At 45.4% G+C, this 1,153,433-nt stretch overlaps 5 protein-coding genes across 7 annotated transcripts; 2 read left to right on the forward strand and 3 right to left on the reverse strand.

The window, feature by feature from the left end:
• Window positions 1-89,046: 89,046 nt before the first annotated feature.
• C15H1orf94 (chromosome 15 C1orf94 homolog) lies at window positions 89,047-119,407 on the reverse strand. Its single transcript, XM_054998827.1, has 6 exons — window positions 119,130-119,407; window positions 104,491-105,149; window positions 103,860-104,026; window positions 98,927-99,001; window positions 95,361-95,545; window positions 89,047-89,122 (listed from the first exon to the last, which is right to left on the reverse strand). Exons 1-6 carry the CDS (start codon window positions 119,405-119,407, stop codon window positions 89,047-89,049), a joined length of 1,440 nt encoding a protein of 479 aa, XP_054854802.1.
• Window positions 119,408-290,775: 171,368 nt separating this feature from the next.
• Window positions 290,776-781,178, forward strand: CSMD2 (CUB and Sushi multiple domains 2). The gene is made up of 69 exons (XM_054999125.1): window positions 290,776-290,860; window positions 364,746-364,940; window positions 387,181-387,388; window positions 507,433-507,545; window positions 511,185-511,262; window positions 518,811-518,898; window positions 523,100-523,224; window positions 531,074-531,195; window positions 542,923-543,026; window positions 554,277-554,389; window positions 572,998-573,180; window positions 592,006-592,332; window positions 596,248-596,442; window positions 603,247-603,385; window positions 604,682-604,869; window positions 607,095-607,283; window positions 609,088-609,204; window positions 616,652-616,867; window positions 618,366-618,554; window positions 621,621-621,790; window positions 624,560-624,716; window positions 626,923-627,114; window positions 630,814-630,940; window positions 636,203-636,405; window positions 638,864-639,055; window positions 641,008-641,146; window positions 645,219-645,406; window positions 656,107-656,301; window positions 656,777-656,893; window positions 663,334-663,447; window positions 664,392-664,487; window positions 667,295-667,498; window positions 669,848-669,972; window positions 676,687-676,783; window positions 679,053-679,157; window positions 682,454-682,572; window positions 682,905-682,974; window positions 688,575-688,691; window positions 689,771-689,980; window positions 693,001-693,189; window positions 697,859-698,036; window positions 699,537-699,682; window positions 700,770-700,850; window positions 702,890-703,003; window positions 706,248-706,436; window positions 706,977-707,123; window positions 714,736-714,924; window positions 725,484-725,669; window positions 726,263-726,457; window positions 730,154-730,327; window positions 732,413-732,586; window positions 733,637-733,810; window positions 735,818-736,006; window positions 746,007-746,180; window positions 750,285-750,470; window positions 757,028-757,204; window positions 761,605-761,784; window positions 767,191-767,364; window positions 768,576-768,749; window positions 769,198-769,271; window positions 774,387-774,498; window positions 775,068-775,247; window positions 775,983-776,048; window positions 776,545-776,706; window positions 777,765-777,865; window positions 778,863-778,950; window positions 779,242-779,377; window positions 780,481-780,658; window positions 781,133-781,178. Exons 1-68 carry the CDS (start codon window positions 290,791-290,793, stop codon window positions 780,638-780,640), a joined length of 10,365 nt encoding a protein of 3,454 aa, XP_054855100.1. The 5' UTR covers window positions 290,776-290,790; the 3' UTR covers window positions 780,641-780,658; window positions 781,133-781,178.
• A 170,684-nt stretch (window positions 781,179-951,862) lies between these two features.
• COL9A2 (collagen type IX alpha 2 chain) lies at window positions 951,863-1,008,257 on the reverse strand. Its single transcript, XM_054998874.1, has 32 exons — window positions 1,008,186-1,008,257; window positions 1,005,462-1,005,536; window positions 1,002,778-1,002,813; window positions 1,000,499-1,000,561; window positions 998,903-998,956; window positions 997,497-997,532; window positions 995,137-995,160; window positions 994,039-994,092; window positions 993,154-993,207; window positions 992,139-992,186; window positions 990,440-990,496; window positions 987,579-987,632; window positions 985,733-985,786; window positions 983,400-983,453; window positions 981,672-981,725; window positions 981,070-981,123; window positions 976,520-976,573; window positions 976,298-976,351; window positions 974,047-974,100; window positions 973,458-973,502; window positions 973,252-973,305; window positions 972,262-972,315; window positions 971,663-971,716; window positions 968,963-969,034; window positions 967,313-967,348; window positions 966,000-966,044; window positions 963,934-963,966; window positions 962,472-962,618; window positions 957,875-957,929; window positions 956,679-956,867; window positions 953,459-953,536; window positions 951,863-953,245 (listed from the first exon to the last, which is right to left on the reverse strand). Exons 1-32 carry the CDS (start codon window positions 1,008,255-1,008,257, stop codon window positions 953,040-953,042), a joined length of 2,073 nt encoding a protein of 690 aa, XP_054854849.1. The 3' UTR covers window positions 951,863-953,039.
• A 4,687-nt stretch (window positions 1,008,258-1,012,944) lies between these two features.
• SMAP2 (small ArfGAP2) lies at window positions 1,012,945-1,058,717 on the forward strand. Of its 3 annotated transcripts, none has more exons than XM_055000067.1 (10): window positions 1,012,945-1,013,992; window positions 1,040,928-1,041,061; window positions 1,043,527-1,043,612; window positions 1,044,764-1,044,842; window positions 1,045,716-1,045,796; window positions 1,046,447-1,046,525; window positions 1,051,803-1,051,897; window positions 1,052,716-1,052,881; window positions 1,054,396-1,054,715; window positions 1,057,488-1,058,717. In XM_055000067.1, exons 1-10 carry the CDS (start codon window positions 1,013,890-1,013,892, stop codon window positions 1,057,611-1,057,613), a joined length of 1,269 nt encoding a protein of 422 aa, XP_054856042.1. In that variant the 5' UTR covers window positions 1,012,945-1,013,889; the 3' UTR covers window positions 1,057,614-1,058,717. The 3 variants fall into 3 exon arrangements, with proteins under 3 accessions (XP_054856042.1, XP_054856043.1, XP_054856044.1); XM_055000068.1 differs by having other exon boundaries at window positions 1,054,396-1,054,633; window positions 1,057,488-1,057,573; XM_055000069.1 differs by lacking the exon at window positions 1,012,945-1,013,992 and adding an exon at window positions 1,024,134-1,024,221.
• Window positions 1,058,718-1,069,372: 10,655 nt separating this feature from the next.
• On the reverse strand, window positions 1,069,373-1,097,551 carry RIMS3 (regulating synaptic membrane exocytosis 3). Its single transcript, XM_055000074.1, has 6 exons — window positions 1,097,317-1,097,551; window positions 1,081,204-1,081,345; window positions 1,080,368-1,080,480; window positions 1,073,854-1,073,955; window positions 1,072,873-1,073,012; window positions 1,069,373-1,069,585 (listed from the first exon to the last, which is right to left on the reverse strand). The coding sequence occupies exons 1-6, from the start codon at window positions 1,097,534-1,097,536 to the stop codon at window positions 1,069,373-1,069,375; spliced, it is 930 nt and encodes a 309-aa protein (XP_054856049.1). The 5' UTR covers window positions 1,097,537-1,097,551.
• Window positions 1,097,552-1,153,433: the final 55,882 nt, after the last annotated feature.

Consider the following 1,153,433-nt stretch of genomic DNA (forward strand, 5'->3'; position numbering starts at 1 on the left):
TGTGTGCTGCACCTGGCTCGCAGCTGCTGCTCCTAGCCAGAAGTGTGTGCTGGTGGCAGCAGTACGGGGCAGTCTAAGTGGGCAGCCTCCCAGCCCTCCTGCTCAGTTGCTCCATGCTGCCACCACCGCCTGCACACAGCTGTGGGCCGGGGCGGCGCAGGGCAACTGAGCAGGAGGGCTGGGAGACAACCCACGCACCATCCCAGCTGCCTGCCATGCCAATGGGGCCGGCTCACAGCGGCATGCTGCGTGATGATGTCACATGCAGCCCTGCCCCCACCCCTGCAGTTGGGAGTAGACCAGCCCATTTTACCACCTAAGAATTCTACCCCTTCTTTTCACTAGACTTTTGCAGACATTATAATAACGCATAAACCTGAACCTATCAACCACAGGTAACAGGAGTGTGCACTGCCCTGCAATCCTCCTGGTACATGCAATTGCCATGTTACTAACCCACCTGGCTGCTACAGTCGTCTTCCAAGGCCCTGCTCCAGGTGCATGCACCTTCTGAGATTAGGTGGGTGGGAACCTGGGAGAGGGCCTTCTTGATTGTGGCACCAAAACTCCGGAACTCTCCCCAAGGAGATTCAGCTGTCCCCTTCTGTTGCCATCTTCCTCCAGTGAGTGAAGATTTTTTTTGTTTCGTCTAATTTTCCCTCAGTGATCCCTCTTTCTTGCCTTCTGTCTTGATTGCTACTTTTATTATTTTGTATGCTTTGTTTTCAAGTGTTTTAATGATGAGGTTTTGTTTGGTTTTAATGGCTTTTAAGGCACATGTTTTTAGACTGTTTGCAGCCTTGATGGCCCTGATAAGGGCAAAAAAAGTTGTGTATACATTTTGTAAATAAATAAATAAAATGTTATGTGAACGGGACAATGTGTATGTTTATGATAAATGCACAGCCTTGGGACATGTAAATGTGAATCCTTCAAAATCCAGTGGTCGATTTACACATGCAAACTTTGTATGCACATGGTAAATATACATATTGCCCTGTTCATACAACATGACAACCATGCACATTGGGAAGGTCACTGGTTGTGCATGCTTCCATTACACATGGCTGCTGGGTGCCCATTACACATTATGGTAACATCTGAAAAGCCCAACTGAATGTGTAGAGGAACTCAGACTCTGAATTACTGGGTCAAGTAGATGGGGAGAGGGAGGAGTTGAGGGAATGATTGTGCAACATCACTTTCAGCATATACCCATCATTGCCATGACACCAATATGACGCTCTAGGATCTGGACAAAACTCTATAGTACAACCATAGAGGTTTGTCCAGATCTTAGAGCATCATGTTGGTGGTACATCAGTGATGTGTAGACATGGGCACAAACCATTAAAAAAATGAACCATGCAGTTCATGGTTCGTGGGTTTCCACAAACCAGGAACCACAAACTCCCACGAACTGGGGCAAGTTCCTGAACCAGTTTGTAGTTCACGGTTCGTGGGGTTTAAATGCCCCTTTCCTGCTGCTTGCAAGCAGCAGGCCCTTTAAACTATCAGCTGGCATGTGGGGGGCCAAACCCCACAAACCCCAGCTGGGGGCTGGGGTGGGGGGCTGGGGCTGGTGTTTGTGGGATTTGGGCATTTAAAGGGCCCTGCCGCTTGCAAGTGGCAAGTCCCTTTAAACGATCCCCCCCCTGCAGCAGGAAAAGTTTAAATTAAACTTTCCTTTAATACAAACCAAACGAACCAGTAGACCAGTTTGTGGAAGTTCATGGAAACGAGCTTCCATGAACCACTGGTTCGCGAACCACAAACCGAGCTGGTTTGTGGGGTTTTTTTAGTTAGTATTCAGGTTCGTGCCCATTTCTAGTGATGTGACATCATTTTCAGATATTTGCTGGAAGAGATGTTGCACTGTTGGTGCATTGTCAACTATCCAGAATTTTTCCCCCAGTGTTCCCCCACTCCCCCAGGGGCAGCAGGCAATGAAAAGGGAGAGCTGATCGCCCTCCAAGGTTGAAGCCACACAGTGCTTTTCACTTTGTACCAAGCCTACAAGAAAAGATGGATAAAACTGGGCAGTCAGGCCTCTGCCCAGTACCCTTTCTCAACAAATAGGACAAGTTATTTATTGACTCAGTCCTACACTTGGGTCATTAACTCTCATGGAGGCTAAAAGGAAATGGCCAAATAAACAGGCTGCCCTGACCAGAGCTCCTGAGCTTGGTTTCAGAACCCACCTGCACCAAATCTTTGCAATAAAAGCCAGCCAGAGAGTGTCAGTCTCCGAATTGCTTCTGTCCCAGCAGTAAATGGTGTGTGTGTGTTTCACGTCATGTTTTCAGATTACCTGCAGAATCTTTCATCGCAGTCCCTGGCTTTCCGGCTGTCACTCCTGTCATTTTTAGCACCTTTGGACTTTCCGATGATATGCCCTTTTCTGACAAGGCAGCAGAGGGGCTGTCAGCCTCATGTATCAAATTGGCTTCCCTGGAAATTATTCAAAAATTGAGGTGTCTCTCCAAAAATAACAATACCAGAAAGATATCTGAAGAGCGGCTTCTTTCCCATCTCTTTTTAATTTCTTGGTAATGGGGACCAATTAGCAGATAGAACTGCTCATCTTTTAAACGGTCCCTGGGCAGCCATATAAAAGGACCGTGTTCATTGTGTCCCATTTCATTTCTGCTTAAAAAAAGAAGAAAAAGAGAGAATAAATGTTTACATCATGGTTTTTAGAAGTGGGTGGGTTTTTTTTTTAAAGAATATGGGAGGTGGGGAGGTAGATCAGCAGAAGTTAAAGCATTCAGTATATTTCTCTCCATCCCGTTGTTCTCCCTGCAGTGTTGTCTGCGTCTTAGGGCCAAGCTACACATGATGAATGACACTTGAACAGCAAGTGTATTTCTCCCTGTTCACTTGCCCTCCACTCAATCCACTTGCCGTTCAAGTGTCATTCGTCATGTGTAGCTTGGCCCTCAGAAAGAGCTAGACCTCACTTAGAATGTTACATGATATTATTGTAAATACGGGAATTGACTTCTGCCCCAAGCAGGTAACAACCTAGTTTCACAGCCCCTGTCCCTCTTGTGTTCAAACCTCTGCTGGATATTGCTGTCCCTCGGCTCTGTTTCACAATTTTAGAAGTTTTATAAATAATGCCATTGACACTAAAATGCCCATCAGGCTCAAGTTAGGGCCACAGGCAGCCATTATTTCCCCTCTCTGCTGCCACCAGCTTGAGACTCCTATGTGTGTTTCCCAACATGGTATCTTTGACTGATGCTTATTTCTGGACCAAGGAAATGGTGGAATTTAAAGCACAAGGGGAAAAAAGGGTAAATGGTGCAAGGGAAAAGTCTTTAATGTTTATGTAACCCCTATGTGTTTCATGACAGCTTCATCAGGGGGATCTATCAAGAGTACAAAATATAGTCCTAATAAATACAACATCTTAAAAATTAATAAATCATTAAAGCATGTAATTAAAACAGGACACTTTCACAGAGCATGTGCAGAGTGCAATTTCACAGAGCATGTGCAGAGTGCAATATAAATACTTAACACCTGGACTGAACTAAACACCTTTACTGAACTAAAATTAATATCCACTCCATGTTTCCTAATTACAAAAAAAGATTATTGCTTTAAATTGTGTATGAATAAGCATTACAAAACTTTACTGACCTTCCAAATTTAAAGCATAAATTTAAAGATTTAAAGCACAACAGCCTACTTCATTACAATTTATTTGTACCCAATGATAGGCTAGCACCTCTGTCTATTGTCATCATCTATTATTAAGGTTGCTAGGCTGAGCCTGGCAACCATGGGAAAGGTTGGGGAGGCAGGGACATGGGGCAGGGCATGTGATGTCAATGACATCACTGATGTCCTTACAGCATTTCTAGGTACAACAATGGAGTGGCAATAAAGGTTCTTGAGCAATTGGCTAGAATGCACACATCCCCCTCAGATCTCCACAAATAAAAAGGTTAGGAGACATCACTTATTTTAGATAAAAGCACATAAAAATACTCTTGATTCATCCTAATATATGTGTTTAAAGTGCCATCAAGTTGCAGCCAACTTATGGTGACCCCATAGGGTTCTCCAGACAAAGGATCCAGAGGAGTTAGCCATGTTAGTCTGTAGTAGCAAAATGAGTCCAGTAGCACCTTTAAGACCAGGGCTTTTTTTTCAGCTGGAACGCAGTGGAACGGAGTTCTGGAACCTCTTGAAAATGGTCACATGTCTGGTGGCCCCACCCCCTGATCTCCAGACAGAGGGGAGTTTAGATTGCCCTCTGTTCGGAGGTTCGGAGGTGACAATCAGAGAGGCTGAGAAAAATTTCTCTTGGCGAAAGGTTCCAGGTCCCCCTGATATTTGCTGATCATCTGCAGCTGAATTCTATAAGGAAGAAAATTATACAAATTTGCAGACTTTACATATATTTTCCGATTGTAGAATTTAGCTTCTGTGGGCACAAAATGCACACAACCTGGTTCACAGTTCAGAGTATATCATATTAATTTCTCACAGAAGTCAGCTTCAGCCATCAGCACTCCACATTTAACAACAATCCAAAAGTCCATCAATCCTCGTGGGCTATGTTTGCAACCCCAAGAAGAAAGCCATCACGGGGCATTTAATTCAGCTTAGTTCCAACTAACAAATCAAGACAGCATGAATTGAAATGTCATGGATTGGAGCGACACAAATCCAGATGTCACCCAAATGAAAATGTTTGGCTCTGGGGTGGCTAGTTTGTCGATCACTGAGGGTTAGGCTGGAGACATATTGTAAGCTAGAGGCCATGCTAATCTGCATGTTTTAATTGCATGTAATTAACATAATTGGACTGTCATTCTCATCAGCTTGGGGATGGTGTTATGTTCTTCCACCTTAAGCTTCCAGACCAAGAAGAACATGGAACACTTCCTCTTTACCTAGAGTTGCAATGGTTTTATGTAAGATCAGTAGAAGAGCTGTCTGTGTTAAAGGTGTCAATCAATTAAATATTTTTCTTAAAATGACTAAACATCTGCTTTGTAACCCATTTATTAACACATCAACTATATTTACATAAATTTGCATATTATCAAAACCCCAGTACAGGCAAGTTTGCTTGACATATTGGAAGTGTAAAAGATAACGTGCAATTTGAAACAAAAAATGCTATCAATCATTGTCATAAGAACAGAGTTGGTTGTTATGGATTTTCCGGGCTGTATAGCCGTGGTTTGGCCAAGACCATGGCTATACAGCCCGGAAAATCCACAACAACCATCATTCTCCAGCCGTGAAAGCCTTCGACAATATAACTAAACAGAGTTACTTCAGTCTAAGCCCATTGATTTCAATGGTCTTAGATGGGAGTAACTCTGTTTAGGATTGCCTTGTTAATATTTTCTGGGTTTTGTTGCCTATTACAGCGACACAAGAGGGATACCTGTAAGGATTCCTGGGAGAGGGAAAATCCCTTTCCCTTGCTGGCACTCCAGTTCCACCCTTCCAGACTGCATCCACTGCCTTTCCTGCCCTGGCTCCATTTTTCCTCCAGGGGAACTAATCTCTGTAGCCTGAAGATCAGTTATAATTCCAGGTCTCACCTTGTGTTTAATAACTCTGTTTTGAGGTCTTCCATGAGAACTTCCACAAGGAACACCAAAGTTTCTGTTTGAGTGTTAGGGGGCGGACTTCTCCTTTATTTTGGGTTTATAATTATATTTTTCTGCAAAACAAGATGTTCTCTTAAAAATGCAGAATCCTAAACAGTATCTGGGGTGGGCTCCAATTTCTGATTTATTTTATTTGCACAGTAGCCAGCCCTAGGCAATGAGATATAAAGGTATCAGAACAAAAATAGCATACATCAGTAATAAGCAAATGTGCCCTTAACATACAAAACCACCAGTTAAAATTTACAGACACTGATTTAACAACTAGAGCTTTTTAATCTACTGATTAAGCCAACTAAAGCTTGCAGCACTGGTCTGTACACAATCAAAGCTGTACACAATCAAGGCTGCATAACAAATTGGCACCTTTTAACAGTTCCCTTTTCAAAAGTGCCTCCTTATTCACAGTGCCCATTCCAAAGAATGGCAATGCAATGCAGGAGACACTAATGGCGGTTCTTCCTGAAGAAAGCACGTCAGAACCGCCATCTGAAATGGATCGTGGTGGCACAGGTTATTGGCACCAAAGGGACATTTCTGCAATGTGCTTAGTTGCATATTTGCACCACTTCAGGATTCTTTCTCACCAATCTTTCTGCACGTTTAGAACCGGTACCAGGCCAGAGATGAAAAGCCTATGGGTCTGTTTTGGGGGCTCATCTTCACCCCCTGCAGAAACCTATGGGGAAGATGCCTCCGTTGCAAAGCTGCCGTTATCCGTGACAGCTGCTCCTCTTGAGAGTTCTGGGTTGGTAATTATGAGGCCTGCCAGTCATTTTCCCAACTCAGATCTGACTAACTCCCACACAAATCTGGTCTGCTGTTTACAACTGCGAGTGAGTGAATCAGGGGAGGAGGGTTGATTCCTGTCAAGATACCTGTAGCACATGCTGCCTCCCTCTCCCCCCACAACCCCACACCACATGTATCCTGTTTTTGTAATATTCTGTGCATGTTTTCTGCTCTAAGGCACAGAAGCTATCAGAGACAATGGAGCTCAAACCCAGAGCCCAGAGGGATATGCAATTACTCCATCAAGACAGCAGGACACAGAGGGGATCTGTCAGTTGAGTATGTGAACACGTGAAGCTGCCTTTACTCAGTCACACCCTCGGCCTATCAAGGTCAGTAGTGTCTACTCTGACTGACAGTGACTCTCCAGGGTCTTGGGTTTTGCAGATCATCCTCTTGACATATCAGGTACCAAACCCGGGATCTTTTTGATACCAAGATGATACTTGACCACTGAGCTATGGCCTCTCCCTGCTATTTTCATGATCTTTCATCCATGTTTCATTTCAAAGGTGAGAGAAATTATGCAGCAGTTTAGAGCACAAATCAGGAGCCCCTTGAGGAAAATGCACTTATACTAGGGTTGCCAACTTCCAGGTGGAGACTGAAGATCTCCTGGCATTTTTACTGATCTCCATATAATAGGGATCCTGGAGAAAAACAAGTGCTTTGGAGGGTAGACTCTATGGCATTATACCCTACTGAGGTCCCTCCTCTTCCTAAACTATGCCTTACCCAGGCTGCACGTCCAAATCTCCAGGAATTTCCCAGCCTGGAGTTGGCAACAGATAGCTGGCCATGTGGAGAGGATACTGCAGGCTAAAGGGTTAACATCAGACATAATAATAACATAATCATAACAACAACAACAACATTTGATTTATATACAGCCCTTCAGGACAACTTAACACCCACTCAGAGTAGTTTACAAAGTATGTTATTATTATCCCCACAACAATAATCACCCTGTGAGGTAGGTAGGGCTGAGAGAGCTCCTAGAAGCTGTGACTGACCCAAGGTCACCCAACTGGCTACAAGTGGAGGAGTGGGGAATCAAAGCCGGTTCTCCAGATTAGAGTTCCGCAGTCTTAACCACTACACCAAACTGACATAGAGAGACAAGACCAAATTTACAGGCCAAAGTCAGGCAGACTGACATCTGTAGTCCTGGTGCCCTCTCTTCATGACAAGTTATCCAGTCTGGCTTCCCAGACCAGAAGGATTATGGTCTATTTGGTAGAAATGTGCTGGAGACTCTAACCAGCAGCCTCTAGAGAGATGCACCCAGTTTCTGATCTGCTCAGCTCCTGGTTCCAGCCTGTCCGAGCCTGTCTCATTTTCTTCTAAAGATCCCATTTTGGCTCTGGAAATGCCCAACAATGACAGATTTGCGTGGGGGCCAGAATTTAAATTTGGCGCTACGATAGGGAACATTCCTTTGTAATTAAGAGTAGATTTGAGAGACGGAGAGTAATTACGGAGGGAAATTAACTGGGCTGATCAGATGGTGAAGAGGAGACAGTGAAAATGAACAAGTGCCTACAATCTGGTGCCAGCAAGCAAGGAAGTGATGGAGTGAGATAAAAGAAACCATTGGAGGGAGGGAGGGAGGGAGGGAGACAAAGGCAATCCAAGGAGATGGCTGCATTCCACATCGGCCTGCCATTAAGAAAAAGTTGGTCGTCAATGGAGAGCTGATTGTCAATGAAGCAATTTTGATTCATGCTAACTGCACATGTGACCTTCAGTGAAGAACAGCTGGTCAAATTTTACTAAGAATGCAAAATAAACATGCTACTGCTCCAGATTGAGGGAGCCCAATGAAAGAGGGCTGCTCTATTCTCCTGACAGTTTCCAACGTATGAAAATATATTAACAGTACAGTCCTAAGAAGAATTAAATCTTTTAATGCCCACTGAAGTTAATGGACTTAGAAGAGTGTGAACTCTGCTTAGAACTATATTGGTCAAATTGCCATCTCCACACACACACACACACACACACACACACACACACACACACACACACACACACACACACACACACACACACACACACACACACCAACTCTATAAAAAAAGATGGTGCCATTTAGTTTTAGAGGTTTCAGAGTTACACAGTGCATGCATCCAGGTGTAACATGTGTACACATGTGTGTGCTGCTGACAATTATATACAAAATCAGCATTAACGAGTGGAACAGCACTAGTTTGTACAAATGGAAAATGTTACAGTTGAAAATTTGACGAAACATTTTACCATTCCTGGATAAAAAACTGGCAGATCTGCCAGGCTGACCCACCCACACTTATCAGCCACTCCCCCATTGAATTATTTTAGCCCTCATGAAACTGGTGCCTATAAAGTTTGGAGTGGAATGAGAAAATGCGAGTGTCAAGCTATGGTAGACCAATGGTCAAGTAACAGGGATGTTGCAACTATGATTTTTCTGTCCCAATGAGAAATGGGTGTACTTGCTGTTTAGGGAGGTAGGTAAGTATGCCATAGAGGAAGTCAGCTGGAACACAGGGTGAAGACCCACAGAAAAGCTAATGCACATATTAATCTGTAGTTAAAACTACACGGTTGTGTACAACAGTCACTACACTGCTTTAGAAAATAGCAATAACAACAACAACAACGTTCGATTTATATACCACCCTTCAGGGCAACTTAACACCCACTCAGAGCAGTCTACAATGTACGTTATTATTATCCCCACAACAAAAGCACCTGTGCTTTGCAGCAGGGAACATGGCATGCGCTGCACAACTAAGCCAGTCATCAGTTATAATATCATAGAATCATAGAATCATAGAGTTGGAAGGAACCTCTAGGGTCATTTAGTCCAGCTCCCTGCACATTGCAGGAAATACACTAACTTCCACCCTCTTTGGGAAGATCACATATGTGCTCTTGCAGATAAATATCCCAATGTGGAAACAGTCTCAGGCAAAGTCCAGGTATCTCTAACCACTCTTTCTCACCGGTTTTCTGCTGTACTCACAAGTAGAGATGGGCACGAACTGCATTACAAGCATCAAAACCCCACGAAAATGGCGATTGTGCGATCGTGACCCGGCGGATCGTGATCGTTCATGGTGAACGATCCAGTGGTAGGGAGAGGTCTGGATTGTGGCATTTGGGCTCGGTTTGGGAATCCAGACACTCAGGTGCCAGCAATCTATTCCCCTGGCAATGGAGCCAGGGGAATGCCTGAGCTCTGTCTGCCCTCCTTCTGTTGCCCTGGAAACCCAAATGGAAGCCCAGCTTTCCTTGATCAGCAGGACTTCCTTCTAACCACGGAGCTTCAAAGCAGTTACAAGTTGGGAGCAGACACCCAGGGGAGGGAGGGGGAAGGGGGTGTTCTGTAGCCATGGACACTCCAATCTCATCCCTGCAAACCCTGATAGGCAGCTCTGACGGCCAAACACAGACCTCCTGTGTTGCTGAATGGGACCCATGCTTATAAATAGCCATGGTCTCCCAGGCTGGGTTTCACTTACTGCTAGCAGTGGAGTGGGACAGAGCTCTTGCTTGCCACTTGCTAGCCTTTGGGGAGAGAGACTGAGAGAGACCCCCCGCCTCCTCCCCGTCTCCACCAGGTCCAGCAGCCGCCGGCATCAGACACCATTCCTGTATCGCTGGGAACAGCGACATGCCCCGCTGCGTTATCCACGATCCACGATCCACTGGTTCGATAATTTTTTTTGGTTCGTGCCCATGTCTACTAACAAGTTAAACTGAACACATGTACAATCTAGCTCTTGCCCATTACAGCAAACACACATATGTACAGTGTGCACTTGATTTTTCTTTCTACATGCACCGAGGAATTCTCGTTACATTCAACACATGTATGATTTAAATCCCACATTTATTCCAGTACTGGTCACTGGTTTCATTTGTAAAGTGAATGCACATTGGCTCTTTTGTACAAACAGAATGTGCAGATAAATGCAGGCTGTGTTTCCATCCACTTCGACACATGAACAGGTATGCTATGATCAGTGCATAGCTCCTGAACACTAATCAGGGAACACTCCCTTTCCTTTGTACTGCTGAGCCGGTGCTCACGGATGCTCCACTCGAGAAGATTATGTGCTCGTTAGCATGCATACACTGCCGCGCCCTCTCCAAACAATGACCCTGGGCATTGATATGCAAAGTAAACAGTGAAAAGTTCCACATGGAGCATCTGGGATGCTCAGTAACTAGGAACTTCCAGAGTCAATATTTGCCATCAGAATAATCTGCCAATGAGACTGTCCACCGTTTTCAGATCGAATTAGTGAACAGGTGAGGCTGCAGTTTGCCTAATGATAAAAAATGGCATTGGGTTGCTTTTGGATGCAGTCTTCAAATTGCAAATTGCTGCTTAATTGTTGCTTTATTTATCACATATGTATCCCACTTTTCCTCCAAAAAGCTCAAGACTTGCACAGAGGGTTTTTCTCTTTCCAGCAACCCTACAGGGGGAAGGGTAGGCCCAAGGTCACTGACAACGCAGTCCTAAACAGAGTTATGCCAGTCTAAGCCCATTAAAATCAATAGGCTTAGACTGGAGTAACTCTGTTTATTGCACTGTGAGTGAACTTCCTACTACAGCTGGGAATTTGAAGTTGGGCTTTCTAATCAATATAATCTAAAAAGCGGGACCTTGAAATGAAATTACATGTTAGGCTGGGGTTGTTGTGAAGAATGTAGTGAATGCAGTTGTCATTTATTAAATTGTTCCATGTGCATTTTGATATATTTGTTGGGGGGAATCAGTAAAATGCATGGCAGCTTACTATTAAAAATCCTCCAAAAATCAATTAGCAATAATAAAACAGAGAGAAACAAATCATGAAATAATGTTGTGATGATGACAGTAAAATCCTAAAGCAAACTTTAAGTTTAAAAATCAGTAGGGGCAAAAAGTAGCTAATTTTCCTGAATAAAATATAAAATCAATAAAATGAAAGTAGTATTAATAAAAATGAATACGTGTGTTTATTTTATTAGTTTTATATTTCATTCAGCGAAACGAGCTTCCTTTGCCCTTGATGAATTGGTTCCTGCAGGGTTTTTTTTAAAATGCATGGTTTAGGAGTGTGCTTATCAGCATGGCATCATAAAGCTTTGTTTCTGGTGACTGAAGCTGGAATCGTTTGAATGGTGCAGCTCTTCTATATGCTTTGCAGTGTTTCATGATGGATGCCAAAATTATGCTGCATTCCATGCCCAGGAACCACAGGAAGCCAGTCAGGTACTGGGGCAGCCCAAACTGGAAATGTCCTGATTTTGTAGCAAATAAGAAGCTGATTGAGGGGGCTACAGAAAGGAGGCACAATACGACCCTGGTGGCAAGTGGGTACCAGCAGGAGAGCTGAACAAAACTCCTGACTGCTGTGAGGGGAAATGAGAGCCAAAGTGGACTGGACACTATGTTTTTTATTTATTTTTTTAATTTTTTTATTTTATAGTCTGCCTTTCTCTTTGAGACTCAAGGCGGATTACATAGTATGAGATTAGTACAATCAGTAGCAAGGACAAAGGCACACATCTCCATACATTGTTAAGAACATTTCCATAAACAATGTCATAAGGTAAATGAATACAAGTTTATAAAGACATAGCATTAGCAAGAAACCAATATGGGGTTGAAGAACTGCTGAAACAGAACATAATCAGTTCTAGGAATGACCTTAAATAACCTGAAGCACAGGTAGTATATACATATTTAAAGCAACAGCTAATATGTAAGGCAACATAATCATCAGCACCTCCCCCACCCCCGCCCCAGGCCAATGTAGTGTAGTGGTTAGACTTTCAGAGTAAGATGTGGGAGACCCAGGCTCAGATCACCACTCTTCCATGGAAGCTCACTAGATGACTTGGATCCTGTCACACACTCTCAGCCTAACCTACCTCTTGGGGTTGTTGTGAAGAGAATATGGAATCTAGGAGAATGAAGCCGCTTTGGGCCCCCATTGTGGGAAAGGGCAGTATAAAAATGAAGAAAATTAAGAAATATAGATGAAGATGGAGGACAGGAGCGAAGGAAGCAGGAAAGGAGGGAGATACTATGGGGGCAGGGAAGGAAAAGAAGACGTGGTGGGGGAGGCGTAAATGAGATGTGCCCTGCAGGTCTTTACACCTCCCCACTTGTATTCCATAATGCTTTAGTAGTTTACCTAATGGCTATAATAGGGTTGTTTTACTACCCTGAAACCAGAGCTAACAACTAACAGCTAGAAATATTTCTAAGAATGCCACTTGCATTTCATTTGTGTGCCCCCCCCTCCCTTTGTCAAATGCATCTAATGGGGTGAGTGATGTGGCAAAACTATTGCGTTTCTGCAAATGTCAGCACCCTGTGCTTTGGTCTGATCTCTTCCATTGCCACGCCCATAGACTATTATCTAAAAGATTATCCAAATGTAGCATTCACTTAACAAATAGTTAAATCAATATTAAGGCCAGCAGAAATGACTTGGTTTTCAATACATTGTCTGCTATGATTTAGAGAACATTAACAATACAGATTCTTCTCAGACACCTGCCACCAAAAAATGGTTGATGAAGCTGGACAAAAGAGTGTATATAGACTTCCCAGTCTCCACAGATCGATGTGATGCTTATTGGACAACAGCATCACACGACCAGATCACATTCTGGTGCATCTGCATTCACTTGGCGAATAATTCAAAATAAGCAAGAAACATGCAATTTGCAAGCTGATTTCTAAAGAAGGCTAGATAGCCAGGTTCATCAAACAGCCTGGTTATCTGAATGACTGTTTGTTGAACTGCCAATGCACATGGCTCATTTGTCATTGAATGAGTGTCTGCTCTACCTTCAATAGTAAGTAAACTATAAAAATTCAGTTTGGAAAAGAAACAGATCAAAATGCTCCTAGCTCAAGCTCACTTGAATATAAACTAATGTAGGAAAGATGGATGGCATCAAGGGGATGGAATGTTTCTTGGTGTTTGTTTTCCACACAGAATAGCAGCAGATTTGGTCCTTCGCTATGCTGTAGACCTCAATGTGTAGGCCTCAACATGGTGCCTGTGGTCTACGTGTCACTTGCCAATTTGTTTCCCAGCACCTACATGGATCTATCCCAGAGCATCTCTTCCTGAAAGCAAAGATCCAATCCTGTCTTTCCACTGCTTTATGGGAGCAGGAGGTGCTTCCAAAGAGCACAGGAGGCACCAATCCAGAATATTCAGAGAGCACAAATTTGGAAATGGCTGCCTCCACCACAGGAGGATACTTAGCTTGGAACCTCTCAACATTTTGTGATTGGTCCCACCCACCCCAATGGCAGCCATTTTGTGATTGGTCTCACCCACCCCAGTGGCAGCCATTTTGTGATTGATCTCACCCACCCCATGGCAGCCATATTGTGATTGGGCTTATTCACCCCATGGCAGCCTTTTTGTGATTGGTTCCACTAACTTCCCTGGTACCTGTTTTGTGGTGGCGCCCACTATTTTTTCTTAAAATGTCAAAAGCAATGTTAGGAACTTGTACTGTAGATAGAGACTTCCCCAAATATCATTGAACTTCTTTTAACATGTTGTAGACTTGGGCTCCCCAGTTTGTACTTACACATTAAAAAAAATACATCATTTTATCTCCTAGTACCCCTCCTATGCTTGTTATTTTTGTAATATCCTGTGGCTGTTTTGTAAACCATCATTGTTTCTTATTGGTATTTGGAGGGTGGTTTATGGATTATTTATTTAAGGTTAATATTATGTCCTGTCTCTCAGGTATAAATATTTAAAGTAAATATTCTTGGGCCAATTCCAGCAATCAGATGTCATAACCCTCTTTTCAATGCAGATCACTGCAGAATGAATTAGTAATCATTATTTAAGAATCAAAAGACAAGCAAAAAATCTCCTGAAGGAATTCTGCTAAATCTTCTCAAAAATCTTTCCTCTTTATTTGAAATACATACAGATGTTGTACTTGAGCAGAATTTTTCTTTGCTTTTGGCGTTGTTGGAAATTTGGTAGCTACTCTATAAAATATATATATTCACAGGGGTCATTTCGTAGAAAAAGAGCTGAAGGAACTCATTAGCATAACTCATTAGCATATGCCATGCCCCTTGCCATCACCGGAAGTGTGTCATTAGCATGACTGATTTGTATATGCCACACCTCCTGACATCACCTTTCCTGGCTGTTTTGGACCCAATCCTGGCCATTCAGGGCCAAAATTGGGCCCAAAATGGCAAAAAGGGGCTGAAAATGGCTGAAAAGGGGCCCAAAATGGTCAGGATTGGGCCACTGCTGAGCGGGAAAGTAATTCACCACCCATCAGAGGCCCGATCTGGGCCATTTTGGCCCCAATCCAGGTCGAAACAGGTCCAAAATGGCTGAGAGTCAGGTGGGCGGGGCCACCTGTCATGTGACCTCTTTGGGGAACTACCGAAACTGCGTTCCTGTGTGTTCCCCCTCGAAATGAGCCCTGTATATTCATGTAGCATCTGCCAGGATGCCATTCTGGGTTTCAGATTTCCGCTGTGTGCCTATGTACAACTCTCTCTCTCTCTCGGCCCCACAGACATGAGTAATTCACAGTAAGGTTCAAATGTATCTATTTAATATATTTATGCATTGCCTTTCTAATGAACTCAGTGCATACAATCAAGGTTAATTCTTTTAATTTAAAATTTACAATCCAGTGAACTAATATCTTGTTTACCTTCCACACGCATGCCAGCATCACAACCCTCTAGAGGAGGTAAAAATACACTCGGGTACATTTAGCCCAAAGCCAATTTAGTGGGAAGGTGGTGAACAGATTCAGGAAAGGGGTTACAAAAAGGGTTGCCAACCTCCGGGTGGTGCCTAGAGATCTCTCAGAATTAAAACTGCCAGGGCTTTTTGTGGCGGGGGGGGGGGGCGGTGAATGACAGGCATCTTTTAAAGTGGGGGCGGGATTTGGAGGTTATTTTCTTTTGGTTTTAAATGCTTTCAATGTTCTGTTGAAATCCGCCTGGAATTACAAGGAAAGGTGAGGTAAAATGTTTTAATAAATAATTAAATAAAATTTTATCTGGCTTCTCTCTCTGCAGGGAACCTGAGACTGCCACAGTCCTGATGGGCCGGCTCATTTACCGCCTTGTCAGGGCTGAGAAATGGCATGGTGTAATTTGGATGTTTGTTTCTCAATAGAAATATGTGTGTGGGTCTGACCCAGCATCATACGTTTCTTCTTTGGTGCCTTTTTAATGAAAGTCCTGGGGTTGGATCCAACCAGCTTTTCTGCTTGTGGAAAAGAAAGGAGGGGTCCCCCTAGACCCTCCCCAAAGGTAATGCAATGGATCAAGAGATCTACATGTACAAAAACCTTGTGGGAAGGAGACTGTAGTAAGCAGGGGAAATCCGCAAGATGGAGTGAAAAAGCTGGCTGGATCCAACCCACGGAGTTGGAAGGGAGCTTAGAGGTCACCTAGTCTATCCCACTGCTCAGTGCCAGAATATGCAACTAAGAGAAAACAAGGAGTGAGCAAACATAACCGGAGCTATGGGTGTCACCGAACCCCCAAAAGTTTCAAAGCATAGAGTTATAGAAATAGATCTATAGATAATCAAAATAGCTCATTGCTTATGTGTAAAGTGACAAGGTGCATACATAAATAAGCTATTATAAATACTCCTACCATTCATAAAAAATCCGATATCATTCTAATAAAGTCTGTGCAAAATACTTACAAAAAGTCATCAGCCGTATAACAAAAACCATGTGGGCAGGAGACTGTAGTAAGCAGGGGAAATATGCAAGATGGAGTGGAGAAGTTGGCTGGATCCAGCTCAGAGAGTTGGAAGGGAGCTTAGAGGTCATCTAGTCTATCCCGCTGCTCAATGCCAGAATATGCAACTAAAGCATCCGCAACCCTCCTGAGACGAACACCAAGGCAGCCTCTTCCATTGCTGAACAGCTCTTCCGGTTAGGAAGTTTCTCCGAATATTTAGCAAGGAACCTTCCTACCAGCAAGAGATGTTCATCAATTGCTAGGGAAACTCTTTTGTATTCAAGCAAGAGGAGTTAAGCATCCGCGTGGCACCCTGGACCAGGTACCTGTCGCTCAGAAGCAGGGCTCAGGCCAGTGGAGATTCCTCTGCAGCTGTGTAGTAATTGTTATGGCAACAGATGAACAGAACATCACACAACTTGTGTTCTTCCTGCCAGATGAGTTAAGAGAGAAACTTCTGTCGATCTGCATGGTTTGGGTCTTTCTCACGTTCCCCCAAATCCTGCTTGTCTGCCTAGGAAGGCTTTTTCTTCTCCCCAGCAACCCAGAATCGCAATCTGTTACAAACTAGCCACAACTCCTGAAGTCAACTAAGCATGCTAGAGAGGATGCAGACAAAGAGACTGAAGGGCCTGAAAGATGCACACACGCGCGCACACACACACACATTTGTTTTATTCTGTTCATGATACCTGTAACCTGACCCATCTAATCCCAGTTTTTAATCCCAGTTTCTGTCATGGCTGTCCCCTAATTGAAGGGTTCTGGAGAATTTGGAAGCTTACACATTGAATTATTACATTTTTGGATGGTCTTTAAAAACAGGTATTACATGGATTTTTTTATAGGAAAAACGCAGCCATCTTAACTACCTGACCCGGCAAAAAGACATATACACCATTCTGTAGGGGTCAGGAACCTGACCTGACAATAGTGAGGAATATGGATTTGAAGAAAGGGATTTTATATACCTCCTCTGTGCCTTTCAGTATTCTGTGCCTGTCAGTATTACATGCCGTGCACTTTTTCTATGCTCAGGACAGGAGCCAATGTAGTATTTGTAATGCAACCTGTAAGAATATGACACTTGAAACAAGAAGACCAAAGAAGAATGTAAGCTGAAACTCTGTAAGAACTGAGGACTAAATATATTGCTTGTAGGAGATGCACTTGTAGAAATATTAGACATATGTTATATTAACCTATAGGATTCCAATAGGATTCAATACAAGAGAGCCTTTTGTAGAAACTGATTGATGCAGCAAGCTGGGTCGGCCACCTGTGGCATTATCTCCCTCAAGGCTTCAAAAATGGGAGAAAGGGCAGAAGTGGGGGAACATTCCTTTCTGCTCATGGACCCCAGTTATCTGAAGGCCCCAAGGCTGCCAAATTGAGACTCCATGGCGCCATTGAAGGTAACAGTAGCAAAAGGGGAAGATGTCCTTCCAAGGGGAACAAGCGCAAGGACAAGATAAGGGGCTGCAAAATTTGGAATTCCCCCAAGTAGCCGACCCAGAAATTGTGTCTTCCAATCAGATTGACCCTAGACACCTGTGTCAAAGACTATGAGCCAATAAGATAACAAATATTAGAATATTGTAATATTATTAAAGTTAACCTGAGGGTATTAATTGCTTTGCACTTCTATTGTAGCTTTGATGAGCACTGAGCATGAGGGAATCCCTTTACTTTCGTGTAAAGGGGAGCTCATCCATTGTTTAATTAAACAATCCATTTGCTTCAATTCAACAGGACTCCAGGACTATTTTTTGTCATTATGATTGGCTAAGAGAGAGAAAGATACCACAGAAGCGCAAAGTTTGCGCATAACAATAGCACCCGCTGCTAGTTGGCCAGTCCTCCAACCCACTGGCAACAACTGATGTCAGAAGAGAATGCAATTAGAGCATCTCCCTATGCATCTCAGTCCAGTTAGTCCATTTGCACATTCATAGCATCACTTTAGCAACAGGGTGGCTTCATTTTCAATACTATAGCAGTAGGGTTGTTGTTTTTTTAAAAATTCCCAGAGCAAACAACACACCTTCCTAACAGGGCTTTTTGTTTGGGCTGGTGTGTTGGAAATGGTGTCACTTGCAATCTTTTAACAGCTTCTTCACCGCCTTGTTAAGGACTGAGAAATGGCATGTTGTAATTTGGATGTTGGTGCATTTCGCAGTATCTTTGCGCACTGCTTCTCCAAGAGTTTCCAGGCAGAGAAGCAGAATTGAAGTCTGGTGTGGGGATAATGCTGCTTCTTCCCCAAAACTCTTGAGACAACCTTACTTTGTCCTTTGTTAATTCAAAGGATAGATATCCCTGACAACTGAGAGTTGGCTTTATCCCAGTTTTGTCACGGTTTCCACCCAGGAATCCTGGAAATTGTAGTATATTGAAGGTGCTGAGGACTGATGATAATTTAAAATCCTCCAAGTCTATTCCACTATATGTTTTTAGCTTAATGGTGCCCCACTATAGAAGAGTATTTATGCTGGCTAGGCTAAATGCCTTTTCATCTATTGGTTACTGAGGGCCGCTATGCAGGTATCACTTGTTCGGATAGAATGTGTACATGTGGAGATGGCCAAACTGTGACTTTGGAACACATTCTGTTGTTCCATTGCTTTAGAGAGGACCAGAGGAAGAAATATTTAGGGCAGTTTATATTTTATAAATTGTATTTTTCTTCACAGAGATTAATTCAGATATCATTAGATAATGATAAAAGGATCATGTCGTCAGTTGCAAAATTTCTATCGGCAGTATGTATAGGGCTGTTTCAGTGCGATGCTCCTTGTGTCCAGTTGGCCATTAAAGCAATATTATTTAAGTAAGAACTGGTTATGAGAGATCCCTAGCACAGCTCCCACTCCACCCTCCTACTTTCAGTTCTCTAGAAACAAGGAATATGCTAAACCAGCTTGGGTCTGTAGTGCGGATATGCAAATCTCTGCCACAAGGAAAATGTGATCTTCAAAACTGACATGAGACAGAGAGAGAGCAGCTGCCTGGGCTGGCAGGAAGAAAGATAGGTTTTGTGTTGTTGATCATTTGCTTGAGTGATCTGCTCTACTTGGGTTTTATCTGCCACACATTCATTGATTCTTTTGGATTCGAGTGCCTCCGCTCCCCATATTTCTCAACTATAAAATGAGTAAATGACTTCTGCGATGTCTTCTAAATACTTAATTTTCAAATATTATGCTGCCTAAATGTCAGTTTTATGAGGCTCGATATGCAGATGGGGCTCCTAAGATTTAATCCAAAGTTCTTTCTCCATGCTGGTAGATACTGTTGGAGTCTGGAAAAGTAGGTGAATCGGCATTGTATGAAAAGATGGGTCAGTGATAGGAAAAGCCATCCCAGACATATACGTTCTTCCCTTTGACAGCTGGGCTCTGCTCAGATAATGCTCTCTGTCCCTTGACCATTGGGCCACACCCAGGAGCGGCACCAGGGTTTTTGGTGCTTGCAGCTGGCCGGCGGGCTGGACGCACGCACACATGCGTGCGCACACCAGCCTGCATGATGACATCATGTGTGACATCATCACGGGTGCCATGTGAGCTGGCCCAATTGCTGTGGTGGGTGGCTGGGACAGTGTGCGGGTGGCCTCCCAGCTCTCCTGCTTGGTTGCCCTGTGCCGCCCCAGACACCTGCCCGTGGCTGCTGCGCTCGGCCAGGGGCATGTGCTGGCAGTGGCAGCAGCGCAAGGCAGGAGGGCTGGGAGGCTGCAGCTCCATGGCGCACGCTCCTGCCCCCAGCACCTCCTCCGGCACCCCCTCCAGCACCCCACACCTTGAGGCAACTGCCTACCTGGCCTCAATGGGCGCGCCAGCCCTGGCCACTCCCCTTGATCCCTCCAGACTCTGCTCACGGGGCCCTACCCTGATTCCAGATTTCCTTCATTCAGGAATTGTCCATCTTACCTACGTATATTTGTGTGCCACTGCCAATATCTACCTTGGATGCCCTGACCTAGATAGCCCAGGTGAGGCTGATCTCGTCAGATCTCAGAAGCTAAGCAGAATCGGCCTTGGTTAGTAATTGGATGGGAGACCTCCAACGAAGACCAGGGTTGCAGAGACAGGCAATGTCAAACCACTGTTAGTCTCTTGCCATGAAAACCCCACCAAGGGGTTGCCATAAGTCAGCTATAACTTGAGGGCACTCTCTACCATCTCATCTGCCTTGGGCAAGATTTTCAGCACTGTCAGCAGCCACAGAAACATCCATTGAATTTGATAGGATTGAGTGAGGATCTGTAGTGCATCTAATTCTCTCTTGCTGGCTTACAGGAGGGGGGAACATCTATGGGAAGTTGTGTGGTAAAGTGTAGGTGACAAGTATATACATATGTGCAACTGACGTATGGTGACCCCAGCAAGGACGTTCCAAGGCAAGTGAGAAGCAGAGGTGCTTTCCCACTGCCTTCCTCTGCAGAGTCTCCCATCCAACTACCAGTCCTGCTTAGCTTCCGAGATCTGGCAAAACTGGGCTATACCATGTTGCCTCCCCTAGCCACAAGTAGGGATGTTGAACACACACTGTTTCAGCTCACATCCTGTTTGCCAGTAACAGGGCTGATTTTTGAATGATCATTTGGAGGGTTCATACCTACGCGACCACCTCTCTCCCTATGTTCTTCCACAGCAGCTTCACTCTTCTGGACAGGGTCTCCTGCAGGTGCCACTCTGCACATGGGTGAAATCAACAGCAGGCCGTACACGGGCTTTCTCTGTGGTGGCCCCCACCCTGTGGAACAGCCTGCCTGAGGAAGTCAGGAGAGCCCCCACTCTCCTGGCTTTCCACAAATGTTGCAAAACCGAATTATTCAAAAAGGTTTTTACTCAGATAAGAAAAATACAATACTCCCTAATGAGTATTGTAGGGAGGGGATCTCAGATGCTTCCCTAATTAATTAGGACTCATAGACATCACCATACAACATAGTATGTTGTACTGAATTCCTGCTAATGCTATGTCTTTGTGAACATGTATCTCTTTACCTTATGATATTACTTATTTTAATGTTCTTGATATTGACTGTACTAATTTCAAACTGTGTAATCCGTCTTGAGTCTCAGTGAAAAAGGTGGACTATAAAAACATACATACATACATACATACATACAGGGCTCATTTCGAGGGGGAATGCACAGGAATGCAGTTCTGGCAGTTCCCCAAAGAGGTCACATGTCAGGTGGCCCCACCCCCCTGACTCTCAGCCATTTTGGGCCCATTTCGGCCTGGATTGGGGCCAAAACGGCCTGGATCGGGCCTCTGATGGGTGGTGGATCACTCTCCCGCTCATCAGCAGCCTGATTCTGACTATTTTGTGCCCCTTTTCAGCCATTTTCAGCCCCTTTTGCCATTTTGGGCCCAATTTCGGCCCTGAATAGCCAGGATTGGGTCCAAAACAGCCAGAATCGGTGATGTCAGGGGGTGTGGCATATGCAAATCAGTTATACCAATGACACACTTCTGGTGATGGCAAGAGGTGTGGCATATGCTAATGAGTTATGCTAATGAGTTCCTTCAGCTCTTTTTCTATGAAATGACCCCTGCATACATACATACATACATACATACATACATACATACATACATACATACATACATACATACACACACAATAAATAAATACATAAATAAACTGTGCATCACTTCACTTCACTGTATATCTTCCTAACCATGCTGTACACTGCAACTGGCTTTTCACACAAGTGCATTCTCACAGTTTCATCCTACTAGCCCCCACCACCATCCTTGCCGCATAACTGTTCTTTTCAGCAGGCAATTCTTTAAATAGACAACTCAGTCACAATTGTAGAGATCAGGCATCAATAAATGCCCTCCTTGATAAAATCCTACCCTTCGGTATTAGCCTAAGTAGTCCTTAGTGGTGCTAATAGCTGCTGAGTGCTTTGAATTAGCAGCATCTTCCTGCATGCATGGTTTTGCAGAAGTCTAATGTGAAGCTGTTTGGTAGGCATTTGCAGCTGTTGGGCATGAACCAAACAGGCTGGGTGATTGGCTCCCATCTGACCGACATCTTCAGACACAGTGAGTTTGACGAACAGGTTCATGGAGAAATTCACATTATCCCTGGGCACAAGATGAAGATATTGCCCTTTCTTTCTTCCCCAACACCAGCTGTTTCCACACCTCCTTAAAGGGACAGCCCTCTCACCAAATGCTGCCGCCTTTCCCCCTTCACTCCACATGTCACCAATTTCAAAATGGTAGCAGGCTGTTTAGCTTCCATTTTGTTGGCTCCTTTTTGTGGACTGCAGGAAAATGCATTCTCAGAAAAACCACAGGAAAAAAAAAGGAAGGCAAACAGCCTGCTCCTGTTTTGAAATCAGAGGTGTGCGGAATAAAGGAGAAAAGTCGGCAGCACTCTGTGAGTGGGCTGACCCTTTAAGGATGTGTGGCAATGGCCGCCGAGTGGCAGCAAAAGCCACATTACCGGTCTCTTCCTCCACTCTGACCCTGTCTCTTCCCTCTCTTTCTATTGGCTTACTCATTCCTCCTTTGCCTTCAGCTGTCTGCCACCTAACAATAAGAGGCTACCAAGCACCAGGTTTTTGACCTGGAAGCCCCACAAATCAGGCTCCTACTCCCCAAAGTCTACAAGCCTGCTAGTCAGAGGAATGGCCACCAGGTAGGGAAGGCAGTTACACTGGAATGCTCACAGAACAGCCCAGTTCTTCTGTCCTAGGAAGATAGGTGAGAATTGGGATGTGTGAATGCTCCCTGTTTTGTTTCTTTCATATTTTAGGCTGTTTTCACATGCATTGGATAATGCACTTTCAATGCTCATTAGCAATCCTTTGCAACTGATTTTCCAGTGTGAAACAGGAAACTTCACTTGCAAACAATCACTAAAGTGCATTAAAAGGGCCATTGAAAATACATTATCCAATCTGTGTGAAAGGAACCATGTCAATAGTTTCAGTTCTGGGTTTTGTTTGTTTGCTTCCGTTTTTTAGAATAGTTTTTACTATGCACACACATTGTACTATTTTTATATGCAATTTATAAGGTATTTGTAAGATGTATGGGTCAGACTGAGCTGAAATTTCTGCTGATGGAAAGGGAGGTAATATTTGTTGATACCTCCCTCTAGCAGAGGACCTCCAAGTCCCCACAAACTATTCCTGGGTTCCTATATTATCTAGGAACAGTATTTTGACGTGAGGACATTAGGGGCTCCAGTGGGAAGGGGAGGCAGAGAAATCAACTGAGATTTTGTGCAGGATCCAACCACATTGTATTTAAATGTACCGATTTCATATAATGGCCGTTTCCGCACAGCTTACCTGAACCCGGAACGCTGCGCAACATGCCGAAAAAAACGCGGAAGACCATGTTTTCTCGCGCGAGTTTTGCACGATGTTGCGCAACATCGCGCAAAACTCGCGCGAGAAAACGCAATCTTCCGTGTTTTTTTTCGGCATGTTGCGCAGCGTTCCAGGTTCAGGTAAGCCATGCGGAAATGGCCAAAGATAATTTGAAATTCAAATAATGTTGAAACATGTATACTTTGCAGGAGGGCGGAAGGAGAAAGGAGACAAAGGAGAATCCCATTTTTGAACTTCCCAAGGGAGAAGTGAAATTAAAACTGAGATTTTCATGTTGGAACAGAAGGGATGAGACATTTGGAAGCATCCATAGAAAAAGGAGGCCATTCTGGTGCTTCTGCCTCTTTCTCTCAGTCAGTGTGAGTTGTGTGTCATGGCTCAGAGGTAGAGCATCTGCAGGGCGTGCAGAAGGCTACAAGTTCAACCTGTGGCATTTCCAGGTAAGAGGATCAGGTAGTGGGTGATGTGAAAGTCCTCAGTGTCTTTTCCTGCCATCAGACCTGAATGCCTGGCCCAAAGGTTTTGCTGAGAAGCAGCCCATTCTTTGCTGGAGGAACTGGTCTATGGTTGGTCCATTGGAGATCCCCAGCAGCCCTCCTCCGAAAGTTCAAAAAGAACTTCCACTGCTTGCCCCCCCCACCCAGCCCAACCTCTGCCTGCATAATTGAGGTATGTTCTTCCCTCTCCCAGTCCCTACCATCCACGTTTTCGCTGGCAGATAATAAAATAAAAAAAAAATCTGTCTGCATCTCCATCAAGAACCAAGAGTGCGTTTGGGAAATGGATGGGTAAATTTTGCTTTCAGATGTAGGCAAAAGGCAGGCCGCTTGTTGAAAATGATGCTGTTCTTGAGATATTTACCATATATACAGGAAGCAGAATTGCCCGAGCTGTTTTCATCAAAACAAATTTACAGAGAGAAGGAAACAGCATGCAGAGCCTTAATTTTATTATTGTGTGAGTTTACAGCATGTTCTTGCAAGATGAAGAGGAGGGGGCGTGCGCTTATTGTAACTAGCCTGGATTTATCTGTGTACAGGAGGGAAGGGAGCTTGGGGCAGAGATGGGGCCGTTCCTTATGGGAGGAAGACAGACTAGAGAGGTCTTTTGTACCACTTCTACTTTTAGAAGGTGGTACTTTTCGCAGTCATAGCAATCAAGATTCTAATTAACATTCCAGTTCTGTGGTCATATAGAAGGTTATCAGGCAATTTTAATGGGGATTTTAGCACAACCACCAGAAATTCTCTAGACCCAGGAATCAGGTAATCCCAGGCAGCTGTATGGTTAACCATGGGCTAAGGACCTCTGCTGTCCCTCAGGGGGAGGGTCCATGCCAGCTAGGTTTCCCAACTTCAGCTTGAGAAATTTGTGGTGATTTGTGGAGGAGGCCATGCCTCAAATGACAGCTTTTCAGGAAGTGATGTCACTCTAAGAGTTCTCTTTATTTTAGTCTCTAAGGTATACCATAGAGCCTGCCCTCCTAAGCTGTCATTTCCTTCAGGGGAACTGATCTCTGTAGACTGGAGAGTAATCCTAGGAGATTGCCAAGGCAAACCTAGAGGTTGGTAAATTGGAGAGGACAGAGCTGAAAGCCATAAGAAGATCCATGCCAGATTAGACCAATGGTCCACCTAGGCCAGGATACTGCTTCCTAAAGAGCTGCAGAAGACCTACAAAAAGTCCCTGGGGATCAAAGCCTCCCCCTAGTGTTGCCCTTCCTGGCAAATGGTATTCAGAAGCAGATAGTTGCTGAGTACAACAGAGGTTCCTGGAACCAGAGCTGTTCATCCTCCTCAACTTTTGGCAAATTCCAAAAGTTTTTTTATAGCTGTGATGCCTGGGGGGGGGGGGGGAGTTTGGGCAGAATATCCCGTCATTTCCGGGTGTCTCTAGGCATTTCCTATAACTTCTGTGGTAAAGACCACAGAGACAGGAGTAAATCCTTAGAGTGTCACTGTGGAGGACGTTTTCCAGCCATCTTTTCTTCCACTTCTCAATTTCTTGTGTGCAAGGAACTGAGACTGAGGGGAGGGGTTTACTAAACATGGGCAGGCAGTTGGCAAGCTGACACCCTGGATAAATGCATACCCTGCCCTTCCAAGACGTCCAGATCTTGCTGGCTAAGTTGTTGTCCTCAGCCAGAGCTTGTCAGCAGTAGACATGGGCACGAACAGAAAAATAACCCGAACATGGTGTTCGTGGTTCATTGCTATCCACAAACAATGAACATTGACGAACATGATCCTCTTCACGAACATGTTTGTTGTTCGTTGTTTGTGGGGGCCAGCAGGCTCTCCTCCAGCCATCAAGATCCCTACCGCACAACTCCCATAAACCCTACCTGAGCAGGCACCAGGAAAGGTACCAATAATAAATAATAGCTTGGCCCTAGAGCCTGGCAGCAGCCCTGGAACCTGAAGGGGTAGATCCCTATCCCACCACACAAAGAAAATTCAAGCTCCAATGCACTCACTCTGTCTCTCTAACAGCAGCTGTCTCTCCCTGAAAGCCAGAGCTGGGAGCCCCCCTTCCCCCAGGTCTTTGCTCCCTTGTAACAAATTTGGGGCTCCAGTCCACATTTGGAAGACCTGCCTATCAAGCGAAATTGGGCTTAGATTGAGGTTTCCAGGGCAACAGCAGGAGTTCAGACAGAGTTCAGACAATCCCTGGCTGAGTTGCCAAGGCTTTATAAACAGCAACGAATAGCAACGAACAAGGCTTGCAACGACCACCTGTTTGTTTAGAATGGGGCCTCATGAACAGCTTGTTCACAAACAGCAGATTGGGCTGTTCGTGGGTTTTTTTAGTTCGTATTGCTGTTCATGCCTATCTCTAGTCAGCAGCCCCCATCCTGCTCTTTGATCTTTGTTGGTGGAGCATAGTTAGATGGTAGTCTTCTGGCTTTAGTTTAGGGCATGGTTGAATAACCGTACCTTAGCGTCATGCCCATTTATGACACAAAAGTGATGACATTGGATTTTGGGAGCTCTCTTTAGCAGACAACATAAAACAACCCATTTACCCCTATGCTCAAAAACACCATTTGGCGTCAGCAAAAAATGCACCCACATGCACACATACACACACACAAACCACCATGAAACCTCTAATCAGTTCATTTTCAAAAATATGTGTTTGGGAAGGTAGTGTTTCTAGAGGCAACAAAGAGCTTCTTTTTTCACTTTTTTCAAACAAGAGAATTAATAAGAAGAAATTGGTTTGCAGGAATACAATATAGGAATTGTTATTTTGTTTGCAATGCTTACTCTGAACACTGAAATTGCTGGATAGGATAATAAGGGCCTCTAATGGCTGTTTCTTCTCATTTTTCCAGAGATTTCCAGCCTTCACAGGTTACAGTCACACAGTTTTCATATGGAGGGGGAAATATAAACATTAACAACGATTAGAAAATAACTATTTCCAGCTATTTGGCCTTTGTGACCTGTTTTCCAACTGTGCATTTAATAATGAAAATAATTTTTGCTACTTGTATACTTTTGAGATCATACTGAAATCAGCAAATTGCCCAACATTTTGGCCGATGAAGTGTCTACGTGCATGCACACATCCAAATATACAGACCCGTAGATACCCAGACCATCAGGAGAGAAAATGCTTGAATGGCACATTCTCTGTGGTGGCCCCAACCCTGAGGAACAGCCTGCCTGAGGAGGTCAAGAGAGCCCCTCCTCTCCTGGCTGTCTGCAAACGATGCAAAATGGAATTATTCAAAAAGGCTTTTTTACTTAGATAGGAGGGCTTTACTGTAGGGAGGGGGTCTCAGGGCCAAGCTACACATGACGAATGACACTTGAATGGCAAGTGTATTTCTCCCTGTTCACTTGCCCTCCACTCAATCCACTTGCTGTTCAAGTGTCATTCGTCATGTGTAGCTTGGCCCTCCGATGCTTCGCTAATTAGTTAGGAACTATGTACTTCACCACTATGTTGCCTTACGTACTATCAGTTGCTTTAAGTATATGCTCCTATGTGCTATCTGAGCTTCAAGTATGATCCTACTGGGTAGTTCTATGTTGTCTAATGTCAGTCCGAGAATTGCTTATGCTTGGTTTCAGCATTTCTTCAACTCTCTATTAGATTCTCACTAATGCTATATCTTTGTGAATGTTTATTTATTTACCCTATAGCATTGTTTATGGAAATGTCCTTGATATTGACTGTACTAATTTTTCACTGTGTAATCTGCCTTGAGTCTTAGTGAGAAAAGTGGACTATAAATGACATAAATAATAAATTATAATAATAAAAAAACTTGAAAACTGACCTAATACTTACACAGTGATTGCTATAGGGTGAGTTGGACAAGTGGGATCTGATAGGTAATCTGTGTTGGCAATACGAGAGAACCTCACTAGAGTGGGGGTCAAGTTTAGGGCCAGGGATCCTAGTACAACCAGAGTAAGAGCTGTATTGAAAGTTCAGCACCTCAGGAACCAGGCAACATCCTCCAGCTCATGAGGGGCAAACCCCACTGCCTTTCTGAAAACCACTCAATGTTTTTTGTGTGCATTCCCATCAAACACTCAAAAATATTAAGTGTTTGCTGGGAGCATTTTATGTGATTCTCCCGCAATGTGCACATATGTGTGGATCCCACACAACACATAGACATGCCAGTGCCTCCCTTCCCAGTTCTCCTTTAACTTTCCAGATAGTGAAGGGAAATTATCTGCCACAGGGGGGTGCACTTTTAAAAATAAAGCCACCACCATAAGCCATCTTTCCTATGCATTACTCTTCCCAATAATCCCCAGCATGACTTCCTTGTTGGAGACTGACTTTTAGGAAGCATCCCAAATGGGATGGCAAACTACGGTTCATCCACAACCAGCCATCCCAGTAAGTTATGAGTATGCATCAACAGCTGCTAATGTATGCTGATGACGAATCTTCTCAATTGTTCAAACACAGATATGCATGAAATACTGTTCATTTTAAATTTTGAACAAAACACCGATATAAGCATTGGTCGTGTTTGACTGAATGGAAGGTCCTCCAAACTGCCTCACTTTCCCTTCAGCCAGATGTTAGCTGAAGGGAAATTACTTACCAAAGTCCTGCAGTGCCCAATTTGGATTAGTACCATGGCATGTGAGAAGGAGGGATTTATCATTCCCCTCTACCATTTCCCTGAGCCAGAGGTCCTAAGGGGGCATTTATTGCCCTGTTGCGAGGCTGCACGTGCATTGAATGCAACACTTTGGGGAGACAGGCTTTGCTTTTGTTATAAAATATTTATATTTATATGTCTGTTGTGTGCCACCCTGAGTCTGAGTGCAGGGAGGGCAGGATATAAATCTAATAATTAACATAAACAAGCATAAACAACAAAGACCCCAAATATCACTTTCCCTCAGGAGTGAATGTAACCCACTGATTTATATGAATGATGAGGTTTAGTTTGATTCTCAACAGCTTTCTCCAGGAAGCCTTCAAGGGAATATTGAGCATTAAGAGAATGTTGAGTATTGAGGGAATGTTGACCATGCTCCAACTTAGTAGATGGCTAGGGTGGATGGGAAATTTAGGTTTCTTTGCCATTCCATTTGGAATACTGTCAAAATGACAGTCTCCCTCAAGGAAGTCATGCTGGGGGCATTTGTCCTTGACAAAGAAAGCCTGCTCCCAGGCTCCAACAAACCTTGCTGCTGAGAAGTAGAGTGCCACACACAAAAAGACTGCAGAAGGGTTTTTTCCTGCTACCTTACTCATTATGGACCGTTCATTACCTGCCAGGTGATGTGACAATCTTAGCTGATGACTTAGTGACTATTCAGCCTGACTTCTGAGCCTTATTTATTTTGTCTGTTGTTTCAGGGGTAAGAACATTTACTGTGGTTAAATAATGTTTGAAATAAGGTCTGGTGTCCCAATACATGAACTGTGGCAGAGGGCGAAGAATCATTCAAAACAGGCAATAGAAGTTTAAGTTTAGTGAAGTCCTGAAGTCCTGATGAGATGCCACTGAGTTACAAAGGTTGCAGTCCTCAGAACATGTTCCTGGGAATAAGCCCCAATGGATAAAATTGGGCTTACTTTTAAGTAGACCTGCTTAGGCTCTCTCCTAAAGCTTACTAAAGCCTGGGATTGGTTTGAACCAGACAATCAGGGCTGAAGGATTCCTTCCAGGTTCTAATTCCTTTGCTGCCTGGTGGAAAGAATTTCCACCACTAGGGGTCCAGCTTTGTATGAGATTTATACCAGGGCATTTAGCACCCTCATTAAATCCATCCCTGTCTCCATCTTTTATACCTTTTTAAAAGTACACTAAGTATGTGGCTGGTGACTTCTTTCTTCCTTCTCCTAAAGGCTCACAACAATAAATAAAGTACATGCACAGAGAGATACATATAACTGAGGCTACCAAATGCCTTTATTGATTTCAAAGTGAGTTCAAAGTAGACTTCTGGTGAACTTCCAGGGGAAGGAAAGCCCATAAAGGAGCTGCTATTCCCTGCATAACCTGTGAGGCCTGAAATAGAGTTGCCAATTCTGGGTTGGGAAATTCCTGGAGATTTGGGGATGAAGCTTTGGGAGGTTGGGGTTTGGAGAAAGAAGGAATCTCAGAGGGGCACAATACCAAGTTCACCCTCCAAAACAGCCATTTTCTCCAAGAGAACTGGTCTCTGTCATCTAGAGATCAGTTGTAATTCCAGGAAGTCTCCAGGCTCTACTTGGAGGTTAACAACCCTTGTCTGAAATCAGTGCACAGATCAGAGTTGCCAAGTCCCCAGAAGCTCAAACTGGGAGATGGAGGTGGTGCATGGGGGCACATGGGGGAAACTTATTGTACGTGCATGCAAAGTGCACATGCCTCCTGAGCCTTCTTTGTCATGCCAGAAAGGACATCATTCCTGGTGTGACAACAAAGGCTCTGGAGCCTGTAGGAGTGCGCTTCGGAGCTCCCTTTCCCAGGGCTTTTTTTCAGGGGGAATGCGTGGGAACAGAGTTCTGGCACCTCTTGAAAATGGTCACATGGCTGGTGGCCCTGCCCCCTGATCTCCAGACAGAGGGGAGTTTAGATTGGCCCTCCGCACCACTTGGCGGTGTGGAGGGCAATCTAAGCTCCCCTCTGTCTGGAGATCAGGGGGCGGGGCCACCAGCCATGTGACCATTTTCTCTGAGGCCAACCCACTGAGTTCCACCACCTCTTTTCCCAGAAAAAAAGCCCTGCCCATTCCCATTCCTTAAACTTCTCCCCACCAGCCAGGTAAGAGAGGGTGGGGCAGGGGCTGGGAACCCTGACCTCTGACCGGGGGACCTGGAAACCCCAGCAGAGGTGGTTATTATTACCCATTCTCCCTTAATCTCCAGGATGTAACAACCTGGCCTTTGTTTCCTGGATGATTCCTGGAGTGCCTAAGGGGACACTGAGGCAAGACATGCTCTATCAACTTGCCCAGAATCAGCAGATCAACTTGCTGGCAGAGCACAGTCCCTCTTCGTTGCTTCCCCTTTCCCAGCTCAGCTCCAGCTGTAAGAAACAAATTACTGTCTTGACGGGGAGATTGCGTGCTACAAAACCAATTAATAACAACCACTGTAAGTGCTTATTAAGGTTGGAAATGCTGACAAGGCCTTGAGGAGGGCAAAAGGTATGTTGAGGCTGATGCTTAATTAATTTCATTTTGGAATGCCAGCAACCTTTGGGCTTTTGATGGGTTCGTCTAATGGCGACGTGATTGTTATGAATGGCATTACTGTGTGTAAGTGCTGTCAAGTGGCAGCCAACTTAGGGTAACCCCATAGGGTCTTCAAGGCAAGAGATGAATGGAGGTGGTTTGTCATTGCCTGCTTCTGCAGAACAGCCTTGGATGTCCTTGGTGGTCTCCCATCCACGTCTTAACCAGGGCCAACCCAACTTAACTTCTGAGATCTGATGAGAGCAGGCTAGCCTGGGCCATCCAGGACATTGTATTACTAAGCATTGCGTATTGAGTTCATGGCAGTGAAGCTGGTTCTGAGAGAACAAGAGACAAGAGATGTATTGGTGTAATGTGTACTATGGTGCAACTTTGGGGCTCGGTTGCAGCACAGAAGGGCTTCATTGTTCTGCATCACTACAAAGTCTTTAGTGCTAATCACATGACCACAAATGGCAGAAGCATAAAAGGCAGAGGAGCAGAGAGTTCCATGGGTCTTACAAATGGAGGCAGTGTTGGCATTACAAGAGTTAGCCTGTCCATGTCAATTGTCCCTGTTCGCCTGGGAGTATTTTGATTTCCTGGTCCTTATTTTGTCCTCATTTTGCCATTGGGGAGACTTTGGGGGTGCTTTTTTAAAAGAAGACGCTGTTACTCTGAGCTGCCAGACTGATGTTCTTCAGATTGTTACAGTGGTTAGAGGTTAGAGTCTTGGGTTCCAATTCACACTCTGCCAAGAAGCTTCCTGGGCAACCTTGGCCTAGTCATTATCTTTCAGTCTAACCTACCTCACAGGGCTGTTGTGAGGGTAAAACAGAGGAAGGGAAATTGCTATATGCCTCCCTGAGCTCTTGGAGGAATGGTGGAGCGAAAATGTACTAAATAAACAGATTTTAAATCCTCCCCTTCCCTTGCCAAAACTCATGAAGTCCAACTGCAGTGACTGCAACCATAAGAACACATTCCTGAGAGCAAGACTCGTTGAATAAAATGGGATGTCTTTTGGCATAGATCTGCTTAGGATTTCTCCCTAAGTTCCCAAAAGTGCGGATCCATCTTCTACCAGAGAACATGCGTTTCGATGCGTGTGCTTAAACACAGAAACACCATGTAGTGTGCTGTCTATCATGTAACACACTGGCTGGGTCATTATTACCTCTGTGTTCTTGGACAATTGTATCTTCTTGTATTTAACAAGCACCTGCTATAGCTGAGTAAATGAATACAACCTGTAGCAAGCCAAGGAGAACTTCTAGCACTGTTGGATGAGTGGACCATCTCCAGCAGTGGTCCTTGACTGACTGAAAGTTTGTTTATTTTTTATTTTGTTTCGATTTCTATTCCGCCCTCCCCACATTGGCAGGCTCAGGGCTGATTACATTTATACACATTTATATGCATTTATAGAATGGAGTAAAACAAGCAACAGAGACGCTCTTGATTTTCCTCTGTCAAACGGTGGCTTGTACGTAAGAAAAGTTTGTGGAGAAGAAGCAGAGAGGATTAACTGTATGGAAAATGTTTCCAACCCTAAGAATAGGTTAGAAATGGCATGGGATTCTTAGAGGTCTTGGACAATCATATTCATTGGAGTGTTCTTGAAAAAAGATGAAGCAGGCTTTAAAGTGGATGATGTTGTAGAGAGCATCCCTAGTGGGTTATATATTATATAGAGCAGTTATCCCTGATGAGTTTCCTGGCACCTACCTAATTCTTCCTCTAAACATCTCTTCCTCAAAGATTCTTCCCCAGTCCTGGCTGTCCTCCACCACATAGGGAAGACGACGCTTCAGAAATGTCCAGGAGGCATCTCTTTTGGGTCAATTTGGAAACAGCTGCCTCCGTCATAGGAGGATGCTAAGCTTGCAGCCTCTCCAAATTTTGTGGTTGGCTGTAATATCCAAAGTGCCCCAAGACAGCCATTTTGGGGTCATGCTCAATCTTAAGGTTGCCAGCTTACCCCGTAGCAGGAAGTCTCCCACTACCTCTTCCTGTTTGAATTAGCAGCTGGAGGGAAATGATGAAAGACCTCAGTCTGAAACCCTGGAGAGCTGCTGTCAATCCGGGGAGACAATACTGACCATTTGATGGATCAAGGGTCTAATTCAATACAAGGTAGCTTCAAGTGTTCACATGACTTGGACAACTGATCTCCAGGCCACAGAGATCAGTTCCCCTGGAGAAAATAGCTGCTTTGGAGAGTGGGTTCTATTGCATTAACCACTTCTGAGTTCCACAAATTGCGCCATCTCTATGGTCCACCCCCAAATCTCTAGGAATTTCTCAGCTCAGAAATGTTAACCCTAGAGAAATCGGAAGCAGGCATCTATGCCATCCCTTGGCCCAGCTCTCTGTCTCGCCAAGCCCAAAAGACTCGCTCACTCTACGAGAAATGCAGGATCTGAAATGGTCTCTGCCTTGTCATTTAGAAGTCAGTTTCCACAGTAGCCTTCATGGCTCTCTGACCCACCCTTCTCATTCTTCTCTCATGCTGAGTGAGGAATCCTGCTGCTTTTTCCATTCACCGAGAGAAAAGAACGTGTCACCCCACCAACCGCAAAGTGGCCTGTTGTATCACAGCTCTGGTCGCCAACATGCCACTGCTTCCCACTGCCTGCCTTTGAAGAGCATCACCTTTGCAGAGGAGTCTCCCTCCCCAGTGAGATGGCAGCAGGGGAACATGGCTGAGGCCCACAGCCGAGCCCTGTGTCCTTCCTCGGCTTGCCTGTGCACAGACACTTGGCAGTCATGCTGAAGGCTGTGCTTAAACTCTTGCTTCTCAAAGGCTTAAACAAGAAAGCACCATCAGCAGAGGCGAGTGAAAAAACCAAATTTCTCAGAGCTCTTTTTGCTCCAAAAGTGGGGAGCGGGTGGGAGCATACGGCTCTTGCACGCCTGGATTAGCCCAGCCTGCCGTTTTGTGTTTAATCGCTCATCTGTCTGGCAAGAGCTGCAGTTCAGATGCAAGGGAAAGGGGCTGTTGGGAAAAGTATGGCAGCTCCCCAGCTCCCAATCCAACCACATCCTTCCTCTATCTCTGTCCTAATTAAGTTAAACATTCAAGACGTTATTTTAAAAAAATACTATGCATGAGACATTGGTACAACCTTGGAAAATCTGCAGAAGGTATCAGAGGAGCCATCCGGGCAGGGAGTGGCATTTGTGGTAACAGGCCTGGAAGAATAACTGATCCAGAGGCTGCCACTGGGCCTGGAGCAGAGGCAGGAGAGCATTGGGTCCAGGGGTCCAGGGCAATGGTCAGTAGTGATTCTGGGTGTGAAGTTCATAAAAGATTAACAGAAGAGGCTGAGTTTGAACAAGCAGAAGTGCAGGGAAGACAAGCTGATGGGAGGCAATAAAGCTTTGTGGTCTGGTTGCTTGGCCTAAATAAGCAAGGGTGGTGCAGCGATTAGAGGAAACCTGGGTTCGAATCCTTGCTGTGCTGTGCAGGCTTGCCAGGTGACCTTGTGCTCATCACATTATCTCAGTCTAACCTACCTCACAGGGTTGTCATTGTGAGGATAGATGGAGGAGGGGAGAACAATACAATTAGGAAGAAAAGAGAGGTAGACGTTTTTTAAAAATTAACAAATAATCACTAGCCACTTTTTTGCCCTGGATGGTCCAGGTTAGTGCAATCTCAGCAGCCCTAAGAAGCGAAGGAGACTTGGCCTGGTTCGTACTTGGTTGGGAAACTACCATCGAAGTCCAGGAGTTCTAGGCAGAGGCAGGCAATGTTTGTCTCTTCCCTTGAAAACCCTACAGGGTCACCATATATCAGCTGCGACTTGATGGCATTTTACACACATACACACACCCCACACACAGCTATGCCTTTTGGCTTTCTGGCCAGCAAGAGGCACCAGTCCAAGAGCAGCACAAATGAACTGCACTATATTTTGCTCTCAGTGCGGCAAGGGAAGTTGAGGAAGGGCCTGAACAACAGTAATGACCAAATCATGGAAATTGCTAAAGGTTCTTCCTGACAAGCTTCTTCTGTGAAGCTGCAGGAGTGGTTTGCAAGTACGGAAGCCAGAATTCATTACTGGAAAAGCACCACATTTATTAAGTTCTTAATCCTCATGGTTGTAGAAGAGAGTGGCCAGCTTTTTAACCCTCATCCGTAAACTGGGACATTTACCAACCGATGTCTCTGCAGCTCAAGTGACTGTTAAATCCATAAGAGCTGGTCAAGTTGGAGCATTTTGATCAGCTGGCAGAGAAGTGTTGGAAATGTATCTGCACACTTTTACTTCTCAGTTTCTTCTCTGTCCCCTTCTTCATTGCTGGATGAAATTTTCCAGTTTGGTTGAAAACTCACCAGATGGTTGCTTGTGATTCAGATGACTTAATCCAACCATGTTGGCATGGAGCGCACTTGTTGGTGGAACTGGAGGACAATATAAAGGTGTTTCTGTATTCTGAGCTGATATTGCATATAACCAAGAGGCTGAGCATCCTCTAGAATTCAAATTCAAATCTCTTTCCTGCCACTAGGGAATCTCACGTGAAGCTCAATCCAACTCCCTTTTGCAAGATATTGAATTGCATTGGAGGGTTGGAGTAAGGGTTATAACATGCGTGTGTGAAATTCTACATAAATGCTAAGTATTATTTCATTTACACATCAGGATCCCGTGAAGAATCGCTGGTGTGGAGATAAATATGCAATAGCACAAGCGTGATGGCTCTGGCTTTCTTCTCACCTACGGAGTAGGCTTAAGCTGGACTACTCAGAAGTAAGCCCTGTTTTTAATGGTACTTACTCCCAGGAAAGTGTCCTTAGGATTGCAGCCCTACTTCCTGAGCCTCCACTGTCAAACACTATAAAGAAAGTGTCTTAAAGCATCGAGTGTAGAGCTTCAAGCTCAGAGGAGCTGGAAGATGCTAAATTAGCTCCATGTTGGTTGTTGGGGGTTTTCCGGGCTGTATTGCCGTGGTCTTGGCATTGTAGTTCCTGACGTTTCGCCAGCAGCTGTGGCTGGCATCTTCAGAGGTGTAGCACCAAAAGACAGAGATCTCTCAGTGAGAGATCTCTGTCTTTTGGTGCTACACCTCTGAAGATGCCAGCCACAGCTGCTGGCGAAACGTCAGGAACTACAATGCCAAGACCACGGCAATACAGCCCGGAAAACCCCCAACAACCATCGTTCTCCGGCCGTGAAAGCCTTCGACAATACATAGCTCCATGTTTTTAACAGTACAATGAGGGAATATTTGACCTCCCCCCTTCCTTATTCTGCTTGGGAGAGGGCGAGGGAACTGGGGGCAAGGGATCTGCATTATATGGTATATATCCCTCTTGCCCAACTTTTTCATCTAGTTCACGATAGTGAAAAGGGTTTAGGGAATCTGCTACTTTCATTCAAAACATTTATATGCCACCTTTCGCCAAAAATAGGATCTCCAAGGCAGTGAACAACTCTTTTTCATTTTGGTGGTGGTGGTGGGAGGGTAATAAGAATCAGAGAAAACAATTTCATACTGATATTAATTAATCCCACTCCTAGGCACTCTTTAGTTTTAAAGGTGTTAGAGTCCTTAAAAATATATAGCATCCTGTACCTGCTGGGATGAAGGGGGAAGATTAATGCCAATGGTAACTAGAGTTGCCAGACAGTGCCATGCAACCAATGGCATGGCTGTGGATAGGGATAGGGGGGGGGGGCTGCAATGCCAGATGCAGTGTCACATCACTTCTGGTAAAAAAAAAAAAAGGACACTACATAGGTAGCTCTAGGAATCACCAGAAACTCTATGGTAAAACCAGTGTTCCTAGTGATTCCTAGAGCTACACTATGTTCCTTTTGTTTGTTTTTTGCTGGAAATTACATGATGCTGCAGATGATGTTGTGCTTTTTAAACATTGTCTCCCCACACCACTCAGAGAGGCAGCAAGCAATGGGAAGTGGAGGCAGGGCCACTATATGTATATCAAGGCAATCCCCCTAGCCTATTTCTCCCCATCTCCAAGATATTAGCAGCAGGATTAGGCCAAGTCGACTTTTTTTTTTTTTTGGCCTAGCTGTTGTTCGTGTGACCTCTACATTTCATGTTTCTTGGAGGTCAATGAACATGCTCAGTCTTTCTCAAGACTTTTGGGAGATTTAGTTATTTATTTACAAGCATATTTTTCTGCATACTTGTGGCATCCTGCAAGTATGGAAGAACTCCTATTTTTGTTTGTGGATGGTCCCATTTCACTTCCCCTAGTGATGGATATGGGACGCATGTTCACTATTAGAAGGAATGATGAAAGACAATAAAACTAGTGCTGTCCACCACATCTCAATGCCTGCTTCCTGATTCTTTTAACCAGAGATGCCAGGGATTGAACTTGGGACTGTCTGAGAGCCAAGCAAATGCTCTTCCACTGAACCCTGGTGTACTGGCTGCCGGACTCCAGTATCAGGTTACAGCATCTCTTCCATGGTCATAGATGCAGAGGAGTTAGCCGTGTTAGTCTGTGGTAGCAAAATCAATCTGACGAAGAGAACTTGATTCTCGAAAGCTTATGCCAGGGGCGGCGCACCTATTGAGGCCAGGTAGGCGGTGGCCGCAGGCGCGGGGTGCCAGAGGGAGCGCTGGAAGAGGCACGGGGGGCGAGAGCGTGCCCCCCAAAGCAGAAGCCTCCTATTCCTCCCACCCCACGCTGCCGCCGCCACCAGCACAAGCCCCCGGCCGGGTGCAGCCACCGCGGGCAGACATCTGCTGCGGCGGAGGCAACCGAGCAGGAGAGCTCGGAGGCCGCTCGCCACAGCGATCGGGCCGGCGGCGGCGCGTGCACTCCCGTGATGACGTCACGCATGACGTCATCACGCAGGCAGGTGTGCGCGTGCTTGTGCACGCGGGGGGGGTGGGTGCTTGGCCGGCCAGCCGCGAGCACGGCAAACCCTAGCGCCGCCCCTGGCTTATGCTGTTATAAAATTGGTTAGTCTTAAAGGTGCTACTGGACTCTTTTTGATTTTGCATCTCTTCCAGTTACTCAGAAGAATAAGGCCAGGGAAGTTCCAAAGTCAGGTCATTCGGTCTGTTGTCGGGTCTTCCAGCAATCAGTCTCTTAAGATAACAAGCCAGAGAGACAGTATCCAAAATTCAGAGTCGTTCAGGCTGAGGTCAGGTTTCCAGTAATCAATTAGGTAGTGTCAGCAGGTCAACGTCTCAATGTACACATTGCGTCCACACCGTGAAGTGTCTCTCTGGAGGCTTTATAGTCTGTACACCCATGCGTCATGCACCCAGCTGGCTTCTCAGGCACACTTCTGTAAAGACTTTTTCACTGTCAGCGGGCAGCTGCCTTTTATTTTAATTTAATTTATTTCATTTTTATTCCGCCCTCCCCGCTTTCGCAGGCTCAGGGCGGATAACATCATTACAAGTATCAAATACCATTAAAACTTTAAAACACTACATCTAATCGATTAAATTATAGCTATACAAGAATATAAATGTCATATATTTACATATAGATAATTAAAATAATTTTAAAAGCAGCACATAATTTAGATTTGATGTTCCGCACAGCGGTTCTTCCAGACCAATACATGCAGTATTAAGTGTGGACCACAGCATCCGCATTCGCATATGGGTGAAATGGTTTAAACACCCCTCCCATCAAGCATGCGCATGCTTGAGCCATCAAGCATGCGCTGCACCTTTTTGCTTGTAATTCTGCCCTTAGTCTACGTCTATGGCATTCCAGAGGCACTGGTGATCCTGGAGGGCTGGGAGCGGCTTGCTGGCCTTCATCTGCTGGGCCAAAGCTGGAGGATGGAGGTGCTTCTGACTAGACATGGGCATGAATGTGGAAACCCCCCCCCCCCGAACACCCTGTTCGTCATTCGGTGCCATCCACGAACAACGAACATGGACGAACATGAACTGTTCCCGGACATGTCTGTTGTTCATTGTTTGTGGGGGCCAGAAACATCCCCAACCCCAACCCCCCCCACTTAGCCCCCCCTCCCCTCAAACCCACTTACCTGGCCCTTTAAAGATCCCTTTAAACTATCAGCTGGCAGGTGGCAGGGGGGGATTCCCCCCTGCCACCTGCCAGCTGATAGTTTAAAGGGCCTTCTCCTGACAAAAACAGCAGTGTCTGCTGGCAGCTAGTTTGGGGGGTTACAAAAGTGACCCTCCCAATGTCCAGTACCCACCAAATTTGCAGGGGACATAGTCCTCACTGTCCTCTGAAGATCCCCCAAGATTCCAAGAGATTGCACTCCAGGAAAGGCATGATTCATGGGTCTCCCCATTGGCTGTCATTTTCTCTTCACAGTGGCAAAAACGGGACTCTCTGCTGGAAGTACTTTGAAGGGTTAAAGCCAGAAGGAAAGCCAGAAGTTCAGACAGAGTTCAGTCCCTCCCAGCCTCCAGTTGCCAAAGGGATTGATTGCAGCAGGTGCCAGACTGTCTGGCTTGCTGAACGGCTGCTGAAGGCAACGAACGAGGCTTGCAACGACCACCTGTTCGTTTAGGATGGGGCCTCATGAACAGCTTGTTCAATAACAGCAGATTAGGCTGTTCGTTGGTTTTTTCTGTTCGTAATTCTGTTCGTGCCCATGTCTACTTCTGACCCAGCTTCTGGCTGGCATGCCTGTGCCTCATTCTCCTGCTGGTTGACTTCTGTCAACTCTGGGCTGGTTACGTAGGACCCCTCCTCCTCTGAGGAGCCTTCACTGTCACTGAGCCCTGGCTGCACCGGGACACCTGCCCCCCCCCAACACAGCAAACATTGTGGGAGATCATGAGAGTCTTAAATGGAAATAGATATTCTAGTCACTGTGGGCCACTAGATTCTTTACACAGGCTATTAAAAAGAATTGATCTCACTTCCGAAGCAGGTTTAACAAATGACTATCATTTTAGAGAAGAGGATTAAATAGCCAAGAAGGGAACCATCCCTCTGTTAAGTTGTTTAAAAGCATAGCAAATGTTCTGACATTCAGAAAATAAGTAGGAAGTCAGAGGCTTTGAGAAAAGAACAAGGAAATCATTGATCCTTTAATTCTGAAAATACAGAAAAGCCTTCTCCAACACATTTGGTTGGCTCCGGGCCTTTTCTGTTTTGACAGGCTCCATCAGGTACTCCGCACAAGTTCAGCTGCTAGTATCTCCAAGTTCACCAGATCTTTAAATGAGCCTAGGATTAGAAAGTCTAATTTTTTCCCTCTCATTCAAGAGATGCTAAAAGATCTGAGTTAGGTTATGAATCCTGACAGACAGACTATTCTTCTCAGCTTCATGCTGCATTTTAACAAAAGAGAAAAGGGGTGGGGGGAATGGTACGTGCTTTGGAACCTCGATAAGGATTAAACAGTATGCGTTTGAAATGAATTCAGTGCAACTCTGTAACCTTAACAGTCACACATTGTTAACTGCAAGAGTTTTCTGTAGCAGCTTTTATCCATCTGAACTACATTGATATTAATTTGTATCGGCTGATAACATTATCATTGTCACCCCACATAATTTGTTTCAGAACTTCCACTGCAACGCACCAGTCGGTACAGTAAGTCCCAGCACACGAGTTTTCAAACTTAGACATTGTGATAACGGGTGCCAGTTGCCATCTTGTCCCCAATATATATTTTTTTTAATCTCTTTTTGTGGACATGGAAATCCGTTCAATAGCCCGAGTACTGAGTTAGGGACTCAGCCTTGAAAGAAAGGCAGTAAATGGAGAGTTTTGGATCAACTAAAGGCCACTTTCCAATCTGCCTTTTGTAGGGAAAATAATTGAGCATGTGGTGACATTTTTCAGAATGTCTGCCCTTGACCCTTTTGCAGCAGGCTTCAGACCTGGTGATGGCAAAGAGATGGCATTGGTTGCTGTAGGGGATGATGTCTGGCTGCAGGCTGACAAAAGAAATGCCTCTCTTCTTGTGTAATTTGGCCAATTTAAGTGAACAGCATTTAATTGATTTCAATCTTTTTTTTTTTATCTGACCAGTTGCATCAGGTTATGATGACTGAAGGCTCTAAACGTGCTTTTTGGGAGTTGTCTTGTGGGGTTCCACAGCTCTTGGTGCTGTCATCTATGCTAGTTGTTTGTCTGTCTGCCTGTTTATAGAATTTTATGCCATCTCTCCAGGAAACCTGCCTGAAGCAGTTTAAAGGTAAAGGTAACGGTAGTCCCCTGTGCAAGCACCGAATCATTACTGACCCATAGGGGGATGTCACATCACAATGTTTTCTTGGCAGACTTTTTACGGGGTGGTTTGCCATTGCCTTCCCCAGTCATCTACACTTTACCCCCGGGAAACTGGGTACTCATTTTACTGACCTCGGAAGGATGGAAGGCTGAGTCAACCTTGAGCCGGCTACCTGAACCCAGCTTCCGTCGGGATCAAACTCAGGTCATGAGCAGAGCTTGGGCTGCAGTACTGCAGCTTACCACTCTGTGCCACGGGGCCCCCAAAAAATGAAGTCAAAAAAGGGGGAGGGACCAAAACTCAACGCAAAATATACTAAAGATACTGCAAAGGTCAAGCTACAACAGATAAAATATAATCGAAATGAATATTTATTATGCGGTGTACACAACTGTAAAATTAAAAACATAGGGCCTGAATGTCAGGCTGTTTTCTATGTCAACACAAGTTTTATATAAGCTATAATATTTTCCAGACACAGTTAATGAACATATCAAATGATCAATTCCAAAATGTTTTTCTAGTCACCACAGAAGCACATCCTGTGCAGTCTCCACCTGGAAAAAAGCCCTCTAGGTGCTGTTCTCCCACTCCCACAGCTGTTGTCTTTCACATTTGGAAGATTGCTTCTCACTAATAAGTCTCAAAGGTTTTTTTTTGCTCTTTTGGACATAAATAGGGGGGGGGATTTTGACATCTAGGGATGTTAGACAAAAGATGCCAATATCTTTCTATAATGGTCTGAACTAGTTTATATGTACTGTTACATGCCAAAGGAATTATCATCCTATCAGCACTTTGTTTTTTAACTCTTGGGGTGAGTAAACTTGTCCTCGGTGTATTGTCAGCCCTAAAGAAAGCTCATTTTAAGATTCTTGAAGAATAGACTCAACCTGCCAGTTGGCTCAACAAAATCCCAGCTTGTCTCTGGAAGTCAGCATCTGCACTCCAATTCCTCCTCAGTCTTAATAGCTGGAAGCATGGCAGGTTCCTTTTGAAAGGATCTGGGTGGAAAACTATCTCCTGCTAGGTATGAAGTGGCATCCATAAGCTCGTTTCTATAGACATCCGTCTGTAGAGTATTGCCAGCCCTTCTGATTTCTACATCCAAAAATGCACTTGAGAGTTATCAAAATCATTTCAAATTTAATTGTGCTGTGGATGTTATTCTGTGACTGGGTGCCTGGTGTTCTCCATAGGCAGTGCTGATTCCTAGGTGTTTCAGTTACTGTTTTTTCCTCTTCTCTCTCCCCCTCCCTTCCCTCCCTTCTTTAGGAGCAGGATTACATATAATATGGGATGTATTGCACCATCCTTTTGCTCCAGCATATAGTTGATCATATACGAGAAATGTGCCATTTGATTTCAATTACACGTCAATGACACACACATCCAGAAATACTAGAACCTTTACACCAGGTTTGTGTGCAGGTTTGAACGGTTTTAAGTTTAAATGTTCATCTATATAATTTATCTCATATATAATTTTTGCTTTATAGATTATAACATCAATGAAGAGTTTTGTGTGAGTGCAATTACCATGTGAAGGAATCCATGGCCTGCTTTATAAATTTACACCATACTACACAATGTATGAGGTAGAAATGGTTCTGTATGCTTCTGCAAAAAATAAAATAAAAAATTAATACAGTATAATAATGTTAATTCATAGTTTTCCCGTTTTTTTTAAAAATTCCTAGCTATATTTCTTGATAACTACATCTGGTTAGAATATATATATATTGATTTCTGAATGTGTGGGTGTGTAGTAGTTAAGAGAGGCAGAACTCTAATCTGGAGAACTGGGTTTGATTTCCCCACTCCTGTATTTGAAATCAGCTGGGTGACCTTGGGTCAATCACAGCTCTCTCAGAGCTCTTTCAACTCCACCTACCTTACAGGGTGACTGTTGCAGGGACAGGAAGGGCAGGTGATTGTAAGCCACTCGAAGACTCCTTTGGTTAGTGGAGGGCAGGGTATAAAACTAACTCTTCTTCTTCTCCTTCTTTGTAAAAGTGTGTATTATTGACCACCGAGGAAGGCCCTTGAGGCCGAAATACATATGTTCTTGTGTTGGTCATTTGATATGTTCATTAACTGTGTCTGGAAAATATTATAGTTTATATAAAACTTGCTTTCACTTAGAATACAGCCTGACATTCAGAACCTATGTTTTTAATTTCACTGTTTTGTGCACTACATAATAAATATTTATTTTGATTACATTTTATCTATTGTAGCTTGACCCTTGCAGTATCCTTTAAAAAGCCTCATAAAACATTAAAAGTTGCTAATTAAAACCCAACATTAAAAACCCAGACGGAGCCTAAAACTGAACAGTTTAAAATGAATGTTACAGTTTTCTGACTAAGAACACACTATAAAATGGCATTAAAAGATCAACCCTTTAATTAAAACCATGGGCAAACAAATCTTTTGGCTTGGCACCTAAAAGAGAGTAAGGTAGGTGCTAAGTAAGTTTCAAGAGAAATGACATTTCATAGGCAAGGTGCCACAACAGAAAAAGCCCTGTCTCTGGTTGCTACCTACCTCAGCTCTGAAGAAGGGATCACTGAGAGCAAGATTTGTGAGGTAGATCTTAAAAGCAGGCAGGACAATATGGGAGGGGTAGTTCCTCAAGTATCCTGACCCCAAGATATTTAGGGCTTGAAAGGTAGGAACCAACACTTTCAGTTGTGCCAAAACAGAATGGGCAACCACAGGGCTTTCTTTCTGGGAAAAGAGGTGGTGGAACTCAGTGGGTTGCCAGCACAGGGGGGCAACTCTTGGCGGGAGGTGGTGCCCCTGGTACCACATGCGCGCATGCAAAGTGCACGCATGCTCCCAGAACCAATGACGTCACTTTGGGTCAGCTGGAACAAGGGGGGAGTTTTAAAAAAGTTTAAATCACCCTTGGCGAAAATGGTCACATGGCTGGTGGCCCTGCCCCCTGATCTCCAAACAGAGGGTAGTTTAGATTGCCCTCTGTGCTGCCCCGGCACAGAGGACAATCTAAACTCCCCTCTGTCTAGAGATCAGGGGGCGGGGCCACCAGCCATGTGACCATTTTCAAGAGGTCCCGGAACTCCATTCCACCATGTTCCAGCTGAAAAAAAGCCCTGGGCAACCAGCATACATCTTTACTCAATATTTACCATTACATGAAATTGTTCAAAGCTTTTAAGGAGGGTTTATTTATTTCTGTATTTATTTACATACTTACCTTATTTGTAGTCCACCTTTCTCACTGAGGCTGTAGATGGATTGTACGGTGTAAAACAATGGAATCAAATAGCATGAGAATTCTAATAAGCAATGTAATAGGACTGGGATTACAAAAATTAGAAACAGTGCCAAAAAATTGTTTCAGGTGGGTAACCGTGTTGGTCTGTAGTAGAAGAGCAAGATGTGAGTTCAGTAGCACCTTAAAGGCCAACACAATTTCCAGGGTATAAGCTTTCGAGAATCAAGCTGAGGAAGAAAACTGAAAGCTTATACCTTGAAAATCTTGTTGATCTTTAAAGTGCAACTGGATTCGAACTATTGGTCATGATGATACACCTAGGGATATCATCAATAGTCTGACCTCCCCTAGCTATCCATCATTATAAACAAGCCTCCAGAAGACACTAGGTCTGTGCTGGGGGTGCCTAGATGCTATGGTCAATTGGCCGAGGGAAAATATGTTCCAGCTGAATACAGGTAAGAAGGATGTGATGTTAGTCAATAAGGCTGAGGGCTTGGAAGGCAATTTTGGTTTCCATCTCAGATGAGGAAAGTTTGTCATTAACTGGTCTGGAAGTCCTGCTGGACCCAGCCAACTTGCTGGAGAAGCAAGTGACAGTGAGTGATTCTGCACACGTTGGATAATGCACTTCCAATCCTCTTTATAGATCATTTGGAACAGACTTTTTTGAGTGCAGAACAAAAAATCCAACTCAAACGATTGATAAAGTGCATTGAAAGTGCATTATCCAACATGTGCGGAATCAGCCAGTAATGACTTACTGCTTTTTAAAAGCTCTGTTACAGAAGCTATCCCCTTTTTGAGTCTTGGCCAATCTGGCCATGTTATGACTAGACTGCTGTAATGTCCTTTTTATGGGGCTGTCCATACAGGCAATGCAGATGCTCCAGCTGGCTCAAATTGTGTCAGCCTGGTTGTTGCTGTGCAGTGCCAAGTGCTGAATTCAAAGCCCGCCACGGCCTGGGACCTTCATGTTTGAAGGTCTCTCTCTTTCTTTCCTTCCATATAAACCTGTGAGGTGACTCTGAGCATCAGATCAGGGCTTGTTATGTGTTTTTTCATGTAGAGCAATGAAACAGCCGGGACATGGTATCCTTCACAGCTGCCAGTGTGCTGTGGAACACCTGCCATGGAAAGTGCCGTGAAAATAACAAATTATGGTTTTGATTTGTGGGAGAAAAGTGAAATTGAAATTGAGATTTGGGGCTGAAATGACAGGAAAGGCAATTTGAAAATTTCAAAATCTAGTTGGCAGGTGTCAGGTATGAAATGTCATTGCGACTACAGTCAAATACTAAATTATTTGGCACGCTGTCTATCTAGGGATGCTTCTGAAATCCACCCCATCCAGATTTTCTTCTCCCCTGACGGTAGAGTTTCAAATTGGCTGGTCTTGTTCACCAAAGTAGAACTGATGCACTAGAATTCTTTCACTCTTCTGTCTTTCAGGGCTGGATTTTGTACAGAGCCCGGAATGTGCACAGTTTGCTGGCAGGTTTCAATCATTTTGTGGCATTTCCCCACCTCTGTATCATCAACATCACTTGCACAATGACAAAATTGAGAAAGCAATCTGGAGGTGACGTTACATACAGCTGTATCAAGATTCTTCCGAGTAGCGCAACAGGTCAGGTATCAGATACTGTCAAATGTTAAATACCTTTGCAGTCAGCAGTCACGTTCAGCTCTTTTGCTGATGGTCCTCCATATTTATAAATAAGCCTGTACTCACTAAGATACTAATCTCATTCACAAGTTACTATGAATACACATACCTCCTGCATGATCGTGCATACATCTGTCCGTAAGAAAACATTTATGCCTGTTCACTTTTACAAATGAAAATAAGGACCAATACCTGGATAAAAGTGGGATTTAAATTGCATGTTCAGCTGTAGATGCTTTGAACGTAATATGAGAATTACTCATTCCATGTGTGACAAAAAATCAAGTGTACACTGTACCCAGAAGCCCTGTTCACATGTTATAGGGAACACACATGCAACCCGCATATGATCAGACATGTAAAACCATATACCTGTTTGTAAAAAACAGCCAACGAGCGTTCGCTTTACAAATCCAACAGGGACCAGTACCTGGGTAAATGTGACATCTTGATCACATTTACATTGAATGTAACATGAGAATTACTCAATGCATGTATGAAGAACAAATAAGTATACACCGATTGCACATGCATTATAACTTATGAACAGGGCTGGTGGATTCCGTGTAAGTTGTGAATGGATGCACTTTCAAAAGCATCCAATCACTCTCTCATAAAATAACAAGAATTACACATGGATTTCCTATAGCTTTGGGTACAGAGGACATGTGAACCTTTTTCTTTGGCCATATCCTCTATAAGTTTTCAGATGACATCAAGATCAGCACAAATGGGGGCGATCAAGGTCAGAAATACAGTCTGAGTCACTGCCACTCTCTGCCCCACATATACAGGAAGTCTCTGCTGGCATCAGCAAAGAGGAAAGTACAGAGTAGGAGGGTTTGTAGACACATTATTGTGCTCACTCTCATCATCGATGGCTACTCTGCCCAAAGTTTAAATAGTATTTGCATGTGTAAAATGATGGTAGAAAAGGGAAGCAGCAGCAGAAAGTCCTACAGAGCTCAAATTTTCTTTCACACGAATCTACATTTATTCTGGGAAAGGTGCCTTTTCAGTGGTGGCACCCCATCTTTGGAATGCCTGCCTCTTGAGGCTCCCCTGCTGCCTGCTGTAGTGTCTTTTAGGGACCAGATCCAAACATTTCTTTTTAACCAGGCTTTTAATTCAGATTGTTAACTCTGCTTATTTGATTTATGGCCTGAGGTCTGTTTTTATGGATACTTTCATGCTGTTCTTCTGCTGTGTCTGGTTTATTGGGAATGGTTTGTTTTGTTTTTTATATTAATAATTTATGCTGCTTTGATGGTATAATTTTTACTTGTAAGCCACCTCAAGGAGGACTCCGGAGAGGTGGCATAATGATTACCTCAATAAATAAATAAATAGAAACAGCCATCTCATCCAGTCTTGCACAAAGGCCCCAGAACTTCAGAAAGGATTGTAGTATTTTATTGTTGCTTTTTTCTTTTCTAGCATTTGAAATCCTTGGATTTGATGTTCCTTGTTTCCAAAGTTGTCCCTGATTGTCCTTCATAAAGAGAGTTTTTGTCCCTTGCTTTTAAGTCCAGGGGTTGAGAGCCATGCCCATATGGACTCTAGTTTCTGGCAGGCTTTATCACAATCACCAGCTGAATAGCTCCGGAGCCAATAGTGGAATTCATGTTTTATTTCTTGCCAGATTCACCTTCCAAGAGACTTGCTCCAAAACGTGACAGTTCAGCATGAAAGAGTCCTTAATTTTCATGTGTGGTTCTGGTGCTCCACCATAAATCATTTTGAAAAATGTACTAGGGAAAAAAAACACAAGAGAAATTGACTCAGCGCTTTGAAAATCCCATTTTACAAGAGATCTCTTTTTCTGCGTGTGGGTTAGAGACACATAAGTCACCATCCAAACTTGACTGGGGACAATTTGAAATACCTGACCAAATTCTGTTCTTCAAAAAAAAATATTGTACGGGAAGTTCATATAACATTTTAAGAGAATAAAGACAATTCCAGTGATTCAGAACAAGTCCTGAAGTTAATTCCAGTGATTCAGAGCAAGTCTTGAAGTTATAACAACAACAACAACAACAACAACAACAATTATAACAACAACAACATTTGATTTATATACCGCCCTTCAGGACAACTTAATGCCCACTCAGAGCGGTTTACAAAGTATGTCATTATTATCCCCACAACAAAACACCCTGTGAGGTGGATGGGGCTGAGAGAGCTCCAAGAGAGCTGTGAGTAGCCCAAGGTCACCCAGCTGGCTTCAAGTGGAGGAGTGGGGAATCAAACCTGGCTCTCCAGATTAGAGTCCCGTGCTCTTAACCACTACACCAAAGTTGCCCCTGAGTTCCAGTTTAGTCCCAGCATCCTGTTTGGCTCGAGTCTGGACAGCATAATTCTAGGACTCTATTGGTGATCATCCCAAGATCAACCCTTCCCCAGTTCTGATTCTGGAGCAGCTATCACCGCTCATACAGAGGGAGAGGAGTTGGTAATCAGACCCCTCCCTCAATGACTTCTCTCATAATGACTTAAGCCCTTCGGGCCTGACCATCCCTAAAGTTACCATGCAAGCCTAAACAGAGTTACACTATTCTCAGCCCCTTAATTTCAGTGGCAATAGAAAGGTGTAATTCTGCTTAAGATCGCACTCTTGGGGCTGGAGAGAGAACTCTGTACAGACTGCTCAGAAAAGAAGAACAGGTTACAAACTCTGATTCCCCTCCCAAAGCAGCAATGCAGATCTTTTTTGGAGCGGAATGTGAAATGCATCGTCTAATCAACTAGGCAGTGAAACCCACTGCAGAAGAGACTATTTAATAGCATTTTAGTGCACAGTGGTTTGCCCTTTTAATTGTCACCAGAGTCTGCCTGGGGAAATAAGGAATCACTTGGGGGGAGGGGTTAAAACAACTTTTTGTTTTCCTTGAATGCTTGAAGCTACCTTATGCTGAATCAGACCATCAGTCCACCAAGGTCAGTATTGTCTGCTCAGACTGGCAGCGGCTCTCCAGCGTCTTAGGGAGATGTCTTTCACTTCACCTACAACCTGATCTTTAACTGGAGATGTAGAGGACTGAACCAGAGAGGGATTTTCTGAGTCTGTCTCCCTGGGAGCTAGCCAAGGTCCTGCAGGAGCTAGCCATGGTCCTGCTATTGTTCCCTATTCCTTGCTGTTGATGTATCAGATTATCTGCTGGTTCTCTGCTATCCTCTTTGGAAACCCCACCAGCCCAAGAGAGTCTTCTCTGTTTTGGATACACTTCCTCTTGCTGTGTTTGACGTATGAGCCCTATACTCTCTGCTCAGGCCTGTGCCAGACAGCCTCTCTGATGCTGCATTTAGAGGTGTGCACAGAAAAAAAATCACTTGCAGTTTCAGATCTGGAGTGGTTGAAGGAACTATGTACTATGGAGTTTTTTTTTCTGGATTGGGTGTTGTGGCCTCGGTTCTAATTCCTTTGTCCCCCTCCCCCACCCATTATCATGAGTTTTAGCCCCAATCTTTGCAATGAACGTTTCTAGGCAATTTGAGGCAGCTGTTTTTGTACTTAATGGCACCACAATCATGCAGAACACAGTCCTGCCTCTAAACCATTGATTCACCAAGTTTTTCCCTCAGTTACACTACACACATGCACATGCACAACAAGGCAGATTCATGCTATGGCAGGAAATTGGCTGGCAAGGGCGGTAGTAGGGCAGTGGTGACATTTCTGTAGCACCAATAAAATGTGACCTTTGCATCCTGCTGTTGCCTGTTAGTGCCATGTTTTCTTGTGCTTTGCAGTCTTGTTTCCATTGCCCAAGTGCAGGCAGGCAGGCAGCATGATCGTCTGACTCCTATCCCCCCTCCCCAGGCATAAAAAGACCTGTATTTTCCCCATAAGTTTTCCTTTTGCTGTGGGCAAGCAGGATTGTTTTTGAAAGGGCAAAACAGCCAAATGGCTCACAGGATGGGGGGAGCAGCAATCCTAAACAGGTCTACTCAAATGTAAGTCTCGTGTTATTAAATACTGCTTACTTCTAGGGAATTGACTTTCAAATTATAGTCCATGATTGAAGTCTGTACATTCCCCCTTCCAAACGTTTCCAAGGATGATATGTGGGGAGGGCTCCCTTGCAAGGACCTGATTGGCAGGGATGCAAGACAATACCATTGCCCAGGTATTGCCGTGAAAAAAAAAAGATGCACTCATGCGCATTGCACACATTCCTCCTTCCTGCCAACAGAGTTTATTAATAACATAAAGGTTCTATCCTCTTAGGATTCAATTACTGAATGCCATGAAGGAAAAAAAGATGCTACCTGCACTGCAAAGTAAGAACCAGCATGAAATGGAATGCACAATCTGTTTGGTGGGAGCATGTTGTTGTAATTTGGTTTCCTGGATTTGGTTCACCATTCCAAAAGCTACTTTCACTAAACAAAATATTGATTTCTGGGTGTATTTCCAGTTTGTTTGTTTTGTTTTGCACACCCTTAGCTACATTCCCTGTCGCTCCTCCCTGTCTCTGGCACTGATCTGTTGTGATGCTTCTCAGTCTGTTTGCTGGGCTGTTCCAAGTTCAGTGGATCTTCTTTTGGTGGAGGAGAGATTTCCTTTTCACTTCCCAGTGCTTCCAAGGAGTCATCAGTGGAAGTCCCTCCAACAACTGTGGCTGTTTTTTACCAAAACTCTCAGCAAAAAGTTCTGCACAGAATTGTGGCCTGTGAGTCCATTTCTCCTCCAGTCATTTTGTACTCTATGAGTAGGGCTGTCAACTCCATCTTGGGGAATTCCTGGAGATTTGGGGGAATGCCTGGGGAGATGGAGTTTGAAGTAGGTGAAGACCACCTGCTGAAGCCGCCATTTTCTCCAGGGAACTGATCTCTGTAGATCTGGAAATCAGTTGTAATTCGGGAAGAACTCCGGGCCCCACCTGGAGGTTGGTTCACCTGTGAGCCTCTTACTCCACTCCACTAGACTTGTAAGGATGCCTTTTACACGTGTACTATAAAGAGCTAGACTAGTACATGGGCCTCAGTCTTGCAAACATACACCTTTAGCACTCCCTGCCTCTCCCTTGACAACAGTCTGAGAACCCAGTTCAAGATTTAGATCATAGTTTAACGTTTATGAAGGCAATTCAGTATTTCATAACTGAGTGTGTTTGTTTCCTTTTACTGCTAGATTTGTATCTCAGTTTGGACGAAGTTTCCACCCTCACACAGGTGGCCGTGAATGGAATAAACTGTAAAACTATTCCAAGAGTTCTTGCTTGATTCACCAGACCCAAGCCTGGATTCATCCTTCCATTTGTGTAAAGTTAAAACACATTTTTTCCCCTGCCTTACCGTGCCTCTTGCCTTTCTAGGCTGCGTTTCCTCTTGTCAGGTGCAGTGACAATGCATTTCATTGCAGTGTTTGAAATACCTTGCCAGCACAATACCCTCTCAGAAAACACACAGAAACCCTTCTAAGGGAGCTGCCCCAACCACATCGATCACTCGAAAGAACTTGGTGACAAGCTCTCCAGGCACAAACGCCTGCAGTTCTCATGCTCCGTATTATATATACGCCTAAAAATAATAATCAGAAGAAAATGTTCTAAAGAACTGAGGCACTTCTGTCTTCAGGGGCTGTGAAACTATCAGTGAAAGAATTTGCTCCTCACGCCTTAACCCCCTCGGAGCACTTTTGGAGGCTTTTCAGATATGTCTTTCTTTGCTGTTAACAAAACCAAACACCTCCAACATTCAGCTAACACAATCGTTCTTTTCAAACGTTCAAGTTGTGTGTACCAGGAGCCTACCAACTGTGCATGACAGCAGATTCACGATCTTCCTGAGAAGCACAGCTACTGTGTTGTGTGAATGGGGTAATGCATATATTTCCCATGTTCTGTACATACAGATTTTGTGCGTGACCTGATCACTGGATTTTTCAGGGTACATCCCTTCACATGTACCGTGGCTGTACACATCCTTAGTGTTGCCCCTGTTCACACATCATGGCAACTGTTCATATTGAGATGATTGCAGGTATCCTGCACTCCTATTATGCATGTTGGGTAGGCTTTTCATTTATACAAGGGCCAATCTTTTTAGGAAAGCAGACAGAAAAAGCCACAAAGAATGAAAATGTCTGTATCTTCACCATCAGTGGCGAAGATGGGGTTTTGTAGACGTTTATGCTCCGGTATTCATTGCTGGCTAACCCAATCTTGTCAGATCTCAGAAGATAAGCAAGGTTGGCCCTGGTTAGTACTTGGGTGGGAGACCTCCAAGGAAGTATAGGGTTGCTCCACAAAGGCAGGCAATGGCAAACCACCTCTGTTTGTCTCTTGCCTTGAAAAGCCTATGGAGTCACCATAAGTTGGCTGCAACTTGATGGCACTTTTCACACAAACATTTATTCTCTGGATTTTTTAAAGTTTGTTAATTTTAATGTCTTTATCTTGTTCTATGTTCCATACTGCCTTGAGCAAGTCTCCAGAGAGGTATGCACATTTTCCTGAAATATATGGCCACGGACAATTACGTTGTTCCTTCCCAATCACGTCATTTTTGGCCTTACTCACATAGTTTATTCATTCACAGTATCTCAGATTGAGTACTGTATCACAGAGCAATGAGAATTAGCCATTTGGATCAGGACACTAATTTGCTTGGGGAGGGATCAACCCACTAGTAATTATGATCGGGCTGCTATTGCCGTTTTTGTTTCCTTTTTAATCTGGATGTTGTTACTACTGTGATTGGCTTCAGTATACCTCATTATTTTTATTTTTATTTTTTACTTCTTCCAGAGCACTTAAATGTCATTTATATATTATGCGCCATTTATATGCAGTGGATACAAAAATAACATTGAAAACAAATCTAATAGTAAAAAAATCAGCATGAGAGAGAAAATAGTGTACAGATAAAAACTCACAGGTTCATATTTCACAAGAATGAAGTGAAATCAAAAGAGAACTATTTGATTTGTAGCAGACAGCTTTTGGAATTTGATCTTATCCCTGTGATAAGTTTTCTACTGAGGTAAAAGTTACACAGAATGATACAGTTAAAGACAAAGTTTGGAGGAGAGGCCATCTGCCTCCTGGTGACGTCTGGGAAGAAGAAACTGTATTGTTGTTAAGACTACGGTTGGCAACTCCAGGTTAGGAAATCCCTAGAGATTTGGGGGAGGGCAGGCTTTGGGGAGGGGAAGAACTTCAGCAGGGTGTAATGTCCTAAAGTCCACCCTCCAAGCAGCCATTTTCTCCAGGGGAAGTAATCTCTATGGCCAGAAAATTCATTGTAATTCTACAAGATTTCCAAGATGGAAGATGGCAACCCTAGCTCAGTTGACTGCTAGAATTTTTGCAGATTCTAGGCCCAAGTGGTATATATATAAATAAAGTCTATTTCTTCACAAGAGGCTGGGATCAGTTCTTTGAGGAACCTATAGATTTTTCCTAAATTCCCATTATAATCTACATCCTATACTGTCAGCCTGCAAGTCAAAGGAGGGACATGAAGGCAGCTCCCATTAGGACATTAATACCACAGACCAGAATCCTCTTGGTTCCAGGATTCAGGTGATCTCAGAGAGCTAGGCTGTTTCCACATCCTTAATGGGACGGCCCACTCACCAAACACTGGCGACTTTTCTCCTTCACATGTCTCTGATTTCAAAATGTCTGCAGGCTGTTTGGTTTCCATTTTTTCGATGCCTTTTTGAGGACGCAGGAAAGTGCGGGAAAGTGCCTTCTCAGAAAAGGTGCTGCAGAAATGGAAGCCAAACAGCCTGCTACCATTTTGAAACTGGAGACATGTGGAGCGAAGGAGAAAAGCCGCCAGCATTCAGTGAGTGGGCCATCCTTTTAAGGATGTGTGGAAACAGCCAGCTTATCATGGAGGGGAGCCACTAGGGGACCTTTCTATGCTTTCTGACTAGCTAGCCTGCTAGTTGATGGATGGCCAACATATTTTTCTGACTGCCACCCCCTCCACCCCGATACTTCTCCAATACTGGAGCGACTGCAGCTTGTTAGAATTCTTAATTTCCAAAGCAACACATTGCAGAAGATTTCTATGGCATGATCTGAGACCCCTTAACCAAAGGTATGAGTAGAAATTTCTTTCTTTCTTGTTTACCCTTGTTTTTTATTTATCAGTCGTAAGCATTTTTATTACCAAAGACAAGGCCAAAACAAGGCTTTGTTGGCAAAAAGAGGTGAGACGTTAAGATATTTTATGTGCATCTACAAATTCTTCTTCCCTATGCAGGTGTTTGGTATGTAACTCCCAACACCGCCAGGAGGGAAAAAAGCCCTTAAAACTGTGTTTGCGGCAGGCAGGGAACTAATAGAGATGCTAAGGCATATATTTAGAACTCATTTAAGCTTCATCAGTTAAAGGGGTTTCATGATTATTCATGCACACATGCTATCTTTGATCTCGATAAGGGGGGGGGGGGACATATGCCTCTTTCCTAATCACTCCCTCCTTCTTCTTGAACCCAGATTCTGAGCTCTGAATATATATGAGGAAATTGATGCAAATCATGCACGCTTTCTGGCTGTGCTTAAAGCATGCTCAATTGCCCTGCAGTAATCTGAGAGCGAAACCTAGATGAGGAGGATCTGATTTTTCAATGATCAGATCAACTGTTCACCAACCTGTCCAGGGCTGTTTGACAGGTTGTTTCACTATATTGCTTTCTAACCATGCAGTTGGCTTTTGGAGCATGAGCGTCCACAAAGTGCCCAGTGGATTTCTACCAAGGCCACTTGCTGGTCACTGCTCTGCTCTGCAGGCAATTATTAATGTAGACAATCAGATCAGGCACAAATCATATACATCAGTCTTAAGTAAATGCTTTGTGTTAACAAAATCCTACTTTTTAGTGTTCCTTTAAAGAATTCTTAGAGACACTAGCGACTGCTATTTGTTTTGAACCTCAAAGTTTCTTTACGCATGCTCAGTTTTCCAAAAACCTGGTGCAAAGCTGTTTGACAGGCATTCAGGGCTGTCCAGCACAAAACAAACAGGCTCACATCTGATCTCCACCTGCAAATTTTGTAAGTTCATTCACCGTATCCCTAGTTCATGCATTTATGTTAATCACATAGTGACTATAACATATGGGAATGGACTGTTACAGCTGTGACACCAACACCAGACAAAATTTCCATATCATTCTATAGGATTGCTTATGACGTTCTCCTTGTCTAGATTTCTCCTTCCAGTTTTGGAATCCCAAGTTTCTTGCCTTTTTTACAAAGTGAAAATTGTATACTAGGAATCCTGCATTTTTCCATATTTTTTCCCCTTACTTTGCACAGTGCGCGGTGCATTCCTCAATTCATTGGCATGTTCTTCCCATTAAATTAGCTATGTGCACCTGCTCATCAATAAAACAGTGCCAAATCCAGACTAAATTGGCAATTTCTTTTTTTAAAAAAATAATTTTATTTATTATTAATTTATACAAGAAAAGACAAATTATATTGGCGACTAACAAACTAACCAACTAATTTTTGTGACAAACTAACTAACTAATTTTAGTTAGTTTGTTAGTGACAAACTAACAAACTAACAAAAATTTACAAAATAACATACTTGAAACATTCAGTTCAATACGAGTTATCCAAAAAGACATTTTTTTTCATAGCGAGTTATATTCGTTCCTCTTTGTAAAAAGGTTAATTTAATCAAAATACGTGTTTCTTTATCTTTATCAAACCATTCATTTAAACCTGGGGCAACATCCTCTTCCAATATCTTGCAAATACGCAAAATAATATCATGAAATCGTTTCTAAATTGGCAGTTTCCACAGATTCCCACTGCAGAGCTTCCCTGTATCGTTTTTCAGGGCCCCTCGTGCCCCAGGACCATACTTCTGTGGGGCACAGTGCGGGGAGGTAAGAAAGAACCAGCCCATTGATGGGAATTTTACAGTGCAATCCTAAACAGAGTTACTTCAGTCTAAACCTATTGATTTCAATGGGCTTAGACTGGAGTAACTTTTCATAGGATTGCACTGCATATCTAGTTCCAACGCATAATGTTATTGTGCATATGCTTCTATCAAGATCTTTTTTTATTATTATTATTAAAATAATTTGTATTAGATGAGGTAATATAACATTATTAGTTAAAACATAAACCTTGTTCAAATTGACCCTCTGCTTCTATCAAGATCTTGTTTGTGTGGTGTTTTGTCAATGTGCAGGAGCACATGTGTACATCAGTAACTCCCCTCCCCTCCAACAATCTGGATGTAATCCATCGTGCAACCCAGTCAAGATGACTTTTTTTCCATTTTTTTCACTGCCATCTATGTTTATATCCATGGCATTGGGGTTTTGAGGTGAGAACGATAAAAAAGAATGGACTGAAACTGTGCCTGTTCCAATTTCAGAATTAATTCTGGATTCACTAAGAGGATGTCTAAATATACGGAGGAATGAAAGGCAGTGCAGTGCAAAATTCCCGAGCTGTAACAGAATGTGCTCATCTCTAATCACCTCGTTCATGTTGTTTTCCATAGCGTTTACTGCACACCCTTCATCAAGGACTGGTTCACTTGCGCGTGTCATCAGTTGGTGTTTCTGGTTTGAAGGGATCGCTTGTGCGTGCATGTGGGCTGAAGCAGATAAAATTCTCTGAATAGAATTCCTGTATCTCCTCCATTTTCAATTGCAATGCTTCTCATTTAGCTTGTTCACATGTTCCCTTGCTAGTCATCGAACATACAATAATCAGGTGTAAAGGAATCAAATATATGTGAACAAAGGATATGCGCAGTCTTTAGGACGTATTCACATTCACACAGGGACATTCTTAACATGATGAACACATCATCGACTGATAACTTAAATGGGTGGGATGGAGATCACAGATCAGAATACCATTGGAAGATACTTCAAGTAACATCGCATTATCTCAACAAAAAATATCCTGTTTAAGCTCATTGATTTCAATGGGCTTGGACTGGAGTAACTCTGCATAGGATGGCATTGCACTATATATTTGCCCAAATTGAAGGCAACCGTGAATGCAAGAAGTCCCTAATAAAGATAAGTTATACACAAAAAGTTTTTTTTTTAAAAAAAAATAGTGTACATACCTTTCTCTTGTATGTGAATTTAAGACACTCATCCCTATTTTTCTTGACGGTACCCCTGAGGAGGCCCTGATCTGGATAGTCCAGGTGAGCCTGATCTTGTCAGATCTCAGAAGCTAAGCAGGGTTGGCTTGGGTTAGTATTTGGATGGGAGACCTCCAGTGAAGACCAGGGTTGCAGAGGCGGGCAATGGCAAACCACCTCTGTTAGTCTCTTGCCATGAAAACCCCACCAGAGGTTGCCATATGTCAACTCTGACTTGGGGGCACTCTCCACCACCACCACTCCTAGGAGAAAAAAAAAACAAGCCTTCCTTTCAAGTAAATGCTCTAGGTTTTAATTGTGATTTTTATGCTTTTATATGTGCATTTTAGCTTGGTTTTGTTTTATGATGTATTTTTGTTTGATTTTAATGGTTTATATGATGTGTGTCTTACTATATATGTTTTTAATCCATTAGCCACCTTGGTGACCTGATGAAGGCAGACAGGCAAGGTATAAATCTTGCAAGTAAAGAATAAAAATAACAATGATGATGAATAAACAGGGGAGATTGTGGTAGGCAAACCTTGGCACATGTACCAATGGCAGCAGAACAGATTATTTTGCTGAGCCCCGTGGCGCAGAGTGGTAAGCTGCAGTACTGCAGCCCAAGCTCTGCTCATGACCTGAGTTCTGTCCTGGTGGAAGCCGGGTTCACATAGCCGGCTCAAGGTTGACTCAGCCTTCCATCCTTCCGAGGTGGGTAAAATGAGTACCCAGTTTCCTGAGGGTAAAGTGTAGATGACTGGGGAAGGCAATGGCAAACCACCCCGTAAATAGTCTGCCAAGAAAATGTCATGATGTGATGTCCCCCTATGGGTCAGTAATGACTTAGTGCTTACACAGGGGACTACCTTTACCTTTACCTTTACCCAGGGCCACCCAAGCAACTGAGATGGTGGGGCAGCACTGCTGGAGAAGGCAATGGGCATTTATGCCCATCATTGCCTCCCAGACCTGTGTAGACACAAGCCCAGTCCAAGGCAAAGGGTGACAATGACACAGGGACTTGACTTGCTTCAAGCATGTCTAGCCAAATAGAACCTTCTCCTGCAGCCATTATTTTTCAGCATGCCAATATCTTCACAAAATGTTGCAAAAATGTGTCCTACCATTGGGGTAGATTTTCATAGAAGCAGTTCACGCCATCAGTTCTGAGCATTCCCCTATCACAGTCATATGTCCCTCATGCCCAGAAGCCATCCTTTTGGGTTGCTGTAATGCTACCGTGACCTTGTAGGCCCTCACAAAGGAAAAACTGCAATGTCACACTTGGTAGGATTGTATGGATAATCCTATTACTGCATAACATTGACAGGACAGCTGGGAGAACGTATCTCCTACAATTTTTAAAACCATTTTCCTACCTGTAGAAATCAATAATAGCCGTTGCAAGACCGGAATGCAGATCCTTCCCAAGCTGCAGGGCAGACATTTCGGGGCGGTTCCAAATTCTGGAACAAAAAGCCGGTGCCAGCTCTGTTCCATCGTGCTGAAACACATGCTCACCTCTAAACAACAAAAGGCAGAATGCAGGCTGGATAATAGTGAAGAAAGAGCAAGTCACTGGGAAGATAGCAAAGTTAATGAGGCAGCCCAGCGAACGTAAATTGCCAACTCAGGAGCAAGCGATACGCTTCATAATCAACAGGGAAGGAGAATAGCTGGGGAACAGCGGCTTTCCCTCATATTTAGGAAGTTCCTCGCTCTCAAGAAATTTCACTTGTCTTCTTACTGAAATTTCTTGAATTTAATTCCTTATGTTATAGGAGGCTCATGGCTCAGAGTGGTAAGCTGCAGTACTGCAGCCCAAGCTCTGCTCACGACCTGAGTCCGATCCTGGCAGAAGTCGGGTTCAAGTAGCCGGCTTAAGGTTGGCTCAGCCTTCCATCCTTCCGAGGTCAGTAAAATGAGTACCCAATTTCCTGGGGGTAAAGTGTAGATGACTGGGGAAGGCAATGGCAAACCACCCCGTAACAAAAGTCTGCCAAGACAACGTTGTGATGCGACGTCCCCCCCTTGGGTCAGTAATCACTTGGTGCTTGCACAGGGGACGACCTTTACCTTTTTTATTACAGGAACAGCCCAGTCTAGCGTTTCCAGCCAGCCAGAAGTTCCTGAAAATTCCACAAGCAGGAAGAAGTTGCCGTTATCCCCCCACATTATTTAAACCCCACCAACTTGCACTGAGAGGTATACTGCCTCTGCACAAGGAGGCTCCATAGATCTATCATCCAATGATTTGTTTGACCCATTTTTAAAGCCATGTGAGCCAGGGGACATTTTGTGGAAAGTTCTTTTTTCTTTCGACAACTCTGAATCCCCTGTAAATCTATTCCAATGTATCTCACAAAATGTTAAAAAAAAAACCTTCTCCCTTGAATGGCTTCATTTCATTACCGACTTGCTCTCGCTCATAACTGACTGTCTGCCCTCGGTTCAATCATCACGTAGCCAGCTCTAGCTATATTGCAATATCCCATTCATTGCATGATCCCCAATTGGCTGTAATAAGCTAGACAACTGATTCCAGAAAAAGAAAGCTGCAGAAAGAGGGGGAACAAGAGCATCAAACATCATGTTTTAAAAGGTGAATAGTTGCAAAAGCAGTGTGCATTAGGGAAAATGTATCTACTTCATCGAAACCACTATTTCTGAGCCCCAAATCAGAAACCAAGAATATTCTGCACAGTCAGATTCATGAAGAAGCTTTTCTGTTCCAGCAGGGGTGCACAAATGAGCAAACCCTGTATCGAAACAAAGGCTTCACATTTATTCCAGTGATTGCAGAGGAAGGTTGATTCCCGCAACTATCAGCCCTTTTCCTTCTTTCTTATTTTGGGGAGACATACACTGCTGATTAATGACAGTTGGTAATTAACGGCTTTGAAACAAGGTCAAGTCCAAGAACGTTCCCCAGCAAAAGTCCCATTTCCCAAAGTCATCACTGCCAGGGAGACTGCTTTTAACTCAACAGGGGGTGGGGGGGGGAAGAGAAGATATCAAGGCAACTGGTGATGAGCTGTTTGAATTATGTAAATGCTCAGGTATCTGTAGTCTTTGACCTTTTTTTTTCCAGCTTCAGTTTAGAATTCAAAGCATCACTCTGTCTTCACAGCTGCCAAAGTCAAATTAGGTGCTCACTACTCTAATTGAAGGCTGTATATCCAATCTGGTTGGAGGAGACCCCACTACCATTTGCTAAGTGCGTATCTGAGACCGAAGCTGAACACATTTTGTAGCATGAGAATTAATTGCTGAACATTTTGTGAAAACAGCGCTGCATTGAATAAGAGTGACTCCTGCATCTTCTGCTGATCCAAAGAATCAAAGTGAAAGGCAAACTGATTCTGCTATGTAGGGTCTTGTGCAGGTTCCACCCTACAGATGTGCAAATCAACAGCTGCCTGTACACACGTTTCCTCTGTGATGGTCCCCACCTTGAGTAATGGCCTGCCTGAAGAGGTCAGGAAAGCGCCCACTTGCCTGGCTGTCTGCCAGCTATGCAAAACTGAATTATTTAGGAGAGCTTTCTTACACAGGTAATAGGGCTGTGCTATAAAAAATGGCTTAGAGAGATGTTTGTCATAAATGGACTGTAGACTCTGTTACTGGGTACTGTTTGTTGATGTAGCTATTTTCCTAATGATTAGTTTCTTGCATCATTTAATATGTCATATCAAATTACTTATGTTTTGTTTCAGAACAGTTTGGGCACTGTATTTGAATTTATGCTTGTATTTCGATTTATGCTTGTATTCAGATTTCTGCTCTCTATACCCTATTGTACTGTTTATTGTGTGCCCCAGCCATTGATAATGTTAATTCTACACTGTGTAATCCACTTTGAGTCTCAGTGAGAAAGGCAGACCATAAATAACTTAAATTAAAAGATTACATACTTGTGACTCATTTATCTAATATGAGAGATTGGTTGAACTTATGAATAGTGTTGTTATGGGGCATGCATCTGACGAAGAGAGCTGTGGCTCTTGAAAGCTTATGCTACAATAAAGTTGGTTAGTCTTAAGGATGTTACTGGACTCTTTACTATTTTGCTGCTACAGACTAACACAGCTAGCTTCTCAGGATCTATGAGTTATGGAGCATGGAATTTCTTTTTCCGAATTCACTCTCTCTCTCTCTCTTTTTTTTTTTTACATATGGTCATTGATTCCTCTTTTTTTTTCTCTTTCAAAAGAAGAATTTGTCTGTAATTTCTCTTTATAACTTTCAGTTACACCTTTTGTAACTTCAGCCTTTCCAGCCTTTTTTTTTTAATGTTACATACCACAGGTTGCTCTAGCAGAAGGGCAGGAAGGCTTGGAAAGACATTTCTGCCTCTGAGCATCCGCAGAATGAAATTCTGAAACTTTTCCAAAAATGCTGCTGATCAAAGATTGGCAGCCATTCATTTTGCGAAGGATTATTTGGACAAATACTGAACTGTAGGGTTTTTTTTTAAAAAAACATTGATTTATGATCAATATATATGATTTATGACCAGTTTGTCTATTTAAAACATTTCCTGCTGACTGTAGCAGCAGGGCAGCAAAGGAGTGAGTCAAAAACAATCCAGCTGTGTGACAACACACTTGCATGAAAAGTTGATTGCATTGTTCTGCACAGTTAGGAAGAGTACAATGGAGCAACCTCCTGCAGTGGCGTAGCATGCCTTAGCGTGCTTTAGCACATGCACGCTCCAGGCCCTGCGCAATGACATCACTGCTGTGACGACATCGCGCAAGGGCATGCCCAGGGCTGGCGCATCCATGGAGACAGGTCCAGCAGCCACCTCGAGCGCTGATGTGCCGGAGGGAGTGCAGGGGCTGGGGGCATGCGCCACGGAGCTGGCAGCAGCAGCACTGATGGCTAACCAGAAGGGCTGGGAAGCCACACACGTGCTGCCATGACTGCCTGCTATGCCTGGCCCACAGCTGCTGCACCCAGCCAGGAACACGTGCTGGCAGCAGCAGCACAGGGCAGTCGGAGCGGGCAGCCTCCCTGCCCTCCCACTCAGTTGCCCCGTGCTGCTGCCACCTGCACATAGCTCCAGACCAGGCGCAGCAGGCGGCCGGGGTGGCTTGAAGCAACTGAGTGGGAGGGCTGGGAGGCCACCCGCATGCCATCCCAGCTGCCTGCTGTGCCAATGGGGCTGGCTCGCCGTGGCATGCTGCGTGATGCCATCACATGCAGTGATGTCATCACACAGTCTGGGTGTGAGCGCACACACTTTGCATGCATGTGGGGGTGGCAACAGCTCTGAAGCTGGCTGCGGCCTCAGGCGCCAGAAACTCTGGCGCCAGCCCTAAGCATGCCCCCACCTGCCCAAGAGCTCTCCGTGGTTCAGGTGGCTTGCCTCTCCACCCCTTATGGGGCGGGGAGGCAAGCACGGCCCGTACCATAGGAGTGCTCGGGGGGGAGGGGAGCTGGGAGGCTAGCCACCTGCCACACCTCTTGCTACACCACTGGGGTGCCTGGCTGGCTGGGCACTGAGCTGACGGTGGCAGCACAGGCGGCTGTGGCAAAGGAGCGGGGAGGTGGGCCACAGGGGCATGCCCCCAACCCCCCCCCCCCCCGAGTGCTCTCATGGTTCAGGCTGCTCACCTCACTACCCCTTACCTCTTTACCGCAGCTGCCCACACCACTGCTAGGTGCCGAGCTGATGGCAGTGGTGTGGCCAGCTGCAGCAAAGAGATAAAGGGCAAGGGATGTAAGCAGCCCAAACCGCTGGAGCACCCAGCTCGGTGTATGATGCAGCACAAGTGGCTGAGCAGCGTGAGGCTTAAAAGCAGCAGAGGAGGGAGTGGCTGTGTTGAAGCAACATGTCTGATTACTACTGACCTTGCTGCTGTGTTTGGAACTGATTCTCTTGTCTCTGACCTCAGCCTGTTATTGTGGACTTGTTTCTGGAATACCCCTTTGTACTAGAAGCTGTGAGTGTTGTCTAATTGGTGCCTGAACCTTGGAACTGTGATTTATCCTGCTCTGACAACTTGGGAGTTTTCCCTTGCCTGCTGCTTGTGCGAGTCTGCATCAGGACACATGAGCCACACAGGTGTTCGAGCATCCCTAATTGCACTGCATCTCAGGATGAGCCGGGAGCCCTTTCATCAGTTTGGTGTAGTGGTTAAGAGTGGCAGAACTCTAATCAGGAGAACCAGGTTTGATTCCCCACTCCTCTCCTTGAAGCCAGCTGGGTGACCTTGGGTCAGTCACAGCTCTCTCAGGGCTCTCTCAGCCCCACCCACCTCACAGGGAGATTGTAAACCACTTTGTAAACCACTCTTGAGTGCTGCATTAAGCTGACGTACAGGGCAGTATATAAATCAAATGTTATTATTGTTGTTGTTGTTGTTGTTAGCAACTTGCAATCCTTTTAGCGAATCTCTTGAGGCTGCCAAGTGAAGGAAGAACATAGTCCTCTATGGTCCCACCATCACCCCACCTGTCAGCAATCCATTGTTTCCTTCTGCTTGAAGAAGGTCAGAGAACCTTTACTGAAACAAATAACCAGTTCCTAGCCTTCCCTATGTGCCTCCCTCACCTTCCCCTAAGCTGCCTGTTCCCCTTCTCATCTCCCTGCTTACTTGCTCCCTTCCTAGTCTTCAGTCCTACTGACCACTACTCTTCAGTCTGCCTGACTTCTCATTCCCACTTTTGCTTTGGACCCAGCAATTGACCCAACCGCTGCCCTGCAACTGATGCTGCCTCAACATAAAATCACCTGTCAATCTGCCCCCTGCCCAGTGTTCCATTTAACGCTGATCCCAACTCTGCTGGCATTCGCCCTTCTGCTTCTCCTCTGCCCAAGTATCCACAGTCCATTGCTAACACCAGGAGATAGGAGAAGGCAGCTTAAAGGGGATAGGAACTATTGGGTCCTTTGACATCTGATACTAACTGTGGCTGAATGTGGGGGGGGCATTAATAATAATAGTAACTGGGGCTGCTATTTCTGCCAATTGAAACAGAGAGTGGGATCTGTTGTACAAATCTACAAGTCCCTGTTTGTTTCCAGGCTCCCGGGGGACTGAACTAGGCATTCAGCCAAGATCCCAGGCTCCTCCAAACATTTCTAAAGGGGGTGGCGGGCATAATTTGGGAGGAGAAGTGGCACATGGGAGAAAGGTGCAGAATCCTTCCCCTGCTTCCTTTCTTTGCCCTGTATTGATAACTCTGTGTTTGGGAACACCAGCAGGGAGAAAGCAACCATAAGGGGGTTTTCAAAAAACGAATGGACAAGCAGCACAGCTCCCGCTTGGTATTTCTCTCTGCCTTTGTTTTAGATGCTTTGCAAGACTTTCAGGCGTTTTGCAGTCATGGGCTCCCTGGCCCAAAATACCTGTTTGGCCCGAAATGAGCAGTTTACCACTTAGCAAGCACGCTCTTTTTGACAACGGAGCCAGCTTGCAGCCAAAGAGTATGCGCCCCCTTCCCAAAAAATATTTAGAACCCTCCCCCTTCTTATTCAATGGGGCCCAATTTCTCTCTCTTGCTCGCTTTCCCCTCCAATTTACAAATAAAATGCTTTCAAGTGCTCTGAATCCAGTTAACAGCACTTGAAAGGGATCCTGCTGAGACAGGCTCTGCTGTTTAATGGCTCCATTCAAACACAACTTGAGTATTTCACATTTCAGCAGGGCTTTCTTTCCCCTTTCCCCTGTCCCCTTTATGTGACCACTTACAAACGGGAGGTGTGCCACACAATATCTTCTCCCTAACCTGGCAGAAATAGGACAAAACATTGCAGGGTGGTTTCTTGATAACTCTGTATTTTTCCTTTGAAAGACATATTCCTTGGTAGTTCATGTTTAAATAGGTTTTTTTTTACTTAGAGAAAGCTTTACTTTTGGATTCAGCAGCTACTTGACTGCTGCAGAAGACAGCAACACCACATCTCTGTTCAGGTTGAACTTGGACTGATCTGCAATGGAGAGGAGTTCCAGAGATGAGGCACAGTGTCAGTCCCTGGAAGTAGATCCAGAGGAGTTAGCCGTGTTAGTCCGTAGTAGCAAAATCGAAAAGAGTCCTGTAGCACCTTTAAGACTAACCAGCTTTACTGTAGCATAAGCTTTCGAGAATCACAGTTCTCTTTCTCAGGTGCATGGAGGGTAAGAAGAAACTGGTCCTAGGTGGAGAGGGGAGGGGGGAGTAGATGCAATCAGTAGCTTCTGATAATGGGATCAGTTGGCTTCCGATAATTAAAAGTCCATGGCACGTAAACCCCTCAAGCCCATCCACAGTGAACACACATTGGTTCCAGCAGAATCAGCTTTATTAGGATCTATGCAGTTCAAGTCTGTTCTCCATCACGGAGCTTGACAGAAGTGACCACTCAAATCAAGAAATCTATGTTATAGTTGATTTTTCCCACGCTCCAAATTACAGTTAGGTTTTGGCGCACAAGCTTACAAGAGTTCTGTGAGAACCTATTCAGTTATAACTTTGTATTAGGTATACAATGCCTACTTCCCAGCATCTGGGAACAGGAAAGAAAACTGGACACATCAAGGTCATGGCTAGCCGAGACTTGCATATTTCTCTAAGATAACAAGAGAGGCTCTTTTTGGGACCTGAGGAAGTAACATCTGCAATATGGTTACAGAGGATCAGAGAGAGACTTACACAGCAATTCAGTAACAAAGCAGTATAGCTGAAGCTTCATCATGTTGTGGCACAAGCATTATAACAGACAATCATGGCATGGCTATACACAGACATGACACACAGCCACCATTAGTACATGCCTCTCTGAGAATTTGATATATAAACCTGGGACTCAGGGCTCGTTCAAGTATTATCCTAAGCAAAGGGAGACCCATCAGCTCCCAGATCCATGCAGGCATTGACGTGATCAAAATTAGCCCTTGTGGTGCAGGCCCCAAAAGGGATGCCAGTCTTCTCCCATGTCATGAATGGAATAGGAAGCTTGCATGTACTGATGGGCTACGTGTAAGTTTCTGCAGTGGGGCAAAGAGTGAGGCTGTTGCATTATGGGGAAACGGTGCTGGGGGAAGGTTAAAGCCCCACTCCCCGGGCTGAAGTGCTCTCCCACACTTATTTGAAATCCATTTCAGCTACAGTTGCCAGCCTCATGGGAGGTGAGGGTTGTCTGGAAATCTCATGGAATTACAACTCCAGGAAATTATATCGGTTCTCCTGGAGAACATGGCAGGCAGCTTTGGAGGGTGCATTCTATGGCATTATATCCTGCTAGGGTCCCTCCCCTCCCCAAACTCCATCCTCCCCAGGCTCCACCCCCAAATCTCCAGGAATTTCTCCACCTGGAGTTGGGATGGAAACCCTAATTTTAACACAGCTCTCCTATTGTATGTTTTGTAGACAGGACCCACCACAGACACAGAGGAAATCTGCAAACAATGAATCAAGTAATTAGGCATTCTGAATCTACATGTATATTTATTAAGACACTCTGACCTGGATAGCCCAAGCAAGCCTCATCTCAGCAGATCTCAAAAGCTGAGCAGGGTCGGCCTTCGTTAGTAATTAGATGGGAGATTTCCAAAGAAGACCAGGGTTGCAGAAGAAGGCAATGGCAACCCACCTCTCTTAGCCTCTTTCCATAAAAACCCCATCTCGGTCACCATAAGTCAGCTATGACTTGATAGCACTCTCCATCACCATTTATTAAGACAGAAAATACTACAGAGACAACATAAGCCTCAAAAGCTCTCTCATCTTCATCCGTAGCTTGGTGAAATGGTTAGGCTGTTGGACTAGATCTGGGAGACCTGGGTTCAGATCCCCATTGTCCCATAAAGCTAGCCAGATAATTTTGACCAGTCACTCTTTCTCAGCCTGAGTTACTTCATAGTAGGATTAAATGGAAGGAAGGGAAACCAATGCACACCACTTCAAAGTCCTTTGAGGAAGGGCAGAATAAAAATGTACTAAGTAAATAAATAAAGGAAACGAAACCTGGTAAGCTTATCTCCCAAAACTTTTCAGCTCTCGGAGAAGTGAAGGAACCATAACAATATTCAAATACCCTCGATCAGGGCTTTTTTTCTGGGAAAAGAGGTGGCGGAACTCAATGGGTTGCCCTTGGAGAAAAATGGTCACATGGCTGGTGTCCCCGCCCCCTGATCTCCAGACAGAGGAGAGTTTAGATTGCCCTCCATGCTACGTCGCGGAGGGCAATCTAAACTCCCCTCTGTCTGGAGATCAGGGGGCGGGGACACCAGCCATGTGACCATTTTCAAGAGGTTCCGGAACACCATTCCACCATGTTCCAGCTGAAAAAAAGCCCTGCCCTCAATATTTAGTCTTTAAAGAAAAGGTAGTTCCTCTGCATCTTATAAAAAACAGCTTGGATAGTCTTCCATCTTAATGTACAATGCTTTTTCCACCTCATATTCCATTTCCCCTGCTTGCTGTTTGTTACTTGCTCAAATCTTGATATTTCTTCCCTGGAGTTTTATTTGAGGCAAAAAAGAAAAAAAAATATTGGTGGGGGCTGGGGGAATGGGAAGAAGAATTCAGCTACACGGAATAATGAATATTATATATCATTTAAAGTGAAAATGAAATTCAATCTAAACAAGATTCGGTATTTCAAAGTAAAATGTTTCCGTGTCGACAAAAGAATCAATTGTTTTTAGGTATCTATAAATATTAATTTATTCCTTTAGTAATTCAGTGCATGGCACTTATACCTTGTGCTATGAATATGGAGTTGTCTTTTTCTTTATGGAATGTAGATGGTATATTCATATATTAGGGCTACTAGACGTTCCTCAGGCCTACGTCTTCTTTCCAACACATTTAACTGGCTGGAGGCATTATTTATTTTGAAATATTTTCAAAAAGTGAATTGAATTCAGACATGACATCTTTCTCATACACAAAAACATTTAAAATGTCATCTGAAAAAAAAAGATGGTTAAATATTCTCACTTAATTTGTAGTTACATTTTATGTTAATATTTGCTTCACATTCTGGCCTCATGGCATTGTTGGGAGGCTCAAAGTGAGAAACTCCATGTTTGGAGGCTGAGATTATACCTAGAGAGTAGAGATGGGCATGAACCGGGAAAATTTGGAACCGTGTGGTTCGTGGTTCGTCGTATTTCATGAACCACAAACTTTCATGAACTTGCCCCAGCTCGCGAACCAGTTCGTTCAGTTTGTGAAAATGTCACTTCCGGATCAGCAGAAGGTCTGGAGAGCCCATACCCCCATTGTCTAGGAAACTGATCGGTGCCAAGCTGTCTGCAGTAACTGACCAAAATACAAACCAAATGAGCTGGGCTAAAATTCATCATCGTTTGTGAGAAATGAGCTCACACAAACCGGTCTGGTTCGTTAGCCACAAACCAGTCCGGTTCATGATGAACTTTGGTTCATATTTTGGTTTGTGCCTGCTTCTAATCCTAAACAGGTATACTCTGAAGTAAGTCCCATTTTACTGCTAGAAAAGTGTTCTAGAGCTAATTGGGGCTAAGCGGCTCAGAATGTAAGGACTGTCCTGCTGGATCGAACCAGTGGTCTATCTAGTCTAGCATCCTGTTTCATATGGTGGCCAACCAGTTCTAGAGGACCAACCAATAGGGCATACAGCGTCTCCTTGATGTTGCCCTCTAGCACTGGCATTCAGAGGTCTACTGTCTCTGGAAGTGGAGGTTCCCTTTAGTCTTCTCTTGACTAGCCACTATTGATGGACATCTCTCCATGAATCCATCTTATGTCCTCTAAAGATACCTACACTAGTGGACAGCATTGGGTCCACTGTCAGTAAATTCCACAATTTAATTACCCGCTTAAAGGAACTCCTATTTTTGTCCATGCTGAAAAATTGCCCTTCAAGTTCTGCATGCATCTGAGGGCTCTTCAAAAGTAGAAGAGCCAAGGAGTATATGCGCTCCTCTGTGATTGGCCCAGCCTGGCAGAAATACTAAGAGTCTGGTCTTCTAGCCTGGCCCTTCTGATTGCTGCACAGAGGCTATAGCTGTACCCTTGGTTTTGGGTTCAGCAACTGATAGGCTAAAGAACCATCTGGTTTCATGTCCAGTTCCTAGTGTAGTCCCAGTTAGGACTACCCCAGAGCTCTGACCCCATTTCTAGATTTTTTCCTGTTCGTCATCTAGATGAAAAGGTGCAGACTAATTCATCTTCCCATCTCCTCTGCTGCAACTGTTGAAGAACCAAGTGCTCTAAGAAGAGGCAATTGTTTTGAATAGACCCTGTCTGGAATGGCACTCTCTGAACTGAGACAAATGTTCTAATTTGTTTCCCTCCCTGACCAAAAAAAAAAAAAAAGCTATTAAATGTATGGGCAAGATTTTCCTCCATTGTCACCTATGGGCTTTTGTCCACAGAGCTGAGAAAGGAGCGAAATGTTTTTCCCCTTAAGAAAAAAAAAAGGTGTCATTTTTGGTATATACATGCTCAGGCACACACACATTTTGCGAGAAGAGATTTGTACTGTGCAAAGGTAAACAAACAACGCTTCCAAGTGGGGCGGGCTGAATGAATAAAGAGTGCGTGTTTTTTCTTCTTCTTTGCATCTCTCATCAGTTGCTTGATTTCCATGCAATGCATGTTTTTCATGCCATAGCAACATCCATTTCATTCCTTGGATGAGTAAGCCCTTATTCACAGTTTAAAATATTGTAAAGTATTTGTTGTAGCAAACTTGCCGGTAATCATGACCAGCCAACCGTCACCTGATCCGGTCGCTGCCTCTGTGTAGGCTTGTGATCATTTCATGCAGATGTTTGTGATTTGAACTGGGAGCCACAGGTAGGGTTACCAACTCCATCTTAGGAAATTCCTGGAGATTTCAGGGCAGTGCCTGGGGACAGTCAGAGTTTAGGGAAGGGAGTTCAGTGGGGATACAATACCAGACAGTCTGCCTTCCGAAGCTGATCTCTGTAGTCTGAAGATCAGTAGCAATTCTGGGAGATCTCTAAGTCCTACCTGGACATTGGCAGGGATGTTGTGAATTTCTTGTTGAACTTACCTTGTTCAGCCCACTTATGATCAGTCTGTGGCCACAATCAGGAATATGTTCATATTGCCCTGAGCAATTCAAACAGCTGCTGAACAAGTTTGCAGCTGCCTGTGGGGTCAGAAGCAGACTCCCAGCTGATGAGGGGATCATCTGGGTGTTGGGTTTGAATCCACCTCACTCCTTCACCATATGTGACCTGGATAGTGTTGAGATCAGCCAATAAACATCTACTGGTGGTCCCAGGCTCTAGGGAGGCTAGACTGGCCTTGATCAGAGCCAGGGCTTTTTTGGTCCTTGTTCCAACCTGGTGGAACTCTCTATCAGAGGATACACGGGCCTGCCAGGATCATCTATCATTCCAGCTGGCCTATAATACTGAGAGGTTCCACCAAGCATATGGTTGAGGCTGGTCCAGTAGTCATCAAAACCTCCCAATCGGCCTCCTGTCAGGGGACCCATGTGATCACCCACCCCCTTATGAGTTACAGCTTGATTGAATGACCTAGGGTACATTTTTCTGGCTTACCGGATTGTGCACATGACAAAGCTTTCAGAACGTATTTCAGAAGGGTGCTGGTGGGGAACAGATCTCTCTCCTTCCAGTCTCTCCCAAGCTCATTCTCCTAGACAATGTTAGAAAGTCTGAAAGTTTCCCCTATTAATAATTTAGGCCTTTATTTAAACATTTATCAGTACAAATGAACAGCCCCTAAATGAATGAAATTGATTGCTTAAGTTAATATTGGAGTCTGTCTGGGGGATCCAGAGAAAGACGAGTGATAGAAATGTAATGTGCTTGCAAAAGTATATGGCTAGATATTAAACTCCAGGGGTTGGTAGAGTGAGAAAAAAGAGATGAAAACAAGAAAAGGTGATTGCAAGTTCTGAATTACGTTCCTAAAAGGGGATGCAGACAGCCATTCAGAATACGTTTAGACGCACAAGTATTAAATCCACACAATGCAATAAAAATGGCCAGTTATAATGCAAACACACTCAGCCCGAGGAATCAAAAAAGCAATGCAGACAAGGCTGAAGTGCCGGGGGGGGGGGGGAGCAGCCACACCCCTTCCCAGCTATATGCTCTTCTTGCATACTTGAATCATGAGGTAAATGTTCTCTTCCATAAGAATTATTTTCTGTTGGGCGAGTTTGGCAAGCAGGTGAAAAGGACAAGGGCAGCTGTGCTAGAAGACATGCATGTGAAGCATTTTGAATACGTTAGAACAATTTTGAGCGTTGACTAAAAAGCTGGCTTCTTTGAGCACTTGAGGGGGTGCTAGTCACTATTTCCAAGCTGGTTGCAACTCAAGCAGAGGACAGTTTGCACAGGGTTACATCGGTGCTTGCTTAGTTCTCATGGCCCCTGCTTACATGCCCAGGGTAAGGCTGATCGCCATCTTGGGGTCAGGTAGCAATTTTCCCCAGGCCAGTTTGGCTGGGGATCCTGGTGGTGTTTTGCCATTTTCTGGGCATGTAGTAGGGGTCACTGAGTATGTGTGTGTGTGGGGGGGGGGGTAGTTGTGAATTTCCTGCATTGTGCAGGGGGTTGGACTAGATGACCCTGGAGATCTGTCCCAACCCTATGATTCTATGATCACCAGAACTGGTCCCAGAAGCTAAACAGCCAGTGAAGATAGAACAAAACAGGAGACATGTGCTTGTAGTAGCTGTCCCCAGCAGGCAACCCCCCCCCCCTGCATTTTGGACTAGCTTCAGTTTTCAAAGGTGTCTTTGATAAGGTTCTCAATAATGTCTCAGCAAATTCCAAGATGGCCATGATAATAGGTAATCCCCTGCTCCCACCCCTACCCCACCTTACCTGGCTGGCGGGGAGGAACGTGCCTCCCGGGTGCACTCCCAGGTAGGGTGGTGCACTCTTGGGCTATGTGGCGCACTCCTGTGCACCATAGTGGCCCAATCCAGGCCTGGATCAAGGCCAAGTAGGCCCCAATCAGGTTGCTGCAGAGTGCAGCAGCACTCCCATGCTCAGCAGTGGCCCGATCCAGGCCAAATCGGCCCAATTTGGGCCCCTGCAGAGCATGGAAGCACTCCCAGGGTGGCCCGTGTGATGACATCACTTTCTGGAAGTGACTTCATCATGCAGGTTGGAAGCACGTGCACGTGACTGCAGGACAGCAGGTAAGTGTGGGCCTCCCACCTCCCACCCAGGGAATGGGGGGGGGGGGAACCTGACAACCCTAATAGGGAAAGTAATTCTTTAGACTAGGACTCTTTCTTTCTACCCCAAGATAGTGCTGAGAATGGAATCTACCTAAATAAAGTGGAAGTTTTGTCTTTTCTACAGTTTCATTGCCTAAAGATTAATTACTGCATGTTGGGTAAATCACTTCTAACTGGGTAACTCTACTATAAAACAAAATATAACTGTTTCTAATAACGGGACGCACCCCCTCCCTCTCTCTCTGTCTTTTGAGGCAATGGTATTCCTATTTCAGGCAACCCTGTTTCAAGCAACTCTCCTGGCACATTTGAAAAGGGGAAGGGGAGATAAAAGAAGGCCCAGGACCATGATGCCAAACAGGTTTATAGCTCTTCTCAATCAGATCCATTCTCCATGAGCTGATAACTGACAACCTCTCAAGAGGAAGGCCTGCCATGGTAACAGGCCAGGAGGAGGGGGAATAGCTCACTCATAGGGGAGTGCTATTTATAGACCCCGGCTACTGGAGTTAATAGAGCCATTCGTAAAATCAGACAATAAAAACGGTTGGTATCTGTGTCAAAGTGACATTGAAGCACGTATCGAAAACTCAAGACATGAAATATACCGTGGAACATTAATAACATCCCTTCTTCCTGTAGATCACTTAGCAAGAAATGAAACCGTGATGCAACAGCGGGCTGGGCTTTTGTACTCCAACTGTCCTTGTTTGTAGGGGGAGGAAGATTTGAGTGTGTATGGGCGGGGTAGTGCACAGACTGCCGTAGTGTACATTAATTTCCTGCGAGGGTTGCCACCTAACGAAAAATCCAACTGGTCCAGTCCTGTGTCTTTAAGAGAAATAGGATCTGCCGAAATCAACAGAAAGCCAGTGAGGTGTAGTGGTTAGAGTGTTGGACTAGGATCTGGAAGACCAAGGTTGGAATCCCCACTCTGCCACGGAAGCTTGATGGCCAGTTACACACATTCAGCCTAACCTACCTCACAAGGTTATTGTGGGGATGGAATTTGGAGGAGAGAAGAATTATGTAAGCCACCTTGAGTCCCCGGTGTGGGGAAAGGTGGGATATAAATGAAATCAAATCAAATCAATAAAATAAGGTAAAACTTGAAGTAAGTAAATATTAGCATAGAGTTGCCAGGCTGAGCCTGTCAACCAGCAGGAATAATAGGGGATGGGGAGATGGGTTGTGTGTGTGACATCAGCAAAGTTGCCAACATGACTACGTGATAATGGTAGCTTTAAAAATCATCACAACTCTATGGTAAAACTGTAAGACTTTACCATAGAGTTTCTGGTGATTCCTAGAACTACCACTGTCACTTCTTGGTGTACCCAGATGTGATATGCCATTGACTGGGCCAGAACATTTTTTCCACTTTATTTTTCTCCTGCCGTTGCTCAGAGCAGTGAAGGCAGGGTAGCAGGGGCTCAAGATGGTAACTCTATTCCCCTTTGATCTTCCCCACTGCCTCTTGATGAGTGTGTTTGACAGGACAAAACAGCCAAAAAGGTTTTTTAAAAAATTACAATCATCCAGACGAGTATCCAACCATGTTTGTTTCTTGCAGTAAAACTGAACTGGTCTTTTCTGGCTTAAGAGACAAACAATAATTTCACATGTAAATTTATGTAGATGAAATTGTAGGTTTCAAAACTGGAGGCAGCATCTTTAATTCTTCATGTTTAAAAAATTGTTCTCCTTTTATTGCCATAAATAATAACATTGTAGCGGGATTGGACTTTACCACGTGCTGCTGAAAAATAATAGTTAGTTTACCATGCCTGGTTTTTAAGACTGCCAACTCCCTGGATGTCCTGTCCCTTTTATAGAGGCTTAATGTGTGAAATGGGAAACTGAAGTTCTCATTGCATGGAGGTAAACGTCAGTTGGTAAATATTATCCAAATAAACCTCTGTTAAAGGTACAGGACATTTTTTTCTTCAGGCAATTAGCAACTCTGACCATGGTCCATGCCATCATACTGATTCACATAGTTTTGGAGGGTGTATAACTGCTCCACTAAGATGGGGTGGTAGGCAGTACAGGCGGCCTTACCAGCTCTACCACCAAGCCTTCTGCCCAACCCAGCAGCACCAAGTGCCAAGAGCGGGCACCAGAAGAGAAGAAACAGCACCACCTACCAGAAGCAGCCAGCAGGACATGGGGAAGGAGAAAGACTGTGTATGCAAATGAGAATGCCTGCATAGTTTTTGCATCCCCTGTGCTCGGTATTCACTTGCTCCAATCTTTGAATCCCTTTCTTGAGTGACCAGCAGCTTCACCTGGGTTTATACTGCTGTGAATTTAACAGCTGCTATGCAGCATGGCTCACTTTCTTGAGACGCCTCCTTTGCATGAACATTGAGTTCCTTGACATGGATTCCCTGATTATCTTTTCAGGTGTTTCCTTGGTGGATCATAGGTGGTTATGGTGTGGGTGACAGTGTTCTATCTGTTGGTAGCAGTCTGCGTACAAGATCTGTATTTCCTAGACGAGAAGATTGTAGATCTATATATTTCATCTGAAAAAGGTATCTGACAAAGGGAGCTTGCCTCTTGAAAGCCTATGCTTTCTGGTCTGATCTTTTGGGTCTTTCAGGTGCTACTAGACTCAAATCTTCCACTACTACTGCAAACAAACAAAGATACCCACCTGAAACTATGTATTTCATTTCTTTCCATTTCCATGCATGCCGAAGACCATTTTCATACAGCCTGTTTTCTCTTTAGTCCATTTCCAATTTTTCATTTATTTCTTTTATGGCATTTTAATGCAATCAATGCAAAAATGGGCATCAAGTTCCACAGAAATATTTCTATCTAATTTCATTAACATGGTCAGAAAAAATAACATCCCCAGTTTTGTCCCAAGTGTGGGAAACTTGTTTTTTTTTAAAAACAAACCAAACGTTTTGAATTGAATCAGACTTTTCACAAAATCCAGTCATATCTAGAGATGGGCACAAACTGAAATACGAACCAAAATTAAACACGAACCAGGCTGGTTCATGGTTTGCGAACTGTGGTTCGCCAGATCCCATTTCTGATGAACCGCCATGAACTTTAGGCTGGTTCATTTGGTTCGTTTTTTGGTTCGTGACTGCAGACAGCCTGGTGCCAATCAGTCAGTTTCCTAGGCAATAGGGGATGGACTTCCTGCAGACCTTCTGCTGACCCAGAAGTGACCTTCTGCTGACTCGGAAGTGATGATTTTCTAACCTGGATGTGACGTTTTCACGAACCAAATGAACCGGGGCAGGTTTGTGAAAGTTCTTGGTTCGTGAAATTTGATGAACCACGAACTGCATGATTTGGATTTTTTCCGGTTCGTGCCCATCTCTAGTCATATCCCAGTTGGTAAGCTTGGTATGACGAATCTCCACTACTCAGGAGGTCAGGCATCAAAGTTGTGTTTTCTTCCCCAATCTCTACCTGCTGGATTTCTACATTCCCTTCTATCTGCCCAGCCAATCTGTCTACTTTCCTTCTTGCCTATGAGCCAGAAGAGCTGAAAAGAAAGTTCTTCTGCCTCTAGCCGAGATACTTGGTCCTGGATTGGTTGCCTGGGAGTTCATTCTTCTAGGATCTGCTTCGACCACATTCCACCATTCATTGTTTTAGTAAGTGTCCTTGCCCCTGGAGTCACCGACAAGCACCTTCTTGCTACCGGTGGGCCAGGCCATTCAAAGTTCACTATGTTAATCTTATTACAAGGTGTAATATTCAGGAGCCAGGCTATCCTTCACTCCTTTCATTTGTAGAGTGTGCATCTCAGCGCTGTTCTGTAATCACCTACCTTCTGTTATGGATGACAGCAATAAACACATTAGAATGAAAGCGACACCTAACGTATATTTAGGCGGAGGAATCTAGATAACAACATTACAGCAGTTGCAGGTACTGAATGGCTTGGTGAAATAAATGGGCAAATTGAGGGGGGATTAAAATCCTCCCTCAGGAGAATTACAGCCCCCCTCCCCTTCTCACAGCTCCATGGCATACTGTAAATGGGTAGCTACAACAAATCAGGATTTACTACTAATCCCATAACCCCAGAGTAGGTAAAAATATATGAAAAGTATGCTTTTAAAAAGTATATTGCTAAAATATACAACACAATCCAGTCTAACAGAATGGTGTGCAAGGCCCACTGATTTCAATAAGAAAGTTAAGCATGTGATCAAAGCTCTCTCGTCAAAATCAATGGGGCTTACAATCATTTAATTTTAGCTGGATCGTGCCCATAATACTCTCCCCCTTGCTATTTAACATATAGATGCGCCCCCTTCCCCAGCTGGTATGGAGTTTCAGACTTGAATGCCATCAATAAGCAGATGACACCCAACTGTATCTGATGATGGATGGATGGCCTGACTCTGCCCCAGATGTCCTGGAACGTGCCTTCGAAACTGTGACTGGATGGTTGAAGCAGAGCTGGCTGAGATTGAATCCCATGAAGACGGAGATCCTGCATGTGGATCTGGGGTCCATGGGTGTGAGACTCTGGCTCCCCGCTCTTGATGGAGTGTCGCTTACCCCAGTGTCGAGAGTGAGGAGCCTGGGGGTGGTCCTGGATGCTTCCCCATCTATGGAGGCACAGACCGCAGTGGTTGTTCAATCTTCATTTTTTACCTAAGATAGGCTCAGCAACTTGTCCCTTACTTGTCGACCCATGACCTTACGACAGTGATCCAGGCAACAGTCACCTCCAGATTAGACTACTGTAACTCTCTCTATGCGGGGCTTCCCTTGGGCTTGATCTGGAAACTGCAGCTGGTTCAGAATGCAGCTGCATGAGTCCGTCAACTGCACTGGTTACCAGTTGAGTACTGGGTCCGGTTCAAAGTTTTGGTGTTGACTTATAAAGCCCTATGTGGACTGGGTCCAGCAAACCTTCGGGACCGCCTCTCCCCATATGTTCCCCAGAGGTCACTTTGATCAGCTAATAAGCAGTTGCTGATGGTCCCTGGCCCCAGGGAGGTCCGTCTGGCCTCTACCAAAGCCAGGACCTTTTCAGTCCTGGCTCCGACCTGGTGGAACTCTCTGTCTGAGGAGACTAGGGCCCAGAGGGATTTGTTATCTTTCCGCCGGGCCTGCAAGACAGAGATGTGCCTCCAGGCATTTGGTGGGGGTTAGGCTGTCCTCTTGCCGGCCATACCACTGAAGACCATCTACCACCCATGCAGGAGCTCATAAAGTGTGACACATACTTATATCCGCCATCTGAGAAATTTTATTGCACAGGGATAATGTTTTTAAATGTTTATTTATAATGTTTTTATTGTTTTAAACTGTATGTTATAAATTGTATGTTGTTACACTGCCCTGAGCCCGTCCATGTTAGGTGGCCCTGCCCACCTGACCCTCATCCATTTTGGCCCATTTCAGCCTGGATGGGGGCCGAAACGGCCTGGATTGGGCCTCTGACAAGTAGTGGATCACTCTCTTACTCAGCAGCAGCCAGATCCTGACTATTTTGGGCCCTTTTGTGGCCATTTTCAGCCCCTTTTTGCCATTTTGGGCCCAATTTCGACCCTGAATGGCAAGGATTGAGTCCAAAACAGCCAGGATAGGTGATGTCAGGGGGTGTGGTATATGCAAATCAGTTATGCTGATGACACACTTCCAGTGTTGTCAAGGGGCATGGCATATGCTAATGAGTTATGCTAATTAGTTCCTCCAGCTCTTTTTCTACGAAATGACCCCTGGTAAAAACTATAGAGAGACGGGAAGTTCCTAAAGCGTCACAATGGAGGCTATTTTTTCTTCTGTTTTTCAGTTTTCTCAAGGCAGGAGATCAGGGCCAAAGGCAGGGGTTTGCCAGCTGCAGGTGGCCCAATGGCAAGCATACCACAGTCCTAATAGGACTCAGCCCATAGACTCAAGTCCTCTGGCTTTGCCAGTTTTCTTGCAAGTCCCTTTTCCTTCTTGTCTTCAGTTCTTCTTGCTTATGAAATATTTGGTTGCAGTTATGAACAGCAAACAAATGTATAAAAGTCCTAAGTGGCCAGGATCCTTTCTCCCAGCCTCCTGGGTGGGGGAGGTTTTGCATGCTTATCAATCCATGCCACTTCTCTCCAGTCACAGAGATTGCCAGGACCTTGACAGCAAATCATTGGAGTTCATCTCTTCCAGGCTAGGAGAATGGCTGATGGGTCGGAATGATTGCCTTCGGACTCCTATCTGTATGTGACATTGATGGATGGTCTGGAGGCATTGATGGAATGGAGGATATCAAATTGCAACCATTTCTAATCAAATCAAGGGGTCGGCAATCTCTCCCGCCCTCCTCCAAGCAGCCTTTCAATGCAAATACTTTTCTCCCGAGCTGTTATTTAGTGTCAAGGCACCCTGCCTCTTTCCCAAATAAGAGGCCATCGTTGAACAGTGTGCTGTAAAACAGACTTGCAAAGAAGCCCCCGAAAGTTAATATTCCATGGTTATGTTTTTCCAAAGTTCACTTGCACTTCCTTATCTGTTAGGCCATTGTCTGCTGATGCAGGGGGAAGTTTGTGAAGTTACCTCACCTGGTTGCCTGTAAGCATTTCTGACTCCCCACAGGTGATTAGGCCATGAGTGACAAAAATGAACGTATTTGGATTTCAGTCCACTCTTTCTGTAAGCCCACCATATGCCTAGCAACATTTGAAAATAACAACAATGAAACCTCTTTGGCATATTTCAAAGGAACCTGACATAGTCTTTCTTTAGAGTATCTGACTCAGAGAGTTTTATTCTAGGGATTTTCTGTATACGAACTCTGTTGTCACTGTTTGTAATTATTGGAAATTATTTTATTTCTAGTTGCTGTGAATTAATGCAGAAACTTAAAAACAAACCTGCTGTTTAAACAAGGCTGGTTCATTCCTGCCCACCAGATGCTGCTTATCACAATAGAATGATCCTTTGTGAACTCGAGCAAATGTTTCAACTAACATGGACTGGAGGGTTCAAACTCTCACCCAGACCTGAAGGTTACTGGGTGGTTTGGGGCCAGTCACTCACTCTCAAACTAACCTAACTCACAGGGCTGTTATGAGACTAAAACAGGATCTGTTATTATCTATTAACGTCTCTTTTTTTGGTTATTGAATATCCACTTCCCCACCACAACTTTAAAAATGTCAGATTATTATATAAAATGGTTCAAAATCCAGTGTTTTATTTATGTAGTTCCCCCATTCTCTCTCACACACATGCACACACATACACAAAAGCTATAGAACTTTGTATTTCTGGTTTCTGTTTCCTCCTGTCTGATTTAGAAGCTAAAATATAGTTTATTGCATAGGAGGGAAACTTGAACTGGATTGGAATCTAATTGCATGAGGTCATTGTGAGCCAAACGGTAGCAAATACCATTTTGACTTCCTGATCTGAATCCAATACCTTGCAAAACGCTGCAGATCCACCACTGGCTCACTTCTACTAGATGCTTTCGACACCCAGGGAGTGTAGTTTGCACTCCTGAAATGAGGGATGAGCGCCAATTTGATGAGATGCTTAATTTCTGAGGAGGCCTCTTTGCATAGGCATTCTGGGAAGATTGACTCACAGGCATGTTCATTTTTTTAAGGTGAATATGCTGATGGAATTAGATTTCCTTATCAACATGTCAGGTGCCATTCCCGAGTATCGTTTGCTCTCCTCTAACCTCTGACGTTCCCTAATGACAGATTTTCTCCTGTGCTTCCATCAGCGAGATGGATTTAGCCACTCAAACCCATTGACAACTCTCTTTGCCCCCACCCCACAAAGAGCAATTACACACACAGGTTGATAAATACCTCTTTGGCATGTGCGGTGTTTCAGTCCCTGAGGCCTGCTAACAGTACAATACGCTCATTACCTGTGTCTATCAGGGCAATATCAAGCATTAAGAGGTTAATCTGCAAAGAGTCAGAAAGAACTCACGGCAAGGAACTTAGCTTCTGATATATAAGGAAGGGAACTTCTTTTAGTCTTGCAAGAGTGGTGAGAACAAGAGACTGTTCCCTGCTTAGGAAACTCAGGAAGACTGGGGAGGGGGGCGTGGAGTCTGGAGAGGGCAAGATTAGGGGAAGGGAGGGACTTCAGTGGGGTATAATGCCATAGAGTCCACCCTCCAAAGCAACCATTTTCTCCAGGGGAACTGATTTCTGTAGTGTGGAGGTTCATTGTACTTAATCCCTAGGCCCCACCTGGAAGTTGCCAACCCTATCCCATAGGGAAATTTGCGAGGTTGCAACAACTAGACAGGCGGGTGACTGTGGCAGCCCAGCTTTCCTCCTCAGCTGGTTTTACTCTCACTCTTTTCTTCCTCTTCCTTTGTGCTCATTCTTCTTGGTTTTGCAAGATTTTTAATCTCGTCATCACCACCTCCCTCCTGTTTCCCTGTGGTCCACCTGACCTGGCTTTCTTTCTTTCTTTGGAATCTGAACCCATCTGACCAATCATCCCGGAATCTTCATTTCCAGGAGTTCTTTAAAGGAAATTCTGGAATTGCACAGAGCCATGTCATTGCCATTGGTGCACTTAGCATACACTGCATGTGCTTATTGTGCAATGCCAGTGGGATCTACAGGGAGTGTGCTTAGCAGGACACATGAGGGACAGAGGAAGACATATAAGTACACTTGATCCAGTGTCACTTTATTTTTCACCATATGATCTGTCATCAGTAGAGATGGACACGATCTGCATTACGAATGAAAAAACGCACGATAATGGCGATCGTGCGATTGTGACCCGGCGGATCGTGATCGTCCATGGCCAATGATCCAGCAGTCAGGAGACACCTGGATCGGGCCGTTCGGGCTCGATTCAGGGATCCAGACACTCAGGCACCAGCAATCTATTCCCCTGGCAACGGAGCCAGGGGAATGCCTGAGCTCTGTTTGCCCTCCTTCTGTCGCCCTGGAAACCCAAATGGAAGCCCAGCTTTCCTTGATGAGCAGGGCTTCCTTCCAACCATGGAGCAGCAAAGCAGTCACAAGTTGGGAGAAGACACCCAAGGGAGGGAGGGGGAAGGGGGTGTTCTGTAGCCATGGGCACTCCAATCTCATCCTTGCAAACCCTGATAGGCAGCTCTGATGGCCAAACACAGACCTCCTGTGTTGCTGAATGGGACCCATGCTTATAAATAGCTGTGGTCTCCCAGGCTAGGTTTCACTTTCTGCGAGCAGTGGAGTGGGACAGAGCTCTTGCTTGCTACTTGCTAGCCTTTGGAGAGAGAGAGAGAGAGAGAGAGAGAGAGAGAGAGTCAGCCGCCACCACAACCCACCTTCCCACATAGCTGGGAATACCAACGTGCCCCGCTTTGGCATCCACGATCCACGATCCACGGTTCGGGAACGGGAGATGATCGGTGTGGATTGTTAATTCGGGATCGTCGCCAGCGCCGAACCACGGTCCTCTGGCTCGTTAATTTTTCGGGGATCGTGCCCATCTCTAGTCATCAGAAAACACAATGCCACTTTTGCATGGCTTTTACATTTTGGAACTGCAAAAACACTGTTTTGGAGTAGCAGCACATAGACACACATGCACACACACACATACACCATACATCCAGAAGAGTTAGCCTCTGACAAAGAGAGCAGTGGCTCTCAAAAGCTTATGCTACAATAAAGTTGGTTAGTCTTACAGGTGCTACGGGACACACCATACAGTAGATTTTGTATCTGGTTGAATTTTTTTTTAAATGCTGCTTATTTTGCTTTATAGACACTTTCATTGAGCAAACATATACACACAGAGAATACTAGCTGCATGCTGTGTCTGAAACACCTTGGTTCTATGGCATGCCTCTGTCCCAACCCTGTATTGACGCAGACTACTGCTAGGTTCTTTGACCTGTGTATTTCCAGTTGTTTCCTGAAGTATCTGGCATTCCTCTGAAGCTCATTTATGGTTCCTCTAACAACAGGGAGCTGCAAACGCTGGTTCTGGAGCCAAATGTACAGAACTAAATATGGCTTTTGACTAAATGTGGGTTTTTTGACACAGGATTCTTCTGTTTATGAGTTGGATCCAGTGGTAAATTTACATGTATGAGGTTTTGATTAAGTCCTCCTTCCACTCATATTGTTCTAAGGGGAGGGGGGGGTCTGTGCCCCAAAAGAAGTATTTTTGGAAAGCCCTTTTGGACTGCAATGAGATGGGGTTGTGAGAAAATCCTATCCTGCTGATGGGAATCCCTTCCACAGGTTCCAACCCAGTACTTATGATTTATTGCAAGATCTTGTGCGGGCCATTTCCTAACAACTAGCTCACAACCACCCGTGTTTGGGCTGTAGATTATTAATCAGTTATCAGTAAGCATCAGTTACCAGTATGGTTAACTTATATATTTTTCTGTTATGCAAACAAGCGTTTCTATGCTACCTCTTTGTTGATCATTTGCTCTGAACTTTAAGGTCATTTTGTTCTTTAATTATAAATGTTTGTTGACCCCCTGTACTAAGAGAAAGCTGGACATATTTCTCAGGCAGCTTGTCCATCTTTGTGTTTGTGAGACAAGCAACTGCATCAGTGTGGGTGTCTTGACAGTTTGCTGCAGGCTACGACAAGACCCAGCAGGTCTGATCTGGGACCTGGGTGAATTGTGTTCACCCCAGAATATGTCCCAGAATTCTCTGAAGTACCTAGGAGGTAACATGATAGAGGCGCATTGGCTCATTGGCCAAGGTAGAAAAGGTAGAAGATTGGATTAAGACAAAGGCTACTTTGGCCCCATTCCTGGCTCCCCATAATTGGATATTGCCCAGGAAATTTGAGGATTTCTCTAAATCTGGTTTGAAGTTATATGTAGTATTAAATGAGAGTCAGAAGGAGGGAGGGAGGGAACTAGAAGACCGACTCCAGCCAGTAGACGCTGCCTCATCCATTCTAACTTTTCCTCTAAAATGCAATTTTCATGCAGCCTGTTACCTTTCCCCCCTAATTCTACCCTCTCCGCTTTATGTAAAGAAATTTACCAGATAGGCAGAAATGGCTTATTAAAGCTATCTATTTTTCTTGGCGTTGCAGTAATTTAATGAACAGCTTGGGTTTCAGCCGTGGCATCTCGTGACATCACAGGAATAATAAGCCTCTGGGCTGATTAATAGCAAGTTCAATCAAGCCCACCCCTCTCCCTCCTTTTTTCTCCACCATGTGTTAGCCAAAGTGGAATGGATTGTCTAGGAACATCGCTAGATAATTGCTAGAACAGCTGGCTTGCCTGTGAAGAGTTAAATGTTGCCTTTGCACAAACCATAAGTACGGGAAACGTATACCTTCGGGAGGGAGCTCTGGAAGCTAGCATGCTCGAATAAAGGATGCGGAATATGGACAAAGTATCTAAAACCATGCCAGAAACTTTAGGGCTGTTTCCACACATGTTGAATAATGCACTTTCAATGCACTTTCGTAATCCTTTAGAAGTGGATTTTTGGTTCCACACATGGAAAATCAGTTTCAAACGTTCACTAAAGAGTATTGAAAGTGGATTATCCAATGTGTGTGGAAGCAGCCTAAGAGTCATCTGCACCCCATAGCTACTCTAGTGTAATTATCAGCACGGCATTTGTCAGGTCCGTATTATGAACATGGATATCAGTCTTGAATTCCAGGCGGTCACAACTGCCTTTCATTTTCTCCCAGTAATATCTCTTCCTTTGGCCTGCATTGTCCAGTAGCCATCTGGGCCCTCCCCTCTCAGACTGTAAAAGGGGGAGCTGCCTGCTGAAGGAGAGAGAGAAAGAATCAGTCTGGCCAATTCCCCAGATCTGGGATGCTAAGAACTTTGCAAAAATGCAACCCTTCGAATTAAGATTGCCAGCAGTGACTCAGCAAATGCGGGGAGATTTTGAGGGTGGTGCCTGGGGAAGGTGGAATTTGGGGAGTGAAGCTGCCAGTGAAGGTCAAACTCACCATTTACTGGTTTGCTTTGCCTCATGCATCAGGATGGGCCATCAACCTCTTCAGAATGTATGTCCAGCTTTTCTGCTTCTGACATTGGTGGCATTCACTCTGCTCATAACTAATTGGATTGAAATAAAGCTCCCAGGTGATTGTAGGTGAGAACACGGAAATCCAATCAATACAGAATGCTTGGCTTGGCAAGTTGGACAGGAGGGCAAAATGGGCAGCTATAAGACCACCCCAGCAGGATCATGACAACAAAGAAACCACTTCCTTTGTAAGTGAGGGATGTCTGAAAAAAAGAGAGAAGCATTTTGGCCTTCAGGACTGGGGATGTGGCATGCTCATTCGGTCTCCCCTGGCCCCTGACTTGTTTCTTGAGAGTACCTCAAAGAGCATCTGCTGCAGATTGGAGACTCCCAGGGGTTTTAGCCTTTGAGGTCCACTCTGTCCTCTCTGGCATCTTTGGCCGATTCCAGATGACTAACCTTAAGGCACTTCATGCCGTCCTCTTCCGGATCGCGACGGGGAAAATGTGAAACATCGCTTTTCCTCGCGTGAGTTTTGCGCGTCATCGAGGAAACGCGATGTTTCGCATTTTCCCTGTCGCGATCCGGAAGAGGACGGCATGAAGCGCCTTAAGGTTAGTCATCTGGAATCAGCCTTTATCTAACTTGTTTCACGTGAACCACTGAAGCTGCTTCATACGGAGTCAAACTGTTGGTCTTTCAAAGTCAATATTATCTACTCTCCGGGGTCTCTGGTGGAGGACTTGCACATCTCCTACAAGTTGGACATGGGAGTTTCTCTGAGCAAAGCCAGTGTTCTGCCACTGAATTACTTCCCCTCCCGAAGGCAAGAGCAGAGCCCCTTGGCAAAAGGCTCCGGTCACACCTCCCCCACACTTGCTTAGCCAAGCAGAGCTTGAGAACATGGTTTTCAAAGCCCGGTGCAAGATGTGACAGACTCTATTGATCAGAAGATAGCATATTCAAGAAGAAAAGAAATGCAACAGCCGGCTTCAGGGTGAACTATACAGTGAGGAAGCAAGGGTGGGCAGCACACTGAATCACTCCCAGCCCCATGGCACTGCTTGGAGGGAATTACAAAAATTGCCAGATTTCAGAAGTCCTTTTACTGATGATTTGCATCAGTGAACTTCACAAAAGGGGTGGGGCATGAAATGTTCCTTTGAATGTTTGTTTCGTTAGTGTGATTATTTATTTCCTGCATTACATTTACAAACCAATGGCCCCTCTGGGCAGCTCACAGCACTCAGGGTAATGCTATATCTTTTTTAAAAATCCCAATAAATAACTGCAATGTTAAAAACTCTCAAAATAAAATATCACAAGAGCTCCATTAAAAAAATACAGAGAAGTCTCCACCAATCTCCCATATGCCATAAGGATGCTGAATCTTTGCTTCTAATTAGGCATACAAATCATAGGCATACCAAAATATCCCTTTAATACAAACCTTCTTAAAAATGGATCTTTTCAAGACAGACTTTGTGTTGCTTTAAAGTATTAATGCCCGCGTCGCTGAGTTAAAAGTATGAATTGGCTTGTGTCTATTGATTCCCGTATTGACCAGGTATTAAAATACTGGTGTTCAACCGAAGGTCTACTGCTCACTTTACTTTGCTGTTCACCTTACTTGTGGGTGACATGCCCCCCCCAAGTCACATGACTGCTCACCAGTAAATCATGTGATCACAGCAAAGAATTTTCAAAAAAGAGCAGTGCTGTTTTGCTAAGTGCTTTTTCATCTGCCCTGCCGGTTGACAGATGAGAGTTTTTATTGGATACTCTAACTTAATGAACTCCTTGGTGGTAAAAGTAATTCAATAACGAATCGGGTTCCTCCTTTATCAACAACCCTTTGCTAAAGGAGAAGAAGGGAGGGGGGAAATGTAATTTGACTTGATGATTGCATTATCTCATTACCTTAATTGCGTTAAGAATCCTGGAGCAACATGGTTAGCAGAGTGGCTCTTCCCTAGGATTGGAAAGCAAAAACTAACCTAGCTATCCATCATAATCTCCACACCACAACGTGCTGTTCAAACCTCACTACTATTAAACTATGCCACCGGCTTTCAGACTATGATCCCAGGACCCTTGGGATCCTTTAGAAGCTCATCAAAGAGATCCTCAGTAAGCAGATCTCCAGTGAGCCAACCTGATCTGGAAAGCTTTAGAAGGATCAGAGGGCACCACCTGGTCTACCAGGGAAAGGAGTCGTCCTTGGCTGAAAGCAGATCTCCAGTGAGCCAACCTGATCTGGAAAGCTTTAGAAGGATCAGAGGGCACCACCTGGTCTACCAGAGAAAGGAGTCGTCCTTGGCTGAAAGCAGATCTCCAATGAGAGAACCTGATCTGAAAAGCTTTAGTAGGATCAGAGGGCACCACCTGGTCTACCAGGGAAAGGAGTAATCCTTGGCTGAAAGCAGATCTCCAGTGAGAGAACCTGATCTGGAAAGCTTTAGAAGGATCAGAGGGTACCACCTGGTCTACCAGGGAAAGGAGTCGTCCTTGGCTGAAAGCAGATCTCCAGTGAGACAACCTGATCTGGAAAGCTTAGAAGGATCAGAGGGCACCACCTGGTCTACCAGGGAAAGGAGTCATCCTTGGCTGAAAGCAGATCTCCAGTGAGACAACCTGATCTGGAAAGCTTTAGAAGGATCAGAGGGCACCACCTGGTCTACCAGAGAAAGGAGTCGTCCTTGGCTGAAAGCAGATCTCCAATGAGAGAACCTGATCTGAAAAGCTTTAGTAGGATCAGAGGGCACCACCTGGTCTACCAGGGAAAGGAGTAATCCTTGGCTGAAAGCAGATCTCCAGTGAGAGAACCTGATCTGGAAAGCTTTAGAAGGATCAGAGGGTACCACCTGGTCTACCAGGGAAAGGAGTCGTCCTTGGCTGAAAGCAGATCTCCAGTGAGACAACCTGATCTGGAAAGCTTAGAAGGATCAGAGGGCACCACCTGGTCTACCAGGGAAAGGAGTAATCCTTGGCTGAAAGCAGATCTCCAGTGAGAGAACCTGATCTGGAAAGTTTTAGAAGGATCAGAGGGCACCACCTGGTCTACCAGGGAAAGGAGTCGTCCTTGGCTGATCCCTCTGCTTTCCTCACATTTCATTCCAAACCAAGAGAATAACACAAAGACTGGACATGATTCCACATGGAGATTTTACACTGAACAGAGAGCAGTTTCCATGCCACAGTGTGCTTATTTTCAGCATCACTTGTGGGGCTCCTGGAGTTTCCTTATTTAGGAAAGGAGAAAAGCAAAATCAACTTTTGTGTGGAAGCTCTGCTCACAGCCATTATGGGGTGGGGGCAAAGATTAAGCTCAACCTTCAAAATAGCAATGTAGCTTTGATAGGGTTACCAGGTGCCTGCCAGTGACAGGCAACCTCCCAGGGATTCCTGCCTCTGCCTGCAGATCACTGGTGATTGGCAGGAGGAGGCAAGCCTCCAGAGATTGCCCACCTATTGGCAGGCAGGCCAAGGAAATGGATGCCCCCATAGGCCAGCTAATGACATTACTTCTCTTGTGACCAGAAGCAACGGCATGGCACCAGGGCCAAAATTGGCCCAAACATAGTGAAAACCCTGTGCTAACACAATGACATCACTTCCAGTCACACAAGAAATGATATCATTGGAAGTGGCACAGGAGTAGTAAAGGAGGAGAAGTGCCCACACCCACATACCTGTCAGTTGCCGAGGAGGGGGGAACCTGACAACTTGCATTGTGGTTCATTAGAAAGGGGTGAAAAGAGGGCTTCTGGTGCTAGGGAACCCATGCACCTGGCGCATGGAGTTAAAGATGAAAAGTCAGGGAGGGGGCAGCATCAGAATGGCAAATGGAATGGGGCATAGGGATACAATCTTTCTGCCCGCTTCTACACTGCTGCTTCTGAAGCAGGGGCACTTTTTCACACCCTTCTGCTGTAGCCTGAATCTGACACAACTCATATTGTCAGCTGAAGACTTGTGGTAGTCTATAGCCCTGCCACAGACTTAGAATGCAGTGGCAAAGTGAACAGCACAGGGACTATTTTTTCCTCTATGCATGCATGTCTGTTCTCTCTGATTTTTCTTTCCCAAAGATGAGGGATAGGTTTCAGAGATACAGCATATCACCCTCTATGGTATGTCACCCAACCACTGAATTAATCTCACTTCTGAATATCCAACAAGAGTTATCACCTCCAGAAATTTCCAGCTGTGAACTTTCTCTATCAGCCATCTTTATTACAGCAAAATTCAATTTTATGCAGCACAGGTATTTTTCCTAAATAAAACTTTTTTTATGTCTCTTCCTCTATCCTACAAAAAACAATAACATTGTTTAAGGGACCTGAGCATTTCATACATTCCAGGTAAACAACATTCTGCTTTGTTGGAAGAGTTGCCAGTCCATTAGTCCATTAGCGCTCTGAAATTACACAGAATAATTCTTTAACTTCAGGGCAAATTTTTCAAATACAAATCCTTGCAAAACTTCAAGAATTTCTCTTTGTCCTCCAAAGATCTATATCTTCAAATAAATAACCAAATGTTGCTGGGATATTTAAAAACTGTTGCCGCCTCCATTGGAAGAGAAATAAGGGTTGGTTCTTACAGTTCCAGCTGTGGTAGCTGTAAACCTGAGAATAAAATAAACAGAGTAGATTGTCATATTCAATATCAAACAAAGTATCTGCCTGGTAAGGTGCAGTTCAACTCCGGGGCATGCTGTGAATATTTATGAACATCAACTTATTCATAACTGATCTGGGGGCAAGGGTGAGTAGAACTTTACAGTGAGTGGGGGCAAGGGGGTAAAGGTGAGTGTCCAACTTTACAAATGACATCAACAAATCAAGTTACAGGTCTATTGGTTTCAGTCAGAGTGATGGGGAAAAATCAGATGGGGAAAAATCAGACCCAAACCCGTTCCTCTAATGTCTTAAAGGAGTCGATGGAATCCCTGCCAAACTGATTACAAAGACATATTGTCTATGGGCCAAACTACAAGTGACTCTTGACACAGGTTGGACACTTGTCAGCTTTCCTCAAGTTTTGATGGGAACTGTAGGCAGCTTGGCGGAATGTTGGACAAGTGACAGTTGAAAAGTCCATTGGACAGCAGTCGGAGAGCCAAGCTGCAAGACCAGGATGCCTACATTTCCCATCAAAACTTGAGGGAAGCAGACAAGTGTCCAATCTGTGCCTTTTGTCACTTGTAGCTTGGCCCTCATTCTTCAACAAATTTGGGGCAGAAGAAAGGCAAACAAAAATGTTTCTCAAAACCACTCCTTCCTTATTTGGGGTTCGATCCAGTCGAAAGTTTCTGCTAAGAGAAGCAGGGGGAATTTTACTGAAACTCTCCTTCCACTGCAGATTCATGCCTCGTGCTGTTCCACGCCTTCTACTATTCCCCAGAAATGGTTTTTGGGAGACTCCTTTGGGCTACAGTGGGATGGGGCAGGTGAGAAAGTCTGCTGACGGAAATCCTGCCCACTGGATCCATGCTCTTCACCAGCAGTAAATAACTACAGTGATCTAAAACAACAACAACTAGGGATTTCATTATGAGTCAATCCCAGTCTATCATGTCAGGCTTGCTATTTGCGTGTCTGTGAGGGATAAATCCCTGCCCTCAACCCCAATCTCCCACCCTCAAAAAATTGTGGAGTGGGAGAAAAAATAGCTAGAAAATGGCCTCCATAGTGATGCTCTAGGAATTCCCTCATGTCTCCATGGTCTTTACCATAGAGATTAAGGGAAAGTCCTACAGCAACACTTGGAAGTGCCATCTCATCCTCCCCAAATTCCACCTTCCCCAGGCACTGCCCTCAAAATCTTCCATCATTTACCAAGGCGTATGGGCAACCCTAAATCATCTTGACAATGTGATGATATCAAATTGTCCTGAAGTCAGTCGGCTGTCATGATGTCACAAAACAAAACCAAAGCAAAGGCCATGCTTCCTACTCATGTTGAATGGGTTTTGTAAGCTCCCTGAATGATCAATGAAAGTCAGGGGTGTTTCAGGAGCTGGATATCCTTGGCTCATGCTCCTGGAAGAAGCCATATAGTTCAAGTGGGTAGCTGTGTTAGTCTGTAGTAGAAGAGCAAGATTCTGGTTGAGTAGCACCTTAAAGACTAACTAGATTTCCAGGATATGAGCTCTTGAAAGTCAGAGCTCCCTTCATCATCAGCTCACACCCTGGAAAATCTAGTTGGTCTTTAAGGTACTACTCGACCAGAATCTTGCTCATATAGTACTGTAGACTCCACTTTTTAGCATCAAGAAAAAGGATATTAGTCCAAAGTAGATATGTGCCTTCACGTGTCAGAGTGGATAGATAAGATCTATGAATATGCATCAATGGCCAAATTAACTACTTATGTACATAATAGACCAATAGCTAAATTTGGGGGGAAATGGAAGGATTTCTTTGATTACTTAGATTAAAATTAAGATTAATTAAGGTTACTCAGTACAAAGATAAGAAGATAAAACACAGGGAAATGATTAACCAAAACAGTTGATATTAAAGATTGTATAAGTAAGGGAAGAAGAGCTATTACACAATTATGCTCTGTTATTATAAATTTTGACTGTATCTTTCTATTAGTTTGATGTAATTTCAGAAGTAGTGCTTGTATAAGATTCAAACTAATTCCAAATGTAGTGTTTGTGTAAGTTTTTTAAATGCACTTTCTATTGTTACATCTTTTCTTTTTAAATACAATTCCTGTATTTAAAAAAAGAAAAAAAATATATTAGTCCCTTATAGGGATGTGCGTTTCGGCATTCAGAATGCCGAAAGAATGCCGAAACAAAAGTGTTTCGGCTTCTTTCGGGGAATGCCGAAACGTTTCGGGGAATGCCGAAACGTTTCGGGTAGCCGAAAGAAAAAAGCCGAAACGTTTCGGGATTCTTTCGGCTTTCTTTCGGCTTTTCTATGGGAAAATGCCTCCGTCTTCCAGGACGCCTGGAGGAGGCATTTTCCCACCGAATAAGCCCAAAATTGGTGGGGACCTTCCTCTAACCCTTCTCTAACAACCACCCAAGTTTCAGACAGATTGGACTTTGGGGGGCCATGTTATGGCCCCCCAAAGCAGGTCCCCCCATCCTCCCATAAGAAAGCGAAGGAGCAGCATATTGTTAGCATGCTGCTGCTGATCTTTCTTCATTATTTCCTATGGGGAAAAAATGAAGAGGCAGGCTTCCTTTGCCAGGGGTGGCATTTTGCATGCAAAATGCCCCCCAGCCCTCAGGGGCCCTTCTCCCACCCCTCCTCCCACCCCCCACCAAGGCTCAGCCTGCTCCCACTTGGGGGGGCCATTTCATGGCCTCCCCAAGTAGGTGCTCTAATCTCTACCACTGACAGCTGGGGGAGGCTTGTGTTGCCAGGGGTGGCATTTTGCATGCAAAATGCCCCCCAACCCTCTGGGGCCCTTCTCCCACCCCTCCTCCCACCCCCCACCAAGGCTCAGCCTGCTCCCACTTGGGGGGGCATTTCATGGCCTCCCCAAGTAGGTGCTCTGCTCTCATCTCTACCACTGACAGCTGGGGGAGGCTTGTGTTGCCAGGGGTGGCATTTTGCATGCAAAATGCCCCCCAGCCCTCTGGGGCCCTTCTCCCACCCTTCCTCCCACCCCCCACCAAGGCTCAGACTGCTCCCACTTGGGGGGGCCATTTCATGGCATCCCCAAGTAGGTCCTCTCAGCCCCTAAAGTCCACCCCTTACAGCCCCACACAAACCCAATTCCCCCCCAGCTGCCACACACAGACCCAAATCCCCACATTAGCCCCTCACAGACCCAAATCCACCCCCACCTGCCCCACACCCATAACCCCAGGAACAGGCTGGCAAAGGCCAGCCCTCTCCCTTTGTTCCCTATGCTGGGAACTTCTAAACTCTCTTTCCCTAGGCAATTCTGCACAGCCCAGGGGTGCCACAATGGTGGGCACACTTCTGAGTGCCAGCTGGTCCCTGTGAAAGAGCACCTGAACCACAGACACCCTCCCTCAAATTCCCCCACCACCTACAGAGATGGCTGGCCAGCCAGCCCCATTGTTCCCTATGATGGGAACCAACTGCACAACAAAGAATAAAACAAGAACAACACAAAATAAAGTTTTAAAAAAATTATTTTCTCCCTTCCAAAGTACAAGTAGGCAAAGCATTATGACACATTACACCAGCAGTCCCCCACACAGAAAAATAACACAACTCACTTAACATCAGAGAATCACAAAGCATGATTCCTGTCAAAAACACTTTATTTCTTGAACAGCTTTAGGTTACACAGCAGGGGGGAACACCAAAGGGCATGGCAGCACTATCTTACACAAAAATAACACAACTCACTTAACATCAGAGAATCACAAAAACACAATTCCTGTCAAAAACACTTTATTTCTTGAACAGCTTTAGGTTACACAGCAGGGGGGAACACCAAAGGGCATGGCAGCACTATCTTACACAAAAATAACACAACTCACTTAACATCAGAGAATCACAAAAGCACAATTCCTGTCAAAAACACTTTATTTCTTGAACAGCTTTAGGCTACACAGCAGGGGGGGACACCAAAGGGCATGGAAGCAGTATCTTACACAAAAATAACACAACTCACTTCACATTAAAGAATCACCCCAAAAAATAGCTGTCAAAAGCACTTTATTTCTGTAACTGCTTTAGGTTACACAGTAGGAAGGCACCGCAGAGCAGGAAAGCAGTGTACTACGCAAAAATAACACAACTCACTTCACATCAGAGAATCACACAAACACAATTGCTGTCAAAAACGGTGAAGTGGGTTGTATTATTTTTTGTAGTACATTGCTATCATGCCCTGTTGTGCCCTCCTACTGTGTAACCTAAAGCTGTTCAAGAAATAAAGTGTTTTTGCCAGGAATTGTGTTTTTGTGATTCTCTGATGTTAAGTGAGTTGTGTTATTTTTGTGTAAGATAGTGCTGCCATGCCCTTTGGTGTTCCCCCCTGCTGTGTAACCTAAAGCTGTTCAAGAAATAAAGTGTTTTTGACAGGAATTGTGTTTTGTGATTCTCTGATGTTAAGTGAGTTGTGTTATTTTTGTGTAAGATAGTGCTGCCATGCCCTTTGGTGTTCCCCCCTGCTGTGTAACCTAAAGCTGTTCAAGAAATAAAGTGTTTTTGACAGGAATCATGCTTTGTGATTCTCTGATGTTAAGTGAGTTGTGTTATTTTTCTGTAAGATAGTGCTGCCATGCCCTTTGGTGTTCCCCCCTGCTGTGTAACCTAAAGCTGTTCAAGAAATAAAGTGTTTTTGACAGGAATCATGCTTTGTGATTCTCTGATGTTAAGTGAGTTTTGTTTTAATTTTTCTGTGTGGGGGACTGCTGGTGTAATGTGTCATAATGCTTTGCCTACTTGTACTTTGGAAGGGAGAAAATAATTTTTTTAAAACTTTATTTTGTGTTGTTCTTGTTTTATTCTTTGTTGTGCAGTTGGTTCCCATCATAGGGAACAATGGGGCTGGCTGGCCAGCCATCTCTGTAGGTGGTGGGGGAATTTGAGGGAGGGTGTCTGTGGTTCAGGTGCTCTTTCACAGGGACCAGCTGGCACTCAGAAGTGTGCCCACCATTGTGGCACCCCTGGGCTGTGCAGAATTGCCTAGGGAAAGAGAGTTTAGAAGTTCCCAGCATAGGGAACAAAGGGAGAGGGCTGGCCTTTGCCAGCCTGTTCCTGGGGTTATGGGTGTGGGGCAGGTGGGGGTGGATTTGGGTCTGTGAGGGGCTAATGTGGGGATTTGGGTCTGTGTGTGGCAGCTGGGGGGGAATTGGGTTTGTGTGGGGCTGTAAGGGGTGGACTTTAGGGGCTGAGAGGACCTACTTGGGGATGCCATGAAATGGCCCCCCCAAGTGGGAGCAGTCTGAGCCTTGGTGGGGGGTGGGAGGAAGGGTGGGAGAAGGGCCCCAGAGGGCTGGGGGGCATTTTGCATGCAAAATGCCACCCCTGGCAACACAAGCCTCCCCCAGCTGTCAGTGGTAGAGATGAGAGCAGAGCACCTACTTGGGGAGGCCATGAAATGCCCCCCCAAGTGGGAGCAGGCTGAGCCTTGGTGGGGGGTGGGAGGAGGGGTGGGAGAAGGGCCCCAGAGGGTTGGGGGGCATTTTGCATGCAAAATGCCACCCCTGGCAACACAAGCCTCCCCCAGCTGTCAGTGGTAGAGATTAGAGCACCTACTTGGGGAGGCCATGAAATGGCCCCCCCAAGTGGGAGCAGGCTGAGCCTTGGTGGGGGGTGGGAGGAGGGGTGGGAGAAGGGCCCCTGAGGGCTGGGGGGCATTTTGCATGCAAAATGCCACCCCTGGCAAAGGAAGCCTGCCTCTTCATTTTTTCCCCATAGGAAATAATGAAGAAAGATCAGCAGCAGCATGCTAACAATATGCTGCTCCTTCGCTTTCTTATGGGAGGATGGGGGGACCTGCTTTGGGGGGCCATAACATGGCCCCCCAAAGTCCAATCTGTCTGAAACTTGGGTGGTTGTTAGAGAAGGGTTAGAGGAAGGTCCCCACCAATTTTGGGCTTATTTGGTGGGAAAATGCCTCCTCCAGGCGTCCTGGAAGACGGAGGCATTTTCCCTTAGAAAAAAGCCGAAAGAATGCCGAAATAATGCCGAAAGAATCCCGAAAGTCGAAAGCCGAAAGAGATTCTTGTTTCGGCTTTCGGCTTTAACGATAGAGAATCTTCTTTCGGCTTTCTACTTTCGGCTATAGCCGAAAATTTTTGGCTTGCACACCCCTAGTCCCTTATGGTTCCTTACTCATCTTCTGCAGGCAAAAACATCTTCCTAGCCCTGACCGAGATATTATGTATGCATTGGCACTACTAAACATACTCACCCATAGGAAGGAGAGAATGGATATTGTGGCCCATCACCCGCCATGGCTGGGGGATCACGACCGCTGCTGGATGGTTTGGCCGGGTTCCTCTGCTGGTAAGAATAACCAGGTTGAACCAGCGGGATATAGCTGAGCACTGGTGTGTAAGGTGAGCGGAAGATTTGCTGGGGGTTGTAAGGAGTGACCTACAGAACAAGGAGTAAAGGATGAAAAGTTACTTTGAGGTTGGAACTGTGAAGTTCCTCTACAACAGGATGGGAAGAGGATGTGGCTCAGTAACAGAACACGTGAACACATGAACTGCCATACTAAATTAGACCATTGGGAAATTAGAGTCAGTTGTTTGCTCCAACTGGCAGCAGCTCTCCGGGGTCTCAGGCTGAGGTCTTTCCCATCACCTGCTACCTGGTCATTTTAATTGGAGTGCCAGGGATTGAACCTGGGACTTCCTGCATGCCAAGCAGATACTCTACCAATAGGGTTGGACTAGATGACCCTGGGGGTTCCTTCCAACCCTATGATTCTATTATTCTGGTTGGAAAATACATGGAGTTTTGGGAATGGAGCCTGGGAAGGGCAGGATTTGGAGAAGGGAGGTACTTCAACAGGGTATAATGCCATAGAATCTGCCCCAAAGCTGCCCATTTTCTCCCAGGACCTGACCTCTATTGTCTGGAGTTCAGTTGCTATGCCAGGAGATCTCTAGCCCCACCCCACCCCGGGAGGTGGGCAACCATATCTACCATTGAGCTGCAGCCTCTCTCCAAGCATTTGCTTCATATACAGGAGAGGCCAGACTCAGCCCCTAAATCTTCAGCTAAAAGGATCTTAGGTGCTCAGAAAGGCCAGAAATTGAACCAGGGACTTCTCGCACATAAAAGCTCTACCATTAAGCCTTGCCCCCCACCCTTACAAAAAATATAACTCCTTATGACATTGAATTATGGAGCTGCCTTGTACTGTTGGTCCATCTTGGCTGGGCCTGTATTCTCTACTCGGACTGGCAGTGGCTCTTCAAAGTCTCTGTTTAAGGTATTTCTCATTGTCATTTTAACTGAATATGCCAGGGATTGAACTTTGGACCTTTCACATGCAAAGACTACGCTTTGCCACTAAGAGCCAAGCTACAAGTGACGCCTGACACAGGTTGGACACTTGTCAGCTTCCCTCAAATTTTGATGGGAAATGTAGGCATCCTGGTCTTGCAGCTGTAATGGAGTGCCAAGCTGTAAAACCAGGACGCCTACATTTCCCACCAAAACTTGAGGTAAGCTGACAAGTGTCCAACCTGTGTCATTCGTCACTTGTAGCTTGACTATGAGCCTCATCCTCTCCACCTCCGCTCCCCTCCTCCAGTCTCACACCAGCAAAATCTCCCTAGCTTGCTAAGCTTCAGCGGAGCAAAAGAATTACACCCTGCTCCTTGGCCTGACTGTGGCACAATCTCCTGCAAACCATACAAGACTCATCCCTCCCCTGCTATCAAAGCACCTTCCCCAGCTGGCAATTCTTCACCCGCTCACCTCATTAACATGTTTTATGTCTCTCCCTGCTCCCAGAATTTTATACCCCTCCTTTTTAAAAAAAATATTATTATTATTTATTTATTAACAGACTGTAACATATACAAAAGAAAAAGCATACACACAGATAAAATACGGGATATAAATAAGTACACTGGTATCTTCCGACCATGTCACCAATCCAAAGCCTTCTGTCCCATCCCTACCAATATGTAAACTCGCTCTTCATCAGATCAAAATATCAATGCTTCCTCTAGTTTCATAATTACAGGTTCCATTCTTTGTATTGCTCCTCCTGAGATCTATGTTAGTGATATCTCTGTTTTTCTGATATGCAGTTAATTTCACTAAGGTATAGATCTCTTTTGCTTTCAACAACCAATCTTGTAGTTCAGGGGTGTTTTTTTCTTTCCATTGTCTGGCAAAAACCATTCTGGTAGCTGTAATAATATGAAAGGCAATTATCTGCTGATCTCTAGGTAAATTAGGTAAATAGTTCTGCAGTAATATCTCTGGTTTCTGAGGGATTTGTACCTAGACATGGGCACAAACGGGAAAAAACGAACATGGTGTTCGTTGTTTGTTGCCATCCACGAACAACGAACACTGACCAACATGATCCTGTCACAAACATGTTCGTTGTTCGTGAGGGGCAGCAGGCTCTCCTCCAGCCAAATGTACCAATAATAAATAATAGCTTGGCCCCAGAGCCTGGCAGCAGCCCTGGAACCTGAAGAAGTAGATCCTTATCGCACCACTCCTAGAAACCCTACATGAGCAGGCAGCAGGAAAGGTACCAATAATAAATTAGAGCTTGTCCCCAGAGCCTGGCAGCAGCCCTGGAACCTGAAGGGGTAGATCCCTATCCCACCACACAAAGGAAATTCAAGCTCCAATGCACTCAACCTGTCTCTCTGTGCAAACTCAAGTCTTACCTACGGACAATGGGATCAGCTCCATCTCTTATCCCCCGTTTTTACTGTCACGGTTCATCTTACTGTTGTCTGTCCATCCTATTCCCCATCTCTCTTAAATGAGCTTAAAATAGAAGCTCTGATTTCATTGCACAGGGCTGACTGTGCATGTTCTCTTTGAAACCCCATCTGTCTAAGCCGATGCAAAACCAGAAGAAGAACCTGGTGTCTTGCTGTGGCTCATCACATCTCGTAATTTTGAGTGTATTTACCACAAAAGCTCCTAAATTATTCTTCTGGGTCTGCAGTGCACACAGTGATGTATGAGTTCAAGAAAAGGACATCTCACTAGTAAGATGTACTGTCTATAACAGCTGGGACGTGACAGAGGCCACAGACTGACACCAGTTAAAGAAATAGTTTCAAGAGGAATCAGGGATCTCCGTTATCTAACTAAAGGAGCTTGACTCTCAAAAGCTTATACCCTGGAAATCTTTATGGTGCTATTGGACTCAAATCAGGCAGGAGAGATTTGAATCCTCTCTCGTACGTACCCACCCCCTCTGTGAAACTTCATTCATTGTGATTCAAATTCTTTTTATTTCCTTTAAAATCCCTGTAGCTGGAATATTGAAAATGGTTTTATTATTGCCGTGACTGGAAACGGTAAAAAAAAAAAATTACCACACTGGAAAAATTGGGTAGGAATTGCTTTGCTGAACCTACAAGTGACTGGTTTTCCAGGCAACTGCTGGGCCTTGTCTTGCTGCCTGCTATCGGCAGCAGAGGAAGAGACTGGACTCCCTTCCTTGGAGTGGAGCAGCAAACGTCCAGGAGGGATGAGTATATTTTGCTTGGCAGGACAAAAACCTTGAATTGGCCCTAACTATTTCCATTAATTTAGCATTTACATTTCATGTTTTCTTCTTTAACTTTTCCTGCACAATGTCCCTATTAGGTAGACTATTTGAGTGGAAAGGTGGCATATAAATATTTTAAATAAATAATAAAATAATTCACCTCTGGGAGACGGAGGGAGGTGATTTGTTCAGGACCACCAACAAGTGAAACAACAACATACATTTCCTCAACCTAAATGCAACTCTCTCTATGCAAAAATGTAAAATACCTGTCTGGAGTAGCATCCCAGCTGAGGATGTAATGTCTGCTGATATGGGATCCGTGCTCTTTGCTGATACAAACTCTGTGTTAAAAAAAAAGGTATATACAGGGCAGAAACTAAATGCAGAAGATCTGGGTCTCTTACCACTACTACCCCTGTATTCAAAGTCTACTCCTGGAACCCACTCAGAGAGAGTTCTGTATTCAGATACAAGCTGTTGTTTTGAAAACCTTTCCTTTCTGTCTTAACTTAATTCAACCTTTCCCTTCAACTGAATGATCAATTAATGAATGACTCATATTTATACCAATTGGCATATCACCAAAAGCTCAGGGTGTGCTTTTTTGAAGATGATCAAATGAAAAAGTGAGACACCTTACAATTTAATAAGCAGGAGCTTCCAGTTGTTTGAAGGCCTTGTCTAAAGGTTGGGCTGCCAAGCCCTCCATAGAGGTGGGGGATCTCCTGCCCAGAGCTAGTGTTGCCTGCTGCTGCTCCAAGTGGTGTCAGGGAGGGAGGAATTTCAAAATGGCAGGATTGCATGAATGATGTTGCCACTTCCAGGGAAAACTCAGATGTGACGACAGGTACCTCTAGGAATCACTGGAAGCTCTATGGTTTTACCATAGAGTTTCTAGCAATTCCTAGACTACCCACCATCAGTTCTGGGTTTTCCTCAGACATGACACTCTCAGACCTACAACTGTCTCCCTTGTCCCTCTCCAACTTTCCCACCAGTTGCCAGGCACATGCCATCATCCCTGTCATGGCCCAGTCTGAGAGTGAGGTCTCCTCTGGAGGAGAGGAGCCTCGTGTAGCCAGCCGGGACTCCTCTGGAGAAGAGGAGCCCTGTGTAGCCAGCCCTAGCCCTGATTCAGCAGAAGCCAGCAATCAGGAGCAACAGCTGCTGGCTGATCAGAGCTTACAGCCAGCAGCTGAGGCACCAGCACCCTCAAGCTCCAATACTACAGAGGAAGCTCAGCCAGGGACTTCTACAGGTGCAGCGCAGCCAAGAGCCTCCACCCCCCCCCCCCAGGTTCACCCACACCCAAGGAACGCCGCAGGCAGCGCCAGAGACTGGAACTGCAGGAGAGACGGCGCAGTGCTCGCCTCTTAAGCCAACGCCAGCTGCTGGAGAGTGATGATGAGTAGTGACAGGATAGAGCCCCAGCAGCTGGCTGAAAACCACGCCTGGCTATAAGAGCCAGTCTGGAGGAACTGCTGGGCGTGGAAGCAACGTGTCTACTGCTTGCAACCACTCCGTGGTTCGTGAACCTTGCCTGTGCCTGCTTTTGGACCTGACACTATCGGTGACTGACCTTGGACTGTGCCTGACCTTGCTTTTGGACTCTGGACTCACTCCTGGCTTTATCTCGTGCTCTGACCACCGGTTTGACTTGGCTTTTGCTCTTGGAACTCCCCTTTGACTTTGGCTTTAAGGTTTGGACTTGAACCACCCTGCTTGGGCTGGCCCAGCCCGTGACAATCCCTGTCTCAAGTGTTGCCTTCTGTGGGTCATTTTTGCAAATAGAGGGAGTTTTCTCTGGCAGAAGAAACTTTCCCCTGACCCAAGACACTCCTTTGAATATCTTACATCAAGACAAGCCTCCTTCTGCTAGAAGGCACCTTTGCTAGTGGAACAGATCTGCGAGATCCAATCTAATATCTAATGAGAACCAATGTGGTAAAGCGGTTAGAATCTTGGACTAGGATCTAAGAGACCTTCGTTCAGATCTCCTCTCTGCCATGGAAGCTTGCTGGGTGACCTTGGGCCACTCACACACTCTCAACCTAACCTACCTCACAGGGTTGTTGTGAAGATGAAATGGAAGAGATGAGAATGATGTAAGCTCCTTTGGGTACCATTGAGAGAAAGGTGGGGTATAAATTAAGTAAGTAAGTAAGTAAATCTTTTCTTTATGACTCCTTACAGCAGTAAGACACTGGGAACCAATGTCGCTTCAAAATTAAAGAAGTATGCCCTCAACCTGCTGATTAAAATTGGACACTCATTCAGAGTAAGATTTTAACAGAGGACTTGTTAAGCCAATTAAAGATTTTAGCTGTTGGGATAGACTAGCAATGCATGAGTGAGAAGGAAAATGTAGTTGGCACACTTCCACTTGCTCCACCAGTAGTGCAATTGCTGCGGCATCACATACAGGGGTCCCCAACATGGTGCCCATGGGAACCATAGTGCCCACCAACACCTTTCCTGGCACCTGCCAAGTGTTTTTAGAAAGCGGCAGGCCAAGTGGGGCTTTTGCCCCCCACATCTTCTGACTGGCCACTGTAGATATTTTCAGGGCTTTTTTTCAGGGGGAATGCAGGGGAACAGAGTTCCGGAACCTCTTGAAAATGGTCACATGGCTGGTGGCCCCGCCCCCTGATCTCCAGCCAGAGGGGAGTTTAGATTGCCTTCCGCGCCACGTAGAGTGGACAGAATGTTGTGAAATGAGTTATGGTTAGGTGGCTTAAAACTTTAAATTAAATTAATTGGAAGAACCAGAACAATTTGGACATAACATTCTTCTTTCAAGTATGACCGTGCGAAAATAAGGAACTCACTGAACCTTGTTGAGGTGGCCTAATAATTGCTTACAGTGCGTGTGGGCAGGGCTTTTTTTCAGCAGGAACGCAGTGAAACAGTGTTCTGGAACCTCTTGAAAATGGTCACATGGCTGATGGCCCTGTCCCCTGGTCTCCAAACAGAGAGGAGTGATCTCCAGCGGTGCAGAGGGCAATCTAAACTCCCCTCTGTCTGGAGATCAGAGGGCAGGGCCACCAGCCATGTAACCATTTTCTCCACTGAGTTCCACCACCTCTTTCCTCAGAAAAAAGCCCTGGATATTTTAAGACTACAATACAATGATCTTCACTGAGTGACTGAAGATCAGGTGTGTCAACCATGTTATGACTGGTTCTGCCTTCTGCAGCAGCCATTTTGTGACAGCCATTTTGTGGCTGAGCCAACCATCTTATGTCAGCATTCCAAAGGTGCCCACAGGCTCCAAAATATAGTACTTTATAGCACTGATATAGGACTTTAAAATTGTTTTTAACAAAATTTAAAATGTGCACCTGGGGCAATGGAATGTATAAGAGATGGTTGGCATGACATAATTTGATTTGTTTGCCAGATTGCTCCAGAAGGAATACCGTGTGCAAAAAACTGTGGGGACATAATCACTTTCACTTAACGAAACCAGACAGCAAGAAGTAAGTTCAGTGCTTCTGCTCATGCAATGACTGTAGAAATCTTCCTCAGGATCCAACCCACTGTCATCAGGCCTTCTTTTCTTGAATATTAAAGAATATTAAACATGACAACAGACTTCTATTCCTATACACTTTCCATTTCCCAAGTCATGTTGATTTTTTTAAAAAAGTGTGTGGGAGGGAATTGTCTGTACATGTTCATCCTACAGATCCACCATATCCAGAAGAAAACCAGCTGGGAGGATTTCGGTGTTGTTATGGGGTGAGGAGGTGGAATTTCTTTTTTTGGAATTTTTTAGTGAAATCCTGAGCAGAGTTACTCTAAGCTTAGACTGGAGTAACTGTGCTTAGGATTTCATCATTTCTTTTTCAGATGTAGCGTTTGCTTCCTCTCACTCTCTTTTCCTCTTTCAAAAGAGAAATTCTCATTACTTTATCTTTGAGGGGGGGTTTTAGCCACGTGATAGTGCAGTTTCTTTTTTTTTAACCACACACTGGTGCTCTATATTGGCACTTCTGTAACTTCAGCCATTTCAGCTTGCGTGGCTGTTTTTTAAAATATTATGTTGTTGATGATGTTTATATTTTTACTGCCAAATTTTATTCTATATTTTGTTGTACATTTTATAATGTTGTGATCCGCTCTGAGCCTGCTTGCAAGGAGAGTGGAATAAAAATTTAATTAAACTAACAAATAAATGAAATAATTGTTTTTGTGTCTTTTCGTTTGGGCCAAATAAAAGGTTTTATGTGGACGGTTGGGGGGGGGCAGGATTGCAACCTAACTTGCCCTATGTTTTTTACCTTACTCTCCCCTGGCAGTGTCGTGCAATGGTTAGAGTGCTAAGTCAGGATCTGTAGGAACCACCTTTCTAGGACTTTCCAGCTCCAAACCTCAACTCTGGTGACAGGAAGGGGTGAGGTTTTCAGCTCTCTCTCTAGAAACCATCAGTTGAGCACTGCCTTTCTCAGTACAACAGCTTTCCAACCTAGTCCATACATTTCCTGGACTGAGTCCCTGCTACCTGGCTCCAGCTCCTCCACTGAGAGTCAACTCCATCCTTGCTGAATATCAGCTGCCCACTGGAGACCCCTTTCCCCTGGTTATCCACAGAGATAACAGGACACTTTGACACTCTAATTACCACACCATGCTGGCTCTCATTACCACCGACAGCCCCCATCTCTCAGATTCTGCCACCTCTCCAGCCAATGGAAGCTGAATTTTGCCATTCCCTGTGTGCTTCTAAATTTGAGTTACTGTGAGCCAAGCTACAAGTGACGAATTACACGAGGAAGAACACATGAAGGGAGTCGCAATGTTAGCTGGGAAGCTGAGTTTTAAAAGAGATCGGCAGTCTTTGTCAATTTCCCCTCTCTGCAGAGCCAGGGAGATGGCTGCTCATTGGGTTTATTTCCTCTTCGCCTCTTAGAAGGGGAAGTGAAACTGAGAGAGCCTTCAGGAGGCAAAGAGGGAATTAACAAACCCTCTGAGCAGAGATCTCCCTGGCTCTGTAGAGAGGGGAAACTGACAAAGCCTTCCAATCTCTTTTAAAACTCAGCTTCCCCGCTAACATTGTGACTCCCTTCACGTGCTCCTCCACGTGTAATTCATCTCTTGTAGCTTAGCTCGGTGTCCCCATAGCAATCTCTGTGCAAAGACCTCCCCCTTCAAGGCTGAAGGTCTCTCCCCAGCCTTTGGTCAGTCTGGGAACATTACCTGGTACTGTGGGAAGCTTGAGTGGTTTGGGAAAATGGGAGGTGGAGGGTAATTCAGGCTAAGCCATATGGGTTGCTTCGAGGTTGTCGTCGAGGTCGTTGGGAATCGTGGGGTGAAAATGGTCCCGCTGTACTTCAGGTTGTTCTTATCCACGGCTGCTGAAGTTGCTGTGGAAAGTTCAAACTCTGGTTATACACAATGTGTTCTGGACACTGGGGTCTGCATAAATTCGTCAGGTCTCCTGGAGGACTGGCTGCCCAAACCTCCTACTCAGCCCAAGATTTGGCCTTGGATTGGACTTTGGACAGCCCCTTTCTGAATCTCAAACCTCAAGTCATTGGTTCCAGAACTCCTTGGCAATGTGTCCTGCAACTCAAACTTAGCTATCTATAGCCTAGCTGATGACACGACACCCCTGGGTCAAAGTGATCCTCCTTGGAAAACTCATCTCTAGTTATAGAAGGAGTTGCAATTGCTTTTCTCCACTTGCAGTATGAACAGGTACCGTCTAGGTCATTCAAGTGGCAAGGAGGACACAGTCTTGGGCCCAGGGCTCCTCTTAACTGGTGTTTCGTTTGAAACCAGCATGCTTGTTCCTAATGACAAGCCTGGGCTATTCTGGAATCCTTACCATTGTTTTGATACAGCCCATCAGCAATCAGTTCAGGTTCAGTTTTTGAGCAGATCTTGGCAAACACAGGCAGCTGCTTCTTCTGTCCTTGACTTTCGGCCACCGTCATTACAGTGTGCGGCCTCGTGACACTGTCTTTGTGGGTCACAGGCCCAATCATGTTGTTTTGCAGGAGATCTCTGAGCAATTTGGCTTCTTCGGCCGCCATCTTGTTGTCCAGAGCTTTGGCATATTCCATGCGTTTCACTGGGAACTGCGCCAAGAGCTTGGCAATCTGCGTGTTGGAACCCATCATGTTACTGTTACCACCATCTGTGTTTTTGGCACTCTTGTAGATGTATTTTGCGGGCAGTAGGATGCCCGTGACAGTGGACTTTGTGGACAGCTGGACGTCACAGATGGACCTCAGTTTCATCTCCCTTTTGTTTCCGGTGAGTGCTCTGTAGACATTTTGTACCACTTCCCTCTCCTCTAATGTCTGGTCTCCATAAGAAAGTGTGATAAGATTAGATGGGGCTTGAACTGAGGGAGCAGGGGTCACCTTGTCCTCTTCCAACCTTTGTGTCTCTAGCTCGGTTGCATTCTCCTGGGTGAGGCTCAAATATTCTTGCTCAACCAGCAGGGAAATCTCATCTTTGCCAATGCTGGTTTCTAAAGATCTGTGGGAAAGACAGAAACAACCCATCAGACTGGGTGGCACCCATCAGAGTGCCTTCCCCAAACTAGCTCAGAAGATGGCCCCCTACCTTAACACAGCCAATCTGGTCACCTCAATCCACCGCATCGTAACATTGAGACTTGACTACTATAATGAACTGTACATAGGTCTACCCTCATACTACACCTATTCTGCATTCACTCCTTTGGCTACCCATCAGTTACTAGGCTCAATTCAAGTTTTTGGCTATCTCATACAATGCCTTTCATTACTTTGGCCTCTCATATCTGAGCAATTGCCTTTCTCCCTACGCTCTGCCATGACAGATTCACTCATCTGAACAGGGCCTTCTGCAGGTGGCACCCTGCACTGAGGTAAAACAACAGCTGCCCATACACTCTCTGTGGTGGCATGCAACTTATAGAACAGCCTTCTTGAAGAGGTCAGACAAGCTCCCTTCTCCTGGCTTTCCACAAACTGTGCAAAACTGAATTATGCAGAAGGAGGACCTTCATACACAGGTAACAGGGCTGTGCTTTAAGTAAATTGTTCAGACAGTTGTAGTGTACCACTGTGTGTTGCCAGTATGTTCCTACTCGATACTTTCCATATTGTTAATGTGTCATATCGATCTATGTCATATCAATTTGTTTCAGCATTTTTTCCTGCTCTGTATCAGATTTCAGCCAGAAAGGCAGACTATGAGTGAGTGAATGAATGAATGAATGTGCTGTGCTGTGCTGTGCTGTGCTGTGCTGTGCTGTGCTGTGCTGTGCTGTGCTGTGTGGAACTGCAAGCTCAGGGCTAAGGAGAAGAGGCCCTTCTGCCTGGCCTGCTGCCTGCCTGCTGCCTGAGCAACAAGCTGACACCTAGGTTTGTCTTTATCATTTTGAAACAAACAAACAAAAACTGTGCACACTACTAGTCTGCTCAGCAAATCTGAAGTCTTCCTTCAGCCTCTGGAGCCTGATGGATGAGTCACTTAAGTTGAAGGAATGCTAGGTTAGAAGAAAGCTTTTGAACCGGTGAGCCAAGTGGTAGGATACAGGCCATCCACCCCTTTTAAATTATTCTTACTAAATATAAAATGGCATTTTAATATAATTTCATAACTGCCCTGAATAGATGTCCTATTCAGACCTTACAGTTCATGTGCACTGGAAAGCCAGCAATGGTGCATGGACCCTTCTGTTCTGATATGTGTGGTCACCATGCTGTCTGAAAGGGAAGCTTTGGAACACATGAACCATAACCAGGAAAAAAAAACATGGTTTCATGTAGAGCGTACAGAGGCTATACCCATGTGCAAATTGCTCCTTTTAGACAACATGGGCAGTGTGGTATAGTGGTAAAAGTATTGGACTAGGATCTAGGAGACCCAAATTCAAATCTCTCCTCTGCCATGGAACCTCGCTGGGTGACCTGTCTCGTAGCCCAACCTACCTCACAAGGCTGTTCTGAGGATAAAATGGAGGGAGGAGAGGAAAATGGTGTGAACAGCTTAGAGTTAAGCTACAAGTGACACCGGACACAGGTTGGCTTGGCTCAGGGTCGCCGTTGGAGAGAAAGGCTGGATATAAAAGAAGGTAAATAAATAAATGGCAACCTCACACATTGGGAGGGCTGTGGGAAGTACACATCCATTCGTAACATCTGAAAAGGACTAATTCTTTACATGCATTTGGACAGTAATTTTGCACCCGATCCCAAATTAAGACCCAGAACAGGGGCCCCAATCCTTGCACCCAGTTTCAATTGGGCTTGTACCCAACAAGAAAAGATACAGCAATTGGAACAGAAGCATGTCGCACAATGGAGGCCTAAAAATGATGCATGAGAACAAGACAAGCTGTATTCCCCAAGGAAGGGCAAACCAAGGGCTCCTGACCAGGGCTAAAGGCTTAGCTAGTCCACCTCACAGGGAGCCCCAGAAAATGTCACTTTAACACATCGCAAAATCGCTCCATCTGGCAACTCCAAGAATACATTTCTCCAGTGAAGTTTCCTTGCTCGTTATCAAATGCCGCGAAGAGCTGACACATGGTTTTCGTCTCTTTTTTGTTTGTCATATGCTCCAAGGACAGAACATCTGGTGTGATAAACATGGGCTACATATGTACTTATCTATACATATAAATATCGTGCCAAATTTCGTAGTAAACCGCATATTACTTAATTATCTCCTATTATGGCATCACTGTGTAATTAGAGCTGCCTTTATTATTCTGCAAATTAAACTGATCTTGCAATCCCTTTCATTCAAACTGTCCCTGAAACTTTGGTGCTTCTTGAGACAGACAGATAATCCAGTGATTTCCACACACACACACACAATACATACCCACAATACACACACATCCCTACTGGCTAGTTTAAGATATACTTTCTGTCCAGAAATGAGAGGGGAGGTCAAAGATCTAGCCCACCCATTTCAGTGTCTTGGTGACATTGTCAAATTTGGAGCTCAGTTAAGGTTGCCAATCTCCAGGTGAGTCCTGGAGATCTCTTGGAATTGTAACTGATCTCCTGACTACAAAATGGATGCTTTGGAGTGTAGACTGTATGGCTGAGGCCTCTCCAAATCTCACTTCCCCAGGCTCCACCCCCAAATCTTCAGCAATTTCCAGACCTGGAGTTGGCAATCCTGTGCTCAGCCATACCTCTTTTGCCTTGGATCTGAAGAAGGAGAAGCCAAAAGGCAGTACTCGGAGGCTGGATCTTGGCCATTGAATGCCAGTTGCTGAACCATCCAACCTCTGTGGCTGTGATTGGGGTTGAGAACTGCTCACAGAAGCTGATTCTGCACATGTTGGATAATGCACTCTCCATGCACTTTAGCTATCATTTGGAAGTGGATTTTTTGTTTCACACTCGAAAAATTCAGTTCCAAATGATCTCTAAATAGGATTGGAAGGGCATTATCCAATGTGTGCAGAATCAGCCAGAGATGGGGTTAGATCCATACTAAATTTCCCTTTTCCCACTGATTCCCCCTTTCTTCTGTAGAACCCCCTTCACATTGGGGTCTCCTTATCCCCTTGTGAGTGTCAGCCTGTGGCTAGATAAGGCTCTTCCTACAGGTTCCCTTTAAAAGCAAACAAGAGTCCATTGATTGAATAAGGAAACTTTACTGCAGAAAAGGTCCATTATAGTCCACGGTCCTGAATAGGAGACTCAGGATGGTACACAGTCATTGTTACCAATGAAGGGCAAAGCATGAGATACAAAGTAACAGTTCCCATCTGCATCAGCCTCCCCCCACAGTTCTCAAAACAACATCTTTCAGTCCTGGGAAGCTGCTCTCCTTCAAGGCCAATACTTGGTGGAACGGTGTTAGACAAAACAGTCTCCTCCGGTGGGGAAGCTGCCTGGGAACTGGTGCACCTGCGGGGAAAGCACTTAGACACTAGAAGCATTAGAAAATGGAGTCAGTACAGTTTAAACACACATTGGACCTGACATTCTGCCCCCCTCAAAATAGATCCCCCCCTGGTTTGTAAGGGTAACGAGTATGAAAAGCTTTGGTTAATCTAGGAGCATGAACATGTACAGAGTTCACCCACTCATCGTATCCAGAATCAAAGTCCTTCCACCTAATGAGGTAAAAAAGCTGATTCCGTTTGACTTTAGAGTCCAAAATTTGTTGCACTTCATAGTGTATTTGGTCGTCTATCAAAGTTGGAATGGGTGGAGCTTTGATGTGCCACTTGTTGTCGGTGGGAGCTCTTTTAAGGAGACTGACATGAAATGTATCATGAACATGGCGCAAGTTCTTGGGTAAATTTATAGCAACAGTCACTTTATTGATCACTTTGCGTACAGGGAAAGGTCCAAGGAACTTCAACGCTAGTTTGCGGCTTGTCTGAGCTAATTTCAGGTTCTTGGTGGAAATATAAACATGATCTCCAGGTTGCAAATCCCATTCGGCCGCACGATGGCGATCTGCGTACTTTTTGTAATCCAGTTTGGCTTTTTCGAGGTGTTTTTTAATAAGAGTCCATTGTTGCGTGGCCTCCCCCCACCATGAAGATACATCAGGCGAACTAGAGGAATGGAGAGGGGGAGTGTCCAACGGGAATGGATTGAAGTGAGCTCCATATACAATTTTGAAGGGGGCCTCTCCAGTGGAAGTATGCACACTGTTGTTGTATGAGAATTCCGCTAAAGGAAGAAGGTCCACCCAATTATCTTGTTGGAAATTAATGTAGCAACGAAGGAACTGCTCTAAAATCTGATTAGTTTTTTCGGATTGTCCGTCGGTTTGTGGGTGGTGGCTTGAGCTGATTCCCTGCTCAATATTCAACATTCGCAAAAGCTCCCGCCAGAAGTTGGCAACGAATTGTCCGCCGCGATCCGAAATCACCTTGGACGGAAAAGAATGTAATTTTACTATGTGTTTTAAGAATAAATCTGCCAGCTTCCGAGCGGTGGGTATAGCAGTACATGGAATAAAATGAGCTTGTTTAGAGAACAGATCTACCACGACTAAAATGCAATTATGTCCTTTCGAAAGGGGTAAATCAGTGATAAAGTCCATAGATATTATTTCCCACGGTCTGTTAGGCGTTTCCAGTGGTTGTAGGAGACCTGGCGGTTTCCCTTTCCGGGTTTTGGCGCTGAGGCAAATGGGGCAGGAGCTAATGTATTGGGAAATGTCTTTGCGCATGCCCGGCCACCAGAATTGCCGTTGTATTAGATGCAACGTTTTCAGATACCCATAATGACCAGCAGTGGGGGCATCGTGACATCGCTGTAATACCTCCCGTCGGAGGCTGTCCGGGACGTAAAATTTGCTTCCCGCTAGCCAATCCCCCTGTGGGGATTGAGCCAGTTTACTTTTAGGTGCTTTATCCCCCTCCTTTTCCACCTCCACTTTAAGTTTCGATTTCCACTCCTGGTTATGTGGGAGGGGTTGGCTTGCGCGGCTGCGGGTAGTCACCACGCCTCCCAATTGCGTAGGTGAGAAGACCGTGTCTACAGTCTCCTCCCGTTTGCTCTTGTGTTGGGGCATGCGCGATAGAGCGTCTGCAAGAAAGTTAGTCTTGCCCGGGAGGTAATTTAAAGTGAAATTGAATTTGGAAAAGAATTCTGCCCATCGTAATTGTTTGGCATTCAGTCTGCGAGGGCTTCGAAGGGCCTCCAGATTTTTATGATCTGTCCAGACCTCGAAGGGATATCGCGCCCCCTCCAGCCAATGTCTCCAGTTAGTGAGGGCTGCTTTTACTGCAAAAGCTTCCTTCTCCCACACATTCCAATTCCTTTCTGCTTCTGAAAATTTCCTTGACAGGAATGCACAAGGCCGTAGTTTCCCATCCTCCCCCTTCTGCAATAATACCCCTCCTATCGCCGTATCGCTGGCGTCGACTTGTACTATGAAAGGGTAATTCTCGTTGGGGTGGCAGAGGATGGGTTCTGTTACAAATTGCTCTTTCAGGCATTCGAAAGCAGTTTGGCAATCGGATGTCCATTGTATTTTGGAGGAGGGTTTTTTAGCCTGGTCCCCTTTATTTTTAGTCTTTAACAATTCGGTTAAGGGGAGCGTGATCTGGGCAAAGTTTGCTATAAAGTCTCTATAGAAGTTGGCAAAACCCAGGAACGATTGCAGTTCTTTGCGGGTGGTGGGAGTTTGCCATTCTTGGATCGCTTGTATCTTGGTTGGATCCATTTTTAAACCCTCTTGGGAGATACAGTACCCAAGGTAAGTGAGCTCAGTTTTGTGGAATTCACATTTGGACAACTTGATGGGTAGTTTATTGTTCATCAAAGTGGCCAGGACTTTTTGCACCATTTGAATGTGTTCCTCCTCTGTGTTCGAATAAATTAAAACATCATCAAGGTACACCACCACACCTTTATAAAGGAACTCGTGTAGAACTTCATTTATCATGGACATGAATACAGACGGGGCTCCCGCCAATCCAAAGGGCATAACTAAGTATTCATACTGTCCGAGGGGTGTATTAAATGCGGTTTTCCACTCATCCCCTGCCTTGATACGGACGTGGAAGTAAGCATCTTTTAAGTCTAATTTTGTAAAGATCTTACCTTGGGCCACGACGTTGAGAAGGTCTCGGATGAGCGGGATGGGATAGGCGTTGTTGGTGGATACAGCATTAAGTCCTCTAAAGTCCGTGCACAGTCGAAGTCCCCCATCTTTTTTCTTCACGAAGAGTACCGGAGCGGCATGGGGGCTGTTGGCTGGGCGGATGAACCCCCTTTGAAGATTGGTGTCGATAAATTTTCGGAGCTCCTCTCGTTCATGGAGACTCATGGGATAGAGTCGTCCTTTGGGCAGTGAGGCTCCAGGTACAATTTCCACCGCACAGTCAGTACGTCGGTGCGGGGGTAGAGCATCAGCTTCTTCTTCGGAGAAAGCATTCAGAAAGGGCCAGTACGGTTCGGGTATTTGGTTTATTTCTTCTTGGGTGAGAAGAGCCTTCTCGGTGTGAGTTGGATCCCTACCCCAATTTTGGTTCCAGCGATGGTTTTTACAGTTGGCGTGACTGAAAGTGACACATCCTTCTGCCCAATTTATGTAGGGATTGTGATCACATAGCCACTTGCTGCCTAGAATTAACGGGTATTTGGCAGTGGAGCTGATGACAAAAGACCTTTTCTCCCAGTGTTGGCCCATGCCGGTAATTACTGGAATGGTTTCGGTGGTAACAGGGTTCATATTGGTGCCATCCATTTGTTCAAAAATTACTGGATTTTGTAATTCACGAGTTGGTAGAACTAGTCCGTTGACTAGGGCTGGGGCGATGATGTCTCTTGAGCAGCCCGAGTCGATGAGGGCTTGCACTCGGATGTGCATTTTCCTCTCCGGGTTAAGTAAAGTCACTGGCATGAATAAGATGGACCCAGGTGGCCGGTTCCGCGCAGGGACGGGCTTGGGGTGGATCTGTCGTTTGGGCCCTTTTACGACAGATCCATCTCGTTTCCCGACTGGGGGCTTTCTGGATTTACTTCTGCGTTTGGGGAAGCGGGGTCGTATTCCATAACTTCTTCCGCTTCCAGCCCCCTTTCTGAGGCGGGCCTTTGGGAAGCGCCGCGGCCTCGGTTCGCTCGTGGAGCGGGAATCGGGCGTTGGAGAGTAGGAAATGGAGCAAGGGTTGGACGCCGTAGTTGAAGCGGAGGTCTTTGCACAGGCCGGTAGGGGCATTGTGCTGCAAAGTGACCGGCTTGTCCGCATTGCAAACACAGCCCTTGTTGCCATCTAGTATCTCTCGCTCCACGAGTGGCGTATCCAGCTCCCCGTCCTCCCTTCTGTAAAGTCAAGGGTCTCCTTTGTCCCGTTTGTTGTTGTTGTTCAACCAAACGGACTTCCAAAATGCGATTTTCAACTTCGCATGCAAGTTGGATCCAACCTAACAGCGTAGGAGGATTGTCCTGCATAAGGGCTCTATCCAGAAGTCTCGGGTTTAGCCCTTGCTTGAACAGGATGATTTTGGTGGACTCCTCACACCTAGGGCATTTGGCAGCTAATTGTCGGAATTTCGTAATATAGTCCCTTGCCGACATGCTGCCTTGTTTAATGGCTTGCAATTCTGTTCGGGCCCTGGTTTCCTCTAAGGGGTCTTCGTATTGTGCTCGAATAGCGTCCACCAACCCCTGGAGAGTATTGAGTTCAGGGGCCCCGATATTGTATAGACCTACATACCAGTCTGCTGCTTTGCCTTGTAAGCGTGAGCCAAGATGCTCAATTTGACTGGCCTCGCTGCCGAAGAGGTGTCCCCACCGGTTGAAGAATTGCACTACTTGCACTAGGAAAAATCCCAGTTTGGAGGGATCCCCATCAAAAGTAGCTTCCAGCTTCACCCAGCCCATCGGGAGGTCTTGTCTCGGTGCCGGCGCTGGGTAGAAGTCCATCGGGAGCATCAGTGGCACTTGAGGTCCGAGGGGAAGTGGTTGGGGACCCGGTTGTGGTAGCGGTGCTGGTTGCACTGGCGGCGGCATCACCGGCTGAGCTGGCGGTGGTGGCCTCGGCTGGGCCGGCGGTGGTGGCCTCGGCTGGGCTGGTGGCTGTAGTCGTGGTCGGGGGGCAGGCTGCTGCAACCTTGGTCGGGCTGGTGGTGGCAATACCGGAGGTGCCGGCAGTAGCGGTTGAGGTGGAGGTGGCCGGGGCGGCTGAGTAATGACCGGCCGCTGAGGGGCAGGTTGGTGGGGTCGTAGTGGCGTAGGCCCCACCGGTTGGTTCGGAGGTGGTAGTACTGGTTGATCAGGTGGCAAACGTATCGGTTGCTGCAACGGGGTTAGTTGCGGTCGAAGCGGAAGGGGCCGCAGCGGCGAAGGCCTGATGGGTGGTGGGCCGCGCGGGCTTGCCCCTCCTGGCGTTGTGACTCTGGGAAGCAGAGGCTGGTCTTGAGGTGCCGGTAGACCGTCCCTTGGAGTTTGCTGAATGGGGACCACTTCTAGCGGTTGTTGCGGCAACTCCTCTCCGGGAGGAGCCGGAGGCTCTTCCGTCTGATCCGGTCGCACCGTTATTGGAGAAGCGGGAGGGGGTATCACCGTCGTCCCAGTTGGACGGGTTGGCCCTTCTTCCCCTTCTGTAGGCCTCTCAGCTGGAGTTTCCTCGGTAGGTGGATCCCCGTCCGATTTAGGGGGTCCCGTTGGAGTCTCTCCGGGTACCTCAGCTGGAGTATCCCCGCTAGGCGGAATTTCGTCTAATCTAGGGACTTCCGCGGGCGGTTCTCCAGGGTAGGATTCCTCCTCTCCGGAAGGCAGCGGCTGCTGCGGGGTGTCCTCCACTGGATAGGACATAACGCTTTGGAGGGTGGCTATTTGTACAGCCATTTCTTCAGGTGATAGTCTCTCTCCTGCCCCCATCGCTGAGATTAGGTGAATGGCATGAGCCAAACTTTCCTCCATATCGATCAGCCTAGCTTCCAACTGTTGCATTCGGCTTGGGCCCGGTTGCCCCATCACGGAACTTCCCTCGGTTGCACTCACCGGGGAAAACGGCCCCCAAGGCGGAGGGTCTCCTTGATCGACTCGCGATCTCGCTGCTAGAATTCCTTTGGCTAGACCCGTCACTGCCGAGATGCCGGAATCTACAGCATGGGTGCGACTTTGCATCTGCACCCAACTTTGTTCAGGAACTTCCGTTGGCTCTTTCCATGGGGCAAGTTCCGAATAATCCCAACTCAGGGCGCCGCGGCGGGACGTGTTCCCGTCCGTCTGTTCGGTCGTCCTGTTCCAAAACAGCCACGGTTGGCTGCTATTCAGCTCAGGGACAGTCTCTAGGCTTCGGCGCCCGTCCATCGAAACTCTTGGGTGTAGTCCACCGGCCCGGCGCTCCCGCGTTTCTCGGGGTCTGGCTCCCCACTCCGACGGGGTGGGTAACGAGATCAAGGGGAGAGCGGCAGCCGTCGGCCGTGTCCCCTCACTGCCGAGGTCGATGAGCGGCGGGGTAGAAGTCGAAGCTCCGGCCCCGGCTGGCACCGGTTCCTGAGATTCTTGGGGTTGCGCTGTTTGACTGTCGGGGGACACATACGGATCAAACAAAGGATCCCTGTCCGGGACTACCTTGGATTCCGCTGGGCCCGACTCAGGCATGATTGGTAACAAAATGTCAGCCTGTGGCTAGATAAGGCTCTTCCTACAGGTTCCCTTTAAAAGCAAACAAGAGTCCATTGATTGAATAAGGAAACTTTACTGCAGAAAAGGTCCATTATAGTCCACGGTCCTGAATAGGAGACTCAGGATGGTACACAGTCATTGTTACCAATGAAGGGCAAAGCATGAGATACAAAGTAACAGTTCCCATCTGCATCAGCCTCCCCCCACAGTTCTCAAAACAACATCTTTCAGTCCTGGGAAGCTGCTCTCCTTCAAGGCCAATACTTGGTGGAACGGTGTTAGACAAAACAGTCTCCTCCGGTGGGGAAGCTGCCTGGGAACTGGTGCACCTGCGGGGAAAGCACTTAGACACTAGAAGCATTAGAAAATGGAGTCAGTACAGTTTAAACACACATTGGACCTGACAGTGAGCAGCATTTCATGAAGATCCATGGACTGCAGTGGGACAGGATCGGCTGGAAATTTTTCATTCAGTGGATGGAAAATTTGTTCCCTCCCTATAAACAGCTATTTTCACCCCCCACAAAGAATCAGCAACCGTAGGTTTTTTGGACTGGTTAGCTTCCGTCTCCAAAATTCAGAGGGAATTTGGAGATTTCTGCTTGGGAAAATTTCAAGAGAAATTGAAGGTGAAGTTAGATGTTGCTGAGTCATAATGTCATCACGAGTCAGGTTAAAATTGTATGAGATGTCGAAGAGCCGGGGGTCATGGGACTCCCACATTCACAGGCATCTCCCTGATGCTTAATAACATGTTCAACCCTAGGAACATCTATGAAGACAGAGGGAATCTAGACAAGCCTGGTGCTATATCTTAATGAGAATTTTGCAAGCAAGCTGATTTTTCTTAAAATTGCAAAACAAAACTTGTGAAATTTCACCTTCTATCTCAGGTACCAACCTCCCGGTGGGGTCTGGAGTTCTCCTGGGATAACAGCTGATCTCCATGCTAGAGATCAGTTTCCTGGAGGAAATGGAAGCTCTGGAGGGGCAGGCTCTATGGTATACCACAGAATCTAAGAGAAACATCCCTCTGAGCTCTTTCACCTCCCCAAACTCCACCCTCCCCAGGCACTGTCCCTAAACCTCCAGTAATTTCCCAGGCTGAAGCTGACAACCCTAATCTTAGGATACAGGAAAGGAAATAAGGGATGACATTCAAAATGTGGAGGAGGGAGGGATTCCCCCTGGCTTCCACTGAGGCATCAGATTAAATCTCAGTAAACAAAGTGAAGAGGCTTTTTCTTGCCATTTTATAGTCTTCTGACCTTGGCGAATGGAGCATCTGTTGCAGACACCTTCAATGGGGGGATTTTTTTTTTTTGGTCCCCATTTAGATCTCAGCCAACGCTCACCTGCCAAGGATAAAAGGTGCCTGTTCAATTTGTCATCCGCAATAGCGTTTGGGACCAAGATTATACCTCGTGCCCTTTTGCTTGATCCAGCGGCCTTTAATTATTTTAACATATTGACTTATGCAAATGAGACTCACCAAGCAGAATCCGAAAGGGCTCTGGAATCTTTTGAACAAACACCAAAGAATCCTTTTTCCTTCTCTGGTTTTTGTTTTGTTTTGTTTTGCACCCACAGAGGGATGAGAATTAGAAATATGCCAGCACTCCTTTATATTCCATGTCAACATTATTTTTCATTATGTTAAGGCTGAGAAGTGCCAATCGACACCCCAGTTCACGTGATGTGATCCGATATGCATTACTGAGCGACATAAACATGGTGTTGCTTTTTGGGATGGCAGCTGTGTATTCCCATATAGGGCTGCCAACTGCCTGGAGGAAAAAATGCTCTGCTATATACCATGCAAAGCATCACCTCCTTGATTCTAAACAGTTAACCTCTATTAAATGGACAGAACTGACCTGGACAGCCAGGTGAGCCAGATCTCAGAAGCTCAGTAGGGTCGGCCTTGGTTAGTAATTGGACGGAAGACCTCCAACGAAGACCAAGCTTGCAGATGCATGCAATGGCAAACTACCTATGTTAGTCTCTTGCCATGGAAACCCCACTAGGGGTTGCCATAAATCAGCTGTGACTGGAGGGCACCCTCCACAAATGGGCAGAAAGCCTTTCTCCAGGCCTGTTAGCAACTCATTCACATAACTCAAAGCTTTGCTTCCAGAATCATGTCTGACCCTATAATAAAGAGCTGTACATTTTCAAAATCAAAGTACAAAGAGAAAAGTTTCACAGCTACCCAAAATCTCTGTACCACTTAAGAGCCAGTGTGGTGTAGTGGTTAGTGTATCAGACTAGGATCTGGGATACTCAGGTTCGAATCCCCATCTTGTTATGAAAGCTTGCCAGGTGATCTTGGGCCAATCACATACTCTCAGCCTAGCCTATCTCACAGGGTTGTTGTAGGGATAAAATGGAGGAGAGGCGTACAATGTATGCTGGGCCCCCACTAGGGAGAAATTCAGGGTATAAATGAAGTAAAATAAATCTGTGTGAAGTTATCAATATTTTATATTTTGTTTCACTTTTTAAAAAAAAAAACCCACAACACCTGGACAGCTGCTAGTTGTCACTAATTAATGTCTATATTTGGAAAATTTCCCATATTCTTCCTACTTCTGGCACATACTAGAAAACGGCACCTATTTGAATATGATATTCCAGCCGTCTCTCAATTTTCTCTCGTCCTCAACATTTTCCCATCACCATAGACTTTGTTAAGACTTATTCCTGCCAAATCCAGGATTTCTGAAGAGCAGATGTTTCCAGCCACCGTCTTTTGTGCTGTGATTTTCTCCTTTTGAATGCTCTTTTCCCCCTTTCCTCTTGTAAATATTATGATGCTTTTAAATGCAGAAGCTACGGAAAGGACTTGCTGCATGCTGGTAGTTGCTTCCAAAATCGCAGAGGAAAGTGAACATCACAGGGAGATGATTTTTGTACAGAAAAATAAAAATCTATGCACTCCACTCCTCCTCTATTAATGTGTTATTGCAGCTTCCTCACAAAGTAGTTGGCATGCCAAAGGAGATTTAAGCCCAGGCTTGCAAACTGTGTAAACTGTTCTTTGCCCTCATGAGTTCTGGAAGACGCTTGGGGTTTATTTGTTTTGTCCTTTTGGAGGGAAAGTGTTCTAAAACTGGGGAGCAGCCGGTTTTAGAACATTGTACATGCTTTTGCTTTTGGTCCTTCCAGGTATAATGCAATTTATACTCCGATTCTACGGACACTTAGCAGGGAGCAAGCCACATTAAGTATCATAGGAATTACTTCTTTGTAAAAATGCATGCAATTGAGAAGTTCTGGGACTTCACAGTCACACAAGCCATAGATCAGAGAGTACCTGCAGCTATGAAAATGCATGCTGTACAAGCACAGAGGCACTCTGCAGCTTACTATTATTTCACGGGTCTCTGGAATTCAAAAGGAGACTTGTGGGTTGAGCACCAGCGAGACCTGGCTCAAAAATTCTGCACAAACACACATAAAAGCGTCTTCCAGTGAACACAAAAAGGACAGCAAGACCGTTGGGAGGAACAGCCTTGGCTGTTTGCTTCAATATTTATACCCCACTTTTCTCCCCAAAGGAGACCTCAAACAGCGTATATCATTCTCCAGTCCTCCGTTTTATCTTTTTAACAACTCTATAAAATAGCAGGCTGAGAGAGCACGTGACTGGCCCAAGGTCACCCAGCAAGTTTTCACTGCACGGGACAAATTCAAACCTGGGTCATGCAGACCCTAGTCCAGCACTCCAAGCACTACATGACACTGGCTTTATTGGGGCATTGTTTATTTATTTGTTTACTTCTTAAGGCATTGCTGGTTCAAATAAGTAAATGCAACAAACACCCTTGCATTATTTCTGTTTAGTCCCTTTGAAGATCTTTGCCAGTGTAATTGGATTCTGATATGCAAATCTTCAATAGGGCTGTCAAGGTAACGGAAACAGTCTCTCTCCCCTCTGGAGGGGGGATAAAGCCCCTGGCTTGAGGAATGGCTTGCCTGGGGAGGTCAGGAAGGTGCCAACACTTCTTTCATTCTGTGAAAGGTATTAAACAGAAATGTTCAGGAGGGCATTTTTATGAAGGGAATAGGACTCTAGTATAAGGATTGGCTCAGGGAGGATTTATTCCCTAAATGGCAATAGGATTGTAATCTGTTGCATTGCTTATTGTATGCATAATCTTGTCCTTACTGCATTGTCTTCTACTTTTATAATCCATTCTCGGCATTGTTTACGAGAGGTCATATCTTTTTTAAAAAATGCATTGTTTTCTAATTTTGTAATCAAGTCTGATTACATTGTTTATTGGATGCTTCATTGCGGTTTGGTTGCGTTGTTTTTGTGTTTTGTAATCCACTTTGAATCTCGGTGAGAAAGTTCAACTATAAATAAAGTTAAAACATAATTTTTAAGAAAACTCACTCCTTTGGGAAGCTGCTGCTGGTATTACTGCTGTCTTCTATGAGGGCCTCGGAAGATGTGAAGGGGTGACAGCTAAGTTGAAAAAGAGGCGAAGAGGACCTTGGCTGGAGTTCTTCAGGGAGGCCCTGGACCCTTTTCCAGATCTCATGACAGACTTTATCCAAGCTGTCTTGTGGAGTGTTATGATGGATCCAGATGTGTCTTGGGAAAGGACCCAATGGGAAAGGGCCTTTGGGGTTGACTGTCGAACATTGAAGACCACTTCTACTTGTCAGCATCCTGTCTTGCCCGCTGGCAAGGAACTGGAGAAAAAAAACCAGGAGAACTGTCCACACGCTTTTGTGTAGGTGTGTTGCAGTTTATTGTGGTTTTTTTAAAAGACAGCCTAGAATGGAATGGATGGCAACGAACCCAGTCGCTAAGTAACCATGGAATCCTCATGGCATGGTGACTCAGAAGAAAGGTAACAGCTGGACGGAGCTATTGCGAGTCCCCCCAAAAAACAGGAGTCGCTTTTGTAGATGATAACTAAAGAGCATAGGGAATGTAGTTCAAGGATGTGACTTCCTTGTCTCCAAATGAAGTAGTTGTCTGTAGGGTTGCCATCCTACAGGCGGGGCCTGGAGATCTCCCTGAATTTCATGTGATCTCCAGACAACAGTTCCCTTGGAAAAATATGGCAGCTTTGGAGGGTGGATTCTATGGTTCCACTGCAGTTTCTCCCCTCCCCAAATTCTGCCCTCCTCAGACTCCACACCCAAATCTCCAGGAGTTGGCAACCCTAGCAGTCTGGAGTACATTGGCTAGGATGCTGCTGCTATCAGAAATTTTTTCTTCTTTGTTCTTGCTCTGACACACAAGATAGAGAGCTGCCTCACATCCAACCGGAAAAAGGCCGATTTCTAATATAGTGGTATTTTTATTTATATAACACCACTATCTGACTGTAACACTTTACAGAGCATGGGGGCGGGGGGCTTTACTCCAAGAAACTCAGAGTTTACCTGAAGTGGTAGAATAGGCTGCACCACTTCAGTTTCCTGGTGAAGTTCGCTTTTTAATGCCTCCCATGTAAAAAGCAAGTCAAAAAACAGTCCATAAGGAAGAAATGTGTGGATGGTTATATGCTACATTTCAATTCACAGAGAATTATGAATGGAAGGGAAACTCCAGCTTTGGCTAAAGCTGCACTAGCAGAAGCCACAGTGAGTTTAGCAGAATTTTATAGACAGTTATTGCAGCAGAAGCTTTTGTGCACTAGAACACTGTAGACAAATTACATCTGACGAGATAGGCTGGGGATCAGCATCTTCCATTACTTTGTTGCTCCAGAAGGTTGATCTACACTGTGTTTCGATCTCCCTTCATTCTGGTCAAACTTGGAGCATTTTTAAATTTAATTCCAGATCTGAAGTGTACGCAGCATGCTGAAGCTTTCCACTCCTTCATTCCATTTTTATCTGTATTCCCCTTCTACATTACCAATGCGCACATACACATGGACAATACAATGTGTGTGGGGGGGGGGGACTGATATGATTGTACTTCTATTTGTAGTGTTTTACTAATGCACACAAGTGCTCTTAAAGATTGGTAAAACAGTACACACAAAAAGAATCTTGATATTATACTCCACTCAAAACTGTACTTTCGGTGGTTTTTGATGTACTATGAGGAAAGAGAAACCATGGAACTGAAAGCCAGAAGGCTGTTGTGATGTAGTGGTCACAGTGGCAGATCAGGGCATGAAAGGCCAGGGTTTAAATCACCACTCCAAAGCTCACCGAGCGATCTTAGGCCAGCCCTGCTCTCTCAGCTAGCCTACCTCATAGGGCTGTTGTGAGAACTCTGCTGGCAGAGAAAATCAGGTATGCTCCTTGAAAGAAGAACAGGATTTAAAAACAATAGCTAAGAGCTCTGTGCAAAATGTAGAAACATAACATGGAACAATGAAGGAAGGACTGGTAAAACACTGGCTTCCAATTTGGAGAGTTAGGCCGTTTTCACATTGTTTACCAGCCACGGAACATCGCACAAAGCTCCTGAAAGAACAGCGTCTTCCTGGCACGATTTCGTGATTTCTTGCGAAATCCCACCAGGAAGACACTGTCGTTCCAGGAGCCTGGCGCGATGTTCCGTGGCTGGTAAGCAGTGTGAAAACGGCCGTAATTTCAGAAGCATCTTGAAAAAAAAAACCAGGCTGCTGTTCACAAAAGCATCAGAGGACATCTTTTATCTCTTTAATGTGCATCAAGGCTCTTTACTGTTTATTGTTGCTGTTGTCGTTAGTAACAACAATACTAAAAAAAAATTAATTATACATTTTCATTTAACAAAGTATTATTCCTTAGGACACTTTGTTTTTAACACAAAAAGCAGATTGTACAGAGAGCACACACATTAATGCCACGAGCAAAAATTTCTGTTTCGCTTTGCTTTCAGTTCCCCGAACCCCCCTCACCTATCTCCTGCCCAAAGCTTCTGGTTTGCTCGGAGAATGTATTTCTTTACTTATTTGCTGGTGTGTCCTTTGACTGTAGGTGGCAGTGTCGAGCGTGCATTTCTTTTGCAACTTGAAACAGATACAGTGGGTTTGAAAGAGTGTCTTAGCAAAAACAGACCCTCTATCAATGTGCTACCCCCTCTCATGACCGTCCAACTAAAATCCAATTATTTGGAATATATGCTGGCTAGAGATTTACAAAGATTTACAAATGTGTCTTCCTTGTTTCTGTTCATTTTCATGGATGTTTGGGAAGAATATTTTCATCTTGCCTTATCTTATTTGGTAAATTTCCTGCCTTTGTTCACTTCTGCTATGCCTTTTTTACACCATTTATACACAATAGACATGAAAGCAAGTGCTTACAGCATTATTTCTAGTGAATCTCATTAATATCGTTGAGGGGGAAATATTTGGCTTGTGGAGCAGCCATAAAAGGACGTTGATTTTTTTCCCTGGGAATACAATCCCTATTTCTTAAAGACATTATTTATTTATTTTACATTATATATAGTCCACCTTTCTCACCAAGACTTGACACAGATTACAAAATATTAAACAAACAAACAGCACGCTCAGACTGAATAAAACATCCAATGAACGATGCAAGAGGACTAGAATTAGAGAATTAAAAAAACAGTGTTAATAAAAAAAACTGTCAAAACCATGATATATTGTAAACAGTACAGAAAATGGATTACAAACATTGAAGACAATGCAGGAAATACAATTCATACAATAAACTTTGCAATGGGTTACAATCCTATTCCCTTATATAAGCGTCCTCCTGAACTGTTCCCTCAGACTGCAGGTCTGATCCGTGTTTTGCACCTTCTGCAGAATGACGGAAGTATGGGGCCTTCCTGACATCCTCAGGCAGGCCGTTTCACAAGGAGGGAGCCACAACAGATGAGGCACATGTAAGGTATAGGTACAGGCAATTGCCAATCTTACCCATTTGCAGAGTGGCTCCTTCAGGCACTGCTCAGATGAGAGAAGTTGTCTGAGGGGGGCATAGCAAGAGAGACAGTCCTGTAGGTATGTTGGTCCAAGGCCACAAAGGATAATAACAACAACATTGGATTTATATACCACCCTTCAGGACAATTTAACACTAGAGATGGGCACAAACAAAAAAAAACCCCGAACATGATGTTCATTGTTCATTGCCGTCCACAAACAGGGACTCACAAACAACCACGAACATGGCCCTGTTCACAAACATGTTCATGGTTGGCTGTTCGTGGGGGCCAGCAGGCTCTCCTCCAGCCATCATCCAAGTTTGGTCAAGATCCCTACTGCACCACTCCCAGAAACCTGACCTGAGCAGGCACCAGGAAAGGTACCAATAATAAATAATAGCTTGGTCCCAGAGCCCGGCAGCAGCCCTGGAACTTGAAGGGGTAGATCCATATCCCACCACACACAAAGATAATGCAAGCTCCAATGCACTCTCTCTATCAAAATGCCAACAGCAACTGTCTCTCTCCTTCTCCACTGTCTGCAAAGTCAGAGCTGGGAGCCCCCCTCCCCCCTGGTCTTTGCTCCTTTGTTATAACAAATTTGGAGCTCCGCACTTGAAAAGAATACCTGCCTATCAAGCTAAATTGGGCTTAGATTGGGGTTTCTAGGGCAACAGCAGGAGTTCAGACAGAGTTCAGACAATCCCTTCCTAAGTTGCCAAGAGAATTGATTGCAGGTGCCAGACTGTCTGGCTTGACGAACAGCAAGGAACAGCAACGAACAAGGCTTGCAACAACCACCTGTTTGTTTAGACGAACAGCTTGTTCGCGAACAGCAGATTGGGCTATTTGTGGCTTTTTTTGTTCTTATTGCTGTTCATGCCCATCTCTACTTAACACCCACTCAGAGCAATTTACAATGTGTGTTATTGTCACAATAATCACCCTGTGAAGTGGGTGGGGCTGAGAGAGCTCTGAGAAGCTGCAACTGACCCAAGGTCACCCAGCTGGCTTCAAGTGGAGGAGTGAGGAATCAAACCTGGTTCTCCAGATTAGAGTCCTGCCACTCTTAACCGCTACACCAAACTGGCTCAATGGAGGTATGAACTAGGATCTTGAACTGATCTTTGCAACTGATCACTCACCAATGGAGTGACTGCAGAATGGATGTAACATGCATACTCCACCTAGCTCCTGGCACTAAGCGAGCCGCAGTGTTCTGTATTCAATTATTTATTTCATTGCTCCCCTGCCTTTCTCCCCAGTGAGGGTCCGAAGTGGCATTCATCAATCTCATCTCCTCCATTTTAAGTTCTCAACAACCCTATGAGGTAAGTTAGGCTGGGAATGTGGGACTGGCTTAAGGTCACCTAGGAAGCTTCCATGGCAAGTGGGGATTTGAGACTGAGTCTCCCAGACACTTTAATTCCTGCACCATAATTGGCTGTACCAACTGGTGTTTTCAAACTGCCTTTAAGGGCAGAGCCATGTATAGTGCTGCTATAACCTCTAGCCTTGAGGTTATAGCAGCATGGAGCCATGTGGCCAGATCAGTGAGTAAAGAGCCATCTTCAGGGGCCAAATGAAGACAGAAGGCCCTCCAGAAACCGGGACTTCAATTGCATTGGGTTCAGACCCGGGACTTATTTCCTTCAGCAGGCAAAATAATAAGCCAACAAAGCATGGGCAGATTACCCTTCCCTGACAGAGTCAACCCAACATCCCAACTTCCATCCATATTGGGATCAGAGACCAAGGTTGTTGCCAGCCCAGTTTACCGGTTTTATTTCCAGCCCTGCTCCTAGGCCTTTGACAGCAGTGTTATGCACAAAAATGTAGCAGGTGAAGCTTTTCCTACCATTGAACTCCATGCCTGGAAAATCTTCCAACTCTAAGTGTCGGTGGACCTGGCTGCCTTTAAAGGCACAGGAGCATGGCCAGAAAAAAAGAGAAAAAGAAACGGGAAGAAAATATCCTGACTTGCTGTTAATAGCAGCGTTCGCTGCAGAAGACAGTGAAGGATTTGTACTACACAGAGGTAAGCAGGCCGAGTGTTTGGAAATCTCTCTAGGAATTATGAAACAACTCTACTGCAGTCAACAGGAAGGCTCGGGAGGAAGATTTGCAGGCTCGACACACACAAAACTATTGAATATAGGATGTTCATTTTTTCGGATTGTAAGTAACCGTTGAGAAAGTGAATGCGTTCATGCTTCCCCAAGCCAGGAATTCAGCCCAAGTAATGCATTAGATCATTTGCTCTGATAGTTTATACCTTTTGCAAAATGCATTTTCAAGGCCAGGGGCACCTTACTTCTGTGATCACAAGGAGGACAGATGAGCTTATACAGTAGGTAGGAATACTGATCTTTCTCCTGTCCTACTTCATTTTTCTTGGAGGGGGGATGCACTTTGAAAATATAATTGGTTTGAAGAACAGTATAGTCTGTTGGTCCACAGCGTTTTCCAAACCCACTGAGCTGCAGCCCTGTAATGGAAAAGGAGACCCAGGCTTTTATGGCATCATTCTAATGTTTCTCTCTTGCCACTGATGCCTCTGCAGTGCTTGCTTCTTCCACCACTAGCCCTTCTGCATGGGTAAGAGTCCTGTGTGTGTCTTCAGAGGAGTGGTAGGGCAGAAGAAGCCAGCACCACAGTGGAAGAAATCCTTCGCAGTGGTTGGAGAGAAGCACAAAATGAACAGTGTCAAATAATCCAAGTCGCAGAGGGATGTAGGTTAATGTTGTTAGCTCTGGATTGGGAAATTCCTGGAGATTTGGTGGGTAGAACCTGGGGAGGACAGGGTTTGGGGAGGGGAGGAACCTCAACTGAATCTCAATAATACCATAGAGACCACCTTCCAAGGTAGCCATTTAGTCCAGGGGAACTGAGCTCTGTCGCCTGGAGGACAACTGTAATTCTGAGAGATCTCTAGCCACCACTAGACATGGGCACAAACAGCATTACGAACAGAAAAAACCCACGAACAGCCTAATCTGCTGTTCTCGAACAAGCTGTTTGTGAGGCCCCATCCTAAACAAACAGGTGGCCGTTGCAAGCCTCGTTCGGCAGCCGTTCGTCAAGCCAGACAGTCTGGCACCTGCAATCAATTCCTTTGGCAACTGGAGGCAGGGAGGGACTGAACTCTGTCTGAACTCCTTCTGGCTTTCCTTCTGGCTTTAACCCTTGAAAGTACTTCCAGCAGAAAGTCCCGGTTTTGCCACTGTGAAGAGAAAATGACAGCCAACAGGGAGACCCATGGATCATGCCTTTCCCGGGGTGCAATCTCTCTGAAACTTGGGGGGTCTTCAGAGGACAGTAAGAACTATGTCCCCTGCAAATTTGGTGGGTATTGGACATTGGGAAGGTCACTTTTGTAACCCCTCAAACTAGCTGCCACCAGACACTGCTGTTTTTGCCAGGACAGGGCCCTTTAAACTATCAGCTAGCAAGGGGCAGGAGGGGATTCCCCCCTGCCACCTGCCAGCTGATAGTTTAAAGGGATCTTTAAAGGGCCAGGTAAGTGGGTTTGAGGGGAGGGGGGCTAAGGGGGGCTAAGGGGGGTGGGGTGGGGGTTCTGGCCCCCACGAACAATGAACAACAAACATGTCTGGGAACAGTTCATGTTCGTCCATGTTCATTGTTCGTGGATGGCAACGAACAACGAACAGGGTGTTCGGGGTTTTTTTTCCATTCATGCCCATGTCTAGCCACCACCTGGAGGTTGGCAACCCTAAGTGACCACACTGGGGTCAAGTCAAGGACAATGGACTGTAGGCCAAGAGAGTTGGGGAAAGAAACACAAGTTAAGTACCAGGAAGTATACCGCAGTGCTCAGAAAGCCAAGGGTCAGAATCATGGAGGAATCCCTTGCATTGGGTGACCTCACCTCACCAGCCGGCTGCTCCTCTGAGAATGTGTACAGAGACAGGCAGGATGTATGGTGCCCCTGCTCTTTAACAGGGTTGCCAACTTACATAGTGGGAGGTCACCCAACATTGCTTGAATGAGTGGTGTGAGGGATATGGGGAATGGAGTCAATTGATGTTGTGACACTCTAGGAAACCCCTGAAACTCTGTCATTTTACCATAGAGTCCTTAAAACTCTATGGTTTTATCATACAGTTTTGAGGAACTCCCAGAGTGTTGCAACATCGCTTCCTGGAATTGATGTCATGACATCAGTCTACATTTCTCCTCCCCATGGCTCATTCCCCAAAGCTTCCAGGGCTTGAGGTCTAAGGCCTGCCAACCCTATACTCTACTCATGCACAGTAGCAGCATGGGCCTTCTAGAAACCAGCAAAAAAAGAATGGTGGCTCTAGAGGCATTTGAGTGAGACTCTCCAAATTACACAAACTGATAACCTCTTGGACAGCACAATTTAAAACAAACTCATAAAGCCAAGGCTTTGGTCTTTCTTGGCCTATGTTCATGCTGGAAGGTTTTGAGAAAGTGAAAGAGGATGGGGAAGGGAGGGAGGGAGAGAGAGAGACAGAGAGAGAGAGAGAGAGAGATATGAAGAAAGAGGCTGGGGAAAGCATAAAATGCCAAAATACCTACCACTCTGTTTACACATCTGCTCTGTTTCCGGTCAAACCACTCATAAAGTGGGAGTTCTGTGTTTGGCACTCTCTGCAATTTTTGAAACATAATTCTCAGGTGTGTGTGAGGTTTGATTCAGGTTGGGATCAGAAAACACAGGGACAGGAGTCTTAATTCTTCCCCCTCATGCTGTTGTTCCTGACCTGAAACAGCCCCAAAGAACTGCGGTTTGCCCCATTGGACATTGCATGGACTACAGGAGGTTTGAGTCCAGTGGCACCTTAGAGACCAGTAAGATTTTCAGGGTATGAGTTTTTGAGAAGCAGAGCTCCCTTCTTCGGATATGAGTAGAAATAGAGATCCGTGAGCCTTTATATCCCAGCCCAAAGGTGAGTGAGGTGCTACAAGGAAGGGCATCAAGATGCAAAAGTACAATGCCGCTTGATTAGATGGGAGGGGTGTAATGAAGGGAGATGCTGGGATGTAAATGTACAATGGGACAATGCAGCTTGAATAGAGCAGAAATTAGCAGCTATAGTGAGATAAGAATCCTTAGGTTCTATTCAGCCCGGGGGGGCCATTGTTCTGAATTTGTGAATGAACTCCATTTCAGCGATTTCCCCTTGAAGTGTCTCTATTTGAGGACAGTCACTTTTAGGTCAGTAGCGAAATGTCCTGGAAGGTTAAAATGTCCTCCCACTGTTTTCTGAGTGTTGTGATTTCTAACATCTGATCTATGTACATTTATTCTCTTGTGCAGGGACTGATCTCTTTGTCCAATGTCGAGAGTGGAAAGGTATTGCTGCTGACTCTTGATAGCATATATAACATAGGAAGATGAACAAGTGAATGAACCCGAGAGGGTATAACTGGTGTTGTTGGGTCCAGTGATCATACTGTCCGAGTCAATGCGCAGACAAGAGTTGGCAACTTGGTTTATCTCAGGCTCTAGTCCCTGAGTCCTTGTCAGTGTTGACAATTGACATCAATTGACTTCACTTCCCCATATCCCTCACACCACTCATTCAAGCCGTGTTTATCTCAGGCTCTAGTCCCTGACTCCTTGTCATCACATGATGATGAGCGAGAAGAACTTGTTTAAGGTTAGGAGGCTGTCTGTGGGAAAGAAAAGGGTTGCCTTCCAATGCTTCTGAGAGAAGAGCATTATGGTCCTGCATCATCTGCAAGCCATTGATGATACGCTGAACTGGTTTGAGCTGAGAACTGTTTGTGACCACCGATGGTGTTCTATTGTTGTTTCCTTTGGGCCTGTCTTGTAGCAGGTTATCATTCTGGCTTTGTGGATCTGCTTCCTTACTATATTATAGTTCCAAAAATGTCTGTTGTAGAGCCTGCAGGTGAGAATCTCTGTCAGAGGGACTGGAACAGATCCTGTTGTTACATAGAGCTTCAGAAAGCAAAGAGAAGCACCCTCAGTAACAATAAGCAAAAATCCACAGTGGAAAACCACAACTAAGGGATTAGTTGTGGTTTTCCACTGTGGATTTTTGGTTACATAGAGCTTGGCTGTAGACGGTGGATTGTTTGGTGTGTTTAGGATGGTGACTAGAGATGGGCACAAACCTAAATACGGATCAAAAAAAACCCACGAACCAATCCGGTTTGGGGTTCGCAAACCAGGGTTCGTGGAAGCTCATTTCCACAAACTTCCACTAACTGGCCTACAGGTTCGTTTGGTTCGTATTAAAGGGCTAGTTTAAATGGCTTGGGTTTGGGCCATTTAAAGGGCCCTGCCTTGCAAGCAGCAGGTCCCTTTAAACTAACTGCTGGCAGGCAGCAGGGGGGGATTCCCCCGCCTGCCAACTGCTTGTTTGAAGGGTCCTTCCCCTTGCAAGTGGCAGGAAAGGGCCCTTTAAACAATTAAATGCCCCTTTCCCTGTGTGCTCCCAGAATGTGTGATGATGTCATCACGCAGCAAAGCCGGGCCCATTGGCCGGCAGGTGGCTGGGGCGGTGCGCAGAGGCTGCCCGCACGCTGCATGCCGTCTCAGCTGCCTTCTGTGCCTGGCCCGTGGCTGCTGCACCCGGCCGGGGGTATGTGACGGTGGCGACAGCGCGGGGCTGGCCGGCTGTAGCAGCTGCGGGCCAGGAATGCCAGCTCCGTGGCACAAGCCTCTGCCCCCGGCACCCCCTCCGGTGCCCCAGCACCCACCTCACCACCTCAATGGTGCCACTGGCCCTGTGCAGCAGGCATGAGGCTGGACAGGTTCTTGTCTTTCTGTTTCTTCAGGGAGATGAGTTGTGAGTTATAGATGGCTTGCTTTCTTTTGCAAATATCCTGGTAACTGGGGTTACTCCTTATGGAAATAGCCAGTTCAGAGAGGTTGTTGTCATCAACCTGTTACATTTCCCAAATGGGACCAAACAGTAGCTCCATGGAGCCACTTCTTTTCAAAAAAATTTATGTGGGGTGGGGAGGTCTAGATCTCCTCTTCCCACATGAGGTCTGCTTGTGCCTGGAAAACATGAAATCCACATCATTTGATCTGACCTAGGGAGTGCCCCATGCAAAACAGGATGTTAAGCCCACAGGTCTTTGACCAATTATGTGGGAAGTCTCTCCATGTTGGGTCGGCCCATTGGTTCCCTCCTAGACCATGCCAGAAGCTTCTACCAAGCTCTGAACTCTGTTACTGTCAATCCAAAATGTTTTGTCAACCTCTTCCACCATCACCCCATCATGTTACGAGGCAAATACAGGACTAGTTTCATAGTCATTGCTGGGAAACCCACTTCTTCCACAGTTCAAAGCCTCTAGATACTTTATTTGGAAGATAAACTAGGATTCTCTTAGCATATAGGGTTGCCAGCTGCCTGGAGAAAAACAAAAACAAAGTCCTGTCTCTTTAACAGAAGCTTAATGAGATGTCATTTACTTCCATGTCATGGAATTTTTCAGTTGTTCACTTCCATCCATTAAGCAAGCAAGACACTGATAAGCTACTGGTTGTCAGATGGCTTCTCCACCAGAACCAGACAGGGGCCCTGTCACACACCTTTGTTTGTTTGTTTTGTGCACTCACTCCTGACTTTTGTGTGATGATGTCGCTTCAGTGTGATGATGTCATTGCTGCCAAAGCAGTCAGGCATTCCTGCCTGTCGCTTCACCAGCCGGGCACTTCTTGCCACTTCCCGGGTGCAGGAGGAGGCTGTGCCAGCTGGGGGAAGCTGGGGCAGGCCTGCCAACTACTCCCCCAGAGAGCTCCTATAGGCTAGTTGCCAACTGCTCCTCCTCCATGGACAAAAATACTGGACATTTATGTGTCTTGTATTTTAACCATGTTTCCTCTGGGCAGCCCAATTTAAAAAATGGACTTTCTGGGGGGAAAACCCGACACTACTAGTATATGGCCCCCTTTCTGTTATATAACCCCATCTGGTCTTAATCAACTGATGTCTCTCTAAAAGGTCACTTTCCTAGCGCTGTTTTACTACTTGCTTTGTCCTTGCCAGGGAATTTCCATAGTTTCAACTTCCCCTTCCCTCAAACTACTGTTTTTTGTTGCATTTTACAATGGGTTGAACATATGGAGAGGAAGATAGAATGACAGACATAGAATATATACAATGGCCTTCAAACAACGTATATATTTCTGTTAAATTGGAGGAGTACTGTCAAGTGTAACCAAGGAGGTGCTGCTGTTTGCCTCATTGGGGAAACATACATAAAAGCCTAAGCGTATTCCAGACGACTCACCGGTTTATCCCTGAGCAGGCGTACTCCCAGGTGTATCGGCGAAGAAATGAAAAGTTAAGCGGTGAAATAACAGTAGGAAGTGTTTCCAGTGGTAGCTGTGTTGCTCTGCAGTAAGGGCAGGATTCGAGTCCAGTGGCACCTTGGAGACCAGGAAGATTTTGGGGTGTGATCTTGGAGCCCCGATATGAAATGTGCCTCTCGGATAAAGTGAGCGTTGACTCAGGAAAGCCTACACCCTGGAAAGGTTTGTTAGTTTTTAAGGTGCTACGGGACTCAAATTTTGTTCATCAATATGAAAGTAATAGGAAGTAGGATCTAAAACAAAATTCCGTACATTTCCAGTACAAATTGAACACATGAAGCTGTTTTATAGCAAGTCAGGCCATTACAGTCCATCAAAGCCCATCCTTATACTGATGTGGAGTTCTGTCAGTGCAGCCCAATGCCCAATTCCAAAGGTTTTACACTGGGGTGACTGGTCTATCTGGAGTTAGTCAGACTCAGCACAAAATTAGGGGGAAGCAGGGGCATCTCATGGCTGGGTATGGTTTGGCTCTCCAAATCCCTTCAGTCCTAGACATATCCTGAGTAGCTATATAATCCTATCATATAAAAGCCAAGTCGTGTTGGTGACAACTCAGTTCTTATCCTGAGAACTAGGATAAAAACTGAGTTGTCACAGTGGCAGGAAGGCCTGACAAGGTGGCATGCCTCCATAGGCCATGGCAGTGGGAAGGCCAGGCAGGGTGGCACATCCCTCCAGAGGCCACGGTGGTAGGAAGGCCAGGCAAGGCAGCATGTCCCCCCAGAGGCCACAGTGGTAGCAGGGAGGCCCAGCACGATGCACCCCTTCCAACCATTTGCTAGAGCCCATTGCGTTTTTTCACACAATGGGCTTCGTTGCTAGTTGTCTATATTTCCCCACTGGGGCAAATTGTGGCTCCAGGGCCACTTCATCTTGGGAAAAGAGTGTGGGAGAGATTACCAGCCCCCTGTATAGCATGGTCCCTATTTAATCTAGGCTTCCATATGCCTGAGAGTGAAGTTTTGACTGAGAACTGCCAGCACACAGCTGATTTGGCTGGACACAGGAGAAACACATAAACAATGTAACATGGAGTTTGTAGAGTTGCCAGCAGGTCTGGAGTTAAAAAAAGTCCTGTCCCTTTAGTAAAGATTACTAGGTAATATTATTTGTCTCCTACCCCTCAAAGCTTCATTTACCCATTTCTACATATTAAAGGAACAAGACGTATTTCTCCAGGCCTGTTGGCAACCCTACCTCTCAGCCTCTGCCCTGTTTCCTATTCCCAGAAATGTTGGCTCTGTGCACTTCCTGTCTGTACAACAAAGTGCAGTCCTAGATTGTGCCTCTAAATTTTTAATATCCATTAATGCTGGAAATATAAATTGAGCAGGAGACAAATTACACAACCGCATGCTTTGCGTCCCTCACATTTTAAAATTTGCGTTTTAACATGTTTTATGAAGCTGCCTTAAGTAACTCTGGTACCCAGTTCCATTTGCAGGTGATGCGTGTTGCCTTAGAAGTAAACTCAACCACGTACAATGACATTTACCCCTGTGTAAGTGTACACGAGATAGAATGTTGCCTGAATAAGGGAAGTCTCCACAACAATCACAACTCTTAGCATTGACTGGGGTTCAGAGTGCTTGAAACACATGATTTTGTAAATCTCACAACAGCCTTGTAAGGTAAGTCAGTATCTTCATCCCAGATTGCAAATGGCTGGGAAGATAGAGACTTGACAAAAGTTTTGTTTGCAGAGGAGAGATTAGAACATGGTACCTGCTGGGTTTTTTTTTAAAAAACTCATTCTCTGAGCCTGTACATTGGTGCATGAGATGTTTGCTCTTCAGAGCATCAGCCTTCAGATCATTTTCTATATTTGTCCAAATATTGCGCTTTATGAAGAACACACTCCCTGTTGCTACTGCTAGCAGGCTGTGATGTTACATTCCACAGCCTTATAGAAATTTTGGCACACAGTCAGTTCCACATTTCTCAAGCAACAGCTTCAACAGTTACCTGCATTTTCAGTTGTGACTGTTGCAGGTGGCATTATTTTTTACAGCAGCAAACTCAGAATACAACAGCCCCAGCAAGATATCTGAAAAGGGTTTGCTTTTCTTGGCCCATGATCTGTAAAAAGTTCATAAATGGATGGCTTTTAAACAAATATCAGGCATGTCTGTGCACAGAGTTAGTCAGTAGCCATGTAGTCTTTCTACACAAGGCATCTTATACAGGGATCCTCAAGTGTAGGGAGATGCAATATTAGCTGGGCAGGATAGTTTAAAAAGACAGAGGTTGCGGAGATCACTCATCAGAGGGTTTATTAAGTTCATCTTCACCTCCCTGAAGGTGCTGCCAATTTCACCTCTTTAAGCCAGGGTAGTTTAAAAAGACAGAGCTGCCTCAGAGGGTTTTGTTAATTTCATGGTTGCCTCCTCAAAGGCTCTGTCAATTTCACCTCCCCTGAGTAGATATCTCCCCTATATATTTTTAAACTACCCTCCTGTAGAGAGGTGAAATTGACACAAGCCTCACTATGGTAGGTCAACCAGAAAGACATGGAATTGGCTTATCTGGGCCTTTTCTCACCTCTCATGTTTAGTCAGTGTGGAGCCATTCTTTTTAGTCTGCACCCTGTCAAAATGTGTTGGGATCTATGAGTGTCCGCACGTTCATCACCAACACCACTATCAGTGATGTCACAGTGCCACTGTGCCAGCCCTTTCCTTTTCCCTTTTCTCTTTTTTTTTGCAGATGTGATGAATCGTTGCATCGCCGGAACACTGGATCAAGCTATTTCCCAGATTTCTCCCTCTCAACCTATCAGTGCATCAATCCTACACTGGATTTTTTTTAAAAAAAAAAATTAAAAGTGGGAGAAGAAATGGGAGGAGGGAGGAATAGAAAGGAGAAGGGGGGTGGCTGGATAGACAACAGTGGCCAATCACAATGACGTGGGCTGGCAGAGGATGGGAGGGGGGCAGAAGAGGGTGGAACACTAAAACGATAGAATAAAGAGTGTGCACAGGTAAACAGCCTACTGGAAAATGGAGTTTTTAAAAAAGTCCAAGTATAAGTGCTCCCAGGAAAGCCACAGAAAAGCTGAATAGTAGTTGGAGTGTCTACTCGTGGAGACGAGTCAGATGCAGATGACCACCAAAAAAAAAAAATGCTGCAGTATGGGAACTGAACTGATGAAATTGGCCCGTGCAGAAGGGGTTATCGTGTGGTGGCAAGAGTATTGGATCTAGGGTGGGAGAGACTCGCAGCATGGTGTAGTGTCAGATTAAGATCTGGGAGACTCCAGGTTCAAATCTAGAGTTGCCAGGTGCCCTTACCCTCCTGGCAGGAGGAGGGGGAGGACCCGGCACTCATCTTTTTTTTTTTTAATTCTGGGAAGTGACATCATCATGTATGCCCAGGAGCCTGCATGACAGGCAATGACCTGGGAGACCCAGGTTCAAATCCCCACTCTGCCGTGGACACTGGTTGGGTGACCTTGGGTCATCCTTTCTTAGCCTCACCTACCTCACAGGGCCAGTTGAGAGTTCAATGGGACCTTCCTCAGGTCTGATTCAAGGTATCCTGTTGTGTCAAGAAAGGCACCCTGCCCTCTCCTGGGCCCCCATCAGCCCTGGCTGGGTCCAAGCTCAGGGCCTGACTTGGTCCTAGCTGAGGTTGTCAACCTCCAGATGGAGCCTAGGGATCTCCTAGAATTACAACTGACCTGCAGACTAGAGAGGTCAGGGCCCCTGGAGAAAACAAAGAGCTTTGGAAAGCAGACTGTGTGGGTTCACATCCCTGCTGATTCTCCACTCCTCCAAATGTTGCCCTGGCCAGGCACCTCCCCCAAATCTCCAAGAACCCTCACCTGGAGGGGAGGCCCATTCCCTTTTGTGCCACTCATCTCTAGGAGCCAATGGGGCATCAGCGCCTGGCGGCTGGGTGAGGGAACCAGCCTGGGCTCGTATGTATGTTTAGGACCAAGTCTTTACTTCCAAGTAAGCTGTTGAAGATCGTGGCTTTCTCTTCCTTTTGCAAATGTGGTTTATAAAAAAGAGGAAGGTCTCCAAGATCAAGGAAACAAACCTGGACAGTGGCAGGTATGGAGAAAGGGTGCGTATGAATCAGGAGGACTCTGCTCCCTACATCAGGGGTACCGAGAAGCCAGCGACTCTTCGAGAAGAGCATTCCCTCTCTCCTTGGCACTTTTCCCCTGCAGAAAAGGGGTGTGGGGGGAGGCTCCACGGAAGCACCTGGTTTGGCAAGACTGCCATAGTCTCAGCTGGAGCCTAGGCACATTTACTCGGAAGTAATTGTTCTTGAGCTCATGGTGACTTGCTTCCTCCAAGTGCATAGGACTGCAGCCCATCCCCGCCCCAGCAAACCTGCGCCCCTTGCCTGGCACTGGTGCATGGTCTAGATGCCAAGGCGGCGATGGGTGTGTGTGTGTGGGGGGGGGGGTTATGCTGGGGAGTTTCCTGGCTCTCTGACTCTCTCCTGCGGGTTTCCCTCGTGCTCCTCTAAACGAGGAGCCATCGCGATCTCCTTCTCGTCTATCCCCCCCCCCCACTTAACATTGCTACATTATTCCCATTTTCACCTCACCCCCGTACCCGCTCATTGCAAAAACAATCTACAGATTTTCTATTGGGTGCTGTTAAATGCACCCCCCCCCCCTCATACTGGGGAGGCAACAGAAGAGTCAGTGCAAAAGCAGAGTCTGCTGCGAGATGTTCTTGGAAGGCACCCAGATTCTAAAGGGGGGGCGGGGAGTTGCATTCACAGCGCGATTCTTTCCAGCCCCCGCCCTGCGCCTCGTTGCCAAACCTAATGAAGCCTCTAAATGTGGTGGGGTTATTTAATGATATTGCAACCCACCCACCCACCTTTTTTTTTTTTTTTTTTTGCATTGCATGCAATTACAAGATACACCTCTCCGGGAGTCTTGCAAGAAGGGACTGCAGAAGCGCGCACACCCCCGCAGCAAAATTTCCCCAGTCTTCGCTTCTTGGGCAAAAGGCTAGTAGCAGCCAGTCCGCAACATGCACGTAAAAACTGCTGCTTGGAAGAGTGTTGGTGAAGGATTATAAATCGCCCCCCCACACACATCCCCCCCCCCCCCGACGCTTGTCCCACCCGAAGCCCTTCAACCAGATCGTCAGAAGACTTCTATACATTTTCTCTGCTCGGTTGTGGCAAGGGAGATACCTTGCCATGTAGAGCGAGCCCTGTAGAACTGGCTTTGGCAACATCCTGCAGATTGCTTACAATTGCAGGAAGGCAGCCCCCTTCCCCCCCAGCAAAAGAGGGGGTCATTCTTTCCAGTTTCTCCCATCGACGGATAGAGTCTTGTCAGTTTCACTCCAAGATCTGTGAACTGTTCATCAGAAGAGATGGTTAAAGAAGAGAAAGAGAGAGATTCCCCCCCACACCAATCTTTTTGACGGGGTGCTTTGTGCGCGAGAGGTTTTTGCATAGGTTTTATAATATATATTTATCTATCGGAATGAAAGTTTTTTTTTAAAAAAAAAATTCAGGATGGGGAAGGTAGTGGTGAATTAACGTAGCGTGGAACAGCCATCCAACCCACCCACCCCTTCCTAGTATTTAGTAAAGGGGGGGGAAGGGTACCATTAAAAAAATCCCTAAGGATGCAGCTATGATCAATCACCTGGAATGCAAACGTATGACCCCCTTGGGAGTCTCTGCTGTTAATCCTTGAAAAGCTCGATCCAAAATAGGCAATATTAAAAAAAAAAAGTGGTGTAGAAGAGCAGGAAGAGGAGACACGGAATCGGCTCCCCTTTCTCCCCAAGCTCCAGGGCGACTTGGTTTAGTCCGGCTGCAGCAGCTAAGGAGGGAAAAGACCCTTTGCATTTTTTTCCTTGAGCAAAAAAATAAAAATACGAATAGAAAATATAGAAAACATTAAATAAGAGCGACCCCAGCCTCATATATTTTTTAGAAAGGTAACCTCATTTTCCTCCCTCTGTAGATTATCCCACTAAGCAAGGGGGGGGGGGTGTTAAAAAAATCCAAACCAATCATCCACCGCTCCTTCCCTCTCTCTCTCTCTCCCCCCTCCTTCCCTGCCTCCTCCTCCAAGCAAATCAACCCCCCAGCCCCTCTTTGACATGCAACCCTCTTTTGGCTGGGACAAACCGGCATGCCGCTGCAGCTTTAAACGGAATTGGGGGAAATTGGGGATTTTTGCTCTCATGACGGTGGAGGTGAGCTACTGGAGCCGGATTCTTCTGCTGTCGGTGGGGGTTCTGGCAACATCAGCCGCCGGTAAGTGGAAACTAGTGGAAGGATGCTTAAGTTTGGGGGAAGCTTCCTGGTATGTGTATGTGTGTGTTGTATACGTGGCGTTTGTACCTTGGCTGGGGTCCCCCACCCCATGGAGGAACCTCCAGTTATTTTGCATTTCCCCCCAACTTGGGTGTTGGGGGGGGGGGTTGTGTCTGTTTGGGTGTCTCCCTGTAAGGAGAATCTCTCCGTGGCATTTTTTTAAAACAACACGATGGTAAAGTTTGTAAGGATTTGGGGTACGATCAACAAATATCAAAAGGTGATTTTTAAAAAAATGGAAGGGCAGGAAAAGATGGGGAACTCTACCTCTTACAAAGAATATCAAATGAGCTGGCTGCCTTTCTGGGATGGGGCCAGTAGGTAAAACCAGCAATAAATATTTTAATGCCCCCCCTCCCCGCCACCATCGTGGAACATGTTTTGTCTATAGATGTTGCATTCCTATAGAAACGCTGTCTAAATGATGCACACACCTTTCCCTGCCGGTTTTAAGGAGGGCAGCGTTGAGGATTTGCCCCCATCATTTTGATAACACAGCCCCCACCTGCCTTTGAGAAGGGACCAGGCTGGGTAAAACAAGAAGGTTATTTCCTTAATAAACCATCAATATATGCCCTTGCCGTAGAGCCCGAGCAAAGAACTAATCTAATGCCGAAGTTTCATTTCTTGATGGAGTGTTATTTTAGCAAGGGGGAAGTGGGGGGTGTCCTTTCCCCAGGAATGGTGTTTGGTAGAGCTTCTGGAATACGGTTTCTTCCTCACTGGATGTTTTGGGCCGTTTCCCCACAAGAATTGGGGGTCTTCCTTCCTTCTCTCTCTTTCTCTCTCTCTTAAAAAAGTGAATTAATATATGTATATAATCTGTAAACTTTATAGTTCCAATTGAAATGCAAGTCTGTTGTCTCTCATCCTGGGGAAATTCTCTCGAAGAGGTCTTTGGCTGACAATTGGCTGTTTGTTCAAGGGCATCTCTTGGAAACCCTTCCAAGGATGGAGGTGCGGGGGGGGGGGGAGTCAATGAACTGATGAGGGATAAAATATTCTTTTTGACTTGCTGCGTCCCCTTTCCTTCCTCACTGAACCTTTGTGACTTTATGCATGATGGAGAGAGGAGGAAGCAGTTCATCCTACAAGTGGGACACTGGGCCGGAGAAGAAACTGGTTGAAGGATTATCTGTTCTTCTTGCCTACAGACAGGGCGCTAAAAACGGATCCTGATTTTGAAGTCAGCAGAGATTTCAGATGATGTCCCTTGATGGATATTCAGTATCTTTTGGTTCTCCCCTGCCCTCACCTGAATCCAATCTTGATTTTGATGGGCTTTGATCGGGTTTGGGAGTCTCTCTTGTTCCCGCAAACCTTTTCCCTTCTCTGCTTCACCTATATTCATCTGTGTCCTCCTTTAGGGAATCTGATTGTCTATTCCCCCTTGCTCACCTTGCTCGAAGACAAGCAATTAAATTCTCAAACCTTCCTTTTCCAGAAAAAGTAACTAGTGCCTAATTAAAAATAATACTGGAGTCCTTGTATGCCTCTTGGCTGCATGAAAGCTATCATTTCCAGTCTGTAGGTTTGTGTTTGAAATAGATTCTGGTATGATGATGAACAAATAGTGAAAGGTTGCTGTTCTGTGGTGGACCACAAAATGTGTCTTTGGTGGTGGGTTCCACGTTGTCTATATGGTGCCCGCTCCAACCCGTTCTTTTCCTTGGGAAAAAAGGTGCAGCGCTGGAAGTAATAACCTGCAATGCCCAAAGAGTGGCAGTACAGCTGTGCAGAAAAAAATTGCTGGGGAGTAGTTATAGCCTGTATTAAATATAAGCATCCAGATATATACCTGAATCCCCCCACCTTTGCTTGTCATGCATTAACTTCTTTGCATCCAATGATAGAAACTTGCCAATAAGTCTTGTTGCTTGATAAAGTTACATTAAACAAGAGGGGTTTAAAGAAAGGGAGGGTAACAGATTGCTGCCAACATCTGTACAGATGTTGTCTTGGAGGAAATCATGAGCAACAACGAGGTCCCAGAGTGCACTGGCAGTTCAGGCTGGGTTAGCAACTAAATTCACTATCACTTAAAAAGGGCTTTCTGCCAAAGAGGGAAGAGGAGATTGCATGCAGTTTTCTGTGAAATATTATGGTTCCATTGCATTGGAATATTTCTAAATAAAGTGTATTTTTTAAAAATAAAAGGCTGTAGAAAAAATATTCTCATAATAGGCTGTCCGTATTGTTGATCATTGAACCCAAGTTTTGGTCCCAAGACACGTATTTAAGCTCCGTCTTCTTGCTTGTCTCTTGTCTACTTAAGCTTCATATTCCATAGCTGGGTTGCTTCCAACAACTTGCTATCCAAAGAAAACTAAGTGGATTTAAATCCCCTTGAAATCAATGGCTGCTAAGAGTATTCCTAATAGTGAACTCAAATTTACTTCCCTGTGGTTTAAACTCATAAGGCTGTGCAGCGACACCTTCCACATTGTGAGAGGTTTGGGTAGCCTTGTCAATATTCTTTTTGGCTTCTCTCAGTGTTCCTCAGATGTTTTCCCTGAAGAGGAACAACACCCCGGCCCTCATTGCCTTTTGCTTTGGTGCCTATCTTAGCTTGAAGTCCAGGATGGGTTCCTTTCCCTTGCTTCAGGGGCTATAAGACAAGCTGCCCCACATGACCCCCCCCCCAACCTGAGTTCTGTAACATATCTACTTTGCTACCTGTCTATGGCAAACTGAAGTGTGTATGTTAAGGTCTATCATTAGTCTGAGGAGCTTGGAGGTTAATATTATTTCCTCATGGCAGCTCTAGGGTTGTCCATTACCTTCATAGCTGAGAGGGATTTGAATAAAGTTCCTCTTGCTCAAGACCAGTTTTCTGAAGGCTATCTAAAGGGACCATCTTCCATACATTCATGGCTGGTAATTAAGATCATAGAGAGAGGCCGTCAGAGGGAGGGCCTTTTCAGTGGCAGCCCCACAATTATGGAATAGCATCCCCAGGGAAGTGCACCTGGCCTCTTACTGCCAATCTTCAGGAGGCAGCTGGAGACTTTTTAAAAATTTAGGACTGCTTTTTAATTAACTTGTTTTTATGTTTATTGGCAGTGCTAAACTGTGCTTTTAAACTTTGTTTTTATTCATTTTATGATTATTATTTTATTTACCTTGTAAGCTGCCTTGAGTTCCAGCAAGGTAGAAAAGCAGCTAATAAAAGTTGTAAACAAGCAAATAAATATTCCAACCATAACACCCCACTGGCTTCTCTAGTTTAAACCTTAGTGTTCCTGGGAGACCAGAGTCTGTCAGGTGTATTCAGCACAATGCATCATGTTGGTGTGCATGCCTGCCATAGGGTGAATAGCTCTTCCCTGTCACCTTTTTGACCTCCTTGAAGACATTTTGTAAATGGTCAACAAGCCTATTATCCTCCACCTTAAGGTTTCCAGGTCCCCTTACCCTCCCAACTGGGTTGGGAGGCGGAACCTGACACCAGGAAGATGTTCTTGCATACACTTTGTGTGCATACGCTCCCAGCAGACATGATGACATCACTTCCAGAAGTGAAGTAACCACGCCCAGTGGCAGGCATGCCCCCTGCGGCACACAATGACATCACTTGAGGATAGGGTTGCCCAGGTCCCCGTACTCTCCCGGCGAGAGACTGCAAGCCAGCACTTACCCCGGCTTCTTTCCTTGCGTGCTCTCGCGCTCCTGGCTCATGCGATGACGGCACTTCCGGGAGTGACATCATCACGCGGGGGGGGGGAGTGTCAAAGAGTGCCCTGGGTCAAAGGGCACCCTTTCCTCACCAGTGTGGGCTGCTCTCACCGCCACTGCTGCGGCCTGCTCTCTTTGGGCACAAAGGGGTGGCGGCAGTGGCAAGAGCAACGGGGAGAGCAGGTGGCTGCAGCAGCGAGAGTGGGCGGTGGCGGCAGTGAGAGCAGGTGGCAGTGGTGAGAGTGGGCAGTGGGGATGAGAGTGGCCCACTCTTGCCGCTGCTGCTGCTGCCTGTTCTTACTGCCATTGCCACTGCCACCCGCTCTCACGGTGTGGAAGTGTGCCCCCTGCCCGGGGGGTGCCCCCTGGGGCACCCCCATCTGGGGAGGGGGTGCCCCAGGGACCGTGCCCCCGCCAGCTAAGTAAGTGGGCATGGGGGGAAAGGGTGGGATCAGGGAATCCCCCGTCCCGGGTGGGGGATGGGAACCCTTCTTGAGGAAGTGGTGTTATCACGCTTGGCAGGACTGTGCCCACTGCGCTCTGGCCCAGGAGGTTTTTTGCCTCCTGGGCCCATTCCCCATGCCTTTCCCCACTGCTGGCAAGATGAGTGGTGGTGGGAGGCAGAGGATGGGACTGGGAGATCCCCTGCCCCCCACCACCAGAAGACTGACAGCCCTACTCCATCTTGCCTAGGTTAAACCTAACAGGTATCCGAAGAAGTCAGCTGTGACTCATGAAAGCTCATATTGATATAAATGTTGTTAGCCTTGAAGGTGCCAGTGGGTTTTGGTTATAAACACAACAAAACATCCTCTGGCTATCTATGATATGAATGTGAGCCTTCTTGCAGATGGAAAATAAACCAGGGTTTAGCGACCAGGATAGTATTTATCTTCTGCACTCTTATCCAGGCCTTCCTCTGAGAAGCTTGAAGCAGCATACTCTGTTGTCTGCTCTTTTTATTATCACAACAACCCTGTGCGGTTTGGCTAAGACTTTTAACTAGCCGAAAGTCACCCAGTGAACTTCAAGGCAGAATGAGGATCTGAACTCAGCAGCACCATAAACATTTTATCACCCAGCTCCTTTTTAAACTAAAAGGGAAAGTTCCACCTCCCCAGAAATATCTGTAAATTGGTCTTAAAATGAGCTATTTGTGATTGGATATGTTTTGCCACCACTGGCTTAAGGCAGTTTTTCCTACTTTCAGACTCCTGGGAATTAAAGCATCTCTCTTCAGACCCAATGTACAGGATCTGGGCTTGTGCCATGAATCTTGGTTTATGTCAGATATCCCAACTGTGTTAAGTCTTTGAGCATTGCTAGCCTTTGGAGAATCTTGAGAAGACATTGGCACGAACAGGAAAAAAAACCAACATGGTGTTCGTTGTTCGTTGCTATCCACGAACAATGAACAACGAACACTGGGGGCCAGCAGGCTCTCCTCCAGCCATCAAGTTCCCTACCACACCTCTCCCAGAAACCCTACCTGAGTAGGCAGCAGGAAATGTACCAATAATAAATGATAGCTTGGCGCAGAGCCTGGCAGCAGCCCTGGAACCTGAAGGGGTATATCCCTACTGTACCACTCCCAGAAACCTTACCTGAGCAGGCAGCAGAAAAGGTACCAGTAATAAATGATAGCTTGGCCCAGAGCCTGGCAGCAGCCCTGGAACTTGAAGAGGTAGATCCCCATCCCACTACACAAAGAAAATTCAAGCTCCAATGCACTCTCCCTGTTTCTCTCTCAAAATGCCAACAGCAACTCTCTCCCCCTCACTGTCTGCAAAACCAGAGCTGGGAGCCCCCCTCCCCCCTGCTCTTTGCTTCCTTGTAACAAATGTGGAGCTCCACACTTGAAAGGAAGACCTGCCTATCAAGCTAAGTTGGGCTTAGATTGGGGTTTCCAGGGCAACAGCAGGAGTTCAGACAGAGTTCAGGCAGTCCCTGCCTCTGGTTGCCAAGGAAATTGATTGCAGGTGCCAGACTGTCTGGCTTGACGAACAGCAATGAAGGAGTCTTGCAACGACCACCTGTTCATTTAGAATGGGGCCTCACAAACAGCTTGTTCACCAACAGCTGATTGGGCTGTTTGTGGCTTTTTTAGTTCGTATTGCTGTTCGTGCCCATCTCTAATCTTGAGTGGCCACCACCATATAATGGGGGGGGGGCACAGCAAACCACAAAATCTCTTTCATGGGCCCTGGAAGATGCTACAAAATGTTGGGAAGTTCCGAGCCAAGCATCTGCCCAGGATGGAGGCAGCTGTTTCCAAATGGGTGCTCCCTGCAGACAGAAAGGTAATGCCTCCTGGCATATTTTGAAGCATCTTCTGCCCAGGTTAAGTGAAAGAAAAGCCAAGACAGAAGTAAGTAGGGCCAGGAAACTCCTCAGTGGGCACCTGGACAAAGATCACTATGAAGAGGCCTATATAAATGTCAGTTCCTAGTATTCTCTTGTGATCTACTGTGACCGACAAATTGGTGGGGCTGTGCAAGTGATGGAACGGATGCTATAAATCTGTAGCATCTTTCAGGGCTATAGAGACGCAAAGGATTCTTTGCCTTGTATTCTTTTTTTTTCTTTTTTTTTAAAAAGATATGCTGCAATTTCTGGACCAAAAATAGGCCCTCGAAGAGAATTACTGTCATGAAAACATTTAAAACTGCATTCCTTCCCTCCACGTGGGTATTTTGCTAGCTACATATAAAGGTCACTTTCTGAATTCCTTGTCTCTTGGTTTTCCTGTAGTGTCACCAAGAAATGGTATCACATGTATAGGTGGTTTCATAGTGAATAAACTGCAGTCTGGTGCACAGTTAAGAAGAGGGAGAGAGACCTCCCTGCCTTGGATAACACCAGTAGGAGTCTGTGGGTATTTTGCTTGCCTCAGGGACTAGAAGTCTGTTATGTTCCCCACAGGCAAGAAGCCCTGTTCACATGTTACAGTGAATGTGTATACATCTGTTTGTCAGATAGAGCAAACACACATTCACTTTGCAACTGAAACCAGGACCTGGAGAAATGTATGGTTTTGTATCGCATATTCAGCTGTCTATGCTTTGAATGTTACATGAGAATTTCCCAACTCCCATGTTAAAAACAAGTGTACGCTTAGGTTTGCCAGGGACCTGGAGTCCCTCGACAGGGGATCCCCAGGTTCCCGTAGTCTGGCAACCCAAATTGTGTCCCCCCCTGTAGGTTTGGGATTGGGAGCTGGTACTTACCCTGGCTTCTTTTCTTTCTGCATGCATGCACACAGTGTGCACACACTCCTAGCTCGCTTGATGATGTCACTTCCACAAGTGACATCTTCATGCAGGGTCAAAGGGCGCCCCGGTGTCAAAGGGGCCCTTGTTGCTGCCGCTTGTTCTCGCTGTGACCTGCTCTCATTTGGCGCACAGGGGCCATAGCAGCAAGAGGCGGCATCAGGCAAGAGTTGGCTGCGATGAGAGCCAGCAGCAGCGGTGGTGGTGAAAATGGCCTGCTTTTGCCACTGCCGCTGCCACTGCCACCGCCCACTCTCACCACCCGCACTCCACGCCAGCCAGGTAAGTGGGTACGGGGGGGAGGGGGGATAGGGGGATCCCCCACCCTGGGCGGGGGAATTGCAACAATATGTACACCGTGCATAGATTGAGCATGAATTCACTGTAATGAGAAGAGGCTTTGCGGTTTCCTCATTTTTTATCCTTCAAATGATACCAATAAAATGCTGCATTTTGGTCTGCACATAATGGACGTGAGAGTGGACAGACTTCAGTCACATGCTTTGTTGATCAGTCCGTATCTGAAGCCAATTATTTACACATCCCATGGCTGAATCGGAAGTAAAACGTGCCAGAAGTGAGGAAGAGAAAGCCAGATATTTCAGGAGCTTTCTTCTCCCATATCCCCTTCAAATGGACGCATTTCTCAACATTACTCTTGTGTCAGTGGTATATAAAGGTTGAGAGAATTGCCGAGTTAGCTGACTGTAAGCTGAACATGAGCCAGCAGGGTGATGTGCCTGCTATAAAATCTGGAGGCTGGCGATCCTACCTGGACACAGTGCTTCCGTTAGTGCCACCTAAGACCACAGATTTGTTAAAATTCAATTTCCTTATCCAGCAAGAATGGAAATGATTGTGTGTTATTCTAACTAAACACTGTAAGATGTCTTGAGAATATTTTAACGGCAGGATGGAATCCAAGTCTTTTAAATAAAATTAAAATGCATCTTTTCACGCAGACTTGATTGTTTTGCAGCTCTCCCTCCATTTCTGAATCTTTGATTTTACTTGTAATAGTGACCAGATACTTTGTGCCTGTACCAGTTTTCATGCTGGTTTTCTGGTCTAATTTTTTTTAAAAAATAATATGATTATTGTTAGCCTAACTATTGTAGGAACACTATTGAATTTCTCATCCTGGCTGGTTCTGCTCAAAAGAACTCATTTTGATTTTGCTTCTCCCTTGTGCAAATTGAAGTCATGAATCTTTATTTTCAACTCATGCTGAATTTTCCCCTTCAAATGGACGCATTTCTCAACATTACTCTTGTGTCTGTGGTATATAAAGGTTGAGAGAATTGCCGAGTTAGCTGACTGTAAGCTGAACATGAGCCAGCAGGGTGATGTGCCTGCTATAAAAGCAAATGTGGTCTTAGGTGGCACTAACGGAAGCACTGTGTCCAGGTAGGATCGCCAGCCTCCAGGTAGGGTCTGGAGATCTCCTGGGATTGCAACTGATCTCCAGATGAGAGTTCAATTCCCTTGGAGAAATGGTTGCTTTGGAGGGTGGACTCTAGGGGTGCCATTCCCCCACCCAGGGTGGGGGAACTCCTGCTCCCACCTTCCCCCTGCCCTCACCTGGTCAGCAGGGGGGCACCCCCAGGGTGCCCCCCCAGATGGTGCAGCATGCTCCCGTACCCACAGTGGCCCAATTCCCGTCCCACAGCGAGCCTATTTCAGGCCAAATTGTGCCCCGCAGCAGGGTGATTCAGCCTGTTGGTGAGCACAGAAGCGCTCCCAGGCTGCCCTTTGACCCGCATGATGATTTCACTTCCTGGAAATGATGTCATCACACAAGCCAGGAGTGAGAGAGGAGAACACAGGGACGGAGCGAGGTAAGAGCCAGCGTCCCAATCTCCACCAAGGGACTGGAGGGACCTGGCAACCCTAGTGGACTCTAATGGCATTATAACTCACTGAGAGCTCTCCTCAAACCTCACCCTCCCTAGTTTCCACTCCAAACTATCTAGGGATTTCTCAACTTGGAGTTGGCAAGTCTCTGTCCCGGCCATGAGGAAGTAACAATTTCACTCTATTCTGTAATGTTCGAGGCTCACCTGGAGTACAGTGTCCAGTTCTGATCACTGAATTTTCAGAAGGACGTCAGCAAACTAGAGAGTATTCAGTGGGGTGTGATGGGATAGTGAGGGGTCTGGAAACCAGAGGAAAGATGGAAAGAGTTGGACATCTTCACCCAAAAGATTAAGGAGATACACAATTGCTGTCTTCATACATCTAAAGGACTATCACATAGAAGACAAAACAGGATTGTTCTCTCTTGCTCCAGCAGGCAGGACTAACAGATGGAAATTATACCAGAGTAGATTTTGGCTAAATGGATAAGAGAAGCTTCTTAATTATAAGAACTGTTCAGTATCGGAACTTGCTACCTCGGGAGGTGGTGAATTCTTCTTCACTGGAAGTCTGTGAGCAGATCTGCTAGAGGTGTTATAGTTACCTATCCCTGCATTGAGCTGGGGGTTGGACTAGATGACTTCCAAGATGTCTTACCTCTCTAACTCTCTATGGTCCTATTGTTTGCTTGTATTTTAATTTATCTGGGTTCATAAATGGTAATGTTTTTTGGGATGGGGGTGGCCCAAGCCTTGGGGTTGCTAGCAACATTATTTTGAACATTTAAATCTCTCCATTATTAAGATGTCCTGACTTGACTACACTTTCCACCACGATTATTAAGATGAATCTGGTATTGACCCTCTAAATTAGTTTATTTTTGTTAAAATATTCATGGCTTGCTTTTAGACGTCTTTAAAGTGGCTAGCAGGAATTTTTTTAAAAAAACACAATATAAATTTAAAACCAATAGTTGAAAACAACAACAAAACTTAGACCAAAAAAAGCAATAAGAAAGGAGTTTGGTGCACCATGGGGTTTTAGTAATTGCCACACTCCCGAAGCGTTCCCAAAATTTGACTTGGTGCCTAAAGACTAGCAGTGAGGGAAAGGGATGTGGTTGTCTCAAAGAAGTTCCACAGTCTCGGGGGCCAACGAAGAAAAGTCCCTGTCCTGCACAGCTACTTTCTGTGTTTCAAACACAGGGTAGGGTATCTTTCTTCTCCAGGTTTTCAAAGATAATGCCAGCAAATTTATTTGGAACCAGCAAAGTAATTGGGGACCAGTGAAGTTGTCATAAAATTGATACTAAATGCTTCAAGTGCCTTTCCCTGATCAGGGAGCTGGCAGTTTTTTTCAAAGGCAGCCTCACAAAAAATGATTTACTTGGTATGAGGCGTCACTAAGCTATTGGTTACATGTCAGGGTTATCAAATGAACATGATGAATGGGAAAAGACACTGGAAAAAAGTGGGCTAATGCTCTGAATTTGCAAAGGCAGCTAGCGGTCTGTGTGCAAAAATCCTACTGGGAGCATTCCATAAGAGCCATATTGAAGCATAATAATAATAACTGCACTTATAGACCGCTCTTCTATAATAATAATAACAGTCTACTTATATACTGCTCTTCTAGACAGATTAGTGCCCCACTCAGAGCACTGAACAGTCAGTGTATTATTATCCCCACATTGCAGCTGGGGCTGAGAGAAGTGGCTTACCCAAGGCCGCCTGCAGAATTCATGGCAGCAATGGGAGCCGAACTAGCAGAGCAGTGATTCACACAACCCAACCACTTAACCACTATGCTAGAGCAACTCAGAGGCTCTTGTTCTTGGGTGGATTGTAAGAATTGCCTTTCTAGATTAAAATCAAGTTCGGTTTCATGTAGGATCTTCTTGTCAACAGCAGGGTGGGAAGACTGGAGCTATCCCGTGTAGCATAGTGTTCAGAGGTAGACTGTTTCTTTGGTTGAAGGCTCCATTTTAACCATTATGGCTAGCCTGCAGTAGTGTTCTAAAGAGGGACTTGAGTCTTGTTGGTTAAAAGGGGAGATTAGAGACTTTGGAGGGAATTGTTGCTGTGGAGCGTAATTGTTTTATTATCTCTTGTTTTTATGGCCCCTGGACTGCAGCATCCCGAAAACCGATTCTTCTTTGCCTGTCAGCAAATCCACTATATGCTGGCTTGAGGAGGTCTTATTAACACCATGACCTAAAAATTGGCTTAAAATCTACTTTCCCTCTCTTTTTAAATTTTGTAACATCTGGTCTGATGAAGAGTTGTGGGGAACTCAAAAGCTTGCACATTGTCATTGCATAGATCCTAATAAAGGTAATTTGTGTGTGCTTGTTTTGCTAATTTCCCAGTGAATTAGACCTTGAAGTGCACTGAATGAAATTTATTGTCCCTTCTGGCAATGACAGGAAGTGATATAATTGCGTGTGTAGATCTATTTGTATTTGAAAGGGATTATTTCCTAAATGACTAGGTTAATTGGGAAGGTTAGATATCATGACGGTGGTGACTTGTTTGTACCTGAAACTGGATATATTGAAATTAACTACAGAATGGCCAAACTCAGAATTCAGCCAGTATAAGACCCTCGATATACCACATTTGGGGGGGGGGGTGGAACTGTCTTATACCTAAATGCAATGTGTGAATGCGTATCTGGGTACACATCAGGGAACTGCTGTTGACTTGACTACCCAGTTTAGAATATGCTTGGTGGGGAGACCAGGTTTGCCTTTGTGTTTGTGTGGAATAGCCTGTATGAAGCGAAGTCTAGATTTAGGCAAAATCTGCGAAGTTGGAGAGAAGTATTCCCATTGATTGTCTAATACAAGGGAAGGTAAAGGGGAGAAATTAAATCAGGTTTCCTAAAACAAGAGCTTTTTGATATAAGAATAACCAATATAACATAAAGCAGTGTGTGTAAAATGCTCTTGCATTGAAGAGTTGAATATATTAATATCTAAAAACAGTTCAATGTCTTCACAGTAAGGTCAAGGAGTCCTTGTCCTATATAGATGGTCTGCTAATATTGCAATTGTTATTGTCATTGTCGTTATTGTTATTGTTATTGTTTTGAATTGGTGGTGGTGAGGAGATCGATCAACTTCTTGACAGATAAAGCTGTCAAAATTTCAGAGTGTGGTCTTTGCTTCCCCCTGGGGGTCAGCCTCATTTCCAAGCACTTCAGATCCAATCCTTTTTGGGTATCCATGCAAACCCGGAGCAATTGACAGTCTCTCTGCTAGCTGAGCTATTCTACAGAGCTACTGCCGGACGGAAGGGAGGTGGGAAGAGGTGGCTGTTTTCCAGTCGTCTTGGAGTTCGGTCAGAAGGAGACATGCATCAAAACGGGTACATGGAGCATGATCCAGGCAGTCTGCCACGGATCTCAGTCCTTCGCGTTCACTGCCAAGTTGGTTTGAGGTTGAGAGCACCACTGAACAATTTGCCAGAGTGTGTTTTTCTCTCTGTGTGTTTTGCAGTAAGCTCTTAACATCCTCAGTTGAGGCTTTCTAAAACAGTCCAGAGAGCGACAGGGTGCCTCTCTGCCACCAGTTGTTGGACCTGTTGTGCAAATGTTATCTGTTAAGTAGGCAGTTAGTAAAATTTGAGATATAGTCCTGCACTCCTTGGTATATAATGGTCTCTGGAGAAAAATTCCCATGTAAACAAAGACAAGTTCTAGCAGTCTTGTTCATCACATTCGAGTGCAACTGAAAGTAGAATTCCAGGTGTGGATAAGCAGGTGAAGGGGCGGGGCTGTAGCAATCATGTGGCCTCCGTGTCTAGGTTCATCTTGTCAATCTAAAGTGATTTTGTGAATTTTTTGTTTTGTATCTGTACTGTTTGGAAGACTTTTTTTTAAAAAAAAATCTTACATAGAGTTTATATATTTGTTTCAAATGTTTATTAGCCCAGTCCCCCCCCCCAAATCATACCTGCATTGGTTGATAGTGACAAATTTAAAACAACAAAACAGCACCTAAAATTTAAACACACACACACACATAAAGTCAGCATAATTAGAACAACTCATTCGACTTTAAACAGTTTCTCCTTTCCTGCTCCCAGTGCCTTCTTCATTGATTCCGTCTTGCTTCTTTTTCTGAAATCTATCTAGTTGGGGGTTTCTTTTGTATTCCCTTCACCTTGGCCATTTCCACACACGTTGGATAATGCACTTTAGCAATCATTTGGAAGTGGATTTTTTGTTTCACACGTGGAAGCCCAGTTCCAAATGATCACTAAAGAGCATTGAAAGTACATTATGCAGTGTGTGTGGAAGCAGCCCTTTTCACATTTCAGGGATGCCATAGGAAAAGCCCAAGAATGGGCACCAGTGGTACATGCATTTTTTTTGTGCAGAAAAGGAGGGGTCACTGGGATGATTGGAGCTGCTGCGCAGGTACACAGGGAGCTGTCATCATTATACGTGGATCCCAGGTCATGGGAAGCTATAAAATAAAGCACCATGAGTGTGAATTGAACACCGAAATGTGTAGGTAGCCTGTGTAATGATCTCAGAACTGAAATGATGAGAGCTTAATGGCTCACTCGTGAACGGCAAATGGGCTGCAGCATTTTGAACCAATTTGCAACTTTCAGGATATCTTCAAGGGCAGCCCCATAGAGAGTAGTCAAGCCTACAGTCCCTCAACTTTACCTAAAGCACAATGTTAAGGCCTGCCATAGTCCAGCCTCCATCTGGGAAGAAGACTGCTCAGAAGAAGAGGAGAGCCCTGCTATTGCTAAGGATCCATGCACGCCAGAAGCTCTGGGGCAGACCATCTTCCTCCTCTCCAACAGCAGGCTCCTGTTCAAGTCCCCTCAGAACCAGCAAAGCAGAAACCCCCTGAATGGACCTATCCACCTCTTGAATCTCCATTTTCCCCAGGAGCAGAGAAGGCAGAGGACTAGAGCCAAAGCTTGGAACAGGCAGGGACCTCATATTCGGCAGCTTGGAACCCACAGTTCAGTCTATCTTGGTAGGATCAAGAACCTAGCACTGGATCTTGGCAGGAAGGTGTATCATGGCAGGATGTGGCAGAAGTTTTCTATATAATCCTGCATGAGCTTAGATAGTTTAAAGTGATAATGACGAGTTATGTCTGTGTGAATTGGGTATGTTCAAGTGTACAGTTCATATTTTGTTGGTGTTTGTATGGCTTATGGCTTCGGCCGGAAAAGCAATAAACATATTATTATTATATAATCCTGCAGTTGAGTCTAAACCTTTACTGGTTCAGCATCTCCATCCAACTATCTTGTGCTTTATCTGAATGGTAGCTTATTAGTAAGCTGTGACTCCCCAAGCCCTGGCTGCCTCCTCTGGAAGTTCGTAGCCTCCAGCTCCTTCTGCCCTGCCCTTTCTTGTGTCAAATGGGAATTGTATAGTATGCCTGCATAATCCCGTCGGCACATCTTTGGATATTATTGCAACTTGGATTGGACTGGAGTAGGCATCTTGATGGCTGGAGGAGAGCCTGCTGGCCCCCGCAAACAACGAACAACGAACATGTTCATGAACAGGTCATGGTTGTCAATGTTCATTGTTCATTGTTCGTGGATGGCAACGAACAATGAACGCCATGTTCGTTTTTTTTCTGTTCGTGCCCACGTCTATTTCTGATTACCCTTGAGCCTTGCTGACGGCTTGCAAGGTACAGAACAGGACACACAAGAAGATGCAAACTCAGAGCTTTCTCTTTGGGTAAAGCATTAGAAAGAAGCAGAAAGAGTGCTTTGATTACCAATGAGATTCTTCAGGAAGGTTTTGTCCAACACTAAAAAACTATCAAGGTGGGAGTGGAAGAAAGAGAAAAGAAAAATTGCCCACTGCTTTTTGTTCATTTGAGGTATCACTGCTCAAATAATTTTTCATGAGAAAAGAATCACCATGTTGAGAGGCATGGTGAATTTTCCCCTCACCTTCAGCCATTCAAGGCATGGACATCATGCTAGAAAAAATGATGGCAACAGAATATGTGTGTCTACTCTCAGTTTTGAACAGGGCTTCTGTGTATAGTATGCACTTGATTTTTCTTTATACATGTGCTCAGTAATTCTCATGTTTATGTTCAACTCATGTACAGATGATTGTGTGACTGACAGTCAAAACACACAAGATGAAATACCTAGGTTCAACTCGTGTTCTCTTACCTAAAGGTTTGTCGGGAAGTGTAGGCGTCCTTGCAGCTTAAAGTTTAGCATTTACAGAGCAGCAGGGAGAAGTGCAGGTGTCCTTGCAGCTTAAAGTTTAGCATTTACAGAGCAGCAGAGAGGGATGTGCGGGGGTCCTTGCAGCTTAAAGTCTCCCGGTGCAGCCAGGCGTCGCTCTGCAGGGCCGGGTGAGGGGAAGGGAAAATGCCGTGATGCACCTTGAGAGTGGGAGGAAAGGCGCCCCACGCCTGCACTTCCCTTCTCGCTGCTCTGTAAATGCTAAACTTTAAGCTGCAAGGACGCCTGTACTGTAAGTGCTAAACTTTAAGCTGCAAGGACGGCTGCACTGTAAATGCTAAACTTTAAGCTGCAAGGACGCCTACACTTCCCGGCAAACCTTTAGGTAAGAGAACACGAGTTGAATCTAGGTATTTTGTCTCGTGTGTTCTGACTCTGAAACCCCACACCTATCCCAGCCCTGGTCCTCAGTCTCATTTGTAAAGTGAATGTATATTGGCTCTTTCTTACGAATAGATATATACACAAGATGTACATGCATTCATTGTAACTTGTGAAGAGGAGTACTGTAACAGCACATCATGTGGAAGAGCAGCATTTTTTTTATTTATTATACTTCATTTATACTCCAACTTGCTCCCCAATGGGGACTCAAAGCACTTGTATCATTCTCATCTCCACACAACAACCCTGTGAGGTAGGTTCAGCTGAAAGGGTGTGACTGGCCCAAGGTCACCCAGCAAGCTTCCATGGCAGAGTGCAGATTCGACCTTGGGTCTCCCAGATCCTAGTCCAACACTCTAACCACTACACTATCCTGGCTCAGATCAGTAGTGATGATCAAGATGTTTTTTTTCAAGAAAGCTGGTCCTTTGCTGCTGATCCTGTCATTGCAACTTCCTTGTAAGCTTCCTAGGACCTCCAGAATCCCTTAGGGCATAGTTTTTGAAAAGCATGTATAGTGGTTAGAGCATTGACTTTGGGCTGAGAAAATCTAGGTTCTGATCCTTGCTCAGCTGTGAAACTGGACCTGATGGGATGCCTTTGAGCCACTGATTTTCTTCCAGTATGTCCTATTCCATAGGTATGTCATGATAATGTGGTGGAGAGTGCTCTCAAGTCAGAGTTGACTTATGGTGACCCCTGGTGGGGTTTTCATGGCAAAGAGACTATCAGAGGTGGCTTGACATTGCCTGCCTCTGCAATCCTGGTCTTTGTTGGAGGTCTCCCATACAATTACTATCCAAGGCCAACCCTGCTTAGCTTCTGAGTTCTGACAAGATCAAGCTCCCCTGGACTATCCACGTCAGGGTACATCATGATTAGCATAAAATGAGATAAATCTGACAAGTGTTTCTTGTAGTTCCTTGAAGATGATGAGATACAGATGTGGTGGCAGTAAGAAATATTTAAATGTTTGCATTATCTTGAAGTGAGATTTAACCTGCCTGCAACTGTACCGGATTGCACCCAGAATGAAGGAATGATAGTGCCTGCTGGTCCAAAGGGTGTTTCTCTAGAGGACAGAAATTCAGGGGCAATGCTATTTTGTTAATAGGCAGTCATCATAAATATTCATAGCTTGCTACAGTAATGCCTGCCTTATGGCGTCCTGTTTAAAATGCTTGACCTCAAAAGTCAGATCTTTTTTTCCCCCATGGCTCTTCTCCACAGAAAAGCAGGTTTTAATGTTATGTATTTGATAGAGGGTCGACAAAAATTGTAAGCATAGACTTCAATGTGCTTGTATTATGTTCCGATTTCATTGTAAACTAGGCTATTTAGACACTTAAGATCACCATTCCAGATGGATAGAGTCTGTAGCAGTGAAATAAAACAGGCACTGTAAAGACTAACAGAATTGATTCCGGCATACGCTTTTGTGAGTCAGATCTCACTTCAACAGATGGGTTGGGGTGTATATCCATTAGCTGGATATCCCCGATGCCCCCTGCCTTTCCTTTGTGTATATAAAAAGCACCAATCTAATGGATATACACTGCAATGTCCAATGAATGGATCTGTGACTCTGAAAAAAAAACTTATGCTGGAATAAATGTTAGACTTTGAGGTGCTAGTGGCTGGGCATACCATCTGCTGCTAGCTGACTCTTCTCCCACCCCCCACCCCCACTAGGGTTACACTTTACCATGTGAGCAACGGAGCCGTAACTTTACAGCTCTGGTGTTGTGAGCAGTGATGGGGCCATGTGTTGATGGCTCTGATGTTGTGAGCTAGATTTGGGTGCAGGCAGGAGAGGGGGGAGCATAACTCTGCCTCTGGTGCACGGGTCAGTGGGTAGCACTGTAATAGGGGAGGCCCTTGGTATGTCCTTGCATCAGCAGTGGTCCTACCATTTTTTTTTAAAGATTGCCTGGAAGCAGTTAAGAGAGTGTGTGAGGACATTGCCTAGCAACGGCACCGTGCTGGTTCCTTGATCTCCTCCTCCTTGGCTTCTCAGGGACAGCCGTTCATTCAGTAGCAACGAGGAAAGGAAAGGTGGGGTGTGCTGAATGGGAAGAGGGGGGGGAGGAGTTTTCTCCCTCGTTCTTTTGTCTGTGTCCCTTTCTGCCATGTATTGGCTGGGCCAGTGCAAGTTTGCCTCATTAGTGAGAGCCACATAGGGTGAGGCCTCTCCTGAGTCCTGACTAAAGAAGTTTGTTTGATGGGTACATGAGAGAGGACCTTTATGTTTGTTTCTGTTTCATGTTGTAAACTTCCTTGAGCTCCTTTAAGGTGGAAAGGAGGCAAATAAACAATTTAGAGACGTAATAAATACATAGGTTTGCCAACTGTTTGTTGGAAAATTCCTGGAGATTTGGAAGCGGATCCTGAGAGTCTCTCTACACAAGGCATCTTACGCGGGAATGCTCAGGCATAGGGAGATGCAATGTTAACCAGGAAGCATAGTTTTAAAAGACAGAGCCTGCAGAGATCGCTCCTCAGAGGGTTTGTGGATTCCTTCCTTGCCTTCCCAAAAAGAGGTGAAATTGACAGAGACTCCCAGAAGGCAAGGATGAAATTAACAAACCCTCTGAGGAGCGATCTCTGTAGGCTCTGTCTTCTAAAACTACAGTTCCTGGCTAACATTGTGTCTCCCTACACTTGAGCGTCCCTGGGTAAGATGTCTTGTGTAGAGAGACTCTGAGGAAGGCAGGGTTTGGGGAAGGGGAGGGAGGAGGGAGCTCAGTGGGGTATAATCCCATAAAATCCCCCCCTCCACCCTCAAGCATCAGTTTTCTCCTGGGCAACTGACCTCTTTCATCAGGAAAACAGTTGAAATTCTGGGAGATCGCCACACCTCACCTAGATTTTGGCAACCCTAGGTCCACATCATGCACACCTGAGGATGTGGAGCGATAAACGTTCCTAAAGCCCTCCCATTGCCTGGTTCCACGGATTTCCTCCAAAATTCTTTTCCCAGTGTTCCATCGCAGCAAGACAGGCCGTGCCTCTTCTAAGGAAGCGAGTACAATCTCTGCAAATGTCTCTGTAAAAGCCTTTGTCAAAAAGCAACTTTGCATATTTGAGACACTTATATGCAAGAGCCAAAATATGAGTGGTTTCCATTTACAAATAGCAGAAATTGGTTGTATGATCTAGTGATAATCTTTCTGCAAAGGGCTGGGGCATGTTTTGTGTGTGTGTGTGTGTGTATTCCTCGGCAACGATGGATGCAGCGGGAGACCTCCTTTGAGAAGAAGCCTGGCTTGCCACATACAACGGTAAGGGGGAAGCAGACCTGTTTTCCCAGTGGTCTTTGAACAGGGTTTCACCTCCGTATGTGTCTGAATAAACAGTACCAAAAATCCACACCCTGCAGAGTCCTCATATTCTCCACTTTCGATCAGACTTTTACTTGGAGTTTTGTGCTTCAGACTTAATACCCAGGCATGCAGGCCTGACTCAAATTTGCACCATGGAGCATGAGGAGAAAGGGCTTCAGCTCTCTTCCCTGGCCACTTTTAAACACCTGAAATTGCCTCAGAGAGCTGTTGCTTGCCCCATTGGGAGAGCGTGCGTGTACTGATTGCTACTAGGGTCCCCAGCTTCCAGGTGATGGCTGGAGATCTCTCAGAATTACAACGGATCTCCAAGCTACACAGATCAGTTCCCCTGAAGAAAGTGGCACCTTTGGAGGGTGGCTTCTACGGCATCATAACTTACTTAGGTCGCTCCCCTCCCCAAACCATGCACTGTCTAGGCGCTCCCCCCCACACCCAAATCTCCAGGAATTTCCCAATTTGGAGCTGGCTATGCATATTTTCAATGTTTACCTTTGTGTTGCAGAAATAAACATAAAATATTGCCTCTTATGAATTTTCCCAGGGTCCCAATTATTTAAAATGTAATTGTTGGCATGCAGAAACAAAGACAGAAAGATTATTAATGCTTCTGGGGCTATTTTTGATGGAAGGAATATGAAAAAAGGTTAAATTGTTCAAGAGGTGCAGAGGGTTTTTTTTTAAAAAAAGAACTTCCTTCACTGGAACTATAACCATAAAAGCAGAGATGACCTTATTAATCCTGCATATCCAACTAGATTTTTCTTATATTTTAGTTCAGTAGTTTTAATGAACTCCCATCTGCTGCTTTAAATATGTACTCCTATGTACAACCATCACTCCATGCTGTCTAATATTAGTCCTAGAATTGAGTATGTTCAGTATCTCTATTATGTCTTGGATCCTTGCTAATCCTATGTCTTTAAACTTGTATCTGTTTACCTTATGGTATTGCATTGAAATCTACTTACTTGATACTGATTGTATTAACCCCATACTGTGTAACCCGCCTTGAGTCTCAGTGAGAAAGGCCAACTATAAATGATGTAAATAAATAAAAAAAAAATGTAGGTATGAATAGTTACAGGGCGCTTAAAAGCCTTGATATGTTCAGCTTCCTCTTTTGCATGTTGGAATTTCCTAAAGTTTTCCCTCTTCAGTGGATCAGTGGCACTATCTTCTGTGACATGCTGACTCCCATAAATGTCAGAGTGGTCATATTAAGCCCTGGATGTTGTACTGTTCTAAATAGAGTGTTTGTGCAGACTCGTCAAACAGCATTTAACCATACTTTGCATTTTCAGTGCTTTCTTGTTTATACAGAAGCATTTAGTATGAGTTGTCTTGTGATCCTTATAGCTCTCATATAAGATACATGCTTACGTGAGGTCAAGTCTTATGGCAACTCCGCAAAGGAGATACCATAAGTGAGGAGGTGGGTTAATCGTTGCCTTTCTCTGCAGAAGCATCCCAGTTTTCCTTGGTGGTCTTCTGAGGAAGTACCAATGGAAGTCGACCCTATTTGGCTTCCAAGATCTGATGAGATCAGACTATACCATGCCACCTCCTTTCCTCCGTGAAAGGTAATAATATTACCTTCCTATTTCAAATGGAGGAGGACGGTGGCTGAGCAGATAGTAAGTAGCAGAGGTGAGATAAATCAGGCCCTGCACTTACCTTCAACCTGAATTCGGCCGCTGTGGAGCTCATGAGTGCTGCTGAACTCCATAGCAGCTCAATTTGGGCTGAATTGGCCTGAATCTGGATGATATGGGCCCGAATCAGCCTGAATCCAGCTGCAGTGGCATGTGGGAGCACTGCTGTGCACTGCAGTGGCACAGGAGTGCTCCCACTGCACTGCCTGGGCATGTACCGCACCACCCAGAAGCATGCCCCAGGAGGCACGTTCCCCCCACCAGCCAGGTAAGTGAGGGCAAGGGGGGAGTGGGGGATACCCCTCCCCTAGTCGGGGACTGGCATCCCTATCATTGCATCACCCTGAGAGCACTCCCATGCTTCGTAATGGACTGGTTTGGTCCCCAAACAGGTTGAATGGGGCCTACTTGGGACCTAAATTGGCCTGCAGTGAAGCACACATGGGATCCCCAACCCTACATGATGATGTCACTTCCTGGAAGTGACATCATCACACACACGTGAGGAGGATCCCATAGCATCAGGAAGGTAAATGCTGGGTCCCCCCTCCTGCTGGGAGGGTAAGGGCACCTGACAACCCTATGTAGGGGGGAACACGTAAGACACTCACCCTGCCCTGCATATTGCACTCCCAGTACAAATCAGGCTCCTCATTGCCTGGAAATTCAGTTCCTTGATGGGAAACTCATCATAACACATCCGATTAAAAGTCCTTGCAGAGTATGCAGTCCCAGCCTGAAGACTTTGCAATGTTTAGTTAGGCGTAGTTGAAACAAAACTCTTGCCAGTTCACAGTTTCATCTCTTAGCTGCTAAACTGCACAATGCCATATCTCAGACTCAGACAAGATAACTTGCTAGAAAATCCCCAATTGAATATCCAGTGTAAGTTTGTTGTTATATAGCTGTGGACCAACAAGAATATCACAAATGAGTGAGAAAGTTACAGAACTCTTTACTGGGCTATAAAGTCATTACAAGTGTGTGTACAGGGGGGTGTTTTAGAATGTGATGGAAAATCCCTGAGCCTGCAGTTTGTGGCATTCTGCAAACCAAGTACCAGCGCATGCTTAATTCAGGTTAACTGTGCAAAATAGATTTCAGGTTGTACCGCAGGTTACTGGGGCAGTGAAGCATATAAGAATCATTAAAAAGAAGTGTTAATTTAGTAGGAAGTCCTCAGACACCCATGTAGCTAGAGCTAGGAGTTGAACTGGTAGATGAATCAGCTTGTCAGATTATTGGAGCTGTGGTTTAAGAAGACTTAATATCAATGGGAAGCACCACAGTTCTTGAGACCTTAGAAGCAGTGCATCAAGCTCACAACTAAATAAAGTTTTCTTAATGCACATTTATTAATCACTTACAGATGACTGATTGAATAAAAATTCTTGAACCATCCTCAGTATGTAAAAGGTAAATTGCTCCTGCACGTAGCCATAATTTGGATTGTGGGGGGAATACGGGGGGCGGGGGATGAAAAAGGGGGGTTAACCATACAGCTCTTGCTGCTTTTGCACCAAAAGAAACAGGACTTTCTGCAGAGTTTGTGTTTTGAGGGGAAATGCAGGATTTAAAGGAATGCCTTTTTAAGGTGGCTAAAGGGAACCTATTTTGAATAGCAAAGCCAAGCAGAGTTGCAGGGTTAGCTCCCCCCTCCCTTTTTCCTGCGCAGACACAAACCTAATTGTAGTTGTGCATGCTGCTTACTGATGGCAATTCATGATTGCTGTCACTTTGGTTTTGTCCCTGACACCTCATAACAGCAGTGATCTCAGAGAGCCATGTTCGCAACCAAAAGAGACACACTTACTTCCATCCCTGGGAAGAGGCTTGCAGGCAGCTCAAAGAGGCTCACAGCTTACCCATTCCACAGGCAATGGCTGTTTCGAGGTGGGAACCACCTGCCAACCACATGCACCACCAGGTGAGAGCCTTGCCCATTTTCTTGGAAGATAGGCCCGATGCTGTATAGTGCTCAGAAGAGCCACCAGTGGCATGTCAAAGAGCCATAAGTGACTCCCAAACCGCTGATTATCACTGCCTTATAATAACTGGAACAAAATGATCACAGGGTCTGGGGTAGCCGTCAAAAGGCCTGACAATTCACTAGGGGGGCTGCAAGGATAAAAATAGTGCAGGGACATGCTTGAGCCTTGGGGATATGGTGGGGACAAAGAGACCAGCACAAATGGGACCATGGCCCAGTGATAGAGCATCTGTTTTGGATGAAAAAGGTCCTAAATTCAATCCCCAGCATCTCCTGCTATATAGTGATCAGATAACAGCGGCTGTGGAATACTGTGGCTTGAGAGCCTGGAGGACCACTGCCAGTTATAAGGGCCTTTTCTCTCAGATAATAGGTCTGTGCTGTAAGAAATGGCTCAGAGAGATGCTTTGGTAAAGGGTCAGGGACTGTAAACTACACTACTGAGTATTTTCTGTTGATGTAGATATGCTCCTACTGGGTAGCTTCCACATTGCTTAATATGTCATGTCAAATTACTTATGTTTTGTTGCAGCAGTGTTTCATCCGTGTATTTGTTTTCAAATTTCTGCAAGCCTATTGTATTGTTTATTAAATGTCCCAGCCGTTGATTGTATTTATTTACACTATATAATCTGTCTTGAGTCTCAGTGAGAAAGGCGGACAATAATGAACATAAATGCATAAAAATAAATATAAGGCAGTTTCATGGCGCCTGGATTTTAATGTGTTAATGTTAATGTTAACAAGTTTTTATTGTATTTTAACGGTATATTTGGTGGAAGCCGCCCTGAGCCCACTTGCGGGAAGGGCAGAGTATAAGTTGAATAAAATAAAAAATAAATGTAGAAGGCCGTAGCAATAGCAGTGAACATCCACAGTCTGTTTCAAATCTTCATAGCCTTTCATGCTAGGAAGTTGGCTCAGTTCAGACATTCATTAAGGAAGTTTCATTATTCATCAGACTAGATGCTATGCAGGGAGTGGGAGGGTCGTGTTTATTTAGACATATGTCAGCTTGTCAATATTTACAATGGAAGGGATGACAAGAGTCCAGAAGCACCTATAAGACTAATAAAATTTGTGGTACGGTGTGAGCTTTCGTGACTCACACAGTTCACTTCTTCAGATACTTCAGTTATCTGAAGAAGTGAGCTGTGACTCACAAAAGTTCACACCCTACCACAAATTTTGTTAGTTTTTTAGGTGCTATTGGACTTTTCTACTGCTACAGACAGACTAACATGGCTACCCATCTTGATCTATCTCAATTGGAGGGATGTGTGTCTTGTGAAACAATATACTGAACTAGATGGACCGTTAGTGATCCAGAAGGGCTGTTTTGCTGTCTTGCGCAATCAAGAACTCTTCATCCCTGTGCCCCTCCATGACCCAAGTGCTGTTTCATTAGTTAGTATAAATAACTAAAATAAAAATAAAATCTGCTGGAGATGAAAGTGCATGTTTGAATGTGTTAAAACTCCGTGTAAAAGCCCTGGTTAAAAAGAGCATTTCTCTTTGAAGGGATCTAATGAGACCAGCAACCTCAACCAAAAGAAACCTGCTGCGTTTCACTTTGTTCCCTGTTAAGTCTTTCTGTCCTCGCCTGGTGTGAACTGTTTCATATCGGGCTCTGTTGTTTTGTGAGATTTGCTGTAGCATTTGGAGGGAGGGTTGGGGGGGTGTTACTGGGAGAATGGCTGTTAATCAATGCAAGCTTTGGCACACGTTCTTGGTGAAGTATTCTGGGAATCTTGGAATTATCGAGACCTGAAATACTGAAGGAAACTAGGTAGGAGTGGGAATGTGGTTCTTTTGAGAGTGGGGTGCTTTTGTGGTATGTGTGTTTTAACAAAGGTAGAAAGAGATTAACCAAATGTGGATGCCCCTGTAGTATTGCCTATTTATGCTCTACTTAAAAAACAAATTTCTTTTTTGTGGGTGGAATCGAAATGCAGTTACAGAGATCCAGGAATTCTGCTTGTGGTAGACATGGTGCAGCGTAAGAATGGGGCACATGTATACACACACGTGCGCATTCCTGCTGTGCAGTGCTGCAGCAGGGTAATCTGATGGCATTTAATGTGTAATGGGTAAAATCTAATTGATTAAAGGAATCTCATTAACGTGCTTTTCACTGCCTTTTTTGCCACCGCTGTGGGTGTGCCGGTCAATTGAGCAGAAATTCTCTGCTGCTGTTCAAGGTACACTGAAGTGCATGGAACCCATCAACATAGAGACAGCCAGTCACCTGTGATGCCTGTCATCTTGCCCCCTAACAAACTATTTACTTGCTGGGGAGGTGGGGGGCAAAGCAATGGAAATAATCTTGCTGCTGATTTTAGGGACGCAGACTCTGGACATACAGGACAAAATTCACTATAATATTTACCCTGTTTGAAAGAAGATGATTTCTGCCTGACAGGTGTCTGTGAAAAGCCCTAAACGTCTGTCCATAAATCAGATAGGAACCCTGAGCGGAAAAGGCTAGGTTCTTCTTGCATAATGATCTTTTGACAGATGTGACATCATCTTCCAAGAGGATGCATTCTTGCATGTGTTTATGGGACACTTGCAGAAGGTAAGCCACTTCTTCTTGCGCACTGAAGAATATCCCAACCCAGTTCCAGCTTCAGCTATGTACTCCGGTACCAAGCATGAAGGGACAGGCATATAAATGGTTTGGGATTACATCCCAGGGAACTTCTGAAAATGCAACCTTTTATAAATTGAAACCTGTGCATTCTTGGGTGGGGGGCGGGGGGGGAGCCTTGCACATGGATAACCATCTTTCTACACATCAAAGGTGAATTCAGACCTGCAAATGTTTGTGGTTTTGCATAATTCTGCTTTTGTGAAATATGGAGAAGGAGCAAAGGACTCTGATTTCACCCTCTCTGTTGGAAATATTATTTATCTCTCTGGTTTACGAGATTTCTCCAGATATTACTCATACACTTCCTAACACATCTTTTCAATCATAAGAAGCTTGCTTTTAAAAAAGTAAGACAAAAAATAAAGCTGAGATTCTTGGTAAGCTGAAAATTTTTGCACCCAGTGCTGTTTGTATATATGGGCAGAATGGAGCAGTGTACAGAATCCTGCCTTAGAATATCATCTTGGGGAGGATGATTTATAACTTGAGCGCAATCTTATTGAATTTTGTAATGTTTCCTTCTTCTAAAAGAGCCTGATTTACAAGACTTTGTTCCTGAACTCTCTAAAGTCATTGTAAGAAAAGTTGCTTCTTCTTCTTTTGATGGCATTCTGTAATAATGGAGCTCCTCTAAACTGGCTTTAGGCATTGGGAAAAAAATGTACACAAATGCTTAATCCATTTTTGGTCACCAAGCTATCCATTCAGCAATTCATGCTCCTTCAGAGCTGCTCAGTTCTTGCAGAATATGGCACAGATATTGCACAGAAGAATGCTCTCAACTGGATGGAATGAAGTCTAACCTGACTCCATTAGGTTTCTACAAGAATTGAAGCTGAACCAGAAAACATGCCCCGAGATCCTTCTAGGTCATGCTCGGTTCCAGCTGTGACATGTTCAAGAGTATCTTGATTAGATGGATCAGCATAGAAAAGATTTCCTGAAAGTAGATATTGGAAAGAATGTTGCCCGCTCCAATCTTTCTGAAACTTGGCAGATCTTTAGAGGACAATCAGGAGAAGGTTCCCTGCAAATTTGGTGAAGTTTGGTTGTTGTGGGTTTTCCGGGCTGTATTGCCATGGTCTTGGCATTGTAGTTCCTGACGTTTCGCCAGCAGCTGTGGCTGGCATCTTCAGAGGTGTAGCACCAAAAGACAGAGATCTCTCAGTGTCACAGTGTGGAAAAGATGTTGGCAGGAACTACAATGCCAAGACCACGGCAATACAGCCTGGAAAACCCACAACAACCATCGTTCTCCGGCCGTGAAAGCCTTCGACAATACATTGGTGAGGTTTGCTTGAAAAATGACAACCCTCCCAGCCCTCCGGATAGCCCCTGGAGAGATTTCCCCATTAAGAATAATGGCCAAATAAATCTGGGGTTCTTCTCTAATCTTGCCATACTAGATTAGAGAATCTTACCTGGATTCCAGGGAAGCCAATTTATTTTTGTTTCCTTGAAAGCCAGATCCAGATTTTTTGGGTGCATACTCCTATTCCAAAACCTCCAGATGGAACAATTTAGATATAAGATAAAGAGGAACATAAAAAGCAACCAGTTCATGATCCGTCTACATTGGTGATCCCCATGGCACCAGGGTGCCTGCTCGGTGAGCTTCCTGGTGCCCATTTCCTTCTTTGACAAAGCATCTCTTCCAGCTAGGCATGTGTAGAATCTTCTCTTCAGGATGGGTGATGGGTGGGAGTTTAGAGAGAGAGGCTGAAATGGGGTTCCTATCCCCAAGTCCAGTTTGGTGTAGTAACTAAGAGCAGCAGGACTCTGTCTGGAGAACCGGGTTTGATCCCCCCCCTCCTCCGCTTGAAGCCAGCTGGGTGACCTTGGGTCAGCTCTCTCAGAGCTCTCTCAGCTCCACCTACCTCACAGGGTGATTGTCGTGAGGATAATACTAACATACTTTGTAAATCGCCCTGAGTGGACGTTAAGTTGTATTGAAGGGCGGTATATAAATTGAATGTTGTTGTTGCTGTTGTTTTTTTTTTTTTTTGAAAAATTTTTATTGGGTTAGAATCCATTATTTCCACATTTACATTCAATTTTCCCCAATTTTTTCATCTCTAACCCCCTCCCTTTCCCCCCCCTTTTTGTTGACTTCCAACAGCTTTCGAACCCTTTGTCCCCTTTCCCTTACTTTTATTAGCTTCCTCTATCTAAAACAAATATATATATTATTCTAAGCAGTACATCCTTAACTATTTTTAACATTATATGCCCAAACTGTAAGCCTTTGTTTCCATCTTAGATAAACAATTTATCCCAATTTTTCAATTTCAGGTATTTCTATATATCATAAACCATATAGATCATACATTCGTTTATATCAAACAATTTGACTTATTCTCTCTATATATTACTCATTCTATCTTTTTATAATAGTTCTATATATCTCTCCTCACGTAGTCAATCAATTTGACCCATCTATATCTTCAGACATTCAGTTTGGTACAAAACTTGTCAGAAAAAAAAGAAAATATTGTTAGTTAATCGCTCCTTATATTTAGTCCTTATAATTAATTATTTTCTCTATGTTCTGTTTGTTAACCTATATATATCTATATATATGTCAATCTATTAATCTGACTGCTTATTAATTAACATTTATCTCTTCTCCCCCCGGTAAAGTCTCCCCCCTCTACTTCAATACTTCAGTAGTTCTCAAACTGCCACAGTTTTCCTCCCACCTCCCATTTCTTCTCCAGGTATTGTTTCAGCTTCTCCCAGTCTGTGTTGAACTGCCCTGAGTCCAGATCTCTCAATTTTCTTGTCATCTTGTCCATTTCAGCCATATACAGAAATTTGTAAGTCCAATCTTCAATAGTTGGCACTTCTTGTACTTTCCATTTTTGCGCATACAAAAGTCTAGCTGCTGCTGTCATATAAAATATCAACGTCCTGTGTTGGGCTGGAATTCCCTCCATTCCCAAGTTCAGTAGCAGGAGTTCTGGGTTCTTATTAATTTGAAATTGTAAAATTTCACTCATTTCTCTTATTATTTCCCCCCAGTACTGCCTGGCTACCTCACACGACCACCACATATGATAGAGGGAGCCCTCATGCTTCTTACATTTCCAGCATTTATTAGAAGTATTCAAATTCCCTAGCGCAATCTTCTTTGGTGTCATGTACCAATGATAGATCATTTTATAAATGTTCTCTTTGATATTAATACATGTCGTTGTCTTCATTGTAGTTTTCCACAAGTATTCCCATGCCTCCATTGTTATTTCTTTATTAAAGTTTATAGCCCATTTCACCATTTGTGTTTTAACTATCTCATCCTCGGTATACCACTTCAACAGTACTTGGTATACCTTGGATATTCTTTTCTTATCTTCTTTAAGAAGGGTCTGCTCTAGTTCTGAATTCTCTATTCGTATACCTCCCTTTACAGAGTCCGAATTATATAAGTCTCTGATCTGTCTATACTGGAACCAATCGTAGTTAGGTGATAGTTCCTCTTGTGTCTTTATTCTAAGTTTGGATGCTTCAGTTTTAGTTATTTCTTTATACGTTAAACATTGTTGTTCATTATCAACAGCTCTCGGGTCTATCACCTCATATGGAACCACCCACAAAGGGGTTCCTTCTTGTAGATAAATTCTGTACTTCTTCCAGATTATGTATAGACTTCTCCGAACAAAGTGATGCAGGAACATCGAGTTGACCTTTACTTTGTCATGCCATAAATATGCGTGCCATCCAAATATTTTTTTATATCCCTCTAGGGCTAATAGTTTCTTGTTCTTTAATGTCATCCATTCTTTCAACCAAACTAGGCAGATTGCATCATGATAAAGTCTCAGATTGGGCAGTTGCATTCCGCCTCTTTCCTTTGCATCTTGTAAAACTTTCACTTTCACTCGAGGCTTCTTGCCTGCCCAAACAAAATCTGATATTTTCCTCTGCCATTTTTCAAATTGTTTGGAGTCTCTGATGATTGGTATTGTCTGTAGCAAAAACATTACTCTTGGTAACACATTCATCTTAACTGCTGCAATCCTGCCCAACCATGACAAATTCAATCTATTCCATTTAATCAAGTCTCTCTCTATCTGAGTCCATAGTTTTTCATAATTGTTTTTGAATAGATCTATGTTCTTTGCAGTTAATTCGACTCCCAAATATTTCACTTTACTTGTTACTTCACAATCCGTTGTTTCCATTAACAATTGTTGTTTCTGCTTAGTCATATTTTTGCATTATATCTTTGACTTCTTTTTGTTAATGAAGAAACCTGCCAAGTCTCCAAACTCCTTGATCTTATCTATCACTCTTGGCATGTTCTCCAATGGGTCCTCTACAATTAACATTATGTCATCCGCAAATGCTCTGACCTTGTATGAATAGTCCTTTATTTTTAATCCACGAATTTCATCATCTTGACGTATTTGTATCATCAGAATCTCCAATACTAAAATGAACAACAATGGAGATAACGGGCAACCTTGTCTTGTTCCTTTACTTATCGTCAATTTCTTGGTCAATTCATCATTCACCACAATTGCTGCAGTCTGGTCTCTATAAATTTCCTTAATTGCTCTGATGAATCTTTCTCCCAATTGTAGCTTTTCCATAGTGGCAAACATAAAGTCCCAGTTTAAATTGTCAAACGCTTTTTCAGCGTCAACAAAGAAGAAACCAACCTCTTTGTCACAACGCTTGTCATAATATTCAATAGCATTGATCACTGTCCTTAAGTTGTCTCTTATTTGTCTGTCTGGCAAAAAGCCTGCTTGTTCCTCCTCTATGACTTCCGAGAGCCACCCCTTCAATCTCTCCGCCAATATCTTCGCAAAAATTTTATAGTCATTGTTGAGTAGCGATATAGGTCTATAATTTTTCACATTAGTCAGGTCTTGGCCCTCTTTTGGGATCAATGATATATTCGCTTCACTCCAAGTTTCTGGAATCCTTTGTTGCCCCCCCAGTCCGGAATAAAGAGGCAGACACAAAGCATTTTGGATATTAATGGGCCACTTTATTTTAACTTTAACAAACTATAAATACGGCAAGGGATCAAACTGTGGTACAGGTCAGGCACGGTGTCCGCGCCAGGACTACCATCCTGACCTGTCTGGGCGAGCCCCACTGCCCCGGGTGCAAGCCATCCACATGCATGGCTGCAACCCGTCTGGCCAGGCAAATGGTTACCACTCCCCGAAGCTCCAACCACTCCGCCATACAGCCCGAGTGAAGGACATTTACAGGGGTGAGTGCCAGAAGCAATCTGCCCTCTTAGCTGATCGCCATGAAGCCCACCAGCCAATCAGACAGACTCCAATCCCCCTTATTGGGGATATGCCAAGGGTGCTCGCCGGCCCGCTCCCTTTTTCCCAACTCTATCCTGCCAGATGAAAACCTATTTACAAGTCCACACAACCGAATTCCCAGTGCAAGGTAGGCGAAAAACTCCCCTCCCCTTCACCAATTAGGGGAAGGGAGAAAAAATTCCTACCTGGCCCCGACAAGCAGCGACCGGCTCTCCTGCACTGGCAAAGGGAGGGTGGGTGGGCCGAGCGCGCGAAGCCAACTGCCGGGCAGAGAGAGCGGAGCTGCGTAACAAGGCTTGGCTCCGCCCCCCTGAAAGCCCGCGTTTTCTTCCCTCCCTGCAGCAGCCGCTTTCTCCGTCCAGGGCTGCAAATGCGGCCCCCATCCTATGCAGCTTTGAGCTGCCGGCTGGGAGGGCCGTATTGCCCCCCCAGTCCGGAATAAAGAGGCAGACACAAAGCATTTTGGATATTAATGGGCCACTTTATTTTAACTTTAACAAACTATAAATACGGCAAGGGATCAAACTGCGGTACAGGTCAGGCACGGTGTCCGCGCCAGGACTACCATCCTGACCTGTCTGGGCGAGCCCCACTGCCCCGGGTGCAAGCCATCCACATGCATGGCTGCAACCCGTCTGGCCAGGCAAATGGTTACCACTCCCCGAAGCTCCAACCACTCCGCCATACAGCCCGAGTGAAGGACATTTACAGGGGTGAGTGCCAGAAGCAATCTGCCCTCTTAGCTGATCGCCATGAAGCCCACCAGCCAATCAGACAGACTCCAATCCCCCTTATTGGGGATATGCCAAGGGTGCTCGCCGGCCCGCTCCCTTTTTCCCAACTCTATCCTGCCATGGGCAGGGCCAAGCCTCTGCTTAGGCCCTTGCACCCCACAGGTGGCTTATGGCCATCCTGAGCCCTTGCCGTAGGTCATCTAAAAACAGTTCATTACCGGCAACTGAGAGGTGAACTCCATCACCCCTATAAAGATGAGCTGCCGCGGCTCGAATCCTAGGGTGAGGCAAATATATGCCCAATCCATCCCCCAAGGCTTTCAGTAAAGCGCTATTAGCCCTACGTCTAGCCTCATTCATACCCCGGGCATCGAGGCCCTCACGCCATCTGCGTCGCGGCAAGATAGCCGACCATAAGATCAGGACCCCAGGCCAGAGTTTACATATCTGATGTAAGTCTGCCTGTGCCTGCAGTGAAAGGGCCTTACCCTTGATCAAACCTAGGTCATTACCCCCAAGGTGGATGACCAAAATATGAGGAGGGGGTCCCCTCCTATCCGAGAACAGCAAAGGCATCAACCCAGGCCACCGGAGGCCCCGTCGACCCTGCCATTCCACCGTAGCCCACTCACTGAGGCCAAGCTGGGACCCAATCTGTGTCCTCTTGGCTTGATGGGCCGCCCAGAACACCATGCTGTGCCCGCAGATGAGGATCCGAAGCCTCCCACGGCGAGCCACAGCACCTACAAAAGAAAACAGCATCAACAACATGTCCACTCTAAGGAAGAGGGCGAATATATGAACGATAAGCAGCAGATCGCCAACGGCCAACCCGCTGAATAACTGGTCCTGGGTAACCCATGGCCGCAGCCGTGGAAGCAGCACCAATCCGAAAGGAATGTGTCGCAAACCGGACACCCGTAAAACCTAACTTGACAAGTGCCTTCCCAGTCACGGCCCAAAATTGATACTTCGTCAGGGGTCCACCATCACTATGACAAAACAGGACCCCCGGCTTTGTCCCCCGCACCTGGACATACTGACGCAGAGCCCGAACAGGGCACAACTCCTGCTCCTCACAGGGCCCTAATACAATCTCAATCCCACGTCCCCTTTGATCCGTCTTGGAACGGCGGACCTTAAGGACTGCAGACTCCCCTCGAAACTTAAGGTCCTGCGCTGAAAGCGCTCTCCCCGACACATCCGTGACAGAGAGAGGGACCAACTCGCTCACCCGCAGGGCCCCAAAAAATGCCGTCAAGGCAGCTGCATGGAAGAGAAGCGCCTCAAAGCGAGAGCGGCAAACTTCCCCCCAGACAGAACACAAGCCCCGAAGGACAGAAGGGGAAATGGGTTGCCTATCGTCCCTCCGTGCCACCGTCTCTCGAGACCATCCTTCTAACATCTTCTTAATCCTAAAATCCCCAGTGGCATCGGTCAAACCCCGGGCCTTACTGGCAAATGCCAATGCAGCTAGCTGACTCCGAATCGACTTTACTGCCAGACCCTTACCTTTACGATCGACGCAAAACTGCATAAGGTGGACAGCCGGAATCGGCCATTCCTGCCGCAGTCCTGCCTCCCGCCTAAAAGTAGCGAACTGTCTCACCGCCCGATCATAAGCCCTCTGGGTACTGGGGGCAATAGCTAAACGAATCGCCCTGCATGCCTCTGTCCTCCAATCTGCCATAGAAACTGCGGCATCGGAGCTGGCTGCAAGTCGGCCTCGGGGGCAAGCAGTCGAAATCGCGTCATCTGCAAGCGAGACAAGGCGTCCGCTATGCAGTTGTTCACACCAGGAACATGCTTCGCCAGAAACAGTATATTTAACCGCAGGCACTGCAAGGTAAAAACCCTGACTAACCTCATCACCCTGCAGGATTTGGATGAAAGGGAGTTAACCACTTGCACCACTGCCATATTATCACACCAGAAGTGCACCGAGTGGTTAGCAAGGTCCTCCCCCCACAAACAAACCGCTACAAGGATGGGAAAAAACTCCAAGAATGTAAGATCCTTGGTAAGCCCTTGAGCAGCCCAATCAGAGGGCCACTGCTCCGCACACCAGTGCCCCCGAAAATATACTCCAAAACCCGTGGCTCCTGATGCGTCTGAAGTAACTTGGAGTTCAGCTTCAAGCAGAAGCTCGTCCCTCCAAAATGTAACACCATTAAATGAGCTCAAAAAGTCCTCCCAAATTTGTATATCCGCCCTCATGCCGCTGGTAATCCGAATCTCATGATGAGGCTTGCGGACACCACTCGTTGAATGACACAGGCGTCTAAGAAACGCCCTACCAGGGGCCACCACACGACAGGCAAAGTTCAAATGCCCAATGAGTTGTTGAAGCTCCTGCAAGGAAACCTTCCGCCTTCCCTTGAACGATGCCAAGCGGGTACGAAGGTCACAGAATTTGTCCCTAGGCAAACTCGAGGTTTGCCGCCTGGTGTCAAGCTCAATACCTAAAAAGGTCAGAACTGAAGTTGGGCCCTCCGTCTTCTCATGGGCTAAGGGGACCCCCAGCTCCCCGGCCAGGGCAATAAAGCCAGCCAAAAGGCGGGCGCACTGTCCAGTCCCCTGCGGCCCAACGAAAAGATAATCATCTAAATAATGACAGGCATCGTAGCACCGCAAACGGTGCTTCAATGCCCATTCAAGAAACGAGCTAAAGCATTCGAAGTAAGCACAGGAAACAGAGCAACCCATAGGGAGTGCCCTGTCCATGTAGTACTTACCCTCAAATGCAAACCCCAGCAGCTCAAAATCGTCCGGGTGGACTGGGAGAAGGCGAAATGCTGACTTTATGTCGCATTTTGCCATCTCCGCCCCTACCCCACAACGCCGAACAACCCTGACCGCCTGGTCAAAGGAAGTGTAGCGCACCGAGCACAGGTGCTCAGGTATGGAGTCATTCACTGAGCAGCCTTTGGGGTAAGACAGGTGGTGAATTAAACGGTATTCACCAGCAGCCTTTTTAGGAACAACACCAAGTGGCGAAACCCGCAAACTAGGAAGAGGCGGGGAAGGAAAGGGGCCTAAAACCCGCCCCTCAGAACACTCCTTGGCAATTTTTGCCCGGACCACCTCCTCCATGCCAACCACAGACTTCAAATTGGATGACATGAATGGGGCTCTAACTCCCTTAAACGGTATCCTAAAACCAAACTGAAAACCCCGTAATAAAAACAACGCCTCACTGCGTTTCGGATAAGGCTCCAACAACCGTTCAAGGACCCTCAGCCTTACCGGACTGGGGCCCTTTACCAGCAGACTGCTGGGAACCACCTGCTGTACCTCCACCGCGCCTACCACCTTTCTTAGGTTGCCGGGGGCATGCCGTGAAAGGGTGTGGACCCCCACAGAAAGGGCACTGATGCCTAAAGGAACAAGACTTCCTTGAACACTCCCCTCGAGATCCAAACTCCCAACACAACAGGCGGGGTTGAACTGCCTGCCCCGCAGCAGGGCGGGGAGCAGAAGAGGGCTGGGACTTATGCAGCAAGTGACCACTGTCCGAACGGTCTCCAGTACTAGGCTTAGCGGGGGACATAACCTGCAGCCACAGCTGCTGGTGGATACGGTCCCACGGCATGGCTGGATTAAGGGCTGCCCTCATACGGAATTCCTCGTCGTATTGCATCCACGCTGGCCCTGAAAACTCCGTATAGCCCTTATAAATAATGTCCATATATTGGAAAAGCTGGGCCGCACGCCATGGCTGCGCCCGAGCAATGACACCCGCATATATGAACATACCAGGCAGCCAATTGTGCCAGTTCCTGTCAACCTTCCTGCGCTTAAGTTTCTCCTTATCCCTTTCATCTAAATCCTCTTTATCCTTCTTCTCGATTTCCCGAAATAGAAGGGTAAAGATATCAACGTACTCACCCCGCAAAATTTTATCTCTGGTAGCTTGCGTCAGATGGTCACCAAGGGGCAGTGCCATATCACCAAACGGTAGCGCGGTGAAAGGCACCGTCCCGTAACCACCCGTCCCCAGCTGAGGATTCCAATAACCCGCAGGGTACGCCTGCCATGCTGGAGGTTGCCCTGCCCCACCCTGGGTCATACCCCCGTACCAACCAACCGAGGAAGCCCACGGCTGCCCATGTCCTGAGGGAGCACTGGCGCCCAGCTGACCCCAAGTATTAGCCTGACCCCAAGGGGAAGGAACTGCGGCCGTGGCCGAGGCCAGAGCGGGGACAGCCTGAGAACCCAGCGCCTGAGCCTGATTGGACCACATGGAGGAAGATCCCTGAGGCAAAGGGCCCCAAGGCCAAGCGTGAGTTGGTGTGTTGGAACTCTTACCAGCATCCTCAGCGGGTTCAGCCACTAATGCCGGAGGGTCCACAGCCAAGGCGACAGGCCCACTCTCATCGGCCCAAGCTTGCTCAGTCTCACCAACTCCCTGCGTATCCATCGCAGATACCGACTGTTGTACACTGTCACCCGCAGAACCGGCTGCAACACCTGCAGACTCCTCAAGAGCAGAGAGACGTGTCAGTACATCTTGCCTAAAAGCCGACTTAGCAGCCAACCTGCTAGACCTGTGGCGAGCTGGCCCCCCTTGCGGGGCAGGAGTGAGACTCCTGGCCTTTTCCAGCGCTGCTATACGTGCCAAGTTCTGTGAAGTAGACACTCCCCCTTCCTCCTCATCAGAGGAAGACAATACCGGGGCACTGCGTTTTGAAGTAGGCTTTCTTGCCGGCTGCTTGCCCTTAGAAGGGCCCTTAGCCTTACCCTTAGGCATTATTGCCACAGAATGGCCCCCGGGTGCAAGCCCAGAAAATGGACACCGAACTCCTTAGAAAATGGCTGCTACTAGGAGAGCCTATAAAGGCCAATGTCTAGAACCCCCAGCACAGCCACCAACCAGAGCCCCCTTGCAAAAGCAGGAAACAACACTCCCCCCGTCTTCCCAATAGGTGAAGGAAGGGAATAATAAAGGCAGCCACCCCCAAAGCCAGCCAGGCAATAAGCAGAGGCCCCAATCTAGGCCACTGAAGGGCCCTCACCCACCAGCCACCAGCACCGGAAAGGAAGCCAGGGATGGGTGGGGAGGGGAACCCCCTGCCGCTTGGCTGCTTAAGGGGGGGGGCGCCGGTACCCCCGGTCTGCTCCCTAGCGGATTGCAGCCCTCCCCCAATCAAACAAACCACAAGGGGAACGGGGGGAAGCCGTGAAGGCCGCTGCCCTGTATCCGCGTCCCACGCCGGCTCCAAACAGCGCGCAGGAGCGTCTCTGGAGAACGAGCCCAAACGGCTCTGAAGACACCCTAGGGCTGCCGAGCCTCCGTCGCCGCCGACGCCGCCTCTAAAGAGCCCTGCTTCGCCGCTCGGAGAGAGGAGCAAGCCTCCGACCTTCCCTGCCGAGCGCGCGAAACCAACTGCCGGGCAGAGAGAGCGGAGCTGCGTAACAAGGCTTGGCTCCGCCCCCCTGAAAGCCCGCATTTTCTTCCCTCCCTGCAGCAGCCGCTTTCTCCGTCCAGGGCTGCAAATGCGGCCCCCATCCTATGCAGCTTTGAGCTGCCGGCTGGGAGGGCCGTAATCCCTTAAAACCCCATTCATCACCTCTTTTAGGAATGGTGCCAGTTCATTAGCCATTGTCTTATAGAATTTAGCCGTAAGTCCATCTGGCCCTGGCGCCTTTCCTAGATTTGCAGATTGTATTGCCTTACTTATTTCCTCGTCAGTTACTTCACTATTCAACTTATTTCTCCAAGCTTCCGAGATTTCTGGAAGTTTGGTTTTCTCCAAATATGACGCTATTGATTCTTTGTTTACTTCTTTTTTATTATACAGCTTAGCGTAAAATTTATAAAAGGCTCTACTAATGGTAGCCTGCTCCAAATACGTTTTGTTATCTTCGCAAATTTTATTTATTATCTTCTTTTCCTTTTTCTTCTTCAATTGCCATGCCAGGTACTTCCCAGGTTTATTAGCACCCTCAAACGCTTTTTGATTCAGTCTTTTGAGATTCCACTCCAATTCTTTATTGCTCATTGCTATTAGCTGTTCTTGAAGTATTTTAATTTCCTGGTATACCTTCTTTTTCCCTGGTCTCTTTTTTAGCTGTATTTCTTTGGCTTTTATTTTCTCCTCAATCTCTTGTCTTTTCTCCTCTTTCTTCTTTCTTGCTCTACCATTTAAGTCCATTAGTATGCCCCTTACAACCGCCTTGTAAGCATCCCAAACTTTATTGGTTGGTACTTCTTTATTCACGTTGTATTGTATAAAAAACTTTGTCTCTCTTCTCAGTGTTTCCATATTCTCTCTTTCCTGTAACAAGTCCTCATTTATTCTCCATGCTTTCCTTTTTCTCTTTTTTCCAAATTTCCACATAATTGGGTTGTGATCTGAGCCTACCATAGGCATTATTTCTACCTCCTTAGTCCATAATGCTAAGTCTTTTGAGGCCCAGATCATATCAATTCTTGATAATGTAGAATGCCTTGCAGAATAAAAAGTAAACTGTCTGCTTTTAGGATATTCTCTCCTCCATACATCTTCAAGAGTCTCTTGTTGAATCAACTCAAAAAAAAGCTTTGGTAATAGTCCTCTTTTCTTTTGTGCCGTTGTAGTCTTTTTGTCTAGTTCCAAGTCTGTCACTCCATTGAAGTCTCCAGCAAGAATTATCTGGTCGTATGCAAGATCGTCTAAATGCTTCCTTAAATCCTCAAAGAAGCTTTCTTTTGCACCGTTAGGTGCATAAAGTCCGACTACCAACACTCTCTTTAAATTCCAAATACATTCCACTGCTACAAATCTAGCTTCCACATCTCTCATAACAAATTTTGGCTGTAGCTCCTCTTTTATGTACAACACCACTCCTCTTTTTTTCTTGTTGGAGGCCGCTACATATTCTTTGCCCAATTTTCCAGATTTTAAATATTTTACATCCTGCTTTCTGATATGGGTCTCTTGCAAACAAACAATGTCACATTTTTGTTTTAGTAGCCAGTGAAAAGTATTTTTCCTCTTATTCGGTGAGTTTAGTCCATTTACATTCCAAGATAATACTTTACACTCCATACTCATGATCTTGTTGGTAAGTCTTTTTCATTGTCCTTAATAAATCGCTCCATCTCTCGCTCAGATCTGTTGCCAAGTAGGCCCCCTCCCCTGCTTTGAAGCCTGCTATGAACTGTGCTAAAGTTTCCTGCGTTGCTGTTTTACTGCTACACCCAAAGACTGCTTTGCACATGTGTGTTCTGATACACGTGTCAGTTTCCTGCCTGCGTGTCAATTACCTTGCTGCTGCTATAGACTGTGTAGTTTACTGACTCCATGTTTGGTTAACTGCACAAAAGGACTCTCTTTCTGGGCAGCCCTGCCCTGACCTGTGTCTGGAATTCCCAGTGTGCGTTTGGACTTTGTTACAAGTGTGCCCCGTGCCTGCACTGCCATCTGCCACGGACCGTGCCTGTTCCCTGCCTTGGACTGTGTTTTAAAGTGTTGTTCCCGCTGCCTCCATGGAAGCCTGCCTCATATGGGCCCAAGCCGCTGCTAGCAGCCGGGCGCCTGCCGGGGAAACCTCCAGCGAGCCTGGCTAGGCGCTCCCTGGTCAGTCCCCGCCTGGAGCCTCCCGCGGGCCGGTCGCCGAGCTTGCCCTCGCTACCGGGCAGCCTGCTATCCAGCCCCAGCTATGCCCAGCCGGCATCCATGTTCTCAGGCACCCAGAAGACCCAGAGGAAGAGACTGCTTTGAGAAGCCATTTCGGCGAAGCGGGCACACCACGTCCGCAGCGAGAGCCCCTCGCCCCGCTCTGCATATCTTAGGAGCCGCCCCGGAGAAGGAACTAAGTGCCGACCATCCCAAGCACTTAAAGAATGCATCTCAAAGAAACCTCCGCATTCCAAAGCTGATGACATCAGGACAAGCCCTGTCCGCTGGAACATCCTTTCAGCCCACTTGGATTTCCCCCTCCCTCTTTTGTCCCCTCTTCCTGAGGTGTCACTTATCACAATCTGATTACCAAAGTGGCCCATCCAAGCCATTCAGTAGCCCATTAGACCCTTTGTTTTAATCTGTGAGAACCACCAAGTACAGCACCAGCCCCAGGGTACGTTTTGGGGTATTTAAGCTGGTCTCCCAGACCACTCGGTGCCTCGGCCATTCCCTATCCAGACCTCCTTGCTGTCCGTCTGTGGTCCCAGTGCTGGCATTGGGCCACCCTCGCTGCCGTGTCTCTGCTTCGCTCCAGGATAAGTGAGTATTCCCCCTATCATCGTTGGGAACCAGCTAATGCGAACGTCTCTGTATTTCCTACTCTGTATTTCTTAGACCTTGTATGTTCTTTGTATGATTGTGCAAGCTAGGCTTACGCTACACTCAATACACGTGTTTGGACCTTACTCCTTGTCTGCCTCTTTTTCACTAGAGTGTCTGGGATCGGGACCTCCGTAAACATAGGTTATGATCCTCGCTTAATATTAATAGTTACAGACTGCTACAGCTAATTCCCCATTATAATAAAAGAGCAGTTCTGGTAACAGTTTACTGGTGGAGAATGCGGGCATAACCCAGTTCATGTGAATGCACGTGAGTCGACACGCGTGTCTTCAGCGAACTGACTTAGAGGAAAATTTTCCAGACCTAAGTGTAAAGAGCGCAATTTAGCTCAGGGAATTAAAAGTGTGATTGTGTGTGGCTCTAGCGAGCATTTCTATCTTGTGGGTTGGCTTTTCCCCATTTCCTCCTTCAGCCAGCTTTGGACTACTTGCCTTTTGTGGTGCACCGCGAGGCCCTCCAGCCGTTATAACCGGTGTACTGTGGGTGAGGACCTCTGAACTGGTGAAGTTCCTGGCCACCTTCCGGGCCGCCTAAACGCGTCTATGTGGGTGGGATCCCAGAAGTAGGCTCTATAGATTTATATATATACGCATCCTGAAGCAGCACATATAAAATTCTTTTCCGCCCTCCCCCGTCTCTCCTAAGTCCGTCCAAACCCCGTTCCTGCCAGCACTTAGGCTTCAATCCCCGCTCCGGAGGAAACGTGAAGGGATCGTTAGTCCGTTTGGTTAGTTAGCTTTGGGAATCTAAAGCCAGGTTCCTGAAGCCCCGCGGCAGCTGGCCGCACCGTGCTTGAGAGTTTTAAGTTAGACTCTTGGGCGCCTTTCCGCTTGCGAGTTGTAAGTCAGACTCGTGGGCGCACCTCGCTTGGGAGTCAGTGGGACTCTTGGGCACACTTTTGCTTGGGAGTTGTTAGAACTCTTGAGCGCACCTCGCTTGGGAGTACAGTAAGCTTTACTCCTGAGCAATTTTGCTTGGGGACGTGCAGAGGCAGTCCTTGAGCGCTGTAGTCTTTTGGTCGAGGCTTGGAGACAGTTTAACCGTTTGTCTCTGAGCACGAGGCCTGGGGACACTTTGAGTATAGTTCTTGGGCAGAGAGCTTGAGAGCATTTGCAGCTTCTGAGCAGAGGCTTGGAAGCACCTTTCTGGTTGCCTGAGCATAGGCTTGGGAGACCCCCCTAATTGCAGTTCCTGAGCAGAGGCTTGGGAACCCTTTTTGGTTTTCTGAGCGCATAGGCTTGGGAGACCCCTGAGCTTTGGTTTTCCGAGTAGAGGCTTGGGAGACCCCTGAGCTTTAGCTTCTAGGCAGAGGCTTGGAAGCACTGAGCGTTTTTGGTTCTTGGGCTTAGAGAGCTTGAGAGCACCCTCTGAGCCAGTAAACGTTTCCTGGTCCCGTGGCTTGTAGGCAAGCTTGAAACGGGAATAGGAATTTGTCCTTCTCCCCCGGTGGAGAAGAAACGAGTGTAGGACCCTTAAAATACCCTGTAAACCCTAAAAGTAGAACCTTAAAACCCCCTGGTAAAAACCCTTGAGGACCTGAGGGAAGGATAAACCTCCCAAAAGGAACATAGAGAGGAAGAAGTTGTTAAAACCCTTGAGCAGCTTTGATCGCCCCACCCCTGGTGTCGCTGATCTACTCTTTAACCTCCCCCGAGATCAGCCTTAAACTAAAAAGTAAAAATGTACCGGGCAAACCCCACCGTGCCCCGCCTGGAGAAGTGGCTAGTTAAGAAGGGAGATTGCCCTTGGGAAGCCGGTTCCTTCAAGGGACCCGACCCACTCCAGATAGTCAGAAGTGCCTTCCAAGATTTTTGTGAGAAAGAGAAACCCAAGTCGAGCAAGAAGGACAGATACGGAGCTTGGGCACTTTTCACCGCCCTACAGGACAGCGTGTCCCTGATAAATAAATTACATATAGCGCAGGAAGATAGTGAGCAGGAAATAGAGAGGCTCAGAATAGCCCAGGACAAAGAGAGGAAGGAGCTAGAGGAGAAGGCAGCGCGAGAACAGGACGCCCTGCACCTAGAAATCCAGAGTCTCAGGGCCAAACTAGTCGAACAGGAAAGAGACCATGAGGAGAAAGCAGTTGAGTGGCGCGCCGAACGCGTCAATTTCATATTAGAGAAGCAAGGACTAACTACCGCCCTCCAGGACGCCCAGCACAAGGCTGAAGTAGCCACCGCTCGTGCCGACATGGCTGAGCACGCAGTAATTGAAGGTCAGGAGAAAATTGCGAAGTTAACCCATGCTGCCCAGTTCATGGCAGAGCACAATCACTCCAAGGTAGCTTCTGCAGACCACTCCGCTTGTAAGAGAGAGCTAGAGGCCCTAAAGCAGCACCTGGGAATGCAGCAGGCCGTAATTTCCGCCGTGCATCCCGCAGCCCTCTTGGCCCTCCCCGAAGGTAATACCGACAACTGGTCACCCCCTTCGCCCCAGCCTGCGGAAGCTCCACAGCCCCTCCATCCAATAGCTACTAAGGAAATTGTATCCATGGACGAGGATGGCAGGAAAACAGACCGGGTCGTTAAAGAAACCCGCAATTGGAGGCCCGATGAGCTCCAAGCCATAGCAGACCGTATGGGACCCCTAAACCGAGACACAGCCATCCAGTGGTTCACCCATGTGACCACCTCCCAGCCCTCCGCTAGTGGTTCCGATGTGGCCCAGCTGGCCCGCCAATGCGCTGCCCCTGAAATAGTCTCGGCCCTGAATGCCTATATCTCTAACCGAAGGCTAGCCACACGCAGCCAGTATGGAGCAATTAAGGAGATCTGTGCATTCCTGTGGCCCACCAAAAGTTTGAAAGCCCTGTACATCGCAGAGTCTCAAAAACCCGGAGAGGACCCAGAGGCATATTTAGCCAGAAAACAGCTTCTTGCTGAGCTAGCAGATGAAGTAGATTTGGATGCCAGCGATGTACCCGACTTTGACGAATTAGAATTCAGGAGAGCAGTCTTAGATGGACTCAATAGTACCACCCGCCTAGCACTGGCAGGAGTGGAGCCCGGGAGCATCTCATGGGGAGACCTGGAAGCTCGCATCAGAAGCATTGCTGGCCTGTTGCGAGAAACCGGCGCCATCCGCCATGTGAAGCCCCCGGCCTCTCGTAGGAAGGAGAGCGAGCCGATAAGTGCAGTCACCTATGCCAATCATGGCCCCCACTCTCAATACCGACCACAGGGACGCAGCCCGTATCCGGAGGCAAGGGGAGGAATCCTGAGGGGAAGGAGCGGCAGCTTTAACCGGGGAAGAGGACCAAGGGACTACCGCCCGGGAGTCTCCTTTGCGCCCGCCCCGAGTTACAGTTCCTCCTCCCAGCAAGGACCCCACGAGCCCCGACTGCAGGATGCACCCATAGCCCCTTCTCACTCGCGAGCATCGCACCCGTACCACCATCAGGTCTACCCGCCTCCAGATCAGTCCAATGCTTGGGGAGCATCGCAGGGCGACCACGAGGGTTACCGGGACCGCGGCAGCACGCCCCAGTCCAGGGACTCCCTCCGTTGGGAACTTTGGATGCGCCTCAAAAACATTGGAGCGAACATGGAGCTCTTCGACGGAAAGCCCACGTCCGTTCTAATGAAGGCGATCATGGAGTGGGAAGACCAGCAGCAGCCCCCAGTACCTCCGTCGGCGCCTCCTTTGCCGCCAGACCCTCCCTTCTCGAGTCCCCCGATAGCTGCGGTTCGAGAGCACCCGAGCCCCAACAACCCCTTTAGAAGAAGCGCCGCTTCCACCGACCAGAGTGCAGGATCAGAATAGGGTTGCCCCGAGTCCCAGTCTCCCTCCGTGGGCATAGTTGCCAAACTAAAGCCGGACACATGGGGGAGACCGACAGTAAAGGCAGGGATCGGGACTCCCGGGGAAAAGAAGAAACCTGCCACTCTCCTTATAGACACCGGAGCTTCTCTTAATATACTCCGGCCCACCTTAGTTGCAAAGGGCACCCAGACCCCCACAACCATGCAGCTCGCCGGTTTTGGAGGCGGCACGCAGGAATCCCCGGTCTGGCAGGATATCCCCCTCTCCGTTGGGAACCTGGCCACCCGGATTTCAGCGTGCGCAAACCGGGGAGAAGACGATGGACTTTTGGGCATGCCATTTTTCCGTGCCGAGGGACTGACCATTGACCTAGCGAACGGGCTCCTGTGGCGCATCCCGGGAGGCCCAGACTTTGTTAATGCAGTCCATCGATGTGCAGCCCTCAAGGCCCCCCTTCCTCTCGCCCCCATCACAGGAGACCCCTGGGTTCAGGACTTTCCCGAAGTGTGGGTGACAGATAAAGCCGAGTGTGGGATAGTGAAGGGCGCCTGCGTCCTGATTGAAGGAAAGGACCCCCCTCCCCAAAGACAATACAAGTACCCAGCAGAAGCTGAGGCAGGGATAGCCAAGACTATAGAAGGACTCCTTGAGTGGGACGTCATACTCCCAATGCAGTCCATCTGCAACGCCCCATTGTGGCCAGTTCTGAAAGCAGATGGAGTGACCTGGAGAATGACGGTCGACTTCCGTGCCCTGAATGCCACCACCCCTCCAGTTGCCCCGGTTGTGGCCAAGTATAATGAGATCCTAACGGCCATTGCCGCTGGGTCCCGGTTCTACTCGGTCATAGACCTGGCCAATGCCTTCCACTCCATCCGGTTGCATGAGTCTTGCTGGTACAAGTTCGCGTTCACTTTCCGTGGCCAGCAATACGCATTCAAGCGGACACCCCAGGGATTCCACTCCAGCCCCAGCATTTGTCATGCCCATGTAGTTCAAATGTGGGAACGCCTCCAACCCTCCTCGAGGCCCCACGTACTGAGCTACGTGGATGACATTTTAGTCCACGCCCCCACGGAAGAATTAGCCCGCCAAATCACCAGGGAAGTCCTGGAACTCCTCCGCGAGACTGGGTTCAAGGCAAGCAGGGAAAAGGCCCAATTGGTTCAGACCAGCGTCAAGTACCTGGGTCTGACCCTGGGACCCGAGGGTCGTACCCCGGACGCCCAGCGAATGGAGGTCATTTCCAAGCTGCCTGCACCCACCGATGTCCCCTCCCTCAGAGCCCTTCTAGGGACTTTCAACTTTTCCCGAGACTTCATCGAGTCCTTTGCAGACAAAGCTCGCCCCCTTTATGCTCTCCTCAAGAAGAACACTCCCTGGGAGTGGGGACCGGAGCAACAGACAGCCTTAGCCGAGCTAAAGCGCAGCCTGGCCGCAGCCCCGGCCCTAGCCCATCCAGATGTAACTCAGCCATTCTTTATCCAGTTAGCAGTATCAGACAAGAGCATAGGAGCCACGCTCACCCAGCAGCAAGCGGGAACCGCTAGAGTAGTAGCCTATGCCTCTCGCAACCTAACCGCAGTAGAGACTAAGTTTAGCCCATGCGAGAAGACGTGCCTTGCTCTAGTTTGGAGTCTGACCCATTGGGAATTTATCATAGGAGGCTCCCGCACAATAGTTCAAACTACCCACACGCCTCTCAAATATATTCTGTCTGGCAAAATACAAGACGGACAAGTCTCAAACGCCCGCATAGCGCAGTGGACCCTGGCCCTAGTCAACCGCGGAGTAGAATTCAAAAAGGAAACCACTGAGCCACCAGCCCCCTATGGCCTATTGGTAACCGGGACCGAGCACGAGTGCCCCCTGGACCCGCCACCACAGGTTGTCTGGCCAGTTACTTGGGGAGTCCCGCTAGAGGAAGCCCGACAGAACGGCTTCACATGCTGGTTCTGTGACGGCTCCTCCTTTCACGTTGGGGGCTCCCCTCGGACAGGCTATGGCGCCGTGCGAGTGAGCGACGCCCATACCCTCAAAGGTCCAGCCCGCCCCCATTCCAGCCAAGCGGCTGAGGTGCAAGCGCTTCTGGCAGTGCTTGAGTTTGAGCCCCCAGAAAGCCCACTTGCCATTTACACAGACTCGGATTGGACGGCCAAAGCCGCCACGGTCTGGCTCCCGGTATGGCAGAATCAGGGGTGGAGAGCTAGCGATGGGAAACCCGTAGCCCACCTACAGCTATGGCAGCAAGTAGCAGCACTCCTCCAGTCCCGCTCAGGCCCAACACAGGTGGCCCATGTCAAGGGACACCAGAAGACAAATTCAGAGACCGCTTATTGGAACGACCAGGCAGACCTAGCAGCCAAGGCAGCCGCCACTGAAAATGCTCCCCTACCGGAATCAGCCACCGACTGTCCCCTCCGCCCTGTCACCACCCGGGCACAAGCCCGCAGCCAGGCTCAGGGAACCGCAGGAACACTAGACCTAGCACAACTGCAACTATCTGACCCAGAAATAACTGACCTCCTAGCCGCAGGAAGAGATCAGACAGGGAGACTCATGATCAGAGAAGAGGAAGGCATAGTCTGGGCAGTAGATGCAGCCGGCGAACGCCATTGGGTAGTGCCATTGGAAGTTAGGGCTGACTTAATTCAGTTTGTCCATGAGCAGGGACACCGAGGCAAGGATCTGACTCTGGAAAGGGTAAAAGAGGTTGGTTGGTGGCCTGGCATGCGCACCGAAGTAGCACAATGGGTGGACAACTGTCTGTCCTGCGCTATGGTCAATGCAGACCCCACCGGACCTAGAGCTCCCCTCCAGCATCAGAGAATTGATGGACCCTGGGCGCGCATACAGATTGACTTTATCGGCCCTCTTCCCCCCACTGCTCGCGGCAATCGCTACTGCCTCACTGTCATAGACCCCTTTAGCAAATGGGTCGAAGCGTTTCCATGCAAGCGCAACAATGCAGCCACCACAGCCAAATTACTGTTTAATAATGTTTTCTCGCGATGGGGCATCGTGAGAGTCATGGACTCTGATTTAGGCTCACACTTCATCGGAGAAGTAACACAGGAGCTTTGTAAAGCACTGGGCATCCAGCAACGTTTCCACATAGCCGGCCACCCCCAAGCTTCAGGCGCCATAGAAAGAACCAACCGGACCCTCAAGGAGGCTCTCCGCAAGATGGTTCGCTCCTCCGGGAGAGACTGGGATGAAAAACTCCCCATAATCCTAATGGCCATTAGAGGCACTACCGCAGTTCACGGGCTAACACCCCATATGGTAATGACAGGGCGAAGAATGCAGCTCCCGGAAGCCTTCTGGCTAGATACGCAGCTCCCTTCCGATATGCAGCCTGTAGTGATTAATGATGCTTGGGTCCAGGACCTGCTCTCATCCATACACGCCGTCCACATGCAAGTGGCCCAGAAGTTGGGCACAGCTCAGAAGGATATGGACCGCAAACTAGGATGGGTCAGGAACCCCAGGCAGTGGGAAGAAGGACAGCTCGTTCTGTACAGGAAGTTTTCGCAAAAGGCGCATTCACTAGCAGCCAAATGGCAAGGCCCAGTCCCTATCACAAAAAGAGTCTCCCCAGCTGTCTATCAGGTAGCCATCCAAAGAAAGACAGGAGGAACGTGGCTAAAATACTTTCATGCCTCTCAATTAAAAGAATGGAAAGGGAAGCCGCTGCAAACCGCCCCCCCCCGTGTATGATCCTGGGGGAACCACCACCAGCCCAGCCCCCCTCTGCCCAGTGATTCGCCAGATATCACTCCACCCTGGGCCAGAGATACCGTGTGTCCCCTTAGATCAGACTTTTGTAGCTTTAGAATAAAAGAAACAATAGAATATGTAGATATCGGTGTAAATGGTAAAAGTTTTTCCAGTTCTATTCTTTGACCTCATTAGGCGGGCCCCACAGTTGGGACCCTTAGGAGAAGACACGGCAATCAAAGCCAAATGGGACCACCACCGAAAGTGATTCTCAATTGGATTATAAGCCGCATGTTCGGAAAAAAATTGCACAGGCAAAAGAGATTTGCTGTGTGTGGAGGTGGTTGGAGAGGCTTTGGCCCAGAAGTGAATGCAGTCTTCCAACGTTGAAATCACCAAATAAGGTGATTTCTTTGTTTGAAAACATTTCACCCGCCGTGCTGGTGAAGATCCCGCATCTACGTAGATTCGGGGTCTCACCTGCCAGACCCACGCTTTCGCATGATGGTCGGCTTTGGCTTTGAGGGCCGTGCCTCCCCTGGAAAAGGTCCCCCAGATAGCCCAACACCTCTCTTTTACTAATGCTCACATTCGTCACGGTGAGTTGCTATACGGCGCCACCAGCCAGTACGCTTTGGTGCAAAGGTAAAAGACCCGCCAGTATTCTGTAAATATGTGCCCTCTGGAATATGTTATTGGGGTGCGTTCGCCACGCACAAGGGGCAGCGTACCTCATTTACATAGCCAGGATCCCCTGCGCCAAGATGACCCCCAAATAACCCAGACCCAGTGGCGCCGACAGATCTCGGCCGCCTCCGCCGCTTTTCGATAAACGCCGCCGAGCGCCTTCGGCTCCATTTCGGCCCTTTCCGCCAGCAGCCGCCTGCCCCACGTAATCTTTTCCCTTGCCCGTACCGTATAAGGGAAAAGAAGGGGGGGAGACATATTGAAGTTATAATGAAGCCCTGCCAGGCCTTCCAAGTGAGGGCAACCTAAAAGTACCCCACACCCGTATGCCTCTTGCTCCATGTGTTTTTCTTTTTTTGCTCAGTGCATTTTTCGTTTGCTCAGTATATTTTTCTTTTTGCCCGGTGCAACCTTTTTTTTTTTTAAACCAGAAAATGGGGCCTCCCGAGGGAGTCCCTCCAAAAATTGCTAGTCCTGCAAACATATGACGAAGGCCTATTTTTGAAAAATTAAAGCGAGGGCCCCCGTCTGCAGCAACCCTTATAGTTAATGTAAGCCGCTCTCTAGTTTTTTTTCGCTTTAAAACGGCAAGGCCAGGCCGAGCCGGACCGACAGCTCTCAGCCCGCAAAATAAAAGTAGGCCGCCACCGAGCAAGGGGCACCTGAAGGCCACACAGTCTAGGCACCCAGGGACCCCTGGGGCGAGTTTGCATAGTCCCGCCTAACGTTCAGCCGACCCTTGCCCGACGTAAAGACGTCCCCCCTGAAATATACACGCTTTAGAAAGAAGCCTTCGCACAGGAGCTCCCCAGAGCAACAAGCTGGAAGGCTCGCTTAGTGCTCTGGGACTTCTCGTTCGAACCCCGCTTAATAAACAGTGCTGGCAGAAAAACCCCCTCTCTTTTTCCCTACTTCACTTTATTTTATTTTGCTGCAACCAACTCAGGGAACCTGTACTTATATCCGCAGGTCTCCCCAGGATATTTTCGGCACAAAAAGGAAAAGGAAGGCCAGGAGATGAGGCACCTGGCTACCCTGTGTTTGCTCGTGCTGGCAGGCACCCTAATAGAGGGACGTCCGTCCAAATTAATGCCCTACCCCCACTGGAGATGTATAAATACCCTGGCAGGAAATGAAATGATGGTCTGCAAAGTTGTGCAGCAGAGCAATATGACCACCCCCACGGATCGCACTAACTTCCGCAGTTGTGAAGAGCAGTGGATCCGACCCCCAGAGCTTGTTATTTTATGTGTAGGAGTAAAAACTCTGTCCCAAGAGCTAGTGTGTTACTCGCCTACTGACACAGTGTCACCACTTGCTCCGATTCCTTGTATGTTTCTTCCCCGTATCAGGCCAGCCCCCACCGCAGTCCCGGTGGTAGACAGATATACCACCCCTGCCAACTTCGAAACCTCGCCATTTGTCACTGAGGCTTTCGGACCATACTGTGAAGTTATTTTAGTGTCGGCCGCAGTATGGAAGGCAGGAGACCCCTTTAGAATGACCATCCTACTAGGCACTACTGCCACTGAGTCTGCATCTGTCACTATCACGCCCCCTTCAGGCGCAGTTCTCTCCTTCGCTATAGAGCACTGGGAGAACTTGACCTGGATTGTAAAGGAGGAAGACCTAGCCAAACATGGCCCACCCGATTGGATACTGGTTCAGCAGACGCCCGAATGCCAAACCAAGCCCCTAGTAGAGAAATTTCACCGGCTTGGGCTGCTCTTTGTAAATTTGACTCATGAACCAGGCAATTATTCCCTGCTGATCCGGACCCAGGAGACCCACACCATCCAAATTGACCCTTTGATTGCTAGCAATAAACAATTAAGCCAAGGTGGCACGCATATAGTGGGCTCCCATGTTTTGAAGACTGACATTCGAGAGAGAGTTCTAGTCCGCCCGCAAATGTCTTTAAAAGAGATCCGCATAGATTTAGCTGAACTAAATATAACCCAGAGGCTGCCGCAGTGCGCTCCCTATCTGGAGGCCGGTAGCAAGGGTTGGAATGCATGGCTACAACTGTGGATCGATCCCTCCCCCTCTCTCTCGCGTGCCAGACGAAGCATTGCCGACTGGACTGCCCCTGCAGCCGGAGGCTTAGCAATCATGGATTCGGTCAACATTGAGACTCTCGCTAATAAGTTTGCCCATGTCACGACTAGCATCTCTGACTTAGGTAAACCGGTGGTGCAGTCCCTAAATTCCATTTCGAATGGGCAACACGAGATCAGCTCCATTTTAGTTAACTGGGAGAGTCAAATTGAAAGAGACTTTTCTCTGCTGCTCAAAGGGACACAGTCTTTTGAACGCAACGTGTCAATAGCCATGGCATGTATGCAAGCCCAACAATTAAATCAGGCTGTGGCCATGGGGCTAATTCGGCAAGCCACGGACGGGCATTTGCCCCTGGAAATTAAAAGATTGATTATGCCCAAATTGTCACCCATAGAACTGGAGCTTGAATCCTGGTGGTCTCTCGTAAATTCCTCATTCTCACCGACCACCCAGGAGCTTAAATTATTTTTATTAACGGCCAGTGCGCACGAGTCATTCCACGTGTATCCAGTCGTGCCTCTGGGACTCCAAGTCAGCGACACCGAAGTCCTCTACGCCAGGCACCCCGACCATTGGGCCCGCTTCACCCCGACCGGATGGCAGCTCGTCAGCCTCCAAGGGTGCCAGCATCGAGACCAGACCGGCTTCATTTGCCAGGACCAAGCCTTTGCACCTCACCACCCCTGTGTAGCCCCGCAAGTCGACGCCCTCAACGAGTGCCCTTTCGAGGTCGTCCGGGAGAACAGCTCCGCTGTGGTCTACATTGGGAAAGGATGTGCCTGTGTGCGAACGGCCTGCGACTTTGTGGTCCTGAACTCGTTCCAGCTGAAGCCCGTGATCCCGGGAGTCAACCGCTGCTTTTGCAACCTGTCTTCGGTGGCAGCCTGCGACTTCACCTACACGGTACCGGTCTGGACCCAAGAAGAGATCCTGGTGGCACCCTCCATCTATCGATATGTGAAGCCTGTCGCCCTTGGCATCGGTCTGGAATTAATCCACGAGCTCCTGGCCCACCCGCAGCTCCACCGCACCCTCCAGAGCATCCAGAGGGACGGGGACACTAATGCTTTGGTTGTGTCCCACAACGGAAAGGAGATTTTGGATCTGGTCCAGCGGATTAAGACCACCGGTGAGCACTCGTGGTGGGAAACCCTCTTTGGCTGGAGCCCCACTGCCACTGGAATTTACAATTTGGCTTTGCACCCGATCATCGTTATTTTGGCCTTTCAAGTTCTGTTGTGTGCCTCACTGCTTTATTTGGGCTGTTGGAGCCGCCGACAGCTCCAGCAACTCCAACTGTCCTACCGTCTGGATCATTACAATCCAGACCTCCTCTTGCCCTAATGGTTATTCTTGGCGCCCTCCTTTAACCCTCGTTTGTCTGCTTATGTTATTATGAACTATGCTTGGATTTTATTATGTGTATGAATCCTGCACCGGCCCCATGGACGATTTGCTGCTGGACACCGCTCCGAGGCCCTCTTGTGGACTAGGGGGGGACGTGTTTCTCTGCCTCCCAGCCCACGGCCCGTCTCCAAACGACCGCCAGCGGCACTACCTCCATGAGGACTAGAACTGTGTGCCTGAAGCCCTTCTCGCCGCCTGCCGACCCTGCTCTGCGGATTGACACAGACAGCAAGGGGGGGTGGAAGTGTGTTTTGGAGCACATGGACTAAGTTTGCTTGTTCTTGTAAATATGCAACCCAGTCCAGCAGCTGTACTGCGGACTGAGCCGCCTGTGATCTTTGTTACTCTATGGTTTTATGAGTTTCCCTCCACTGCTTTTATGAATTTTAACTCCCATGAATTTAGCCCCGAACTAGTCCCTCTCTCTATCTATTGCAAGTGCGCCCATGAACTTTATCCCTATGAATTTGATTTTAACCTCAGGAATTGCCTTTTTAACCCGGCTCCCTCCGCCGAGGTAATTCTAGCATATCTATTATTTTATGAATTTGGTTTTAACCGGGACCCCTCCTGAACGGTCTCTTTTAAAGGTTATTTTATTTCTGATTTTAAGCTCGATGAATTTGGTTTTAATCTGACTATATGAGTTGGTCTTTTAATTGCAGAGTGTATTTTTCTGGCCCCCATGAACCCTTCCGCCGCTTACCCCCCCATGAATTATTTCTCCGCACTTGCTTTTACTATTGCTGCTATCCTCTATGAAATCGGTTTTAACTTCCTGAATTATCATTTTAAACCCTATGTATCTATGTATTTATGATTTTAACCATTCATGAATTAGCCTACCCTCAATGAATTATGCCTTGCTTGCACATTTCACTTTACCTTGTATGAATTGCTTTTAATCCTACATTCATGAATTGAACCATGAATTGTCTTTGCTTTTAAATCTTATGCTTATGAATTAATCCATGTATATGAATTGCCCCTGGTTTTTAATGCTTTTAACCCGCCATGAATTCCATATGAATTACCTTCCGCCATGAATTGATCAATGTACCCAAACATGAATTGTTGTTGTTTATATGCATGAATTGATCATTGCTGCCTATTACTATGAATTACTATTGCTATGAATTATTACTATTTATTCTGACGGTTGCACTTAGCACACCCCCTGGTGTGAACCCAGAGACCTGCAGCCCATTGGCTGATCTAAATTGCACTTATTCGGTTAGGTGGTTCTCCAAACTAAATTTTTGAGTGACGCCTCCCCCTCCTTCCCTTCCCACTCCTTCTTCGCTCGAAGCTCGACCACCGGACATTGCCGACCACCTCGCCTTTGAAGTCAAGTTCGGAGACCCGCGCGCCTGACGTCCCGGGGTCTCCGAGGGGGGGAATTGTTGCCAAGTAGGCCCCCTCCCCTGCTTTGAAGCCTGCTATGAACTGTGCTAAAGTTTCCTGCGTTGCTGTTTTACTGCTACACCCAAAGACTGCTTTGCACATGTGTGTTCTGATACACGTGTCAGTTTCCTGCCTGCGTGTCAATTACCTTGCTGCTGCTATAGACTGTGTAGTTTACTGACTCCATGTTTGGTTAACTGCACAAAAGGACTCTCTTTCTGGGCAGCCCTGCCCTGACCTGTGTCTGGAATTCCCAGTGTGCGTTTGGACTTTGTTACAAGTGTGCCCCGTGCCTGCACTGCCATCTGCCACGGACCGTGCCTGTTCCCTGCCTTGGACTGTGTTTTAAAGTGTTGTTCCCGCTGCCTCCATGGAAGCCTGCCTCATATGGGCCCAAGCCGCTGCTAGCAGCCGGGCGCCTGCCGGGGAAACCTCCAGCGAGCCTGGCTAGGCGCTCCCTGGTCAGTCCCCGCCTGGAGCCTCCCGCGGGCCGGTCGCCGAGCTTGCCCTCGCTACCGGGCAGCCTGCTATCCAGCCCCAGCTATGCCCAGCCGGCATCCATGTTCTCAGGCACCCAGAAGACCCAGAGGAAGAGACTGCTTTGAGAAGCCATTTCGGCGAAGCGGGCACACCACGTCCGCAGCGAGAGCCCCTCGCCCCGCTCTGCATATCTTAGGAGCCGCCCCGGAGAAGGAACTAAGTGCCGACCATCCCAAGCACTTAAAGAATGCATCTCAAAGAAACCTCCGCATTCCAAAGCTGATGACATCAGGACAAGCCCTGTCCGCTGGAACATCCTTTCAGCCCACTTGGATTTCCCCCTCCCTCTTTTGTCCCCTCTTCCTGAGGTGTCACTTATCACAATCTGATTACCAAAGTGGCCCATCCAAGCCATTCAGTAGCCCATTAGACCCTTTGTTTTAATCTGTGAGAACCACCAAGTACAGCACCAGCCCCAGGGTACGTTTTGGGGTATTTAAGCTGGTCTCCCAGACCACTCGGTGCCTCGGCCATTCCCTATCCAGACCTCCTTGCTGTCCGTCTGTGGTCCCAGTGCTGGCATTGGGCCACCCTCGCTGCCGTGTCTCTGCTTCGCTCCAGGATAAGTGAGTATTCCCCCTATCATCGTTGGGAACCAGCTAATGCGAACGTCTCTGTATTTCCTACTCTGTATTTCTTAGACCTTGTATGTTCTTTGTATGATTGTGCAAGCTAGGCTTACGCTACACTCAATACACGTGTTTGGACCTTACTCCTTGTCTGCCTCTTTTTCACTAGAGTGTCTGGGATCGGGACCTCCGTAAACATAGGTTATGATCCTCGCTTAATATTAATAGTTACAGACTGCTACAGCTAATTCCCCATTATAATAAAAGAGCAGTTCTGGTAACAGATCTGATGCGTTTTTTGGCCCCTCCAAACTCAAAGGACACTCCTTCCGGTAACTCCCATCTGTACCTGATTTTCATGTCCTTCAAAATCTGAATTAGCACTTTATATTTTTTCCGGTCCAGTAACACTGATCTGGGCAGTTCCTTCATTATAATAATCGTCTTGCCATCAATCTCCAATGGATCTTGAAACTGTTTTGTCACAATCCTCTCTTTCATATTTCGTGTTGTAAACTGCACAATCACATCTCTTGGTAGTTTCCTCTGGGTTGCTATTCTCAAATTCACACGGTATGCCACATCTAGGATAGCCACAACTTCCTCCTCCTCCTTCCCCAGGTACTCAGCCAACACCTCAGTCATCTGTTCTTGCGCTGACTTTCCTTCCACTTCTGGCAAGCCACGAAAACGTAGCTGCTTCTCCATATGTTTAGTTTCTGCAACTGACATTCTCCCCTTCACCAATCTCATCTCTGTTTGTTGCGTGTCTGCTAAATTCTCCATCGCGTCTTCTACTGTTTTAACTCTCTGCTGCGTTCCTTGTAATTCACTTCGTATTGTTTCCATACCTTTTTTCACTTCTGACAGCTCCGATTTTACTGTCTGTGTAACCTCTTTAACCTCTTTTATCAGCTCCAATTTCGTGTCCTTAAGTTCTTTAATCATATCTAAAAGTTTTTTGTCCAGGTTTTTATCCAGGTTTTCTATTGCCGATTGCCACTCTTTTTTTGACATCGTGGGGCTTGCTTTAGCTCGCTCCCACGAATCCGCTCTCTTCCTTAACTCCGTGGCATAAAATTTAACGTTTTTCTATTTTAAATGTCCCGGTCTTCTTATAGAAATTAAATTTTAAAGAGTCCAAAATGTCGGGCGTCTTTTCTCTATGGTTTCTCTATGATTTTGTAATCCAAGATGGCCTACTTCCTCTTCCGCTGAAGCCGCGACCCTTCCCCTTTCAAAAATGGCGATTCCCTACTTCCTGCCCTCCAGCAAGGGCCGCTTCTCTCCAGCCACTCTATTGTTATTACGCACTTCCTGTCTCCCGTCTTCCCACAGCAGATCTCGCGATGGTGTCTTTTTCTCACAGCTCCAAAGCCACAGGTATTCAAAACAATAGTCCCATTTCTTTAATAACTTCTTTAAACTTAGTCTCTTTTTAAATTCGATTCCTGCCGAGTCTTCCCCTCCTTTTCACTAGTCTGTTGCAGTTTAAAAATCTACTTTTTTCATTTCTAGTCCGGAAACGGCGTTTTAAATATAAAAAGTTTGCAGCTCTTCTGAGGGACCATGGAATAAAGTACAAATGGTTATTCCCGGAAGGAATATGGTTCAGATATAAAGATCAGGCCTATAATATCTTATCAGGCCTATAAGATATTATCAGAAGATCAACTAAAGGATTTTGAGAATAAAAACCCAGAACTCTGCTGCACCGAGAACGAAGAAAAGGAGGAGCCGGAGGGGGGGGGAGGAGGAGGAGGAGAGCACCGCAACAGCGGTTGCACAGAGAGAATTGCGTCCGGGACCTAGAAGGGGGAGGAAAGTTTAATCAGAATTTGAAATGTTTATTCTCTGTATGATTAACCACTCCATCATTATTCTATGGAGCTATTTTTGTATTATGACAGTATGAAGGGAAACATTGAAGTGTAGTGTTTAGTGTTTGTAGTTCATTCCCCCCCCTTTTCTTTTTCCACCCCCATTTGTCCCTTCCCTCTCCCCTTTCCTTGTGATAGTCTGGTGTAGTGTTTTGTAGTTATGAAAATAAAAAAATTTATAAAAAAAAAAAATCTACTTTTTTTCCTCTCTGTTTTTATCAATCTCTCCCGTCTCAGAAGATAATGATCTTTACCTTCTCTTCACTTTTCTCGGGTTATAATCGCTGTTTCGATTTTAAGTTCTCCTCTCAGCTTCTTCCCCCAATCGATGCTTGGGTATGTAGGTCTTATGCCAGCCGAATTGGCCCCAAAACTGCCGCAGAGATTATAGCCGACCCGTCGCAAGGTGGGACCTCAAGGATCGGGGGGAGACTCGTTGTGTAGAGCCCCCCCTCGTCCGAGATCTAGCTCACCCTAGGGTCTTGAGCGTTCTTTGCCTGCTCCCCGCCTGAGAGCAGTCGGCCGCGGGCTATTTTCACCCCGCCGGCCGGTTAAAACGGCAGTCCGGTCAGCTCCGCAAGTGGAGCTGCGTTAGACCTCCATGGATCCCAAACAGGAAGTCCGTTGTTGTTGCTGTTGTTGAAGCAAAAAACCTGACTTGGATTAACCCCACCTCGTTGGAGCAAGAGGTGCTCCAGAAGAATACAGGAGGGTTGCTCCTTTGTCTCTGCAGGGAGTATCCATTCGGGTTAAGTTCGCACCTTTTTCTGGAAGAAGATGCTCAGCTTGCCACCTACCCGTATTTTTGATTGGCCCCAGCACTCCATAGCAGCCATTTTGTGATGGTATCCACTCCTCAAAATTCCAAAAGACCTTGTTCTATGTATGGTACAATAGGAACCTCATTTCCTGAGAAGAAACATTTCCAAAACGTGTAGGTTTATCAGAACACAGTGCATGTTTTTGGTAAGGCCCTTCTATCGCACTGGCTTTTGCAGAGCTGAAGTCATTGCAGATGATGGACATCTGGAAGCAAGGCGCACCAAGGTCTGTTTGTTTAAAAGTCAAGTACCATTTTGCAGAACGGTGACAATAAAGTGGCATTACTTAGAGGAATCCAGGGAGATTTTCCTGAAGTTTCCCCTTAAATGGTAAAGGCTGTTAAAAAGGAGCCAACGTTCAATAAAGCTGAAAAGAATTTGCAGCCTAGCATTTGAATTCCCTCACGCCAAAGCTAAATGTCATGGAATTCTGGGGTTCTTTGGAAGATTGCATTTGAAAAGCTTGCTTATTTTGTTCCAGCTAGGCATGTGCAGAATCCTCTCTTCAGGGTGGAGGTGGGTAGGAGGTTAGAGAGAGAGGTTGACGTGGAGTTTGCTATCTTCTTCAATCCAGCCTGGGTTGCTTCCCCACAAGCTGCTCAGTCTAGAATTGTCACCATTCTTTCACCCAGTTTTAGTGAACAATCCAAACCACCATACTACCAGCTTTTTATTCCACTGATTCCCCCGTTGCCTTCCTGTCTTTTTTTCAGACCTGATTTGTGGTGATTTTTTTCCAATTTGGCATGCTGATCATGCTGGCAGCATGATCGTGCTGGCAGCCTGCAAGTACCACTGTCAAAGTGGTACTGAGGTTTATTGGGGCTACTGTCTCTTGTTACATTGTTTCTTCTTCTTGCTTTGCTATTTTTGCTTTCATCTTTACTCATTAATACTTCTTCATTTTCCTGAATTAAGTGGGAGTGGTGCCTGGAGAGGTAGCAGACTCCTCTCCTCTGCAGACTGTGCAAAACTGAAATTACTTAAGAGGGCTTTCTTACACAGGTAATATGACTGGGCTATAAGGAAGTAGTTCAAGAGATGCTTCAATAAAGGATAGGGACTGTAGACTATACTATTGTGCACTGTCTGTTACTGTTGTTTATTATGTCATGTCAAATTACTTACGCTTTATTTCAACTCTGTATTGGATTACACCTTGTTTTCAAATTTCTGCAAACTATACCCTGTTTTATTGTCCCAGTAATTGGTCCCATTGCATTATGCTTTGTAATCCACCTTGAGTCTCAGTGAGAAAGGCAGACTATAAATAATGTAAATAAAATAAATGAGTAGATTCGAGCTATCTCATGTTGGGTCTTCCTCTTTTCCTACTACCTTCAACTTCTCCTAGCATTGTGGTCTTTTCCAGCAAGACCAACATGGCTACCCACCTGAAATTGTCTTTTCCAGTGAGTCTTATCTTCTTACGGTGTGACCAAAGTACGATAGTCTCAATTTAGTCCAGTTAGCTTCTAGGGAGAATTCAGGCTTGATTTGATCTAGAACCTGCATTATATATATTGCTATGAACATTTGAAGGTTTTCCAAGGCTTGGGAAACTGGCAAAGAGTTCCCTGTGCTTTGCAGGATTGTCTCGGCTTGCAGAACGTGTGTTTTCTAATGCAGCCCTTACACTTAATCATCGGCTCACAAGAATGACACGGGACCATGTAAACGTGTTCATTTTTCATAACCCAAATAGTAGCAGAGCTGATAACGTGCATGGGGGCTAGATGGATTGTGAGCCTGGTAATGTTCAAATGATAAAAAATTTTGGTGGTTTAAAGAGACACTTTATTAAATGAAATTGATATCTCAGCTATTGTTAACAACTGCTGTCATTCCCAACCGGGTTTTCCTTTATAGGTAAGACAATCCAGGAAGGTGAAAGACTGATATAATGCAGCGTCCGATCTGGATAAAACTATAGAAGCAGGCAGTTTGTACAGTTTATGGAATGAGAGATTTCAAAGTAATATTATGTCTTATGCATTTTTCCCCTCTTTGATTTGTTCTTTCTAGGTTTTATGGAGGCATTTAAAAATATTTTTCCTTACATTTTTCTTAAAAGTAGAATTTAAAAGATACATTTGATAACGGGAAGCTCCAACCTCCGAAGACTGTAATCACAGTTGAAGTTCACTGTAGGACTGTATGTTAGAGGAAAGGTAGATTCCTCCCCCACCTCCCTGAAAATAAGCGTAGAGCACCTTAATTTATCCTGTGATGAAAACCACAGGGGGGGAATTGATGGAGCAGCCTGAACCTGTTAAGGAAATGGATAGTAAATAGAGCTTGTTTTTAAACCGGGGAATGTAAAATGACAGTCATCAGCAAAGTTCTTCCAGCTGCCCTGTTCAAGAAAATGACTTTGCTTAGCTTTGAAAATGAAGGATGGCACAGAGGAGACCTTCTGGCAGCCAGAGAGAGGGCACTGCTACAAGGAGGATTATGTAGACAAAGGTTTAAATAAGCGCAATGGCTGTTACAAGTCGGTCTGGGTCTGGCAGGGAATTGATGAGTTTTTATCAAATTATAAATGGTGTGGAGCAAAACTGAGAAGCATTCTTATCCCCCCCCCAACTCTCTTGGTACTAAAATCCAAGGTGATTTGGAGCAAGTGTTGGGTGGGCATGATGCGTAAAGATTTCAGCCTTGCAAATTGATCTGCAGAAGTTGCTGCTTGCTCATGAATGCTTTTATTAAGCTGCATGCCTACATGTTCTTAATGCTCTCTCGCTCTTGTATGTATATGTTAGGGTTGCCAGCCTCCAGGTGGTGGCTGGAGATCTCCTGGAATTACAACTGATCTCCAGGGATCAGTTCCCCTGGAGAAAATGGCTGCCTTGGAAGGTAGACTTTATGGCAGTATAGCCAGCTGAAATCCCATCCCTCCCCAAACCCCACCCTCTCCAGGCTCCACCCGCTAAATCTCCAGGAATTTCCCAACCAGGAGCTGGCAACCCTAGTATATGTATATATACAAATAAAAGTTAGATATTTATACCCTGCTTTTCTCCACACTCGAACATAACATGGCTTACATCCTTCTCTCACCTATTTTACAACTTCAGCCCTGTGTAGCTTGGACTGAAAGTGATTGACCTACTAAAGTTTCCATGTCAGAGTAGGGATTTGAGACTGGCTTTGATGAATCCTAGTCCAATACTGACTGCTATACCAATATGGTACGTAGAGCAAGAGTCTGGTAGCACCTATAAGACTAACAAAATTTGTGGCAAGGTATGAGCTTTTGTGAAGTGAGCTGTGGCTCACGAAAGCTGATACCCTACCACAGATTTTGTTAGTCTTATAGGTGCCACTAGGCTCTTGCTTTTTTCTACTGCTACAGACAGACAAACACAGCTACCCATAGGGAGCCAAAGAGAGAAGAACTCTGCTCCCTTCAAGGTTACATGAACTTCCTTTCTTACCTATCTGGCCTCTGTTTGCTTGCTTCTGCTTGCTGAAGAAGTGTACACACTGGAACTCATAAAGCTGCTTATACCGAGCCAGACCATCAGTCCATCCCGGTCAGTATTTTCTAGTCATTTTGGTAGTGGCGCTCTGGGATCTTAGGCAAAGGTCTTTCACATCACTTACTACCCAATGAGGGGATTGAATCTGGGAACTTTTGCATGTCAAGCGGGTGCTATATCATTGAGCCATGGCCCCTTAGCAAGTAAGTGGCTGTTTGCAAGCCTGTATTTTGTAATGTATTGTCATGAGGAGCTGTGAGTACTGCTGCTAATGTATGTCTGAGGGCCAAGCTACACATGGCGAATGACACTTGAACGGCAAGTGTATTTCTCCCTGTTCACTTGCCCTCCACTCAGTCCACTTGCTGTTCAAGTGTCATTCGTCATGTGTAGCTTGGCCCTGAGATAACTAGGGACAGAATGAAAGGGTAGAATTCTGAAGGATAGAATGGACTGCACCATTTTAAGATGCAGTTGAGGAAAGCTGCTTTTTGAATACCACCCCCGCCCCCCATACTTGAGAGCCAGTTTGGTGTAGTGGTCAAGATCCCGGGACTCTAATCTGGAGAGCCGGGTTTGATTCCCCACCCCTCCACTTGAAGCCAGCTGGGTGACCTTGGGCTAGTCACGGCTCTCTGGAGTTCTCTCAGCCTCACCCACCTCACAGAGGCCGATTCCGCACAGCTTACCTGAAGCTGGGACGTTGTGGAACATTGTGGACCATGCCGGAAAAAATGTGGAAGATCGCGTTTTCTCGTGTGAGTTTTGCACAACGTTGCACAAAACTCACGCGAGAAAACGTGATCTTCCACATTTTTCCAGCATGATCCACAATATTCTGCAACGTCCCGGCTTCAGGTAAGCTGTGTGGAATCGGCCAGGGTGTTTTGTTGTGGGGATAATAATGACATACTTTGTAAACCACTCTGAGTGGGCATTAAGTTGTCCTGAAGGGCAGTATATAAATCAAATGTTATTATTATGCTTTCTTAACATACTCCCTGTACGTTAAAACAGAACCCTGCAGTTCTAGAGGAGAGATTCTAATCTAGCATGTTCCCTATTATGCTAATTTTCTGCTTGCATGGAGTTTTTCACATAAAGGAGCATTGCAAAATATGTCCTCTATATTTGTTTGGAGACTGTTATCCGTGGAATATCAGTAGAACCTCTGTGCAGTATACACCTGAGTAACAGGTAAATAAGAACTGCCTTGTTGAATCATTGTTTTCCACAAGTCTGTTCCAGCAGCAATTAGCCTGGCGCCTCCGGGAAATGTCCAGATAGGCTAGCTAGCTTGTTTGTAATCTTCCAGAAGCATCTGGCTGCTTGCTGATGGGATAGAACACAGCTTTTTTTAGAATATTTTATTTGCTTCCTTTTTGCATCCAACCCAGGATCGCAAACAGCAGTACAATATTCAACCATGGGTGGACATACAAAGTGCAACCCATAAAAATATTGAAAGTATTTTCATGAGACCCATGACTGGCCCATCACCCCTCCAAGGAACCTATTTAGCAGACATACAAAATCTATCTATGGCCACAGACAAATACCTTTGAAAGCTTGTTGGGTGACCTTGGGCTGGTCTCACACACTCCGCGGAAGCTGCCTGACAGGGTTGTTGTGGGAATAAAATGGAGGAAAAGAGAATTATGTAAATATAATATAATATAATATAATATAATATAATATAATATAATATAATATAATATAATATAATATAATATAATATAATATAATATAATATAATATAATATAATATAATATAATATAATATATATGTGCCCTGAGGGGCACAGGGTCTGCTGCCTCCCAATAGCAAAAACATTTCCTGCAAAGTGTAATAATAACATTGACGGAGTGATGGGAGTAAAAACAGGCAGGAATCTTCATCATCATCATCATAATATAATAATAACATTCAATTTATATACCGCCCTTCAGGACAACTTAATGCCCACTCAGAGTGGTTTACAAAGTATGCTATTATTATCCCCACAACAACAATCACCCTGTGAGGTGGGTGGGGCTGAGAGAGCTAGAAGCTGTGACTAGCCCAAGGTTACCCAGCTGGCTTCAAGTGGAGGAGTGGGGAATCAAACCTGGTTCTTCCAGTTCTCCAGATTAGAGTACCCCAAACTGGCACCAAGCTGGTGGACCATGAAGAAGTGAACCTGCACATCCACAAATGGGGAGGCACATAATGTAAAGTAAGAGAAAAGAAGGTGCTCCATGAAGAAGCCTGTTTGCTTGTGAACCCAACTTGTCTGATCGTTTTGTTTCTTTTGAGGGTGGGCTTCTGATAAGCACCTTCCCTCTAAGTTACATTGTGCGTGGGTTAGGGGTTCAGGGTTTCACAGCTGTTGCAATACCATGTGAAAAGGACTGGACCTCATTATATGTATGAGCTAACCTGATGATCTTCCATAATATTTGCATGGTGGCCTCCCAAAACCATGAGATGTAGCTGATGGGCTGCATTCACCTTGATGAGTCGCCCACTTGTGTAGGCCTGGCTTGAAGACTTACGTTTTCAGTTTTGAGCATTCTTCTTTTTGAGGTCTTTTGGTATTGTGATCAGTATGACACCGCTTTGTTGCGGCACCCATGTGGTTATGCAAGAGAGAATACCTTTAACTTGAGTGGCATCAAACATATATTCAGGAACTAGGAAGATGCGGAATTCAAAGGGAATTTGATGGCTACAGTATGCACTTAAAGGAAGCCAAGAATGATTGATGAGAAACTGCAAAGAAATATCAAAGCAAGTGCGCTAGTGTGCTGGAGAGAGGGTGAGAAGAAATGGGCAGGAATTAGTTAATTTCAGGCGGTGCTTTGGAAGAGGAGAAGTGGCTGCATCAGTTCTCTGGTGTAGTTATTATGCTGACAAATGTGGATGCAACAGGACAGTTGTGATGCTAAAGGACCCGCCAGAGGTGATTACTGCGACAGTTTTGAAAGGGAAAGTTTTGAAAAGGTAAAACCATGTCCTTAGAGAAGCGCCCCTGGATGAAGCATGGAGAGTTCTGTGATAGTTGTTGTCTGCTTGGAGGAAGGGAAGTTGGCTTGGTCCAATTCATCCAACCTCTAGAGAGCTGTGATTCTTCTACACAGCTGTGGTTCCATGTCACAGCAGTTTTGGCCAGTCACACAGGCTGAATGGATCTCCTGGCCACTTTCCATGCCAGTAATTCCCAGTTCAGCATTGTACGCCCCCCCCCCCCCCGCTGTAAGTGACTGCTGGATTGGGTGATCTATGCAATCTGCACTTGCCCAGAGTTACATCTAAAGCACAAATCCTCAACTGTATGGCAACTAGTTTTGCCCTGGTTGAGCCATTCAAGCAAGAAGGCTGAAAGAGTTTATTAGCTTCCCAGGTTTCAGTTCAGCTTTATCCAGGGCTTTTTTTCTGGGAAAAGAGGTGGTGGAACTCAGTGGTGGAACTCAGCACCGCACAATGACATCACTTTGGGTCAGCTGGAACAAGGGGGGAGTTTTTAAAAGTTTAAATCATCCTTGGCAAAAATGGTCACATGGCCGGTGGCCCCGCCCCCTGATCTCCAGACAGAGGAGAGTTTAGATCTAAATCTAAACTCCCCTCTGCCTGGAGATCAGGGGGCAGGGCCACCGGCCATGTGACCCTTTTCAAGAGGTGCCAGAACTCCGTTCCACGTTGTTCCCGCTGAAAAAAAGCCCTGGCTTTATCTCTCCTTAGGAAGTCTGTGGGTTCTGCTTTTATAATGGATGCGCCTGGGTCAAGCCTGGGTCTGTGCTGTGGAAGCAGTCACAAACTGACCTGCACTGTGTTTGCTTCTTGATGCAGTCTAAGAGTCTCCCCCCTCTTTGCCTGTCCGCCTTCTGGGACTTCCTGTGAGATCCTGTATGGTATTTCCCTCTGAAACAGCTCCCCTGGGAATCACAATGCCAGTATCCTTGTGCCCTGTGTGCAAGTTACAGACCACATCAAATGGCTTCCTTTCCAGCAGTTTTGTGTAGTCCGTTGGAAAACTTGTATGAATTTCAAACAAAGCTCCAGGCATTCCATCAAACTAGACAGCCAAATAGGTTTGTAAAGGTTAAATATTAGGTTAAATAGGCTTAAGCAGTCTCTTTGCCTCTGCACACATTGTGTGGTTTGGGGGTTTGTAACTCTTCTACAGTATTTGTCTTGCTAAGATATATCTGCTTGAGGTTCAGGTTTGTGCAGCCAGGGAGGTGGGGTGGGGGGTTGGGTTCCCAGGTCTCCCCAGCAACTGGCAGGAGGGGGGGCAATACTAGTGCAGGCTCCCAGCCAGTGTATGATGATGTCACATCCAGAAGTGGTGTCATCACACTGGCCGTGGGAGTGCTCCTGCGCTTTGCACTGGGGTGATTTCAGCCCCAAAGGGGCTTTAAAAATTGGCCCTGTAAAAAGTACGGGAGTACTCCCCTGGCTAGTGTGATGACATCACTTCCAGAAAGTGACATCATTGTGCACTAGCTGGGAATGTGCCCATTTGCCCAGGTCACCTGTCAGTGGCTTGCCACCTCCCGCTGATCACTGGGAGGGCAAACAACCAGGAGTTTGCCCACCAGTGTCAGGCAGCTGGCAAGTCTAGGTGGGGCAGGGTGGCAGAGTTAGAGGGACATTGCCCCAGAATGCTCAGCTTGATAGGTTCCCATTTTAAGGCATGCAGGCTATTTTTTATTATACTAATGAATGAAAAAGACCTTTGGACAAGCTTAAAAGGTGATCCTTCGGAGGCCTTTGGGAAATAGTTTTTCCTTGATTACTGTTTCTTTTCTGATTTGAAACTATCCAGTATTACTCCCTCAAAGATCTTACTTGTTTTCACAAGTTTGGTGAATGTTCATTTTGGCTCTTGGGAAGCATCCTGCCATTCCACTGAGCAAAGTTTGGAAACCTTCCTTAGGATAAGCAATGTATTTACCAATTGTTCCAAAGACATCCTTCTTCATTTTCTCTCAATGACTCTCCATTGCTTCCCTCCCTCCAGTATTTGCACAGCTAGACTGTCTTTCCCTCGAATTCCAAATACAAACAAGTGCTCCTAAATTCACTTTGAATTTTGCAGTAGACAAATGCTTGGGATGCTCCATGGATGTATGGATTCTCCACCTCCCCCAAACTGGCTCACCTTAAATCCTTTTTCACTTTCCTGAAACATCTTCAATGTTTCATGGTACACTACCCCCGAGTCACCAGTGTGATCCTAAACACAGCTACACTTTTTTGGAGTCCGTTGACTTTGGTGGACTTAAGAGTGTAATGCTGCTTAGGATTGCACTGCAAATTTAATTTCAGTTTTAACCTACTTAGGTTTGTAAAGGCCCAGTGGGCCTTGAGCTGGTAGCCTCAGTCAAGACTTCACAGGGGTGGATCCAACTCCTTCACTGAGCAATGTTTGTTTAGTTATTTATGACAATATTTATACCTTGCTTTGCTTTTTCGCTCAAGTCTGAAGTCTTCCTCCAACCTAAAGAGGCTTCCTCCAAATTAATTAGTACATTAGAGATAGAGCCACTCACACTGCAGGAAGCCTTTTAGGTTGGATGGAAGCTTCTTGGAGAATTTCTGGATTCACCTCAGTGTATGTGTGTGCTACTACCTGGCTCTAAAAGATTTAGTACAATTAGTTCCCACTTTGGCTTGAGTTTATCTGTGGCCTTCCATTCAAGGAGCCGATTGGGTCCACATTTCTTCATGATCAGCTGTGCTGTGACCTCAGATGCTCCAAGACTGTTCACCAAGCCACAGAAAGCCTGTGTCAACAGGGTGGACACTTGCTGAGCTGTATGGACCAAGGGCATGTCTTGAGAGAAGGCAGCTTGACACATTGCGCTCGTTTGGCGGCCCACCAGTTTTGTCCGAAGAACAAATTCTTCTACTGAGCTCAAAACCATTTTAGATCTCTCACCCATGATGAGATGAGATCTACTTCGCTAATGTAACTTCTCTTTTCATGGGTTCTATGGGGCTTAGGAAGCAACTTTCACACAACTTTAAGAAATAATTTTTCTTTTTTTTTCTTTTAAAGCTTTTAACAATTAATAAAATAAAACTTTTTTAAAAAACTAACTCATAAGTGCATCCATACAGAAAACATTAAATCAACAATGTTTTTGGAAAGGTAAAACAGTTCAACATTCCACGAAGTGGTGAGTCCTTTTTCATTAATTTGAAGCAACTGTATCCCAGGCTTCTGTCTTCTTGTTGGGGAATGACAGCCCTTAATCAAGGTGATAAGAGCATATCAATTATTAAGCTCCCCAGCAACCAGCCTCCTCCTCAGCAGCCTGCCTCTAGCTTCTGACTCCACCCCACTGGGCAAAACCAATTAACCTCATGGGGGTTACACTAACTGTCCTCCTTTTAGGGTTCCCAGGTCCCTATACCCTCCCAGCAGAGTGGGGGGATCCAATACTTACTGGGAATGTGTTCTTCCTGCATGGGCTCCCAGCACCAATGTGATGAAGTCACTTCTGGAAGTGAGATCATCGTGTCCACTGGGAGCATGCATGGCACACATGTTCCTGGGGTGCCTGCCAGTGGTGGGTGATCTCAGGGTGGCCCTAAACCTTCTGCCCCGGCAGGCAAGCAGGTAAACTGCCCGTCACTGGTGAGTACCTGAGAATGTTCCCTGCCTCCTGCATTGCTTCACACTGCTGTTGGAAGCCATTGGACCTTAGACTGGGAACTCTTGGGATTGCGTTCCCTCTGTCCAGTTCCTTGCTCGTAGCTACTTAAAGCCTACTGGCACTGCTGCCCTCTCTTCCCTTTCCACATGAGCCTGTTGCCTTGTAGCGCATCAGACTGCAATTTAAGGTTTCTGAATAATTATAATTATTTTTTTGGTGCTGAAGAAGCAAAGAGGCCTCAGTCTTCAGTGAAGACCTCCTTGTTTGCCAGGAGTCTTTCGGCAACTGGTCACCGGTTTGTCCAGTCCCCCTTCATCCTGTGTCCCTTGACACCTTTGTCTTTAGCCCCTGAGTGCTTCTGTGTATTTATTTATTTGATTCCAAAGCCCGGCCTTCAAGGGAACTGCGGCTCAGCTATTTCCTGTATGTGTTTGCCTAGCAACTGTGCCTAGCAACATCACACTGTCACAGCCAAGAAACCAAGGGTAGGGGCTGAGCTGGTCTGGCTGTCAAGGAGCTGGTTAGAATGGTAATTTGCAATGAAAGATACTTGGGGCCTCCTTCATGAGGTGTTCAAAGACTTATTTCTCACGCCTTGATCTCTTCCGTCTTCCTTGCAGAAAACGCTCTAATGCTCTTCCTCAGCCAACAGGCTGGGGGAGGGAATGTAACCTGCAGATGCAGTCCTCCTGAAAGGACTTCTGTTGCTGTTAATAGCAAAACCTTTAGCGCTCTTGAATGTGGCTGTATTGTCACTTAGGAGAAAAGACTTTCAGCAGAATGGAAGTACTTAAAAATAGGTGTGTGCGTGCTTACAGCTGGGTCATGTGCGGCGCCGGAGTGAATGACGTAGACATGGGAGTAGGTCCCAAAGTGATGGATGTGCGGTGTGAGAACTCTCCCCTCCATAAGCTGAACCTAAAGGCTACGGTCTGATAGCTTGCTAAACCTTGGTTTGCTTAACTCATGGTGAGCTGTCAAGTTTAAATGCAGGCAGCCCGAGTCCGACAGCCTTAAATTTGTTGACTGGCACCAAATCAAGATTTCACGTTGATATTTTGTTGCTGGTTTGCTAACCATTGATTGTGGTTTGCCCTGATGTTGTAATTCACAAACTGTTTGTTGGTCCTCATGGCTGATTGAACACAGAGATGGGAATAGAGGAAGGATTTTCCTCCCTGCTGGAAAGCAGGAGAGAGGCAAGAAGCAAAGAAACTGGTTTTTACATATAAATGAGGGTTTGTTACTTACAGCTGGCTGACTAACCAATGTTTGGGCAAATTATGGTTTATTACAACAATGGGATACTGCCAAAGTATGAACTGAGATCCTCCTTTCATAAATATCCATTTCCGCCATGTCTTGCTATAGCTAACATATATTTGAGGTAGGAACCCCTTGAAGGCTGCCAAGTTCACCTCTGGTTGAGCTGCTGCTGACTTCCATTACTCCAAATAGGTCTGGTGTGGTGTAGCACTTATGGCGTTCGGTTGAGAGCAAGGAGATCTGCGTTCAAATCTCTCCTCTGCCATGAAGCTCACTAGCTGAGCTTGGGCCAGTTGTTCACTCTCAGTTTAGTCTACCTCTAGGGATGGTTGTGAGGATAAAATTAGGAAGTGGTAAAGAACGTTTGCCGCTTTGTCCTTGGAGGAAGGGTGGAGCAAAAATGTAGCAATGATGTTATGCCATGTTTGCAAGTAAGGCTGGCACTCAGAGGCTGGCAACCAGCAGGAGATTTACTGGCCAGGTGACCCTTTCTGGTGATGTCCTGAAATCACTGGTGATGTCACTTCCAGTGCATTCTGGAAGTGATGTCATCTTGGAAGTGATGCCCCAGCATTTCGCCAAAACTTCATGGTTTAACCATAGAGTTTGGGGTGAATGCCCTACATGGTGACATCACTTCTGGGTTGCACTTGAAGTGATGTCACCAGCAACGGCAATTTCTGTCCCTTACTTTCCTCCCCTCTGGCTAATCAAGTGGCAGCAGAGATGAAGGCAGCCAGATGGAGGTCTCCCGCGATTCTAGGAATTGCGGCAGCCCTATTTGCAAGCAGTCGATGATTTAACCACTTGTGAAGTGATTTTTGTTGGACATTTGAAGGGAAACGGGTGGACTTCACCAACCCTCTTTCTCCTGGACTGCAGGAATATTCAGAAATCTTTGCTGGCATGCATATCCAGTTGAGCTGAGAACACCTGTAGTTGGGATACAAGTCTCGAGTCAAGCACGTGCTCCCTAGACAGATGAAGGATCGAGGCTTTGGTAAATGGTTTCATGAGAAAAGGCCTCCTGCTTAGCTCTCTGCAGAATTCTTTCCTCTCCCCCCCCCCCGCCCCCATTGCCTGTCTCCCGAGGAGCAACACTGCCAGGCATCTCTATTATTTGATCTTATTCCCTCTCCCTGACCAAGCGGGTGGCAGGTTTGTTGTTTGTTAGTGTGATTTTTGAAAAAAAAGGCTCTGTGGGTGGGTTTTCTGTGAGAGAATCAAGTAACTCCAGCTGCCTAGCTGTGTTTCCCATTGGGGCTTTCTCACAGCATAGCTTTGGGCGAAGGATATTCATGTGTTCTCCCCTTGTGCGCCAGCCTAGCCCCTCCCCATGACCAACTGTGCCCTGGAGCCAGTAAAGCATTTCTAAGCTTTGTTGTCATGCCCTAACGGATGAAGATTCCTGGTAGGAGCAGCACAGGGAAGGAAAGGCACTCTCCAGAGCTGCTCGGAGATGCTCCAATTGTGGCCCTTTTTAGAATATAAAGAAAAGAGGGGGAGAGGAGAACAGTGAAATGGAAGAGGTCTGCTCTTCTGGGGGACCAAAGAATTGAAAGAAGTGGGCTGTGAGAGCACAGTTTCTTCCTTTCCAAGAAGCTTTCTGGGGCCATCAGGAAAACAGTGCAAGAGGGAGGCTTAAATCCCCTTGTGGTACCGAACCACTTTGGGCCACCCTGCACTTGGTAAGTGATTTTCAAAGAATGCCAGGTGCTCCTGATATGCAGCTCCTGGTATACTGCCTGGTTAGTCCTCAAAACCAATGCAGAAGCCTAGTTTAGTCTAGTCTAGCCCGGCTGCTTGAAGAGGATTCCATCCATTGACTTATCAGTAGTGTGCAGTTGAAGACAACTGTTAATTCTGCACATAGGGGACTTGCATTCCTAATTCAAAGTATTTTATCCCCTCTAATTAAATGTATGCAAGTTTCATTTCGCATGTTTGCTCAATTTGCATGATGTATTTATCGACTTTATTTACTGCCCTCTCTTCTGATGTTCCCAGTGGCAAGAGAAATTTAAAAGTGTGAAGGAGGACTGTAACACAAACAGTAAACAGTAAAATGAGAAGATACATAAACAGAAATTAATTCCAATTTATATGTGTTATGTAAAATTAATAATGATCAAAAAAGAATTTTACCCCCTCCCCCAGAAACAGAACTTAGTTCCAATGTTCCAAACCTAATAGTTTGATTCCTCCCCCCACTGCCCAAGTACTGAAGATGGGGAATGAAGAGAGATCTGTGAGGATGAGGGAGTGTAAGTATCGGGTGCAGTGGATGTAATAGAAGTCAGTGTCTTAGAAATTCATTCTACTATGAGCTTTCATGATGAGTCTGAGCTTACTTCCTCAGATACAATGGAAAGAAAGTCATTTACCTCATTTTAAGAAAGTTGCAGAAGAGGAGGGGGAAAGAGGGAGGAGTTGAGCAAAGAGAGGCCTAGTATGAAAAATCCAGTATAATTCTTTAGTTATACATAATGGATCTGCTATGTAAAACTAGAAAATCACAACTGGTTTATGATATCAGGACTTTGATCAACTCCCCCATTCTCTCTCTCCATTGGCAACTGTTTAAAATGAGGGAAATGATTTTCTTTCCACTGTATCTGAGGAAGTGAGCACAAATTCACAAAAGCTCATGCTATAAGAAATGTTGCTAGTTTTTAAAGTACCATTGGACTTATTTTTCTGCAATAGACTAACACAGCTGTCCCTCCTCTGGAACAAGAAATTCCGGCCAAAGTCACAAGAGATGTTTTGCAAACTCTGCCAGGGTGTAGTATTTAGTGTAGCCATGTAACCAAATGGACTGGAAATATGTTTTAAATTTAGAGAACAGTGCAGTTTTCATTCATTCATAGGGATCTGTTGATGCCAAATTTGCCTGCATAGATGCTGAACTACGAAATGGAAGGTAGTTTGCAGACACCAATTGTTTTAAAGAACATTGAAAATGCACTAGCCTGATTTCCTCCCCACCCACACACACACATTTGTTTCTTTGCTGTAGCAAAGCTTCTAAGTGGTGCTTTTGCTCAAGTTCTCTTGCAAATATGGGATAGATCCAGCTGAAGTTTAACCTTTGCTCTTGAAACCAGAGCAAAGTCCTTGGGATTCTTTTCGGCACTTGGCACCGAGTCTGTAAGTCTTGCTTCTCCCCTTGTTTTGGGGGACAGGGGGGAAAAGGGGTGTTGTCATGACAACATTGTCTATAATTTGCTCAGGTTTGCACAGAGCATCTTTATCCAAAGGCTGTTTTCAAATGCTGCTGCACTTGGCACAAAAAGGAACCAAACTCCACCCCCCCCCCCCCCGCTTGACAGCAGTGATAATTGCTATTCCGTGTGAGTGTGTGTGTCTCTCTCTCCAGTCTCTTTTTTCTCTAATCATTCACACTTCTTTATCATCAGAATGCCGAAGGACAATCTGAAATCTCTCCGTATTCTTAAAGTTTCTTTTATTCAAACGCAAACAAGAGTGCCAAAGCGTTGTGTATTTGTAAGGGTGGCGGGATGGCTGCCTCTCGTTTCTTTTACTGCAGGGTGCTGCAGGCTTTCTCTCCTGAAACTGAGATCAAGGCAACAGAGTATCTGATAGCCTATGTTGACAGGCAAGAGTTTGGCCCAATGGTGGATGAATTAAAAAAAAAAAGTTCCATGGGGGCAATCTGGAAGGCCACAGATCCTAGAAAACAGAAAGCTCCTATCATAACTGACTAGGTGTTTTTTCCCTGCTTTTTCAGCAGAAGGTGCCTGACTACCTATCTCGATAGTTTACTGTTTGAGGAAGGGGTTTTGCTTTCCCGGTCCTTCAAAGCAATGGAGAGCTCATACCAGTTCACATTCAACAAGAACCAGGATTCAGTCAACTTTTCCTTGGAAAAATAGAAGGCCGCTGTAACGTCTGATTCCTGTAATGTATCACAGGAGGTGTCTGTCCACACCGGTAGCTTCTAAGGGTGGAGTCTGTGCATAAAACTGCCATGTGAAAGTCTGTTCACCCCTTCACTAGACGTTCTTGCTGTCAGAGGTAGTATTTGTCAGATAAGCCCTTCAGATGGTGGTACCTGATATGTAGCTGATGGTACCTGGTACATGTATAGGAACATAGGGTAAAGGTAAAGGTAGTCCCCTGTGCAGGCACAGAGTCATTACTGACCAGTGGGAGGACGTTGCATCACGTTTTCTTGGCAGACTTTTGTTACAGGGTGGTTTCCCATTGCCTTCCCCAGTCATCTACACTTTACCCCCAGGAAACTGGGTACTCATTTTACCCACCTCGGAAGGATGGAAGGCTGAGTCAATCTTGAGCCGGCTACCTGAACCCAGCTTCTGCCAAGATTGAACTCAGGTTGTGAGCAGAGCTTGGGCTGCAGTACTGCGGCTTACCACTCTGTGCCACGAGGCTCCTTTATAGGAACGTAGGAAGCTACTTTCTATTGACTCAGACTATTGGGCCATCAAAGTCCCTATGGTCTACTCAGAGTGGCCGAGGCTTTCCAGGGTCTCAGGCTGAGGTCTTTCACATTACTTGCTACTTGATGCTTTTTCCTGGAGTTGCTAGGGATTGAACCTGGGACCTTTTGTATGCCAAGCAGATGCACTACCGTTGAACCGCAGCCCCTTGCCCTCAGTATTGTCCTCCTTGTCAGTATCCCATTAGTGAGGATGGTAGCGCTGACAGGAAAGGGATGTCCACCTTGCCTAGTCTTGTCAGAGAAGCAGCAGTGCCTTGCAGAAGTAGACCAGATGTCTCATTCCATCTCTGGCTACTCAGAGGGAAGCAGGTTGCTGATATGTTCTTGGGATAGCCAGCTGCTGGAGTGATTGGATTAGTCCTATCTATGTCCCTCTGCCCTCTCCTCTTTTGCTCTTACTATTGTTAGTTTGTAGATGTTAAGTCCTCACTGACATTGAGGATTGTTTGGTTTGTTTTCATAAGTTAAAGTGTACAATGGTTAGAGAGCATTGGACTTGGATCTTAGAGGCCCAAGACTGAATCCTCACTCTGCCATGGAAGCTGGCTGGGCGACCTTGGGTGACCAGCCACTAGGGTTGCCAGGCCCCCTCAACCTCTGGGCAAGGGGGAATAGGGGCCTGGCACTTACCTTAGGGGAGAGGGGGTGCACATGCGCAAAGCGCGCACAACCCCACAGGCCCATTTTTGAGGCGCTGCAGAGCGCAGGAGTGTTTCTGCGCTCCACAGCACCCCAAAACGGGCCCATTCTGCCAAGGATCGGGCCCATTTTGAGGCACTGCAGAGCGCAGGAGCACTCCCATGCTCTGCAGAGGCCCCAATCCGAGCCAAAACGGGCCTGATCCCAGTGGCTGCTGCAAACAGGAGCGTGCGGTGCTGCGGGGGAGTCCACAGGGAAGGTGCGCACCCCCCGCCGGTTAGGTAAGGTGTTGTAATGCTATAACGAGCAGGAAAGGGTGCCAAAGCCTCTTGTACAGAAGCTCCGTTGCCTGCGTGGATTCCTCTGCTTGCCCAGTAGAGATGAAAGAGACAGAGAATCCTCAATCTGGGGGTACAGATGGAGTGTACAAATACCTTTCATTGAGTTTTCAGGGTATTATCTGGAGTATTTGGTTTGCGCCCAGTGAGGCAAGACGGGCATTAACTCCTGCAGGCATCTGAGCATCGCTGAGAACCTTAAAACCAAGCAGGCTGATTTTAGTGATTAAGGGCCAAACTACACATTCAGGTTTTTAATGAGTTGGGTCTGGATTCCCCAGACCAAACTTGGATTTCCTGCAACCATGCAGCAGCTGTTGGGAATGGCTTTTAAAAAATAAAGGAGAGCCCAAACAGGCTCAAAATGCTGCTCTGGCGGGAGGAAGGAATCCCGCTTTACCCCGAAGTTGTTTTCCCGCACAGAAACACTATTGGAGGAGAGTTATTTCCTTGTTTTGCTGCTCCACGTGGAATATTCTGTGCAACTGGAGCAGCGAAAGTAGGGAAATAACTCCCCCACCACGGCTGGTTCAGTGAGGGGAAACGGCTTGGGGGAGGAGGCTGGAGCTCTTTGTCTCTCTGCAGTGGTGTTCCAAGCCTGTTTAGGCTCCCCTTTGTTTTTAAAAAGACATTTCCAACAGTTGCTGTATGGTTGTAGGGAATTTGTTAAAAACCTGACTGTGTAGTTTCGTCCTAAGCCCCAGTGACAGCTCTGGATTGGAGCCCAGTACTCCAGCTTTGCTAGCTGGACTCCCAGTTGGTCCTACTTGCTGGGTGCTCACAGGGGGCTCGACAGGTTGGTATGGCAGTGGAGTTACGAGGGCTGGTTCTTCAGCCCCCAAAGCTGAATATAGTACCTTTCCCTTTGCCAAAACTCCTGTGGAGTGTTCTCCCTTGGTCTGAGGCATCTTAGGGCTTGGGGAACATTGAGGCAGATACTTGAAGACCTGCAGCTGAAGAGGCCATCACTGGCTAGTTAGTGTTGCCAGGGGAACCTAAGGAGGGGAACATGGCAAGTGCGCCCTCACCATGAAGGAAGCAGGAATTGCATTTCCCAGGCTTGTCTCCAAGAGGGCTCCTAGTGTGAGAGAGAAATGAAATAATCAGAGGCCCAAATGACTCACTTATAGAAGGAATGGCCCTCTATGAGCCAAGCTACAAGTGACGCCTGACACAGGTTGGACACTTGTCAGCTTCCCTCAAGTTTTGATGGGAAATGTAGGTGTCCTGGTCTTGCAGCTTGGCTCTTCATTACAGCTGCAAGACCAGGATGCCTACATATCCCATCAAAACTTGAGGGAAGCTGACAAGTGTCCAACCTGTGTCAGGCGTCACTTGTAGCTTGGCTCATATGTCTCTTGATGAGTTTCTAGTTTGGTCTCTGCCACCAGCCTTTGCTTGGAGTGGGTTATTCTGGAGCCTCTCCGTGGTTTGATCTTTCAGTCACTCTCAGTGCAAAAGTATGGAAGAGGCTGCCCGTTATGCCTCTGATTTGTTGAGCTGGGCGGGTCTTCTGATTGGGATGCCCGCTCAGATCATTGACTCGAGCACAGACACCAGGTGTGGACTGTCGGGCAGGTAAGTAATTCTCACTCTCCAAGTGGGCTACTTTGGGTGTAAGAATGAGAAGACTGGCTCTCTGAGCTTTGTTGCGCTTCTTGTTTCCATGCTAAACCATAATCCACAAAATGGAAACGCTTGCTTATGTCACCGCCACCCCCCCCCCCACCTTCGTCCATTTCTTTTCTATTTTTCTTTCTAAAGAGAAAGGGGGGAGAGAGGTGTCTGTGCGCCAGCAGGTGCTACAATTCAGCAGCCTGGTAGCACATTGCGATGACTACTATCCTTTGTGTTCTCTTGTCATCTCGAGACCTCTTGTTTCTGTTGCCGGAGAAAGTAGAAATCTGAACGGTTTGAAATAGTAACAGCAATGACACACACAAAAAATGTGTGGCTATTAAAAAGCCAATTTTGGAGAGCCTTCTTTCGGGAAATGCTGTTTCTTTTGTCTGGCGACATTTGGGTCAATTTATGTGCTTGTTTGTATGCCTGAGAATAGACCAGCTTAATAGAAGGGGGGACTCAATAGGATAATGAAATTACTGATGAGTTTCTGGCTGCTTCTGACTAACTCAGTTAAATCTCATGGTGGGCAGCCTTGGCTGAGGTGTTTGCTTTCTGACAAAGCAGCCATCCTCACTTGTTGGAGTGATTGAAAATGCTGAGCATCTGAACTCTTTGTAGAACTATTGACCGTGAAAACATTACAAGCTTCATCAATTATTTGTTGTTATAGAACATGAGCGGACCTGCCAAACTTCGAGGATGGCTAATTGTGAGCTTTGGTTGTGCAATATTGTGGATGAAGCCGTTGAAACCAAGTAGAAACCTTCCTGTCTGACTCTAGAGTTCTTGAGGGCTTTTATTTTAGGGAAGGGGGGGAATGAAAAATAGAACTGGATGAGTTTTCAAGCACCCATGGAACTTGGTAGATTGGTAGGGTTGCCGGCTCCAAGTTGGGAAATTCCTGGAGATCTGGGGGGTGAAACCTGGAGAAACCTGGAGAAAGTGGAGTTTGGGGAGGGAAAAGACTTTGGCATGGCATAATTCCATAGAGTCCACCCCCCAAACAGCCATTTTCTCCAGGTGAACTGATCTCTGTGGCCTCGAGACCAGTTGTAATTCCAGGAAATCTCCAGCCGCTACCTGGAGGCTGGCAACCCTATGGATTGGGTATGCTCTTTGGTTTCTAAGCCAGTTTGGAAGATGAGGCATGGATTGGCCAACACAAGAAGAGTTTGTTCCTGGTGGAAGCACTTTTGTGTAGGATCCTGGGCTGTGAACTTGGATTTGCTGTTGTTCTCTTGACATTTTGAGCATGAGAAATGGTGTCTACTTCAGTGTAAGTATTACAGCATGGTTACCTTGAGCTTGGCTCTAATGGAAACATTTGAATCCTTTTTACAAACTGTAAGTGTTTTTATGGCACATTGGACAGGAAGAGCAGGCATTCAATCAGCTGCGGCCAAGAGTGGCTAAGACTTTCTTTGCTGATGTAGCCGTGGTCATGGCCGCTGGTTGAGATAGCTTTAAGGAATAACCAAAGATAGCCAGATGAATGGAAGATAGGTCTTCTTAACAACTGCAGTGCCACTGTGGTGTAGGGTTAGAGCATCAGACCAGAATCTAAAAGACCTTGTTCTGATCCCCACACTGCCATGGAAGCATACTACACAATCTCACCCTAACACATCTCACAAGGTTATTGTGAAGATACAGTGGAGGAGAGAAGGATGTGAGCTACTTTGGGTCCTCACTGCAAGGAATGGTGGGTGTAAATGAAGTAAATGAATATAAAGGTATAGCAAAAATGGAGTGCTGGTGTTCAGAGGCAAAATACTTCTGATTATCATATGCTGAACTGATTCAAACAGCAGTGAAGTTGACTGCTGTGGTCAACTCCAGTCCTGTCCTTTGGCTAGCTAGTACTGGGAATCCTGGACGAAAGGAGTTTTTGATCAGATCCAGGAAGTTACGTCTTGACCTTTAAACGCAAGGCTTGATCTTGAAAGCACCTTGGCATATCTTACACGTACAAGTGACAAGACTTCAGTCTACGTTTGCTAGACTGTAATTTTCAACCTCTTCATATCATGATCAACTCGGGTTTTGTCACCTTCTGGAACTGCTTGCAAACCAGTGAAAAGTTCCTCTCCTAAGTGAGGCTTTTTGGCATTGGGTATTATTTCAGTCACAAAACGTGCGAAGTACCATGTGGGTAGACTGACCGATTCCTGGTTGCATTTCCTGGGATTCATGATCAGCTGTACCTGGATTCTGGAAGAAGTTTTTGTGCTAGTTTTATATCAGTTTAATTTCCATGGCTTCCTCTAAAGAATGTAGCTGGTGGAGGAGTTAAGTTCTTTGTTAGAAGTTCTTAGCCCTCTCTCTATCACAGAACTACATTTCCTAGTCTTCCTTGGGAGAAGGAAGTGGATGATAACTGGTTTATGTCTGTGGTGTAGTTACATTTAGCATTGTACAAAATGTCCCTTGGGCAAGTGACCCTGTCACCCAAAGGCCAGAGCTTGGAAGCAAGTTGACTTCAGCGATGGCCGGCAGGGCAAGAAATTTCTGTTTCAGAGCTCAAGCATACAGTTGGACGTTTTACATGTGTTTTCTTTAAGATATAAGCAATCGCTGAGCGGCTGAAATGACATCCGCTTTCCCCTTGGTGCATTCTTCTCTATGCTGGTGAGTTTTGATTAAAAGTTATAGCAAATGGAATTGCTTTGCATTATTCATTACCCGGAAGGCTTCTTCTATGAGACAGCAGGCTAAGTAGAGAAAGCACCAAGAATATGAAAGGCTCAGTAGAAAGAGGCTGGGAAGGAGCTTCCACATGAAGGGGTCCTCTCTGGCTGTACTATGTGTTTGTACACCCTAGGCATATGCAAAGTTGTAGATATTGTTGAAACGTCAAAAAACGAAATTTGTATCCTGAATAACCAATCTATGAAAATTTGCAGCAAGCGGAATGGAGGTCTCGGAATTGGTGACTATGGTTGCAGAATCTTAGGGCCTTTTGTGTGGCAATTCACTTGGATGCCTGAGGTTTATGAAGAAATAACCCAGTCTTGAGATCCTGCTGCAGTAGAACATGCTTTATTGATATTGCTGTTCCAGTGTTGGCACCTTCTGAACAACACCAGAGGGGAACGCCAAGGGAGCCATATTTGGTAATTGCTGTCACCCCCTTCCCTCTGTGAAGCTGAGCATGTCAGGAATGAGACCTTGCTTCCTCCTTCCTTGAAGGTAAGGAAGGTGGGGTTCATTCTTGCAGTTGTGCTGGAATCTGGAGGCTCTCCAAGCACAATTCCAAAGCTCAGCTATACAGCAAGGGATGAGGTTTTGGCTCTTCTCCGTCAGGGAAGGATGGAGTCTGTGGCAAGAACAAACATGAGCTATCTCAATATTTGTGGACCCCTGTGCACACCGCCAGCGCCACGGTTTCTGGCGCCCGTGGCCACCCCCATGCGTGTGCGTGCCCCCAGACTGCGTGATGACATCACCACGTGATGACATCATCATGCAGCAAAGCCGGGCCCATTGGCCAGTGGGTGGCTGGGGTGGCACGCTGCCCCAGCTGCCTGCCGTGCTTGGCCTGCGGCTGCTGCGTCCAGCCGGGGGTGTGTGGCGGTGGCAGTGGCTGCAGCGGCATGGGGCTGGCCGGCTGCAGCAGCTGCAGGCCAGCCACACCAGTTCCATGGCATGCGCCTCTGCCCCCGGCACCCCTCCGGCGTCCCAGCGCCCGCAGCTCCTGCCTCACTGCCTCAGTGGTGGCACTGGCCCTGCCTGTGCATTGCCCTTGGAAGACCATTTGTGGCCTGGAGAATCTTGTTTCTCTTAAATTTTGAATCTCTCTTTTTTAACACAAAAATTCCTTTTTCTCTACAACTCTCTTGCAAAGTATTTCTGTAACGTATGAACGAAGCTTTCTTTGCTGAATGTAGTCAGAAGTCTCAGTTTCTGGGTCCTGGAGGCGATGCTGAATGTCAGTGCCTGGACCAAAGGTTACTAAGTGGATTGATAATGGATCCAGCATGGGTGAAAGTAGATCCTGAATAACTTGGGATTAGAGATGGGCACGAACTGGGAAAATTCCAAACCGTGCTGTTCGTGGTTTGTAGCATTTCACAAACCACGAACTTTCACGAACTTGCCGTGGTTCGTGAACCAGTTCGTTTGGTTTGTGAAAACATCACATCCAGGTCAGAAGAAGGTCTGCAGAGAGCCCATCCCCCCATCCCCAGCGCAAACTGATTGATCGGCAATAGGCTGTCTGAAGTGATGAACCGAAATACAAACCAAACGAATTGGGCTAAAATTTGTTACGGTTCATGAGAAATGAGCTCTCACGAACCACCATGCAGAGAGCCCATCCCCAACCCAAACTGATTGATTGATGCCAGGCTATCTTCAGTGATGAACCGAAATACGAACCAAATGAACTGGGCTAAAATTCGCCACCGTTCTTGAGAAATGAGATCTCATGAACCATTGTTTCACAAACCACAAACTGGCCCGGTTCATGATGAACTTTAGTTGGTATTTCAGTTCATGCCCACCTCTCGTTGGGATACAGATGGATTCTTGGGAGGAGGGGGACTGTCCCTGTTCTAGAATACAGGTGCAATAATCAAGCATGGAGGCATTGCATGGTTCTTGGATGGTTTTTGTTCATGGTCTGTCTGGTTGCCATATTCACAGACCTGAAGAACATATTGCTGGAGATGACAGAGGGCTAAGCTAGACATGCAGGTTTTTTCAAGAGTTGGGTTTGCGTTTGCCAGACCCAACTCAAGTTCCCTGCAGCTACACAGCAGGTTTGAGGAGTAGCTATTAAAAATAAAGAAGACCCTAAATGGCCTCAGAATGCCTCAGCAGGTGTCAAAATAGCAGGGGAAGGAGGTTTCCCCCCCTGTTTTTTCTGCTCCATATGGAGTATTCTGTGCACGTGGAGCAGTAAAAAGAGGGGGTGGGGAACTCCTCCAGTGCTATTGTGACACGAGAAACAACTTGAAGGGGGAGGGAGGAACCCCTCCTTCCCCCCGTGGAGGCATTCTGAGGCCATTTGGGCTCTCTTTTATTTGAGAAACCCAGACCCAACTCTTTAAAAACCTGCCCGTCTAGCTTGGCCCTTAGGTTAATGGCTATTGGTGATGGGGTCTATGTGTGTCCTTGTCTTGTAGACTGGGGTTTGAATTACCAGGAGGCATCAGCCCTGTGTGCATGATCCTGCTGGATCTGGATTGTCTAAATTAATCTGCACGATGGGTTGATTGTCCAGAATATTGGACTTGATAGACTTTTAGTCTCTTCCTCTCTGACCTGACATCCAGACAAACAGAATCCTCCCCCTCCCTGCCCTCGGTCTGCTGCCTGCCCGCTAGCCAAGTATCCCTGCTGCTCGAGGAAATTGCATTTTGCAATCACATTGGTTCTGTCTGCCCTGGTGTTTTTCTGGCATCTGCTGTGATGATGATTTAGCTTGATCGGGCAGCTCCGAGACGATTTGCAGGGACAGTGCTGGGACATGCTGGATTGATGACGGCATTGGGTTCCGCCTAAACTGTAAATGACTCAAATGAAGTCCTGCTTCATAGAATTTCTTACAAGGGCATTCCCAGTCCGATTTAATTCTCTGTGGATATATTCACATGATACTTATGTGGGGGGTGGGTGGGCTGAGAAGGGCAAGCGTTGCTGCTGTACTGTTCACACACAAACACACACACACTCTTCATTTTCAGGAATGCACCCTCTACTCTTCTTCACTCCTTTTAGTCCCCACTACAAGGATTGTGCTTCCTATAGTATGATCAGAATATCCCAGAATTCTCCTCCGCCTCACTTGTCAGATAGTGAAGTGGGCAGAGCCTCTTGGAGAAGAGAGTGGACTGGCACCTGCTTCGGCAATGTTAATGCACAAAATTTCTTTCGGAGTCTGGCTGTGTACCCATCTCGAAAAAAGGAACCCATGTTCCTTATTTCATGTCACCTTTGTTCCTGTCCTGTCTGGAGGCCATTCCATGTGCAACTGCACTGACAAACACATTGGGATGCTGAGAGCGTGCCTGAAACTTAAAGTATGATGTTATTTTATCCGCCTGGGATAATACCAGGGGGAAGCAGCTTGTGTGAAAGAGGACATCAGTGGAAAAAGAACAACAAGGAACTGTTATGATAAAATAGTTAGGATTGTAAGGGATGTGATGGGTGGCTTTTAAATTCTGAAAAGGAAATGTCAGAGCTGATCCGTTGATGGCAAGGATGCCTTTCTTTCCTGCTACCTTCCTGTCTTCCAAATGCTTGGTACAGCTGCTCCGTGCATTCCGGTATCCCAGGCTACCTGTCCTGCAGGTGTCAGCTGTGGAGGCTTTTGGGACATTAACAGTGAAATCCTAATCAGAGTTACTCCAGTCTAAGCCTACTGATTTCAGTGGGCTTTGACTGTAGTAACTCTGCTTAGGATTTCATTGTAAGTCCTTATCTTGCAATTTTGGCTAGGTGTGAGTCATTTCATGAGTGTCAAAGGTTTCCCCCCACTGCGCTAAACAGTGTACTCGGTTGAGATGTTTTGGTATGGAGAATGTTTATATCATTATCCTGGGGGTGATAACTCCCTCCTAGATATGTCTTGGAGGGAGGATATCAGGAGACATTCTTGAAACTAGGCAGTCCTTTCTCTGCTGGTTCCTCAGTTCCCCTTTCCTCATGTCTCCCTTTAGGGTTTTACCTCTTCTTTTCTTTTCATTTTGCTGTCAAGTCGCACCCGACTTCTGGCTATCCCATAGGTTGTTTGCCATTGCCTGCCTCTGGGTAGCAACTATGGAGTTCCTTTTTGGTCTCTCATCCACGTGCTAACTAGGGCCAGCCCAGTTTAGCTTCAGAGAGTTGACGGGATTAGGCTAGCCTGGGCTGTCTAAGTCAGGACTTTACCTCATAGTAGACGCTTATTCTGTGTCAGGGCCAGATCGACGGGGGAGGCAGGGGGGTAGTCTGCCTCCAGCACTGCCAAAGAGGGGGCGCCGGATGCAGCTGCCAGCCCTGGGAGCGCATGGGCAGCAGGACAGGGGGTGCACTTGCTGCGTGCCCCCTGTCCTGTGGGGCAGGCAAAAGGCAGTGTGGGTGGCTGGGAGGCCGCCCACGCCATTCGCCTGCCCCGCAGGACAGGTGGCGCGCGGAAAGCCAGCTGCCCCCTGTCCTGTGGGGCACGTGCATGGCGTGGGCAGCCTCCCATCCACTCGTGCTGCCGCCGCCAGCTCCATGGTGCACTGGGACAGCCGGCTTGCCGTGGGGCAGCACGTGGCTCCCTGCGTGATGATGTCACAGAAGTGACATCATCACGCAGCGCCGGGAGCGTGCGCGCACACAAGTGGCTGGTCTTCGGTTGCTCTGGGTGCCAGCAACTGTAGATCCGCCCCTGTTCTGTGTTGAAGAACATGTCGACATGCTTTCCTAGTTCTGAGACTGAAACACATGATGGATCTTGAACCAGGTACTGGATGTAGTGAAATGGGAATACAGTTTGTATGCCACTGCCCCACTTTGGCCAAAAGAGGGCATTACGCATACAAGCAAGAATACATCTTAACCGAAGGCCATAAGGACTGTGTGTTACCTTATACCTGGGAAACAGTCCTGCTCAAACTTATACCATTCCTTTCCCAAGGTGGCAAAAGCGTACAAAAATTCAGTAAACCTCCATTTACCTCCACTCCCTCCCACCCAAAATACTTGTCTTTTAAACCCAATTAAAATCTCTTGCAAGTAAAGAAGGTTTGAAGCACCTCCTAAAAAATTCTAAAGGTAGTGTTCTCCTCTTCTCATTTTGGGACCCACCATCAGAGTCAGTTACAGGATTTTTTGGGGGGTAGGCAGAGAGTGCCTGGGGTCTTTCCCTCCTCTGCCCACCACCAGGCCCCCAGCTTCTACTTCCCTTCCATTCCACCCACTTGTATGTCTCCCCATCCGGCTGTGCATCCTTCGCTTGTACAGCTATCTGCATTGCCTACGTACCCTTTCTCCACATGTAGCTGAGAGTGCCACCGCTGTAGCCACCATGAGCATTGCTGCCACTGTATACCACCTGCATGCCCTTCCCAGGTGCTGAGGGACACACAGAGTTACTAATATTGGTGATAAACTGCTGGCAAGTGAGCAGGTGGCAGAAAGGCCGGTGGGAGGCAAGGAAGCCATGTGAGGGGGGGGGAATGTTGAAGCAATTGGCCCTGCCAGGAGCCCAGAGCTCCAGAAACCTCCCCACCTCAAGGTATGCCGATACCAACTCTGGCCATTATAGAGAAAGAACAGGGTCTAGTAAACACCAGGTGGGTGCCCTACTCAGGACTAAGGAGTCAAGGCAGGAGTTAAGATACTGTAGAGACAATAGTTCTTCTGTATCACGGATGTTCCAGCATAGACTGAGGATGAACAGAGGCCTTAAGTACAATTGCAGGGAGGTGAAAATGCATGTCCCACCCTTCCAGGAGCAGGCTGCTAGTTCTTAAAGGTGCCACGTCTTGCTATGGCGACGAGTACTCCGACAGGGTATAGGAGGAGATGGCCCTTCGAGTTTCTGAATCCTCTGACCTCAAAACCATTTGTAGGAGGGAGGGAAAGACATAAAGAGGCATGTGGAGGAACCGCAGGAGGGCGAGATCCGCACGGCAAACCCGGCCTGTAAGACTCCGAGATGCTGGCGGGGGATTCGCTAAAACATAAACTCCTTTTCTGTATTTAACAAAGGCTGCTGGCAAGAGAAGCAAAGAGAATTGTGATGAACCTTCACGGTGCCTCCCCCCCCCCCCCCCGCCAGGGCGCTTTCCCAAATGCGGAATTTTAAATCGAGGATGGATGATCAAGCTCAAACTGAACAAGCGCCAACCCAAACTAGATTATTTAGTGTGAATGAAGCCTCCTGTGGCTCCTTCATCTTTTCCCCAAGACTTCTGACGGGTCTCATCACCGTCCAATATAATCCAAGCTCCTGCCTATTATCGTTGATGAAGAATATATTGCCTTCTAGGTGTCAGCTTTGGAGAAATCTGATTTTTTTTTCTTTTTCCCTCTGCAGTGAGCAATTCTTCTTTTGGACAGATCCCTCTGCAAAGTGCTTCTTAGCCAGGATTGTGAATGCAAAATTATTATTGTAGATTGATTGGAAATGTTTGTGGCTCTTCCTTTCGTTCTTCTTTCTTCTTTTCTTGTTTTGCACTGTACCGTCTGTCTGGTCTATCCCTTGTCTTTATGAACTGTGTAACGCGCTAATTCCCAAACTGTGCATAGCGGCACATGAGTGTGCAGTGAGAAATTTGCTCATGGTTACATTTCTACAGAGCCAATTTTACAGAGGGCGTTACAGTCTACATTCTTGCCACGAGGGAAGCAGTAAGGGGAGAGGAGATGAAGGAAAAACTTGAAAAAATCAATCCCATGTGCTTAATCTAGAGGTTCAGTGAGCCCACAATACACACCAGGATGATTTCCCACTGCACACTTGCATGATTCATTCTCTGGCCTAGGCACTTTCCAATTAGTATCCATAGGGACTGCTGTGTATTGGGCTGAGTGAGGCCAAACAAGGCCTCTAAGGTAATTACTGTATTGAATGTTATGCACTGTTAGCTTCAGGTTATGTCAAGGTTTCCTAACGCACTTCATTCTCATTGGTTACATTGCCTGCACTTAACCCTCATTGGGTACATTCATATGCATCTTCATTGGTTACTTTCCGGGGGAGGCAGCCAATTGGTCCTCTCAAATAAAGACCAATCAGTGGCCTGCCTGCACACTACATTGTATATAGTTTATGCAAATGATGGAATTCTAAAATACACGTTCTTATTGGTTGCTGGCTATTATTGGGGCGGAGTTTCTGTGTATATAATGAGGGCTTCTGTTCAGCTTGTCAGTGAGTGTCTAGTGAGTAGTGTCTGCTGTTGTCTGTCTGTTCTGGCTTGCAATAAAGAGCATTGTTTTGGCTGAAATCACTCTGGGCTGCAATCATTCTGAGCTCCAGGCTCAGTACACAATAGGGACCCTGCCACATTCAGTCATTTATCAAAGATAGCAGATCACTCACCCCCAAAGGAGACTGCTTGTTGTGGGTATACACTGAGCTGCCATTGCACAGTGGTTAAGTGGTTCGGCTGCGAACCAGCACTTTACTGGTTCGAATCCCATTACTGCCATGAGCTCAGTAGGTGGCCTTGGGTACTCCTCTCAGCCCCAGCTCCCCAGCTGTACTGTGGGGATAATAATAACACTAACTTGTTCACCGCTCTGGGTGAGGCACTAATCTGTCTAGAAGAGTGGTATATAAGCACAGTTATGCTGCTGCTGCTGCTGATGATGATGAGTGATCTGGGCTGGTTTTGTTCAAAGCAAGAGTGAGATCTGTAGTGCCATAACTTGCAGTATGAAAGAGTGGCACTGGAAGTAGTGAGATGAGAGACGGTTTTGCATAGTGACTACTAGAGTGTTAGATTAAGATCTTGAAAGACCTGGGTTCAAATCACCACCTCTGCCATAGAAGCTCTCTGGGTGATCTTGAGCCTGTCACATACTCTTAGCCTGACCTACCACACAGGGTTGTTGTTGTAAGAAAATGGTGGCGGGGAGAACAATGTTCTTAAGCCTCTTTGAGACTCCACAAGTCTTGAGGAGATGGCAGTATTGGTGCCGGGCATGCACATCTGTGGTTGCAACATCAAATGAAGTCATGGATGAATGGACCATTGCAGAGAAGGAAATTCTGTCTAAGGTGACCCACTGCTTCAAAAATGTTCTTTATAAGTGTTCTAATCACTGTTTACAGATTCAGTTGCCAGTTATCAGGTACACAGTAGTCAAATATTGTGCATGTTTATATGGACCAGTTAGACAAAATGAGGGTTGGAATTCTTGCCATCCTGGTAGATCCAGAGAAGTTAGCTGTGTTAGTCTGTAGCTGCAAAATAATAAAGAGGCTAGTAGCACCTTTAAGACTCACCAACTTTATTCTAGTATAAGCTTTTGAGAACCACAGCTCTCTTCGTCTGCTCACAGATGTCAGCTGCATCTGATGAAGAGAGCTGTGGTTCTCGAAAGCTTATGCTACAATAAAGTTGGTTAGTCTTAAAGGTGCTACTGGACTCTTTACTATGTTGCCATCCTGAGTATCTGTAATTTAAGAGTCGGTGTGCTGTAGTGGTTAGTATCAGGGAGTGGTGGTGGTGGAGAGTGCCCTCAAGTCATAGCTGACATAGTCTGGATAGCCCAGGTGAGTCTGATCTCATCAGATCTTGGAAGCTAAGCAGGGTCAGTTTTGGTTAGTAATTGGTGGGAGACCTCCAGCGAAGACCAGGGTTGCAGAGGCAGGCAATGGTAAGCCACTTCTGTTAGTCTCTTGCCATGAAAACCCCACCAGGGGTCGCCATAAGTCAGTATCAGGTAGATCCAGTTCTTAATCCAGTCTGTCACAAACAGTTGAATCTTCTTTATGCTGAGTCAGACCCAGAGTTGCCAGTCTCCAGGTGAGGCCTAGAGATCTCCTGGAATATCAACTGATCTCCAGCTGACAGACATCAGACCCCCTGGAGAAAATGGCAGGTTTGGAGGGTGGACTCTATGGTATTATAACCTGCTGAAGGCTCTTCCCTCCCCAAATCCTGCCCTCTTCAGGCATCACTCCCAAATTTCCAGGTATTTCCCAAGCATGAGTTGGCAACCCTAGTGAGACCATTGGTCTATGAAAGTCAGTATCGTCTATTCTGAGGCCCTCAGGTAAAGATCCTAGAGAACTGCTGCCTGTCAGAGTAGATAGTATTGATCCATAGTAGATCCTTCACTGAACCAGAAATGCCGGGGATTAGACCAATGCTCTACCATTGAGCCTTGGCCCCTATTGCTGGGGGACCTCTTTTTCAATCTAGCCTACCTCACAGGGGGGTGGTTGTGAGGATAAAATGAAAGATGGGAGAACACTGTTGTATGTTGCCAAGTAGGCCCCCTCCCCTGCTTTAAAGCCTGCCATGGACTGTGCTAAAGCTTCCTGCATTGCTGTTTCACTGCTACACCAAAGATTGCTTTACACGTGTGTGTTAATACACGTGTCAGTTTCCTGCCTGCGTGTCAATTGTCTTGCTGCTGCTATAGACTGTGTAGTTTGCTGACTCCATGTTTGGTTAACTGCACAAAGGACTCTCTTTCTGGGCAGCCCTGCCCTGACCTGTATCTGGAATTCCCAGTGTGTGTTTGGACTTTATTACAAGTGTGCCCCGTGCCTGCATTGCCATCTGCCACGGACCGTGCCTGTTCCCTGCTTTGGACTGTGTTTTTAAAGTGTTGTTCCCGCTGCCTCCATGGAAGCCTGCCTCATATGGGCCCAAGCCGCTGCTAGCAGCCGGGCGCCTGCCGGGGAAACCTCCAGCGAGCCTGGCTAGGCGCTCCCTGGTCAGTTCCCGCCTGGAGCCTCCCGCGAGCCGGTCGCCGAGCTTGCCCTCGCTACCGGGCAGCCTGCAATCCAGCCCCAGCTATGCCCAGCCGGCATCCATGTTCTCAGGCAGCCAGAAGACCCTGGGAAGAAGACTGCTTTGAGAAGCCATTTCGGCGAAGCGGGCACACCACGTCCGCAGCGAGAGCCCCTCGCCCCGCTCTGCATATCTTAGGAGCCGCCCCGGAGAAGGAACTAAGTGCCGACCATCCCAAGCACTTAGAGAATGCATCTCAAAGAAACCTCCGCATTCCAGAAGCTGATGACATCAGGACAAGCCCTGTCCGCTGGAACATCCTTTCAGCCCACTTGGATTTCCCCCTCCCTCTTTTGTCCCCTCTTCCTGAGGTGTCACTTATCACAATCTGATTACCAAAGTGGCCCATCTAAGCCATTCAGTAGCCCATTAGACCCTTTGTTTTAATCTGTGAGAACCACCAAGTACAGCACCAGCCCCAGGGTACGTTTTGGGGTATTTAAGCTGGTCTCCCAGACCACTCGGTGCTCAGGCCATTCCCTATCCAGACCCCCCCTTGCTGTCCGTGGCTCAGGCCATTCCCTATCCAGATCTCCTTGCTGTCCGTCTGTGGTCCCAGTGCTGGCATTGGGCCACCCTCGCTGCTGTGTCTCTGCTTCACTCCAGGATAAGTGAGTATTCCCCCTATCATCGTTGGGAACCAGCTAATGCGAACGTCTCTGTATTTCATACTCTGTATTTCCTAGATCTTGTGTGTTTCTTGTATGCTTGTGCAAGTTTAGGCTTACGCCACACTAAATACACGTGTTTGGAACTTATTTGTTGTCTGCCTCTTTTTCACTAGAGTGTCTGGGATCGGGACCTCCGTATACATAGGTTATGATCCGCGCTTAATTTTAAGTTACAGACTGCTACAGCTGATTCCCCATTATAATAAAAGAGCAGTTCTGGTAACAGTTTACTGGCATCTCTGATAACATGTCAACTTTGTCAACAACACAGTCTGCTAGGTAAGCCTGTTGTTGTTAGATGGGGAGGGGGGTCCTTTTTTCTCTAATTAGCAGCAATAACCAGTTTTGCAGCAGCAAGCAAGCTCAGGAGTAGTCATATGTCTGAGGAGAAGACACTTTTTAAAGATAACCTAATAACTTTGGGTTCTAAAGGGCTATTAATACACAACATCTGATTAGTAAGTTGAATGACATACTGCCAAAACAACTGAATTCTTGGACATAACCAGAAGATGTGCACCAAGTCTCCAACAATGATCCTTGGCATTCCTATATATCATCATTCATTTGTGTGTGGCTGAATAGCAATAGTTTAAAGTTGTTTCCCTTCATAAGAACAGAAATCAATACAGGTACAACATTATTCCATATCCATTGCCATTCATCTATGTGAATAATCACATACAAACTAGGCTTGCCATTCCCCCGCCAGCGGCAGGGTATCCCCTGCTGCCACCCCCTACCCACACTTACCGAGCCAGTGGGGGGCACTCCCCAGCAGCACAGTACACCCCCAGGCAGTACGGTGTGCTCCCATGCCCCGCAGCAGACCCATTTCACACCAAATCAGGCCCCGCAGAAGGGCAATTCAGCCCTTTGTGAGCGTGGAAATGCTCCCGTGCCGCCCTTTGAGCCATGTGATGACATCAGTACCAGGAAGTGACATCATCACACCAGCCGGGAGCGTGCATGCGCAAGATACTCACGAGACAGAGGGGAGGTCACAGCCAGCATCTCAGTCTCCTGCCAGGGGATTGAAGGGACCTGGCAACCCTAATACAAACCTTTGTCCTTATTTCTTAGTAAGGTTGGCAAGGAAGTAGAGGCCTCTGCTTTCCCCCATGATCTTTTCCAGAGCTGAAATGGTCCCGGTGTGTGTGTGTTGCTCTTTTCTCTGTTGCACATGCACCAGTTACAAAATATCGCATGTAGTTTGTCCCTAATGTATTTGTATCCCAAGGTGTTAAGTGTGTATGTGTGTGTATGTTAGATCTTGGGCAACAATCTAACATTGCCGTTCTGTCGTACTGCCTCTCGTTTTGTTCCCCTTGACAACCAGCAAAGAGAGCTGCAAGGCCTCTTTGGAGTTTATTTCCATTGTGGGAAATCCATGCTCAGATCCCAGAGAAAACATCCTGCCCTGAGGTGTATGCAGGAGTTCAGTTGTTTGTGCTTTTTTGTTCCCGCAGCCTTGAAATTGTATGGTTAGTGCAGTTGCCAGCATCTGACAGACTTCTCCGGAGCTCCTCGGGCGCAGTGGTCTTTCTAAATTGCTACTCTCTTCGCCTTGTCCTGACATTTCCTGATGATTGAAATTAAAAGCATGCTGTAGAGTCAGACGGCTTCCTCTGTTCCCCTCCACCTTTTTCTCATGAGATGTGGCTGTGTATGTGATCAGGATGGGAATTCAGTTTGGCAGGGAAGGTGGAGAATTCCTAGCCGAGGCTCCTGTCCTGAGTTTGGTCTGCAAAGCGTTGGGGTAAACACACAGCCTGCCCACGCTTCATGGCCTCTTCAGCTGTGGCACTTTTCTGTCACATGTCTCACTTCCGTCCAGGAAAAGAGCTTGGCCTGTTGTGTGTACACCTGCCCCATCATGGCTGAAGAACACGGATATGTCTATTTGCCTGAAGTGATATCTGGGTGGGAAAAATTGTCCTCATGAAAGCAGTCCTCAAGTTGCCAGAGAGACGCTTGTGAGAATTAGGGTGGAGTGAAAATTTCCCTTCCCACAGTTCTCTTGTGGGTCTTATCCAAAGTTGTTCTATTGATCTGGATTTCCTTTGCTATGCTGTTTGAACATCAGTGGTGCCCTGCTGGTTCAGACCAGAGGACTGTCTAGTCCAGCATCCAACAAATAGGCCGTAGAGACCAAGATCTCCCCCAAATATTGACTTTTAGCGCCAGTATTTGGAAGTTCCCTTTAGTTATGATGGAGTCTCTCTTTAGATGGCCTTCTTTGGCAAATGGAGTCTCCTCCTTTCCCCACATTCTCTCATAGTTTTTAAAAACTTTTCTGGCTTTTGTCCAAATTCTGCCATGTACCACTCTGAGAGCCTCCAAATGTGCCACGTGTAGGTGAAACCGGGCAGCAAATCTGCTTGCCGCACCATTCCTTGCTTGCCTTCTTGATCATATCATATTGTCACAAATGCAGTCCTCTTAGGGTGGCGTTTGCATTGCCCTTTTAATTTAAACACTAAAGAAAATGTCAGGATGGCCTGAAGCAGCAACGGGTGTGAATGAAAACTTTGCTTTATAGATGCAGTCTCTCAATGCTAGCTAGCCCCAAGAGGCAGAAGCAAAAATATACCTCTAGCTACCAGTTGCTGAGCTCTTATTTTCTTCTGTCAGGAAGAATCAATGCTTAATTGCCAAAATGAAAAGAACTCATGTAGCTCATGTCAGCCTGAGTTGGAAGCATGCTACATCTACTCCAGCGCGTAGGAGAGAGGGGGGAAAGCTCTCTGCACGTGATTGGGAGCCCGCTGTCCTGTATTGCCTCATAGTTTCCACAGCTGGAAGTAGCTCTTCAGGCTGCCGTGCTTTGGCTGAATTTTAAGCTCTAAGGGAGAAACTTAAAATTTTATGGGCCATTATAAAACAGGGTAGGAGTACAAGAGAGGTTTATAAGACCATGGTAATCAACCCTCTTTTTTTTAAAAAAAAATCATACACAGGGATTGTTTGCTAACTATTGGCCACAATTCAAGATCTCAGTACAGTGAAATCTGCCGATAAGGCTTCATAAGGATGTCCCTGCCTTTGGAGATTAGACTAACAACCATCAGGACATGGGCCTCTGCTCTGGTAGCCCCTTTCCTGTGGGATTCTCTTCCCAGAGGTGCTAGTTCTGTGGCACTTGTTAAAAACTTCTTGTTGTGTTAAAGCTTTGGGAGCTGAGGTGGTAGTTATATTTTAATGGGTCTATCATTTTTATAAAATTGTTTACTGTGGGATTTTTTTTAAAAAATAGGGGTTTACTGCATCTCACATGCCTATTTTTCCCAATTGCTGCTGCTATGATGTTATGATTTTATGCTCTGGTAAGCGATGTTTGAGGAACAGAGGAATGGGCTATTTACATATATTGTTTCACCCAGTTCATACAGAATCAGTGGAATTGCCTGATGTAAAATCTTGGGATGACCCAGGAGCATTAGAAAGCTTCTGGAAAATGATGAGATGAAGGATTGAAAGGCAGGACTGTATGTAGCTAGAGTTGGGCATGAACTGGAAAAATTCCGAACTGTGTGGTTCCTGGTTCATCGCATTTCATGAACCATGAATCATGAACTTTCATGAACTTGCCCCAGTTTGCAAACCAGTTTGTTTGGTTCATGAAAACGTCACTTCCAGGTTAGCAGAAGGTCTGCAGAGAGCCCATCCCCTCCATTGCCTAGGAAACTGATTGATTAGTGCCAGGCTGTCTGCAGTGACAAACTGAAATATGAATCAAACAAACCAGGCTAAAATTCGTCATGGTTCGTGAGAGATAAGCTCCCACGAACCACAAACTGGCCTGGTTCATGACGAACTTCAATTCACATTTCAATTCATGCCTGTCTCTATATGTAGCTTTAAAGTGCCAGAAATTGCTGCTATGTGCAGAGACTGGCATAGGGCTAACAAGGAAGTGATAGGGAGTGCCATCATTCCATGTTTCTGAACTTTCCATGGCATGTAGCCAGGCCTTAGAAGGAAGAATATTGAACTAAATAAGGATAGATCCAGAGGAGTTAGCCGTGTTAGTCTGTAGTAGCAAAATAGAAAAGAGTCCAGTAGCACCTTTAAGACTAACCATAACCAACTTTACTGTAGCATAAGCTGATGAAGAGAACTGTGGTTCTCAAAAGCTTATGCTACAGTAAAGTTGGTTAGTCTTAAAGGTGCTACTGGACTCTTTTCTAAATAAGGATAGCATCTCTCAAGCTACTTATATACAGGTCACCTTGGCATTTTTCTGTTGTGAAGGCACTGCAATTTCCCTTTGCTGATGTGACTTAACTGCATGACTCAGTTTTCTTCTATCCCTCTGGAGCCATCCTAATAAATATGGTAATTTGCATAATCTTACCACAGACGGGTTGTCCTCTTGGGATAAATATGGTAGCTGAAGAACTAGGGAGGGGAAAGCGCTCACAATCCGAGCTGGGGAAACACAGCCAAACCCTCACATCTTTTACGAAGCATGAATGCTTTGAAGTTCTGTGGGTTTCTTTTAAAGAAAAAAAATATTTTAATCTTTGTTTTTTCCTTTCAGCCAGAGCAGGTCAAATAAATTATAACTTGTTCTAATGAGCACTCATGTTGAGTTTGGTTCCTTGGCTTTTTGTTTTTTTTAATGTGCAGCTGTCTGGTATGAGCTTGGGTATGTGAAATGCTCTTTGCAGCTTTTGGGAAAGAGGCAGTGAGAAAAAGGGAATCAAAACATTTTAAAACAACCAACATTGGCATGGACATGGGCATGCCTATTGGCATGAGCAAGAAAGCAGAATTGGAGGCTCAACAGGCACACCCATGATTTAATTAAATTGATTAAGTTTACTGTGATTATCTGAACATGGGCCACTCTGCTAAATTTGGTTTGTTAGGGTAACTCAAAGTAGAAGCTGAATCCATGGCTTGAAGCTGGTTTGTTAATCCCAGTTAGTCTTACCTGGTTTCGAGTACAGTATGAACTTGGACGGATGAAAACATAAGAAGCTGTCTTATACTGAATCTGAAGCACTGGGCTGTCAAGGTTAGTATTGTCTGCTCTTACCAACAGCGGCTGTCCGGAGCCTCTGACGGAGGTCTTTCACATCACCTACTTACCTGGTTGTTTTTACTGTTGGTGTCAGGGATTAAACCTGGGACTTTCTGTAGGAAAAACAGATGCTGTGCTGCTGAACCTCAGATCCTTCTTCCTTGGTGTTATCCTGGCACTGCTGGGAACTGAATCTATAACTGTATACCATAGACTTTCCAGCAATTCCTAGAGTGACCCCTTTGTCAATTTGGGGTTGTACCCAGAAGTGATGTAACAATACCGCTGGATTTTTTTTCTCCCACTGCTGCTTGGATCATTGGCGGGCAACGAAGTTTGATGGTAGGCGGCTTTCCACCATAGCAGGAGGCCTGGCAAGCCTATCTCTAGAGGACTAGGAATGTGACGCAGCAAGTAGCCCTTCCCCAGACCCTGTCAGTCTAGCTACGTCATAACTGAATGCTGCAGGAAGGGTGCAGTGGCTGGGCCAGGAGCTAAAGGGAGATGCTGACTGGAGAAATGGCGTGACTAAAAGGTGACCCTTAATCTCTGGAACTGTCTGCTGTAAGTGATTTGAGCAACTAAAGTGTAACTTCTGCATTTCTTGAGATGTTAGCTTGTCCTTGGCAATGGTGGTTGAAGATGGGGTATCCCAGTGGGTTTGTGGCCCCTGGTTCCATGGGCCAGGCAGTCCCACATCTGGATCATCATGCTAACCAAAGTTAGCTTAATTAAAACCATGGTTTTGCATGGCATTCAAACAAAGCCATGACTTCTCTTGTCCTTCAGGGATTTGAAGGGGTCATATGGAAGATTCCCAGGCAGCTTCTAATCCAAGCACTGGCCAGGCTTGGCCTTCTTAATGGCAGCAGAGTGGCCGCATCACTTATATCTTCTAATTGTACTCTAAACCAGCTGTACTCCCTTCTCACAGATTTTACCAAAGTGTCCACAATCTAGCGCAATCTGCCTGACACACACAGAAGTCAGTGGTCTTAAGGACTCATAGCTTCAAGGATTTTTTTTTGTGGGGGCATGGAATACAATGGTTGGAAAGGAAAAGAAAAGAAAGTGTACTTAATTCAATTCTGCTTGTGCAAGCAGTGGTGCAACGGCAGCGGTAGTTTAATATTTTAATGAAATCACCATTGTGCATCTGGAGCAGTGGAATGTACAGCAGATGGTTCGCATTATTTAATTTCATTTAGCTTTGATATTGTCTGAAGAAATACCCCATGCTATATCTTGTGCCTAGGGAAAAGACAGTGGAGATACAATTGCCTTTATCTTAGTGCAAGCAGACAATGAGGAGTAATCTTAACACTAGGACTATTTCACATGGGGAATTCTTCGCTGGGAACCAATCCAGAGAATTTAACAATCCTTTGACAAGATCGTGGGATTCCGATCAGGATGTGTCTGGGAGAAGGGGTTTGACCCACCATCTCATTTCGGCGACCTAAAACAGCTTACATTGTTTCTTTCTCCTTCGTTCTATCCTCAGAACAGCACTGTGAGGTAGGTTAGGCTGAGAACATGTGACTGGCCTAAAGTCACTCAGTAAGATTCCATGGCAGAATGGAGATTTGAACCTGGGTGTTCCAGATCCTAGTCTGAAACTCTAACCACTACACACTACACACACTGGCTAAATTCCTTCCTTCCCTAGCCCTGATCTGAAATGGGGTATTGGACAGCCGCTATTTGACTTCTTAAAATGCTGAGATGATCCAATCACAGGTCTCCTGAGACATCATCTAGTTACGTAGATCTTAAGGGATATAGTCACAAATAACTTGGATGGGATTGTAGTTGACCAGCTGTAAACCTGCAGTAACAAATATAATTTTCTATTCTGTATTCTTCCCCCCCCCTTTTCTCCCCAGCCCAGAACTGCAGTTACATTTTGCAAGGTCCAAACGGGACAGTGCAAAGTCCTGGCTTCCCGTACGGTTATCCAAATTATGCCAATTGTACATGGACAATCACCGCCGAGGAGCACAACAGGGTGCAGCTTGTATTCCAATCCTTCGCTTTAGAGGAAGATTTCGACGTTTTATCTGTCTACGATGGGTTGCTGCTGCAGGGAAATCTAAGAACGAGGTAGGGAAATGAGTTTGTCGACGACATTTTCGTTTTGCTTGTTTTAAACATTGTTTCCCTGAGTGTGGAAGTTTTTGTAAGCATTCTAAGACGTCTGTTGGTTGGATTAAAACGTTTAAGAGAGTTTCATGTTGCAATAAAAGCTGGGGCTATTTCTTTTGGAGAAGTTATCTCAACTGTCTAGATTTCACACACTTGATAAGGTCTCAAAAGTATTGCTTATGAGTATTTGATGGCACAGTGTTATCGGCTGAATTGCCACTTGAAACATCCGGAGAAGTTAATTTAGAAGTTGGTAACAGAGGAGCCCTGTGGCACAGAGTGGTAAGGTGCAGTACTGCAAGCTCTGCCCACGACCTGAGTTCGATGCTGGCGGAAGCTGGGTTCAGGTAGCCGGCTCAAGGTTAACTCAGCCTTCCATCCTTCCGAGGTTAGTAAAATGAGTACCCAATTTCCTGGGGGTAAAGTGTAGATGACTGGGGAAGGCAAGAGCAAACCACCCCGTAAAAAGTCTGCCAAGAAAACATTGTGATGTGACGTCCCCCCATGGGTCAGTAATGATTCGGTGCTTGCACAGGGGACTACCTTTACCTTTAACAGAGGAGCAGGGTTTGGAGAGGAAGATCCTTAAAAGATCCTCTCTTCTTCTCTTCTTTTATGATAGCAGATAACTACTTGACAGTTTCTGGAAATTCCAGAGGTTATTGCATCCTTTTCTGAAACTTTTTTGAAGAGCTTGTCCCCATTATTGTGTGACTTATAAAACCAAGGCATCAAGGGGAAAAATGTTTGCATGAAATCCATTAACATTTGGCTTTATCTGTCTAAAGACGGCCTTTTGTCAGAAAGGTTATTTTAATCTTGACTATGGCAAATAGGTTGAACAGGCTTTCTAGCACTGTGCTTGGCTCCTTGTTCCTCCCCAGTGGCTAACTAAAACAGAACAGTTGATGTCAAGTTATATACAAAGCCATTCCACTAACACAACAGTGAAATTACCAATCCGGGGTGGGGTGGGGGGTTAGTGTCTGTTCTAAATGTGTGTTTATTAATCAAGGAAGGCAACAGAATTAGAAAACAATATAGTGAAAGTATAATGCGTGCAATAAAATTACAAAATTAGAAAAAATGCAGTAGAACCAGTATAATATATGTAATGCAATAGCACTGATTACAAAACATAGAAAAAATGAATTAAAAGTATAATACATGTAACACATCATGCAATAAAACTGGATTACAGAATTAGAAAATAATTAAGTAAAAACAGCATTATACATTTAATGTATAATACATCTTGGCATAAGATTGGTGAGACACAGGATGAAGCTCATACACGGTATGCAGATAGTCTTAAGTTCAGTGCCTGGCATCTTTATTGATAAGAAGAAATCTGATTCAAGGAACGGGAAAGAATGCTACCTGAACTTTGTAGGCTGCTAGCTGCACCTAATATTCTTAATTAGGATAAAGTAGCATTCTGTGTTCATATGTGCAACGGCATATTCAATACGTGCTAGCTGAGGCTGGAAGTCTGTCTTTCTCTAGTGTGAGAAGTCTTTCCTTGACGAACTGAGGCCCAAACTAGACAATACATGTGACACATGTCAGGTTGGGAGCCGCTGACACGACATGTGACTTTGGGGGATCCCAGAGGTCTGAGACCAAAATTTCCAGAGAGAAAACGAAGGGTAGTGATCTTCCATCAGAACTGTGAAGTGGGGAATTAAGTGGTTGTATTTATTCTATGATTTTTTTAAAAAAAATTGCACACGGGTCAGATGCTGACCCTTCTAATGGTCTCCTTTGGCCTCAAAGGACTCTGAAAGTTCTCACATATTACATGTGTACAGGAAGGCACTTGCTCTCCTGCCTGACTTGAGAACAAGTCCCACAACCTTTGTCTCTCTCGGTGAGCTCAGCTGGGAGAATCTGGGTTTAAAGAAGCGGAAAAGATAGTGAAAACTGTCTGAACTGGTGGTGTGAGAGATGAGCAGAGTTGTGTTGGGTAAATAAGTAATGTTCTATGTTTCTGAACAGCATTTTTTTAAAGGATGATGATCAGGTTTGTGCAACTTCATTACTTAGGAGGCGGGACAGGAAAGCAGACATTGTTCTCGTTGCTTGTCCCAAGAGGTCCTTTGTTCTTCAGCAAGCACATCAACTTGGTGGATTCTTGGAGGCCGTAAATGTTGATTTCTCTTATTCATGAGACAGGGTGGATTGCAGGAAAAGATGGCAAAGACAGCATATGGACTTTCAGTAATATCAGATCATGCGTACTCTTCTTGTAAGGGAACCCTCACCCCAGATATCGTTCTTTCATTGTTAAACCATCCATCTGCAACCGTGGTAGTGATCTCTGGACACAGATAAGAGCTCCATGTCAATCCCCAGAAAAGAACGGAGGACAAATGTGACCGCTTACTTTTTCTCAGGAATACATTTTCCTGACATGGTTATAAAATTTGGTTGCATCGGTAGTGAGGGCAATAGAAGGATGGGACTCTTATGCAATTTCAGGGCATGAGCAGCCCAGTTGTACCTGTTGAGAGTTATTGGGATTAGAGGGTCAGTTTCAGCCAGTGGTGATCCTGAGGTGGCGCACCTGTCCCTTCAACCAGTTAAAAGAATGGTTTTGGTGCAGCCATTGAAGATGCCTGAATAAGATAGCAGCTGTGACTCCGCGGCAGAGTACCTACTTTGAACGCAGAAGGTTGCAGGTTCAATCTCCGACATTCCAGTTTCAAAGCATCTGGTACCAGGTGATGTGGAAGACCCTCATATTTGAGCTTTGTTTGTTCATATGTGTCTTTTCTTATAAACTCCATGCACAGAGGGAATAATGAAGAACCAAATAAACTAAAATAAAAATCAGCTGAGAAGTGAACATAGGGAAGAAGAGGCTTTTTCTGTAAACGTGCCGTACCTCTACTAAGCTGGTGCAGAAAGAAGATGCTATATAGTGAGGCAAGTTCAAATCAGCTCAGCCATAAGGAGGGATTTGGCTCAGTTCACACAATCCTTTGAAGGATGGGAAATGAGTTACAGGTGTTCCTGCTCCTCCTCCATTCATTAATTTTCTGCTGCCCTTTGTTGGTTGAGACACTTGAACATGATAACTGTGGTTTAATGTGAACCTCCAAACCAGGTTTTATGAAATCCTCTTCACATTGTAGCTTCACATCATAGCCACATATTCCTTCTGATTCCATAGGATTTTTAAAATCTTCCTCTGCTACATTTGCAGCTCCTTTTCAGACAAAAGTAAGTCTTGCAGAATTCGTTCCTGGCAAGAAGATTTAGGATTGCAACATAAACAGATCCTCCTTCTATTTGCCCTTTGGCTTCTCTCATTGCCCTGGGCCTAATCAGCGTTTCAATCTTGGTTCGTTTACTATTTTTCAGAACAACCTTTCCCTTATTAAACTCTTTTTGCCCCTGCAACAGCTCCCCAGCACAGAATTTTCATTTCTTTTCTGTGCTATCAATTTTGTACCCCTCCTTCTCTCTCTGCTTTCCAAATGTTCTCCATTCATCATCTAAGTACTAGTCTCTGAGATGGATGACTGTACATCATTTATCAAAGCTCAGACTACCAACCTGCTGGCCAGAATAAATGGGGACGGGGAGGCTAAGGGGGAATGTTCAGGGAAGTAAATGTACAGCAGGGCCCATCCATGCCACAACCAGGGGTCCTCAAGCTTGCTGTGTCCGTGGACACTTTTAGAATTTTCAGAGAGGATTGTGGGTGCTGCCACAAAATGGCTGCCATGAGGGAAATCACAAAATGGTGGAGACCAAAGGTGACCTCTCCTGGGGTTTTCTGAAACACCTCCTGCACCGTTGAGATGGATGAAAGCCATCTCAATGGTTCTTTGGTTTGGGGAAGAAGCAAGTGGGCATCGGGAAATAGGGTACTATGGAGCCCAAAAGCACCATATTGGGGATCGCTTGCCTTCTACAGATAATGCTCCCTCCCCACATGTTGATTGAACCTGCAAGGAGGGAGAATAGACTGATTCCCTGCCTGCCAATGATCACTGGCTCATCATGAGCCCCGTACCTACTCTCAAAGAAAGCATCCATGTGTACGCAGATTCCTTGTGATCAGCAGTGCTGCTTTCTAAACGCTGCTGATCGCAGGCAGGGAGTGTTTGTGTGTACTTCCACTGTGTGTTCTCACAGCTCAGACAACCTAGTGGTTGTGCAGAGGTGGGGGTTGGGGGGGCAGTGTGCTTGTGATATCTACTGTTGCCAGGTCACTATACCTGCCTGGCCGGAGGGGGTCTGGCACTTACCTTGTGCTGGCAGTGTAGTTCTCTTTGTACATGCGCGGAGTACACACACACTCTGGCACCTGCACAGTGACATCACTTCTGCAAGTTACTTTGTTGTGCCAGCCAAGGGAGTGCTCCTGCATTCCATGTGGGGCTGATTCGGCCCATTCGGGGCCAAAATCGACCCCAAACGAAGCAGTGCGACAACATCATTTCCAGGAGTGATGTCATCATGTCCCTTGGGAACACGCACACTGTGCATGCTCTTGAGGTGCCTGCTGATGGCTGGCAACCTCCGGGAGCTTGCCACTTCCTGCCAATCATAGGTGGATTGGCGGACAAGGTTGCAAACCCCCGGGAGTTTGCCCACCACCAGCAGGCACCTGGAAACCCTTGTGATACCTCTTCTTCTCCGCACATTCAGTCAATGCATGGGGAGGTTGTACGGAGCTACTGTGTCAAGGAGCAAGTGTGCTTATTGCATGCACACAAGTTGCTTATTGCATACACACACAAGCTCTTTAGGATAAATGAAAAGTCAACTAGGAAGACTGCAATTTACAGCCCCAGGAGCAAAGGAGGGAAGAGCCCTTAACCCTTTAACTGCAACCTATGTTTTTTTCTCTGAATGGTAGCCACAGCTCTTTCCCCCCCCTCATTGGCCTTCAGATGCACATCTGAAAGATCACTCACATCGAGAAACATCACGAGGGAGAAAAACAGCTGGGATGACTTTGAGTGGTGCTCAAAGGATGCATAAAATTTTTGTGTGGCAAGCTTTTTGCTGCTCAAGTTACTGTTTCAAGGGCCATTAATAACTCTGACCTACCATTTTGCTTTTTTGCACCTTTCCCCCTCAATCCTTGTTCCTCAGGTCCTGCTGCTGCTTAGGGGCGGGGGGTGGGAAGAACTCTTTCTTGTTACCAAGGCAACCCCAGCATGTTCTGTGAATGGAAGAAATCCCCAATATTTAAAAATATATAAGTCTTGTTCTCTTCTACTGTATTAGTTTCTGTGTGATATTTGTTTGAAAAAAAATTAAGTTGGGTCTTTGTTACACACAAATGCATCTTTTGTCCTTCGAGTCAGGGAGGGCAGTGGCTCCGTGGAAGAGTTCCTGCTTTGCATGCAGAAGGCCCCAGATGTAATCCCTGGCACCCTCCAGTTTAAACAACCAGGCTGTAGGTGATGTGACTAGGGCTTGCCAGGTCCCCTCACCCACCTGGTGGAAGTACAGAGACCAGCACTCACCTTTCCGTTGCCCTTTTGCGAAAGTGCATGCATTCCTGAGGCAGTGTGGTGATGTCACTTCCGGGAAGTGATGTGATTGTGCGCTTCACAGTGGGGCCAATTTGAATCCCAAGTAGGCCCAATTTGGGCCTGTTTGGGGCCCAAATTGGCCTGGCTGCAAAATCCGTGCACGCTCTTGGGGCAGCGCAATGCTGAAGTGGCGTTGTTGCGTTGCCCTGAGAGTGCGCCTGAGAGGCCTGCTTGCCTGCCTTCCCTCCTCTGCTGGCCACGTGAGTGGTGGCAGAGGGGGGAGGGGAATCTCCCACCCGCAGGGGGGGACCTGGCAGTCCTAGATGTGAAAGGCCTTCGTGGGAGAACCGCTGCCAGTCTGAGTAGACAATTTTGACCTTGATCAACTGATGGTCTGATTCAGTATAAGACAGCTTTGTCCTATACTGTTCCTTCTCTCCTGCCTGTTTTTTCTTGAATTCAGTTGAATTTTTTTCCCCTGGTATTACTTTCGGACTAAATGCACTCCCCTTTCCCTTGAGTGTCTCCTCTCACCCCCTCTTTGAGAGACTTGCAAAGAATGCTGCAAGAGGTGTGCAGGAAATGTATTGATCCCACGTTCCAGTGTGTGGTGGGGGCTGTTGAGCTTTTCATCCCACATAATATTTATTGCATATTTTAGGCCTCTCTTTGAATGCTTATTTGAAAGTAAATCCAGAGCCAAGGCGCATGGAGTCAATATACCATGCCCTTCTTCTGTCTAGGGCGAGGGAGCACGTGTTGCATGCATGGAGGGGAAGGTAGAAAGACTGATGGGAAACGTGGCTGGTGCTGTTGATTCCCGTCCAGAGCCAAGGTGCATGTATGTGTCTCCTTCTCCTTTGCAAAAGAGAGGCAAGAGGAAAGAAGCTGTGGTAGCTTTAAAGAGAGGATAAAAAATTAATGACTGTAGCAGTGGAGAAGAGGTAGTGAGCTAGTTTTGATTGCTTGAAGAATGGTTACTCTCGAGTGACCTTCTGCCCACCCATGGTCTAAAAGAATGGAAAGAACCATCTTTTTGTTAAGGTTTGTGAAGCTGCCTGGGCAAGATTCTTAATCGCCACAGGTGAGCAGTTTGACACAAGTTGGAATTAGTGATTATGATTGTAGGGATTTCCCTTTTCTTTGTTCTTCACCTTTGTGCCTTCTGCCACGTCTGGGCCAGCTGCCGTGGTCCTCTCTTCCTCTCACTTGTCAAGGTGGTGCAGGGAACAATGAGAAAGGCTACACAACATTTCTGCCGAATTGGAGCAGGTGTAACTCTGTAAGAAGCCAAGCTGGGAGACCCCAGTTGAGAGCCATATGTCAGGTGCCTGTAGTTCTTTGGAAGGGTGTAAGTATGAACAGTGGATAAATAATATGGCACTGCATAAATCAAGACAGAGAACAGAAGAGACTGTTTTGATATGCCTTCTCCCTTGTTTGTCCGTGTTCTGATTATGAAACCTAGCGCTGAAGAGAGAACATTTGCTAACAGTGTTACTGTAAGATTACAGGGAAATGTTGGAATTTCTTATACATTATTCAGTGAGCGTCTGTTGGCAAATCGCTGGCTGCTTAATGGCTGGCCGCTGAGCCCAGTGCCAGAAACATACATCATTTGTTAATAGAGAAATGTCCTTCTCGGATCTGCGAATGAGTGCTGTTGGCATCAGGAGAAACGAGTGTCTTGAAACGCTTTTGCCACCGTAAGGCTCTGCTTCCTTTGGCAACATTTTTAGCTGATGGAAGAAATAATTTTTATTATTAGGCATTTTTTTTAAAACACAACTTTCATCATGAGATTGCAGGTCTTGGCTGTTGAGGTAGCAGTTCTAAAAGCAAGGTAGCCAACTTAAAGATTGCACCAAATTACCTGTTTGATTAATCTTTGAATTAGGTTTTGGAGAGACTCACACTAGGATATTCTTCATTTGGGGTTTGCCAAGCGCCTCTGTATTTGTTAAAGTGTTTTAAAAAGTGAAATCCCTCGTTCCAGTTACTTGGTTTGAGACACTTAGTTTCCTTCATTTTTATAGTGCCTAGTAAATGAAGTAAGTGTACAAAATTAATACCAGACCCGAAAAGGAGATTCTTAGGTTTTGAAAGTCAGAATACAATTGATCGAAATGGATGTTTGTTTATATAGAAAATTTATCTGCTGCCTCTACAGAGACCCTGCTTGGCATCAGCTCACAAAGTAAAAACAACGTAATGATCAATATTAAAACAGGGGCATAAAACAACATTCTGTAGTGTAAAATCTATAAAATAGTCCTCAGTCGAGAAGCAGACCATTGAAAACAGCCAAAAAGATGGAACACTTCAGCTAAAAGTTTGGACAAAGAGAAAAGAAGGGACAGTAGGATAGGCCACCGGGTGAACTTCAAGGGAGGGCATTCCATAGCTGAGGTGCTACTACTGAAAAGCCCTGTCTGTGGTGGCCACCCACCTCAATTCTACTGAGGAGGGGTGCCACAGCAGGGCCTTGGCATGTAGGTCTTAACTGACAGGTTGGACCACACTGGAGGAGAAGGTAGTCCTCATGAAATAAGAAAAGTGTGTCCGGAGGCAGAGGTCAAATAATAGCACTACAGAAGCCTTTTGAGGCAGGGATGTCAGCTTTAGAATCTTCCATTTAGTGTCCTGTTCCAGCCATACACAGAACAGAGATGTTCAGGATGCTGAGTGAAATCTGAGGAAGAGTGAGCAGGTGCAGAGAGCAGGCAACATGGTGTGGAAGAAGGGGAGCATGCCTCAAATAGCAGAACCAGCTTGAGTCAAGTGCAGATACTACAGGGCATGAGGAGCAATTAGGAGCAGCAGGCAGAAGGCTGCCAGAACTCAATGGAGACGGGGGATCTCCCACTCCCAGACTCTGCCGCCTGCCACCACTCACCTGGTCAGCTGAGGGAAAAGGCCTCAGGAAATAAAAAAACCTCCCGGGCCAGTGTGCAAGGAATGCACTCCCAGCAGCTGCAATAATGTCTCTTAAAGTGACATCATTGCACCTGGTGATGGGCATACACCCGTACTTCACAAGGGCCCAAATTGGTCCCTGTGAAGCATGGGAGCCTGCCTACCATCAGGCACAATGGCATCACTTCTGGAAATGACATCATCACGCTTGGCAGGAGCACGAGCGGCCTTAGGTTCACTCAAGGTAAGTGCAAGACCCCCACCCCCCGCCACTGGTAGGGTAAGGGGCCCTGGCAACCCTAAGCAGGCACTAATTGAACATGAAAGTTGTTTTGCAGCTGTATTGGTCCAAAATCAAAATCCAAAAACAATTGAAAAGATAATTTGTGACCTTGGGGATATAAACTGCTAGATCACCACGCTGCTCTGTGGTTTGGATCCCGTGCCACTGGCGACGTGAATCGTCTTGGGTTCTGCTCTTAGCCCTCTGCAACAACCTGTTGGTTAATTTGGAATTTGATAAATTTGTCTTCTTGGAAAGCTCAGCATCCTGTCTCTTAATTGGGCAGCTTCAGGAGAGGAGAGACCGCTTTGGGCAAACTGGAGATAATTCCCAAGGAAGTTCACCCTCAGAGGGGTCATAGGAACACATGAAGTTGCCTTATATCAATTCAGACCATTGGTCCATCAAGGTCAATATTCTCTACTCCAACTGGAAGCTCCTTTCCAAGATTTCAGGTGGAGATCTTTCACACCACCTCCTACCTGGATTGAACCAGGGATCTTTTGCCTGCCAAGCAGAAACTCTACCACTGAGCCACAGCCGCTCATAACGTGAAGTAGAGTAGAGTTCTTAGGTTTGCTCTACAGTTTTGAGGAAAAGGACAGCTAGCAAGGAGCCTGTTGGGTATAGCCTTGGGGCTAAGGAGCAGGCCTGGCTATGGAATGCATCCAGGAAGTTCCTCACTAAGCTAGTGATTCCTTTGCCTCTCCGGTGAAAGCCAATCTTTCCTGTGCCCTGGATCACCTTGTTACTTAATTCCCTTGCAACCTCTGCAAAATATCCAAAGTCACTGTATTCAAGAAAACGACAAATCTCTGCATCAGCCCTTCTGAAAGACAAACCATGCTGTGCTTGGAGGGACGTGGGAAGTTTATTTTTTTTTGGTCATGTTGCATTAACTTGCCCGCTGCTGGAATGTAATAAGCCATGTGCTGTTTCGCTTGCAGATAGATTCACCTGAGAAAGGTCAGATTGTCAGAGGTCCTGTCATATCACTGTAGGGAGGTTCTGAATATTTATGCAGAACTCTCACTCCTGCATCAGGCAGGAGACAGGCACGATGATCAAGGCCAGTCTGGGGGAAAATAATCTCTACAATTTATGCAATGGCAACAGGTGGGGGTGGTTTGTATCAGGCCAGAATGTGGGAGATGGGCAGGGGCTTTTTTTCAGCGGGAACGTGGTGGAACAGAGTTCCGGCACCTCTTAAAAATGGTCACATAGCTGGGGCCCCCCGCCCCCTGATCTCCAGACAGAGCTGGTTTAGATTGCCCTCCGTGCCGCTCCAGCACGGGGAAAGAGTGGGGAAAAGGTGAAGGCATTGTGTAGTCAACAAGATCTGGTCTCTGTGGTGTGCTTGACAGGAAGCCTTTAGAAGAAGAGCCACCCGTTCCGTTTGTCTATGGTAAAAAACGGTTTTTCTTGATGATATAGCAAGTCTCTTTGCTCTCTGCTCTATGTTCTGTAATTTAAATCAGATTTTGTTGTCGTGCTCTTAAAACATACAGTGGCCATTTCCACACATCCTTATAGGGACGGCCCACTCACGAAATGCTGGCAGTTTCCCCCCATGATTCCAGACATCGCCATTTGCAAAATGCTTGCAGGCTGCTTGGTTTCTGTTTTTTCAGCGCCTTTTCTGAACCGCACTTTCTTTGGTCTTTCCTTTTCTGCGGGCTGACAGAGCACTTCTACGTTCTTGGGCATGTGAATGGTTAAAGCGCTCTGAGGAATCTTCTGATCACAAGCCCAGCTCCTCCTCCAAAGCTTTCAGCATGCAATCGCGCATATGCAGAGCAAAAGAAAAAAAAATGAAAGGAAGGCAGGCAATGATGACGAAAGTGCCCAACCTCCCAAACCACTGGGAGGTAAATACTATTGGTGAGTCTGTGTGGAGGCCTTAGAACATGTGCAGATTGGCAATTAAGAGCTTTTCCTCAAGCCCTGCCCTCTGTACCCCACCCCCTGTACAAGTGGGCTCATCTAACACCTGCCATATTGTCCTTTAGGTGCCAAGCCAAATAACTTACCTGGGCTTTTTTTTACAATACATCATTTTTGTTATTGGATGTTGTTTTATGCTGATTTTATACCCTGGCTTGTTTTTAATTGCTTGTTTTACTACTGAGCATTACTATAATTGTATTGGATTTTTTTTGTGAGCCATCTCAAGAAGCTCTCTTGAGAGGCCAGCATATACATTCTCCAAATCAATAAACATTGCTTGAACTTATGTATTTGTGAAGGCCTTTCAGAAATTCAGGTTGTGATCAGAATGTTGCTGTCATCCTTAGCAAGTTCCAGTTGCTAACAGAAGACAAGTAAGGGAAATGAATTCCCCCCAGAACTGGATATGACCTTCATGCAGCCCCAGCTCCATTAGATATTACTGTTGGGTCTTGCTCATTATCCTACTTCCTTTACAGAAAGTGTCCAGTCATTTCCTAAAGAAAAAGAAATAATGCATGACTAAGCAGTTACACCCTTAGAAGTCAACGGAGTTCTACTAAGAAGAGTTCTACCCTCTAGAGCTCTCTAAGGTCTGCACCAACGAAGGATGATATGAATAGAAAGTATTTTATTAGCACCGGTCTTCTCCATTTTGCTAGGAAGAGTCTTGCTATTGCTGAACCCCAGGTACTTGCCGCAAGCAGGTTTCACAAATTGCTATGAGAATTTTTTTAAAAAATGTAATAAAGACATCCTGTTGCTTAAAATGAGCTGCCGTTCAGACCTGGGATTTTTTCCTTTAAAATGACATTGTGCCGTCCCTAGTTCAGTCCTAAAAAAATGATTTTTTTTAAAAAAAATGTATTTATCTGATAAGCTGGTTTTGACCTTCAATTAGCGTGGGCTTAATGAGAAAATGTGAAAGAGCCTGTCGAAAGAGAAAAATAGTAATGCAAGAGGCAGAATAAGACGAAAACTCTTTTTGAAAAGAGGGGTGGAAATGGAAGCCCATAACCGAGACTGGGTGGCTCTAGGAATAGAAAGTTAAAATTCTCTACCCAGGCAATCCAGATTCCTCACCCAACCAAGATGAGTTTGAAAAATTCATATGAATTATACAAATGGGGCATATTTTTATAATGCCTTTTATTGTGTGTTATTTTTGCATTTTAAATTATTTTATATAATCTATTCCAAGCTTGCTAATAATAATGAAAGGCAAGCTGTTTCACAGGCACTGGGCTCTTATTTCCATTCAGATCCATTCATGTGGCTGAAATTTTTGTTCATCCATAAGATCTAGGAACTTGCTGTCTGAAAACAACGGCTGTTTTCACACGTCTTAACAGCCGCACAAAATTGCGCAAAACTCATGGAATGATGGTGTCTTCATGGTGCGATTTACTGACATGATTCTGTTTTGTGGCACAATGACATCAGAAATTGCACCATGAAACAGAGTCATCACAGGAAATCCACGCCATGGAAGACACCGTAGTTCCGTGAGTTTTGTAGCAATTTTGTGTGACAGTTAAGACCAGGGCCGGATCTTGAGTTGCCTGCGGCCAAGTCAACCCAAGTCCAGCAGTTCGGCGTATGCATGCCTCCCGGCACTGCGTAATGATATCACTTTCATGATGTCATCATGGTCCCCCCCCCCCCGGAAAGCATGCCGCCTGCGCTGCCGCTGGGAGGGAAGGGAGCGCGCGGCAAGCTGGCCACCCCAGTGCACCGTGGAGCTGGTGGCAGCCACGCGGGCAGCTGAGTGGAGGGCTGAAAGGCCGCTTGCCCCTCTGACAGGGCAGCCAGCTTGCCGCGTGTTCCTTTCCCTCCAGCAGTAGTGCAGGCGGCATGCTTCCAGGGGGTGCCCTGCGCTACTGCCAGCGAGCACAGCAGTCCAGGTGTCCCATCAGTGGGGCAGGCGAACAGCGCGGGCAGCCTTCCAGCCTTCAACTTAGCCACCTGCACTGCCACTGCCAGCTCCATGGCATGTGCGCTACCATGCTACTTAGATGAGTGGTGCTGCCAGCATGGAGGATGTATCAAGACTGTGGGTCCTAGCCCATGAAGGTGGATTGCCGGCCCATTGCTGGTCACCAGCCGGAAGTTTGAGAGGGACATGCAAATAACCATTGCTCTGATGCTGTGATGTCACTTCTGGTGCGAACCCAGGAATGAAATCCTTGTATCACTGTGATTTTAGGGTTTGTGACTCTAGGGTAGTGATGCCTTTCTACCCCCCTGGCCTGGTTTCTCCTCCTTTGCTGTACTGAGCAGCAGCAGACAATGAGGACTGCTGAATGGCAGACCTATTTGTAGACACAACCAGTGCCTTGAACTTGACCAGATAACCAATGTAGGAATGTGAATTATAGCCTTTGGTTTTTGTCTGCCTTTTAAGAAGTGAACATGGTGGGGGCTATTTAAGAAAATGAGGGCAAACAGCTGTACGTGGCCTGGTGGGCTCAGGTGTGGGCAGCAAGGTCTCCCCCCTTCCCCGCTCTGTGCCCTCATCCTTCATCAACAAAAGAATTCAAATACCAAGCTAAGATCCCTGAAGAGCTGTATTTCCACAGGATCTTTGAGGCTAGGATTGTACAGGGATAAAGGGACATTGGAAATAAGGTAATGAACAGGAGACGTTGTTAGCAGTCAAGCCATACTCTCAAGTTTATGAATACGGCTATATCATAACTCCTTCTCCTCTTGTGCTCCAAGCACAAGGCTTGTGGCCTGGCTAGGCAAAAACCATTCCCAAGTCTGGATGGAGATGGAAAATTACTGAAATGTGAGTCCTGAGTAGGGTTGCTAAGTCCAGGTTGAGAAATTCCTGGAGATTTTGGGGATGGAGCCTAGAGAAGGTGGGGTTTGGGGAGGGGAGGGTCCTCAGTGGGGTATAATGCTATAGAGTTCACCCATCAAAACAGCCATTTTCTCCAGGGGAACTGATCTGTTTGGCCCGGAGATCAGTTGTAATTCCAGGAGATCTCCGGCTACCACCTGGAGGCTGGCAACCCTAGTCCTGAGGAAAGACTGGCTATGAGGCCCACATACTAGAAATGTGTATAGATGTAAAGACAAAAGGTTTTCCAGGAGTTCCTGAATTAATTACCCACATCCTGCCGATCTTCCTCCTCCCTCCTTCCTAATCAGAGTTAATCAGGGACCTGATAACCTCTTCCCTTCCACTAATCGTGGGTCATCAATCACTATTTTTACCTTTAGTTACACCCAGCAAGCTTTAATCAAGCCTTTCCCATTTTATTGTCTCATGTCTGGAGACAGCCATTAAGATATTGTTTATGGACAGAATATGTGATCCTGCCTCTGGGTATGTTCCACTGTATAATTGGACTGCCCTACTATAGCCGTGCATGAGGTCCTGGGACCCTGTGCACACCCTCAAACCTGTGTCTGAGCCTCCTCCTTCTTGCTGCAAAGTGGTGGTCACTCAGCTGCTACTCTCGTATGGACGTCCTCTATCTTCTAGACTGGTAAATATCACTCGATCTTTTACTCCTCTCAGTTTTCCTCCCTGTTTCCTAGTTAGCTCTGTGTGTATGTTATGTGTGATTTCCTGCATGTTTGCTTTTGCTACCCCTTCAATAAAAAAACATTCCAGTTGAACTCCCGCCTAGTTCATTCAGAGAGTCCTCTAAGGGAATGATCCTTGTATATATAGTTGGAGATCCAGCTAAGTTACTTCCCTTGCTGCTTCTCCTTGTATGCTAATTCCCCCAACTCACAAGGAGACCCCCCCCCCATTTAGGGTAACAGCATCACTGCTACTGCTGTCCACCAAGAGTTAAGATTGGGGAAAGGGAAGAGGAAGGCCCGTAGGTGGTATCCTTCTTTGTGCCAAGTCGCTTTGAACCCAGACCCAGACCTGTGATTTAGCTGCCCAAATCCGCATGTGTCTGTACATGTGGTGGGGAATATGGACAGAGGAATGGGACAACAAACCATTTCCACTGTTCCACTTTTTCCCATTGCAGATGTTCCCCTCCTCCTGAGTTGTTTGAAGCTCCAGCAGGGAAAAGAGAGGGCCAAGAAGGGTACCTGCACCTTCTAGAATGCTGCGTGGGGACTGCAATGGCTAGGGAGAATTGGTGCCAATATGGAAGAGGCGGGCACAAAAATGCCTTCCCCTGGCTTTGGGATACCGTGCTGATGTTGTAGAGGTTGGCCTTGGGGCCTGCTTTTCTGCATAAGGAGAGAATGAATGTGTTTATGCAAAGAGGTGATAGTGTGCTCAGCGCACTGGTGTTGTAGCTGTACATATCGGAGGGAGACAGAATACTTGTAATGGAAAACCTGCAGATCTGTTTGGGGCAAGTCCTAACACCCCCCAAAATGTCTCCATGTTTGTGATACATCAACAGATGCATGTGTGGGGAAAAGAGAGAGAAAGAGACTCATTCAACTTTAGTTTAATAACAAATACTTCTCAGGCGTGACCTTCAAAGTTTCCCCCGAGCAAGGTACCTCCTTAGCAGCAATATTTCCCTTTTATCAAAATTAATGACTGCCTAGGAGAGGAGATACAATCTGAGTAGATCATTGAAGATACAATGAAATTGTTGAGTGCGATTGCAAGAGATATCAAATGGAAAATTGACAAATCTTCTGCACCCATTGACTTTAATTCATTGCTCCTGCTGAGTCCTCTGGGAGCGGGGGAGGGGAGGAGGGAATGGGGGCGCTGCTGGGAGAAGCCGCTTCAGAACTGGAATGCGGCATGGCGGGGGGGGGGGAGTTTCAAACCTCTTTGCCTTTCAGCACAGGAAATAGTTTCAGTGGTTGAAGGGAAGGCTTTTCAACCTCACCCTGTGAACCATCGCCATGAGGGTGGAAATATGTTGCAGAGAATACTGAGTAGCTGCATGGGAACTGCAGTGGTTATGGGAAATGGGTGCAAATCTGGGAAAGGAGGGCACAGAGGTGCCTCCTCTTGGCTTTGGCGTGCCACACTGGTGTTGCAGAGGGTGGCCTAGGGGGCAGCTTTTCTGCATAAGGAGAGAACGAGCGGGTGTGAGAGTGCAAAAAGGGGACAGTATATTTGGTGCACTGGTGTTGTAACTGCACAAATCAGAGGAAAACAAAGAACTTGTAAGGGGAGCCCACAATTCTGTTTGGGGCCAGTCTTAGCACACCGAAAAAGGGTCTCTTGTTTTTGTGACACATCAGCATACACATGTGCAGGGAAAAGAGAACGAGCAGGGTATAATGCTATAGAGCCCACCCTTCAAATTAACCATTTTCTCCTGGGGAACTGATCTCTGTAGTCTGCAGATGAGTTTAATTCTGGGAGATCTCCAGGCCCCACCTGGAGGCTGGCAAGCCTAAGAGGAGCACTTGACCTCCTACTGCTTTTTCCATTGACAGCCCCCTGTTCCTCCTGGAGTTTCCCTGAAGCAGGCATTTTAAATGTCCGCTATAACTGCCGTGGCTCTAACACAGAGGGACAATGCATCTTGTCTGCGTGCTGCCTTTTAACACTGCAGCTCCTTTGAGTTTTGCTGCGCTTGTGCACTCCACGTGCCCTGCACATTTGGCATAACTGGGCTTCTTTCCATTGCACAGGACTTGTGGGTGTGGCAGAATTGCGTTTGTGCTCCCTCTGGCCAGTAAGGAAGACTTGTTGGTCATTATCTAACCTGCGTAATACATTTTGGTGTGTTAATGATGGGGATTTAGCCATGCAGGGATTTGAAGCCGAGACTCCCTGATGGTAGTCCAACACACAGCTTTGGCTGTCTCCATGAGCAGTAACTGAGGTTCTTCGTTCAGTGCCAGGGATCCATGAGGTGCCTTGTATTGGTGGTTTGATTTCACCAACAATGTCTTTATTGGGTAAAAATATTCCTCCGTAAGGCTTCGCTGGGGGTGGGGTGGGGGGAGGGGGTGGGACTTGAATGTTGTTCCTGTTGCATGCAAGATACTATAAGGGTATTTTTAAAGTTAGCGTCCATGTGGGTGAAGATTGGGCTGATGAATATGCCTTTTTTAAACCTTGTGTATAGCCTTAAAGGCCTTGACCTGGATAGCCCAGGTGAACCTAATCTCATGAGATCTCAGAAGCTAAGCAGAGTCAGCCTTGGTTAATAATTGGATGGGAGACCTCCAAGGAAGACCAGGGTTGCAGAGGCAGGCAATGGCAAACAACCTCTATTAGTCTTTTGCCATGAAAACCCTACCAGGGTTGCCATAAGTCAACTATGACTTAAGGGCACTCTCCACCATCACACAGTCTTAAAGACAGGCATTACCAATCAATGTTGGCATTCATTGCCCTTCCAAAATGCTCATCCAGACTGAGTTCCTTGGGAATTGTGCCCTTTTGCTCTAGAAATTGGAGGGCTTGGTGCAGCTGAGAATACCCCTTTCCATGAATATTCCCTGTACAGTTTGGTGCAGCAGCTGTACGCAGAGGTGGGGGAAAAATCTCTTGTCAAAGCAGCCTCTGCTAGCTTCATAAGCAGAGGAGTACATTCTAGGCCAAGTCTACAAGAAGTGCTGAGTCAGCCCTGGCACACCAGTAATGGTATTCCTCCAGTGGCTCAAAGGCATATTTCTTCATATAAGTTAGGAGATCTTCTTAGGCTTTGGCTCAGATTAGCCTCTAGTTTCTTTGGTTCAGCTCTGGATAAAAATAACCAAGTTGCTATTAATTGGAACCATTCCCTTGAGGCGTTTGGAGTCATTGCTCCTAAGTTTAGAGACTTTGTCAAATTGGCCTTATTCATATGGCTCTTGCATAGAGCAGTGTGGGAAGAACTTGGGTGGAAGCATCTCCCCCAATGTTGAAAAAACATACGAATTGGCCCAGAGTCAGGGTGAGCCCTGAGAGTTCATAGCTCAGATGGACTGGTGACAGGACAAATAGAGAAGGGCAGTGGGATAGTTTCTCATATTTATTTATTTATTTATTTTCCGCTCTCCCTGCAGAGCAGGCTCAGAGCAGATTACATCACAATATAAAAACAGGTATCATAATAAAACCAGAATCAATGTATAAAATCCAACGGCACTCACGTTGTCCTTCCCTCACTAAAATCAAGTGGAGCGAGTGGTGAACTGACAGATATTATACAAACAGGGGGCAGTGTGTTCCCCCCACCAGCAGGAGGCTGGTCAAAGAAAGGAGTCCTCCCACCTCAACCACCATACGCCTGGCGGAACATCTCCATTTTACAGGCCCAGAAAATCTTGCCAGGCCCATGTTTCCACACACAGAGAGTCCCACCAGGTCAGTGCCAGGGCTGGGAAGGCCCTGGTCAAGGTGGGATGGACCTCCCTGTGTATATAAAGCTCCTCCAACCATCAGAGGCACCTAAGGCCTAAGCTGGAGGATTTTACTACTGGACAGTCACAAGGACTCAGCAGTGGGTTGGGTCTCGTTGCTCCATTCTGGAAGCACTGGTGCAAATAGTTTTCAGTTTCTTCACATCAGAGGAAGCCGCCTTGTGTCAGGGGAAAGTCCTTACCTTGGTGGGATAGATTTCCCAGGATCTGACCCTATGTGAGCAAAGTCCGTCTTGTAGTGTGACTGTTGGTCTTCCAGATTCAGAGTTAAACTACAAGAGATGAATTACACAAGGAGGAACATGTGAAGGGAGTCACGAGAAGCTGAGAAGCTGAGTTTTAAAAGAGACCAGAAGGCTTTGTTAATTCCTCCTCTCTACAGAACCAGGGAGGCCTCTGCTCAGAGGATTTCCTCTTTGCCTTCTGCAGGGTCTGTCAGTTTCACCTCCCCTTCTAGGGGGCAAAGAGGAAATTAACAAACCCTCTGAGCAGCCATCTCCCTGGCTCTGTAGAGAGGGGAAACTGACAAAGCCTTCCGATCTCTTTTAAAACTCAGCTTCCTGGCTAACATTGCGTCTCCCTTCACGTGCTCCTCCTCGTGTAATTCATCTCTTGTAGCTTGGCTCTCAGTCTCCCCCTTGGTATCAGCCACAGCTTCTTTTTTGGATCAGACCACTCCCAGGGATCAACAGAAACAATATCTCTTACTTTAGGTTTCCTAAAGCACATTTGGAGCTGCCTTATACTGAATCAGACAATCAGTCAATCAAGGTGAATATTGACTACTCAGACTGACAGTGGCAATCCAGAGTCTTAGGTGGAGGTCTTTCACATCACCTGCTGCCTGGTCCTTTAATTGGAGATGCCAGGGATTGAACTTGGGACCTTTTGCATGCTAAGTAGATGCTCTACCACTGAGCCACACCGGGACATGTACAAGAAGATACTGATCTCCCCTCAAATACGACCTGTGAAGTCTTGATCTTAATCTTTTATTCTCTTTTCTCAGCTGAAATAAATCTTGAACAGATATAATAATGGCTTTTTCACCTCTGCCATACCGTGCTCCTTTGCCACTTCCTCTCTCCCTATGTTATCTCCTCCTCCCCCCCCCCCCCCAAAAACTAAACAGAGGGGCTAAGGTACTTGGGTCTTCTGCCCTTGATATCCTGCAAAGCAGTGTTTATGCTGATAAAGGTACATAAATAATGTTTTGGTTTGTTTTTTTTAAAAATCAAGCGCCGCCTCTTCAGAAAACCTGCTTGAGGTGGCTTACCAAGTAAAAGTGTAAAATCATGACACTTCATAAAAGTCATTAGCAATTTAAAAGATAGAATTAAAACCCAAAGTTAGCATTAAAAATTCAGCAAGAGCATAAAACAGCTTTCATGAAACAGTTCTCAGGATAGTGGGTAAAAAAGATCAGCTTCTTAAAGAAAAACCTGCGTAAAGGAAATATTTTGGCCTGGCACCTCAAAGAGAGTAGGATTGGAATTACTAGATGAGCCTCAAGCAGATGATGATTAGACAGGTGCAAAATAGTAAAGAGTCCAGTAGCATCTTTAAGACTAACCTACTTTATTGTAGTATAAGCTTTTGAGAACCACAGCTCTCTTCATCATATGCACATCAAGAGCTGTGGTTCTCAAAAGCTTTACTTACCACATAAAAGGGTAAGCGTGTTCAAGACAACTCACTGCTTATCCCAAAATGCAGGTGCGACAGCACACCCCTAGCAGGGATAAGCGGAGAGTCACTTCTGCTTGGCTCCTCCCCCCGCACGCACTCCTGGCCTTTCCAGCTGCCCAAACGACACAAGAGCATGCTGGTTGCCTGCCTCCCCCCTCCCCCGTGCTTCTGACCTTTTCAGCCACCCAAATGGGCACAAGAGCATGCCGGGTGCCTGCCTCCCCCTCCCCCCATGCTCCCAGCCTTTCCAGCCACCCAAACGGGCGCAAGAGCATGCCAGGCACCTGCCTCCTCCCTCCCGCACTCCAGGCCTTTCCAGCCACCCAAACGGGTGCAAGAGTGTGCTGGGTGCCTGCCTCCTCCCCCTGTGCTCTCAGCCTTTCCCATTCCCTCAGATACTAGATTTACCTCCCCCTTCCTTGGCTGGCCTGGGAGACCTGGCTCTGGACCCATGGAGGCCAGGTCTATTCACCATGGCTCTGCTGTCTAGATACTCTCTACTCCTGGGGACCAGGTATACCACCCATAGTATTGCCATGGTGGTAGTCCTGGCCTCTGCTCCATTAGAGACCAGGTCTACCTTTCCCTTGCTTGGCTGGGCTAGTAGACCTAGCCTCTGGACCCAAGGAGGCCAGGCTTATCCACCATGGTTCTGCTGACTGGGAAGACCTGGCCCCTGCACTCCCAGGGGCCAGGTTTATCACCCATAGTATTGTCAAAGCAGTGGACCTAGCCTCCACTCCCTCAGAGGCCAGGTCTACCTTCCCCTTCCCTGGCTGGACTGGTGGACCTGCCCTGTGGACTTTTGGAGGCCAGATCTACCTGGCATAGTTCTTCCAACCAGGCAGACCTGGCCTCTGTATTCCCAGAGGCCAGGTCTGCCTCCCATTCTTTTACAGGGTTAGACCCGCAGAGGCCAAGTCTTCCCCCACTGCAGTGCTCCTCGCATCTGCAGGCCCCAGTTTGGACCCAGTTGGGGCCATATCTGGCAGCTGTGGAGCACAGGAGTGCACCAGGGCCCTGCTGCCCCCCCCTCGCAGCACTCCCTGCCTCTGCAGCTGGTTGTGGGGCCAAATCAGGTGGCTGTAGGGTGCAGGAATGCTCCAAGGCCCTTGCTGTTCCCAGCAGCACTCCCAGCCTCTTGAGCTGCCTGATACGCGCCATGGAGGTGGTGGAGAGGCCCAGCATGGTGGCACCACCCTCCCAAAGCCCCACAGCAGGGCCCTGTTAACTCTCTTTTCTAGAGCATGTTGTATTTTTTCCCACAACGGCCTCTGTTGCTAGTGCTACAATAAAATTGGTCAGTCTTAAAGGTGCTACTGGATTCTTTACTATTTTGCAGCTACAGACTAATATGGTTAACGTTTCTGGATCTATTCTACAAATGAGGTGCCACCACTGAAAAAGACCTGTCTCTGGTTTCCTCTCATCCCACTTGTGAAAGGAGAGTCACAAAGTAGTGGAGCTTGCATGATGAAGCTCTTAATAAGGAAGATACAAGGAAAATTCAAACCTTTCCAATCCGCAGTTCTTGGGCCATTAGTAACAGCTTTATATCGCTCCTGTCTCTTTCTTCCATAAAGGCCTATTAATTGCATCTCACGTGCAGCGTGGCAGAAAGGAGCTACTCCCACACTAGTCACATATTTATGGAGCAAGCCCGTAATAGCTGGCAAAATTCTCATTTACTGTGTAGATTTGCACTGTCGATCCATGTTTATTTCAGCCTTCAGCTGCTGTTCATCACAGCTAGATGGGATTCTGTTGTCTTAATCCTGTGTGTCTAGTTAATGGCCTGTGTGCGCACGGGTTTTTTTCCTCCCCATCAAGACTAGAAAGTGAATAAACACATATTTCTTCGTTTTGATTTCTAATCACCCCGCTGCCTGTGAATCACAGAAACTCACCATATTGCAGGGAAGATGGTGCGATGTTAGTATTATTATCTTGAATAACACCTGTCTTTGTTTAGCACTTTCTTGACGCTTGTTAGCACTGTCTTGATGGGAAGTTCACTATTCAGACTCCTCCTCTTTGCAGTCCCCAACTTCTCATGGTGGGCATCAGAAGTTGTGTGAGAGTTAATCAGCTGTGACACACACAGGGAATTGGGTATAGAAAGAAGATCATTTTTAAGTCATTGAAAGAGTGCAATGGATTAGCATACAGAGGTGGAAGGCGTATTGTTTGTTGTAAAGATGGGAAATAAAGGATTGGATCCCAGGGAACGTTTCTGCATGTGCAAGCCGAAACACTGAATTTTACTCTATTTAAAACTTTTAAAGCCTTCATTTCTACCCAAATAAGTTCCCCAAGGCAGCAAACAGACATTAGAAAGTTTAATACATTGAAAAAGTATTTAAAACATATACACAAATATATAGCAATAAAATAAAAACATGACTGAGAAGGCCCCTTCTCAGGTTTTTGCCCGAATAGCTTCGGACGGTGGGAGGACCTGAAGCAAGGCCTCCGAAGATTACCGGAGTGGACCAGCAGGTTCAATTGTATCCCAACTGTCTTTTCTGCATGCATAAGACATAGCAGAATGCATTTCTTCCAATACAGTTTGAAAACAAAAGTAAATAAAATTGTGTTGTACAATCTTTTTCTTCGGATACACATTATTAAAAATCACATTTTTTAAAAAAATAATTTTTATTAAGTTTTTTTAAAAAAAATATGACCATACCAAAACAACAACAGTGTAAATACAAACTTCTCCTTTGTACACATTCTTAAAACGTAGCCATAAAAATCACATTAAAGTGCTCTGTGTTCCTGCAGCTGCTGAAATATTGCATGCGCAAGTGGAAAATGTGCTATCTTCATTTTCCTTTCTGCTCACACATAGCTGGACCCCCATACCCCATATGTACACTGTTGTGCAGCTGAGAAGAGAAAGGCCTTTTGCTATGCTTAATAGCAAAGAGTCCAGAAGCACCTTTAAAACTAACCAACTTTATTGTAACATAGGCTTTCGAGAGCCACAGCTCTCTTCATCAGATGCATGCACCTGACGAAGAGAGCTGTGGCTCTCGAAAGCCTATGCTATAATAAAGTCAGTTAGTCTTAAAGGTGCTTCTGGACTCTTGCTATTTTGCTACTGCAGACTAACACGGCTACCTCCTCTGGATCTATTGCCATGCTTAAACTCTGATGTTTCTGCTTCCATGTAGATGCTTCATGTTCTTTAGTCTCCAACGGGAAAGCATTTTCCAATAATAAAAGTGGGTGGCTCTGGCAAAGAGCACAACTTCTTTAGCTCAGGCTATTTTCAGAGAACAGCTGCTAAGTTGTGGATGGGGGGGGAGCCCTGCAACCCCCCTCCTGTCTGTTTTTATATTCTTCTAGCTTGGTGTGAAATCCATTGGTCTGGAGCTGACCGTTGCTGACAGCTCCAAAAAACCCCAAAGCCCCCACCTTGTCACATCTTCTCCCCTTCGTACTCAGCTCTGTGGCTGATTTGTTGCCATCTGGTGAGTTTTTAAATATCCATACTCCCTCCTCCTCCCCGCTTGCTCTCGAGGCCCTACATACAGCCAAACAAGACATTTCATGTGATATGAGTCAGGAGATGGGTGCCCGACCTAACTCACTGTCACATGGAAGAACTGGGGAGTTGGTCCTCTCCCAAGCACTACGAGAGGAGAGGAAGGGACATCTGGATTCCCTTCCACACTGTTTGCCAGTGCTGTTTTCCTCTTTCTCTTTCCCCTTGTTTCAGGGCCGTCCATGGCCATTTCCACTGGTGGAAACTGGGCCGGAGTGAAGCTGGAAGCACCTCCTGCCCACTAACCCCTCTCTGGAGCTGAACAGAGCACTCCTGAGATAAGTTCCCCAGTTCTGACATGCAACAGCGAGTCGGGCAGGTCACTTGTGCCCTGACTCATGTTACACACAACTTCAAGTTAGGCTCTGAGGCTTTATCTCCACATTACAATTTATTTGTGTTTGTTAATGAGCAACGTGAAGACTTTGTATTGCATGACCGAAGGGTGTTTTATGCCTCCTGGTCCCACACCAGCTGTTTTGGGTTTGCGCAACCATGATGTGTCTGTAGCATGGTGATTTGGTAATGTGTAGCTGGAGACTTAGTTATTGGAAAGGTTGAATATCTGGCAAGGCTCAGGGGTGGGTTGATAAGGAGCTGGAATTCCCCGTTATACTTCAGGAAGTGTGCAGTAATGCAAAGGCAATATCCTCGTTCTCTCCTCTTCCTCCATGAGGATGCTGGAGAAAGCATGGAGGTGAAGGACCCGGCGGTTTCAGGGCAGAGGAGGATCTATGCTTACCAAGTGCCTGCTTCAGGCGGGCGATCTCCCAAGGAAGGGCCCCCCATCTGTCCTTGTCTCTTAGGCTGTGGGTGGGGGGTGGCGGAGAAAGGGTGGGGGGCAGAAATTATGTCAGGCTATGTGAAATCAGCTGACACTCTAGAAACTGCAGTATTACTCTAGATTTTCTAGGGTATTGGTTGACGCACTGGTGTCAGATCCAAGTTTTTGCCTAGCTGTGACTTCGGCACTTGGCCAATGTTATTTCCATCCTTTGACCCACCACTGAAGCTTTTGGGGAATCTAGGTCCAGATCCCGTGCAAAATCAGACTCTGCCCCTGAGAAATGCTGTGCCCTGCTACCTCTCTCCCCTCGGCAGCTAAACCTCCTTCCCAGTCTCATGCCTGGGCCTCCAACACCCTGAAGTTGACTCTGATGCAGTGGACAGTGGCATGCAAGTGTATATCACAATGGTGGGCTTAACATCTGCCTTCCCTTGTTTGCACCAATGCATTATTTTCTATTGCACTCGTAAGTGGTAAGTGTGTATGATAAAGTTCGTCATCTATTAACTTCATGGTTTTACCAGAGGTAACTCCCCCTCCCCTTTCAAAGCCAACCTTTCACACACACACCGGACATTATAGCAAAAAACCCATGATATTTTGGAGAAAGGTATTTTGAAGAGCAGGGAAAAATGAAACTGTTACAAAATGATTAAGACAGAAAAGGCAACAAAGGAGGAGTCTCCCCCCACCCCAACCCATGAGTCGTATATGGGGGGAGGAAGACACTTTAAACTGCCATTTACCCCAAATGGCTGAAAATTGTTGATCAAAATGATTTAACAACAACAAAAAAACGTCCATAAATGAAATAGTTCCATAAAGAAATGGAGAGTGAGGGAGATTGGGAGGAAAGTGAACCGTTTTCAGGAATGGCCTGTAGGCAGTAATATTCTCTTTTGACATTATTGATTGTGTGGCGCATATTCTTCTGGCTAGAAACATAATTAACCATTCTGTCAGGCTGACTAGATGGACCCGCTTGTCAAAATTTTGTTCAAATTGATGTTTTTGTTGCTGCGGGAAACAGAAACAAAAAGGGAAATAGCCAAACGCGCACTTTAAAAAAAGAAAGAAAAGAAGACCTTTTGCGTTTCTAGCCTGCAAATATCCCTTCGGGTTTTCCACAGTGGAATCAGATTTAAATCGGCACTCTTCTATGAAGCTTAATGAACGGCCATGAGCCAGTTGCTGTCTCTCGGCCGTACAGACCTCACAGGGTTGTTGTGGGTTGATAGCTCCAGGTTGGGAAATGCCTGGAGATTTGGAGGGTGGAGCCTGGAGAGAGTGGAGTTTCGGGAGGGGGAGAGACCTTAGTGGGGTGTAATGCTATAAATGGCTGCCCCTCAAAGCAGCCATTTTCTCCTGGGGAACTGATCTCTGATCTCTGTTGAACAGTTGTAATTCTGGGGATTTTCCAGACCCCACCTGGAAGTTGGCAAGCCTGGTTGTGAGAGTAAAATAGAGGGATGTTCTATATATACGGACTTGAGCTCTGTGTAGAAAAGGAGATCTACATAGATCAACTGATGGAGAGAAAATGACTTCCTATATAAAGAGGGCCCTGACTTGGATAGCCCAAGTGAGCCTGATCTCATCAGATCTCAGAAGATAAGCTGGGTCAGCCTTGGTTAGTAATTGGATGGGAGACCTCCAACGAAAACCATGGTTGCAGAGGCAGGCAATGGCAAACCACCTCTGTTAGTCTCTTGCCATGAAAACCCCACCACGGGTTGCCATAAGGCAGCTATGTCTTGAGGGCACTCTCCACCACCACCACCATGTAAAGATGAGTCTCAAGAACAGAACCAGTCCTTCATGCCTAAACCCAGTACAGACACCCATGTGCACGTTGATTGAACATACAAGAAGGGAGAGTGAGCGCGAACATGCTGCCCCTGCTGCCTGCCTCCAAGTCATTAGCACAGCGTGAGCATATGAAGGGTCCACACATAATGCCGTCTCTCTGTGATCAGGAAAGTCCAGAAGTGTTTTTGATCATGTGGAAGGGGTTACATAAGGGCACTTCCTCTGTGCATTCACACCCTGCAGATGTGGTTGTCAGTTCTGGGTTGGGAAATTCCTGGAGCTTTGAGGGTGGAGTATGGAAAAGAGGAGGCAGCTCAGCAGAGATGGAATCTGTATAGTTCACCCTCAGAAGCAGCTGTTTCTCCATGGGAACCGAACTTATCTCTCTGTAGTCTGGAGTGTGTGTATGTGCTGTAAAGTTGCTTCTGACCCATAGTGACCCTAGTTAGTACTCTGTAGTAAGCCGTTTACAATATTTTTTCTGTCCTGCGCTGGGTTCGCACCTTAGATTTAGCTTTGAAAAATGTGTTCCCTTCTGTCTAAGTAGTATTCCAACCAAGTATATAATTGAGCTTTGTATTTCAATCCACATTGGAGCAGGAAATGGGATTGTTCACACTGGAGTTGTTTTGAAGTTTTTGCAACTGTTTCAAAGATCTCAGTCAGCTGCTTTGTGGTTCCAACGTTGTATCTTAGGTTGCCAGCACCCGGGGCAACTCCTGTCACCAAAAGTGCACGCGTGCAAAGCACATGCACTTCCTGGACCAGGAAGTGCACGCACTTTACGCGCACACACACTTGCGTGCACACACACTTCTGCCCTCCCAGGAGCACTCCCATGATTCAAGCTGCGGCTCCCCCGTTGGTGCCGCAGGTGGCCAAGGTGGTGCAGGCAGCCTCCCAGCCCTCCTGTGCAACCACCCACGTTGCCGCCGCCAGCTCCATGCACTCCTGGCCAGCAGCCATGCCCAGTGCCCTCTCTTTGGTGGCACCTGGGGCAAGCAACTCCCCCTGCCCTCTCCCCTCCCACCTGCATGGTTCTGGTGAGTTCTAGTCTTCATTTACATCTGCCTCTGACCTTTGAGAAGATGCAAGACAAATAAGCAACCCAGTGTTCTAGATAGTAAGAATGAAATAAACATCAGAGACTGTGCATGTTTTTCTACTCCCTTGAATATGCAACACAGAAATGTGATTTCTTGAGTATATTATGTTCCTAGGTAACAGAGATGTGCAGGCCTCAGATTGGTTCCAGATCTAGACTAATGTTTCCTCTGAGGGAATGGATAGTGTTGCCAGCCTCCAAGTGGTGGCTGGAGACATCTTGGAATTACAACTGATCTCCACCCAACAGAGATCAGTTACCCTGGAGGAAATGGCTAATATTGAGGGTAGATTAAAGTAGGGTTCCCAGATGCACATGAGTGGCGGGCAAACTCTTGGTGGTTTTTCCCATTACCTGCTGATTTGCCAGTGATCAGTGGGAGGTGACAAGCCCCCCAGAGGGCTTGTGCCACCGTCGGGCACGCTGGGAACACGCATGACATATGCTCTCCCATGGGGCTTGACGATGCCACTTCCTGAAGTGACGCCACACTGGTCGTGGGCATGCTGCCATGCTTTGCTGGAGCCAATTTTGCCCCCGAAAGGGCCAGAATTAGCTCCACGCAAAGCACGGGAGCATGCCCACAACCAGTGTGATGATGTCATGTCCTGGAAGTGATGTCATCACACACACACCGGGAGTGTACGTGCAAAGAGAAACACAACAATGGCACAAGGTAAATGCTGAGTCCCCCACCTTCCACTGGGAGGGTAAAGGAACCTGGCAACCCTCCTCTATGTTAATATACTCTGCTGAGGCTCCTTTCTTCCCAAAGCCCACCGTCTTCAGGCTCCATCCCTAAAATATCCAGGAATTTCCCAACTTGAATCTGGCAACCCAGAAAGGGGAGTTGTAAGTTCCACCTATTTCACCATCCTGCTGCAGACCCCCTCTTACTATCCTTGAAGGTCCCCTGTCTCCCCCCTGCCCCCAAGCAGCATTTGAATGAGGTCAGTGGGAGGCAGAATGGTTCTGTTCTGCTAACAGAAGTGCCTTCCATGAGCGGAAGGCTTAGTCTGAATCCAGTCCTGTATCTGTGCAGGCTTCAGATGCTTGCTGTAAGAATTCTTTGTCTAACTAGAATTCCCTTCAGATATATTTAAATGGAGCGCACAGATCTATCTGGCCTGAAATGTGTCGCTCCCCCAAGAGGCCTTAGTTATGTGGCTGCTGCAGTGTTTGTCGTGTCAGATTGGCAAGTAAGAAAAGCATTAGGAGACTGATGTGTTGCTTTTGGTGCATGGAGAGTCATGGTGGAAAAGAGGGAGGGACTTCCTGAAGCGCTGATGCTCAAACCCTTTTTATTCAGTCTTTGGGTTTGGGCTCAGGTGGTAATATCTGAATGTGTAATATATGTGGAAAGGCTGAAGAAACAAATCACGTTGGAAATTAGAAAAGGAAACTTAAAAATAAGGTTCAGAATTCCTTTGGCACAAACTATTGACGCTAGGGTTGCTAGCAATGAGGCTGGCAATCAGCAGGAGACTCATCCAGTCTGGTGGGGCCTTGCTGGTGACATAGTGACATTGCTGGTACCACAATGGCATCACTTCCAGGGCAACTTGAACATCATCACAGCACTGGGGATGCTTTACCATTTGCTCGAGCATCCCTGGTGCTGTGATGACATAACTTTTGGTTACCTGTTGCCAAGTAGCCCCCCTCTCCTGCATCAAGGCCTGCCATGAACTGTGTTTGAGTTTCCTGCGTTGCTGTTTTACTGCTATACCAAAGACTGCCTTGCACGTGTGCACTTCTAATACAAGTGTCTATTCCCTGCCTGTTTGGACTCTGCTGCACGTGTCAGTTTCCTGCCTGCTTGTTATCTACCACGGACTGTGCCTGTATCCTATTCCTGCCATGGACTGTGTTGTACGTGTTGTTTCCCTGCCTCCATGGAAGCCTGCCTCACCCGGGCCCAAGCCGCGCTGTTAGCAGCCAGGTGCCAGCCAGGGAGACCTCCAGCGAGCCTGACCAGGCACCCCCTGGCCAGTTCCTGCCTGGAGACTCCCGCGGGCCGGTCACTCAACTTGCCCTTGCTACCGGGCAGCCTGCTAGCAAGCCCCAGCCATGCCCAGCCGGCAGCCATGTTCCCAGGCAGCCAGAAGACCCAGAGAAGCAGCCTGCTGAGAGAAGCCATTCCAGAGAAGTGAGCAGACCACGTCCGCAGCGGCGAGCCTCACCCTGCTCTGCATATCTTAATAGCCGCCCCGGAGAAGAAGCTAAGTGCCGACCATCCCAAGCACTTAGAGAATGCATCCCAAAGCAGCCTCTGCATTCCAGAGATGATGATGTCGGGACAAGCCCTGTCCGCTGGAACATCCATTCAACACGCCTGGATCTCCCCCTCCCTCCTTTGTCCCGTCTTCCCAAGGTGTCACTATAATACAATCAGATTCTAAGATGGCCCATCCAGGGTAGTTGTAAAGCCATTAGAACCTTTGTTCCACCCATGAGAACCACTGGGAACTGCACCAGCCCAAGGGTACATTTTGGAGTATTTAAGCTGGTCTCCCAGGCCACATGGTGCACGTGCCATTCCTATCCAGACTCCTTGCTGTCACTCTATTTCGGATCTAGTGCAGGCATTAGACCACGTCATCTCGCTGCCACATCTTTGCTCCGCATCAGGATTGTGAGTATACCCAACTTCATCGCTCTCAAGTGGGCTATCCCGCTAATGCAACCGTCTCTGTTTTCCTACTCTGTTCTCCTAGCTCTTGTGTGTAACCTTGCATGCGTGTGCTAGTTCAGGCATATGCCACATTATTTAGTAAAACACGTTGTATCTTTATTTAGTCTGCCTCTTTATTGCATGAACGTTTGGAGAGGGACCCCGGTATATATTGGTTAAAAAGATCCGCACTAAATTTAGTTCCAGACTGCTAGCTAATTCCCCATTCAAATTGAGCAGTTCTGGTAACATACTCCAGAAGTGATATCATCATTGATGGCTGCATTGCCCAGTTTTTCTCCTGCCCCCCAGCTGAGTGGTGGCAGAAAAGGGTGGGAGGTCTCCTGTTGAAACAAGAAACCTGGCAAGCCTGGTTGTGTCAGGTCCGAATATTCATTATTTTGCCTCTGATTTGCATTACTGCCTTGGACTCTGTGTAAAACTAAGAGTTGCGTTTTAATTTCACTTTATGGGTCCAATTAGATACAATATGAAATCATGGGGTTGGAGACACTGATCATTTCTGCAGATGGAAAGAATTTCCATCTATGGAGTGTGACTTTCTTGCCTTCCTCCCCTTCTGCAGCTTCTCACGGGGGGTTCTGCATTCTGCTTGTTGTGTATTGGGCTAGCATCAATAAATGCTAGGCTCCTAAAGTCTCCAATCCTATTGGTGGTTTCTTGTTGGCAGCAGCCAACTGGTCCACTTGACTAATCACAATCTTGTAAATAAGTTATTATGTATATAGTTGATGCAAATCAAGGATTCTAGTTATGAGTGTTCTATTGGTTGCTATGTAACGGGGTGTGTGTGGCTTATGTGTATATATTTGGCTTCTGTTGGACCTGTTCCTCAGTCTGGTCTGTCTGTTCCCACTCAATAAAGATGTTGTTAAAAGCTGAAATCCTGCCTAGCTGAAATCACACTATGAGCAGAAATCACAGTCCATAATACTGCTTGTACAAGTGGCTTTTTTTTAATGAAAAGTTGAAGCTCTATTCAGTTGTGCAACCAGTTTTTCCATAACAGGGTTCTTCTGAGGGCCTTCTCACGACGGTAATGCTTAGAAGGAAGGCCATTGTGCTGCTTTTTAGGGGGTAGGTTCAAGACGTCAAAGTGGCGTGGGATGAAACACTAATGGCTCGGCTCAGATGGGCGACTGCCTCAGCCCACAAATTATCCCTTGCGGGACAGACAAGAGAATATACAAGAATATGGCGAGTTGTGTTTTTCTTTGCAACATGGCTGTGACGGAAGGTGTTTGTTCAGCGATCTATTTGCAGCTTGACTCAAAAATAAAAGAGGCCTGATTTGGTCGTAAATCATTCCAGTGTGTTGAGTTGACTGGCTTTCGTTTCAACGATTCGAGTGATGATGATGAGTGTATTCTCTCTACCTCGATGACTGTATGGACATTGGGTTGTTAAATAAATTAATAAAAACAAGGATGAGTATAGGGGGACAGGTGAGCCAAGTAACAAACAATGGAAGAATGCGACATTTTGGTGAACAGCCAGCAGTGGTGAAAAGTGCCATCAAGTCGCAGTCAATGTATGGCAATGCCATAGAATTTTCAGAATAACAGATGGTTTGCCTTTTCCTGCCTCTTCATAGTAACCTTGGACTTCCTTGGTGGCCTCCCATCCAAATACTATCCAGGGCCAACTCTGCTTAGCTTCTGAGAGCCAAGCTACAAGTGATTTTTTTCATGTGAAGAACACGTGATCGTTTTTGCAAGTTTTTTTGGGAACTGAAGTCCTAGTGCCCTTCCCCTCACTGTTAGAATCGCTGCCTGAAGAGCCAGAGAAAGCCGGCAGCAGCAGCAGCTTTTGCAAATCATTCCTCCAGTCACAAGCCTGCTCTCAACGATCTTTGGGGGCGGGCAGCTGCAACTTTCTCCCTGGGCGTCTTGCTCCCGGGGAGCTGCTCTGGAGAAAGCCGACATGTCGGAGTCCTGCGGGGCAGGCGAATGGCGCGGGCGGCCTCGCAGCCCCCAGCGCTGCCTTTTGCCTGCCCTGCAGGACGGGGGGCGCACGGCAAGCCAGCCACCCCCTGTCCTGCGGGGCAGGTGAAAGGCAGCCCAGGGGGCTGTGAGGCCGCCCGCACCATTCGCCTGCGGGGAGGCGAATGGCGCGGGCGGCTTCCCAGCCCCGCACACTGCCTCCACTGCTCTGCCCTGTGTGATGATGTCACCGAAATGACGTCATCACACAGTGGCGGGAGTGCACACATGCAGCACATGCGCACAAGGAGGTCGGACTAGGGTTGCCCTGGGTTGCCCTGCCTGAGACATCTATTAGGGCTGGGCAAATCCTGTCTGTATTCCTTTGATGTCCTCTGCTTTTCTAACTCTTGGTTTAAGATTTTCTTGACAGTAAAGGTTTTGTGGATTTTCAACCTTTTTAAGAACCATTGGTGTCTATTTTTTGCATGTCACTAGGCTGCTCATTTGGAACAGCATACTGTTCTTAAATTGCAGATGAGCTTGCGAAAGACTTGGCACATAAAGCTGGCCAAATCCTCTCTGCTTCAGAAATGAGAAACAGTTAAATAGAAGGTGCGCTCTGAGTAATCATCCCCTTGTGGTACAACAGGATCTGACCTGAAAATCAGATCTGCCAGATCTGCCATGGAGTTTGTAGTGGCCAATAAGAGATCTTTTAGCAAATTGATTCGTAAGACTTAAAATGGTAAGGTTAGGCTGTCGGTGTAACTGTTGGGCTGGCTATGGGAACCATTAGATTTTGGTTCTAAATCTACAGCATCCACTTGAGATAGCATCACCAGCCTCCAGGTGGTGGCCGGAGATCTCCCAGAATTACAATTGATCTCCAGACAACAGAGACCAGTTCCCCTGGAGAAAATGGCTGCTTTGAAAGGGGGACTCTAAACCACTCTGAGTGGGCATTAAGTTGTCCTGAAGGGCAGTATATAAATAGAATATTATTATAATTATTATTTATTATTATATCCAGTTGAGCTCCCTCCTCTCCCCAAAGGCTGCTCTTCTCAGGATCCAGCCCCAAAACCTCCAGGAATTTTCCAACCTAGAGCTGGCAACCCTAACTCGAGACTAAGACAGGCCGTTTCCACACGTCCTTAAAGGGATGGCATACTCCCAGAGCACGGGCAGCTTTCCCACTTCACTCCACACATCTCGTTAGCAAAATGGGTGCAGGGTGTTGACCAACTTTTTTTAGGCGTTTCTTCCACGAATGCACTTTCACCAGATTTTCCTTTTGGCGCAGCTTGATGGAGTGCTTTTTCTTTGTTCCTGGGTATGTGAACAGCAAAAGCTCTCTGAGGAAACCTCCGACCGGTGACTGGCTCCTCTCCCCAAGCTCTCAGTATGCAATCACACATGTGCAGAACTAAAAAAAAAAAAATTGAAAGAGAGGCGGGCGACAGTGACAGAAGAGCCCAATCTCCCCTCCCAGCCCGCTTTTTTTAGGAGCTGCTTAGGCTGCTTGCAAACACAAAGAGCAAGGTAAGTGCTTTTGGGGAGTGTGTGTGAATGCTGAGTTCTCGGAGCGACTCAGGAAAACATACACAATAAGTGGGACAAGGGTGGGAAAGAGTGGCTGTGTGAAAGTGGCCACAGTGGAGCAACTTCTACTTTGAGGGTAAAATATGGCTCCGTGTCCCCTTAAAGTGTCGCTTGCCTTTCAGTGCTGTTGTGAGAGAAGAGTATCATTGTCTAGCATAGGTTGCAAGTCGTTAATGATGCGTTGCACTGGTTTGAGCTGAGAGCTCTTCGTGAGCACCAGTGGCATCCTGTCGTCATTTCTATTGGGCTTATCTTGTAGCAGTTATCCCTTGGTATCATTCTGGCTTTGCCAATCTGTTTCTTTACTACACCAGGTGGGATTGCAGTTTCAAAAAAGAAGAGGTAAAGAGGAGGCTGTTCTCGGGTTACTGCTTGGGCTCTACTTCGCAAAATTTGATGGGAAACGATCAGAGCGAAACCTAAGAAGTGACTTGAGAATAAAGCACAGTCAAGGTAGAATGGGGAGACTTTGCCCTGTTTTTAGACTAAATGGAGACAACCGGTATTTGTGTGAATACGAGTTTATTTATTGAGGAGCTAATTCCGCCATTATCCTTTTCACCTTGTAAATCCATTCACTTGTACTTTGAGCTTTGTGTGTGTGTTGTTATAGAGCTGTTCAAAAAGATCATTTGCTGAACCTGGATACAGTTGAGGGGTTTGGTGGGGGTTTTTTGCCTCTTTAAAAGAAGACAGAGGACAAATGGCTTCCCTTTTTCTTCACGGCCGCCATACAACCTAGAGGTTAAGAGATGGAGGGGGATTTATAAACCATATGTTGACAGTTTTCTTTGAATGTAGGAGCCTGCCCAAAAATGTAGGAGGATTTTGTATTTTAATTATCACATTTTCTAATTACTTCCACCACAAAACTGAATCTTAAGCTCTTTACAATTTCTTGTTTTATTTAAACCATGAGAAAAATGTTGTAGTCTATAAATAAATATAGGAGTAATCCTGCTTGGCACCACACCAAAAGTCTAACCACTAACCCTAAACTAATGTATCTTTAGTTTCTTATAATTTCACCATGGTTTTTAAAAGCTCCATTTAACTGAATATTGAAGCCATTACAGAGGCAACTGGTAAAGATATGGATCTGTTACCACCACTAAAGTTATAATCAAGCCATGACAATTTCATACACAGGTATTCACTAGACACCACAATTAAATGTTTAAGTACCATGGTGACCTGGTGCCTGGGATTTGTCAAGCCCTGTTATAAGTCATTAGACCAACTCTCTCTTCACTGCAGGAAATTTAAAGTCAGAGCATTCCCTTCAGACAGTTGTCTAGTCTCTGTTTCAAGGCCTCATTCGAGGATGGAGCCCCCAAGTAACCGGTTCCCTTGTTAAACCTTTCTTCCCATTCGGAAGTTTCTCTTAATGTTCAGCTGAACTCTACCTTCTGTTAATTTAAGGATATTAGACTCTGGAGCAATACAGAACAAGTTTGTGCACCTTTCTCTGTGACAGCCTTTCAGGTCATGGAAGTGTAGGGTTGCCAGTCTCCTGCTGGGTCAGGGGATCTCCCACTCCCAACCTCCACCCCCCCCCCCTGCTAACCTCGCTGGCGGGGGAGGCACGGACCTCACAGGTGTGCTCCTGGGAGGTGCAGCACGCTCCCAGGTGGCACCATGCACTCCCATGGACAAAAACGGGCCCGAAATGGCCAGGATTGGGTCACTGCTGGATGGAGTGCTCCTCCATCTGGTAGTGGCCTGTTCCAGGATGATTCGGGCCCAATCCTGGCTGTTTTGGGCCCATTTCAGCCAGTTTCAGCCCAGTTCAGGCCCAAAATGGCTAGGATCAGGCCACTGCCAGGTGTGGGGGGGTGCCATTTCGGGCCTAATCTGGGCAGTTTCAGGCCTGATCCTGGCCGTTTCAGGACCAATTCAGCATGGATTGGGCCTCCCACAAGAGTGCTCCCTGGGTAGCCATGGCTTGTACAATGATGTCATTTCCTCGAAGTGACATCATTGCACGGGCCCGGGAGCATACACACACTGTGTGCGTGTGAAGGGAAAGAAGGTAAGGTAGGTGCTGGGCCTTCAATCTCCCGCTGAGGAGGTCAAGGAACCTGGCAACCCTATTGAAGCGTGTAGTCATAACCGTCCTTTGTCTGCTGTTCTCCATGCTAAATGTGCCTGTCCCCTCCAACCCTTCTTGGTTGAACTTGTTTTCCAGATGCCTGACCATCTTTGTTGCTCCCTCCTAAACCCATTCCAGTTTTTCTACATCTTTCTTAAAGTGTGGCACCCCAAACTACAGATAAGGTCTGACAGTACTTCTCATGACTTGGCTTCTGTGCTTCTAGCAATGCAACCTAAAATTTCACCAGCCATTTTGGGCAGTTGCATCAGACTGCCGAATCATGTTCATCTCATAAGAGACTGCTGGCACAGTTAGAATAGGGGACATTGAATCCAAATCTGGTCCTCAGAGGGTATGTCACCTTGCCTCCCAATTTTTGAATTCAGAGTTTAAAAAGAAGAATACAGAGAAGATGGCATCTGTGGTAACGAGACCAGCCGGTGTGCTTATGTGTTGCGGGTCTCGTCTGTTTCTTTCTACTTCCTTTCCAAAATGCCCATGGGAAAACTGGTTGCTGTCTATGGACTACTGCTTTGCTAATGTGTGCTAACCGATGCAACGGCATTCTGAAATGTCTGGTACATTTTTGTAATTTGCTGTTGGTGGGACAAAGAAACTGAAAGGATTGACCTAATCATAGGGACATAAAATTAATGGCATTAAGCAAAGAAATGGTTTCCAAAAGGCTTTGCTTTAAGTCGGTGGAGTTTTTTGGCAGCTCGTAGCACTGCTTCTGCCTTGCAGGAAGACAAACTTAAAGGACACCCATCAACATTGCGCCGCTGAGCACAGCCTGGCAGACAGCACTGGCCTTTAAATGTTTCCAGAGAGGGCGGCATGGTAGAATTTCCCTCGCCTTCCATGCTGAGCTAATTTTCTTTGTTGATTGATGTGGTTGTTTAAGATATCAATTATTATTATGCCAATATAAAATAATGTCACTCCAACAAATCTCATTGCAATGGCTCGTAGTATTAAAAACTGTAAGTAACATCTCAGAGACAAAAAAAGAATTGACGGTAGGAGAAAATACAAAGTGAGACCTTGGAACTTTGGGTGAGAACTTTTGGCCGTTCTGTTAAGACCTTCTATAGACAGGACGGAGGCGTTCTTCTGTGGCAGTAACAGTGGCGGCCACTGCTGAGCACGCGCTGGCCATCGGGTGTGTTGTCTCCACCTTGCATCATGTAAAGTGGCAGAGCTATCACTGCAGCCCTAAAGGAGCCACTGGGGAGCAGATGGGATGAGGCGGTAGCACATTTTAAATAACTGGGTTGGGCCCAGCAGAGGATTTTGCAGGAGCAATTGGCAGAGTGGCTCTTTCCCATGGGCATTTGTCTCGAAACTCCTCTGAGGGTAGAAAGAGCCTCACAAGCAAAATGCACTGCAGGACGGGGCTCTACAACAACACTGGGGATAAGGTAAAATGGCATTTCTCCCTTCGCTGCTGTTGCCGCCTCAGGTAGAAGAGACGGGTGTAGCTGATCTCCACTTCTCACTGCAGCTCCCCAGGTTGTTGTGCATTTTGCTTGTGAGAGGAGTTTGCTTAGGGAAGTAAGCAGGAAAAGGGTCCCTTCACCAACTGCCTTGGGTGAACTCTTCCTTTGAGTGTCCTGCAGAGACAACAGGTTTCATCAAGTTTAGCACTGAGCCCCTGGCCGTCGTCACACGGGCATCTCTTCCGTTAAATTGACAGCATATAGCTTCCTACCTGTTATCGGCACAGTATCGTTTCTTTGGGTCACCTAACGGCTCTTCGTGCCACCAGCTGTCCACACCGAAGCACTCTGTTCTGTTCTCTCTAACCGCGCAGAAGCAGCTCCTCCCCCGCTTTTTTATTATTCTGGTGTTTAATTCCACTATAACGGAATAACAGCATATAAACATTCCGTTAGAGCAAAACATGACGACCCTTTTGTTTTTCCAACTTTGAAATTATATAAATAGCCCTTTGCCCGCAGAAAACTCCCTGTCTGACGTGATCCCCATCGCTGAAGACTCTGCCATGGCGATTGAGTCATTTTTACTTCAGCAGGAAGTTTGCATTGTGTTATGGCGTTATGGCATTATAAGGACATAATAAAATAAAAAAAAGGGGAGTCGCAGGAAGAAATGGATTCTGGGATTGAAGGGAGGGCATAGGACGTTGCAAGGCGAAATACATCGATGTGAGGCATTCACACTGAGGCACAAAATAGTGCGACTACCAAGCACAAAGCAGAAGAGAGAAAATCGCTACAGTGTTGGAATAAGGTGGGTGTTTGCCGGGAAATATCGCCATTTTAGCGCTAAATAAAAGCCCGTGTGACGACAGCCCCTGTGATCTCCTTCAAGGCCAGATTCCTCACTGATCAGATGCCTGGGGGCTGCGCGCGCGCACACACACACACACACACACACACTCCAAATTCCAATTCTGTCAGGATTTTATAGAACACCATTAATACTTTAAATGAAAAGTGGTAGAGTGATGTCTGTGGCATTGAGGGCTCCCTAAGATCTTTCATATGACAATCTTGTCATGTCACTTTTGACACAGGGAGTGGTCATTGGTAGATATCCTAGTCAGAAGTCATAAAACTCGTGGGGGCCTAGGTGCATGGCACAGACTTAGAATGGCATTGCAGCCTTAGCCACAGCTAAGAGGACTAGAGGTGAAGCCCCTCCAGGGCCTGGAGGGACCATGTGTTAGAGTGGCATTATAGACTTGGCTCCTGTAACAACTTGGTCAAAAAGGCTGATAATTCATGGGCTTAAGGCGGGAGAATTGCCATCTCCCAGCCTTTAAGGTACTCAAACGCTGCTGCTAAATTCTGGTGTTGCTATTGCAGAACATAGAGGCGTTTTTTTTTTTTTTAGCTTTGCATGTTCATGTTTGCAACTCTGTACTCCATGCTTTTCCCCCTGGCCTTTAAAAGCCTGCCAGAATGTCACTGTTGGAAGAACTGCTACAAATGAGATGATGCTACAAATGAGATGATGCTAAAGCTTTAAGGTGGACAGAAACCAGACAGATGGTACCTCTGCACAGGGCAGGATCTAGAGTTGCCAGCGCCCGGGGCAACCCTAGTCTGATGTTGCGTGCGCGCACAGCGCGCATGCTCCCGGTGCAGCATGATGATGTTGTTTTGACGATGTCATCACGCAGGGCAGCAGAGACAGCGTGCGGGGCTGGGAAGCCGCCCGCACCATTCGCCTTCCCGCGGGCGAATGGCGCGGATGGCCTCACAGCCCCCCGTGCCACCTTTCGCCTGCCCCATGGGACAGGGGGCAGCCAACTTGCCGTGCACCCCCTGTCCTGCAGGGCAGGCAAAAGGCAGCACGGGGAGCTGCAAGGCCGCCCGCGTCATGCGCCTGCCCCACAGGACAGGGGGCGGCCAGCTGCCCCCTCTCCTGCGGGGCAGGCAAATGGCATGGGCGGCTGCGCTGCTCTTTGGCTACCCTGCAGGACAGGGGGTGAGTGGCAAGCCGGCCGTCCCCTGTCCCGCGGAGCAGGCGAAAGACGGTGTGGGGGGCTGCGAGGCAGCCCATGCTCCCGCCTGCGTGCTCCGGCAGCTGGCAGCTGCTCCCGGTGCCCCCTCCCTGGCAGCGCCGGGGGCATACTGCCCCCCCTGCCCCCCCTCGATCCGGCCCTGCCTCTGCATCACTTTTTGTAGGTTTCCTTTTGGATGCTTTCCTTACTGCAGCAACTTCTTGTCTTGGGAGGCATTTGCTACCCTCCGACTGCTTTTTTTGATTTGAGTGGTTGTATATGTGGCAGGCAAAAATGCAAGACTATGGAAGAATGGAAAGCATTTGAAAGTGGGGACTTGATCCATTAGCTTCATTCATATGCATGGAGTTCATCGTTGGAATGAATGTGGATTTTTCAGGTTTGTAAGTTTCATCAAATTTTAATTTTGGAGAAGCTTAGATGTTGTTTTGCATTAAATATAGACACTGTGACATGCTCATGATGCAAACGGAAACGAATTAATAGCACTTTCCTGAAAGAGAGGTCCCAAATGGGAAATGCTCTGGGTGATTTTGCTGAACTGATTTGCAAAGACGAGCATGCGGTCCATGGATAGGCAGATGCTAGATGCATTCCAGAAAAAAATCCAGAATGCCTGTGTGCTTCCTTGCTGTCTTTTTCTCCTGTTTCACTACTGGAACTTTACGTGATGTTAAATGTTGAAATGAGGCACATCACATTGGTGAAGCAACTGGGGTTTGAGGGAACTCAGATGCTTAGAATAACAGGAATTAAAGAGTGTCGCTTCACGTGACAACTGGTCTTGTCTCAGTCTAGACATTGCTGAAGAGAGTGAGATGAGTAACCCTTCAAGACGTTACACCCCAAAAGATCAGTGAATGGGGGCATCAAAGAATCAGGATGTGAGCCAGGAGCTTCTGAGCCATGTGCTTGTGTTCCTTGCCTTGGGTCCAAAATCCCAGGGCTGCAGCTGTATCAATGTCGTCATGACAACCAGTGCCTGCATTGATAAGGAGATGTTGGAGGTCTTTCCTCAATGGGGTTGGCCTCCAGGTGTTGCTAAGAAGTTGAGAGTATCCACAGTTCTGGATAAACTCAAAAACAGTGAAGCATTCTGGATCCACCTAATTCTGTTCTATGTAGTTCACTGACAGTGAAACAAGAACAGCAAGTTAATGAAGACTGAAAATTCATTTTATTAATTCTTCATATGAAGAACTGTTAATTCCTGAAAAGGGTCCTTGGTTAGCCTCGGTTATTGAGTGAACTTTAAGGGGCCGACTGCTTAATTAATAGTTGTATATTAAATGTTTCATAACATCCAGTATTCTCTGCACTTCTGTCCCCCCCTCTCTCCACCCCTCAGTGAGTTTTACCGTACGGTCTCATTTCCTGGAGTAGATACAACGCACAAGTCTGAATGCCATCCCCCACCCCCAAGCTACCATATCATATTAACTGCACATGGTTGAAAGCAGAAGTGCAGCTAATTTGATGGGGAAATTCTCATTAATAGGTGGCTTTTAAATTGGGTGCGGGAAAACTCACTGGACTATGAGGTAGAGTAATTTAATGCCAGGTTAAATGGTGCATTCCGCTGGCTTTCCATTAGAGGAAGGCGGAAAAGTTTGGAAAGAGTTCTCCAGCTTTTTGTGCTTGAATGGAGGGCGGAGGTCAGTTACTGGCAGCAATAAAAGTTTTGTTTTGGGGGGGTTATGGGGGGTGTTAGTGTTGGGAAATGCATTCAGGAGGAAAAATTTGACACACACTGTTTAATTTCCCTATCGGAGTTACAGGTATATGGGGGAGTGAAGGGAATGGGTGCCATGTTTTGTAATCTAACAGGATCTTGTTCTGCGTTAGTCTATATTAACTGCCCTGCTGTATTTTTACTTGATGAAAACTTTTGAGTTCCTGGAGACATTTAACCTTACAAAGGAACTCTCAGATTGGTGTCATGTTTTTTATTAGGCAAAATCTCGTGGTGTGAGAGATCCTCCTGGAAATTTTGCTCGTCTCATGAAAGCTCTTTGGACTTCCCTCAGAGAACTCCTAACATGGCTTGCTGTAAGATAAAAGCTCCCCAATCCTTTTGGATTCCTTTTCTGGAGAACTTGAGTGGTGACTATACAACTCCTCCTCCTCCTGAAGACTAATATATCACACCGACAGTACAAAACATGATGTTGCAACAGATCACAGAAAATGTGTAGAACAGGGTCACCAACCCGTCAATCACAAGCTACCAGTAGATTGTGGGCAACCCAAGAGTAGCTTGTGAGTGATGTGTCTGGCTTCTCTCATCAGTGTTGAATTAATGAAAAATATATTTTATATTGATTAGAATGAGTTGTCATTTGAAAAAAAGTTGGCAACCTCTGATGTATAAGCTATCAGAGATGGACAAGGGGCTTCTAGGAGGACAGCAGGTGTTGGGTAACCAATGATTCCTGGCGACCATTATACGGCCCCACCCCCTGTCTGTGTACTCTCAGTCATTGCTGAAGTTCAGTGAAACACAAATACTAATGCACAGAGATGTCACCACTAGACATGGGCACAAACAGCATTACGCACAGAAAAAACCAATGAACAACCTAATCTGCTGTTCTCGAACAAGCTGTTCGTGAGGCCCCATCCTAAACGAACAGGTAGTCATTGCAAGCCTCATTTGTTGCCTTTGGTAGCCCTTCCGCAAGCCAGACAGTCTGGCGCCTGCTGCAATCAATCCTCTCAGCAACCGGAGGCAAGGAGAGACTGAACTCTGTCTGAACTCCTTCTGGCTTTCCTTCTGGCTTTAACCCTTTAAAGTACTTCCAGCAGAGAGTCCCATTTTTGCCACTGTGAAGAGAAAATGACAGCCAACGGGGAGACCCATGGATCATGCCTTTCCCGGGGTGCAATCTCACTGAAACTGTGGGGGTCTTCAGTGGACAGTGAGGACTATGTCCCCTGCAAATTTGGTGGGTATTGGACACTGGGAAGGTCAGTTTGTGGGATGTTTAAAGGGTCCTTCCCCTTGCACGTGGCAGGAAAGGGCCCTTTAAACTATCAGTTGGCAGGCAGCGGGGGAATCCTCCCCCCCGCCTGCCAGCTGATAGTTTAAAGGGATCTTTAAAGGGCCAGGAAAGTGGGTTTGAGGGGAGGGGGGCTAAGTGGGGGTGGGGGTGGGGTGGGGTGGGGTTGGGTTCTGACCCCCATGAACAACAAACAATGAACATGTCTGGGAACAGTTCATGTTCGTCCATGTTCGTTGTTCATTGTTCGTTGTTTGTGAATAGCACCGAACGACAAACAGGGTGTTTGGTTTTTTTTCCCCATTCATGCCCATGTCTAGTCACCACATCTCTTCTTTCTTTTCTCAAAGACATATTTCTTGCCTTTCCCCCCATCCATGTATTGGAAGTCCCTATGCGCAATACAAACACTTTTCTCTGACTTAGTCTCTCCCAGGTTCTTTTTCTGTATTCTCCACCTTTCTTACAACTCACTCTTCTCTTAGCCGAGCCCTGCTGACATTCAGCTTCCTCCCCCTGGCCTCATATCCTCTATGCATAAGTTCAGTACCCTTCAAGCCATCCTATCGAGGCTTAGACGTGCAGAAACCTGGGCCGCTTCCACATGAATACGATTCTCCATGTAGTTCTCCTCGCTACTGGATTCTGAGGTATTTGCAGTAGCAATGGAGCATTCATGCATAATTCTTTCTCCCTCAGTCATTTCCCCCTCCTGCTACTGGAAGACTTTTTTCAGATTTTTATAAAATAGTAATAGCTGTAGTGTTATAGCATTATAACTACCTATTGCAATAAAATTCTTGTTCCTTGCTTTCAGTTTTTTAAAAAGTAAGTCTCTAGCCCTTTCGGTTGTGGAGTTAGAACAACTATACAGCCAGCACATTTCCCCTTACAACTTTACAACCAAACAGCTAGACAGGTGATCCCAAATGTGGTACCCATGGGAACCATGGCAACTGCCAATGTGTTTCCTAGTGCCCATTTGCTTCTTCTCCCAGGCATCTATTCCTTGAATCAAAGAGCCTATTCTGGTTTTCCTCTACCATGAGAGAATCATTATGATTGGATTCTCATGGTCTATGAGAGAATCGTCACAATTGGATTCTCATGGTCTGTGAGAGAATCGTCACAACTGGATTCTCATAGTCTGTGAGAGAATCATCATGATTGGACAGACATTTGAGCTCTCCCTAACTTGCGGAGTTCACTTGTGAGAGTTCCTTCTCTCTCCTTCCTTTTTGCCCAGGAAAGAAAACCTCCAAAAGCCAAGGGGGGGATAGCTGCTGCAAATGGCTACAACTTCAGGAGTGCATGTCATCTGCTGCCAGATTTGTTCTGCTGGGATTCTCTGGTTCTACTGGGCTTTATTAGTTATTTTGAGGAGGTTTAGGATCAGTGGTTGCTTTTTCTGTGTTTAGCATGGGCTTTTTGCCCTGGGTAAAGCATTGGATTCCACCTGCCCCCATACAAAATAATAGAGAATGGCTGGGGGTGCCTTTTCAGGGGCCTATAAAATTGAGCTCCTTGACCCAATCTTATTGAAACATGGTGGAGGGTCTTTAGAGGACAGTCACCCCTCACTACACTGCAATTTTGTTCCAAAACTGGCCCCTCCGGCCTCCCAGATAGATTCTCCCTGTAGGGAATAACGGACTTAGTTATTTCCGAATATTTTCAGAATTAACCGATCAGATCAGCAACCTTTTATTAGCATTCAATAAAACAATAAAACAATTTACAACGAGCAGGATTACCATATACTCCCTAATCCACATGGCAATTGAGAAATACAATGCAACCATATATGTAGTATGGGGACAATGATCTGATAGTAAGAAAGAAACTAATCCTCTGTCAGATTGACCCTGATGATTGATCAGCAGAGGGCTAATCAAGGAGTCCCGCACGTGAACATAAAAGTCACAATAAAATAAAACGTGAAGTACGGATTCGGGTTGCATCCTTCCACAAGGACATAATCTATTGGGGTTAGGGTGTGTTTGTAAATCTCCCAAACAGAATTTCAGAGGGTAAAACGTTAAAACGTGCAAGCATAAAAACTCGGCATAGGCGAGGGAAAGACAGCAATGAGAAATAAGCGGCAGGGCTTTTATACATAGGGATGATTCCAAACTCCATTGGGGAGCAGGTCTTCTGTGCCAAAGAGCAGAAGGTTTGCCTATCAATGTCTAGCAGTCTTTGTTTTAGGTTTCTGAAAGCTTGGTTTTCCATTAACATTAGAAGGGAATCAAAAGAGATCCCTATAGACTGTAGTTTCCTCTGAATCAGGGATTCATCCCATTTGGATGTAAAAGCATCCGTGAGCATCAGATAAATATAACTCACAGGTTCAGCCCTAATTCAGGATTAACCATGAATGCCAATACCTGTGTATCTGAGATAATCTTGGATTTGCATGGCATTCCCAAATATACCGCAAAAGAGACTAACAGAGATGATTTGCCATTGCCTGCCTCTGCATAGTGACCCTGGTCTTCCTTGGCTGTCTCCCATCCAAGTACTAACTAGGTCTGATCCTGCTTAGGCTAACTTGGGCCATTCAGATCAGGGACTTGCTGTTAAACAGGAGACATATTTCTGAGACTGTGCTCAGAACAGAGCCAGAAGCTTTATAAGGGCCAGGTGAACACTATTGGCTTGTGTCATCTGACAGCTGTTGAGTCCGCAGCTCTTTCTGACCCAACATGTTAGGGCCAAGCTAGAAGTGACAAATTACACTTGAATGGCAAGTGAACAGACTCACGTGTATTCTTTCTGTTCACTTGTGCTTCACTCGATCACTATGTGATCGAGTGGAGCACAAGTGAACAGGGAGGAATACACGTGAGTCTGTTCACTTGCTATTCAAGTGTAATTCATCACTTCTAGCTTGGCCCTGAGTTGCACACAAATGCAGTGGAGAGGAGTCCAGAGGTGGCACCTATCCTGGCAATCTCTTATGGGACTGAGGGAGAGCAAAGTAAAGTAGGTTGTGCCTGCTAGAATCTCCTGTTGTTGGATTTTTTAAAAAATACCTTTCTTCCTAATGACCACAGAGTTGCTGGCACCCCAGTATGCTTCCTGTTGACAACATGTGACCAGCTGTGTAGTTTGTGTGGTGTTGTGTACACGAGGTGCAGTTCTTCCCCGGTGATAACTCTCAGGCTCCATGGCAGGTGAGTCTTTGCTGATAGGAGTCTTATTGCCTCTCCATTGGCAGATGATTCTCTTGCCTGGTGCTCTTGTCAGATGAATGTGAAGTGTGTGTGTGTGTGCTGAAGACTCTCTTCAATGCGTCAGGGCACTGACATTACTAAGAAACCCCTTTTATTGAAAAGAACATGTATCCTCCAAGAAAATGTCCATGTGTCACTTTTCATGAGTGGCTGTGATTAATTGGTTCCCACCACAAAGCCTACCAACAGTGCATTGATAGCATATATGAACCCACGAAGCAACCTTTATACTCAGTTAGGATATCGACCCGTCGAGGTCAACATTATTCACTCTGACTAGCAATGGCTTTCCAAGGTCTCCGGTGGAGATGCTGTGACTGAACTTGGGACCTTCTGAATGCAACACAGATGCTGCTCCACTCAGCCCCTTCTGGTGTATACACATATCTGGGGGCCGGAAATCAAATGTCACCCAAGTTCACAATTGCCACCAAGCTACCCAAGAATTCTTCTCTGGCTTCGGTTGTATTCCAAACCACAGAACTTAGGAATGAAACTGTGGCTCAGTGGAAGAACACCTGCTTTGCATGCAGAAGGACCCTGGTCCAGAACCCAGCTTCTTGGTTGACCATAAACATGAGTCCTTAATTGTCTGTATCCCACATTCACAGACAGCAAAAGATTGTTTCATCTCTCTCTGTCTCTCTCTCTCTCTCATTCTCTCTCTCTCTCTCTCTCTCTCTCTCTCTCTGGGGTCATTTTAAAACTATGGAAGAACCAAATTTGAATCTAGTAGCACTTGAAAGGCCAACAAGATTTCCAGGGTATAAGCTTTCGAATATCAGAGCTCACTTCATCAGATATCTGGAATCTGTATGTTAGGCTGTTCAAGGCACATGAGCAAGGTTAGGAAAAAATAACAGCAGGTTGATCTGGGTTGGGCTGCTGGGGAGGGGATCTCCCTGTTGAGAGACCAGATTTAATTTTAAGCAATTTCTGACTCTTAAATCTTGAAAGAGATTGGTATTTTATGTCTGAATCCACTTTATGTCTTTCCCACCTGTTAATGTCATCAATAGCCCCCCCCCCATCTAAATATGGCACTGAGACACCATGAAATGCACCGGATTGTTTTACGAGGCCAAGCTTGATGGTTTTTATGCCGTCTTGGTCTGCTGCTGGGCACTATTGCTAGAGTCTGGTGGAGGGAATTTTTCCCACCATCGCTGGAAGGCTTGGTAACGAATGCATCCTAAGTTATTGTATTTAGATACTGTAAGAATTCTGCAGCTAATGACTCTCGAGGTTTTCTGTTAAAAGCTGCTGAAGCATGGAGCGCCAGCTCTCTTTGTTCAGGCAGGGGTCCGTTGGCACATTATTTACACATTTCCGATGGGATTTCAAAGAATGTACTTCTAATCATTAGGTTTTAATTTTTTCAAGAGCAAAGAGAAGAAGCAGGTTCCCTGGCGCTGTTGTAAATCGGTGGGATCTATGGTGTTTAATAACCTTTGACGTCTTTCCAATCCCCAGGTCGCCACGTCGTCATTGTTCAAATATGTCATCCAATTGAGCCCTAAAGTTCAAGGTGGGGCAAACCATGTTTTAAAATCCTGCTGAGACCTGCATGATTTCATTCCTGCTGCTCTGAAGTGCTGTTACTGATTCATACATCTGCGTTCCTGAATTTTCAGCGTGTTTTCTTTTGCAAAAGTGGAATTGTGCAGACAGTCTTTACAAAAGGGATTGCTGGCTGCCTAATGTGGGTCTAAAAACACATCCTCCCCCTGCCCCCCACCCCAGCTTGCAATACCCTTGTATTAGGACTCAGCTAAATATGAAAAAATAGAGGGTAAGCTTTTGAGTTCTTCAGAACTCTTCATCGGTTTGGCTGTTCAGCACTCCAAAAATATGAGCAAATTGGGATGATGGGGTAGCAGAGATGTTTTGGGTCACGATAGAAAAGCCTTTCGCATGCGGCCTTTAGAAGACTGCATCAGATTAGGTGGTCTGAGTATTACTGTTTTCATGTTGTTATTTCTGGGATGAAGGAGAAAAAATGGCAGCCCACATTTTTAAAAAAATATAAAAATCAGTTGTTGACCAAATGTCTCTCTAGCTCCAAACATAATACCGTTCCGCTAAAGGGCAGAGGAAAAAACATGGTAATCCTTGCAAATCTGGAGATTCATTTAGGTAAGGAGTCAACTTCCATTGCAAACCTTATGAAAGGCCATCAGAGGCGATGCCTTGCAGATAGCCGGTGGAATTCCATTCCACAACCCAGGGGCAGTGATTGAAAAGGCCCAGGAACAGATGAAGACAGAACAAGCCAACCAAGAGGAAAAGCTACTAAGATATATGCAGTTGGTAAAAGGAGACCTAGTCCTTCAGATATGTTTGGTTTGGGATTGTGAAGAGTTTTAAGGGTAAGAATCAACACCTTGAATTGAACCTGGAAACAAATAGGTTTTTATTTATGTATATATTTGTGTCATTTATAGGATGCCTTTCTCATGGAAACTCAAGGCGGATTACACAGTGTAAGTTAGTATAGTCAATTTCAAGGACATTTCAATAAACAATGTAATAGGGTATATAAATGCTGATTTGCAAGGATTTAAAACCAGCAGAAATTCAATACAAAGTTGAAAAAATGCTGGAAAAGAGCATAAGCAATTCTAAGACTGATGTATTAAACAATATAGAACTGCCCAGAAGGATCATACTTAAAGCAACAGATAGTACATAGTAGTAAAGTCTATGATCCCTGCCTCTCCACTGATGCATCTCTTTAAGACCGCTTCCTTACAGAACAGCCCTCCTATTTGGGTAAAGACCTCTTGAACCATTCAGTTTTGCATAGTTTGCGGAAAGCTGGGAGAGTGGGCGCTTTTATGACCTCTTCAAGCAAGTCATTCCATAAGGTGGAGGCCACCACAGGGAATGCACAAGCATGGGCAGCTGTTGATTTTGCCCCTGTACAAAGTGGCACTTGCAAAAGGCACTGTTCAGATGAGTGGAGCTGCTGTGATGGAAGATAGGGAAAGAAGTGGTCCCATAGACATGTGAGCCCAGTGAGTGATAGGTAGCCAGAGAAGTGACTGCAGAATAGGAAAGATATTTATTCATGCTCCTCCTAGCTGCCGATAATAATTGAGCTGCAACGTTCTGCACCAGCTGAAGCCTCCGAGTTAACTTAGAGGGAAGGCCTATGTTCAGTGCATTAAGTAGTCATGTCTCAATGTTACCATGGCAGGTAGGGCAGGAAGAGTTACATCAGTGCTTAGTTTTTGTGGCCCCTTCTTACATGCCCAAGGTAATACCAATCACCACCTTGGGGGTCAGGTAGCAATTTTCACCAGGTCAGTTCGGGTAGGGATCCTGGCAGTGTTTTGCCATCACCTGGGCATGGAGCAAGGGACACTGGGTGTGTGTGTGGGGGGGGGGGGGGAAGGGGAGATAGTTATGAATTTCCTGCATTGTGCAGGGGGTTGGACTAGATGACCCTTTTGACCCCTTCCAACCCTATGATTCTGTGATTCTATGGCATGGATCCAGGTGGCCAGATTGGCTGTGTCAAGGCAGGGGGCCATCTAACAGGCTAGACTGAGGTTGTAGAAAGTGTTTTTGCAGCTGCCATAACTTGCTTTTCTAGCAGTTTCGCTGGATCCAGTATATCCCCATGGCTCTTAACTAAGTCTGTAAGGGTCAGAAAAACTCCCTCGAAAGTGGGGAGTACAATGCCTTTCAGGTCTCTGCATTCACAATCAGCATCACTCCTATCTTGTCTGAGTTCAATTTCAATTTGTTAGCTTTCAGCCATTTGACCACAGCTGTCAGGCAGTGACCCAAGATTTCTGCTGCATCCTGTCCTGGGGGACATCTTTATGTTGATGGCATCCAGTGCCATAGCTACGAATGAATTATCCTAAAGGCTTTTGCATAGAGGTTAAATAACATGGGGGATAGGATTGCACCCTGTGGAACCCTGCAAGATAAATTCCACTCTGGAGATAGCTGGTGTCCAACAGTGATCCTGTAACGGGAATATGAATTAGAGCATGTTATACCATAGTAGTATGTGTGTATTCTACTGAACTGTGTATGAACTTCAATGTAGTTTTTTATCAGATTGTATAACCACGCAGATGTTCCTTTCATCTTTGACAGCCAGTTAAAAGTAGTGAACAGTAGTAGATAAATAGTTAAAATGGAGCAAGGATGATTTACTTTTCCTGTCACCTTCTATTGAGTTATAATCTTGCATCTGGACATAGCATCACTTTTGGGCTAGGTAGAATGTCACATGATTAGAAACCAGCTAAATCTAAAGCCAATAATATTTTTATATTGATACCACTTGTGAAAGACCTTTGATTTCTCAGTAGTTAGCAAATGTCAATTAGTATAAAAGATACCACCTATATGAGGAGTTGGGATTGTGCAGAAAGAAATCTCATGAAGATCTAGGTGAGAATAATATATTTGTATGTGTGCTTACTGAAAATTCAATGCATTTCATAGTAAATCTTATTCTAAATCAATCTTAGATTTAATTGAGAGATGGTAGGAGAGTTAATACTTGTTACATTTATTCGTTCAATTATCATAGGTTTTATTGTAATCCGTTATATTTTGAGATCTTGCTTTATTAAAACTGTTAGCATTTATTTCAATAAAGAATAAACATTAAACTGTAAAAAAAAATCTGCCTGGGCCTTGATGAAAATAGTTAGAATGAGGAGAACCTCGATAAATTATTTGCTCCAACTGACTGGCTCTCCGAAAGAGAGATCTGTGTTCTAGGTCTCGTATCTAAGGCATTCACAGCCATGCGGAGTTGGGATATAAATCTTGACGCCGGATGGTTCATAAGCTTTAATGAGACACAAAAAAGTAATCCATTGCAACCCTCTGAGCCTGTTGCATTGCAAATAATTTGAACCAACCCAAGGCACATCCTTTGATATCCACTTCTGCTGGCAAACACCTCAACACATTGGTATGGTCTACTGTATCAAGGGCTGCAGATAGGTCCAGGAGGAGCAATAATGAAGCAGATCAGATGCAGATCATCCATTAAAGCTACTAAAGCTGTCTGCATTCCATAGCCTGGCCTGAATCCAGACTGGAAAAAGTCCAAAGCACTAGAGTTGATCAGCTATTGCTCTCTCAATCACTTTGCCCAGAAAGAGACTGGGTGATAATTGGTCACGTCATTTTTATCTGAGGATTTTTTTTTTAATTAGTGGGTAGGTAACCGCCTATTTGAGTGGCTGAGGGAAGGTGCCTTGAGTTAGTGACAGATTCACGATAGACCTCATTTATGTGGTCCTTATTTGATGTTAACAGCTAAGATGGGCAAGGATCCAGCAGAGAAATAACATTTATTTGCTGCTCTTATTGCTGCTTCAAGTAGTGGCTTTAGCAGATGCCAGGATTCTCTCAAGATCCCACATTGTAACTGGTTCGAAGTGGCCCATACATGAACCAGATGGTGTATTAAGCATTTCTTCCACCTTGTTTGTATTATAGCTGACATCCAGATCAGAGAGTATTCAAGCTATTTTATCAGCAAAAAGCTTTGCAAAGGCCTCGTGGCTAATTGTCTGTTCTTGAGGCTAACAGTTCAGATTCAGGAGTTAAAAGATGTATCTACCTTGAACAACCGAGATGGTCATGAACTAGCTGATATAATGGTTGCAGAAAAATAACATTTCTTTGCTGCTCTCATTTCTGCTTCATAGGTCTTCCAATGGGCTCTGTAAAAAATCTCTCTTCGTTTCAGCGTGAGTTTTCCACCAGTGTCTTTCTAGGTGTCTTCCAGGGCCGTTTTCACACATCTTACCAGCTGCGGAACATCGCGCAAAGCTCCCGGAACAACAGCGTCTTCCTGGCGTGATTTCCCGTCATCACTCTTGTTCTCGCGTGATATCGCACCAGGTAGACGCTGTCGTTCTGGGAGCTTTGAGCGATGTTCCACAGCCAGTAAGACATGTGAAAACAGCCCACCTCTCTTTACGTCACCCTACTCTGTGGTAAACCATGGGGCTGGCTTCAGTCCCAAAGGATGGAGAGGTCAGCAAGGAGCCGTGATGTCAATAGCTTCGAGGAGCTTTGCGTTCCAAGCTCCTTAAACAGCCTCAATAGAGCATCCTAAAATCCCCCAGGGCATTTTGAAATCTAGAAGGATCGATGAGCCTTTGTGGGTGAATCATTTTAACGGGTCTTCCCTTTTTCCAGGGTGTTGGGACTATATTCACTTTTGCCTTCAGCAGTGGGTGGACATCCCATGGTTTGGGCCAAATCTCCAACCCTGGAATAAGACTTTCCCTCAAATGTTCAGTGCAAAAATGTCCCAGATGTGGCCTCTTTTGTGCATAGGGTCTGTCACTATTTGAGAGATGCCCAGGGCTGTCAGGGAAGCTATAAAATCTGGGGCGGATCCTGACATGGAACATTCAGCATGGGTGTTAAAGTCCCCCAAAACAATCAGTCTAGGTGTCTTCCAACACCACATCCAGGAGCACTTCTGCCAACTCAGAAAAAGTGCTTACTGGGTAGCTGGGCAGTTGGTAAACAAACAGAATACCTTAGCTATTTTCAGTTCCCAGTGAAAGGAACATACAGTCAATACCAGCTATAGCTTGCATCAGAAGTCCGTGGAAGTTGAAAGATCCCCAGAAACAAGTGCAGCTTATTTTGAAATTGAATTTGAAAGGAAAGTACAAGTTGCAGCTGCTTTGAAATTGATGCAATATGCATGTAGGAGCTAAGCCCGATGAGAAGGTGAGAAGCCACACTTGAGCTTCCAAATTGCCGTCAAGGCCAGCCCTACACAAAGCATGTTGTAGTTTATCAAGGTACAAGAGTTCTGGGAGCAAAACACAGTGGCAGACCTGCTCTGCTCCTTTCACTGGTTCCTGAGCCCTCTCTGCCTTCCTCATTCTGTACTCTTGCTTAGATGTTCCACCTCCTTTAATATTTCAGCGGATCTGTCTTTCATCCTGCTTTCCCACGGACAGTGTTTTCAGAGATGGCTGTTGCCTGGGGCACATCTCTAGTTAAGAAGTTGTAATAATTTCCCTAGTGAGTATTGTGTCTAGTCTTGCACCAAATGAGACATATTCCTGGCCCAGATCCAGCAGAGACTTGACTTTTGGTTCACAACCTGTTGTTTAAAGGGGAATGATAGCTGGGCAGAAACCCAATTCGGATGGGAAGGGCAAAGGGAATCCAACCCTGCCATTCCTGTGTGATTTTACAAATCAAAACTGCAGCCTCTCTGCCATTATTAGCCATTTAATGGAGGGAAAGGCTAGCTTGCTCATCTTTCCCTTATCTATTTAAATAACAGATTCTAACCATGTGGGGATGCTTGTTTTGAATTGAAAAACCATCATCAGAGGTTTGACTTCCCCTTGTGGCTTTACTGTAATTATGTGTGAAGTTAGGATTTTTTAAAACCCAGTGTACATCCCTTCACACTTATGGATAGGGCTAGCATGCACAAACTAGCGATGCATGATGGGATACCATTCGTGCATCTTGGAGGAGCGCAGAAGAAACCCGTGCCAACACAGTTTACAGGAAAGCAATAGACAAGTTTACAGGAAAGCAATAGGGAGACGTGTAAGTCTGTTAGCATGTCGTTTGGGGGTCATTCATATTGTGTAGTTTGGCTCTTAGACTGGAGTCAGTCTGTTTAGGATTTCACTCCAAATTTATTTCATTAGTAGCTTTCAGGAGTCACAGGCCGCTTCTTTGCATGGTTTTGCTAAGGGAACCTACTCTCCCTACTTTGTTGTTAGCATTTTAAAGGGGCTGGAGGGATTGTGATGTCTTTTCCTCCTTTAACATGCCCTGTGGATTCAGGGGATCCCCACCCCAGGTCTCATTGCCCACCACTGCTGGAAGCGGCAGCAGGAGAAACATGAAAAAGAAAAATAAGGTCTTGTCTACTCACAGAAAGTTCCTACAAGGCCTTATTTTTCTTTTCAAGTTTTTTCCTGGAAAACTGTAGTCCCCCCAACATTCCCACCAGTTGCCAAACACTTCCTGCAATGCTAACTAGTTGCATAGCTGGGGAATGGCCGGTTATAAATGGCAAAAATTGAAACCCTGTTCCCCTTCCTTAACACCAAGCCCCAGAAGGCAATAGTAACTGGGTTGTGCCTTAGAGCCAAGCTAGAAGTAGGGTTACCAGCCTCCAGGTAGTAGCTGGAGATTCCCCAGAATTACAACTGGTCTCCAGGCCACAGAGATCAGTTCACCTGGAGAAAATGGCTACTTTGTGGGGTGGACTCTATGGAATTATGCCATGCCAAGGTCCTTTCTCTCCCCAAACCCCTCTTTCTCCAGGTTTCACGCCCTAGATCTCCAGGAATTTCCCAACTTGGAGCTGGCAACCCTAGCTAGAAGTAACGAATTACACTTGAATGGCAAGTGAACAGACTCACGTGTATTCCTCCCTGTTCACTTGCACTTCACTATGTGATCGAGTGGAGTGCAAGTGAACAAGGAGGAACACACATGAGGGCCAAGCTACAAGTGACGAATGACACTTGAACAGCAAGTGTATTTCTCCCTGTTCACTTGCCCTCCACTCAATCCACTTGCCGTTCAAGTGTCATTCGTCACTTGTAGCTTGGCCCTGAGTCTGTTCACTTGCCATTCAAGTGTAATTTGTCACTTCTAGCTTGGTCCTTAGTTGCAATAAAGATATGTGTCTGTTCTTTTAGGTTAATGGGGGGCTTTCTCTCTCTGCCTGTCAAAATTATGTGAGTCTCATATTTTAATTCAGAAATAATAATTTTAAAAAATGTGTGCCTCAGTATAGGGAAAAAAGGATTAAAATTTTAGACTAGACAAGATAAAGGGGAATAAAGTTGTTTGAATTCGTAGAAAGGCATTAGGAATTGTACATCAGAAGCGGAAGACGGCCACTGATTTGATTCTACTAAATCTGCTTTACATCCGATTGGAATCTTTTTGGCTGTGAGTTCTTAGAGCAGAACCACAAGTGACAAAAGGCACAGATTGGACACTTGTCTGCTTCCCTCAAGTTTTGATGGGAAATGTAGGCATCCTGGTCTCGCAGCTTCGCTCTCTGACTGCTGTCCAATGGACTTTTCAACTGTCACTTGTCCAACATTCCGCCAAGTTGCCTACATTTCCCATCAAAACTTGAGGGAAGCAGACAAGTGTCCAATCTGTGCCTTTTGTCACTTGTGGTTCTGCTCTTAGACTGTTTCTGGAGTTTAAAAACAACAAAAAACAGGTTGGCTAGCAGTAGAGGCCTTTTACATAGTAGCATTTTATATCTTAAGCTGATGGAAGCCAAGGGGAGGAAAGGGTTTTTTTTCCACTTTCAAATTAAAATCCACATTTAAATCTATTTTGTAAATTGTCTTAGCCAGGTGAGAAGCAGTCGGATTAGAAGATAAAACTGTAATTTGGTTGTTGGGGGTTTTCCGGGCTGTCTTGCCGTGGTCTTGGCATTGTAGTTCCTGACGTTTCGCCAGCAGCTGTGGCTGGCATCTTCAGAGGTGTAGCACCAAAAGACAGAGATCTCTCAGTGAGATCAGTGACTGAGAGATCTCTGTCTTTTGGTGCTACACCTCTGAAGATGCCAGCCACAGCTGCTGGCGAAACGTCAGGAACTACAATGCCAAGACCACGGCAAGACAGCCCGGAAAACCCCCAACAACCATCGTTCTCCGGCCGTGAAAGCCTTCGACAAAACTGTAATTGTTCGTCAGAAATGTTCATGAGCCGTTTCCTGGCTGTGTCAATAGAACAGCTGGGAATTAATACCTGGGATTGAATATGCTAGTTCAGAAATGGTTGCTGAACAAAAAAAAAGGTTGTTAATAAAATTAACAGTTGCCATCTAGCTAAGGAAGAAAAGCTGTTCAGAGAGAGAGAAATGAGGCTTCAGAATGTCACCAAGAATTATTCTTAATTCATATACAAAGACAGCCTTTTCAAGCCAAGCCCATGAATTGCTGTGTTGGCAACTAAAATGTAAATGAAGGGCATTACTTTTTAATCAAAATGGATGAGCAGATGAAGCTGAGTCAGACCATTGGTCCAACTAGCTCAGTACTTTTGATGGGTAGCAGTCTTGAAGGCCCGTGGCGCAGAGCGGTAAGCTGCAGTACTGCAGTCCAAGCTCTGCCCATGACCTGAGTTCAATCCTGGAGGAAGCCGGGTTCAGGTAGCTGGCTCAAGGTTGACTCAGTCTTCCATCCTTCCGAGGTCGGTAAAATGAGTACCCAGTTTCCTGGGGGGGAAGTGTAGATTACTGGGGAAGGCAATGGCAAACCACCCCATTAAAAAGCCCGCCAAGAAAACATTGTGATACGACATCCCCTATGGGTCAGTAATGGTGCTTGCACAGGGGACTACCTTTACCTACCTAGTCTTGGAGGATCTTGCAAGATCTTAGCGCCTCCCTTGCTTTAGAAGATTCCTTCTGTTTCCATTCATCCCAAAACCTGTCAGCATCTCAGGAGCAAAGGTGCATGCTAAAAAGCCTGCTTTCTGCACTCGGTAACCCAACCGCTATGTAAATGAAGCTGAATTCTGCGTCCCATAAATTACGCCCATTAAGGCCACAATCCGAAGTAGCACTTTTGCCAGGAGGTGAGTCTCATTGATCGTGCTGAGATTTACTTCCAAGAAAACTTGTTTACGATTAAGCAGTAAGTAGTATTAAAGCATTGAGAGTAAATATGCATATTTTTCTTGCACTGAATAATTAATCCTCCACTGTTTACTATTCTACATAATTGATCCTATTTTTGTTAGCCATCGAGCTTGGCTAGGGAGCCAGGAGTCTTATTCAGCAACATATCCATCTTCTGAGAGCTTCCAGGCATTATCTGCTTGCGTTTGAGGATATTTTTGTTAGATGTGCTAGAAACATGCTCTTCTTTTAAATGAAAGCTGCAGTGCTTGAGAAGCTGAATTCTCTGCCCCACCCGAACAGAACGCTATGCTTTTTCATCAGAGCCCTCAGCCCCTAGCAAAGCTTATTTGAAATTGAAGAACATTATTATGCATTCAGATGTGAGGTCAGTGCACATCTTAAGGCCCTGACCATAAGTGTGTGCATGTGAACTGCCTCTCTACACCCAATCAGATGCCTAGGTTGAGAATGGTGGTTCACCTCCCCCCCCACCCCATGTAGAGCTTCACATGGGTTGAAGTTGAGTTCCTTCAACTCATTACCTGCTAGTAGAGCTCTCCTAATTTTAGATGTGCCACAGGTTAGCCAATCATCTTGGACTTGTGATGGTGTTATGATAAATACAATTTGAGTTGTGTTGAAGCTATTTCAGGACTGTTGCATCATATACCAAAATGGGTACCAGCCCACTCAAACCTATTTCAAATAAAACAATCGTGCCAATTTTGTTATGCAAAATAGCTCTTGGTTGCACTCCAGAGTGTACTAAGTTCACAACTGGTCATTAATCCTGTGAGTTACAATGAATGCATGAATAAATGACATAGGAACGGTTATATTCTCAGTTCCCTTCTTCAGAGGTGACCATGTAACATTTCAGAATTTGGACCCTCTTCCAACTGGCACACCATGCCCCTGGTTCTTCCATTTATTTTCTGTCTGTGCTTTGGGTTTCCTTATTATTAAAATGTTATATTGGTATTAGCTGTCCTTCCAGGAGCTCAGAGCAGTGTATGAATCACAGAACAGCCCGGTGAGGTAGGATAAACTGAGAGACAGGAACGTCCAAAGACCACCAGTGAGAGTTTGAAACCAGGGCTGCATTCAGACATCCCTTTAAGATGACACATGCATGAACCCAGCTCGTTGTTACACTTGCTTGTGTGCTTCTCTTCTCCTTCTGCTCCATGAGGCAGATCCTGTCAAGAAAGTAACGTAACTTATGAATGCAAGAAGGCAAGTAAATTCTGATTGGGATTGTAAGCCTGTCTTAAAACCTGTTTATGCCAAGGGAAAAACATGCCATGATCAACTTACTCAAACCACAGATTAAGCTGTCATATAATAACAATAATGAATCATTACAATCATTTATGAAGTGCCATTTATAATCAATTATTCTGGAATGCACACAAGAATAATAACTACTGAGCGCAAAAATCATTCAGGCATCAACAGAATACACAGAACATATTTAAATCATATTAGTAAACCAGCCTAGCAGTGTAGGAAAAGTACAATCATAAACTTCTAAAGTGCAAAGTGGTAATGCTGGTAACCTCCAACATAAATTAGTATTCTGTAATAGCAGCAATTCCAAAGTGCTGGTGCCAGTATAAAGTGTCCGTGCTTCTCAGAGTAAATTACATGTAGATACAGCTATACATTTCATGCAAAGAGATAAGGTGCAATCCAATTTAGAGAAGGGATATATCTTCTAGATTTCTCCACTTTAAAAAAAAAAAAAACCTGTTTGTGGCAGGAAAATGAACTCTGGTTGACCTGCATGTCTGCATTTGCAGGTCACATTTTTTACCTGGGACTCTGCACCCAGGAAGGGAAGAACACATCATGTTTGTGAGCACAAGTTGGGCCCAAACACGTATAGGCTTAAAATGGATTCTGAATGCAGTCCTGCAGTTTTCCCTGATCCACACTCCATGCTCCAAGCACTGCACTGCTCCAGCTTCTATAAGAAAGAAGCACATTGTGAGCAGCAGATATGTGGGACATTTGGTTCTTCATGTGGTTCTGATTAGAGATGGGCACGAACAGGAAAAAAACCCAAACACGATATTCATTGCCATCCACAAACAGGGATTCACGAACATCGATGGATATGACATGTTCACGAACATGTCTATAGTTGGAGGTTTGTGGGAGCCAGAATGGACCCTTTGGGACTTAGCTGAACTTGAGCCGGAGAAAGGAGAGTCCATGGGTCTCCCCCTTTCATGTCATTTTCTCTTCACAGTGGCAAAAACTGGACTGTCTGCTGGAAGCTACTTTGAGGGGTTACAAACTGACCTTCCCAATGTCCAATACCCACCAAATTTGTAGGGAAAATAGTCCTCACTGTCCTCTGAAGACCCCCCAAGTTTCAGAGAGATTGGACCCTGAGAAAGCCATGATCCATGGGTCCCTCCCTTTCCTGTCATTTTCTTTTCACAGTGGCTAAAACTGGACTGTCTGCTGGAAGCTACTTTGAGGGGTTACAAGCCAGAAGGAAAGCCAGAAGGAGTTCAGACAGCGTTCAGACAGTCCATGCCTATGTTGCCAGAGGAATTGATTGAAAGGCGCCAGACTGTCTGGCTTTACGAATGGCTGACGAACGCCATGAAGAGGGCTTGGAACAAACACATGTTCGCCGGGAACGGGGCCTCACGAACAGCTTGCTTGTGAACAGCTGATTGGGCTGCTTTCTTGTTCGTATTGCTGTTCATGCCCATCTCTATTTCTCTGTTTCTGATTTGCCCCACAGATTGTGTCACCCAGTTTTACAATATCCTCTCATTATAAGACAAAAGTCATGTGTTTTCCAGACAGGATGGTGATCCAGTGACTCTGTATTTAAGTCTGGATGTCTTAATGTGAGACTTTTTCTCTTTTTGACTGTGTTCCAGGTTAACCGGTTTCCAGTTGCCTCCTCCCATCGTGAGTACTGGGATGGTGCTATCCTTGTGGCTTGTGAGCGATTATGCAGTCAGTGCTCAAGGTTTCCTGGCAAACTACGAAGGTAGGCGTGCTTTCTGAAGTGCTGATCTATATACTGAAATGGCTGATTTTAGAAATTAACATCCACGCGCTTTTTTTGGAGGCATCAAATTCTGTTTTGCCTCTCAGAACGTTTCACTCCGTAATGTCCTTTCTGAAAGTGCACACTCAGATCTGATAACTGTGCATGTGGACAGACTCTGGTTTTGGTTTTCCTTGTTGTCCTTCTACTATTTCTTAGAAAAAATACTTTTTAAAATACCAGAGGACTTAGAAGTCATTGGGCTAGAAGTGTGCTGTTTTGAATCTGTTTGCTAACAAAGAGGTCGACCTTTCCTTCCAAATGAAAACATGCTTTAGGTTGATTGTTTGTCCATTTTTATCTTTTCCCAGCTACTGTGCTTGGGGTGGTGAGTTGGTTGTTGTGCTGAGCTGAGAAAGAGAGTCGCTGTTGTGAGGAAACGGCAATGGGATGAGTCCTGGAACAGATCTCTTGCTGGCAAAAGGGACTTCCTCCAGTGGGGCAGGTTGTTCTCACTTTCCCAGTTCCACTGCAGACCAGAATGCCCCAGATATGCTACTGTCAGAGGGGTGAGGGACCCTGCAGGACCCCACAGGAACATCATAAAGGGGGAGTTGGAGGTCTGCTGTGGGTAGGGGGAAATGCTCTCTGTTCGCGGAAATTTCCTGTTGGATTCAACCCAGAGTTTGCCCTTCATTTCTAACAGATGTCTTCCTCCTGAAGACTTCCTTCGAATATTTTAGCCCAGCCCCTCTATTCACTCCCTCTCTCTGTCTCCTCTGTGTATGAGCTGTCAAGCAGAACTGGCTTAAGACAACCCCTATAAGGGGTTTTCAAGACAAGAAATGAGCAGAGGTGCTTTACCATTGCCTCCTTCTGCTGAGCAATCTCTGTCTTCCTTGGCAGTCTCCCATCCACGTACTGACCCGTACCAACCCTGCTTAGCTTCTGAGATCTGGCAAGATCAGGCTATACCATGCCTCCTTCCTTCCTCTTCTTATTCTAATAATGGGCTTTTGCCAATGTAATTAAAGCTGCTGCTATTTCTACACATGAAAAAGCTCCTAAACAAAGCTGCTACTGTTGGTGTAGGCCATCGGAGGGGGTCCACTTCAAGTTCTCCCCCTCTTTCACATATAACATGAAGGAGACCTTGCACGAGTACTTTCTGTGCTGCCATCAGCTGCCAGTGACTGCCTCTGCACAGTACGATGGATTGCAACTTGGGGCTGTCACATACTATGATATCCTAATGTATGATTTCAGCAATGACTTCAGACTTTTGTTCTTCAAGCTGAAAAATCTGATTGGGACCCCTCTCTTCCACTTCTTGCAATCCACGAGGAAGCTCTCCAGCACAAGTCTTTTTGAGCCAAGTAAGATTGTTAATTTCTGAAAGGTTTGCACTGCAGTACTGCCTGGTGGATTGAACCCCATCACTCACTTTTGCCTTCCTCCCTTTCTGTGGCCTTTAAAAGCACCCCAAATTTACCTCCTCTCTCTGTGTTTTTTTGCCTCTCAAATCACCTTTAACATCTTCCAGCTGATGGTAGACATATCTTTAATCTGTTTATTTTAAACAGGCATCCTTGGAGCCTGTCTCCTCGCTTCACACTTTCAGTTACGGTACTCTTATTATTTTTGACTTTTTGTTTGTAAACCACAGGCACCTGGGATATCTGTCTGAGATTTTCTGCAGGTATTTTGCTTTCGGTCCAACACTGTGAAAATTGCTGCTTCTTTGGTTCCTGTGTAAAAACCCCTCTTCTGTGCAAATGTGGTTCTTTACATAACCCAAACAGATAAAGCTATCCCTGCAGAGGTGGCCTGGCAAGCTGTCTCCTAGTTATCCTGGGTACCAGAAATAAATTGTTTTATCATTTATAATAATAAGTAGAATTTCAGCCAAAGATTTTTTGGCTCTGCAGATGAAGACATTTTCTCTGCAGTGTCTGTATTTTTGTTGGATCATTTTTTTCCAAATAAATTCTGCAGTAGACAGGATAACTTCGGGGGGCTGTGTACTTTACACTGAGGTAACCTAATTTTTTTACCAGCAGTAGAATTCTGGGACCTGTATACATTATGCAAGTTAATAATTTATACAGGTAGTAGATTTGCATACTTTACACTGCAATTTAGATGATTTGCATAATTTATTCTGCTTTTGCTGGCTGTGCTGAGGCACCGAGTGCTATGCAGGCCAGAAAAGCTTCATCCCCAATGAATGGAAATCTCACTCATCTGGCCTGCTGGCGTCTGAGATCTCAGCACACTTTGACACGTATCTTCTCTGTCACAAGGGTGAAGGTTACGGAATTGCTTTTTGGTTTTAAAGACTCCTTCTTCAGAAAGATGGTTCAAGATAGGTTGCCATGTCAGTTTGTCTGTAGCAGTCGAAAAGAGCAAGAGTCCAGTAGCCTCTATAAGACTGAAGAAGTGAGCTGTGACTCACAAAAGCTCATACCCTGCCAAAAATGTTGTTAGTCTTATAGGTGCTGCTGAACTCTTGCTCTTCAGGAAGATAAAATCTGGACTTTGCATTTTTGTGGAACAGTGACTTGCACTCCTGCTATATCTGTCAGGCATGTTCCTTACTATTCAATCTGTCAAACATGTTCGTTATTCAATCATTCTTTGTGAGAGACCCTAATTAAAGGGAGTGAATCAGGTTGATCACTTAACTTGCCTGTTCTACTGTACCAAGATTTTCTGCCTGTTTTGTGGGTCAGCATCATGGAGCTAGGCAGAGTTTTTTTTCTGGGAAAAGAGGTGGTGGAACTCAGTGGGTTGCCAGCACAGGGGGCAACTCTCAATGGGAGGTAGTGCCCCTGGTACCACATGTGCACGTGCACAGTGTGCGCATGCTTCCAGGGCCAATGACGTCACTTTGGGTCTGCTAGAACATGGGGGGAGTTTTTAAAAGTTTAAATCGCCCTCGCCAAAAATGGTGGCCCCGCCCCCTGTTCTCCAGACAGAGGGGAGTTTAGATTATCCTCCGTGTTGCTCCAGCAGCGTGGAGGGCAGTCTAAGCTCCCCTCTGTCTGGAGATCAGGGGGCGTGGCCACCAGCCATGTGTCCCTTTTCAAGAGGTTCCAGAACTCCATTCCACCGCGTTCCAGCTGAAAAAAAAGCCCTGCTAGGGTTGCCAAACTCCAGGTTGGGCCTGGTGTTCTCTGTGAATTACAACTGGTCTCCAGATGACAGAAAATGGCTGCTTTGGAAGAATGGACTCCATGGCATTATACCCTGGACAGGTCCCTACGCTCCCCAAACATTACCCTCCCCAGGCTTCATCTCCACATCTCCAGGAACTTCCCATCCCATAGCTGGCAACCGTACTTGGAGCACATAGGGTTTTCCCTTGTAAGGGAAAGTCTTTATTCCAGACCTGGTTTGTGTGGGACTTCTCAGTTGTACATCATGCTCTGTCGAAGAATTTGGTGGTGTATATGCTACTGTGAAATTGCTCCAAAATAGCATTCTTCTTACCTCTAAATGTAGATCTCAAGTGCTTGGAACGCTTGAAAGGCTTCATATAAATAATAATAGTAATAATACTAATATTTAAACTCAAACACAGTGCTTTGGATGTGACAGCTCAGCACTGGAGAGATTTAGCTATTGTGGCAGAATAAAAGGCAGCGTGCATCTAAATGTTGCCAGTACATTGTACAACAATTAGTAGGTGGCCTCCCTCCTGCCCAACAAAAGTAATCTGCTGAACATATTTGTAAATTCTTCTTCTTACTCATTAGGGCTATGTAATTGCTCCTTGGCTGATTCCGCACACGTTGGATAGTGCACTTTCAATGCACTTTATCAATCGTTTGAGGTGGATTTTTTGTTCCACACACAAAATAATCCATTCCAAATGATCTATAAAGAGGATTGGAAGTACATTATCCAACGTGTGCGGAATCTGCCCTGGTCTCTCTTCTGCATGTTTTCCCCTTAGCATAGAGGCAAAAAGGTGATATTTGTGTGTCAAAACATATGAAGCTGTTCATACTGAATCAGACTGTTGGTTCATCTGTTTTGGTACTGCCCATTCAGATTGGCAGTGCATCTCCAGGGTCTCGGGCATCTCTCTAAATTGGGTGAGTGGGCAACAACAATGCAAGCAAAGTTCAGTTCAAACAAAGCTCATTAGATCAAAAAAAAATCCTAACTTTAGATATGTACTGATGAAGTCTGAAATGGCCAAGTTTGAGAAGGGGAAGAGATCTTGGGGTTGTATTGGATGGCTTGATGAAATTGTCAACTTGGGCCGTTTCCACACGGCTTACCTTGTTTTGGAAAACAGCGAAATCTTGCACGAAATCACACGAGAAGATGCTGTTATCACGCTAAATCGCGCGGGAAGACGTGATAACAGCGTCTTCTCGCGAGATTTCGCACGAGATTTCACTGTTTTCCGGAACAAGGTAAGCCGTGTGGAAACGGCCTTGGTGTGTGGTGGCTGTTATGTGTTGCTTGAGCAGAACAAAGGCTCCTGAGGGCTACAAAGCTATTGGTGTTTGGGTGCCGGCACGGCCAATCAGAACTGTTGCTTTGTAGTCCCATCACTGTGCTAAAAAGTAAAGACTTGTATATAGTTCATGCAAACGAAGGATTCTAGCTGCTTACATTGTATTGGTTGTTGTAAAAGTGGGAGTGGTTTCTACAATATAAATTGGTTGCTGTTGAGCCTGAGTCTTCAATCTGTCTGCTTCCAGTCTCCAATAAAGATGTTTATTATAATAAAGAGCTGTTAATGTCAACATACAATAGTGGCAGTGAAAAAGGCAAACACCATGCTGGGGATTTTTAGGAACGGAATTGAAAATGGCTATTATTGTAAAGCTTGTGTCTAACACTATGGTGTGGCCTTATTTAGAATACTTGTGTGTCTCCAATCCCCGTGTCTCAAAAAGGATATTGCAGAGCTGGAAAAAGTAAAGATGAGGGCAGCCCAAGGTGATTAGGGGTTAGAAGAAAGGCTAAAGAATCTGGGATGTTTGAGTTTAGAAAAAATATGACTAAGCCGAGGGAGGGGGTGCGCTTGATAAAGGTTTATAAAATTATGTATGAGATGGAGACCGTGGATAGAGAGAACTTTTTCTCCTTCTCCCAAAATACTAGCAGTTGGGACCCCCAATGAAGTTGATGAGCAATAGATTGAGGGAATACTGCTTTATTCAATTAATAATTCAGATGTGGAGTTCACTGCCAGTGGGTGTTGTGATGGCCACACAAGCCTAGATGGTTTAATTCGATTCTTGGATGGCAGGTCTGTCAATGGCTACTGGCCATGGTGACTAGAGGCAACCTCCTCATCCAAAATTCTGTTAGCCAATGCTAAGCAGCATTATTTGGGGAAGGGCTTGACCTCTATGACCTACTTGTTGGCCCTCAATGTAGAGTTTCCAGGTCCCCCTGGCAAATAATGGAGAGGAGTGGGGAGCAATGGATTCCCTACCTTGTGTGTGTGGTTCATGGCGCCTTTTGTTGACGTCACTTCTGGTGCAACCTGGAAATGATGGCATTGCACCAAGGCCAGTTCTTTAGGATTTGGCCCTGCTGAAACACTGTCGCTTTCAGGTTGTGCTGGAAATGACATCATAGGCTGTATACTTGGGTGCATTCACAGCCATTTCCTGGCCTGCCTCCCATTCTCCAGTGGGCATCTCTGGGTGGTTGGCCTCCTCCTGCCAGTGAACGATGGGCAAAGGCTACAATCACTAGGAGGTTGCCTGTCAGCAGTGGAATCCTCGTAGGCTACCTCTACAGCAAGCAGCTGGCCACTGTGTGACAAAGGATGCTGGACTAGATGGACCACTGTTCTGATCCAACTGGGCTCTGCTAATGTGTTTGTGTTCTTATATTCACGTAGAGGAGGATGCTTCTGCTGGAGATGACAGGGTTTGAACCTGGGGGCCTTGTGAATGCAAACCATGTGGTCTGAGTTGCAGCCCCCTTCCCTAATGGTGGCACAGGCTGCTGTACTGTGTGGCACCTGCTCTGCATCTAGGGTTGCCAACTCTGGCATGGAAGTTTTCTGGAGATTTAGGGGTGATGCCTAAAGAGGAGCTTCTTTTTCTTATGGACTTTGTGGTCCATGGGGACTCGACAATGGCAGAAAGGGCTTTTCAGATCCTTTGTCTTAAGGGTCACAACCAAGTACTGTGAAAAGAGGAAGAAGTTCCAGTCTTCCAGAACTTCTGAAGAAGTTCCAGAACTTCTTCCAGTCCTTTTGAATTCATTTTGACTGCTGAATTATTGGGAGTCCATGCTGCTAAAAACTCAAGAAGTTGGCCCTCAGATTTCCCAAACATTCACTGTGAGTTGACTTCTCTTTCTCTCTTTCTTAATGACCAGGGAGTGTTTGGTGGTGGTTCCTGGACGTTTTCACCATTCTAGTGGAATGATAGTGTGTGATTTGCAGGGCTTTTTTTCTGGGAAAAGAGGTGGTGGAACTCAGTGGGTTGGCAGCACACAGGCCAACTCCCGACAGGAGGTGGTCCCCCTGGTATGACATGCACTCCCTCAAAGCGCGCGTGCACTCCTGGGACCACTCCCAAGACCACAGGGCGCAACCACCCTCAGGAGTGCTCCCACAAGGGGGGGGGATTTAAATTGCCTTCCCCCCTTTGCTCTAGCTGGCTGGCACAAGTCAGCTGGAGCAAGGGGAGCCACACGACCATTTTCTAGAGGTTTCTGAATATAACCTCCATTTTCTGAAAAAAAGCCCTGCTTAAGTGTATTTCCCAGAATCCTTTGCAATGTGCCAATTCTCCATACCATTTGCCTAAGGATTGCTTGTCAAATGTGGCAGAAAATTTTCCTTGATATTCAGGGTGGAGTGAATCTAGCTGTAAGTCTAGATTTTTTTTTAGGTGGTTAAAGACGTTCTTTGCAAACTTAATAGGAATGCAAATGGTCTGGCCAGTTTTTTACCAGGTGCCTCTGCTTACGGAGAGGACTGAAATACCGCTGGTCCCCTGTTGTGGGATTATATATGCTAGCCACATAGGTACGATGTGAAATTAATTACAATTTTCACTACAGCATACCTGATGAATATATAGTGAGGTGACATTTAAAATAAATTGAGTGAGTGTTTTGCAGTAAGTGGGAAATCACTATGAATTCCGCACCACATCCTGGTTAATACCAACAACAGTTCATCATGAGTGGAGGCTGGGCTGGGTTTTTTTTTTTTTACTTTCAATAAGAGCATATTAATATTGTCTGCATGACAGAATTGCATTATAATTTATACACCGCTGCCTCTCGGCTGTCTTGTTGTTAGCGTGGAGGGCATGAGAAATAAATGTGTGTGGGTGTGTGTTGAGGGAAGAGAATTGTAACACAACGCCGGTCGCTTTTGTTCTTTTTCATCAAGCAAATTAAGAAGCCACTATCTATAAAAACAATGACTGGGCTTAATAAAACTTTCATAACGTTTCCGCCTTCTGCATGCTGACTTCTGGCTTCAGCTATCAACCTTTAAAGGAGAAAAAAGCCATCTTTCTGTGCTTTATGTGTGGATGCTCTGATGTTGGTGGTAAACAGGTTGAAGAATTTAAGAGCAATCTTGTGTATTTAACGAGTAAATTGACATACCCTTCCTAGCTACTAGTAAGCTAAGCACAGCGTGGTATTTGTAGAATGTCAAGGAAATTTTAGAGTTTAAATCAGGGATGAGAAGTGAACAGCCCTGTCCTGCTTTAAGCAAGTACAAGGGAGTATTTGGTGTAAATTCTAGGACACACTTAAAAAATCAAATGGGTTGATCGTGTGTGGCCTACAGTGTTTCACATAATCCCTTGCAGCATGCTGAATCTCCGTGGCAGTTGTAACAACAACATCAATGTTCAGTTTATATACCACCCTCCAGGACAACTTAATGCCCACTCAGAGCGGTCTACAAACTATGTTATTATTATCCCCACAACAATCACCCTGTGAGGTGGGTGGGACTGAGAGAGCTCCGAGAGAGCTGTGACTGACCCACCATCACCCAGCTGGCTTCAAGCAGAGGAGTGGGGAATCCAACCCTGCTCTCCAGATTAAAGTCCCGGCGCTCTTAACCACTACACCAAACTGATGTAAGGGTTGCTTTGAAATGTGGCAGAAAAGGTTCTCTGATGTTAGGGAGGGTAAGTCCAACTAAGCCCCCACCCACCTTTTTTTTTTCTAAGTGAGTAAAGAAATTCTCTAGGCATTTTATAGGAGAGCAAATTGTTTGGCAGTTTTTGCTGGGTGTTAAAAATAAGCGACTAAATAGTAGTAAAAAGTATAAATAAGTTACTTCTTATTTAAAAAATCCCAAAATGCTTGAAATGCGATGGAGAGATGCTAAGACAGCTTCATCTTTCTCTGCCTACTAGATCCCCATTTCTCTTACACATGTTGAAAATGTTTATGGGGTAGAAGTCTCTTTGAAGTTTCCAGTGCATGTTGGAGAGGTAATGCTTTTTCAGCTCACATTTTAAAGGTTATACATACAAACGGAGCTACAGCTCAGCAGTTGCTTTTTCCCTCTTGGGGTTGGGGTGATCCTGGCTCCCTCCCACCTTCTCTTTGAAAGAGCAAGATATATTTACTGACAGGGCTGATTCAGTGCCCAGTCTTGCTCCTCTTTCCCATGCTTCAATTGGGTTGTCTGCACAGTCAGCTGCAAGAAGGCTCCAAAACTGCTTTAGGGATGGGAGGTGAGTTATGACATCACAGTCACCAGCCAATCAGTTCTGTGCACAGCCAGCTTCTGCTGTAAATTGGCAGAATTAATTCCCTCGACACTTTGGTCTCAGAGGGGGGACAAGCATGCCTCCAGAATTCAGTGCTGTGAAAGTAACTTTTTACGGAGCCTCAGCCACAAGTCTGCCTCTTGAGCAGACCAAGAAGGGGTCTTTTTTGGAGGAGTGTTCTGCAGATACCATGGATGGCTAAAAAGACAAATAAGTGGGCTCTAGATCACATCAAGGCTGAATTCTCACTAGAAGCTAAAATGACAAAACTGAACCTATCGTACTTTGGTCACATCATGAGAAGACAAGGCTTACTGAAAAAGACAAAAATGCTAGGAAAAGTTGAAGATGGTAGGAAAAAGAAGACCCAACAGGGGGTGGATTGACTCAATAAAGGAAGCCAGGGCCTTCAGTTTGCAAGACCTGAGCAAGGCTGTCAATGATAGGGCGTCTTGGAGGTCATTCACAGGGTCACCATAAGTCAGAAGTGACTTGACGGCAAATAACACAGACACATCAGAATACGGTATAGCTCTGGACACGGTGAGTGTGCTTCATGAGGACCGGACAAATAGTACTGCTGTGCTACAGCCACTTTCAAATATGTGGAAGCCATCTTTTCAGATCTTTACTTGGAGAGGACCAGGTAGGTTTTGTTTTTGTCTCAGGGCCAAGCTACAAGTGACGCCTGACACAGGTTGGACACTTGTCAGCTTCCCTCAAGTTTTGATGGGAAATGTAGGCATCCTGGTCTTGCAGCTGTAATGGAGAGCCAAGCTGTAAAACCAGGGCGCCTACATTTCCCATCAAAACTTGAGGGAAGCTGACAAGTGTCCACCTGTGTAAGGCATCACTTGTAGTTTGGCTCTCAGTGAAGGTGCTTCCTGAGCAGCTCCAATTCTCTAAAAAAAAAAAAGAAAAGAAAAAAGTTACCCTCCCTCCCCCAACTAGTCTGGGAGGATTCAAGTTCTTTTCTTGAGTGGGTGGCAGTGTGTGTGCAGGATATGCCCTTTCTTACATTGCAAAACCTGTCAGGAGGCCTTTCTGATCAGCTGAGGAATTCTGTTTTGACAGTCGGTGGGAATTCTTTCTCCCAGACACTGCGTTGCTGCGCCTTGCTGTGACGCTTTTGATAACTGCAAAACACCAACAGCCTGTCTGAAAAGCAACAATTACACCTCGAAGCACACTGCTCATTTTAAGAAATTAGAAGCGTTTAAATACAGGGAGAAAGTAAATGAGATAGATTCCTCCTTAATAAATACTCCCTTTCCTCCCTTTTTTTATTGAAAGAAGGGCGCAAAATACATTTCTTTTTTTATTATAAAGGCTTTTATTTATTATTAACAACAACAACAACATTCAATTTACATACCGCCCTTCAGGACAGCTTGCAAGCAGCAGGTCCCTTTAAACTATCAGCTGGCAGGTGGTGAGGGGGGGATTCCCTCCTGCTGCTGGCCAGCTGATGGTTTGAAGGGACCTGCCACTTGCAATGGACAGGAAAAGTTTAAATGGCCATTTCCTTGGGGAAATGGCCATTTAAATTGCTTTTAATACGAACCAAATGAACCAGTAGACCAGTTTGTAGAAGTTCGTGGAAATGAACTTCCACGAACCACTGGTTCACAAACCACAAACTGGGCTGGATCGTGGTGTTTTTTGGGTCATATTCAGGTTTGTGCCCATCTCTACTTAACACCCACTCAGAGAGGGTTACAAAGTATGTCATTATCCCCGCAACAAACACCCTGTGAGGTGGGTAGGGCTGAGAGAGATCTGGAAAAGCTATGACTGACCCAAGGTCACCCAGCTGGCTTCAAGTGGAGGAATGGGGAATCAAACCCTGTTCTCCAGATTAGAGTCCCTCTGTTCTTAACCACTACACCAAACTTGCTCTCTTAAACTATTTATACCCTGCCTGTCCTCTTGGTTCAAGGCAGCTTGTGTTCTGGTGATATTGAAATGGCCTGTCTCCCATAACCATTTCTAGACCTCCAAAGCTTTAGGCAGCCATGTGAGGTTTTACCACTTGGCAGTTGTTGCCCCATAACTACCTGCTGTCTGACTCTTTAAGCCAGTGGAAGTCCTGTTTCTCACCAAAGATTACTGAATAGAGATGGGCATGAACTGGGAAAATTCCAAACCATGCAGTTCGTGGTTCGTTGCATTTCACAAACCACGAACATTCACAAACTTGGTCCAGTTTGCAAACCGGTTTGTTCAGTTCGTGAAAACATCACTTCCAGGTCAGCAGAAGGTCTACAGAGAGCCCCCCCCCCCGTTTCCTAGGAAACTGATTGATCGGTGCCAGGTTGTCTGCAGTGACAAACCAAAATGCCAACCAAATGAACTGGGTTAAAATTCATCACGGTTTGTGAGAAATGAGCTCCCACGAACCACCAGTTCACGAACCACGAACTGGCCCTGTTCGTGATGAACTTTGGTTTGTATTTCGGTTCATGCTCACCTCTATTACTGACTAATGTATTCTGTTTATGTGGAAGTCTTTTAGACTTGACCTAAGACCTGGAGGAGGGTTCCTGGTTTGAATCTTACCTTTGACGTGAATTTACTAGGTAGCCACTGCTCTGTCTGCCTCACCTTTCCCCTCTTTCAGCACTTTCTTCTGACTTCCCCTGTTTACATTCAAAACAGGCCAGGTACATGCTGGCAACAAACAGGTTTGGGGGGTTTCTCATAAATGGTGGAGGAACTAACCCCTCTAACTCCCTGTATAGCTCCTTCTTTTCCAAGGCGTTGAAGCTTGGATGTTGCAACCAAGCCTGAGATGTAAAAACCCCAGCAGAGTTTTTAAAAGATTAAAAGACTGTAGCTAACAGAAAAGCCAAATTTGCAAACGATTGTTAATGGTGTGCGGTTTTCTAAACATTGCACAGTTAAAGCTGTCCTCCTGGTCTAACAGAATAAGGAGAAGCCGGGCAAGAAAAATAAGTAAGTTCTTAACAAGAAAAATAAGTAAGTTCCTTGAGGTAGCCTCTAGTCCCCCTATTTTTCTTGGTCAGGCCCCTGGATCTAATCAACAAACCCAAAACTCCTTGTGTGAGGGTACACTTTCCCAACCGCAGCAGCTGCTTTGCTGAGCAGCTCCAGTGAATGTACATCAAAGTCTTGGGGGAGAGGGTTTTATAAATTTCCTAGGCTCTTGACCCCTAACTTAAAATTGGTTACCATTTCCCCCTCTAAAATAGGCAAGGGCCAATCCTCTGGATATTGTAGGCAAAAAGAGAAGGTCTAATTGCTTCCCAGAAAAGTTTTTCCCATAAAACGGGGAAAATCATAGTGAATCCATGGCCTTCAAGTAGGATTGCCATCACTGCCTCAGTAAATGCTGGATGATTTTGAAGGCAGTGTCTGCGGAGGATAAAGTTTGGGAAGGATGTGATTTCATTTCCAGACGATGCTCTAGGAATTTCCTCTAATATCTGTGGTAAGTCCATGGAGACATGAGCGATTCCTACAGCATCACTATGGAGGCCTTTTCTTGGCCATTTTTTCTTCTTGTTTCTCAATTTTTCAAGGGTGTGGGATTGGGTCTGAGGGTGTGATTTTATCCACAACAAGTATGCAAATGACAAACATACCTCTAAGCTCTAATATGTAGCCCTAATGGCTAGAATCTGGTGTGTGCACAAGTATTTGAATGAAATTTGAGATTCTCGAGCAGCTAAATTCTGCATCTGGCTTTGTCTTCTTTAATTTTTGTCGTGGTCCTGTGGTATCACAGCATTCTCCTGGCTTTGCCCAATGCTCTTCTAATGCTGCTGTTCTGTGCCACTAGCCCTTAAGGGAGAGTGTCTCTATTTTGGAGGCATTGTCTGAAATTGAACACCTTCAGCATAGCTCTGATCTGCTCTGGAAATTCTTGGCACTGTAAACTTGAGAAATGTTTCCCGTCTTGTGTATACATAAGAAATGCAAATAGGCTTATAACTTTAGTTATTTAAAAAGGTGTTCATTCTTAACCCCAGAAATTCCCTTGCTGGTGAGCAATTTCAGTTTGCATCCATTCCTAAAGTAATTTAAATCCACATAAACAACATTCTGGCCCTCTGGGATTTCTTAATCTGGCTTTTGGATAATTTTCCTGTTCTAAATTTACCTCAGTGGAGCTAACACTCATTTACCCTTGTTTTATGGGTTTAGTCCTTCTGCAGATAAACCTGGCAAATTCTGGTTTTATTCTCTTGTTGCTTAGTGGAAATATTTCTCTTGATAGAAATTGTGGGTTTTGTTTCTTCTGCCTGTGTATTTTGTCAACTATCATCTTTTGAAGCCTCTTCTCTAATACCTCACAGCAATCTAGACTGCTGTTTTAATTTTAAAAACTGAACATGTGGTATTGTTGAGGTTCAAAGCATGTTCCAGGAGCAGAGCAGCCTTGGATTTTTGTGATTGGTCAAGTATCGGAAGGGAGGAGCTATGCCAGTCCTATGACTGCATTCTAGCATCACAACAAACTATGTATGAACAGTGGCTGAATCACAGTTGTTTGTGATATCTGAATTCACAAAGTCCAGCAAGCCAGGCTTTGTTGGTGGTCACCAAATCATGAATTCAAACTAGGGTTTGGAATTAGGGTTGCCTACTCTCAGGTGGGATCTGGAGTTCTCCTAGAATTACTACTAATCTCCACACGATAGAGGTAAGTTCCTCTGGAAGAAAGGAGATGGACTTAATAGTATACCATAGATTCTAAGAGAAACAGACATCCTATAGTGACATCACATCATACCTGAATCCCCTCCCCAGGCATTACCCCCAAAGCTCCAGGAATTTCTCAAGCTGGAGTTGGCAGTTCTACTTGGAGCTGATATGTTAACCACAGTTTGTACTAATTGTGGCTTCCTGTCATGTCTGAATTCACAAACTGCAGTTGTGTTCTAGCTGCCTAGTTAAAGAGATGTCCATATAGGAAGCTTGTCATTGATTCTTGGACATGGGAGACAGGCTTGAAGCAGAGAAACTGAAATGTATGCACCGGCTGACATTGGTTCCGTATATGATACTAGAGATGGTTGCACAAGTCACGGTTAAAACAAATCATGGTTTATCGTGATGTCCGAATGCATCCTATTCCTAGAGGAAAGCAGCCCTGGCTCGCGATGCAGTCAGTCAGCTGGAACTTACCTTGTGCTTTCCCATGCATTCCTGGGTCAGCATGTGCCCAGGAATGAAGCTCCCAGAACTCACAATGATCCTGGGGGAAACATAATGTGGTGCTAGGCCCAGTGTGTGTAAATGAGCATAAATTGGGATAGGATTTTGCCCTTCATTCCTTATCTGCCATTGTAAGAAGGCATCCAGATTCTATCCTTGTACTTGTTTACAACAGACTTGGGACCGAATTGGTTGAGTGCATCCGGCTTCATTCCTGGGAGCAGTTGCAGCCAGATTATTCTCCCTCACTTCTGCATGTTCCCCCCTAACTTCTGTGCTGTGCAGTTTGCAGGGTAGCAGAATTTTACAATGCCACCTGACTTTGCGGCTGCCTATTTTAACTGCTGTGTTACGCCATCTACGTTGCTAGCTACAGAGTGTTACTAAATAATCAGCTAAGGCAAGCAAAGGTTGTCAATAACATTGAGTGGCAGGTTTTGCTTTCCATAGCAAGTAGTTCAAGGGGAAAGAGGCATCATAAGATTAGGTAGGAGCACATCGATCGAACCGCATCTTCCCCACTGGTAAGTGTTCTAGCCATCAAATTGGCAGCAGTTGGGGTACAGCTACATGTGCTTTGCACATCACATGAGCTTGGTTTCTTTGGTTGCTGCACCTTGACATTGCTCCAGAATGCTCTTTCAAGGTAGAGTCGCTAACGGATCTCATATCGAGCAAAAGCAGAGGTGAATTTGGAAGTTTCTGCCTAGGCAAAACACCCAAGGAGATGCATGGCGATTGTGCAGAAAGCATGCCTAGTTTGTGCCCTGTGCGCTGAAATCCATCTCTTGTAAGCATCCCTGCCACTCAGGAGCATAGCGACTATGTTCGGGAATTAAATATGATGGTAGCAATGCAGTCTGAATAGTCTAACGTGTTAGAATAATGGCTAACTTTCTTCTGCTAGTTTGCCCTGGAATTATGGTTCTGGGGGCAGAATTCTAAATTCAGCAGGTTTCAATATGTTGGCAAGTAGGTCAGTGTGAGGTTTGCAAGCCCTAGCTTCAGGCCTGGAGAAAACCACCCGAGATTAATTCGTGGTATTTCTCCTCTCTGGTAAGTTTGACAACTTTGTCCATTCCCTTCTCCCCCTTTCCTCATTTTCCAAAAAAACTACCAAAACATATTTCCCCAATTATTTCTCTGTTTACTTCATTTATACCCCAATGGCTACTCAAAGCAGTTCTGTTCTCTTCCATTTTATCCTCACCAAAACCTTGTGAGGTAGGCTCGACTGAAAGCACATGAAGGCCCAAGGTCACTCAGCAAGCTGCTGTGGCACTGGAGATTCAAACCTGGGTCTCTCAGATCCTGGTCCAACACTCTAACTCAAGGGTATTCACTCCATGGCTTGTGGGGAGCCACATTTACAGTTAGTGTCAGCCCAAAGAGCCGTATTTACTTCCATCCCTGGCGTTAGGCCTGCGGTTCAGGCAGGCTCACAGCTGACCCATTCCTTTGGCAATGGCTGTTTTAAGGTGGGAACAACCTAGCAGCTCCAAGTAGAAGTGTGCACCTCAAAAATATTTGGTTCAATCCAGATTCAGGTAACAGGAATAAATATTCAGTATCCCTGGTATCTGGGTCAAATTCTCTAATCTGGTTTAGTAAGATTAGAGAATCCCACATTTAACCAGCCATTGTTCCCTATAGAGAAACTATCTGGTCATGCTGGAGGGGTGTTTTTCAAGCAAACTCCGCCAAATTTGCTGGGAACCTTCTCCTTCCTGTCCGCTAAAGACACTCCCCCGAGTTTCAGGAAGACTGGACCCCAAGGTCCAATTCTATGGGTCCCTGAACAAGCTGCTGGTTTTATCTAGCCAACCACAATCTGGACTCTTGATCTGATTCAAGATTCTCTTATCTGACTCTGTTTTAGCCAGATTATGCTGACTAGGTATATATCTGTTTTTTAATTTGGTATATAGATACCAAATCACACAGCCCTAATCGCAAGCCTCAATGAGAATCGCCTGCTTTTCTAGAACAGGTCAAAAAGCCACATAAGGCTCCCAAGCCACTGAGTGAATATCACTGCTCTAACCACTACACCACATTGGTAAACGTGGAACACAGTGCTCCCCAAACCTTTTGAAGTGGAACCCATGTATCAACTTACTGTATTTTTTCCGTTTCAACTTAACTTGCAAAATAACTGTGCGCTACCTTTCTTCTCCCCAACATAACACTCAAGAATCTCACTTTGATGAACATTGAACAAGCTTATATTTTATCTTTTCTTCATGTTTAGCATTTAGAAATATATAGCATTCTTTAGCGACTGGCTGTATTTCATGGCTGCTTTGGCACAATGGCGGTGAGTCATTTTTATTTCCCATTGCTTTGGTAAAAGGAGGTTGAGTGCTTTGGAAATTTATGCCGGATGCCAGCGATGGGTCTAAAAAGACAAGGTGGGAGTCAGAGAGTCATTGCTTCCGAAGAAGGGCCAGCAAGCCTGTAGATAGGGGGACAAAATAAACTAATCCAGGGCTGGGAACATGGGGTGGGGGGAGGCGCACGTCATCTTCTCCCAGCAGTGGTGAGACGAAGATGTTTCCCTTCTGGGCTGTATTTCCTTCCCATTGATATGATTCACGGCTGACTGTGCAGTACTCACCCTGTTGGTGAATATATGACAGTATCTCCTGCTGACGTGGGCAGTGGTGAGGCGTGAGCCCCCCAACTGATGAACAGGGCTCTAATCAGCGCCAATAAGGAATGAGACACAGCTCTGCCACAGGTAATGAGAGAATGTTACAAGGTCAAGTATCCTGCACAGCAGCATTAGCTCAAGTACCCGACAAGGTCTCTGCTCCAGTGAACGGCGGCGGGGGGGGGGGGTGGGGGGGGGAGAGGAGGAGTCTGGGATGAGGCTGCATTTTCACTCCAAACCTCTCTTTTGCTTGGGTGTTGTTATTTTTCTTGCTTGGGCTGACCAGCTTTGAGTTCAAGGACTGAAAGGGCAGAGCTGCAAGTTAGCCTTGGAGCTCTTACCCTGCTGCTCTCACCACTTAAAATTTTGAATTAACTGAGCCTCGGCAGGGCAAAGGCTCTGGAAGGGGAAACAGTCTAGCATGCCAGAGGTGGTGGAGGGCTGTGAGAGAATCCGTCCCTTCCAGAGCGATCTACGCCGGCTCTGTCTTTCAAAACTATTCTTCCCAGCTAACATTGCATCTCCCGACACATGAAGAACACGTGACAGATGTCTTGTGTAGAGAAACTCACAGGGCAATGAGCGCAACTGCAAAATGGCTGTCACAGGAGGCAGAGCCGACCACACAGAAGAAGCCCACGTACAGGGAAGAATTTAAAAAAAATACACTGGGTAAGAGAAATGAGAGAATAAAACTAACACATATGGGAGGAATAAGTTATGAATTTTTCCTTTCCAGTTTGGTTAATAGTTGGCTGTTGTGGGTTTTCCGGGCTGTATTGCCGTGGTCTTGGCATTGTAGTTCCTGACGTTTCGCCAGCAGCTGTGGCTGGCATCTTCAGAGGTGTAGCACCAAAAGACAGAGATCTCTCAGTGTCTCTGTCTTTTGGTGCTACACCTCTGAAGATGCCAGCCACAGCTGCTGGCGAAACGTCAGGAACTACAATGCCAAGACCACGGCAATACAGCCCGGAAAACCCACAACAGCCATCGTTCTCCAGCCATGAAAGCCTTCGACAATACATTGGTTAATAGTGTTGGTTAGGGATAGTCCATGGGATAAGGTTTCCAACTCCAGGTTGGGAAATCCCTGGAGATTTGGGGGTTTGGGGAGGAGGGAGACCTCAGCAGGGTATAATGACAGGGGCTACTCTCTGAGGTTGCCATTTCTTGTAAGGGAACTTTTCTCTGTGGTCTGGAGATCCGTTGTAATTTTGGGAGAACGCCAGCCCCCCTGAAGGTTGAATGACAAACCTAGGCCAAAGAAAGTCTGCAAGCGAGTAAGGGATGGTGGGATGCAGAGAAGACATCATGCTCTACATGCTCCTATCCATGTCCCATCCTAAATTGGCTGACTGGCTGACCTCTTTGCTAACCACCAATAATGATTAATGGTTTTGTTTCACTCTGATGTGTGGCCTTGTTCTTTTTCTTCCACCTCTCCTGCAGCTGCTGCCTCCTCTGAAGTGCTAACAAAGGAACAGCCCTGCTGTGTTTTGTTCCTAGAGACAAAGATGTGTGGGTGGGGAGAGGGGGCATTTTCCGCTTATCTTTGCCATTATGTCCTGTGCGGTGGGTAATACTGTCAGCGTAGCATCCCATTTCAATAAACAGTCAAGCAGATGCCGTCTTTTTTTCCCCTCCCCCCCCATTACAACTCCAGATTAAAGCAATTCCCAGGGGGTGCTTGGGACTTGCAGCCAAATCTCCTCCGCATGTATTTCTTCTTCTTCTAGTACTTTGTTAAGCTATACAAAAAAAAGATTTTTTTATTACTTAAATGAGCTCCTAGCAAGTGTGGCTTAATATACTAACTAATAGATTTTTAAGGCTGGAAAAGCAGTGAAGTTTAATAGCATTTGCAGAGTCAGCTAGAAGAAGAAGAGCTGCTTGCAGACATAAGACACCCATTTCTTCAGAGTACAAGTGTTGGGCGGCCAGACGCGGGGCGTATTTGTTTATTTAAAATACCCATTTCCTTCTTTTCCATATGGTCTAAGTGGCTGATACCATTGAAAGTGCAGTAAAACCCAACTTCCATTAATTTACTGGTGTTTTGATGCGGAGCAGTAAGCAACCCTTCACAATTTATAAAGAACACATGTACAATCCCTGGACTGTGTACCCTTGCTTTTTCTTTATACATATATTGAGTAATTCTCATGTTACATTCAATGTACGTACTGCTAAATGTGGCTGCTGGTTTCATTTGTCAAGTGAATGGACATTGGCTCTTTCTTACAAACAGCTGTATATGCAGTATGTATGTGTGTTTTCTGTAATGTGTGAACAGGGCCAGAGGTGGCCTTGAATTTAGTAGCTCACCTGGGAGACCTGACTTCATTAAGAGTGTAGAAGTAAAGATGACCCAGGGACCCAGCCCACCTGGTATAAAACAGCATGGGTCTCGAACGGAGAGATCTGTTGTCAGGCACCAGGGCACAGGAAGAGGGTGGGAGAGATGGCAGACCCTCCAGTCCAACAGCCAGAAATCTCTTGTCAGGGCCGTCCCAGCCACAGTGAGTCTGATCACAAGGGATCCAACTACTTCCTGCAACAAAACCCTTCATAATTCAGCTATGCCAGTGGGTCATCCAGAGAAACCTCTTGGCTGCAGTGGTAAGAGTGGCAGGACTCTAATCTGGAGAGCCAAGTTTGATTCCTCAATCCTCTGCCTGAAGTGAACTGGGTGACCTTGGGTGAGTCATGGCTTCTTGGAGCTCTCTCAGCCCCACCCTCCTCACAGGGTGATTATTGTTGTGGGGATAATAATAACATACTTTGTAAACCACTCTGAGCGGGTGTTAAGTTGTCCTGAAGGGTGGTATATAAATCAAATGTTGTTATTATTACTTGTGAGTTGCTTACACCTGCACACTTCACTGCTCTCCGATGGTCTCGTCAGTCCTGCCTTGCTTATATGGTGCTGCTGAGTAGCTGGCAGTCAGGAATTCTCTTGTGCAAGTTCCTTTGAATCGATTTGGGCCAGGGCTCCATAATTCACTTCCTGAAGTATCTCAGGTCATTCTCGGGTTACTGTTTGTCTCTAGGGAACTGTGAACTCCCTACTCCAGAGACAGCTGCACTTGGTTGTTTTTAGCCCTGGCCGCTGGCTGACTCCCTTGCAAGTACCTTCAACCTCTCATTCATCCCTTGGAATGAAAAAAAAAATCAGAATTGAAAGGGTGTAAAATGGTCACATTCACTTTACAGCTCTGTGGCTCTTGAACGTTGTGGTCCTTATTGAGAGCTGCTGTTTTGATCAGTTTGCTCTTCGGAGGCTACTCATCAGGAACGGGCCATGGCTCAGTGGTAGCTCATCTGCTTTGCACACGGAAGGTCCCAGTTTCAATTCCTGGTGTTTCCAGTTAAGGATCAGGTAGTAGATCCTGCAGAACCCATCACAGGAGACAAGACTGACCTTTGTAGTCCAAGGGCTTGATTCGATGTAAGGCACCTTCAGGTTTTTCATGTGTTAGCTGTGGAATAAAAAGTTGCTTGGTTCTTGCTGATTTTTTTTGGTGATAGAAGGCATTCCACTGGTGTGATTTGTGCCGCCCCTCCCCCCTTGCTGCAGCCCAAAAAATGTCTCCAGAAATATTGCTCCTGGAAGACAGGGGACTTTCAAGAGCAGCATGATGGGGGAATTGGTGAAAATCTACTCCAACCCCCACCCTACCAGCAGAAACCTTCTATGAGATCCCACCTGCTTTCGGATAGAAACTCAGACTGCTTCATCCATCCTCTATGGCTGCAATCTTGTAAAGCTGTATTTCTGCAGAGACCCATGCCCTTAGCCTGAGGTTCCTTTGACATCTCCAGTGAAACTGCTTGTGCTGCTGAAAAGATCTGCCACTTTTCAAGGGGAATTGTTAAAATGCCGTCTACAAAGAGGCTTGCTTCTTCAGCAAGTGGAAGAAACTTTAAAGATACATTCCTCAGCATTTTCATCACAGACCCGGAAACCGGAAACTACCCTTTTAAGATTTGACGGTGATCCAACCCACAGAGATAATTTTCCCGAGCTTTGAGTTTTGTTCTTCAGCAAACAATAAAGTTTGTTCTTAATCAGTTAATTTGATGCCAGAATATTCTTTCTCTTATCTCTTGCAAATGACTCTTATCTGTTCGCTTTGAGGGTCATACAGTCATTAGCTGTGTTTGCTTTTGAGAAAGGACAGCCACTGTGCTTTTTACTCCTTCATCCCTGAATACTGGCTATTAATGAACAGCAGATTCAGTGCCAAACTAGTTTGGTTAAAGGGCCTGCTACCCCTCATTAGCATTTGAGATGACGGCCATTTCCACACGTTTTGCCTGCCTGCGGGACATCGTGCAAAAGACCTGGAAGACACCGTCTTCTCGTGCAAAATTGCCCCAGGAAGATGCTGCTATCCGGGAGTTTTGCACGATTTGGCGTGTGGAAGACGTGTGGAAACGGACGACTTTGTGCTCACACAAGGAACAAACCAGTGTGAATCCTAGAGGCTGCCAAAGGGAACTAGAGCGTCCTCTGATGAAATTTCAGATCTTTGGAATAGCTCCCCCTCCTCCACGTTGTACAGCTGCTCCCCTATTTTAATTTTTATTTGGTTTAGGGTTTTTAATATTTTTATCTTCCATATGTTAGCTTCCCGGTTATATCTCATCAATGGAGATGAGCCATGGGAATCGGGAACAGATTTTCACAGAGCTACTGGCATTTCAATTCAGATGTAGAATCAGCGGAGCCCCTCCCCTACCTTCTAATTTTACCCACTGTGTGGGATATAAATAGCCTTGCTGTTCTTTTAGGCTCTCTGAGTAGCCCCTTACCTACTCACCTCTGTACTCAGATTGGCCCTGGCAGGTAAGAAGGATGTTGAAAATGGAAAGGTGGGGGGTTGGTCTTTGCAACCTTTCAAATGACTCTCACTTCCTTTCTGTGAACAGATGGGTCAGTAAAAGTTCTTCAGGCTTGTAACTTCTGTGGATTTGTTTGGTCCTTTTTCTCCTGTCCTCCCCTCTTGGAACTTGATATCCATTCACATACATTTTTCTTTTACACGGTCTCTCATGAAAGGAGCTTTGACTTTTGAGAGCTTATACCCTGGAAATCTTGTTGATCTTTACAATGCTACTAGACCTGAATCTTGCTCTTTTACACCTAAGCAGTCCTGATTGTCCCAGGTGTGGGCAGTGGAACACCTGAATGTGTAATATAAGTTACAACTACTATCTCACGGCCAAACTACAAATGACGAATGACACTTGAACGGCAAGTGGATTGAGTGGAGGGCAAGTGAACAGGGAGAAATACACTTGCCGTTCAAGTGTCATTCATCACTTGTAGCTTGGCCCTCAGTGACTCTCAGACAAAGCAATGGAGGGCAAGGCAAAGCCTTGGCTCTGCCCTCTCACAAGATACTGAGCGTTCCCCCACTGCCCCACTGTCCTACCACCACCTGACAGAAGGGGGTGACTTCCTCCTGTTGGGAAAGAAAGTTGGAGAATTGCTCAGCCTTCCCAGTCACCTCTCCTCTCCTTACTGCTGATTAGTAGGGTTACTTTTGGCAAATCCAATGTTCTTTTTGTGTGTGTTGTTTTTAAAGAAATATCTTGGCTGGGTTCTGTATTTATTGTCTTGTTCTCATTGTGTTTTAACTCTTGTGTCTTCTAGGGATGTGCGTTTCGGCATTCAGAATGCCGAAAGAATGCCGAAACAAAAGTGTTTCGGCTTCTTTCAGGGAATGCCGAAACGTTTCGGGGAATCCCGAAACGTTTCGGGTAGCCGAAAGAAAAAAGCCGAAACGTTTCGGGATTCTTTCGTCTTTCATTCGGCTTTTCAATGGGAAAATGCCTCCGTCTTCCCGGACGTCTGGGGGAGGCATCTTCCCACCGAATAAGCCCAAAATTGGTGGGGACCTTCCTCTAACCCTTCTCTAACAACCACCCAAGTTTCAGACAGATTGGACTTTGGGGGGCCATGTTATGGCCCCCCAAAGCAGGTCCCCCCATCCTCCCATAAAGGAGCATCTTCTTCATTATTTCCTATGGGGAAAAAATGAAGAAGCAGGCTTCCTTTGCCAGGGGTGGCATTTTGCATGCAAAATGCCCCCTTACCCTCAGGGGCCCTTCTCCCACCCCTCCTCCCACCCCCCACCAAGGCTCAGCCTGCTCCCACTTGGGGGGGCCATTTCATGGCCTCCCCAAGTAGGTGCTCTAATCTCTACCACTGACAGCTGGGGGAGGCTTGTGTTGCCAGGGGTGGCATTTTGCATGCAAAATGCCCCCCAACCCTCTGGGGCCCTTCTCCCACCCCTCCTCCCACCCCCCACCAAGGCTCAGCCTGCTCCCACTTGGGGGGGCCATTTCATGGCCTCCCCAAGTAGGTGCTCTAATCTCTACCACTGACAGCTGGGGGAGGCTTGTGTTGCCAGGGGTGGCATTTTGCATGCAAAATGCCCCCCAGCCCTCTGGGGCCCTTCTCCCACCCTTCCTCCCACCCCACACCAAGGCTCAGACTGCTCCCACTTGGGGGGGCCATTTCATGGCCTCCCCAAGTAGGTCCTCTCAGCCCCTAAAGTCCACCCCTTACAGCCCCACACAAACCCAATTCCCCCCCAGCTGCCGCACACAGACCCAAATCCCCACATTAGCCCCTCACAGACCCAAATCCACCCCCACCTGCCCCACACCCATAACCCCAGGAACAGGCTGGCAAAGGCCAGCCCTCTCCCTTTGTTCCCTATGCTGGGAACTTCTAAACTCTCTTTCCCTGGGCAATTCTGCACAGCCCAGGGGTGCCACAATGGTGGGCACACTTCTGAGTGCCAGCTGGTCCCTGTGAAAGAACACCTGAACCACAGACACCCTCCCTCAAATTCCCCCACCACCTACAGAGATAGCTGGCCAGCCAGCCCCATTGTTCCCTATGATGGGAACCAACTGCACAACAAAGAATAAAACAAGAACAACACAAAATAAAGTTTTTAAAAAATTATTTTCTCCCTTCCAAAGTACAAGTAGGCAAAGCATTATGACACATTACACCAGCAGTCCCCCACACAGAAAAATAACACAACTCACTTAACATCAGAGAATCACAAAGCACGATTCCTGTCAAAAACACTTTATTTCTTGAACAGCTTTAGGTTACACAGCAGGGGGGAACACCAAAGGGCTTGGCAGCAGTATCTTACACAAAAATAACACAACTCACTTAACATCAGAGAATCACAAAAGCACAATTCCTGTCAAAAACACTTTATTTCTTGAACAGCTTTAGGCTACACAGCAGGGGGGGGGACACCAAAGGGCATGGAAGCAGTATCTTACACAAAAATAACACAACTCACTTCACATTAAAGAATCACCCCAAAAAATTGCTGTCAAAAGCACTTTATTTCTGTAACTGCTTTAGGTTACACAGTAGGAAGGCACCACAGAGCAGGAAAGCAGTGTACTACACAAAAATAACACAACTCACTTCACATCAGAGAATCACACAAACACAATTGCTGTCAAAAACGGTGAAGTGGGTTGTATTATTTTTTGTAGTACATTGCTATCATGCCCTTTTGTGCCCTCCTACTGTGTAACCTAAAGCTGTTCAAGAAATAAAGTGTTTTTGCCAGGAATTGTGTTTTTGTGATTCTCTGATGTTAAGTGAGTTGTGTTATTTTTGTGTAAGATACTGCTTCCATGCCCTTTGGTGTTCCCCCCCTGCTGTGTAGCCTAAAGCTGTTCAAGAAATAAAGTGTTTTTGCCAGGAATTGTGTTTTTGTGATTCTCTGATGTTAAGTGAGTTGTGTTATTTTTGTGTAAGATACTGCTTCCATGCCCTTTGGTGTTCCCCCCCTGCTGTGTAGCCTAAAGCTGTTCAAGAAATAAAGTGTTTTTGACAGGAATTGTGCTTTTGTGATTCTCTGATGTTAAGTGAGTTGTGTTATTTTTGTGTAAGATACTGCTGCCATGCCCTTTGGTGTTCCCCCCCTGCTGTGTAGCCTAAAGCTGTTCAAGAAATAAAGTGTTTTTGACAGGAATCGTGCTTTGTGATTCTCTGATGTTAAGTGAGTTGTGTTATTTTTCTGTGTGGGGGACTGCTGGTGTTATGTGTCATAATGCTTTGCCTACTTGTACTTTGGAAGGGAGAAAATAATTTTTAAAAAACTTTATTTTGTGTTGTTCTTGTTTTATTCTTTGTTGTGCAGTTGGTTCCCATCATAGGGAACAATGGGGCTGGCTGGCCAGCCATCTCTGTAGGTGGTGGGGGAATTTGAGGGAGGGTGTCTGTGGTTCAGGTGCTCTTTCACAGGGACCAGCTGGCACTCAGAAGTGTGCCCACCATTGTGGCACCCCTGGGCTGTGCAGAATTGCCCAGGGAAAGAGAGTTTAGAAGTTCCCAGCATAGGGAACAAAGGGAGAGGGCTGGCCTTTGCCAGCCTGTTCCTGGGGTTATGGGTGTGGGGCAGGTGGGGGTGGATTTGGGTCTGTGAGGGGCTAATGTGGGGATTTGGGTCTGTGTGTGGCAGCTGGGGGGAATTGGGTTTGTGTGGAGCTGTAAGGGGTGGAATTTAGGGGCTGAGAGGACCTACTTGGGGAGGCCATGAAATGGCCCCCCCAAGTGGGAGCAGGCTGAGCCTTGGTGGGGGGTGGGAGGAGGGGTGGGAGAAGGGCCCCAGAGGGTTGGGGGGCATTTTGCATGCAAAATGCCACCCCTGGCAACACAAGCCTCCCCCAGCTGTCAGTGGTAGAGATTAGAGCACCTACTTGGGGAGGCCATGAAATGGCCCCCCCAAGTGGGAGCAGGCTGAGCCTTGGTGGGGGGTGGGAGGAGGGGTGGGAGAAGGGCCCCTGAGGGTAAGGGGGCATTTTGCATGCAAAATGCCACCCCTGGCAAAGGAAGCCTGCTTCTTCATTTTTTCCCCATAGGAAATAATGAAGAAGATGCTCCTTTATGGGAGGATGGGGGGACCTGCTTTGGGGGGCCATAACATGGCCCCCCAAAGTCCAATCTGTCTGAAACTTGGGTGGTTGTTAGAGAAGGGTTAGAGGAAGGTCCCCACCAATTTTGGGCTTATTCGGTGGGAAGATGCCTCCCCCAGACGTCCGGGAAGACGGAGGCATTTTCCCATTGAAAAGCCGAATGAAAGACGAAAGAATCCCGAAACGTTTCGGCTTTTTTCTTTCGGCTACCCGAAACGTTTCGGGATTCCCCGAAACGTTTCGGCATTCCCTGAAAGAAGCCGAAACACTTTTGTTTCGGCATTCTTTCGGCATTCTGAATGCCGAAACGCACATCCCTATCCCCTCTTCATGTGAGGCAGTTCTCTCTTTTTTTGGAACAATGACTCTTCATTGGTTTGGCATTGCACTGTGGTCAAGGGTCTTGTGACATCCATGCCACTGTACACCCTTCCTTGCCCACTTCTCAAAAAAGCCCAACTGAGCAAGGGAGAGGATTCTTGCTTGAAACTGGGTGGAGGGAAAAGGGCAGCCACAGACAATCTACTTTGACCAGCTGATTTGGATCTAAGCTGCTTGCTCGTAATCTCAGCCTGTTCAAATTTTGGCTGGTAATTCTCTCTCCCTTGTTTCACCCTGTGACATTCCCCCCTCCTGTCTTATATCATTAAAATGTCAACTATTCAAACAGAACTAGACCACAAAGCCTTCATGGCAAAATAGGAGCCCAAGATGTGCCTTCTTGGAGAAAGGAATGAACTTTGTTGTTTTGTTTTTTCAGTCTCTATGGCTTGCTTGACAGTTGACAAAGGTTGTAGAGTGAGGCTGGGAGTAAACTTCATAGGACTTACTTTTGAGTAGACCTGCTTAGGATTGTTCTGTATGTGTGGGGGGATAAGGTGGCAAAGAATTCCTTCTTTCCCTTAGTAATACTTCATGCGGGGAGTCTCTCTTCCCTGTGAATAAAATAAAATAACAAATAAAAATCACAGCCATAGGTGAGGTGGATTTAATTTTATGTAGGATGCCCAGGGAACTCCATTTTCATATTTTAATGTAGTTAACATCTGTTAACATCTGCTATGGGATCAGAAGGTAAACCCAGTACAGACCAACCATTCTTAGAAAATTAAAACCAATGGTCAATTTAGAGAATCTGTTATTCCCATACTTATGAAGACCTACTGTGATGTCAGAGCAGCCCAGCCAATGGGCATCAAGAAAGGACAAGCAAACAAAGAAGAGATGAGAAAGCAAAAGTGACCAAAGGGTGTGAGAGGGGATATGAGGCTATTTTGAGGGAGGATTGATACTGCTTGTGGCTGTTTGTTAGTGGACCATTCATTGTAGAAACACAGGAAAGGATGAAAAACACACTTCTGGCTGAATTAAAGGTGGAGGTGATGATAGGGCTGCATGTATTTGGGGGAGGCTCTGCAATGCACGCCACTCGGATAAAGCTGGAAGATGGCGGCGTGACTACAGAGGGTGACTGCAGAGCGAATCCATCTTAATTCAAATTAAATGACTTTAATTAACGTAATCTCTGCTTCCAGAAGCGAGTTCGTGCACCACATGTTTATCTGTGTCTGACTGATTATATTGTATTCTCACCTTGAACAATATTTTGATTAAGAATTGCAGGACGATTAGCTGTCAGCCGTTTAAGATAAAGATGGGGCCAACGGAATTGGGGTGGAGGCGGGAAGGAATGGGATGTATACCTCCTTCCAGGCTATGTTTTAATGGATGTTTCTACTCACACTTGAGCATCTCCACAGTCAGAGGCCAACTGCCAGTCCATTCTACTAGGTTGTCTGAGGGTCTACATGTTTTTCATTCCACGAACTATGATGGTTGATTTGATATGTAGTCATTTTCCCTCAGTTGATCCAGAAATGCACCCTAAGAAACTTGCTTCGCAAGTGATGGAAAGCATTTATTTATTGAGAACATTTATATCCTGATAGCTTCCTCACTGGTGTTTTCCTTCTTGCCTCCTCCACCAATGACAAGTGTGGTATGGTGGTTAGAGTGTTGGACTAGGATTTGGGAAACCCGGTTCAAATCCCCACTCTGCCATGGAAAGTTTGGGCCAATCGCACACTCTCACCTAAATAACCTCAGAGGGCTGTTGTGAAAATAAAATTGGGGAGAGGAGAATGATACAAGCCACTTCAGGGGAAAAAAGGTGCGGAATAACTGAAGTAAATAAATTTAATTACATAAGTCAACTAAATCTTCCGTTCATGCTGTTTTTGAATGGTGGTCTGCCTTCTGTTTGTTTGTTTCGTTTTTTGTGGCTCCATAGCACAGTTTCCCAAACCTGGGCCGTTTCCACGTGTCTTTCTGCCTCGTGCAAAATCATGCAACAACGCTGTTTTCATGGCTCAATTTCCTGTCATGTCTCCGCTTCATGGTGCAATGATGTCAGAAATCGTGCCATGAAATGGAATCATGATGGGAAATTGCACCACGAAGATGCCGTCGTTCTGTGAGTTTTGCACAATTTTGCATGAGGGAAAGATGTGTGGAAACTGCCCTGCTTTGGTACAATCTTAATCAACGATAATATGGGGGAAATATTATGGGACATATGGATTTCTGCACCCCCTCACCCATGTCTAGCACCATTTCCCCCTCCCACAGCTGTCTTCAGGATTTTTGCAGCTATATTGTTATAGCATTATAGCGCTATAACTACTGCCATTTTTTAAAAAAAAAAAAGAAGGGAGGCAAAAGCACTCCAGAAGAGAAATGGCAGGTGGATACTGCAGGAAATGGCTCTGTGTAGAAGCTCAAGTGCCTCTGCGGAATCTTCGGCCTTTCCAGCAGCAATAACAGCAGAATGGAAAATTGTCCCTGTGTGGAAGAGCGCTCTGTTTTTCTACTCCCAAGCCTCCAAGGGCAGCAAACAGTAGTTAAAAAAAAAAACAAGACGATCCAAACCATCATCTAAAACAGCAATATCATCATCCTCCAAATGTTCATTTTTATTTGGCACCTAAAAGACAATGAAGCCATACACATATTTCTGGGCATCGATACCACAGCACACGAAACTTGTGCAAATCTATTTAGGGCTCAGCAGCCAGTTGAAAACTGTGTGGGAAAACATGTCTGTGAGATCCTGGAAGGTTTGTGTGGTGTCGTGGCTTTTAGGCTGTGCTCCAGAGAAGCGCTGGAGTCTTTGGAAGCTTGGCTAGGGGCTTCCTTCATAGGAAGATGAGTCAAAGCGGGTAAACTTCCTTAGAAAAATGATTGCTTAGCGACTGATGATCCAACATGAAATTAAGGTGTAGGAGTGTGTTGGGCTCATTCTAGGCTGTATTTTCAGTTCATACGTGGCAATACTTAGGCCCAACAGACTTGGCCAGTGATGTGCATAAACTGTGCATACTTCTTCAAGGTAGGGGTGGATGGTGTGCGGTTTTTTAACTAGATTAAAAAAAAATAGAATTTCCAAAACCCACAAATGATGATGATGATGATAACAAAATTCAATTTATATACCACCCTTTAGGACAACTTAACACACACTCAGAGCAGTTTACAAAGTGTGTTATTATTATCTCTACAACAATCATTCTGTGAGGTGGGTGGGGCTGAGAGAGCTCTGGAAGAGCTGTGACAGATTCAAGGTCATCCAGCTGGCTTCAAGTGAAATGTTCAAAACAAAAGTGCACGCTCAAGATCTTGTAAAAGTTAAGCCATAACTTGCCTAAACTACAGTTGCTTCCAGAATCCTCCCCCCTGATTTTGGAAGAAATAAATATTTTATCCCATACTTGCACTATCCGGTTTTTTTGTCTGCTTTTTAATCTTTGTCCCATTGGGGAAATGCACACTCACCCCCTATGGGGTAAATACCAGCTTCCGGAGCCATTTCAGCTCAGAAACACATACACGGTAGAAGTCCATTCTCCCTGCGAGCCACAGTCTTGATCGGAGTTCGGCCCCTGTGCACCTGGGAGTTATGTTCCCAGCGGAGACCTCCAGGTGCATATGGGAGAGAAAGCCCTTGCAACAGCCGTGGGAACTTCATAACAAGCCTATGAATCAACCTTTATTCTGTCACCCTTCTTGTTTCTGAGATTTCAGCAGATATTGTCGACATTTATTTCAAATATTATTGTCGCAACCAGAAAGGCTGCTTTTTTAAAAAAGTGCAGTCTGAGGTTTCCAAGAAGCTGACTCCTGCCAGCTGGTACTATATTCTGTCCTTCGCCTAATACTTCTGCTCAGGGGTCATTTCGTAGAAGTGTTGCCAGAAGTGTGTCATTAACATAACTGATTTTCATATGTCCCACCCCCTGACATCACCTATCCTGGCTGTTTTGGACCCAATCCTGGCCATTCAGGGCCAAAATTGGGCCAAAAATGGCAAAAGGGGGCTGAAAATGGCCGAAAGGGGCCCAAAATGGTCAGTATTGGGCCACTGCTGAGAGCGAGAGTGATCCACCACCCATCAGAGGCCTGATCCTAGCCATTTTGGGACCAATCCTGGCTGTTTTGGGTATGATCCTGGCCATTTGGGGCCTGAATTGGTCCATTTTGGCCCCAATCCAGGCTGAAATGGGCCCAAAACGGCAAAAAATCAGGTGGGCAGGGCCCACCTGTCATGTGACCTTTCTGGAGAACTACCAGAACTGCGTACCTGCACATTCCCCCTCAAAATGAGCCCTGCTTCTGCTACAAAATTGCAATGTAGAAGTAGCATTGAATTTATCCAGCTGATTTTTTTTTTTTTAATAAAGGGGAAAGGAACGGGCAGAAGTACTTCATGAGATTCTTGTCCTGGAGCTCAGAAATCAAAGCAGATAAGGAAAATCTTTATTTAAAAAAGTAGTTTGTTTTTCTTTTGTTCATAATTTTATTTTCTTGTCATCGTTGGTTAAATGGATCTATCCTTCCCTTAACACAAAAGATCTTGATGGTTTCTATCTCTCTCTCTCCTTTTTGCCTTTGGGAATAGCAAACATGTTTTGCTTATGCTTTAATGCTGGCAAAGATTAATTGAATAAAATAACACATAGAGAGAGGCTTGCAGTGTGATGGGTATACAAATCTGTACACTTTATCATTAACACTTTCATACCTTTCTTAGGACCAAGTTAGACAGTACATTGCAGGTCTGTAATTAGGGTTGCCAGCCTCCAGGTGAGGACTGGAGATCTCCTAGAATTACAACTGATCTCCAGCCAACAGACATCAGTTCCCCTGGAGAAAATGGCAAATTTGGAGGGTCGACTCTATGGCATTATACCCTGCTGAGGACAATTTCCTCCCCAAACCTTGTTCTCTCCAGGCATCATCCCCAAGTCTCAGGCAGCTACTGCCACTCTGTCTGTGTTAGGGTGCTGCCATAGGTGGGTATTAATCCACCGCTCTTTACACTATTTATTTATACCTTACCTTTTCCTTGTGACTCAAGATAGATTACCATTCTAAACAAAAATAATTCATAGTATGTTAAAACCCCATCCTCTCCCAGAAGAAAACAGCTGCAGCTCAAACCCTATTCAAAGTCTGGACAAAATACGCCTTTAACTGACTCCTGAAAACTTTTAAGGGTGGTGCCCTCCTCACCTACTCAGATAGCCTGCTCCTCAGAATGGGAGCTGCTAATGAATAGGAATAGGCAGGGCTTTTTTTCAGGGGGAACGTGGAGGAATTGAGTTCCGGAACCTCTTGAAAATGGTCACATGGCTGGTGGCCCCGCCCCCTGATCTCCAGACAGAGGGGAGTTTAGATTGCCCTCTGCGCTGCTTGGCGGCACGGAGGGCAATCTAAACTCCCCTCTGTCTGGAGATCAGGGGGCGGGGCTACCAGCCATGTGACCATTTTCTCCGAGGGCAACCCCCTGAGTTCCACCACCTCTTTCCCCAGAAAAAAAGCCCTGGGAATGGGCTCTGGTAGATGCCAGGTGAAGAACCTTAAAGGGGTGCAAATCAGAAGGTAGCAATTAGAGGACTATAACTGGCAAATGGAGACACATGGAGAGAGGTAATCCCCCTCAGATATGTGGATCTCTGACCACAGAGGGTTTTAAAGTTCATAACCAAGATCTTCTGACTTACGAGACATGCTGGTGGCCAACATAGCTGCTTGAAAACAGGTAAGATGTAGCCTGGTTGGCTAGAATATGACTAGGATGCGGCATTGTGCACCAGTTGATGTTTCCTGGTTGTCATCAAGGGCAGCCCCAAGCAGAATGTGTTACAGTAATCCAGACATTACAGAATTTACACGTCGGACCTTGCTCTGTCATCCTTCCTGTTTCTTAGATTTTAACTTTATCCCTTCCTAAATCTGGTGTTTTGCTCCACAGGGGGAAACAATCACAATTCTCCCTGCAAGTACCTGGCATGCAAGCCTCCTTCTGCCAGAGGAAATCACCTCTGCTAATGGATTGGCTCTGCGGGATCCAACCCAGTAGCTAGCAGTCCAAGTAGATCAGTGTTCTCTCTGTTAACTCTCATCAACCCGTTGTCAGGGTGTCTATTTATTTATTCGATTTGACTTATTTATTCAAAATATTTATTTCCTGTCTTTCCTTATGGCTCAAGGCAGCTTACCAGTCACAATTAAAATATTATAATTTAAAACCAATAGAAGAAAATCCCAGGTGCCTCCCCCATCACCTTTATATTCTGTGGGCTCCAAGCAGCTTTCAGCAGTTTTCCAAATGTATTTCTGTATCCAACGATGCATACAATGGAATAACAAAATGACAAAGAGCCTGTGAACACTTACTGCATAATCCCTTAACAAATAATAACAGTAAATAATGATAGAATCATGTTTACTGAGTATTTTGTTGAAAACAATATACAGTTCAAAAACAAGTATTTCAATTCTTACACACACAATTACAAAATTATTTCTCTATACTCGATAGGCAAATCAACTGTTGAAGTGCTTCATATAGGACAAACCAAGTTGAGAGGGATATGTATTGACCAATCAACAAAGTGCTAGTGCTAAAGTGCTAACACCAAACAGACTTGTATATATTGCATATTGCACAATAATTCTAAAGTGCAAATGCATAGGCAGCACCCTTCAATAATGTATATCCCACAATACAATTTCAGCTCAATTTTTACAAATGTATTCAGAAATCCTAAGCACTGATATCCTAATAGTGCCTGAATCCACACATCCCGGCATAGCGCTAAACTATCAGAATGACAGATTCTTCCTGGCGCGATTTCTGACATTGCGCCACAATTCTGTTCTCGAGGCACAATGACATCAGAAATTGCACCAGGAAGATGCTATCGTTCCGACAGTTTCGCGCTATGCTGGGACATGTGGATTCAGCCAGTGAGAGAAAGTACAATGGGTATTAATATTTTGAAGAACATCTTGAAGTGGCTGTGAAGCATCCAATATCTTCTTTATATCCTCTAATGGGTTGTCTAGATCCTTGGTATCCTGTTTCGAACTACATCTTTCTCAAAGAGTTACAGTCAAAGTTCTCATTAAGGTCATTTAAGCTGACAGATCTGGTTACTTCTTTATTCAATATCGTATTGTGTCTAGTATGTCTTTGTCCCACTTTCCCATCCAAGGAGCTCATGGTGGTGAACACAGATCTCTCCTGTCCATTTTATCTGCACAACAACCCTTTGGAGCACAATATAGTGGTTATAGCATTGGAGGGTGGTGAAATTTGCTGGTGACTTTGGGCCAGTTACCTTCAGCCTAACCTACCTTACAGGGTTGTTGTGAGGGTAAAATGGAGGAAGTAAGGAAGGTAGATGCCACCTTGAGCTTTGTGGAGGAAGGGTGTGATTAAAAGTATTACAGAAATAATTTGGTCTGTGAATGTGTGTGTGTGTGTGTGTGTGGCTCGTGTGTGACTGGCTCTTTGCTATCTTGCGAGCTTCCTCGCAAAATAGAGATTTGAACCCAAGATTCCACAGTTGGAGTCTGCCACAATAACCACCATGGCTCCTGGACTTTGATGACATGAGTTTTCTCTCAGCCCTCAAGTTCTGGTGATGAAAGAGACAGAAACAGGAATTACTGTTCTGACTAGTATGGTTTGGGGTAGAGATGGGCCGTTTCCACACGTCTTTACCTAGCACAAAACTCATGGAACGAGGGTGAATTCTTAGCATGATTTCTGATGTCGTCGCGCCACATGGTGTGATGATGTCAGAAATCATGCCAGGAAGACGCTCTCATTCTGTCTGTTTTGCACTAGGTAAAGACATGTGGAAATGAGCATGGGCAGGTATATTCCACTACAAAAATGTATCCAATTAAGTTGGGTATTTTTCTTTTCCTCCATGGCTTGTAGAGAAGCTACTTGTGGGAAATGCTGGTGCTACCATTCTCATCATTAGCTGGAACCATTTCTACTAGTGGCCATTGCTCAACATCCTGTGAGTTTATTATGAGGTGACAGCATTTTGTTTTCTTTCTTTGAAACAAAACTAGGAAGCTCCATTTGTTTAGTTCAGTGGTTCCCAACCATTTTACTATGGTGGTACCATGTCCTAATTTACTTGGTATGGTGCCCCCCTTAAAAATCAATAGAACTGCAAAAGTTTGAGATCCACTTTCACACGTTTCACAATCCACTTTGGGGTGGAACCTACAGTTTGGAAAATGCTGGTTTAGTTTATGTTTTGCTAGAGCAGAGAATGGGAAGAACCAAAACAGATGAACTTGATGAAATTGATGAAAAATGAAATAAATGCAATTAAAATAAGTGGAAAAACAAAATATGTGGGTCTTGAAAACAAACAGAAAAACAAAACAGTGGATTTCCCCCCATGTGCATATTGTATTTCATTGGATATCTTGGAATTTATTTAGCTATTTGTTTTTGCATTTGAGAGAGCATAGGACTTGTTAAAATTTATTTATAAAATGCCACCTCTCCAGGGATCTGCTCAAAGCAGCCCATAGGTAAATCAGTGCAATATAATAACAAAACAACACCATAAAAGAAGCTATTTTTTCCTGGCTGACTCTCTCCCATGCCACCGCCTCTCAAAAAGATAATCAGTAGTCCTTTGAACAGTTTCGCACCTGTTAGAAAGTAACGCTGTCCATTGACTGGAATTTGGGCTGTTGTGGCTAATCACAATGGGTAGATTATATTTTTGAATATATTTACATCTGTGGAGCTTGTGACATGTGGTGGCTGTGAGTTCCAAGGGTTAATTATAAGCTTTCAGAAGAAGAACCAGTTAAGTCATTGAAACAGGCACCGAACCTGAGCAAAGGTTCAGACTGAGCCTTGGATCGAATTTCTGAACTTCCAATTTCAGTTCTTGATGGTGATTCAGTCCATCCATTTACAACTGGCTCACAAAACCACTTTTGTGACAAACTGTTGGGTATTGCATGGCATCTGAGCAGTGACTCCCCAGCTAAGTGGATGGTATTTTGGAGACGTCACGGGGAGATATATTGCTGCGAGATTGGCCTTAGGCAACAGCTCTTGCCCTGGAGGAATGTCCATCAAAATTCAAAAGGGGGGGGGAGAGCAGAGGGGCAACACAGGCACCATTAGGTATGAGTTTTGGACTCTTGCAGTTCAGATTTCTCCACTTCCCTGTTGCTGGCTTGTGGATTTAAGACAAGAGTGCCTTTTTTGAGAGATGGTTTATGTGGAGCTGTCAGCTTACCTCTCGTCTTTTTGTGGGCATCGTGTCTGGGTTGCAACATGGGGGCACCAACCCAGGCAGGCAGCATGCTGGTAGGTTGAGTAAGGTAAGGTTAGCAGGCCAACTGGCATGATTCCTTGGAATGGATTTTGTTTTTGTAAAGCCACCTGCTCTGGGCATATTAAAGTCCAAGCTGGAAAAGGAAAAGAAAAGAACAAGAAAAATCCACAAATGTGTGGGAAGTAGATTTAATGAAGAGAAAGAGTTTATGTGCCTTTACCTTTATTATTGCCATTGCTATGCATTATTATTCTCGGGAGCCAATGTAGTATTTGTAACGCAACTTGCAAGAGAAGAAGGCTTGAAACAAAATGACCAAAAAGAATGTATGTTATATATGTTAGTCACTGTGAAGATTGAGACCAGCCACTGTGAAGCTTGCTATAAGGTAGTTACACTTGCATTTGCACTCTGCCTGTAGATGGATACAGAAACCTCTTAGTAAAACTGCTTTATGCAAAATGTAGCAATAGAAGAAGGGCAAAGAAAATGTGTTAATGAAAGTAGCTGTGAGTTAATCAGATTAACAGTACCTTTCAAGGCTGAGAAGAAGCCACAGAGCAAGGGGAATGGGTGCTAAATGCAACTTCAAGCACATTCCTCAAGAAGGGAGAATGCTTCCCTCCCACGGAACCCAGAGAAACAATCTCTGCCTGTAACATACAAGGTTGCCAAAAGCGACATTGGGGCACCCTTGGTAAAAATGTTACATGGGCCAGAGAAATGGGCAAAATGGAAAGCCTATGAAAGAAATGCGTGGGAAAGGAAGAGATGTTCTTTCTAGAGATAAAACAAGGATGGATGAGATAAGCAATAGCAATCGGGAAATATTGTAATTATGCTGTTGACCAAAGTTATTTCTTCCAATAAGAATACCCCTGGACTATTGTATCATGAGAGGTGGGTCAAATCCACATTACTCATTCTAAGTCGCATGTTCCCCGCATTCCCCACGCAATCCCGAGTGCTGGTCACATTACCTCATTAAACAGACGCATTTCATTCGCATTTCTCCCGAATGTGTGGTCACAGGTTTTCAACGGGAGTTTCACGGTGGCCGTGAATGGGCCAATGCACAATTTACATGGTTTTTTTTTAAAACCACCCCCCTTCCTGTCTCTCCGGCCGTTCCGAGAGTTCCTATTGGCTGATTCAACTTGCAAGTGCTCCATAGTCTGCAGAAGACTGTTTTTGACTTCATAGCATTGGATTTATTGATTATGCTGTTTCTGAATCAAATCTGGTAGTTTGAAAAACCATTTTGGGGTGAATCCATCCTCAGAACGGAATCACGAAACTTCCTTTTTAACTGTTTTTTTTTAAATTTTATATTACTGTAATATCGAAATTATGAAATATTGAAATAATGACACTCCAAGGAAGTGAAACTTCAGTAAAATTCAGGCACTGAACTGTCCTGCGTAGGAAATGCCCACGAAAGCTTCCCACATGCTTCCAAATTTCCAAAAAAGAAACGGGAGAGAGCCATCAGTGCTGTCAGTGGGGGAAAGAGAGGCATCATTATCTTCAATGATGTTTCTTTATAAGGCAAGATCGAAATAACGGAAAAGTGCGCTCAAAAAAATTTTTAAAAAATGGGCGGGAAAAAAAGGTCCCGCCCAAAAAAGCGGTTTTCGAGTGGCCGTGTGACCAGAGGGACGCGCGAGAAAGACGGCTTGGAAGCAGGAATGTGAACGAAGAGGAAAAAATCGCGGATTGGAGGCAAACGGAAGATATCCGATAAACATGCGGGTAATGGGTGAATGTGGATTCGACCTTGGTCGCCCACTTGAGCCAATGGGGATCACAGTAATGTCTGATCCAATAGAACAACAAATATTGTAATTAATTAAAACTCTGCATCTCTGCATCTGCATCTGTCTTTTCTTATGATTGGCTGAGGGACATTTGAACCACAGATTATGTGGAACAAATGCAATATTAACTTTAAAAGTAGGAGATGGTCCTTCAGATCTGTGGGCCCCAGGCTGAGAAGAGCTTTAAAAGGTTAAACAACCAACACTTTGAGCTGAACTTGGTAAAATGGACAGTCAGTGCAGTTGTTTCAAATAGGCACCCAGAGATCTCCCAGTACTGGAACTGATCTCGAGGCAACAGAGATCAGTTCCCCTGAACAAAATGGCTGCTTTGGAGATTGGACTATATGGCATTATACCCTTTTGTGGTCCCGCCTCTCCCCAAATCCTGCCCTCTCCAGGGTCCACCCACAAATCTCCAGGAATTTCCCAACCCAGAGTTGGCAACCCTAAGTTTCAAAACAAGCAACATTATGGCAACCTGAACCTTAGTTCAAGGTTTCCCACATCTGTACCTGACTGTGAGCAATCAATTGTAATAACCCCCACTACCTTTGGATCAGCTGGCTTTCCACATGAAGCACCTTTCTGTCACATTCTGTGCATGCAGAGGAGGAGCACATGGGCATGAGAAGGTACAGCATTTGTCCCTGTTGCAAGGAGAAGTTTGTTGTGATATCTGAATGCCGCCTCATTTACGCCACAGCACTCTGCTTTGGAAGGGAGCAGAAGGCTACCTGCTTTAATGCACAACCACTCACCCAGACTTTCTCTTCCCAATCTGGATTTGCAGTATGCTTCATGTGGGGGGCAGATGCACCAAGATAGGTGTTTATAGCTCCAGATGACTCACACAAACCTTACAGTCGCTTGCATCTTGTCTTAACACAGTGGCATGTTGAATAACAACATGTCCTTACATTATAATTAGACTTGCCACTGAAATGGTGCCTCAAGCCAAAATTGGAAGCAGGTTTGGTAAGTCTGCTTCAGATGTTTCGCCCAAGGAGGTTTGAGGGATGCCGAAAGCGTTTTTATAAGACCGGGATGATTTCCCCCCTGCATGAGGGGCTTCTCACATTCCTTGCTGTAATGCAGTACACTTCACACTCATGGTTAGACGAGCAAAGGGGCAAGTTCCAAGAGCCAGTCTTATTAGAAGTGTAAGGGAAAAAAGATGCTAAATTTGCTGAAAAGAGGATAGGCAAATCCCTTGTGTCTTTGATGACCTGTGTGATTCGTCACGTCCTGCTTTTAGCGTGTTGGGTTTTCCTCTGAGTTTGAACTAGAATAAAAGGAAGGGTGTTGTCCTTGAAATGTTTTTGGTTAAGTTTTTTGTATCTGTGTGGCTTGTTTTGTTTAGTCTTGGACTTCTGGCTGAATGGCTGGTTCCATATTTCTTCCAATTTTCATATAAGAAGAGCACCAGCATTTTCATGCAGTCATGGCAGGGCATCAAAGACCAGTAAGCCTGGGAAGTATAGCAGATGGTATTGAAGTGGTCATCGAAACTGCAGCGTTAGTTATGTTTTCACTGTGATTCTGCAGTACTAATGCCCTCTGTGGATTTATTACGGTGATGTTGAAGGTGAAGGGTGAACTTGTCTTTTTTTCCTGCTGAACAGCCTCCCCCTGTCCTCTGATTAACTGTCTCATTTCTATGGCAGACTGCCATCTTTTAACTCAGCATATTATGGACAGTCCTATCACTGACTGTTTCAATAAAGCAAAACAGGCTTTTAAGTGTTTTAATGATTAAATACAAATGGAAATCTCCCCTGTCTAGCAGCATGGCTTCTCAGGGACATTAGGTCTGTGGCAAATGTGCTAAGGAGAGGGCCCGCTGATGACTTACGTCTACAAAGTGGCAAAGGCATCGTTTGCCATTAATTGAAAACTCAGTGGTCATCTGTTGAGATTCCAGTTCTTACAACAAACCCCAGTCACTGAATGAACACGCATTCTGATCATTCATAACACATTTTCTACTTCTTAAGAAACGATGTTCCCAAATAAGGTTGCCAGGCTCCAGGTCTCCTAGAATTAAAACAATGATAGAGGTCACTGGCCATTTCCACACACATTGAATAATGCACTTTCAATGCACTTTCGCAATCCTTTTGAAGTTTCACTATCCCTGGAGAAAAAGGCTGCTTTGGACAGTCAACTCTCACATTACAACCCGCTAAGGTCTCTCCCCAAACTCCTCCCTCAGGATTCACTCCCAAAATCTCCGGGAATTTCCCAACCTGGAGCTGGCAACCCTTTTAGGACACATATTCGACCTGTACTTCACCAGCCACTCTGCCTCCTGGTTGAATTCTGGATCAAGTTCAAGGTGTTGGTGTTAACCTTTAAGGCCCTGTATATCGTCGGGACCATCTCTCCCTGTATGTTCCCTGGAGAGCATTACGCTCTGCAGATCAACATCTGCTGGTGGTCCCTGGCCACCAGCAGCCTTTTTGACTCTGGTTCTGGTCTGGTAGAACGCTCTCCCAGACACAAGCCCTGTGGGACTTATTACTGTTCTGCTGAGCTTGGAAAACGGGAATGTTCCGCCAGGCCTAGGAGAGTGGTTGAGGACCTGGTGAACTGTTCTGCTGGCCCCTTGCCTGTTTTCCTTTGTTCCACTCCACTTTTTAATGAGATCTGTTGATTTTATTTTTATTTTAACTGTTATTTATTGTATTTTAAATTGTGGTTTTTACAACGTTTTATGACCCACCCTGAGCCTGCTTTCAGGGAAGGCAGGATATAAATCCAATAAAATAAATAAATATCAAATGATGGACAATAAGGTAAAAAAAAAAATAAGGGTTGTTTCAAATGGCCCAACCTCTCAGTTTCAACATGAAAACTGCAATTTCACTGGATTCAATCCGTCATCCAGAAATTTTCATGCTGCTTTGTTTCCTTACATTGAATTTCCCCCGTGAAATGTATCCTTTTCCCAGCATTTGTTCATAAGTAAATTGGCATTATACATTATGTGAATATGCATATACAGAAAAAGACAGTGCACATATTTTTTATACTAATAACCAAGTGGCCCTGATCTGTAGATACTTAAATTTGGAGTTTGGAGCCGTGAATGGACAATACAGATCTTCCCATACACCTGAAAAATGCCCCAGGTTTGCAGACAAAACTGAAATCTAAAAAATAAAATGTTTTTTTTAAATGACAAAAGGAGGGCCTGCAGCTTTTATTAGAGCCCCCCCCCCTCCGTGGCTGTTGCTAGGCAACCCTAACAGTTTAGCCAGTTTTCTAGGTTTAGTTTCTGTCAGGAAAACACAACAGGAGAGGGCAGGGCCCTTTCCAGGGCTGTTTTGGCTTTTGAGAGAGAGTTCACTTGGCGCCAGATCCAGTAGCAAACACAATGCAACTTCATACCACATGAATCACCCATAAAACATGAATCACCCAGGCCTAGCTGCTTGCTACTTTTCAACAGCACCCCCCCCCCCCCAATAAACCAGTGCAGTGATTAGAGTTTCAGAGGAGGATCCAGGAGACCCTGGAATGAATTACTATTCTCTGTGAAAACTCACTGGGTGACTTTGAACCAGTCATACATTCTAAACCTATCCTACTTCTCAGGGTTGTTGTGAGGATATAATGGAGTCAAGGAGAATGATGTAAGTTACTTTGGGCCTCCCTTGTGAAGAAAGGCAATATATAAATGAAGTAAATTAAGAAATAGAGATGAAGATGAGGGGAGCCTATAAAAGGTAAGTTGTTTAGTTCGTTTGAAGGAGAGAAGGAGGTAGGGAAATGTGAGCAAATGGAGGCTGCCAGGGGGAGTGAAAGAAGAAATAATGTAAGGAAGGGGATACTGAGAAAAGTGAGCCCCCCTAAGTCTTTGCAGGTTTCCCACCATGCATCATACACACTCTAGAGCTCTTCTTTGTTGCGCCAGTAATAATGTCATTCCCGGCATGACAAGGAAGAGCTCTGGAGTTCATCCTCACATGATCTGGAGCTGCTGGACCCATTCCTTGCACTTCCCCCCTCTCCCCCCTCCCCATGAATAGGGTTGCCAACTTCAAGTTAGGAAATTCCTGGAGATCTGGGGGGTGAAACCTGGAGAAAGTGGGGTTTGGGGAGGGAAATGACCTTGGCATGGCATAATTCCATAGAGTCCACCCACCAAAGTAGCCATTTTCTCCAGGTGAACTGATCTCTCTGGCCAGGAGACCAGTTGTAATCCCGGGAGATCTCCAGCCACTACTTGGAGGCTGGCAACCCTACCCATGAAGGAGAGTGGGCAAGCGAAATGTTAATCAGCTCCATTCTGTTTCAGGTTCAGCCTTGGCTGCATTGCTGTGTCTCACACAAGTACATCGTTTCTTCTCAAAGTTCATCATGTGAAAGTGCATGTCATGTTTCCATGGCAATGTTCATAAAATACCCTTGCTATTCCTCCCCTCTTCTTTCCTCTCCATGTCTCTTCTATTGCAACAAACAATCCCATGTGTTTATTTTTTTCTGATACGCTGTTGGTACAGTGGGGGGCCTTTTGTTCAGGCACAGTGGACCTGCCCCCTTTCCCAAATGCCTGAGAAAAATCTTTATCTGCTATGGAAAGCTGGTAATATGCAGAGTTTGGCAAAAACTTTATTTGATGCATTTACTTAATGCTTGTATTCTTCTTCTGATTGCTTCTGGAAAGTGACATCTTTTTTAAAAAAGTGTGTGTGGTATACAACTTGTTATGAAATCTTGCAATGTTTCCCTTGACTTTTTGAGGAACTACCTAGCTTTCTTGAAATTTGGCTCTAGGCAAAGTCTGATGAAAAGCAAGGAAGGAAACCTAACTTCAGAGACACACCTGCCCCTCTCCAAATTTCACCAGTCCTAGATAGTCTTTTCCACCAAAACTCACCTTTGGAGAAATGTCTCCCTCATCATATTCACTTTGAATTTAGCATTATGCAGGATTTTGTAGTAAGTTTACGCATGTTTTAAAAACATTCTCTAGGTTATACCCTTCTGGCATGATTCTCCATTATTGAAGATCATCTCAGAAAAAAGGCAATGTACGGGGAAAAAATAGGACAGCTCACTGATACATCTTTGGTAGATCTTGAAATTCTTCCTGCAACATTATATGGCATTTCTTATAAAGATTGGCTCTTTGGCCTCTAAGTTAAACTGGTAGCATCTTTAAAGTGTAACAATTAATAAATGAGGTTGATGACTGAATACTGGTTAAAGATATATATATAGTTAATGTTTGTTTGTACTGATGCATTCGTTTACTTCAAAGAAATCTCAGTGTTACCAAAGTTCAGTGCAGAGACCTTCTCGCGACTCTGGAGGAAAGGGTGAACTACAAATGCAGTGATTTCTTATGGGAAGGGGCGTTGGTCTTTCGCCCTTCCTGTCCCATCCCTGATCACAGTGGCGCACCAGAACCAAAACAGCTTTAAGAATGGGAGGCGAGCTTTTTACATGCTGTGCCGCAGATCTCAAAATTTCCCTTGTTGATTAAAATTGGGCTTCCATCAGTTGAATCAACCCAATGAACTTTGGGCTACTAACGAAGGACATGGTGGACTGTGCACATTAATATGGGAGTAAGACCTGTTCAATGAACACAAGACGAGTCCTGCTGGATCAAACCAGTGGTCAGTCTAGTCCCACATAGGGTTGCTAGGTCCCCTTACCCTCTGGGTGGGAGGTGGGCGACCTGGCTCTTACCTTAGTGGTGCCCTCATGTGAGCGCTCCCAGCCTCTGGGAAGTGACGTCATCGTGCAGGCCACGTGCCATCCCTGGGAGTGCTCCTGCCCTCTCGGGCCAAATCAGGCCCCTGGCAGAACGCTGCTGGGGCAGTGTGACGGGCCCTGGAGTGCTCCTGCACACCGCAGAGGGCTGAATCGGGCTCATTTTGGGCCAAAATTGGTCTACTACGGCATGTGGGAGTGTGCGTGCCACCCGGGACCATGCCCTGGGAGGTGTGTTCCCCCGCCTTTCCCTCTTCCAGCCAGGTAAGCAGGGGTGGGGGGTTGGAGTCAGAGATCACCCACCGCCAGCAGGGGACTGCAACCCTAGTCCCACATCCTGTTTGATAAAGCTGCCAACCAGTTGCCCTGAATGACAACAGGGCATAGGAACGTAGAGGCCAAGGCCTTCCCCTAATGCTGCGTCCTAACACTGATGTTCAGAGATTTATTGCCTCTCAACATGGCAGTTCCCTTTATTCACCCTGGCTAGAAGCCACTGATGGACTCTCCTCCACGAATCTCTCTAAGTTCCTTTTAAAGTCACGAAGCAGGTCTTGGCTGTGAGGACCACAAGATACAGATGTGATTGCTTTCCAGCTGTTGTGTCTCAAAAAGGAGCAAGTAGTGGTTTCTCATGTATGCAGAGATGAGTGTAATGTCTAAGGTAGGGTTGCCGGGTTCCTTGGGGGCCAAACTGGGGGATGGGGAGGTACAGATGGAGTTGTGCAGAAGTAGCATTGATTGAGTGAAAATCGGCCCCAAATACTAAATCAGGGGCTGATTTTCACTCAATTGGATCCCAGCATGACCTATCAATTCTGCATTGTACCTGGAATGATGTCATTTCTGGTGTGATGCAGACACGTGTGCAGGCATTCCAGAACACATGGGAGCATGCTTCACCCCCACCATTGCGTTCCCACACCTTTCTTCTCCCTGCTGGCCAGGTGAGAGGCAGCATGGGGTGGAGACTGTGGGTGGGGAATTTTCTGCCTTCTCCGAGGGACTGGTAAGTCTAGCCTAAGGCCAGGGTGATCAGAAACATAAGCCCAGGCTACGATCCAGCAGTTGAACTCTGCAATAGGCGACCTCCTTTTCTGGATGTGGATTGCTCTGAAAAGCTTTGCTGTCCTTTGTTTCAGTATTTTGGGGATGACGTTTGTGTGTTTGGCTGCTCTTCTCTCTGAGCCTTTGGGTCGAGGTGGGCCGCTTTTTCAGAGAAATCTAAAATAGCACTTGAAGCAAAAACGTGATCCCAAATGTACCCTTTTCCTTTGGCATTTTGTGATCTTTCAATTCCATGTCAATGTTTTGAGAGAAGTTTGCTCCCGTGCTCTGCAAAATTCTGTTAGAAGTTTTCTTTGAATGCGTGTGGGTGGTGTGGGATGTGTGTGCCGCCAGGTGTTTTGCTATGGGGCTTGCATGTTAAACAAAAATAGGAAAGGAGTAAGCAGGCCCTCCCACACTCCATTCACCTTCAAATCCTAAAGGTACAATTAAGTGGTCTTCTGCAAACAAGCCCTGAGGGTGGCTGATGAGGTTTTTTTTTTTTGTCATACTAAGCCATTTGGCACTGTGTGTGCTATTAGGGGTCTGATGTGTCCACTGATACTGTTTCAAATGCATGTGTGTTGCGGACACAGTCTTTTGCATCAGGGATGGGGACTGGAGACCTGTGATCTATTGCATCCTATCTGGGCATTATTCTGTGCTTCCCCACCTTTCTGAGCCTGCAGGCACCTTTGGAGTTCTGCCTCAGTGTAATGGGTGCAGAAACAAAATGACTGCTGCGCGAACAGGAGGCAGTGCCAGCTACAGAACGGTTTGCACAAGAGGGAGAGCCTGCCACAAAATGTCAGGGAACAAGGTCATGCATAACGCGAATAGTAACTCTTCTATATTGCAGGCAAATGCCTTACAAAATGACCATATGGTTTAAAAATATTTTCTTACAGACACACAGCTTACCTTCAGTTGTACAGTGACGATTTTTGAGTTGTGGTGGCAGCTGCTGCAGATGCAACCTTTTAAAAACCTGTGCTGCGAATCAGATCTCCAGGGGCCAATCGGAAGCCCTGCTGGGGGAAAGCCCCACCTGACTGCTCACTTTCTAAAAAAGCATGCACCAGTGAAGGTGTCAGCGGGCACCCTGGTACCTATGGGCCCCACACTGGGGAGCCCTGCTTTATACCATTGAATTGGATCTCTCCCTTCCCCTCTTGGTTTTCCTGGCACTTTTTGCTTTCCTTTCAATGGACAGAAATCGCACTACCCTCTCCCCATCCTTCCCATTTTGACTAGATATTCAAATTTTTGAGAATCCGTTTGGCGCAATTGTTAGAGTGTTGGGTGAGGATTGGAGAAGCTTGGCTTCAAGTTCTCACTCAGTCTTAAAACTCACTGGGTGCCTTGAGATCCTCATTGTCTCTGGGCTAACCTTTCTCCAAGGATTTCAGAGAAAAAACAGAATGGGAAAACAGTGTAAGCTGATCCTGGACTCTGTGGAGGAAGGGCAGAATAAAAATGTGATGGACAGAATCCCTGCTGTTTGTTTTTCAAACAAGAGCAAGTATCTAGTTCTCATGGTTGCAGAGATGAACTTAAAACCAGGTCTACCAGCTTGCAAATCTATAATGAGTAGTAGATAGGGCCTCCTCAGGGCCAGAGGCCAGGTCTACTCTCCTTGCAAAGCCAAGGTAAGTAGACCACAGGTCCAGAGGCCTGGTCTACTTGCCTTGGAAAACTATGGTGAATAAACCAGGTCTCTGCAGATCTGGAGGCCAGGTCTATCTGCCTTGCAAAGCTATTTCTAGGTATACCTGGCCTCCATGGATCCAGAGGCCAGGTTTACTCACCTTGCAGAGACATGGCAAGTAGATCCAGCCTCCACAAGTCCAGAGGCCAGGTTTACTTGCCTTGCAAAGCTATGGTGAGTAGACCTGGCCTCCACAGTTCTCCCCACACCTCCCCCTCCCTGTGGCTGACTGAGGCTTGGGGGAAAGACTTCAGTGGGAGTGAAGGCAAGCAGGAGGTCCCCCCGTGCCTCCCCATGGCTGTTTGAAGCTTGAGGAAAGAAGGCTTGGGGGGGAAAGGGCAGGAAAGCCGCACTCCCCTTCTCCCCCCCCCATCGCTTTTCCAGGTTTGGGAGGGGAAAGGCTTGGTGGGGGAAGAGCAGGAAAGCCGCACTCCCTCCCTGCCAGGAGATACAGGCTCGGCTGGAAGGCTTGGAGACAGAGTGCAGGCCAGCCCAGCATGTCTCATGCCTGCTGGCCCAATTAGGGCTGAGGAGGGTGGAGCCAACCTGAGGGCTCTTCTGGAGCCCCAGAGGCTTGCGCCGACTGCGCCTGCACCAGGATAACAGGGTGAGTCGTCTAGAATGCACTTACTCATTTATGTTGATTTGGGAGCGACTTTGCATAATGATCATTGGGCAGATCTGCAATGAAGTGGTGGGTGAGAATCCCTGTTAAGCTCCACCCAACAAGTTCTAAACCAGTTAGGCCTTGCAAGAGGGAGTGCTTAGTACACACCCAGAAGATAAACGCTCTCCATTCCATCTCCAAGAGGAAGAATGAGGTTCAAAACTGCATTGGGTGAGTCTCATTAAAGATTTTCCCATAACACCTTTCTGAATAGCTCCTTCTGTTTTCTCCAAGTAAGAAGAGTTGCCCTCGTTTTGTTTTGTTTTGAAGATCTGCAGTAAGCAAACATTGACATGGCCCATAATAATTCTCTTTCAATTAATGATAATTATCCCCCCCCCCATTTTTCTTCTGTGTCATCATCAGCCTCATATAATTACTAATGTGACATCTGACTATCATAGGATATATTGTCGAAGGCTTTCACGGCCGGAGAACGATGGTTGTTGTGGGTTTTCCGGGCTGTATTGCTGTGGTCTTGGCATTGTAGTTCCTGACGTTTCGCCAGCAGCTGTGGCTGGCATCTTCAGAGGTGTAGCACCAAAAGACCTATGGTTCTACACCTCTGAAGATGCCAGCCACAGCTGCTGGCGAAACGTCAGGAACTACAATGCCAAGACCATGGCAATACAGACCGGAAAACCCACAACAACTATCATAGGATACTTACTAGAAATGTTCTGCTCTTTGTGTATGAGGTATCCACAGTTCATTGGGTGAGCAAAATATTTGGTGTTGTTGAGTCTTCGGGAAATGTAATCTGTTGCAGAATATTACTGGAGCCTAGATTTGGATACTGCGCCCTACCTGGGACTCGTTGTTTTTGCTGCATATTTAGGCATGCAGGGGAACATGTGTTTGAGCCCCATCCTTTTTATTTTGTAATTTGGAACCTATAGCTTTAACTTTACAGACGGGCTTCACAGAATATTAAATACTACTTTGAAGCATGCCCACTGTGGTTGCCAGCATGGAAGGTGGGGAGCTTGCTGGCGATGCGGAGACATCAGTTCCAGTGTGACCCAGAAGTAACATCATCATGTCACTGGCGACACTCCAGAATTCAGCGCACCTTGATGCAATGACATCTTGTCTGGGTAATGCTGGAAGTGGTGTCTAGTGATGCCAATCTCCCCCCCCCCGCCGCCCCACACACACACATTATCCCCAGACATTTTAGTCCTGCCACCTAAGTGAGTGGTGAAGGGCAGAGCAGGTTGAGGGCTGAAGCAACAGATGAAATTTCCCTAATGTCCACATACTGATAAGTGTCAGAGGGCCTGGCTGTACTTAAATTTAGTGTGTCCTCTAGCTAGGGTTGCAACGTCCCTTGAGTACCCCGGAGGAAGATCAGGAGCCTGGCATGTATCTTTCTGTGCTCCTGTGTCCCTGTTCGCACGCAGGCTCTGCATGCCCCTCTGTCCCTGTTTGCTCCCAGGCTTGTGTGATGACGTCACTTCCGGGATGTGATGCCATTGTGCAGGTCAAAGGGTGGGCTGGGAGCGCTCCCGTGGTCACCAGGGGGCAAAATCAGCCTGCCGCAGGGCACAATTCAGCCTGAATTGGGCTACTGTGGGAGAAGGAGCGTGCTGCCGCCCAGGGGGGCACCCGGGGGGGTGCCCCTAGCTGGCCAGGTAAGTGGGGGCAGGGGAGAAAGTGGAAGCAGGGTAGCAGGGGATTGTCTGCCCCAGGCAGGGGAATGGTACCCCTATCTCTAGCCCAGGAAGTGGGCAGCGGGGTGAGGAGTTTCAAACACTGCAATCAGAAGTGCACCAGGGAAAAGTTAGGGCTCTATTGACTGAGGGAAGGCAGATGGCCAGGCACCTAGTATTTATGCTAGGCTTGGTCAATCCAGGACCTTCGAACTGCTGAAAATTCTAAGTAGTTCTCCTGCTGGGCCACACAGTGGGCTTGATCCCAGCCTCACTCCAGGAAGGTTCCTAGTTCAAGCCCTGGAGTCTATGGCGCTTGCAACCCACCTCTTTCCCCGTCCATGCCCTGCATCTGGTCACTTCCACACTGCAGGCCCCTATGAATAATCCCTGGGATGAGCAGCTTTGTTCTCGGGCCTGTGTTTATGGCACAATTATGCGCTTTTAGCTTTGTTTGCCGTGCAGCATAATAGGATTTCTTCTTGGACTTCTTCCCCTCCCATTCAATGATCGTTTATGACCGTGCATTATGTCATCAATCTCCCAGCCTCTGCAAAAAAAAACGTTATAATCATTACAGCTGTGCAATGGCCTGGCGGCCCGTTGAAAGAAAATTTATGCGGCCTTTTGCCTGGTAGCGTAAGCTTCCTTGAACTATGAGCTCAGCATTTCTGGAGCACCTTATTAATAAGCCTTTGGCTGCCGAGGAAGAGGCCAACCCACTGCCTTTTTCTGTCGTGCACACACACTGTGTAGTGCAGTGGGGTAGAAAGGCACTGAGATGTCAGGTGTGTAGAGTTTCTTTTGACACACCACACAGTTAGTTGCACACCACACAGAATATATGATCATGACCCTGTGGAGATAGCTCCTGCACAGATGCCCTTCAAACAAATAGGGCGTCCAAAAGCCCACCATTTGTAGATGGCAAAATTGGCCCTCTTTGGGGGAGATATACACTGCATGCCAATATGGAGCAACTGCAGCCAGAGTTCCATTTTTGCCCTTGTCTTTGCGTGGCAAATATGTGCTTATTTCTCCAACTGCTGCTTACCTTTGGCTGGATTGTGCCTCTAACGTATACACTTGTAATGTATACACTGAACATTCCTATAAACATGACTTCATATGCAAATGGGGTGTATATGATGAATCCACATTGATTTACTTTCTTCATTTGTACCCTACCTTTCTTCCCAATGGGGACCCAAACCAATTTACATTCTCTCCTTCATTTTGTCCTCACAACTATTCTGTGAGGTAGGTTAGGCTGAAAGTGTGTTTGTGTGTGTGGCCCAAGGTCAACCAGGAAGCTTCCATGGCAGAGTAGGGATTCGAATCTGGGCCTCCCAGATCCTAGTCTGACACTCTACCTTCTACACCACACTGTCTATAATTGGTAATCATCACACTTGGTACTAATAGGGAGACTTCTAAGCAAAGTTGTACCATTTAAGCCCATTGATGAATGGATTTAGAAGTGTGTAACTCTGGTTGGGATTGCAGTAGAGGCGGGCACAAGCCAAAATACAAACCAAAGTTCGTCACGAGTTGGACTGGTTCATGGGAGCTCATTTCTCATGAACCGTAATTAATTTTAACCTGATCCATTTAACCCGATCCATTTGGTTTGTATCTGAGAGCCAAGCTACAAGTGACGCCTTACACAGGTTGGACACTTGTCAGCTTCCCTCAAGTTTTGATGGGAAATGTAGACGTCCTGGTTTTACAGCTTGGCTCTCCATTACAGCTGCAAGACCAGGATGCCTACATTTCCCATCAAAACTTGAGGGAAGCTGACAAGTGTCCAACCTGTGTAAGGCATCACTTGTAGCTTAGCTCTCAGTTCGTTGCTGCAGACAGCCTGGTGCCAATCAATCTGTTTCCTAGGCAAATGTGGGGGATGGGCTCTCTGCAATTCGTGACATTTTCACGAACTGGTTCACAAACTGGGGCAAGTTCATAAGAACATAAGAACATAAGCAAAGCCATGTTGGATCAGGCCAGTGGCCCATCCAGTCCAACATTCTGTCACACACAGTGGCTAGAAATCCAGTGCCATCTAAAGGACTGTCAGTGAGGCCAGGACACCAGAAGCCCTCCCACTGCCTTCCTTCCAGCACCAAGACAACAGAGCACCACCTCCCCACAAAGAGAATACCATCTATCTCCTGTGGCTAATAGCCACTGATGGACCTCTGCTCCATACATTCGTCCAGTCCCCTCTTGAAGCTGGCAATGCTTGTAGCTGCCACCACCTCCTGTGGCAACGAATTCCATGTGTTTATCACCCTTTGTGTAAAGTAGTATTTTCTTCTATCTGTTCTAACCCGACTGCTCAATAATTTCATAGAGTGCCCACGAGTTCTTGTATTGTGAGAAAGGGAGAAAAACACATCTTTCTCGACCTTCTCTAACCCGTGCATTATCTTGTAAACCTCTATCATGTCTCCCCTCAGTCGTCTTTTCTCCAGGCTAAAGAGCCCCAAGCGCCTCAATCTTTCCTCATAGGGAAAGTGTTCCAACCCTTTAATCATTTTAGTTGCCCTTCTCTGTACTTTTTCCAGTGCTATGATATCTTTTTTAAGGTGTGGCGACCAGAACTGTACACAGTACTCCAAATGAGGCCTCACCATCGATTTATACAGAGGCATTATGATACCGGCTGATTTGTTTTCAATCCCTTTCCTAATAACCCCTAGCATAGCATTAGCTTTTTTTATGGCAGTCGCACACTGTGCTGACGTTTTTAGTGAGTTATCTATCATGACTCCAAGATCTCTCTCTTGGTCAGTCTCCGCCAGTTCAGACCCCATCAACTTGTATTTATATTTTGGATTTTTGGTTCCAATGTGCATTACTTTGCACTTGGCTACATTGAACCTCATTTGCCACATGGATGCCCACTCTTCTAGCCTCGACAGATCCCTTTGGAGTGCCTCACAATCCTCTCTGGCTTTCACCACCCTGAACAATTTCGTGTCATCTGCAAATTTAGCCACTTCACTGCTTAATCCCAATTCCAAATCATTAATAAACAAGTTAAAAAGCATTGGACCCAATACCGACCCCTGTGGCACCCCACTGCTCACCACCCTCCACTGTGAGAAGTGCCCGTTTATGCTCACTCTCTGTTTCCTATTAATTAGCCAGTTTTCGATCCACAAGAGGACTTGGCCCTTTATCCCATAGCTACTGAGCTTACTTAGGAGCCTTTGATGAGGAACTTTGTCAAAAGCTTTCTGGAAGTCAAGATAAACAATATCTATCGGGTCTCCCTTGTCCACTTGTTTGTTCACTCCCTCAAAGAACTCTAACAGATTGGTGAGACAAGATCTTCCCTTACAGAACCCATGCTGAGTTTTCCTCATCAGCTTTTGGTCATCAATGTGCCCACTAATTTTATTTTTGATAATAGTTTCCACCAACTTACCCGGTATTGACGTCAGGCTGACTGGCCTGTAATTTCCCGGATCTCCCCTGGAACCTTTTTTAAAGATGGGGACAACATTAGCTACCTTCCAGTCCTCAGGAACAGATGCAGAGTTTAATGACAGATTACATATTTTTGTGAGGAGATCTACAAGTTCACACTTGAGTTCTTTCAGAACTCTTGGATGTATGCCATCTGGGCCCGGTGATTTATCAGTTTTTAAATTATCTAGCAGTCGCATAACCTCCTCTCTCGTCACCTCAATGTGACTCAGGTCTTTCAAAACCCCTCCCAAAGTCAGTGCTTCCGGAGTGGGCATGCACTTCTTATCTTCCACAGTGAAGACAGAAGCAAAGAACGCATTCAGCTTCTCGGCCATTTCCCTATCACCCTTTAGTAATCCTTTTACGCCTTGGTCATCCAAGGGCCCCACGGCCTCCCTAGCTGGTTTCCTACTTCTAATATATTTAAAGAATTGTTTATTGTTTTTCTTTATGTTCTTTGCAATATGCTCCTCATATTCCCTTTTTGCCTGTCTGATCATAGACTTGCACTTTTTTTGCCACAGCTTATGCTCCTTTTTATCAACCTCACTCCGACTAGTTTTCCACTGCCTAAAAGAATCCTTTTTACCTTTTACAGCTTCTATTACATTGCTTGTTAACCATGCTGGCCTTTTCCTAAACCTATTTGTGCCTTTCCTAACCAGCGGTATATATTTAATTTGAGCTTCCAGGATTGTAGTTTTAAATAGTCTCCAAGATTCCCCAAGTGTTTTGACCTTTTTTACTTTCCCTTTCAGTTTCTTCTTCACGTACCCCCTCATCTCAGAAAAGTTACCCCTTTTGAAGTTAAACATGGCTGTGTTGGTCTTATTTGGCAATTTCCTATTTATACATATGTTGTACTCAATAACATTATGGTCACTGTTCCCAAGTGGTGCAATCACATTTACATCTCTCACCAGGTCTTCAGCATTACTGAGGACCAAATCCAGGATCACCTCTCCCCTAGTAGGTTCTGTAACCATCTGTTCCATAGCACAGTCATTGAGACAGTCTAGAAACTCACTTTCTCTCCCCCGATTCGAACACCCATTGGCCCAGTCAATGTGTGGGTAGTTAAAATCACCCATTACAACACAGTTTTTTTGTTTAGCAGCCATCTTTAATCCTGTCATCATTTTATAATCCTCCTCTATTTTCTGATCTGGAGGGCGATAACAAACTCCCACAGTTAAGTTTCCATTTGGGCCCGTAATTTCAACCCATAGCATTTCCAGAAGCGAATCTAATTCAGTTACCTTCTCAATCTTACTGGAATGTATACCTTCTCTGACATATAGAGCCACCCCACCACCAACCCTTCCCTCCCTATCCTTCCGATATAATTTATATCCAGGAATCACCGTGTCCCACTGATTTTCCTCATCCCACCAAGTTTCTGATATGCCCACAATGTCTATGGATTCGCCCAACACTAAACATTCCAGCTCCCCAATTTTACCTCGGACACTTCTAGCATTTGTATATAAACACCTGTAACTTCCCCGGCACACTTTGCCTCGAGACGTAGTTAGGTCATCTGCACTGTTTGTCTCCATCTCAGTTGACAACTCTAATCTATCTCCCTGTAGAAGTGTTATACCTAGCCCTTCATCTCTCTGAGATGAACCATCCTGAACCAGAGACACTTTATCTCTTGTCGGCTTTCCCCTAGCATTTAGTTTAAAAACTGCTCTGCCACCTTTTTGATTTTAAGTGCCAGCAGCCGGGTTCCTTCTCGGGACAAGTGGAGACCGTCTCTCTTGTACAGCTCCCGCTTGTCCCAAAAAGAATCCCAGTGCCTAACAAACTTGAACCCTTCCTCCCTACACCATCGTCTCATCCACGCATTGAGACTCCTGATCTGCGTTTGTCTCTCTGGCTCTGCGCGTGGAACAGGTAGCACTTCTGAGAAGGCTACCTTGGAGGTCCTGGCCTTGAGTCTCCTGCCTAACAGCCTAAATTTTTGTTCCAAGACCTCAAGACTGCATTTCCCAACATCGTTGGTTCCAACATGGACCACGACCGCTGACTCTTCCCCAGCACTATCTACCAGCCTATCTATAACACGCGTAATGTCCGCTACCTTCGCACCAGGCAGGCAAGTCACCATACGGTCAGAACGCGGTTGTGCCACCCAGCTATCTACTTGTCTAAGGATCGAATCACCAACTACCAAGAGCCTCCCTCCCGCCCCACCCAGGGATGGTTCCTTGATGCGAAAGGAAACCTGCTCACCAACTGAAGAAGAGGTCCCTTCTGAGGGCATGTTCCCCTTATCCTCAATACGGTGCCCTGATTCCACAAGATCCTCATTCTCCTTGACAACAAGAACGCTGCCATTTTTAGAGTGGGACACATCTGTCCTGTCCCTGAGAATCTTGTCCTCGTGCCTATCTAACTGTCTCCGCTTCTCCAGGTCAGCCACCTTGGCCTCAAGGGTACGTACTCGTTCCCTGAGAACCAGGAGCTCCTTGCAGCGAGCACACATCCAGGACTTCTGACCAGAAGGCAGATAGTCATACATGTGACACTCAGTGCAATACACTGGAAAGCCCCCAACCCCCTGCTGGCATTCTGACTTCATTATTCTGTTTTAGGAATAACACACTAAGAGGAAAGAAAACGGCTATGATCCCCCGGCCAAGAGCCCTTTAGCTCTCGCCCTTCGGCTCGCGCCAAAGGCTCGCGCCCCTGCCCAGCAGTTGCCTTTTCAATGCAAAAGGTCACTTCCTGCTAAGCACAGGAGGTGAGCACAAAGGGGGTGTGTGGCTTGTACTCCAGCAACCCCCAGCAGCCTTACAAACACACTCACCCTCAAACACAATCAAGCCCAAACACACTCAGCCTCAAAACTACACTCAAATCAACACAAAACTACACACAAAAAGCCCCAAAGCTAGAGAGGACCACCCTTAGCTTCTCAGCTTAACCCACCACAGCCAAGAAAGGCAAAAAGCCCTTACCTCCTCTAGCAGCTGCAGACCATGTGCTCCTGAGCCCAGGTGACTCTGCTCGTTAAAGTTCGTTAAAGTTTGTGAAACACGATGAATCACGAACTGCATGGGTCAGAATTTTCCTGCTTCGTGCCCATCTCTAGATTGCACTGTTAAACAGGGGGACTGAGAGAGAAGTGCACAGGAGCACAAGATAGAGTGTCTGTTGATACAATTTGTTAGCTCAGTGGTTCTTAATGTCAGTCATAATAAGAGAGGCTGAATTGTGCCTTGAAAAATTAAGAAAGCACTACATTAGTTGCCTGCACTACTCTAAACCCATTGGATTGGAGACCCCCCAGGCCACACTGATTCCCATGGCTTTCTGTGACAACCCCTGAGGACCACCCTTCCAAGAAAGGGGATTGGGATATATAGGCATTTGTCAACTCAGCTTGCATAGCAACTGACAAATGTGGCAAAATTGCACCCTCCCCTACACGGTCCAGAACTCACAATCCTATCCCTGCTCACTGACTGACTGGACAAAGGGATATTGGGGGCTTAACTGGGGTATCCTGCAGTCACACTGGAGATCTTCGTTCTGGCCAATATTGCTACAAATTAATTAGCAAGAGGGGGTGTTGGTTGCATTTTCCATTGCGAGCAACACAATGTCTTGCACCAATACTGCACTTTCTCTTCTTGACTGAACATCTTTCCCATTCTCTGTGTGTGTGAGAGAGAGAAAGCACATCCAGCAAGCAAATTGTATTTTCACTCACTTTGATGAATGTTCCCTACCATGTTCTTGGCAGGATGTTTTGTTCTTCTTAGCCAGGCACTAGCCAGGGAAGGTCAGTGAGAAGGCAAACTTTCCTGATTCCTTAAAGTTGGACGGCTTTGTGTTTTCTTGACCAGCAACAAAAACCTTGTTTTAGACCCAAGCATATTGTAGTATAGATCAACACTGGCCCCCAGTGTTTAGATGAAATCATTTCAGAGCTTAACTTTAAAGAGTCTCTCTCATTCTTTATTTTTGTTTGTGTGTTTGTTTTTCTGCCTGGCAGGTCAAGGTAGAAGACGTTCTGACCATGTTTGATAGATAGAATCCAGAAATGTGATGGTTGGGTGACCTCTGCAGCTGTTCACTTGCTCAGCATTTACAATTGGCACTTCTTTGTATCTGAATAATCATAACCTGAGTTTTGTTCTAGAACTTTCTAAAGGAGAAGTTTGAGGTGAAATTACCTGAGGAACTTTGAGGGAATGTAGACTAGGCTAGCTGAATGCCTCAAAGGGGAATGGGCTGTAATCCTGCACTTGCCATTGAATGCTGCCTAAATTACAGCTAGACTAAAGGTACCTTCTTGGGCAAAGCACTGGATGGATTTTAGGGAAAGCATAAGCAATTTCACCAGCGTGGGGAAATGCTGTATGTCTAGGGTTGCCGGGTCCCTGCACCCTCTGGGTGGGGGGTGGAAGACCTGGCACTCAACTTTGTGGATGTGCTTCCAGGCTGTGCGATGACATCACTTCCAAGAAGTGACATCATTGTGCAGGGCCTTGTGCCGTCCCTGGGAGCATACCTGCGCTCTGCAGCGGGCCAATTTGGGACCAAAATTGGCCCGCTGTGAAGTGCAGGAGCTCTCAGGGCCCTCCCAGCAGCACTCTCATGCTTCGCAGTGAGCCAAATCATATGCCCCCCCCATTTTTTTTCAAAATCCCCCTTCACTTTTGATGTACTTCATGGGTTCCTTCATCCAGATATTAAGAGAGGCTGATATTAAGATAATTTTCTCTGCCCTGGCTCTCTAACTGAAGTGTGGTTTTTCATAGCATCTGCACAATGACATCCTCCAACGGTTCTCCTTCTGTGGTTCCCCCTGGTTTACTCCAATGTTTTCCAAACCTTCTTGGCTGCTATCTTTCCAGAAAGATTGTAGTCAAAGCACACTTCCCCACAATGCAGACAGGAAGGTGTGGTTTTCCAAGTTTCCCCTGCTCACATCTGACTCCGTTTCCTCTCCGTATCCCCTTGTACCCATCTCCCACGTCTCTGCCTCCAGCAGGCTTGTTCTTAGCTTTTCAGGAACACTGTAACGATATCCCTACTACCTATTTTTTAAGCCTTAAAAAGCACTCTGGTTCTGGTGGCGGGGGGACGGGACGGGACGGCAGACCCAAGGGAATCTCATAGAAAATATCCCCATATAGAGCTTACTTTGCTGCTATTATTGCATTCGCCTGGACAATGACAGCCCAACAAGGAATTGCCTCCATGTAGGAATAGCCAGGCCCTGACGTGGATAGCCCAGGTGAGCCTGATCTCATCGGATCTCAGAAGCTAAGCAGGGTCAGCCTTGGCTAGTAATTGGGTGGAGGACCTCCAGCAAAGATCACAGCTCCAGAGGCAGGCAATGGCAAACCACCTCTTTTAGTCTCTTGCCATGAAAACCCCACTAGAGGTCGCCATGAGTCAGCTATGACTGGACGGCATTCTCCACCATCGCCACAGGAATGGCCAGAGTGGTGTGGCAAAAGCCAAAAATGAAATAGCTCCCAAGCCACTCCCGAATAAAGCAGACCTTTTTGCTTTAACACGATCAGAACCTTAGCCACAGAATGTGGAAGGGAGAGTGGTGGGAAAGTGCTCCGCAGAGTGTTCTGAATTTTCAGCTTATGTTTTATTTTATATTTTAAGATATGGGAGGAATGCGCCTCAGAAGTATTTCTACCTAGTTGGAGAAAGTAATGGGTCCCTATCCCATGGGATGGAGCCCCTATAGAGTACATGACATTTCATCACGGCGTGGTAGCAGACCCTACAGTGAATTCCTAGGGGCACCAAGGTTCACGCTTCTGGACAAGATGCCTTGACATCATTGCTTTCATCTCTCTCATAAAGAACGCCACGACCATCGCTGTATTTATTCCCAGTGAGCAGAGAATACAGTTAAAGCAACAAAGGGATTGTAATTTTGGAGCAAGTTCCGATTCAGCAAATTTGCTTGAAATGCCAGTGTATAGGAGCGACACATGCTTAAGTGTTTTTCTGAATGTGAGCCAAAGGGATGTGGATCTATGTGCCAGACAGATAGATCCGGGAACAACAACGAAAAATTCCCTGAAGGTCTGCAATTGAGGCAAGGAGAAATGGTAGCTCACTTCCTGTGATTTCCTAACAAATTGTTGAAGTGATTTGTTCCCTATGATGAAGAAGCATTTCAGAGTCATTGGTTGGGGTACCTGATTCACAGGAATGAATTGTGGAAAATGCCTTTCTTTTGGAGGCTGGGAAGCAAAGTTTTTCTTCAAACTGAGAGCTGGTGTAGTGTAGTTTGCTGGTTGGACCATATGACTAGGAGCTGGGAGACCAGTCCTCAAGTTGCCATGAAGGTTGCTTGTTGATCTTGGGCCAGTCCCTCCCTCTCAACCTAACCTACCTCACAGGGTTTGTGAGATAATAAAGTGGAGGAGGGAAGGACAGTAGATGGGATCCAGGCTAGATTTTCTGCTAACACAAGAGGTATAATTTCAGTTGATTTCCCCTTCATGCTGTAGACCCTCCAGTGTGACCCTATTGGGGGCACCCTGTTTCCCACAGGGAGGCAGGAAAGTTCTGTTCCTCTGATAGTGGTATGTTCCGTTAGCAGAAAACTTAGTCTGAATCCAAAGCCATGTTGGCTCTGTCAATTTCATCTCCCCTTTGGGGAGGCGAATATGAAATTAACAAACTCTCGGAGTGTTGTGAAAATGGGGGGGTGACCCCTCCTTCTCTCTCTCTTTCTGGGTCTTCCCCGGCAGCTCTTTGGTTCGTTTGTTCTGGAGAGCCACTTACCAAGGCTTGTGAGGTGTGAATGGAGGAAACCCTTAACCTATCCTCACCTTCCCTCTTGCTAGTCTGTCCTAGTGACTTGAATAATCACCTCTGTACAGAGAAAATCTTAACTAGTCTCAAGGTTTATTTTGACTGATAAAATATTACATTGGAATGTTACACTTAATGTCAAGATCAAATGCCACTAGGTCAGTCTGCCTTTAGATGTTACAAATGCAGAGCAAGACCGGTAATGGTTACAGAAATACAAGCATGCAGTTTACAATGTTATAACCTATAGACCTTATGTTAGAAAGAGAGACCCAAAAGAATACTTATCCTTAATAATATAAAAACCCTAAGCAATCCTTACTGTAATTCTATGACAAAATCCTTATACAAACCTAAATACTAAATCCATAACCTATCCTTATATTAATCCTTAACTTAAGAGAAAATAGCGCCTTAAAGCCTTATAGCAAAGTTACTAATCCCACAGACGACTTCTGACTTACCTCCTGGAAAACCCCTGGACCAACTTGGGTCTTCTATGGGTTCCCAAGAGGAAGCTTAATGGCCACCAGTTGGCAGACACAATCCCTTGTGTCTTCCCAAGGAGTGGCGAGGACCAGCTCCATGGTCACTTCTTTTATAGAGTGGTCCCTAGCCTTCTGATTGGTCAGTGGCCCTTCTGACATAGGTGGCCACATGGACCTGTTGGCCTATAGGGTTGAACCAGTTCTTTGGCTCTTCAGGTGTTCCTTGTCCTTGTGCCTGGAATAGCCTTTGTCTTAAGCAGTCTCTGCTCATGTGACTTTCACTGTATGGATGCTCTTATTGAAGGGTCAGCATGATTCAGCATAAAGCCTAAGGAACTGTCCTGCTCTGATTGGCTAAAGAGGTCAGAGGGGAACTTTAACCCTTATATCATGGCTTGGGCCTCTTTCTGTCAGTCTTATATGTCAAAGCTGAATACCTTTCCCCAATTTAATGTCCTTTTATGGCCCATTGCTGGTTTGTGTCAAGGGGGGTGCTGCAGACTTCTGCCAGCTCTCACATAGCACAGGCATACAGGAACCGAAAGCTTTTGGAAGTTGCTTCTTGGGCCAGGGCTGGTTCTCTGTTATGGGTTTGGGTTCAGATCAATCCAAACTCTAAAATTCTGACCACACTGAGGAGTGATCGCCATCTGCTGTGTCTTTTAAAACTACTCTCTGCCTTTGGCTCTGTCTTTTTAAACTACGCTTCCCAGCTTTCATTGCATCTCCCTACACTTGAGCATCCCCATGTAAGATGTCTTGTGTAGAGAGACTCTCACTGAATGGAGAAGATGGTGACAGTAGCTGTTCTGGATACTAAGGCCATAGGCTTGGTACATCAGAAGCAAAGAGAATTGTTTCTAAGGAGGCACCACCTTTCAGTTCCTTCTCTGCTGCCACATATTTCAGAAATGGGAAATTGAAAGAGTGAATTTGCACACAAAAAATCCTCCTAAAACTGCATCTGCAAATAAGATGGATGATGGAACATCTAAGTCTATTACGGTTGAGGATGAGGGAGGAAGAATCTCTCTGGCTGTTTTTTAGCGAACAAAGAAATAAGAGAAGAGGGAGAAAATAGTTTCCATTTAGCTTTATCTTTCTTGGCCATACTAGGAATGAATCATGACATAAAAAGGGGATAAAATGAAATGAAAAAAGAGAGAGCGATACCATTTATTTCCTCTTCTTTAGAGCTCACTGGACACTTATTCTGAAGGTTAAAAAACTTTGCTTCTGAACTGAAACACATCATGTGAAAAGGGAGATAAAAGGCCCCCAAACAGCCACAGCCTTACTTAGCAAAGAATTACAGCCTGAGATGGGAGGGAAAGAATTTATTTCCCCATCTGCCAACAAAAGCTAGTAAGAGTTCCGTGTTTGTAAAAGTGGTACGTTTTTGAAGAGAGCTTAATGGTAGCATTACGTGTGCAGGCTTTGCTCACCCAATGTCCTAGATCTGTTCCTGATCCTTCTAGTTAAGGACTCACACAGCTATTTTGCATATTAGAAGAAACTGGCAAAAAAAGTACACATGCAAGTGATCATGTGTGGAAAATAATGATCTGTCCTGTAGCAAGATGTACAAGATTCCACTCCCCCACCCCCCGTAGGTGGCCAGATGTCCTCTTTTTGGAGGCCTTTCTTCTGGAAGATCTGGATTCCCTTTCTGTTCTGTCAAATTGGATGACCTGGCGGTTGCAGGCTCAGTTCCCATGAGGGTACTTAACTACCAGCCGCTGGAAGAAGGGCTGTTCAAATTAGTCGAGAATTTTGGGATAACTCAAAGAGGAGCCCTAAAAACAAAGAGAGCAGAAAGGGTTTTGAGAAGTCGTCTATCCACAGTTAGCACCTGGATAGCAGGCAGAGCTGGCATTGGGTTGAATTGAATTTTTGTTTAAATGATGTGTAAATTTCCATCTATGAACATAAATTAGCACCCGCAAGTTCTGCCCTCTTCCCCCATCTCTCTTTTGAGGGCTCTTATCTTTATATTTTTCTCCTCGTCATCTGTAGATAGCCACCCCTCTGAACCCTGCATGCTGTTCTAGAAGCAGGAGTCACTTATGCTTTTGACTGATTTTTGTAACCTGCGAAATCCGTTTTAAAGACTGGGAAAGATGTCTGCCCAAGACTCGGGAGAGCTGTGGCCCGTACAAATAATGCCCTGCGAATGGTGTAATGATCTGCTTGCTTCTTTAAGCCTTAAGCCATTCCAGTGCAATTCATTTAAAGATGAAATGAACTGGAAAATAATTTTTGCATGTGGACTAAATGTTCACCAAACAGGGTTTTATATGTCGGCTGACAAGTCTTCCTGTGGGGTATGTGCATATGTATTCATAGACCAGAGGGAATGAAAATAGAGGCAAATGACCCTTTCCTCTGTGCAGAGGGAACAATAGCAACAGCAACAGCAACAGCAATAGCAATAACAATCTATTCATATACCGCCCTTCAGGATGACTTAACTCAGAGCGGTTTACAAAGTATGTTGTTATTATCCCCATGACAAACAACTTGTGAGGTGGGTGGGGCTGAGAGAGCTCCAGAGAGCTGTCACTGACTCAAGGTCACTCAGCTGGCTTCAAGTGGAGGAGTGGGGCATCAAACCCGGTTCTCCAGATTAGAGTCTCGTACTCTTAACCACTACACCAAACTGGCTCTTGACTTGAAGGTGTTCACATGCAGAGGGTAATGTTAAGCAAATGTCACATTTTCAGCAATAGTACTCTTGAAGCAGTTATTTTATTTTCTTGTTTTACTAGTATTGTTGCATTTGATGTTTCCTGGCACCAAGGGCAGGTGCGGTATTTAAATAAATAGACATGCATCAGAGGAAGCGTTTGCTCCCAGCGTAGTTCACCTGGCCACCAAGGCGGTTGTGCAAAAGCTTCATTTCCTTACAGCTGAGGATGGCTTTCTTGTTGATAAGGCTTCAAGGTTACAGCCACAATAGTATTAAAATATAGCTGTCATGGACTGCCGCAGATAATTCAGGCAATAAAATTGTTACTTTTAGCCATGTAAATAGGGCAATAGGCTAGGCTGAACCTGCATTCAGTGGCTTATTTGATATGCAAGCTGTATGGGGGGGGGAATGTGTCGGGGTGGGTGGGGGTGGATGGGACTGTAAGATTGATCTGAAGGAGAACAGGGGAAGACGTTTAATCAGAATGGCCAGTAAGCAAAAGATGGCTTTCTTCAGCTGAAAATTACTTGGAATCATGCTGTTAGAGCAAGATGCGGCCACGTGAGAAGTAGGAAGAAAAAGCATCTTTCTCTGTTCTGCAGAAGGGGGCAGCATGTGAGCATGCATGACCCAAACTCTTCACTAAGGGTGAATATTTACCCTTCAGGCAGTTTTGTAGTCAGAAATTTTATGGCAAAGTGGCCGAAGATTACTGGGGAGGTTGGGTTACCTGGTCACCAGCTTGTCAGACTCTGAGTTTCACGGGGTGGGACCTGCTGGTGCCACATTGAATGGCAATCTGAACAGTAACATGTGTGGTGCACTTAGGGATGCCAGGTCTCCTTACCCTCCTGGCGGGAGTGGGGGAGACCTGGCTCTTACTTGCTTCTTCTCCTTTTCATGTACTACTTCCAATGATGTCCCTGTGCAAGTGCAGGAGTGCATGCGTGCATCACAGCAGGCCAATTTGGGTCTCAAACGGGCCCAATTGGGGCTGTTTGGGGACCAATAACTCTCCTCCTGGGAGACCAACAGTATCGGGCTCCAATTCGGTATTGAAACCCCTGGCGCAATTCGTGGATCTCTTCCTACAGCCTTTAGTTAAAACAACACCCACCTATATTTTGGATCAGGGGTCATTACGTAGATAAAGAGCTGGAGGAACTCATTAGCATAACTCATTAGCATAACTTATTAGCATATGCCATGCCCCTTGCCATCACTGGAAGTGTCTCATTAGCATAACTGATTTGCATATGCCACACCCCCTGGCATCACCTATCCTGGCTGTTTTGGACCCAATCCTGGCCATTCGGGGCTGAAATTGGGCCCAAAATGGCCCAAGAGGGGCTGAAAATGGCCAAAAAGGGTCCCAAAATGGTCAGAATCGGAGCGCTGCTGAGTGGGAGAGTGATCCACCACCCGTCAGAGCCCCAATCTGGGCCGTTTCAGCCCCAATCGAGGCTGAAACGGGCCCAAAATGGCTGAGGGTCAGGTGGGCGGGGCCACCTGACATGTGACCTCTTGGGGGACCTGCTGGAACTGTGTTCCTGCATGTTCCCCCTTGAAATGAGCCCTGTTCTGGATACAAGAGACTTTATAGAAAAAATAGAAGAGAAGCTCATCTCTCTTCAAGCGGTTATGCTAACGATGGACGTAATGTCCTTATATACTTCTATACCGCAAGATGAGTTGAGGAAAATGATTGGATCAGCTCTTACAGATTCTGACCAGTTGGAAACTTCTATCCAATTTATTTTGAGTCTTATGGATATTGTTATGGTGAAGAACTATTTTAAATTTGATGATTTCTTTTTCCAGACGAAAGGATTTTTGAGAAGGGTATATCTGGTATAAATTACATGAGTTATTGATATGTTATACCTCAAATAATATTTGCATTGTATAGGATCTGGAATGGACTATTACTTGGGGAGTAGGTTGGCTGGTTGTTGGTTTCCTTCAGCCCTCAAGAGCCTCTTTGATATTTTTGAGTTTGGGGACCAAATCAGTCTATGGCGAAGCGTGGGAGTGCTCTCGGGGTTGTGCGATGACGTCAGTGGCGTTGTTGCACTGCCCTGGGAGCACACCCCAGAGGCCCATTTCTGTGTCTTCCTCCCCCGCCAGCTAGGTAAGTAGAGGCAGGGGGCAGAGGGTGAAAGTGGGGGATCCCTCACCCCCACCGGGGGAATGGGATCCCTAGATGCACTACCTGCTGGTATCTGTAAGTTGTTTTTTCACAATTGCATGCCTTTTGAAGAGTACACTTTGAAAAAACCCACAGAAATTAGCTATGCACTAAACATAATATAGAAGTTTATAAAACTGCATAGGGGGTGGAGGTGGTGGAGTAAGAGATCTTTTTCTCTCTCTCCCATAATAGTAGAACCCGGTGACACCCAATAATGTTGATGGGCTGTAGATGTAGGTCAGACAAAAGGAAGAACTTCTTTACTCAATGAGTAATTAAATCATGGCATTCACTGCTGTTGGAAGTAGTAATGGCCACAAGCATAGCTGGCTTTAAAAGGGGGTTAGACAGATTCACTGAGAAGATGCATGCTACTATCTGTTGTGAGTAAAGGGAACCTCCAAATTCAAAGGCAGCGTATTTCAGAATACTAGTGCTAGAAGGAAGTATTGTGGGAAGATCTTGGCCCCTGTGCTCTCTTTGTTTGGCTCTCCAAGGTAACTGGTTGGCTGCTGTGTGAGACAGAACATGGGACTAGATGGGCCATAGGCCTGATCTAGCAAAGCTCTTCTTATTTTCCTAAAATGTAGTTGGTTAGTGCACCCCCCACTCCAGTGCCAGCATTTCAGTCCAGGGTATTCCATCACTAAAGGTAGCCAACCTGGCATTGCTGAGGGCCCATGCTTCCTCTGTGGTTGCTCCCACTGTATGGAACGGGCTCCCTAAGAAGGTGAGTGGGGGGGGGCAGTCCTTGGAAGCTGTAAGGCTACATCATGTGCTAGAGTCTTGAATGAAATGTAGTTTGCAGGTATTTTATTGTACATTTTCAGGGCTTACTAGGTTTTGAGGGAGGGAAACATGGGTCTTTATTGTTATTTGATGCTTTAACTATGTGTTGTGAGCAGTCTTGAGCCATGAAGAAAGTCAGGATATAAATGCTTCACTCAATAAATCAATAGTGCTGGATTGTTGCCTTTCACCTCCAGTTTCACATGCCAGTAGTTAGCACAATCTGGCCAGCATACAAGTATTAGAAGAAGCACTTGAATGCATGGTGGGTTCATTGATGACCTCGAGGTTTCCACCTGCTGACCTGAGAATGATCCCAGGAATTCAGATCTCCAGGCCAGAGTCAGAGACCTGGAAACAAGGGTAGGGGTGTTATCAAGTCACCTTGGAACACTGAAGTTCTAAATACACTTGATAAGTAACCTTTCAGCCTAATTTATTAATTTTAAGTCAAACTGGATGTCAAGTCCCAGATGCCCAAACATTCATGCAGGGTGGTCTACTCCTTAATTTTCTGTTTCCAACTCTGTCCAGTATAGCATCATCTAACTAGATAATTGTTTTGCTCTTGGCAAGGATAAGACCACAACTTCCCTTGTAATGATGTTTCATTCAGTGAAATGAGAACTCTCCAGATAGAGGAATTTGGGGTAATGTAGTATATTAGAAATGTATGATTCTGAATTCTTGTACAAATGGAGCTTGGGTTTCATTGCCCCGGGGAGGGGTGGGGCGTCAGGGTGGGAGATCACTGTGAGTCTCGATAATATTATCCAACTATCTTTTATTTGACCTGTTTTTCAGTTGTAATTAATTTTATGTAATCAATTTGTTAAATGAATTTGGTTATAAGAGCTTGTGAGCTATTTAATTTTAAAAATGGGGCCAAGGTATGTTTTCTTTGGGAACTTCATTTTGCATTTTGCTATTGATTTCTTAAATGTTTTTACTTTTCTGGAAAAAACGTGTTTTTTTTCTTTTGAAAAACAAAATAATAATAAAAGGGATACAGAAAGGGAAAATGGATTATATAACATAGTTGTATAAATCAGAGATAGTTATATATAACAGAATATATAAACCACAAAAGTATTTCTTCCCACCATCCCCTTCATCAGATTCTTTTTTAAACACTTTCTGTGAGATACGATAATACTTACTTATATTAAAATACATGTATATTCAACATTTTATATTCTACATTTTGAATTACAGATTTAATAACAGATCTATTTATTGATAATTGTTCTTAGTTGTTGTTAGTTTTCAGCTACATAATCAAAAAAAGCTTTCAATTTTTCCTGAAATTCCAGGATTGGCCTATTATGTATATAAGATGTTAATTTTGCCATTGATGCATGTTCATATAGCTTATTCATCCATTCTGTCAAATCTGGACAGAATTTTACCTTACATTTGCATTTGTATAGGAGATCAGAGCTATGAATTCACATAGAGTACACAGTGAAAATGCCTAAAATGTAAAAACATGCTTTTAAGGTTTGTAAAAGTTAGGATTTCATACCATCAGGTTTCCACTATAAAGTGATTTGCTCGTAAGCCTACTATGAGCTTTTCAACAATTCTTCTATCAAGAGATGTGGGATATGATTAGGAACTGTGTTAGTAAAGCTGAGCATGGGTGTGGGGGCTATTAATTGGGGTTTTAATGCCTGAAATGGCCGATTCTACAATTACTCCTGTCTGCAAATTATGCCCTCCTACTTAGCAATTCATCCCATAATGCTAGGTAAGTAGATGTGAATAGTTCCTAGTCCTATGAGTTCTCTGCTGTCTTATTATTTCATATTCTGTAATCCATCTGGAATCTTGGCAAAAAAGGCAGGCTATAAAATGAAGTAAATAAAAATAATAACGGAAGACCAGTCTGCACATGCTCAGAGTATTCTTTTCAGAAAGTACTCCAGGCATGCTCAGAGCATTTGCAGGCTCGGCATTAGAGTAGGGATTATTCTTGATTCAGATTTATTTAGATCCACCCACTCCTCCATCTTACTTTATTTTTAAATGACAGGTGGTGGGCCTTCAAACAACCCTCTTAACCTCTCTGATATTATATGGGTAATTAAAACAAATTCTTCAGAAGTAAGAACCAGATTCTAGAATTCTTTTTTCCTATTTTGATTTGGCATCCTCATAAGAATGGAACAGCTGCCTTGCTGCATCCAACCAAGGTCCATTTAGTCGAGCACTCTCTTTCTAGTAGCCAGCCTCTAGGGGCTTGCATGCTGGGCAAGAATCCAATTGGCACTCCCTGCTGGTTGCCCATGACACTTTATATTCAAAGCTACACTGCTTTTAAACACAGAAGTTCCATTTTAACTTCCACGTGTCAGGGCTTGCAGCAGCCGCCACTTGGTGGGGTGCTGGGCAGTCTGCTCCTGACATCAAAGGGAGGGCCAGGGATTCTGCAGGACCCTGCTCTGTGGAAGGAGGGGCGGTATACATCACCCAGACTCCCTCTCAATCCACTCGCTGGCCTGCTCAACCTGTGCCACCCACCCTCTTTGGCCTCTGCCATCTCCTCCTCCTTCATCCACTCTCCTCCTTGCCTTTGCTCTCACACTGCTCTGCTCTCCCTCCACACCATCACTCCTTACTCCCACCCACCACCTCAGAGCTCTTCCTAGCCACCTTATATAGGGTTTCCTTGCCCCGCCCCGCCCTCCTTCTAGTCTTGTTCCCTCTCCTGACTTGGCCCAGCTGTGCCTTCCCTCAGTGGTTTCCCTCCTACCACTAATCCCTTCTTGGCTTCCTTGCCTTACTGGCAGGGTGGGGTTAAATGCGAGCCATCCCCAGCTGAGGTCTGCTTGGCCTTGCTCATGAGGAGCTGCCCCAGTAGGCCCTTGAACTGCTGAGCTTGCCTGGCCTTGCTCATGAGGAATTGCCCTGGCCAGCTTCTGGGCTGCCTGCTCATTGATGCTGGGCGGGGCTGCCCATCTCTTCCCCCAGAATGCCTGTGGCAGCTCCACCTGGAGGGGCTTGGCTCCTAGCAACTCCTGAGCCAGGCTGCTGTCCTCTAGCCGGGGCATGGCTCTGGGCTGTAGTGGCTGCTTCTCCTCCTTGGCTGGTAAGGGCTCTGTTTGGGCTGCTGCTGGGTCCCTATTCCCCCTGCCTTAGCCCTTTTCCTCTGTCCTGCTTAGTCCCCTCTCTTCCCCCTGGAGGGTGGGACTGGCTGGTCTCCCCCTGCTCCCTCCAGCCCTCTGAGGCTTTGGCCTTTTGCCCCTTCCCCCTGGAGTGGGCAGGTTCTGGACCTGGTTGCTGGCTGGGTTGGTAGGGCCACTGCCTCCCGGTTGCCTCCCACTGCTCCCTCCTGGCAAGTCTGGGGGCTGGGACCCAGACCCCGGACACCACGGCTTGTATGACTATTGATAAACCCATTTTCCAAAATGAATTTGTTGAATCTGTTTTTTTAAAAAAGCCATCTACATTCATGGGGACCACCACATTACTCCCCCCCCAACCCTGAACCTACCACCGAGAACTTCATTGGTTAACCCTGTTTTTTAAAAATTGATTATTTTAGTATCACGAACAAGTGAGAAAATATGGGAAGGTCCTGCTCTGTTTGTTGGCCCTCCATTGCAATTGGTTGGCTGCTGTGTTAAAAAAAAGGGGGGGTGCTCTTCTAGATGGACCATTGATGGATCCAGCAGTGCTCTTCTTATGTCCTTTCTTCCTTATATAATTTATAGGCATTAGATGCCATACAAAACAGAGACTCCTTGCTATATGAATGCAGCTATTGTCTCTTTTTCTCCTTCCCCTGTTTGTGGCTTTGTCATAGGAAATAGTAAAAAAAAAAAAAGTAATAAAATTGCCTTGGAAGATACTGCTAAGCAACAAGACACCATTTTCCCTATTTCTCCCTGTTTTGGAATGTCCCACGAATCCTTTGTCGCAACACCCAAAGCAATTTTTCTTTTCTTTTTTTACATCCATTAATTTAATGCATCAGGCAGGAGATCGGATTTTATTTGCTAGGCAATAAACAATGCTTTCATGAATCTATCTCTATCTTTCGCTGGCCTTCGTCTTCATACAGTTCTGTGTGCTTGTATGTATATGTGTAGCCTTAGGTTGATTGGTTGATGGAATGCTTTTATGGGAACAGGCGGGGAGGGGGAACATCCAGTCTCTACACAGGAATTTGCAAACGACTAGAGCAAAGGTCTGACATTATTACACTGTGCAGCATCCAATATAATAAATAATACAGATGCCTTAATCTTGGTAGCAGCATAGGGGGGAAAAATGATCGCTTTGACAATCCGGGGAATGTAAGCAATAATATTAGTTCAGGGGAGGTTTGGGGTAGAATGTTTATGTATTTAGATTTATACCCTGCTGTGTCCCTGGAGCTCAGGGGTGTGATTTACAGAACATTGTAAAACATGAAAATATACTGTGCCCAAAGGCGCACAGTCACTGAAGATGTGGAGTTATGAGAGAAGGAGAGGGAGAAACATGAAACTAACTGGTCTCATTCCCTTGGCTGTCACCCAAGGCACTGCTCATATCTGTTCTTTCTCTCCCTCTCCCCACTACATCTGCCCAGTTTGGTGGTTCATTGATGTTTACCCGTTTTGTCATGGCAACTGCCTTGTTCGTAACTTATCAGAAATTTGAACTCAGATCATCTTGTTGCAAGTCCGAATGTTGGCGTATATTGAACGTAACACACAGAGAACGAGTCCAAGTCGGTGGTGTTCCATTTACTGCACAAATGACAGCGCAGTTCATCCAGTGGCCCTAGCTCAATCAGTAGCGCTCATCATGTCCCACAATCATATTTCCATTTTTAAATCCTCTAGCACCAAGTTATTGATGCCATTTAAACAAATGGTTTTTGGTTGTCAGCACTGATAGTTTTGTGCAAGCGAAAATAACTATTTGGATACAGTGAAGTTTTCTTTCTGCAATGCTATACTGGAAAGAAAATCAAACACTTTCCCCTTTCAGTGACAATTGCGTGAACAGGCATGACCACAGGATACATGCCACTGTATCTGCTATGCCAATGCCACACGGGCTGTAATAGGGCAGGTCACAAGTGGGGTGTGATCATTTTAAATAAATGAACAAAAGTTCCCTGACTGGTAGAGGAATCCCCACTGATATAGACTTCAGACACTGCTCTGAACAGTTATCAGATGTTCCTTATTGGGTTGAATCCAATTCAATTAGCAGAAACCAATGGGCTGGATCCAATCTAAATTTTCCATTAATGGAAAGGGAAAGGAGGAGACTGTTTCCATTGATTCCCACTTCAGAGCCCCAGTTTGCTCCTTGAACTCTTACTGAGGGTCCCCCATCATCCAGGAGTTGCATTTAGGGGGATCGGTGGGCTGTGGCGAGGCAAGGGAAGTAGGAAGTCCCAATAAATGCCTTTTGTAAACAGAAAATTTAGGCTGGTTCCAGTCTGTTAATTGTAGGCCCCTAGGCTAATGCTGCCGTCCCCTGGATGGCCACCAGCAACTACCGTGGCCATTGTCATAGGACCCCACGAATCCAATGGTGACTCTTTCCACCAGTGGAAAGAACCTTCCCATGATGCAAAATACAACATGGATAGATCTGGATAGAGAGACCTTGACCTGCATAGAGCAGCACAGAGGTAGCAACCAGACTGCCTTCCTTCCTTGTGGTGCCATTGAAGAGGTCCAGGGTGGGATGAATAAAAGTGGCAAATCCTGCTGCATATAACCTTCTAGAAACTGTTTGTAGGGGACCATGGTCCCAAAAGATGTAGTGAGGCATGGATCTATTTGTGATCATTTGGAATTGTGTTGTAGTCCAGTGACTGAGTCATCATGACTATGTGTTGGAGCCAACCAGATTTTCCATTGGTGAAGAAGGGGGGGGGCGGCTTTTGACCATGCTGGGAATCACAGGATCAAGTCATGTGTGATGAGGGCTGTAGTAAGGAGATAAATTAGGTGAGGTTGAGTGATAAAGCTGGCTGGATCCAGCCCTACATGCACACAGGTATCATGCACTCGTCAGGCACTGAAAGGATGAACTAGGGTGTACACCAACAGCCCCTGTGATCAGTAGGCAGCATGTGGCTTCTGGACTGGCCAGGTTAGGTGTAAATATCAGGAGCTGAGCCTTAAGCTCTGGTTTCCACCTGCTGGGCTCAAGGCGTCTCTTGCTTCTGCTCAAAACCTAGCCCTGGATCTGCAGGATTTGTGCTCTGTTCTTATATACTCAGGTGCTGTCAAGTCACAGCTGACTGATGCCGACCCCTCGTGGGGTTTTCAAGGCAACAGAAGGGCAGAGGTGGTTTGCCATTGTCTTCTTCTGCACACTCTTCCTTGGTGGTCCCCCATTCAAGTTCTGAGTGGGACTGACTCTGCTTAGCTTTTTAAGATTTGACAAGACTGAGCTGTACCATGCTGCTTTCCCTCCCCTATTTTGTTCCCAGGCACAGCCAATTCACGTTGTGGTTAGGCATTGGCTGGTTGGAACGTGCACCCAAGCCCCCGTGTGTGTTGCCTAGAAACATAATGCAACATTAGCTAGCAGGGCCAAATGAGACAGAATCTGCAAATGAGATCCTGGCTTTCCAAATAGGACGTTAAGAAGCAGGCAGCTTCGACCTGCGTCTTATCTTAACACTTCATTAAGTAAAGAGCAGTAAGTGTTAGAAAGTGACTTTTAAAAATGATAATTTTTTTTTATGCCTGGAGTGAAGCACCAGTCATTAATTTTAAAAGAGGGTTCAAAAGCAGGAGTGGATTCAATTTTTTTTTAAAGGACACCAGCAATATAATTAAATTGAGTTTTTGAGTGTCAGTGCAGAAAAATGAAGCATTCGTTTTGGGCTGGACCCATTTGGGATTTTACGCTGTGCCTGTCCTCATCCTGAGAGAGTGGGAGGATGCTCATCTCCCGTTCTGAGGGCATATGATCTGCCTTGGCACAGGTGTTCTTTGGGGCATAATCACTGAGCAGGTTTAAAGACTTGGTTATTAAGGGAGGTTTAGCGGGGTTTGCCTGCTGGTGTGGAGTGGGTAAGGATGACTGTCTTTTAGGGCTGCTTCATACACGAGTTTTCGAGAGGAATACCCTGGTTGGCCACTAGGTGTAGAGCTGGGCCATTCCAAGGAGTTAATGTTGGCTCTCCATTGCCCACAAAGGGGCTTCCGGCAAGTTGTCTTGTAACTTCAATTCTCTTTCTCCTCGGTTCTCAGAAATAGATTTCTTAGACGGCTTAAGCACCAGTGTGGTGAAGGAGATTAATGTATTCGGGTCAAGCAGCATGGTGTAGTGGCTGTAGGGTTGCCAGTCTCCAGTCTCCCACTGGAGATGGGGGATCCCCTGCTCCCACCCCACACCCCTGCCCCCGCTTATCTGGTGGGTGGGGGGAAACGCACCTCCTGGGATGTGCTCTGGGGCCATGTGGCACATTCTCATGTGCCAAATCAGGCCTGGATTGGCCCGAATCCGGGCTTAAACTGTTACTGGTGCTGCTTTTATTTTGATGGGAAATTAGCGAGGCAGCCCAGAACCAAGTTTAGTGCGGATCTAACCAACTATACCAAGGTCCCTTCTTCAGAAACTCACGTGATAAAGAGGCAGACTACACATATTCATTCAATAACATGTATTTACTAATGATGTGGCGTATGCCTGAACTTACACATCCATACAAGATTACATACAAAAGCTAGGAAATGCAGAGAAGGAAAAATAGAGGTAGTTGCATGAGCAGGAGCCCCACGATGACAAGGGAAATACTTACTATCCTGAGGTGGAGCAGAGGTAGAGCAGCAAGGTGGTTCGGTGCCAGCGCCAGAACCATGGGCAGAGAGACCGCAGGGGGGTTGGGATAGGAATGGCACGCACCTTGCAGTCTGAGGGGCCAGTTTATATACCCCAAAACGTACCCTGGGTCTGGCCTTGTATTCAGAGGTTCTCATGAGTTAAATCAAAGGACATGATGGCTATCGGAATAGCCTCGATTGGTCATTTTTAGAAGTCTGATTGATGTTATGACACCTTCGGGGAGAGAGGACAAGGGAGGGAGGCGGGAGATCCGGGCGGTTCACACGTATGCCTTGAAGAAGCAAGGCGCATCCTGGTGTCATCGTCTGGAATGCGGAGGTTCCTTTGATGTGTGTTTACTAATTGCTCTGGCCAACCGGTACTCAATCTCCATTCCGGGCGGGTGTTATGATATGCAGAGCATGGCAAAAGTTCTCTCACTGTGTACGTGGTTGGCTTGCTTCTTTGAAATGGCTTCCCACAACAGGCTGCTCTTTTTGGGTCTTCTGGTTGTCTGGGACATGGTGCCGGCCAGGCATGGCTAGGGCTTACTAGTGGGCTGCCTGGTGGCGAGGGCTTCAGGTGAGGACTGGCCAGGGGGTGCCTGGTCAGGCCCGCTGGAAACCTTCCCTGGCTGATGCCTGATTGCTAGCAGCATGGCTGGAGCCCTGGTGAGGCAGGCTCCCATGGCTGGCAGGAAAAACACAGTCCCGGTCGATAGCAGAGCTGGGAGCACACTAATCTAAGAAATTGGCATGGTTCAAACAGCGGTAGGTATGAAACTGACACATGTCTCCTGAGCACACTTGTAATGCAGTCCCTTGGGTATTCATAATACAGCAGTGCATAAAAACGCAAACACAGTTCATGGCTGACCTCAAAGCAGGAGGAGAGGGGGCTACTTGGCAACACCCCACACCCCTGCCCCTGCTTATCTGGCGGGTGGGGGGAAACGCACCTCCTGGGGTGTGCTCTGGGGCCATGTGGCACATTCTCATGTGCCAAATCAGGCCTGGATTGGCCCGAATCCGGGCCTGGCCTGATTCGGGCCCGTGCGGATCATGGGAATGCTCCCAGAGTAGTCTGCAGCCTGTGAAATGATGCCACTTCCCGGAAGTGATGTCATCATGCAGGCTGGGTGCACACGCATGCTTTGCGCACGTGCAACCACAGTATAGCAGGTAGGTGCTGGGCCTCCCACCTCCTGCCCAGAGGGTGGGGGGACCTGGCAACCCTAAGTGGCTGGAGTGTTGGACTCGGATCTGGGAGGCCTAGGGCTGAATCCTTACTGTACCATGAGAGTTTGCTGGCTGACCTTGGGCCAGTCACACACGGTCTCAGCCTAACCTGCCTCATAGGGCTGTTGTGAGGATAAAATGAGATTGATGTGAGCCGCTTTGGATCCCCATTGGGGAGAAAGGTGGGGTATAAATGAAGTAAGTAAATAAAAATCTCCATTCGCCCATGATGCTCACTGGTCGACTGTGCATCATCCCCTTTCGATTAGCCTAATCTTAGCTTGCAGAGTGGGTAAAACAGAGAATGGGAGAAACTTGCAAGCTGCCTGGATATCCTTGGAGGAAAGGAAGGATTATAAAGAATGTGATAGATTTGGTCTTGAGGCCTTCAGCATGGAGTGGGTGGCTGAATAACTAGAGAGGGGAGGGAAGTGGGAGGGCAGTGAATGGGATGGAGGGGGGAGGAGGTAGTGGTCCAGCAGAGAATGAGAAGTGGGTTGTGTAGAGGAGCAAATACATTTTGAAGGTGAGTGCTTACAGGCAATTGGAAGCCTTTGGACTAATCAAATGTGATTTCCCTTTGCCAACAGTTCTACCAAGTCACACATGTGGAAATCCGGGAAGGCTCCAGAATGGAATCCAGCAAGGGACCATGTTCAGCGTTGGCGACAAAGTGCGCTACAGCTGCAACCCAGGCTTCTTCCTGGAGGGCCACGCGCTGCTCACTTGCCATGCAAGTTCGGAAAACACCGCCTCCTGGGATTTCCCTCTGCCCTCCTGTCGAGGTAGCTGTGCATCCCTTCCTCTTATTTTAAGTTGGTTCATCCTCTTGTTTTGGCTCAGAAAGAAACAGATATTCTGGAGGTTTTCTCTGACAAGGAGAGGGGCTCCAAAATGGTGCCATGATAATAAAGTTGTTTGATAGCATTACTTTAATTTATTTTGGGTGAGGGCTTGTTTCGTTTTGAGTAAAATAAAATAGAAATTGTCCAGACGATCCAGATTTTCCACCCATGAAAGCTGAATTCTGTGTTCTGCACAGGTACTGTATTTATTCGAAGATTACCATAAATGTAAGACCCACCCGCCAATGTTATAGGCAAAAAAATGAGTTTATTATTATTGGACATAATTGTATGTAAATTTAAGATGACCCCTCATCCTTTTTTTGATGGCATACCTGGGGGGGAAATAGTCTTGAATTTCAGTAAATACAGTCTATTGAGACCATTTGTACATTTAACTTTGTACATTTACTATTTTGCATAATTAATTCTGATTCTACTAGTCCTGGCAAGGGGAAGGGGTGGTGCAGCTGCCTTTCTGGTACCAAATTTCAGCAAAAGTTGCTCACACACTGTGGGCTGTTTCCCCATGTCTTAAAAATAGCGCCCCACTCGTGGAACACTGGCGGTTCTTTTGTGCAATTTCTGACATCACCATTTCGAAAACAGAGGCAGGCAATTATTCTGTTTTCATGGCTACACAAAAAAGGCCTCATAACTGCCTGCCTCCGTATTGGAAAAGGTGATGTCAGAAATTGAGCGAATGAGCTACCAGCGTTCCATGAGTGGGGCTCTGTTTTTAAGACGTGGTGAGGAAACCACCTTTCAAGCAGATCTTTATAGTTATGAGGACTAGGATCTTGAGTTTCTAAAAGAAAATGAAATTTGAGATGCTCACAAACTAGAATGCTACAATCTATGTTCCCCCCTACACTCTGGCATATATGTGGCACTGTCCATGCTGTTTTCCTTTCTAAATGAATCGGAAAGATTCTCAATTACCTTTCATTATGTACCCCTAACCCCCGAGACTAGCCAGTGAGTATGAGTAGGGATATGTAATTGTTTTACCGTAATATCTGAAGGAGTGTTGAATGTGTCTCCCATCCATCACCTCTCCCTCAAAGTAACCCTGCATCCTTCAGTCGAGTATCTTATATTGATTTTGTTATCGACTCTATGTTTGTCTAATCAATTAGCAATCCCAAACCAGAGCATAAATCTTGCATTTACATTGAACAAGTATGGTATGCCAGGAGATGTTCATTCTTAGTATTTCCTTTGGCAAACCTTACAAGCGCTATGTATGTGACTGGCTTGTTTTATCTTGTGCTTATCTGCCTTTGCTCATGTGGATTCCCAGTGCCTCAGATATGGGGTGTGGGCCTGATATAGCTTGTTTGATAATGGAGAGGGGCCATTCCTCTTCCTTCATTTTTCTCCTCTTAAGGTAGCATCATCCATCTTGACTTCTTAGCAGAACTTCATGCTGAGTTGGTGCTTCCACTGAGAAACCTTATTTTTCAATTCGGCTGTGGGGAAATAATCATTTCATCTTGGTGTTCAGCACTGGATCATTTTCTGTCATTGCAAGAATAAGGAGGGGAAGCGCTGCCCTAGTAGAGACCAGTCTTAGTTTGAACTGAACTGAAAATACTCACCTTTTTTGAATGATGATCTTGGAAATACTTCCCCTTCTGAGCTTTTTATTCCAGTATTACTTGTAAAAATGTTTGACTGTATGGCTAAAATAGAGGGGGGGGGGGTTCATGAGGGTTCATGGCAGAGAAGAAACGTCTAATTTCCCCCTCACATGGCCTTCCCTCTTCCTCACTTCATCTTGCCACCTCCCTGCACTGAGTCCAATCCCCCATTTTTATATCTCTCATCCTGCCATCCTTGTCCTCCCCCTCCCCAATTTTCCCTTCCTAGGGTTACCAGGTCCTCTTATCCTCGTGGGTGGAGGTCACTTCCAGGAAGTGATATCATCACGCAGGGCCTCGTGCCACCCCAGGGAGCACTTTCCCCCCACTAGCCAGGTAAGCGGGGGTGGAGTGTGGGAGTGGTGGATCCCCCGCCCTCAGTGGGGGACTGGCAACTCTAGTCTTTTCCCACTGCCTCCTCTTCCACCTTTCCTCACTTCCCTTCTGTTGTTTCTGTTTCCTTGTCTTCTCTCAGCAGGGACAAGAGTGAAGTTCTTTTAGGTTGCCTAGACAACTCAAAATGGTGGCCAAGATTTTACGAGATCTTGGCATGCTTTTTCTTTCACCCTTTCCACTTTTTATTTAACATTTTTCTGCAAACCTGGAAGTACCACCAGGTTGCAAAATCATCAAATCCAGCCTTGGGTGATCCACTTTACAAGAGGGGTTGGGGGTATATTGTTTATCACTAGGTACAAGATTGCTCTCACTCTCTTTTGCCTACTTCACCTTCAGCAATACTATCCTGTAGTCGGGTTATCTACCGCCTGGAGAAAGAGTCTTAATGGAATATTCTTTACCAGATGATGCTATGAAAAGCTTCAGCAGCCCATGTCCACACGTTGTGTGTGTTATGTGCCGACAAGTTGCTTTCAATTTATGGCAACCCAATGACCTCCAGAACATTGTATCATTAACAGCCTTGTTCAGATCCTGTAAACTGGAGGCTGTGGCTTCCTTTATTGAGTCAAGCCATCTAATGTCAGGTCTTCCCCTTTTCGAATTGCCTTCAACTTTTCGTGGCATTATTGACTTTTCCAGAGAGCCTGGTCATGATGTGACTAAAGTATAAGCTCAGTTTAGTCAGTTTTGCTTCAAAGGAGAATTCAGGCTCGATTTGCTCTAGAACCCACTTGCGTGCCTTTTTGGTTCTCCACAGAATCCACAAAACTCTCCTCCAGGACCACATCAAATGAATCAATTTTCTTCCTGTCAGCTTTTTTCCCTGTCCAACTTTCACATCTATACATAGTAATGGGGAATAGCATCATGTGGATTATCTTGATCTCCAGTGACACTTCCTTACACTTAAGGATCTTTTCTAGTCCCTTCAAGGCTGCCCTTCAAACTCTCAATTTCCTTCTGATTTCTCGGTTATAGTTTCACACAACAGAGCTCTATTAAAGAGCCAGAGCATTTTCCCCTGAGTCTCTTGGGAACCCTTTCCTGGATTGATATGAATTGGGTATGTTGACCAGGATAAAACTATTTTCCTGTTACGTGTTTTCTGTGTTTTCTGACGTTGTGCTTGAGTATACTGCCGTGGTCTTGTTCTGTTACGTGAGTCCTGCATCTGGGTAGAGCCTGGAGATCTCCCAGAACTACGACTGATCTCCAGACCACAGAGATCAGTTCCCTTGGAGAAAAGGTCTGCTTTGGAGGGAGAACTCTGTGGCATAGTACCCTGCTGAGATCCCTCCTCTTCCCAAACCCTGCCCTCTCCAGGCTCTAACTTCTAAATCTCCAGGAATTTTCCAACCCAGAGCTGGCAACCCTAACAGAGCTTCATAAGTAATGTGTAACCTGAGTCCCCACCTGATACCTCTCAAAGATCCTCCACAGAACCTGCTGCATGTCCTAGACCTGAGTTTCCTCTGATGAGAAAGGAAAACTGTTGCATTGGCGTTTGGGCAGGATCGCAGCCCGTGCTGGCCAGTGCAGTTCTGCATCCATCCCATAGAGCAGCTGTTGCGGCCAACAGAGGCCTTACCCACACATTTCTTGATGTCTGCCAGGCAACATAACACATTTTTTCCAAGGCATAAAACCTTGTGATTGCTTTACATGCACACATACCCCAGAGCCATCATTTCCAAACAGATGTCATGCCTCGTCATGATGGCATTGGCTTTCTATTATTAGAATGGCAGAGTGCTGCTATTTGTCTGGAAATTGTTCCTTTTGTGGAGTGGGAGAGAAATGTGCCTAACATGCCTAAGGATGGTTTGACGTGGCATACGTGAACCCTCTGTTAGGAATTGCAGCTACCCTGGGGTTCCTGTGCTTTCCCCTTGCCACCTCCAGTGATCAAATAAAGCACCATGGTAATAAAAGTGGGCATGTTTCACATGAGCTAAATAATATTGAAGGGAATGGAAGAATACAGGACAGGGGGTGGGGACATGCGGGAGTGCGATGCTGTTGACGTTCTGAGCACAACCTGGAAGTGTCAGTGTCTCAAAAAGTATCTCTAGGAATTGCTGCAAAATCTATGGTCCCTCCCCTTCCTAGAACTTTTCTTTGTCTCTTCCAGGTTGTATCTGGAAATGACATAGGGAGATTGGTGATGTTACTTTTCAAAAATTTACTCCCACTGCATCTTTGAGTGGTGACGGCCAACGAGGCTTACCAGTGGGAAGCTTTCTGCTGTAGGGGGAGGCCTTCTAAGCCTTGTACAGCAGTTGTAAAATGTTTTGCGGCAAACTGTAGTTAAGACACAGGTCCAAGCCACCAATCATTATGGCAGCTGGGCAGTGTGGTCTGCCAGATTTTGGGGTTATTTTCTGGAAGCTTGGGGAAATGGTGAGAATGGCTCTGGCCTCCTTATGGACTCTTCTAGGGGTACCTAATTCCAGGAGGGGGCTGTTGGAGGAAATGGCTGCTTTGGAAGGCAGACTCTGTGGAATCGCATACCCAGAGAGCTCCATCTCCTCCCAAATTCTGCCCTCCGCAGGTGCCACCCCCAAATCTCTAGGAATTTTCCAAGCTGGAATTGGCAGCCAGAGACCTTTAGTCTTCTTGATGCTCCAGGACAGCTCATGTGCCTGAGTGGAATGAATGCCCGTATCATATCACATGTCATAATGTTGCTGTATGCTAGGTACACACTGAGATTGCAACCATGGAGAGAAAACATAACTTAGCAATTGGCCTTTGGTCTTCGGGGTACCAGTTAGGGCTCTGTCACCTGATTTGTCTCCCAAGTTAACATGCCTCCAACTTTTCTATCCCAGTGCATATAGTTGATGAGCACCCTCATGGTGTAGGATGCCCCAGCTCTGTAGGTGGATAATAATCCTTGGTGACAAATTTCACTTTTCTTTTTGAAATTTTAACACTTTTCTTGATATTTCACATATATAGTCCACAAATAGGATCCTTGATATTAACTTTTGGTGAAATTCAGTGATGGCCCATGGGAGAATGCGTAGCACCTCCCCGTCATGAAATTAATTTGTTAAAATTTTTTACCTGCCATCAAAATTCCTTAGATCAAGACGAGTTAGCTGTGTTAGTCTGTAATTGCAAAATAGTAAAGAGTCCAAAAGCACGTTTAAGACGAAACAGCTTTATTGTAGCATAAGCTTTCGAGAACCACAGCTGTCTTATGAACAGACCCAGGACAGGCAATCTTTGTCGTGTCTGTTTGAGCCCTCAGAAAGAACAGCGGCATTGGTAAGAAAGCACCTTTCATTGGCACACCTCCTACCACCGTGCATAAGCTTCACAGTTACACAGAACTCTTTACCAGATGTAAAACTGCTTCCTCCCCCTTGCAAGGATTATATGGAGCACTGTGGGTCTGTAGTTGCAAAATAGTAAAGAGTCCAATAGCATGTTTAAGACTAAACAGCTTTATTGTAGTCTAAGCTTTCGAGAACCACAGCTCTCTTCATCTGATGAAGAGAGCTGTGGTTCTCAAAAGCTTGTGCTACAATAAAGTTGGTTAGTCTTAAAAGTGCTACTGGACTCGAAAATATTTTGCAAAAATCCTTACATTCTTGCCATAGCAAGAATCTCCTAGATGCTCCTTAAACTTTACTTTTGGGTAGTCTTCTTGGCTACTCTCGCTGGTGTGGTAGCAAGAAATCAAACTTTCTGTAGAAACACTTTGGTTTGTGTGTGTTTTTTAAAAAAAAATTGAGTTGTTTGCAAACTTGAAGAAGTATCTGTTGACTGTGATGGAGAATTCTTTTGCATTTCATTCTAGCCAGTTTCTTACGCATCTTTGTAAACATCAGCCTTTTGTTCTGCAGTTAAAAAACCACTCTCAGCGACAATGGGCGCATCAATTATGCGCCACCACCTGCAGCCCATTAGAGGCGGAATTGCCCGGAGAATACTTATCCTGTTCTGGAAATTAAGATCACATCCTTGCACAGCCAGCTCTGGATTTGTGTTCTTAAGATTGTTTTCCATGGTGATCTTGTTATTTTTTTCCCCGCTTGGATTGTTTCAGTTACCTTTATGCCGTCGACCTAAACGTTCCTGTTCTGTGCCAGAGTGGCACTACTACAGAATGTGAGCAGTCGTAGAATACCCACTAGACTATTTCTTTCCATATAGGTCAACCCACACAAACCACACATTGGAGCACCATGGAGAGCAGATTCACTACAGGAAAAAAAAACATTAGAAGAGCAAATCATTCAGATGACAGAGCTGAAAAATACAAATTGTTCCAGAGCCTGCAGAGACGTAGCACCCTCTTTAGAGTAGAACTTCCCTAGGGCTCATTTCGAGGGGGAGTGCACAGGAACGCAGTTCCGGCAGTTCACCAAAGCGGTCACGTCAGGTGGCCCCGCCCACCTGACTCTTAGCCATTTGGGGACCGTTTCAGCCTGGATTGGGGCCGAAATAGCCCGGATCGGGCCTCTGACGTGTGGTGGATCGTTCTCCCACTCATCAGCGGCCTGATCGTGACCATTTTGGGCCCCTTTTCAGCCATTTTCAGCCCCTTTTTGCCATTTGGGGCCCAATTTCAGCCCTGAATGGCCAGGATTGGGACCAAAACAGCCAGAATAGGGGATGCCAGGGGGTGTGGTGTATGCAAATCAGTTATACTTATGACACACTTCCAGTGATGGCAAGAGGTGTGGCATATGCTAATGAGCTATACTAATGAGTTCCTCCAGCTCTTTTTCTACGAAATGACCCCTGGACTTCCCTACACCTGCAGATCACATGACAACCAGTGGAATCAGGACCCCTGCAGAGAAGCTGAGAGGCCGCCTCTAATCCCACTCAGGGAACATGGAAAATCTGGAAACCAAGGAGGGTGTGGTTGGACCCTTCCACGTGAACTAAGTGTACACCAAGAACATGGTTCATATTCTCTGCAATTCTCAGGGGCTCTGCATCAGATGTAAGAGGGATCCTTGCTTAATGCTGGTGTGAGAAGTGTTCTTTAAAAGGAGAAAAGTTTCAGAACTTCTGCCTTAAAGGATAACTCCATTGGCAGAAGGGGCAGGAGCTGTTAAAGAATAATGGATATCCCAATAAACTGTTAGTTGCTTGTTAAGAGGTCTAGAGAAGTCAATAGGTTGCCCATAACTATCCATCACGTCTTCTGCTGAGCGTGCTTGGAATAGTCTTCTCATTTACATGAGCTTCTGTTAGTAGCATAAAACAGCACTGTTGCGGAAGATCTGGCCCAACCTGTCCTCTCTGCCACCACCACATCTTTTCAGCAGGGTCCTTCAGGAGGCTCCTGGCGTTTTTGAAAATATGTTTTGTAATCCCCCTTGAGTCTCAAGCAAGAAAGGTGAGCTATAAATGAAGCAAATAAATAATTCAAACAGATACTTCGTTTCAGTTAGGCTGCGGTGCAAAGGATGGGCTACTTTGCCTTACGCCCAGCACCAAAACGGGAGACTGTGCTGAAATGGGGTTTGCTATGAAAAGGAAGACAGTGGATGTTTTTAGGAGGAATGTTCTCCCAGGAGTCAATGGTTTCCAACAAGTGGCTTGATTCTTATGCCACAGTCGATTCCCGAGTTCTGCTCTTTAACGAGACACAGAATTCCTCTTAGTTACACAATAGCGTTGGGCCCTCATCATTTGCGAGGATAAAGGGCTGGCAGCCTGCTCAAAATGAGAGAGGATTGCTCCACTGACCCGTAGCACAAGTTTGGGGCAGAGAGCCTTGCCTTGTGCACTGATTGGGTGGGAACGAGTTGGCACTTTGCTTCGTCTGCCAGTCAGGGAACACCTTGCAGGGGACAGACCAGGAACTTCTAAAATTCCACCTCCTGTTAGCATGGTGGATTCTAGACTTCCTACATTTAGAGGTGTCTTGCAGAAACATCTTCTCAGATAATGAAGAATACGTTGCCCATTTTCAGTACCTTTTCCCCCTTTCTCCTGGCAGTACAAGTTACTTAAGGAGTGTGCACAAGGCCCCTTGAAATGAACACAAGTAGCTTTAGAGTTGCCAGGTCCCTGGACTCCCTCAACGGGATATTGGCAGCTGGCACTTACCCCAGTTTCTGTCTTTATGTTTGTGTGCAGTGTGTGCACGCGCTCCTGGCTCACATGATGATGCCACTTCCGGGAAAGTGACATCATCACGTGGGTCAAAGGGCACCCCGCAGGTCAAAGGGTCCCTTGTCCTCGCTGCCGTGCTCCTCTCACCACCACACGCTCTTGCTCCTGCCACAGCCTGCTCACTGCCACGGCCCCTTTGCAGGCACGCAGCCTACAGGGCACAATTCTGCCCCAAATGGGCTGCTGTGGGCATGGAAGCGTGCTCCCTGCCCAGAGGTACACCATGCTGCCGGCGGGGGGGGGGGGGCGCCCTGGGGAGTGTGTCCTCCCAATGGCCAAGTAAGTGGGTGCAGGGGTGGGGAAGGGTGGGAACAGGGGATCCCCCACCCCAGGTGGGGGAATGGTAAACCTAAGCAGCCTGGATCTCATCATACAAGATTTAGAAGTGAAGGAAGGGCTTGGAAGCTTGATGGGAGACCCTGAGCTAATTGTACACCCTCAACTTACCTCACAGTAGTGTTGTGAGAATAAAATGGAGGAGAGAGAATGACATAAGTTTGTATGGATCCCCCACTGGGAGGAAAGGTGGGGTAAAAATGAAGTAAATAAAGATTGGTGACTTTTAAAATTGAGTCTCTTGAGTTCTAGCATTCAGTAGGTACTGTAGAGACTAACAAAATCTATTCCAGCATAACTCTTTGCCTGGTAAATTGGTTCACAAAACCTTATGCTGGAATAAATGCTGTGAGTCTTTCAGGTGCCACCCTATTCCTGTTTTGTTTTGGCTACAACAGACGAACAAGGCAGCTTCATTGGAATTATCATTGATTATTTCTCTAAGTTCTAGGAATAGTTTCTCTGCTCAACAGCCAGTTATCAAACCCTGAGTTCCAAAACCATTTAAATCAGATGCATTATTTTCATTGCCCTGTTTGGAAAGAAGAATTGGCCTGCGCGTGGGAGGCGAATGTACTAAAATCCAAAGCATTAACATCTTTGTGGGCTGGCTCTGAAATTGCTAATGTCTTGGAATATACAGCCGCTAGTCTCCCAACCTCCTCTAAGGACCTTTTGGGCTCTCTCAGGCTATTAAATGAAGATTCTCACCTTTCAAACAGATTGAGAGTCCTTCTGAGCAGAACTGGATGGTGGGGCGGGGGGACTCGCTTTCCATTTGCTTAGATAGTTGGAATCCAGCTTCTCGAAACATGCATTTTTGTGGCCTTGTTAAAACCATTGAAAATGCAAAGCCAGGTGTCTTCAGACAAATAAAATAAATAACATCCAATTTAAACTGCTTATAAAATCCATTTCTTTATAGGCTGTAGTGGGTTGGAGCCAAAACAAGAACGTTGTAAACAACAAACACGGCAGCGCAACTGTTTCCCGTTTCATATTATTTGATTGTGGGTTTAATTGTTCTTTTCTTGTTTTATGAGAGGGCCTGGAAGATGTCACCCTTTCCGGATGGGGTTGCATTCCCCTTGAGAGAACAGGTCTGTAGTCTGGGGGTGTTCTTGGATCCAGAGTGACTGCTGGATAAGCAGATGGCAGCTCTTACCAAGCAAAGTGGCAGCTTTTACCAGCCTTAACTGGTTAGCCAGCTACAGCCATTCCTGGGCGGAAAAGATACGGCCACTGCAGCACATGCCCTGGTTACATCTAGATTAGATTACCACAATGCACTTTCATGAGGCTGCTCCAAAAAGTTTTCAGAAACTTCAGTTGGTGCAGAGTGCTGCAGCCAGGATGCTGACTGGAGTGGATTATAGGGACCATATCTGGCTCATCTGCAGTGGCTCCTAGGCTGTTTCCAGGCTTATATGGTTTGGGACCAGCATACCTGAAGGACCTTCTACTCCCTTATGGTCATCTTCTAAGGGCCAAGCTACACATGACGAATGACACTTGAACGGCAAGTGGATTGAGTGGAGGGCAAGTGAACAGGGAGAAATACACTTGCCATTCAAGTGTCATTCGTCATGTGTAGCTTGGCCCTAAGACTCTGATTGGGATGCTCTTGCCTTCTGAGATTAAGTGGGTGGCACCCAGGAGAAGGCCTTCTCAGTCATGTCACCAAAACTTTTGGAACCTTTTTCCTCAGGGAGACTCGTCTGTTGCCTTCTGTTTCTATCTTCTGCTAGTAGATGAAACTTTTTTTTGTTTCATCTGGTGTTCCCTCAGTGAGACCTCTTTCCCTCACTTTGTTTTAATTATAGTTTTTATGTGTTTATAAGCATATTGCATCTTAGGTTTTAACTGTTTTAATGATGTGTTTTTGTTTGGTTTTAATGGGTTTTAGGAAACTACTATTTAGAAATACTTTTACTATGCACGTTTTTAATTTGTTAGCTGCCTTGGCAGTGCTGATCAGCGCAGAAAGGTGGGCTATAAATTTTGTAAATAAATGAATGAGAAGAAATAATGAAGGGACAGTTCACAGTTTGTGAACAGGGTCATATTTGTGGTTGTTCGTGAGTCCCTGTTCGTGGATGGCAACAAACAAGAAACATCATGCTCGGGTTTTTTTTTTCTGTTCGTGCCCATCTCTACTTGTGACTCTAACAGGGAGCAATGATTTTATCAGATCACTTTCAGCTCTTTAGGGGAGAAAAAACCCTACAACTTTATTTTCTAGCCACAGAGACTGCATGTTGCTAAACAAACAGCCCTTGCCTAGTTTGTTTGCTGAATTTAAGTGAAGTTGATGGGTTTATGACTCCGTTTGGCAGTTCAGTGCAGACTCAGTAAGCCAGCCGAAGAAGCTGAGAACATTTGTAATGCTGCTTTTTAAGCATATCAAATATGCATTACCTCATTAAAAATGTCCTGGCCTATTATAACTGAGAACAGTTTTTTGTAGTGTACTGTGCCCAAAATATGTGTGTGTTTTAAATCCAGGGTTGTTGACAGGCACTTTGAAATGTTGTTAACAATAACTTAAAACCATGCTCATCAAATTAGGGGAAATGTTAACAAACTGTTATTATTTGGAGTTGGAAGCTGTGAATATTTTAAAAGGATTTTTTAATTAAAGTTCCAAGAACAAAGGCGACGGTTCTCCGGGGGAAAAAAAGAAAGGCCAGCTAGTTTATGCGATTTAGAGTTGGTTATGACATAATTTCCCTCTGAAGGAGTGCTGTGGGAAGATTTCTGTGGATGACTACATGGCTGCTTCCGCCTGAAATTTCCCCAGGAGCACAAGCATCGCTGCTTTTTAAGGAGCCTTTTTTCAGGATGTCACACTTCTTTGTGAGGAAAATACACCAGGTTCCTGGGTTTTCCCCTTTAAGCTGGAGCAAAGAAAAACCTCCTCTGCAGTGGCTGTGAGCAGAGCCTCTGGGTAGAAGCTCTGTCCCAGTCAGTCTGTGGTTGGGGCTGAGCTTAGATCAGCCCTCAAAGCAGCCCCTCCACACCATGGAACCCAACCAAGTATGTGTGTGTGGGAAGGATGTCAAAATGGAACATTTAAATGTACAGCTACAGAGCCTTAATAATTTCACACTGGTTTTAATTTTTTAGTAATGTTGTTCTTTTTCTTCAATAATATGTCAGCAGGACGTAACCTCTGAGGTCAGCCTCAGAGTCCTCTTGAGGAGCAGAAGGGAAAAATGGAGGCCTGAATCGGCCTGGATTGGGGCCAAATTGGTCTGGAATAGGCCACTGCAGCACACGGGAACACTCCCACACTCCACAGTGGCCCGTTCCAGGCTGATTTGGGCTGGATCACACTGCCTGGGTGCACAACCTGACCCGCGCCTCCCCTGCCAGTCAAGTGGGCAGGAGTTGGGGGGTGGGAGTGGGGGATATCCTGCCCCCAGCTGGGGACTCACAACCCTAAGTCCCTCAGTTGTGCAGAACCCACTCCTCCATTTGATTACAGTCCTGTTTGGTAGATTTCACTAACAGGGTCCATAATTTCAGAATTAGATATCAGCACATTGTTTAAAGGCAGAAAGGTGGTATGGTGTAGCCTGATCTTGTCAGATCTCAGCTGCTAAGCAGCATCAGCTCTGGTCAGAACATGGATGGGAGACTACCAGAGAAAACTGGATTTGGCTATTGGTTTGGCTAGGGTTTTTTTTTTGCTTTTTAGATGCAAGCTCTTGGGGACAGAGTCTGAGAGAGGTGGCGCACACATTTCCTAAGCGAATACATCTAGAGAATGAGGATGTACTTACTAGATAGAAAATTTGAAGGCTGTAGGAAAAAAGGAAGACCCAAAACAATGTGGCTTCACTCAGTAAATGAAGCCATGACTTCCAGTTTGCAAGACCTAGGCAAGGCTGTCAGTGATAGGATGTTTTGAAAGTCATAATTCATAGGGTTGCCATAAATCAGGAGCAACTTAATGACACATAACACAACATCAGTCCTATGAGTGGCTGACAATATGAAATACTCAGTTGCCCTGATCAGGTATCAGTTGCTTGATGCCCTATTGTTTACCTGTTGCACCGTAGCTCCAGTTCTGGCTCCAGCAATATTTCAAATAGTATGATGTCAGCCATAAACTCAAGAGATTACACTCAACAATCCAGGATTGTTTCAGCCTCAGTCTCCCCACCCCCATTTTTAATATAGTGTATGTTAAAATGACAATTTCAAATCTGGCTTAATATCATAACTAGAGATGGGCACGAACCGCATTACAAACTTCAAAAACCCACGAAGTTGGCGATCGCGCAGTCGCGATCCGGCAGTTCGTGATTGTCCACGGCAAACGAACCAGCGTTCGGAAGAGGCCTGGTTCGGTGCATTCGGCTGCCGTTCAGGAAGGCAGACAGTCAGGCGCCAGCAATGAATTCCCCTGGCAATGGAGCCAGGGGAATGCCTGAACTCTGTCTGTGCTCCTTCTATTGCCCTGGAAACCCGAATGGAAGCCCAGCTTACCTTGATTGGCAGGTCTTCCTTCCAGCCACGGAGCTGCAAAGCGGTTACAAGTAGGGAGAAGACAGCCAGGGGAGGGAGGGGGAAGGGGGTGTTCTGTAGCCATGGACACTCCAATCTCATCCCTGCAAACCCTGATAGGCAACTTTGACGGCCAAACACAGACCTCCTGTGTTGCTCAATGGGACCTGTGCTTATAAATAGCTGTGGGCTCCCAGGCTGGGTTTCACTTTCAGCAAGCAGTGGAGTGGGACAGAGCTCTTGCTTGCCACTTGCTAGCCTTTGGGGAGAGAGACTGAGAGTATAATTGAGCTTGGATTTTTGTGGGAGTTTCCTGGGGGCCTTGGATAACTCCAAGATCCCTTTTGCAATCTTGTCCAAACTTGGGTGATGGCTGTAGGAGAGCTTGCAAAACACTCCCCAGGAATATGAGCTCTCTAAGTGCCACGGGGGCCATTCCACACCCCACGAACCGCGAACCGCGAACTGGTTCGGTAACGGAAAACGTTTGTTGCAGTTCGCAATCTCGGGATCGTCATCAGCACTGAACCGCGAACCGCTGGTTTGTTAAATTTTGTTTGTTCGTGCCCATGTCTAATCATAACCTGCAGTCCCGGGTTGATCACTTTTACGCAAAAACTACCCCTTCTTTCCAAGTGATGAAGGATACCACTTCAGCTTGAAAGTTTTTAAAAATAACCTACTTATCTTAGGGTTTTAAACCCACTTGCAATAAATAGGTGTTCATACTGTAAAGCCGGAGAGAGCCCCTTGACTAACACATCCGAAATGCCATTCTGTAGAGTGTCTTGCAAAGTTAACAGGCTTTCACTGCGCCTTCTCCATAAATAGTGCGGCGTTTTTGATGGCACTTGAACATGCACCGGTGACATGCCGCCACAATACAAGTCAAATTAATTCTTAGTTTCCCTTTATCTTCGTACCCATGTTTTCCTTTGCGTGATCCTCCTACTTTCATTTGCTCTAATAGCTTTGCATTAATAGAACCTGCTTGTACAGGCAGATAACCTGTAGCAAGCGGCGGATCCAGTTCTGTTCTCCAACAGCACATGCTATCAGCTGTTCAGTGACATCCCCAGTTCTTCTTGGCAACATATAATTTATGTATTTCAGCTTGTGGGGGGGGTAGCTCCTTCCCCTGTGTTCTGGTACTGCGGTCTTGAGTCTAGCTTCAAGCAGCGCTTACATGCTGTTAAGGCACGATGCTACCTGGGCCTCTAATGGTCACATCCCATCGTGACAGGGTGGGGGCTGCCGCAGGATCACTGACTTGACCCTCTTTCTTTACAAATAGATTGGTGTGCCCATGCAGGATGATTTAAACATCTCCTTTGCCTAATTTATTCTGTCTGTGACATTTTATTCGTCTTCATGCTGGCTTTGGCATAAGCGAGTGCAATGCAATTTGCATAGGCACAGTTCGTGTTTGTGCTGTTCACTGTGCAACAACCTTAAAAGGATCCTGGAGTCTTGGAATTGTTCTGAATTTTTGTTGTTGTTGCTTGTCATTTGTATAGTTATATTCAGGGTTTTTTTTCGGGGAAAAGAGGTGGCGGAACTCTCGAGGGAAATGAGGAAGAAACATACGGGATTCTTTGAAATAATATTATTTTCAAGCACTATTTCCAAGTATTTTCAAGAGGTGCTGGAACTCCGTTCCACCATGTTCCCCCTGAGAAAAAGCCCTGGTTATATTTGTGTCTCCGACAGGCAGAAAAACGGGCTGTAACCACAGAGAAAAAATAATGTGGGAATGATGCAGCTCAGTTTCCATGGGAGATGTGGGTAGTTTTTTACGTTATCACGGGTTGGCTGGTGAGGAGGCAAATGCTATCACTAGTGAGGTGGAGTGGGGTGAGAGTAGCCCATCTAGAACAGATCCAAGAATCAGCCTGTGCACATGGCTGCCAGTTTTGGTCATTAAAAAGTGTTGCTCTGATGTTCCATGTTTCTTGTTTTGGCTGTTGGCCATTCAAATGCCACGTGCACAAACAGAAGGAAAACTGCTCAATGGGTGGGGTCCCCCATCCATGTGGAACTGGGGTCAGATTCATAAGACATCTTCTTAATCCAGAAGCTTTCCACTGCATGTCAATATGGTCACAAATTAAAGGGCAAGAGAGGGAAGGTGTCTCTTGAGGAGAGAGATCCCTAGGACAGCAGTCGGCGGCCTTTCATGATTAAAGAGCCAATGTCACTTCGAGCAAGAGCCCATGTAAGAAAGCCTGTCTGAACAACTAACAATATTTGTAAAAGTTAACATTACTCCTAATTAATATGTTGCTTAGTAATCTACCAGTTGTCTACACTACAGCCCAAACACCGTTTGTTGTGAGTCCTTTATTAGGAAGTGGCACACACGAGGTTTCACAATATCGGAAATAAACATAGGAGCGCCCTGTGTGATTGTTTAGTGTACTGGCATAAATCTATGCATGGTTTGCAAAGGGATTACTGACATCTGTTCATCCATAGCATTTCCTTGTCTGTAAAAAATCTCTAGGATGCTGCTCAGTGCCATAATAGTGAGTCTCTCTACACAATACTTTTGACACGTGTTCTTCATGTGTCAGGAGGTGCAATGTTAGCCAGGAAGTGTAGTTATAAATGACAGATCCAGCAGAGATCGCTCTGGGAGGGGACAGATTCTCTCACAGCCCTCTGCTGCCTCTGGCATCTCCCCTTCTGGAGCCTTTGCCCTGCTGAGGCTTGGCTAATTCAAAGTTTTAAGCAGCGAGAGCAGCAGGGTAAAAGCTCCAGAAGGAGACATAGTCTGGCATGCCAGAGACGGAAGAGTGCTGTGAGAGAATCCATCTCCCTGGAGCCATCTCCCTCAGCTCTGTCTTTCAAAACTACACTCCCTGGCTAACACTGCAGCTCTTGATACTTAACAGACACGCACCCGGCGTCTTGTGTTGAGAGACTCTGACTTTGCCTGCCATTTCCTTCACATCTGGGTTTTTTTAGCATCCCACCAACCCTTCCAATATGCCTTCATTTAGGGGTCCCTACTCCCTAACCTTTTTGACCCTGCAGGCGTCTTGGGAATTTTGAGAAGGGGTGGCGAGTTTTGAGAAGGGATGGCCTCTCTACAATGGATGCCACAGGAGACTGAGTCAAACCCCAAATGGCTGCTGCAGGAGGTGAAGCCAAACACCATACCTGCCTTCTCACTTTGCAAAAGCATCAAAGAAGGGGACTAAAGAGATGAAGGAAAGCCCAAGCAAGGAGGGTGGGGAGGAGGATTGAGAGTTGCTCAAAATCTGGAATTAATTTTAGAATTCCTTCTTTTGGAAACTTTCCTCCTTTCAAGCGAACTGCCAAAGGAATAAAGAGATGGAAACAGGGGAAATAACTCCTGTCATTATCAGAACTATAACATGCAAGGGTCACATCCAACGACTGCAGCAGAAACAAACCCATGAACTTGAATGCTAGCATGATATAGCACTTAGCAGGAGTCCCCAAGGTTGTGCCCATGGGTGACATGATGCCCACTGACAACTCTCCTTGCAACTGTTGGGTGTTTTTAAAAAGTAGGTGGAGCCAAGTGGGGCTTTTGCTATTGGAAATTATCTGATTGGCTGTGCAGATTTTTTTTTAAAGTGGCTTTAATAGCAGCTGCTGCAAGAGCATAAGGATCTTCATTCTATAACTGAAGGTAAGCTGTGTGTATGCAAGAAAATATTGTTAAGCAGTATGTTCATTTTAAAAGGCGTCCTGTTAAACCGAGTTTCTGCCAGAAATGTTAGAGTTACTATTAGAGTTATGAATACACTTGGCATTCTGAGTAGGATCTATCTCTTGTGGCAGCCATTTTGTGGTTGGCCCCATCTCCTGTGGCAGCCATTTTGTTTCTGTGCCCAACACCCTGTGGGCCAAGCTACAAGTGATGAATGACACTTGAACGGCAAGTGTATTTCTCCCTGTTCATTTGCCCTCCACTCAATCCACTTGCCATTCAAGTGTCATTTGTCACTTGTAGCTTGGCCCTGTGTCTGAATTCCGAAAGTATCCCCAGACCCCTGATTAGAGTGTTAAACTACAATCTGGGTGACCCTGCCATGGAACTTTGCTGAGTGACCTTCAGCAAATCACATTCTCACAGCCCAACCTTCCTCACGGGTTTGTTGTGAGGATAAAGTAGAGAGAGAATGTTGTAAACCAGTTTGTGTTCCCAATGGGGAGAAAAATGGGATATAATGAAATGATTAAATAAATAAAAACATAGGTTGTCACAAGATTTTACCTATGTTAAAATTTGAAGCACGACTTAGAGAGCTCCTCATTAGGCAGAGATGCTGAGGAATTTAGGTTACCCGAAATTTTAGTCAGATGATCAACACTTTACACATCTGTAACTATGATTTTTGCTGGAACAGTCTTTTGCTTCCAAATTGGTCTGCCCACCTCAGGAAAAATGTGCGTGTGAGAGAGGACAACCTGTAGACAGCATCTTGCGGGCAGAGAGACAAATGGCCCTGTGGAGCAGCATTCCCAGGGGAAGTGATAGTCGTTATGTTCTTCTTAGTACTTAAAATCAAGCCGAACAAATCACTTGTAAGCATGCCTCAGGGAATATGCATGGTACAGCAAGATGATGACCTGGAAGACCTTGAAAAGCATTGTAATTCTTAGTAGCCATAGATCTGGAGTGGAGGGGGAGGTATTCTGCCTTCAGCTCCATGCAAAAAAGAGAGAGATCCAGTGACTATATCTCGTTGATGATGCACGTTGTGATTACTGTCATTAGACTTTTGAAATGTGGAGGTGAGTGGGGGAAAGAGAAAATTTTGAAGACAATTGTGTTCATCTGTGATTTTTTTTTTTAAATCTCTTAATTTCAGAGGAGAAAGAGAGGATTTCAGGGTGATATGTCAGTCGATCAATCAAGCTTGGCTTCGGCGATAGGCTCACTTTACTGTTATATACTCCAGTTGCCATATATCCAGTGTATGTGGCATGGATGGTAAACAGATACAGTTAAATAAAGAAGCTTTAGAACAAAAATCAACAACAATCAGTCACCGACACAAGAGATAATTCAATACAAATCACTAAAATGATATGAAATATTGATAAACGGAAGAACATGCAAAATCAAGCAATTATAAATTAATTATCTGTATTGTTTTCTTACCGGTTCTGCTGAGATTTGTCTCCAAGATCTAGCATCCCAATTTGTTTGGTGGCAGTATAGCTCTACAGTGTAGAAGTAGATTTGAGGCTTTATTGTGTTGCTATTGAGACTTTATCACAACTACTATTGTTAGTTTTCTGTTTTGCAAATCAGACTTATAAAGAACAAGGTGACCTGTAGTTCCCTGGTGAGCTTGGGATTTCAACCTGGGATAATAATGCATTTCAGAGAATAAATTGAACACCTAGTATGGTATAATTACCAAATTGACACGAAGCGGGCTTTAAACAAGATGCTTCCTGTAGAAAGCAACAAAAGGAGACGAAAAAGAGATAAGGTTATTTTGAATTCCCAGAAGTAGGTGACATTGTACCAAAGTGTGACATGAACACTTGTGTGGATCAGAGCAATGATCTATCCCAGCGGTCCCCAATGTGGAGCCCATGGGCACCATTATGCCCACCAAAACCTTTCCTGGTGCCTGCCAAGCTTTTTTTAGAAAGTAGGTGGGGCCGGGTGAGGCTTTTGCTGAGCATGGCATCTAATTAGATATTGAAAATTTGATTGGCTGTGTAGATTTCTAAAAGCATTGCTTTGGCAGAAGCTGCTTCCACAGCACAAGGATCTTCACTGTGTGACTGAAGGTAAGCTGTGGCAACCATTTTGTGGCTGGCTCCTCCTCCTGAAGCAGCCATTTTGTGGCAGCCATTTTGTACCTGTGTCCACAATACTGTGTCAGAATTCCAAATGTGCCCTCAGGCTCAAAATGGTTGGGGACCCCTAATCTATCCAGTCCAGCATCCTGGTTCCCATAATATCCAATTAGCTCCTTCTAGGAAGCCTCCAGGATAGGGTTCCCATTCTCCTGCCTGGGGCAGGGGATCCTCCAATCCCACCCTTTCCCCCCTGCGTCCACTTACTTGGCTGGTGGGGGGAACACTCCCTGGGGTGCCCCCTCCCCAGGCAGAGCAATGCGCCCCCGGCCAGGGGGTGTGTTCCCACACCGCAAGAGCGGTCCATGGTGGCAATGGTGAGAGTGGGCCATGGTGGCGGCAGCAGGAGTGGGCTGTGGCAGCAGAGAGAGCAGGCCACGGTAGCAGTGGAGAGAGTGGGCTGCTCTTGGCACTGCCGCAGCCCACTCTCACCGCAGCCACTGCTGCAGCCCGCTCTCACCGCCACCAGATCCCCTTTGTGCCAAACGAGTACGGACCACGGCAGTGGAAGCGGGAGAGGGCTACGGCTGCAGCCAGAGCTGCCCACGCCAGCAAGGACAAGGGCCCCCTTTGACCCAGGCGCCCTTTGACCTTTGCCTGATGATGTCACTCCCAGAAATGACATCATCATGCAACCTGGGAGCATGTGCACGTGCAAAGAAGAAACCCAGGGTAAGTGCCGGCTCCCAATCCCCTGCCAGGAGAGTCCAGGAACCTGGGCATCTCCCATGGAGGGATTCCAGGTCCCTGGCAGCCCTACTCCAGGAAGGGGACAAAGGCATTAGCCTTCCCTTTCTGTTCCCTATTACAACTGGCATTCAATCTCATCCTACCTCTAAACCCGTTGGCTCAATTTTAACCATTCTAGTTAATAGGCACTTTTAGATACTACTCTCCATTAATCTGTTTAATCCCCCTTTAAAGCTGTTTGAGCCAGGGCCCATAACCCCATTTTAATTCTTGAAATTAATTATACATTGTGCAAAGAAGTACATCCGTTTGCCTGTTCGGAATCTACTGCAGATCGTTTTTAGTTGGGTGACCCTGAGTTCTTGTATTATAGGAGAAGGCAAGTCCCCTCCCCCTTTTTTATACCTTGTGGATAATTTCATAAACCTTTCGTAAATCTTTCAAGCAGGTTCTGTCATTGTCATTTCTCAAAAGTCCCAGAAACTTTAGCTTTTCTTGAGAGGGGAGGTGTTCCAGTCTGTAGAGAGTTGAGGACTGCCCTTTTGTGTATCTTTCCCAACACTATAATGCAACATCCTTTTTTGAGGTGAGGGAAACCATAATGCTATACTATCCCAAACACATTATGGTGCTTGTAGGGTTGTTGTTTTTCCAGTCCCTGTTACAGCCTTCCTCAGCCCAGCGCCTCGGTGAGGCCCGCTCTCTCATTGGTATACTGCTGCACCTGGAAGGCTGATATATTTACTGCTGCAGTGACACCAAGAGGGACAAAGCCACACATGCTCAAAGCCCATTTCAGTTGTAGTAGCATAACCAGGTTCAGCCTCATGGCCATTCTCAACAAGAGAGCGGGCCACCAGTCCTCCGTTTCATGTCTTCCAGGGGAGGGGACTGGCTCCTGTCTTCTGATACATCTCTCGTACTAGATTTTAGGACTGCTGAGGGATACTCAATTGACATAAAAGACAAGAGAGCCAGCATGGTGTAGTGGACAGAGTGTCAGACTATGATCTGGGGATACCCAGGTTCAAATTTCCACCATGGGAGGTCATTGGGTGACCTTGGCCTGTCACAGACTCTCAGCCTCACCTACCTGACAGGGTTGTTGTTGTGAGAGAATGGGGGAGGCAAGAACAATGTTCTAATCCAGTTTGAGTTCCCTGTGCAGGGGGAAAGCGGGATATAAATAAATAAATGCATATTCAGTGCATCTTGTTCTCAAGGGTGTTAGAGAACTTTATGAATGACAGCCACACCAAATCACCTTCCCGGGTTCAAAAGCGAGCAATAAAAGCAAACAAGCTTAACGATGAATCCAAGAAGATGTGAAGAACAGGAAGTGCCCCTGAGCATGTACAAAAAGTTAATCCCCCACATTTGTGGTTAAGGGGTAAAACTTTCTCAGACAAATGCCACAAATCCCTAGCTGCCTTGAATTCTGATGCCTCGGTTTTTAGAAATTAATTGTATTTAAGGGATCTATTTCACTTTAAGAAAATTGTGTTCTGCCTTCCCAGTGGTCCGAGGCATATATTTGGATTCATTTAGGTGCAGTAAACGTGTATCGTTTAACCTTACAAAAAAAAGTAGTAGTAAAAACAAAAAAGCCATTACTTGATTCAAAATGTGGGATCTTATTTGCTTCTCCATAGAAGAGCTCATTCACAAAATCATTAAGTAGTGGCCCAGCACCACCACCACTCCACCTGCTGGTTCAGAGAAGATTCCTGTTAAAGCTTGAAAACAAAAATAAAGGAACTCTCATGTTTCCAGAGGTTTCTCCACCGAGGAAGGAATCACAACTCTTTAGTGCAAAGTTCATTCTCTCTCCTCTGTATCCTGAATCCATCACTCATAGTGAATTGGAAGATATTTTTTCTTGAATTCAGTGGTGTGTTGATAAATTTGAGATCAGTTCCACCCCAGGTTTTCAGGGCTGTCTTGGGCTGCTTATGCTACCCTCAAGAAAGAGTGTTGCTGTATTCTGTGTAAGATATTGCCCATCTCTTTCTGGACAGGAGCTGGATTTGATAGCCACTTGAATTTTATATATGTGTATGTATATATATATGTATGCAGGGCTCATTTCGAGGGGGAGCGCACAGGAACACAGTTCTGGCAGTTCCCCAAAGAGGTCACATGTCAGGTAGCCCCGCCCACCTGACTCTCAGCCATTTTGGGCCCGTTTCAGCCTGGATTGGGGCTGAAACAGCACGGATTGGGCCTCTGACGGGTGGTAGATCACTCTCCCACTCAGCAGCGGCCCAATCCTGACCATTTTGGGCCCCTTTTCAGCCATTTTCAGCTCCTTTTTGCCATTTTGGGCCCAATTTCAGCCCTGAATGGCCAGGATTGGGTCCAAAACAGCCAGGATAGGTGATGCCAGGGGGTGTGGCATATGCTAATGAGTTATGCTAATGAGTTATGCTAATGAGTTCCTCCAGCTCTTTTTCTACGAAATGACCCCTGTGTGTACGTTTGTGTGAGAGACAGATCGACAACAGGAGGAAGAGAGGGAAAAAAATAGACCAGTTCTGCGTCGACATTTGCGCTTCATAGAAAAACACACCTGGCTTACTTTTGTGCTTGCCTTTCAGCTGACGATGCATGTGGTGGGACCCTTCGGGGGCAGAGTGGAATTATTTCAACTCCCCATTATCCTTCGGAGTATAACAACAATGCGGATTGCACATGGACCATTCTAGCAGAGCCCGGGGACACCATTGCTTTGGTGTTCATGGATTTCCAACTGGAAGATGGATATGATTTTTTAGAAGTTACAGGAACGGAGGGGTCATCGCTATGGTAAGATGGCTGTTACGCTTACTTATATGAATATAAGTTAACACAGAGCTAACCATGGCACCTAGAAATTTCATTGTGGTATCTGGTGCCTGCGCAGGAAGTTGTCATGGCTTGCTTATCTGTTAGCTTTACACCATTCAGCACTGGTAGATGGATTCATTTGTTAACTAGTTGCTTTCCATACTGGTATAATATTCAGTTAAAATGAACTTTATAAAGTCATGGTGAAGTTACGAGAAACTGGAGAGATGTTCATTTAGGGCTAGAGGTTAGGCATGCCAAAGGCACACAGACCTCTACGTAGTAAGTCTCAGTTCAGAAATCTCTCTCTATTTTTTTTACTCTGTGTCTTGTAAAATTTAGAACTGACATTGACAAATGGCTGGTGGGGGTACCAGCTGCAAGAAAGCAGAATAACCATGGGGAAAGCAGTGTAGTTGTGCAAATTGGAAGCATCTGAAATCACCCAGATGAAATTGAACAGGCCCCTAAAAGATCACCTCCCTACTCATGGCCAGTAAATAGAATGTGAACCAAACTAATCTAGTACTCTCACCAGACTTTAACTTCTAAGGGCCAAGCTACAAGTGACAAATGACACTTGAATGGCAAGTGGATCGAGTGGAGGGCAAGTGAACAGGGAGGAATACACTTGCCATTCAAGTGTCATTCGTCACTTGTAGTTTGGCCCTATGATTCTTTGGGAGAGGTTATACCATTTTACACTGTTGTAAAACTGCTATGAATTTGTAGTGCTGAGTTTCTTGGAAACAAAGCGACTGTTTAGGGTATCTTTCTATGGAAAAAGTAATAATTTATGCATGTAGTAATATTCCTTAACTGTTGTCACAATATAGGGGTACCTGAGATAGTATTTATTTGTCTGGTGTAGCAGTGATTTATCTTATTACTAAATACCAGTAAAATGGCAATTAGGGTACTTGTCTGATTGCAACCTCTCCCCCTCCCAATGGGATATTTGTTAGGAATGCCTGTCAAAACTGTTACACTTGTAGCAATGTAGGTATGTAATTGAGCTGGGTGTTAAATCTAAAGGTTTGGGATGGATAACAGCTTTTGCTCTCTCTTTCTGGACACTAAAAACTAGTTCAGATTTTTTTTTTTAAAAAAAAACCCTGTCTGTGCAGTTTCTGGAAAATTCCCAGGCTCGAGCCTTGGTGAATCTTTAAAAGAAGAAAATGTTGAAACTTTGCAGCAGCTACTGAGAATGCCTGAATGTGTTTGTTGTCCTGATTTGATGCATAGATGGTATAATGAATGAGAGCACTGGCAATTGAATTTGGGAGTTGATGCCATCACTTAGGGAGGCTGGATTCAAGACTGTAGATCAACCCTGGCTTTGTCTTGAAGTCTGTGAAGCCAATGCAGAGATTCTTTTCTGCCAGTGCATTCCATGTGCATCTATTCTCTTAATGGTGAAATGAAACCACAGGATGACATCCACAAGTGAAGTTTTGTTCTTAAGGGGGAGAGTCCACGATCAACATTTGCAGCATCACTGCTATTAAAAACTTTTTTTAAAAAAGTGTGCAGTAATGAAAAATTTCTGCATAATTTTTGATAGCTTGGTTAAGCTTTATAGCGGCAGACTCCTGCCTTGGATATGTGTCTCCTTTCTAATGATTTTCATTGCACAGGGCTGGTTAACTAGAATTTAAAGTCCTTGATGTAACGGCCATAACCTTGCTTTTTACAATTTTCCTGTGCTCGAACGTGATTATTGCAAAAAAGATTTCAGTCTTTGACAGTTTGGAGAGTGGGGGGAAATTGCTAACGTTTTTTTTTTTTTTTTTTTTTTTTGGAAATTGCTAACGTTGAAGGTGCTCTAAACTAAAGCTGCAGACAAATCACACACACATACACACGAACACACAGCCCTCATGAGTTTTGCCTCCTCTTTGTTGCTGGTGATGGATATAGATTTGAAGAAAAGGATTTTATATATTACTTTTATATATCACTTATATGCCTTGCACTTTTTCCCTATGCTCGGGAGCAAATGTAGTCAAGATGTACGCAGGCCCCAGCAGGCCAGGTTGAGATATATCAAAAATGGTTGATGAACTATGAAGGTTGGTCCGGTGCTATTGTAGAGACACGGGGTAGATCCAGCAGTCCGCTAGCACAAGAAATGTGCATCTTTGTGCAAGGACTGCAGACGTTCCTTGCTTCAGAAGCCATTTCCAACCCTAGGAAAATTTATTCCTGGTGTCACAGGACCTGTGTGGAGTAATATCCAAGCAGACATCCAGTGATAAAAGAGGCAAGAATGGCAATTTCGCTTCCTTTTCCCTTCCCATGGTAGCCCACAGACTGCATGGATGTGACTGTGTACGGGTCCCGTGACCCCAGAAAATCGACTTGGTTGGGATTGGAAATGTTTTCTGGAGAGATGGGAAAGCGGGAAAGATCAGCACCTGTTTTCTGCTAGTGGATTGCTGCATCCAAAGTATAGGAAATTGAATAGGCAATGCCAGTGGTTTTTTGAGGAAGAACTCAATGTGCTTTAAGACAGGGTTATCCCTTGGAGCGGAGTGGAGCAGGTGCAAGGAAAGTCTGGTTGGCTTTACCCAAGCATTAATGGGAAGAGAGCGGGCCCAGGGTGGGGGGAATTGCAGCCACATGTTGGTAAATGTGGCGTTTGGGGGCTTAATTTCCACTGTGCAAACATACCAGTAGTGTTTCCTGTTGGCAAAAATCTTCATCAGGCCATCCTCTGAGACGGCTGCCTGCTCCAAGGCTCCAGGGCCTTACTTCTCAGGTGGAACTGTAACCCCTCCGAAGACTTAAGGCCTTTCTTATGATGCCAGTGCAGTGAATCTCATTTGTCTCTCCTCTCTCTCTCTCTCCACCTGCTGTGTTAGAACACACACACACACACACACATAGAGAGAGAGAGAGAGAGAGAGAGAAAGAGAGAGAGCAGGAGCGCTGGCGAATAAAAGATGTACCAGATCACTCATGCGAGAGCCTTAAAATAACACAGACTCCATCTGCTTAGAGCCAAATCAATCAATCTCCCCTTGTAATCACAGTTTTGTTGCTCTTTATTTTGGTAGTAAATCATTCTTGGTCATAAAAAAGAGTGGGCATCATCTGGTGCCTGACAGAAATGCCATCACATCCAGGTGTGAGAGGGCCTTAAGACCGTGACGACCTGTTTTTTGCCGTCTTTTTATTTCATTTATTTAAAACATTTTACTTCATTTTTCTTGGTGGTTCAAGGCTGCTTACAATCATAGATTAAAAACATTGACAGTTAAACCAATATAAAACACCTACCCCCCAATCCCCCCCTTAAATGTTGTCTGTCGATTTAGGGTTGCTAACCTCTATAGGTGGTGAGTGGAAATCTCCCTGATTTATAACTGATCTCCAAACAACAGAGATCAGTTCTTCTTCCCTGGCCACCTTCTATGGCACTATACACAGTTGAGGTCCCTCCCTTCACCAAACTCCACCCTCCACAGCCCCCAAATCTCCAAGAATTCCCTACCTAGACCTGCCAACTCTATGGTTCATTCAACCCTCCTCAAAAACCCTGGGAAACAGACAGGCTTTGCAATGCCTCCAGAAGTTCTCATTCTACAAAGCAGGGGCCACAATGGAAAATGATTGAGCTCTGGATGATGCCAAGCAAGCCACCTTAAGAGGAAGGGTCACCAACAGAGGGCTGCTTGAAGACCACAGTTGGCACAAACTCACATTTGGAAGGAGACAGTCCTTCAAATGTTGTAATGTCTGGCCATATGAAGAGTTCTGGAGGACTCAGAGTCTCTCTACACAAGACGGCTTGGTACATGTCCATCAAGTGTAGGGAGACGTGATGTTAGCTGGAAAGTAGTTTAAAAAGACAGAGCTGGTGGAGATCGCTTCTCAGAGGGTTTGTTAATTTCATCTTCGCCTCCCTGAAGGCTCTGTCAGTTTTATGTCTCCAGTCTAAAACTGTGTGGGATTGCAACCAGAGGGCAGCGAGGAATGGAAATAGGCTGATGCTGCTTTCCAGAGCCGGGCTTGGACCTGGAGAGGCTATAATGGGCTGAAGTTTCCCTTCTGGCATTTCACAGCCCCTTCACACAGCACCAGTGTATAGCAAAGCCTTTGCCTGGCCACTGGCTCTGTCTTTTTAAACTAACCTCCCTGGTTAACATTGCATCTCCCAGCACGTCTTCTTCATGTCTCCTGTAGAGAGACTCTTAAAAGCTTGTATACAGTTGTTGGTTCTAATAAAAGGTATTTCATGGCTTGTGTTCTTGGCTTTGGGGCATCAGGCTTGCCTTCTGAAAGGGAGCTAGTCCAGATGACCGCTTGTCAGGATTAAGTCAGGGATGTAGAACTTGTGTCTTTGGCATGTGTGGCAGTTGCACGGGGCATCTGTTCTCTAGACAATGGCAAAGTGAATGCAAAGAAGAAATGAAAAATGCCACCACAATGGTAGAAATTAATGCTGAATGTTGTGTAAGCATCCACATGCAGTCCAATTCTCCATACGTATTTTTCACTCAGATTCCCATACATGGAACGATTCATATAGGACAAAAGAAGTGGCTGGTTTGTATGCGTGGAAGTTTATCCATTCCCCAAATTGTCTGCTAGCGTGCCTTAATGCAAGGAGGAAAGTAACTTACATTTCTTACCAGTGCTGTCTCTCAGGTCAGAGTGGGACTCGGAGCAGAAAATGGGAAGTACCACTTTGGACATTTTCTTAACCAGTACTCCGTACAAGCTTCCTGTCGTTCTTGCAGCCGTGGTTGCTTCCATGTGCATGTTTTGTTCCATGCTCCCTGGCAGCATTGGGGGGGGGGGAGGGGGTCAGTACAACTTAGCCATGCAATTGTTCACTTCCAGGTTTACCTCAACTGCACTACAACTTTTCCCATACATGCTTTGGATACAGTCTTTTCTAAGCAAGGTCAAATCCACATTCACCCATTACCCGCATGTTTTTCGGATATCTTCCGTTTGCCTCCAATCCGCGATTTTTTCCTCTTCGTTCACATTTCTGCTTCCAATCCGTCTTTCTCGCGCGTCCCTCTGGTCACACGGCCGCTCAAAAACTGTTTTTTTGGGCAGGACCTTTTATTCCCGCCCATTTTTAAAAAAAATTTTGAGCACACTTTTCCGTTATTTCGATCTTGCCTTATAAAGAAACATCATTGAAGATAATGATGCCTCTTTCCCCCCCCCCCCCCCACTGACAGCACTGATGGTTCTCTCCCATTTCTTTTTTGGAAATTTGGAAGCATGTGGGAAGCTTTCATGGGCATTTCCTATGCAGGACAGTTCAGTGCCTGAATTTTACTGAAGTGTCACTTCTTTGGAGTGTCATTATTTCGATATTTCATAATTTCGATATTACAGTAATATAAAATAAAAAAAAACAGTTAAAAAGGAAGTTTCGCGAGTCCGTTCTGAGGATGGATTCACCCCAAAATGATTTTTCAAACTACCAGATTTGATTCAGAAACAGCATAATCAATAAATCCAATGCTATGAAGTCAAAAACAGTCTTTTGCAGACTACGGAGCACTTGCAAGTTGAATCAGCCAATAGGAACTCTCGGAATGGCCAGAGAGACAGGAAGGGGGGTGGTTTTTTAAAAAAACGTGTAAATTGCGCATTGGCCTGTTCACGGCCACCGTGAAACTCCCGTTGAAAACCTGTGACCACATATTCGGGAGAAATGTAAATGAAATGCGTCTGTTTAATGAGGTAATGTGACCGGCACTCGGGATTGCGTGGGGAATACGGGGAACATGTGATTTAGAATGAGTAATGTGGATTTGCCCCAAGTCTGGTTAGAGTGTGGACAGGAGAATGCAGATTTCTACACCTTTTCTTCCCATTTTCCCTTGTGCCTGACCCTGGTTGGCTTTCCCCCCTCCCCAATTTTTAAACAGTTGGTAGTAATCATATTCCAGTGGCATCCTATTCCTTCTATGAATTTTTTTAAAATGGCAAAATGTCCTTTGTAGGTGAGACGGTGAGGAAGCAGCAGATATGAGGGGAAGGCATGAAGAAAATCCCCGTCTGGAAGTTCTGTTGCCGCTGCAAATGCCGGGACAGTCTTTGTGTTCTCAGTGAGAGCAAAATGGAGAATTGTCCCTGGGTGGAAGCAATCAGGGTGACACAGAGAGTGGCTGGTGTGTTGCCAGAAGTAAATGGCCTCAAGAATTAAAGGCTGACCGCTTAGCAATCAGCCTCCTCCGAGGGCAGGTCATGCTCCCGAGGGATCCAATCATGCTCTGTGCAAAGGCACATGAAAATCACTTGCCCTTGGAGGAGATTCACCTGCTGCCTCCTAATCTGTTTGGAAAGTAACCATAACCAGGGCTTTTTTTCTGGGGAAAGAGGTGGTGGAACTCAGTGGGTTGCCCTCTGAGAAAATGGTCACATGGCTGGTGGCCCCGCCCCCTGATCTCCAGACAGAGGGGAGTTTAGATTGCAGTGCAGAGGGCAATCTAAACTCCCTCTGTCTGGAGATCAGGGGGCGGAGCCACCAGCCATGTGACCATTTTCAAGAGATTCCGGAACTCCGTTCCACTGTGTTCCAGCTGAAAAAAATCCCTGACCATAAGTGTATCTGCCATTTCAATTGGGGGTGGGGGGGTGGGGATAAAACAGTGGCCTGGGAAATCCTGCTGCTGTATATAAACTTTGATTTCAGCCACAGCTTTGCACCAGTCAGCAAAATGGGAGGTTCTAGGTTTATCCTTTTGAATGGGGATGGACAATTACTTATTTATTTACATACTTCATTTATACCCCACCTTTCTCTCCCAATGGAGACCCAAAGCAGTTTATATCATTTTCCCCTCCTCCTTTTTATCCTCATAACAACCCTGTGAGGTAGGTGAGGCTGAGTGTGCGTGACTGGTCCAAGGTTACCCAGCAAGCTTCCACTGGGGTTTTGAACCTGGGTCTCCCAGAGCCTAGTCTGGTACTCTGACCACTATGCTACACTGGCTCTCCAGTCATTAATATTCCCTGTCACTTTCACTACAGGTGGGAGAAACGGGGATCTTCTCTTGCAGTCTTTGTTATTCAGGGGCCTGGGTTAATGTTTCGGAGAGCTGTAGTCAGGGCCCGTGCTACCAGTAGGCCAACTAGGCAGCCGCCTAGGGCGCAGACCTCAGAGGGGCGCAGAAGTGACCTTGGGGGTCCAGCAATGGAACTGGCCTTGGTGCAAGAAGAGCCATCAATGGAGAGACTGGAAATGCAGCATGCCCACCTCCACGCACAATGCCGGTTGGTGCAGGACACCGAGACCGAGGAGTCCCAAGCCTGGAAGGTCTTGACCCTCCCTTGCATCCTGCTCCCCACTGATGGACCTCTTGGCTAACAACCTCGGCTCGCCTCCTGGACTTGTACTTGCCTGCCTTGCTTTGGACTCCTTTGCCTGTGACCTGACCTGGACTGTTGGACTTACACTTGAATTGCCAACCAGCTAGTGAGCTACCTTGCTTCCCAGATACCCAGCCCAGGATGGGTGCCCTAGCCCCTGAGCATGACAGTGGTATATAAACTGGTTAGCAGTCGGGGGGCGGGCAAGTAGTTAATAACAACAACAACATTCGATTTATATACCACCCTTCAGTACAACTTAATGCCCACTCAGAGCGGTTTACAAAGTATGTTACTATTATCCCCACAACAAAACACCCTGTGAGGTGAGTGGGGCTGAGAGAGCTCCAGAGAGCCGTGACTAGCCCAAGGGCACCCAGCTGGCTTCAAGTGGAGGAGTGGGGAATCAAACCCTGCTCTCCAGATTAGAGTCCCATGCTCCTAACCACTACACCAAACTGGCTCTCCTTGTTTAGGGCACAAAAAAGCCTGGCATAGGCCCTGGCTGTAGCCCAGGTGCATAACATCTTTGTGCCTCGCGTCATTGCTTAGATAAATGAAGACCTGTAAATAAAACCACAACAGCTGAGTAGTAGAGCTACCCAAAGTGATTTGTGCCTGTTGATGGCCTGAAATGAACTAGGACAGCTGCTGGCGAAACATCAGGAACTACAATGCCAAGACCACGGCTATACAGCCCGGAAAATCCACAACAACCATAGGACAAAGTTTCTTTACCTGGTAGCGTAAAGGAAGTTTGGCCAGTTTTTCTTTACAGCTTCTCTGTTGGGCTGTCCTTAAGTAGTGGGATCCCTGCCTGATATTCATACCTCCCCAAGTTCAAGCTGTCTTGAAAGTTTGGCTCACGTCTCCCCTGGGAAAGGCACAATAGGTACTATGACTAGACATGGGCACGATCTAAAAATTAATCCCGATTTAGCTGATCGTGATTCCGCGGCGGCGCCAAACCCAGGTACCCGAACCTTGCCGATCAAGTCCCGTTTCCGATACAGAATCGGGAATCAGGAATCGGGAAGGCCGACGCGGGAGGGCGCCCCACCACCAACACTCCCCCAGCCCAGAGTGACCAGGCACTAGAGTGTGTAATACTGTGTGAGCCCTCAGCCAAGGAGGTGCCCACTGAGCTTGGCCCCAGAGCTAGACAGCAGCCCTGGAAGCAGAGAGAGAGAATAGGAATAGAGCCCAACCCCAGCTGCAACACTCCCCCCCAGACCTGAGCTAGGCGGCAGCCCTGGAACCAGAGGAGATAGCTCCCTGTTCCCTAATTCCCTATCCGCTGAAGCCCAAAGCTAAATCTCTCTCTCTCTCTCTCTCTCTCTCTCTCTCTCTCTCTCTCTCTCTCTCTGTTGCGCTTTCTCTCTCCAAAAGCTGCAAGCGAGAGCTCGCCTCTGTCCCACTCCACCCGCAAGCGGAAAGTGAAACTTTGTGGCACAGCACATGGGTATTTATAAAACCTGGGTTTTCTATGCAGGAGGGCTGTGTTTGGCCGTAAGAGCTGCCTCTCAGGCTTTGCAGGGATGAGATTTGAGTGCCCATGGCTACAGAAGAACACCCCCTTCCCCCGCCCTCCCCTCTCTTCTCCCAAATGGACGAGACGGGCGTGCGCTTTTCTGGCTGCTCCATGGTTGGAAGGAAGCCCTGCTGATCAAGGAAAGCTGGGCTTCCATTCGCGTTTCCAGGGCGACAGGAGGGCAAACAGCTCCAGCTTTCCCCAGGCTCCATTTCCACGGGGCTCCATTCCCTCGGGAACAGATGGCTGGCGCCAGACTGTCTGCAGACTGCAATCCCGAACGTAAACCGATCGATCCGATCGAGACCCGATAGAGCACCCCACCCGACCGCTGAACTGGGAGCCATGGACGGAACCGATCAGCCCGGTCCCGATGGTGCAAACGCCAAAATTGGGGCAATTTTCAGACCGTAATGCCGATCGTGCCCATGTCTAACTATGACCTTTGGCAGAAGTTCAATTCTCTGTGCCTTACAGGAAGCGCTGACTGCCTGCACTTCATCCAGACCAGCACCTCCGAAGGCTTCACACAGCTTCATAAGTTAGCCAGCCTCAGAGGAAAATAATAGCACCCTGAAATATTAATGCATGCTAATAAAAACCACTTTGGCATGGAAAACAGCAACATCTAATTTTCTCAGAAGCCCTGGGAACGTTAAACAATTGGGAACATGTTAAATGGCAGCTATTGCAGATTAATAGTTTTGTAGCTCTGTATTTGCCCCCAAATAATTTGTCGAGCAAGGGTAAAATTAGCTACTTGAACGTGCTGTTATATGCCACGGCAACACGTCCATTGTAAATGCATTACCTTTTAATTTTACACCCAGACATATCTTTAATTATGCCACTCGCTGATTTCCTTTTTTCCTTTCTCAGACAATTTGGAGCATACAAAAAATGTCCTTTCCCCCGTTATCCTTTCTGGTAAACAGTGTAGTCACTAGTGAGACCTGGTTTTGGAGAACTCCATGAGCTCAGAGGAAGAAGGATGGGATAGAAATGTTACCGGACAGATAAGATCGCAGTGGGGAGGAGCTGCAGAATGTGTGGTTTAACACAGAGGACTGTCTATTGATCTATTTTTATTTTATCTATTTTTATCCTGCCTTCCCTATGCAAAGATCAGAATGGTGTTCGTTGTTTTCCCTTCCCTATTTTGTCCTCATAACAACCCTGTGAGGTAGGCTATGCTCAGAGAGGATGACTAGCCCAAGATCATCTAGAAAGCTCCATGGCGGAATAAGGATTGGAACTAGGGTTACCAGCTCCCCAGTGGGTGCGGGGGATCCCCCACTCCCAGCCTCTGCCCCCCCACCTCTCACCTGGCTGGTGGATGGGGAATACACGGGAACAGGGCTGGAAACTCCAGAGTGAACTGTGTGTCAGCTTGTGGCTAGATAAGGCTCTTCCTACAGGTTCCCTTTCAAAAGCAAACAAGAGTCCATTGATTGAATAAGGAAACTTTACTGCAGAAAAGGTCCATTATAGTCCACTGTCCTGAATAGAAGACTCAGGATGGTACACAGTCATTGTTACCAATGAAGGGCAAAGCATGAGGTACAGAGTAACAGTTCCCATCTGCATCAGCCTCCCCCCACAGTTCTCAAAACAACATCTTTCAGTCTTGGGAAGCTGCTCTCCTTCAAGGCCAATGCTTGGTGGAACTCCAGAATGCTCCCACATTGCACTAGGAATGACGTCATTCCCAGCACTACACAGGAGCATTCCAGAATGCGGACATGAGACCCACGCAAGGTAAGTCCCTGCTGGCATTACCCTAAAGACCACCTATCCCCTACTTCCAGCTCCAGGGGATCTGGCAACTCTCATTGGAACCCAGGTCTTTAAGCACTCTATACTACTTTGTCTTTAAGAGAGGAAGTCAGTGGCAACTATGGTTGCCAACTCTGGGCTGGGAAATTCTTGGAGTTTGGGGGGGGGGGGGGCAGAAGCTTGGAAAGGGTGGCGTTGGGCAACAGGAAGAAGCTCAGTAGGGATTGTGATGCCGTGATCAGTTGGCACCACAACTTCAAGCCCTTCCTGGAGGTTGGCATCCCACCTACTGCTGGAAGCAGAAGTGTATCAATTTAGATCCAAGCTATTTTGCTTTTTTCCCCTGTACTACTCATAAATCTTTCTTTTTTCTAAACACCAGTGGCCATCTTCCAACTTAAAAGCCCCTCTTATTTTAGAATAACAACTTTGTATATTCACAAGAAACAAACTTTTCAGTCCCCCAAACAGATTTATAGAAGACCTTTTAAATTTTGCTTTTGAAAGCTGCTACAGAATACCCGGAGGTTGGTAATTAAATTCAAATGATTCATTTTCCCCCGTTTTTTAGAAGAAATTTTTGCCTGTGGGGATTGGGGGGGGGGTGCATGTGTGCAATCTACTGTTTTCTTTTAAAATATGTTTATGATTCAGCTTCAGAATATTGCTAGAAACCGTTCTGCCTCTCTCCTTTTAATTTCCTTTAGTTAAAAAAGAGAAACAAAAACCTCTGGTTTTAATTATTAGTAACATGGCAGACAGACTCGAGGCCAAATAAACCATCATGACTCAAATATTTAACGTGTTATTAACAGCTGTAATCAGGTCCAGAAATGTATGCTTACAAACAATCCACCCATGTGTCCAATTTACATAGGATGTGATGCAAGCCCACGCATGGGGTGAGGTGAAATGAAAGGAGCTGTGGCAGGGAGAACGCATTAGGGTTGCCAGCCTCGTGTAGTGTTGGGGACTCCCCCACCCTCACTTTTTACCCCCAGGCCACTCATCTGGCTGGAAGGAAGAAAAGGCTAGGGAGGTAAGCCAGGAGCCACCAGAGCACATTGCGTAATGACACATGTGCTCCAGAGGCCCCAGTGATGCACTTCCTGTTGGAAACCAGAAGCTATGGAGTCTCAGCAGGGCCAAATTACCCCCAAACACAGTGAAAACACTATGTTTGAGGCTGATTTTGACTCCACTGAGACCCCACTTTCAACTGGAAGTGCATAATCAGGGCCTCTGGAGTGTGCACGCGAGCGAGCAAGATCAGGGGTCCCAGTCTGCCTGGTGAGTCCCCCATCCCCTGCTTTCGAGGTAAGGGGGACTGGCAACCTGAGACCACATTGCTTGGATGATAGCCCTCCTCAAGTTTCTAGTCCTCAGTGAAATCCAGTTGTTTTCCTTTCTGTGTAGTGGCCTGTAAGCAAGGTTCCAAACGCAGGTGGTTAAGCACAGTTCTCAGACTGCAGCAGCAGGGCAGAGTCAGCAGCTTTATAAGACTCTTTTGGATTGGATCTGCTCCTTAGGCTTCCTGATCCCTCCTTTTCCAGCTTCCAGTTAGCAACAGCGAACAACAAGACGGCAGCGTCTTCAGCCTTCAAGCTTCTACAGTAAAGAGTGCAGCCGGAGTCTCCAGCCCGAAATCCCTTATGCCATTTCAGTTGCATCTTGAAATTCACCACATGACAGGGCAGAAAAACAACAGTGGCATAAATCCAAGGATAGCTGGAAGAAGTTCTCTTGGAGGAGGAGTAACAGAAGTTGGAGGGAGGCTCCTTAGCCTGGATGAAACTTTGCTCAGTGAAGCAAGTGCAAGGTTACAGGCCAGTCTCTTCATTCACTCTTGTTCCAAGTTCCCCAACTCTCTCTCTCTCTCTTTCTCTTTCTCGCACATACGCAAACAGACACCACCTTTCATCTTTTCTGCCAGAAAGAAGACCCTATGTCAGATCTGGGCTCCAAGACTTGGAAGGAGGGAAAGAACATATCAGCTGGTCTTACATCTATTCTACATTTGCTAGATTTGTCCCTTACACAGAGAGGTTACAACAATGTATACTAGTGGTAGATAAGCAGGAAGGCCCTGTCTGCTAGAGTACTGACCTCTGCTAAGTCTTTAGTCAGACACTGGTTGTGCCTTAGCAAATGGCATGAGATTTGTAGGGGAGTGCCCGGGGAAGGCAGAGTTCAGGAAGGATGTGCTGTCATTTTTGGGTGACACTCTAGGCTGCCTCCCCCAGTCACTGTGGTCTTTACCATAGAGACTAGGGGGAAATCCTAGAGTGTAACTATAGGGAGGCATTTTATTTTCTCTTGCTCCTCAGTTCTTCAGGGGCAGGAAATGGAAGCTACAGTCAGGTAAATGAGAAGCGCAGTTCTCAGCTGCACCTTAGAAAGCAAACAGCCATTTCCGGCAAGGTAATTATTTATTTGGGAGCCTTAAATTTTTTCAGCTAAATTTTAAATGCCTGTTAGTTGCACGTGGAGGAAGGAGGGTGCAACGTTTGTTAATACTGGTACTGAACAGAACACGACTATTTTATTTATGTCATTTTTAGGCTGCTTTCTCATTGAGACTCAAGGCGGATTACACAGTATGAGCTTAGTACAATTAGTATCAAGTACATTTCCATACAGTGTCAAGGACATTTCCATAAACAATGCCATAGGGAAAATAGATACTACTAGTTTAAAAAGACTTACCATTAGCAAGGATCCAATACAGAGTGGAAGAAATACTGAAACAGAACATAATGAATTCTAGGACTAACAATAGACAACATGAAGTTTAAACAGAACATAATTCTAGGACTAACATTTGACAACATGAAGCACGGTAGAGTATACAAGTACATATTTAAAGCAGTGGATAGTATGTGAGGTAACATGATGAAGTCTATGGTCCCTAACTCATGAGTGAAGCATCTGAGAGCAGAACCACAAGTGACAAAAGGCACAGATTGGACACTTGTCTGCTTCCCTCAAGTTTTGATGGGAAATGTAGGCAACTTGGCGGAATGTTGGACAAGTGACAGTTGAAAAGTCCATTGGACAGCAGTCAGAGAGCGAAGCTGCGAGACCAGGATGCCTACATTTCCCATCAAAACTTGAGGGAAGCAGACAAGTGTCCAATCTGTGCCTTTTGTCACTTGTGGTTCTGCTCTGAGACTTCATCCCTACGATACTGCCCACCTATCTGAGTAAACAGCCTTTTTGAATAATCAGTTTTGCATCATTTGCGGAAAGCCAGAAAAGTGGGGGGGTGGGTCTCCTGACCTCCTCAGGCAGTCTGTTCCACAGGGTAGGGGCCACCGCAGAGAAAGCCCGTGTAAAGACTGCTGTTGATTTCACCCATGTGCAGCCTGGCACCTGTAGTAGACACTGATCAGATGAGCAAAGCTGCCGTGGAGAAACATACAGAGGGAGGCGGTCCCATGGGTATGCCAGACCAAGGCCATGAAGAGCTTTATATACCTTGAACTGAGCATGGTAACTGATAGATAGCCAATGGAGTGACTGTAGGATGGGAGTGATGTTCAAGCTCCTGCTCGCTCCTGATAATAGTTGAGCTGCAGCATTTTGCACCAATTGGAGTCTCCTAGTTAACTTAGATGGGAGACTACATATAGTGCATTACAATAGTGAAGCCTTGATGTTACCATAGCATAGATGCAGGTGACCAGGTCAGCCGTGACGAGATAAGAAGCCATCTTCCAGGCTAGAGTGAGGTTGCAGAAAGCATTTTTTGCGGCTACCTTTAGGCAGTTCTGGGGCAGACACAATTGACCCCTTATCTAAATAGATAAGGCTCCATGTAACATCCCTCAGAGGTAGAAAGTTATCCTCACCTCTTAGTCCAATTTATAACCACTTTTGTGCTTATGGTTACCAGCTCCAGTTTGGGAAATTCCTGGAGATTTGGGGCTGGATCTTGAGGAAGGATTGGGGAGGGGAGGGACCACAGCAAAATATTCCACCATAAAGTGGAATATAACACCTCCAGGGGAACTGATCTCTGTGGCTGGAAGTCAGTTGTAATTCTGGAGACTGGTATTTGGATATTCTTTCTCACCATATGTTTCTCTTTAACAAACACAAACCTAATTTAATCCCAGACGTAGGCCTTTGAACTTTGCATGAATCTTGCCTCTTCCCCCATACTGTAACCCTGCACAGAACTGACATGTTTTCTGTATGCTCAGGGGCAGTTTTGCTAACATTCCCTGGCTTATATGGGAATATCAGACATGCTATGCAGTCCTAGCGTTGGCTGTCTGAATGCACAATCTTGCTAAACTGCATTCTGATTGTGACATGGTGGGGGTTTGCTGGGACATCCATTGGTTGTTTTGATTCTGGCTTTGCCATCTTTGATTGGCTTCTGGCTCTCATCTGCCTCCCATCCAAAAATGATACGGTGTTACCATACGGCTGTGTATCAGGCAGTTCAGCAGTGATTGAGTGAGCATGGGAGACCTAACAATGAAGTAGTGCTTTTCGCATCTCTCTTTAATGGCGGCATCTGGTGGGATCTTGGGTCCTACTGTTTTCCTGAAATGTGAGAAATGAAACTGTAATGGAGATGGGGAAACACAAGGAGTGGAGCAGTGAGAGAGGATAAAAGACATCTACCCAATTAGGAATGACAGTTTTCTCGCCTGGTAGGAAGACGCCAGCAACATTCTAGTTCATTGGGCCTGCTCTAATTGTGTTTTCTTTCATAAGGAGTGGGTGAACTGGCTTTGTAGGAGGACACAAAAACGAGAGTGCCATATTTTTTCTGCTCTATTGACTTGCTGTCTGTCTGAAGTTGTTATCCATTTCTCTGCCAACACCAGAACGCAAAAGATACAGAGGGGTAGCTAATCCTGCGCTCTCTTCTAGATCATACATTGGTTGGAGGCAGCTTTGCTGAAGTTGGGTGGGGCAAGAAGGTGAAAGGTGAATAGAGGCCTGCAAAACCACGTGTTTCTGTAAGCAGACCTGGTCTGGAAGACTTCATTTTAGGGATCTGGGGTAAAGTTTTGACCTAAGAGGTTTAAAATAGGGTTGCCAGGTCCCCCAGGTCCACACCAGGGGATGAGGGGGATTGTATGGGGGGGCACATGTGGGGAGAACTCCAGAGCCTTCGTTGTCGTGTTGGGAATGACATCATTCCTGGTGTGACAATGAAGGCTCCACAGCAGCCCCGATCCAGGCCAAAATGGGCCCAATCCCAGCGGCTGTGGTGCACGGGAGCACGCGGCGGGGGAGCGCGCAAGGAAGGTGCACCCCCCCCGCTGTTCAGGTAAGTGGGAGCAGGATGTGGGGAGCGGGGGCAGGAGATCCCCCGCCCCCACTGGGGGTGTGAGATCACTACTCCCCTCAGGAACTGGGAACCCTAATAATAATGCTGGTCTCCCTTTAGTCAGAGTTGAATGGAGGTGTATTCTCTCCCTTTGCCCCAACTTTCCTCAAGTCCCACATTCAAGCCCATCTGAACATGTATTGTCATTTATATGGTAGCTAGAGTTGCCAACACTGGATTGGGAATGTGGAATTTCTGGAAATGTGGGGAGGGGGAGCCTGGAGGGGTTGGAGAGGGGAGAGGGTCCTCAGTGGAGTATAGCGGCATAGAATCCAACCTTCAAAGCAGTCCCTTTCTCCAGGAGAACTAGGCTGATTCCACACGGCTTACCTGAAGCCAGGACGTTGCACTACGTTGCGGATCATGCCGGGAAAAACGCGAAATATTGCGTTTCCTCGCGCGAGTTTTGTGCGATGTCGTGCAAAACTCACACGAGAAAACACAGTATTTCGCGTTTTTCCCGGCATGATCCGCAACGTAGCGCAACGTCCCGGCTTCAGGTAAGCTGTGTGGAATCGGCCCTAATCTCTGTAGTCTGAAGATCAGCTGTAATTGCACGAGGTCTCCTTGACCAACCTGGAGATTAGCAGCTCTAACATTAGCCTCGAAGGTGGGCTTTCCTGTGCAGAATTTCGTTCTCTGGACTTCCTGCTGGTGAACATATTCAGTTAATCTCCTGTTATTGTATCTGTCATCAGTGAGAGTATCAAACATGGATGCCTGCTGTGAATTGGGGAGCTGAGTTTTGTTAGTGCTGCTGATGACCTTGTGTAAGATTATCTACTCCAGGGTATCTCATGACCCCTGAACATCCAGATCTATGATATGGAAGGCAACTTCTTTCTGAAGCGGAAGGTGATTACTAACTGGAAGTGGTGGTGGTGGTGGGAGTTCTTTTGGCAATGTGCCAAGTTTGTTACTTGTTCTCCAGAAGGCCTCACTGGAGAAAGCAAGTGTTTTCTCAGCCTTGTTGGAATAGATCAGGCTAGGTCTTAGCTTTCTCTTTTGAAATCCCCAAAGTGGGGAGTAGTATTTCTTTTTAAGCAGGGCAAGAGAATTCCTATGGGTCAATTAATACTCTAGTGTCCTTTAGTTTAATCTACATCTAAGACACCAGCCATAGCTTGCAAGTCTGAAAAAATAAGGTGTAAAGGTAAAGATGGTGGGAAACTTAGGGAAAACGGATCACATCCTCCTAGAATTCCTTTTGCTGCAGGGTACCAAGGGAGTTTGTAGCCAAATACACAGGTTAGCTTTTAGTAAGGCAAACTTTATGAGTGGATGGATAGAAATATGGGTGGATAGAAAGCTAAATGTGAGCAGTCAGTGAGATGCAGCAGCAAAAAAAGAGGAACACAATCTTGGGGTGTATTAACAAAGGCATACTATCCAAATCACAGGATATCATTATCCCACTATATACTGTGTTGGCCAGACCCCATCTGGAGTGCTGTGTGCAGTTCTGGAGGCCTCACTTCAAAGAGGATGTGGACAAATTGGAACGGGTGCAGAGGAGAGCGACCAGGATGATCAGGGGCCTGGAGACCAAGCTCTGCGAGGAAAGACTGAGGGACCTGGGAACGTTCGGTTTGCAGAAGAGGTTGAGAGGAGACATGATTACTCTCTTTAAGTATTGAACAGGCTATCCCTTAGGGGAGGGGAGGGAGCTGTTCCGGTTGACAGCAGAGGACAGGGCTTGAAACAATGGGTTAAACTGTAGGAATGAAGATCCTGGCTTGACGGAAAAACTTTTTCACATTAAGAAAGAGTAATTTAGCAGTGGAATCGGCTGCCCAGGGATGTGGTGGGTTCCTTCTCATTGGCAGTATTCAAGGAGTGGCTGGATGAATCCTTGTTGGGGGTGCTTTAGGCTGTTCCTGCATTGGGTTAAGGGGTTGGACTTGATGGTCTGTAAGGTCCCTTCCAACTCAATGATTCTATTAAACATTTGGCTGAGCTTTTTTGCCTGGAACTGAGTTAACCAGGAATAATTTCACTGACTTAAAATAAGAATTATTTATTAATTGATTGCCTTCTCCATCAAAAAGCTGTCAATGCAAGCAATAAAATCAAAGTACAGGAGCCCACAATTTCTTAAGGCAAAGTGTTCTTAGATATTGGGATGATGGATATGGAAGTTTAAACTGTAATATCTTTTAATTGATTTTTATAACTTTTGGCCAATTGTCATTAAACATGGAGCTTTCAGGGAATGTACAGGGAGAAAAAGAGGTCCCGATGGTTAAATGATAAATTTTTACAACTGTTCTGTTCCCCAGAATATGAACGTCTTTCTTACCATCATTAATTATTCCTTTACAACTGAACATTGTCTTCTTTAATGGTGATGAACAGCTTTTGATTTTAGTACTGTAAGAATATATACTTGAAAGACAAAGTTGCAGACTTCAGCCTTGAAACATAGCTAGCATAAAATCATTTTGTACCAGGGGCAGAGTGATTTAAATCAAGGCAATTAAAATCATCAAGAGAGAAAAATGCTGATTTTCTCTATTGGTAATCCCCCATTGGTAATTCATAGATAAGAAACAATGGCCCATACTAAATGGTTAATATAATCCAAAAGGATGTTAATTTTTTCAACTAATGGATCATTTCTACTATCTAGGAGGGTATAATTTGTGTAAATACGTATCAACGTGCTCTTTTCCGCAGATTTTAGAAACTATTTATTTTAGACTTATATTCCACTCTCCCTGCGAGCAGGGCCAGGACAGATTATATCAGATAAAAAACATTCACACACTTTCCTCATAAAAACAATAAAACAGTATAAAAATTCAGACATTCAAGCAAACATCACAACAGTGCGCTATAAAAGCTAATATACAAGACAGCAGCAATCAGTTTGCTAGAAGCTAGATGGTGGACAACTCTGACAGGGAGGGCTTAGATCTTCTCCTCTGTTCAGTCAGGTGGAGGCCTAGCCCAGCGTCAACCAAAGGCCTGGCAAAACATCTCTATCTTACAGGCCTGGTGGAAAGATAGTAAGCCCTGCTGGGCCCAGATCTCACTAAACAGAATTCCACCAGGTTGGAGCCAGGACTGAAAAGGCCCTGGCTCTGGTCGAGGCTAGACGGGCCTCCCTGGGGCCAGGGACCACCAATAGTTGTTTATCTCCTGATCGAAACATCCTCTGGGCTACATATGGGGAGAAGCGGTCCCACAGATACGCTGGTCCCAGTCCACATAGGGCTTTATAGATTAGTACCAGAACCTTGAATCTAATTTGGTACTGCACTGGCAGCCAATACAGCTGGCACAGTATAGGTGTTATATGTGTTCCACACCCTGCTGCATTTTGAACCAGCTGCAATCTGCTGATCAGACTCGAGGGAAGCCCCGCGTAGAGCGAGTTACAGTAATCCAGCCTAGAGGTGACCATTGCCTGGATCACTGTAGTTAAGTCACAGGTCGAGAGGTAAGGAACAAGCTGCCTGGTCTGTCGAAGGTGAAAAAAAGAGGACCTGACAACCACTGCAACTTGTGCCTCTATTTTCAGGGAGGCGTCCAGGATCACCTCCAGGCTTCTAACCAGGGCTGGCACCAGAGTTTCTGGTGCCTAAGGCCGGGGGCGGGGGGCAGCTTGGTGCCAGTTTGGTGTAGTGGTTAAGAGCACGGGACTCTAATCTGGAGAGCCGGGTTTGATTCCCCCCTCCTCCCCTTGAAGCCAGCTGGGTGACCCTGGGCTAGTCACGGCTCTCTGGAGCTCTCTCAGCCCACCCATCTCACAGGGTGATTTTTGTTGTGGGGATAATAATAACATACTTTGTAAACCGCTCTGAGTGGGCATTAAGTTGTCCTGAAGGGCGGTATATAAATCAAATGTTGTTGTTGTTGTTATTAACTGTGTATAAAATGCCATCAAGTTGCAGCCAACTATGGCAACCCCATAGGTTTTCAAGGCAATAGATATACCAAGGTAGTTTGCTATTGCCTACCTCTGCATAGTAAGCCTAGATTTCCCTGGTGGTCTTCCATCCAAGTACTAACCAGGGCCTACCCTACTGGGGAAGAAGGCTTGGATCCTAATCCTTCTTTTCTACTCATGGTAGCAATTCTGCTTACAGTAGAAGGAGAGGAGGTGTTTCACCCATTGCTCCCCCCCACCCCCACCCCCGTATTCCTCCACTTTGACCCCTTTGATCTTTCTTGGGGTCCAGAATTTGGGAGGGGGTAATGAAGACTCCAGCAGGAGCAGGGAAGCAGCAGGAAAGTGGCTGTTCTTGCAGCACAGCTCAACTTGTGCTGCACCGAATCCCAGCCTAACAGTTCCGAAGCAGGGCTGGTTAGTAGACAGAGCATGCTATTTTTCATTAGGAATGGAAATAATCGCTGTTCGTAGCCAGCCCCTACTAACTACTTGAGACCTAAGCAAATTAATGAGTCCAGGAGGCAAAAGAGCATCAAAATATAATTTTCTACCCAGGTAGGCACAGTGGACGACCTTCCCAACAGCATCTCTTGGAGTCAGGGCTTGGGTCTCACTTCCTGTAACGGCTTGTAAGAGTTGCACCAGCAATAATAATGCAGTTATAGTAGGGTAGAGAGATCCGTTTCCCTGGAGGAAATGGCAACTTCAGAAAGTGGACCCTATGGAACCACATGTCTGCTGAGCTCCCTCCCCTTCCCACGATCTGCCCTCCTCAGGCTCCACCCCCAGATTTCCTGGAGTCAGCAATCCTAAATCATAGGGTTGGATCCTACCAGCTTTTGCATTGGTGAATGAATGAGGAGGGGTCTCCTTTTGACCAGTGGGGGAAAAGGCTATGCTGGGGATCACAAGACCTACATCAGCCAAGAGGGGATGCAGCAAGTGGGGGAAATGGAAGCATTTCCATTTTCTAATGGAAAAACTCAGAAGATCCAACCCATAATGTAGGATCTTTTTGTTGTGTATTGGGCTGAGTTAGGCCAAACAAGGCCTCTAAGGTAATTGCTATATTGAATGTACTTACTGTTACACACTGAGCTTCAGGTTATGCAGGGGTTCCAAAACCTGCAATTTCATTGGTTACCTTGTCTGCACTTTCATTGGGTACTTTCCGTAGGCAGCAGCCAATCGGTCCTCTCCAATAAAGACCAATCAGTGGCCTGCCTGTATAATACATTATATATAGTTCATGCAAATGATGGCATTCTAAAGTATGTGTTCCTATTGGTTACCAGCTATTCTTGGGGTGGAGTTTATGTGTATTTATTGAGGGCTTCTGTTCTGCTTCTTTGCTAGTGTGTGTAGTAGTAGTCCGCTGTCGTCTGTCTGTTCTGGCTTGCAATAAAGAACCTTGTTTTGATATATTGTCAAAGGCTTTCACAGCTGGAGAACAATGGTTGTTGTGGGTTTTCCGGGCTGTATTGCCGTGGACTTGGCATTGTAGTTCCTGACGTTTCGCCAGCAGCTGTGACTGGCATCTTCAGAGGTGTGGCACCGAAAGACTGGGTGCCACACCTCTGAAGATGCCAGTCACAGCTGCTGGCGAAACATCAGGAACTACAATGCCAAGACCACGGCAATACAGCCCGGAAAACCCACAACAACCAACCTTGTTTTGGCTTAAATCACTCTGGGCTGAAATCATTCTGAGCTCCAGGCTCAGTACACAATACTTTTGATCCATGTTTATAATGCTGAACCCCCAAATATTTTCTCACAGTTCTTTCTTTGTGTAGAAAAACCACTTTTAACTTGATGTGTTTGATATAGAGTCATTTTCAAGAGGTTGGCACTGTTAGTTTTAACATGATTACAATCAGATTTAATTTTAAACAGGTTATTTTTATTTTAAAAAGGGCGACTTTTTTAGACAACCCCAGTTTTTGTGTTTTAAAACAAAGTATTGATTTTTATCCACTGTGATATATACCACTTAACAGGTAAGTAATTATTTGTTTCAACCAATAACTCTTAACAAAAGCCATTTAAAATAAATTTTCACAATCGTTAAAGCAAGCTGGGAATATAATCTATAAAACTGATAAAATACAAGAACCAATCTCAAACACAATCAGGATTTAAAAATAGAAAGAAGCCATCCTGAAACTACATATATCCTCTTACAATTTGCTGTGTGGATTGAAATCAATTCAAATCTGGCTTTTGGAGCAGGAGTGGGGGCAAAGCCACCCTACCTTGAGCGTAATTGAAACGTTTTCTCCATTTAAAGCATAAATAAGTTTATATCTTGATGGCCAATCGCAAGTCTAATGCAGTAAATCTTCTTTACGAGTCTGTTCATAAATCGAAACATCTGAAAAGATAATGCGAGATGTCCTTGATCTCAGATCCTCTGCTGATACAGAGACTCAGCTTGAATCTTCCTGAAAGCATTTCCATCTCTGTAGCCCCTATCTGAAGAGGCAGAAGAGCTTTAGCTGTTGCACAGTTCAAAATAATAACACCACTGCTACTCCTTTGGATAGTGCTAGTTAATCGCTTCCACAGTTCTTTGATTTTACCAGGAGATTTACATCCATGCTCAGTTTCCCCAGCAGTGAAACCGGAGGAACCCCAAAGTGCTTGACTTTTTGGAAGGCTTTGAAGGTTTTGAAAAGCAAGAATGGTGCTTCTTCATATTTTGGATCTCAATGGAAGTTTATTTACTGCCATATCCCTTTGAACTCAAAAGCTTGCACACTGTTTTGAGTCATTTGGGTTGGTCCAAATAAAAGATATTATGTGGATTGTGGTTTGTGGATCAGCTTAGCCGTGGCCCTTTCCTGGGTGCTCCCTCTGGCACCTCAAGATGAGGAGGATCTTGAGAGCATAGCAATATCCAAATGACAGTATAGGGTTGCAAACATCCCGACGGGGCCTGTAGATCTTCTAAAATACTAATCCCTAGGCTAAAGAGATCTGTTCCCCAGGAAAAAAATGGCAGTTTTGAAGATGGACTCTATGACATTATGCTAGGGATGCCAGACTCCTACTGTGGGCGGAGGATACCCCGCCCCTCACACCCTGCCCCCATTTACCTGGCCAGCGGAGGAGAGTGTGCTCCCATGCGCTGTAGCCTTCTGTGCGTGCTCCCATGCGCTGCAACCACCTGGATTAGGCCCATTTTGGCCTGGATCAGGCCCAGATTGGGGCTGCTGCGGAGCGCAGGAGCACTCCTGCCCTCCACAGCAGCCCAAAACGCGCCTGTTTTGACCCAGATCTGGCTCATTTTGAGCCCGTTTGATGGATCAGGCCTGTTTTGAGCTGCCGGAGAACACAGGAGTGCTCCTGCACTCTGCAGTGACCCAAAATGGACCCAATCCATGCCAAAACGGGCCCAATCCACACCAAAACAGGCCCGGGCAGGGGTACGCTCCCGGGGGCCGTGTGATGACATCACTTCCTAGGTCTGCGTGCGCACCTCCCCACACCCGCAGGTAAGTGCCAGGCCCCAGTTCCCCACCGGGAGGTTAAGGGGGCCTGGCAACCCTACATTATGCCCTGCTAATGTCTCTCCCCTCCCAAAATGCCACCTTCCTCAAACTTCACCCCCAAATCCCCAAGAATTTCCTAACCTATAATAACAACTAACAATGCATTTGTTTATGCTGTAGATCAGTAGAGGACCTTGTATACAGAACCCAGAAAGAAATTCGTGACCATGACCCTAAATAACATACACTCCCTCTCTGACTCCGACAAATTCGTTTAAATGTTATCTGATGTAGATGCCTCTGTATCCCACAAAGTGGCATTTTTTTGCCTTGGCTGCTAGAAAAATGAGAGCAAAAATGGTTTCTAAGAAAGCATCTCATCAGTCTGAACAGTAAATCCGGGTTTTGCCTGTTTTTTCATGTTGTCTGGTATTTTAGAAATTCTTTTAAATTTTATGGTTGTAATTTGTATATATGTTTTGTCTTGTAAAGGCCAATGACCATATACAATAAAATTTACCTACCTGTCAGCCTAACTAGCCGTATACAAACCCCATTAAACTCATAAACATAGTAGCTGAAAAGTTCACCTGTAAACCTTTTTCAAGCAAGTGGGCTTTTGAAGTAAAAATTATTTCTGAAGACAAATCATGCCAGCAGCATACAACTCGCAGCTTTTGTGTACACCTCAAAGTGATAAAAGTCTAAGTTGTAATTGGTTTATGATGGTGTTTGCAAATGGACCAGAAATGAGGGGGGGGGGGGGAGAGAGATTTTAGAGATTATGTGGAGTTTCTCAAAGTGTTGAGACAATCTTGGTGTTGGGCAGAAAGAATGCACATTTAGGATTCAAGGCCAGACTTGGCTCAAAAGGGTTTTGCTTCAGGGTTCCTCAACGGATGAAAAAGAAAAAAATGTGGCTTGGCAACAGGGGCTTGGCAAGGAAATAACTTGATTCCTGCTGGCGAGAACAACCCTGTCACCTCTACTTTGGGCAAGATAAGTTACCCCCTTCCTCACCAGCTGTTTCTTGCTGGATTCTCCACTAGGCCTTGAGAGGATACATAGAGAGAGACACGCACACATACACATAGCCAACTTTTTTAAAAGGCTAAAGTGCATTTCAGAAAATGTGTTTTCTCCTCAGTTCTGACAGGAAAAGGTGGCCCATCCTTCTTGACAGCCCAAGATTTGCTGGTTGTAACATGAACATTACAGTCTGGTGAAGACACTCTGATGGTGTCATTGCAAAGCAATACAAACTGATGTTCAAAACACTTCATTATTGTACAGGGCTAGAAATAGAGTCACTTGTGAGAAGTGAAGGAACCTTGTCTGGATTCTTGAAATGACTACTCATGGGCACACGAAGCTGCCTTATACTGAATCAGTCCATCAAGTTCAGCATTGTCTACTTAGACTGGCAGCAGCTCTTCAGGGTCTCCGGCTAAGATCTTTCACATCACCTACTACCTGGTCCTTTCAACTGGAGATAGCGAGGATTGAACCTGGGACCTCCTGCACACCAAGCCGATGCTCTGCCACTGAGCCACAGTGCCTCTTCTCTTGGATCCCAGCTAAATCAAAAGCCTTGTGGAGTTTGGCTCCTGCCTTATTTGACTCTAGCTTATTCCTGAATGACTTTGGTTTGCTCTTTGAGGAGCTGCTGGACTCCTGCTTTATTCTGCTGCTACAGACGAGCATAGCTAACCATCTCCCTTATTTGTAGGAAGTGATCTAAGAGCCGCAGGCCTCTGTGGATCTCTTCTGCCAGGACCTTGTGGGGCTAAAGATGAAACTTGAGGAGGAGGGAGGGAGGCAGTGGTTCTCTGCTTATCCTGGGGTGGAGGGGTGTCACTAGTTAGAGGATGGAACTGGTACAAGTTGGATTGGATCACTTGCACCCTAGTCCAGGTTCTGGGAATCTGGTGTTTCCAGTGTGCCAGTCTAATTCCAGCCCCCCACACACACACTTTATAGCAGCCCCTTCACCTGAGTGCCAGGCAATTCAGCAAATAGTTATCTTATTGGGTATCTGTTCCAGCATCTTTTAAGTTGACTGGCCTTTGTCCTATAAAATGAAGCCTATTTTGTTTGGGGTGGGGTTATTGTTTAACTAGACCCTCAAAAGTGTTGTTTATTTACTTTGCTAATGCCTGACTTTTCTCCCCAGCGGGGACCAAAAGTGGTATACAACATTCTTCCTTTCTAAAGTTCTGTGGATGAGCTATTAAAACCTTTTGTTTCCCCACACACACACACACTGAAAAAAGGTAATTCCTTTTCCCCATCGTGAAATATTCAAGCATTTTGCCTCCCTCAGATCCTCAGAAAACTAGACAAGATTAAAGAGAAAGAGCTATATATAATATATGTTCTAATTCTCCATTTAAATGCCAATTATCTTTTCATTAAGTTTGTGGAAGCTGGTTCAGTAAGCGCCGCTGTATCTTTAAATAAAAGCGCACAATTAGTCGTTAAAACGAGCGATTATTTCCCTGACTGCCAGGGCCTCAGCTGTACTATTTTTAAGTCCCTTCTTTCCCAGGCAAGAATTATCCCTTCCAGGGGATCTCTAATCCTTGCTATTGTTCTCTCCTTTCCTTGTGAGGGCTGTGAGCAGATTGAAGACCTGGTCACATAGCACACAGATTGTCTGAATGCTGACAGGATAAAAATATTGGAGAATTAGGCCAGGATTAGGCCAACAGTCCTTGGATGGCAGCTTTGGGAAACGTTTGCCATGCCCTGTCCCAGGTCCCGTCTAGTTCCTGTGAAGGGTGGGGGTGGCGATAGTTTCAGAGGCTGCAGGAAGATTCAAAGCCAAATGGAGCAGAGACCATGGCAGGCGTGTCCTCATGAGTAGTATGAATGACCCAGAATTTTTTATATAGCAGGCCACAGAGAACCTGATGACCTGCTCTGCCCCGTTGCTGTTCTAGCTGCTTTTGCTGTAATCCCTCCTTTAGCCACATCTGGGCGCTGGTGAGTAGACTTTGTTTTTCAAGGCCCCCCTCCCGCCCTGAGTTTCTTTTAGTCTCTAATCTCCCTTCCTGAGGGATACAATAATAGTGATTGACAGGGCTCATTTCGAAGGGGAGCGCACAGGAACGCAGTTCTGGCAGATCCCCAAAGAGGTCACATGTCAGGTGGCCTCACCCACCTGACTCTCGGCCATTTTGGGCCCGTTTCAGCCTGGATTGGGGCCAAAATGGCCTGGATCAGGCCTCTGACAGGTGGTGGATCACTCTCCTGCTCATCAGTGGCCTGATCCTGACCATTTTGGGCCCCTTTTCAGCCATTTTCAGCCCCTTTTTGCCATTTTGGGCCCAATTTCGGCCCTGAACGGCCAGATTTGGGTCCCAAACAGCCAGAATAGGTGATGTCAGGGGGTGTGGCATATGCAAATCAGTTATACTTATGACACACTTCTGCTGATGGCAAGAGGCGTGGCATATGCTGATGGGTTATGCTAATGAGTTCCCCCGCTCTTTTTTCTATGAAATAACCCCTGGTGATTGACTTCATTGGATTGTTGTAAGGATTCCTGAAGTAACAGGTGCAAACTACCTTGGATGTTCCAAAAGTAGTACACGGTTGCATCTTGGTGATATAATGTCGAGCTGGGAAACCCCGAAAGGGTTGATCAGTTTGACTTCGATGCTGGGTGAAGCTGAAAGGTTCCTTCCTCTCCCCTCCCTTTTCTTGTTTCTGTTCTTATTTTTGTAATGTTTTTGCATGTGGAAGAAGGAAGGTTTGGGATGCCTGAGACAGCAGGGAATGAAGTTTAACAAGGATCACAGCAGAGAGTCTCTGGATGATCTTTGGGCCTGTTGTCAACTTCTGAAATGCTGTTACCTACCTTCTCTGGCTTCCCTTTTCTTCCTGCAGAATGAGCATGTGACAGCTTCCTGGAGGTGCCTCCAGCCCCTTCAGTTCTTCAGATCCATGTTCTTCAGATTGTAGACTGATATGAGACTAGCAATGGGCATGTCAGTGAGCCAATCACAGTCCCAAGTTTTGCTTCACTGTCTTAACAAAGTTCAGGTCATTCTGTTGATTGGAGCCAGCAGAAATGAAACAAAACAGCCTGAGTTCATCAGGGATGCCCTAGGAAAGGCCTTCTCTCAGGAAGCATGGGACTTGTCTGACGAACGGCACGTGGGCCACTCTCTCAGAATCTCTCTACACAATACATCTGACGTGTGAAGAACGTGTGTCTGGAGATGCAATGGTAGCTAGGAAGGGCAGTTTAAAAAGACAGAGCTGGTGGCAGGGCACACACTGGGTGACTGGAGGGTGTGATCTTTTTGTAGAGTGGATCCTCCTGAACTCCATTCTCCATCTCTGCCCCTTAAGTCCCTCCCCCTTCCAGCAGCAAGGCTGTTAAAAGAGAGATTGCGTAACAGATTGCCGCAAAGGGCCCCTTTAACCTCTCCCACTTTGTTTCATTCAATAAAACATGATTAGATTTTATATACCATTTCCTGCCTAATCTTATTTTCCTCCATGCATTAATATGATTAATTCAACCTGCCAGATAGCAGAGGGTGTTTCCCATGAATATTCAGCCTGCTTTTTGGTGCCTTTAAAGAAAAAAATGCTCTAGTTTTGCATCTTTTTTCATACAAGCTGATCAAAGTTGACCCTCTTGCAGCTTGCTCCCCCAGAATCTGATTCTTTCTTTTGTTTCTTGGTCCCTGCTTCTTAAAAGGAAAACAACTCAGAAGACTAAGGACAGCTTTATGTACCCGTTCTGTTGACATTTTGCCACCAGGCCATGTGCATATGTTGAGCCATGCTGTGTGGGCCAGTGCTGTTGAAAGAAGAGGACTGAGCTATACCTGCTGCCATGAATTGGGAAAAGAACAACCAAAGACTGTTGGAAGAGGTGGATTCAGCACTGTCCCTTTCCTCCAGTTTTATAGGAATATGGGGTTAAAGATAGAGAGGTCAGGGCACTCTGTTTACTGCTCTGACTGTCCTTTAATATGTAGATTGCTATTCTCAGGATTTCCTCCTCCTGACTTCTTCCCTCTCAATTTTATTTCTTCCTGGTATTGTTCCAGGCAACACCTCTCTCCTTCTCCTCCCTCCATCTTGGCAGCATGGATGCAGGACTTGTCCTAGCATCCATGTCCATCCTTAGACTAGATAGGTAATTAGGATCTGTCTCTCCTCCTTTCCTATCAGAGTATGGAGTTCCTACAATAAAGATCTCTTATTTCTTTTCTAAAGTTAAAGCAAGTGTTTGCTTTTATTATTTTCTCTGCTGCACACACACCAGCCAGCAGAACCAGCTCATAACCACATATAATCACATTTCCTATGCCAAATGATAGACTCTGCTAACGGCCCAAACATGGGGCATACATAACGATTTATTTATCAAAGACTTTCTCACACATTACACAAATTTGAGTTTTCTGTGGATAAACTTTACCCCACCTCATGATTCATCTGCCTGGGCATGATTAAACAATATGGGAAGATCTGTGACAGACAAGTGGAATCATCAGTAATGCAAATATCCCTCCTCCCATGGCTTTTCTCAGCTAGTTAAAGCACACAGGGCAGGGGGAGGGGATGAAGATGCACCTTCTGCCTCTGTGTGTGTGTGGGAAATGATTTTCTCCCCCCCCCCAACCCCATTTTAAAGGTAAGCTTACAGTCATGCATTCATCCAAACCAAACTTGAGTTTGATCAAGATCAGGGCCGGCTCCAGCATTGCTGGCACCCGAGGCAGCTTAATGCTGCCTCTGTGTGTGTGGGGAGCACATGGGGAGCCTTCCAGCCCTCCCATTCAGTTGCTCTGCAGGTCAGGTGCAGCTGGCCACCCTGGCCGCCAGCTGCGCCTGGCCCGCAGAACAACTGAACGGGAGGCTGCCTGCTCAGCTTCCCCATGCTGCCACTGCCAGCTCACGCTCCTGGCCAGCGGCGGCAGCGACAGCTCCGTGGCGCGCACTCCTGCCCCCAGGTTGGCATCCCTCCGGCGCCTTAGCGCCCTGAGGCGGCCGCCTCACTGGCCTTAATGGGCGGGCCGACCCTGATCAAGATGGATAGCTGTGTTAGTCTGTCTGTAGCAGTAGAAAAGAGCAAGAGTCCAATAGCACCTAGAAGACTAACAAAATTTGTGGTAGGGGATGAGCTTTCGTGAGCCACAGCTCACTTCTTCAGATCTGAATCATACCCTACCACAAAACTTGAGTTTGTGTAACATGTCAGGAGGCCCCAAGGTGATCAATGGGGTAAAGTACCTTCCCTATGAAGAAAAGCTGGAAACTCTGGTATTCTGGAAACTCTGGAATTTACCAGTTTAGAAAAACGAGGGCTAAGGCGGACAAGATAGAGGTTTATACATTTGTGTGTGGGGTAAGACAGATGAGTAGAGACAGATTTTGGGGGAAATAGGCTCAGGACAGACAAAAGGAAATCCTTCTTTAGTCGATGAGTTAATTGCATTGTGGAATTCTTCTTTACTCAATTAGTAATTAAATGGTGGAATTCACTGCCATTGGAGGTAGCGGTGGACAGGACCATAACGGGCTTTAAAAAGTGGTTAGATAAATTCATGTAGGACAGGTTTATCAAAGGCTAGTTGCTGTGGTGAGTAAATGTGGTGAACCTCCACATTCAAAGTCAGTAAGCCTTGGACTACCAGTGCTAGGAGACAGCATCCACAGAGGGCCTTGGCGCCTACTTTCCATTTTTGGCCCTCCAAAGCAACTGGTTGGCCACTCTGTGATACTGCATATTGGATGAGACAGACCACTGGTCCAGTCCAGTAATGCGCTTCTTATGTTCACTGTCCTACCATAGAAGTGTGTTGTGCAGTGGTGTGATGCAGTGTCACAGGGTTAGTGTTGTGTGAGTATGTCGTCCTTTCTTGATCTTCCAGACTTGTTGCTGGTACAGTAGCTCTGGAAGTCACACACTGCCGGTGGAGGAAAGTGCTGTCAAGTTGTAGCTGAAATATTGCAACCCTGTAGGATTTCAATAACTAAATAACTATACAACAACTATGCTTATGTGCTGTTCTTCGAAACAAATCAATGTCCCACTCAGAGCGGTGAACAAAGTCAATGTTATTATCCCCATAATCCACGTGGAGAGCTGAGGCTAGGAGGAGTGGCTTCCCCAAGGCAGTAATGGGATTTGAACCAGCAGAGTGCCAACTCACAGCCCAACCACTTAACCACTATGCTGCAGCAGCTGTTTTTTAAAGGCCATAGATGTTCAGAGGTGGTTTGTCATTGCCTGCCTCTGCATAACGACCCTGGATTTTCTTGGTGGTCTCTCATCTAATTACTAACCAAGGCTAACCCTGCTTAGCTGCCAACTAGATCCAGGTCAGAATCAACACACTGGTCCCCATAAAACTAGTGAGCATTTTCATGCACTCCCTTCCAGAAATGGTTTCATTCACAGCAGTGATTTGGGGTTATAGATTCTCCCACAGAGAAGGGAATGGCAGGGAGGGCTGTGACTTAGTGGCAGAGCATCTGCTTGGATTGCAGAAGGTCCCCGGTTCAATCCCCAGAATCTCCAGTTAAAAAGCATCAGGCAATAGGTGATGTGAAAGATTTCTGTCTGAGACCCATGAGAGCCCCTGCCCGTCTGCATAGACAATACTGACCTTGATAGATCAAAGGTCTGATTCAGTATAAGGCAGCTTCGTGTGTTCATGAACAGTGGAGGCTTATGGTGTCTGTATTATTTACGAATGTACAAGTACAGCAGGGATTTTCAGAGGGCTGGAACAAGCACACAGGCTGGCTGTGTTAGTCCCAAGGTATCATCATTACTTTCCAGTTTTTTAAAAAAAGGCACGGAAGGGAATGAGATAAGGGGATGGTGTGGCTCACAGTGATTTTCTGACTTAAATTTTAATTTAACCAGTTTCTCGCTTAGTTTTTGCAATCTCCAACTCTGCAGAGCAGTGGAAAGACTGCAAGGCTCAGAGTACTGCCATCGGAATACGAAAGAGGAGAAAAGTCTTTAAAAATTCCTGCCTGCTCATTCTCCGCCCCCCCTCCTGACGACGTACTCTGGCTCCCCAAAATACTTTTTTACCTGCAGGCTAAAAAAGAAATTCTCGGCAGGATATGCAAATGTAGCTCAGGGGAAAAAAAAGAAGAAGAAGAAGAACTTGGATGGAAATAATGCTAAAAGATGAACAGCAAGGCAGCCACGAAGTTGAAATCATAGACTTGGGAAGCTGAAGGTTTTGCCTCCCTAGTGGCTAGATTCTGATGCAGTTAGGCATGCCCAAGTCCGTTGAAATCAGGAGACTTCAGCTTGGCTTAACTCTGCACAGAAAGCCAGCCATTGTGGAGCTGATGAAACATGTGTTCCTTGTGGCTGTGATCCTGGGGAAGGGGCTGCCAGTCCCAGAGAAAAAGAAGAGAGGAAAAGCCAGCATGTTAATCCAAAATAAACAATCATGGGAGCTAATTTAATTGAAAGGGTTGTCCTAATTTGACACTTCTATACAATTAAACAAAAAAAAAAGTCGAGGGAATTAGAAAAATGAGAGAGCAGCAACTTGCGTCTCTTTAAAAAGGCCCAATTTAAACAAGAATCAATGCACTGAGTCATCCCCTCCCCGTACTCTTCCCTAACCTGCCATTTTTATCTCCTCTAAAAGCCACCCCCATGCTTTCACCCCTGCAAGGGGAAGAGTGCCTGTGAGTTTTTCCAAGCAGAAGTGAAAGCAAGGTTTTTGGAGGATAGTGGCTGTTTGCAGGGAGAAAATGGCAGGGGAGGAAAGGATTCACATTTCCCCTTCTTCCTGTGGCACTCTTCTCCGTGGCAGTTCAGTTTGCCAAAAAGAAATGCTGAGAGGCAGCTGTAATATTCAGATGAGTCCGGTCCTTTCTTAAAGGTTTTCACTAATAATAATGTCTTCCAAATTTAGAGTGGTTGACCCATGCTTTGGCAAGTGGTCACAGGACTTTGTTCTCATTCTCATAAAAGAGCCATGTTAGGGTTGCCAGCTCCAGGTTGGAGAATTCCTAGAGATTTTGAGTGGAACCTGGAGAGGGCAGAGTTAGGGGGTCAAGGGGCCTCAGAGGTGTGGCCCACCCTCCAAAAGGACCTTTTTCTCTAGGCAGTGCCGGATCTAGGCGCCCGGGCGCCCAGGGCAAACCTTGCCTGGGTGCTCCGTGCATGCGCACAACGCGCACGCGCTCCCGGTGCTGCGTGATGACATCACTTTCATGACATCATCATGCAGGGGCGGGAGGCATGCCCGCCTGTGCGGCAAGCCGGCTGCTCCAGCTCCCGGTGGGCTGTGGAACTGGTGGTGGCACAGGCGTGTGCTGGGGCGGCTGGCTGGCTTGCCACGCGCACTGGACCTCCCAGCCCTGCGCTCAGCCACCTGTGCGGCAAGCCAGCTGCCCCAGCGCATGCCCTCGCTGCCGCCAGTTCCACAGTTCACTAGGTGCTGGGGTGGCTGGCTTGCCGTGCAGCCGGCTGAGCGCAGGGCTAGGAGGCCCTCCGCACAGTTCACGTGCCCCACTGCCCCCTGGGGTGCCCCGCGCAGCAAGCCGGCCACCCCAGCGCATGGTGAGCCGCGGAGCTGTTGGCGGCGAGGGTGTGTGCTGGGGCAGCTGGCTTGACGTGCTGATGGCTGAGCGCAGGGCTGGGAGGTCCTGAGCACGTGGCAGGCCAGCCGCCCCATTGGCAGGGCTGGCGAGGGTCTCCCAACCCTGCACTCAGGCTCCCAGGCGGCTGGCAGCCGTGCCCGGCACCCCCTCTTTTGTGACGCCGGGGGCAGGCTACCCCCCTGTCCCCTCTCAATCCGGCTCTGTCTCTAGGGGATCTGATCTCTATGTCCTGGAGATCAATTAAATCAAGACGAGCAGCCGTGTTAGTCTGTCTGCAGTAGTAGAAATGAGCAAGAGTCCAGTAGCTCCTATAAGACCAACAAAATTTGTGGTAGGGTATGAACTTTCTCTACAGGTCCCAAAAGCTCATACCCTACCACAAATTTTGTTGGTCTTATAGGTGCTACTGGACTCTTGCTCTTTTCTACTGGAGATCAGTTGTAATTCTGGAGATCTCTGACCACTACCTGGAGGTTGTCGACTCTGGTTCTTGTAGAGGCACATTTATGAGAAATCTGTTGTTTGTAACCCTGTCCCTGATTAGTATGAAATTTAAGGTAGTTTGGACATGCCCACATTGTCTGCAGGGAAGAGAGCCTGGGAATGCAATCCTGTGTGTGTGTGCACACACACATCTTTGCAGCATCTAACACAGCTCTCCTTTCCTTGGAGTGGGGAAGGGAAGCTTGCCAACTCCCACTTGGGAAATTCCTGGAGATTTTTGGGGTGGAGCTAGGAGACGGCAGAGGCAGGTGATGCAAGGGACCTCAGCAGGGTCCCAGAAAGAGGGAGGTTCATAAGCGATCTTCAGTATGCAGTACCTAGCTGGATAGTTGCATCCTGCCCCTGCATCTTTGCTTTGATTTGGAGAAGGAAGTGAATTGGCTTCATAAGGGAGTTTCATTCATCAGGCTATTGTCTTTAAGTCCATTTGGGATGTCAGAATGCTAATGTATATCTTGTTCCGCAATTAAAATCCAACCCTGAACGCCCCTCTAATTTCCATAGCATGCTAATTCATGAAGGGAAGGAGGATTTTTCATTTACTATGGTATGTTTGGACTAAAATGGTGGAGACATGCCATTAATTTTCAGGCGCAGTCTTGCTGGCCTCATTCCTTATTCATTTACATCTGTTCCAGCTGAGTTTCAGACTTGTGTGTGGAAACAAAACTCAGGCCCTTTTCACAAACCATGTTAGATTCCCTAGACATGCGTATCCATTATTTTTTAAAAACCCAATGTAGGCTAGGACACAAATTTGATTTTAAAATGACCATCCTCTGGGTTCAGTTCTTTGCATGGCTGGATGTTTGCTGGGGCCCAGAGACTTCTGAAGGACCGGCATACACTTGGCTTTGGCGGCCTGGTTGTCTCCCACGCCTGTGCACGTGCAACAGAAATCATTGGCATGATCTGCTGAAGATTTGCCAGTGCTTCGTTTGGGCTTGCTGTGAAGCTTGAGATTCTGTAACTCTCATCTACCTGGAAGCCCCTTCTGCTGATCTCCAAGGGTTGGGGGCTGGCTCTGGTATGGTTGAAGAGGGCCTAGAAATGAAATGGTGTGTGTGTGGAGGGGGGCAGGTTGTGTTAAAATGTTGGGAAGGATATGACTGCACACACATCAAAGCTTGAAGCCCAACAGACATTTCTGCCAAGCTTCTGTTTGCAGCCTCTAACACAGCAGGGGTGCTTGCAGGGTGGCATGAGGCCTGCACAATGACAACTAAAAATGTGAGTGCCAGGATTCTCACCTCCTGCCCAGACGGTAAGGGAAGCTGGCAACCCTACTACTCTCCCATACAGAGATGGGCACATACCAAAATAAGAAGCAAAATTAAGCACGGACCAGGCCGGTTTGTGGTTCATGAACCACGGTTCGTCAGATCCCATTTCTGACGAACCGTCATGAACTTTTAGGCTGGTCCATTTGGTTCGTTTTTGGTTCATCACTGCAGACAGCCTGGTGCCAATCAATCAATTTCCTAGGCAACAGAGGATGGATTTCCTGCAGACCTTTTGTTGACCCAGAAGTGAACTTCTGCTGGCCCAGAAGTGACCTTCTGCTGATCCAGAAGTGATGATTTTCTGACCTGGATGTGATGTTTTTACGGACCAAATGAACCAGTTCGCGAACCAGGGCAGGTTCGTGAGAGTTCGCAGTTTATGGTTCATGAAATTTGACGAACCATGAACCACATGATTCGGGTTTTTTTCCGGTTTTTTTTCCGGTTCGTGCCCATCTCTACTCCCATATCATCTTGAGTGGAAATGGCAGGCATGGGACCTCATGAATGTAATACAGTGTGCCCTCTTAAACAATGTGGACTGAGCAAGGAAGTAGAGTTTGGGAGAGGCAGTTTTTGTGTAGTTGCCCTGCATTCCCACTGGACAATCTGTAGTTTTTTCACAAAGTCCTTTTTTGGTGTAAAGCTTTAAATTCAGTACTTTATAGAGATCTAAATCAAGGTTGTGCTCTGACTTGACCTGAATGGCCCAGGCTAATCCAATTACATCAGAATTCTGAAGCTAAGGAGGGTTGGCCTTGGTTAGTACTTGGATGAGAGACCACGAGGGAAATCCAGGATTGCTATGCAGAGACAGGCAATGGCAAATCACCTCTGCTCATCTTTTGCCTTGAAGACCCGACAGGTCCACCATAAATCCACTGCAACTTAACGGCACCTTATACATACTCAAAATGAAACCTGTAAAACTGTGGGAAGTGTCTCAGCTTTACCATCCATGCAGATACTTCTTAGTATATGTGGTGGTTATTTTAAGATGTTTGTGTTCTCCCCCGCCCCCACAATTAATTTCAGTTTCCCATGAGAAACCTTTATCTGAAATGAGCAAGAAAAAAAATGAATTTTTTGCTTTGTTTTTCTCAGTACAAGGTCAAATGCTTTTTTCATAAATGAAGTCCTCTTTGTGGAAACTGGGAAGCAGGGATTGGGGACAAAGGCGGAGTAACCCGGCACTGTGAAAAAGGCTACTCAGAAAACATTTAATTAAATGTGTCTCAGAGGTCAAGAGTCATGTGGCAGAAGAGGTGAAACAAAAGGAACACCTTATCCCAATAATCTTCCTGCCACAGCATGGAGCAAGACTTTTTTAGATAAAGGAATAGAAAGTGTTTGGACCGGGTCCATCGTACTTATTTCACCACTTTTAATAGGTTTGTGTTTTTCCTCTCTCCTGCCTTCTGAAGTTCAACTTGACAAGTGTGCAGTAAATTAGGAAAGACCTCTGTCCTTGAGCGCTCTCTCCCTCCCCTCCAGCCCTCTGCCGCACTGACTGACTTGAGGAATTTATTCATCTGTTTTCTGGTTGTTGACTTTTCCCAGCACTGTTATATCTTCTTAAAAAGAATAAATTCCAGTAGAGAGCAGCTTATTATCCAAGAGCCCTTATCGTGTAGCAGGGATCCTAAATCTCCTCATGAGGTGGAGGCTGGCTAACAAGGTGAGATGGATGTTCCATCCTGAGGAAAGAGAAAGGCATACTTGGTTGTCTGAATAGCCCGGCTTCGTTGGCCTCGCAGTTTGTGCATCAGCTGGGTTCTAATGCTCCAGAGAACCCAGGAAGTTTCAGAATCCTTTGTGGTGTTTCTGTGGGCTTTTCCACACTGAGTAGGCCTCAAGGTATTTTAACGCATTAATCTGGCCTTGCTGCATGATTAGGGTTGCCAGCCTGCAGGTGGTAATCCACAATTAATAACAATTCATTTTCTTTTTATAGTGCAAAAGTGCCAGTGTGCAAAGTGCAAAGATACAGAACAATAAATATAGTGAATACAATAAGATCTTTTGTTTCTTATGTACAAATAGTCATAGAATAACGATGTTCCAGAAGGGGAGAACATGAAAACCCACAATGGGGACTAAACACAGAGTCACAATACTGGATGGACTCTGAACTCATGTGCGGAGAACTTCGACATCTCCAGGTCTCTCTCTCTCTCTCTCTCTCTTTGTGTGTGTGTGTGTGTGTGTGTGTGTGAGAGAGAGAGAGAGAGAGAGAGAGAGGATGCTTGTTTTTGGTTTTCTTTGCCCAGTCCTTTCCCTGTCCTCACATCCATTCCATAGGAAGCTGTTTTTTGATACACCCACATTCCTGACACAGGCAGAGTTGGCCCACTGAACTGCAGCCCTGAAGAAGGCAAGAATTGAATTGCTCGGTGGTTAGCAGAAATTGACTTTGCTTGAGAGGTCAACGTGATCAGTACCTAGAGGAATGGAATTCTGTTGCTCAGCAGTATATGGATTTGTTTGGGGCGGAGGGGGGGTGCTGAATCTGATGACATTCTTGCACAAAGAAGTATGGAAGTGTTATGTATGTAAACTGAGGTAACAGGATAGTTATAACAAGGAATAGCAAATTGCTTGTGATTCAGATGGATGCTAATTTGTATTGCAGGGATCAATCCCAGCCCATCGTTATCCCTGAAGTGTGCCAAGGCCTGCCTCCCACATTAGGCGATAGCCATATATAAAAGAGTAACTATATATGGCTATATAACTATATAACTTTTATAACTATATAAAAGAGTAAGTGTGTTCTAGACAACTCATTTCCTACCCTGGTGCACCACCAGAGGGCTCTGCCACAGAGAGAAGCCCAGGTGAGGCAGCCTGTCCCTCCAGAGAGCGCGGTGCAGTGGGAAGCCCAGGCAGGGATCAGGAGGGGAGCAGGTGGCAATGCCCACCCCATGCCTTAACCCATTGGTATCAGGAGTGGAGCTGGTGGCAATGTCCATCCCCTGCCATCACCCAGCTGGGTTCAGGAGCAGAGCAGATTGCAGTACCCAACCCTGCCTTCACCCAGCTAGGTTCAGGCACGGAGAATGTGGTAATGCCTGCCACCCATCTTCACCCACCTGGGATCAGGAACGGAGCAGGTGGCAATAACCATCCCCACCATCACCCACCTGGGATCAGGAGTGGAGCAGGTAGCAATGCCTGCTCCCCACCATCATCCAGTTGGGATCAAGAGTGAAGCACATAGCAATGTCCACCCCCCCCCCCTCACCTGGCTGGGATCAGGATGAGCAGAGCAGGTGGCAATACCCTCTCCCTGTTTTCATGTGGCCAGGATCAGGCGAGGAGCAGGTGGCAATGCCTGCCCCCTGCCATCACCCAGTTGGGATCAGGAGTGGAGCATGTGGCAATGCCTGCCTCCCCTTCACCTGGCCAGGATCAGGCACGTAGGAGGAGGCAGTTCTCGTCTGCCCGCCATCCCCTTTCTAGGGCCTGTTGTATTTTTTCCCACAACGGGCTTTGTTGCTAGTAAAATATGAAGAGCCCTGCTGGATTGGCCCAGTGGTCCATCTACCCTAGCATCTTGTCTCACACAGTGGCAAACCAGTTACTCTGGAGGGCCAACAACAAGCCATGGAAGTCGAGGTCTTCCCTTGATGTTGCCTCCTGGCAAGGTTATTAAGAGGCTGACTGCCTCTGAATGTGGAGGCTCCTTTTAGTCTCCATGGCTTAGTAGCCACAGATAGACCTCTCCTCTTTGGGACTCTGACAGCCTTACCCATGCAGATGGAGTATTTGGGCACACACTTCCCAGCAGTATGGGATAATGGTCATGGGAAATGCCTGCCACACTGACTGAGAGCTAAACAGAGGTAGGGCGAGGGAAGTTCAGTGGGAATAAGCAGGATCGAATTGAATAACTGAGTCTGTGAGCAGCATATAGAGAATCTTTGTTTCAGAGAGACACTCTGTGGACAGGGAGGGGAGCTAGGGAAAGGCAGGAATGGTGCAAGCTCTCCCCATTCCAATGTTGTGACCCTTTGGGGCAATCAGACCCTGTGGGTTGGATCCTACCATTCCACTCGGCTAACCTTGGGAGTCTTCCTTTGGTGTAAGAGCCTCTTATGTTGGATGAAGTCTCCTTTGAACACAGGGAGGCTCTAAGCCTAATTGAGTACAGTATCAGAATATAACCCTCTGCTTTTACTGTCATGACATTCTGTTTTCTTGAACACCTCCCCCCTTCGGTAAAATGTATACATCTTTTAACATTGTTTGTGTGCTAGTAAATCAGTATTATGCATTCTAAGTATCAGTGATGCACATTCAGTGTATATCTGTACTCAATGTGTAAAATAAACAAGTGGACCGACACCAATAGTAAAAATGGGCAGATGGTGGGTTACATCCCAACACAGATCTGTTTCTCTGGTGGGGGTCCTTTCCTTTGGCAGCAGGCACTTTCTCCTGACGCAAGTGTCTTGGACTTCTTCCACCAAAGGATGGTGCCTCCCCTATCAGAACAGATTACCAGGGCCCTACTCTGAAGTGTTTCCCAGGGACAGCATACAAAAAGTAACGGAAGAGTGCATATTTGTTCCACTCATGGTGCAGGCACCACTCACGGTGTAAAGCGGATGGTCAAGTCCAAGAAGGCTCCCCGAAGCAGGTCTCCAGTTCAGCTCCCAGAAAGTCTGAGTCTAGAGATCCCCCAGGCTTTTCTCTGCCTCATTTTCTCTGTCTGTAAAATGGGAATTTTAGTTACTTTCCAGGATTGCCATGATGGTGAGAAAGACAGCAGCAGTAAAGCGCCCTGTACTTGCAAGCTGTTTTGCAACACAAAGCTGTGGGTGCAATGTGTGTTTTGTTCTCATTGAGGGTTTGCTTTGGTTTGACATCCCTCTTTAATGGCAATAGCTTTACTGACTCCCTATAATGGGTGCTGCTTTAAGATCTCCTTAAATGCCAGATTTGGTGGGGGATGTGTCGGTCTTCTGTTCCCTGTGCTTTGGCCCATCTGTTGAGAGCTCCAGCAGGCTGTGTGTGTAATTCACTTTCTCCACAAAACATTGACAGCCAGTGAAAGAATGCCAGCTAAGAGGAGAGCAACCCCATAAAATTAACATCCAGATTTCAGGAATAGTCACTGGCAAGTGTTGGACCCAGGGGCTGAGCAGTGGTGGTCTGAGTCTTATGGACTGAAAATAGTTTCAGGTGGGTAGCTGTGTTGGTCTGTAGTAGATGAGCAAGATTCGGGTCCAGGAGCACCTTAAAGACCAACTAGCTTTCCAGGATGTGCATTTTCGAAGAAAGGACCACAGGCCTGGAAAGAGGTGGGAGATCATAATCCAGTGTCTGCATGCAGATTAGAGCTTCACCATACATTACGTTTTCCTTGTGCCCTGTGCTGGTCTACCTTAGGATGCTAACAAATTAGCTGTGCGCTGCGAGTTCTTTGCCTGGAACTCACTCCTTGGATGTATGGGGTCCCAGTTCTTGGTAGGAGTGCAGCACGTGGGTAGAGGGAATAAGCCTCCCTCCCTGTGCAGTTTTCCTGTCCTAAAATGACCTTGGGACACCCTGTTTACCTTGTGGGGATGGGGGGGAGAGAATATTTCCTTTACCTTATTGTTAACCTGCAGTGCATGTGCAGTTTCCCCACTGGGCAATATAACGACTCCCAGCTCAGCTTCATATTGAGAAAATGGTGCAAGGGGAAAATCTATTCATGTGTTGCATATCAGGTGCTTAGCATCACCTGTCATACCCAGTAACACCCTGCTGTTACGTTTGTAGTCTAATGTTTTGGGTATATGGTTATGGTTAAATGCTGAGGCTATTCCTTAACTGGACTGCTAACGTTACTCGCCTTATCTTTCAGACCCGCGATGTGAATCTATGCAAGTGAGGTGCTTGTTCCTAGTGTTATCTATGTCCTCCTCTGAACTGCACCAGGGGCCTCTTTCCTTAGTCTGGGAAAAGATGCTTGCACAAACAGCACAACCTTGGAAATCCCATACATCAGTTCTGCTGTTTTCCCGCTTAGATGCTTTCTAGCTGAGCTTAGCTGACTGTTAGACTGGGGGGAGGGATTTTAGAATGTGCCCATGCTTGGAAAGCCTATATATGTTTGATGCTTGCATGTAAACAGTATTCCTGGCAAAGATGGGGTAATCTCATGATACTAGCAGCTTTTCAATAAAGTTCTTTTACTGCCTGCAGTGAAGTCTTTTGAGAGTTGCTTGGCAGATCCTTACACTGCAGTCCTGAAACAAATTGGGTTCCTGCTCATCTGGCACTTGAGTTCCAAGCACAGAACTCCCAGAACACATCTGATCGTAAGGGACTGTTGCAGACCTAGTCAGAATGCAAGGAAAATATAACATGTAGCTAGGTCCTTAGGGGAGCGTGAAGGGAAACGAGTGATGGGCCAAGAGAGAAGCGCAGGAATGAGCTGTGACGATATTGCTCTTGACCATGCTGCATTTGACTCCAAAAGTCCTCTGGGGAGTCTTCCAAACTGGCCATGGAGTCAAGATGTTATGTTGTGAAAGTTAATGCTTCTTGCTCAAGGTGTTGGAATGCATTAGTATCAGAATGAACTAAGATAAGGGTGGCCAACTGGTTGCCTATGGGATGCATCTGGTCCCCAAAGGAAATGTGTATGGCTTTGAGTAGCCCTGCCAGTTTTTAATCAAGATGTGGTCAGAAAGAAATGTTTTCCATCTCTATGTAGGCATGTATTCCATACATTCATTATACTGCTAACGCAGTGCACTCTCTGGGAAGTCCAAAAGTCATTGCCCATCTCTCTCTAAAGGAAGGGGCTGTTCCTTGGCTGTTTTCACACATCTCGGCATAGCGCTAAACTCACGGAACGAGGGCGTCTTCATGGTGTGATTTCTGATGTCATCGCGCCATGAAAACGGAATCGTGGTGAGATGATGTCAGAAATCGCACCATAAAGACACTCTTGTTCCGTGAGTTTAGCACTATGCCTAGACATGTGAAAATGGTCCTTGATCCGCTCCAAACCAATGACTTTTTTTTCATCTTAGCACTTTTTGCTCAATACTTTAACTACCTAGCACCAACGTCATTACAGAGCCAGCTATTTGTCTGTGTGGGTTTAATTTCCCCTTCTTCTGGAGAATAGACTTGTCCCTGAAAATACAGGAATGAATTTTCGGTGCTGGGAAGAGTTATACCAGGTTTTCAGATGTGGAACATGTGTGTTTCAGTGCACTAATGCTTCCCAGGTAACCTGTGGGATTGTCAAAGATAAGCAATCATGTTTCAGAGTTAATAAATGATTGCTTTAGTTTATTTTCTGTGATGTGTAAACCATGCCCAATAGTGCATTTTGTTGGTCCTCTGGCTGTTTGTAAAGATAAATGCCCATGGAAAACTGCCAAATTAAACGTTGTAAAACAGGTTGAGTCCACTCAAACCAAATCAATCTGCTTCCATGTTTAATATCTTTTTTTTTGTCTTGTTGATGGGAGATTTCTGGTGGTAACCCTACTGAAGGTCAAGCTAGATGTGCAGGTTTTCAAAGAGCTGGGTCTGGGGGACCCCTGGGTCCTAGACACAAGTTATGTTTCCTGAAGCCACACATCAGCGTTGAGGAATGGCTGTTAAAAAAATAAAGGAGAGCCCAAACGACCCCAGAATGCCTCTCCAGGGGGAGGAGGCATTTCCCCATGTCACAATAGCATGGGGGGAGTCCCCCCCCCTGTTTTTGCATGAACAGAATACTCCACATGGAGCAGAAAAACAGGGAAAAAACTCTTTCCTGTGCTATTTGAAAACGGCTTGAGGGGGGATGGAGGAGCCCCTCCTGCCCCTGCAAAGGCATTCTGAAGCCGTTTGGGCTCTCCTTTATTTTTTAACATCAATTCCCCAAAACTGTTGTGTGGCTGCAGGGAACTCCAGTTGTGTCTGGGAAACCCAGACCCAGGTCTTTAAAAACCTGCATGTCTAGCTTGACCCTGAAACTGGACAGTGGACACTCTGGCTGAGTGTAGCAGTGCAATCCTGCTTCTATGGCAGGGAGCTTTTCAGAGACACCAATAAGAATCCTGCCCTTCCCACACTGCTTTGGACACGGGGTTTGGACTCTTCTAAATATGCATGCTTCTGCTGCCCTTAGCAAAATCAGGGCTGTACGGCATGCCCAGCACCCAAGGTCTGGCAGGTTGCTGGATTGTCCATCAGAAGGTGTGTAAGAGCCCCTGCTTGAGAGAAATGGGCGCTGTCAATGCAATCCTAAACAGAGTTTTGCCCTTCTAGAACTCTGCTGAAGTCACTGGGCGTTGAAGGGTGTATCTCTTTTCAGGATTGCATTGTATGGAACTCAAACACACCTGAATAATTTTTCCATTTTCCCTCCCTTCCCCCTGCTGATTTTTGTTGAATTGTCTTCTAGATAATGAAAAGATTAAAATTAGCTCTTTTGGCAAGCATTCCTTGCATATTAAGATTCCTTTAAAAATGTAATTAATTGCATCAATTATAATAATATGGGTAAGTTCCTGTTGGCTTTCTCAATATAAAATGCCTTTTAAAAAAAAATTGCTTTGGTTTTATTCAGAGGGGAGGAAGGAGGAAAAGAAGTTAGTGCGTGTAAAGGTTTTGGTACAGAAGCTTTGAAGATATTTAGAAATAGGGGTGTTTCTGATAAACAGCTCACCCAGGGTTGGGAAAGCAGAGTGGAAGGAATTGATTGATGGCTGGCTTTGAGGTCTCCTTAGAAGTCATTACACTACAGCCAAAAGATCCTGGCATCTATATAATAAGAGGCAATTGGTTCTGCAGACTGCTGGGATTTTCTGCTGTCCTCTTTTGATATCTATGGCACCTTAAAAGAGCAACGAGATTTCCAAAGTATCAGCTTTTGAGAGTCAAGTCTGGATCGACCTTGCAGAAAAGGTACCTGGCCAAGGGAGTTTTGACTCTTGAAAGCTGATACCCTGGAATTTTGTCAGTCTTTAAGATGCTATGACTCTTGTTTTTCTACAGACCAAAACAGCTACCCACCGGAAACCTCTTTTGAAGAGGGATCAGCTTCCTAGCCCTCCATGTGAAAATATGTAGCCCTTTGGTGCTTAAGTTGTCAACTTGTCTTTTTGTTGTTAAATCAGTGATATGCAGGGTGGTTCCCCCAGTTTAATCTGGGCTTCGATGTCATGTTAGATTGGGGGTGGGGGAGGAAATGGGAGAAGAAAATTGTACAGGTTTGTTGGTTTGATATCTAAACATTGTAACTTGGAGGAGAATGGGGCAAATAGACACACAAACCATATTGGTATATATATATATATTCTGCTCATGGGCTCATGCTCTAGCATCTGGTGTAAACGTTTCTATCCTGAGGATCTCTGCTGCTTTGTGGATATTTCTCTGAAGGCAGGAGTCTCGTCCTCATGATGAGAGCTTCTCGTTTGAATTTGCATCCTTTTCTTTTTCTCAAGTGGGCAGAGCAACAGTTCTCAGCAACTTTTTTAGGGTTATATAAAAACCACCCTAACAGGGGTTACCACCACCACTGGGATCTCATGTTTGGAACACTTATCTGAAAGATCAGGTATTCTATTTTTGTACCACAGATACAATTAATGTATCTTGGCTTAAGTGTACGACATGTTCCCTTTTCAAGAGTGCAGAAATCTCTGTGGATAGATTATTGCAGATTGGCTCTGTAACTGTGGATTGTCTGTCCTCTTTTCCCCTTTCCATTTCTGGCAATAGTATTCCCCAACCCGCTACTTAATCAGGATGCTGATCAGGATGCTTGACCAAATATGCTGTTATTTATACTGGCAACAGAAAATCATGTAAATCTGTTTCATCTGGTAGTTGTTCTTCTTTCTTGGCATTGAGTATGGAATCTCATACCTGCCAAAAACAGGGACGTGTTTGTGACATCCCAATTCTCATAGTGAACATAACTGCCTTAGTTAGCCCAATCTTGTCAGCTTAGCAGGGTCAGTCTTGGTTAGTAATTGGATGGGAGACCACCAAAGACCTGGGTCGCTACGCAAAGGCAGGCAATGACAAACTGTCTCTGTTAGTCTCTTGGCATACAGAAGGGCCCAAATTCAACCCTTGGCATCTCTAGTTAAAAGGACCAGGCAGTATGTGAAAGACCTCTGCCTGAGGCCATGGAAAGGTGGTGCCAGTCTGAGTAGACAATCCTGTCCTTGATAGACCAAGGGCCTGAGTCAGTTTCAGGCAGCTTCATGTATGTTCAGTCTTTTCTGTTTCCCCTATGCTTTGTGTTCACGGCAGTCTGTCATACGCAGATTTAAAAGTCAGAAAGGGCTTTGATCTTCTTTTGAAAGCTCTATGAGAGATGTGTTACTGTCCTAAAATAGATAATCAGCAGTTAAACATGTACTGAGCAGCAAAAGAACATAGAATGGCAGGCTGCGCACTGCATAGTCCCTAAGCGTCCCTGTGCTTCTGTTCATGAGCATGCGTGTTAGAGACTGGACACATTTGGTTACCACTAGAGGTGGGCACGGACCAAGAAAAACCCACGGGCCGTGGGTCCGTGGTTTGTGGCGTTTCATGAGCCATGGACCATGAACTTTTCACAGTCCAGCATAGGTTTGCAAACCGACTGGTTTCTCAGTCCAAGCCAGCACCGGGAGGTTTTAAATGTTAAAGCACTCCCAGTGCCACTTGCCACTGGTGCCAAAAGTGCTCTAACCCCCTCACCTTGCTCCATCTGACTGACGGGTCACAAGTCAACTGGAGCAAGGGGGATTTAAATGTTAAAGTGCTCTCGGAGCCGCTTGCCAGCAGTGCAGGGAGTGCTCTAACACCCCCTGCCTTACTCCATCTGACTGGCGGGCCGTCAGTCAGCTGGAGCAAAGAGGGATTTAAATGTTAAAGCAGCAAGTGGCACTGGAAGTACTCTAATCTCCTCGCCTTGCTCCAGCTGACTGGTGGGCTGCCAGTCAGAAGGAGCAAGGGGGGATTTTAATATTAAAGCACTCCTGATGCCACTTGCCAGTGGTGCTAGGAGTGCTCTAACCCCCCCCCCCGCTGCCTTGTTCCAGCTGATGGCAGCCCACCAGTCAGCTGGAGCAAGAGGGGAGTTAAATGTTAAAGCACTCCTGGAGCCACTTGCTTGTGTGGCGGGGAGGCTTTAATGGACCACGGACCAACAGACTGGCGAAAAGTCCATGAGGTCCTTGGAAAACGGGCATCCCGCAGCCTGCCGGTTCGCAAATGCTGAACTGGCCCAGTCCATATTAAATTTTGGTCCATTTTCCAGTCCATACCCACCTCTAGTTACCATGCTAGTGTCTAAAGACCTGGGGAGGAAACAGAACACTGTTAAGTGACAATTCACACACACAACCATACCAACACATAATCCAAAAGGAAAAGGGGGGCAGGAAACAAATATTCTCCTTCACTGGTAACAAGCGCTTGTAACAGTTAGAGTATATTCTATTTTAATTGTCTGCGTGTTGCCCTTGCAATGTGTTACTTCCATGCTTGATTTTTCTCCAGCAGTCTGTTTTCCATTAACATCCACACTTAGCAGAGATATCATCAATAAAGCATCAAAGGTGCGTTTTTGAGGTCGCATGTGAAAGCTCCAGAGCAGTTCCTTAAGAGGCAGTGTATACATTTCTCAAATGAAGAATAAACTGTTGTCAGGTTGATTTCCTTGCATTGTGCCATCCCTCTCCATACAGGCACCGTATTTTCATTGTGGGTGACTGTTTAGATTTGTGAAACCGTCAAAGTGACAAAGGCCACAAGGCTGATCTTGCTGTCCATTGTCCCGGGAGTGGGACTTTGGGAAGTGCACTACTTCCCAAGAGGACTGCGCAAACCAGCATGCATGCGCACCCACACACACACCATCCCAATACCCAAGAGCTTTCTCTTTGGCAACTAGCATCTATCAGGGGAGAAATTGTTACTGATTTCCATTCTAAGCTCTGGAGGAAGCAGAGAATGTCAAAGTATGTTTACAGTGCAGGGAAAGGTGACTGTGTTGTAGAGTGCAGCACTAAAAGTTTTCATAGGCTTGGTGTTTATGCATTTTTTTTGGTCAACACCTGCAAAGCAAGTCTGGGCTGAATAACTCAATAGCCCAAGTGGGATTTGCATTTGGGAAGGTCACCCTGAAGCCCTGAGATCTGCTTGCAGGAACAGTAAATAACTTGGTCAGGGTGCATCAAGCCCCGTGTGCAATACTGATTAGCTATTATGATTCCGGGAGGAGAACGAGAGCTGTCAGTTTGACAGACCCCGTGCCGGGTTCAGCCCATGGGGAACTTTCTTCCCTTCAAACTCTCCCCCCTTCCTCCAGCCACCTGGAAAGGGGGAGAGTGTGAAGAAGATAACCCGCACCATTTGCAAGCTGTGCAGGGAACCGTCTTCCCTTCAAACTCTTCCCCCCTTCCTCCAGCCAGCAGGAAAGGGGGAGAGTTTGAAGGGAAGAAGGTTCCCCACACTGTTTGCAAACTTGAAGTGAGTGCAGTCAAGACATGGGCATGAACCAGAAAAAAAATGAACCACCTGATTTGTGGTTCGTTGCTATTCCACGAACCAGGAACCACGAACTTCCACAAACTTTTACCAGTTCACAAAGCGGTTCATGGTTCATAGTTCGTGGAATTCAAACACCCGGCGCTGGTTTCTGAAGCCGGTGCAGGGTGTTTGAAACCCCGAGGTGTGTTTGTACCCTGAGTGTCAGGAGGACGGGGCTGTCAGCTTCACTTACCTCTCACCAGCTTCAGCCCATTGGCTGAACCCAGCTTGGGCTGTGTGAAACTGACAGCCCAGTTCCCTTCTGCCCTGGCGGCAGGAGAACAGGAGGGTCAGCTTCACGCACCTCGCACTGGCTTCAGCCCATCAGCTGAACTCAGCACAGAGTCTATGAAACAGACAGCCCCATTCTCCTGCGGTCCAAGCGGCAGGAGAACGGGGCTGTCAGTTTCACACATGATCAGTGGTGCCAGCCTATCTGGCTTTACGAACCGCTGACGACTCGCACAAATCGGGTCAAAAAAGTTGTGGAGTTCATGGAAAACATGGTCCCATGAACTGCATTTTCATGAAGCACAAATCGGCCTGGTTTGTGGGTTTTTTTGCTTCGTATTGTGATTTGTGCCCACCTCTAATGCCGTTCCACTGTCCCTGAGTTGGCCATATTTATGGAGGGTCTTTACCTGACTGCATCATTTTTAAAAACACAGCAAAATGCAGCAATCTCTACAGTAATTCTGCAAGGTATGCTATTATTGTTGCCCCCGCCAACACACACACATAATAGGAGGGTGAAAGAGCAGTTCTTTAAAGGACTGGTCTTTTCACCTCTAAAATGCTAACAGTGACATATAGGAGCCAGTTTCAGACACAGAAACCTTGTGGAACGGGAATGGGAAGGGTTAAACATCCTCTTTCTTCGCTGCAGAGCTCTCAAGTAAATTGAGGCTGTGGGAACCTTCAATTTGTGGTTTATGGAAAGGCCAAGATGGGTGATCTTTGCGTCCTCTACTTTATTGTTAAGTCTAAGATTAATTGCCAGGTTCTGACTGAGTTAGCCACCTGTGCCTCATTCCACTGCCCATATCAAGATAGCATGGTGCAGTGGTTAAACTCTGGAGTGTCAGACTAGGGTCTGGAAGATCTATCTTCAAATGCTTGCTTGTCCGTGAAAGCTTGCTGAGTGATCACGGGACAGTCACACACACTCTGTCTGACAAATCTCACAGGGTGGATGTTGTGAGGGTAGATTGGAAGGGAAAGGAACAATGTTGTAAACTGTTTGAGGTGTGTTTTGGAGTATAAATAAATCAACAGAAACAATTTCTGTCTGTCTGTTTAAAAATATTGCATCTGTGCCATCATAGCAACCCGATGTGTATGTTTTCAGCCAGCCAATTCAGAATCCAGGTGAATTTGGTGCAGTGAATGTTTGCCTGGCACCAGGATAAAGCCAAACATAAGCCAGACCTGCATGCCGAGTCTGCAGATGTAGATTTCTAGACCCATATATGCCCTATGAAAATGTATGTGGTAGCAGGGGCATATGCTGAGGAAGTGGTAGGGGTGTGTGTTTGGGGAGGGGGCTGTTGTTATTCCCCCTGTCCCCAGTAATCCTCCTCTTCTTGCTGCTTTTCTTCCTTTTTTCTGAAAGAAACTTGATTACCAGAAGGGTTGTATATGTGTATTAAGAACACTGTCATCCACTCTTCTCCCTTTGCAAATTTCCCTCTTGCTCAATCTCTCCCTCCGCCCTTTTCATATTATTTGGCAAACACAGAATTGGATACCTTTCTTCCCCAATGCCCCGGGCAGGTCCAGCCTATGTATAAATCTTGCCAGAAGACAAACTACCCCACTGGCTTTTCTTGATTTCAATTAACATTCCCCCCCTGTTCAGCTGCTTTGTACAACATGCCAGACTATTGGGGCAGCTGCCATCAAACAAAAGTTACAAATTTTAAGGCATCGGTGGAGACGTAGTAATTTTCTACATGGCAGTAATTTATGTCAAGAACAGAAGCTTGGCTTGATGAGGTTTTAAATCATAGGTTGCACCCCCCCTCCTCCATTTATCAGAAAACTGTTTGGAGGAGAGTAAGGGGTTAATAGGAAAGCCGCTGTGCTGATGATAAAAGTAATGGGAGCAAACAGTGGAAGAGCTGCATATTAATAACACTTAGAACTTAATGGCACTTGGAATGCACAAGAAGCCCTGCCAACGTCAACTAATTAGTTCTCTTCCCTCCCTGTTGTTTTCTACCCAAGCCCATTGCCCAACAAAAGAAATCAGCTGAAGAAATTGCAGGCAGGGTGTTTCAACCAGGTCAGGTAGGTTAATAAGGCATCAGTGTTTTTATTTATTTAAAATATTTCTACCCCACCTCTCCAAATAAATGACAAAAAAACACCCCTTGCTCAAGGTGGCTAATAACAACAAAATAAACCATTAACTCTCATACCAATTAATTAACATTCCACAATAAAATGCTTAGTAGTAAAACAATAACCAGTAAAATCAGCAGCATAAAAATTTAGAAGCATGAAGGGCAGGCTACAAACAGGAGTTTAGAACACTAAAAGTGGGTATGAAGCGTTATCTAAAAACCTGGGGAAAGTGAGGATTAAAAGTGGGTATAAATATTATCTAGAAGCCGGGCGGGACAGAACTATTTTCATAGAAAAGTCAATAAGCTACATACCAGGTGAGCTTTGAAAGAAAATACTTTCCCTTACCCCAATATCATTTCTGCAAGAGAGGGGACTGCTAGTAGGTAGGGTTGCCAACTCCAAGTTTGGAAATTCCTGGACAGTTGATGATGATGTTTGGGGGAGGGAAGGAAGCTCAAAGGAGTATTTATGTACATCATTTATTGTCCACCTTTCTCACAGAGACTCAAGTCAGAGAACATAATTCTAAATTATCAGTGGCGGCGACATTCAATAAACATTACAATAGGGTAAGGATTGCAGAAATCTAATGCAGAGCTGAAAAGAAAACATCAGCAAATTGACATGTTAAACGAATGCAGACTATCCAGTAGGAGTATATTTACAGCAATAGTACACAATACTATTACTAACCTTACACAGTACAGTACACAGCAGTATAAACTACAGTCTATATTCCTTTACTATCATGTTTCTCTGAACCATTTCCTTACTGCACAGTCCTATTACCTGTGTAAAAAAGGCCTCCTGGATAATTCAGTTTTTCATAGTTTGTGAAAAGCGAGGAGAGGCAGGCCATCCCATAAGGTGAGGGCCTCCATAAAGGATGTACATGTACAGACAGCTGTTTATTTTGCCCATTTACAGGGCAGAACTGTTGCAGGCCCTGTTCAGATTAGCAAAGCTGCCCTGGTGGGACATAAGGAGAGAGGCAGTAATGTGGATACAAGAGGCCAAGGCCACGGAGGACTTTGTAAGTGCCAGTGAAAACTTTGCATTGAGCCTGGTAACTGATGGGAAGCCAGTGGAGTTCCCTCTCTCTACGAAGCAGGCTTTTCCCAGGGGAACTCCAGGCCCCATCAGGAGGTTGGCATCTCTACTAACCAAGTTTGTGATGGTGGTTTTAGTTGGCAGGTGGGACAGTATTAGAGAAGGCATAATGGGCCGTTTCTACACGGCTTACCTTGTTCAGGAAAACAGCGACGCTGTTATTGCATCTTCTTGCGCGATTTCATGCGAGTTTTCGCTGTTTTCCGGAACAAGGTAAGCCATGTGGAAACGGCCATGATCTCATTGTAATCCTTACAACAAACCTGTAAGGTAGACTCATAGTATTGCTCCTATATTGTATATAGCAAGTTGGATCTAATAGAGGGTGGCTTGTCTAAGGACAACTGAAGTAGCATTTGGATTGTGGACTTCCTGACTCAGACTCCTAGCTGCAACGCTGTTCCTAATTTCATATCTGCACTGTAGGGAAAATCACTTCGGTCAGATCTACTGCAGTAGCATGCATCAATATCGTGCCCACTTCTGATCATCTGAGTTGATCATATATGCTGAAATACTTCCATTAAGAGTCAGGCTTTGGATCTATCAAGGTCAACATTGTCTACCATGTCAGGCAACAGCTCTCCAGGGTCTCAAATGGAGGTCTTCCATATTGGCTACTACCTGCTCCTTTTCACTGGCCATGCCTGGATAGAACCTGAGACCTTCAGTATGCAAAACAGTTGTTCTACCAGGCCACAGACCCACCCATCACGGGAGGGCTATAACCTCCAGTTTTTTATGTTATCAGGGGCAATCCCGGAAATGACTTAGGAGAGGTGGGGCAAAGTAATTCCTTCAGTAATATCTGTATTTACAAATGCATAACTTTAGGAGGTGGAAAACCAGTTGATAGTAGGGTTGCCAGTCCCCTGCTGAGGGCAGGGGATCCCCTGCCCCCACCCTCCAGCTCCACCCTGCTTACCTGGCCTGGCCAGCGGGGAGGGAACACGCCTCCCGAGGCATGCTCCCAGGTGGCACAGTGTGCTTGTGTGCTCCGCAGCACCCTGATTCCGGCTGAATCGGGCTGGATTCAGGCCAAACTGGGCTGCTGCAGAGTGCAGCAGCACTCCTGTGCTCCGCAGCAGCTGGATTCAGCCTCCTGCAGAGTGTGGGGATGCTCCCAGGGCAGACATGGCCTGCATGATTGTCACTTCCTGGAAGTGATATCATTGTGCAGGCCGGGAGTGCTCTGCACACACATGAGAGAGAGGAACATCAAAAGGTAGGTGCCAGGCCACCAACCTCCCACTCGGGGGGGGGGTAGGGGGACAGGCAACCCTAGTTGAAATTCTAATCCTAGAGCTGCACAGTAGACATGGGCATGATCCACATTACGATAGAAAAAAAAACCCATGATAATGGCGATCGCGCGATCGTGACCTGGCGGATTGTGATCGTCCACGGCCAATGATCCAGTGATCGGGAGAGGCCTGGATCGTTGCGTTCGGGCTCGGATTAGGGATCCAGACACTCAGGCGCCAGCAATCTATTCCCCTGGCAATGGAGCCAGGGGAAAGCCTGAGCTGTGTTTGCCCTCCTTCTGTCACCCTGGAAACTCAAATGGAAGCCCAGCTTTCCTTGATCAGCAGGGCTTCCTTCCAACCACGGAGCAGCAAAGCAGTAACAAGTTGGGAGAAGACACCCAGGGGAGGGAGGGGGAAGGGGGTGTTCTGTAGCCATGGGCACACCAATCTCATCCCTGCAAACCCTGATAGGCAGCTCTGACAGCCAAACACAGACCTCCTGTGTTGCTGAATGAGACCTGAGGGGAGGCAGCTTGTCGCCGCCTCCCCGTGCCCGCCAGGCCCGGTGGCCGCCGCCACCACCCACCTTCCTACATAGCTGGGAATAGCAATGCGGCCAGCTTTGGCCTCCATGATCCACGATCCACGGTTCGGGAACGGGAGATGATCGGTGTGGATTGTTAATTCGGGATTGTCGCCGGCGCCGATCCACGATCAGCTGGATTGTTATTTTTTTTTGGATCGTGCCCATCTCTACTGCACAGTATCAGTCCTCCCACAGGTTTCTTCCTACAAGCTAGCTCCTATTATTCTTTTCTCCCCCCCCACCCCCTCTGGTGAAGTTAAAGCAAAATGTCCCAGTTTGTTTCTGCAGCTCCCCATGGGGTGAGTTGTCACATGCCTTTTAGTGGGTTTTTCATGGCTAGATTGGTGCTACTTTTTCAATACAGATCCACATCATAACAATGTGCTGCATGTGCACAGTCTTTAACAGACTTAGGCCGAATCCACACTACTGTTGTTCTCGCGGCAGTTTTTCACTTCCACAGCGCCATTCCTTCATCTGTTCACATGCATCATCTCTGAAGCCGTCATTAATTCGGCATGGCGTCGCCACAGCCCATTGCACTTTCGCCGCGGGTTATCTTTTGATAAATAACTGCCCTCCATTGAATTTCGAGCCTCTCTTGACCCGCCTCCCAATTAAGGAGTAATTCTCCGCCTTTGTCCCCACCCCTTTTTTTAAAAAATAAAAGAGTACCGTGTCGATATGGCGACATCTCATCATATTAATCTCATTTTAAAAAAGCGGGCAGACCTCAAATATCAGAGGAACAATTTCATATGTTAATTCAATTTATATATTGGGGGGGGCATCCACATGATACTGAAATCATGGCTCATGTTACGCCCCAACACGGACTGTGCCGACGAGTTAGGCACAGATGTCAATTTTCCAAAGACAAAATGAAGCTCTGCTGTGGGATGCTGCTGTAGGTGATCGTGACCGCTCACCCATTCCCGGATGATTTCAACCAGCATGCGGGCTGTGATGTTCCGAATGCTCTTCGTAAGTGTCTCGGGTGATTTTTTAAAATATATTATATTAATGGTGTCGTTACACCATTGAACCAGGATGCTTACTTGTCGATATAGCGTCAATTTGTCCTTTTTTTAAAAAAAACGTGGGGCCGTTTGGGTTTTTCCCGCCCCTTTACCCGTCTTTTTGAAAGGGGATGTGATCAACGGATTGCGCAGGAGAAGCGCTATTCAAAGGGCGATGTGGACAAACAAGCGAAGAACGCTCAATAACAGATGGAGCAATCATTGCACAAGAAAAGCGGGAGCTAAGGTAGTGTGGAATCGGCCTTAATTGTGCATCCCTTTTCACATTCAGCGGCAGGAGAAATGGAGACCAAAGCTTATGTAAGAAGTTTGTATATATTTTATTTTAAAACATTCCATTCCCCGCCCTCACAGCACTGGTGGGACTCAAAGCAGCTCACAACAACCACCCACAGAGATTAAAATTAAAATACAAAAATACGGACTATCAAAACACATGTTGCATGCATAAATGGCTTGATTCAGTCCTTGCCCTTTTGAGGGGGTACAAATTTACCAGAAATAATACCTTACAGATACTCGCCTGCAATGACAGCTTTGCAGCTTTTGCTTTATGGGGGAGAGAGGGAGTAGAATTGCAAATATCTGTAGCACCCCCTAATAATGTGTTTTTCCTCTCCAAGGCAATATTTTGGCAGCTAAGATTAGTACTAAGTAATGCCTCTATATTGTGCTTTTTGTCTTCAGAACACTCTCATTATCTTCTTCTAATAACTAACCAACCTGTAAGGTAGTCCTGTGCCGCTAATACCCATTGAGAGAGAAAGAGAGAGAGAGGCTTTTCTAAGGCTACCAAAATATGTTTGTGGCAGAAGTGAGATTTAAGTAGTGTGGGGAGCTCCCAAACCATAGCTTGTTCAGTCAGCCACTGTATCCTACTGTTTAACATTGAGCATCTCTTTAGGGCATGACTGTATGTTTTCAAGAAGCACATCTGAATAACAGGATTTGAGTCCAGTGGCACCGTACGGCGCCTCAAATCCTGCTGTTCTTTTGGAGGCAAATACAACGACCCACCTAAAATAACACTTCTGAATTAAATTATATTGTTCACTTTTTTTATTACAGCTGCTGATTTGCTTTTTCTTTGCAGTACATAGTATGTATTGAACATTCAGAGGCTGTGCCCTGGTGGGAAAGAGATCCAGCCTGCATACGGGTGAGGGTCAGACCATGATGTGTAAAGGGCTGGAGGGTGAAGCAAATATTTGAAGGTGACTTGGAGGCAGATAAAACATCCTGTTAAGTGCCTTGGGTGTGGAGAGCCAGTGAGTCAGACGACTTGCCCAGTGAATGGTAGAAATTGGCAACCTTGTCGATGCCAGTACATCGCAGTGCGTGCTTCTACTACATCCAAGTGCAAGTGTGTGTTAATCAGTGAGTAATGTAGTGGGAGACTGATGCGTCAGCCCAACTGTAGAGAGTGTTGGGGGGGGGCGTCATTGGGATATTTACTTTGCGATTCTGCCATGTAAGTCCCTGGCTCGGAATGATGCAAAGAGAACGAGAGAGAGAAACAAAAAAGAGAGTAGCTTAAAAGAGTTTCCATGCCACTCGGGGTCTTTGAGACTCAACAAATGCACCTCGTCTCAAGCTCTGTGCTGCTCGGCTCTCTCTGAACGGTTTATTTTTTTGCGGTCAGTTATCCCGGGAGAAGATTCCTTTCATCTCATCTCAGCCTCTGATTTGGTTACATGTCTGAGGGATGAATCAGAGGCTGGAGGACAGCTGACAAGAAGGGCCCTGACTCATCTGTCTCCCAGCGTGAGCCACAATTTAATACTCTTCCTTCTTTGATCTTCCTGCATCGCTGTGGATTCATAGGTGGTTGTGTGACAGTCAGCTCTGGGGCACAGGTAGGCCGTCCATACCTGCTGGGTCAAGAGCAAACGTCACCCAAACATCTGACACTAGTGACCAAGGAAGGGGGGTCACAATTGTACCAACTGGAAATGAGTGGAAGGCAAGGCAAGCAAACAAAGCAGGCTGGGTGTCAAGTGATACCGACTGACTGACTGTATTTGTTTGTTGTATTTATTGCTTACTATATTTATAGTCCAACTTTCTCACTGAGACTTGAGGCAGGCTGCAGAATGCTATAGCCTGGCTTTTACTAGGATGTAGCCATATAACATGGCATATTGCGCCCATCAAGTTACCAGTTTCAGCTTAAGGTAATGGCTATTACATGCAAAGCCCTTCATGAACCTTCCTATCCGCACCAGCACCTCTCCTGCTATTCCCCACCATGGCAGCTTCGCTCAACTGAGCAGCTGCTTCTGTGGGTTCTGCCCTGTAAATGGGGAAGATCAACCGCTGCTCATTCATGCGCATTCTCTGTTATAGCCCCACCTTGTGAAATGGCCTGCTTGAGGTAGTCAGGGGGGCTCCTGCACTTCTGTAATTCCACAAACAATGTAAAACAGAAATATTCAGAAGGGTATTTTTATAGAGGTAATAGGGCTGTAATATAACAAAATGGTTCAGAATCAGGACGATGCTTTTATCAAAGGAACAGAACCGTGAATTATACCACTGTGTGTAGTATGTATTGACTGTTTGCTGTAGGTATTAAAACAAAGCATTCACGGCTTTGTTTTTATACCTATATAATACCATTTTGTGCAAGGAAGTAGCGAGTCAGGCAACTAAGGCCTACGTTAGACATTTACCCCGGCAAAATACCCTATCTTGACCTGGGAGCATTTATAGCCAGGCTAGGTCAGGCCAATCTGCCCTGGTTCAAGGTATTTTGTTGCCCAAGCCAGTTATGCCCATCTCTGCATGGGTCTGCCCTGTCCGAGGCTTGGTCCGGCTCTTGGCTTCCACCCATCTAATGGCAGTCTGGGCCCAGGTGAGGGTGCCAGTCGTGCCATGGATGACCCTGATCTTGGGCTGTGCCCCTCCAATGTACTGGGGCTTTCTTCATTATGCCACCCCAAGTGTTTGTTCAAATAGTTCAGGCAGCAAACCAGCCCTGCAGCCAAGGGCTTCAGGCCACAAGGCTTGCTGCAGAACGGTGATAGTATTATTTATTTCATTTATTTACTTCATTTATTACACCCTACCTTTCTTCCCAATGGAGTTGCAAATTGGCTCACATCATTCTGCTCTCCTCCACTTATCCTCACAACAACCTTGTTAGGCTGAGGGGGTGTGAGTGGCCCAAGGTCTCTCAGCAAACTTCCATGGTGGGGATTCGAACCTGGATCTCTCCCAGATCCTAGTCCAACACTCTAACCACTACACAATACTGTCTCTCCCTTTTGCCCTCTGCTCTGCAGCCTCAGGTGGCTCACCACAAAGGGCTATCGAGACAGACCAGGAGCTTCATGGTTCAAGCCCTGATATTTCACACAGGTTGGGAGACCTCAAGCTCATCATGTTGGAAGTCCTCTGGTTGTTAGCAGCCATAAAAAACTCGGAGATGATAACCTGTGAAATTGCCAGCAATTGCTGTGTGTCCCAGGAAGCCTCTCGGGAGTCCAGTTCTTGTAATGGCAGAGGATTCAATTAATATTTGCTAAGAATCAACTGAGGTTTTACTGTCCATCCTAGGAGCTTTACAAACTCAACTTTCAATTTATATTAATTGCTTTTAATTACAATGAGACGCAGGCCCTAGGCAAAACAGGAAAGGGAGGTGGGGAAAGAAACCTAGGAGTGAGCTCGGGTGGTATTCTGATATAGGCTGTGATAGCCCCCCTCCCGTCCCCCTTGGGCTTCTCTAATTAAAACTAGTTTGAGTGCATACAAATGATATACTTGTTTGGGCTGTGGCTGTGACCAACTTAGGGGAATTTCCCCACAAAGGGCAAACTCTTTAAGAAAACGAGCTCAGTGCAAATGCCTACAAATGTGCTCTGTTGCTCCTTCATTCCCTCTTTTAAAAACTTGAACTTTTTACAGCATAGGGGCTGCACAGTTATGTTTTCATCTGTGCCTGTGCACATGCGCTAAAAAGAGAAATAAAGTTGTCAGACAAATTACACCACCCTGGAATATCCCTACAAACCTTGAAGGCTTGCAATTAACACTTGCTTTTGAAGTAAGTGGAGGGGAGATTTGTTAATGCTTAACACAGCTTTATTGGTGTCATTCTTTGCAAATTTGGGATAATTAAGCCTAAGGGGACGATATGATAGATTATACGTGTGCTTGGGTGGCGGGGTGTGTATGCCAGCAATCAATTAGCTTTTGGCACTTTCACCCTTCTTTTTTTGGAATGAGTTTCTGGATTTTCTGAAGTTTATCACGCACATCCCCCATACCTCAGTCTTATAATGAAATCCCTGGGTCCCTGCATCTCGCTTTTCAGTATGTGCTACCAAATGCCCAGGAGTTATCAAGTCTTGATGAAGTTTTGCATGCTCATCGGGAGTGAACACTGGGCGTTTTGATTTCCATACTAAAATATTAAAAATTCTCACCAGCAACCACAGATATGATTTCTTGCATATGACTGTGGCATGTAGATAGGGGCCCAACTGGATCCCTGGTATCTTCAGAAAAAAGGCTTGTCTTGAGTAGCAACTCTTAAGAAAGACTTGCTTGAGATGTTAGAAAGCTGGTGCTGATCAGAGTCAATGGCACTGATTTATCTGAAACAGAAGAACAATTTTATACTTATATATTTTATACTATACAATTCTCCCTTTAAACTTTATACTTATCTATTTTATATTATACTGATATACTTTATATATTTTATACTATACTATTATTCCTTCCTCCATTTTATTCTCACAACAGCCCTTTGAGGTAGGTTAGGCTGGGAGAGAGGGATTGGGCCAAGATTACCCAGAAAGCTTCTAAGACAGAGTGAGGATTGGAACCTGGGTTTCTTCCAGATCCTAGTCTGACTTTCTAACTGATTTACCACCCTGGCTCACATGTAATGCAGCGCTGTGTGTTCCCATTTGACCTGTGGGGAAACGGTGGCTGCAAAATTGATTGACTCTGTGCAAGCAGCAACTGTGCAAGCTCTGTGCAAGCAGCTCTGTGCAAGCAGCAACAAGTCCACTGCCTAGGGTTCCCAGGTGCCTGCTGGTGGTGGGCAAACTCCCGGCGATTTGCCCCCTTGCCCACCGATCTGCCAGCAATCAGCGGGAGGTGGCAAGTCCCTGGAGGTTACTCACCACTGGCAGGCACCCCAGGAACACTTGCGTTGCATGCACTCCCAAGGGCATGACACATCACTTCCGGAAGTGATGTCATTGTGCCACCCGTGGGAGTGCTCTCACATTTTGTTTGGGGTCAATTTTGGCCCCAAATCGGCTGAATTGGCCCCGCATGGAGCATGGGAGCTCTCCCATGGCTGGCACAACAACATCACTATTGGAAGTGATGTCATCGTGCAAGCACCAGAGAGAAGAGAGAGCACACCACCGGCATGAGGTAAATGCCAGGTCCTCCCCTCCAGGAGGGCAGGGCTCTTTTTCAGCTGGAACGCGGTGGAACGGAGTTCCGGAACCTCTTGAAAATAGTCACATGGCTGGTGGCCCCGCCCCCTGATCTCCAGACAGAGGGGAGTTTAGATTGCCCTCTGCCCAGCTGGACAGTGTGGATGGCAATCTAAACTCCCCTCTGTCTGGAGATCAGGGGGCGGGGCCACTAGCCATGTGACCATTTTCACTGAGGATGATTTAAACTTTTAACCCCCCCCCCCTTGTTCCAGCTGACCCCAAGTGACGTGATTGGTCCTGGGAGCATGTGCACACTTTGCGTGTGCACATGTGGTACCAGGGGCACCACCTCCCGCCAAGAGTTGCCCCCTGTGCTGGCAACCCACTGAGTTCCACCACCTCTTTTCCCAGAAAAAAAAAGCCCTGCAGGAGGGTATAGACACCTGGCAACCCTATCACCACCATGTCAGGATTTGATCTCTGGCCTTCCCATTTCAGTTATCGCTTGTCTGGGTTTCATTAGTGCTACAATCCACTTTCTATAAAAAAGCCATTATTATATAGAAATGGTATGACTTATTGATATCCATGTTTTATGTGGAGAAGCTCCAATATTCAACCCTTTGTACCTCCAGTTTTCAATTATATTTGGTAGCAGGACCTCTGTCTAAGGCCTTGAGAATCCTGAGCGAAATGGTCCAATGTAAAACTCTCTGTAGGGCAGCTTTGAATGTTCAGTAGACATAGAGAACACAAGAATCTGATGGCTAGAATCTTGTTAGCTAAAAGGAAGCTCTGTGGTTGTCAGGTAACAGCAGCAGCCACAAGTTTTGATAGCTAATAGCAGGGCTTTTTTTCTGGGGAAAGAGGTGGTGGAACTCATTGGGTTGCCCTCGCAGAAAATGGTCACATGGCCGGTGGCCCCGCCCCCTGATCTCCAGACAGAGGGGAGTTTAGATTGCCATCCACACTGTCCAGCTGGGCAGAGGGCAATCTAAACTCCCCTCAGGCTGGAGATCAGGGGGCGAGGACACCAGCCATGTGACCCTTTTCAAGAGGTTCCGGAACTCCGTTCCACTGTGTTCCAGCTGAAAAAAAGCCCTGGCTAATAAAACCTCTAGGTACAGGTGCAACATACACCACTATTTGATACTGGGCATGAGCCACAGAGGAAGATTATCCACTTTTTGCTGAGCTCCTGAACTCCTGGGGAGAATTGGCTGGTCACTGTAGCAATCAGATCCACCTAGTCCAGCATTTTGTCCTCTTACGGCAAAGCAAATCTTGCATTCACAGGGAATTTGGACAGTCCTTTCTGACTAGCCTTTTAGAAATGCATCTGAAAACAGCAGTTGAGAGTTTATGCTGTCGCTTGACTGCTGAGGGAAAGCCAAAAAAAAAAATCCCAGTTCATTTTGCATTAAAGTGGCACTTAAGCACCTAACAGCCCCGCTTTCTTCCAGCTGCAAAATGTGCTGTTTTAGAGGTGCTTGCAATTTGACTGGGAATATCTCTAATACACTGCAGGCAATTGCGGTATGTGTGTGCCGAATCTCTTGCAGTAAACACTCGGCTCCAACTCAGAGAGGATTTTTAATGGCCTTTTATTGATTGAAAGAAGGGGAAAAGTTCATCTGCACGGTGGCTAATTTTGGCCATTTTCTCAAAAATTTGACTGCGGCAGAGCAGTAATCGCAGCTGGGAGCTACAGAATGGCTTAGAAGTAGTGTCGCTATTAAACCAATTAACATATTATGCATGTTTCTATGTTGTGAAAAGCTGTTTTGTTAAGGCCACTTGGTGCGTCTGTCATACTGGGTAATTGGCCAAAGGACTATATCAAATCGCTTGGGGGGGAAAGTAAATCTGGTCTGGATCCTGGTCTGGTGAGACTCCCTCAACATTTGCTCCTGCTCTTTAAGAAAACAAACCATGGGAAATTGGCTTCCAGAAGTCTGTGAACAAACCTTCGTTCTGGGCAAAATGTTCACCAAGTTCCAAGGAGAGCGGAGGAACTCTGCAATGTACTTACAGAGGAATGATATAGATAGGGCTGGAGGTTTCTGAAGTGGGTGCAATTGCAAACCAGGCAGCAGGGCAGTGGCAAAGCTCATACTTCACCTAATGGAAATCTTAGGTTCGGTCCCAGGTGTCTCCATGTGAAGAGTTTAAGGCCGAAGAGCTGGCAAATAGCTGTTCCATTCATGGAGATTGCAAAGCTGTTGCTAGCCAATGCAGTCAGCACTGGAAAGAGAAAACATTGTTCTGAGTCAAGCCGGCTCCTTATTCAAGAACGGGAGAGATGGGGTTTATGGGTAACATTTGTCCCACCCCCCTCAGCCAGCCACACTGCGGGCCAAGCAATAACTGGGGGCTGCCATGCAGATCTGCAATTATGCCAAAGTTGCAAAGAACTGAACGGTTAAGAAAGAATGACAACATTAAAGCATTCTGAACATTAAAGCAGGCATTTTTAATGGAGCAAAATGAAACAGATGTCCAGTGGCACCATGAAGACGATCACAATCTCTTTTAATGCAGGCATCACTTTTGATTGTTTCCTTTAGCATGGCTGTAAAGAAGGGTGTTTGGCAATCCCAGTGTAAGTTTTTCTCCACGGTTTCAGTTCCCTTAGCTTCCACACCAAGTAACAAAGCTTTTCTTGTGTAACTCTGAAGTCTTCCTTTTGGTTAGGCTGTTCCTTGGCTTTTCTATATCCTGAAGATGTCTCCGCGCATAGGTGAAGATAGCGATTCCCTCCTGGTCAGGACTGTACAGTGAAGATGCTGGAATAAGGAGGACGCTGCTATGCCACACCTGGAAGCATTCGCCTCTCCTCAGCTGACTATTTCAGACTCTGCTTCTTCTAGCAACCATCTTCTACTCAGGGCCAAGCTACACATGACGAATGACACTTGAACAGCAAGTGTATTTCTCCCTGTTCACTTGCCCTCCACTCAATCCACTTGCCGTTCAAGTGACATTCGTCATGTGTAGCTTGGCCCTCAGTTCCCCCTGCCAGAACACAGACTTCTTCCTTCAGACACACAAGACGTGAGTCTAGTAGTATCTTAAGGACCAACAAGAGTTCCAGGGTATAAGCTTTCAATAGGCAATCTCTCTGATGAGCTTTGACTCTTGAAAGCTTATATCCTGGAAATCTTGTTGGTCTCTGAGGTGCTATAGAACTCAAATCTTGCTCTTATACTACATATCAACATGGCCACCCACCTTAAACTTTCTTCAGACAGCTCTTTCTGTTGCCTCCACCAGCAAACATTAAGCCTTCCTCTTCTTACTTCCATAATGATTCACTGATTAAGGGTGGTTCTGTGAGTAGACTCCCTGTAACTAAGCGGATGTGGGCCTTTTATACTCTCCTACTAGACCCTTCAAGTGATTAAACGTCACTAGATCTTAGGCCCTAAATCTGATGGAATCTAAAGACCATTGTAGACCATTATAACACATATAACATTATAACAACAGCTATAACTACAATACCCCCCTGACATGGTGAGAAAGAGGATTAGAAAGGCCAGAATAACACCGAGGGACAGCTTGCTACAAGACAAGCTTAGAGAAAATAGCAACAGAACACCACTGGTCACAACTAGACATGGGCATGAACAGCATTACAAACAGAAAAAACTCATGAACAGCCCATTCATCTGTTCGTGAACAAGCCGTCCATGAGGCTCCATTCTAAATGAACAAGGGGTCGTTTCAAGCCTTGTTCATTGCCTTTGTCAGCCATTCGTCAAGCAAGACAGTCTGGGGCCTTTCAATCAATTCCCCTGGCAACGACAGGGACTGAACTCTGTCTGAATTCCTTCTGGCTTTCCTTCTGGCTTTAACCCTTCAAAGTACTTCCCGCAGAGAGTCCCGTTTTTGCCACTGTGAAGAGAAAATGACAACAAAATGACAACCCATGCATCATGCCTTTCCTGGGGTGCAATCTCTCTGAAACTTGGGGAGTCTTCGGAGGACAGTGAGGACTATGTCCCCTGCAAATTTGGTGGGTATTGGACATTGGGAAGGTCAGTTTGTAACCCCTCAAAGTATCTACCTTACAACAGGCAGTTCCGTTTTTGCCGCTGTGAAAATGACAGCAAAGGGGGGGGGCACACATGGATCATGCCTTTTCTGGGGTGCAATCTCTCTGAAACTTGGGGGGTCTTCAGAGGACAGTGAGGACTATGTCCCCTGCAAATTTGATAGGTATTGGACATTGGGAAGGTCAGTTTGTGAGGTGTTTAAAGGTCCCTGCCCCTTGCACGTGGCAGGAAAGGACCCTTTAAACTATCAGCTGGCAGGCGGCAGGGGGGAATTCCCCCTGCCACCTGCCAGCTGATAGTTTAAAGGGATCTTTAAGGGGCCATGAACAACGAACATGTTTGTGAACAGGGTCATATTCCTTACTGTTCGTTGTTTGTTGTTCGTGGATGGCAACGAACAATGAACAGCTTGTTCGGGTTTTTATCCATTCGTGCCCATGTCTAGTCATAACTCAAGCCAGTTCAGTGCATTATTAATGACCTACAACCCATGCTGGATTGTGACACTTCCCTCATGCAGGCATTGGGGAGGGGCTGACCTTTTCTTGCTTACAAACAGCCTGCTAACTTAAAACAACTTCTCACACGCATTGATAAACTACTAACAGTAACATGGACTCTGGTACCAAGGCCTGCAACAAACCAAGATGCCAACTTTGCTCTCATATAGTTCCAGCAACGTCATCAGTGGACCCAACAACATCAGCCATACCAAGTCAGGTTCATATTCCTACTCATCTTCTAATGTGATTTATGCCATCACGTGTCAGCAATATCCTTCCACCCTCTACATTGGACAAAATGGTCAATCCCTTTGATGGTAATGAGACAGGAAGCCTAGCTCTTGATTCAATCCAGGGAAAAGCATTGTCTTGAGCTTCGTCATGAGTTGCAATTCAGCAGTCTCTCTTTCTAATCTCCTTTTGAAGTTCTTCTGCAAGATAACTGCTACTTTTAGGTCAGCAACAAAGTGTTCTGGGAGGTTAATATTGACAGGCAGAACCTTTATTGGCATAACCGTAACAGTCTCGAAAACAGGCAACAAAAAACAGGGAGTCTGAGCGGGGAAACGGGAGGTTAATATGTCCCCTCGCTGGTTTTTGAATGTTGTGGTTTCTGACAGATGGTGGATCACTCTCCTGTTCAGCGGCGGCCCAATCCTGACCATTTTGGGCCCCTTTTTGGCCATTTTCAGCCCCTTTTTGCCATTTTGGGCCCAATTTTGGCCCTGAATGGCCAGGATTGGGTCAAAAGCAGCCAGGATAGGTGATATCAAGGGGCGTGGCCTATGCTAATGAGTTATGCTAATGAGTTATGCTAATGAGTTATGCTAATAAGTCCCTCTAGCTCTTTTTCTATGAAATGACCCCTGCATAAGGGTTCAGTAGCATTGGTAGCCAGCCTGTTTGAGAGTGTCTCACAGAGGATTTGGGGATGGGTGGCAATTTTTCACCTTGTTCAACTTTTGGAGACAGAAGCAGTGAAAGTTCATTGGCTTAGTTCTGTCCACTGATGGGCCACCAGAGACAGCTGGCCTCTGCCTCCTGCTGTGTGTTTGTCTCTCTCTCTCCCCCCAAGCCCCTTTCTCATGAGTATTTGGAACCCCTCAAGATAGAGAGGTCTTCTTGATAGTTTGGAGCTGCTTGTGTGGAATGGGGGGAGAGTTTGGGGTTTCGTCTGAAGGTGGCTTTTGCAGGTCCCGATCTCTAAGCCTCTTGGTGCAGTGGCTTCGGGGAGCAGAGATAAAAGGCATTTATAATAGAAAACGCTGACACAATCATAACTCTGCCAGGTGGAATGGTTCTGGCTACAAATAACCTCTATTAGGAAAGTGGAGGGGGGTTAAGAAGACTGGCTGAAGGTAGCTCCCCCCTCCTGCCACAGTTAATACACTTCTTCTTTGTACAATACATTCAGGCAGGTTAGCTTTATTGCCCTGGTTGTTTTCCTTGTTGAAGACTGGCTTAGCATAGGTTAATCATAAACCTTAGTCTAAAACGTAATATATCGGCCAAGAGAAACTTAATAATGTCAGTCTTTGTTTATTGACCTTTGGATATGAGGGGAGGGAGACCTCTATGTGCAGCTTTCAAAAATGCATTACCTTGTTAGCAACTTGCAGCCTCGTCAAGCCGTCTGAATATACCACCAGGAGAGATTTGTGTCGAAGCACTGTCTCCCGTCTAACACCTGTGGGTCTTGTGGGTGCACAAAACACGGGGGTGGGTGGCTCCAGAGGAAAGTTTGTTTTGGCTTTAAGAGACTGAACCATTTCCCCCAGTCTTTCCCTAGTCTGAGCTCCCTCCCCGCAATACACACTTGATTCACATATCGAGAAGCTGAACAACCTTCACGGGAGAGTCAGAGGTGCATAAGGTGTTCCTAGATTGCATTCCTGGCATCCCCGGTTGAATGAAAGGAAAAAGTAGCAGAGCTCTGGAAATGCTGCTGCTGCCTGAGATCTTGGAGAACAACTGCTGGACAAACCAGTGATCTACCTCTGCAGCTTTATGTGATCTGGATTACAGATTCACGTCAGCACAGTCCTGAACGGGGGCGCAGATTCATGTGGATTTCAAATCCAAATGCATACTTCCCTATGCAAATGCCCAGGAAGCATTCCAAAAACACACTTGTGGGAAGAACTGTTCTAAGTATTGTTCTAGGCAGGTTAACCAGCGCTGAAGAAATCCTCAGTGCTGCGACGCACGCCATAAGGAACGCAGTGCGACAGATAAAGTCCCTTTGAGAAATGTCGCTGCTTATCAAAACTCCATTTCCTTACCTTGCCTGAGGGAGAAGAAAAGCGTTAAGTTTTCCTTGAAATGTCACTTTAGGTGGTATTTGATGGTGATTTTAAAACAAAGACAATGAAGGTTGCCAGCCCAAATTTTAAGCTCACTGGTGTGTGTTTGAGGGAGGGGGATTCTGAACTCCCAAAGTAAATTCTCCTCAGTGTGGACCCAAAGTGGTAACTACCATTCTTTCCCCCTTTATTTCGTCCTCACAACAACCGTGTAAGGTAGGTTAGGCACAGAGAATGTGACTGGCCCAAGGTCACCCAGCAAGTTTACATGACAGAGCAGAGATTTGAAACTGGGTTTCCCAGATCCCAATCTGATGCTCTAACCCCTACCCCACGCTGGTTGTGGTTGTAGGTGAATTGTGCCCAAATGTCCAGTTTCCTTAACATCCATCAAATCATTGATTGGTGGTTTAAGTTTATTAAAAAGAAAAAAAACCTTCTACAGTAACACAGAGAGCAATTAATTTGCATGTTCATTAATAGACAGTGTAACCACTATGAGAGCTTTATATTAGGATATAGATTGGGGGGGGGGGATTTTGAAGATTTTCTCCAGTAAATAAAACCTAACTCAACAAAGTCATAAGTCTGCTTCTAAATGTTTCTGTCTCCTTGAAAGAGGAAGGCACAATCTTATGAGGTGTGATCATTCTTCTTGTTAACCATACAGTTTTAAGGTTCCAGTTCATAATAAATCCCACTTGGAAAATAGTTTAATGTCATGCAGAGAAACCTTGTGGGTAAGTTCAAAACAACTGCAAGAAGAAATGTATTTGCTAAAAATGGTAGTAGTACAGGAACTCCCATGATAGAGGTTTGGAAAAAGAAAGTTTGATGTGTGTTACTGATGGACAAGCTAACATTTTAAATATAGGAAGGGACATTGCAGAAAACTGTGTCTGCATGAGGAAAAATTTCAATAAGTAAACCTGCAAGAACTTTGCAGTTTCAAGTCAGTGATATCAATGCCGGAACAGGCATTGTTCCAGAGATCTCCGCTTTGGGCCAGTGTTCTTGGTACAGTGGCCCACCTCATTCCTTTCCTACTTTGTGGGGTACAAACTGCCATGTAGGGCTCCGGAATGGAAAATTCCTGGAGATTTAAGGGGTGGAGCTTGGGGAGGGACCTCAGCAGGGTATAATGCAATAGAGTCCATGCTCCAAAACAGTCATTTCCTCCAGGGGAACTGATCTCTGTTTTCTGGTGATCAGTTGTAAGTCCAGGAGATCTCCAGGCCCCACATGGAGGTTTGTAACTGCCACATGATGCATATCCTTCTCTCCACTCATGTTGGAGCTGGATGGTTGTGTGGGTGGGTGGATGAGAATGGCTTGGTGGTGAAGGTGGGTACCTGGATGCATGGAGGAAATTGTGGTCAAACAGTATATGGATGAGATGACAAACTTCTTGTTGCCCTACAGTGTTTCCTGTTTAATTATGTGTGTTGTTTGTTTTTGCACATTTTAATATTTTTCATTTAATCATTTTAATGTTATAAGACATTCAGGGGTGTTTATTTGTCTTGAGAGCTATTAGTGTTGCACTGTGAGCTGCCTTGAGCCGGAAAATATAAGTGGGATCTAAATGTTTTGGATAGATGGATGGAAGGAAGACCTGGCTATCATCAGAGCATGGGGATCTATGACCAAATCTCACTTCTTAGGGAAGGGCCACTGCTGGCACACCAACTGAAGATGGTAAAAAATATACAGCAGAGACGCATCTGAAGACAAAGATTCGGTAGTACCCCCAGGCATGGAACCTGCAATCCCCACATAGGTTGACTCCTTAATCTTCTCATTGGTTCCATTATCCACCACCCAGGTCTTGACTGGATCGAGCTTTGAGGATGTTCTGAAGCTGGTTTCTTCAGCTGTCTCAGCAGTGACTTGTCACCAACGTGGAACCCTTTGCTGCCCCAACTCCCTGAATATATCTGCCAGTGATCCAAATTAATCCATTTAGCGCGTCTCGCTAAATGGAAAGTGGCATTGCTGCTGATTTTCTTCGGCAAAACTTAAAAGGTATTCTCTTTACTCAGCTCTTGCCTCTTAGCAACGGTAACAAAAGCTGCATTAAGCTGCATAAAAATGATATTACAAGATCTATTATAATGTCATTATCATTAGTTCGGAGTATATGAAAAGCATGCGGAGCAGCTTTTCATGCTAAAGGGGATGCGTGTGAGAGTGAGTGATGAGCCTTGATTGTTCCAGGAGGGCAGGAAATTTAGGATCTACAAATGCAAAACTACTTTTTTTTTAATTGTCTGGCTGTATTGTCTGCAAATGTAGACAGTGGCTGAGATCCAGGTTCTTGATACACGCTGAAAGCTTGAGGTAAGCTGGCTATGAAAATGAGCCCACTCCCTTAGGAATGGCCCAAGGTGGAAAAAGGGAAAGGCAGAATTCCCCACCTTGTTTTCTTCTGATAATGTTAGTGCAGGGTTTATGGGTGCATTTGTGGGGGAGAATCAGAGTTTGGAAGAGGGATACTAAATTCTTTCTCTGCTGGTTAAGTCTCTCTGGAAAGTACCACTTATAGTTTATTTGTACTCCGCCTTTCTCACTGAGGCTCAAGGCAGATTACACAGTCCAAGTCAATACAACCAACAGCTGGGACATCCAATGGAAAATACAATAGGGTATAATTGCCATTGTAATGACCTCTGACCGCAAATAAATTCATTCATTCAATAGGGTATAAGTCACAGAAATTTGAAAACAAACATAAATCCAAGTACATTGTTGAAAACAAAACATAAGAAATTAAACATGACATATTTAACAATGCAGAAACTACCCAGAAGCAGCATATCTATATCACAGACAGTACCCAGTAGAATAGACTGGTGAGTCGGGCATGCCCCTCACCGCCTGCCCCCCCCCCCCATCGAGGCTTTGTCCCTTTACAAATGAACTCTCCGAGCCATTTCTAACCGCACAACCCTATTACCTGTGTAAGAAAGCCCTCCTGAATAATTCAGTTTTGCAGTTTGCAGAAAGCCAGGAGAGTGGGAGCTTTCCTGACCTCTTCAGGCAGGTTGTTCCATAAGGTGGGAGCCGGGCCCGGGAGTGAGAACGTGCATGTACAGGCAATGGTTGATTTAGCCTAACTGCAGGGAGGTGTCTGCAGAAGGTCCTGCTCAGATGAGCAAAGCTGCACCCTAGTCAGTTTCAAAAGGTTTATCCTCCCACCCAGAAATCAGTTCCATCGTGGTGGGCGGTGAGGGTGGCTCAGGGAGGCATTTTCAGGAAGTGCAGGGGGAGTTAAGCTATTCTTCACCTTGCCACAGAAACTCCCATGGCTGCCTGCCCCTGTTTCCTTTGTTATTGCTGCAAAATTAAATCAGTACACATGCATTTGGCCCTTCAGAGCTAACAGTGCATTACTACGAAAGGTTACTCCAGTCTAATCAAGGAAATCAATGGGATTAGACTGGAGTAACTCTTCTTAGGACTGCATTGCATCTGGCCAGGTAAGGGATACTTAGGAGATTGCTTTGATCAGACCAAATTGCAGGGAGAGGGAAGCCATGTGAGGTCCAGAAGGTTGTTCTTCATGCTGGTAAATTAGTTGATGGCTATATTCTTTTCTGCTGGGGGGGGGGGGGGTTGTTGGAAAATTATCCTAAGAAATAAAAGGTAAATTGCCAACAACTCACTTCTTATCCCTGCACAGGCACAGGACACGGGGATAAGAACTTAGTCTGGCAACAAAGTTTGCCTTCCCACTGCCTTGGTACTTCCAGAGGTCCGGGAAGTCCCGGCCCAGCGAAGGGAAGGCTTGGCTCGCCTACCCTGCCCCCCAAAGCCTCAATTGGGGGGGAGGCGGTGGGGGGGCATGTGCCAGCAATGAGCATAAACAGCTTGTCTGCCCTGCCTCCTCCAAAGCCTCAATGGGGGGGGGCAGGGCAGGGCAGGCAATGAGGGGCATGCCTGGCTCGCCTGCTCTTCACCCCAAAGCCTTGAATGCGGGCAGGGCAGGGAGTTCACAGGGCGGGGGGCATACCTGGCTCACCTGTGCTGCCCCCCAAAGCCTCGATTGGGAAGGGGGATTAAATGTTAGATGAGCAAGCCGTTTTCAGTAAAAGGAGATGTAGATGCAGAGCTCTGTTGCTGTGGTCAAAACTGATGTGAGAGCAGCCCTGCAGCATCTGGGTGCAGCAAAGCATCCTTGGAATCCAGAAGTGCCACTTTAAAGGTTCCAGCCTTTTTAATAAACAGGAACAGAGGCATCTGGCAATTCCAAAAAGACAGCCCCGCCCCCAGCCATTCGTTTTTCTTTCCATCCCTCCAAGATTCCAAGATCTGAGAAGCCTTCTCTGTTTGCCCCCCCCCCCCAAAAATCAAGGGCTCCACTTTTCCTGAGCTCCAAATCAGCCTGAAGGCTGCCTCCCCTTCCTTTCTCTGACCCTTCCCCTGTGCCTTATGGCTGTTGCAGGCTGGACAGGAGGCAATCAGGAAACAAAATTCTCTTTGCCTTTCCTCCTTGCTCCCTCTTTGCTTCAGTTCATGAATTTAATTTAATTTTAATTTAATTTAATTTATTATATTTATATTCCGCCCTCCCCGCTTTCGCAGGCTCAGGGCGGATAACAAATACAAACATGTTTAAAAACATTTAAAAACATTAAATAATACATTTAAAAAACATTTAAAAACATTAAATATAACAATTCATGCTGCATAGTGGTTCATATATGCTTCTGTGTTTGCATTGGGGTGATGGTTTAACCCCCCCTTCACGGGGGGGGGCGGGCACTGCCCGGCGTTAGCCATATGCCTGGCGGAATAGCTCTGTCTTACAGGCCCGGCGAAATGCAAGCAAATCTTGCTGGGCCCTTGTCTCACAAGACAGAGCATTCCACCAGGTCGGGGCCAGGACTGAAAAGGCCCTGGCCCTGGTCGACGCCAGGCGGGCCTCCCTAGGGCCAGGGACACTTAAAAGATGTTTTCCACCATTTGCCTTATAGCTGCCTTATAGTCAGACGATTGAGGTTCATCAAGGTCAGTATTGTCTACTCAGACTGACAGCAGCTCTTCAAGGTCTCAGGCGGAGTTTTTTCCCATCACCTGCTGCCTGGTCCCTTTAACTGGAGGTGCCGGGGATTGAACCTGGGGCCTTCTGCATGCCAAGCAGAGGCTCTTCCACTGATCCACAACTCTTCCCCACTTGCTTGTGAGGTACATCAAAAATAGCCTAGGGAACACAATAACTAGGATGACACCAGGGTGAGGACAGCATCCCATGGTCTATATATTCTGTGGGCGCTCCTCAGATGCTGCCTGAGGGCTGATTCACATGTTACAAAGTCCATGCAGCAAACATTTGGACTGTCAACAGATGTGAGCCTGGAATTCCATGCTGCAAACTCAATTTGTAGGCATGTGGGGGAACAATTCAAACCAGGACCACAGTGCAGAAGGGGAGGAGGTTTAGGCCTTCTCACCTGTACAGTTTTCCCAGCATAATGGCTCCAGGAAGCCCCTGTGTGCCCCGCTGGGGAAACTTATCTGTAAATTATCAGCAGGCAAAGGGAAAGAACATACTTTCCTACATTAAGCTTCTGTAGACTGAATCAGATCATGGGTCCACCAAGATCAGTATTGTCTATTTAGACTGACAGTGGCCCTCCCGGTTCTTAGGCAGAAGTCTTTTTCATCATCTGTTACCCATCCACCCTGGCCTGGATGGCCCAGGCTAGCCTGGTCTTATCTGATCTCAGAAGCTAAGCAGGGGTAGGGAATGGTTAGTACTTGGATGGGAGACCACCAAGGAAGTTCAAGGTTGCTACACAGAGGCAGGCAATGGCAATCCACCTCTGAGCATCTCTTGCTTTGAAATCCCTGGAGGTTGCCGTAAGTTAGCTGTGACTTGACAATGCTTTCCACCACCGTTACTTGATCTGGAGATGCTGGGGATGGAACCTCAAACCTTCTCTACAGTATGCAAAACAGGTACTCAGCCACAGCCACATTCTTTGGAAAGGCACTGGCAGATTCATGCCGGATGTTTGTGCCTGAAGGAGGTGGGCCCTTCCCTGCGTTGTTTGAGGTGGAAACAAAAGAGAGCCACTGGAGGATGGTGATGGTCCAAGCCCTTCACCCTAATCATGGTACTCCAAAGGTGGCTTGCTCCAACGTGCAAGTGCCATTCTCAGGAAACACTTACCAAGGTTAGTCTGGCCTCACCATCACACTGGATGAACTAGAGTTGCAAATGAAACCTCCCCAAAGCTCTCTTGTGGCTGTGCAGTGCAGAAGGAGGTCAGCAAGCTGTCTTTGGGCCATTAGCCACTATTAGTCATCTTCTCATTGAGGAGTCCCGCAACGCCTCCAAGGGACCCTGCAACAGAGTGTGGAAACGTTTGTGATTAAACTGATGGAAACAGGCAAGCAAGTTTTGCTTCCACATCAATGTCTCTGGTGCTCGGGAGCCACACTATTAAAAAAAAAATCTTCATAGATGAGTTTGCTTTGGGGGAGAGAAAGCTTCATGTTTGGAAAGCACATTGTGCATTTTAAATAAAGGTTTTTTAAAAACGTGTTCTGTTAAATATTTTTAGCAGCTGCAGAAAGGCAATAAAAATAGTCCACACAGTTACCCTTCTGGAGTAGAGCTAGAAATAGATTTTAATAGATGGAGAGTGTCGGGCTGATGGTGTCTCATTAGGGTGATAGTTCCCACTCAGTTAAACATACTTTGCCACCAAATCAAACAGCAAATTATCTTTTCTGCTTTGGCTTAACATGGCAGCGGCATATGCAACGACAAGTTGTCATCACTTCTGAAATTTCTCTCTCTCTTTCTGTCCGAGGCAAAATCATGACCCACCTCTAAATTTAGTCCCTTCGCATCAAGAGAAGATGGTGTCAGGTTCTTGAGGAAGGGGGTGGAGGGACGACAACCAGAGGAGTGAATGATAGGTAGCAAAAAGGAAAAATGTTCTGAAAGTATGATTTCAGAGGGCAAGCAGTCCACCCAAGGAGCAGAGGGTGACCAAGCACCCAGGGGTCATTTTGTAGAAAAAGAGCTGGAGGAGCATATCTCATTAGCATAACTCATTAGCATATGCCACACCCCCTGACATCACCAGGAGTGTGTCATTGGCATAACTGATTTGCATATGCCACACCCCTGACGTCACCTATCCTGGCTGTTTTGGACCCAATCCTGGCCATTCAGGGCTGAAATTGGGCCCAAAATGGCAAAAAGGGGCTGAAAATGGCCAAAAAGGGGCCCAAAATGGCCAGGATCAGGCCACTGCTGAGTGCGAGAATGATCCACCACCCATCAGAGGCTCGATCTGGGCCAGTTTGGCCCCAATCCAGGCTGAAATGGGCCCAAAATGAACGAGAGTCAGGTGGGCAGGGCCACCTGACGTGACCTCTTTGGGGAACTGCCGGAACTGCATTCCTGCACGTTCCCCCTCAAAATGAGCCCTGCAAGCACCAAAGTGAGATCTGGAAGTTGCGTTGGCAGTCTTCGGTAATAAGAATATCTCCCGGGTAGCAAAACAACTTTTTCCAACAAGATCCTTCTTTCTTTGTACTATAACACAATGGTTGTTGTGGGTTTTCCGGGCTGTATTGCCGTGGTCTTGGCATTGTAGTTCCTGACGTTTCGCCAGCAGCTGTGGCTGGCATCTTCAGAGGTGTAGCACCAAAAGACAGAGATCTCTCAGTGTCACAGTGTGGAAAAGATGTAGGTCATTTGTATCTACTCAGGAGGGGTGGGGTTGAGCTGAGTCATCCTGTAAGAGTTTCCCAGGGTGTGGAATGCTAATGGCGGGAGGCTTCACTGTGTCCTGAGGAGGTTCTTTTGCATATGGGTTGGTACTTGATGTGCTAATCTTCTCTGCAGGGCTATTGTCGGGGATAGAATGTTTTGTTAGCCCGGTGTTTTTCAGAACTGGAAACCATGCTCTGTTCATTCTTAAGGTTTCTTCTTTCCTGTTGAAGTTCTGCTTATGCTTGTGAATTCCAATGGCTTCCCTGTGCAGTCTGACAAAGTAGTTGGAAGTGTTGTCCAGTATTTTGGTGTCCTGGAATAAGATACTGTGCCCTGTTTGCGTTAGGCTATGTTCAGCCACTGCTGATTCTTCAGGTTGTCCAAGTCTGCAGTGTCTTTCATGTTCTTTTATTCTTGTCTGGATGCTACGCTTTGTGGTCCCGATGTAAACTTGTCCACAGCTGCAGGGTATACGGTATACTCCTGCAGAGGTGAGGGGGTCTCTACTGTCTTTTGCTGATCATAGCATCTGTTGTATTTTTCGGGTGGGTCTGAATACTGCTTGAAGGTTATGCTTTTTCATAAGCTTTCCCATCTGATCAGTAATTCCTTTGATATATGGCAAAAACACTTTTCCTGTAGGAGACTGTTTTTCCTTGGTTGTTTGATTCATCCTGGGTTTGATTGCTCTTCGGATTTCATTTCTGGAGTAGCCATTTGCCTGAAGTGCGTGGTTTAGATGATTAATTTCCTCATTGAGAAAGTGCGGCTCACATATCCGTCTTGCACGATCCATTAATGTTTTCATTATGCCTCTTTTCTGTCGGGGGTGGTGATTGGAGTTTTTGTGTAAGTACCGATCAGTGTGAGTTGGTTTCCTGTAGACCTTGTGACCTAACTGAAAGTTTGCTTTGCGGATGACCAAGGTATCCAGGAATGGGAGTTTTCCCTCGATTTCTTTCTCCATTGTGAATTGTATGTTCAGGTGGATGTTGTTGAGATGATTCAAAAACCCCATCAATTCTTCCTTCCCATGGCTCCAAATGATAAATGTATCATCCACAAACCAGAACCATACACTAGGCTTGTGGGGTGCTGATTCTAGAGCTGTTTTTTCAAAATGTTCCATGTAGAAGTTTGCTATAACTGGGCTGAGTGGCGAAACATAGCTGCTGGCGAAACGTCAGGAACTACAATGCCAAGACCACGGCAATACAGCCCGGAAAACCCACAACAACCATCGTTCTCCGGCCGTGAAAGCCTTCGACAATACATACTATAACACACTTTACTAATATTTTATTTATTTATTTATTTAATTTTCTATTTTTATTCCGCCCTCCCCACATTTCCAGCAGGCTCAGAGCGTATTACAAAATACTTAAAGGTTAAAATATATAAAATAGTTGTTATAATTAACAATTCTAAAAACATCCCATTTATACAGTTAAAATACAATTATATATATCAACATGGTGGCACAGAATTCCACTGATCAAATTTAAAACAACCTCAGAGCATCTCTGAATTCAAGAGGTTTTTTTTAAAATAGGGTATTGGTGGTGGGGAGGGCCCAATCCCTCATCAACTGGCCAGGGGGGCTCCGCCTAGCACTGCCCATATGCCTGGCAGAACAGCTCCGTCTTGCAGGCCCGGCAAAAGGATAATAAATCTTGCCGGGCCTTAGTCTCTTCAGACAGAGCGTTCCACCAGGCTGGGGCCAGGACCGAAAAGGCCCTGGCCCTGGTTGATGCCAGGAGGGCCTCCCTGGGGCCAGGGACCTTTAACAGTTGTTTCTCACTAGAACGGAGAGCCCTCTGGGGTTAATATGGGGAGAGATGGTAGTAGAAATGAGTCATTTTACTTCACCAGCTCAAGTACGGCTGGGATCTCCAATATGTATGTTTGAATGTGATTAAACGGGTCCCCACTTCATTCTTCTCAAGGCTGGGGAACGTTCTGTCGATGTGTGCCGATTTAAACATATATGGTACATAGATCGCTTTTCAAAAACATATTCTGAATTACAATCCCTTCTGACATGAGGGTGATAATTGGTTGTGAGAAAAGCCATCAATCAAGCTGAAACGCACTTGTGCCATGTTATCCAGTTCGTGCCGTTGTCCTCTTAATTTTTGTTTTAATTCCTAACTGTAATAATCCATCATCAAGTGCAACTTCTGGTATATTAGTGAAAATATATATAGTTCTCTGAAGAACAAAATGATATAATCTTTCTGACAGAGTATTGTTCTCTGGTGTACCACTCTGCAGTCTCCATGGAATTGTCTGTGGGATGAATTTCTCCTGCTTTACCCAGCCTGTGTTGGTAATAAGGAAGCCATTAACTACCAGAGAAGCCACCTAGGAGTTTGTTGCAGGGAGCTGATAATGGTTTGAATCTTTCCATCACAGGCTTCCATCCCCTCATTTTTCTTAAGAAATTTTAAGGCCTAAGTCAGGCATTGCCCTAAACCTGCATTTTCTCTGAAAATGGCAGTCCTACATCTAGTTTCCGCCCCCATTCTCCCATGAAACAGATTCTCTGTTGCTCTGTAGGATTGTCAGCTGGCACCAGGGCAGTAGGGAGGGACATGTGGAAAACTGTGCCCTTAAAACACCAAGCAATTTCTGCTTAAATCAAGACAATTAAATCACTGTGGGGGGAAAAGACCAGCAGAAGTAACAGATTTAAATGAAAATTACCTATTTTATTATTCATATACTTAGTAAGTAGAAGTGCATATTAATAGAACCGTAAGAGCATACTGATTTAGAAATAGCATGGAACCTTCATTGCACAATACGCTGTGCATTTCTGATATATTTAACTTCATATTGTTGCTAAAACAAATGACATACTATAAATTCCTTTTTGAAAGATATCTTTGTGCTCTTTGCTCCAAATCTACAACCTCAAGAGGAGTCTCTTTTACAAGGCTCTCTGCAGCCTTGACAGACCTGTAGATAGATTGGAATCCCTAAATAACATACAATAAATTCCTTATTTTTAGGTAACTTTGTGCTCTTCACTCCAAATCTACAACCCCAAATGGAGTCTCCTTTTCAACAGGCCGCCTTGACAGATTTTTGTAGATAGATTGGAATCCACAGTAGAAAGTGCTTTTACTTTCCATTGTCTGCTTTGTGGTGTAACTACACAATACGCCTGATGTGTGTCAGCTCATGGATGCACAACTGGGCCGATTCCACACGGCTTACCTGAAGCTGGAACGTTGTGGAACATCGCGGATCATGCCGGAAAAAACATGAAAAATCGCGTTTTCTCACGCAAAACTTGTGCAACATCACGCAAAACTCGCGCAATGTCATGCAAAGCTCGCGTGAGAAAACGTGATCTTCCACATTTTTTCCGGCATGATCCGCAATGTTTCGGTTTCAGGTAAGCCGTGTGGAATCGGCCCTGGACTCTTTTGCTGTCACATGGACAGGACAATAAGAGGGGCATTTTGCCCCTTTTCTGTTGCCCCACGTGTCCTCCATAGGGCATGTGGAGCTGGAGGAAATGGGCCAAAAGTGCCCTGCCCTTTGCCCTGGTGAAATCAGGGTGGGAGGGAAACCAGAAGCTCCTTTTCCTCTCCTGCAGCACTCGCTCACAGCACTGAGCAAACAAATGCTTTTTGAGGTGAGTTCCCCCAATGTAGAGCCCCGTGGCAGAGAGTGGTAAGCTGCAGTACTGCAGCCCAAGCTCTGCTCATCATGACTTGAGTTCAATCCTGGCGGAAGCTGGGTTCAAGTAGCTGGCTCAAGGTGGACTCAGCCTCCCATCCTTCCGAGGTCGGTAAAATGAGTACCCAGTTTCCTGGGGGTAAAGTGTAGATGACTGAGGAAGGTAATGGCAAACCATCCCGTAAAAAGTCTGGCAAGAAAATGTCATGATGTGACACCCTCCCCACCGTGGGTCAGTAATAACTCGGTGGTTGCACAGGGGACTTACCTTTTACCTTACCCCCAATGTATGTCTGACTGGAAGTCCAGTCATGGCCTCATGACCCGAAGTGTATCAGACATATTTCCCCCTTCTTGTTTGTCTCTGTGAATGCCATGTCCCACCCCATAAATGTGAATAAACTCCAGGAACAAGGGCTGGTAATAAGTACTTGGTATATCCTTGTTCTAGTGGGATGGAAATGTTTTGTGTACTTCGACTGTTAGACAGAACTGTAAATGCTTCTGATTAGATCAGGTAGTTACTAGTCATAAAATCATAGTAAAGCTTCACCTGGTTGGGTCAGTGGATGACGCAGTGACTTATTAGTCCCCACCTCTACTATCAAGCTATGATATAAATATGAAATATAGTATTTATTAAAAATACTAGCTACAAAGCCTGTTGTGGGGGGAAAATACTACAGGCCCTATAAAAGGCAAGGCAGCAGGGCCTGGCATTGCCCCCTCCCCAGTGCCAGCTGATCATGGTGCGGAAGGGCTGGGAGGCGAGCTCGTCTGTCCTGCTGCCTCCTCACTCCAGTCGGGCTGTAGAGGGCTTGGCAGGCGGGTGGGCCATTCCCTCTGCCGGCTAATCCCAGGTCTGATTTGGGCCGCTGCAAGCCCAGGAGCACTGCTCGGGGTGGAGAGAAGGGCCCTGGAGCACTCCTGCACCCGGCAAGCCATCCAATTCAGCCCTGATTTTGGTCAAACTGGGCTGCTGAGAAGCCCAGAGCGTTGCCAGGGGGGCAGAAAGAGCCCAGGAGCTATCCTGCACCCTGCAGCTGCCTGATTCAGCTCCGATTCAGACCAAATTGGGCAGCTGTAGACCCCGGGAGTGCTGCCTGGGGGCACAAAAAGGGCCCTGGAGCACTCCTGCTCTGCACAATGGGTTGAATTGGGCCTGCTTTGGGCTGAAATTGCCCTACTGTGGTGCGCAGGAATGCGCTGCACCATCAGGTAGCGCACCTTGGGAGGTGTGTTCCCCCCCCCTCCCCCTCCAATCAGCCTGGCCTTTGAGAGGATGGAGACCAGATCTACCTGCCCTACAACCCTAGGGCAGGTAGACCTGGCCTCCATACATGCAGAGACCAAGTCTACATGCCTTACAAAGCTATGTACCTTCATAGGCCACAGCACTGGGAAGGCCAGGCAGGGTGGCCCATCCCTCCAGAGGCTACAGTGGTGGGAAGGCCAGGCGAGGCAGCATGTCCCCCCAGAGGCCACAGGGAGGCCACAGGGAGGCCCGGCACGATGCACCCCTTCCAACTGTTTGCTAGAGCCCGTTGTATTTTTTCAAGCAATGGGCTTTGTTGCTAGTGCTACAATAAAGTTGGTTAGTCTTAAAAGTGCTACTGGACTCTTTACTATTTTACAACTACAGACTAACATGGCTAACTCCTCTGGATCTAGAAGCATGTAGGTAACCAGTGCAGTCATATTTAAGCACCAGCAGTATGCCCACACCTCGGAGCAATAATCAACATACAATCTCTATTCTGTACCAACTGAGTCTCTTCAAAAACAGTGCCATGGAAGATGCATTGCAGTAGTCTAGCCTTGATGTTACAGGGCAGAGATCAGCAGAATCTGGGGGATGGAAGGAAAAAGTTTCCAAATAAGATGCATCTGGAAAAAATACATTCTTCATAACCGGAGCCAGGGGAATTCCTAGAGTTTTCCAAACTTCTTGACATTGCAGGATGCTCCTTCTTCCCAGGCTCCACCACTGAAATATTCCTGGGGGTTGCCAACAGAGGACTGGCTGAGAGAGTGCACCCAACCCCACCACCCAAGACTGAAACCAATTTAACATGTTACCTTTATAAACAGTCTTTAGTCTCAAGGCACTACAACATCACGTGATCTTTTGTGTCAAAAGTAGCAAAAAGATCCAGTGGAATAGGAAGATATCAATTTCTTTCATCCTGATACAAATGGAGATCTACCAAAAAAAGCTAATGCAGTCTCTGGTATTGTGTGATATGATGACAGTAAAAGATGTTTTCCGTGCAGTCTCTTTACAACCCCCCCCCCCAACCTTTCATAAATTCCGAAGAGGATCAGAGGTTCGCTTTTAAGACATCGTGGCTACATTTGGACATCACAAACATACATCTGTTTGTAACAGGCACCAAACTCTGCAAAAAGAAGGCAGACTCCTCTGCATGCAGGCACCCTGGGACATTGGGGTTGGCTGCTTCCACAACAAACTGTGGTTTAGAATCCTGCTTTGTGGGAGGAAACACATTCCGTTTTTCCTAGACTCCCCTTTCACTTGGATGTCACACTGGAGTTGAAACCAACATCGTGCAAAACTCACGCGAGAAAACGCGATCTTCTGCGTTTTTTTCGGCATGTTGTGCAGCGTTTCGGGTTGAGGCAAGCTGTGCGGAAACGGCCCATGTTTTCTGTTATGAGAGAGGCTTCAATTGCTCTCTGTATGCGAGAGGAGGAGGTGGGGAAGAGGGCAGGAAAGAGCATGAGAAGCAGAGTTAGTGCCTGGTCTGGGCAAAGAAGCAGGCCTGTGACATCTGAATGTGTAAGGATCATGCGAAGACATGTTTTCACAAGTCTCCACAGAATTTGTAAAGCTTTCTTAATCTTACAATGGTCATCCTAAAAAGGTCTTTGTCCAGAATAAAGCACTACCACAGCATAGGCCCCTTAAATCCCGCCCAGGCTAGCATCTTCCCCCCCCTTACTCCTGGGAATTATGTGTACAGGGCCTGCGAGCCTCCAAGGCCACCGTGACTTTTCCCAGTGCTAGGATCAGGTTAATGAAAACCTGTTCCTTATATGTTTGCATATTTAATTGTAAATCAGTTTTTTTTAATTGCAGCTGAATTTTTAAGACAATTTAAGTATAAACTTTGCTTTTTATCTAGTCTGGAATCCTTTCAGATTCTGAAAAGATTTCCATTCATCCTGCTAATGTGATCATCCCCTTAAAGGACCAGAATTTACTAATTATTTTATTTCAAATATTCTGTTCTTCCTTTCTCACAGGTTGAGGTGGCCAGCAATGTGATTTAAAGTGTAAGAAGATAAGCGACATAATTATTTATATATCTGGTGCACTTTTTCCTGCCCTTCCTACAAGGGACACAGGGTGGCATAGATGGGACTCCCCTCTTCCATTTAATCCTCATAACAGCCCTGTGAAGTAGTTTAGACTGAGAGGGAATGACTGGTGCAAGGTCATCCAGTAAATTTTGTGGCCAGGGAGGATTTGCACCCAGCTCTCCTTGGTTCAACCAGTACATTGTGCTGGCTGTTATTGAACATCAATATTCCTGACTCAGAAGTTGTAAAACAAAGCAATGGATACAAACTGCAGAAACAAGAAACACCAGATCTCTTACCCAAAGATTGCTCCGTGACAGGGGTACCAAATCTTTTTAAGCCTGTGGGCACCTTTGGTGGTGGGCACAATCACAAAATGGCTGCTGCAAGAGGTGGAGCCAACCACAAAATGTCAGGATGTGTGATCATGTGTAACTCTAATAATAACTCTTCAGCAGTTGAGGCAGCAGCTCTGTTTAACAAGATGCCTTTTAAAAAGAACATATTCTTTAAAATATTTTCTTGCATGCACACAGTGTAGATTCTTGTGCTACAGCAGCAGTTGCTGCTGAAGCAACTTTTTAAAATAGCCTATAAGATCTCCAATGGCCAATCAGAAGCCTTGTTGGACCAACGTCCCATCTGGCCCTGCCCACTTTCTAAAAACACCTGGTGGATGCCAGAAAAGGTGCTGGTGGGTACCACATTGAGGATGTCTCCTCTACAATATCACACAATTTACTAAAATCCCATCCAGGAGACACACTGGTTTACCTCCAGTGGACATTTTGGAAGTTGTGATGTCTAGACTCTGAGAAGGTCCCTGTAATCTACATAGAAGTGTCACCATATCGTCTATCCCATCGTGTAGTGCTGAAACAATGGAATTTACACCTGCTTACTCCATAAAAAAGCTTACTCCATTCAGTTCTTAAATGAGAGTTGGCAACCTTACTAGCTTCTAGTGACTACAAACAGACGTTGTGGGTGAACTCATGGCTTCAGTCCCCTCTTGGCAACCATCTGCTTCAAAAAGGAGGGCTGTTTTCATGTGGAATTTTTCGGGGGATCTTGGATGCCGACTGATTTCAGTCCTCTACAGTCACTACTAGAATATCTCAGATACTATGCACAGGAAAACCCATTTCACCCCTACTCAGATATGACTACTGTCCCCCCACCCACACAAAAAAGAATAATTATTTTAGACACAAATCTGCACTTTGCTTTACTCAAGCATTAACAACGGCTTGGGCTGTACCAGATGAGGAACCATCTTACGGTGGCGTCACAACATCAGCAGCAAGCCAGGCACTCCAGTTCAGCCAGGAGTTTCCTACACCGACTTTTGTTTAATTTCCTCTTTTTCTTTTTTCTCTTCCGTTTCTTGCCGCAACTTCTTCTCTTGATTTTGTGGTGCTTTTTGCGTAACTTTGCTGCTTTCTTTAGGTACCTTTCTTTATCAGCACAGGACTGTTGGTGCCACGCCACCCCTAGCTTTTTGGCCATCTGGACTGCGGTCCAATTGGGGTGCTCACACCTGAGCAGAGGGCGGTGGTCTTCCATGAAGAGGAAGAAAGCAGGTAGCGGCTTCTGTTTCATAGGCCGGCATCGCCGCCTCCTCCTCGGTCTCGTTCTTCTTTTCCTCCTGCAACGCGATCTTGGCATTCGTCGGAAGTGAGCAGAAGTTCTCCTCTTTTTTGAGCAGCATTTGTTGCGTCCCCTGGCCATGTCTTCATGGTTTCTGTTTTGGGGCTAGATTCCTCCACTGGTCTGAGCACCTTTCCAACAGCCCAGTGCAACTCAACCCTTTGTACTTTCTCCTTAAAGACGTTTATGAAGATGGTGTAAGGAGAGATGTCCTTGCTTGATTCTTGGCATTGTACACCAGACCATGTCCAAAGGGGGTGTTAGTGCATGAGGATGGTCATGTCGGGAGGGGTCTGCCTGTTTGTACAGCCCTCCTACTTTTCAAAAGTGGACAGTCATGTCAAGCTGACTTGGGACTTTATTAATTTATTTGGATTATTCCATAAGCAAGAGTGATTATGCCTTCAAACTTCCAAGTTAACCAATAGGAACAAGGACTGGTTTTCTTAATTTGCATACTTTAAGCTTATTGGCTGATGGGGCATCCCAGTCACCAATAGGAAGGTGTCAACTCATGAGTGATACAAACCACATAGACCAGAGTCTCCAACCTTGTTGAACATGTATGTGGACACTTTTGGAGTCTTGAGAACAGGTAGTGGATATATTGCAACAAAATGGACCACCATGGGAGATGGAACCGATTGCAAACCATTGGGTGGTAGGAGCTTCCACGCCAAACATCCTCCATGAAAGGCAGCTATTTCCAAATGTGGCCAAAGGTGATAGATACTAAGCATCTTCTCCTCCACTGAGTAGGAACAAAGCCGGGGTACCTTTGGGGGAAGAAGCAAGTGGCCACCAGGAAACACTGTTGAGTGCCATTTTCAATCAACTAATAAAGGGCATGTCTTCTTGGCCAGTGTAGCTACCAAGTCCTCCCCAGTTTCTCCATAGGGGAAAAGTCTCTTCTCCACTCTCCTTTCTCCCTAGGGACTTTTTATAGCTGCTGCTTTCCCTGGGGTGGGGCATTCAGGAACTAATGATATTCTTGTATTCTGAGACTGCCTCTCTCAGTATTAGCCTGTGTGGCCATTTTGGTGAAAGAAACGATGCCTTTTGGTTGTCCTGACTCCTGATCACCACCACCGTACACACAAGTGTACATTCTGCTGCCTTCCATTTGTGGGCTTTTCCTGTGGCTGCTCAGGGGTTGTGGAATAGCATCCTGGAAGACATCAGAGTGCTTACGTGTCTCTTACCATTTTGGAGGGCTTGTAAAACCGAACTTCTTAGAAGATCCTTTGGCTTCTCAAAAGGATTTCTTTGGTGGTGCCTTGAAAAATTGCAATCTCTGTTTGATGATGTGGAGAATTTGTCTCATAAACCCTGTTACATACATAGTGATGTGTTTGGAAGTGGTGGTGATATCTGATCTTTCATCATTTGAAGTGATGTGCGTCCACCGGTCATTCATGAACAAGGACTTTGTTTCTATTTCTCTGATTTTCCCCTCATAGCACAGCAGTTGAGAACTTATTCCTTTCCCTGTTACTTTTTACACAAGTCTGACTTAGACTGTATGGCGGTGTGCAAGGATTTCCTCTGATTTTGTCTTTGGTGAAGGCTTACTAGATCACTGCCCAAGAAAGAGCAAGAATTCTAAGTGAAGTAGGAGGAGGATGTTGCTTGTTTTTCTTGCAGATACTAGGGGGAGCATTTGAGGACTGAGAGTTAATAATTTATTTAAAAGTTTATACTCTAGTTTGTTTAGGCTTGCCTACTCTGGGTTGGGAAATTACTGGAGAATTGAGGGTGGTGCCTAGGGAGGATGCTCAGCAGAGATGTAATATGATAGACTCCACCTTTTGCATCTGTTGTTTCCTCCAAGAGAACTGGTCCTTGTAGTCTGGGGCTCAGCTGCAATTCCAGGAGAACTCCAGCCCTCACCTAGAAGTTGGCAGGTCTATTTTGGCTTCCCAGTGGGGACCCAAAGTGATTTATAACATTGGCCGTTTCCACACGGCTTACCTTTTGTTGGGATACAGCGTCTTCGCGTGCAAAATCACGCCAGGATAACGCTGTTATTGCACGATTTTGCGCGAGATCATGCTGTTAGCGCATGATTTCATGCGAAAACACGCTGCTGTCGCACAATTCCATGCGAGAACATGCTGCATCCCGGCAAAAGGTAAGCCGTGTGGAAATGGCCACTGTCTTCCTCTCCACGGGTTTTTATCCTAACACCAACCTAATGAGGATAGGTTAGACGGAGAGAGAAAGTGACTGGTCCAAGATCACCCAGCAAACTTCCCCAGATGCTCTAACCACGACACCACGTTGGCTGTCCACTGGGATCAGCAGTGGGGTGGATATGAATCAGATTTCTATCCGGCAGTGTGCTGATGCATCTGAAGGACTGGCAGTGTTTGGAAGGAAATATACATGCACACGCGCACGCCATGTTAATTCTCGTCTCAGTGCCCCGTAGGTGAACTCTGGAAGTTCTTAGCATATTTTTTGCTTCAGTTTGTGGACATGATAAAAACATGAACTCTTGCTGTTAGCCCCTGAGAAGCACTAGCCCATAATGCGAAAATAGTTTAGTAGCAGCCCTAATAATAATTGTATGTGACAGCTATTTTGTGGTTGCTGTCAGACTAACTACCGTAATTTAAATCTCCAGCACTTGGGCTACAAGTCTAATTTACTTGGGTGGACTTTTCATTAATTTGAAAGGGTCTGAGGGTTTAAAAGCCTTCATTAATTACATTTTAGTAAATGAAAATGTAATAAGGTTCGGCAGGTTCACCAGGGAGCGCAGCTAGCTATTTCCTCCCCCCTCCTTTCAGTTTATTTATTTATTTGTCTTTAAAGATTAAGGCAGTTTACAGTGCAATCCTAAACCGTTACACTCTTCTCAACCCTTTAATAGACTTACAAGGTTGCTTCAGACTGCCCAGTTAAACATGGGGGGCGGGGGGAGAGATGCAGGCTCCCCTCCCAAAAGTTTCTTGGTGTGACTTTTGTTTGATGCTTTTGAGGGTAGTGGGAATGTCCGAAAATTAATGCTGTGTAGCTCACTGTGGGCCAGAACCATGTGATGGTCCTTACTGCATTGAAATTTGAGGCATATGCTCAAATTCCTGCACAGCCATCTTGCTTGTTGGATGGCTTTGGGGAAAAAATGGGGTCTGTCAGTTTACTCTATTATAAGATATTGGTGGTGGTGGTGGCTGAAAGTGCCATCAAGTCACAGCCAACATATGGCAAACCAGTAGGGTTTTCAAGGCAAGATACAAACAGAGGTGGTTTGCCATTGATTGTCTCTGCATTAGAGACCCTGGTTATTCCCCATCCAAGTCGTAACCAGGGCCGACCCTGCTTAGCTTCCAAGATCTGATGTGATTGGGCTAGCTTCTGGGCAGTAGTATATATGAAAGAGATCTTGGGGTAAGAGTGGACTGTAAACTAAATATGAGCAGTCAGTGTGATGCGGTGGCAAAAAAAGGCCAATTCATTCCTGGGCTGTATCAAAGGGGCCATAGCGTCAACATTACAGGAGGTCATAGCCCCTCTCTCCATTGCCTTGGTCAGGCCCCACCTGGAGTATTGTGTACAGTTCTGGAGGCCTCACTTCAAAAAGGATGTGGACAAAATCGAGAGGGTACAGAGGAGAGCGACGAGGATGTTCAGGGGTCTGGAGACTGAGACATATGAGGAAAGGCTTTGGGAATGTTTAGTTTGGAGAAGAGAGGCTGAGGGGGGCATGATTGTTGTCTTTAAGTATTTGAAAGGCTGTCATTTGGAGGAGGGCAGGGAGCTGTTCCAGTTGTCAGCAGAGGGTAGGACCCAAAGCAATGGGCTTAAATTACATGCACAAAGGTACCGGCTGGATATTAGGAAGAACTTTTTCACAGTCAGAGTAGTTCAAAAGTGGAATCAGCTGCCTAGGGAGGTGGTGAGCTCCCCTTCACTGACAGTTTTCAAGAAGAGGCTGGACAAATATTTGTCAGAGATGCTTTAGGCTGATCCTGCACTGCGCAGGGGGTTGGACTAGATGGTCTGTATGACCCCTTCCAACTCTATGATTCTATGATACCACGCCCACGTTTTTGCCTGGACATGACATTGGCACATAGCCAAATGTCATCTCTGCCCTTTGCCTTACCCCCAAAGCCCTGCAATACTGGGCCACTGCCTGATATCTCTAACTGAAAGTTCAAATTGTATGTATTATAACAGTATGGCTTTTAACTATGCAGTGTGTGTCATAATATGCAGCGCTGGTTTTCTGACACACAAAGTACATTATAAAATTCGTGTATTTTATGGGGAACATTCAAGGCCTCAGAAAATGACACAAAAAAGAAAGAATTGTGAAGTTGATTCCTATGAGAAGTGAAATTGAAAAACAGGGGGTTTCAGGTTGGAACAGCAGGATTGAAAAGTGTGAAATTGTTCCTTTTCTTGCCTGATGAGAAACTGCCGAATTCACTTCTGATTTTGCCTTGACCATAATCATAATTGACAACCTGGTAGGCGTAAATTTCTAGAAAACAGCAGTCTTATCAACTCTTTGGACTTCCCTCAATTGTTTTCTTTAAGAAGGAGTTGCCAAATTTGCTTTTGGCAAATTCTGGGGGTATCTTTCTGGTTCCAGCTCCTCTGTGAGAGTGCATCTTTTGTCCTGCTGGGGCCCAGCTGTTTTCTTCTCCTCAGTTCTCGGCCTTATGAAACCAAGCAGAAAAGCACCTGATGATCTATGGTTCACTCATATTGTAGGTGCCTTTTAGCAATGACCTCACAGTTGAAAATAAACATTTAATAAACTCACAGCCAGTTTCGTGGGAACTTTGAGCTCAGTTCTCATTTGTCATTCTTGTTTATTGGGGATTTATGTCTTTTTTATTGCCTTGGTTCCTTGTTGGTGCTCTGCTTATTTCCTTCTTTTCAAGAACAGAACCAGAACCTTTGATTCTTCTGAGAGAGCAAAATAATTTGATTACAGCCCCTTTAGTGTGTTCTTGCTAATTCATCCTCAAAGACTTTGCAGAAAGGGAACTTCTAAACTGCTGTTCCTCCTCCTGTGTTTCTTCAACCCTTTATTTAGCTTGTCTTCCCATTTTGTCAAAACCCACTCCTGATTTTCCTTCAGAGCCTCAAGAGCATTTAAAGTGATCATGTTGAAGAACAATGCAACCATTTGATAAAGGTCGCATATAAAATGGCTTTAGGGACATGACTGTTAATCACATCTGAGCAGAACACTTGTCTGGGTCCCCAGGTTTAAGTACATAATCTAAGGGCCAAGCTACACATGACGAAAGACACTTGCCTGGCAAGTGGATTGAGTGGAGGGCAAGTGAACAGGGAGAAATACACTTGCCGTTCAAGTGTCATTTGTCACTTGTAGCTTGGCCCTAAGCCAAAGAAGCAACCTGAACTCCAGGGGTCTCCAACCGTTTTGAGCCTGTGGGCACATTTGGACACAGTGTGACGGGTGCAGCAACAAAATGGCTGCCACAGAATGGCTGCTGCAGGAGGCAGAGCCATCTACAAAATGGCTGCTATAGTTTACCTTCAGGCACACAATGAAGATCCTTGTGCTGTGGAAGCAGCTTCTTCCAAAGGAATGTTTTTAAAAATGTGCACAGCTGATCAAACATCCAATGACCTATCAGACCTTAGAAGCCAAGCTTGTCATACGCCCCACCTATCCCCATCCACTTTCAAAAATCACTTGGTGGCACCAGGAAAGGTGTCAAGTGGGCACAATGATGCCATCGGGCACCATGTTGGGGACCCTTGCTGTATTCAGGTCCTCCATGACTGGAATATTACGAAGGAAGGCGATGCCTGAGGCATTAATGTTCAACCAAGATGAGATAGCAAATCTGTTACTGAATTGTGTTGCTTAATATTGGGGGGGGGGAATGCTCCTCCAAACCCCTAAAGAAATCCTTCCTCAAAGAAAATGAGATGTCAGTGAAGTAGAGGGGTACACCAATCCCCCTCCTGACAGTTCTCGTTTACTGCATGCAAGAAATTGTTTGTGGCTTCTCCCATACGTATAGATTCATAAACAGCACTTACGACTCCTTACACACTGGAAACAAAAATGGAAGCACTTGGAAAAAGAGGCTGTTCTCTAGTAGCCGACAACGCCACCTGCTGCGTCCCCCAAAGATGCACTCCCGGACAGGCACTGAACCCTCTGAGACAGTATGGTGGTGAAAATAGGCCTGCAGTGTTTGTGTGTTATGTGCCATTCAGTCGCTTCCAACTTATGGTGACCCTATGACTGAAAGACCTACAAAACATCCTGTTATTAACAGACTTGCTCATATCTTACAAACTGGAAAAGATCTGTAAAAATCACCCACTTCTTTTCTGCTGTTGGAAATGGTCTGCATCTATTTCAGTCTGGCTTTCAGAATCCAAACACTGTTGGCTGCTTTGATTTTTTCCTTTCATGTGGATGACCTGTACTGACAGTACTGGAACACTTGCACCCACCCTCTCTCTCTGCACATCCACTGAATGTTCAGATGCCTTGCATGGAGAGGGGGGCTTGGTCTCCATCTGTTCCTCTCAATACTGCCTTCCCCCCATGGGCTTGTTTATCACTCGGTTTGTTTTCTCAGCTAGCTTAAGACTTTTCACATCTAGGATTGCCCGTTCTTGTCTAGCTGAACAAGCTTTAACAATAACATCCTCACCTTGCTCTAGAAATAGAGTGAAAAGGCAGTAGGCTAAAAGTTATTCTGCTCAGACAGAAGCTGATACCTTGAAAATAGGTATCATACACATGCATATACACCACACGTATATATTTTAAAGCAGAGATCTCATAGAATTCAATGAACTACTGCCACCTTCAGAGGTAATGTCAGTTACTACTAGAATTGGAATTATTAAATCTGTCCCCAGGGATATGTATCAGGACTGCTTCATTGGGGATTCGGTTTCGTTTTCTCAGCCATGTCGGACGCTCCTCTCGGCTGGTCTGGGAGGAAACGACCGGGCACCCTGACTGGGCGGCTGATCTGCAAGGATTAGCCCCCAGGACTCCCAGTTAGGGAGGCAGGGTCCGGGACGCTGCGGGAAGAACCCCCCGAAATCTATGCGGGGGGGGAATTGCCCGTTTGTCCCTATGGAGGCCGGCAGAGGTGCGCAGCGCCTTGAGTGCCGCCGGGCAACGAGAAACGGCAAATAAAAGAAACAGGCGGAAGCCTGCAAACAAGCTAATCCCTTCTGTTCTACAAGCGTTTGTGAAGGAGCGGTGGATCTGAAGAAGACTCGCTCTTCCCCTTCGGTGAGTTCCAGAATTTGGCTGGCGCCCCCCCCCCCCCTAAAATGGCTGCAAAGAAGCAAAGTCCCGCTCTGGGTAAGTCAATCTCGGCTACCTTGCAGAAGGGAGAGTCGCTCGAAGAATTGGTGCGCAGGGCGGTGGTGGAAGCCATAAAACCCTTTGTTGACAAGCTGAACGAAACTGATCAAAGGGTGGGCTTAATTGAAAGCGAGGTGAAAACCATTAAGGAAGCAGCGGGGGGGGGGGGCAGAGAAGTCTGCTCTGGAAAGTGCGTCACTTGTGAAGGCTACGAAAAAAGAGCTGAAGTTGGTGGAGAACCAGCTGATCGGGCTACAGGTGGAACGAACGCAGACAATTTTGCGCCTCCAAAACGTGAAAGAGGAGGAAAATGAGGATCTGTGGGGTTTGGTCTCGGAACTACTGGCGACACCCGCGAGGACAACTAAAGAAGAGGTCAAAAGCGCCATTTTGGAGGTCCGTCGGGCTTCTTCAAAATATGCAATAAAGCGACAGCTGCCTCGCGAGATCATCATTGACTTTTCATTTAAAAAGATTCGGGACACTATCCTATATAACTCATACAATGCGGATTTGGACTTTATGGGCAATAAAGTCAAGATTTTGAAGGACGTTCCATTTCTAGTCCGGAAAAGACGTTTTAAGTACAAAAAGTTCGTAGCTCTTCTGAGGGACCGCGGAATAAAGTACAAATGGTTACTTCCGGAAGGAATATGGTTTGGACATAAAGATCAAGCCTATAAGATATTATCAGAAGATCAACTAAGGGATTTTGAGGAGAAAAACCCGGAATTCCAGTGCACCAAGCAGGAAGAAAGGGAGAAGTCTGAGGGGGGGGGGGGAGGAGACGAGCACCGCAGTTGCGGCTGCTCAGAGAGAATTGCGTCCGGGACCCAGAAGGGGGAGGAAAGTTTAATTAGAATTTGGAATGTGTATTCTGTATGATTAACCACTCCATCATTATCTTATTGAGTTTTTTTTTTTATTATGGCAGTATGAAGGGAAAACATTGAAGTGTAGTGTTGATTGTAGGTTATCCTCCCTTTTTTTCCTATTCTCCCCGCCCCTTTCCCTTTTCTCCATCTTTTCCCGTCCCTTGTGATAGTCTTGTGTAGTAAAAAAAAAAAAAAAAAGGACTGCTTCATTGGAATACTTGCAATAAATCCTGTGCGTGTTTAATCAAAAGTCCCATTTTTTTCAGAGGGCTTGTTCACAGGTAAGTGTGCATAGGATTGCAGCCTCTGAAGACTGGTGAAGATCTTTCTTTCTTTCTTTCTTTCTTTCTTTCTTTCTTTCTTTCTTTCTTTCTTTCTTTCTTTCCAATCCTGCCAGGACTTTTGAGAACTGGACTGAGTCTCTGTTTTACTGTCATCTTCTGCTACTTTATTACTAGGTTTAAATGTTATTTTGTCCTGACTTGGACAGCCCAAGCAAGCCTGGGTTTGTCAACTCTCAGAAGCTAAGCAGGGTTGGCTTTGGTTAGTAATTGGATGGGAGACCTCCAATAAAGATGAGGGTTGCAGAGCCAAGCAATGGCAAACCATGTTTGTTAGTCTCTTGCCTTGAAAACCCCACTAGGTGTTGCCATGAGACAACTATGACTTGATGGCATTCTCTACCATCCATTGTTGTTCTTATTTGTTGTTGTTATTGTAAGCCACACTGAGGAAAGATAGCATATAATTTGAAATATAAGCAAAAATATAAATGTCCTCATTACCAGAGATAGGCCCTGACCTGGATAGCCCAGGTGAGCCTGATCTCATCAGATCTTGGAAGCTAAGCAGGGTTGGCCTTGGTTAGTAATTGGATGGGAGACTTCAACAAAGACTAGGGTTGTTATGCAGGGGCAGGAAATGGCAAACCACCTCCGTTAATCTTTTGCCATGAAAACCCTACCAGAGGTCGCCATAACTCTGACTTGAGGGCATTCTCTACCACCACCAGAGATAGATTGCATTGCCAGCAAGAAGGCAGAGGGCTAAGGTGGAGGAAGGAGACTCAGAGGTTGTGTCTGGAGGTATAAAGGCCACAACTTTATTGCGTACAGCTTAAACAGAGCATTAGCACTGCATAGGGCAGACATCCCCTATCAGCTGACCTGTCTGTCAGTTGATCACCCCCTCAGCCCCCCAGGATGCCGGCTGAAGGAAAGCACCATGAGATGACAGGAAGTGGGAACACTTGTGGATGTATGCCTCTTTGTCGCTATGTTTCTTGATGAATAATCTCTCTTTCTCCATCCCTTTATGAAGATCTTTTTGCCACAGGCTTGTTCTGAGGACTTTCACTCTTGTTCGATCATTATTGGTCCCACCTGGTGTTTTATTTTTCTGGACAAGGATGAAGTATTTCATCCAAAAGTATGTAATGTATATTGTTTTGATTGTGAAAGCACAGCTATAGATGCATAACAGCGGGTGGGAGGAGATCTCATCACTATTCCCCTGTGTTCCATCACTCGTGTCCAATGAAACCACTCACTTGGTAGGCAGGTGACATTCATGCCAATTCAGCCGTGCGTGTGTCTTGCCTTGTGCTGTCCTCCCCACAGGTTGTATCTTGATTTCTTACAGTCAAGTCCACATCTTTTCTCGTTTCCTTTCCATCTCGGGAATGAGATTTCATTCTTGTCTTAGTCCTTGACAAGCTGTCCCTAGCTAGGAAGGCTTGTCAGCGTGTGGACTGCTTCTTTTTTGTTTTCTGTCTGTTGTACATAGTAAGTCAGTAACACCACAATAAAATGGAACAAGGAGTTATCTGATAGTGCTTTATAGGGAACTGTAATTTAAAAATGACTGGCCCTGCCCGATAACAGAATTGAGGTACACTGAACTTGCTTTATGTTCTGATGTGCGGAAACCTCAGTACCGTAATGCACTTCTGTTTGCATTTTCTCCCATGTTTGCATTGCTGACTTAAAAGCTCAGCCTTATCATCTTGAGGAATCCGGCCTCTTATTTCTGTATGGAATAAATGTCTCTGGGACTTTTTATGTGGAGGATTCTTCAGCTCTTTCCCATTCATTGTCTTCCGAGAGTCAGGGCAGCCTGCTACGTACACCTAGAGATGAAGAAAGATTTTTGGAGCCTTGACTTTCAGGGAAAAGGTCTCACAGAATTTGCTTTGAGACGTAGCCTCCCTAGTCAGGATGTGAGCAGCAAGCACCTGGCCTTCTGGTTTTCAGCTCTCTTTTCCGGCATAGCGAGATCATCTTCATTTGGCTTCATGAGGCAGTGGGCTACTGGATCTTAGGTCTGTTTCTTAGAACACTACAGTCCCTGGGAACCCAAAACAGATTTACAAACGGCTAAGTGGGAGGTTGGGGATAGAAAAGGATGTGGTATAGCTTGATCTCATGAAATCTTGGAAGCTAAGCAGGGTTGGCCCCGATCCGTACTTGGAAGGCTGCCGTTGCTCTGCAGAGGAAGGCAATAACAAGCCACCTCTGCTACTCACTTGCCTTGAAAACCCCTTGCTGGGGTTGCCGTAAGTTGGTTGTGAGTTGATGGTATACATATACATAAGTCAGAAGTTGACCAACAAGAAATACAGGCAGAAGGCATTAGTGGCAGTCCGTTTGCCAGATTTGAGTAAGATCCTTGGAACAGAGTAAGCAAGCTAGGGCAAAAAATCTCTATCAAGGGATGGCAAAGAAGAGATGATTTGTTAATGCACTCTTGTAGAAAGATGATGGGTAAATGCCTGCAGGCATAATTACTGAGCTATCCCCATCCACCGAAAAGTGGGCAAATAGTTGTCTTCGACAACACAGCTGAATTACTGATAATGGAAGCTCCCTAGCATTCTTGATAACCTTGTAAGGAATGCCCCTAAGGTTCTCAAGGCCCTTTCTCAACCCCCTCCCCTCCAAGCCCCCATTGAGCCTTCAACTACCCCAGTCTCCTAGCTGATGGAACAATAGACAGAGACAGCATGGTATAGTGGTCAGAGTATCAGACTAGGATCTGGGAGAGCTAGGTTCAAATCCCTGCTCTGCTCTGGAAGCGTGTAGGGTGACTTTGGGCCAGTCATACACTCCCGTCCTCATCTATCTCACAGGTTGGTTGTGTGAGGATGAAATGGAGGAGAGGAGAATTATGTAAGCCTCTTTGGATCTTTATTGGGGGAAAGGCGGGATATAAAGTAAGTAAGTAAGAATGAAAAGTCTCTGCGTGTTCTTCTTGAAAATGTATCCCTGTATGTTTGGCCATCCCAGGTGGCTGGTTGGCTGCTGTATGAAACAAGATGCTGGAATAGATGGACCACTGGTCTGATCCAGGAGGTTTTAGGATATTCTTATGCTCTTTCTCCACCGCCTGGTACCCCGAACACTGCTCTGTCAGCATCCCAGGTGCTAGAACACCTGGAAAATATGGTTCATGGGATGCCTGATATCCTATTTTGAACCCAAGGTGGAGGAGAGTCTCTGTTTGGAAGCAATCCCGTTTGTTTTTAGGCAGTCTCTCTCCTTTTGTGTTTAAGTGTACTTTAACTTTTCAATATTGTTAGCCGTCCTGAGTATTCTATGAGGATCAGGTCTCGCACTATTGAAAGAAATGTGTGGCTTGTTGCTGGACAGCTCTGCCACTTCATTACAGCATCTTGACAGTTAGGGCCAGCCCAGCATCAATTACCTTTCATTATTGTTGTGAATGATGGTCATTAATTAAAGAAAAGTTAACAGCAACGTTTAGTCAACCTTGATGAGTGTCCTTTTGCTAATATCCAACTTTTTTTTCGCCCCTACAGAGTTTTGCTTTCCCATGTGCTGTATGAGTGCAGGCATCTGGAAGGGGCTAGTATAGAGCTCACCCACTGGGATTGTGTGATGGGACGTGCCTGCTCTCTCAGCTGCCATTTTGGAGGCGGCAGCTGACCCAGGTTCCTGTGGCTGTCCATGCTGAAGACCCAGTTATCACATTTGCTTATGACTCTTGCCCAGGCACACCGTTCTAAGATCCTCTTTCTGGGATCCAATTCATATATGTCACAGTTGTAACACTGGTGTTGACTTTTCCGTAGAAGAAAGAGCCATCTCCTCTCCCAGTACACAATTCAAAATTCAGTACATAATTCATATAGAAAATATCCCTGTCATTTCCCCAGATGTTACCAGAGTGACAAATGAGGGAAGGATTCCTCATTATGATGACCAACAGATAGGCTTGCCAACCTCCAGGTGGGTCCTGCAGATCTCCCGGAATTATGACTGATCTCCTGCCACAGAGATCAGTTCCTCTTGGAGGAAATGGCTGCTTTGGAGGGTGGACTCTGAGGCATTATGCCACACTGAGGTTCCTTCCCTCCCCAAATCCTGCCTTCCCCATGCTCCACCCCCAAATCCCTAGGAATTTTCTAATGCACAGCTGGCACTCCTGCCGGTAGGTTAATAGAAGGTTAATAGAAGAAATGCTTTATTACCTCTTTGAGTATCTTGTTTGGAATGTTTCTTCTCAGCTCCTGCATGCCTGATGCCTGATTCATACTATGACTATGACGTGTGCAGGGATGGGGCTCCTACCCCTGCGGGGTGTTTTCCCACCTTGCAGTGGTTTCCCCAATTTGACCCATTGGGGAAACCCACAAGTATATTCAACAAGCCAAATAGTGCTTCCCAATCATTTCAGGTCAGGAAAGTGGAGGGATGGGTCTGAAGCCTCTTCTTCATGTGTGCTTCAGCCATGATCCAAATTAGGCATCCCATGTGCAGAAATTTCGAACACGCAAGTGTGATTGTTAGGTAGGACACATGGTTGGGGCCAATCTGTGCACTCCATAATGTGAAGAGACATAAATGAAATTGGGGAGGGGGGGTCTTTCAGTCTTTAAAAGAAGTGTGTGAATTGGGTCTTAGAGAGACTTGAGATGACTTGTTAGCAGTTTATTTGCTTGGTTCTGCAGTTGAAAATAATTTCTCTAGGATTGTCTGACATTGTCTGTTAAAAGCTGTAAAGTAGCAGACCACCTTGTTAATTAACCATGCTCATCATGCAATTGTGGACTTCTGAATCCACTTAATTTAGGCTATATGTGTGCAAAGTGCCATAAAGTCACAGCCAGCACATGGTGACCCCTCCCCAGGGGGTTTTCAAGGTAAGAGATGGACAGAGGTGGTTTGCCGTTGCTTCCCACTGCATAGACTTCCTTGGTGGTCTCCCATCCAAATACAACTGTGCTTAGGATATAGGGAACCAGATTTTCCTCCTTCCTCCAACAGAAAGAAAGAGCAGTACTTTTGCTGATCCTGACCTGAGACAAGTCTTGTAGAGCTAACCTCTCTGAAGGGGTCTGGCAAATGTTGCGTGTCTCTGTTGGAAGGGTTGAAAGGGCTAGCTTCATTGAATTAAAATATGCTCCTTCACTCATTTTCAGCAAGAGGCCAGGTTGTTCTTACTGAATGTTCTCACAACTTAAAGAGAATACATTATGGTCTACATCTCAGGAAACTGGATACACTTCTGACCCTGGAAGACAAGATGGGGTTTATTTGCTCTGAATTTGTTGAGTGTTCTGTCAACAAGAACCCATTTTGGTGCGCCGGTTTTGAAAAAAAAATCCCGTTTCCCCTAAATAATCCACTCAGGTATTAGGGCCTGAGCTTGCTTCACATTATTCTGCTCCAATCATTTATCAACGGGCTAAGGAAATGTACATGATCTTAAAAGTACCACTTCAGGATGCCTCTCTGGGAAGAGCTGAGCCTCTTTATTGCTGCCGTCCGCAGGGAGGACTTGGATATTGCAGGAAAGACCGTGGCGGACTTTGCCCCAACATGGGGTCAGAGATGTCATTGTTGAAGAAGGGGGCAAAGCAGTTATTCCTGCAAGGGAGGGTCTCATGATGCTGCAGAGGGCTTTACGTTTTGGGGGTTCAGTTGTCAAAAAGAAACCTGGTATGTGTTGGTTTATTGAACTGCTTGACCCAGGCTTGCCATATCCTGGGCCCATTGGAATCAATAGAACATCCTATTCAGGATCACCCACCCCTCTTGCTTTTAACAGACAGTATTGGTTGCCAACCTCCAGGTGGGCCCTGGAGATCTCATGGAATTACAACTGATCTCCAGACTACAAAAATAAGTTCCCATGCAGAAAACAGCAGGTTTGGAAATTAAGCTCTGTGTCTTTATGCTGAAGTCTCTCACCTCCTCATACTCTGCTACATACTTTTTTTTGTCTCTTCTGGAAGAGTTAGGGATAATGTGTATTCTTGCCAGTGGGGTATTATAGCTGCTAAAAGGAACTGAAGTTGAATCTTGGTGCTACCGAAGAATCTTTGAGAATAGCACATAACCGCTCATAACCGCTCATAACCACTGTGGAAGAATTTTTTGCATTCACAGTAGTCAAATAATGACTAGCTTTTTTGTTGATCTACAAAGTCCCATAGCTTTTTTAAGGGAGTGAATTGTTGCTGATCACTGGTGTATTATCACTGCGGAAACAAATTGATGTCAGACTAGATTTGGGATGATGAAGGAAGTTGGATAACCAAACATGTACACCTGCTGTAAGTTGTTTGTTTTAATGACTGTATTGCATTGTTGGAAAAGGTCTATATAGTACAGAGAATTGAATAGTTGGATGTCTCATTGGGAAGCCGAGTCTACAGGAACATGTATTCTTAAAAAAAATAAACCGGCTCTTGAGAATAACTTCAACAGCTGTTGGAGACCCATACACTTTCAAGAGTAGTATTCACATTGCTGAGATGTGGTGTTGTTGAATTATGGGGTTGAATCTCTGGGACAGCATGTGCCAAGAAACAGCCTGAAATTACTTGCTCATTTATGATGAGCAAATGATGATTTTCTCCAAACCAGGCTGAGCAGTTATGGGTGATAATTTTCCTGCAGTTGAATTTTCTGTTGTCGCAATATCCATCTGTGCTAATAGACTCTCTTTTAGAATTCCGGAGGGCATTGAAACTCATTGGCAAAGCATGGACAATGCAAAAATACGATACAAGATAGTTCAGATTGGACAGGAGACATGGAGCCTGCTTAGTGGGAAAGTAAACCTTTGTTTATTTTTTGCATTTCTCTGTCGACATGTTACAAGTGAAAACATGTACAACCTGCAGGTACATGTTTGTAAGAAACAGGCAATGCACATTCACTTTATAAATGAAACCAGGGGCCAATACTTGGATAAATGTGGGGTTTCGGTCACATGATCAGCAATGCACGTGTTGAATGTCATGTGAGAATGACTCGACACACATACAAAGAGCAAGTATACAATGTATATCATTTGTATCTGTGTTTGCCAAGTCAGTTAAAACAACCTGAAAGTTAAAATGAAGATCAGAAGCCAGCTGAGGGGAAGGAGCACCACGAATGGGGAGCAGCTAGAAAGGCCCTGCCTCTTGTCGTGATGACCCGTCTCCCCTCTAAAGATGGAGGCATAAGAAAAAGAGATGATGGCCTAAGAAAAGGGCATGCTCGTAAGGGAACCTTCAAATAACCAGCATCCTGAATTGAGTCCATAAGAAATGGTATCCCAGCATAATTATTTCAATGCTCAATCCTTTTCATGTCTCAAAAAGCTTGGTTCTAGCTCTGCAGTGAGACCACTGAGCACCACCATACTGTCCCTCATTCTTTCTGTCACTCCTCTGCAGCTTTAAACAGCATCCCAGGGTGGGGGAGGGGATGTTAGATGTTGAGAGTGTGTTGTGTAGTGGTTAGAGTGTCACACTAGGATCTGGGGGACCTGGGTTTAAATTCCCACTCTGCCGTGTCATTCCTTTTCTGTGTGTGTTTGGTAAACCTCACAAAGTCTCAAGGCTAGACGGCTGTGATGTGTTCTGTCTGGCTCTGCCCTTGATGTCTTCTCTGGCAGTATTTCCAGGTGCAGATAGCAGCGGCCCACATTAAGCTGAATCGCCAGGGAACCCGCTCTGGCTACATGTTTTGTCAAGTGCAACTGGGTGTTGTTTTTGTGCTACAAAGCCCATAAACAGCGTGCGCTCTCTGCAAGGAAAATCCACCATAATATACATCACGGCTTTGTCGGATTTAATAATTTGACAGTATGCAAAGAATGCTAAAAAAATTAAATGGGGACTTGCGTTAAGAAACACAGCCTAAAAACGGGCAGTGTCTTGCTGGGAAAGGAATCCACTGGGTTATAAAAGAGTTCCCTAGAACAAAGCTGTATATTACATCCCTGTAGCTGTTGTGGAAATTGCCTCAGGGACCACTCCACCTTGCCTCCTGCTTCCTCACCATCACCATTACTGTATCTTTGCACCTTCATAAACATTCTTCTTGGTCATAACATTGCTAATTTTGCTTGCAGCTGCCTTGCTTTTCCATGTATGAATTACCCTAATAGAGCAGCATTATTAATGTGCCTTTTGCAGGAGTGCAGGAAGGTATAAGAGATCCTTTCAGATACATTTCCTTAATCAGACTGTTTACCCAAAAAAAAGGTGAAGGAGCCAAGATGGAAGAAATAGTGAGGAGGAGGAAGAGGAGGAGGAGGAGGGCACAGGATAAGGGAATCTGGGGCATGGACTCACCTATCAGTCTCAAGGCTTACGATTTTTCATCTGGCCATTCTGGTGCTTTCACGAGGCATGTAGCTTTGGAAAGCAGCCAGACGCCTTCGGTCTCCTGCTTTTCTTTCTGCCTGGAGGCTTAGCATGATTTTTGTCCATTTTCTCCATCTATTCCCCCCTCACTTTTGTGACAGCCTTTGGAAATTCACTAGGTGAATTCACTCAGTCCTCTCCCCACACTGCTCATGTGGAGAGTGGCTCCCCTTCCCTTTTTCTCCCTGAAGATTACAGCCAAGATGTTGCAAGTGCAAACCTGGGATCTGACCCAGGTTTGTTCAAATATCCCCCTATTCTGTACCTGGCAGTAGTGTATAGATTTAACTATCTGCATGCCGAGGTCCTAGTTCAGAATAAACAGAGTTAACTGTTTATTTCCCTTTCTATAACTGAGCGTAGCTCATTTGAAGAAGTGGCACAGCAGTAAATACTTAATTATTCTAATACTCATTTCCCACTTGCCAGGTTCCTGCTGATGGTGGGTGATCTCCAGGCAGCCTGCCTGCTCCCAGTGATTGCCAGCTCTCAACAAAATCTGCAATAGCTGGGAGTATGCCAGCCGTTGGCGGGGACCTGGCAAGTGTGTTTGGATCCCATGGCTCAATGTTCCATGAATTGCAGTGCATTACTTTGGGCAAGGATCCTCCTCTGACATAAGATGCTCTTGCACTAGGGTAGGCTTCATGTGTTCACGGAATGGATCAATAGAGAGATGTTTTGTGCCTTCATGCTATGAAAAGCTTCAGCTGCCCATTTCCTCCCATTAAGCCTCCGTTAAAAGGGCAGGCCATTCTCCTCCAAGCCTGTTGAGAACCCTAGATCCAACCCATTGTGTTCTATGCATATTTCTCATGTTTTTGAGCTGGTATAGTGTAGGTAGCAGCAGAGGTGGATCTACGTTTTTCGAGCCCTGAAGCTTGGACTGTTATGGGGACCCTTTCACAACCAGCAACAATAGGGCAACATCCAACAAGGTCCAAAGGGCCTTGCTGCCCTTGCAAGGACCTCAAGGCCCAAGTGGCAGAAAATGGGGTGGTGGGGTGTGGAGCCCTTGAAAATGGCCCATACAGTGAGCCCTTTCCCACCAGCAACGTGGGTAACCACTGTTATCTTCTTCAATGGGATTGTTCCATGGCAAATCACCACAATTTAAAAAAAAGTTTAACCACTACATCTCAGATTTTGATTAAAATTACTGTACTATCTCACATGTCAAAGTCACTTGTGTGAATAAAAATTTCCTAGGAAGTTTCCAAGAAGTAACTACTAATTTCCAAGAAGTAACTTCACCTTTGTTTTAAAAGATTTCTAATAACTGAACAGGTTACCAACATTTACCTGCAATAATCCAAAACTGGCCTTGAAACAACAAGATCTGAGCAGGCCTTTCCCCACCCTTGCTGCACTGTTGCTTCTTCCTGGGCCAGGCTGAACTGCTAGGCTGCTGGGAAAAACCAGCCCACTTTAGGGGAAGCTACAACACTGAGCATGCTCCATTCTAAGGTCAATGTTACGTACTGTGGCACTCAGTCCTCTCCCCACACTGCTCATGTGGAGAGTGGCTCCCCTTCCCTTTTTCTCCTTGAAGATTACAGCCAAGATGTTGCAAGTGCAAACCTGGGATCTGACCCAGGTTTGTTCAAATATCCCCCTATTCTGTACCTGGCAGTAGTGTATAGATTTAACTATCTGCATGCCGAGGTCCTAGTTCAGAATCAGATATGTGATGTGCTCCAGTTGTTCCTATTTAGCAATGTCAATCTTAATTTACTTGTTCCTCTCAAATAGTTTTGTTTTCTGAGAGAGATTTTGCAAATGCCCTGAACTTAAGTGCATTGGGCTTATTCTGGGTTCTGCCACATCTCCTTCTATGTCATTGAGTCACCGTTGGAGTCTCAAGAATCCCAGCCTGGGTTCTGAGTTTCCTGTCTTTCATTATTCTTGCTCAGAAGGTTTCGTAATAGTTGATCTCTCTCATTTTAATACGTTAATATATGGCACACAAATATTTCAGTTTTATGAATCCTTAGGGAGGCCTCATTTACTGAGAACCTGGCAAGATGACCTTGGAGGGCAATTTAATTCTTCCTTCCCGCTACCTGCCTGAAGTCATAAAAAGCCGCTGATGGCTCTTGCTGGGGCTTAGAAGTAGCTTATTAAGAATAAAGGGGGCATATATTTATCTCTGCAATTGCAGTTTTTGCTGACGCTGATTTGGGAATTATACAAAGCATCAAACAGGCAGGGTTTAGGAGCCTTGGTGCAACTGAAAGTCCCCTCCTTGCTTAACATGACTACTATTTACTAAGGGCAGCCCAAAATTTCTACTAGTTATTCCTGGTAAAAAGAGATGTCTTGTGGCACCTTAAAGACTAGCAAATGTTTATTCTAACATTAACTTTTATGGCCTAGATCCTACCATCAAACACATGAAGTGGTCCTCTCTTCATGGCTGAGGAATTCCAAGTCAAGTTTCTCAGGAGATTGTCTCAGAGTTCTTGATGAATTTCAATTCAAAACTTTAATGCTCTTTCAAGTTCTTTTGTTGGAAAATAGTGACTTTTAGATCAGCATCAGCTAGGTCCTGGCAACTAGTGGGAGGTTTGGGGGGTGAAGATGTGGGGGAGCGTGACATTGCCTGCACCGCTACATCACTTCCAGGGAAAACCTGCAAGTGGCATAGGGGAGCTATAAGAATCGCCAAAAACTCTGTGGTTTTACCATTGAGTTTTCAGCTATTCCTAGAGCTACCTATGTCACTTCATGTTTTCACTAGAAATAATGTAGTAGTGCTGATTATGTCGGCAGGTTTTTTAAAATTCTCCCACCACCACTCAGAGTGGTGTTGGCAGGGGGCCCTCCCACCATAGTGAGAGGCTTGGCAGTCTGAGTGACACCATGCTCTAGGGTATCGAAATGCTTAGGGACCAGTTTCTGAACATTTTGTTTTGAATGTCTGATTTGTAGCTGCTTATTCTTATGTGTAGGGACTGACCTGTTTGTTCCAAGTAAACGGCAGGAGGTCATTGCAGCAGATTTAACCCTAACCCTCACCCCTTGATTTCTCTTCCTCAGAGACAGTGTATGTATGTATGTATGTATGTAATTTATAGTCCGCCTTTCTCACTGAGACTCAAAGCGGATTAAACAGTACAAGCTTAGTATAATCAACATTTCTATACAGTGTCAAGGACATTTCCATAAACAATGCCATAGGGTAAATAGATACAGGTTTAAAAAGACATAGTGTTATCAAGACTCCAACACAAAGCAGAAGAAAATCCTGGAACAGAACATAATCACTTTTAGGACTGACATTAGACAACATAAAGCACAGGTTGTACATAAGAGTACATATTTAAAGCAACAGATAATATGTAAGGCAATGTAGTGGTGAAGTCTATGGTCCCTAACTCATTAGCGAAGCATCTGAGACCCTATCCCTACAATACAGCCCTCATGTTTGAGTAAAAAACCTTTTTGACTAATTCAGTTTTGCATAGTTTGTGGAAAGCCAGGAGAGTGGGGGCTCTCCTGACCTCCTCAGGCAGGCCGTTCCACAGGGTAGGGGCCACCACAGAGAAAGCCCATGTATGGGCTGCTGTTGATTTCACCCATGTGCAGCCCAGCACCTGCAGGAGACCCTGTTCAGATGAGTGAAGCTGCTATAGAGGAACATAGGGAGGGAGGCGGTCCCGCAGGTATGCCGGACCAAGGCCATGAAGAGCTTTGTATGCAATAACCAATACCTTGAACTGAGCACGGTAACTGATAGGTAGCCAATGGAGTGACTGTAGGATGGGAGTGATGTTCATGCTCCTGTTTGCTCCTGATAACAGTCGAGCTGCAGCGTTTTGCACTAGTTGGAGCCTCCTAGTTAGCTTAGATGGGAGACCAATGCATAATGCATTACAATAGTCAAGCCTTGATGTTACCATAGCATGTGGAGGATGAAGTCTCAGTAGTGGGGTTGGAGGGAATATATTTCCAGACAATCTATTAAAGACAGCAAATGCAGCATTCATCCAAAGAGCCTTTGGCACTGACTGAATTAGGTTTGTTTGTGATGCTGGTGCTCCGACATCAATTCTTGGTGTGATCGTAGATGATATAAAAAGTATGCATGTCCCTATTTTTATTTGATTTCTCTTCCTCAGAGAGAGTGTGCTGAAGTAGTTAGAAGCATGGTCCTCAACATGGTGCCCAGCACATGTCTTTAGAAAGTGGGTGTGGCTTCTGATTGGCCACTGGAGATCTGGTTGGCTGTGCAGATTAAAATAATGTCATTTCAGTGGTGGCTGTCACCATCGTGTTGGTTTTATTCTCTCTTACTCCTCTTTCCCGGTACATTTTTAAAATTATCCCACTTCTCCTCTGCGCTTCGGTTTCCTTCTCCTGTGTGGTTCCATCTCCTGTGACAGCCATTTTGTAGTTGTGCCCCTCACCATGTGTTAGATTCCAAAGGTGCCCACAGGCTTAAAAAGTCTAGGGATCTCAGGGCTAGACTACAATTTGAGAGATGAGGTTCCGATCCCCACTCTGCCATGGAAGCTTACTGGGTGACCTTGGGACAGACACACACTCTCAGCCCAATCTACTTCACAGGGCTGTTGTTGTAAGGATAAACTGTAATTGGGAAGAATAATTTAGGCTCCTCTGGGTCCCTATGAAAGGCAAGGCATAAATGAAGTAAATAAATAAACACATGCTCTGCCTTACCAGACCTATGAATTTTATTGAAGCTTGAAACAGATCTCTATAGCTGCTAGGGTTTTTTGTTTTTGTTCTTTGCATTTCTAAAGGAGAATCATAATTGGCTTGAGTTATTTTGCTTGTAGAATAGTTCAATACAATCTCCAACAGGCTTCCTCTGTTAACATCTTATGACTGAATTAATATGTAGACAAGGCTTATCTAACAACACCCTTTTCCGCACACCACAAAATCTTTCCTCTCTCACATTTTTGTTGGTCCTAATAAAAGCTTTGCTTTTCTGTCCTTATGAATTCTGTTCTAACGGAACAACCTGGCTGCCTTTTTTAAATCCGCTCCTTGAAATGGGTTGCAAAGTTATTCTGATCATCATCCCCAAAGATAATACTAGCTTTGTTTTTGGCTGGCTACTTAACCACTTTAACATTGCATTGGAGAATATATTCGCTTGATCCTTTTATCCACTTACGGCATTAAGGTATAAATTAACCTCACAATATGTATTTTGCACTGAGGGGTTTTTTTTTCATATATGCCACTAAGCCAGGAGTCTCTTTCCCCTTAGTGGGTTTAATGTCCAGGATTCCTGGCATCCTGGCTGTGGACCTCTTGATCCTCCCCATTTCCTACCCCCAGTTCCCCAGTCCCTTTAGGAACCTGAAGAGAGGATGCCTTGTTAAGCTTGGTGAGAGGGACACACACAATCCGTGCATGCATGCAACTCGATCAAGAAAGGGAAGGGAGAAGATGGCAGGGAAGCTATGGAAACGTCTAATGAATATTCCCACTGAAGCTGGGCTTTGAACAGCAGATAATTATAATTAAGATCTTTTTTTCTCCCTTGGCAAGTTAACCATTTCTAAAATTGGCTCTTATGAGATTGATGTCTTATGCAAAGATCACTTGTGGAGATTCTAGAAATCCAGTACAGGGGTCACGCCAGAGAATTAGGAAGTGCTTTAAAGAGCATCCTGGTGTGACAGCCTGAAAGGTGTGATGGGCTGTGAGCTACGGGCTCCAAACCCAGAGTAAACCCCAGGAGATTTCTCGGCAAGAAAAAATACCTTATTTTTATTGTCTTTCCCTTGAAGTACAACAGTGCCTGAGTGCTATATATGCATTTTAATTATCTAAAATGTATGTGCCAAAGCCTCATCTTTATTTGAAGGGGGGGGGTTGTCCCACAGTTACATAAAAACAAAAAAGTTTAACATTTTAAAAAGTGTGTGAGGGGGAAGGGATTTTGGACTGTAAATTTGTTTGAAGGGTTTGATTTATTTTATTGTTGTGTTGCTACAGAGTATGGTTGCCAGCTACGGATTGGGAAATTCCTGGAGATTTGGGGAATGGAGCCTCGGGAGGGTGGGGTTTGAGGAGGGGAGGAACCTCAGCGGGGTATAACGCCAAAGAGTCCACTCTCCAAAGCGGCCATTTTCTCCGGGGGAACTGATGTCTGTCACCTAGAATTCGGTTGTAATTCCAGGTGATCTCCAGCCACTTCCTGGAGGTTGGGAATCCCTCAGTCCAGAGTACACGTGTATTTTATTTATTTATTTAGACATTTATACCCTGTTCTCTCCCCATTGCGGGACTCATCATAGATTAAAACATTATTATGCCCTTTACATTGTGGTAACCTCACAACAACAGGTCTGTGAAGTAAATTAGGCTTAAAAGTGAGAGTGCCTGGCTTAAGGTCACGCAGACAGCTTCCATGGCAGAGTACAGATTCGAACCCGGAGTCTCCCATATCCTAATCCAGCCCTCTAACACCACATAGATGACATCAGAACAAAAGGTTCAACAGGAATTTCCTTTTCTTTTTGCTAATTTTTAATGTGTGCCTTGTGAACATACGCCTTAGAAGAACTGTGGATTCCGGCGTTATGAGTGTTTGCTACCATCAGTATTTTGAAGTAGTCTCTCTACATGAGGCATCAGTTGAGTCTCTCTGAACTTGACTTCTTAAGACGCTCAAGTGAAGGGAGACACACAATGTCAGCCAGGAAGTGTAGTTTAAATTTCAAATTTCACTTCTCTACACTAGCCCTCAGAGATTTCTCCTCAGAGGGTTTGTTAATTTCATGAGAGCCTTTGGGGAGGGGAAGATGAAGTTAACAAACCCTCTGGGGAGCCATCTCTGCAGCTCTTTGTAGAGAGGTGAAATTGACAGAGTCTTTGGCTCTCTCTTTTTAAACTAGGCTTCCCAGCTTACATTGCGTCTCCCTATACTTGAGCATCCTCCTGCAAGATGTCTCCCCCAATTCTGTAGAGAAATCCAGCAGAGGATAATTTCAAATGCATCACTGTTTGCATTGCTGTGACTATTGGCCTTCATTCCACAGTGATTGAGCACCACCACTCAGCTGTCCAGAAGGAGATACTGCAGCATTTAAGTGGTTATCATGTGACAAAAGGGGGCAATGAGAACTCCCTTAGTCTTATGAGGTCTGTTCTGGCCTGGCTTCTGTGTCTGAGCAACATAAATTGAGGCTTGACCACAGCTGCTTGAAAGCCCATCTTCCCTGGTCCCTGACCCTTGGTTTGCCTCTGCGTGGGCATGGGCATCCTCCTACTGGCCATAGGTGTGCTCCCAGATTGCCAGCTCTGACACTGTTGCCACAGGTCCTGTGCTACCCATGTTAATTTTAAGGGTCTGTCTGGATGACTATCAGTCTGCATGGATATCAGCAGGCTGTGAATTGTGGCTGGCCTTTGCTGTCTTGCAGAAACAGAGGTTACCAGGACAGGTTCTTCCCCCTCCGCACCAACATTTCTCCCCCTCAGAGCAGACTTTGTGACCTGGTGCTGCTGCATACTTGCAGGAATCCGTAGCTATGCTAGAGAAAATCCTTTTCTCTATTTACTCAAAAACAGAACCAACATTTTAGCTATGGCCAGGGTCGGATCGAGGGGGGGCAGGGGGGGTAGCCTGTCCCCGGCACCGCCAAAGAGGGGGCGCTGGGCGCAGCTGCCAGCTGCCCGGGAGGCTGAGTGCAGGGTTGGGAGACCCTCACCAGCCCTGCCGATGGGGCGGCTGGCTGGCTTGCCACGCAGGACCTCCCAGCCCTGTGCTCAGCCACCAGCGTGGCAAGCCAGCTGCCCCAGTGCACGCCCTTGCTGCCGCCAGCTCCATGGCTCACCGTTCACTGGGGCGGCCAGCTTGCCATGCGGGCAGCACGGGGCAATGGGGCATGCTAACTGTGTGGAGGGCCTCCTAGCCCTGTGCTCAGCTGGCCGCGCAGCAAGCCGGCCACCCCAGCACCTGGTGAGCCGTGGAGCTGTCAGCAGCAAGAGCGTGTGCTGGGGCAGCTGGCTTGCCGCGTGGGGTGGCTGAGCGCAGGGCTGGGAGGTCCTGCGCACGCGGCAAGCCAGCCAGCCGCCCCAGCGCATGCCCGCACCGCCGCCAGTTCCATGGCTCACCAGGCACTGGAGCGGCCGAATTGCCGCGCATAGCTCCCGCCCTGTGTGATGATGTCACAAAAATGATGTCATCATGCAGTGCCAGGAGCACACGCGCGCTCTGCGTGTGCGGAGTGCCCGAGCAAGGTTTGCCCCGGGTGTCCGCGTGCCTGGATCCGGCGCTGGCTATGGCATTAACATAGGTCGTTCCACACGGCTTACCTGATTCTGCAAAATAGTGAAATCTCGCAAGAAGATGTGATAACAGCGTCTTCTCGCGAGATTTCACGGAAGATTTTGCTATTTTGCAGAATAAGGTAAGCCGTGTGGAAATGGCCATACTTAGCTGCCTTATACTAGCAAGGTCAGTGTTGTCTACTCTGACTGGCAAAAGTTCTCTTGGGTCTCAGGAGAAATCCAGACCCAGCCTAATTGAGCTTCCACCAATTTTTAAAATGACATTCACCACAGCTGTTGAGTGGTCGCAAGGAAAGTAAGTTGGGTCTGGGGATCTGGGGTGTGCTTTTATCGCTCAGTTTTAATTCCAAGAGAACTCCAGGCCCCCATCTGAGGTTGGAAATCTTATCTGTTAGCCCTCTCAGGTCATACTGGGACGCAGAACAGGGAGTCTGTTCAGTGGAGGGCTTGACAAAATACAGTCGACAGAACCAACTTGAGTTAGTTTAAATTAACTTTACCACCCCCTTGTGTGTGCATGAGGGTCTTTGATGGAATAGCAACTGTTTGAAGTGGCATGCTGAACTGAAAAATGAGCTGAAGTAACTAAAATGGTTTGCTTTCTTCTTTCTTTTCTTTTCTTTTTTAGAAAAAGCAAATTAAGAATGTCAATGTAAATCTTTCTCAATAAGAAAAACAAGATTGGATTTTTTTTATAAGCTTGCAAATGTAATGTGAGAGTGGACGGTAATGAAAGGTGACAGCCTCCCTGCCCCCTCTCCTCCCCCAGGCTGTCTTGTCATTCTGCATCCTGGGAAAGTAACCAAAAAAGTGGTCCTACTAAATGATAAGTGTGATAGGATATGGTTACCTCCAGCAGGAGCCTGTGCCCCTGTGTGTCTTCCGAGGCCAGCCTCTTTCTCAGAACGCCATGTGACTGCCTTAGATACATCCAGCCCTTCTCCTGAGCTGCCATAAATGGCCACTGGTTGGCCTTAGTCAATAACAACACCTTTGATCTGCTTGGAAATTCACTCTACTCTTCAGTCCCAATGCAGAGGTTATCTTCTCTGGTGAAGTTTCTTCCCAGACAAGAAAATCCCAGCGTTCCACTCACACTTTTTTTTTTCAGAGGATGTGGTTGACTCTATCCTTGCCTTCTGTATTTGATCAATTCCACCTTCATTGTTGTGGTGTTCAGGAAATATCAACATGTGCCTTTTCTCTGATGCTTTCCAAATCTGGCATTCCAGATTCTGAATATGGGGCTAATTTAAAGACCTTTATATGCCAGGATCCTTTGATCTGAATTGATTGTTAGGGGAGGGCATATGACACACATTGAATAATGCACTTCAAATGCACTTCAGCAATCGTTTGCAAGTAGACTTTCCTGTTCACGTAGGAAAATCCAGTTCCAAACAATGGCAGAAGTACATTGAAAGTACAATATCCAATGGCTGTGAAAGCACCCATTTTTAACTGGTGCCATGAATTAAGCAGAGCAGATCAGAGCGGGGAGAGCTGGAGCTGTCATATATATGGTGATGAAGAACCAAGAGGAGTCATGGAGGCTGAATCCAGGCTGGAAACTGGCCTGTTGTTCTCTGTGGATTACTTGACAGCCAGGAAGAGAAAACATCAGATTCTCTTCCATATGCTGATATTTTGCAGTTAGGCAACTTTGGTTGGCAGGCTGTTGCAACTCCAAGCCCCAAGCTCAGATTGGATAATGTCTTGTGGATACATGGGGGAAATCCTGAAAAAGGCTGTCTTTGTGTATGTGAATGAGTAAGAGACAGACAGACAGACTGCATCTGCAGAGGGCTGCAGTGCTTACAAACCAGTGGGCCGGTACTCAGAAACTTTAGCAACCTTTCTATGTTTCTTTTATGTCCTTAGCCAAGAACATATTTCTGCATGGTTACTCTAAAATTGTACTTTTGTAGTAGGATTACGTAATAACTTTAGCCTTGTCTCAATTCCTCTTGCACATTTCAACGGATAGGTAGTGCTACCAAGTCCCCTTTGGGAGCAACTGCATCTCTGGGCAGCTGGTTTGAAACCTAGGCCATTTCTGCACATCGTTTTGGGATGGTTCACTCACGGAACGCTGGTGGCTTTTCCCCAGGAATCCAGACATCTCCATTTGCAAAACAGTTGCAGGCTGTTTGGTTTTCATTTTTTCGGTGCCTTTTCTAGGTCCGCACTTTCCCACAAGTTCTCATCCTGCTGTTTCAAATACTCATTGAATCTGCTTTGGAGGAACAGTTCTAGTCATGTTATATAGGGTGAATGCAGACGACCATTTTTGTGTGTGTGTCAAGTCATAGCTGACTTATGATTAGAGATGGGCACAAACAGCAATACGAACAAAAAAAAAGGCCATGAACAGCCCAATCAGCTGTTCGCAAACAAGCTGTTCGTGAGGCCCCATTCTAAACAAACAGGTGGTCATTGCAAGCCTCGTTCGTTGCTGTTTGTTGCTGTTCGTCAAGCCAGACAATCTGGCATCTGCAAATCAATTCCCTTGGCAACCGGAGGCAGGGACTGCCGGAACTCTGTCTGAACTCCTGCTGTTGCCCTGGAAACCCCAATCTAAGCCCAATTTAGCTTGATAGGCAGGTCTTCCTTTCAAGTGTAGAGCTCAAAATTTGTTACAAGGAAGCAAAGAGCAGGAGGGAGGTGGGCTTCCAGATCTGGTTATGCAGACAGTGAGGGAGAGACAGTTGTTGTTGGCATTTTAGAGAGAGAGACAGGGAGAGTGTATTGGAGCTTGAATTTTCTTTGTGTGTGGTGGGATAGGGATCTACCGCTTCAAGTTCCCGGGCTGCTGCCAGGCTCTGGGTCAAGCTATTATTTATTACTGGTACCTTTCCTGCTGCCTGCTCAGGTAAGGTTTCTGGGAGTGATGCAGTAGGGATCTACCCCTTCAGATTCCAGGGCTGATGCCAGGCTCTGGGGCCAAGCTATTATTTATTATTAGTACCTTTCCTGCTGCCTGCTCAGGTAGGGTTTCTGGGAGTGGTGCGGTAGGGATCTTGATGCTGGAGGAGAGCCTGCTGGCCCCCACGAACAATGAACAACAAATATGTTCGTGAACAGGTCATGTTCGTCAATGTTCGTGGTTCGTGGATGGCAACGAACACCGAACACCATGTTCATTTATTTTCTGTTCGTGCCCATGTCTACTTATGATGACCCCTGGTGGGGTTTCCATGGCAAGAGACTATCAGAGGTGGTTTGCCATTGGCTGCTTCTGCAACCCTGGTCCTTGTTGGAGGTCTCCCATCTGATTACTAACCAAGGCTGACCCTGCTTAGCTTCTGAGATCTGATGAGATCAGGTTTACCTGAGCTATCCAGATTAGGGATAGATACTTAATTTAAAAAGGGATTTACATGCAGCCCAGTGTGTCCTTCTGTATCATCTTTCTCCACTTTTCTACTCCTGACCAGAAGTCTGGGGAAATGGCAGGGTACTTAGTAAGACAACAGAAACATCTAGTTAACTACATCTACACGTTTGGACGTTGCCACTTGGCAAACAATTGATGGGGTGGGGTGGGGAATTCACATCCCCAGGACAGAATGGGAAAGCCCTTGATTCTGGGGAAAGCATAAAGTGTAAATGAGACCTTAAACACCATGGGACTCCCTGCTGGTGTAAACAAGGTGGGTTGTTTATAGATTGTAACCAGAAACCTGAAGACTGTGACAAGCAAGCCCTTAACCTCTCAAGCCCCCTGGCATGGATCAGAGGAACTCCGGCATCATCGGTGGCAGTTTAGAAACAGGATGAGTAGATTCAGCAAAAGTAATTCTGCTCCGTTCTCCTGTGGCTTTTAATCTTGAAAAACATCTTGACCTAATTTTTTTTTCCTGACAGAAGTCCGACCCGAGTGTACTGTTCTCATCCTTCCAGCAAAATAAGATCTAGGGGGGTCCTCCCCGCATGGTTTATTAAAGAGGGTGGCCTCCAATAATGTGTTTTCAAATTAAGAGCCCTCTTTCCACCTCTCAAGATAATTAGACTAGAAGTCTGGAGGAAAAGGTTAAGGGGCCAAAAAAAAAAAGGCAGTACAGTAATGTCTAATAAGAAGGTGTCTGTGAAACGGTCTCTCTTTAACTTACTCAAAGCATGAGGAAGAACCATCCTATAGTAGGATTATTTCTTGATGTAATTTTCTTATTTAAAAACTTTGCAGCCTCCAGGTAGGATAAGCATGCCAGGTTTTTCTTTCAAGAAATAATCATGTTTCCAGAAACATTGCATATGAAGGTCAAGTATATACTTGAGTTCACTTTGCTTCCAACATTTTTTTTAAGGCAAAAATTGAGGTTTTTGTTTAAAAAAAACCCTTCCATTGGCTCTAAAGGCCACATGCCCTGACTCTCTATTCTAGTGGTGTTGCAATACCAACTTTGCTACCCAGAACCTGGGGAATGGACAGTGATTTCCACCGAAGCCGCACAAACTAGGAACAAAGAGAACAATAGGCAGAGGTTAACCTTGAGGAGAGCTTGGCTGAGCAGTGTTAAGAGCATGTATAGCATCAGAAAAGCCCCAATATCTGCTATGTTCATTAAAAGAAAGGGGAAGTTTATTCACATGTTAAATGGATGGGCTTTATAAGTGAGGGCGTTGTATTGAGACTCAAGGAAATTATCAGGCAAATCCCACCGAGGCAATACGATCTATCAGTCATCTCCTTGGTTGGATGATCCGTCAATCAACTTGTCAAGGGCCATTCTTCTTCGACTTGGGAGATGCCCAGAAGCTAGGGCACAGTGAACCGGGGCTGGGGAACAGGCAAGGAAATAATGGTGCAATTTCCCTCAGCTACAAGTTGCTCTTATTGCTGGTGTGTGGGGTATCTTTGAGTTTCCTTGTGGTCTGTATTGTAGGATTGATTCTTGGGGGAATCACTGAACCCCCAGAGCCAAGTCTTCTGGTCTCTTGCCAGAGTCTCTGGACTCTAATCTATAGAATTAGGTTTGATTCCCCACTCCTCTACTTGAAGCCAGCTGGGTGAACTTGGGTGAGTCACAGCTTCTCGGAGCTCTCTCAGCTCCACCCACCTCACAGGGTGTTTTGTTGTGGGGATAATAACATACTTTGTAAACTGCTTTGAGTGGGCATTAAGTTCTCCTGAATGGTGGTATATAAATCAAATATTATTATTATATATTACTCCAGTTTGGGTCTACTCTACAAGCCTTCTTTGACCAGTGGTACAACTGTTGAGGCATTAGTATGAGATCCACAGTGTTCCCATGATGCCCAGCATAAATTTTGCAACTTTAGCCTCAAGAAATTATGACTTTCCCAAGTCTCACAGGTGAGACTCAAATCCTACATCTTAATAGTAGTCCACAAAGCCCATCTAAATAGTAAAAGGAAAGTGTATTAAGGGTCTCTCTCCTGTCCCCCCACCCCTTCCTGCTCCCAAATTGCTTTTCTGCTTATGCAATACCTCACTCCTATTTTGGGTGAGGTGTGGGGGGAGGGGGAGTTTCTGGCTTCATTTGGAAGCATGAATCATCTGGTTACATATTCCACTTCCTGCAGATACCGACATGCTAATTGGAAAGTCGCAAGGGTTTGGATGACTTGCCGGCTATTAAGATTAAAATAAAAATCAATAATCATTACTCACTTGTGGAGGTTCAATATTCATTCTAAATTAAGCCTTGTGCAGGGGGTGGGGTGGGGGGAGGAAATATGAAGGGCGGGGAGGAGAGAAAGGACTATTTGGAAGACAGGGATTAGAAGAGCAAACAGCCGAATTCTCATAGTGCCCAATTTATTGGGTTTAGGAATAGCTCAGGCAATGAGATCCTGGGATTTATTCTCCCAATAGATGGTTACGTATGTGGGCCTATACATGGAGGCAGAGATAAACCATGTTGAGATCAGTGGAACTTACTCCCTAGTAAGCTTGCTGAAGATTACAGCAGTCAGATGATAACACACATGATTCCTAATGATCTAATGCATTTCATAGTTTCTTTGCATCTGAACTGACAATATATTCCCTAGGAACCTTGACAGGGGCCTTGGATTCCTAGCTCACTACAGATCCGGACATCTCTCATATCCCACCCTTAACTGATGCAAATTTGTTCTACTCCCTCATTTCATCCTGCTTTAGCTTGTTGTGCATACTGTGTCCAGGCACAAGGCCATTCCCACACACAGAGGATCACTTGCTCCTAGGAGTTTGAAATATATATATTTTTCTGACCTTTCTTGGACAATAAAGACTAGGAGAGAGCTGCAGATAGGGACGACACACCAATCCCTTGCAGAGAGACAGAAGGAAATGCCTTAATGGGGAAGTTTATAGATGGATCTCTTCCATAGGCTCCGTCCTGGCGTGAGGAGGGGGGGAGAGGGTAAACCCTTATCTTCTAAGAACCCAACAAGACATGATGGCATCCCTTCATTTACCACAAGAAAGCCTCTGCCATTTTAGGGATTAAATTCTCATTGTTTACAAAACCTTGGTGACCTAGGCTGATCCCGAATGTGGTTGTGGTGTGAAGGGAGGAGGGGCACCTGTTTCTCCTGCACCATCTTCAAGACCCTAACCCATCAGCATTAGGCTCTTGGAAATAGAACAGGAAGGGGGACAGACACCCCTTCCTTAGTCCCAATCAAGTCCCGATCATAATTGAGCCCCTGTGGCTTTTGTAAACAAAAGAGAATTTTATCCCTACAATGGCGGCGTCTCCATGTTGAATTTGGGAGTGCCATCATATCTAGTTGGGACCTAGGACTGGGCTTTTTCTGGGACGTTTCTTGTGCCTGTGAAGATTACTGGAGGCAATACGATGCCGTTATGCATCAGGAGAGAACAAGGAGATGCATACTGCAGTGACTTCCTATTGCATTGCACTGTAGGAAAAGAAATAAAGGAGATCCCGTGTCAGGAGTTCCTTGCCTCTTGTGATCTAGTCCTCCTGTGCACCTGGAACTATTCACTTCCCATCCCATTATAGACTTACGTATCAATACACTGAGCAATAAGGGGGTAGGGAGATACATCCCCTACTGCTACTTAAGCAGGTGCCTAGAGCTAAGCAGCTGCTGCCATTCAGTTTGTCCTCACCCGTAATTAAATAACTCCTTATCATTAACGCTTCATAATAATTATTTTAGCCCTTTAGAGATTTTAATTTTCTGGAGGGGGCAGTGGCATTAGTGCTGATCAAACCATAGACAACCATTCTTGAAGCGATTTGCTCGCCGTGGTAGCAGTCTAGCCGTTTCTGTTCCCTTTCTCTGCAACTGATGGTCAAGGTCTGCAGCAAAGCACAGGAGTGTTCCTAGGGCGGCACAATGATGTCACTCCCAGGAATGACATCATCGTGCCGTCCCAAGAGCATGCCTCGGACACCTGTTCCCCCGCATTCGGCCCCCCTCCTGTTGGCCAGGTGAGTGGGGGGCGGTAGGAGAAGGGGATTCCTCTGCCCCCACTGGGAGACCTGGGATCCCTTTCTTCAGGTTTTCAGAATAGCAGGCACAGCAGGTCTGCTGCACTTATAGTTTCCAGGTAGTGCAAGTCTGTCCTAGAGAGATCCTGCATCAACTCTCCCTTGGGAAACCCATAGTATTTTTTGTTATTCTAATTATTGTTAGCAATAGGGTCAGCATGTGGTGGTAGTGCCCCGACCTGGAAGGCCCTGGCTAGTCTTATCTCATCAGATCTCAGAAACTAAGCAGGGTGGGCCCTGGCAAGTACTTGGATTAGAGATCGACAAAGAAGTCCAGGGTCGCTAAGCAGAGGCAAACTACCTCTGAACGTCTCTTTCCCTGAATACTCTATAGATGTCACCAGAAATTAGCTGCATCTTGATAGCACTTTACACTCCCGTGGTGGTGGTGCTTCATGTATCTTAGACCCCTCCCACAAAGTTCTTGTGCCCCAAACCAAATTGACAAACCGTATAATAGATACGTTCGGGTTGGACGAGTATTGCTTATTCTCTTCTGTATTTGCTCTGTAATTTTGCTATGTGTATCTGCATCCTTCCTACATTTTAAAATCATATTTATTTGATAGGTATCAGAATCAATACTTCCACAATAATACTACCCAATTGCATGCACCTCCTACTAAAAAAAAAAATCTGCGGCACACCAATGGAAAGTAGGTGATAAGGATATGAAGAAATATCCCACAACATGGGCAATTTGGATCAGAAAGTATATTCTCCAAGGAGTATTCCTAGCAGTGAAGAATTTGGAATGCTACATAAAATAAATGACAGCCAACTTTTTTTGGATTGTGCCCACAGATGCAAAAAAAAAAAAAAAAAAAAAAAGACGACGGATCCAGTGATGCACAAGTAGAAACAGAAATGGACTGAATAAATTATATTTGCACTGCATCTTATGCAACACCCAGCAATTTTTCCCTTTATATTATAGTGCCCTGAAACTGGTTGCACAACATCTTGGACAAACTGAAACGCAAGTGGAGATACAATACAGTTGACTTAGTGCAAGCAGCTATCATGGTTTTTCCCCTTGCATTTCTGCTTGCACGAGAGCTCTAGCACAGGCAGGAATTTTACACTTAATTCAACCAGCATAACTCTTAAAACATGATGTAAATATACCTGGTGCCTAGTCACAAACAGTTTTTGTGCTTGTGATTTTATTTTTTAGAAATTGACATACTGTATGTTGTTTTCAGCAATCAATAGACTGTGGCTATGGCCAGAATGATTCCTTATTTCCTTATTATTTCTCCCCCAGTAGTTTAGAATGAGGTTCTGAGATCAACACAGATTTATGTCTGCTGGGTATGAATTTCTAAGCAATTTGACTAATTAGTAGACAAACTTCAGGTTTTTTTAATGATATTATTCTTATCCCTTTGAGCGAGAACCCATTAAATAAAGCCCCATATATGCAGTGGAAACCCTTCCAGTGGGAGGGGCATGATCGGTTCAATGTAGGCTTTAGGGATAGGAGAGGGATAGCTTTATCAAAAGCATCTTGCACTGTGACACAAACGAGTTGATATTTGGTGTTTCTCTCCCCACACTGCCCTTCCTAAAATGAGACAGATGAAATGATTGCTTTGGGATATGTGTCCATATATTGACCTGTTGCCCCAATCTTGGGGTCTGTTTCAAGTTCCAGATATCTAGGAGGAAAAGCGGGCAGGAGGATGTAAAGGGTAAGCTGCCAGAAGGGGTTCTCCCCATCTGTTGCCACCATTTTTGCTACCCTTCCTTTTTCCTTTTATATCTGGACAAGGGTTTTTTTTTTGCCATGGGGTGTTTTCAGCCTCTGTGCTTTGTTTATTGGACCTTCAGGGCAACTGGTTGGCTACTGTGTGAAACAGGAAGCCAGACTAGATGGATTACTGCTCTGATTTAGCAGGCCTCTTCTTATGATCAAATTAATCACACCTCTTAGAAACGATGCGAGTTACAATTAGATGTAAAAGACGTGGCTGCCTTAACATCTATGCTAATAAAGTTCTCACTAACATTTTTTGACTTAAACAAAAGAAAATCACTAGTGGCAATATGTGACATCACTTCTGGGAAACCTGGAAGTGATATCATACCTCTGTAGGAATCAACATAGTGTTTCTGCTGGTTTCTAGAGAGGCATGATGTCACGTCCAGGTTTTCCTAAAAGTGACATCATGTTCCTGCCCCAGCCATTATTCTGCTAGTTGCCCGATCAGGTTTGGCAACCCTAATGTCTGACCACACTAGCTGGGAGAAGGTTATCACCTCGTTAACAAGGTACCAAGTATTTTCTAAATGAAGACATGGAACACCAGTGATGTTTGGGCGATGTGGTATTTGGTATTCATGAGCTGAGCAGATCTATGGTGGCACAGACATCATAATCTTCACTCTGCTCATTAAAGTGGTTATTATTGGGTGAACATATGCTGGGCACCAAAACAGGTCTGGGAGAAAGATGGAGCAGGTTCCTGTATATGGGGGTCACTTCCCCCAAAGAATTTTTTTTAAAATGCTTTTCCTCTAAATCAGTGGGAATTAGAGGACCGCTGCCACTAGCATAGTTAAGAGATTTTTTTTAATTCCTCTTTATTTCTTCCAACAATCTATTTCTTTCCCTCTTCTTAGGAATTTGGAGTCAGTTTCTAATCAATTCCATTTTGATCACAAGAGTAATTCGAAGAGAAGAGGGGCAAGAGAGGAGGGTCTACAAAATTTTGGAACTGCACTCTACAGATGATCAGGCAGGATCTTCTCAAATCTTTCGATCCTCCTGCTTGAACACAACACACCCTGTTGTGTATTAACATCAGAAAAAAACTCTCAAGGGCTGCAGTCACAAATAGGTCATAGAGCAACCCCATGTACTGTCACAGAAACCTGCAAAGACAAATCAAAGAGAAATCGAAAGGAACTTCCTCCTTTGAAAGAGAAAAATGAGAGTAAGATGCATCAATGGCTGTATGTAAAATAATGTATTTCAGAAAAAGAAAATCCAGAAAATCCCCAGAACAATGCTAGCTGCCATCAAAGAGAAGGGTACTAGAGTGCAAGGCATCAGTTTTCAGCTGATGGAGCCAGGAGCTAAGCTAAAGGGAAGGAGTCAAATTTGAAATAAGCGCTCCATCATGTCCAATTTGCCCTTGCTAATCCTAGCCTGGAAGGATGAAGTTTTGTCTTCTTATCTGCCTAATCTGTCTGATACTTCTTCAAGGCAGAACATGTGCCTTCTCCTCATTGTTAACAAAAAAAATAACAACAGTCCCTTAATTCTTGTAAAGCTGCCTTGGTCATAGAATACCAATAGCCCTATGACTAATATGACACTGCCTCTAATAAAATGTCTGAAATGGACTTTGGTTAAAAGTAATTGGATTCCATAATAGCTCTTATCATGTTAATGTTGTTTGCTCTGTTCTAGTTAAGGGCGTTAATTTTGCTCTGATATACCCCAATTTCCAAGGGTGCCCACGAGTATTAGGTAAACATTTGTTTCTGGCAGAATGTGTGATGACTTGAGCCAAGGGTTTCTTGGTTGTTATTAATTTTTGTTGCTAATTATTTCCTGCTGTTTAATAACAATTCTTTTTAAAAACCCATAGCGTAGTGTTGAATACATTAATGTCTACAGAATTGGTGGGGTTTTCTTATTTAATTGAGTTACTGATATGATGGTTAATGTTGTATGGAGATTTCCACTGCCCGTTTAGAACTCCCAAACTATCCATGGCAAATGTTTGAATGTTGTTCTGTATCCTCTTTGAAGATATTTTCCTGCTCGACCAAAGAACAGTTCTACCATTAAGCAGTTTGATTTCTGTGTTCATGGGTTGGATTGAAATTCTGCCTCTCCAATGAATGTTGTTAAGTCATTCGTAGCCTCTTTTAATCATTGCGGCTCCCAAGTCCCGACAACTAGTTTGTGGGCTTTGTAGCTCTGTGAAAGGTCTAGAGATTGATTACAAAACAGTTCTGAGTACCCATCTAGAAGTCATTGGAGTTGTTACCTAGGTTGTGGTTGCATGCTATGATCTTATGTTACTTTAGGTTATATATTATGGATTTTGATATTATATCATGGAATAGTTAAAGTGCTGGCTGAAGATGAGAGAGACCTGGGTTCAAATCCCCACTCTGCCACGAAGCTTTCTGCATGACTTGGGACTAGTCGTGCTCTCTCTCAACTTAGTGTAGCTTACCTCAGTGGGTTGCCATGAGGACAAAATGCAGGAAGGACTTCATAAAGATGCAGTAAATAAAATAATACTTTTCTATTGATTCCTTAAACATTGTTGTATTTTTTTATATTGTTGTATTCTATGAAGCAGTCCACTTTGGGTGTTTTTAAGTAGAAAAGACTATAAAAATAACAAATAGTTAAGAAAAGCTTATCTGCTGAATTTCTCAGTGCTGGTCTGATTTTAAAGCACGAGAGGAAGGCCGATAAAGCTCATTGAAGGTGTGGATGTTTGCTGATTATTTAGGGTTTCCTGGTTGTCCCTGGCAACTGGCAGGGGAAAGTCAGTGGGTGAGGAGAATGACTTACCTGCACAAGTGTGTCAGAGCTCTCTCACTGACAACTTAATGACGTCACTTCTGGTAGTCACACCACTACCACAACAGAACCACTCTGGTATTTGGACCAAAACTCTATGGCTTTGGCCCAAATATCAGGGCTTCATCCAGTGATGTGATAACATCACTTCCAGACATGCAGGAAATGATGTCGTTGCATCACAGGGGATCTCACAGTGTCACCAGGAAGGGCCCCAGGACAACTGGGATGTCCTCCTGCCTTTTCTGTTGCTGGCCAGTTGAGCAGTGGTGTGGGGTGCAGTTGGGTGATCATTGGCAACACTGTGATTATTGTTTGAAATCATGAGATTTATATGGTACAGAGCATTTAAAGATTTATATGGTACAGAGCATTTAAAGATCTTGGGTGACCCTTAGCTGCTGAAGATCCTTGATGCTCCACCTCCAAGTTTCTTGAGGCTCTGGAAAAGGACTACAAAAAAAACCCCTCTCAAACAAACCAGCAAACAAAAACCAGGGCTTTGATTTTCGCTACTCTTTTTCAGGTTTACAGGAACCAACCTTCCTGCCCCCGTGATCAGCAGCAAAAACTGGCTTCGACTTCACTTCACGTCTGATGGGAACCACCGGCAAAAGGGGTTCAGTGCTCAGTACCAAGGTATTGGGAAGCCTTTGTTTGCTTATAGCCTCACTGAGTGTCTTCATTCCATAGAAGATCTTTTAGAAATTTATGAACCTTCCCTCTCTCTCCCCTCTCCTTGAGCCCCTTTCCCTGCCTTTGAAACTCCCCGAGACAGGAGACATTTGTGTACACATGCAATTCCTTTCTTCCAATTTCATGCCTGATGGATTGCATTTTGCAGGTTTTTGAAGTGCTGCAAGCAAAGTGTGGTTAATAGAACCGATGATGGTCAGCATCTTGGCCAGCAACACCTCTCCTATATATCTTCAATTCTCTCAGGGCAGTGGTGGTGCAAAACTGTTGTCTGTTTCAAAGTATCTGTCTCCAGTGGTGCTTAAGCATACTGGCAGAAAGGTCAAGAAAATGGTGCTAGAAAAAAGGAAATGCTTGAAAGTGATGCCATCCAACCAGAACACTTAGCCCACCTTTCTGCCAAACAGGATCACCCTGAATGGCATTTCTTTGCACTACATTTCCACTTCCTTCCAATCATTTACAAGGACTTTCTGGTTTATAAATCCAGAGGAGTTAGCCATGTTAGTCTGTAGACGCAAAATAGTAAAGAGTCCAGTAGCACCTTTAAGACTAACCAACTTTATTGTAGCATAAACTTTCAAGAACCACAGTTCATGCGTCTGATGAAGAGAACTGTGGTTCTCGAAAGCTTATGCTACAATAAAGTTGGTTAGTCTTAAAGGTGCTACTGGACTTCTAGTTTATAAAAGCATGGCCCTTCTGTTTGAATGAGTTGTTTTGTTTTCTGAGGCTGCGTCTGTTCAGCTGGTGCAAAGACTTTGCACAGGTAAGACAGGGTAGAATGAGGCAGGGTTTGGATTCAGGTTCCTTTCCCCTCCCAGTTCCCTATCTCATGCCTGCAGCTCAGAGTGTTCTGAGACTGGGCAGGTTGAGGTCCACTGAAATGCTTCCTTTTTTCTGCCTGAAATTTGTGAGGGAGGATTCTTTAGTGAGGGGTGCAGTCTCTGAGAATTTCATCCTTGCTTGATGGTGGAATGTAACATGTGAAAATGTGTTTCACTCTGTAACCAATGGAAACAGCTGTCAGATTGATTCCCTAATATACAGAGTTTTAATTTCACTATTTAAAAAGCCAGCTAGAGTTTGTTTGTTTGTTTACATGCCCCAGTCGAGAGCCTAGAATGCAGGGCTGGAAAAATTCAAGATGTTTCATTGACTTGAGGCAGTATTCCAACACCTGGGATTGGCTTTGGTGCTTAGAAATTTGCAGAGTTGTTGTTCCGCATAGCTACAATGAATGGGTGCAGAGTTAATAAGGGAAAAGGGAACATCACTTCAAAGATCAAATATTCTGAACAGAAGCAAAGTAGACCGATTGTTGCTGCTTGCCCATGTGTCTCTGATTTGCCTGGAGTTTTTCAGGGCCTAGCAGGCTTCCCACACTAAGATAGAAAAAGAGAACTGTCATGTCAGCTCAATGATGGGTACACTTCCATGGATCATGCATATAGTACATGGAGTGCATGTTTGTGACTCACCTTTAGAATGCAATCCTTATACCAGTTTAGTCCTAATGTTCACTTGAGCAATTACCATGCACCACAGATGTTGCTAAGTTTTTTTAAAAATGTGGAGACACGAGTACCGACTTGCTATTAAAACATACCTGGATGAATCATGCCTTTTTGGTAAAAAGAGACAAGTAAAGATTAATGTTGTAATTTCCTCCCTGATTAGGGAAATGTCAGAGGCTCCTGATCCCGTGAGCCTGGTGAAACCCATTTTGCTAGACATAATAAGCTCAGCATTTATATGTTGAGGGTTTTAAAAGAGGAATTTCCAAGAAACCATCCCTTGTTCATTTGAGACGATTTCTTTTGTTACTTAGAAAAGAAATGGAGGTTTATGTTGGACGATCAACACTTGATATGGGCAAAATACAAACAGCGAGACAGGCTAGACTTTATGCAGGAGAGGTGTGAACAGTGAAGATCTATTTTCTAACTGAAAGAAAAAAAGCTGTATCAGAGGCTGCTATTGGGAAAATAAGTTTGAGAGCCTGGTTCCTTTCTGTGACTTGTTCAAAAATAGTTGTTGTTTTTCCCCGCTTGTATGCCAAAAATACAAGGACCTTGTATATTTTCCAGCATGGACTTTTGTGTGATTCTGAATAGAAAAATAATGAAAGGAAAAGACCTCCCCCACCCCCAATCTTGTGTTCCTAAGTCCTAATATTTATTTACTATCCTACTTTTGCCAGCAAGAAACCATTGGTAGGTTGTTCAGATACAGCATGTCTCCTAAGCTGGATCCAGCCAGTTTTTTTTCTATTCATCTCCTTACTAAAGCCTGTGCTCCCATTCTACTGCCATCTGTTTTTAGAAACGTAGAAACATAGAGCTGGAAGAGATCCCAAGGGTCATCTAGTCCAACCCCCTGCACAATGCAGGAAATTCACAGCAATCTCCCCTCCCCCTCACTTCCTCCAAGTGATAACAGATCACATGGGAAATCTTGGGAATGGATTATATGACCCATTAATCACATAGGGTCCACACACATACATACCCTGCCCCAGGCCAGCTTACGCTTTTGTGGACTTTTGGTGCTTTGACCTAGCCTGCTATGAACTAATACTTAATAAACGGTTTCATGTGGGGAGCCATCTTGATCTACAGTAGAAGAGCAAAATTCAAGTCCAGTAGCATCTTAAAAACCAACAAAATTTCCCGGGTATAAGCTTTCAAGAATCAAAGCTCTCTTCATAAGATGCAAAGAGCAAGAAGTTAGAAGAGGTTATCTGATGAAGGGAGCTAGGATTCTCAGAAGCTTATGCCCTGGAAGTCTTTAAGATGCTACTGGACTTGAATCTTACTTTTTACAGGTTTTAAATCCAGTTCTTTTGCTATGACCGGGGCCGTTTCCACCTGCTCTTATAAGGATGGCTCACTCATGGAATGTTGGTAGCTTTCCCCCCCTGCTCTGTTTGAGAAACGGTTGCCGGCTGTTTGGCTTCTGGTTTTTTTCGGTGCCATTTCTGGGAATGCACTTTCCATGGTCCTTGAAAAGGCACGAAAAAACGGAAGCCGAACAGCCCACAACCATTTTGTAAATGGAGATGTTGCCAGTGTTCCATGAGTGAGCCATCCCTATAAGGGCTGTTTCCACAGCCCTGGTTCACTCATGACTGCCAAGCTGTAGTCTGGCTGTTGCAGTCACACTTTTATCTCCTTGGTCTTCTTCCTCCCCCTTGTGCTCTGATTCCCTCCCGGAATTTTTGTTCCTTGACAAACTACCTCTTGAAGCTCAGCCCAATTCTAATTAAGGGAGAAAGTGGCTTTCTCAATAGGATGCCTAGTTTGAGATAATGGGACATGCAGAAGAAGGCATGTGCAAGCTGAAGTCACTCTGCTGTACATGTATATTTGCCTCACACAGAGTGGGAGATGCATCAGGACTCAAAAACTGGAAGTGTGTAGAAGGGACAGAATGATTTCAATGCATATGCATTCCTGCATTTGTGAACTGGATCCCCCAGACACAGTCCCTTCCCCAGAATTTAACGTGATTTATATCAAATAGGTTTCTTCAGAGATCTTCGTTTTTGCTAATCTCTGTTCTCTTGGATTTCCTTTCCAGTCAAAAAGCAGATGGAAATGAAGTCCAGGGGAGTAAAACTGATGCCAAGTAAAGACACAAACCAGAAGACATCTGTGTGTAAGTTTCACCCACAGCTGCACGCCCGATGAGACCTAGCGCCTTGAACATTCCATACAAATGTAGATCAGTCTCTGGAACGTTGCCACTCTTTTTTCAAAATTTTAATGCTTGTTTCCCCCACCTCTTTCCCTGCATTACCGCCTCACCTCTTCCTTCCAGTGCTCTGTTTGCAAACACGTACTAACTCTGTAAAGACAGAGGGGGGAGGCAAAGGAAGGGGCTGCGTGATGTACTCAGCAATTCTTCGTTATTGTCAAAACACAAGGCGTTGGGTGACTCAGTATCTGTGCTTTTCTTCTCATCATCTGTGGAGTCATCAAGACGCAAACACATTTCTGATAACTAAATGTATTTGTCTGGCACAAATGTAAGAGGACTCAAACTGGCCGCTGAAAAGCTGGTAACAAAGAAGCCACAGTAACTTCAGTAATAATCTGAAATAAGATCTCTACTTTCTCCCTTTCCCCGTTATTGAATTTTACTGTGCTTATCTGCTGGAAATCTTCCTAAGGAAAGAGCTACTGGCTAAAATGAAAAGACAGCAGGGAAGACCATTATAGTTTTTCATCGTATTTGTTCTGACTCCAGATGTTTTGTTTTTTCCTGTTAACCTTTGTTCAAGACAAATCTAGGATAGGTCTAATTCTTTGCTGCAGTTGGCGATCTCCGACTTACTGAAGTGGTCCTTTGGTAAGCAGTTCTGCCATAGAGTTATGCAGGCAGTGTTGGAGCAGGATTTGAAATAGGTTTTTGCATCGGGGTGTGAATACAGCCGCAAACAGGTGCCAGGTGGTAGCATAGATGCCAAGGGGTGGCAAAGCCCAGAAGACAGAGGGCCTGGCACCTGGTGAGGGACCTATCACAGAATGTTGGTATGTTCCAAGCCACACATCCTGCTATGATGGAGGCAGCTGTTTGCAGATGGGTGCTCCCTACAGACAAAAAATTGGCCTCCTGGGCTTTCCCAAAGTACCTCCTACTCCACTGAGACAGAGGAAAGCAAGAATTGTCTCTTTTCTCAAGTGACAAAAAGAGGTGAATGCCAGGAAATGGAATCGCCATTGTAGAGCACTGCTTTCTGCAGAGGTGATCTACCACTGTGTGTGATGCCTTTGTACGGAATGGAAGGTGACTAACAGTGCAATCCTAAAAAGAGTTACACCAGTCTAAGCCCACTGATTTCAATGGGCTTAGACTGGAGTAACTCTACTTAGGATTGCAGTGTTAATGCCATTTGGATAGTTTAGTAGCCTTGGAAAATGTGGGCAGGTTGGACATAGTATGTCAGGCATTCCTTACAGACAAAGAGAGAATAGAAAAAGAAGGGGCTGGCTCCTGGTGTTTGAGTAGCAGTTTTGCTTTTTTGCTCAATTCTGGCATTAGATAGGATGGAAGATGAAGTGTGAAATGTGAATTTTCAGTTCTCAGATTTCCCCCAAACATATTTAAGGAGCACCAGAGAGATTCTCAAAGTGGAGGACGTTTCCTACAACGACCAAGTTAGTTTTCTAGGCCAGAGGCAAACTTCCTTGGTTGGAGATTCTGCCATTACCCCATTTGTTCCAAAGTGATTTGTTAGCTGTTGCTCACTTCATCTAGGTGGAAGGCAGATCTCTTTCAAGATGAATGGGAAGGAACAAGTTCGGGCTGGGATAAGCTGCAGTTTGTTGGAAAGCCTAGTTCTTCAGTGTAAGATCATCTCAAATAACACCATGGTTTACATGTCAGAAAGGGACAAGGTTTCACTTGTAGGATATATTTTATTGCTCCCTTCCCCAAGATACCAGTAGGGATTCCAAAGCTGTGTAATTCTTAACAGGTCTGTAAGACTAAAGACTTGTATGGACCCTACCTACAAACACGGTTGTCAAGTTAGATTCTCAGTTGTGTGCGTCTCCAGGGGCTTCATGGGCTCTGTCCTGGGCAAACCAGAAGAATCAAGGTGTCAAGCTGATCTTTCTAAAGGTGCATAACTAGACAAAAAGGGAGATGTATAGTACTTTCTAACCATCCCACTCAGTTTGGAAGAGTGTGTTGGGGGGTGGGGGGTGGCATTGCTAGACTAGAAGTCAAATTGACAATGTATCTAAACAGTTGACTTTAGGGGACACACAACACTCCCAACATCCTACTTGGACTGGAATTGATGCTGCTGCGTGCAAGCAGTGGGGAAATGTTGTGCTTTCTGTGTATATTTTGTGTCCTTGGGATGCTTCCCCCCCCTCCCCCAAGGACTTTTGGGGTACTTTTTCCTCTTGGTTTCCTTTGCTTGATTTGGTCCACAAGCGATGCGTCTCCTGCTCACCACTGTTGTGAATTGAAGCCACGTTTAACATGTGAGATTCTTACTCTAGTGTAGTACATCCTTGAGGCTGGGCTAGTGGAAGAGAAAGGGCCAGGGGAGGTTCTCATCCTAAACTAGTTGCCAGTAGCAAATATTTCTGCAGATGGCCCTTCTGGTTGGAGGCTAGGGGACTTACAGTGCAATCCTATGCAGAGTTACTCTGGTCTAAGCCCATTGAAATCAATGGGCTTAGACTGGAGTAACTCTGCATAGGATTGCTCTGTTAATTCTTCTAAAGTTTGTCCAAGCGCCTCTTCAGGGCAACCACACCTCAACGCCAAGCATGACTTCTTCTGTCATATGTTTCCTACTACAAGCAGGAACCAAGCGTACAGCAAGTGGATATCGGGCCTTCTTATCTCTGTCTTTTGAGCCTGGTTCATTAGGGTTCCATTGTCTCTGCAGCTGTGCCCCCTTCTGCAAGAACTTCGTGGACAGGGAACAGACTTCTGAAATGGTCCTGTGTTGGTCCCCCTCCCTGCTGGCTCTTGTCTGTCCAAGGACAGGAAGGGAAGAAGTAATTGGGTGTCCTGCCTCTGATCTGGGCCGGTCCATTGCAAGAGACAGCACTCTTTAAAGGCAACATTTGCCCTAGTTGTTTTGAATTCACATGTTCAGGGACTGAGTCTTGTCGCTGAAAATGGGAGAAACCCTGAGAAGGTTTGGTTTAAGTGAGTTTCTGAACTTGCCTGCTGGCCGACTATATTTTGGACATGCTCTGCACTGTAGATTGTGTGCGGCTGGAGTTTTCACTGTCTTTGGTGCATATGTATTGTGGGAAGGCCCTATGCTACCTTGGCCTTTAATTGAAGTCGGATGATCTTGGCCTTTCATCCTCCTTTAGATCCGTAGTACAAGGTCAGCAACAGTGTATTGCTTTCAGATCGCAGAAACCAAGAAGCAGCTGTGATTTTCTTGTCTGCATGAAGACTGGGTGGAATTTTGTGTGCATTTGGAATGTGAGGGAAATTCAGCATGAAGGATGTGACATTCTGATTTGGTCCCCACAAGACTGCTTTTCAAATTCATCTTTGAGAGGTTCTTAAACAGCTGTGTTTTAATGAATTTTAAAATAATTTTAAACAAAAATCGCCAAATCTAGTATTCTGACATGTTCCACCTTCCCCTAAAACTCTGTAAATCAAACAGCATTTATTTATTTTACGTTATTTATAGCCCACCTTTCTCACTGAGACTGAAGGTGGATCACATAGTATAAGTCAATATGATAAATGACTGGGGAATTCAGTGAACAGTATAGCAGGGTAAGGGTAGCTGACATTTGAAGACGAGCAGAAATCCAACAGAGACTTGAAAAACAGTGCTGAAGCAAAGCATAAGGAGATTGATATGACATATTAATATTAAACAGTGCTGAACTATCTAGTAGGAGCAAACTTACAGCAACAGACAGTATGCAGTAGTATAGTAAACAGACCCTATCTCTGTACCAACTCATCTCTCTGAACCATTTCCTTACAACACAGTCCTACATCCATACATGATTTAAAATACTGGGATTAAAAAATAATAATATTTTTTCCCCTTTCAGCTCTAGCCCTGACAACTTCTATAGCTAACATTAGCCAGCATCCAGAGATCCATGCAATATTGGTTTCATGAATTCAAGGAGAGGAAGTTGCCTTCTGTTTCTCAAACAGTGCCTCCCCTTTCTGTAGGATGAGCCATTTTTGAAGTGGAAGAGTTTGTGGTATAAGCGGAAGATGTATGAAAAGCCTAGCAAGCATCTGCTATCCCACCATGTTCTGACATCTGAGGTCACCTCACAGCAGCCAATCAACAATGGAAGGTAGAAGCAGTAGTTCAAATGAAGGAGCAATTACAGCTGTTACAGGACTGTCAGAACCCCTGGAAATTTGGGGGAATTTAAAGGGGCAGTGCTTGCTTAGGAACAGGCAAGGCAAGCTAGGTGGGCAACAAGCGTTCCTTGGGCGACAGGTGGACTGATTCACATTCTTCACCTGAAAGGTCTGAGCTTTCCCTCTCAAGGTTTGAAGTTGGTATGGTTGTCTTCCTCGTGCCGGTAGGTTCATTGTCCTTGGGAATCTTTGGGCAGATGTTCAACATGCTTGAGATCGCTATCAGAAGAGCCTAGAGATTGGGTCTCACCAACAAGCTCTTTGGATCCCAGAACACTGGGTCAGATCCTATGACTTGTTTCCAAGAGAAAAAAGCCCTCCTTCAACAGAAAGATGTTCCTTCATCTTCTTCATCAGAAAAAATAGTTGTCTTTTGGTGGCCGTCTTTCCTCTGTTGAAGGAAGACTTAGAATAATGTCACAGGATCCAGTTTAATGAAAGAAAGTCATAGGATTCAACCCATTGTGTTTATCCATGCCTGGTTGTGTAGACGATCCCAAAAGCACCATTGGTTTTACATTTACAGAAGAAAAAAAATGGGTACAGGACACCTCCAAATAGTATATCAAATTTGTGGTATGAATTTCCTCTGGGAATTAGCTGTCACGTCCCTTTGAGTTTTTAAAATGCTTCGTTGTACAAGCCACCAGATTTTTGAAAACCACTTAGGAAAAGGGGGTCAAAAGTAACTATGATTTAGCTTCTTGACTGGATTATCTAAAAATACTGCTTCTCTAGACAATAAAAAAATCCTCATTTATCTTACCTATGATGTTAAAAACAATCCTCGGTTGAATACAATCTTGCCCTCTCCTGTAAAATAAAAACAAAATATATAGATCAGCAGACAGTCTTTTATTAATGTTGCATGTGGGAAGGAGGGAGGTTTGATGTGGTGTTGGCTGGCCTTTTGGTAGCTCCAGTAAGTTATCATGGCAAACAATGAAACTACAATTGGTTGGTTTTGAATGGAACCATGATTTGGCAGATTTAAAAAGAAATAAAAAGGAGAAAAATATGGGGAAGGCATTTCCAAACAATGGACTTCATTTACATCATGCCAGGCGAGCCCCCAAGCATGGACCAGTCAGAAGAACCTTCTAAGAAGTCCTCTAGCTCCTCATGTTTTGGATTCGTTGAAGAACTGCTTTGCCCATTTTTCCAGTTTGAAGTGAAGTGTACCGTGCCAGGGTTTCTTTCTTCTTGATCTCACCCAATTCCCTCTTCACTACAGCCCCGGATCCCTGTGCCTTTTGTCCCTGTAGGTCCCATGATCTCCAGTGTGCCTTTTCAGTAGGACATCCCTTTCACTGGCTGGTAGGAACTCATCCAGTGTTTTGGTGCACAGCAATATGTGATCTATGTGTAGTAGCCACATGGTGTTCATTTTTAGAAGGCGGGATATATCCACCTCCACATTAAAAATAGGGCATGTGGGTGTGGAGGTTAAACTGGCCACACATTAACTCCTGGCACATTTCCTGTGGCACGTAGACAAGAAAATAGATTGTGGAATCTTCCATTCATACAACCTGCATGCAGGGAGAGCTGATACTATGTTCCTGGAAAGCTGTGATGCATGAATTAATCTACAGGTTAGTTGCATGGATGAATTCTTTCAGCATTCCAGGTTGGAAGCGGATCTCTGCTCCCAATGCAAAATGGAAGTGTGTGCGTGCATGCGTGTGTGTGTGTGTGAGTGAGTGAGTGAGTGAGAGAGAGAGAGAGAGAGAGAGAGAGAGAGAGTCTAGGTGGGAAGATCTGTGTGGAGGTTGGAAGAGGAGCAAAAATACCATTTTAGAGTATCTGTTTTAAAAGGAGTGCCACCTTCTATGTGTCGTATAATGCCTGAAAGATGGCATTGAGTTGTCTAGATCTTTTTAAAAGTGTATTTCTGCATAAAAGTTGTGCATCTTACATATTTTGAAAGTGTGCAAATGCAAGGAGAAATGATGTAATATTGCTTAAACATGCACCCCAACCAAAGCAACAGTATGAGAGATGCTTCACACATTACATTTCTTGGGTATAAACCTAAAATATTTCACACTTCAAAATGTCATCAATTTGACAAACACGTGCCTTTGCAAGCACTTGCAAACTAAATTAGTGGGGGTGCCAAGACTCACTACGATTCCTCGTGGACATTGGACTCTCAGTGGCCAGTCTGAGCATGTCCTCGCATGATGTGTGAAACAGCTCTGATGCACCTGTTGGTAGAGGAGCCTTGCATTTCATCACAGCACCATTGGCGTCTCAAGTGTTCTTCTAGGTTCTGTTCTAATATGGGTAGATACTAAAGTGCAATTGATTCTGTGCCAATAACGTGCATTAATTTAGTCAGCCGAGACACAGCAAGAATGAGGCACCCTCGCTGTATTTCATGCTCTCTTGCTTTTACATTCATCGCTAAGAACTTTGACATTTCCCTCCCCACTTCTTACCCCATTTGATTCAACATGACAAAATTGAGATGCGTCATTTTCAACAATTTCATGGCGGGAAAAGGGGGGAAATCTTGGCTGCTGCTCTTTGTTCTGCATGAGATCTAGAGATGGTTTTGTTTGGGGAAGTCATGTTTTGTTTTTTCTCTTACATACTTGAGACTGAACGATTTCCTCCAGAACTCATTTCATTCCGGATGGAGCCATGCCGTTTTTAATATTTATTTCATATGTTTGCGCAGGATGGTGAAAACGGTGATGGGTGGCTGGGTGGGTTCAGTCTTGGAGCCCAGTGGCTTTGCTAGTGAGTGGTTTCTCTAGGTTTTCCATATTCTGTCTAAATTACCACCTTCGAAACTGCCAAGCTGCCATCTCTCCTATTTTCTCCATCTCCCTACATACTTTCGGTATCACATTATACAATTTTTTTTTAAATTTAGTTGTGTCTTTCATTAGCATCTGCCAGAAGATGGTTGAGCTTTATAAATATTCAAAATCGCTCTATGGGTGTCCTTTTAAAATAGCCATCTTTGGAAATGTGCCCTTTAATTTGGGCAAATGTTTGTGAAATGCAACAATATACTTAACCGTCTGCTTCCATTGTGGCTCAGCGTGGGGGGGTGAGGGGGAGTGGGCAGGAACTGTGTTGCCAGTGCGAATTGTGGGGACTGCTAAATTGAGCTGAAATGCTTTCCTTTGCACAGATTCCTTAAGAAGGCATTTTTAAAAAAATATACACACAAGCCAAATGCATTTCCAACCTGTAATTTACCCATTTTCTCTCTACATTTTCCAACTCCAAGACAGTTGATGTAAAAAAAAAAGTTTTTGTGTTCTATTCTATCTCTGTATGTGCTGTTTTTTTTTTGCTTTGTAGTAACACAGGTTGGTGTGTCCCAGGGGCACAACATTTGTCCGGACCCTGGGATTCCAGACAGAGGCAAAAGAATAGGCAATGATTTCCGGTAAGAAGCCATTTTTATTCCCGCACCCTTCACAGTGTCTGTGCATTTTCCCCCTCTCTTCACCTCTCCCCCCATTTCCTCTCAGTCTTCAGTGGTCAAAGTAAATTTATTTGTCACCATTTTTTATCCCACCATTCCTCTAAGGAGTTCTGGTGCTGTAGACGCCTTTTCATTTTATCCTCACTACAACTCTGTGAGGTAGTTTACACTGAGGGAGCGTGATTAGTCCAACATCACAGTCTAAATTGCATAGTATAATGGAGATTTGACCTTGGGTCTTCTCTTTCCTAGCGCTGCATGCTAACCTCTGCATCTCACCTATTCTCAGTGCATCTTTCCTTCTTCCTCTGACTGAAAATTCCCCATTTTTAACCTATCTCTGATACCCATTTGATACCATGTTTCTTTTGTTATCTCGCCCCAATGAAGTCCCGTACCAGTAACCTAACCTGTTCTAAAGGAAGAGGGCCAAAGTTCCATAGCTCAGTCCTGCTTGTAGATCTCCAAGGTCTTGAGGAAGGAAAGATCCAACCATCGTCCATTTTGTTCCTTGAAGTCCTTTTAATTGGAGATACTGGGGATCTGATCCAGGGATCTGCTGTATACAAAGCAGATGCCCTGCCAGTGAGACACATTCCCTCCCTGAAGCACATGTGAGGTTTGGCCTGCTGAGATAATGAAGCTGCCAGAATAATATGTGCCGTTGTGTACTGGGGAGAGATGCCACATTGTTATGGTCTGCAGGCCCTCTTGTTAGATGTCTGAAAATAGCGACTACACGATAGTCTCATTTACTTTGGAGGGTATGTCCTGTTGATCTAAACTGCTTAGGATTGGTATCCTCACTCCGTCTTCAGCATCACATATCTGTAGGTTGGCTGAAGGCCGGAAGTGTGACCATCCCAAATGATCCTTCTTGAATCTTGGCGTTCTCTATGGAATGGTCACAGTTAGGGTTCCCACTGCCAGCCTTCAGGCGGTAGCTGGAGATCTCCCGGAATTACAGCTGATCTCTAAGCAACAGAGACCAGTTCCCTTAGAGAAAATGGCCACTCTGAAGGGTGAACTCTATGACATTATACCCCACTGAGGCCCCTCCCCAAACCCCGCCCTCTCCAGGCTCCACCCTCCCAAATCTCCAGGAATTTCCTAACTTGGACGTGGTAATCCTAGTCACAGTGTTGGAGTTTACACCATCCATTCCATCTCTCCCTTCTAACATCTGAGGCCAAAGATGCTGACCAAAACCAAAGAGTGTTTTAAAAGAAATTCTTCCAGTGTCCATGTATGGGATATTTTACCCCACGCTGAACAACCATGGACCCATACAGCAGTCTTAGTTGCACAGGGATGTCTTAGGAGAATCTATTTACATGTGTATCCTCCCTTCTCTTAAGTCAGCATGTTCTTCAAGCCTCCTCTTCCCAGGGAACTCTTTCCGCATTGATTTGTCTGCCAGTGTCCTCCTTGTGTCAGTGAGAACTCTGGGATATTTTCAGGCCCCCTTTGTCTGGCTTCATAAAGCACCATCCGTCCCTTTTGAGCTTTCCTGTTGCCCCACGTGAACTGAAAACGCTGCTCCCTCAAAATGGAAACACTCTAGAATATTCCCAACTCTCTCCTACAGCTGTTTTGGTTCTAAAGTTTCCCTTCTGCAAGCAGGAGACACTGGCCGATTCCAGACGGCCCTCTGCATTCCGAAACATCGCGCGTCGTCGCATGAAATATCACATTTTCTTGCGTGAGTTTTGCGCTACCTCGCGCAAAACTCGCGCGAGAAAACGCGATATATCGATATCGCGTTTTCTGCGCGACGACGCGCGACGTTTCGGAATGCAGAGGGCCGTCTGGAGTCGGCCACTCTCTAGAAATTAGGCCAATGTGAATGAACTCTGCAGTTGAGGGAGGAATTTTGCTTGGGTCCCTCATCTGCTTTAATTTATTGGCTGGATAATGACAATGTAATTTATTTCTTCCAGTCCACTCCCAACAAAGTTACACATGTTCTCGTGCATTTGATTCCCATACGTGTGAACTGAACTACTACAAACAAAGCTTTTGTGTTGCCTCATAGAATGAAGTTTTTCCCTCCAGTTGAGTCAGTTCGCACATTGGGCAGTGCGAGTCATCCTTGTGTCCTGAGCAGGGCTTTTTTTCTGGGAAAAGTGGTGGCGGAACTCAGTGGGTTGTCCTCGGAGAAAATGGTCACATGGCTGGTGGCCCCGCCCCCTGATCTCCAGACAGAGGGGAGCTTAGATTTCCCTATGCGCCAGTGGCGCAGAGGGCAATCGAAACTCCCCTCTGTCTGGAGATCAGGGGGCGGGGCCACCAGCCATGTGACCATTTTCAAGAGGTTCCGGAACTCCGTTCCCCTGTGTTCCTGCTGAGAAAAAGCCCTGGTCCTGAGAAACATACACAAGTGTGAAACAGCCCAACTGAGCTGTTTCTTATGCGTGAAAGCTTCCAGCTGTCCTCTCATAGACATGTCTTCCCTTCTGCTTAAAGGAAGCAGATGGAGTTCGTGTTGAATACAGGGGTAGATCGATATTTAATATTAGTTCTCTGGCATTCTGCTTGCTAAAATGTGTTCTGATTGTCACTCCAGACTATCTAATCTGTCCTGAAACTGGAGACCAGGGGGCATAGGGGTGAGTCCAGTGGGGGACAGAGGCAGGGAATACACCCCTTGATGTTGTTTTCAAATTCCTAACAACCCAAATCTTGTGGCATACATAAGACCATAAGAAGAGCCATGCTGGAGCAGACTAGTTGTCCATCTAGTCCAACATCCTGTCTTGCACAATGAAACACCTAAAGCTGTCTCATAACAGCTCACATATCCAGAAAATTGATGCTGGCAGCCATTCTTCCAGGCCCCAGTCAGAAAAGTTTGTGTTGACTTATTTTATTTGTATCCTTCTTTTTTTCCCTTGGAATTTTGGCAGCGTAGATAAAATGCCTAGGATTTCTCCAACTCCCACCTCGAAACTCACCAGACCTAGATCCGCTCAGCTGGTGATGTCTTCCACTCAGTTCTGCCCCTAAAGCTTTATCACCTTCTGTTGAGCCAAAACAAATGCTTTGGATGCTGCAAAACGGTTGCCTTGGTGTTGCTGAGAAAGACCAGGGTGGTGTGGTGGATTTATCCCACTGTTCAAATGAGGATGAAAGTGCTCTTCAGAAATTCCCAGAGGCTGATCTGAATAAGCCCACTGATTAAACCATGCATGGTACAAATTATAAATACAAAATATAATTACTATGACATTAATTTTATTTTAAAAATGGTTTGAGGTTAGCAACTTAAAATTTCTCAGGACGGTTTTGCACCTTCGATTTTTCAAGGGTGCAAATGATTTGCATGCTTAGCTATCCGTGGAAATGTACATATGCGTTTGCTTCTTTTGATAAATGTATTTTCCACCATTTAGCCTATCGGCTTTCAAGACAGCATACAATTAAAGCAGTCTTCAATAAATCAGAATGACTTTTTAACAGCATAGCATCATGAAATGTGAATGTGCAATTTAAGTAACTTCCATCCTCAAAGAAATCCGTTTTCTTATATTGCTCAGCGCCTTCTCTGGATTTCATTGGATGTTCTCCCATGTCTTCCCTGACTCCATGTTCTTTTCTGGCCTTAGTTTTAACCCATGAATTCTTGTGTTGCTTACAACTGATGGATCTTTGAGATTAACTGACTCTTTCATATGGCTCTTTGAGTGTTCCCTCAGTTATACCCCCATAATAACGTTACTGTCTTTGGCTCAGGCTCAGAAAAACAGAGCACAAAGACAGGCATTCTCAGTGGCTCTCTCCTCCTCTTGAATATGGAACTACTTCCCACTGTGGCCTCAACAACTCTGAGCTGTGTACCTTCTACAACTGTTGTAAGATCTAGCTGTTTGGCTGGTCTTTGGGGACTCAGGGGTTCTCAAAAGAGGCTGAAAAAATTTGCTAACATATTTGGTTAAGAGTTATTGTTCTGTTGATCTGCTTTCTTCATCCATCCAATAGGGAGTTAGTTGTGAGGTTAACTGTGAAATCCTAAACAGAGTTACGTCAGTCCAAGCCCATTGACTTCAATGGGCTTAGACTGGAGTAACTCTGCTTAGGATTTCACAAATTGCCAGTTTGCAAACAGAATCCCTTAGTTCTTTGCATGGACTCAGATTGCAAGGCTATCCCTTCTATCTTGCAGGTTGGGATCCAGCGTCCAGTTCACCTGCAACGAAGGCTATGATTTGCAGGGCTCCAAAAGCATCACCTGTAAGAAGCTGAGTGATATGATAGCCGCTTGGAGCGACCAGAGACCAGTGTGCAGAGGTGAGGCGAGTAACTGTATGAGGCTCAGAGCTTCAGACTGGGCAGGAAATTAGTTTCAATTTCCACCTTCTTGGGGGGTTCATTATAAGCAAGGAAAGACGGAAAAATTATGATGCTGTGAACTATATAACCCTCACCCGATAGGGGTCCCTTTTGAGGATAGCTTCCAACACCTCCTTGCTGAGCGCCTTGGTTGGCCATTAACTCAGTAATGCCTGTCGGCTACAAGGGGACTGAAGTTGCTTCTCTTTGTTTTTACCTCTGAGCTCATCTCTTCTTCTTCTTTATATGAAAATGGCAACTTTCCCATAATAGGGGCAGCCGGTCGCCAGGGGTGGCATAAACTCCTCTTACAACCCTTTTCATGTGCCTCGATGAAGTCAGTCAAACCTTCCACCTTGATCTGAGATGGGTGCAAAAGGGCTTGCAAAGCATTTCAAATGTTAGCCCCCATGTCAAATGTCTGGGTATCCCACTGCTTCTGTTTTCTCAGCTTTGGTTTTAAGTCCTCACAAGATCAACACAGGCAGCGGGGCATGGTGGCATTCAAGATTCGAAAAGGGTCAAGGGTGTGATCACCAGAGTCCTTGAATAAAAAAGCAAAGGAAGGTGGTGTCATCGACAACCGACTAAGAAAGCTGGAGGAATTCAGTGGTTAAAGTCACTTTCATAGAACAAACTTGGATGCAGGGCTGCAGAGAGGTAACCCGGAACGAAACATAATCTTGGGTCCCGCCTATTGTACCCTCCCCAGCTGTCAGCTGGTAGTGTAGCTCATTTAAATACATAGGCTTGGACTTGGTGTTCTCATTCCTCATGCGTTTCTCTCTAGCCATAGTGTAGCTTGCTTCCTTTGCTACTAGTACTTCTGATGGCACAAGAGCAATGGTTTTCAAGGAGCCTTGCACAAATACAAGTGCTACAAGCAGAGTAACTGAGCTGTGAAATGCTGGTCAGAGGATCCAAGTCTTGGAAGATTGACACAACACATAGTTTAGAATGTCTTGTTTGCCCTGACCTGGATAGCCGAGGTGAGCCTGATCTCATCAGATCTCAGAAGCTAAGCAGGGTCCGCCTTGGTTAGTAATTGGATGGGAGACCTCCAGCAAAGTCCAAGGTTGCAGAGGCAGGCAGTGGCAAACCATCTCTGCTAGTCTCTTGCCATGAAGTCCTCGCCAGGGGTCACCATAAGTCAGCTATGACTTGACAGCACTCTCCACCACCACCACGTGTATTGTTTAACAATGATAAATTCATTAAATACTTGAATGTCGATTCACTAGATTGGTCAAGCAGGGTTCCTATTTGACTCTATAAGCTGTGGCCTTGAAGGTTGACCATCAGATGTGTGCAGATGTCTGTCCATTAACCTTAGGCAATATGGTCCAATATGTTGGGAGCCCTTGAGTGAGGGGCCTCCCTTTGCATCCCCCTTTACTTTAAAGTGCTGTTTGGATTTCCTGTTTCACCATGGCAACGGCCTTCTCATTGGCCCACTAGAAGATGCTACAATATGAGTCGCAAGATTGCCAGACAGTACCTGGCTATCAATTAGAGGGTTGTGGGGAGAGGGGCAGCTTCCTGGGAGAAAGAATAAAAAATTGGTCTCATCTACATATAAGAAATTCTTCTCATAAAGCTCTGGTGATTTCTAGAGCTACCTGGAAGTATGGTAAGAACTTCCATCTTTACCGTAGAACGCTTCCTAGAGCTACCCCCTGTTACTTCTGGGTAGCTCAAGGAATCGCTAGAATTCTATTATAAGAACTTCCCTTTTCTTTTGGCAGTCCTAAATATGACCGATCATAGCAAAATGCCCATGAAGTCAGTACCACAGTGCTTAACACTGAAACAGAAATGGCTGCATTTCTCTGGCCCCAAATTTTCTTCTGGGCTTTCAGGGCAGCAGTGGCTAGAGAGGAAGTCAAAGGAAGAAGTGAGTTTTCTGCAGAGTAGTTTTGGATGGCCTGCTTCTCTATCTGCTTTGGCTCTGATCGATCATCTTGAGTGTGGAAGTGGCCCCAGAAATTCTTTGTTTCCTGTTCGCTCTCCCATGGGTCCTAAAGCCACTCCAGCCGAGCCTCTGATGTTCTTCTCTCTCTCCTTTTCTTAAAAGTTTATTAGGGGCTTGGTCTGCCAGGCATCTGGAATCCAGCTAATTCCTTGACGCTGGGGTGGAATGAATTAAATCAGTTTAAGAGGACATTTGGCATAAATATGCAACCCTGTAAATTAAATTTATAGTGGCCTTTCATTTGAAATAAGGGAGGACTTGCCAATGTGGTTACAATGCTATTAATCAACTTTATTAGTTCTCTCTCTCTCTCTTTTTTTTAAAAAAGGAAACCTAGGAGGTTAGTTACACACCTTTATTGCTTTCTCTGTCTTTTAAATCCAATTTATACAATTGTGTCCTTGTGCAAGTCTTTCTTTTGAATGATTAAAGAAAAATCCTTTAGCATTCAAAAGCATGGCCTTTGGGGTAGGACAAGGATATTTTGCTATTAAGTGGCTTACCGTCACAGTTCTTCGGCAAGGTGCTCTCTGTTTCACTTCCCATGCCTGCTTTGAACCTTGAGATCATATAACCCCCTGCATGTCTGTAAATAACACGTAACCAGATTTAGCAGTGTGTGTGGTTTCACCTTCTGATCACCAGGTATGCTTTTTTCAGCTGTTGGTTCTACTTTGATGCTGCCAATCAGGGAATTAACCCTCCTGCCGCCCCCCCCCCCCACACACACACACACATCACCCAAAGTTTAGTACAGATGCAGGTAAGAAAAGGCTCAATTCCTTCTCCCCAAAATATCCAGTTTTGTTGCTTACCATTAGGTAGCAGTCTAACAGCATTTCTCGTGTTCTCATTTGGGTGGGAACCTGTTCCCGGGCAGTGTCATAAGAGCATAAGAAGAGCGCTGCTGGATCAGACCAATAGCCCATCTAGTTAAACTTCTGTCTCACACAATGGCCAACCTGTTACTATGAAGGGCCTACAACAGGGCATAGAGGCCGAGGCCTTCCCCGGAAGTTGCCTCCTGGCAGTCGTATTCAGAAGTTTACTACTGTTGAATGTGGACATTCCCTTTAGTCACTATGGCTAGTAACCACTGATAGACCTATTCAGGGCTTTTTTTCTGGGAAAAGAGGTGGTGGAACTCAGTGGGTTGTCCTTGGAGAAAATGGTCACATGGCTGGTGGCCCCACCCCCTGATCTCCAGACAGAGGGGAGTTTCGATTGCCCTCCGCGCCACTCAGCGGCGCGGAAGGCAATCGAAACTCCCCTCTGTCTGGAGATCAGGGGGCGGGGCCACCAGCCATGTGACCATTTTCAAGAGGTCTGGAACTCCGTTCCCCTGCGTTCCCTCTTCTGGAAAAAAGCCCTGGACCTATTCTCCATCAATCTCTCTCATCCTTTTTTAAAGCTGTCTAGGCCCGTGGTCAGCCTTACCTCCTCTGGCAGCAAATTCCACATTTTAATCATTCATAAAGTAGGATTTCCTTTTGTCCATCGTGAATCTACTGCTCCTCAGCTTCATTGAACCGAGTTCTTATATTTTGGGAGAGGGAGAAAATGTTCTGTCTGTCCACTGTCTATCCCATGCATAATTTTATGAACCACTGACACTGCAATGGGAGCTCCACTATATAAAGAGTCCTCTCTACATAAAAAATGAGCATATCTAAGAGGAGATTCCCCCCCCCCCTAACTTTTCTCCTGACAAACCACTCTTCTGTGTGGTAGAAATTGTTTCTGTGGAGGAGCATTCCATCACACAAGTCCTCATACGCAGTCTGAAGTGGTACAGCCTTGACACAGGTTGACCAGCTAAGTAACAATTAGAACTCGATTACATGATTCTCTGATTTGGGGGGAGGTCAGCATAGATCAGCTCCCCCACCTCTTGTGGTCAAAGGCAGCCTGGTTGGAGACCTGGTTTTTGAACCATTCGTTCAGGATAAAAGTTTTTTTCCCAGTGAGCAGTAGAGCACCATCTCTGGCTTTTTTGCCTGAGGCAGGAGTGGAATCTTAAAGGTTCTGGTGTTTCGAATTAGAGAGGTTTACATCCAGTGAAGCTGAGATAAGAGTCCCTTAGGGAGTGGCTTCAGACACGTGGCTTCTTGCGTATGACTTGTGCTTCCACAGTGATGTCAGAGACTCTGGGAAGGGGTGTGAATCGTCACTGAGCTGCAAACGCAAGCACCTCTCTTACGTTTAGAGATTTTGGAATCTGATTTGGACTGTACCCCCCATTCCCATGCCCAGAGTTCAGGAACCAGAAATCAATCATGTATTGTCGAAGGCTTTCACGGCCGGAGAATGATGGTTGTTGTGGATTTTCCAGGCTGTATAGTGTCACACTGTGACACTGAGAGATCTCTGTCTTTTGGTGCTACACATCTGAAGATGCCAGTCACAGCTGCTGGCGAAACATCAGGAACTACAATGCCAAGACCACGGCTATACAGCCCGGAAAACCCACAACAGAAACCAGTCATGTTTCCCATTCATTCCTATCAGTGTTCAAGCAGAGTCTGAACCTTAGAATTCAAGACTGCCAGGTGGGGAATTCAACCTGTGCTGTACCACCACTCAGCACTGGCCAGAAGAGGGAGCAGCAGAAAAACCACATAGACCAGCAAAGGAGAAGGGGGAGAGGGCCTTCACCTGTAAGAATTTCCAGGGCAGGCTTGTATGCTGGTGAGGTTAAACCTCACCAAGAGTTTTCTCTGACTGCATTCCCTGCAGAGCACAGCAGTGGTCTTGCATTACTATGTTTACAGCAGGTGCCAGAACAGATCATGGCTGGTCCTCACCATATCACTACCTCGCCTTTGGTATTGCACCCCATTTTTGGGTGGCCACGGTGGACCCCACCCCGGCAAACATGGATGAGTTACTCAGATCAAACTGGAAAGCTTAGAGGCATGTGTTCTTCTAGTATTTCTCTCCCCAGTCCAGCAGACTGCATCCATCCATCTCTCATCAGTGGCAGCCGAAATAATGTGTGTGTGCCAACTCTGCTCCTAAAGAGCGAAGTGTCCTTTCCATGTGTGGGTCTGTTTTGAGCCACAGTCAGTAGCAAGAAGCCCCCCCCCCGCCCCGGTGTACCGCCAACCTAAGCAGTCATCCAATGTATGTGATATTTCTGGCATTGACCTCCCCTTCCCCATTTTCAGGACTGGGTTTGACTGCTCTTCTCTCCAGTGACCAACACCACCCTTGTGACAGAAGAAGAGGGTTGTATGTGCCAGTTTCCATCTCCACCACCTCTCTGGCTGTTCCCCTCTCTCTGTTTTTTTGTAGGTCATATTTCTCCACTTCATCAGCTCCACTCTCTCAGTAGCATTTGTTTGAAATAGCTGTGCCTTGCTTACGTTCTTTCTCGCTCTGTCTCTTCACATCCCTTCTGTTCTATGAAGGCCCCTCTACTCATTAGATTTCTGCTTATCCTGCCTCCTTTCCTTTTGTGCAGCTTCCCTGACATACAGATATCTCCATGTGACTCTTTAAACAGTAGCCGACCTGCCTCTTTTCTTGGGCACTCTTCCTTCCCCAGCATTCCCCTCTCATTTTTTGTCTCATGCTTCTCTTCAGTAATTTTGGTTTCTTTTGGTGGTTCTGTGGACAAGGCAAGTCCTTTCATTTCCCCTCCTAAAGTGCTGTACTATAAGAAATTAACATGGTCTGTGGGACAGTTTAGCTTATATCCAGCAGAATCTATCCTGCTGGAGCAACAGAAAAAACAGTATGATAAAAGGGATAAAATTTTATTTCGTTTATGCCCTGCCTTTCTCCCCAATGGGGACTCAGAGCAGCTTACATCATCCTCCTCTCCTCCATTTTGTCCTCACAACTACCCTGTGAGGTAAATTAGGCTGAGTGCATGTGACTGGCCCAAGGTCACCCAGCACGCTCCCATGGCAGAGCAGGGAATCAAACCTGAGTGTCAGTCCCAGGGTGGCAGTCCCTGGCAGTTAGATCCCCAAGTCCCTCACAGCAAGCAGACAGGTGCATTGGTTGAAGAAACTTTATTTAGAGATCTATTCAGTTCAGGTATGCACTCATAGGTAGAAGTTGGCAGAAGTGATTATTCAAACAATAGGACTACTGATTATAGGGGACGTTCTCCCACCCATTGGCCCGTTTGCATTCAGGCACGAAAATCCAAAAAGTTACATGGGAACAAAGTAGTTTAGTCTAGACAAAGTACAGAGTGGAATCATTCCCGCCTGTGAAAAGATACATTTCAGTACACAGCTGCAGCTTCGGTCCAAGGCCAATCAAGGCTGCAGCTTCGGTCCAAGGCATATTTCTTAGAGATAACAAAGAGGCTACTTGCTCCTCTGGAAATTAATATTAGCAGTCTAGACACTTTCAGGTGACTTATATCAAATGCATAAGATACAGTACTTTGGCATTATATTAGTATGAGTTCAAGATGCAATGTAAGATGCAGAGCACAATAATCGCATGGATGCAGAACATAACAATGGCAGAATGCAACAAGGCAGAACAACAGCAGTGGCTCATATCACTCTCAGTATAAGATGTAGAACACAACAATGGCAATCTCGCTCTCTTGCTGTAAGGAATCACACTCAAGAGTAGAGCTTGCAGTCTGGTTGATGCTCTCACTTAGCAGCCCGGCCGGGGCCTCTGCTCTGTTTTGCAGAAACAAAGTTGCATCCTAGCCAGGTGTATACAACACATACCAAATCACTTCTTTGACTTCCACAAGGGCAGAATTGCATGCACAGTTTGGCATCTTGTTCATCTTTAGTGGACACTTCAATTAATTGTGAAGTTGAATTTTGTTTCCATGTGATTCACGTAAGGAGAAATGCCCTTTGTGTTCTAGCATGTGATTGTGGAGACAGAGGTTTTAGAAAACTGTTTATTAAATAGTAAGTTAACATTAACACTTTAAAATTCAGTGGCAAGACATTTTTTTAAAAAAATCAAAATTGAAAAATGAATAATTAACTATTTCACAATATTGTGTTGGAACCTGTTATCCATCCCGTTAGTGGTGGCATATTCCTTCCATTGACATGAGAGGAATTGGGGTAGGTGGGAATCCAAAACTTGTGCTAAAAAATTTGCACAACTCAGATTTTCCAAAAAGGACTGCTTTGGCTTGTTGATCTCTTTCTTTTTCTGTTTTGTTTTGTTTGTTTTCTTTTCCTTCAACCTGGTGAAACTTCTCAGGCTGTTGGGACACCATTTTCCTCTTCCGTGCTTCTGCTCATGCCCTTACTCTACCTGAAGTGTAAAATCCGGACATGGTTCGATCTGGCCTTAAGGCAGCATCTTCAAGCCGAGTTTGTGGCTTGCCAACCCTTCATGTAGTCCACCCCCCACAGATCATAGCCAGGCACCGAACGATTCTCCCCCTTTCAGCTCCATTTTCAGTGTCCCTGCTAGAGGACTGTTGAGTCACAGGACTGCTGCCTTCTTCTGGTGGGTTACAGTTGTGCAAACCTGCTCTTGGTTAGGAAGGGGACAAGGGTCCAGTCTTGCTGTGACAAGCCTATTTGTAATCAATTTTGACTCATCAAGTGTGTGACATCCTGACCTCCATCTCATGGGTGGGAACCCAGGTGAGACTACAAAACCACAAGGTTTCCTAGAGCCCCTGGTAACTGCTTTGCTGTGTTCAGCCTGGTGATCCAGTAGCCATAAAGCCATCATTTTGGATCCTATAGAAAATACCCGTGACTTGTTCGATCAAAGGGATCCAGTTCTATGTCTGTTATTTCTTTGTCCCCAACTGAAGGCCCAGCCTAAACTAATAATTTCCTCCACACATGTTCCTGTCTTTTTTTTTTCCTTTTCGCCCCACAGCTAGAATGTGTGACATGTACCTCCGAGGCCCCAGTGGCGTTATCACATCTCCCAACTATCCAGTCCAATATGATAACAATGCCTACTGCGTGTGGGTGATAACAGCAGTCAACCCAGCCAAGGTAAGTCTTATGGATGCATTACCCTGGGACCGGACATAATCTGCTTTTGTGGGATCCAGTCAGTGGGCAGATCTTTGCAAAGTTGGACCTGCAGGTACTACAGAGTGCCTTGTAAGGAGCAGAAAGTAGATCCACCCTGGATCAAAGGGCCCTCTTAGTTAAAATGTGCAGTGATCATGTTCGAAACAGGAAGGCTAAAACATAGCAACAGAGTAGAAAGGGTGGGTCAAGCCAAGAAATGCAATCAAGCAGGAAATGTAATCAGAGAGTTTATAAAGTGATACAGAAGCAAGGGTGGAATGCACCAAGAACTGGCCCTGTACCATGGAGAGAGAGAGAGAGAGAGAGAGAGAGAGAGAGAGAGAGCACGGCTACACAGAACAGCTGGCAAGGCTGATTATGTGGTTGCTCAGGCGGTGAGCTGGCATTTGCCCTTGGGGTATTGGTAGGACTTGCTGGTCAGTTGGAGCAGAGATAGCAAATAGTCTTCTGAGAAAAGAGTGTATACACAAGACCCTGCTTGCTCCAGTCATCAAATATCTCAGGAGGGGTATGCTGGAAATCTTTAGCAGCACAAAGCTTAAATGAAACTTTGAGATGGAGTCAAAGGTTCCTGCTCGGAGAAAACATTCTGAGAATGGTTGAGAGAAGCCAAAAGAGATAGCATGAAAAAAATTCTTCAAAAGGGTTCCAGACATCCTGGAAAAAACCATACCCTCCTGCCACTACAATGGTGTCACCTGCTTTCCCTGCAGCTTGTATACCAGCTGAGGTGTCGCTTTTCTGCATTAGCTTCAAACTCTTGGTCTCGATACTTAACAAAGGCAGCTCCTGCCTAGATGCCCTTGCTCCATATCTTGTTCTTCTTTATCTGTCTCCTTTGCTGCCATTGACGTGCAGGAGGGGCCATGGCTTAGTGGTAGAGTATCTACATGGCTTGCCAAAGGTCCAAGGTTCAATCCCCGGCATCTCCAGCTAAAAGAATCAGGTAGTAGGTGATGGGAATAGACTTCTGCCTGAGACCTTGCAGAGCCATTGTCAGTCAGACCAGTAGTCTCTGAGGCAAGCTACAAGTGACGAATGACTCACGTGTATTCCCCCCTGTTCACTTGCCATTCACTTGCGCTCCACTTGATCAAGTGGAGCGCAAGTGAATGGCAAGTGAACAGGGAGGAATGCACGTGAGTCTCTTCACTTGCCAGGCAAGTGTCATTCGTCACTTGTAGCTTGGCTCTCTGACTCCAGAGATGGCAGTTTGAGGTATTCATGCCTTCCCCCTATAGCTGGAGTAGTCCCCCTCCACAGACACACACACACATTCAAATTGTCAGAGATGCTTTAGGCTGATCCTGCACTGGGCAGTGGGTTGGACTAGATGGTCTGTATGGCCCCTTCCAACTCTATGATTCTATGATTCTAAATCAAACAAACAAAACAAAATTCCCATGTCTTCTACTCACAGTTGCTTCAAATACATTCTTAAGCTTACATGAGTGATACTTGCTGAAGTCTCAACACTCAGATTTCCAGAAATTTAGGGTAGGAGTGGGTGGGTTCTAGCACTTCTGTAGCTCCTTTTCCCTCCCTATTACTGGTAGACACTGAATAATTTATATAAAGTAGTAAACAGAAATGTAGAATAAATCATGCACAATGAGCAAAGTTTGCCTGGTAGGGTGCAGAATGCAGCTTCCCTCAATGCCGGTTTTTTTTTTTGCACAGAACTCAGAGACCTGACCAGATTGCCACCATGTTTATTTTTAGAACACCCAATTTCTTATTAGTGCAAAATCTATGTTTAGTGAATGAAATCAGTAATTGTTTGACCAGATTTGGCATGAGGACTTTTTGGAAATATATCCTTTGGTTTGCAGAAGCCACAAGAGCTGTTCTCCTTTGTGGAGATGCACTTTGGAAAGAGCAAAAAAGGCAGTCAAGGAATAAAGGGTAGATAGGCTGGGGGGAGTTTCTGGTGCACCCGAAGTAGATGGGGGCAATGGAGACCTTGCGGAGTAAAACAGACTTCCTCTGTAAGGGAAAATACACCCTCAGCAGCCGCATGTGTTGCAGCGCTGGCGCTCCCCAATGCAGCTATTCTGCTCTCTACAGTGTAGCTGCCCTGTTTCAAATTCCAGATGGGGCATCAAATATTTGAAGGAGTCCCTTATATAAAAATTGTTTCAGGTGGGCAGCCGTGTTGGTCTGCAGCAGAAGAGCAAGATTACGTCCAGTAGCAACTTCAAAACCAACAAGATTTCCAAGGTGTGAACTTTCAGAGCCAAGCTCCTTTCATCAGATACAAGTTGGTGTACTTCTTCCCTTGTATCTGGGAAAGGGAGCTTGACTCTCAAAAGCTTATATCCTGTAAATCTCGTAGGTCTTTAAGGTGCTACTGTACTCAAATTTTCATATAAAACTATTCTTCTTATTCAAAATGATCCGGCAAAGCTACCATTTTCCTTCCCTGCCACTCCAGCCTCCTTTGGCAACTCCAGAGGAACAACCACAGAAAATCAGCGTGGAGAGATCACACTGGGTCTTTTGCTGGGATTTCTTTGCTGCTGCGATGCCCAGCAGCAGCATGGGAAGTGGCTCTCTAGATGTCTTGCATACCCACTCCCCCAACCATCGCTGTTGTCCTTGTTTCCACGAATGAGATGATTGGCGAAAAACTGCATTGATGGATTTCGAGCAAGCACAGCTGCGCCCGTTTGTTACTGCTCTCAGCTTGTTGCTGTTAATGCGAGAAGCTGTTCCGCGGCTGCAGCCCGATGTCTTTCCCGGTGTTTAAATGGCTGAGAATGTTCCTTGGGTTCCCTTGGGCTTCTTCTCCTCTCAGACAGATGAGTAGAGGAGGGAAAGAGCAGGCGAGAGAGAAGAAAGTGGAAAACAAATCAATTCCTTTTAGCATTTGTCTGCTCTCGCTAGAATCTGCAGAGATTGCAGAAACTTATTGCTTGAAGATATTATCCTGTGCTCGGAAGTGTGTGTGTGTGTGTGTGTGTGTGTGTGTGTGTGTGTGTGTGTGTGTGTGTGTGTGTGTGTGTGTGTGTCGGGGCAGGGGGAGCTGTGAGCCATACATGGGCAGGTGAGAATCCTGATTCCCTTCTCTGGAAGGATGAAGTTAGTTTACAGAATCTTGTCAATTTATTCCTCAGCACTCTGCATAGTAATACAGCACACCTGCCTATTGGGTTGCTGAGCAATCTGTTATGTCCCTTGTTTTTATGTTATGTGACACTCACAGCATGAGTTCTGGCTCTACAAATGTATATGATGCAATAAAGCCGTTCATTTTTAAGGTACCAGAGCACATCAGTTGTTTTGACTGCAAAAGCTAACACTCTGGACCCTCTGGAAGATGCCCATTAGAGATACATATACCCCTCTCAAAATACAGATGAGGAACTAGGGGTGCAAAAGAAAGAATCACTTTTCCTGACATGAATTGAACATGGAGAGTTTGATTGGGTTCTTTAAAGCTGAGGCAGAAATCGTAGCTGTTGGGACAAAGTTTGAAAGGAAAAAAATAGACACCAATATCAAGCCCTGCTGTTCAGGGTTTGGGGATAAGCCCCTTTTTAATCGACATCTCACCAGATGATGACTAGTCTTTGCTATCCTGAGGACTTGGAACGACTGGTCGAGGCTGAGTCAGTGGTTTTAAACTAGATAATACTGAAGTGCTCCAAATTACATTACACATTTGGTTGGTTGGCTGGTTTATTGGGCTTCTATCCCGCCCTCCCCACAAGCAGGCTCAGGTTGGGTTGCAGCAATAAAAACATGATTTGCAGTAAAATCACGACATTTCATAAAACACCGCTCCCAGACAGCAACTCTACAACCCACCCCTGACAATGATACACAGGAGGGTGGGACGAAGGAGGGAGAACAAGCTGTTCAGATTACATTACAGGTCATATGGGGGGCCAGATGATCAGATGGCCCCCCTGACAAGAGACTGGCTGGGAGGCTCTCCTGATGACTGCTGGACCAGCCTCAACCGTATGCCTGGCAGAACATCTCAGTCTTGCAGGTCCACTGAAAGGATAGTAAATCTCAGCGGGCTTGCGTATCCACTGATAGAGAGTTCCACCAGGTTGGAGCCAGGACCGAAAAGGCCCTGGCTCTGGTCGAGGCTAGACAGGCCTCCCTGGGGCCAGGGACCACCACTAGGTGTTTAGCAGCTGATCTCAGCGCTCTCCAGGGTACATATGGTAAGAGACGGTTCCGTTGGTATGCTGGTCCCTGTCTACTAAGGGCTTTAAAGATCAAAACTGAAACTGAATCTTATCTGGAACTCCAAAGGCAGCCAACACAGCTGCTGCAAAATGGGAGTAATATGTGCCCTATATGGAGCACCAGTAAGGACGTGTGCAGCAGCATTTTGGACCCACTGTAATTTCCAGGTCAGACCCAAGGGAAGCCCCGCGTAGAGTGACTTACAGTAGTCAAATCTGGAGGTGACCGTTGCCATGGATCACTGCCATTAGGTCATTTTAGAAACGAAGGCTAAAGGAATTTGCAGTTCAGATTTTCTCATTTCTGTTCCCTGCCCCCAAGGACTGAATAATTAATTATACAACAGTTGACACAATTTACATATCAGAAAACATGTTATCGATCAGTAAAGCAAATAATGTTATATACGATTAAAATTAACACAAGCTTACAGCTGTCATCTAAAATCCATTGGAGCAGCTGGACATAGACGTTCGAGAAATGGACTCAAGGAGAGAAGAGTTTGGGTTCCTTGAATATTAAAGAACCCCCAAAACTGAAAGTTAACATCATATTTCACCTTTCCTAGTGGGGACTGCATTTACTGGCCACTGTTTTCCTGAATGAGGGGAGGTAACGAACCAAGTGGGAAACAGCAGAGATGGGGGTGGGTCACAGCTCGGGGGGGGGGGGGGAGCCACACGGGCTTTGCATGTAGTAGGTTCTAAGCTTACTCTCCAGCTGAGTGACTTTTATAAACGTGCCATCACCAATCTCACTTAATTTAGCAGATCTCATGAAACGCTTTGCCTTTGCAGTCTGTTTTCTATGACTTTTAAAAACTGAATGCTATTCATTTATCTGTATTTGCCAGAAGGTCTCTTGTTATTTAATGACTCATTAAATAATTTTCAACCTTTAACTAAAAGTAAAAATAAATCTAGGTCAAGGGGGAGGTTGTGGGAGGGAAGAAGGAAAGAATATATAAATCTTGCACTCTGGATGCTTGTTTCTATGCAACAAGGTTACGGTCTACAGTGTACTAAAATGTAATTAGCTGTTTAATTAGGGTCAGACTCGTTAAAATGCAGTTTACTTGAATGACTGCTTTAACTAATGATGTGTGCCGCTTAACTACCCTTTGTTCTTTCGATTAATTACATTATTTTATCATTACATGGTTTTTAACAATATTTTTACCACAGGTGGATACATAGTTGTAGTTAGCACATTAGACTATACATCTTTGGAAATAACAATAAGATATAGGTAAAGATACAGGGCACAGCCTTGTTTGAACAAGATTTGGTTTTGAGATAGCTACATGATGTTACACTCTCTGTCCCCCCCACCCCAATATATGAATAAATATAAACCCCTTTACAGGGCTTTTTTTCTGGGAAAAGAGGTGGTGGAACTCAGTGAGTTGCCAGCACAGGGGTCAACTCCTGGCGGCAGGTGGTGCCCCTGGTACCGCATGCGCAAAGTGCACGCACTTTCCCAGGACCACACAATTATGTCACTTTGGGTCACCTGGAAGAAAGGGGGCGTTTTTAAAAATTTAAATTACTCTTGGCAAAAAAGGTCACATGGCTGGTGGCCCCGCCCCCTGATCGCCCTCCGCGCCGCCAGCTGCGGAGGGCAATCTAAACTCCCCCCTATCTGGAGATCAGGGGGCGGGGCCACCAGCCATGTGACCATTTTGAAGAGGAGCCGGAACTCTGTTCTACCGCATTCCACCTGAAAAAAAGCCCTGCCTCTTTATCTTCATTTAGGAAACAGTCTTTTATTTGGTGTCTGAGGTTAAATAACGAGTATTATTTTTTTTAAAAAAAATGTACAACATGTTATGTGTTCACTAGTTTTAATTGACAGGTAATTACTTGTTCTGTGCTAACACTTTTGTGTGTGTTTCAATTGTACTGAAGCAGAATCTTTTTGTCTGAAATATAGGGAGCTTGTAAAAAACACTGGAAGGTTTTTTTTGAGGCCAGTTTGATAGGGATATTTGCCAGGATTCCCCTTCCACTCTGGGCCCAATAATGTTATTTCAGAAACAAAATGGAAGTGCATGGGGGGGGGGGTAACGTGGTAGATATTTGAACTGTGTCCAAAGAAATGATGCTTAGGTCTAGTTTCCACTTCACAGTAGGTCTGGGGCAAATTTCTCAAGACATCTGTTTGGCAGATGAATTGACTTTGTTCTACACTCATGATCAAACCTTGAGCTGATCAGGAATATGTTTGTATTGCATCAAGCAATTCGAAGAGCTGCTAAACACTATGTTTTCAGCTGCCTCTTGGACAGAAGCAGAGGTTGCACAATGACTAAAGCAACACTCTTAATATCTGTATTGCAAAAGGCTAGCCTCATCTCATCAGATCTCGGAAGCTAAGCAGGGTCACTCCTGTTTAGTACTTGGATGGGAGGCCAGTATGGAAGTCCAAGTTGCTATGTAGAGGCAGCCAATGGCAGAACATCTCTGTTCATCAGCTCTAACTTGACAGCATTTTATGCGCATACATTGCTAAAAGGAGGGTAGAAAGAACTTGTTTCTCTCCCCTCCCCTTCTAAACTGGGCAGGGGCCGATGCAGTGTTTTTAATCTCTGCACTGTGAAAAGGCTGCTTTCTCTTTTTTCTCTGAAGCCCAAGCCAACAATTTTGGGTGGGGAGGAGGGAAGAGGCTGGGCTTCTGCTCAGCACCTCTGCCCCTCCCCAATTTGTTGCATCTCAGCAAGTCTGGGAGGCAAAAAAAGTTCTCCAGAATGGGAGATCTGAAGAAGTCAACTTCCAGCAAATCAGCTGGGACCAGGGCTGCCAAGCCCCCAGTTCGGTCAGGAGACCCCCCCCCTCCAAGCTCTTGTTGCCTACCACCACTCCAAACAAGATGGGGAGATTCACTAGTGTCCAATGCACAATGACATCACTTCCAGGATGAAATGAGAAGCAACAACAGTACCTCTAGCAATCACCAGAAACTCTATGATAAATCCATAGTTTCTGGAAATTCCTATAGCTGCTGCCATCACTTCTGGGTTTTCCCTGGAAGTGACATTACCATGCTTGCGATGCCCCCTCCCCATGTTCCTGCCCTCAATCAACCCCACCAGGCTTGGCTTCGCCTGGCAACCCTAGCAGGGACTCTCTTCTTGACCCCCCCCCCATATACTAAAAAAAAAAAATCTTTGCTGTCTACAGAGAAAAATTTCCCTAGCAGGAGATCAGAAACCAAGTCAGCTGAAGGTCAGCTGCTGATGGCTGCTCTTCCTGCAACCAAACACAAATTGGCAGCCTGACCATCACTGGCAAGCAGGACGTGACCCAAAGTGGCTGGTGTCCCTACTGTGCAGCCCAGAGCAGCTTGCCACACCGACTGAGAGGTCTCACCTTTCCTTAAACCTGGATAATCCCAACCGTATGGTACACATCCAGCCTTGGTGGCCTTGCATTTTTGGAGGCACTTTCAGAAATAGCCTGTTTTTAGAACCGTGAGTTGTTTTTTGAGAGGGATGAACATGTTATTCAGCTATAGTATTGGTGTGCTGTTCATTTAAAGAGAAATGCAGATAAAGGAATAGGGAGCAAGAAACCTGCAATCTAACATGAGCAGATGGCCAGTGCCCCTCCCGGCACAACCTTTCCTGCTGTACTCCAAAGCCTTATTTGTTTCCAAATATCTATTGCACCGATTATCATTAAAGCAAACAGCGTAGTATCAAGATTGATACTTCCATCACAACACAAGTCAAAGATGCAAGAAAGAGTGAAGACACAAGTTAGCAGGGAACAATGTCTGCATCACAGTTTATTCCGATTAAAATATTTTAAAGAAGTCAATGGAAGAAATACTTATTGAAATGCTTTGACTTTTTTTTTTAAAAGATGGCTTTCCAGTTATTTGTAAAGGTATCCTTCCCTTCTCACCCTGACATAAATCCTAAAAGGTCTTCTCCAGTGGGCTTCAGTAGCCAGTGAGGTTTCATTCTGGCCAAGCTTGGTAGGGTCAAAGGAACATTGCGACTTTCCGCAATCTAAGGCCTGAGTCAAAAACGGGATCTGTTTGACAAAGGGATGGTGGGAACTCAAAGCACTGCATAGATGAGATCGTTGCCATGACCCTCCTTGCAACTCCCCACCTTGCCATTGTTCGGTAATCCCCCTCCTTTTTACTATTACAAGATGTAAGACTATCAGAACAGTCAGTACTAATCAATGCAACACTGCATTATGTCTTCATACTTTGCAGTCTGTCAATATCTATTGCATTATTTTTTTAAAAAAAACTTCTTTCAAAATGCATTTGTGAGCATCCCTTCACAATCACTGAGTTAATGGCATTTAAGTCTTTATAAGGCGGTATGGCGATTTCTGCTGATGTCATTCTCCTACTGCAGACTAGAGATGGGCACGAACAGAAAAAAAACCGAACATGATGTTTGTTGTTCATTGCCATCCATGAACAGGGACTCACGAACACTTACAAGCATGAACTGCTCACGAACATGTTTGTGGTTGGATGTTTGTGGGGGCCAGCAGGCTCTCCTCCAGCCATCATCCAAGTTCAGTCAAGATCCCTACTGCACCACTCCCAGAAACCTGACCTGAGCAGGCACCAGGAAAGGTACTAATAATAAATAATAGCTTGGCCCCAGAGCCTGGCAGCAGCCCTGGAACCTGAAGGGGTAGATCCATATCCCACCACACAGAGAGAAAATTCAAGCTCCAATGCACTCTCTCTATCAAAATGCCAACAGCAGCTGTCTCTCCCTCTCCACTGTCTGCAAAAACTAGCCAGAGCTGGGAGCCCCCCTCCCCCATGGTCTTTGCTTTCTTGTAACAAATTTGGAGCTCCACACTTGAAAGGAAGACCTGCCTATCAAGCAAAATTGGGCTTAGATTGGGGTTTCCAGGGCAACAGCAGGAGTTCAGAGTTAAGACAATCCCAGCCTAAGTTGCCAAGGGAATTGATTGCAGGTGCCAGACTGTCTGGCTTGACGAACAGCAATGAACGAGGCCTGCAATGACTGCCTGTTCGTTTAGAATGGGGCCTCACAGACAGCTTGTTTGTGAACAGCTGATTGGGCTTTTGTTTGTTCGTATTGCTGTTCGTGCCCATCTCTACTGCAGACCCCCTTCCTACCTCATATGCTGATCCAGAGGGTCTGCTTGATCCCCCCTGAAGAAAATTTGAGGGGAGGGCTCAGTTGGCTGCAGTGAGACAGGGAGGTTGAATTGTCCCACTCTGTGAAATCCACAAATTATTGGATCTGTAACTTGTGGTCTCCTAAGCCAATAAAAGCAGTTTAATATAGTACAATCTTTGCTAGTCAGTTAACCAATTCAAAACTTTTGCCATCAACATTCTGTTTTGTTTTGCTAACAGTCTAAGGACATTTTTACAAATGCCTGCCTTTTTTCTTTATGTGATCTTTGAATAATCCCAGCGGTGCAACTTTGGTCATCTTAGGGGCGATCTGGTTCTAGGGCTACTTCAAGATATCTTGGCCGCTGAGGCTGAAGCTCCAGATGGCATCATCCCCTCCTGCTGATTAACTTGAGGCCTAATCCACCATGAAAGTCTTGGATACAACCTTCTCTGGAATGAAACCAGAGAGGCAGCCGTGTTTGTCTATAGCAGTGAAAACAAACAGGAGTCTGGTAACTGAAAGAGCAACAAGATCTATTCCAACATAACCTTTCATGAGCTAGAGCTCGTTTCAACAGATGCATCAGTTGCAGTAGTCTGTAGTCTGCAAAAACCGATGCTGGGAAAACATCTTCAAGGCGACATTAAAAAAAATATTCAAAAAGGCTTTTTATTCAGATAGGAGAGCTGTATTGTAGGAAGGAGATCTCAGATAATCCGCTAATGAGTTAGGAACCATAGACCTCACCACTATGTTGTATTGGATTCCTACTAATGCTATGTCTTTGTGAACTTGTATCTATTTACCCTATGGCATTGTTTATGGAAATGTTCCTGATATTGACTGTACTAAACTCACACTGTGTAATCGCCTTGAGTATCAGTAGGAAAGGCGGACTATAGATGACATAAATAAATAAACAAATAAATAAATGCCTTGGTTTTAAAGCCTTCACGGACTGGGACCTGCATACCTGCGGGACCGCCTCTTCTATTACGTCCCCTGCAGGATGTTGCACTCTACAGACAAGCAACTCCTGGTGGTCCCCAGCCCGAAAGACATCTGTCTGGCCTCAACCAGGGCCAGGGCTTTTTCTGCCCTGGCCCCGGCCTGGTGGAACGTTCTCCTGCTGGAGATCCGGGCCCTGCGGGACCTGTTACAATTCCGCAGGGCCTGTAAAATGGAGATGTTCCTCCGGGCCTTTGGCTGAGTGCCAGCGGGTGTCCTCCTTCTTCCATCTAAGACCACCACTTTTTCTGGGGCTGCCCTCGGCAATCTGCTATGCCCATATACAGACTCCCAATATTTGTTTAAATAGCCTGCTCCTGGACTATTTTAATGACTTTTTAAAAATTATTATTGATTTTATGGTTTTGTGACTTTTAATGTATTTTTTTAATGTTGTTAGCCACCCTGAGCCCATCTGTGGAAAGGGCAGGGTATAAATCAAATCAAATCAAATAAATAAATAAACTCCTGTTTATTGAAATGAGCAAGTCCTTAATCAGTTTAAGTTAACTAAGGTGCCCTGGTGGCTCTGTGGTAGGGTATAAAGTTAAAAAATCAAACAGACAAGACCAGGGTCTCCGTTCCTTCTGACTGCAGTGGTCAGTCAGCCATCCACAGTAAACTTATGCAGAGCATTACCTGAGTACACTTGTCCTGGTAATGTTTCTTTTAACAGCTGCTTCATCTTTTGCACCAGGACAAGGGTGCCAACCAAGCTGGCAGATTTCTTCCATGACTGACAAGGGCGAACTGGCTCTCGAACTTACTAGGAACATTCCTGGTGGGCTGCTGCTCTGGTGGCCCCTGGCAGCCTGGAGCAAGCAGGTCCAAGGGTCCTCTGTTGTGTTGGCAGTACTCCAGGGAATGCTCCACTTGAAGCTGGACTGTAACAACGAGAACGGGTTGTAGGCTCATACATTCGTCACCCTTGGTTATTGTCGCTGCAGGCTAGTCCAAGTCAAGGAGCTGCTTTGCTCAGCATGGAACCCAACACTGTTGATTTAAGTGGAATGTGTAGCTTGTGTATATAGAGGAGGAAATTAAATCAAGTTGTCTTCCTGAGCAGTTGTTATAGCTAATCACTTCTCTAGTACTGCTCCTTTACCATTCATGGCACATAGTTCCATTGGTGCAATGACTATATGAGATAGAACGGCCCAAGAGGTTGTGACTTGCTCCCTGCCACCTGGATAGTAGGGATCTGAAATTCCTAGGGGCATGTTACCTCCAAGCTCAGTACTCCACACTGGCATTTTCTCCTTCTGTCCACTTCTCCCATAAATCTGGTTCCACCCCAACTTTTCAGGCATTCTCTCTTCCATGCTAACTCTGTGCATCTTTACTAGGTCATCAAACTCATCTTTGAAGAATTTGACTTGGAGAGAGGATATGACACCCTGACCGTGGGGGATGGAGGGCAAGTTGGTGACCAGAAGAGCGTGCTTTACGTGTAAGTAGGTCATGCTTGTGGGTCGCACTGGTGTATCTTATTCCCTGCACTCGCTCTGGTGGTCTTGGCAGCCTGCTTAAGTTCACTTTTGTACAGTGAATAATTTGTTGGCATGGAAAAGGAATCGGATGTTATTTAGTCATTCCTTTGGGACAGAGGTGCTAAGATCATGGGCTTGCAATACATGATAAATGGTAGCCAGTCTAGATGGAAGAACAGTGGGGTGTTCTTCTGGGCCCGACAGAAAAGTATAAATAATTGGAAGTGGAGGCAGAACGTGCCTTTTCTCCTGTCTTGGCATCCTGGCAACCCGTTGCTAGTTCTCATGAAGTGCTGAGCAATGGCATGAGATCTCTAGTCACCCTTAACCAGTGATTCCCAGTGGGTGCTGGAACCGTGCCATCTTTTGCTAGCCATTATATCAGGCACTGCCTTGTGTAATGAATGAGATGTGGCATAGGCTCAGAATCAGGCTGTGATACCTTGCACTGAACACACACGAAACTGCCTTATGTTGAATCAGACAATTGGTCCATCAAGGCCAGTGTTATCAGACTAGCAGCGGCTCTCCATGATCTTAGGCAGAGGTCTTTTGCATCACCTACTGCTTGGTCCTTTTAAAACTGGAAATGCCAAGGATTGAACCTGGGACCTCCAGCATGCCAAGCAGAGGCTCTTCCGCTGAGCCACAGCTCCTCCTGCTATCTATGCATTTGAAATTAGGAGAGCTGGCAAGTACTGGGAAAGGGGTGATCATCAGGAACAGCGGATGTACAGAGAGGTGGAAAGCATAGGGTGCTCTTATTTTATTTACATATAAAGTGTCTAAGCCTCCTTTTCTCCTCTTCCTAATAGCCATTTCCTGCTTTGCTTGAATCCAGCCTTGGTTTAATGATGAGAGCAAAAACTCTCTTGCCCTTGGTCGGCCATACACATTGTGCAGGATTCTTGCTTTTTGCATGTCATGGCATGCAAACACGCAACCAAACACGCAAGGCTGCATCTTGGCTCAGAAACTATGGGGAAGTGGCCATGAAAAGAAATAGCTTTTCAAGACCTGAGAAGGGGACTAATTAGTAGCTTACAATACTTTGAGGAACTGAGCAATCGTGGTTAGTGAGGTGCTTCCCTCTCTAGCAGCAGGGGAGAGGTCATGTTTAAGTCTGTAGACATCTAAGCAGCAGTGGAGATTCCTGGATATTCTTGGAAGCATCCCATTGCCACAGGGGAGCCCTGGAATATCATTTACAGTTCTCCCCGTTTCAGTCTGTTGAGCCATCAAGAATCAAACACAACTGTTGTTGGTGGCAATGAATGCCTGTGGATGTGAGGCAGATACGTATAGATATGGGGGCTCCTCGTTATCATCTCCCCTACTTTTATGCAGATTAAGTTTGAGAAATAGGAGGTCTGGTGCTGAGCTGAGCTCCTTACAAACCGGGCCCAAACTTGGGTATTGGATTGTGCTCAGCTTCTAAGGAGCTGAGACCGTACTTCTGGTCTTACCACTCTGAACCCCCACCATTATAAGACTTTGTAACATCATTCGTGCAAATAAGATGGCATGCAAAGTTTGGAAATGGATTGCAACTTGGTATTGCTGGGCATCCTCTTGTGTGTAGAAAGAGAGAGCAATGAACATGCTAGATAAATCTGAGTGCTGGCGATGACAGATGCAATTGGAGGTTTTGAGAAGGGGAACACACAGCAGAAAGTGGAAGAATAAGCGAGACAAAAGAGCCAAATGATGAAATTGTCCACATTTTGTTGTACATCCTTCATTAATGCTTTGTTTCAGGGGTGAAGAGAAAGATTTTCCAGGAAAGGTGGGTTTTGAGGAACTTTTGAAGGAAGACAGGGATGGCACAGTGCTGGAATTGTGGGCATGGCTGCGAGCCACTGAGCAATCTGGTTGTAAAGCAGCCCTTTGGCCTGGTCCTTTGATCTATTCTGCAGGCAAATACTGGGGATCCTGCCCCATTTCTCTCTCATCAATATTCTCCTTGGAACGGGCAGCTTTGGTCCACCTTGATGGAGTCGCAGAGCAGAAGGGACATGTGTTTTCTTTTTAAATTCAATTTGCTTTTTTAATTCGATTAGTATGTTATGAAATTTGTAGTTATATTATACCTTGGATTTGCTCCCTGGTGCTTGTCGTCTGCAACCCAAATGTTACTGCAGTGCAAATCACATACAGAAAAACACCATGTATTTGTGGTTGCTTTTTATCATCTGAGAAAGCAAGAAGAAACTGCCCTCAAGGAATGCAAAAGCAATGTACAGAAGTATAAGAAGGCATGTAAAAAACAGGGGTGTGTTTTAAGCGACAACTGGGTCGGCTGATGTTATTTTCCATCTTACACAGCCTGAACAAGAGATCTTTTTTGGCTCCTTCCTTGTTTTGAATTGGTGACTTGTTTTAAAATTTTAAATGATCTGAATAAACAGGATAAAACAGGAATGTTCTGATGAAAATTCACTTGAAATGGAGTTAGGCTGGAAATCCACCAGTTTGGCATGTGTTTAAACTCATTTTTGACGTATTATATATTTATACATTTATACTGTCCATTTTCTTGTATATTTCCACACTTGTTATTCGTACATTGGATGTTCTTTATAATGGTATGCTTATCACATTCTTTTTCATATTGTGGATTCAGGTGGCATTTTTAATTTGTAGTTTACAATACACCTCTGTTTTTGATATACCTTCTTGTACTTTGTTTTTGTTTTTCACTCCTTCCCTTCTCTCACAGAGGGGCAGACCCAGACATTTGTTATTCCATGTATTCTCCATCTGAACCCACTGCTGTTAACATTTTTTGTTACGACTGCTCTAGATGTCACTTTTCCTTGATTTGTTTTGAATCTTCAGCCATCAAAAACAATGTTTGCGTGTCAGCGACAACGCATTATAAATCCCCCCTCACATAATGTTTACATTTTGATTGGGCAGAGACAGTGGATTAAACTCTTTTTTCCTGCTCTTTCTACAAATAAATCATTGTGGATAAATAAGTTATTTTAAAAGTAACATGACAGGAACAAACTGCATTCAGGATTTTTTAAATTTAATTTTTCCCCCGTGTTATCTTCATCGTACTTATATACATACCATTGTGTTGCTGTGCATCAAATAAAAGATTATCATTTCACTTGGGAGGGGGCACTTTTTAGTAACAGCCCAATCCTAGGATTTAAGTTTCATTGAATTTAAGGGGTTTACTCCTAAGTAAATGTGCACAGGGTCACATACTTACCTGGGAGGAACCTCCATTGAGTGCAGTGGGATTTCAGAGCAAGTACAGGACTATATTGCAAGCCTATTAAGAAATTATTTTAGGAAAAATTAATACGTGTGAGAGGGGAATGGATTGCAAATGGAAATGCTTATTTCCACATAAAATAGACAAGGCAGTGTTTCTTTCCTTCAAGTGACTTTTGTTGAGTTTCAAATTTGAGAATTTCTCTTTTGGTTTACCCAGAATTACATCCCACATACCAGAATGCCATCTATGCAAATGCAAACTTGTGACAACCCTTGGGTGCACACTGTCTCCATGCCAGGACACAAAGCACTCTGCAGCTTGCCTGCTACTTTCTCTCTCTCTCTCTCTCGTTTAAAGCACATACATCTGGTTTAGACTGGAGGCTTTGCTTCAGTCCACAGATAAGTCTTTAAAGATTTTCCTAACCTAATGGGTAGCAAAACATGTACATTTCAGGTGCCTTTCATATGGGCTCTTTAACTCAGGTAGGCTTCTGAAGGCAAATGGATTTTTTTTTAAAGATTTCATATAGCTTAAAGATTTTTTAAAAAATCAGATCAAACAGTTTTTAGAAAACTTGGATTAAGTCTTCATTAGCTGCAGGAGGACAGCATTTTACCCTTCAGGTGTCTGAAACCTTTAAAAAATCTATTTGCCTTCATAAGCTAAAGAACCTGTATGAAAAGGACCTAAGGAAACCTCAGAGAAACTCTAAAAGGGAACAAAACCCTTGGCAATTCACATATGCAGAATACATAATAAATGGGTGGGTGGGGGCTGTCTGGCTGTAGTAAATGCATGTGCAGCTTTTGCATTAAGGATTGTTACAGAAGCGCCTCAATACCTCAGTTGTAACTACTAGAGACCAGTTGCTCACTTTAATGATACTGCTCATTTGGCCAACAGGCCTCAAGCAATGCCGCACTAAATACTACAAAAATAAAAATATACAAAATAAACCATTTTAAAATGTCCTGACATTACCACACTTAAAATCCTTTGAATTTAAAAATATAAGCCCCCCCCCCAATGGCCAGCATTACTCTGAAGTCCACACCTTCCAGAAGTATTTTTTCCTTGTCTGGTATGGCCAACACTTCATTGGCCGATTCCTCACACATTGGATAACGCACTTCCAATCCTCTTTATAGGTCATTTGGAATGGATTTTTTTTGTGTGCGGAACAAAAAATCCACCTCAAACGATTGATAAAGTGCATTGAAAGTGCATTATCCAACATGTGAGGAATCGTCCATGGTCACAGAAAACAGGAGTAATCCATACATCCCTTATAACACGAAAAATGATACATTCCAATAAATGATGCTCCAAAGTTTCTGTCTGTCTAGTAGCACAGACACAAATCTTTCATCTGGTGAGATTTGGTAGGTGGGTGATGCTCAGTACTCCAGATGCCCCAAATTATACATGGTGGAGAGATATTTTTGCGTCACTGGTCTAAACTATCCAAGTAACAGATAAATGAAAAAATGTATTTCATGACATAATCCAGTTAAGTTACCTTCTCCTACTCATTGTGCTCATCAAGTACCACTTGCAGTGGAGGGGAAGTGATGACATCATGACATCATGTCCTGTCACTGAGGCCCATCCATCTGCCCCAGAGGGCCATATTTGTGTCTGAGAAAGAATTTCTCTAAGTTTGTCTTAGTGATTTTCTTTGAAGGCTTGGCACGTAGCTCTTTCTGAGTTTCAGTCTTGCCTGGTCCTATAATCTGAATGTCTTTAAAATAACAGAGATCAGTAATAAGCAGTCCAAGTTCTAAATTGTGGAGTAGAAAAGAGGCGGGACTCCTCTATTACAACAAGGCTACATTTGAATCAGTTTTTAAGCATACAGCTTAAAAATCTCAGCGCAGGTTGTTGTTTGTTCAGCCCACATGGTTTGTTTCCTCTTGGCATTTCTGGAGAATTTGATGCTGCTGGAAAAGGAGGAAGGTAGCCCCCTAACGCTTTCCAGTCCAAACAGAAGCTCGGGATGACCTTGAGGCCGCAAATGCATATAATAAGCGATCGTTCAAACTACATTAAACCAACTGCCTGGGAAAACAAGTACATTAGATTACGCCAAGACTGAATTATGGAGGAGGCTAATTCCGTTATGGGTTCCCCTCTCGGCACAAAGTAGTAACCAGACACGGTCTTTATTTGAAGATGGATGGACAGATGGATGCATTATACATTGAGACGAAGCGCTCAGCATGCCTGGGAGAGAGCAAGAGAGAGAGGTTTCCCGCCTGCAAAAGATTAACAAGAAACACTTCCCCTTCTGGAGGCCCTATGCCAGCAAAAATCCTGTTGAGACCAATGGGGATTTAATTTGGCTAAATGAAGTGATTCTGTAACTTGAAGGCTTCAAGGTAAACACCCTTTGAAAAAGAGGTATTTTAATCAAACACACCAAAGGGCTGGCTGGGATTATTACACTACTGAACATTTTCCTTTACTGAACTGCAGGTCCATCTTGCGGTTCTCTTTGACTTTACAACACACACAGATCTTAGGGTATATTTACACAACAACGTTCCCCTCTGTCAGGGGGTTCATGGGAATGATAGTTCCAGGGATGTGTAACAAAACTGTTTTCACACTTTGCCAGTCTGTAGTTACCAGGGCCACTGTTCTTTCCTTGAGCTGATTTTTCATGAAAATAGTGTTTATTGCCTTCTAGCTGTTAAAAAGGGGAAATTGTCAGGGGGGGCGGGAAGCAGAGGACACTAAAACAGAAGATAAATTTGTTTTAAAAATTCATGCATTTTTGTAGAACAAGATGCTCCATGGGAATCCAGATGCTTTCCGTAAAATGGCTTATGCAAAAATAATTGCTTGGGTATATCACAATCAGCAGTTCCAGTGGAGTAGGAGGCATTCGTGTACTAGTATCCGTGTACAACTTCATGTTGCAGTTGTGTTTGCCTGGATTGTGACACGGGTACACCTGTGGTTCCCACATAGTGTGTCTTTAAAACATATTGGGCTGTCCCAATCAGATCCCCAGGTGTATCTGCAGATACATCTGCAGATGTAATCACCCTGTAAAGTATGGCGCTTTTTCATACAACAAGGATCCCTGGATTCTTTAAAAATATATATATATATTTGTCAAATATGAAATTCAGAACAGAACTGGATCATTCCAGAATGGTGACATGCTCCTCTGATGACAGCTGTATGTTGGGAATTGTTATCTCCAAGGAATTAGAAAGTATCGTGCCGCTCATTCCTGTTGTGGGCCCTGCCTTCATCTAAGCCTTGTGGGAGCTGAAGCGTCTTGAGCTCTTAATTCTGAACATGACTTGTTGTTCTTGTAGCATACGAGCTTATTTCCACAACTGGGTTTCAGAGGATTTGCTGCTGAATTGACAAGGACAAAGATTCCAGAGTGGTTCAGCCCCTCCTTTTCTCAGGTTTCCTCGGGCTGTTAGTCAGCCAGTGGCTAGCAGAATGAAGTGGTAGAGTCCTGAGCTGGTAGGTCAGACTGTACCACTGAAGAGAGCAGCCAAGGGGTCACATCTAGAGGTGGGCCCGAACTGAAATATGAACCAAAGTTCGTCAAAACCAGGCCGGTTCGTGATGAAATTTAGCTTGGTTTGTTTGGTTTGTATTTTGGCTCATCACTGCAGACAGCCTGGCACGAATCAATCAGTTTCCTAGACAATGACAATGGGGGGGGGGGATGTGAGCTCTCTGTAGACTTTCTGCTGACTGGGAAGTTACGTTTTCATGAACCGAATGAACTGGTTCGTGAACCAGGGCAAGTTCATGAAAGTTCATGGTTCATGAAACATGATAAACCATGAACTGCACAGTTCAGAATCTTCCTGGTTTGTGCACATCTCTAGTCATATCTGTAAATTCCTTCCTGCATTAGAAACAACCCCCAACCTTCTCCCTGTAAGTATAAAAACTAACATGGCGGGAAGAGGCTTGAACTTCCAAAGAAGTTCAAAAAAAGAAAGGAGAGGTCCCAGCCCCAAGCAGAACACAATCAAAGCAGTAAGAATATATCAGTGAATGAAGAAAATAGTTCAGGGATTGTAATCTCAAAATAACACCCCAAACTGCTCTTGACTCCACTTCAAAACTGGATTGCCGAATTTCTTCCTTTGCCCCCTCCTTACAAATTGGTTTCTGTTTTTTTTCCCCCTTCTTCCATGCTCATGCATTTTCTTTCCACCCCCCCGATTCCCCACCAGAGTGCAGCAAGTGACCCACAGGCTTTCTGAGGGATGAAGGAGAGTGGGACCCTTTTGTAATTGAAGCTGTGGGATGTTTTTGTAATTAAGCTGTGAGATTTCAGAACTGCTAATTTAAGAATGATGCTTCTGTGGCCATGTAACGAAGGAGGGCCAGAGCCTAGGAGCTGTGTGTGGAAAAGTTGTCTCATTCAAAGTGAGACTGAGTCTGCATATAAAGTAGAATGAGGGACGAGAAGTTGGGGGAGTCACATTTTTTAAAAATGTTCTTCACAGCATTGTGATGTTTTTGTGCACCTCCTGGGTTTTTCCAAATTTTTCTGCATTCTTTGCAAAACTTGTTTTGTAAAGACTTTTTTGAAAGATTATAACAAAGCTGAGGACCAGGCTCATCCTTATCCTATCTGCATCCATGCGATTTTCCTTGCTTCGGTCCTTTATGCTGATCATCACCTCCTCCACCAGGGGTGTGGGACTTTCCTACAACAATAATTGACATATTGCTATAACAGTACGTTGATGTATTAATTACTAATTTAAAAAAAAAAAACTTGAGAAGGCCCCTGTAGTTGCAGGAGGTAGGAATGTCTGCTGCAGGGGACTGAGGAAATGCAAGGAGGCTCCATTGCCGTGGTGCTGAACCAGCAGCAGCTGTGGCAAAGGTGGGAACCACTGAAGATCGATGTCGTGTGCAAAACCTCTTAGTCAATGCCTGCTTAAAATACCACAAGCCCCAAATACCCAGGCACGGGCTTGGCATCTGGCAGGATTCGATTGCATCAAACACACCAGAGGGGCAGCACCACAGAGGAGGAGAACAAAACTATTTTTTAAATAAATTGGCAGGAGCAGGAGAGAAATGCTCAAGTCCATTGTGTAGGTCACAGTCTTTTTCAAGCTCTTCATTGGGGAAATATGAAATGACTTTGCGAATGTCTCCAAAAGAAGAAATGCCACCATTTAACCCCCTGCAATAATGACGGACTACATTCTGATCCATGTCACTGATCAGAAGGGGACCTGTTCTCCTACCTGGTTCTCTGTAACAGGTTGAAAAAGCAGTGGGGAGGAGCAAGTGCAGGTTGGGAGGGGGACACGGGGGGCACGGTGCTTAAGCACCCTCCTACCCACTGCAGATTCCCTGAACTCCTCTTCCCCAGACAGGCTCCCCAAGTGTTTTTACACATTCATTTGAACTTGGATCTTCACCCAGTTTTCCGTTGGCCCTAAGAAAAGGTTGCCTTTGGAGTCCTTGAAGGGCATTTTTTTTAAAAAAATGATTAATTGAATATCCAAATTGGATATGCATATCTATTTGGATATTGATTGATATCCAAGGAAGACTGGGTCTTCCCTCCCTCATTTTATCTACTACTCAGCAAGGAAGTGTCTAGCTCAAGGATATGGCCTGGTTGCCCTGGCTTTGTCCAGATTTTGTGGCCATGCCACTCAATGCCCGTCAATGGCCTTAGCTGGTCTGGATTACCTGTTTACTTTTTTTAAAAGTACGAATCCAGCATTTATAGAGGCAATCCATATTCGCAGTACACATAAGCCATGTTCTACCCAATCATTTCATGAAGAGCATGCCTGCTTCCACTTACCTTTGTTTTGGACAGCAAAGGAGATGTTATGTGTTCTTTCTTTCTTTCTCTGATGAGCTCTGTTATCTGAACAGAATTCATGAACAAATTGTGGTAGAAGCAAATGATCACATCAAAAATTGCTGCTTCTGATCTTCTCCAGTTTTTTGTAGTAGTTGCCAAGATGCAAAGCAGCTGGTAGACAAGGCAAATGTTGAGGTGCTTGCTTTGCGTAATTAGCACTCAATTTGCATAATATGCAAAATAAGCTGTGTCTGTTTGGGAAACTGGAAGGGTGAATCTGATCTAATTCATCATTGACAGCTGCATCCATATCTTGTTGGGTATAGTGCTATTGTGGCAACCATAGTTTCAAATGGATTTTTCTGTACAGACAAGAAAATCCAGCTTTGAATTACTGGTGTAGTGCAATGATGGTCCATCATCATTATCAGCATGATTTTTTATTATTATCCTGTTTTTCCCCCCAAAGGACCAAAAGCCTTTTAAAACATTGTTTTCCCTTCCTGTATTTTATCACAACAAAAATCCTTTGAGGTAGGTTAGAGTACAAGAGAAAGTACTTGGCCCAAGGTCATCCAGCAAGTTTCCACTAGACATTAAAATCACACACACACACACAAAGCCATATAATGAATCAGGCCAGAAGCAACAGACCAGACACTGGATCGAGTCAATCCCTTCAGTTATGAGAGCCAAGACAGAGGTTTTGATCTCTGACTCAAGTGGCTACCTTTGGCCCTGTTGGCTGCAGTCTGTCTGCCTGTTGCATTAGCTAGGCAAGTGCTAGTTGCTAGAACCAGTGTTCACACTTTTATTCCTTGACTGCAGTTCTCTTCTTTCTGTTTTGTTAATAAATCCAAATCAACTAACTGATCTTTTCCCACTCTGCATCCCAGCGGGGTTTAGTCTGTTGTAGCGTTTCAACATTCTTGGACTACCGATACAGCAAGGAATAGTTAGCTTGTATTTGCTTTCTTGTTGTAATGTCAACGCACAGTATCTGGGCTGGCATGTGAGTAAAGCTGGTTTGCACAAATTGTGCTGAAGCGGTTCTAGAATGGTCAACTTGTCAGTGATTAGATGCAGTGGTATTTTGACTACCATGGGTCTGAATGCTTTTTGGGCTGCAATATCGAACGCTACATCTTAATCTTTCAAGCTGTTTTATTGCAATTGTATCTGTTAGACTTTAAATTGTGACTGTTTTCATATATTTGATTATATGCTGTTATCTACTCTGAGCCCACTTGTGGGGAGAGTGGGCTATAAATTTAATAAAATAAATAAGTCAAAATGTAAGGGACAAGCAGCTCAGAAATTAGAGGTGACAGACCCTTCTTAAAGTAGACCCAGTTTTCTGAAGATACCATTTGTATTATACTGTAGCAAGGAAAGGGGGAAAAAACTATTTAAGAATTCTGTTTTGCTTTTGTCTTGTTTTACCAAAGATTATTAAGGTGGTTTGCCTGAACCATTATTTATCTGAATCTTAATGGGAAAAATTAAAACAGATGGTGTACGGCACATAACATCTGTGCTGTCCTCCTAAGGTTACCAGCTTTTCCTTTACGAAATTCTGGTACTCAGGCAAGACCAGTGGGCAGAACCTGGGCAAATCCGACAGAGGAGGAACCATACATAGAAGCCTAGTTGTGAGAATCATCTTCACCTCTGCTGCTGCCACATCTCTGTGTCAAGCTGGTGCCCCCACTGCCTCTCTTGCTTCAAAGCAGCAACTGTGGAGGAGCCACACATGTGCACTCTCCAAACTCTCCTGCAGCATGATGTAAAATACTGTGTTGGAGCCAAGCTAACAACCTGGTGCACTGCTCATGTGTTGAATGTACCTGTTATGCATTCGCGTCAGGTGAACATGGTGCTGCTGACTTTCTCTTCCCCCCAAATTTCCCATTGTCTCAGAAAAATCTGGTGGTCAGGCCAAATTACTTGCTCAAATTCTGGCTGCTGGCTCACAGGTAACCAACATATTCAGTTAGTCATTTACTTTTCCAGCTGACAAGCAATCTCTTTGCACCCCCTTCTCCATTTAATACTTTTACCGAAATGCCTCCCAGTCCCTTAACCTTTGCTTTAGTCAAAGTTTCAGTACCAGCTCTAAATTATTATTATTCCTTTGGTTTTCTTTCTTGACAGTTTAACAGGTACATCTGTCCCTGATCTGATTGTCAGCACCCAACATCAGATGTGGCTTCTTTTCCAGACAGACAGTGTCAGGAATTTACTGGGCTTCAAAGCAACATATGAAGGTAAATCCAGGATCTTAATTTTTTTAAAAAGTATTTTCAATTGCCCCAAGCAATAAATGTTATGCAAGCAGATAGCAATGGGGATATATTTCCTTTTTTAGTTTCAGGTGCATAGCCATAGTAGTCATTCAGTCCAGTAGCACCTTTGAGACCAACAACATTTTCCAGAATGTAAGCAAAATTTTGATTCAAAGCTTATACCCTTGAAAAAATTGTTGGTTCCTAAGGTGTTACTGGACTCAAATTTTGTTCTTTGTCTTAAAAGTTCAGAGCAGTTAGGAGGACAGATTGGTGTTTTTCACCCCTTCTGAGGAATCTTTCTTCATTGATCTAATGCTAAGGGATGAGTCCCATTGGTCATCATAGCTGTCCTGCTTGGAGGGTTGATGTGCCCTAGAAAGCACGTCTCTGTAACAGTGCTTTGCAAAGGTCCATTGGTAACACTGGGCAAGACTCAAAGTCTACCCCTTCTGATCTTATTGCTGAAAAAAACTCTGATAAGCTTACAAAAGCCCCCTTGGAAACACTTGGAATCCCAGTGGGTGAGAAGGTTGGATAGGCGGAGTGGTGGACAGAAGAGCATGATTTCTAGTCCATAGAAGTGTATGGGATGTTGAGTTTAACTGTGTTAATATGTTCCTTTACGTAATAGAAAACTCAAGCAGAACAATTGGAGAGGAGATGTGAAAAGTCTCTCTCCTCCAATTTTGCTGAACAACCTAACATTTTGTTATAGGATATGTTTCTTACAATATTGCATTTTTTTTTAAAAAAAAAGATTTTTGTCTCTGTTTCCTTGCTTTTCACTCCGCATATTAATTTTGACAAATAGACAAACTAAACTCAGAACCCTTCTCTCTGTCTAGCTATTCTATTTATATATTCCCCAGGGAGTTCAGAGCTGTATAGATGGTTCTTCCTTTTTCCGATCTTAAAGTTGTACGGTATTCCAAAGAGTATCAACTGCTGCCACTGGCAGCTTATCATGAATCCTTCACCCGCTCGCTCCGTGTCTGTTTGTCAGGAATAACCATCCTGCAAGATCCATGCAAAATCACTTAAACCAGGATGGGAGGGAGATGACCCTTCCCCGGGGGCCAGTTAAGCTGAAGAGACTGGCAATGTGTCGTGTGTGCACACACCCATGCCATTTGTGTATTCACTGTAGAACTGCATTGATCTCTCTGTTCTAATGTATTGGCTTCATGCCATGAGCATACAGTTGTGCTTTGTAATGTGGCCACATAGTCATGACATTCTTGCCTGCCTGAAAACGAAAGTTTTCACAGAACAAGTAACACCAGCCTGTTACCTCTGAAAATATACTGCACTGATCTTGGCCATTTCCACACTACTCACCTTCATCCGAAACTTTGCAGAACATCGCAAAAAACCCATGGAAGATAGCATCTTCTTGTGCGAGTTTTGCATGACATCACGCAAAACTCGCGCGAGAAGATGCTATCTTCTCTGGTTTTTTCGCGACATTCCACAGCATTCTGGATGAAGGTGAGTAGTGTGGAAACGGCCCTTGCAGCTGGAACTAGCAATGTAACCATTTCTCAGGGGAGACAGACTTTGAGCGCTTTGTAATCTTCTGCCGTTGCTATCCAGACGAAGCTACTGTGTTCTCAAACAACTTCTTAGGGTTTTGCGCCTAAATGCAAACTGCTCCAAGGGAGGGGGGAATAGTACTCCCTATATCAATAGTGCCTTTGCCTGTAGAATCATTCCTGCCAACTTTCCCATCTATGGATGTGCCCATGAACTTAATGGATCTCTAAATAAAAGCCTTTCAACCAATGCACTGGAGTGCTTGCGGTGAGGGGTTTGGGGGGGTCTATCTGCCGTGGACTGCTGTCCCTAGTTGGTTTTTAGAGAGTGTCCATTGTTACCTGTGGAACACAATTTGCAGCAACCTTATACTGACTCAGATCCCCGATTGTCTGTCCTGGCAGCAACTTGCTGTTGTCTCAAGCAGGAAAAGGATTTTTCATAACCTCCATTCTCATGATCATTTCCTTAGAGATGATGGGGGTTGAACCAGGGCCCTTCTGCCTGAAAAGTAGGTGCTCCACTGACTAAGCTGTGCTCCTCCCCCTAGTTTAGGGGGTGTGCACACACATGTCTTCTGCCTGTTTGTCAAACAGACTCGGTGAGTTTTTGTTAAGCGCTTGGCCTCTTTCGGCTCCCTTAAACCTCAGCTTCACTCACCTCTTGGACATGTTAACTGACGTCAGATGTGATAGTGTGTTCAGAGGAGAGTTCTTCAGGGATTTTGGGAAGGCACTTTGTGCCTGCTACAGCATGTTGTTTGACCCTTGGCTATCAGTCAAGCCAATCTATAGTCACCCAAGCCACATTTGTGCATTTATGAAAAAGGCCTAAGCCCAAATCCATTGAAAGCAGCTTCACTGAGAACAGAAGGAAGTTTTGCACTGTGTTACATTCTTTTGCTGTGTTATTTTGTGTTTCTAAGAACCCACAGGCATGTTAACAGCCACTTAATAACTAGTAAATAGGTGGGAAATAATTAGATGGGTAGCCATGTTGGTGTGCAACAGAACAGCAGGGTTTGAGTCCAGTGTTAGTCTCTAAGGTGCCACCGGACTCAAATCCATCTGGGGATTAAGAAACCCGTCCAGGTGACCAAAAAAGGAGACATTTTTTGCCTTATTCATAGGGTTACTATGTCTCCCTGGCAACTGGTAGGAGGGTGGTGGGTGCAGTACTTACCTTTGTTTCCCCCATGCCCCACCATGATGGCATCACTTCCAGAAGTGATGTCATCATGGTGAGGCACAGAAGTGCATGTGCCTCTTTGCCCAAGATGCTGGCCAGTGGAGTATGAGCACCAGGCAGCTTGGCTCCTCCCACCAATCAGCAGAGATTAGCAGGCAGATGGGCAAACCACAGGGAGATTGCCTGTCACTGGTGGGCACCCAGCAACCCTATCTGTTAGAAGAGCTGGGCCACCCAAGCAACTGACTTCACTTTGTGTGGGTCGGCAGGCTAGCAAACGTTTCTGTTGGTTTATTGTCAGAGCTGCAAATAGTGGATTTATTTAGAATTATCATTCATTGCATTCTAACTTGCTTGTTTGTTTAAGACTGTATAAATTACAATCAGAGCAGCCTCCTCAGCTCCCTGTTGGGGACCAGTTTCAGACTGGTAGCCTTGTCAGCCTGCAGTAGAAGAGCAAGCTTCGAATCCAGTAGCACCTTAAAGATCTACAAGATTTCCAGGCTATAAGCTTTCGAGAGTCAAAGCTCCTTTAGTCAGCTTGACTCTTGCAAGATTATACCCTGGAAATCTTGCCAGTGTTTAAGATGCTCCTGGACTCAAATCTTGCTCATTTGGGGACCAGTATTGGTGTGTGAATTAGCACCACACTCAGTTTTCATGTTCATTTTTTTTTCCTGCTGCAACAGCTGGTGTTTCAAAACTGCCCGCCTACCACACTTCTATACAGTTTTCAAGCCCGTTTGCAACCCTTCTGATTTGTAGCTGCTTCAGCACACACACCCCTTTCAAATGGGCTTGTTCACTGCACAGTCTCAGCCAAGTGGCCTGGGAATCAGGGAATGTACCCAAAGACATTGCAGAATCATGTAGCCCATCCGATGAGGTTATGTCGATGCTGCTGATGGGAGCTGCCCCATGTCCCTCCCTATGAATGGAGCAGGAAAGAGGGATCAAATTCCCAATGCCAGAGCAAATGGGCTAACATGGCTGTGCCAGTGGACTCATTGCCCACTACTGATGTGCAGGAAGAGATCTGGCTGTACTTGTGCATAGTAAGTTAGGGCACAGTGGGCTTAGGAAAGTACATTGGGCTACAGAGTCTTTTCACTGGGAGTCCAGGCGTGGACATGCATCTCATGGCATACCCTCCCCCCATCCACATTCTCTTCTAACTAATTAGGGTGCAAATGGATTGGAGCGAGGGAGCCCAATTACCTTTTTCAAAGGGATGCATTTTCTCTTTCCCTTGATATCCTCCCCAAACAGGTATGTAAAAAAATATTGAAATTTTGCAGGGGGTGGTTTTTGGAAGCAGGGCTGCCAAGAAACCATTGGGGCGGGTCAAAGGATTTGTCTCACGCTGTATTCATACCACCTGGACCCAGGTCAAGCATAACGTGAAAGGAAATCACATGACATGTATATCTCTGGACTAGGCAGGATGTCCTGTCCACTCTCGGTGGTGTTCTTCACCTCTTCGCAGCCTCGTTACTGGAAGCCTTCCCATTGCTATCCCCCTGAATGGGGCAGGAAAGAAAACATGTTCCCAGGGCCATGTCCCCAGGCAAAATTATTCACCCCAGTGCATCCTCCTCCTCCATTTTGACTCAGCACTAGTGTGAGTGGCGAAATGCAGAGCGCATCAGGCAGCTTTCTGGGAGCCCTCCCTTGGGGGCAGCTTCTCACTAATTGAGCCAGCTGTATGAGAGAAGAGGGTAGGGGGGCACCCATTCCACCTTGTGAGGGCTCAGAGCCTTAGCATAAAATGAGAAATGTTTAAAGGAAGACGACAATTAACGGGCTGGCAGGTAGATGAGAAAATTATGTGTGGCATACTCACAGATTTCAGATGCAGCTTTACGGCCCACTTGTCTGAAGGAAATCACGGCTAATGGAGCTGTATAAAGTAACGGTGGGAGGAGAGAGGAGAGGAGGAGATTGGCTTATATAGTATGTTTAAATATCTATATATCCTGGAGACGTTATTCTGTCTTGGAGCATAATGAAATGGGAGAGTGCCCAGAGCGGAAAATGAAAATTGCTCATCTGGTTCCTGATAATGAAGATAGGAAGGAATAAAATGCATGCCCAGGTACAAGCTGTCAGAACTGCCCACTGGCATCCGGAGGATAAAAGTCAGGGGCTTAACACATACACACCCATCCCAGAGAGGCGTAATTCTTTATTGGACCCACTCAGGTTGGCATTGGTAGTGTTGGGCAGATATGAAGTCCTGCTGGTTCCCATCCCAACATTCTCTTGACTTGAGATCTTGGTATACTTTTGTTGTAAACTGTTTTAAGAAGGAACAGAAGTATTGAAATGTAGTAAATCAATAAATAACATTTGGAATACTTCAGTAGAGAAATTTTGAAGGAAGTCTCCCTCAAGAAGCAGCTGTGTTCACGAGCTCACCAGGAATTTGGGATGATCTGCTCACAAACAAAAGCGATTGTACCTCCTTACAAGTTTATGTACACTGTTCAAATTCGTCCAATTTTCCCAGTTCATCCCTAGCTGGGGGTTGTCCTCACCCACTCAGAGAAGTGTGTTTACTCTTCTGAAGGGATTGTATTTTCTTATTTGTATGTTGTCCCAAGAAATTGGGCCTTGCGGCCTCTTTTCTGTAATAGCAACTTCCCTGTCTCCAACTAAATATAAACATTTCATGCACTCGATGAAATTAGTGCAGAAACTCACAAAAGCTTCTGCCGTAATAAAATTTCTCCAAAGCGCCACAAGATTTTGTTGTTTTGGCTGCAGAGGACCAACACACCTGACCCTCTGGACTTTGGCTTCATTTGGATATACATTCAGTTAGATTGTTCAGAAACCCCATCTTAAAAACTGAAAGATGGATGACTCTTTGCAAAGACTTTTTTATATGCTCAGGAACATACCAATCAGCTTTCCAAGTTACGTGACTTCTCGACGTGCGAGCAAGGGAATCTGTTCACTTAGGCCTGCTCTACACATTACTTTTCTACACAGGCATGTGCTCGTTTCAACAGGCTCCCCAAAGTCATACAGCAGCGGTGGAAACTGCTTCTAAAGAAGGAGCGCCCATTCAGACCAGTGCTGCAGGGGTAAGAAGGGCTTCCCCACGTGCTCGCACACACACAAAGTTTTCTTTGTGCAAAAACCATATGCTGGGAGGGGTTTTTTCATCAATTTTGCTGCTCCAGATGGAGAATCTGCACACATGGATCAGAAAAATAACTCCCCTTGTGTGTGGTTTTCTCACAAGAAAACTGCATAGTGAGGGGAGGCAGGAGACCTTTCTACCCCTACAGTTCTGAGTGGGTTTGGGCTCTCCTCTTTTTCTGCAGCTGCTGGGTGACTGCAAGGAGCACATTAAAATGAGTGCACAAACATGCAGAAAAGTAACATCAGCTAGGATCTCAGAGATAAGTAAACTTTCTAACAGCAAGTGACTGATCTCCCTTCCCTCCCCCAGTAAAAAACTAGTCAGAACCATCTGTGCTTGCTGCTATCTATCACATTTTTATCCTGTCATTCTTCTGTTTGTTTGTTTAAAGCAAATGTGAGTGGCAAGAACAACTTGGGGGGGGGGACCATGTTTATTTTCTGCAGAGAATTGGGGTGAGAGGTGGTGTGTTCCACCAACACCTCCCCAGCCCCGTGTGCCATTCAGTAGCTACAGTTCAGCTGCCTCCCACCAAAAAAGCACCCTTCTCATGCACCCCTGGCCAAACAGCTGGCAAGTTGCTTAGGCAACTTCCCTTCCTGTATATATGTCTGTAGGTGCTTGTTAATTTTTACATGAGACCAGGTGATATATGCAGACTCTTAGGAAGTCTTCCATCCAGGCGCCAACCAGACACAAACCTCCTTAGATTCAGCATTGTGGTTGCCTCACCCCTTCGTGGATGGTCCGTTGCTCACTGGCAGAGCATCTGTTTGGCATGCAGCAGAAGGTCTCAGTTCAGTTTCCAGCATCTCCAGTGAAAAGGATCGGGTAGTGATATGCAGAACTTATACCTGAGACCCTGAAGAGCTGCTGCCAGTCTGAGTAGACAATACTGATCTTGATGGGCCAAAGGTCTAATTCAATATAAGGCAGCTTCTTACGTCCATATATGTCCACACACCTTGTGAGCATCTCATCGGATCAAGTTTCTTTATAAGAACTTAAGAAGAGCTCTGCTAAATCAGACCAATGGTCCATCGGCTCTGGCATCCTATCTCACCCAGTGGCCAACCAGTTACTCCAGAGGGCCAACAATAGGGCATTAAGGCTCAGACCTTCCCTTGATGTTGCCACGTGGCATTGGTATTAAGAGGTTGACTGCCTCTGAATGCAGATGTTCCTTTTCGTTTGAAGCAAGGGGGCTTTCAATAGGTTGACGTCTGTTTCAGGTCAGGTGAATCTTTGGTCACATCAACAATGGAGTAGCTTTGTATTGTAAATGTGGCTTAGTGGTATTAAATATGGATCCATGTACCGGCATCTCTTTGCCTTGCATGTGTCTGCTGTTGATACAATCATCACAGCATATTTTTTTCCTTTTTTCGTATAGTGAATTTTCTTTTTGCTCTCAAATTTGCAATGCATACTTACAGTATCTTTTGAAAAGTTTTTCCAGTGTAAGGTTGATACTAGATACCATAACATGGGGACTGAACAAACATGTCTCCGTCTGAAAGCAAGAAGGAAAAGTCTCCTTGTGACTCCTTTAGAAGGAGTTCAGATATGGACAGAGAAACTGGATTCCAGGGAAGCCTTTGCCTTTCCACAATGCAAGAATGCATCTTACTCTAGGCTGGACTCATATTTACCCCAAGTGGTTAGAGTGTCAGGCTAAGATCTGGGAGACCCAGTTTCGAATCCTTGCTCTGCCATGGAAATTTACTGAGTCATATTGGGCCAATCACACATTCTCAGCCTACCCTACATCACAGGGTTGTTGTTGTAAGGTTCAAATGGGGGGGGGGGAGCAGAGTATAAATGTCTAAATAAATAAATATTTTGTGACTTAAAAGGGCCTATACTAAAATCTGGAACTGTGAATTCTAGTAGGGGTACAATACTGTCTGTCTGTCTGTCGTCTGCCTTTCTCACTGAGACTTAAGGCAGATTACATTGTGTACATCAGTACAATAAATATGATGAGTCATCTAATAAGCAATGTAATAGCACTAGAAATTGCCAGAATTTTGAAGGGGAGCTGCCATCTGAACAAAGCATATGTATTAAACATGACGTGAAATAATGCAGAATATGGTATTACACGTCTTTCCTTTATAAAAATGCCCTGAACAATTCTGTTTTACATAATTTGCAAAAAGCCTGGAGCAGGGGAGCCTTCCTGACCTCCTCAGGCAGCCCCTTCCTCAGGGTGGGGGACCGCTACAGAGAAGACACGTGTATCTGTGGGGCACTGAAGAAGTATTGTAGTAGAAATTTATTTTGCTTCCTCCAGTTTCACCTCAGTCCCCATTTGCAGTCAGTTCTATCCTCAAATTTCTGGCTGTGACAGATTTGTTAACTGTTTTGTTGTCCTTATAGTTCAGGACTCTGGCCACCCCCCACCCCCACCCCATCAGGGGCAAGGGTGTCCTGTCATCCTTAAGTCACCACTGAGCTTTACCTCAAGCAGAATTTCAAAGTGAATTTGAATGTCTTTTTTCAGATGTAGTGTATTGTCAATTTTTAAAGGAAACAAACAGCATTATGGTAAGACAGGCAGAATTTTTTGTTAAAACGCCACCTAAATAGTTGTGTATCGTGTCTTTTTAAGTCTTGAGTGCAACCTCTCAGGAGCTTTTTAATGTACCCGAATACCTACTGCCAACCTACTGGAGGTGGATGGAAGAAAGGAAATCATGGTGGTAGGAGCAGGGAGGAGGTGTCTATCAGCTTGACTCCCCCTTCCGTAATCTGTTAAAATCAGCCCTCTCGGCTGGACTTCATTACAGTTGCCGAGTTTCTTATTTAATCCCCTAATTAAAGTCTTTAGTGGGGCTGAATTTTCATATTGAAATGTAATTGGATAAATAATAGATTTGAAGACGCTGGCCTCTAAGGGAAGGTTGGCTCTGTGCGTGCGTGTGTTAATGTCTCCCGCCTCCCACGTTCTTCTGTCCTATGGTGAGGTAAAGCCAAATAATTGTCTAAGCCAGAGGTGTCTTGAATTCCGAGTTTCTGAGGATTCACTTCATCCTAAAAGCACATGTCCCTTCACCAGACAGTAGTCTTTTTTCTCCTTTTTCGAGTATGTCTTTGTTTTATTTTTGATCATCCGATGCATATCCTTTCAAGGAGCTTGGGGCAGTATATTAGGAGAGCAGTCCTATTTTTCACCTCACAGTAATTCCTGTAAAGATGCTTAGCCTGAATGGTTAGAGCGGGGGTCCCTAACTTCTTTGAGTCTGTGGGCACCTTGGAATTTTGAGGCAGGGTGCTGGGCAATACTACAAAACGGCTGGCACAAGATGTGAAGCCAAGCACTAAATGGCTGTTGCAGGATGTGAAGCCAAGCACTAAATGGTTGTTGCAGGATGTGAAGCCAAGCACAAAATGGCTGACACAGGGGATGGAGCCAAGCACACATACACACAGAAGAGGAAAGGGAGGTGGGTGGGAAATATAATCAAACACAGAGAAGAAGCCCAAGGGTGATATGCACACAGAAGAAGACAGCCAGTTGGGGGAAAGGAAGGATAACGCGCACACACAGAGAAGACCACCAAGAAGAGAAAGAGATGTTCTGCTGCTTGTCCTTCTCCAGTGAGCGGTAGGGAGGATCTAAGTGATAAGCCCCTTAATTCATATGAAGGCAGCTAGTCAGTGGTTCTGCCTTTACAACAGTTCTGTCTACTTTCCTGAAACACACCAGGGGAAGTGCTTGCAGGCACCATGGTGCCCATGAGTACCGTGTTGACGAATCCTGGGTTAGAGATTGTCCCAGGGTCACCCAGTGAGATTTGTGGTTGGAGATTTCATCCCAAGTCCGGACTTCCTCCACTTCCCCCACCTTGGCCCTCTTCCTGTGCCCCTGCTCCTTTCCGCCAGTTGCTCTGTTTTTTTACGTAGGTTTCTTACTTCCCATCATGGTGGATTCACCCATGCTTCATGAACTTGTACACTTAGGGCACCTGGGGGGAGCCAGTTTGGTGTAGTGGTTAAGAGCGTGGGACTCTAATCTAGAGAACCGGGTTTGACTCCCCACTCCTCCACTTGAAGCCAGCTGGGTGACCTTGGGCGAGTCACAGCTCTCTGGAGCTCTCTCAGCCCCACTCACCTCACAGGATGTTTTGTTGTGGGGATAATAATGACATACTATGTAAACCGCTCTGAGTGGGCATTAAGTTCTCCTGAAGGGTGGTATATAAATCAAATATTATTATTGTTATTATATTATCTCATTCTTCACCAGCTGTGTGACAAACACAACTTGCTCCCTTGGGAAGGTTGACCTCCTCACATAGGCTCCCCCCAGCTCTTCTCTTGTCTTTCCCCTTGAATGTTACCCTTTACTAGACAGCTTTCTTTCTTTAATTAGTTCCCGTGTTGTTTAACTCCCTTCCCTTCCCTTATGTCCTTAGCCTGTTAGACTTAGCAGGACACCTTGTGTTTGTATGCCTCATCCTCTTTCTTTTTTCCATTAGATGTAATAGTTCTTGTTAAAAAAATATATCAACCCCCTCTTCAATGTTTTAAAGAGCACTGAAACAAGCATAGAAGCCAAGCTGTCAGCTTTACAGTACAGCTGGCTTGAAAATTCACCTGTGTCTTGTTTACCTTTAAGAAATAAGAATATAAGAGAGAGGGTATAACAATATATAGGCAGCAGCCCAGCCAGTTAACCAGTTTCTTTTGCCATTTTTAGGGCAGGGGAAAAGATGCCCATGTTGCTGTTTTTTTTAAAAAAAGTCAAAATGTTAATTCCAGCTGTTGAGAGGTACAGCAGATATCTTCCAGTGTATACAAGTACACCTTAGTGTGGTTCATGTAACTTCAAGGCAACTGAAGCACACATTTTCAGATGCCAACCCAGAAATTTTCAGGTGATACATTAAAGATCATTCCATCCTTAGGTATTAATCACATTTCTGGATCATCTCATAATAAAATACTGAATTAAAGCAGTATGAGCAAGAAATGGACAAGCAGCATATAACAACATGACCTGACATGGATAGCCCAGGCAAGCCTGATCTTGTCAGATCTCAGAAGCTAAGCAGGGGGTCGGCCTTGGTTTGTAATTAGATGAGAGACCTCCAATGAAGACCAGGGTTGCAGAGGCAAGCAATGGCAAACCACCTCTATTAGTCTCTTGCCTTGAAAACCACAGCAGGCATCACCCTAAGTCAGCTATGACTTGACACCACTTTCTGCCACACATATAACAACGCAAGAATCACTAGAATAAATAATGGCAAAATACTTTAAAAAATGGAAGTTCCAGCTCCAAACAAAATTTAATTAAAAGGTCTCTGGAAGGTTGGCACTTGATGAATAAAGGCCCAAAGGGAGGATAACATCCTTACAGGATGCCCTCTCTGAGATGGACAATGCCTTCCATTGCTAGGTGGTATCAGAAGTGGCCTTAGTGTAGGGAGGGGAAAGGCAGGGCATCAGAGAGGCAAGATTTTGTCCAGAGGTAAAAAAGAAGAAGAAGAAGAAAAGAAACCCAACCCTTTGAACACTAGAATTCGCTAGAAACAGAAGTTGCCAATGTAGGCCTTGTAGAACTGGTGCTAGGACTGCCTGTTGACGGAAGCGTGCAGCGGGTGGGGTGGATCTCTTGCAATCCCAGCCATAAATGGATATCAGATCTAAGCATGCAGTTCATATCCAGCATCAGAATCTGAGCTATTTTGGATGCATCCTGTTTGCACGCCTACACTGCTTCCTTCCGTGATTAGATGGCTTTCTTGCAGCAGGCCCAGGAAACAGGATCGTGCCCTTATCAGGTGTTAGGCTACACGTATCTGCAGGGTCTTCCGCTGTAGCAGATGCTCTCCATGTGTAGCTTTCAAAAGAAATAGGTCAGAACAAATTGTTTTCTCCGAGTGCTATATATTTCTTTTTTTCTCCCCTTAGCCTCTCTGCTGAAACAGCTTTATGAGTTCGCTGACCTTTGTAATGGATGTTTGCCGAATATTCAAGGGATGTTTGTTTTTAATGTACTTTTCTCCTTATGCTTTCCTCCTTGCTTTCTGTCGCTTTTCCTGACTGACTGCTATTGACCCCTCTTAACGACTTCAAAGCTTAATGGAGTGAAGTCTAAAAAGGGGGCAAGATTTCAAGTTGCGGGATGACATTTGCCCCAGCCCATCTGGACTTTGTGTTCACTAAATTTTTCCCAGTTCCCCAGGCAGTACTTAATTTGCAAAGTGAGACAGGCTGGGGCTCATGGCTTTCTACAAGCCAGACCCCCTCTTGATCTGGAAGCCCTGGTCTCCAATCTCAGATGTTTACGGTCTGGTGGGAGCTTTACACCACAACCTCACCTCCGCAGTAGTTTCACCACTCTTATCCAATGCTCCCTACCCCCAGTTGCTCTAGCTGGAAATTTCGCTTTAAGCAAAATTAAGCAATGACTCAACTGTAGTTACTCAAGGGTGAGGGAAAGATTATCTGCATGTGCTCTGGTTTTCTCTGTTCTAGCCAGTTATTTGTTCCCAGCACTGTGCCCTCGAAAGTTCAAGTTTTGGGGAGTGATAAACCGTTTCTGAAATAGACTCTTAGGGTCTGGGGTTGGAAGGTTGGAGCCAGGGCCGGTGCCAGGTTTTCTGGTGCCTGAGGCTGGGGGACAGCTTCAGGACTGCTCCTGCCCCCTCGTGTGCACAGAGTGCATGCGCGCACCTGGACTGCAGGGCAGCCAGCGGCTGGGCAGGAGGACTGAGAGGCTTCCAGCCCAGCCAGGCACAGTGGGTGGCTGGGGAGGTGCTGTGTCCTCCCAGCCCTCCTGTTCCATTGCTCTGCATGCCACCCCAGACGCCTGCCACGCCTGGCCCGTGGCTGCTGCTCCTGGCTGGGGGGCGTATTAATGGCAACAGCAGCACAGGAGAGCTGGGAGGCTGCAGTAGCTGTGGGCCAGGTGTGGCAGGCAGCTGGGGTGCCTCCTGGTCAGCCTCCCCATGCACTGCTGCTGCCAGCTCCACGGCACGTGCCCCTGGCACTGGAGGCGATCGCCGGGGTTGCCTCAATGGAGGCGCCGGCCCTGGTTGTAGCTGGAGTTAATTTCAGGTGATTTTTTTTCCTCCTGTCTTTGTGACATGGTGATGCAAACACAGTTGAAAGAATGTATGCATCTGGGCAATTCCACACTGAATATTTGCAGCTGGGGCAGTCTTCTCCACAGCAGTAAAATACTCACTTCCTGTGGGAAATGACTTCCTCAGTGGGAAATGAAATATATTCTTATCCTCCTTGTTTTCTGGAGACACACATAGTGACCATATCTGATTTGCTAACATTTATAAAAGAGGGACAATGTTCTCTTTCCAAAGACAAGATACCCAGGTTGTAGCTTTTGGGAGGCTCTTGGGCATCTAGGCCTGGAGGGCCAGATAACTGTCTGTGGCAAGTGTACCAGACACACTGCTGATGTTGAATGGGGGCTAAGAGAATAGCCCAAAATTCCCTTTTCTGTTACAATTGACTCTTGAACTGCTCTTTTTCTCTCCTGGAATGCAACAGGCTCTTCCTATCTCTAGCCTAACTAAGCCCTACCAGACCTTACCAGTTTTTTTTTTGTCAGTGGATCACATCAAATGTCTTCCTCTGCCAACTTCTTGCACTAGCCCTTTGCAATTCAGAAGTAGCTGTTCCCGTCTCTCAACCTACTTGCACTGTCTTTGACTGCCATTTCCCACAGCATGCTTCAAAGTCTTGCTGGCTGTTCCCTTTATGATTGAATACGGATGATATTCAAGCACGAGCCCCACAGCGGCAAAGGTGTGCCTGTCAGTACTTGCAGCAGTAGACCACCAGCTTAGGCTCCTGAGATACTGCAATGTTTAGAATGTATCTAGTCCTTCACATAAGCCCTCCCAGGAGGTAGCAGTGGGAGGGGAACCATTTCTGCATGCAGTGTGCAAAATGGATGAGCATGCGGAGCTGAAAGTAAGATGCTGTTGTGTGAGCGTTTTCATTCTTTGAGGATTTGAAATCCACTAGGCAGACAGTCAGGGCACAATATTGTTTATAGACCTGGCTGTTGAAACTGGTGGTCTCTCCCTGCCTGCTCAGTCCTGCTGTTCCCTCTTGGTGTTGTTCCTCCCCCCCTGCTTCTGCCACTATTCCCCTCTGTCTGTTGCAGGTGGCTGCTTATTGTAAGGTTAATGCTAGCCTATAGTTAAATATTTTGGAGGGGGAGGGGATGAGCCTCACTCAAACCAGCTCAATGAAACACAAGCACCAAGTCCTGTTGCATCGCTTATTAGTTGTCTCATCCTATTGAATGCATTGACTTGCCTTGAGTCTCAGTAAGAAAGGGGGGCTGTAAATAGGGTTGCCAGGTCCCCTTACCCTTCCAGCGACACTTCTGGTGACATCACCATGCAGGTGCAGGAGTGTGCATGCACTTCACAGCAGGCCGATTGGGGCCTCAAATGGGCCCAATTCAGCCTGTTTGGGGCCCAAATCGGCCTGCTGTGAAGTGCAGGAGTGCTCTTGAGACGGCATGATGACATAAAGAAATAGAATAATAAATAATTATAATTGGCTCCCAGAAGTGGTGATGTCAGGGCTGGACTTCAGAGCAAATGTCCAGGGCCCTTGGCTCAAGAGCCACCCCACCCCCAGCTATACCTAGAGATAGGTGAGCTCTGCACAACTTACCTCTTTGTTCTTCTGCTTCCTTTCCCTCAGTGCATTTGGGGAACTGTAGTTCTCAGAATGCTTGGCATTAATGGTGAGAAGTTCAGAGTAAAAAGTAACCTAAGTGCATCACTGACGCTTGGTATCTGGTGGCAAATTGGGGTCCGGCTTATTTTGTAGCGCGGAAACTAATGTGAGTAGGATCATGTAGTAATGCAGGTGGCTTTTCAGCTGTATTAATATATACCTAGAATTCAATTTCTTCTCTATACTAGAGCGTTGGGGATGAGTAATTAAAGCTAGACATGTCATTAGGGCCTTCTTTTTTTGTTTCTGTCAGGCCAAAGACTCTCACACAAGACATTTCCTATGAGCAAACAAAGCTGCCTTTCATTAATCCAGTCTAGATTTCTCTAATCAGTGGTGGCTCTCCAGGGTCTCAGATGGACTTTTTCCCCATCCCTTCTACCTTAAGAACCTTTGGCTAGAACTGCCAGGGCCTCTGGGCCCTATTACAATGCAGCTGGAAAAAACTTTTTGACACATTTGGGCAAATTTCTAAATGGCTGCAATAATTTCTGTGGTGTTGATGCAAGATTTCTGAATGGCGTTGGAGGGCTGCTTCTAAAAGCTACTAATTTTGAAGGAGAGAGCAAGAAAAAAGTTTGAAGAAATGCAACCTATTTTTAAAATGTGCAGCTATTAATAGCTGCTGCCAGATGGGAAATCCTAGCTGCTGTAATGATGTTCGCTTCTGAAGTTTCTGAAGTTTCGCTTCTGAACTGCATTCGTTTTGTTTATGTTTCAGAAAGCTATTAAGAGTGATTTTGACACACTCTCTTTCTGCAACTTGTTTTAAAGGCAAATTAACTTCCCACAGTGGATACCATAATGCATTAAAAAATGGGGGTGGGGCTTCTTTGCCAATTTTGTTGCCTAAAATCATGCTTTGCAGCTGAGTTATTTGGGATTCCTCAATGACAGATAAGCATCCATGGAATATAATTTGTGTCCAATGGCTGATCTCTTCCTGCAATATGCAGCCACAAGGGGGATTGTTGGCCATGTTTTAGGTCGAACACTCAGGCCGTAGTAGGGTTCCCAGGTGCCCACCAGTGGCAGGCAAACTCCTGGGGATTTGCTCCCTTGCCCGCTGATCTGCCAGCGATCAGCAGGAGATGGCAAGGCCCCCTGGAGGTCATCTGCTAAGTGCAGACACCCCAAGAACATGCACGGCCAAATTGGTCAAGTACGGAGTGTGAGAGCATTACCTGGCCAGCGCAACAACACTTCCGAGAGTGAGGTCATTGCACAAGCACCGGAGCACTCAGGCGCCAGAGCATGCACACTGCCGGCACAAGGCCCTAGGAGTCAACACTGAATCCCAACAGGCCTACGGTGCCTTGTGCAAATACGGAGTATGCACTACAAATCCCATAATCCTCTGCAATACACAACTGTATTAGCACATGTATTAACGATATTTCACATATATTAACGATATTTCATTGTGCTCAATACTGTCTGTCTGAAGTGTCTGTTTTTAATGTTGAGGTGGGGTTAATCAGAACACTTCAGATTTTTCTTTGACCTTCTGGCCTTCATATGTAACAAAACATCAGCAGCCTGAGAAAGAGAGAGAGAGAGGCAAATACTGTTCTTCTCTTTCGTCTTTGCAGTATCTTATTTGGCCACAAGAACAAGCCACCCTCTCGTGGAGTGTTTTTTCTAGAGGCAGTTTACCTGAGAGAGAATCCCACTGCCATTCAACCAGCATCAACATACTGGATGGATTAATGCAAATCTTTGATTATGTAATCCCCCCTGTAAAGAAAGTATCACAAAAGAAGTTTCTAGTTTGGCATCAAAAACCGAACTGCGAAGAGGAACATTAAAAAGAGAGAGAGAGAGAGAGAGAGAGAGAGAGAGAGGATGATTTTAAAAAGTCAGAGAAAGTGTTAGATGAGAAGAAAGCTACATAGATTAATAGTGCCGCAGCACCGAAGAAGGCATTAAAAGGATAACATCCCGGTGCTATTAGCAATGGGAAAAGAAGAATCCTTTAGAAATGAAATGATGTGTAAGCAGATAATGGGGGGAAATTGCACACACATGGTATTCTTGGATTCCAACTGTTGTTAATCTCTCTCTGGCTGTACATCTCTGCAGAATAATAATAAAAAGATGCTGTCATCTTGGTTTGAGAAATGTGTAGAACAACTCAGTTCCAGTTCTGCAGTTACCAACGCTCCCAGGTTTCACATCCTAGTTTTGCAACAAAGGAGAGTCTTTGATGAGTCTCTTCCCGCTGCTACTTCTGTTAGACATTTTCTTCAGTGTCAGCAATGCACAAGGACCTGGCCAAGGAGGCAGATGTTTGAGAAACATTAGATGGGCAAGGAAGGGAGGAGAATCAGGGCTAAGGTGAGCAATGAGCAAAGGGGCAAGGAAAAGTTGGGTAGTATAGGCCAGTGGAGGTAAGTGGAGGTTGGCGTAGTTTACACACTATGTTGAGAGGATTTCTTGAGAGAAGATTTTTCAGGGGCACAGGAGGAAGAGGTAACAGCTTGATCAACAAAGATCAACGGTATATTGTCGAAGGCTTTCACGGCCGGAGAATAATGGTTGTTGTGGATTTTCCAGGCTGTATCGCCGTGGTCTTGGCATTGTAGTTCCTGACGTTTTGCCAGCAGCTGTGACTGGCGTCTTTAGAGGTGTAACACCGAAAGACAGAGATCTCTCAGTTTGACACTGAGAGATCTCTGTCTTTTGGTGCTACACCTCTGAAGATGCCAGCCACAGCTTCTGGCGAAACATCAGGAACTACAATGCCAAGACCACGGCGATACAGCCCGGAAAATCCACAACAACCAAAGATCAACAGGCCGATTCACACAGCCATTTGTTCAAGTGGAAAAATCATGGCAAGATGGCTTCTCTCCTCTCTTCATTGATCCTGTTCAGGGTGGCCCAGGAACCCCAGCTAAATATCACATTCTGTCCACCATCCATGCTCTGCTGCTTTTCTTCAAGCGTTTTCTTAACAAAGTAGCTTTTTGGACAGTTTGCATCAGATGGCTGTGTCCATAAAATGAAATATGTATCCCATTCTTTCACCATAATTCTGCCCAGGAAGTATTATGCATCTCAGACTCAGTATCTGGATACATTTAAGGTGAACATGAAAGTCTGTCTCTCTCTTTCCTGTTTGCATGCATGAAAAATGGGCCAGTTCAAAAGGCCCTGAATTGTATGAGCTTGGAGCATTTGATGAAAATGTGTTTTAAAAATACAACAGGAGAAAGTTTTTTTTTGCAGCAGCAGCAGCAGAAAGTAGTTTTACAATTCTTAGCAAGTAAAAAGGGCAGGGGTGGTGGTGACAGCAGTGCCATTGACAGAGGACACTGCAGTTAGACTCCCCCCCCCCCTTTATTTGTGTTATATTGTAAAAACAAGGTAACAATCTGATCGCAGGACTGGTGATGCTCCCAGGCTTTGAATCTTCCAAATGGCAGTTTGATGAGCCTGGCTTCAGAATCTATTTCCTATTCTTGGCATTATATCAGTTAAAATCTGTGGGTCTAGAGGCTCCCCCCCCCAAAAAAAAACCCAGGGAGGATAAAATTGCAGCCCATGTGCTCTATCCATACATTCTATTACAAACTGAATTTTGCCTTTGCCCACACCAGATTGGCTGCATGAGGCACAGAACCACTTCTTCCATGGCAGACACCTCCCCAGGTTTCCATGGAGAACCTGCTAGGGCAAGAAGTAGAACCAGGGTTTATACCCGCCATCCTTCCCCAAGAAAGATGATGGGGGCTTATAGAGGCCTAGACAAATTCTTCTTTGCAGGTGCTCGGACATGTTGTTTAAATAATTAAAAAGTAACATTGAGTTATCTTTTTTTTAAAAAAGTGAGAAATGTCCTTGCATTATGAATGTAAAAACACTCAGGAAGGAGGAGGCATATTATTCCTGCCGTGCTGTATTGTAACAATGGCAAGCCCTTTTCCTTTTGTCTCTTCCCCCACATCTGTTCTTGTCTCTTTCTTTCTGTTTCTTTCAGAAATCGACCAGGGTGGTTGTGGAGATCCTGGAGTCCCAGCTTACGGCAAGCGAGAGGGGTCGACGTTTCGCCACGGGGACACGTTGACGTTCGAATGCGAGCCTGCATTTGAACTGAAAGGACAGAAAACAATCACATGTCAAAAGAGTAGCCAGTGGTCCTCTCAGAAACCAGTCTGTGTTTGTAAGTCAGAGAGAAGGGACTGCCACGAGGTATTTGTGAGGACTAATAAAAACTGTGATCCAGAGTGTACACTTGGGCCTTAGGTTGCTGTGTAGGATCTTTGGGAATTATGTGGGGGAAACACTGGAATTCTTCCGTATTTTATTTTTGACAGGCAAAATTGAGCCTGCAGGCTGTATGTCTGGCTAACTGGCAGACTAAAAATTTGTCTCTCAGCAGCTCCTGTACAATTATTTGTGAAAGTGTATATTGTTCTTGGCTCGCAACCCAGTGGGTAGATATGTGGAGGTATTCATTGTGGGGCCTATACATGCAGACCGTAGCCACCATAGTTGTGCAAGATACGGCCGCCATGTTTATTGTCACCATATACTGGAGCCATTTTATCATCTAATGCCTTTATGTGATTCCCAGTGGGCTGTGAGTATAATAATTCCCCAGCCCACTATAATATGTTTCCTTAGGAAATTGTTTGGCAACTGCCAAATAATTGAATCGTCTACTGAGCCTGTCTACATGTTACACTTATTGGATTGGATCCAATAGTGCACAAGTGGAAATAAAATGTGGTTAGCACAGCCCTGCTTGCACAAGCAGTAGCACAACAGCTACAGCAACACATCATGCTTCAATATGATAGTTACAAAATAACTGTGTGCATCTGGAGCAACGGAATGTTACAACAGATTTCACTGAATTTGTTTTTGAAATCATATCAGAAGAAATAGTTTGTTCTGTGTCTTGGGCATGCAGAAAAGAGTCGGAATACAATCACTTTCACTTAGTGCAAGCAGATAATGAGGAATAAATTTAGCACTTCCGCTTGTGCAAGGACAGTTGTGCGCGTGGAACATTCCATGGAATCCAGCCTGTCATATGGAAAAGTGGTCCTGTGGATACCAGTCTCCTATTGTTGAGAATTATGATGCTCCCAAGGAACGGGCAAAGAAAGCTGGAGGAGATGGCTGGAGCTCCTGGTTGCCTTTCTACATCCCTGTCTTGTTTAAATTTTCATATCTTCTTTCTCTTCTTCCTGAAGCCCTTGCTTCTCGTCCCTTCTACTCGTAGGGATGATTAACCACCACTGGACTAGAGAGTGTCACTCATTTAGTGTTAGAGTATGCAAAGATAAATAACAGACAGAGAAGGCAGCCAGGGGCTCCCACTTCTTTTTGGGTTTGTTCACAATCCCCTATAGCTTTCTGTGCCTGTTTCTGGATGAACTTCAGAATCCTCAATACCCTGGCTTACTCTGGGCCATTTTTCATAGACTGTGCGCAACGTGTATCTGGACTGCTAGATTCTCCATCTTGCTCCTCCCTGGCCCTTTTGAAAGTTGGCTGCATAATGTTAGAGCCCAAGAGTAAGTGATATTTGGATTTTAAAAATCTATGCCCTTATTAGTCAAAGAATGTGTGCCTTTAATATTTTAGTGTGATCAGATCAAGTGGATTCCATCTAGATCCTAAACGGCAAGTGTCTGGAGCAGACATAAGCTGCATAGTAACATTGTAGATGCAGTAGTCTTTCCAGAGTAATACTTTGTAATATCTGCCTGTGGATCATTTTGAGTAGAGATGGGCACGCACCAGAAAAAAACCGAACCAAGCAGTTTGTGGTTCATCACATTTCACGAATTTTCACAAACCTGCCCCAGTTCACGAATCAGTTCATTTTTGTTTGTGAAAATGTCACTTACAGGCCAGCAAATCACCACTTCCAGGTCAGCAGAAGGTCACTTCCCATTCAGCAGAAGGTCTGCAGGAAGTCCATCCCCTGTTGCCTAGGAAACTGATTGATCAGCGCCAGGCTGTCTGCAGTGATGAACTGAAAAACAAACCAAACAAACCAGCCTAAAGTTCGTGGCGGTTTGTCAGAAATGGGATCTGATGAACCGCTGGTTCATGAACCACGAACCGGCCTGGTTCATCACGAATTTTGCTTTGTATTTCGGTTCATGTCCATCTCTAATTGTGAGTGTCAGTCACATGAATATATCCCTGAACTAATGTGGAGGTTCATGTTCATGACTGCTTAATTAACTAGCTGTGTGGTTGCTGCAGTACTGGAATGTCTCCGGAGTTCATTCATACTCCCAGTCATTCCAAGTTCTAGTGTCTTCTAGAACATTCCTTACAGATGTGGTTTTCTAACTGAGTTCAGGGCTCCTCAAAGCGTTATCTGGAGTTTGTTCAATTAGAACATTATTCATGGTGGGGAACAAGCTGCCTCATGATTTTTTAAAAAAAATAAATAAGCATCTCAGAAAGACATCTTGTCCACCATTACTGCAATGTTCATTTATGGGAAGTGTTCAGTGTGTTCTGGGTTTCACATTTTATTTAATTTACTTTATTTATACCCTGCCTTTCTCCTCAGTGGGGATCCAAAATGGCTCGTATCATTCTACTCTCCTCCATGTTGTCCTTACAACAACCCTGTGAGGTGGATTAGGCTGACTGTCCCAAGGATACACAGCAGGTCTCTGTGAAAGAGTGGGGATTCGAACCTGGGCCTCCCAGATCCTAGTCCATCACTCTAACCACTACGCCACATAGATCAGGTTCAGTAGACTCTAGCCATTATCTTCTGTGAATGGACTATAGGTTGGATTCTACGTATCCCTTCTGTGAAGGGCAGCACTTCCCCTTGGCAGAAGAAGCAAGAGGCTCTCTGAAACTGCTGCCATTCATGGAACAGCTCTGTTAAATCCAACTAGAATCCTTTTCACTGTATAGCTGCTCCACAGCAGATGTGCAAGGGTTCCTCCCCAACCAATATAGAATAATTTACCTGAACTTAGCGAGTTTGAAAACTACTATTTTTAATGCATAGGCAATTCTTTTGAATGATCTTGTCTGGGCACATCAGTGCTGGGGTGGGGGGAATCCTGGGATATTTTATGGCAATTCAAATCTTGGCTGTGAAGGAGGGCAGTGCGATCATGTGATCAGGATCTTCTGTAAAATATATTGACTCTCATGCATGGAGGAAGCAGCCATTCTGACTGTGCCCAGCAAAAAAATGGCACGCCCTATGGCTGTGTTGGAACACCTTGTTTCTCATACAGGTTATCTGTAGGTCTGTGATTAGAATGTAATAATAATAATAATTAATAATAATTATGTAAAATTATTGTGTAATTTGTAATTATGTAATAATTTGTTGAAAGAGATGGAGTGGCGGTGGGAGAAGATGGGTAATGGAAATGTTAGTTGTATTGCATGCAAATAAGAGCACACTTGCGCATGGGGAACAGGACATGTGCATCATGCATGTCGTATTTGTGTTTAGCTTTTCAGATGTCTGCATGGCTTTGGAACTGTCTGTGTGGTTCTTCCCCAGCAGTGCTGCAGATGAGCCACTATTCAGGGCTAAGGAAGAGGAAATGTAGCCTTCTCTGCCACATCCTGGGCCTTTATTGTCTCCGAGGATTGCTAATTAGGATTAGGAATCTAAAGGATTTTTTCTTTTGAAACCTGCCTGGAAGATCAAGAGAGAGGGTTCCCTTGCTGGCAGATTCAGAGCCAAGCTACTAGTGATGAATTACACTTGCCTGGCAAGTGAACAGACTCACGTGTATTCCTCCCTGTTCGCTTGCCATTCACTTGCGCTCCACTTGATCAAGAGCAAGTGAATGGCAAGTGAACAGGGAGGAATACACGTGAGTCTGTTCATTTGCCAGGCAAGTGTAATTAGTCACCAGTAGCTTGGCTCTAAACTGCTGTCCAGGGCTCTGAAGCTCTTGAGATCTCCCATGTCAGTCTTGAGCATCTTGCCCTCTCTAGGTGACCTCTTGACTTCTCTGGGGCCTGGAACTCACCCCCAGGATTGGCAAGGCACTCATAAATGTCTGGGTGTGTATGGGTCACAGATTCATGGGTTGCTAACGCCTCCAGTTCCTTTGGTTCCTTTGTGTCTCCCCCCCCTCCCCTTTACATTACCAATGTGCCTTTGAGACAACACTGTGGAACAGCCATCTGGATTAGGGCTGAGTAGATTCCTTCAGTGCTCAGTGTAAAACCATAACGCAACATAAATTTTACAATGGAAAAATAACAGGAACCCTTTCAAAAGCAGCCCTTATGGGAGTCAGTTGTGACTTTTTTTAAAAAAAAAAGTGGAGCACAAGATCACGATTGTGCTGTATACCTTTTTACACTGCAGGTGGGGATCATATTTATGATTATGCTTTGCATTAAAACTCTCTGCAAATGGAAAACTAGCATAACAGACAAAAGCTTGTCTCCGGAGAGCTTTATAAACCAAAAGCTTCTGTCTGCAGAGAGTTTTATATTTTGTTTTATCTATTTTTTTACGAGGAAGCACATTCAATACTGGCTTCTACCACCTCCAGTCTGAAATGGTGCAGCCCATTCTACCACCTCAGCAGTCCATTGGCTTATTGTGATACAAGGGTAGACCAAGCCACAGACCACAGTTGTCTCTTGATTGCACAGTAGTTGCACTTACCACATGATAGCCATCTCTATGTGTTTGTATGGGTGTTTCCAGCAGTGACAATGAACATTATTCTTTTTTCTAATTCTTTTTGCTGCTGTTGAGTTTTGAACTTGTGAATCTAGTTTAAAGTGATATTGTGTGTGAGAAACAGCTTTTCTCAGTTTGAAATGTAGCTTTTAGATTTAAGGAGTTGGAAGATTGGGGTGTGCTTTCTGTTTGGTGGACAGATACAGCCTTCAAGTTTCATTTTTTTGCTGATTATTATAGAGTTCTAATTGTACTGAGGCTTTTCTTGTGAGGGTAGAATCTTTAGGCAACATGTACCAGAAGACACATGGATCTGCCACTGGTCTGGTATCTTTTCATATCTTCCTCATCCTGTGTACATAAACACAGTCTGTGAATGTATTTGAGCTGTGTGTGCAACAGTCGGTGGGTTGGATCAAACTGTCCTACAATGGATGAGTCACTTAGTTTGGAGGATGGCTCCTTAGATTGGAGGAGAGGTAGAGTGTGAATATTTTAATTAATTAATTAGCTTGTTCAGTTGAGTGGTAGGAAAGGAGCAGGAACCACCCAAATGATAGCGCATGACATAAGGGAGAAAAAGCCTACAGACACGTAGCATGTCATGTTCCTCATATCATCTGGGCAAGCCCTCTGTTGTACTGGAAAATCAAGGGGAGAGTTATAACATTTGAAGATGAATAAAGTGGGTTGATGGAAACTCATTATGCCAATGAAAGGATTTTTGAGGAGGGAAAAGATTATTTGAAATATTGCATTTATCTCCTTCAACTCAAGGAGGCTGAGAGCGGGACCACAAGTGACGCCTGACACAGGTTGGACACTAGTCAGCTTCCCTCAAGTTTTGATGGGAAATGTAGGCATCCTGATCTTGCAGCTTGACTCTCTGACTGCTGTCCAATGGACTTTTCAACTGTCACTTGTCCAACATTCCGCCAAGCTGCCTACATTTCCCATCAAAACTTGAGGGAAGCTGGCAAGTGTCCAACCTGTGTCAGGCGTCACTTGTGGTCCCGCTCTGAGTTGAAAAAACATGCACAAACACCGGTGATAAGATTAAAAAGTGAATATAACTTAGTAATTTTTTTTAAAAGGACCACTGTACATGCAATGGCTGTTTGTGAATGTTGAATCTCTTGGCCAGGAACAGGGTGCAACTCTAAGAGGAGGGAGCCACCCCTTCCTAATTCCACTTTCTCAGTCCTTTTGACAGAATTCCAGCTGTAGCCGTTAAATGCACAAAGTCTCTTCTTGGTATCAGATAGAAGATAGGGGAGTCACTCATTGGCCAGATTGCAGTTGAGCAGTCTGATCATGCACCCTTATGGCCAAGCTGCTTGGTGTGGTGCGTTGAGTCAGGGCTGTGTTGTCCCCACAGTCACCCTTCCTGGACAACTGTCTGGCATGACGAAAGCGATCCCTTCTACTGTCACAAATAACTCTGGGGAGCAACTACTGGATTATGTGCAACATTTGCAAAGGATCACTTGGCATGCCCTTTGAATCACATGCTGCTGAGTGCAAACAAGCATTAGGGAACCCGGAATTTCTCTTGGAGGACTTGATCATGGGGAAATAGCTTTCACGGGTACTTCTTGGCTTCAGTATTCATGTCCTCACTTCTCTGTGTCTTCTAAGAACACAAAGCCCCTGTTCTTTGTGACCTCGCAGTGGCAGTCTTTCTCTCACACATGGATTCCTGGCTGCCTTCTGCTGGATAGAGTGTGGAAAGAGTTTGTGAGCATGCACTGTCAGAAACAAGTTCTGTTTGACATGCTACACTGTTTTTATAAGCCAGCGGGTTTCACTGAAGTGGAAGGGACAGAAGAAGGCATAAGAAGGCCAGAATGTTTACCCACATGAGTACTTCTAACAGCTGATATGATGGCCTTCCCCAGTGGCTTCTAAATATGAGATATCTGTACCCTTGAGAGATTCACAAGCATTCATTGAGGGGGCTGATAAGAGAAAGGGTTCAGTTCTGAGTCCCAGGTGGATTTCTCAATTTGAATCTCAAGACTGCCAAAGCCAGGTTGGGTGACTGAGGTTTTGTCCGATTCCAGGCTGAACAAATTCAAATCAATCAGTTTCAAATATGGGACTCTTGTCAAACCTTGTATGTATGTCATGTTTTTATTTCCCCACTTCTGTGATATCTCCCCGTACCTGTGATAATAACCAGCCAAAGGTTGGATCCTGTGGATCAGTTCTGCTATTGGTGGCACTTTCCTTCAGTGCCAGAGCCTTTCTCTGTTGCAAGAGATGCAAACGATGGTGCTTTACACTGGAGGAAAGTAACACCACAGGTGGAACAGATCTGAGGGATCCAGCCCCATGGTTTCCATGATAGTTTATGCAAAGAGCTGATTATCCAACAGGGACTTCTAGGTATCTTTTTCAAACTAGTTCTGTCTGGGATTAATAGTTGACATGTAAGAAGACCTGGATGTTTAAAGAAGTTTAACACTGAAAGAGCCCTGGTGGATTGTTCTGTCAACAATGGCCTGGTTCCAGTGTTGGCCATCCAGATAAAGAAGATGAAGGCATCAACCTCCCTTGTCCCTAATATCTGGTATTTAGAAGTGACCTTCTTCTGAGCATGGAAATTCTAAGGGATGCTTTCATCAGGATAACTGTTCTGATTAGCCATCATCATACAATGTTTGTGTTCAGTTAGAACCATGAAGTAGCTTTGCTCCTAGTGGCAGAAGGAACCGGCACCCTCTTTATAGCTCTTCTTCCCCAAGAGGCTCTCTCCTCGCATTTAAAAAGTGAGGCAAGCTGGTTTTCTTCCACAATGTTTTGGTGGGCTGGATGGGCAAATGCTTTAAATTTGCTTATTTACCATCTGCTGTATTTTTAAATTGTGGTTTGCGTTTGTTGAGTTAATGACATTATTGCCCTTGGTATTAACGGTACGGTTTATTTTTTTTATAAGCCACCATGAGGACCCGTTACAAATTTGATAAGTAAGCATGACAACACATGGTGTTGGATGACTAAGAGCTTGAGGTGGAGGAAGTTGAAGCGAAAACTAGCGGCTTTACACATCTCTGCAATGGATCCCTCAAAACTCAGTCAAGGCAGAGTTTGCCATAGTTCCGTTATTGTGGTGATGCAGAGAAATGATCCAGTGGTTGCTTTCTTGGACCCGACGTTCATTGCACAAAGTACTTTGCTAGCGAAAAGTACACAGCTGGCTGGTCTTCTGATTGAGTATCACCCATGTTGCCTTGATTGATGGCTTTGTACCAGATAACCAGCATCAGCATACATGGCATTGGGATGTATAAAATTAAGGGTATCTTATTTGATTGGTTTATTTTCCTGAGTTCCTTGTTACAGAAGCTTACCAAAGTGTAGCCATTTTATTCCTGCAATATTCTTTGTCATTTGTGAATCATTCAAACATATATGTGGATTGTAGTGCCCTAAACGAAATATCTCCTGACTAGAAACAATGTCCATTGTGTGAAAAAAATACAACGGGCTCTAGAAAACTGATTTAGTGGGCCCCCTCCCCAGCGGTAAGCAGGTGCTTTGCAGCAGCCTGGAGGCCAGAGCGGGAGGGTGCTGAGGGGAGGCATGCTTAGGCTGTCAATTCAACAGGCCCCCTCCTAGCAGCAAGTGGGTGCTTTGCAGCAGCCTGAAGGCCAGAGTTGTCAGCAATGCGCCTGCGTGAGGATAAAAAGTAAGTCATCACCAGTACGGCTTGCCTTTTATATAGTAGGATTCCATATTGTTGGGTGATCATGCAGCAATGCCCAAATTTCCCATTTCCAGTTGCAGAACTGAAAATACATAAAACTGTAGAAGAAAAATGACAGTTTTGAGGTTCCAGCCACCTTGCAATGATTCGTCACACCTGTGCATGGTTTTATTTCAGAATTTGCTGAACAATGCAGAATTCGTTCTGCTGCCACAACTTCAGTTTTTGCATTATCTGGCATTTCATCATAAGGATGGAGAAAATAGAAGGGGATGTATGGATGGAGTGCTGTAGGATCAGATAACAGAAGGGAAAATACATGTAGTTATGCAAGGCAATAAAAGCCCCCCTAGACACAGACACACAATCATTATAAGTTCTGCTTGTCCCCAGTTGGAGATTTCATTTCATGTTGTCTAATCCTTGCAACCACCAATTGAATTATATGGTCATAGCCAAATTCTGAATGTCTTTGATGCTATGCATTGACATATAGGGTACCTAGAGCCTAGGCTGTATCATTTGTGCCAGTAATGCTCCTGTTATCTTAAAGCATCTATCCTCCTTGCAAGTTAAGACTCTCGGCCATCAGTGTCCACATGTCGTTGCCCATCTAGCATTTTGCTTGGAATTAGAATCTGCAAATCACATGCATGATCCACAAGATAGTTGCTGTTTAAATAATACAATATGAAAGTAAATCCTACATCAATTAGATTTAGAACCATTGCGCTCGATCCTGAATTAGTAACAATACAACTGAACAGCTGCAAAAGTTTTCTTCCCTTTTGGAAGTCTAGTGTATCTACTAATCCTCCTCTGAGGGACTTCCCGTGCTCTTAAATGGCTTCTTCCGTGCACCTTAATTTTGCAACCATCAGCAGTAATTACTCTTTTTTGTTAATCCGATATTGCCTTATTATACCTGCTGAATGATCCCTGCTCCCCACTGTAAATGGGCTGCTTTATAAATGGTTAGCCATTTGTCCACACCACCCCATGTGTACATTCAGGATTATAAGATAAGAATTCAAACTGTGATCAATGGCTTTCTCCTAGCAGCATTTCCAGAGTCACCATATAATTTCCTGTTAACTCTGATGAGTTTTACATTTAGCTCCAAATTAACCTGTCAATTGGTCATTACTTTCCTTTTTGATTTTTTTTTCCTGCCTACAGTGCACAATGTCTAATGGAAGCCTAGAATGACAATTTGGAGAAACTAGTTGTGATCGGAAGCAAAACATTTCTTTCATTGTTTTGGGGAAGGGTTTGGTGTTTATTGTAGCGGAACCTGAATAATTGTATTAGAGTTGACAGTTGTGTTCTGTTGGATAGACACTTGTTAGAGTTCATTTCAACCTCTTCTTAATGCAGTATGTGTGGAGCCCCTACTCTTGTTTCCGCAGCTATTTCGACTTTGGCATAATATGTTTAGGGTCCGAAATATGTGTGTGCCTTAGGGATGCCAGGCTGCTAAACAGCAGTGCCAGGAAGTTAGGTACAGGGCAATCGATGGATGTTGCATGGCATGTGACATCACATCCTCCTGAAAATCCAGATGTGATGTAATGCATCGGGTAACACTCTAACAATCACAAAAACTAGTGTTTATGGAGATGGCCAGAGTTTTATTCAGCGTGCTTACATCACATATGGGGTTAGGGGCAGCTGTGATATCGCACGTTAACCAACCTAATTTTCACCTCCAAAATCTTTCTCCAGCTACTCTGGGGAGCAGGGGCAAGGGGGCTGGCCCACCAGCAGGAGCCCTCCCTCCGTAAGTGGGCAAATGGTAAGCCTGTGTGTGTGTATATAGCAAGCAAAGGAAGTTCAGTCAATAGTAGCCTTTAATTATACCTTGTGTCCCCCATTCAGAACCACAGACAGTATTAGAAATGAATGCAAACCTGAAAACATTGCATGCATATTTGGATCCTGTACAACAGCTTGCTTAGTTAAGCCTTACTGTGTGTTGCGGGGAGATCAGGTACCTATTTGGTGCCTTATCCAAAACAGCAAATACGTGTGGAACCACCCTCCCCCCTTTGGAATAAGAAAAATCAGCTTTATTCATAACTCCTAGTTCCCAGGGACGTCAGTTTATAGAGACCTCTCGAGTACTTATGTTGGGAAATGTTACACTGAAATTGTTTTCCCAAGGATCCAATGTCCTATCAGGTTCTGCTTTTCTCTCTAGCTTGGAAAAAACTGCTTGGCAACTAATTCTTCCGTGACATTTCCAGGTTTCTCGGTGAAATGCAAGCGTTCCTTTGTGACCAGCTCTTTATTAAAAACTGTTGCCATTTAGAAATCTTTGAAGCAAATGCCTTTCATCACCTGCTCATTGGCACAATGTCTTCCCTCCTTCACTCCTATGATATTTTCTAAATTTCCTTCATAGCCTAGACAGTTGAATCTCTAGGAGGAACTTGGGTTCAAAGTGGATAAGAAGTTTGGCTCCGTGCAGTTTCTGGCCAGCTTTTTTTAAAAAATGAAGCAGTGGAACCTGAAACTTTCTTCACTGAAGACAAGAGGAGCTTTTTACTTCTTTTCCTTGAAACTTCAACCCGCTCCTCTCTGGTGCTTTTCCCCCTTCTAACAATTGCCTTGCATTTTGCAAAAGAAAAAATACAATGAGAAAACTGCTTGTGATCATGCAACAATATAATTTGCATCTCATTTCCCTGTAAAGAATCAACCATTCACTTCCCTCGCAGATCCTACCCCTGTCCTTCCACTCCACTGAGCAAACTTTGATGCCTTCCTCTGCTGGAGGAAGAGCCACTTCAGCTGGAGGAAGTCTCCTTCCGCTGAAAGAAGACTCCTTGAAGGATGGTTGGATCCACCCCATTATGAATATCTTCATGGTCAGAAGGGACATTTGGAAAGGACCCTCCCCCTTCAAACTGTTCCCTTCAAATATAAAATCTGTTGGTTGATGGAAAAGCAGATGCCTGCATATCTGTGCTGAGCACTGCAAGGTTGAAGAGTGCTGCCTGCATGGCTTTTCAAAAAGACATTGTGGATTCTAGTTTGGACTTCCAAAGCAAACCACAAAATCAATGCGTGGATTAGCCCCCCTGTGGTTTACACCAAATCCTCTTAAGCTGAGTTACATGGGCTACTCGCCTAAACCATTAACTGCCTCCTGCACAGATGGTGCAAGAAATTGCATAGGAACCATTTCTAGGATGAAGACAGTGGGTGTACCTTTAAAAGGAGGCCAGGTAGATGCATACGTGCATGCCCTGCATACTTGGAAACCAGGGCTTGGATCCTTATGGTGCTGTTCCACCAGGACAGCAGCTGCTCCTCTGACAGAACAGCTTTTTCCACTTGCAGAGGAGGAGAAAGTAATTTTTTTCCAGCCTTCCCCCTCTTGTAGTAGATTTCCAGTTGGTCCACATTCATCATTTATGTCCAGCAATCTAAATTTGCCTGTTTGGGGGGAAGGGGCAAAGACAGCTGCCATGAAAGGGGAGAGGTGGGGGAGTTCCCTTCCTCCAAAGCAATTCTGTGCTGCTTAGGATCCATGACCAGGAATGTTTGCTGTGCAGCACAAAATCTGCCATCCAGTGTGGATGTTGTCCTCCTGAGAATTTTAGCTTTTGCTGGAAAATGCCAGGTTAGTTGATGTAGTGGTTGCACAGGGGAGTTCTATGAAGAACTGGATCCAAGACTTCCTCACTCAAAATCCCACACTGTGCTGACTACATTAGCTAAGTGGGATTAAAACTGGGAACCTCCTAGTCCGCAAGGAAGTACCTCCTTGTTGGTCCCATCAAGAAGGAGTAGAGGATCTGCCTTTTCTGGTTGTAGAATTGGAGAGAATGGGACACAGATAAATTGTATTATCCTCTTCCCACCATTGAATAAATTCATTCAAGAGGTGGCTTTGGGGATATACATCTCATCTTCAAGGCATCCATCTCATCGCAGCCTTTCATCTTGGAGTGCTGGGCCCTCGTTTGATGGCCTTGACAGGGATTGCACCACAAAATGATTGCAAAAACCACAGTGCATCAAAGCTACTCTGGTAGTTTTCTCTGAGATGGGGCCAGTTCCTCTGAGCTCCTAGCCACATGTTATGTCCTGCTGCCTTTGTGAAGGGCTGTATGAACCAACACACTTTAACTTCATGTCAAGGGGCATTGAGGTCTTGCCCAAAGTCTTGGATGGTCTTTTAGAGAGTCATGAATTGAGGGATGCTTCATACCTTCAGCCACTGGTTCTTTATGTGTCTGGTGATGCATCTGTTTTGTAACACCCATGAGATGTTGTGTTGGTAGTGGTCACAGGGGACGGGGCAGACAATGGGTTCCCAGGCTGCCATTGATGGATCAATGGAGCTGCTCTCATCCTAGAGGAAGGCAGGGGAAGCAGGGAGACCTTAAAGGCAGGAGAGTCAGACAAGTGGGTGGTCCAGAGAGAAAAGAGGAGAAGGCCATAGGGAAGGATTTGTAAGAAAGGAAGCCTGAGAAGAGAATGAGTAGAGCAGAAAGGTACACATGACAAGGAGCCACAGAGACCAGCACTGCTGAAATTCAGTGCCACATCTGTGACTTCAGGAATCCACCTGTGTTTTGAATAATCAGGAGATCAATGCTCTGTTTCTTTCTTCTCCTACCGGAGGGGAAAAAAAGGATCAAGGTAAGCCTTGTACCTCATCACTCTTATAGCTTCTGGGACAGGTAACAGCTTTGAAGTTCTGAATATTGGTGAAGAGGAAAGGTGTGCTTACTGTTCCTACTCCTCTTTTGCACTGTGTTTTCATGGAGCGTTGCTGGAGCATTACACTTGGAAAACTGAAGTCCATCTTCCTTAAGACTGCATCATTTCACTACTGGGTCTATCTTGCCGTTGGATTGCAAATCATATCTTTGGAGTGGGTAGGCCAGTATGGAATATTTTGAGATGGATGTACTCTGAAAAGCTGGACAGCAATTCAGGAAGGATCAAGAGTAGATGGGAAGGTATACTGAATGGGCTGTATGTACATTACCAGCATCAATTGGTTTTTCAGCTATTCCTTCTTTGCACATTTGAAATCCTGTGTGATAAGGAAGAGATCAGTGTTCTTCCTTTATTTGGAGTAACCTGGTTGTCCTTGTCTGAATGTATACCAAGTTTTAAGTTTCTAAGTGCTGTGGAACTATACCCTAAACATTTTGATGTTTCCTTGGGGTGGGGGGCATGCTCAGTGTCTTCATATGAAAATATTACTGATCTCTGCTTCTTGGTTAATTTTGGGTGTCGAACCAGAATGTGTGTTTTTGTATATTTTTTCCACCCTCACCAAAGACCTGAGAATATTCCGTCGCCACGCTATTTTCTTCCAGCTCTTACAACAGCCCCTTGTTCACTCTGTTCTCAGCTTCTGGAAATGGTTTGAAGCTGCGTCCAGCAATTTCTGCCCTTTCTGAACTCAAGGCCATTGGGGCTTAGAGAATGAAAGGAGGAGATAATGACAACTGATGGTGGGTGGATGAAAGACAGCATATGTAATAGTAATATTTAGTATTTCAGCACAAACTTTTGACAAAACAATCTGCTGAGCTATTCCTTCTGACCAGCAATTACCGTGAAAGGGGCATGCATGTCAGGGTGAAGGTGAATGGGGTGGGGATGCGGAGGCAGGAGGTGAAACGTGGAAGGCAAATTGGGGAGGGGAGGCAGGGAGTGTGTCGGTGGGCCATTGTGTCTGGGATGTGTTTGATAAACAGGAGGCAGAATACCAATTAAGTAGCATCTTTGCGGTTGTAAGCAAATGGACCCTGTCAGCTGAAATAAGGCAAAGCCTCCCTCCAGACAAGCCAAAAGGAAGCTCCAAATTCACTGTTGTACTTTAAATATTTTGCCTAATTGCCTTTGCTTTTCCCACCATCTGGCTTCGCACCTAATTAGCTGGAGCTGCTGACCCGCTCCTAACGGGAGATAAACAGAGCTGGGGCGGAAACAGTTACTCTTTAGTACCCTTACGATGCATGTGTGTGAGTGGAGACCGGGATGTGCATAATGTCCGATGCGCTCCTCTGCTTGAAATGGCCTCCCTTTGGTATCTTCACTAGGCCATAGCCATCCTGGACGTTGCATTCACAGTGTGCAAGCTTACAACCCCAGATGATTTCTACAGGCGACTTAAAATGGACACATGCCTTTCCCCACCACTTGGACCCAATCGAGTAAATGCTTAAGTAACTTTTTGCATTCATCACTGTATTTTTGAACATTGAAAGATGATTTCCACATTACAAAGTCCACGTGTCCCCATGTGGGATTTCTACTGCATTTTTAGAGGAGGGTGTTCAGCCCCCTCCCCCTGCGCAATGTCATTTCCCATCCAGAAATAGCCCCAGTGAGCCTCTATTTGCCTGTTGGGAAATTTGCATGTACTGATGACTACATATAAGTTTCTCTGACAGGTAGGGTTTCCAGATCCCTTGACTCCCCTGGTGGGAGATTGGGAGCCTTGTCCTGGGCCTTTTTCTTTGCACGCATGCACAGCGCACGTGCACTCCCAGCTTGCATGATGACGTCACTTCCATGAAGTGATGGCATCACATGGGTCAGAGGTGGCCATGCAGGGTAAATGGTGCTCCCCCATGCTCCCCGAGCAGCACAATTTGGCCCAAAATGGGCCCATTGTGGGGCACTACGGGGCGCGATTCAGACCTCTGTGGCCGCGGGAGTGTGCCACGCTGCCCGGGGGCACACCATGCTGCTGGGGGGGGGGGGTGCCCTGGGCAGTGTGCACCCCCCGGGCCAAGTAAGTGGGTGTGGGGAAGGGTGGGAGCAGGGGATCCCCTGGTCTGGGCGGGAAAATGGCAGCCCTACTGACAGGGCAAACAGTATGTAAAAATGACATGGAGGGAGACTGAAGCCCTCTCTGCTTGTGTGCTGTGACTTCCCAATATGGAACTCCAGACACACGTCTGCCCCCAAGCTCAACATGGATGTTGTAATGTGTGAATTAACCCTTATGAAAGGACCTCAATATTTGTATGTCACATGTCAGTATTTCCCAATTTGAGACCTGCAATGTATGACCTATACAGATTGTGGGGTATGTATGTGGAGAAGGGCAGGATGGAGAATTTAACCATCTGGAGGCATAGATGGCATCAGGTACCACCACATAGAGTAGTCCCAGATAGTGTTCCATCCATTCCCATCCTGTTTTATTTCCCATTACGGATAGGTTGGTTGCTGTTGTTTCGTTGAGGTTTTTCTTATGTGGGAAAACGGTGGTGGTTCAAAGCAGACTCCCTGCTTGCCTCCCCAAAATGGCTTCTTGATTGTACCAGTTGGACTTCTGGTTTTGTATTTTCTGATCTCCTCTTTGCTCTTTGATTTGGTACATAGTTGTTATTTGGGGTCGGAGGGGCAGTCATTTTTTGTATGACTATACAATTTTGTACTACTTGTAGATTCAGTATTTGACTGTGAATTTAACCTAGGCATTGTACACGTTCATTCCTCAGCAATTATTTCCCTTTTTTATTAATTAATAGACCCACTGTGTTTATATGTGAGTGAGAAATAATTGTTTCTTGGAAATCTGTGGCCCATTCCCTTTGTATAATAGTGGAAGTGTACCGTGCCTGCAATTTCGTTGCCTTCGGCAGAGAAGTGTGTGAATATTGGCCAGGGAGGGGCTTATGGGCATTACTTGCTAATTTAGAAAACCTCTGTGTGATGGAGCCACTTGGCAGCTTCAAGACTTCTCCTCTCCTCTTTGAATCTGGCCCGTCCATTTTTTTTTTCTTCCATTGGGGCTAGCTGCACTTCTCTGGTTGAGTTGGTCACATGGCTGATGACAAAACAGCAGGTGACTGTTGATCAGTGTTGAAAATCTTGGAAATTGCAATGTCTGGTGTCCTGCAGCAGCAAGAAGGGAAGAAGAGCCTTTCCATGCAGGGGGCAGCAAGGATCACTTAGTTAGGACAGTGAGAGCAGCATCTCTCTTGTTTCCTGGGGGTCATTTCCTCGTCTTGTCTCCTGTTGGGATAAACAGGGCAATATCCTGCTTCTTCTCTCTCCTGTCTTATCACTCTTCTTCAAAATGTAGTCAGATAGTCAGGACCCTTTCTCTATCTCTTTTCTTCACTCTCAAGTATGTATTTCTTAAATAAACTTTTTAGCCTCTTTAATCAGCACAGCGTAAATTCTCTGCTTTATTTGAACTCTGCCAACAGAAAAAAACCCTAATCGGTTCCAAATTCAGCCCTTGTTAGCAACAGTCTCAAGACTGTATCTTCCTGCAGCAGCCAGGATGAGGCCTAAACCATGCTTTACTGTTAAGGTTGCCAGCCTCCAGGTAGAACCTGGAGATCTCCCAGAATTACAACTGATCTCCAGATGACAACAATCAGTTTCCCAGGAGAAAATGGCCACTTTGGAAGGTGGCCACTGGCCTCTATAGTATTGTACCCTACTGAGGTCCCTTTACTCCTGACACACTGTTCTCCACAGCCTCCCCTGTGTTTCTGGAGCGATAAGGATGTGGCTCTTCAAGTGCTATGTTGAAGCATCATCTGGGCTTAAAAGGTAGCATGGAATTACCACCACCATCTTCCCATGAAGCTGCCATGAGATTGAAGGCCCATTTACTTGTTCATTTATGGCTAGCTTTTCCTGCTGAGCCTCAAGGCAGATTAGAAGTATAAGACAGTGCAATCAAATAGCCTGAGACATCCAACATACAATGCAACAGGACTAAAGTCACAAAAATTAGAAACACACAGAAGTATCAGATGTGGTATGTCATAAACAACGCAAACAATGACATTACAAAGGTAGCAATCAGGACTGTAATAGCAAGATAATAAAATAATTAAGTGCTGTCAAGTCAAAATCAACTTATGGAGACCCCTCAAGGGGTTTTCAAGGCAACAGATGAGCTAAGGTGATTCCCCATTGCCTGTCTCAGCATAGCAATGCAGACCTTGGCAGTTTCCACACAGCTTACCTTGTTCCGGAAAACAGCGAAATCTCTCACGAAATCTCGTGAGAAGACACTGTTATTGCGTCTTCCTGCGCAATAACAGCATCTTCTTGCGCAATTTCGTGCAATAACAGCGTCTTCTCATGTGATTTCGTGCAAGATTTCGCTGTTTTCCGGAACAAGGTAAGCCATGTGGAAACGGCCCTTCTTTGGTGGTTTCCCATCCAAATACTAAGCATGACTAATCCTGCTTAGCTTTCCAAGCTTCAGCTACTCTGGGCTATTCGGGCAGCTAGCAAGATAATCCATACAATAAAACGTGGAACAGACTGCAGTCCTTTTCCCTTTATAAAGTATCCTCCTGAACCATTCCATTTTATACTACGACCCAAATTGCCCTCCTGAACAATTCTGCTTTACACCGTTTGCAGAATGACAGAAGGAGAGGGCTTCCTGACCTTCAAAGTCTCCAGGAACTGAAATTTCCAAGTGACGATTAACCTGGTTAAAATGTGTGGTAATGCACTAACCCTTGTAAGCACTGAAGTGAATATCACCAATGATCAGCATAAACTCTGGAGAAACAACGTTCCCCCTCAGCTATTAGGGTTATGGCTTGACGGTGACACCTGGCCCAGTATCCTCGCAGGACTTTCAGGGAGGCTAACAACTGGCTTAACTGAGTTGTCATCTCCATCCTTCCCATATGGGTGCCCACAGAATGGACGCCTGCCCTTATCTGCTAAGCAATTTGCGGCGGGTGGGGGGGGGCAGAAGAGCACCAAACAGAGAATGAGACCATTGCCTCATTATTGACTTCACACTGAGGGAGGGGTGAAAATACAACCTCCTTGCCTGCTGAAGAGTTTTGTCTTCTTCTCATATCTTGGCACCAAAACTACTGTTGAAATAGGCAAGATGACAGACCTTTCTCTGAGGTGATTTCCCGCCCCCCTGCCCCCTCCTGCTTCCTGGAAAAGCTTAACAACTTGGGTTCAGCCAGAGCTTGTGCAGTAATCCTTGTCAAATATCAAAAATAATTGAAAGGACTTTTGTAAGTAACTCTTCAGAAGATGGTAGTCCAGTCTTTTTTTTTACTAGCCCAACTGATATAATAATGCCAGTGATCTGGGCCACAACTGCAGAAGTGTTTTAGGGTTGGGTGTATGTTTTTTTTTTAAAGACTCCGTTCTTTTCTGATTTACAAAACTTCCCATGTCTGATTGCCTGAAGGCAAATCTTTCTTTCCCCAGGCAAGTGCCTATTGACAGACCTGTGCAGAACATCTTTTTGCCATCCCATTATCCAGCTCGGGAAAGCCTATTTTGTGTGTGTGTGAGTGTGAGTGTGAGTGTGATATGAAAGGCTGGGAATTTAGACAGTCCCCCTCACACACACACGACCCAGATATGTAACTTCAAACCTCTGGACACAAATGACAGGACATGCCAGCATGTTCACTTTTAATTTTTACCTCTAGACCATTCATAGGCTTCAACGCTGACTGAATATCCATTTTCTCTGTCTTTACCTCAGCTTTGTAAAGAGGAGAGGTGATGCTTTTGTGTGAATTTCTCTCAGCCTAGTAATTTTTTTCAAAAAAATATGAACCAATCAGGAACAAGGGCGGTCTACACGCCCTTCAACTGACATTCCCTTCCTTCCCTTCTCCTTGCAGTTTCCTGCTTCTTCAACTTCACCACCCCCTCTGGAATCGTTCTGTCTCCTAACTACCCTGAGGAATACGGCAGCAGCTTGCATTGCATCTGGCTGATCATCGCGAAGCCGGAAAGCCGGATCCACTTGGCGTTTAATGATTTTGATGTGGAACCGCAGTTTGACTTCTTGGCTGTCAAAGACGGTGGGACTGCTGAGTCACCCGTCTTGGGGACGTTCTCGGGAGGCCAGCTTCCATCATCGCTAACCAGCAGTGGCCATGTCACGAGACTGGAGTTCCAGACTGACCACTCCACAGAGAAGCGAGGTTTCAATATCACGTTTACCAGTAAGTGAGCAGAAATGTTTACATTGGGTTGGATCCTGTGGATGCATTTTGTAAATGGCAGCACTTTCCCCCGGCATAAGAAATATTCCTCTTTTGCAAGAGAGTCATAAAGCCTCTTATGGCAAGGGGGAAAGCGCCTTGCCCTGGGGGAAAGCCCCAGATCTGAGGGGTGTAACCTGTTGCATGGATTGATCGTGGAAGTCTCTGTTGATCTCTAAGGTGCTACTAGACTCAGATCCTGTAATATCTTTTTGAGGTAGTCTTTGAATACTTCAGGCCAGGTAATCTGTTTGTGTTGAATTCTGGAACTCCTCTTGGTCCCAAGGCTTTGTACACCCATCTAGAATCTAAACAGGAGCCGATAGAAAGCATTAAAAATAAGACTGTCCTTTCTCTAGACTTACTCAAAGTGGCCAATATCAGGCTGTTGTTTTTTCATTCAGAAAAGGATGTTTGGAATATATGCCCCTTCCTGATCAGGAGGACAGCAACAGTCAATCAAGAACAATAATTTACTGAGAAATTAATTTTCAAGTTTCCAACATGTTTCAAACTTCCACATTTTTCCTCAAAGGGCTTTGAAAAAAATGCTCAGTTAAACTCAACCCATTCTCACATGGAAATGAAAACACCGAGTGTGCCTTTCTTTTAGAATATGTGGGAAACTATCATTCCTTGTATCCAATGAAGTACCCACACTGAAGGGATAACTTTATTAGGTTTTATTCTGACCTTCTGCCAATGAGCTCAGAGTGGCATACATCATTCTCCCCTCCTCTATTTTAGCCTCAGACAAATGCATCTATGTGGTAACTTAGGCTGAGGGGGATTGGTCCAAAGCCACCCAGAAAACTTTATAACAAATTGGGGATTTGAACCTGGGTCTCCCAGATGCTACTCTGACATGTTATTCACTACTGCACACTAGGGTTGACAACTTCCAGGTGGTGCCTGGAGATCTCCCAGAAGCTGTAGTCTGATCTCCAGATGAAGTGGCTGCTTTGGAGGGTCAGTTCTGTGGCATTATACCCCACTCAGTTCCCTCCCCTCTTCAAACACCGCTATCCCCAGGAGTAATTTGAAATAAAAACATTATTTAATCATTTTCCTATCTTAAATACATGATTTAACTAATGGATGTTTTGTGGAGCCTCCTACATAGGCCTCTCTTCCCAATTCACATCACATTTTAAAGGGACCATAAAAATTGGCAAGGTCAGGAACTGTTTGATGTTTCATTTCTATGAGTTCTATTGTTTAGTTTAAATGATTAAACGGTGCCTAGCATTGACTTCGCTTCAGTTGTTTGCCACTTAATTACATAAGGAGCCCTTTTAGAGTCTACTTATTGTAAGGCAGATGTGAGATCTTTAAAGGGGTTCAAATGCTGCCATGTTACACCTGAATCTGAGCTGCATTGTTTGACATTTGTAAAAAGAAAGGCATGGGAACTCAGCTTTCCCTAGAAACCACACCTTTCTGATACAAAACACACCTGACAAAACACATGAAGCTGCCTTATATTGAAGGAGACCATTGGTCCATCCCAGTCAGAATTGTCTACTCAGACTGGCGGCAGCTCTCCAGGTTCTTAGGTAGAGAGGGTCTTTCACATCACCTCCTATTTAATCCTTTTAACTGGAAATGCCGGGAATTGAACCTGAGACCTTCTGCATGCAAATCAGTTGTTCTACTGCTGAGCCATGCCCCCTCCCTATGTATCATTGTTCATTCAGACTCCAGACTGGCTTACTGGTGCATAAGGCTGGAGGCTTTTCTTTATCCCTCCTCCCCCTCCCCTTCTTTATCCCTCTTCTCAAAATGTGGAACAGCTTGTTGGTATACTCGGTGCCAGGTTGTTTCACAAAGTGACAGACTATTGCACATTCTACGTAATCTCTTCAGTTGACTTAAAGCTGAACATCTGGTACAAGAATGCTGTGGGGTTTTTCCCTCCTGTGTCTTATTCTTTTTACTGTAACTGTTTGGAAACCTGTTGCTTAGAACATTTCTCTGTATCTGTGAATATACCAAAATCCAAAATATTTATAGTGCCCCTATTAAGTGCCACTAAGATTTTGGTTTGAAGTAACATGCAGTGTACTGTACTCATGTCAAGCCCCTGGGGGTTATACCTTCAGAAGACTTTACTGTGTAAAATGAAAGAATCCTCAATTTAGTAATATGGAGCAAAATGAGTGAAGATTATTTTGAGGGGCCTTCTAAGTCTGAGCCCTCCATAGTCTGTGCAAATGGCGACTACCCGCAGCAATTTGCTCTCACCTTCTCTCCTATAATTTTCTAAGGAACACAATTACGTTGACTTGGCAGGAGTGATGAACGACCTTTGTTATAACAGTGGTTAACAGCTTTGCAAAATTAATGGTATTTCTGGTTGGCGACTGCAAACCAGCTATTATTAAAAATAATTTGCTGTGCTGGATTAGGGGACAGGTTCATCAGAATCAGCTAACCTGTGGGGTATGTTTGCTGCTGGCTTAATGCCCAGTGTTCAAGAGTGCGGATGCGGACTTTGTTCATGAGGTGGGAGAAGAGTGTTTATTCTGGGTCACAAAATGGATTGAGGGGTTATATCCAATTGCAATCTGGGCATTAGTCAATAATGCAGTTGTAAATTTGAAAAAAAAAACCTGCTTTGGGAATGCATTAACAGAAGCACTGTAGTCTGAGAGATGGGGAATAATACAATTGATTGGTTAGTTTTTAACCAGATGGATCTGTCTAGCTTTTGACACCCTAGTCTACGGTGGATTCAGAAGCGACCTAGGCAAAATATCTAAGCAGTGGTAATATTTCGGGAAGGGGGGTCTAAAAAAGTCTCTGTAGGACTCACTGAAAATATTGATGGAGAACAGTGGCTGAAGGTTACCTTCTGCTTCATGCTGGGAATTGGTGTCCTGTTGGAAGCCCATGGTCAATTACAAAACTTCCACACAAATGGTCAACTTTGCTTGAGAGCAATCTCCAAATTTCGCCTAAATGTCAAGCTAGATCCAGGAGTCCTGCTTGGGACAAACATCCAAGAAAGTGCTTTCCGGAGAAGAGAATTTTAACAGGCGTTGATTCAGAATAATCTGCCCAAGAAGAGCACTTCAGTTTTGAAAGAAAACATTGGTCTTAAGCGTTGTTTTCCTTAGGATAGATTGTGGTGATACAAGCATCAGGATGTGCTTTTGGACTTTAAAAGGCTAAGGATTTTCTGCAACATCAAATATTAGTTTCAGGAGACAGAGTTACTTCTTGTTTCTTGAACTGAAGAAAGTATTAATGCATATGAATGTTAGTACAATGATATATCTAAGCGTTTGTGACAGATAGGCCTGAATTTATAAAATTTCACTGTAAGGCTGTTATTCTACAACAATGGTATTGGTACTGCATCACTTATATAATTAATATATAATATAAACAATAGATATGTCAACATTTTTACATAATAAGGTTTCTTTGGTTTCTTGGTGGGGGGAGTGCTTTCCGGAGTGGTGGCACCCACTATATGAGAGAAATAAAACATTGTAGGTGCAGGGAGTCTTAAGAAATTCTCCTTGTTTGAATTTCTCCTTAGATGTCACACTGTCGTATCATCTGGCATCGTTTCCAAAATGGAGCACGTATTAGGAATTCTCCATTGTCCTTTCTTTTTTGGCATTTCCAAACAGTGCACAGAGTGCTGGGCATGCACAATGTGCCACAGGTTCTAGTTCCTTTGCTCCATTTCTGAAATTCCTTTTAGACTGTATCTTAGTTAAACCAGGATTTAGGAGATGGAGAAACTCAGGACAGAATGAAATTTCTGAACAAGGAAGAAATGGAAGGGGGGAAATGATTTCATCTCTAGTGTTGGGTTTTAAGGAAATTGCCTTTGTACATTCGCCATCTTTCACTTCTCTCCAGCTTTCAGGCACAACGAGTGCCCTGATCCGGGCGTGCCCGTCAATGGAAAACGGTTTGGCAACAGTCTTCAGCTTGGTAGCTCGGTGTCTTTTCTCTGTGATGAGGGATTCATAAGGACACACGGCTCAGAAACTGTCACTTGTGTCTTGAAGGAAGGCAATGTGGTTTGGGACAATGCTGTGCTGAGGTGTGAAGGTAAGCTGCCATGTTGACTTATCATTTGTTGGGGAAAGGAAGAGAGGGCAGGGGCCACAGCTCAATGGAGTATAAGCTTGGCATGTAGAAGGTTCCTGGTTCGTTCACCTGCTGCAACTCCAGCTGCTATGTCTCCAGTTGCAAAAATAGTTAAAGGTGGAGAATACACTTGAAATGTGGATAAGAAAGAGCAGATAAGAAAGGCAAGCTTTCAAGATTCCCAAAGAGTTTGTCTTTTGAAACAAAATGAGGAGCCAGGGAGGCTTCTGAAATAGGAATAAGAAGGACATAACTGGTATGGCTTCTATTCAGCCTTCTTGTTTTCAGAATATTAGGAGGTTTCAGATAGCACTAAAATATAAAACAGTAGCAAAATCAGTTCAGTTCAGCTTATTTCATTTTCAAAGCAATGACCGTAGTAGACAACTCAGACATCATAGATCTTAGTACATAAGCAAAGTACCACCTTAAATAGATACAGCCCTTTTAATTCATGTTCTAACTGGAACAGATAGGATTGTTGCTACTAATAATGTAATGTGACACCACAAAGTCAGATGACCTACAATAAAATTGAGAAATTGAGAGTACCAATAAATTAAATGTTTCCATAGCACATATACTAAAATTGGAGCAATAGGAAAATCTGCCTAGGGAGCAAAAACCAAGAGGCTGGCCCTTTTCACTGGCTAGCAATCTAATCAATCACAAATGGAAGAGGAAGTAAAGGTCACAAGGAGCTTTACCTTGCTTGGATGTTCATTGAGAATGAAAATAAAAGGGAGTGTTGATGGGTAGAACCTGTTCTTAATCTGGTGATCATGAACCCAGAATCTGGGTGAGTATAAGTCAGTCTCTAATTTTTAAAAGCGTTAAAACTTCTCAGTCATCTTATCTCTATAACATGACCCTTCTTGTGTGACCCTGTTGGACTCATGCTATTATTTCTTGTCACACTGAGTCCAAGCCTTGGTCTATCAAAGTCAGTCTTGTCTGGTCAGACTGGCAGCAGCTCTCCAGGGTCACGGACCTTTCACATCACCTGCTACCTAGTCGTTTTAATTGGTAATTCCAGGAATTGTACCTAGGACTAGAGATGGGCACGATCGGCATTACGATAGGAAAATACCTCGGATAATGGCGTTCGCGCCATCAGGACCCGGCTGATTGGTGCCGTCCACGGCAACAGATCCAGTGGTCGGGGGGGTGCTTGTTCGGGGCTTGATCGGGTCGATCAGTATCTGATCGTGATCCAGACACTCTGGCGCCAGCAATCTATTGCCCTGGCAACGGAGCCAGGGGAATGCCTGAGCTGTGTTTCCCCTCCTTCTGTCGCCCTGGAAACCCGAATGGGAGCCCAGCTTTCCTTGATCAGCAGGGCTTCCTTCCAACCACAGAGCAGCAACGCACTCACCAGTTGGGAGAAGAGACCCAGGGGAGGGAGGGGGAAGGGGGTGTTCACCTACCTTTCCTACATTGCCAGGGAATACTAGCCCGCTCCACTTTGGCCTGGCGGGCGGGCACATGGGGGGTGCTGCCGGCGAGTGGCCGGACCCCCCCGCCCCCTGAGGGGAGGCGGCTCGTTGCCGCCTCCCCATGCCTGCCGGGCCCGGCGGCCACCGCCACCACCCACCTTTCCTGTATCGCTGGGAACAGCGGGGTGCCCCTCCGCTTTGGCCTCCCCAATCCCTGATCACAGATCGGTAACGGGAGTTCATCGGTGTGGATCGGTGATTTGGGTTCATCGCCGGCGTGGATCCACGATCATCTTGATCGGTAATTTTTTTGGGATCGTGCCCACCTCTACCTAGGACCTTATGCGTACACATTTATTTGTTATTTATTTATTTCACAAAGACTCTCAAAGCATAACCAGGTACTTAACCACTGAGACACAGGCTCTTCGTTTCCTTTGGTGGGGAAGTACTCACTCTTTCTTTTGTGGAGATACTTCCAAATTGCTTCTGGTAGGAATTCTTCCCAGAAAACACCATTACATTTTGGGTTCAATTTTGAATATGTAATCATTATGATGATTCTATACAGGAGGTTTCGTTCTTCACTTTGCAAGACCTGAGCATGGTTGTTAATCATAGGATATTTTGAAGGTTGATAATTCATAGGGTTGCCATAAGTCACAAGTAACTTGATTGCACATAACACACACAATCATGATAAAAGTACAGATTGCAGCACAGAACAAAAATATATAAAATCCATAATGAAATGTGCATCTATGCACATGAGGGTCCTAGAAATCCACATGGGACCATCAGAAGTGTGCAAAATTAAACATTTGACTAAGTAGGATGATTGAATTTACATGGAATGAGATGAGTGGCCTTTGTTCAGTTCTAATTCTTAAAGGTTTCAAGGCTTTACAGTAGACAGTAGTCTAGTCTCAGTGTTACCATGGCATGAATCCAGGTGGCCGGATCAGCCGGATCATGGTAGGGGGGCGTTTTTTTCAGGCTCATTGTGGGGAAAGGCCTTTTTTCACACTGCCTTTACTTCTCTAGAAGCAGTGCTGGATCCAATATAACCTTTAAGTTTTTCACTGCATCAGCCAGGTTCAACTGGATTGCATTAAAGGTCAGAAGCACAATGTCCTTCAAGATCTCTGCTTTGCCAGCCAGCATCACTTCCATCTTGTCTGGGTTCAGTTTAAATTTGTTTCCTTTTAGTCATTTGACAACAATTGTCACAAAACTGTATTGGATAGGAGGCAGACAACCCTCCTTCCCCCCCTCCCTTCCCATAGTTCAAAGCCAAAAAGAGCTCCTTCTGATCTTTAAAATGACATTCCCCGCAGCTGCTATGTGACTAAAGGGAACACAAGTTGGGTTGTAGGACTCAGACAGAACTCACCCAAAAAAGTGACAGCTAGTTTAGCCCAGAGTGTTTCATGTAGCTCAGTACTAACTACTTGAGCTGGGAATAACTTTGATCTCTTTCAAGCACTGCTTCATGAGATGGTTTTTAATGGGAATTCCAGTGACTGGACCTTGGAAATTATGCATGCAGTAGCTCTGCTGTGCCTCTGAGCAGCGGGTCTGCCGCTGCTGGTGTAGTATGAATCCTACAATAGCAGAAGCACATCAAGCAGTATTTCTACTGTCTGTGCAAATTCACCCACTGCTTGGATTGCCCGCCTGCAGCTGGGGCCTATAGACCCTCCAGAATTACAACTGATCTCCAGACTACGGAGATCAGTTCCTCTGGAGGAAATGGATGCTTTGAAGGATGGACTGTATGGCATTATACCCTGCTGGGGTCCCTTCCCTCCCCAAGTCCTACCCTCCCGAGGCTCCATCATCAAATCTCCAAGGATTTTGGGCAACGCTACCCATAGCAGGAGCACATCAATAGCAATAGCAGGAGCACATCAAGCAGTATTTCTACTGTCTGCGCAAATTCACCCACTGCTTGGGTTGCCCGCCTGCAGCTGGGGCCTGTAGACCCTCCAGAATTACAACTGATCTCCAACAGAGACCAGTTCCTCTGGAGAAAATGGATGCATGATATGACATTATACTCGGCTGGAGTCCCTCCCCTCCCCAAGTCCTACCCTTCCGAGGCTCCATCATCAAATCTCCAGGAATTTTTGGCAACGCTACCCATTGCTGCTGCTCCTGTTGTGTGGGGAACAGCACTAGCTTTTCCAGACACTTTTAGCTGTGTGCAGCTCGAAAACATGCCATTCAAAGGTGATGCTTACTGATGCCATAAAAGAGATGACGTGAACCCATTTTGCATCCAATCTGCTAGGAAGTACATAGGTAACTGTTCTTGGAGAAAAGTTTACAAGAATTTGCTCCAGGGATGAGCCTGCAGGTCCTCTGTTGTCTCGTAACATATCTGAAACTTCTGGATTCCAGCATGCTAGAGTTTGATGTCTTGTCTTCTGTTGCTTGGTATCGTATGCCTAGACTGAGCCAGACTAAAGAGGGAGCGAAGTTAAAGTGGTAGCGAGTTAAGCTTCTGATACAACAGATTTCCCCCTCCCCCCAAAGCTGCTCTGAGAGCTTTCAAGTTTTCCATTACAAGGAAACAGAAAATGAAATGAAAAGAAGTCGTTAGGAATTTAAAAGGCTTCCACCGGCTCTCTGTTCTCTGAAAGAGATACCAGCGAGCAATATCCTTGCAAACGCTGCATTATAGACGGGTTGAAGTCTTGAAATATAATTCCAGTAATTGGCTGTCAGTGTCTTTAATGCCAATCATGCTATCACAAGGGTGGGGGAGAGTGGGTTTTTAATCCCTTCTTCATTGGGCTTTTTTAATGAATGCTTCATGTTGGTTTTTAAAAAATGTAGCAGTATAATGAGATACTTATAATTTGCTGGCCTTTGGATGCTGGCCCTTGGGACCTGAAATCCACTGACTAAGTTTGACTGTCTAATGATAGACCTGCTCCAGTTAAACAAAGGAGAAAAATGGTAAATTCTATCATAGGGTTGCTAGCCTCCAGGTGGGCCCTGCAGATTTCCCAGAATTTCAACTAATCTCCAGACTACAATGATCAATTCCCATGGGAAAAAATGTCTGCTTTGGAAGGTGGGCTCTATTGCGTTATACCCAAACAAACCTGTTGCTCCCAGAGTCTAGAGGAAGCAGCCTAGAGCATCACTTGGAACTCACATCACACTTCTTCAGACTCTCCTTTCCCCAGTCAAGCCCCTCCCCCCATCTCCTGGCATTTGCTGAGGCAGTGTTGGGAATCTAGATGCAGGTTCTGAGAGAATCTGGGTCTAGGGCCATTTTCACATGTCTTACTGGCTGCACAAAATCACACAAAGCTCTTGGAATGATGGCGTCTTCCTGGCGCGACTTCCCATCATTTCTGATGTCATCACGCTATGAACCGGGAGATCACGCTAGGAAGACACTGTCGTTCCTGGAATTTTGCACGATTTTCTGTGGCTGGTAAGATGTGTGAAAACGGCCTAGAAGTCTGCAGAGTTTCTTGGTGGATCTGGTGCCACCATTGTGAGAGGCCACAGGTCATATTTCAGTGACTGGTTTTGCAGAGGACCAATGAAGCAAGATGCCACTAGGGTTGCTTTTGGTCTAGCTCCAAAGTCCAATAGTCCAATTGTAAGCAGAATTACACCCTTTTAAGTCCATGAAAATCAATAAGCTTAGAAGGGTGTGCTTCTGCTTTGGGGGAATGGTATTTAGCTGGTTTGATTTCAGCGGGCATAGAAGGATTTAGCTGTGCTTTAGTATTGCACTATTATATATAGATATATGTATCTTTTGGCAGACTGGCAACTCAGGCTTGGGACATTTCTGGAGATATAAGGACAATGCCTAGAGAGGGCAGAATTTGGGGAGGAGAGGGAGCTGGGCAGCAACGTGATGCCATAGAAGCCACCTACCGAAGCTGCCCATTCCTCTTAGGGAAATGACCTCTGTAATCTGGAGATGAGCTATAATTCCTGGAGGACTTCACACACCACCTAGCAATTGGCAGTCCTATGTCTCAGCTACATACCAAGCCTTGCTTGCGTCTCTGCTCAGCTGTCTAGCCAGGGCAGTCCCTCCATACAAGGGCTTGGTTCCCTCCCCAGGCAATACTCATGCAGCAACAGGAACTGTAGGATATTTTCTTCATTGCTGTCAGTTTTCTGTTTTTTTTCGAAAAAAGTCATCAATACGTCCATCAAATATGTTTGGCTTTTTTTCAAAAGATCACAATTTTTATTCCATCCTGTCTTTTGTAATTGTAAAGGTTTAATTTTGCATATACCTCCTCAACTTCCCCTCAAGCACATGGGAGGAAAAAAAATAGTATCAATATTTTTAAAGAAACCTGCTTTTCATCTTTGGGAAGCTTTGATAACCCTGCCGCTATTAACATGTACTCCTTTATCGCCCATCTTCCCGGCTCGTCTTTGACTTGCCCTCCAGTGAGAGCTCAATTAAATGTGAGTCCTAATTAGCTTCCTTTTTTAATTAAATAAGAGGGGGAAGGGAAAAGTCTGTCTAGAATATTTAAAGTGCTGTTTGACATTTTAAAAAAATAGGCAGAACAGGCGTAGCATGTTGCTTGGAGGCTCAAAGGGGCGATGGAAGAGTCAATGTCGATTAAAAAAGAAAACTGGGAAAAATTGAAATGAGTTTAATAATAATAATAATAACTTGATTCATATACTGCCCTTCAGGACAACTTAATGCCCACTCAGAGCAGTTTACAAAGTGTGTTATTATTATCCCCACAACAAACATCCTGTGAGGTGGGTGGGGCTGAGAGAGCTTTGAGAGAACTGTGACTGACTCAAGGTTACCCAGCTGGCGTCAAGGGGAGGAGTGGGGAGTCAAACCTGGTTCTCCAGATTAGAGTCCTGCCGCTCTTAACCACTACACCAAACTGGCTCTCTTTTCAGGCAATTCTTGAGTCAAATTCTCTGGGAATTTCTTGGAGAAGCTAAATTAGTTTCAGTGAGACTTTGACCCTCCCTGGTGCTCTCCTCAGCAATATAGTCTTGCAACCTTCTTACAGGTAAACAAGGCAGATGTCTGCCTCAGCAACCCTGGAAGGTCAATCAAGAGCAGAGGAATGGCAATGGAAAAAAGCAGCAAGAGAAAGCATCCTGGTTAGAGACAGGACAGCCAAAAAGTCCTGATGGGCAGAGTGAATTTGCTGTATGGGGATATACCAGGAGAGACTATAAAGTAAAGAGCCTTTTGTGACAGTGTTGCATGAGTGAAAGAAACCAAAGGTTTTCGTTGTGCTCTGATTTCTTGGCGTAACACTCTTGTGTGTGTCCTTTCTCTCTCTCCCCGCCCTCTGTCTCCCAGCTCCCTGTGGCGGCCATCTTACTTCTCCAAGTGGAATGATTCTGTCTCCAGGCTGGCCAGGTTTTTACAAGGATTCTCTGAACTGTGCATGGATCATAGAAGCTCAGCCAGGATACCCCATAAAAATTACATTTGACAGGTGACCCTCTTTGATTCCAGCAAAACAGATTTTGAAAAAGAAAAAAAAGGCATGGTTTTATTTTAATAAATACTTGGCAGACTTTCAGATAATAATGTGAGAGGCCAGAGGAGACAAAGAGCTGAGGAGCACCGTTTGGGCTGTTTGGGTCAATGACATGTTTCCTGTGTCTGGACAGGCTACTGCTGAGAAAATATCTTGTGTAGAATCTCTTGGTCAATTAGGATGTGGTCAGTGGCTGTAAACCTTTTCCTGAGATATTAGAAAAAGCCCAAATGGGGTTGAGGATGAGCAATCTGGTTTGCTTCGGGGTTTGAGTGGGATGGAGGCTGGGCTAATGGAAGTACTAATCCACTGTTACCGAAGCTTAGAACAGATGTTGTCAATGGTGCTCTACCAGAATAGATCAAATTCCCTTCCTGTTCACCTTACAAAAGGTTAGGGGCCGGGGTCACAAAATATTGTGATAATTATGGTCTGTCCATCAGGGTTGCCAAATCCCCTGGGGGCCAAACTGAGGATGTGGAAATTATGTCATTGGACAGTGAAGTGGAAAACACATACAACCATTTTGGCCGTAAGACTCCCAGTTCCCTGTGCCATTCCCCGAGCCTTCTCCCCTGCCAGCAAAATGAGCAGTTGGGGGTGGGGGCGGCAGTGGCTGGGAGCAGGGGATTCTCCCCCCCCCCCCCCGGGACTGACAACCGTGCCGTCCATTCTTCCCAACTTCAGGTTCACAATAACTTCTCTGTAGGGAGAGTAAAACCCTAATACAAAGAATTTTCTTTGGACTGATACATTTTTATGGGGAAAGACCAATAAGGTGGGATCCCTGGGTGAGAGAATGGGGCAGAAACTGGCAAGAATTGAGATAGTGAGTCTCATGGTGAAGCTGAACTTCAGCCCATCAAGTGTGGTCAATCTGCTGACTAGGTCTGGGTTCATCAGACCTGTAAGAAACCTGTTTTCTGTGCCACATCTCAACTTTGGAATGTGTGAAGTAATTGGGGTGGGGCAGGAATAGAGCACTCCAGACCATGTAGAGAGACGGCCTTTTTCTCAACACTGACTAATCCCAGATAGCACCGCTATCTTAAGAATTCTAGCAGCTGTGCCCAACTCACCGAAAATCGATGCCGGTTTATTGAAGGTTTAGTGGTCCAAACATTAACTTTCTAAATTCAGTTTTTCATTGGCCAGGAGGTTGTGGGCTTGAGTCTCTTATAGTGTCAATACTTACACAGAAGAGAAAGCAGAGTCACCATTTTTAAATGTGTTTTTCTCAATCCATTTTAGATTTAAAACGGAGGTGAATTATGACACATTGGAAGTACGTGATGGCAAGTCCTATTCGTCACCGTTAATTGGGGTCTATGATGGGACTCAGGTCCCCCAGTTCCTCATTAGCACCAGCAACTTCCTCTATCTCCTCTTCACCACTGATAAAAGCCACTCCGATCTTGGTTTTCAGATCCGTTATGAAAGTAAGTGGGAAAACACAGGTAATAATCCCCTTGCCAGCACCACAAAAAGTCCCTCAAAGCTCTGCATCAGAATTTTTTTTCTCCTTATGGGTTAACCAAGTTATATTATTAGTGACTCAGCAAGCTTGTATGTGTTGATCCAATTGACGGTGGTTGACAAAGGGAACAGCTTTGGTAATGGCTATGTTGGAAGACAATAATTCCATCGTTCTGCTCTGGGGCCAGAAGTCCCAGCCAACTCTAAGAGGAGTCCAAAATGTGGATTATTCTTCAAACATTCATCATATATTCAACTAACTATCCTGTTTCCCCCAGATTATTGATGATGCAGACTTGGTCAGGTCCATCAATTACTAGTTATAAATATCTTTTATTATTATTATTATTATTTCTCTTGGGGGGAACATTTTTCCTTGTCATTTTCTACAGTGTTTTGGAGATGACATCTGCAGAATAGAAGGAATAGATGTGGGACGTATATCCATCCATTTTCTCCTTCAGGCATTTTGTCTTCTCCTAGAAGAAGAATTGTCAACTGAGTAACAGTCATTATTTGATGGATCATTTACATGTTTTCCACTCAACTGCTAAATGAAGTGATTAAAAATTAAATATATATGCCTGTCACCAAACCTTCAGTATTAACTGCTTTTTAGAAGTGATACTGAATGATTTGTGGAAAGATTTACTATTTCATACACAAACTTTACCAGAATGAAAGGCCCTCTTTAAACATTTTGGCTGCTTCCACACAGTATTCCAGACAGTATTCTTCACCTTATCAATTGTAATAGTACTGAGTAGACCAAGACCAGAGTTAGCTTCAGCACAGTTACTCTGGTAGGTTTTTTACTGTGCTTTTTAAAAAACTATCTTACAATGGGAAATTAGGAAGATTTTCCAGGTTCTCCAAAGAGTTGATCCCAGCTGCTTGTGAAGGAAACTGAATGGGTTTTATTTACATATTTATAGCTTGGGCCTTAGAAGCCCTAACTGCAATCGCTCCAGCAGCATTCTTAACAATGCAACTTCTTCCTAGACACCATCAGGAGGCAGACGTCCTCCAAACACTAACTCTTTTTAAACTACTAGTAACAAAGCCCGTTGTGGGGAAAAAATACAATGGGCTCTAGAAAGAGGAGAGTGGGCAGGCATTCCCTCCTCCATCACTGATCCCGGCCAGATGAAGGTTGGGGGTGGGGGCATTGTCACCTGCTCTGTGCCTGATTCTGGCTGGGTGAATCGGGGGGGGGCAGGCATTGCCTCCTCCTCCACAGCTGATCCCAGCTGGGTAAAGGCAGGGGATGGGCATTGCCACCTTCTCCACTCCTGATTCCTGCTGGGTGAAGTTGGGGGCGGGCATTACCTTCTGCTCTGCACCTGATCCAGGCTGGATCAAGGGGAATGGGCATTGCCTCATGCTCCGCTCCTGATCCCGGCAGAGAGCATTGCCGCCTGCTTCACTCCTGATCCCAGCTGGGTAAAGGCGGAGGATGGGCATTCCCTCCTGCTCCACTCCTGTTCCCAGCTGGGTGAAGGTGGCGGCAGGCATTGCCACCTGCTCCGCTCCCAATCCAAGCTGGGTGAAGGCGGGGACAGGCATTGCCACCTGCTCCACTCCTGATCCCAGCCTGGGCTTCCCACTGCGGAACGCTCTCTGGAGGTCTGGCTGCTTCATCTGGGCTTCCCTCCACAGCACCGCCCTCTGGTGGTGCACCAAGGTAGGAAGTGAGTTGTCTTGAATATGTTTAGCCTTTTATATAGTAGGATAGTGTTCTTTACCACAAGTTTGGCTTGTCGATCTCCAAATGGGACCTGGAGGTCTCAGAATTACAGCTGATCATCAGACTACAGAAATCAGTTCTCCTTGAGGAAAAGGCAATTTTTACATTACATCGTTGAGCTCCCTCCTTTCCTCAATTCCACTCTCCCCAGGTTCTGCCCCCAAATCTCCAAGTGTTTTGCACACTGGACTTGGCAACCTTGCCACACGTACCCAGATGAAATTTAGCCTGGGACCTCCATGTAATCCTGAGTTCCAAAGAAGAAAATTTGGGGTAGAAATTAAATAAATAATATGTTTTTAGAAACAATATGTTCTGTTTAATTTATACAGTTACCCTTTGCTCTTTAAACTGGCGTACCAAAGAAGTTTTCATTGCCAACACACGTGTCCAGGACTATAGGTCATGAATAGTAAACCTGTACATCTGTGTTGTTTGTAGCGGTAAAGCTTCAGTCTGATCACTGCTTGGATCCGGGGATTCCTGTCAACGGGCTACGACATGGGAATGATTTCTACGTCGGGGCTCTGGTGACTTTCAGCTGTGACCCAGGCTATACCTTGAGCGATGGTGAAGCCCTGGAATGTGAACCAAATTTTCAGTGGAGCAGGCCTCTTCCCAGCTGTGAAGGTAAGGATTAAGAACTGGATTTTTTTTTAAGAAGTCCTATAATAAAATCATGGACCTCATCAGTCTTTTCCATCATATAGTATTGTCTGCCGAGTGGATTTCTGGCTTCATTCATAAGATCTCTGCTTCATTTTTTGTCCTCCCTTGCTGTGCTTTCTCTTTCACTTACTCCCATAGTCCCTTGATCTTTTTTCACTCAACTAGTCGATTAAGAGCAGGATCTTCATTTGTTCAGGACATTTTTTACTTGGTTTTGGCATTTCAGTGCAAAACAGACAAGTGAGGGAGAAGTCACCCCCAAAAGAAGTCATTGTGGGCTAGATGGGAAAGAACTACGTTGATGTTAGCATTTTGCTTAATTTAGAGAGCCCAACTGCAAAGACGAGGGATTGCGTGTAGTGGTTGGTAGTAGAGATGGGCACGATCCGCAATACGAACTAAAAAAACCCACGGACAGCTCAATCTGCTGTTTGCGAACAAGCTGTTAGTGAGACCCCATTCTAAATGAACAGGTGGTCGTTGCAAGCCTCATTCATTGCTGTTCGTCAAGCCAGACAGTCTGGCACCTGCAATCAATTCCCATGGCAACTCAGGCAGGAATTGTCTGAACTCTGTCTGAACTCCTGCTGTTGCCCTGGAAACCCCAATCTAAGCCCAATTTAGCTTGATAGGAAGGTCTGCCTTCCAAGTGTGGAGTGGACTGGAGCTCCAAATTTGTTACAGGAGGAAAAGACCAGGGGGAGGGGGGCTCCCAGCTCTGGCTTTCAGGGAGAGACAGCTGCTGTTAGAGAGACAGGGTGAGTGCACTGCAGCTTGAATTTTCTTTGTGTGTGGTGGGAAAGGGATCTACCCCTTCAGGTTCCAGGCCTGCTGCCAGGTTCTGGGGACAAGCTATTATTTATTATTGGTACCTTTCCTGCTGCCTACTCAGGTAGGGTTCTCGGAGTGGTGGATTAGGGATCTACCCCTTCACGTTCCAGGGCTGCTTCCAGGCTCTGGGGCCAAGCTATTATTTATTACTGGTACCTTTCCTGCTGCCTGCTCAGGTAGGGTTTCTGGGAGTGGTGCAGTAGGGATCTTGATGGCTGGAGGAGAGCCTGCTGGCCCCCACGAACAACGAACATGTTCATGAACAGATCATGTTCGTCAATGTTCGTTGTTCATTGTTCGTGGATGGCACGGAACAACTAACACCATGTTCGGGTTTTTTTCTGTTCGTGCCCATGTCTAGTTGGTAGTACAATATGGAACAGTACAGCTTGATATAGATGTGTTGCAGTGCAGTCATATGCAAAGTTACCCAGTTGAAATCAGTAAAGTTAGGTGTGGTAATTCTGTTTAGGATTGCTCTGTTAGTAACGTTTCCAGTGTGGAACTGCCATGGGTTGTGTACTGATGATGTAAAGAGTAGTTGCATGCAACAAAAATATCAACCACAGAGTTGTGGTATATCATGTTGGTTGAACAAAGGCATTGCTACATATTAAAATAAATTAAGGATAGGGTCAGGGTGGAATCAGGAAAAAAGATATCCTTGTTTGAACCATCTTAGTGACCTTTGGCCACCAGCAAGGTGGAACGTCCCCTTGTATGCCCTTGTACGTTGCCATAATTTTATTTTTGTTTATAATGGCAGCAAATCAGGCCATCCTCCTTGCTCATCCAGATGTGGGTGAAATGCAAATGCAGATGTTCAAAAGGACCTTGTACACTGGCCAAGCAACTGCTCGTTCCTCTGCAGAAAGGATTTCAGATACTGAAGAATGTGGATTTTTATGTTCCTCTCTTTTTTTTTTGTTTCCAGCTCTGTGTGGAGGCTACATCCGTGGATCCAGTGGCACTGTATTATCGCCAGGTTTTCCAGATTTCTACCCTAACAATTTAAACTGTACTTGGGTCATAGAGGCATCTCATGGAAAAGGTAATGTCTGCATCGTCCTTGGTATCATGCTTGCAACCACTGTTGGAGGAGCTGAGCCTCACGGGTTTCAAGATACTTCTCAGAACAGGCAGCCCCCACTCCACTCTTTGGAGTTAATGTGACAGGAGAGGGTAAGGAACCTGTTCTGGGGTATTACCAGGGCTAGTTCCCGGGCTAAGCCTCCCAAGCAGCTGCTTAGGATGGAACAGTGAAGAAGAGGCCTGTGATTCGCTGCTGGGGCTTAGCCAGCTTCCAGCCATCTGGCACATGAGACTAGCGTACCCTTCGGGGCCCACAACACCTCTGGCTGGATCCAAGCCAGGCCTCTGTTATATACTTTGCTTGGCCCGACACAAAACCTTGAACCAGCCCTGAGTAACGCCGTGCTAAAATCTTGTGTTGTTAAGCAGGGAAGCCCCAGGTTCAAATCTCACTGTGGCCATGAGCTCACTAGGGTTCCCAGAGGCAAACCTTCTCTCTGCTGTAGCTCCTTTGTCTAAATTATGGAGTGATGGCCTACCTTATAGGGTGGTTGTCAGGATAATTCTGAGATAATTTGTGCAATGTGTTCTGGATGCTTTGCAAAACAAAATGTGCTGTTTAAGTGATGAGATAATGTTGATTTCGATTTTGTGGCTAGGTACGGGCTGGTCATGTTTGAGGGCACAAAGCGAAGAGAGATTCATTTAACATGGGTGAAAATAAATGAGGTGGACTGTGGGGCAAGATTGCAGTGCGGGCTGTATCTGCTATACTCAGGTGACCACCAACCATTGAGATTCAAGTGTGACCCTGTCTGCCCGGTCCCACCCTTTAATCTGTATATCACCCCCCTGGAATCTGTTTCTTGGCTTTTCTAGAATATGGTGGGCTATTGGGAAATGAAGTTTTGAGAAAAACATCAATACGTTTTCACAGAACACTCACTATAATAGTGGGTGGGTTGTGTTATAAGGACTCACTGGGGGACTTTTCTTCATGATCCCTTTCAAGAAGGGCCAGGCCCCCAGAGTCTAAGTTAGGAAGGCATCCCCCCTTCCAGAGTTGTCAATTACCTAGAGGAAGAAAGGTCCTGTCCCATTAACAGAGGCTTCATGGGAAGTTATTTACCAGGTGTCATGATTTACCTCCATGCCATGAAAAGTTTCAGCTGCCCGTTTCCATAGAGCCTGTCTGTCTCCCTGTCCTTGATGACCCCTCCCCCCCAAACACACACACACACACACACACACACACAGGGCTTTTTTTCAGCTGGGATGTGGTGGAACGGAGTTCCAGCACCTCTTGAAAATGGTCACATGGCCGGTGGCCCCGCCCCTTAATCTCCAGACAGAGGGAGTTTAGATCGCCCTCTGCGCTGCTGGCATGAAGGGCGATCTAAACTTCCCTCTGTCTGGAGATCAGGGGGTGGGGCCACCGGCCATGTGACCATTTTAGCTGAGGGTGATTTAAACTTTTAAAAACTCCTCCCTTGTTCCAGCTGACCCAAAGTGATGTCATTATGCAGTCCTGAGTTCCACCACCTCTTTTCCCAGAAAAAAAAGCCCTGCATGCACATATTAAAAAATAGTCCTTTTCTTGCCTTGGTGGGGCTCTGTTTCTTTGTCACATTTGGGTGTGACAGAAGTGTGTGAAGACTTTTTAGGTAAGTTACATACTTATTGGATCAAGCAGGCACATTCTCTTGCCCGTTTTCTCACCTTTAGCCCTGTTTCCCTTTCATCTTCAGGATAAGTCCTCTGTGCTCCATTCACACCCCCACACTTTCTTTTCCCTTACTCCCACCGAACTCTGGTGTACGCCCACCTGTTTTCATAGCTGCATCCAACGGCTGGCATGACCCCTATTTTCTCTGCCTGCTCGGGTTGCTTTTGGACAAAGTTGGATTTGCAGAAGTGCTGCTGCTAACAACCAGGCTTTTAGGAAGAGAGAGAGAGAGAGAGAAACATAAGAGCGCATTAATTTTTGAGCTGCCTCTGGTGTCTCGGCTCTTCTAGTTTTGCTAGATACCGGCACAACAGGAGCTTCCATCAATCAGTTCCGTGAGGCCGATTGTATTAAGGTGGATAAACCAGTCGCTGAAAAGCGCAGCACATTAGTGGAGGCGTTGCACGCTGTGCAAGCTATCCCACGGAGCAGGAGCAATCCACTCTTCATTAATCCACTCTGCCCTGGATTCTCTCTTCTGACGAGAGGCCTCCCATTATCCGACTGCCAAGCTTAAAGCGCAACACACAGAGCAGTCCGATGCATTCCCATAAGGTGTGATTTGTGCCGTTTCCTTTCCTGAAGATCAAAGAGCAGCTTTTGGCCACCCTATGTGTCTTGTGTTGGCAAACCCTGCAGGGGGAAGGTGGCAGCCGGATTTCAGGACACCTGTGCTACAAATGAGTTCATTTAGGAAAGGGGTGGGGACCCCTTTTAGGTTAATCTTATAGGGACGGAATGATTATCAAGTGTAAAGTATATGGTAATAGTTGGTTTTAGTTGTCAGGTGGTTAGGATGAGTGCGAGTCCCACATCACCCACTATTCATAAGGAAAACTGGCCATTGTGAGATAATGGCTTGGATCCTCTGGATGGAAGGGATCTCTATCTGCTGACAGTAACTTCCTCACCTCCCACTGAAGCACACAATGCTGCTCCTGCAGGGCAGGGGGACCCCCAGGGATAGCCAGAGGTCTGCAGCAAGAGAGGGGAATTGTCAAAAATTGTCTCCGCTTCCACCCACACAAATTCTGCGTCGGACTTGAGCCATGGAACTAGATGGCTTTACAAAAACAATTTAGACAAATGCTCCAAGGGACGTGGTTTTGTTAATATCTGTAGCCATGGTAGAAGAGCAAGATTCTAGTCCGGTAGCAGCTTTATTAAAGACCACCGATTTCCAGTGTATACGCTTTTGAGAGCCTGACAAAGGGAGCTTCATCTTTCAAAAGCTTTTATCCTGAATATCTTCTTGGTCTTTATGGTACTACTGGGCTTTATGGTGCTCTTCGACTGCAGACCAACACTGTTACCCACCAGAAACGGTAGCCATAGTAGTCTGGGCCCGCTGTGTGCAGAGGAAGTGTAATGTTGAACACAAAGGAGAGGAGACATGCAACACAGAGAAGCCATTTCCTTCACATCCTGCTTGGGAGCATCCGGAGAGACATCTGCTGGCCACAGTGACATTTTTCTATATCATTGACTTTTTAATCGGCAGCTTTTTAATCCAGTCGTACTCCACAGCTTTTTAAGCACCTTGTGTACGTAGCCGGTCCAGAGGCATCAAGCGAGCATCTTCACATCTCAGTTCCCTTCTGCCTCGCTAACGTCTGAGGACCCCAGAGGCCCAGGAAGCAAGCCAGTCTAGGCCTGAAACCACCATCTTGATCACTCATGCCCTGAATTTCCTGGTATCACTCTATGGGAAAAGCTTAAGGGTGTTCTTTTAATTTCTCACCGCCTGAAGTTATCTGTGCCACAGAACGAGTGAGCAAATGGCATGTCGATTCCTCCCCCTATCTAGTAAGGCTGCAGTCTCTTTTTTTGTGCCCAGGTTCTCCAGAGGCTTTTAAATGCTTGCTCACTCTACCCCATGGCTTGTGCAAGCAGACGGGAGAGTGTTGATCTCTCACAGTGTCTGGGTGGAAGAAGGGGGCAGAGTATAAGGAACAAAAAAAGGCACTCATTTGCATATCAAGGATCTCAAAACCTCTGATCTGTCCTCGCAGATGCAGCCATGCCCTTCTTTGAAAGTGAACATTTCTCCTTCTTTACCAAGCTAAAGCGAAGCACAGGGCTTCTGTGTTATCTGCCGGAATTAAGTTGCTAGCCTTTTAAAATCTTGTGCTATCAAAACACCGAGACTGTCGGCTGGGCTTTGCGCACACAGGCACTTGGCTGTCGGCAGCCTCTTCCCCTCCCCACCCCATCCTCTGTTACTGCCAAACGTTTCTTTAATCACAACATTCTCAGGGCACTGATCATAAAAGGAACCCAGTCCTTACATCGCAAGGTGCTGCTGGAAGACGGAGGAGAGAACAAGAGGGACTGTTGTGCCAGCCCTTTCTATACCCATAATAGATAACGTTATCTATACTATATATGACCAGTTCATACATTACAGAGTACAAACGTTGGGTGTAGGGGTCTCCACCTAGTGTCACCGTCAGACTCAAGTTGCAGGTTTTCATTCATTCTGATGCAGTTGTCCACACGTAGTTGTCAGCCTTTTCCCGCCAAGCCATTTTCCTGACCTGAAACAGTCGGGAGGGGTGGGGGGGTGGGGTGGGAATCTGTTTGTCCTGAAATGACACATGAAAGTGAGCAACCTTCACTGACCATCAGAAAAGGAGCTGTGCAATTGGACCCAGCTCAGGTGGTTCCTTTGTTTGTTTGTTTGTTTGTTTATTCACTTATAGACCACCTTTCTCGCTGAGATCCAAGGCAGATTACACAGTGCAAGAGAGACCCAATATAATCAGCAGCTGGAACATTCACTGAGCAAGTCCCACAATGAACAACAGTTTAAAATATTCACTGAACAGATACAATAGGGTATGGTAGCAGGAAATTTGAAAAGAAGCATAAAGTCGAGCATACAGATGAAATCTTCTGAAACAACGCATAACTAATTGATGTGGCATGTTAAGCAACATAAAAATCCAGGTGCTTACCTCTATCCCATGCTGCTGTGAATATGGAGAATTGGGCCTTGGATGGTTGGGAAACTAAGTAGAATTTTCACATTCTCAAGTAGCAAACTTTGCCAGAGTTGGAATGGTACGGTGTTGGACTAGCATCTGAGAAACCCATTCTTGCACCTCCGTTCTGCCACGGAAGTTTAACATACCTCACAGAGTTGTCACAAGGATACAATGGAGTGGAGGAGTAAGCCATTTGGGGTCCCCATGGGGTAGAAAGGCAGGGTATAAGTGAAGTAAATAAATAAAACCTCTTAGAATCCCAGTTGCTAGGGTCAGAGAGAAGCCTTCATAACCTTGAAGTAAACGTGGTGATGTTACAGAGCTCCATAGCCAATAAGATGCGGCACTGTGGTGACATCTCAGCGAGTCAGTGATACCTGCTGAGATTCAGACCCAAGTGATTATACATGAATGGGAGGATTTTTCTCAAGGAATGCTGATAAAGGAATGGCTCTTATATACTATTGATTTTTATTTTTATTTTTTTGTGGGGGAGGAGGGGAATATGAATAGTTTCCATTTGTCCATAGTTTTTACTTACATTTTAGAACATTAGTGATAACGTGGTTCTTCTTCCCTCTGACTGTGATTCCCATCCCCCCCCACCCCACACGCTTTCCATTTCTTTTCTGTGTTGCCAAGAAAACTTATCTACATTGTGGACTAATGAGGTGTAAAATTACAGTTTAAAAATAAATCTATTTTTAAGATATTAGAGTGATTCAGGAAGAATGAAACAAATCCTGGTATATTTGCGAAGAGATTAGATAATTCAAAATCAACATGACCGATTTCTCTTCCTGGCTCCAGTTTTGCCAATAGAAACACAAAAGAAGCAGCCAGAATTTATTATGATTCAGTCCTCTGGCCTGTTTTCAGGCTAGCCCCCGGCACCAAAAGCAAGTACAAAGTGTCTTTCCTCTTACCACTGTGTTTACCCATAATGACCCCACTCACCTGGGCCTGGCAGTTAAGGTTGTACAGCTGAACATTTGGATGGAATGTGTTGCATTTGATAGATGCGGGGTTTGGACTGGTATAGCGGACCGGCAAAGACAAATCAGGAAGTTCTGGGTTCAAATCTCAACCACTGCTGTCAAATCATTGCTTAGACTTAGGCAAGCCACAATCTCCTCTGCCTCAGCCCCTATCTTACATAGGGTTGCCTACCTACTAGAGAATAAAACTGATCTCCAGACGACCAAGATCAGGTTTGCTGGAGAATGTGGAAGATTTGGAGAGTGGCATTTTACCCCACTGAGGTCCCCCAAACCCCTCTCCCCAAACTCCACCCACAAAATCTCCACGAATTTCCCAGTTTTCCTTGGAGTGGGCAAGACTGTGGGGAGAATAATAAGGACCAATCTTGCAGGGTCATTGGAAATGCTTTGAACCCTCTAAACTCTCCACCACAGAGGTCACTGCAGCTTCTGTGGTCTCTTCCCAGCAGACCCTCCCATCCTACCCCACCCAAAGCTCTGAACCATCTCAGTCCCATCAGAGTACCTGTTGCTGTGATCAGGCACAGCACGAGAGCCTGCTCCTGGAGGGGTGGGGCTTGCCTCTCCGCCTCATTGCAGGAGTACTTAAGTCCTCAGTTCACCCTCAACCTTTGATACAATACTGTTGGCTCCACCAGCGGCTTGGCCTCAGCTACTAAGTGGCTTGTTTCCAGGCAGGAGATCTTTCTATGGGAACTTTCCAAAAAAGAGATGTGCAGCCTCAGGCACATTTGCTTAAACTAAGTGCCACCAACCCCCAAGTAAGGTGCCACAGGTTTTCAGCTGTGCATTCTCAAGTTGGTGGCTCTATTCTGTGGGCTGTTGGAATTCAGCAAGGGTTGCAATCAGGGCCCTGCACATGCCGCGATTCCACAGGAGAGTTGGACACATCCACAGGGTAACTCAACACCTCATTAAAAGAAAGCAGGATTTTAGCCCCAATGAGTGCAAAGATATGCTTGAGAAAGCAAGGGGAAATGCCAGCTAGAATCCTACCTGACAGGATAATATTTCCAGTGATTTGAGGATGAGGCTTCAGTGTCCTGTGTGGCTTATCCCCAATGACTAAACTAAATCATGCAAAATAGCTTTTATTAAAAGTCACATTATGCAAAATAAGGGCATTTGCATAATCCCTTAGCATACCCACAGCGCTCCATATAATCCTTGCAAGGGGGAAGGAAGTGGTTTTACATCTGGTGAAGAGTTCTGTGTAACTTTGAAGCTTATGTATGGTGGTAGGAGGTGTGCCAATGAAAGGTGCTTTCTTACCAATACCGCTGTTCTTTCTGAGGGCTCAAACAGACTAGACAAAGGTTGCCTGTCCTGGGTCTGTTCATAAAATGCACATTGCTAGTTCATGCAGCCTCAATTTGCCTCAGGACTCTGCCAGGAAAGGAGAGGCGCTAACTCTTCAAGCTCCACTCAGTTCCAATAATCGAAACGAGGCTTCTCTGCTTTGTTATTACCAATTTCAAGGGAAGTTTGTGGTGTTTTTTTTAAAGGAAACATCTTTTTTAAAATGATGTTAGCAGAACAAAAGAGTTAGTTTCCAATAACAAAACTAAGTGGAAGTTGCAGGGTTTAACCTCCTCTCCCTCCCGTGCATCACCCCAAGGCAACGTCAGGCTGCAGAAGCATGAAAAGTTCATTTTTTTATGAATGAACCAAGATGCCTGCTCTTCCTGTCTTCAATTTGAGCTTCATATATTCCATCTAGCACACCTCTCCTGCCTTTGCCTCTCCCTGCAGGTGTGTTCTTCACTTTCCATACCTTCCATTTGGAAAGCGGCCATGACTACCTGCTGATCACAGAAAACGGGAGCTTCAGCCAGCCACTAAAGCAGCTCACCGGCTCCCGCCTGCCGGCCCCTTTCAGTGCTGGCCTCTTTGGGAACTTCTCTGCTCAAATCCGTTTCATCTCAGACTTTTCCATTTCTTACGAAGGCTTTAATATCACCTTTTCAGGTAAGTCTAGTTATTCCTTTTATGGGAATTAAATGACAGAGGTGATTGCATTCGTCTGTTGCAGCAACTCTCCCCCCCCCCCGAGCTTTCGGGGTTAAGAATCCATTTTGTGAGATGCATGCAGCAGGGATCTAAACAGCTTGGAGGCAACGGGGGGGGGGGAGTTTCCTTTTTGAAAAAAACATGGCAAGCAATGGAGGAAACAGCAGAAACTGCATCATACTTCCACAGACAGCACAATTGAATAAAAGGTTCAATGAAATGAACATAAGGTCCAATCAAGTGAATCCAAGATGATATCAGAGTAGGTGTGACCTCCCCCACTGGTGATTAATTGTCATAGAATGAGGACTAGTGTAAGAAGACATCGAGGGTTGGATTGTACTTGCTTTTCCTCTCTATCACACCCAGTTCTTTTCAGGAGAGCCAGTTTGGTGTAGTGGTTAAGAGCATGGGACTCTAATCTGGAGAACCGGGTTTGATTCCCCACTCCTACAGTTGAAGCCAGTTGGGTGACCTTGGGTCAGACACAGCTTCTAGGAGCTTTCTCAGCCCCACCCACCTCACAGGGTGTTTGCTGTTGTGGGGATAATAATGGCATAGTGTGTAAACTGCTCTGTGTGGGCATTAAGTTGTCCTGAAGGGTGGTATATAAATCAAATGTTGTTGTCATTATTATTATTATTATTATTACTACTACTACTACTACTACTACTACTACTACTACTATCATTATTATTATTGTTCACTGTAGCCCCTAAACCTCTTGGCTTCTGCCCACATAGCATAGTCTTTTCAGTGCCCACATAGCATAGTCTGTTCCATGTTCAAAAGGGGGCCTTCCTCTCTTTTTCAAAAGTTCAAAGCTGGTAGGATCCAACCTCTAGTTGGAAGCTAGCCGCATCTCTCTTAAACTTGAGTTCAAGGCCATCAGGTTTGCTAATGAATTCCAATTTTGGCGACTTCACACTGCAGTCTCCCTTTAATACCTGGTTGTCGTCAAAAATTTTTGTATCTCATTCCATCTGCCTCTACAGAACGCACAGGAATGAGGTTACAGTTGCATTAATTGCTTCTTTTTCCTAATGAGTGAAGCTCTGAGCAAAATACTTTTTATCTACCTTGATTAAAAATTGGCAGGGCCTCTCAGGAGTCAGGTAAAGCTGTTTCTCAGTACGACATCTGTGGCTTGGGCCAGAAAAGAAAGGGAAAGTACCAATCTGTTTCCCAATGCATAGCTCAGACCACCTGTTCTCATCTTTAAAAGCCCTTCCATACAAAGACAATTCCCTTTACCTTAAAAAAAAACCCTAGCACATCAGGAAGAGAACATCTGGTTTTCTTTGTGCAGGGACACTTGAAGCTGTACTTGCATTCTGATAGGGTTACCGATTTAAAAAACGGATTAATCGCATCAGTTTGATCTAAAGGTGGGGAAAAGGTGAATTGAGAAATGGTGGTCTATTCATTAATTTCATGACTCATGTCTGTCTGTCAGAATATGACTTAGAACCTTGTGATGAGCCGGAGGTTCCAGCCTACAGCATCCGCAAGGGCCTCCAGTTTGGTGTGGGGGACGTCCTGACCTTCTCCTGCTTCCCTGGGTACCGGCTAGAGGGCGTCTCACGTATTACCTGCCTGGGCGGTCGACGGCGTGTGTGGAGTTCCCCTCTGCCAAGGTGTGTTGGTAGGTGGTCACGTGCTTTAATTTTGCTTGGGCAATCTACTGTTTCATAATATTCTGTGGGCAAGTGGCTGGCCCTGTGTTGGGTTGTGGGGGTTTTGTTGTTGCCCCCCAAAGAGGAGCGTTTTGTCAAGGAGGTGTGCGGCACAGGGAGGAAAGGGGGACTGAAATGAATTATCAAATGTCCTGGCTTTCTTGGCTCAACTTTTATTCCTGATCTCGCTGTGCTGTCCCTCCTAGCAATAAAGCCTCAACTAGATGATACATTTTCCCAAGCTGAAACAACTGCAGGCAGGCCCTGTTTGCCCCTTGCAGGGCTCCATGCACATTTTGACTTGGAAAAACGGCTGAAGAACCTCCTCGCCATTGCATTTGTGATCTAAATCTAGCCCCATTAAGCTTGACAGGAGTAGGTTTGGGGGAAACCCCAGCCTGACTCATGGCACATGTATAATCTAGTCGAGCCCTAATAGCCTGGAAAATCAGCAATGGGGAAAGTTAGGTAGTAGAGTAATTGAATTAACTGTGATGCAGTGCTGCCTCTGTACCAAAGTTAATGTCAACCATGGTCAGGTCAAACTATGGGTTTGTAAATTCATTTCTAACCATGGTTGCAAACTTTGGTTTCAAACTAACCATGGTTAGCTTTGACATTGGTGCAGATGTAGCAGTAGTTTTCACTTCAAATACTGCAGGAGCACATGAGAGGGGAGGAAAGAGTGTGCATTCCTTTGCAAGCAGAAAGTTCCAGGTTCAGTTCCTGCCATCTTGGGGTTAGTCATTTCTGATCCTAAGTCTGGCAAAGATCTTTCTCTGCCTAGGGTCATTGCTAGTCATGGTGGACCGTATAGAGGCAGAAGGTTTAACCCAGCAAAGGGCTGGTCTTCTGTCTGTCAATGTATCCAGTGTTGCTTGGAATTTAAGTGAATTATCGGGCAGTGGGAGAAGTTGCCATGGGAAGTCGCAGAGCCTCTGACTGAGTTTTTCAAAAGGCAGATCACTAGAACTATTTGCAGAGCTTGTGGTCTGGATACTGGGGCATCAGTATGCAGGGGAGTAATTTCTGGATAAAGTCCCTTCTGCTTGATTGGGATCTGCGTTCAGCAAACTGAGCTATCACCCCCCCCCCCCCCCAAAATACATACATCCCTCCACATTTTTTTTCTGGGCCAAATTCTGAAATTCATGTCAACTGAACATGGCAGGGTTCCATGCCTCCCCCAGCCCCCACTTCCGGACCTAACTCATGAAAGCTTCCAAAGGGTCTTCAAGCCACAGCTGACTTATAATGACTCCATAGAGTTTTTAAGGCAAGAGGTGGTTTACCTTAGTGGCCTCCTATCCAAGTACTAACCAGGCTGACCCTGTTTAGCTTCCAAGAGCTGATGAGGTCTGGCTAGCCTGGGTCATCCAGGCCAGGGCTAACACCCCTTACTTCCACCCAAAAGCCTGGTTTGCCAGCAGCAGAGAAATCTTGCTCATAAAGGGAAGCCTTCTGAGTATGCTCTCTCCCACATTTTTTTTAGCTGTACACAAAGTCTACCAAAGTTCCCAGGTTCAATCCCCATCATCTCGATTTAAAAGGAACAGGCATTAGGTGATGTGAAAGACCTCTGCCTGAGACCCTGAAGAGCTGCTGCCAGTCTGAGTAGACAATACGAGTCAGTGCAAAGCAGCTCCATGTGTGCTTTTACTCCTGCTGAGGAAAACGTGTCCTTTTCCCCCCGCCCAGCAAGTGTAAAGGCATCTCAGTTCCAGATCAATATTCAATACAGTGACACCTCAAAGACCAACAAAATCTTCCATGGTACAGGCTTTTGTGGTAGGGCCATGGGAAGGGGTCATGGCTCAGTGGCAGAGCATCTACCTGGCATGCAGAAGGTCCCAGGTTCAATTCCTGCTTCTCCAGTTAAAAGGACCGGGCACGCGGTGATGGGAAAGGCTGCAGTCTGATACCTGGGAGATCTGCTGCCTGAGTAGAAAAAACTGACCTTGATGGACCTCTGCTCTGACTCAGTGTAAGGCAGCTTCACTTTCCAACCTTCTCATTCTATAACCCAATTCCATAACCCAATTTTAATGGCCAAAAACTGATACTGGCACTTTATGCCTGGGGAAATTTCTTTGATGTGGCTGTGAGGCCAGGAAGACTGTGGCTACAGCTTGCTATCTAGGAGTCTAAAGAAAGGTAGATGGAGCCAGAGAGGACAAAAAGGTTAGGCACTGAAAAAAACCAATGGGCATTTCCTGCCTGGGGAATCAGAACCTCTGGGTTTCTATTTCCCTCTCTGATCTCCTTGCCTCAACACAAGGACATCTCAGGCTTTTAATGGCCACTCACTCCACCTCTTGCAGTAAAGCAAGGTCACAGGACTGAATGGATATTTCCATTCAAACAATAATCTGGGTAAGAAATTGATCGGACTGAAAGATCTTGGACTGACTAAAAGTTCCTTGGGGGCAGCCAGTGTTCGGGACAGACAAAAGGATATTCTGCTTTACTCAATGAGTAATTAAACTGTAGAAATCACTGCCAATGCACAAGCAAAGATGGCTTTAAAAGAAGGTCAGACAGATTCGTGGAGAAGGAGAGTTCTATCAATGGCTCCAACCGTGGTGACTAAAGGGAACCTCTTTAGTCAGAAACAGCAAAACTTGGAATGCCAGTGCTGGGAGGCAACATCACCAGAAGCTGTTGGCCTCTGTGTCCTTTTTATTGGCCCTCAAGTGGTTGGCTGCTATGAGAAACAGGATGCTAGATTATATGGACCACTGGTCTGATCCAGCACATTCTACTTGGTTCTTATGTTAACGGTGGCCAGAGGAAATGTTGGCATTCTGGGGGCACCTGAGAGTCCTGATCGTCCCATGGTGCTACTTGTCTACAGTTGATAGAAGCTTTGATATACACGGCGTGCTTGATTCAAGATTCTGCATATGTGCAGATATATGTACACCTGCCCAGTGTTTCTCATATTAAAGGATAAAAACCAATGTGCGTGCTCATGCTTTACACCAAGCACACGTCCGATAGATGTTAAAATCCAATCACTCCATTTCTCTCCATAGCTGAATGCGGGTCTTCTGTCACTGGCACTCAAGGCGTTCTGTTGTCCCCAAACTATCCCCACAACTACAACAACCACCATGAATGTATATATTCCATCCAGACTCAGCCAGGAAAAGGAATACAGCTGAAAGCCCGGTCTTTCAACCTGGAGGCCAAAGACATTCTCAAGGTAAGAACAGCTGATCTGGTGTTAGAGAAGAGATTTACAGGCAGGTTAAACAAACAGCCAGATTTGGGGGTGGGGGGCGGAATCAGCTCACATCCAATTTGCTTAATCCCAAGTGGAGTTTGCAGCCTCACTGAGTGGAAAGTCAGTCAGGGAGAAGCTCGTTGTGAATAGACTTGCTCAAAATTGGTAGTACATATTGTCTCAAGCAGTGTCAAAGGGAAAAACACTCTCCTGAAGCATGTATATAGATCTAAATTGATTTCGTTAAACATTTTCCTGGGGGAAATAGAGGCCTGCAGCCTGTCATCTTGCTCAGCAAATCCTGAAGCTTTCCTCCAGTCTGAAGAGCCTCCTCCTTCCATTTTAGGAGGAACTTCTTCTTGGAGGAGGAAGGCTGCTTGGCTTGTAGTGGTAGGGCACGTGCCGGAATTACCACCTTCTAGAGACAACATGTCCCCTTTCGGAGGCAAAATTTAATATTGGTGACTGTTGTTTGAGCTTCTGCGTCATAAACAGTGTAGGTCTCTAAACAGTGTAGGGGGGGGCACCTTTAACCTCAACCTATAAGATAGGACCTAGCATTGCCAATTCCATAGTAGGTAAATTCCTGGAGATTTGAGGTGGAGCCTGGGGAAGGGAGGGACCTCAGCAGAGTATAGTGCCATAGAGCCTAATCTCCAAAGCAGCCATTTTCTCCAGGTGGTCCCTGTAGTCTGGAGAGCAGTTGTAATTCTGGCAGATCTCTACGTCCCACCTGGATGTTGGCAACCTTAATGAGACCTCATACTTAAAAAAAAAAAAAAACAGCTTATGGATCTATCCATCTTTCTCCTAATCAGTGTCTTCATTCCCCCCCCCCCCCGCCCCCAAACACACCTTTTAAAAATAAACATTTAATGCAGCCGGGGGGGGGCGCGATTTGCCAGTGATAACAACCTGCCTTAGGGACAACTCAGTTATGAAATACGATTTATCAGTTGATGACCAAGGGTCTAAACTAGTGCACAGACTCCCCACAGAAAGATCTGGGGAGGACAAGCCCACTGCAGTCAATGTTCATCTATTGTTGTGGTGTTTGGGGGAGAAGGGATTTCATAAGTGTGATAAGTTTTGGAGTAACGCAGAATTTTCCCTCACCAAGAATGACAAGCAAGCTCCTGCAGGAGCAAGGTAGGCCACATAAATCATCTGGGGACACTGGTATGATTAGCAAAATGCCTGTGATTGCACTGGGGGGGGGGGGTGCAGTGGGGGTATAAAGGGAGGGCTTGTATACTGAAAAGACCCTGTTTCATCCTGCACAGAGAAATATTCCTACACGTACATTGGTTAGTGTGACTAGGCCAGCCCTTGTCCTCGTTATCCCCAAATTCCATTACTATCTTTTTCCCACAGGAGCGAATGGCACAGACATTCACCTGTGGGAGGAAGTAAAAATGCTAAATTTGCTCCTTGAACCCACTGCACCCCCTTCCCCACCACTGAGAATTAAGGCTGCTCCTATATGAATTGCCCCAAACCCAGTTTGGCTGCTTGGTAATTTTAAAGTAAAGAATTGGGTCAATGTATGCTGTGCACTCCTGTGGGGAGGCAAAAATGCCTTCTGTGATGGACTCATGTCCCTGCTAGGCCTCAGCCCCGGCACAGAAGAGCCTACAGCAATCTCTTCTCCTGCACACTCCCTGTTCTCCTGGGCTTCCTGTGACCTAACTTGGGAGCTGGAATTTTGGATGTGAACCTGACTGGTATTTGAATTTGGATATGAAATAGCCTGATTAACTGATAACTGGTGGCCTGATGAAGGACCGTGTCTGAAACGAGCCGAAAGGAACTGGACCGGTATAGCTCGTTCAACCAGCTTCAATTGGCACCGTCTGCTGCCTGCCGTTGCAAGTCAAATTTTGAAATTTTGAGGTTCCTTCAATATATGGGACTTTATTCTCTCGTTTTACATGGACCTTGGATATATTGCAGCCATATTGAATTGAAATCATTGTGGATATATTGATTGTTATTATTGTGATATAGTATATATAGTGGTACTGCAATATAGAATATTTTTGGCACACTTCCTTTTTCTTGTTGTATACCAGTTTGTTGTGGAAGTGAATTCTCCCTTCTCTTTCTTTAACTTCCTGTGAGCAGAGCAGAGAGCCTCCCTTGCCCTGAGACTGACAGAGCTTGTATCCCAATCCTGTCCGCTTCCCTGGCAGGTCTTATGGGGACTTGAAGCCTTGAGTAAGCTTGGTTTCCAGGGTAATGGTTTGGCAACAGCAAGTGGAGGCCTAGGCCAAAACAGGCAGTAAAGCTGTCACCAAGGAAACTGCCAGTTCTCCTACTTCTCTAAGGCCACCAGGCCCTGTTGCCAGGTCACCTCTTGGGGTGTCCATAGATGGTATTCATGAAACATCAGAGTCATGTTAATGCTACTCCCTTCCCTGGCTTGTTAGAGGCTGACACCTAGCTCTTTTGAATGTAGTCAGAGGAGTCCACCTATGTGGCCATCAGCTGCAACTGGGCCAGTGCCCATCAGGTAAAGGACTGTCAGACAACTCCTGTGAAAAAAGGTAAGCTGTGATTAGGGATAATGAGGACAAAAACACATCCAGCCTCCCAGGTGTATGTATAGGCCCATCGGTAACCTAATCAAGGAAGACAAAGAAAGAGACAAAACTTGTCCCCCATTGGCCAGAAGGAAGGACCTTCTTGACCCGAGTCAAGAAGGGGAGCCTGTCCTCATGTCATGTGCCATTCTGCCCTCTTTTCCAGATCTATGATGGCAACAATAACTCTGCCCGCTTGCTGGGCTCCTTCACCCGAGGAGAGTTGTTGGGCCTCAGTGTCAACAGCACTTCCAGCACCATGTGGCTTGAATTCATCTCAGATGGCAACAGCACCAGTCAAGGCTTCGAACTGCAGTTTTCTAGTAAGTCCCAGGGCTGCCTCGTTCAAAAATGAAACAGGAAAGCTGGACCGTATTCAGCTCACTTCTCAATCTCCCTCTTTCCCCCCAGCTTTTCCCCTCCTTTACAGAGTTGTCTTCAAAGACTTCCTAAACTCAAAATGAAAGCCATGCAATTTTTTTTTAAAGGAAAACCAAAATGGCACAAAAGAGGGTGTTGAGTTCTCTTTTGGAGAATATTAAAAGGCATGATGATGAAACTTGTAGTATCTGGCTTTTGCTTTGGACTAACCTGGCAACCAGAAGCTTTCTCTGCTTCGGAAATCCCTAAACCAGGAACTCTTTGGTGCAACATGTGAGGGAATAAAGGTTTAGGGCTCATTTGCGTTGTGAGCAAATCTGAACATATCCCTAGAACAGGGGTCCCTGACCTTTTTGATCCTGTGGGCAATTTTGGAATTCTAACACGGGGTGATGGTCTCAACCACAAAATGACTCTCAAAAGAGGTGGAACCAACCACAAAATGGCTGTTGCAGGAGATGGAGCCAACCACAAAACGTCAGTGACTGAGGTTATGCATTATGGTAAATCTTCACGTTTCAGGCAGAATCTCTGTTTAACCTTTTAAAATGAACATTTTGTTTTAATTTTTTTATACACACAACTTACCTTCAGTTACCAGTTTAGATCTTTGTTCTGTGGTAGCAGCTGCTGCTGAAGCAAACTATTTAAAAATCTGCACAGCCGGTCAAATCTCAAGGGCAAAAGCCCGATCTAACCCCAACCACTTTCTAAAAATACTTGGTGAGTGCCAAAAAAAGATGTTGGTGGGCACCATGTTGGGGACCCCTTTCCTAAGGTGTCACAAGGAACTTTTCCTTAGCCAATTTGTAACAATAGCAGATTGTCTGGATAGCAAATGGAAATCATCCACTGCTTCCATGAAGAAAGAATGGTGGAACAAAAATGATTATGCACGGACTAACTTGCCAAGTCTTTTCTTTTTTCAACAAGAGTTACTCTCAGTTTCTTCTTGAGAACTTGAGAAGAGACTATTCAAGCCGTGCTTCAAATATAAGTGAATTTTCTTTTATTCATTTTTATTAATTCATATGAATCCATCACTGGTTAATTGCTTCATTGAAAAATGATCAGTACATTTATCCCTCTGCAGATAACTACACTTTCTGCCGTACCTTTTTGTTCTTTTTTTTTGCATTGACTAAAAAATCTACTAAGTATTGTTGCTATATGTATTTTAACTGATACACTTATTAAGGTTTTCATTTCATTTTTTTTAAATTCCACAAAACCTTCCCTCAGCCTCATTCCCTGCTCAGTAGGTACTCAATAAATGCAATTTTAAAAAATAAAAATGTAGAATGTGAGCCAGTATATTAAGGGTAGACAGCTGGCCCTTGTGGTTCTATACTGCCCCTTTGCATAATATGTGGACTTAAATAATCTCCTACTCTGCTACTTTGCCTCCGTCTCTGGATTTTGAGCTAAGGCCACTCTCAAAGGGCTTTTAAAATATTTTTACAGCACCAATGTAATGCCAATAAAAGTTACCAGTTACCCCACCAATGTCAAGGTTCTGCCAGAGAGCAGCTGTCCGATCCTTCAGTTGCAGAATACGGACCCAGTTAAAAATTTGAGCTGTTGACCAGGGAAGTAGAGTTATGTTAGGAAGTGGAAGACTTGGATCTCAGCCACTTGCGTCATTCTTGGAATGACTGGCAAGAGCCTGTGCGTTTCTGGTAGTCCCCCCTTCCACACAAATACAAAGCTGTGAAGAATTTGACTGAACCTGACAGATTTTGTGTGCATGTAACTGTGTGCTGCCAGTTGCCTATTCACTTTGCTAGGACCTGTGCAAATAGGGGGTGAACCCCTGGTACTTAATATCTAAAATAAAAGCGGTGCCCTGGGAACATGTCCTGGAATCTCTTTCCTGAATCCAGATACAGTGGCTGTGATTGCATTCTGCACATATTTAGATGCACTCTCTTCTTAGTTGTTGCCTTTCATTGTTTCAGCTTTGGTCAATTGCTGTTACCCTGCACCATCTAGGCTTTTGTTTTAGCGTTTTAAGAAAGTTTCTGGTGCTAAGAGCTTGTGAGCTTGATTTCTTTGGAGTCCTACTCAGGAACTTGGCAGGTGCCGTTGCAAAAGTCAGGCTAAATCTCTAATGTAGCAAGCTGCCTTTTTCTTCTTCTTTCCTTTTAGGTTTTGAGTTGATCAAGTGTGAGGACCCTGGCATCCCACAGTTTGGGTACAAAGTCCATGATGAGGGTCACTTTGCGGGGAGTTCAGTCTCTTTTAACTGTGATCCTGGCTACACGCTGAGAGGGAGCCGGGCGCTGGTTTGCTTGACCGGGGAACGCCGAGCTTGGGACCAGCCACTACCCATCTGCGTAGGTATGAGTCCTCCCTTTTGCCTGGCTGCCACACTATGTTACTAACTATTAGTGTGGTTGATAAAGGATACCATGCAGGATTCACTTGGTGGACTGGGTGATTTAGAAAAGTAATCTTGTCCTCAGCTAAGGACAAAATGGTTCTAGAGATAACTGGTCTTGGAAGTCGAGAACTTTGAGATTAATCATTGAGTTGTTTTCCCTTGATTTCTAAGTACTAGCTACTGTATTTACTAAAATGCAAGACTACGTTCTCCCCAGGTATGCCGTCAAAAAGAGGATGTCGTCCTATATTTATCTACTGCTTACAGTTAGGTCCAGTAATAAAAAGATTTTATGTCTATAACTTTTTAGGGGGGTTGAGTTATATTCAGAATTGTCTTCCTTTCGAGTACACATTGGTTGCATCTTTTGTTGGGGAGTCTGGGTCTTGAACCAGGAACTTTCTTGAGTGAGACTTGGACATACCCTAGAGACATGTTCATAGAGTGAGTGTGAGTTCATAGAGGGAGTTCTCTTCAGGGATTGGCAACACGAAACTTCAGGACTGGCCAGCTACCTTGATAGTACGAAACTTCGGGACTGGCCAGCTACCTTGGTAGCACGAAACTTCAGGACTGGCCAGCTACCTTGGTAGCATGAAACTTCAGGACTGGCCAGCTACCTTGGTAGCACGAAACTTCGGGACTGGCCAGCTACCTTGGTAGCATGAAGCTTCAGGATTGGTTAGCTACCTTGGCAGCATGAAATTTTGGGATTGGCCTGCCACCTTGCCTAGTTAGCAGAACAAGATTCTCTGGTTGCATTTCTTCTTTGACTTATCCAGTGCGAAACACCCAAGTGCACACACCCATCTTGGTTTTGTTTCAACTTACCACGCTAATGTTGAAGTTTGCAAAATGTGAGCTGAACTCAGTCAGATGGGACCTCTGGCTCCAGAACAGGGAATCAATCAACAGAACAGGACCGTTCCAGAAGATTTACTTACTAGAGTTTCTACCGGCCCAGTTTTAAATGGCAGCAGTAATTTTAATTGCTATTGTTTCCATTTCAGGTTCCACGCAGCTCCTTTGCAATAACCTTCAGGTTAACTAGGCAATCAATAGGAGTATGGGTTGTCTGTCTTTTTTAGTACACAGGGAAGATACAAATCAAGTCCTCTTTTCCTTGCACTTGCATTAAGTGTTGGCTACAATTGCCCACACAAGACCATCTGTCATTTGGTTTCCAGCTAGATTTTCTGAGTTTTTCCCAGGAGAGGGCATAAAGTAGAAGTAGTGGGATTTGTTTGGTCCATTCCAATTTACCAGCATTGTCAGTGCTGTTTCTTAGTATAACTGCTTTTGATTTTATATGTATATTTAGAGATCAGTAACCTGCTTAATGCACGGCTTTGCAACATCGGCAATAGAGAATTGGAGAGGGGTCTTTTTTCAAAAAAATGGTTTTAGTTATGTCTGAGCCAGAAAGGGGGGTTGCTTTTCACTACAGCTTTCTCAAACTGCATGCTCATACATCAAGCATTTTTGGAGGTCTTAAAAAGGGAGCAGGCATTTACAGTGTACTTTCTGCCCCCACCCCCCAGTCCATATCCAGTCCATTTTCCAGTCTTTGACATTCTGACACTACACGTCCCAACACATTTTCACAGTACTGGATGCTGGGTAAGTGCTTTGGTGGTGCATCAGCAAGATTTCTGCCTCTTTGTGCCTCAAAAGCAAGCAAACAAAAAACCATGGGTTGCCGCTGTCCATATACCTACTTGGTATATATATCCATATACCAATTAGAGCCAAGCTACAAGTGACGAATTACACTTGCTTGGCAAGTGAACAGACTCACGGGTATTCCTCCCTGTTCACTTGATCAAGTGGAGAGCAAATGAATGGCAAGTGAACAGGGAGGAATACATGTGAGGCAAGTGTAATTCATCATTTGTAGCTTGGCTCTTAGAGACAGCTTTGGGGTTCAAAGCAGGGTTTGGCTGCTAAGAGTGGGAAAGAACATCAAGAAATATTAGAGCAACCGGGTTCCCCTTGATTTCCAATTTGATTTGGGAATCTCATTGGACTTTTCCTGCTGGGAGGGGCTAGCTGTGCCCCTAGCAGCAAAAGAAGTGGGTCTTGGATCTAGAAAGGCTGAGGACCACAGATATATGGGTAGCCAAGACACTTCTGCTTCTACTGAAGCTAGTCAGAGCAGAAAAGCAAGGCTCTTCTGCCCTAGCGTAATCCTCAACTGATCGGCAACGAAGAGCTACAACCATAACAGGTTGTGGTGGCTGAACATAATCAGGCTATGTGTGTCCCAGTATTGTTCAAAGGCTTCCAGTTGATCATCTCTGGATTTAGGAGGTTTTAAAAAAATAATGGTCAGCAGTGCTGCCCAAAAACTGTCTGGCTCAGATTCTGGTCAGTTTATCCAGAGGGGGATATGAAAATATGTCCATGTTACAAGGCAGCTATCTACAATGCTTCTCTGCATGCCCATCTCTAATCATCACCCCGTGTCTTGGCACACTCACTGTAAGCCCTCATCCCTAGAGCCCGCAGCAAAGGTGGGCTATGAAAAACAACCCTACCAAGAACCTATGGAGAAAAGGAACTTTAACATAATGTTCATACATGTTCCATTCTAATGTTCCATTGGATGTGTAATAAGATTTTGTTAAGCTGTAAAACAAACTGTAAAACAGATCTTCAGAGGTGATAGTAACTTATATTTCTTACTAGTTCTGTCTTTCTGGTGTGTGTGGAGGGGGGCTCAAAGTAGAAGATGGGAGGACTCACTTTGGCCATTTCCTTTCCAGTATTCTATACCAGATTACTTCCATCCTGCTTTGTATATTATGGGAGGGAAGGCAGCATGGTATGGCATGCTGTTGCCAGATCTTGGAAGCTAAGCAGAGTTGGGACTTGGATGGGGAACCACCAAGGAAGTCTCTGCAGAGGAAGGCAATGGCGAACCACTTGCCTTGAAGGCCCTTTGCTGGGGTCACCATAAGTCAGTTGTGACTTGACAGTACACACGTGTGTTGTCATATTATTTTGTTTGGCTACTATATGCATTTAATATAGAATCTGAAGAAGTATAAATGCTTAAACCAAAAAGAGTCCAGTAGCACCTTTAAGACTAACCAATTTTATTGTAGCATAAGCTTTCGAGAATCAAGTTCTCTTCGTCAGATGCATGTTACAGAGACTGTAACAGAGTCTCTGTAACATGCATCTGATGAAGAGAACTTGATTCTCAAAAGCTTATGCTACAATAAAATTGGTTAGTCTTAAAGGTGCTACTGGACTCTTTTTGATTTTGCTACCACAGACTAACACGGCTAACTCCTCTGCATAAATGCTTAAAGAAACCCAACCTTAGAAAATTCAAGAGAATTCTTTCTCCCTCCTCCCAGTGCAAGAGAAGTAGATGAAATGTGGAGTCAGTGTTTAGAAAGTGCTGTCAAGTCACATGCAATTCACAACAAAGTCATAAGGTTTTTAAAGCAAGAGACAAACAGAAGTGGTTTGCCACTACCTGTCTCTGTGTAGTGATCCTGGACTTCCTTGGTGTTCTCCCATCCAAGTACAAACCAGGGCTGACCTTCCTTAGCCTTTGAGATCTGATGAGATCAGGCTAATCTGGGCCACTGGGTGTTTAGACGAATGCAGACCCACAAACACAATGATTCTGTTGTTTCTTCCAGCTGAGTGCGGGGGCACTATCAAAGGCGAGTCTTCAGGAAGGATCTTATCTCCGGGCTACCCAACACCATATGATCACAACCTCAACTGTGTTTGGAGAATTGAGGCAGAAGCTGGATGCACAATAGGGTAATGGCAGGAGACCCCAGAGATGGAAATCAGCAGATGAGCATGTGCAGCTGCCCCCCCCCTCCTCGGAGTGCATAAATATACTCTTTTTTTTTTGTTTCCAGATGTGAAACTGTTTGCTTTGCTACTGTTATGTGCTGGTGTTCCCGATTAGTTTGTTTCTTTTATGCCAACATGTGTGTGCACTGAATGCTAGAGGGAGAAAAAGAAGTCACTTTCAGTGTGTGTGTTTTTAATTTGAATCTTCATACAAATGACAAACTTAATATTGTGATTACATATAACACACAATAGACAACAAATTAATACAAGAGCACAGACAGAACATTCATAGATAAAAGCTGCTATATAGACCGTAGAAAATTCCTTCAATGTATAACCCATCAAAGGAGACCAATTCTCATTATTTTTTTTCATAGTCTTTGATTTTGATATACTGTTCATTATACCTACTCAGAACTTAATTAACAAGTCATATTTTTCTGGGAGTGTCTTTAAGTTTTCCAGTGTCAAACAAATTCCGATGTAGTAGCTGTTACCTCACTCAGCACTAATTTTTGGAATCTTGTAGATATCTTTACCATGGCCGTTTCCACATGACTTACCGGCCTCCAGAATGTTGTGCAAAACACGCGGAAGATAGTGTCTTCTCACGCGAAGTCGCACCAGGAAGGTGCTATCATCCAGGAGTTTTGCGCAACATCGTGTCTTCCTGGTGCGATTTCGTGCAAGAAGACGCTATCTTTTGCGTGTTTTGTGCAACGTTCCAGAGGCCGGTAACTCGTGTGGAAATGGCCCATATAATTCAAAAGGCAGGATTCTAGATATAAAGATGCCTATATTTAGTACTTCTTAGGTTATAATCAGCCAACATTCCCCAAATGTGTTTAGTTCTGATATGTTTACACTGCATGTGGAGAAATCAGCCCTAAGTTTATGGTACAACCAACAAGAATCTGGGGTATTTTTATACATCTTTGTGATTTTTCCAAAGATTAAGTGTCTGCTGCCATCTTAAAACAGTTCTCCCTCATTGGTAGGCTGATGGAGATACCTTAGATTCTAAGGGAGAATATCAAAATCTCCAGATGTCTGATCTAATACTTTGCGGCAGATCCCTCTGCCATTTATCTATGTAAAGTCCTCCATGTTCCAGTAAGGTGGTTGACTAGTACACCTCCTAGGTTGTCCATGGGCATCAGCGTGTGCTCCCCTAGGGCTCAGTCAGTCATGGAAAGGGCTGCCTCATTTATCTGACTTTCCTCCATGGCCTGCTCACCTCTGTCCACAGCCACTGCAGTCCTTTCTCCTGCCTACCAAGAGTTCAAATTGGAAAGCCTTCACACTTCTTGCTTCTGGAGCCCAGAATAGGGCCTTCTTGGCCATCCCTCGTTCTTGGCAACCAGGCCAACCCTTCCCTCCACTGCTTCTTCCAGGCCTCATTGGCCAGTTGTCATGGCAATGGGGCACCCTGGTTGAACCAGCAGTAGAGGCCTCCTGCCCAACAGTGGCTATGCTGGGAGCACAGGCTGGGGCCACCTGCACGCTCAAGAGTCCTGGAAGTAGAAAGTCAGCCCTTTCATTATCAGGTAAAGTCAGGCACCCAGCTCCCCAACGATGTAATATATTTTTGTGAAAAAAGTAATCACAGCAAGCAATTTGGTTGTTATGTTTTTGTCAACTTCCTCGAAGTGTTCTCATTCCTTATCTGAGCGTGAAAAATAATTTTTAAAAAATCTTTGCTTGGAAATATTGGGACATGAGGAACTTTTGTTCCCTTTTTATATAGAGAGTCCTGTGTTTAAAATTACAATGTCATTGGTTATCAGATGTGTATATTGAGCTAAGCGATACTTCTCCCACAGACTGAAGTTTCTCAGATACTGATCAGGGTTAAAATCTCACAGATACCAACAGGGAGCTGGAAGTGAAAGCTCCGTGCTATGTTTGTACCAGAGCATCAACAAAGAATTCATAATGAAGCAATCTTCTTTGTAATATCTTCTTCCTCATCTTTAAAATGAGATAACCACACCAATTTATCTGTGTAGTAACATTGAGGATTCCTCAGCTTCTGTTCCCCCATTTATCCCGAACAGTTCTAAACTTATCTCTCGGCTTCTTGTTTTCTCCTTAAAAGTTTTCAGTAGTTTTTTTTCTGTCATTGTTTCAGCATTTTATTCGGGGTAGCTTTTTTCCTCCTGATGCTGGTGTGAGCCCTCTTCAGAAGATATTCTGGAGAGTGGAGTATCTCCCCTCATTCATGCTTTTGCAAGAACCCGGGATTCAAATCTGCATTTGTGATTGTGTGTACACAGGACCTGTGGATGGTAGCTGTTCTAGATTGCTCGATGTGGATTGTGAGGGTGGGATTTAGTGCATACAAGTTAACAAAAGGTTTCTATTCTTGCTGTAACAAAAAGAAAGCTTGGTGGGTTGAGAAGGTAGCACAATTAAGAGACAAGGGATGAATAATTTGAAACCCTCTGGTTTCGGTCCATGCAGCTTGGGGTCTTTTTACAAACATTCTGATTTAAAAGAATTTGCTAATTGTTTTTAAAAATGTTTATTTTCAGTTTTGCAATGCCAGAATTATTGATAACTTGAACTTCTAGACTAATGAACGGGGGTCTCTATGAGTAACTAACATTATATCTGGATATATAAAAATAAAGTTGAAGATGATCATAGTTTGTTTTCCTGGAAATTGGTTTATTTGCTAAGATTTTTGGAATTGGTTTCTCAAGGGAGGGAGAAGGAATATTACCCCCTCCCAGCCGCTGATTCCAGTAAAAATGACAGCCGTCCCAAGATTTGAAACACCCCCTCCCGAAAAATCAACTTAAGTCGTTAATAATAATGTGCCAGTTACTACTATGAATCTTCCTGAAAGGAGACCTTCTTCAAGCACACATACCCCGCATTTTGAAGGGCAAGCAATCTCTTCTGTCACCCTCGTCCCCGATTTAATCAATCTTTTATTACACCTCCAGTACAGATTTTTACACTAATGCAAATATAACAGGCATATTCAATAAAAAGTAGTCAATTAATAATCATGCAGTTGTCTGGCATATATTGCTATAGTAGCCATTATCTTAGAAAGGGAATTAAAATATTAAAAGCTTCGTGTGGTTGCTGCCATCTAACAAGGGAGAAAGGAAGAGAGTAATTCAATTCCACCTCATGCGCTCAAAGACCTTTTTAAAAAGCCTGATTTCCCCCTGGCAGCTCCCCCCCGCCCCGCCCCATCCTTATTTATGCATTGCTTGATCCAGAGGGTTCTTCTACAATTGAGTTTGTTTGTCCCATGGCAGTTATTCAGCGTTTTTCATAGCAAATATCTTATTTCCCAAAACTATAAAACACTTATTCGGTCATGATGTGAAAAAAGGAACAATTTTGTAGCATGAATCTCCTGTACTGTTCCGCCTGTCAGTTAAGATCCTTGTCCCATGATCCTGTGCCCCTGTCTGCAGAGGTGTGCCCGGTGGTGACCAGAGATGGGGCTTTTGGGGTGGTGACATCTTACCTTAGGAATGCCCTCTCTCTTCAGGCTCACCTGGCACCAGCCTTATGATCATTTAGGCGGCCATGGTTGCCAAGTCTGGCTTAGGAAATTCTAGAGATTTGGGTGGTAAAGTCAAAGGAAGGCAGGGTTTGGGGAGGGAAGGAGCCTCAGCACGGTATAATGCCAAAGCAGCTATTTTCTCTGGGGGAACTGACATCTGGAGATCAGTTGTAATTTCAGGAGATCTTTCTAAGCCATTTTTACAAACAGCTTCTAGCCTGAGAACTTTTTTACGGATATTATTTTAGGTTGCCGACTGTTATTCTATGGTGTTCTTATGACTTGCCTTACGATTGATAATCCTTACGTGGTTTTTCAATTTTATGCTATTGTTTTTATTTTGTGACTAACAACAAAGCCCATTGTGAGAAAAAATCCAACGGGATCTAGAAAGGGGAGGGCGGGCAGGCAGGGATCCTCTCCTCCTCTGTCACTGATCCCGGCTGGATGAAGGTGGGGGATGGGTGGGCATGACCACCTCCTCTGCACCTGATCCTGGCCAAGTGAAGGAGGATGGGCATTTCCACCTGCTCCGCAGCTGATCCTGGACAGGTGAAGGGAGGGGTTAAGGGGGGGCATTGCTGGCTGCTCCACGACTGATCCTAGCCATGTCAGATGGGGCGAGCATTGCCATCTGCACTGCACCTGTTCCTGGATGGGTGGTCATTGCCTCCTTCTCCACACCTGACCCCAGCCAAGAAAAGGCATGCATTGCCACCTGCTCTACTCCTTATCCCAGCAAGCTGAAGGCAGGGTGGGCATTGCCTCCTGCTCCATGCCTGATCCCGGTCGGGTGAAGGTGGGGGCAGGAATTGCCACCTGCTCTGCTCCTAATCCCACCTGGTGAAAGCAGGATGGGGGTATTGCCACCTCCTCCACTCCTGATCTCAGCTGGGTGAAGGGGAACCAGGCATTGCCTCATGCTTTGCTCCTCATCCTAGCTGGGTGAAGGTGTGGGGGGGTAGGCATTGCCACCTACTCCGCTTCTGATCCCAGCTCGGTGAAGGCAGGGGGCGGGCATTGGGACCTGCTCAGCTCCTGATCCCAGCTGGGTGAAGGTGGGGGGCGGGCATTGCCACCTACTCCACTCCTGATCCCAGCCTGGGCTTCCCACCCTGGTGCACTTTCTGGAGGTCTGGCTGTCTCATATGGGTTTCCCTCCACAGCAGCGCCCTCTGGAGGTGCACCAGGGTAGGAAGTGAGTTGTTTTGAATATGCTTAGCCTTTTATATAGTAGGATGTGCTTCAAGCAGGTTTTTGGAGAGGCGGAGTACATACATTTTCTAAATAAATAAAATATACTAGAGAGTTAAACTGGTTTAGCAGCCATTCCCTTTTGCAAGGTAATCCTAGGAACATTAGTTGATTTGTTTACTTCATTTACATCCTGCCTTTCTCCCAAATTGAGACCCAGAGCAGCTTACATCACTCTCTCCTCCCCCACTTTGTCCTCACAACAATTCTGTGAAGTAGGTTAGATTGAGAGTGTATGGCTGGCCCAGGGACACCTAGCAAGCTTCCCCGGCAGAGCATGGATTTTAACCTGGACATGTGCTGGGGATCTGCACCCTCATGAAACTACAACTTCCAGGATTCTTTGGCAGAAGCCCTAGCAGTTTGAACACTTACAAAACCAATATAAGCTTGGAATGCAGGTATAACCTTACTGTATCTCTTCTCCCACCCTGCAGGCTCCATTTCATGGTTTTCCACACCGAGGAATTCCATGATGTTTTGAGGATCTGGGATGGGCCGGTGGAGAAAGGGATCCTCCTAAAGGAAGCCAGTGGCTCCATCTTGCCCAGCGATGTCCACAGCACCTTCAACTCAGTGGTCCTCCAGTTCAACACTGACTTTTTCACCAGCAAGCAGGGTTTTGCCATTCAGTTTTCAGGTAAGACTGCCCAAAACACTGTTAATTGGCAGCACTTAAATAATAAAAAAAGATTGGTTGTTGTGGGTTTTCCGGGCTGTATTGCCGTGGTCTTGGCATTGTAGTTCCTGACGTTTCGCCAGCAGCTGTGGCTGGCATCTTCAGAGGTGTAGCACCAAAAGACAGAGATCTCTCAGAGATCTCTCTCACTGAGAGATCTCTGTCTTTTGGTGCTACACCTCTGAAGATGCCAGCCACAGCTGCTGGCGAAACGTCAGGAACTACAATGCCAAGACCACGGCAATACAGCCCGGAAAACCCACAACAACCATCGTTCTCCGGCCGTGAAAGCCTTCGACAATACAAAAAAAAGATTATGGGGACTCAGAGAACTCTCGGCTGCAGAGGCCAAGCCAGGCTTCTTGAAATTCACTGTCACCCTATTTGAGTGAAAAATGCTTCAGAATACATCCCCTGCACATCTGAGCATTGCATCATTATATCTGACCATTGCAGAAAATTATCAGTGGTGGCATGCATACTGTCTTTCATGGAAGTAGTTGAATTCAAACATACACATGAAGCCGCCTGATACCGAATTAGACCATCAAGGTCAGTGTTGTCTGCTTGGACTGGCAACAGCTCTGCAGGGTGTCAGGTAGAGATCTTTCATATCACCTCCTACGTGGTCCTTTCAACTGGAGGTGCTGGGTATTAAATTAAATCCCAAGTCCCAACACCTCCCCATTGATGGGATCTTTGCACTGAGGGAATCCTAATAAGCTTAGTTGGGGGTCCCTAGTTCCTGAGAACACTTTTTGAAAATACTACTTCACTTAAAAAAAACTGAATTAGTGCACTTTAAGCTTATGTGTTCCTAATTGCCTCTCCTCTTCCTCCTTCATTTTTTAAAGCCCGGGGCAGTGGGATATACAAGAGTGATTTTTCACTTAACACACCACAGCCGATTTCTTGTGTTCTTGTGTGAAAAGGTCAGGCCCACCACTGCCACAGAAAGCTGGAGGCAAAATTCTTCACTCTCCACCCGCAAAAAGAGAAATCTGCTGGGTTTATTTTAGAGCGTATGTTTGACATAAGTTTGTTACAAAATGCTGTGTAAGATTAACAGCTGCCAAGCTTATTAAGTAAACATGAATCTGTGCGAATGTACATCAGGCTGCACTCCGTGGTGCAGGCTTGAACTTGCTGTCTCCTGTAGCTTTTCTCTGCTGGAGTAACAGATACTGTCTGCGAAGTCAGGGGTGGCATGTGTTTGAATACGTGCCCCTGTGGCTTCTCACTCATATGTACATATGCACACTCGTGTATGCATGCTCTGGGCTCACTGCTTCTTTGCAGTGCCAGCATTTCAGTGCTGGACCAGAGGAAAGAAAGTGACTATGTACAGAGTAGATTTTATATAAGTCGGAAAAATCAATCCCCGGAACAGGAGGGGGTAAGTTTCCTCCCAGGTCATGAGTTTCGGGAAAGGATTGAAAGCTCACATATCTCATTCTAGAAAATTCAACACCGCTGCAATTGCTCTGTGGCGCTGAACCAGGAAGAACTTGGAGCACTACAGTGCACATAATCTGGCACCATTTTTGTTTTCTATTCAAGTCTAGAAACTGCTCAGCAATGACTCAGACCAACAGGAGGAAAGATCTGGCAGTTTTTTCAGGCACTTCACACCCACCCCTCACCCATGTCCCCCCAATCCTCCTATTGCTTGCCAACCTTAGGCCTTACTGCCCATCACTGAGAATATGATAGTCACTCCCTTCCCACTATGGGAGGTCTTTGATGTCCTGACAGCCAAGCAGGGAGGGTGGGAGGACGCAGGTGATGCTCGGTCTTGGGTGCTGGGAGGACGCAGGTGATGCTCGGTCTTGGGTGCTAGGAGGACGCAGGTGATGCTCGGTCTTGGGTGCTGGGAGGAAGCAGGTGATGCTCGGTCTTGGGTGCTGGGAGGACGCAGGTGATGCTCGGTCTTGGGTGCTGGGAGGACGCAGGTGATGCTCGGTCTTGGATGCTGGGAGGACCCATATTGCATGTCCTCCTGTTCTTGAAAAGAACCCTGAGTGCATACGGTCTGCAGAGATTTGGTAGGTTAGGCCACAGGCTGGTGCCTTGCAGTCCCCAGTGTATAGCTATGGATATCCTGATGAAAGGTTGGATCCAACAAAGGATTTCTGCAGACAGAAGAGGGAGCCTTTTCACTGATTTTCCCCCCTCCCGTGGCGAATCTCTAATTTCCCCTTCATGCTGCTTCGGTGGGTTCCTTATTCCCTGTGTGTAGCATTTCAGAGAACATTTTGAGCTATGGCAGAAAGGGGCAGACAAGAACATCAGGCTCTACTGATAGAAATCCTTCAATCTGCAGAAGTTTTTGGCGGGATCTAGGCCGTACTGTCTCTGTTAAGATGCAGCACATCCTGGACGTGCCGTTCACTTTTATTTCATCCGTCTGCTTCTCTAGTGTCCACTGCCACTTCCTGCAATGACCCTGGGGTTCCACAGAACGGGAGCCGTAGCGGCGACAGCAAAGAAGCAGGCGACTCCATTGTCTTCCAGTGTGACCCCGGATACGCCCTGCAAGGGGATGCCAAGATCAGCTGTGTGCAGATTGAGAACAGATTTTTCTGGCAGCCTGACCCCCCCACCTGTATAGGTAAGAAGCTCCACTCAATTCACTGAACGACAGGAATGAGCATCAAACCCTTCTAGAGGAGATTAGGAGAAGCTAAGAAGCTAATTATTTGAATTAATGCTATTGTTAAATTTGCATTTTCCCCTTTTCTTCCCCACCTCAAGTGAGATTTTACAGGAGCTGAACAGAAATATGTTAAATAATAAATAGAAGCACCAGTTACATATGCACACACACATACACGTGTGTGTATGTGTGTCCACAGCACATAAAAATTGTCATTTCAAGCACACCGAAGCAATAAATGTTAAATTAATGAGCTAATTAAATGTTAGCCGTCTGCATCCTCTCCTTGTACTTCATTTGTATTTATAAAATGTTATCCCAAGCGAAGGAAATTAATTAATTTTCTTTCTTTTCTAAAACCGATTTAAAGGTAAGTCAGGAACAATTTCCACCCCCCCACCCCCGGCACTTCTTTTAATGGCAGGGCCAAGATTTACTCAAACTTGAAGGCAGTTTGGGAGGGGAGGGCATCAATTTGTTTTTGAATGACCAACAACAGTTCAGCACATCACTGGAAAGGACAAAGGCTATAGATCAGAGGTGGCCAAACATGCTTAATGTAAGAGCCACATAGAATAAACGTCAGATGTTTGAGAGCCGCAAGACATGATGCATTGAAGTGACTTCAGATGAAGAGGTGGGTTTGCGGGAGTGTCCTGAAAGTGATATCACAGGAAGGGGTGGGGTTTAGGTGCAGTGTGCTGGAAGTGACATCATCAGAAGAGGTGGAGCTTGCTAGACTTCACCCCCAAAGTCCTCAGGTATTTTCTGAATCAGACCCGGCAACCCCAACATTTTTACTGAAAATATGAAAGACATGGAAAGAAAGAAGGAAGGAAAAAAGGAAAAGGGAGGGGAAGACATGGAAAGAAAGAAGGAAGGAAAAAAGGAAAAGGGAGGGGAAGACATGGAAAGAAAGACGGAAAAGGAGGGAGGGAAAGACATGGAAAGAAAAGAGGAAAGGGAGAGAGGGAAATAAACTAAATTAAAATAAGATGTGACCATGGAAATACTCAGGGACCACTGGGAGCCGCACAATATGTATAGAAGAGCCACATGTGGCTTCCGAGCCACAGTTTGGCCACCCCTGCTATAGATGTCCTGTTAGGGCAGAACTAGACAGTACCTTGGCAGAAATGCCTTGCTAAGGTACGAAATGAATTTCAAGATAGGGGTGTGTTTTCCCCTGTGGCTGAACTGGCTTCTGGTTTCCGAGCCTTGCTAGGGTGGGAGTGGGGATGAATACTGGCAACCAGTATGTTTCCCCAGAGAGTCAAATAGCATTTCTAGGAGGTGATTTTTGTTTAGGAAGCAGTGCAAGATTGAGAGTGGGAAAAAAACCCTTCCACACACCGTGGCCCTCAGCTCAAACTCAGTTGCTATTTATCTGTCCAAAAAAGTGGGTGGGAGAGAATCTGTTCTCAAAATTCTCAGCCTCTTACCTGTTGTGGTTCTGGTACAGACCACTTTAGGCCCCTAGATAATACTCAAGTACATGCAACTGAGAGCTAATACTTTGTTCCAATTGCAGTCACAGCCAGCCTCAGTTTGCCCTGAATATATGCAGAGAAGGAAAGGGGTTAACCCTTCAGTCTCCACTTGATCTTTATATTCAAAACCAGGCTTCCTGCTTTGTAATTAGCATGGTAGCTAAAGGAGGTGCTTTCGGAAGATCCATTTCTTCTCCTTTATAATCCCTTCTCCCTTCCCCATACAGCTCCGAAGAAAATTTGAGGCTGCACTAATCTGTGCGTTGCATTTTATGGATGGAATGATGGATGATTTTAGGCTTCTCTCTGTTAAGTTCTAAGTTCATCACATCTCTGAAATAGGTCCCTTGAAGACGTGCCGGAGGCAAGAGCTTGGGAGGTCGAGTACATTGATTTCCTTCTCTCCTTTTCATTTAGCTCCCTGTGGAGGAATCCTGGCAGGGCCTTCAGGTGTGATCCTTTCACCAAATTACCCAGAGCCATATCCCCCAGGAAAGGAGTGTGACTGGAAGCTGACGGTCTCTCCCGATTATGTCATTGCTCTGGTGTTTCACACGTAAGTTCCTGTTTGGTTTCTACTGGGGCTGTGCTTGTAAGAAAGATGGACCATGATTCAGGAACATTAGTAGGCTGTGCCTGTCTCTGCAGAAGTCTCCTTGGTCCTCCTTCTATTGTTTCGGAGGAAAATTCCCATCTGTGTAAGAACCAGATGCCAAAATGTGGGCAAAATCATAAGGATGCTTACAAAATTCTCCCTCTTCAGATGCCCCCCCCCCCTAGATATGGAGCTTATAAATGATCTCCTCTTTGCGAGACATCTGCAACAACCTTGCTTCTGTTTTTGATTTCTTGATTTGCTTGTTCCAACTGCTGTGTATCTGCTGTTTCTTGCAGGTTTCTGTCTTCTTTTTTTCAAAGTTGCATACCTTTCTGATAACATATGTGCACTGATTAAACCACCATGTGTAAATTAATCCCAATAAAATCAAGTGATCACCATAAGATGTGAGGTTTGCCACTGGTTCTCTTATGCACCTATGTGCATCTGTTATTGGCAAAGGAAGTTTTTGGATTGAAAACTGCTCATTCACCAAGTGAATTTCATAGTGAATTTATTGTTTAGCTATAGATCACAATAGACTTATTCAGATATGGACCATAGAGTGTGGAGCTATGTAGGAGCCAGGGACTTTCATGTGTTCCTGTACAACACATGAAAGTTCCCAGTTTGCAGAAATAGCTGAAATCTAAAATAAAAGTGTGGGGGGAGATAAAAAAACTCCACAAAATAACAGAAACAATGCCTATAGCTTTAAGCAGTTCTTTCCCACTGAGCTCTCAGTTGCCATTTTGTAGGTTGCTAGGCAACAACAATATTGCTGAGTCTTCCAAGCCTTAGTGTCTATAAAACAAAGCTGTGTGGAGAGCAGGGCTGGACTTGAATATACAGCCCTTGAAAGTGTTCCTGCCCCTCCCCTGTCATGTCCCCTAAAAGAGGAGGACTAAGTGAGGACGGGCCCATTTGCAACCACTGGAGATACACCTCCCACACCACCCAGCCATGGTGGCAGCCACCATGCAACTGAGCTCAGCTAGGCACCACCAGCCACTGTACAACTAGGCTAGACTTTTCCCAGTGAGAGGCAACCATGGGGAGGGAATGTAGGAAAGCTGAAGACGGGGAGCAGATAAAGGTAAGTTGACTGGTGAGTGGGAATGAGGATATAGTGCGGGGCAGATGCAGGGGAAGATAAGACCTTGCAAGTCCTTGCAGGTCCCCTGGCTGTTGTGTATAAAACAATCACTTGTCTGCCCATCCACATAGGTTTAGAACAATTCTTCTGCTGGAATAACAGAGTGCTGTATTCTCACTAATCAGTTTCTCCCTCAAAGCCATTTTTTTTAAAAAAGAAAGAATCTGATAAGCTCTGCTCTTATCTCTTTATCAATGGAACACTGAAATAAATAAAGAGGGGCGTCCCATAGAACATCTGGTGCTGTAAATAGAATGCCTTTGATCTTAAGAGATGTTTCTGTGGTGAACATCCTCTTTTATCGGGAATGTTCTAAGATCAGCCAAAGAGCTTTTGCTGTCAGGGTAAATTTTAATAATACTGTATACCGGAACGCAGATTTACCAGCAGTGGTAAATGTTGCTAGATGAAAGTGCTAAAGTGCTGAAAAAATTGCCAGAAAAGGGGAGCCAAAATAATCACAGGGCTGGAGCACCTGCCCTATGAGACTACTAAAGCGTTTAGGGATTTTTCGTTTAGAAAGGTGACTGAGGGGGTGACATGAGGGAGGCCTACAAAAATGATACACAGTATAGAAAAAGCAGATCAAACATTTCCCTCTCTGCCATAAGTCTAGAACTTGGACTCAACCTATGAAACTTTGATTGGCAGCAGGGTCAAGATAGGAAAAAAGAAGTAGAACATCACATGACAGGTAGATGGCATTGGAACTCATTGCTACAGGAAGTGACCACTGGCCTAGATGGATTGGAAAGAGACAGATGTATGGAGGATAGCAGCGTAGCTAACTATTAGCCATGGTAGCTTAATGGGACCTATGCTTTCACAGGCGCAATTCCTCCCTTGCTGGATACTGGAGAGCAGTCAAAGAGGGATGTCTGCAAGCCCTGCTAACTGCTCACTGGCCGTGCTTGGGACCAGAATGCTAGACTAGATGGACCGTTGGCCTGATCCAGCCAGCTGACTTCCACGTCCTAATGAAAGCATCCTGCAGTCTAATGTGACTTCAGCTTTGGCAGTCGATAACATGGAAGTGGAGGAGTGAGTTGGGGAATCATCAGAAAGATCGTACTAAAGAAATAGTCCTTGCAGCTTCGTAGAGCTAAATCGCGACCAATCACACTCTGAGGCAAAGCTAGAAAGTCTCTCACCCTCCATGGTTTGAGTCACTAATTAATTGTTTATTATGACACTTGACAATGGGCAGAATCCATCCACCCTCCAAGGAGTCGTCCTCCAGCTTACGGAAGGCTTTCTCCACCGGAGAAGTCCACCGGAAGAGGCTGTTATGAGGGCCAAACTAGAGAGATTTTTAAAGGATTTAAAATGGTACAAAAACCCAGTCGACAGGCCGACAACATGGGGTGCTCAGGTGCTCCTGTCCCTTCCCCTCCGTCTTTTCAAATGCCAGAATGGGCCCTCGTGCAGGATCAAGTCCTTGCAGCATTTTTAAATCACTTCAGGCCTGATGACTCTGTCAGGTTCCATTCAGCCCTATTGCAGGAGTTAACGTGTCAGATGTCCTTATCAGGAATGCCAACGTGCCGTAAGACATTGCTATATTATATGTTAGTAGCGGCAAGAACTCTATATGCTCAATATTGGAAAAAAGAAGAAATACCGAAAATTGAAGAATGGATAAGGAAGCTGTTGTATATGACCGAAATGGACAAACTAACTAGAAACCTGAATGACCAAGATCCAGAAATGTTTTTGGAGGAATGGAAGAAGTTTAAGAAATATTTGGAAAAGAAAGGCGATGTTAAAGGACAATTGTGGTCTTTGGAGGGATTTTAAATTTCAAATTTTATATAGAAAGACTTTATTGAAAAGAAAATATATTAAGATCTTTACCATGGGAAAAGTGATAGCAATATAAAGTAACAATAATATCTATGGATAAACGGGGGGGGTTGAGCGTTGTTGGAAGTCAACAGAGAAAAGGGGGAGGGGAGGGAGGTGGGGTTATATATTTACTCAGAGGGTCAATTTGAACAAGGTTTATGTATTAACCAATGATGTTATATTACCTCATCTAATAAAAATTATTAAAAAAAAAAAAGAATGCCAACGTGCCATAAAAGGTCTGTGCCCATTCTATCCTCTGTTACTTCCAGCTCCACAAAAGTGGGATACAGGTAGCATTGGCTTCCTTTAGTGTATTTATTAATCAAATGTTAGCCAGTTCCAGAAACCAAAGTGGCAGTACCCTCATTTATGGAATATATCCTGCTGCTGCTGCCTTGCTCCCCCCCACCCCAATTTATGCAAGTGAGATCGGTGGGTGACATATAGGACAGATAGTTCTGGTGACAGCCAGCATGGCATAGTGGCTAGAGAGCTGGACTATGATCTGGGAGATCCGGTTCAAATCCCTGCCCGACCATGGAAGATTGTTGAGTGACCCTGGCCCGGTCACACCCTCTCAGCTTAACCTACCTCATGGGGTTGTTGAGAGGATGAAATAGAGAAGAGGGAATATTGAAAACTATTTTGAGTCTCCTTGGAGAGAAAAGTGGGATATAAACAAAGAAAATAAATGCATATCTATGTATATCTATGCTGATACCCACCTTATGGAAAAGAAATACTCATCAGGAACTATAGTTTACTTCCTTTCAAGGGCAGATGACAAATTGGTTTTCCCCTTTCTTACAAATATTCCTTTTTTTTTTTACTATTACCCTACTTTAATTTTGAATCAACGTATCTACTGATTGAATGTTTTCAGTGTTTACAGCTGTTATTTTTAATACTGTAGTTGTGCTTCCTTAGTTCCTTTGTGGGAGTGCCAAACTTTGGTAGAAGGGCAGCAAATACCTTATTATAGTAAATCTAATGTTGATTTTTCACCCCCTGTCCTTTCTTCCTCAGCTTCAACTTGGAGCCGGGCTATGATTTTTTGCACATCTATGATGGACCAAGTTCGCTCAGCCCCCTGATTGGGAGTTTCTACGACACCCAGTTGCCTGAGAGAATAGAGAGCAGCAGTAACAGCCTCTTCCTGGCCTTCCGGAGTGATGCCTCTGTCAGCAACACGGGATTCGTAATCCATTACACAGGTCAGTGTTAAGTTTCAGAAGGTATCTTTGTTGTGTCGTTACTAGATTGGTCGATCCAATTTCTCTCCCATCCTGCAGCTCTCTAGTCACGTTTAATACAGCAAACATCTATTTTACACTGTCTGAATGATGGTGAAGCCTTCTTGTAAGTAGCAAGTCTATCAAGAAGGGAGGGACATAAAAGTGAGATGGAAAAGGAGGAGGAGAGAGGGAAAGAGGGGAATGCATCAGGTTTGAGGATGGGAGAGAGATTCTCCCAAGGTCTATTGATCAGATAGGTTGCAGGGAGTCGTGTACTTTACTACGATGTACTAGAAGCTAAAATGATGGGACTGAGGCACTCATACTTTGGTCACAACATGAGAAGACAAGACTCACTGGAAAAGACAATAATGCTAGGAAAAGAAGGCAGTAGGAAAAGAAGACCCAAAATGAGATGGCCGGACTCAATAAAAGAAGCCACATCCTCCAGTTTGCATGACCTGAGCAGGGCTGTTAATGATAGGATGTTTTGGAGGTCTTTCATTCATTGAGTCACCCTAAATCAGAAGCAACTTGATGGCCATAACACACACACACACCAGCTAAAATGACAATTGCAAGCCCCTACTCCTCAAGAGTAACAGCATAGTGTGTACTCAGAAGGAAGCCCAATGACATTTCTTGTCCAGATCCCCCTCTCTCCCTAATGTATCTCAGTTCTATGAGCTAATAAAAACTGAATATCTATGATCATTTTTGAAGTAGTTCTGTTGTGCACTACACATTTTGCAGTTCAGCTGAAAATCAAGCCGGATTGGATTTTCAAAGGGCAGGAGATATACATGTAGAAAAAAATCCCATACTTTCCTATGTGGAAGCATAGCTTAGATTTGTAGAAGGGGCTGGACTGGGGAAACGGTACACATCATGCATTCCATCCTATCTTCTCTTCCATCCCTGTTCTGGATTTGAATAATCCTGCCTCTGGCTGTCCCCTTCAACAATCACAGCAGGGTGTGCTGTTTGCCACTTCTTCCGGGCTTTCAACCTCCAGAGCACTTGAGAACGTCAGAGGGTTAACCAGGTGCGGCACCCCCGTCTTGCAGCAGGATTAGAGATTTCTTCAGTGTAGTCAGCTGTCTCTAAAGGGAAGGAGGCAGGGTGCCTGTCGGTATTCTCTGCGGAAAGCACAGATGTCAGGTTTTTAAAAGGGAATGGATTGCTCTCTGCCTTATCTTCTTCTCTCAATGCTAGTTCATTCAAAGGGGAAAATTAACAAGGATCTCTGCTCCCCGAGTCAGGCCTCTCTTTGATGCAGTTAGTTATGGCTGAGAGCCAGAGGAATAAAATGACTGTAGGAATGAGCTCTGAGATGCCACACGGCGCCTCACCCCCTCCGTTCAAATCCAGCCTCCGACAAACCTGTTAGGTAGGCCAGTGTTATTACCGGCATATTGTGGATGCAAAGGAGGAGAGCAGTGAGATTGAGAAGCTAGCTTGCCTACCACCAACGGATGAGTTCAGTTTTTAAAAATATACGAAGAGGTCAGAAATACTTTAGGGCTGCCAACCTTCAGAACTGGGCTGGACATCTCCCAGAATTACAACTGATCTCCAGCCTACGGAAATCTAGAAAATGGCTGCTTTAGAGGGTGAACTCTATGGCAATATACCCTGCTGAAGTCCCTCCCCCAATCCTACCCTTCCCAGACTTCACGCCAGATCTCCAGGATTTTCCCAGCCTGGAGTTGGCAACCGTATTCTAGTCCCATATTGGACACCCAGATGCTTCCGAGGGTTTACCAGCAGACATGTGAATAAGCTTCCCCTGCTCCCCCCATCACAACTAGTATTCAGAGGTACATTGCCTCTGAACATGAAGGTTTAATTGAGTCATCCAAGTCAAACTTGGATCAATCTGTCTAATCTCCTTTTAAAGCCGTCTTGGGCTGTGGCTGTCACCAGATCTCGGGGCAGAAAATGCCATAAATTCATGGCATGTTGTCTGAAGTGGCAGCTCCTTTTTTCCTGATCCTGCTGCCCAGGTCTCTGCCCTGAGGAGCTTGCTGTACATTATTCCAAGATCACTGAGGGTTGGATCCAGACTAAATTTTCCAGCATCAGGGCGGAGCTTTCCTGTCTTCCCTTTCCCCACAGCTACCTACCGATCTCCCTGAAATCTTCTCCCAGGGGCTAGGGAACCCTGAGGAAGGACATAAGGGGCATATGCAGTGGGAAAGGGAAATTGATGGAAACTGCCGATTTACAATGAAATCCTAAACGAGAGTTACTTCAGTCTAAGCTGATTGATTTTCAGTGAGCTTAGACAGGAGTAACTCTGCTTAGGATTTCTCTGTTAATCTGGATCCTACCCTGTAGGCATAAGCTTTATGGCAAACTATGAAGTCCATCTGCCTACGGTAATAATAACCCCGAAAAAGAGGTAAATCAGGAACTTAACCCCATATACATGAAAACAGATCAATGTTCAGGGGTGTTAGCCTAGGATGTATCCATCAACAATCCCTGGGTTTGTATTCCAAGTTATTAAAACACCCTATGGAAATTGTATTGTTGCTTTTTTCTTTTCTTAGCTCCCATTTCTAGGCTTAGCAATAAAGTAATTAGGCAAAAAAAAAGAAGATCAATTATTAACATCCAGTCAATTAAAAAGAGAAGGATCCCTTTAAGGAGAAAGAAGAGGGCCTTCAGCTTCATCCCTGCGCGGCTCTTTTGCTGGCTGTACTGCATTTAACGAAGGATGCCCTGATTCAGTCAGTGTTGTTGTGTGGGCTGCAGGTTTGTGTGTGTGTTTTCTTTCTGTCTGTCGCCTAAACACACCTACAGAGTTAATCATACCCGCGTTGCTCTCACGGAGCTCTACAGCTGGGAGCAAAGAATGAGGCTTTAACATTGCTGATTAACTTCCCCACACATGAAAAGGAAAGCCGGGGAGTGAGTATCTAGATGCTGCAGAAAACTGAACCCACAGGCACTGGAGGAAACAAGGAACGGCAAACGGAGTCAAAAAGGAAGAATCCCTGTGGTCTTGTCAGTTGCACAGCTCTGATGTGCAATTCCACTGTGACACCCCCCCCCCCCATTTCTACAGGAGGTGCTACATGGGGTCAGTGCAATGGTTCTTGTACCAGTCAGGGGTTTTTTCTGTTCCCCCAGTGCACCGTGGGGATATCAGCTATTTTCTGATCCATAAGGATTTTGGAACATTTCTCTGGAAACAGGCAGAGAAACATTCAAAAGCAGTTCCCTTCCCCACCGCTGAAACACAGATTATCATCCTCTTTGAGGCTGAAATCAGCTTTCATGCCTGGAGCTACAATATGCCAGGTGAATTTCAAACAGCCTCAGCTTTTCACATTAAATTGGTTCAAGGGGCAATGGCTCTTAAAGTGCCAGCTTTCACACTGGCAGGAGGCAAGGGATCTTGGGAAAGGGACCGTGCTATTTTTTGGCTTTGATGCCACTACTTTCTGTCTTTCTCTGCACACGGTATAAAGAACAGACTTTTAGCCGGGCTTCTTGATGCCAAGGTATATCGAATAGCAGTGACGATAGAGGACTTAGAAGGTTAGAGTCCTGAGCTGATGAGCTGGAAGCATAGGAGTTGTACATTTTGAAAGTATTAGCTCTTGCTCCTGGTTAACCCTTGTGAGTTACCAAAAAAAAAGAGGGCAGCTAAAATGATCAAGAGGCTACAGCCCTATCCCATCAAGGGAAAGCTAAAGTATTTGGGAGCTTTGTAGTTCTGAGAGCAAAAGGTGACTAAAGGGAAGATTATGATAGGGGTTTATAACATGATGAGAAGTGTGGAAAGTGTAGATAAGCAGCCATTTTTCTCTCTCTGATAATAGTAGGACTTGGGTCATTCCATGAAATTGATTGGCAGTAGATTGAAGACAGATGAAAGAATGTATTCTTCTTCTTCAGGATGTAAGAGCAGTGGCAGGCATGGAAGGGGTTAACTTTCATTTCCCCCCCACAAAGGAAGGCCAAGGGAAGTAGACATCCCTTTGGAGAAATGAATACTCTGCCCCATTTTTCGTTCTGCCTCCTAACTGAAAGCGGTAGTTCCTACCGGCTTCTGAGTATGAAGTTCAAGAGTTAAATAATGTTCTCACCACTCCTTGTTCTTTGCTCATATCTCTCCTCCCTAACAACCCCAGATAGAGGGAAGGGTTGGTTTTATTTGCAGAAACCTGTAGTTTAAAGCATTAGTGTGTAGGTGGAAAATCTAAAAGTCTAGACTGTCCGTCACTACATGTTTCCATGTCAAGAAACAGGTTGATGAACCACTCAGGGAAGGTGAGACCAAAAGCAGATGCCTCCTCTTCCTCGCTCAGATCAGGGGATGGCAGGAAAACAAGCCTTCTGACTAATCCCTACCACGTAGAGCCAAAGGGGACACCAAAAGCCACCAATCTCCATCACAACACTATATCCCAGCCTGTAGGAAAGCCTACCGTTTCTCCTTTTTCACTTTTCAGACTTCACAGATAAGCAATCTCCAAACTGTACCTTGTCAGTGGAAAGAAAGCTGCAACCTTATATCCGTGGCCTGTAACAAAGCCATGCCTAGAAATCCTCATCCTGCAACCAATTCGTATTGGAGAAAACTCTAAAGGGTTGTAAACGTTTATTTGAAACTGGGCTCTGTTTCTGAGATGGGTTTTTACAATCATCATAATCAGCTGAAAAACTCCTCTTGAGTCTTCATCTGCCTAGCAGACATTGGAGCCATTATGCAAAAGTATCACTGCGCAAACTCCATATCCTTCTCTATTCCCCGAAGGAGTGGAAAACTATCCTGGATCTGAAGTTGGAAATTCAAAATGGAGACTTGTTGTTCTAGGAAATTTCAAACTGAGAGCCAAGCTACAAGTGACGAATGACAGTTGCCTGGCAAGTGAACAGACTCGTGTGTATTCCTCCCTGTTCCCTTGCCATTCACTTGCGCTCCACTTAATCAAGCTTGTCTCTGAGTTAGGGCTCCAGCTAATCAGGTTCATGAAGGGGATTTTCTAACTTCTGTAGATTTAACAGTAGCGCATCTCCTAGACCCTGTTCATACAGCTGTTTCAAAGTTCCCTTGTTTCATGTAGAGAAATGCAACCACTCCGCGCCCTACTTACATACAGGACTTCAGAAGTGGTGATCTCAAGAAGTTAGGGAGCTCTTTGGAAAGCTGATGATGAAGTCATGGGTGTCTACGCAGGGAGATGTAAGAAGTTCCACTTAATATATGGTGAGAGCGAGGTTGACCCCTTCACAGCACAGCTTAGCTAGCCACCTGCATTGATGTTTTCCATACATCTCCAAGCTGGGCTGTACAGAGCCCATATATTTTTTTTAAAGGTCCGAGTTCACCATATATTTTTTTTAAAGCTGGGCTGTACAGAGCTCACCATATTTTTAAATCAGATCTGAGTTTCCATAGAGGGATAGCCCACCTGCACACATCAAATCAGTAACCACTTCAGCTTGTCTGTTCCCTCCCCAAGTACCATGCAACACGCTGTGCCAAATTTTATTGGACTAAAGGGAAAGTTTACAAAAATTGACCAAAGGAATAATGGATCCTCTACCTTTTCCCCAGCACTTTGGGTTCCCCTCAAATGCCTCTCAGATGCTTTGTCTGAGGAACCTACCCTACCTCCTGAGTTTTCCACTGATTTCATTTTCAGCAAAATTCAGCTTGCATTACACGGGATAAAGAAAAGATGGTAAAAAATGAAAGAAAATGGAGAGGAACAAATGTGAAGCAGAGAAGGTATCTGGGAGGTGTAATCTGATGATCTCTGGCATGGTTTTGAGATTGTTGAAGAAAAGAAAGTAAGAAAAAAAATCCCCCAGAAAAAATAAAAGCCAAGAATCCACAAGAACAGAAAAAAGAATGGTCAAGAAGACAGATGTCACCTGCAGGCCTCGGAATTAGAGGACTGGGCAGTATGGGTTTTATTTCATTTTATTTTTCTCCTCTCTCAGAGGAAGAGCGGAGCCAGAGATCAAGAGTACAGCTAACATGCCTGACAGCCAGGCGGGAGGCCAAATGTCAAGCCGCGTCTTACATGAAAGGCAGCCCAACTCTTCACAAAAACGAGAAAAAGCAGCGAAATGGTCACAGGAAGCCTGTTGGTTTCTTTTGCGTGGGGGGAAAGAGCTGGTCATCATATTCCTTACAAGTCAACCCTTCACCCACAAAAGGCAATGCAGATGCTTTTTCTTGTTTCGCTTACAAATAGCTTCCGAGTTCTGGTATATGTTAGGCCACTTTTGCTGTCCAGCATCATCGAGGCAAGACTTTGATGGAAAAGATCATCTCCACCACCCCGTCTCCAATGCAGGGACCGTGACCCAGTGGCAGAGCATCTCCTTTCACACGCAGAAGGTCTCCCTGCTATCTCCAGCTCAAAGGATGAGATGATATGAAAGACCTCTGCCTGGGGCTCTGGCAAGCTGCTGCCAGTCTGAGCCGACAGTATTGACCTTGACAGAGCATTGGTCTAACTCAGTGCCAGGCAGTCCGAATGTTCAATGTTACGTCGGGATTTCTTCAAGGTTGATCTGATGCTGCCTGCTAAAGCACAGGAGCCACTGAAGCATACCTATGCCTTCCGTGTTGCTCCGGAGAAATTGGACATTTTGGCCACATAGAAAGGAGCCTGTGACTTGGCTCCTTCCTGTGCCATTGGCGCCCTTTTGAGGACAGGGCTGGTACTAACAAGATAAGGAGCAGAACGGCAACCTCTTTCCACCATTCTAGAGTTTGCTCATAACAGTGAGGGAAGGGCACTCTCTCAGTAGAAAACGACACCTTGAGTTCTTCCACTATCAACCCATGGCAGCTCTTGATCCACAACTGGAGGTTAGGTGATGACTACAGTCTTTTTGTTCCAATTTGATTTTGGAAGGAAGGACAGTCAGAATCAAGCTGCTGCTTTGTTCTCATGTCTCCCTCCTCATTACTCCTCTCTTCCAATTGGGCACAGCAGTGACTTTTTGCTACCAAGCATGTGCCACAAGTTGAATCTGGCCCCCACCTCCTTCCAAAATGATCCATGTCCCCTACCCACCCTCGTTGCTGGGCCCAGCAGACAGGTCAAGTGGAGATTGCTGGGCTTCTGATTTCAACATCTCTTTTGTCATTTGCTTTGTTTTTGAGCTTTGTGCAGCAGAGTATTTTCTGGTGCACCACCAACTTAAAACATTCACCCTATGCCCATGTATTATGCCGATGAGCCATCTTTCAGAACATAATATTACCTGTGCAGTTTTTAGAAGACCTTCTAACTTCCTTGTAGGCACAAATGCTTGCAAAATGTTTATTTGCTTGCGTAAAATATTTATATGCCACCTTTCCACCCAAAATAGGGTCTGGGGGCCAATAATAGTTTACTGGGAGTATGCCAAACAAAACAGAAGAGTCTTCACCTGCTGGTGGAAAACAATGACATAAGAGCCCCAGGACAAAGCTCAGGCGGGGAGAATTCCAAAAGTCATTGGAACAGAGGTAACGGTGTTTGGAGTCCCCATATCAGACAGAGAGGAAGTTTTGGTTAGGAGTTTTTGGAAACTCAGTTCTGATTGCAAAATACTTTCATGCCCAACAGTCTTGGATGCAGTCTTTGCTATAAAGTCTACAAAATGCAATCCTTACTCTCCACAGCTAATGAGTCACCTTTAATAGGACTGCACAGTTTAAAGCCACTTGGGGAACAAAGAATTTTTTAAAAGCCCCTCACAATTTCATTTCAAGGCATGTTTTTGGATTGTTCTTGGACTTCACTGATTGCAAATAAAATAAAATACAAAGCCCATGGCTTTGAATAAGCAATTGTCAAAGGGAAAAAGCTCTGGATTAATCAAAGCCCCTAATTATATTCCATGCATAGAAAAAAAAAATCAGAAGAGAGGACTCTTTTGCCAAGTTCAATGTTTTCTGAAATTTTATGTGTAAATTAGGACTTTAAAAAACTTCAGAGCCTGGGAAGCAGAGTGGGCCCTCTCATTTTTAAAAATATACACCTATCTGTAATCATCTTGTAGTGACTGACTTTGGCTAGGTTGTACATCTAGCAGAGAGCAGCAGTTGTGAAGGCCACAGCTCTGGTGCGAAGGGCACACTTTGGATGCAGGTGACTGCAAATTCAATCTCTGGAGTCTTCCATTTTGAAAACAAGAGGAGGGTTTTGCCTGCAGCTATGGAGAGCCACTGCCAGTCACAGTGGATTATGCTGGGCTATATGGACATCTGACTCAATATGAAGCAGCTCCCTACATTCAGAATCACAGTCTTGATGAATCCCTGCTTCTGGAATAGGAATGCTCAAACACCAGCCAGTTTATCATATGTTCTACTTTCTGGTTGCAAGCACGGGGTCGGTTTTTTGATGGTCTGTTTATGAGCCACTTGAACCTGGCTCATCGGGTTACAGTGCAGGGCAGTCAGCAGCATTTCACACATGCGCATTCTCACACAGCCCATTAATAGACCTGTTCTGGCTCATCCCCAGATTTGTCATTGCTGCTTACCACTCGGTAAACATAGAGCAAATCAATCAGGCAGTCAGTGATTACAAATTAAAACTATTTTAAGTCTTACTGTTCAGCATTCATTGGAAGCTGTGCTGCTGCTGTTCAGGTTATTTCCTACATGTGCATTTTCACACAGTCTTATGGGAGTTGTAGAACCCTCCCTGTGCCATTTAGTTACCTGAACTTGACCATGCACAATCCTGATTGGGGGGGGGGGTCAAATTCACCTACTGCACAGATGTAAAAGGCAGAAGGAAATGAAACTGAAACGCTACAACTACTGCACAGCTGCGAAGCCATTCAGCACCTTTTCAAGCCCAGTGGTGGTAAGGCAAGGACATCCAAGGCTCAGCCCATGAATGATCGCAGCCATTGAACACATGCGTTTGCCTGCTGGACCCTTATCTGGAGCAGCCAGTCTGTTAGTGGTGGGATGAAGGGTCAGTGAGGATATCATGCCAAAACACAAGACGTGAATCTGTGTAGGTGGAAGACTCTTGTTGCAGATCTGGACTTTGGGTTTCTATCACAGTTGTTGATGCCCTAACCCACTTTGCCCTGTCCAGGATGGCCCAGGTTAGCCAGATCTCATCAGATCTCAGAAGCTAAGCAGGGCTGACCCTGGTTAGTACTTGGATGGGAAACCACCTAGGAAGTCCAGGGTTGCTACGCAGAAACAGGCAATGGCAAACCACCTCTGAATGTCTCTTGCCTTGAAAACCTTACAAGGCTTCCAGAAATCAATTGCATCTTGACAGCACTTTCCACCAACCCACTTTTAAAGTCAAGCACCTTGAATGTTCCTAGGTTCCACATGCTTAACTCTCTCCTGTTACAGTGCATTGGACTTATAAGTCCTTAACTTAGCAATCAGCTATGTTTGGGACAACACTGGATAAGGTATATTAAAGGTTAACGATAATCCATTTCATATGATTTTGAGGGCACACCCAAAGGTCACCTTGAAACAATGCTTCTTCAATGAACCCAGGAACTTCTTACCATAATTTAAGCACATGGCAGGCACCGAGGCTATAAAAAGTTAAGTTCTGAAGCAGATCCAAATTATTCCAGGAGGAGGAAGGTCTATCAAACAGGGCTGCAATTAATTAAGGGCAGGAGGGGGAATATAGCCTATGTTGCTCTTTTGCCTTTAACAGCAGCTTGATGAGCAGAAATTGCTAAGGGAAGCCTTTTACAACTTGAAGGTAAGGATAGTTACCTGCCAGCTTTTACACATTCATGTGCTGTTTGAGGCCAAGCAGCGGTGGCGGGTTAAAGAGCTGGCAACCCTAACAACTGGTTGAAAACTTGGAGCCTTGCTGGAGATCTAGGCTGTGATACAGAGAAATGTACTATACCAGCAAATGTTAGTTTCCAACTGAAGCTGTGAAAGCCATCAGAATTCATTCTTCTCCCCAAAGTTGGTATTCTAATAACGCCTGCACGTGAGCCTTGATTTTGGCAGGCCTCAGAGGGGAGACTGGCCTTCTTAAACTGGCTTCCTCCAAGCTGCCAAACGGGGAATGTTTCTGCTTTGCCAACCTAGTCGGATCTGATGACATTCTGGTGAGTTGGAGAGGGTCCCTTTCACCTGACACGTGGAACCCCTCCTGGTGCTGCTTCTACTGCAGAGCTCATTCGGACTCCTGATTGCCATAATCAAGACCCCAGCCTGGCCCCACCGGTGGTTCTTGAGAAGGCATTCTTTCATCGCCCCTCATGGGCTTGAAGGCCAACAGATTTCTCAGCCCACAGCTCAGATTCGGTTCCAACCCCGGACCTTCTAGACTGAGCTAATTCCAGCCCATCTTGCCTGATCCTCCTTTTTCTGATACTCCAACAAAACCTCTTCAGTGCCATCATTTTGTTGTTTTGAATGAATGTCCTCAACAAATTGCATCCTTATAGTCACTATATTGATTATAAATAGTGTCAGTACAAATAATCTGTAGTCGGCTAATGAAAGCATCTTGCTTATCTTGTCCCCTTACTGTTCTCATAATCATCCTTCTTTGCCAACGTTCCATTTCTTTGTTGGCTCAGCTTACCCACTGGCCTCTTTTCTGTCTGAGAGACTCCTCTGGAACATGGTTACTCAACATGACAAAAGAGAAGCCGGACTGGTCATAAGCAATTAACCTCCTGGCGCTTTCCTCTTGCAGAAAACCCCAGAGAATCCTGTTTTGACCCTGGCTTGATTAAGAATGGCACCCGGGCTGGGGCAGAGCTGAAACTAGGCTCAACTATCACATACTACTGCGACAGTGGCTACTTGATTGAGGGGGTGTCCACCCTGACATGCATCATGGGAGGAGATGGGAAACCCGTATGGAACAAGCCACGGCCTACCTGTACAGGTGAGCTTGGCAGATGAACTTCTGCCTTTAAGTTGCATCCTTGAATGTCGCTGTAATTCTGGTGCAGTTTGTAATAAATCTAGAATCGTAGGGCAGTAGGAGTCAAACAGTTCAAGAAGTAACAGCGCAAAACCCTCCTCCACAGCCCAAGAACCAGGTATTCCAGGCTATATCTTATGATATACCAAGTTGTGAGATCAAATGCATAGTAATGAAAAATCACACATTAAGGTACATCCCATTCATGACACCAAGTCAACGGTACGGTGTTCTTAATGAAATATGTATCAGGTGCAATCTTTGCTTAGGGTGGATTCTGAATTCTCTTAATGAGAGTTAGCAGTGTGCCTTCTTGCTTGTCGTGTGTTGAATTAACAAGGCGCAGTTGGGTATCTTCAAAAGTAAAGCCAAGGGGAAATGATAAGGGGCGAAATGGAGGACTGGTAATTTGACAGCCCTGTTTAATCTATTCCAGCACCTTGTGGAGGACAGTACACGGGATCAGATGGTGTCGTCCTGTCTCCAAACTATCCCCGTAACTACACAAGTGGACAAGTGTGCCTGTATTTCATCGTGGTACCCAAGGACTACGGTACATCTCTGTGTGGTCATGAACCTCTAATCTTTAGCTGCCTCTCTTATTCTATTTCTGCTCAACAGGGAAAGCCTGAGATATTTTGGCTGTTTCCACATGCTGTTAAAGAGACGGGCTACTTACTCAATGCTGGTGGGTTTTTTTTTTCAGATTCCAGATGCCTCTGATTTCAAAGCGGAAGCAGGCAGTTTGTCTTTCGTCTAATCAGCATCCTTGACCAGGCACAGGAAAGAGCAGGGAAATCCCGGTCTCAGAAAAGACGCTGATCAGACGAAAGACAAACTGCCTGCTTCCGCTTTGAAATCGGAGGCATCTGGAATCTGTGAAAAAACCCGCCAGCATTGAGTAAGTAGCCTGTTGCTTCAACAACATGTGGAAACGGCCTTTAATGCCTGACGCAGAGAGCATTCCATATAATGGTCGCATTATAAGAACTGAATAACTGACCATTTTTTTTATGGTATCCTAGAATCTGCTGCCTGAGGCAGGCTGCTTCACCCTGCTTAACAGTGTCTTGCTTTCTCAGGATAGATTCATGGACAAAATTTGATTAGTTTATGGCAACAGATGCTACTCACCCACTTGTGGCTGAACAACACCATGTGTTTCCTATTCACTAATGTAAAGAAAAGGGCTGAGGAAAGGAGCTGCCATTTGGGAATTGCCAGTTCAAATTTCACCTCTGCTGTATATTCACAAGCCTCAGGAAAGCTACGCTCTCTCAGTCTCAAACACTTCACCTCTAATGTGGGTGATACTAATAGTGACCTACTTTCCTGAACTTTCAGAACTATTACAAAAGGGTAATATACATTTAGTTTTTTGACTACTCGGCCCAATATAAATGCTATTGATTTTTTAAAATCAAAATTGAGTATCAAATTCTATCCCGAAAATAAATTCTGCTATCTTTAGACAAAAACATATTAAGAATCTAATTCCCCCTCCCTTCATTTTTCATATATATCATTTTCATTATATTTTTTATTTTATTTAATAAAATTTAGACACCCCCGCACCTCAAAAAGTTCATCAAGGTGGTTAACAAATTAAAAACATACACCTTAAAAACTGTTAAAACCAACAAAGACGCATCATTAAAACAAGTAAAACCAGAACTAAAATAGAAGGTGCAAAAACATAAAAACAACCATTAAAACATTGGGAAGAAAGGAGCGATTAGTATGTGGTCAACAGACTTTTCAGTAATGCAGTCATGCTTATGGGGAGGGGGAGAGAAGACAGAGCATTTAAGTGTGCTCTCCCTCCCCCCCCCCCACTGCCACCACTGGAGATCTCATTTGGAAACTTGCTTAAGACAATGAAAGCCAACATTCTCAGGAAGTTGAATTCTGCACCAAATATTTTGTGTTCTGTGCTTGAGCAGAATACATTACGACATAAACAGACTCCTCACTCTGATATGAAATAAGCTATTTAATATATTGCTGTTAGCAAATCACATCCCTTGAAGTCCCTTGGCATCTTGTTTGTTTGAACCATTGTTTTTCATGCTTTCACCTTCTGGGAAGCCTTTCTATATGTGCTTATTTAATCAGGAATGGCTGCATACTGCCAGGGTATCTGGGCCGATTCCAGACGGCCCTCCGCATTGCGAAACATCGCACGTCGTCGCGCAGAAAACACAAAATATCGCGTTTTCTCGCGCGAGTTTTGCGCGACGACGCACAACGTTTCGCGATGGGGAGGGCCGTCTGGAATCGGCCCTGGAGTCCTTTTTAGTTCACGTGCTCAGTTTAAATTTCATTCTGGTTGAGGCCTTGTGTAATTGCATGTAAACTGTGACACGTCTTACAATAAGTTCTATGTTCCTCTGTGGCCGCACATTGCAGGACAGTGGTAGCAGGTAGGCTTTTTCAGGGAAAGATATCTATCGCCAATCTTCTTCACTGAGAATTCCTAATGAGCTTCCAAGAGACTATAGGATCTCAAGAAACAGTTTGCAAATTGGTGATTTACACCTTTCCAGGAATGAACCAAGGGTTGAAGTGACAGGGAGCTGCCATGCCTGGCCGGATCAGGGAAGGCGTCCCCCAGCATAGAAAAAATCATGTAGGCAATAGATAGCTCATGCTGCATGATGGAAGAGGCATGGCCTGTTGCAGTACCACAAGAGCATGCTTCTCCATCAAACTTTTGGAATTACATACGGCTACGTCTGGAGTTGGCTGTAAATTGGGGACAGCTCTCTAAGATATATCCAATTTTGCATGCTATATCATTTATGTATCATAGGTCATCTTATTTTTTAATTATGGGTATGGTGCCATCATTGCACATGGCCCTTTACAGAGTAACAACTAAAAGTAAAGTCCCTATTCGGAGGAGCTCGCAGTGGCCATTTGAAACAGGGGCAAAGAGAAGGGAAGAAGGGGCTGGGTGAGGGTGTGAGAATGTTATTGAGGAAGAAAGTGTTCTCAGTTCAGTTAAACAACCTTGGGTTTAGTTTCGGTGAAGAACAAGAATTAAAGCCAAAAAATGGGATATGAAGGGCATTCTTGGAGGGAGTTCAGGCACGGGGAGGAAGAGCAGAGGAGCTGGCTGCTTCTCTACTTCTCATAAAGAAGTAAGCCAATCAGTGTTTCTGCTGCAACAGTACAACACCTGGAATACAAGTATGTGACGTCAGAGGCAATTCTGGACATATCCTCAAAGGATCTGGATATAGGGAAGCAGGAATTTTGCAAGGGTCCTCTGAGCAGAAGCTGGCTGGTATGTAATGAATCCAGCCATTACAAGGAGAGACAAGGCATCATCCTTTGTGCTTCCTATTAGATCACCCCAAAGCAGGACCATCGTGAACGTTAGCAGCAGGGCACAGTGAGGAGGGCCACCAATAAGTATCTTGAGGCTTGACCCCAGCAAGCATCGGGTTCAGGCAGAGCACCTCGGCTGATTTTGCTAAGTTCAGAAAACATCGCTGCTGGCTTTAGTGTTGAAATTTCCTAGCAAGGGATGGTGGCGCTTGTGAATCTGTAAGTGGGGTGTTTACAAGCTGCAGATAACAAATCTTGTAAGGGAAAAAAAAAACACCCCAAAAAACCGAGTCGTGACAACAAAAATTTGAGCCTCAGGCTTTCAAGGCAGGAAGCTGTTGTTGTGCTTTGGGGGAAAAAAATAAAAATACATAAATAACCCTGAATGCTCGGAAGGCAGCTCTTTTTAAAAATGCTTGGTTTTTAGAGTGAGAAAATTCTGCTTGTCACCCAGATGCATTTACAATGAAAGTGTTAATTTAAAAAAGAGAAAGAGAGAGAACACAGAGCACTGCTTTTGGGCACAACCCACATAAGTGCTGCTAAGGGAGCTGCCTCCATTCTTTTCCAGTGGGCTTCTGACACAAAGGTTTGGTTCAGTGGACTGTTGCTGAGCAAAGCAAACACAGTTCTGTCTAGGTGGTTCCCATTAGTGGCTGCTAGGTTTGCCAGACATTGGCCCAGGATCCAGAAGCACATTTTGCCGCACAAGGGATACCTTCTTGTACATGGCCAGCTCCCCAACTAAAGTCTGCTCTATCTTGCAGTAAAGAAGTTCACACCCATAAGGATCTCATAGGATTACATGCAAGCTACAGGGATTCTCAAACACCTGCCAGTTTGGCTCATGTCCTGTTCACCAGTTGCAAATTCGGAGTCGATTTTTCGATGGACTGTTAATCTATTCATCAGACCACTTGAAAAGAATACAATATAACTTAAAAACATTTTTTTTCTTTTCCTTATTAACAAAGCTGCAAACAAACTTATTACCACTCTGTGATTAGAATATGTCGAGATTACAAGAAGACCAGACAAAATTGGTTTGGGGCCAGATCAGCTTTCGGCAGGCCCTCCAGTTGGCCAATTCTGATATATATCAAAGATCAGGTTGTTGGTAGCGCAAGGAATAAATCCAGCCTGTAGATAATCTGTCCCATGCCCCCTAATACATTTACCTGCATTATTCCTTGCATACACCCAAGCAGGTATTTTGCAACTGCTGTCTCTTAGGGACAAAAAAAGGAGACAAAGATCACAGATTTTCATCAGTGTGTTAAAAAGTAAATTGTGCACACATCTGCAATTTCCATCGCGATGATATGGTTAGGGAAAGAAGGAATCTAACTTTTCAGTCCCCATTTGGTTTTGCTAATTTTCTAAATAAACAAATAAAACCAGACTTCCTGTACTGCTGTTAAAGAGCAAACACAGGGTCTAATAGCACCTTAAAAACCAACTTGATTTCCAAAGTATGAGCTTTCGAGAGCCAAAGCTTGTCCCTTTGTCTCTCAAAAGCACATACCTGGGAAATCTAGTTGGTCTTTATGGTACTGTTGGACCCAGATCTTGCTGTTCAACTACAGACTAACACAGCTACCCACCTGAGACTGTGCTGCTAAATGCGGGGGGAGGTTTTAAGAGGACACATCTTTTTCCTTTTAAAACTCCCCATAATAGCACAGGGAGCCCCATTTCAATTAGCAAACCTGAACCGGGCTTGAAGGGTTAAGTCCCCTCTTTTCTTCCTTTAGGGTCCTGTTCCAAATTGTAGCTGCATCTACACACAATCTACTTTTTGCAGACTGATGGAGATCCATGGTATCCATCATATCTGTTTTGACTCTTAAGAACAAATGAAGAAAGGGGTCTGGGTGGTGGGAGAGTATACAGATCGTTTCACCTTTTGTGCTATCCTACTTTGGCCCATGTTATTAATTCAGGGCTCAACAAATCCCAGGTGCTAGGTTGCCATGGCACCTCGATTTTTTATTGTGGCACCTTGTATTTTCAGCAGTTATTTTACTGTCTTCCAGCAATCTTCAGTAGAAATACAGAGTTTATTTATCATTTCATATCAGAAATGTTTTATTGTACAACAAATAGCATGTGTTAAATTCTTATGATTTATATCATAACAACTCCATTCATTAATGGTAGACAAATTCATTTCTTAACCAGTTACTTTCTATACTGGCTCCAAAATTCAATTAACTGTGGTCTTTTAAAGTATTAATAACGTTATGAAAAATCTAGAACAAATGATGGTGTTATAACTTTTTGTTGTGGTGATGGCAAGCAAGTTTATCTCATATTTATTTATATACTACAACACTTTTTTCATTGCTTTAATAACATTTCGAGAAACTGTGGAGAGTTTAGAATTAGATTTCATGGAAGCAATAATTAGAAACTATGGTCATTAAAATACAAAAAACCCTGAAGGCTAAAAAAAATCCTCGAAGGGAGAAAGAAGTCTGGCTCCTAAATTCTTGGTCAGGCTTCTACAGCTGAAGGAAATTTGTCAAGGCCCTTTTTAATTGTATAAGAAGGTGTGAAGCTGCCTTGTGCTTAAAAACGCAGTCTAGTTTGTAGAGTTGACTCAGCCTCCCAGTGACAGCAGCTCCTCAGAGCTGGAGACTTTCCTAGCCCTGCACCCTAACTTCGATTTTACCCAGAGATGCTGCGTTAACATTGACCCATGGCATGTTTGGCATTTGTTGTTCTTGCTTCAGAGGGAATAGTTCAGCCAACTTCCAAAACAGAGCTGGAGTTATGTAGACTGGGGCCTCGTCTATAAATGGTTGGATGTTGTGCTATTGTTTAACTACAGCTACTGGATGTCTGGCTTGTCTCTACAGGAAAATCCAGTTGGATGACTGCTTAAGCATAACAATTGCATAATATCCAACGGTGTGTGGGTGTACCCAGAGCTGTACATCTCTAGTTCAAATGCTACCTCATTCGGTGAACTCAGAGGGTTGAATCCAGTGATGGGGGAGTGGAAAGGACAGTGCACGTGGCACAATTCCACTTGTACAACCAGTAGTGCAGGGCCTGCAGTGCAGCACCACATCACACTTGAACGTAACTGTGAATGAACAATGTGCACAGGGAGCAATGAAACACACGATAGATGGTTTCCATGATTTTGTTTAATTTGGTTTTGAAATTGTGTTGAAAGAAATACTTTGTGCTACATCTCGCACTCTCAAGGTGCAATCGCTTTCGCTTAGCACCAAGCAGACAGCAAAGACACATTTTAGTGCTTCCACCTGCCCTAAGACATGTTGTGCACGTGAAAATCTTCCATGAGTTCCATCCCTTCCATGGACGCTCTTTGGTCTTCTCTTTCCTGCCTCCTCCCCTCATTTGGGATGAAGGGGATAATAATACTCTCCTTATCCTGCAAGGTTCGTGTAAAAATTACTGAATATGTGAAGCACATTGAACCCCCTGAATAAAGGCTAACTTATTATGATCGTATCTGTTTAGAGTTCAAATCCCATATCCCTGTTTTTGTTTTTTAAATAACATCCAGTGCTTACTTTGGATATTTCTTAGCTTTGATGCTTGGATTCAACCAGATGTGCTGAACAGCTGTCCTTTCACTTCTCTCTAATGGGACCCTCTTTTTTCCTTTGCATCTTTCACTGACAGTGGTCTTTGGCCAGTTTGCCTTCTTCCAGACAGCTCTGCATGATATCATTGAAGTGCACGATGGCCCGAATCAGCATTCCCGGCTCCTGAGCTCTCTCTCTGGTTCTCATACAGGTAAGGTGAAGCAGCCTTCCGAAGGTCTAATCAAAGTGGACATTGCAGACCTGGACCTGAGGGAGGAGACGCGTGGCTTCCTTGCTGCCTCCCCATCAGTTCCCGCTTCACTTCTGTCCTTTGCATTCTTTTGCAATGCAAGCAAAGATCTCCTTCAAATTAGCCCATTCTGTGCTGGAAAGCTTCTGTTTGTGGGGTTCGTAGAGATTTTTTAAAAAAAAGGTTTTGGGAAGGGCTAGTTCTTATGGAGTTTCTGTCATCTTTTTTGTTTCTGTGTTGCTGTGGTTTTCCTAGCTATCTTTTTCATGAGATATCAAAATCTGGAGGTCATGAAAATGCATAGGGGACTTTTAACAAAGAGAGGGGAGACACACACACACACCAGCAGGAGTGGCAAATGTTAGGCAGGCAGTGAATGTGGCTGTTCAGCCGGGCATTTTATCCTGCCTGGAGATGAGGCAGGGACAAGTATGGGCACAAGACAGGAGGTTGAGATCCCAGAGTCCATAGAACACACACAGGAAGCTACAGTCTTGTCTACTTTGACTGGCAGTGGCTCTCCAGGAGGTCTTTCACCTCCTCCTTTTACCTAGAGATGCTGGGATTGAGCCTGGGACCTTCAGCAAGACAAGCAGATGTCCGTAAGCCAGGTTTCAGGTTGATGTCTTTGCCATCACCTGCTCCTTGATCTTCTTAATGCAGGTGCTGGGGGCTGAAGCTGGGACCTTCTGCGTGGAAAGCAGATGGTTCCACCTCTAAGCCATGCCCACCTGCTCACCCCAGTGCTAGACCCCCTGACTCTAGACACTTTTCTTAAATACGTGCATTGTGTTACAATCAAAAATCACTACCCCACTGACCTTTGCTTTTATTTTTTAGGTGTAAGAAATTCTTTATGTCCTTTACCTGGGGGAGGCTTTAAATTGTTTTCTGTTCTTCTGCAGGTGAATCTTTGCCCCTGGCCACCACTAACCAAATTCTGATCAAGTTCAGTGCCAAAGGCCAGGCTACAGCCAAAGGTTTCCATTTTGTCTACCAAGGTAGGTTCAGGGACTGGCTGCAGGACTCCAGAGAGTTCAGTGTCTCAATGAAAGGGACACATATTTTGTGCACAGGGAAGTCAACAGCTCTGCAAGAAAGTCATTCCACAAATCTCACTGAACAGAAAGGAGCAAGTCCCTATATCTGTTAACCCCTGATTGATTTGGTTTGCCTAACCCTGGAACTCACCTGAGCTTGAACCTGACGCAGTAGCACTTGTGCTTGTTTCAGGTAGGTAGCCTTGTTGGTCTACAGTAGAACAGCAAGATTTGAGTCCAGGGGCACCAGAGAGACCAACACGATTTTCGGGGTGTAAGCTTTCAAGAGGCAAAACTCCCTTCTTCAGATATCCTGCTGCCTTCATGCTGATCTCTCCACGTTGGCACTGGCTGAGGAGAGCAATCCTTGTGAGCCCACAAGTGCAGCTCGATTTCTGGCTGATGTGCAGTGGCCATCCAAGTTCGAGTGGGGGTCCTGAATAGGTGCTGTTGACATACTCCCCTTCTCTGTGGTCCCACGGAGTCTTTTCACTTCACATACACTTCCTGCTGGGTTAGTTGCAGTGTTTTTTGTTTTTCGCCTTGCTTAGAGCACTCCTCAGACACAGAGATGGGTCTCTGGTCAGGGTCCCTGTAAATGAGCTTGAGCCAGACCTTACCAGCCATTCCTACTGGTGATATGATTTGGCCAAACGGCCCTCCCTGGAGAACGTTAGTGTATGGGAAGATCACAGTCTTCTAGATTGCCAATTTAATCCCACATCCCCGTATCTGCCTCTGTGGGTGTGCACACATGAGTCTCCTGGCTTCCAGCCCAAATACCTCTCATTTTACCAATCAAAACTCTGTGTTTAGATCATTCTGGACAACGTTACTCTTTTTAAAAGCAATCTTTCCCCAGGGTGTTTTTCAGAGGCTTAATATAGAGTCCCTAATTAATGACTGTTCCAGTGTGCGTGCTTTATCTCAGCCTGGGAAGCGTGGTGAGGCTTGGGCTGTTTCTTCTCTGGAAAGGGCCCCTAATTTTAGCTAACCCCTGGAAATCCATGGTGAACTGGCATAGTTGCAGGCTTGAGCCTTCACAAGAAGACCCAGCCCTTCTTCCTTCTGACTTTTCCCTCCCCTAATCAGAGAACCTTTCAGCTGACTCTCTGCCTTAATTATAGGGGAGATTTTGATAGCAATTGTTAATGATTTAACCGAATCAAAGGCTTTAATGAAGTCAAATAAAAAATTGCCTTCTTCCCTCCGGAATGCTAATTGCAACCCCCCGGGCTGTGCACAATCTTTACTGATTGCCACAGGGAAAGGAACTGCAAAAGGGAACAAACCTCTCCCAAAGCCTGAACCAGATGCTGTCTAGCCTGCTTTGATGGCTGCCCACGCACAGGGGACGGTCGATGGCTTCTGCTCTCACAGTCTTTGGGGAAGTGAGTAAAGCTTTCAATAGCAGCTCCTATGGCCAGGTGAGCTGCTGCTTCAGGGAATTAATTTCCTGCCTCTGGTGTAGGACTGGGCAACTGGTGGCCAAAGGTATTTGGCATCTGTCAAAGGGAGTGTGACTCTTGAAAGCTTATACCCTGGGAATCTTGTTGGTCTTTAGGATGCTGCCAGAGTCAGATCTTGCTCTTCTACTGCAGACCAGCACAGGTACCCACCTGAAACTGGTGTAAGGGAAGCACCAGAGGCTTCCCATCTGCCCTCCAGCAGGACCCTGATCCTAAGGATCTCTTTTCCTAGTGGGGCTCCTCCAGCAGAATTGTGTATCCCCTTTCATACTTTGCCTGCTGGCTGCAGTGTGTGAAACAGGACATAGATGAATGAGAGCAAGCAGCCAAAAGGGGAGAACTGCCCAAACCTCTGACTGTCTGCACTGGGGAGGAGAAAGTTAATGAGCATTGCAGGTTTTGCAGGAAGCCAGTGGGCTAGCTCATCCTATTACATTGCTTATTGAATGTCTTATCCTGGTGGTTCTATTGATTTACACTGTGAGAAAGGCAGGCTATAAATAGCATAAATAAAAATATCTCTCTGGTTAAAAATGATTTACCAACTAAGCTTCTCCAGTTTCTCTCAGCTTTTACAAATCCAGCCCTCTGTCCTTTCTTTATCAGCAATGTAGCCTCCTCTTCTGAATTTGATGCCAGCTGTCTATTCTGCAAGCGAATATACTTGAGGGACGAGCAGGCCCTGGTTCCCAAACAGCCCAGGGGCAGTCCACATACATTAATCCAAACTCAACCCATCCCATTCTCCTAACCAGCATAGTGTAGTGACGAGAGTGTCAGACTAGGGTCTGGGAGACCCAAGTTCGATCCCCTGCTCTGCTGTGGAAGCTCATTGAGTGACTTTGGGCCAGTCACATACATTCAGTCCCACCTACCTCACAGGGTTGTTGTGAGGATAACAGGGAGGGGAGGAGACAGATGCAAACTGCCTTGGATCCCCGTCCGGGAGAAAGGCAAGGTATAAATGAAATAAAGAAATCGTAATTGGTTACATGTTTGAATCTTCTATACTGTGTGGATTTGCTCTGGGAAAGGAGGACAAGGGTATTCCAGATAGCTCTTTTGCCAGAGTTTTCCTAGAGGTATTATAGATATAATGTCAAAAATTAATGCCAATTGGGGAAATCAGGTCTGAAATTTGCATCTGCCTTTTGATATAAACCCCCTTCCTCCAGGAGGGGATACGCGCCCAGCATTTGAGAGCCTGAGCTCTATATGAATTATTCTTGCAGCCAAAATCTGCCTCTCCCAAGCCACCAGTTCAGTTCCATAATTATCCCCCTTCTGTGTCTTTTGAAGCGGTTCCTCGAACCAGTGCCACACAGTGCAGCTCCGTGCCAGAGCCCCGCTATGGGAGGCGGATAGGCAGTGATTTCTCCGTGGGGGCTGTGATTCGGTTTGAGTGCAGTGCTGGCTACACCCTTCAGGGATCCCGCAGCATCGAGTGCCTGACCATGCCTGGAGCCCTCGCCCAGTGGAACTCCTCCGTGCCAACCTGTGTTGGTATGTACCCACCAAGGCTGTGACTGGCCATTTTTGAATCCAGATTTGAATGTGTTCTCTCCTGCCCAGGGTGGTGCAGGGCTGAAGGTGGAGCTGGAACATGTAACACAGTACAGAAAAAACACTCTTATGTTACAGGCAAGGCCACAAGGCCTATGTGAGCTCTGGAGGGCAAGCTGGGGGGGGTGCTTTTCCATGGCCATGCCTGACTGCTTGGACGGTTACTCGAACCCAGAGGTGCAGTGCAAATTTCCTTTTATTCTGCAGTTTCCTTGATACAGGGAACCATCTCAGCTTCCAGAAAATTTCCCTCACTTCTCCTGGCTTTCCTTCCTTCCTTCACCTCAGGCTTCTCAGGAGAGCAGCTATTAAGCAACAGCTCAGGAAGTGCAGCCATCTCCTAGTTGCAGGTTCCACCCTCTCTCGCTGCCCACACCACACAGCCCCAGAAGCATCCCCTCCTCACCCATTGCAGTGGTCACCTATGGTCCAACTGATTGGAGCCTAGCCTCACCCAGGCTATAGGCCTCCAAGGTAGGGTTGGAAGGTGGAGAAATAGGAGGAGTAAGTCACATCACTGCTAGGGAAAATCTGTAAGTGATGTAGGGTAGCTCTAGGAATTGCCATAAACTCTATGGTTGTCCTGGAAGTGACATCACAAAGTAGCCGACATCACTTTTTAAAAAAAATGTTGCAAATGAGGGTGCCTACAGGAGGCCTCCCACCCTAGCAAGAGCCCTGGCAGCCAGGGCAACTCCTGTGGGGAATCTCTTGTTCTTGGGATGCGTTTCCCGTGGGAAGGGCTTCCACTGTTCTCTCCCTTGGCCTCCTCTTGCATTGCCTTGCTGGGACTGTCCCAGTCAGGCTCTTGGTATTTATCTATATGTACACCTTTATGTATAAGACTTAGGAGGGAAGAGTTGTGCTGGTCCCAACTCTAGGATCTCTGGACCACAGCAGGGAGCCTTTTTAAAGTGCACCCAAAATGATGCAATTTAAAGTGCATCCAAAATGATAAAGTGCATCCAAAATGTGGAAACTTCCTGGCAGGATCTTGGGCACTAGTAGTACAACCCTGATTTGGATATAGTCAGGGTTGTGGGTATCCCATGATTTCCAAGGGAATGTGGAAAAGAAATGTACATTGTTGAGCGCAAACTTCAGCTTTCTGGGAATGTTAGCTTTATTTTAAAAAAAAGAAAAGAAAAAGCAAACTTCTAGCCCTTTTGAGAAGCTTGAAAACATGTGGATAATGCCTGCTGAAGTCTCAGTGGCATGAAGATTGGCTAAAAACGTTTTCTATTCAGAGCCCTGCAGCACTCTTTGCTCCTCCTCATGTATAGCAGAAGCAAAATGAATCGCACAAGGTAAGAGCATTTGCATTCTATTAATTTGTATAATTTATTCAGGGCGACTTACTCAGCATTTCTTGGTGTTGAATTTTGATTTCCTTGATATGGTGTTTTAATTTTTTTTTAGTGCTCTCTGACTAGAAGTTGTGGGGTTTTTTTCAAGATTAAGAACACACAATGCTAGCACTGATCTGAAACACTGATGCTCAACAAAAACTACAGCAAAATCTCCTACTTCCTCCTGGCACAGCACTAGTGGAAAGACTAGTTGGAAAAACACATACTGTGCCTATACAACCCTTGCATCACTTTTTGCGTTCCACAAAAGTTCCTCCATCCCTTCCTTTCGGGGTTTTCAAAGGCTGAGTGTCAGGGGGAACACGTCTCCATTGCCTAGGCAGCTGGGCCAATACATTCTTGCCCTGATTCATTCTTTCAGAATTGACTTCATAGATGAAATCCAAATGCACATCCAGTTGCAAGCAATGGAAAGTCAGTGGGCAACATTCACATCAGCCCTTGAAAGTGAATGTTTTTAGACTCTCTGCCTTACTTTCTGTGAGATGCACATCTGTGTTGTTCCATAATGAGATGAGTGTAACTTTGTGTGACTGGAGCAAAACACTTCATACCCCATAAAATAGGTGATGGAGCTGCTTGTACAGAGTGGTAAAACAGGGAGCATTGGGCCCATACATCCTCCATGCCCAGTCCCCAAAGTATCAGGAGATCAGCGGTTTTTAACAGTTGCAAAAAATGCACTCACGAGTAGAAGGTAGAGATTCTATGCAGATATTTCCAGCGAAAACAAAAGCTCAGTGCTACGAACTAGATTTTTTAAAACTAGATTTTTTAAAAATGGTATTTGGGGGAGGGAATGAACGTAATTCTGAGCAGTGGATGCAGAAACACTTTTGATAGAGGGCTGACAAACAGGGAAGATGTTTCCGCTCTGCTTGAAAGTTGACCTGTGCGGTCTCTCACTTGTGTGTTCCAGTGCCTTGTGGTGGAAACTTAACTGAGCGGAAAGGCACCATCTTATCCCCTGGATTTCCTGAGCCCTACTTAAACAGCCTAAACTGCGTATGGAAAATAACTGTGCCTGAAGGAGCTGGAATACAGGTAAAATGTTTGGGGTGGGGTGGGGGGGTACACTGTTCCCTGTTCGGAAAACTTGTTTCTATCCTGGTTCAACTACACTTAGAAATCTCTGTCTTGACATGATTGTCTGTTGTCATGCATTAGACTGCCTCTTCTTTGATTTATTGCTGTTTATCTTTTTTATTTACTTTGTTTATCTGTACTCCAAAGAAGCAGGAACTTCTGACCTCCATCTTCATCCTAACAACCTAATCCATTATACAGTCCCTTACACAGAGAATCACACTTGAAAGATTTATGACAGGATTCACACAAAACTAAGGGTGTGCAGTTCGGTTCAGAATGTGGATTAAAATGCCGAATTTTGGCTGATTCGGTAAAATCCAGGTCGTCCGAATCAAAAATAATGTATCTTGATTTTTTACCATTAAAAAAAAATCAGCCATTGTTTTCTATGGGAAAATCACTCTGGAAGTTATCCAACGTGTGTGGGGAGGGGGTCATTTTTCAACCAAACTTGGCCAAATTTGGAGGGAACCTACTCCTGACTGTCCTCTAAAGGCAATGGACACTGTTGCAACTTAGCCCGGCAGAACCAGTGTCATTCACAGCTTCCAGGCACTGGGTTCAGCCCACAGAACAGAAACAAGTAGTATTGAGCCTTGCTTCAGTTTGGTTTGGGTAGAATGGATGTGATTCTCTGATGTGGTGCTGGTCCCCTTCCGCCACATTGGTTCTGCAGGGATTCCATTCCTGTGCTTCAGTTTGGTTCTGTTGGGCCTTCTCCAGGCCCACTCCCTCATTTTTTTCTTCCCTTATCCTTACAGTGGCTGATGAGAGCTTGGGGGGTTAAGCACACCTAATCCCAGGTAACTCAGTGGGTTCAGGCTGAATTCAAAGGGATCAAGAAGGCCTTGGATTTGCGCTGCCTGGGGTAATTTCACTTCTGCCCTAGTTGATAATGGCTCTGCTTCAGCAGGCAGGCAAGTGGGAGAGAAACAATTAGAATCCGCTTCTTGTGGCTTCCAAATGGGCAACTGCCTTGTGTTTCCTTGGGTGCTAAAGCTAATTAACAGGTTCATTTTGCTACACTTGTTGTTCTTTTGTAAATAATTAATTCTGCCCTGGATTTCTTCTGACTTATTTCCATGGTTGTTGATAATTCCTCCAGGCATGACAGAGGGGGGTGGGGAGAACCTCACTTTAGTGGAACAAGGCAGTTAAACTGTTGAAGTGTTGTTTGCCAAGTGCTTGGTGCTTGCATTTTCCAAAAAGCGATAATTCATTCATTTAAAGCGAGGAGGGGGAGCGCCACTCTGCTATTAAGACACCTTGTCACTGCTTTTGTTTAGCATGCACTGCCTAAGTGAGAGTCCCCTCGACACAAAGCTGCTAACAGATTTCTAACACATGCACACTGGGGTTAAAAGAAAGTGGAAAAAATAAGGAAAAGATTCAGAAAACACAAAACCCTCCCCCTCTCCCTGCTCCAGCTGACTATTTTCAAATTTTGGTTTGATTGACTATGAGGTTCCCTAGGCTCTGACCTGGATGGCCCAGGCTAGCCCAGTCTCATTGGATCTCAGAAGCTAAGCAAAGTCAGCCCTGGTTAGTACTTGAATGGGAGACCGCCAAAGAAGTCCAGGGCCACTACGCAGAGGCAAGCAGTGGCAAACCACCGCTGTTCTCGTTTGTGTTGAAAACCCAATGCGGTCACTGTAACTTGATTGTGACTTGACAGCACTTTACAAACACATGATTCCCTTATCAGGGGTCTCTCAATGGGATCCTAAGTAAAGGCAGATAACCTTTCCAGAGAGACAGCTGGCCCACTGCCTTCCACCTGCAATGCACAGCCACAGGTTTGTGGAGGGACTATGGCTAGAGCAGTGGCAGAGTATCCGATTCACCCTCAGAAGGTCAATCTTTGGCAACTCCAGTGAAAAAGACCAGGTAGCAGGTGATGCAAAAGACTTCCACCTGTGACCTCTGCCCTTCAGAGTAGACAAGATGGTCTTTGATAGACCAATGCTCTCATTCTGGAGAAAGCAGTTTCATATGTTCATGGGATGGTTGATACTCTGGCCAACATCCCACATGAACTGAGCATGTGCCTTAGAATATGTCCCAGAATCCTTTCCTATACACACACAGGACTTTTTCCTTAGGCCAGTAGAAGGGCTCTTCAAAAGTTGGAAGGTTGCAATTCAGCGCCTTAACAGAATGAATAAGAACTATCTTCCTGGATCACACCTTATTCCAGCTAGGCCAGCATTTTAATGGTGTTTGTGTGTGTGTTTGTGTGTTTGTGTGTTTGTGTGTTTGTGTGTTTGTTTGTTTGTTTGTTTGTTTGAAACATCTGTCTATTCCCTTTATTCCCAAATAGGGTCCCCAGCATGGTGAGCATCAGGCATTAGACCATTTAAAACACTAGAACAATATTTAAAAATGTATGTATAAAATGTAACAATACAACAGAAATGTATAGACACACAAATGCAGCCAGGGAGGAGGGTCAATAGGAGCTTACTGAGGATACCCTAAATGAAATAGAAAATTCTTCACCAACTGGTGGAAGACGATGACAGAGCAAGAAAGACAAATTTCTCTGTGGAGGGAATTTCAAAGTTTTGGTGCCACAACCGAGACGTCGCGCAAAACTCGCACGAGAAAATGCGATATTTCGCTTTTTCCCCGGCACGATCCGAAACGTGGCGCGATGTCCCAGGTGCAGGTCAGCCGTCTGGAAACGGCCCAGGTTTCCGCCTGTCTAGTTTGGTGTAGTGATTAAGAGCAGCAGGACTCTAATCTGGAGAATCGGGTTTGATTCCCCGCTCCTCTGCTTGAAGCCAGCTGGGTGACCTCGAAACAGTCACAGCTTTTTTCAGAGCTCTCTCAGCCCCATCAACTCACAGGGTGATTGTTGTGGGAATAATAATAACACACTTTGTAAACTGGGCCATTTCCTAATGGCTTACCTGAAGCCACTCCATGCCGCGTTTTCCCCGGCACGATCCACAACGTTGCAGCATGGAGCGGCTTCAGGTAAGTCATCTGGAAACGGCCCTGCTCTGAGTGGGTGTTAAGTTGTCCTGAAGGACAGTATATAAATTGAATGCTATTATTATATTATTATCTAGTCTCAAATGGTGGGGGTACCCAAAGCAAGGCCTCTAAAGATGACTAGAGTAAACATGTGAGTTCATATGGTGGCAGCCAGATGTGTCAAGGAAGCTTATTGTCATTATTTATTGTTTATTGTCAGTTCATGGTTATTCACTTTGGTAGCTCTTGCCGAAAGCCTGGCAGGCATATCATAAATAAGCAAACCAAGAAATAATAAGGGGGCCTACCAAGATTCAGACAGTCTTTTTTCACTCCTGCCTTGCCCTCAACTCTAGAGGAACTGGGTGTGAAGATTCATTTCCACGAGACGGAGTTTGCAGGGTAGGGGCCCCCAGATCCAACCTGTGAACACATTCCAGGTCATGCGTAACATATGTGAGTGTCCGCACGAGTGCAGTTTCCACTCTGGATAGGGACCACTGGACTTATGCCAATGGAGCTTTGCCACCCCCCACCCCCACCATACTGTTACCCTGAACAGAAATGGTATTGAGGGAGTAGATCCACAAGGTGCTACTAGGCCAAATAGTTCCTTCCCTGGACCATTTCAATTCAGTGTAAGAGTGTAATGGCCATGATGGGGGCTCTGAAGTTCCTTCCACACATTACACCATGGTCCTGATCCAGAGACAGAATTATGTGCTTAAGACACTCCCAACAGACACCTCCCCCCCTCTTCTGTTGCATCAAGCAGAGAAGACGGGGACAGAACTAAAGACAACTCACAAATCACGTTTGACTTTGGAACTGTTCACAGGTAAGTTCCATGGTACCCCAGCCTGTGAATTCTGTTTGGTGGGAAATCAACCCTGACAGTTCTCTCCCTTATATGTGGTGGGGGCTGGGCTGATGACCAAGATGGAGTGGCGGTCTGCATTGGTATCATGCTTCATCAGTTGCCCAGCCCTGTAGGCATCCATTTACCCCATTTTGTTTCAGAGGTCAAGGTTAAGCCACAGCAACTCAGGGGAGACAATGGGAATGAATGGAAGTGTTCTTTGCGGCGGAACACAGGCAGCGTCAGGCCGATGAGGATTTTATGTAATCAGCGAGGTAGCAAGTGCTTCTAATATGAATTATTCATTCTAGAGACAGCTCTTTCCTGGGTGAATTAATTTATATCCCTGACAGTAAATACATGCTGGTCTCTCCTGAATCCCTCACATCGCCCTAGAATTAGAACCTTCAAATGTTTATGCCTTTCCAAAAAGAGGAAGCTCGTGGGTGGGGATCGAGAGAGGGAGAACGAAAGCAACTCTCTGGCTTTCTAATATCGTAAATCTTCACTACGGGATAATTATGCAAGGGCTCACTCGGCCAGTGTGATGGGGAGAGGCTCCACGGGGGTCATTAGCATTTCAGCTAGACGGACTCTGAAGGTCTGAGTCCTTTTTTCTTCTTCTTTTAAGTCCCTACAAAGTTGTTATTCAAGATAAATCAAACAGGGAAACAAGTTATAATGCCACTGATAATGGTTTATGATTTGTTCTCCCAACACACATCTTTTTTTCCCTAAGTTGCATTAAGCAGAGGAGAAGATGGGGAGAACTGCAGGATTTAATAGGGTTGCTAGTCTCCAGGTATTGCCTGGAGATCTTCTGGAATTACAACTGATCTCCATACTACGGAGATCAATTCCCCCGGAGAAAATGGCTGGCTGGAAGGGCAGATTCTATGGCGTTATACCTGCTGAGGTCCCTCCCTTCCCCTTTCCTCCTTGCTCCGCCCTCAAATCTCCTTCAACCTTGAGTAAGCAATCCCATGCAGGATGAAGTTGTGACTTTGTGGCTGAAAGTGGGGAGGAGTTAACCGAGGACCTTTTCTTAAGGTGTACTTAACAGAATCAGGCAGTGAGTTTTGCTCCTGGACCACCAAAGGAGCATGCGACGTGTGAGTGTTGCTTCTGGAGGGCCACTTCTTTATCGATAGAGCTGCAGCACAACCAAGAGCTCTGTCACATTGGGAAGAGAGGCTAGGGGCCTCCTTTTTTAGGTTGCTGGAACAAGAGGTCATAAATTGGTTAGAACGAAGTTGCCTGGCCAGTGCACCCGAAATGCAGTTCTGTGCTTCGTGGTTCTCATTGACCCCCAAAGTGGGACTGGCAAGGCACACTTCATGGGTTGTGGCCATGCTCAGAGTAACTCCAGTCCTCAGGGATCTGCAGCAGTAAGAGCAGGAAGCTCTTCCCCATCCTGCTCTTCCAATATCTGCCTCCTCAGCCCTTTAGCTTAATTTGGTATTCCAATCAGTTTTCCCAACCCAACTATCTAGACGTTGCTATAGCCTTTGGAACATTTCATGTCACATAATTTTGCTGCGTTTCCACCACACATGCTGTGGTCCCAGGCAGAAATCAGGACAGAGTCCAGGAGGGGAGAAATCACCCGCTCCTGGCCAGTCTAGAACGGTGGGTATCAGTCCTCTTACTAGGACTAGGCAAAAGAATTCATGTTTGACCCCTCAGTGACCGGCCCTTTTGTTCTGCCCTGCTCCTAATGTTAGGGATGGGTCAGTAAGGAGAGCAATTAAACTAGAATCTGTAAGCCTGTCTTCATCTCCGTCTAACATCGAAGGCTAGCATGACAGGTTCTGAAGTTCAGAACTTGGAACAAATCTGCTTTCCCCCCCCCCGGTCCATCTTTTAATGTTTGTAGCCTGATGAAGAAGTCTGAGGAGCTCAGAAGCTTGTACAATGTCTGAGGTTATTTAGGTTGGCCCCAATAAAAAGCATTGCTTGGATTTTGTCAAGTCCAGCAAGAGAAAAGGAAGGAAAGGGGTGGAGATCTCCCAAGTGTTAAATGTCCCACATATCCTGCACACCCCTGGCACCACATACTGCTCCCAAAGGCCAAGGTAATGCCTTTCTGTTGGCTTGGGAGAAAGAAACCTTTTTTCTTTCTGGATTATACCAGCTCAGGCTATGGGGCTGGTCTGTCTGTCTGTCTGTCTCAGGGTGGCATACATGGGTCTCCCTTTCTTGGTTTCATTTCCCCAACAGTCCTTAGAAGTAGGTCACTGAATGCACTTCATGGCAGAATGGGGATTTGAACCTGCCTCACCCCAGTCCAACACTGTAACCATAACACTATGCAGATTCTCATGTTTAAATGTTGTCACCCTTGACACACCCAACTCCTTATATCAAGAATGCTAATATTTCAGGGATAAAGGTTTAACCCTCTTTCATGATTACAATCTCTTGAAATGGATTAAGCAACCCGCTGTCCCTCAGTCACTGTGCTTTTGTGAGTTCTCGGTGCTCTGATCGAATATTCCACTCCCTGTGAGACAGCCAGTCCTCCCTGACTGAACTTCCCCTCACATCAGCTGGAAGTACTGGCTATGTTTAAGTGTGCTCTCCTTTCACGTGGGGATAACAGTGAGGACAGAGAAGTCTGGGCACCATCCCTGCCTGGTGAATTGAATGGATGGCTCTGGAACAAGTCCCGTAATCCTCTACCACCCAATTTTTTGTGGGTCAGAGAAGGGTTCTCTGAAAGCAGCAGATTTGAGTGGCTGTTTTAAAAAGGGTCTCGATCAAATTTGATGGCAAATGACATCTGATTAGTGACCCAGATTTCTTTCTTTTTTCCTGGTTCTCTTTCCCAGATTCAGGTGATCAGTTTTGTCACAGAACAGAACTGGGATTCCTTGGAAGTGTTTGATGGTGGGGATAACACGGCCACCATGTTAGGCAGCTTCTCCGGTAAGTTGCGAGATGGACACATTACGGGCCATGCTTCCATCCATATAACACATGAAAGATGACTCATTTGGGGCGGGTGGGAGGGAGGGACAAAGGCAGCAGTCTCTAGACTTGAAAGGCCAGGTGTTCTCAGGAGCAAGAGACACCTACGCCAAAGGGAGCAGATAACAGAAACCTGTTCTAGCTTTCCTCCTGCCATAACCTCCCCTTCTTCCAAGTTCCTTCCTTCCTCATCTGAGTATGCAAAGGAAGAACAGCCCTGGGGGAGGGAGAAGGATTTCAACACCCCCTTCCCTTCCACCACATCCCCTGCAAATATCCCCTACCCACTTTGCTCAATGAGGACACAAACAAGATTTAAAATCTCGTGTGCCACCATAGCCTAGTTTTGCCTGATTTTGCGGTGCCTGAGAGAGGAGACTGTTGTCCCAGTGCTTCCGCCAATGCCAGCTTGTTGGCAACACATTGCAGCTGGCTTTCTGTGGCCTGGTTTGGGCTCTAGGCCTTTTAAGATTAATGCCCAGATTTTATGGTCACAGTGGGGCAGACATGAGATCTCTTCTGTTGCTCACATAGACAGATTTGGCTTTAATGTTATACTCATCACTCTTCCTTCTGCCCAAATCAGATCCATGCAAGATTGGCATGTTTCTAGTGCACAGTCCAAAGGTGTTGCATAAGTGCACTCCCACAGTGTTTTTGCACCACACAATGCCGTATGTTGTGATTTTGCTGGCTCCATAGTCCTGATGAAACCCGCTTTGGCCATACGGAGCAGGGAAATGTGTCTGTGAGTCTGAATGAAGGGATCTTTGCCTGTGCATGTCTGCACAAAATGGGCAGGTAGACAGTGCTTTCCCAATAGTCACACTGGCCTGCAGGGCACAGGTGTCAGATGTTGAATTGTGTGGCCAGACAGTAGAATAAGAAGTAACCTGCAGTAACCTTGCTTAAAAATCCACCAACGAAAAGCTCCACAATATGGATGCTATCCAGCCAGCATTTTTTCCACTCCATCTCACCTATTTTCCCTCCTTGCTACAGTCCCTGTCCCACATGGCTTTTGCCCATCATCCCTAGCTTAGTATTTTGGTGGTCAAAGGGGACCCGTCATTCCTTCTTTTACCAGCAGAAATACTAGCTGGATCCAACCTTGCGTGCCTGCCACTCTGTCCTTTCCAAAGGTCTCTGGGTGGTTCCTTTTGCAAGGACCAATACCTATCCAGAGGCTGAATTCAGTCACAGTTTTTGAAATTCAGCGGGAGTGTCGTTTGAAATGTTTTCTGGAGCTCTTCCTTCTTTCCTCCCGGGCTGCCTTTGCCTTGCTCTTTCAGACCCACCCCTCCCCATCATTTTTCACACAGTAAACATTGGAGCAGAGGGGCAGAGCCCCCCTCATGACTCTTACTCCTTTTTCCCAGGCCTTCTCATCTCCAGATCCCGTTCTCAATCCATTAGTCTGACCAAAGGAAGCTTGATGTAATGAAATGCATCTCTTTTCTTTTGAGAAAGCCTTTCTGAGCCTCGTTCTGCCAGCCTCATTAGAGGCTGATCAAAACAGCAGACCAGGCTGTTCCTGTTATGGGATGGCATTCTCCGAAGCATCTTATGATCAGACAAGAGTTGCCCCACAGATCTTTAAAGGCAGCGGGAAAGGCAGAGGCGTGCAAAACAGTAAAGCGAGTCTCCGCTCCCAAGCTCGAGTCATTGTTTTATATGCTTAAAACAGATCAATTAAGTGGAATCTGGAGGATGTTTTTAAAATACAATTCAATAATGAACCATTGGAGTTCCTACATCCTCACATCGGCTCCTCTAGAGCGCTGTGGGAGTCGAATATTTCCCATCAATGTCTGGCAGATCTCTCCCAGCACTGCAGTCCTGTACCAAAGACAGTAGAGCAGTCAATAACAGGGGACACATACCTCCCCTAATGCGGTGAACAGGTTGGATCCAGACTAAATTTCCCCCAAACAGAAGAAGTATAATTGCTTCCCATTCCTCCTTCCTGCTGCAGACCACTGATTTGCCCCTCAAGCCATTCCTGTGTTTCCCCCAGCCTCCCTGTAGCAGAATTTCAGGGGGATCAATGAGCTATTGTGGAAAGGGAGGAAGCTGGACGGTTGCTCTCCACTGCTGGAAATGTCTTCTGTTAGTGGAAAACGTAGCCTGGCTCCAACCCGCTGAATCCACTCCATCCCTGGCCGGGGGCTGGGGTGGGGGCATAAAATGCTGCAACCTTTGCCTCTGTTTATTTTTTTCCTCCTAGGAACAACTGTCCCTGCACTGCTCAACAGCACTTCCAACCAGCTCTACTTGCATTTCTACTCTGACATCAGCGTCTCTGCTGCTGGATTTCACCTGGAGTACAAAAGTAAGCACACTTATGGCTTTAAAGGGGGGGGGGCAAGATTCCTGAAGGAGAAGTCCATCCAAAGCTACTAGCCATGGTGGCTAAAGGGAATCTTCGTATGCAGAGGCAGCAAACCTATGAATCCCTGTGTAGGGATGCAGCATGTCCTGTGACTTCTTCCTCCGGAGCAACCAGTTGCCCATTGTGTGGAACCGGATGAGGGACCAGGTGGACCACTCATCTGATCTAGCAGGGTCTCCTTTGTGCATGCCTATTGCCCAGGTTGGGTTGTTATGGACCGGATCTATGTTGAGTAAAGATTGTATTATCAGGGGTTATGTGTGTTCTGTCATGACTGCCGCACAAGCACAGGATCTGGTGTACAGGCATGTGGGCTTTGACAGCATCAAGATTTCTACTCCAGTGTGAATCACATCTGAAGATCCTAGTCCTCATGACTGTGTAAAAAAAAATATGGGGAAACGTAGGCCGGGTATGGATAAGTCCGTGCTTTAAAATCAGAGGTAAGGTGAACCAATACTGCACAGGATGTAGGACTGGAATTTTCAACCACTGAAGACTTACTGCAGCAGGCCAATGTGGACCTCAACTAGCCTTTATAGGGGGAACTTTGTTTTTTAAAAAAGAAGAAGTGTGTAGAAGAGCGATGGGGCATTTCAGTGGGGTGAGGACGGCGTAGCTGCCAGGTGTATGCAGAGAAGTGCTTATTAATAGATGTTGATTTGAGCAAGAAATCAGCCTTTTAAAAAAATGAAAAAAAGAAAACAACTTTCATAAAGATAGAAGGATGCTAGTCAGGATAAAGGGCTCTGTACAGACTGTGGCCTCGGGTTTCTCAACCTTCCAGGAACTGAGGGCACATAAAACAGGTGGCACATTACTGTCTTACAGCTAGAAAGGTGTACTTCTAGAGAGTAAAGGGTAAGAATTACCCACACTCAGAGGAGCCCCCTACACACACACACACACACACACACACACACACACACACACACACACACACACACACACACACACACACACACACACACACACACAGTTTCTGTGTGAGTAACTGATCTGGGTATGCTTTTGATAGGAGAACTATATGCCTTCAGCAGAATCTGGCCAGAGACACAAGGAATCGAGCAGAGATGAACCAAGCAGCCTCCTCCATGTGTTCTTTTGCCTTAGGAGAGCTTTTAATTTGTTAAGGACTGTATTTCTTGAATATGTTTTTGTGCCCCAAGAATGTGGTTATGGGGATTGTTGTGTTTCAGGCATTAATGATTTAGTAGTAAGGGGAAAAAACTTTGAGTGGGAAATGCTAATCAGGACCAGGGGCTGTTGTGCTATTTGCTGGGGAGAAGTGGCCTCAGAAATCATCAGGTGCAGACCCAGCATGGAGGCTGTCATGTAGCAGTGTGCTTGCCAGTTCCTTGGCCGCTGCATCATTGATCATTGAGATGTGAAGCCCACAGACTACGCTGCAGCCTTCACAGCCAGAAGCCTGGCTCATACCGCCAAGGCAGCTGCACCACACTTCTAGTGCCACTCATAGCAGCTGAGATGTGAAGAACTGGTGCCAACTCCTGGAGGGAGTCCCCCAGGCAAGGTCAGTTTCGCAGACAGTTGCCTTTTATTTGTGGGGTGAAACTCAGTAGCCTGAGGTGCTTCCATGCACATGGGCACTCTTTACACCTAGGAGTATGGTGCCCATTTCTTAGGCACACTTCTCATGGTCACATGATCAGAATCCCATCCCACTTGTTTTATTTAAGCAAGTTTTGCTTTGATATATCTTTTTCTCTCAGCTTGCAGTGCTGCCATGGATCCAAGCTTCCTTCAGTTAAAGCCCCTCTAGAGTGCTGCTTAGTGGTCCCTTTCTGCACCCATAGCTCAGTGTGGGCATGTTTGTATGCATCAAGTCAGTGGTTCAGTTCCCAATAGCCCTAGTAAAGGTATCTCTGGCAGCCATAGGTGTTGCAATGAACAACGTGCCTGAGCACTTTTGCACTAACAAGCTTCCTGCATGTACCACAATCATAGCAAGCACCGATCACCAGTGGCTGGGTTTTTTACTACTGGCAGCAGGACTGGCCTCTCCCCATCAGGCAGATCAGCCAGAGAGCAGTGGATTTCCCAAATCAAACTGGGATCCAAGAGGGGCCTAAGTTGCTGTGCTATTTCTACCACTGTGCTCATCCTATACTTGGCATTCTGTCCTGAGCTTGAAGGCTGTCTCTCATGGGCGGTAGCCAAGTCCTTAGGCAAAACCAGAAATTTCCTATTTTGTTTTATTTTGTTTTTGAGAAGGAGGTATAAAAACCTCTAATATTTCTTATTGGTACTGTCTCTTTTGTGGGGCATGAAGCAGAAGATGAGAGGTACCATTTCAGCTACTTTCTGACCTATACTCTGTCCCTGCCTGTTGCTTAGTTCAACCTGGATTTTGAGTCAGAATGTAGCAGAAAGTCATCCAATGCAGGCATCCAGTGCTAGTGGTACTAGGGTACTTTGGGCATCTTCTGCTGACCAGAGGAGAGAATACTGACCTAGAGGGGCCAGTGGCCAATCTCATCATGACAGCTTCCTAAGTCTGTGCCACTCAAGTAAATGCTGTTTTGTCCGAAAGGGTTCTGTGCGAGCGGCTGCTATTTCCCTAGCATCACTTCCAAGTGAAGAGAGAGGCATCTTCTTTCAAAGTTCAGCCCCCATGTGGAAGTGGTGGGATGAGGAAGCTGGGAGCAAGGAGTCTGTACTCTGGATTTTGCATAGGATCATATACCCAAAAGACAAATTGCTCAGCTCTTGATTCTGGAGGCTGGTTTGCAAGTCACTGGTTCCATTTTTCACTTCTTGGTTTTCAGGGGAGCTGAAGATAAGTCCTCTTTGTCCTATCGGCATCCATAGTGTACATGTTTTTATCTATCAAAAGGCTTTTAAGGAACCAGAGCACCTCTTGCTTGCAGTTTCTGGTTGGCGGCATGCTAGCAGCTGAGTCTACACTGACGTCCGTCAAATCTGAGATAGCTGCAGCCTTGAGTCCTTTTCCACCAGCAAGTCCCAGACAAGGTCCCTGAGAATCAAAGCTCAAGAGCCCTGTGACAGGGGAAAGTCAGCACACCACCAGACAGTCCACTGAGAGTGTCCGCCATCTTTAATCCAGTGTGGCAGCTGAGCAAGAGAAATGTGCTCTGAAAACTTCATCAGCGAGTCTGACAGTTCTCATCTCCCAACATCTACAGATGATGAGATGCTTACCTGCAGCCCCATATGCACTCCCAATGCCTTCTTTTCTTTATGCTCTCTTACAGCTGTTGGATTATCCAGCTGCCCAGAACCCATGATCCCCAGTAACGGCCTGAAGACTGGGGAAAGATATTTGGTGAATGATGTTGTCTCCTTCCAGTGTGAACCCGGTTATGCTCTCCAGGTATTTAACACTATTGAGTTTCAGAAATTCAAGAGGAGAGATATTTATGGCTGAGCAAAACCAGGGAACAATAAAAGGAATGGGAAAAGGGGAAAATCCTCCCATCCCCTGTCATGGAATTTGTCGGGAAAGGACTGGTGGCCTAGGGATCATGCAGATGCCAAAGAATCACATACTCGGGGAAACATACCAACACGTACAATCTTTGGGGTTTGCTTGGCGCAGAACTACTGCTGTTAAATTTTGACACAGAGATTCTCCCACTTTCCCCATGAGATCTGCTTTTCCGTGTGTTATCTGCCACCCACTAATGGTCCTGTTTCCTTCTCCAGGGGCATTCTCACATTTCCTGCATGCCAGGGACTGTCCGGCGCTGGAACTATCCTCCTCCACTCTGTATTGGTAGGAGACCACCACCGTTCATTATTAAAATTTTCTCGAGGCTGAATTGGAACATTTGCCCAAAATTCTAGTTGGGCAGCTGCCTCCTTATTGGCAGTGAAATGAGTGAGACAAAAATGGTAGATTCCCTTCCCAGAGAGGAAGGATGAATCATGATGTTCATTTTGAGATCCAAAGACTGGCTATTCTCTCTATATGTAGAACATGTCACCAGGTGTCAATCTCATCTCAGTGGGGATTTTCCAACCCAGGATAACACAGTCCTTATGACAAGAAGTATGCCACTGTTTCCTGTTGGTCTTGGAGACATTAGGAATGAGATTACACAGAATTCAAAATCAGAGTTATCTGGACCAGCAATAGCTCTTAAATTCTGCACCGCAGCGACTAAGATATAATTAATAAAGTCCAACAAATTCGGCAACTTCTTTCCGGAACAGAAAGTGATGACTTCAGACTCAGAGTTCCACATCAGCTGTGGATATGGGTGATTGAATGGGTGTTAGACAAGGAACTAACAGACCCAGGTTTGAATCCCCACTCTGCTGTGGTAGTTCTCCTGGGTGAACTTGGGCCAGTTGCATACTCTCAGCTTAACTAATCACACAGGGTTGCTGTGAGGATAAAATGGCGGAGAGGAAGATGAGTAAATAGATAAACGCCACAGAGACTTGTGGAACTATGATGGACAGAATAGGTTTAGGTTTAGGTTTATTTGATTTTTAGCCCACCCTCCCCGCAAACGGGCTCAGGGCGGGTTACAAGACTAACAGAAATAAAGCGATAAATCACAGATCACAAAAACATAGCTTTCAGAATTGAAGAACTCAACAATATAATGTGCAACATCCCAGGATGGGGCCCCTTCACACTTCCCTGCCCACCCAACATAGAAAGGGGGAGGCGTCAAGCTGAATTTCTGCATTCATCACTTGGATTGAATGATTAGATGTGACTAATGAATCATGTTCCTTTCAAGGTGCCTGAATCGCCTTCCTGAAGCCTTAAGGCCATAAAACAATGTCGTTGTAACTGCTAAGCCGTGCTCGCTTCAACTCCCCCCTTCAGTACAGTTGCATCAGAGTGCAGAAGGGGTTGAGTTTTTAATTCAGAAGTCTTTCAAGCTGCCTTCTATGGGCCGCATAAGAGAACCCAATGTTCCGCGGAGAACATGCCAGCCTAGAGTAGTGGTTGGACAGTGCAACCACATTTAAGGACTGAAACTTTAGAACACCTGAAATAAAAAGCTAACTTTTCAGTGATCAGGAGGTTTTGGTAGAGGGGGCCAGAGAATTCAGAAAATTCAGATGCTTAATTTGTGCTTAAATATGTATTGGAGTCTTTTGCAGATTCTGAATTAGATAGTGCTTTTGACAGGCTGCAGCTCAGTGGTAGAGCATATGCTGGGCATACAGAAGTTCCTAGGTTCAATCCCCAGCAACTCCAGTTAAGAAGGACCAGGCAGTAGGTGATGTGAAAGGCCTCTGCATGAGAACCTGGAGGGCCACTGCCAGTCTGAGTATATAATCCTGACTTGATGGACCGATGGTCTAATTCAGTATAAGCACCACCACCTCCTGCCACCCTTTTCTTTCTAGATTGGAGACTTGCAAATATTTTCCCTGTTATGTTTAATAAGGCAAATGAGATTGAGCTTTGGTGAAATTTTTCAGAGTCCTCCTGCAAGACATGATTGACTGAGTTTCTTTCCTGTTTCCTTCAATCTAGATGTTTTCTTTTAAATAATTGAGGTGGGATTCCATTTATAGGGGTAGGGAGCAGCACAGCCAGCAGAAATATTCACAGGATGGGCCATTAAATGGAGGGGAATTTGCATCAATTAAAAGGGCAGGCCTGTGTAATCTCTGGGACAAAGAAGAGAGTTCTGGGGCTGTAGAAGACAGAGTGAGAAAGGCTGTACCTACCAGGCAGGACTATTTAGGAGGGGAGACATGCTCCCTGGACTCTCACTGGGCAGACAGCTGTCCCTCCCTCATTGAAACCCAGCAATGAGGGCGAGAGGTCTTTCTGCATTATCAATGGGATCACCCAGTGGGAGAAGATTTTCCCACATTCATGTGCCACCGTTGGAGGTGAATTTTATTTAAATTGTGGACCATCTCTGAAGGTTGGCGGGGGGTCACAACCTATGACCTTCTCTTGAGCAACAACACATTTAATGATCAGAAGGACTCCAAAAAGATGTGAATCTCATTGTGTCGGAGAAATAGTTAACAGAGCAATGGCCCTGTTTCTCGATTGTCAACAGAGGAAATGTCAGTCAGTGATACAACATTCAGCTTCAAGCTTTAGCATGTATGTCCACCCTGTAACCCAAAAGAAAGTTTAAATTCAGAGGTAAAAATGGCTTAAAGAATGGTATTTCTGAGAGGATACTCTTCACAGTATCCCCTAAGCCTTGGAAACCTGTTAAGCAGTGAAAGGGCCAGACCCCTTTCAATACTAACAGTGCCATCTTGTGCAGAAGAGCAAGATCTGGGTCTAGTAGCACTTTAATGACCAGGGCTTTTTTTTCAGCTGGAACGCGGTGGAACAGAGTTCCGGCACCTCTTGAAAATGGTCACATGGCTGGTGGCCTCGCCCCCTGATCTCCAGACAGAGGGGAGTTTAGATTGCCCTCCATGCTGCTGGAGCAGTGCGGAGGGCAATCTAAACTCCCTTCTGTCTGGAGATCAGGGGGCGGGGCCACCAGCCATGTGACCTTTTTCTCCGAGGGCCACCCACTGAGTTCTACCACCTCTTTTCCCAGAAAAAAAGCCCTGTTAACGACTAACTAGATGTCCAGGATTTGAAAACTTTAAGGTACTGCTGGACCCATATCTTGATTTTCTACTACAGACCAACATGGCTACCCATCTGATCCTGTGCAGAATGACTCCAGATGAAGCCATTTCATTTCAGGTGGATGTAGATTAGAGTCACTGTATATACTGTTGCACTCTAAATGAAGCATTGCTTGGAGGGTTGAGACGAGCTGAGCCTTAAGGGTGTGCATCCCTGTTTATTTATTTCAAATATAGATATGCCACCTCTCCAGAGACCTACTTGAGATAGCTTACAAAATAATATGTGAACACATGAAGCTGCCTTATACTAAATCAGGCCCTTGGCCTCCCAAGGGCACTCTTGTCGACTCTGACAGGCAGTGGCTCTCCAGGGACTTTCCTTTCATCTACTACCTGATCCTTTTAGCTGGAGATGCAGGGAATCGAACCTGGGACTTTCTGCATGCCAAACCAGATGCTCTACCACTGATCCATGTCGTGTCCCCATAAAATAAATAAAAACAAAACATTAGAATCATTTAAAAACCATAAGAACACAGTAAATGAGCATGGGCCTTCAGTTCAGTGTCCAAGTGTTCTTTCCTTGCTTTCCTCTGAGCCAAGCTACAAGTGACGCCTGATACAGGTTGGACACTTGTCAGCTTCCCTCAAGTTTTGATGGGAAATGTAGGCGTCCTGGTTTTACAACTTGGCTCTCCATTACAGCTGCAAGACCAGGATACCTACATTTCCCATCAAAACTTGAGGGAAGCTGACAAGTGTCCAACCTGTGTCAGGCGTCACTTGTAGCTTGGCTCTCTGTCTTCTGAACTGCCTGCATTTTTCACTCCTGCACTAAGAGAAATTGATAGTGCAATACTAGGCAGAGTTATCCCAGTCTAAACCCATTGAAATCCATGAGTTTAGACTGGTGGGTAGCTGCATAGGATGGCACTGTTAATGTGCATGCTTATCACTAGAAAAGTTGAAGTTGCTCAAAATTTTTATTAACAATTTTTGGAGGGCAAATGCCAAACCATTAACCAAGCGGCAACATAATGCTAGGAAGAGCCTCATTACTGCATCCGCACATTCCTAAATGGAGCGACAAATATGATTAGAGCTATTATGTTCATTAGGCAGAATGACGCAATAGAATCCTGGATGTTGCCCTGCAGACTGCAAATGTATGTATGTTGTATTTTGAAGCCCTCCCCACATAAAGATCCCTGCAGGTATACAGCTGGAAGAAACGGGAAGGGTGTTTATTAGACTTCTCTCCCAGATGTGCTTGTTTACTAAATCCCATGCTTCTTATCAAAAAACTTCTGAGTATACCCCTCCCATAGCTGTAGTCAGAAGTGGTATTCTACTTCCCTATTCACTGTAATGTGGTCCCGTGGTCCCTTGCCTTAGAGCCCTTAGGGAAAGACTTAATACTTCATGGCTTGTGCCCAGCCAAGAAAGATAAACAAGGGAAAGAGAATTTTTTCCTCCAATCCTGAAACTTTATAAATTCTCCCCTTTGAGAGGCCATCCTCCTCTCGGGTCAGTTCTGACCTTCCTGCCTCAAGAAGAAGAAGATAGTATCTAACTTTTTGGCTGTCCCAGTTTCCGTCCCCTTTTGGTGTGACATTCCAGCAAAGCATGAGATGTTAAACCTTTCGTTCTTACTTAGGCTAGAGCCATTAAGAGTAGAGATGGGCATGAACCGGGAAAAAAATGAACCATGTGGTTTGTCAAATTTCACGAACCACAAACCACGAACTTTCATGAAACTGCCCCTGGTTCGCGACCCGGTCCGTTTGGTTTGTGAAAACATCACATCCAGGTCAGAGAAGCATCACTTCTGGGTCAGCAGAAGGTCACTTCCGGGTCAGCAGAAGGTCTGCAGGAAGTCCATCCCCTGTTGCCTAGGAAACCAATTGATTGGCACCAGGCTGTCTGCAATGACGAACCAAAAAATGAACCAAACGAACCAGCCTAAAGTTCGTGGTGGTTCATCAGAAATGGAATCTGACGAACTGTGGCTCACGAACCACGAACTGGCCTGGTTCGTGCTTAATTTTGGTTCGTATTTTGGTTCATGCCTGTCTCTAATTAAGAGCCAGAGAGCTCTGTGCTTAGTTGACCCAGATGCTGCATCTCCTGTAGTTTTCCTTCTGTCAGGCTTTTCTTAGCAATGCAGCCTCATGTAGATTGCAGCCGCAAGTAATAAAATATGAAGGTGGATTCTGTGGTGGAGGGCATTTCTTCCCAGCCCTTACCAATGCTGCCCCGTATTTTAAAATAACTCCCTGCAAGTTTAGTTTTTTTTAATGTGAGCACACCTGGGAGGAGGTTTCTTGCTACTCTTATTCACTATAAGTCTTCCTTCCTTCCCTTTACTTTTTAAAAATGTAATTCCCCTCACCCACCCACACCCATACCTCTGAATTCTGAAGTAGCTGGTGTGACGGCCCCATTGCCTCTAGGGATTTGAGTTCTTATATACTACTTTGACCACAAACACTTTAAAGAGAAATGGTTTTTACCTGTTTATTTTTTTAAAAAGACATTTTTAATAGCTACATGTAGATAGATGTGCATTCAGACATTTATGCAAAGAGTTACTGCACAGAGTTGATCAAGTCAGAAACAGTCCTGAGAAGTAAGCCGAACTGACATCATTCAGGCGGATCTTTTCTGAAACTGTATTCGGTAAAAAGGCAGGTTGTTAATTTTTCAGTAGCCTTTTAGATCTTTGTCTTAGGGTAAACTGTAAACAAGGTCACAGTAGATTTTTATTTTAATTTTGACATTCAATCTTAACAGCTCAGTGTGGCGGGACAATGGAAGAGATGGAAGGGGTAATTCTGAGCCCTGGCTTCCCAGGAAATTACCCTAGCAACAGTGACTGCTCATGGCGGATATCCCTTCCGGTGGGGTTTGGTAAGAGAGTGCCTTTTCCATCGCCTGATAATCAGTTCCAATTGAATAAATCTCTTCCTAAGCACTTTTGTTAGCCTGACCCAAGTTGGACCAGTTCATGCTTGCAGACACTTCCCGCCAGGTGCCTGTCATGCACTTCAGGAAAATAGGCCTGGCCATTGCGAAGGCAGAGCCAGTGACTTGCTTCACTTGGATCCTCTCCACCACTCTGGAGAAGGATCCAGGATCCTGTAAGCAGAACCTGTGGATCAAGTGTGAGGTGGGGGGGGGGGTTCCCGGGCACACCAAAGCAGCAGAGTGCCCCTTTTCCCCATCCCTTGGTTGTCTTCTCTCCCTGTGTGTTTTATCCTTCATTTCCCTCATTGGTTGTCTGGTGGTGGTGGAAAGTGCTATCAAGTCATAGCTCACTTATGGTGACGCCTGCTCGCGTTTTCAAGGCAAGAGACTAACATTGCCTGCCTCTGCAACCCTGGTCTTCTTTGGAGGTCTCCCATCCAATTACTAACCAAGGCCGACCCTGCTTAGCTTCCAAGATCTGATGAGACCGGACTTGTTTTGACGTATATGTGGTCCCCTCTTGGGCTTTTTCTCTGTGTTTGTTTATATTTCCCATCCCCTTTCCTCTATTTTGTGCTTTGCTCTGCCTCCTGTGGCAGCCATTTTGTAGGGATACCCATCACTCCACCGCAGAATTCAACAGGTGCTAGCAGGCTCAAAAAATTTGGAGGACCCCCACCCCCCAGCTTACTGACTTGCTTCAGCAACAAATTTAAGGGATTGAAATGGGAAAGGGAATGGGATTGCTGCCTCTTTGGGGTTCCCAGACTACTGAGGCTTCAGTGCTCTGTTATTTACTTTCTCTTTCACACTATCAAAATGAACCTTTGGGAGTGCAAAGTCAAGCGTGCTCCAGATTTTTGTTTTTAACATGCTACATTTACTACCAGCAATTATGGAAATCTGGCTTTACAGCCTGAGTGCAGAGGAGGGGGAAGGTGTCAAGGCAAGCCTTGCCTCATTTTTTACCTGAATGTATCACTGTGCTTCTCCCTGCACCCCCACCCCAAAAACCTGTGCAGGTGCTCACATCCAGTTCTTGAACTTTTCTACGGAGCCCAATCACGACTTTGTGGAGATCCGCAATGGGCCCTATGACACCAGCAACATCATCAGCAGGTTCAGCGGAACAGACCTTCCAGGTTCCCTCCTCTCCACATCACATGAAACCACAGTCTATTTCCACAGTGACCACTCACAGAACAAGCCAGGCTTTAAAGTAGAATACCAAGGTAAGTAGGAGGCAGCTGAGTGAGTCATAGATGATGCATCCGTCCTATCCTTGCGCATTAAATGTGGGAGTTGCTTGGAAATAGTAATTTAAGGATGTAATTTAAAAGTTTCTCAAGGGGTCACACAACAAGACCCTGGTTTAATCCTGACAAAAGTTCTTTACAGCTGTACCAGTCGCAAATCTAGTTCCAGCTACAAAAAAAAGAAATCTTCGGTGATTATCTCTCTCTGGGACCATCAAGAGGCCTGATATCGATTAACATAACCATAAGACTGAGAAAGTCTGCATTTTGTTGGGGGCGGGGGGGGGGGCGGAATGGAGAGAGAAGAAGGAAGAAGAAGAAAGGCAGTCTGTTTCCATAGAGCCCTGGCCAATCCCTAATGTCATTGTCTGAGGCCAGGTTCTGGTTGCCAGCATAATGCAGTAGTTAGAGTGTAAGACTAGGATCTGGGAGAACCAAGTTCAAATTTCCCACTGTGCTATGGAAGCTTGCTGGGTGACCTTGAGCCAGTTACACCCTCAGCCTAATCTACTTCTAGGGTGGCCAGGCCCTCTTATCCCCTCAGTGGGAGGAGGTGACCGGGCATTTACCTCCTCAATCTACTCACAAGAGCAAAGTGCTCCCGGCACAGCGCAATGACATCACTTCTGGGAGTGTCTTTTATTTTTATTTATTTATGTCATTTATAGTCCGCCTTTCTCACTGAGGCTCCAGGCGGATTACATAGTGAGAGATTAGTACAATCAGTGGCAAGGACAAGGGCAGGCATTTCCATACAGTGTCAAGAACATTTCCATAAACAATGTCATGGGGCAAATGAATACAAGTTAACAAAGACATAGCATTAGCAAGGATCCAATATGGGGTTGAGGAATTGCTGAAACGGAGCATAATCGATTCTAGGACTTACATTAAACATGAAGCACAGGTAGTATATAGGAGTGCCTATTTAAAGCAACAGATAATATGTAAGGCAACATAATGGTGAAGTCTATGGTTCCTAACTCTTTAGCAAAACATCTGAGACCCCTTTCCTACAATACTGTGCAGGCCCCAGAAGTGCTCCTGGGCTATGTGCCAGGCTGATTTGGACCCCTAAATGCCAGCCGGGGGGGGGGGGGAGGCTGGGAGTGGCACATCTCCCACCCCCATCAGGGGACCAGCAAATCTACCTACCTCACAGGATTGTTGAGAGGATAAAATGGACAAGAGAATTATGTCAACCACCTTGGGTCCGCATTGGCGAGAAAGTCAGGGTATAAACGTAGTAAATAAACAAATGGAGTTGAGATTGGTAGCTAGTAAGGTGGGATGACCTTTTCTTGTGGCTGTATCATGCTTGTAGAACAGCCTCTTCTGAGAGGCTCACCTGGCATTATCTAGATTGCCATTTAGGAGCATGGGGAAGTCATTTTTATTGCAGTTGGCCTTTTGTTCATTTTGGTGCCGCCCACACTCCAGCTAGGTGGATTAGCTGCTGATTTTATTTGCTGGTTTTTGTTCTGATCTTACTGTGGTGGTGATTCCGGTCTGCTGATTTCTCTCTCATTTCTGGTTTTAATTGGTTATATTGAATGCTTTTGTTATTGTTTTCATTGGGAGTTTTTTGGGCAGAAAGTCAGATAGAAATGTTTTAACTTAATAAAGGGAAGAGGGGGCGAATGGGAGTGACTCATACTGCTGTTTGGCTTGTAAAGTAGTTGTGTTGGCCTGTAGAAAAATCCCCAAAACAGACAATATGTAATAGCTTCTTTATTAGGATTCCTACACCTCAGTCCTTACTTGGATTCATTCTACCTTTACAATGCAATCCCAAGCAGAGTTGCTCCAGTTTAAACCAATTGAAATCAGTGGGCTTAGACTGGAGTAACTCTGTTTAGGATTGCACTGTTAGTCTAGGGCTCTCAATCCGATGATATTCTGTTGAATTTTGTGAGACTTTGAGAAGCAGAACTCAAGGGTTAAAGGGAGAATGTATATGTGTGAGTGTAGGTGGGTGTGTGGGTGTGTTAAGAGGGGAGTTTAAGATGCAGGAGTGAATGCATCTTGCAAGCTCAAAAATCAGAGATGCTGAAAAAGATGAACACTTGTGCTGCAATGTGAAAAGAAAATAACAGACATCCCTTCAACGCTAGCCCTGTTTGTCCGATGATGATGATGATCATGATGATACTAATAATAATAATAATAACGTAGTATTTTCAGCCTGATTTTGAAGGAATTTTGTTTGCATAGTTCAAAAAAGTGTTCCAGCCAAATGGAAGAAACAATAAAAAAAATATTAAATGATGAAGGAGTTTCATTTTGGTTTTGGCCTGTATATAATGATAGAGGTGTATAATTATGCTCTTCAGTATCATTGAAACCAAAGAGAGAGTAGAAATTCCTTCTTGTATTTAAAAAACAAAAACCATTTCCTGTTCAGGGTACAAAGGGTTAGTTATGAAGGGGTTTGTTTCAGTTATCATTCCTCCCTCTATTTTGCATCACACAGTTATGCTTTTCCAGGGATCACTCAATCTTTGGTTATAGAGATGGGTCTATGGGACTACAAAGAAACTCTATGGGACTTTCTCCCCCACGTTCTCAGTTTATGCAGGCACCAAAAAAAATTGGGGAGGGGGGATTAAAACACCCCAAAGTGCAAATTCCTCTTGTTAATTGGATATCCCATGGATTGGTTTTCAATCTGGAAAGCAGTCAGTTTTAAAAATCTGTCCTGGTAGGAATTTGGAAGGGGAAGAGAGAACACCAGCCTTACCCTCTCGTGTAGGTCTGCCTTAAAGATAATAAATCCCAGACTCCTCCAGTCCCAGAAGGAGTCCAAAGACAACCTTGGTGGAAGTATATACTTGGCTCCATTGAATAAACCAAGAAACAAAAAATAACCTCCCTTGTTTGGTTGCACCCCAAAGAAGTGGGAACCCTTTATTGCTGGAGGGAGGACAGCAGCAGACTATTCACAAGCTTTGATGAAGGACTATATTGAAAGAATTCCTACCTTTTTTGGTTTCCAGCCTATGAACTCCAAGAGTGTCCTGACCCTGAACCCTTTGCCAATGGGATCGTGCGAGGAGCTGGTTACAGCGTGGGCCAGTCCATCTCCTTCGAGTGCTTCTCTGGCTATCAGCTGATTGGCCATACCGTCTTGACCTGTCAGCACGGAACCAACAGAAACTGGGACCACCCCTTGCCCAGGTGTGAAGGTACGGCTTTATTGAGTTGCCTTTTGGAAGGGTCTGTCTGAGCAGATAGAGAGTAAGAAAAGGGGGAGGAGATCCTTGCTCCTAAGCATAAATGCTGGCTGCATAAGATCTAGATGATTATCCTTAATTCATAAATCAGTTTAATAAATATATATGTTTATTAATATGTTTATTCGTCAACTTGTAAGTAGGTGCATGCTCTTACACGCCCACCCACCCAGTATTTCCTTAAAGGCTGAGATGGTGTGATAGAAAGAGAGAGCCCTTTTATCCTCCACTGTTTTCTTAGGAAAATAAAACAGAGGTCCAGCAGCACCTTAAACACTAACAAAATTAATTCTCGCATGAGCCAGAGGTGATTTCACTGGATGCCAGAATAGTAGATCTATTAGGCAGATAGAGAAATGTAAGAACGAATGCATCTGCCTAATGGGTGTATGCTTCATCTATATTATGAAGTGAGCACTGAGTCATGAAGGCTTATGCTGGAATAAATTGTGTTAGTCATCTTCCTCTGCACTCCCTAATACGGCTACTCAATTGGAATGGTTTTCAGAAAGAAACTTTCTGGCTTTTGTTGTTGTTGTTCCAGAACTCTCTGGATGTAGAAAAGGCAAAAAAGTTAAGCAACTCCTAGATCCAGGGGTGGACTGGGAAGGAAAAGTGATCCTGGAAAACAGCCTACTCTGCGGCCAGCTCCATCCCACACCCAAAGGGGGGGGATGGAGAGGCAGCCTGCCTGCTGAGTGGGCTGGACATGGCCTTCCCATTTGCCCTGTGAGACACGGCCAGGCGTAGCCTTTCTACACATCCACTGGACTGAATTGGGCTGGCCTGGGAGGAGGGGGCCATCAAACTTTCCCCAGTGACTATAATGGCCATTCTGCCAATAACTGCCCACCGAACAATTGTGTGCAAAATTAGAACAGCATTTTCATGGTATCCTTTCTTTTTTTCTCTCTTTTCCAAATAGTATTTTATTTGGATTTTAAATTTCGGTTATCAATGGTAACTAACACCAACAGATATTTAACAATAAAATATTGCTACAGTCTTGAATAAGAAACACACACAAAAAGTAAAAGTAGAAGATGAGGTGAGAGTTATCCTCACATCTCTTGTTCACGGTACCCGGTTCACTTATAACCTAATAATACAAGCAGAGGATTGATACGTACAGTGGTTAAAGGTATGCCATAGAATAGTAGAGGTCTTGTTTTATTTTATCTGAGGACCATTTTTCCTCTTTGGTCAAATAATCTAAGATTGGAAGCCATTGTTCTAACAGCCATTGGTGACGTAAATGCCTGGCTTGGTTCTACTGACAATGTTTTGATTAGTTTTTGGTGGTGGCTGTAAGATTCAAACTCACGCCCCCCCCCCCGGCCCCGCCCCTACCACCAATTAGGTAGGAAAAGGATCAGACAATCGGCTTAGCTGGCCCTTGCTTAATTAAGCTTGCAACCAGATTTGGGTTAACCATTATCAATGGTAATTCCCAGTTTGACTCACAGGGAGATTTTACTTATCTTTCTTAAACATTTGAGAATTAGATACATTGATTAATGACTAGTCCTCCTCTGCCTAGATCCCAGTGTTTCAGAAAGTGGTAAAACTTCTTTTGCCCGCACCGTGGAGTTCATTGGATCTGTCTGTTATCCATCACCACCCCTCACTTCCCTGTAACACACACCAGTAACTCCCTTTCCCATTACTTGGCACTTCTGGCCCATTTCCCCACGGTTGTTTAAAACACATCATCACTTCCTGAGTGATTTGTGAGGTCTGAGCATTAACTGTCAGCCTCTGGACAGACAGCCTTCACTTTATGGTCTCTTTTTTTCAAGCCTTCCCCCCTGTTAGCATGATTAGAAGGATGTTTTATTGTCCTAAATAAGTTTTCTGCCTTTCCATATTCAAGCAGCTCTCAGAATCAGAAATTTATGACAAGCAGCAGAGTAAATAAAGTGGAAGGAATGGGGCTTTGATCACCTCCTTGCCTCCTGTGTCTAACATCCACCTCGCTGCGCTGGAGTAAGTTTAATGACTAACCCCACACTGCTCCACTTGCTGAGAGACAGGCTTTACAACCATGGGCCGGAGATGAGTAGCTAGCCCACCCTTTTCATCTTTCCTGCACAGACAGCTGCTGTGATTCTGGATTGCTGCAGACTTTTTGTCCAGAAAGTGCCTAGTTCCCTTTGATGATCTTTTGATGAATGAGCCGTGTCTGTTAGTGGTTTTTAAACCGAGCTCGTGAGGTTTCTTGGGCAGTGCATGGTGGCCTCAAGAAGAAGATTAGTAGCGATGGATGAACTTCCTTGGAAAATGACTCCCCCGTCACTAATCCCCCCTTGCAATGGGCAGCCTCCACAGGGTGTGTTCCAGGGCTTTGCTCTCAAATCACAACACACCCTAGTAGTGCCCTGTGTGAACCTCTGCACATTCCCCAGGATCCTGTTGTGGAACAAGACCAGACCCTTGGCCCCCGCTAAGGTTGTCAGCTCCAGCCTAGAAATTCCTGGAGATTTGAGGATGGAGCCTTTGGAGGAGGGATTCTGGGGAGGGATTTCACCTAGAATCTATGATATACCATAGAGTTTGCCATCTGAAGCTGCCTCTTCCCCTAGGGAAACTGATCTCTGTAGCCTAGAGCTCAGTTGTAATTCTGGAAGATCTCCAGGCCCCATCTGGAGGTTGGCAATCATATTCCCAGATAATCTCCAGGTAGGACTGTGCCTGGGACTGCTGCACATGCTGTAATTGGCCGGCTTCCCTGGCAGTGTGGTATTTCCCATTTTGTCCCCAGTATCAGGACATGTCCAAACGGCCCCTCTCCCTGCTTCTCTAGAGACAGATGATTGCCATCCAGCCCCTTTAAGGCCTACGGCTACCAGTAGTCATGGTCATGGGAGGGGCATTCCCTTTATTTTCTCACACTTGGCCAGAGACAGGGCCGAGGCTGCCCATTTATTTTAAAACTCTAAGGAGCACCAGTCCAGGGTGGAGAAGGAGAGAGAGGCAGAAGAGCTGGGCCTGGATTCTGCCACTCAAGATCTGATGCCACAACTCCACCAAGCATTCTGACCCCTGTGGGGTCTGATTTCCTGCAGAGAGATTGACATGCATTGTATGCCTTGGTCTGTTTGACTACAGATTTCTGACAATTTGACATTCCTCCCCCTCATCCTGATGCAATAAACTGTTGTTCCAAGAGTTTTGCAATGGCTGTCCTGTGTCCCTGTGAATTCTTTCTCCATGATTTTTTAATGTACAAAGGGCCTTGCTGCAGATAATCTTGCAGGGGAGAATGCCCCCTGGCCTTGCTTCAGTCCTCCTGCTCTTCCTTGCATCACTGTCCCACACACACACACTGCTCCTTACCTAACTGGCCCATTGCCACTTCTGTACTGCCTTTCCTCCCATGGCTCTTTCAGAATTTGGATGAATCTGTTGTGAAGGGGAAAAGGTAGAAAATTCAAGGGCCTTGCACCTTATCTTCCCTGTACTTTATCATTTGTGAAATTGAACCTTAACAACTCCCCATGCAAGGGAATACTGAAGTCTCCATGGAGCAGGGAGGTGTTAAATTTTGGACATCATGACAAAATTCCAAAAATGACAATAGTTAATTTTGGAATGGCAATGATCAGCTCATGAAGATGACTCAGAAAATTCAGCTGGTGCAAAATGCCATCGGAGCCAAAGTTGTTAAGTTGGCAAAAACCACATAACGCCACCACTATTGGAAACAAGCAGCAATTCAAAGTGTTGGCTTTAGCCCATAAAGCCCATAACAGGCTGGATCCTGAGTCTCCGAAGGAGCATCTCCTCCCATGCAAACCTATACAGAAGATAGGCTGGAGAGTCATTATTTTAAATTTTAACCTATGTTGGGGGAGTGTGGCTCAATGATAGGGTCTCTGCTTGGCATGCGGAAGATTCCAGGTTCAATCCCCAGCATCTACATGTAAAAGAATCAGGTTATTGGTGATGTGTAAGACTTCTGCCTGAGATCCTGGAGAGCCACTGCCAGTCTGAGTAGACAAGAATGACCTTGATGGACTGAATGACCTTGATGGACCTTGATGGTCTGATTCGGTATAAGGCAGCTCCATGTTTGGTCACGTACTCACGCACTCCATTTCTGCCGATGTTTCACGAGGCAAAAACCTTTCTGCTTCCACTGCCCTTTCAGTTTAGTATCTTGGGTCATTTTCTTTGTTGCTTTGCTGCTGCTATTTCATTTTGGTAATATTGATGTAAAGTGATTGTTTTATCTTGTTTATGGCCTATTTTTTATTTCCTACGTCGTCCACCACTTCAAATCTCTGAAAAATCCAGTTTATAAGCATTGCCAGACCAAAAAAAAAATCAATAAAATGAGGTTGGTGATGAAGCTGCCTGCAGAGAAAGTCTAGACGTTCCTTGGTCAGGCCTTTTCTTGTATTCTTAAGCAAGAGTGCAGAGTCAGTTTCACAAAGCACAGATGAGTTCTACCTTAGCTGCAAATATGCATTATTTCTTGGTAAATTTAACTCACGCCAGCAGGCCACTACCCGTTTCAGGAAAACATTTCCGTAGTAGTAGACCACTCAAGGCAGACGTTAGCCCAGTGCTGACTTGATTTATCAAATTTCCCTTTCTTTTTGCTGTCAATTACGCACAGTCCCCTGTGGAGGAAACATAACTGTACACAATGGCACCATCTACTCCCCCGGCTTTCCCAACCACTATCCCAATTCCCAGGAGTGCTTGTGGCTGCTCACAGTGTCGGTCGGGTATGGCATTTTCCTCAACTTCACTCTGCTGCAAACAGAGCCCTACAATGACTTCATCACTGTCTGGTAAGTGGGACTGGGTAGACTGCAAGAACAACCAACTGGGTCCCAACAATTGCCGGGGGGGGGGGGGAAGGAGATGACGGGCCTAATGTGCGGAGATCAGAACTGCTCTTGTGCAAGGTAGCGGTGTGGAAGGCATGTTTTGACAACTCCAGGCTTGTATGCTTATAATCTGACATCTGTTCAAGTGGTTTGCTCATATATGGGAACTTAAAGGAAACTCATCTGCCCCCACCCACCAGGTAGGCCCAGCATTGGCCATCAAGCCATTTATATGTTACACTGGCATAAGGTTTATATGCAAAAAGAAACCCCTATATGTGTTAATCAAAAGCATGTACCTACCCCGGAACATAATAGCTTAGTTTAGCTAGCTTGGAGAGGAGCTATGGCTCAGTGGAAGAATCTCTGCTTGGCATGCAGAGGGTCCCAGGTTCAGTCCCCAGCATCTCCAGTTAAAAGGACCAGGCAGTACATTATGCGAAAGACCTCTGCGTGAGGCACTGGAGACCACTCTCAGTCTGAGTAGACAGTACTGGCCTTGATGGTGTGAGGGTCTGGTTCAAGAGAAGGCAGCTTCATGCATGTCCATGTGAGTTTGGGCCTATGCAAGATGGTTTTTTCAAGTGTACACCCTATGCATATGTGTTACCCTTGTGCCACTGGCTCTTTCCAGAGGCCTACAATTAACCAACTGGTTGGGTCAGTTCTGAAGAGGTAGTAGCAAATATGAGGCCAGTGGAAATTAAATTTTGATTCCAAACGAATCCATTTAAATTATTTTATTTATGGTATTTATTTGTTGCTTCTCCAAACCCAAATGTTCCAAGCTGCTTGCAAAGAAAGCATAAAATGCATTAAAATTAGCAAAATCATTAAATGTAGGATGAATAAAGTCAATGAATTAGAGAAAGCACCATCTTAGAGAAAGCAAACTGGAGTCAAACCAATGAACTGACACAATATTGCAGTGAGAGGATAAGGAGTAATGCAGATAATTCAGTAGCAAAACTGACAGCAAAAAGCAAAGAATAAGATACAACATAATTGCCTAAACTATCAAACTTCCTGCTCCCCCAAGACTTGGATTTGCATTGCATTTATCTTAAAATATGGAGAGAATCATACAGAGGGATACTATCTAAAGTACATGGTGAATGTGAGAAAGCGACAGTGGTGCTGGCATGTCACACGGCCTGCAGGTTGAGCATGGGAAAGAGCTCTGCCCTTCCTCCTTCCCACCTGGATGAAGGCAAAAGATGGGCAGCATGGCAGCGCAAAGGGCAAGGCTTGAGGATTCCTTCAATGGTAAGTTGCCTGAAACTGCAGATCTGAAAGCTATAGCAGAACTTAGACCTCCCAGGTCACCGGAGTCACAGGGCTAGGAGTACTGTCTGGGCACTTATCTCAGGTAGAAGGGCTCCATTTCCTTTGTCTTTTCCAACTGTCTGATCCACTGGACTGCCAGTCAGAACACAAGCGTTTTCCCTTTCACCCGTCTAGGGATGGGCCTCAGCAGACAGCCCCGCAACTGGGTGTTTTTACAGGAAATTCAGCAAAGAAAGCCACGCAGAGCTCTTCCAACCAGGTCCTCCTGAAATTCTACAGTGATGCAGCTAATGGAGGGGTCTTTGCCATCCATTTCTATGGTTTGTACCTAAATTTCTAGGGTTCAAGTCCTAAATTTTGCAAAATTGTATGCATTATAATGGAGTTATTGTGTATAATTGTATAATGCTGCATCATCTGCTGCACAGCAATATTTCTCTGATTTCTCCTGTATTGTCTTGTTTGTTTACTTATTGATGTCAGCATTTATAAGCCATGTTTTCTGCAAAGAAGAGCTCCCGGAGAGGTGTACAAGAAAAAAAAAAATCTAGAACCACCAAACAAGAACAATCAATACCATGTAAACTGATGCAGGCAAATGAAACCAAAAATCCAAACTGAGTTTAAATGGCAACAATGTCTAATATTAATAATAATATTATTATTAATAACCAACTCATGGGATCCTTCAAGGAATTTTCAAGGCAAGAGATGAGCAGAGGTGGTTTGCCATTGCCTTTCTCTGCATAGCAATCCCAGGCTTCCTTGGAGGTCTCCCATCCAAGTACTAAATGTGGTCAGCCCTGCTTGGCTTCCAATTTCTGATAAGCTCTGGCTAGTCTGGGCTATGCAGGATGCTAATGATGTCTGTGATGGTGGTGGCAGATAGTGCTGTCAAGTCATAGCTGACTTATGGTGATCCCTGTTGATGTTTTCAAAGTAAGAAGCTAACAGAGGTGGTTTGCCATTGCCTGCCTCTGTAACCCTGCCTTTTTTGGGGAGGTCTTCCATCCAATTACTAGCCAAAGCTGACCCTGCTTACCTTCTGATGAGATCGGGCTTGCCTGGGTTATCCAGGGCTGAATCCACACGTCCCAGCATAGTGCTAAACTGCTGGAATGATAGCGTCTTCCTGGTGCGATTTCTGACATCGTGCCACATGGCACCAGGAAGATGCTACCATTCCAACAGTTTAGCGCTATGCCGGGACGTGTGGATTCAGCCCAGGTCAGGGTAACAATGTCTACAGACCTCCAATTAACTGGCAAGGAATGCCTTTGAAAAAAGCCATGTCTCCCCAAATATTGATTATGGCACCATTGCATATTCTTAAATCCTCAAACATATTGCACTGATCTTGAATGTGCATGCACATGCTCTGACAAATGTTGTTCAACACCTTCTCAGCCTATCAGCTTTCAAGATGCCAGCCTCCAACGATGATCCCCAATGCTGAAATCATTGCAGAAAACGAGGACTTCAACATAGGTACTGACTGCATGCTCTCCTTTACAAAATACTCTGCTCCCAAATATGGCCTACAGTTCCCAATTAGGTCTATTCCCCTGTTTTCCCTCTGCCCCCCCCCACATCAATGCAGCATGTCCTCTTTAGGGCATGTTTGCCATACAAATCCAAACTATATGTAAGTGCTATGCTCCCCGGCCAAAGGAATCCTGGAAGGTGTGTTTTTTTTCCAAGAAGAGACTCACAAAACTTGTGCTTGGGGATGTACAGTGCAGGAAGAACCATCACACCCATGTTTCCTACAGAGAAATCATCATGATTAATGAAGTTCGAAGAAGTTAAGTGTAGGCATGTTTTTCATAAATGAAACTGATTTCTCTTCTGGATGGCCTTTTCCAAAAACCTGTAGCAGATAGCAGGATGCCTTCCCTGTCTCAGGTGGTATCCTTTTAGTTGAACCAGGTCACTGGGAGGTGGTGTGTGGTCCCTACTATGAGCGTGCAGTTTTGTTCAGTATTTGGATTATAATACCAAATTTTGGCTGATTCGGTGAATATTCGGTATTCTGGACTTTTTACCAAATTAGTTTGGTAAAATTCGGTAAAATTCAGCCATTGTTTCCTGTGGGGAAATCAGTCTGGGGAATATCTGGAGGGATAGGGAGGGGTCAATTTTCAAGCAAACTTCACCAAATTTGGAAAGAAATCTACTCTTGAATGTACTCTAAAGATCCCCCATGTTTCATGAAGATTGGACCCTGGGGGATCAATTTTATGGGCCCCCAAAGAAGGTTCCCCCAGCCATTCTCCATTATTCCCTATGGGGAAAACTATCTGAGGACTATCCATGGGGCTGACAGTGGCATTCTGCTTAGGATAGATTCACATATGCAGCAGAATAATGTGGTAAAGTACTACTTCAGACTACATGTAAAGAGAGACTACTTTTAAATGTAAGATTCAAGTCCAGTAGCACCTTCAAGATTTCCCAGGTATAAGCTTTCAAAGCTTCTGGTATCTAATGAAGGGAGCTTTGATTCTTGAAAGCTTATAAGCTTTGAAAATATTGAAAATAAGCTCTGAAAATAAGCTCTGAAAATATTGTTCTTTAAGGTACTACTGGACCTTGCTCTTCTACTGTCGACCAATAGAGCTACCCACCTGAAACTACTTTTAAAATGCTGTCCAGGGTGGGGGTGGAGGGGAATCCAATCCTCTTTGAAAGTAGGGAACTAGCACAAAAGGGTGAAAGCACATCCCACTCCCTGCTGTAGTGTGTTTCTGCTTGCAGAGAGGTGTTTTTATTTTTTTTAACACAACTCAACATTCAGAAAAACCATCTCTTCTTTGCACTTGTTCAATTCATTCGACTGCATCAAGACTTTGCTGTGTCATTCTTCTGTGATGTTTTTAATACAGCCTGAAGGGATGGAGTTACACCTGACAGCAGCAGCAGGGTTTGGAATATAATGGGAGGGGAAGCGAGGGGAAGGGTCATAGTTCGTTGGCAGAGCACAAGCTTTCTAAGCAGAAGGTTCCAGCTTCACTCTGACATCTCCTGTTAATTGATCTATGGAAGTGCACAAGAACATGTGAAGCTCCCTTATAGCAAGTCAGATCATTGGTCTATCAAAGAGTATTGTCTGCTCAGAATGGCAGCAGCTCTTCATGGTCTTTCACGTCACCTCCTACCTGATCCTTCTAACTGGAGATGCTGAGGATTGAATCTGGGACCTTCTGCATGCCAGGAAGATGCTCTTCCACTGAGATATAGCTCCTCCCCTAGCTGATGTTGGGAATAGCCTTTCTCTTCCTGAGACCTCTAAAAGCTGCTGCTGAGTTAGCTAGGCCAGAACTGTAAGAGAAGTGGACTCCATGGGGAGGAGTAGCAAAGAAGAATGGATCTAGCCTGACATAGAAAGCACAGGGAGACATTGCAGAAGGCCTTGAAATTCAAGGAGGAACAAAGATTACATGATTGTTGTAGTGTTTGCTTACATTTCTCTATAATATCCAAGTTTTGGCCCTTCTTTTGAACCTCATCTGTATCCTCTTCCCCAGGTGACATCATTCGGTACCGATGTCTTCCTGGCTTCACCCTGGTTGGAAATGAAATCCTGACATGCAGGCTCAGTACTCACCTCCAGTTTGAAGGGCCTCCCCCAACATGTGAAGGTAGGTGGCTTCAGGATCTCTAAAGCTCTAGTGCAGATGTACAGTGGAAAGTGACAGAAATGGTACCCAGCAAAGAGATGGTTGCCCTCATGAGTGGTTTTGATAGGATCCACCTGTGGCTATTGGTAACAATGGCTAGGAATGGAATTTATGTGTTCAGAGCTGAAGGCAATATGAACACCAGGAAGATCAGTGATAGTTTGTTCTTTCTTGACTATGGAGAACTGACAGACTGCTGTTAGAAAGATGTTACTAGACTAGATTTGAGGGAGCTTAGTCTGATTTTAGCAAGTTCATATTCTGACATTAGAGATTCTCTTGTTTACTGAGGTCCCAGGGAGGGACAAGAACAAGGGCTACATAGATGTTATTCAACTGGGATTTGCTTTTATAGCCTTTGCCTCCAGAAGATTTTCACATGCCAACAACTCTTCAGTTCAACAATGAGATTTGAGAGTGAATGTGTATAAGAATGATGTGAATAATGTAAATGGTTTCCGTTAGGTAGCCATGCTGGTCTGCAGTAGAATAGCAGGATTTGCATCCAGGGGCACCTTAGAGACCAACAAGATTTTCAGAGTGTGAGCTTTTGAGAGTCAAAGCTCCCTTCTTCAGATATCCTACTGCATTGGTGCTGATCTCTCCTGCTGTTTCTCCCTTCTGCCCTGAGTCCACACCAGGTGGCCTGACAACAAATCCATCCAGTCATTTTTTAAAATATTTTTTCTTTTTCAACAATCCCCCAATGCCTTTCTGTAAGAATAATTTCAAGAGGATAAAAGTTTTCTGCAGGTAGTTGCTAGAATCCCATCATATTTGAGATCAGTTGAGGAAATAGACCTAGGAAAGGGCTATCCCAGTAAGAGCTGGCTGGACTTCAGTGGGCAGGGGCAGGGTAGATTTAGGAGATGATCTGAAACTCTTCGTCCCTTCCCCATCATCAGATTTGATCACTGTGTAGTAGAGATGGGCACAAAATGGGGAAAAAATGAAATGAGAGTTTCATGTTTCGTCACATTCCATGAATCACAAATCACGAACTTTCATGAAATTGTTGAATTTCCTGAAACCATTCAGTAGTTTTGTAATTCATCAGAACCCAGGGCACTTCAATGGCCCCCTTCATACCCAGAGACGCCAAACTCTCAGGGAGACTTTAGCAGGGTCTCCTCCACCCACCCCCACCCAACAAGCCAGCAAGAACAAATGCTGTAAATAAAATATAAACAGAAAATTAAAGAAAAAAAAGGTAGGCCTCAGTCAAGCTAGGCCCCAAAGCCAGGCAGTACCCTGAGACTGGGGTGGGGTGGGGTGGAGGAAAGAAGGCACCCTCACCAAAAGACCTTCCCAGCAAGGCCAGGAGCTGAAAATAAGAAAGAGGCTTTTCAGTCTCTTTTAAAGCAGCAGCAAATCCAGCCAAAAGTTCCCAATTGCACTCTCTCACCCCAAATCCCAGCAACAAGTCCTCCCTCTCCCTCTGTCTACTGGAACTGAAAAGCACAAGGCAGAGAGCTGTGCCTTATATAAGAAATGCTCACATAGAGCAGAACAGGAGGTCTCTGGTTGGCAGACAGACCTGCCTAACGGTTTGGAGGGATAAGATTGATGTTCCTATGGCTACGGAAGGCCCATCTCCTCAGTTTCCTAGGGGATTAACCTCCCTGCTCCTTGCTGTATAGGGTAGAATGGAAGCTCTCCAGTTGGCAAGGAGAGCTGCCTATCAAGGTTATGTGGGCTAAGATTGGGGTTTCCAATGGCAACAAAAGGTCTGCAGACATTCTGAGCCAATGTTGCCTAGGAAATCAATGGATCGACATCAGCCTGTCTGGCATCACGAATCATTCACGAATCGAACAAATCAGCCCAAAAAGTCATGAATTTCGTAAAAACTGTTGCCCCACGAAATGCATTTCACGAAACACAAATCAGCCCGATTCATCATGAAATTTTATTCATATTTCGATTTGTGCCCATGTCTACTGTGTAGCCCATCAGATTCAGCTGTATGATGATCATAAGATGTGTTGTAACCAGTCAGATTTGACTCTGTGATGATGTTATGATGTTATGTTACCATGCCTTTTGAAAAAAGCATGTTCCTCCACTTTCATATCAGCCCTAATTATGAACAAAAAAGAATACGAACACACCTGCGAATTTTGATGGGTCACTGTAGCACTTTAATTACATTCAGGTGGGATACTAAGGGCCATTACATATTCAGGCAAACAAGCAGACCCGTTAACCTTTATTTATTGATTTTAATTTATAGCTAACCCTTTCCTGAATGCTTGGCGAAGGTAGCAATTATATGAAAAAAATGGGAAATTTCAATTAAAGCTCCATTTGCAAGATTTTAAAGTAATGCAAGCATTAAAATAAAATGCTGACCTGTTGGCCCAATCCAACCCTAGAAAGCCCATCTGAATAGAAAGGTCTCTTCTGTGGTCAGAGGTAGACTGCGTCCAACTGCTGTGCTGCGGAGTTGTTGTCATAAGCATCTGGTCGACCCTTGTTGGAAAGAGGATGCAGGTCAGTGGTGTCCTTTTGCACAGCAGTTCGGTGTTCTGCTTCCTAAAGATGCTAGGGCTTTGACGAGCTTCCAAGAGGCATATTGCAGATTTAAAAACCATCTGTTGAGAAGGGTGGGCCATCCATCCATCGAGCTTGAACACAGTAGAGGTAAGAGAGCACACTTGATTGATGCTGGAGAATTGAGTAAAGGATGAAGCAGCCTTTGAGGTCAGGCCTGGCCCTTTAAGGCAGGAGTCCCCAACTTTTTGAGCTTGCAGGCAACTTTGGAATTCTGACACGGTGATGGATACAACCACATGCTGGCTGCCACAAGAGGTGGAACCAACCACAAAGTGTCAAGGAGTGAGGTCATGCATAACTCTAGTAGTACTCTTTAACATTTCGGGCAAAGCTCACTTTAACAAAGCGCTTTTTAAAAACGAAGATATTGTTTGAAAATATTTTTGTGCATACAGATACAGTAATGCAGTGAAGATCCTTATGCTGCGGTGGCAGCTGTTGCTGGAGCAACGCTTTAAAAATCTGCCATTCAGATCACTAGCAGCCAATCAGAAGCCCTGCTGGGCAAAAGCCCCACCTGACCCCACCCACTTTCTAAAAACACCTGGTGGGCACCAGAAAATGCATTGGTGGGCTCCCTGGTGCCCATGAGTGTCATGTTGGGGACCCCTGCCTAAAGGAGATAATCATTGCTGTCTTGTGCCTTCAGCCCACTGCCCGATGAACGAGGTCCGGACAGATTCCTGGGGGATGATCCTGAGCCCAGCTGCCACTGGCAGTTACCCCCACTTTCAAACTTGCTCTTGGGTGATCAGAGTGGAGCCCGACTATAACATCTCCCTCACTGTTGAGTATTTCTTGAGCGAGAAACAGTACGATGAGTTCGGGATCTTCGATGGTGAGTCACCCGTATTGTTTCAGGGCGGGGTGGGCAGTTCTTTTAAACTGTGTATGTTTCTAGAAGCCAGAAAAAAGCAGTTATTTAAAGTATTATGAATAAACTCCAAAGAGTGGATGGAACCATTTTTCTCCTCTCATAGCATTGTCATATGGGGGTCACTGAAGCTAATCGGCGGAAAACCCAAGACAAAGGGGAAGGAGGGAGTTCCTCACAGAGTGCATAATGAACTTGGGAATTCCTCAGCACACCATGTGGTGGCCTCTCTCTAAGACGACTTTGAAAAGGGTCATAGAAGATCCATGGAATAAATTGACCATTGATAGCTAAACAGAGCCTCTCTCTGTTCAGAGGTCTTATATATCTCTTGGTACCAGATGTTCAGGCAGGAGATCTGTTGGCATTTTACTCACCTTGCAAGCTTTTCTTTGAATGGCCACTGTTGGGAAACTGAATGCTTGGGTTAGATGGATCTTGGGTTTGATCTAGCAGGGATCTTAACAGGCTCGTACACTCTATTGGGTCTGCTTTTTCCTATAGGTCCTTCAGGCCACAGTCCTCTGCTGTTGTCCCTGAGTGGAAACTATTCAGCCCCTATCACGGCAACTAGCACGGGGAATAGAGTCTACCTCCACTGGTCCTCTGACCATGCCTATAGCCGAAAGGGCTTCAGGATTCGCTACTCAGGTTAGTAAACTGCAGAGGAAGGGAGAAAGGTTGGGATTGAAGCTGTGATAGTCGAGCTGAGAAATTTATGCACTATTTTTTCTAATATAAATTTATTAATAGAATTCTTGCATCTCCCATTTCTTGCATACAAAAATAACTCATCCATTTTCTTCAGCTCTGTTTCTTTTTTCCACCTCTTGTGTAACCAAGGCAAACAACAGATTTTTTTTCAGGGTTATATGTCTCTTGCTTTTACTGTTTCCATTAATTTGTGTGATCCCCCCCCCCTTCAAATAGCAGTGACCTTGGGCACACTCCTTAATAGCGTGGTCAAGCCATTCCAATCTACAACAGAGATTGTATGTATGCATGTAAAACCACAAAGCATTATTTAATTGGGATTTAAAACACAGTGATTTTACTCCAAACCCAGTTTAGGAACAGATTTTCTAGATGCAATAGCTCCATTGACATGTGGCTGTGATCTCATGTGGAGAGAGATCTTTCAGGTTATTAGAAAAGTGGCAGGCATGAATTGCAGGATTATGATAAATCACTTGGCAGAAAAATTATTTTTAAATTTTCCCTGACCTAGGGCCGTTTCCAGACGGCTTACCTGCCCCTGGAACGTCGTGCCACGTTGCAGGGGAAATGCGAAATATCGAGTTTTCTCGCACGAGTTTTGCACGACATCACGCAACAGCACACAAAACTCGCGCGAGAAAATGCGATATTTCGTGTTTTCCCCGCAACGTGGCACAACGTTCCGGGGGCAGGTAAGCCATCTGGAAACGGCCCAGATCTCTTCTTCCAACATATGAACTTTTAAGTCTAAATCAAGCCAGTTTCTGCAGTCATGCACCCCATTTCCCTAATCTGGAACTCCACTGCTTTCAGGGCTCTGTCTTGGAAGGTAATGAGTAGGGGTGTGTATTCAGGTACTACTAGGGCTGCCGTTGGTGGCAGGCAATCTCCTGTTGCCGCTAAGCTGGGTGGCAAGAGGAAAAGGGCAGGAAAATTGGGGGATGGGCAGCATCCTAACACACTGATGTCATCCCATGTGCGCCTGGAAGTGATATCAGTGCAGGGCTGGTGACATTATTATGTCACCAGCAAAGGCCCCACCACCATGAAAGATTCCCACTGGTTGCCATCTTTAGGCCGGCTGCCCTGGGTATTTCAGTGTTGATATTATATCTGAAATTTGTTCTTTTGTTTCTGCTCAGGGATGTCCAAAACAGGAAAAGGCACTCCCAAAATTTTGGGTTTTATGAAATTATATCCTTAAAATTCCAGGATTTTTTAAAGGTTATTTTAGCTTTATGGTAGACCTGGCATCTGAATCTGGATGCCAGGTCTACTATTATCCAATATTCCTGAGCCTGAAAAACTACCAAAATTGGATGTCCCTTTTTGAAAATGTATATTCTTCTGCACACCAAGGAAGTCCTCCCAGTATGGAGGAACCTCTACGTTTCCTGTAAGTGGCTCCTTTTTTTACCACCCAACTGAAAGGCACTTGACTGTTTGCTATTAAAAGAAATAGTGATGACAGTATCCAAGTGTGCTTTTGTTAGGAAATATCCACCTGTTGGTTAAAAAAATTATTAACTTCATAGTCTCATGTGTTAGTTCTTGCTGACAGTCCAAATCTGCATGGCTAGATTCTGAGAAAGTACTACCATCACTTTGCAGAAAACAAAATCTCATTCTTTTGAAAGGCTTTTGGTTGTTAAGTGACCCCGTACCGCTGCTGATTTTATCGTATTTATAAAATATTGAGCTGACTCAGTTTTGGTGTTTTAAATAAATACATGGGAATGTGACAGTCATTAACTACATGGCTAAAATGGCTGTGGGACATTGAATTTTGGTGGGAAAATTTACCAGTTTTCTAGAACTCAGAGATGGTAAAATACAAACAGATACCTTTAAGAGGGTTTCACGTGGGTAGCCATGTTGGTCTGCAGTGGAAGAGCAAGATTTGAGTCCAGTAGCACCTTAGAAACCAACAAGATTTCCAGGGTAGTAAAGAGTCCAGTAGCATCTTTAAGACGAACCAACTTTATTGTAGCATAAGCTTGCGAGAACCACAGTTCTATTCATCAGATCAGATTTCCAGGGTATAAGCTTTCAAGAGTCAAGCTTATTACCAAAGGCTTATTCCCTGGAAATCTTGTTGGTCTTTAAGATGCTACTGGACTCGAATCAGATGCCTTTCAGGTGAGGTGGTGTTCTTCCGCACAGAAAGTAAAACAACTTGCCTGGGAAAGCAAGAACATCTTTGCCCAACACCTAAACGCCAGAGAAACAGTCACTAGATGAGTAAGTGTAAGGAATGAGTCCTACAGAAAAGGTGCCACCACAGGAAAAGGCCATGACTCTGATAGCCACCCATCCCACATCAGAAGATGAGGTCATCCAGAGCATGATCTCTGATGCAGATCCCAGCCATTGGGCAGCTTTATATGGGAGTGGGTGGTCCTCCAGGTATCCTAGTCCTAGGCTGCTTTGAAGATTAGAACTGACCACTTTGAATGGTGCCCAGAAATGAATTGGAAGCCAGTGAACTTTGTTCAAAACTGGAGGAAGGTGTTTCTGACCATCTCTGGCTGGTCAGGTGTCTTTTACTGTCATTCTGAAGAACGCTGAAGTTTGCAAACAAGAAGCGCCACATACAGACCATGACCGTTTTCACACTACTAACCTGCTTCCATAACGTTGCAAAACGTCGCGCAAAAAACGTGGAAGATAGTATCTTCTCACGAGAGTTTTGCGCGATGTCACGCAAAACTCGCACAATGTCACACAAAATTCGCACGAGAAGATGCTATCTTCCGTGTCTTTTGCGTGACGTTTCGCAACGTTACAGAAGCAGGTTAGTAGTGTGAAAACGGCCCACGTTCGTGATGCAACGTTAATAGTTGTGTTCTGTGGCTATATTTCATTAGCAAGCTGAGAATACAGTCTGAGCCATTTCTTTTTGTTTCTGCCACTTCTGTCTTGCGGGAAATAGCAATTTTTTAAAAAAAAAAAAATCCTTCCCAGAAGAGGAATAGTAGCCAATTTTCCCATTATTATTTTCACTGGTCTTGGTTTCATATGAACTTTAATTACTCCGTCTGTATAAAAGCAATTACAGAATGTTTGGCAAAGTGTTTCTTAAGATTAAACAGCCCACTCTTGGAACATAGCAAATTTTAATTACTTAATGAAAAGCAATCAAACTTGGGACAGGGACACATATAAATGTGTCATAAATAAGTTAATGCTGTTATTCGGTAAATGAATGAAATTAATATTTAATTGACAGAAATTATGTTTTGTTTCGTTGCGGAATGAACATTGCTGGCTTTGTTCCTTTGAGGTTGTTTGTGAGTTTCTTTTTTTTATTTCCTGGTTGTCATATTGAGTTGCAAACATCTCAAGAACTCAGAAAGGGAGAGGGGGAAAGAAAGGAAAGAGTCAGAGAGAGTAACTACGTTTAAAAAGAAATTATATACAATTTAAAATAAAATCTTTATAAATACATGATTTATTTTAATGATCATTTCGAAATAAACATTTATTTATTCATTCATTTACTTAAAAGATTTCTGAACCATGCTTCAACCTCAGATTCCTGGAGGGGGGATGGACAATAAATACTATGATAATATAAAATACACTTTAAAAAAAACCCACTAAAATATACCTGATAAATGCTCTGATCTGGATAGCCCAGGTTAGCCTGATCTCAACAGATCTCAGAAGCTAAGCAGAGCTGGCCTTGGTTAGTAATTGGATGGGAGACCTCCAATGAAGACCAGGATTGCAGAGGCAGGAAATGGCAAACCACTTCTGTTAGTCTCTTGCCATGAAAACCCCACCAGAAGTCAACAATGACTTGAGGACATCACACCACCACCATACCTGATAAATAGCAAAAAAAAAAACCCCACAAGTTAAATAAACCAAAGAAAATGAAGGGGGTTGGGGGGAAAACACATGCTGTAATAAACAGCAGCAAAACTAATTGAATGCCAGGGGAAATAAGTATTATTTAAACTGTAACTGAAAGTAAGAAGATCAGGTGCCATGCAAATGTTTGATGTGAAGGGAGCCACCACTGGAAAGACCGTCTCCCAGTAACTGGGTGTACAGCAAAGGAGTGTGTCAGCAGACTGTTTAAGCTGACAAGCGAGGAATAGATGGTCCTTTAGATACCCTAGTCCTGAGCTGTTCAAAACTTTAAACGTGGAAAGCCAACAGGCAACCAGTTTTTTTAATGACATTCTCATGACTGCAACCAGTAAGCTGGGCAAATATCATTTTGTCTGTTTTCAGTCGTGGCTGGGATGAGGCAAAACCAAGGAGGGCCAGCAGACCAGAAGCAGTCTGCCGCTTGAGAGAGCCACTCACCTTCCTGCTCACACCAGTGGGCAAACATCCCTTGGGAGGGAAGATCTCATGGCCCACTCTTCCCTATATGGGTAAAGAAGTTTCTTTGACTGTCTCCCTCTGCTTCCCTCCTTTGACCTGAGCTGAATTGTGATATCCCTCCAGACATCAGTTCAAAACCCACTTGCAGTTGCAAATTCTGGCACCCAGCAAGCCTTCTTATGACCAGAAGAGGAATCGCTGTGTCTTACAGACTGACTTGTACCTTACCAGTCTGCTCCTTTCTCCAGTCTAAGGAGCCATGGAGTGATTCCGCACATGTTGGCTAATGCACTTCCAATCCTCTTTATAGATCATTTGGAACGGATTTTTGTGTGTGTGTGTGGAACAAAAAATCCACCTCAAATGATTGATAAAGTGCATTGAAAGTGCATTATCCAAGGTGTGCGGAATCAGCCTTCATCTGACATTCTTCTACCACAGGAAGAGCCAATTAAGTTACTGGAATGCTCCCTATGCTGGAAGAAGGATTTGGACATGGCTGTGTGCACTGATAGCATACTTCCCCATGCCTCCCAAACTTAGTGGTTAAGAGCGCGGGACTCTAATCCAGAGAGCCGGGTTTGATTCTCCACTCCTCCACTTGAAGCCAGCTGGGTGACCTTGGGCTAGTCACAGTTCTCTGGAGCCCCACCCACCTCACAGGGTGATTATTGTTGTGGGGATAATAATGACATACTTTGTAAACCGCTCTGAGTGGGCATTAAGTTGTCCTGAAGGGCGGTATATAAATCGAATGTTATTATTATTATTATTATTCTGGTAGCTGAAGCATGGTTTTTTTTCTGCATTAGCAGCACCCTTCCCTCTTGCCCTTCAAATGGCTTTTTTTTAATCTAAAAGTGTGTGAACAAGTAACAGTTCTTACAGGATCTTACCACCTTGTGTTTCTGTATGAGTCACTGTTCAGGCCCTACCATTCCTGGGGACAAGTGATTCTGTTGTATCTCTGTACTTTGCAGAAATAATAAAATTAATAACATTTGATTTATATACTGCCCTTCAGGACAACTTAACACCCACTTAGAGTGGTTTACAAAGTATGATATTATTATCCCAAAGTCACCCAGCTGGCTTCAAGTGGAGAAGTGAGGAATCAAATCCAGTTCTCCAGATTAGAGTACCACTGCTTTTAACCACTACATCAAACTGGATTTATCAGAACACATCCAATACAGAGACGGGGTAGAGTTACCCACTTCTAGCGAAGGCTGAATGGAAGGAGGTTAGGTCAGAGCAGTGAAGCATGCAGGGATATACTAGACATCCTCCTTTGTGGGTGGGTATTTTAAGGGGCAGGGGTGCCCACCATTTTTACAGGGTTTTTTATTTTTGGTTAATTAATTGAGTTTTCATGGCACAGAATTTAATCGTATTTCTTGGTCACTCCAAGAGTCCATATTCAACCGTTCATATTTCTGTGCCATTCCCTCCCTGTGTTCCACTAGTCCAAATTAATTTTGTGTTTTGTTGAAGAATTTGGGCTTCTTTGGTTCATTGCATATAGGTTGCAGAGGGTATTGGATAGTCATTCCAGCATGATAGTAATTTGCAACAACACGCTTTCCAAACTAATTTAGTTGCCCAAACAGTTGCCAGATATCTGTGTGCTCTCTATAATGGCTTTCTGAATTATGAGTGGCTTGAGCTGCATGCCTTTAATAGTCTGAACAGCTTTTAATTGTCTTTTATTGCTTTCTGTAAGCTACCTGGGGGATCTTCCTTTGATGGAAGTGAGGGATAGAAATAAATTTGGTTATGTTGAACAAGCAGTAACAACAAGCAGTAAAGGTGGCAAAATGTTTCAGGGAGCCAAACCTGAGGCATCGTTGTGTAGCACCAGCAATGTTTGTAGCTCTTTTAAGCATAAAACGAGCAAAGAAGACTACTCCCTGCCCCAAGGCACTTACATTACAAATTTCAACAAAGAAAGAGAAAGATCAAAGGATTGGGGGGATATATAACAAATGAAGCTAGGTATACAAGGATGGAGAGGTTTTATTTTATTTATTTTACTTCATTTGTGCCCAGGGCTTTTTTTCAGTTGGAACGTGGTAGAACGGAGTTCCAGAACCTCTTGAAAATGGTCACATGGCTGGTGGCCCCGCCCCCTGATCTCCAGACAAAGGGGAGTTGAGATTGCCCTCCACACCACAGCACGGAGGGCAATCTAAACTCCCCTCTGTCTGGAGATCAGAGGGCAGGGCCAGCAGCCGCCATTTTCTCCAAGGGCAACCCACTGAGTTCCACCACCTCTTTTCCCAGAAAAAAAAGCCCTGTTTGTGCCCCACATTTCTTCCTAGTGGCAGCCCAAAGTGGCTTTCAACATTCTCCCCTTCTCCATTTTATCTTCACAACAACACTGTGAGATGGGCTAGAGTGAGAGTGTCACTGGCCCCGGGTCACACAGCAAGTTTCCAAGGCAGAGTGGAAGATTCTCACGGGGTCTCCCAGATCCTAGTCTGATACACTGCACTGGTTAAGGCAAATGCTTCCTTGAAGAGGCGAGATTTAAGGAAAGGAAAGACAACCACCCTGGGCAAGATTGAGAGATCAGAATTTGCTCCATTACCACCCCAGTAGCCATGCCATTGATCTCATTGGCTTCACACATTGGGTATCACATTTGGATAAGGGCATACATGAATACGGGAGGGAAGGTGGCATGGTCTAGCCAATCTCACCAAATCTCAGAAGCTAAGCAGGGTTGGTACTTGGATGAGTGACCACCGAGGAAGACTGCAGAGGAAGGAACTGGCAAACCACCTCTGCTTCTCACTTGCTTTGAAAGTCCCTTGCTGGGATCACCATAAGTCAGTTGTGACTTGAGAGCACAGACACACATACATGAATTCGTCCACTGTGCATGTTCCACACTGCTCGTAGTGGGGATGTTAGAGATTGTACTGATTGGGCCTTCATACATTTGCACACATCTTACATTCTTCTGCACAGATGCATCTCTGTGTACCCAGGGTGTTTGCTATGAAGCTTGCCAGACAGGTCCAGGATCCAGGTTCGTGCACCAGAAGGTGCAATCCCATTTCCCCATTACACAGAGGTTCTGGTTTTGTACATGAGGTGAAAGGAAACACAGGATGAATGCAAGCAAGTGTGTTTTGATGTATCTTCATACTTTTAACAACTTGATTTCATCATTTTTAGCATGTACCTTTTCTCCTTTGTCTAGCCCCCTACTGCAGCCTCCCTCCACCTCCTTTCCACGGCTCCGTCCTCAGCCACACTGGCCTGCAGCCAGGAAGCACTATCCGGTTTGGTTGCGACCCCGGCTACCGTCTTGTTGGTCACAGCATCGCCACCTGTATTAGACATCCACTGGGCTACTTCCACTGGAATGAAGCCATCCCGCTGTGTCAAGGTGGGCAGAATCAACTTGTGTTTTTTTAGTACATGATCACCATGCAAGGAAACAGGTCCCTGCCTCAAGGAGATTTCACAGAAAAAAATTGAGACAAAGCAGACAGTTGCTGGAAAGGGGTAAATGGTAGTGGAGATGAGGAATTAAATAGGCAAAGGATATGCATTCATTCAAATTAAAATTATGACATGAATGCATAGGGGTGCAGGCAGGGGACATAGCTCAGTGGTAGAGCATCAGCTTAGCATGCAGAAGATCCCCAGTTCAGCCTCTGATATCTCCAGTTAAAAGGATCAGATTGTAGGAAATGTCAAAGACCCCCTACCAGACCCTGAAGAGCCACTGCCAGTCAAAGTAGGCAAGGCTGACCTTGATAGCCTGACTCAGTATGAAGCAGTTTCCTGTCTTCATAATGATTTTATTTATTAGGACTTACATCTTTCCACTTTGTCCAAGAGGCTCAGAGTGGGCAAGGCATTATATTGTAATAAGGAGGGATCTGTAACTGTAGGATTCTCATGTGGCCAATGATGCATTTACAAGCACATCTTTTGTCCCCAGCATTTCAACTAAAATGAAACAATTAATTTGCGTTTCTGCTGCTTGGCTGCTTTTCGCTGTCCCCATTTTCAAAAATATCTCTGTAACCATGAGAACCATAAACTTAAAAAAAAAAAAAAGTAACAGCGTTTTTCACGGTTGTCAGAAGATCTCACAGAGCCACCTCCAGTGACAGCAAAATATAACACAAATATGGGGTGTGGGGCTGTGGAACCTTTCTGAGAGAAGGCAAAAATATTTCAATAAGCCGAGTGGACAGGCCGAAAGGTCTAAACATCCTTAGTTTTGCCACCGGATTGCCCCTACGAGCAATAAAAGGGCGAATGTGAAACTGTCTGTGGAATTTCAGGGGGTGCTAGGAGAGTTTTTATATGATCAGCATAATCTCTTGTCACGAACGAATTTCTGTACTTTATTCTTCTCTGGCCTCCTCAATCTCAGAACTTTCGTCAGGGGTATTTTTGTAACAAAACAACCCCCAAGAATCTAAGTAGGGCATGGCTGCTGACTGGATGTTTCGACTAGTTTCCCCGCTCTCATTGAGAGACCGGAATCTAACCAAAGTGGGATAAAAGCAGCTCATTTGACTGGAGCCGCTGAATCAGGTGTTCCAACCCTGTCAGTAGTAGCCTGGGGTTGTCGTGGCAACTGTAACTCAAATCCCGCTGGGAGCAATGCATTAAACCCACTAGTGCGAGCTCATCTCTTTACCTGCAAAAGCGGGAATTAATTACCAGTGTCTTCTGAAATGAAGAGCTGGCTGATTTTTTTTTAATGCTGCTAGAACCCAGGGCAGCTGATTGATAATGTGCAGCAATTACCATTCCGCTGTCCCCAAAGAGTTGACTGGCCCGAAAGGGCGCATTTCGTTGAATAACACTAACTTCTGAGTGGCTATAAAAAGAGTGTTTAAATATCAGGCCGTGATGCTTGTTGCTTTTCAGGGTGAGAGAAGTTTCAACAGACTCTCACTTACAGCTGCGGAGAGCGCAGATAACAGGAGAGGAGGGGAAATTATCATTTTTGGCCATTTCCATCAAAACTCTTGATGTTGTTACCAGTAATCTGTTGAGGTTATTATTATTATTATTTTTTGCCATCTACTGAAACCTCTCTAGATTTTTCTGGATCCTCTTTCTCCATTTGGAACACTTTTGGTGCATTTGACATGGTTTCAATAAGCGTACTTCTCTTTTATTACCCAGTGCTGTCTGCGAAGGGTTCTGCTGTTGTGCACCTAAATGATTTATCTTCTTTCTGGGAAATGACAGCCTTCAGTGTAAAAACAGCACGTTTGTGACTGCAGATAAATGTCCTTGAGAGGCAACAGGTTTGCGAATATTGTTGTCCCATCTGCAGCTTGCACAATGCCTGCATGTGCAAGGCGGTGGCAGGAGTGCTGTGATAAACTGTTGAAGGAGACTTCTATCCCTCCTTGCCCATGAAACTCATTGAGCAGTTCGTACCCCAGCTGCACACACTCGACCTAATCTGTCTCACAGAGTTTTGTAGGAGGATAAAATGAGGGGAATGCTGTTGGTGCTCCCTTGAGCCCCTTGGATGGATGGGCAATGGGGAACAAATATAATATATAAATGGAAAGAGTAACCTTTGGTTTAGCTACAGGATTGGTACCTGAAAAGTGAAGGCCCTAAGGGGTAGCAAAAAGAAGACAAGATATATCTCTCTCACATTTTTATCCCCTTCCTCCAAGGACCTCAGGATGATGTACGCAGCTCTTGGCTCTTTCGCCTTATCCTCCCAACAGCTGCGGGTTAGGTTGGGCTGAGACAGAGAATAACTTGCTCAAGGTCTCCCAGTAAATTTTATGGCTGTCACAAATCAAATTTCATTGGTCCTAGTCCAAAAGTCTAATCGTTGCACTGCACGGCCTGTTTATATGGAGAGAACCACAGCAACATTTAGAATTACAAGAATTTTAAAGTCAAGGAAGCTGTATGAAGGAGTAATGGGAACTGAACAATGCACAGAAGATCCCAATAAGTGGAAGTGTCTAAGGGAGAGGGAATGCTTTTAAAAGTAGAAGCATGAAGGCCAACAAGAAGAATCTTACAATAAAGAAAGAATAAGGAGATGAACTTGAAATGTTGGTGATGTAAGCATAAAGAATGGAAGAAGAATCAAATGGGACTCCAACATCCTGAATTTGAGGAGATGAATAATCAGCCATATTATCAAAGAGCAAAGAAAAGGATGTTAAAAAGGCGCAGTTTGCATGGTTAAGAAAATGGGCATTCATCCAATGAGAGTAAGGCTGCTTACACATACATTGAATAATGCACTTGCAGTGCACTTTAGCCAATTATTTGCAAGTGGATTTTCCTGTTCCACACAGAGAAATCCAGTTGCAAACGATTTTTGAAGTGCATTGAAAGTGCATTAGCCCACATGTGTGAAAGCAGCCAAAGAGAAAACACAACAAACAATGGGGCGGGGCAAAAAAACACCCCAAACAATATAGTTGTAGATCATCAAGGCAGTACTGAGTGAGGACAAGTAGGGCAAAGCGGTAGAATACCAAGAGTAGAATGGAGAAGGCCTGGTGCTGATCCTGTAGAAGCTCCTACAGCAAAAAGCAAAGATGAAGAAATAGAACCACTGAAAGAAACCTGAAAGGCACAGTGAGGAAGATGTGATGGAAACCCTGACAAAATGCTACATGAAGAGTCAAGAGAAAAGAAAAGTGACAAAATTGGGCTGTGTGCCATGTCACCTTCCTGCTCATACAGAGAACAGAACCTTGGATTTTGGACCAAGAGTATCATTAAGACTATGAGCTGAAGTCATCTTGGTGGAATGCCTTGCCCAGTTACATGAGCCTCTGAGGTTTTTTTTTTTTCTGTTCCTCATCCTTCTGCCCAGCATCTCCGTTTGACTTGATGACTCTCAGCTGAATTTATCATCTCCCTCCGTTGAAAAGCAGCATGTTAAACTTTGTGAAAATTCTGTCGGTGCTGTTAGATCGGTGATGGCTCATCAACACATGCAGGTCACCACTTGACGTTAAATCATAATGATGTATGCGTGAGCTCACCCTTCACTGGAATTCTCACAACACTTACGACTGCCACAGACCAACACAGCTACCCACCTGAAACTAGAATTAACATTCTTATCTTCAATATCTGTTTTGTTTTTTAACTTCTGCCTGCAGCATGGTGTATCTTACCGTTTCTACGAGCAAAACGAGAAACGTATTTCAAATTGAGGTGCATGTGTGCACGCACAGAAGCCTTATCCACTAGAAGATAATGCATACACATTTGCAGTTGTCATCCGTATGAAATTAAGAGAAACCAAGTTATCCATTGCCCCCAAGCCCTCAATTGAAAGGGGAGACAGAAAAGAAAGAAGCAAGTTATCAAAAAAAAGACAAGGAGAGCATGGATTCAACTCCCTTAGGTTTCATTTTGATTGGAGATTGGGATTAGGAATAATAGGCAGACTCATTTGAAGGCGGTTCAGTTTCAGTTTAAATTTCTTCGTGTACACTCAGCCCTGCTCTGCAGCCAGTAGTGAGGAGGAGGCTAGCAGTGAAAAAATAACTCAACCTCGTTGCTTCTCGCTGAAGCATCTGTTATATGCGGAATCCAGTTATATGAAGTTGCCTTCTACTGAATCAGATCATGAGTCCACCCAAGTCAGTCTTGTCCACTCTGACTTGCAGTGGCTTTCCAGGGTCTCAGGTAAAGGCCTTTCACATCACCAGCTGTCTGACCCTTTTGGCTAGAGATGCCGTGGATTCCACCTATGACCTTCTAAATGTCAAGCAGATGCTCTACCGCTGAGCCCCATCCCCATCCCGAGTCCTTCCTGTTTCAGCCGTGGTCATGCTGAACGATGACAACCTCCACTTCTTTTTGCAGTTTGTAGATGCCTTGTTGGCTGTTTCAATTCTTTGCTTGATTCCTTCATACGTACACCCATTCATAAATGTCACCATCCCAGCAGCTTTCTCCCTGCCAAGGACCGTAAGCTCTGAATGAATTTCTTCGAAAGGCAAATATTGACTCAGCTTTCGCTATGAAGAGGGCATGTGTTTTCATCCTCTCTTCCATCAGTCCTGGAGCGGCAACGATCCCAATTTAGTGCTGTGGAGCAGATGGAGAATATATTACCAAACAGAGTTCCATTGCACCATGTTGAGTCCTGTAAATAACAACTTAATTATGCCTTATTCTGCCAGAGGACGCCAAATTCTGCAAGCCGGGACGTTGTTTTGATGCAGAAGAACACAGGAAGCGGTTTTGTCTTTTCTGCAGGACTAATTGCTGAGTCCAATAGTTTGCAACCAAGTCCGTTTCCACCCCGCCCCCCTTGACCATCTGTGCTACCAGTGAAGTGGATTGAAGTTGGTTGGCCTTCTGCAGTGGCGTAATGAACTTTGCAATGAACTACAGCTGGTCTGGGCAGGCCTGCAGTTGGACTTATTAAGCTTGGTATTGACACAGGATTAATGGAAGTTCTCCAACTGGAGGGGACTTCAGGAAGATAGGCGCAAGCCAGCATGCCAGATGTTAAAATGTGGTTAATTAAAATGGGAAGTATCATGGTTATGGAGCAAATAACCAATTATATAAAAATGAAAGAGGACATAATTTCTGCAGACAATTGCCAGCCCTGATTGTGTACTCCTCATGGTGGATTCCAAGGACAAGTTAGATATCCTGCTGGTATATAGTGCCTAGCTTCCTTGTCTGTGCTGGTGGAGGAGGTCTCAACCCTGGTATTGGACATCCCCAGTTTGATCTTTCTGATGAGTTTCATCATCCATGTGGAAGCCAGTTGATAAGCTATGCTCAATGCTTCCTCCCCCGGGCTGTTATGAGCCCAACACATGAAGAAGGTTATATCCTAGGCTAAGCACATAAGAAGAGCTCTGCATCCCATTTCACGCAGTGGTCAAGTTGTTGCCCTGGAGGGGCAGCACACAGGGTATAGAGGTCAATGCCTTCCCTGATGTTGCCTCCTAGCTCTGGTATTCTGAGGCTTGTCACCTCTAAGAGCCAAGCTACACGTGACGCCTTACACAGGTTGGACGCTTGTCAGCTTTCCTCAAGTTTTGATGGGAAATGTAGGCATCCTGGTTTTACAGCTTGGCTCTCCATTACAGCTACAAGACCAGGATGCCTACATTTCCCATCAAAACTTGAGGGAAGCTGACAAGTGTCCAACCTGTGTCAGACATCACTTGTAGCTTGGCTTTAAATATGGAATATCCCTTTGGTCACCACAGCTGGTAGCCATTGTGAGACCTCTCTTCCATGAATCTGTCTGATCCCCTTGTGAGGGTCAGGCCTCACTGGTGCCCCCCATGTAGGCTTGGCCCCTGCCTTGCCTCCTGCGTGTCATCTGCCATCCTGCTTGCATTCCCATCGCAACCCACCACGGCCGTCCCAAACCTCAGAAAACAGAGCAGGGTGGGTTGTAGCATCACCCAGAGCTCCCCTGTCCTCTCTGGAAAGTCTCTGGCCCTGGGCACCCTGCCAACTACTATCCTCTCTCTGGCTTGTTCTGGATGCCCTGGTTTCAACCCTTCACCAATTTTCACCCTCGCCCCCTAGTAATTGTGCTGCAGCACGAATTGCCCTAGGCAGCCACACCTGACCATATACTGGCCTGCGTCCCAGTTGAAGCTCAGCGGGCTTGGCCTCCACTGAATCCTTCACCCTTGCAGCCTGCAGGTTCCAACCGCGTGCGGGGGCTGCCCCTGCTAGGGATAGGTAATGTCTCGTTTGGCCTGTGTCAGTAATGGGAGGGCTGCAAGTGCGGTCATGGGGGATCGATACTTCCTGCAGAATGCTTTCCTCATTGAGAGGGATTTTCTGAAAATTTTGGAGGAGGCTGTCATTTGTCTACTTAAAATATATATATATATAGTAACCAATAACAGGCTGGCTTCATACTTATTATGCTTTAAAAAGATTATTCCAGAGGGCGGTTGCAGAGTAGTTTCAGGGTTTTCTGAATGAGTCACTTGTTCTGGACCCTCTTCAGTCTGACTTCCAGCCCTGTTATGGAACAGAAAAAGCCTTTGCTTGCCGTGGGACACAGTATCTGCTTGCAGATTTATACTGTAGGAAACCTTGGCTGTTTCGGCAGAGCCCATTGTTCCTGCCTTTTTCCTACTTTATTTCTGTGTTTGCTGAGCCGCCCCGACAACTTATCCTCTGCATGCAGTACCTACGAGCCCTTACTTTTGGTTGTGTTGCAGGAAAATCTCCAAATAGTCCTCCGAAAAAGCGGTTTTGGAGGGGAGATCGGGCACTTTTGTCATCATAGACTAAAAGTACACATTCCCCTTTTAATTTCTTTTTTTTTAACTTTGCACATGTGCGATCGTATGCAGCTACTGTTGCAAGCAGGTTTCTGTGGCGGAACAGAAATGTGAAGAAGGAAGGGAAAGAGATTTAGGGGAAGAAGTGGGAGGAGATTAAGTGGAGTAAGAGGTTTCTTCAGGAATGCTTCAAACCTGCCAGAAACACGCGAAAAAAGCAAACATCGGAGAAAGAGCAGTCCCGGTAAAGATGCAGAAAACCTGGTAACAAAACAATATCCATACAGTTGACAAACAATAATGTGTCCATGCTTGGGGGAAAGCCGGCACAGTTCGGAGGGTGAACTTTACCTCTAAGAATGTGCAGAAATAGTCCTTGTTACTAATCCGACTTAATCTCTTGGCTGCCTCTGACATAGCTGATATGCTCAGTTTTATTACAACATTTGGAATATGGTACAGTGCTGAGGAGGAAAGCATCAAATGCCTGATGGCAACTTGAAACTGAATCCACATAAGATGAAAATTGACTATTTGTAATGGCCAATGTCTTGAATGGTTTCTTACTCTCTGCCTTGCCATGAATAGTCGGGTTAGGGCCATTTCCACATGGCTTACCGTAGTCTGCAAAATAGCAAAATCTCGCACGAAATCTCGCGAGAAGACACTGTTATTGCATCTTCTCGCACGATAATAGCGTCTTCTTGCACGATTTCGCTATTTTGCAGAATAAAGTAAGCCGTGTGGAAACGGCCCAGGTAATTAAATGTCATGGGGAAGGTACTACAAATCCCCTAAGGCTGTGTGAAAATGTGCTTGCACAAAAGCACCCTTAACAATAACCCTGACATAAATGAACACCTAACATTAAGACTTTTTTTAACTTATACATTTATAATTTATTGACTAATTAATTTGTTCATTGTTTGATTTGCTGTTTAGCAAGCAACTATGACAGGCCTGTGGGGTGAACTGGGGGAGCTAGGACTGCCATTGAACTGTTTGAGAATGCACATGTGTGAAATACTGCCGGTTGCCCTGTATTGAATTGTACTGTTAACACAACAAACAAGCTTGAGCTGCTTGCAAATAACAGAACTGCTGAGTGAAAAATCAGCTCCCTGCTCCTGGTCAGTGTTCAAATATCTCTAATGCAGATGTAGCTCCCTCTAGCCTGGTTCAGACACCAGTGTTGCTTTTTGTCACCTATGTGCTATGTCAGGCTGTGTGGAGGCTAAGAATCACACCAGACACTAGCTTGAGTTAGAAATGGCCACAACTTTATTGATTACAGCTGGATGGAGCATTGGCCTGGCATCTGGGCACGGATCCCCGTTGACATCATGGGCCTGGCTGCCGACCGATGCATCACCCACCAGCCTCCCGATGGCACCTCGGCACACGTTGTTCTGTTGCTGGCCCTGCCTTTGCTTCCAGATCCATCAGAGTGAGCAGTCCTGAAGGCCCACTCACCCTATTGGGATCCGGCCCAATGCCTCAAAACCCGCCAACCCATAAAGTTGTGACAGTGCCCCCCCCCGATAGTCAATCAGTGGAGGGTGGGAGGGTGACAAGCTGCTCCTGCAGATGCTCAGGTATAATGGCGCTGACCATGCAGCTGGGCCAGCGCAGGATGGACGCTCCTCCTACTTCACCTGGTCCCGCCTCCACTCCACCTTGCACCCGGCGCCAACCCAGCTTGCCGGTAAGTCATCAGCTTCCTTTTCATCTGCATGAACTGGACGTAGCATACTATTCCCTCTGCCTGCTACCTGAATAGCCAGACAGATAACTGTGCAGTGTAAGCATGGAGTGGCTTTCTGGGGCAGGGTGGGCTAATGAACCCCCTCCCAAGGAACTGTGAGCCAGTACCCTAAGGGGCCAGGCAGAAACATGATCTTAAAGGATGGCGGGTCGCTTGGAGGAGCTGTGCATCAGGTCTTTCTGGCTATTTGGATGCGATAACACTGAAAGGTTAAAGAGATTACAGAACGGGAGCCGGAAGGGGTGAGCATTTGCAGACGCCTGTTGTTCTGCTTGCGGCTGCTGTGCTGAAATTGGTATTCATCACCACTCGCCGTCTAGACACCTGGCCTTGCTGGAGGATTTGCTGAGCTCCTTAACTTGCACAGATGACATGCACGCAATTATCGCCGCAAAGCTGGGATGCTACTGATGTCACTCAACGTCGATCAGCCACATCCGTTTGCGCAAGACCCTTTTCATCCTGTTGCAACTTCATTTCTTTTGAAGCCAAAAGCCCTCTGAAGGAATAAAGACCATTGGAATATGGATGCGTTTCTTGCTTGCTGCTCTTGCGAGAATCCCTTCCAGGCCTTCTGTACCTTCTTTTATTCCTCTCTATTAACCTTTCCCAAATATTGTCTTCTCTGACATGAATGCTGTCTGGACTTCTGAGATGTGAGTTTGGCCTGTTCTGTTACTTTTGTTTGCCCTTGAGCTATGATCCTTAGGAAGCTTACAGTACAATCCTAAGGAGAATGATATCATCTGGGTTTTTGGTCCTCCCAAAGGGATTTCTTATGAGTATTCTGGAGTAAAGGTCCACTTCTTTACACAATTTATAGTCTTAACTAGCAACTGTCACACTTCCTACATTCAGGCAAACTTTTCATCATAATTGGGTTTGTTGGGTTCCCCCCAGAACTTGCAGAAGATTATTTTGTGCTGCTGCTGACCCAATCCTCTTGGGCCTAAAAACAGGCCTAATTCTCACAGTCAATAAACCTAATGCTAGTGGCTCAGCTACTATGATGTCACAGAAGCCTGGTGGTCTGAGCTGCCACCAAAGATCTTACTTTGATTTTTTATATGAACTGAGCTGCTGTGATATCACAGAATATTCACAAACATTCTAAGTGCTCAGTGATAAATTGGGAGCAACAAGGTCCATTTCAAGGAATTAGATACAGCCACAGAGGGGCAAGGAGGATTGAATTTCCAAAGTGCCCTCTGCCACCTGGGCATTTGTGTTGCTTCCTCACATGTGGTAGAAGAAATTATTCTTATGATTATGCTTTGTTTCAGGTTGCTTTCAGCCAGGGCTTTTTTTCTGGGAAAAGAGGTGGTGGAACTCAGGACCACACAATGATGTCACTTTGGGCCAGCTGGAACAAGGGAGGAGTTTTTTAAAGTTTAAATCCCCCTCGGCAAAAATGGTCACATGGCCGGTGGCCCCGCCTCCTGATCTCCAGACAGAGGGGAGTTTCGATTGCCCTCCGCACCATATGGCGCAGAGGGCAATCTAAATTCCCCTCTGTCTAGAGATCAAGGGGCGGGGCCACCGGCCATGTGACCATTTTCAAGAGGTGCCGGAACTCCGTTCCACTGCGTTCCCGCTGAAAAAAAAGCCCTGCTTTCAGCTCTGCTTCAGTTTTCTACTTGTTTTCAGGTTTCTATGATCCAAATCCTATTGCACTGTTTAATGAATGTCTCATGCTGCTGCTTGTAGTTGAGTTACACTATGTAATCCACCTTGAGTCTCAGTGAGAACAGTGGTCTATAAATAACACAAATAAGGAAATTTGAATCTGTTTAAGAGGGAACCTCAGATGTATACCTGGGTACATTGGCTGCGAAGGTTTTTGGAGAAGTGAGGTGGACTCGTTTTGAGGACTAACCAATAAAAGGAACACTTTATATAAGCTGCAAATGATGATATGTGTCATTTCCTTCCCAGCTATCTCCTGTGGAGTCCCCCACGCTCCCAAAAATGGTGCCATTTTTGGAAAGGAGTACACAGTGAGCACCAAAGCGGTTTACCAGTGTGACCAGGGCTATCACCTTCCAGCCCTGGAAGATTCCAGCGTGGAGTGCTTGCCAAATGGGCAATGGAGTAATGGGAACAACCCTCTCCCATGTGTGGGTGAGTGGCCTGAACTGGCATGAATCTTCCTCTTTGCAGTGCTAGGATTTCTCTGTCTGTAGTTAGTGGTGATTTCACAGCACTCAACCACAGATTCTACCTTACTTGTGAGCATCTCCAAGGTCATTATGCCAGCTACTCTCAAATGCCTTGGTAAGCCAGTAGTTTAATTAAGGGCTCCAGTGGCTCTCACACCATGGGTTAGGACCCAAGGGTGGATCATGACTTTCTAGGAGGAAGGGAAGAAATAAGGTGAGCAGGGAGAGGGGATTCTTGGAGGCTGGGTGGCAAACCTGGGTTTGTCTCTCCATGATGTGCCAAGTCACAATGAAACAGTTGTTCAATAATGCTATATATGTACAGATATGTATATATAAACTTGTTTCCTGTTAACTGATGTGAGATTCTTGCATTTTATGCAGGGGAGGGCGAAATAATCATGGAACAAGAGGACCCCAAAAAAGAGACAAAATAATGGAAAAGGGCCTCTTTTCAAACAGTTTGAGAAACCTCTGAGAATATGACCCTGTCTATTATGCCCTTACAAATAACACGTTCATTTTTGTTTCTTGTTTGGCGTGGCTGGTGTTCAGCGGTCAGCTGCCCTGACATCAGCCACATTGCAGTGGAGCATGGCAGGTGGAGGCTGATCTACGAGACGCAGTATCAATACAATGCCCAGCTTATGTTGATCTGTGACCCTGGTTACTATTACATGGGACACCGTGTCATCCAGTGCCAGGCCAGCGGGAAGTGGAGCATCGGAGAGCCCATGCCAACCTGCAGAAGTAAGCTTGCCGTGCGCTCTTGGTCCAGCAGGAAAAGGGAGGCATCAGAGATGTGTGCTTGAAAAGCAGAGGCAATAATGAGATCTGTAGCATTTGGTGCTGGTGTCAAGTTCTCTCCCCCACCCCACCCCATTCCCCACCACCTAAGCATATATTCCCCATATTGTGCTTAGGGTTATTTGAAATTCTCTCCATCTGAATTTCATCCTGGATTTTAGGGTTCCAAATGTTCCAGATCCAGTTTGCAGAATGACAGTGGTTGAACTTGCTGTCTGCCATACTTTCATTATTGATTTTGTTCAGACCGCTGTGCCCTGTGCAGCTTATCATAGATTTCAATTTGTTCGTTTTTCCCTTTTCTGGCTACTAATGCACAGGAATACATGTGTACATGTTTTAAAGCGCCACACATTGAGGCAATCACATGACCCCTTTTTCCTCCCGCAGTGCTTTAATATGCATTTTTGTTTTGCATGTTGGTCTTTTGTTGTTGTTTTTTAAAGATACTGAAAATTGTCTAATTGTATACGTGCAATCCCAAAACTGATTTTAGAAACTTCCCAAATTAGACTGGAAGGCAGAGTAAGAACACAGGGTGGGCATCTACTATTACTGGACTTCGCAGAGTGATCCCAGAGTGTGTGTTAACATCACAGCCAATCTGATTTGAGTATACGCTGACATCATTAACACTACTTCACATGCAGGCAGCACTTCCTAAATTGGTCACGTGGATGATTCTAGCGAGTCAGGCAAGGGCAAATAAAATCTGTACAGAATTATCAACCAGCTACCTTCATTCTTCTTCCACAAGAGATTCCAACATAAAAAATGTTTCTGAGAGTGTTTGTTAAAATCACCCTGGCTCAAGCCCCTATAGAACGGCTTTAAAAACAAACCAGGGGCTTTAGTCTGTCACATACACACCAAGTTAACAAGGGCAAAAACTGTGACAGCTCTCTTGTAATCCCTGACAAAGCTGTTTTTCTTTTTTAATTTAGCATTTATGAAAGGTGTTAGAGGAAAAAATCCTGATTCCCTTTCACGAGAACATTTCTCACCAGATTGTTTTCATTTTCCCACTTTGGGTCATTGGAAGAGTTGTTGAACAGGATTTGCATTTCAGGGTCTAGATGGACCAGGAACGCTTCATGGGTTCTGAGGCTGGTACAGGCAATGAAACCTACTCACCTGCCTAATTGAACAAACTAATGTTCTAGTCAAAAAGTTAAAATACTGTTTCATTCATAGCAAAATGCCCAGCGAATGCTGATCAACCATATAAAAAGTAGCCGAGGAATGGATCTTTGCATGGTAATCTCACCCTCTCAGATTATTTGGCCTAAATCCTTCCTAACGTGTTGCTGCTTCCTGAGTTGCTTGTCTGCCACACACCTGGCATACACAAAAGGCTGAACAAGGTTTTGGGCATGCACACATTTCAGTTGCTGACCACATTTAGCAAGCTGTAGATGGAGAACATGTGGGATGAAATGGTGTATGAAATTTTCCACTTGAGTGGATCTTTCACTCTGCATGAAAAGCTTGTTTGAGCTTTCAGGCTACAGTATGGTTGCCAAGTCCAAGCTGGGAAATTCCTGAAGAGTTTTGGGGTGGAGCCTGGGGAGGGGACGGGTTTGGGGGAGGGGAGGAACCTCAGCAAGGTAGAAGGCCACAGAGTGCACTCTCCAAAGCAGCCATTTTCTCCTGGGGAACTGATTTCTGTAGTCTTGAGATCAATTGCAATTCCAGGAAAGCTCTTGGCCCCACCTGGGGGTTGGCAAAGATTGCCTTCCAACTAAAGATAACCCACACTACACCCCTGCTTTGAATTTATGGACACAGCCAACTGGTGGTCTCAGAATGGGATGGAGGGCATCCTATAGCCGATCCATACCATTTGTGTACTACAGGACTGCTATGTTCTCTGTAGTCGGAAAGGCAGGAGCTGTGCAGGGATTGTAAACCTCCCTCCCAAAAATCCCTATGTTTGAGGTGTCTTGCCACTGTTAGAACTTCTGTTTTGAAGCTTTTGTACAAGTCTCAGGTTTCTGTGGCTTTCTTAAATATTTTATATAAACACATAACCACCCACAGTTTATTTTATGTGTGTTATTGGGCTCTCTTTCTCATCAATCTGTAAACAATGTTACAAGCTTATTAAGAAATATATGATTGATAAACTGGTATACCCCCAGCCTGCTAGAAATGTTGACAGCCCCACATTTGTGCTGCTTGCCTAGGGCTACAAAAATGAGAAAGGGTTAGGTAAAATTCTGTGCTGCAGTTTTGTGAGAGTGCAGAATGTGATACTGGGCACAGAACAGGGGTCATTTCATAGAAAAAGAGCTGAAGGAACTCATTAGCATAACTCATTAGCAAACTCATTAGCATATGCCATGCCCCTTGACAGCACCAGAAGTGTGGCATTGGCATAACTGATTTGCATATGCCACACCCCCTGACATCACCTATCCTGGCTGTTTTGGACCCAATCCTGGCCATTCAGGCCCAAAATGGCAAAAAAGGGTCTGAAAATGGTCGAAAAGGGGCCCAAAATGGTCAGGATCAGGCCGCTGCTGAGCGGGAGAGTGATCCAGCACCCATCAGAGGCCCTATCTGGGCCATTTCGGCCCCAATCCAGGCCAAAATGGGCCCAAAATGGCCGAGAGTCAGGTGGGTGGAGCCTCCTGACATGTGTCCTCTTTGGGGAACTGCTGGAACTGCGTTCCTGCGCGTCTCCCCTTGAAATGAGCCCTGGTACAGAATTATGCTTCGTGTGAGACTGTCTTTGTTTTAGAAAGACCATGTTTCTAGCATTTCAGATTGCAATCTGAAAGCAGAGGTGATGCCTACTGAAATTTCAGAAGGCAGAAAGAGAAGGAGGCTACTTAATATTTGTAGAAGAGCAACTAAGCAGGAGATTCTGGGTTCAGATCTCACTTCTGCCATTGAATTTACTAGGCAAGCCCCTCCTTCTTAGCCTCCCTCCCCTCATCTACAATATGGGGATACTAATGTGACCTGTCTTATAACAAGATAATGTAGGAATATATGAAAGCACTATATGCATGCTAGGTACAATAAACTCTCACCATTCACTGGGATCATTGTGAATGGCGAAATTCATGGATACTGGGATACTGGTCTGCTGCCTTTCTGCAGCAAAACAAATTCCCCACATAATTGAACAGCGTAATGAATACAATGACTGCACAGTCGGCAGGGGGACAGGCTAGAAACCGTGTCATGTGATCAAATCATGAACAATGAATAGGTGAAATCACAAATAGGAGAATGGGAGAGGGGTCAGCGGTATTATTATTTTTGCAGTGTTCAGAGGGTAGAGCCCCATTGCTGTAAGGAGCTGTGTGTCCCTCCCAGGCAAACATGGGTGGCAGTCTGCATCCAGCTTGGTGTGTGGCTTCTTGCTCAAGTCTAAGGGCCAAGCTACACATGATGAATGACACTTGAATGGCAAGTGTATTTCTCCCTGTTCACTTGCCCTCCACTCAATCCACTTGCCGTTCAAGTGTCATTCGTCATGTGTAGCTTGGCCCTTAATAAAGACAGTTTTTCTGTGGTAGCAAACCTATGATTAATGCATTATGAGAACTGTTACATTGGGGTCTTTTTCCTCAAATTGCTCCACCTACCCACTAAATGTAATTTTTAATTTTTTCTTAATTCTTGCAGTCATCTCCTGTGGAGACCTGCCCATTCCACCCAATGGAAACAAGATCGGGACCTTGAACGTTTACGGTGCTACCTCCATCTTCTCATGCAATACCGGTTACACATTGGTGGGATCCCGTGTGCGAGAGTGCATGGCCAATGGCCTCTGGAGTGGTCTAGAAGTGAAATGCCTAGGTGGGTATCTGAGAAATATTTTGGGCCCTTTGCAGGCCGATCAAGTAGACTTATTCAACTACCCTCCTCCTAGTCAATCATATTTCTACAACCTGCCCATGTAGTGCAACAAGAGCTTAGATCAGTAGATTCAGCAATGAAAAGTTCAGTTGGCTAATGCCTGGGGACCAACATTAACCAGTTGGAGGTGTCTCTAAGGTCAGCACATTTGTTTTATTAGGCTGTTTTTGTTCTGGGTGTTTCTGAACGCTACACTTTTCTCTGGTGAAGGAATGCTGCCTTTGGTTCATTAAACTGCAAGTTACATCTTGCCACTGTCTTTTGTTTCTTAGTCATTTGGGGATAGCCCACAAAGATCTTAATAAATGGGCTTAGAAATAATGTGGAATCCCCTAATGAATCTCTGTTATCTTTTTTTACCTTCCTGTGGGCGCTCTTTTTTCATTTCTTTTATTTTTGCCTTATATTTAAACTCAGTCTCTGAAGTAGCTTTAAGAACAGCAAAAGTATTGATTAAAATATAATGTAAAAGTGTTCTGGGAGTGAGTTCTTGAGGAGGTCTGGATCCAAGCGCAATGCCTAGTGCTGCCTTTTCTTTTTCTAGCCTCAGTGATGGAAATGGGTAGCTGGGGGGAAGAGAGTCTCTAAACTCAGGAACATGTTAAGGATGCCTGGCTGCTGCATCTTCTCCCTTTGGCCTTACCAGTAGTAGTTAGTCGCCATGAAACAGGGGGCTCCAGGTTGAATGGAGCCACAATTAAATCTTTTAGGGGTGCCTATAAAATCCTTCCCACCCAATCTGAGTTTCTTTCTGGTGTAGGAGGTTCTGGATTATATGGCCTTGTTTGTACAGCTTCGTGTATGTAATTATATGATTTTACATGGATGTGTTGCACTTTGTCATATTGTTACCCACTTGGGGTCCTGACTAGGGATGGGCACGAACTGAAACACGAAACAAAATTAAGCACGAACCAGGCCAGTTCATGGTTCGCGAACCGCGGTTCGTCAGATCCCATTTCTGACAAACCGCCACGAACTTTAGGTCGGTTCGTTTGGTTTGTTTTTTTGTTTGTAACTGCAGACAGCCTGGTGCCAGTCAATCAGTTTCCTAGGCAACAGGGGATGGACTTCCTGCAGACCTTCTGCTGACTTGGAAGTGACCTTCTGCTGGCCCAGAAGTGACCTTCTGCTGACCTGGAAGTGATGATTTCCTGACCTGGATGTGATGTTTTCATGAACCAAACGAACCAGTTCACGAACCAGGGGCAGGTTCGTGAAAGTTCGTGGTTCGTGGTTCATGAAATTTGACGAACCACGAACGACATGGTTCTTTTTTTTCTGGTTCGTGCCCATCTCTAGTCCTGACTTGGTCAGGAGAAAGATGGGCTGACAAATATATTTTAAAAAACAGATATTCTCATTAATGAAACAACCACTTAGTTGAATATCCCTAAATCAGGGCTGTTTGTAAGCTGCAATTCTTCAGGGTTGACGATTTTTTTTACTTTTTAAGAAGATTTTTATGCCGCCTCTCCAAAGTCCTGCTCAAGAAAGTAGCACTGAGGTCCAGATTCAGCATTCAGAGAATATCAGTTTTAATGTTTATTAAAACAAATATCTGGTCTTGTGGTTACAAATTCAAGCTTGAAAGTGAACGGGTCATACCTGCTGAAGCTCCAAGAAACTAGAAGGTTTCTTATCAAAAATTCCAATAACAGGGAGTGGGACTTTGTACACTACAGATTAATCCCTGTGTCTCTCCTGACCCAATGAAACCAAAATGAATTATGCACAAAAATAAACAAATTGAAGAATACAGTGTGGAAAAGAAAGGGGGAGAATGCAGATTTGGTCAGTTTAATTGGAGGATTTTTTCAGGTTGCAGAATTCAGCTGCTCGTGTATGGAATTTAGTCTGTCTGGGCAGAGCGCTTGTATTTTTGTAGGACAGATCACACACAGCCTTGTCCCTTATGAAAGCTTGTTAGATACAGGATCAGAGGGTATTATTCTGCCCTGGAGAGTCTAGCAGACTTGGCCCGACTTGGCCCTGATGGGTCTTTCTGATTTGATATGTCTCCAGCGGGTCACTGCGGTGAGCCTGACCCCATTGTCAATGGACAGATCAATGGAGAGAACTTCAACTACCGGGGCAGTGTGGTCTACCAGTGTAACCCAGGCTTCCGACTCATCGGGATGTCTGTCCGGATCTGTCAGCAAGACCATCATTGGTCCGGAAAGACTCCTGTCTGTGTGCGTAAGTATGTTGCTGTCTTTATTAAAGAGTTGTGCTAGTTTTGGCAGGGCTGAGGCAGAGCTGCTTGTAGATGTTCAGGGCAGAAATGAGTTGAGATGAGAAAGCAGTGGGTGGGGTAGGATGTTCCCTCTGAAGGGGACCGAAGCTCCGGGCCAAGCTATGTGTTAGGGTTTTTGACAAGTTGAGTCTTTCCCTGCAGTCACACACCACCTGTGAGGAAAGGCCCCTTAAAAGTTAACAGAAGTCTGACCAGCACACGTTGAGGAGGGTTTCCTGCCTATTCCCCATGCCATTTTCCTGAGCCTAAACAACCATGAGGAAGTAATTTACTCATCTTCGGAGCTGCTTGTGGGGGCAAATTACTCTATTCTGGCCAGTTCAGCTCAGGAAAATGGCTGGGGGGACCATTTCTGTGAGGGGGGGGAATGAGTAAATAAAAAATAGAACTGCGAGATCTAACCTGCCATGACTTGAAGGATGGTCACCATAAGAATGTGGGCGATTGTGTTTGCAGGAATCTAACATAAGTGAACTTATAAGAGTGCCTTCTACTGCATGAGACCATTTGCCTGTCTGATGGCTCCTGCCCCTTTCCTATCCCTCCACTGAGCAAAATCTATTGATTAATGTATTAAAATCTTTATACCTCACCTTTCCTTTTGGCAGAAGTTTGAAGCCTTCCTCCAATTTAAGGAGCCTTCCTTCAAATTAAATGCTTATTCCGTTGGAGTACGGCTCCTTGGAGGATGATTGGATCCACCCCATTGACTGCTGTGCTGAGCAGCACCTCTCCAAAGTATCAGGCAGAAAAAGGCCTTGACTCACAGCTGCTGCTAAGATTTTTTACCTGGAGAGGCCAGGGGTTGGGTCTGGGACCTCCTGCATGCAAAATAGTAAAGAGTCCAGTAGCACCTTTAAGACTAACCAACTGTGGTTTATTGCATGCAAAATGATGCTCTGCCATGGAGCTACACACCCTCCCCTGCCAACCTGTGAGGACATCACTACATTCTGCAATTCACTGGTAACATCTCAGCTTTTTCCCTGCAGCCATAACATGCGGACATCCGGGCAACCCGGTGAATGGCCTGACACAGGGCAGCCAGTTCAACCTCAATGATGTGGCCAAGTTTGTATGCAACACTGGGTACCACCTGGAAGGGGCATCCAGGTCCCAGTGCCTGGCAAATGGCCAGTGGAGTAATGCCTTGCCCGTCTGTCGCAGTAAGTTGTTCTCTCTTCCCCTTTTTTTACTGCTACATGAGACCTGGACGGTACAGGCGTTTTGGTGGCCCCACCTTCTTAATTCTCCAGTCGGGACTGGCCCATCTCTTTCCCATCATTTGCAGAGAAGAAAAAAAAGACCAGTATCACTACCAGCTCCTTCTTGCCATACTGGAAAGAGCGAGGGAGCTTGCAGGCAAGAAAATTGAAATAATACTGCCAAGAAAGGAGGACACTTCAGCTTAAGTGCGATGAGGAAGCCATGGAAGAAATACAGCTTTTTCTTCCTTTCAGCTGCAGATTTGCTGCTGATTCAAAAGAATGATCAATCAGGAGAAAACAGATATGGCCTCTCCGTAAATGCATATTAATGATGTCATTAAAAAACGTAGTTTTTATGCACTGGCAGAAATAAAGGGTAGCTTGGGAGGGGGAAGGAGCTCTTTCCTAGCATCCCAACTGGTTTTTTTTTCCCTGATGCACAAATTCTGTAACAGTTCCCAGGCCAGCTTCATGTGATAAAGGCTTACTGTGCATCAGCCATGCTGTCACCAACTGCTTCTTCCCATGTGCACTGTTAGGCAAACATCACCACCTGAATAGGATACTGGTACTCTTTGACCATAGCATTCAATCTCTCTCTCTCTCTCTCTCTCTCTCTCTCTCTCTCTCTCTCTCTCTCTCTCTCTCTCTCTCTCTCTCTCTGGATGTCCACGCGGCCATCTCCTTGGTGATTTCCAGGAACTGATTTAATACTTTGAGGGGGGGGGTCCATTTTGCTAGGCCTTTGCTTACAGTTACAAGTTGCTGATAAATTTGTTGTTGTTTTTAAAAAAAACTGATTATGTTGATATATATTATTGGAGTTATGTTGAATCTGGAGTTGTTGCCGCAGTGCTTTTTGTGAGACTTCATGAAGGTCATTGGCCAGCAAGTGGGATAAGGGGGGAAAAAAGCAAGGCTTGAATAAAAATGTAAATGTGTCATCTGCATTGAGCCAAAGTGGAAAAGGAGCTAGCCATCTGGTTGCCTCTGAAAAGCCCAGAGCTATTGTCGGTTCTTCAAGCCACCAGGGCTGACTAGCTGCTTTTAGCATCATATTTCAAGTTCACTTCTCGAATTCCCTTCCTTCTGCCTATCTCCACCTCCGGCACTCCCTCTCCATTATCCCTCTGATATCATCTTCCTTCAACAAATACCCCACTTCTCGCCTCTTAATTTAGGACAAAATGGGGTTTTGAACCTTGAGTGACCCCCTACTAGTCATGTGTTTTATACCCTCTAATTCAGGGGTCCCTGATTTTTATGGGCCTGTGGGCACCCTTGAAATTCTGACTCAGGGTGGTGGGCAAAACCACAAAATGGCTGCTGCAGGAGGCATATACACAATCAAATTGGGATTGTGTATAGCTCTAATACTAACTTTCTAATAGAAGCTCTGCTTAACCGCATGCCTTCCTAAATGAACTCACTGTAAAAATATTTTCTTGCTTATACTCAGATATTGGTCATGCAGTGAAGATCCTTGTGGTGAGGTGGCACTGCTGCTGCTGAAGCAACATTTTTTAAAATCTGCACAGCCAATCAGAAGCTCTGCTGGGCAAAAGGCCCAAATGGCCCCGCCCACTTTCTAAAAACACTTGGTGGACTCCCGGAAAGGTGTCAGCAGGCGCCATGTTGGGGACCCCTGCTCTACTTCCTTGCAGAAGTGGAACCTCTCTACCTAATGTCTGAATGACTTATTTAACGTTATGGCTGCATTCACGCAGCACTAGATATCGCATTGTTGTTGAACTTTAGCAGTCATTTGTAACTGGATGAGCTTGTACACACAGGAGAATCTAGTTGCAATCGATCGCAATGGTGCAATGATAGTGCAATATCCAGCATACTGTGGATGCAGCCAATATTTGGAATGAAAGCTGAGTGTTTATTGGAAAGGAACCAGTTTCCTCTGTTACACCCTCTCTTTTTTATTATTCTTATTGTTCTGTCATTTGCTTGCAGTTGTAAATTGTACTGACCCTGGGCACCTGGAAAACAGCATCCGACAAGTTCAGCCAAGCGGGCCTCACAGATACAGCTTTGGAACAACAGTTTCTTATCTGTGCCACCATGGATATTATTTACTTGGCACCCATGTCCTTACCTGTCAAGGGGACGGCACTTGGGACCGGCCTCTCCCACAGTGCCTTTGTAAGTCCTTCAGTTTCCTTTAGAGGCTCATTACCCACACACAGATACAGTTTTGTAAATAAAAATTAGATGACCTCACCTTCCCCATTACTTTCCAAAATATATGCAGATGTGGTAGTTAATATTTTACCCAAATGGTGCTGTTCTGAGCAGTTAACACCCTCTCAATCCCTTGAAGTCAATGGGCTGAAAAGGGTATAATTTGGTTTAGGATTGTACTGAAATATATCCATGTGCCCCTGTAGCAAAGTGGAAGCTTGCTCTGTTGGAAGGCACTGAACCCAGTGTTTTGAGTTCGAATAAAGCATAGGACTGGGATAACATGTGGCAGGAGAAGGAAATATTGGACTACATCTAGAACCTGTAGGATTGCACATACAGTCAAGCATTTATATACTTTCATCCCATTCTCCATGAAGGCTAGAAACTTGATGAAAACTCAGAATAACAGATGGGAGTCCTAGGAACCCAAACTCAGCACCAGATTAGTAGATTTGGGAGATGAAAGTTCTGAAGGTGAACCACCCTGAGTACAAGAATGGTTTGGCCCCAGACATATATTTTGCTCATTCTGAGTGCGGAGATGCAGAACCACTAGTCTGTTACCATTACGAAAGCCCAGCGATGCGTTCTAAACATGATAAGTAACCTTATGAAAACTGAGAGCTTTGCCGGAGACAGGCAGAGAAGCCGGAGGGGATCATAGGGCCCCCTTTCCCACTTTCTGCACTCACCTGCTTTTTTTATTTACACTTACTTTATCTCTAGTTGTCCCTGCTCCTTCTGCTCCTAGTCCCTTAGGACATTCAGCCAGTAAAGCAGAGAGATAAGGTGAGAAAAGCTAATAAACTAAGGGATAGATAAAGGAAGTGGGGGCTCCTACCTTCCTGTATGCCCCCTCCAATTCTCTTGTCTCCAAGGGAGACCCTTAGCCCTCAGACTCATGCTTTCACTCCTGGGGCTGTTTTTCATATGCAACATTTAGATGAACTCCCAAGTTAAGAATGCATGAAATGGTTTCTGTGGCCAAGGGTTCCAAAACTTGTGTTTTCTTCCTATTTGAACCAGCCCAGAAACCAGCTGTAGACAAACCTCAGCAGCGCCGGGGAGTGAGGCCTAGCCAGTATTAAGAGGGGCGGCAGCGGGGGCAGGGGAGTGTTGAATATGTATAAAAGCTTCATAAGGGACTGATGAGTATAATTGCAATGCATAGACGAGACCACTCCTCTTTTGGAAGTGAAACACCTGCTAGGACAGATACTGATTACACCAACTATTTTGCCACTGAAAATTTAAAAAGACACCCACAAAAATCTCTGCACAGGGGAACCCAAACATCTTCTGTATCACTTTGTTGATTGATTTGAGTTGTTCCAAAGTCTCAACCTTCTTAAAAACAATTTTTAAGTTGCATTCCCCCCCCCCTCCCTTCACCCTAAAATTTAAACAGACACAATTCCCTCCCCACCGCTCCAACCCGGCACCTTTGTTTTTCCTGTGTTATCAGCATGCCACCATGCCACAGTATACAAATCATGGGAAATTGACAAGTGAATCCCACACTACTATTTTTTGAGGATGGGCAAGAAATACTGGGACAAGCCAAGTTAAACCACTGCTCCTTTTCAGGCTAAAGTGACTGTCAAATTTTGCCTAACCCAAAATTCTGAGGCAGATTTGGAGGTAGCTGCTTGAGCAAAAATATCTGGGGAATTTCAAGGAAAGTGAAAAGAATCTTGGTCCCATTGTGAAATTACTCAGGACTTCCATTCATCCCTACCTGGGACCCACAGGAAACGATAACCCAGGCTGACAGCCAAGTTGTAGCATGGTTGATTCTTCCACCTTCATCGGAAGAATGTTAGTAGTCTGGAGTTGCTGAAAAACATCTCCATGTTGTGAGCAAATTTGGGAATACCTGAAATTAGATTTGCCATTCGCAAAATTTCAAAGCAAATTCAGACGGTTGTGGGGGCGGGGGGAGGTAATTGCTGAGAAATTTTGAGGGAAGCCATAGGGGTGTTGATCAGGCAAGACGGCATTCTTCATGGGGCTTCACGCCTTTCTGTTTAAAACATAGATATTCATGGGGGGAAATGTTGCTCTGAGAGTTTGCCAGAGCCACCTTGAGAATAATTTGGAAGCAGAGAGGTCAGGGGAACAAAACCCTTTCCTCATGGCAGTGAGTTTCAAAACAAACTTGATCTGATCCTCAAAGCATAGGATTTCACTTAAATAGATTCTCTTTAAAAATTAGGAAGCTCAAGAGCTAACAGAGATGGGAGAGCTACCCCGAGTTTTCCATATATCTGACTGTCTACCTGAAGGGCAGAAGTTGTAGGTGTGCATTTGGTCCTGAGTCTGACCCTCAAGGAACAAGTTTCTGTTGTGCCTGGAGGTCATGGTAGAAGTCCTGGAATATCTGAGAGAAGCAGAGAGGCATTGATGAGAACTTCAGGGACATAGTAAAGAGGTCTCACTCTTTCGCTGACAGCTTGTGTTAAAGAATGAGGAAGGCATTGTACTGATGGAGGGGAAATAATTCCTTGAAAAACAAAATTCGAGTCCAGTAGCAACTTAAAGTTCAACTAGATGTCCAGGGTATAAGCTTTCAAGGGTCAAAGCTCAAGCTTATATCCCAGAAATCTAGTTGGTCTTCCAGGTACTACTGGACCCAAATCTTGCTCTTCTACCACCGACGAACATGGCTACCCACCTGAAATGCCTTGAAAAAGATCCATTCCTTTTTTCTTACATGATAAACCGGTATTCTCACGCAAAGGAGATGTCTTCGAGGATAGCTTTTTAAGTCAGCTTCCTGGAGAAAACCAACAACAAGATTATGAGCATTTGCTTCAGGAAGAGTAATTTCTAAGGGATGGTGGTGTAGAAGTGTCAGGTCCTCAAGGCATACAGTAGAACTTTGCAATGTAAGTTGAAAAGGTCATAGGGAAAGAGGTCGTGATAAGGGCCTCTGGAGAGGAACACTTGATGGGAGTGTTTATGCAGTAATGCTTGCAGCCGCCATGCCAAAATTGGAAAATTGGAATGTGTGGAATATGGGAGATATCAGAAGCCTAGAAGAACAGAAAGAGTCAATGAGATACAGTTATCTTTAAACATACACTCCATAGAAACGACATGGTGTACTGAATGTAATATTGTTCCGTACATCAAAGAGGCTATAGCATCTAATAAACTGGAACACTTCAGAGGAATAAATGCCTCCGCAGAGTCACTATGAATGGAAATATTGGGCCTGACATCTAATTTGGTCTTGAGGATGTTCGGTCGCCCCTCTGAACAAAAGCCTGGGGGTGATCAATTTACTCATAGTATTTATGACTTGCTTTTCATCCGTGTTCTTGAAGTGGGTTGCAATACAAGAAATGGAGAAAGAAATCCAGGAACAAATGTTATAATAATGGGCAACTTCAACTACCCTTGCACTGGATAAATATATACTTACGCTGTAACAGAGGAACAGAAAGTCAAGATGTGCTAAGCAGGCTGCTGTTCTTTCATCTACAGCCTCCACATCTTCGGTATGGGGATAACATCTCTTACCTCTCAAGGCTGTTGTGATTGTTCAAAAGTACTTCACATACTTTAGCTCAGGAACAATCTAGTTTATATAAATGATAAGTATTATAATAATAAGGCTTAGCCAAGATAGGAACGAAGAGCCCTGCGGGATGTCCTCCATGCTGTCTTTTGACAGATGATTTGTCCTGGAGTACAAGTATCCAGTCACGTGGTCAGCAGCTGTGTTTCTTTGTGATCTTGATTTTTGGTACTTAGGGGGAAACAAGTTTTTTTCTAGAAAAGAATCCTGGCTTTTCAGTGGACATTTCTGAGAAATCCAGCCTCTCATATATGTGGTCTGATGTAAAGCAAGACACCAAAAAGTTGTTAAAAGTCAATCAGGGAAAGAAATCTTAAGTTTAGAATCCAGGTTTGAAAACGTTGGCCAGGTGTTAATAGAAGGGGGGAAATGCTACTTTTTTAGGGAACAAATTATTACTATGAATTTACCAAAGTAGCAATTAGCTACTTTGAATTATTACTATGAATTTACCAAAGTAGCAATTAGCATCTAAGACAGATAGACATCACTCCTTTTACTCTGCTCCTTGTTTATGCAAAGCAATGAATAAGGGTGGCAAACCATGGAGGGTTTTTTAAAAGTGGTGTTCTTCACCAGTGTAAACGCCTAAAAACTTCTGCTCTCAAACTGTTCAGAGAGGAAATAGAGGACGCAGCTAAAGAATACCAATTCTGACTTCTCTACATGGACTTGTGTGGAAGGAATTTTGCACTACCACTTCGATTGTAAGGATCAAGGACAAAAAGTACTTCTGTAATAAAACCACATTGGATAAAAAGCCTTTTGTGAAGTTTCTACAGGGCAAATGATGGCAATAGATTTGGAACATGAGAAAAAATCTCAAGAGACAAGAAGTTTTCATGGATGACCTGCAAAAACCATTCCAGAAGGAATAATACGAGGTTCGGGATGGAATTTGACAGAGGAATACCGCATCCATAATTTTATTTGCTGGTGGCCATCGGATAAATTGTTAACTGGGATTGGCCTTTCTGGTGGCCCGGACCAGGGTTCTCCTTTAATTAAATCCTTCCCCGAACACTTAATTCAGTGCTATCTCAACCATCCTATAACACAATTGTGTTAGCAGGTTTCCGACAACTCACATTTATCCTGGTGCGCCTGCACGGGCACACCAGGATCAAAAGTGGACAGTCAAAAATGGCCTCCAGGGAGCACCACTGGTGGCAGACAGCCCAGCGAGCCTGCCCATCCCTCTTCTGGAGCCAGGGCGCACAGCTCTCAGAGAAGCCAGGGCGACGGGGCGAGAACACACCCGCTGTCAATCTCGGAGCCAGGGCGACGGGGTCGGAGCAATGCACCTGCTGCCCTGCAAGCCCGCTGGCCAAGAGCAGCATGCCGTGGCTCTGGCAGGGCTCCAAGAGCGGTGCCCACCACCCTTCGAGCCCAGCTGGAGCCGGGGGATGCCTCTCTTGGAGGAGCTGGGGATGTAGAGGGAAGAGCAAGCCCGCCTGCTCTGCCCTCCTTGGCCCCGATCCCCACTCCTCCTACCTGAAAGCTATTCCCTGACCCCTCCTGCCTCTCAGCCCTTCCCAGACCCGCCATGTCCCCTACCTGCCAGCCCTCCCCAGACTACTTCTGCCTCAGCCCTCTCCAGACTTCACCTGCCTCTCAGCCCTCCCCAGACCTCTCCTGCCTCTCAGCCCTCCCCACACCCCCTTGCCCTCCCTACCTGCCAGCTCTCCCCAGACCCCTCCTGCCTCTCAGCCCTTCCCAGATCCCTCCTGCCTGTTAGCCCTTCTGAGACCCCCCTGCCTGCAAGCAAGCCCTTCCCAGACCCCTGCCAGCCCTTCCCAGACCCCCTGCCTGCCTGCTAGCCCTTCCTGGACCCCTCTGCCTGCCAGCACTTCCCCCCCCCCACACACTAGCCGTCCCCAGGCCTAGCTTTCTAGAGCCCATTGTATTTATTTGCACAACGGACTTTGTTTCTAGTAGTTACATGGTTCTTGCAAAACTCCTAGAAGACAGAAGAAAGAAAGGCATTAATAGATTATTTTGTAGAGCTTTTTCTCACTCCCAGTGACCCAATAGCCCACAAGTCAATCACTTTTCATTGCAGTGACAGGAAATATACCTGACCATCTTCACAGTGTGGCATTTTCAGGTCAAAGTCCAAACAGGCCTTTCACCACCATCTCCACCCTGAGTTAGCTGGAGCCAACAACAAGTAGTCTATTAGCCACACTCAAACCATTGGCAGAAAAGTGGATCAGGCTTCCTTAATAAGCATGGAGCTCATCTGTTTCAGTGGAGAATTTATTATCAAAAACAGATACTTCTCTATGTGAATTATCTTCTCCAAAAGTGCCTCAAAATCCCAAATGCTTGGAACCAGGATTGATCAACCTGGCCTTGTTCCAGATCATTTTACAGCTCAGGCATCAAAACTTCAAGAATGTCATTTCAGCCAAAGTTTACATAAACAGACTGCGGGGAGGTATTCCTCAGCTTTCCCCAAAGAAATCAGTGAAACATAGCCATGGGCAAAGAGGAATGTGGAGTTTCTAGAAAGACCACGTTGCAGGAAGTTTGGATGTCTCCTTCCCAGACTGGCTGAGACAATGAGATTGATGATGAGGCAAAGTGGACATTCCAGTAGATCATCTCCCTTACACTCTGATCATCAGATGTTTGCAAACAGATCTGCAAAAAGGACCTCAACCTCAAGGTCTTGGGAACCACATGCCTGCTCTGTAATTGGTCCTCAAGTTGGGGGCAGGGGCAGGATCACACATCTGTGTAATACAGAGGTGTCCCATCCAGACACCCTTGAATCTGTCTCCCCTGTTCCATGGAACGAATGTACACTTAAGGTCATCTTCCTTGTGCAAGGGTCCCCAAGTTTTTTTGAGCCTGTGGGCACCTTTGGAATTCAGCCACAAAATGGCTGCCTCAGTCATGCAGTGAAGATCTTTGTGTTGTTGTGGCAGCTGCTGCCAAAGCAATGTGTTTAGTAATCTGCACAGCTAATCAAAACTCCACTGGCCAGCCCAAAGCCCCACTTGGACATACCCACTTTCTAAAAGTACTTTGCGACTGCCAGGAAAGGTGTCAGTGGGCAGTATGGTGGGTTGTAGACCCCTGTCCTAGTGGTTTGTTTCTGAATTGGATGCAGTCTTGGTGAACGTGTTCAATGCCCAGCAATAAGAAGACATTGCTACAATTCGACCTTTTTGTCTCCTAGGTTCCATAGGAGATTCTTCTTCCATCTTTCTGCCCTAATCTATTCTAATGGTTCACAGGCAACAGTTAGCTCAGAAATGCTGCACTTTAAGGCAAAGAGAGTACCTGTTTGTTTCCTTTACAGATTCCTATCAGCGTAAGAAAATCCCTACTGCCATGTTCTTCTAGTTAGCTAAAAGAATGTGTCCCACTGAGCTATAAATATCTGCACATAGGACTCACCCACGGGGTATGACAGCACGTTGCCTGACTGGAGCTAACTTTTGAGGTTTTGCTGTTAAGGAAATCAGCTTAGCAGCCACATAGAGATACATTCCTATGTCAGCACAGCGCTCGTTCCTCTGCAGGCGCTGCCTTTGGAAGCAAGCCTTGCAAAGATGCTGGGAATCTGAGTTTCAGAGAAAGCCAATTGTTTGTGTCTGATTCAGGATGGAACGCCTGTGGTCTGTCCCAGTGAGGAGACTGCCCTCCAAGCCACCAGGTGGAAGAACAGGAATTGTCCTTTCCCTTTAAATGTCCTGTTTTCCTGGCAGCCATCCAGACATCAGTCCCTCTGATTCAGGGAGGGGGTGAGATTGGGAAATCTGGAGACGTCCGTCCTGTTCTCTCACTCTTCTTTCTCACTGACATGTTTGCTAACTTACTTTGGAGAATATTTTGGGTCCTTTGCTGCTTCTCAAGTAAAAAAGGTAAAGGTAGTCAGTCCCTTGTGCAAGCACTGAGTCAGTACTGATCCATGGGGGACGTCGATCACAACATTTTCTTGGCAGACTTTTGTTACGGGGTGGTTTGCCATTGCCTTCCCCAGTCATCTACACTTTACCCCCAGGAAACTGGGTACTCATGTTACCGACCTTGGAAGGATGGAAGGCTGAGTCAACCTTGAACCGGCTACCTGAACCCGGCTTCTGCCAGGATCGAACTCAGGTTGTGAGCACAGGTACAGTCAGGGTATTGGAGCAGTCTCTCTTCCCAGAGGAAACCTTGTTGAAAGACAATTCGGTCTTTGGCTAGAAAGAGGGCCAGTTGCAGCGAATGCACAGTATCCCTTAGCAAGAATTTTACAGGTAAAGCCAAATGCCTGTTTCTAGTTCACTGGCTCTAGCTATCTGTTGAAGAAGTAGGAACGCCATCCATCTAACCTTTGCCGGAAGGGGTACCAAGATTTGTCATTGCTAAGTTCCAGCAGTTTCCAGTAAAAACCCTGCTATGATCAGGGAATTGTAAGTGGAATCTGGCATGCTGGAAATTGTTAATCTTTAAAAGTGCTGTTGCTGCTGCACGTTTTTAGCTTAGGTGTAAATTCCTGGAGAATCGGTTATTAAATTATTTGCCGTAGTGCTTCAGGGCACCTCTTTGGAAATCTTGGCACGAAGCCACTCACAGTTTAGTGCCAAGATCGTTTTTTAAATATATATATATTGCCCACAGATGCAAACACAGTTGTTCAGTCTGGTCTTTGTTACAATAGCATGTGTTTCGTATATTCCATGCTTCTGTCAGAGTCAGCATTTTCAGAAGCCATCAAAGAGGATGGTGTGAAAGGAATGGCTCAGATTTCCTTTTGTGTTTGGAACCTTTTCAGTAAAATTAGATTTAATGGCCATTTAGTTCTTTTTCCGTAGTCAGTCTCTCTTCTCTCTAATGGCCAGAATAAAACAGTGAGGTGCATTTTTTAAAAAAAACATTTCAGACCATGCAGCACCCAAAACAGCAGGTAGGAGATAGGAATTTTTCAAAATTGCTGTCATACATTATCAGCTCTCTTCAAGAAGAAGACTAACATTGAAAGGAGCAGGCTAAGTTAGAACCTTTTTCCTTGATAATGTGAATGTTTTTATTTGCAGGGGGTTCTTTCAAAAATGGTGCCCCTGGTTTGCAGTATGAAGTGGCATAGTCCACCCTTATTGCCTCAGGTTTCTTTCACCTCGTGTCATTGCACGTCAGCTTGATTTAAACTTAATATTTGGTGGTCAAGAAGTTCCCACTCATGAGGTGTTGCATACCCCACGTGGAGTACTGCTCTTTGTGCAGCATGATCATGCCAGCACCGTCCCAGGCTAAGGATTTTAAGTGTACAAATGCTGCTCACATAGAAGCAAAGGTCCTGATTTAAAGGAGACTCTGACCGTAGGAAGCTTCGTGCAAGTAAGCTGTTCATGGTCACAAGTGTCTCATTTAAACTGGACCATATAAAGCAAGCCTACAAGCTAAATCTAGACTGTCAGAAATCCACCTGAGATGTATCATCCAGCCATTTTTCAAGTGGCAGGTGTGCCAAATGTTAGAATATTTCTGAGCGGAGGCTCAGCATGTCAAAGTAGGATTGCCAAATGCCTCTGGAAGGCAGAGATCTCCTGCCCCAGTGGCTGCTGTCCGCAGGCAGCAGGAGTGGGAAAAATGATTAAAATCACTGTGATGGTGTGATATCACTTCCAGACAAAATTGGGAGGGAATGTCAGTCCTCCCTAGGAATCTCAAGAAACTCTGTGGGTTTACCATAGAGTTTTTGGCAATTCCTAGAGACAACTAACATCACTTCCAAATAAGCCCACCCCCCAGATTTCTTGCAGTTTCCAGGCATGGCCTGGCAACTCTACGTCAAGGAGAAAGTTATTGATTAGCCTTCCCCCTGGCATGGTAGTTTCATATTTGTAAGAAATATTTTGTGTGAAGCATTTCAAGCATCCCCCATCTGTGCCTACAGTCTGAAATCATGTGATCCACCAACAAATACCAAAGATGGAATTTCTGCTCATATCTAAGAGGACCAAATCACATAGTCGCTTTTAAAACATGGGTAAAGTCAGGGACTGTTGTCATATTCAATGTAGTTTGATACTTGGAAGTTGTCCAGTGAGTGGCCTAATGTAAAGCTGCCTTGAGGTTTGTCCCATCTTGATTTCAAACCAGGGAGGGAAAAGCTCCCAGGACAATTTGAGGCATCATCTAAAGGTAGCAATGCCAAAATTCTCTGACATATTCAGCTCAGATTGACCTTAGAGCATCAGAAAAGTTGTACGAGCTGACCCCAAAATTATTCGCTGGGCTGGGCTGGGCTGGGCTGGGGAGAATGGTGAGATCCCAAACCACCACTTCTGTCAGCAGCATCTTTTCTGTTTTTTCTCTGAAAGTTTGTACTGGAAGGTTAAACAATATCAATAGCATGCTGTGTCCCCCTTCTTTCAGTGGTTTCATGCGGTCACCCTGGATCCCCACCCTACGCCCAGATCTCAGGGGATGTGTATACGGTTGGTTCTGTGGTACGCTACAGTTGCTTGGAAGGGCGAAGCTTGATCGGTAATTCCACACGCATGTGTCAGCTTGACGGACGCTGGAGCGGCTCTCTGCCTCACTGCACAGGTGGGAAGACTAGCAGCATAACTGAGGCGGCTGAATATTTGACTTTTGATTTGGTTGGCTTTTAAAAAGCAAAAAAAAAAAAAAAGATTGTGATCCAACAGTCACCATTGCTGGCCATTAATTGTCACCCCCTTTTCTCTAGGATTGCCCTTTTTAATTTAATAAGGTTCCAGGCCTACTATCAGGCATTTTACTCTTAAGGTAGGATTTGAAACAAAACATAGTATTGTTTATGCGTCATGTGAAGGAAAGATGCATAATGAGTAAATATGTGGTGGGTTTGCTCATGTGTGTCCATTGTATGTATTTAGACCGGTATCTTTCCCCCCCCCCCACATATATGGTGTCCCCCACGTGAACATACTCAAAGCATATTTATTTATTTACTTCATTGGTACTCCATTTCCCCCCTCCAATAGGGATCCAAAGTGTCTTACAACATTCTCCCTTCCTCCATTTTATGCTCACAACAGCCCTATAGGGTAGGTTAGGCTGAGACCGTGTCACCCAGCACCCAGCAAGCTTCTATGGCAGCACAGGGATTTGAACCAGGGTCTCTGGACACTGTAGCTGCTACACTAGTGTGGGGCTTAAAAAACAGGGGAGATGATGCATTCATGTGTTGCTTGTCAGCTTTCTGAAGGCATTTGCTTAGTTAGAAGCCCACCCACAGAAAGCCCATCCAAATAGAACGTTCTCCTTTGTGTTCAGAAGCAGAATGACTCCAAGAAGTGTCAAAAAACACAAGCACTGCCCATCATATTAATACCCCACTTAAAAACCTTCAGAGGCATGTAGGGCATTGTTGAAAAGAAGATGTAGAAGTAGATAGACCTTTGGTTTAATCCACCCGGACACTCCTTATCTTCTTATGTTCACCACTCGCAGCAGACTTCAAGAAGTGTAACATTCTCGAGCAGCCTTCCTAGGCCTGTGGGAGCAATGATCTCCATTTGGTTCAAGTGGGATATGTTTATTCATGTGATGCATGCTAGAAAGATGGTGTGTTTCCCTCCCCCTTTTCCCCATGCCCTGTATTTCAGGGGCATTGAAGTGCACCATGATTAGAGACTGAACGGAGCAATCAGCAGCTTCACTTGATGAGTGTTTCTGGCCTTGTGCCTCTTCAGCTTGTGGGTGAAAAATTGTTTGAACTCTTTCTCAAGTAACAGTCTCTCTGCTCCTGCCTGCTGTGGTCTGGATTGTGGAGCAGTAGGTGATTTGGCCTCTCGGCGGGGGGTTGGGAGTGAGGGGTGGTCTTCAGCTCACTTTTTCAGTCTGTGATTCTCATTGAAGAAGGTGTCCTCCTCCATGTTTATGTGTAAGTCTTTTTGTGTAAGATATAAGTGCTTGTTAGATATTCACATGGGAAACATGCTTGGCAAAACTTCAAGAGAGGGGTTGTCACTCCATGGTCCAGGACATGCTTTGTGTAAAGCAGGCCCCTGAAAACCTTCTTCCATCTCTAGTTGCAACCAAGCCAAGTCAAACACAAAAGGCCCAAAGAGTCCCTTCCCCTGGGAGTTCTGTCTGGTGACTGCACTCCAGGGCCAGTTCTCCACCAAGCAACCTCAGAGACCTCTTCAGAACAAGAAGGGTGGCAAAACACCCCAGGAGCCCTTGCTTACCCAGAACAGACTGGAGAAGGGACTGCCATCCTCCCCCAGGCCTGTGCAGCTGCTGACCTAGTCCCACATCTGTGCCACATCTGGCTGCAAGGGCTTGACTTGGGCCTGCCCTGTGGCATTGCGGGCTCAGGAGAAGGTGGGTATACTTTGGTCGGGCAGCAAAATGCCTTGAGCCAGCCCCTTTCCCCCTCAAGCTTCTGACGAGGCCTTTTCCAGCTCTGATTGACTGCAAAACTGTACGTTACGTAATTATTTTTCCCAAGGTTTCTGTTTTTGAAAAGAATGCAGTTATTTGGGGAGTGGGGTGTTTAAAGAGGAAGACCACACTGGGGGAGAGGGGCTGTTTAACTCTTTCTTCATTTTCCTGAAATTTCTCACTATTGTCAAGCTCCTGTTTTCAAGTGGGCTGGAGGGAGGGAAATGTGAGTATTTCCCCCCAGTAAGAATGAAAGCAGCTGGGAGGAGACAATGTTGGGGCTGGAAAACAAGGCAAGGGGAAGAGTTAAATAGCTCCCGCCTTCCCCTCTAAATTACAGTTCCTTCTCTCAAAACAAGGTTGGGAAAAATAATGGCAAAACTACACACGAAAGGTAGTTCTTCCACAGCAGTTCCCTCCATCTGCTGCAGATATTCCTCCACTCCTGTCCCCTCCCTCCCTTTGCTGGGTGTAATGTATTTATTTAATAACATTCAATTTAATAACAACATTCGATTTATATACCACCCTTCAGGACAACTTAATGCCCACTTAAAGCGGCTTACAAAGTGTGTTATTACAATCCTCACGACAATCACGCTGTGAGGTGGTGGGGCTGAGAGAGCTCTGAGAGAGCTGTGACTGACCCAGGATCACCTAGCAGACTTCAAGTGGAGGAGTGGGGAATTAAACCTAGCTCTCCAGATTAGAGTCCTGCCACTCTTAACCACTACACCAAACTGGCTGTCATTATTTACTCCATTTATACTTCCATGGCGGAATGGGGGTTCAAACCTGAGTCTCCCAGATCCTGTTCGGACACTCTAACCACTACAGCACTCTGGCCATCATCTTCTTCTCCCTTTTATGCGCTCCTTCCTGGCTGCACCTGGCTTGATCATGCTCATTCTGTGTCACCTGCTCCTTCACCTGCTGGGCCCCCTTAAGTTTTCTTAACTTTTTCACGATTGGTGAGGGGCCCTGTCTACACAGATGTTGCAACTGGTACCTAATCTTATTGCAGGGGAAGGTGATGGTGTGCCAGAAACCATTTCTGTTCTATTGTGGCTCCAAGCTCGAGAGATATGTAGGAGGTACAGTGCATTGGGCTAGCGACGGCTATGCACTGGGTGCCCACAAATGAGTGGCAGCAGGGTTTGGATGCAAAGTGTACAGATAGAAATACTGGAGTAACACACACCCCTTGGTTCCAGTTTGACTTTGGAAGATCTATCACTTTCCGTCAGATCTTACTGCTAGGTGGGTGCAGCCTTGTTTCCAGCAGCAAAAACATTTATTTATTTATTTATTTAATTTATTTATTTATTTATTTAATCACATTTCTAGACCACCCTCCCCGTCAGATAGGCTCAGGGCAGTTTAACAACAGATTAAAAACAGTAAAAACATTATAAAAACATTAAAACATCATATCAAAACAATTAAAATTGGCGGGTATAAAATATTAAAATACAGCATTGTCCTGCATGGGTGGTGGAAGGTCTTCAGTGGTATGGCCGGCGAGAGGACAGCCTAATCCCCACCAAATGCCCGGTGGAACATCTCTGTCTTGCAGGCCTGGCGGAAAGATAACAAGTCCTGCCGGGCCCTAGTTTCCTCAGACAGAGAGTTCCACCAGGTCGGAGCCAGAACTGAGAAGGCCCTGGCTCTGGTAGAGGCCAGGCGGACCTCCCTGGGGCCAGGGACCATCAGCAAGTTCTTAGTGGCTGATCGAAGTGACCTCCAGGGAACATATGGGGAGAGGCGGTCCCAAAGGTATGCTGGGCCCAGTCGCATAGTGCTTTATAGGTCAACACCAAAACCTTGAACCGGACCCGGTACTCAACCGGTAACCAGTGCAGCTGACGGAAGATAGGTGTTATATGAGCCATGATTGGTGCTCTGGCAACCACCCGTGCAGCTGCATTCTGAACCAGCTGCAGTTTCTGGATCAAGCCCAAGGGAAGCCCTGCGTAGAGTGAGTTGCAGTAGTCTAATCTGGAGGTGACCGTTGCCTGGATCACTGTTGTAAGGTCATGGGTCGATAGGTAGGGGACAAGGGGAAAAACATATGGCGGGTGGGGCCAACTGCATTGGGTGGTGCCCACCATAAACTTTTTCATGCTAGGGTACTGCTGTGCTCTGTCCATGCTACTCTTGTGCCCCTCGAAGTGTGGAGAAGAATGCAAGGGGGGGGGGGAGAAATGGAGAAGTGTGAAGAAGAATGCAAGGTAGCCTCTGTGAGTGTGTTTGCTGGTATTTTTCCTTTTCCTCTATCAGGGAGTGTCCAGGGATTGTGTGGCGACCCAGGGATCCCTTCCCATGGCATTCGACATGGTGGCAGTGACTTAAGTGTGGAGAGTACCGTCTGGTTCAGCTGCGAACCTGGTTACACGCTCCGAGGGTCATTGCAACGCATTTGCCAAGCCAACGGCTCTTGGAGTGGCACGCAGCCAGAATGTGAAGGTGGGTATGGCTCCAGAGGTCCTTCCTTCTGTCCTTACTTGGGACAAAGTAATAATTAGAAATGATTGCAAAATCCAGCTAGGTGGCTTTTTGCTATTGATTTAGCCTCCTTCCCCCACCGCTCATCAGATTACAAAACTTCAGATGATTACCTGATAAAAGCTCTCTTTTTTTAAAGCCAATTTTGCAGCCACTGCCAGCAAAGACTGCAATCAATTGGGATTATTTTTTCCCAAGAGCTAGGAGCAAAAGCCTGACCTGGATGGCCCAGGCTAGCCCAATCTTGTCAGATCCTGGAAGTTAAGCAGGATTAGCCCTGGTTAGTACTTGGATAGACCACCAGGAAAGTCCATGGTCACTACACAGAGGCCACCCCTGTGGCCACCTTTGCTGCTTTCTTGCCATGAACACATCATGGTTGGGATTGCCATGATCCAGCTGCGACTCGATGGCAGTTTCCACCATCATCATGAACAAAGGTCTTGTTCGTGCTTACAACTGGACGACCTTCACAATCTTTGATTTCTGTTAGGCTTGGGAAACCTTAGGAAGCTATCAGAGAACATTTGCCTGGGGGCCTATTAAATTGCAAGTGAACTCCAGCACACTCATTCCGTGCTTAGAAATTACTCCTGTAGTCCACAGATGGGCTTCCAGCAGAGGTTAAGACTGGTGCGAAAGATTCCACTTTGGAAACCAGCCCTGGGTAATTTGGAACTCCAAAATCCAAGGAGGCTTGTTTAGAGAAATTCTCATACTATTTCTCCTATTTCTCCTGTTTCTTTCCTTCTTTTTAAGAATTTGGAGTCAGTTTTGAATATTCAGAGTTTCACATTGCAGAGTTTCACATTGCAGATGCTTGGAGGTAGCGTGTCTTCCCAAACTTCCTCTTGGAGCATGGTGTGCAGGGACTGAAGTAAGGAAAGGGTACTTTGATTTCTTTTTAAAAGAGACAGAAGGAGAACAAGAGGAATCAGTGGTTATATCTAAAAAATTGAAATTTCAGAAAAAGAAATTCCCCTCCCCATTAACGACAGTAATCCTAGGAGAAAATAAAACTCAGATACGGAGAATTGTGCAAGCATCCCTACTCCATCATGTGCTAGTATTCTGCCACTGCTGTTGCATGCCCACGGACATCAACTGCAGGTTCCCCCACCCCTAAAAACCCACACTGTGGACACTCAGAGGCTTCTCAGCACATGCCCCATCATGGGGGCGTTTCTTTCTTTACAGAGTTCCTGTGATGTGCACTGTGCTTTCAGACCACCACTTGGGGCTTCAAGGTCAGGCCCCCTAGTCTTATTGGTTCTCTTCTGCCACAGTTTGGAGTCTGGGCATTTTGAGCCTCGACCACTGTCTAAGTGTAATCTATGATTTCCACAGCAGGAATTTTGCCCTAAGCCTTACCGCCATCATGTCCGAATGCAAATTTTGTGGGGCCGAGCAACTGGAGAGAGTTCGCAGTCTTCCTCTGAGAGCTTAAGCAACCCCCCTTGAAGTCCTAAGCCCACTGCACCGTCACAACCTGGTTATCAGGATCATGACCCAGGGGAGGGGAGGATGTCAGACATGTTTAAATAAGCATGCTTTATTAAGCGATTAATACTACTGGGAGGGGAGGGAACCAGCATGGTATAGCCTTAGCTCATCAGATCTCAGAAGCTAAGCAGGGTCGGTACTTGGAAGGGAGACCACCAAGGAACTCTGCAGAGGAAGGGAAAAGACAAACCCCCTCTGCTTCTCACTTGCCTTGAAAGCCCCTTGCTGGGGTTTGCCATAAGTCAGTTGTGACTTGACGTCACTTTACACACTCACTACTGGGAGACGTTTCCAAGAAATGCCACCAACATACCTAAAACTCCTAACTGTTGAACCCTGTGACTATTTCAGATAGTCTGAATTAATCCTGTATTGTCCAGCCCTAACACGGCCTGCTCTCTGTACCCCCACTCTCAGAAGTGAAGTGGGTGGCGACCAAAGACAGGCTTTTTCAGTAGTGGCGCCTTGCTTGTGGAATGCCTATCCCTTTGACATTTGCCTGGTGCCCACATTGCTTTCTTGTAGGCACCAGGCCAAAACATTTCTGTTCACCCAGGCTTTTAGTTAAGGGGTTGGTTTTTTTAACTCTGTTTTAGGCTGGAAAGTGTTAATTTAAGCCATCTGTTTTTATGTCTATGTTTTTATACTGGGCTGGAATTTTAATGCTGGAGTTTAATCAATATCTTTTAATATTTTGTTTTTATTATTTTTATTTTGGTAAGGTGCCTCAGGCAGGTTCCTGGAAAGGCGGCATAATATTTTTCTAAATAAATGATAGGAGGTAATGCAACAGAAAGAAGTGTTTGAGTTTCCTAAAGCATTGTCAAGCCAGACTAGTTGACATTAAATTTCATCGCATAAGAACATAAGAAGAGCCTTGCTTGATCAGACCAGTGGTCCATCCATTCCAGCGTCCTGTCTCACTCAGTGGCCAACAACAGTGCATAGAGTCCAAAACCTTCCCCTATTTTTGCCTCCTAGCACTGGGATTCAGAGCTTTGCTGTCTCTTAAATTAGAGGTTCCTTTTAGTCGCCATGCCGAGTAACCACTGATAGACTTATCTTCCGTGAATCTATATTAGAAGTTTCATAAACATCACGGTGTGATAATTAATTCCTTGTCTTTGGTGGTAGTTATGTGAAGAAGCAGAAGAATCCCAGGTAACACAGCATGATAAACCTCAGGCAAACTTTTTTGGAATATTTCTGTTATAAAAGTATTTAAATATCTATCAGCGGATATCTTATCAGCGGGAGCACAAAAGCCAGAGACAGACAGGGAAATGGCACGCAGGAAGACCCAGGTGATGTGGTCTCTCTCCTTCTCTGGCTGCTCGGAAACCCGAGGGCTTTGCAAATGAGTTGGAAATTTATTCTGAATTGATGCAGCCAATGATTGAGAAGATGCTGTGTCCCATTTATTAATATACTGGAGTCTGAAGGATTTTATTTTATTTTTAAAAATCTTCATTTTCTTACTCTCTCTTTCTCTGCTGGTGATAGGGAGGGGTTATATGTGTATTAATCCCAGGATAAATAACTTGTCAAGTTCAAAAGCGATCAGGAATACAGAATCCAAGGCAGGGCTTTTAATCACAGCTTTATGAATAATAGGAATATTATGCCCCTAATGCAGATCCTTTAATGTTAGGCACTCACCGATCAGGGGAAAGAAAGTAATTCACAGTGATATGTAGTTTGTGAGCGCCTTTGATTTGTATTCAGGACAAGACGAGAAGGAAAGTTATTCAGAGGACTGGCATTCAAACTTGAGGCCTGAATTGCAGAATGATATTGTTGGAAAAAAATCAAGCGGATCATCCCTTCAACGGCCTGGGTCTATACTGCTGGAAGCAGCACAGGGGCTTAGTGGTGGCCCTCTTAAAACCTCTTTATGGGCTGCAGCTGGGAAGCAAAGCCGAGATACTGTTTTTGGCTCTGAATTGGGATGGAGTTGTTAATTGCAGAGAAGTGGGCAGGCACCTCAAAGACAAGGCCAGCCGCAATATTCCGACATTGCGGCATAAAATGCAAATGATGCCCTCGAGGTTAAGCATAGCAATAAATAAATGAAACTACTAAAAACTAGTGCAACCAAAGGCAGGCCTTTTCCCAGTGTGCTTATCAATGAAATCATAGTGCAGAAAGGAATCCTCCACAGTTCTTGGTGTTGATCGTGACAATTCGAAAAGGAATTTTAGAAATCTTCCCAGTTAAATTGGATTGTTGAACGTGGGGCGGATGGTAATAGAACGGTCTACTCATCCCTGCTCTTGGCTGTTGTCAGCTCCTTAAAATGCCCCACGTTGCTACTACTGGCTCCATTGCAAACATATATTCCCATAGGCATATATTCCCATATATTCCCAAGATTTCGCAAAAAAGTAACAATGGCTCCATGTGATGTTTTAAAAAGGAGCAAAAAGTGTAGAGGGGAAAGCACCCTCAATTCTGCCTGCGCACCACGGTTGTGAGGGTAAAGGGGCTTAGGCAAGAGGGAGAGACACACAATGTCTGTTTCAAAGTTCTTGAACGAGAGCTTTGTAACATGTAAGAGACATAGGGTTGCCAGGTTCCCCGGGCAACTGGCGGGGGGCAGGGGTCATGGGCACTTACTGGAGGTTCGTTTGTGCATGCACTCCCACAGCAGGCACAATTACATCACTTCCAATGCAACCAGAAGCAACGTCATTGCAGCAGGGCTGACTTGGCCCAAAATATAGCGTTGCCATCGCTTTCGGTTACTGGGCTGTTGGCAGGACTGTGGGGTCCTTGTGGGGACTCATCTAGACCCACATTAGAGTTGCCATGCAGTGGGTTGCAGCTGGAATGTGCGTCTGCCCACCTCACATGGCCAAGGAGCTTCTACACTTTGGGACATCTCAATTGTTGTTTCCCATAATCATAGACATTCAGAGGGGGGGGGATTTTTTAAAAAAAAATCCCAATCAATATTTCAAAGGCCACAAATGGTTTGAAATGAAGCAAGTTAATTAATCAGCATGCATGAGAACTTTGCTGTGTTCGCGTCTCTGTTTTACGCAGCTCTGGCCACCTCGTATCCAAGGCCCGCTTTCCACGCTGAGATGTCAGGCTTCGTTTAGCTTTAATTTCCAGTGCGTTTTAAAATGGAAATGTGCATTTTAAAAATAAAATAAAAGGAACAAAAGGCCCAGAGCTTTTCTTATCCCTCTTCCCAAGCCAAGGACTGAGCGGGAGTGTGGGGGAAGGGGTGGAAGACAACAGATACCGAGAGATTTTTCAAGAGTTGTTCACCATAGCTACTGTTGCTGTTTTTATTGCTGTCTCCAGTTACGTTTCATACCCCCAATTGGTTTTCCAAATGAGACTTTTATTTAAAATTGAGCCACTTGAATGCGACAAAAGACGGGGCGACGCCAAGCACAGGCGGCCGTTATCTCATTTTAAATTAATGCCACTGCATTTTTATTTTAATTGGCAAACATTGTTCTGTCCTGCATTCTGATATGAGCGGCCAAGGTACATTTACACTGACGGGTTTGTTAAGATGGTTGTCATTGTTCCCCCCCACTTTGTGTTTCAAGTGAAATGTAAGATGCTGTTTAATTTAAATTGCGTGTGTAATTTCCAGCTCCAAAGCAAGGACTTCAGAGGACGCCAGAGGCTTTCAGCTGCATTGTGTCCCAAAGCTGGGTTTCAGCAAATATGTTGTCGCAGCTTGTAAAGGCCATGATTTTGGACCTTTTATTGAACACTGAGGAAGAATAAAAGGGAGGGGGTGTATGCAACCAAACCAGTATACACCCCTCCTGTCCAAAGCTGTCTTAGATGGAGTCAAAGTAGGTGAGCGCTGAAGATTCTGACCACCAGTACGGGCTTTGCAGTCTCTGAGGCAAGGACATTCTGCAGGCAAAATAGGTGGTCCACCACAGAGTTACGGGTCTTTGCCTAAAACTCACACCTTTGTTCAGAAACTAGAACATTTCAGGGATAACAAACCTATTCCTTAAATTGGGCAAAGGACATCTTGAGTAACTATCGGTGGAGATAAAGATGAATGTTCCTCCAGGCCCTTCTTAGGAGTGGAGCTTCTCCTAAAATGACCACCCTGGTGTCTTTAAGAGCCCCCTATTCTGAAGGAGGCAACTGTGTAGTTTTTCCACAGAGAGAAACAGGATTTCTGAAGTCACTCTTTTCTGTTAGGTTGCATCTGTGGCATCTCCTTGCTCTTGTTGAGGAGGATGTTGACAACATGACAAAAAAATTCACTGGGGAGCTGTACAGATGATATGGAGCCTAAAAGATTGTGCAAGGGACAATTGAAGGAGCTTGGTATCCTTATACTAGGGAGACCCTGGCCATTTTCACACTGCTTACCGCTCGCGCAAAACTCCCGGGACGACGCACCTTCCTGGCGCGATTTCCCGAAATAACCAGAGTCATTGCGGGAAATTGCTCCAAGAAGGCACGCCGTTCCGGGAGTTTTGTGCGAGCGGGTAAGTAGTGTGAAAACGGCCCCTGAACAAGGGGGTTATTTTAAAGATAATTTAGTACTAGAACAAGAGCTATGTAGGACAGCTTTCCTTTCAAAATAACATCTCCTACACAGCACTTTCTATATCACTTTAATCTTTTTTGTTGGTGCAGTTTCACACACTTAGTATGTTTCAGGTTCAATTCCCAGTGTAAAAAAAGGATCTCAGATTGGGGAACAACTTTCTCTTTAGAGCAAAGAGTACTGAGCTACGTGGAGCATCGGTAATGGAGGAGCATTTGTGTTGCATGGAGGAAGCCCTGGGTTTGGTCCCTGCTGCCTCCTATAGCAGGGCCAGAAAAGACCTCTGTCCATTGCCACTCTAAATAGTACTGAATCAGATTGTCCAATGATCTAACATGGTACAAGCAGCTCAGTATGTTAACCCAAATACTTATTCAGTTGGGTTTCCCTTTGGAGGTAACATTTGTGGGTAAACGTTATTACTTTTGCACCTGTTATTCATCCTTTATTATATGTGTTAATGTATTTATTGCAGTTATATCTTGCGGAAACCCAGGGACGCCCAGCAACGCAAAAGTGGTATCTAATGATGGCCTGGAGTTCTCCAAGTCCATTGTATACAAATGCCGGGAGGGATATTACTCTACAGGCGTGCTCAGTCGGCATTGTACTGTCAATGGAACTTGGACGGGGAGTGCTCCAGAGTGCACAGGTGAGTAACCCAAGGACGAGTGAGAGCATTCAGGTAATTCCAGTGGGATAGCCATATTAGTTTATTGTAGCAAAACAAAACATAAGTCCAGTGGCACCTAAAGTCCAGTGGCACCTTAAAAACTAACAACACTTATTCTGGTATGAGCTCTCATGAGAAAAAGGTCACTTCTTCAGATACAATGGGAGAAATGAACTCTTTCATCTCAATTTTACAGAAATTACAGAAAGGGAGGAATTGAACTAGAGAGAGGCCTAACATAATAAATCAGGTGAGATTCTCTATGTGAGGACTTAAACCACTTGGGTAGTTGATGGGAGATGGCCTATCTCCCATGCACTGAAGATAAACAAAAGTAAAGTAGAGTAAATAAGAAAATAATTAAGAAAGGGGCTGGTACTTGAGAAAATTAAACAACATCAGTGATGGGTTATGATATGATGGAACAAGTTAAGAATAGTCTATTGAAGTCATTAAAAGGAAGGTCCTCATAGGTTATTAGAAATTATGAATGAGGAATTTCCAGTCATGATTTAAACCAAGATGATGGAAGGTGTTTAGTTTCTTGATGAGTTCTAATTCCGCACTTTCATATTGTATATTCCTTTTGAAGTTATTTTTTGTAGCACAATGACGTTCAGATCATCAATAGGAAGTCGAGGGAGATTAAACATTTGCCAACATTTCTGAGAATGCCCTTTTCTTATATCACATTTGTGTTCATTGATTCTCTCACATACGGACCAACACATTTGTCCATTGTAGATACTTGAAGGGCACTGTTGGCACATTATGACATATATTAAATTAAATTATGTAGAAGTAGAAGAGCCCAAGATGGTGTAGCTGATGCCACTAAATCTTGTAATGATATTACCTGAATGCACATAGGGGCAAAGTTGACATCTAGAACTGTTTCGGGTTTAGGTTCTTGAATTAGTGTCTCTGCTCTCTGATTGTCTATTATTTGTTGGTAAGAAAGCTATTTTAAGTTGGGTGAGGAGCTGTCTGTAAGCAATGAAAAGCCTGCCCCCCCCCACACACACACACACTTGTGAAACAGAGATATCTTTGTTCAGGAGAACCTGTAGGTGATTAAAGATACGCTGGAATTTTTAAAATTATTTATTTTTTAACTTCATTTATGCCTTGCCTTTCTCCCTAATAGGGTCCTAAAGCAGCTTAAACTGTTTCCACCAACCCCCTCCATTTTTTCCCTCACAACAAACCCTGTGAGGTAGATGTATTGTCGAAGGCTTTCACGGCCAGAGAACAATGGTGGTTGTGGGTTTTCCGGGCTGTACTGCCGTGGTCTTGGCATTGTAGTTCCTGACGTGACACTGTGACACTGAGAGATCTCTGTCTTTTGGTGCTACACCTCTGAAGATGCCAGCCACAGCTGCTGGCGAAACGTCAGGAACTACAATGCCAAGACCACGGCAATACAGCCCGGAAAACCCACAACCACCACCTGTGAGGTAGGTTAGGCTGATAAGATTTTGTGACTGGCCCAACGTCACCCAGTGGGTTTCCATGGCAGAGTGGGGAATCGAACCTGGGCCTCCCAAATCCTAGTCCATCACTCTAGCCACTGCACTGCACTGACTTGACTTGTGACGTGGGCTTTCCTGGGGTTTGTCTTACAGTAAGCTGTGTCAGGGTACTATTCTGCCTTTTTTGATCTGTTTTTCTACTATACTGGTAGGATATTGTAATTCCAAAAATTCTTTATGTAAATCCTCAAGGTGAGATCGGGATAAATGCAATGGTAATGTACCGCTTGACTATAGACAATGGATTTTTTAGTATGTTCCATTTGATAGCTGGAAGCATACCAGTACATCTGGCGGTCAATTGATTTTTGATATAAAATGGTGCTTATGTGTCCATTGCCGTGTTTCATGGTTGTGTCCAGGAAACGTACCTGCTTTGTGTTGTAGTCCATGCTAAGGTTGACATGGGGGGGGGGATTTTTGAAAAATTGTGGAGCTTCTTTCCCGTGGATCCAGATGATGAAAATATCATCACTAAATCTTAAGTACAAGATCAGGTGTTAGGGCAGGAGTTGAGGAAGCATTACTCTAAGCCAGCCATTAAACTGTGGGGCCATGCATGTGCTCGTAGCTACACCATTCATCTAAAAGTGTAAACTGTTACCAAATTCAGAGTAGGTGAAGGCAAATAAGCAAAACTCAGTCTTGCTGCACTTATTTATTTTGAAGGATTTAAATCCCGCCTAAGACTCAATGCAGTTGGAAAGTATGTGATGGAGAAACCTTGTGAAAGCTAAAGAGGGATGGGTCTGATCGGATATTCCTCGAAACCCCTTTAAGTTCCAAGATAGGAAGAATCGTCCATAATGAGCGGAACTACAAGTGACAAAAGGCACAGGTTGGACACTTGTCAGCTTCCCTCGTTTTGATGGGAAATGTAGGCATCCTGGTCTTGCAGCTTGGCTCTCCGACTGCTGTCCAATGGACTTTTCAACTGTCACTTGTCCAACATTCTGCCAAGCTGCCTACATTTCCCATCAAAACTTGAGGGAAGCTGACAAGTGTCCAACCTGTGCCTTTTGTCACTTGTAGTTCCACTCAACGTAAACAGCATATGAACTTTGCAGCTCCAAAGCCAAAGATTTTAGAGGACAGTGAAATAAGCAAGGGCATAATTGTTTTGCAGGGTTACCAAGTCCAAGCCCTGTTTCTAACAATGACCTAAGCAGATTCCTGTAAAAGTTCAGACCTTGTCAGCCAAAGCACACAATTAATCTAACAGGGATCAGTTGAATTAACCCTTTTGATCTTCATCTAGCTTTTTATTTCTTTCTAGATAAATATACATTGACAATTTGGCATTTATTTGTCTGATTGCTTCAGGCTTTGTATCAGATCTTCCCTCGAGCTCAGGGTGACTCACTGATAGGAAAAGATACAATCTAATAAAAATGCCTCGGTGTAGAACCAGGCAGCAAGTAAGCATCAATGTTTGCCAAAGCAACACCACAGTAGTCCAGAAACACCAGCCATAAGCATTTGAGTCACAGATCAAAAGATCGTTTGCAGTTTAATTTAGGTTCTGATTTAGAAGGCATTGGTTGCGGTTCACTCTTTCCCTAAGATTATTTAGCAAATGGAGGTGTTAAGACCAACATCTTTCCTCCACAATAAAATTTACACAAGTAACCAAAAGTTTGTTTGTTGGGATGGTTGAAATGTGGATTTTCAGCGTTAAAAAGCAAAACATTTGGCCTGTGCTATGTGATACACATTTTTAATTTTTAAGAAAACCCCCCCCAGCTTGCTATGCATTAAAAACCTTACACTTGGGTGCAAAATAAGCATCTATTCTGCAAAAGACATATTTCCCCTCCAAACCCACTGTTAAAGAGCAAAGCTACAAGTGACTTTCTTCACATGGAGAACACTAGATTTTTCTCACAAGGTTACCTGGGAAGTGAAGTCCGAGTGGTCCTTCCCCTCTCTGTTAGAATCGCTGCCTGAAGAGCCACCAGAGGGCTTCGTTTGGGGGCGGGCAGCTGCCACTTTCTCCCAGGGCGTCCTGCGGGCTGCCTGCTCCCGGGGAGCTACTCTGGAAGCGGCAGTGTCAGTGAAGCTTCAGCCCCAGCAACAGCGGAAGAATCTGCAGCAGATAAGCAATTCTGGGGCTGACATTAGACAACATGAAGCACAGATAGCTCATAGGAGCACGTATTTAAAACAACAGATAGTACATAAGGCAACATAGTGGTAAAGTCTATAGTTCTTTCTTAACTCATTAGCAAAGCATCTAAGACCCCCTCCCTACAATACAAAAGCCTTTTTAAATAATTTGAATAATTGAATAATATTACCTACCCCTGGTGGAGGCTGACTAGAAGGATTCAAACCCAGTGCAATGACCCATGGAGAAATTGGTGGTCAGCCTCCACTGAGAGTACATAGATTTATTGTGATGCATATAGACACCCACAGTTTGGGAATGATTGCCTTGGGTGATTCCTTTATTTAGATATTTGTACCCTGCTCCCCCTGCCACAGAGACCCAAAACTGCTTACAACATCTTTCTCACTATCTCCATTTTATTCTCACAACAACCCTGCGAGGTAGGTTAAACAGAGAGTAAGTGACTGGCCCAAGGTCATCCAGCAATCTTCCATGGCAGAGTGGGGATTCGAACCTGGGTCTTTCTGATCCTACTGTAGTCTCTACACCAGGTATTCTGTGCTCCCCACCCACCACCCATCAACCTACCTTTCGTAATATGAAGGCTAATAATATTGGCCTATGTTGGCGTGCCACAGTAAGGCTTTATTAATATCATTTATCTCTCCATTTAAAGTTGAGATATGCAGTTTTTGAGACATGCTGGCTTTAATCTTGCTTTCTTTTTTCCTCCCCAGTAATAAACTGTGGGGATCCTGGTGTGCCAGCCAATGGCATTCGGCTGGGCAGTGACTTCACTTACAATAAGACAGTTGTGTTCCAGTGTATGCCTGGCTACACCATGGAGTCGGACAGATCCACTGCACTGACCTGCACAAAAGACAGGACCTGGAACAACACAAAGCCTGTCTGCAAAGGTATGACTGTTGAGCATGTGCAGGGATTGCTTTGAAGAAGGGGCCATGGCTCAGGGGGAGAGCACCTGCTTGGCACTCAGAAGGTCTTAGGTTCAGTCCCCAACGTCTCCAGTTACAAGGATCAGGCAGAAGATGACGTGAAAGACCTCCACCCGAGACCCTGGAGATTGCTGCCAATCAGAGTAAACAATACTGATCTCGATGGATCAAGAGTCTGATTCAGTATAAGGAAGCTCCACGTGTTCTTGACTTGTATGCCTTAAAGTATATATTATTCAAGATCAGCTGGGATGGCAACCCGAGACGGGGCCTTCTACACAGTGGCCTCTCAACTTTGGAATACCCGCCCCATAGTAATTTGCCTGGAGCCAAGCCTATTTAACCTTTATTTTATTTTATTTATTTATTTAGACGCAGGGTGAAAGCACTTTGATTTGCCCTGGAGGAGTTTAGCTAATGTGTGTTCTCTCAAGTATTGTCCCAGCTCCTAATGTTGCCTTCATTGTTTTTATAGCTTCTTTTATTACATTTATTTTTTTAGAAAATTTCTATTCCACCTCTTCAGAGAACCTGCTGTGTTTAAGCACTGTTTTGTTTGTTTTGTTTCGTTTCAGTGCTCTTGGCCGGGGGGTTTTGTTTGTTTGTTTGTTTTGGATATTTATGCTTTTTCATGCTATGAGCCACCTCAAGCGTTTTTAACAGAGAAGTATTTAACAGAGAAATATGGCCAAGAAATATTTTAAACAAATGAATTAGATGGATGATCTAAGACTTGCATGAGAAATGTGGATAATAGCAGATGGTTGCCAACAACCCTGTATCAAGGTAATGATTTACCCAGGGCTTTTTTTCGGTGGGAACGTGGTGGAACAGAGTTCTGGCACCTCTGGAAAATACTCGGCAATAGCACACGAAAATAATATTATTTCAAAGAATCTCATTTCTCCCTCATTTCCCTCTTGAGAGTTCTGCCACCTCTTTTCCCAGAAAAAAAAAACCCTGGATTTGCCTTAGTTGCTGGTGTAACCATCACAATAAGTCACAATAAGGCCAATTGGGCCATCAACAAAAAGGAAGGAAGTTCATTTATTCATTAATTTATTTACTACATTTATTCCCTCCCTGTCTCCCCAATGGAGACCCACAGCAGCTTGCTTTGTTTTCTCCTCCATCTTATGATCACAACAACCCTGTGAAGTAGATTGTGCTGAGACAGAATGACTGGCCCAAGGTCACCTAGCAAGCTTCTAGGCAGAATGAGGATTCAAACCTGGGTTTCCCAGATCCTAGTCCAACACTCTAACCACTACACCATACTGAATGTCACTTCCACCAGCAGCTGACTCCTAGCTGATCAGGGATCTCCTACTGCAGAAATGTTGCTTTGTACCCAGCAAAGTTTTTAAAGGGGAGGGGGGAATCAGAAGCCGACTCCCAGCTGATCAGCCTGAAATCCAGACTTACTAAGATGTAGCAAATTGGGGAGGGGGTGATCAGAAGACCACCTAATTTTCCTTCCCATTCCAAGCTGCTAGCTTGGGCTGCAGAGAAGAGAAATAAGCTATTTCTCCTCTCCCTTTTACAATGCTGATATTAAAAGCATTGCTTCTGTCCCCATGTAACTTGAAGGGGAAGGAAGAGAAGGGAGCTCTTTATTGGGTTTTAGTTAAGGCATGTTAACTAAACAAACTGCACAGTGCACACAAAAAGCTCTCATCCAAGTTAGAGAACCAATAACTGTTTATTTATCTAAAAATATATATTTACATAAGTTTAGTGGAGAGAAAGAACTAGTAACTGATCTACCTAGCTAGGATGGCTTTAGATTGAAATTAGGCCATCTCTCTCAGGTGGAGACACCATGCTGCCTCTCCTGGTGCATGCAGGGAAGAAGAGAGAGAGGAAGGAGAGAGAAGGGAAGGAAGTTCCCCTGGCAGGAAGGAGCCAGATAGCAGCCTATCTATCTAACTGATTCTATGGTTGTTGCCTTCCTTCTTCTCTGCTGGTAGTCCTAAGGGCCTGAGCAAGAGACATCGCCAGTCCCTTCTTCCAACACTCTTTCTCCTCTCTCTTTTGAAACGTCACTGTGTAGCTATTACGCTCACTGGGGGAGAGGGAATCAGCATCTGCCAAACAGCTGTGAATCCATCTCTGACCAACAGGCAGGTTCACACTGGTTGGACAGCTATTCGTGTTGTTCAGTGCAATCCGAACATATCCTGGATGTGCTCACATCTTATTGAAAGGGTCAAACAAGGTGAATCTGAGTGCTAAATAGGTTCAGTGAGGAAATTTGTGGCATCCTTGCTTAGCACCAAGCCCCAGTGATCTGCGCTGAAGTGCACTGTGCCGTTATCTTAGAGGGAAACTACATGACTTGCCCGGGCACTTGTTAGGTCCTGCAAGGTTCCTTGAGTAGTGTAGTCTTACAAAGAACAGCTGTTCCATGTGATTCTTCACTGGGGGAAGAGCAGGGGGGGCATTCTCTCTCTGTCTCTTGCAAAAAGCCCCTTCTCAGGTTTTCCCCCTGGAGCTCAGTGTGTGTGTATGGATATAACAGAAGGCAGGAAATCCAGGGCAGCTTTTTGCAAGAGAGAAAGAGAATCCACGATGCAATTCTCTGCCAAAGAGAAGAGCAGGGGGTGGAATTCTCTCCCTCTCCCTCTCTCTCTTGCAAAAAGCTGCCAGGATTTCCTGCCTCCTGTTAGATCCACACACACACACACACACCGCCCAAGCTCCCAGAGGAAAACCCAAGTGGAGGCTTTTTGCAAGAGACAACCTCTCTTCCCCCAAAAGAGAATCGCATGGAGTGGCTGTTCTTTGTAAGACTACACTACCCAGAGAACCTTGTGGGATGCAACAAGTGAACACGTGTCAGGTGTCTCGTGTAGTTTGGCTCTTAGACTGCATAGGGTCCAGGCAAAGTAAGCAGGAATTGACTCATCTGACCCTGAAGTCCAGTACTTCCATGCTTCCAGGGATGGGGAATACCCCCCATTGTTTTATTTCTCTGCTGCTCCCAGCCCCAATATCGCATGAGCCACCAATTTGTAGCAATAATTGTGTGTGTGTTTAAATCAAAGTTTCTCTAGTCTTTCATTTAGCTAATTGCTGGAGATTCTTCCTCAGTCACTAGAGCATCAGTGGATTATAATGGCTGGTGGGTGATAGATAACTACAGAGAATTGTAACCCATTACTGACCTGGCTGGCCCAGGCTAGCCCAATCTCAGAAGCTAAACAGGGTCTGCCCTGGTTAGTACTTGGATTGGAAACCACCAAAGAAGTCCAGGGTTGGTATATGGAGGCAGACAATGGCAAATGGCATCAGAACATCTCTTCCCTTGAAACCTCTACGTGGTCGCCATAAGTCAGCTATGATGGCACTTTCTATCATCATAGCCTGTCCTGAGATTAGAGAAAAAGCAGCTTTCTGGCTTAATCCTGATCCGATAGATGGCACTGTTCACATATAGCCATAAAACATGCTTTTTTGTTATAAGAACGAGCCTTAGGCATATGTGCCTCCCCGCTCCCTCATGCTCATATGAAATGAATCATTTATGCTTTTGCAGCAAATGATAGTTTATTGTTAAGGTGCCACAAGACTCCGGTTTATTTAAAGGATGGTTTGTTCCCTTGCTGCGAAACCAGAATTAAATTGTGATTTAATTTTCAAGCCACACATAAGGAGCAGAGGGAGAGGTGCAGAATGCAAGGCCTGGGGTTTCTGATGCTCGTTCCTGGAACAACAAAGTCTAGTTTTTTTGGTGATTTGTGAATCACACTCCTCAAAAGGAGAAAGGAACAGGTGTCAGCCTGACGCGGGCTAGGCGTTGTAGCCATCAGAACAGAGCAAAATGGATTTTTTAAAAGAAAGAAACTCACCACAATTGATACAGCTGATCTTTGCATTTCCCTAGAGGAGATAAGCTTGTCTCTGAAGTCACGGGCACAAGCAGAGACGCTTTTCAGTTTATGGATTTGCAAAGGAAGGGTTTATAATCCATCTCCATGAGCGTCTCAGGCTCCTAAAACTGACATTTAACTTGGAAGAACAAGCATGTTAGGAAGCCTTAATGCTTTGCTGCACCGAACTGGCGAGGTGTGCTTAGACAACGATCAACCAGATTCACATGAGTTTTTAGTCTTTATATCCTATGCTTGTACTGTCTCACCCCCGTGGAAGTATGCTCCGTTGATTTCAATAGAATATATTTATTTTCAAGTAGCAATGTGTTGTGATCATGGCCTACACAGTGAACCTGAAACATTTAACTGGGCATCCATTCTGTCTTTCTGCTGGTTTACACATGCATGTTATCACCAGATGACTGCAGCTACAAGCAATATGTGAACAGGCTGTCACAGAAGTAATGCCATGGAGAGAATTCATCATGTATAATACTTCTAAAGGGAGGTGGCTCTCACAGCCAGCCATCTCTGTTAGACCAAGGTTCGAATCCTCCACTCTGCCATGAAGTTCAGTAGGTGGACTTTGGTCTTTCATTCTCAGCCTAACCTACCTCACAGGGTTGTTGTAAGAATAAAATGGAAAAAGGGAGAATACTGTTGTAAGCTGCTTCATTTCTTCCCCAAGCCGGAACCATGGTTTTCAGCTGGGGCAGTAACATGGTTTTCAGCTGGGGCAGTAACATTTCTGTAACGAGTCCGAAACTTGTTGCTTAATGGCAGGTTCTTCACCCATTCTGGGAAATTCTTGGCAATTCTTTAGGCCAAGCTACTCTCCCAACCCTACCTGGAAGTCTCTATGGTGTTCAATAGGATTGACAAACCAAGCCTGACAACTGGTGGGAAGGATGTGGACATAGGGGTGTGTGATGTCAGCAATATCACTACATCACTTCTGGGTACAACCTGGTAGTGACAAAGGGTAGCTCTAGGAATCACTGGAAACTCTATGGTAAAACCATAAGGTTTCCCGTAATTCCTAGAGCTACCCTGTATCACTTCTGTGTTGTATCCAGAAATGACATAGCAACATTGGTGATGTTGCTGTTTCTTCCTCCTCTCACCACCACTGGGAGTGGTAGCAGGCAACAAGGTGGCAAATCTCAAGTTCAAATGGACAGAGATCTGGCAGCAGAGGACTATGCTAGGTCTCCCTTCATTTGGCCAAGCAATAGGATGATCTCTGCCTTCCCACACACTAATGGTACCATCCTAAGCAGAGCTGATGCCTTTCTAAATCCATTAACCTCAATGGGCATCAAAGAATGTAATTGGCACTGAACACATCCTATTGCATTCCTGAAGTGGTTGGTGCAATCCATTCCAGATGGGTCACCCCATTTAGAGTGAAAATGTTTTGAGTGAAACTGTTGGATCCCACTCCTTGTAGCTTGTTACTGGGGACTGAATCTGCCATTTGTTTTCTGCCTAGCTATCATCTGCAAACCTCCCCAAGCTATCCCCAATGGCAAAGTCATGGGTTCCGATTTCAGCTGGGGTTCCAGCGTCAGCTACACATGCCTAGAAGGATATCAGCTTTCCCTGCCTGCCGTGCTGACTTGCGAAGGAAACGGGAGCTGGACCGGAGAACTCCCACAGTGTTTTCGTAAGGAGGCAAACCCCAATTGTGCAACAAGCAAAACTGAGCGTAGGGCTAAAGGGACACATTTTGCTCTTACCCATTTTGGCTGGTGCTGAGGGTCATATGAGTTGGGCAAACGGCAGGCCCAAAGGTCAGTAGAGTGGCCACTGAACTGATTTCCACTTGAGCCCAGCGCAGAGCGGGAGATCCCACCGCTTCCTCTGATGGTTCTGTGCATCTCAGAGAAGTGCAGGAGAGGGATGCCAGCTTTCACAGTGCTAGAACAGGAGGACTCAGACCCAGTGAATAGGAGAAGGCTCTGGGCAAATGCTGTGGGGGCAGTGGGGGATCTAAAATCTTCCATCATTTTGTGTTCCCTATTCTTATCTGTTCCTCACAGGTTCAGAGTTTCCACTTGGAAGCCTTATCCAAGCCCCCCCCCCATCCAAATCCCTCCCCCCATCCAAGCCTTAACAATCCAATCTCTTTGATTAGGGAGAAACACTGGGTGGTGTTTGCTGAGCCCTTTCCCCAACTCCTCTTTCATTTAGACAGCAGAAGAGGATCTCAGCTCTTGTTTGCAGAACTGGTCCTCAACACCTGGGAAGTGTTTGAAGGGGTTTTAGATGATCAATCCCTCGCCAAAGGCAACTGTGTGAGATTAAACACGCTTTGGGCTTCTCAGTTCCTAGAGAGGAAAGGAGGGAGGGTTGTCAGCCATGATTCTGGATCAAGGATGCATCCAGTTCTCATTCAAGAACCAGTTTGTGATAAAGTCAGCCAGTGGAGTGGCTTTGTAAAAAAAAAACAGCTGGAAACTTCACAATGGCTATGAAAAGACACAAAAAAGATATAGCATTCTGTGTTCTGCACTTCTCACCTCACCTGTTGTATAATGAACAGGTTTTTTTCGGTTAAATACAGTGCCACATGGTGGTTTGCCGTTGCACAACCAAAGACCCATTTTAAATTTAAGCAAATGCACAAGAGTGCTAAATGGAAGCTTGCCGTCTGTTCTCCCTCCACCTGTCAGCCAGGAGATGGTGAGAAGGTAGAAATTAATTAAGCAGTAATTGACAACAAGACAGAAGCTTACCCAAAGACATACCTCTCCTGCCAGCAGCAGAGTTTTTCCTTGAAATATCATAGCTCTAGCCAGGGCTGAAAATCGGGATGGGATATTTTTACTGTTAACCAAGCCGGCCTTCATTTGGAGCTTCGTTGCCCTTTTGCAGCTGTTTTCTGCGGCGATCCAGGAATCCCAGCGCATGGGAGGCGTGAAGACAGGGGCTTCACCTACCGCTCCTCTGTCTCATATTCCTGTTCCCCCCCACTGGTGCTGGTGGGCTCCCCCCGGAGGTTCTGCCAATCTGATGGGACGTGGAGCGGAACGCAGCCCAGTTGCATCGGTAAGGGGGTGGGGCCTCGGGAATTGCCCCCATGTGGTTCAGTGGACATGCCGCCGCCACCACACACACACACACGCTCCCACTGTTTAATCCACAAAACCCAAACAAAGACGAAATTTCTCTTGGCTCCGTACAATCCTAAGAACGCCTTCTTGGGGTTAAACCTCTCACTGAATGACTGGAGTCGGATTCCAAGTAGACTTGCTTAGGGTGGTGCTGCCACATTTCCTTCCAAAAATTCCTATTGCTCTACCCACAATCTGAATTCCAAACACGAAGAGTGAGTGCAGCAGTGTGGTCAAAAGTGTGAATTATTGTGAGCAGGGTTCTTCCCTCACATCATGCCCAAGCTCCCTGGATGGCATTAGGCAAGCCGGCTTTTTTGCGAATGTTGCAGCTTTCCTTTGTTTGTCGGTCTTTAATCACACTCCTGCATTCTTCCATTTAGATGCAACTCTTACAACGTGCATGGACCCCGGTGCACCCCTCTTTGGGACCCAAAACAATTCCCAAGGTTATCAGGTAATCGGTTTTATCATACTATTTAATTTGTAGCTCATCTTTTCCCCCTCCTCTCTTTCCTAGCTATCTTGTTTAACTACTGTCAAATGCGTTAATATCTGTGTTAATACATCTGACTCTCAGTCTTCCAGGACCAAATTCCATGTCATGTTTTCCAGATGATTCCCACGACTAGACCACATACACAATGGGTACAAACTGTTCCTTCTGTCAAAACTGTCTGGGAGTTGTTAGATCACATGTGTTCCATCCTGTGCCACTGTTCTGGAGTTCCTCCTTTTGAAAATCTGTGTTCACCGAAATGAATCTCATTTACTGCTCCACGTTCCCTGCTTCCTGAAGTGGTAGGGAGTTCCAAGGGCAGCTTTATTGAGTCAACATCCTTGTCGGGGGGGAAAGACAGCCCCTGGTGGGACAGAGGATCTCCCACTCTGAGCTCTCATTCTCCAGTCACCCCAAGTGGTGGCAATGGGTGGATTTTTAAAAACCCTTTGCTGTCACCGGTGTGATGATGTCACTTCCGGAAAACCCTGGAAGTGATGGCAGGTAACTCTAGGAATTGCCGAGTTTTATCTGCTGACTTGGAGAGATACCAGCCCTATTCTCAAGTTACTATGAATGCACATACAGTCTGTGGACAGTGTGCACTTGTTTTTTTCTTTATATGCATGTTGAGTAAATTTCATGTACATGTGTTGAATGTGACGCCTGAACATGTGATTTAAACCCCAGGTGTTCAGATTTAAACTGGTTCCCAGTTTCATTTGTAAATTGAAGGTGTGTCTGCTCTTTCTTACAGACAGGTGTACTCATGTACGTGCAGGTTGTATGGGTGCTCACTGTAACATGTGAACAGGGCTATCTTCAAAAAGCAGTCCCCACCTCCGCTGTGTTGCCTTCCCCCACCTAGAGCTTTCGGCCAAGTGTGTTTTCTCTTCTTTCACAGGTGCTGCTTTCAGTTACTAGACTGCAGCATTTTTCCTTTGCTTGGGTACAGCAGCATGCACTTCCATCACAAATCTACATTTTTTTATATTAGAAGTTGCATTTAAATGTACTTACTCTTTGTTGTATTGATCTCATATATGGAAATTATGAAATTCCTTCTACAGGGAGCTCTATCACTGTCTATCTCCAGTGGGTGAAGCATTTCCATTTGGGTTGATGTTCTGTCATTGGCAGTTTATGTATTGGCGTTTTGTTGAATTGGTTTTAAAATACGTTTTAATGTTTTAATTGTTCATTGTCTTGGGGATCCTGAACTAGGTGGAAAGGCAGCATTTTAAAAAGTTTTAAATAAACTAATACTGGGAGTAATTGTACTAAAAGGTAGAGGTAAAAATATTTTCAATAAGAAAAAAATAATACATACACCCCTGCTGGGCAAATTCTCTGCTATCTGGACCTCTTTGATTTTTTTCCAAAGGACCCTGGTGGACATGACATGGCAGGGATATATTCTAATCCTGTGGATATATGGGGTGATGAATGAGTTGAGACTTACTTACGTACTTACTTACTTAGTGGTGGTGGAGAGTGCTGTCAAGTCATAGCTGACTTATGGCAATCCCTGGTCGGGTTTTCATGGCAAGAGACTTACAGAGGTAGTTTGCCATTGCCTGCTTCTGCAACTTTGGTCTTCCTTGGAGGTCTCCCATCCAATTACTAAACAAAGCTGCCCCTGCATAGCTTCCCAGATCTGATGAGATCTGGCTTGCCTGGGCTATCCAGGTCAGGGTCTGTCCTTCCTTCCTTCCTTCCTTCCTTCCTTCCTTCCTTCCGTCCTTACTTAACAGCCTGACTTTCTCACTGAGACTCAAGGCAGATTACACAATGTAAGACAATGCAGTCAAATAGCACAAGACATCCAATGAACAATGCAATAGGACTAGGATCTCAAAAATTAGAAGCCATGCAAAAAAGTCAGACATCATACAGTTCATAGAAAGAACGAAATTACAAAAGTAAAAAGCAACACAGTAAGAGCATATACATATAATAAATGGACAAACAGACTACACTCCTGGTCCCTTTATAAAAAAATATCCTCCTGAACAATTCTGGTTTGCACATTCTGTAGAATGATAGAAGCGTGGGGGTCTTCCGGACTTCCCCCAAGCAGTCCATTCCGGACCAGGGGGGGCACAACAGAGAGTGCGTGTGTACAGACTTGAACTAAAGGCACAGAAATATCAACACCTTTCCTCCTCCGTGGGCTTTTATCCCAAAGCTCGAAGGAAGGAAGGAAGGAAGGAAGGAAGGAAGGAAGGAAGGAAGGAAGGAAGGAAGGAAGGAAGGAAGGAAGGAAGGAAGGAGGCTGAGGTTCTGAAAATCACTGAGAAGTGGCCCAGTGCAGCCTGGTTCTGCTCAAGGCACCAACTCTAAGCAGGAATGCACAGAGACATATTTGCCCTCAAAAATGTTGGAAGAGAAGGCTCATCCTGTGATGAGTCCACAGGAGAGGATCACAAAGGTTCATAAAGAGGCAACCCATATTGTGAGATGAGCAAGATTTGAGCAGCACCTTAAGGACCAACAAGATTTTCAGGGTGTAAGCTTTCAAGAGTCAAAGCTCCCTTGGTCAGATATGAATCACAGTGGAGTAGGAATGGGCCGTTCCTACTTGTTTCAGACAAAAAGAGCTCGACTCTCAAAAGCATATGCACCAGAAATCTGGTTGGTCTTTAAGATGCTGCTGGACTCCAATCTTCTGCTGCAGAACAGCACAGATACCCACCTGAAACATATTGTGAGATGAAAGCCCAAGCTTCTGCAAGAGTCAGCTACCATACATTTTCTCAGTGCAGAAATATAGGACAGTGGCTGGCCCCCTCAATGATGGGTAAATGTGCAGCGGATTACATCCTACGAGAATTCCAAAGAATGATCTGCTCACCTGAAGAAAGAAAATCACCTCTCAATGATAATGAGGGGTTTGTGTTATTAGTCAGCCTTTTAAAAAATAAAGCAAGTCTCTTTGGGGTGGTCAAAGCATGCTGCTGCAGCATTCAGTCAGCAGAGGTGGTTGGCACAGGTAGACAGAACAGGGTTGCAATTGGAAACAGCCGTGTATGGGTGGTAAAATCGGGGTCAGCTAGTGGGAAAATACAACAGTTTCTTAAAAATGAACATCTGTACATAGGCTTTCTTGATGTTTACCTTGCCCCACTGATTTTAGCCTTAACCCCAGTGGGAGGGCATGGCCTGTATTCCATGCCGCAGGAGCATCAGTCGAACATATGCCTATAGTGATACGGCCGTACAGAAGCCTCCAGACTCAATTTTGCATAGCAGAGCAACGTGGCTATACATACATTATATGCATTGTGCCGTCGAAGCAGTGGATCCAAGAGGATTTGTGAGTCACGTACTTCAAATTCATTTTCATGGGAACTGGAGAGCCGAATCCTCCTTGAGTTCCCCCTGCGTATCTTAGCCTTAATTCAGTTTGTGGATCCCACCGAGTCACATTTCACTTGCAAGCAATGCGTCCCTTGTTCCTCCCACAAAGCATCTTCCTTGCTGAAAGGAGATCATAGGAAGGGATTAATAAAGTATTTTGTGGGTATTTGGGCTAAAGTGGACCTTTTTTCCTGCAAAGCAGCTAATTTGTCACCCTTAATCCTGGTATCAGGGCATTAATTCTGAGTTTCCCCGTTAATCCTCAGATTCAGTAAATGGTACTCCAGGAAGTTCTGAGTGTGGGACGCGGAAGAGATAATGGGTGACATTTGACAGAAAGGCTGATAAAAAAATCAGAAGATGCTTACAAGTGACTTTTCCGTTTCAAAGGGCACTTGCAGCCGCATGCGTTTTACTTTTCAAAATTTCTTGCCTTATCTGCCCCGTGCCCTTGTTTTTTATTTAATTCTTGTATACTTTGCTTTTCTCCACATTGGGAACAGAAAGCAGCTTACATCGTTTTCCTCACCTCAATTTTATCTTCACAACAACCCTGTGAGGTAGGGTAAGCGGAGTGTGTGTGACTGGCCCAAGGTCACCCAGTGAACTTGCATGGCCGAGTGGGGATTTGAAGCTGGGTCTTCCAGATCCTAGTCTGACACTCTAACCACTACAGCACACTTGTTCATCTAGGAAGGGGGGGGCGGGAATCAACGGGTTCTGTCTTGCAAGTTAGAAATTAAAGTGAGTTCCTGGCTTGAAAAGATAGACACTTCACCTGTAGTGGATAAGAGCTTGGGACTCTAATCTGGAGAGCCGGGTTTGATTCCCCACTCCTCCACTTGAAGCCAGCTGGGTGACCTTGGGCTAGTCACAGCTCTTCCAGAGCTCTCTCAGCCCCACCCACCTCACAAGGTGTTTTGTTGTGGAGATAATAATGACATACTTTGTAAACCGCTCTGATTGGGCATTAAGTTGTCCTGAAGGGCGGTATATAAATCAAATGTTGTTGTTATTATTATTATTTAAAGGATTCAGTTGCTGGATTCTCACAGGAAGGTGCAAAGTTTTCTTTTTTAAAAAATCATTCATTTTCTTTTCACTTATAACTAATCCTAACTGTTTTCATTCTTAATTTTGTTTGCATTGCCATTGGCTGTAATGGGAAACCCATTTCTTTTGGTTTTGCATCCAATTGTGATGAAGTTTTCTCTGAAAGGATCGTGCATGAATTATAGGGATTTTTCAGGCAATTAAATGCACGCACACCCTGTGCTGGCTGTAGCTTGTTTTCCATGTAGTTAGGATGAACGTCAGAGGATTCTCTGGCTCACCTTGAGAAATTTTCTGTCAGGTTTCAGAGGGTTAGGTGAAAAGGGCCCCTGATGTATAAGCAATTAAAATAAAGGCCCTTGAATATTTTTTTAAAAGAATATGGCATTGTAATATCTCAAAATTCACTTATCCAGTAATCGTTTGATGTGCAGAAATATTTGCAAGGGTTCAATCCAAACAAATTGAGTAGGGAAATAATTGCAGTTTAGAAATGCATTTCCCCTGGAAAGAAAAACAAAAGCAATTCACTCATTCGTTCATTTTCATTGCAATTTCTGTGTGCTTCAAAAAGAATGAAAACAAACAGGAGTGTTTCAGTTTGTTTGTTTTTTCATCCGTTGTAAAATAAACCAATCTCTGGCTTTCCCATTCCAACAGGTTGGGAGCATTGTTTTCTTCAGGTGTCATAAAGGATACCTGCTGCAAGGATCCACCACAAGAACGTGTCTCCCGAACTTGACGTGGAGCGGAGTGCAGCCCGATTGTATCCGTGAGTTTCTGCTCTTAAGGAGAAGGTTTCCACTTGCTTTCTTGGGGCATCTCACACTGTGACAAAAGAGTGTACAATTAAACAGATCACCCAGGTAGCCTTCAGTTTTTGAATGCCGAGAGCAGGCAGACTGAAAGCAAGCGGATGCAGGCCAGGCAAGAAGGTAACCTGAGGTCAACAGGTCTGAGAGCAGCTTATTCTAAACCTGAGCCAACCAACTGTTCAGAATGAGGAACAGCAAAGCCAAAGTCCACACCTTTATATGAACAGGTGGCTCCTCATTGGCCCCTCGAAGGGCCTTGAGTCACCTGACCCCCTCTTGAACTGATAGCTGCAGTGCCCTCCTCTGGCCATCTACAGGGGTATGCAGATAAGATTAGGCCAGGGGGTGGCTCTTTGCAGGGAGCAACAGAAGGCAAGTGACCAGGGCTTCTCAGGCGCTGGGATCTCATGCACTTCTTCCTCCCTTCATCCAGGAACCTTGATTTTTTGTAACTTTGTTTAGCCCAGATTTAGATGGGTTAAAGTCACCTCGGTGTTTTAGAGTGTTCTTGTCCTAACTGTTCCAGCTCACAATTGCAAAGAGCCAGAGATGCCGTCCCATGCCAACGTGGATGCTCTGGATGTGCCTTCCCTAGGATACACTTTGATTTACTCTTGCCAGCATGGCTTTTATCTCACGGGAGGATCAGAGCACAGGACCTGCAAAGCCGATGGCAGCTGGACGGGGAAACCACCTGTTTGCCTCGGTAAGCATGCTGAGATGAAGTTCCCCGTGCCTGTTGTTTTAAAAATTACTTTTTCCCATTTACAGTCCTATCTTGCATTATCCCAAGGACCCCTAGTAGTTACTGTTTTTTCACTACCCCATAATAAGAATTGCCTTGAGGGATCCAGACCCCAAGGTTCATCCAGCATTCTGCTTCTGACAGAGGCCAGACACGTGCGTCTTGGGGAGCCTGCAAGCAAGACATGAAGGCAGCAGCTCTTCCCTGTTGCTCTCATCCAGCATCCGGTATTCAAAGTATACTGCCGGTATACTGGGTAACTGGTATACCAGTATCTGGTACACTGCCACTGAACATGGAGGTTCCATCTAGCTCTCATGGCTGACACCACTGATCGACCTTACCTTCTTCTTTTAAAGCTAGTGACCATTGCCACATGGTAAGGATGTGGCGGGGCATGTTTAGGTGACTTAATTTATGGACCCAATGAAGAAGGGCTTCGGTTTGTCACTCCTGAACGTACTGCCAATCTTCCCCCACTATTATTAGAGAGAGCAATACTTCTCTATATCCCCTCCCTCATAATTCTAGAAAACTCTACTAAGAAAGCCCCATCTGACTTTTTGACTTTGAGAGGAGAGAAAGTGTTTCCTCCTTATGCCAGCCTGACTTCTTACATCCCAACATGCTGTAATAATATTGTACATCCCATCGCTTGAATAGTAACTCTCTTTTTCCTTTGCTTGTCTTTTTCAGCGGATATCCGACCCAGCGGGAGACCAGTGGGCACTGCTCGTGACCCTCTTCTCCCAAAGATGTCAGGTGTGGCTTCCCTTTATTAACCTTAATGCTTAATTCAGAACATCAGATCATAGAAAATGTCCCATCCATCTTTATGTGTGTGCCCTCAAGCTGCAACTGACACATGACAACCCCAGCAAGGGGCTTTCCAGGCAATTGAGAAGCATAGGTTGTTTGCTATTGCCTTCGTAGAGTCTTCCTTGGTGTTTCCTCATCCAAGTATCAACCTTGCTTAGCATCCAAGATCTAATGAGATCAGGCTATACCATGCCATTCCACTGCCTAATCCATCTTTAATCCCAATAACATCAAGTTTCATAGTCAGCTCCCAGGGAGAGGGATAAGAGCTGCCACCAAGATAGCTTTAGCAAGTATAATACTAATATGCCAGTAGCTGTGGCTATATCCTGAAAGTGTATAAACTGAGGTTGGGCAGTTCCAATTCTTGTGTTCCCTACAAGCTCCCATCTTCTCAAAAACTCCCTTCTCTCCCTGTTCTGCTTTTTATTGTTTCTAGTTCCTGCTGATGTCTTTGCAAAGAACTCATTTTGGAAAGGCTCTTATGAGTACATGGGCAGGAAGCAGCCAGCTATGCTGTCTGTCACCAGCTTTGACCCAGTGACCAGTAAGGTCAACGCCACCCTAATAGACCACAGTGGAGCAGAGTTGCAAGTGTCAGGTAAGGCGGCTGGGCCAGGCAGCTTCAAGGGTTCCAGCTCATAGGAGGGATGGAGTCAGTTGCCCATCTTCTCAAGTTGGGCAGTGAAGGGTGTCTGTAGTGTATAACTGATGCCCGATCAGTACAGTGTACAATCAGCTGGGATGGAGAGATGGCTGAGGTACCTTCAGATTGCTGAGGTATGGAAGTCCCACTGGAAGATTGAACTTCAGTTTTTAATAGTGTTTCTTGTGGGGTGAGTGGAAGAGTGCAGAACAGACTGATTTCACAAACCGATGCATTTTCAATGCTCTTCTGTGGTCATTTGCAACTTGCAAACATTTGCTCAATCGCATTGAAAGTACATTATCCCAATGTGTGTGAAAGAAGTGTTTTACAACACACACGGCTGGGCCATGTGGACTTGAGAACCACTGTGGCGTAGTGGTTAGAGTGCCAGACTAGCATCTGAGTTTCTCAGGTTCAAATCTTCAGTCTTCCATGGAAGCTCACTGGGTGATCTTGGGCCAGTTACATACTCTCAGCCTAACCTACCTCACAAAGATGCTGTGAGGATGAAATGAAGGAGAAAAGAACGATGCCAGCCACTTTGGGGAGAAAGATAGGGTGTAAGTGAAGTAAATAAATAAGCAGTCTTAGCCAAAAGGCAAAACAAAATGGTTGGCCAGAGTGGCAGACTGAGTTCAGTTCCTGGATAATCAAAGCTATCACTGTTTCTGTTCATGGGATTTCCTACCCCAGAGTGTATTATGTGGCTTTTTCTCTTCGCCTTTTTATTGCCCTTTCAGTCTGTTTGAAGAGATCCTTTAGGAGCTCTTTGCAGTCAATCATCTTGTGATTGCCAGCATCCTCAGTAATTTTGGACTCAGTCAATGCCATGTAGTAGCGCTCCAGCAGTCAAGTGCAAAGCCCAGCCAGCATCAGTGGGATGTTACATTCTCAGACTATGATGTGACTTTTGGCCCTTGTCCCACTTCCTATTTTAATTTATTTATTTCTGGGCAGAAGGAACCATAGACTTTTGAAAGTTCAACCCTCCTGCCATGTTTTCTTTTCAGGGATTTACAAAAAGGAAGAGATGCACCTTCTCCTCCAGGTGTACCAGATCACAGGGCCAGTGGAAACATTAATGGACGATAAATGGGCTTTAGACGGACGTGTAAGTATGAGCACAAACTGGCAAACTGGCCTTCATGTGAGGCTCAGCCATGCATTGTGCTTGCAAAGTTTTGCCAGAAATGTTTGGATGGCAAAAAATGGAGGAGGGAGAGAAGAGGGAGCCCTTGTGTCACAGGGTAAAGAGAACTGACAACCAACATAACTTTGACTGGAAAGTGGGGCCAAATGGACCTGGGAAAGTAGCAGGGGGAAATAACAAAACTTTTATTTTTGATGTTCTGTATGTACTCCTCAGCCTTAATGTGGTGAGCATCACTATTGTGTCTCATGCATCCCTCGCTGTACTTGAAACTTTTTTGTAAATTGTAGCATGTGTTCTAATGGTATTTGGATCACTTCTACTCCAGGCTGCATTGAATGGATAAGTCAAATGATAATACACAATGAAATTATAGGAGTAGGGGTGGATTTTTAAAACGTCTTTATGTTTTCCTCCTTAGCATCTTTTGCTGGTGTTCCGTTCCTGTATTGCCTGTATTGTAGTGTAGTTTTGCTTTGTTTCATTTTGCAGCTAGTATCATGTTCAATGAAATTCTCAAGGGTTATGATTTACTTACCTACTTAACTTAGGGATCTATTCAGCATCCAAATCAGGTTGGAAATATGTGTTTTTGTTCAAGGAAAAATCTTTAGTAATGATTATGTAGCTCTTGTTCTAAATTTTTTCCCATCATATGAGATCTTTCAAGATTCAGAGCATCGTCTTTCCACGGGTAACTGTAGTTATGGCTCACCAAGATTGTCCTACTGGATTACTCCTCTCCTTTCTTGTTGGCCCAACTTTTAGCACCTTATTATTCTGCACAAGAGCTGTGATCTTTTCTCTGTGATTTAGGCTTTTTTATATATATAATTTTTGTTGATTTTATTGTGCAGACCTCTCTTGTAGGAAATTCTACAGCTCTGCACTAAAGTCCCTCTCTATATGCAGTCAGAAACTTCCAATTATACAACCTCTTGGTCATCTCCCAATGCAGGTCACCCCTGAGTCATCAAGTGGGACATTTGTCTACCAAGGATTTGTGCACGGCAAAGGTTTTGGACAGTTCGGCCTCCAAAGGCTCGGTAAGCTGCTAGGTCTTGCTTTCAGGCTGAAGTCATTATTTCCAGTTTGGGGTAATTAGATTTCGACAACAGAATTCCATTGCACTCCTATGCAATGTAAATAGCATTGTAAATGCTATTTGTAAATGGCAGAGAGATGCTTTAGTCGATTTACTTGCTGCCTTTCTACCTTAATAAGGCCCTCAAATGTTGAAATGATCTGTTTCATTCCTATGTGGCAAACGCGTGCTTGGACCCCCCTCCCCCAGACCTCCTGCTCTGGATATAGCTTAATGCCACTTTCCTTTTCAGACAGCAGAATTGAGCATGATCCTGAGTCGATGGGGCATCCCTTTGCGTCCAACAGCAGTTCAGTGGCAGCTGCGATCCTCGTGCCTTTCATTGCCCTGATTATTGCAGGGTTTGTGCTGTATCTCTACAAACACAGGTGAGCCCTTCACAGCATCGAAGCAAGTAAGCAAGAACAGGAAAGGTGGATTCTGCGTTTACTTCCTTTGGAGTGTTTTTTCAAAGCAAAACTAGCCTCAGCTGGCTGCTGGTCTGGAAGGAAGGGCAAGTGGGGAGGAGCCTGTTTAACCCTCCTTGTCATGTGACTATTTGACATGGCCCTCCCCAAGCCACTTTTCTCCTCCTGAGTGAGAAAGTAGCTTTCAGGATGCAGTTTTGCATGGACAAACTTCTAAGGAAGGTTTGAAGTTTAAACACTGCCCACCCAGATTGCTTTATAGCCTCTGAGGGTCGCCTTGCCGTGCCTAGTTTGGCCTCAGGCAGCATTGTGGCGAGTGGAGGAAGGAGTCAAAGACCAAGCTACAAGTGATGCCTGACACAGGTTGGACACTTGTCAGCTTTCCTCAAGTTTTGATGGGAAATGTAGGCGTTCTGGTCTTGCAGCTTGGCTCTCCATTTAATTGAAGTTTACAGAGCGGCAGTCTATGGGAGGGAGAACATGCAGTCAAGAGGGGAGTGCAGGCGTCGGGCTCTCACTGGGCTCCCCCTTCCCCTCCACTGGGTGTGGGGGGGGAGGGGGCGGTTCTGTAAACTTCAATTAAGTGGAGAGCCAAGCTGTAAGACCAGGATGCCTACATTTCCCATCAAAACTTGAGGGAAGCTGACAAGTGTCCAACCTGTGTCAGGCGTCACTTGTAGCTTGGCTCAAAGTTTTCAGATGTAAGAGATGCTCCAAAGGTTCTCATGGCTGGCAGTGTTTGTAATGGGAGAGGGAAGCATGATCACAGAAGGGGATTCTAAGGGACTGGGTGGTTTGTCGAAATGCTGGGAGAGGTACAGCCAGTGGGGTGCAAGGAAATGAATGACAAGCCACTCCTGCAACTGTCCCATCGTTTGTTGTATGGCGAGATGGATTGGGAGGGAAGTGAGGCTTGGCAACACAAAGATAAATAGTGCACTGGCAAGGGGTGTGGTGGGGGAGATGGGGAACAGAAGGGTTTGGTAGATGTCTGATCATTTCACATCTAAACAAAAACTCCAAGGGACTGTCTCTGACTCAGTTGTTGGTCCTGGTTGGTACAGGAGGAGACCGAAGGTGCCGTTCAATGGCTACGCTGGCCACGAAAACACCAATGTCCGAGGCACATTTGAAAACCCAATGTACGACCGCAACTTGCAGCCAACAGACATCATGGCCAACGAGGCAGAGTTTACAGTCAGCACCGTGTGCACTGCAGTATAGCACTGGCAACCTTGTGCAGTAAGTCGAGCACTGCCCGTGCCGTTCACCTGCCCAAGATACTACCCCAGCTTAGCGTTTAAATTTGCAAAACACTTTCTAGTCCTATTTAAGCTACCCCACTGTTGTTCTTCAGCATTGCAATGTCTGAATGTCCCTATGTCTTGATCTGCCAATAACTTAGGGAAATCTAGTTCAGGGGCTGCTGAACTCCATTGGGAGTATCTGCCAAAATGAATAGCGAGACTGCCCTCCTTTCCCAGTGGAAAGAACGCTCCCTATTTGTCCAAGAATGATCCACCATCTTCCACAGTTACTAAGCACAATGAAAGCTTCAGACCACCAGGGTGACAGGTGATAGCCACAGTCCCCACAAGTATAACGTGGTCCATATTCATATGCAGCAAAGACAGAAGAGAGGTGATGGTTTGTTGAACTAAAGTTTGGTCCTTATTTCAACCAGGCCATATTTCTCTCTCCCTGTGTTCCATACAGCATTCTCCAGGGACGGGAGCCTCACCAGCACCCAATGGTCCTCCTGGTTCATCTTTGCCCATGATCATCCCTCCCCAAACTTTTGGGGCTGTGGCATTGACGTGGTGCCTTCGAGCTGATCCAGAGAAAGAGAGAGAGACTGCCTTTCTATCCATCCCTGCTCCACATCTTCATTGCCGCTCTATCCTGCCCTGCAGCTGATAATCAAATCAACCAAAGCATCCCCTCCTGCCCACGTGTGGAGGGCAAGGGGAGTGGAAGCCGCTCCCTCGTCCCAATGCTTCTCCGCCTCCAAGCTGTTTCCCAGCCAATCCTGGCCAGCTTCAGAGCTCACTGACTGTGACGCGGAAAGACCCGAGCCTGTCCCGTCGTCCATTTTCTGGTGAATATCTCATGGCGATGTGGAGAAGCGGAACGTTCTTTGTCCTCTGATTATGGAAGGATGTGATGGACCAGCAAGAGGAAGCAGCTCGCCAATCCACCATGCCTGATAAGGCTCCACAGATGCAGAGAGCATGGGACAAAATCATTTTGAACTGAAACGGCAGGTTGAACAAAAAGAAAAATGGTTGCTTCGTTTCTGTTTATCCTTCCCCCCAGCCCTCAGCCTAATCATACCTACGTATTTCATGAGGACCCTCTACCACGAGGATCTGACGTTTCTGCAGAGTCTGGCCTTCCTCTCCCCCAGTTCTAAGCATCCTCTTATTCTGCACTTGTAGACAGACTTTGCTTCTATTACCTTGCAGTCTGCTGCTCTTTCTTGTTCAGGTTCCAGAAGTTAGACCAGTTCAGACACTGCCTTTTAAACCACTGCTGCCATTGCTGCGTGCATTTTCCTTGCTAGCTTGGACCAGACAGACAGAAAGGGAGGGCTTGTCCTTTGGCATAAGAAATGGGTGGCCTTTGGCACAGCTTTTGCGGGGGGAACCTTGTTCATGCATTTGTTGCAGGTCAATTATGTTTTGCCAATCCTTAAATTGCCGTATTTTGTCACTGAAAGAATATGGGTATTTCTTTCCATCTCCACCTCCCTCGCACACCTAGCCAAACACTTCCATTATCTTTGGAAAGCCCTCTAAAATGTGGCCCCATGAGGCTCACAGGTACCTATCAGATAATGTCTGTGGCGTCACCCAGTGTCATGCATCACTAATGTATTTTTCTGATTATTTTTTTTACTGCCAGAGGCAGAGTGTCTCATTCTGTACCACCTCTGCGGGACTCTTGTGTACCCTTCAAACATTTGCGTATAAAACTGGCAAAATAACCAGCATGGATGCTCCCATTCCTGCAGCATCATGAACCTTCCCCCCCACCATCCCTTCCTTATAGTCAGAGCTGTGTGCTCCCTGCACTTAAGTGATGGAGTGGACAATTACCCTATCGAAGCAAGCCAGTGAGCAGGGCCTGACCCATTGATTCCCGGGTGTTGCTGTAAGGAGAGGTTCATCATCTACTAACCCATATGATGACTTGAATGCTGATAGTAAAACCCAGGGCTGTCTCATTGGGTTGAAGCAAAAAGAAAAATCCATTTCCGTAGCTGGAAGGATTTCCACCAGCAAACCACAACTTTCTCACGGGCACAGCATTTCAGGGGACTTATGGGGTTGCAGCAAGGCCATTGTGATCTGCTAATGGAAGTCCTTCCAATCATGGAAATGCTGTTGTGCCCAAGCAATTGTTTGGAGCTCAGCCACCTTCTTGCTCAGACAATTGGTTTGTCTAGCCCAGTGGCAGGCGCTTTACAATATCTAAGCTCTGATTTTTGAGGCCCTTTATTCTCTGACCATTCCTGGGCCGTTTCCAGATGGCTTACCGGAAGCCGCTCCATGCCGCAATGTTGTGGATTGTGCCGGGGAAAATGTGAAATATCGCATTTTCTCACGTGAGTTTTGCACGACATCGCGCAAAAAAACGCGATATTTCGCGTTTTCCCGGGCACGATCCACAACATTGAGGCATTGAGCAGCTTCAGGTAAGCCATCTGGAAACGGCCCAGGCCTAAAGTACACAAAGCATATGAGGCTACTAAAATGTAAGTGAACACAATGCATGATAAAAGAACTTGTGGATTTCCATGTCAAACAGCCAATGAAGAGCAATATACATTGCAGTGATATCATGTCATAGGTTGTGATAATCTAGATACAGCTCAGGGCATGTGAGAATTCCATCATTCCTTCACTATCCTCACTTTGCTTGGGAACAAATTAGGGGTCTTGTGAGTGCATTCTCAAAATACTTTTCCCTTTTAAAAACAGGCAGGAAGAGCCCCAATTTGGTTTGATACTGCAAAGAGGAGGAGGGGTTAACCCTGGCCGTTTCCACACAGCTTACCTTGTTCCGGAAAACAGCGAAATCTTGCATGAAATCATGCGAGAAGACGCTGTTATCGCGTGAAATCGCTCAAGAATATGCGATAACAGCATCTTCTTGCGCGATTTCTCCCATTTCCCACTCCTGTTACTTTGTGGGGAAACTTCACTCTTCACAAACTTTTGTTTTAATCTTTAAATTTCAGAGGGGGGGTGATTATTATTATAGGAAATAATGGACAGACATCTGATATTAATTAGAACAGAATTTTTCTCCTGACATGGCTTTCCAATACAATAACAATACTTCTGATAGTTGATGAAAATTATAATCATGCCATTCCTGACCTTTCGATATGGAATTACAATGACATTGTTTGAAGACTCCCAGTAAACGCCCTTACAAAAGTCCTGATCAGGGCGAGCTGGGCGTATTGTAGCTGTTCATGGCCATTTCAGGCAGGGGAAGACTTAACCCCCCCCCCCCCACACACACACACCATGGTACCGATCCATATTGGGACCTCATGCAGCTGCTTTCTAAAAGAAAACAACCACTTGGGAACTCCCAGCATCGTGTGCTCTTGGGCTCCTGCTGGATGTAAATATAACTTCTTTTCTCCTTCAGCATTCTGATTAGCAGAACTCTTTCTCCTAATCAGAGATTTTATACATCTCGGCGTATGTGAACCTAACAGCTCAGGCAGGGAAGCGAAAGCTCCTGCTTCGTGTTGCCTGTCCATAAACTGCAGGCTGCTGAGCCATGGAGGGAAGGAAGATGGAAGTTTCCACTCTTCAGCCTCCATTCGGTTTTGCTAATCAAAATCAGATTGCCGTACTTTATTCACCTTTTATTGGGTGGGGAGTGCTTTTTCTCCTTGAAGAAGCTAATAGCAGAGCGGGACAGCAGGTGTCAAACAGTGAAAGTGAGCAGACATTAAGAGGTTAATCCCCGCCCTCTCCTTTGCATGGCTTTGAGGCGAACTGAGGGCCAAACTACAAGTGACGCCTGACACAGGTTGGACACTTGTCAGCTTCTCTCAAGTTTTGATAGGAAATGTAGGCAGCTTGGCGGAATGTTGGACAAGTGACAGTTGAAAAGTCCATTGGACAGCCGTCGGAGAGCCAAGCTGCAAGACCAGGATGCCCACATTTCCCATCAAAACTTGAGGGAAGCTGACAAGTGTCTAACCTGTGTCATTTGTCACTTGTAGCTTGGCCCTAAGACCGCAGAAGACTGCCATGTGCATTTCATGGAAGAACAGAGATGTGCAATCTTTGCCATGTGTGTCTGAGTCAGGAGTCATGTCAACCAATATTACTACTGGAAAGGCAGCTAAGAATCTCTGTACCTTCCCCTTTATGTTGTCCTCCAACAGAAGCAAAGTGTCAGGTTATGTTATAAATCAGGGTTCCCCAATGTGGTGCCTATGGGCACTATAGAACCCCCCACTACCATTCCTGGCACCCGCCAAATGTTTTTAGAAAGTAAATGGGGCCAGATGGGGCACCTGCCCAGCAGGGCTTCTGATTGGCTGTGCAGATTGAAATAATGTTTCCCTGACAGCTGCCACTGGTGTTGGTTCTAGTCTCTTTCACTCCTATTTCTCGGTGTGTTTTTAAATTACTCTTCTTGTCACCTGCACTTGAGCTTCCTCTGTGTGTATGTCCACTTCTTGTGCTGGCCATTTTATGGTGGGCTTTGCCTGGGGTTCTCAAGTGCCCACTAGTGGCTCATGAACTCCCAGATGTTTGCCCTGTTGCCTGGCCATTGCTGGTAATTGGCCACCAGCAGACAACCAGGTCAAGCACATGGTGAGCACATTCCTTGCAGGGCACAATGACTTAACTTCCTGTGGCCAGCATGATAACATCACTTCCACAAGTGATGTCATTGTACCTGATTGTCACTTGCGCAGAGACCATTCCTCCATAATATTGTGCCCCCCCCCCACTACTGCAGCAAGCCTATGGGATTCTCGCAACTCTAGTTCTGCCCCGTAAGGCAGCCATTTTGTGGTTACACCCACCACCCTGTGTCAGAATTTCAAAGGTGTCCACAGGGTCAGACAAGTTGAGGATCTCTGCTGTAAATGTTCCATTAAAATCTGGGAATCTGGAACAACTCACAACATATACTCCTGCTTTACCCTTTAGCACTTTTATTGGGTGCAAGTAAAGCTAAGAAGCCTTCGATGGTTTGCTGAGTGAGCAGAGCGAAGAAAGGGGATGCTCTAGAAATTCATCATTGGCATCTGGGGTTGGTTCCTGGAGACTTCAGCAATAAACTAGACACAATGGGGCCAACCATATTTGAGGATTATATATGTCTGTATGTATGGGAGCTGAATGCTCCCCCTTCACACCAGTGCCCCCTGCAGTGCTGACCACACCCTAGAGGCTACATGGCTCTGCTTCCTTCTAGCCATCAGTGGCCCTCCATCCCCCCCCCCCGCAACTTGCCTGATAAAGGCCCAGTCTGCCCCTGCTCCCCATTTCATATCACTGCCATCCATCACCAAACTCCCCCATTCAGTTCTGATAATATTTTTATTTTATTTATGTCATTTATAGCCTGCCTTTCTCACTGAGACTCAAGGCGGATTACCTAGAGTGAGATTAGGACAGTTAATATCAAGGCCATTTCAACAGTGCCATAGGACAAATAAATGCAAGTTTATAAAGACATAGCATTAGCAAAAATCCAATACAAAGTTGAAGAAATGCTAGAACAGAGCATAAGAAACTCTAGGACTGACATTAGACAAGTGAGCCGTACTGGGAGAAAAGTGAGCAGCGCAAAGGAGTCACAGGGAGGTGCCAACAAGGGATTAAGCACCCTTTACCTGCTCAGCAATTTTGATAATAAAATTAGATACTCCCCCTACACCTCTGCTTTATGGATGGGTAGGGTCAATATGTAAACAAACGTAAGTGGTTGTTCCTTCCATGTGTAGTTCAACTCTAGATTTATCAGTACAGCTTTTATCAATGCAAATATAATCTGGCAGTTCCATGCGCCATAACAGCAGAAGTTAATCCCAAATAAAAGTCCACTGCTGCAAGGTATTTAATTGAATATTGCAGGGATAGCCAGCCCAGGTTTAATGAGTAACTTCCATTTTTGCAAACGTTTCCCATCTTTTATGAACACTGACTTCTGGTAAGAGTCTGTTTAACAAGTTCCTGATACTGGCTATCCATATATTTTCCCATTGAAAACAAAATATATTTCAAATATTATAAATTCCCAGATGGCATGCAGTTATGTTGCATCATGAAATACTAATTGTCTTTGTTGTTTAAAGTACATCCTAGGCAGGACTTTTTGTATGTGTTGGTACTTAACAATACCGTGTACTGGCACCTTGCAGGGGGACAGGGGAGTCCTAATCCTTGTACTTTATTTTTTTTTCAGTTCTTCATTTATATCCTGCCTTTCTCTCGCAGTGGTAACTCAAAGCAACTTACATCATTCTCCTTGCCTGCATTTTGTCCTCACAACTAGGTTGTGAGCAGGGCTTTTTTTCTGGGAAAAAAGGTGGTGGAACTCAGTGGTTTGCCCTCGGAGAAAATGGTCACGTGGCTGGTGGCCCCGCCCCCTGATCTCCAGACAGAGGGGAGTTGAGATTGCCCTCTGTGCTGCTGGAGCGGCGTGGAGGGCAATCTAAACTCCCCTCTGTCTGGAGATCAGGGGGCGGGGCCACCAGCCATGTGACCATTTTCAAGAGGTGCCAGAACTCCGTTCCACCACATTCCAGCTGAAAAAAAAAGCCCTGCTTGTGAGGTAGGTTGGGCTGAGTGAGTGTTATTGGCCCAGTGTCTCCCAGCAAGCTTTCATGGCAGAGCGGGGATTTGAACCTGAGCCTCCCAGATCCTAATCTGTCACTCTAACCACTACACTACACTGGCTCTCAGTATGTCAAGCTTGCCCACTAAGCCAGAAGAAGAGAGAGAACTGCATAGTAAGGATCTGCAGAGGGATGTGGAATTGGTGGAAATGGGTACAAAATTCCTGTATCTCTGAGGTTTAAGGCAGGGGTCATTTCATAGAAAAAGCTGCAGGAACTTATTAGCATAACTCATTAGCACAACTCATTAGCATATGCCATGCCCCTTGACATCACCAGAAGTATGTCATTAGCAAAACTGATTTGCATATGCCCCACCCCCTGACATAACCTATCCTGGCTGTTTTGGACCCAATCCTGGCCATTCAGGGCCAAAATTGGGCCCAAAATGGCACAAAGGGGATGAAAATGGCTGAAAATGGGCCCAAAATGGTCAGGACTGGGCTGCTGCTGAGCGGGAGAGTTATCCACCACCCATCAGAGGCCTGATCCTGGCCGTTTCGGGACCAATCCTGGCTGTTTGGGGTCTGATCCTGGCCATTTTGAGCCCAAATTGGGCCGTTTTGGCCCCAATCCAGGCCGAAATGGGCCCAAAATGGCCAAAAATCAGGTGGGCGGGGTCACCTGACGTGACCTTTTTGGAGAACTACCAGAACTGCGTTCCTGCGCGTTCCACCTCAAAATGAGCCCTGGTTTAAGGCCCTATTATTTAAATTTGTATGGCACTTATTGCAAAGGTTTTTACAGTCCTGCTTCCATCCCTATCACACAAGACTCATTATCTGGTCCCCTATTTCAACATAATCTATGAACACACAAGCTTTCGCATGTCCATGTTCATGTGACAGAAAGTGGTAAAATGGCTTCTACCCTGGACTGTTGTGGGTGAATGGGCGGAGGTGGGCTGAGAGTTGGATGCATTCTCTCTCACAGACAAATCTCTACAAATAACAAAGCAACTGGTAGTTAAAAATCAACTAAAATCTCCCTGAAATCTAGTCTAGTAGAAATCTCCCTGACATCTAGTTTTCAACACTAAATAGGCTAGAGGATGCGTTTTTCCATTGTGTTTATGTGTGGTTATGTGTTTTTCCATTGTGTGGTTTAAGCCCAAATTGTTTTAGTGCCTCATATGCTGTTTGTGTGAACTCAGTCAAAAAGACCCCAATATACATGCACGTGTCTTCAATTTGTGTAGGCATTTGACATGTGCATAGAACCTGGAGTAAAACATCATACAAGCCAGTGACTGCATTAAGTATATCTACTTAAGCAAATTTAGGGCACAGACCAACTCCAGACCAAAGTAAACTCATTTAAGTCGTATCAATCCCAAGGAGAATGTGCAGTGTGCACAGTTAAAATCGGTGGCACCTACAACTGTTTAACTCTCACTAGCAAATGCGACAGTGAGACCGCCATTTTGTCTGGTGATTTCTGAATTGGGACCCATGCAGGGCTTTTTTTCAGCTGGAACGCGGTGGGACGGAGTTCCGGAACCGCTTGGAAATGGTCACATGGCTGGTGGCCCCGCCCCCTGATCTCCAGACAGAGATCGGGGGTGGGGCCATCAGACATGTGACCATTTTCTCCGAGGGCAGCCCACTGAGTTCCACCACCTCTTTTCCCAGAAAAAAAAGCCCTGGACCCATGTATAATGCAAATGCTGTCTGCAGGCCTGTCTGCTTTGCCTCCATTTGCTCCACGGAGTGGGCTCGAAAGCTTGCAGTGCCATCCTGAGTTACACCTTTCTAAGCCCACTGACTTCTATAGACTTAGAAGGCTGTTAACTTCACTTAGAACTGTACTGTTGCTCTTGCAGATATGAAGCCAGTACCAGAATTGTGGAGGGGGGAGTAAATTCCTCCCTCACTCTAAACTTGGAAGGATGTCCCCTCAGGAGATTTCACTAGCCTCATTATAAGGACTCCATGCCTGTTCTCCAAATGCCAAGTGTGTAATTTCCACACAAAGCCACCTCAGAATCCCCAAGGAAATCCAAAGCCCACGTTTGCCTTCTCAAGTGCAAATACGACCTTGCCCAGAAAGGCAATTTGCATCCCCTCCAGCTATCCAAATGAAGGACTCTTGATTTTCAAGAGTCTGCTGTTTGGTTTGTTTTTGCAACTTGGAGGGTAACTTTAGGTTGCTGGGGGCAGGGGGAGCATTTGATCTCTATTTGGCTCACATCGAGCAAAAGTGGGTGGATGGGGGGAGGGAATGCCCCACTGTTTGGTGCCTTAATGCCCACTTGGACATTGGGGAAACTGGGTCAGAAAAATCACATCCATGCCTTATCCTTCATTTTTTTTTTTGTTCATTGATTTCTGCATGAAACATGTTGATATGTACTCAGTTTCCAGACTGGCTGGTATGAGATGTGAATTACCTTTCGCCTTCTTTCTCTTCCATGTCCGCAGGGAAGGACTTTAGGTAGAGAATGAGTTTGCGCTCGTTCCCGGTTTACTTCTATAACTACAGCCGGGTGTGCCCTTACTTACATCAGCTTGTCAAGGTGCTATTTTGTTGCTAAATTAGTGCTGGCAGGAAGCAGTTGTGGAGCCCTGAAAGGACAGAGTAGCTTCCAGCGCAGAAAAAGTTTGGGAGAGTATCTATCACTCAATAACGCAGCGGGGGGTGGGGGGGATGGACACCATTTTGTTTCTTGGCCTGTTGGCAGAACAAAAAGGGGCATTTTTAACATTAAACAAAACCTGCAAAGAAACAAAGTTCTTTGTTTGAAAAGACAGGCATGAAGACTGATTTCAGCATAAAAAGCAGCTTAAAAAAAAAAACAGCTTTGATGGAAGCAGAGTGCTTCCTCCTGACCTAAAGAAGATTCTCCATCAGTAATAGCAGGTCAATAGCATGTGCTGCTTTGAGCCGTTCCCTGTCCTTCGCAGCGGCATCTCAGAGCTAGCGAGCTGAAGTTCTTGTAGGAACTTTGATCTGTTCACCACGGTTGCCATGTTGCTTGTGTTGGTTTTCCCAGGCTTCCGCCTTGGGGCCCATTAGAACCTGGTTGATCCAAAGCTCTATTTTTACGAATTCCAGTGTTTTGAATGATTGAGCAAAATCCTGCTTTTTCATGCATGGTGGAGATTCCCATTCTTCATGTCGCTTAGATAATGTGGTAGACCAGTGATTTTCACTCTGTCCTGCAGCAGAACTTCGGGATTCCTCAAGGTTCCATAACGGGATTAGTAGTGGCATCCTAGAACACTTTCCAAACATTTTGCAACACAAAGTGGAGGGCCCTTCGGCAAAGCTGATGCTGTGGAAAGGGTCCCTTGGGGGCAAAGCATTTGAAAATCACTGCAATATGAGGATGATTGGTATAAAATTGAAATGTTCAAGTTCTTTTCAAAATTCCTTTTCCATTATTTACTAGGGGGGAGGGGAAAGGACATTTCGATGTCCCCCTTTTTTGAGAGCTGGACAAAACATCTCATTTTCAGTGCCCGTTGGACTTGTGTTACAGTTTACCAGGAAAAAAAAAAGATTAAAAAAAAGAAGAAAAAAACTTTTGTACAGAGATATATTTTTATGAAAAAAGGTTTGTACAGTGGGGAAAAAAGACACAATGTAAATTTTTTTTTCATTATTGTAGTAAACAGTAGTGGAAGATTCAGCTTTTTTTTGTAAATGTAATAAAATGTATAAATATGGTTTCCATTTTTTAAAAAAAGGGAAAAGGAAAAAAATTAAGAAAACTGATTGTAAATATGTATTCTACACATAAAACTGGCTTGTCTGCTATATATACAATTTTAAGTTATCCTTTATCTGTATATGAGGCTTCTCCTTTGTGTCTCGGCATACTTTACTGAATTTGAAAGCTATTTTAAATTTTTGAATTAAAATAAAATATAAATTTTTGCATTGGTTTTCCTAAATGGTGTTTATTCTCCTCAAAAGAAAGAGTTTGCAGCAATTCTTGTTTTCTGCTTTGCATCACAACTTTTGACTGAGTGGACACCAGGCTGGCTGTGCCAACTATCTTCCCATTTAAATCATAGGCTCTCCTATATGTTGTCTGAAGTCGATAGATCTCCACACAAAACGGGATCTTCTTAATGGTAGTTCCAAAAGTATGGAATTTCCTCTTGAGTGATGTTTGCTTAGCTTCCTCATTGTTAGTCTTCAGACACAAAGTTGAAAGAAGAGTGTTTCACAGAAACTTTGGAAACAATTATTTTACTTTAATTAACTTTAGGGTTAATTCGTTAATAAATATTGAGTAGGGATGTTTCCAAATTTTGTGGCAACTGGTTCAAGTTAGAAAGTTCACATTTCTTACATGGTTTCTCCACACTTGAGATGAAACTGTTCGTCTTTTTCCTGACCATATTAATGTAATTCAGTAGGGGGAAAAGGCCCTTTCTCCACAGTGGGAGGAAAACTCGGGACCCCAGGGAGTTCACATAATTCCCCTCTCCTCCATTTTGTCCTCACAACAATCCTGTCGGGGTAGGCTGAAGTCTGTGGCAGGCCCAAACTCACCAAGCAAGCTTCCATGGCAGAGTGAAGATTCAAACCTGGTTCTTCCAGAGCCAAATCCAGCGCTTTAACCCCTACACCACACTACCTGTCCAGTGAGATCTAGTTTTTCAAAAAATAAGCAAATGAAAATGAAACTTTATCAAAAGAAAACAGGTAGGATGTGCAGGGTAGACTTGTTTCAAATGGAAAGTCTCCCAAAGGTCAGGGATGACTTCTCACACCCTGTACCCAAATAAGGGCCACACCCAGTCTTCATCCGGAGCACCAGTTCCACCTTTCCATGCAGCAAGCCTCATTAGCAGCATCCATTGTGAAGCAGACCCACCTCATCTGCTGCTGGGCCCTTGAAGAGGCAGGCAACAGCAGAGTGGCAGAGGGGAACCGATCACTTCCTCGATTGCCAAGCTCGTCCTTTCGAACAGGTTCTAATTTAGCAGCCCACAGCAAGCATTTACTGAGCTAATTAACAGCAATTTATACGAGCTCTTTGTAAATTAGTGATTAACTCCCGGGGTATCCTACACATTCCAGCCCTCCCCCTTCCTGGGTTTCTGTAATAGTGTTGAGTATTTATGCAAGGGAAGCATTTGCTGTTAATTGTTCCAATTAAAAAAGATGCTTCTTGAGCTTCCTTCCCTGGCCTAATTTTGCTTTTTAAATGATTGCATGCAAGAAAAATAAAAATAAAATGAAGCCTCTTTGTTGTTTAGAACTTTTTTTTGGAAAGATTTTATTAAAACTGTAAAACCCACGAAAATACAGTAAGATAACAGTGTAAAACAACAACCAATACAACATAGCTTTCTGAAGTACAAGAAGATACAGCTGGTTATATAAATACATGTTCAGAGAGAATATTAGCAGTATCCAATTTGGTAGCACAAAGTATAAGCATACACACACACACTCACACACACACACACACACACACACACACATATATTGTTTAGAATTTGATGGCCAAATGTTGAGAACAGCCTGTCTCCTTTTCTGACCTTTTACCATATCTCCAAAATGTATTTTCCTTCTTTGTCATAGGAAATTGCCTTTCTTTTTCTTGCCATTCATGAGGTCTGTCAAATCAGTCCACTCATTACAGGCAAAAAGGAAAGAAAAGCTTTCACTACATAAAAGCATCCTTTCCCTCCAAAGAGAAATGATTCCAAAAGCTGGTGTGGTTAGAGCTGGGCCCACATACGGTTGCCAGTCCCCCACCAGAGGCAGGGGATCCCCCACTCCCACCGACCCCACCCCCATTTGCCTCACTGGCCTCCAACCCACAGCGGCCCAATTCGGCCCCCTGCAGAGCACGGGAGAGCTCCCAGGGTAGCCCACAGCCTGTGTGATGACATCACTTCCTGGAAAAGGATCAAACAAGGTAGGTGCCAGGCCTCCAACCTCCCACTGGGAGGTTGAGGGGACTTGGCAACCCCAGGCCCACAGCACCACTGGTTGCACTTTATATGGGTTCCCAGATAGGTTCAAGGTGATAGGAACATATTTTCAGTTGCATGCCCTGCTACTTTCAAAATTAAAAGGTACACCAAGCATGCTTTGCCCCAAACCTTGGAGCTGGCGGTGACACAAGCCCAAGCAGCTTCCAAGCAACATTTAGAGATGCACAACAAAGAGGGCACTGATGTCCTATAGGAGCTTGGTAGGCTCCAAGAAATTAACAATACCGGCGGGCCAGTGCCGCCTCTTGGCATGTCCAAGCTGAGCTGCTTGCTTTTAACCCAGCTAGCAGGGGTTCAGGTCCACATCACATTACAGGGTTGCCAGCAAACTGGATGAAAATTATCTTGCCCCTTTTAATATTGGCTTAATGGATTGTTATTTACCAGGAGATGTTGACCTCCACACCATGAAAGGTTTCAACTGCCCATTTCCACACACCAAGACTCTGAGTTGTTGGCAACACTTTCTCATTGTGTGAGGGAAAAAAGCATATGGGAACTTGAAAGTATTTAGCTCTTGAGAGTTTGACAAGCCTTGCTTCATCCCTCCCTGAGTAGTTTTTCCAGATTCCAGACTGAATTATTCTTTTATGTTAGTATATTTTGCAATGTTTAAAATGTCTGCTTTTCTAGCCATCTGGTTATTGTTTTAATCAATGAAAAAATGTTTCTTTATGTGAAGTCCTTTCTGTTTCTCAGAGGTGTGAAGAATACAGCAGTACCTGGGATAGTTTTGATTTCCCTTCCTGTAGAAAATGAGACAAGGAAATTTTAATACCTTGTGTTTTATACTGTGGTTTTTAATTGTAAGCTGCCTCGAGCAGGACTCTGAAGAGGTAACATAGAACTAAGCTAAATAAAGCAATCAATAAACTGATTTGGCTTAAAAGGATCCTTTCCTCTACTCTAGGCACCAGTGTATATTACTGCAAATACTTCTCACCCAGAATGAATGTTGCCATGCCATTCTTCTCTCTTTAGTAATCAACCTGCATACAAAAAGGATTCCGGTTGACCTGATTAACAGTAAAATCCTAAGCAGAGTTACTCCAGTCTAAACCCATTGAAATCAATGGGCTTAGACTGGAGTAACTCTTCTTAGGATTTCACTGTAAGTTTATTTTAATCAGTAGTTACAGTCTTTCTTCTTTCTTTGCATATACAGACTCGTGCCTTCTCTTTTCCTCCTGCTGGGGAGGGAAGGTCACTTCCTCCAAGCTCCCATGGATGCTTAACAGAACCATCAAGGGGCTGTCTCTGAATAATGAGCGCCCACTTGGAAACCATCTGCCAACCTGAGACACTTATCTAATAAAGGGATAACATGGCAGCAATGCTTCAACCTTTTTCTGATGTTACATTGGAGATCTTCAGTCCTGCATATCTGAGAGGGAGAATCTCATGGGCGAGGGATTCAATTCCAGAGATTTCATCCCAATGGGTATTTTGGGGGGGGGGGTTTAAATTGGGAATGTATTTCCCATTTGAAACCTGCGTAAACATCGATCACCCAATTACATTAACAACTCCAAACACATTAAAGAATCCAAAGTTTATATTGAGCTAAATCCTGAATAAAAATCCTATGCACATTCCCTACTAAGCTCAGCCACTGTATTGACAATGTAAAGTATGCAAGAGTGAGTCAATTCTCCTGCTAAAGGTACCGTAGGATCAAACAATTGCTTTTTTGAACAGAAGTTTGTGCCTCACCTAGCACAAATTTTAAGTTCCATCAATCCAGTAAAATTTTGCAATCCCCCTCTGCCACCCTTTTTCTTTGTTGATAGCATTATCTTAGCTGTCTAATTGTATCTGCTGTCACTGTGGATGTGGATAATCTTTTAACCCTGTAAAAAAGACAACCCCCCTCCTGTTTTTAAGAGCCATTTCAGTTCTTTCACAAAATGTGGATGAGTTACGGTGAGTCGAGATTTTGCCCTTTTGAAAAGGCCATCCCAGGTGAAGCTGCAAATACCATCTTAGGAATGCAATCTGCAGAAGGTAACAACAAAGGAAATGCCTGTATCTGCATGATAAAGCCTAAGCGGTGGTTTTCTTTTTGCCAGGACTGTGCTCTGGAGGAGATAAAGTGGCCACAAGGGGCCAGAGGATGCTTCCGAAGCTCAGTGCAGAGGTCTCATACAACCTTCCCCTCAACCATGGCACCCTGGCCAACTCAGCAGAAGACTAGCCTTCCTTGCCATGAAAGCGGTTCCAAAACCAAGCCAGTAGCCTAACTGTGAGCCAAACAACAATGTACAAGGCAGACACAGGAGCAGGGGAGGGAGGAATTTAAAAACTGATAATACGATCTTACCAATTTCAAAATTGGATGCATGTGGTAAGGGGGAGCTGCTTACTCTTCCCCCTGCCCACTACCATTTTCCCACCTATAATTGCTTCTGCATCTTTGCCCTGTGTCAGATGTTAGTTACTGGAGTTCCCCCTCCAATAACACATGAGTTACTGGAAGGGGAGGGGACTTACTGGTGAAGCCCACAGGTATGACAGGGAACATGTGGGTTTTCCCTTATTAGTGCCTCCTAGGTAGGGTTGCCAGCTCCAGGTTGGGAAATTCCTGAAGATTTGGGGGGTGGAGCCTGGAGAGGGTCGGGTTTGAGGAGAGGAAGTACCTCACTAGGGTATAATGTCATATGGAGGAGAGTGCCCTCAAGTCATAAATGACATATGGCAACCCCATGGTGGGGTTTTCATGGCAAGAGACTAACAGAGGTAGTTTTCCATTGCCTCCCTCTGCAACCTCTGCAGTCTCCCATACAATTACTAACCAAGGCCAATCCTGCTTAGCTTCTGAGATATGACAAGATCAGGCTCACCTGGTTAATGACCTCAAAAGCAGTCACTTTCTCCAGGGGAAATAACTTCTATGGCCTGAAGATCAGCTGGAATTCCAGGAGATCTCCAGCCACCACCTGGAGGCTGGGAACCCTACTTCTAGGACAGTTTCAGTTTGGGAAACTGGCACAAGGGTCAAAGATGAAGCCCCCTTCTCCATGGGTGCCACAATCCTGATCCTAACTGGGCACCACACACATTGAACTTGAGGAGAACCCACTGCTCCCATGTGATTGTGTTACATTTGGCACAGGGTAAGAATCCCAGACCCAACCTGTGTGCTTTATAGTATGTGAAAAGACTACCTAAGCCCTTTTCAGGCAAGACAGGCTATTCATTTCATATGAGGGAGGAAAATGTGGTTCTCCTTCCCTCCACAAATGTATACAGCCGAAGATCTGAAGGTGGCATGTGGGTCACAATGTGTCTGTTCAATGGAGAACCCTGAAAACAGAAAGTCAAATGTATGTTCATATCTGGCACCTAGACACACACTCTCAGGAGCCTCCTTCACGCAGCAGGCAACTGGCCCCACCCCTACCCCTTGTGAATGAACTCACCAGAGCCACACTGCCTGTGTGCATTTGCCCTCCTGTGAGTGCAGCATCCGTGCCTTTCCAAACAACATGCACAGGCTCCATTTATGTGACCAGGACCATTTAAAAAGTTCTGATGTATGGGTCAGAGATGGTTTGAGCCTTTTTTTATCAATCAGCTGCAGAAGGTGATGGAAGGAAGTGAGGAATCATCTCCACGGGATCTGATGTGGGAACCTGTAAATGACAGTTTGGGTCTAAGTTGCCTCTGTTTGCTGCCATTTCTTCCTCGGCTGGTGCCAGGCTCCCTTGGTCAAGTGCTAAGAGAGAGAAAAACTGAAACGAAATCCAGGCAAGACAGAGGTAAGGCTGGCTGGTAATGCATCTGCTTTGGGTTTGTTTGTTTAACTCCTGACATTAGGTGGAATCCAGCTCTCTTTGACAGATACCACAAAGAGCTTGGGAATCCTGGTCTATTATTAGAGAAAGAGGTATTTACAGTATCCAAAAGTGCTTTTTATCAACAAAATTGGAGGGGAGGGCTGCCCTGGGAAGCCCCACTGCCCTGCAACCAACAGCCCCAGCAGCTGCCCTTTTTTCTGCCATTTTGGTGTAGTGATTAAGAGCGCGGGACTCTAATCTGGAGAGCCGGGTTTGATTCTCCACTCCTCCACTTGAAGCCAGCTGGGCGGCCTTGGGTCAGTCAGAGCTCTCTCAGCCCCACCCACCTCACAGGGTGTTTTGTTGTTGGGATAATAATGACATACTTTGTAAACCGCTCTGGGTGGGCATTAAGTTGTCCTGAAGGGCAGTATATAAATCAAATGTTGTTGTTGTTGTTGTTGTTATTATATTATTGTTATTTCTGAAGCCCATCTGAAGCTATGAACAAGCCTCCTGGAGGAAACTAGAACATCTGTACCTCTTGGGTAGTTTTGATGGACTTATTATTTATTTATTTTTATTTATTTATTTATGTCATTTATAGTCCGCCTTTCTTACTGAGATTCAAGGTGGATTACATAGTGTGAGATTACTACAATCAATATCAAAGACATTTCCATACAGTGTCAAGGCCATTTCCATAAACAATGTCATAGGATTTTACAAAGACAAAGCATTAACAAGGACCCAATATAGAGTTGAAGAATTGCTGTTCTAGGACTGACATTAGATAACATGAAGCACAGGTAGTATATAGGAATACATATTCAAAGCAACAGATAATATGCAAGGCAACATAGTGGTGAAGTCTATGGTCCCTAACTCATTAGTAAAGCATCTGAGACCCCCTCCCTACAATACTTCCCTCCTCTCTGAGTAAAAATCCTTTTTGAATAATTCGGTTTTGCATCGTTTGCGGAAAGCTAGGAGAGTGGGGGCTCTCCTGACCTCCTCTGGCAGGCTGTTCCACAGGGTAGGGGCCACCACAGACTTGGAAAACAGAATTCTATAGAAGAGCATTTAAAGACAATGATCTCTATGGAAACATATTTTTAAGTTTCTATTTTTCTGCTGGTTGTTTTAATTGTTTTTACTTATTTGTTTATAGTCTGCCTTTCTCACTGAGACTCAAAGCAGACTACACAGTGTAAGCGGATGCCATCAGAACAATGGGACATCCAATAAGCAATGTGGTAGGATCAATTCAGGACTGCAGAAATTAAAACAGTAAAAATCTGGAACAAAGCTGAAACAAGGCATACGTATTGACACGGCATATAAATGATGCAAAAATTACATAACAGGATAGTACATACAGCAACAGATGGTACAACTATACATAGTATAGCCCACAGTTCCTTTCCCTTTATGAAGGCATCTTCCTGAACCATTCTGTTATAATAAAGCCCTTTGTAAGAATGCCCTGTGAATAACTCAGTTTTGCACAGTTTGTAAAGCCAAGAGAGTGGGGGCTTTCCTGGCCTCTTTAGGCAGGCCGTTCCATATGGTAGGGGGCACAACAGAGAATTCACATATAATATGTTCTGTGCTGATTTTATTGTTGTTGCTGGTCCTTGGGGCCTAATTATCTCAGACAAAGGCTAGTTGCCCATCAATGCTCTTTTGACAAAGAGGTGCCATGTGTACAGAAAGGGTATCAAAAGTGGGGGTCAACATCCTCAATTCTGCTCCCTCCCTTCCATGCATTCACGGGGTGTCATGTGAAAAGGGACTAACAGCTTTTGTGATTGGGATCCATAGAGCTAATTTAGACAAACCTCTAAATTAGCTCTAGGACAGGGCTCATTTCGAGGGGGAACACACAGGAACGCAGTTCCAGCAGTTCCCCAAAGAGATCTCGTCAGGTGGCCCCACCCACCTGACTCTTGGCCATTTTGGGCCCATTTCTTTCTGGATTGGGGCCGAAACGGCCCAGATCGGGCCTCTGTTGGGTGGTAGATCACTCTCCAACTCAGCAGCAGCCCGATCCTGACCATTTTGGGCCCCTTTTTGGCCATTTTCGGCCCCTTTTTGCCATTTTGGGCACAATTTCGGCCTTGACACACTTCCAGTGATGTCAAGGGGCGTGGCATAGGCTAATGAGTTATGCTAATGAGTTCCTCCAGCTCTTTTTCTACAAAATGACCCCTGTTCTAGGATGTGCCTTTCTTCCAATTGCGGATCCACTTGCCATATTGGAAATGGAATTCTCTCCACGTTCAAAGCTCCGGCTTGCTTTGTGGTGTTCAGGTGGGGAGGGTTTTTTTTTAACAAATAAAACTAAGAGAGACCCAAAGCCCTCTCGGTTGCACAGAATGACTTGTGCAGCTCTATGAATCCTGGTCCTGATGTTTCAGGTCTAAACTTTGCATTAAGTCCAAGCTGTGATATCTTAGCCTCTTAATCCCAGCTGAGTATTTCAACATACGAGGGGGTTATCACATGATGAGTACACTTACCTGGCAAATAATGTTGAGCTGACATAAGTAAGAGGAGAACATTAGCAATTCCTCATGCTTAGACTGCCGTTGGCCAGAGGCAGAGAATCTTTTTTAGGAGACTTCAAGGTAGTTTCCCATGCTTGTATTGTTTGTCCAGTGATTGTCTTGAGCTCTACCTAACTTATAAAAAAAATCATTTTATAACATTTTTATTACCATATAGTCCCTGCAAATAAATTTGGAAATTGTAGTTTGTTATGGATCCCGAAACTGCAGCCAAAGATCCTTCGTTTCTCCTTATAGTTCTACAATTCCCAAAGTTGGCTAGGGCTTTGCTTCCGTTTGGAGATGGTTTCTTGGGAGCTTCCATATCACGTTGTCCCTTAATGGTTTATTTTTCTGGTTTTCTAATGCTTTGAGGTGATCTTTAACCTGGATTGATACAGCCTTTGGGGGAAAGATTATAGTCAAATCACATTTGCATCACATGTGGGTGGGAAAGTATTCATTTTTAAAGGTCCCACCTACACTGGTGCCATTTTTCTTTCTGCAGCCCCTTCTTCTGACATTTACCTAACTCCCATACCATGGGAGGGCTTTGGGGGCATTTTTTAAAAAATCAGTGGTTGTCAGATTGCTACGGCACAACAACAATGTAACTATCTATTGCCTATGAAGTTCTAGCATTCATTAAAAAAAAGTACGTCGCTGGCCCTTTACTTTGCAGAGATATAAGGGGAAAGGCACACCAAACAATTCTCTGCAATTCAGAGGAGAGAGTAGATTTTGGCACTAGATCAATCTGTAACATGGTAGCAATTGCTATTTTTAAGGGGGGAAGCTCTTTGACTGTGGAGTGGGAAGACAGGAATGACAGCTGCAGGGATCTGAGGGAAGGAAAGTGTAGGGAAAACCACCATGTAGACAATCTGTGGCCACTGTGAATAGGGCCTCTGCAATCACAGCAGCAGCAAGAAGAGCTACACAGAGAATCATCTCCATGTAAAAGCAGCCTGGGAAGCACAACTGTTCAGCCCTGTGTGGATAATTCAGTGGAGCAAGCTTTGTAGGCTTTTGAAGCACTCCCAAGTCCCATGTTGCCTGTTTCCTGCGGTGAGAGAGGTAGGAATAGGCACATGGCACTCAGCAACGCCGCTCTCCTACCATCTTTGACACTTTGGGGGGAAAAAACTACCACTCCTCTCCAGCTGTGAACTATTTGCATAAGAGCTTTGGGGGTGCGGGAGGTCACTTTTTGCACTCTATCTTGTTCGCACTCTCCCATAATCACATCTTATCAGAAAGCCTGTTTTCTTGTACACGTCATCCTGAAGAACCGAAGGAGAGAGGAACAGGGAAGCCGTGGCATTTGGAGGATGCCCTCCCCCAAGGTCGCTCACAACAATGCCGACAGGAGCAAAATTGCAGCTGACAAGTTCTGCCACCATTACCTGTTCGATTTCCCATTCTGAGAAGGGAAATGGTAATTGGGGTTGGCAAGTCAGCCACAGCTTCCTTGCGGCTCCCTGCAATTACGGGTATTAACTCGGGTTGACACTTATGAAGCCACGGAGGGCCAGAGAGGACCACTAGAAATGAGCAATCCAGAACCTGTTTGCACTGCAGAATGAGAAGGACGTGAGTGAGTAACTGGAGCAGGAGACAGGCTGAGCAGGCTGCTGAGCTTGTGTATTATCCAGCAGAGTACGAGACTTCTATTTCAGGAAGGGGAGCAGCAGACAGATAGAGGAAGTGTGAGGGTGAAGCCACTACCGGGCTTGGAAGTGGGTCTGCCCAGCTCATGGACCAGTCCCTCATCCTACTGTATAAAAGGCTAAGAATATTCAAGAAAACTTACTTCCTACCCTGGTTGGCCTCCAGAGGATGCTGCTGTGGAGGGAAGCCCAGATGAGGCAGCCAGACCTCCAGAGAGCGTGCTGCAGCAGGAAGCCCAGGCCAAAATCAGGTGTGGAGCAGGCAGCAATGCCTGCCTCCCACCTTCACCCAGCTTGGATCAGGAGTAAAGCACATTGCAATGCCTGCTCTCCCCTTCACCCGGCCAAAATAAGGAGCAGAGCCCCCAGGAGCCTTCACCTAGCTATGATGGTGCGAAGCAGGTGGCAATGCTTGCCCCTCGCCTTCACCCAGCTGGGATCAGGAGCGGAGCAGGTGGCAATGCCCACCTCCCTTTACCCAGCTGGGATCAGGAAGGGAACAGGTGGCAATGCCCACCCCTTCCATTCACCCAGCTAGGATCAGGAGCAGAGTAGGTGGCAATGCCCACCTGCCCTTCACCCAGCTGGGATCAGTAAGGGAGCAGGTGGCAATGCCCCCCCACCCTTCACCCAGCTCAGATCAGAAGCAAAGCAGGTAGCAATGCCTGAGCCCACCTTCACCAGGCCAAGATCAGGAGCAGAGCAGGTGGCAAGTCCACACCCCACCATCACTCAGGTGGGATCAGAAGCAGAGCAGGTGGCAATGCCTGCCCCCCATATTCACCCAGTTGGGATCAGGAGTGGTAGGAAAAAACACACAGGGCACAACATAGTATGCAACTGACAAGAGAAAACTGCCTACTGCAGTAACCAATTACCCACTCTTACTTTATGAAAATGCACCATGCAACCTAAATCAATCTCAAAGAATTATTTATATTAAAGTGCTAGGCACTTAACAGCTTCAAAGTTCATAAACAATGTATACATAAGACCAACAGGTTCACATTCAGAACTCAAATCTGTTATGTGAGCTACAATTCTTGTTTGGAAGCACCTTTTTACTTCCAAACACAATGTAAGAGTTAGCAAAGCAACAATGAAGAGTCTTGGGGTCCAAGGTAAGTTTTTTCTCTATAGTAGTCCAAAGTAAATGTACCAGTCTATGTGTTTTTTCTTTCTTCCAACTGTCCTTTATGATGTAGATCCAAGCGGACAGAAGGCACCAACGTATCAGCCCCCTCCCGGGCGGGAGGATCCAAAGGGACCCCAAGGCTTGTAAGGAGGAATCCACAGCCAGCAGAAACGCTCAACAGGGTACTAGCTATTCTCCTGTTTCGGCAGCGTTTTCAAGAGCATTCTAGGACAGCAGTTACATTCCTAAAGTGGATAATCATATGTGATACAAAACTTATTTCCTCTTTACACAAAAATAAATAAATAAATAAAATTGTCACACCATACTTACAGCTCCAGTTTGTTCACAATTCTTACTTCCTTCTCTATCTCAAAATGGGAACCCAGACACAGAGAAAGAGCAAGGAGTGAGTACTTAACATATATATCCACATTAAGTGGTTCCATCAGGATTCCTTAGGAATTTAAAGGGACATGCCGTTTAAACAAAGGCAACCAAGCCCTCAATCACAAATAGCAAGACCAGTCTATCACTTGATGTAGACCCTTTGGGGTAACAGTATCCAATTCAAATATCCAAAAAGATTCCTTTTTAAGGGTTCATGTTGTAAATCGAAAGTGCTGGATGGTCTAATTACTTGTAACACAGAAAATCTTGATTCTCTAGGGTCTCTATGACAGTTCAGGAAGGGCAGCTCTAAAGGTGCTTCAGGTACCTTGTTTCTAATCCTGGAAATATGTTCCTGAATTCTTACTTTTACAGGTCTTGCAGCACTCCCCACATATAAGAGTGAGCAAGTACACTCTATCACATATATCCAGAGGAGTTAGCCGTGTTAGTCTGTAGTAGCAAAATAGAAAAAAGTCCAGTAGCACCTTTAAGCCTAACCAACTTTACTGTAGCATAAGCTTTCGAGACTCACAGTTCTCTTCGTCAGATATACTACTCCTGATGTATTACGTGTTGAAAGATTTCTCAGCTGGATGGTGCGTCCTGTGGCACTAATAGTGAAAGTTCTTCCTGCAGCTACGAGATCACCAACATTGCACCTTGTGCATTTAAAATGCTCCCACAGTCTGTTCCCTTCGAAATGATTTAGGGCTGAAGTCAGAATGGACCAAGGAGTCTTTTAAATTTTTAGTTCTTCTAAACCCAAAGATGGGCTCCCTCTCACACCCCATGATGTCACTGACCAAAAGTCAGTGCTTTCTAATTATTAATCAACTTTCGATTTACAACGTGAACTCTTAAAAAGGGGATCTTTTTCTGAGCTCAGTGGTAGAACACCAGTTTTGCACTGGATGTTAAAGAATCTCAAGGAAGCAAATATGAGTAAACTTGCTTGAGAAGCCTGTCACAGTGGACTGTCATGAACTAGCTGGACCAGAGGTCTGTAAGTCAGCTTACTATATTCACAAGCAAAAAAAGGACAGCTGTGCCTTTGTATTTTTAGTACCACCACCCAAGTCATTTGATCAGGATAAAGTTCCAGGCGGGTGGCATTGCAGTGTACTGAAGGGTCTTCTGGACATGGCTGGTGCCTGCTAGATGCAGATGCCTTCTTGCTTTGGGTTTCCAGTTCCAGGTTGGGAAATTCTTGGAGGTTTGGTGGGGGGGTGGAGCCCGGGGGAAACGGGGTTGTGGGATGGGAGGGACCTCAGCAGGGCATATTTCCATACAGTCGACCTTCCAAAGCAGCCATCTTCTCCAGGGAACTGATCTCTGTAGACTGGAGATCAGTTGTAATTCTGGAAAATCTCCAGGCCCTGCCTGGAGGCTTGCAAGTTGCAACCCGCCTCTCACTGCGAAGAAAAGACTTTCTTAATTGGCATATTTGGTCAGCCAACAACCCTCATTCCCCACAAATGATGCAGTCGAGTTTCCTGCATTTGGGGAAATCGCAAGGGGTCGGCACATATTTGGTCAGCCAACAACTCCCCTTTCCCATGGATGTTGGTTTACAAAGTTTTATTGACCAAAAAAATCATGAATAACCTTGAATGCCATTTTCTCTGTATTTGACTCTGTAGGTCATGGCCTTGAAGGTTAACGGTGAAGGGTCAAACAGGCTCACTATAGTTTGCCTACTAATCTTAAGTAGTATGAATCCATATGTGGGTGACCACTTTGCCTTGTAGGGCCTTGAGGTTATTTGCCCCCTCCCTGCACCACTTCACCTTCCTCACCACTTGGGCCACCAAACTATTTACTGCTAGAGAGTTCATCCCTACGGTCACCCTCAACTCACTTAGTGCATTAGAGTACGGGCTGGTAGCAACACAGTGAGAGCCTTGCTACAAGTGACATTTTACACGTGAAGGATAAAGGATCATTTTCGCAAGTCTTTCTGGGAACTGAAGTTCCTCTCCCCCACCCCTTTTCCTTCTGTTCCTTCCCCTCGCTGCCTGAAGAGACAGAGAGAGCCTATGGCAACATCAGCTTTTGCAAATCGTCTTGCTGGGGGGCGGGGGGGGGGAATGCTCCGGAGAAAGCTGAGAAAGTTGCAGCTGCCTGCCCCAAAGATCATTGAGAGCAGGCTTGTGACTGGAGGAACGATTTGCAAAAGTTGCTGTTGCCACAGGCTTTCTCTGTCTCTTCAGGCAGCGAGGGGAAGGAACAGAAGGAAAAGGGGTGGGGGAGAGGAACTTCAGTTCCCAGAAAGACTTGCGAAAATGATCCTTTATCCTTCACATGTAAAATGTCACTTGTAGCAAGGCTCTGAGACTCCCTTTCCAAGCACGCCAGTCCTCCAGTATCAAAAGACCAAACAAACAGGCTCCCTCCCTGAATAGTCTTGCTAGCAGCCATAGGGGACAAGTGAAGTTTATGCTGGAAAATTAGGGTTGCCAGCTCCAAATGGAGAAATTCCTGGAGATTCTGGGGCTGGAGCCTAGAGAGGGTGGAGTCCGGGGGAGGGAGGTACCTCAGCAGGGTATAATGCCATTATCCCACCCTCTGAAACAGCCATTTTCTCCAGAGGAACTCACCTCTATGGCCTGAAGATCAGTTGTATATTAGCCCAACTTTCAGAGTTTTCTGATGATTTTAAAGTTCAGTTTCTGCTTGACAACCCAGATGGGGAAATAACTGAAATAGTAGCAAAGTTTCTCTACAGTGCCATGGCTATACTCCCTGACAAGTAATATTCTGTACTGGTTTTGCTGCACTGTTGCCCTGTTCCTATCTGTAATTTTAATCTCATTTTGTATAGAGTTTCTGTATTTAAAATTTTATATATGCCAATAAAGGCTTGCTTGCTGTATTTTTTGGACATCTCTAGCCACCACCCAGAGATTGGCAAGCCTAGCTGGCATCAATTTTGTTCATCTTTAAAGAGCCACTGGACTCCTGCGACAAACTACCATTATCTTAAAGCACAGGTGCAAGGAAATTACTTCTCCTGGCCCTAGTTTTTTACTCTTGACCAATCCCCCTTTCTCTGCTTCCATTGCTGAATCCCTCCTCCTTCCTCTCCGTCCCTGGCAATGTCCCGTTCCCCTCCACCCACTTGAGTTTTAATCACGTGCAGTGTGGCAGCTTCGGTTTGTAGTTTCTAATTGCAAAATTAAGCCCGTACCTGGAGAATGCGGCTGCAGTAGCAAAATTAAATTATTCAAATATCGCCGGGCTATTAATTATGCATGCCCTTCAAATCTTTCATCTCCTGATAAGCTCCGGCAGCTTTGGGTGGGGAAGGGAGGGTGGGAGTGAGTTAAAAAAAAACCCCAAATTAAAACACACACAAATGTTTCAGGGGGAAACGTGCAGAACTGAATGATGCCAAAGTTGACTTGTAGAAAGGGCTTCGAGAGGACACAGATGTCCTTCTTCATTGAACTGCACAAACAACACAAAGTGTGTTCTGGCAGGCTCTTGCTAACAACAAAACACAAATGATGCATTTAAAAAAATTATTATATCCCACTTTTCTCCTTAGTTGGGAATTCAAAGCAGCTTAGAACATCATTTTCCCCTCTTCCATTTTCCCACAACAATGACCCAGTAAGGTAGGAAGGGCTGAGAGTTTGTCATGGGCCCAAGGTCACCCAGAAAGCCTCCATGCTGGGAATTCTAACCCCAGATCTCCCCGGATCCTAATCCAATGTTCTATCCACTACGAAACTGCTGGCTCCCAAAATGTACAGCTGTCGTGATGGCCCAGCCCAAGGCCTTTTCACACTGCCTACAGGGACTCGCAACGACGTGGAACATCGCGCTACAAACGCGGAAAATCGCATTTTCTCGCACGAGATTTGCACGACATCGTGCAAATCTCGCGTGATGTTGTGCAAATCTCGCGCAAGAAAATGTGATTTTCCGCATTTGTATCGCAATGTTCCACATTGTTGCGAGTCCCTGTAGGCAGTGTGAAAAGGGCCCAAGTGCAATGAGTCTTCTAAAACTGAAATGACAGGCTTAATTTTCATACTGAAACTAGTAGGACAATAAAAAGGGTTTAGTGGGATTATGTACCGGAGGATGTGGTGATGACCACCAACTTGGAAGACTTTAAAAGAGGAGGGGACACTTTCAGGGAGGACAAGGCTATCAATGGCTACTAGTCGTGATGGATATCTGTGGGTTTGCTTCATGGTCAACAGGTTAGCCAATGGGCTGGATCCTCCTATACCAGAGCCCTCCTTGTATCAGCTGCAGGACAGCATGGGTAGGAGGAGGCTGTTGCAGTCATTTTGCTTGTGGGCTTCCTAAAGGCAGCTGTTCAGCCACTGTGCAAGCAGAATGGAGGACTGGATGGGGCTTTGGTCTGATCAGTGCAGCTGTTCTTAGGTTCTCATGTAGCTCTCTTGTTTCTTTTTGCTGTTTGATTTATTGGGCTCCTTGATCTCTCAGAGCTAGCAGCCCCCTCACCCCAGTTAGATAGTCTTAACGCTTCCAGGGCTCCTTCACCCAACTGCTGCCATATCATACAGTTTGGTTCGGATGCTTTTGGATCAGTTGTGTGTGCTCACACATCTTGCTTGCTGCTTCAGTGGGTTTGCTTCATGGTCAACAGGTTAGCCAATGGGCTGGATCCTGCAATGGAAGAACAGAAAGAAAAACATCCATAGCTGCAATTCGGCAAGCAGTAACATAACAACCACAGCAAATAACAGTGCCATAGGGAGTGATGGGATGTACAATGGATGGTTCACACAGCCGCATTTAATTTGTATCATCAGAAGGAATATCTTGTGCTATATCCTGTGTGTGTAAATTGCCAGCAATTTACAGATGATGTATGGTGAGGAGTCCATAGGGTTTTCAAGACAAGAGGTAAACAGAGGTGGTTTGCCACTGCCTTCCTCTGTACAGAGACCCTGGACTTCCTTGATGGTCCCCCGCCCAAGTATTAACCAGGGCTGACCTCAAGAAGTCTGGCAATTCTGTAGGTAAACTCCATGCTGATAAAAGGGATGCCAGTTGCTTGTCTTGTCTTCTGTCAGAGGCAAATACTGAACTGAGTCAGCTGCAGTCTTACTGTATTTTGTCACTGGGCACACCTTCCACGATAGCTATTTTGTGACTGTTCCTGCCTTGCATGGCAGCCATTTTGTGATTATCCCCTGCCTTGCACGGCAGCCATTTTGTGACTGGTCCCCACCTCACATGGCAGACATTTTGTGACTAGTCTCCACCTTGCATGGCAGCCATTTTATGACTGGTCCTTGCCTCCTGTTTTGTTATAGTGCCCACTACCCTTTCTCAAAATTTCAAAAGTGCCCACCGGCTCAGTAAGTTAGTAACAGTCTGAACCATTATATTAATTTATTTATTTGATTAATAATCTACCAGTTCTCATGGGCTCAGTGCCGCTTATAGCAGGTTTTCTATTTCTATCCCCAAATAGTAGGAACCCTGCGCCCCCCCCCCCCCGGCACCCCTGTTTTGGCCCATGGGACTCTTGGCAACCCTAGAAACCCTCCCCCCCCACACACACACAGTCTATCAACAGCACAAGCTACCAGCCTTACCACTAGAAGGCAGAACTTTCGTGACTCTGTATCAAGCCCCTAAGTCTACGAAACGCTGTTCTAGCCAAGGAAAAACTCCAGTCACTCAGCACAAATCCTGCCGTATTCCGTCTCCATTGGTACTGTAGGGATTTTAGAAGAGAAACAGCAACCAAGGCACATGACAAGCACATAATGCATTCAGGGATCCCATCTTTCTATGGGCAAATCTCTCCTGTGAAAGAAGAAACAACACAGCCATGGCCCTGCCTCTTGTGCCAGGCCTTGAGTCCATATCAAAGAGACAGGAAGTGGGGTTTTGGTGTCCATGTATGCCTTATAGATTGCTTTAAAGGAGAAAGGAGACTCTTTGATCTGTGGGCCAGCCCAGGAAGAAGGCTTTGATCCTGTGCGTGTTCCTCAGAGGCCAAGAAAAGCGTTTGATCCAGGAAATGGGCTCCCAGCCTTTAGCAGCTGATAGAAATCCAGGCGTAAATCTGCCCCTGCTATGATTTGGCAACACGGGCATGCAAATTTGGCATTGAATTTTAGATTATAGATAGCATAGTCCATCTAGAAACCCAATTAACTCAACAGAAGCCTGATGATCCCCAAAGTATTCAGACATGCCAGTATTGTTGTTGTTGTTGTTGTTTGCCTTTTTTCTACTTCTCTTTGGCTAGGGCCAGAATAGTTCATTAGCAGGTTAATCAATGAAACTTTTAATCATCAGTTGGTAGAGGCCAACCTTCATCAGTGAAACTGAACAGAAAGTTCATTAAGGGAGGGGGGGATATTTTTGTCCTGATGTGTTTTTTTTATCAGAGAATGACATATCTGAGGGGCAAAATAGCTTGCAGTTTTATAAACAATCTTCCATTTTTTTTCTTTAAATCTACTTCATTCCATAAACCACTAGGACCAAAATAGACTTGAAAATAGGGTGGCCACAGCCAGCTGGCTCACCAATTACTTTTTCCCCTTACTACCTAAAATTGGCTCCCAGCTCTATATCACCTATGACTCCAAACCATCTAAAATTAGTAACAGCTAAGGTTGCTGCTCCCTTGAATGTGGTAGGGTTTAACTCTGAAAAAGTATGCATTGGACTGGAAACTGCATTAGGTACTACTCAGTATCTTGTTATAGTGAGATATAGGCAAGTTCGGCTGTGAATCAGCACTCTGCTGGTTCAAATCCCACTACTGCCATGAGCTCAATAGGTGGCCTTGGGTAAGCCACCCCTCTCAGCCCCAGCTCCCCAGCTGTATTGTGGGGATAATAATAACACTAACTTGTTCACCGCTCTGGGTGAGGCACTAATCTGTCTAGAAGAGTGGTATATACGTGCAGTTGTTGTTGTTGTTGTTGTTGTTGTTGTTGTTGTTGTTGTTGTTGTTGTTGTTAAATGTGACTAGATTGTAGTGTTGCCAGCTTGTCACTGAGGACTCTCGAGAGATTTCTATAGGTATAGTCCTGGGGAAATAGAGTTGCCGATACTGTGGCATCATTTTGAGGTGAAAACCCAGAAGTCACATCAGAGCCAAATGCAACACTCTAGGAATTACACAACTCTCTATGGTAAAAAACATAGAGATTAGTTGAAGGCCTATGGCATTGCGGTAGGCAATGACATGACTTCCAGCTTTTCACCCGGAAATGACATCATGGCATTACTGATGGTATTTCTTCATAGTTGAATTGATCAGCCATGGGAAGGTGAGTGTGGGGGTGCAGGATGGCCCCCTAGCAATGGACAATTGGCAACCCTATCTGATTATAACTTCTAATTTCTTTAATGCATTAAAATTGTTTCTTAAAGTTTACACATTTGACTGATTGTTGCAGAGAGGAAAGATTAAGTTTGGTGTAGTGCTTAAGAGCGTGGGACTCTAATCTGGAGAACCGGGTTTGATTCCCCACTCCTCCTCTTGAAGCCAGCTGGGTGACCTTGGGTGAGTCACAGTTCTCTGGAGCTCTCTCAGCCCCACCCACCTCACAGGGTGATTGTTGTGGGGTAATAATAACACTTTGTAAACCGCTCTGAGAGGGCATTAAGTTGTCCTGAAGGGCGGTATATAAATCGAATGTTGTTGTTGTTGTTGTTGTTGTTGTTGTTGTTGTTGTTGTTGTTGTTGTTGTTGTTGTTGTTGTTGCAGAAACAGCAGAAATCAGCATTCATTAATAGGAAAAATCACTAAGAAGTGACAGGCTGTTCAGACAATTTTATGGAGATTACTTGCAAGAGCTCAACCGCCAGATCAAGGATGAATGCCTTGCACAAGCTCATCTGCAGGGCTGAACTCAAATGACTGCTGTATGTTTTCTGAATAAGACCTTTGGTCATATGAGCTGAACAATAAAAGGAAAGGTTTATGAACAACAGAGAACTGCCAACATCCGAACAACTATCATTTCAGACTCCCATTTCCACAATGATATCATGCTGGTCGATACGTGGAAGGATCTCTGGTATAGTTGATCCTACTGGGAATAGAGTTTGCCAGTCCTGCAAATCAAACAGGTCTTCCTAGGCCATTGAACCATTTGTCTCCAGCCACTTCTGATTCTTCAGACATTATGCCAGAATTATGCAGGCAAGGGGGAAGGGCAGAACCAGTCCCTAATTGGCCCTTTTAAAAGCAAGCCAAGTAATTTTTTAAAAAATAAATATCTTGCTCATCAGTTTAATGGGATCTGTTCTAGCTTTTGGAAAAGGAGGGTGCATGTGATGCAATGGATGCTGGGAGAGAAGAGGGGAAATTAATGAATCTTCTAGTGCCTTAATAGCACCCCACGGTATCCTCCAAACAAAGATTTACTTAGACTCAAATGACAGTGAGAAATTGCTGATGTAACAGAAAAGTCCGCCTGGATCGCAGGGGGATCGTCAACTGCCTCTGCCAAGATTCTTCTGCAGTCGCCGTCTGATGGAATGGCCTCAAAGGGGGGGGGGATACACAAGTTGTCCCCCCCATCCTCCTATTGTTTTCCTATGCCAGTTTTATATCTGCCTATGACATAAATTCCTGAATGCAGTCCTTAGTGAGTGCTTGCATTTACAACCACCAGCATGAAGGTCCAAGCCGGAGAGAGGATGTGGCTGTTAATTCGGTGATTGGAGACACGCAATACATTTTAAGAGAGCAGAAGGTGGTGCAATGAAAGTGCTGTTTCTCATTGTAGGTACACACAGCACAGTGCTACAAAAAGCCTGTAAACAAGGCAACAACAGGAGGATTGAGGGTATCCATCACAGGCCACAATGGCCTCTTTTTTGCATGGGCAATTTTTGCTGCTTTTGGCCCAATACCTCTTTGGGTTTTCTTCTGAATTCTGTATGATTAATTCCCCCTCCAGTTTTCAATCTGATGTTTCAAGGGTTCTCTTCCAAGTTTTCTGCCTGTGCTTTTTCTGCGCAGAGAGAAAATGCAGAAGGGAACCCTTGGAATGCTGCACTGAAATCTGAAGGGGGAGTTAATCATATGGAATTTGGAGGAAAACTCGAAGAGGTATGGGGCCAAACACAGCAAAAATCGCCTGTACAAAAAAAGCCAATGTCTCTGTCAACTGGCTATCAGCTCCACAAACAAAACTGCAGCCTAGTACTCAGACTACAGCAGTAGAATATCTTATTCAAATAGGATGAGAAACAAAAGAGAAGTCCAGTGACACCTTTAAGATTAACAACATTTTTTCTCGTATGAGCTTTTCATCTCTGTCTCACAAAAGTTCATACTGGAATAGATGTTGTTAGTCTTCAAGGTGTCACTGGGACTTCTCTTTTGCTTTGCTACAGTGGACTAACATGGGTCCCCCACTGCAAACAGGACAGAGTCTGTGCCTGTCCTTTCACTTCCAGCAAGAACTTCTCTATGTCCCAAACTTTAACCCAGGCCAGCAAGGGAACTTGGCACATATGGCTGATGCAGTGCAAGGCCCAATGGAACTTTAGAGGGACATCAGTGGATGGAGGGGGGAGCCGCTAGCCTCTGCTCACTGGTAGAGATGGCTCTGAGAGCTAAGCTACAAGAGACGAATTACACGAGGATGCGCACATGAAGAGATCCGCAATGTTAGCCGGGAAGCTGAGTTTTAAAAGAGATTGGAAGCTTTTGTCAATTTCCCCTCTCTACAGAGCCAGCTAAGATCTCTCATTTCCTCTTTGCCTCCCCAAGGCTCTGTCAGTTTCACCTCCCCAAGCAACCATGGCAGAGTGTGGAACCTAACCTGGGTCTCCCAGATCCTAGTCGAGCATTTTAACCAGTGTACCACACTAACTCTCTGAGTGTCAATGCCTGTAAGAAGATCTTCCAGCAAAGAGCAAGAACGCCCCCCTCCCCACTCACAGAAGCCTCCCTCCTTTCTCCTGATTGTTGGGTGACAGCAACTCCCTCCCCAAGGAAATTAATCTGTCTCCATCCATCGTCTTCCTCTAGCTGGTGAAGACTTTTTTGTTTGGTTTGGCCTACTCCCCAATAACTGTTGTTGGCCCTTCTTCTTGTTTTAGTCTTATGTTTTTTATTGAATTGTTTTATATAGTGTGTGTAAAGTGCCATCAAGTGGCAGCCAACATATGGCGACCCCATAGGGTTTTCAAAACAAAAGATGTTCAGAGATTGTTTCCCATTGAGACAGCTCCAAGAAGCTGTGACTGACCCAAGGTCCCCCTGCTGGCTTCAAGCAGAGCAGTGGGGAATCAAACCCAATTCTCCAAATTAGACTCCTGCTGCTCTTAACCACTACACCAAACTGGATCTCATAAAGGTGGCATTAAAACATTTTAAATAAATAAAGGAATGAATGAAATTGTGTTTTTACATTGAAAAATGCTTTAAGTTTCTTCTGGGGAGAAAATAATAATAACTGCACTTATACACCACTCTTCTAGACAGATTAGAGCCCCGCTCAGAGCAGTGAACAAAGTCAGTGTTATCATCTCCACAGTACAGTTGGGGATCTGGGGCTGAGAGGACTGGCTTACCCAAGGCCACTTACTAAGCTCATGGCAGGAGTGGGATTCAAACCAGCAGAGTGCTGATTCACAACCCAACCAACTAACTGATATGCTACATCAGCACGTAAATGCTTAAATGAATCAATACCATTGCACTGTGAGATACCTGAGAAAGAAGTGTTCATCAAAAAACAGGCAATTCTCACTGCCCAAAGACAGATACTGGTGTAGTTCAGACAACAAACCATGGTTTGTCACTGTGACAAACAGCATCAAGAGCTTTGGACTCCTCATCCTGCCTTTCTCACATTCCTCAATAATGAAAGTTACCCACTTTCAAGGACCCCTCCCCCACCCCACCCCCCACACTGGTGTAGTGGTTAAGAGCAGCAGGACACTAATCTGGAGAACCAGGTTTGATTCCCCACTCCTCTGCTTGAAGCCAGCTGGGTGACCTTGGGTCAGTCACAGCTTCTAGGTGGGGGCCTGCTTTGCGGAGTGATCCGGCACCAAGTCCAGGGACTGATTCATGTGCCCCAATATTCTGACCAGTGGTGGCTCTCCAAGGTCTCAGGAAAAGTTCTTCTAAACCTATCAGAGATCCTTTAATTGAAGATGGCAGAAATCGAACCCGTAAGCTTCTGCGTGCCTGGTCGTCTTTACTGACCTTGCCATGCTAAGAATAAACTGCACTTAAGAATTGTTTTGCCATTTCTGTTGAGGGACTTTGGTGGCTTTGACTGTGGCCCCTGATGAAATCGTGGCCAGATGAAACAAGCTAAATGAATTAATTTTGCTGGCTGCTTGTTGGGCCAACCCAGGACAGGGCTGGTTCCTGGGATACATCTGCCTAAGATCCTCTCTACACCAGAACTGCTTTAGAGGACCATTGTCCACCTTATTGTTTCCACATTGTCTACTGCTACATAGCAGACGGCTTCTGGACTACACAGACGTCTGAATTTTGGAAAGGACTTGAGAATTCACGGATTGATGGACTGACTATACTTTCAGTGCCGTGATTTTGGCCTTGGGAGGCTTGGTCTAGTGCAATGGACTAAGACTGGTCTCTGTACTTTTCCCACTGAGATGGTTACTTGTAGTTATACTTAAAGCTATATTTCACTGTTTCATTGTTTAGAATTATACTGTTTTTCATTTTTGGTATTTATAGTGGTTTCACTGAATTATTGGTCCCTGGGCTATTTGTGTGTTGGTTGGAGTTCTGCCCCTAGGGCTGCCTTTGGTTTGTGTGTGATGCTTCACATTCAAGCAATGCAATTTCTGCCCTCCAATCAGAAATCATCACATCCAGCATTTTACCGCTGCTTCGCCCTTCCCCTGGTTCCCTTCCTTCGTCCCAATAGCTGCTTATTTAGCCTCACCTGGCCTAACTCCATGTACATTGCAATGCCTGCCAATAAACACCTCAATGGCAATTGGAAACCATCAGGTGCCTTGCCCTTATTGACCGACATGGCCCGGAATATTGAGAGGCAGCTGCCTCACCGGTACGCAAGAACAGAACTGAAAGAGACTGTTAATGTTTGACAAAGAGATTTGTGCAGTCACAATCAGATTGCAGCATATGTTCAGAGGAAGGAAAGAGAATTAATGCATTTAGACAGAGTCTTGGGATTTCTAAGGCAAACCAGCCAAGATGCCGGACTCTGGGCAAAAAAGGAGGAAGAGGAATCACTGACAACCCGTTGACATGGGGTTTAAATTGTATCTTGAAGTTCCCAAACCTGTGGTGGTGAATGATGACCTCACACAGACCTCCTATGGGTGTTTTCCAAAATGGAAGCATCAAGTATGGACAACATTCTTTAAACATGTAGATACACATGGGGCACCACTGTAGTTAGACTGCTGAACTGGCATCTGGAAGACCCGGGTTCAAATCCCTGCTTTCCCATATAAGCTTGCTGGGTGACTTTGGGCTAGTCACAGACTCTCAGCTTAACCAACCTCACAGGGTCGTTGCAAGGATAAAGTCAATGCAAGGAGAACAATGTAAGCTGCTTTGGGTCTCCATTGAGGAGGAAGGTGGGGTATAAAGGAAGTAAACACACAAACAAATGTCTGGGGACTCTGTCACAACCAGGGCATCTCTCACAGTCACCAGAAATACGCAGTTCTCACAACAAATGGTTTGTTGCTATGTGAACCACTGATAATCACCAGAAAATCACTGGTAGACAAAGACAATTTCCCCAATCATTTTACATGTAGGAACTCAAGATATGATCCTATACCCAAGTAAGCCATGACTAAATTATTGCCCCAATTCCCTATGAACCAAGCAGGCGAATGCTGGCCAGGAACCACTCCACACTGATTTCCTAACTGGTTGAATTAAACCATTGATGGCTATTATTTTGATAGTATAACTTTTCAAGTGTTTGGGCCTTGCCATACCTAAATGGAGTCTAGCCAAGAAGTTCAAAGAGCTGGATTCAAACCCACTGGTGTCTAGGGACATACACTGGAACATTCACAAGACAAGTTCAACATGCATGGGCCAACCAAGGAGAACAAACAAGTAGGCATCTCAGAAAGTCCACTCTCATTGACCACACTTGGTTTGTATGAATGTGTCAGTTCTAGGAATGGCAGTCCATGACAGATAGATCCCCAAACCCCTCACAGCAAGTACTCCTGGGTCTTGGTTGAAAGGTTTTATTACAGAGATCCATTAAGTTCACAAGTCTTTCAAAGAGGCATAGGAATTGGCAGGAATGAGAATACACATAATTCCACTTTGATATAAAGAGTAGGATTCCCACCCCCCGGGGGCAGTTAGAAAAAGGCGCTAAAGTCCCGATTCTCATGAGAAACACAATAGCTTTGTCCGGCCAGAGGAAGCTAGCAGATTACTAGGAATTCAACTCCCTCTGTCTCTTGTGGGGAGTTACATCTTAGTACAAGCTCAGTAGCAGGCTGCAGAGATAACAGTCTCAACATTAGCACTTTCGTTTTTAGGCAAGTCTAGGAGCAAGATGGCATGTATATATAATGGTCACAGTACATGAGCATAATAAGAGAGCAATATAGACTTCACAGTATGATCGAATCAATACAGGGAACAGAGAACATATGATGGTTGTTGGGGGTTTTCCGGGCTGTATTGCCGTGGTCTTGGCATTGTAGTTCCTGACGTTTCGCCAGCAGCTGTGGCTGGCATCTTCAGAGGTGTAGCACCAAAAGACAGAGATCTCTCAGTGTCTGAGAGACTGAGAGATCTCTGTCTTTTGGTGCTACACCTCTGAAGATGCCAGCCACAGCTGCTGGCGAAACGTCAGGAACTACAATGCCAAGACCACGGCAATACAGCCCGGAAAACCCCCAACAACCATCGTTCTCCGGCCGTGAAAGCCTTCGACAATACAGAGAACATATGAATGGCATGGATAAATGGTATGCCGACATGACAGAATGTATCTTCAACTGGCACTCAATGAGGGAATAAAACAGTGCCTTGAATTCTGAAGGGTCGTGTCTTCTTAATGCTTTGCTACAGAGGACTGCCTACCTTGCAAGAGTGACATGAAAGCATGGGATGCTGACACTTAGATAAGGATGTCACGGGATGCCCGAGATTCAAGAATTATCTGCATTATACAGAATGGAATGACAACCAGCTGCAGTTACGAGCCTCTGATGAATGTATGAGCCGACTTAGAGTACAAGGTCCCTATCCTGTAACTCGTAACTGGCTAGACACTCCAGCACCACACATCAAAGCCAGACCAAGCATTTACTGTGAACCCACGGGAGCAGGAAAAAAAAACCCTACTGAATATACTTGCTACAGAACTCAGTTTCCTGATCACTTCAGGTTTTACTTTGAAGTTTCTAGTCCTCATGGCTGGGAATAAAATAAGCTTGCAAGTATGTGCGTTGACTTCTCAGAGGAGATGGCAGAGAAAGAAAAAGGTTTCCAGAGCTGGGGCTTCATCACCTTGGATAGCTCCTCACTCCTCCCCCAAATTAGTTTCCAAACCTCAGCACCTCTTTTCAAGCCTGTTCTAATTGTTTACCAAAGTTTGTTGGTGGTTGTGAGAAATATCCTAATTGTGGTCAGAATCCCCAGACACGTTTACACTCAGATCCAGAACAGATTGTACGAAACTGCATCATGCTGTAGAAGCAAAATTACACACATTTGCATAATATATAAACATAGCAGTTTTTCTTGGTGCAGAATTTGGATCTCCTCGGACCCTTGTTCCTGTACCCATATATATAACGCCACTCTGTGTCTGGAGATGACTGCAGATCTTGGCTCACTAGGTGTTTGATTGCAATGTACGGCTAAAAAACACATCAAGGACCAAAAATCAGCTCTCCACCAATTGCCAACTTTCTGCCCTCTGTAGATGATGGAAGACTAGTTGGCCAAACCACAACAACAACTTTAAGACTTGTTGAACAAGCTCCTCAAATGGCGAATAACTATTGGGTGTAGGGAAGGTGATTTGGAGGGCAAGACGTCTCCCTTGTCCCCTTTGCCCAGTCTTTCTTCCAGCTCCCATCATGCTTGGCCTCCTACTGACACTTCACTTTCCCTAATGCAATCTTAGTGTCCACATACTTGAATGATTGTGCTGGCCCGCTTCCTCCTCCCAATGTATTATTCATCTTGTTTGCTGTTACCGTCTCTTATTTACAAAGCTTTTCATGTCTAGCTTGTTTGGGCAAAAAAGCCAAATCCAGGGCACATCTTGAGGATTCGCTCTTAATGGTTGGTGACAAACTGCACAAAGTGTCTCCTCTGGTGGTTCCTGTTTTGCTGATGCGGTCCTCCAAGCATCAGTAAGAAAATCCAGGTGATGATCAGAACTGAGGCTGTGCCAGGATTTCACTTCTTTTCCTGTCCCCCCCCCCCACAAAAAAAACTATGATCAATTGTGTAGTATCTTTTGCTCCCTCGATAGAAGATCTTGATGTTTACCATAGGCACCTGGGCAAGGTCTTACATTCTACCATGTACTATATTACTAGGCATGCTGAGAACTTCATTGTGAAAATGCTTGCCAATCATATATCAGCCACCCTCTTTCACCTGCAGAAATTGCCCCCTGTCAGATTGCTTTGAAGATGCCTGGTGAAGTACACCATCCCAAGCACTACGTTATCAACTTCGTGCCTGTGCATCAGAGGAGTTAGGGAATCACATCCTGGCTGCCTGATGTAGGAGCTAAGAAATTCTTTACTTAAATCAATCGAGTTTTACTTGTATATTTCAGCCAAAAGTTTGCTAATAAGGGGAGGAGAGGGTCCTCATGCTAAGACTGAACTGTTTAAGTAAGCCAAACTTTAAAAAATACAGCTAATATATGCTTATGCTATCACAAAACTTTGTTTTACTTACTTACTTACTTACTTACTTACTTACTTTATTTTTTTTATAGTTCATCTTTCTCATTGAGACTCAAGGTGGCTTACAAAATGTTTAAACAATGCAATAGGGACAAGATACTACATACAATAAACAATATAATAAAATTGGATGATGAGATTAGAAAACAATGCAATGAAACATTCTAAGATATGACACAACATAAGAAATGCAAATTGTTTTGGTCAGAGGGGAAAGAGCCACAGATTTTAAAAATCCAGTCTGCCATTTTCTCCAGTGTTATTTCAGAAGAACTGTCAAGTCTCTGGGAAGAGGGATAAAAATCTCAACCTATTTTTATTGCAAGTGCTTATGCAACTGAAAGACCTTTAATTTTCATTGAAATCCAGGTCTTCAAGTTCTCGTGAAGAATAGTCAAATGAAGAATATAGAAAAGAGTCACGGACGGACGGACGGACGGACGGACGGACGGACGGACGGACGGACGGACGGACGGACGGACGGACGGACGGACGGACGGACGGACGGACGGACGGACGGACGGACGGACGGACGGACGGACGGACGGACGGACGGACGGACGGACGGACGGACGGACGGACGGACGGACAGACAGACAGACAGACAGATAGATAGATAGATAGATAGGAGGCTTTGCAGGCATGTTAAAGACATTGAGCACCTGGATACATCTAGTGAAGTAGAATTCATTGGCATACCAATTAATTGTGGGTGAAAACTGCCATGTTCAGCCTTAGGACTGCTCTTATTTTTATGAGAATCAAAGAGCACTTACACACTTCAGATAAGCACATTTTTCAAAAAGTAATCTGTAGAAAGTAAGTAGGTAGTGCAAGTAAGTAAGCCATGAATGGTAATAAGCACTCAGCCAAATTTTACACACAGGCACACACACAGATGCACACACCCTGGTGAACAGCAGAAACTAGCCGCTCAGTGAAGAACTGAAATTGCTAACTGGACCGACCAGCCAGCAGAGTGAGTGTTCAGATCTTTCAGACCCCACAACTGATTGGACCAATCAATTTGTACCTGCTGTTTTGAAGAGTAGATATGCACATTTTAAGTATGCAAGTACAGACGGTTTGTGCTGTGTCTGTGTCTGTATAATGTGTGTGTTCTTATAGACTTCTACACTTAATTATTATTGAACACTTTTTATAATACAAGCATAATTACATGTGGGAGTGCTAATTAAGTGAAAGCATTCGTCTAATTTGAGGAACCGCCCAGCCCTTCAAAAGTTCATCTCTCCCCCTCGTTGGAACACGTTTGTTTTCAAGCGTGGGCACAGTCAAGTCCAATTTAACTGCCAATGACTTCAGTGGAAGAGAGTTCAGCAGCAGGTGTGAGATTCCATCTGAAGGCCCAACACTGAAAATATCTGTTTTCAACCCTCACTGCTCAGAGGGCATTTCAAGGGCAACAGCTCTGTGGCGTTTTCTGCCTAGCCCTTTTTCAGATGCTGGTTCTGGTCCGCAGGCAGCAGGCCAAGAGGAGCAGGCAGCTGTTGAAGGGATGTGCATGTTGCTGAGGGCCATTTGTCATCATTAGCGCCTCACTGAAGGCTATTAGGAGTCACACAAGGCAAAATGAACCTCCTTGGGGAATTCACTACGACAGGGGTCAACTTCTAGACCATCACGAGCCGTGTAAGCCCAGCAGCTCCCTTTCTGAAAAGGAGACTCTCCTCACCTACTTTCTGCTCCTTCGTTTTCTACTTCTCCAGGTGTGTTGAATTTTCATTGTGTTGATACTCATTGGATCGTGGTATCTCTTCTAATGGAGACTTTGTAGCTCAAGATTTGACAGTTTTCCTTTCAGGAGAAAGGGAGGGGAAAGGAGAGAAAGTGGCCAAAGATCTCTTTGATCCTATAAAGTTATGGACAAGGCTACAATTCTGCAATTGCAATACACAAATTGCAATACACAGAACTGCAATTGCAGTGACAAATTCAGAACCTAGTATTAGAGCCGAAACAGACGAGATGAGTTCCCTCAATTCAACCTGGGTTGAGTTGCCTCAAGGTTTGATGGGAAATGTAGGCATTTCTCCTTCCCGTCGCTCAGAGGAGGAGGGGGGAGGAGGAGGGCTCCTCTTGCCCGGCCGCCACCGATCCCAAGCGTGAGGGACTCGAGGAGCCTGGAAAGTGGCGGGGGGATGCTCTTAGGCTCGGGCGCGGTGGTGGCAGTGGCGCTCTTGCTGCAGCCGCCCCCCGCCCCAGCCTCTTCCTCTCATCCTCCTTCCTCTCGGCTTCCTTCTCCAGCGGCGAGAGAGGCAGCAGCGGCACCTCTCCTCCCCCCTCCTCCTCTGAGCGACGGGAAGGAGAAATGCCTACAATTCCCATCAAACCTGGAGGCAATTCAACCCAGGTTGAATTGAGGGAACTCGTCTCGTCTGTTTCGGTTCTAAGAATCCTCATATACTGAGCATGTCAGTATAACAGGGGCTGTGGCTCAGGGGAAGGGCTTCTGTTTTGCCTGTAGAATGTCCCAGGTTCCATCTCCAGGTGATCTGAAAAACCTCTGCCTGAGACCCTGGAGAGATGCTGTCAGTCTGAGCAGACAATACTGACCCTGAGGTACCTCAGTAGTCTGACTCAGTATAAAGCAGCTTTGTGTGTTTTCTCAGCTTTAAATACATAAAAGCAAATTCCTAACTCTTTATGGCTGCCAAGAAAGGCTGGGAAATATGGGGGGGGGGGAACGTTTGCCGAAAGTCCTGTTTTGCAAATCTATGAATGGTTGGATATGCACCACTATTTTAAATCAGTCTTAAACATACTCAGGACCAAGTCTTTTGACTGTCCTGTAAATTTTGCTTTCCAACCCTCGTTGCTGAAATCCCCACAGGATTGAAATGACAACTGGTGCTACATTAGAGATCTTATAATTTCTATAAGGCTGTTTCCTTCCAAGTTATCATTTTTAACAGGAAAAAAAAGTTGGAGCAACAATCTGTCAGTAATTCCATTAAAAAGAACATGTATTGTTCACGCAGTTCATCTCACTGGCTTCTATCTCATGGAACATCCGTTATTTCAGAGGGTTCTTTCCCCCCTTTCCCTCTGCTAATTTTGTGCATCTTATTTGCAAGAGACAAAAGCTCAAATATTTCTCTCCATCTCCCCCCCCCCCCCACACACACACACAAACCCCAAGCCTGAACTAAGAATAAACAAGTCTGGAATCAGTGAGGGAAGGCAAAGGAAATAACAGCTTCGAAACGGCGAGCACTCTTTAGACCTTCAAAACTTAAAGGTTGAGATTTGGCACAGTGGAGAACAGCAAGACACCCAGCAATTGATTGACACATGACAATATCAGACCCTTAGCTGGCAAATATCCAACTTAATGGAAGAGGGGTAGCAAGAGTAACAATTTCTTCATGAGAGAGAAGCATGGCAAAGACAGTTTCAGGTAGAGAAGCCTAGTGAATGCTTTGTACATCCCCTCCCTTAGGGCGCGGGTACACCTTGGAATTTTAAAACACTAGAAAAGGATCAAATTTCCCAGTTCTGACTCCTTAAGTTGCCAATCAGTAAATTACTTACTATCCAAAGACCCCCACACACCCTGGCTTTCTATCCACCATTTGCCAAAGGTATACCATCCTGGATGACCTGTTAGGGGTATCAGCCGATAACCTCCCACTTAAGAAGTGGATCTACAAGTCAGATGCTGTGATGGATCGGCTATCAATATTAAAATCTAAGGCAGCTCCTTGGTATAAACTAATCAAATCTGACCATTTAAGATCTCCCTGCCTAGCCAGTATTTCTCATTACAACTTCAGAGTGTCTTTCACTGCTCTGCGCTTTCAGATGATGCAGACAGCTCTTTTGGCAGGGCGATAGTCTCATGCCCCTATGGAACATCGCACCTGCATTTGTGGATTACCTACAGTGGAGAACCTTTCCCACTACCTACTTTATTGTCCATTATATAATGTACCCAGAGCTAAATTTTTGGCCAGAATTATCAGTGACAAACACATACTCTGAAATCGAGAAGATTGTGTTTTTATTATCTGACACTGATAATCATGTGTCCTATAGAGTCTCTCAGTTTGCACTCACAGCCAAAAAGATAAGATCTAAGGTGGTACTTAATGAGGCTGTTTCGTGACTCCTGGGATAGTTTGGCATACTGTATTGTTTTAATTAATTTTAGTAAACTATACAAACTGGGATAATGGTTTTAATGGTTTATTAGTCGATGTTTGGTGAATTGTGACGGCCTATGGCTATAGACAATAAACTCTTTTGATTGATTGATTTGTACATCTTTTTTAAAAGAATATAACAAAAACTTAATGTTTTTGATGTACCAACTTCTGTTTCTTGGTGGAGTGAGATGTCTCATTACCACTGCAAATAACTATCCACAGAAATATCTTTAAATAATTTCACGTTCCCCAATTTCCAGAACAGTCAAAAGTTTGGGGCGTCACATTTTTAAAAGGCCAGTTTCCTTAAGAGCCACCCAGTTGGTCACCTTCCTACTCCACCAAACAAAATTTTGAAGCTTGCTCTTCACCTAAGGAGGCTTCTGCCAACAGAAGAGCAAATCTGAGGAAGCTCCAGAGAAAAGCTCTTTAAGGTAAGAAACTGGTTGCTTTTTTCCAATGTGGTGATTAATTTCAGCTTGAGAAAAAGCATCCCCATGAGGAAGAGATTCCAGGTAGGCAAAAAGTAATACTTTCTTCCAGCTCTCATTTGATCAGCTCTCCTCTCCTTCAAGCCCCACAGTATATCACCCGAGGCAGCATGTAATGGCTCTCGTTACACAATTGGCACTTAAGAGTCTCAGCAGGGAATGTGTACAAGTTCCTATTTTGTGGGGATTTTTTAAAAAAACTCTTGACTAAGTCACAAACTATTGCCACATTATGCACACTATGCTGGTTCCCACCAAGTCCCAGCTAGATAAACATTAAAGAAGAGAATCACCGGGTCCCAGGAGGGCACAGGCCACAACAGAATAATAGATACAGGTGATACTAATAGACACAGGTGAGATATGCTTTCTGCTCATGGGGTTGAAACATGCTTGATTTTCCCACAGGCACACATGGAAGCTGAAGCCACTGGTGTCCGTCATTTTTAGAAAGGAATCGGTGAAAACCAAAGCTGTCACCACATTTAAAGAAAATAATTTCATTGAAATGGCAATTGTTATACCGTCACACTTGGAGAACAGAATGGGAAGATAGGTTGTTTGCTTGCAACAACAACAACAACAACAACAACAACAACAACAACAACAACAACAACAACAACATACTATTTATATACCACCCTTCAGGACAACTTAACACCCACTCAGAGCAGTTTACAAAGTACGTTATTACTAGAAACAAAGCTCATTGTGCAAATAAATACAATGGGCTCTAGAAAGCTGGGGCTGGGGAGGGCTGGCGTGGGGGGGGCTGGGGAGGGCTGGCAGGTGGAGGGACAAGGAGGGTCTGGGGAGAGCTGAGATGCAGGAGGGGTCGGGGGAGGATTGGCAGGTAGAGGGGCAAGGAGGGTCTGGGGAGGGTTGGCAGGTAGGGGGCAAGGGGGGTCTGGGGAGGGTTGGCAGGTAGGGGGCAAGGGGGGTCTGGGGGGTCTGGGGAGAGCTGAGAGGCAGGAGGGGTCTGGGGAGGATTGGCAGGTAGAGGAGCAAGGGGGGTCTGGGGAGGGCTGAGAGGCAGGAGAGGTCTGGGGAGGATTGGCAAGGGGCTTGCAGGCACATCGCTTTTCCTGCGCCACCCTCCCCCTCCAGCTGGGCTACATAGCCTGGTGGCAGAGGGCCGGGCAGACTCTCCTGGCCATCCACTGCCAGCAGCGCCCTCCAGAGGCGGTGTTCCACGGCACACTTTTATCCTGGTGCACCCGCGCAGGTGCACCAGGATCAATGTGCATCGTCGGAAAGATGCTAAGGGAATTATATAGTAGGATTATCCCCACAACAAACACCCTGTGAGGTGGGTGGGGCTGAGAGAGCTCCAAGAAGCTGTGACTGACCCAAGGTCACCCAGCTGGCTTCAAATGCAAATCCGGTTCTCCATCTTAGAGTCCTGCCACTCTTAACCTCTACACCAAACCGGCTTGTCAGTTCTATGGTTCTGCTTTTGTTCAGTGGGCATAGTGAGGGCCACAAACCTAAGATAGGTTTAAAGGAGGATTAGACAGATTCATGGAAGGGAGGTCCATCAATGGCTACTAGCCTTCGTGACTGAAGGGAGCCTCCGTACACAGAGGCAGCAAACCTCTTGATGCCAATGCTGAGAGGCAACATCAAGGGGGTATCCTGTATGTCCTGTTGTTGGCCCTCCTGGGAAAATGGTTGGCTGCTGTACGAAACAGGATGCTGGACTCGTGTTCTTATCTAGCAGGACTTTTTCTTTATAAGTTATTTTTTATCAAAATAACAACAGGAAAAAAAAGATACAGATATCCAAAATGAATTAGGGCGGGGGGGGGAGGGAAACTAAATTAGTTCAAAGTGCTAAATTAAAAAGCAATCATATTATTTACTTTTTCCCTAGCAATTTAAGATGGTTACATACAAATACTCTGTTACAAGTTATTTGAAGAGACACTTGAGTTTTATCAACTAACCTTTTCAAAGACACCGAAGATTAAGTACTACTGAAACATTGCACAACCAAATAGGATTGAGCCAGGTCTTCCCAAGTAGTAATGCTGACTAAAGACTATGAATGCCTTTTAATTGACAAATAAAATGAAAATAAAATCAGTTTGCCAGAAGCAGTATGGTTTTATTTACTCACATCCAAGCAGATTTTTATATTACGGTAAAGGCAACTTTGCTAGGTGTCACGATGAATCGGAGCACGGCTGTATATTTATTTGTTTGCTTATTTTATTTACACCCTCCTTTCTCCCTTTTGGGGACCCAAGGCAGTTCACGTTATTTCCCTCTCCTCTATTTTATGCTCACAAGAATTCTGTGAGGCAGGTAAGGCTGAGATTGTGTAACTGGTCACCCAGCAAACTTCCATGGCAGAGTGCGGATCTGAACTTACATTCTCAGTCTGACACTCTTACCAGGAGTGATTCTGCACATGTTGGATAATGCACTTCCAATCCTCTTTATAGATCATTTGAAACAGATTTTTTCATGTGCGGAACAAAAAATCCACCTCAAACAATTGATAAAGTGCATTGAAAGTGCATTATCCAACGTGTGCAGGATCAGTACACCACACTGGCTCTAGTAGTTGCTGTATTCTCTGGAACATTTCGTTCTCTGTTTCTCCAGAATGCTTGGAATTAATGTGGGGTCTCACAGCAATAGCAAAATACTCAAGAGCCACCACTAAGTCACAAAATTCAGTAGAAGCAGAGTCCTTTCCAGTGGACTTTCAGCTGGTTTGTCCACAGTAAAAACTGCTCCGAACTCGACAGAAAGGGAACTTCTGGAGAAGCACGGCAGGATAAAAATGAACTCTATTTGCCAAGCCAACCATCTGAAGTTCAGTTCCAGGCAGACTTTCCCCATAAGGGGATCTAGGCAGTTCGTGAGAGGAGGGCAGGAAGGGTTACATCAGTGCTTAGTTCTCACGGCTCTTTCTTACATGTCCAGGGCAATGCCGATTGGCACTTTGGGGACAGAAAGCAATTTTCTCCAGGCCAGTTTGGCTAAGGACCCTGGTGGGTTTTTGCCATCTTCTGGGCATGGAGAAGGAATCATTAGGGGTGTGGGGGGAGGTAAATGTGAATTTCCTACATTGTGGGGGGGTTGGACTAGATGACCCTGGAGGTCCCTTCCAACTCCATGACTCAATGATTCTATATCTACTCTACATACTTCTTCAAGGACTTGTGCAAGCTACTCCCAAGAGGTCTTGTAAATCCTTTGGGAGGGGAAAAAGGGTGCATCAACATCCCATGTTACAGTGCAGGCTTCTGGCAATATCTCAGCTGCTTATTCCCCAAAGTCTGTACTGATATGAAGACACTCTCTGCTGTCCCACAGAGAGCTAATTTAAAAGAGTCAACTCCCTGAGCTTTAATAAGACAGGCAACATTAAAAAATCTCAGGGAACGTATTAGATTGTAATGCACAGACCAAGGTTTACTTCTTCCACAGCCACTGCAGCAATATTTAAGGCTCATTTCAGGAGCACAAAAGGGCTCCAAAGCCTGTGGAGGAAGAGTGTGAAACACGTGTTGCTGCCTCAGCCCTAACTCTGGTTGCAAGGCAGGCCAATCATATGTCTTCATGGTAATCCAGATACCATTGTGCCATCAGCAAGGACCAAAAGTATATAGTGTTTTAGTTTGCAAAATTGGAGTGAGAGAGACCATGCCCTCTGACCTCAAATGCCACTTACTTATCTTTCCTTAGTAGTGATAAGGGCACTTCGCACATGCTTAGCAGTCTTCATCTATGACTTTTGAAAATATCTATTATCCAGATAGAAGGCAATTTCTTTCTATCTGGATAATTTCCTGGAGACAAAGAGAGATTTAGCCTCACTGGATGTGTCCGAATGTCCCAGCAACTCTGCGTCCTTCCTCGCATCTCATCCCCCCTTCTCTCCTTGATAGACCTTTAATGGAACCCCACATCCACATCCGTCCACCTACCTATTGGCATCCCTTCCAGGACATCCAATGGGACTGCCACACTCTGCCCTCCACTCCTCCAAATGCCGCTGAAGCATCTTCTATTGACGTGGCAGGGAGCCACAGTTCCTCGTGGACTAATGCCGATAATTATGTACAGGAGAGCCAAGGCCTTTGGACTCTTGGAGGAAGGGGCTAAGCAAGGAGCTTTAATGGCCCCCTAGTGAATTGCCATGTAGTGGCAGGGAGATGGAAGCAAATTAGTGTCAGCAGAAGTGACCTCTCACACACCACTGCTTTAATTGCCTCTCATTCTGCTGCCCGGTGGGTCCTCATAAGCTTGTCATGACACAGCCAGGGCTTTGGGAAAGTGCCAGGGAAAATCATTTCTCCTGTTTGTATACCTCAGGCTTACTGGATACAAAAAGTGGAAAGAAGAAGCTGAAAACCACTTTTTAAAAAAGAAACAAAGGTCTGAGGGTAAATAATAGGTGCTCTCCATGCAGCAATTCCCAGGGGCAAGCCCTGGCATCTTCTGTTCCAATGAACCTGGACCAAGGAGACACTGGAAAAGATCCTTTTCTGCCTGAGGCCTTGGAGATCCAGCCAGTCAGATAGGACTAAATGGAGCTGAGGTCTGTCTCTGTACAAGACAGCTTTGTGCATACGATGCTTCTTTCTGTAGGTGGACCAGTCATCAATATTCACCACACATCTGTATTTTATACATGAGTTTATTTTTACTTCTTTTATACTCCCCTTTTTTCCCCAATGGGGACCCAAAATGGCTTACATCATTCCCCTTGCCTCCACTTTATCGTCACAACAACCCTGTAAGGGAGGTTAGACTGAGTGTGTAGGACTGGCCCCAAGTCACCCAGCAAGATTCCATGGCAGAGTACGGATTTGAACCTGGGTGTCCCAGATCCTAGCCCAACACTCTAACCAGTACATCAAAATAGATCTACTCAGTATTTGAGCCAGAAATTGGGGGCAAGGGTGGGAGCTAAATCTACACTGGAGGGAGTGATATGTCAGTGCTGAACAGCAGAAAAAATAAACAAAAATGATTTAATCTGCATACGTATCATACAATAATAAAGTTATGTGAAAAGGGCCACATTATTATTTGTTTTACTTATGAATGTATTTGTTGCTTTTCCATTCTTTTCACACACAAAAATCAGTAGGGAAGTACAAATAAAAGATTAAAAATAAATAAATAAAATCACCATTCAAAAACCACCCGTAAAAACATATCCTAAAATTCTACAGGCAAAAAAAGATTTAAATAACAGAAGATATGAGCAGTGAAATGCTGAATCTGATTTTATGGGAAAGCCTTAAAACAAATATGCTAACATTATTATGACTACTCTTTAAATGTTTATCCTGCTTTTCAGTGCATTTCCCTCAAAGCAGGTCAAAAGGCACAAGCACAAAATACAATAAAATACAAAATAAAGAAATCAATCAATATTACCAGCAGGTGAAACAGGCTAAGACAGCAAACCATGGAGATTGTTTCAGGTGGGTAGTCATGTTGGTCTGCAATAGAAGAGCAAGATCTGAGTCCAGTAGCACCTTAAAGAACAACAAAATTCCCAATGTATAAGCTTTTGAGAGTCAAGCTCCCTTCCCTTTATCAGATACCAACGAAGGTAGTATCTGATGGAAGCAGTTTGACTCCCAAAAACCTATAACCTGGAGATCTCTCTGGTCTTTAAGTTGCTACTGGTCTCAAAGCCAACAAACCAGTATCTCCATCAACCTCACCAAGCCAATAATTTTCTTGACTTCTTCCCCACTTCTCTCCCAAAGTGGGAGATAACGCAACTCACAACAAACATTGTTCTTCCCTCCTCCACTTTATCCTCACAACAATAGTCCTGTGAGGTAGGTTAGGCTGAGGAGAGACTGCCTGGCCCAAGGTCACCCAGCAAAGGTCCTTAGCAGAGTGGAAATTTGAACCTGAGAGCGGGACCACAAGTGACGCCTGACACAGGTTGGACACTTGTCAGCTTCCCTCAAGTTTTGATGGGAAATGTAGGCATCCTGGACTTGCAGCTTGGCTCTCCGACTGCTGTCCAATGGACTTTTCAACTGTTACTTGTCCAACATTCCGCCAAGCTGCCTACATTTCCCATCAAAACTTGAGGGAAGCTGGCAAGTGTCCAACCTGTGTCAGGCGTCACTTGTGGTCCCGCTCTGAGTCTCCCAAGACTCTAGCCACCTCCCCACACCACCTTTCTAGTCTTCTATCCATTACACCACATTGTCATTGTTTCTGTAATTATTGTATACTACTCCTGTTCCAGCTGCACACATAGGAAGGCAGAGGGCTATCTTTCACTCCCTCACTCATAGGACGTTCAAATCACCACAGCAGTAATGTGATGGGAAATTCAGAATCATGTCTCTCTGGGCCACACTGGAGCCACTCACTACCCTTTCAAGTAACTGCCTGCCTGCCTGCCTTTTTGCAAACTTACTTTTGCACAGCAATGCCTCTGTGGTCAGAGGAGGCCTTTATCTATTCCAGATGGCTCTTTAATTAAAAGATGCTGACTAGTCTTCTCAGAGGATTTTTGGCATATTGACAGGGTAAGGCTTTCGCGCTACCTGGGCTCTTAAATGGGGACATGGGGGGTTGCAAAAACCTCATGAATACAGGGGCCTGGGAGCTGGCGCAGCGACTGCTTTATTTCTCTTTCTTTCTGTCTCTTCCCCCAGAACAGTGCTAAGGGATCAAGCACCACAGACATCTGATTTTGTGTTTATAGGGTTTAATCAAAACTAGGTAGTTCCTTATACAGATGAGAGAAGAGGAAAAAAATTAAAACGAATATTGGCTGAATCCATGTGCACTTATTTTCCGATTTTTTCATGCAATGATGGTGTTCATCATGATCCTGCTATCACCAAGCTGGCGTTCACATCCTCACTCAAATAGTGGGGGGAGAACTTTTGATAGGAGTCCACAGATGCTTGCAGAATTCCAGTTTGTGGGTGGGAGCAACGGTTCTGGGGACGCACCAACCAAAAAAGGAGAAGTGGCTGAGTGGGTATTCTCTGAAGAAGCATTTCTAAGCATTCTCATGCATACAAAAACAGCACGAAAGAAGCATTTCCCAGCGGGAAAAGTGTTAAAAAGCTGTTCTCAATTGAAGCACAACAATGATGGGAGAATGATGGGATTGAGTGGAATGATTGTGAGAACGTGCAAACAGCAGTGAGTATAGCGCCACAGTAGCGATATATTGGCGCTAATACAAGGACGTGTGGACTCAGCCATTGTCTTTCTCTTTCCTTTCTTCACCTTTCCTTTCTTCATGATTTCCTTTCTTTCTTTGTCCTTTCCATTGTCTCCCTCTCGCTCTTATGTTCTGAGTAATTTTTCCTTCTTACCTTTTGGTCAGAAAAAAAGTTCTGATGTATACACTCACAGATTGGGGAGGTGCACCACAAATGGCTATTGCCGCTGTAGTAAAACAACTGAGGATAAAGTCTTTGGAAACTGACAATACAAATGAAATGTTCAGCTGAATGCACAGCTGCCAGCCAGCAAAACAGAAGGTGTGTCTGTCCAACTGTCCTCCTCCCACCCTGTTTCACCTAGTATAGTGTGGCCATCACAGCCTTCCCCACCTTGTAACCTAATAATAATAACCTTGTGCTTATATACCGCTCTTCCGGGCAGATTAGTGCCACACTCAGAGCGTTTAACAAGTCAGTGTTATAATTATCTCCACCCTATGAGGTAAGTGAGGTTGCAAGAACTCTGAGATGGCTGTGACTGACCCAAGGTCACCCAGCTAGCTACAAGTGGAGGAGTAGGGAGTCAAACCCAGCTCTCCAGATTTGAGTCCTGCTTCTCTTATCCACTACACCAAACTGCTTTATCTCATTCCCAAGCTATGGCTATTGATGTGGGAAAGAAATGGAGAAATTGTAGAGAGACGGGTACATTCTGCTAGAAACAGAGCCAGACACATGACTGTAGTTTTCAGCAGCAGCTGTACCTTTATAGCAGAATATCCAGTGCATACATCAAAGGGATATAACAATGTCAGTCTTTCCTTTGAGATACACATTTATGTGCTTTGTTCCTTTGCTCTCTAGTCAGACAGGTTTCAGAAATGCTACAAAATCTTGCAAACTGTTTACCAGTGAAAAATTGATTGGCTCAAGACGGGGGGGGGGGGGAGGGAAAGGAAAGGAAGCATTTCCTCATGATTAACTTCTGGAATGCATTGCCTCACAATGTGGTGACAACCATTAGATTAGAAAGCTTTTAAAAGATACCAGATAAATTTGTGGCGGAGGATAGTCCATCAATGGCTATTAGCCATGATAGCTTAATGGAAACTCTATGTTCCCCTGAAAACCAGATCCAAAACCACCAGGGGAGGGCTGTTGTTTATCAACCGGCTTTGTTAAACTTCCCAGAAGCATCTGGCTGGTGGCAACTGGAAACGGAATGCTGAAAGAGATCGGCTTTGGTTCCCATCCAGAAGGGCTCTTTTCATACCCTCACAAGAATATATCTGAGAGGCAATCATGCCTCCTTTGTATTCTCATCAGTTATTTTTAGGGGGAGAGGGGGGCTATCATCTATTGCTAGACTTTATGGGAAAACAATATTTTTAAGTAGTAGTAGTTTATTTAAAAGTCCTCTTGTAGTTGGTTCAAAAGCACAGGCCTGACCTATAAATGCAACCGAATGAGGGGAAATAATGGACTGTACCCTTTCAGAGTGCATGTGGGAAGAGCCAGTCTGGTGAAGTGGTTAGAGTGCTGGATTATGATCAAGCTGGGTGACCTGAGGCCAGTCGCACTCTCTAAGCTTAACCCACCTCCCAGAATTGCTGTGAGGATAAGATGAAGGAGCGGGGAATGATATAAGCCACTTTGGGTCCCCACTGGGAAGAAAGGCGGGGTATAAATGGAGATCATAAACAACCACATAAATCCTATTCCTAGTCCTCCCCTATGTAAAAACTCCCCGCAATTAAAACCTCTCTCAGGGAGAAAGGTTCTGGACAGCCTAGCCTTTCATATGCTGTACTACCTTCCCACATAGAAGATATTATTAATGTAGAGAATTGCGGGGAGGGATATAATCCCTTCTCTGAAGACTGAAGTGGTACCATCCATCCTGCCACCATATTATGCTGAATGTCTGGACCACAGCAAATTTTCCACAACAGGTAAAAGCCCACAGAGGGAAAGACTTGTGCAAGTCACATGGGCGTCACTGTGGCTATATCAATGCACACCCTTATCTGCACTAATTGTGGGCATGGCTAACCTTTTTTATTTAAATATTTATATCCTGTCTTCTTCGTGGCTCATGGCGGCCTACAAATCACAATGAAATCCTCACAATTTAAAGCATACAAAATAACCCCCTCCCCAGATAATCCTCCGATACCATTTTTCTTTATTATAACCACATTCTGTTTCATGCGTAATATGCTATACTCAATCAGATTTTATTATTTAAAATCTGTGGATTTATTTATTTATTATTCAATGCACAGACGCTGGGAGCACACAAAAACAACCACACATGGGGCACAAGGTAAGTGCCAATTCCCCCCTCCCACTGAGAGGGTATAGGGACCTGGCAACCCTAGCAGTGGGGTGGGGGTGGGGGTGGAGGCTGGGGGGGAATCCCTCGCCCCACTGAGGGACTGGCAAGCCTGATTACAACTGATCTCCAAACTACAAAAATCAGTTACTCTGAAGAAAATGGCAGCTTAAGAGAGTGGTAGGGCTGCCAGGTTTCTCACTATAGCAGGGAATCCCCCACCTCCACCCTCTGCTCTCTGCCACCTGGTCAGAGGGGAAGGTGAACAAAGGCAGGCCAGACCATGCTACACACATGCTCTACAGGCCTGATGACATCACTTCCAGTTTAAGCGAGAAGCTATGGCATCTCAGCAGGGCCAATTCTCTAAGAATAGGTCCAAAACATAGCAAAAACGCTGTTTGGTGCCTGCTGAAATGCCATAGCTACCAGTTTAAACCAGAAGTTACATCATTGGGTAGCATGCTTTGCCTTCCTCTGGAACAGGAGGATTGGCATCCACATATACACACCACCCTGCTTTTCAGATAGAGGGGCTGGCAACCCTGAGGTCCTTCCACAAACTCCACCCTCCCCAGACTCCACCCCAAATCACCAGAAATTTCCCAACATGGAGTTGGCAACCCTAGGTGTAGCTCAGTTCAAAGTATACAGTGCAGGCCCATTTCAAAAGCTTGTTTAGCTGAAGATTGGTTTAATAAGCTTGTTGTTTTTTCATCCATCTTTCATCTTCCCCTGATTTGCCTGAATGATTTAAGTGCCTTATCACTCCTTCTGTGGGCCATAAACCCGTCTCCCCAACCCATACAAATGGCTTCCCAGAAACTCCTCAAACACATAGACTTATCCACTTCCATAGGAATGCCATTAGAGCAGAAATGCGATTCTTCTCTACATCAGCAGAAGAACTTTCCGGATATGATTATCTGCCATTTGGATTCCGGTAAAGAGCAGCAAGTCTGCCAGCTGAACTCAGAAGGCGGAAAGCTGAAGGACGACTTTAATCTGAAAAACACGAGCTATAGTGTTCATCAAGTGAAATGAAAGATAGGCTTGCACCAAAGGGACTGGTTCTACTGGGCAACTTCACGAGTTAAGGTTCAAATGTAAAGAGTGGATGCAAAACCACATAGATGTCAATGCTGTCCTATGCACACTTACCATGGAGTAAGCCCCTTTGGACTTACTTCTGCATAACATGCGTTTGTACTGAAATAAACTTAACAGGAAATCATAACTGGCTTGCGGGTTCTTCCTGAACATACATTGGACATCAGACGACATATTATGTCACAGTTTGTTTTTTTTAATCGGAACACCCAAAAATGTTATTGGACCCCTGAAAAGGACCTGGAGGTGGCTGATAGGGATCTATGTGATGGTGCTGGGGCGGGGGGGATATAACTCTTTCTCCTGTGCCATTTCCTGTAATCAAAAATATCCCTCCCAGGATGTTTGAAACCCCAGTACTGGTGAAGTTACACATATTACCTCCTCAGAAATCCCCACCAAAAAACTTCAAGCACTGGGGAGGAGTTTTGATTGGAGAAATGGCACAAGGCTGGCATCATGGTCCCAATCCATGGCTGCCTAACTCTAGTATATCACACACCGCCTGTTTCTTAGGGGCAAATTGAGGTTTGTATCTGTTTGTGCAATGTGTAAAGTTTGATCTCAGGCCATGAAATATTCTAGGCAGGGCTTTTTTTCAGGGGGAATGCAGGGGAATGGAGTTCCGGAACCTCTTGAAAATGGTCACATGGCTGGAGGCCCCGCCCCCTGATCTCCAGACAGAGGGGAGTTTAGATTGCCCTCTGCGCCATGCGCGGAGGGCAATCTAAACTCCCCTCTGTCTGGAGATCAGGGGGCGGGGCCACCAGCCATGTGACCATTTTCTCTGAGGGCAACCCACTGAGTTCCACCACCTCTTTTCCCAGAAAAAAAGCCCTGGTTCTGGGCATTAAAAGCCAGCAGAGTTTTCTCATGCTTGCACCCTAGGCCTCCTGTGGGCAGGGGCTGTGGTTCCGTGGTCGAGTATCCACTTTGCATGGTTCCATAGTCAATCTCTGGCATCTCCAGTTAAGGATCAGGGAGTAGGTTTTTTTTTTTTTTAGAGACCAACAATATTTATTCCAGCTTGATCTTTTTTTTTTCCTAATTTTTTTTATTAATGCATCACATATTATTACATTTCAATACAGTCACAGTTCTCCTATGATACATCTTTTACCTCTTTTGTAACCCCCCCCCCCCCCGCAAGGTGGCCATCCTATAACTACAAATTAAATTTTTAGCCACGAGCACATTTTTTCCAATTTTCCAAATATAGTTGTATTGGCTTCTCCATTATATACCCATTGAAAATATACAGACCATTTCTCTTTTATCTCCTCAATTTTTCCATCCCATGCCTTATCTTTTTTTAAACATTCCAACATATCCGATTGAATATATTCATACAAGTAATCATTCCATCTTTCTAAGGTCCATTTTAACTTCTCCTTCCAACCGTATGCAATCACTGCATGTGCAGCTAGTATCATTGCTTTGAAAATATCCTGGTTTTGTTTCTCAATTCTAGTGTTTCCCAATACACCCATGAATAATAGATCTACATCTATATTGAGGTTGACCTTACATACCAATGCTATTTTTCCCCGTACCTTGTCCCAAAAATCTATGACCTTTGGACACTCCCACCATAAGTGGGAGTACCACCCTTCTTTTGCATTGCAATGCCAGCAGTTAGGTTTCATCCCTTTAAGCATGTATGCCAATTGGGCAGGAGTTCTATACCACTTCATGATAATCTTTCTTTCAAGTTCTCTATACTTTTCTAGCTTAATTGCCTTCAAATTCACCATTAACTTATTAACCTCCTCAGAAGTTATTTGTTTTTCTTTATTCCATTTATTTTTTAGAGTTCTAAACATAAACTCCTTATCCCTCACCAATTCAAGGTAAATTTTCCCTGCCAGACCTTTCTTTATTTCATCCACATATAATGCGTGTTCTATATTATTGTCTTCCCTTTTAATAGCTTCTTTATATTTATCTTGTTTAATTAAATGGTGTAACCCCATTAAATTTAACCAGTATCTTTCCCCCAATTTTTGATTCAATTCCTGAAGTGGTAACAAATCCCCTTGACCATTATACATGTCCTTCACTCTAGTTATACCTTCAGGGAGTAGGTGATGTGACAGACCGCTTTCTGAGGCTTTGGAAAGCCACTGCCAGTCTGTGGGCCAAGCTACACATGACGAATGACACTTGAACGGCAAGTGGATTGAGTGGAGGGCAAGTGAACAGGGAGAAATACACTTGCTGTTCAAGTGTCATTCGTCATGTGTAGCTTGGCCCTGAGTAGACAAGACTGACTGTGGTGGACTGATTCAGTATAAGGCAGCTTCGTGTATTCCTGGACACCATGTAAGCACACATCCCGAGTATATTCTTAACGTACCTCACAGGGTGGTTGTGATTTTTTATTTAATTTACTTATTTCATTACATTTCTCTTCCGCCCTCCCCGTGAGATGAAAAGGGAGGCGAGCAGAGCAATGGAAGCAGCTTTAGGTCCCCACTGGAGAGAAATTCAAGGTATAAATGAAGCGAATAAATATTACCAGTCATTTCTACCTGTGTGCTTCAGCTTCACACGCTGCTGAAAAGTAGCCCAAATTATTCGTGGCCACAGATTTCTGTAGTCCAAGACCAGGTGGCTTTTTGTGAAGCAACATGCAGGGTTTCATTCCCATCAAGAAGACTCTCTGCAGTCCTTCCAACACCTCAGGCCGCCACTGGTTACTCAGACCTTTGTGAGATATCTTTGAAATGATCCTGTTGCAGGTAAGAGGGACCATGTGGGGGGATTGTTGAATATGGGCTCCCCTTCCCAACAGCCCCTAGGAACAGACATCCCCTCCCTTTGCCCCCTGCTCCCTTCAGACCTAGAGCAGGCAAGGGCCTTACTGGCTACCAGCACTCTGGTTTTGGATTTCATCTATAGAGGGCCCAGAGTACCCCTCTTCTTCCTTCACCCTTAATAACAAACGACGACGACGACATCATTCAATTTATATACCACCCTTCAGAACAACTTAACACCCACTCAGAGCAGTTTACAAAGTGTGTTATTTTTATCCTCATGACAATCACCCTGTGATTACCCGGCTACTATAGAAAAAATTCTGGAACAAGCAGAGCATGAGTGGTGCAAACGTGGAAAAGGCTGATCAGAGTGGTTAAGATTACTAGATGCTTTGTCTGAATCAGGGCCTGAAATGGTAACATTGTCTCATACCTTAAAAATAAGATAGATTTGTATGCAGAAACCTTAAGATTTGATTATTTCTATTAAGTTTTTCATTAATCATTTCATGGTTTTTTGTTTGTTTGCTTGTTTACATTCTCATAGCCCAGGCAGTTCGGAAATAATCAGTACAGGATTATGCATTCCATGAAATGTTCTGATGTTCTTCTTAGAGTACCAGAAACTCAACAGGGGTCTATTTTCTCTTAACAATTATTCCGTTTTAAAGACTCAAACGTATTTTTATTTGCATTTCTGGATAAGGGAATTTGTTTTTGCTGGTAATTGTGTATTTCGTTCATTGGAATTTGCTAATCTTGTGTAGATTTATAGATTTTACAAGGTAGCTTCATTATAACTGTCAAGGAGAGAAAATGTGACAGCCGTGCTTTTTAGGCCACAAACAGGCAGCATGGCTGAGGATATTGGTATACTTGGTATACATTCGTTCAGCCAGCCTGTGCATATTATTCTACATTGCTCATCTTCTTGGAGGCTACCTGTGCCTACTTTCAGGTCAGGATGTTCATACTTGTGGCACCAACCTCTAATGACTTCTTTCCAGTGGAAATGTTTTACCTGAACATGGATGGATGTTTTTTTGAGAATGCTGAGAATGTACAAAATAATGAACTGAGAAAGGAGAAGCAGAGAGCCTGAAATGATTTCCTGAATGAGACTGCTTTGATTTAACTATGCTTGTTCCTTACCCTGCCATTCCTTTTAACATAGGATTAAGAAAATAGACGCATTGCTTCAACCCCTTTTATTTTCTGTAGGAAATTTAATTTGTGTTTACAACTGCTCCCCTTTTTAGGTGGATAAAGAACTGACTTGTTCAGGTAACTGGGCAGCTGGCCACACACTGCTGTCCTTGCTCCTGATGGCCAAATGTCAGTGTCCGCAGGGTATAATGCCATAGAGTCCATCCTTCACTTTTTTCTCCAGGGGAACTGATCCCTGTAGTCTGGAGACCAGATGTAATTCCAGAAGATCTGCAGGTCTGGAGAATAGATACCCTACAGCAGGGCTTTTTTTCTGGGAAAAGAGGTGGTGGAACTCAGTGGGTTGCCCTCAGAAAAGATGGTCACATAGCTGGTGGCCCCACCCCCTGATCTCCAGACAGAGGGCAATCTAAACTCCTCTCTGTCTGGGGATCAGGGGGCGGGGCCACCAGCCATGTGACCATTTTCAAGAGGTTCCGGAACTCTGTTCCACTGCGTTCCAGATGAAAAAAAGCCCTGCCCTAGAGAGAGAATTAGAGCACTTCTGAGAAGAAGGATATCACCCAAGAATAGCATTCTGGGAGGGAAAATTAGGAAACCTCACTGAACAGGAGGTTCAGCCCTGTCCGCACCCCACAACCGCTGTTCAGCTGTTATAACTATGATCCCAAAGATGACCAGGAAAGTAAATTCATAATATTTATGTTTCCGTATGATATCATTCTCACTGCTCTTTTTCATTAATTTATCCTTTAGTTTAATGTAAATAGTATTGCTACCAATCTGTCAATGCTGTTCCCTATTTTTTATAATTTAGTCACAACACTTGTTTTAAAACTTCCAGAAAATTAACAACGTGGCAGATATTAGAAAGCGGGGCACGCTTGGGCCAGGAAGACAAGGGAGGTGGTATCCGTGGCTTCGTGTGCAGAAGACCCCAGAATAATTCTCATGCATCTCCAAGGATCCTACAGCAGGAGGTACTGTGGAAGGCCTTTCTCAGCCTGAGAAGCATCTTTCCCTGATGACGCATGGCCAGCCAGAGCATGCTACTCAATCTGAGGGACCAGTGGCTTGAAATCTGTAAATCTGGATATTATTTTGCTCTACCGGACCATCCTGAACCAGTAAGAAACTCAGACTCAGTAACTTAACTGAAACTAATCACACAGTTTATTGAAGCATAACAGTCAGTTCTGCTTAGAATTCAGTAAAAAAGTGAATAAAATAGAGCCCCCAAGGCTCAGAGCAAATACAGTTGAAAGAAAAAGACAAAACACACTGTCAATTAATTCATAAGGCCTCATAGCAAAACCTGAGAACGGTTCTCCTAGAAGTTCACCTCCCCCCAATGCACCCCATGAGTTCATCCATGAGTTAAAAGCCAGGCCCTCTAAGGTTTTCCAAGGTTTTCTATATATCTGAGGACAAATACATCAGAATGAAGGAAAGCAGCGAGTGCGAAAGTGCTAACTCGCCCCAGGTGACATCCCTTGAACCCTTTTCTTGGTCAAAGGAAGAAGCCCACTCCCGTGGGGGGGGCAGAGGAGTGGACCCTTCTGTTTCCCCTTTATCTTCTTTTTACTCCCGGGGACAAGATGGTCACCCTTCCATTATATCCCCCATGTCCCCATTAACTGTGGTCTCTGCCATCTCCAAACATCAACTAAGATACCAGACACAGTCCTCAGCCCCTTTTGGAAGTTTACACAGACTTTGCCACAGAAAGTTTTACAGCATTAGATATTGCATGTATTGCTTTACGGCAATGCCATCTAATGTTCTAATCCAGTTTGCTTTGATGCAAACTGTTTCCACATTTGAAACATTTCTATTCCCCCACATGAGTTCCTTAAGGGGAAGTAAGATGCATGTACTGAGTGAATCCTTTCCCAGGCTCCACACATTTAAGGTTTTTTTTAAAATCCTGTGAATTCTTTTGTTCATTGTTTATAGAAATGTCCTTGATATTGACTGTATTAATCTCACACTGTGAAATCCGCCTTGAGACTCAGTGAGAAAGGTGGAGTATAAATAAATAAATAAATAAATAAACAAATACAACTCTTTGATGGGGAGTGAGGATCCCCCTGCAAATGAATCCATTTCCACACTCCAGACATTTATATGGTTTCTCCTCTGCATGAATTCTTCGGTGGTAAAAAAGGGTTGCCCTCTGACTGAATCCTTTTCCACACTCCAGATATTTTTATGATTTCTCTCCTGTGTGAATTCTTTGACGGGAAGAAAGGTGTGCACTTTGATTTAAGCTTTTTTGACACTCCAGGCATTGATATGGTTTCTCCGGTGTGTGAATTCTTTGACAGCAAATAAGACTTCTCCTGTGAATGAACCCTTTCCACATATTTATATGGTTTCTCCCCTATGTAAATTCTTTGGTGGTAAGAAAGGGTTGTACTCTGACTGAATCCTTTTCCACACTCCAGACATGTATAGAGTTTCTCCCCTGTGTGAAGTATTTAATCCAAAAGGATTTTTTCTGCCTAAAGCTTTCTCCACACTGCAAGCCTTTAAATATTTTCTTTCTGTTATGGGTGTTCCATTGCATTTCAATAACAGATTTTTCAGAAAATCTTTCCCCACTTCCCGGGGCATTCATTCCTATTGTCTCCTTTGCATATTTTAGGAAGTGGTGAAATTTCTTGAGAATCATCACCTTGTAAATGTCCACGATTTTTCCTCCCATTATGTGGGTGTTTTCTCTCCCCCATCCTCAGAGTAATATTCAGTGTTCTCTTTCACATCTGAATATATATATTCTCTCTCCATCACTGAATGTTTGTTCGCTGACTCCCACACACCAACTGCTGAAAGAAAGAGAAACGGGGCATGAAAACACACAAAAAACATATCCTGAAATTAGGGAATGAACCAACATACATAATACAAGCCTTCAAAAGTTTGGTGTCTGGACACTCTTTCAAAAGTCTAGGTTGGTTATCCTGTGAAATGCTAGATGGTATTGACCAATTCCTAGTTTGTGACAATTAAATGGAGAATAGCATTTCACTGAGTCAGTGATTAGCACTGAGAGCCAGTTTGGTGTAGTGGTTAAGAGCATGGGACTCTAATCTGGAGAACTGAGTTTGATTCCCCACTCCTCCACTTGCAGCCAGCTGGGTGACCTTGGGTCAGTTACAACTTCTAGGAGCTCTCTCAGCCCCACCCACCTCACATGGTGATTGTTGTGGGGATAATAATGACATACTTTGTAAACTGCTCTGAGTGGGCATTAGGTTGTCCTGCAGGGCAGTATATAAATCGAATGTTGTTGTTGTTGTTGTTGTTAGTCACCTGAATTGCAAGTCAGAGGAGCTGCCCCAGAATGTAGCTACAGGCTACTAAGTACAATGGACCATGCCATCCTGTTGAGGTGGTTGAAGGCAGAAGTAGGTAACAGGTGATGTGCATTAAATGTGTTCTACTCAAGAAGTACTAAATTTGTTCTACTCAAGAAAAAAAGCCAGGGCTTTTTTTCTGGGAAAAGAGGTGGTGGAACTCAGTGGTGGAACTCAGGACTGCACAATGATGTCACTTTGGGTCAGCTGGAACAAGGGAGGAGTTTCTTAAAGTTTAAATTGCCCTTGGCGACAATAGTCACATGGCTGGTGGCCCCACCCCCTGATCTCCGGACAGAGGGGAGTTTAGATTGCCCTCCACGCCACTTGGTGTGGAGGGCAATATAAACTCCCCTCTGTCCGGAGATCAGAGGGCAGGGCCACCAGCCATGTGACCATTTTCAAGAGATGCTGGAACTCCGTCCCACCGTGTTCCAGCTGAAAAAAAAACCCTGCTAAATGTCATTAAAGAGATAACAGGCTATGCCATCTCTTTATTACCGAAAATATTTTTTTTAGGATTATGGGAACAAATAACAATCCCTAATATCAGAAGAGATCTAATTAATTCACTTTTAGTCACAGCCAAAAGTGCAATAGCAACTAAATGGAAAGACAAATCACCTCCAACCATTGAGCTTTGGATGGCAAAAGTATGGAATCATTTGATAATGGAAAGAATAAATGATAAGTTATATCAAACGGAACACTCCCCTTTACCAACAGATTTCTGGGGGAAATGGTTTCGGTTCTATGAATATTTAGAACCCAACTGTTTGCAACCCACTTCTTCTCACAATTATTTTTTGCTGTATTAAACCTTAAAAATTGATATATTGTTTAATATTGGAAGTCACCTTGTCTAACCATTAATGTTTAATTCATTTGTAAATTGTTGTTTTGATGTTGTTGTTACATTTAGAAAATTCAATAAAAATATTAAAGTAAAAAAAAATGTGTTCTACTCATTCCTCATGGATTGGACTCAAAGGATTGCCACTGGAGGCTAGTTATCATCAGTGTGGGACCTGGGGGGCATGGCTCTGCTTCGGATGAAGACAGACGCAGAAACCTGAGCTCTGCTCTCCCCTCGAGCCAATTAGTATAAGAAAGCAACTCATTTAAGCAAGAATGCTCAAATAATGGGCAAGAACAATGCAGAAAAGAAAAATGCAAATGGCAAGTCAGCTAAAAAGCTCCAGGATTACTTTCCCGTGCCGTTGCAGCCTGAGACTCAAAACAATGCTGGAGAAGAAGCACTCAAAATGGTGCCTGAGGCAAATGTAACAGGTAAAACTTTGTTTGAAACTAATCTGCCCATGTTGCGGCAAAAAAATGGAGCGAAGAATCTTGTATAAAATTACAAATTTAACTGACCAGATCTCAAATATAAAATTGGACATTACTAGAGCCATTCATAAGGCCGATTGTGCAATGGATCTGAGTACTTCATTGGAAAACGAAATCCAAGCCTTGCAAAAGGACAATGATTTAATGAAAAGCAAAATTCAATCCCTAGAACTTTCAAATCGCAAGCTTCATCTTAAATTTAGAGGGATTGAAGAAAATGAAGCAATAAATGAAGATCCTGCAGCTTTCTTGAACAAATGACTAACAAAAATTCTAAACCTCAGAGATCATACTGCCCCTCTAATTACCATAGCACATCGGCTTGGTTTGCCAAATAATCCACGAAGGAAAAGCCCCAGGGACATTTTAGCAACTTTTTCAGATGGGAGTTTAAGAAGAAAGATCTTAGAAATGGCCAGGCAACAGAACTCACTTACTTATAATGGGTCTTATATTGCTGTCTTTGTTGATCTGCCAAAAGAAATCCTTAACAAAAGAAGAGAACTTAAACTAATCACAGGAACTCTTAGAGAAGCAGGAATTGAATACAGATGGTCAAGCTTTACAAAGCTCCAAGTCACACACAAAGGGAACACTTATTTAGCAGAAGACCAAGAATCAGGTTTGGCCCTGCTGAAGAATATGGATCTGGAGATACCCATAGACTCAGAGACTATATCTCTTAAAAGGAAAAGATCTCAGCCTCCTACCCCCCAAAAGGGTAGTAAAATTCCAATCAGACATACTTAATAGTCATTTTCCTCATTGTAGCCTGCTTATAATTCTAACTTTTCTGCACAGAAGCAGCTGTATATATTCTAACAAACACAGTGTTCTAGTTTACTAATTAAGGTTCAGGGGTAGGAAAAGTTAAAGCATTATATTATTTCAGGTTCAGCTCCAGGAAGTATTATGGCTCTTCTACCTTGGTAAGTGATACCAAGTACCTGAGTGGGATATATACCCACAAGGTATAGAGAGCTGTTTAAATAACATGATCAAGTGATTTAAGTTTAACTGTAATTCTTCTTTTTTTTTTGTTTAGTGCATAACACTTGATTAGCAAATCTAGCAATTTGTACCTATCTTTGTAGGGGTAGGGGGAGGTTAGGGAGGGAGGGAGTGGGCAATTTCAGCAGGAGGGAGGGTAGACAACTGTTTACGTAAATGTTAAGGCATGTTGGTAAAATTTTCCAAATTATTATTTTTCATAGCTCTAACTATAATCACTTTTAGATGTAGAATCCTTGTGATAATGTAATGCTAAAAATCTTTGTACAATATCTTATTTTGCTGTTGAATATCTTCCCTTTTGTTGTTATTGAAAAAGTTAAAAATAAATTTTTTAAAAGAATCAGTGTGGGACCTATACTGTAATGTTCCACAGGGCGCAGTCCTTTTGCTTTTCAGTCTCTTATGTAAAGTCTTTAGGACAAATCATCTGTAGTTTTGGGATTGGTTGTGATCAATATGCCAACGATACCCAGTTCTTTTCCCAATTGTCTGGTGATGCAATAGAGGTCAGGACAACGGAAAGGGGAGAAAAAACAACAGTCCTGCAAATGAAAGGTAACCCAGGAAGAAGGAACAAAAGAAAAAAAATGAAATATAACCATAATACTAAGAGAAAATATTAAAAACAGGTATATACTTTAATAAATCAAACCAAAAACACGTTAGATTTAAAAACATCTACAAAATGGTTCAACATATAGGTACTAAAACCTTGTATATTTACATAATAAAATCATTCATATGCAGGTAAATTAATACATTCCATCTCCCTATATACATACCCTCCAAACCAGACACATTTTGGTCCAGAGGCCAAAATATGGTATATATATATATATCTGGTAAACAGCACTCCATCAATATAATATATAAATCACAAATGCATAACCTAGCATAAAATAGATGCTGAGATGTAATATAAGCATGGAGTGAATTCATTGAAATTCTCCCACAGAACAGCATGAAATAAAACAAGGGCAATGCATCCAGATAAGAGTAGTTATTTCTTTCCCGTAAAATTCTTATAGCCAAGTCAAAAGTATAAGGTTCAAGATGGAGTGCTGGATACTGAACAGAAATGAAAATCTGGCCACCTAGAGCCATGCCTTGGTAACATTGAAACTATACTACTGTAAGGCACTTTATATTGGTTTCCCCTCAAAATCCGCTTGACGAATGCAGTTGGTGAAAAATGCCGTGGCTCGGCTCTTATCAGGAGCTAGACGGAGCATGCATATTATTCCCATTCTGCAGTCATTTCATCAGCTGCCCAGTGGTCACTGGGCTCAATTTAAAGTACTGACCGTTACATATAAGGCCCGTTATGGCTTTGGTCCTGCATATCTGTGGGACCACATTTCTCCTTATGCTCTGTCATGGCAGCTTTCCTCATCTGCACAGGGCCTTCTGCAGGTGCCAACCTGCAAATGGGCAAATTCAACAACTGCCCACAGACAAGCTTTCTCAGCTGTGACCCCCCATCTTATGGAATGGTCTGCCTGATGAGGTCAGGAAGGCTGCCACTGTCCTGAATGTCTACAAATGATGTAAAATTGAATTATTCAAGAGGACTTTTCAGCACAGGTAATAAGATTGTACTGTACATTGTACACAAGGATTAAGACAGCTACTTGGATAAAAGGTTTAGGGTATAGCTCATGCTGCCTGTTGCTGCAATAGGAACCTACTTTGTAATTTTTTCCATCGTTTAATATGTGGTGTTAATATTACGCTGTGCTTCAGATCTGTTTTCAGATTTCTGGTTGGTTCCAGTCAGATCTCTACAGTACAAATCCTATTGCATTGTTTATCGGATGTCCCATCTTGTTGATTGCATTGAGTTACTCTGTGTAACTCTTCCTCAAGTCCTAGTGAGAAAGGTGGACTATAAATAATGCAAATAAATAAATTAAATAAATAAGGTCATACTGAGGCCACCATTTGGTTGATTGTTTGTTCTTCATAGTTCAGTGGCAGATGATGGAATTGTGGTGGTGCTAAAAGCCGTGTGGATTTTCTGCCTGAGGTGTTTGATCCACAAAGTTCCCCCTGGAATGACATGTTCTCCTATCCTCAGAAGGGCACCCCAAAATTTGTGAACGAAGTCTTCATTGTCTCTTTCCCATTTCAGTAGAATAAAACATCAGGAGTCCCCACAAGGGCTTCAGCTCCAGCACCTCTTTTTTTAGCAATTTATCATTGGAAAAAAAGAAAGAGTCGAGTTGACATGCAAAAAAAAGACCCCAACCTGGGGGGTTTCACTCTCCATTCACCTCGCATTTCATCACTGACAGGAGCAGGACAGCTGGTCTCTCAGGGTCAAAACACACGATACTCAGGGGCAAGTGTCAGATCCTGCAATGATCCCTGGGAATTGTAGTTAAAAAACCATCCACTCAACGTGATTCTCAGCTGGTGAAGGAAGGGGGAGTTTCACACATGCACATACACTCTGTCTCTTTCAAAAATCCTCTGAGAACTTGGGATGGGGGTGGGAGGATGGGGAACGACATAACAAGAGACAGAAAAAAAGCTGAGATGTTTTACGAGCGCAAGAGAAATCCAATCCCTCCCATTCTTATTCTCCCAGCAGGAAATCGCAGCTCGGATTCCCCCAACCCACCTCCATCTCTGACCCGAAGGAAAACCAGCTGATTGGGTTTTTGAAAGAGAATCAGTCTCTCTTTGAAAGAATCTCTTTGAAAGACAATCTCTTCAGTTGAGTGGCTGTTCTTTGCAAAAAAATCCACTTCGCTCAGAGTGGGGGGAGATTAATGGAGCAGAACCACAAGTGACACAAGGCACAGATTGGACACTTGTCAGCTTCCCTCAAGTTTTGATGGGAAATGTAGGCAGCTTGGCGGAATGTTGGACAAGTGACAGTTGGAACGTCCATTGGACAGCAGTCAGAGGGCGAAGCTGCGAGACCAGGATGCATACATTTCCCATCAAAACCTGAGGGAAGCTGACAAGTGTCCAATCTGTGCCTTTTGTCACTTGTGGTTCTGCTCTTAGACTACCATTCCCAGCAATGATTGCAGGACCAATCAAGTGCTCTTCACGTGAAGTTTGTCTCATGTGTTCTGCTGACCCTCAGACTCTGAGCTACACCCAACTCAGCTCTAGGCCAATTCAGCCCCTCTCCAACTTGACTGGCTGTGCACACCACAGCAACACCAACCCACTCATCCACCAGACCTCAACCAATGCATCTCCAAGTGCCTGTCTTGTCCTAATATACCTTTTGAATCTTTCCTGCAGCCCAGATGAACATCCATTTCCCTCACAGGGGCTGAGCTGCACTATCAACATTTGCTGTTATAACTTTCCCAAGAAATGCCTGAAAGTGACAGCCAGCTTTTACAGTTGCACAGGCTCAGTGAAGAGTAGACCTACAAAAAATCATACATTATTTCGTTCCAATACATTGGCCATTTTCACACTACTAACCTGCTTCTGTAACGTTGCGAAACGTCGTGCAAAAAACGCGGAAGATAGCGTCTTCTTGCGAAAGTTTTGCACAACATCACGCAATACTCTCGCGAGAAGACGCTATCTTCTGCGGTTTTTGCACAACGTTTCGCAACATTATGGAAGCAAGTTAGTAGTGTGAAAACGGCCATTGTAACTGTTCCACCTGCCTTTACTTTCTTCAATGGAATTAAATTACATCTCATGACCCGCAAACTGCATTTTTCCCCATCTAAATTGTCCAACGTAGTGGTGGTTGTGGGGAACAGGTATATAATCATTTCCCCTGTAGTGAAAACAATGGCTTAGCCACGTGAGCATTTTCATCAGGAAAACTATGTGGAGAGGATGGGTTAAAAATTCCCTCTGCAATCAAACTGTCTGATCCTCTGCATTTCAGTTTAAGAAACAGAGTGAGATCTAGGCCATTTCCCTTACATCTTAAAAATAGCACTCCACTCACAGAATGCTGGTGACTTCTTTGTGCAATTTCTGACATCACCGTTTCCAAAATGGAGGCAGGCAGTTTTGACTCCGTTTTCATGGCGCCACAAAAACAGAATCATAACTACCTGCCTGCATTTTGGAAACGGTGATGTCAGAAATTGTGCAAAGTGTTCTGTGAGCGGGGCACTGTTTTTAAGACGTGGGGAAAATCACAGGCACCCCACACCCAATAATATGTAGTTTGATTCCCTACCTTTTCCCTTCCTCCTAAACACACAAATTGCTCACATATTATCATCAGACCAGAACGAAGCAATACCTATGTTTCAAGGCTTGGCATGTCGTGTGGGAGGGGGACGGCTGTCTAGTCTCTGACATGGCAGTGGCTTAATTAGCCACTCCCCCTCCCCCCACACACACACTTTCATACTGCTCAGACAAAATATGGAAACATGGGGAAGAGAGAGTATCTATACAACATTAACAGTTATGAGCTGTGTGTGATCCATTTGTGTATTGTTTCACTCCAAGTCCCCTTCTTCTTCTATCTAAACAGATATGGTAGTTTCTCCTTCCCCTTTAAACCCCTTTCCAGATTTGATTCCAAAACAAGAAAGGCCCCTGTTTAGCAAATTATCCTCTAGCAACTACTTCTTCTGTCTCTAGGTTTTTAAAACAGAAAAAATTATCTCAGATATAAAGCTGAGAGAGAGAGAGAGAGAGAGAGAGAGAGAGAGCTTTGCACAGTGAGTTATTATTGTCATAAAAACTAATGAGGTCCCGTGTGGTCTGCGCCCTTCATCTCCTGCATTCCCCACCTTATTGATTGCAGTTGACTAAAGGCAGTGTACATCAGTTCATTTGAAACAAAGGCTAGGTTGCATTTTTTTTAAAAAGCCCACATAAAAATATTGTCCCCTTTTCATTGAATTTCAGCCCTCCTTTAAAAAAACAACCAAAGCTCACCTTTTGGATTCACTCTCCTGTAGGGATGCCAGACCCCCCGGTGGGGGCAGGGGATCCCCCACCCACGCCCACACCCCCACACCCCACCCTCACTTACCTGGCCAGCGGGGGGCGAGCACCTTCCATGTGTGCTCCCCTGCGGACCTGCGCGCTCCCGTGCACAGCAGCCACCAGGATCGGGCCCATTTTGGCCCCGATTGAGGCCCTTGCAGAGTGCGGGAGCGCTCCTGCGCTCCACAGCGCCTCAAAATGGGCCTGATCCATGGGCACATTTGGGACTGCTGTGGAGGGCAGGAGAGTTTCCGCCCTCTGGAGCAGCCCCCAACCCAAGCCCCTGCGGAGTGTGGGCGCGCTCCCAGGGCTGTGTGATGACGTCACTTCCTGGAAGCGCGCTTCCCCCCTTCTCAGAGGTAAGAGCCAGGCCCCAATCCCTCCGCTGGGAGATTGAGGGGGCCTACTCTCCTGCACTCTCACTTACCTTCTGTGATTTAGGCAAATTTGATTCAAGTGTATTGAAAGGATCATTTTATTTTTTTCACTGCAGGTGAGGCAACAAGGGCAGAGGTACCACTACACTTTATTAGTGGTGAAATCACTCACCTGACTTAAGGGAGCATGCCTGTGCAGGTCTACTCAGTAGTAAGTCCCATTTTATTCAGTGTGGCTTACTTCCAGGAAAGCGTTCTTAGGATTGCAGCTTGTGGTTCAAGTGGTTAGCATGTTGGACTAGGATATGGGAGATCCAAGTTCAAATTCCTACTCTGCCATGAAAGTTTGCTGCGTGACCTTTGGCCAGTCACAGACACTCAGCCTAACCTACTTCACAAAATGTCTGTGAGGTAGGGTTGCTGGTTTCCTGCTCCTGCCCTCCGCCACCACTCACCTGGCCAGTGAGGGAGAAAGGGGGGGGAGGCGGGGGAATGGATCTCCCAGAACAAGCTTCTGGAGCAGCGTGATGACATCACTCCCAGATGTGACATCATCATGCAGTTCCCAGGTTGTGCTCCTGCGCTTCGCACGGGGCCATTTTGGGCCCAAAACAGGCCCAGTGCAAAGTGTGGGAGTGCTCCCAGGGCCTGTGTGATGACATCACTCCTGGAAGTGACGTCATCTCTTGCCATTGGGAGCGCACACATGTGAACATCTCCTCAAGGTCAAGATCTCCTCAAGGTGGGTGTCAGGTCCCCCCACCCTGCCAGGAGGGCAAAGGGATGGCAACCCTACTGTGTGTACAAAATGGAGGAGAGGAAAACAATGTAAGCTGCTTTGGGTCCCCTTTGGGGAGAAAAGTAAGATATAAAGGGGAGGGTAAATAAATAAAATTATTTGAGAGTAAGCCTCAGAAAACACTTTAATAACATAATAATAATATTCAATTTATATACTGCCCTTCAGGACAACTTAATGCCCGCTCAGAGCAGTTTACAAAGTATGTCATTATTATCGCCACAACAAACACCCTGTGAGGTGGGTGGGGCTGAGAGAGCTAGAAGCTGTTACTGACCCAAGGTCACCCAGCTGGCTTCAAGTGGAGGAGTGGGGAATCAAACCTGGTTCTCCAGATTAGAATCCCGGCGCTGTTAACCACTATACCAAACTGGCTCTTTGGGATTTATTTCCTTGAAGACATGCATAGAATTGTGTTATAATTGTGAAAGAAGGAAGCCTGGGGAAGTGAGAAGTGAACTGGAGGCACAGTAGGAAAATTGCATCAAATGGTATTGAAAGAAGGTGAACAGTCACACCATTCTGCTGCCACCAACACCCTTCTACTAGGGCTGCCAACAGGCCTGGAAAATAAGTGCCCTTTCTTTTTAATAGGGGCTAATAGGATGCTCTTTACCAGGTGATATAATTTACCTCCATGTCACAAAAAAAGCTTCAGCTGCCGATTTCCACACCTTAAGCCTCTGTTCAAAGGACAGGATGCTGTTTCTCCTAGCCAGATGGCCATTCTAACTTCAGGAGCCTGCCTGAACATGCAAGATGGTTTGGGGTATGATGGATTATGAGGAAATGTTCTACCCTACCAAAATCACTAGTCCAACTGAAACTGGCACAACATTTGGGGCAGCACTTCCATAAATAACTTTAAAATCAAGAATGAAGAACCCTGACCAAATGAAGAACCCTGGCAAACAGTTTGTTGGGGGAGGGGGGGGGCGGAATTTATGCCATTCCTTTCCTTCTCCTTCACACCCTTGAGATTATTTTGCATGTCTGGAGAGAACATCTACAACGTCCTCTCTGAAAATTATGTGAAAGATAAGACACACACACACACACCGCTGGATCAGGCCATCACGTCCAGCATTCTGTTTCACACGGCAGCCAACCAGCTTGTCCCAGAGGGCCAACAAACAGGGCATAGAGGCCGAGGCCTTCCCCTAAGTTGCCACCTAACACTAGTATTCAGAGGTTTGCTGCGTCTGTATATTGAGGTTCCCTTTACTAGAGATGGGCACAAACCGAAATATGAACCAAAATAAAGCACGAACCAGGCTAGTTTGTGGTTTGCAAACCAGCAGTTCGTCAAAACCCATTTTTGACAAACCGTCACGAACTTTAGGCTGGTTCGTTTGGTTCGTTTTTTGGTTCATCACGGCAGACAGCCTGGTGCCAATCAATCAGTTTTCTTGGCAACAGGGGATAGACTTCCTGCAGACCTTCTGCTGACCCGGAAGTGATTATTTTCTGACCTGGATGTGCCGTTTTCACGAACCAAAACAAATCGTTTCATGAACTGGGGCAGGTTTGTGAACGTTCATGGTTTGTGGTTCGTGAAATTTGATGAACCATGAACCACGTGGTTCATTTTTTTCCAGTTTATGCCCATCTCTACCCTTTACTCACTAAGAACTGAACCTCCATGAATCTATGCAAGCTCCTTTTAAAGCCGTGTATGCTCATGGCCATCCCTATGTCCTCACTCAGTGAATTCCACAGTTTAGTTACTTGTTGAGTAAAGTTGTCCCTTTTGTCTACCCAAAATCTATTGCCCGTCAATTTCATTAGGTGGCCCTGAGTTCTAGTATTACTGTAGAGAGAAGGGAAAAAACCATATTTGTCTTTTCTGCAGATTGAAAAGTCAGAGACTCCTTACTAGAGATGGGCACGAACCTAAATATGACCCAAAAAACCCACGAACCAAGCCAGTTCAGAGTTCACGAACTAGCATTCATGGAAGCTCCTTTTCACAGAACTTCCACAAACTGTATACTGGTTTGTTGGGTTGTATTTACAGGGGCAGTTTAAATGGCCGTTTCCCCAGGGAAATGGCCATTTAAATTGCCCATTTAAGGGACTTACAAGGGCAGGTCCCTTTAAACTATCAGCTGGCAGGCGGCGGGGGGATCCCTCCCTGCTGCCTGCCAGCTAATAGTTTAAAGGGACCTGCCATGGCAAGTCCCTTTAAACTGCCCAAACTATCAGCTGGCAGGTGGCAGGGGGGCAAACTATCAGTTGGCAGGCACAGCATCCTTCCTCTCCTCCCAGGAGGGGCGGGAAGGCCATTTTTGGCCTCTTCTGCTGCCCTGGGGGCCTTCAGAGCAGTGGAAGAGGCCGGAAACAGCCTCCCTGCCCCTCAAATGGCCGCCGCGGTGGCCATTTGAGAGGCAGAGAGGCTGTTTTTGACCTCTTCTACAGCCCTGGGGGCCCCAGGGAGGTGGAAGAGGCCGAAAACGGCCTTCTCACCCCTCCCAGGAGGAAAGGAAAAGCACCACACCGTAGTGGAAGGTAAGTGTGGGGCTGGGGCTGGGGCTGGGGCTGGCGCTAGGGAGTGCGGGGTTGGGGGTAGGGGGGCTGAGGTTTGGGCAGTTTAAAAGGCCCTGCCACTGACAAGTCCCTTTAAACTATCAGCTCAGAGGTGGTGAGGGGGGAACCCCCCTGCCGCCTGCCAGCTGATAGTTTAAAGGGACCTGCCACTTGCAAGGCAGGAAAAGGCCCTTTAAACTGTTAAATGCCCCTTTCCCTGGTGCTGTTATGGCTGGAAAGGGGCATTTAAACCCCATGAACCACGAACTGGTTTGTACCTGGTCCAGTTCTGTGGCTCATGGTTCGTGAAACCCACGAACCACGAACCTCCTGGTTCATTTTTTTTTGTTCCATGCCCATCTCTACTCCTTACCCTTTTCGCATAGGAAAGGTGCTGCGGCCCCCTTAATCATCTTAGGGCCAAGCTACAAGTGACGAACGACACTTGAAAGACAAGTGTATTTCTCCCTGTTCACTTGCCCTCCACTCAATCCACTTGCTGTTCAAGTGTCATTCGTCACTTGTAGCTTGGCCCTTAGTTACTCTCCACTCAAATTCAGCCAGCATAGGCCGTGGACATCAAAAAGCATCCCCATAAGTCTTGCCACTTTGATTGGGGCTCTTGTTCATAAAAGGATGTTATTTGGGATGTACAAGCGGGACATCTGCAAGGGCTCACAGGGGTAGTGGGAATCCTACTTCCCCCTCTCTCCAAACATTTTCCTTCTCCCTACGTCTTTCCATCCCTCCCATCTTTTGTTTCACCTGCACCTCAGACCTTTCCCCCCAGCATCACTTCCCCTTCCTGTCACAGCCCCTGCAATCTCTCCCCACCTTCCCTTCAGGGTTTCCCAGACAGCCAAAATCATTCACCAAGATCTTGGCTCCCATGTTGTGGTTGTAGCAACCACATACAACATTAATGAGCACCCTGCCTTGAATATAGTGTTCTAAAGAATTTGCTAATGAGCTAAAGCCTCTTTCCAAAGCACTGGGTGAGTCAAGTCACCCAGTGTCTCAGCAAAGAGAGTCAGTTAGTGTCGGGACTCTAATCTGGAGAACCAGGTTTGATTTCCCCACTCCTCCACTTGAAGCCAGCTGGGTGACCTTGGGTCAGTCACAGCTCTTTCAGAGCTCTCTCAGCCCTACCCACCTCACAATGTGTTTGTTGTAAGGATAATGACATACTTTGTAAACTGCTCTGAGTGGGTGTTAAGTTGCCCCCAAAAGCGGTATATAAATCAAATGTTACTATTATATTATTATAAGGGCCCACAGCACATCAGAAAATTCCACAGAACACTGTACACAAGGGAAGGGACCTTGGCATTACGTATGAGGGAACTTAGCAATGCGAAAATGGTGGCAAAGATCATACAATATAGCTTTGCAATATAGCAACTAGCATTTTTTTTATTTAAAAAAGTGTATTTGTGTTTGTGCAGGCATTACTTCTGTATTTCCTCTTTTTCTTTTTTCTTTTTTTTAGTTTCAAGATTTTTTTGTGTGGAGGCTCCTATCAGCACCCACCCATGATAGAGGCTACCTGTGAGTCTCTGTGTGCTTCATGGCTGTAGTCCATCCATGAAAGAGACTGCCTGTGTGTCTCGGTTATGGATGCCCATTGGTTTGGCTCACGGTCTGTTGACTGGTTGTGAACAGGGAGCCGATTTATCATCAGTTGGTTTGGCTGTTCATGAACAGTTCAAACCAGTTCACTGGGCTTCCTTTCTCATATTTAAACAATATACTATGGCTCAATTGGCAATGTATCCTAGACTTGTCAATGCTGGATGCTCCTTAGAAGCCAATCATATAAACAAACAAAAGGCACAGGTTGGACACTTGTCAGCTTCCCTCAAGTTTTGATGGGAAATGTAGGCATCCTGGTCTCGCAGCTTCGCTCTCTGACTGCTGTCCAATGGACTTTTCAACTGTCACTTGTCCAACATTCCACCAAGCTGCCTACGTTTCCCATCAAAACTTGAGGGAAGCTGACAAGTGTCCAACCTGTGCCTTTTGTCACTTGTAGTTCCGCTCTGAGTGTTTCATGGTTCTGGCCCTCCGTGGCCTGAACTAGATGAGATGGTGCCGCTGATTTCAGCCCAGGGACTCGAATCTATATTGTAGAGTCCTGGAACACCTTTTAAGAACATTGCAGTGGCAGAAGTGTGCTGCTTAAGGCTGGAAAAGTGGCATGCGGAGTGCAAGAGCTCCTCCCCCCTGCACCATTGTGGTCTGACTCCCAACCAGAATTGCCCCTCAAACTCTTAAACAGCCCTCCAGAACACTAAAAAATGGAGGCGTGTCCCCAGATGCAAACCCATAAACAGAGTCTCATCTAGTTTGATCTCTGAAAGTTTCATGGCTCTCTCTTATTTCCTTCTAATCTGGGGGGGGGGGGGAGTGTTGTGTATCTGCCCTGGAGGAGACTCAGAGCAGAACCACAAGTGACGCCTGACACAGGTTGGACACTTGTCAGCTTCCCTCAAGGTTTGATGGGAAATGTAGGCATCCTGGTCTTGCAGCTTGGCTCTCTGACTGCTGTCCAATGGTCTTTTCAACTGTCACTTGTCCAACATTCCGCCAAGCTGCCTACTTTTCCCATCACAACTGGAGGGAAGCTGACAAGTGTCCAACCTGTGTCAGGCGTCACTTGTGGTTCCGCTCTCAGTCACCCCAGCACTCCAGATGCAGGAGAACTACCCATTCACACAGGAGCTCACATGGGGGGGGAGTGTTCTCTGAGGGTAATTTTAACTTCCTCGTTCTCTACAAGGAAACTCTTTCAGGAAGAATAGTGATTTGGGGAGGAGTGAAGAATGTGGCTCAGCTAGCAGAAATCAGCAGGCTTGTCCGTTAATCAGAGCAGGAGGCAAGAAGCGTAGATATTGCAAGTTTTCTGTGCCGCATCTCTGGTCTAGCTCAGGGCTGTTTATTCTACCTGGCAGCTCTTGGAACTGATCTAATATAAAAGATTAAAAGAGGAAAGACTTTGCTGGGGAGCAGAAATCTGCTGGTGACCATGGTTGCTTGCTGTTGCTGAAAAGTCCCCCAACATAGATCTATTTTCTCTAGAATCTATTTCTTTTTTCCCTTATTCTTTCTGAAGCTTGGGAGGGGCATTATTTTTAGTCCAGAAATTGCTACAGGCAGGCGGGGGGGGGGGGGCACCCACGCTGCCTCACTCCTTTGAGCTCATCTCCATTTACCTTTTAAACACAGGGGTAGATCTTGTCCTGTATTAATTTCCATCTCCATATTAATACATTTCCCCAGTCAACTTCATGCAGGAACCACGGCAAGCCACTCAGTGGGTTCTGCCTGTGTCATTTAAGTTTATAAAGATACACAAGAGAAGACACACTGTTCTCTATGGACCAGAATCTGTTAGCATGCAGACTTTTAAGTTACACAGAACAATACCTGATGTAGAATTCTGTGAAACTTAAAAGGCTGCACTCCCAATGACAAAAAACTCCTTGCCTGGTTGTAAGATTTTTTCCCTCTGAAAAAAATAAAGGTGGGAGGGCAACCATGTGAAAATATATGTCAGAAGAGCCCCTGTTTTTGGAGAACAAAAGTCCATCAGGTAAAGTCAACCATTTCAGAACAGTATCCATCCAGATAACATCCAGAAGCCCACAAGCACCACGTAAAAGCAACAGGCAGTCCCTATTGCTTGTATATGTCTCCAATCTTTAGAGGAATACTTCCCCTGAATATGGAAGTTCTATCTCTCTACCATGATTAATAGTCCTTAATCAACTTGGCCTTCATAAATTTATCTGCGTACAGAAACTGTTCAAGAAAGTTTTAAACAGACCCACACCACTCTATTCAGTTTTGTATTCACCAACTGGAATGCAGGCAATGATCGACTACACCTTCATTTTTATGCCTTCGCCCTTTCAACATGCAGGAGGCAGAAACTCCCCAAATTCAAATAATCCCATTTTAATGAGGAGCGACTGCTTTCTGCTATGGGAACCCAGGACTTCAATTACTCGTCTGTGTTATGCTCGCAAACCAGCTCCACTGCAGCAGATGAAGATAATAATAATGAGGCCCTCTTGCTTTTCAGGTGGTGGAGGACGGGAGAGCTTCAGAGGCGAGGCAACTTTTTGTCTTCTCAAGGGAGAACAAAAATTTTCCAAGACAGTTTGACAACTGCCGCGCAACCATCTGCAATGCTCTGTTGTGATTTGTGGCAAATCCCACATTCATCGCGGGGAATGTTTTTCCTCCATAAACCTTTCTGACAAAAAACTCTCCAAAAAACATTACAGGAATTACAGGGTCTTTGGATGCATTGGGGAGATCAGTCAGAGGAAATGCCTGAAAGGTAAAATCCTGCCTTGAAACAAGCTTTTTTTCGCCACAAGTAATGTGACAAAAGTTTGGGATTTGACGCTGTGGACCTGTTCCACTAAAAGTGGTTCTTCTCCCTGCCACAAGGACAGTTTGCTTAACGTGTTTTACAGGATTCTAAAATATTTCAGATTTGTGACTTGGAAAACAGAAGAGCAGCAATGTCCGAACAGGCCTTCTGGTCAATGTCTCTCTTTTTACAAAAGTGCATGAAATACAAACAGTAATTCTTAGAATCAGTTCTAAACACTGTCCCAGATGGTAGTTCAGAAGCACTAGGCACTTGCAGATTCAATTTTCCCATCAAATCTGAAGAAATCTGGGATTACAACATGGCAGATGTTCAAGAAGGGGCTATAAAGGTACCCTAATGAGGATTTTTTAAAAGTTCCGAAGAGTTTCAAGCAAAGATGTTTAAGTTAGGAAAACTGGTCCCCAAAGACCACACACACACACACTTGTGGTCTCATTCAGTTGTGAGGAGCTGTTAATCTGAGTTTCCTCTCATGTCCACTCATAGAAGGTAAACCCCTGCCCTTGGCTCCAGTCCTCCACCCTCAGGAAAACTGTGGGAGAAAAATGGTTGATCTAGGAATTTCCCTATGTCTCTATCATCTTTTAACAATAAAAATTAGTGGAAATTCCTAAAGCTTCACCTGGAAGTGGCATCACTCTCAAAATCTCCCTATCTTTACTGAGGCTGTACTGGCAACCCTACTTATGCCTCCTCACTATACAATTTCTGATTATGGGCCTGGTTACAACTAAGATTGCCAGGCTGCCTGCTTTGGCAAGCAGTCTCCCACCACTGCCATTCAGCTCCAGCACTGCTCGAATGAGAAGTGGAAGCACAAAGGGAGGGGGAAACGACATTACTTTCCCAGAAGTGACATTGTGACTTTGCATGTCACCATTTTTGTCAGTCTCTGTCACCCCCTCCCCCTATGCTTCTAGTTGCCAGCCCTAACACTAACCTTAGAAGCTGTTTGGGAGGATTAGTTGGAGACCTGTCCCCGAGAAGGTCTCCCATCCAGGAACTGAGTGGAGCCCTCTCTGCTGAACTTCAGCAAGGCCATTATGCCATAACTCTCCAAACCGAGAATCTGCAACCTGTGCTTCTAGATCAAATGTTTATATTAAGGTATATTGGAAGAGTAGATGGGATGGTAGAATCACCAGTGTGTGAAGGGAATGGCAAGCTAAGAGTTTAATGGGACTAAAGGGCTTCTTAGAGCCAAGCTACAAGTGACTTTTTTCACGTGGAGAACACTTGATCGTTTTCGCAAGTTTTCCTGGGAATTGAAGTCAGAGTGTCCTTCGCCTCTCTGTTAGAATCGCTGCCTGAAGCAGCAGCAGATTCTTCCACTGTCGCTGCGGCTGGAAAAAAACACACGGCGGCTTTCTCCAGAGCAGCTCCCCGGGAGCAGGACGCCCAGGGAGAAAGTAGCAGCTGCCCGCCCCCAAATGATCATCGGGAGCCCTCTTGTCCAGCAGGCTTGTGACTAGAGGAACGATTTGCAAAAGCTGCTGCTGCCGGCGGCTTTCTCTGGCTTTTCAGGCAGCGATTCTAACAGAGAGGGGAAGGACCCTCGGACTTCAGTTCCCAGGAAAACTTGCAAAAACAATCAAGTGTTCTCCACGGAAAGGAAGTCACTTGTAGCTTGGCTCTTAGAGATACTTTACAGAAAGGGTGATGAGACAGATTAACACCTTAGCGTGGATAAAAATCAATGATTTTTTTTAAAAAAATCAGATTTTTTATTTAAATTGGATTTTTTTATTATTCAATTTGGATTTTTTAATAAAATGTTTTTGAGGAAAAATCTATCTAAAGACAGTTTTCAATTTAAGATACATTATAGTCCAAAGGTTATCATGAAATAAGGATTCGTTTTTAATTATGTAGCATGAGGCTATATATTGATACAATGTTTAATTTTTTTGGTAAACAAATTCCATTAATCCATTCACAATGTCATGCTCTTCCAGAGGAATCTGTAAGATTACTGAGCAATTTTTCTATCTAGAATATATTATCACAGATGCTTGGTTTCACAGTTCTCAAAACTGTAAACTTGTGTCTGCAGAGATCACGTGTCTCTTCTTCACAGTAAAAAGGTTGCAAAATAGTTGAGAAAAAGACCTTATTCCCATTGTTCCTTTGCAAATCTTTGTACACAGAAGCAACCCCTTACCTCTTAAGTGCTAAGTTTCAAAAAATCCAATGAATAGAAGATTGTTGGGAGTATAATAGATCTGCACAAGAAGCTAAGTGTGAGGAGTCTTTATATAGAAAAGAATGAGTCTTTATGTAGAAAACCACAATTTAAATCTAATCTTACTGACTAGAGATTTAAATTGTGATTTAAATAACGATTTAAATCGATTTGATTTAAATCAAATCTACCCAAGAACACCTGCCAGGACTCCAAATGCAAACCTGCACAGGTTTATGCCAGGGCATTCATGTGTATGTTTATAATATATTGTGAGGTTGTGTGTGTGCCACTTCCTAATGAAGGTCTTGCAACAACTGGTGCTTGCAGAATATTTTGTTGTATATTTTCATTTATGCCAATAGTTCTGTTGATCACTTGAATTTTGGCATAGTTTGGCCCTTAAATTATAAAAAGTTTGCAAACTCCTGCTTCAGACTATTTTTATTTGCTGATCATTAATATGTATTGGGGTCAGGAAAACAAACTTCAGTTTGTGAATTTAAAAGGTTCTTCCCTGGCTCCCCAAGTGATTTATTTTTTATTTTATTTATACCCCAATTTTCTAGACCTCATTCCAGTCCTCCAGAATTTGTTCCATCTATGATTTATCAGGCTCCACCTTAAGTTTACCAACTGACCCAGCATTTAGCATTAAAAATAATAAAACTTCTATGTGCAAATTGCACCAAAATAGTTACTTCATGTTTTGTAATTCAGAGTGCAGGGGCTGTGCTAGCATTTCTCTTTTGCAAACTTTTGGGGACGACAAAGTCATAGCAAAAAATTTGCATTTAACCACTGAAAAAAAGCTGTCTTTGCAATGGATTGCACAGTTAAAATGTAAGCCTTTGTTACTTGGAATTCATTGTCCCCAAACATTTACTAAAAGGAAACAAACATCAACAAAAATATGCTGGATTCGATGGAGGACCAATAGTTCTCTAGGAATAAATTTTCTCCCCCTTGGTTAATGGGGAACATGGAAGGCAAGATTAGATGTATTTAAGCAAGCTGCTTCTTTCTTTGTTTCTTCCTTGGCGGTACATACTGTTCTATTGGTACGACCCTGTCAGGCGCCACGCAGACAAACATTCAACATATTGCGGTCCAAAAGGAAACAATTGCTACAAAATACACATTATGCAAAATATGCTGGCTACCAAAAAGACATGCATGCATAATTGAAGGGGAGGGGGAGATACAGCATTCGGTGAAAAATCAAAAGCAACTTCTTTAGTAAACCATGTTGTTTCCTTTGTATAATCCAGGTTAGCATCAGAGCTGAATATAAATCAGTTCTTAGAGCTGCAGGCCAGAGGTTCCACCTCCTACAGCACCAAGCGGTATGTATTACATATGCTTTCTCATCAATCTTTACCATCATACTACAAAGTAGGTAAGTGTCCCCACAGTATAGATGGGGCTTGCTTATAGGTAGGGGTTTGCTTATGGCAATGCACACATGTTCATGGCAGAGGAGAATGAATTTCCTGATTCACTTATAACAACTTGGGATTTTTTTTCACTATGGTGCACTCACAGCAGGGAACATGCAAGTGGGACTTGGCCATAGAGGCCAAACCCAGAGCCGGTCGCCAGCATGAGGCCCAAGCATAAGATGACTGTAGATTTGCTTGTCTCCAGGTGGTAGCTGGAGATCTCCTGGAATTACAATTGGTCTCCAAGTGACAAAAATCAGTTCCCCTGGAGAAAATGGCTGACTTGGAAGGTGGATTATATGGCATTATACCCAGCTGAGGTCCCTCCCCTCCTCAAAACCTGCCCACCAAATCTCCAGGAATTTCCCAACATGGATCTGGCAGCCCTAGATGCCTGGCTCTTGGGAACTGACTTGATGAGTCCCCGATTTAACTTCCTTCCCAGCCCAGGATCTGCCCGGGCTCTGCTGTGAGGCATTCGAAAGAAGGGGGACAGATCTTTGTCCCCTTGGCTTGAGAAAAACGTGCTGTTTCTTCTTCTCCCCTGCACCAGAAGACACCAGCCAGAGTGAAGCTGTCTCCTGAGCCATCCGCTACAGTGGGAGAAAAGCTAAAAAGGGCTTTGAATTCACATGAGTACTCAGCCAAATTTATATTTTAGGCAATGTGTTTTTTAACCCTTGCAGCTCAGAAGAGGACAATGCAGAACACCCTACACAACTACACACCGGAAGAGGACAATGCAGAACACCCTACACAACTACACACCGGAAGAGGACAATGCAGAACACCCTACACAACTACACACCGGAAGAGGACAATGCAGAACACCCTACACAACTACACACCGGAAGAGGACAATGCAGAACACCCTACACAACTACACACCGGAAGAGGACAATGCAGAACACCCTACACAACTACACACCGGAAGAGGATAATGCAGAACACCCTACACAACTACACACCGGAAGAGGACAATGCAGAACACCCTACACAACTACACACCGGAAGAGGACAATGCAGAACACCCTACACAACTACACACCGGAAGAGGACAATGCAGAACACCCTACACAACTACACACCGGAAGAGGACAATGCAGAACACCCTACACAACTACACACCGGAAGAGGACAATGCAGAACACCCTACACAACTACACACCGGAAGAGGACAATGCAGAACACCCTACACAACTACACACCGGAAGAGGATAATGCAGAACACCCTACACAACTACACACCGGAAGAGGACAATGCAGAACACCCTACACAACTACACACCGGAAGAAGAGGATAATGCAGAACACCCTACACAACTACACACTGGAAGAGGACAATGCAGAACACCCTACACAACTTTCAGCTCTCTTTCTCGTTCAAATTGCCCTTGTAAAGTTCCATTTTCAATTGTCTTGTTAATGCCAAGGGAAAGTATTTTTACACCTTCCACCTGGTAAGTGATAGAGAAGTTAATTGAATCAGAGATCTAAATAACTCACTTGCCTGAGGTAATAATATTTCTTGATTTGGTTTTACAAGCAGAAGGATCTGAAATCTCTCTTTGGAGTTGCGCAATAGAAGGTTGCTGGGCTTATTCACTTCCACTCTGCGCACCCCTTCCCCAATAAAAGAAGATGGAGAGACAGAAAAGGAGTAGAAAGCTATCCCTTTTTAAATTTTTTGCTGGAATCTTCCAAAAGGATCGAAAAGGTTGAGTGGAAATGTATTTACTCTCATGAGCAGCTTGTGAAACAGATATTTGAACTGAACCGAGTTAGCCATGAGCAGGGGTCATTTCGTAGAAAAGGACCTGGAGGAACTCATTAGCATAACTCATTAGCATCATTAGCATAACTCATTAGCATAACTCATTAGCATATGCCACACCTCTTGCCATCGCCGGAAGTGTGTCATTAGTAAAACTGATTTGCATATGCCACACCCCCGGACATCACCTATTCTGGCTGTTTTGGACCCAATCCTGGTCATTCAGGGCTGAAATTGGGCCCAAAATGGCAAAAAGGGGCTGAAAATGCCTGAAAAGGGGCCCAAAATGGTCAGGATTGGTCCACTGACGAGCGGGAGAGTGATCCACCACCCATCAGAGGCCCAAGCCGGGCTGTTTCGGCCCCAATCCAGGTTGAAATGGGCCCCAAACGGCTGAGAGTCAGGTGGGCGGGTCCACTTGACATGTGAGGCAAAGGGATAAGAAAATGAGACCATGAGGATACCCATTGTGATGCTTAACTTGCTCCCCTCCCCCATCTGAAGCCCTTCAGGAAACACTTCTAGCGTAATTCACTCCAAGCCACCATCACCTCTATTTGCCAGTGCAAAAGTCTAGGTGTATCGCCATAGAGTCCATCCTCCAAAGCAGCCATTTTATCCAGGGTAACTGATCTCTGTTAGTTTGGAGATCAGTTCTAATTCTTAGAGATCTCCACACCCCTCCTGGAGGTTGCCAAACAAATGACGGGCTCTTAGGAGAATGTCCTTCCACTGTGCTCAATGCCTCAGGATGCTTTCTCATTATTCCTCCCTAAACAACCTACTCTCTTCTTGCCAAACTCTTTATGGCCTAACTAGTCAAGTCGAAGACACAGCCTAATTATGCACCCCCAAAAACTGTGAAGCAGCTGAAAGTGGTCCCACTATCAGCAGTTGTAGTGGATACTCTTGCCCAAATATTCTTGCTCAATCCTGACGTGACCAGCTAATTTCATGATGCTGTTACCCCTATGAGGTAATTGGTTTAGCCCAGTAAGGTGGAGTTAGTAGCTAGAGGCAGGCTGCTGAGGAGGAGGCTGGTTGCTGGGGAGCTTAATAATAATCAATGTGCTCTTATCACCTTGAATAAGGTAATGAAATGTTGTGTGTAAATATGACTTAAAGTGATGTTTGTATATTGTGTTTGGTTGCTGTTATTGAGATTGTATTATTTTTGCAGGGCTGTAATTCCCCCAAAAGAGGACAGAAGCCTGGGCTACAATGGCTTCCAATTAGAGAAAAAGGACTCACCACTTCGTGGAACGTTGAACTGTTTTACCTTTTCAAAGACATTGTTGGTTTAAAGTTTTCTGTATGGTTGCACTTACGAGTTTAGTTTTAAAAAATAGTTATATGTTATTAATTGTGTGAACGTTTGCTTCCTAAGCCCCACAGAACCCATAAAAAGAGACGTTACCGTGCCTCATGGGAAGGCAGGTGGGTCAGTGGCACATAGCAAATACCTGAATGGCAGAGGCAGTGCTCACTTATAAAGCCTTCGTCCTCCTCTTCATCGTCTGGCTCCTTACCCGTGTGCCTCCCAGGAAAGGCAAAGGGGCTAGGATGACATCACCCCTGACTCTAACAGCCACGAATGCATTTTTCGTTAGAAGGCTCAATGCACGGCCTTCCGTTTTCTGTACCCGTTCAGCCGTATCGAATATTTACAAGGAAACATTTCACAGCGCATTTTATTGTGCTTCCTAAAATCCAATGTGCCATTCCTCTGCCGAGGAAGCAGAGCATTAAGAAACCCACAAGCCAGGAGATGGACCCTTTCATTTATTTTTCCATTAAGAATAGAAAGGATCAATCTATACAAAAAAAATCTATTCTAGGGAGGGGAATCAGGGGAGCTAATGGCCCAACATACAGTTCCGATAACAATGGCTCCCTTGCTGCTTGCAGTGGTTTTTCAAGGCCCTGTTTACTCTGGAAGGCACGCAAAAATCCAGATTTCAGACCAAGGAAGCCTGCATTCTGTTCTCAGAATTCATTATGAAAATGGACTGCATGTAGCAGCATTGAAAGAATGACATAGAATGTTCACAAACATTCGGGGTGTGAGATTAAATAGGTGAACAACTTAGGTAACATTACTGTAATGAGCTTTATGTGGGCTGTCATTGAAAATGGTCCCCCAAACCTTTAACTAATCTAAAAAGGAACCATCCAGGTTATTGCTGGGGGCTGGATACATCATCCCCAGTGCAGAAAGATTTGCATTGGCTGCCTGGCTGTTTCCAGGCACAGTTCAGTGTGTGAAGGATCACCTCCTCCCATACTGGCAAACCCACTAGTTAAGATCCTCTTTCCAAGCTCTGTTTTCTGTGTCCCTGCCTTTAGAGATGAGGCAGGTGGCAACAAGACATAGGGTTTTTGGGGCAGTGGCACTTCAATTCTGGAATGCCTGCCTGTTTGAAGCTTCATTGGTGGCTAACCTTACAGTCCTTTAGATACCAGGCCCAAACATTTCTCCTTCCCCCCATCACCCCAGACTTTTAACTGAGGAATCCTATCTTTTAAAGCTGTACTGGTTTGCTACTAGCTTGATGGCTGAAATGCTTCCAAACCACTCTTTACTCAATTTTCTCTCTGGATTTTGAAGTTTCAAATTATCTTGTATTGTTTCTAAGGTGTAACCTGTGCATCCTTATTGCTTTGTTCTTTATTTCCAAATTTTGCGCAGTGGCCATGCATGTGCTATTTGCCCTCCTTCCAATCCTTCAGGATATTTTTGTATTTTTCCCATTTTACATTACCGATGCACGTGCGTGCATTAATGAAGTGCTGTATCTTGCGAAGCAGTTTGTTGTGCTCATATCTGTGATTTTGTCCACGTCCTGGTTATGCCATGTCCCACCAAGGTACTGCAATTCACATTCCAGACTTGGGCTCCCCTCTGCCAGTTTGACTCTGTGTCAAGCAGTCCTCTTGCCAACTGTTTTTAGCTCTGAAAAGGGAAGGGGGAGTTCAGATTCACCCCATCCTTCGCTTTCCCCCCAGCTGCCGCCTCCACTTCTTGGAGCCGAGATTGTTCTCTCTCTCTGGCTTTTAGACCATCCCTCCACAGCTTCCTGGCTCTGGAGGGAAGGTGATTCTTTTTCAGAGAGCTGGAGAGCTAACCGGTTGATAATCCATCTCAAACATCCCTATTTTAACACTTCCCTATTTTAGGTGTTCTCAATCTCTGTCAATCAGCTGGATGTCAGCTGGACATCTGATGTCCAGTTTGGTGTAGTGGTTAAGAGCGGCAGGACTCTAATCTGGAGAACTGGGTTTGATTCCCCACTCTTCAGCTTGAAGCCAGCTGGGTGACCTTGGGTCAGTCACAGCTCTCTCAGAGCTCTCTCAGCCCCACCCACCTCACAGGGTGATTGTTGTTGTGGGGATAAAAATAATATACTTTATAAACTGCTCTGAGTGGATGTTAAGTTGTCCTGATGGGCGGTATATAAATCAAACGTTGTTGTTGTTATCTGACGTGCTCTTTCTCCTCACCACAGATTCTTTTAGAGGAAAAAAGATTTTGGGAGATCCAGGCCCCTATATCTGGTGTGTACCAGGTCCCTGTGAAGAAGCAGCAGCAGCAGCAGCAGCAGCGACAACTGCATTTATATGTGGTTCTTCTAGACAGATTAGTGCCCCACTCAGACCAATGAACAAAAACAGGATTACTATTATCCCCACAATATAGCTGGGGAGCTGGGGCTGAGAGGAGTGGCTTCTCCTGCAGGCCTCCTGCAATGCTCATGGTAGTAGTGGGAGTTGAACCAGCAAAGCACTGATTTGCAACCTAACCACTTAACCACTATGCTATAGCAGCTAAAATCATAAAACTTCTGCACAAGGTAGGTAAATACAGGCCATAAAGACAACAGTATAACAAACATGGGAAATAAAAGGGAAAGAACGAGTCAGACAGCAATACTGGATAGGGAAACAAAAGGATGACTGAATTATCCTCAACGCCCTCTCTGTCTGAGAAGGGCACTGGGGAGGGGAAACGAGAGCTGGCAAAGTGAGCTTTGAAAGCCAGCCGTTTGATAGGCAGGGAAGCAAAGGTCTCTGGGTAACTTTGCATATCTAATTGGTCTCAGTTCAGAGTCCAGCCGTCAAACGCTGGCGCCGTTCTCGGTTTTTAATGAGACATTTTCATACTTTAACACTTCATTACGTCCACAGCTAAGGAAATTCGAGACCAATTTTAAAATGCATATGTCAGGCTGGCCTCTGCTCTCACCCGCTCGCCTGAGGGTTACCATTGACCCGAGCCAGAGCTGCTGGCCATCCCCCTGGGATGGAGGCCTAGAACAGCAGAACCTTCAAGGGAGTCTGTGGGGAACGGGTGACACCCAGTCACGTCACCCACTCAGGGTTACACAAATGCCACCTGCACAGATGTCCAGCTGGCATCTGTCTCAGCCTATCCTCAGCCTTGATACGCAATCCGAATGATGGATGATTTCTGCCTGTGCTCTCATGAAAGCTTTTAAAACTTGCAGATGAATTTATTATAAATAGCTGGCTTGCTGTGACACCTTGAAACACTGTAGGGGTTAAAAAAAACACCCAAGGGCCACAAAGGCTGAGGAGCCAGGTGAGACGGAGATACAGAACAGGGTTTTTAGGGCTTGCAGTTCAAAAAGTAACATTTTGTTGGCTCAATCACTTTTTAATTTGATTTCTATCCCATCCTTTCACCAATAAGTTCCTGTCCTCTATGCTTAACAACATTCCTGTCCAGTAGGTTAGGGTGGAGGAGTGTGCGGGTCAAGATCGCTCACTGATAGCATTGCCAGATACCTGCCAGTCCAAAATAGAAGTGGAAACCCACAATCGGGAATAAATATCAAAAGTATGAAATTTTTATAAGTGCAAAGTGCTACGTGCTCTTTCAACTATTACATATAAATACAATATGATTTCATACACAATAAATATCTCAAAAAACTACAACGTATCCACAATCCAATATGATAAATAATTAATAATGAATAAAGTGATGGCCAATAAAGTCCATGAATGGTGATATTTTTTGTCTGGTTCTCCGGGAGAGCTTCTATCCTTTTTTAAGATACCTGCCAGTGGCAGGAAAACCCTCAGCAGTTTGCCTTTCTGCCTGCCTTTCACTGGTGGGCAGCAGGAAGAGGCAGGCTGCCCAGAGATTGTCCACTGCTAGCAGGCAGCCTGGGCAAATGGCCACATGCGCACTTCCATAGATAATGTCTCCTTTCGTTATGACATCACTTCCAGTTACACAGCAAAAACACGATGTTTTGGGCCAATTCTTAAATAGACCTCCTGTCATGATGACAATGCTTCCAGTCACACCAGAAGTGACATCATGGGTGGACCAATGGGTGCAAAGAAGATAATGGGGGTAAGTACAACCTGATCCTGCTCTCCTGCTGGTTGTCACCTGGCAACCCTACTCACTGAGATTAAAGGCGGAGCAAGAATTTGAACCCAGATCTCTCCCAACCCTGACCATTACGCTGCACTGGGTCATGGCCTGGCTGAGGTTGCGCACAGTGAAGACAAGATTCACATGACACAGAGCACAGGAGCTTCCACTACTGAATTGAACAGCAGCCGATGGAGGGGACTGCTCTACCCCGTGCATCTCTATGGTGCTACTCAAACATATAACTGGATTGAACGTGGCTGTGTTAAATTTGAAACAGGAAGTACCAATCAACTGCATTTTTTGTGACTGGATCTCCTTTGTCTGCATTGACTGAAAGCATGTATTTGTCATTATTTTCTCGTGATGTTTCCCTTCCCACCACCAATACCAGTATCCTGTTAGCCCCCACTGATAGATAGGTGTGTGCTTTCAAGACCCGTTGTCATAATACAAAGGAAGCAAGCAGGAAAACTGACATTTGCCATTATTCTGAAGCCTGGCTGTTTGCTTTAGAGCACACAACCCAATTTCAGACTCCGAAGAAAATGGAGAGAATGAAACTGACAGGGGAGTTTTCCAAGTATCACAACCAATGAGATCTGCAACAGAAGAGATGATTGCCTCAGGTTTTTCTATTTATAGTTTTCCCACTGGTCATGAGTGGGTCTAGGAGAGCTTTCTTGATTCTAATTAAACAGCCTTCCCCAGACAGCATCTCTCTGCCTGAGATAGTTCTGTTTTCTTTTGACAAGACCCTGCAGACACAAAGGAGGAGGAACGTATATACACCTTGCCCTTTAAGGGGGTTTCCTCTCTCCTTCTCCATCCTGAACCTCCTTAGCAAAAACAGGCCTTACTCTCTGCTGCCTCCAGCAGACCAATAGAAACATTGCAGCCTCACAGCCTGCGGCAGCCGTTCTATTCAAAATCCGAAATTACTTCTCCTGTTTCCAGCCTGGCTATAAGGAAACCATAGAAAACGCACACTTGAGATATTTTTAGAGCTAAACAGGCATTGTTTGCCTCTCCTTTGAACTCTGGTAAACATGAGTCAATTATAGTGCAGGCTTGTGGTTGCAAAGACAAAATAGCTCTCATTTCAGAAAAAATAAAAATATTTCCTTTAGGTGTATAAGCAATCATTGGTTGCAACAAGTAAAAGGCATACGGTTGAACAGCAAAAAGTTACAGTACTTGAGCACCAAATAGGAAAAACTAAACAGGTATAAATACAATCCTTTCCCACTCAGCCTAAAATTCCTTTATGATACTAAAAATATAAACCAAAGTATCTTTAAGATTTCACTTTTTACCTTCTTTTTGCCACTTGCTGGATGTTTTTCTTCAGGCCACATGTCTGTATGTGTGTCTACTTCAGATTCCCCATGATCTCATTGAGTTTCTAATCCTAAAGTAAGTCTGCCCTCGCCAGAGGTTCTTCTTCCTACAACTGAGAAGGAACAAAGAGCTGGCAATCAAGAGTGATGTTGTGTGGCCTTGCTCCTCCAGGAAAAAGAGTGGCTTAAATTTCTTTACCCAGAGAATCTACTCAAGCCTCTGATCTACTTGGGGAAATAAAGAAGCGAAAAACAGTAGCAACAGACAAAGCCCAGGATAAAGGACAGGTTGCAAGTTGGTTTTACAGCACCTGCATCGTGGTCAGAATGTCAGACTAAGATTGGGAGGTCCAGGTTCGAATCCCCACTGTGTCATGGAAATTTGCTGAGGCATCTTTGGCCACTCACTCTCTCTGAGCCTGTGCTACCTCAAAGGGTTGTTGCAGTTAGGAAAAAATGGAGGAGAAGAGAACAGTGTTGTAAGCTACTTTGCGTCCCCTTTAGGTATAAATGACTATCTAAATAAGCAAACTCTGTTTGCCTCGGTTTCTGCTCTGTGCACGATAACTTGTAACTCCACAGCCCAAAGAAAGCAGAGAACAGATTTACCTGGTTCACGAGAGTAACCGTCCTTCAACAGCACAAATCCCTCCAGCCTGATATAGCTGGTCCTATAGGGGTCAGAGACTTGCTACCCCAGTTCTTGTTTCTGCAATTGCATCAGAGTCATGCCCATATGTTGGGAGACCCGGAATCCTTACTTTGTATAAATTTATTACTCATGAAATTTGTTTGCAACCCCCTCCTGTGCCCTGCTTTAAAAATCCCTGAATTATGGAATTATTGGGCTTGAAAGTTTATTTATTTAGATATTTATACCCTGTTTTTCTTCTCGGTGGGGGGGGGACCCAAAGCAGCTTACAACAATTCTCTTCTTGCCTTCATTGTCTCCTCACAACAACCCTGTGAGGTAGATTAGAACTGGCTCAAAATCACCCAGTGAGCTTCCATGGCAGAGTAGGGATTTGAACCCGGGTCTCTCCAATCCTAGTCCAACACTCTCACCACTGCAACACCATCCAACCAGTGGTTTGTCCATCTACCCAGGGCTTTTTTTCTGGGAAAAGAGGTGGTGGAACTCAGTGGGCTGCCAGCACAAGAGGCAACTCTTGGCGGGAGGTGGTGTCCCTGGTACTACATGTGTGCACACAAAGTGCACGCATGCTCCCAAGGCCAATGACGTCACTTTGGATCAGCTGGAACAAGGGGGGAGTTTTTAAAAGTTTAAATCGCCCTTGGTGAAAATGGTCACATGGCTGGTGGCCCCGCCCCCTGATCTCCAGACAGAGGGGAGTTTAGATTGCCCTCCACGCCACTGGTGGGGCCACCAGCCATGTGACCATTTTCAAGAGGTTCCGGAACTGTTCCACCACATTCCAGCTGAAAAAAAGCCCTGCATCTACCACTTTCAAATGGTTCTCAGCTTTTTTGAAGTAGGAAAAAGCAGGTTCCCTCCACCGCCACCCCGACATATCCCCCAAAAGGTTACAAGTCCCAGCCAGGATTCCTGAATCAGTAAAGAACAGTCTATGCGGGCCCTTTTCCGATCCAACTGGGACATTTATTGTAAACCAAAGTTAAAGCAGGTGATGGATTGAAGCAGTTGTTATTTCCCCAGGAATGACATTTGTCTGCTAATGGCATGGGGCGGGAAGAGATGAGGCATTGTGCGTTTGGAGGGCCAGGCGCAAACCACATCGTTGTCCTCCGCTGCCCCCCGCTGGTTCTTGCCTGCCCCTGCTGGGATTCCAATTGCACCAAGATGCTGCAAAATAGATCTCTCCTGCAGGGCACCTGCCTGCCTAGTCAAGGCCCCGCTATGAAATGTGAGCTGAACTCCTGCGGTGACCCTCAGTAATTTTCCAGATGCCAGAGGGAAATTATGAGGGAGTTGGGGTGGGGGGGTACACGGGGCCAAAGCAGGACATTCTGAATGCAAATGCTAACTTGGCAGGATGTTCAGAAGAAAAAGGGAAGGTGAAGGATTTCCCTCCCTTGGAGACATTGTGAAGAGGAAAAGGTGAGCAGGTTTTTGCCAGGACTGAAAATGCTAAAATGTGACCAGGGGCTGCAGTATTGAATATGTTTCAGCTATATTACTACTCATATTCTACTAATATATGTTTAAATGGGGGGGTGCATTCAGTTGTGTGTGTGTTTGCTGTCAAGTTGCAATCGACTTATGGCAATCCCAGCAAGGGGCTTTCAAGGCGAGTGAGGAGCAGAGGGGGTTTGCCGTTGCCTTCCCCTGCAGAGTCTTCCTTGGTGGTCGCCCACTCATGTACTGACCCGGCTTGATCTGACGAGATCAGGCTATACTGTGCCGCCTTCCCTCCTGCATTCAGAGATACCCAAGCCAAAATGAAACCTGGAATGAGCTGTTTCCGGTGGGCTCAAGATACACAAACAGCTCCTGAAATTTTGAGATCAACAATAATTTGTCTCCCTGAATTTTGGGAGTGTTTTGGATTTGGGCACTGGAAGGAGCAGGAAGGGAAAGGAAACTGTGGGATTCAATGCCAGCAGAAGCAGTGGTGGCCACAAGCAAAGAGCGCTTAAAAGAGAAGTTAGATTCAAGGAGGAGAGATCCATCCATGGCTACTAGCCACGGTGACTGAAAGGAGCCTCCATCTACAGAGGCAGCAAACCTCAGTGCTGGGAGGGAGCAGCAGGGGAGGTCCTTAGGGTTGCCAACTCTGGGTTAGGGAATTCCTGGAGATTTGGGGGGTGGAGCCTAGGAAGGGTGGGGTTTGGGGTGGGGACAGGTCTCAATATGGTGTAATGCCATATAGATCACCCTCCACTTTCAGAGGAACTGATCTCTGTCAGCTGGAGATCAGTGGTAATTCCAGGAGATCTCCAGGCCCCACCTGGAGACTGGCAACCCTATCAGGCTCCCTAGCCTCTATGCCTTGTTTGTTTGGCCCTCCAGGCAATTGGTTGGCTTCTGCATGAAACTAGATGCTGGATTAGGTGGACCACTGGGCTGATCCAGCAGAGCTCTTCCTATGTTCTTATGAAGCACCCCAACAAACAGCTCCTTGGCAGTGCATAGGCCCTTAAAATTTTAACGGGCTGTTATTCTCTGTGGGAGAACCTGGCCTCCGAACTCCTGCCCTTCTGCAAATGTAAAGAGATGCTCTTTTCAGTGATAGACCTGACTCCAGCCTCCTGTGGAAGATCATGTGCTTGGCTTGTGTTTCTGTTCAGCATGGGAAGAAAATGCCCTGACGAGAAAGACTTCGAAACAGCTCTTTTGTAAAGGAGAAATCCCCATCAGCTGGTGGCTGGGCTACCAAAGGATACCAAAACCTTTGCATGAGCGGAAGACTTATTTTTAAAAACTCCACACTCTATGACTGGTGTGTCCAGTTGCAGTTGGCTCTGAGGGAGTTTCTGACCGGAACGGTTTGTGGTTCTGCATGGTCCACCTCTGGGACGCAAAAATGACCTGGATGCAGAACACAATTGGTCAGTGCCCTCTTCTGCACATAACTCCCCCACCCCACCCCATAGATCTCTGGTTCTTCAAAGAGTTGCGGGTCATGAAACAGCAGAGACGGCAGCAAGAACATTTGGAGTCCGTGTTCTCTTTCTACACTGCTGTTTGATTAATAAATGTTGCAGTTTTCAACACTGTTTTGCTGCAGGGGTTTTTAATTGTTCCGATTTTAATATTTGCTCTTCCTCGTTGATCTTAATTGTTGTTTGAATATATCAACTTTTGGTAGCTGCCTCAACTGCTACATTTTAAAGGGGGGAAAGAGGGTGCGATCCTACTGAGGTTTGTTAGTCAATCGCAGGGATACGTATTCTGCTTTCTACAAAAGAAGCATCTTCTAATTCTTCTCCTGGACCATGAAAGGTGGGGAGGTCTGATGTCCTGATATGTCAGAGTGGATTAGATAAGGTTTATGAATATGCATCAATAGCCAAATTAACTATTTGTCTACATAATAGACCAATAGCTGAATTTTGGGGGAAATTGAAGGACTTTTTTGACTACTTAGGCAGAAATTAACATTAATTAAGGTAACTTAGTATAAAGGTAGAAGATAAAACAGAGGGAAATGATTAATCAAAAAGTTGTTATTATAGTTTATATAAGTATAAGTAACCAAGGAGGGGGGAGGAGAGCCATTATACAATTGTTTCGTTATGGCAAATTTTGAATGTATTTTTTCTACTAGTTTAATGTAATTTTAAACGCCGTGATTGTATAAGTCTTAAATTAATTCCAAATGTATTGTTTATTTAAGTTGGTATAAGTCTCAATTCAATTTCAAATGTAGTGTTTCTATAACCTTTTATTATGCACTTTCTATTTTAATATCTTTTCTTTAAAATTTCTATAAACATTTTTTTTAAAGGTGAGGAAGCTGGGCGAGCCATTAGCAGCTTGGGTGAGGAGCCATCAGGTGACGTTAACTGGGCACTTGCATGCAAACGGGGTGGGGGCACAGGATTCTCCTAAGCTCGAGCTGTCAAAAGATCCATGCACCAGCTTGTGGGTCACTTTTTAGCATTAAAGGCAAAGAGAAAAATCCAGAGATGGCTCAGCTGAAAAACCGAGCATTGCATAATGGACACAAGGAGTTCTGGAAGTTAATAAGAAATCACAATCCCCCCTCGCCCTGCCCCCTCCCATTTTTTGCTTTGCTGGATAAATGGGTTCCACTCACAGGTGATTGACTGGAGGCTTAGAGAAAGCTGAAGGTTATATTACCAGTACAGTATTGATGATCTTTCTCCGAGGATCACGGCTCTGCGTCTGTGTCTTCCTGGCAAGGAATGATTGAGCAGCCCGGAGCCCAGCCTGCGAGGGGAATAACTCTCTTCCAGTCCTGGCCTAAAGAGAACTGGTGACGAAGTGCATGTCTGCAAGAAAAATCCTAACTCCCCAGTTTTTGACATGCCATAAAACTTTAGCCAGCGCATCCCGTCACCTGCTGTGTTTGGGGGAAGATTCCCTCGGCCAGTCTTCGGGCAAGAGCAATAGAGTGTCAGACTCAGTTCCTGTGCAAAGATAGACAGAAAGGCCAGGCAGAGCCCATAAATAAACTTACTGTTGCACTCCACTCCCTCCAGCACAGAAACCTACCCTGGCAACTTCTTAAAAAAATTAGGACATGCCCTGGGATAATCACTTATCAAAATCTAAAACTCTAACACCCCATTTATGAATAGCATAACCAATCAAAAAAATAAATGTGAGCCTATATGTCAATTTTTTCATTGTTCCAGCACCTCGCTTAGAGTTTGGAGCCCAGGACAGAAATGGAAGAGATTTACTCACATGAACACATGAAGCTGCCTTATACGGAGCCAGGCCATCCATCTGTTGAGATCTGTCTTGCTTATTCCAACTGGCAAGGGATCTCCAAGGTCTCAAGTGGAGGTTTTCCACATTTTTATTTCATGTATAACCCCACTGGACACCCGCCCCGGCTTACATAGTTCCCCTCTCTTCCATTTATCCTCACAACAACCCTGTAAGATAGGTTAAGTTGAATGTTTGTGACTGGTCACCCAGCAAGCTTTTATCACGGCAGAGGAGGGATTCAAACCTGAGTCTCCCAAATCCTAGCCTGACACTCTAACCACTACACCATACTGGCTCTTCACAACACCTGCTGCCTGTTTAACTGGAGAAGCTGGGGACTGAACTTGGGACCTTCTGCAGGCCAAGCAGATGGTATGCCACTGAGCCACAGCCCCTCACCACTCAGCAAATAGAAACTGTCAGAGTTTATATAAGAAGTTGCAGTTGCAAATAATTGTGCTGGTAGATTTTGTGGGAATTAGCAAGTGTTTTCATTTCAGTCATGAAAGAGTTAAACTGTTTGTGTTACCTACTTAATTAGTAAACATACTTTGAATGTAACCATTAGAGCTTCGAATAAGCTTCCCGCCATAGAAAGGGGAGTCACTAAGCATAATGAAGTAGGATTAGGATTTTCTATTGGGCAGTTTGTTTATTGGGGGCAATTAATTGATGCTATGTACTGAAGTTTTATTGCTCTTTGTTCACTTCCACTTCTTCTTGTCTCTTCTCTAAGTCACTTTACTAGCAAGATGTAGTCAGCTTAGCAATTTATTATTTTCTCCAAATGTAACCCTAATTTTTATCCTTTAGTAAAGTAATCTTACAGTGCTACACTGGAGTGTGTTTGTGAATCTATTCTCATTATTTCCAATGTGCAATCTTTGCACAATCTCTGCTATATTTTCCTACAGATTTGCCTTTCTAAAGCATTGCTTGTACCATCACATTACTGACTTCTGCTTAGGGAAGCGTAATCCTTGGCTGTTCTTTTTTCTGCCTGCAAGGCAGAGGGACAAACATCTTGCTTGCACATGCTGCTGGCATACAGCCAATCAGTCCTGCAGACTGGAGAGGTACATCAAATGCTTTCATTGTCACCCCCACCTTAAGCGGATGGTTAGATAGAAAAGTAGACCAAAAGCTTATAGACTCATCCTGACCATCAAGAAGTGGTGCAGATCCCTTAGGAATGCACAGAACCTGTTGTATTCACTAGCAAGGAGGTGTGCCAGGAGATCTGGAAACTGGCAACCCAACCAGGAGCCAATGTCCCATGGGTCAGTGACCTGGCCGGTCAAGCAGACCAGCAACGAGAACTGCTGACTTGGCAAAGGCTCCCGGGTATCTCTGGGGCTTTATAACTGTTTCCTGCTGTGACTGGGCTGAATCTTCTGCTGAGCAGAACTTCCTAGAACCCTCCCAGAATCCTCCATAGTTCATCACATAGGTCAGTAGATTGTAGGGATCCCATTACCCCGGTACAGGCAGGGGATCCCCCACTTTCACCCTCCAACTTCTGCCTCCACTTACCTGGCTGGCAGGAGAGGAAGGCACGGGAACAGTCCTCCCGGGAGCATTCCTGGGGCAGAGTGACGATGTCACTGACATCATTGCGCTGCCCCAAGAGCACTCCTGCACTTCACCGCAAGCCAATTTAGGCCCCGAATGGGCTGAATTGGGCCCATTTGAGGCCCAAATCAGCCTGCTGAGAAGCGCAGGAGCACTCCTGCACCTGTGCGGTTATGTCATCGGAAATGACATCACTGGAAATGGCGTCATCATGCAGCTGTGAGAAATACTTGAAGGGGGAAGAAGGTAAGAGCCAGTTTCCCCACCCCCCACCCCACCAGGAGGGTAAGGGGACCTGGCAACCGCACCACATCCCAGTGTTGCTGGTTTAAATCCCCACAACACCTGCCAGTTCTCAGACCCTTCATATCAGCAGCTGATCTGCAGTAGCATTGCCAGTGAAGGGAAGCTGCCGTTGGCTCAGCTGGCCCTATCGATTGGCCGCTTCAAACAGGACTCCTTAACCGCGTCTGCCATAACAATTGACTGCCAAGCCAAGACGGAGTTATGCCCATCGGCAACCAGCCGACAGTTTGGATCAATACACACTGCCTGGGCACCAGCCCTTGATAGAAACGATTACAAAGAGATGCACTCGTGATGATAGAAGCGTAGCAGACAGACGCACCCAGCCTCTTAGTTAGGGATGGGGGAGAAATCCATGCGGTGCTTTCCTTAAAAGCCAGGTTCATGGAAGCAGTTAAGGAAACGCTTGCCAGATTTTGAACAGCTGATTAGCTCCTGCAGTTTTGTGAATTGCAAAATCTATAACCATGCAAAAGTCTAATAACTGTGCCTCTTTGTGTGTGTGTGTGTGTGTGTGTGTGTGTGTGTGTGTGTGTGAGAGAGAGAGAGAGAGAGAGAGAGAGAGACAAAAGGAATGAAATGTAGCACAAAACTAGAAGATATTCTCTCACTGAGATTACCTCCTTCTGCTACTAATTCACACTCCCCCTCCCCTTTATGCAGAATAGAGACATAAGGTCTGGGGGGGGGGTGAGGACAGTCTTTGTGCTACACTTTTGCCATGTTCTCAGCATGGTGTTATTTTGGTGCATGTTGAAATGCACAATTCCGGTTGCTAATCTCCAAACTGCTCACTGTGGTCGTCATTTTTAAAAAAAGTTTGAAATTTAGTATTATTACATTATTGCTGATGGGTCCCATTCCTGTGTCTGCCATTAGTGATATTCCTAGTGTCATGAAGCTGAGAAACCTCACACTGCTACCTTACCCTGATTTTTGTCTGTTGTTGCCTTGGCTTTCACTGAAGCAAGGTGGGAACAAAGATTACAGACATGGAGAAGGAGGGGAAAAGGGAGTCAGCCCTTAAAAGAAGGGTCAAGCAAAAAGTCCCAGTTTAGTTGGCAGAGGCAAAGCAGTACCTTCACACAGGTCGCTTATAGTCTGCAAAGATGACTCAGGTTTGCAGAAGCAATGCCATATAAGGGAACAGTTTGGGCAGTCAGCCAACAGATATATTGCATCAAATAGAAATATCAGGATAAAAGTAGGGTTGGTATGGAGTGGGTAATTTCTTTGTCCAAAATTCATTTTTTTAGATACAGCCATTGATTCCTCTGTTTGTCTTTTAAAAGCAGGGTTTCTCTTTCATTTCTCTTTAAAGAGAAATCAAGAGGCTCTTTTTTCAGCTTTAGCCCTTGCAGTTGTTTTATGTTATATCCCCCAGAGTGGTGCTCTAGCAGAAAGGCAGGAAGGCTTGGGAAGACATTGCCTGCCTCTGAGCATCTACAGAGTGAAATTCTGAAATTTTACAGAACCGACTTTCCTGTTCCCCCTCAAATTTCTCTTTAATCAAAAAGGAGTTTATTAGAAACTCTCTCCAATTTCTAAAAAGAGAGAAAGAAAAGGATTGTTGGATCTCAGAGAGAAACTGGGTAAAGAGGAATTAAGAGAATGTCTCTTAACATCTCTAGTCAAAGGTTGTTTGGAAAGTCATGGAATGAAACCTGAGAACACAGAGAAGACAAATGAATTAAACAAGATGTGTTTGAAAGGTACAACCCCTCCCCACTCCCCGCTACACTTTGGCAATAAAGCTGTAGTAAAAAGCCAGTTTGAAAGCGTTCAGAAAATGTTTGACCTCTTCGGTTGTCCTGCATTGCTTGGCTTAGGATCCATCTCGTTTTCTGGATTTGGAAGACTGGGGTCTCTGCATTTCAAAACACTTCAGCAAGCAATGGCCAACTCCTGTCCCATGGCTTTGTGACCATCAGTCCCACATAAGAAAGAAGACCGCTGGAGAACTGTTGCTGGTGCCTCAGATCTTCCTTTCCAGCCGGAAAATGCCGAGTGGCCCCTGCCTCCCGGGACGGGGTATGACTATTTCTTAACAAAACTTTTATTTACAAATATACAAGACAATGCTGAGCCTTCTGAGGGTATCTTGTCAGTTTCCACAGTATATTTCCTAGGTCAAAAACAGGTATCACCTCAATGACCTCATACCCAGTATGGGCCGTTTCCACACAACTTACCTTCCTCTGGAACATTGCGGAACATTGCGAAAAACATGTGGAAGTTAGCGTCTTCTCACGCAAAATTGCGCCAGGAAGACATGATCTTCTGGGAGTTTTATGAGACTTTGGCCATTTCCACACGACTTACCTTCCTCCAGAACGTCGCGAAAAACACACGGAAGATAGTGTCTTCTCACACGAAATCGTGCCAGGAAAACACAATTTCGTGCGAGAAGACGCTATCTTCCACATGTTTTTCACGATGTTCTGCGATGTTTCGGAGGAAGGTAAGTTGTGTGGAAATGGCCATGGTTGCCCTAGAGCATAGAAAAGCCCTGGTTTGGATCCAAACTGAATTTTCCACTTTCGGAAGTGGAGGTGTAATTTCCACCCATTTCCCTTTCCTACTATAATGCCTCCAATTTGCTCCTCATTCCATCCTGAGGGGTCCCCTGTCCCCCAAGTGCAGCATTTCAGAAGGGTCAGGTGGCTGCCGTGGGGCTTGCAAAGGCAGGAAATGTCTGCTCCACTGATGGAAGTGCCTTCCATTAGCGGAAAACTTTGTCTGCATTTAACTCACTGACCTGATGAATACTACTAACATAATGCCTTTTTTCTCATGCCAACTTTATGAATAGCCTTTTCCCATTCCCTTTACACCTGTGAAGTGGCTGCAGTTTGATTTCCCCCCCACCCCTGAGCAAATGCCATGACTTTGAATGACTTGCACTCACCTGGGTGCCCACTTCAAACAGGGAGACAAACCTTTGAAGGTAAATGAATGCGCCAAAGAAAGAAAAATGGGATACACCCTGCCTCGAGCATGAATTATGTGCTGTAGAAAGAGATGGGTGCACTCGTTTTTGTGAAATCCACCCCCCCTTCCTTTGCAGGTACCAGTAATATATGGGGAGTGGGAGCACAGCCTCATCCAGCCACAAAAAGGTCTCTGAGAAGTTGGTGGTATGGTGGAGATTACTACTGACAGTGATGGATGACTAAGCTAAGTTCATATGCCAGCTTTTGCCTGTTGCTCTCTCCCCTGTTGCAAGAAGCTTATTTGAGTTAACTCCCCAAATGCTTTTTTTCAAAAGGTCACTGGCTTAGTCTTTTGCAAAACCACTTGTCTTCCAGCCCGAGGACGCTGGAGATCCACCACACCAAAAATCTCCTTGGCAAAATCCGCTGTTGTAAATGGGAACTCAGCCTTGTGGATATTTTGTCTCTGTCCTGCAGCCTCTATTAATGACCTCTTCTAATAATAATGGTAATACTTAATATTAGGAGGGTAACTTCCTTGGAAATGCTGGAAACATCTGAGCTGAAATGAATACTCCCCCCCCCTTCCCTGCAAAAGAAGTTGAAATCTGCTGACTTCTCCACAGACTTTGCTTTTGAAAATTTGTAAGCGAAATCTGCACTTGCGTTTTAAGGTGGAATTTTGCCTCCAGACTCACTCAAATGCTTTTTGACTTGTTGACATCATTGCCGTTTTGGCAGACATCAAATGTTGGATTTCAGAAGTTGTCAACTACTAGATGCCCTTCTCTGCCAGCTTCCCAATACTGACTGCTATTGAATGTCAATTGACAAATGTTCTCAAATACCAACTGTCAATATCAAACAGAGAAATAATACAATTCCTTTATGTAATTATCCAACAATAGCAGTCCGAGCATTTGGTGTGTAAATAATTATTTGGGTGTGTTGTGTGCTGTCAAGTCGCCTCTGACCTATGGCGAAGCTATGACTGAAAGACTTCTAAAATGTCCTATCATTAACAGACTTGCTCAGATCTGGCAAACTGGAGGTCATGGCTTCATTTATTGAGTCGAGCCATCTCATTCTAGGTCTTCCTCTTTCCCTACTGCCTTCCACTTTTCCTAACATTATTGCTTTTTCCAGAGAGTCTTGTCTTCTCATAATGTGACCAAAGTATGATAGCCTCAGTTTTGTCATTGTAGTTTCTAGGGAGAATTCAGGCTTGATTTGATCTAGAACCCACTTATTTGTCTTTTTGGCCATCCATGGTAACCACAAAACTCTCCTCCAGCACCACATTTCAAATGAATCAACTTTCTTCCTGTCAGCTTTCTTCATTGTCCAACTTTCACATCCATACATAGTAATGGGGAAAACTGTAGTTTGGATTATCTTGATCTTGGTTCCCAGAGAGACATCCTTATCTTTAAGGATCTTCTTTAGTTCCCTCACAGCTGCTCTTCCAAGTCTCAATCTTCTTTACATTAAGGTGTGAATCCGGGGGGAGGGGGGCTGTTTTTTTTTTTTTAAGGGACTGTCTCTTGCGTATTTGCAAATTCCATTTTGTTAAGGAATAGTCATACTCCTTCATCTGTACTGTAGAGCACTTTTAGATTCTTGGAGAGGAACTATTTCTTCTGTGTCTAGACGGCCATCATCCTTCCCCTTTCAAATATTTCTCAAGCCCCAAGAAGCTGCTCCAACTCTTTCGACTGCTGTGTAATGTTTTTAATTTGGGATTCCGTTTTATTAGTCTTACTAGTAGCCAATAAAAGCGCAAAAAGGCATATTGGCAGTTTAATTCATTTTTAATAGCTCAGTTGTCTAGTGTCTTTGCTAATGAGCGGACGACAGCAAGTCGTTCCAGACTCTTCATAAAATTTGACTCCGTGCTTTTCCGTAAGTGCCCATTTAATTTGTTGTTGATCCTGTTGTAAATTTGCTGCATTGTAAATGATGCTAAGGTGGTACAGGCAACCCCACAATCCTAGACATAGGCATAGCCTGTGCCATTCTAAAGGCATGACTTTCCCATAACAGAAGCATCATAAGAAATACAACATAATCTGCTGCAAATTCCTCTGACTGGGTCGGAGTCTTCTTGCTCACTAATGGCAACAACAGTATGGAAATCCCTCCTTGGGGAAATCCCTCCTTGGGCAAAGCAAGCAATTCTAAGTGGGTCTACTCAGAAGTAAGTCCAATTTTATTAAAAGGAGTTTACTCCCAGGAACGTGTCCTTAAGATTGCAGCCAAATTACAGGTGACAGTGGCCATAGGTTAATCTCATGGTTGCAGATGTCATTTTAGAAGCATTTGTAGTTCTTTTAAAATTGCCATGAGGCTCTGATCCAGATTCCATTGCTGTTTTGGCTCCTGAAAAGGTGCAGGGAGAGAAACAAGAACATCTGGTTCCACATGTGCTCTCCAGATCAGTGCTCTATGGCAATTTCAAAATGCCTCTAAAATGGTGTCAGTGGCCATAGGATGGACCACTGGCCACTGTCACTTGTCGTTTGGTGCAAAGGTAGGTCTGTTTCAGGGAACATTTAGCCAGTGATAATGACTTGTAGATTTCAGGTGTGGCATTTGATGTTCTGTTCCTCTGTTTCATATTGATTGCTTTATTGATGGTTTTTATTCTCCTCTCATCCATTTTATCCTCATAACAACCCTGTGAGGTAGGTTAGGCTGAGAGTGTGTGACTGGCCCAAAGTCACCCAGTAAGCTTCTGTGGCTGAGTGGGGATTTGAACCTGGGACTCCCAGACTGGACAACCTATCAAATGATCAGACCACAGGCTGTGAATGAGTGAAATTATGAACCAGAAATCCATGACTGGCGAGGATCTACAGTGTACATAATGACACACGTCACACCTGGATACCACCAGGTTGTGCCCATGACCTATCGGTCCATCATGTGTTCCCCCCTGACAAAATTAGGCTCTTTTCTCTGATCCCACCTTAGGGTGGGGGTGTTTCCATTACAATGTTGGCAGCATAGGGTTCTTTATTTATTTATCATCTACCTCTCCTTCTGAAACTCAAGAGCAGATTGTAATATTTTCAGTATTGACAGGGATATCTAAGTTTAGAGAAGAGCTGAAATCCCTGAATATCAGAACCATCATTTCAGGTTTCGGACTGCATCCAGAGTAGTTTCAGGTGGGTAGTTGTGTTGGTCTGCAGTGGAACAGCAAGATTCGAGTCCAGTAGCACCTTAAAGGCCAACAAAATTTTCAGAGTATAAGCATTCAAGAGGCACAGCTCCCTTCATCAGATACAAGTAGGAAGAGTGAAGATCCATGAACCTTTATGCCCTAGGGAGGGGTGTTACAATTAAGAGTATCAGGATGCAAAGGTATGATACAGCTTGATTAGGTGGGAGGGGTGTTGCAAAGAAGTGTCTTGGGAAACAAAGGTACAATGGCACGATGCAGCCCAATTAGAGTAGAAATTAGCATTTGTAGTGAGATAAGAATCCTATGTTCTGAATTTGTGAATGAACTTAAGTACAGCGATTTCACACTGTAAACCAGAGTAGGGTTGCTAACTCCATGTGGAGATTTGGTGGTGATACCTGGAATTTGGGGAAGGGAAGGAATCTCAGTGGGGAATGTGATGTCGTTAAGTCTGCCCTTCAAAGCTGCCATTTTGTGCAGGACAACAGATCTCCATAGTTTGGAGAGCAGCAGTGGTAAAACCAGGAGAACTCCAGGTCCCATCTTGAGGTTGGTAACCCTGGAATGGGATGGGCCTTTTTGCACAGAAATGGCATTGTTGCCACATGCAAAGGCCCAGGGCTTTGCTTCTCTACATCCCCCCCCCCTTAGACTCCTCTAAAAGTCCACCTTCTTCCCATGAAGCTTTCTAAAGGTAGAAAAAACTGTCACTATACAAAAATGATGTGGCCAACTATCGCCCAGTCTCTGATCTGCCCTTTCTAGGCAAAGTGATTGAGAGAGCAGTAGCTGACCAACTCCAGACCTTCTTGGATAACTCTCATGCTCTGGACCCTTTCCATTCAGGTTTCAGACAGGGTATGGGACAGAGACAGCACTAGTAGCATTAGTGGATGATCTCCATCCTTATTGCTTCTATTGGATCTGTCTGCAGCCTTTGATACCGTAGACCATGCCATCCTGTTGAGGCATTCGGAAACAGAAGGGGGCACCAAAGGATGTGCCCTGGACTGGTTTAAATTATTTCTTTTGGAGTGGACTCAAAGGGTTGCCACTGGAGATCAGCTATCTCCAGAATGGTAACTATCTTGCAGGGTTCCGCAGGGCGCAATCTTATCTCCCATGTTATTCAACCTCTATGTAAAGCCTTTAGGAGAACTCATTTGCAGCTATGGAGTTGGATGTCATCAATATGCAGGTGACACCCAACTCTATATCTCGCTATCCAGGTCCCCACAGAATGCCGTAGAAATCTTAGATTGCTGCCTGACAACCATGGTGAAATGGTTGAAAAACAACAAATTGAAATTGAACCCAGACAAGACTGAAGTGATGCTTGTTGGGAAGGCAGAGATCTTGAAGGACATTGTACTCCTCACTTTCGATGGAGTTCGTCTGACCCTTGCAGACTCGGTTAAGAGCCTAGGGGTTATACTGGATCCAGCACTACTACTGGAAAACAAGTTAAGGTGGTGGCAAAAAATGCTTTCTGCAACCTCACTTTAGCCTGGAAGATGGCTTCTTATCTTGACAAAGCTGACCTCGCCACTTGGATCCATGCTATGGTAACATCAAGGCTTGACTATTGTAATGCTCTGTACATAGGTCTCCCATCTATGTTAACTAGGAGGCTCCAATTAGTGCAAAATGCTGCAGCTCGACTGTTATCAGGAGCAAGCAGGAGCATGAACATCACTCCCATCCTACAGTTGCGCCACTGGCTACCCATCAGTTACAGTGCTCAGTTCAAGGTATCAGTTATTACATACAAAGTTCTTCACGGCTTTGGTCCAGCATACCTACGGGACCGCTTCCCTCCCTACGTTGCTGCATGGCAGCTTTGCTCATCTGAACAGTTTCTCCTGTAGGTGCCAGGCTACACACGGGTGAAGTTTGTCAGGCTATGGCATTCCAGTTGGCTAGAGTCTGCCTTCCTTCCTTCTGCAAGAAGACAAGGTCTTTTGATTTCAAAAGGCTTTATTAGAAAGACAGCATTCAGGCCCAGGTGTCCACATTCCAGGAGCAAGCAGATCCTGGCTGAGCAAAGCTTTGTTAGGAATGAGTTACAAAATGAAAGTTGGTACACTTCAAAGTCTTAGCTCCCAGCCTCCCCCCAGAGTTCACATAGCAGGCAGCTTCTCTCTGGGAACGCTGGTTCATCAAGGTCGACTAAGAAGAAAACAGATAAGATGCAGCATCCTCTCCCATGGAAATGTACTTGAAGGAACCTAGAGGGGAGAGAGACTAAACAACTACAGAAATTAATATGGCGTTACACAGGCTACATTTCCCCAGCATGGCAGATCCTGACAAAGTCAGCAGCAGCCCATACACAGGCTTTCTCTGTGGTGGCCCCTATCCTGTGGAATGACCTGCCTGAGGAAGTCAGAAAAGCTCCCACTCTCCTGACTTTTCATAAATGATGCAAAAGCAATGGGGGTCTTAGATGCTTTGCTAATGAATTAGGGACCAGAGACTTCATCACTATATTGCCTTACATATTATCTGCCGCTTTAAATTTGTACTCCTATGTACGACCAGTGCTCCATGTTATCTAATATTAGTCCTAGAATTATGTTCTGCGACAGTATTTTTTCTACTTGTATTGGATTCTTGCTAATACTATGTGAGATTTGCGCTATGTCGTGCAAATCTCGTGTGAGAAAATGTGATCTTCCACGTTTCTTGTGCAATGTTCCGGGTCATTCTGAGGGAAGGTAAGCAGTGTAAAAACAGCCTATGTCTTTTAAACTTGTATCTTTTTACCCTATGGTATAGTTTATGGAAATGGCCTTGATACTCTATCGAAATGTACTTGATACTGATTGTACTAATCTCATACTGCGTAATCCACCTTGAGTCTCAGTGAGAAAGGCAGATTATAAATGACATAAATAAACAAAACAAAACAAATAAATAAAGCAGCCATGTGGGTGAACCAGTAGAGACCAATAGCAATCCATTTCAAATTGAAGGCAGGCTTCCATCCACCTTTGCTCCTATGGGGCATAGGTCCCAAACAGCAGAGGCTTAAACTGCAGCAGCTGATGCACACACCCCAAGTTTGGAATTCATTAGATTTCTGTGCAAGAGAGAGAGATTCTTGCCTCCTGAGCAGAGGTAGCATTAAGAGTCATGATGATGCAGTGCGACTGGGAAATTTACAAGCCCGGCATGGCTGCAGCATTCTCACCTCGGTGTTTTGGGTATACAGAGTGCCACTGGACCGAATTGGCCTCCACGTCACGTGCCATCTTGCTATTCGCTGTCCCCCAGAGGCCCGCTTTAAGCACACTTGGAAGAGGCTGGAATGGCAAGCTGCGTGAGATAAAAATTACCTCCTCTGAACGTGGGTTTTGTGGTTCTTTTCTCTTTTTTCTGTTCTGCCTTGAATCTGCAATAAAGCAAATAGCTGCCCTTATGATCATTAGGTAGGGAGTTGCTTGTTGTTTCCCTGGGGAAGTAAGCCCCAACTCAATGAGGCAGAATTGTTGCATATGTAAAGGGAGCTTAAATAGCTTCAAGATTTCAGCCCCCTTCTGCAAACATGCTTAAAAATAATCCTGTCATTAGGACAGGAAGGATATGGCCAAGTGTGAGTGCGAGTGCGTGCACAAAACCTTCGGACATTCTGCAGGTAAAACATTTGCTCTAATGCTGTGCCATCAGTGAATAGCAAATGTTGAGTTTATATGAGAGAAACTAAAGAGGTACATCAGGGTCAATTCCTGCTCCCTGCCCTGGTGATCCCATATATTAAGAACCAAACCAAGTCCTCTCCGCATAGCATAATCTGCACCACACAGTATTAACAAGGAAAACATTTTCTACCTCACTTTTCCTAAATAAATGGTTAGCTGCATCTGACAGCCAAATCAAATACACAGCACACAAAATATCAATTAAAATGAAGGCTGAAATAAAAGCACAGAAGCCACCTTCACAACAGCCACACAGAACTGCAGAGCAACACACAAGACCATGATAAGAACCCAAGGACTCGAACTTCCCGTGGGGCCTGGAGTTCTCTCAGAATTACAACTAATCTCCAGATGACAGAAATTAGGTCCACGAGATAAAATGGCTGCTTTGGAGGGTGGACTCTATGGCATTATAACTCACTGAGCTCCCTCCCCTCTGGCCTCTCCAGGCTTTGCCTCCAAAGATCCAGGAATTCTCCAACAGGAGTTGGCAACCCAGCACCAGGCAGAGTTGTGCAATTGAATGGCAACTAATCAAACCCCAAACTGAACACATCCCATTTTGTAATATAGTTGTCAACACTGAATCCTTTTTTTTTTTTAAATAATGACATTCAGAAGCCCATAATCCTTGATGCTCAGGAATATTGCCATTTGCTGATTAGTTTCTGCAGGGATGTGGCATATGAGCCTCAGCTGATTTGATCTGGAAGCTGAAGGAACTCAGACCTAGCTCGTTGCAGGTGGCAGGCACTGGCCACTGGCTGGAGGCCACTGGCTGGAGGCCTGAACCATGACTGAAAGGTGTGGGAATTTCTTAATAAGATGGAACTAAGTTAGACAACCTGCTTTGAAAGAAGATCAAATTAAGGCATGTACAGAGGGAGGGACAGAGGAATTGTATTTTTACACAGAGCCAGTTTGGTGTAGTGGTTAAGAGCACGGGACTCTAATCTGGGAAGGCGGGTTTGATTCCCCACTTCTCCACTTGAAGCCAGTTTGGTGACCTTGGGTCAGATCAGCTCTGAGCTCTCTCAGAGCTCTCTCAGCCCCCCCACCTCACAGGGTGATTGTTGTTGTGGGGATAATAATGACATACTTTGTAAACTGCTTTGAGTGGGTGTTAAGTCATCCTAAAGGCTGGTAATATAAATCGAAAGTTGTTATTATTATTATTATTTTAGGATCCTTTGCTCAAATCTGTTGTGCTTAATAGTATGAGAGTGAACATTTTTCCTTTATTATTGTTGTTGTTACTACTACAACTACTAGTACTATTTATAGTCCGCCTTTCTCACTGGGATCCAAGGCTGATTACACAATGCAAATGAAATTACAATATCATTGTTAAATGCTGGCAACTATCCTCTTTACTGCATAGACTTCCACTACTCAACCGCACTGTCTAAAACAGGAGCCACAGGAAGAGAGTGGTCTGTTGGCAATTTGCTGATCCCTCATTGGTGCACAAGTATAGCAAGCAGTCCCTGAGATAACTAGGTACTGAGTAGCAGGAGACTAAGGCAGGGCCTCAGAGCAACAAGCCTACAGAGGGGAGCAGGGAGTCTTGGTCCTCCTCATGGGCAATTCCCTCAAAGACCAAGTGGTGGCAGCAGGTGCAAGAGAGAACAAGTGAAAGCTCCTCTGAGGTTTGGGGGGGGTGGGCACATGCCAGGCAGAGATTTGGAATGGTTAATCCCAGACACCCCAGAGGGCAAGAAGGGGCAGTGCTCATGGGCCAGTAGGGCTGTTCTGCCACAGGGAGCATTAGGGTTGGAGGTAGAGAGTGAGTCAGCAGAGCATGGAAGTGATAGGCATGCATGTTGACTGACCTGCACCATGCATGATGATCTCATCACCACTGATTCTGTACACTGCCTTCCCACCATTCATTGCACTGTCAGGGACTATCAGGGACTGTTAGGCCAAGGCCTAATCCCGCATCATTCCCTGCCTCACATCCATAGATCAAGGTCTCCAGAGAAGGGCCTCGGAGGATGATGTTACTGACCACAAATATTCATTCAAAAGAAAAAGAAAGATGGTCTTTCAGATACCCGAGGCCAGTGAGCCAATCTGGTGTCCATAGGTGCCATGGTATCCCTGATACATTTCCTGTTTTCTACTTCCACACCATGCCTGTTTTCTCTAAGCAAAAAGCCAATCCTGACTTTCCTCCATCTCATTGCAGCAGGAGGTACCCCACTGGACACCACAAGACTCCTAAGAAAACTTAGCAGTCATAGGATAAGAGGATGAGTCCTGTTATGGATGAAAAATTGGTTAAATGGCAGGAAGCAGAGAGTAGGAGTGAATTAGCAGCAGGGCCCCACAATGGAGCACAATGGAGCAGCAGGGCCCCACAAGGATTAGTGGTGAGACCGATGCTATTGAATTGATGACTTGGAATTGGTGTTGAGCACTGTATTGGTCATGTTTGCAGATGATTATATTATTGAGGACAGTGAAAAATGAAGCGGATTGTGAAGAGTTCCAGGAGGATCTTTCTAAACTAGGTTAGTGGGCAACGAAGTGGCAAATGAAGTTCACTGTTGATAAGCATAAGGTGATGCACATTGGAACCAAAAATCCTAAATTTAAATATATGCAAATAGGTCTGAACTGGCAGAGGATAAAAGGGAAAGATATTTTGGTGTAGCGGAAAGCTTGATAAAAATGTTAAAAGGTAACTGTTAATCTGTATCTTTTTCTGCTCATCCTCTAAAACAGGCCCTGAGAGTAGAACTCAATGTTTTTAGCAACTCTGAGTAACCGGTGCTCCTTAACATGTTCTCTGTAGCCTTTTTCATTCGTTCAGTTTTGATGTTCCAACCACATGTAATGAGAGTGCTCACTATATGCAATCATCTAGAGGTGGGCACGAATCGAAATACGAACCAAAGTTCGTCACAAAGTGGACCGGTTTGTGGTGCATGAACCAGTGGTTCATGGTTCGCAAACCAGCAGTTCGTGGGAGCTCATTTCTCACACACTGTGATGAATTTTATCCCAGTTCATTTGGTTCATATTTCAGTTTGTCACTGCAGACATCCTGGTGCCAATCAATCAGTTTCCTAGGCAACGGTGGGGATGGGCTCTCTGCAGGCCTTCTGCTGACCTGGAAGTGACATTTTCACAAACCGAACAAACGAGTTCACGAACCAGGGCAAGTTCGTGAAAGTTCGTGGTTCATGAAATGTGATGAACCATGAACTGCATGGTTTGGAATTTTGCCAGTTCTTGCCCATATGTGCAGCCTCCCTTTTGTGCAAACATGTATTTTCCGTGCATGTACAATTTCAGAACAGTACCTGAGGGACCGTCTCTCCCCGTATATTCCCCAGAGGACCCTCCGATCGGGAGGAAAGAAATTGTTATCAGTCCCTGGCTCCAAGGAGGCCTGCCTGGCCTCGACTAGAGCCAGAGCTTTCTCAGTCCTGGCTCCTACCTGGTGGAACGCTCTGTCCACCGAGACCAGGGCCCGGCAGGATCTACCACCTTTCTGCCAGGCCTGTAAGACAGAGCTGTTCCGCCAGGCTTATGGCTGAGGCTGGGCCTCTGCTGGCTAGAGGATACAACATCTACCCCCCTCCCTATGAGAGCTGCCCACCACTGTTCTTAAGCTGCTGCTATGTTCAATTGTACTGTTGCATTATTTGTTATTAACTGTATTGCCACAATCAGGAAAAAGAGCACTGCTATTTTATATTTTTGTATGATGCTTTTAAATGATTTATATGGAATGTTTTTAATGTTCTTAATACTGTTATCTGCCCTGAGCCTGCTCGCGGGGAGGGTGGAATACAGATACCATAAAATAAAATAAAAATAAATAAACATGCAAAGGGAACGTCAGATTTTTGAGTGAAAATATTCCAAGTGTACCAAAGTTCGTTCGCATATGCAAAATCCATACATTGACCCATTCACACAAAATGGTCATTGTGTGTATCCAGACTATCAAGTGATACAAGAGCTGTTGTTGTAAGTGGTTGAAGAGCCAAAAATTAAATATCTGAAAAGAGCTTATTTATTTAGACTATTCATAAGACTGGCATTGGGAAAATAAAATACAAAAATGTTTAAAATCACACACTTTCTTGTAATATCTAGTTCCACCCTGAGCAGTAAATTAGCCTGACGAATAAGAACTTGACCCAGGCCACTCTGGGAGTTCTTTGGCTGGCTGGAAATTTGAACCTGGGACCACTTCATTCAGTAATGCGCTGCAAGCCAAAGATTCCCAGTTCTAATAAATTGATTAAAATTAGCACTAATTCTTCTGGCTCCATTTCCCATTCCTAGACATGCTCAGATTTTTTTTTTTTAGCCCTGCTTGAAAAGTGCATCAAATCAAGTTATTAAAATTCTGTAGCATCAACTGGGCTTGGGTTAAGTTCTAATGGATAAACACCATCTGCGTTACCAAGCACATTCCAAACAGCTTTTTCATTTGTCTCCCCTGTTCTTGAATCCTCTGATCTTCCATTTACTCCCTTTTTGGAACTCTCCAGTTTGAAACACCTGCTTGGAGTTATATGAACAAGCAGGTGCCTTTTTTAAAAAAAAGATGCCCTTGAAAGTATGCCTCTCTTGTAAGAACAAGTGGGGATTGGAGACAAGAAAAAAGGTGGATGTAGAAAGCACAATCTGCCCATCAGAGAGACACAAGGTGACTTGAAAAAACATTGACTGTCGCTTGACTTATTTCATTCTCCCCTGGAAGTGTTAATATTAACACGATGTGATGGAGACACAGTATGCTCCATTGGTCTGAGTTAAGTATCATTTCCCCTCCTTCCCTGCCAACACCTTGTGAATGTACCAACTTCTCACAGTCCATTCACATCATCTGCCATGGTAACCCTATGAAACAGACTCAAGGGAGGGATGTTTGACACCTGTCTATAGAACAAAGGACTAGCAATCCAAGGAGGGCTTGGAATGAGGAAGTAGATGAGCTCCAGGAAGACGGTTGATGGAATAATCTGGTAAAACGGAAGCCGCTGAGGAATTGCAATAGTACACACAAGAATGAAAAAAGAAGAGTGCAGCTTCAGTACACCCAGCTGTTGGTACACATGGGCAAAAACACTGATAAATGTAGGGGGGGGTTTCAGCAGGAACGCAGTGGAACAGAGTTCCGGCACCTCTTGAAAATGGTCACATGGCCGGTGGCCCCGCCCCCGATCTCCAGACAGAGGGGAGTTTAGATTGCCCTCCGCACCATTGAGCAGCGCAGAGGACAATCTAAACTCCCTTGTCTGGCGATCAGGGGGCGGGGCCACCGGCCATGTGACCATTTTCGCCAAGGGCAATTTAAACTTTAAAAAACTCCCCCCTTGTTCTAGCTGACCCAAAGTGACATCATTGTGCAGTCCTGAGTTCCACCACCTCTTTTCCCAGAAAAAAAGCCCTGGATAAATGGAAGAAACGGTTAACGAGGGGCAAACTGCACATACTTCCGTTCTGAAAATAGAGCAATTCTCTATTTAAAAAACAGGAAGACAGAGGAAACCAGGCATAGTCAGTCTCCGGAAGACAAAAAAGGAGAAATCCATCCACTCCAAAGGCTCTGCACCGTGACTCTCTATTAGCAGGGAAAAGGCTAAGAGGTGAATTACACACATGCATGTGAATAATTCTGGAATCACCCAGAAAAGGCAAAGAGAGAACTGACTGAAGTCATTATGGTCCACTGTTCAGAAACAATAACAACAATAACAACAACAACAGTAATAATGGCATAGATGGGATAACAGTCAGATAGTTGCAAAGAGCGGCATTAAGTTGGAACATGCCGCATACTAAGGTGATACTTATTACTTAAGTGATATTCTTAGATTATTGGATAAAATCCGAGCCAGTGAAGGACCAAAAATTCTACCAATCATCTGGTGGATTTAGTTTTCTTGTTTATGCATTGTATGTTGTTTTTAAAGTTAATAAAAAGGTTTTTTTAAAAAATCATCAGGTGGATTGTAAAAAATAAGAAATTATTTTTGCCGTCATCACAATTATTTATTTCATTTATATCCAATCTTTCCCCTCAATAAGAAACCAAAGCAGCTTACATAATTCTCCATCCATTTTATCCTCACAAGAACCCCGTGAGGTAGGCTAAGCAGAGAGTGTGTGACTGGCCCAAGGCCACCCAATGAGCTTCCATGGCAGAGTGGGGATTCGAACCTGGATTTCTCCCAGCTCCTAGTCTGACACTCTGAGCACGTCTACCCCCCCCCACACACACACACACGCACATGCACACACTTTGACCCATTTATGCTTGAAGCCACGACTACATTCACTAGCACTGGATTCCACAATTCAATTACTTTTTCAGTGAAGAAATAAATGTCTAGGAGGGGCTGTGGCTCAGCGGAAGAGCCTCGGCTTTACATGCAGAAGGCCCCAGTTTCAATCCACAGCGTCTCCAGTTCAAAAGACTAGGCAATAAGTGATGTGAAGTGCCTGAGACCTTGGAGAGTCACTGTCTGTCTGATTCAGTATAAGACAGCTTTGTTTATATGTGTACGGCCATGTTTCCAATAGCCTGTCCATCCGTATCTGTATCACATTAAAAATGGAATAAGGCAGACTGTCCCTTCCTATTCAGGATCATTCACTTCAAGGCTCTCCCCACAAGTTCCTTTCACCACCATTGTTCCTGACATTTTCCAGCTGTTTATTCCTATCAGGGCTTTTTTTCTGGGGAAAGAGGTGGTGGAACTCAGTTGCCAGCACCTGGGCAACTCCCAGCAGGAGGCGGCGACCCCAGGACTGTACAATGATGTCACTTCCGGGAAGTGATGTCATTGCACAGGGAGCGGCCTGTCCCAGTTCCTGCCTCCCAGCTGAAGCCCGGGGAAGCCCCAAAAGGGCTCTTTAAACTTCATCTGGGAGGGGGCTTTAAACTCCGGCTTCAGCTGTCAGGCAGGGACTATTGGAGGGGCAGGAAGTTTGTTGGTGTGCTCCGAATCTTTACGGAGCACACCGAAGGAGCTATTAGTCCTCCAGGGGAACTGATCTCTGTCTGGATATTGGTGGGCAGGGCGACCGGACACGTGATTAACTTCAAGAGGTGCCGGAACACCATTCCACCATGTTCCTGCTGAAAAAAAGCCCTGCCTATCCAGCTGGAGATAAGATACCAAAGAGAGGCAGCCTGCTGTTTCCTAGAGGGATGGCATGTGTGCCCACTCTGGTGTCTGATTTTCATGGGCCAATGGGAAGCATGCAGAGGCAAGAAGTTGTATCTCTGGCTACCTATTACATTCCTCCCAGATGCAACTCCAGGCCAAGCCACAGGTTGCCAGCCTCCAGTTGGTGGCTGGAGATCTCCTGGAATTACAACTGATCTCCAGGTTACAGAGATCAGTTCACTTGGAGAAAATGGCTGCTTTGGAGGGCACACTCTATGGCATTATACCATTCTGAGCCCCCCTCCCCAAACTCTGCCCTCTCCAGGCTCCACCCCCCAATCTCCAGGAATTTCCCAGCCTGGGCCTGGCAACCCTATATTTCCCAATTACATGGGGGCAGAATTGGGACCATGGCATGTAAGGAGATGGGGTTTAGACCTACCACACATTCCAGGGCAGAGTTATATATACGATATTTTCTTTTGCTTGGGAGGAAATGGGAAGGATTATGGCAGGACCTGTGGGGAGGACATGGGATTATCCCTACTCTCCTTAAGTCCCTGTGGGTCTACCTTTAGTAGCTAGCCTCAGGATTTAAAGATCAGCTGCCAAGACATTCCCAGCTGCTCTTTCGCCTGTTGGTTATGGTCATAAGCTTCATGGTTAAGCAGGGTTTTGAGCTCAAGTCTCCCACATCCTCAACACCATCACACTGGCTCAAATATCTATTGGCATCACCTGCCGCTGAAAAGAATTCCAAAAAGGACTTCTAGCTGCATATTCATTTCTGCTTCACCCACCACTTCCCTCGGCCTCCAAGTGCAGGGATTCACAGGACTCAAGGAACACTTTAAACAACACAATCTTTGTTTCTTTACTTGAAGGACGGATGGTCACAACAAGTCAAAAGGATATGCACCCCTGGAAAAGAATGTCAGAGGTCCTCCATGGAGTAGAACACATCAAGACTAAAGATGTTCTGTTTGACCCCTTAATTTAATTAGTGCTTTTCAACTCCATTTTGTTCACCGAAGCATTGCTCATTTTTTTTAAAAAAAATCACACACACACTCACCCCCCCAAAGGTGCTTAAATCTTAATTATGACCTACACTTCAGAGCCTGACAAAGTACTTCGAAGCCTCTGAAGAAGCCATTTGAACCCTGCCAACCCATGCTTTTAGAAACCCAGCTCAATCCGTTCAGTCTTCTTTAGCAGAGGCGATAATTCCTTCAGCATTTTTTTAATTGAGCACTCAGACCTCAGGGTCAGGTGAGGCCATTTGACAAGATCAAGAGGAAGGGCAGATGCCGAATGGGTCACACAACCGGCCAGATATTTAAAGGGAAAGAGGCCCAAAATATATGGTTGCCAGCTGGACAGAATGAGGCCTTTGGATTTAACCTGAAAGTTGCGCAGTCACGGTTTGCGGTCTAATATGAAACCTCTCCTGTCCTGAGACCAAGCAGGAACACGGTATGCACATTCAGGACACAATTCTAGATTGCAGGTCTGAATACTGCTAAGGCCCACAGGCACTTTTAAGGGGGCTTGGAGTGGCCAGTCTCCAGGTGGTGGCTGGAGATCTCCCAGTATAACAACTGATCTCCAGGCCACAGAGATCAGTTCCCCTGGAGAAAATGGCTGCTTTCAAGGGGGGACTCTATGGAATTATACCATGCTGAGGTCCTTTCCCTCCCCAAACCCTGCCTCCTCCTGGCTTTACACACACACACACACACACACCCCGCAAATTGCCAGGAATTCCCAACTTGGAGCTAGCAATCCTATTTGGAAGGCAGTATGAAATGCAATATTTGTTTTGAAAGCATGAGGTGTGCCAATCTAAAGGACCACCCCAAATGAACCTGTCCATGGGTTATGATGTTCAGGTGAGACCCTTCTCTGCACACACAGCCCACATCTTCAGAGGTGAGTAGGGATCCCATTCCCCCTGGTGGGGGGGGGCAGGGGATCCCCCACTCCCACCTTTTGCCCCCTGCCCCCACTTATCTGGCTGGTGTAGAGGAAGGAATGGGCCTCCTGGCCAGGCACACTACTGGCCTGGTGCAACAATGTCACTGACATCATCGCACCGCCCCGAGAGCGCTCCCACATGTGGCTGCAAGCCCATTACGGCCCCTAACAGGATGAATCGGCCCATTTGGAGCCCAAATTAGCCTGCTGTGCAGTGCATATGCCCTCCCCCATCTTGCACAATGAAATCACTACCTGGAAGTGATGTCATCGTGCTGGTGCAGGGCTGAGGAGGCTGCCAAGAGGAAGAAAAAGGTAAGCGCCAAGTCACCCCCTCCCACTGGGGGGGGGAGGGTAAGGGGACATGGCAACTCGAGAACTGAGGCAGGTGGATTGCTACCCAAGTCATGACTTTTTCTCCCTGTGGTGGCACCCCAGAAGGCTTTCCCTCAGCCTTTGGCCTGACATGTGAACATTTAGGTCCAAACAACTCCATACATTTGCACATCGCTCAGGTTGGGGTTTCCGTAGGTCTTCTTGCACTCCCTGCAGCCAGACAGCAGCTGAAGGAAACTTAATTCCCAAGAAATACATGACCAGTTTGGATCAGAACCAAAGTACAGAGGAAGGAGGGGTTTCAGCCTCTTCCCCTGTGACCCCAAATGGCCCCAGGGGGTGGTACGTGCCCCATGGGGGGTGCAGTACAGCTAGGATTGCCAAATCTAGGTTGGGAAATGGAGATTTGGAAGGTAGAGATTAGAAAAAGAAGGTTTTGGGGAGGGGGAGGACCTCCTCTGGGTATAATGCCATAGAGTCCATTGTCCAAAGCAGGCATTTTCTCCAGGGGAAGTGATCTCTGTAGTCTGGAGTTCAGTTGTAACACAGGGAAGTCTCCGGGCCCCACCTAGAGGTTGGCAAACCTATGGAAAGTCCCTCAGTGAGGCAACTAATGTCCCCAAGAGCAGTTTCACATTGTGAAAATGGCACAGAGAAGTAGGTGAAGACACATCCTGATGTGAATTGGGCCTTTGTAATGCTTGGCCACACCAGTTTTGTGTAGTGGTTAGAGCAGTGGGACTCTAATCTGGAGAGCCAGGTTCGATTCCCCACTCCTCTGTTTGAAGCCAGCTGGGTGACTTTGGGTCAGTCACAGCTCTCTCAAAGCTCTCTCAGCCCCACCCACCTCACAGGGCGTTTGTTGTGGGGATAATAATAACATACTTTGTAAAACACTCTGAGTGGGCGTTAAGTTGTCCTGAAAGGCAGTATATAAATCGAATGTTGTTGTTGTTGGCAATAGGTTCTGTGCTGCTGCTGTCTGGTTGCAGGAAATGTGTGTGGGGGGGGGGGGGGTTGGGTTTCCAAACGTATTGAGTCAAAAAGGATTGTGTAGTTTGGAGCTTAGGCACCAGGCCAAGTCTGTCCTCTCTTCTTTTAGACAGCAAATCTGTTTTTTATTTTATCACTTGTATGTTTATACTCTGGATTGTAAACCTGCTTTATGTCGAAAAGCATGCTATAAACCTCATAAGCACACAAACAAATATTGCAATAAAACTTTATAGGTATGTTTAATGACCTCATTTTTTATTCAAAATTAAATATCAAATTTACCTCCCCTTCACATGCACACATACATTTTAATGAGAGAAAGAAAGATGGAAAATATATTATTCCAAAACTTGAGCATTCCCTTCCGGTAAGACTTTTGCCTTTTCCCCTTTAAGCAGCAAAATCTTTGGCTGGATCACAACTGCACCTTGGAGAAAGGCATTCTCCATTACCAGAGTTGCCAATCTTCCCAAGTTAGATAGAAACCAAGAAAGGGTCAGGAAGAGCACAGAAAAAGTAGGTCATTCCAACTGCCCATTCCTGACATAGACCTGCAATTTGCCCCTCAAACTATTCTTGAGGGTCCCCTCGCTCTCAGGAGAAGCATTTCGGTGAGATCAGTGGGTTCCAGTGGGAAGCAAGGAGGCAGCAAAGGTCTGTTTGCTGACGGAGGTACTTTCTATTAGAAGAAATTTGAGTCTGGATCTAACTCAATGTCTCTAAAAGAAGATACCAAGGGGCACAGAAATTTCCATTTTTTCAGAGTTCAGGCCTTTTTACATGTCCGTCATTTTTGCAAAAGTAGCATTGATACAGATATTTGCATGCAACACATTTACTCGCCCCTCTCTGTCCCCCACACGATTGTGTCCTGACTCTGAGCTTCCCAGTTTATTCTACCTTAATGAAGGCTCAATTTATTGATGCTGCGATAGCCTGGCTTGCCTGGCTTCTCAATCTGGTGTGCTTATAGAAAAATATCTGTACAACAACTTTCATTTTTTAAAAATAGAAGATTTTAATCTGAGAATGGATCTGATTGTTCTTGTTATAGAACAATTCCAGTTCAAACATGTACAGCTATTTTAGTGTCTGCAGACACAGATGGCGAGCAATACGCCTTTGGAGCCATGTGAACACAGTAATGTGCAAGCTCCCAGGAGTCAAAATGTATTTGCTTCACTTCCAACATTCATCTTTTAGAGGCCCAGTTAGATTAGGCTGACCAGGGGTGACTTCCTGCCCTGGGTCCTGCCACTCCTGCTGTTCCTTAGTGGAGCAGTAAGGGCCAAATGGGAGAAAATGGGGATTATGCCAATACTACAACATCACTTCCAGCACAAATCTGGAAGTGATGTCACCGTGTCAGCCCAATGCTCTAGGATTCACCCAAAGTAGGGATCCTATTCCCCCAGTGATGTTGGGGAGTTCCCCGTTCCCACCTTTCACCCCTGCCACTCCTTACCTGGCCAGCAGGGGGTGGGAAGCAGAGAACAGACCTCCCGGGCACCCTCCTGGGGCTGGCGTGGCAACATCACTGGGATTATCTCTCTGCCCCGAGAGCGTTCTGCGCTTCTCAGAGGGACAATTTGGGTTCCAAATGGGCTGAATTGGGCCCGTTTGGGGCCCAAATCAGCCCACTGCAAAGCACGCATGTGCTCCCCTGAGTTGCACGATGACGTCACTTCTCAGAAGTGATGTCATCGCACCAGTACAGGACCACATGCACGCAAAACGTGCATGCAAAGAGCATGCTAGGAGCAACAAGAAGGTGAGTGCCAGGTCCACCACCTCCTGCCAGAAGGGTAAGGGGACGTGGCAACCCTAACCCAAAACTGTATGTTAAAATCAGAGTTTCGGATGAATCCTATAGCATTGTGCCAACATGGCGTGACATCACTTCCTGTTTCTTGCCAAAAGTGACATTGTGGTATTGACAAGAGACCATTCTTTGCAACTCAGGGCCAAGCTACAAGTGACTAATGACACTTGAACGGCAAGTGTATTTCTCCCTGTTCACTTGCCCTCCACTTGCATTCCACTCGATCCACTTGCCGTTCAAGTGTCATTTGTCACTTGTAGCTTGGCCCTTAGTCCCCTTACATCTCCCAGGGATTGGAAGACAACCTTTCCAGGAGTGGCTATCAACCCTGTTGAATGGAGTTGAATCCCGGAAAACTTCATTGTTGTATCTTCATTCTTTCCTTTGGCCAAAAAGCTCATGAGGACTTACCTACATTTCCATTTTTACACGTCCATCCCAGAAACTCTCCCCAGATCCTGTTAGATCCCCAGATCCTGTTAGAGTACAGTTGCCAGGCCCTCCTGGCAACTGGCGTGAGGAAGGATGGATGGAGGTCCGAGTATTTATTATCTGCATGTATGCAAAGTGCACCTGTGTGCCTGCAGCCCTTACAGAAGATATTATTTCCAGCATGACACCATTGCACCAGAGCCAGTTCTTAAAGATCAGCTCCAAATTCTATGTTTTGGGCTGGTTTTTAAAGAATTGGCCCCGGTGCTACAGAGTCGTGCTGGAAGTGACGTCATTGGTAGGGGCTGCAGGTGCACAAGTGCCCATTTTGCCGCTTGCCTCCTCCCCTGTGGGCCTGTCTCCTGGGCCAGGCTCCTCTAGCTGATCAGCTAGTGATCTGCCGGCTGAGTCAGGAATTGTTGGGACCACAAGAAGGCACCTGGTAAGCCTGCTGCTTGGAGTCCCATATGGAAACTTAATTCCAAGGGGCAAATCCAGATCGGAACCACAGTGTGCAGAAAGGGGGGTAGAGTTGCCATCTACCTAGCTTTGGAAGACATTCTTCCACTTTTCACAGTGGCCCTCTCTCTATGTTCCTCCAACCAGTGGGAGGGAAATGGAGGGATGACAGCTTTGCGGGCAGTGTAATGTTGCCTCCTGCAAAAACCTGGGCACGTTGTCAGGACCAACACATGTTGTGGCTGCAATGTCACTTCTGGGTTTGTTTTTTTTCAGGAAGTGATGGCACAATGCACATTACGCCGTTTTTCAAGGATTCTGCCCCCACCCCTGAAAGCTCCTGCTATTTGTGGGAACCAGGCTAGTAACCTGAGAGAGTGGGCATAGGCCTTCCTCTGGTCAGAACTGACCTTGGAAATCCCTTGCCCTTGGCTGCTTTCAGAATGGAAACAAGGCAGTAACGCATTGTGCCAGTGTCCATTTTTCCCTACTGAGGTTTAAAACAGCTTGGGGGGGCATTTTTGATGGGGGAACGGTTATGTGGGGCGTTAACTACCCTTTCCCCAGAAGAATGGTCCTATTCTATATCCCCCCCACCCCCAATGGTTGTTTTTGTAGGTTAATTGCACATGTCAGGCACTCTTACAACAAATTGCAAAGAGTAGGTAAATTGTGGTTAAGAGTGCATTGGCAATCTAGTCTTGCACAAGTTTTTTCCATGACATCCACACAGACCATGTATCTCTCAAGTTATATCTTCTTCACACACACACAGACACACACACACAAATAGCCTTGCACCAAGATCGGCACCTTGCTTAAGTGTGTGCACCAGTAAGATTCTTGAGAGCCTAGTTCAATGACAGCCTGTCGTTGTTTTTTAATGAGGTCTGCTGTGCTGAACAGGCTTGCAAGCCAATCGGCATATTTTTGCAACGACTAGAGGCACTTCAAAAAAAGTGGGAAAGGTTCAACGGGGACATTAAACAGCAGACTGGGGACTCAGGGGTAAATTTTTATGTCCAAATCAGGCATTTATTTCCCCAAATTAAAACATTTTGCCAGTGTTAGGGGTGGCGTAGGTGGGGAAGGTGGAAAGCGGGGTTTGTATGAAAAGGGAAAGTTCTATTAATTCCTGGTTCAATTGATGCATATTCAGCTTGCATAAGTGGAAGCCGCGCTGTTTCAATTAACATTAATGCGCTGTTATTTTTCCCCCCTCCATATTTATGTCACTCTAGCCGAGACATGGGGCAGTCGTTTCATTTTTACATTTGTATGTTAATTTGATGTTTAAAATAGCTTTCTCCAAAAAAAAAAATCTGATTTCCTGATGATAAAATGAGAGATTTGGGCAGCAGTGTGGAGGGGAGAAAGGAGTATGGGATGAAATTAGCATTGCCAACCTCCAGGTGAGGCTGGGCATTCTCCTGGAATTATGATGACTGATCCCCAGACGACGAAGACCATTTCCCCTGTAGGAAACAGCAGCTTCAAAGGGACTGTGGACTCTACGCCATCACATTCCAGCTGAGAGCCAAGCTACCAGTGACACCTGACACAGTTTGGACACTTGTCAGCTTCCCTCAAATTTTGATGGGAAATGTAGGCGTCCTGGTTTTACAGCTTGGCTCTCCATTACAGCTGCAAGACCAGGATGCCTACATTTCCCATCAAAACTTGAGGGAAGCTGACAAGTGTCCAACCTGTGCCAGGCATCACTTGTAGCTTGGCTCTGAGCTGCCTTCCCTCCCTAAACTCTTCCATCCCCAGGCTCCACGCCCAAATCTGCAGGAATTTCCCCACCCAGGGTTGGCAACTTTAGCTAGGAGATGTCATACTTTCATCCCTGCGCTGCAATTATCTTGCTTCCAGGAAACCAGCTCAGGTTTGTCAGCTTCGACTGAAGAGGAGGAGGCAGGGTGGCCTGCTCTGCGGGGAAATTGTTGGAGATTTGGGGGATGGATCCTAGGGAGGGCATGGTTTGGGGAGAGGAAGGGCCTCAGCGGGGTTGGAGTCCACCTTCCAAGGCTGCCGTTTTCTGCAGGGGAACTGATTTCTATCACCTAGAGATCAGTTGAAATTCCAGGAGATCTCTGGCCACCACTGGAGGGGAACCTTAGGAGGAGGAATGGAAGCATATTAGAGTTGTTCAGCAGCAAGAGGGGAAAATCCCAACACACAGGAAGAATTGGACCGTTTCCAGATGGCTTACCTTCTGCCGCTCCATGCCGCAACGCCGCGGCTCGTGCTGTGGCGAATGCGAAATATCGTGTTTTCTCATGCGAGTTTTGCGCTATGTTGTGCAAAACTCGCGCGAGAAAACGCGCTATTTCGCATTTTCTCCAGCACGAGCTGCAACGTCGCGGCATGGAGCGGCAGAAGGTAAGCCGTCTGGAAACGGCCCAGGTGTGGTTTGAAGGGAGACTTTGGAGCAAAGCCATTGAGGGGGAAAGGAGGGCTAGACAGAGCTACTGGAGAAAGGGAAGGACACACAGACGCCTGGACCCTACGGGGCCATTTGGTTGGCCCACCAATTGCTCTTGACTGAATCTAGGTTTCACCTGTAATCTGCATTATAAAGTAAGCAACCCTGTCCCAGGAAATTAGGCCTTCTGTCTAGGGTTGCCAACTCCGGGCTGGAAAATTCCTGGATATTTCAGGTTGGAGCCTGGGGAGGGCAGCGTTTGGGGAGGGAAGGAACCTCAGCAGGATGTAATGGCCTTGAGTCCACCTTCCAAAGTGGCCATTTTCTGGCAATCCTTGCTTTGGCCTGGCAACCCCAGCTTTAAGGTACAATAAATTTATTAGTCTTTAAAGTATCATAGGATTCTTTTGTTTTGTTTGTACCAGCCCCCACCCCTGCATATCCCCCCCAACCCTATCTGAGATCTTATTTTTCTGAGCAATGGGATAAGAAGTTTTTAGCAGAAGTCCTTTTTTCAGAGGCTTTTTCCCAAGGGATGTTTCAAGACTTGCAGGGCTGTGAGGCAGGTGGTGGCAATGTTGCTTTTTTTCCAGCCACAAAATTATAATTGAACAGGTGTGTGATAAGTGAATCCTTGGGTATTTATTATATTTTCATGGACTGCAGGTTCCGGAGAGGAGAGATGCTCCGCCAGGGATTGAGATGGCTCACAAAGCCACATCTGCCAAAAGAGTTTTGGGGATGAGATACTTTAAATTGTCCCAGCGGGATGTAAACAACTTTGCGGAGTCTTTTCCAAAGCACTTAAATGTTCTGGGAGGTGTGGCCTCATTTTCTCGAGAACGAGCCCCTTGGAAGTAGGCCGAGGTTTACCAGAGCGCTGGCTCTGAGGGAACTTTCACAAAATTACAGTCGCTCCGTCCCGATTAATGCCTTAGATAAATCTGATCTCTAGTAAACTGAGGGCCAAGCTACACATGACGAATGACACTTGAACAGCAAGTGTATTTCTCCCTGTTCACTTGCCCTCCACTAAATCCACTTGCTGTTCAAGTGTCATTTGTCATGTGTAGCTTGGCCCTCAGTTACTGCAATGCACTCTACAACACGTTAACCTTCCAAAAGGGTTTCCAAATAATTCATCTGGCCCAAAATGCCGCATTTGGATTTCAGACTGCTTCTAGTCAGAAAGAGCATATGGGTGGTCAAGGAGAGTGGGAACAGAGTGTAGAACACAAAAATCACACATGACTGTGATAGAGTTCATAGGTTTTGTTCCTGGCCCCACTAGGGATGCCATCCTCCAGGCGGGGCCTGGAGATCTGCAATGACACCTAATCTACCAAGATCAGTTCCCCTGGAGAAAATGGCGGCTCCAGAGGGTGGACTGTGTGGCATTATATGCCTACTGAGCTCCCTCCCTTGCCAAAACTCCTTCTTTTCCAGGCTGTACTCCCCAATCTCCAGGAATTTACCAACCCAGAGTTGGCAGCCCTAGCCCTCACCTAGTGAACTCCATTTTTGTTCAGTCACAGATCTAGGAAAATGTCCTTTCTCTCTCCCTTTCTTCTTTCACTAGCTTCCTCTTTAGGTGGTCCTTACCTTTGACTTGAACATGCTAAGGAAATCTCCACTTTCTTTTAAGACTGGAAAATGCCACAGACTACATAGTTTCTTCAAGGCAAGTTCATTTCTTTGAGGAATGCTATGTTCAGGTCTCAGTAGTAACTCTAGGGCTTCCATAACCTCTGCAATTGTATCTAGGAAATTATCCTCTTCCTGTAGCTTCTTGCAGATGGGGTGAAACAGCTCTAGACATGATCTGATTCCTGAATAAACCTGCTTTTGATTCATTCTGTACCGAGGAGGCATAAATCACATATTGATTAAGAACTCTTGGAAATAGCTGCCAAGAGACCTATGTACAGTGAGCACGGCAGAAGAAATGTCTCTCGTAAAGGAACCAGCTTATAAAACACATTTCTCTCCCTCCCCCAACCCTGACATACATACCCAAGTATCAGATACACAGAAATACCATTGGTCCATGCATCCTGTTACTGTGGAGAAACTGGACATAAATTTTCACTTGCCTCCCCCGTGCATTCCAAATCCCCTCTTTGCACATGAACCTGTAGTCCAAAATGTGCAATTAGGAATAGAGATGTAGATTGCTTTCAGGTTCCAGATGTTTGCTCTAATCCACTCCTCTATAATTCCAGTTTAAATAGGAGCATTTCTAAAATTAATTCCAGAATTGCATCAAGCACAGCTTGCCACAGCTTTCAGCCTAAGGTTGCCATGCTCCAGCTAGGGCCTGGAGATCTCCAGGAATGACAACTGATCTCCAGACTACAAAGAACAGTTCCACTGGAGAAGATAGCAACTTGGGAGGGGGAACTCTATGGCATTACGTTACATCCCTGCTGAGCTCTGTCGCCTCCCCAAACTCCACCCTCCCCAGGGTCTGTCCCTGAATCACCAGGAATTTCCCAAGGTGGAATTGGCAACCCTTGGAGACCTTATTGGGGCGAGAAGTCAGCATAGAATTTTTTTCCAATAAATAAGTAAAAAAAATAAACCCTATTTCAGCCCCTGTGCCCCATCAGCATCTTTTCTCCATTCTACAGTACTCATGCACACACACATATTGATAAACCACAGCAATCCTAGGAATAATTGCCTCAGGGTTACTTTTGTGTGATGTTTTATGGATACAGAAACACTCTCTTGTGGATGGGGAAAACACTGACAGCTGAAAACATCCAAGTTGAGTGTTTCTTGCTCTTCTGCTGCAAGTATTTAAAGCTGGGGGGTGGCCGGGGGGCAAGCACTTGGACGTGAGCAAAAGAGCAAGAGCTTAACGGCTCTTGACCTTTGACGCTTAGACCACAGCTCACAGCATGTGGCCTTGGACTAACCTGGTTGACACCAATCCAGAAGGAGGCTCAGGAGGGCAGAGACAGGCAGGAATAGAGTTTCACAGCACCATGACCTCATTTCCTGCTGAAAACCCAGAAGTGACATCACCATATCTCAAGACGCTTTAGGAATCCCTCCCAATTAGTGGCCAACCTGGCAGCCATATCAGAATATCTTTTTAACTCTTTTTTGTTTGTTTGTTTGGGATCTTTTATACTGAGTTTTATGCAAATTTGTTTAAACGTGTATTTCTTTGTAAACTGCTTTGAATTCCCATTGGGGAGCAAAGCAGAATACAAATTTACTAACTTAATCTTTCAACCCAGTTTTGCCAGCTGCAGTTCACTAGTCCTCTGTGGTTGGAGGCCATTTACCATGTTGGCTTGTTTGTCCTTTTCTCCCTTCCTCTCTCCCTTGTCATAATTTCAAATGCATCTCTAAGACAATGAGACCTAGAAACTCATCCTGAAAAACTGAAGGCTGTTTTCGCAATCTAATTGGAAAATTGAAGGATTTTTGAAGAGGTGCTCATGGGCCACAGCAGGCACCTTTCTTGGGAGGCGCGTGATGCCAATTCCCTGCTATAATATTTATTCCAGGATTGTACAGAAAGAAATCAAAACCAATCTAGCTGTCAGCTCTTTCCATGTGTCAGAAGCACAATTTAAGGGAGGCAGGAAATGGTAACTTAGGTAACCCGTCTCTCGACAAGCAGCAGCTCTGCCTCTCCGTCTGATGAAATGGTAAGAACACCTTAATAGCACCCTGTATGTGGTTGGGACTATATAATTTGCCGTGCAAATGTGCACAGGAAAACTTGGGGGCTGGTAAACATCCCCCTTACACATCATTTCTCCAAGCACCAAATTATACGTTGCCGGAATGATCTTTTAGACAAATGTACAAATGAGCGGTCAAGAGAAATAGAACCGGTAATGCATCAGCACTGCATGTCATGCTTATATAAGCAAACTGCTGCCAGAGGAGGCTCATAGACCATGCCATTGGAAGTGGATGTTTTCTAAAGAGTTTAAAGGCACAGGATGGGTGGGGGGAGAAGGTGAGCCCATCAGGGGGTCCAATATTTCTCATTCAAAGGCAAGACTCATCCAGACAGTGGGACATGCCAGACCAAACATTAGACAGGACAAATCCATATCACTTTGAACATGATGCTTTGGGTGGAATTGGGTTCACACATTTAGCTGCTATTCAAGGGTACAACCAAAAAATCAAGTGATGCAGATTCAAATGTGAGCCAGTCTGAGATATGTAGCAATCGGACGTGTGAACTGATTCTACTGTGTGTGGAGAAGCTGAATGCAAAAATATGATCATAGCCTGATATCATGGATCACGATTGCTGATTGGTTTCCATTTAATTAATAGGAGACAATGGCAAGGAGACATTTTCTTAAAAGCTGGGAGTTTCTTTCCAACTCTTGGAAAGTAATACGTCTCAGAGTTTGGGAAGGAGGGGTAGGGTTAGCCCTGTCCCCCAGCAACATGGGCCAATGCAGACTACACACCCAGGGGGCAATTTACCTTAAAAAACCACTGAGCCAATCCATTCACAGGTCTTTCTCAGAATCTTAGCTAAGAAAGGGGGGGGGGATTTGAGATTGTCAGAGTGTCCGACCTGCAGTTCCATGCCACCTCAAAACCCAAAATTTGGGAATCATGTTGTCCAAGACACCTTGATTATTGAAACACCTCAATGAGGGAGAATTCAAACCCATCGCTCTATCCAAAAAAAGGAACATGAAGTGTCCCCCGCAATATGTGTATGGTAGAGATGGGCACGAACCAAAATTCATGATGAACCAGGCCAGTTTGTACTTTGCGAACCAGCAGTTCATCAGATCCCATTTCTGACGAACCGCCACAAACTTCAGGCTAGTTTGTTTGGTTCGTTTTTTGGTTCGTCACTGCAGACAGCCTGGTACCGATCAATCAGTTTCCTAAGCAACAGGGGATGGACTTCCTGCAGACCTTCTGCTGACCTGGAAGTGACCTTCTGCTGACCCAGAAGTGACCTTCTGCTGACCCAGAAGTGACAATTTTCTGACCTGGATGTGATATTTTCACAAACCGAACAAACCGGTTCACAAACCGGGGGGGGGGGGTCAGTTTCGTAAAAGTCTGTGGTTCGTGAAATTTGACGAACCACAAACCACATGGTTCATTTTTTTCTGGTTCATGCCCATCTCTAGTGTATGGTGCTTCCACAGCAGGTAGACAGCTGGAACTTTGTAATTTCTTGCCTAAATTAGTCCAAGACTGTAATCATTTGAAACTGACTAAAGGAAAGAGTTGAAACTCACAGATATTCCTAGAGCTGTATCTATGACAGGAGGGCAAATTTGTCTGGAGGCTGGGGAGAGTGAATGAATGAGAAGGAGCCTTGTTTGCCAGACTATAGGCATGCCTCACCAATTCCCATGCCTCATGCAACAATTAATATACTAATTAAAATAATAGAAAGTGCCAGTAAATAAATCTCCCCACCCCAGAACACATCTGTATAGTATTCTGCCTTCTGTATGAGTCACTGGTCTGACCTGGGTAGGCCTCCCATTTTCCTGCCCAGAGCAGGGAATTATACCTCCGCCAGTCCTAGTTTCCCACCTCTGAGGAACTGAAAAGTGTGAGGAAAAAATGGCCTCAGCCTAGAGCCTCACCATGAAGTGACATCACATCCCTCAAACTCTGCCCTCCCCAGGCACTGCCCCCCAAATCTCCCAACTTCTGCCAAGGTGCTGTTGAAAACCCTCGGCCTGGCCTCATTCCCATCAGCCTCTTCTGAGGAGATGTATCTCTACTGATCTCTGCCCCAGCAAATGAAGGCAGCTTTGTGTGTGAGTGTTGTGTATTTTTAAAAAAGTAGCAGGGTTGAAAAAAGAATTACCCTTTTCCTTTGGCCTCCCCGCCCTCTGTTAACCATCTGCAGTTGATTTCATGCATCTGCCTAGGCAAGGGGAGGTGGGTACACATCGTCAGTATTATTTCCCTCATGTTTTTTGGCTTGCCAGCCAAAAATAATGTCCTTTTTTAAAAAAAATGACCCAAATAATTCTTCAGTTGCCATGGATTCAGCTATATTTAAAAAAAAACCCTGACACTGACATTATTTGTGGGTTCTGAAACTTGTCTATTATTTTTATGTACCTTTTCGCTTGAGGAGCACTGTGGCGGCCTAAAATTAGATGCCTGTTTGGAGAATTAGCCAAATAACCCTTCATGTTAACCGTAGGCTTCAAGAGAGAAATTTATCCCTAAAGTTGTACAAACAAAGAAATGAACTCAAAAGTACAATTTTAAAATGTAAATGCTTAAAACCCTATTGGACGGGCAAAATTCCAGCATAATATATATTGATAGTTGGAAGGCATATAATTTTAGCAAGTGAGCATTTAACAACAACAACAACAACAACAACTGCACTTATATGCCACTCTTCTAGACAGATTAGTGCCCCACCCAGAGTGAACAAGTTAGTGTTATTATTATTCCCACAATACCGCTGGGGAGCAGAGGCTGAGAGGAGTGGCTTACCCAAGGCCACTTATGGCAGAAATAGGATTCAAACCAGTAGAGTGCTGATTCACAGCCGAACCACTGAACCACTGTGAGCACAATCCTAAGAAGAGATATTCCAGTCTAAGTCCATTGATTTCAATTGGCTTAGACTGGAGTAACTCTGTTTAGGATTGCAATGTGTGTATTTGCCTGCTGTCCAGGCCACAGGAATACAGCAGTAAAAATGTGGCAATTCTGAGCTACTCTAAGAGTCCCAATTGCCCAGCAAAGGGACCACCCCCTACATGAACATATGAAACTGCCTTATAATGATTCAGGCCCTTGGTTATCAAAGTCCATCTGGTCTCCTCTGATTGCCTCTCCAGGGTCTCAGGCAGAGGTTTTTCACATCACCTACAAACTGACCCTTTTTTGAGTGGAGAAGCTGCGGATTTCATTTAACAGCCTGACGTCAATACTAAACATCCTGAAAAAGAAGACAGACCCTTGGACACCAGCTGTGTAAACCCCAAGGAAGCTGACTCAGAGCTAAGCTACAAGTGACGCCAGACACGTGTGTTTTAATACGCTGAGGACACAATTTTACCCGGGAACTGTGATTTTCAAAGACAGTTTTCAAAGACAAAGCCACACAGGACTGCTGGGGAAGAGGAAGTTTGGAGGAGAGGAGAGGAGAACTGGTAGTTCATGTCTCCATTGAGGTTGCGAGAAAACAATTGCAAAGTTGCCAACACCAGCATGGGAAATTCTTGAAGAGTCCATGTGTGTGTGCATGCAGGTGCGTGTGTGTGTGTGAGAGAGAGAGAGAGAGATGAGAGAGAACCAGGAAAACCAGGGCCTGCTGTGCCACCTTCTGTTCAATTCCTTTCCCCAAAATGGACAAGGCTGACACTGGCCTGTAGTTATTCCTCTGATAGAGTAGGCCTCCCAAGAAACAGTGCGTTAATGGCTTCCTACAAAGAGCTAGATGAACTTGGGGACCAACTCACTATTTTAGTGAGCGAAACCTCAATTTTCTCCTGGCAAGATTTTATAAGCCCAGAACAAATTTACACGTGGTGGCTTTCATGAATTTGAAAAACCTCGTCTGCAGCATCCCTCAAAAAGTCCTGAACAACTGGACTAGATGCTGCAGGTGACACCTCTGCCGCCCAAAGGGTTTTCAAGTTAGCGTTTAAGTCAGCCTGGATCAGAGAGGTTTCATCTGCAATTTCTCAAACATGTCTTTGGCCTTTATGGCCAAATCCCTGTCTCTAACTGAATCCAACCTCAGAATCATCACATTTCAAGGCACCCTAAACAATCTGGATGTTGTTACCAAAACCATCTCTGAGTCAAGAGTGCAGTGGGGGGGGGGTTGCCCCACACTTTTAGAAACCAGCAATGTTTGTGACAAGCCAGAAAAAAACTTTAAAACTGGCCTGCTGACTTCTGCCCTAACTTAGATGCCAATGAGGTCCAGCATTTTAAGAACAAACAGCTAGTAAGTACCTGGATTTTTGAAATGAGGGTTAGTACGAGATAACTTAGGGCCAAGCTACACATGACAAATGACACTTGAACAGCAAGTGTATTTCTCCCTGTTCACTTGCCCTCCACTCAGTCCACTTGCCGTTCAAGTGTCATTCGTCATGTGTAGCTTGGCCCTTAGAGGGAAACTACGGGCCAAGCTACAAGCGACGAATGACTCTTGAACGGCAAGTGGATTGAGTGGAGCGCAAGTGAACAGGGAGGAATACACTTGCCGTTCAAGTGCCATTCGTCACTTGTAGCTTCGCCCTACGTGAGATGCTCGGGCGTGTGTTGGGTCCTGCAAGGTTCCCTGGGTAGTGTAGTTGTACAAAGAACAGCCTCTCAGTGTGATTCTCTGCTGGGGGAAGAGCGAAGGGAGGGATTCTCTCTCTGTCTCTTGCAAAAAGCCTCCTCTTGTGTTTTCCTCCAGGAGCTTGGATGTCAATCTATGGAAGACAAGATGCGTTGAAGCTGACTCTAACCCCTTGCAGCAAGAAATCCAGGCTCTTGAGTAAATGGGTTTTATTTAGATATTCAGGCTTCACCATACATGTGTCCATAGGATACACAGAAGCAAAATAAAAGCGTCTGGCTGTACACAGGCTCCTTGTTAGGAATGATGCATTGAGTACATGATACATTATATCTATCCCTCTACATGTCCTCCCACCCTCATAGTCCATCCAGCAGAACCTAATCAGTAGCGGGATGGAAGGAGTTGTCCCAAGGCCGCTGTGGCGAGCCATCCAAGATAAGGGCTTCTCTGTACTGAAATCTGGAAAGCAACAAGGGAACAGGTGCACGAGGCTATTGCAACATATATCAAAGCTGGGTAACAATATGGAGGGACTGTGGGCAATGGACCTGACATTGGGGGCGGGGGAGAAGTGGACATAACAGGAGGCAGGAAATCCAGGGCAGCTTTTTGAAAGAGAGAAAGAGAATCCATGATGTGATTCTCTGTAGATTGGTGGGGGAGGGATTCTTTCTCTCTCCCTCTCTCTCTCTTGCAAAAAGCCTCCCAGGATTTCCTGCCTCCTGTTACATCCCCCCCCCCCAGCTCCCAGAGGAAAACCCGAGCTGAGGCTTTTTGCAAGAGACAGAGAGAATCCCTCTCGTCACTCTTCTCACAGTGGAGAATCGCATCGAGTGGCTGTTCTTTGTAAGACTACACTACCCATGGAACCTTGTAGGACCCAACATGGGAAGACATGTGTTGGGCATCTTGTGTAATTTAGCTCTAACTTAAAGAAGCTTCCATTGGCAGAAGATGTGTGTTGCATAAACTTGCATTTGTGAGGGTTGACTCACAAAACCTCATGGTGAAATAAGTGTTGTGAGTCTTTAAGGTGCCACTGGACTTTTTAAATTATTCTTAAATTAGGTCAGTCATGGAATAGCAGAAATTGAAGTAACATCAGACAAATGAGATCTTCCAAAGATCATGGGCCTGGGTAGCAAAAATGGGTTGCACGTTGGGGGTTCACTTTTCTCTGTGTGTGTTTTTAATTTTCTGATGAGATGTTTTGTAAGAGGCGCAAATGCTTTCATGAGGGGAGAGAAAGAAGGCTTTTCATGAAATCATGAAAACCAAAAGAGGACAGGGGATATAGTGAACTTCCCGCATGTTTACAGGGAGCAAAATATACAGATTGGAGGGAGCCACAGGAAGAGTGCTACATGCCTGCAATTGGAGCAGAAGGTATAAATTATGAGCATGATTTGTCGAGGAGGGGAAGGAAGACAATCAGATGGCTGTGTAAAATTCTAGCTTTCAAGTATCATTTACAAATTCCAAAGGTGGTGCAAAATAAATAGCACACAGCAGTTATGGGAATATTAGGCTTGCTCCTCTCCCTTTAACAGGAAACATGCTGGAATTGAGTAGAAAAGCTCAACCCATGCCTAGAAAAACTTTGCCTGGGATGTACCAGATTGCTCTTATAAGAACAAGAGCAGGGCCAAAAAAACATATACCTTCAAGCCTTGTTCACAAATTTCACAGTGGTGATAACCTAGTAGCTTCTTTTCCCTTCAGGCATCCCTTTACTGAGCATGGTATGGTCAGAGGATCAGACAAGGATATGGAAGAACCAGGTTTGCATCCTCACTCTATCGTGGAAGTGGCCAGTCACTATCAGCCTAACCTACCTTACAGAGTTGTTGTGAGGATACAACAGAGCAGGGGAGAACAGTGTTGCACGCAGCTTTGAGTCCCAATTTGGTGTGGGGGTGGGGGAAGCCAGGTATAAAGAAATAAATTACCGAAGGGCAAGGGGAGGAAGAACTTGCTTTTAACTTGATTTTTTTTTTTGTATGATATTGACTGGATTTTGTGGGGTTGGGTTGTCGCTAGCTGCCCTGAGTCTTTTTTTTAATTACATGGCTGGATGTAAATTGAAAATATAAGAATATAAAATCAATTAATCATGTAAATGACCCTTTGCCAAAAATGATCGTTGCAAGCCATACCAGCTCCCACCCCTCCACCATGCACCAGTCTTTTAGATTCTGAGTCATTTACTGAAAAAGGCATTTTTTTACTTAATGCACTGGTGGCTATTAAAATGATAAGTGGCTGCAGAAATGAAGATTGATTGTTCCTTTAAAAAAAGGAAAAAAACCTCTTCTCTTCTTGCTTCCTGGAAAAGCAAATTTTAAAACCTATCAATAAGGCATAAAAGAGAGCGGAGAACAACACTGCCTTATTTGTTTGTGTACCTAACACAAGTGGAATACATCCTTGTTCATTCTAGGGCAGTCAAATGCAACCCCACTTATGCAGAGTTCAGGTGCATTAAAGATGTACCTGCTTTGGTTGGAAACAGATGATCATTTTAGGTTTTGCAGGAGGTGGTGGTGGTTAAACCATGGCATGACAAATCCCAGGCACCAGGTTGCCATGGCACCTAGAAATTTCATTGTGACACCTAGTATTTTCAGCAATTATTTTATTGTAGTGTCTGTCAGTAATCCTCAGAGCTACCAAGGTTATTTATCATTTCACATCAGAATGTATGACATAAAATGCATGTTCGTGAGTTCTTACCAATGCTTGTTCATATATTAACTTTACATCATTCAGTGATGGTAGATGAATCCATTTCTTAACTAGTCACCTTCTATACAGCCTCCAATATTCAGTTAAATGCTTATTTTATAGCAATAATGAAATTATGAGAAATTGGGGAGAACTTAGGTTAGGCCTAGAGGTTGGCTTTGTGTTATATTGATGTCAACCAGAATTACCTCAATATTTATTTATATGCTGCAATTCTTTTTTCATAGCATATATGAGAAAGTATTAAGAGTTTAGGTTTCATGGTAGCAATAACTAGAAAAATGTGATGAATAAATTACAAACGAATTTTCCAAGCCAGAATTGGCAGCCTTATTTTCAGCATATACACCTATGGTTTGTGAACAAATAGTCAGATCTTACCAATCAGCTGAATCAACTGACTATTGACAGTTGTTCTAAAATAACCTCACATGCTTTTAACTCACAATATCATTGCTAGGGTCCCCCCATAAGGGGGAAAAGAACCTGAGTAGATCGGAACAACAATTTCATTGAGTCCAGCATCCTACACTGCTCAACTAGATGTCTCTGTGAAGGCAAGCAGGCATGCTCTTGGATCCAGAATCCACCCTCAAACCTCCATTTGAGCCCTTGCGCCTTGATGCGCTGGTCACTCAATGCTCTCTCTCCCAGATGCCCTCTTCTGGATGGTAAATACTACCCAATCCCTTAAGCTCTATCCAACTTTCACCACTGCTTTCTAGTTAGCTCTGAGTGTGTGCTTTGTGTGTTTTGTGTGCTGTTGATCTTTGTTATTTTCAATAAAAATCCCTTTTTTGGTTGAAACTTCTGTCTGGTCATTGAAAGAGTTCTCTAGCTGGGACAATCCTCATAATTATTGGTGGAGACCCATAAGTTACCTCTTCTTGCTGCTTTCTTTGCACGCTAGTTCCCCCAACTCATAAGGAGACCTTCCCATTGGGTAACACTGTCCTCCAAAAATGTCTCTAATATTCTGTTAAAGCTATCTAAAATAGCAGCTATTACCAAAGAAGGGACATGGGAATTCTGGGGCAGGTTCTAGGTAGCACTCAGTTCAAAAAAAGGGCATTAGTATATCTTGTAGTAAGATGCAAGAGATGTGTCTGCCATGGAAGTCCTGTTTCTCTGGGAATTCTGGGGCAGGTTCTAGGTTGCACTCAGTTCAAAAAAAGGGCATTAGCCAGATTTGCTAGGTTGTACTCTCAAGCCACATGAACTGAAGCATTAGACTCTCCCAAGATTGTGTTGTGTTTGGCCAGAGGAAGCTCCGCAATGGAGCATGTTATTGATCTTCTCTCAGAGACACATGCCCAGAGACACACGCCCACCACTAGATCTTCTCAGCGAGGAACTCCTGAGTACCTTCTAAGGAACGTATAAATTCCCTAGATCATAGCTTTACAGCTACTGCAGTACATGCTAGGAAACAGGTTCTCTTCTATGCCTATATTCAAGCAAACAGAGATATCTATCCCTGCTTCAGTGGGTAGTAATGGCAGGGCAGATGGAGCATGGAGGATGCTATCCATCTTCCCCCACCTTCATGGCAGTAAACTCCATGGACCAAGTAAGAAAAGAAACAGATGCTACAGTGGCCACCTGTTTTCCTGGCTATGCTCCTATGCCTTTAACTACAGCCTGAGATGCACAAAATTAACCAGTGAAGCTTTTTGTGTATGTTGCTTAAGGAATTAAATGGGGGGGGAGCTCCCGCCTGCTAAAGTTTTGCATGCTATACTGCTGTTAAAGGCACAAAAGTGGTGCCTGTACATTTTTGTTAAGACCCATGATGAATTCTCTGTTTCTCTGTACAGCCCTGGATTTTAGCAGACAGCAGCTCTCTTAAGCCTCCATCAATAGGCCTGCCGGTTGCTAACAAGCTTCCCCTTTATTGACGATAGCTCCCATTATTTAATCCCAAACCCAATCCTCTTACGGATTTTTAAAAAGGACATCGAGAATTGATGGTTGGAGGAATTAGTTGTTAACACCCAGAGTCACTTAGGGAGATAGAAAAATAGATATGATAATAGAAGGTTCTTTCATTGGTTTCCGTCTGATCTCCAGGGCTATTTCCATAATGGCCTCTTTCGTTTGCTCTCTGCTGAGCAGACACACTGGAGAGGACAAAAAGGTAGAATTAAACCTGTTTCCCACTCCTACTGGGTAAGCTTGCTAAGCATGTCAAACAAGAAGTAACAGCTGCTCCTTCAGTGTGTGCATTGATTTCCCCGGCTGATGAAAATCTATAGCTCAATCCACTGCCGGTAGATGAGATTCCATCATAATGCCTTGGGTGGCAACTCATTTTGAACAGGGGTATAATTAAAACTGGGCAAAGGCAATGCTCAAGGGGGGAGACCAAAGCAAAGAGCTCTTTGAGTGGAGCAAAGGTATCACATGGGGAAAGCGAGAGTTCTTTCACCCCTGCTCCCTAAGAATTAGCAACAACAGTAGCTTCAGTATGTCCCGTCATCCAGGCATCTTGGCTGCTTGGGCTTGCACATGGGGTTTACGAGACGAGAACCACTGCAGACTAGAGCCTCTGATGCTGTTGACAACAGAGGAAGAAAAGATTTAGGAGCCCTTTGCCATTATGTCAAGCTTGGGGGGAATGGCTGAAGACAGTACAAGCAAGGGAATGATAATCAGTGTGTGTGCAAAGGCAATGCACTGGGCATGCATGCACATGCATGAGCATGTAGGCATGCACGTACATGCATGAGCATGCTATTTAGCCTGTTGGGGAAATCCATGAGCATACACATGGGTTTTCCTGGTGGATCAAATATCCCACCTCTGGGACCCTTACATGGCATCAGGGAATGCTTTTCCACATGCCTGCAGTTGCCATCCAAACTGGGCTCTACACATGCCGGAACTGAGGAGGACCCACAACTCCTGTGGTTGTGTGTTCTATAATATGTGAACTGGCTTTATAAATCCTTGGGATCTGGCTGCAGGAGAGAGGAAGACTGGGGGGTAGACTGGAGGGGGGGGGGGAACTGTGGAGCCATTTTCTCCAGAAGAACTAGGATTGTTAGTTCCCCACTATGGGCAGAGGATTCCCCCACACCAGATGCCACCAGTCACAACCCCCACTACATCTTTTCTAACTGGCAGGGGGAAGGCACATGGAACTGGCTGACTGCATCCATTCTGCCTGGAAGGCACACAGCCAAAATGGGCACACACGCTCCCATGTCACCAAACAATGATGTTGCGCCAGGAACGGATTCTCTAAAAATCACTGCCCTTACTCCATCTCACAATTTGGCCCTCCAAGAGACCTGGCAATCCTGAGGGGAACTCATGTCTATAGTCTGGAGACCAGGAGATCTCCAGATACTACTTAGAGGCTGGCAACTCTACTATATGGGCATAATTTATTGCATTATAAAGCATGAAGAACAGTGAACACTTTACAAAATATATGAAATATTTCCACAATTCATTTAGCATCATACACAAAATGGAATGGAAATCTGACCCTCGTGATAGGCAGCACAGTCCTTTTGTGGCATTGGGACCTTTTTCTAAACTGTAATGAATGAGGAACTCTCTGCTTTTAAGTTTAGATTATGGCTACAAATTCTCTAAATTACAAATAAAAAACCCACTTCCTTGCTCTCTAGCATTACTGGTCAAATAGGCAATGTTGTATCTTGTAGTCAAACTCATTGCGGCCAGAGGACATTGGCAGTACAGCGCTGATGATGATGAACAGCAAGAGAAAATCTACAAGTGTTAATTAATTCATGCAAACTGACATTTTGGATCCATTTCAGACCCAACCTTTCTGCAGATTCAAATATGACAGATAATTTGGTACAAATGTTCAGTCAGACCCTACAATATCATTCTATAGTATGTTATATTTATTTGTTCACATTCAACATTACTCTACAAAGCAACAGATCTTCTGGGGATTTTCCTTTCTTTGCACATTTCCCTGCATGATATGAAGTCGCTTGTTTTAAAATCATGGGTGAAGTGGCAGAGAGGTTTATGAGAAAGAGAATAATTTTTGGAGCCGATAGATACCAAACTAACACAGTAGAGCTATCCAAAGAGAATCACTAAGTATTATGGAGAGAAAATGAGTTGTTAGTGGAGAAACCAAAAATGTGAGCTGCTAGATTTAAGTTCTCCTACCCAAGCCCACTGTCACAGAGTGCCTAAGTAACAGTCAGGACACTGAACTGATTAAAAATTAACAAAAGCTTTATAATTAGAACTGACAAAACTGGATAGGAAAGTGGAGAGATAAGGCTAAGTTCCTACCCAACTTGAGACACACTGAAACATGGAGAGTTCTAGAAAGGATTTTGAGAGGCAGATAAGGGAGAAAGGTCCTTAGAAAATCCTCCCCCTACAGTCCTGTCTAACTAGAGCTTCCTCCCTCTTCTTCTCTTCTTTGTATACTCATGGTGGAAAGTGTTGTCAAGTTGCAGCCTAGTTAGGGCAACCCCATAGGGTTTTCTACCCTGTAGGGTTTTCAAGGCAATAGACGTTCAGAGGTGGTTTGCCATTTTCTGCCTCTGCATATTGACTCTGGTCTTCCTTGGTGGTTGCCAATCCAACCAGTGCTAACCTTGCTTAACTTTCAAGGTCTGATGAGACTGGGCTAAACTGGGCCATCCAGGTCATGGTTCTTTGTGTGCTAGATATTGCTATATTTTTAAGACCCCAAGTTTATCTCAGTTCATCTGTAGGCTCACTCTTGCCCTTATGTAAGTCATCATCTGCAACACTCACCCCTCCTGAAGACTGAATTCCCAGCCCTGCACCAGCAAATGCCAGATTTGGGGGGGTTGTGCCTGGACAAGATGGAGTTTCTGGAGGAAATGACATCACTTATGGACACTTTAAAAATTTACCCAATCGCTATTGAAAAGACCATAGAGACTAAGGGAAATGCCTAGATCGGCAGCATCAATGCTATCCCCCTACTTTTTCCTGCTCCTCAGATTATCGAGAGCAGGGTGGGGTGATTGCTGTCTGTCAGCATGCAAATGGTAAACCTACCTGAAGATCAGTGACCCACTTCATAGAGTTGTGGTGATAAGTTGTACCACACTTTTTGCTTCTTCTGAACCACCGCAGCCTTTCCCCCCTGTTTTTACCTCCTCCCCCCCTTTCCAAATGAGGCAGTATGTTGCCAACACATCAGTCAAGTGAGAGTCCAAAACAACTGTCTTTCTCGATATCCACAAAGCAGTGGCATGAATGGACATGTGAGTTATGGTCCATTCATGCAGCCATTATGGGAATGGATAAGTCACTATGAAGCATTGCCCTTCTTCCCCAAGCACTTCAATTTTGCACAGTGGCACAGTCAGGTGAAATAGCAAGCCATGTTGTAAGACTGCTGATTACCACATGCTGGAGAAAGCTAAGGAAAAAAATGCTTGCCAAGTTGCTTTCTGTACTGGACAAGCTGAGAACCTGTGGCATGCTGAGACAGGGGTTTGGAGGTATGTAGGAGGCAGGGACTGGCCAAGAGCCAGTTTGGTGTAGTGGTTAAGAGTGCGGGACTCTAATCTGGAGAGCCGGGTTTGATTCCCCACTCCTCCACTTGGAGCCAGCTGGGCGACCTTGGGCTAGTCACAGTTCTCTGGAGCTCTCTCAGCCCCACCCACCTCACAGGGTGTTTTGTTGTGGGAATAATAATGACATACTTTGTAAACCACTCTGAGTGGGCATTAAGTTGTCATGAAGGGCAGTATATAAATCGAATGTTGTTGTTGTTGTTGTTGTTAGAGTAGAGGAAGACCAGAAGGAGGCAACAGTATGATATAGAGGGAACAGATGTTGAGTAGCAGAGTTAGGGCCAAGCTACAAGTGACGAATGACACTTGAACAGCAAGTGTATTTCTCACTGTTCACTTGCCCTCCACTAAATCCACTTGCCATTCAAGTGTCATTTGTCACTTGTAGCTTGGTCCTTAGAAGCAATTAGAGTTTTGAAACTCGCTTACCAGGATCATGGAGACCTGAATTAGATTGGCATCACAGGATGAAAGGAGGGGCTTTCAAGTCCCCCCCCCCTTTTCTAGATCAAAAACAGCCCCAACAAGTGCCCTTTGCCCTGTTGTGAAAACATACTATACCACATTGGAACTTAATTTTGGTTAGGTTGTGCCCTTGATGAGTTATATTTTTTTGGAAAGCTCTTTCATCTTGGCACCTTCTAGAAGAATAAATCACAAAGATGATTTAAAGACAGCAATTAAAACATTAGAAAAAGCATTTCTTTATAGACAAAAGTTTCCTTAGTTACAGAGTCACTAAGGGGCTGCTAGGTACAGTCATAATTATGAGAAAAATTGACATGAAATGTAACAAAGGTAATGCACAAGCCATTTGCAGTTGTTAAAGATGCACAAACACTTGTCTTCTAAAATGGTCTCCAAAGTGGGGTGGGGGGAGGGTAACCATCCAACCCCAAAATATCAGAAGAGTCAAAAAGGTAAAGAGAAAAAGGTAAATGTGTGAAAAAGAGACTGGTTGTTTGTAAAATCAAGTAATTCGAAACTCAGTAAATATCCTTTAATATACAAAACAGTCACATAATAATATTATAGAATGCCCTCCAGTTACCAACACATAAAAGACCAAAAGCACTTTTGACAAGTCTTCAACAAATATCAGAAACATAAATAATTGAACGTCCCAGAGGGCTGTGCTCAACCAGTATTCGTTTTTCTAGAGGTTCCTTTCCACTAAACATAGCGAGACAAAATCAAGCCACTTAAATATTCCATTGTCAGGGTGTGGGTTCCGGATAAAACAAGGTGCTGCTGGGGGGGGGGGTTGCCATGAGGGCCATTGAAAAACCAATATCATCCCTCTTTCCTTTAGTCTTCGGCCTTGAGTGGCTCTCTGCCTGAAGGAGAACCACACCAATAGACTCCTAATTCAACTTCTGATTAATCAGGGCAGGCGTAAAGCAATTTGTTTTGTTCTGTTTTCACAAGACTCTGTGTAAAAGGGGAACGATTGTGGGGATTATTCTTCAGGCAGGCCGGACAACATGATAGCACTGCGCTAAAATCAGCATGCTCGGGTGGTCCCGTCCCCCCTGACCAGTGTGTGGAAGGTACTCGACCCACACATCCTTCTCCAGCCCACTTCTTCTTTGCCATAAGTACTTCACCCAAAGAACACCAGCTTGATTCAAAAGAGGTGCAACGTTCTTGCCACGACCTCTGACGTTGGCCCTTTGTCTTCCTCACCGCAGTCAATTCCATAGAAGTGACATCTCCTCTTAAAGGACAAATTACTGAATGCTCTTCCAAGGGAGTCATCATATCCGCACCAGAGGACAATTGACTGCCTGTCATGTCGTACTCGGGGGCCCGGTAGCTTTTGGCATCAACTTCCATCAAGGCAGGCGTCCATCAACGGCTCTTCTGTTTAGAGATTTTGTTACCCATACATTATTAAGAATTGCACTTTACTTTCAAACAAAAAAAGAGGGGGGAAAGAGCGGAGCACAAGGTGAGAGAAACCCTCTCCGAAGTAGAGTAAGCCAGGCAGCAGTCTGTATTTTCCATAGTCAAGATTTCCAGACTAAAGAATGGCATGACGTGTGGTTGAGCCAGGCATCACCTGCTCAGGGATAAATCACACCTCCAGCATCTGGGAAAGGAATATAGGTGCATTAGTTTAATGTTAAGCAAAAAAAGGGCTCATAATTCAGATAAGAAAATGGTCATCTGTAACCACTAAGTGGCTCCATTATATAAATGTGATTGTTCTGATACTTTCTAAGTAAATAAATATTTGGAGCAGCTATAAAGGTGAAAGTTCATGATTCTGTGGCCTTATATTCAGCCATTTTCAGACCCCTACTGGAGTACAACTCACTCCCCCTGTGCTTTCTTACATCAGTCAGAGATAGGGTTGCCAGGCCCCCTCAACCTCCAGGCGGGAGAGAGGGGCCTGGCACTTACCTTGGGGGAGAGCGCCTGAAAACAGGCCCGATTCATGCCAAAACGGGCCCATTTTGGGGCTCTGTGGAGCGCAGGAGCTCTCCTGCGCTCCACGGCGCCCAAAAACGAGCCCATTTTGCCATGGATCAGGCCCGTTTTCAGGCACTGCGGTGCGCAGGAGCACTCCTGTGCTCTGCAGCAGCCCCGATCTGAGCCAAAATGGGCTTGATCCCGGTGGCTGCTGCGCACGGGAGCACGCCACGCCACAGGGAAGCCCGCAGGGAAGGTGCACACCCCCCCCCACCAGTTAGGTAAGTGGGGACGGGGTGAGGACCCCTAGTCTGGGACCCCTAGTCAGAGATCTATTGATCTTGGGGGGTGGGGGGAATTACAGCTTTCCTATCATAGATAGGGTTGCCAGCTCTGGGTTGAGAAATTCCTGGAGATTTAGAGTGGATCTTGGGGAAGGACCTCAGTGAGGTATAATGCCACAGAGTCTATCCTATGAAGCGCGCATATTCTCCAGGAGAACTAATCTCTGTAGTCTGGAGAGGGGATGTAATTCTGGAAAGTCTTGAGGCCCCATCCTAATCACTATTGACCTCTCTCTTCTTCCCAAACCATGCCCTCCCCTGGCTTCATCCCCAAACCACCAGGAATTTCTCAAGCTACAGTTGGCAACCATAGGCTCTGCAATAACATTGGCCATTTCCACACGTCCTTATAGGCATGGCCCACCCATGGAACTCTGGCGGTCTTCCCCGACGGTTCCACACATCTCAGTTTGCAAAATGTTTGCAGGCTGTTTTCCTACCTTTCTTTTTTTTTTGCGTTTTTTCTCAGACTGCACTTTCCCTGATATTTTCTTTTGCCAGGGGTTGAAGGAGCGCTTCTTCTGCATTCTTGGGCATGTGAATGGTTAAAGCGCTCTGAGGACTCCTCCGATCACCACCCAACTCCTCCCTGAAAGGTGTCAGCATGTGATCGGACATGAGTAAAAAAAAAAAACATTTGAAAGGGAGGTGAGTAACAAAGACAAAAGTGCCCGACCTCCCCTCCCAAACTGCTTTTTCTACAAACTGTGGAAGCTGTCCTTGCTGTCATAGTGCAAGGTAAGCGTTTTTGGGGAATGCGTATGGAGGCTGAGTTTTCGGAGCAACTCAACAAAACACGAACAATAAACAAGAAAAGGGCGGGAATGACCGGCTGTGTGGAAACAGCCATTGACACACACACCCCAAGATGAGGTAGATTTCTCAATCCCATCACAGGTTGTTCACAGTCCTTAAACTCCAATTGTACCCCACTATTGTCTCAACAATAGACTGGTCCATATATTATATGGTTTTATGTTAGGGAGGGTGAATTTAATGCTGTGGGGAGGAAAAAGAGAGAGAAATAGGGAGATTACGTTAGGCCATGCTTGCTAATTTAACCATGAATAAAATATGAAAATTATGAATTTATAATGATGTATAAGAATTTAATCCACTGATGTTGATTGTGCATTTATTTATATGAAGGCTAAAGAAATCTCCACAGAATATAGAAAGTGAACGGACCGGATTCAGATGTAGTATCTACCATCTGCTTGCTTGATGCTTAGAACAGAGTTGGCAACTGCTTCTAGCATCTCTGCTCTGGTATTTTTAACAGGCACTTGATTTGCTGACATTAGAGGCTACGTTGCCATGAAACTTTCACACCTTGAAATAATTTCAGGTGGTCTGCAACAGAAGAGCAAGATTCAAATCCAAAAGCACCTTAAAAACCAACAAGGGATCTGTGGCTCTCAAAAGACAGCTTTGACTCTCAAAAACTTATACCTTGGAAAACTTGTTGGCCTTTGAGGTGCTACTGAATTGGAATCATGCCATGAAATAATTCACTGGTTGATTTGTATAAGTCATAGAGCTGTTAGTCACAGAAGCAGGCTAGGGTGATTTTTTTACTTGGGGCCAAGCTACACATGACGAATAACACTTGAACGGCAAGTGTATTTCTCCCTGTTCACTTGCCCTCCACTCAATCCACTTGTTGTTCAAGTGTCATTCGTCATGTGTAGCTTGGCCCTTGGTCAGTTAACCATCTTATTTATGAACCATTTGTTTCTACCTAGGGCATCAAGGTCTAGAGGATGAGCTTCCCCTCAGCTCAGTTTTAACATCTTCCAAAAGTCTTGAAAAGAAGTTGTGTGGTGATTGTTAATTCTACTCAATGTTTCGCCTACCTTTATAGATCCAGAAGATTTAGCCATGTTAGTCTGTGGTAGCAAAATCGAAGAGTCCAGTAGCACCTTCAAGACTAACCAACTTTACTGTAGCATAAGCTTTTGAGATTCTCGAAAGCTTATGCTACAGTAAAGTTGGTTAGTCTTAAAGGTGCTACTGGACTCTTTTCAATTCTCCTACCTTTGTCTTCTTCTAAGGACACACTCAGGTGGGGCCGCCTCCTCACAACAATAATCCTGTGAGGAAGGCTAGGTTCAGAGTGACAAGCCCAAAGTCGGCAATAGGGTGGCCAACTGGCTTGGAGAAAAACATCCTGTCCCTTTAATGTATGGAAATGGGTAGCTGAAGGTTTTCATGGTATGGAGGGACATAACATTCCATTAAGCCTCTATTACAGGAAGAAACATCTTTCTCCAGGCATGTTGGCAACACTACCCAGCAGACTTCACAGATGAGTGAGGATTCGAACCCAGGTTCCAACAAATAAAGGACATAAGAATGTCAGAAGATCCTTGCTGGATCAGAACTCTGGTCCCTGTAGTCCAGCATCCTGTCTCACACAGTGGTCAACCAGTTGCCCTAGAAAACCCCAACACACCACAGAGGCCTTCTCACGATGTTGCTTCGTCACACAGGAGTTCAGAGGTTTGCTGCCTCCATAGATGGAAACTCCCTTCACTCACCATGGCTAGAAGTCACGGATGGACCTCTTCTCTATAAACTGGTCTACTCTCTTTTAAAACTATCTTGCTGATGGCCATCCCCTCTTTCACTGGCAGTGAATTCCACAGTTTAATTAGTCACTGAGTACAGAAGTATTTCCTTTTGTCCTTCCTGAACCAGTTTCCCAATAATTTCGTTGTGTGCCCCAGAGTTCTAACATTACAGGACAAAAAGCTGCCTCTCTCCGCTTTCTGCACCCCGTGCCATCGTTTTCCTAGACAGAAAAATCCCAGACTCGCCTCACAGGAAAGGTGTTCTAACTCGCTAATCATCTTGGTTGCTTTGCTTTGCACTTTTTCTGTCTCTCCAATGTTGTTACCCGAATTGCCATCCACATGAAGTCCCCATAACGAGAAAAGGTGTCCTAACACAGAACAACCACATGTAAAGCGGGATATTTTAAATTAAATTTTAGAATCTTAAACCAGTGTATACAGAGGTCTAGATTCAGCACAGCACCTGAAAGAATGAGGGGGAATAAGCATCCTTAAACAAAAGTTTTTTAAAATGGAATTAACAAGAAGAAGCCAAATTAAATAACTGTTACGAAAAAGAGAAGGAGAGATCTTAAAAAAAACAGAAAAACTTCAAATCTTTCCCTAACAGCTGCTTATCAATAGGGGGAAACAAAAAGGGCAGAATCAAAGATGATTCTCCACCACGGGAGGAGAGAGGGATTCCTTGGCAGCTTGGAAATTGACCAGGCAGAGAAAGAAAGCACAGCAAAGCATGTCCAAGAGAGACAGCAAAGTTGGGGTAACTGGAGGAGTTCGAAAACGGCTACCAAAAACTGGGGCTGAGGAACAACTTTTTACAGATTTTTGTCAGAAATGAGGAGGGACAGGGGTGTTGCCACCTGAATGGGAGAGTGATAAAAATTCAATTTTCCCAGAGATGGACAAGTTTGAAAAGGAAATTCTGTTAATTATTGTAAACAGGAGTCTTCTTGGTTTGCATAAAAGTGTCAAAAATGCTTCCTTGAGGATGTTTGGAAAAACAGAAGTGGGTGGGTGATTGGCATGGTCAGGAAAGGGCAGAAACCTTCCTGCTCAATCATCAAAATATGCAGGTGACTGCCTGGAATTGTTGTTACTTATTGTTTTGGAAATCTAGGTGGTTCATTAGGACCAAATTTTTCAGGGAGGAGTCCTTGCAGAAATGGCCCTTGAATCTCTCTTGGGATGGGCTCTGCATGATTGATGGAGGAGCTGCCCCGTATTCCATTATGCCATTAGCGTGACTCACTGCCGTTTGATATTGGTTCAATGCAGGCTCCATCTTTTATTTCTAGGCCCGTGCTGGGACAAAATTAGGTGAGGATCTTGGAGAAATCAATATCCTTTTTGAGATATGGCAACCAGAACTGCATAGAGTATTCCAAATGAAGCCACACACTTGTTCACCACTCCACACACTGTGTTGACATTTTTGTTAAGCTTTCTACTACAACCCCAAGATCTCTTTCAATGACAGTCTCAGCCTGTTCAGATCCATGAAACATATATTTAAAGTTAGGATTTTTTTGTTACAGTGTTTAAATGGTTGGGCTGCAAATCAGCACTCTGCTGGTTCTACTCCCACTACTGCCATGAACTCAGCAGGTGGCCTTGGGTAAGCCACTCTGCCCCAGCTGTATTGTGGGAATAATGACAGTGACTTTGTTAACCGCTTTGAGTAGACACTAATCTCTCCAGAAATGCAGTATATAAGAATACTGAGCAAACACTGTTGTTTTTGTTGTTACTACTACTACTACTACTTACTACTACTACTACTACTACTACTACTACTACTACTACTACTACTACTACTACTACTACTCACTTCCCCACATTGAATGTCTTTTGCCACATTGGTGCCTGCTCATCCAATCCCATTCACCCGATGTAAGGAAGTGCTCCTGTAGCTCTTCACATATGACCTTGGTTTTCACCATCCTGAATAGTTTCACATCATCTGCAAACTTGGCTACTACACTACTCAACCTGAGTTCCAAACCATTTATAAACAATTCAATAGCACCAGTCCCAATGCTGATACTTGTGTGACCCCACTGCTCAGGCCCCTCCATTGTAAGAAATATCCTTTTATTCCTCCTCTCTGCTTCCTACAGTTTAACCAATTTCAGATCCATAAGGGAACCCATCCTCTTATCCCATGACTACTAATCTCACTCAGGAGTCTTCGGTGAGATTGTGTCTGGGAGGGGGCTGTGCACCCCACCCTGTTCCAGTGGATCCCCCACTTACTGCAGTGAGGCCCCCATGGTGGGATACTCCAAGGGCCAAAGGACCATCCCAGCACAACATGGATGTGGTTCGACAACAACTGAAGGCCAGCTCATCTGGCCTGAGGGGTATGGCTGGAAGACAGAGCCGTGTCAATCATGCCCCTGTGGCCCAGCAGGAACACACAGGCAGGACATGATGAGGGCCAAACCCAGCCAAGGGGCAGGGATCCAGACAGGGAGATGTTTGGCTGGGAGAGGTCAGGGGAGCAGGGTCCCAGCTGGAGGGAGGTGGCAGAAGCCTTCAAAGGCTGGTAAGCCCAAGCAATAGGGGGTGCAGCATGTAAAGGCTGTGAGGGCCTATCTAGGCCCTCGGCCTCAGGTCAAGGAGGAGGTAGTTGCAGCTACTCCTCTCTCAGAGCCGGCATGGAGAAAGGGCCAAAAGAGACTAGTGGGGAGCATGCTGACAGCAGGAGGAGGAGGATAATGATAACAATAACAATAACGATGACCCGGGTGAGCACAACCCCCTCTCCTCCACATCCGAGGGCTTTGGAGGCTCAGGCCACACCTCCAACTGGGAACTAGGAGGCAGTTCTAGCTGCTGGGCTCAATTCCTCCCTTCTCAGCTCCAGTGCCACACCCAGCCACATTTCTACAGCTGCCTTTCCCTGTGATAGTCAAGCACAACCCAAACCTCTCAGAGGTACCTTTTCAAAAGCCTTTTGAAACTCCAAGTATATTTACTTATTTCCTTACTTTATTTACATCCCCCTTTTCTCCTCAGTGGGGACCCAAAGCGGCGTACATCAATCTCTTCTCCTCTGTTTTATGCTCTCAACAACCCTGTGAGGTAGGTTAGGCAGGGAGCGTGGGACTGGCCCAAGGTCACCCAGTGAGCCTCCATGGCAGTGTGAGGATTCGGAACTGGGTTTCCAAGATCCTAGTCCAGCACTTCAACCACTACACCACAATGGTGTGTCTGATGTCAACCTGATTTTCCTGGTTGGTAAGGTGGGTTTTTACTGATTTTCCCTCAGCAGACGTTGTTCCTTCAGGTGTTTAATAATTCTCTTTTTAACAACAGTTTCTACTACACATGTTAGGCCAACTAGCCTATAACTTACTAGATCCACTCTGGACCCTTTTTAAAAAATGAAGGTGACATTTGCTATTTTCCAATTATCCTCCACAGAGCCGGTAAAATCTTCATCTGTTGAATTCCTGCTGTGAAAGGCAGAGAGATCCCACCAGGAAAAAACGTTGGCAACCAGAACTGTTAATAGCAAATGGGTTTATTTATCTTTTTTAAAATTCAAATTTCCTTAAGAACGTTCAAAGCTTTCTTCAAAGCAGTATTGAAATACAGAATGCCTTCTCAAAGGCATCCAGGAAGAGTGCCACTGCCTGGAAAACAGATACGCACAATTAAAAGAAACCCTTCCTCAAGTTTTAATGAATATCAGTTGATGAAATCTGCGTAAGTTTGCTTAGGAGTTAAATCCAAAATTCTGAAAAGACGTATGTTTTCTGTTCTTGAAGATGACGTTTTCCCTTTAAGAAAAGCCAAAACTCCTCTTTTAAAGTGGTGCCCACTACCATTTTAAAAAGCCCTTGCTATTAAAATTTACAATGTAAAATCAGCTGCTCAATTAATCAAGGAGCACCTTTTCAGTCCTTCAAAAGATTTTTAATTAATCCCACTGATTTTCTACTGAACCTTGCGGCTCTAAAAAAAAAAGCAGCTTGCGTCGATTCAGAAAACAACTTCATTTTCTTTCGACAGCATAGATCTCTGCCGGAGTACAAGAGCAATCTTTGCTGAAATAACTTCTTCCTTTTTTGTTCTTTGCATATCCAGGGCTACATCACCCAACCGTAACACATTTAGGGAATGGGACAGACTTATCCGACCCAACATTTTTGTTTGACAGATGGGACTGCCGCCTTGGACGTGGGTGGCTTTCGCAATGGGCTGGGGACTTGGACCACAAATTAGCTCTACTAATGAAACGTCAGGATGAGTTTGCGAGACCTTGTCGCACAAAAGGGTCAGGCTTGGCGGTGCTTGAGAAAGTCTGATGGGCTCCTCTGTGCAGGAAGCAACCATGAATTTTACTAGCTGAGGAAACTGGAGGCTAAAACACAGAAGAGGAGGAGAGGGAAAGTTGTTTGAAGAATATTGTCCTATTTTATGCCTTGAATACCCCCTGATTTGCAACCAGACCACAATGAGGAAGGCTCTGATACACCCAAGACTTGGCTGGCTCCGTCATCAGCAACATGGGAGAAGGAGTGGTATCACCTCCTGGTAAAATTGCCAGCCTCAAGGTGGGTCTGGAGATCCCCCAGAATTGCAACTTATCTCCGGACAACAACAATCAATTCCTCTGGAGAAAATGGCTGCTTTGGAGTGTGGACTGTATGGCATTATACCCTGCTGAGGACCCAACTGCCCCCCAAACACTGTCAGGCCACTGCTTGAGTCCTTGATGGAGCAGGCAAGCTGCACAGCTGCCAACACTTCCTTATCTTTCCCCCACCATCTGGGGGTGAGGTGGGGCAGTGGGTGGTCAGAGGCCTGCCCAGCTCAGGGCAGCTGCCTAGATACCTCCTGAGTCCTGACTACCCACCCCCAAGTCCAGCTTCTGCAGTGTTGCCACAGGGCAGAACTGACAGAGGAGCAGGCCTAGAAGGCGATGGGCCTATGTTTCACAGGGCAACAAAATATCTTGAACCTCAGCCCAGCTTTTCCCATGAAGTTTTGGGCCCACCCTCCCTGCCAGACCCTAAAATTAAGGGTGGCTCAAATAAGACCCTCCATAGCCTCAAAATGGACAACCCGCAAGTCTCATTGCCACTGTTTCTGCCACCCATTCTTGACCCTAGCTGGTGACACTCCAGACAGCCGGGCTTGGACCCAGGATTTCTAGCTGTTGATTCCCAGCTTACCCATCAATCTTCATCACAACATGAAGTCTAAGTAAATGAAGCTGCACGTTCTTTTCAACCGTTGTTACAGTTTCCATTCCATCCACATTCCTGTGGTGATAAAGACAGAATCAAAAGAACCACACAAATTCTTTTTAAAACACACAGGGTGTTTGAATTGGTTTTTATGGGAGGAGGGGTTGCAACTTACAGTTGAATATATGTATGTATGCAGGGCTTTTTTCTAGGAAAAGAGGTGGTGGAACTCAGTGGGTTGCCCTTGGAGAAAATGGTCACATGGCCGGTGGCCCCTCTGCGCCGAGCGGCACGGAAGGCAATCTAAACTCCCCTCTGTCTGGAGATCAGGGGGTGGGGCCACCGGCCATGTGACCATTTTCAAGAGGTTCCAGAACTCCGTTCCACCGCGTTCCTGCTGGAAAAAAGCCCTGTATGTATGTACTGTCAGCCTTTCTTGCTGAGACTTAAGATAGGGAAAAAATGCAAAGACAATGCAATCAGACAGCATAAGACATCCAATAAACAATGCGATAGGACAAGGATGCCAAATTAGAAAACAGTTATGGAAAGATGGCTTCCCTTCTTAAATTACATCCCAGAGAATCCCATAGAGGAATATGAGATACCAAAGAAACATATTGGTATCTGTATTTATTGAATGCTTGCACTTGTAAATTGTATTGTTGCTTCAAAAATGTTTGGAATCCTGTTCTTGTTCTTGTTTATGTTTTATTTTTTACTTTGTTAAAGTTATGTGAAAGTTATATGAAAATGAATAAATAAAAAAAATATTTTTAAAAAAGAAAATGCAAACAAAACAAATTTAAGACCAGGGGTTTTTTTCTGGGAAAAGAGATGGTGAAACTCAGTGGGTTGTCCTTGGAGAAAATGGTCACATTTTCTCCAAGGCCGCTGAGCAGCGCAGAGGGCAATCTAAACTCCCCTCTGTCTGGAGATCAGGGGGCTGGACCACCAGCCATGTGACCATTTTCAAGAGGTTCCGGAACTCCGTTCCACCACGTTCCTGCTGGAAAAAAGCCCTGTATGTATGTACTGTCAGCCTTTCTTGCTGAGACTTAAGATAGGGAAAAAATGCAAAGACAATGCAATCAGACAGCATAAGACATCCAATAAACAATGCGATAGGACAAGGATGCCAAATTAGAAAACAGTTATGGAAAGATGGCTTCCCTTCTTAAATTACATCCCAGAGAATCCCATAGAGGAATATGAGATACCAAAGAAACATATTGGTATCTGTATTTATTGAATGCTTGCACTTGTAAATTGTATTGTTGCTTCAAAAATGTTTGGAATCCTGTTCTTGTTCTTGTTTATGTTTTAATTTTTACTTTGTTAAAGTTATGTGAAAGTTATATGAAAATGAATAAATAAAAAAAATATTTTTAAAAAAGAAAATGCAAACAAAACAAATTTAAGACCAGGGGTTTTTTTCTGGGAAAAGAGATGGTGAAACTCAGTGGGTTGTCCTTGGAGAAAATGGTCACATTTTCTCCAAGGCCGCTGAGCAGCGCAGAGGGCAATCTAAACTCCCCTCTGTCTGGAGATCAGGGGGCTGGACCACCAGCCATGTGACCATTTTCAAGAGGTTCCGGAACTCCGTTCCACCACGTTCCTGCTGGAAAAAAGCCCTGTATGTATGTACTGTCAGCCTTTCTTGCTGAGACTTAAGATAGGGAAAAAATGCAAAGACAATGCAATCAGACAGCATAAGACATCCAATAAACAATGCGATAGGACAAGGATGCCAAATTAGAAAACAGTTATGGAAAGATGGCTTCCCTTCTTAAATTACATCCCAGAGAATCCCATAGAGGAATATGAGATACCAAAGAAACATATTGGTATCTGTATTTATTGAATGCTTGCACTTGTAAATTGTATTGTTGCTTCAAAAATGTTTGGAATCCTGTTCTTGTTCTTGTTTATGTTTTATTTTTTACTTTGTTAAAGTTATGTGAAAGTTATATGAAAATGAATAAATAAAAAAAATATTTTTAAAAAAGAAAATGCAAACAAAACAAATTTAAGACCAGGGGTTTTTTTCTGGGAAAAGAGATGGTGAAACTCAGTGGGTTGTCCTTGGAGAAAATGGTCACATTTTCTCCAAGGCCGCTGAGCAGCGCAGAGGGCAATCTAAACTCCCCTCTGTCTGGAGATCAGGGGGCTGGACCACCAGCCATGTGACCATTTTCAAGAGGTTCCGGAATGCTGTTCCATCACATTCCTGCTGAAAAAAAAGCCCTGTTTAAGACATTAACTGTATTCAAGAACTGGCCATTAAACCTTGCTCCTCCTAAAAATACCCCCCACCACCACCTTTTTGTGATGGCAGCAGGGTGTTTGAAACCATGATACAAAAATTTCCTCTTTGGTGTCGGTTCACTGATGGATATTTCTATGAGGTACACTGCCTCAGACGCTGGAGGTTTTGACTAGCTTCTATGGTTTAATACCTCCTGTTATGAGAGTTACAAGATCCCTTAATTTATATTTGGGGTCACCCTTATCTCAGAGAAAACATTCTTTCTCTGGGAATGGAACCATGAATTTCTGAAACTGCAGGCTTGGAGGAGGTTAATTTTTTTATAGAGAAAGCTGAGGCAGGATGGGAAAGACCATCTGCCCACCTGACAGGAATGGGGTAAGGTGGAGGGCTATTTAGATATAGTAAGTATAATAAACTTTTATTACATCAATTACATCCAATATAGGAAGTGGGGTTATAAAAAGTTGGGATGTGCAATTGAGATCCACTCCCAATTTCATGATAAATTAAAGTTTAACTCATCTGTGACAGGAAAGGTTAAAAGGTCTGAACACACTATCAGCAGCAGGCAAGCCAAGGGCCGAGAACAGGGAGAAAATGGAGTGAAGTCTGTTTTCATCAGCCTCTATTTTCAAATTTCCTGCTTGCTTACATCCATTTCTGGGAAGGGAATATCAAGGTGACACCAGTGACACCAGCTAGCTTCATGCGTCTGTAATACCCTGCAGTTTCTTGATCTAGAGTTCCAGTCCCTTGTGCTCTAGAGAATGGAGGGTATATTTTAGTGAATAAAGATAGTACCCTTTTAAAAGATCTCAGACCATGGGCAAAATCTCACTTGTGCGGCTAGTTGCTCATTCCACATGTAGACCAGAAATTCCTGACTGAACTACAGACAGTTAGCTGGCTAGGGGTGAGGGGGTGTGGGAGACAGAACACATCCAAGCACACACCACCCCTATCTGTGACTCAGTCCACTGGTAGAAAGAGAAAGAGCACAGCTTGAGTGGAGGCACTGTACCTCAGATAAGAACAGAGAGAGGCATGAGGAGGCAAGTCCTCTCACACACACCTCTCAAGCAAGGGAATAATTCTTTAATACCCTCCTCTTCATGGTACCTGGCATAAGAGCAGGGTGGCAACTGAATTAGATGGCTTTAAAAGAGAAATAGCCCACACTAGCCCAATATTGTCAGATCTCAGAAGCTAAATAGGGTTGGCCTTGGTTGGTAATTGGACAGGAGGCCACCAAGGAAGGCCAGGGTTTCTGAGGGAGGCAATAGCAAGCCTCCTCTGTTAGTCTCTTGCCTTGAAACCCCAGCAAAGGTTGCTATGTGGGCTACGACTTAATGGAAATTTCCACACACCACTTCATAGGGGTTGGCAGCATTAGCCATAGCAGCTAGATAAGGGCCATTTCCACACGTCCTTATAGGGACGGCCCACTCATGGAACGCTGGTGGCTTCCCCCTAGGATTCCAGACGTCTCCATTTGCAAAATGGTTGCAGGCTGTTTGGTTTCCATTTTTTTCAGTGCCTTATCTGGGACTGCACTTTCCCGCGATCCCAGAAAAGGTGCCGAAAAAACAGAAACCAAACAGCCTGCAACCATTTTGCAAATGGAGACGTCTGCAATCCTGGGGGGAAGCTGCCAGTGTTGTGTGAGTGGGCCATCCCTATAAGGACATGTGGAAATAGCCAAAGCCTCCAGGTATGGAGACAGTCTACCTGTGAATTCCATAAGATGGAGAAAATTGACAAAGGAAAGCTGTGACTTTCTCATTTTCTTTGTGAATGTCCTGGGAGAGGGAGGAAGCTAACAGAATGCTGGGCTAGATAGAGCCTGAATCTGACCCCTCCTCAGGGCTTTTCATATACCAGCTGGACTTGCCCACAGCACAGCAAGCAAGCAAGTTGTGTTTGTGTCAGTGGAGATAAAGAGGAAATCTTTAATCCTTAGATAAAAAGGAATCTGCTTTAATTGGCAGTAAGAGGTCTCTAATGGAAACATATGGAAGTCCCCTGCCTGGCTCCCCTTGAAGTAACACCCTCTTAACTCCCAGAAACCCCTACCCATTTGCAACCCCCATTCCCCTCTTCCCAGCCACTTCCTATCTGTGCAAACTAATTAAGTTCAGAAGGCATCAGACAATCAGCTGGCGGCCCACAAGTCTTTGTGTTTAATCATGTACTAATGGCGGTTTCTTGGCAATAATTACAAGATAACAGTGTTTGCAGGCTGTAATCAGAACGATTCCCATAATTAAGACTTTTTGCAACGTGTTTGACACCCTCCCCTTCCTTTTACCGCCTTGAGGGAGGCACAAGTTAGGGGGACTGCTTCCAAGAGGGAATGTGCATGTCCTAAGAGCCCCCTTTCCTGGGATCGGGGTGATTTCTGTGGTGGATGAAGCCGAAGAAGAGTGCCACTCATATGGCATCAGAAGGAGTTGCTCATGCCTTTGCTGAGCACAGGGCTGGATCTAGGGTTGCTGGCTTCTCATGCATGCAAGTTCTCACACCCAGGTGGAATTCTACTTTGCCCTCATCTTCCATGTGCTGCTGCTCCGTTTGGCAGGTAGTTGTTTAAATTGTTTGTTAAATCAGTCTCAAATCACATCCGTCATTAAAAAAACTGTTTTTTAAAACAAAAATCCTATTGTTCCGTGCTCCTCTAAGCAGACCTTAGCAACATCTATGGCTGCCATTTTTACACATGTGCACAGGGCTTTTTTTCAGCTGGAACGCGGTGGAATGGAGTTCCGGCACCTCTTGAAAATGGTCACATGGCCGGTGGCCCTGCCCCCTGATCTCCAGACAGAGGGGAGTTTAGATTGCCCTCCGCGCCGCTCGGCGCAGAGGGCAATCTATATTCCCCTCTGTCTGGAGATCAGGGGGTGGGGCCACTGGCCATGTGACCATTTTCACCAAGGGTAATTTAAACTCCCCCCTTGTTCCAGCTGACCCAAAGTAATGTCATTGTGCGGTCCTGATTTCCTCCACTTCTTTTCCCAGAAAAAAAGCCCTGCATGTGCAGTATAGCAAAACCCCAGTAAACCTGTTCAGTGTTCAGATTATTTGGCACTGAAACAGAGACCCAGTGACCAGCTCATCTCTGATCACCACAGCTGAACACAGTATGTTTAACCGTCAAACACGTTCCCTGCCAAATTCACAGCAACGTCTCCCATTTTTCATGCAGCGTCTGTGTTGCAAATGAGCAAAGCTGTCAAAATGTCAGAGCTGTGAAGTGCTTTATGGAAACGCACTCAGAGAGTCAATTATGGGGGAAATGATCAGTCTATAACTGGCAATTAGTCACGATTGTGAAATTGAACCTCCATGAACAGAGGCAGTCTACCATTGAATAATCTAAAACCACAATGAACTCCGGAGGACAGAATCACTCTATCTCCAAATTTACAAGACATAACTACTAATATTACAATTTTAAAAGAGTTTTTTATATACATCAAAGTGCAAAGTGCAAATATTGTACAATTGAGATAAATTTACAGACGTAGTCAATCACTCCAAATCACATACAAGTAGACAGAGTGATTGACTACTTCTGTAAATTTATCTTTATTATTGCACAATATTTGCACTTTGCACTTTGATGTATATAAAACTCTTTAAAAATTGTAATATTAGTAGTTCAGTCTTGTAAATTTGGAGATAGAGTGATTCTGTCCTCCGGAGTTCGTTGTGGTTTTAGGTTGCTTTTTCTGGAGGAGCCCTTTTGGTTTGGTATTGTACCTTTGAATAATACCTGTTAGAGACAAACAGCAGAGAATGGCCTTCCCTTTTCATATTCTCCTTGTGGTCTTCTCGCTGCAACACTAGATGAATCTTTGATACCATCCGGCTTAGTACTGGGAGTTTGGGACAGGCTTCCCAGCCAATCAAAGTCAAAGAGAGAGAGCTTGTCTCACATTTTGCCTCCCCAACATATTCATTGTGCAGAGTTCAGGAAAACTATAAGACAGCAATGACATCCAATGTTGCTGAAAGTTTAATTTGCATGACAATCCCCAAGTATCCTCTGTAACTTCTCAGCAGCTAATGAATCTGAATTAAATTTGGCAAGGTGGGTTTTTTTTTCTTTCTGAAAAGGTGATCTTTTCCAGAAAAAAAAGCATCCAGAAAACTGTCTGCTTGTGTAACCCACAAAGAGGTAAAAACAATGATTAACTGCAAATGAAGGCATGAAAAGAGAAAGGCAGGAGAATGGGTGGCTGAAGGAATCAGAGTTCATTATCAGAGATGCCGTGAACAAGGGCACACAGCTCACCTGAAACGATTACGGGGGATATTAAAAGTAGGTTCACTGGCTTTTTCATTTCCTTCCCTGGTCACCTGCTCTCAATTTATGGCCTTTCCCAAGAGGATAGAGATCTCAAATACCATCTAGTCAAATCCATCCCATAATCCATCCCATGCTCCCCTGACCCCACCCCAAATAATTGACTTCATGCACTTAGGATGGCCCTGACCTGGATAGCCCAGGCAAGCCCGATCTCGCAATGGCAAACCACCTCTGTTAGTCTCTTGCCTTGAAACCCCAGCAGGGGTCACCATAAGTCAGCTATGACTTGAAGGCACTTTCCATACCACCAGTTGGACTGGGGGGTAATCCATGTTTCTTTGTGCCAAGGAAAAATGGAGGGGAGTCCCAACTCTGAGGTTATCAGCTAAGGTGATAAAGGACTGCAGCTTCAAGAATTACTATCCTATCCTAATTTAACATCTGTTAGGATCTGTAAAGGGTTTAAGGGATTGTGTGTTCTCACATTTTCTTTGCATTGTTGCCCAGACAGGTGCTGCACAGACTATATATATGCTTTTTATTCATTTGTTCAACTTTCTTACAATTGAATGCTCAAAGTTGTTTTTCCAAATAGCAAAGAGGGGAATGGCAGTGTTTGAGCTTATCACCGCCGGAGTACAAAAGTGCAAAACTGTGATAGATCATCCCCATCCTAGCTAGTACGAGAGATGTGGCAACTAGGCGGCACCTTTAAATGGCAACACAGATGCAAAGGGCTAGATGTACAAATCTATTTAGCGGGAGATACTCATTCACATTTGTTGGTGGCAGTGCTTACCACCACCCAGAAAGAAGGTGATTATCCCCAGGATTAGGGGATAATCACCCAGGATTAGGCGATAATCATCTGCCCGGTTACCAAACCGTGCAAAGAAACAAGGCAAATCCCGGTTATGACCAACAGCGAGAAAAGTGGAAACCCACCCAGGAAATGAGAAAATGTATCTATATATTTAGGCATGAGATCAATCAGAAATATCATTAGTGTGCTCAATAACTATACAATTGTACAAAAAGTGCATTCATATGTTCATAATACATCCGAAAATCCAGAATTTCTTATCTCAGTCCAATCCAAATAGAGCCCTATTCCAGTCCATATACTTACCGTTTTATCTACACCTGGAGCGTCTGCCTTGTTCCTAAAAGGACTGGAATAGGGCACTGAGTCCTATATTTGGATTGGACTGAGATAAGAAATCCTGAATTTTTGGATGTATTCGGATGTCTCACTGTCGGTTACCAAACCGGGCAGAGAATCTCATGATAGCAGTGAGGTTTTCCCCTTTCTTCCAGGACCAAAGAGGCTGTGTGGCTTATGAGGCTGTGAGTTCACAATATGCGTCCTCAGAAAAATCAGATACCAACTGCCTGAGAAATTCAGCTTGTTTTTTTGAAAAGGAAAAAAATGTCCTTTGGACTGTACAAAAAGACTTGAAAGTGGGTAGGAAATGTTACTAACCCGAGGAGTTGTTTGAATTTAGATTGCCAGTGACCCCAGATTTAGAATTCAGATTGTCAGTAGTCACCATGGTCTCCCCCATGACACGCACACCCTTTTCAAGACCAGAAAAACTGAATAAATTATGCACACTAAGAGAAATCAGGCCAGTTTGTAACTTGTGATCATAGTTCAAAAAATGGCTTTCTAGAAGGATGAAAGAAGGAAAAATTCATGCTTAATTTCTACAAGGAGAGTTGCTAGAAATCATCTTGCTCTAGCTGTTAAGGTGCTCTGCTTGGAAACCCACCATCCACCCTCATTCTTAATGTGCAAAAGTCAGTTCTGCACCGGTCCTCTGCCAGGGTTCTACCAAGCTCGATGTTCCACGATAAGCATTGCAAACAGGTGCTTGGGCTAAAACCTGCCTTGAACTAAGCCTCGGGGACAGAGGAAGCAGGAGACAGAAGGGGTTGAACGGAGTAGACTCCAAAACTGGGATGGGGAGGGGAATTGCCAAGCAGAGCCACAGGAATGGCCGAAGGTTGCCCCAGCCTTTATGTCAAGAAAGTGAAAAGAAGATGTGAAGAAGGAAAAACTCTTGTGCATCGTCCTGGGGAGATTTCATTACTTTAACTGGAATGATGATGATCCTGCCAATCTCATGGACGAGGAAGACTGACACACTGCCCAGGGTGACCTTTTCTCCTGCCCAGCATTTTGAAACTGGAGTAATGTCTTATTCACTCCTGCTCCCCGTGTTGTTTTCGGCAAGCGGCTGGAAGTCAGCCGCAGCTGCCCTTGGCTTCATTTCCAAAGTGAGCAGCAGCAGGGAATAAAGTGGCAAGAGGCCACAACCGGAAACCGTGCCCTCCACCCTCATAGAGGCCAGGGCTGCTTGTGATTATGCAGTTGTGAAAGAGAATTCTCCCTCTGCCTGCCTCTGGATGCCCTGAAATCTGGCTTCCTAAAAGTCCTTTGCTGCCCTTATGCCTGGAATTCCCTCTGCCAAATACTGACATGGTGCCTCCCTTCTTCTTTTTCTCGCAAACCTTTCCTCAGAGTAGAGTGGTCAACTCCTTTCTGATAAATTCCTGCAGATTGAGTGGTGCCTGTGGAAAGGGAGATTTGGGGAGGGATTTCACCTAGTTTAGGGATGCCAGCCTCCAGGTGGTGGCTGGAGAGCTCCCCAAATTACATTTGATCTCCAGGCCATAGAGATCAACTCTCCTGGAGAAAATGGCTGCTTTGGAGGGTGGACTGTGTGGCATTATACCTTGCTAAGGTCCCTCCCTTCCCCAAGCCCAGCCCTCTCCAGGCTCCCAACCTGGAGCTGGTAACCCTATCTAGCATGTATGGTATACCATAGAGTCTGCCCTCCAAAGCTGCCATTTCCTTCAGAGGAACTGTAATTCTGGGGAAAATCAAGGCCCCACCAGGAGGTTGGCAGCCCCACTCCAAATCCTTGTCTCTTGTCAAGGCGTTGGCTTTAGCCCTCTGTCTTCTCCACCAAATGAAACCAAGTTCTCAGGATGCGCCACGCATGGCACTCCTCCCAATGAGGAGGCTCCAAATTTATTTCTTTTACTTCATTTATACCCCACCTTTCTCCCTAATGGGTACCCAAAGCAGCTTTCATCCTTCTTCCCTCTTTCATTTTATCCTCACCACAACCCTGTGAGGTAGGGTCTCTCCAATCATAGTCTGACTCTCTAACCACTACAGAGCACTGACTCAGCTTGATGGCAGTGCAAGCCCAAGAGGGACAGGGCATACCTTGCTTGGAGTAACAAGGTACCTGAAACCAAGCCTGACAAAAATGAACCATAAGTACATAGAACTATCTTTACTCACACTTCCTGTGTTGAAATTGAGATTCAGCTCCTTTGGAGGTATGGGGCTGGCCTGACTCACCCACACCCTGAGCTCACTTGTGTACAGCTATCCCCATTGGCCTATTTCTGAGCAAAAAAAGGAAAATGCCAGTCCCTCAAGGCACTGTCATCGCCTGACCCATGAGGCTGGGAATCATTCCCAGACTGAACCCGGGGCTGAAAGCAAACTCCATTGATGGTTTGAGTCGAATAATACAAGACACAGGCAGTGTGTGGAGAGAAGGGGGGTAAGGAAAGGAGAATGTTGTTTAAAACGCATTTCCAATTTGGCCAGCTGAGTTGTGAGGATCTGGTTTTTTTCTTAACTCATTATAGAAAGAGAGAGAAAAGACAAACCACTCCTAAATTGATTGGAGCAGGCGACTTGATGTGAAGGCGGCGTGTGCTGTCGGCAATAAAGTCAGCTAATAGTCATTTAAATTTTCAAAAGGGAGCTTCTGGGGCTTCATAAAAGGATGTAATGGAGAGAATTAGCTATATATATATGTTTTAAATCCTAAATTATATATCTGTTTTCATATTACAGAGTTCATTATTTTGTCTTGGATCTATACTTGCTGGTTATCTTTCGCCTGGAATTCTGGTCTCGTAGTTACAGCAAAATGTCTGGCCCTGGAGTCAGGCTCTTTAGAAGCCTCTCTGCTCTGTGCTTTGCTTTCCTGGCCCTCTTTCAGGGTTCGTTCATATATGGGTCAGCAGAATCAGTTAATAGAGCTTTTCCTGGATCTGCTCCATTCCAGGCTATGGGTGGAGAGATCAACAGATCAACTTCTTTGTATTAAAGACAATTCTCAGCACATAGAAATCTTGCATGTCATGGAGAGATCTGGAATTAATCCTTCTCCCTGTGGTGTTAGTTTTCTACATGCAGGGAGTGTTTTTATAGAGGCTGGTTGCCAATGCTAGCTTGGGGAAATTCCTTGAGATTTGAGGGCAGATCCTGGAAAGAATAGAGTTTGGGGAGGGGGGTGTATCACCCTAGAGTTTAACCTCCAAAGCTGCCTCTTCCTCCGGAGGATCTTTGTAGTCTGGAGATCAGTTGTAATTCTGGGAGATCTCCAGGCCCCACCTGGAAGTTGGCAAAACTAACAGAGGAACATTTATACATGAGATGCACAAACATTCCATAGATACAGTGTGAAAAAGGTATCACTTTCCACCCCTCCTTGATCCTGCCAAATACACGAACGTGAAGTGCTTTGCCTTCATTGTGTTCTTTCTGCCCATTTCAGAGAGAGTGGAGTATTTTTACCTTCTTCTGTTATTCTAAAAAAAACAAAGGTGGGGGGGACTCTCTTTTGTGTTTTGTGGGGGGAGGAGAAGGCAATTAGTTTGTTTGGCAGTGCGCCCCCAGAAGGGCATCCTTCTGTAGCATCAACGTCCATTCAGACCAAATTGGAACTCATGCCCAGGCTTGAAGGGCATAGAATGGCACTTAGCCAGGTGCTGACTGCTGTGACAACCCATGCTGATAAATGTTAGCAATTGGAGACTTTTTAATTGCAGAACCCTTCAACATCACTGTTCCTTTGGTTTTCAAGAGAAAGGATTAATATTAATTTTTAAGAATTTAGAAGCAAATGGCAATATCACCCAAAAAAACACTTTTCGGCGAATGCCGTGAAACAGAGAACAAGAGGGGTTAGACCCAGCTGCGTGGCATCGGGGCCAGATGAAAGAAGACGCATACTTTATCACAACCCACTGCTGGGCTGCTTAATGGGCTACAAGTCAGGGCTATTCTCCCCCACGTGCTACAGTACAAAACTAACTATCCAGCACTGAATTCGGTGTCTTGGGATTTTCAGTTTGCATTTTCTTTTCTTTTTTTTTAAGTGAATCTGATGTCATGCAGAAAATGTGGACAAGACCAACTGACCCCTTCGAACGTCTCTTTCACTTATACAGGACTGTAGTTTATATTGCCTTGCCGGAATGACGACATTTACAGCTGTTCAGGCATTCTTTGAAAGGCCACTTTCAGCTCCTTTAAGTCCTGGACTGATTGCACGTACATTTTCACCTCAAGCAAGAACACCCATCTGTTGGGCCTGTGCTAAGGTTGCCAACTCCGGGTTTGGAAATTCTTGGAGATTTTGGAGTGGACCGTAAGGAGGGCAGGGTTGGGGGAGGGGAAGGACCTCAGAAGATTATAATGCCATACAGTCCGTCCTCCAAAGCTGCCATTTCTTTCAAGGAAATGTAGTTCAGAGATCAGTTATAGTCCTGGGAGTACTTCAAGCTCCACCTGGAGGTTGGCAACCATAACTGCACCCTTTCAGCCTCATTCTAGCTCTGGGAGGACAGATTGTGATTACACAGGACTGAGAGAATATGTGCTCTGCACATGCCCAAAGACTTTAATGACACATTTAGCAAGTGTACCTTGGCACAAAAAACAGCTCTTCCGAAATAAAGTCTTCATAAGTCCTAACAAAAATGGGGTTAATTTTGACCAAGTAGGCAGGACAATGAGATAAGCCAGCGACGCATTCCAGGGTAAAGGTCCCCAATATGGTGCCCATGGGCACTCTGGCACCCACCAATACCTTCTTGGTGCCCGTTAGGTGTTTTTTTAACAGGGTGGGTTAGGCCAGGTGGGGATCTTGCCAAGTAGGGTTTCTCATTGGTTGCTGAAGCTCTGATCAGCCACACAGATTAAAATAACATTGTTTCAGTGGCAGCTGCCACCACCGTTTTGGTTTTATTCTCTCATCCCTCTTTCCTAGTGTATTTTTTCATTGCTCTTCTTCTTCCCTGCACTTGAACTTCCTTTGTGGGTGGCTCTGCTTCCTGTGGCAGCAGTTTTATGTTTGGCTCCAGCTGCTGTGGTGGCCATTTTGTTGTGCCCACCACATTGTGTCAGAATTCCAAAGGCGCCTACAGGCTCAAAAAAGGTTGGGCTCCTCTTCTTCCAGGAACTTGAGCTGATCTCAGAAATCAGCAGCATAGGAGGGGACGGGCATCCTCTCTTGGACCCTGCCTCCAGTCGAGTCCAAGCCACAGTCCTGCCACATTGTACTTTGGCCCCGGATGCCTGGGGCATATGCCCAGGAGCACAATACGAGTCACCTCCTGTGTCACTGATAGCTAGGAATGCACAGGTGTTCTCCTCCCTGCGCCACAAAAAATGTGCTGAGTTCACGAGTTGGATCCATCCATCTTTCTCCTCAATCTTGGACAATTCCCCTTCTTGCTACAGTCTCAGCCCCACCTGGCCTTGTCCATGCAGGAAGGGTTGCCAGGTGTTCGGTTTTCACCTGCACAGTCCGGTATTTCCTTGAACTATATGGGGGAAATGTCCTGAAAATACCTGGCTGGAGGGGAGGGAGGAGAAGGGGTGGGAAGGGAAAGGTGAGGAAAGGGAAGGAGAGGCGAAGTACGCAGGAAGCCAGCCCATTGACTGCGATGGGGCAGGTGGGACTTGGCCCAGGGGCCAGAGCCTCTCGAAGGCTGGGCCTACAGCACTCCCACCTTTCCACTCCCCATTGAGGGGAGGTCCCAGGAAGGCTCAGTGCTCCTCTTCTAACAGCCCCACTTGCTGTCACTTGTATCAGTCTATAAGATTCATCTTGTCTCATAGAGTCTGAAAACTCACTCTTGGTAGTAGCTTGGTGAGGGCGTCAGCAATCATCTCCATGGATGGACAGTAGAGCATCTTCACAATGCCTTTCTGAAGTGAGCCAGCTGGGTTTAAATGCCCCTTTCCATGCTACTGCACGGCAGAACAGATAGGGGCATTTAAACCCCAGCTTCCGATGTCTGGCCAGGCGCCTGAAGTGAGCCGGCTGCACAGTGGCACAGAAAGGGGCTTTTAAACCCTGGCTTCCGTTGCCTGGCCAGGCAGCAGAAGCAAGCCGGCTAGCCCTGGCTTTTCAGCTGTCTGGTGGGGACTTCCCCACCAGGCACCTGAACCGAGCTGGCTGGGTGCTGCTAAAGAGCTTGATGCTGTGAGCTGCAGGTGGGAGGAAACAGAATGAGGTGGGTGGGGACACCAGACACGTGATCTCTTTGGAGAACTGCCGGAATGACGTTCTACCGCGTTCTGGCTGGAAAAAAACCCTGGTGAGATCTGTATTCCAAGGTCTTCTAATAGTTGCTTTAGCCATGTTATTTCTTGGCAACATACTCCAGCTGACATGTATTCAGCTTCTGTTGAAGATTGAGTGACTGCAGGTATCTGACACGTCTCTTGACTGCATTCTTGTCTTTGAAGGTTGGTACTAAAGATTTTCTGCATAGCAGACCCACTGCAGCACTTATGTCAGGTCTGGTTCATATAATGATGTAGAGTAGCTTGCCTATAGCTGCGTGATACTTGTATGTTGGTAGCTTTTCAGAGTCATCTAAGTCCTTTACATCACTTGGTTCTATAGGAGTAGCAATTGGGTATGCATCTTCCATGTTCATGAAGGATATAAGGGCTGATTCCAGACGGCCCTCTGCAATCCAAAACGTTGTGCGTTGTCGCGCGTCATCGCGCGGAAAACGCGAAATATTGTGTTTTCTCACGCGAGTTTTGCGCGAGGTCGCGCAAAACCCACACGAGAAAACACAATATTTCGCGTTTTCCGCGCGATGACGCGCGACAACGCGCGACAACGCGCAACGTTTCGGATTGCAGAGGGCCGTCTGGAATCGGCCAAGGTCTTTGATCTTTTGCTCTTGATTGATAAGGAAACTTCCATCTTCTTCTCTGAATAGTTGCATGCCTATGTAGTGAGTAATGTTACCTAATTGCTGGTTTCAACATGTTTGCTTAAGTGTTGCACAACTTCTTTGCTGTCATCTGGGTTTTCATATATCAGAATCAAATCATCAACACAAATCAGTATATAAATCCATTTGCCATTGTTCTTCTTGGTGTTGCAAGCACTTGATTTTCTCTGCACTGTGCTCTGCGCGGAGCAGCGCCGACCAAACCTGAGCCACAAACTTGGAGCAGCAGGGCTGGTTACTCTTGTCCATCCATTGATCTGTGAAGACATGAGGGGCCAGTTCAGACCAAAAGATTGCCATGAGCAACCAGCCCCACTGCTCCAAGTTTGCAGCTCAGGTCAGCACTAGGCATGGGCACAAACACAAAAAAAACCCTGAACATGGTGTTCGTTGTTCATCGCCATCCACGAACAACAAACAATGAACATTGATGAACATGACCTGTTCATGAACATGTTCGCTGTTTGTTGTTCGTGGGGGTCAGCGGGCTCTTCTCCAGCATCAAGATCCCTACCGCACCACTCCCAGAAACCCTACCTGAGCAGGCAGCAGGAAAGGTACCAGTAATAAATTATAGCTTGGCCCAGAGCCTGGATGCAGCCCTGGAACTTGAAGAGGTAGATCCCCATCCCACTACACAAAGAAAATTCAAGCTCCAATGCACTCTCCCTGTCTCTCTCTCAAAATGCCAACAGCAACTGTCTCTCCCTCACTGTCTGCAAAACCAGAGCTGGGAGCCCCCCTCCCCCCTTTGCTTCCATGTAACAAATTTGGAACTCCACACCTGAAAGGAAGATCTGCCTATCAAGCTAAATTGGGCTTAGATTGGGGTTTCCAGGGCAACAGCAGAAGTTCAGACAGAGGTCAGACAATCCCTGCCTGAGTTGCCAAGGGAATTGATTGCAGGTGCCAGATTGTCTGGCTTGATGAACAGCAAGGAATGAGGCTTGCAACAACCACCTGTTCGTTTAGAATGGGGCCTCACAAACAGCTTGTTCGTGAACAGTTGATTGGGCTGTCCGTGGCTTTTTTTAGTTCGTATCGCTGTTCGTGCCCATCTCTAGTCAGCACTGCTCCCTCTGTGAAGAGCACAGTATGGAGAAAATCGAATCAGCAAATTGATGGCTGTGTACTATGGAGGCAGCTGCTACTGATGATTTTCTGAGATTTCCTTCTTCTCCCCGGTGGAGTGATAATCATTCCTCTCCCAAGCGGCCATTTTTTGTAATACTACACTTTCCATGTAGACTTGCGTAACCCGACACTTAGAGAGCACATTCCAAGCATCATGTCTAGCTTGGCCCTTAGATAAAGGGAGGAATTAGCTGGGGTCAGTCCACTGCTCGTTGTTTTGGAGACCTGGGTTGTTCATTAGGGACAAGTTGTTCAGAGAGGAGACTCTGAAGTCCTTGGGGAGAACAGCCCTCCGGTTCAATCAGTCTGAGGTGGGCTTTAGGGAGAAGCAGGTCGCTGCTTAATGACCTCGTCCTTGGCATGGCTCACTGCTACTTAACAAGCCACTGCTGTTAGCTTAACTTTAGCAGGACTCAGACTCCATTTTCTATCCATACGCCCATGTTAGATGCTAAATGGGGGATCCAAAAAGGGGTCCTCATGAGGTGAGGGTTCTGGGGGCTATGCAGTGTTTTTGACTGTTTTAAATGCTTCACTATTACTGATTTCATTCTTACCAGTTCGTAGTCACATTTTGGTATTGCTACATTGCTGAATAGCTTAAATGCTTTTTGTTTTACTTATTGCTGGTTTTATAGTTGTTAATGGGGGCACTGAGAGTGTAGAATGCAAATAGTTTCATATTTTCAATAAAATAAAAATAAAAGTTAACGTGAACATAGTAAGACCCCGAGTTCAAATGTGTTGAACCTCTTATATGAATTTTGTGGAGTAGCATGCCAAATTTTAGCTCTGTACGGAATCCGTTTGCTTTTACTGCCTTGCCTTCTACCTTTGTAATCCAGCTTTTGTATTATGGTACGCTTCAGATATTTTCTGTTTGCACTTTTTTCTTAATTCTGTAATTGTAGTCCTTTGGAATTGTTTTTTCATGTCTTATGCTGTCTGATTGAATGTTTTAGAAATATATTTTTCAATCTGTCAGGGCTCAGCAAAAAAGGCAAGCTATAAATAAGGCAAAGAAAGAAACAACAGTTTGGTGACCGAGATAAGCAGTCACTCTTAACCACAAAAGACAAGCCCGACCTCAGCACATGGACTGAACTGTCTATTACTCAGGAGTTATTGAGCCCTGAGAGATATTACAAGTTCAACATTACAGGTATATTCTTTGTGCTGCATAAGCGAAGCGAATCCAACAACTCAAAGCTAATCATTGATGAAGAAAAGGAAGAGAGACACCAAGACTTGGGCAACCTGTTTTAATTAAAATGTAATCTCTCTTAATCTATTCAAGCGCCGTCTTTAGCAGCCGTTGCAAAGAAGCCTAGTTCTAATTTTATCCGTTCAAGTTAGTGGAAATGAGACCCCAAAGGGGGAGGCTCCCTTTTTGCATTCTTGTTTTTATTACCATTCATTAACTTACATTGCATTTTCTGCAGCCACCTTGGTAACACTGGAAAGGGTCACACAGCTCTGAACACAGATATTCTCCCAAAGATCTGAAGCAGGAGGAGTCCCCAACCGTTTTGAGCCGGTGGGCACCTTTGGATTCTGATAAGGTGATGGACGCAACCACAAACTGGCTGCCACAGGAGGTGGAGTCAACTATAAAATGTCAAGGAGTGAGGTATTGAGTAACTAATAGTAACTCTTCAACATTTCAGGTAAAAGCTCTCTTTCACAGGATGCCTTCTAAAAATGAAGATGTTTTAGAATATTTTCTTGCATACGCAGACAGTAACACAGTGAAGATCCTTATGCGATGGTGGCAGCTGTTGCTGAAGTGAGTTTTTAAAGATCTGCTAACCAGGTCTCTAGTGACTAATCAGAATATCTGCTGGACAAAGCCCATGGAGACCTCTGGTTTAAATATTCCATGTGTTATTTGTGTGAAGAGGTACCTTCTTTGGTCTGCTTGGATTCTTCTCCACTTTTATTTCTTTTGGCCACCCCTCCCTACTCCTAGTTTCTTAGAGAGAGGAATAAACCTCTACTTACTTTCTCCACATCATGCTTAATTTCGTAAACTTTGGTCATGTCCCATGGAGCTGCCGCCACTGCCGCCAGCCTGGAGCGTGTGTTGGCAGCGGCAGCATGGGGCAGCTGAGCGGGCAGCCTCGCGTTCAGTTGCTCTGTGGGCCAGGCGCAGCTCGCGGCCAGGGTGGCCGGCTGCACCTGGCCCGCAGAGCAACTGAACGGGAGGGCTGGAAGGCCCCCCGTGTGCGTGCGCACCAGCCCTGCATGATGACATCACATGCAGTGACGTCATCGCGCAGTCCGGCGCGCACACAGAGGCAGCCCTTAAGCTGCCTCAGGTGCCGGCGATGCTGGAGCTGGCCCTGCCCTTGTAGCCATCCCTTTGCAAAAACAATTTTTTTTCAGCTCTATATTTTCCTTTAGGAAAGGGTCTTCTTCCTTTGATCTCTCCCTTTAAGTTGGATTAAGTAATGTAAAAAGGAGACTCACACTTTAGAACAAATCAGACTGTTGACTTATCGAACCCAACAGTAGAGATGCTGACCCCGGCTTGGAAAAGTCTTGGAGACTGGGGACAGTGCCTGGAGAAGGTGGGATTTGGGGGAGGGAGGGAGTTCGATGGCAATGTGATGCCATACACAGTCCACTTTCCAAAGCTGCAGTTTCCTCCAGGGGAAGTGATCCCTGCTGATTGGAGATCCGTTTTAATTCTGGGAGCACTACAGTGCCCCTGCTCCCTGGAGTTTGGCAGCCTTACCCAGTAGTGATGATGGACAAGCAGCATGCTGGTGAAATTCTGAGTTGAGAAGATCGGTCCATACAAAATAAGGCCCTGCAATCAAGCTGCCATAATCCAGTCTAGCAGAATGAGCCACAAGCACAAAAGAACAGATCTGTTCTGATAGCAGAGGTCCCTTCCCTGGTGATCTGCTGGATCCAACCCCATAAACTTTTTGATTAACGTAATATTTTAAATAAACTAGTATTTAATTTTTCTAAAATATTTCTATTGATTTTGGCTAATCCAATAAGTAAAAGGTTGCATGAGACACCCAGATACTAACGACTGGGTAGGCTGGGCCCACCCTGAAATCCAGCCCCATCAGAAGGGGTCTTCAAAGTCTCAAGAAATAGAGGGTCTTAGTCTTGCCCTTTGAAATCTTTTAAATGGGCTGAACCTGGAATTTGAACTCAGAGCTGATGTTCAGCTATTGAGGTGGAGCATAGGAGGTTCTTAAGAAAGGTGTACACACCCAGATCTATGCAGATACTTCAGAATCTGGAAGTGGAACCTCTAACAACACCCCTAATTTCCAGCCACTGAGCACAAGGCACAGCTATCCCTTTCTCACAAGTTCTGCTTGTGAACTCCTCATGGCAACCGGCAATCCTAAGTAAGAAACAGAATAAAATCTGCGTCCAGCAGCACCTGAAAGACCAACAACGTTTGCCAGAGTAGAAGCTTTCATGAGTCAAAGCTCTTTTCGTTAAATAAGGAACAGAATGTCACATGAGATGGGCGTCTGGTCTTGTCTAGCCCATCAGATCCTACGTTCATTACACTGGGCCATTTTTAACCTTTCTTACTTACACAATTTCAGATCGGAAGTAGGTCTCAGCTTTTGAAACTTTTAGGGAACCTGCATAGCGTTGCCAACATCTATATAGGGCCTGGAGTTTTCATGCAGTTATAACAGATCTCTAGACTAAGAGATTGGCTCCCCTGGAGGAAATGGCTGCTTTGGAAGGTGGACCCTATGGATACCAACTTCTAGGCGAGTCCTGGAGACATAAAATTACAACTGATCTCCAGACAACAGAGATCAGTTCCCCAGGAGAAAAATGGTTACTTTGGAAGCTAGACTGTATGGCATTATACCCTGCCAAAGTCCTTCCCCAAACTGTGCCCTCCCAAGACTCCACACCAAATCTCCAGGAATTTCCTAATCCAATGTTGGCAACCATAGGGGCTCTATGGCTTCCCCTCTGAGCTCCTTCCCTTCCCACATTCAAGAAGGCCCCCTTTCTCTGCCCACTGCCTTCTTCTCACTTCACTTCTGCTCCTTTAGCTCAATTGCTTTGATATTTATTTACTGAGCATACACGTACACACAGGCATATAGACATCCTACAAATTCAAACCTGTTTTTGGAAAGCAAACAGTGCCCCCTACTGCTGGAGAAGGGGAACTGCTTCAGCTTGCAAACCAGGGAAGCAACCCTGAAGTTAAAAAGGTTGCAGATTGGAGCTTTCTGTTGTGGATTACTAATAGCAAGCCAGGGCAGCAATTTTCTCTGGCCTCTGAAGCTGAGGGAACAGATATTGGGACTCATCCTGCTTCCCCTGGTGCTCAAGAACAGGAAGGGCGGGAGATCTAGGCAGCTTTCAAGACAGAGACAAAGGAACACAGAAGGAGCAAGAAAAGACATAATTGAGCCCTATGAGGTGCCAATCGTTGGATATTATTTGTCTCTTCCTTCCTCCTCCTTTTTCCACTGTTGACCCCACTGTCTAAGTTTAGATGCAGAGGAGTTAACTGTGTTAGTCTATAGCTGCAAAGTAGTAAAGAGTCCGGTAGCATCTTTAAGACTAACCAACTTCATTGTAGCATAAGCTTTCGAGAACCACAGCTTTCTTCATCAGCTCATGGAGGGCATGAAGAAACTGGCCAGAGGTATATTGGTGGTGAAGAGAGGGGAAAAGGGTGCAGGGAGTGAGGGCCATGTAAATGTAAATCAGTTGCAAAAGTCATGAAAGAGGTGGAGTGCATAATCCAGGCTGGGTGTGCCTTTTTGTGTAAGGTCTTGTGCAAGATGTGCAAGTTATTGCTGCCAGGGCAGGACATCTGGTTGCCAGTCCCCCAGTGGGGGCAGGGGATCCCCTGCTCCCAGCTTCTGCCCCCTGCTGCCATCACCTGGCTGGCAGGAGGGAAAGGCCCCGGGAAACAAGCCCAGGACACAAAAAACCTCCCGGGGCAGAGCACAGTGGACACGCTCCCCACAGGTGCGATGACATCTCTTCCAGGATGCAAGGGCTCTGAAACGGTGAGTGCCAGGTCCCCCCTCCCATCAGGAAGATAAGGGGACCTAACAATCCTATCTGGAAGTGGGGCAGGTAATAAACTAGTCCCACAGGCAAACCTCACTCAACTCAGATTTTTCACAAGCAGCTATTCAGATGCAGCCAAGGCCAGAACCTGAGCCGTTATAGGAGGAACTCTATTGGCCTCTTTGACTCAGCTGACTCTCTACAGCTGGTAGTACCTATGCACACTTGCACACTGCCAATGAGGCAGCAGCGCCCTCTTCTGGTAAGCCACCATTTGTCACGAAGATGCTAACATCTAGCTAATGCAATCCCTAGTTCCCTTACATTTCCTTTGCAAAGTACATTCTGCCCTACCAGTGATATATATATATAAAAGATATTAACAAAAAGTGTAACTTATTAGGGTAAATATATGCTCAAATTGGAGAAGACTTTTGATGTAGGTGGGGCAATCTTGACTTGGGTGGTATTTCTGCATCTTCTGTCCCCCCGCTGCCCAAATTAATATTCATAGCCATTCATTCCAAAAGTCCATTACAATTAAAGCACCAGCAGGCCTTTATTTAAAAACATTTGGCTAACTCTCTTTCAATTTACCCTGAAGACGGAGTTGACGAAGCCATGACAGGTTGGTTCCTTAGCGGCTGCATAGCAATGATTTATTGTTATTTGGGGTGAAGCTTGGACCCTCGCCTGGCCTTTCATATCGGCAGAAATACTCTGATTTCAATCTCTTTCCCCTGTCGCTTTAATGGCATCCAATCTTCTATTTATACAATGAATATTTATGAAGGCCTTAATCAAGAAGATGGAGCGCATGAGGGGGAGAAAAGGAGAGGTTTTGTTCATATTTGTCAGACGCATCGCGGAGCCTCGTTAGTATGCAAGCGGCTTAATTTCTTGATTAAATTTCATCTTACAAATATAATATTGGAAATTAACTTCCACCTTTTTTACCCAAAGAGGAGAGGAGGGGTCTGAGAATCAAGAGAGGAGAAGAAGTGGTTCTTCACCAGACTGGACCTGCTGGCAACAGTAAACCCCGGTTCCTGCGTCAGCTGGGGACGGGGGCCAAGTAATCTTTTTCTTATTAGACTTTCACACTCCAGTAGCGACAAGCAAAGCCGTGGTGCTATTATGAATGCATACTGTACTACTGTCAAAGTCCACGGCGCCTCTTTTGTGGCTACATGCATTCCATTTGTGACTCTAGGGAAGTGAAGCTCAATTCCCACAAAGGCATTTCCTTCCTACCCCAGGTTGTTCTTCCCCTGGTCCTTAAAAAGGCAATATCCCTGAAGGAGGACACCACTTATCCATGAACTGGGAAATCCCCAAGCTTTTCTTTCTTGGGAAGCACCTGCAGGTTATCCCCCCCAGCCAGTGTTCACTTGGCATGGCTTCCCTGCTGGCCCACACTGGGCTGCTAGCCCCTTCCGATGGCTCCTCTTCCTTTCAGATCCTGGTCCCTGTGATATGGAGGAAAAGCTGCAGAGATTCCTAGTGCACTGTTTTATTTTTACAGATAAGAACATCACTGGTGGTTTTTACTTTTAAAAGATGCATTTTCTTATGCTACTGTTCATTTTAAAGGGAAAACTGCTTTCTGCCTAAGCAAAGCAGTTTTACCTATTATACTCTTTGTTAAAGGCCGAAGTGTATGCTGACCGCAGTATAATGGACAGACTTACAATTCGATAATTTCCTGGAGAGTTCTCCTGGAATGCTCTCTCATTCAGTACCTTGGAGAGTTCTAGGGAGTTCTTGCTTGTCTCTCTCCCTTCCCCTGTCCTTAATCCACAGCCTCCTCTTACTATCCTTGGACTGTTGGACCAAACTCAAGATTTCAGGTTCAAATGCATTACAATTTTTTAAAAGCAAGTTTTCAATTCCCAAACTGAGTTTAGAGACTTGGATTTCAAATTTTCATAACAGAGTTAAAGCGTCTTGTGGCACACTAAAAACTGATTTATTGGGGCAGAAACTTTTGTGAACCAGCACCCAGTTAACTCAGTATCACGCTTAGTTCACTGATATTATAAAGATTATACAGAAATATTTTTCTTCTATATCTTCCCATTCCATGCATCCGACAAATGTGACTCCACAAAAGGTTATGCCACATGAAATCTTTATGCATTGAAGATGCTGCAAAACTCTTTGGCTGTCCCTCAGGAATTACTGATAAAGCTATCTACCATGCCCTGCCCCAACCAAAAAATCTAGATCATCTTCTGGAAAGCAAAGATACACGTCAGGTCCTGTGCAAAGGTTTGTTTTCTTTCTTATTTTCCACCAAAAAAGTGGGCACCTCAACCTGAATGATCATTGAGCCAAAAGGACTCTTCCAAAGCAATTCAGTCGCTCCCTTGGACAGAAGCAAGAGCCACCAAATTAATCATGAGGCTGATTAATTATCCCACGGAGAATAATTTATCACTGAAGTACACACACACACTAAAGAAAAGCAATGTTTACAAGTCTATCAAATCCAGAGAAGCAGGCACATCAGTTAAGTTGTTCGACATTCATTCTTCATTTTATTTTGTGGTCTGAGTAGCTATTTTGGTGGAGGAAAAAAAATATTGATTTTTAATTCGTATTTATAAAATAACCTTATTTTACAAAGATTTACAGCTTTGGGGAAAGGATGGGCTGGTCCTGGTGTACACTGTTAAATAATCAACCACCAACTGTCTACTAAAAAACAAACCCAAAACACCCATGCACCCCCCCCCCCCAAATCAGGAAAATATTTGGGTGGATTAATCCTTCCACACAAACACAAAGTAAAGTAATAAGATAATGTCAATCGGTTTTCTAAAAAAAAACAGGATGAAATAGGAGAGTTATCAATGAGATAGTTAACGAATTACCTGAGGACCAATTCATAAGATGGTTTTTCAAGAAGTAAAGTCTTCCCATAACAGGTTTGCCATGTTATTTTCACATGGCGAGGCAGTTGTGTGAAGTAGCCCTGAGGCAGGGAGGGAATCTGAAGTTAGCATATTGAACAAAAACTTTGCCTTTCAGATTTTCCTTCATGTGGTAATTCTGGATGTTTTCCAACAGTTCTACTTCACACAAACAGCTCTCTACCTGATAAGAACATAGCCAAATATGTTGTGTGAGGACTCTACTATATTATGATGTGAATTAGGGCCAAAGATAAAAGCAAACATGCTCTCTCCTCTCTCGAAGCCACCAGCAACACGGAAATCGGTAAAATGTAATACTTCTTTTCCTGGTGGTAAGATGAGGTCAAAGACTCCCTTTGTGTTTAAAGGAGTAGCAGTTACTTAAGTGACAAGGTTCCAGGCTTGCTTTCAATCCCAGGTGTGAATTTCACATGTATTTAAAATTTCTCATTGGCTTTTCATGCCCCACAATCTAAGCTACTCGCAGTGGCCAAGTGTTGTCTTTTTGCCAACGCAGAATGAACGGATGGGTTGATGCCCAATAAGGCTGAGGTTCCTCATTCCCATGGAGGATTTCTTTTGGTTGGTTCCCCATTTCTTTGGTCCACAGCCCTGGAATGTTGGTCTTGTAAGGTCAGTGGTGGAGATCTTGCCGACTTGAGTTTGCAAGGGAAGTTTTTCCCTCGACTAAATTCAGTACGAAGGTCCTTTGACAGCGCCTGGTTCAGTCAAGCGGGCCGAGGCATAGGCAGAGGCACCTAAGCAGGCAGCAGCCTCACAAAATCCAGGAAGTCCAGCAGGCCCAGGTAAACCAGGCCGTCCAGCTTGTCCTGAAATGCCCGGAGAACCTCGTTCACCATCTTTGCCATTGATGGCTTGGCCAGGATGACCAGGGAGACCTAGAAGAACAAAATGGATGAGTTCTCTGTGCTCGTGAACCTTCAGGAACATATGATCTCTCTCTCTCAAAAGAGACAACTGACCAATGGGGGAATGTGAGGAATGAGCATCGTTTGCATACAAGAAGGCATCAGCACCTGTTCCATTGCCGATTCACCTTTGTGGCATCTCTGTCCCTCTTTAACTTTGGTCCACCACAGCAGGAACCTTACCTGGGATACCTGGTGGCCCTGGCATCCCTTGATGTCCACGCCCGGGCTCTCCTTGCTCTCCTTTCTCACCCCTCTTCCCTATAAGTTTGGAAGGGAGAAAAGCCAGAGAGTTTGACTGCTACATATTCAACGTGTTGCAGAAAGGGCAATTTGGCTACTGCTTTATTTAAGATATTTCCAACCCCACTTCCAATGACAACATTTCCAAGCTGGTTTCCAGTAATCAGTAAATACACATCCTCACAATAGCAAACACTGAAACCGATAAAACAGGCACTCTAAATCAATAGCACGAGAAATAGGTGTAAAACAGCAAGAAGCCAGTCGATCAGTAAAATCCTCAGCCAGATAAAACAGGTTTCAGCAGGTGGTTAAAATTCAGTCGACCAGGCACCTTGTGAGTATCACAGGGAGGGTGCTCTACAACTGGGATACTTTCACAAAAAAGTGGGGTGCCGTGTCTGTCAGCCCCCCCCCCCCATCTAACTTCATTAAGTCCAGGGACCTGAAGAAGGGGATTCAGTGATAATATTCTGCAACAGGCAAGGTTCACAGGCGAGCTTAGAGATATCCCAATCCCATGGAGGAGAATTCAGTCCCTTGAGAGTCTCAATTTTATTTATTTATTTATTTATTTCAAATTTGTATTCCACCCTCCCGCAAGCGGGCTCAGGGCGGATAACAACATATTAAAATATAATTAAAATACAGTTAAAATTCATATTCATTAAAAACAGCACATTTAAAACAAGATGGTGGACAGCCTTCACAGGGAGGGTTTTATACACCCCTTTTTTCCAGCCATAGGCCTGGCGGAACAACTCTGTCTTGCAGGCCCGGTGAAAAGATAGCAAGTCCTGCCGGGCCCTGATTTCAGCAGACGGAGCATTCCACCAGGTAGGAGCCAGGACCGAAAAGGCCTGGCTCCATTTAAAGCAGCAGGTTTCTAGCCCCTGAGGCTGCCCACTTAAAAGCAGGAGCTGAAATCTCAGAAGCCCAAGGGAAGGATAGGAATTCCAGGGTTTGGAGACAGGGCCTCGGTGCCCTGATGTAGCTCCTTGATTTTCACCAAGGTGAACAAAATAAGAATAAATGATGCAAACTAGTAACTGTTGCAAAACGAATGAACCTGTGTAAGGGAAATTGTGCAAATCTGCCAGGCGGGGTACAGAATCCAGCTTCCCAGGACATCACTTTTTATTGCCTTATTCTCCTATCCTAACTGCAGACCCTTCTGTTCTAAAAGCCCAGTAAATCACACACACCAAATCTAGCAGCCACAGAGATGTATCACAGACTCAGAGTGTTTTTGCATGACCGGTATCACAGCAGCTCACATGGCAACCTCCCAAGCCCCGGTCGAACCCCTCCCTGTCTGTCTCATTCTAGCTCAACTGGGAAGATGGGAAGCTACTACGGAAAGAATTAAAGAAAGGGGAGAAGGTGGGGGTAGTTGTGCTCAGATCCCAAGGAGCTTAAGATAAGATCACAGTAAAACTAGGCTTTAATTGGTTAGTTGCCCTGGTTTCCCTTACAAGGGATTCTGGAAACTGTAGTTCTGAGAAGCAGGTGGGGTCCTCTATTTGTTCCCAGGCATGGTTCAAACTGTAGATGCTTACTTTTCAAGCCAGGCCTAAGAAGTTTGAAACCAGGATATCTGTTTTACCCAGCTGTCCAGTCCTTTCCTTTTATTCCCCTAGAAGTTCACTGATTCATAAATCTTGAGCAGCGGAAAATACGTATTCCTTATCTTTTTGAGATGCAAGGGCTAAAAGGGCTTATACATATTTTGTAATTGCTAAGGTACATTTAGGATCCTTATCGCTAAGCAAAAGAGCCAGGGTTTCTAGAGCATAAGGGGACGATTGGATAATTAAGGGCTTAATATAATAATCCCTTATATTTTCGAAGAACCTACATTCAAGCAGGGCTTGAAAGGACAAATCAATCCTATAAAGGCCAGAAGGGCAAATACTGTTGGAATAGGGCCTGTTTAAAAATCTCCCTGTAAAACCGTTGTGGGCAGGGCTTTTTTTCTGGGAAAAGAGGTGGTGGAACTCAGTGGGTTGCCCTCGGAGAGAATGGTCACATGGCTGGTGGCCCCGCCCCCTGATCGCCAGACAGAAGGGAGTTTAGATTGCCCTCCGCGCCGCTTAGCGGAGGGCAATCTAAACTCCCCTCTGTCTGGAGATCAGGGGGCGGGGCCACCGGCCATGTAACCATTTTCAAGAGGTTCCGGAACTCCGTTCCCCCGCGTTCCTGCTGAAAAAAAGCCCTGATTGTGGGTATGATATTCAATCTTGCAAACAAAAAAGCTCTGCAGTGGGATGGCATAGTACATATAGAGAAGTATTGATTTCGGGGCAGGGGTGAACCAACTCTGCGGGCTCTCGAAATCAAGCTGCTACGGTCGATTTCTAGGACGTGTTTTTTAATCAGAGAAAATGTTTTGGATTTGCCCATCTCAAAATATCATCAGTCGACATTCCAACTACCATCAGTCTCTCATCCAGGGCTTTTATCCAAGTTGATTGGTGGGTATCCTGATTTAGAGCGTCTAACAAACCATCTTCAGCATGTTTTCAGGGATAGCTCTCCAAATACTGCCCGCAATATAACATGAGGGGTTTCCACTTCTGGGTTCAGGGGCATCTGATCTGCTATGGTTAGTATATAGCATGCAACAGAGAAGGAAGCTGTGCATGCGAGAGGAGAAGACAACATGGACCCATGAAGCCGCCTTATAGTGAACCAGCCCCTTGGTCCACTAAGGAGAGGATTGTCGATTCAGGCCGGCAGTGGCTCCCCAGGGTCTCAGGCAGAGGTTTTTCACATCACCAGCTACCTGGTCGTTTCGCCTGGAGATGCTGGGGATTGAACTTTGGAACTTCTGCATGCAAAGCAGATACTCTGCCACTGAGCCACAGCCTCGCCCCAACATAATGGTGTGCCATCAAGTTGCAACTGATTCATGACAGAGGTAGTTTGCCACAGCCTTCCTTGGCATAGCAACTCTGACCTTCCTTGATGGTCTCCCATCCCAGTACTAACCATGGCTGACCCTGCTTAGCTTCTGAACTCTGACAAGATCAGGTTAGTCTGGGCTGTGGAGGCTGCTATAAAGGAGGCTGCATGCCTGCAGCTCGTTCACCATCCTCCAAAGCACAGTTGGAACTCTGCAGAGGTCTAGATAGTTTTCCATCCAGGGATGCAGGCTTACCTTTCAGTCCGGTGTTACCAATCTGCCCCACAGCCCCGATGATTCCTGGGATGCCGCGAGGCCCCGGGTGTCCATGTGGCCCTTGGTGACCGGGAGACCCAGGGGGTCCGGGAGGCCCTGGGGGTCCCATCACACCTGCTCCACCCAGGGCAGCTCTTTTAGCACTCACAGCTAATTCAGCCAGTTGCTCTGAATGGGGAAGAGAGAGAGAGAGAGAGAGAGCCAGATGATGGGCACCTCTCCAGATTCAAGACAGACAAAATATTTTTGCACCTAGTACATAGTTAAACTTGGGAACTCCCTGCCACAGGATGCATTAATGGTGACTGGTTAACAGTGACAATCAAACAAAATCATGTGACACAGTTTTGCCCAAAAGAGACTCATTTCAGGCTGCAGGCAAAGAGAATTGCATGCATGTGTTGAAGGCTTCCTCATGAACAAATATTTTGTGCACAAAAAGAGCAGGGAAAAGGCTAGGCTGAACAAACAAGTTAGCATTATATGTACAGGAAGATGGTTTTCAGTTGGGTATCAAAGGCTTTGCAGACTAGGGTTGCCAGCATCCAGGTGGTAACAGAAACTGGAGAGTCCTGACAGAGTAAGTTAACAAAAGAGTTCAGGACCACCTAACGACCCCCGTTAGGTGGTCCTGAATTCTTTTGTTAACAGCCTCCAGGTGGTGGCTGGAGATCTCCCGGAATTACAACCGATCTCCAGGTGACAGAGATCAGTTCCCCTGGAGAAAATGGCAGCTTTGGAGGGTGGGCAATATGGCATTATACCATTCTGAGGGCCCCTCCCCGCACCAAACCCCACCCTCTGCAGGCACCACCCCTAAAATCTCCAGGAATTTCTCAGTTTGGACCTGGCAACCCCATTGCAGACCCCGTCTACAGCCTGAATCCCAAGAAAAGCTATGCAGCCTGGCCTGCAGAACGCATCAACTGGGCCTTAGAAGCACATTCCCCAAACCCCCAAGGGCTACAAGCTGTGACAGTGAAATGGGACTCCTGTTACTCTGCCTCTGAAAATCTGGCACTAGAGGAGGGCCAAGAAGGGAGGCGAAGGCTGCCACTTTACATCCTGCTTGAGGGCATCCAGGAAACTGACTGGGCAAAGCGGACAGGACATGCTAACCAAGGAAGGTCCTTGGTCGGTCCCAACAGGCCGCTTACATTCGTGCGGTACCCTACCTTGCAACATTTTGAGGACTACATCAACAATATGCTGGTCTCCTGCATCCCTGCCCTGCAAAGAGGGAAGAAGAGAGGTCTTTGTTCACGCATTGCCGTCATAGTATTTATGTCATTTTCCCTCATTTTTTAGTCCCCCACAAAGCAGCTTACAGAAAGTGATAAAAATACAGTGAAATAGAGGATGCTTCCTTTCCCTTTCCACGTATAGCACTGGGTCCCTTGCTCCCTTCCCACCCTGCTACCCCAGTGTCTCAGGGCAGAGAGGGGAGGGCAGGGGCAGCAATATAATCATCTCAATCGGCTTGGTAATCCAGAAACCAGTATGCCCGCAAGATGATTCATTGCAGTGGTAACCGTGATTCTGTGCCTCGGGGAAAAGTCCAAACTGGGTGATCCAATACAGACCACCTCTTCCTATCTACAACTGACTGTGCATGGGATTACGTATTTTGCATCATAATTTTTGCTTCAGCTGGGTGCAGGGAGAGGCAAAGAGGTATGCAGGGACACTAAAGACTGGGCAGTCTATGTGCTCTCTTTGCTTTTCCAAGCAATGCCTACCTGTCTTCGGCTTCTTTTTACATTCATAAGGTCTAGAAATTTGGTGGGGGGGAAGTGCCATCAAGTCATAGCTGACAGATGGCGACCCCTGCTGGGGTTTTCAAGAGAGTTATGGGGTGGTTTGCCATTGCCTGCCTCCGCAACCCTGATCTTCTTTGAAGGTCTCCCATCCAATTACAAATCAAAGCCAACCTCTGCTTAGCTTCTGAGATCTGATGAGATCGGGCTTGCCTGGGCTGCCCAGGCCAGGCCTGGAAATTTAGGGTATTTCTTTTAAAAAGAAAGAAAAGGTTTTCAGTATTCTGACAGCTGCATTAGATACTGAAGTCTGCATTTAGGGTGATAGACATGAAATTATAACCGTTTAGTGGAGAAACAGTATTCATTTAAGATTGGGGTGGGAGGAGGTAAATAAAGATCCTAACAGCTCATATTAATTCGTGAAGCTGTACCAAAAAGGGTACAAGGTTAGATTTTGCCTAACTTTGTAAAATGTGGGTTGGCTTACTGGCCTGAGTCACCTTTTTGTGTGGCACACTATTATCAGTCCTGGCTTAATATATTACAATTTGACTAATGTACCCACAAGCAGGGAAGAGAGAAGCCACAAGCAAGCATCCCTATGGGGAGAAGGCCCACTCCATCCCTTCCCAGCAATGAAGACTCGAAGTTGTCCTTTGGAGAGGTGTGTCCCAAGACTGCCTTTCTCCAAAGAGAACCAGATGCACAACCTGTTTATAGGACAGACCGATTCAGAGATCCCAACAGCTGGCAGAAGCAGCAGCAACTACCAGCTGGTTTCTCAGCTACATACAAATATTTTTGCTTGAAAAAGAAATCCAGGCTGGTGTAGTGGTTAGAGTGTTGGAATAGGACCCGGGAGCACAAGGTCTGCATCCCCACCCTGCCATGGAAGCTTCCTAGGTGACCTTGGGCCACTCACACGCTCAGCCTAACCTACCTCACAGGGTTGTTGTGGGGACAAAATGGAGGAGAGGAAGATTATGTAAGCCACCTTGGGTCCCCATTGGGAAGAGAAGTGGGGTATACATAAAGTAAATAAATAAAAAAATACAAAGTATAAATTTTTTGCAAAGAGGCTGCAAGTAGCCACATTGTTTAAAACTCTACAACAAAAGCTATCGATGAGATTATCGATGTGATTATTTTGGCAATCATATCAAAGTGATTGCCAAAATAAATGATTATTAATATTATTGAAAAGGTAACGGTAGTCCCCTGTGCAAGCACCGAGTCATTACTGACCCATGGAGGGATGTCGCATCACGACATTTTCTTGACAGACTTTTTACGGGGTGGTTTGCCATTGCCTTCCCCAGTCCTCTACACTTTACCCCCAGGAAACTGGGTACTCATTTTACCGACCTCGGAAGGATGGAAGGCTGAGTCAACCTTGAGCCAGCTACCTGAAGCCGGCTTCCGCCGGGATTGAACTCAGGTCGTGAGCAAAGCTTGGGCTGCAGTACTGCAGCTTACCACTCTGCGCCACGTGGCTCTTGATTAATACTATTATGATTACCAAAATTATATAAGCTTTTTAGTTCTCCAGCACTCGTCACCGGGCTGTATTTTAAAAAAATGGGATGAGGTCAAGATTGTCCAGGCCGCAGTCTCAAGGCCTCCTGTCTGTATCCTCTGTAAAATGCCAAGTTAGTTGGCAGAGATCAAATGGTGCTGAGCAAAGCTGTTACCCTGCTACACTTTGGGTCTTTTGAGAAGATAAACAAAAGCGAAGGATCCAGTTGAATATTTTTAATGTATTTCTTAAACTGTTATTAATTTTTTGCAGTACTTGGCCCAAGCCATTAGGGGGTGGTGTGGCTTTATTTATAATGTCCCAAATCTTAACAACAGGAAAGTGACACATAAAATTTAACACACTGACTCCGTAGTCTATGATGGAGTCTTTCAAGTCTCTTTCAAAAGCTAATCGCTACCTTACAAGAACCCACCTTAGACTGGGGCCACAGGGAGGTTAACCCTTCCTCCACCCCCCCCCCCAGAGTTTCATCCATCAAAACTGAGCCCTCCTTGCTCTTTATTTGCCACAGAATAAAAGACCCTGTCTTTGTGCATTTTTAAAAGCCTTTTTATGAATACTAAGAGCACAGAAGTGCAGGTATTTACATCTTTCACGTTTCTCTCTTGGCCCTTCCTCTAACCAGATCAGGGAGGTATACATGGCTTCCCTCTCCTCCATTTTCTTCTTACAACAACTGGACCAAGATCCACCAAGTGAGCTTTGTGGCAGAGTGGGGATTTGAACCCAAGCCTCCCCAGTTCTAATCCAGTACTTAACCTGCTATACCACACTGCCTCTGGCTTGGTCTTGGTTTGCAAAACCATGCAAGGAGGAAAGGGTTAAACTGCTTGTAGTATCCTTACTCCTGTGCTATGGGCTCAGTATGAATGGGTGAAGGGGCATGCAGTTGCTAGTGGCCTTTAAAACACTGGGAAAGTACATCGCAAGTCTCCTGCTTTAGGCTATTAGTCCTGGAAACTGGGAAAGGCGGCTTTGGTCTGGGTGCAAAGTTTACTGGAATCACCTGGCAGACCACTCTCTGTTGCTTCCCAAACTTCTGACAATTTTTCTTAATTCAAATTGGAGAAACTCTTGCATCTGAAAAGGTTGTAGATAAGATGCCTTCAGAGGATTCCCCCCTCCCCTGTAATTTACATGATTCATTGATATGGGCATGCCTCGTGACTGGAAACCCAAAGCAGTGCATTCATACAGAGACACAATAGGCCGCCTCTTACAAATGCAAGTAATTCTGCTGTCTCTCTGTATCAGGAAAGACTGGGAAATGCATATAGTGTAGAAACGTGGCAAATGGCCCACCTGCTGCTGGAGGCAAAACCAGACATGTGAATCATTCAGAGACATAGCAGGCAACCCCTGTTTAGGTCTGCAGATGTTTTCTAAACCTTTCATTGGTTGTTTTATCATAATTCCAGCTGTCTTGTGACCCACCAGTATGCTCTGGCACACTCTAGGAGTCACATCTGTACCATTTTAAGTGTCCCAAAGGCTTTACAGCTCTTAATCGGTTCATCCTCCTCACGACCCTGCCAAGAAGGCTAGCCAGAGAGCCAAGCCAGACAAGAGCCCATTCGGCCCTTCTACAGGACTTTAAAGGTTTATTAGCAGTCCAAGGAAGCTGATTGGCAAATGAGGGAAAGGTTGCTTGGGCAGAAAGGATGTTTAACCCTTTCCTCCCTCATCTCTTCCATGATTTAAATAGCTCCTTGGTTGCTACCATTAGCACTGATCCTAATGGGGGGATTTTTCTTGTCTATTTTGGCTGACAGAAAAGTTTGCCCAAACCAAATAGGATACCTTATGGCTCTGCAAGGATTTGAACCCAGGTCTCCACTACACCAGCACTGCATTCAGCCCCAGTGAACATGAGCAACTTTAAGGGGAACTTTTTGTCTTGGCTGCAGAACTATGTTTTGGGAAAGTGATGTTCTAATCGCAAGTACCTCATACCTGGGATGGGCAAGGTGAGTGCAGGCAAGGGAAGGCCTTTTTATCCCTTCTGGGCATGGACTCAATAGAGAACCGGGTCTCAGAGTGGCCTCAAGATGTCTCTCCTGAATGTAATGACAACCAGAACCCTCTTCTAACCAAGATGGGATAGCTGTGTTAGCCTGTCTGTAGCAGCGGAAAAGAGCAAGAATCCAGTAGCGCCTATAAGACTGACAAAATTTGTGGTGGGGTATGAGCTTTCGTGAGTCACAGCTCACTTCTTCAGCATGAGCGGTGATTCACAAAAGCTCATACCTTGCCACAAATTTTGGCAGTCTTATAGGTGCTACTGGATTCTTGCTCTTTTCCACCTCTTCTAACGGAGATGGACATGGAATCGGAGCCACAGAGGACTAACTCTATTTCCCAGACAGGAGTTTAACTAGGAAATTTGCATATTGTTGCTAATTTTTCGCCCTAGGTGCTGTGTCGCATGTGGCTTTTTCATTGGCAGGATGGAGTGTTATGAGATTCACTTACCGGGGCACCCTGAGACCCGGGCATCCCAGGCACGCCACGCTCCCCACCAAGCCCTCGAGGGCCAGGCGGTCCAGGGAAACCTCTGACGCCAGGTGCTCCCGAATCCCCGGTAGGTCCAGGGAAACCAGACTCCCCACGGACACCTTGCTGTGAAACAGGAGAAGCTGGTAAGAAGAGCCCCCTTTCCAAGTCTCCCGTATTCCCTTTGGGTACCAGAAATCTACGGCACCATGAGAAGATCCTCTCCCAGAGTTCTTTATAGCCGGGGTCCCCAACTGATGTCTGTGGTGCCCGTTGACACCTTTCTTGGTGCCCACCAAGTGTTTTTAGAGAGGGTGGAGCTTCTGATTGGCCACTGGAAATCTGAGATGTTGTACAGAATAATGTTGTTTCAGTTGCAACTGCCACCACAGTGTTGGTTTGATTTTCTCTCACTCTTCTTTCTAGTATATGTTTTAAATTATATCTCTTCTCCCTTGCAGTTGGGCTTCCTCTTTGCGTGTGGCTTCACCTCCTGCAGCAGCCATTTTGTCATTGGCTCTCTCTCTCGTCACCTGAGCTCTCATATTAGGTAGTTCTCTCTCACCACCCTTTGTCAGAATTCCAAAGGTGTCCAGGGGGTTAAAAAGGTTGGGGACCCCTGCTTTATAGAATCGGTATTGCCACATTGGCTTAGGGCCAAGCTACAAGTGACGAATGACACAGGTTGGACACTTGTAGGCATCCTGGTCTTGCAGCTTGGCTCTCCGACTGCTGTCCAATGGACTTTTCAACTGTCACTTGTCCAACATTCCGCCAAGCTGCCTACATTTCCCATCAAAACTTGAGGGAAGCTGACAAGTGTCCAACCTGTGTCAGGCGTCACTTGTAGTTTGGCCCTAAGACTAATGATTTATCCAGCTCCACATTCTACATTTCAACAGCTTGGCAAGTACCATGGAGGGTTAAGAGACCAGGCACAATGTATTCAAATTATCAATCCTTGCTAATCTTCAAAATAAGACAGCCTGTAAGCTGATCAAGGGGTTTCATTTTTAATTATCGTGGCTAATAAACACTGTCTTCTGTATACTCATCTAGTCAGTTTTTGATACTGTTTATGCAGGTGGTCACTACAACATCTTGTAGCAATGAGTTACAAGGTCACTAAATCACTGTGTAAAGTTTTTCACCTGCCCACTATCCCCTTTTTGTAGAGCTCTTGAAATCCAGAGGAGTGAAAATGTTGCTGTTTTATTCATTCATTCCATGGACAATTTTACACGTATAATTTTATAAACCTCTCATGTATCCCTCAGAGATACTTGTTTTTCTGAGCTACCCCCTTCCTGAACTCGCTGTGCTTTTCTTCACAGATCAGAAGAATTAAATTAAGTCTTTTGTTTACATAAAGATTTGTACCCTCTCTATCTTGCCAGGCTACAGTCAGTACATATTTACATTCTGCTTTGCAAATAATCACCTGTCCCTTGGGTCCTGGCTCTCCAGATTCACCCTAAGAATGAAAAACAGAAATCAAGCTAAGACTCACAAAAGCAGCCTCAAAGTTTTGAGCATCCAGGGGGAAACTACATGCATCCCTACAATTGATGTATCAATAGAAAAAAGGAATGACCACTAATTCCTCGAGGCTGGGTCATCAACAAAAATGCTTCGTTTTACTTCTTTGTCTGTGAAACAAGACAAGCGGTGATCTTCCTCAAGGAAGAAAGAAACGTTTCTCACCCCTAAGCCAGTTTTTGGTTGCTTGATTTGTGCCTGACCCAAGGATAGCTCTTGGCGGGGTGGCTGTGATGCCACAAAGAATTCACAAGCATTTTAACTGCTCAGAGGGAAGACGTCAGTATATTGATTAATAGTGTAATGTATCTGAGGCAAGTGGTAAAGTGTGGCCGAGGTGAGAAACAGGGCCTGAGGTAAAGCTTCTGGGAAGGATAAAAGAGTTTGGAAGGCTGAGGAACTGTGCGAAAGCTTGCTCAGAGGGCAATGAGGTCAGTGAAGGAGGCGGGGGCTGGATTTCCTGTACTGGTTTGAAGTGACCAGCTACATTTTTCATTGCAGAGTCTCCATGCCTATAAACTTTGACATCAAAAGCAAGTAGTAGAAGGCACAAAACTTACAGTGAAATCCTAAGCAGAGTTACTCCAGTCTAAGCCCATTGAAATCATTGATTTCAATGGTCTACGCCCATTGAAATCAATGGGCTTAGACTGGAGTAACTCTCCCTAGGATTTCACTGTGAGAGTGGTCATACATTGTCTTTTTGCAGACCTCTCCTTTGAAAGGATTGGATACTACTTCTGCCCAGTCAAATGAAGGCTCAATTCCTGAGCAGCCATAAGGGAACCCCTAACTACCTGCCACTGGAAGGAGGGCTGCTGTAATTAGACCAAGCTCTTTTAGGGCAATTCTAAACTGATGAGCCCTCAGACTGGAGGGAGAGCAAGAAGGGGTGGTGAAAAATTCCTTATCCACAGATAGCAAATGGAATAAAGACAGTGCTGGCACTTGGGCGAGTTGTACTTCTACTTAAATAATAGCAAGTATCCGTTAAGTTGCATCTATGAATATAAATTATTATATGCAAATTGTGTACAATTCCTCCCCTCGCCCTTTATCCACTTTTTGGGAGAGTTGTTGCCCTGTTGGATCATACGTAGATGGCCACCCTAGTAAAAGGTCACAACTAAGCTTGCATTAGGAAATCAACAAGATTTAGGCGTGGTGCCTGGTGCAGGAGGAGTTTGGAGAGGGGTGGGAGCTCAGCAGGGATGTGATGTAATAAAGTCCACCCTCCAAGGCCGCCATTTTCTCCAAGGGAACTGATCTCTGCAGCCTAGAGATCAGTTGTACCCTCCAGAGATCCCCCGGAGATCCCCATGCACTTCTTGGAGGTTAGGGACCCAAGGTTACAATGTTCCACCGTTGAATTAAATACACTAAGAAACAAGATTAAGGAGGAAACCCTCCGGATGGCAAAGGGGCAATTTTATGGATCCCATTATGTTTTATGAACTGCAAATTGACAAAAGAGACACTCGGTAGGATCAATCCCAAGAAACTGCAGTTGTCAGTGGAAAATGGGAAGCTTCTCCCCCCCCCCCACAATGATGTCCCTTGGAAAATAATGGCTTTGGGGGCACCATAATGGTACAAGCAATTCCTGAGCCCCCTCTCTGGCCCATGACTATGGCAGAGATTGATCAAGATGGCTGTAGCCCCTATAAGACTAACAAAATTTGGGGCAGGGTATGAGCTTTCATGAGTCACAGCTCACCGAGCTGTGACTCACGAAACTTCATACCCTACCACAAATTTTGTTAGTCTTAGCGGTGCTGCTGGACTCTTGCTCTTTCCTCACGGCAGCGATTACTCTTTATTCCGCACAATATGAGCAGCCGCTTTTTCTATGCAGAGGGAAGAAGCACCAGCACATTCACCGATTTGGCTCAGCTGAGTGCTTTTCACCTGCTGAATGCTACCTGCTGGCTCAGGCTGGTATCTGCAAAGCAAGCCAGATCTGCTTACCTTCTCCCCCTTCTCCCCAGGCAGGCCTTCGACACCGGGATCTCCCTGTGAGAAAGGAAAGGAGTCTCCATCATGCTGCAAAAGTCTGCCTTATCTAGCCAAAGACACCCCCTTCCTCTTCCACCTCCCTGACCGATAATTACTTGTCCTCAACCATTCCAGAGGAGTTTATTTCTTCCTGCTTCAACCAAGGGATTTTTGCCCCAAAGCTCGCTGCCCTGTGGAATTAGGGCATGCTGAGTAGTGACATTTTCAGAACCATTTTAATAAAAGATGCATAACAGGTGAAGTTAGCAAGCCACAAACATGTAATATTTTATCATCATCATCATTAATATTGTTTTGGTTTCATTTTGGGTTTACCTGGGTTTGTATTTTTAATTTAAATACTGAGGACCCCCAAAGAATTGCAGTCCTGCTTCCCTACCTACTTACTTAAGGGGGGTGCAGGTGGCAGAGAAGAGCTTCAAGGGACAGGCAGGTTCCTAAGGGAGAAAACGGACCTGCAGATCCGCTGGTCGCAGATCACGTTGGCCTTTCAAGGTCAATGCCAGCATTTTGTATAGCCTACTTGTTTCAGATTTATATTGTAAATCGCCTGGGGGCGGGGGGGGGGGGGGATGTGTTGAAAGATATCCTGGAAATATTGCAAGCAAATGACTAAAATATTATTTATTACACCCGTATCCAGGTTACTCATAACCACTATTGTCTAAAAATTGAGCCCAGCAACTGATACTTGGATGGCTGAAGAGTCTATCTCTGTCTATCTAGTACTGCTCATACAGCTATTGCCTTAAGCAGAAATTAAAATGGGATGAACCGTACTTGATATCATGACTCTGATGTTTAATTATTGACCCTCTATATTTTGCCACAGAAAGAGTAAAGGAATCATTTGTATCCGATACTAACCTCGTCACCTGGGCTCTCACGTTAAGTAGTTCCATATTTTTAAGTAGAGGGATGATTAAGCTAGCCCTTAACTCGTTATGGCTGGAGAGTCAAGGAAATCTGGCTCACAGAAAATCTTGCTGGCTCCTAAGAATTGCAAACTACACCCCCCCCCCGCCGCCAAATTAAACCCTATGAGCTTGCATGGACCTCTCAATAGATCACAACCAGGAGCTGGTCAGATCCAAACTTCCTTAACAGGCAGTGCTCCCCGCCGAACCACTGGAATGCAAAGTACAGCAAGTGGGGTTTGCAAGACAACACCCCAAGAAACCTGGTAGTTTTGTGATGGCTCTAGCCAAGCTGGCCTCAAAAAGAAAGCAGTAAAGGGATTTTAAAAAGCAGGGAGAGATACTTACAACATCCCCTTTGGACCCAATTTTCCCTGGGAAGCCCTAGAGAACGGAACAAAAAAATGGCAATTTAGGAGGAGTGGAAGAGCAGGTAACCAACGCAAGTTTCTAGGCTTTAAGGACACAAAAGTATTTAGAAAAATCCTTTCTACCAGACAGCAATGCCCCAACGGGCCTGTGTGTATAAAAATCAACAAAGATAGAAGAGCCCTGTGGTGCAGAGTGGTGAGCTGAAGTACTGCAGCCTAAGCTCTGCTCGCGACCTGAGTTCAATCCTGGCGGAAGCTGAGTTCAGGTAATAATAACATAATAATAACATTCGATTTATATACCGCCCTTCAGGACAACTTAATGCCCACTCAGAGCGGTTTACAAAGTGTTATTATTACCCCACAACAATCACCCTGTGAGGTGGGTGGGGCTAAGAGAGCTCAAGAGAACTGTGACTCGCCCAAGGTCACCCAGCTGGCTTCAAGAGGAGGAGTGGGGAATCAAACCCGGCTCTCCAGATTAGAGTCCCGTGCTCTTAACCACTGCACCAAACTGGCTCTCAGGTAGCCAGCTCAAGGTTGACTCTCAGCCTTCCATCCTTCCGAGGTCAGTAAAATGAGTACCCAGTTTCCTGGGGGTAAAGTGTAGGTGACTGGGGAAGGGAATGGCAAACCACCCCGTAAAAAGTCTGCCAAGAAAACATCGTGATGCAACGTCCCCCCATGGGTCAGTAATGACTCGGTGTTTGCACAGAGGACTACCTTTACCTTTACCAACAAAGACAATAACACCAATGTGTATGTCTGAAAGCATCTTTCTGTCTCTCTTTGTTTCTCTAGGTGAAACAAAGTCTATGGACTAGGAGGGGGCTTCAGTGTCCATTATAATGCTTGCCCCCCACATTTAACCAACCCAAGTTCAATTCAGCAGAATATGTTTTTTTAAAGCAGGATTTATGCAAACTTGCTCCTTTACAAAATTTATACAAGGTGCAGAAGTCGTATTTTCTTGATGCATAAATTGGATTGCCCAGGCATAGAATTTTTTAATATTATGAGGATAGAAAACGCACAACCCTGACTTTGGCCACTAATGCCCTCTCTCCTACCCTCTGTGATTCTAGTTCCTTCTAAAAAGTAACCACATTTATGCAGAGCACACTTATTTCTGCAAACCTGCCCAACATGCACATTTGTTTCCTTTTGTCAAGTTTCTTGGACTTGCCAGCCAAACTGGGTTTCTTCTAGAGGTGGGCATGAACCAGGGAAAAACCAAACTGTGTGGTTCGTGGCGTTTCAAAAACCACGAACTTTCACAAATTTGCCCCGGTTCATGAATCGATTTGTTTGGTTCGTGAAAACTTCACTTCCGGGACAGCAGGTCACTTCCGGGGCTGCAGAAAGCCCATCTCCCCCCCCCCTCCATTGCCTAGAAAACTGATTGAACAGTGCCAGGCTGTCTGCAGTGACAAACCGAAAAACGAACCAAATGAACAGGCCTAAAGTTTGTGGCGGTTCGTCGGAAATGGGCTCTGACAAACTGCCAATTCGCGAACCATGAACCGGCCCAGTTCGTGACAAATTTTGGTTCATATTTTGGTTCGTGCCCACCTCTCATTTTTCCCTTAATGTCATTGCATATGAGTCAGTGATATTGAGAAGGTACCTTGTCCCCTTTAACTCCAGGAAGTCCTTGTGGGCCTGGGATTCCCGGGGGGCCCTGCTCCCCCTTAGCGCCCTGGAAATAAAAAGGGGAAAGAAAACCTCTGAGAAAGAACAGGAACAACAGACAAATGCACCTTTCCCAGAAAAACTTCAAGGGGACATTACAATTTGAGATTGCTGAAATTGAGTTCATTCAGAAATTCAGAACAATGGACACCCAGGGCTCAACAGAGACAGAGAATTCTTTTCTCACTACGGATCCTAATTTGCTGCATTACCTCCCATGCGCTAATCAAGGTCTAATCAAGCAAGTCAGAATTAGAAGCCACAGCAAGCCTTGAACATGCATCCGGAGAGCTTTCAGGAGGGGATTCAGTCTGAATGCCACCGAAGAGAGGGCTTTACAACAAGACCTGCAAGGAAGATTCCCTGCACCAAATGGCTTGAGAAGAACAGGTCAGCTGGTCACACTTTTATCTCCCCTTCTTCCAAGGAGACCAAGGGCATGCTCAGAAGAAGGTACATGCTTCCCTTCTCCTCCATTTGATTCTCACAACGATCCTGTAAGGAGATTAGGTGAAGGCAGTGATCATCCCACGATCACCCAGTGAGCATCAGAGTAGAATGAGGATGGGTTAAGGTTTTAAACCTTATGCCTGTTGCTGCTACGGATCTTAAGTTGTGACTTACTCAACAAAAAATTATGTTTAGAGTATATTGGACACCAGAGCGCCTTTTTACTACAGGGTTAAGCGCAGTGCCTCTCTTGCACATATGTTTTGAACAAGTTCAGTCATTCAGTCTTTTGGGGAAGAAATCATTACTCATATTAATGTTTTTATTAGAATACTCATTTCTTTTGGAGGATGTTGCTGTACTGTTAAAACTATTTGCCTGTCTCATGGAATTTAACTGATGGTCAACAGAAATGTACTCTCCGTGCCCTTACAGTCGCTAAAAGACTTATACTACAACACTGGAAAGACAAACACCCACTTCCTGTAATTCACTGAATTGAGGACCTCATAAACTTACCAACATTTGAATATATCACATATAGATGGCCAGTTGTGTATGGACTTATTTTTACATATTGGGAAACCTTTATCAAAGCCTATGTACAGATCTTCCAATAGTGTTTTTGTACCCAGCACTGTTTTGCACTAATAACTGAACTGAGGTCCCTCCCTGGTGTTGCTTTTATTGCTACACAACACAGGCCACAAACTCCCTTCATCTTGTTTTCCATCTTTGCTCGGCCCTCAACATCACAAGAGCCGAACTGGACAGCAGTTCCCTTCCACTGTATGATTATGGCTATGAAGAGGTCTTGCTTGTTGCCTTTTCACATGTGATGCCACGGGGTTCTTATGGTGTCTCATTCTCTGAAGAACACGGGAAGGCTTTGCAATCGAGACTTTGAGCGAAAACGTCTTCTGCCCAAGAATTCACTCCAATATTTCAACCACTGGGTCTACACAGTGGCCGTTTCAACACTACTTATCTTCATCCGGAACACCGCGGAACATTGCGAAAAAAACGCAGAAGATAGCGTCTTCTTGCACGACATCGCGCAAAACTCACACAAGTAGACGCTATCTTCCATGTATTTTTCATGATGTTCTGCAGCGTTCTGGATGAAGGTAAGTAGTGTGGAAATGGCCAGTGTCCATAAGACACTGAACCCCACTGTAAGCTCATAGCTGGCAGAAAGGCAGGTGGTTGGGAGAAGAAGCCATCAAGCTTCGAGCACAGAGCACTCAAGCACTCGGTTATGTGAATGGCTCTGGCTGAAGTGGGCTAGGGGGTTTCCCAACCTCCAGGGGACCAACTTGAAGAATCAGGGATGGCTTGCCAGTCTGTTCCTTCCCAGTCGCAAAGGATGGACGTTGTCATATGCACTTGAAATGTGTAATCCTTGAGAAAACACCCATCCTGCTGCTTAAAGATCCAGCCCTTTCACTTGCCGGGGAAGTTCCTGGCGAGTTGTTACCCTGGCGGCCTGCTTGCAGCCTGAAGCAAGCCGAACCAGGCAGCACCGGCAGTGTCACCCACACTTTAGAAGCTGCTCGGCTTTGCATGCTCCAGGGCTGTCCCGTCTCCTCTCCCCTCCAGTAGCTTTTGTAAAGCGTGGGTAATTCAGGTAACTCTGTCAATGCAACTGGGTCATTTATTCCCTTGCCACTCAAGGATGCAGCAGAATTACTGTCCTGCAGAGGAGACTACCTGATGCATCTCTGCATGAATCCTTGCTCTTGCCTTGCTGCCTTCCAATCTGAAGGCACAGAAATAGGGACTCATGCAGAAACACAGAAGGTGGGCACCTCCACATGCCATTAGTTCTTGCTGTTAATTTTCTTTAAAAAATGTTATCCCTTCCAATTTAATTCTGAAAAAGGAACCCATGGTGATCAGAGTGTTTGGGAAACACGGTTCTTCTGGAAGAAAGCCTTGCAGACTCAGTTGTTTTCAGAGGGCCAACACTGAGATGGTGGACCTCTAGCTGTACATGTTAAAATTGTGGCAAAACTCCCGTTTTCAGACTCTTTCCACTGGGGAAACTGTAGAGAGAAGGAAGGTACAGGGAAGACAGGCTAGCATATGCAGAAACTGCAGAATAACAAATGGAGATTGAAGAAGAAAGAAAAACAGAGCAAGTCCAAGTAGATGCAAGTCTACCTCCAGATTCTCATATACTCACCACTTTTCCCTGCAGCCCTGGAATGCCCACTGGTCCCCTCTCACCGCGATCTCCCTGAATAAAGAAGGGGGAGTTGGTCAAAATGCTCACTTCTTCCTGGGTCACTCACATCAACTGCCTGCCATTTGCATTTTGGGGGGATTAGAGTTGCCAACCTCCAGGTGGGGACTGGAGTTCTCTCAGAATTACATCTGATATACAGACTAGAGAGATCAGTTCTCCTGGAAGAAATCGACGCTTTGGAGGGCAGAGTCTACAGCATCACATCCCTGCTGAGCTCCATCCCTTGCCCAGGCTCTGCCCTCCTCCAACACCCCTCCCAAATCACCAGGAATTTCTCAAGCCGGACTTGACGAGACTACCCTGTTGGGCATGGGACACCCAACATGCCCCAGTCCCTGAAAGGGAAGGCTGTGCTCTCTTTGGCAAAAGGTTTGCCCAGCCAGAAAGCCGCTCCAGCCACGTTTGCAAAAACCACTGGAATTATTTGCACGATTTAATAAGCAAACTAAATCCACCCTTCTATCCATTCACGAAAATGTCCACCAGCACAGGAACCCAACATTATCCCTGCCTCCGAGGGAATGTGCAAGACTTACTTTCACACCAGGAACTCCTTGAGGGCCCACTTCCCCACGAGGTCCAGGCTCACCCTAAATGGGGGGGGGACCAGAGATTTTGTGGTAAGCAACAAATTCCCAGAAAAAGGTAGCATCGTCTGTCCATGGTAGCCAAACCAAGAAAGAGCTCTGCAGCAGAAGTATATTATGCAAAATTCATTAAACAAGTTAATTCTGTTAAGGTGCCATGGGACAAATTGCGGTTCTTGATGCTAAGATTTCATGGTGCAATGCTGCCTCCTGCCAGCCCAGAAAAGGAAACTGCAGGCATTAACAGTGATTTTCAGTCACTCTCCTCCCTTCACCACCAGCGATCAGCTGTACTCCAGAAAAAGCCACTTGGGGTAAAGGAATAACAAGAGTACACGTTCAAGGGCAGGCAGCAGAGGTAGCCTGCATTGCTTGATCCCTGCCAAACAGCTTCCAGTCAAGGGTTAGCGGCCACTCAAATTGGGCTGTTTTAATATCCCAATTCTCGCTCGTCCCTGCTGTACAACTGTATTTGTTTCTTCTGCAACAACTTGTCCCATGCTGGCTTCTGAAAAATAGTGTGCTACTATGCTGATCCCAACAATCTGCAATTTAAGCACACCTCTGGAAAGTTTCAGGGTGGGGCAAAGGGAGGAAATGATGTCGCACGCCACGGAAATGTCGCATCCGGGCTGACATAACATCTGGACTTTTGCTTGGATGCGACGGTGATGCAGCATACAACCTCATTTCCACCCCCTACTATTGCTCCACCAATCCGGTGTCAATGTGGAAGAGCCCAGCGGCTGGGAGAATGCCCGCCACAAGTGGCACACCTGGTCTGCATGCATATGAAGTTGCGCTCCCACCCAGAGATTGTAATGTAACTTGCAAGAAATGACTGTGCCGATTAAAACATGACTCAGTAAAGGACTACTTAAACCTATAGGTCAGAGGAATAGATCAAGAAAGAAAGTGGGTGGGGGGACATTGACTTACAATTTTCCCAGGTAGCCCACTGGAACCTGGCAGACCACGGCCTCCTGGTTCACCCTATGACGTGAGGGGGCGGGGAGAGAAATAGGGACAAAATTCAGTGCATTTAATGGTTCCCAACCTGTGCTGGCCTCTGAGCCTCTCTTTATTTTACAGGCAAAAAGAAACAGGATGGTTTTTAAAAAAAAAACTCAAGGATTTTGGCTTACCTTCTGCCCTGGGCCACCTTTGGTTCCAGGTGCACCTGGCAAACCCTAAGAGGAAACAAAAAAACCCCCAAAGCATTGGTTGTGGGTAAAAGGCAAGTGTTACTCTTCCAGTTTGGGAAGGGCTTTTGACAAGACACAGACTTAGAATGAACATTCCGTCTCATGGAAAGCTGATGACTCTTTTTCTCCACTTAATGGTTGGTGGCAGCGACTGCTCAGTTGACTTCAGCGTACCATTTTACTGATCAGTTACATTTTCACCACAGCCTTCCTTAAGCTGCGATCAGAGTGATGTAGGCCAGTTTCCTCCTCCATTTTATCTTCGCCGCAACTCTATGAGGAAGGTTAAACTGAGAACCTGAGGGGCCCAAGGTCACCCTTGGGGCATCACTGCAAGCAGAGGATTTGAACTCAGGTCTGGGCTTCATCCACCACATAAACCACACACTGATAATTCTGCTGGCACGTGATAAATATGGTAGAGAGAGTTTTCTGCCAAGGACAGCTCAACTGGGCTGGGTTTTGAAACAGGGAAAGTAGCAAACTTAGGTCCGGGATTGGCTCTGATTGGAAAGAACGTAATACTTACGGCTAATCCTCGGTGGCCCGGTGGCCCAGGAAGGCCCGGCTGTCCTGCACTCCCCTGCAAGTCAGGACAAGGAAAGACATTATTGGAAGAGAGTAAATTATGGAGCAAGCAGAGGCTTACCGATAACCAGAAGGGGTGCTGTTAGGGTTCCCACTCCTAGGGCTACCTAAACATATGCTAAGTACTTCCAGCTTTACGAGAAAGCATTTCCTAGAGCTACACTTTGTTACTTCCAGGTAGCTCTAGGAACTGCCACAAACCTATGGTAAAAACTTTCTGTAAGTAGACAAGTAGACCTTATTTTCTTTGTCTCCCGCTACTGGAATGAGACCTGGGGGTGGGAATTCCCCACCCCAACAGCCCTAAATGCCATGGCTGCACTGAGTTATGCTGACAGGAATGTCAGCGTAAGGAAGTGAGCTACAGACCTGCTTGCAAATTGGAAGCATCGCTGTACAAGCTTATGCAAGGAACAGACTCATGACTTGCTATCAGACCAAGCAGTGAAGAGGAAACAGAGCATACCAAAGCCTCTTCCTAGTGTAGCACTGCCTCTAAAGGAGGACAGAATGCCACAGCCCTCTTTGAGGACTAGCACCTACCCACAGGAGCAGGCACTAAAGATTTTGGTGTTGCTTAGCTGTCCCAACCAAATGAAATTTGGTGATTTCTGCATGGCTCACTACAGGGCCACACAGCTTCTCATACTGCTTAGCGGCCACCATGACCTTATGTGGCCTTCATTATTCTCCCCAGAGCAAGATGAAAAGCAAGCCTCAGGCTGAGGTTGTCCTGTCCCTTTAATTGAAGCTTTAAGAGGGGAAATGGGCAGTCGAAGCTTCTCATGGCATGGAATTAAATAATGCCCCAATCTATTAAATGAACAGGATAACTTTTTTTCTCCAGGCCTGCTGGTAACCCTACCCTAGGGTTACCAAGTCTCCTTAACCTCCTGGTGGGAGGTAGGGGACCTGGCACTTACCCGCTCAGCGGGCCCATGATGCTTCTTGCCAGCATGATGATGTCACTTCTGGGAAGTGACGTCGTCACGGAGGTGCACATGTGCTTTGCAGTGGGCTGATTTTGGCCTCAAATGGGCCCAAACAGGTCCATTTGGGGCCAAAATCAGCCCACTGCAAAGCACAGGAGCACTCTCGGGGTGGCATAATGACTTCACTCCTGAGAGTGACATTGCTGCACTGACCTGGGAGCGCACCAAGGAGGCTTGTTTCTGTGCCTCCCCACGCCCCGCCAGCCAAGTAAGTGGAGGCAGGGGCGGAGGGTGAAAGCGGGGGATCCCCTGCCCCCCACTGCAGAAATGCGATCTCAACCTCAGGCACATTCAGGGTGCCAGACCTTGCGGCAAACTTTCTGTTTCTTTCTGGCTTCTTTGTTCTAAGAAGGTATAGTCTCCAGCTCTGTTTTAAGATAGCTTGAAGTGAAGGAATTTGGCAACCAAGTAAGTTCTGAGTGACCCCCATCAGCCTAAAACATTAGCTGAACAGTGAAAGAAAATGTCTGGAATGCTTTGATTTTTTAAAAAAATATATTGGTTACCATTTTTAGGAGTTTTCTGCTCCTTATCCTTTAATGTTATGGAAATCCTGATTTCCATTACATTAAAATTACTGTTTTTCAACACTGTACCTTTGGGACCTTTCATCCTCTGTTCGGCCCATCAGGTGACCACACATGAGGTCTGCTCCGCACTAGGGTTCTTTTGTTCAATGCATAGTAGGACAGTGGGAGGTAATATGGTTTTTACGGGTTGGGGATCCTTGGTTAGAGGAAAGAAATGAACTGGGATGAAGCACAAGCAGGGCTTTTTTCAGTGGGAATGCGTTGGAATGGAGTTCCATCACCTCTTGAAAATGGTCACATGGCCAGTGGGGTCCCGCCCCCTGATCTCCAGACAGAGGGGAGTTGAGATTGCCTTCCGTGCCAAGTGGCGTGGAGGGCAATCTAAACGCCCCTCTGTCTGGAGATCAGGGGGCGGGGCCACTGGTCATGTGACCCTTTTTGCAGAGGGCAATTTAAACTTTAAAAAACTCCCCCCTTGTTCCAGCTGACCCAAAGTGACATCATTGTGCAGTCCTGAGTTCTACCACTGAGTTCCACTACCTCTTTTCCCAGAAAGAAAGCCCTGAGCACAAGTCTGGGCAAGAAACAACTCTGAATGACTCTAAGGACTGAACTGGCTAGAATGCCTTTTTTATACTTATTCATCTTATACTTGAAGCAGACACCTTACCTTGACCCCAGGGATACCTGGAGTGCCATCTTTGCCATCAATCCCAGGAAGACCCTACAAAAGAGGCAAAGAGGGAGGGGGGATAAATCAGGTCTTGGCCATGTTTCAGCAAGTTCAGAAGTCAATCTACCTTAGGCATGAAACTAATCAAACTGTGCTCCTGCGTTTCTCCCGGAATCCTGCAGAGCGATGAAACGGAACTCAGAAAGAGGCAATACTTACATTTCCCCCTTTGGGTCCCATTCCTCCCTGAGGACCTCTGATACCACGAGCACCCTAGAAAGGGATGAAAAAGAAGGAACATAAGAAATGCCTAAGAACCAACCTGGGAATGGAGGGAATTCCAGCCCATCATAGGACGTTGATATTTTACATGACGGCAGCAGCTAGACTTTTGTATGCGCAAAAATGGAAAGTACAAGAAGTGCCAACTATTGAAGATTGGACCTACAAATTGCTGTACATGGCAGAAATGGACAAGATGACAAGAAAACTGAGAAATCTGGACTCAGGGCAGTTTAACACAGACTGGGAGAAGATGAAACAATATTTGGAGAAGAAATGGGAGGTGGGAGGAGAACTGTGGCAGTTTGAGAACTACTGAAGTATAATAAAATGTAGAGGGGGGTGACTTTACCGGGGGGGAGAAGAGATAAATGTGAATTTCTAAGCAGTTAGATCAATAGAATGATATATATATAGATATATATAGATTAACAAACAGAATATCGATAGAAAATAACTAACCATAAGGGTTAACTATAAGGATTGATTAACTAACAATATTTTCTTTTGGTAAGACGTGTACAATGTACCAAATTGAATATGTTTATTTGAAGATATATATGAGTCAAATTGATTGACTATATGATGATAGTTATATAGAATCATTATTGAGGGAAAATAGAAATATTAAAGTAATTAAATATAACTAAAACAGAAAGAAGAAGATAGAATGAGTAACATATAGAGCATAAGTCAAATTGTTTGATTTAAATGAATGTATGATTTATATGGTTTATGATCTATGGAAATATTTGAAATTGGAATTATAGAAAATGGGATAAATTGTTTATCCAATATGGAAACAAAGACTCATAGTTTGGGTATAGAGTATTAAAAATAGTTAAGGATGCATTGCTTAGAACAAAGGGAGAATATATATTTGTTAGATAGAGGAATTTAATAGGAGTAAGGGAAAAGGGACAAAGGGTTGGAAAACTGTTGGAAGTCAACAAAAAGGGGGGGAAAGGGTGGGGGTTAGAAATTGAAAAAGGGGAGAATTGACTGTAATGTAAAAATAATTGATTCTAACCCAATAAAAAAATTTTCTAAAAAAAAAAAAAGAAATGCCTAAGAACCAGCGCAGCACGTGGCTATGGTTTCTTCACTGCCTGTACTTTTACTCTCCCCGCCAACTGAAAAAGACATTCAATTGGACGGAAATCAAAAAACGGCATTTGATTTGCATAGGAAGGAAGGGGAGGGCCCCATCTGGCTCTGCGAGAGTCTATATTATTCAACATTTTATAGAAATTGAAGGCTGGTCTGTGAAGACTAATATGCTCCCAGTGGCCACTGGCATAGATGGTTATTAAACAGATTAATGGAAGAGAAGTCTACCAGTGGCTACTAGATCAAGCGAGGAAGGGAAACTTCCCTATACAGAGGCAGTATACCTTTGAATCCCAGTGCCAGGAGGCAACATCAGGGAAAAGTCTTGACTTCCATGCCCCGTTTGTTGGCCCTCTAGGGCAAGTGGATGGCCACTGTGTGAAACAGGATGCTGGACTAGATGGACTCCTGGACTGATCTAGCAGGGTGCCTCTGACATCTTAACGGCTGCATATGATAGTTAATGTGGAGCCTCCACAGTCACAGGCAGTATACCTCTGAATGGCAGAAGCTGGAGGCATAAAACAAGGGAAGATACCTTTGCTCCCTGCTCCTATGCTTTCAGAGACATCTGGCTGGCACAGCTGGAGACAGAACACAAGACTGGAGAAGTCGTGGTCTGGCTCAACAAGGCCATTCTTAGGCGACACAATAATGTTGGGAAGGTCCAGCCCAGAAATCACAAGCGTTATGAATGACACTTCTGAAGCTGATCCAAATAACCTTGCTCCCCATTACCACCCGCCCGGCCTGTCTAGATTCCTTCCGTTCAAGGGAAGGGGGGGAGAGATGCAAGCATATAGACCGCCAAAGTCTCATTAATAATGTGTTTTGGAGCTTCAATTCTCCCCACCCACCCCCTCCACGACTGCAGCAGAGGACTGGAATCCACTAATCCATTTTGTACAGTATCCAAGTCAAAATATGTCTTCGCTTTGACAATGACTGAGTTAATGAGCAAGGGGAGGCCACAAGTTGGTGGGAATGACGGAGGGCACTGCAGAGGACTCCACTGAAATTAAGGGGGAGGGAACTGCAGTCTTTGAAGGAGCCCGTGAAGCAGGGAAAGGGTTGGACAAGAATGTTGCCATCTCAGCTGGAGAGGAACGGACAGAAACACAAGGGCTGTGGGCCTCATTCCAAGGGCCAGGTCGCTAGCCATATCCCTCCCTATGAGGGTGAACTTCTGTATCCACTACGTGGCTTCAAGACAGGTTTCTTGTGCATGCAAGGAAAGCGACACATCTCCAACCTGCACAGTTTGTGAGACGCCAAGCTGAACACAACCGCCGGGCACATTAACTCTCCCCTTTGTTTTGCCATCCCAAGCAGGAATTAAGGCCTGTGGTGGGCTGCATGCCTTTCACGTGCAGAAGGCAAATCTAACATGGATTTCTCGGCAGGAAAATCCAATGCCAGCAGGAACAGATCCGACACCCCACCCTGAGAGAAGCGCTGCTGGGATGTTTCAGCTGTTTCAGCTGTTACAAAATGTGGCAACCTTGCCGTGCAATAGGACTGGGTATAAGGAGTACGTGCTACCCTTCATCCACTAGTTCTGGGCTCAATGTAACGTGCTGCTGATGAGCTAGAAACAGAAATATACAGCTGGAAGGGACCTCAAGGGTCATCTAGTCCAACACCCTGCACAGTGCAGGAGATTCACAGCTACCCCTTTTATTCCTGCATTGACCTCTATTGCATTGCCCAGAGGAAGGCAAAAAAAAAAATCTCCAGGATCCCCGGCCAATCTGGCCTGGAGGAAAATTTCTTCCTGATCCCAAAGTGGCAATCAGCATGTCTGTGGGCACATAAGAAAGGGCCACGAGAACTGAGCGCTGGCTCAGCCCTTCCTGCCCCCCTCTCACAATCTGCCTAAGTTCCTACTGAGTCAAAGCTTTAGGGGGCAGGGGGCAGCATATCTAACAGTGTATCTTAAATACAGTTCACCCTTCTGAGCCCACCGACTTTGATGAATGGATTTAGACGGGCATAACTCTGTTCAGCATTGTGCTGCATTCTAGCTTGGCTCGGGATCAGCCAGCCTGGACGTTTTCATTGCTTTCTAATCCTGTAGGTTGCTGGAATTGTCAGATTTGGTCTGCTTTGTTTTCATGCCTGTGGTTAACTATTCTTTTGCTTATTTGGGGGCATTTTTACAGGTGTGCCGTTTTTCCACCAGCGATATACCATTGAGACATGCAACCGAATCCACAAATGAGACGGGAAAATACACACAAGTTTATAGGAACAACCTGGTGCAAAAGAAACAGAAAATAGCATGAAAAGAAAGAATTGCTGGTTCATTCCTTACATGGGAAAAGACTCGTGAACACATGAAGTTGCCTTTACTGAATCAGACACTTGATCCATCAGAGTCAATATTGGCTGTTTCCACACGGCTTACCTTGTTCCAGAAAACAGCGAAATCTTGCGCGAAATCTCGCGAGAAGACGCTGTTATCGTGCAAGAAGACGCGATAACAGCATCTTCTCGTGCAATTTCGCGTGAGATTTCGGTGTTTTCCGGAACAAGGTAAGCCATGTGGAAATGGCCATTGTCTACTCAGATTGGCAGTAGCTCTCCAGGGTCTCAGGCGGAAGTCTTTCCCATTACCTACTGCCTGGTCCTTTAACTGGAGATGTGGGCGATTGAACCTGGAAACTTCTGCATGCCAAGCAAATGCTCTGCCACGGAGCCACTGAACTGGGACAACTCACAATGACTGATCTCAACCCCGATCACGATCTTCAAGGCTGTCCAGGAATGCCTTCTGAATTTTTCCAAATCAGGATCTGCCCTCAAGTAAGCCTTCCACACTGGAATCTCCTTCCCCAAACTCCTTGACAACACTCAAATCAAGGTGTCTTCTGGAAGCAGATTTTATTCGAATTGGCTTTGGGGTATGCATGCAAGAACCAGGCAAAAGAGGATTTAAGCAACGTAACCACTGTGGGGTTGACACCGCACAGTATTCTGTGGCCTTGGGATGTGGTGGGTTACAAGCAGGATTAAAATAAACAAACACCCTAGGAAACAAGCATTTCTAATGAGGACCAAGAAGCAGGACCTCAACCTCTGTGTGAGGGAGTAGCTGTACAACCTTCCACAAACAGAGGAGTATGCTATGTTTACAAAATGTGAGGATCACCCTTATTGCCCTGATGTCTGGATCAAGCTGTTCATGTTTCTACTTTTTTAAAAGGTATGAATATAAGAGAATGGGTAGGGGAAAAACCCCAACCCCCCATAACTGTTTAAAGCTATCACAAGAGAATAAAGTATCTACCAAAGTATTAATATTAACACAATTATGGGAGTTTTATCAAGAGTGCCTTGAAAGTTTCTTAAATGAGTCTGTGAAGTATTTTACTCACAAGATCTCCCTTCTCACCAGCTTGTCCTGGGGGCCCCCTTGGGCCTTCTTCACCCTACAAGGGAAAATGTTATTGTTAATAAAGAAAATGAGACAGAAACCTTCCATGCCTTTCAAAGATTCATTTCCAGAGAGTAAAGAAATGTCTCTGAAATTCTGCTGCTGTGGGACCTGAATGAATGAAATCCTGCTTTCAAGTCATAGTTGACTTATGGCGACCCCTGGTGGGGTTTTCAAGGCAAGACACTTACAGAGGTGGTCTGCCATTGCCTGCCTCTGCAGCCTTTGTCTTCTTTGGAGGTCTCCCATCCAATTACTAACCAAGGCTGACCCTGCTTAGCTTCTGAAATCTGACGAGGTCAGGCTGTCCTGGGCTATCCAAGTCAGGGCTTGGTGTGGGACCCCGCTTGAAGCAAATGTGAAGCACATAGGGACAGTATAACTGGGAGAAAAAAACCAGTTCTTTCTCCCTCAAAAAAAAAATTATTTTTAACTATGCCTCCTTTCACTTGCCAACCTCTGCTCACATGGGGCCCGAAGCAGCCATTTGAAGGTGAACCCACCCAACTTGTAGAGATAAACCGTGCAAACAAAGTGTGTTACCGGTGGTCCTGCTGCTCCAATAGTTCCGATCATTCCTTTATAACCTCGGGGCCCCTATGAAAAAAATGGCATAAAGTGAAAGAAATGTCCCATGCCACGAAAGAGGTGTACTGCGGCAAAATGAACGTATGTGTTCCTTTCCACCACAACATATCCCCCCCACCAGCACTTTCACCTCCCCCCTTGTATTGCTGCCACACTGCCCCTGGGGCATTACAGGGCACGTAGCAAATGTTTGCCCCTTTCTTAGCCAAAAGGGGCACAATGAGCACTAAAATAGTGACAGCAGCACCATTGATAAGACCATGGATGGGATAATGAGGGAGAAGCCATGCAATTTCTACCTGGGCTGCTTTTGGGAGGGAGGTGGGTTTAAACCCCTTCTCTCAGTAGTGATTTCCACAGTGGAAAATAGTTTCAGGTGAGTAGCCATGTTGGTCTGTAGTAGACAAATAAAGATGAAGAAACAATTGGTGCAAAGGAAAGGAATCTTTAATATTTGTATAACCTTTATGTGATTTGTGTGCAGCCATCAGGGGAAATCTTCCAGATTCTCTTTAATTCTGTTCCTGTATATACACTTAAAGTCTGGAAGGTTCCCCCTGACAAGGGCCCTTTTCACACTACGTACCTGCTTCCAGAACATCGTGAAACGCAGCTCAAAAAACACGGAAGATAGCGTCTTCTCGTGAGAGTTTTGCACGACATCGCACAAAACTCTTGCAAGAAGACGCTATCTTCTGCATTTTTTGCACTGCGTTTCGCGATGTTCTGGAAGCAGATACGTAGTGTGAAAAGGGCCAAAGCTGCATGCGAAACGTGTAGGGATTATACAAACATTAAAGATCCCTTACCGCTGCACTCATTGTTTCTTCATCTTCATTTTGCCTTGGTGCAGCCCCCTTTCCTCTTCACTGTAGCAGAGGAGCAAGATTTGGGTCCAGCAGCACCTTAAAGACAAACGAGGTTTCCAGGGGATGAGCTCTGAGAGTCGGACCTACCTTCATCAGATATTTAGAAATCTAGTTGGTCTTTAAGGTGCTACTGGGCCTGAATCGTGCACAGTGGAAATAAAATACCACGCCTGAGAAGCTTTTGCCCATGCCGGGGGGGGGGGGGGGGAATGCAGTTAGCCAAATGGTTTGCCTAGCAATGGGAAGATATGAGACTTGGTAAATTAACCAAAAGAAAATCCTAAAAAGCCTGATGACGAAATCTGCCCCAGGAGGCACAGAAGGCCGAAGCACAGGAGGGTCAGATAAAGAAGCAAAGGAGAAGAGGAAAAATTAACATATTCAAGTCCTTGAGAGCTTATAGACTTTTGGAGGGGGAGATACTGGGGATGGGGGAGGCTTTCCAAATTGTTCTCCTCCCTGCTGCTTGTAAAAACATATTCACTTTTAAAAAGCAGCACGCAAGAGCAGCAGCAAACACCTGGAACCAGAAAACCCACAATGCCAGGAACTATTAAAAATGAAGCACAACAACAAAAGACGAGACTTTAGCCAACAAAGGCGAGACAGACTTTGCTTGGTGCCTAAAAGAGTATCAAGCGAGCACCAGGCACAGACGTCTTATCCTGCACAACCACAGGAGAGGCCCATTTTGGGGGTTGGTCTCCTGGAGAAAAGGCCTCTGGATAAAGACTTCAAGAGATGTGCAGGCCCACGCACATCATGATGACACCATCAGCACATTAAGCCTTTCCCTTCCATCTGGGGCACCTACCGTTTCTCCCTTAGGCCCTGCCATTCCAGGGTATCCGCGGAGCCCTTGTGGACCCTGGGAAAGAAAAGCAAACCAAGCCCTGGATTAATCCCCTTGCAGCAAGCTGAGGTCATGTCTTACGGCCATACAAAAGCTGCCACTACCCTTCCCCTGTCACCTTGAAAAATATCCATCCATGGATGAAGCGTAGAGTATTGTTACTCAAAAAAAAAAAAAGATTAGTCGCTAGCTTCCCCCCACCCCTCCCGTCTGATTCACTGATCATCTCCTGCTGATATTTCCTTCCTATGACCCGATTCAGGACATCCATTTAATAACATTAACTCAAAAAACCGTAACAGACACTCGGACAAAGAAAATTTTCCACCAGCTTAAGGAAAAAATTAAATCCCTGCCTGTTAATTAATTCTTATCATCAAAGCGGAATTAATTAATGATTTCCCTCGGGACTGTGTTCTTTGTAAAGACCGAGAGAAGAAAGCCTTGGTGGGAATGCGTCAACCTGGTGTGGATTGACTAAAACAGAAGCCCCGTATCCCTCACAATCCAAGCTTGCTGCAAAAGTCACCTTCAGAGCTCCCTTTTTACTTAAAGCCTAGATGCTGCCTAACATTCATCATCACGTGAAAAGTCGCCACATGTTAACACTCTGTTAAGAATTCTGAAACACCCCAGAGAACACCCCAAAGAAAGCTGGAGGGGTTTGCAGAATAATTTCATGCCTTTTCGCTAGCCCTCCGCTGACTACCTCTGCTCAACTTATCTCATCTTAAGAGAGAAGGTTCTTTAGGGGCTGGAGTGTGAAGAAAGGGGCTCAAATGGACAATCAGCCACCTTTTGTTGGCCCCTTGTTCATCTCTGCTTCTCTTTTTTTCTGTCCTCTCTGCTGCACCTGGACCTGCTGCCACTAGGGTTGCCAACTGCATGTTAGGAAATTCCTGGAGATTTGGCGGATGGAGCTGAGGAGTGTGAGGGTTGGGCAGGGACCTCGGCGGGGTATAATGCCATAGACTTTGCTCTCCAAAGCAGCCATTTTCTTCAGGGGATCTCATCTCTGTAGTCTGGAGATCTGTTGTAATTCTGGGAGATCTTCAGGCCCCAACTGGAGGTTGGCAACACTAGCTGCTGCTGCAGTATTGCTATATCTGCACCAACACATTTGGACTCAGGAAGAGGGACCCTGGTGGGCCAAGGAGCTGATCCACTTCTTCCTTCCCCAGATACCATCTCACCAAGGCTACTTATCATGCGATAAAGGTCACATGGGGCCAGACACTTGCTTTTCCCAGGTGGAACTCTGTGGGCCAAGCTACACATGACGAAAGACACTTGCCTGGCAAGTGGATTGAGTGGAGGGCAAGTGAACAGGGAGAAATACACTTGCCATTCAAGTGTCATTTGTCACTTGTAGCTTGGCCCTGTGTCTTTGAGCATAAGCTGATTGCTTTGCTCCTGTCGCAAGTAACCAAAATAGATTGTTATATTTGCATAGAAGAGGCATCGCTTCCAGGTCAAATCCTGAGCACCAGAGCCCTCTTAGAACCACTGGTCCCAGCCTAGGCTGGAGAGCAAACTCCTCCATACATTCTGCCTAGCCACCTGGGGATGTAAATTTTTTGGAACTTCTGAAGACACAGGTGAGGGGGGCATATTGACATTTCCAGGAGGAACTAAAACATATGCCAGGCTTACTTATCGAAGTTAAACAGCTTTAAGAATACAAAGTGCATTTATGTTTAACAATTAGCAGTCAGCACGTAAACCAGCACTGTTTGTTATACATATGAAGATTTTTTAAATATATAGTTTTTTTAAAATTCTAACAAGAATCATAAGGATCCCCCAAATACTTCTGCTGCACTCTAAAGTACATAAATATATATATTAATCTGTTGGGAATCAGCAAAAACAAAAAGAGAGATGAACATAGAAATCATCAACATGAGAGTAACTCAGAAAGGAAAATGTGACATGCCAGTGTCTGGGAGTTGGTGGGCCACTAAACATTTTCTGGGCAAGTAACTTTTCTAGATTTATTTCCATGGGTTATGCAGAATCACAAGCACTTGTTGCTAGGAGGAAGAGCCCGGCAACTAATTTATCTACAGTGCAATTTCAGTGATCATGCTGAAAGAGAAAATGGTTCATAAGATACGCCCCCCCCCCCTTTAGTTTCCCCAACATCTTCAATTTTTCCATACCAAAACTCAGGGAAAGAGATTTGGCCACAAGTGAACAGAAGTGAGCCCACATCAGATCCTGGGACAGGGACTAACAGACAGCACAGAGTGGAAAGAATAAAATTAAGAAACAGAAATAAATAAATACGTTACGGGAGGGCCGGGTATTCCTTGTTCTCCAGATAAGCCAACGTCTCCCTTTGGACCCTGGTCAAATTTTTATTAAAAAGATGTCAGTTCACAAACTGGTTTTGAAACACTGGATGTTGACTTTTGAATTAAAACTCTAATAATGCGGTGAAACAATGGGATCCAGATAATCTACATTTTACCCTACTGGTAACATATGAGCCTCCAACCACTGGTCCATACAGTCCTGCACTATCTATTCCGTCTGGCTGAAGCTCCAGAAGGCTTGAGATGGGAAAGGTATTTACCAGCACCTGGTGCCTGACATCCTTTAACCGTAGGTGCCAGGGATCAAACTGGGGACCTTCTTCATGCAACATAAGACCCTGTCCACTGAACAACAGGGTTTCACTATAGGAGGCATTACACAGGCTGAGCATTGTCTGTTCCGACTGTTCAGGGATTCAATCAGAGACACTTTTCCTAAACTAACCTTTTTGAACTAGTAGTGGTGTGGGTTGAACCTGGGACCTGCGTTATATAAAGAGTTTCTCTACATGAGACATCTGACACGTGAAGAACACATGTCGAGAGACGCAATGGTAGCCAAGAAGGGTAGTTTAAAAAGACAGAGCCAGCGGCAGGGCATTGGAGCTGTGTGAAGGGGCTGTGAAATGACAGAAGGGAAACTTCAGCCCATTATAACCTCTCCAGGTCTAAGCCCGGCCTCACTGCCCTCTGGTTACCATCTCACTCAGTTCTAGACTGGAGAGGTGAAATTGACAGAGCCTTTGGAGAGGCAAAGATGAAATTAACAAACCCTCTGAGGAGCAATCTCCGCACGCTCTGTCTTTTTAAACTACGCTTCCCAGCTAACATTGCATCTTCCTACACTTGACAAACACATGCTGAGGCGTCTTGTGCAGAGAGACTCAAAGGTATCCAGTCTGAACTGCTTGTGGGTCCTTTCCAAAGCAACAACTCCTAGATCTCCCCTACCCCCTTTAAGTACATGAGTCTCTCTCCTTGTCCCTTGCTTTGCAATGCCAGGCCTTGACAAATTTTCTTTGGGTTTATGATTTAGGAGCTAGACTAATTTGTCAGCCATTATATTTTAATCACCATACTTTCTAATTATTGCGACCATAAAACCTAATCCTAACGTCTTCATGATTTCTTGTCATTTTTTAAAGCTGTACCAAAGGGGTTGTAGCGTATAAATAAATATGGAGTGATCCTATTGACTTCACAACAAAAGAGCTAACCTCTATCATTCCCCTAAATAAGCTTTGTACTTCTACTGAGAATCACCAAGAGGCATGTACAGTAAATGACTGCTGAAAATACTAGGCACCACAATGAAATTTCTAGGCCCCATGGTGTCCTGGCGCCAGAGATTTGTTGAATCCTGCACTGTGCTGATTTTGAAGTCTTTTTTTTCTTTTCTTTCACCACTTTTGTGCCTTTTCCCCTCTCTATCTCACACCTTCTGTGCTGCTCCCATTTCCAACATCTACCCTTCAAACATGCAAAGGATGCTCGTGATTTGAAGACCACAGAATTTCTCAGAACTCCATTGCAGGTTCATCCACACATTCCATTTCTAGGTTTATGTCCAAGATGTACATTTGTGAAAGCATAAAGGGTGAACAAGCAAGAACAGACTTCTCCAAATATGCATGTCATGTACATCAACTCTTGAGGAAGCCCAGGCTGGATGTAACTCCCTGTCAAGGGGAACTCCAACACCAAACTCAGATTCACCCTTGTGTAATGTGTGAAAAGGCCTTTTACAGGCAGCACTCTTTTCCTAGGAGTCACTCAAGAATCCAGTAAAGGAAGAGCTGGGATAGAATATACATGTACTCACGGGCTTGCCCTGTCTTCCAGACTCCCCCAGGGCTCCAGGGCGGCCTTTATGACCCTAAAAGGGAAAAAAGTGGATCACTTATAGAAAAGTATTTTCTGAACAAGGATGCTGCTTCTCCAACCAACAGCAGCTGATTTGGGTACCTGAGTCCTACAGTGATGCTGTCACTTCTGGGTTCGCCCTGAAAGTGACTTCACAATGTCGCCATGCCTCCGTCACCACAGCCCCCCATGTCCCCATCCGCCCAGTCTCCCAGTACATGCCAGCTGCTGACTGGCAACCCTATCTAAACCCAACACTCAAGTCACTATCCCACATCTAGCGACCATTTTTTCCAGTTGCTGGGTTTTCTTTTACTCTGTCTTCAAACAAATTATATCAAGTAACTATTAATGAGTAAGTCCTGGGTTGGAACCTGTGGAGAGTGAAGAAAGGAGCCACTTCAGTGACCAGACTGCCCCTTCCTCTCATGAGACCTTCCTTCCTGGGCCTTACCAAGGAAGATTGGAGGGGAACAAATTGCAAAACAAAGCGAGGGGAGTGTTAAGTAGAAAACTGAGAGTGTCCCCTGCGTAGAAACCTTCTTCAATTTTGGCCAGTGCGCACACCAATAAAACACAGTTTTTACAAATGAGCACACACTGACCCATGCACCCTACATAAATATCCGTATCTATGTGACCAGAGTGACATAAATATCCAGTTTCCTTGGCATTTTACAGTGCAAAACCAGAGCCCAAACCCTAGAAAGAAAAAGTAGGACAAGATGCAAAACCGGAAAGGTTAGCCCTGTCCTCATCCACAAGCCTGTTTTATGTGACTCTCTCTTGATGGAGCTTGGTGCACTGAAGTCTGTGCCTCCACTCACAAAATTTACTTTATATAGCCATATCTCACACATTTTTATCCCACTGCCTCCAAGGAGCTTGGGATGGCACACATGGGCCAACTCAAGGAGAATTTGTTGTCCCTTGGCCACCCTGCAGTACTCACAAGGATTAAAACGTTTGTGAAAGTTAAAAGAGATAACCAGGAATGTGTTCGTTAGTTCCTGGTTGCACATCACACTCAGCCTGTGAAAGGTAGCCCTGTGTAAGTCAGAAATTTACAGCTGAAGATTTGGAAGGTTCTCCTAGTGATAGATAAAGAAAGCTGGAGGGGATCGCAGAGCAGCTGGCCATATTTCACTCTCTGTTAATGTCCATTCTTCTTATTTCTCCTTAGCATTAATTGTCCGTCATCTGACCACTGCCATCTCCCTTCAGCTGCTAAAGAAGGAAGAGTAACAGACAGAAACAGTAGAGAGCTGGCAGCCCTTTGTTCTCTTGCAACTTTCTTGGCCTGTCTCCCAGGGAATCCTTCAAAATGTTCTGCAATCAGATCCTGGCTTAATCATGGTTGCTTTCAAGAAAATCTAATTTTACCCTCCTGGTAACATATGAGCCTCCAACCTTCCCATACAGTCCTGCACTATCTGTTCCATCCAGCTGCAACTTCTGGGAGCTCGAGATGGGAAGGCTATTTCCCAGCACCTGTGACCTACCATCTCATCCATGATAGGGCCAGGCCAGTTAAATAATAAAGTGGATTAATGTAAATGAAGTAAACAAATAACAGAAAATCTGCCGGTTTTCTGTGTGCGGAGAGTTTTTCGATAGTTGAGAATTCCACACGGTCATCTTGCACGAGCTTCCACCTGTAACCTCTGTCTCTTCTACCATTTCTGCTACCTCATTCTCCTCCCAGCATGTGTGAACCAGGCCTTTCTGTGAATGCTCAGACAGTAAGGATGTTAAATAACTGAGGCAGCAGTAGTAATAAAATAAATCAGAGTCCTGTAGTACCTTACTGGCCAACTAAATTTCCAGGATATAAGCTTTCTTGTGAAAGCTCACTTTATCGGATGAATTTACTTTATTTGCTTTATACCCTGGAAAATATTGTTGGTCTTTAAGGTGCTATTGGACACGAATTTTGACAGCAGAACATGATAGCAAATTCAGACCAAACTTGGTGTACAACGCAAGTAATTTGAGCAACTATCCTGGAATATTCCACAAAGTGGACACCAGAAAAGCCAGAAATATTAGTTGGTTAGCGCCCTAGAACAGTTTCCTGAGACTCTTAAGAAATTTATTTATTTATTTATTTATTTATTTATTTATTTATTTATTTATTTATTTATTTTATTCGATTTATACCCCACCCTCCCCACAAATGGGCTCAGGGCAGCTAACATTAAAAATACATTAAAATCACAAAAACATAAAATCAACAATAATTTTTTAAAAAATCATTAAAATAGTCCAGGAGCAGGCTATTTAGACAAATATTGGGAGTCCATATATGGGCATAGCAGATGGCCGAGGGCAGGCCCAGAAGAAGTGGTGGTCTTAGATTGAAGAAGGAGGACACCCGCTGGCACTCAGCTGTAGGCCCAGAAGAATATCTCCGTTTTACAGGCCCTGCGAAACTGTAACAGGTCCCGTAGGGCCCGGATCTCCAGCGGGAGAGCGTTCCACCAGGCCGGGGCCAGGGCAGAAAAAGCCCTGGTCCTGGTTGAGGCCAGACAGATGTCCTTCGGGCCAAGGACCACCAGGAGTTGCTTGTCTGCAGAGCACAACACCCTGCAGGGGACGTAATGGAAGAGGTGGTCCCACAGGTATGCAGGTCCCAGTCCGTGAAGGGCTTTAAACACCAAGGTTAAATGAATCCTAAGCACCTTCACTCAAAATTGGGTCCATACAGTGGGGCTTTTCCCCAGGAAAGAACTGCAGGATTGCACTGCAAACTACTTAAAAGGTATGGTGGTTACTGTTACCTGTGCCAACAAGACATAACAGAAGTTAGTCCTTCCTTACCTTCAAGCCCTGCAATCCTTGGGGGCCCTTGGGTCCAGGGGGGCAGTTGGTTGGACACTGTTGGGGAGAGATAATAAGAGATTTGTTTCAACTAAGCAGCAACACAGCAGTGGGGAAGAAAGAAGGACTCATTTTAGTAAGAGATTTTCCAAATGAGTATTGTATTACTAGTTCACACGTTAGGTGTACACCTAAAAATGAGGTGTGAATGGAACAAACTCATATTTGGAAACATATTCAGCATGCAAGTATGTTCATCAGAGAGCCAGGCGTGGCACAAACATCCCGTGGATTGTACATTCGGTCACATAGCTTTTGCTGCCACTTAATGTGTAGAAAACATCCTCAGAGCGAACATAGCAACTTTTAAAAAGTGAGATCTATTTATACGTAAAGCATATCTGCTCAACAAAAGCCCAAAAGCAGGAAATAGAGCCACCAGGCCTCCTACTATAGTGTGAGGCCTCATGCAGGCAGCCCTCCTTACTCACTGCCACTTTGAGTGGCAGGGGAGATCTTAACAAAAAAAATCAGCACTGAACGCTCCACAACATCACTTCCAGGGAAAACGTGGAAGTGACGTCAGGTAGATCTAGGAATTGCCACAAACTCCAAGGTTTTACCATAGAGTTTTTAGCTATTCCTAAAGTTACTTCCAGATTTTCCCAGAAGTGACGCCATGCCCTCCCCCCTGCATGTCCTAGCCCCTAAAGCTCTGGCTGGTTGCCAAGCACAGCCCGGCACTCCTAGTAGGATACAAAGGTTTTTTTTAAATGCCAATACTAATATAAAATACTTTGCTTAAAAACAAACTATATTGCATATTTTCATGTTGCATATTAGATCTTACCTTTGGTGACTAAATTAATTTATTTGATTGAAATATTTAAATGCCATTTTGCTAGGGAGGGTTCTCCCCTCTAGGTAAATGCCAATTATGGGTGGTAGGACTCTCTCTCTCTCACAGGAGGTCTTTCAACCAGAGGATGATTTCTTGCATCCATCAGGAGATTGGTTGGACTCAATGGCCAGCAAGGACCCTTCCAATAGTATGATTTGTCTTCCATTTCTAATGTTTTAGATCTTCAGCTAAGCTTACAATTAAGTTACAATTAAGAACAATATAAAATGCTTAAAATTGTTTTTTTAAACTCCAGCGAAGTAAACAACACAGCCCAAAAGTCCAAACAAATAAATCAGAGCCGGTCAATATTAACTAACATTAAAGGGTCGGGCAAACAGGAGGAATTTCAAGAAAGTGATTCTTGAGCAAAATCACAAATGCTTTGGCTGTGTTTGCATTAAACTTTTTCCAGCCAGTGACACAAGAAAAGAGGGTCACAGTAGGCAGGGCTTTTTTTTCAGCTGGAACGCGGTGGAACAGAGTTCCGGCAGCTCTTGAAAATGGTCACATGGCCAGCGGCCCCACCCCCTGATCTCCAGACAGAGGGGAGTTTAGATCGCTCCCTGCGCCGTGGCACAGAGGGCAATCTAAACTCCCCTGCCTGGAGATCAGGGGGCAGGGCCACCGGCCACGTGACCATTTTCGCTGAGGGAAATTTAAAAAACTCCCCCCTTGTTCCAGCTGACCTAAAGTGACATCATTGTGCAGTCCTGAGTTCCACCACTGAGTTCCACCACCTCTTTTCCCAGAAAAAAAAGCCCTGACAGTAGGTATAATTGCAGCTGTCCTCCTTACCAAGAAATCTGCACTGCCTTCAACTCCTTGAATGTGCCCAACAGGACCCTTGAGGAAAAAAAGAGGAACAAATCAAGTAGCCAAATGTAACTTGTTTCCAGACTGCTCTGGGTTCAAAGGTGTTAGGAAACGGGGATTTCCTGCTTCCCCATAGCATTGTGGTGCGTTTGCGCACCTCCTGAGCTTTCCCTGTGCTTTCTCAAACTTGCTTGGCTCTGAAGTTCTGGGAAAGATTGCAGTGATGCCTGGATGGGTGCTGCAGGGATTTTCTCACCCACACAGAAGACAATTCCCCTGAAACTGTCCTTGCGGCAGACTTCTCCTCCTGCCACCAGAGGTCTCTTTTATTTAAAAAAAAATGGAATTAAAATGTGGTTATAATGATATGCCATTGTAACAATACATGAAATAGGTTCTCTGAATTCCTGCTTTCATTTTTTTTTCTTATTTGTGAAGATATGCCTTTCCCCTTATAACTGCACAAAGGAAGGGGCTGGAGCCTGTTTTTCAACTGGAGCTGAGAATTCAGAATATAGTTACATAGGTATATCAATATAGCAATATTCTTGTACAAATGGACCAGGGGAAGGGAGGTGGCCACTGCTCAGGGATTGGGGAAGGGAAACTGTGGGAAAGCATGCCATGTGGAAACCCCATTCCTGCTGCGCTTTATCAGCCACAGCAGAAAACCACACAAACCCATGGAAACCACCACGTTTTTACACCATGTGAAAGGGGTGAAGGCAAGGTCTGGAAGCTTGTAACGAGCCTGCCTCATAGCCAGGAACATATGCACAGTCAACTGTCATGGCAGTGGATCAGCAAGAGTAGGAAAAAATCCCTCTAATCACTCCATAATTTCTTATTCTTATAAATGGCTGCAGTTACATTGCATCAGGGGCTTTGTAGTCTATACTTCTTAAGATTCATCTTCAAGTATTTCTCTCCACTCTGCTTGCAGTTCATCCTCTAATTCTATGTAAAAGATCAGAAACAGGAACCAGAAAACACTTACAGGCTTCCCAGGAGGCCCCGGAGGCCCTTGTGGCCCATCTGGTCCACGTTCCCCCTGAAAAATAGCAACCACAAAAACATCTGTCAAGTAAAGTCTTTTGACAGTTAGCAGAGATGTGTCAAAGACAACCCAGAATGCATAGCTTCTTCATTAATACTGGCAGGAGAGAGCCTACTGCTTCTAGCAATGGGGAAAAAAATGCCTGGAATTCCAGATCTGGCCATTTGTTCATTAAATAGGTAAGTGAGGAAGCAAAACCTGACCTGGGTGGCCCAGGCTAGCCCAGTCTTGTCAGAGCTCAGAAGCTAAGCAGGGTCAGCCCTGATTAGTAATTGGATGGGAGTCCACCAAGGAAGTCCAGGGCCTTTACACAGAGGCAGTCAAAGGCAAACCACCGCTGTTCTTCTCTTGCCTTGAAGACCCTATGGGGTTGCCATAAGTAGGCTGCGACTTGACAGCACTTTGCACAAAGTAAGGAAGCATGCCTCTCTCTCTGATGGTAGAAAATTCTGGAACTTCGAGGCAAGTTCAGGCTTGCTGCTTCCTCATGGGGATTTTTCCCCACGTGGAAAGCAGGAAACTCCCAGACTACCGGGGAACAACCACAAAACAACGTACTCATTCTGAGCAAACCTTAGAGCTTCTTGAGGGATTTCCCTTTCAAAATTCATTAAAAATAAACCAGATTTAATTCAACTCAAAGAGGCACTTCTTTCTCCATGTGGACACTCCTTCTGTTGCCACTGTTGATGGCAGGGGGAGCTGACTTAAGGTCCATATTCAAAGCAGCCAGGTCTATTTTCTTTTTGCTTTTTGCATGTGGTTCACAGCCAGAACTGAACTCAGCGAATCATGGAATATTCCCATTTCAACCGGATCGCTCACCTTTGGCCCTAGTGCTCCAATTTCTCCAGGGAGCCCAACCTGGCCGGGAGGTCCCTTAGGAAAAGAAACAAAGAAAAGACAGAGTCATTCACATTGTACAATGAAAGGACAACTCACTGTGATATGCTAGGCGCCCCACTGATTTCATTTCATTTCGAGAGACCCCCACAGGTGCATGTGGTGAGCATCACCTCCCCGGTGGCAAAATGTCCACAAGGAGGGAGGAAGAGCAGGTGACAGATACCCTCGAGCAAACGATGAACAAGCATGTGTAAAAATGCAGCCTTGCATTCACGCCACACTTTTTGCACACACTCGAGGAGAGCACAAGTGCGCCCACAGACAGCATGGCACACAAATCACCTGGATTTATTTATTTACTTACTTCATCTATACCCCACATGTCTCCCCAGTGGGAAAACAAAGCAGCCTATATCCTTCTCCTCCAGTTTATCCTCATAATAGCCCTGTGAGGTTGGTGCGCATCACCTCCCCGGTGGCAAAATGTCCGCAAGGAGAGAGGAAGAGCAGGTGACAGATACCCTCGAGCAAACGATGAATGAGCATGTGTAAAAATGCAGCCTTGCATTCACGCCACACTTTTTGCGCACACTCTAGGAGAGCACAAGTGCGCCCACAGACAGCATGGCACACAACTCATCTGGAAAGATTTATTTATTTATTTCATTTATACCCCACATGTCTCCACAATGGGAAAACAAAGCAGCCTATATCCTTCTCCTCCAGTTTATCCTCATAATAACCCTGTGAGGTAGGTGAGGCTGAAAGTGTGTGACTGGACCACAATCACCCAGCACGCTTCCATGGCAGAGTTGGGATTCAAACCCAGGTCTCCCAAATCCTAGTTCAACTAATCACCACACCATGCTGTCTCTCTTTGTGAATGGTCTCGCTTTAGGCTGTTGTTACAACACCCTTACGTGTTTGGCTACTTTAGGGAAACCCCACAGTTTACAACAGCCCTTGAGCAGCAGTTTGCAGGACAAAGCCACACACACATCCACACGCTTCTCCATATCACATATGAAGCACGTTGCCTCCCGCTGCATGCCCCACCCAAGCTTGAAGGACACTTACAGAAGATCCGGCCAGCCCAGGACCCTGAAAGGAGAAAAAGGCTTCAATGAATTATAATTCTTTGACAAAAAAAAATTCAAGATCTGAGAAAATGAATGCTGGTAGAGAAATCTCAGGAAAGCTCTGGTCATCAGTGTCTACTTTTGCCAAAATGCACTGTTTCCACACAGAGCCGATTCTTGTGTAGTTCTCTAAGCTGTGGCAAATGGCCTTTCGTAGTAGTGACCAAGTATCCACAAATCAGTTTTCCTCACCTTTTCTTTGCTTCAGCCCGTCATGGTCACCATTTACTCTTCCTCCATTACAAGGTTGTTGTTTTTTAAGGGACTTGATAAATTGCTATAGCATTATAATGCAGAACCCCTGTTCAAACTTTACAACCTGCATGTACACGCATAGTACATTTGTTTGTGAGAATGTGACAACATGCATTCACTTCATGAATGAAACTCAGGGACGAGTACCTGGACAGATATGGAGTTTCAATCACATACTGAGCTGTACCATGAGAATTACTCAGAGCATAGACAAAGATCACATGCACAATGTACACAGATTGGATTTGAATCCAGTGGCACCTTAGAGACCAACAAGATTTTCAGGGTATAAGTTTTTGAGAGTCAGAGCTCCCTTCATCAGATAAGAAGAAACTTTAACTCTCAAAAGTGTATACCCCGAAAATCTTGTCGATCTCTAAGGTGCTACTAAATTTAAATTCTGCTGTTCTACTGCAGACCAACATGGCTGCCTCCTTGAAACTGGTGTACACAGATGGTATGTGCATTCACTGTAATTTGTGAACAAGGTTAGTATTACAATCTGTTGCAGCAATGTACTAATTCCCAAATTTCATTTTTTTAAGTAACTCTCCAGCCATTTCGGTTGCACAGTTATAAAGGGAAATCTCCTTATAACTCCTTATCCACACAATGTGCTAATACAGATACTATCAAAAACAATGATGCCATAAGAAAGACAAGGTGGAGCAAAAGATCCACGGGGAAACTGCCCTGGTGGGATCTTATTAATGAGCACTGCTGCCCTTCCAACTATGGTTGCCAAATCTGGCTTTGGAAATTCCTGGAGATTCAAGAACGGTGCCTGGGGAGAATTTGAGAAGGGGAGGGAACTCAGTTTAGACGTGAAGTTACATGCTGTGTTGTCACATCCAGGTGAAAAGTTCAGCTCCGCTAACTTCCCCTTTTCCAGCAAGGTCACTTCTTCCCAACAAATTTCAAATTTAAATTTAAATTTCCTGCCTCATATCAGTTAACTTTTTTAAAAAAAAAACTTTCAAATTGTCTTCAGGTTTTCCTTAATGTAAAGGAGAAAAATTCACTCTGAAGACCCATAAGACCCATGTAGTCTCTATGTTATGCCACAGGAGAGATAGAAAGCCTAGAGCATCCACCCTGTGTATCCCCTCTAAGACATCAATTTTTCCTAGCCTCTATGACATACCATAGAGTCCGTCCTCCGTCACCCCCCCCCCCAGCTCTTTGCATAACACCACAGGGAATGGGATAAGCTCAAAAATTATTTGCAGATCAATGCTAATCATGTTTTTTTCCCCTCAAACATTATACCCAAATAAGCGTTGAGGACTGCCGCATTACATTTCATGTGTCTGTACAGGTAGAGGTATAAAATAGGAACCAGTGCTTTTTCTTTTTCCATCCCAGAGCATGATCCCAGCTTCCCCCCAGTCTCCACAACCCTTTTGGTAGGTTTGCAGCTAGCAAACCCAAGGCTGATTCAGTAGTTTGTTTTGACATCCCCTCCTTAGATAGGCCATCTTCTTTTATTTTCTCTAACTTAAAAACCCTGTAGGAGCAATATAAAATGTACTTTTATACCCCCAGTCTTTTCTTTGTTTTCAAAATAGTAAAAAGTCCAGTAGCACCTTTAAGACTAACCAACTTTATTGTAGCATAAGCTTTCGAGAACCACAGCTCTCTTCATCAGATGCACGCATCTGATGAAGAGAGCCGTGCTACAATAAAGCTGGTTAGTCTTAAAGGTGCTACTGGACTTTTTACTATTTTGCAGCTACAGACTAACATGGCTAACTCCTCTGGATCTTTGTTTTCAAAGTGACTGTTGGAAAACTGCTCCAAGAAAGAACAGGAGGGGGAAGCGGGTTGGCGACTTTGCTAGCTCCCAGTCAGTCAGCAATGTAGAGAGATTGGCTTCTGCTTTGAAGAGGAAGAATGGGCTCCTCCTGAGAAGGCTCTATGCCTGACCCAAAGGACTTGAGCATGCTTCCACGGCAGGCTGACCACTCAAATTGCACACAATGGGACACACCCTCAGAGATACCCATTCTGGACAAGCATGCACATTAAGAAAAAGATACTTACTGGGAGCCCGGGAGGACCGAGGAGTCCAGTCTGGCCCTGTGTCAATGAAAGAGGGACTCATTAAGCCACGGTGCACACAACTCCAACATGGATGAACTTCCAATACGCTCCTCTGCTCGCTCTGCCCCATGGGGCAGATCTACAATAGGCATAAAAGACACCACTCAAAAGTGGCCTCTTTTTGTTTACAGGCCTAACTTTAATGATGCTGTTGCTGAAATTTTCCTATTTATTTCTTAAAAATCAAAACCAAGCATTCAAAGAATCACACATTGCTATAACATTACAATGATATAATGATATCTAGTTGCTGATAACTGAATAAGCTCCTGTGCTGTGGAGGAATGGCCACTGCTGGGAAATTGTGGGTAGGGAAAATGTGGGGGAACCTAACAAGTGGAAGGCTGTTCCCACTATGCTGTATCAGCAACTGCAGCAGTAACAGGGAAACCAGACAAGTCTGCCCCCCTGTGAAAAACACCCTATTTTCTGCCCCTCACTTCTTCTGCATATACTCCCAGTTAATCTTACTATCCCTGCTGTTTCTTTCATTCCCAAGCTAAGCCCTGACTCAGAAAATGAGTCTAATACTGGGCTTGCAGAAGGCTTTGTTCAAAATGACAAGTGAAGAATACATGCCAGGAGATGCAATGTTAACTGGGAAGGGTAGTTTAAAAAGACAGAGCGCGCTGCAGGGCAAAGGCTTTGCTATACACTGGAGCTGTGTGAAGGGGCTGTGAAATGCCAGAAGGGAAACTTCAGCCCATTATAACCTCTCCAGGTCCAAGCCTGGCTCTGGACGGCAGCTCCAGCCCATTTCCATTCCTCACTGCCCTCTGGTTGTGATCCCACACAGTTTTAGACTGGAGAGGTGAAATTGACAGAGCCTTGGGGAGGCGAAGATGAAATTAACAAACCCTCTGAGGAGCAATCTCTGCCAGCTCTGCCCCCCTGTAGAGAGGTGAAATTGACAGGACTTTCGGTTCTGCCTTTTTAAACTACGCTTCCTGGCTAACATTGTGTCTCCCTGCACTTGAGTGTCCTCATGTAAGAAGTCTCATGTAGAGAGACTCTGAGGAAGGAAGGTTAGACTAAGAGCAACAACAGCAGACTCAGACATGGGAAAATCCTGATCCTTTCAGCAGTTTAAGTGCAAAGATCCTGCCTCAAATAGAAGTCATTAATGCGCCAGGGCCCTGGGAGTTTGGCATCCCTGATCAGATATTGTCAGTTTACCAGATATCCACACATTGACTCTTGCCTTGAGCACACCATCCCAAATTGAAGATGTGTATCCCTCCCTTCAAAGAACGCAACATGCTGATGTTACAGTGACAATTCAGCTCCCAGCAGCTCCACATCTTCCTGGTGCTGCAGATAATCCCCAACAGAAAAGGGCCACTTACTTTTGGTCCGAGTCTCCCAACAGGGCCTGGTTCCCCCTTTGCACCTGTCAGGCCCTGTAAACAAAAAGAAGAGTCAATTACTACATTGGGGTCCACTTGAGGGATAGCAACTGGCATTTATAGGAAGAACTAGATAACGAAAAAATGAACAGAGCGGGGAGCACAAATTGAACTCTGCTGAAACTCTAGAAATCCAGGAAAGGAAAACTGAGAAAATGACAAGTATGCAAAGGAATTATTTAGGAAATTTAGCCAAGTACACTAAAGGAAAAAGAGAGAGAGATACCATGTGTATGTGGAGCTTTTATTGCAAAATCAAAGGAAATGTTTGCTTTTGAAACTGTCAATCGTTCTGTTTAATGAACCTCAATAATCTCTGCTTACCAGGTATTCTTTTTACCAATGTTCAGAAAAAACAACAACCATAACTTGAATTGCTGGAGTTGCCATCTTCAAATTTTGTCACCCTTCTTCTAGTATTTCTTGAGGTTAAATCTCGCACTTGGATTATTTGGGTGGGACATTACTTTCTGCAAATTCTTGAAAAATTTAAGTATGTGAACAGAAAGGCATGCAGATAGTCTCTGCTGCAGAGTATGATTCTTCTTCTATTAAAACTTCCATTTGTACAGAGTCCCTTGAAAAACCATTGAAGGAAGTTTTAGGAAGAATAAACCTGCTCCACGGTACAGATCTAGCATGCATGCAACCCATTCATAGGATCCAAACCACTGCCTCATCCGCTCAATTCTGATATCTCAGCTAAACAGGAAATTAGTATGTGAGAGGGAAAGAGGGGGTGTGGAACCCCACAAGACATTCCCAATCTTTTGGGTCATATTTTGGAGGATTGCTAATGTGATGTCTGATTTGTAATACTGCCTTTTTCACTGTTGAACTGGCACCTCTGAGGCAAGAACCTGCAATTTGGGGGTCTGTAGGCAAAACCTTTTTGTTGCAGGGGGGCAAAAATACTATTAACTCTTCCCACTTCTTAAAATAGAATCTGACTTTTCCCAGGTTTGAACTGGTCTCCAACCCAGCCAGGCTATCCTATCTACAGCCTGGATCAGTTGATTCCTGCCTTCTTTGGAGATTATAGCCCTGTACTCATGTTACAGTGAACGCACATAGATCTTACCTGGACATGTGTACAAAGACCCAATGCACTTGTACTTTGCAAATGAAATTGGGGACCAGTTCCTGGACAAATGGGAGGTTTCAATCATACACTGAGCTGTACATATTTTGAATGTAACACAAGAATTACTGCACACTGTACATGGATTGCACATGCATTCACTGTAACTTGTGATCAGGGCTCATCATAACTACAACATGATTTTCTTCAATCATACATAAAAGCAACACATATACCAATCTTAAGTGGTACAGTCCAGGAGCAGTTTGTGAGTTGTTGGTCTAGACCTGCCCATTGGAGGTATCAGATGAAGAGATCAAAAATGATGGTGAGAATCAGGCCTCTTCACCAGCAGCGAGAAAGGGATTCAGGAAAAGCATGGTGAAAACAGAGAGCGGCAAAGCACTCAAACCACTTCACCTGGATGGCAGCATCTAAGGGGGCTTGTTACTCACATCAATGCCAGGTTTCCCCGGAGGACCGTCTGGACCGGGAAGGCCTGGTTCTCCCTTGGTGCCCTATTAAGAAGAAACAAGTGGGAAATTAAAGGCATTTTGAAAGACAAAAAGAGGACCACAGACACATGGTGATCAACACTGGGGGATTTTTCTGCCTTGCATTGCGTGTTGGAAGCCCAAGCATTTTCCAGAAACATAGCAAGGGCAAAACTAATGACAATATGCAGGTCATCATATTTTCAAATTTCTGCAATTTGTAGCCTATTGTGTTGTTTATTAAAGGTCCCAGCCATTGATTGTTTTGATTTACACTGTGTAATCTGCCTTGAGTCTCAGTAAGAAAGGTGTATGAATGAATAAATGAATGAATGAATGAATGACATGATTAAGGTTCTCAAGGGAGCTTCCACAATTTTAAAATACAATAAAACACCATTGAAAACAAAATGAGTGACATCATTAAAATGTGCAAAGCAAATAAACCTCCACAGCAAAAAAACTTCAGGAACACCACAATAAAACTGACGGCAGCATAAAAACAGCTCATTGGTCAGCAGAGGTCTGAAAATGAAAAAAAAATTGCACCAGAAAAGAGTCTTTTCTAAATAAGGAGCACTGTGGAGAAGGCCCTGCCTGTGGCAGGCAAGCACCCATTTCACTTCCAAAAGTTTGTGTGTTGGGGTGGGGGTACACAAAAAAGGCCGTGTATGGGAAAACTTAACAGTTTTTGAAACTTTAGAAGCCCTATCCAGAGAAAAATGACCCCACCCACTCTCATTCCCCCCACCCCCTTGCCCGCAACTGCTTTAGGCATTCAACACCAGCTCAGTCCTGACCCACAAGATTCTTATCACTGTGCCTAGTTTGCCACTAATAGAATACTTAAAACATGCTCTATAAATGTTCACTATTATTCATTTTATTAATGATTAAGAATTGTATTCAGAGACCATGGTTTAGCTGTTTTGACACTGTTTAACTGGATTTAAATGGGGCTTCTTATTAGTCCAAATTTATATTATTCAGTGCTAAGTAATTGTTAAACAGTTGTACCAATACTGCTAATTTTTGCCCTTTGCAATGAAATGGGCTATAAATCCCAATTTAGAATGGGTGTGTGTATGTGTGAAAGAGAGAGAGATACACAAGATCACAGATCTTGCAGTCTGTGTTAAATTAATCCAGGGTAACTACTGCCCCCCTTTCCTTCCTGACACCTCTAAACCAGATCAAGACTCTCTGTCTTGCCCATAGTCCAGGCCAGAACACAAGTCTGAATTCAGCTAGGGGGCTGTCAGGCTCTCAACAATCCCACTGGAAGAACTCCGGGCCCCCCCGGGAACAGGGCAACCCTGACTCCACATGGTATTAACGCAGTAGTCATTAAAACTCTTTTTTTTCTTGGAGAAACTAAAAGGACTTGGGGTGAAGGTACCATAAGGACTGCCTTCTTCTCACATACGACCCTCCCTGTCTACTTCAGTCCACTTCAGTCATCCTGCTTGGCAGCCTAAGAAAGGGCCTTTGTGGTGCCAAAATTTGGAACTCCCTCCCCAGGAAAATTCACCTGTCTCCCTCTATTGATGTCTTCCGATGGTGAGTCAAGACATTTTTGTTTCATTTAGCATCCCCCCAATAAATGTTATTGGCCCTCCTCCTAGGGTTGCCAGGTCCCCTTACCCTTCTGGTGGGGGCGGGGACACCCAGGACTTACCTGGAGCGATTTCTCTGCAAGTTGAATCTTGCTTTCATCAACAAACCATGGTTAAAACAAACTAGGGTTTCACATAATGTCTGAACCAAGCCCAACAGGTGAAGTGATCCTTAGTGGGGGAGGGGGGGATAAGCCTGTTCCAGTTTGCACCTGCGAAATGTCGCACACCCATAATTCCCCTCTCCAACAACGCTTTCATTGCTCCAAGATGTGTTTGTATTTTTATCTCTTGGAGAGAAAAGCAGCTGGGAAGCAAACAAATGGCGGGAAAGGAAAGGAGGAAACAACCCCCTCCTCTCTCTCCCCCCACTCCTCATTTCACACAACCAATCTGCAGCTGCTTTGGACCCTTAGGAAAAGAATTGTGGAAGGACACATCACCTGCCATATCACCCTGAGGACGAGGTCCTGCTTATAGGTGGGTCCCTCCTCCAGATCTAAACTACTCTCCCACACTGAGCTTTGAATGTTCTTATCTGATGTAATCCACCCTGGGCCTGCTCGCGGCGAGGGTGGAATAAGTCTAAAATAAATAAATAAAATTTGCTGCTGTGATACTCACTGGACTTCCTGCTGCACCTGGGGGGCCTTTTTCACCCTGTAGAGGAAGGAAGAAAAGTGCTTTAATAAATAATAATAATAATAATAATAATAATTTATATACCGCCCTTCAAGATGACTTAACACCCACTCGGAGTGATTTACAAAGTATGCCATTATTAGTCCCACAACAAAACACCCTGTGAGGTGGGTGGGGCTGAGAGAGCTCTGAGAGAGCTGTGACTGACCCAAGGTCACCCAGCTGGCTTCAAGTGGCAGAGTGGGGAATCAAACCCAGCTCTCCAGATTAGAGTCCTGCTCTCTTAACCGCTACACCAAACTGGCTGTCGAGGTTCTGTGGAGGTGACTGTAAGTACCTTCTGTTCTGTTGACTCCGATGAAATGGCTGCTGAAATGTGCGACCTCTCTTCCTAAATAGTTTCAGGAGATATTACCTTCAGCATGTTTTTTTTTTAAACCAAGCTTCTAGCCTTCAAGACAGCAGCACTTGGGACTTAAAGATGCTACAGACCTACCAAACACATGTCACAGAAGCCAGAGTTCTGGTGCCCTGTACCCTTTCTTTGTCCCCTCCCTCCTTTTAAATGCACGGACCTTCAAGGGCAGTCTTTCTTTAAGACTGTTTTTTAAATTGTTCCTTGTTCACTATGGATAAGCTTGCCAACTCTAGGTTGGGAAATTCCTGGAGATTTGGGGGTGGCTCCTGGGGAGGGTGGGTTTGAGGGGAGGATGAATGTGATGTCATAGATTCCACATTCTAAAGCTGTCATTTTCTCCAAGGGAACTGATCTCTGGTGTCCAGAGAGCAGTTGTAATTCTGTGAGATCTCCAGGCCCTGCCTGGAGGTTGGCAACCTTTCCCAGAGGTTATTTGTACTCTTGGTCTATATGTGTAATGAGGTGGTGAAAGTGAATGGATCTCATTATATTGGAGTGCAAGTGGAGTGTATACTATATTTTAATGAATCTACATTAAAAGGTCCCTGCAAATAGAAATCCAACGCAGCAGGAGTTAGCACTTGCCTCCCTGATGTACTAGTTTTCTAATTGCAGGAAGTTATTTTTTTTAATGTGAGAGACCATTCAAACTGGTATCTCCCACCTCATTCTGCTGGGAGAATCCCCCATTGAACACAATGTAAATATATACAAAACATGCATTGGCTCAAGCTGTAAGGTTGTCACACCTCTTCAGACAAAAAGAGGTTTAGAACAATTCCCAATCCCAAGGGAATGCTGGACACTTTAGTTCTCTAAGAGGGACTAGGGATTGCAGAACCCTAGTCAACTACAATTCCCAGGATTCTTTTGAGGAAAGCTGGAAGAGTTAAACCCCAGTAAAACTGAAACAGCTTTTTGATATAGATAGGAGCTATGATGCAGTCTGCCTCTCCTCAGTTGCTTTTCCTGCTCATGTCCAACATAAGAGGGGAAAATTGCACGGAGAAGCCCAGAAAACCAGGACAGAATTAGCTAAAAGATTTCATGGAACAACCAAACATTTCCCATTACTGCAACTAGGTCACTGCTAGCAACTATATTTCAAATTTCCTTGCCCTTCATTCACGGTTGGCCTTGGATTCATCCTTGGGTTTTTGAAAGCACAGAGCTGAGTTCCCTGTGGCTTCCTCCCTGGAAGTATTTTGGAATGGAAAGGAGGGACAGAACCCCCAAATGGTAGCCATGGTACAGATCCAAAGGCGTATCCAATGTACCTCCACAGTTGTTCTTGGAAGTCCTCCGGGGCCCCTAACTTCAGGGACTTTCCCCAACATGAATTTTTGAAGTTCTTTTCTGCAACATTATGGACTAGAAACTTGAGTAAAACTATACATGCAGTATAGAGAACAGGAAAGTTAAAATTTGATTGTAGCTTAACTTTTGTTGCGGCATGGCCATCAAAAACAAAGGTACAAGCACATTTAGAACTGCCATTCTATATCATAGAATCATAGAGTTGGAAGGGGGCTTGAAGATCATCTAGTCCAACCCCTGCCAATGCAGGAACAGCCTAAAGCATATATTTTACTTGTGTGTGCCTAACTGACAAGAGGAAAAGGGTTTTAAGTAGCACATGGTGAAGTCAGTCTTGCTCCTTGGGGGGAAAATTAAATCTAAATGATATTGTATTCCCCATTTGCACTGCCGATATCATATCTGGAGTTTGTACTGCTATCCTATGACATCCTACTTAAAATTGCATTTAGCAAAGGTGTGCCAAGGGGGCAAGGAAGGAGAGAAGGGGTTGGGTTACACTCCCCTCCCACCTCATCATCTTATAACCAGTTCTCTTCCTTATCACCCCCCCCCCTTTTCCTCTCTGCCCAGTTTCTCTACCCCCTCCACCACGCCAGTTAAGGAAACGTTAATGCTTAAAGACCGCATATGAGTATCTCTTCTCCTGAGTGGCACTAGCAACTCAGAGCTTGCTGCAAATACACCGATTTAAGAAGAGAAGCCCATGTTTTGCAAGGGACTCAACAGAACCACTGAAGAATCTATGACTGTGTCTATATTAGATAATTTTGCAATACGGCAGCCAGATTTGGAAATGCATACAGTAATCTCGCCGGCTCCCTCTAGCCTCCTAAAACGGGCACTGCGCCTCCTGTATACAATGCCCTCCTTTGTACCCCAAACGCTCCTTCCCTTCCTCTCAGGTTCCAGAACTGAGCGGTGTACTTACATCAATGCCATCAGCTCCTGGTACTCCGGGCGGACCTGGGGGGCCCCGTGGTCCAGGTTCTCCTGGTGGACCTTGCTAGAGAAACAAACCAAAAGAAGAGCACAGTCACCTGGGGGAGGAAGAGGAACGCAGCAAGCCAAGAGTCTGCGGACCTAACTGAGTTTTGCTGAGAGTCACAGCATCTCACACCAGGCCCGGCGCTGGCCTCTGTCTGAAACCCTCGGCCTTCTTGCTGCCAGCTCCTTCCCCAGAGAGCTGCTGGCAGGAGCGGCGTGGAGCGATAAGATACTTGGGGCTGTGGGAAGAGAGAGCCAAGCCTTTTTGCTATCATTGCCACAGAGTCCGAACCATGTAACAGACAGACTATGGGGCTTAGAACAAGGAGACATGCCTTCTAATGCTCACCAGGTGAGGTGGAGGCTGTGATTTGTTTCTCAGCCTGGACTCTCTCTCAGAATTTTTGCAAGAATAAAATGGAATAAGAAGGAGATGCGACATTGAAAGAATTTTTTTAAAAGCACTCTAGAGACAGCTTCAAACTCCTTTCTGTAGACTGGATTAAAGTGAAGTTATCCTTGGGGGATAGCGTTGCATAGTGGTTACAGTATCAGACTTGAATTGGGGAGACTCAGCTTCAAGTATCCTCATGCTTGGGCCAGTCATTGTTTCTCAGCCCAGTCTACTTCACAAGGTCGTTGTGAGGCTAGAATAGAGGTGCACAGAACAATATCCACTGCCCTGAGCTCCTTGGAGGAAGGGCAGACTAAAAATGAAATAAATAAATGTATTCTCAGCCCTTTAAATAAATACAGTTTAAATAAGCACCCAGATTCCTTTGAAAACCTAAAAGTCCAGTGTCGAATATCTGTTTTCTTTCTCCATCTCTATCTGAATAGATGGTTTTATATACAGACAATGCTAAGCCTACCCAAGTCAACAACCCCTCTATTAAACTTGAAGCTGCTTTGAACACAGAAATTCATTGATAGTTATTTCAGGTGGCATAAATCTCTCTTAACTTCCATCTTCAACATGGGAGCAATTGTGGTCCACCTCCAAGAACTGTTGTACGAATTAACAGCTTAGTGACCGAGTTCAAACCTCACTTCTGCCACAAACTCTCTTGATGGCCTTTCCACCTCAGCTTCTACTTCTACAATATAAGAACAATACTGGCCAACCTTACAGGGTTGTGAGAATTACTGAGATAAAGTGAGAGAAGCACTCTGAATTCTCAGCCCTACATAGTCAAAGTTCAAAGTTTCCAAACTCTTTTGTTTTCAGTCAGAGAACTGCAATGCACCTTTCCACAGAGTCATAGTCTAAGGACTGACTGGAAGAATGCTACACACTAAACTAAAGAAATTCAGCGCATATTTCAAGCGCTGAAATCTGGATCATGCCCAAAGTAGCATTATTCGGAGGCCGAGAGGGATTGTAAACCTAAATAATAAAGTCAAAGCCTCTTTAAAATAAAATGAACCATTTTGTCTAAATTTGCATTACGTCATTAAATTACTACGGTTCTCGAATTATAAATCCTTTCTCCATCATGTTATGTGTGCATATATAACAAATCTTGAAAATCCCAACAGCTCTTGCAATGAAAGTGGTTCAATAGTATCCAACAACAGCGGGTCTGTTTCCATTTCTGTTTACCTTTAAGATGGTATTTTGGGTCTGGGAGTAAAAATATATAAAACCATAGGATTAACTTTTAAAATACCAGCTTTCCAGTCACTGTGGAGAGAGGGCTTCTTGCAGGCATCCCACGAATGAATAGCCACCTTTGTCCTTCAGAAAACAGCAGCTCAAAGTTTCTCTGATTTTAATGTCTCAAACATTTTCCCAAAAAAGCATCCATCTGTTGAAGAGGGTTGCTAAAAGTGCACCTTATATACATTACCATCTTTCAGGGGACTTTCTCCCAGTCTGGATTAAAAGGAAGGCTTCGCCCCTCACTCCTTCCAAAACAATATTCCATCTTCCATATTGCTCACTGCCAATAAAAGTTTATGTTCCCAAAGATCAAATTTTTAAAAAATGTTTCAACACCAGCCAAATATCCTCACTCAGGTTAGATGGCAGTCAGATGAAGGGAATTCCTGGATACATCCTATCAAACAACATCAGGATGAAATATCCCACCCCCAGCCAAAAAGACTATTTTTAATTTCATACCAAAGTTGTTCTCCAGGAGCATTCAGAAAAAATGGTCCCGTTTGGGTTTGATTTGTTGCAAGAAACCCTCTCTGCCACCTTCTAGGATGAATCTCAGAGATCTGTTTTTGACCTCTGAAACTCCTTAGTTTAACTTCTTGCTTAGACATGCTCCAAAAATACAGTGTGTTTCTTATTTCCATACAACCCAGTAGCCAATTTCTGAGGTTTTCAAAGCAGAAGGATACAAACGCCACCTGAAAATGCAAAGGCCTATGGCAGAATGAAAGAAAAACTGACTCTCCCCAAAAAGATTTCTAAAAATATTCAGTCCTGCAAGAATCAAACTTTGCCAAAAGCTTTCAGGGAATAAACATCTCCTTTCTCTTCAAGATTTTTTAAAACATCTTTTTCTGCAATCACTTCTCATTACTAGAGGCTTTATTAGGATCTAGTGACCCCCCCCAACATACTGAAGCCCACCTCCAACCCCCTTCTGGATTCATAAGAACCCCTTTTAAACCTCTCCTAACCCATGGAATAATATTCAATATAGGAACTTACAATCTGTGCCAGCGAGAAGCAGATGGCTTGGAAGAGAAAGCAGAATTTCAGGCTACCCAAAATCGTGGCCATATTGAGGGCTTCAGGCTAGATAGGATGAAAGGGGGGGGGCTTCCACCTCCTTGCTGAAGCCCCACAGAAAGACAGACAGCCCTTGAATGAACAAATCTGCAGATCCAACAAGAGCAGAGAAAGAGGCGGAGGGAAGGAGAAGGGAGGGTGGTCATTAATATGTAGCATTTGGGGGGAAAGGAGGGTGGGAGAGAGGAAAGGAGTTGGCTGGGAACTTTGCTCCCTCCCCTCTGACACATGAGACCAGAGGGACTTTGCTAAAGGCTTGGATTCATGGTCCAGGTGAGGAGCGCTTTCTTCCTGGCATCTAGCCCTCTGGTCTTCTTTCAGGCCGTGAGCAAGATGCTCTGCAAAAGACACAAACAGGAAAAGGCACCACACATCATTTCTCAAGCTGTAGGGAAACTTATACAATGAGACAGCTTGGTGTAGTGTAGGGTGGCCAGCTTTGGTTTGGGAAATTCCTGGAGATTTGGGTGCGGAGCCTAGGGAGGGTTCAGAGCAGGGAGGAACCTCAGCATGGTGTAATAAAGTCCACCATCCAGGGAAACTGATCTCTGTATCAGTAGTAAATAGGGTTGCCACCTCCAGGTAGTGGCTGGAGATCTCCCGGAATTACAACTGGTCTCCAGGCCACAAAGATCAGTTCACCTGGAGAAAATGGCTACTTTGGGGGGTGGACTCTATGGAATTATGTCATGTCAAGGTCCTTTCCCTCCCCAAACCCCACTTTCTCCAGGTTTCACCCTCCAGATCTCCAGGAATTTCCCAACTTGGAGCTGGCAGCCCTAGTTGTTAATCTGGGAGCTCTCCAGACCCACCTGAAGGTTGTCAACCCTAGTGTAGTGACTAAAGTGTCCTGTCTCACTTTGAGACCCAGGTTCAAATCCCCATTCTGCCATAGAAGCTCAGTGGGTGACCTTGGGCCAATCAGACCCTTTCAACAAAACCTACCTCATAGGAAAAGAGCGAGAGTCCAGTAGCACCTATCAGATTAACAAAATTAGTGGTAGGGTATGAGCTTTGGTAAGACACAGCTCGCTTCTTCAGGTACAGCTAGAATGTGAGTCCATCTGTCCTAATATCTCACATTCTAACTGTATCTGAAGAAGTGAGCTGTGGCTCACAAAAGCTCATACCCTACCATTAATTTTGTTAGTCTTATAGGTGCTACTGGACTCTTGCTCTTTTCCATTGCTACAGACATACTAACACGGCTACCCATCTGGATCTACCTCACAGGGTTGTTGTGAAAGTAAAATGGAGGTGGGAAGACTGTTGTAGGCAGTCCTGAGAGTCTTCTTTGGAGGAAGAGTTAGAAAAATATAATAACATAAATGAATAATCCTCTACCACTTTCCCAGTCTATACCATAACCCATGAAAGAAAGAAAAAAACCAATTTTTGAAATGTCAGAGACAACCTGAAGCTCAAATTGTGATTCCTTGCAGATCTCTGATTCCTGGTAAAAAGTATTCCTGGGCCACAGGTAGGTTGGGTTGACAATGCATGGAGATTTGTGGTCAGTCCCTGGAAAATACAGAGTTTGTGGGGGCAGGGAGCTCAGTGAGGACATAACATCACTAGGACTTCACTTCCTCCTAGAATCTATGGCACACCAGAGAATCCCCCCTCTGGAGCTGCTATTTCTTCCATCCAGGGGAACTGATCTCTGTAGTCTGGGGATAGGTTGTTATTACAAGAGAACTCCGACCCCACCTAGAGCTTGACCACCCTGCATTGATTTCTGTGGTTTACATTAGAGTAATGCTGCAAAGAACTATGCTCTTCGTTTCTCTTTTGAAAATTTCTATTCTGGTTCCTATTTGCAATAAAATGATTGAGAAGGATTCTGAAGAAAAGAAGATATAGAAATATTTACACCTGACACAAAGGAAAAATGGTAAATATTTTTTCAAAAAACAAGCTGGCTGGGCTTGGTTTTGATGAAGGAAGTATTTTACCTTGGTTGTAGGTTCTGAAACTATTTGCATATACAACATCTACAGTTTATTACTGCATTCTTATAAAACTACCTGAACTCCATCCTTGCCACACAATTCTAGAATGGTTTTATGATGAAAAAGTGGAAATTTGAGGTCATTGCCTCTAGTTTACCACACCCAAATCCTAACAGAGCACAAAGTCTTGCACTGAAGAGAGGATTTCACCAGGAACATCTGCTTCTGGCAAACAATTCTCACATTTATGTAAAACATAGGAGCGATCTCAGCATTTAGATCGGGAAGCAGTAAAAGCAGGTTACATGCGTTCCTGCCCCAACACTCCCACAGTACCATAATTTAAGCTCAGTGAATGTGAATTAATTGTTTTCTGGAACTCTGCAGGGTTTTTTGCTTCTCAGTACCCGTCATTAATAAGGCTAGTAATTCCCAAGAGTCACCCGAAGAAGCCCCAAGTCATCAGAAATATCTCCTAGGTAACCAGACACATTGACTTCCACCCCATCACTCCGCCTCTGTGATACTCACTTCCCTACAATGTTGTTTCTTAATTACTCCAATTAGCACCTCTGAGATCGGGAAAGCTTATCACACATCCATTTTTTAAAAAGCATCAAGCAGGCTGGAGTTAAAATTTTATTGTAACCTTAAAAACATAAGGAAAGTCTTGTTTATTCATTTCCAACACGGGCCAGCCCCAAGACATGCCAGCCCCCCGGGAATGCCTTCAAAAGGATATGAAGGTAACCCCATTGTTTATTTCCCCTCTCCAGTAATTGGTACTAAGAGGTGTACTGGATCTGAACTTGAAGATTCTCTTTAGCTGGCAGGACTAATGGTTGTGGACAGACTTATTTCTTCAGTGTGATGGAGTGCCCTCAAGTCATAGCTGATTTATGGTGACCACTGGTGGGGTTTTCATGACAAGAGACTAACAGAGGTGGTTTGCCATTGCCTGCCTCTGCAACCCTGGTCTTTCTTGGAGGTCTCCCATCCAATTACTAATCAAGGCCGACCCTGCTTAGCTTCTGAGATCAGGCTCACCTGGGCTATCTAGGTCAGGGTTATTTCTTCAGTATGTTTCTTATAATCCTACCTTTTCTCCAAAGAGCTGAAATTAGCATATATTGTTCTCTCCTCCTCCATTTTACCCTCTCAACAACCTTGTGAAGTAGGTTATGCTGAGAGAGCAAGGTTACCGGGGAAGCCTAGTGGCATTTTGCAAATCTGAGTGTCTTACATTCCAGTTGAGCTCTTTAACTAGTGCACCAGATGTGATCTCAATGAACATCTAAGCCAGTGGCTACTACCATGACATCATGTGACAGTGAATTCCATAGTGAATTCTATGCTTAGAGTGAGAATGGTGGTCAGTGTGTTGGACTAAGATCTGGGAGTCCCAGATTTGAATCACCCACTCTGCCATGGTCACTTGCATGACCAACAGTAGCCTGACCTACTGTTGCAAAAAGCTGGTCATGTTGTGGTTTGCCAAAGGTGGCGACCCTTCCAGGAAGCCCTCCAGCATCCACACATTCCGTCCTCCTCCTGGAGCAGTCAAAGGGCTTCTTGGCTGCCAGTACACTGGTCTAGGAGAATCCCAAGTACGGTGGGAGCACAGGGTTGCCAACCTCCAGGTCAGGCCTGGCATTCTCCCAAACTTACAACTGATCTTCAGATTATAGGGATTGGTTCCCTTTGAGAAGATGGCAGCTTCAGAGGGCAAACTCTATGTAGCCTAGATTCTAGGTGAAATCCGTCCCCAAATTCCCTCTCCACAGGCACTGCGCCCAAGTCTCCAGGAATCTCCCAAGCTGGAGTTGGCAACCTTGCCCAGAATATCCTTCTCCCCCCCCCCCTTTGGAACACCACCTCTCTACTGGTGAGGTGCTGCCAGACAGCTTGAGGCAACAGGACCTATGCAAGGTAAAACAACTGGTTTATTAAACAAAAAAGAGCTGTTGTAAACAGGCAGAACGCTTAGCAGTGGATATGTTCCCAACAACCAGGGAAGAAATGGACAGCCAGAGGAACTGGCAAGAAAACAATAATGCAGCTACCTCACTGGCAGCTATACCTCCTTATTTACCCCTCCTGGGGTTGCCAACTCCAGGTTGGGGAAATATCCTGGAGATTGGGGATGGGGCCTGGGAAGGGCAGGGTTTAGGAAGGGGAAGGACCGCAGCTGGGTATAATGACACAGAGTCCACCCTCCAAAGCAGCTGTTTTCTCCAGGGGGACTGATCTCTATAGTCCGGAGATCAGTTGTAGTTGTGGAAGCTCTCCAGGCCCCACCTGGATGTTAACAACCTTAACTGCAAAGCATTTAATAAGGTGAGGTCTGACTCAGGAAACCTGCTGGAGTAAACTTTATTAGCCTCTCCGGCGCCGTTGGACTCCGGTCTCGTTTAAATGCAAAGAACGTCTCCTCCTCCATTCATAAAAAGCCCCTTCTAATTCGCTTCTCCCCCTCCCACGTGACCTTGCCGTTCCCCACCCCCACCGCCCCATTCATGGCCATTTCCCCCCTTCTCCTCTATACGCCGTACTCCGCCCCGTCCAATCCCTTTCCCGCCCCACTCTTCACTCTGATGCTTTGATTGGCTCCCTCGGCAGGGCTCGGAGACACACTGACCAATCAATGAAGAGCGAGGCCAAGATCAAACGGCGCTGGGGCGTGGCTTGCTCGCCCTGCTTCTCTCCCTCCCTCTAGGAGCCGGAAATAGGAAGCGGCGGCGCTGAGGGGCTGTGTCCATAGCAGCGGCTGAGCTGCTACCTGGTGACGGGGGGCGCTCTGCCCCTTCCATTTCACCCTCTCCATTAACTGAGGGAGGGTCTCCTGCCTTTCCCCTTAGAGCTCGAAACTGAAAGGACAGGAGGGTTGGAAAAATTCTGAGGGGGGATTAAGGGGTAGTATGAGGAGAGGGGTCTGAGGGGAGGGGCCTGAGCTTTCTAGAGTGGTGGGTTGGAGGCAGGTGTGTATTAGAGTAAGGGGCTTGTGTTTGGGCAGGAGCCCCCACTTCAAGATTTATGGGGGGGGGAATTAGTTAAGGAGAACTGAATTGGTCTTTCCCTGTTTCGTTGGAGTCCTTCATTGAGGGGGGCCTTCAGAAGGGGCACAGCCTTGTAGAATCTGCTTCAGGGTGACTGGCTGGGGGAGTTTGGGGGGGATTAGGTTCTTCAGAGGGTGCTTTGAGCCCCTGGTTCAGGGGAGGCAGGGGGTGCTGGTGGGGCTCATGTGGCGAAAGCTGGCTGGTGGCCTTCACCTTTGCAGCAGGTCAGAGAGATGCTACTTGGGCTGCCCAAAACGTAAACCTGCATAGTGTTGTGGTGTGTCATCCTGTTTCCGAGGTATGACTGAAGCGGGGAAATCCTCAGAAGGATAAAAGCAGCGTGGCAGGCAGGCGGAGGTGCCCTGCTGTATGTGTTGGGAAGGCCTTTTTCAGACGAGGAGGAAGTTGCCTTGCTGGGAGCTGCAATCTTTCTCTAGAGCAGGGTTGTGATCGGGTGTGAGTTAAAACTTCGGGGCAGGAGGGTGCTGCTTCTTAAGAAGTGTAAGGCAAGGAGGTCTGGGGAGGGCTGCTTAGCAGAGCTAAGGAAGGGAAGGGTATCTCTCTCCCCCCTCCCCTTAATTTTTCACATTCCTGCGGAGCCATTTCTTATCTGCAATGACGGGCAAATCGGTCCGGGATGTGGACAGATATCAGGCAGTGCTTGCCAATCTGCTGCTAGAAGAAGAGAACAAATACTGTGCGGACTGCCAGGCCAAAGGTAACATGAGGTGCCTTTGAATGTATGGGGTGGAAAGTGGTGAGGTGATAAATGTTGCTTGGCTCTTAGTACTGCCTGGTGAGATAGAGGAAGTGGAGGAAAGGGTATGTGGGTCTCCAGACAGGAGGATGCTAATCCATTTGGGAGTGGTGGTTTAGCCACAAAGAAACAGATGTCTAAGCCTTTGTGCCTTACTGAAGCAAACATATTGCTTCAGTCCGAGAGCGTTGTGAGTTTCAGGCTGTGTGCAGTGATAAGAAAGGTCTCTGATGCAGTGGTCGCTATTGCAGATTCTTCTGTCAGAAGTGCCTGCTGTCTGTCTGTGTGGCTGTACAGGGTCTCCCAAATCAGGCAAGAAAGAAGATGTGAACAGGTGGTGAAAAGGACCCTCTCCCTGGGGGAAAAAATTCAAATAGTGGAAAATTGGGAGGGTTAATAGTTTGTCATTGGCACTTGGTTGTTTGTGGGGGGAGAAATCCATGAATAACTTGGTGGGGGGGGGGACTGGCTACATGTGCTTGGTTATGTAATGGCATCATCAAGTAGGCAGCTCTGACTGTTAGTGTTGTAGCCAGAGAAGGCGTATTGGAAACAAATTCCATTACACGCTGATAAGGCTAGTTCAGACAGCAAGGCTGTGTTTGAAGAGTGGGGAAGGGAAGGATGGACTCTGGCATGTATTTGTGGTACAGCTCCTGAAATGTAGTTCTGTATATCCTTGCAGATTGTTGGGTCTTTTTTTTTTAAGTCTGGGTGTCCCAACTTCCTGCTGCAAGTTTCTAGTTCTCAGTGTTAAAGGAAATTTGGAAAAGTCACCAAATAATCAGACGTGAGAAGCTTGGGTTTAAAGCTGCTTCCCCCCCCCCCCCAAATACTTGCAGCTTCCAAGTTCTATATGTCACCAGGGAGGCTGATACAAGATGCCTCCGGACTTGCCTTTGCATGATTTGACTGATTGCCATATCTGGGTTGAGAAGAAACTTAACTAGCCTTTTGTGGCCTTACTTCCCTTGAGATTCCAAAGTTTTTCCATTTTGTTTTCTCTGCTAGCATATGGTGTGACCTCCAGAACAGCTTTGCTTTGTAGGCCTCTTTAAAGGGAACATCTGCTTGTGGGTCTGTTTGAGTATTGATAGTGCAGTCAACTACCTCGAATTCAGGTAGGGAAGCTTTTTAGTGGCTACATGGTTCTCAGGTTAGGAAAAACAATTTAGGGGAAGATTCATACAGATTAGCAGTTCTCACCCCTTTAGCAACCTGGGGACACCATTTGGTTGAAAACCATTCACAGGCCCTCCCTGCTTCCTCCTTACCATGTTCTGATCAGCCCTCTTTCATAGCATGTGAAGCAAACCTTGACGTGACTTCTGTCCTGTTGCACCCTCAAAACAATACACTGAGAGAGTTGTTATCAGTTTCAAGGTCAAATCTCAGAGAGTAGCTCATTCTCTAAGGACAAGAACTCGAAAGGCCAAGACCCAAATTTAATCAGTCTTATATTGTCGAAGGCTTTCACGGCCAGAGAACGATGGTTGATGTGGATTTTCCAGGCTGTATAGCCATGGTCTTGGCATTGTAGTTCCTGATGTTTCGCCAGCAGCTGTGACTGGCATCTTCAGAGGTGTAGCACCAAAAGACAGAGATCTCTCAGTGTCACAGTGACGCTGAGAGATCTGTCTTTTGGTGCTACACCTCTGAAGATGCCAGTCACAGCTGCTGGCGAAACATCAGGAACTACAATGCCAAGACCATGGCTATACAGCCCGGAAAATCCACAACAACCATTAATCAGCCTTGCCCCTTGGTGGGAAAGGATTTTGCTAATAGAGGCAACAGGAAACTTGCTTATTGGTTATAGCTTCTATTTACAGTCCAGCTGAACAGGGGTGGGAAGGGGCCTGGGAAAACTTTAGGAGCTGCTCATAGAAATAGAGATCAGCATGTCACAAAACCAGAACGTCTGGTATTCAGTTCAAAATCACCTTTGGCTATTACTGCTGGGGATGCAATATGGTATCTCCATTGCTACGTCTGTCTGTCTCTCTGCTGTTTACCTTTATAACTGAAGTAACTTTTATGACTGCACTAGGATTGTACTTCCTTAGTGCCTCTCAACCAATTAACGTAGCTTGGGGTTAAGCTGTTGGATCCCAGCAACCAATCGACATATTTGTTGCTAGTGTTTGGAAGTCATCTGGAAGGGGTGGGGTGGGGTGTCCACCATAAGCTCTCCTGCCTTTCAAAATAGGGGAAAGCCAACTTCAACCCCTTCCCCTGAGACAGAGTCTCTGCCCCGTTTCTTAAAACCATGATCTGATTTTCATGTTATCCATATGGGTGTGAGTAGGGCTTACCCCTCTCGCCTCACAAAAAGTCTTATGTAACTTGGAGTGCCCCTGCAAGATCTCCTGTTTGAGAAATGCCAGGATAGATAAATAACTTTGTGCTGTTGAGGACCCTGTAGAGCTCAAGATGTATTTCGACAACAATTCTGGAGTTTGCTGCCATCTTAAACACACATGCAAATGAAGGGCTAACTGTGATTTACAGCCTATCTCATACTTGGTTTAAATTCCCATCCAATTTCTGCTTTCCAGGAAAACAATTCTCCACAAAGTAGGTTTTCTAGGCTGCAAAAAACTCAGTAGATTATGTATGCTTGGAGCTTTGAAATCAACTAGAGTTCTGGATTACTTAGGCTTTGTGCTTTCACTGTATTGTGCTTCAAAACTTTTTTCCTCTGTTCTTTTTCTGTACTTCAGGGGAGAGGGGTCTGTTTTGCTAGTTACTTTGGAGCAACTGTACACATAGTAAGTGTGCAGAATTTATTAGCTCACCTCTCCATACGTGTCGTCATGTCTGTATAGAGGAAAATGTCATTTGTATCATGAGGGAGAAAGACTGGCTTTTGTGATGCTTTCCTGCCTGCTTTTTTGGAGAGAAATGTGTGGTTGTCCCAAACACTTTGGGTCAGAGTGGTACATATTTGTGGGTGAAAATAACCACACTTTTGTGATCAGAGAACCAAAAAAAAAAGGTTGACAGGGGGGAAGTAGTTGGTGTGGGTTGATGCAGAATACAAGATTATAACCTAAGGTTGCCAGCTCTAGGTTGGGAAATTCCTGGGGTTTTTGAAGATGCAGCTCGGAGAGGGCAGAGTTTGAGGAAGGACCGGACCTCAGCTGAATATAATGCCATAGTGTTCACCCTCCAAAGCAGCCATTTTCTCCAGGGGAACTGATCTCTATGGCCTGGAGACCCACTGTAATTTTGGGAGATCTCCAGCCATCACCTGGAGGCTGGCAACCCTGTAACCTTGTTCATGTCATTCTGGAAACGTGTGTGCTTGGAGTTGCTTGTGTTTCTGAGAAAACGGTGAAGGACATGAAAGAGGTCTGCAAGATCTTGTATAGTTAGTAATAGAAGTTGAGTCATTCAATGAAATCAGTTGGCTAGTCGCTCAGGTCTGGCATATGGGGAAAACGTAACTTCCCTTAAATGTGTAGTTAATGGGTAATTCGTTGCCACCAAGAGATGCCAAGACCTCTAGTTTTAACACAGGATTAAGCAAATACGTCAAGGATCAACTTGTTAGCAACTGTGCCTGACCTGATGGATGCAATTGGCCATTTTCAGAAGCATTGTGCCTGTGAGTTGCCAAGAGTGAGCATTGATAAATGACTGTATCTTGTTCTGCTTTGGAGTTTCCAGGAGGCATCTTTTAGATCTGTTGGAGATAGCATGCAGGGTTCAACAGACTTCTAGTTTTGATCCAGTATGGTTTTCTGAAGTTCAAGGACAGTTCTTGCGTTACCGTTCAAGGGCTCATGCTCAATATGTCCTTCTGAAGAGGTCAGTGTTGATAAAGACGGAGCATCACAAAACCAGTACTACCAAAGGCAGTACCATCCGTTTCTTAATGGTTTATCTGCCTGCTACTTCTGGCCCTATTCTTCTGAAAAGGCCGCTCACTTAATCCATTTCTTCATTTGAATTGCTTCTGTATGCTTGTAACTCCCGACTTCCATCACCCTATGCCACTTTTCTTGTGGCTGAGTGTTGGGTGGCAGGTCCGTGGGGATTCCCCAAGAAGCCCAAGATTGACAGTCTTGCTATTTGTGCCGCTTGGCTAAAGTCTGTTTCTAAAAGGCTCCCTTGAAAGTACTGGCTGCCAACGTTCTGCTTTTTGAGTATCCTGTTTAAAACAGTGAGCCGTCTTGGTGATATATTTCATTGTAAAATTATGCCAGTAAAAAAATAAGCTGTAAAACTGCAATCAAAAATTAAAATCTAAACAGCTGAAGTGTCCAGAAGAATGGAGTGGTAATTAAAAGCAGGGGGCGAGAAAGTGAAGAAATAAATCTCAAAAATTGTGGTTTGCGTGCAGGAGAACTATTGTCTGATATCCATGCAGAATTGTAGTTTTTAAATTCTGAACCCTGCTGTTTTGCTGCTCAGACAGCTTTATAATGATCTATTCAGTAATAAGCTCACACATTTTTCTTATGGTCTCAGGTGCATTCTGGAGCCCATTCGCAGTGTGTTTTCCTTGTTTGAGATTAAGACTAAACAGGATTTATCCAACTCCCAAATAAACCAAGTATGGAACCTTGAGGTTTCTTTGCATTATGCCAGAGGAGTATCTTAGTAGACAAGCTCCTGTAGAGAGGATCTCTTGAAGGTAGGGAGCTCTCAAATACACTAAGGAAAAGTATTCAAGCAGATAGGTTGTAGAAGTTTAAAATTTGTGTGGGTGGGGATCTGGGTATATTTAGCCATTAAACTTTTAAACAGTTGGGCTTGCAGACCTTTACAAACAAATCCAGGAGTCCACAGTGCATAAGCTCAGATTTGAGTTCTTGGTGCGGGCCTCTGGAGAATTGTGGTGTTTGGTGGGATATGAGGGGAAATGGACTCTCCTAACAAAATATCATTTTAAAAAGAAACATTCTCCAAGGTCTTGTTTTGACATTGAAATGACTTCTGGATGTGCAGAGGTATGCTTTTGATTTAACGTCCCCTGGGGACGACTTGGTTGCTGGGATTTTCCTAATCAATCGCTGCTTGCTGTGTGTGGGTCCAAGAAAGAAGTCTCCTTTAGTCTTGCGAGGAGAGGGACAATGGCTGTTTTCCACTTGCTTAGCTTTCTTCAATAATTGGATATGTTTTTCATAAAGCACACACATTCTCTGCCTGTGGTATATTTTGTGATCAGGTTTGCACCCTCTATATTCATGCAGGTTCTTGGAGGACATTAACTCTACAGTTAATGAGTACAGAATTGTAGGTGGTAATGTCTCCAAGTAAAAAACGTCTGATCTTTCCAGGGCTAAGTCCCAGAGCCTGTTGTGGTAGAAACCGAAGGTATAGACTTATCAATGACACAATAGCTAAATTCAGAGGCAGGTATCTGAGCAGCAGGTGCTGGTGGCAGACAGGACAAGAGCTGCTGCCTTCATGCTGACCATCTCTTGGAAACAAGATGCTAGACTGGGAGACATTTTGGTCTTGTCCGACACTTAGTGCATTCCCAAAGCCAAAGTTCTGCCTTAGAAGATGTATAGTGGTGACTGGTGAGGCATTGCCTCTGAGTGATTTCATACTAAAACCAGGTTTATCACATTCGGGATTATGGGGACTGGTGCCTGGGGCAGGGGGAGTAACTGCTAGGCAGGCATGGTGGAAGGTTAGTGGGAAAGCTACCATCTGGGAAGGGGGTCAGGCTAGATGGTGTCCGGGACCTGTATAGAAACTTGTGTGAGTTAAATCTGCTTCCAGGAACCCCAAATTCATTCTACCTATCTATTGAATATGGGCACTGAAGGTTACCAGATCCTGAAGGTTCGGTGCATGTAGAACAAAATAACCAAGAAATGAAGCTAAAATCCCTTCAAGAATGAAGCTAAAACCCCTTCAGAGGTGCTAGGGAGATAAAGACAGAACCTACCTCCTCCCCCTTTGGGACCCTGCACAAGAAAGGGAGTGTCGGGGGACAGTTTCCTGCCTCTGTGTACATGAAACCCCTGTCCTTGCTGTCATTCCCAAGCGAATATGCATACTTGCTCCATAGCAATCCAGAGGGTTAAGAGGCAAGTCAGATGCCTCCTGTAGGATGCAGGTGCAATGCCGTACTCAAGCCCTCAATTGTGAATGTGAGCAATAGGGCTATGCATGCCCTCCCTATTTACTGCAGGGTTCACCTTTCCTGTCATAACTGTCACCATTTTTATGGGTCAAGTCTGTATTAGAACTTAGTCATGGTTGAATGCTAGTCAGGTTCTCTTTTAATCATGGTTTGGAAATCTGCTGCAAGCCCTGGCTAAGATAAGAACCCTGGCTAGTAGTAACATGGTTTAGGTTGCTGTACATCAGGGGTCCCCAATGCAGTGCCCACCAAGTATTTTGATAAAGTGGGTGGCACCAGATAGAGCTTTTCCCCAGCACAGTTTTTGATTGGCTGTTGGAGATCTGATTGGCTGTGCAGATTTTTTAAAATTGCTTAAGCAGCAGCTGCCACCACAAAGTTCTTCACTGCCTGAATGAAGATAAGCTGTGTGTATGCAAGAAAATACTTTTAAACTGTGTGTTTATTTTAAAAGGCATCCAGTTAAACAGAACTTCCTCCTGAAATGGTGAAGAGTTACTATTGGAGATACGTACGACCTCACTTCCTGACATTTTGTGATTGGCACCACCTTTTGTAGCAGCCATTTTGTGGTTGTGCCTGTGCAAGTTCAAACAGGTTGGGGACCCCTGGTGTAGATGGGACTCCTTATGGTAAATGCCCTGGAGAAAGTAACAGTAGAGAAGGGAAGAAAATGCTCAAATCATGAGGCTGGGATTGTGCTGTATGCCCTGGTCCTGTTTACATGTCCTGACTGGGAGGCTAGCAGCCCTAGAGAATGGCATGGGGTGTGGATAGATGGTTTCTTCTTGCTGTGCCCCAGGTGTACACAGGGAAGAAAGTGCCTTCCACAAGTTTTAAAATTTCCTGGGTGAAAGAACAGAGTCCAGGCAGGGGAGAGAGCCTGTCAGGTGGGCTGCTGTGACTGGCTTAAAAACCGGAGGGCTGCCTAAGCTATTGCAGCTGATGGCATCATTACAAAGGACACTGCAGCAACCTTGGAAATAAAAGGTAGAACTGGGGTGGCTGTGGGCGAAACAGTTGCTTTTATCTCTAAGCAGGAGTGTGGGCTGTGGCTGTGAAAAATGGATAAAGAATTGCACGCAAGAAAGGATTACTCAGGTTTTGTGTAACGTGACTGCGCCTTGTGTGTAGGGGGTACACACATTGCTTCGACTTCCTTTAATTAGGTGATTTTAAGCAAATGTGATGCTCTCCCCCTTCTTCCTGCATGGCTTGCTTAAAGAATCTGAGCTGAAGAAACTTGTCTGGGGTCTGTTGCTATTGCATCAGAGAGAATTGATTCAGTGCCCAATGTGCTAGATACTGCATGTTCCGCAGTTGCGACACAAGCCCTTGCCTGTGGGGAACTGACGCGTGTGTGCTGAGCTGACCTCCTCTGACATCAACCTTGCTCTTTCCAATCCTAAACATGAGCAATTCAAAGTAAGTTCTGTTCAGAATTGGTAGAGCTTCCCAGTCACAGCCCTATTCCTTGGTGTGCCTACCTGGAGGTAAGTTCTGTTGGAGGCAATGGAACTTGTTTCCAGGTAAGCCTGCTGAGGAATGCAGCTATAACGCTGGCACAGAGCGACAGTTTTTGAATATGACTTCCCACTGGTCCCTTTATCATTTCCCAGTTGCACTGGTGGATGGGAAAGAGTGCATTTTTTGCAGGCAAATCTGTTATGCTTAATACGGTTGGAGCTTAAAATGAAGCCACTGTCAACAAAGGAAAAGATCCGCATGCACAATGTATTGAAAGATAATAGCAGCTATTTTTGCTTGGGGTGGAGGAGGGGAAAGAGGAACTCTGACCGCAAACCATTGCAGCAGCAGCCTAGAGCTTCAACTGAGCCTGCTTCCTGTATGTTGCTAAGGAGGCACGTCTGAAGAAACTGCCCAACTGGCTGTAGCCTTTGCTCTCTTTCTCCAAAGATCCTGTTGCGTTAACATCCTGTGACTACAGAAGGATAAAAATGATGAAATTGTTTACCCTTTGTCATTCCGAGTGCCTGATGGTAAAAGCTGAATTAGGCTGCTTGGTACATTTTTGAGGAGGGAGGGAGTGTGTGTGCGCATGCATGCACATGTGCTGAATTTATTTTTGTTGTATATTTAGGGCTGGAATATTATGTGATGTGGACTTTCTCCCCAAAGGCTGCAGTGTAAAATTGCATGATAAAATTAATTTGGTTGCAGGGGTGGAGTATATGCCACAGTTTCTCAAATGCATGAGAAGAACCTAGATTTTAGTACAAGGTACAGAATTCAACTTACTGAAATATCTCAGCATTAAAAATAAATCGGGTTTCTTGGTGGCTGGGAGGATAGGGTTGAAAATTATGATAGATTTTAGAACTTGTTAGCCACATTCTCTAAAACAAGGAGCAGCTTGCAAATTTCAGTAAAACTGCAAAAAAAAAATGGCGAGCCAACATGATGTAGCAGTTAGAGAGTCTGAATAGGATCTGGGAAACTCAGGTTCCTCTCCGTGGACACTTGCTGATGCCCTTGGGCTAGCCATTCTCTTTCACCCTAACCTACCTCACAGGGCTATTGTGAGGATAAAATGGAAGAGAAGAGAGCAAAATGAGTCACTTTGGATCCCCATTCGGGAGAAAGGTGGTGTATAAATGAAATAAATATATTCTGATGTGTGGCGCTCCAGATCATTTGTTTATTTCTGATTTTCTTTCTCATGTTTTATATCTCTGTATTGTGTTTTGTATTCAGCTACTCTGAATAATGCTGGGCAGTATATTTTAACTTCTGTTTTACTTATGTTTCTAGACTCTGCTGCTAAAACATGGCTCTTGGTCTAGTGCCTGTTTTGGTGGTTTTGATTTGGTCTGATGATGGGGGGGGGGTCGGTCATAGTTTAAAATATTGTGCATTTTATCCTTTGTGAGCCATCAAGAGACTCTTTTGAGTTGAAGAGATGGTAAATAAGCCAGTTAAACAATTAACCAGTATAGTTGCATGGGTACTGAGTGTACAGTGTCCTATCTGTGGCTTAGTTTGCTAGGGTCCTTGCCTGGCTATTGTGATCTCAGTTCAAGAATCTTATTTTTTAACAGGATTCCCAGTCAAATTTTTGGCTCACAGAGCCCTTCCCGGTGTTGCATTTCCTGCAGCATTCTCCTTTGCTGCTCCTGGGACTATTGGCTGCCACAATGCCACACTTCCCTTTACTATTTCGCAAGTATACTCTGTATAAGAGTTCCAGGAAGAGTGTGTGTTTGGAACTGTCTTGTTTGTGTTCATGGGGTGCCAATAATGAAGCCTGTGGTGTGGGTTCCAATGACGAGGGGGGCAGCCACTTAGGAAATGACCTGCTGGACAGTTCTGGATGGCCCAGGCTAGTCTGATGTCATCAGATCTCAGAGCCAAGCTACAAGTGTCGCCTGACACAGGTTGGATACGTGTCAGCTTCCCTCAAGTTTTGATGGGAAATGTAGGCATCCTGGTCTTGCAGCTGTAATGGAGAGCCAAGCTGTAAAACCAAGACGCCTGCATTTCCCATCAAAACTTGAGGGAAGCTGACAAGTGTCCAACCTGTGTCAGGTGTCACTTGTAGCTTGGCTCTCAGAAGCTAGGCAGGGCCTGCCCTGGTTCGTAGGTGAATGGGAGACCACCAAGAAAAGAAGCCCAGGGCCACTACGCAGAGGCAGGCAATGCCATGGCAAACCTCTTTTGTTTGTCTCTTGCCGGGAAAACCCTATGTGGTTACTGTAAGCTGGCTGTGAGAGTACTTTACTCACATACACACGCACACACACACACGCACAAACGTGTGTAACCCTGTTGCATAGTGTAGATCCTGAGAATCTTTGTTAAGCTGATATTAAGTCTTACGCATGTATATAACTTCATCGTTAAATGCTGAACTCATCACACTGTGGAAACGTACTGTATCTGATTCTTTCCCCTTTCCCAAACTCTCCCCCCTCTACTCTTCCAGATGCACCCTCCCAGCCTTTCCCACAGGTTCCTTGAGATCCAGAACCACTGGTGTCAAGAGCTGCAGGTTCTTCCCAAAGTGGTGCCTCTCCAGCTGATGGTCACTATTGCGAGTTCTGCTGGGTCTGCTCATCAGTTTAAGGTTTCCCCCTACAACTTCCTCCTTTGGTTTGTCCGGGCATCTTATTCTGGTCCCCTTCCTGCTCACCCTGGTGTATTGTAAGAATTCCTCCTTTGAAACCAACCCTCTTGTAGCACTTTACCAAATAGCTGTGAAGACCTTACCCTTCTTTAACCCTTGTGGCGGTGCAGAGCTTGTCGTCTTTAATCTTAGTGATTGCCCAGCTCTTTTTCTCAGGTGCCTGGAATATACCTTGTAGAAAGGCTCAGTATCAATATTTTATATAATCCCATTTTTAATATTGAATGTTTCCCACCAACTGGGCTGGAAGAACATTTCCTGTTCTTAAACACAAGCATCGTTTCCCCCCACCCTCTTCCTCCCTGGGACTTAATGCTAGGCTTTTTGGCTCTGGCCCTGCACAGCCCTGAATAAATATTTCAGAATGCTTAGATGCCGGCTTCAGATTTCTACAAGCCGGATAGCTTTCTAACTATTCCCAGGATGCAGAGAAAATGAACAAATGAGAATAGGTGCTTGTTTGCATATGCTCTTGGCTAAGATCTGGTTCTGAACCAGAGTAAGCAAATCTCTGATCTTGAAGCCGCTTCTGGGACTCTACCTGCTTTTGGGGTCTTAGAGTTGGACGTGGGAAGAGCCAGCGTCTGACTCAGGGCCCTTCAAATGTGAGTGGAGCATCGTTCTCCACCCACCCTGAGCTTCTGCTACCAGCAGCTCAGTGCACCCAACAAAAACCATTAAGCAGCTTGAGGGCTTGTATATAAAGGTCCAAAAAACTGCATATGGTTTGAGGGTGCAATTTACCCACTTCTGTGGACTTGAAGAATCTTCATGCTGGAATTCTCACATTTGTCTGTTCAGTATTTGCTTTTTAAAGCATACCTATTGCATTGTAAGACATTGAACAGTTTACATCTGCAGTGTAATACCATGGGAGTTGTAAAGCTTATAAAAGTGGGCATGCTTTTGTTTATTTGTTTACAATGTTTATATGGTCTCTTTTCTCCTAGGATACTGGGCAGGTAATCAAGGTTAAACTTCCAATAAATAAGACAGCTATCAAAACTATTTGGAGACCTTAAAAGTGGACAGAGTCCCTGGTGTGGCCCTCAAGCTGAAAAATCTGCCCCTCCCCACTTTAGAACCAAGTCCTAGCTCCCTGCGGTTTCTTAGTATCTGCTTGCATGGCAGTCATGTGCAATACTTGCTCTGGGGGAGGGGAGGAGAGGATTTAACATCTTCCCTTTGCAGCATCCTGTGAATCTACAAAGCTTTATTACCCACAGCTAATATTAGTCAACTGTGGGACATCAGGGGTCCGCAATGTGGCTCCTGTGGGCAGCACAGCACCTCCTGACACCTTTTGTGTGTTTTAAAAAAGATGGTGGGGCCAGAGGAGGGTTTTGCCCAGCCAGGCATCTGATTGGCCATTAGAGATTTGATTGGCTGTGCAGATTTTTTAAAACATTGTTTGTGCAGCAGCTGCCATGAGAGCACAGAATATCTTCACTGTGTAACTAAATGTAAGCTGCGGCAGCCATTTTGTGGCTGGCTCCATCCCTTATGGCAGCTATTTTGTGGCTGTGCCCACTATACTGTGTCAGAAGTCCAAAGATGTCCACAGACTCAAAAGGTTTGAGGACCCTGGCCTAATGTGCGTGGAGGGGTGGGAGACCAGCCCCTTTCCCACTTCCTATTGGATTCCTTTCCTGGTTGTGAGGAGGGGCTTCTAAGTTTGTGGGCCTTCAGTTGGCAAAAGAGTCCAGTCCACTTAATTTCTCCAGAATGTCAAGCATTGGGAGTACTAAACAAACCTGTGAAAGGGCGGGGGCAGTCAAAATATGGTTCCCTCGCCTTGAGCAGTAACCCTTCAGAAAAGCAAAACTAGCAGACCACATCTACTGGTGGTCCCTGGCCCCAGGGAGGCTCAGCTGGCCTTGACCAGGGTCAGGGCCTTTTCAGTCCTGGCCCCTACCTGGTGAAACTCTCTGTCGGAGGACACTCGGGCCCACCAGGACCGTATCTCTTTTCAGCAGGCCTGCAAGACGGAGATGTTCCACCAGGCATTTGGTTGAGGCCTGTCTTAATTATGTTAGCAATGCCTCACAACTGGTCTCCTGTAAGGGGAGGGGCTACATCACATCTGCCCCCTAGATGTGAAGTCACAGTATGACACCTGCTCGTACTGCCTCCTCCCTTACTTATATTGGCTGGGATGATGTGGAGAGAGCTGCCATCTTGGGATTTTATATGTACTTATTGGTGACTTTGATTTTAATGTATTTAAATGATTCATCTGTTTTATGTCAAGCTTGTAACCTGCCCTGAGCCTGCTCGTGGGGAGCGGGGGCTAGAAATTGAATATAACATCATCATCATTATTATCTGAGGTGGTGATGAATTCCATCTAGCGAATTGAGCTCTGCAGTCTGTTTGATGGGGGGGGGGAGCTCTGAACAAGGTATTCTTGGCGGGTTTCTTCCACCTAAAACAGGTTGGGGGGTGGTATAGAAACCAAGAATTTCCTCACTGCCGGGAACCTTGCCAGGTGATCTGTGCAAAGTGCAGATAGTGTAGAGGGTGATGAGTCTTTTGCCATTCTTGCCTTTTGCAGTTGTCCAGCTGTGCCACCTTCTACAACTAGAGCTTGAAGTCAGTGCTATCAGACATGGCTACAAAGTTTGAAAGGGTTTACAGCACTGCTGTAGCAGCCCTAATAGTTCGGATTAGCCCAGTTCTGTAAGAGCTTGGAAGTGAAGCAGGATTGATACTTGGATGGGAAACCACCAAGGAAGACTGCAGAGGCAAACCATGGCAAACCACCTCTGTTCATCTCTTGCCCTGAAAACCCCACCAGGTGGAACTTCATGGGGTTATCATGTGTCCGTTGCAACTCACCAGCATGTTTGATCTCTTACAGCACTTCTAATAGGCTGGTAGAAGTTGACTGGATCCAGTACTGGTGTTGATCCTTTTACCTAACTGGGTGAAAAGCCCGTTCGATGTTTATTAGTCTTTAATCTCCGAAATGGCAGCCAGCCCCGAGTCATCCCATTATGAATAGTGGAAATCGTGCATACCTTTTGAATTTGTGACATGGGTGCAGTTGCTGTTATGAAAACAGTGGGCAGCTTGTCATTTGGAAGGCCATTTTTCAGTTTTCCTGTAGAAAACTGAACTTTCAGTTTTCAAGTTAGCATGCGCAAAAAATAAAAACCTACAAAAAACGTGGATGGTTGCTATAGTGACGGCCGGATGAAATGCTTTTTGAGAGATGTCAAAACGCCTTCATAAAAATCCACATGTCTTTCTCATGTGTGGATACTGCTTGCATGCTTGTGGTTTGGCAGAGTTTCTGCATTGAGGTACTGATGGATGCAAAAGAGGTGTTTCCACAGCTACTGTCAAAATCCAGCTTTGGATAATAAGAGAGCAAACTCTTCCCTGACCAAAGGGAGATGATAAAAGTAAACATAACAGCTGTGATAATGGAACAGCTCAAATGTTTCTTTTGCAAAGGAAACATGTTGAATTGTTCTTTGTCTTACATCTAAAACAGCACTTTTCAGACCATTCCTAGGCACGTTGTGGGGGTTCTTTGGTAGCTTATTCACATTTCCTTGGTGAGAAGAATGACAGATTAATGACTCCCAATAGTTAACTTGTCCACTGCTACCAACACAGAGCCACAGGAGAGGCTTTAAGGATTGTAGTGGGTGCTGGGTTTCTGTTGGCTAGTGGTGAGAATCTGCCATGAAACTGCATAATATTTCAGAGGCTTCCGCAATTTGCATATGTAGGAGGTGGTCACTGATGCACAGGGGTTCCTCTTTCAATATAGATAAGTGCACAGTATTACATCTGGGCCACAAAAATGTAAAGCACAAATACAGGATGGGGGATACGCTTCTGGGCAGTAGTATATGTGAAAGGGATCTTGGGGTAAGAGTGGACTGTAAACTAAATATGAGCAGTCAGTGTGATGCAGTGACAAAAAAGGCAAACTCAGTCTTGGGTTTGTGTGGGCAGGCAGGAAGCCTCGAGTGAAAATGAAAGTGTTACAGGATGCAAAAGAAAGGGGGGGAATGCAACTGCCCAACTTGAGACTTTATTATGATGCAATCTGTCTGGTATGGTTGAAGGATTGGATCATGTTGAAAAATCGCAAACTGCTGGCCTTAGAGGGATACAAAAAATTATTTGGATGGCATGCATACCTATGGTATGACAAAGTAAAAGCAGATTCTATGTTTCTGCATCACTACATTCGGAGAAGCCTCTTCACAATTTGGAAGAAGTATAAAGAATACCTACAAGAAGGAATTCCCTCCTGGGTGGTTCCATATGAAGTAATAGATCCAAGAACGGTCGACAATGAACAACAGTGTTTAACGTACAAGGAGATAACTCAAATAGAATCTTCTAAAATAAGAATAAGAACGCAACAAGAGTTGTCTCCAAATTACGACTGGTTTCAATATAGACAAGTCAGAGATCTTTATTACTCAGACTGTGCGAAGGGAGGGATAAGGATGGAGGACTCAGAATTAGAGAAAGTAATTTTACAAGAAGACCAAAAGGAAATTTCCAAGGTTTACAAAGTGTTGTTAAAATGGTATACTGAAGATGAGATAGTAAAAGTGCAAATGGTGAAGTGGGCTATAAACTTTAACAAAGAAATAACAATGGAGGAGTGGGAATACTTGTGGAAACATACATTGAAAATTACGACATGTACCAATATTAAAGAGAATATTTACAAAATGATCTACCGTTGGTATCTGACGCCAAAGAAGATTGCGCTAGGGAACTCGAATATGTCTAATAAATGCTGGAAATGTAAAAAACATGAGGGATCAATGTATCACATGTGGTGGACTTGCGAGGTAGCTAGGCAGTACTGGGGGGAAATAATAAGAGTAATGAGTGAGATTTTACAATTTCAAGTTAATAAGAACCCAGAACTCCTGCTACTGAACTTGGGAATGGAAGACATTCCAGCACAACATAGGACATTGATATTTTATATGACGGCAGCAGCCAGACTTTTGTATGTGCAGAAGTGGAAAGTACAAGAAGTGCCAACTATTGAGGACTGGATTTACAAATTGCTGTACATGGCGGAGATGGACAAAATGACAAGAAAATTGAGAGACCTTGATCCAGGGCAGTTTAACACGGACTGGGGAAAGCTGAAACAATATCTGGTGAAAAAATGGGAGGTGGGAGGAGAACTGTGGCAGTTTGAAAACTATTGAGGTACACAGGAGGAGAGAAGTGACTATACCGAGGGGGTGGAGAGTTAATGGAAAAATTCTAAGCAACTTTATATGATTTTTAAGTATTATATTAAGTAGTGTTGATACTATGAGAATTATTGGGATAGAAATTAACTAATCTATATTTTTTGGAAAGATAACCGCATAACATAGAGTGAATATATACATACATACGTAAATTTAAAGATAGGTCTAATTGTTAGACTTATGGTATATGTATAGACAAAGAACAATATATAGAATAGAAGCCTAAGCAAATGACAATAAGTGTGTATAATAAGTATGTGTATAGCAGTATTGGAATTGATGTATAAAGGGGGGCAAATTGTTTGTCCCATATCGAAGAGAATAGGAGTAAGATAAAACACAGGTTATCAAAATGAATATTGTTAGTAGTTTTAATGAAGAAGATAGATTAAGAGGTTTCTATTTATATGACAACTTATATGACAATCTATATGTGAAAGGAAGTGGAAATAATGCTTAGAAGAATCTGAAAGTATATTATAATAAATAAATAAAATAAGTATGAAGGGAGTAGAGGGAAAGTGGATAGGGGGTTGGAAAACTGTTGGAAGTCAACAAATAGGGGAGGGAAAGGAAGGGGGTTAGAATTAGAAGAAATTAAAGAATGTGATTATAATTGTTATTATATGTTTCCTAATCCAATAAAAAAAATTTAAAAAAAACAAAAACAAAAAAGGCAAACTCAGTCTTGGGTTGTATCAAAGGGGCCATAGCATCGAAATCGCAGGAGGTCATAGTCCCTCTTTATACTGCCTTGGTCAGGCTGCACCTGGAGTACTGTGTGCAGTTCTGGAGGCCTCACTTCAAAAAGGATGTGGACAAAACCGAGAGGGTGCAGAGGAGAGCGACGAGGATGATCAGGGGTCTGGAGACTGAGCCCTATGAGGAAAGGCTGAGGGCTTTGGGAATGTTTAGTTTGGAGAAGAGGAGGTTGAGGGGGGGCATGATTGCTCTCTTTAAATATTTGAAAGGCTGTCATTTGGAAGAGGGCAAGGAGCTGTTCCAGTTGGCAGCAGAGGATAGGACTGGAAGCAACAGGCTTAAATTACATGCAGAAAGGTACCCGGCTGGATATTAAGAAAAACGTTTTCATGGTCAGAGTAGTTCAAAGGTGGAATCAGCTGCCTAGGGAGGTGGTGAGCTCCCCTTCACTGGCAGTTTTCAAGAAGAGGCTGGATGAATCTTTGTCAGGGATGCTTTAGGCTCATCCTGCATTGGGCAGGGGGTTGGACTAGAAGGTCTGTATGGCCCCTTCCAACTCTGTGATTCTGTGATTGGATGAGTTGATTAGAGGGCAGAGGATTTGGAGAAAACCATTGATTTTTTTTTCATATTTTGCCTACTTGGAAGCTTTCCATATCAACATATCTGCCACAGAAACTCGGTCCATTGGAAGAATTTTAGGGCTTGGTCCATGCAGAGTATTAGCCTGTTGGGACTTGCACTCACCTCCTGAAAACTGTGTGTGCCCTCCAGCATGCTTCTGGGGATGATCTATAACGGTGGGCCCATTTCTTTTAAAGGCAGCCTTGTCTCTGGAAGAGCCTCGGGGTTCCCTGAAGCACACCTTGAAAGCTCTAGATAATCCAGAGAGATGGTAGCCATGTTACTTATTTAAAACATTTCTGTGCCACCTTTCCACCCAAATAGTGTCCCCAAAGCAGCAGTCATTAAAACAGCATGTAAAATGAAGTATAAATAAAATATTTAAACAATTCAATGGAAACAGAACACGTCACACAACCAGGGAGGAGGGCCCATAAGAGTTTAGTGGGGGGACACCAAACAAAATAATAGTCTTCACTAGCTGGCGGAAGGCAACAGTCGAGAGAGACAGATGAATCTTGGGGGCGGGGGGGGAGTGCTAAAGTTTCAGCGCCGTGACTGAGGAGGCCCTTTCTTGGGCTGCTACTGAGCTAGCCTCAGATGGTGGGGGCACTGGTGACAAAAAAAAATAAACAGCAGTCTAGTAACACCTTTTTTTAAAAAAAAAAAAACACTTAGATATTCTTCCAGCCTAAGTTCTGGTGGGCTAGAGAGCTTCCTCCACCTGAGATTCTAATCTCCAAGAGTTTATGCCTGAACAAATTCTTGTCTGTCTTTAAGGTGCCACCAGATCCCTGTTCGTTTTTTGCTGAACCATTCATTGTTCCAGCAGGGCAGCTAAGAAAAACGGCAGGCTTTGCTAATTCTGAGAGTCTGTTGATGGTGGTAAAGAGCACTTCTTCAGCACGAGGTGCTGGATGTTATCTGGTGTTGCGGGTGGAGAATTGTCTGACTGCCCTTTCCGTAAGTTGAAATCCAGAACAACCGCTGTGGCACATCTGCCATCCTGATGAGTGAAGGGAGTATAAATAACGCTCATCTTGCAGTAAAAGAGGCAAAGAAGAAGTGGGGGGGCAAGCCCCTCGTTGAGAAGTCCTGGCAATACATCTTTTTGCACAGCCTACGTGAGTTCTTGCTGCAGAATGCCCCTGGGATTTGTTCAGCTAGAAGGCGGAACTGCAGCTGGTGTTTTTTTCCCTACTTGCCCTAGAAAACATGACCACCTTAATACTTCTGGGCATATGGGATTATGATGATGTTTGACTTCTTTTTCTGCAGCTTGTGAATAAACTGAGTTGTTGCTTCTGCTAATCTTCAAAGTATGAAATGCACTGGATAGCGAAATACCAAATCTTCAGGCAGCAGTGCTGTATTCCTCCGAAAACCAGGTTTCTCCAGAATAGCCTCATTCTTGACCTCCTTGGCTCTGTTGGCCTCCTAAGCATTCTGCTATCTTCGTTGACCAGCTGATGTTGCAGCTGATAGATGGTTGCAGGTAGCCCCGGTTGGCAAATCAGTTCAGGTTGGTCAGGTGAATTTAGCCTGCAGAAACTTTAGCCACAAAAAGTCTGTCAGCTTTGTAGAGGCCACAGTACTTACTGCTTTTGCTACAATGGATTGCCAATGAACCCCTCTGAGATTCTGTTCTAGTTGCTTCGGAAGCCCCATCAGGTCTGAGTTCCCTAATGCTGGAACTTAGCAGCATCCAGTGAAATGGATAGGCAGAATGCATGCTTAGATGGCTTTTAAAGGGAATCGGGCAGAAAAGTGGAGAATGGGTCCATGCCTAGGTGCAGTAAGCCTCTGAATGCCAGTGCTAGAGGCCACATCAGGTGAAGGCCTTGGCTTTTGTGCTCTATTTGTTGACTCATGGCAACCGGCTGGTCACTGAGCGATACAGTATGCTGGACTAGAAGGACCATTAGTCGGATCCAGCTGGGCTCTTTTAGTGTTAACATTCTTCCATTCTTACCAATCAAATAAAGGGTCTGTGTTCTGCCTCCAACAGCGGCCAGCTAGATTGCTTTCGGAGGGGCTGTAAGCGAGGTGTGATGCATACTATTCTTGTGGCTCACAGTTTTTTGTTACAGGTAGTAACCCTGTAGGATGTGTAGGTTCCGCTTGGCTTCTGTGGCTAATAGCAATTCTAACGCGTTACGTATGAGTGCAATGGCATTATACTGCAGCTTTCTTCTCCAGCAAACGTATCACTTGAAACTCAAGTGCAATAGCATTTGCTGTGGTATTCCTCAAAAAAAAAAAGGGTGGGTGCAAGAGCAGACTTTTGATTGAGGAAGTGCCTTGAGAATGCTCTGTATCAGTGTTTCTGCAGCATACCATCTGAGAACCCAGAAGCCTCTTAATGAGAACGGCGGTCATGACAAATGGGCTTCCTATGAAACAGCTTGCCTGCTTCTGTTGATCTTTCCCTGAAATGCACCGCCCCAAGAGAGTAGGTGTGCTCTCAGGCACATTTTTTCCTATTTTGATGGGGAAATCGGTCTTGGACAGCTTCTGTTATGAACTGAGTATGCACCCTAGAATGTGCTCAAGAGGCAGTGTTGTATAGTGGTTAAAGCATTGGACTAGGCTCTGAGAGATCCCATGTTTGAATCCACACTATGCCGTTAAGCTTACTGGGTGACCTTGGGACAGTTGCACACTCTCGAGCTAATCGCCTGCACTGGGCTGCTGTTGTGTGGGTAAAATGGAGGAGAGGAAAAGGTGCAGTGGTGAGGGGAATATTCTACAGTGCCCAGGGTTTTCAGGGCAAACAGGGATTCCTCAGTAGACAACACATAGCAGTGGGCTAGGATGTGTACAGAAGCCGTGGTTCTCTTCTTCCCTCCTATGCTCTCAGCCCTCCTTGTTGCAAAGTGACCTCTGCTTATTCAGTATTTGCAACCAAGTTCTTCTAAAGACAGTGCAGAGCCATTATATGGGTGTTCCCTCTTAGTGAAACGATAACAGATCCTGCTGCCACCGGGCCTTCACAGACAGAAAATTCCACCAAGTAGATGCCTGGGCTGAAAAAAGCCCTGGCCCTGGTTGAGGCAAGGCGAACCTCCCTGGGGCTAGGAATCACCAGTAGCTGTTTATCTGCTGACCAGAGCAACCTGTGAGGAATCTAGGATGAGACAGTCCAGCAGGTATGTCAGTCCCGGTCCACTAAGGCCTTTAAAGGTTAAGACCAGAACCTTGAACCTGATCTGGAACTCCACTGGAAGCCAGTGCAGCTGGCACAGGACAGGTGTAATATGTGACCAGAACGAAGTCCCGGTCAAAACATATGCAGCCACATTCTGGACCAACTGTAGCTTCCAGAGTGGGCCCAAGGGCAGCCCAGCATAGAGCAAGTTCCAGTAATCCAGTCTGGAGGTGACCATTGCGTGGATCGCTGCTACTAGGTTGCAGGCCGACAGTTATGCTTTGTTTCAGCAAAATTTTATCCCTGCTTGGCTTTATATTTGTTTTTCAGATTTTCTGCTACCGCACCATATTGTATCTCTTTTCACTAAATGTTCTGTTGTTCATTATTGTACTTTGCTCAGTGAATGTCCTATCTCTTGGTTATATTGTGCTTTCACTTGCAGTGTGTAATCCACCTTGGATCCCAGAAAGGTGGGCTATAAATCCAGTAAATAAATTAAATAACCAGAGATAAGAATGGAACAGATTCATTCAAAGACATCTCTACCTTGGCTTGGATCCTGTGGACCCATTCTACCCCCAGTGGGGCCTTCCATTCATGTACCGGGTCTGTGGCATCAGCAGGAAAAACCACTTTCAGCAGAATGAGTCTGTGGATTCCATCACCACCATGGCTTCGGGAAAGCATATTTATAGTGTTTGAATTTGTTGTGTGTTTTTGGAACTTGGTGTGTTCGGGAGTGGTTGTGCAAGAGCAGAGAGCTCATTTGCGTCTGATCAGCAGCCTTGGTGCTTGCAAGTCTGGAGTTTTTTTGTCAAAAAAGAAGCCTTCCTTCTCCACTGCTGTGTCTTGGCTGCAGATGGGAAGTCCTCAGATCAAGGTCACAGTCCAACAGAGTTCCACGCACAAGCCTGTCGGGCTTCAGCTCTCATAACTTTGTATGGCCTGATAGAGAACGTCTGTAATTTCCCAAGCTTTGATGCAATCTTAGCCTCTTCCCAGCAAGAGCTGCTCTCTCTCCTTCATTGCATACAAACTACAGTTCACACTCTGCCTCCCCCTCCCAAGGACCCAGATATGCATGCATTTTAATGTCGCTCACCAGCCAAAAAGGCTTCCAGTACAGCTGCTGCTTCATTTATGCATTTTTTAAGTTGCTCTTGTCATGGAATTGGTAGGCAGCCGCATGGGCTCTGCCAGTTGTTAATGTTTTATTTATATGGCAGCTCTTCTCCCATTTCTCTTTCCCCCACCTTTCCCTGTGCATTGAAGCCTGCGCGCCATTCTCCTAGTTCATCCTGTTGGGCTTTGTGCTTCTTGCACTCGCAGTCTTCTGGTTTCTTGCATCCTCCCCTAGGAAATATGTTTCCGCTGCTCCTCCAAGTCTTGTTTAACTCCAAAATGTGCAGCCTCATACGTACATCAACATCGTAAAGTAGGCCGCTGTTATTCCTGTGCTACAAATGATATCATGGGAGGGTCTCCTAAGATGAGGCATAGATGGGAGGGTCTCCTACGGCCTGGGCACAGGCGCATCCTCTTAAACCAATAAATTGGCTTAACTACTGTGTATCTTGTTCCCGTTATCAAAGTGCCAGTAGCTCTGGTGTGGTGAAGGCCACAGTCTTCAATATGCCTACCAAGAATAAGTGCCGTTGAACTCAATGGGATTACTCATTTAGGATTGCACTGCAGAAATCTATGGCTCCTTTTTTCACTCACTGTTTGCTTTCTCCATTACCTGACCTCTTCCGCCTCCCCTGACAACTGCGTGCTTCATTGTACACTTCTTGCTTTTCTCCTCACCCCCTCAAACTTCAACCTCAGTGCTTCACTTCGGAAAAGGGATTCAGGTGAGTAGCCATGTTGCGGTAGCCATGTTGCGGTAGATGAGCAAGATTCAAGTCCAGTTGGCTCTTAAGACCAACAAGATTTTCCAGAGTATAAGCTATCTGACAAAGGGAGCTTGATTCTCGAAAGCTTATACCCTGGAAATCTTGCTGGTGTTTAAGGTGCTACTGGGGTCAAACCTTGCTCACTTTGGAGATGCAATTGCAGTCACTCAGCTGCTTCAGTTTGATTCCAGCCAGAGATTGTAAGCAGCAAATGTGTGGACAGCCTCCCCACGTACGTATTTTAACCAAAAGCAGCACTGGAGGTGGCGACAGGGAGCAGACACATCCGCGGAAGAGCTGTTTGGGCCTCTTATTTCCTTCTGTCTTTCCACTCGTCATTGTTGCCCCCTCCCCCCGCCACTTTCTTATCTATAGGTTTACAGATGCAGGTATCTTTTTAACCTCTATAGAGTTTAAGGGACCTCTGAGTGGGTAATCGGCTTGGAATGGGATTAAGCTTCCATTCCCCCCTCCCCAATCCCCCATACCATTCTTTTGTTTGAATTGGCAGTCTCTCCAAAGCCGCTTCTAAGTGTGCCTGCGTTTTTTAGAAAAACATTGGGATTGTTCACGTATCTTCCCACATACTATTTAATTGGGCCCTGAGTCACTCTGTTGTTCGTGTGCACACACGCACTCTCGCTCGATGCAGTTGGTTATTGAGCTGAACGATGCTTCCAGGCTTTCAGTCAAGGACTTCTCGTGTCACATTTTGACATCCTTACGGAAGTTACCTTATTTGCAGCCTGCAAGCGTAATAAAGAGAAACCGTACTGGAATGAATTATACAAAAATATTTTTTTAAAAAACAGATGCTGAGATGGTTCCTTAGGAGAGTTTTTGCTGCAGAGACCCAATGCTTGGAATTGAGGGTGGCCCTTTAGGGCAGGATGTAAATGAAGCATTTTGCATTGTGTAAACCTAAAGTGTAGATTCTGATTGGGTTCTGTGGAATCATGTGTACAGGTGTTGGGGGCTGGATGAAAATCCAGGTGTGTCCAGTGCAGCCAGAAATTCTTGATTTATGTGTGGGCCCATCTACCTAGTCTGGTGCTTTGGCGAAGTGGAGGAGAGGGGGGACTTTGGCTAATGATTCAGCATCAGCATTTTATCCAGTAGGGAAAGGTACAGGAAACACTTGAATGTTAAGTAAGATGATGCTGTCTCAAAGTAAGGTCTAGTGTGCTACTGATCTTCAGCCCTGCAAATGTGAAAATAACAGAGGTTTTAGACCAGAAACCTAAATATTTTCTGACTAGTAACAAAGCCCATTGTGGGGAAAAATGCAATGGGCTCTAGAAAGGGGAGGGCGGGTGGGCATTGCCTCCTGCTCTGCTCCCGATCCCAGCTGGGTGAAGGGGGAGTGCAGACATTGCCACCTGCTCTGCTCCTGATCCCAGACGGGTGAAGGGGGAGCGGGCATTGCCTTCTGCTCCACGCTTGATCCTGGCCAGTTGAAAGGGGGGACAGGCATTGTCTCCTGCTCTGCGCCTGATTCTATCTGGGTGAAGGGGGTGGGTGGGCATTGCTGCCTGCTCCACGTCTGATCCCAACAGGGTGAAGGGAGGGAGGGCATTGCCACCTTCTCCACTCCTTGTCCCAGCTGGGTGATGGCAGGGAGTGCGCATTGCTGCCTGCTCCACTCCTGATCCCAGCAAGGTGAAGGCAGGGGCGGATATTGCCACCTGCTCCACTCCTGATCCCAACTGGATGAAGGGGGTTGGGCATCACCACTTGCTCCGCTCCTGATCCCAGCTGAGTGATGGCAGGGGGTGGGCACTGCCACCCGCTCTGCTCCTGATCCCAGCTGGGTGAAGGTGGGAGGTAGACACTGCCGCCTGCTCCGTGCCTGATCCTGGCCTGGGCTTCCCTCCATGGCAGCACCCTCTGGAGGTGTACCAAGGTAGGAAGTGAATTGTCTAGAATACGGTTAGCCTTTTATGTAGTAGGATACCTATCAGGGGAAAATATAAAGACCTGCTGGTCTGTCTTCTTCCAATCTTTGGCTTCTCCTCTCTCGTGAACTTGCACAGAACTGGAGTACATTTTCTTTTGTATCTGCCAAAGGCCACCTGTTGCGTTTATGACTGAGGTTGGATTCAAATTGAGGACTTGTGAATCTCCTTGTGGCTACCGGGAGGGAAAGGTGGGAATTGCCTCCAGTTTCAGCAACGTAAGGGGAAAGTTCTAGTACTTATACAAGGCCATGGCAGAAGAGGATGGCTGAGAAAATTTAGTGAGTATAGCAACATGTTAGCAGACTGAGACGCCTGGGGTAGGATACAATATCTTGAAAGTCAGTTATGATCTTCCTGTGCCTCTGGTTTTGTTCACTCAGCTTGGTATGAAATGAACACCCAGGCAGATTTCTCAAATGTCAGTGGCTTCCGAGAGCCTTTCCCCTCTCATCATCTTGATGGGGGAAAGTTTGTGTCATTTTCTCTTCTTGCTCAGCCTCCGCAGCTCTCCAAGCAGTAGCTCCATCAGGCATGGTTTGGCTGAGTGATCCAAATATGGACGCCTGTCCAAGTTCTAACCACACAGGTGGTGCAAGATGAAAAGGCAGATTAGTGGGAATCTGGTCCCTGCAACACCAAGAAGCTTTGCTTTCTGTGTATTGGGGAGATTTTGCCCGTCCTGCAATGACTCTTGCCTGCTCATCACTGCTGTATGCTTGATAGCAGGAGTGAGACATATGATTGGAAACTGGACTTAGGCAAAGGTTTTGGAGCTCCTGCGTCAGAGCTGTTAGGCTGTTTCCGGTTTCGTGTGCCTACAGGAGAGCGGGACAAACTCATGAGATTGTCCGTGGAGATGGTTGTGAGCATAGATGGCTTTAAAAGGTGATTCAACAGATGCCTGGTAGAGAGGCTCTTTCAGCGGCACCTAGCCATAGTAACCAAAGGGCACCTCCACGTCCAGGCGCAGTAAGCTTCTGAATGTCGGTGCTAGGAAGCAAAATGAGGGGAAGGCCTTGGCCCCATGCCCTGTTTGGCCCTCCAAGGCAACTAGTTGGCTGCTGTGCAAAATAAGATGCTGGACGTGACGGACGTGGCAGGTGCCCTGGTGCCCTGGGGAACTCTGGGCTGGTGGCTTGAGTGAGAGAGGGGACTGACAATTGCTGGTGTGGGAAATGGGAAGGTCTTGTGTCCAACTCTCCCCTTCCAAACTAGGCCTCTGAATGAGACATTTGCTTGCCTCGGTCTGCTGATACTTGCTTCAGCTGTGTGTGTGTGTGTGTAAGAGTTTAGACTTGGGGAGCATCTGAACTTCGGCAACCTCAGACAGTGCATAGAGTGGGCTTCATGTGGCCCGGTAACACCTGGGAGAGTTTGCTGAAGGAGTGGCTTCCGGTTCAGGATCTGTCCCTCTCCCATCTCTAGGCCAGACTTTCCTATGGCCCTTGGGATGCTCTGCTTTCCCCAGGAAGTAATGCGTTCGGTTCACTTGTGCAATGTGCTGTGCAGATCTCTCTGGGCTTAAGGGCGCCTGGATGGTAGAGCATCTCTTGTGTGCCTTTTAGGACTGACCTTTCAGCGGAGAGTGGGACTCTTGTTACCTGTGGTTCTCAGGCCGTGGAGGGCCCCGCAGCACAGAGCGGTGTAGACCAGTGTCCTGGAACTCTCGTCTCTCTGCTAGCTGTATTCGAAGCAGCTGATGGTTTAGGTTCAGGGGTGCAGGAGCAAAGCAAACAATGCCCTGTGACCTTAAGTGGCAGTTCCTCCTGCTTTTACAGTACTTTTACTGTCTTGCTGAGAATGAAACAGAATTCTTTCCTGCTCCACCCTCAGCTCCTAGCAAAGCTTCCCATTCTCCTGCACTATCACCTGCATGTTAAGCTAAGAAGGTTCTTGGCATTTTCAATATAAATGCGATTTCCCCTGCCTCTTAGGGCTGCTGTCTTAATTGATGGTATGTTTGGAGCAGTGGAGGAAGTGAGGGGGAGAACAAAAAAACCTGTCTATGTTGGGAACTGGCCCTGCCCAAATTGAAGGCTGGAGAAAATATTTCACACTCCTAGGCACCAGCAGCCTGGCCTTATCTGCTAAAAATGATGACTGGGGGCCTTGGGCGCTAAAACTTCCTCCGGCTTTGAATGGGGCAGAAGAAGCCCAACTTGCTGGCCTGAAATGCTCTCTGAAAGCGCGCTTTGAAGCACCGAATCCTGGAGCAGCTCTGTTGCTTCCCTATATGAGGTCTTGTGGAAGCTGAGTTCAGATTCGTGCTGTGTCAGATTTTCTTGGGATGCTTTGGTGAGTTGCCTTTGTTTCCCTGTTTTGCAAAAATAGAATACCAGGCTGCCTCATAGTTTGGGGAATAAATGAGCGGAGGCTTGGATTGGATTCTCTAGGCAAAGAAGATGCCAATTTGGTACTGGGTACCCCTTGCGAACTGGTGTTAAGTTCCTAAGGAGTGCAGTATGGAGAGTGTGACAGCTGTTGATAGTGGTTAGAATGCAGCTAGGGCCAGTAAGAGCCGGGTACAGACGGGCGTAACAGGAAAAAATGGGGAGAATGAACATGTACATACCACTTCAGCTTTTTGAAGGGAGGTTAGGTCAAAAATGGAGTAGGATAACATGCAGTTTCGTCAGTTTGTGATTCTGTGACAGGCTTCTTCATAGAGCGAATCTTTTTCTTTACCAAGGACTCCTTCCTCCTGTACTAAAACCTGTGCTCTAAAACGTCTTGCCTTGCCACAGATTAACCATTGAAAGGGTGTGTTGTTGGGGGTGGAAGTAAGTAACTGCCTCTTCCTGCTTGCACCTTGTTTCCCAGCCTTCCTCCCGCTGTGTGCCTGCAGATGTAGCAGGGAGCATGGATAGATGGCTCCCCTCTCATGGGCCAGCATGTTGTGATCTTCAGGTTCCCTCTTTGGTGAACGTTTAATGCCCAGCTCATGTTGTGGAAGGAAGCTCTTCCAGTTCCAGCCCAGCTTGCGGTGGCTTCTTGGCCTGGAGGTTATTCAATAAAGCTAGCCTGCTGCCCAAAAGCACATTTGTGATGGCTTTCTTTTGTGCTCTCGTAGGGCCAAGATGGGCGTCGTGGAACATCGGGGTTTTCATTTGCATCCGCTGTGCCGGAATCCACAGGAACCTGGGTGTCCACATATCCCGGGTAAAATCAGTCAATCTTGACCAGTGGACACAAGAGCAAATACAGGTGAGTAGCCGAGGAGTGCTTTAAGTGCGGGTGTGTGTGTGTTGGGGTGTGGTTATTCAGATTGGCTTTCTCTCCTGCAGTTTAGCAAGTTAAGGAGAGAAAGATGGTTGTTGTGGGTTTTCCGGGGTGTATTGCCATGGTCTTGGCATTGTAGTTCCTGACGTTTCGCCAGCAGCTGTGGCTGGCATCTTCAGAGGTGTAGCACCAAAAGACAGAGATCTCTCAGTGGAGAGAAACTTGGGCCTAGCTGGTGAGGAAGTAAACCCACTATACCTCTTCTGCCTGTAGGTGGGGGGCTCGTGCAATTGAATGCTCATCCATATAACCCCTTCCCCCAAATCCTTGCACAAAGAAAGCTAGTTTGCTGTTGGCAGGGTATATGTTTGTATGTTTCTCTCCCCCCAGACACACACCTGTAGCCAGAAATGAAGCAGCCCAGACAATTTCACCACCTCATCTACTGCTTGTAAAAAATAGGCTATATTATACATCTAGAAGTGTCCTTATTTTGATGCATAGTTCACCTTATCTCCAGGCATTGATGTGGTTCTTTCTGCTCTTTCTCCCCCACACCACCACTGTTGCACACCTCAGTCAACATGTAGCACCCCCGTTCTTAAGCTCCCTTGGCCCCGCAGTTTGCCTCTTACAGTTTCTGTCAAGTGGCCTTCTCATTGCACAGATGAGTGGTCTGGAAGCAGTCTGGAACATTGCAGTCTGTTCAACCAGTAGCTAATAGGGACTTGCTGGGAACAGGTTTCTGACACCTTGCTCATGCCGGAAAGGAAAGGAAAAGAGCAGCTGGTAGCCTGAACTGTCTGTCCAGAATCTCTTGAGCATGCAGTGCAGGTACTTGGCATTCATCACAGAATGCCCTCCACATGGCAGCACATACTCCAGTGCTTTGATGCAAAACTTGCCACACTTGTGGTGGCCGCAGATGGGTTTGGTTTTCTTAAATGCACCTTGTGGGGAAAATGAAAATGCTGACCTTTGGCCTGAAGAGGTTGCTCGTTTGAATTGGACATTTGGCGCTTCTTCATGCTGATGGCATGCCCTCTGGATGCAGCTGTGCTCCTGTTGCCTTACACAAAAGGCTTCACTAAATCATCAGTGGGTGCCGAATGAGCTTCTCCCTTCAGAAGGGCTGCAGGATTATTGAATGTCGTTGTATGTTGTTCTGTGTCTGCCCTTCATTTAACAAGAACTGTCACGGAATGACAGGTAAACAAGTCTTATAGAACCACACACAAGAGCCGAAGCAACTTTGATCAGCAGAAAGACCGCACCAGGTAGTCATGAATGGGCAGGGCACCTATGTTATTAAATGTTCAAAATGGAGAAGAGTTGCAATTAATGGGTTGCTTCACAACTGTTAAACATGTCCTTTGCTGAAGGAGTGTGAACAGTGGGTTGCTGCACTCTAGAAGTTAGAAATGCAGTAGTTTTCTGCTGCACTGTCAAACTGCAGGCACAAATGGATCGCTGAGTCACCACCATTCAGTGTTGATTTATGTGGATCAGTGTACTGAAGCCGGCAGGCCTTGAGATCCAAGCTTCTTTTCTTTTCAGCTGGGAGGAACAAGCTCTGAGGATTTGGTCCAGATTCCTGGAAACTTTGGAGTTCTAAGGCTGGACAGATCACGGTGAATGACTGCATAGCTAGCCTAAACTAGCTCTGGGACCTGTCCTATTGCCATCGCTGAGCAGGTGCAGGCCTGGTCAACTCCATTTCTTATTGAACTTACTGACCCTGATGCTTCCAAATTGTGGGAGGGTTCACTGCCGGCAAAAGATGTTGGTGCTCTAGTATTTGTAAATGTTGCAGTGTGATCTGGAAGCTTCCCACCAATATTTCTGATATGTGGAGACTCTCTGTAGTTACTCAGAGCCTTGGGGCACAACAAAAGTAGCCCTGTGTTGTAAATGGTGAGGTTTCCCCAGCAACTGGCCAAGGGAGTTGAAAGGGATCCTAGGCAAAGAGGTAAGAGCCCCTGGCTGCCATTCACTGTCCATCCATGGTTAGTGCAGAGAATGTTTTATCACCGTCACCCCACAGCCACTTCATAAGCAGTGGAGGGAGACTACCAGCAGTGCCTTCTTCCCCATGGCCTATGATCCTCTCCAGCTTTTCTTGACCTGTCTATAGGGGCCACCTTAAACTCTCCGCATTCAAAGCCTGCAAGCCAGGATGGTATAGGCATTAATAGTGCAATCCTAAACAGAGTTAACTCTAGTCTAAGCCCATGTATTTCATTGGGCTTAGACTGGAGTAACTCTGCTTGGGGATTACACTGTAAGAGTGCCAGACTAGAATCTGGGAGACCCAGACAGTGCCAGCTCTGGTCTCAGTGCTGAGGAATCTGTACCTGCTCACTTGGTATGGCTCTGTTCTTCTCTCCATGTGTCCCAGGATTAAGCCCTAGCATAAACTAAGCCTTGGATGTTTCTTGCTTCTCTTCCAGTGTATGCAGGAGATGGGGAACGGCAAAGCAAATCGTCTCTATGAAGCTTATCTCCCGGAGAACTTCAGGCGACCTCAGACAGATCAGCATCCTTTCTATTCTTCCATTCCACCAAGACGAGACTGTTTGTGCTGATGCTGAGTCTCTGCTAAGAGAGGGCGTCCCTGATGAATGCTCTCAACCTCATTAGAAATGAATGCTTTAAATTGTAAATGTGCAGCCTGTTGTCCAGAGGTTTTGCATTTGATGGGGTCTACCCGTCATTTGATGCTTTCCAGACAACTGATTAATTAAATGTAAGCATTTATATGCCCCTTTTCTCCCCAGTGGGAACCCAAAGCTGTTTACAATACAAAAATGCAATGCACTGAAAACCAGCAGATGTGAGCGAGAGGGTGGAGTAGGCTTCCCTGCACAGGGCAGATCTTCCTCTCTGCCACTTGATTTTCTGCCCAGCTCCAGACTGCAACCCTCAGACCAGCGGAGCCTTTAAAAGGACCTGTAAGATGCAACTGGCAGAGGGTGGCTGGTTGCAAGGAACTATGCAGAACTGAAAACTCTTAATAGGGAGAGGTAGGAGTTCCTTTCCTCCTGTTATAACTGGAGGTCTTGAATTCTGCACCGGTAGAACAAACGATGAAACCCTGGTGGTGGTCGTGGATTTTCTCCATTGCTTTGCCACTGTCTCGGTCCTCTCCCCAGTGAAATCCTGTGCACACTTCCAAGTCAGTCCCATTGTCCTTGGTGGAATTTGCTTTTGACTGAACAGGATCAGGCTGTTGCTTTTTATATCTTCGCTCTGTTGTGTGGGCCCTCCCCCACCCCCTTCAACCCTTCTGTGCAGTCAGTCCTTGTAGTCCATTGGCAGCTTCCTGCCTTCTCTATGCTGTGTCTGGAATACCTATCCAGTAGCTTCCCGTTCTTCCTTTTGAAACTCACTGCTTTAATGAGCCTTTTCTAAACTATTATGGGATGAAATACCCTCTTCAGCTGGTGGCAGAGTTGCATACTTGATGTAGCAGGCGCTCGAGCGGTGCTCGCATTCTTTAGGACTGGCTAGCTTTGAGCTTTGCCTCTCCTGGTGTAAGCACCCTCCATGCTTGCGAACAAGGGCATGGAAGCAGAAGCCAGATTTCAGCACTATTGTTCAAGTATTGGCTCTGTTGTTGCTTCTCCCTAGTAATGTGTGTACACCACATTCCTTTGCCTCGTTTGTCCTTAACCATCCTCTGTGCAGAGCAGTTGAGGGCTTCATCAGAGACAAGTATGAAAAGAAGAAATACATGGACCGAAGCCTTGACATCAATGTATTACGGGTTGGTCTCGAATGTCTTGAAATTTTTTCCCTTCAATGCATGAGATGGTTTTGTTAATCCAGAGCCTATCTGTCTACTTGATCTGATGATTTTCTGCTCTGATGGACTGGAGAGCTGTTACCACAGGCATACATTTTTTTTCTCCTGCTTTATTAGCAGGGATCGGACCTTCTAGGGGTTGAACCTTGTACATGCAAATGTGTATTCTGTTTTAGATGCTGCTGCCATCACCCCTCAAGTTTTAATTCTTTAGTCAGGCCTAATTCATTAAGAGAAAACAATGAAACCGTTCACAGGCTGGCGTTTGGGGAGAGCTAAGCTAGATAGATAGCTCTTCCGGGGCAGAGGGGATTAGAATTGCATTCTGTCAAAATCCCAGTTGAGATGACTTCCTGCCATCTGGAGAGATTCGACCAGGGGAAGTTTATGGGAATGTACACCAGCTTGTTTTCTAGCAGCCCGAATAGCCTAGTTTGCCCAGTGCTGAGACCTAAACAGGGTCTGTCAGTACTTGGATGGGAGACCACCAAGAAAGACTGTGATTGCTACACGGAGAAAGGCAATGTAGCAAACCACCTCTGCTCACCTTTTGCCTTTTGGAGTTGCCATGAGTCTGTTGTGACTCACTGGCACATTCCTCTTTGTAACTTTTAGGGGTTTTCCCCCTTAGTTGGAATAGCCTGGGGGCCAGGACTCCTTGGTTATCACAGAAGGGGAGGGGGACGGCTTCCATTTACAAGCCAACTGGGTCCACTCCCGTGGGCGCTTGCTACAGCATGTTTCCCACCAGCTCAGAAAACCACTTTCAGAGGCACACGTGACGTCCAACTAGTTTCCTCGCCCTCTCACCGCTTAGTTTGATTGTATGTACAGAAAGAAAAGAATGACAAATGGAAAAAGGAGGCTGCCTCGGAGAGAAAACTGGAGCCGATCATCTTTGAGAAGGTGAAAATGGTAAGGGAACCCTTCCCGCTGGGGTCATAGCTTCTCCTGAAGTTCTGATGGGAGCCATGAGAAGGGGGTGGACCAAATGGGGATGCTGAGCGGCCCTTGCAATTAGCAGGGAGGAATGGCTAGAAATGTCATTTGTGGCAAACTAGAAGTTCTGGGATTGGCAAGCAGCAGTTAAGTGACATGCATTCCCAGGGGCTTTTGCATCACAGGAAGGAGAAAGCAAAGCAGGTACCTTAGGGTTGTGCCTTAGCGTTTTCTGCCTAATGCATTGGATTTTGTGCAAGGTTTCATTTGATAACATGAGAGACAGTTCAGATATGCAACCCTGATTTCTCTCCCAAATTTGAAATGGTAAAAGTCCCAGGAACTCAGAACTGCATCATAGTAGCCCTATACACATGTGACACTGAATAGGCATGCAACCTGGATGTATATGCGTGTACTTGTTTGTAACAAAGAGCCAACACACGTTCATTATAAAAATGAAACCGGGGACCCTGTGCCTCGATGAATGTGGGATTTCAATCACCCGTTCAACTGTACACGCATTGCACACGCCATGGAAATAACACACAGCTGCTTTCAATGGAAATCAAAGCAGTCACAAAACTTTCTTCCACCTCTCATGCATTTTATTTCTTTTGGCTCAGCCTCAGAAGAAAGATGACAGTCAAGCCAGGAAAAGTCCTTCCAAATCTTTAGAGCCTGTCATGGACTTGCTGGGACTTGGTAAGAGCATTTTTTCTTTTCCTCCCAAATGTTTCTAGAAGGAAGGGGTTCTGTGCACTGTCAGGCACTCTGACTGCACAACAAACGTTAAAAGTGCATATAAGAGAGGGCATCTGTCCAGAATTTAGAAGAAGGTACCATATTTACTCAAAAAGAAGAGAACCTGGAATGTGAGACGACTACCCTAAAAAATGTTAAACAGATTTGTTTTTATTACTGGACCTAACTGCAACTTGTATGAGAATGTAAGACAACCCCCTTTTTATGGGGTTTTGAGGGGAGAAACTGTTCTTGCATCTGAGTAACGTTTGTTGTGTATTTGAAACGAAACAAAAACTGTGCGTGACGTATAGGAATGCCAAGCAGAGCAGGCTGCCAGGGTTTTGTGTCATGTCTTCACTGAGTCAGCCAGCAGCTCTTAAATCAAGGCTGATAGTTTTCAGAGTGTTCAGGAAGCCTTTGGGTTCCTTGGAAGCCTATTTGTCCCTCAGTGATGTGAGCAACGCTTCCCTGAATGACACTCAGTCTTCCCCTGCAATGTTAGATGTTGGGAGTCTCTGGTGGGGTGTAGGGCACGCTTCAGTGATGAGTGCTGCAGGTCCTGGCAAACTGTTGAGTGCTCCCCCTGGAATCGTGTCTTTTGGAATCTGTGGGTAGATTGCAGAGTCTGACCTGCTGGATCATGAGCCTGTTTAGAGCCGCCACATCCTTGCTACCTTTTAGATGGGCCAGTTGCTAGCACCCTTGAGTAGAGAGCAAGGGGCGCCGGGCCTCCTGCCTCTCAGTGAGGACCAGCAAGAACACTCAGTGATGACAAAGAGGGATTCCTCCACCGCTCTGACCCCGGGCCTGTTCAACTACAGTCCCCTTCTTGGCCCTCAACTTGCATTTTTTGTCCCCCGGCAATCTCAGTCTGCTGCCCACATCCCTTGAACCCTGCAAAGCTGTAATTCCTGGGTCTTGACTCCAGAAGTTTTGCAGCTTGCTGGATCCCATGTGTAACGGGATCTTCAGGAGGGTTGAAGATGACTATCTTAGAACTAGGACATGCCCAGAATAACCTGCAGCCAAGGTTAGGCTCCTTCCAGCATGCATGCGAATAGCAACACCCCTGACCAGTTTGGTGGGTACTCAGGGCCAGATCGTCACCCAAGCAGCAGAGGCGCTGGCAGCATTGCTGGGGCAGCAGCGCAGGAGAAGGCATGGCTTATGCCTGCCATCGCCTTGTAGAGCCACCAGCAGAGTCCAAGGCAAATCCCTGAGATGCTGGAAGCGCCATGGGGCGTGGCTTGCTCTAAATGTGTCTGGTCAAGTAGAACCCTGTTCCCCTCCAGCCAACATTAACATCTTCACGGGTAGACATTGCAATTTTCCCAGTATTGGGCCAAAACGGTTGCCTCACCTTGATCTGCAGCATCCCTGGTAGATCTGCAGGGCAGCTTTATTTTTATTTATTTCACTTATGCCCATCAAGCTTCCATGGCAGAGCAGGGTTTTGAACCTGGACACCCAGCTTGTAGTCTGACTCTCTTGACCGGTGCTCCACACCAGCTCTTCAGTTCTCAGTGTGGACATGATTCCAAAAGCGTTTGCAGCTGCAACTGTGGCCAGAGAGGCTCCCAGAGTGAGTTGCAGGATGAGTTTGCAGAAGGTGCTGGTTTCTGCAGGCAACCTCAGGGGGGGCTACTTTGGTTGCAGACACAGGGCTATTCGGGGGGCTTCTCCTACTGCAAAATGTAGAGTCCTGCCCTCCCATGCCGCCTCTTTGAGGCTGTATGTGCAGCTTCCATAAAACTTTTCATCCCTGTGGAAGTTGGCAAAAGACTTTCAGTTCCTGTTTCAACAGGCAGCAGTCACTCAGTGTTGTATTTTGGCATGCGAGCAGGCACACGTCGTAAGGGATGTACATAAGACCAAAACTACAGAGAAACACGCTCGTAGAGTGTGTTAACCTGTTAAATTTGGGTGAACAGTATTACTTGTGTGTGGACATGGTTCTGTGTTAAAGTAGTCATTTAAAGAGGCGCTATGGGGTGGGGAGAAGCCTTCACTGAGCAAAGAAGCGGTTCTGTGTCTCTTGCCACACAACAGTAGCCCCATGACCTGCTAACAGCACAGGGCAGAAATTATTTAAATACATTCAACATTGAGTTCTGTCTTGCCTCTCCTTGTTGTCCCCTGTGCTTGCTGGCTGCGTGCTGATTGCAAGTTCCATGGGGCAGGGACTTCTGTCCTCTTTAATTCACAGAAAATCTGAGGGAATCAGTTTCAAACTTCTCTTCCTGTTTGGCCAGTCCAAAAATCTGTAAGCGATTCTAAGCCCCACCCTCTAGGCATGATTGCCAAAAGTCCTAAGCTAAACTTTCACCTTCAAAAGAGAACCTTTCTTAAGAAAAACAATTTTCCTCCTAGGAGAGATGGCAGGGTCAGACATTCAACATCTGGAGGTAGCATCATGCATCATATCCAGATGCAAGAGTGCCAACTTGTAGATGAGTGACTTTTTAGAGGCTAACACTGCTTTAGCAGTTCCAGAAATGCTGAGCCAATGCTAAGAATTGTGTTTACCTTTTGGTTTCCTTCAAAGTGGCCCATATCCTTGGATGCAGTTACTGCTTTGTACCAGTATAATACCTTTTTGGCATCGGGGCTCTAAACCAGCAAAGTTCTGCAAACTCATGTGGTCAAGATTCTGGAGTTCTTTGTGGCTGTGACAGGAATGGGTCATGGCTAGAAGGAAACCTTGTGTGGGTAATCCCTTCCTTGGAGGGGGAATACCCTTCTAAAAGTCTGGCAGCAAATTCATACCCTGTGGGGAATCCCAGAGGGGATCCTTTGGGCGGATTTGGAACTTGTCCCCTGCACTAGTCAGACTCTCCTTGAGAGGGTGATAAACTATGACAAGCAGCACTCCTGGACAGGAAGATCTCTAGCTCTTTACTGCTTCCTGCCTCTCTAGCACTGCAGTTCCACCAGCTCCATACACTCAATCGTAAATCTACAGCAGGCCTTCAGAAAGGCTTTGTGCTTTCCCCTCCCCCTCCCCCAGCAATTGTCTCATGTTATACTACAAACACATGAAGCTGCCTTATCCTCAATCAGATCCTTAGTTTATCAAGGGCAGTGTTATGAGTAACAGAGGTCTCAGGCAGAGGTCTTTCACATTGCCCACTCCCCGGTTCTTTTAACTGGAGATGCAAGGGATTGAACCTAGGACCTTCTGCATGCCAAGCAGATGATGTGCCATGCTTCACACACTAGAACAGTACACCTTTTTTGGTCCCTGGTGCAATCTGTAAAGAAATAGGAACATACCTGCGTATAGTTTGTGAATGGTATAGGCCTACTCCCACTTCCAGCAGCAGTTAGGAACCAAGAACTTCCTGTCTTCTAAAGCTTTTTGTTCTGCTCTGTCACTGCAGCGCTTGGGATGATGAACACACTTCTCCTTTCCCTATTGTTATTTTTGAGACAATGTTGTGAGGTAGGATAGGCTGAGAGAATGATTGGCTCAAGGTTACCCAGCAAGCTTCCATGGCAGAGTGAGGATTCGAACCTGGGTCTTTGCAGGCCTTGTTGGACACTTAAATCCAGCACTGCTTGGGGTGTCCATTCTGCCTGAGAGCATTCGCAGCAACAAAAGGATTTAGGCAAAGACCTTCCTCTTCTTGAGACTAGAGATGGGCACGAACTGGAAAAAAACTGATCCATGTGGTTTGTGGTTCGTCGCATTTCACGAACCACGAACTTTCACGAACCTGCCCCGGCTTGCCTCTGTTGTCTAGGAAACTGATTGATCAGCACCAGGCTGTCTGCAGTGACGAACCAAAAAATGAACCAATCGAACCAGCATAAAGTCTGTGGCGGTTCATCAGAAATGGGCTCTGACGAACCGCCAGTTCGCGAACCACGAACCAGCCTGGTTCGTCAGGAACGTTGGTTTGTATTTCAGTTCATGCCCATCTCTACTTGGGACCCAGAGAGCTGGTGCTAGTCAGAGCAAAATCTAATGAGATGGGCCATTGACCTCAGCTGGAGGTGCACAACTCCTTCATGCAAGGGGCACCTTACTTGGCTGCTTCTTGCGAGCATGGAGCTGTAACTTCTTCTGTTCTCTCGTTCCTCTGGTCAGCACAGCGGTCTGTCTGCTGTTGGGGTGTGGAGCCCAGCTTTGTCACTGTTCATTTTGAAGGAGACTGCATTCTCGAACCAGAGCCTGCCAGCCTTGTGTAAAATTCGCTCCTTGGGCTTGGCTGCAGATGCTCAGCCCCCTGCATCAGATTCTTTTGGGGTGTGTGGCTTTTTGGTTTTGCACCAGACTCTTAACGAGGTTAGAGAAGCGGTTTGTAACAATGTCTTGTCAGATTTGGAGCACTTTGCTTGTCCTTGCAAGTGAGCTGATTTGCTAGAGGGACTGCTGGGATGGATCCTTCTTCGAATGGGGGAATGTTCCACTGCCTCTGCTCTGCAGCAGAAATTACCTGGGTCTGCTCCTCTCTGAGCTGCAGCTGCAACCTGAATTCTGCAGCAGAGCAGGCTGCTGCAGGATTGGGCAAGCGCAGGGCGGTCCTGCTGTTGAAACAAAGCTTGGGTTTAAACAGCACATGAGCCCAGAGCCAGAAGGCTTCTGTGGCCTTATGTAGCACGCAGTGCAGGTCGAGAGTGGTTTTGGGCGAGGGCCAAAGGTCAGTGTGGACAGACTGCAAACCCAAGGGCTCAAGTTGCCCCCCCCTGCTGCTAGCAGACTCATAGCTGGGGGAGGGGTTGACCTTGGGAAACATGGCTGGTGCCTTACGAATGTTCCTGGCAGTCTTCCCTCTCACCGCAGTCTTACACCAAATGTAGCATTGGAAGCAAAATTCATTTTCCCAAGTACATCTCCCTTCCCCCTTTGCTTTCTAAAAAGCAACCTTTCCTCTCTTAATGGCTGTGAAGGTGTGCTTCAAAGTGTCTGAGTCTTGCTAATGCATGGAAAGCCAAAGTGGGGGGGGGAGCTGGGTATTTTCTGGGCAGCGGGGTTTCTCGCTAGCCCCTTGGTTATCCGTGTGAGAAAGAGACCAAAGCAGAACATCTCATACCAAACAAGGGAAACCCTTCTTATCCAGCGCAGGCCGTAATGCTTGAACTATCATGAGACAGGGATGGGAAGGCAGTGGGTCAACTGGGGATCTCTCTGCTGACAAGCTGTGGGTTGCTGGCCTGCTGGCGGAGACATCGGACTTAGTCAGCTGCCTTGCTTTGTAACCACTCTTGTAATGACTCCCTCTCCTTTCCCAGACGTTCCTGTTTCGGCTACCCTTTCCAACGGCAGATCCACTAGTTACATAGAGAAGGACTTGGACCTCTTCGGTTCTATGGGCTCAGACCGGAAGGTGAGAAAGCTGGTGGGCAAGGTGGCGCTCCATTTGCTGGGAGCAAATTTGGTGTTGACGGTCTGCACACAGCTTCTAAAGGCATTAACTGGGTGGCCAGGTCTCTCCCACGTCAATAGAACAGACTTTGCAGCAAGGCCTTGTTTAGGCTTGTTCTGCCATTGAGGACTGCTGTCCTGTGTAAATGGCTCAGTGATGACACTTGAATGGTTCATCACTGTTTATTTAGATCCTGCTTTTCTCCCTAATGGGGATCCCAGGTGGCTCACTTCATTCTCTCTCTTCCGTTCTCCAGTGGTCCAGAATAGGACAAGTCACATCTCCTGGGTAGAGGCTCCTCCCCTTTTACCGCTTCCTGGCAGAGGGGCTTCTCCCTGAACCTTCCAGTTTGGGGCCCTCTCTGGGATAGTCGTCAGAGTGTAGTGACTCTTTTTCTCTGCACTCTGTCTTGTTTTTTTCTCTTCCCCTCGCTGCCACCCACCAAGCTCCCATGGCAGAGTGGGTGTTCAAACCCAGCTGTCCCAGAGCCTCGTCTGAAACTCCAGCCATGAAAGCCCACTGGCTCATGTACCATCCAGGGGATCTCCTCGCACCTCAGACTTGTGTGACAAGTAGTAGCCAGACTCTTGAGTGTCAAAGCAGCTCACGGATAAGCAGAGATAAGCCCGTTCCCTCCTCCTTTTTCCCCTTCAATGCCCCCTTCCTCAGCAGCTGACTGTTCCTGCTTCTCTCTGTGTGCCCCCTCCCTTGGAAATTTAACTGTTGAAACGGGGAAAAAAGGCAAAAAAGAAACTGGCATGTGTGTTCTCTCTCGTCAGGTCGTGGGCTCTATGCCAACAGCAGGGTGTGCAGGATCTGTTCCTGAAAACTTGAACCTTTTCCCAGATCCTGGGAGCAAAGCAGAAGAAACAGGGAAGAAGCAGCTCTCGAAGGACTCCATCCTCTCCTTATACAGCTCCCAGACCCCACCGATGCCTGCACAAGGTACCTAGAGCAGGGAGGAGCAGACCAGTGACTGGGTGACAGAGCTAACAACAGCTGCTGTTTCCTTCTTTCCGTTCTTTCCTCTCCCCCCAGCCTCTCCCCCCAACTTTTTTGGCTCAGAGGCTCAGTGGCAGAGCCTCTGCTTGGCATGCAGAAGGCCCCAGGTTCAATACCTGGCATCTTCAGTTGAGAGCATCTAGTAACAGCTGATGTGACAGCTGTGATGTGAGACCCTGAAGAGTTCGCAGCCAGTATGAGTAGACTGTACTGATCTCTATATACCAGTGGCCTTATTGGTGTGTGTTTGTGAGGAGCAGGTTTGCAATTGGCTGGCCACACAAAAATTGCAACTAAACTGTGGCGTTCAGCCTGATTTCATAACTTGGGAGAGGACCAAGTAGATCAGTGTGAACATGTTTAAACTACTATTTACTTAATGTATGCTCCCCTTCTCCGCTTAATTCATATCTGGGTCTCTCTGATCTTGGTCTGACACTCTTAACAGCAATGCCACTCCCACTTTAATCACTAACCCAGGGAAAGCTTGCCGGGTGCCCCTAACTGCTTCCAGTGTTGCTGAAGAAACCAGCTGTTAATCGTTCTGCACATTTTGATGAGCATTCAGGGATACAACTGTGAATTGGCAGGCTTGGGCAACCTGGCTTGGGATTGCAGATTGGCCGCGCAGTTTAGCCCCATCATGATTTGTCATGTGTATTGTCAGGGGTGCTCACAAGGGTAGGACCTTCTTCTAGGACCCAATAGAGAGCTAGTCCAGCAATCTTCATGTAGTTTTGTAAATCATTTTTTAAGTTGTGCATGGCAGTTAATTAATACTTTCTGTACCACCTCGGGATGTAGCCATGTTGATCTGCAGTAGACAGGCAAGATTTCGAGTCCAGTAGCCCCTTAAAAGCCAACAAGATTTCCAGAGTAGAAGCTTTCAAGAATCAAATCTCCCGTTGTCAGATATGATATCTGATCAGTCCGATATCTGATGAAGGGATCTTTGACTTTTGAAAGCTTATACCCTTGATCTTTTAAAGAGCTGCTGGACTCGAATCTTGCTCTCAGGACCATACAGTCCTTGAGGCAATGTCAAAAAATAAAAACATGTTTGTGTTACTAAGGGAAGAAGTGGCTCGGGAGGATGGAGCATCTCCAGTCTTTGCCCCCCCCCCCGGTGCTCGTCCCCACTCCCCTGGCCACCTCCCCTTCTTTCCACTGTTTTCAAGCCAATCCCTGGCTGGACGGTCAGGACTGTACAAACGCCATCTTCCAGTGGAGTGGACAAAGAACTCACTCATCTTCAAACAGCCTCTTTCTTAACCATCTCCAATCAATACCCAAAATGTGTTTCATAGTCACACTGAGCGTGGTGCAAGTACTTTGAGAAACTGGCTTTTGTGTAGCTGAAATTTGAGGCGGGGGGCTTCAGTAAAGGATAAAACCAAAGGACGTGAAATGTGTCTTCTTCTGTACTTCAGCCGTAATGCCTTTCCTGTCCTCTCCAGGAGCTGTGTTCATAGCCCCAGCCCAAATGGGGTACCCTGCAGCATACCCCAGTTTCCCAGGCATGGCAACACCCGGCAACATGATGGGAGGCATGATGGCACCACCGGTTGGGATGATGTCACAGCCAGGAGCTGCTGGAATGGTTACGCCCGTGGCGATCCCAGCAGGCTACGTTGGAGGCATGCAGACAGCCGTCATTGGGGTTCCCAATGGAATGATGGCGGCACAGCAAGCCGGGTATGTGGCTGGCATGGCACCTGTTCCCCCACCCGTGTATGGCGTGCAACCAGCCCAGCAGCTGCAGTGGAATATTGCTCAGGTGAGGGGGTGTGGGTGTGAGGGGGGGCATTACTCTGCAACCCAATAACACACTTACCAGCGGGATGGGTTTTCTGGCCACTCTTTTAAAGAGAGGCTCTTTGGTTCTACAGATAATGTGAAAGTTTAGTTTTAGATATCTAACCTCCCTCCCTCATTCCAAAAAACTGGGTTAGGTTATTGTAACTGGGATTACAGAAGTTCTAGATACAGAACTACAGACATGTCTTGCATGCTTTTTAAGCAGTTCAGTTGACCAATCAGGGGGAGCACATTCTAATCTAGGCGGCTTTTCTACCACATAGCTATAAGAGTAGCATAAATAGTTCACCGAAACAATTCATAATTAGTTACAGCAAACTTACTCTCTTTTCCTGCTTCATTTTAGGTAGGAAGCCACGTTGGTCTGCAGTAGAACAGCAGGATATGAGCCCAGTGGTGCCTTAGAGACCAACCAGTTTTTCAGGGTATGAGCTTTCGAGAGCTTCAGAGATCTGAAGAAGGGAGCTCTGACTCTCAAAAGCTCATACCCTGAAAATCTAGTTGGTCTCTGGGTGCTACTAGACTCAAATCCTGCTGTTTTCCTGCTTAGTTAATCTTGATTTTGAGGTATGTTTGGTGTTTGCCTGCGTAAAAATCCATTGGTTTTAACTGGGGGAAACTTTTTCAAGAGGAATCAAAATGGCAAGGACTGTGGTGGTGGGGAGGTAATTGGGAGTAGGATTAACATTTTTACAGGCTGTGTACTCAAATTAAGACTTTTTATAAACGGCTAAGAAATGCTTTAAACCTATGTTGATCTGAATGTTCTGTTGTAAGGAGTCAACGACAATAGATTTGTTCTGTGTATCTCCAGAAAAAGCACCCTTACGGGGTTTTGGCAATATGTAGACCTATTTCTTAACATTTAACTGCTTATGCAGCAGAGGCAGATGACTAATTGCCTACGTTCTCCAGTTCTTTGGCCACCCCAAGTACAGCCGACCAGGTCCGAACGCCTCTCTGCCCTACTTTAACTCCCAAATTAGCTCAGTTAAAGGTCTGAAAAAAGTTTCCAAAAAACGTTCTGGCACAGATTCTCAGACCTTCGCAAGGTTACTTGGCAAATTTCCTAGGGCAGTGGTGGAGGATAGATAGTGTGTCTCTCAGAGGTCCAGGCAAGGAGGCAGCTTCCCTTCACCAACACCATGTGCTTGTAGTGCTAAATACAAAATATTTAGTCTGAGCTGCAGGTTTTACCTTAGAGCAACTGAAGGTAATTTCCATCATGAAGAACGGGGATACGCTGAAATGTGGCATCTCCCCATCCACCTGTGGCCTCCCTATTAAGAATTTTATTTACTTCATTTATACCCCACCTTTCTCCTCGGTGGGGACCCAAGGTGGCTAACAATTCTTCTCCATTTATCTTCACAACAACCCCATGAGGTAGGTCGGTCTGAGTGTGTGTGGCTGGTCCAAGATCGCTCAGCAAGTTTCCACGGCAGAATAGGGATTTGAATCCGGTTCTCTCTGATCCTGTTATGACACTCTAACCACTACGCCACACTGGCTCTCTAAGAGATAGTAGAAGTGGACAGAGACCTTTTTTCCCCGATAACTAGAACTCAAGGGCATCCAGTGAAGCTGGTGGGTCTTGGATTCAGGATGAACAAAAGGAAAGACTACTTTACACAATGAGTTATTAAATTGTGGAATTCGCTGCCAGAGAATGTAGTTATGGCCACAGGCATAAATGGTTTTAAAGTAGGGGATAGACATATCTATCCATGGTTACTAGCCACAGTGGCTAAAGGGAACCTCTGAATCCCAGTGCCAGGAGGGAGCATCAAGGGAAGGCCTCCCCTTCTATGCCATGTTTTTGGCCCTCCGGAGTAACTTGGTTGGCTGCTGTATGAGACAGGATGCTGGACCAGGTGGACCGCTGGTCTGATCCCACAGGGCTCTTCTCATGTTCTTAGTACTGGCCGTCACAGTGGGGCCATTTGCTGTTGTCCACACCTAGCTGAGATGGTGCCCTTTTGCAAACCTTTCCCAGGGGAAGCCAAGGCCTCAGCACACCTCACTATATAATGCCTAGTGCAATCCTGCCTGGCTCGAGAAACAGTGTTCTTTTGTGCAAAGGAGGAGCAACTGGCACCCACCCGCCTCTCATTGGTAGATCAAGCCCCTCTTCCCTCCTCAGATCCCTCAAGCATCAAGCAAACAACAGAAGTTTATCTGCTATTGAGAACCAGCCTGTGGTTTTCTTGGGTGGAAGTCATAATTATGGCTAGGATGATTGTCACATTTTGTTCTTTGGCAGAGACTCGGTTTAACATGTTGTTTTTTCCCCCTTGCAGTTTTCCATTTATGCCTGTCCTATGAGATAAGTTCTGAAATTAGCATAATGATCTTTGCCAGATCACTGCTGCCCAACGCTGAGCCATAGTGGCTGCTTGTATACTGCTGAGACGAGTGTGTGTGTGAGTGTGTGCGAGAGTGCAAAGCAGGTTGTCTTGTGGTGATGGGGAACACACACAGTCTCTCCACTGGAGGGCACATTTCTGCATAGATTTCTGTCATCTGATGGAAGTGGGTTTCTAGCTATGGATCAGAGAGAGCCACTAGTACTAGTACTGGTAGCAAATCCAGGCAAAATTATTATGCAAGCCGATGTTGTTCCTCACCAGGCCAGGATGGAGGGGGACATCTGACGCCTGCTTGTCTGGAATGCTCGAGTCGGCGTAGGGCAATGCCTTCTGACCCCTTACTTGATTCTCTCTCCAATTAGGTGACTCAGCAGATGGCCGGAATGAATTTCTATGGCACAAATGGGATGATGGGATATGGACAGTCACTGGGCCGTGGAGGGGCCCAAGGAACCAACCAAACCCTCAGCTCCCAAGTGTGGAAATGACGCACCAGGATTTGGGATCATTCCTCTCCTTTTGGGGGTGGGGGGCTTCTGTGTTTTGTTTTTTTGTTCCAGCATTAAAAATGCTCCCCTCCAAAAAAAACACCATTTTTTAAAGTTTTACTTTTGCTTTCTGATGGTCTTTGTCAGACCTTCCATCTGTTAAGAGGGGGACCTGCTTTGCCTGTCTCCTGCCCCACATCAAAGGGCATTGGAGCCCCTCTCATTTGGCACATTGAAATATGTGCACTCCTTGGAGGGAAAGGATAACGGGCAAGATTTAGCGATACCAATGAACCTATCCAGAAAGGGAACTGCCAACAGCTGAGGGGACTGCAGTCCCACATGTTGGGTCATAGTTGCCCCCACAAGAACTGAACAGCAAATGTCTGTCAACTGGGCTTATTTTCTCTTCTCCCCTCCTCCCCATACTTAAATCCTCTTTCTTCCACCCTGCTTTCCCCCCCAGCCTTCTATCTACTGACACATTCCATCAATTTTTTTTGTCCCCTGTGGAATTCTCCAAAACTAGTTCCGCCTTCCACGAGCCCGAACCGTCTGTTCCCTGGAGTTAGTGGGACTTCCACAATGCCCCTGAGCACAACCAATCTTCTTCTGGAATCGTGCACGCGGGCAACATTTGCACTCCTCCTAAAAGCACCGTCTGCTGCCGCTTCTCTAACCTGTGGTGTTGATATATTTAAACAACTCCTGTTACCTTCTTTCAGCACCCCCTCCCCTACATGCACCCCCTGCCCATCACGCCCGTGGGCTTCAAAAATTGATGGCCTAATGAATCAAAGAGCAAGATCCTGCAGCCAAGTGTTGTCTTGCTCTTCCTGTTTGCACTTACTTGGTCCTGTGTATTCCACCTCCACTCACAAACACACAGACATGCACATGCTTGCCAGTTTAGAGGCTGACCGAGGGCTTGGAGGTGGTCTGCTTTCTGACCTCGGTGTCAATGCCCCCAGCCACTTAAGGGAGGGGGAGAATCCAACCTGCATCTTTGAAAGACTTTGTCAGCATAAACGGAAAAACCAGGCATCTTCTGTCTACCTTGTGTATATATAAATTCCTTAATAAAACAATTGCAGTGAAACATTACCTTATTTCTCCGGGCATTAAATTTCTGGATGTCTTTTTCATCGCCGTGTTGGTCAGGTGTTCGTACAGAATGGGTTCTTCATTGCCTCTGTGTTAGCCAGCAGGCATGTATGTCGTATCCCATATGCCTGCCTGCCTGCCTGCTTAGGAGAAGCTTTGGCTGTGCTCGCCAGTGCCCTGAACTGGGTGTTAGGGGACGAGCTTGGCTGCTCCAGAGACCATGAGAGATGCAGCCAGCATGAGAATGGGGCCTGCTGTATGTTGGGGAGGTCAAAGAATTTGGAGCAAGAGGAAATGTTAAGGAAGAGAGAACATTTCGTATCCAGGACCTGTTTTTCAGGTGATGAACTGATAGCTGCTTGTCCCAAGGATAACCTCTGAATTTACCCCTCTAAGGGAAGGGCTCCTCGTACTGAGCAATCTTCTAGTGAGAAATCTAGTGATTGGGTTTGTGGATGCGGGGGGGGGGATGTGCTGACCTCAAGGTGACTTTTGACAACTTTGTGCAACAGTTGTGGATGTCCAGTGCTGTTTAGACATTGATAGTAGTGCTGAGACAGAGCCATGCCCAGGGATTTTTTTCTGGGAAAAGAGGTGGTGGAACTCAGTGGTGGAACTCAAGACTGCACAATGATGTCACTTTGGGTCAGCTGGAACAAGGGGGGAGTTTTTTGAAGTTTAAATTGCCCTTGGCGAAAATGGTCACATGGCCGGTGGCCCCGCCCCCTGATCGCCAGACAGAGGAGAGTTTAGATTGCCAATCTAAACTCCCCTCTGTCTGGAGATCAGGGGGCGGGGCCACCGGCCATGTGACCATTTTTAAGAGGTGCCGGAACTCCGTTCCACTGCATTCCCGCTGAAAAAAAAACCCCTGGCCATGCCTAAGATTGGGTTAATAGAGTTTGTCCTAGAAACCTCTTTTTAAGTTATTTGCTAATGCATCCCCGGACTGTCAACAGTTCCAAAATCCTGCCTGCTTCATGATGCAGGCCTCGCTAGGTAGGCCAAGTTTCAATGATATGATGATGTCAAGAAAAAACATTGGGCGCTGAGAAATACTTTGGAAGAAACCAGCCGTTTACAAGAGACAGCACGCCCTCCAGTTAAGCCACAGTGGCACCCCAATGCTACTGGTCTGTATGGGAAAAGTTGCAGAGCCGTTTTCCCCTGGGTTTCTGGAGGAAAGCCAAAAGGAACTGCAGATGGTTTGGTTCTGGATGACTTGCACCTAACTTGTGGGGATAGAGTAGGGCTTGGAAATGTGATGCAGACAAGAAACGACTGCCGTTTAGAGATAAAAGATTGTGTATTACAGAGAAACGCAATGAATAGGTGTGTTTATGCTGTTGCCAGAATCCTTCACGCCAAGGTGGGTATGTGGAGCACTTTGCATCAAAAGAGAAAAGTTTTATTAGAAACCTGGTGCGGAACTGAAGATGAATGAGGTGCAATCATTCCTGAATGTAAAAATTTATACAAAGGTCCGGGAAGTATATGGGGATATGCCATTGCCTCATATGTCAGTGGGGCAGGGAGTCCGGACAATTTAGGAAACTCGATACAGGAAGAAATACCTCTGCAAAATTAGTATTTGGGGGAGTACTGGGCCCCAAAAGTAATTTTTTTGTCCTGCAAGATGTTCGTATTCCTCTGACCCATGTGTATCCTGATAGGAAAAAAATCAAGGAGGCCACATATTTGCCATGACTGGTGGTGGGATGTCAGTTGCTTGTAGGGATTGTTGCCCTTCCTTGTCTAGGGAATTATGTAAGCGTATGCATTTTGTATAATTTATGTTCACTGTAGAATTCTGTTTCTCTTAATGGAGATATTGGGTTGTTTGGGTGCAGGATTTTAATTTTTTCCAGAATTATGGAGTGTGCGCTTCCCCACGAGACTGTCTCAAGAACTAAAACTGCACCTCATAGCAATCAGTTTTGAATCTGTGTGTACCATATGCGGTGCTGCTGACTGAGACAAGAACACTTGCAAACCAACTTGTAGTTGAAACACTTTTTGAAACCGATTTTAATTATCTTGCTGCCCAAATATTGTACATGCACTTAACAAGCCAGGTGGAGAAACATTTCATATATTTTTTTTAAAATCCATCTTGTCTTTTGGATAGAGGGGAAAAAAACCTGGCAAGAATATTTTACAAAACTTGAGTGTGCAACCCTCCCAAGCTGTCAGTCCTGCTGCAATATAAACAACCGGGGGGGGGGGGAATACAAGAGTTTTACATTTAGGAAAGACCACACCACTTAGAAAACATTACAGAAAGCAGGTATAAAATTGCTGTTTGTGTGTGGGGGGGTGTGTGTGTGGGTGGTTCTTTTCCCCCCTTGGTTCACTTGCAACCATTCTCTCCACTGCCCATCACAAGCCCATCCCCTTCTGATGCTCCATGTGGACGGGGCATTTTTGAAATTATAATTTGCTCCCCATTTGGTGAAGAGGGTTTCCTCTTGCATTCAGACATAATAGCAAATCTGTTCTTTAAAGTGAAGCTTGCTTCAAACACTTGAATTACAGGATGGATTTGAAGGTAGTTTGATAACTATGTTGGCTGACATGAAAATCCTAGAAAACCTGATTTAGAAAATGTTCTCTTGTCAAGATTGGCCCTCCTTCCCTAACCTATTCCCCCCTCTATAGGCACTGGCAAATTGCAGTGCGTACCCTCAACCTTTCACTTTTTCCAAGCCCCACACACACCATTTATATATTACTCAAGTAGCAAAGGAACTGCTTCTGCAAAGAAGATCCTTGTCTCAGCCGTTAATGTCTGCAGGAAGGCTTAGCTGACCGTGGTTACTGCCCATGCCTGGCTTTGCTCTCTCTAGGGCAGTGATACCAGCCGGAAAATGAAGCCGATCAAAAGCCTGACCCAGCGGGCTTCTTCCAAGCAGGAGGCTGCTGTTAAAGCAATGGCAGTGAGTTCAGTTTCTAAACCAGGTTTTAGAGAATCTTGGACCATGTCAGCCTTTCAGTTCCATCATCGCTCCAGGCTAAACAGGACATCAAGGTAGACTTCCATTTCGAAGGACGATCTCTAGGAGCATGGGACCCCATTACACTGAGCCATGTGCTATTTAGGGAGAGGTTTGGCATGGGGTGTTTGTTTCTTAGGTGTGGGGAGAACAAGTTGATGGGAAGGTCATATTAGTGAATGGTGGTTGTTTTTAAACAACGTGAAAAGAGAAGCCCTTTTTTTCCCCCCCTCAATCAGGAAAAACTCCACAAAAATAAAGGCCACCGATCAAAGTGCTTACATTCCCAAGGCTTTCGCAGCCAGGCTAAAGCTGGCTGTCCTGTCTCAGGACTAGCTATTGCACCTAGGTTAGGAAAGACCAGTGCTTTTCCTCCAGCCCTCATTAAAGCATTGCTTCGAGGTCCTTGCTACAAGTATATCGGAACACAGTTCTCTATCCCACCAAGTTCCTGGAATGTCTAGTCACTGAATGCACATCTTTTGAATCCCTCTGCCCGCCACTCGCCCACCCACCCCCGAAACTCAAACCAGCTACTGAAAAGAACAACACAAACCAGATTAATGCACACACAGCTTTTCCAAGCTTTCCTTTTTAAAAAGTCCTCCTCTAAAAAAAGCCATGAAATGGACACGAAGTCTACTTGACATCTAATGATGATATGATGGTGGAGCAGCGGCTTTCTCTAATGGCTTTTCCCCTTGCCTTCTAGGCAAGGCACGTTTTGATTTTTATTACATGTTTAAGCTGCCCTTCTTCAAAGGAGCAGCAAGAATTCTCTGAACTGCCTTGTGATGTCAACAAGCTTGGGAAGATTTAGGTTCCAGTGCCAGGTCAGTGGGTGAACTTAGGCCTGCTCTATTATCTCAAGCTAAATCTAACATCTTAGCTTCAGGATTCAACTGGCCATTGAGAAGTTCCCCATTAAGCTCTCTGTTCATTAGAAGCATATTGATGATAAAAGGCAAGGAAGAAAGGTCCCCTGTTTTCTGTGACCTTTGCCGGCAAGCCATGAAGTGTGACCTGGAAATGTATCTCAGTGTTCTTAAGGGAAAGGTGCAGGGCTTTTTTTCAGGGGGAACGCAGGGGAACGGAGTTCCGGAACCGCTTGAAAATGGTCACACGGCTGGTGGCCCCGCCCCCTGATCTCCAGACAGAGGGGAGTTGAGATTGCCCTGGGGAGGGCTATCTAAACTCCCCTCTGTCTGGAGATCAGGGGGCGGGGCCACCAGCCGTGTGACCATTTTCTCTGAAGGCAACCCACTGAGTTCCACCACCTCTTTTCCCAGAAAAAAAGCCCTGGAAAGGTGTATCTGTCATCTTACCTTCTCCTGAACTGGAGAACAGGCCTGGTGAGGGAGGAGCCTCTTCTTTGCTTAGAATAAGCTGGCCCAACATGCATCCTATCAAGCCAACCATTACCTGCCTGCCATATTTGGTGACCCACCAGGGGTTTTGCGTACCGCCCGCTGGCCCAGGATTGTGTTGCAGGCAATAAGAGAGGGCTGGTGGGCTTTGTTAAGCTGAGAGGGGTCACCAAATGCGTAGGCCTGTCTCGGAAACAAGGGTAATATGCTAGATGTTTTCAGTCACCCCATACACATACGCTTTGTTCCCCTCTTGGCTTTTTCTTAAGGAGCATCTTGAATGCTAAGGATCTATTGATGCATTATCACAGTGGGCTGGCCTAGTCTTCCCTGCAGAGCAATCTAGTTGGAGAAATTATATAGGTTGGCTGAACGAGCAAAGGCTAATTTTACCAGCCCTCCAGGAAGGGAAATGCTGGCATGGGAAAAACCAGACCTCCCAAATCCCCAGGTTTCCTCAGGCCTGCTCAAAGCGGCTCCCACAACACTGGGGCGATGTTCTATTTAGGCCTAAAGAAGCCTTTTTAAGTGAATGCATGGTGTTAACCTCTAGACAAACAAAGACATAGATACAGTATGATTCCTAGTTGCATTTTAGGAGAGAAACACACGGACAATTCACAATGAAGTGAAATTACAGGCATGAAATCATTTAGAGATCCTGATAACAAACAGTACCCTAGTGAGGCAGCAAGTCCTACACCTCTGCAGGGAATTTAATGTGCTTCTGTTTCCAGAGGAAATACTTTAGCAGGAGAGGCCAAAAGGTTTGCACTTGAATTATAAACCCCCTTTTCCTTGTGTCATTGTGCTCTTTGAATTCTACCCGGAAAGAAACTGGAAGCTCCTCGCAATCATTAAGCCCTGGAAAGATGTGGTACTGAGTTAGGATTGCCCACTCCTGGTTGGGAAATTCCTAGAGATTTGGGGGTGGAGTATGGGGAGGGAAGGGAGCTCAGTAGGGATGGAAAGCCATACAGTCCACCCCCTGCAACTGCCATTTTTCCCTGGGGAGCTGATTCTCTAGTTTGGAGATCAGATGCAATTCTGGGAGAGTTCCAGCCCCCACTTGGAGGTCGGCAACCACTTTTAGCTACCAGATCTTTCAAATACCCTTTCATTGTTTGAACCTACTTGTCCCCTAACATCTGCTGGTGGAACTCTGCTCAAAATGTCCCATCTATTGGAGGATTCAAATGACTGGGAAAGTACAACAGAGCCTTTCTTGTTGTGGCTCCACAGAAGGTCTTAAAAAGGAGCACCTGCCAGCCTAAGACAAAAAACAAGGGTATCATTTCCACTACAACACGGCGTGTGCCTCCCTAGGATCCTTGAATGAAACAGACTCTGTTTCAACCACTGCGTGACCCTTCTGTCCTATGTGTTTGTGTTAGTATGGAATTGCAATCCCTCCATCTTCTGAATGCTATCCATTCCAGCCCCGCTTCACTGATGTCTGTAATTCCATTCAGGTTTTGCTGTCTTAAAGAAAACCTTGAACCATTTGGCTTGCAGCCTCCTCCTCTCTTCTAGACCAGGCTGACCTGATCACACTGATCCATGCAGTGGATTTACAAAGTCTGAGTTCTGACTTCCGAAGTTTCCTCTGGGCCCAAGTGCTGCTATCTGGTATTTCAGGCCAGGATCATGTTCTTTGCCCCCAGCAACTTTGATTACCATATGCTCCAAGGATCAATTCCAGGTGACAGCTTTAACCTAGAAAGTCCTTCATAGCCTGGGCCCCACAAGCCTGAAGGACTCCCTCTCCCCATATGTGCCCTCAGGCCAGCTACGACTGGGACAGCAGACCTTGTTGACATTCCCTTTGAGCTGCAAAAATAAAATCAATATGGTGAGAAACAGGGCCTCTTGGGTGGTCACTTGTTTCCATTGGAATTACCACCCTATGGGAGTTTGGGGGTCGACACATCCCTTCCGACCTTTTAATAAAGGTTCCAAAGCTTTGCTATGACTGATGGTCTGCTGTAAATGGGCATTTAACATTTGAAGATTTGGGGAGGGGGGTAACAACTTAGCATTTGACGCCTTTGTGAAATGCAGGGGAAATGGGATGCAAATTTATAAATGAATTAACTTAGTTTCTGCTTTTCTATAACACCGCTTTCCTTCATTTTGGTGGGTTTTGCTCACAGGAATTTTCTGGATCATGGCCAAACAGCCAAAATTTGACCTGGAAACAGATGCTGCTCTCTTGCCTACCCCTCGCTTCCTATCATGTCCTTTTGCAATTCATTTTTCATCGGTGCCCTCGGAGAACGACAAGGGAACGACAGAAAACGAGGTAATTGAGGAATGTGTCAATGCCATTCCTCATTTGAAAAATGCATCCTATGTGACAGCGATTGTCCTTTGGTCTGTTCCCCTTCAGACTAAGTGGTAACCCCAGGGGAGGGGTCTCTCTCTCTCTCTCTCTCTCTCTCTCACATTCTCTCTCTCATTCTCTCTGTCTTTTGGAAGCTTCAGGAAAACCGTTCAAAATAAAGGTCTTTTACTTCTCCAGGAAAGAGCCGATGCTACGTTTCATGCATAGAAAGAAAAAAAGAATTGAGGTCACCATTGAAACAAAATGGACAGCCTCCAAACGGATGCGTGCATTCATGAGTTTGGAAAATCACACTTGCATTTTTACCTGGTTCCCCTCTGAATTCCTCACTGCCATTGTGTCACAAACAGCTTTGGGCAGAGCAGGAAAGCGAGTGCTGTCTGAAACAGAGACTCAAGTTGTGGGATCTTTGGAATGCTGGCCAAATACATTTAGGTTCGGGAGCAGCTTTGAATTTTCAGCAGATAAAACACACCCTAACTATTGACTCCCACTCTCCTAATAAATACAGGGGGGTTCGGATGGCAAGAAAAATAAATAAAGTCTTTTGCTGGAGTTTCCTTATAGGTCTGCTGATGCATCCCAATATGTGGATTTCAATATGTGGACTAGGCAGTCCCATGTTGCCTGCGCCCTGCTTGAAGTTCATTTCCAATACCTGGTCTGTGCATTGGCACTGTTGCTGCAAGAGCACACTGGCCATTCTGGAATCTCCAGTGCCTTGGCTTCTCCATGTGCATTCAGTTGCTGGTGAAATGAAGAAAAGACCTTGTCCAGTTCCTTTTGCTATCCAAGTGTTTTTTCCAGCCCAACAGCAACATACAATTTCGACTGAAGAGAAACCTGGGCACGATGTGTGTTGGAAGTTGTTCCCCCTCCCGTTCTTGTCCTTCCACAGTATAAGCATCATCCAGAAAGCCTCAGGATGTCCCACAATGTCTCCTAGAAGCCTGGCTCATCCCCTGCCTTAAGATGTTCCATGTTGCCATAAATATGCTTCCAATGATCATTTGTTCATTAAACGAGATAGGAACGCCCAACGGCCAGGTTTTCAGAGAAGTCCTTAATGGTTTTTCTTCCTTTTGTGCTAAGATATGCCCAGGGCAGAAAATCCTTAAGAAGATTTCAAGAAGACTGTCAATTTGTTGTGCTGCTCTGGTATGAGCCCAAGACAGTGTGTGGATTGGAGAGGGAATGAACCGATGAGCAGAATACTTGCATTTTTTTCCACACCAGGATAAAAGCGGCTCTTCTGTCCAAACAACCTGCTTTCCTTTCTGCCAAACAGAAGACAGATGCGCTGAATGTCAAAAATGCAAGCAGGCAGAGCAGAGGGTAATTTGGAGCTCTTCTTTGGCCATACTATTATCTTCTGCAGTTTGTATACAGGCCCATGCTTGAAGCAACAGAGAATGGTTAAACTAACATAGAACACTGGGCTTCTGCTGAAAGCTTTCAAACATGAATAGAGCAGTGAGCTAGCATGAGAGCGCCTTAGATATCCAACAGATTGCTTTTCTTTTATCAGTTGCCATCCAGAACAGCGTAAGTACCAGGACAAATGTGTGAGACGGGGATCAAGAGGCCTTCCTCTAGCCCCATCTTTGACTTCGATTGATGATTTAGTGATGTTCCAGATCAAATCAATACCTTAAGTTCAGAATATAGAACTTGCAAATCCAAGCATTCAGAGAAGCATCAGCAGATGCCAAGGGCTTGGGGTGCATTGGGCTGGGTCTTTGAGGGCAGAGGCAGGAGCCCCAAAAGGCATCCTAATTTACTATCCACTTTCAAAAAGGCAGGGCTTTTTTTCAGCAGGAACGCGGTGGAACGGAGTTCCGGCATCTCTTGAAAATGGTCACATGGCTGGTGGCCCCGCCCCCTGATCTCCAGACAGAGGGGAGTTCAGATTGCAGAGGGCAATCTAAACTCACCATGGGCGATTTAAACTTTAACCCCCCCACCCTTGTTCCAGCTGACCCAAAGTGACACCATTGTGCGGTCCTGAGTTCCACCACCTCTTTTCCCAGAAAAAAAGCCCTGCAAAAAGGTATTCATTCTGTGGCAAGTTTTTGATCTTTCTCTTTGAGTACTTCCTCCTATCGGGGTGGAAATGCATTCCTGCTATCTCATCTTGGCAGGAATAAGAGTGGAACTTGTGTACATAATGTTGCTTTGCGTATTGTGGAAAATGGTTGTCTTGCTTATAAGTAATAGTCAACTAACAATCTCAATTCCAGCAGCAGTGGAGCATCCAAAGCTGTCTGATGGAAAGAAAACATTCAAACCACCTTTCTGCTTCTACAGCGACCAGCAATTCTCCTCTACAGTACAGTCAACCTCGAGCCTTTTTTTACTTTGAGGGAAAAAAACTCACATTTTCCAACAATAGCTCCCCTGAGTAGTTTCAGAAAATTTCAGTAGGCACCTTCATTAGAAGCTTCTATAACTCTCAGTTTTGCTACAAGAACTGACCCCTTTATGGGGATCAGATTGCTACTTTTAAAACACATACTTGCACACGCAACTATCAGGATGATCATATGCAGGTTTATGTGGAAGTGAGCCCCAATGTGTTTAGTGGGGCTTACCCCCAAGTAAATTTGCATAGGATTGCAGCTGTAGAGTATTAAATTCAAAACAGTAGATTGTGTAGATCTCTCACCCTTGCGAGAAACAGAGATGAAGCTACTGGGATATCTTCCCCTGTAAGCCCACCTTATCCTAACCATCCAGTATTTTTGTATTCTGTTTTGTATATCTGCAATTTTACCCTTCCATCTGTTGACATTCAAACAGTTCGGCATCTCGCCTTTGGGACTACAAATTCAGCCCAGAGCCAAAGACAGCACAGGTGAGAATAAAAAAGTCACAGGGGGGCACAAATGCGGTACAAATGTGTCTCGGGCATGCCCAACTGAAGCAAGGCGGCTCAGCCAAGACCTTGCACAATTCCTACGTATTTTACTGGGTCTTATGCAAGAGACTGGATTGTGTTCGAAGAAAACATGATGCCGTAGTTAGGGAAGCCGAGCAAGTGAAATTGCTTAAAGGGTGAGAAAGCAAAACGTGAACCTTTAAATATGTTTTAAACTTAACAGTCATGTCAAATGCACCGTTTATAGTTTTTCTTCTACAACTTTGGCAGATTACCATTTCCCTCCTTTTTCCCAGCCCTTAGGCCATGCGTGTCAAAAAGTGATTGATAGAATTGCTTGCTCAACACTTTGAAGGCTTGCACCAGGAAACGAAACAGGAAGTGGCTAGCGGGCACTCCCTGTCCGGAGGGAAGATGTCTACATGGATATTGCAGAGAGAGAGCGAGATCTGTGAGCACATGGCAGGCTACATAATGTCTGAAGATGCTACATTCCTTTAAAAAAAATAGCTTTGAAGTTTTTCTTTTTTTAAAAAAAGAGGACAAAATAGGGGGAAAGCTCTGCCTCCCCCTTCAAAGATACAGAAATAAAATACTGATCAGAAAAAAGAAACCTATTGAGTTATCGTGCTACTTGCAGTGAGCCTTCAGTGAGTCCGCTTGGAGGTGTTCCCCCAGTGTGTTTATAGATGAATGATGGTTGACTCTAAGCCAAAGGCTGTTTGAGTTGAGGTGACAGAAGTCACAGAACGGTCTCAGAGCTGGGAATCAGTAGCAAGTTTTTTTCTTTCCTCTGTAGAGCGTGTTCCTTTTCCTCCCCATTTAATTCCTCCCCCACCACATTCTGCAGTTTCCTCTTCCGACACTGCGTGCCTTCAGGGTGAGCGAGGGGCACATCTAAAATTGTGGGAAGCAGGATTCTCTTATTGAAGAAGGAGGAGGAAGAGGATGGGTGGTGGGAGAAGGAAAGGCATGGGATATTTACAAACCATGCTACCAGAGTGGTGGTAACGGCAACAGCATTCTTCTTTGTTTCTTCCACCTTCAATTTTGCTTTCTCGCTCTTGCCATCCTTAAGAACAAGAGGGACTTGTTGAACTCTCTAAAGAGGATTGGGAGAGACGTCGTGTCAGGGGTCCAATCGTGGAGTCCGCCAACGAGGAGGTGGGGAAGAGCTTGTACCAGCCTGTCACCACACTGGACAGGTCTAACTCTTCCAGAACTATCTGTGCCATTCCCATGAAGCACTTGTGGTCCATGCGGCCATAATCCCCCCAGACGATCACCTAAAGAATGGAGACGAAGGAACTGAATATCCAGCACAGTCCTGTGAGAGGAGAGGGGAAAGGGGAGGGGTTGGGGGGCTGCCAAGGGTACCATAAGAAGGATGGGGGAGGGGTGTTGGTTCCTCCCTCCCATTCTCCTTTGTTTTAGATCACATGTGATTAATCCGCATACTTCTAGCCAACTCATTGGTTCTACACCACAATGATCTGAACAAAGCGACCTGGCCACAGATTTCCAATATTTTGACCACATATAAGCTTGACCAGTGCAATGCACTGTATCTGGAGCTGCCCTTGAAGAAGGTTTTGGAATGGTTCAGAATACAATAGTTTCCTTGTCATGTTTCAAGGATTCTCTCATTCCAATATGGAAATGGATTTCTCAGTTGCCAGATTTTTTCCAAGCACAACTGAAGATTCTGGCTTTGACCTATAAAGCCCTAAATAGTGTGCAACCAGGCGAGCACCTAAAGGGAGCATCTTGTCCCAAAGGAAACTGCCTGAAAAGGAAGCTCTTCCTTGTGAGGCCAAAAATTAAGTGGGGACTGCTGCTGACATTCTGAAATTTTGGGGGTTTTTTCTTGCTGACTCTTGAGCTGAACTACACAAGACGAATTACACGTGTAGAGCACGTTATTGCACTTACATGTGTTTCCCCCGTTACTTTCCTGTTCACTCACACACTTCAGCCACACGGCAGTCCATCCCTTGTATTGGAGCCCAACAGAACCAAACTGAAGCCTCTCCAAAAACCACATCACCCCCTGAGTGGGGCGACCAGCCACTCTCCACTGGTTTCTATTGTGTGGGGGGGAGAATGACTCCCACTGCAGAAACACACAGATCGTGGATGCCATGGCCAGAGGCGCATTCTTGATTACAATCCACACACCAGATAGCCCAACAGAAACAAACTGAAGCCCACCCCCCCAAAAAAACCAGTGCTCCCTGAGCAGGGTGACCATTCATTGTTCCCTATGAGGGCCAACACCACACCAGAGAATCACTCAAACCAACATGAAGCGGCCAGGAGGGGGAGCAGTCTTGCAACTGGTAATGTAGTTAAGCAAGTCTGGGCAATGTGTTCAACAACCCCAGCTTCCTACAACATAACAATTTTCAGTCCGATTTATTTCAACACAAAAGATGCTTAAATCTGTCACTGAAATCAATGACTAAAATCTTAACTTGGCTGGACAGAGCCTTGAGCTTTTAAAATAAACTTGTTATCCCAAGCAAAAAGGCTAGCTAGATCTGGGAAGGGGGAAACAAGGTCTTAAGAATAAGCATTTGCTAATTTCAAAATAGATCTAGAAAGATAAGATGAGCTATTGTTTAGTAACCTTAAGATTACTATTCTAATTTTCTGTTATTTATTTGAAGTGTTCCCCGTGCATCAGTTTGGTTTGAGTTTTGCTTCTAGTTGCTAGATTTCTTTTGCAAAATGCCATCCCTATCCCCTCGGATATCCCCCATAGTTTTCCCCATAAGGAATAACGGCGACTGGAGGTGGCTGGGGGCACCTTCTTTGGGGGGGGGGGCATAAAATGCCCCCACGAAGTCCAATCTTCATGAAACTTTGAGGGTTATTATAGGACAGTTAAGAGTAGTTCTCAAGAAAATTTTGTAAAATTCAGTCCAAAAATGCCCCCCGGAAAGTCCCAAATTGCATTTCCCATTGGAAACAATGGCCAAATTTTACCACATTTGCTCTGTACTGCCAAGGAAGGTTTGAGCATGCGCAAAGAGAAGGTACATCATGAGATACCATTCCTCATCTCCCTCCACACTGACCAAAATAGGTGGTCTGCTCCGGCGACTCACATGGACACTCGCAAATGCTACACACATAGAAGTTACAGGACACATTCATGGACTGAAGTTATAAGACACGTGCTCAGCTTGGGGAAAAGTTGACACAGGCATGCTGGAGCATATGTACCTCTAAACACTCGCACAGACTCGCATAAGTCATCTCATGTAGTTTGGCCCTCAGTGGCAGAAGGGAAAAGCAGGGGACTGCTGAGGCTGTGACATCGCTTCTAGACAAAAACTTGGAAGTTACATCACAGCTCTCACTCACCCTCACAGTGCTCTAGAAATTCCATCAATCACTATGGTCTTTACCATAGAGGTGTGTGGAATTCCTAGAGTGTGATGTGTGGGTGGGGGGTCCTCTGACATCATTTCTGGGACTTTGCCTGGAAATGATGCCATGGTGTCATTGACACTGTTTTCCAGGGCTTCATCCTTGGAAATCTTCTGCGGGGTTGCCAACTGCAGGCTGGAAACCCAAGGGGGAATACAATCTCCTCCAGGACAGGCTGATTGCTTAGTTCCTTGAGTGGCTTTGTTTTTGATCAACAGCACCTCAGTCTTGTCTGAACTGAGCCCATCATGCATACCTTCTCCAAGCATTTGTTAGGAGGACTTTCACAGATCTACCTGACTCTACTGCTAATAGAGAAAAACTTTTTCCCATATGAAAAGTTTCTTTCAAACTGAAAATCACCAGAGCAAACTTCAGAGCAAAATGTTAATTTTCTATTTACAGATAGGTTTTCAGTGCAAAGGAATATGTAAAGCTTGAATCCATTCCTTGCCATCTGAACTGGCACAGTTCTGACGACCTCTTTCTCTTGCATGTGTGAACTAGGCTAAAACTAGGATTACGAATGCCGTGGAATGAGGGGATAGAATGAAGAGTACCAGTTCAGATTCCTAGTGGAGGATACTGTTTTTGAATACTCCCCCATGTAAAAAAATATCCCTGCAATCAGAAAGCTATCATATCAGGGGGCGGGGGGATTCTAATTGAGCCTTTGTGCTGCTTTTCTATTTAAAAGGAGTTCTTAACATAGAGGAACAATGAAAAGAGGAATTCTGTACCTGCAGTCTGAAATACCATGGCCCGTCTGACCACTTCAGCCTGCTCTTTGAATCTTCCCACTTGACTAATGCCTTTTCTTCCCACAGAGTGTTTTTTTTAAAAAAAATACAGTATTTTGGGGTAGTCATCATGAAACAAGCATTCCATTTGCCTCCAGGCATATGAAGGCCCTCAATAATCTAGGTTCTTTTACCTCAGAAGAGATTCTGCTGTGGCTCATGGACCCAGCACTGAATTACTAGAACTTCCCTCCATAACAGGCAGCCTGGATGAGTTGGCTTGCTTGGAGAAGGCAGATGAAAACACGACCCTCTGGGTCAGGCCTCAGAACTACCAGGCTACGTGAACAGCAGCAGCATTGATCCTCTTACCCTTTACAGAGGAGGAAAGCATTCACCTGTAGCACCTTGCCCTGAGGACCTTCGTCAAAGAGCAGGGCCTGCTGGTAGAGCGGGTCACAGGTCTTCTTGGCAGTCTTTGTTTTCTTCTTGGCCAGGCAGGCCCCATTTTCCAGGAGGTAAACCTTGACATAGGTAGCTGCGTTAACAGAGAGACAGAAATGCAAGCCCCCAATTACAGGTGCAACCGGACTGGTCCAAGGTGTTTTGTCGCTCCAAATGAGCTACACTGATCTCCTCCTGGGCTCATGCCACTGTTGCCTCGGTTTAGGGTGAGGTGATGGAGGCTGTTTTTCAAAGGGTGTCCAGCACTCACACATTGTGGCCCCCTTATGCATACAGAAGGGCAGGAGGGGGGAACAATACTTCATTTTTAAAAAATACAACAGTGGGATGGCATGGGTAAATAAAATTTTCACATTCAAGAGGATGCTTTAATAAAGATTCAAGGGGCTGTAGCTTATGGCCCCCATTCATTTCAATAAAGCGTGCACAGGAAAACATCCGTGTGAATCAGTCCCCAGTCCTGGACCTGATCCATCTGTCTCCCACTCTGCTACCACTTGATTCAGCTCCCTTGTCTTTTCTCTTTGCAGAGTGCACCTACTTGCTCTTACCAATTCCCCGCCCCCTCCTCCCCAGATGCACGGCTTCAAGGACAATAGGGGGCATTCTATGGTGTTCTTCCAGAGTATGCTGGTCCAAGAAGACTCACCGGTGCCTGGTGCAAAGTGACACAGCACCCAAGAATTCTGGCCATGCGCTGGAGTTCCATATCAGATGAAGCAGTGGGGAAAGCTGGAACTCCCTTATGTTACATGATACAGAAATGGTCAGACTTTGGCATTTTGAGGGGACTTGAATATTCAACAATACCTGTTGGTGGCAGCAGGGGGGCAACCTCCTCTTTGCCAGTTTTCCTACTGCTACCTGATCTTCAATCTCCCTTTTCCCTGTACGTATTGGATGTGGCTACTCACCAGGAATAGACTTGGATCCAAGCTTTGGTGTGAGGCCACGAGCCTCAATCACTTCAACCTCCAGTTGCCCATTCCTGTCAATCATCCCAATGTGAACATCACCTAGGAAAGGGAAGGGACATCAATATGGGACTGTCACCACAACTTTGCTCCATTACCTTCTTTCATCTAGGTACTTTGTGGACATGTCCACAGGCAGAATACAGTTTTGAACACTCTAACTTTATACTAACACATGACAGGAGTCCTGCAAACACAGGTGTACTTTCTTCGATATTACCGCTTTGCCATGTTACCAATTTGCACGGTTGCCATGTTGTGCAAACAGGGGCAATGCACGTAATTTGTGTGCATCTAAAGCTTCCATTCATGTGAAAAAGAACCTTTAGAAATACAGGACTCAATCCAATGACTGAATTCCACATGCACTTTACTCCAACCATAGTTGCACTTGCTTCCTCTATCACTTGTACTTCAGTTAGCCCAAGATCAGTGGCTTTCAAGGAGGTTATGCAAACAGAAGTACGAGCAGCAGAGAAAGTCAGTTGCACTGCTGCTAGAGCAAAGCATGTGAGGAATGTGGTCATAAGATCCACGCTACTGTAATCAGTGTGCATGCACCAAAGCTGTACTCACCTGCAAGGTATGCACATTGGCCCTGTTCACATAACACAGGGATCGCACATATCTATTGGGGATACTTATTAGTTAAGCAAAGTTGCACAGTCAGATGCAGTGTATGGAATTACATGCGGTAAAACACTTTTCAAGCCAGTATATCATAACAAATAACTTATTTTTATTAAATCTGATTCACTTTCACTTACATTTTTTTATAGCAGCAAGGTGACTCTTGAAATACTTCCTAGAAGATCCCCTGACAAAGCTTTTAATTGAAACGTATAGGGATCTACAAAACTTGAATAAAAAAAAATTTCACCTTGCACCTGGTTCTTTTCATCTACTTACTAGTGCGGCCCCTATTCCAAGTGCCTAGCAAATCTAGCTACATGTGACTGGAAGTATGAGGGCATGGATGTGTCTTTGGCATGCATGCACAGGAGAGATTTTTAGGAGTGACTTGCTTCTTGCAAGACCACAAAGAGAGAGAGAACAAAGGCACAGAAAGACGAGAAGTCAGATAGAAGCTTCTAGCTTAGACAAAGAGAGGCAGGATTTAGAGGGCTGGCTAGATAAAGGTCAACATAACTTGATGCTTGAGCATCTACAGCTTCACATAAAAGATAGCTGAGTATGGAGCAGGAAAAGTAGAAAAACTGTGCTTTCAAAATTTGGAGTCACCCAATGAGACTGATTGGCAGCAGGTTCAGGGTAGCTAAAGAGAAGATCGACAATACAGATATGAATGTGTGAAGCTGCCTTACCCCAACTCAGACCATTAACCATCTCAGTCAGCATTGTCTGCTTTGATTGGCCACAGCCCTCCAGGGTCTCAGGCAAAAAAAGGCCTTTCTCAGCACTCTCTGCCTTGGATCCTTTAACTGGAATTGCCTAAGACTGAGTCTCTCTCTACAGGAGACATTTGACACATACAGAACACATGTCAGAAGATGCAATGTTAGCCTGGAAGGGTTGTTTAAAAAGACAGAGCCAGCGGCACGGCAAAGGCTTTGCTATAAACTGGAGATGTGTGAAGGGGCTGTGAAATGCCAGAAGGGAAACTTCAGTCCATTATAACCTATCCAGGTCTAAGCCCATCTCTGGAAGGAAGCTCAAGCCCATTTTTGTTCCTCACTGTCCTCTTGTTGCAATCCCAACAGGGCCTTTGGGGAGGCGAAGATGAAATCAACCAACCCTCTGAGGAGCAATCTCCGCAGGCTCTGTCTTTTTAAACTACGCTTCCTGGCTAACATTGTGTCTCCCTATACTTGACGAACACGCGCCGAAGCATCTTGTGTAGAGAAACTCTGAGTCTGGGACCTCCTCCACGCAAATCACGGAGCCAGAACCTCTCCCATTCATAACTAGCCCACTTTCCATATTGTATGGCTAAGAGTCTGAAGTCCTCAAAGTCTTCTGGCATTCCTTCCCTCTTGACACTGGCCAGGAGAGCTACCTTAATTTCCTTTAGGCACCAGCCAAAACCTCAGTCTTTAACTAAGGCTTTTAAACTAAGGGCTTTCATCTTTTTAAAGTTGTTTGCTGATCTTCTCTGACGACTGTTTTATCAATATCATCTTAGGCTTTTAAGCCCTGGCATGCTTTTATAGGCTGTTTTTATTGGCATTTTTAAATTGACTTGGATTACTTTATTTTTTATGGGTATGATTTGTCTGTCTTTATTGTTGGTTTTAATTTTTTTGTTGAGAGCTGCCCTAAGCTTGCCAGGCCTCTCGCTAGGGTGGAAGGCTTCCTGCCAGCAAGCCCCAACCATAGAGTTTCCAGTGATATATAGAGCAACCCGTTGTCACTTCTCGATTGTACCTAGGGTTGCCAGGTCCCCTTCCCCCCTGGCACTTACTGGGAAGATGTTCTTGAGAGTGCTCCCAGTGGGCACGATGACATCACTTCCAGAAGTGGGCCCCTGTGAAATGCGCAAGCATGCCCACCACCAGGTGTGACGATGTCACTACCAGAAATGCTGTCGTCATGCTCAGCAGGACTGTGCCTGCTGCATGCTGGCCTGGGTAGTATTTGGCTCCTGGGCCCATTCCCTAGGTCTTTCTCCCCCACCCACCAGGGGAGTGGTGGCAGAGGGTAGAGGCTGGGAGTGGGGGATCTCCCACCCCCACTGGCAGCCCTAGTTGTACCTGGAAGTGAAGCAGCAATGTAAGTTATGTCACTGACATCACCCTAGTCACACATCAGCTGTGGAAACTTCGTCCTGATGTTCCTCACTAGGGCACCAATTCATACTGAGACTGGTGCTGGGGGAGAAGAGGTTTGGGCCTCCCCCCATGCCATTTTCCTGAGCTGAAATGGCCGGGGGGGGGCGGGTTATTTGCTGCAAATCCCCGCGGCAGCCACCAATTAAATGTAACATGGAGTTTGGAGGGTCTCCATTTCCCTTTCTGCCTGTCTGCCTTAGCCAGCCCCCTACAATATGAAGATAAAACTGGGTTGTTGTCAGGAATATTGAGATCAGCTATGTGAAGACTTTTGAACATGGAAAGTGAGATGTGGTGCTAGGCTTCTGTTTAATTTTGCTACCCCTCTGGAATTAAAATTCTGTATAAATGTTAAGTGTTATTTATTATACTTCCATTTATTGTTACCATCATGCTCTGCTTTGAACTTTCAGAGGCAGCTCAATTCACCTCAGGTCTAGCTGGCCTGGTATGGCTTCCCCTGGTTTACTCACCTGGTCTGAAGCCCTTTTCAGATTTCCACAGAGCTTTCAAAACCAGGAACTATGTGAGTACGTAACTATAAGAAATGATTCCTCTACAGTTCAGAAAAGGTTAACTGCACTAATAAACATCCTTCTTTTCATAGAGTTTTATGTGGTTAAAAATACCTTAGACTCATCGGGGTGCTATTTCATACAGAATTAAGCCCCCAGTCCTGTTAAGCAGCCATATTGTAGAGGACACGTCTGAAGCAGATTTTCTTTTCAAGCAGGTAATAGAAATGGAGTAAATGCCCTTTTCACTGAGCCAATTTATTTCTGTAAACTTTTCCAAAATAAGACACTTACTGTCCCTTTCCAAATTTCCCGTTTGGCTTTCTTTCTGGATTGCCAACCTCCAGGTGAGGCCTGGTGTTTTCTCAGAATGTCAACTGATCTCCAGGTGACAGAGATCAGTTCCCCTGGAGAAAATGGCTTTGTTGGAAGGAGGACTCTATGGTATTATACCCACTGAAGTCCTTCTCCTTCCTAAACCCTGCCCTCCCCAGGCTCCATCCCCAAATCTCCAGGTAGTTCCCAAGCTGCAGTTGGCAACCCTATTTCCTTCCCACGGGAGAAACGATGAGGGAATTCTAGACTTCACTGACAATGTTCTTGCTTGCGCAGTCTGTGTACTTCTCTATGTGAACAGTACAGAAGTAAGCCAAGAAGGGGCTTAAAACTGCCTCCTCCTGTGAATAACAGTCCAAGAATAAATATCTGTGCTGGTCATTTCTGTCTTTAACCAGCAGAGCGCAGAAGACGGACAATGTTTTCTGTCGCTAATTGTGTAAAGAGGAAGGAGGCGTAGATTTATTAAAGAAAACGGAGAAGGAATCTGCTAATGCCACTATTTACCAGCAGGGGGCAGGAGTATTCAGACTAATAAAGGCACAGAACAGCAAATTTTAGTATAAGGACAAAGGGGGGGAGCACATCCACCCACTCAAAACAATAAAAACAAAAATGAGCTTTTCTCTTAACAAAGCTGCTCTTATACCATGAACTCTGCCCTGGAGGCGTCTTTGCGCCAAAAGCTTGCTGTGAGCCACAGCGCTTGCTGCCCTCACAGGCAAGAGTGAGCATAGACTCCCCACCACTTAGGAAGACCGAAATAATACTCAATGAAGGCAAAACCAGCTCTGAACCAGGGCTCAGTCGTGGAATGTGAAAAATAGCAGAGCCTAAGACTGCCTCTGAGCATGTACAGAATATCTTGCCCTTGCTTCTATAAGTATTATTATTTATTTATTTATTTTATAGCCCACCCTCCTCGCAAGCGGGCTCAGGGCAGGTTACAGCAATAGATAAAAATTTACAATAAATAAACAATAAAATCGCAGAAATCTTGTACCACAGTAGCCGTAACAACAACAACAACATTTGATTTATATACTGCCAGGGCTTTTTTTCTGGGAAAAGCAGTGGTGGAACTCAGTGGGTTGCCCTCGGAAAAAATGGTCACATAGCTGGTGGCCCCGCCCCCTGATCTCCAGACGGCGAGGAGTTTAGATTGCCCTCCGTGCTGCGCCGCAGAGGGCAATCTAAACTCCCCTCTGTCTGGAGATCAGGGGGCGGGGCCACCAGCCATGTGACCATTTTCAAGAGGTTCCGGAACTCCGTTCCACCGCGTTCCAGCTGAAAAAAAAGCCCTGTATACTGCTCTTCAGGGAAACTTAACACCCACTGAGAGCGGTTTACAAAGTATGTCATTATTGTCCCCACTACAACAATCATCCTGTGAGGAGGGTAGGGCTGACCTAGAAGTTATGACTGACCCAAGGTCACCCAGATGCAAGTGGAGGAGTGGGGAACCAAACCCAGTTCCCCAGATTAGAGTCCCGTTCTCTTAACCACTGCACCAAACTGGCTCTCAGTAAGTAAGGACATTCATAGCACTGACTTAAATGGGACTGGAAACGGGCTGTTCCCACTGTTGATTCCCCCCCCCCAAATGAACTGCTGTGCAAAAATATCACTTAGATTAGGAGGAGGGAAGGGAAAGAAGATATACAGCAAGACTGAAATACTATCACGATTAAACTGCAAAAAAGTTTAAACCGCACCATTCTAAAGACTGAAAGGCATTTATGCCATTGAAGAGGGGGCAGTGATTTCTGCTTATCCCTCTTCTACTGTAGCCCCCACCCCACATTAACCCTGATGTTGTTCTTCAGGGTTTGCGGGCAAAATCTGGGGGTAATCAGCAAACTGTAATTGGAGGGTGAAGTGGGTTGGACACAATCGGTTGTGTTTTTGAAGAACATTTGCTATAGTCACTTAAAAATATACTTTATAAGAATCTAGATAGGATTAACAAATGTCTTCTTATCCATATTTACCATTTTATATAGAAATATGAAACAAAATCTGTGTCCTTGGCTTATACATAAGCCCATTTTAACTCTCTAGCAATAGCCATGCAAAGGGCAGAGGAGGAGACGTGGCTCAGCGGAAGAGCCTCTGCTTTGCATGCAGAAGGTCCCAGGTTTAATTCTTAGCATCTCCAGTTCAAAGGATCAGAAAGAACTCTGCCTGAGACCCTAGTGAGATGCTTCCAATCTGAGTAGACAATACTGAACTTAATAGACCAAGGCTCTGATTCAGTATATGGCAGTGTCATGTGTTCATGAGTTTCAGAACAGAACAAATACATCAACCCAGGATTCCCCGGTCCCAACGAATGAAGGGACAAGAGTAACAGGGGCTAGCTGTAGTCAGTCTGGCAAACAGCTCTGCAGAAATCTCCCTCTTCCTTGCCTGCTCCGTTGGGACCATCCTTGGCAGCAGGGCTTTTTTTCAGCTGGAACGCAGTGGAACAGAGTTCCGGCACCTCTTGAAAATGGTCACATGGCCAGTGGCCCCGCCCCCTGATCTCCAGACAGAGGAGAGTTTAGATTGAATGGCAATCTAAACTCCCCTCTGTCTGGAGATTAGGGGGCGGGGCCACCGGCCATGTGACCATTTTTGTCAAGGGCGATTTAAACTTTAAAAAACTCCCCCCTTGTTCCAGCTGACCCAAAGTGACGTCATTGTGAGGTCCTGAGTTCCACCACCTCTTTTCCCAGAAAAAAAGCCCTGCTTGGCAGAATGTCAACAGCACGCTGGAGTTCGGTGAGCAAAGGAACTGACGGCCTGGAATGCTGCTCTGGTTTAAAGACTCACCCATTGGTGGAGTAGCTAATGTCTGTCGTCCCACAATTTGTGCTGGTCCCAGCCCATCTAAGAAGTCACTGAACTGGCTTTCAGCACCCAGCCGGGTTGTGGGGAAGATAAACCTGAGGAAAAGAGAAAGATAGAGAAAAAAAGAAATTTGCGGGCATGAAAGCATTGTCCAAAAACTGCTTGACATTAGAAAGAAAGCTTGGGAGTGGGACATTAGAAAGAAATTGTTGTATAAGGTGCACAAATGCCTTTCCCCACACTTCTGGGTATCCTTCAAAGCAAGGAGAAACAAGGAAGGTGATAGCAAAGAAGGTGACAGGCCGTTACATACAGCTAAAAAAAAAGTCAGAAACGGTAGCTTCCATCTTCTGCGTCGAAGCCTGCCGGAGAGACAGTAGCTGTAAGATTTGGGTACAGTAGCACCTTAAACATGACAGCCAAAGCTCCCTTCATCTGCATTAAGTAATTTAAGTTGCTTCCTGCAGAGAAGAAGTGTATGGGAACAGCAGAGAAAGGACAGAACAAGAAGTGCAATTATGTTTCATGTTTGGCCACATTTCTGAACTGCCCCGTGATGGGAAGATGTTTTGAAAACATCCTTTGTAGAAGGTATGAGCATATTCAGCTTTGGTTGGTGCAGAGAACTGGAGGGACAGACACATCGGACCTTTACGCGTCCTGTTCCCTTTGTGTCTTTACCATATTCAAAAGCCATCCAATGCAGAAAGCATTTTTTTGAAAAAATCCCTAAGCCGAGGAAAACCCACATCTGTTGTGTGTGGGGGAGGGTACCTGCCCTGTACAGAAAAGTGTTGTCAACCATCCCTGGCGCTTACGTGCCGTCAGAGCTGTTGCTGTTGGTGCTGCCATCAGTTGATTCCCGGCTGCCTTGCCGTGTCACCCTGTTTCTCATCTCCACAGCAATCCCGGTCTCTGTACTTCGACGGATGTTGCTACGAAGTTTCTTTGGGCCGCCATCTGAAAACACAAAAACCAACACATTACATTGGGTGGGAGGGCAGTTCAGAGGCTCATAAAGGGCTGAAAGCTTGGTTCTTTGGTGCCAAGATGGGTGTGTAAGGTGTTGTCAAATCACAGCCCACCAGAGCTCATTTCGAGGGGGAACGCACAGGAACGCAGTTCCGGCAGTTCCCCAAAGAGGTCACATGTCAGGTGGCCCCGCCCACTTGACTCTTGGACATTTTGGGCCTGTTTCGGCATGGATTGGGGCCAAAACAGCCCGGATCAGGCCTCTGATGGGTGGTGGATCAATCTCCCACTCATCAGCGGCCTGATCCTGACCATTTTGGGCCCCTGTTCAGCCATTTTCAGCCCCTTTTTGCCATTTTGGGCCCAATTTCGGCCCTGAATGGCCAGGATTGGGTCCAAAACAGCCAGAATAGGTGATGTTAGGGGGTGTGGCATATGCAAATCAGTTATAATAATGACACACCTCTGGTGATGGCAAGAGGCGTGGCATACGCTGAGTTATGCTAATAAGTTATGCTAATGAGTTCCTCCAGCTCTTTTTCTACGAAATGACCCCTGCAGCCCACTAATGGTAACCTCCCGCCCGCCCCTACTAGGCAAGAGGCAAAAACAGAGGTGGTTTGTCATTGTCTTCCTCTGCAGAACACCCCCAGTCTTCCCTGGTGGTATCCCATCCAAGTACAAACCAGGACCAACCCTGCTTAGTTTCCAAGATCTGACAAGATTGGATTAGCCTGGGCCATCAAGGGCAGGGGAAGATCCAGCTTCCATAATACCATAGGGACCACCTATTTCTTTAAATGCAATTATAGTCTTGAGGATTACTTTTTGGTAGGACTGCTAACTCCAGCTTGGCAAATCTGTGGAGATCTGAGATCAGGCCTGGAGAAGGGCAGAGTCTGGGGAGAGGAAGAAGTTCAGCAGGGATGTGATACTATAGAGTCCACCCTCTGAAGCTGCCTTTTTTCTCTGAGGAAACTGATCTCAGTAGTCTGGAGACTGGTTGTAATTTTGTGAGAACGCCAGTCCTCCCCCGCACCTCACACACACACACCAAAAAGATTGGTAAGCCTACTCTTCTGAAATCTCTACCCTACAATATGGTTTCATACTTACGTCTTCTCCTCAGAGGATCAAGGGAATGGTTATTTGTGAAGATCTAGAAATCTCTCATAAAATTCTCAGTGCTTTTACCAAACTACAGTTCCTAATACTGTTTGGGCAGCACCATGACAGTTAAATTAGTATGTCTGTTTGTAGTATAATGTATGCTTCTGGGACAGTATGTCTAAGAGGACATTTTTTGACAGCTGAGGGATTTTTCTGAGTGTCCTGTTCACAGAGAATCCTATCTCCTTTGCCTCTGTGTCACTTGCGGATCTGAGGACATTCTTCCCTGGAGAAAATGGTTGTTTTTGGAGGGTGGACTTTCAGTAAACCCCACTGAGGTCTCTCCCCTCCCCAAACCCTGTCCTCCTCAGGCTCCACCCTCAAATATCTAGGCATTTTCCAACCCAGAACCCTACCTGTGGCACTTGGAGGAAGAAGTTCCTCAGAGCTGGAGTCTGGGGAAGACGAGCTAGGAGAATCCTGACCCGACTTGCGCAAAAATGTATTGTCTATTTCAGACCTCAGTCTGACTCAACAGAAAAGTATCTTCATGAATTCACATATACTTCTGCTCTGGTTTTGAAAATACTTCCATTACTATGGTTGTAACTCTCTGAGAGTGACAAACGATGGACTTCCCCTCCTGATTACGCACCAAAGCAGTGCCCTGCTTTGTGCTTCAGAGATGCTTTTCACCTGCTCTTTACAAGTGACCTTTTCCTCTCCTAGTGACATTAGAGAGTCTGACGGACTAAACCATTTGGAAACATTCCCTGCCCTACAGTCCAACTCTATCCAGCAGTGCTTGAGAAGGCTTTAAAACAGATGAAAGAGAAAGGGCTCCATGCAGTGCACACTTGAGGACAGGTTTCTGATTCCCCCCCACCCCCGACACTTTTCCAACCTGTGCAACCTATGGGTCTTTTGATAAATGATGCATAGGTATTTATGCAACCTTTTTATGAAATAAAAAAACCGTGCCCTTCAGTGTGTTCAGTAGCTCCTTCAGCAATCAAAAGGAAATATAGCTTGTTTCCAAGGTCTTGGGAATTTTTTTTTGCTTGTTTTTCTATTAACAATTTTTATTGAAAGTTTCAAGAAATAATTTTAAAACACATTGGGGGAAAACAGTCACAAAATAACTATATAGATCTGGCAACATTAAGATTGACCCTCCAGAAATATAGCCCACCCCCAACCACAGCGAAACGTCAGGAACTACAACGCCAAGACCACGACTATACAGCCCGGAAAATCCACAACAACCAAATTTCCTTTTGACTGTCAGCAGACAAAACAGACGAGGTCCAAGTATCGGACAGAAAACATTAACAGCATTAGAGTTTAAAATGATTAGATTTATATTTACTCAGTAGCATCGGCTAGATTAAATGATCTCCACAACAGGGAACAACAATAATGACTAATCTTGTAAGGTGCCAAAACAAACAGAGATTCTCTATGAGTAACATATTTGTTCCGATCACAAAGCAGACGCTTAATCTTGTTTGTATCACTCAACCAAGGATAGATACCAAGAACATATTTCAAAAATCTGACTCTGGCAATTGTTTAGGACATCTTCAACTTCTTGTTGGCCACAAATACAAAAACAGGAATTTTAGAATATTTTCCATCTCAATGCATTGAGGGGCATGGCCTGAAAACTCAACAAAGCTTTTTGGCACTGGTGAAAAGTTATATCCTGTGAATGCAGTTGCAGAGTTATGTTGTGATTAGCACATTGTACAAGGATTGGGGAGACCTGGGTTCAAATCACTGCTTACCATAAAGTTTTCTGTGTGACTTTGGGCCCATCATTCTCTCTCAGCCTAACCTACCTCACAAGGTTGTTATGAGGATAAAGTGGAGGAGAGGAAAACCATGTATGCTCCTTTGAGTTATTTGAGAAAGGGTGGGATAAAAACGCCATAAATAAATAAATTTGCTAGACGTGATCACCCTCAATACCACTTAGAGAAGTGGAAATTCTGAAAAACATCTGTGGGTTGTTGTAAGAGACCATTCAGTAAATATTGCCTCTCTTTCTGAAGAGCCCAGTTTCAAAATTTAAAGGCAAAATCAAAAAGAGTCCAGTAGCACCTTTAAGACTAACCAACTTTACTGTAGCATAAGCTTTCGAGAATCACAGTTCTCTTCATCAGATGCGCATCTGACGAAGAGAACTATGATTCTCGAAAGCTTATGCTACAGTAAAGTTGGTTAGTCTTAAAGGTGCTACTGGACTCTTTTCAATTTTGCTACTACAGACTAACACGGCTAACTCCTCTGAAAATTTAAACAGATTTTCATAGATATGCCATAAAAGGATGTTCCATTCCAGCTGTTCTTATGGCCAACATCTGACTGAGCTGAATGATTTGGTGTCATCGGGACACTCAAGCCACTGCTTACCTCCAAATCATGAACATATGAAGCTGCAGCCTTATACTCAATCAGGCCACCAAGGTCAGTTGTCTACTCCAACTGGCAGAGGTCTTTCACAGCCCCTACTGCTTGATCCTTTTAATTGGAGACACCGAGGACTGGACTTGGGACCTTCTGCATGCAAAGGAGATGCTCTTCCACTGTCACAGCCCATTCCTATGAGTTCATTATTTATGGACAAATTAAATAGGACCAGTCTGAATACCAGTCCTTATGGTGCCCCAATGCTCACTTCCCTCCATTGTGAGAATTGTCCATTTATTCCTACTTTCTGCTTACTTCATTTAACCAACTTTTAATTCATAAGAGGACTCCTCTTATCCCTTGACCACTAAACTTACTCAGGAGTCTTTGGAGGTACCTTGGAAAGACCCTTTTGGAATTCCAGGTATACAATGTCTATTGTATCACCCTTATCCACATGCTTGTTAAATCTGCTCAAAGAACTCCAAAAGGTTGGTGAAGGCAGGGCTTCCCTTTGCAGAAGCCATGCTGATTCTCCCTTGGGCTTCGTTCTTCAGTGTATCATCTTCATAAGTATCTGCTTATTACTAAAAAGTACCGATCTAGCAAAAGTTGTAGGGGTGCAGACACAATGACACAGGACCAGTGTTAATCCCAGAGCAAACACTACATCAAGAAAGCCTGTCAGTTCACCTGCCAAATAATTTTAAAAACTGCCTCCCTCAAATTGTAACAAAAATAAGCCTACAATGAAATCCAAAGCAACAACTAAAAATCAGTCAAATGGCCAGCAAGAGAATATACAGCAGAATATACAACTGAAAATGGCTTGATTTTCTATCTAAGCAACAACGGCAAGGGCCCCAAGCGAATCTCTCTGGGGAAGGTTCCTCGCTGCCAAACAAAACTGCTTTCAGCTCCCCCCAGCCCTCTCCCAGTTTCACTCACAGTGCAATCCTAAACAGAGTTACTCCACTCTAAGCTCACTGAAATCAATGGGCTTAGACTGGAGTAACTCATTTTAGGATTGCACTGTAAGATAGCTTTATTCAAGAAGCAGCTGAAATTGCCCATTCAGAAATGCTTCACTGTTCCCTCATCAACTTGGCTGTATAAATACCTGGTAAGGGGACTTCAATGTATAACATTCAGTTACACAGAATGGCAACAGCTGTGGCATTACTAATAAACACTGGGAAACCCTTCACTAGAGAATAATCAAGCCCTGATTCCTTCTTGGCCCCAGATTGTGTAGCCATCTTTCCTTTTCACGGTTGCCAGATGGCTTGGGTTGGCATTTGTGGGGAATTTGAGCCTGACTTTGCCGCAGGGCGCAAGACTATCGGTTTGAAGGTCAGATGGGGGCCTGCTGGTGTTCCTCACCCCCATAATGCAGTGCCATATCAAAGGGCATTGTGGGAGCAGGGAAACGGGACAGTTGCTTGCTTGCTTTCTGAAGCGGAAGGCTGTCGTGGGCAGGGACTGAGGCAGGCCACTGGCCTGATCGGATATGGCAGCTCTCCTGGTCTTGTCATATGGTGACTCATCTCCACAGAGCTGGGCTTGAATACCAGCTGCCCCTGAGTCATTCGCCAGCTAAAGGAATGGCAGTGGGCAGGCATGTGAGGCTGTCTGTGGGTGTAAGCCCATTCCCAGGAATGTCTCCCTAGATCGAGAATCCCGCCCCCACACATTCCAAACAGGCAAACACATGGGTGCTTCAACACTCGATATTCAATGCAGGCACTGATAGTGAGGGACCTGGTTGGGTTGGAGCTCATCAGGAGCATATGTAGGTCACTCTGAAATCCAAAAACCCACATCTAACAACAACAACAGCAACAACAACAACAACAACATTCAATTTATATATCACTCTTCAGGACAACTTAACACCCACTCAGAGTGGTTTATAAAATATATTATTATCCCCACAACAAACACTCTGTGAGATGGGTGTGGCTGAGAGAGCTCCTAGAAGCTGTGATGGACCCAAGGTCACCCAGCTGGCTTCAAGTGGAGGAGTGGGGAATCAAACCCGGTTCTCCAGATTAGAGTTCCAGCACTCTTAACCACTACACCAAACTGGCCTCAAAAGCTACAAACCTTAGGGGGGGGTCACAGCTGTCATTTGGATGGCAGATCTACTCAGATATTTCCCATTCGTTTGATGCTTTAATATTTTTGTTTGTTTTCTTTACTGTAATTATTACCAGGGATTGGATTCTCTTTTCTATTCTTCATTTTTTCCAATAGGAAACTTCATGTCTGCCTATAATTTTTTGTTTGTTTGTTTTCTGTTTGGATGGAATTTCTCAGGGATCATACCGCTCCCCCAGGAGACACTCCATGCAATATTTGGGGAGGGGGTCACAGGAGAGCATGTTGCTGTTTTCTAGAAGCCATTAGACATTCTTGCTTGCGTAAGGAAGCATGAATTGAGTCACTTTCCCTTCTTTACCCGGGACACTCAAAGTGGGTGGGGGGAAAGGGAGGTCTGTTTAAAGAAAACAAAGCATATTGGTAAGGGAAACAAAATCCTGCCCCCTTCCTTGCCCTTTGCTGGTGCCATTTTTGTACTATCCAGGCTCAAATCCCAAAAGTTAGCAGGAGTAGGAGATAAATGTTTTAACCCCCAATGTAAGGTAAGAGAAAGTGCAGCATTTGGCTCCCTTGCCTGCCTGCTTCTTCTCTTTGTTTGGTAGTACTAGAGGTTGTGTGTGGCTTTCATAATTGTAGCTCAAATTCTATGGTCTATGTTGTTTGAACATATTGGATCTGCATATCTAACATATTGGATGTGGGGTTGTTTGAGCGGGTGAAAGTATGTTTGTTGCAAATATTAGATTTGCGTTTCCTTAAGCTGGTTCAACAGAACTGGTTGCACATACTGAATATAATTTTGCTGGAATGCCACCTTGTAGTTAGTTGGCCACACAAGATGGGGACCCAAAAAGGATTCCACCATTCTTCTGTCCTCCATTTTATCATCACAACAATCTTGCGAGGTCTGTTAGGCTGAGAGGGGATGATTAGCCCAGCAAGCTTTCATAGCAGAGTGAGAGACTCAAACCTGGGTCTCTGATCCTCTAACCACTACATCACACAGGTTCTGTGTTGATTGTACATGTTGTTTGCTAAAGGAGGTACAAGTGTAACTGTGCACTGTCATTAGAATTCCATGATGTGCGTTGGCTGAACATTCTGGCTCTTTTAATGAACACAAGGGATATGGGGTTGATGAACTGTGGAGCTTTACCCCAGTCTAAGTCCATTGACTTCAACGGGCCAAGACTAGAGTAACTCATCATAGGATTGCATTAAGAGCTGGTTAAAGCATGTTGGCTGCATATTGTGGCCTGTATCCTATCACTCCACTCAGCAAAGTGTGAAGCCTTCCTCCATCTTAAGTAGCTCCACCTCAATGGAGCAGCTACTGAAGTTGAAGGAAGGTTCCTTCAAATGTAGAAACTTCTACCAGGTTAGTGTAGCGTGTCACCTACAGTATGGGTGTTTGCTAGAGGTGGTGAAAGTACATAATTCTTTGAGTGGCTTTTTAAGAATGAGGTGAACTGTTACGACCCCCTTTATTTTTCAGTTAGATTTAGCCTTTAACCCTCTTCTTACACCCTCTGGGTAGATTGCTGCCACCAGGAATTATATTCCAAAATAATTTAAATTTCCCTTTTAATAACATGCCCATGTGTCAGGCTCCTTCGAGGGACTATGTGGCCCTGAGAACAGGAATGGGATATAGGAATAACATATACTTGGGATAGAAAAAAAACCAAAATAAACTTTTATTTTTACAAGAAGTGTATCAGTTTTACACTAGTACTTAAGCTTGATAGTTTCAAAGATAGTTCTCAGTTCTTAAAGTTTCTCTATATAGGCACAGTCACACAAATCTTTATAAACTTTCTAAGGCACACACACTTTGTCTACTTCAGATAGATCAATCTCTCACTCAAGTATACATAGACTTTCTCTCTCAGGCACGCACAGAGTTTGCCTGCTTCTCTCACAGACACACACAGTTCAAGCTTCCACACAGGTTGCCTAACTGAACTAGGATGCTTCCACACAGGTTGCCTGCCTTTGCCCTGACTGAATGTTCTCCTTCTGCTCAGTAACTAAAAACTGCATTCACTCCACCCACTCTCTCAGTCATCAACCAATCATCTCACTCACATCCCTCTCTTTCACCCTCCCCTTCATCTGTTCCACACCAAGCATTTAAAGACACACACACACTTAAAATCATCACATGAACATACACAGGATGTATGTTTGGGGAAAGGGGGGGCTCAGTGGCTTTACATGGAGAAGGTCCCAGGTTCAATCCCCAGCAGCTCCAGTTAAAAGGACCAGGCAGTCAGTGATGTGAAAGGCCTCTGCCTGAGACCCCAGAGAGCCACTGCCAGTCTGAGAAGACAATACTGACCTTGATGGACAAACTGGCTCAATACAAAGCAGCAGCTTCATGTGTATGTTTGCTAGAGTATGTGGATGCACAGATTGCGTAGACTGAATGGGAATTTGCTAGAGTTGGTGAAAGTGGTTCTCTTGCATTTAGTGGAATTATGGTCAGCAGAAAGAAATGTTTAGCCCCCTCCACTCCTTTTTCTATGTACATGAATGGGATGTTGCCCATCTTTTTAGTACAGTGGGGCTGAGGAAGGGGGGAAGGATTTATCTGGGGAAATTGTGATGGGTGTTTGTACATGAAAATGCATTCCTACCTTTCCACATGGCTGTCCACAGTCCACTTGGATTGTCATCATTCCAAAAAGATTGTATTGAAGCAGGTTTGGGAAAGAGAGTAGCAAAGCAGGGGTGGGGAGACAGAAACAGGATGGAGAGAGGACAACAGCCAATGGATGCTCCCAAAAACAGCACTGCTGTAAGGAAGCCAAGGTGGAGAAGAACAGCTAGTAGGTTGCCCTTGGTCCAACAGGGATTTTCCATTAAGTGAAAGGGCTGGTCTACTCCTGCTGGGATCAGGCAACACAAGCAGAAGTGTGTAGTCGGCTGTGTACTTAAAGGCAGAGGCCAGGTGAGACAGGAGAGCTCAAGGAGGATGAGGAAGGATCAGATAATCTTTCTCTGCCAAAGAAAACTGCTGATTCAGGACCTAAGATCTCTCAGCATCTTTCATTTCCTAGAGAAGCAGATTTCCTGGATAAGAATGGCCTCTCCCCACCTGCCTACAGCTGATTGGATAAAAAAAAAGAGAACCAGCTTCCCATTTACATGTACAGAAAGTGGGTGGGATGGTTGGGATGGGGGGGGTCTATTTTTAAACAAAACTGGAACATGTGGGCGAGGACTACTAAAACCTGTCCCCTGCTATGCTTAACACGTTTTCCTCCTAGCAGAGTTAACTTCCAGGATTGCAGCCCAGATGTGAGCACCAGCGTTCAAGGAAAGGCAGGGCAGGGAGAGAAACTGCATGCTTTGTTTTTTGTTTTAAAATAGACTCCCCCTCCTACTCTTTCCCCGCTTGAGGACTACAAGAAAGGAGGAGAAACACACTGTAAGTGAGATCTTCCATTGCCTATGGAATGGGGACACTTTCTTCAATTTGCCTGAAAAAGTATCCATTGGGTGAATTTCTAGCCAACTCATCCCAATTGAACAGAAAACAACAAACACTGCGGGCAGAAATGTGTTTCTCCTGGAAATCAAAATAAACAGACAAAAAGGAATCTGAAGGCATAGTGATTATGATAAAGAGAATTTTAAAAATCATGAAAGAGCAAAACGGATCAAAAAGTTCTCACAAGGAATTTAGCACTCATCCCTAACTCTTCATTTTGTGAAAAGCCATAAGCTCTGTCCTTGGTGCTGAAGTGGAGGCTTGTTTTCAAGGTGTGCCAATTGCAAGGCTCAATAAAGAATCTGTCTTGCTTTGTTCAATTCCCAAAACAAGAATAAAAATCCAGGGAATGCTTTTTTTGGTGGACCAAGCAACTTAGCATAAAACATTGTGCTAGCAAGCCTTCGAGCCCACCGGGATGCTTCATCATGCCTGATGTTACAAGATTTAAAAAGACAGAAGGGTGGAAAACAGATCTCGTCGTCTATGGTATAAAGATCTGATCTTGCTGACTTCCTCGGTGAGATGCCAGCAGGTTATATTTCTCTGGAGGAGGGTTACAGCATGTTCTCTGGGAAGCTTTGTTCAGCCACTTGTTCTTTTCTGATATAGTGCAGCCCTCCTACCCACCCTGCGCTGCACTCTGGCAAGACATCCTCTGAATCAAGAGAAAGGTATGGCTATAAATGACTGTCAGGGTTGACCGATCTCTTTAGACCGTAGTATAGATTTGTCCGCACTCTGCTTTCTTGCACTGAAGCAGAGCACTGGAGCTGTGGGAAAGACCTTAATCTCCCATGACTGGGAAGAAGGGATTCAGAGCTGATTCAGGATCGAGAGCTGATGTCGCTTATTGACTCTACAAGGAAATAAACTGCCTGATACTGAGTCAGAGAATGGATCTGTGTAGCCCGAACTATTAGCATTTCCTCTGACAGCCACCTCCTCTCCAAGGTTCCAGGGAAGGGTCTTCCCCACCTGTGCAGACTTTTTAAGCTGATGATCCAGGGACTGGACCTGAGACCAGCATGCAGACCACTGAGCTAGGTGCCTTCCCCTTCACAGTGACTAAGCTGTGACCAGAACGCCCTTCCCCCCACCGTTCAACCCTGGTGGTGGCTGCCTTTCTTAGCCTCTGAATCTCATTTGCAAAAGCACTCCCTCTAATCCCAAAGCAGCTCCTTCTGTGTAGGCCAGCATGGCAGCAAAACAGAGCCATCCAGCAAGAAGGGGAAGTGTTTTCTGCAAACCTGGGAGGCTGTAGGGGCACTCAATATATGCTGAGTTAAAGCAGAATACTTCACTCACAAAAAGGACCAAGAATAGTTCATAGAATCATAGAGTTGGAAGGGGCCATACAGACCATCTAGTCCAACCCCCTGCCCAGTGCAGGATCAGCCTAAAGCATCTCTGACAAAGATTTATCCAGCCTCTTCTTGAAAACTGTCAGTGAAGGGGAGCTCACCACCTCCCTAGGCAGCTGATTCCACTTTTGAACTACTCTGACCGTGAAAAAGTTCTTCCTAATATCCACTCCAGAAGTGCACACAATACTCCAGGTGCAGCCTGACCAAGGCAGTATAGTTCCTTCCTGCTGTCCTGTAACCCCAGCCGCAGAACAAGGTAGGCTGAAGCGAAGCAAGCAGTCAAGGACCCCCCCTTTCAGCTTCAGGCCTAGGGGGAGAAGAGGAACTAGCACCAAGGGGTGCATACAGTACTCTCCATGACCCTTTAAGCTGTTGGGGAATCTTCAAGTTGGAAGGGGTCTTAAAGGCCATCTAGTTCAACCCTCTACTCATTATAGGAAATCAGCGGCTGTCCAGTCTACTTCAAGACCTCTAGCTAGGGAGAGCCTATCACCCTCAAAGTAATGGGTTTAAAGTGGAGAGGCAGTTGGAGGCAGAAAGCCCTGCTCCAAGCCAAACTAGCCCCTGCAAAGTACTATTGCAATGGCAAATGGGGAGATGCCCTAACAGCTAAACGATCCTTGGGTGGAAATAGACAGTGCATGTCCTCAGGTTTCGGTTTCTTCCTGACCTTTCTCTTACAGCACAGGGAAATAAATGCAGAGGAGTTAGCCATGTTAGTCTGTAGTAGCAAAATCAAAAAGAGTCCAGTAGCACCTTTAAGACTAACCAACTTTATTGTGGCATAAGCTTTTGAGAATCACAGTTCTCTTCGTCAGATGCATGGTTAGTCTTAAAGGTGCTGCTGGACTCTTTTTGTTTTAGCACAGGGAACGAGTTAAATCCCTGTCCATGTCATGAGTTAAAGTTTGGGAAACAAACCTGTAGTTTGTTTCCCAACAGTAGTTCCTTGTTTCTCCCCCTCATGAGGTCCTTGAAAGCTCGCAGATTGTGGAGCTAAGAATGGTGATTTAATTTACAGGTCTGGTGTAAAGGTTACTGAGATAATGCATTTGGAAACGCTTTCAACATTCAGACAATGCCTTTTGATCTACGATTACTGTTAAGATGAGAACTGAAAAGGGCTTGGGGCATGTAGCCCCTAAATACATCAAATGCAGAACCAAAAAACCAACCAGCCTCACTATTAATGGATTCTCTGGTACCTTTGCATGAGTTAGTCATGGTCTATGACCCAATTATCATCAGAAAACCACACACACACACCCTGTTGATAAGTCCCTTTTACTGGAAGGCTTCCCATCACAAAGAGATAGATGTAAGATTTCACTAAAGCCTTTTTCCTTTTTAGAAGTGACAGCAGTGTAGCAGAACTATTAGTTATATATCAAAAAGAGGCTTGTCACTGTTCCTTAACACAATCAGAGGCCATCATGAATTGATTTCTCTGCTCAAGCTTCCTCTAGATACAGGGCAGAACGTTCCGTTTGTATCAAACCTTTCTCCCTGCCAACTTTTGCTCTGGAACTTTTCCATAACATTTTGCTGCGCTTGAGGATCTTTCACTGGGTTCCATCATTACAAGAGATGTTTTCTACCATTTACTTCCCCCAACCCCTTGCTATTTCCTTTCTTAGCTTTTCTGGTTGGGGGGGTGTAATTACAGCCCTTTGGATACATCTCAGACATGCAAGTCTTGGAGGTGCCAAAGAAGCTCCTTCTCTTCAAAGAACCACTGAACCATGAAATTGCAGCAAGAACCAAAACTATAATAATGCAAAAGAACAGCTTTTTTAAAAATGCCAAGATTATAATGAGCACTTCATATTTTTTTTGGGCTTTCCCCCAAAATATCTATTTTAGGTACATACACATTTCCTGAAGCTGTAATAGTTGAGAAGCCCCTTTTCTTCCCAGTCTATATCCAGCATTCTGCAGCTGCATCAATGTTTCTTTCTTTAAATCCCTCCTCAAAACTCAACATTCCTTTGGGCTGACCCCTTACTCCTCATCCAAGATCACTGCCTTTCGTCCTTCTAGATATGATGCTTTCTTCTCCCACGGACATTGTAAGGTCCTTGAGGCAGGGATCTATCCTTTTTGCTGGGGAGGCACACACACTAAAGGTATGCTATGCATGTGAGCAATCACAAAAGAATCAACATTTTGTCTTCAAATAAAACAGAGACAGACAGGACAATTAGAGTGGTACTTTCAAACCCTGGCAGTCTGAAGATTTTGGACAAGAGTGCTTAAAAGTGAGGGGAGGCATTGCAAGTCAGCAAAAAGCCTAAATCCAGGAGCTCAGATATGTTCAATTTAATGTGTTGACTGATGTGTCTTTGTCTTCAGACCAGGATAGTAAGTGCCAGGTGCAACCTGGCAGCCTCTGGAGCTAGGGGAGAAGTCACATGCCTATTCTTTTCTTCTCAGGGATTATGCCAGTGTGGTGCAGTGGTTAGAAAGTCGGACTAGGATCTGGGAGTCCCAGGTTCGAAACCCCATTCTGCCATGGAATCTTGCTAGGTGGCCCTGGGCCAATTAAACACTCTTACCATAACCTACCTCAGACAGTTGTGGTAAGGATAAAATGGAGAAGGGAAGAGTGTTGCGAGCCGCTTCAGGTCCCCATTGGAGAGGGAAGTGGGGTACAAATGAATTAAACAAAACCAAAGGGTAGCCCAACAGCTAGAAACATTCATCCAGCTAGGACCCAGCTGTGTAATCCAGCTTTGGCCAACAGGAATGAAATGACAACACAGTTAAAAGACATCCAGCCCCTGCCTCCTATATTGCTGAGAACTAACATGGGTGGGGGGGGGAATAATGTTTCTGTCCCTTTTACTTAAGGAAAAGGAGGATTTGATGAGTGGGTGAGATTCTGACTCTGTTTCAGGAGGAATCAAAGCTGTTCCTGGCTTCCAGGGATCTGTCCAATAAGTGCAAAGGACCCGGGATGGTTGAGAAGCAAGAATAGGTCCTACATTTTCCCTTTCTCTAATTGCCCTTTTAATTTGAAGCAAAAGTCACTGAGTCAGGAGCAGTCAACAAGGTTGGCAACTCTGGGGTGGGATATTTAGGGATGGAACCTGGGAGGGAGGGATTTGAGGAGGGGAGGGACTATAATGGAGTGTGACACCATAGAGTCCACCCTTCAAAGCTGCCATTTTCTCCTAGGGAACTGATCTCTGTAGTTTGGAGATTAGTTGTCATTCCAGGAGATAAGCCCCACGGGTACCTGGGACCCCACTCCTCCCCATACGGTCATGACCCACCCTTTGCAAAACTTTAAAGCCTAACTTCTGTCATGGCTAACTCATCTCACAGGGTGAGCAAAGCTCACATCGAAAATCATTTTAGCAGAGAATTCCCACCCCCACCCCCCATCATTTTCTTGCTAACAAGCAGGCTGATTGCTTTCTTGTTCTAAGGCAGCTGGGGGTTGATTCAAAATCCCAGTGTTAATGAGTTGTTCGTATGCCATCTTGCGCTTGGAAAGGCAGGATAAGAAAATTGTTTCAATAGGGAACTATTTGGACCAACCCCCTTTTGTGGGGTTGCCTGCTCTGTGACCCCCTACTGCAAACCCTTTGCAGGGTTATGCTAAAATGATTGTTTTCTATTTTCCTCCACAAAGTGTTGGAGGTTATGTGAAAGAGACAGGGTAGCAGAGAGAGGACAGAGGTGAATGGGATTCCCTCCCCACCCACCTGCATTAAATGATTTATAATTCATTCACTGCTCTGGCAAAGGAAGGGAAGGGGAAAAGCAGGTGGCTGAGCTGTCATGAGCTGCCATTGAGCACCAACTCCTAGGGACAAAGTGACAGCTTAGCAGGCAAGGTGCCAGCACACAGCAGCTGACTTGAAAGCAAGAATACACGAGCTATCTGTTGACTGTGGCGTGAGATTTGGGTGAAGTATTCTGCACAACTGGGGTGAGGAGGAGATACCTGTAGATGAGTGAAGGGCATGGGATGTGAGCCAATCAGAGGCTTCCGCAAGAAAGACCAATGCCCATCTGTTGTTCTAGGCTGTTATGAGGAGCATGGTGTAGTGGTTAGAATGGTGGGCTGTGGCCTGAGAGAACCAGGTTCGAATCCCCACTCTGCCATGGAAGCTCACTGGGTGACTCTGAATCAGTCGCATACCCTCAACCTAACCTACTTCACAGGGTTGTTGTGAGGATAAAATGCAGGGGAGGGAGAAAGATAGGTACCCACTGGAGACAAAAACAAGGTATAAACATCTAAACAAATAAATAAAAGTTCCAAGTGTCAAGGGTTCCATTCAGTGAGGTCAAAATGCTCAGCCCCTCAGCATCTTTCCATGGGCTTCTGAATATTTCATACTGTTAGCATCCAAGACAGAAAAGCTGAAGAAGATTTTCTTCCTGTTGTTAAGCGAGACTTTCCTTAAATAAATAATATCCTCCTAAAGGTCTAAGGGATTCAAGCACCCCAAAACAGCAGGAGTCGTAACAGTGAAAGTGTGGGGGGGGCAGGCGGGGGCAGGCTCACTTAAGGATGAGAAGAGTGTTAGCAATTTTGAAAAATCCATCCTGAGTCGTGGAATCTTTGGTGGGCAGAACAGAATATCTGGCATTTAAAGCAATACCATAGAGGAGGGGTGTCAGCGGTCACTGCAGAATCTCATGAGCAGGGCTTTTTTTCAGCTGGAATGTGGTGGAACGGAGTTCCAGCACCTCTTGAAAATGGTCACATGGCTGGTGGCCCCGCCCCCTGATCTCCAGACAGAGGGGAGTTGAGATTGCCCTCTGTGCCACTCCAGCAGCACGGAGGGCAATCTAAACTCCCCTCTGTCTGGAGATCAGGGAGCAGGGCCATCAGCCATGTGACCATTTTCACTGAGGGCAATTTACACTTTTAAAAACTCCCCCTTGTTCCAGCTGACCAAAAGTGATGTCATTGGCCCTGGGAGCATGTGTGCACTTTGCGTGCTCACATGTGGTACCAGGGGCACCACCTCCCACCAAGAGTTGCCCCCTGTGCTGGCAACCCACTGAGTTCCACCACCTCTTTTCCCAGAAAAAAGCCCTGCTCATGAGACATATATATATATATATATATATATATATATCACAACAAAGCTGCCATGTCACGAGTTTCAAGATCTGCTTAAGAAAAAGAATACACATGAAGCTGCCTTAGACTGAATCGGACAGGCGGGGAATAAATTTTGTCAAATAAATAAATAAACCTTGAACAAAATAAGCCTTGTACATGTTCACAAAAAAGCTTTTAAAAACAAGTATAATACTAGCTCACTTGCCTGCATATGCTTGCTATTCATTGTAGAGTATTAACAGCTTGAAATAGGGACTGGGGTGGGGACTCACTTTCAGTTGACAAAAGCTTTCTGGCACGCACACTCACTTGATTTTTGAAGAAGACCATTAAAAAAAAATCTGCATCCTTTCCCTGACATCCCAGAACCAGACAGCCTTCTTACCAGGATGGTTGAGCTGCATGGTACTTTTGCTCCACTGGGACAGCCCCACAATAGCCACCATCTTGGCCCCCAAGCTGGATCGCCTTTTCTTGTTGGACGAGAGACTGGCTGAGTCTGGATTGCCCCCACTGCTCTTCTCGATGTTATACATCTCCCCACTGATGCTGGAGCTCCGGATCACGTTCCTGGCTGAAGAGGAGCTCGACTCCCCATTAAACATGGTCTCCGGAGGTGACCTCAGTGGCTCCTGGACAATAGGGTAGGGCTGTAGTGGAGGAAAAAGAAGACACAAGTGATTAGGGGATGAAGAAATTAGGGGATGAATGTTGACCTAAACAGCAGCCATATTGTTTTCAGACATGACCAGAGAAAAGACTATTGTTCAGTTTGTGAATTGTAGTTTCCCTTGTGTGAGGGGTCTCTATGGGAAGGTATTCCTTAGTGCTATGCCAAATATTCTGCTTACCTTTTTTACTGGTTGTGTGTGTGTGTGTGTAAAGTGCCATCAAGTCACAGCTGACTTATGGTGACCCCTTCCCCACGGGGTTTTCAAGGCAAGCAATGAACAGATGTGGTTCACCATTGACTGCCTCTGTGTAGCAACCCTGGTCTTCTTGGTGGTCTCCCATCCAAGTACTAATTAAAGTCGACCCCACTTACCTCCAGAGCTCTGATGAGATGGGGTGAGTCTGGGTCATACAGGTCAGGGCTTTTATTGGTTACACTCGCATTGTTTATTTACAAAATGTATACCCTGCCTTTCTCCCCTCATCAGGCCACTGAGGCAGCAAACAGATTAAACATATTAAAACCACATATTAAAAACCGTTAAACCAAACAAAAACATATCACTGAGGAATCACTGAGGGAATGCCAGATGAAACAAAAAAAGGCTTTACCCAGTGGTGGAAGATAGTAACAGAAGAGGACAGGCAAGTCTCCGTCTTGGCCCTCAGGTTTAGCTGGACTCTGTCCCGACTGGAAGGGGGCACTAGGCTCCTCCCTCCCCCACTGTGTTCCACCGAAATCTGCCAGCCACTACCCTTTATCTCCCAGACTCGTCCCTCAGAGACACCTTGGAAACTTCAGCTGGAAAAAAAGCGTGGCAGCTCATCTTTTGATTGGAGCAAGGAAATTTGAACACACACGCCTTGTTCTCGAGTATCTACATTGGCTAGTGATTTTCTAGGCACAAATTTTGAACTTTACAGGCTTCATATCCTAGGATCCCTATGCCTAAAGGACGATACTTACCATACTGCTGCCAGTTCCAGGTTAAGAAAATCCAGAAGATTTGGGATGGAGCATAATGGCATAGAGTCCATCCTCCAGAGCAGCCATTTTCTCCCAGTGAACTGATGTGTGTAGTGTGGAGATCAGTTGTCATTCCAGGAGACCTTCAGGCCCACCTGTTTGTTGGCAAGCTTGTTGTAGCCCCCCCCCCCCTTCAGACAACTGGCCAGAGAAGCTTAAAAAACATGTTCCTTTGTAGCTTTCATAAGGACGTTTGATGGAGACTATTATGGAGAGTTTGGGACTGGAACTAAAGGCCTGTTTCTGGCTTGACAGTAATTTAGTCTGCAGTCTGTTATTAATCTGTTTTTAAAGACTATGGCTATCGTTTGGTATATGTTACGTCAGCTGCTGAGCCCCTAAGCTGGGCAAAAGACAAGATGTGAGTAGTTTCATAAAGCAAAAAGAGGGAAAGAAGAGATTATTTCCTTTAAAAAGCCCGAACTTGAATCATTTTATGGGGGCTCTGTTATTCGTGAAGCAATCTCTGTGGCCATACTTTAGAGAGTGTAAGGTAGGTGGCAACCAGATATGGCTTTTTTTGTGGTGGCACTTCACCTTTGAAATAACCTCCCCCTTGAGGAGGAATATCCTTACCGTACCCACCTCATGAGGAAGGATAAGGAGTAAGTTTCCTCTGAAGGGGTCCCTGCCACTCACTCCTTCTCTGCCCAGTGCCACAGAAGCTCTTCCGCCTTGGGCTCCCCGTCTTTGATTTTTAACATGTTGTTCTCTTGGCAACCAGTTTGCTGGCTCCCAAGCAGGCCCTGACTGTGTCTCACTTCTTCCTGGAAGCACCTGTCCCCAGCCTCCAAGGCAGGTTTGCCGCTTCCTCCATTGCTCCCCTATTTGTTTCGTTCTTTACTTTGTTTCTCCTTTTCATGATGGACTCTCCACTGTATCTGTGCACCCCTCGTGTGCAGTACTTTAAAAATGTTGCCTCTGCTTATGCAACTTGTGCCCAGAGTGGAGTCCTATCCTTCGGCTCAGTCACATGCTGCCTGCGTGTGATTCGGGGCCTCTTAGGAAGGTGTGACATGCCCACCCGATTGCTCGCTCTCTCGCTCTTCCTTTTGCCTCGTGATGAATAATTAAACCCTCCCATGTGATGGATGCCTCCATCTTCTCAAGGAAGCTAAATAATTAATTCTGTGCCGTAAGAACAGAGGGGGGAGGTGGCGCCCGAGGGGGGAAAATGTCTTTGCAAAGAAAATTGTTGTAGATCTAAGAAAGCAAAAATTAAATATGATCGAGACTCTGGAGGGTCAGACGCAAGGGACATCTCTCAAGATGCCAGGTGCACACCCAGCACTGTTTGCAGGGCCTGAATGAATTGCTGAGGGTGGAGTGGGATTCGGGGGTGGGGTTTGGAGCCATACTCTGCAGGGTTGGTGAGCTGAATGAAGCCAAAAAAAAAAAAATCACTGGCCTTTTGCTTAATGTGGAAGGTGAGATATTGCTCAGTTTCATTAGATGGAGTGATCCCGTGATGTTTGGGGAGGATGGCTGGGGTAGGCAATCCAGAATGAGTGTTGATCAAAATGGGGCACAGCCCACCAGGAAATTCTCCTGCTCTGCATGCTCCACTGAAACAGTTCATTTCAATGAGGTTTGTGCAGGAGAACTTCCTAGACCTGTTGGGTTGGCCTGCCTTTCTGAACAGTGTGCAAACTGCACTCCTGGAAATTGCCTCCTTGCCTGGGATCCGATCAGGGCCACCTCACTGCAACAAAGAAGCTACGGTGGGAATGAAACAGCATATAAGACATCCCTCCCTGTCTTATTTAGACCCAGGCTCAGCACTGGTAGGGGGGGTTGGCTGTTTTCATGCTCAAGTCAAGGTGTAGACGGATACCCTGCTCAAGGTCACCCCGGTGGGCTCTTGAATAACAACAGCAACAGACTCACAAATGCAATAAAAGCCCATTTGGAAATCAGCTGCAAAAGTCGCTTGCAAGGCAGAAGGAAATGAAACAGAAACACTACAGCTAGTGTGCAGCGGCAAAGCTGTTTGATGGCTACTTAAGGTTGAGGACATCTGAGGATCAGAAAGGCAATGACATCTGAGGATCAGCTCATGGGTGATCACAGCTGAAGAATTTGGTATGTTTGCCTGCCAAACCTGTTTGCTATAAAATTCATGGCATCCCTAGTTCCCAGGAGGTCTCCCATCCAGTCAATGGTCAGTGCCAAAATGGCTTTGCCGCACCTGTATTTTATGTCTTCCATTTGTACCCTTTACTCTCTAGCATGAACATTCCTGCAACAAGATGAGTAAAAACTCATTTCGTTGCCAAAGAGTGCATCTGAAGTGTTTGCCTTTGCTTTGTGCACTGTATGTACCACGCTCCTGATTCCTTGAAGTTCTGGTGTATAGCAGGCCTGTGTTTACCCTTCTCGTTACAGGGGTGCAAGGCCTGCAAATGACACTCTTCTCTGATGGTCATGTGTATATCACAAAAAATTGCTGCTTTTTGCAACACACACTAGGTTAAAAAACACATAAGCAGAGGCCAGTAGCTATGTCCGTGTTCAATCGATCAGCAAGATGCATCTGAGCCACTTACAAAGTGCTCTTCTCGGCTGCACAGCATGCCATGAAAAATTGTAGAATTGTAGTAAAGAAATGGCACTTAGAACTTAACTGCTGTCTTAGAGTGCCATAGTTTCTAAAACAAGGATGGGCAATTGATGGTGTTGGGACCAGATGGAGACCCCACCTGTAAGGAAAAGGCAATGGGGAGGGATTGAGGCTTAATGGCAGAGCATCTGTTTGGAATGCAGAAGGTCCCAAGTTCAGTTCCTGGCATTTCCTTCTAAAAGGATCAAGTGCAGGAAGTCCTAGAGAGCCACTGCAAGCCAGAGGAGAAAAAACTGACCCTGGGGGATTAAGGGTCCGATTAAGCAAAAGGCACTTTCATATGTGTGGTTGAGTTTACAGTTGTGTGTACTGCCTGTCCACTTTGAAGAGGATCTTCCAGGAGGTGTATTTGTGCTCCATCCCAGCCTTCCCTCAACCACTCACCTCATAGCGTTCACGCACATGGACTCTATACCTATGAGCAGGGCTTTTTTTCTGGGAAAAGAGGTGGTGGAACTCAGTGGGTTGCCAGCACAGGGGGCAACTCTTGGTGGGAGGTGGTGCCCCTGGTACCACATGTGCGGGCGCAAAGTGCATGCATGCTCCCAGGGCCAATGACGTCACTTTGGGCCAGCTGGAACAAAGGGGGAGTTTTTAAAAGTCTAAATCACCCTCTGCGAAAATGGTCACATGGCTGGTGGCCCCGCCCCCTTATCTCCAGACAGAGGGGAGTTTAGATTGCCCTCTGCACTGCTGGAGCGGCGTGTAGGGCAATCTAAACTCCCCTCTGTCTGGAGATCAGGGGGTGGGGCCACCAGCCATGTGACCATTTTCAAGAGGTTCTGGAACTCCGTTCCACCACATTCCAGCTGAAAAAAAGCCCTGCCTATGAGGTACCTTCTCCACTTGGAGAGGGAGATACTCCATCTTCACCTGACTAGTGTGCTCTGTCTCTCAAACCAGACTGCATAACAGAGAATCCCCCCAAGAATGCCAACATAGGTCTCTTGTGGAAGAAGCAGAATTGTTTCCCCCCTCCCTCTATCATCTGCCTGGGAGTCATGTTATCCTCCCTGCAATCCCCCATCCTTGTGCTGAAGCAGGAGCCGGTGACGAAGGTTTCAGTGGCAGTAAATCAAAGCTATCTCCCAATAGTTAACCTTCCCTTCTAGGGCTCAGTTGCTTTCAGTTGATGGTGTGGGTGGCATTTGTGAGCGGCCCTGAAGGGGAGGGGGCGGGTGGAAAAGTAAATAGAACCTTGCAGGCAGCTGCTAGCTGGGCTCATTTGAACTGGGGGTGCTACCCAATTACCAGATATGTAAATTGGTCTGGAGATGGGTGTGAGCAATCAGTTATAACATTAGTCAGGAAATCCTGCTCTTCCGATAATGCTTTGCCTGCCCTTGCAGTGGGTGTTAGCGAGATGTTCCTCCTTGTTATACAGATTGCCCATTAAGGTCGCAGAGGCATAGATGTGGAAGAGCACAATGGGCTTTGCGTGTGAAGGGAAGTTACGGGTGCTAATGTCTGTCATTGAATAATTGCAAGCTGTGTTGTGCATCCACCGTCAATAGATTAGGCACTTGCTTATACAGTATGTTGCCCTCCCTCACCCCATGTATTAGGCCTTGTTCTTTCAATCAGCAGAGGAGGAGGTCAGGATAGACAAAAGAAAGTACTTCTTTACTCAATGAGCAATTAAATCTCACATGGTTGGGTAATGTGGGAAGAAGGATGCTGGACTTGATGGACCACTGGTCCTCTCTAGCAGGGCTCTTCTTATGTTCTTATGGTCAACAAGGAAATTGAGAGGTCTGCCCCCAAAGACACCAGCTGAGGGACACAGATTTTTCTCCTTATACGTTGCACCCCAAAGAAGTTAATGGAAGCAACTGAGAATTGATCTTGCCTCTGTTTGCATAGCCCTGCCCCTGAATAGCTTTAACCCGATTTCCATTTCTTGCAAATTGATTCAATGTGCACATTACAGTGGTGGCAACTGCCTTTTGTTTGCATGGAAAAGAAATCCTCTGGATGTTGCTATTTCCTTGATGAAACACCAGATTCCCGCCGCCCCTGCCCCCCCAATCAGTGGATTTGAACTTCTGTGAATTCAGATCCACCAACATTTCCAGTTTGTGTAGGAGACATCCAGTTAAGTAGACATTTGGAAAAAGGAGCACTGAACAGGTTCTTTTCTGCCATCTTTTCTGTTGACAAGAAAGGGAGGAGGAGTCTTCACCAAATAAGGCTATGGTGAGACCTGCATGGGGAACAGCCGTGGCTCAGTGGTAGAGCATCTACTTGGCATGTAGAAAGTCCCAGGTTCAATCCCCATCATCTCCAGTGGAAAGGATCTAGTAGCAGTATTGTCGAAGGCTTTCACGGCCAGCGAACGATGGTTGTTGTGGGTTTTCCGGGTTGTATTGCCGTGGTCTTGGCATTATAGTTCCTGACATTTCGCCAGCCACAGCTGGCGAAACGTCAGGAACTACAATGCCAAGACCACGGCAATACAACCCGGAAAACCCACAACAACCATCGATCTAGTAGCAGATCATGCGAAAGACCTCCGCACAGGACCCTTGAAAGCTGCTGCCAGTTTGAGCAGACAATACTGGACCTGATGGACCAATGGTCTGATTCAGTATGAGACAGCTTTGTGTGTGTGTGTGTGTATGTGTCTACAAAAGCCAAGTGATGTGGAAGCTGTAGTTAAAAAGAGGGGGATTACTTAAGAGAGGATGGAAAAGGTGTCTGGGTCCTACTCAATGAAGGCAAACTCAGTTGACACATCTTGTTTTCCTGGTTCGTAATCCCATTAAACCTTAGGATAGCAATGCAAGCACCACAGAATGGGAGTAGGTCCCAGTGGATGGTGCCCTTTGACATGATTTTAATCCTGGGTGGTGGGGCCAGCTGGAGAATTGAGGCCAAAGGGGAATATTTGTATTATTTTGTAGATTTTTAGCAAGTTGAAAACTTGGCATCCTGAGAATATCAGATTTCATTCTTTCCTTTTGCTAAAAGAAGGCCATTTCTAGCCCTTCTGACTACACAATTAAGCTTTAAAACTAATGGAATTTATGAAGCCACTAGGTAGCAGGAGCAGAACTTCCAAGGGATGGGTGTACTTTGTATAGCCAATTTAATTGCTACATTTGCATCACTCAGTTTGCAGAATGCCACTGTTCTTGGTGCAGAATCTGAGTGCAGAATATAGGTTTTCTTTCTTTGTCCTGCAGAATATGACTATTCTGCCCAGCTACTATTAGCCAAAAATCTTCTTTGTAAAGTAGCAGGAGTTTCTTTTGAAACAGGAGTTATATGTCATATTTAAATCATTGCAAATGCCACCCCTGGCCCTCAATTAGCCCTGTAAATCAGCCATTCCTCAGGAAATTTAGATAAATAGACCTCTCTCGTCAACCTTTCAATAAAAGATTTGGCTGCCTCTCAAGAGCTCTAACCAGCCACTAGTAACAAAGTGGGCGAGAGGGTTGCTTTTCTGTTCTCTGAAGCGAGCTGAGTAGGGGAGCTTTTCCCCAAGCCGACCATAAATGCCAAAGCAATACTTAGCGCAGTGGTAAAAATTAAAGAGTAATGCAATAGTCAAAATAATGAGGCCCTGAACTCTTTTCCATAGAGAGAAATAACCAGGTTTCTTTTGTATTTAATTGGGAATATTCACAGCTTTCACATGTTGGGTTGGATCTTGTGGGTCCATTTAGACAGTGGAGGCATTTTCCTCTGCTAAAAGGAGCCAACCCCAGATGCAAGATACTTTTCTGTCACGTCAGGGGAAGAATCCTTCTATCGGAGAAAAACTCCTTCAGGAGAGGAATGAGTCTGTGGGATCTTACGGATAATGTTGTTGGGTTTTTTAAGGTATGCGCCTAAGAGGCTTTGCACACACGAAAACTGAACATGGGGATGTGAGCAAAACCTGCTGCACATCATTCCCTGCGATTGCTTGTTAGCAGAATGGAGTTTGCCATGTAACGTGCAAGATGTTTATCCGATTGGGCTACAGCAAGCCTCGCAAGCATTCGGAGCCTTGAAAGGGATGCCTACACTTATAGCGTTTCAAAGGACTTTAACTTCCGCTGCATCCTGCCACCAAGAGTCCGGGGAACCTAGTTCACCAAGAATTTTTTATTTGAAATTCCCAGCTCTGATCAATGAATAATTCCCAGAGTTTCTTACTGAGAGGGAGTGCATGTTATGCCACTCAACAGGCCTGCAGATGAGCATGGCAGGGGTCATGCCAAGGGATCCTGGGTGGGCCCCCAAGACTGGCAAACATGGGGCACAAAGCCTCACCAAAGTGGGAAAGTATTTATTGCATTATTCCAACAGAATTCATGTAAGTGGCTCCTCCTTCCAGGGCTGGGCCGTCCATTAGGTGCACATAGGACATTCTCTTGGCCCTCAAGAATGGGGCGGGGGGGGGGGAGGGATCCAGGTCTGTGAGAGCCTTACCAAGCCATGGTGTTGGGATCTACCATGGCAAGTGGCAACACTGGACAGCTCTTGCAGGCCCAGTGAGCCAGTTTCTTTCCTTGCCTCCAGCAGGGGGATAGTGACAGGCTTTCCTCCTCCTTGGCTCCCACCCTCCTTCAGGGTGGGGCCATGGGCAAGACATGTAAAGGTGCCCTTTTCCAGGACCCTATGGCCTCCCAATCCACCCCTGTTGGGAGGTGTGACATCACAGCAAGCCACAGCCCTGTGCACAGTGAGGGTGGTGTGAGTCAGGTCAGGCATGGGGAGGGGGGAGGGGGGCTGGCAGCAGCTCCCACAGTGCGGAGTGGGGAAGTCATTCTCCCAGGGCACCAAAAATCCCAGGGCTGCTCCTGCCTCATGCTCTCAGTTATCTCTCGAAAGTGTGTGTGAAGTGCCATCAAATCACAGCCAACTTATATGACTCCCCTCCCCCTCTCGCATAGAGTTTTCAAGACAAGAGATTAACAGAGGTGGTTTGTCATTCTTTGCCTCTGCACAGCAGCAGCCCTGGTCTCCCATCCAGTACAAAGTAGGGCTGACCTTGCTTAGCTTCTGAGTTCTGACAAGATCAGGCTAGCCTAGGCTATTGAGGTTAGGATCTTTCTAAAAGGCTGACCGCCACTAGTGCAGGGTGGCTTCCTTCTGCATCCATTACATCTATCCCTCCCCCTTACAAAGAGTTGCAATGCCCAAAAGAGGTTGGGATAATTTTATCACAAGACTTTCCCACCTTAGGGCGGGTTCTTACTGCCCTCTTCCTGTTTATCAGCTGCTTCCATTTGTACCTCTGCAACAGCTCATGAATAAAAATACCACACCCACACACACACACACACACACACAGAGAGAGAGAGAGAGAGAGAGAGAGAGAGAGAGAGAGCATGATCACCTAGCCAAGGTTTGTGTTTTCACTGCGAAGGGAGGTTGCAGCGCTTTGAACACCTGCTAAATGTGCAGAGAAGGACCCCAAGATGTTTTCCAGGGAGAGCTGTTGAAAATGCTTTCAGTTGTGGTTCAGAGGTTACGTGACCTCCATCTGCACGAGCATCAAGTCTCCCATGGCTCAGGTCCTGAGGAGCAGAGAAGCAGCTCTGGGGGGCTAGGCTGGCATCTGGCAGAGCAAGCGGGATATGATTGAAACCTTATTCCTGGTGGCCCTGACTGCTCAAGACCTGGGGTGGCACTTCCGACAAGGGGAGATTGGAAGGAAGAGTTAATGGCAGGAGCTCTCAATCCAAGTGGAAAACAGCTTGCCCCCTTGATTCTGGCCCCCACAGCTGGAGATTTTCTTCCTTTCCTTGGAGACACTGAGGAAGAGGCTCAAATCCTAATACTTTGGGTCAAACCCTGAAGTATGGCAACCCTAATCTTTGACTTCAAATTGATTCCCTCCAATAGCTTGGCTAGAGACCCTTTGTAGTGTGTTTCATTTCCTCTCTCCCTCCACTACAAACCAATTGGTATAACTAATTGCTATTGTAATGCCATATTGGTAACCCTCCACAGTGCAAAACTGACCCTGCCTTGGAAGAAGGAGTCCTGTGTGTCGGGGGGGGTGGGGAGGATAAAGTGAATAACTTTCACTGGCAGATAATAGTGGGATTTGTGCAGGACTGTAAGAGCAAAGCACACTCTCAGCATTCCTCCAGAAAAAAGAATCAGGGGTACACAAGGGTGCCTGTTCCGCCCAGTTCTTTATCTGCTGTTGCTGCTGAGATGCACCGAACTATAGTGGGTACAAATGAGATCATGATATCACAACAACACTAATAAGATTGCTGGCAACACAGCAAAGGGAGAAGAAGCTGAGGCAAAGGGGAAGGGGCGGGGAGAGTTTTGGTCCATTGGGGTCTTAGAAAGAAGCATTCATTTTTCTCAGCCTTTTAATTTTATTTTCCTCCACCCTCCCAGGCTGCTTATGCCTTTGGGGCTGACATCAGCTCCTTGGGAAAAACAAAACAGAGGAATGTCCTGCCGAAGGAGCTAAAAGGCCACTGAATGGCTACTGAAGATGCACAAACCATACGGCCATGTCTGGCCCCCATCTTTCACATCAGCACCCCTAAACCAAATTATGGCTTTCTCATCACTTCTACCCAGGGACTAAAATAGGAAAAGGGAGGGGGAAAGGCTAGAACCTTTCCCAGGTCTTTTTAAAAAGCATTCCCTCTCTGCAAACCTTCATAGCCTACTCCCAAATTATTACAGACATATTTCTAGGAAAAAAAGGAAGAAAAGGGAGACACCCAAAGTGGAGAGATTCACAGCTCTGACAGGGTCCTTAAAACAATATTGCACCTCAACAAAAGCTCTTAATCTCACATTCCAGATTGGGGACCTTGACTGTGGCTCATCTTAGCAAAACGAAGCTCAAACAGAATAATGAAGGGAAGACTGGTAGCATGGTTGCTTGGTAGGCTGCTGAAATAGAGACTCGTGCAAAGGCATACAAGAGATTTCTCTCTCTTTGCCACTAGCTGTGGCAGGAGAACATGATGCACAGACTCAAGTCATGGGGCGGGGGAGAAATTAATTCCTCATTGCATTCTTAATTTTTCATGCCTGTAACCCAAAATTATGATTGTCAAAGGCCATACTGAAAGAGACACCACACCTTCCCTGAGGCACCTCCCCACCCCATTCATACATTTCCAGGAAATAAATAGAAATTCTAAAGAGAAGAAGATACTTCTTACCAAATGAAGATCCTATTGCATCCAAATGTAAATGGATTTGAGGAAGCTGTTTCTCCAACCCTCCTCCGTAACAAAAAAGCCCCCAAACACACGCCTCCCCTCCAAAAATAGATATAATTTTGCCCCCTGCCCCAACAGAAGTGATTCAGACCCCAAATCTCATTGTCCAGAACGACAAGCTAGTTAATCTGTAATGTAAAGGTTTCTGGAGGGAGAAACCAAATGAGAAAAAGAGAAAGGATGGGGTAGGGTGGGGGGGGACTGGATTGTAGACTCTCTTTGCTTAAGCATTACCATGGTTACCTCACTGACCCAATTCTCCTCACAGCCAAAAGCTTGGGGGGGGGGGGAGGAAAAGAGAGGTATAGGAAGAAATTCAGAAGTAACGTACTAGGTGTATAAGAAACAATCTCTGCAGTTGTTATCTTTTCAAAATGGGGAGGGCAGGGGAAGGGTCTTTTCTCCTCCCCAATTAAGCGACGTCTCCATAGGCATTAGCATCACAAAAGAATGACACAGTGCGAGAATAATCTCTCTCTGTCAATACATGGTCAATCTGCACAGAGACCACCCTGCGGAGCTTATGTTGCCAGCTGCCAGAGTCTCACTGACACTGTGTCAGTACCAGGTGTGATCCTGTCATCAGCACAGACAGGTGTGAAGCAGGTGGTATTGCACTCACAGTGCTCATGGAAAAGTTCTAGTGGGTCCCAATGGACAAGGCCTTCATGCCTATCTCCCCGATTCGAACCTAACCTTTAATGCTTTTCCTGACTATTCGCAACATGTGGCTGCTCTGAATCTACCTGCCACTGTAGGGCCAGTTCACACATGCAGGTGTACTTCTGAGGGCCAAGCTACACATGACGAATGACACTTGAACGGCAAGTGGATTGAGTGGAGGGCAAGTGAACAGGGAGAAATACACTTGCCATTCAAGTGTCATTCGTCATGTGTAGCTTGGCCCTGAGTGGCTGATGCATCATTTAGGGATCTGAATTAGACACTGCACAGAATCTTCAGGGCCCCTTAGCGTCCCCTCCACTGCAACTTGCAAGGAGTAAGAGGAGACACATGCCCCATTCTGTTTGTTACTATTCAGTGGTATCTCTGTATCACGCTTGATTCCTCCAGGCCTCTGATTTAAGTTGGAGAATTTCTCAAACGAACTTTGGAACCGGCAAGTACACAGCTTGCCAAAGATTTTAGTTTGCATCTTTCCCCCCTTATTGATGTGCAGGGACACATTGGTGCATTGATTAAAACACTACACAAATAAAGGAACTTGGTGCAATAAAACTATCACATCAGGATTCCTTCTTGCACTGCAGTTGTGCCTGTGGGTAGTGCTGAAATCTCAGGACAAAGAGGAAACCGGAGTGCATTGAGAGACCTTTTGTGTACTGTTTTAATCAGTGTGCACGGGTACTGCTGTGCATTGTTAACCACACAAGGAACTGAAACTTCAGCAGTCTAAACAAATCCCAGGAACGGAAGCCAGGGCTCGGTGGAAGAAAACCTGCATGGTCTGCAAAAGGTCTCAGGTTCAATTCCTGCATCTCCAGCTGTCCTTGGTACCAAGCTTGATGAGAGCCAGCGTGATGTGGTAGGTAGAGTGTCACCATAGGATCAGGGAGAGCCAGGTTCAAATCCCCTCTCAGCCTAAGCTACCTCACAGGGTTGTTGTGAGGATTAAATGAAGGCAAGGAGAACGATGTAAGCTGCTTTTGGGACGCCATTGGGAAGAAAGAGAGGGTATAAATGATGTAAACAAAACAAATGGGACCCTGACAAATCCATCACTTGGTTTCTGAGTGCCTTTACTGATAAATAGCATCTACGGGAGTTCCTGGTTCGGATCCGAGTCATAGTGCAGGGCTGGGGGGGGGGCAGGGTAATGATCTCTTCCTGCCACACTTGAGCTGCCAGTTATTTCTTGTATTCTTTCTCATTCCCATTATCCTAGTCCTATTGTACTCTTTGCTGAATGCCTCGTGCTATTTGATTGCATTGCTTTGCACTATATAACCTGCCTCCAGTCTCAGCAAGAAAGGTGGGCTAGAAAGGAAGTAAATAAATCAATAGAAGACAGGTTGCCAGTTAGTCCACAGCTGTCCTGGGCAGCCGTTTGAGGTGAGGAAAAGTAGAATGTGGAGGGGAAAGGGTTAAACCCGCTTCATCCTGTACTGCAGCCCCAGTCTGAATTAGGGCCACCCACCACTGCTGTTTACCAAAACAACAACTCAGGAGAGCCATAGGCCTACTTTGCACCCATTTCTGTTGTGTGTCTAAACTGGGTCTCAGCTGACTCCATAGAAAAGCATTTCCAGACCATTTATTTTCTTGCCTCTTTGACTCAGATTTGGTGCGTGCTAGATAGTCGCCAGCATGGAGCATGCATGATGCATCCCCTTGCTCTAGCCCTTTCCTTTGTGCAAGGCTCTTTGAAAACCACTGATCCTGCGCAAATGGAAATGCTAGCCCAAGAGGAGGTGCATGCTGTGGCAGAGACTAGCGCACGCAGAACTTGTTCACAGGGTTCGAGCCTTTGATGTTGCAGGCAGAAAATGATAGATGTGCTTGTGTGAATCTCCCCTCAGCTCTCTTTCTTTTGGGGAATGAAAGGGTCTCTACAGCCTAGAGAACAAAAGAACTCACGACCCCACCCCCCCAAGAGGCAATGCAAATCTCTTCCTCTTTGTTTCTCCCACCCTCCCAAGGTAGAGCTATTACCAATGCAAGGAAGCCAGAAAGAGCTGCGGGGGGGGGGGTAGGGGGAATAATCTTGGCAGTCAAAAAGCAATTATCATGTTGAAAAAGCGGCTAACAGCTCCAACAGTAGTTTCTTTAATCCAAAGAGCAGGAAGGGGTGAGACCGCTATGTGATGCCTGATTAAGTTGCCTAATCCAATTCCCAATAGGAGGAGAGGCCGAGCAGAGAGCGGTCTTTGCAGAGTGTGTGCCGAGGAAGAGGGCTCTGGGCCCATCCGCCCCCCTCCACACGAGAGGGGGAATCTAACTCAGCACGGCTTGGCAAGAATTAGCTTCCAGTCTCTCTTCTGCCCACTCTTGCCGAGTGGATCTCAGTCAGAGTTTAGGAGGTGAGGTTTGCCTCCCAGTAGCCTTGCAGCGTAGTGGTTTGAATGTTATTTATTTTCAACTGTGTTTACTTCTCACGCCTCCCCTGGGCTTTCTGCAGGCACCCTGGGGCTCGAGTGAGAGACCTGCGGGCCAGGCAATGGTTTGTGCTCCTCATGCCCCAAGGCTGCCTGTCAGAGGGGGTAACTTCAGGCAATTCCAGGTATGACTCTGACACAGCAGGCCAGAATCCTCTGGGCCTGCTGAATCAGGGTGGCATCAAAGGGCTGATCAGAGAGGTTGGGGGCAGGTCAAATCAAGCCAGTCGTGTGGTGTAGTTGTCTGTGAGCCAAGCTACAAGTGATGAATTACACTTGCCTGGCAAGTGAACAGACTTACGTGTATTCCTCCCTGTTCACTTGCCATTTACTTGCTCTCCACTCGATCAAGTGGAGCGCAAGTGAATGGCAAGTGAACAGGGAGGAATACACGTGAGTCTGTTCACTTGCCAGGCAAGTGTAATTCGTCACTTGTAGCTTGGCTCTCAGTCTGGTGTAGGCCTGGATGCTATAGGGCAGGGGTCTCTGGTCTTTTTGAGCCTGTGGACACCTTTGGAAGTCTGACACAGCTAGGGTTGTCAGCCTCCAGGTGGTAGGTGGAGATCTCCCGGAATTACAACTGATCTCCAGGCAACAGAGCCCAGTTCCCCTGAAGAAAATGGCTGCTCTGAATGGTGAACTCTATGACATTATACCCCACTGAGGCCCCTCGCTCCCTCAAACTCTGCCCTCCCCAGTCTCTACCCCCAAAATCTCCAGGAATTTCCCAACCTGCACTTGGCAACCCTAGACACAGCACGGTGGCATAGCCACAAAATGGCTGCCACAAAATAACTGCAATAGAAAGCACAGCTAGTCACAAAATGGCTTCCCCAGCTTGCCACACACAGGGACATATTATTCATAAGGCTGACGAGGCCGAAGCCTAGAGGCCCCGCAGGGACTAGGGGCCCATCATTTTTTTTTCCTGAGGCACACCCCCACATAAATTACAATTAATTATCTTATATAACCTCTATTAATAAGATAATCAACTGATTCCTTATTGAAGTGAAACAAATTGTCTCTTATATTAAAAAAAACATAAATTATATATTCTTAATAAGTAATAAAAATTTCATCCACTTCAAAATATTACAGTATTGAATAAGTATACCTCCGAAATGTGCTTTCCTGAAGAGTTCTACTCATGCAATAAAAATATTTTAAAAATTGTGAATAGAATTTTTCAGGAGACCTTCAAAATGGATATAGGGCTACGTACTGCGGCCTAGTACCTACCATACCAGGGTCAGGCTGTCAGCTCAGCTGTAGTAGGTGAAAGATTGAAATGCCAGAGGAGACACAAAATACCTAAAAGCCTAGGGGGCTGGCCATGGGTTAATAAAGCCCTGGCCACACAGTGAATAACCTTGTACTGTGGTGGCAGCTGCTGCCAAAACAGCATTATTATAAATCTGTATAGCCAATCAAATCACCAGTGGCCAAAAGGAAGCCTTTCTGGAAAAAATCCCCACCTGACCCCACCCATCGGCACCACAGGCACCATGTTGGGGATCCTTGCTGTTGGGAGTCCTCAGGAAGAGTCTTTTTTTAGGGTTCTGAAGGGTTCTTCACAGTCCTTTGATGGGTGAAAATAAGGTGGTACAGTATACCAGTAAGAAAGTGGCCAATACCATTCTATAAAAATGCATAAAATAGATTCACTTTAAAAGCATTTTAAAAGAAAAAAACCCCAATTCAGGAAGTTTTAAATAAGTTCACTTTTATGTTCTCAGTCTGTAGGGCAAAATGCTCTACCCCATCACTGTTCAGTTTTTACCTCTGTCTCACCCTTTTTAAATTAACATGCATAGAGGTGTGGCCATGAGTGCACTGGCCGTGCCCTTCACCTACACATCACCACCACCTGGTGCGCATGGCATCCATGCATGTACATGTGCAGGATTATCTCTGTGATCAGGGCAGGGCTCGCCAGCAGCAATATGACAGTGCTGATCAAAATAAATGGGAGGTTATTTTTTCACTCCTGGATGTTCCTTTATGATAGTGTCTCAAGGTGGTTGAGGCGAAGCCACCAGTAACCCACCAGCATTTTCCTCAGCACACCTTTTGCCTGCCTGCCTGCTTATGTTTGCCTAACATGCCCCATGTATTGGCTGCGCTCTGGATCTGATGCCCTCAAAGCGGCTCACACGCCAATTCGTACAAACACCAATTAAATAGGCAATATACCAACCAGGAAAGAAAGAGCTAACAAACTCCAGTTCTAGTAGCTGAAGCTCCTATCCTTAGGGGAAAGAGTCTGCATCAACTCCCCCTCCCAAGTGATCCCTCCAAATTGTTCACTCTCCTTTCATCCTTATTACAGAGGGTAGAGGGCATAATCTAAGGCCATTCACAGAGGCGTCTTCATGCATGAATGTCAAGCCTTTCAGTTCCTCACGATTTCATTTCAAGAGCAGGCGGTCTGGTGGTCATTAGACCCTGTTCATTATTTTACTCACTTTTCATTATACAACAGCCTCAAAAATAGATCAAAAGTGGCAAGAATGTTAATCTTTAGCAACTTCCTTTCCAACCCACTAGAAAAAATAACCACCCCCATTTTCAGCAAAGTCTGTTTACATCGTCATTTTCCATTATTTTTCCCCCTCTGTATAACACTGGTGCACATGAAAACAGAAAATAAAAACAGAAAATACATACACAGAACAAAAAAAAAGAAGGGATGTGGGCAAACACAAAACAGGAAGAGCAGGCGAGAGACTGAGTGGCCAGGCCTTCCCTGGGAATTCTCCAGGGTCCTGCAGAGCCTCGTTCTAACCCGTCCCTAACCCTGCTTCCATTCGCAGGAAACTGTTCTTTGGAATCTGGAACTTGTGACCTTCTATTGACACCCGACTTCACATATATTTTCCCCAGTTTTTAAAAACCAAAAGCAGGTGCAAAGAGCCGGTGGGAGGGGTCTGCTTAACTGTTTCGTCCCCAGCCATTTCCTCATTCATCATTACATTCCCTCAACCCCTTGTTGCAGCTACATTTCCAGTTGCAAAACAAATGATGTGGGGAGGGGCATCCATATCTTTTCCTCCACAGGAAAAAAAAAAAGAAATAGGGGTGGGATGAGAAGACAAGGAATTTTGAGCTGAAAAACAATCTGCAGTGAAAGGGTTAACCATATCCTCCTCCTCCACCACCTCCTCCTGCAGGTCAATAGCCACTAGGTTGCCCTGAATGAGTATTTCCCATCCTTGGTGGTGGGAAGTGCTGTCAAGTCACAGCCAACTTATGGCAACCGCATAGGGTTTTCAAGGCAAGAAAGGAACAGAGGTGGTTTGCCACAGCTTGGCTCTCGATTTCATTGGTGGCCTCCCATTCAAGCGCTAACCAGGGCTGACCCTTCTTAGCTTCCAGTATTTGACAAAATAAGACCCCTTAGTGTCTTCAAGGCAAGAGATGAACAGAGGTGGTTTGCCATTGCCTGCCTCTGCATAGGGCACCAGGACTTTCTTGGTGGTCTCCCATCCGAGTATGAACCGGGGCTGACCCTGCTTAGCTTCTGAGATCTGATGAGATTGAGCTAGCCTGGGTCACCCAGGTCAGGGCTTCCCATCCTTACCACATCCCTTTTGCAAATATTCTTCTGTGGATGTTCTTTTAGAGAAGAAAGCCAATACGGAAGAACTGGTTCCGGGGTGGGGCTGGGGGAGAACAACAGGGTGACTCCTCTTGGACGGGACAGTGGCCCTTCGCCCCTTCAAATGCAGTGGGAGAAAAAGCACTGCAGCTCCTCCCAGCCATTCCCTTTGCAGACGGGTGGTCTGCCCCCTCCTCCCTGCCACTGCAGGCTGTGCAGCACACCCTGGAGATCCATTTTCCTCAGCAAGTGTGTGGGGGTGGGTGGGTGAACAACAGGATTATGGAGGGAGTATGCAAGAGGAGCTGCAGCTGCTTTTCTTCTCGTTCAACTGGCCCATTAAAAATGGAACTTCCTATAAGTGGCCAGGGTGGGAGTGGAACCAGGCCCAGCAGTTTACAGCCTGCATCACAGGGTCAGTCAGTTCTGTGCCCAGCCCAGGCTTTCAGCCCCGCATGCTCGGTATTTTGCTTTGCACCTCTGCTCCCTTCCACTTCAGACTGCTTGCGTGGCATCCAGACCCATGGCTTGATCCTGGATGCGCCCCTCGAACTGCATCCGGTCTCCTAATACATCCTGAGGAAGCAGACCTTTCTGAGAGTCATTCTCTAAAGGAAAAGTAAAATTCAGCATCTGGCAAATTTAATTAGGAACAACTGAATTGCCACAGAGGTGTGTGATGATTGTGTCATTGTTGAGATGTGTCCAGATGGACCGGCCTGCAGCCCTCGGTCTGTTCTCCTTCCATCTCTCAGATCAAAAGGCAGAATGTGATTATCTTGGTACAAAATGTACCCCTGCCAGGCTCCTAAGAGAATATCAAGCAGGAGCAGTTTTAACTAGCTGTATGCATCTCTGCACCTGACCAACATTAACACCACCCATCACCTGATGTCACTAAGACACATGGTGGGGGGGAAAGGCATCTGAGCTGATCCGATCTGCCGGAATCAGATTCCTGACATAGTAACAGGAGCCGAGGCTGAAATTTGCATAGGAGCATTCTCACTGGGTGGCTTGTAGTACCTTGCAGAGCATACTGCCCAATCACAAGGAAGCATGCAAATGATGATGGCTTCTAAAGGCCTGGGATGCAAAATCCCAAATATTCATGGGTACAGGAGAAGGAGGAACAAACCCCAGAGTAGGCTACATGGCTACAAGTGTCATGTGAGATCCTGCCATGGCAGGCAGATTCACATGTAATTGGAGAGCTGTGGTCATCGTTTCCCTGGGACTGCATCCTCCCTGTTGCTGTGATGACATTTCAGTAGTGGAATTGCAGGATACCCCTTATGACAGAGTTACAGGATCTAGTCTGGAAGATACTAATGATAGGGCAGCAGTCATTATTGGATCCAATGTAAAAAAGTCAGTCAAGAAGCCAAGGGCAGCTCCTGGACTTGGGGGGCCCTGGGCAGAGGCACTCTGTTCCAGCCTCCTTGGTTTGAAGCAGAACTTCTGCAGTCTCTCTCTACCCCATTTTTATTCCATCCTTCCTCTTAGAAGTTCAGGGCAGCTTCCTCATTTGATCCTTACAACAGCTCTGAGACTGAGACAGGCCCAAAATTATCCAGTGAGCTTCACAGCAGAGTGGAGATTGGAACCCAGATCATTCTCCAGCACTCTAAGCACTACGCATCACGGGCAGACCCATTTACCTTGCTTGCCCTTGTTTCATAGAGGAGTTTGCACCTCCAAAGTGGCACAATGACACTTGGAACCTGTGCCTTAGGAAGGGGGTCCTGCTAAGCCACTGTAGCCCTTTGTCTCCTCCCTGCTCTCCCTACTTGCTCATCTGTCTCCATTTCCCACCACCACCCAGAGGGAGAAGGTGAGCAGTGAGGAGGAACAGCTGCTCCCTGCTCTCCTTCTGGCCTGCCCTAAGGATTCTGCTGCTGCAATATCCAGATGGCAGTGGGCACCAGATGCCCACACTGACTGATGACAAGAGGCAGCAGAAACCCAGATGTTGAGGGGGTGGATCCAGACCCAGATGTACTTTCTGTACTCACAGCGACTACAAGGTGTTCTAGTTTTGTTTCTATAGACATTCTATGGGTCTGCCAGCAATGCAGAAGGTTTTGTAATCTATGTCAGAGGGACAAGAGGATCTACAAGGGGTGGGCCAATAGCTGAGCTGTGGCAAGGCTGGTTCTGCTAAGAAATGGCTCTCGAAGGAAAGACTTGTCTGAGCAGGCTTGAACAGTGAAGACAAGGGGCCTTCTCCATTTTGGTTATTCCTATGAATGGATATTTAATAGGTCTCTGCCCCCATGGAGTTTACAATCTGAATTTCAGCAGGGTGGGATACAGCAAGAGGTGAAAGAGTATATAGGAACAGGAAATGAATGAGAGGTGAAGCATTTAGGAACTGGCACACCTCTGTGTGATAGAAATGGCAGATTTTAACAAGATGAATGGTTATTTCCTTTTCCCTAGGGAATTGTGGGAAACACCGTTCTGTGAGGGAGCCAGGGATCTCAAACACAGCGACCCCTGTACCTTCAGTCAGCTACACTTTCCAGGATTCTCTGAAAAGAGCCCCAACGCCAGCCACATTCAGAGTGATGAAGGAAGGCCAGAAACTGAGGAAATAAGATTTCATGGAAGCTGCCGCCCCTTGGATCGATAAGTAATCAGACCCAAAGGGCTGCAAAGGACTGGTGGAGAACACGATGTTTATTGACTGCAGCACGGGAGAGCTTTTCCCAGCCCACCTGAGCCGCTTTCAGACATGCCAAATGTGTGATGTGCCTCATTAGCTAATTACCAAGGTGCACTGTTAAAACTTAAGCCCGGGCATTATTGATTTGCAGTCTCTGCGGCCGAGAGGTAGGATGTCTTGGAAGCTGGCCTTTAACAGAGTGAAGAGCACAAAATGGATATTTCCAGAATTCTATAATTGTTCATAATTATCATGTAATATCAAATAGAAGGGAAGGCGGCATGGTATAGCCAGATCTTGTCAGATCTCAGAAGCTTAAGCAGGGTCAGTACATGGATGGGAGACCACTAATGGCAAACCACCTCTGCTCCTCACTTGCCTTGAAAACCCCTTGCTGGAGTCACGATAAGTCAGTTGTGACTTGATGGCACTTTACACACACAATATCAAATAGAAAAGTTGAACACAGACCATGGGGGGGGGGGGGAGGCAGAGCTAGACCTCAAAGCAGCAACCCTCACCATCATGAACGTAAAACCTGAATGTAAACCTCACATGCCCTCAGAGCACCTCCGCTAGCTGTCAACATCAAGATGTTTTGCTGCGATCCTTTCAAACAGCAGTCCTGTACTCCACTCGACTTCAGCAGTAAAATAGTTCATTTTGATAAGTGCATAGAAATGGGCAATAGTTCACTTTGTCGAGAGCATGGACAGGGAAAATACTGCCATAACAACAAATTACTGTTAACAGAATAACAAATTACTGTTTGCAGGAATAGGCACAAATGCATCCCCTTTCCCTTCCAGACTGTTTCCTTTTAGCCCTCATGGATTGGTGGTCTTGTTCAGTAGCTAAGAGCCACCAGCCATCAAAACTATTAAAGGAACATCTTTCACTACTAGTAGCTAATAGCCTTTTTGGTCCTCATCCCAAACACCAGGTGGAGGCAAATGGCACTTCGGGGCAGTTAGGAGGAACACTCGTAGCTAGCAAGACTAGCTACTTAATTTGATTTTTACATATTCAAAGCAGTGTATTTCCTACAGCTGTGTTTCCGCTTGGTCTGGCCGCTGGAAGAAGTGGGATTCTTTTTTAAACCGGTTGGGTTGGGGACAAGATGCTCAGGGAAACTGCCCTGTCAGGATGGAGTTTGCAGGCTATGGCCTCGTCTTAGATTCCCGAGTTCTGCAATGCAGCTCTTAAAATCCGAGAGGCTGCTGCTTCCTCTCTGTGTATGAGAATCCTATCAATATTTCATAGCACCGTTTCCTCTGGGGAAGGGGTTGCTGTCTTGCTCTCTGGCTGGCTACTGCTGCTCCATTTGATTCTTGCGAGGAGTAGAAGATTCCTCGTTTCCTTTAATCTCTGTCCCCATCCAACAGTTACCAGATCTAAGCACTATTTTGTGAGGTGCGGCAAGTGTACACAAGATGTGAAAGTTTGAAAAGCTTTGCTGGCTCTCTCTGGTTAAGGGTTGCCAAGATTCTGGTTATGTATCTTTAAGGGTGCACTTACTCTACAAATTAATCTGGTTCCCTCCCAGGTGATCTACAATGGCTTCTCCTAGAGAACCCTGGGAAATGTAGTTTAGGGAGAGGATGGTAAGCATTCCTTTTTTGAGCCTATGAGGTCAGCATACCATCCAACCATTATTCTCTCTATTCTCATGCAAACGGCTCCCTAACACAGAGGTGCCAGGAATTGAACTTGTGACTTCTGCATGCCAAGCAGACGCTCTGCCACTGAGCCACGGCTCATCATACATCCACAGAGCTACCTTTCACATTACAAAGTCCTTGTGTTTGCTAGGGAACAACACAAAGACTTTGTATCACACGTGCAACAGCCCTTTTCTGAGTGCAACAGAAGCAGGTAGCGAGAAGTGGTTATAGACCGCACATGAGGTTTACCATATTCCTGCTGGTGGCAGGGGAGGAAAATGGCAGGTGACGGGCAGCACCCCAACATGCTGGTATCACTCCCGGCGCACCTAGAAGTGACATCAGCGCATTGCTGGGGGTGCTGTAGCATGTGGGAAAAACTTCTGCTCAAATGCTGGAGCATCCTCAGCAATGTGCTAACATCACTTTCGGGCACATATGGAGTGACTTCAGTGTGTCACTGGCAATATCATTCTGTCACTGGCATGCTGCCCCCTCTCCATTGCCACTGCAGGCAACCCTACTGTACACACTTTGTTTTTTGTGTTCTTAAACCACCCCATGGAGCTGCTATTGGCTCCATTGTACGTAGCCGCGTAACTAATGTGACTTTTACAATGGAGCCAATAGCAGCACCATGGGACAGTTAGAGGATGCAAAAACAGCTGTGGGGGAAGCTACAGCTGGTTCTCCCAGGGTACCGCGGTCACAAGCAGAAAAGAGGCACAAACCTCCTACCACGCATGTGATATGTGCAGCCCTTGTGTTGTACCCCAAAAAGCACAAGGATTTTGTAACATGTCGATGGAGCCTGGCTCCAGCACCAGCTGCTGTGGACCAAAGGTTAAGCGCTGCAAAACCGCCTAGGTGGAGTTGGAAGATAAACCAGAAGTTGTCCCTGCTAATGGGCAAAATGGGTCATTTAGTGTTCTTATACCAGTGGATTGAGTCATGTTGATTACTGAGAAGGAGGTACACTTCACATCCCAAGGAAAAGAGAGTAGATAACAAAAACAGTTACAGAAGTGGCTCTCGAAGCGATGGTCCACCCTGTCTGTCCACCAGTACCCAGAAGGTGACACCTCCAAAGTTCAAGGTATATTGTCACCCCAAGCAAAGTATGCCCATCACTTTCCTGGGCAAGTACCATCACTAGCTGGGTTGAAGTTAAGCCCTGTGGTATTGCCTGGGACATGATGCCAGTCAAATCCTGTTCCACAGATGGCTGGTAGAGAGCTGAGCATCGCCATCCCTTTGCATTGGCGTCCTTCTCCTTGGGCCTTAGTTAGCAACTAGAATTTTCACAGGCGCCCTCCCTGTCTCCTGAGGAGGCCTGCAGAAAGTTCTATCCTCGCAAAGAAAACTTGCTCCGTGTGTCTCTTTTTGCTCTGAGATAAGCAACTCTAGACCATACAGTGCCCCTCGGGGGGGGGGGGGGGCTGAATTTGACCCAAGGGCTTCTGGTTGCTGACTCCTCTCTTTATGAGGTTTTTTTGTTGTTGTTGAAATAATGTGATGCCTTGACTTGACTTGTGGCTGCTTTTTTCCCCCTTTTGCAAAGCAAAATGCCTGAGCTTCATTAAGGCAATGCAACCTCATCGACAACAAAACTTAATCTTCCCTTCGGGAGAACTCCAGAAGTTTGGCAGGAAGCCCTGGAGGAGAAAATGCTTACCGCAAACAAAAGAGAGACTCTCACAGGGAGTGGGGGGAAAGAGTTCATTCCCCGGAGGGGAAAAAAAGGCTACCTTTTGGAAGGGGAGGTGGGGCAAGTGGGGCGGGGGGGGGGCACTAGCTCGGAAGAATGGTTAGCCCAGGGAGGGTTTGTTGCTGGCACGATGCCCCCTAAAGTACTTAGACATGCCAAGCCTCAGACTGCAAGGAGGGGCTTCCAAGAAATATATTAAAAAATCAATGAGAAACAACCAACAAAAAAATCTTCTGTAACCCTCTTGCCAACCTGAACCATCTTTGTCTGTTGCTTTTTCTGAATTGTTCGAATGACTTAAAGAACACTTTTCAATTCAGAGGCTATTACTTGGAAGAAACACCTTCCCTCGCTGAAGTTACCCATAACCCCTCTTAAGCACCCTGCCAAGGTCACAGTCGATAGAGGAGAGGAGATTATATATATCTATATCAGAATTGCTTTAATGTCATAAAGAGGATTATGAAAAATCCACCCAAAGCCAAAGCAAGGGGTGGTCTCAGGTGGGCAGAACCCAGGCAAGTCTGAAGGGAGAATTCCCTCAGAAGCAACTACTGTTGTTTAGCGTTGGTAGGGCATCTGTTTTGAATGAAGGTCTTGTGTTCAATTCCTGGTATTGACACTTTAAAAGTTGGGACCTAACTACGTGATACCTTCCCCCCCCCACAGGGGTGTCCCCAGTCCAGATCAACAGACGTGGGGTTGGATCCAGAGCAGCGCTTCTGCTGGCAAAAGGCCCTACTTCTATCTGTGGGGCATGGCTTTTGCAACTCCCCCTTCTCTTGGAAGTCTGGTATGCCCCCAAGATTTTGCTCCTGGGGAAGAGGAGACGCCCACCAATGGGATTTCAAGCTGCCACGGAAAGGGGGAAGGCCATGGAAGTCATGCTGTGCAAGTGGAAGAGCTTATGCTCGCGGAAACATTGCACTGGATCCAGTAGAGTGCTTCCCTGGCATGCATGACCCCAATTGGCTATGGCACAGGAAGACGGGGGGGGGGGGGTAATCTTTTCCAACTTGAAATGGCTTTGGGGGGCTGTTGTTTGCTCCCCTGGGGAAATTTAACATGGAGCCTACCAGTACAAAGTTGCCCCAACAGGGCAAATAGTGGCATCCTGGAGCCATTAAGAAAATAAGATGGAGGGAATAAGTCACATCTTCTTGCACGGCAATGGTCCCAAGCACGGTCCTACACACAGAACTCCTGGACCACGTTGGTCAATCCTACCTAGGGGCACACCCAGGTAAAAAATGTTCCATGTGTTGTTAGGCTCTCTAAGACCCTGAAGAGCAGCTTCCAGTCAGGGTAGACAGTACTGATCTTGATGACCAAGGGTAAGTGGGGCTGCCCATCTCCAGGTGGGGCCTGAAAATCTTCCAGAATTACTACTGATCTTTAGACATCACAGATCAGTTCCCAGAGAGAAAACAGCTCCTTTGGATTCTATGGCATTATGCCAGAGGGCCCACCCTTCTCAACCCCGCCCCCCCCCCCCAGACTTCATCCCCAAATCTCCAGACATTTCCCAACCTGGAGCTGGCAGCCCTAAGTGTAACTATTACTGTAAACTATATTGAAATGTGATATTCAGGGCTTTTTTTCTGGGAAAAGAGGTAGTGGAACTCAGTGGGTTGCCAGCACAGGAGGCAACTCCTGGTGGGAGGTGGTGCCCCTGGTACCACATGCGTATGCTCAAAGTGTGCACACGTTCCCAGGACTGCACAATGACATCACTTTAGGTCAGCTGGAACAAGGGGGTAGTTTTTTAAAGTTTAAATCACCCTTGGCGAAAATGGTCACATGGCCGGTGGCCCCGCCCCCTGATCTCCAGACAGAGGGGAGTTTAGATCGCCCTCTGCATCGCCAGCGGTGCAGAGGGCAATCTAAACTCCCCTCTGTCTGGAGATCAGGGGGCGGGGCCACCAGCCATGTGACCATTTTCAAGAGGTGCTGGAACTCTGTTCCACTGCGTCCCACCTGAAAAAAAGCCTTGGTGATATTTATTAACTTGTCTGTATTGCACAATAAGAGCACAGAGCACTTTATATTAAATAGTTTAATAAGTAAAAACCTTGAACAAGTTTATGAAAGTATATTGATCTTGGAGAGAGCTTGTGGTAGAGCCCTAAGTGTAAAGCAGCTTCATGTTTTCATGTGCCATTGTTTTTTTAAAAAAACTTTTTAAATATTTTAAGATCTTGTTTTAAATGGAAGCTATCATGGCAATTTTTTAAAAAAATCCTCTCTCTAAAAACAGTTATAGGTGGGGTGAATAAGTACTCCAGATGGGGTAGTGGTCTCGTTGGCCCTGCCTAGCTCTGGCCCTCTGGGAGATTCCGGCATAATTTTAAAGCTGACCACTTTCGAAACTAATAAGAGACACCTCCAGGATCCAGATCTGCAGTCATATTCTGAAGTCTGAATCCATGGGGGAAACTCTCAACGGGCTCAGAAAGAGTGAAAGCAGACAAGAGATTTTCCAAGAGGTTTAAAGCCAATTGGTGGCTTTAAAAGAGGGGGTCAGGCAGGTCATGATGACTACCAGCCAACAGAACTTCCCTATTCAGAGGGAACCTGTGGATCCCAGTTCTAGGAAGTAACATCAGCAGAGGAACTTGGATTTTCTGAGCACTGTTTGTTAGCCCTCCAGTGTAACCAGGTGGCTGCTATGTGAGACAGAACACTAGACTAGATGGGCCCCTGGTAGGGTTGCCAGCCAACGGAGCTTCAGAGGGCAGGGGGATTCAGGAAGCTGATGGTAGGCAACATCGTGACATCACTTCCAGATACATACCGGAAGTGTGTCACCTGATGCCAGTCTCCACCCCACCCCCTCCATTTTGCTTCTGCTGTTCCACAGAGCAGCAGTGGAAGCCCAGGTGCAGGAGGCAGACCACCATAGCTAACCGCTGGTCTTATCCCGAAGGCTCTACTTATGATCATATCTTAAGGAGGTAAATTTGTTGCACCCAAGCCTGCTGCTTTCAGGGCTGCAAGGGGCATCCAAGCTCCTTCCGCCACACTTTACAGTGTCTGCCTTCGCTCCAAGCCTTCCTCCGCTGTCTGCCTCCTGTGGCTTCGCTCGATCCAGGCCCGGCATACTGACGCAGGCAGGCCCCTGACATCAACCTCCTTTGAAATATCACCAGGCCTTCAGCTCGAGACTCACTAAGAGGCTCCTGTCCAGATTACTTACAGGCATGTGGCAAAATCATCCAGCAGGCTGTGATCATTTCCGGACCAGAACCAGGGAGCCTGTCCATCTCTGACACAGATCTGCATGCCTTGCCTGTGGTTCTGGTATTGCCTTCCTGAAAGCGGCTTCCTAAGCCATGTTGTTTGAAATTTATTAACTTAGTCTGTGGCACTGTTGCTTTTTCTTCCTTGTAGCCCTTCATTTCTTTTCTCCCCTTTTTTGCCACAGTATGTGAGGATTTTATTGCCTTTCCAGACAACAAAGAGCACACTGTGATAGAAAATCCACTCTATCCAAGCCTGCCATTTTCAAAATCTCCATGGTGTATTTTAAATTGATACACGGCTGTTTCTCAGATCTAGGAGTAGGGTTGCCAGCTCCAAGTTGGGAAATTCCTGGAGATCTGGAGAGTGAAACCTGGAGAAAGTGGGGTTTGGGGAGGGAAAGGACCTTGGCATGGCATAATTCCATAGAGTCCACCCCCCAAAGTAGCCATTTTCTCCAGGTAAACTGATCTCTGTGGCCTGGAGACCAGTTGTAATTCCAGGAGATCTCCAGTCACTACCTGGAGGCTGGTAACCCTATCTAGGAGGGGGATAAAAGGTTCAAAATCTCATCCTTCCTAACAACGCAAAAGTTTGCTTTGGTAGATCTGCCCTCACCCCAAAACATCCCCAAACCTTTGTAAAATAAGAAAAGGGAATTTTGGCAAACCAGATCTGGCATATTTTTAAAAGGTGAGTTTTTGGACTGTGCTTGCAGAACGCTTTCAAGGGAAGCAAGGACGGGGTTTCATTTCCGTCAGGACTCTAGAGAAGCCTCCTCCCTAATTCTAAAATTGTCAGGGGAGGCAGAAGGTTGCTCAATGGTGAGAAAAAAACATGTTCTGTATGATGCCACTTTTTCATTTTTTTGCAGTCAAGGTGCAGTCGACTTACAACTCCATACAGCTTTCAAGGCAAGAAATGTTCAGAGGTGGTTCGCCATTCGCCTGCTTCTGGGTAGCAATAACTCTGGACTTCCTTGGTGGTCTCCCATCCAAGTTCTAACTAGAGCTTAGCTTCCAAGAGAAGATGAGGCTAGCCGGGGCTATCCAGGTCAAGGCATGAAGTCACTTCTACATGGGTTATTAGCCCTAGCTTGGATGCTGTTGAGAAGCATGGTGGGAGGTCCTGCTTCCCCACAGCATCACCATGCTGCCATGTACCTCCTGGAGTTTCCTTGTCTTTCCTGCAATCTTTCCCAATCCTACTTTGCTGCAAAAAGATTGGCACCCAGGTGGATGGGGACCTCTGGATCTTCCTAGGCCTATTCACATTGATACAATTTCTTCAGCCTCAGACCCCTGTGGCCATTTTCCCTGTCCTCGGAGGACTTTTTGTTTTTTTGGTTAATTAGCTATTGAATATCATATTGTTATACTGTTATAACCATCTGTCTGTTAGGTTCTCTGAATACCCATCTTTCTTTAAAAAAAAAAGTCTCCAGGCCTTTTTGTTGCAGAGATATACCTTTCCCCTTCTATCTCTGCAATGATAGAAAGCTGAGAATTTAGCAAACCCGTAAAACAGATTGCTATGACGTTATAACATTACGATGATATTCAATTACTGATTTGAAAAAAATCTCCTGGTGGTGCTGGGGAACTGGGGCATGGAAAATGCAGGGAAATCTACCCTATGGAAGCCCCATTGCTGCTGTGCTGTATTGGTAGCTGCAGCAGCAATGGGAAAGCCACACATGCCCATCTCTGTGTGGAAAGCACAGAAGCTCTCTTTATATATCATTGCTTCATAGCTGAATGTTAAGAAGGAGTGTGTGGCCAAAGGGGGGGGGGAGTGCAGGCTAAATGGTCCTGGTCAGAGGAGAAGGGATGGGACCAGCCATGGTGCATCTCTTACAGCTTAGAAGAACAGCACCTGCTTTGCATGCAGAAGATCCTAGGTTTTATACCAGGCATCTCTAGTTAATGGATCTGTAGCAGCTTTCAGTAGAGACCATTCTGTGCCAAGGATTCTGGAGCGCCTTCACCAACCAGACATGAGCTCGCTGGACCAAAGGTGTGACTCGGCATAAGGAAGCTTCCTATTTGATTATTTCTGCTTTTGTTTTTGTCTGACCAGCCAGCATCACTTGCCAAATTTCCAACTTAACTATCAAAGATCTTAAACAGATTGGTCTTTTTCAGATTCTTGGTACCCCTTGGATGCAATTGATCATTCAATCGCATATTTATCCTGCCCTTCTTCAAAGGAGTTCAGGGTGAGATACATGGTTCCCCCTCCTCCTTTTTATTCTCCCAACAAATCTTAAGAAGTAGGTTACACCAAGGGAGATTCCTGGCTGAGTAGAGATTTGAACCCAGGACTCCCTTTGCTGCCTAACTACCACACCACTCTGGCTTTCTGTGGCTGCTGTTTTCTCTCTGAAATGGAAGGGAGGCACATCAGATGCCCTGTCCAGGAAGAAAGATGTGTAAGCTAGTGACTCAAACCATATCAGCCCTAGCGCGGTGCTAATGAAATCAAGCACTCTATACCCACAACATACTCTCGGTGCACCGGGTGATGTAATGTAGCACAGGGCTAATTGCTTGTTTAGCACAGCCTTGAAAGATCCCTCTAAATGCCTCCTCGGCTGAGAAGCAAAAACTAAGAAGTGTTTTAGCATCTTTCCTTCAACAATCCTGTTCCGGATAATGGTTTGGATTATTACTATAAAGCCTCCTGATGCATTATTTTTTAAAAAAAAAAATAGAAAGGAAAATCTACTTGTTCCAGCCCTGCCTTTTTCAAAATCATGAATTTATACTTTCCAGTATCCATTAAGGACAACCCCTCCTTAAACTTCTGGGAGGGTGAAGAAAGTCCCTATCTAGAAGTTATCAAATTGTTACCAACGGAAAGGCCCACCCGGATCAACAGGACTATTAATCTAGAGCAATTGAGTTAATTCCCTGAATGTCCTCTGAGCAAATGGAAGATGGCTCTGTGCTTGGCATTGTCTCTTCTGCGGATGGGGCCTGTCCCTGGGGTAATGATAACTATTCCACCTGTATCAAGGGCTTGTAGGGATGGGACCCCTGATGAATCAAGGGAGATCGTAGGCCTACACTAAGCCAGTAGAAAGCAGGCTTTAGCTTTGGAAGATTTGGATTGCAGTCAAGAGTGCTCCTGAGAACGTGCAGAGTGTTTTCTTCTTTTGACAAAACAACCGCAGTCCACCCCCTCCCATGGCTAGCCTCAGGGTGGGTAAGGCTTCTAGCCCTAGCCTATACAACTCTCTATTTTTTAAAGAAACTAACCAGTGGGAACACATTTCCTAGCAGTCTTGTGTTGAATGAAAGGCAGACTTTCCGCAAGTGCACCATTTGTCAGGGATGTGGGGAAAGGGATGTTTCACCTGTTAAATTTCTTCCTGCGGCACTTTCAAAGCCCTGTTAACTCCGCCAAAGAAAGAAAGTCCCACCCCTAGGTGGAGGGGGGCACTGCCACCTCTCATTCTCACCCATGCACTCCCCCCCCACATTTCACATTATCAGGGTTGCATTCTGTTTCTACTTGCCACCAATTAGCCTGGCCACATTTCCCTGAAGGAACTTCTGCGGTCTTATTAAAGCTAATTGGAAGCGAGCCTGAAGCTACTGAGGGCAGAATATTAACCCTTGCACAGATGTTTGCTTATGAAAGGGCCGGGTGGGGAGGGGGGGTCACGGACAAATGGCTGCTTGGCAGAGGCCTTTCCGCTGCAGTTTCAGCCAGTGATTCATTTCCATGAAGAGAGGCCTTGCAGGCCACGCGTGTCTGGAAGTCACTTGGAAGGTCTGCTTCCAGATCTGTGGTATCCAATGGCGTTCTGCACATGCTTACATGCCTGCTTTTTAATCATATAGTATATATTCCAGGGCTGAATTCTAGCACAAGGAGACAAAAAGTAACAGTTGTCAAGGATATCATCCTGGTTGGGTTGCTGTGTCAACTATGGTTGGCTGACAAGCAGATATCCAACAGGTGAAGGATCCTCTCCCCTTGATGCAGACAAGGAAAAGCAAACAAGCCAGAATATCCTGCTGCGATTGTGAGCTCGTAAGTCCCATTGTCCTCTGTAGGAGAGCCACCTGCTTCCATAGAAATCACAGACTTAGGCCTGGCTCACATAAAGGGTTGCCAACAGGCCTGGAGAAAAATGCTCCTGTCCCTTTAATAGAGGCTCTGTATGTAGAAACAGGCAGGGCATGGAGCTTTTCAGGGCACAGAGGTAAATAATATCACCTTGTAAAGAACATCCTATTCAGCCTCTGTTGGCTATGAGCAAAATCCTAGCATATTCTCCTGCCCCCTCCCACCCCACCATTTAAATGAGACCTGAAAAACACATATCTTAGGCAGGATCATGCCTGAAAACATCCACCCACTAAGGCTGCCATCCTAAGCACACTAACAATGCAATTCAATAGAGGAAGCAAGATTAGGACTGGCCATGCAGCTGCAGTTCTATAAGCTTTGTTGAACTCGAGGGAGCTTGTTTCAAGGTAAGGTGGAAAGCATGCCTGGAGAAAAATGTTCTGCCCCTTTAAAAGATACTCAATGGGATATTATTTGCCATGAAAAGCTTCAGCTGCCCGTTTCTACACATTGCCTTGATTAAGAGGGACATTTTTGTCCAGGCCTGTTGGCAACCCTATTTTTAGGATAAACATGCACAGGATCTGGCAGCAACTCCAGAAAAAGAAGAGGGGAGATAAGCAGGATCGCCAGCTCCAAGGTGGGACATTCCTGGAGATTTGGGGGCAGTTCCTGGAGAGGAAGCTCAGCAAGGATGTGATTTTACAAAGTTCACCTTCCAAAGCTACCATTTGCTCCAGGGGAACTGATCTCTGTAGCATGGAGATCAGTTGCAATTTTGGGAGATCGCCATGTTCTCCACGGGAAACAAATTTCTGTAGTCTGGTGGTCAGTTATAAGTCTGGGAGATCTCCAGGCATTGTTCCGTCTGTATCGACCAACTGAGTCATGAGCTTAAGAAAATTTTGGTGACCATCCAATAGATATTATTGCCTATGAGGAAGTTGGAATTACAAAACGGGTATTGGAAATTTGCTGGCTAAAACCCGTAGGCTGAAGAAACGCTCAGCTACAGCACCTACGCTGGATCATTGGATCTGGAGGCCACTGCTTTGGCAATTGTGCAATATACTGGGAATTTTTTCCTTACATGCTCATGGACTATTGAACTTTACCAGTTGGACTTACATGTATATGGTTGCACTTTACCAGTTGGATTGGTTTGCATGTTGATTGTTCTTAATTTTATTATTTATTGTATGCACAATATTAGCACTTTGCACTTTAAAATACTAAAAAAATATTTTAAAAAGTTTCTCAAGAGATTGTGGAACCTTGTAGTTCCTGTACACCGGTATTGTTTGTAGTTTCCACCTGGAGGTTGGCAGCCCATAGACAACAGGTGGCACGAAGGGCTGCCAACTTTGTGAGTGGCACTTGTTCCTTGGCCTTTAACAACAGAATAGATGAGATTGTGATGGAAAGCTTTATCTGCTGATTCCTGCACAACAAACTGCTGTTAGAAGCACAAGAGCATATTAGGTATGTGCTAGGCTAGTTGGCAATCCTGCAAGAGGGGACAGGTGGAGGGAGCCAGCTTTGTGCTAGGCCAAGCCTGAAATGTCTTCGTCTCCTTTTCAATGAGGCATAAGCCTTTGCAGACACCCCAGCAGCAACACAACTGAAGGAAGCAGGGGGGGGGGAATGTTTAACAAGGATGGGGGAAAAGCAGCTCTTTCTTACTCATGTAGCTACAGAACTTCAAATCCACTTTTCAGCTATGGTTGCTGAAGTAAGGTATTCAGAGTAATTCAGTAAAATGCCTTTAAAATCACACCCTAATGTTGACCGGTATTTCATAATGTCCAGTATTCATTTTTTTTAAAAAAAAAATCTGTTTTCCAATGTTGGGGCTACCTTTTTTAACCAATTGAAATATTTTTAACCCATTATTCTCACCTATGCATCATCTAAACATAGCAGCTGTAATCAAAGGTCACTTAATGTTAACCCCTACTCTAGATACAACCCAGGCGTTCGGCTGGAAATCCATTCAATAAACTTGTATTAAAGGGACAGGAAGTTTTTCTCCAGGCTTACTGGCAACCCTAAACGGAACTTCCCCACTGCCATATACATATATATATTGGTCCCAATCCAGCTAAAGTTAAAGCTGCTATATCTTGCTCCCCCTTTCCTAGCTGTGAACTCAAATTATGGGCTTCCATGCAAATAAATGAGACTGAGATGGTTATAAGCCACGGTGCTTGGCTGAGGTGCGTCACTGGTTCCACAACTCTCTGCATAGGCTTGCCAACTGACCATGGGCAAAAAAAGGCCTGGCTTCATCTTGTGCCTTTTAGCAGATGCTGGATCTGACAAAACAAGCAGGTGGTACTGGTCACAGCACAGAGAGATGCCGGATCACTTGCTCCTGATAGGCACAAGAGCAGGCGTGATAAAAACACTGGCAACCTAGGAAATAGATCTGTTTCAGGGGATTAATGGACAGAAGAAAACACATACAGACCACTCCTATGCTTTTTCACTCCAAAGTAAGTTTTGAGCCTAAAAGTGGGGGGGGAAGGGTCTGAAATCAGTCCGCATAGGTTCATAACCCCAATTTGTACATGTATGGTTGCCAACTTCCTGGAGAAAAAAAAAAGATCTACCTCTTTAATAGGCTGTTATTTGCCTAGTGAGATCCATGCTGTGAAAAGTTTAAATTACCCTTTTCCACACATGGAACCTCTTAAAGGGACAGGACATTTTCTTCAGGCCTGTTGGCAATCCTAGATTATTATTGTTGTTGTTATTGTTGTTGTTATTGGCAAATTAAATATTGTCATCTGCTATCTGCGAGAAAAGCAGAGGGAAAACATCATAGATATGGTATTTAGAATAGTGTGTTATCGAATGCAGCAGGATTATATCTTCTTAGATTATTAGGGGAAATGCAGGCATAAAAAAAAATTAGTAGCCCTATATCCTTCTTTGAGATGTGGCCACTTTGAGTTAAGATGGCCACCTTTACAAATTGGCCCTGCTCCTCGGGCTTCCATGAAAGTTTGAAATGTAGAGATTTGGCAGCTGGAGCACCCCCAGAACTTTTGATCTACGCTGATCAAATCTTTACCTTTCTTTTCTTTTTTTTTTGGCATGCTGGCCTGCATGGTAGAGACACCGGAGTGGGGCCAGTTTTGAAAGGGAGGGTTAGTCTTGCCAGAGCTTCTGAGGAAGGCAGAAAAACCCTCCTTCAGCATTAGGAGGGGGGGCACAAAAGAGAAATCTGCAGAACAGATGACAAATAAGAGCTGCCTGAAAGAGAGGCACTTCATCAAAGATACCCACCCATTCTAGAGCCTAATGTCCAATTTTTACCCAGTCTGTAGCCCACTGGTTCCCAACTGGGCTTCCACAGGACATTGCCAGGGGTTCCACAAGGAATCGTGTCATAAATAAAATAAAGATTTTGAAATGCCCTGAAAAATTCCAAATATCCCCCAAATAATAGCGTTATTAAGCTTCTATTTAGCTGTATTGTCAGTGTTCTTTTCATATTGTTACAGAGCACTGACAACACAAACGACAATAATTTAGCAGTAATTGAATTGCACTTCCCGCCATCAACTTTCTCTGGCTTGTAAGCGTTTTCATAGGTAGGGGTTCCTCAGGATTTGACAAATTATTTAGGGGTTCCTTCATGGAAAAAAGCTTGGGAAACACTGCTGTCGTCTGCTACCCCTCCCTGATTTTCCAGGCTGCGCTGGCTCCTTTTACACCTTAGCCTTTGCCCCCGTTATGACACAGGAGTTCAGAAGCCTGTGTGCCATTCCTAGGTGGCATCTGTGGAGATGTACCCCAAGGGAACGTTTCCCCCTCTTTGGAACAGCCGCGTCCCTTCCCTCGCGCAAGGCAGCCCTGCCTACTCACCTCCTCGCTTGTCTCTTCTGCCACGGGTGAAGGGCTGGCCCTCTTCGCCTCCTGCATGCATCCACCTGTCTTTTGCAGCTTTCCCTTTCTACCAGCTGCCTGTCAGGGAGAGATGCTGGGAGGGATGCAGCGGGTGGGTACCAGCCTCTTGGGAAGTCAGCAGCACCGGCACAGCATCCCCTTCTGGCAATTGCGGCTGGGGCGGAGGCAGAGGGGGAGCCGTGCTGGGGAAGGTGTCGCTCTGGGCTCTGCCCACTCAAAGGCTGTCCTTGCTGTGAAGAAGAAGAAAAAGCTGCTGCCTGGGCGTGCACACGCCTCTCCATCCCCACCCAAAGACAGCCCCTTTTCCTCGGCAGAGGAGCCTGTCGGGCGGGAATGCCACAGTGGGCCACCGCAGATGGGTTCTTAACTCCTGTGAAATTGATACAAGGTGTGTGTGTGTTGACTGTTGCCAACAGTCCTGGAGAACAATATCCTGTCCCTTTCATAGAAGCTTCTTGGGATGTTATTCAGCGGGTGATGGGATTGACCTTTCTTCTCTGGAAAGATTCAGCTGCCTCTTTCTACACATTCAACCTCTGTCAAAGGAATAGGGCATTTTCCTCCAGGCCAGTTGGCAACCCTCCATCTGGGACCATTGTTAAAACAAAATGAGTTCATTATGTGTGTGTCGGAGTTGCCAACTGGCCGCAGTAGTGAGAGGAAACTACACAAATGGATGTCGTGAAATTTACAGTTCCGATACATCAAGCCGTTCCTTCCAAACCGACAGTGATTTTGTTCTGTTCCCCTAACATATGCACAGGGATTGCCAGCTGGCCAAGAAAATACTCCCTCCTCCTGACCGGCTCTTGGACTAAAGCCAGCAAGTAAAAGTGCAGCTGTAACAGCAGCCCCAGTCCACCAGCCCTGTCTCACTGAGTGGCCAAGAGTCGCCCCCTTTTGTTCCCTTCCCACAACTGGTATCTGAAAGGCTTCTGCCTCTCAATACAGAGGTTTGTATATTTACTTCACATACCCTGCTTTTCTCCCCATTAGAGACCCAAAGTGGATTACATTGTTCTCTTCTCCTCCATTGGCATCTTCACAACAACCCTGTGAGGTAGGTCAGGCTGAGAATGTATGAGTGGCTCAAGGTCACCCAGAGAGCTTCCACAGCAGAGTGGGGATTCAAACCTGGGTCTCTCGGATCCCAGTCTGAGACTCTTATTGCTAATTATCACTGAGAAACCTGTCCTTCCTTGATGTGTCTAAAGCCATCTAAGCTAGTGGCTAGGGTGGCCAATAAGCCTGGAGAAAAATGTCCTGTCTCTAATGGGATATTTGCCTCCATAAAGTCTCTATTAAAGTGACAGGGTATGTTTTTCTCCAGACCTATTGGCAATACCATTGGGTGTGTGGGTTTTTTTTTTTTTTACCAATTCCCTGTTCGCACGGGATACTTTTGATTCCCCTTACGAGTTATTCTGGGGTGTCCTTTGTCTCCCCCAGAACAGCCATGGGGGGCGGTATTTGGGGCTGCTGTTGGAGAGGGGGGGGGGATCAGCAAAAAAACCCACCCTTCTCTCTTTGTATCTATGCAAATTCTTGGTTGGGGTCTAAGCTGATTGCTGGAAACAGTTTGAAGGTTGGAACTAGTACAGTTACCTTGTTTACTTGGGGTTCTGATTGGTCCCAGTAATTAAAAAAAAAACCCTGTTTGGCTCAAAGGAAGTGATCGTATCTTGCACATGTAACTGTGCGTCTTTCAGCTTTGGCCACAGCAAGGCTGCCACAAAGGCCGGGGATCAATTAATTAATTCCTCACAGCCGGCCCAGCTGCAAATCCCCGAATTCCGGCCAGGCCACTCTCCTGCTCTCCCTGTGTCAACCAGAAATCCAGGACATGTAACCCTTTGCTTACTGCGGTGTACCCTCCGTTGCCATGAGGTTTTGCTGGAATGATGCCACAGAAGGATACTGTTTTCCTGTTGGCTCTGGCTCTTGCCCGCAAAATCCATGTGGATTTTCCACTCCGACCTAACTCTCTTGCACATCACTTTATTTCAAAGCACCTGTGGAGAAGGCAGAAGTATTCTGCCAGAACTTGGGCAAAAAGGGGGTCCATAGGTATAGAGGGAAAAGAAGCTCCTTTAAGAAGGTGCCGCTAGCTTCCAAGTTGGACTGCAGCTGGGCAAAGCCCATCTGGTTAATTGCAGTTGGGATCTGTGGGAAGCATTCTCAGGGAGGTCCAAAACTAGCCTGCCAGAAGGTCAAAGCATGGGAGGGAAGAGGGAGCTTTTGCTGAATAATGTCAACCCCTCCCCAGCTCCAGGTAAAGTGCAGGATAGGCAGGGCTTTTTTTCAGCGGTGGAACGGAGTTCCGGAACCTCTTTAAAATGGTCACATGGCCGGTGGCCCCGCCCCCTGATCTCCAGACAGGGTGGGTTAGATTGCCCTCTGCGCCGCCGGCGTGGAGGGCAATCTAAACACCCCTCTGTCTGGAGATCAGGGGGGTGGGGGCACCAGCCATGTGACCATTTTCTCCGAGGGCAACCCACTGAGTTCCACCACCTCTTTTCCCAGAAAAAAAGCCCTGAGGATAGGTCTATCAGTAGCTACTAGCTGTGGTGACTTAAGGGAACCTCCATATTCAGAAGCAGTAAACCTCTGAATACCACTACCAGAAGACAACATCAAGGAAGGTCTTGGTAACCGGTTGTCCACCGTGTGAGACAAGATGCTGAATGGGATGGACAACTGTGCAATAAGGACAGATCCCCCAAGGGTCAAATCTGAGGTATCATTGGTGGAATCTGGAAGCAAAATCAAGGGAGACAAACAGGGCAGAGGAAAGAGGACAGTGAGCCTGCCAGTCAGCGTCACACCTAAGAACTCCATCCTGAGGCTTGATCATTTGCAGCCGTTCATGTGGCCAATTGCACAGGATTTTACTGGTGCATGAAGCTAAGAGAATTTCTAGCAGGAAACAAGCAAGGGGGGGGAGAGAATGTCAGGTTCTGCCATACTCCAGCCTAGACCCTCTTTTTAAAGTGAGCAGTGAACAATCCTTTTTTTGTAGAAAAGGAAGAAGAACCAGTACTCATACATAAGGTTCTGCTGATTTCTACCAATTCCACCACTCCTTAAAACTTGAGAGATCCCCCCAAAAGGTGCCAGTACTCAGTACCAGTGAATTATCCACACACACACACACCCCACAGTGCCTTAATAGAGGGTAATCCTAACAGCTAGGTTTCAGAAATGAGAATTTTATCTCTTTTCCTTCTGGATTTTTCCAGGGTATAAACTTTCAAAAGTCAGACTTCTCTTGTCAGATACCAGTAGGAATGGAGATCCCTGAGCCTTTAGCCACAAGTTAGGAAGGGTGTAGCAAAGAAGGAAGTCAAAGAAAGAAATAACATCCCTCCTATCTTCTGACTGGGATATAAAGACTCGGCCAGAAAGCTTCCATGGAAGAGTGAGGATTTGAACCTGGTTCTTCTAGATCCTAGCCCAACACTTTAACCACTACACTATCTTGGGACTGAAACAGGGGCAGAACCTGCACTCAGACCTGACAGTTCCAAGTTCAAGTGATGTTGCCTTGCATCTTCTCTGAACCTCCCTGAGTGTGCCCTCCCTTCCCCCCCCCCCAGTTACCATTGCCTCTGCAACCTCCTCTGCTGCTTGCCGTCGGCTAGGTGGCTTTCTGACACTGCATAAGCATACCCAATGTCATATGGAGGCGAGCGTCAGGTTGCCATCATACGCTGCTGAGCACCAGAAGAGAAAGCGCAAGGCGCCGCGAAGAACTAACTAAGCAACAAAATCAATAACCATGCAACTGTACCATTAAAGAGTAATTTATATAACAAAATGTCTTCAGTCTCGTATATTGTATAATACAAACGGACGCAAAGGCCAGCACTTATAATCAACCAATGAATGACAGACAATATCAGTCACAAACTTGCAACCGTAAAGGGAGATTTCTCGATATATCAATAAAGAGCAAATTGTTCATATTAATAAATGGCAAGAAAGGGACCTGTGCTTATATATAATGTGACAGTGCCTCGAATCATCGTAATGTTACAAAGGTACAAAAATGTTATAAATATATAATTAATCATTCATAAGGAAATGTCCATATAGTCCAATAGAGGGAATACTCCAAATACGAAAAGTATGCTGCTGAGCCAGGTGCACGGCATCAGGACAGTCAAGGAAGGGACGGTCCACCCCTCAGTGGAACTAACCTGAGATGTCTGCGTGTGCAACAGTCCCGGACTGCTGACATTACTCCTTGCTATCTGGCTGCACTAAGTGAAAATAGTTGTACCCCCATTAGCTTTTCCACACACATGAAACGAAGCACAAGGTTTTTCTTTGGATACCATTTCAAAACGAAATTAAATGAAATCACATGAACGATGCGATGCACATTCCAGATGCACACTGGTATTTCATTAAATATATTAAAACACTATGTGCTGCTGCCTTTGTGCTCCTACTTGCTCAAGGGGAATGGCGCTAAGCATATTTTCGCTTTGCTTCACGCTGGATCCAACCAAACAGATGGAATGAAATGCAACCACATTCCATTTATTTTCCTCTCCCATTGTGCACTGAAACATGGTGTGATGTCACGACAGCCTTCTTCCCTCACAGTGGCAGGTGAAGATGTGGAGTTGGGAAACTGACCTATCAGGATGGAGGAGCTTGACACAGAGCTGCTGATTTGGGTTGTATCTCCATTTCCACCACTCGTTGCATTTTGTCAGTACAGTGGAAGCTCTAGGAAATATTTCTTACTCAAACTGTGTTGTGGCCTTAAGTATCTGAAGAAGTGAGCTGTGGCTCAAGAAAGCTCACACCCTACCACAAATTTTGTTAGTCTTATAGATGATACTGAACTCTTACTCTTTTCTACTGTGGCCTTAACAGTTGAGGTGAAGATCACACATTGCAGTTGCCCATCCAATGCCAATTGCAGGCTCATGCAGCCTCAATTTGCCTGAGGGCTATGTAGGGAAGGTGGATGATATTTAACCCTTCAACTTCCACTCTGAGCCCTGCAACTGCCACTCAGTTTTGCTGAATTTAAGCTTTGAGATTAGCATTTTAAACTTTTTTAATAGCCTGTTTTTAAAGGGATATGTCTTTCTCCCCTTTAACATGGTAATAACAACGCAGAAAACCTATTTTGAATAGTAAAACTGAGTGGAGTCTCATCTGACTGAGCCTTCTTGGGATCCTAATCGTTCTTTAAGAAGTTCAGCGTCTCTGAGACACTGGATCTTGGCCACTGTGTCTGGGTATTCTGGCTTTCCACATATGACAAGGCATGATTTTAACTGGATTAGCCTTTGGAAACACTTAAGAGGATTGGAGGGAAACTTGCTTGCTTGGGCTGCAAAGCTTATCAACAGGCTGCGATTTGGACAGGAGCCCTAGAACAGCAGGCAAAACAGGAGAGAGGAAGCCTAGAAGTGGCTCTCTGAGTGGGAATATTTATGATGCAAGTGCTTATTTTAAATGTATTTCCTTCCAAACAGTGTTGAGTCAAAAGCAGGGGTCTCTTCCATTTTGCTCCTGGTAAAGGCAGCCTATCGCTCTAGTGACCTTTCCAGGGTACACAAAACTGGGGTGAAAATACTCATCTTTCTTGAAGAGATCTTCTCCTCCCTCATTGTACATTGTGCTGTGGATCATGTCCTTTAAAGGAACTGCTGCAGCTACTTGAAAAGAGGCAACCTGAAGCGAGATGCTCAGCATGAACCCTAGCCTTCTCTTGGCAAGTGTAAGAATATCAGAAGAGCCCCGCTGGATCAGACCAGAAGGCCATCTAGTCCAGCATCCTGTTTCACACAGCAGCCAACCAATTACTTTGAAGGGCCAGTAACAAGAGCATAGAGGCCAGGCCTTCCCCTGATGTTGCCTCCTAGTTTCAGAGATTTACGGCCTCTGGATTCCCTTCAGTCAACACGGCTAGTAGCCACTGATAGACCCAGGGCTTTTTTTCAGCTGGAATGTGGTGGAACGGAGTTCCGGAACCTCTTGAAAATGGTCACATGGCCAGTGGCCCCGCCCCCTGATCTCCAGACAGAGGGAGTTTAGATTGCCCTCTGTGCTGTGGGGCCACCAGCCATGTAACCATTTTCTCCCAGGGAAACCCACTGAGTTCCACCTCCTCTTTTCCCAGAAAAAAAGCCCTGAATAGACCTACCCTCCACTTCGTGTGAATCTGGGAAGGGGCTGAAATTTTTCAGCAAAAAGTCCCCAACTGGAACATTGCTCTTTTGGAAAAAAGTTTACACCCCTCCTGAAATATCACCTTCTTATGCAGAAGAAAGGAGGGAGGGAGAGAAGGAATCCTAACAACTCAGCCTTACATCCCAGAGAGGTAGGCGCTTTTTGCCCAGCGGAAAGCCCTTTTTGCTCCTGAATGCTCTTGCAGAAAAACTGTGTTCTCCTCTTTCCTCTCATCAGAGTAGCCACTGCCAGTTGGTTTAATTAGTAGAGCAATCAGTGGCAACATTAGCCATTAAAACAGGCAATGGCATGAGGATGTGTGTGACCCGACTCACCCTTTCTCAAAGGACCGTGAGACACCAAACATATGCAAACCCAGGAAGCATTTTCTCTGCTCTGGGGAGATCTCCAGGGAGTTGCCAGTCCAAGTATTGACCGCCTGAAAGTTAGCTAGCCTCAGAACAAGAACAGATTATCCTAACCAGCCTATTCCCAGCAGCTGTTCTGTTTGATTACGCATCATTTATTTTTTGTGCACAAGGGAAATAACAGTTGCAGCTGCCCTGGCTTTGAAGCTGGCATTTTTGAGTGGGCTTGACTTTGCAACACATCAGAACCTTATTTTTTCTGGGTAGCGGCTCTAAGGATGCTCATGGCTGTTCTCTACCCCCACCTGGAGGCAATAAGGGCTACTGCAGCCTTTGCAGATTCCGCTCAGCGGCAACGCCCCCTCCCCTGCAGTCCAAAACTACAACTGGAGAATGTTTCTGCCCTTCAGCAGCATGAAATCCCCACATCCTTAATTCTGTATGTAAGATAAATTATGCAGTGCAGTACAGCATGTCCAAATTCAGGCTTCATTTTTAGGAACTTGACTTGCAGGATTTTTTGATTATGGAGTTCATGGATCCTGGGAGCTGCCTGGGCTGGGGTGACTCTGAACTTCATCACTTCCACGTGTCCATGGGGATCTCCCCAAATGCTATTCTCATGTCTCACACAGATGGTAGGTCATGCTTTTACTTGGGTCTTCAGTTTTGAGTCAAAGTTTTTTTAAAAAAATGAAAATCTCTAGCCCCTTTTGTTGCAGAGATATAAGGGGAAAGGCATATTCCCACAGTGGAAGGGGCTAAAATAAAAGCTGGAAATTCAAAGAACGTGATACACACATTGTTCTATCAATATAATGATATTCAACTGCCTTTTTTAAAGAAGGAAAAAGCTCTGATGGCCTGCAGATGGCTGCTGCTGAGGGACTGGGGCAGAGAAACTCCAAGGAAACCTATCATGTGGAAGCTCTGTTGCCTCTGTGCTGTATTGGAAGTTGCAGCAGAAATGGCAAAACTGCACAAACCTGTTTCTGTGTGGAAACCACCATAGCTTTGGGGGGGAGGGATTCCATGGTCCCTTTTTGTGCACTGTCTGTCTGGGGTCAGCAGCCCAGCCCTCAGACTTGCTGGCAGGCAGCGGCGGGGGGCAGCCGGGAGACAGCAGTTCAACCATTCTGACTGGCAAACAGAGCCAGAACCTGCCTACTCCGGGGGGAAGGGGCAAAAGGCCAAAGCCTCAGAAGGCTGGGGGGGAGCAGGGAGAGGCCAGCTAGTCCCACCCTCCAGGGGGAAGAGAGGGGGCTAAACAGGCTAGAGGAAAAGGGCCAAGGCAGGGGGAATAGGGACCCAGCAACAGCCCAAACAGAGCCCTTGCCAGCCAAGGAGGAGAAGCAGCCACTACAGCCCAGAGCCACGCCCCTGCGAGAGGACAGCAGCCTGGCTCAGGAGTAGCTAGCCCCTCCAGGTGGAGCTGCCACAGGCATTCTGGGGGAGGAGATGGGCAGCCCCGCCCGGCATCAATGAGCAGGCAGCCCAGAAGCTGGCCAGGGCAATTCCTCGTGAGCAAGGCCAAGGAGGCACAGCAGCTGGCTGGGGCAGTTCCTCGTGAGCAAGGCCAGGCTAGCTCAGCAGTTCAAAAGCCTACTGGGGCAGCTCCTCGTGAGCTAGGCCAAGGAGCCCTCAGCTGGGGATGGCTCACATTCAACCCCACCCTGCCAGTAAGGCAAGGAAGCCAAGAAGGGATTAGTGGTAGGAGGGAAACACCTGAGGGAAGGCACAGCTGGGCCAAGTCAGGAGAGGGAACAAGCCTAGGAGGAGGGCAGGGCGGGGAAAGGAAACCCTATATAAGGTGGCTGGGAAGAGCTCTGAGGTGGTGGGTGTGAGTAAGGAGAGATGGTGTGGAGTGAGAGCAGAGCAGTGGAAGAGTGGAGGCTTGGAGGAGAGTTCTGGAAGGAGGACACAGAGGGTAAGCAGACCAGGTTGAGCAGGCCAGCGAGTGGATTGAGAGGGAGCCAGGGTGATGTATACTGCCCCTCCTTCCACAGAGCAGGGTTCTGCAGCATCCCTGGTGCCCCTCTGATGTCAGGGCTGGCCCAGCTGGAGCCCTGCCCAACGGTGGCAGCGACAAGCCCTGACACTGTCATCTACTGAAATTTACAGACTCTTAGAAATGCTGCAAGAGTAGGGTGCCCACAAAGTCTTGGATAGATCCGGATAGATTCATTATGGCCCTCAGAGCATTTCCTGTTGATGTGGGCAGGTGCTCCTATTGAAACCCTGGTTGACCTCTACAATTTATAGAGATGTCCCAGGCAGTTGACACTAGAGAGAGCCAATAAACAGAACCTCAGGGTAAAACTAAAAGATACTGGGCTCCTTGTTGTGAAAAACACTTATTCAGTTTGTTTCTTTTTGAGTTAAAATGTCTTGGGTTAGGCTTCGGAGACTTTTTTTTCCCTTTTAGGAGACTGGGCTGGTCGGCACGGTCTATTCTGGCCAGATAAGAGGTCTTGAGACCCAAGTGCAAACCTGAAACAGCTCTCAAGGACAAAGCTTCACCGAGGCTGGTTCTTGCCTCCTGGCTTGTTAACTCGTTGCCTTATGCAGGGTGGGGTGATGAGTTCTTTCCCCCCTCCCTTAGTTGTGAGGACAGGCCACGGCAGAGTCTGTCATCAGAGGTTTGGGCCCCTCTGATTGGCTAAGAGGACAGTTTTAGGGAACTGGTCTTGAAAAGAGTTGTCTCTTAGTATCAAAAAAAGATTGGGACTAGAGGTATACATCAAAAAATTTAGGTAAATCTGAATTTTTTTTTTACCAGATCTGAGAAAAAATTCAGAATGATTCTCTAATCCAGTTCAGGTATTTCTGAAAAATTCAGCCATTGTTTTCTGTGAGAAAATCACTCTGGGAGATATCTGGTGGGCTGGAGGGGTCATTTTTCAACCAAACTTCACCGAATTTGGAAGGAACCGACTTCTGTCTATCCTCTAAATATCTGTTGTTTCATGAAGACTGAACCCTGGGGGGCAATTTTATGGGCCCCCAAAGAAGGTGCCCCCACTATCAATTATTCCCTGTGGGGAAAAATATCTGGGAGTTATCCGGAGAGCTGAGGGTGGCATTTTTCCTGAAAACTCCACCATATTTTCAGGGGACCTACTCCTGTCCTCTAATGAGACCCCAAGTTTCAGGAAGATTTGCCCCTGGGGACCAATTCTATGAGCCCCTGAACGAGGTGCCCCCAGCCACTCCATTGTTTCCTATGAGAAAAAAGTCAATGCTGACTCCTATTGCAGAAACACACCGGGGCAAGGCTGCCATGGCCAAGGTACACTCCCAAATGCAAGCTGAGCTCATCCCAGAAAAAGCCAAATAGAATCAAACTGAAGCACAGGAATGAATCCCCCCACCCGAACCAAAGTGAAGCAAGAGGAACCAACATCACATCAGAGAATCACATCCATTCCACCCAAACCAAACTGAAGCAAGGGACACTGTTACAACTTAGCCCAACAGAAGCAAACTGAAGCAAGGGAATGCCTTGTGCTTGTGGCTGGGTACTGCTTGGTTTTATTCTGTGGTGTTTCTCCACTGGCTGAACCCAGCATTTCACTGCTATGAATGATACTGGTTTTGTTGGGCTAAGTGTTGCTTGCTTCAACACTAGACAGCAATAGTAATAAAGTCTATAGTCACTCGCTATCACTTTACTGATGCATCTATTTGATACAGCTTCCTTATACTACAGTCCTCCTATCTGTTTTGCATAGCTTGCATTGAGTCATCTAAACCCAAAATTTCAGTGCTTGGAAATTATCAGCTTACTTTGGAAAAGCCAGTGGACATTTTTCAACACGGTGGTGATTATCAAATATTACGTATTTATTTCTAAACTGATACGCTACTTTTTCACTGTTGTTTTCAAAGTGGTTTACTGTTAATACAAAACACCATGTTACAACCAGTTCAAACAAAAATCCAACTGAGTGGTCTCTAACAGAGCAGACTAAGGTGCAAGTCAGATGTCACCAAAAAACCCTGCTTAATTTAAGTGCAGCCATATTTCTCTTTATAGAAATGAATATTAAGAAAATCCAGTTGCTCCTTTTAGATTGTTATGTACAAAGCATGAGTTTTTCACAGGTTATTACTTCCTTCATCAGATGATAGTGGGAAAGAAACAAATGCCCAATGTGTTTACCGCCCCCCCCCCCCAGTTTGGGCAGCATAACAAACTGGAATTAAATTGAAGCTTCCTATTGTCAGTATTGAAGTGCCAAGCGAGAGGAGGAGGGAGAGTGCAGGTGTGAGTCCATCACAAACTTGGGTTTCAAATGGCTAGCCATGGTAGTCTTCAGCAGCAAATAAACCCAAAGTCCGATGGCTAGCTACTTAAAGACTGATGAATTTTATTCCAACCAAAGCTTTTGTAATTGGCGCACACTTCCTCAGATGCATGCGCACATTAGATGCAGTCTTTATGTATCTGAGGAAGTAAGCACTGACTCACGAAAGCTTAAGCTGGGATAAAATTTGTCAGTCTTTAAGGTGCTACTGGACACCAGTATTAAACTCCAGTTTCATTTACGACATCTGAATTCAGCCAGAGCAGCAATAAAATAGGACTTAAAACCACAGTCTCAATAAAAAACCCTGGAAGCATTCCATAACATAGGCGCCATGGTGAAAAGACCCCATCCCCCAATGAATGCTAATCTTGTACCCCAGATTATGGTATCCTGGGCAGGACCCCAGTGGCAGATTTTAAAGTCTGGAATGAGAGTGGACACTCCTTGGGATAATCTGGGGCTCAGCCACTTTACATGCTGCTTTACAGGACAGGGGAAGCAAAAAAGAAATCTGAGATGCTTATCATCTAAATCCCTGCTCTGCTCCGATAAAATGGGATGAAATCCATGTGCACTTCTTGGAGCTCCTTGGATGGAGGATGGGATGTAAATGGACAGAAAGATCTTATGAGCTATAAATAGTGTCTGACAAGATAATTCTTAAACAGAAAAAGTTTCTTCTTAGGGGTTTTGTCAAGGTGAAGGAACTCCATTTTCCTGCAAAGCTCAATCTCCTCTAATGCAGTATGCAGTTCCAGAAGTTAGACTTCCACAAAGCTGCTGAAGAGGACTGTTCAGTTAAATAATAAGATTCTGAAAGGTGATGGTTCAGCAAAGACACCTAGGAAGAGGCTGGCGAAACAGCTAAATCATCACAGATAGCAGACAGTCGCTCTATCTGAAGCTGAGAGATGAGGCCAAAAGCATTTTTTCCAGATGTCATTTCCAGTTGTCCATTGCACCGCGGATGCACAAAACTTCACCACTGCCATGGCTCAGCAAGTTGCAGCCAGCCTAGGCGGTGCACAGAGACCTGGATTTGCAAAAGGGGTGACTTTTCCCCCCTACTTCAAGCTGGTCGATCTGAGCGTTGATGCCTTGGTTTTCTGATGAAGAGGCTTTTGGATAGGAAATGGAGCATTGCTTGATTAGTGAAAAGGAATACAGTTCAAAAAACAGAAGATGGACAGAACTGCTTTCAAGCCATCTTCACCACCTTGCTTGGAAAAAAAGGGCCTATTTGATTGGGAAGTACACTGGGGAGTCAATTCAGCATGTTCACCAGATGTTGGATATACAGTGGGTGGAAGGTTTGTAAGCACATTTTCACATTGGTACCACTCAGTACTTTAAAGGAGCTTCGCCTGGAAAAGAAGTGCTTACGAGGGTGGAGTTCAGACCGACAAATTTCTTTGGATCACCTAAGCAGTTTAACATTGGTTGTTGTTGAATTGTGGGCCATAGCAAAGAAGTAGTACCAAGCAATGGAAAAACTGAGGTGATAACATTTATTAGGATTCATTAATACAGGAGCTCCTTTATTATAAAACACAAGAATAAAACAGATGTCCTTGCTCTGATACATTTATTAATACTCGCCATCACAAACACATCATTGCTTCCATGCATTACTGTAAAAACATTGGTTTTGTAAGAAGCTGAAGTCAGATAACTTACACAAGAGTAAAGTTTGCAAAATATAATAACAACATTAGATTTATATACTGCCCTTCAGGACAACTTAACGCCCACTCAGAGTGGTTTACAAAGTGTGTTATTATTATTATCCCCACAAACAAGGTCACACAACCGGCTTCAAGTGGAGGAGTGAGGAATCAAAACCTTGTTCTCCAGATTAGAGTCCTGCCACTCTTAACCACTACACCAAACATATTATTGGCTGAAAATAATATCCGAAAATTCACTGTATGAGCCTATATTGACATTGACTATAAAGTAATGGAATGTTTTAGCATCCTAGACTGCTAGCAACCAGTGAAAGAAGTGAAAGGTCAAGTTGGTTGGAAATCAAGAGTGTACCCTAGAGTTGCTCTTCTCAGTAGCTCAAATCGTCATCATCAAGCACAACACCTACAGACTTTTCAATAAGACAGTTCTTAAAACAAAATAATAGCAATTGTACTGGTTTGATTTAATAGAGTTCTTTCAACACCTAGCACCTAGGCTATATTAGAAAAAAACGTTTTTTTCAGTGAGTTATACATTCTTTGCAGTGAGAAAAAGGATACTGCAGCCAATGCTCATAGGGTAGAGCAGAGCTTCCTGTCATGGACCAACCTGGCCCAGCGGAGCAGAGGGACTCAGAGGACTCTTCAGAGGAAGAGGCAGCTGGTGAACCTGACCCAGATCCACAGCCAGTGGCAGAGGCACTGCAGGAGGAGGCAGGCCCTGAAGGCTCAGATACTGATCCACAGCCAGGTCCCAGCACATCGGTTCCTCAGCTTCCCAGCCCTGGGCTGGCAACAGAAAGCCAGGTGCAGGCCATCTCTCCCCCTTCCTCACCAGAGCCTTGGGAGCGCTGCCAGAGGAGGGCTAGAAGAGCCCTCCAAGCCAGAAGGCGCAGTGCCAGGCTAGCAGCACAGCACCGGCCCAGCATCATTAGTGATGATGAGTGCTCGCAGGAGCAGGACTGAGACAGCCGGCAGGTGCTTGCTATAGCACAGGCAGCTGAGCACTGTGAGGGTTAAAAGCAGCCAAAGAGGGAGTGGCTGTGTGGAAGCAACGAGTCAGCTTACTACTGACCTTGCTGCTGTGTTTTGAACTGATTCTCTTGTCCCTGACCTTGGCCTGTTCCTGTGGATGTGTTTCTGGAAGCCCCCTTTGGACTTGAAGCCGTGAGTGTGCCCAGTTGGTGCCTGAACCTTGGAACTGGGCGCTGCCCTGCTCGGACAACTTGGGAGTTTTCCCTTGCCTGCTGCCAGTGTGAGTCTGCATCGGGACACTTCCCAAACTTATTTGGCCTACCACCCCCTTTTCAAAAAAAAAAAATTACTCAGCACCCCCCTGGAAATCTACCTTCAAGAAGTGGACAAAAAGATGCTGTGACAAATTTGCACACAGTAAAGAAAGATGTACAACAAATAAGACACTTTGAAGCTCGAAATCGTAAAGTATTTTATAAAATCAGCCATATAGTAACATTTGCATATACACAGAAAATTAAGATAACGATGGATAATATTAAAATAAAAATCACAAATAACATTAAAAATAATCCTAATGAGAAGCATGAACCTGGTCAGCGCTGCTATCAATTTATTAATGTTTGGTTCTATTTTTGTCGTCAGCAGCCAGGCAGGCCAAGGCAGGCTCAGAACAACAGCAGCTGAAGGCCTGAAAGCCAGAGGCCAGCAGCAGCCACCATACAGTAGCCCAGCAGCAACACCAGCCTTACAAGGGTGCACATGCATTTGCAAACGCATGGCTGTGATTGGCTGTGAGGACCCCTCTCCACCTCCCCCTCCCTCCCTGATCCCAGGGAAGACCAGGAGAAGGCAGGGAAAGGCTGCTTTAGATAGGTTCTGGACTCTTCTTTCTTTATGCTTCCACCGACCCCTTATTTTTATTCAATGCCCCCCAATTGCATCCAAGGCTCCTACCACCCACCTGGATCATTCCAGCACCCCCCAGAGGGCAGTATTGCCCACTTTGGGAACCACTGGGGTAGAGCATCTGGCCAGTCAGAATTCATTTACAATCCTAAGCAAGTTACTTTGCTTAGGATTGTAACTTTCAATGACTTTATACTGGAGTCAACTCTGTTTAAGATTGCACAGTTAGTCAAGGAAACAGTCAAAGAATGGACAATTATGGTTGTTGTGGGTTTTCCGGGCTGTATTGCCGTGGTCTTGGCATTGTAGTTCCTGACGTTTCGCCAGCAGCTGTGGCTGGCATCTTCAGAGGTGTAGCACCAAAAGACAGAGATCTCTCAGTGTGAGAGTGTGAGTGTGAGAGATCTGTGTCTTTTGGTGCTACACCTCTGAAGATGCCAGCCACAGCTGCTGGCGAAACGTCAGGAACTACAATGCCAAGACCACGGCAATACAGCCCGGAAAACCCACAACAACCATCGTTCTCCGGCCGTGAAAGCCTTCGACAATACAATGGACAATTACTTTTGCAGCATTGAACTCATTGGAACAACTACAAAACTGCATTTAGTTTTTAGGTTTGATATTTCTGCTGTTTTACTGGACCAAATGACTACATTCTTATTCTGAAACAAGGACACTAGGGTATATCAGTCCAAATTTTCTGCTTTAAAATAGAGTCCACCTTTAACCATGAAAAATGGGACTGTTAGGGGTCGTAAGACTTGGAGGGACAAAAACCATATCAGAAGGAGGCTGCTGTGAGGATGGGAACCTGGCATGACCAAAGAGGAAAAGCTAATGGGCTTCAATCCATTAACTTTCAGAAGTGATCTTTGCAGCTGATGACCTTTTGTATTCGTGTTCAAAGAAACCTCAAATCCCAGGTGTGCTAGACCTGATTCAAATCAGTGCCATGGTGCCTCCCTCCCACTGCTGTTTTGGTGAACTGAAATGGCCCCACGGAACACCTCTTTGCTCTGATGGAAACCTACTGAGTAAGATTGCCGACCCCCATGTAGGATGTGGAGTTCTCCTAAACTCAGAACTGGTCTCTGCACTGAAGAGATCATATTCCATGGAGGAAGAGGCAGCTTTGGAGGGTGGATTTTATCCCCAAACTCTGCCCTTCCCAGCCTCTGCCCCAAATCCCCAGGAACTTCCCAATGCAGAGTTGGCAACCCTACTAACAAATTAGTGATAGATTTTAATTTGCCCAGTACCGATTCTCAGACATTTGATGTGAGGTCCAAGTACATGAGAGAGAGAGAGAGAGAGAGAGATACACACACACTGTCTTGCTTGTGGACTTCCTATTATTATTTTAATACAATTTCCCCTATGCACTCTTGTATTTTTGAATTGTTGCCCTTGCTTTTAGATTTCTTACAAAATCTGCCTCTATAACTGAGCTTTTTGTGTGTTAGAAGCAGTGCTCGTTTATTCACAGTTTTTTAAAATTTTAATTGCATTTATTTCAAGCTGTTTATTTTGTATATCGTTATTATTGTTATTATACCCTAAGCCACCTCGGCTGATAATATAGCAGAATAATACGCATTCAGCAGCTTGACGTTGGCGTCTCCCGCGACACCTATAGAACTGCCATCCTACGCAGAGGATGGGGGCTGTCACAACCTTGAATCCTGTCTAGAACGACCCCTCCAAGGGATCAGTTTCAACAACGCAACTTAATACCTCACAGAAACTACCATTCCCATGATACTCTGGGGGCCGCTACGGAAAACTCCAGGAGTCAAATTCAACCCCCCTTTTTTCCTGAAGTCTCGCGACACCGCGCGAAGATTCCGTCTCAGGATAAAAGAACGATTGGAGGCTTTGCGCCTGCGTAGTAGAGCTAACCCGCTCGCGAAAGGAATCGAGCGCGTAAAGACGAGAAAGGGGAGGAGGAAGCGAAAGGGGGCGGGGCTTACCCTAAGCCTCAGTCTCTGCCCTGCCGCCATCTTGTTTCACCGCTGCTTCGCGCTCGCTCCGTCCATCACATCCCCGCCCCCTCGTTTCGGCCGGGTGCGTGTGCACCGGCTGGGGCTGGCGCCCCGGTACCCGCTCCGGGGGCTGAGGCCGCTGAAGAGCGGCAGGAGCCACGGAGGCTAATTACGCCGGTGAGTCAACGAAGGCGTGAAAGCGAGGGAGGGGGGTCGTGAGGAGGAGTGACGGTTGAGCTCTTGCGTTCCCCTCCCCCCTCACTCTCCGCCATTCACTCTCTCCCGGTTTCTCATTGGTTGGGATTAGGCCGCCGTCCCTCGCCCTCTCTTCTGATTGGCCGGCGCTGGGGAAGTCGGGTGGGTGCCGCTTTTGTACGGGGATTGGATAAACGTCAGCAACGGACCGTGGAGAGGACAGAATAAAGCCGAGATGAAGACCTCCGCCTTTCCCTCGCTCAGGACTGCTAAAGGGTGGGGCCAGAGTCAGCGGGCGGGGCCTTTGGAAAGTGGCTCAAATTCAAAAGAGAAAAAGTTAGGATGGGCTGTCCTAACTGTCCTAACTGGGCTGTCTTTGTAATGTTAGTCCTGCCCTGCCTTTTGTGTGTGTGTGTTTTTTTAAGCATTAAGTTTAAATGTTTCTGGTCAGTGGAGGTATATTTTGTGCATTTGATGAGCTCTGACTTGCAAAAGCTTGTGCTGGAATAAATTTTAATAGTTTTTAATGTGCCACTCAGACTCCTGCTTAATTTTGCCCACTTAACTTGTGAGGAAAACCCCATAGAGCACCTTAGCATTTATCTCTGTGATAAGAGGTAGCTGTGTTAGTTTGTCCTAGCAAAATAAAACAGAAATTTAGCGCCTTAGTGGGCTGTGACCTGCAAAAGCTCATCTTGAAATAAATGTTTATCTTTAACTTGCCACTAGATTTTTGCTTTATTGAGAATGCCAATGGCTGCATTCCTAAGTATGCATACTGGGTGTGTAAGCGCTGTTGAATTCAGAGGTTTTCTTGTCAAGATCAGGCTTTTCTTACCTTTTCCTTTATGCCTCTTAAAAATAATGAGAATTATCAGTCCTTTTGGTACTAAGTTTGTTCCACTGAAAGCAGTGCATTTATATTGCTGTTTGTTACTTGAGTTTGAGGGCTCCGTATGTCTGCTGGGAGCTTTTAATCCCACTCCTTACTAGTTTCAGAATCTTTGTTGTTGGTCAGCACATCCCACTTTGATGTTACTTAAAATTTGAGTCTTGCTTGGTATGCTGACCTTGGGGATTGAACAAAATTTTGAGTAACAGGCCTGGAAGAAAAGATTAGTGTACTGTGGTGGGGGTGGAGGGATTAGAAATCATAGGCAATAGGGAAGCAAGTAGTCAAGTGAAGTTGTTTTACAGGGAGCTACAGCTGGTGAGAAAATAGCCGGACTGTTGTGCACACAACTGGGGAAGAAGAAGGCTGTCATGAGTGTAGGCTTTGGTAAGTGGAGTCGGCACAGAAAAGTGCCTTTTGAGAAACGGAAATTTAAGTCCAAGGGTTGAGAGAAATAGCTGCAACTAAACTGTGGAATGAAACAAACATTCGAGTGAAGGGTGGAAAGTGTGAGGGCAGGTATAAAGATAGCAATAGAAAGCTATGCTGTAATGATGAAAGATCCAGTGGAATTAGCAATGTGCATGCTTAATAGAGGGATCTGGAAAGAAATTCAAGGTGAGTACACTAGAGAAGATGATGGGGAAGTTGGGATTCTGATGTGGCCGCACAAGCAGAGGATTCCATAAAGGAGTAATTAGAGTTACGTGTAAGCACAAAGTTTGTTGTTTGAATGGAGGTAAAGGTCCGGTGGACAACAGGTGCAGGGTTTTCGTTTGAAGAGGTGGAGATTGGTATAGTGGATTAGGAGATCATTACTGCACTATGACAGTAAATGATACTTAATAGAGTAGCATGATAGGCTACTGCCCCAAAGCAAAAAAGTTTTGAACTTCATTTATGAACTAAACATCTGTAAAACAGTATAAGGATGAAGTTAGCTGTAGACAAGGCAGTTTTCTATGGTCCAAGTACAAGGTTTCATGGTCTGCTTTTTGACATTTAATGTTGTGGGTCAAGGTGAATTTGTGTGCTTAATTTTTACTATTTTTAATGTAGTTTTGGGTAATAATAGTTAGAGACATTAATAAGTGGATCAGGGATTTGTTACCCATATCAAACCTTTCTTGATACTGTTAACTGAAATATCTGCAATCCCTTTACTTCCCTTAAAACAAATATCAGATTTCTTAATGATTGTAGAGGAGAGTGTTAAGCTCTGTAGAAGAAAGGTGTATATGGAAATGCACTACTTCATTTCCGTATATACCTACTTCTTCAGCATTACTAAAGGTATCTTCAGCTTCTCTTTTTCTGCATCTTCTGTTTGCCCCCTTTCCTCTCTTTGGGAGCCTCCCAGTTACCCTTTGATTTCTCCCTTACATTCTTGCCTTGTCCTCTGGCCATAGCCCTCCCTGTAACCTTTTCTTCTCTTGATTTTTGGACATTCCAGTTCTCCAGCATTCCTATTTAGAGACAGAGAGTTTTCACTGTAATCAGAATCTTTCATTCATCCCTCTGTTCTTTCTGCGACATTGGGGCTTGATTACCTGCGTCGGACGTGAGCAGTGGAGGCAATGCAAGTAAATCATGTCTTCCTTGTTGTACTTCTGATACTGAGAGGCAGTGTTGTGTAGCGGTTAGCATGTCAGGCTAAGACCTAAGAGATACAGGTTTGGATCTACTGTGGAAGGTTTCCAGGTGACCTTTGGGCCAGTCATATGCTCAGTCTAATCTACCTGATAGGGTTGTGGTAAGGATAACATGAAGAATGATGTAAGTGGTTTTGGTTCCTCACTGGGGTATAAATGAAGTAAATAGTAGGACCCCTCTGAAATGTGGAGGGGTCCTTTTTCTAGGTAGAGAGCTGTAGACATTTTAAATAACTTTAAGCTGCAGTTCAGTTCCCATATATTTAGAAGCTCATTCTATTCTTCTCAGTGTAAGCATTATCTTATAATCACAGTATCTCATAGCCTTAAATATTGTTATTTGTAAACACCATGATAATGTACAGTAGCCAGCATGCTGGTTATCTGTGTAAGCAACCACTATCATCTCTACTATCTTGTTCTATCTGTAAACTGTCTCCCTGCATTCCTCTTCTGAAGGATTCACCTTTGTCCACACACTCCTCTCATTGAAGCTGATGGCCAATGTCAGCAGTTTTCATTGACTTTAAAAAAAACCGAAAAACAAAACTTGAGCGTCTGCAGTTGATGGAAAGTATGAACTATAGCAAGAGTTCATTTAGCCAAGTCTATTCTTGCCAACCTCACATGGTTCACTGACAGTAGATAAACTGGCCGATGTCTTATCTGTTTACCTCTAGCCTTTTCCCAGCACACTCCTAAGCAGAGTTATACCATTCTAAGTCCACTGAAGTCAGTGGGCATAGAAAAGTGTATGTTTGTTATGGATTGCACTGTATGGCAATTGTTCAGGAGCTACGTGTGGTGGAAGAGAGTATGCCAACGTAATTAGGAGTGTAAGTGCCAGTTGTCTGGGAGAAATGCAAGTATATCAGTATTTTAAATAAAATATAAAACAATAAGGGAAAAGAGAGAAAAGAAAGGTATAGACTTTGCGACTTCAATTGTTTATAGTCCTGGAGATTATTGTTCTCTTTTTTACAGAAATTATGAAAAAAAGATAACATCTGTTTGTTTTTCAATAATCATTTATAATTTTTTTGATAACGACAGTCTCTTCCATCTGCCTGAGAGAGAAGTATTACTTGAACTTTTGGGGGTCCTGACAATTGGTTCATGAAAGACTTAGGATGTGCAAAGCAGAGGCAACTATGATGAGCAGAATAAATCAAACAAGTGAATATGAGGGCAGCTTCTTGGAGGATTTGAAGGTTTGCTTTCACCAGTGTTTACTTTCATCTCCTTATTGAGGGTCTCCTTGGGTGCCTACATTTTCAAAAAGATAATCAGCAATTGGTACATTCTCTTTGAGAAGTGAAACAAAGCTTTCAGGTTATTTGAATTGCCAGGAAAAGGCCAAAATTGAATTTTGACAGGTCAGTTTGAAAGAGAATAGGAGGAAGAAGAAAAAAAGAATGGCAGTTGGTAACCCATGTTCTATCTAAACTTATGCATGCTTACTGCTCCTGTCCTAGTGGAGTTGCAGAGGGAAGTCTTTCAAGGATGGAAGGAAACACAAAGTTCTTATGGCTGTGCTGTATAATGCTGAGAATTATTTTGGCCATTAAGAAGCGGTAAGCTATGGATAACAGAATTTTGAGATGGTTGTAGAGAGATTATTTGATGTTCTTCCTCAGAGGGGATTAAAGACCTTGCTGAGGCAAAGTCCATAGAATGAAGCAGTGTGGTATTGGGGTAGCTGAAAACATAAAAGATCAAACTTTGTGCTCAGTCCATGGGTTAGATCTAGACAACCTTTTCATTCTGTCTCACTGAATTCTCTCTGTTCCTTATAGTCCCCATCTCACATGGCTTCTGTACAC

This window comes from Eublepharis macularius, chromosome 15 (assembly GCF_028583425.1).
Source record: "Eublepharis macularius isolate TG4126 chromosome 15, MPM_Emac_v1.0, whole genome shotgun sequence".
In the NCBI taxonomy this organism is placed as follows: Eukaryota; Metazoa; Chordata; class Lepidosauria; order Squamata; family Eublepharidae; genus Eublepharis; species Eublepharis macularius.

What these genes read in the sequence shown, in the direction of transcription:
- C15H1orf94 (XM_054998827.1), bottom strand. Translation starts at nt 119,407, where the DNA reads ATGCTGACAAGTAGAAGTGGTCTTCAATGTTCGACAGTCAACCCCAAA. An exon ending in AGCAGCAGCTTCCCAAAGGA is followed by an intron (nt 105,150 to 119,129) that starts GTGAGTTTTCTT and finishes TCTTTCCCACAG; the next exon opens with ATCTTTAGAAACCAGCATTG. An exon ending in CAAGCTTCCCACAGTACCAG is followed by an intron (nt 99,002 to 103,859) that starts GTAATGTTCCCA and finishes TTTTTAACACAG; the next exon opens with AGTTTGTATCAGCAAAGAGC.
- CSMD2 (XM_054999125.1), top strand. Translation starts at nt 290,791, where the DNA reads ATGGTGCTATCCTTGTGGCTTGTGAGCGATTATGCAGTCAGTGCTCAA. An exon ending in TCCTCCTCCACTCTGTATTG is followed by an intron (nt 682,975 to 688,574) that starts GTAGGAGACCAC and finishes CAATCTTAACAG; the next exon opens with CTCAGTGTGGCGGGACAATG. An exon ending in CACGCAGCCAGAATGTGAAG is followed by an intron (nt 750,471 to 757,027) that starts GTGGGTATGGCT and finishes TATTTATTGCAG; the next exon opens with TTATATCTTGCGGAAACCCA.
- COL9A2 (XM_054998874.1), bottom strand. Translation starts at nt 1,008,257, where the DNA reads ATGGCCACGATTTTGGGTAGCCTGAAATTCTGCTTTCTCTTCCAAGCC. An exon ending in TCGGTCCTCCCGGGCTCCCA is followed by an intron (nt 995,161 to 997,496) that starts GTAAGTATCTTT and finishes TTCTCCTTTCAG; the next exon opens with GGTCCTGGGCTGGCCGGATC. An exon ending in CCGGGTCTCAGGGTGCCCCG is followed by an intron (nt 957,930 to 962,471) that starts GTAAGTGAATCT and finishes CCCTCTTTGCAG; the next exon opens with GGCAGGGATGCAGGAGACCA.
- SMAP2 (XM_055000067.1), top strand. Translation starts at nt 1,013,890, where the DNA reads ATGACGGGCAAATCGGTCCGGGATGTGGACAGATATCAGGCAGTGCTT. An exon ending in CTATGGGCTCAGACCGGAAG is followed by an intron (nt 1,051,898 to 1,052,715) that starts GTGAGAAAGCTG and finishes CTCTCTCGTCAG; the next exon opens with GTCGTGGGCTCTATGCCAAC. An exon ending in CCCACCGATGCCTGCACAAG is followed by an intron (nt 1,052,882 to 1,054,395) that starts GTACCTAGAGCA and finishes TGTCCTCTCCAG; the next exon opens with GAGCTGTGTTCATAGCCCCA.
- RIMS3 (XM_055000074.1), bottom strand. Translation starts at nt 1,097,536, where the DNA reads ATGTTTAATGGGGAGTCGAGCTCCTCTTCAGCCAGGAACGTGATCCGG. An exon ending in CATGCAGCTCAACCATCCTG is followed by an intron (nt 1,081,346 to 1,097,316) that starts GTAAGAAGGCTG and finishes TTGTGTTTTCAG; the next exon opens with ATGGCGGCCCAAAGAAACTT. An exon ending in AGCAACAGCTCTGACGGCAC is followed by an intron (nt 1,080,481 to 1,081,203) that starts GTAAGCGCCAGG and finishes TCTTTTCCTCAG; the next exon opens with GTTTATCTTCCCCACAACCC.